At 38.0% G+C, this 1,153,433-nt stretch overlaps 2 protein-coding genes across 16 annotated transcripts; one reads left to right on the plus strand and one right to left on the minus strand.

The window, feature by feature from the left end:
* Window positions 1–37,839: 37,839 nt before the first annotated feature.
* LOC149263927 (uncharacterized) lies at window positions 37,840–44,987 on the plus strand. The gene is made up of 5 exons (XM_089426875.1): window positions 37,840–40,333; window positions 40,551–40,784; window positions 41,002–41,232; window positions 41,466–42,979; window positions 44,230–44,987. Exons 1-4 carry the CDS (start codon window positions 38,524–38,526, stop codon window positions 42,947–42,949), a joined length of 3,759 nt encoding a protein of 1,252 aa, XP_089283001.1. The 5' UTR covers window positions 37,840–38,523; the 3' UTR covers window positions 42,950–42,979; window positions 44,230–44,987.
* A 432,745-nt stretch (window positions 44,988–477,732) lies between these two features.
* Window positions 477,733–967,581, minus strand: LOC149263928 (serine/threonine-protein kinase TOR-like). 15 transcript variants are annotated; one of them, XM_089426897.1, is made up of 58 exons: window positions 967,046–967,568; window positions 964,756–965,094; window positions 964,568–964,642; window positions 964,161–964,333; window positions 941,553–941,651; window positions 941,029–941,188; window positions 940,699–940,842; window positions 940,425–940,597; window positions 940,021–940,225; window positions 939,727–939,921; window positions 939,238–939,390; window positions 884,475–884,596; window positions 884,243–884,342; window positions 884,071–884,166; window positions 848,066–848,196; window positions 837,867–837,969; window positions 837,610–837,783; window positions 837,434–837,526; window positions 837,083–837,118; window positions 833,917–834,015; window positions 833,691–833,789; window positions 833,412–833,574; window positions 833,170–833,303; window positions 832,975–833,027; window positions 803,904–804,027; window positions 803,579–803,764; window positions 785,631–785,783; window positions 785,403–785,555; window positions 785,225–785,296; window positions 784,228–784,362; window positions 783,993–784,054; window positions 766,974–767,071; window positions 713,627–713,736; window positions 713,313–713,486; window positions 713,139–713,204; window positions 683,154–683,222; window positions 682,873–682,983; window positions 682,645–682,785; window positions 682,430–682,558; window positions 682,115–682,298; window positions 681,777–681,991; window positions 647,666–647,872; window positions 614,307–614,420; window positions 613,900–614,091; window positions 600,518–600,598; window positions 600,363–600,437; window positions 600,203–600,269; window positions 599,925–600,085; window positions 599,491–599,664; window positions 599,179–599,307; window positions 549,341–549,424; window positions 549,181–549,242; window positions 549,021–549,093; window positions 548,694–548,828; window positions 548,398–548,580; window positions 548,112–548,299; window positions 478,455–478,558; window positions 477,733–478,264 (listed from the first exon to the last, which is right to left on the minus strand). In XM_089426897.1, the coding sequence occupies exons 1-57, from the start codon at window positions 967,196–967,198 to the stop codon at window positions 478,540–478,542; spliced, it is 7,398 nt and encodes a 2,465-aa protein (XP_089283023.1). In that variant the 5' UTR covers window positions 967,199–967,568; the 3' UTR covers window positions 477,733–478,264; window positions 478,455–478,539. The 15 variants fall into 15 exon arrangements, with proteins under 15 accessions (XP_089283023.1, XP_089283016.1, XP_089283011.1 ...); XM_089426890.1 differs by having other exon boundaries at window positions 477,733–478,245; window positions 967,046–967,567; XM_089426885.1 differs by having other exon boundaries at window positions 477,733–478,255; window positions 967,046–967,567.
* Window positions 967,582–1,153,433: the final 185,852 nt, after the last annotated feature.

Below are 1,153,433 nucleotides of genomic sequence, written 5' to 3' on the forward strand. Positions count from 1 at the left end.
TTTATGTATATTGGCATGGTCATGATCATAGTTTTGTATAGAACTAGACACATTCACTTATTGAGCTGATTCAGGGTACATATTTAGAGTACCCCACCTTTTGTAGATATGATATTTTTATGAATAGGTCATTTTGAGGGCATAAGGCCAATAGGAATGTCTATTGTGATGTATGGATGTAATCTTATTACTATTAATAAAATTACATGATTTTTTCCTTAGGAAAAAAATCATGTAATTTTAGTCACAGACTAGTCATATATGTTATTCCTAACATGTGTTAATAGTTAATATTATTGATTTATAATAAATTTACTTAATAAAGGCTAAAATTATTAAAATTTGGTAACGTTTAGCATATATAAAGACTAACATTTTTAGTCATATAAACACAAATTTATCTAATTGTATAAGTAATGTGTTATAGTCAATGAAATTATAATGATTTTATACCACTTTATTCTTCCATGCCTATTCATTATTTCTTATTGTTTATGTTTCAAGACTACCTTGGGCCTTGTTATAAGCATACAATAAGTATGAACAAGAAAAGGCTACATTATAGAATAGCAAGAACACACAAATACGAGAATATACAAGATACAAAAATATTGGGAAGGGAATTCCAATCCAAGTTTCTATTGGACTTGATATATATTCATACATAAGAGATATGGTTGAAGCAGTTGCACCTGCTCTCAACCAACACTTTACTTTACTTTTTACATTTACCAAGTATTTCTATCATTTACCGAGTATAACATGTATGATGATAACATAGGTATAATAGACCCTTACAACATCTCCCCTACCCTCAAAACCTTTCTCATCCCGAGCAAGGATGCATCAATGTCTTGGACCACTACTCTTTTGCAGAAGTATCCTTATTGTACATAAACCATGCATACAGAACTGCATAGGTAATTGAGTCATAACAACCACTAGGGGGATAGGAAGATGTATGCATATGAGGTTTACTATGAATTCTTCATTAGTGATGGACATTTTTTTGTAGATCTCCATTGTTCACATTCTCTACAGTCTTCTCAACCATGTTTACTATTACTCCAACCAAGAACCATCAAGCAACTCCTCTCTTGTTCGGAGGCATCCTTTTCACTCTCTCTATAAATGAGTCAAGTGCATGACTGTGATTCTTGGGAGTCTTCCAATTAAACATGAAATAAATGAACGTATGCCAAATCAACCATCTCGATATGTACCTCTATCACAATCCAAGAATTCTACATTTTTGTACCAGGGAAATTAAACATTATAACATAATGTTATCATCATCTTTTAGTGCTTCATCTCTTTATGTGTATGTTATGCTTATCTGATTTCTTGTTCTTGAAGATTGTTCTTTGTTGTTGCAAGTAATTTTATCATAAATTTTATGTTGTTGCTTGTATAAATTATGTGTAGATCTAAAACTGCTCATGAAATTTACTAAATCACAAGACTCAAATCTACTCTACTTCTCTGCAGAATTCAATTCACAATCTAGAACACATATCATAAACATGCATCAAGAAATAACACACACACACAAATATTTATCTAGGGGAAAGAAACTACGAAAAACCCTTCAACCTTGTGTTCATTAATCAAGTGAGTAAGAGAAGTTATTGCAATTGTTAGCTCAATGCCAGAGCTCAACCTAAAAAATAAATTATATTCTATCCTATTGAATAACTGATCTGGATAGTACTTACCCAATTTAGCACACCACACACCTATTTCCTTGTGTTGTTCCTTGGGGAATTGGGCCCCTATTAATTAGGAAATTCCTCAATTGGATTGCGTAGTTCCTTTAGGTTGATCCTCTGACTGGATGCACCACTTGTACACCTCAAAATAGTCTAAAACCAATAGTAAACTGCCTTGGAACCTCCACCTCAACTGGGTAACTTCAATTCTCTACATGCAACAATTATTTTAGGCTGATTGATCAGTTAATTGGTTGATCACTCAGTGTGACTAAATTCATACTGCACAACTTGACCTTCCACTAGTTCCTCTAACAGTTAGAACTAGTTTAACTGACAATAACTCAATTTAACTTATTTAGATTGCTACAAATTAGAAATCACTAATGCTTAAATGAGCTCAAGTCTTCCAGCTTGAATTATCTAATCTAAATGGGTGACACAAGCCATGTCACTCAAGTTAACTCATCCAAGTTGTCTGCTGAAATGGAAATTCGAATTTTCTTTAGTTTGACCAAGGTAAATAAAGCTAAGATTTTTCTTGTTGCATTTTCAACACTCCCTCTCAGCAAGAAAGGTATTATTAGATACCTCGATCCTACCTTTATGGAACTCGAATTTACCCTTTGACAGAGCCTTCATAAACATATCTATATCATGTCCCTGTGTTAAAATGTAATCTAGCAACATTATCTGCCTCTGCACACAATGTCGTATATGGTGATACCATATATCTATATGCTTGGATTGGTCGTGAAATATTGGATTTTCAGACAGCTTGATGAAACTATGATTATCACAATATCTCATAGTAGGATCCATTATCTTACCAAACAATCCCACAAGAATATTTCTCATCCATATCACCTCACATGTTGCTTGACTTGGAACCATGTATTATGCTTCTACTGAGCTGAGTGCCACTAATCTTGCTTCCCATTGTACCAGGAAACCGTTGTGGACCCAACACTAAAAATTCCTCTTGATGTACTCTTCTAGTTTGATGGACTCCCCACCCAATTTGTATCTATGAAGCCACACATATTCACTCCCTTTGTCCATTTGTACCATAGTCCAAACTAGGTGGTGCCTTTGAGGTACATTAGAACATGCTTAGCTGCCCTCCAAAATAATTAGGTTTGCCTAACCATAGCTTGACTAAGTTTTTTAAATTCATAGCACGTATCTGGTCGTGTGTTCACAAGATACATTAGTGAACCCACTACTTACCGAGAAATGGTCGCCTCCACTACTTCACCTGAAGTAGCATCCTCTTTCATCCAACTAGTTGCTAGAGGTGTCTCTTTGGGTTTGCTACTCTCCATGTGGAACTTCTTCAGTATCTCATTTGCATACTTGCCTTGAGAGACAAACAGGTTCCCGTCTCCTTGTCATACTTCCAATCTAAGGAAGTAGTGCATGAGTCCCATGTCCTTCATTTCAAATTCTCTTGCAAGGTCCTCCTTGAAATATATGATCAACTTATCATCACCCGTTAAAATTAAATCATCAAAATATAAGACAATAATCAGCAATTTACCTTCTACCAAGATATGATAAAGGTTTGAATCTGCTTCAATTTTGGTGAAGCCCAAACCAGTGAGATAGTTATCAATCCTGGTGTAGCAAGCATGGGTTGCTTGCTTGAGACCATACAATGCTCACTTGACTCTGCACACATACGACTCTCAATCAAACGTCTCAAAACCTTCTGGTTGTTCAATGTACACCTTCTCCTTAATAACTCCATTGAGGAATATTGTCTTTACATCCATCTGGTGGATCTTCCACCCCATTTGTGCACATCAATCAAGTATAGATCTAATGGATGAATACCTTGCTACATGAGAAAAGTTTTCCTCATAGTCAACTCCCTCAAATTAAGAGAATACCTTGGCCAAAAATTTGGCCTTATACTTCTCTATGCTTCCATCTATTGCATGCTTTACCTTGAAGAGCCATCTCAAACCCACCACTGATTTATCTGTTGGTCTTAGGACCACTTCCCAAACATTGTTCTTTACATTGGAATCATACTCCTCTACCATTTCATTAACCAATACAGGTTTCTCTATTGCTTCCTCAAAATAGGATGGCTTCATCTCTACTAGCTCAGTCATTAGATCCATGTAGCCAATGTACTGTTCTAGTGACCTTCTCTACCTGCACTGAGAAATGGGTGCTCCCACAGTCTCTCTCATGTAATAGCCTCTCAGCTTCTCTAGTTCATTTTCTTCCTTCTCTGGATGTTTCTGCTTGAGTGGTTGTCTCCACTCTCTATTCCTGAACTTCCTGATGTTCCTCCTTTGGAGCTAAAATCTCCTGATTTGGTTACAACTAAAGCTCCTTCTCAAGAGAGCATCTCATTGTTTTCCCTTCATCAAAATTTACATCCCTTCGCACAACTGTCATTATGAGGGATGGTAAGTAAAGGCAGTAGTTGTGAGGAGCTTCTTTGTAACCCACAAATAACCCCCAACTCAATTTTTAGCACAAGCTTCTTCTTAGAATCTTTGGAGACATGGCAGTAAACTGATGCTCCAAAAATCCTGAAGTGAGACGCATCTGAATTTCTCCCCAAGAAAGCCTCCTCCAGTGTAATCATTCCTAGAATTTTATGAGGACTTAGGTTCTACAAGTATCTTTTTGTGTTGCATGCCTCTGCCCACGAATGCAATGGTAGGCCTTGGTCATGAAACGTCTTCCTCGTTGATCCCACAATACTACATTTCTTCCTCTCAACTACCCTGTTCTACCATGGGTGGTGGGGTTCTATCAACTCCCGTCGAATGACTCTTGCACATAAATTTTTAAACTCATTCAACATGTACTCACCTCCATTATCGCTCTTGAGATCCCTCACATTCTTGTCGGTTTCTTTATGTACCAATGCCTTGAATTCTACGAACTTGGAGAATGCCTCATCCTTCTTTTGCATGAATAAGATCTAGCACTTCCGTGATGAGTCATATATAAAGATAACATAATATTTGTGCCTGGTAATGGAGGCTATCGAGAAAGGTCCACAAACATCAGAGTGGGTCCTTTCATGGACTACATGTGCTTTCCTATCATGAACATGGAATGTGGGTTTTGTGTACTTCCCCACGGTACACCCTTTGCATGTATCTTTCTTCTCAAGTGATCCTTTGGGAAGGCCTATGTTTATCTATTGCATAATATTCAGGGTGCCATGTTGTTGGGAAAAGTATCCAATACGGAATGACCCTATCCCACTCTAAGGGTGATAGTACCTCAGCAACAATCAAAGCAAAGCTATTCGAGATTACTTCTTTATGAGATGTAAGAGAGGGGAGAAAGAGACCCACTAACCGTTGTCTTCCGCTAATGATTGATCCAATCTTCTCTCTTTGCTGCTTGCTCCCAGCTCCTTGCTCTTTCACTGGCCCAGCTACACCAAGATCCTGCAAAATGGCAAGAGAGGGAAACTACAAGAAGCATACATTCATAATTGATTCAAGGATTAGAATAAATCAAATACACAAGTATAACAATACACCATTGAGACACATGCATATAGAAGAACCTCAAATGCTTTATTAATGGAAGAAGTAAAGTTCAGGAAGTGATACAACCATAAGAGGCCCAATCCAGCATCACCTCCCAGCAGAAAGAAATCTCCTCTTCACCTCCTTCAAAGCAAATCACCCAATAGTTCTATACTCAAACCAACAGCACTTCCTTACATTCACAAGATTCCAACCTCCATAGACCTCATGAGAGAGCTCTATATATAGGAGTTTTGGAGAAAGGATGAGTCAGCTTGCAGCTGGCATGAAGCTGACTAGTGTCCTCTCCCACTTCAGTTATTCTTCAGTTCTTGAGTCCACTTGGAGTTTCTTGCTTCCACTTGGAGATCTAGACCCTCTTACTCATCACCAGTCGAATTCCTTGATGCAAGTGTCACTTTGGAAGCTTCCTGGGCTCTGACACCTTGAGGAATGAGTCTGCCACATGTCCAAACTCGTTCAACGCAGGTAGCTAGTGTTGGAGTTGACATTCAGCGCAGGTAGCGAGTGTAGCAGTTGACATTCAGTGCAGGTAGCCAGTGTAGCAGTTGACATGATCCAGAATTAGCTTGTTTTTGAGTGTTTTCAGGTGGAGAACTGATATTTAGTGCTGTGGTTTGCTGACCTTGTTCCTCTAGGGGTAGGAACAACATGTTTAGGGACTTTGGATCCCTTAGATTATTGACATTTCATGCTTCATGCTGTAAGGCACAAAAATGTCTATAACATGCCATGATGCAAATGGCCAAGTATTCTATGTCAAAGTTTGTCGACATCATGGCTCTATGCCTTCTCTTCCTTTGTGCTTAATGTAGCACAATCTTCCACATCTAGCTTATACAATTTCTTCACACAAACCCTGATCCGCTTCACCTGTCCTGTGGCTATGTGTCTCAGGATTGCTTTCCCTTTGCTAAATATCACATCGTAACCACGGTATTCCAACATTGTAACTGAGATGAGATTTTTCTTTAGGCCCGAACAAACATGACATCCTTGAGTTTGAGAGGTGAGCCTGACTCCCTCTGAAAGGTGACTATACCAATATCATTCATTTTATACCTTCCATCATCTCCAATATCGATGTGTATATGGATATCTTATACCTCCAAGCCATTGAAAAAGTTTATATTCCCCATCATGTGGAACGAGGCACCACTGTCCAAGTACCACATGCTCCCCATCATTGTGCTCACCATGCATGCGATAAGGGTAAAGTCAAGCTCGAACTGTGAAGCCAAATCTTCACCTGCCGCTCCTCCTAAGGTCAACAATGTAAACTTTAAAACGGGAACTATAAACTCAAAACGAGAACTCTAGCCAAAAAACCCCAAAAAAACATGAAAAACAATGCTAAAAACGAAAAGTGTGTATACTGGAACGATGGTTTTTTTTTAGGGTCAATTTTCAACATTTTTAAAAAATGGCAGTAAAACCGAATTTTTTTGTGCAAAAACAATTGTTTTTGAGGAAAAAAACACACTAATGTTTTTGGTAGAATAACATTTTTCTTTCCTAGGTATAATTTCAACATTTTTTAGTAATGATGATAAAGATATAATAATGGGATCTAAAACACATTAAAATTCTATCAGTTTTCATCGATGATGTTAAACATATAATAACATGACACTAAATATCGCTAAAATTCTAAATTTTTTCAACCATAACATTAAAAAACCATGACATTATGAACAAATTGCATTACTAAATTAATCAAAATGTCATTACTTGTATATTGAATGAAACATACATTATATCTCTAAGTTATTGTTGCATTATAGATATTATAAACAATAAAAATCATCATAATTAAAACATATAATCCAACAAACATAAAAATGACTCATAACTTCATTTAACACCATGTGGAAATCAAAATTTATATTTCAAGATACGATGCAAACATTAGTTATATAAACTTTCTTAGACAATTATTCAAAATCACTCATATTTTCTTGCGCACCATTAGAATTCACATCTTCAGAAGAATGACTGGATGCAAATGAAGATGTTCCATATTCTTCTCTTTCATCAACTAGTGCCCCATCTGAGTCCACGTGCATGCCCACCATTTCAGGGTTCAAAATTCTTCTGGATCTACGACTGGTTTCAGTAGACTCCCATCTCAATATTCTTCCTTCTTGTAACAACCTCTTCATAATCTCTATCATCTTGAAGCAAAGAGTTCCTCTATTTGTTAAATTGAATTCATAAACAAGTATGTCAACATCCTCCAATTTTAAGGGGTCTGTGCGGTGACGATTTATATTTGTACTCTTTCTTTTTCTCTTTCCGCCAATTTTTTTATCAACTACCATCTCTGGATTATACACACCATTGAATGGGTGTGTATTTGTGGCATACCAATGTACTTCAACACCTGCAATATTTTCATTTTTTGTAATGACCTTTATAACCGTAGCAACCCAGAATGGATAGCCATTGGGATCTCCATATGCTAGCACTGCGATCATACAACCTCCTTAATATCATGTACTGAACCCCTGTAAAGGTCTTCCATGGCTTCACGTTGTGCATGAGATCTTGTGAAACCAATATACATTTCTCTTTCCTCTACCTATGAATAATTAATAATACCTTGAGCTTGTTGTTGTTCAACAATGTTTCTTTCCTCATGTTCATTTAACACGTTTTGTGGCCAAATAAATGGATTTTTCAAAGGTATGTATTCATTTGTTGTTCTTGAAATGATATCACTTTGATTATTGAAAAAAAACTCCCACCAAAATGAATTAGCAATATCAAAGTACTCATATGTATATCTAATACATTTTTTAATTTCTTCTAGCCAATGAGAATAATTTATATCTCTATTCTTCATGCATGCATTATGAACTTTAGCAACTAATTGTAATAACAATATATTTGATGAAAATATTGGATGATATAGCATGAACTTCAAAAATGCCAAACCTGATGACGGTGCCCATTCTGCAGTAGTTGAGTACTTCTTGCCCCATATTAGTGTTTTCCCATTAATTTTTTTTTATATGAAATTGATGTTGGAAGCTAATGTCATTAAGTTGTTCAATGCATTTCTCCTCACCATGCGATCCCATAATAAGCCTTCATATGTCAACAGTTTCTTGCAACACATCAAAAGTAGGCTCTGGCATGTATGATTTCTTAATACATTCAATTAATGATGGAAAGCTCCCAACTTCCTTCCTCCTCAATGTGACTGAAAAGCGACTGAACATTTGATCAATATGGTCATGAGTGTGCCCAACAAGAAGGAAACCAACCTTTACCTTTTGAAAAATGCTCAATTCAACAATCATGTTTAGATATCCAAAAATAATCTTTTTTTTTTTCACAACAAGTGTGTCCAATTGTAGATACAAAACTTCAGGAAGATTACCAAACTAATGATAAAGCACATCACAAATTATGGTTATTTTCATATTTGCATCATTATGAATATTTGGAGCTGTGAAATATACCCTTGGCAACATTTTCCCATTGAAGACCATACAACTGACCAAGTGATAAAGAATAAAATTTCCCCCCTGTAAATTTTTAGGTGTGCGAACAAAATGTGGTAGAAGTGTTTTCTTCTGGTCCGTACCATAAATTATCAAACCCAAATATTTATTTAGATTATCATAACACTTCTTTCGATGCTTGTACAACTTTTTCCTTTCACTTGTTTGTTGTTCGCGATGCTCTTGAAGTGCTTTGACAATGGAATCTACACAACATAAAAGAAAGTCATTAAGAAATACGTTTTCATAGTTGATGACTATACAATTTTAAAAGTTAAAGTTATGAATGATTACCTCTTTCTGACCCTTCACATTTATCCCTTTTTTATTTAAGAGAAGCACATGTACTGCAAATCCCCATCCTTGTCTTCTTAGGAATATGGACATTGTTGAATTCTTTCTTCCATATCTTCACAAAATATTGATATGTAATAAATCGACCATGTCACTCAGCATCTTCTGCATATTCTTTGTATAAGTTGTGGATTTATCATATTGAAAAATTACCTGGAATATGTATTGTGTCTTTATTTGGCATACATTCTACATGCTTTGAAAAGAACTCTTTCATCCATGACATTGCAGTATTTGATAATGGCCCAAACTGTCGTTTATGACGTACTTTTGAATAAAATGTGGGATCCTTTTCCAATTTTTCTTGGATTCTTGACATATGAACACCCATTGAATGAAACATTTTAAAATCCTTTCTACAGATAAATAAAGACCCAATATGATAATCATAATCTGACAAGGTAGATTGCATGCACCCCACTAAATATGAATTTTGCATGCTTTTATTCATTGACAAATATCTCTTCCTTTTCTCTAATGCAAACTTGAAATCCATATGTTTCAAGCAACCTTTTTGACAACATTCACTTGAAATGAGAGCGCTAATAGAAATTCTTCTTGTCAGATATTCTTCTCTACCCCTTGTGAACATCTTGGATTGAAATGAAAATGCCTGCTCCTACTCCTTGATACAATATTTCCTGGCAACATCTCCATCATTGGATCATCATTTGTATAAGCATTTTCATCATCATTATGAGGAATGTTATCCTCACTATGATCATTTGTGCTTTTGAAATATAGACTTGGAGGATATTCTTCATCTTTCCCTTCTTCAATTCTACCCTCATAGTCCTTAGAATTAGGACTAAATGGAAAATTTCACTCGATTTTTATTGGATATTCTTCATCATGTGCATTGTCAATGTTGCTCTAATAGTCCATAGGATTAGGACTACGTTGAAAATGTGACTCTTTACTTACTAAAAATTCTTCATCCCACCCTTCGTCACTACTACTTTCATAGTCCTTAGGATTAGGACTAAGTGGTTCATCTTGTCCTTCGTCACTACTGCTCTCATAGTCCTTAGCATTAGGACGAGATGGAAAATGTGACTCTTGGTTTATTGGAAATTCTTCATCCTGGCCTTCATCACTGCTACTCTCATAGTCCATGGGATTAGGACTAAGTGGAATCTGTGACTCTTTATTTATTTGAAAATTTTCATCATGCTCTTCATCACTACTGCTCTCATAGTCCATAGGATTAGGACTAAGTGGACACCGTGACACTCTATTCATTTGAAATGATTCATCATATTTTTCATCATTGTTGCTCTCATAGTCCATAGGATTAGTACTAAGTGGACATCGTGACACTCTATTCATTTGAAGTTCTTCATCATTTTCGCTCCCATAGTCCATAGGATTAGGAATAAGTGGACACTGTGACACTCTATTCATTTGAAATTCTTCATCATGCTCTTCATCACTGCTACTCTCATAGTCCATATGATTAGGACTAAGTGGACACTGTGACACTCTATTCATTTGAAATTATGCACCATGCTCTTCATCACTACTGCTCTCATAGTCCATAGGATTAGGACTAAGTGGAAACCATGACTCTTTATTTATTTGAAAATATTCATCATGCTCTTCACCACTACTGCTCTCATAGCCCATATGATTAGGAATAAGTGGCAACCGTGACTCTTTATTTATTTGAAATTCTTCATCCTGCCTTTCATCAATGCTGCTCTCATAGTCCTTAGGATTAGGACTAAGTGGAAGATTTTACTCTCTATTCATAGTGGAAGAATTTTTGTTATATTCATCAATATGAATAGAGTTGTTACACGATGAAAATGTTGATGCTTCACAAAGCAAAACTTCACTATTAGAAGAATCCATGCCTTTCTAACAGAAGAGGTTGAATGATACAAATGCACTCTCTCCTAATGATAATATATAGCTTAAAGAATGGAAATTTCCCTCCAAAGTTTCCCTCCAAAAAATTTCGCCAAAATTTTTCCCTCCAAAAATTTTGTTTCATGTATTTTCCTCCATAATTTTCTTGTACAGTTTATTAGAAAATTTTAACTAAAATTTTCTTATGACATAAATATTTTAAACTAAATCTTTGAATTAAAATGTAAACTAAATTTTTACCTAAATTATTTTTTAACTTAAACTATATAACATTTACTAGACAATTGAATGTCTTTTTTATTTTTATTATATCTTCTAAAACAAATTAATCCCACATTCACCGTGCGGTAAAATAATTCTGTAATGTTTTCTTTATCATAATTTACTATATCACCATAACAAGATTTGTATGTTAAATTATTTATAAAAATAAATTAATCCCGCATTCACCGTGCGGTAAAACAATTCCGTAATGTTTGTTTTATCATAGTTCCCTATATCACTATAACAAAATTTACATGTTAAAGTTTTTATAAAAACAAATTAGCCCCACATTAACAGTGTGGTAAAACAATTCTGTAATTTCCGCTATAACATATATTTCATTATCTATATTCCTCACATCACATCAAGGTTTTTCGAGGTTCGTTAAAAGGCTTGGAGAAAATTTGTGGAGTAGCTACATTGCTATCAACAACATATTCAATGGAATATTATCGCATTTGAAAGGTTAGTTTCCCTTGTGCTGTGTGCAAGTTTTAAAATTCAATAGGTTTAATGAATTTTAAATTTTTTTTAGAAATTAAAAATTTAGATGAGTTAGATTTACCCACTACGTCTGCATTGGGCATGGTGGACCCGATCGTGCTCGCTAGTGCAACCCAACTCGGTGGCCCACTAGGGTGGGGCGGGGGGTTGGGCTGCGGGGTGGGGTAGGACGGGGCTACACGGTTGGGGCCGCCGAGGTGGGGCGAGAGGGCGCTGCATGGTTGGGGCCGCCGAGGTGGGGGGGAGGGCGCTGCATGGTTGGGGCCGCCGAGGTGGGGCGGGAGGGGGCTGCATGTTTTTAATTTTTTTTAAATGGTTATGTTTTACAAAATTATTTATCATTTATCGTTTTTCTTGTTAATTTAAGCTATTATGTTTTTGTAATTATTGATTTATATATATGTGTATTTTTTTTGTAGGAAAATGGCATCAAAGAAGATTTTTGTGAATCTTTATGGACCAAAGACTGCTAAAATTAAAGGTGGATCCTCAAAAAGCATTGTTGAACAAACCAAACCTGAGTTGATAACTACAAATATATCAAGTGCCTCAAATGATAAGAAGATGATTTCATACTGGAAGAAATCAAAAGAAGTGAAGCTTCCAAAAAATGTATGGTATGTGAAAGAAATAGAAGGCGAAGATGTGCAAATATATCTATATGTTGATATCCCTAGCAATAGTGGAATTTATGAGGTGCTAGGAAAGGTCATAGACATGTGTTTGATACCGGACACTAAAGTTGTTTATATACTTACAAAATCACCCAAGTCACATGACAAGATTAAATATTAGTTATTATTGTCATTGTGAGACATGAGAGAGGTATCTACAAAGTTTTCTAAACAAATCGTAAATGAGATCGCACAAGATATCATAAGTATTGTTATTTATATTTGTGTTTTGCGTTATTGTAACTGTCTCATTATATTTTTATAACTTAGTTTTTATTGACATATGATATTTTGTTTGACATAATTTTATTGAAAATCTTTCAATTATGTTGGGAGGAATTCATTTCATAGAGAAAGATATTATGAATGTTATCAGCCCTTTCTACTTAGGGTCAGAAGAAGATATGGCAAACAAGAAAAAAGTAGTAATTCATTATGCTACAAAACTACATCCAAGGGATCAGAAAAAAATGCCTCTAGTGGATAAATCTAGCAAAAGTAGACAAGTTACTTTTGAAGGTGAGGAAGTTAAAACTGACGTTGAAGAATATGTTGTCATTACTGAAGATGACATTAGAATTGATGTTAGAAAGGATAAGAGCCATAAAAGACCAAAAGTAACAATGCCCAGGAATGTCTCTGTTCTAGTTAATGATGAGATTATTAGGAGGAAGAAAATTAAAGTTGAACATTCTCAATTAGTCATTATCAACAATGAAGATCCTAGTGAAACTTCAAAAGAAAGCATGGAAATCATTACACCAAGAGCTGATTTAGAGGATGGCATTATTAAAACAACAAGAAATTCCATTCAACAGAACTTGACAAAGAGAAACTTAATTGAGGGTGGTCGTACATTACAGCTTAATGTGAGACGAATCTATAAGCCAAGTGAAGGAAAATATAAATATCAAATTAGAAACCCACACCACCTAAATGTTCACAACTTGAAGACATTTTGATGAGGTACAATCCATATGCTCATTTGGTTAATTATGTGCTTCTCTTTTATCCAGTTCAAGTTCCCAACAAAAAAGCATTTGATAAGTCAAAATGTTTTGAATACAATTATTATGTGCTTGGGGGGAACCATTCTGTAGAAGCTCAAAGGAAATTGATGGAGGAATATCCCAATAACCCACGTTTTGAAACAATGAAATGTATCATTTATGCTGGTATATCAGATATAGAAGAAAAGTTATTGGCATGGGATCATAATTCAGATAATGAATATAGGATATCTATGACTTTCATCCAAAGGGTTAACTTTATTCATAGTGAATTTGAAGAAAAATGTGGTGAGGATAAGATAAATGTTACTATAGATTTCCGAAAGGAATGTTGTATGGAAATAGGCTATCAAATTGAGGAGAAAATCAATTCGAAAGGCGACAGAGTAAATATTGATATATTCAGAAGTATTGATAACATTTTCCATTTGGCATTTAGAGCTAGAGAGATATGAGAATTGATTAATGATACTTTTAGCATGTGGGAGAACATTGATTAAAAACCAGAAGGTCTAAAGGTCTAAACCATTGATATGTAGCAAAAATAAATCATGTCCTGAAATGAATCAACTTCCAGAAGATATGACTATCACACCGTAGAGAGCATTGCAAGGAGTGAAGGGTGAAAGACTTGTCAAAGCAATATTATCTCGTGTGAGGTTAGGAGAATTATAATTGGAGGAAATGTCTGAGGAATTTTCAAAAGTAAGTTTGTTGAATTATTTTTACTTATTTATAGATTATAATTTTCTTTTAAATATAACATATTGTTCTTGGTAGTAGTTGTTATACATATCATTATATTAACTTTCTTTACTTTATCTATTCAGTCACAAAGTTTACATGAAAATACAAGAAGAAATGGTTAAATTGTTGAATGAAGATAGTTGGGATGATGTTGTACGCAACTATCCAAATTCAAGTTCTACATCAACACTAAAATGTTTTTATCTTGCATTTAAAAAAGTATGTTGATTTATACATTCACTTTTATTCATCTGTATACTACTTTTATTTTATAACTTATACATATATTTGTTTATTTTATTAAAGATGAGGAAGGACGCAAATGTAGCACCCGATAGTTTCAAAACCTTTATTGAAAAAATTAAGATCAAAAGACTAAAGAAACATCGTCTTAGGAATGTTGAACTTGATCTAACTCTTATTCATTTCATTTGGAATGGGATTGACAGTATTCAATATCAAGTAATACAAGGCAACTATGAAGACATTGCTAAACTCATACCTAAAAGGGATTATTCCCTATTTATTGCAAATATTCCCCATGGTTTCAACATCCCATACATTGACTATGATAGTGACCCTTATCTTATCAAGCTCTTAGTAAAGTGGTTGCGAGATTTGTAGAAGTCACATCATCACCATTATGGAGATTTGTGACATTTCATTCATACACACAATTGGCAATGTTATTGTCAAGCTTTAAGGGGAAAACAAACTCAAGGATGCATCTTACATGGTAAGACGTTGAAAATGTATGTTTGATTAATGTTAAAAAATTTATTTATGTACAAGTTAATTGAAATTTTACTATTTCACGTTACAGGAAAAAGTCAAATCTTCTTAACCGTGAAGATCAACCATTTATAAATTATTGTGAGTTCATCCATATTGATAGTTGGGCAAAAGATAATAGCTGTATGTCTATGCTTTTTAATCGGGTAGATGGAAATAGTCATAGCTAAATACTAGTTTATGATCTTGTTGTGAAAAAATTAACATATGAAGACAAAAAAGCAAAAGAAGAGATAGTTAATATTTATAAAAAACCACAATCATTGATTAACTATCTTATAGACATATGTTCAAATGAAGGAGATTGAGTTCTAGATTTATTTTCTGGCTCAGGTAAGTTTTATTATATAGAATTGAATTTCAATATCTTCTTTCTTAATTTTATATGTCATTATACTAATTTACTTCATTATTTATTTTGTGCTTGATAATTAGGTACAACCTAGCATGTTTCCTGTAAAAAGGAAGAAATTGCATTGTCATTGAAAAAGATCCAGTATAGTGCAAATTTATTTCGCAAAGAATTAATGCTCTGCAACTTTTTCTAGATGAAATGCAAGAAATTGGGTTGAAGAAAGAGGATTTTCATGAATCACGTGTGGCAAAAAAGGAAAGGGAACCTCAACCAACATTACATGGAATTATTGGAAAGGCATACATTGGGATATTCACAGACATCTAAGAACCATTAGAAGAGGGAAATGAGCAAAATGAAGTAGAAAATATCGTGGGAGAAGACAATGATGAAACTCTAGAGGATGAAGAGTTTGGGTTACGTGATATTGTTGATTAAATTTAAGTTATGCTTGGAAATCAAGCTCATTTTTTGCAACTATTAATTAGTTATACTTGTAATGTTTTGACTTTGACATTTTATGAGAAAAATAAGCATTCAATTAATGTTGTTATGTGTTCAATATTTTTATTATGTGATTTTAACTTTAATTTTTAAGTAAATCATTATTTTTTGAAAAAAATAGTGATTATTATTATTATTTGACATGAAATTCAAAAGAAAAGAAAAAATAAATAAAAATAAAAATTATTTAACCATTTTTGTTAAAATTTTCCTATAAAAATTGTGATTTTGACATGTCATTTCTAGCAAAAAATTATCAAAATGTGTAATTTTTTAGTTATATTTATGTTGAAAATGGTTATTTTTATGTCAATTGTTAAAAATTATTGTTTTTTAGAGACAATTATTTAATGTGCATTGAAAAATTAATTAACGATATATAAATATGTAGAATACTGAAACATTAAAATATTGACCTTTTTCTTTAACTATTCAAAAAAAAAACCTCACTACAAAAATAAATAAATAAACAAGAAAATATGAAGAAAAAGACCACTTCAAAAATTGATAAATTTAGAAAATAATTATTCACATTTAATGCATTAGAAAATTTAAAGTCAAAAAATAGGTCTTTTAAAAAAAGGGCATGATGCAGAATCAACACTTTTTAAAATCAGCATGCAAATCACTAACATTCTAAAAACTAGTGTACATAAAAAAAATATAAAGTGTTAAAAACTATGCTAAAAGAAATGTGTATTCTACATCACCACTTTTCAACATTGGGTCACTTTTTTGCTACCTTTACGAAATGAGTAATCGTATCAGTTCTCGTTTCAAAGTTTACATTGTTGGTCTTCTTGCTTGCTTTCTGTGTGGACACTTCGTGGCATAATGCCCGAATTCATGACAATTGAAGCATTTAATTTTGGACAAGTCTTTCTTCTTGCCCCCTTGACTAGATTCTAGTTTGGATTGGGATTTCTTCCATTTCCCCTTCTTTCCCTTTCTAGCCAAAGCACAATTTTCTTCATTCTCTCCCTTAGATGAAGTTCCATCTCTGGTATTCTGTCTTATTTCATCTTGTACCAAATATGACCATAATCATTCCTAGTTTGGTAGTTTCTCCCTCTCGTTCACCAAATCTTGGTAGTTATGTCAGCTCTTAGGAAGGCTTAGAAGGGTTAGGATTACCAAATCATCTTCTATAATAGTAACACTAACTCCACCAAGTTCATCATGACATTGTGTGAACCTACTCAAGTGCCACCAAATAGAGTCATTCTTCTGCATCTTGATATTTTGAAGTTTATCCTTGAGTGGAAACTTCCTATGGTCACTATTATTTTGAAACAAATCTGTCATTGCTTGCCACATTGCATACAAAGTTTTTTTCCCATGGAGATTTGAGACAATGTCATCCTGTACTCCATCCAATAGTATTCTCCTCGCCTTGGCTACACACTTCCTCCATTCTGCTAGATCCTTGACTTCAGCTGATCTTGGTTTTAGAATGTCAATCTTGACAAATTCCTTCAAACCATTGTCTTCTAGCACTGCCTCCATGCGGTCCTTCCAAGAAGAAAAGTTCAAGATTCCCTCAAGGGCATACTCAAGTCTTAGTCCATAGAAATCCATCCTTCTAACTCTGAAGAATTGATCCTACAAATTTGATCCTCCTGTAACAAAAACTTCAAAATTTCTGCTCTACTATGAATTATGCTCTAATACCATGTAGAAATTATGTGTAGATCTAAAACTGCTCATTAAATTTACTAAATCACTAGACTCAAATCTACTCTACTACTTTGTGGAATTCAATTCACAATCTAGAACACATATCATAAACATGCATCAAGAAATAACACACACACACAAGGATTTATCTAGGAGAAAGCAACTACTAAAAGCCCCTTCAACCTTGTGTTCATTAATTAAGTGAGTAAGAAAAGCTATTACAATTGTCAGCTCAATGTCAGAGCTCAACCTACAAAATAAATTCTATTCTCTCCTACTAAATGACTAATCTGGCTAGTACTTAACCAATTCAGCACACCAAGCCCCTATTTCCTTGCATTGTTCCTTGAGGAATTGGGCCCCTATTAATTAGTAAATTACTCAAATGGATTTCATAGTTCCTTTAGGTTGATCCTCTAATTGCATGCACCACCTGTACACCTCAGAATAGTCTACAACTGATAGTACACTGCCTTGGAACCTCCACCTCAATTGGGTAACTCGAATTCTCTGCATGCAACAATTATTTTGGGTTGATTGATCAGTTAACTAGTTGATCACTAAGTGTGACTGAAGTCACACTGCACAACTTGACCTTCCACTAGTTCCTCTAACAGTTAGAACTAGTTTAACTGACAATAACTCAATTTAACTTATTTATATTGCTACAAATTAGCAATCACTCATGCTCAACTGAACTCAAGTATTCCAACTCGAATTATCTAAGCTAACTAGGTGACACAAACCATGTCACTCAAGTTAACTCATCCAAGTTGTCTGCTGAAATGGAAATTCAAATTTTCTCTAGTTTGACCAAGGCAAATCAAACTAAGATTTTTCTTGTTGCATTTTCAACATTGCTATGTTAGTTCAAATGCAAAATTATATATTCTAGTTGTAAGAAATGCTCTATTGTGTTGTTGCAAATGGCTATATAACATATTAACTATATAGATTTCTTGTTGAGTTTGCAATTTCATTTATGAAGGACAAATCAAACAACTAGAGATACTAATCCTTTTGTTGTTGGCCAGATTTTATTTCTTTTACAATAATTATCATTATAATATCAACTAGTATCAGCAAGAAGTTGATCTCATCGAGACTCCAACCACTGACAAACTCAATATATAACTCTACAAACTCATTACAGACTTAGTAATACATGAGAAAAAATCATATTTGACACAAATTCAATTTAGTCGATTATATAAGCTCCAACAAACACATAGCCCTGAAAAAAATTGAACAATTTCTTCTTTATCCTATCACAATTGTGTAAGTATGGGTCAAATTTAACAAGGCAGCTAGTGCATCGACCAGCTTTAAAACATAACTTGAGTCGAAACAAATATCATGTCGATTAGCATCAATAAAGTTCTAATTGACTTTCATATTATAGACCTCTACCATATCATCCACATGAGCAAGTCGATCCACCTTATGTTGAAAGTGCAGCAAGAAAATCTAGTTTTGACTTTGCCTGGGTCAAATGAGATTAAAATTCAAATTTCAATTTCAGTAAAAACTTGGAGGTATTTAACTAAGGTGACATGGCCTTGTCACTCATTTAACTCAGTTAATTTAAGTTAGATACACTTTAGTTCCGTTCGATATGATTTATTGCCAATTTCTATCAATCTATTTCAGTTAATTTAAGTTATTGTGAGTTAAACTAGTTTTAACTGTTAGATAACTAGTGGAGGGTCCAGTAGTAGGGTGTGTACCTCATTGATCAACCAGTTAACTCATCAATCAACCTAGAATAATGGATGCATGCAGAGAACTCAAGTTACCTAGTTGAGATTGGATTTTAAGGGCAGTGTACTATCAATCGTAGACTACTCTGAAGTGTACAGGTGGTGCATGCAATAAGAGAAGGGCCTAAATGAATTACACAAATCTCAATGAGGAATTTCCTAATTAATAGGAGCATAATTCCTCAAGGAACAACACAAGGAAATAGGAGCCAGGCAGGCAGAAAAATTGGTTAAGTGTCGACTAGAATCAGTCTGTGAGGCAGTAAGATAGATTATTCTAGTGCAGAGGTTGATCAGGCTAAAGCAAGCATTGTATTCTTGATCTACTTTCTGATTAGTGAAATAAATATAGGAAGGGGTTTGAGTAGTTGCTTTCCCCTAGATAATTCTGTGTTTTTATGTGTTGAATCATGTCGCATGTTTATGATTTCCTTTCTCGATCGTGAATTGCTTTCCACATATAAGTAGAGTAGATTCAATTTTTATGTTTTAGTAAATTACATGAGTAGCTTTGAATCTACATAGAATTTAAACACCTTCAAAGAAACACCTTAAAAATCACATGCTCTTCCCATGTGGTTTTTCCATCTTTTCTTCCAAGAAATAAGATTAAATAGTGTATAAACATAGTCGCAACTTACAAGGAAAAACTCTGATACAACCAACATTTGTTCATAATCATCTTTGAGAAGGTTCTAAATTTTACAAGCGTGTGCCCATAGTCGAGAAACAATGCCTATCTATTGTAAACACAAGATAACATGATACTCAAAATTCAAAATTTATGCAGCTTTTATGACATAGTGCGTCCATAACATATAACAACAAGGTAAATATTTTGCTCGATTGTAGCAGCAAGGTAAATATTTTGTGGTCGACTGTAACAATGAATTGTGACCACTACGTCAAAACACACTTCATTCTTGCACTTATGAGTCATTGTAGTCACTTTGACATAGGATCACAACAAATATGTCAAATCAACATTACCAAAAGACCAATTGTTCACACGTATTCTTTGTTGTAGCCCAACTAACAATGTTTGATGAAGCTATGAGTTGGAATTAACTTTGGAAATAGTCAATTTGAGGTTGACATATCCAATCCAATTCGATGTTCCATAACAACCCAAATTTAACAACATCGTACATCAACTATGTCAATTATGCCTATTGAAGTGTATTTATTCAGCAAGTCAAATGTGTATGCATGTTATATTGATTGTTCAAAACATCCACACAATCTGTATAATCAATTTTTTTCTTGGACCGACCATCCCTTCTCCATAGTCTCAATTGACTTCCCCAAAAAAACCGTGATGAGACTGATTGGTGTCCATATATTCTCTACATTCTTTGGGATGCCGAGATTTGATGAGAATGTTGTGAATTTGTGTACTGCATCCAACACTGGAGCGTCAACGTTTACGTAATTACATGTTCCTTCATCTGGTTAAGTCCTACCACCATTATCAGTGTTGAAGGCATTCATTTCAAGAGAGAATCTATTCCAGGAATAAAAATGCTATCGACGACGTGGAGAGAATACTATATAATAAAACTTTGAATATTGTTTTATACAAAGTTAAATCAGTGGAGCCACATTATCCAATCTTGAACAATTATAAATTTACTTCATTTTGGTTGCTTGAAAAGGTTTATCTTCAGTAAAGCAACATGTAATAGCGCTGGTGAAAATTCCATGTAATAAAAGTTAATAAAAGAAAACTAATAACCACATTTGATGGGACATTTATTCCAAGCTTAATGTTGGGAAAAATCACAGTGATGGGGATCATTGGTGACTGATTAATGGCTAAGGAAATTGGAAAAGGCAATGGCAAAGGCTTTGGAAAGGAAAAATGGCATTTTGGCACATTTATTTATGAAAATAATGGAAATTAGGAAAAAAGGGAGGTGAAAGGTAACAGGTAGCTTGTGAGGAGGAAAATGAAGGAAAATAATGGGAAATGAATAAAATAGAGGCCTCATTGATAAAAAGTCTTCTAAGGATCAGTTCGCGGACTTTTTTCAGTTCCGTTTTGGGAGCTTTCTTCTATTCTCTCTCTCTCTCTCTCTCTCTCATACTCTTGGACACTTAGAGTTTTCATGGATCACTCTTGGAGGAGCGTGTCATACTTGGACATTGGAGCAAGAATGTAAAGGAAAAGTAGTAAAGTGTAAGAGAACATTGGGATCAACAACTACAATAGGTTTTGCTTGCAGGTATCAAGTTGCATGTATGTTTTCCTCACTAGTTTTGGCATGCATGGATATGCATGTGGTTTATTAGTCATGATTTATTATTGGCATGGAGGATTACCTGGATTGACAGTGGATTTGCCTAACCTTGCCATTTCCTGGATAAACATGGTGTTGTGGGTTCATTTCTTTTTTTTTTCGAGTTGGTTCTCATGTTTCCTTTATCTTGGGTTGAGTTACTAGTTCCTAGAAGCGTTGGTTGGACAAATGCTCTAGAAGCCATATAACATCTTGGATTGAGTTACTAGTCTTGGAAGCCTTGGTTGGAAAAATGCTCTAGAAGCCCTGGTTGGAAAAATGCTTTGGAAGCCCGAAGAAAGTTGTGGATTAAGTTACTAGTCCCAGAAGCCTTGGTTGGAACAAATGCTCTAGAGCCCTAGAAGGCTTGGGTAGAGACCAATTTGGTGATGGTTTGTGATGTCTGACCATGAGGTGGAATCAATGTTTGATGGGTTGAGGTGGATTGGCCTATGGAAGCCCTAGATGGTTTTGATTGATGTGTTTTACGAGATCCCACATTCATGCTTAGAATATGGCATGAGGGTGATTGGTTGAAGAGAGATTTGGAGCCTTTTGGATGCATGCTTGTCCATATCAAGGGAGCGTCCAGAGGTTTAATGGTCTAAAAACTCAGTGGGACCCAGGGGTTGGTTACTTGAGTGGTTGGGATAGATCCTGGAAGTTTTGTTGCTAATGTGGAAGGTCTGTATGGTGTGTTTTCATCGGTTCCACTTCCTCAACTAACACATAGGGAGTCAAATCATATCATAGTAACTTCTCATCACATTTTTACCCATGTTGGCCAGTTACTTGGGTAGATGTGGGAGGAGGGTGTTACAGAGTGGTATCAAAGCATGGTTCACCTCTCATACTAGATGGGATGTGTGTTGGTCATGCATTCATGTCGGTTTCATATGTGTTTCTTGTATTGTAAGATCATGTGCTTGTTGCATTTTGTGGTGTTGATCATGGTTGTAGTGAGGTCACCATGGGAAGTTGATGGTGTTGTTTTGGAGTGTGTTGTCATGAGTGTATGATTGATTATGCATTGTTTATGCATGTTAGTATTCAAATTTGGTCAAGTGTACGGTGATGTGGTGGTTGTTGTCATGCATGATGTCATGGTATGTGTAGTTGATATGGTCATTGATCACTGGACTCTAGCTATAATTATGGTTATATGGTTATATGATTATGTGTTATATTTCTATATATTGTCATGATTAAGTTATACATGCATTACGTTGATTTGTTGATCCTGCAGATGAGGTATCCTCCCTGAATTATGTTAAGGTACCTTGCAGGAAGAATATCAAAGATAACTAGCAAGATGGTAGACTACAGTTCCTGAGACTCTCCCTATGAATTAGATGAGAAGCAAAGTGTTGGGAACTCTTCTGATTTGGCAGACATATTGAGAAGCTTAAAGGCAAAAATAAGGATTTGTAAGGCAAACAATGACAGAATCATACGTGCACAGGAGAAACAAGCAGAGGTAAATGCAGTGATACTTTAGAGTTTGTCATAATTGCAGCGACAAGGACCCCTTCAGATCAGCCATGAGCAAGAGAACAAAACTAATGGAGAATATGACAACAAGTCTCATGTTGAATACAGGTTGGATGAGAGGACACGATTAGAGATGCCAAATCTTTATATACTCCAAATAGGAGAGGTGATGGAATACTTTGATGAGATACTTTGATGACAGGGCAAAATAATTCTATGAGATAAAGATGGGATTGATGAGAGATGAGGAGTAAACTAGCAGGTTCTTGGAGCTACTGAGGTATGTTCCTTACCTCAAGGAGGAGAAGGCCAAGATTCAGAGATTCACTAGTGGATTACCGATTGCATTCAAAGACAAGATTGAGTTCGATGAGCCTAGATCATTAGAGGAGGCCATCTGAAAGCTAAAGCATTGCTATGAGAAATCAAAGCGCAGATCTGAGACTAAGTTGAACTGCAAAGGAAATACAAGGAACAAAGGAAAATGGGACAAGAAGCGATCAAGTCCTCAAAGTATAGGTAATAAAGAGAATGCAACGTCGTTTAACAAGTTCAATGCATCTGACATAGGACAGGGACTTCGATCCGAGGAGAAAAATAAGGATGAAGGTTGAAAACCTTTGCAGTGTTCAACTTGTGAAGGAGAGCATCATAGGAGAGATTTTCCATAGTATCATGGTGGTAGACCGTAGATATACAATGCTCAAGGGGCACAGACAGTGGGAGATGTTGGACAAAGTATTCCTAGGATCTATGCAACGCTAGATAACAGACATGAAGACCATCAGGCATCTATCATTGAGATGGACGGTAATATTTGTGATCAAGTTGTTTCTATTTTAATTGACCCTCGATCTAATTATAGCTATGTTAATCCTGACCTGGTGGATAACTGTGGTTTGAATAAATAAGTGCATGCAGAGTCTTGGTTAGTGAAATTGCTTACAGGTACAAAGAAGCGGGTTCATCATTGGGTGAGAGAATGTACATTTGATTTTAATGGTATGCCTACCTTAGCATATTTGAACGTATTACCATTGATATCACACCACATGTTGTTGGGCATGGATTGGTAGTACCTTCATAGAACCAAGGTGGATTGTTATGAAAAATCTATTGAGTGCTTGGATGACAATGGGAAACAAAGAGTTTTGCAGGGTAAGAAGAAAGAAACATTAGTTAGAATGGTGACAAATATGTAGGCCAAGCGTAGTCACAGGAAAGGGTGTGTATTATTTGCAGTGCTCATTTCTAGTGACAAAGGTAAGGAAGTTGAGGATGCAGATGTTTTGATCATGTACCCAGTTCTATAACAATTTTAGGATGTATTTCCTGCAAATATTTTAGAGTTGCCACCTCATATGGATGTAGAATTTTATATTGAGTTGGTGCCACGGAAAGCTCCAACATCAAAATCACCTTACAGGATGAGTACACCTGAGTTGGTAGATTTGAAGCTACATTTGAAGGAAATGTTGGACAAGGGATAGATTAGGCCAAGTGTATCACCATTGGGTGCACCAGTACTATTTGTGAAGAAAAAAGATGGTACTCTCAGGATATGCATTGACTACAGGAAGTTGAACAAAGTCACCATCAAGAACAGGTATCGGTTACCGAGGATTGATGACTTATTCGATCAATTGAAGGGAGCAACAATGTTCTCAAATATTGATCTGAGATCCAGATATCATCAGGTAGGTATTAAAGAAGAGGACATTTACAAGACATATTTCTAGACTAGGTATGGGCATTATGAGTTTTTTGTAGTTCCATTTGGTTTAACTAATGCTCCAACTACCTTTATGTTCTTAATGAATAGTGTGTTGCGTCTGTATTTGGACAAGTTTGTTATTGTGTTCATTGATGATATATTGGTATATTCAAAAAATGAAGAAGAGCATGTCGAGCATTTAGTAGCAATGTTGAGATTGTTGAGAGAGCATCAGTTGTATGCTAAGCTCAACAAGTGCAGTTTCTTTCAGACTGAGGTACACTACTTGGGACATGTGGTTTCCAAGGATGGCATAGCAGTGGACCCAGAAAAGGTAAGAGCTATCATGGAGTGGGCAGCTCCCAGGAATGTGGATGAGGTGAGATCTTTCATGGGGTTAGCAGGTTATTACAGGAGGTTCATCAAGAACTTCTTGCAGATTGCTTATCCTATCACATCATTACAGAGGAAAGGTAAGAAGTTTGAATGGACAGAGGAGTGCGCGACCAGTTTTGAGTAGCTCATGCAGTTGTTGACACATGCAACAGTCCTAAAGATTGTAGATCCTAACAAAGAGTTTGTAGTATGTACATATGCTTGCAAGAGAGGACTTGGTGGAGTCCTTATGTAGGATGGATAGGTGATATGCTCTGAGTCATGGAAACTAAATGAGCACGAGTAGAATTACCCGACACATGATCTTGATTTGGAAACGATCATACATGCATTAAAGATGTGGAGGCACTATATTCTTGGTAGGAGGTTTGTATTGATGAGTGATCATAGGGGTTTGTGGTATCTATTTGACCAACTGAATCTGAATGGTAGGAAAGCTCGATGGTTGGCAACAATAAGTGAGTTCGACTTTGAGATCGGGTATATCAAAGGTAAAGAGAATAGGGTGGCAGATGCTCTTAGTAGGTGGATACAGGTAAATCACATAGTAGCTATGAGCTCCTATGGGACAGATTTACAAGATAGGATCTTGCAGGCAAGTCAGCAGGATGACAGGTATATGGAGATCATGCATATGTTGTAACAGGTAAAGGTATAGGTATAGGTATAGGTACATGTAGTGGTACATGTAGTGGTACAGGTACAGGTATAGATGTAGGTGCACAAGATGTGGACTATCCTCTCATGACAGATGGATTGGTTAGATTTAGGGACAAGATATATGTTCTAGATAGAAGTGAGCTCAAGAAGGTGATCTTAAGGGAGTTTCATGCGAAACCTAGTATTCAGGTCACCTAGGTTATCAGAAAATGCTGACAACAATGAAGAAATTATATTTTTGGTTGAATTTGAAGAGAGACGTAGAAAAATTTGTGGCTAGGTTCTTGGATTGTCAGCAGGTAAAGGAAGAGTGTAGGCATCCAGGTGGACTGTTACAACCGATTTTGATTCCAGAGTGGAAATGGGAGGTCATTTCCATGGACTTTATGATAGGTTTGCCAAGGATAGTGAGACAACATGATTCCATCATGGTAGTGGTGGACAGGTTGATACAGGTAACACACTTCATTCTAGTGAAGTCTACATTCTCAATGATTGATGTAGAATAGATATTCATCAGGGACATGTTCAGATTGCATGGAGTTCAGAATATTGTTTCAGAGAGAGATGCAAAGTTCACTTCCAAGTTTTTTTTCGAAGGCATTATTTGCAGGTTTGGGTGGAGAGTTGGCCTTCAGTATAGTTTATCATCCACAGACAGATGGTCAGGCAGAGAGGGTCAACAAGATAATGGAGGACATGTTGAGGATGTATGTAATGCATCAACAACAGAAGTGGAAATAATACCTTCCACTAGTAGAGTTCGCTTACAACAATGGGTACCAAGAGTCACTAAGGATGATTCTGTTTGAGGCATTATATGGGTGGAGTTGTAATACTCCCATCAGTTGGAGTGATCCAGTTAATAGGGTGTTGATTGGACCGAACATGTTGGCATACATGGAGCAGGAAATGCGGGTAATCAAGAATAATTTGAAAGAATCATAGGATATGCAAAAGAGCTATGCAGATCAGAATAGGTTGTTCAGGGATATCCAAGTTAGAGAACAAGTGTACTTGTGCATCAAACCAAATAAGAGCTCCTTGTGGATTGGATCATGTGCCAAGATGGCATCCCGATTTTGTGGAACTTTCAGTATTATTGAGAGGATTGGGCCAGTAGCCTTTCGACTTGCACTACCTCCGACAAGAAATTCCATGATGTTTTCCATGTGTCATTTCTTAAAAAGTATCTTAAAGATGTTGATCATGTGATTGCCTAGTTTATATTGCAGGTGGAGCCAAAAGGAAAATTCCAGCCGAAACCGCAATGTACTTTACAAAGAAAGATGTTCATGCTTCGAAACCAAGCAATCTAGTAGTTTAGAGTGCAATGGAAGCACTTTAGTCCTGATGAAGCTACATGGGAGATGGCGGATCAGATGTGATCTATGTATCCTTCCTTATTTGTTGGTTGAGTGGATGTTTTGGTACATGTCTTTGGTATATGTTTTTGGTACACGTTTTCGCAGTGTTTGGTATATGTACATATGTATATGGATGTAAATATTGCCATGAGTTATGTTATAAATCTCCAATAAGTGGTATGGGTGTCATGTCCTTATAATGTTATACTTGTTATGTTGTCATGTTTATTTGCTTATCAGCAGGATGATCATTGTAAATACTACAACGAGCTAAGTTATAAAGCTCCATGTGCAGTATTTTTTTTCTTATAGCAGCCTGGTTGGTTGTAGGTGTTGTTGAATACCGAGTATGGTGTTATCCCAAGGGGGAGGGTTCTGTAACAACCCTGGTGAAAATTCCATGTAATAAAAGTTAATAAAGGCAAAATAGTAACCATGATTTATGGGACACTTATTCCAAGCTGAATGTTGGGAAAAATCATAGTGATGGGGATCATCGGTGATTGATTAACGGTGAAGGAAATTGGGAAAGGAAATGGCAAAGGTTTTTGAAAGGCAAAATGACATTTTGGCACATTTATTTATGAAAATAATGGAAATTAGGAGAAAAGGGAGGTGAAAGGTCACAAGTTGCATGTGAGGAGGAAAATGAAGGAAAATAATGGAAAATAAAGAAAATAGAGGCCTCATTGATAAAAATTATTATGAGGACAAGTTCACAGACTTTTGTCAGTTCAGTTTTGGGAACTCTCTTCTATTCTCTCTGTCTCTCATACTCTTGGACACTTAGAGTTTCCTTGGAGCACTCTTGGAGGAGTGTGGCATACTTGGACTTTGGAGCAAGAAGGCAAAGGAAAAGAAGGAAAGTGAAAGAGTACATCATTATTAACATCTACATTAGTTTTTGGTTACAGGTACCGAGTTGCATGTATGTTTTTGCATGTGATTTCCTCACTAGTTTTGGCATGCATGGCATATGCATGTGGTTTATTGGTCATGATTTGTCATTGGCATGAGGATTGCCTAGATTGATAGTGGATTTGCCTAGCATTTCAATTTCCTGGATATCCATGGTGTTGTGGGTTCATTTCTTTGTTTTTTTTGGTTGGTTCTCATGTTTCCTTTAACTTGGGTTGAGTTACTAGTTTTTGGAAGCCCTAGTTGGAAAAATGCTCTGAAAGCCTTGTAACAACTTGGGTTGAGTTACTAGGCATGGAAGCTTTGGTTGGAAAAACGCTCTGGAAGTCCTTGGTGGGTTGAGTTACTAGTCCTGGAAGCCCTGATTGGACAAACTCTTTGGAAGCTCAAAGAAAGTTATGGATTGAGTTATTAGTTCTAGAAGCCTTGGTTGGAACAAACACTCTGGAGCCCTGGAAGGCTTGGGTAGAGACCAATCTAGTGATGGTTTTTGACGTACGACCATGAGATGGAATCACTATTTGATGGGTTGAGGTGGTTTGAATTCTAGAAGCCCTAGATGGTTATGACTGAAGTGTTTTATGAGATCCCACATTCATGCTTAGAATATGGCATGAGGGTGATTGAGTGAAGAGAGATTTGGCTCAGCCATGTCTATGGTCAGGTAGTTCATGGTAGTCCCAAACTTGGTTGGCCTTTGCATCATTAATATGAGGTTATTTATCCTTGTTATTTCATGAGTATTGTAATGGTTTATATGTGGATTATATGGCTACTGTTTTCTTGGTATTTTTGTTGTTATTATTTTGGTTATGAGCATGTGTTATGACAGTGGCTATGTATGGCTCTCATTAGTTTTTACTTATAAATGAATGAACAATGTACCTATGGCCCAATAAATGAAATTGCAACTAATATTTGGAGGCATCAACGCTTCTTAGTGATTCTAAGATAAGTATGAGACCCCTATGCTTAGATCTATTGTTTAAACCTGTCGATTACATATTTGTGACATGTTCGACGAAATTCCTGTCATGGCTAGTAAGGTTTCAGTCTAGACCTTGGCAATTTTTTTGCAAATGTATCATTGTTATTTTGTATAAATTCATTTTTGAACCTGCCATTGAGTTATGGGCAGTGGCCCGGCCTTTGGGCCTAAAAAGTGGCACAAATATTGGAGCCGCAGGCACATGTTTGAGGAGAAAAGTCCCTTGACGCATGCATACCCATGCTATGGGAGTGTCTGGAGCCTCCTGGACACATGCTTGTCCATATCAAGGGAGCGTCTAGGGTTTAATGGTCTAAAAACTCAGTGGGACCCAAGGGCTAGTTACTTGAGTGGTTGGGATGGATCTTGGAAGTTCTGTTGCTAATGTGAAAGGTCTGTATGGTGTGTTTTCATCGGTTCCACTTCCTTAACTGACACATAGGGAGTCGAATCATATCATAGTAACTTCTCATCACATTTTTACCCGTGTTGGCTAGTTACTTGGGTAGATGTGGGAGGAGGGTGTTATACAACACCCACAAGTATGTACAATTAATATTTACACATAATATCAACATTCTTAAACAACGAAGGGTTTGTATCTAACAATATCTGGTTCTTTCATATACATCTTCGATAGATCTTCTATATTTGCAGGATTTCATTGACATCTTTGTTTTAAAAATCTCAAACTCAATACCATCTTCCATGAACCTTGGCATTCAAAATCAACTTTCCAGTATCAAACAGGTCTTCAGCTCCAATGTAGCAACATCCACAAAGTTTTAAAACATTAACAAATGTTTTCTTGCATTTCTTGAAAAATTTGGACTTGCAGTGTCTTTGTTTGATCTTATCCTCTTCACTTTTCTCTTTTGCAAGTTCAAACCACCTCCAATTATTTTTGTTGTCACCCAGCCAAATGGAGAGGAAACACCAGCATATTGTTATAAGCATACAATAAGTATGAACAAGAACATGCTACATTATAGAACAACAACAACACACACATATGATAATACACAAGACACAAAAATATTGGGAAGGGAATTCCAATCCAAGTTTCTATTAGACTTGATGTATATTTATACATAAGAGATATGGTTGAAGTGGTTGTACCCACTCTCAACAAACCAATTACTTTACTTCTTACATTTACTGAGTATTACTATCATTTACTGAGTACAATATGTATGATGATAACATAGGTCTAAGAGACCCTTACAACATGCCTTCAATAACAATGACCATGTAACGCTCAATCTCAATAATATGGTGATCTTACTATGAGAAATAGAGTAAATCCAAGAAAAGAAAGGAATTTATTCTCATATAAAACTAAGAAGATCTTTAAGATAGGAAAGAGTTACAAAATGCTTTATATTTTCATTAATTTTTGTAATTGTTTTTAACATTATTTTTTATTACTTGATTTTTCAATCCTGAGCATATCTTTAAAAGTTGAGTATGAATTTATATATATTTCCATAACATTTTTTATAAGGCATAAGGCTATATGTAAATGAGTTATTTAATATGTAAACTTGTATTAATTTTCATTTAAAAATTTATAGACATATTTTGTATATTACTAAATATACAGAAATTGTGACTTTTAAAAATTGAAATATTATATATTATAATAACTTTAACATCATTTTATTCTTCTATTTCTCTTTCCATAACCCCTTAGGTTTTTATTTATCAATGTTTTCTATTTCTCTTTCCATAACCCCTTAGGTTTTTATTTATCAATGTTTTTTAAACACAACCAAAATGACCATACAAGACATCAAATTCAATATATCATAAACTCTTTGGGGTTCTTTTTCAATGTATTTTGAACACAACTACAATTACCATACAAGACATCAAATTCAATATATCATAAACTTATTGTGAAATTTTAAACACAACCACAATTACCATACAAAACATCAAACTCAATATATCATAAACCTATTTTAAAAGGTTTTATCCAATTCCAAATTCAAAAAAGAATTTATCTTCATGAAAATATTTAAGACAGAGGAATTGAAAAATGTGTTACCATCCAATACGTTTAGAAATTATAACACTTTATAACCATGCTATATATAATTTCACTTAACAATCATAATAATTAATTTATTAAAAAAATCGTAATAAAAATATCGCAGCCTCATTTAACTAACTAACCCAATACTTAATAATGAAATATTTAAAATATAGAACATTCCTTGTCAAGTCATTACCATTAAAATCACATTTCACTCCTATTTCAAGCACTTGGGTATGAAATAAACATCATGGTATATCCAATTCATGGACACTAATGGCTGTGTGGGCTTCATGTTATATGTTTGATTTAATGAAAGAAAATGGAGTACCATGGTACAATTTCATGATGGTCAAAGTGGGGTTTTTATCATTACATTAACATAGTGTAGAATTAAAGAAGAATCCATCATTCATGATCATCATTGGCTCCACTAAATATTTATAATGAATGAACCAATAAACTTGCCAATATAACAAATATAATAATAAGAAACCATTGTGTCTTAGTAATGTAACTCTCCATATTCCATTGGATTTGAAAACCTATGTTGACACATGAGAACATGAGATGGTGTAAATATAGTTATGGGAATTTTATGTTATACATATATGTTTTGTGTAATTAATTAATTTAATGTTTCAATATAATGTAAAGCATTTATAATTTAATATTGTTTACCTTTCCCTCCATTAAACCTTTCAAAAGAGTAAATAATCATTAGTACTCGATAAAGTTTTTGAAACTTGCCCAAAGGTGAAGGTTTTCCAATTAAAGCTTAACATAGTATTCTTGTTGTTTAAGTAAAGCAAGTGTCTTATCAACTAAAACAACTACCTTACAAACTTAAAACAAACTCATTGAATATATGTGAAAAATAATAATAATAATGGAGTTACTCACAATGCATCATCATTTAGTGTAAAACACATTATCCTCACTTTTTCATTTAGTGTAAAACACATTATCCTCACTTTTTTTTTTTTGGGGCCTAAGTAGGGTAATATAATCTTGGTATCAAATTGTGGAATATGAGGAGAGAAGGAAAATGTTTCGATGAATTTTTTAAAGATATTATTTATTTAAGAAATTGTATTTAATTTTTATTAAAAAATTTATTAAAATGATATTTTTTCGATATGATTTTAATTTTGATTATATATATTTTATTTTCGGTTTTGTGGTTTTATTTTATAAATAATTTGATTAAATTAGAAGTAAGATTAGGTTTGCAATTTTATGTTTTTTAGAAAAAAATAGTTGAATTATTTTCTTTAATTGGATGGAAGTAAAGAAATTCAAATTGATTACCATTTTTTTTTCAGAGAGAAATCCTTATATATGGCCGAAGCCCTCAGATTACAATATGGCCGAAGCCAGTCAGAATACGGCCGAAGCCAGTCAGAAATACGGCCGAAGCCAGCTGATTTTACGGCATAGCCGTCACATATCGCCGAAGCGAAGGGTCCTCCGCAAGGATCGAACACGGCTGGGGGGAGCGAAAGCCATCCGCCCCAGCCGTCATATCATGCACGCCGAGTGCCAAATTGATTACCATATGATATAGCAAATGTTAAAATAATAATAAAAATTGCGGTAGTGATAATTCAATCTTTGAAAAAATGGAAGTGGTAATGAAGCTCATAAGAGGAATAAAAAGAACATGTGAAAACCACCAACAGCCTAAAAGTTCAAGGGTTGATATGGATATGTGCTAGTTTATTTTTTTACAGCCTAAAAGTTCAAGGGTTGATATGGATATGTGCTAGTTTATTTTTTTCTATGTTTCTTAACAATAGAAGTTGGACATTGGCATTTTTCATTCATTTTATTATGTTTGCATGATATACACATATAGAGGTATGTACACATGCAAAAGACACATCTATACTATCTTGGATTGTAAGAGCACCTCGTTTCTTGTGATGTAATAACTTAATTCTTTTTCATATGAACAATTCTTGAATGACGATTGATTATTATGCTAGGATTATATTCCACATTAAGAGTTCCTTTCTCTTTATATTGTTACATATTTGAGATAAATTAAATGAACAAGACAAGCGGTTCTCAATGGTTGGCCTCATGCATATTAATCGAAAATGGTCCTCATATTCGTCATGGAAATCATGGCAGTTAGGGTGTACATAATCTTAGTCAAACTTGATCTTCCAACTTAAGGGGCACATAAATCCTGGAAATCATGGCAGTTAGGGTGTACATAATCTTAGTCAAACTTGATCTTCCAACTCAAGGGGCACATAAATCCTTCAAGATGTAGAGTATTCTTAACATAAAGCATTAAGTTATGCTAAGGCGACATATCGTACCACATGCTAAATTATTGTATGAGCCAATACTATGTCGATAAGAAGTTAGAGCTAGAAAAATGGCACATAAACACCTTAAAATATTTTTTTATGAAAAGAACATAACTAAAATATTAGCTAAATACTAATTAAGAATTTGATTAATTGATGAAGAAGAATTAGTAATATTCTTCTACCAAAGTTTAATACTTTGAAACTGTCTAATATGTATATTCCTCTATAATCCTCTATAAAAACAAGGGCCATCATAATTACATAATAATGAATATAATTCCTAAGAATAATTCCACCTCCACATTAAATGAACACCATAAACTTTTCACAATTCTAGAATTTCTAAGAAAAAAATACCATAAAAACTTTTAGAAAAAAGTGTGAGTCAAACATTATAAACCCTAAATCCTAAATGGGATTGTTCATCTTTTAGACAAATGGTTAATAACCGTTATAGGGTCCATTAGGGTCCATCATGCTAGGCCAAGGCACTATTTTGATAGAAATGACTACCAAATAGGGAACCTCTGCCATTGGATGCTCTTCATATATAACTACCAACCACCTACTTTGTTGGGCATTCCACTTTCTTGAGCAATGGGTGTTTGATTAAATAAGAAGCATATGGAATAATTTAGTTGACTAGGGAATGTGACAATGGTTGTGGGGCTCCTTTAGAGAAAAGAAAGGGGTGGATGCTACCGACATGACCGTCCATGACCCCATGGGGAATCAATATTCTAGCATCCCTCTCACCTTTATTTCAAATTTTGGAGCTCTATTCATCTTGCTAGTTGGGCACTTGAGGAGCCCATGGCCTTGTTGTCCCTCTCATGGGCTCCTTGGTGTCATTTCTGCGAATGTGGCAATTCATTTTAAATTCCTATGCCCACGTTGCTCAATGGGTTCCATGGAGCGGGTGGCGGGTGGTAGTCCATGGTCACATGGGCGGCGTACAAAAGCAAGCAGCGGACATGGTCCCATGGTAACCCCATTTGTGCTCATCAAATTCAAACAATATCATAAAGTTAACACAAGACGTGCAATAACTGTGTTAGCGCCCATATATTCACAATGGTTCAAATATATTATTATTCCTTTTTAAATAAATATAATTTTAAAAGTATACGTATTTTAATTGAAATCAAAATATGTGCAATTTAGACTAGCTTTTTGACTAGAAGTAAATTGCAATTAAAATTAATATCTAGTTTTGCGTGTGAGATCCAAATTTTAATGTTATTAAAAAGTATTTGATTTTTTGGAAGTGAGTTTGAGGTTGAAAACATTTTAGTTTTTAAATAAATTTTAATTTTTTTAATTGACTAAATTGTTAGTTTAAATATGTCAATGACCAAGATTTATTGATATATGGCAGGAATGAAAATCTATTGGTTTACAATGTCAATAAATGAGTTATTTTATGAGTTATGGTGGGCTATTTTAAAAGATAAGTTATTTTTTAAATAATCGTGATAAGTTAATTAATGATTGAATTTAGGTTTATGTGATCTATATTTATTTTTCAGTGAAAATCACATAAAAAAATAATATTTGTCAACGTTTTTGGAACTAGTTAGTGTGGTTTAGTGTGGTTCATTGTGAGGACAAGAAGAAGAATCATTGTCAAGACAAGATGAAAAAATCAGATCATGGTAGCAAGTTAAATATAGGTGCATGTCAATCCAACGACTAAATTGAAACAACTACATTTACATTTAACTGGGTCAAAAATTGGGTAAAAAATTAATTATATAGTAATATCATTAATTAAATAAAATATATTTAAGGTATTATTTTAATATATAAATTATGTTAGACTTAGACAATAAGATAGGAAAAACCTAACAGCCAAATAAATAAAATAAGATTAAGGAATAAAGAAGGGATATAATAAAAATAAATATATTTAAGATATTATTTTAATATGCAAATAATGAAAGATTTGGACTAATCTAATTACTAAAAAATAAAATATAAAAAAGGGGACTAAGGACTAAATAAGGGAATCTCCTCAAAATGAGGCATGGGATAAATAAAACATAAATTATCAATGGTAAAAAATATAAAAATAAAACTAAAGACAAAAGGCCATACATAATTTAATTGAAATGATTAATAAAAGAGAACTTAAAAAATATATAAAATCAAAATTTCATCCAAAAATTAATAAAATTAAAGGAAAAAGAAAACTCACAAAATATATAAAATCAAAATTTCATTTAGAAATAAATAAAATTAAAGGAAAACAACTAAAGAGACAAAAAAAATTATAACAAAGGAAAGGTAACAAAAAAAGAGATCCTAAATCCGGGTAGAAATCTAAAATTAATATTAAAACTATACAATCAAAACTTAAAAATAAAATACAAAGGGAAACCAAGGAGATCAAAAATAACCACAAGGATAAAGAAAGACTAAGAGGAAATGGCAGGGATCCAACAACGGTTGATTTTCCAGTAGTCATCCCTGATAGTCGTCATCCTTATTAAGATTGCTAGGCCTCCTTTCAATTTCAATGGTCTCCCTAAATTTCCGGGGATGAAAGTGAGCAATCTTCGCAATAACCTGGGCCCTCTCAATGCATATGTGATGCTTCATTTTATCCACATGTTCCGCCAAAGCTGAAGAGCGGGTCCTCCCATGCTTGATGTCAGCGGCGTGCTCGTTAATCCTTTGATTTATGGAGCAACATGTTTCACCAATGTATGGGGTTCCACAAGAACAAGGGATAACATAAACACCCTTCATATCCTTGGGGTCTACTGAGTCCTTTACAGACTTTAAGGAACTATAGATGGTGTTAAGAGGCCTAAAGGATGAGGGAACATTATGCTTCTTTAGGATTGTTGTAATCTTGTCAATGGTCCCTTGGATGAAAGGGAGATGCACCCTGAAACCCGATCAAAGGGGTCTTTCTTAATCTTAGGACTTTGGCTAGCTTTAAGGAAAGCTTTACGCCCTTGATGTCTACTATATCCATTATTAACAAAAACATTAAGGAGATGGTCTTTCTCTTTGGAAATGTGGCTTTCATCAGAAACCCTCAGTGCACAAGTAGCTAGCATGTTGAGAACACCTAACTTTTGAGCTGGGAAATGATGAGACTTCGCATGAAGATACTGCTCAGTATGAGTTTTCTTCCAAAATACCTGGTGAGAGAAAGAACCATCATAATTTTTCGAAATAAAGACATCAAGGAAAATAAGGAAACCATCAACTTCTTGCTTATAAATTATTATAACTAAGAAAAATCAGTTATGATAAATTTCATTACTTTGAAAAAATAAAATAAAACACACATATATATGAAAAAATATAATTAATGTATAATGTTAAACATAAAAGAAGAGATAAATAATATGTTATATATATATATATATATATATATATATATATATATATATATATATATATATATATATATATATATAATGATTTTAATATTATAGTCTAACTTTTGTATGTGTTGGTATTTTTTCTAATTAATTATATCTAAAGTTTGGCAGAAATTTGTTGGAATTACAAGTTTGAGTTGTGAAACTAAAATCCTCGTGCTATTAGGGTTTTTTCTGAAATTGAATCCATTTATAGATTTAAAATTGCATTTTAAATAACCAAAAACCTTATTTTTGGTCAAAAATTATATCATCAAATTTTAGAGAAAGCAAAACATAAAAAATTAAGTTTTAATTCATTATTGAAATAAAATAAAAATAATACTATTTTAAATTATTTATGAATGATTTGTAAAAGGGTAAATTTTTCATTTTGTCATATATCTCAATTTTAAATTATTAAATCATTTTAATATTTACTCTAAAATTTAAAAATAATTTTAATATTTAATATAATAATATTTTATAATTGAACTTTTTATTTATTAAAATTATATATATATATTTCCTCTAGATAGTTGTCAGTGTCTTTTATTCTTATAGATTAAGTAATAACCTGTTATAGTGGCTACTCAAATGATCTTCCACTATCCCGCCACCAACCTTTTTAACAGCTAACATTCTCAGTTTTCAAATTACTTTTTCAAAAAATATGAATTTCAAAGTTGCATTAATTATAGATATGAAAGAGTCTGATGATGGAGGCACACTGCCTTGTTTTAGGCGAGTTGACAAATAACTTCAAAGAAAAAAATAAAGGCACACAAAAAGGGAAAGTAAAAGAGAAATCTCAGCCTATTCCCAGCTTTATTTCTTCATATTCTTATTTTTTTTAATGATGATGATGATGTAAGAATTCCTGCTTTGAAATTTAATAAAAAATATTAGTCATGATTATGAAGGATGATCAGGGCATGAAATTAGAATGTATGGCTTGATTGCTATGTTGGCAGTGATTCTTATACATGTAGAGATAAATATATATATAGATATAGATATAGAGATGCAGTCTATGTATAGATTATGGTGGTGCCAACTTTTATGAAAGCCTGGCCGAAAAAAGGAAAAACAAAAGACACAAATCTTCTCTTTATTTATCAGAGATCAGAGATGCTGCAATGTAAGTGATGTGTATACTGCAGAATTGTATATGGTATTTTGTTAAAGAAAAGTAGGGACGGTTACTGATACTTTTCCAAAGTTTTAACACTCAATCTCTCCTCTCAAGCAGGCAATTTTATTTCTTTCTTCACATCTTTCCTTGACTGCTGCTGCTGTTCCTTCCAACTTTCTCTTTATTCGTTGCTTTGGCTCCAGGCTCGCTTCTTCATAACCTCCTTCATCTTCCCTCAATTCAATCCCCCTTGTAGATTCACAGACCAAGCTGGCCTCTGCTTCTGCACCTTGCAGACACATGAAGGCTCCATTGATTGTTTTTCCACTGGATTTTGCAGAGTATTGATCGTTGGTGATCGGATTTTTGTATTTTTTCATTGTTTCTGACTGCCCAATATCTGTATATAGCTATTAGACCTGACTTGAATTGGTGCTGAGTCTGTTTGCCTGGTACCCATCCGTCCATTTTTGTTGTACATTTGCTAAAAAAATAGGCTTGGGAGTAGACCTCCTGCTCCTATAGTGCCCAAAAGCTGTCAAATTCATCTTTGTTTTGCATTGGATACACAACACATGGCTTCCAACAGTTTTGCTAAGGTTTTACAGAGAAATTCATGGAGACTGACAACAATATTGGTATATGCAGTCCTGGAATGGATTCTTATATTTATGTTGCTTATTAATGCCCTTTTTCAGTATATCATCACTAAGTTTGCCACCTTTTTTGGTTTACACCCCCCTTGCTTATGGTGTTCTCGGGTTGATCATATCCTGGAGCCCAAGGAGCCTGACTTTTACAGAAAACTCATCTGTGAACGCCATGCCAGAGAGATTTCCTTGTTGGGTTATTGCTCCACCCACAGGAAGTTAGCAGATGCTCATGAAATGTGTGAGGAGTGTGCATTTTCAAGGCCTAATGTCTCAAGTTCTGCAGAGGGCAATGAAAGCCAATCCAACTGGCTCACATGCATGTCCATGGTGGCAGATTTGTCAAAGAGAGGAGATGCACAGAGATTGCTGATGAATGGCCACGTGGATGATTTCAGCACAGAGGAAGCAGGGAGTAAAGACAAAGCAGGCAATGGTTGGGTGAGTAAGGACTCGTGTTCTTGCTGTACTGCTCCTTTGAATGATAAACTGTATTCTCAGAACTTGTTCAAGACCATTTTCTTTAATGGGCATCCAGAGGGTATCCTGAAATCCCAATGGAATGCATTTGATTATGGTGAAAATGTTGTGGAGGGAGTGGTCGGGGAGGAAGATGAGCTGAAAAGCCAATCTGGGTGTGTTTGTGGAGGAAATCAGGTGAAGATCTCAGAAGTTTTCATTCATACCCCAGATGAATCTGATGAGGGTTCATCGTCATCTGTGTCTGATGGTGAAGCGAACTCGATGGAGAAGGTGGAGAGACCAGATGAGGATGTTGAGGATGCTAAGGATTTGGAAGAAGCTGTCGATGGGGTTCAGCATTTGCCTAAGAGGCTTGAAGTCGTTCAGAATGACGATGCCCGAGTGGATTTCGAGTGTGATATCTATGTTGATAAGAGAATTGCATATCCTGAAGCTGTCACGCATGAATGGGCAATGGCACCTGATGTAACAGTTACAGAGATACAAAGGGAAGATACACCCTATGACCAGGGTTCCCAGAGATTGGATTCTATCGAAGGGCCTAAGGAGATTGGGAAATTGGGGACTACTGATGTGGAGGATGATGTTTTGGAGAGTCCACAGACAGTGGAGACAAAGCATCTAGATGGTATTGATGATTTAGACTCAAAGAATATATGTTCTGGTGGTTCTGAAGAGGTTCTTCCCAAATCTTTGGAAGTGTCCCCTGAAGCTGAGGGCATTCCAGTCATGACAAATCATTTTGATGGTAGTGATGATTTATGTTCAATGAATATATGTCCTGGTGGTTCTGAAGATGTTCTTCCAAAATCTTCGGAAGTGTCCCCTCAAACTGAGAGTATCCCAGTTGAGGAGAAAAGGGCTGATAGTATTCCATCTAGGCGAAACTCTGTTGAGATGAACCTAGTGGAGGAAACAGGTTGTGTGACTGTGAATGAACAAGGGATTATAGCTGCAAAAAAAGCCAAAGAGGACAGTATTGAATATCCATCAGATCTCAGAGTACCTGTTCCCACATTTCACCCATCCGATCTTGATGATCTTGGAACTTCTGTGATTAGGGAAGCGGGTACTGAAGAGGAAGAAGCTTTGGGAGATTTAAATGTAGACGGGGAGAAGACATTAGAGGCTGATCATGCTGAAATAAGCGCTACATTCATTGATGTTGTTACTTCAGAAGTAATAATGCAGAATTCTGAAGTCATGTATGCCATTTCTGGAAGAAAGGAGCTTGATGTTCCCGAATGTCAAGGTATGCTAAAAGTTTGGTCCTTTCTTTTGTTGAACCTTTCTTTTGTTCTTGATTAACATTGGTCCTGGAATCTCACCCTGAGAATCGAGCTATCATGTTATCGGTATTTGATGTTCCCTCTTCGCTTCTATATTCTGCTTATGTGCTCTTCTGTATTCTAGAGTAAATGAAGAAATGATTGATTTTAATAGGAAAATTGATCGTGATTCACGTGCAGGACCTGAGGATATTGAAGATGATCTCGAAGCTTCGGTGATTAGGGAAGGGGGTGTTGAAGAGAGAGAAGTTTTTGGAGATTCAGAAGAAGATGGGGAGAAGACGTTGGAGGCTGATCATACTGAAATAAGTGCAACATTCACTGATGTTGCTACTCGAGATGTAATAATGGAGAATACTGAAGTCGCAGATGTGACTTCCGAAAGAAAGGAGGTTGATGCATCCCATTGCCAAGGTATGCTAAGTTTTGGTCTTCAATTTTGGTGAACTTTTTTCGGCCCTCTGGTTCTAAATTCACATTGGGATTGGCATCTCAATCTCAGAATCATAGTATCATATGATTGGCATGTGATATTCCATTCTTACTTCTGTATTCTGACTGTTCCCATTTCCATTTTAGAGTAAATGATGGAACGATTTAAAAAGGAAAATTGATCATAGTTCATTTGCAGGACCTGAGGACATTGAGAATGATCTTGGAACCTCAATGATCAGGGACGAGGGTACTGAAGCAACAGAAGTTTTGGAAGGTTTAGAAGTAGATGGAGAGAAGACATTGAAGGCTGATCATGCTGAGATAAGCGCAACATTCACTGATGAAGCTTCTCCAGAAGTAATGATGGAGAATTCTGATGTCACGGATGCAATTTCTGGAAAGGAGGTTAATGCATCTGAATGCCAAGGTATGTAAAAGTATGTTGTCTTTTGTTCCACGTTTTTTACTCCTTTGGTCTTGGAATCTTACCCTGAAAATCAAAATATCATATTATTGGGATTTGATAATCCTTTTTCGCTCCTATATTCAGGCTATGGGGTTTGGTATTTCTTTTTGTTTCTATACTCTGTATGTGTTCTTTAGTATAAATGAAGAGATGGTCTTAAAAGAAGAGAAAATTTGATCTTAATTCGCTTGCAGAACCCACGGATACTGAAGTGACAGGGATAGAAGATCAGACACAGTGTGTGCGTGACGAGTTCAGGCAGAATCTGGGTCAGACTGATATTGAGACTGATCATCATGCTGATGATGGAGCTGACAATGTGGATGAAGACAGAGTGTCTGAAGAACCAAGCTCCATCGAAGGCATTCACTTGCTAAATAAAAGGGTGATAATGGATAGGAAAGATTCTGGTGCAGAGTCTTGGGATGGAAGTGTATTCAGTGAAATTGATGGAGAGTTTGCAGTTGATCGCCTGAAACGTGCACTTGAGACAGAGAGGAAGTCCATGAATACTTTATACTTAGAGTTAGAAGAAGAAAGAAGTGCTTCTGCGATTGCAGCAAATCAATCCATGGCTATGATCACAAGGCTGCAAGAGGAAAAAGCAGCAGTGCAGATGGAAGCCTTGCAATACCAAAGGATGATGGAGGAGCAAGCAGAATATGATCAAGAAGCTTTGCAGCTGCTGAATGAGATTCTTGTAAAGAGAGAAAAGGAAAAGCAGGAGCTTGAGAAGGAACTTGAGATATGCAGGAAAAGAGTGTTGCGATATGAAGCAAAAGAGAGAAGGGAGAAGAGAAGAAAGGTTCAAGAGTGTGAAAGTCAAAGTCCTGCAGAGAAAGGCGAAGAAAACAATGAGCAAAACCAAACACCAGACAATCAGTCTAGGAGAATGAGGGCATCTTCAAGTTCTTCGCTAAGTTACAACAGTGATGAACTCTTATCTGATGGTAATGATGTAGAGGAAGGACTTGATATACAACAAGGTAATCAAAATACACCCACTGAAGCTATCATGAGCGCAGGAAGAGGGTATGAAAATAAAGAACAGAAGACCAGTCTAGATGAATCTCTGGCTGATTTTGAGGAGGAGAGGATATCAATTTTGGAACAATTAAAATTCTTGGAGGAGAAGCTTCACAAATTGGCAGAGGATGACCAAGCTGGCGTGGCTAATCCAGAGGCAAATGGAGTGAATGGTGTTCTCACAGAAGACTATGGAATGCAAGGTAAGACCGAAGGTAATGATGAGGACAACATGAAAGAAGCCCATGTTGATGAGGAAACTATGGAAACAATACATGGCAATGGAACACTTACTCCTAGAAGAGCATCAGGTGCAAAGGCAAAAAGGCTTCTGCCTCTGTTTGATGCTACCAGTGTTGATGGAGATTCATTACATCACACAGAAGAGTTCTCCCCAGCAGATGTGTCTAATGATTGGCGCACTGTTTCTATGGTTGTGAGAGACAATAACCGACTTGCAATTGAAGATGAAGTGTATCATGTATATGAAAGATTGCAGGCACTTGAAGCTGACCGGGAGTTCCTGAAACATACTATCAAATCACTGAGAAAGGGTGATGAGGGAATGAAACTGCTTCAGGAAATAGCTCAGCACCTACGTGACCTCAGAAGAGTAGAACTTAAAGCCAGGAACATCAGTGATATTATGTAGTTGGGTGCATTTGTTCTTATGCAAACAAAGGTAATAACATTGTCTGCTTTTGCTTTCAACCTTGTTTGATTAGTTTCAAGTTTGAACTGCATTGGATTGTCTACATTTGAAATCAAATCTGACTAAAGGTGTGTCAAAGAAACATGACTTTATTTAAACCCATTCACTCTGGGTGCTATCCATCCAAAGTCTGTCATAACTTCGTGGATAACAGACACAAAATCCAAGAAGCTAAGATGTATATATCATTTATTAATAGAATTGAAAGGTAGCATTTAATTCAAAAGGGATGGCATGAGAAGTACTGGCTGAAGGCTTACATGGCATTAAATGCAACATCACTATAGAAAATTTAGATTGAACATTTTCACCCTTTCTGTTCTTGTGCATGGATCTACTTATTGCCTATTCTGATCCACTATCTTTTCGACTGTGACTTGGTTTGATATTGTCAATGGCAAAGATATATATAAAGCATGGCTGTTGGAATGACTTTCCTTACGAATAAGCCAGGCAAAGCAGTCCACTAAGTGGTCTGGTTTTCCTTGTGGCAGACCAGTAGCAACAACTATTTTCGTATATGATACAATTTCCTAGTAATACAAATCTGTCCGATTGACCAAAAAAAAAATTCAATGTTGTTTCTCTTTTTCCATGGCCCTAGCAAATGATTTGACTCCAAGAACGTTATAAAACATCCTTGAAAAACTTGTACGTTCAATTCGCCCATTGTAAGGTACCTGTTGGATAGGTTGAGCACTGTAGTTTTACAGTATACATAGGCTTTTCCTCCATGTATTGGAAACTTTGTTATACTTTCTCACCCCAGGCTGCTTCAATTATTGAGAATTAGCCAACACCCCTAAAGAGAGGGCCTCCCAAATGCGCTTTTTTATTGGTCTCCCTCTCTCTCAAGTTAGTTCAGAATTATATTCAAGAGAGGCTGACATCTGAGTCACCAGTGTCCAGAACCATGTGGTGTCACAAACAAAGGCTGGTGCTGACCTCCTGAACCATGTAAAATATGTGGGCACCTAATAAGTGTGGAGATACATTTAAACCCTTAGTCTGACTGTTTCAAAATTATTTTATATGAGAAAAGGATGTGTTGTAAGTAGACATTTTTGAGAAGATCTTGAACCTGTTCTATTTTGAGATCTGCACGAAATTATGAATATATGTTCCTATGAAACCAAGATTGATATCAATATGAATGCCAGTTGTTCTATGTTTCTTGACCGAACAGGGGAAACAGATTAATTTATTTTCCATCTTGACAGGTGAATAGCTTTATGATGATGCAGCCCAAATATTGCGAAGTCATGCAGTTATGTTCCTTAATATTTACAGGTGGTATCGAACAATGGAGATGGTGGATGGCTGCTTGTTTTTTATATATTCATTGCTCTGTGACAGCAAAAGCAACTTGGTTGGCATCAGACACTAGTTAAGGTGGTACTCCCGGGATGCAGGCACAAGCTATCCTTAACTGCAAAATCAAGAATAGAGATGCAACATGACATTCAATGCATCATCTGACAAGATGCAAAGATAATTCATGGCTTTTTGCTGTGCAAGCCTTATTTTAACAGTTTCTAAAAAGATTTCCTACAAAGTGTTTTGGGTTCAAAAATGTCCATAGCAAAGTCAGGGGGTTGTTTTTATTGGGGGACCCAATTTTTGTCAATATAATAGTTATATATATGTCAGGGAAAATTATTGTCACTGTAACATGCTGGCTGCAGTGAATGTTAGTGCCTTTTCGAAGTGTGAGATGTTTGTATTAGTGACAGAAGCCTGACAAGATTCATTGGCTGGCACATATAGATTATAGTAGTTGACGGGGAGAGTGGGGGAGTGGGGAGTGCGAGGTAGCAAAATATTTTGTGTGTGATAGCAAAAATGGAATTGATTCTTTGTAATAAGGGTGCTTTTGTGGTAGATAAAGGGATATCGTTGTGTGAGCCCATGAAGGTTAACAGTTGTAACAATCTATTGGTGTATTCAGTGATTTTTGATAAAATGCTCCCTTTAACTTTTACTAATAGACACATTGAAGGATGTGTTTCTGAAACAGAGATTTCACAAGTAAAAACAAGATATCAACCAACACTGTCTGAATAACTTAGTTCCAGCTCCAAGATGTGTTTCTGAAACAGAGATTTCACAAGTAAAAACAAGATATCAACCAACACTGTCTGAATAACTTAGTTCCAGCTCCAAAATCTTCTTTAGCAGCATTGATGATTATGCAAAGGCTTGTTTAGCAATAGGATTCATAATGTTTATTATCCCCACAGGCTTGAGCTGTATTGCATCCAAAAGCTTTCTATTTTTCAGTTTTTTAAACATTTGTAATTGTGATGCAGTAACTATTATTTTTTTTTCAAAATTAAAAGTTTATTATTGAGATAGTTTACAAGTATAAAATTTAAATTTCTTAGATTAAAATAGGTATTTGTATCAAATTAATAAATAGTTAGAATTCATAACATTATATAAATCAATCAAAAATATTTACATATAATTATTTTTTAAACCAACCTAACAAAATAGATAATGAAGAGTGGGCATTCATAACTCCAACAAATCAATCAAAAGCATTTACCTATTTAATTTTTTTAATAAAAAATATATTTAATGTTTTTAATAAAAAACATAAGAATATAAGCAAAGAAAATTACAGTAAGTGTTTTTTGGGATGAAAATGTATGTAACAAAGCTCTAAGTCTTCTTGGTGAAGACCCCGGCTTAGTTTGCACATGAAGATAAGCTTTTTTTTCTTAGTGGAGGAATCACTCGAACGAGTTTCAAGAGGAAGAAACATTGTCTTTGAGTGATATTTTAACAACCAATGGGAGCTTCATTAATAAATCTATTTTTCATTATTTCATAAATTTTTTATTCAGGTTGGTAAACAATTTGCATAACTTTTCCATCAAACAGTAAAAAAAAAATTCTTGGTTTTCTCAAAGATAAAATTTTTCTAATAAATTTTCGCACTTGCCAACACATTCATTTGTCATTGTAGTTAGAAAAAGTTGTTGATGACCAATAAAGTTAAGATAAATCTAGAGTTAAAATAAATCTAAATAGTTAAATATCTAATAAATCAATAACATTAATAAACTATTTAAAAATTTATATTCAAAATAAATAGATAAATTTATTTGTTATTATAAATCGTAAATATTCCCATCAAAACTAATGAATTTTAAGATTTGATGATAGCTTATATAATTACCTCCTTCAAATGATAAACTTCAAATAAGAAGTAAAAAGGAAAATGAATAAGTCTAAAGCTAAAAATTATGTATAATTAATATATGTTTGGTCTTATCCATTTATGTGATTGGAAACAATCAATATAATCTATAAGTTTATGAAAGTAATGGATTGTTGATTAAAATATAATCCTTGCTTTCTTTATTTATTTTTAAATGAAGAAAAGAAAATTACATTGATACTTTTTTAAATCTTTGATTAAAAAAATATGTTTATTGTATTGAAAATAATAAGGTGCATTTACAACTTATTATAATAGAGATATTTGTATTAAGAATAGTGAGATGTATCATTATATATCAAATTAAAAAATAATATAATATCTATAACAAATAATGGTGGTAATATTATATATCAGTTAAATATAAATAAAAAAAATTCATATATCATGTGAAAGAGAAATTTGATATATACACCTAATATAAGAACTGTCATATAGAAAAAACAAAATGAGAGATGCTAGACTTGGAAATACATAAAAATACTATAAATATGATATATACATAAAAATATTACTACAATGTAAATATGAATATATTAACAACAATGAGTTGTATTTTAACATATCCATATCTGCATAAGTTATGAGTTTTGAATTCTAAAAGTTGAATGAGAATACAACCAACATATCCTTATCTGCATAAGTTTTGAGTTTTGATTTCTAAAAGTTGTCAAGACTACAACCAACTTATATCTATTTTAAATGATTAAAAAACTTATACCTAAAAGGATTTGATCACTCTCTATGCTTAAGGATTTGTCTTATATCTATTTTAAATGATTAAAAAACTTATACCTAAAAGGATTTGATCACTCTCTATGCTTAAGGATTTGTATACCTTAATAGATTTCAAGTTAAAGATGAATTTACACTAGTAAAACTTAAAAGACACAAAGAATATGGTGGAAAATCTTACTTGTCCACACTTTATGCGTTTAAAAAAAACTTGCTATTAAGAAAAGAGAAAAGGTAAAAATTTTAATTTTACTTTGACTTCGACCATTTTTTTTGTACAAACTTCAAATTGCAATAACTTTCTCATACAGACTCAAATTTTAGTGTCGTTTACGCTGTTGGAAAGCTTGCAACGAGCTTGTTGATTTTGGGTAGCATCGGATGTGATCTAGTCATGAAAATTGGTGGAGAGGCTAAAACGCATGAGATCTCCAAGACCCAAAAATGGTTTGGACAGATTGTACCCGGTTTGGGAGATATTTTAATAATTAATATTTTTAACGAAGTTCCTAAGTCTAAATTTAGGAAAAATAAAATATTAATGGGTATTAATATAAAACTGGGTTAGAAGGTTCCAAAAGTCATGGATTAAGCCAAATCTAATCTTAGTCGTTGATTAGAGATTTAATCTTGGCCGTTGAAGGACTAATGAGAAAAGTATAAGAAGAGACTTGAGGGTCAGTTGGAGAACACACCAGAGTGATCAGTCATTCATTTTGCTAGAGCAGGGTTGCTAAGCAAAGTTGAATCAATGATCAACAACGAGGGGCAGTGAGTACGAGGCAGAGAGGCAGAGACAGTACTGAGAGGCTACCGTAGAAGCAGAGAGAATGAGAGCAGCAGCCAGTCCAGGCTATGCAGAGCCCAACAGAGACAGCGCAGAGGCCAGAGGGACTGCATCATCCACGCAGAGGGTCCCTGACGCTGCGTAGTGCCTTAGAGGGCTGACGCAGGTCAATTGGAGGCTAACGCAGAGGCCACAAGGGCCAACATTGAGCTTCAGTTATGCCGAAGAGGGTTTCGTGGGACAGATTTTCTGAATACATGTTCCCAAATATAGAGGTATTGCTGTTGTATATTTTTCTCTGTCGGGTGAGTCGATTAGGCACCCTGTTGTACTCAGAAAGAATGCATAATAATATAACCCTCAAAATAGCTGCACTAATTTTTCCGGGGACATTTCTCCAAAAATAACGGTGTCACTTGTGTGCTTGTTTTCTTTCATTTGTTGATTTGTAGATGTTGTGACTGTATTGTGTTTATTTCAGTATTTAAATATTTTAAATATCTTGTTCAGAATTTACAAGCAGAAGAAATAAACCAATAGAATACAGATTAATTTTCTAATGGATAGACTTAGAAAATTCAACATGGTATCAGAGTGTGGTTGCAAATCACAAGAAAACTGAAGGCATCAGCGAAGCAAAGAATTTGCAGCAGATTCAATTGTCCCGAGTGAGAGAGATGAGCCTTTCAGAAAGCGACAAAGGAAGGAGTGACGGAGAGGGACTGCATCATCAATTTGGGCCAGAGAAAGGCCGACGCAAAAGCTGAGGAAGGCAGAATTAGGCTCACACAGAGGCTAGGAGGGCTGACACAGTTGGTTAAGGGAATTATTTTGTCGGTTCTGGGATTGCACAGAACCTAAAGGCTCAGTCCTTCAATTGTTGGGGCATAGGAGGCTGTGGGTAGTTTGCGGAGCGAAACTGGTGGGGTACTGTGGTCAGAACAATACCTAATAGGGCAAGGCCAAGGTAGAGGGAGTTGTTGCTGAGGCAGATTTCTAGCCAAGGAATCTAGATCAGTGTTGCAGTTGCACAGATGATCGGAGAGGGGCAACTTGACGTTGGCAGAAGGATTTCCAGGAGGGAAATTGGGACTCAGAGGGAGTCCAGAAGAGAACTTCCAGATGGGAAGTAGAGAGACTCAGCAGGAGTCGAACTGAGAACTTTTAGATGGGAAGTATAGAGACTCAGCAAGAGTCGAACAAAGGACTTCCAGGAGGGAAGTAGAGAGACTTGGAGGAGTCGACAGAAGAGCAGTGAGATGGTTGTGAATGGGCTGAGAGATTAGGATAGGCTAGATGGAGCGTCCAACTTTATGGTATGGAATGCTAGGATCTTGTCCATTCTAGACAGACATTGTATCAAGGGCTTCGCCTTAAGAGTGATGGCTATCCCAGTTGACCCGGTAGCTAATGAAAGGTACGAGGAGGCAATGGCTAAGGAAAAGTGCATCAGCCTTGATGGGGTCAAGGATCATGTGGTCCAACATATTGCCGAGAAGGAAGAGATGTGGGACACTTTGATGACATTGTACCAGCATACTTCTGTGTAGAGGAATATGCTCCTTGAGAATTAGCTAAGGTCATACCAGATGTAGTAGGGAGAGTAGATAGATCACTTCCTCATCAGGTTGCAGGAGATCCGAGACCAACTGACTTCCATAGGGGTCACGTCGAATCAGGAGTTGATGGTAAGGAACACACTTAACGCATTTTCCAAGGAGTGGGAGAAATTTGTCCAAAGCATACTAGATAGGGCGAGTCTTACAGATTCTGAAGAACTGTGGGCGGCTCTTCGTCAAGAGGAGATCAGACGGCTAACCAAGACGAGAGCTAGCAACAAAGGAGTCCAGATCAAGAAGGAAGAGGAAGAGGATGCGGCTCTCGAATCTGCGAGAAAGTAGGAGAAGAGGAAGAAGAAGGACCTCTCCAAGGTAAAGTTCTTCCTTGATCAACTTTGCTCTGATACCATGTGTGGTTTTCTCTACAAATTAGCTAGCTCACTGATATCATGTAGAAATTTCACCTGCAGATCAAACTGATATATGCAATGTACTAAAGCATAATACTAGATCTACATCTACCATAGACTTTGCGGAAGCTTAATCGAACATGAGCAACATCAATAAGAACACATATAACTGATATGGAGAAATCAATCACACATAACACAGAAGAAATATCCAGGGGAAAGCACCAGCCAAAAACCCCATCTCTGTATTATCATACATAGGATTTATACAAATCCTTAGCTCTCACACAGCTAGCCAACTCTTAGTACAATCCTCACAGATGAAGGTGGAAATACATCAGGATTACACAAAGCCTTAGCTCTCACAGCTATCCAGCTCTCAGTGCAATCCTCCTGGATGCTCACAGGCAATCAAGACTTCTGTTAAGCCTTCTACTCTGCCCTCCAAGCCTCCTATTTCCTTGCACAATTTCTCCTTGGTGATCCTCCTGTTACCAAGTGTAACACTGATCTCTCACACTGATCTCACACCCTGTAAAATTACAGAATCCTCAAGAAACCTTGATCCTTCTGCTTGGATGGTTTTCCTTTATAGGAAAAATCCATCCAACTGATACTACACTGTCCCTCCTTTGATCTCAACTGGGTCTTTCTCTGAACTGACATGCACGAGTTATTTATGAGAGAATATTCAGTTATCTGAAGTGCAGTAGTTACATGCATGCAAGCATTAACTAACTGAACTCACATTAATTTAACAAACGGTTAAATTAATCTAACTGGACTTGACTCAATTAACTGAGCCAACTAATTACAACTCAATATTAGAACTCATCCTTATCTCTTTAACTGATGGATAAATTCCTCAATTAATAGATAAATTGTTGCATGTCCTCACATAGACTTCAAGTTTGTTTTTCCTTAACTAATTAACTCAAGATGAATTAATTAATTAATTTAAAAACTGCTGTTAATATCAAATTCGAATTTTACTTCCTATTTCTAGCCCAGGGACTGACTAAAATAGGAATCCACACTGAACTGCTAAAAATAGAACTTCTATTTTTAGCACTTGCATTTTTCATTCCCTGTTGCCCAATCCAGCACTGGTACTCAAACTGCTATTTTTAGCACTTCTTGTTGCCATTTTCAATAGTCCCTCTCAACAAGAAAGGCTTCCTCTCAAACCCGATCATGTACCTTCAGAATGTTCTGCATGCAACACTTCTACCATGTGTGGTTGCTCCAGCAACTCTTAAAACAAAAATAACTCCCAACTGACCTCTTTATTAGGCTAGAAACATACTCTGCTGCTGAAGCTCTACCTGTTGCTGACAAGTGCTCCCTCTCTAACCTCTGTGCTACTGCAACATCTTCATGCATCTCGCACCATTACACACCTCTCTATGCTCCCCTGCACTGGTGCAACACACTTGTGTCTCTCGCATTGTTGTAGCCTGCTAGCCCTACACTGTCTTGGGATTCCCTGCACTGTAGCTCTCTTTGCCGCTCCATCTGCATCTGTCTCTACCTAGTCAGTCAGTTCTGCTACTCCTCATCGGGGCTCTCATAGCAAAGTCGAATCAAAGAGGTTGGGTACCTCAAGGATCCTGCCCCTCCTCCTTGGGACGATCACTCCACATCACCCCACCTCCTACCTGGAGGTATGGCTGCATGTGATCCCTCTGTCCACCTGGCTCGAAGTTTCCCCCTACTGGAGGTCTCTGCATGAGTAGATGTCTCTACTCGATCTCCTCTCAGCTTCTCTAGTTGTGGCTGCTCCACAACCTCCTAAAGCTGCTTCACCAATTATGGCTCCTCCACAATTGTCTGAGACTTCTTCTAGCGCTGCATGTTGAGCAATAATGTACTCTCCCTCTCAACCACCAAGTCTCCAACCTTTGTCTTGCTCCTCAAGGCTTTTCATGCATCTTGAACCTCAAGAGCATACAGGTTCTTGGCTAGCACACTATCTTTCCCGCTGTCAAAAAATTTTCTAGAAAAAAAGTTGATTTTAAATCAACGATATCTCCCTCATCCGAACTTCGATTCTGCCGATTTTTTTCTTTTGAATTTGGGTCTTTTTCCACAAGGAATCCAAATTTGCTATTTGTTTCTGAAAAATTTGTACAAAAATTTTCAGATCTGCTCTACAATCTCTCAGCCCAAAACTCAAAACTTTGAAATCTCCTCTCAGTATATTGTTTTTCCTTGATCACCTTTGCTCTGATACCATGTGTGGTTTTCTCTACAAATCAGCTAGCTCACTGATATCATGTAGAAATTTCACCTGCAAATCGAACTGATATATGCAATGTACTAAAGCATAATATTAGATCTACATCTACCATAAACTTTGCAGAAGCTTAATCTAACATGAGCAACATCAATAAGAACACATATAACTGATATGGAGAAATCAGTCACACATAACACAGAAGAAATATCTAGGGGAAAGCACCAGCCTAAAACTCCATCTCTGTATTATCATACATAGGATTTATACAAAGCCTTAGCTCTCACACAGCTAGCCAGATCTCACTACAATCCTCACAGATGAAGGTGGAAATATATCAGGATTACACAAAGCCTTAGCTCTCACAGCTAGCCAGCTCTCAGTGTAATCCTCCTGGATGCTCACAGGCAATCAAGACTTCTGCTAAGCCTTCTCCTCTGCCCTCCAAGCCTCCTATTTCCTTGCACAGTTTCTCCTGGGTGATCCTCCTGTTACCAAGTGTAACACTGATCTCTCACACTGATCTCACACCCTGTAAAACTGCACAATCCTCAAGGAACCTTGATCCTTCTACTTGGATGATTTTCCTTTATAGGAAAAATCCATCCAACTGATAGTACATTGTCCCTCCTCTGATCTCAACTAGGTCTTTCTCTTAACTGACATGCATGAGTTATTTATGAGAGAATATTCAGTTATCTGAAGTGCAGTAGTTACATGCGTGCAAGCATTAACTAACTGAACTCACATTAATTTCACAAACTTTTAAATTAATCTAACTAGACTTGACTCAATTAACTGAGCCAACTAATTACAACTCAATATTAGAACTCATCCTTATCTCTTTAAATAATTGATAAATTCCTCAATTAATAGATAAATTGTTGCATGTCCTCACATAGACTTCAAGTTGTTTTTCCTTAACTAATTAACTCAAGATGAATTAATTAATTAATTTACAAACTGTTGTTAATATCAAATTCAAATTTTACTTCCTATTTCTAGTCCAGGGACTAACTAAAATAGGAATCCACACTGAACTACTAAAAATAGAACTTCTATTTTTAACACTTCCATTTTTCATTCCCTGTTGCCCAATCCAGCACTGGTACTCAAACTGCTATTTTTAGCACTTCTATTTTTAGCATTTCTTGTTGCCATTTTCAACACTCCCTCTCAACAAGAAAGGATTCCTCTTGAACGCGATCCTGTACCTTTGGAATGTTCTGCATGCAACACTTCTACCATGTGTGGTTGCTCCAACAACTCTCGGAACAAAAAAAACTCCCGACTAACCTCTCTGTTAGGCTAGAAACATACTCTGATGCTGAAGCACTACCTGTTGCTAACAAGTGCTCCCTCTCTGACCTCTGTGCTATTGCAACATCTCCATGCATCTCGCACCGTTGCACACCTCTCTGTGCTACCCTGCACTTGTGCCTCTCGGATTGCTACAGCCTGCTAGCTCTGCGCTGTCCTGGGATTCCCTGCACTGTAGCTCTCTTTGTCGCTCCATCTGCATCTGTCTCTACCCAATCAGTCAATTTTGCTACTCCTCATCGGGGCTCTCGTATCAAAGTCGAATCAAAGAGGTTGTGTACCTCAAGGATCCTACCCCTCCTCCTTGGGACGATCACTCCACATCACCCCACGTCCTACCTGGAGGTATGGCTGCATGTGATCCCTCTGCCCACCTGGCTTGAAGTTTCCCCCTAATGGAGGTCTCTGCATGAGTAGATGTCTCTACTCAATCTCCTCTCAGCTTCTCTAGTTGTGGCTGCTCCACAACCTCTTGAAGCTACTTCACCATTTGTGGCTCCTCCACAATTGTCTGAGACTTCTTCTGGTGCTGCATGTTGAGCAGTAATGTAATCTCCCTCTCAATCGCCAAGTCTTCAACCTTTGCCTTACTCCTCAAGGCTTTGCATGCATCTTGAACCTCAAGAGCATACAGCTTCTTGGCTAGCACACCATCTTTCCCGCCATCACGAAATTTTCTAGAAAAAGAGTTGATTTTAAATCAACAATATCTCCCTCATCCGAACTCCGATTCAACCGATTTTTTTTTGAATTTGGGTCTTTTTCCACAAGGAATCCAAATATGCTATTTGTTTCTGAAAATTTTGTACAAAAATTTTCAGATCTGCTCTGCAAACTCTCGACCCAAAACTCAAAAATTTGAAATCTCCTCTCAGTATACTATTCTTCCTTGATCACCTTTGCTCTGATACCATGTGTGGTTTTCTCTACAACTTAGCTAGCTCATTGATATCATGTAGAAATTTCACCTGCAGATCAAACTGATATATCCAATGTACTAAAGCATAATACTAGATCTACATCTACCATAGACATTGTAGAAGCTTAATCGAACATGAGCAACATCAATAAGAACACATATAACTGATACGGAGAAATCAATCACACATAACACAAAAGAAATATCCATCGGAAAGCACCAACCTAAAACCCCATCTCTCTATTATCATACATGGGATTTATACAAAGCCTTAGCTCTCACACAGCTAGCCAGCTCTCATTACAATCCTCACAGATGAAGGTGGAAATACATCAGGATTACACAAAGCCTTAGCTCTCACAGCTAGCCAACTCTCAGTACAATCCTCCTGGGTGCTCACAGGCAATCAAGACTTCTCCTCTGCCCTCCAAGCCTCCTATTTCCTTGCATAGTTTCTCCTGGATGATCCTCCTGTTACCAAGTGTAACACTGATCTCTCACACTGATCTCACACCCTGTAAAACTGCACAATCCTCAAGGAACCTTGATTCTTCTGCCTGGATGATTTTACTTTATAGGAAAAATCCATCCAACTGATAGTACACTGTCCCTCCTCTGATCTCAACTGGGTCTTTCTCTAAACTGACATGCATGAGTTATTTATGAGAGAATATTCAGTTATCTGAAGTGCAAAAGTTACATGCATGTAAGCATTAACTAACTGAACTCACATTAATTTAACAAACTGTTAAATTAATCTAACTGGATTGGACTCAGTTAATTGAGCCAACTAATTACAACTCAATATTAGAACTCATCCTTTTCTCTTTAACTGATGGATAAATTCCTCAATTAATAGATAAATTGTTGCATGTCCTCACATAGACTTCAAGTTTGTTTTTCCTTAACTAATTAACTCAAGATGAATTAATTAATTAATTTACAAACTGCTGTTAATATCAAATTCGAATTTTACTTCCTATTTCTAGTCCAGGGACTGACTAAAATAGGAATCCACACTGAACTACTAAAAATAGAACTTCTATTTTTAGCACTTCCATTTTTCATTCCTTATTGCCCAATCCAGCACTGGTACTCAAACTGCTATTTTTAGCAGTGCTATTTTTAGCACTTCTATTTTTAGCATTTCTTGTTGCCATTTTCAACAATCCCTCTCAACAAGAAAGGCTTCCTCTCGAACCCGATCCTGTACCTTCGAAATGTTCTTCATGCAACACTTCTACCATGTGTGGTTGCTCCAGCAACTCTCGGAACAAAAAAAACTCCCAACTAACCTCTTTGTTGGGCTAGAAACATACTCTGATGTTGAATCTCTACCTGCTGCTGACAAGTGCTCCCTCTCTGACCTCTGTGCTACTGCAACATCTCCATGCATCTCGCACCATTGCACACCTCTTTGTGCTACATTGCACTGGTGCAACACACTCGTTTCTCTCGCATTGCTGCAACCTGCTAGCTCTGCGCTATCTTGGGATTCCCTGCACTGTAGCTCTCTTTGTTGCTCCATCTGCATCTGTCTCTACCCAATCAGTCAGTTCTGCTACACCTCATCGGGGCTCTCGTAGCAAAGTTGAATCAAATAGGTTGGGTACCTCAAGGATCCCGCCCCTCCTCCTTGGGACGATCACTCCACATCATCCCATCTCCTACCTGGAGGTATGGCTACATGTTATCCCTCTACCCACCTGGCTCGAAGTTTCCCCCTACTGGAGGTCTCTGCATGAGTAGATGTCTTTACTCGATCTCCTCTCAACTTCTCTAGTTGTGGTTGCTCCACAACCTCCTGAAGTTGCTTCACCAATTGTGGCTCCTCCACAATTGTATGAGACTTCTTTTGGCGTTGCATGTTCAGCAGTAATGTACTCTCCCTCTCAACCACCAAGTCTTCAACCTTTGTCTTGCTCCTCAAGGCTTTGAATGCAACTTGAACCTCAAGAACATACAGGCTCTTGGCTAGCACACCATCTTTCCCATTGTCACGAAATTTTCTAGAAAAAGAGCTGATTTTAAATCAGTGATATCTCCTTCATCTGAACTCCGATTCAGCTGATTTTTTTTTGAATTTGGGTCTTTTTCCACAAGGAATCCAAATCTGCTATTTGTTTCTGAAAATTTTGCACATAAATTTTCAAATCTTCTTTGAAAACTCTCGGCCCAAAACTCAAAACTTTGAAATCTCCTCTCAGTATACTATTCTTCCTTGAACACCTTTGCTCTGATACCATGTGTGGTTTTCTCTACACATCAGCTAGCTCACTGATATCATGTAGAAATTTCACCTGCAGATCAAATTGATATATGCAATGTACTAAAGCATAATACTAGATCTACATCTACCATAAACTTTGTGGAAGCTTAATCGAACATGAGCAACATCAATAAGAACACATATAACTGATATGGAGAAATCAATCACACATAACATAGAAGAAATATCCAGGGGAAAGCACCAGTCTAAAACCCCATCTCTGTATTATCATACATAGGATTTATACAAAGCCTTAGCTCTCACATAGCTAGCCAACTCTCAATACAATCCTCACAGATGAAGGTGGAAATACATCAGGATTACACAAAGCCTTAGTTCTCACAGCTAGCCATCTCTCATTGCAATCCTCCTGGATGCTCACAAGCAATCAAGACTTCTGCTAAGCCTTCTCCTATGCCCTCCAAGACTCCTATTTCCTTGCACAGTTTCTCTTGGGTGATCCTCCTGTTACCAAGTGTAACACTGATCTCTCACACTGATCTCACACCCTGTAAAACTGCACAATCCTCAAGGAACCTTGATCCTTCTGCTTGGATGATTTTCCTTTATAGGAAAAATCCATCCAACTGATAGTACATTGTCCCTCCTCTGATCTCAATTGGGTCTTTCTCTGAACTGACATGCATGAGTTATTTATGAGAGAATATTCAGTTATCTGAAGTGCAATAGTTACATGCATGCAAGCATTAACTAACTGAACTCACATTAATTTAACAAACTGTTAAATTAATCTAACTGGACTTGACTCAGTTAACTGAGCCAACTAATTACAACTCAATATTAAAACTCATCCTTATCTCTTTAACTGATGGATAAATTCCTCAATTAATAGATAAATTGTTGCATGTCCTAACATAGACTTCAAGTTTGTTTTTCCTTAACTAATTAACTCAAAATGAATTAATTAATTAATTTACAAACTGTTGTTAATATCAAATTCGAATTTTACTTCCTATTTCTAGTCCAGGGACTGACTAAAATAGGAATCCACACTGAACTGCTAAAAATAGAACTTCTATTTTTAGCACTTCCATTTTTAATTCCCTATTGCCCAATCCAGCACTAGTACTCAAACTTCTATTTTTAGCAATGCTATTTTTAGCACTTCTATTTTTAGCATTTCTTGTTACCTTTCAACAGTGCCATAGTGTCGGAGTCCCTGGGCAGTGCGAGGCTAGTAGGCTCTAATAGTGCGAGATGCACGGGAGTGTTGCAACGGTTTAGGATGCCACAGAGAGGGTTGAAACGGTGTGAGATGCAAGGAGTTGTTGCAGCAACACAAAGGTCAGTAGAGGGAGCACTTGTTAGTGGTAGAGGGAGCTTCAGCATCAAGAGTGTTTCTAGCCTGATAGGGATGTCAAAAGTTGGGCCGATCAGCTACTTACTTCTCAGTAACTGAGTTGTAGTGCAGTAGCGGTTAGCAGTAGCACAATGCAACATGATGAGAGGGGGTTGCGGTGCAGCAACATTTAGCAATAACATGATGCAACATGATGAGAGGGTGTTGCAGTGTTAGGAGAATGGACCAGCAACAACACAGATGCAGAGGGAGTTGCCATACAGATGCAACAGTGGCAGTGGTAGAGCCATGGGCAGTAGTACAGGATGTAACAGTGCAGAGGATGTTGGGCAGGGAGGCCTAGCATCAATACAGGTATCAGTGCTGTATAATCAGAGTGATGCTCAATGTGGAGTATCACTAGAGCACAATCCCCACTAAGAGGTTGTGTTGATTTGGGGTAGCATCGAATGTTCTCTAGCCATGAAAATTGGTGGAGAGGCTAAAGCACATGAGATCTCCAAGACCCAGAAATGGTTTGGACATATTGTACCCAGTTTGGGAGATATTAAAATAATTAACATTTTTAATGGAGTTCCTAAGTCTAAACTTAGGAAAAATAAAATATTAATGGGTATTAATATAAAACTAGGTTAGAAGGTTCCAGAAGTCATGGATCAAGCCAAATCTAATCTTAGCTGTTGATTAGAGATTTAATCTCGGTCGTTGAAGGAGCAACAAAAAAGGTATAAGAAGAGGCTTGAGGGTCAGTTGGAGAACACACCAGAGTGATTAGTCATTCATTTTGCTAGAGCGGGGTTGCTAAGCAAAGTTGAATCAATGATCAGTAGCGAGGGGCATTGAGTAAGAGGCAGAGACAATACTGAGAGACCAACGCAGAAGCAGAGAGAGAGAGAGTAGCAGCCATTCTAGGCTACATAGAGCTCAACAGAGACAATGCAAAGGCCAGAGGGACTGCGTCATCCACGCAAAGGCTGTTGGAGTGACGCAGAGGGTCCCATAGACTGAGCAGTGCCTCAGAGGGCTGACACAGAGGGTCTTGGGGCTGACGCAGAGGCCAAAAGGGCCAGCGCTGAGCTTCAATTGTGACGGGGAGGGTTTCGTGGGACATGTTTTCTAAATACTTGTTTCCGAATATAGAGGTATTGTTGTCATGTATTTTTCTCTATTGGGTGAGCCGGTTAGGCATCCCGTTGTATTTAGAAAGACTGCATAATAATATAACCCTCAGAATAGCTCCACCGTTTTCTCGCATTGGATTTTTTCAGGGACATTTATCCAAAAATAATGGTGTCACTTGTGTGCTTGTTTTCTTTCAGTTGTTGATCTGTAGATGTTGTGATTGTATTGTGTTTATTTCGGTATTTAAATGTTTTAAATAACTTGTTCAAAATTTACAAGTAGAAGAAATAAACCAGCATAATACAGATTAATTTTCTAATGGATAGAATCATAATAATATAACCCTTAGAATAGCTGCACTGGTTTTCCTGCATTGGGTTTTTCCGGGGACATTTGTCCAAAAATAATGATGTCACTTGTGTGCTTGTTTTCTTTCAGTTGTTGATATGTAGATGTTGTGATTGTATTGTGTTTATTTCAATATTTAAATGTTTTAAATAACTTGTTCAGAATTTACAAGTAGAAGAAATAAACCAACAGAATACAGATTAATTTTTTAACAGATAGACTTAGAAAATTCAACAGAGCTCTTCTATCTAATCCTAGTTTTATTGCAATCCAAGGACCTTGAATTTTTAGTTTTTCCAAAGTCGTTGGAAATCTTGCGACGAGCTCTTCGATCTGATCCTAGTTTTATTGCAATCCAAGGACCTTGATTTTTTAGCTTTTCCAAAGCCATCTTTGAATTCTAAGCATTTCTGGAGCCACCTCAATCATTTTGGGAAGGAATAACAAGAAGGGTGAGTCAAGAAGAGAAAAGAGAAACATGACACTGCATACAACGAAACTACGATGGGTTTAAATGGTTTGGGCCAGAGGTAACCGATATCATGATTAGGAAAGGAAATCAACTAGACAACTTTAAAGTGGGGCCTTGTTATGAACTTGAATATGGAATAATACAATACTAAATAATAGATAATATAAATAATAATTAATAATTATGAAAGGGCATGTCTTAAAAATACATGAATCCTTACAAAATGGCACTCCTACCTACTATTTATACGGGGCCCATCATTGTATTCAATCATATCACTTATACATTCAAACATTTATATATAATTATTTATCCTATGATGCATATTTTCATATTCCAAATATTATAGATAATTATGTGATAACAAACCTTGTTCGTTTTATTTTGGTGTCAAAGCTAGTTTGATCTAGCCAGTGACCCCAACTTCTTCTTTTTTCATAGGTTTTTAGCCTCATACTAAAAAATAATAATTTCAAAGGTTTCCTTCATTTGGTCTTTGTCCAAACAAAAAAAAAAAATAGGCCTTTGGCCATTGACATTTTGATAATCTAGTAAAAAAATTAGTATACTGCAAATTATGAAGAAAAAAATTAGAGTTAAAGGTTTGAAATTATTGTTAAAATGTGCATGTGAAACTCAAAAGGGAACCTTTCCAAATATCTTAAAACCATATGTAAGAAAAGGAAGAGTAGATAAGATAAATTTGATTCTTCATTAAGTGGTTTACAAGCTCATGGTTTTAGCAACCCATGGTTGCCTATGGTATTCTCAAAATAAAGAAGAACAAAAGGAACACAAACATCTCTTTATGTGAATGATAAATTTTACTTTATCTTTTTACATGGAGAAAATTAACCCCGAAGTTAAAGGTGCATAAGTGGACATATATTTTATATCATATCCCAAAAAAGGTGAAGGAAATTGTATATATAAAATGGATTTTTTTTTAAGTAATAAAAAAGATAAATTCAAAGTTATATATATCTATCTCGAAGTTGAACATTATGAAATATAGTAAACAAGTAACAAATTATATATTGAAGACATATTGAAGGAGTGGGTTTTTCACACCTTGTAGACTCACTTATTACAAATAATACAATCAAAGCAACAAAAAATTAAGAATATTGATCATATTACTAGCCATCGAATGGATGGTCAAATTTGTGAGGATAGTCAACCTTGCAAAAGGATCATGAAAGTTATAATTATATGAGGTAAGAAGTGAGGGTAAAATCTTCTTGTTGCCACCATCGTTAGCTATGAAGTGAATTATATAAGAAGGGGTATGCATAGGGTTCCCGTGTAAACATTCTAAGGAACAATAATTCATCGTCAATCCAAGTGTTTTTCTCAAGGGAATCAAAGGACTTTATATTGAGAGTCATGTCAAGCATTAAGGGAACTTGATGCTCAAAAAGGGAGACAATCAACACTCTAAAAGGGAGGCGTTAAGTTTTAATTAAAAGGTATACTGAAGAAGCAAGCCTTTCACACTTTGTACATTTACTCATTATGAAAGAATATATAAGCTTCATAACCAGAGCATCATTTGACATAAATTATTGAGATAAAGCAAAATGGAGTCTACTACTAAGAAGACTAGTAATGGAATATTTCCTAAAAAAATTCGCAATGTTGTTTTTTCACTATTTAAATTCAAAGGAACAATTGCTTGCTCCTATTCAATATGAAAATTATGTTAGTATTGAATGTGCTAACAAAATTAGTGGTTCTTGATTCAAATGTAATTAAAATAATAGACATGGATGAAAAAGAATATGACATAAGCAATTTACAAATGAGTATTGGGGACTATACTTTTGTCTCGTAATTCACTATTGAATCTTTATTTTCTGATGATAGTGACATTATTCTAGGTTCACCTTGGATGGAATCACCGAGGTCCTTTATCTTAAATAGGAATAATATTTTTGGGCATTTCCCTATAAGAAGATGACATTCCAAGACATTATAATGAAGTCATAATCGATAATACTTTCATCATAAGGCATTAGAGATATCTTGAACGTGATGCTTTAAGAAAATCAAAATTCAATGTCAAGGATGCATAAATAATTTGACAAAGTTATCTTAGAGAAAAAAGAAGAAATCTCTTGCTTAAAAGGTCACAGAAAAAAATAATTGCACAAGTCAAGAAGTCCAAGGTTACAAAGCAGTGATTAGAAAATAGAATAGAACAATTTATCCAGTCAGAAGCATCATAATCTTTAGGTAAAAATGTCCAAGTTGAGAGAAGGGAACAAACATAGATCCCATTAATCTCATGACTCAAAAAGATACCAATCCAATTGAAGTAAAGACATACTCAGATATTGCAGTGTGAATGATAGAAATTCTGAGGGTACCTGCTCATAAAATCTCAAAAATTAATCATGCAACATTAATGCATAGAGAAAATAAAACTCTAAAAGCAAAGCAAAAAAGCAATACTAAGATGCCTTATTGACATCCTAATCACAAGAGTAGGCACATTAATTAGTCAGTGTATCAACATCAATTCGAAGGAAAACAATTGACATATCTTACGAAGAATAGTGATACTACCATTATTAAGTCTTATGATAACAATTCATCTCGGAGAGCCTATAAGTGTAACGTTCTACAAAACATCGAATAAAGTTGGTCAAATCATATTATATTTCGACAATTCTGCTCAGTGCTTAAAAGTTTGTATTGTCTAGTATCATCAACCATGATAACATCAAGATCATGCATGATATTACAAATAGAAGTGCAAATATAAAAGTCTTTTCATCCATATGCTTTGAAGACAAAACATTTCTAAGGGGAAAGGAAATGTTATGAATATGAATATGGAATAATACAATAATAAATAATATAATTAATAATTAATAATTAGAAAATGGCATATTTCAAAAAGGCATTCCTTACAAAGGGACATTATTTCCTAATATATGAGGTCTATCTTTGTATTCAATCATATCACTTGTACATTCAAATATTTATATGTAATTATTTATCCTAGAATGAGTATTTTCATATTCCAAATACTCTGAACAATTATGTGATAAAAAAACTTATTCATGTCCAACTCTTTTAGTATATAAATAATTCTAAGATTTCAAGTGAATTAAGATTTAGTAATATTTAACATAGTTATTTTCTTAATTTGTCTTCTTTTATCCTTCTCCTTCTCCTTGATGCAACTAGCACATCCAAAAAGTAATTCTTTGACATATTTTGATAGAAAACCTAAAATATTATTATAGTTTTAGAAAAAAAGCAAAATAGAACATAAACGATTAGAAAACATACAAAGTTATAAGATTTTTCCATTCACCTTCTTCACTTGAACTTTACATTCAATAATGTTTAAATATATCTATTAAAAATCTTAAGAGTTGATTATTATAATTTTGATTTTGTTAAAAATCTTTAAAAAATTAGTTATTATGATTATGTTTGTTATTATTTATTTATTTTTAATTTAAAAAAAAAAATACCTTTTATTTTTATTGAAATTTATTTATCTAATAAAATCAACTATCAAAATTTACCACTACACTACAACTCAACCAACTCATATAGCCAAATTCTTACGATTAAACAATTCGTATATCAAACATTTTGAATAAATTCAAATTACAACCCCAACTTTTTTATTCTTTTATTTAAGCAATCTCAAATTTAAATTCATTGACGCAAACTAATTATTACAAATGCCTTTTTAATAATGTAATATGGTTAATTTTGAAACAATCTTCTAACTTATATTTTATTATATTTATAAAAAATTGCGTCAAATGCTTTTACCTTTAATTAATTTATAAATTTTAAAAAAATATTTCTAAAATTTATTAAAGTTTTTGTAAAATTAAATATTAAATTTACTTTTTAGAAATTGAAAATTAATTTTTGAATTTTTAAAATTAAATTTCTAATTTTTTATTGGTGGATGTGTAATTTTATGTGATTTAAAATTAATTTGTTAGAATTAAAAATTGTTTAAAAAAAATAAAAATAAAAACCTCCAATCACCAAGTGTCTTTATAAATTAGGAAAACAAAAATCATAATTAATATTTTATTTACATTTGTAATAGTCCTAGTTAAAAACTCATGTAAAAATATATAAATACCACAGATGATGGGACATGTATTCCAAGCTGAATGGTGGGCAAGACATCCTAGTGGGTATTCATTTGGTTGTTTATGGCTAAAGAAATTGGCAAAGGTAATGGCTAAGGCCTTGGAGAGGCAAAAAGGTATTTTGGCACATTTATTTATGAAAATAATGTAAATTAGGAGAAAAGGAAGGTGAAAGGTCACAGGTTGCATGTGAGGAAGAAATTGAAGGAAAATAATAGAAAATGAAGAAAATAGAGACCACATTAATAAAAAGGCTTATGAGGATCAGTTGGCAAGCTCTTGGCTAAGACTTGATCAGTTCAGTATTGGAGCCCTCTCATTATTCTCTCTCTCATACTCTTGGATACTTAGAGTTTTCTTGGAACACTTGGAGGGTGTGGCATACTTGGATTTTTGGAGCAATAAAACGCAAGAGGGCATTGGTATCAGTAGTTGCAATGAGTTTTGCTTGTAGGTATCGAGTTGCATGTATGTTTTCCTCACTAGTTTTGGCATGCATGGCACATGCATGTGGTTTCTTGGTCATGATCTGTCACCGGCATGAAGGATTGCTTGGATTGACGGTGGATTTGCCTAGCCTTGCCATTTTCTGGATAGCCATGGTGTTGTGGGTTTATTTGCTTTGTGTTTTGGTTGGTTCTCATGCTTCCTTAGCTTGGGTTAAGCTATTAGTTCTTGGAAGTCTAGGTTGGACAAACGCTCTAGCGCCCTGAAACAGCTTGGGTTGAGTTATTAGTCCCGTATCCTTGGTTGGACAAATGCTCTGGAGCCCTGGAACAACTTGGGTTGAGTTACTAGTTATGGAGCCTTGGTTGGACAAATGCTCTGGAGCCCTTGGTGGTTTGAGTTACTAGTCCTGGAGCCTTAGTTGGACAAATGCTCTAGAGCCCGATAAAAGTTGTGGGTTGAGTTACTAGTCCCAAAGCCTTGGTTGAACAAACTCTCTAAAGCCCGACAACAACCATGGGTTGAGTTACTAGTACTGTGGGCCGGGTTGGAACAAACGCTCTTGAGCACTGGAAGGCTGGGATATAGACCAATCTGATGATGGTTTTGTGATGTCTGACCGTGAGGTGCAATTACAATTTGATGGGTTGAGGTGGATGGCCTCTGGAAGCCCTGGGTGAGTTTCAATTGATATGTTCTATGACATCCCACATTGATGCTTGGAATATGGCACAGGGGTGAATGGCTGAATAGAGATTTGGCTAAGCCATTCTACGATCGGGTGGAACGTGGTAGTCCCATCTCCAGTTGGTTCATTGCATTCATTAATGGGAATTCCTTTCCCTTGATTTCCATGTGTAAAGTTACTGATGTATTTATGGATTTGATGGTTGATATGTTTATTGTATTTCTATTCCTATTATGATAGTTATATGCACATTTTATGACAAAATTTATGTATGGCTCTCAACATGTTTTTACTTATATGTGAATGGATAATGTGTTTGTGTTCTAATAGAGGATAACACAACAAATGACATGAGGGATAAATGGTTCATAGTGATTCCCAAATAAGTATGAGATCGCTACACTTATCTCTATTATTTACACCTGTAGATTACACGTTGATAATATGTTTGACAAAATGCCTGTCATGGCTAGTAGGGATCCAGTTAAGGTCTTAAACAAGTATTTGCTTTAGTAATTTCATTTCCATGTTACTTTACTTATTTGAAGAGACGGATCAGTTCTAGGTTGTGCCTTGCACTCTTGGCCTGAAAAGTGGCTCAAATCCTGGAGTTGCTAGCACAACACTGACCCTTTTAGTCCACAGTCGCTGGCAAGCAAGCCTGTGAGAGAGACTTTAGGTTGTTGGTCGCTTCCTTTCCCATAGCATGAAAGCAACTATGGCCCAAGTGACCTAAAACAACAGTGGGATCCAGGGACAAGTTGTCTGAGTGGTTGACTTCTCTTTTGAGGTTTCTATTGATGATGTTGGATGTTTGTATGGTGTGTTTCTGTCAGTTCCACTTCCTTAATGTGACTTAGGAGGTCGAATCATATCATAGTGGCCTCTCATCGCATGTTTACCCCAGATGGCCGGTTGCTTGGGTAGATGTGGGAGGAGGGTGTTATAGAGTGGTATCAGAGCATGGTTGCACTCTCCTTGGGTTGTGTGTTGATCATGCTTTCATGTTGGTTGCATACGTTTTCTTTATGCATGTAGTCCACGTGTTGGTTGCATTTTCATGGTGTTGATCATGGTTGTAGTGATGTCACCATGTGAAGGTTGAAGGTGTTGTCGTGGAGTATGTCTTCATGTGTGTATGGTTGATTATGCATTGTTATGCACATCAATGTTCACATGTTATAAAATGTACGTGAGGTGGTTGTTGTTGTCATGCATGAGGTCATGTTTTGAGTAGTTGATATGGTCATGAATTGATGATTGGACTCTAGCTAGAATGGTGTGTATATGGTTTTGCACTCGTGTGTTATATGTCTATATGTAGTTGTTATGTATGTATAGTCTTGGTTATAGTTATGCATAAAATGTAGGTCAAACATGCCTTGTGAAGTCATTGTATGAAAATGTAGGTCATCATGATGCTATTGGTTGTTATGATGCTAATGTGTTGGTTGAAATAGAACAGGAGATGCAGATCATTAAAGTGAAGTTGCAGCATTGGACCTCAAGGAAAGAGCAGATTGTCATACAGGCATTGTATGTTTGGAATGTTGGTATGTAAGTTAAGGATTGTTATATGCATTAGGGTTATATACATTAGTTTTATGTACATGCCTTTTGATGTTATGGATATATTCATGATAGATGTTAGTTGATCAGTGTAGTTATGCTCATGCGTCAGATAGTCAAGGATGGTAGCAACTTGTGGTTGTATGCATTGCTATTTTGTTTTATGTTAGATAACTTGATGGTCATGTTATATGTTGTTGATGAGTATGTTATAGGTCAACTTGTTGTTGCTATATGACATTTAGCTTGACGATTAAGTTTTATGTTGTTGATAAGCATGATATATAGATTATTGTTGTTATGTACTATTAACTTGATGATTAGGGTTATTTCATTGAGATCTTGATATTGTAATTTGGATTGGTCATATGCGTGATGGTTATGTTCATTGTATTGAAGAACTTGATGTTATATGTATTGTGTTAACTCGGTTTGGCCCATGTAGATGGTTATGGTTGCGATATTCAGGTATGAGCTGACATATTTGTGATATGGTGTCATACTAATCTAGATTGATTGTACATATGTGATTGTTATGCATGAATGAAAAATGCTTATGAGCTTATGACATGTTAGTTAGTTACTGTTATGGATATCGTGATTTCTGTTTGAATTGATATATTGTGAAGTTTTATGGTGCTAACCTAGCTTTATTGTGTAGACAAGATAGCCTTCCCTGATATACATTAAAGTATGAGATTTACTATGTCGTATATTTGGTGCTTGATTATTTGATTATGACATCTATTTGGTGTTTAAGTGTTTGGTGCTTAGTTGATTTATTTAACATGGTATGTTTGCAAGTTGGTTGAATGTTTGATAAATTTCATAATACGAGTATGTGTTTCAATGATCTTGCTTTAAGATGGTTTTACTAACACATATGTGTTGAGACAATTGATATGTACTTGAGTGTAGTAGTTGACTTGGATTATGACATGTTTGTTAGTCTTGGAAAGTTTGATTTCAATTGATAGATATGATTGTCTTGATATTTGGAACATGTGGTTGACATGTGTGAGCAGTTGCAGGAAACATGCTTAGTATTAGCATGACGAGGTAATAATTAATGTGTTTATATAACTAACAATTGGGTGATGTGACAATATATAGTAAGACTCAGTTGCAACAGGGTAAAGGTAAAAGAAAGGAATCAGGTAAGAATTCCTTTGAATATGTTTGGAAACCCTAATTCCAAATGAATGAAGGCTTTATATACAGAGAGTCTTCTTAACCTTGACTTTGTTTGACATTATGTGGATATGTGCTATAGTCATGAACATGTACTTGACGAGTATATTAGCCAATCTCTAGTTGCAAGTGGATCTTTCAAGGGAATTGGAGTCCATTGAGAGATGGCATGGATGTGTTCAGTTGCAAGAAATGTGCTTGGCACAACAAGATAAGGTAATTGGTGTATTGTTATATTTATTTATGCACTGACAATTATGTTCTTATGGTAGTATGATGTAGGGAGTTACATGACAAGAGAGATTGCCATGAAATCTCGAAGAAGGCTCAGGTCGATCTTTCCCTCGGAACCATGGGGATTGAGCCATGGTGTTTGTTGCTAGTCTTGTGTTTTTTGTCTTTTGGTGCTTTGTTGTGCTTGATCATAGTTTTGTTTGCGTCTTGTGCATGGCCATGCCACTTGGGTTGTGGTGTCGTTATTGGTTTCATGGTTTCCTTCTTGGTTATTTCTTGTCTTGCCTTTTATGTTTTGAGTGTCTTGGGAATTGTTTGGGAAAAAGGAAATTTAATGGAGCTCGGGGAGAGTTGTGTGGTACTTAGTAGGTTATGTAAGACACAGATGAAGCTCGATGCATGAGTAAGCACACCAGAAGGTAAGACTATGATAGTCAGTTGGACTGGTTGGGTCCATTGCGGTAAATGGACGGTGGCAATATAGTCATGAGAAAGGTAACTAGAAAAGGTAAAGAAAATGGATCTGAGGTGTTAGTTGCCTTAGCTATGTTGGGAATGATTGTTCTCAATGTTGTGTATGAATAAAGGAATTTCTCTTAACCTAGACCTTATGTTATCTAGTAATTACGTTATGATCATAATTATGCGGATGTTTATATATGTATAGTTGTCTAACGTGATGATGATTGTTTTATGTTAATGATTATATATGTATGTATCCATGTATCTATGTTATTGTATGACAGGTTGTCAGGGATCATTCTTGTGGAGGAATGATTGCTTATGCAGGTGAATGACATGAAGAGGTTCCTGGTTTATGAGGAATCAAGTGGAATAATAGTTGTGACAAATATATGAGGTATGTATCATGTGGTTATGAGTTGATATTATGTGATTATATTATGTCTATGTTATGGATAGGTTATACTGAGGGATACATCAACAAAATGGTAGCAGTGTGGTCTACAACATGCTGGGACAAGCATGGATAAGAGACTGGAAGAAAGGTTGGTTGGTAAAGAGTCAGTGTGGTTTTGGATGCGTGGTACGACTGTTGTGCATATGTCGTATATGTTGTACTTGTTGCACCCGTGATGTTCTGTGCATGCGGTGTGGTGTATATTTAGTGCGTGTACATGTTTATTATGTAATTTTATGTACATGTTGTAGTACAAATAGTGTTGTATGAATGTTGCATATTCAATGTTTGGTATAGATGGTGCTATGTACATGTTGGATGTGCGGTATTGTGTACATAATGTACTGTGTGCATAATGGATATGCAATGTTGTGTGCATATGGTGTTGTGCACATGTTGGATGTGCAAATACTATGTACATATGATGCTATGTACATGTTGGAAATGCAGTGCTATGTACATGTTGGAAATGCAGTGCTATGTACAAGTGGTGTTGCATGCATGTTATACATGTGGCACTATGTACATATGGTGCTATGTACATGTAGTGTGGTGTACATGATTGTACAAGTGGTGTTGTGTACATGTTGTGAAAGCGACGTTGTGTGTAGGTGGTGTTGTGTACATGTGGTGTCGCGTACAGATCGTGCATGTGGTACTATGTACATGTGGTATTGTGTACACGTTGTACAATGGTGCAATGTACATATGGCATTGTGTACACATTGTGTAGGTGGTGTCGTGTACATTTGATGTTGTGCACATGTTGTGCAGATGGTTCTTGGTACATATGGTATTGGTGTACGTGTGGGATTGAGTGCATGTCGTACATGCTGTGTTGCGGGCATTCGACACTATGTATGTGCATTATGTAGTCATGGTATCATGACATATGCATTCATTGTGTTGCACTCTAGACATGTATTTGTGTTATGTTGTACATCATGTGTAGGTGCATGTATTGTGTTGTACACCAGATGTAGGCATATGTATGTATTATGTTATGCATTGGATGTAGGTGTAGGTATTGTATTGTATACATTGGGTGTAGGTGTATGTGTGGTATGTTAGGTGTAGGTGCATGTATTTCATGTAGTTGTATGTTGTGTGTGGTCGTATGTGTGTGATGCACACTATGTGTATGTGAACCTGGTAGAGGAGAAGGCACTGGGTGTTTGCTGGGTGTGGAAACCGATCCGGTGTGTGTACAAAAGAACAAAGGTATAAGTAAGGATCAATGAAGGATAAGTATCAATATTGTATTTCAGTTTTACTATGCATATGATTTATGATTCTGGTCTATGATGATTACATGTGATCTATGATTCTGGTTTATGATGGTTACATGTGATTTATGATTTTGATCTATGATGGTTATGTTTTGAGCTAACCATATGTGATATTTTTATACATGTTGATTTGGTCAAATATGCTAGTTTGACTTGTTGTGACAAGAAGTAAACAGGATTGCAAGTATACCTTATTGACAAGCTACCAATGAGGTATGATTTGAAGTGGTTTCTATTTATATTAAATCTAATGGAATTTATGTGCTTGGTACAGGAATGCATGAAATGCCCAGTTGGGTGATTGAAATTGACTGCAAGAATTTGCAGCAACAAACGAAAGTGGAAAATGCAGCAATATGCTAGTAAAGCATTCAGGAGCAGGGCCATTCTGGGACAGGGGTACCCAATAGTGTCCATTGATTTCCATGAGCATGCTATGACCGGTATGATGGTTTTGAGGCAAGGATATGCCTTCTTTTTGTATCTTCCGATGCGAGGAAACCTTGGTAAGGGATGGACTACTCGAGATGGGGGTGCCAATGGAACTTGGAAGGTGAGTGACTGCACAGAAGGGAATGACCGAATTGCTCGAGGGACTGTGTTACATAGAAGGGAAGGTTAGGATGGATTTATTTTTGTCATTAACATTTCCAGATGGAATTAGATGCACATTGGGAAAGCACCCTGGAACAATGAGCAGATAACTGTTCACTAAGAGGAAAAGTGGCGCAAGATTGTAGCACTAGACATTGGATGCATATTTGACTTTGATAGTGGATTCTGGACTTCCTGGGAAGGAGGTGAATCCTGGTATTACCTTGAGGGTGGAGGAGTGAGCCTCTGGATTCCCTTGTTGCGGATGTAAACATCATATCTTTTATTTGCTGGTTGAGAAAATGTGCATATGTGTATATGTGTGTATTATTGTAAATATTGTATCGATCTATATTTATAAAGCTCCATAAACCATGTGGTTATTTTCTATTTGAAGAAAATGTGTATGTGCATATGTGGATTGTAAATACTGTAATGCGTTGTGTTATAAAGCTCCAGTAAATGGTATGTTTGTCATATTTTAGCAGATGGTCATTGTAAATACTGCAATGAGCTATGTTATAAAGCTCCATGGGCAGTATGTTTTGTTTTTAGTAGCCTTTTTGGTTATAGGTGTCACTGAACACTGAGGACGGTGTTCCCCCAAGGGGGAGTGTTTTGTAACAACCCTGGTTATAAACTCATGTAAAACTATATAAATACCACAAATGATGGGACATGTATTCTAAGTTGAATGGTGGGCAGGACATCCTAGTGGGTGTTTATTTGGTTGCTTATGGCTAAGGAAATTGGCAAAGGCAATGGCTAAGGCTTTGGAGAGGAGAAAAGGTAGTTTGGCACATTTATTTATGAAAATAATGGAAATTAGGAGAAAAGGAATGTTGAAAATAGCAACAAGAAATGCTAAAAATAGCATTGCTATAAATAGAATTTCAGGATACATTCCAATTTTAGTTAGTCCCTGAACTAAAATTGAGAATTAAAATTTGAATTTGATCTTAGCAGCTATTTGAAAAATAATTAATTAAATCTTGAGTTAATTAGTTAGAGAAAATCAAACATGAAGTCTATGTGAAGACATGCAACAATTTTCCCTTTGGTTGAGGAAGTTATCCCTTAATTAAGGAGATCAGGATGAGTTGAACTTTGAGTTGTAATTAGTTAGCTCATTTAACTGAGTTAAGTCCAGTTAGATTAGTTCCAACAGTTTGTGGAACTGATTGTGAGTTCAGTTAGTTAATGCATGCATGCATGTAACTAGTGTAATCCAAATAACTAAGTATTCTCTCATAAATAACTCATGCATGTCGGTTCAGTCAAAGACCCAGTTGAGATCAGAGGATGGGACAGTGTACTATCAGTTGTAGGAATATTCCATTGAGGATATCTCTTGCATGTAGAAGGAATTCATTCCTTGAGGATTGCGTAGTTATTTTTGAGTTTGGTGAGTTGTGTGAGAGGTGAATTCACACAGGTGGCAACCAGAGGACCCAGGAGAAACTGCACAAGGAAATAGGAGGCTTGGAGGAGTGAGGGAAAGCATATGTTGTGTCTAGTCAGTCTATGAGCAGTATTGAGGGATTGTACTGAGAGCTGGATAGCTTGTGAGCTAAAGCTTTGTGTAATCTGGAGATATTTCCACTTGTATGATAATACAGAGATCGGGGTTTTTAGCTGAGGCTTTGCCCAGAGTATTATTCTGTGTTCATGTGTGATTTATTTCTCATTCTCTGTTATATGTGTTCTTAATTTATCTATCTCAAAATCGATTAAGATTCCACAAAATTTGTTGTAGAAGTAGATCAAGTATTTTGCTTTAGTATATTGCATTATCAGGTGATATACAGTGGGAATTTCTACATACCCCATGGTGAAAGTGGCCCAATCTTCTATGCCATAGCTCGCCAATATCTTGGCTTTGCACCAACTCTACTTTGGAACTCAATGCAATGGATTTCTACTGGACTTCCCAAGGGTAAACTGGAGCAAGTGGATACATGCAAAGGTTGTACATTGGGTAAGTATGCAAAATATTCCTTTCAGGATTGAGACAATCGAGGTGGAGCAATCCTGGAGTGAGTTCATATAGATGTGTGTGGACCATTCTCAATAGCCTCCACCACTAAACAAAGGTACTATGTTATTTTTATTGATGATTTTTCTCGTAGATGTTGGATCTACTATATGTAGAAGAAGGATCAAACCTTCTTAAAGTTTTGTGAGTTTAAAGCCTTGGTTGAGAAAGAATTTGGAAAGAAAATAAGGGCCTTGCGAAGTGACAATGGTGGAGAGTATGTCTCCCAACAGTTTAAGGACTTCTGTGCAGCAGAAGGAATTAACGGGAGTTGACGACACCCCATAACCCACAACAGAATGGGGTGGCCGAAAGGAAGAATAGATCGATTATGGGAGTAGCTTGGGCGATGTTGCATGACCAAAGCCTACCATTTCATTTATGGGTTGAGGCATGAAATACAACAGTATAATTGCAGAATAGAAGCCCGCATCGTATACTGGGGATGAAGACACCAGTGGAGGCCTTCTCCGGGAAGAGACCAGATGTGAGTCACTTTAGGATCTTTGGATCATTAGTTTATTGCCATGTGACCAAAGATGCCTGGAAGAAGCTAGAGCCAACAACTGAGTTAGGGATACTTGTAGAGTACACTGATACACCCCACAATTATCGAGTGTTCTTTCCTACTAGTCAGAGGACAGTGGTACGTAGAGATCTGAAGTTCGACGAGCAGAAGGCCATGTGAGTTTCCCTTGAGAGGGAGCTCAAGTTGCATGCAGAGGAGGAAATTTTGGTTCCTAAGGAGGAGGAGCCTCAGACTAATGCGGAGTAGCTGCATGCAGAGGATCCAAGAGTGGAGACATCCACTCATGCATAGTCTTCTAGAGATGGGAAGAAACGATCAAGGGAAGCTGACAGATTGGTGATGGATGCGAGAGAGAATGTGGGACAACCATCCTCTCAGCGCAGACAGAGGAGATCACCCGAGTGGTACACTGGTTACATGGCCCTGGTTAGGGAGTGTGTAGAGACTGAACCATCTTCCTTTGAGGAAGCAGTGCAACAACCAGTTTGGGTTGATGTTATGGTGGAGGAGTATGACTCCATAGTTCTAAACAATGTTTGGGATGCTGTCCCAATACTGGAGGACAAGTCAGTGGTGAGTTCCCGATGGATTTACAAGGTAAAGCAAGCAGTTGATGGGAGTGTGGAGAAACATAAGGCAAGGTTCGTTGTCGTGGTTTCTCACAGGTCGAGGGGATCGACTATGATGAGACTTTTTCTCCAGTAGCAAGGTACTCATCTATCAGATTGATGTTGTCACTATCAGCACAGATGGGTTGGAAGATCCATGAGATGGATGTGAATACTGCATTCCTCAATGGCAAGATTGAGGAAGAGGTGTACATAGAGAAACCAGAAGGATTTGAGACCTTCGATCGTGATTCACATGTGTGTCGACTCAAGAGAGCTTTGTACGGGCTGAAGCAAGCACCTCGTGCTTGGTACACCAGGATTGATAGCTATTTCACCGGGTTGGGCTTCACAAAGGGTGAAGCAGATGCGAACCTTTACCACATCGTGGTAGAAGGTAAGCCATTGATCATTGTTCTTTATGTTGATGCTCTAATATTGATAGGTGATGATTAGTTGATCAACTCTTGCAAGGACGGCCTTGCAAGAGAGTTCGAGATGAAAGACACGGGTCTCATGCACTACTTTCTAGGCATGGAGGTGTGGCAGAAAGATGGGGAAGTGTTTGTGTCTCAAGGCAAGTCTGCCAATAAGATACTCGGGAGATTCCACATGGAGAAGTGCAAACCCATGTAGACTCCTCTAGTAGGTAATCAGAGGAAGGAGGATGCTACTTCAGGTGAGGTAGTAACTGCTATTGTTTATCGGCAACTTGTGCGTTCATTGATGTCTTTAGTGAACACACGACCAGATTTGTGCTTTGCGGTGAACCAGCTGAGTCAAGCTATGGTTCAGCCTACCAAGCTATTTTGGAAGGAAATGAAGCATGTGCTGAGATACCTCAGAGGCACATCTCAGTATGGATTATTGTATAGACGGACAAAGGGAGTGAAGCTTCAGGGATTCACAGATGCAGATTGGGTAGGGAGTCCATCAGATCGGAAGAGCACTTCATGAGGAATTTTCAACCTTGGTTCAACTGCAATTTCTTGGTACAGTAGGAAACAAAGGTCAGTTGCACTTAGCTCAGCAGAGGCTGAATACATGGCTGCCAGTCAAGAAGCATGTGAGGCCATTTGGATGACAAAAATTCTAGTTAGATTGTTTGGTCAGAGGATGGATCCAACTGTGATCTATTGCGATAATCAGATTTGTATAAAACTCTCTGAGAATCCAGTATTTCATGACAGGTCCAAGCACATCGATATCTGGTATCATCATCTTTGAGACTGTGTGGTGAAGAGGATCATGTTGTTGCTGTGTGTTTCGACTGAACAACAGGATGCAAATATTTTGACTAAGGCATTGTCAAAATGCAAATTCGAGTTCCACAGAGACAAGATTGGGGTGAAAAATAATCCCTTTCTTGTTGAGAGGGAGTGTTGAAAATAGCAACAAGAAATGATAAATATAGAAGTGCTAAAAATAGCATTGCTATAAATAGCATTTCGGGATACATTCCAATTTTAGTTAGTCCTTGAACTAAAATTGAGAATTAAAATTCGAATTTGACCTTAGTAGCTGTTTGAAAAATATTTAATTAATTCATCTTGAGTTGATTAGTTAGAGAAAATCAAACATGAAGTTTATGTGAAGACATGCAACATTTTTTACTTTGATTGAGGAAGTTATCCCTTAATTAAGGAGATCAAGATGAGTTGTACTTTGAGTTGTAATTAGTTAGCTCTGTTAATTGAGTTAAGTCTAGTTAGATTAGTTCCAACAGTTTGTGGAACTGATTGTGAGAAATTATAGTTAATGCATGCATGCATGTAACTAGTGTACTTCATATAACTGAATATTCTCCCATAAATAACTCATGCATGTCAGTTCAGTCAAAGACCTAGTTGATATCAGAGGATGGGACAATGTACTATCAGTTGCAGGAATATTCCATTTAGGATATCTCTTGCATGCAGAAGGAATTCAGTCCTTGAGGATTGCGTAGTTATTTCTGAGTTTGGTGAGCTGTGTGAGAGATGAATTCACACAGGTGGAAGCCAGAGGACCCAGAAGAAACTGCGCAAGGAAATAGGAGGCTTGGAGGAGTGAGGGAAGGCATATGTTGTGTCTATTCATTCTATGAGCAGTATTGAGGGATTGTACTGAGGGCTGGATAGTTTGTGAGCTAAAGCTTTATGTAATCCAAAGATATTTCCACTTGTATGATAATACAGAGATCGAGGTTTTTAGTTGAGGCTTTCCCCAGAGTATTCTTCTGTGTTCATGTGTGATTGATTTCTCATTCTCTGTTATATGTGTTCTAAATTGATCTTGCTCAAAATCGATTAAGCTTTCGCAAAGTTTGTTGTAGAAGTAGATCAAGTATTTTGCTTTAGTATATTGCATTATCAGGTGATCTACAGTGGGAATTTCTACAAGGAAGGTGAAAGGTCACATGTTGCACGTGAGGAGGAAATTGAAGGAAAATAATGGAAAATGAAGAAAATAGAGGCCTTATTAATAAAAAGGCTTATGAGGATTAGTTAGAAAGCTCTTGGCTATGACTTGATCAGTTAAGTATTGGAGCTCTCTCATTATTATCTCTCTCATACTCTTGGATACTTAGAGTTTTCTTGGAGCACTCTTGGAGGGTGTGGCATGCTTGGAGTTTTGGAGCAGAAAAGCGCAAGAGGGCATCGATATCAACAACTACAATGGGTTTTTCTTACAGCTATTGAGTTGCATGTATGCTTTCCTTACTAGTTTTGGGATGCATGGTACATGCATGTGGTTTCTTGGTCATTATTTGTCACTGGCATGGAGGATTTCCTGGATTGACGGTGGATTTACCTAGCCTTGCCATTTTCTAGATAGCCATGGTGTTGTGGTTTTATTTTCTTTATGTTCTGGTTGGTTCTCATGCTTCCTTAGCTTGGGTTAAGCTATTAGTTCCTGGAAGCCTTGGTTGGAAAAATGCTCTGGAGCCCTGTAACAGCTTGGGTTGAGTTACTAGTCCCATAGCCTTGGTTAGACAAATTCTCTGGAGCCCTGGAACAACTTGGGTTGAGTTACTAGTCCTGGAGCCTTGGTTGGACAAATTATTTGGAGCCCGGTAAAAGTTGTGGGTTGAATTACTAGTCCTGGAGCTCTGGTTGGACAAATGCTCTAGAGCCTGGTAACAATCATGGGTTGAGTTTCTAGTTCTAGGAGTCGGGTTGGAACAAACGCTCTTGAGCCTTGGAAGGATGGGATAAAGACCGATCTATTGATGGCTTTGTGATGTCTGAACATGAGGTGGAATCACTGTTTGATGGGTTGAGGTGGATGGCCTCTGGAAGCCCTGGATGAGTTTTGATTGATGTGTTCTACGAGATCCCACATTCATGCTTGGAATATGGCATAGGGGTGAATGGCTGAAGAGAGATTTTGATTAGGCATTCTATATTTGGGTGGAATGTGGTAGTCCCATATCCGTTTGGTTCATTGCATTCATTAATGAGAAATCCTTTCCCTTGATTTCCATGTGTAAAGGTACTGATGTATTTATGGATTTGATGGATGATATGCTTATTGTATTTTTGTTCCTATTATGTCGGTTCTATGCACATTTTATGACAACAATTATGTATGGCTCTCAATATGTTTTTACTTGTATGTGAATGGATAATGTGTTTATGGCCTAATATAGGAGAATGCAGCAAATGGCATGAAGGAACAATGGTTCATAGTGATTCTCAGATAAGTATGAGATCCCTACACTTAACTCTATTATTTACACCTATATATTACATGTCGATGATATGTTTGACGAAATGCCTGTCATGGCTAGTAGGGATCCAGTTAAGCTCTTGAACAAGTATTTGCTTTATTACTTTAATTTCCATGTTACTTTACTGATTTGAAGAGATGGATCAGTTATGGGTAGTGTCCTAGGTTATGGGCCTGAAAAAGTGGCTCAAATCCTGGAGTCGCTGGCACACCGCATATATGGATTCAACACCCTCAAAAACCCCTGGGGCACTTCGATTATGAAGAGTTCACCCATCAAAACTTGTGATTTCAATGAGTCCCTACCAGATTCTAGAGAAATTAGATCAGAAAATAAACTAGATTTTTTTTCAAAAAGTCTAATAAGTAGACACTCCAAAAAAAATCATACTTTTAATTAATTCAGAGTCTTGTGCCTCAGAATTTTGCTTTTCCTCATGAAAGCTAATGGTGATGGTGGCAGTGATGAGGGGCTGGTTCAAGGCAGAGCGAAAGGTGAATTGGGTGTGCTGGGAATGAGGCTGAGGGGCTGGTGGAGTGCTTCTGGGAGAGGTGCTGGAAGTGGAGGGGAAGCTGCTGGGAGGCGTTGTAGAGGCCACCAAGTGGAAGCGACCTCTGCCACTATGTGTGTTGGGGTAGCGGCCAGTGTTCTGCTCAGCCAGAGAGGAGGTGGACTCCAAAGCAGAGGAGTGTCGCGAGCGACTCAAGCTCCCTCGGTTCCCACCTCTTCGGCTACGCATCCTATGGCGCACCATGCTTTTTGCAATTGGAGGCGAATTTTGGTTTGAATTGGGCATAGTGGGATGCACAGTCGTAGTGGAGCTAATAGGCAATTCCGCAGAGGGATGAGCAACCAGGGCCGAAGGGATGAGAAATTGAAGATTCAGACTGTGGGTGAAATGGATGCCCGAGCCAAAATCGATGCAGCAATAAAGACTACAACGTCTCCCAGTGGTTGTGCGGGAGCTGGGTGCCGCCACTGCATGAGGGCAGAGGCATTGCAGGGGCCGAGGTTGCAGGGGAGGAATGGCAGGATCAGAGGCAGTATTTTCCCAAGAGTGCATCATTACCTTGAGCTAAGGTTGATGGGAGTTAACAGCGTGGTGGCAGTATTCATTTGAGGTGCAATTATGGCGATGGTTAATGCCATTTTTGGACCACTGTGCCGCCCTGTAGGAGGCCATGTGCTCTCACCACACACCAACCTAGCTGGCAGCCACCTCATTGTCCTCTGTTGTCACCCGCATCCGGGAGATGGGCGTCCTTGTGCACCAGATCAGTGCAAGCTTGCAATTGTGTTTGGTCATTTAGTATGTTGATTGTGCCGGCATGTAGGACCTGATCCTGTTCCACCCCAGTGTTTGTTAGGAGATCTGCTACTTTATTGTTGTCCCTTTTGACATGAGTAAATATGGTTGCTCTCCTATTTTTCATCCATTGCTCTATTAATTCAAGCCTGACCACTAATCTTTAGCTTTTGGCAACTCGCGAAGCAGTGCTTCCTAGTTGTATTTGAGTGACCATATTGATTAGAATTTGGGAGTCCCCCTCTATTATGATGGGATGAAAATTATGTTGGTGAGCTAAGATCATACCTTGCCATAATCCTTCTAGTTTTGTAGATTTATTCATGTCCCATCCAATGGAGCCGAAATACATTAGCAGGGGTTGGCCTTCATGGTTTCTGAATATGCCACCATGTCCTACTTTGCGTGGGTTGCCCTTGGAGGCACCGTCAAAATTTAACTTAATCATCTTCTGTAGTGGGGGAATCCAATGTGAGAGCTGCTTGGTAATAGTGCTTGATCTATTGGGATCCAATTGTGCCTGCTGGAGCTTGAGGTTCCAATTTGCCCATATGCTTAGTTCCTGTGTCTAGGTTGGAAAGTCCTCAGCACTCCACTAATGTAGAGCTAGAGTTTCTTGAATATTCTAACATAAGTTGGTCCATATGATTTCTAAAGTAGTTCTTTGGTTTTTGAAGATTCGCTTGTTTCTTTCCTTCCAAAGTGTCCAGAAAAGGAAGCCCGACAGAATTGTCCATAGCTTATTGAGAATTTTGTTGTTATATGGCTCCAGAGTCCAGTTGCATATGGTGCTTTTTATATCCCCTAGAATTCTGCATGGTCGCTGACATCTGAAAGTGAGTTTTTCCCAAAGTTGGTTAGCCATGTGGCAGTAGTCCATGAGGTGCTGAATGGTTTCTTCATGGTTTTGACAATTAGGACAGTATGATGGTCCCTGAAACCCTCTTTTGATTAAGTTGTCCCAAGTGAGAATTCTTTGGTGATATAGCAGCTAGGTGAAAGTGGAAATTTTTGGCCAAATCCCTGTAGTCTAGATTCGATTCCAAGCAGGATCAACTAGTTCCTGTGTTTGGAGCATCAGCTGGTATGCTTCTTTGGTGGTGTATACTCCTTTCGGTGTATAGCCCCATCTAAGAATATCTTTGCTAGTATGGAATCTGATTCTTCTGCTGGTAAGTTCTTTGTGTAGCTCCGAGTTATAAACTTCTGTTTCTTGCTATGTTATCTGATCAGAAGGTTTCCATTGTCTGAAGCCCTGAGTGGTACTGAGAGTCCAGAATTGTGCTACATTGTCCACCTGGTTAATATTGTTTCCATTGTGATTTGTGCAGGGTAAAAGTTCTACAATTTTTGGTCTCTGTTGCCATGAATCTGTCCAGAAGTGTGCTGTCCTCCCATCTCGTATCTCCCAAAAGCTATGCTATTGGATGATCTCTCTGTGTTGTTTTGCTGCATTCCAGATTAGGGATCCTATGATTGTGGTAGATATTCTTATTAGCTCTTGCTGCGGTTGATTGTTTGCATATTTAGCAGTCCAGAGTTGGGCCCATGGCTTCTATGGGCCTGAGACCCATTGCCACCAAATTCGTGCTCCCATTAAAGTATTGCTATGTTGCGGGTCACATAAGCCGAGACCTCCCTGCTTTTTAGGCATGCAAACCTTGTCCCATTTTACTAATGCCCATTTTCTGTTTTGTCTTGTGGATCCCCATAAGAAGTTGCATTGCAGATTTTTGATTCTCTTTAGCACCCATTTCGGCACAACAAGAACCGAGAAGAGATAGAGGAGCATAGATTGTAGGACTGCCTTTATTAGGACTAGCCTGCTTGCCATGTTGAGAGTCCTGTAAGTCCATGACAATAGCCTACTTTCCATTTTCTCAATGAGTTGTTGCCAGGAAGCATGCTTTAAGGCTGCATCTATCAGAGGGGCTCTTAAATAATGAGAATGAAGTTTGGCTTGAGAGAATCCAATGATTCAAGTGATGATTCTTTGGGTGGCTACAGGAGTATGGAAGAAGAATATTTGAGATTTGGCAGTATTTATAGTGGTTCCCAAGGCTTTTGAGAAGGTATCTAGGAGAGCTTTATAGCTTCGGTCGTCACTGACGGAGGGACGTCCAAAGAGCATATTGTCATCAACAAATTATTGATGTATGATCGTAGAGGTTCCATGTACTAAGATTCCTCTAAGGTCATGAGATTGAACTGCCTGCTTAATTACACTACCCAAACCTTCAGCCATAATAATAAAGAGAAATGAGGAGAGAGGGTCACCTTGATGGATTCCTCTGGAAGGGGAGTAGGGTTTGGAGGGGATCCCATTAACTAGAACAGAGTAGAGGGAGATGAAATTAGGATCATAAGCCATCTAACCTACGTCGGGCTAAATCCGAAGGCAGTCAACATCTGTTTTATGTATGTCTAACTAAGCTTATCCCTTAGGGAAAATTAAAATTAAATAGTATATTAACATAATATATAATCAAAATGTTTGGTTGGACATTTTGATGGGGTGGAATAGGATTCCATTTGTGGATGTGGTGCTGGGATTGCTATTGAAGCAACTTCTTTATTCAACTTCTGCTGGAATTGAGGATTTAAAACTAAAAATAGGGCGGAGATTATAACCCTATGGGGTATCTTATCCTATGCTAGGTGGATAAATCTCAACAATGTACATATTTTCAGTGACTCAAAAGTGGCTATTGATTGGATTAACATAGATACTACTTTCGCCCCTCCCGTCCTTGGTCACTGGATGCAGAGGATTCAAAATATCAAGGAATTATTTCATACGGTTACCTTTATACATCTGCATCGGGAGCTCAACATGGAAGTTGATGCATTTTCAAAGGATGGGTTGATTATGTCACCCGAGCTTATCAAATACATGACTTTTTGACAATGTATGCAACTAAGATCAGGCTACTTACAATGGTGCTGAAAGGCCCCTTTCCATTTTTTGGTTTTCTAGGATGGATGGATGCTTGACTTTTCTATTCTATACACTTGATGATGATGCCATTTTTTTCTTTCTGTTTGTATTTCTGTTGGTGATGATACACTTGTTATTTTTTTTTTCTTGTTTTAATCCTGGGAATTTTTTTTGGTTCTTAAATAGTGACTATGCGTAGATTGGAGAATGATTTCCATCTTTTAGTTTTTGATGATGGAATTTTTATTTCCAGCAGATAGGTTTCATTTCTGGATTTTTTTTTTTTTTTGTATATGCTCATCAAAACTCTATATGTAAACATTCTTTTGTGTCATCACTATAGCCCCCAGTTTTTGCATGCTTCCTTTCTCCTAGCAAAGTTAAGACCAATGTGATTTCGAGAGGATCTGATCGTCACTATTTGAAGAGGATCCATCTGAAGATCCTGATCAACATGATATTTCTAGGACCGCTCTGTTTATTTTCTTTAACACCAAAATTATTGGTACTTCCTTACAATTTAGGGTTTTAAGAGCCACAAATTAGAAATTTCTCAGAGCTTCTTCCATAGACAAAATTTGAAGGTCCCGTTAATGGAGATGGAGACATGACATCCGACCTAGAGGAAGAGTTGATACTTCTATGTTGAGTTCGAGTCAAAATTCTCATTCCAACACTTTAAAACCAGGTTTAACCAGGGATCCCTGAAAGAAACGATTCTCTTTCTAAAAAGTGGTTCAAAAAACCCTATATTTCATTAGAAGGGAGATTCAAAATGTTATTCTTTGTCACAGTGAACCAAATTTTTTTGATCGAGGGGATACCCTCTAAGACAAATAACTGCTTCACACTGAAATACCCAAAAAGGGTTTGTTCGCATGGTGCTTCTACCCTGTCAAGGATCCACTCCATCTGTTGTAAAAAATAGTGATCATAGGGTTTCAGAGGAAGGCAACAATGTATGGAAATCGAATAATGGCAACTACCACTATCAGATGACACAATAACATATAAATAGTGCAATAACACAATGCCAACATAATCTCATTGAACACATACATTACATATAAATAATGAAGCATATCAGTGACATTCATTCTTAAATAACACAAAATCTTTGTTGTAATGGATCAAGAGATTGGCTGGACTAAATCCAGTGGCATTGATAGTGATTATTTATGATGGTCATAGGGCTCTTGTCACAAATTTATAGTGTCTCCAATTTTTTAATACAAAATTGAGTTGTTCTCTAGTTTAGTTCAGCACTTAAGGTTGTGCAACATCATTTGACCTCGAGTGTAATGGCTTGGATAAGGTATGCTTAGTACAACTAGGCTACGCATATTCCCTTAAGGTATGCCCATAATTTCACCTTAAGCTAAGAGATGTAGTTTAGTAGTAATAGGCATAAGATGCCCAAGCCACTATGATGGACACAAGGTCGCGCCACCTGACCTTAAGTGTTGACACAAACTTGAGAGAAACCCAAGTTTGCAAAGAAAATTTTGAGCAGACTGTAGGGCCATCACAAGTGGTATCAAACTATACTCTTCACCACTTTCTAAAGGAAAGGTGTTGTTAGAGCTAATTTTAAGAAAATTTTGGTGCTCTTCACCATTATCACTACTATGACAGGTGGTATTAGAGAAATTTAAGCCCCCTTCATCATGTCTAAGAAAACTTGAGGAAAAGTCGTAGGTTTTGGGACGAGTTGCACACATAGCCATAAGAGGGACTTGAAATATTGGAAATTGCAAGCTAATTAGTGCCTTGATGCAACATGCAACCAGGGCAATTTGACTACACATAACAAATTTTTCTTAAGGTTTCAACAATATCACAGGCTTGAGGCGACAAGGTGAACCAAGTCTTTGACACTTGGGTAGGATTTGCATACATTGTGTCTAGAAGGATCAACCCATTTTTGGGTTGCAACATAGAAAACACAAAGAAAGAGTGATGGAAACCATGGCCATGTACGTGGGTACTGGGACCAAGAGATTTTTTTGGTTTAACTAGGTGCAAGTGGAAAATTTGAAGCAAACTAGTGTGAGTGGTGATGCTTGTGTTTAGAGTTTGTAGACTTTGAAAAGCTAAGTAGAGACTTGAGCATTTCCTACATTGGGATTAGTTAAGAGAAAGGTCATCTAAGATGGAAATATCATTACAACAAGGAGATGACTAAAACTACATAAATCCAAAGGTGAGAATATTGCTTGTTTCCTTTGTTGCCAAAATCATCTTCCCAAGTATTTCTCTTTAAAGAAAAAGTTGTAAGACTTGGAAGAAGTACAAGTCTGACAGATTTTGAAGGTGAAACTAGTAGCCTAAGAGTAGCAAACTTCAATGTTGGAGGTTCTAGGTGCTTTGATAATATGTCTAGGAAAATTTGTGGTGGAACATCATCTTGCAAGGTGAAGCATGAATGGTCTTTGTTTTGTGAATGTAATTGTAAGTGGGTTGAAGATGGTAGTCTTGGTAGACACCAATGCAACTTCAAAATTTGTAAGCGAATGAACCATTACACCGCTTTATTATAACCTCGAAAGCATTATGGCCAAATTCAAGGTGGTGAAATAAGTAATGAAGTTGGAAAAATTAGTAGTTCCTTCTATGCCTTTGAAGGTTTGGGAATGGTTTAGAAGTTTTAACTTGATAATGGCTCCATTGGATGATTGTATAGTCATCTTATGGCACAACTTTCTCAATCTTTCCAAAGCAGTTATTGTGCCCCATGAGCACTATTTGATGTTCTTAGATGGAACAAAAACTTGTGGTGTGCCTATGACGATTAGAATAAAGCTAGGAAGGATGCCAAAACTGTCAACCATGAAATTGATAAAGGTAACTAGTGAATCTGCAGGAAGTCCTTCTATCATCGCACAATGGCAAGAAGAGTTGATTTTAGGAAAAACAATTTTGGGTGCCAAATATGGTGAAGACTATACAGAGTAGGTTGGAAACATTAGAGACTTTGGTGTAGTCATTCTTGGAAAAGTTTGAACTATTGTGCACTTTGGGGAAACAAAACCCAGATGTAGGAGGTAAGGTTGAACTTGCACTAGAAATGATAACAGAGATCATTGGGAAAGGAACTTAGCAAGAAATGACTTGGTGCACATGTAATTATGCACAAGAAGAACTATAGGCCAAATATATGTCTGATTTTTATGAAAAATAGTGCAAGTGTTTGGTCTTGGTAGTGCAAAGGCACTCAACCGTCAAGACTCTTAGTTAAATATAGAAGTGGGAGACTGAGATTTCATGATCATGATGAAACTAACATTGTATGGTTTCACATATGGTTTCTATTTGATGTTAGACTAGTTAAGAGAATGGAGTTGTAGACCATTCAAAGACCATTAGGTTGTACAATGCAACTCAAAGATAGTGGCATTGGAAACTCCTTGTCATATCCTTTTCTCTAATGTGTCACAAGGAAATTGAACACATAACACTTGTGGAAAATGTTCCTTGGAAAATTCTATTTTGGATATGACTTAACAATTTGCAGGTAAAGGTGGTGATCTTTCCTTATTTCAAAAGAGTTGTACAAAATGACTTAAATGTGGATGGAAAACATTGTTTTAGGCATGAAGATGTGCATTCTCATAGACTAGATGTGACAATTGGGTTGATCACCCAAATAATTCAAGGCACGAGAGAGCTAAATTTACATAAATATGGCAAAGTTGGTTGGAGTACTAACGTTGTAGTAGATTTAGATGGTGCACCACCCAAACGTTTTTTTCATCTTGACAAAGGTTGGATTATCGTAATAGTAGGAAATTGAAATAATGTTGGACTTATATTGCAACTATAGTATAAGGAAACAACAAAATAAACATAGGCATCTAATGGCATTGTAACATATATGGCAAAGGCACTTTATTCAAAGGAATAATTGAACAGTGAAAAGTTACACGTGCAATTCTAGTGGTAATGGTGTAAAGGGTTGAAGATGCCAATTATAGATGGATACATGGCTCCAGGAAACAAAATTTATGGAAAGTGGATTCCTAATTATGTTTCCATGAATGACAATGACTTTAAATGGGGAAGGATTTAATCCCCTAGTGTCATGGACCTATAGTTTTCCCAATTTTTTCTTTTGCAAATTTGAGTTTCTCTCAAAATCTATTTCAAATCCTAAAGTTTTGTGGCAGTACCTCACCTTTATTTTAGTACCTTGGCTAGTATGCGCTTATTACAACCAAACTATGCCTCTTCACTGAAGGTCTTCCTATGACTTTTCCTTAATCTACAATCTCTCAAATGTGAATCCTACTCAACCAAGATCATTCAACAATAGGAATTCTTCCAACCATGGCTTTTAAAATATCCTAGTAATACTTATAGTTAGCCAATTATTAAATACCTATTCAAAACCATACATTGTAAGGAAAAAAAACATTCATCCTGGTAAAGACATTATAAACCAGTGTATAAGCAACATCCAAAGTAGATACTTTAACCTTATTATGAAGAATGTTATAGATATACAACAAGGGAGTTGTAGCCTTCTATGTGAAACTCTATTATAGATGAACAATGAGCATAAGAAAATATTTACTTTTGCCTACTACCCAATGAACATACACAATCCAACCCCTGAAGCAACCACGAGCTTACCTCTTACAGGTCCTATCATTTTATTCTTGCTTAGTTAGTGCAATTTGCTCTAGTGTTCCAACCTTGAACTCAACACAATCATAGAGATCCTTTAAACTTGTGTGAATGATGATGAATTACTAATTGATGCCTTAGAACCTTTGAGGTATCCACTAAATATATAAGACTTGTGTTGCACTCAAAATTCCCTCCAAGACTAAGTGCAACCAAGTGCCCACATTTCCAACTTCAACTATGCTTGATGGTGTCATTACCTCCTTCATGATTTGGCCTCCAACCACCCAATGTCCAATGGAATTTCACCTAAATTTCCATTCACCCAACAAGTGTGTTGAAGTGCACTCAATAAGGGTGTTCCCAACAAGTGCACCCGATGAATGTGCACCAAGTGGTTCTGTTCATAATGACTACGTTGACCAATTGTGCTATGTGGATGCTTGTAATTGAAGGAACCCCCACTATCTATCACAAACCCTAAGTATAGAATTCCCAACTCCTTAAGTCTACATTTAGCCTAAGCACCCAAGTCCTTAAAATATAATCAATTTTTCTATGTCACTTTGTCAATCATGCAAAGTGCATGTACGTAGATGAGATTTCCCATGACAACCCTCTTTGTGTTTCCTCATGTTAGAAAATCAGAAAGGCAAAAATATTTTCTTATATATATAATTACTTGTGATTATTTTATCTTTATGTTCTTCTTTTATCTTTTAGTTCATCAATCAATTACCAAAACAATAGCACAAGGACAATAGATGTAGGGGGACAACCAAGGAAAAACCCCTATCTAGGGGAAAAACCAATCAATAATTCTTCCTTCAATAGTTTCTCGAGATAATCCAAGACTCTTGACCTAGACAAATACTTCCTCCACACCAATTAAACCCTCAATCGTTCTTGCAGATGATAACCCTTCAATAGAAACTTTGACCTAGTAGCATCAACTTATAGTAGTAACGTTGACCTAGCAACTGGTAGTAGCAACAACAACAACAACTTCGACTAGACAAAGAAAAAATTTGATCTCCCTAGATACTCCTCTTGAGTGAGAGATAGATGTCCCAAAGTTTCACATTCCTTTTCATCCGCTTTCCACCTTCTTCTTCAACTTCAAATTTCCCAGCTTCCAGCTTCAGGAGATCGAACTATGAGAGAGAGAGAGAGTTAATTGCTCCAAATGAATTTGAATTTCCTTGTATATATAGCCTTCCAATGAGGTCGAATAGTCCTTCTTGAGGCCGACTTGGTGTGGAGGGGAAAAATAGCATATTTGACTTAATATTAATTCTTTTTACATGATTCAAAAGCCCAAGAAGGGTTTCTTTTAATGGAAAATGACTATAGTGACTTAGAATAAATCCTAGAAGTCCTAAATGGGGACTTTTACCTAAAACAAGATGACCCTAGGATGAAAACCATGCTTTAATAAGTCATAATAATAATAATAATAATAATAATAATAATAATAATAATAATAATAATTTCTTCATTCTTTTGATAAATACATTTCATTGTGACTCAAATACATTTATGAAGACCGAACCTAGTTACATATTTCAACACTCCCTATTAACTAAGGAGGTATTCATAATAAAAAGTACAGGGAAGATATCAAAACACATGAACCATGAAGAATTTAGGCATTGCAATTCCATGTACTAGATTCCTGACCAGGGAAATCTATCCAAGGTCTCTCAATAGTTTAGGCACCACAATGCCAAGGAATAAATTCCTGACTAGGGAAATCTATATGAGTGGGACCAAGATGGACTAAAGATTTCAACCTCTCTAGGTACCATCAAGTTTACTTGCTAACCATCAACCCAGGGATATAGGTGTGTATCTAAGGTCAGAGATCCTTGACCAATGCCACCCTTCCTACTTTAGGAACTAGACATCAACACAAAGTGTCGGCCAGATGTCCTCCCAGGCAATGTGTATCACACACAAAGCCTCAACATTCACGATTATTCCAATTGGTAAAAAATCCTCCTCGATCAAATAGATCGGTAAAAAAAAATATCTCCTGATCAAACTGATCAATAACAATAAGCATGTAAAACATGCTACCAACCTATGATATATTTACCTGTAGAAGCCTACAACCCCAATCAGTAACAAAATTTCAAATGCATATAAATAAATACAAACCTTCGGGGGTTTTCTAGACAACTGATATTTCTTCTCAATTTATCATAATAGGACTTCCAAATGAATCTTGACAGAAGGTTCCTTAATCATACATCTTCCTTTCCTACTTCACATGTAGCAACATACTCTACAAACATATCTAGCTTTCCTTATTTCAGCAACCCCTCAAAATACATTCTCTAATTTCTTTCAAGGTGTCCATCATGACTCTGATATGAACTCCCTCTCAAATAGGGAGATTCCTTTCACGCTAGCTCCCTCTCAACTTAGGAAGATTTCTTTCATCCAAGCTCCCTCTTAAATTAGGTAGCTCCACTTCTTTTTTTACGACATCAGAGAATATTTTATGGCTTCCATCCTTCTCATCAAAGTTATCATGACCATTATAACTTTCTTCATCATGCTTATCAAAGAACGTCTTCACCATTTTGAAGATTTTGTACCTGCATAAATTTAGATAGCAAGTACAACTAAAACTATAGAAGCATGAAGACATAAAAACACATAAACACATACTTTTATCCTTCAACTATGTGCTAGGGTTTTTTTCATAAACCCTAGATTGCATCATCAAAAACTTTGAGCACCTCATCAAGTGAACAACCTTCATTATATCTAAGGCTTCAATATTTTCTTCCAGAGATATGACATACCTTACTACAAAATATTGTGAATCCTAAAAGAAATTAAAACAAATATAGTTCTACAATGCATCTAACAACTTTAAAATTCATATGTTAGACTTCCACTAGGATTTAGTGCAAGATCCTAGATTTCATGCATGAGCCATTAAGCTCCAATAGTCAAAACCAATCATAGCTCAATTCAGATTTCAACAATCTTTCATAAATCTCAGATTATCACATTGTCATCATATATAAGATATTTTAACTTATACTAAGGTGTAGTTACAAACACCCTAAAACTCACAACTATTACCATCCTAGAGAATCAAACTTTGACTAGGGCTTAGTTCCAAACCCTAGGACTCATGACTATCAACAATTAGGTACACACATATATCCTGGACTTCGTCATCATGCACAAGCATATCATAACATGTGTTATTCAAACCAAATGACACAAATACCAATATATTAAAGTTAGACATATAACAAACTTGATCAGACTAGGGTTTCGACCAGATAAACACACATATACCTAGGATTTCAATCCTAGGACATTATCTAAAATAAGGGTCTCACTTATACATCCTACCAAACCCTAATTTATCAATACTTCAAAGGTTCAGGATTTCAAACATTACCATTCAACCCTAACAAGTTAGGGTTTTCATAACCATACCAAAACCCCAAACATGACATCATCAAATCATCATACATTTTCTTTTGACTTCAACAATAACCCTAAGTAGGTTATGGTTTCACACATAATCATCAACATACCCTTAAGTTAGGGTTTTCACGAAGAACCTTCTAGGGTTCCACAAGAGTAATTAAGATATGAGGTTGGTAGATTTATCTAACGATGAATAATCCAATCAAGAATTTTTATGATTCAAAAGAGTTAGACACAAATTTTAGTAATAGTTTATCAAGAATTCATATCATGAAGAGAGAGAAAACTTATAGTTTAAGACATACCTTTGTTTTTTAACAAACCTTGTAATTCCAATGATTTTTCCTATGAAGCCTTCTCCCATGTTCCTTGAGTATTCAACAAGCTTTTCCTAGACAAGGAAAATATAAATCGATATGTGATTAATATTTAATGGAGGAAAAACTAGATAAGTAAGGAAAACTAAAAGTGACAGGGTAGTAAGATACTTATCTTTTGGAGGCTGGTGAGGGCTGCCTCCAAGATTGAGGGAAACCTATAACCTTATAAAAACAAATCAAAAAATGTTATTTTTTTTCAAAAATATGTTAAACCTACAAATACTAGAAATCAAACAATAAAATAACTAAGGCTAAGATCAAAGGACTCAGTAGTGCAAGTCCCTTATATCCAATTCTTCAGGTTTATTCTTCTTTGGAGATCCTTCTTCAACAACATTGTCTTGGTCTTTGTTTATTTTCTTGTTCTTCGGATTGTCAGGACAATCACTTCTATACTGACCCATATTGTGACATTGGTAGCATTCTATTTTGGACATGTCAACCTTCCTTCTTGGCCCTTTTGACTTCTTGAAGTTTCATTTCTTGTGAGAAGCAGAGTCTGAATTTGAAACCTTTTATTCTTCATTGTTGGATGCTAATGCGATTCTTATTTCTTCTTAGGTGCAAGAATTCCATAAGTTCTGGAAGGTAGAAGCTTCTTTCCAACTATTGAGACCTGAAGCAAAAGAACTCCAACTAGGTGGAAATCTAAATATTGCAATAATTACTAGCTCCTTTTCTGGTACAATTTCATCTATGGCTTGAAGTCATCTCTAATTCTAGATATCCTTACAAATAAGGAAGCCACAATGTCATCCTTTGTCATTTTTGTAGTCCTCAATCCATTCCTTAGGCTTGCTACTTGACCGATGTTCTTGATAGTGAACAATTTTGATAAGGCATCATACATATCTTGAGCATGGTCTATATTGGAAATGTATGGGACAAGATGTCCTTTATGCTTTCTACCATCAGTGTCATAGCCAATATTTCTAACTCTCTAAACTTTATCTTCATCACTAGATTCTTCAATAGGTTATTTCACATTTCCTTTGACCAAATCCAAGACCTTGTTCTTTTCAAGAATGATGTCAATTCTTTTCTTCCAAGCCCTGTAATTTGATGCTCCTTCCAATTTTTCTCACTCTTTATTGTGTTAGACATTGTCCTTGGAGATACTGATCTTCCTCCTTATAAGAGCTCCTTATATGATCCCTTGTTCAATCCTTTAGACTCCTTTAAGTAGATTATAAAAATTTTCCTTTTTCCTTCTTCACCTTAGCTTTGAAACCATGTTACAAAATCATAAAGGCAGAAATATTTTCTTATATAGATAATCACTTGTGATTCTTTTATCTTTATGTTCTTATTTTATCTTTTAGTTCATCAATAAATTACCAAAAAAATAGCACAAGGACAACAAATGTAGGCAGACATCGAAGGAAAAACCCCTATCTAGGGGAAAACCCAGTCTACAATTCTTCCTTCAATAGCTTCTCAAGATAATACAAGACTCTTGAGCTAGAAAAGAAACTTCCTCCACACCAAGCCATCCCTCAATCCTTATTGCAAATGATAAGCCTTCAATAGCAACTTTGACCTAGTAGTATCAACTTACAGTAGTAGCTTCAACCCAACAACTGGTAGTAGTAGCAACAACAACAACTTTGAATAGACAAAGAAAAACTTCGATCTCCCTAGATACTCCTCCTGAGTGAGAGATAGATGGCCCAAATTTTTATCTTAATGTCTTCTTCTTGCCTCCAAAATTTCACACTCCTTTTCAACCTCGTTCCAACTTCTTCTTCAACTTCACATTTCCTAGCTTCCAGCTTCAGGAGATCGAACTATGAGAGAGAGAGTGAATTTATCCAAATGAATTCGAATTTCCTTGGATATATAGCCTTCTAGTGAGGTCGAATTGTCCTTCTTGAGTCTAATTTGATCTCTTTGAGGCCAAATTGGTGTGGAGGGGACAAATAGCATATTTGACTTAATATTAATTATTTTTGCATGATTCAAAAGCCCAAGAAGGGTCTCTTTTAATGGAAAATGACTCTAATGACTGAAAATAAATCCTAGAAGTCCTCAATGGGGACTTGAACCTAAAACAAGATGACCTGAGCATGAAACCCATGCTTTAATAATTCATAATAATAATACTAAAAATATTTTCTTCATTCTTTTGATAAATACATTTAATTGTGACTCAAAGAGATTTATGAAGACCGAACCTAGTTACATATTTCAACACCTCGCCAAGCTCTCTTCTAAGCTTCTCTTGGTTTTGCGAACTAATGTAAGATCCCAAGGTTTGTGATGAACCTCCTGTATGAGTAGGGGTATCCAGAGTGTTAGTGTTGCACCTTACCAATGGGTGAAGAAACTCCATTGGATCTTCTAGGTGTTAGCCTTACATCAAGTTTTTTTGTGCCAATTAGTGACCACTAAGGTGACCATACAGTGGAGGTGCCTGAAGCCATTCAACACTAAAGCCTTACATCCTTCCCCTCTAAAATTCATTTTTGTTTCTAACAAAATCCTCAAGAGCATACAATTCTCCAATTTTTGTATCCAAACTCATGCATTTGTCCACGGTTGGATTCTATAATCATTTAACACTATTGTTTCTACAATTACGTGTACAACTACTCACTGTCCATGACATTTTTTGAACAAAGATTTTTTTCCAAACTTTATCTCAAGTCTCTTGGATGCCTATGTTTCTACCACTATGGTTTCATATTGGGTTTCCACTACTACTACAACAACCTTATGTTAATGTAGTAACTCTTGACTGAAGGTTATGAAATTGTACACATGTTGCATTTTCCAATCTTACTATTACTTTGGTGCTTTTGGCCACTCTGCCATGGTTCCATGCATTGAACTTCTCCAATATTATTTCAATGTAGGGGTCACCATGATAAGACCATGATAATGTACTTCATCATACTCAAACTAGCTACTTCCTTTCACCTTTAGATCTATCTATAACAATTCTGCAGGACCAAGGCAAGGTTACCACCTTCACCTCCAATGTTAAGCCACCTATTGCAACCCAACACTTCCAACTCCTTAATTAATCTTGAAACCTTTTCTTGGTGCACCTAGGACCCACTACAAAATTATAGGCATCAAGTTTCCTTAAGGAAATTGTCAATGAGAAGAAATTGACATATTTTTATCATAACCATTCCCCTCAAATGCTCCAACAGATTGTCCAAAGTCTAATAACTCTAGTGATCTAACTAAAAAGAATTTCATTCCTTTTACTAAGAGAGGCATGTCTACACTAGTACTTTTCTCACCTTTAACCAATCCAGTCATCTAGATAATGATTCTCAAATATTTCCAAGGAGTGCTCTACCTCATCCTATGTACACAAAGGTGGGAAAGCACCCTCCATGCCAACTTGATTTTCTTTCTGGTCTAAATCCATCTAGGTTAAATGCACACTTTTCTTGGTCAACTTCTCCATTTTCTCATCCATTGCTTTTCCACTTTCATTATTACTACACAAGAAAAGGTATGCAACTTAACACACTCTTGAAGTTGCTTATGCATTATCACCTCCTTATACACTATCCTACTCCTTGGTTAATATATTGTCTAAGAAGACATGAATGTGGAGAAGAGGATGGCCTTTTTCCATCACACATTTCATTTTTCTAATAAAATGATTCAGTTCTTAAAATTTCACTATTTTGGGAACCTTTATTGATGCCATAGGCTCCACCACATGCATCTAGGAAAAAATATACTTGTGTCTTTTAACAGTAAAAGGAGGGTGATAGGTCTTTTCCATGGCCAAATCTAACAATTGTGTTAAGGATTTATCTAGAATCCACTATAGGATTCAAAACAACAAATTTATAACCTTCTATCATGAGCATGACAAAACCTAATGTTAAGGCACACAAAACTTGCGAGGTTCCCACTAATGTCTAGTTATCCTGTACTACCATCTTCTTCCCTTTTCTTAATGGAAATTTATCGACATAATAATTCTTGACACATAACCACAAGCAATATCCTTATTCTTAGATTTCTTTCCAACTTTTTAAAATGGGTTAGGACTTTTCCCTTTCCCATTTGTTGTGCTCAGATCTTCCTTCTAGGTGTACTTTATCTCCAATTTTGGTCTTGCATTTATCTATCCCTCAAAAAGTGTTTACATAATGAGTTTTTCCACACAAAATACATGTTACTCACTTTATTATTGCTTCATTTTCTACCTTGTTGTTAGACATCTCCTCAATATATGATTATGCTTCTGCTCGATTCACTAATATTTCCAACTTACAAGACGAAGTGTCAATTTTGAACCTATTTTCTTCAAAGATACTTTGATTTTGTTGTACAACATCCATGGTATCCCTAACCAACTATCTAGAAGTCATTTTTTGATATTTTTTCTCCATTTTAGTTCTTCCAATAAATATTGCATTGCCTGGACTCAATGTTTCATCTCTACACTTAGCACTTGTGCTGATAAAGTTGTAATCAATCTAATATGGCTTTTATTCCAAAGAATTATACTTGATTATGTACAACAAAGCAGGGTTCTTTGCCTTTTAAGAATGCCGTCAATCTTCTTTTGGACATAGTCACTTTTCAAAGTGACTAATTCTTCAATCCTCAAGCATATTACCTAAAAACAACAAAGAACTTATCAATTTCATACAAATGACTTGCTTGGTTTCCCACTACACCAAGGAAAAGTAGCTACTCTATCTAATATGCAAGGCACTTTGTGGTCACCTACTAGGGTCATTCCAAAACCTTATGTTATGTCCATGCCTCTCAAGATTTGGCGAAGAGTGCCCAAGTTAGATTTGATACCACCTATCACAATAGTAACAATGGCGAAGAACACCAAAACTATCTCAAAATCAATACTTATGCTACCTAATATAAGTGTAAAGCCCTTGATGTAATTGTAAAGCATGTTCTTCATGCTTGTGTCAAAAAGAAAAAATATACTTGAATATTCGTCATGCCCTTACCAAAAGAGAAAAAATATAATATTGAAATTTGATTATTTTGAGTCCAAATAAACCAAGTCAGACTCCACACAATTCAAGTCAGCCCAACATCAAATGGTACCCATTTGACCTCATGGAACAGTGTAAATAAAGGACTCGTCCTCCTCCAAAAGGAAGTTCAATCAAGCAAGTTCAGATTCATCATAGAAGGTTATCTATGCTCCTTTAGACAAAGTTAAGGAAGATGAAATGGATGAAGAAGAGGATGAACTTTTTTGAAGGATAAGCTTACTTCTCCTCGCACATGTGGAAGTATTCTAGGCATATTTTCTAGGCAGACCGAATTACTATCTGATGATGAAGCAGGACAAAGTTCAGTCTTAGAAGAAAAGAACATGTCAAGTTCTCCATATAGAAGAATTAATTGATTGAAGGGCTAATAGACCAGGTTTGATTAGAATTATGCTAATGGTTAGTTTGACCTAGGGTTTGGCTTGCTCCCTCTCTTTTGAACTTAATGATTTCTCTAAGAAGAAAGGTTGTTGGGATTTTACCCCATGTGGGTTTTCCTAGGGTAAAATATTGTGTTCATGTGTGGCGGTCTCTCTATCATCTTACTGGCATTTTTGTTTTCACTGTTGAGATTCTTTGTGTAATTAATTTATGATGAATACGAAATTCAATAAAAGATTAACCTAAGATAATATCATAAGAATTAATTGTATGTTTAGAGGATCCTTTAAAATTCAACATGGTACGAGATCATGGGTGAAAAAGTGTCCTAAAAAAGGATGCCTAGATTTCCCATATTGTCAATGACTTGAAAAGCTCTAGTCCGAAATTCTTAGGAGGACAAAAAAAAAATCTCAGGAACCTCAAGAGGTACGAAATTCTCAGAAGGCCAAAAGGCCTCAGTCCCATCTCAAGTAGGCTAAAAATATCAGAATCTTGTGCAGAAGTTGAGATATCTCAAGGAATTTGAGGTTTCTCAAGAGGTCAAAGAGGCTTAGAAATAGGCTACATAAATTGAACTAACATCAGGACAAGGATCTAACTTTGCTTGAAAAGTGGAAGATACTTTGCAGAAGGAGACCTTAACAACATTTTGAAGATAATTTGTAATAAATAAATTTTGTTGTTTTTGATATTATCATTGTGCTACTAGAGTAACATCTTCACTGGGTTGCCCACGGGGCTTTGGATTGACGGTGAATGGGTGCTTTGTTAAGGCACTCCTTGCAATAGGTCACTGGTTCAAATCCCCCGTGGGTACTTAAGTTAGTCTTAAACTAGAAAAAACATCTTCAATGTGTTATGCTTTAGATAATAAAATCCTGAATTATTTGAAAAGATATCAAAAGGCTCGTTCTGTTCCTCTTGTCTCTAAAGTCCTGAAAAATAAGTTGACCATTGCAAAAGAATGATTATTGTTCAATAATTCAAAATCACTTGTCGGAAGGATAAATGCCTAGGTATGAAAAAGGTATCAAGATTGTTGTAGTAAGGGCTAATAAAGATACCAAGACCAAATAATCTCAAAAGAGCAGTCTGAAATTACCTCAGTCAATATAAAAGTCAGTGACTGTATCTTTTAATCTACCGAAGTTTGCTTGCATTGTAAGATATGTATGTTTTCTCTCAGTGATATTGGTCAAAGTCGAAATTCTTTTCAGAAACAATTGCAAGGTTGAAAATAAAGTGTATCTCCCTCATGTCTAAAAATGAAAATCAAGAAAAGAATGTCTCAAATTATTGTTCCTCTACTCAAATCAAAGACAAGTATAATTGAACCTGTTTAAGCCTATCTTAAATCTCAGTAAATACAAGTTCAAAGTATTTCCTATAAAGAGATTTGTTTCCTTGGCTTCATCAATAGAATGAACATCTATGACAATATTCATTGAAGACCTAAAGGATATGTGTGAAAGAAATGTCTTTTGCAAAGATTGAACAATCTGCCAAGTCATTCCGAGATATAATGACTCCCTCACAATATGGTTCAAGAGTGATAAGCCTAAAAGGAAGAATAAGAAGGATGAGCCAATTCTATTTTTGCGAAGGATGTTTGGCATCCTAAAAATGAGTTGGATTAAAGTCTTGCACATACATGTGTAAAAGATATGTACTTGGTACAAGAATATGTCACCATATCATGTCAAGTATGTTGGAAATTTATTGCATTATTATATATACCTAACATAGTATGATATCTGAAGTTCATTTATGAGCCAAAGGAAGTTAAGTAGTATTGACATTACACAATTAACAAGATGGAAGTGTTTTTCATTTTGACATTTTTCTTGGCTCCTAAAAGTTTTTGTGAAAAACATACTACAATGTTAAATGTTCGTATGTTAATCTAAGCTTTGATCCATCCTTGAAATCTTTGAATGTGATGAGTATGATAGTATGATATGGGACGAAGGTGCAAATTATGGCATGTCTTGTATTTTGAAGCCATTAGATTAAACAAAAAACACAGTATCGAATGTTGCAAGATGTTGATGCCTAAAAAATTGCAAAGCATAACTTTTGTTGAGATGGACAAGGAAACATACCTTGTTGGAATGAGTTAAGAAAATGTAACAAGAGGCTAAGTTCCTCTCCAAGGTTAACTAATGAAGTACACAACTTGATGAAGTATAAACTACTTGGGTTGAAGGGACCAGATCATGTTTAAGCAAGAATACATGGTTATAAATAATGCATTATCTAATGGGTTTGTCATATGTATTTCTTGATGAAGACATCTCATTGGAATATCTCTGATCTTGACATATTTTCTTAGTCTGATATCTTTATGTGTTAAGGGATTGAGATTCTATGAAAGGAAAATTTTGCAAAGACTATTAGACTTGAAAATCTAGGGTTTGCGAGAATGAAATTCTTGAATATGAATATTCTAATATTTTAAAGATTTGGATATCTAGGGTTAGTAAACCCTAGCAAGCTAAAAGGGCTTGGACAAGAAATCCCTAGGGTTTATGGAAAAAATCCTAGTACTAGACGTTCTCGCTAAAAGAGGAAACCCTAGATCACACAAGGAAGGAATCACACTGATGATAAGGATGTGGTTGATTTGCAAGTTGGATGCAAGAAGACTAACTATCAAGAGGTAGTTGACATTCTTCTCAAAAGATAAGTATTTATATCTCTCTTCTTGTTTGTTACTATTGTTTTTGTTCTACTAGTATTTAGTTTATTGTCTTTGTATCATTTACTCGGTTGTAATTATTCTTTCATGACCTCCTAGTGAGGATTATAAGTATGTAGTGAAGGCCGCCAAGGCTCTAGCAGCAGATGAAAAGAAAGGAAGGACAAAGCAAAGTTGTGACAAGAGGACTCTACTAGAAATAAGGATTTATGTTGAGAGATATTGTCTTAGTTGGGATATGAGCTAAGAGGGAGACATATCAACAATATTGAAGTATGCCTTGGCCTATACTGAAAAGAAGTCAATGGTGACTTCCAAGAGAAACTATCAATAAGATGACAAGAAGTATAAAGAAAAGGATTATATTAGTAAGAGGGACATGACTATGAAAGGAAATCTTGTCAGGTACACTTATGTTAAAAGGTTTATTATTTTTATGATTTCTATTTAAAATTACATCAGATGGATGTAGAGATTGTCTTCCTTGATGAAAGTAAAAGTGTATATAAAATCTATCTCAAGCTTGTGAGGTACATGTAGAAGTCTTATATTGTAAGAAAAAATAAGGCTTTATACAAAATTAGACTTGATGCACTTGGATTGAGGGATCAAGGTCGATCCTATATGATTTTATTAGGAAAGCATAAGAACTCATGTGTCAAAGGGAGTAGCACTGGATGAAATATTTGTGTTAGAGGGAGCAGTCAAGGCTTCTTCAAAAACCGTTTTAGATTTAGAATGATTTTACCTATGAATTCAAAGTGAAGGAATTTTGACTAAGATATCTAATTCACTTTAATAACATCAGTGGCAGAGGGAGAAACTAGATTTTCCACAACAAGATTTGCTTTAGAAAGGATACACAGTTAGGGTAACCTGAAAGTAGCCAAGATGATGGATCAAGTGAAGGAAGAAAATAAATTTATGGTTGAGCCAAGGAATATAGCTCAACATGTTTTGAAGTACCAACATGGTAAAATTGGTCATGGAACAATCAATTGTGGTTTGAAGATGATTCAAATAGAGAAGTACAACTGCAAGGATTCATAAATTCAAATTGGGAAAGAAGTGCTAATAGAATAATGAGTTTTTATATTGCTTTAGTTTGAACTCTGATCTCATGGATGAGTAGGAAGTAGACATATGTTGCACTCATAGGATGAGTATGTTGCAACTTTAGTGGAAAGTTGTGAAGTAGCATGACTTCAACTTGTAGGATTGTTTGATCAGGTGTAGATGGCATCCTTATGATAGGTTTAGGCACCTTGAGATCTAGTACCAAGATATGGTACAAGAAAAGAGTCGTATGGCTCCATTATCACCAAGAAGATTGTCCCATGTCAAGCTTGGATTGATTAAGCATGTCTCTCTCAACAAGAGGGAGTGATGAGACAAAAACATCAAAGAATAGTCATTCTTATGAAGTATGGTCCTATACCTCTCAGTGAGAGAGAGTGTTTATATGATAATCATCATGGACAATCATTCTCCCTATGTCAAAGATGTTGACTAGATGGGGAGAATGGTACTAGAAGCCCAAGATCACTCAGTTGAGTGTGTGGCTTTTATCATGAGGCTCAATATCTCCAGATAGGATAAAAAGCTTATTCATAATTAGGCTTTGTATCTCTAGATAGGACGAGGAGCTCATTTAGCATTGGGCCTAGTTTCTCATGTAGAGTGTGGCATTTGGAGTTTCACCATGAGTTAAAGAGATTGACCAAGATGGTGAACCGAGTCTAGTCTAGGTCAGGAGTATCGACCAAGATTATGGGTCAGTGGTATTAACCAAATTTATGGTGACTAATTTATGCTAAATGTCATGACATGTGTTAGGAGTATCGACTAGGATTATGGGTCAGTGGTACTGAGTAGTTGTGGAAAATAGTTGATTCTGATGATTTACCATATGTTAGAGTTGCTGACTAAGTTATGGTAATTATATGATGGTGATGATAATGCTGATGATGAAATGTTATAACCATTTCTGAGAGAAATTTGTCAACATGAGAACATCTAGATAATAATTATGAATACGTCCCTAGCTAAGAGAGAGTGTTGAAGTTTTTATCTATGGTCTTTCTTCATAATTATTATTTTTAGCTCTTGATGTATTGTAAAGAAAGTTCTTCATGCTTGTGTTGAAAAGAAAAATATAATGGACACGTTCTTCATTTCCTTGTCAAAAGAGAAAAAATATAAATACTGAAATTTCATTATTTTGAGTACAAGTAAACTAAGTCAGCCTCCACACAGTTCAAGTCAGCCCAACATCAAATGGAACCAATTTGGCCTCATGGAACGATATAAATAAAGGACCCATCCTCCCCATGGTGCAAGTTGTGAAGAAGTGGAAGAACTATCTGATGGGAAAGGACACATTAATCCACATAGATCGCCAACCATTATAGTACTTGCAGCCCCATAGTAAGCTACAACAGATGAGGAATTACAAGTGGATGGGGTTTTTACAATATTTCATTTTGTGATCAAATATAAGAAGGGAAACACAAAAAAGTTGGCTGACATGCTTTCAAGGCCACCCACATCAAAGATCACAACTTTGGGGATTGTTATGCACATGGCGCTATTCACACATGATGCATACAGAAAGACATATTCAGAGGATGAGGACTTCGAGGAGGTGTATTAGCAGTTGCAGAGTCATGTGCATGATGGTGGAAACACTGTTGAATACCATCTCCAGGATGGGTTACTCTATAGGTTGGATAAGGTATGTGTTCCTAAAGGTGAGAGATTGCAACTGATTAGAGAGGCTCACACCTCCAAGGTTGCAAGGAAATTTGTTGTATGGAAGACCGTGGCTAAGTTGCAGGGGTATTTGTATTGGACCAAGATGTAAAAGAAGGTAGCTAGGTTCATAAAAGGATGCATGCTTTGTTGTACCAGTAAGCCTAGCAATAGGAAATGAGGTCTATATCATCCCTTACCTATACCTACTTGTCCTTGGGAAAGAATTTCCATGGAATTTGTGGGATGCTTACCAACAACCAAGAAGGGACATGACTACATATTCGTGGTGGTTGAACATTTCAACAAGATGTGTGTTCTGATGCCCTGTAAAAGGACCATCAGTGGACAAGAAACAATAAACTTGTTCTTTGGACAAGTCTGGGTGCACTTTGGGATACCAAGGAGTATCATTTTAAATAGGGATACAATATTTTTAAGTGCATTCTAGACTACATTGTGGGAGAAGATGGACATGAAGTTGAAGAGATCTACAACATTCCATCCACAAACAGATGGGCAGACAAAAGTAGTTAACAAGACTTTGGTGCAACTTATGAGGGGATAAAACCAGAAGCATCCCTTCTACACTTCCACAAGAAAGTCCCCATTTGAAATTTGTTTTGGATATTTTCCACCTTCACCTTTGGATATTGCATATGGGAAATAATGAGGAGTGAGGGAAGATCTTACATGAGATTCTTTGAGGGTAGAAAAAATTATAGAGAAGATTAGGTAGATCCATCTATAGGTACAAGAAACACTGTAGAAGTCACAAGAGAAGTATAAGGTCAGGCATGGTTAGCACAGAACAAAGAAATTGGTTAAGGTGGGAGATAGAGTATGGCTACAGTTGAACAATGAAAGGTTGTAGGGGCCTAGTAAGAAAATTAAGGCTCTAAGGTATGGTCCCTTTAAGATACTGGAAAAGGTGGGTGATAATGCCTATTAACTTTCTTTACCACCATATATGCGTATTTACTCAGTTGTGAATGTAGAGAATTTTAAACTCTATGAGACCTCCATGCTAGATCAGGAAGAGGAACAAGTACTACCTTCTGTGGAGGATTTGGCACTAGATGCTCAGGAAGACTTGAAAAAAGTCACAGTTTTACAGAAGAGGTCCAAAACTATAAGATGGGGGCATCATGACCTTTGGCAGATTGGGTTGAAGGGACAACTTCCAGGCAAAGCTAAATGGTACACTAGAGAGAAGGTAGAGGAAAATTTTCCTCACCTCGTTCAGTAAAATCTTTTGGGGACCAAAATCCTCCCAAAAGGGGGGGGGGGTGTGTGATCCAGATTGGATCATTATATTGTTTTTAATCCATCTTGACTAATTTGGAGTGGAAAAATTGGAGGAATCAACTCACAGGATCGTTTTTACTAGCGGGACCCAGTCTGGAAAAATGGGGTCTGAAACCTTCCAAGAGCATTTTAAGGCATCAAACGATGTTTTTTGGGGGTACAAAATTTTTCTTTAGAGAAAAATCTTTTCATGTTTTTCTACACACAAATATATTTCTAATAATCTCGCAAATCGGTCTCTATATGCAAAGGTTATGCCCCTCAGAAGTTGATCTTCTAGTTTTCACACCTATAATATGGGAGGATGCCGTGTTAGCCCCCATTATTCATGGAAAATGAGCTAGCCATGTGTTTGTGATGTAAAAGTCTTTAGAAGAGTCTATATTGAAACTCTAGTTAAGAGTTGATGTAGTCAAAATTAACTACTATTAGGCTATCGGGTTGTGTTATAACTAGGCCATTAGGAGGAAGATGCATTCCATTATTTCGAGAGAATTTTGTTCCATAGCTGAGCAAAGATAACCAAGAGAGATAGGAGGTAGAGAACATAGAGAGGATTTGTGCATTGTAGCAGCCCACGGGCCATAGACATTACTTCTTTGTACCTGCAGCCATATTTCTAAACATAGAAATAGAGCGAAGTGACCTCGCTTTCCAGTTGGGTTTTCTCTCGAAAGGATTTTCTAGAGAATATTTTGTGTCTCATGTGTGTATGTGTGAAATTATTTTTTCGTTCTCTATTTTTCTTCATAATTTTCATTTGAATGCATGCATTAATTACAGTTAAATGTACAGATCTATAATTTTAATAAAATTGTAATAGTGTAAAATTCAATATTTTAATATATTATTATCAGATTTGTTGTGACGAACTGTCCAGTGGAATATCCACGACAATTTACAGATCAACACTTTATGCTCTTGAGACTTGAAACCACTAATCTAGGTAATTAATATAGTGTTGTAGATGAATGTCCAACAAATGGAATGAAGGAATTTATACTTGTTGAAGTATATGTAATAATGTGCAGAGGTCTAACCCAAATCAAAACTCATAAGAGAGATTGACCTGGAACCCAGAGGTGAGGAATCAATTGGTTTATTAAAAGTTGTACTGATGGAAAAATTGTATATTTCTTTGGCTTAAGGATAACCTTTGACCTTTGAGCAAGAATCTTCTCCCAAGCCCCTCATTAGCAACAATTTCCTATTACTAAGGCTACTGTGAAGGGAAACCATTAGGATGAGTAGTTTCATGTTTTCATGGCTTTTGATTTGGATAATTAGTTCAAACTTTTCCAAAATATTTACAATGTTTAGAATGAGAGAAATTCTTCAGATCTACTTTAGATCACACCTCTCTATTTAGAGGCTTTTCCCCACAATAGATTTAACCCAATTCTATATCTTATTCTCCTTTGTAGTTATCTGCTTACCTTGTATACTGCCACTAATTAGAGATGTCTCTTGGCTATTCTAGAGTCTTCAAGAAACTCACTAAGTCATCTCTTTGTATATATCTTCAACATATGACCAAGAAATATGTTTCCATTGTGGAGTGGAAGATAGGATTTGAATAGGCACCACCTTTGGCATAATCATGTTGTCCACTTTATTAATGGAGATGAAACCTTTTGATACTATTGGTTGTTGGACACTTATTGCTCCTTCTTCCTTGCCCTTACCCTTTACTTTCAAAATTTTCTTTTTGTTGTGCGGTTTGTGTGCCTCCAAGCATTAGCTTCCCATTGTCCATTCAACTTGTAGTGTTGGGGAAAAATATTGTTACTACATGGGCTTATTGGCATTCTCTTTATGTTCATATTCCTCTCAACTTGCAAATGTCTTGGGGAAATTTTATCTCCATTATTTCCACTGAAGGATAATAAATTAGAGTGATAACAATCATTATCCTTGTGTCCTTTCTATTGCCATTATGACTAATGTGTTTTCCTTTATGTAAACCTACTTAATGAGTTGTCTTTTGATGGAAACCTACTTAATAAACATGTCAACATGATGGTAGCAGGATGAGTATTTAGGCCAGTACAAACGTGACACAGAGTTTGGTCAAAGGCATAGCAGTTCAGAGACAGAGAAATGATAAAAATTAAGTTTTAAGAAGTATACACAGGTATGGTGAAGCAAAGTCGAGTATACACAAGTTCTATGAAGCAAAGTCAAGTACATACACATGTCTACTGAAGAAAATTCATGTATACGTAGGTTATGTGAAGAAAAGATGCATACACATGTGAGTATGGAGAATAAAAGGAATATACAGTTTCTGCATCGTGGTATTCTAAATACCAAGGGCATTTACCATGGTATTGACACATGGTATTGAACCTAGCACCAAATATTTGATCTCGTCTAAGAATACCTCCGACATTATTATGGTTTTGACCTGTGGTATGAAAAAGGGCTAAGCTATATAAGGAGATGAAGATCTAAGTGTTTGAGCATGCAAGTGATGAATATTTTATGAATAGTTAGATCTGAAGCAAGTATGTATGTAATGGGCTATTAATGAATTACTTGATCTGAAATTATGTATGCACCTGAGAATTTGATGATGGATCAGATCCAATAGATCTGAAATGACTATGTATTGAATAATTTGCTTTTGGGTTTGATTTGATCTATGATGATAATGTTTTGGTGTGTGATTATTTTGTGTATGCCGAGATATGAGTATGTTTGAAGTTCTATTGTGCAGTGAAGGCTTGTGTTAATAGTTGTAGATCTGTACATGAGTTTGATAATCTGAAATACACGTACATACGCTGGTTTATTCTTGGTAACTTGTGTATCTATTCAGATCTGTATGTGGGTTTGATTCCTGAAAAACACATATACATGTGAAAATGTTTTGAGGAAAGCACGTATATAAGCCAAGGTTTTGCTGAAAAAGATGTCTAATCAATTTAATCAATCTTGTTTTTGTTGTCTGTTAATGAAGTCTTACTTGATGATCTGGGTTTAACAGAGATGATTGAAGTTGAATTGATTGATTGAAGAGTGATGATGCTGCTAGCTATGTGATTGAAAATCTGTGATGGTTTTGTGATTATTTCGTAATAATTAAGTGGTTCAAGGTGTAACTCAATGTTTGTTTCAAAATGAAAGTGATCTGGTTTCAAGGTTCAATGTTTTGATATCTATACGTGGGTATGCTTCATGGAAGCCGCGTATACACACGGGTTTGCTAAAGTAAAGTTGCAAAGATATTCTGATATTTTGTTGATCAAGGTTTTCAGATTGGTTTAGTGCGTAGATGTAGTGTTTGGGTTCAATATTGGTATTTTGGTTACAGTGATCTAACTGCTTTGAATGTTTGAGAATAAGTTGATTGATTTTGGTTTTAGTTGGTTTAATGATTAGTTGATTCAGCTGGTTCAATGATTGAGTGATTTATTGCAGTGATCAATTTCAGTTTTGATATTTGGTATTGGGCTTAAATTATGGTAGTGGGTCTAGTCTGAAAATTTGATGAAACGTGGCCTACAAGTTGTTATGTTTTGTAGTAGGTGGATACAGTGTGAAAATTTATGAAACATGGTCCACGATGTTGCTGAGGGTTGGGGCCTTCAGTAAAGGAGTCAAAGCTTCCTTCCAATGGTAGCTGGTAAATCCGGTCAGGGGGTAGGATCTCCCTTCCGGTGGGTGCCGATAAACAAGATTAGGGGGTTGGAGCTTCCTTCCAGTGGGTGCTGGACAATGAGAGAAGGTTGTAGCCTTCTACAGGTAGGTACCTGTGTGTTGGTAAAAATCTGTGATGGTAAAATATTGTAAGGTTATTTGTTTATAATAAAAGATGAAGATATAGATGACAACAACGATGGTTTTTTCCCACATTGGGTTTCCACCTAAAAATCCTGGTGTTCACGTGTTTCTTATGTGTGATGGTTTATTTTGTTCTTATTACACATGGTTATTGTTTAATTAATGCCTATGGAAGTATTGATACACTAGTTTAAGTTAAACAAATGATGCATTGACTAAAAAGTAAGTTAAATGGATATACATTAGTTGTCTGCATAACAGTCGCATACTTACACATGCTTCTTTCAATAAAGTTGTGTACATAAATATGGATAAGAAAAGAAAATTTTTAGTGAGTTTTAAAATAATGATTCAACCCGCCCCCCTCTTAGTATTTTTCCCAACAATTGGTATCATAGCAAGTCACTTCAGTTGAAGCTTAATCGCTTGAAGTGGATCAGGGATGATGGGAAAAAACAAAAGAAGAAAGAAACTTAAAGAAAGAAGACAACTCAAAGAAACTATGAGAGTGAATATTTTCTATCAGATACAAAAATAGATGGAAGAAAATATTCAGATTCAGAAGCACCCCAATTTGTATTGATCAAGAATGAAGATAATAAAGAAAAATAATTATCAGGTGCTGGTTTTTGTTCCACTTGTGATCCATTTTCCTGTTCATGTAATATTGAAGATAGTGAATATGACAGTGAATAAACTAAATTTTCTCTTATGGGTAAAAGTGAAAGTAATCTAATGGCCCTAGAAGTAGAGGTTAAAAGGCTCACTAATAAAATTAGAGATTAGAAAATCTATTTGATAAAAGGGACTATACATACAAAGAAGAGATTACCGGGTTAAATAATTAGTTGCAAGAGGGAAACAAAATAAGGAAGCAGTAGAAGGAAAAGGAATATCAATGTCAAAGGTTGCAGGATGAAGTAACATCATTAAGAAATAAAGTGAATGAAAAGGATACAACAACCAAGGAACTTAAAGAAAGAACCAATTATGGTGAAGGACTTGAAGCATAAATCATCTCTCTCATATCCGATCTTGAAAAGTCAAACAAACGATATGAGGAGACTCTTCAAGTGTTTGAAGAATAGGAAAATGGGTTTAAGAAGGAAATCATTGAGTTAAGAACTCAATTGGAAAATACTAAAGGTGAAAAAGAGGTTGAAGTAAGTATTTTAGAAGGTAAGTTAGAGGAAAAGGATAAGCAATTGAGATTTCAAGATAGCTCAAAGATATTGGACAACATCCTTAGCAATCAAAGGTCTCCCTCCCTCAAATCTGGGCATGGATTTCTTATGCAAGCAATCATAAGGCCATCCATTTTTTTTTTGAAAAACCAGGTGAAGAAGTGAAAAGTCAACCAATCAACCAACCAAAGAAAGAAAATATTCAAAGGAAATAATTTTCTCCTAACTATAGAAGTAACATTCAATTCTATTCTCTACACAAGAATGTTGAATGTTTTATCTGTCATAAATTTGGACATGTTTCAGCGAAGTGTAGAACCATATTGTTTCAATCTCAGGCTAATAGCTAGTTCAAAACAAGATCATATCCTAGGTATAAAGGATGGTTTTATGGATATTTATTTTCTTGTAACTTATTTGGGCATAAGGCCATTGATTGCAGGTCTAGTATGCAAAATTGAACTAGGATATGGGATAAGTTCTAGCACATGGGTAGAAAGTGCAAAAAAAATTGGAGGAAGAAGGAACATCATTAAGAAACATAGGGCATATTGACTGTACTGCAGTCCATTGATTCTTGAAGCTTACTTCTCACAGTGACTACATAAGTGATGTGAGGTACATGACCTCATAGGAACTAAAGATGATTATTAGGTCCTCAGGATCAGTGATGTATAATCTCAGGGGGAGAAACACATGTTTTGTCTTGATGATGACTCCCATGATTGTTTTGATATTCATGTTGCTTATATTACTAACAGTGCATCTGGTGTCGTTACAGTGAACAAGTGCATACAATACAGGCTCAGGGGGAGTTGAAGTTGTGAAGTTTTAGTATTTTACTTACAATACATGGATCCTATGAAGACAAGTCACGTATATACGTGAGTCCTAATATGAACAGTCACATATGTTTTGCTATGATGAAGAAACAATTGGACAGACTCAGGAAAAGGATCTGATATGCTTCCGACAGTTATTATTTAGCTTTTTGGTTCTAACTTTGGTTGGTTACAATCAGTAGATGCTACCTATAAATGGTATTGGCGTATAATGGTTTATTAGTTTCTAAAATATGACATGGATTTACTGATTGATGAAGTTGCTTTGATGACCTAACTAATGGATGAGTTGATGTGATTAGATCTAACAATGAACAATTGGCACATGTTTAGGGGGAGCATTTTCTATGCTTCTAATAATGCATTGTTGGCATTATGATTGCTTGAGAATTTCTTGTTACATAATGATGCTTATATCAATGATGCTCATGTTGCTGAAGTTTTTTTTTTTTGAATGATACATCATGATATTCTATGGTCCTGGGTTGCCTATGATGAAATCATGGATGATACTTATATATTGCTTGAGCCACATAGTTGTTATGATGCTATTGATCAAATTTATGATGATGGAATATTCTTTTGGTGATGCATATGGTGCATATGTTATGTTTCTTACATGAGTTCAATGAGAGAAACAAAGCTTGAGTTTACAACCTCATTACTTGATGATGATAAGTGTCACTAATTACTTTTATGATGTTGTCATTATGCCTTTAAAGATGCATAAGTTGCATATGGTGTAGTTATAGATGATGATTCCTATAGTTCTTGGCTCTCACATGTACATGATATGCTACACATGGTATATTGTTTGAGGATTGTTTCTCTTGATGGTATCAAGGAGATGGGTTACTAACAAAGTTTGATAAATGATGGTGAGCTCATGGTTTTCTATTGATGACTTTTCTCATTAACGAAAATCTAGATACATACTTCTATCTCTATATCATGGGATATCATTGATGGGTGAATTATAGATGAGGATCTTATGGATGATTACTTAAATTTCATGTTGATGAAGTTATGTTGGTGTGATAGTTCTCCTTGCATCAAGAAAATGGGCCAAGATAATGATGCTATTGTAGGTTTCATGATGACATCTACTAAATGATACTTGGAGACATAACATACTTAGTCACATATTGATGATGTTAAGGAATGATTCTACTTTTCCCTATCTTACTTTATGATGATATGCTTGGTTCTCACATATGTTGATTGATGCATGAAAAGATATGTTGCTATGCTTTGATGAACATGGATTGAGGCTCTTCCTACTAAGGGAAAGAGGAAGTTGACCTTGATGAGGTTAAGAGGATGAGTTGATAGACGATCTCTATGGAAAAATCTTATGATGTTGATGTTGCATACTTGGTCACAAGTTGATGATATTGAAGCTAAATCGTCTTATCTTGCATATTGATGATGAGTTATTGTTGTTGCCATATATGGTGCAAATTCTACATAGTATATGATGGTTGTTGAAGACTATCTTGGTCTTATTACCTCACTATAGAGGTATTTGGTCTTGGTTATGAATGTCATATCTTTCATTTTATGTAAAGTTCATGTAAAGACCTATAATGTAATCATTGTAAAATTCAGTCATGTATGGAATATTGTGGTCAAGTCATGTAATCCCATATTTTTGGGCATGTGATGTAATTTGTAACCCCACTATGTTGGGTGATCAATGTGAGCATGATTCATTGGTGATAGGAAAGGTTATGTCTGGTTGAGTCATATAATCATGTAATTCTTTGTATATCTTCAAAAAATTCAGCATGTACTCAGCAGATCATATCTACAACACTCATGTCAACAACGGGAGAGAAGCCTTCGTTCATCATTGGTTAACCCTTTTCCCTTGATGTCAAAGGGGGAGAGAATCTTGGTGTTTAGAGAATGCTTGGTATATCTACAGATGTGTTTACAGGTTGTGGTGACCAAACACCAAAGTGGTTCCCATCAAGTCCAAAGGGTGAGATTGTTGGCATTATGACTAATGTATTGTCCTTGATGGAAACCTACTTGATGAGTTGTCTTTTGATGGAAACCTACTTAATAAACATTTCAACATGATGGTAGTAGGATGAGTATTCAAGCCAGTACATATGTGACAAAGAGTTTGGTCAAAGGAATAACAGTGCAGAGACATAGGAATGATAAAGATGAAGTTTGAAGAAGTATACACAAGTATGGTGAAGCAAAGTTGAATATACGCAGGTTCTATGAAGCAAAGTCGAGTACATACATAGGTTTGGCGAAGAAAATTTATGTATATGTAGGATCTATGAAGAAAAGTTGCATACACGTCAATATAAAGAAGAAAAGGCATGTACCGTTTTCGCACCATGGTATTTACACATGGTATTGGGCCCAACAACAAATATTTAATCCCATGTAAGAATACCATCGACGTTAGTATGGTTTCCACCTGTGGTATTGGAAAAGGGTTAAGCTATATAAGGAGATAAAGATCTAAGTGTTTGAGCGTGCAGGTGATGAATATTTTATGAATAGTTAGATCTGAAGAAAGTGTGTATCTAAATGGCTATTAATGAATTACTTGATTTGAAACTACCTATGCACCCGAGAATTTGATGATGGATCATATTCAATAGATCTGAAATGACTATGTATTGAATAATTTTCTTTTGGGTTGATTTGATTTGTGATAATAATGTTTTGATGTGTGATTATTCTGTGTATGCCGAGATATGGGTATGTATGAAGTTCTATTGTGCAATGAAGGTTTGTGTTAATAGTTACATATTTGTACGCAGGTTTGATAACTTGAAAGACGTGTACATACACTGGTTTAATGCTGGTAAGTCGTGTATCTATTCAGATCTATGCATGGGTTCAGTTTTTGAAAAACGTGTATACACTCGGAAGTGTTTTGCGGAAAGCGCGTATATAAGATAGCTTTTTGCTGAAAAGGATGTCTAATCAATCTAATCAGTGTTGTTGTGTTTCTGTTGCCTGTCAATGAAGTCTTACTTGATGATCTGGTTTTAACAGAGATTATTGAAGTTGAATTGATTGATTGAAGAGTGATGATGTTGCTAGTTGTATGTGATTTAAGATATGTGATGGTTATGTGATTATTTCAGAATAATTCAGTTGTTCACAGTGTAACTCAATGTTTGTTTCAAAATGACAGTGATTCAGTTTCAGGGTTCAATGTTTTGATATCTATACATTGGTATGCTTCACGGAAGTTGCGTATACCCACGAGTTTGCTAAAGTAAAGTAGCGTATATATTCTGATAATTTTTTATCATGGTTTTCAGATTGGTTCAATGAATTAATGTAGTGTTTGGGTTCAATATTGGTATTTTGGTTACAATGATCTAACTGCTTTGGTTGTTTTAGAATAAGTTGATTGATTTGGGTCTTAGTTGATTCAATGATTCATTGATCGAGTTGATTCAATGATTGAGTGATTTGTTGTAGTAATTAGTTTCAGTTTTGATATTTGGTATTGGGCTTAAATGATGGTAATGGGTCCAGTCTAAAAATTTGGTGAAACATGGCCTACAAGTTGTGATGTTTTGCAACAGGTGGATCCAATGTGAAAATTTATGAAAGGTGGTCCATGGTGGTGCTGAGGGTTTGAGCCTTTAGTAAGGGAGTTGAATTTTCCTTCCAGTAGTAGCTGGTAAATCAGATTAGGAGCTCCCTTCCGCTGGGTGCTGATAAACGAGATCAGGGGGTTGGAACTTCCTTCCAGTGGGTTTTGGAGAACGAGAGAAGGTTGTAGCCTTCTGCAGGTGGGTGCCTGCGTACTGGTATAATTCTGTGCCAGTACAATATTGTAAGATGTTTTCTTTATAATAAAATACGAAGACAGAGACAACAGTGGTGGTTTTTTCCCAATTGGGTTTCCACCTAAAAATCCTGGTGTTCATGTGTGTTGATGTGTTTCTTATGTGTGATGGTTTATTCTATTTTTACTGCACATGGTTATTTTTTAATTTATTCCTATTAAAGTATTGATACCCTGGTTTAAGTTAAACATATGATGCATTGACTGAAAAGTAATCTAACTATATATATGCTAGTTGTTTTCATAACAGTCACATACATACACATGCTTCTTTCAGTAAAGTCGCATACAAAAATTTGGATAAGAAAATAAAAGTTTTAGTGAGTTTTAAAATATTAATTCTCACGCCCCCTCGCACGCCACCCCCACACAACCCCGCCCCCCCCCACCCCCCCACCACCACAATATTTTTCCCAAGACTTTCTTCTTATAGTAAAATAAATCAGAGATTCCTTCACATACCTCTTTGGTTTGTGTTTGTGCTTGTCAACTTGTTTGGTTGGTCCCTCAAGTATTTGTGTAGATTTTATGGAAGGAGCATCCTTTGGTTCCCATCATTTAAGCTTCTACAAGTGGATTGGAATGGTTTTCTACCCACTCCATTTTCAATTTATTTCTCTTGTTTTATGTCTCTTTCCTTGTGAAATATTATCTTATTGGCCTTAGGTTGAGTTGAGTTGTGAGCACTCAATTCAGTTTGTCCATTGAATCCCAAGGCTTCATGTTTGATGTTATGTCTCACTAAAATGGGGTTTCTAGTCTCTTTGCTTCTCTTGCCTCACCCTTGGTCATGTTAGCCCATTTTCCTCATGAATTGGAACAAATAACTCTAGCATGTTTCTCACAATCACTAAATGATTATTGAAAAATGTACTTAGAGGGTGGGCTTACCATAATTATTTTAGTCATGGTGTCGACTTCTAATTAAAATAAATGGAAAGTGTTTCTAATTCCCTAGCCTTTTGGACAACTACCTACAACATGGACGATGTCTCAATATTTTTTTATAGCTTTTCTATCCTCTACTTCATGTTCCAATTCTCCTCTTGGATATACACATTAAATCCCCTTAGTTTCAACCCCCCCTCTTTTCAATGCCTTCCCATGAATGGTCTGCTACCTCCCTAGAGTAGTAGCAATTTTTTCATGTTCATAGATTCAACTACTCTAATATCAATATGATCCATAAATGTGGGAGTTATAGCCCACATGCCTCACCAATATAGAGTCTATGCAGAAACAAAGTTGTGATGTTTTTGTATTTTGAGATGGATTTAGATCCGGTTCACTATTTTTTTGTGAAATGGATTAAATCAGACAACAATGTGTCAAACTTTCTAATTATATTAATTTGGATCCAACATTATTATGTTAAAAAAGGTAATTGAAATAGCTTAATTAACAACATAACTACACTTCAATATTCGTATGTATATATTTTTTTAATTTACAAGTATGACTAAACTCTATATTTTAAAATTTCATACCCAAAACTTCAAAAAATTTCCTATTGAAAATTATGAAAAAGACACAATGCTTCCTTCTATATTCCAATATCACCATAGCTAATAAAATTAACCAAATGAATATTAGTTTGCAATCAACAAACCAATCAATACAAGCTATAGCTAATTGGAAACTAACATTGTTTGGAATATATGAATGATGTAATTAATTGGCTCAAATTAAGCAAAGACATGGTTGTAGCATGCATTTTGATTTTAGTAGCTTGGACCAATTAAAAATCAAAGCAAAATACAACCAATAAGGGACTATAATCTATAGCATGTGAGTGCACATACAATTATCTATATGATAGAATAATTTGCATCATAATTGTCCAAAAATGCATTAACAATGTATGTAGTATCAAAATGCAGAATGATTTAATTAGAAATAGTGTGGGTGGTATGAGACCTGTGGTCTAGCCTTTAGTACAAACCAAGAACATTTAGTTGGTTGCAGATGATGGCCAATTCAAGTGATTTAGCATGGAGATCTCTCAACAACCCATGCTTCAAGCACCGAAGTGCTGAAACCAAAGATCCAGGTAATTAATGCAATGATGTTGATGACCATCCAACACATGGATCGTAATAATTTCCACATTTTAATGTATATACAATAATGTGGAGAAGTCTAACCCATCTTGCAAATAATATAAGAGATTATGATGTTTGTAAGGAATTTATTACTAGGTTATTGAAAATGGTAATTATGGAAAAATTATACATTTCTTTTGGCTAGGGACAACCTTCTTCTTCCAAATCTCGCATGCTTCTATAACTTTTTTTCTTCTTTATTCTTCCCCTCTTTTCTATCCTTTAATTACAACACTATTTTTCATATAACTACTTGGAAGGCCAACAATCAAGATGAGTTGTATCTCTTCTCATCACTTTGGCTTTAAACAATTAATTCATACATCACCAAAATTTAATTACAAAGTTTAAAACGAGAGAATTTTTTGGGATCCATTTCAAATCATTTTTGTATTAGGTAATTCAATTTGTGACTTAATCTTTGTATCTTCATGTGCCTTCCTTTTTCGTATTAAGGATATTTAAGATTTCTTACATTTTTACTTCTAGAAGGCTTCATTTGTTTTTTATGACATAGGGAGGGGTTTAAAATATTGTTTAATAATTAGCGACCTTCTTTAACATAAGTTGATTAGCTACTTTAGATACTTTTCCTTGTATAAACATATTCATATAAAAAGAAAGTTACCAAATAAATTTATCATTATCTTCTCAATGGAGTAGAGAATATCTATACTAGAAAGGTAAACATATCTTAAACATTCTCAAGTTTAAAATTCTTCTTCCCAAAAAAAATATGAACATGCCATTCCTGTCATATTTTTATGTATAAAATTATAAAATAAACTTAAACACAACCAAAATACCAACAAATCATGTCATACTTCACAATGGAATGTTGCTCTGAACCATCTTGAACTCAAATTTAGCTCAAAAGGAAAGCACTATGAGTATGAGGGATAAGTTTCTCAACCATAGCTCAACATTAGTAAACTACATATATTTATGATCTCTTCAACCAATCCCTTTGCCAATGATTGGTTCCCTTATACCTAGACTTTCCACATCATCCTACATTCAAACTTGGAGGTGAGAAAAAATGGAAAAAAACTTTCTCTATGTTTAATAATTTTGGAGTTAAGATGAATTTATGTTAACATATAACCCGGATGCGGGTGCTCCCTCCAGTTAGCAATGTTAAGCCTCACCGCTCTGACAGCTGGCTTCATGGCTGGCATCATGGCGTACTGCATGGTACAAGATGCAGGTAGGATTTATAGGCTCAAGGAGAACGCATTTACGCTGAGGCAGCCTCGAAACTGGTTTGAATTTATTTCACGCATGGCAACCATGACCGCGCTTTGGTTCTGGGGATTGAAACCGGGTTATGGCATTAATGCATCAGAGTTCTATAAGGCCAAGCCGCTTCCCTCTTGGAGCATTATTATGTCGGTTTGGCGCGGGAGATATCCTGAGATTTACAGAGCTCACTCTATTCCGGGTCATTTGCCTTCCATTTGCCTTCAGCGGCTCTCTGCGCTCGCAAACAAAATGCGCAGACGTGGTATCCCTTGGAGGGGCAGCAATTTTGGTAATAGGGGTGGTCGAGCTCGTCCTGCACCTCCGATTGTTGATCCTATTTCTTCTATTCCGCCTTCCTCTCTGTCGCTGGAACCTGAGAGGGCTCGTCCGAACAGTTCGTTTTAGACATCAAGTTTCTGTTTCCAGAGTGAGGTAAACAGGCCTATTATTACAATCAATTTCACTGTCTCGGTTTCGGAAGAGGAAGGGAATTCCTCCAGTTCGGTTCCTTCGGAGAATGATCCTTCTCAAGATGACAGTATCTTGCTCGGGGATCTGTCCGGGCGTGTTTATCGTGCGGACCGTCAACAAGAATTTATGTTAACATATAACTTAAAATAAATTTATATATATATATATATATATATATATATATATATATATATATATATATATATATATATATATATATACACACACTACTTTAGATGACCTTTTATTTTTGAATAAGTAGCTCATTAATAACCTATGAATTTTATTTCTTTCCACTTATTTTGGTTTATCATTTTATTTAAATATTAATTTAATTTAAAAATTTCTACTTAATTTATTTATAAATCCCTCTTAATAAACCATTTATAACCTATTTTACCCATTCTAGAATATAATAAATTTTCTAAAATACATATAGGAAAGACATCAAAATGTCTCGACAACTCCTTCAATCAAGCCAAACTATATTAGATTGTAAAACAACACTTTGATACGAGGAACACATTATTCTTTATTATATACCATAATTCATCAAGATTTGTTTTTTTTTATATTGTAAAGGAACATTTATTGCTTTATTTTCATTTAGTCGTTAGAATAATTATTACTTTTCTATCTAGATATATCATTAAATAAATTATTACCAATCTAGATCCATTTTAACTCTGGATCTATCAAGTGCCTAGAGGGATCATATCTCTCGAGCTGCAAACCTCTTTTTTGAGTGAAAAGCTTGAGAAAAGGATTGCACCTCAAGGGATTTGATCCCTCTTGGCACTTGATAGATCTAGGGTTAAGATGGATCTAGGTTGGTTTCGGTCATGCACGACCAGACAAAATTTGTTGAACATCTCATCATTTTGATACTTTTAAATATGTTAAATATTCTAAGATTAATATGGTCATTTTAATTCTAAATTTACTCTATTACCTCAATTTATTGAGATGACAAATATTGTTAATAACCTGAATGATGAAAAATGATTAAATAAAAAATTTGAATGCAAAGTGACAATGTAACAATGTTGAATGACAGAAAATGTGAATAATAAGAATGTAGTCATTTACAAATAGTCTTCATTGTGATTAATCTCAAACTATTTTCTTCTATTGTTCTGATTGTCACACTTGATAGTTTTTCCATCTTTTCATATCGATCATATGAAAAGGGTGGTTGAAATTGTAGACCATTCAAATTTTTAACTCGATCTATTGTAGCAAACATTATACCTTGTCTCTCTTTCTCTCCAATATTAATAGTAGTTTTCTCCAATATTAATCATTGTGACTTATAGAACTTGTTAAACCCCAAGAAAGTGTCAATGATAGTTGTTTTCTATTATATCATATGAATGCAAATTAACTAACAATGTTGAATGATGGAAATGAGAATAATAAGAATGTAGTCAATTACAAATAGTTTACAGTTTCAAGAAGCAGACATTTTAGGTAAGTGGACATTTTATTTAAGATGAAAATTCAAGTATTTGATTTATGGTTGAATTATTTTAACACATAAATCAATGCACGTCATCGATGCTCTTTTTGTGCTTACACTAAAATAAATGTACACTATTAATCTAATTACTTTGAAATTAATGTAAATCATGCATCTAGTTACATCAAATCATAAATCAACATCTGCACTGAATCAATGCATCTAGTGCAAGAAATCAAATAGGCTTATAAATTAACATCCACACTAAAAATTAATGCATCTAGTGCAAGATGTCAAATAGGATTAGAAATCAACATCCACAATGTAATCAATGCATCTAGTGCAAGCAATCAAATAGGATTAGAAATAAACATCTACACTGAAATAAATGCATCTAGCGAAAGCAATCAAATAGGATTAGAAATCAACATCGATGCTAAAATCAATGCATCTAGTGCAAGCAATCAAATAGGATTAGAAATCAACATCTACACTGAAATAAATGCATTTATTTCAGTGAAAAATCAAAATATTCATGCTTTCTAAATCCATCTTCTTTTATGTTTTGTAAAATCCTTACTTCCTTTTCCTCTATGGTTAATAATGTTCAATATTTGATATAATACTATATAATATATGTATTTATTTTTATGTATCACAAACAATCTCTCTCTCTCTCCCTCCATCTATCCTTCTCCCTCTCAAATCCTCTATCTCTTCCTTCCTCTCTCTCCATTTCTCTCCCACCTCCCTCTGTCTCTCACCCCATCATTCTCTCTCTCTACCCTTCAGCTCTATCACTATCTCCCTCCCTCTATCCTTCTCTCTCTCCTCCTCTCTATGCCCTCCATATTTGTGTCTCCCTCTCCTCTCCTTCCCTCTCTCTCTCTTCCCTCCTCTCCTCTCTTCCTCACTCTCTCTCAATCTCTCCCTTGTCACTTCATCTATCTCTATATGTCTTTGTTATTCCCTCCCTTTTTCCTTCTCTCTCTCAAGTCCACTCTCTCCCTTTCTCTCCCACCTCCCCCTGTCTCTCCCACCATCACTCACACTCTCTCTCTCCCCCCCACCCAACTCTATCACTATCTCCCTTTCCCTCTCTCCTTCTCTATCTCCCCCTCTCTCCTCCTTCCATCTCTATGTCTCCCTCTCTCTCTTCCCCTTCTCTCCCCCTCTCTCCATCTCTCTCTTGTCACTCCCTCTCACTCCCTCTCCTCCTCTATCTCTTTGTTCTTCCCTCCCTAAATCTCCCCCTCCAACTCCATCTCTCTCCCCCTGTTAAAAAATTATTTTTCTCATCCGTAGCTGTGTCTTACATTTTACATTACATTACATTTTAAATTTTACACTATATTTTAGATTTTAATTTTTTATTGTGAAATGAGTTATGGTTTTTGGGCATGTGATATTGATAAGCCATGATATTGGCCCATGGTATTGGAGCAAAAACTATTTATAAGTTGATAGTATCCATGGTAAAGTGGCGGTGAATATTGATAGTTTAAAATCTTGTTATATGGTAATTTTATTGTAAGTATTAAGTTTTTATGTGCTTAATAAGAAATATGGTTGTGGAATCATGATTAACCTTGCCAAGTCAAGACACTAGCAATTGACCTTTTCACAATATAATGCCATGTGAATAATTGATGTTTATATATTTTATGCCATAATTTATGGATATGATTGCAATATTCATGCATGATTTAAATAATTTTGTAGTAATTTTTTTATTCTTAACCTTTGCAAGAAAAAAAAATCCAAAAAAGAAATCCTTGAAAATAGCTCATAGTAAAGTAAATAGCATATTTACCATCAATTACTTCTTACCATAATTTAAGAAAGTCTTTGCATAAAAATGGATAGGAATAATATGTAAATAAATATACTTACCAAGAGTTACTTCCCACCATTATTTATGTTTTCCTCAACACTTATGTAGGAGTAAAACTCTAAATGTCTAGACTTACTAGTGGTTTCTACCCACCAAAAATAATGCAAATTCTTTAGCATGAACAAGTAATTTACTTATCCACTTCACATCTCAATTTATTAGTTCCTGCCAAAGCAAGGGTATAGGATGTTTTTCCTATTAACCACTATTAATTTAGCATTGACTAATGTAAGTTATAATTATTTATGCAATTGTTCCTAGAGCATAATTTCTAACTTTGGAGGGACTAAGCTACCTTGCAAAACAAAATTAGACTAACAATTCCACTAAATGATTTAGCATTGACCAATGTAAATTATAATTATTTATGCAATTGTTCCTAGAGCATAATTTCTAACTTTGGAGGGACTAAGCTACACTGCAAAACAAAATTACACTAGAAATTTCCCCTAAAGGTGCGTATTACACTGGAAATTTCCCCTAAAGGTGCAAAGATACACAGAAGGAATATAATATGCCTATGATGTTACTGCAAAAATGTTGTAGCAAAAGAAAGATAACGACCTAATGGGTGGAGGATGGAGGGGAGAAAATGTGTTCAGGATTGCAAGGGTCTCACACTTGTGCCTATATTTTTCTCATTGATTTTGCCTATATTTTTCTCACTGATGTTGCTCGAACCACCTTTCCTGGATAAATCATTTTTTTCCAATCATATCACTATGTCAAAATCTTATATACATATTATATCCAAGCTATAACATGTAGGATAATGAGGAGACACATTAGTCTTAAAATATCTAATTAGTTTATAGTGCCTTGGATAGACGGTATTACCCACTTTATTGGAGTGTTATTCTTGGACATGACTATGATGTAGTATCAACAACTGAACTTACCACAAAAATAATATTATTTAGTATTAATAATTTAATTTAAAATTTGTAAAAAATTAAATTATGAAGAATAAATATTTTAACATATTGAAATTAGTATAAACATTAATTACTAATTTAATATATTAATATAATTTTAAAAGTTTTAAAGTCAAAGTTTTTATTTCTATTAAATAAATAAAAGATATTTAAATTTTTATGAAATATCTGTGAAGCTAGTGTTGTCAAATATTTGTGAACCTCATGTGAAAAACAAATTTGTTTTTGAATGGTAGCATGTCTGTTACATATGTTCCAAAATATGAATGGTATCATTTTTTTAGTAATAATTTAATTTTAATAATTTATAGATAAAATATTAAATTATAATGAGAAATAGTGTATGATTTATATATAGAATTTAAATTATAAAATAAAAAACATATATGCAATATGATTTTATTGTTATATTTTTAAATTATTGGTTCTATGACAATAACATTTATTGTTATATTTTTAAATAATAATATGTAATATTGGTTCTATGACAATAACATTTTTATTTAAATTAGTTTTTGAGTTTTACCCAAATTTAATTAGTAATAATGAGTTTAATTGATAATGGTTTTGTAAATTTCGTTGATAATAGTTATGTTATGAATTATTATACTAATTATGAAATGATAATAGTAAGTTTAATTTATAATTGTTTTAGAAATTCAATTAATAATAATTTTGATATGAATTGTTATGTACTTTGGTAATAATGGCTTTATCAACTATACCCATTCTTACATATAGGGATTTTTTTTTTAATTGATTAAAAACTCATCTAAAATCCAAAAAAGTATCAGCTCACAAAAAAAAATAATAACCAATTTATAAAAACCCTTTTCCTTCTTCAATACTTTGAAACTATGGTCTCGAAAATATCACATAATTCAATATTGCAAACCCCAATTGGATCACATCATAGAACCATGAATGATAGATTTAGAAAATGTTGTTGGTATGGGACTCTAGCTTTGCAGGCTTTTCAAATTTTCATTGTTCTGTAGGGTTTTCAAAATTTCACTATTCGATTGGGTCTCCTTTCTAAACTGTGGTTTTCATCTATGTCTACAAAGCTTGGGGTTGGATTCATGTTCCAATGGATGGAGAGTTCTTGCAACACTCCACTCCCTTTGTTATGTTTTGTTTTATTTAAAGGGAGAGATCCCTGATGGTTCGTTGAGTGCCGGTGACATTTATACCTATTCATTCATTTTCTTACATTATTTGGTAACATTTATCGAGTTGTCTTTAGTGCGACTTTTTGGAAGCTTTTCTAGTGGGTTTTTTCAGTTTAATTTTTGGTTTAATATTTTTTAAATCCGGTAGGAATTTATTGAAATCACAAGCCTGATGGGTAACCCCTGCACAATTGAAGTGTCCTAGGGGTTTTTGAGGGTGTTAAATCGATATATACAGTCAAAAAACTAGTTTAAATAACACAAATCAAGATTTCACATCAAATTTTTCCATCGGATTCGGCACCGTAAAGTCCAAAAAGTTGGACTAAATACGACTCCAACATTTATATCCATTCATTCATTTTCTTGCATTATTTATGATGGTCAAACTATACTGTACCCTCATAAATATTGTTTTCTTATTTAACCAACATAGATCCATCTTAAATACGGATCTAACATGAGCAGAGAGGGATCCAATTTATTCACATGCAAAAATTTTTATGAGCCGAAATTATTTAAATGTTTTGTATAGTTTTTTTTTTTTTTTAATTTTTAGATTTTTTTTAATTTTTTAATTTTGGTAGACATGAGAAAAAATTCAAATTTGATGATAGCCAGATATAGCTACACATCATATTGGGTTGTAGTATGAGCCTCTCGGCTCAATTAATAAATGAGCATAGGGCCAATATTCCAACCAGAATCACGATAAACAAAATGGGAAAAATATATTTACAAATATTTGAACTATAATATCTATAATATATTTTGCAATTGTTAGGGCAAAATATATATATTAATATAAAAACTTGAAAGACACCATTCAAACCAATATCTAAGGATATCACTTTTAATATTTTATTTACACTACCATTTTAATACTTTATAGCATTTTAAAATTTTCAATCAATGCTTTCTCACACTAAGTAATATGGGTGTTAAATATTTGGGATTAATTACTAGCCTAAACCCATCGTAACTTTGGATCTACCAAGAGTGGAGAGATGAAATCTCTTTTCACTCTAAAAATGGTTTGCATCTCAAGAAATTTTATCCCTCTAGCCACTTAGTAATTACAAAATTAAGATGGATATGTGCTGATTTAATTATTAATTATTAATTTTATTTATTATATATATATATATATATATATATATATATATATATATATATATATATATATATATATATTTCCCAACACAGGTGGAATGCTGGTGGTCTAATTTGTTGATCTATATGTGCAAATTTTTTTAGAGTACAAACCTGCTAAAATGTTTGTATGTTGTTCTCCAATAGATATTTTTTCAAAATGACTTTTTTGAGCCAACCTTCGATTATATTCATTAGGGGAGAGATGTCTAATGTTGTGTAGGGACTAGTAATTGATATAGTACTAGTCCCACAAAACCACCATAAATTGAGAGATATGCAACCAATATTTAAACAAAAATAAATAACATTAAGTGAAAATTTGTTTTAAATTGATAGAGTACTGGTCCCACCAAACCACCAGAAATTGAGAGATGTGCAACCAATATTTAAACAAAAATAAATAACATTAAGTGCAAATTTGTTTTAATTTATGTCAAAAATTTCCCAAAACATTGACTAGGCCCACAACTGTCCATAAATAGTGCCTTAATACTTAAGAGTACGAATCATATTGACCCAACTTGAAAACCAATAAAACCATAAACCCTTCCAAATTAGTCTATTCTAGAAGTATAAAGTAGTAGTCACTTTAACCCCCACTCATCACAACTGAAGCTATGTATCCCAAATAAATATATATACCTGAAAATAATAAAAGTGAATGTATGTTAGCCATAACCGCTATGTTGTTCAACATTTAAATCGACTGTGTTCAATAAATGACACCCAACCCATTCTATTTCCCATTAAAACAGATCAAAGCACATGGATCAACAAAAAGCAAATTCACAGCCATTGTATCACATCCAAATCAATCCAGATCACACATTCAAAATGAAGCCATTGCAATCCATGTTCATCCTTGCCACCAATTAAATTCAAGTGAAAAAAACTATAAAAGAAGTTCAACCACTACTGAAGTTGCATGTTTAACATTCAAACTATTCACCAACCCTGGAGACAAACCATCATAGAACATTTGACAATATATTCAGGTTAGTTATTTCAATTACAACACATTTTTCTTACAGTTTTATTTTCATTTCTCACAGTTTTTATTTTAGTTCTTACAGTTTCATTTTCATGAAAATATATATTTTTTCTATTTTTCTATATTCTAAATCATTTTAAAGTTGATTGGAAAATATGACACAACCATAATGAAGAGTATTGGCTAGTATGGCTAGCTACAGATGAAAAAGAACAAAACTCGTGGAGATAAACTTTAAATTGAACTGACAACTACATATCCTAATTCTCAAACCACAGAGGTCCATTTCTTATTTTATTGAAAATAAATATTGCATTAAACTTTTTTCTTGAGCAAAAATAAGTCCAAAAATCAATGTGTGATAGACAATCCAAATCAACATATTAACTAGAAAAGGAACCAGGTGGCACTTTTTATAGTTGAAATTCCTCCTAGAGCTTCTTTATGTCTGAAGAGTGTTAGCTATAGGAATAACAATAGTATTGACATTAGGTCTCTAAGTTGCCGAGGAACCCAAATGAGAATTCAAGGATATCCCCAAAGAAAACAAGCAATGTAGAAGTTTATGAAGCATTACAACCAACAATAAATAGATGGGTTTGCTCAGATGACAAGAATGTAGAAACCCAACTGATATTTTGGGAAAATTCAATACTAAAAGAATGCAAATATGTGAGTAGAGGCAGACATGATAATGATATAAAAAGGAATGAAAATGGCTCAGATGACAAGAATGTAGAAACCCAAACGATCTTTTGGGGAAATTCAATACTAAAAGCATGCAAATATGTGAGTAAAGGAAGACATGATAATGATATAAAAAGGAATGAAAACGATGTAGCATTGAATCATCTGTCATGCAACCTAACAATAAACTAACTTGTCTCGAAGAAAAAATATATATATTGTTCAGATCTTGGTACTTAGAGACCTAATGAAACTAAACAATATTGACAAACACGAGACTAAACAATTTAATTCAAATAACAGTTTATAAAAAAGAACTAAACCATATCAACATCTTAACTAGAAATATCACTTTGTTTATTTGAAATTCATAGGATGTCTATGAGTGTCTCCAAAAGTGTCAAAATTTACAATTTTCAACATTTAAGGATTAAATTTAATTGAAACAACAGTAAGCCAATGCACTTTATAACTAGGTCCAAGAACACATCTAAGGCTACCCTCAACAACCAAACGAAAGAGAGAATTTTTCAAATTGGTGCTGCCTGGATTGGGATTGCAAGGTGTGATTTCACCATCTCTTGGCAAACTCTCATTATTACGCACTTTGGATCATTCTCAGAATAATTTGACCGGAAGAATTCCAATGGAGATTGGGCAGTTAAAGGTGTTGGGAGTTCTCGACCTAAGCTTTAATTTTCTCTATGGTTATATTCCAAAAGCGCTATGTAATTGTACAAAACTGCAATTGATTCGATTCTCAGTAAACAACTTGGTAGGGAGTATACCAACAGAAATTGGTCATCTAGTCCAGTTGGAACAACTCTGCTCGAGCAACAATAATCTTAGTGGAAGTATTCCAACTTCTCTATGCAAATGCACTTCTCTCTAGATGTTTTCCATTGGATACAATGATCTCACTATTCCAATCCCCTCTCTACCCTAAATCTGGCTGAAAATAGCATGATGGGTAGCATACTTGAAGCTAATGGAAATTTGACTTGGCTCATCTACCTAAATCTTGCTCAAAATAAATTTACTGATAGAATACCTGAAGCCATAAAAAAATTGAGACAACCGAGGACCTTAAATTTAGGGGCAAACAATCTAATTAGAAAAATACTGGAGGGCATTGCCACTTTGAACCATCTTCAACAACTTTTTCTAAATGAAAATAATTTTAGATCTACAATTCCAAAAGGCATATGAAAACTTCATTCTCTTACAAAATTGTTTTTGAATTCAAACAATATTTTTGGGAGCATTCCTGAAAGTATTAGCGATTTGGTTGCACTTCAACAATTAGATATATTTGAAAACACTCTAGAGGGACCAATCCTGGATCATGTGGGATTAGAAATGTTAGATTTGTCCAAAAACAAGTTGAATGGAAAAATTCCTTCAGATCTTGATACTTAGAGACCTAATGAAACTAAACAATATTGACAAACATGAGGCTAAACAATTTAATTTAGATAACAATTTATAAAAAAGAATTAAACGAGATCAACATCTTAACCAAAAATATCACTTTGTTTAGTTCAAATTCCTAGAATGTCTATGAGTATCTCCAAAAGTGTCAGACTATACATTTTTCAACGTTTAAGGATTAATTAAAAAAAAAAAAAACCAATAAGACAATGCACTTTATAACTAGATCCAAGAACACAGCTAAGGCTACCCTCAACAACCAAAAAAATTCCAAAATTACCATGTCTTCCCAATCCAAACCTAGGATGTCTGTGGTCACTATGAATAACAATAATTACAAACATGAGGCTAAACAAATCAATTCAAACAACAGTTATTACCAGGTCAACATCTTAACCAGAAAAAGAACCAGGATGGTACCAAAGAAAACAAGTAGTGCAGAAGTTTATGAAGCATTACAAGCAACAATAAGTAGCGGGGCCTTCTCATAGTGCCAGAAGAAGGTAGAAACTGACAGTAGTTTTCCAAGTACAAATACAACCATGGTATTTTAATTGTAAAAACAAGTTATCAAAACAACAACCACTGATAATTTTGAAGGCATACAACAAATTTATTTTGTAGATTTGATTTTTCAAGGATACTAACATACATGTTGATAATTGCCTATAATAAAGCAGAAGTATTTTTGGCTTGTATGAAAGCATAATTTTCAAATATTCTTAACTAAATGCATACAATAATTTTGCAGTTTGTTGCATCTATGGCAAGAGTTAGTTATGTTGCTCGTATAAGGAGAAGTGGCAGGAGAGTGACAAGGGGTACCCAACTGCGATGCCCTTCGTCAGATGAGGACATGACAAGTGATGTGAATGTCAACAATGCCCCAAGCAACGTTGTTGAGGATGACCATGTGACTAATGCTAATTTTGTCACACCATCACCCATAGAGCCACCATCAACAATAGTCCAAGGGGAAAGTTCAACTAAAAATATCAGCGCTATAAGAGGTCAGAAAAAAGAAGAAATGTTAATTGCAATTAGCGACATAGAGTTTAATGGATGTTTAGTTCAGGCATCTGCAAAAAACATGGTATTCCTCCCTCATCAATACATTATTGGATAAATGGACTGACTCATACAAAACATAGGGGGCCTCTTACAGTTATAATTGAAGAGGAGGAGGCCAAGGTGGTTGGGTGGTGTAAAGAGATGGCCCAATTGGGACATGGGCTAGAGTTGATACAACTCAAATCCACAGTTGCTCAAATCTGTCAAGGGAGGCCAAACCCATTCAAAGATGGGTTTCTTGGTAAATCATGGTGGTTTAGGTTTAAAAAAGGCATCTAGACCTTGTATTGCATACAACTGAGGGCCTTGATAGAGACAGGGCATTAAATTTGTGCCCTGCAGTTGTATGTAAGTTCTATGGCACTCTTTCTAGTGCTTAAGATAAACATCCTTATGGTGAAAACCATATATGGAATTGTGATGAAACATTTTTACAGGTAGGAAGGAATTGTGGCATGTGGGTAATTTCCAAGAGAGGGAGGCGAAATGTGCCAAAGATTTTTCCTAAGAGTAGGCAGTGGATAACTATTTTATGTTGTGTCAATGAAATTGGTACTTCAATCCTAGGATTTTATCTATTCAAAGGTAAAAGTCAAATGAAAAACTATATACAAAATTGTGAACTAGGTGCATGCATGGTTGCACATCCCCATTCATGGATGACTAAAGAATTGTTTTTAAATTGGCTTTGTCACTTTGCTGCATCTGTACCAAGTGGTGTCTCACCTAATTACTGACACCTATTGATATTAGATGGCCATGGAATCCACATGGTTGTACAAACAATTGAGGAAGAAAACAATTTTGGCATCAACCTGTTGACATTGCCCGCTCATACCACTCACATATTGCAACTCCATGATGTTAGTGTGTTTGGCCCTTTCAAGAAATATTTCAGGTCATAGCATGTTTCATGGATGACAAAGAATCCAGGGTTGAGGTGAAAAGGTTCGAGCTAGCAAAGATTGCAAGTAAATAATTTAAAAGGGATCTGACACCATCAATATCAAGGTTGGTTTTAGGAGGATAGGAATCTGGCCACTGAATTATGATGCTCTTATGCATGATACTGGTTGTAGCCAATCATTTCATGTGGATGGTAAGGAAGAAGGGCATGTCCAAACAGGCGTTGAAGTGCAAGAATAGATGAACATGATGATGTGGTTGCAGCTGGAAATATGATTTCCCTCTCTAAAGGAAACTTATATGGTGAAGATGATGAAACTATATGTGAAACACGGTATAATCATGGACAAATTCACAGTAACATGGAGGTCATTCTACCAACTCAAGAACATGAAACTTTTGCTGTTGATATTGTTAATGACGTTGTTGAACATGCAGTTGACAATGACCAATAGACATTACCAAGCCAAGTAACCCCACCGTCATGGCTGGTAGAAGCATGATTAATTTGAACGAACATAGTGTATCAACAACTAATGAACAAAGCGTGAACATGCCCGCACAACTAGCATAATTGAACAATGAAATTGTTCATTTTTTTGTGGAAAATAGATCAATGGAAGAAGATGAGTCATATAATGAGGCATCAAATGAAGATAATAATATAGTTCAATCAGCTGTCTCAGATACTGAAAGGGAAGTACCAAGCAATGACATGCAGGTGGGAGGGGTGGAGAAGTTACTTGATCAGTTCCTAAAGCTACCAGTGGAGAGAGTTTCAATGAAAAAAATCAAGGAACGCTAGGTAGTTTTCATTTGGGCCAAAGTTCAGAGTTACTCACCTCAAAAGACTATATAAATCTATTAGTTGAGTATGAAAAAAATAAATTTGAAATTCATGAATTAAAACAGAAAAAGAAGGATCTAGCCAAGGAGAAGAAGGCAGCAAGGATTTTTGCAGCACAACGTCGAGCAGATGAAAGGCTTGAAAGAGAGACACCAAGGCAAGAGAAGGACCAACAAAAACAAATGGAAAGAAAGGAAAAGGAATCAAGAAAGGATAAACAAATGCTTGAAAAGGAACAAGGGATGACTGATATGGTTCAAAATGATGCAAGCACAGTTGATGAAACCAGGATTATGTCAAACACATTGGAAAATATTGCAAATAATACACCAATATTCCAATAGCTCATAAACATTCAAGTGCCTCACTATGAAAATGGGGGTTTACCCACTTGGCTTATTCTTACCAAAGGAGGTGTCAATTCTATGTATGCTCATCACACACCTTCATTTGATGTAGGGGTTAGTAGGGAAAATGTTAGGTATGGGTACTCAATTCCTCCATGGTCGGAAGGTGCAAATTGGACTCAATCATATGGCAACAATCAACCATTTCCTAATCAACCCTTTTTAGGTAGGCAAACCTACTTGGCTCAAGCAGGTAACTCAGGGAGTTTTGGCATTGAAGATTCTCAAGGCCATAAAGAATAGGGGTGTCATATGTTTTTGGTTCTAACCACTTTATGAAATTGTGTATTTTGGATGGATTGTCTCATTTTCTTGTCACATAAATATTTTGGCTTACAACCTAGGTTTCTTTATTTCATATTGTTTGTGGCATTGTAACCAAATCCCATTTTAGAAGGAACAAATACATTACCCTTCATTTCATTACTGGAGGGGAATTTCATCTTCCTAATTTATTTATGTACAGTTTTATTTTAGGACAAAAATCCCAAGGGATTATCTACAACATTCTCCCTTAAGCCAATTCTAAATCTTTTAAACTTTTATCCTTATACTCTTGTGTTTGCACTAAAGAACACTGGAAGGTAAGGATATTCCTAAGGAACCTTTAAACATTTTAAACTTTTATCCTTAGACTCTTGTGTTTGCACTAAAAAATACTAGAAGGTAAGGATATTCCTAAAGAACTTGGAGAGAATAGTTCTTGTTGTATAGGGTAACGGAAAAGAGTGCCATATCTATTTGATGGTTGGACAAGGGCTAAAAGAATTTATCTAGAGCAGATTGGTTGAATCACGGGAAATTAATTTCACTGAATAATGAGCTTAAAGACGTATTGCATTGAATAATGAGCTTAAAGACGTATAGTAGATTTCCTTTTCTCTTGTGGCATGAAAGCATGGATTGGGGGTGCAACCCATTGCTAATTCCTACAGTTGGGTAGTGAAACACTCAGTAACTGCCTTTTCATTGGACATCAAAGTCTTTATTGGAGGTGAAACCCATTGTTGATTCTCACAGTTAGGCAGTGAAACGCTCAGTAACTGGTTTAGTAGACTTCTTTTGATTTTAAATGGTATTCATATTCATCTTTGTATGGAATGCTTCATTCTTGTAATCTGTTGTGTGATCCATGAATTAAATTGTTAATGAATAAATTATGTTTATAAAATATTTATGTATATAAGACTGATGACATTCTCCTAAGTCATGCTTGTGATTAAATCTGATTGTAAACAAAGTAGAGTGCCCTAATGGCCAAGGAAGGCTTTGGGTATGCAAGAACTCAATTGGAGGATTAAAAAACAACATAAATTACTTGATAATACGAGCTGGTGCCTTTTCAAAACAATATTTTTAGAGGATTACTCTGTTCCCTTAAGCTTAAGAATGGTTGCATACCATAAATATTCGACTCACAACATAATAGAAAATTACTCAATACATACTTAAACATGATAAATGATTTTGTTTCTCAATAACATAAAAGACATGACTGTTAGTTCACTCTCAATAACATAAAAGACATGACTGTTAGTTCACTTATTGATTGAAACAACTTGTATTAATGCCTAGGAGATAGACATTATTTTAAGAAAACCAAATAGATAATGATGGATGAGGGGTTGACTCTATAGATCATTGGCACTGCCTTTCTAAACAAGGAAGGTCACTTCTTTCTTTCTTTTGAGATATTACGCGTTGGAAGTTATTTTTTTTTAATTAGCTTAGCCACATATGTCATACAAACATAGAGGTTCATCCAACCTGCATTGCAAGACCAATTCACTTGTCTCAATGCACTAATATAATTTTTTTAATATAGGCAAAATTTTTATTACATTAAAAATCATTCTACATCTTTGGCTTGTGACATTTGACCAACATAGACAATAACTCCCATTATCATGGTAAGCACTCCATCAAATACTTCACCCATTGGCCACACTATAAGCTACTTATCAACTCCACCCTACTCTCACTTGCCTATAAGTTTTAAAAATAACTCGATAAGAATGAATCTACAACTTGTAAACTAAGCCATCCAATACCCTCAACAAACTCATTGATCCACTTGATACTACCACTACCTTGCTACAAACATGATCTGTATCTAGAAGAAAGTCAATATCCCATTCTAGTCATTATTGAGGCTCTAAGAGAAGGTCACATACTTTTCCCAAGTAGCCCAATTTAGCCCCATACATGAAGCCAAGATACAAAATCCCAATCACAATTTCACATATTTCCTAAGAGGAACGCCCTTCCCTAGTTGCAGAGACTAGTACAACATAGATTTTGATATATTTCGATACATATTAGTTTAAAAAAAAAAGCAAAATGTCAAATTAGTTGCAAAATATATGAAAATTTAGATTTCTGTAGTATATTAACCATAATCATTCAAGCATCAACCATTTATAGCTAAAACTTATAACATTGTCATCAAATGATCAAATATAACATCAACCTTCAATTTTTAACACATAACATTTGTCATTGATAAAATGAAACAAATGAATACTCAGAAGCAGGAACAAAGGAACAAACCCTAAACCCTAAACTTCTCAGAAGCAACAACTTAGCATTTTGAACCCTACAAGCAAGACTATATAAGCGACACTACAAGCAAGCATAAATAGTAACAAAGGGAAAAAATTCAAGTGTTGAAAAACAAAACAGTACAACCAGAGTTAAATTCCCAAATTCCAGACAACAAATTTAAGGAACAAATGAATACTCAGAAGCGGGAACAAAGGAACAAACCCTAAACCCTAAACTTCTCATAAACATCCTACCTTGGACCCACTAATTCAAAAGGATCTTAAGAAGCTATAAGATACAAGGATCATCTTCAAAATTCAACATTCTACCTGGGTTTCCAACCTAGTGCCTATAAGAAAAAAGTCAAGAGAGGACTAGTTGAATTAATTAAAAGGCTACTATTTTCACCAAGTGGGGAACCTTCACATACCAATGAATGCCATTTAACTTGATTAATGTAGGGGAAAGCTTTCAAATTCCAAAATTCCCAAATTCCGGACATAAAATTTAAGGAACAAATGAATACTCAGAAGCAGGAACAAACCCTAAACCCTAAATTTCTTAGAAGCAACAACAAAGCATTTTGAACCCTACAAGAAATACTATCTAAGCTACAAGAAAGCAGAGGAATGGTAATAGAGGGCAGAAATTCAAGTGTTAACTGTTATCACTCAGGTTGTTCCCTGCCTCCTGAAGGGAATACGACCGAGGTAACCACTAACCAATCTTGTAGTTGCAGGTCCTAGCCTACCTGCAACCAGAGAGGGCTCTCTCTTTGTAATTTAGCTTTGTTTAGGAGTATTTTAGGCTAGTTATTATGCACAGGTTTTTTTGTTTCAAATTTGGTTGGATGATGATTTCAGGCAGAACTGGGATGCAGTCTCAGAACAGTCTAGACTATTGGGCAATGGAGTCAATGATGGTGTACTGCTGGAAGTATTTCTTTGGGGAAAAGGTAATGCTACAGAGCCAGACAGGCATCTATGGAACAATTCTTCAAATCTGGAAATCAATGGCATGGAATCAGGGAATGAAAGGCAGTCAAGGATCTTTCACTAGGCTGATAGAGGGAAAGTGTGAGAATATTATCTAGGAGCAATTAAGAATTCCTAAACAGCATTCATAATGAGGGAATTAGTGCAAACATGAGCAATTAAGAATTCATATTTATGACCAATTCTGAAGAATACTTAGTTAGAAACAGAGATTGAGCACAGGGTGTATTCAAACAAGTCCTGAGCTATTCTTCTTCTCTATTGCTAAGATCATGAAACCATATGAAACTTGTAAACACAGAAAAGACAAAACACGGTTTAGGAAAACTTATTCTTCCATTAAACGACAAAGGAATTCTGTAGCAGAACGCAATTCATTACTTTCACATCTAGATAGTGCATGACCATGAACTTCACTAGCCATTTGTATTAGAAAGTCTGAAAATTTACAACACAGTGTCTTAGAGAGAAAATCACCAACCCCAAATACGTTCTGTGGGGAGGTATATATACAAAAAAGAGATACAAAATATCTAGTTGATGAGTTAATAACTCATAACTTCTTTTACCAACTCTTAAGGAATAGTAGATGAAAGAGTAAATGCTGCAGTAAATATGAATGTGATAGTTGTCCACTTTGTCAGAAAATTTTGACTTTTGGGACCAACTGAGTCGGCTGAGGCTGCGCTTTTAAATTTGCGTTTTTGGGCTTGCTGTCCCAATGCTTTGCTGAGTCACTGCTTTGTCCTATTCTGCCTGTTGTCTGCGTACTTAATTTTGCTGACCTGTAGCTGACCAAAATTTTAAGCTGAAAGAAGAGGAAAAAAGACCGAAATTACCTGGGCAAAATTTCCAGCATTGCTTGCCACCAATCTTCTTTAGGTAGTTGATGTCTTCGTATCTTTATTAATGTCTCATCTGCCTCGGTATATCTGTAAAAATTGGGTGGGACCTCGAACAAGTGATTGATCTCATGCTTAATGTAAAATAAGTTTTCCAGCTTGTCATAAAGGCTCTCTCCAGATGGAGGTCTTGTTTCCTCTGAGGTACTTGTGGATGTTGTAATCTGATTTGAAATATAATTATTCATCCTGGTAACATATTGTTCACGGGTCAGCAGTCTTCCAGCGCTGGTCAATAGGCTGGGAAATCCTCTGCTCTGCAATGCTGCAAGCTTTAGCTTGAAATCATCTACTTCTGCCTGCATTTCCTGACACTTTCTTTCTAGACTTTGGACAAAATTTCTTAGGGTCAGCACCTTTTTTGCTGTCAAAACAATATCTGTCCTGTTACTGATATCTAATGCTGCCAACTCTTCTTTGGTATGAGTGTTCAGGAAATGAATCATTTTAGTAGCCTGCTCAGGCATATTTCCCAATGCTGCCCTAGCCCTTTGATTCTCAAATTGAGCTAGGCCTATCAATTCTATCTGTTCATGCATGGTTTGGATTGATTTCCATTGTCCAGTGATTGATTGGCCAATTTTGGCCCACAAAATCTTCTTTATTTCAGCTAGAGTCTTGTTCAAAGTCAGCTCCTTCTCTAGGGCTTTTATTTTGTTGTTCAAGGCCTTAATTTCCCTTGTTTTTTCAGCTACTGTCACCTTGGACTTATCGTAGCTTACTTCCAGTTTGGCCAACTTTTCTTTGGCCTCTTTTACCTCTGTTGCCTGAAGTTCTAGCTCTTTAACTGCTTTCATCATTTCATCCATGCTCATGCTAGATTCAGGTGTTGCTGTTGTAGCATCTGTAGTGGATGAAGCTGTTGTGGATGCTGGGATAATAGGAGGGATTGCTGGTGCTTGTGTAAGAGGAACAATAGCAACATTTGGAGTTGTTTGAGGTGGCTGGGAGGTCGACTCTCCCTGCTTGCCTTGCAATTCTCTCTCCAACTCTCCCTCCATTTGAATTATTCTTTGGTTCATTTGCATCAACAGATCCATTGTATCCTCAACTTCTTTCTCTTGCACTAGTTCTGCTGTTTGTGGGTGCATAGTTGAGGACAGCCTCAATTGTTTGAGTGCAGCAATATCATCCTATTTCTTCCTCATGAGGGCTTGAATGGCTTTGGCATCCTTCTTAGGATCATGCCCTAGATCAACAATGATTTCCTCCAATGTCTTTATCCTATTATCTTTGGCAGAGGAAGACATTCTTTCCAAATCTAGCTGAGTATTTGTATTCTTCAAAGATTCCTTCAATTCATGGGCCAGCATGGCCTTATCCGCTAGAGTGGCATAGACCATCTCACCTGTTTGCTTGTGCAACTCTATTTGATCCATGGGGTGAATGTCATTGGCAAGGACCTCTAAATTTGTCTTCACATAATCTACAGCTGACTGTGGCTGCTGTATCTTCTGCTTGAAATGGCTAAGAATCATTTTTTCTTCTTTGAAATCATAAGCTGCCATCAATATTTGTTGTTTGGCAGGTGTTGCCTTGAGGAACTGATCATATAACTATACTCTTAACAGTTCATTTTGAGCCTTGATTTCCATGAAAGCAGTTTTGATACTAGGTGGCCGCTTGCTTTGTTGTGTTGAGGAGGACACCTCCATGCCATGCTGCCTCTCTTGCTCTTGCTGGAATGAGCTAGTAGGTGTCTGCTGGCTTATTTCCCTGTCTCTCCTTGGACTTTCAAGAATTTCTTCACTAATTTCCTCCTCAACTGGAGGATCAACTCTTTGCCTCTTGGCTTCAGGTTGCTGTGTAGACCCACTAGTAGGTGTGGAGTCTTCTCGGTCTCGCTTCTTACCTCTTTCTTCATTAGCAGGAGTTTGCAAAGCTGGCACTTGCAATGCCTCTGTTTGTTGTAGAGGAGCCTATTCTTGAGTTTTCTCCTTTGAGGTGGTAGGTTGTTCTGTAACTATTTATCACTCTGCATGCATCACTTCTTTTCCTTTTGCTGTACTTGTTGCTGATGCAGATGGATCTTGGGCAGCTTGTGAAGCTGCAACAGTGTATGGGCCTTCTCTGACTTGGTGTGGCAATTTGAATGTTACCTGGTCAAAAGAATCCAAGTCAAGAGTTTTTTCTAAATCTTTGACATTTTGTTCCATAATTTCTTCTTGAGTAAACTCCTCAACTAGTGTCCCTCGCACCCACTCATCTTCGTTGGCATATTGTTCAATTTGTGGGATTCTACAATGCTCATATGCTGTCAGCCTATATTTTACTTTTCTAGCACTGATAAAGCCCTCTGGGTCATAAGGAACCCACCAAAAAATCCTTTTCAACTTGAGCTTCTGCCCCAATATTTGATCAGCATCTTGCCAACCTTCTTTCTTGTTCATAATAAAGGGGCCTAGATGGTCTTTAAATTTTATGTGAGCTTTCTTCTTGGCACTATGAAAATGAGTGAGATCAGAATTGATGAGTTTCCTGTAATATTCTAGGGCAAACAGTCTCATTGGTACATATCTTAGAAGCCTGTAAGGATAGAGCTCACAACCATAGGTTCTAATGACAAAGTGATTTTGGTAGAGATACCAATCACCTATCTTGTAATTTTTGGACAGTTGCAATATCTTCTGCATGTCATATGATAATCTACGAGGAGGATTTCTTTTCAAGAGACAGGATACTGGGTAAACAAATTGGTCAATGAACTCACAGTAAGAGTAGGGAGAGTCTTGGACTTGATGGAAGATTGATGACCAAAAAATAGCAGACCTTCTTTCACCCTTTGAATCCAACTTCTTGATGGGACATTGGAAACATTCGGACTAGTAATATATGAACAAATGATAGATATATGATGAATATTTGAAGATTCCCTCCCTATCCAGCTTCACTAGTTGGTCATGCATTTTATTAGCAATGAACTTAGCATAGTTGTATTTGACAGCAGGGGGCTGTCCTGGGCTGTATGCAGACAATAGGACCAGCACTGTTTCATCAATGTGCTCACTTGATTTAAAACCAAGCACAGAGGAAATCATATCTACAAGAAGTTTACCCACCTCATTGAAGTTGACATATAGGAATGGAGGGGTTTCTGTAGGCTAGTGGTCTGCCCTCATGAATGTCTTGGCAATTCTTGCAATCTCAGAGCTGGAGAGCTTGGAGCCTTCATCCAACACGTATTTCATAGAAAAAGGGACTAGAAGCTGAGTCTGCTTGAAATTTAGCATCTGGTTGATAGAATCAAGAGTGATATGGAAGAGTATGCTCCCAGATGGAGACTTGATAGCTCTTTGGGTTGGATCATAGTTCTCAGCACATAGATGGATAATCTCAGGAAAAATATTAACAGAAGGAAGGAAGTAAAAAGGCAAATTGGACTCCCATATGCCATACATGTCACAGTTGTTTGAATAACTGTTTCTCAACTGGCAGAAGGTCTGCAAGTGATTCCTATCCCCAACCAAATCCCGAATGAGGTAATCCTTATCAGCTAGAGGCATTGCTTCAAGCTCTTTGTTGGGTGGATTGATAGGAGTAATGTTTAAAGCTGCTGGAGTGGCCATCTTGAATTCTTTCTATGCTTGTATTTGGAATGAAGATTGGGGCAAAAATAGACTGATAAAACTTGTTTGTGAGGATTTACAAAGGAGCTGGAAAATGAGTTAAAATGAGGTAGTAGTCTTCACTGTCTGTAGCTTATGACAAAAGATGCAAATTTACCAGGTTCAAACAGGCTTTTCTTCTCTTTGATGAATTCACTGGGTTGATGAGCTTGCGAGGGAAAATACAGAGGGAATGGGGATCATTTTATCCCAATGGCTAAAGTTTTTGCAGAGGATTTTGGTGAAAGGGGACAATGCACGACCGATATGGAGTTTTTTGCCGAGAACAGGAACTTGAAAATGATTTTTCAACGGTGAATTTGCAAATGGGCACAATTTCGCAGGGTTTTCTTCGAACAGGGGGTTGATCAGAGAATTTTAGGCAGCATTTAGGTGTATGAGTGCCTTTAGTTTGGGAATTTGCAGAGTTTTAAGCGAGTGAAATGGAGAAAATGGCGAAAACAGGGGTTAACAGGTGAAATTCGGCAAATACCTGGATTTATGTTGCCGAGGGTGGTTGAGCTGGTACACTGACGAACAATGAAGTTGAAATTGCAGGCGGCAGCGGCGTGATTGCTTGAATTTGAACTTTGGTGGTAAAATGACATAAAACAGCATGCGTAGCTCTCCAAACTTGACCAATGAAAATGAACGAAAAACGGTCATTTCGCGTTTTTTTATGAAATTTGGGACTTTTTGGCATACTTTTGGGATGACGTCATTTGGCGGGTAGTGGGTACGACGCAATGACGTGGCGGCTGACTCAGGCGGTGACGTGGTAGAGGACACGCTGGCGGGGAGGTGACGCAAGCAGGTGAGGTGGCAGTGACACGGGGCAGCGGTGGGCCGACGCAGAGATGACGTCAGTGGTGACGTGGTTGCTGACGTCAGGGGGCGGAGGGTGGTTTATGGTTTTCTCCCGCACCACCTTTGGCCCTGGGCGGTATTGGGGAGGGGGCCTCTGATCACGCCGGGAGGATGACGCGTGGCAGGGGTACGGTAGTAAAACCGCCCATCCCCCGGATGCTAACCTCCGATGGATCGGGAAATGAAAACGACCGCCCACCCTTGGATCTGTGGAGTGGGAAATCAGACGGCGGACGGGGCGATCGGGGTGGCGTGCAACTCTGGAGCGGGACCCGTTTAATATAATATTTAAATGCCGACGGGAGGGGGTTGAAAACTTTGGAAATGTGGGTTAATCGGTTATGCGCGGGGACATCGTTTAATATTTAATTTAAACATTTGAACAAAACCTTAGGAATATGAACGCGGAGGGTATTTTGAAGGTGAGTTATGAGTGAAAAGGGGCGGGATGGTTATTAATTTAACCAGAGGTTAAATTAACTCCAGGGTTAGGACGCGGAAGGGTTAAAATTAGTCCCAAATGGACTAATATTTCCCAAAACTGTATTATATAGCTATAGTGCGATAGGGTAGGATATTTAATATTTCTTGGGGTTTTTACATAGTTTTTGTAGAAATAGGGATGGGAAAGTAGTTTAGGGGGCTATACAATAAAATTAGAAGTTAATATGATTTTGTGGAGTGAAAGTGTAGGGGCATGATGCTAAGTTTATAGAATGGAATTTAGACATAGGAAGTGGAATGGAGTGTGGAGAGTAGGTTTTTACACAAGAAATGTGACTTCTTTTCCTTGAGAAAAGCTTAAAACTTGACTTAGTATTTTACAAAGATGCAGTGAAAGCAGGACTTGTTGGGTGGATCCCAAGGTCCTTTATGGGGATGTTAGTAAGAGACTTTTTAGGGGGAGTGAAGGGGAATTAGACATGCTTCCATTGTTATGCAACCAAACAACTGGCATGGTACTAATGTCATTGACGAGATGAATCTTCCTTGACAAGACAAAAATGAGCACCCACTTGCTTCTGCAACCTCAAACTACCTACCCAGCCTAATACACCTAGCATTTTTTCTTCCATTTGATTGGGTGCACTTGAACTAGCAAACCCTGATTGTCCTCTTTTTCTTTTGAGTGTCCTCCTATCTAAATCTACCCTTATTTCTTCCAAGGGCCCAGATTAAGCAGTTGAGCTCCTTAATTTCTCTGCCTAGCTACTCATCTGCCAAGCTTGAACTGTTTGGATAGACATTCATTCTCTATTCTACAATAGTAAATTCAAATATGGATTGGCCTAGATTGAGCTGTTGGACCACCCACCAAGTGTGATAAGCAGCAATATCTGCACATTGTGAACCTGTAGACAAGATAGCAGTGGCATTTTGGCTGGCCACTTTCCTGGTCTTTGTTTGGGGTTCATTTTTATTTTTCTTTCTGACCAATTTACTCTTTTTGCCCTTTGATAATTCTTTTAGGGCATACCCTCGTCACATTTTTTAATTCTGTCTATTTGTATACAAAATATGGAACCTTTTCAGCATCAAAGAGGAACATATTTGGCACTTCCATTGTGAATCATGAAAAATGAAACCTATTGGTATAGGAACCTAACATTAACAAACACAACAGTGCGACTAGAGTTAAATCCCCAAATTTCAGACAACAAATTTAAGTGTTGAAGAACACCAGAGCTAAATTCCCAAATTCCAAACAACAAATTTAAGTGTTGAAGAACACGATGGCTAGTAGGATTTAGAATCCTACTGGGAGAGCCGCATAAGCCACCACCATGTCCAAACGCCCCCCAACGTACCCTAGACCTCGCTGTACCTCTTCTGCGATAGCCACCTACAACACAAACTTGCAAACACAGGAAAAAGTTAGCATTTGGGAAAAAACCTAAAAAAAATTCGAAATAAAACCCATGAATTTGTAGATTTACCTTCATGGACCTTGAAACCTACATGTCGACCATCGAACTACATAGAATCTCCCACTGGCTCCTTCCCAAACAATATGCCATGAGGATGAAACAATAACAAAGGTATTTGTAAACCCCTGACAGTGCAGAATGAACAACAACAATGGCAGTGTTAAACCCCTCGAAATAGGTCAAGCAACCACGCCTGTAATCCTAAACCACAAATGCACCACTGCAAACAACAATACTAGGCACGATAAAGCAACCACAAGATAAACCCTAAACGAAAAATGATCCCCTGCAAATAACCTCGCCTGGTGAGAAGCGTCGGAATGGCGAAGAAGGTCAACTAGTACCAGAGTCGAGAGGAGCCATCGCCAACAGAGTGGATTTCCCACACACTAGACCCGAACGAAATAACACAGGGCAACAAATACAAAGTGTAAAGCACGGTGGATGAAACCCTAAACAATATGAAATTCCCCGTGTTTAATGCACCCACCCACCTCAAGGCGTGGCAGGACCCACTAGACACATTTCGTACGACAACTTGTGGTGTCTCCACGCCAGCAGGTGAGGTGGACGGGAGGGCACACAGGTAATGACGTCCCTCCCCTATAGCAACAATACTTCGTCTTATTAAAGTTGTATTTGCTTGATTATGGAAACTAAAATACAACTTTTTCAAATTAATAATTTTATAGTCTCTTTACACCTTTTGGGACAATCGCTATTTTTAATTATAAAAAAATGACAACAACAACAAAATCAACCTTTAACTTTGGTATCGGATGGCCGGACTACATTCGGTTAATTTAGGGATTGGCGTTAGTTTTCCGGAATAAATTTGAAAATTTGCTTTAACTTTGGCATCAAATGACCCGACTCTACAATCGGTTAATTTTAGGGATTGGCGTTAGTTTTCCAAAATTGTTTCTAATTCATTCTCTCTACAGTCCAACTTAAAGAGAGCCGTGATGTATTTGACTTAGTTTTCTTCTCGTTCAGTCTCTATATGATCCAAGTTAAAGAGATTAGTGAAATTTTTATGTAAAGCTTTCAGCGTGCAAAATCTCTCTTGTAACCATGTGAATCCTAATTTTCCTAAAATTTCTCAAGCAATTTATTTAATCTCTTTTAATATGTTTTATTGTTAAATTAAGGATAAATCTAAATTGATTGCACTCACATATTTGTTGCGAATTATTGTCCTTATATATGAAATTTGTATTTTATTAATTGATTAGAATGTAATTTATTGTGAAGAATGTATTTGTCATTGATACAATGACTTCATGTCATTGAGATTAATAATATTATTATTATCATTAATATAATAACTTCGAATCATTGAAAATAATATTATTATTATTATTTTATGTAAATTTAAATTATAATTAGATTTATTTTAAATGATTTAAAAATGATTATATCACTTAAATTAATATAAATGTAAAATAATATATGTATCAATTTTTTTAAATTTAGAAAATCAACACATCACAATAAATATAAATATATATATGTTTTGTGATTTGTTGACCTTTTAAAAGTTAAAAAAGTGATATATTGCCTTGAAATTACATTGATATTGAGTCAGGGTTTATACGTAAGAGAATTGCATTCTCTCTATTATTCCTTCGCGTATCATTCATGGTTACGAATTTATGTTGTTTAATAATTTGGTATTATAATTATTTTATTATTAATTTTTTGAAGTTAAGTATGGTATATTATATAAAATGAGGGTTAGCGAATATATCACGAGCGAGTGATAGCCACAGACATAAGCGAGGAGCAACTGTAACAAGCAGAGAGGAGGCCCAACATAAGGTATGCCCTAACGTTGCCCGTGTTGACGAACGACGCACTCAATTCGATCGTTAGCCCGAGAGGTTCAGTGGATCTCACTGGGGTGGTTGCCGCAGTCCACTGGTTCGATCTGAACACATTTTACGCACAAGTAACGTTGGTTTTGAGTAACCCCGTGAAAGTGAGGCGATTCCTATTTCCAACTCCATAGCATTATAAATGCGTGCTGACAAGCGAGGGAAATAGCGCTCGCCCTCTCTCTCCACAACATGTGAACAAATGGATGGAGCGTGGAGAGAGAGGGCGAGCGCTATTTCCCTCGCTTGTCAGTCGCATTTATAATGCTATAGGGTTGGAAATAGCATTCGCCGTGGAAGTGATTGCGGTGTGGGTGACCATGAAGCAGTCTGTCAGTTCGGCGGTGGACGAAGTTTTCGGGTAGTTCTTTTTTCAGTACGAAAAAGCGAAATTTATTATCATATGAGATTAAAATACTTTTTTAGTCATCCATATCCAATATCACATATTTCAATCTGGGTAAGCAAGCATGTTTCCCATTCAGAAAAACCAGATAGCATTATATACATCATATATCAAATTATGGCTGAAATGCAGTGCAACCATATAAAGTAGGGTGCAAAAATAGTGAAATGGATGAAAAAGTTGTAAGTCATCCAACGGTGTAGCTAATGAGGATATACATAGTGATCCATAGTACCCTCCACATCATTTACATCTAATCACATACATGAGGACTATGAGGCCTGCAGATTCAAAAAAGGAAAAGATACACAAAAGTATACAAAAAAGAAACCACAAAAATTACCCAGGAAATGGAAATTCCCCAACATCCAGTACATTGTCTCCCATTTTGATTTCAATGTGCATACTGCCTAGGTTTTCCCAAAGACCCCTCTTTGAAAGTTCATCTGCTTGTTGGTTGTGTTCTCTTCCGATGTGCATAATTGTTGAATTATTAAACTGTGTCCATAGATTGTCGATTTTCCATAGCCATCCAAGGAGCAATTGTTGGTTGATTTTTGCACATCCATTGACATGATCAATAATAATCTTGGAGTCCCAAAAAATATGGATGTCAGGGATATTGAGTATTCAAAATCCCCCAGCCCCCCATACGCTTTGGAAGAGTAATGTGGGACATCTTGACCAAATGAAATATATTTTGACCACTGCTACCTGCCCAGATGAAGTTGGCCATTATTCTATTTAGAATGTTTATAATAGAGAGGGGGATATGAAACATGTGTGCCCAGTATACCCCCAACTGTGTGAGAACATCTTGTATCGAGATTATGCGACCTCCTAGAGATAGGCATCTAAATTCCCATCCATAAATCCTTTTATAGAAACTGTCCACAGGACACTGCCAATCGATGTTCCTGTAGTTGCATGGTTTGATATGATGGCCAAGATATTTCATACCACACATCATCTGCTCTGCATCTATCCCAAATAGGCTTTTAATATAAGCAAATGCCTCCATATCACATATGTCGTGATAAACAATAGACTTTTGTAGATTCGTATGTAATCTAGTGGCTTTAGCAAATTGAGTAAAAACATGAAATAGAGTCAACCATGCAAATAGGTTTAACATACCCATAATAAGCACATCATCAACAAAGAAACTATGTGAAATTTTGATGTCATTTCCCATGTGCAGTGCCTGAAACTGTCCATCCAACACCGCTTTATTGATGTGCAGACTCAGCCCATCCATTGCCAAGATAAATAAGAGTGGGGAAAGTGAGAAACCGTGGCAAAGCCCCCGACCAGCCCTGAAGAAATGTGTTGGATATCGATTGATGATCACAACATAATTTACGTTTGTGACACATGCCATTATCCATGCCACGCATCTGGGCTGTAAACCAATCTTATGAAGAACCAGTCTAAGGTCACCCCAGTCCAGATAGTCATAAGCCTTCTGTAAATCCACCTTCATAATGGTAGCATTTAGATGCTTTGTGTGATTGAATGCATACATTCTTGGGCAATAGCAACAACATCATGAATTTGTCTGTCCTGTAGAAAACCAAACTGTTCTGGAGAAATATAGTGTGACAATGTACTCCTCATGCGGTTAGCAATAGTTTTTTATATGACTTTGTAGATAAGATTACAAAGTGATATGGGTTGGTAATCAGTAAAACTGGCAGATGGGCACCGCTTCAGAATGAGAGAAATATAAGTGGAATTTATATGCGGGTGTATGTCCCCCATGACCCTCGACTCCTCCACCATGTCAAGGAGGTCACTTTTAAAGAGATCAAAGAAATGAGAAAATAGCTCCACCGTCCACCTGTTCGCACCCGGACTCTTGTCGCCCTTAAAGGATTTTAAAACCTCAAGAAGCCCACCTTCGGAGACAACTTTAAACAGGTCATAGTTTGAATCAGCATCAAACATGGTGGGATAAAGATCCACACCCCATAATAGATCCTCCGCTTCTATCCCTTGAGTACATCCGTAGTCCTTATGGAAATGTGAGACAACAACATTGCAAACATCCCTCTACGACTAAAAACATTGCCCGAGAGCATCAATAATCTCCTAGATAGAATTTATTTTGCGCCTATGATTTGTGAATCGATGAAACAATTTAGTGTTTCAGTCCCCTTCTCTAATCCATAAAGCTCTGCTCTTCAGGCTCCAAGAGGCTTCTTTGATAGAGAGAATCTGCTTCTTTTTGAGTTCTAATTCATGTATATGATTCTGGGTAGAATCAAGTAGACAATGTGTATTCAGTTGGGGGTGAAGAGCATCTAGTTCATGTTGTATATCATTCATTTCCTTGTGCAATTGTTGTTTCTTATGTATCTGCCAAGCTTTTACCTCCCTGCGAAGGATCTCTAGCTTATCTAGGATGTTCACCATGGGAGATGACTCCCGGTCCCCATCACAGGTCCATACAGAATGCACTAGTGCATTAAAATCTGGATCCTCCAACCAAATCCGGTTGAACTTAAAAGGCAACCCATATCTAAACCCGCCCTCCTCTATTGTAAAGTAATGGGCCAATGATGAGATAAAAAGTTATTGATAACTCCTGCATGTACTTATCCAAGACGGTCCACCACTTGTTCATGTAATAAAAACCAATCCAGCTGCTTTACAACATATGCCAAACCCACTCTTCCATTGTCCCATGTAGGAACCATCTTTTTAGGGCATAGATCAACAAAATTGTGGTCCATAATCATGTCACGGATCAACCCCGCTGGTGGGTCAATTTCCCTGGACTGAACCCATACTTAATCCAAGCCAATAGTACAATTTAAGTCTTCCGCAATGATGAGGGATACCAGATCCATTATCCCAGATGAAAACAACTTATCCTAGAAAACAACCCTATTCTTATATGGGGCATACATATTAAGAATGTGGATACGCCCCTTTAGATCACGAATATTTCCTTCAATCAGAATACCAACAAAACATGAGAAGGCCCTAACCTTAACCCATCGAGGGTCCCATAGGGCCATAAGACCACTAGATAGACCAACAACAGTCGTGGCATCCTATGCCAATCCCGGAACATTTTCCGGAAATATTGGATCACATGAGGAACTGAATGCATGGTTTCCTGTAGGAGAATAATGTAAGGATGAACATAGAGAAAAAGTTCCTTGAGGGCCAGAAATTTCGGGGTAGCCCCCAATACTTGAATGTTTAGAGAAAGGATGAAAGTCATGACAACCCCTGTGCGGGCATCCGTGCTACAAGGGCCCGTGAAGTTATATCAGCAATAGGAACCTCAACAAGGAATCAGTCAATAGGAGAATTAAGAGGGATTGGTCTGGGTCATCCACAAAAATGTCGGCTGCCACAGTTTTTCTTTTTTCGGACAGTGATATTGTCGGTGGAGGTAGGGCTGATGTGGGGAGAAGTGGAGCCATGTGGTTTATGTATAGTGAGAGAGTGTAAGTCCAAGGTCTTTCTTTGAAGAAGAAAGTATAGATCACTATCGAAAAAATTTGTGGGGGAGGCAGGTGGTGAGTTTGGCGGTATAAGGCTATACCTAGGCCCCTGAGACCATTGAGGAAAACATGAGGGTGACAGAGCAAGTACGTAGGTAATGTGAGAGGTTTAGGAAATGCCATGTGACGAATAAGGGGCCGGAATGTCATAACGGGGAGGAGTGATTCTTGGAGGGGCATTTCGAATATGCAAGGATGGAATATTTGTGACAGGGATGTATGACTTCATGGAAGACAATGGGGATGATGGAACAGTGATGGGCGAGGAGCCATAATTCAGGGATTTGTTAACAGGGGGACGAGTAGAAAAAGGGCCATGTGGAATATCTGTATTTTTCCGCGAGACTTTTCCATGTTGTTGCGCCACACCATATTTATTGGGAGGACCATCGCCATATTGTGACTACTCTGCCACTCGGTTGGTGAGGGCAATGAGCCAGGAGGTGCCCAGTACAGTGATAATTTAAACATTTGAAAGGTCTAGATGCTGAGACAAGTGAGTCTCCCCCCAATGCAATTCGATGTGATCCGGAAAGCCACCCTGATATTCCTTATCAATCAATATCCAGGCGACTCTTTTATCCGGAGCCCCCAAACACTGTGGATCAACATATACAAACTTACCGATGGCATTTTTTTATGTCCATGAAGACCTGGTTTGTCCATAATTCAATAGGAAACCCGGGTAGTTTAACCCAAATAAGTTTGTTCAGTGGCATGCATTAAGAGGATTAAAGCCAATGTACCAGGAGTGAAGTGCCAAGAAACTTCTGCTGTTTATCCAAGGAATAGCCTTGATTTTCAAAAGGTCATCCTGGCTGTGAAAATGGAAGATGTACCATCCCCGCAGCAACCACATCACAGTCGTTATGTAGCCCAAAATGGTTTTCCATTTTTTGCCCACCCAAATACGCATCTCAGAATCACTTAGCTCCACAAAATTCCACCAACCGACGAGAGCACACTTCTGTAAACTAGTTATACGGTCAATCAATACTTCATGGTCGAAAACCAGAGTGGGTGGCAGGGTGGTAGTCCTGATAGAACATTGTCAATCCCTGGATCGCCGTTCAAAACCTGTGTGATCGATACCATGCAAATCAAGGGCCGCATGTACACCATCTGGCACTGGAACGTTGCCTAGGATAGTGTGCCAAGCATCAAGAGACTGTGTGCCACCCCGGCAATCCACCCTGATTGATTGAAATAAATGTGACTCAACATCCATGGTGGCACATATGAAAGCTTCATGGGCTGACGTGTTAGAGTCCAACACGTCCATACCCCCAGTATGGAGTGTAAAACCACAACGAACACAATAACAAAAGGAGATAGCCACGTCAGGAATAAAGGGGATGTCAGAGTGGTAGATGGAAATAAATAGGATATGTACGGGAAGAAATCGCCCGAAATCTAGGGATCATACAATTCACATACCACAAGGATGTAAGGCATACAAAAAATAAAACCCACATCAAGCATAATGAAAGGATTGCCACCGGTTCATTGTCCAAATCAAGATAAAAGGTGGTGCACTAAATATAAAATTAGGAAGCCAGATATGGATTAGAGTACGAGGATCCTAATTCACATGGATATGAGGGCCGGATCACAGATATAATTAAATGGCAATAGATCCAAGACCAAACCTGGAATAATTACTACCCACCACCCCGAAGAAATTGAAAACCACTGAAATATACAAGATTTAGGTGCCAGGAAAACAAGCCATTTACAGAGTCGAAGTCAGACGGAAACCAGAGAACTAGAATGACATATAAGAAAAACCCTCACCATAGCTCATGTGGGAGGAGAGAACTATAGATATTCACGGCAACAGCAATAATAGCATCCCATGCAGGTCAACCAACTATTACAAATGCGAAAAGCAAAATATTTTCATGGCCAAGAGATTATGAAAGAGTTTAACCACCAATGCCAGAGCGAGTGAAAACTATTTGGATACAAAAAGAATCCTCCCCAAAAGAGGCTTGTGGATAGGCAAGCATAAAAAATTCAGTCCTGAAAGGCATTTGTGCACTTTGACAGAGGTGGGGAATGAGTTGTGAAGATACTGAAAAGGATGTAAATCACGATAGCAATTAACATCAGAATGTGAAGGAATTCCAACTGTAAAAAACTGAGAGAGAACATGCTATTTATACCTAGAAGAGAATCCAAGAACATTAGAAACACTGCTTATGGAATTACAGATAGAAACATATAAAAACCATGTCCCTCATCAATTGAAGAAAACATTCCCAGAAAAGATAGCCTCAGACGAGAAAAGAGTCAAACATATAGAAAACCCATGTATAGCAAAATCTATCCATAGCAATCACCACCAAATAGACTAGAAGACGAACTTGTATTCTCAGAGAAACAATGACCCACTGCCACTGATAATAGCCTAAAGACAAAAAGTTTTCGGGTAGTTCTTTGAGAGTATTCTACCCTTCTTCGACTCGTGTGTTGTATCGACCCTAACCCTACCATTTAAAGAATGCAGAGAAAAAATCTACGAGGAGGATCAATCATAGTAGAATATTATCTAGCGAATATGCCACCTTCCAACGGTGAAAATTGGCTTAGTCCCTTTCTCACTACGAGTAAAAGGTGGTCAGTACGCTACCACAAAGCTCAGCTCCACCGCGCGATGACAAGTGAACAATGGTCACAGATTAAAAGAGGGCATATGCCAAACTAAGATGAAAAGAGTAGACAATCTCTGACATGATCAATTTCAAAAAGGAACCCTTTCGGTGTAAATATAAATATGCCACCTTCCAACAATGAAAATTGGCTTAGCCACTTTCTCACTACGATTAAAAGGCAGTTAGTAAGCTACCATAAAGGTTAGCTCCACCGCGCGATGACAAGTGAACGATGATCACTGATTAAAAGGGGACATATGTCAAACTGAGATGAAAAGAGTAGACAATCCCTGACATGATCAATTTCAAAAAGGAACACCTTCGGTGTAAATATAACAAAGTGAATTTTATTATTTTTATTACTTTTAACTTTTATCATTAATTGAGCCATCATTTAAATGTTTACACTCATTTACATACACTACAAGAATAAATTATGATGGAAGGACCAAAATGATGATTCATAAGGTTGTGATAAAGGAGTTGGCTCAATGGGTGCTGGGAGAGGCTCACTAGGCTAAGGTGTAGGATGATTGTTGGAAGATGATGGCTTGTCATTTTTTCTTTGAAGAATTTTGATGGGAGATTTAAGTGTATTGAAGAATAACTTGGTCGAGTAGAGTAAGTAACACCAACACATATAACATTATAGTACTTTTGTTTTTGTTTTTTAAACATCTTCCCCATAATAGACTCTATATTATCCTTAACTATTTATTACTTTTTAGTTGATCCAAAATATAAATGTTAAATGTTTACAAACATTTACACCACTACAACATCTCTCCCATATTAAGCTTAGAGCACCTCTAGATCCAATAAATAGATATACTACTATATTCCTAAAGTATGTTGTATATCTTTTTTACAAATTAATGTAAAATAACTTAAATTCTAATAACTAAACTTCTGTCATAAAAAAACAATATTAACTAAACTTATGTAAAAAAAAAACAAATTTAAAAACAAAATTTCATGCATTAGACCATATGTTATATATATGTATATTTTTTCATATATATAATTTTAATAATGACTAATAATTCAACGAGATTAATGGAAGTTGAATTCAATAAAATAAAAATAAAAATCTTTCTATAAATCTTACTTTGAAATAATGAATTTAATTTAAATATATTAATTTATTAAATTAAATAATTTTTATTTAAAAAAATTCAAATTAATATTATTAATTAAAGAATGAATTTTTTTACAATATCAATATTATAAAAATATATAATATTTCTAAAATACAAAAACAGTATATTATTCTAAAAAGTAATAGACTCTTTAAAAAATTCGATAGTAATACATGTAATGCGAAAGACATTGAAATATAATCTAAAATAAAGATCGGTTCAAAGAATACAACTAGAAAAAAGGAAATGAAAAGAAAAAGACGTAGACATGAATGAAAATATAAATATATTTAGAAATACTATATATTATCATAATTTAGAGAGAAGTAGGTCAACTTTTCCCTTCAATATTATTCTATTAATTATATTATTAATTAAATTAATAAGTTGCGATTATTTTAATAATAAATAAATATTTATTACATAACAATTGGATTTTTAACCAATTGATTTTGTTTCATTAATGACTAATTTTAAATGGCTAACACTGAACAATGATGCATCCATGCTATTTATTCCTTCAGATCGATTGATTTCTCACCTTGTCCTGAGGATGAACCACATTAGTTGGTTCAAAACATCGACCCAATCCTTACGATGTGATTAATCCGTAAGACTTCTCTCTAAATTGATGGATCACAAAAGTCTTAGATCTAACATTATCATAATTTATTAGTAATTTATTAATTATTTGTTAGGTTTTATTTTATTTATATATATATATATATATATTAATTTCATTAGTAAATATGGAAATTATATTTTGCAGATGTACTATTATACATTCAAAAGATTTTGTAGGTTTTCTAAAAAATAATAAAGTAATAAATTATCTATTTATTCTTGCATGCATAAAGATCTACAAATTTAGCCAAAAAAAAATCAAATCTATTATCACATACTTGTCTAGTATGAATGCTAGATGTAACAATGATTATATATATATATATATATATATAAAATTATTGTTAGTATACATAAATGTAACTATATATATATATATATATATATATATATATATATATATATAAAATTATTGTTAGTATACATAAATGTAACAAAATATATATATATATATATGTACACACATATATATATATATATTCATTCCATCATCTAATCTATATATCCACAGAAAACAAAAATAATTATAACTGTAAGTTCTAATCATATCTGCTCCTGTTGTAGGCTCTATAAAAGGCTTGTAATAGAACTCAGAAGATGTGTCCCCTATTCATTCTGTAATCTTCCAATTACCCATAGCCTATCGAGTGCCTGTTTTAGAAAGGATAAAAAGATTTTATTATTTCTATTAATAATATTATAGGTTTAATACAAAATGAATTTTTTTATATAATTTTTTTATTATCATTAATAATGTTAAAAATATTTCCATTTGTGCATTCAATCATACAATGTTAATAATTTTTTTATTATCATTAATAATGTTAAAAATATTTCCATTTGTGCATTCAATCATACAATGTTAAAATATGTGTATTGTTTTTTTAATCTATGCCATTTAGATTTCATTTTACCAAATTACATTTTCAATGGTATAATTTTGCTTTTTTATTTTTTATTTTTATTTTTATGTAAATGCTTGTGTGTATTGTTTTGTTTTGTTTTTTTAATAAAGATGAGTAAAGATGCTACTAAAATTTGTGCCCGGGAGCAACAACTACATTGGGGATCAGATACATTGATTCTTTTGGCGGAGGGTCCTCATAAAAATGATTAACACGTGTTACAAAAACACTATATTGGACATTGACTGCTACAAGTGGCCTACATACATAGACTTTGCAAAATTGTACAAGAAGTAAAACACATTTACAATATGAGAGCATCAGGAGGAGGAGAAAGAGCATCATCTAGAGCATCTTCCAAAGGTTGATTGCGGTTTAGCAACAAGTTTCTAGTGGGTCAGCTAAATGCACTATTATTTAGGTTCTAATTTTAATTGGATGGGAGCTATAACTTCATTTATTCCAATTGTTGACAAACAACATCAATTTCACCCTCTTTATGAGTTAATTTAACTTTAAGGATCTAAATCTTATCCACGAGGGAAATGAAGGTTTTCATATGCTGATGAAGTTTCCAATTAGTATCCATGTGTTCTAGCTAAAGAGCTTCTAGTTGTTGAGTGCATTTTCTACATATGTTACTACCACCTGTTGCAGCAGATTTAACCTTCTTGGTCAACATTGTTTGGTTGTAGGAGGAGTGGGACTAGGTGTTAGCAACGACATTGCATTGATGATTTAGAAGATCAATGTGAGTGTTGTTGGGGAAAGAAACAAGGACAACCATGGACTAAGGAAAGACAAATTTTAGCCAAAGAATTGTACATAGAGAGGGCAGAAGGAGTGCGGCCACTTTCCACAAGGAGAGACAGGGCCAACACAATGATTCACTAAGCCAAAAGCACCCGAGCCAAAGTGACTAAGAAGTGGGGAAGACTTCCAATTACGAATATGGAGCAATAGAGAACCGACATAATAGAGAATTCCACACAAAGGGAAAGGGGATACTTGAGGATATGAGCACCTAGTATAGGAAGGTTGACCTACAAGGAAGAGCATCGGCTAAAAACAATGGGATAGAAAGTGGAGTAGTCATGGGCAACCATAATACTAATTATTCCCTTTCGAACTAACTAGAATGTAGCACATACTTAGGCAAGGTAGTGAATCCAAAAATCACAGAGATTGGCATTGTACAAATTCACCCTGAATCCACGAATGCTTCTAACAGAGCCAAGAAGCTAATTCCCATAGAAAGTCTCAGAAAAGTCTGCTCGTCTTGAATGAGCCAACGATGGGTACCATTGAATACAACTATGCAGAAGCTCACAATGATTAAGCAAAGGAGAGCTCTAAATATAGGAGCAAATGGAGGCCATTAAATTAACCCAAAAACCAGAAATCCCACATGTGATGTCAATCAAGTCATCATTAAACTTCATTATGGCACCCATCCTTGAGACCATCAATGAGAAAGGTGCAAGGTCAGATCAATTTTGAGTATTCTATCCTGTCTCAAATCTTAATGCTTGAAAAAGCCTTAGGAGGCATTCCATTGCACGGGTCGAATCCTCACCAAAAGCCATGACACCTTGCATTAATCGTCACCTTTTTTTATCATGGGCACTTAAATTTAGATCATAACATGGAATGGGAAAGCATAGAGTAGGGGTCCAAATCATGTACATTATAACTAAGGGGGAGGGGGGAGAATCATGGGATGTTTCTCCATCCCAAGGATCCATTTATGCCAGTCTAGCCCTCTTTTAGAAGGCAAACAAGATTAACCTTTCTATCTGCTTCTAATTTTTGGCATGTAAGGATGTGAAAGAAGGACTTAAGGGGGAGTAATCCAAGGCATGAATAATTCTTTGAAAGAGAAGTTTGAGATGATTTTCTTTAGGGAAGGAGCCTTTGTGTAGATTTTGTATTGTGGGGAGAGTCCCCAAGGATTGTGATATTAGAGATATCCATATCTTTCACCAAATTTAATCCAAGAAAGAGGCCATACATTTAAGATTCATTATTGGTTGTCTTCCCAAGCACCTAAGAGTACTTGATAGATATTTTTCTTATGGGATTAAAGATAACCCCACCCCCTCCTACCACCCCTAAAATTTTTTGTTATTAAACAATGTAAAGGAAAATTTACTCAGTTTAAGTACTATGTTGTTTTACTAGCCAATTTAAGTTCAATTCTTTTAGTATGGGTTGATTAATTTAGTCACAATTGGTAGTGGGAATACATATTTATTTCTATGTTTTAGAGGGTGAAGAATACTAGGGTATGACAACGAATTATTTAGTAAGTTTGTGTCAAAAGTGAATTAAGTTGAATCTATTTAGTTTAGGCACACGATATATATTAGTCGAAGGCGTTACTTCATCACATTGTCCCAATGTTACTAGGAATTTCACTAGTTTTGTCTTAGCAAGGGCTTGGTTTGAATCCCTCTAGATTACATACATTAGTTTATGTTAATAGGTTTACTTATGATGTCACCCGTGAATATGGGGAAGCATCTCTTAGGTTTTCATGTGAGACTTTTCTTGGTAACACACACACATGCATAAAAGTAAAATCTCTCTCTCTCTCTCTCTCTCTCTCTCTCTCCACATATACACATTAAGGAAAGCCTCACAAAATCTCCTCCTTTTCCCTAGAATACCCAAAGTAAAATCTCTCTCTCTCTCTCCACATATACACACTAAGGAAAACCTCACAAAATCTCCTCATTTTCCCTAGAATACCCAAATGGAGGGCCAAAGTAAAATCTCTCTCTCTCTCTCTCTCCACATATACACACTAAGGAAAACCTCACAAAATCTCATTTTCCCTAGAATACCCAAATGGAGGGCTACTTAATCTAACCACAATAGTGGTTGGAAATTGAAGGAACCTCACCAAATTTCAACATGTAAAGAACGATCTCCCCATCATCAATATGCTTTGGGTACATGGTACAAATGATTAAATCAATTCCGAGAGAGAGAGAGAGAGAGAGAGAGAGAGAGAGAGAGAGAGAGAGAATTATCAAGCATATTAGAGATACATTTCATTTTTTTAAGATTTTTATTTAAATTATATATTTTAAATAATTTTTTAAAGAAATAAGAAAAAATTAAGTAAACTGATAGTAAATATGAGAGAGAGAGAGAGAGAGATGCTTTGACTACATGGTATAAATGATTAAATCAATTCTTGAGAGAGAGAGAGAGAGAGAGAGAACTTTCGGTTTCTAATTATCAAGCATATTAGAGATACATTTCATTTTTTTTTAACATTTTTATTTAAATTATATATTTTAATAATTTTTTTAAAGAAATATAAAACAAGAAAAAATTAAGTAAACTGATAGTAAATATGTAATACATTTTTTTTATTTTTTTTTCATAAACTTATATTTCTTAAAAACTTAGCCAATCTAAAAAGAAATTTGAAAGAGAAGATTATATCAATTAAAAATGAAAATAAATTTGAAAGAGGAGATTATATCAATTAAGAATGAGTATGGTTAAATGAAAATATTTATATATAATAATTTTAAATGATTTAATGTTAGCAACATATATTTCTTAAAAGTTATAAGTGACAATTACATGTTTATAAATTAAATAGTAAAATCACCACATGATGAGATCCCTCGTCTTTTTATTTTTTTTCATAAACTTTAATATTTTTTTATGTTTCTTAAAAACCTAGCCAATCTAAAAAGAAATTTGAAAGAGAAGATTATGTCAATTAAGAATGCAAAGAAATTTGAAAAAGGATATTATATCAATTAAGAACGAGTATGGTTAAATGCAAATATTTATATATAATAATTTTAAATGACTTAATATTAGCAACATATATTTTCTAAAAGTTATAAGTGACAAATACACGTTTATAAATTAAATAGTAAAATCACCACATGATGAGATCCCTTGTCCTATGAAAAAGATATAGTTAATTATTTTAATGTTAGTTTAAATAGTAATCTTGAAAATAAATTATTATTATTAGTCAAATTTAAATTATAATCATAAATATATAAATATAACTATAAATTTATTTTTAAAAAAATAAAATTATATATTTATCTAACTTTTTCTTTTAAATCAAATGAAATATTTTATAATTGTAAAAGAAAAAAAAAAAATAACAAAATCACCAATCGAAATAGATATTATAAAACTATAGCTTTATAATTCACCAAAATTTTAAGTAATATATTTACTTTTATATTTATAAATATACACTACAAAATATGATGATCAATACAAATGGGTGTTTAAATCTTATACACCATCTTTAAAGGCTCATGTGACATTTTTCTTATAATACTTCAAAAAGAAATCATAATTTAATCATAATTCTCTTTTAAAAAGGAGGCTATGATAAATTTTACTAATGTGAGGGAAGGTTTTCATGGGACTTAGTGATTATGATAAAATTTATTTTATCTATTTTTTTTCATTTTGATATATTTGAACTTGGTGTTATAGCTTTTGGGTTACCCCATCGTATATCTTATTTTTGGCTTAATTTAACTATTTTTTTTATTTGATCTATTTTCTTTTCATATTTTAGAATATCTAGCACTTTTAATTTGGTGTAGAGTTTATGTAAAGCCTCCATTTTGTGGCATGGTATACCCTAGCCACATTTTTTTTCAAACAATGTTCAATTTTTGAGTGTGAGAAGTCCAAATCCTTTATTGAACCATCAAATATATGGCATGCCGTTACGTAAAGTTACATGGCTTTGAAATGTTATCTGCCCTTTGTGCAAATGTGTATGATTACTAGACCTCCAATTCATCAACTATTTATCATTTGTTAGTAGTTTAACTAGATAGTATTAGATGTTGAAGGTGTAATTTTTAGAATATTATTGATGTTTTGACCGGAAGTTAATTAATGATTTGACACATAAATGATTTACATTTGCTATGACAAGTCCATTGGAGAATCATGTTTGGTTAGTTGAATATTTAACTAGGAGCAACATAAATTTGTTTGAATAATAGACCAATAATTATATGTGCTTTGGTTGGTCGATTAATAGAGATCCTTGTATCAACCAAGAAGTAATCTTTAGTAAGCAATTTATATTCTAACTTTGTAAGAGATATATATTGATGGGATTATGGTTTACATAGGGATGACGTCACCTCAACTCATCAAGGGTTCTCACAAAACTTAGGCTCTGGAAGCCATAGATCTTGTTAGGTCCCTATAATACTAGTGTAATCCCCTTATTATTATTGTTGTGCCCATGTAACCCCTATATTGTTATTGTTGTGCCCCATAGAAATCCACTATTGTTATTGTTGTTCCTTTACATTATTATTGTTATGTAGACTCTAATTATATTGTGACCCCTTAGACTTCTATATATACCAAGGAGGTATTGTCATTTGAATCATCCAAGAATTGTTCATTTATGTGATGTAAAAGGAGGTTCCCTCCTCGAAGACACTTATTTTGAAGTCGCTGATCTATTTTTCCTTCTATTTTGTGATCTGGCTACATAACATTTGGTATTAAATATTTTGATTCTAGTGTTTCACTGCTTCAAATAGACTATCTTGGCATTTTCGCTATGATTTTTTTTTCTACGAAGCTTAAGAAGTTGAAATTTCAACCACGTGGAGCCGAAACCTTGGTGAACTTCATGTAAAAATTTCAAATCTCGGTTTGCAATATTTTCTGAGATATGATCTGAAGAAGTTAGGGATTTTGCATTCTCTATAATTTTGTCTTAAACAGGGCTGAAGGTTGAAATAGTGGCACGTGGAATTTCATACAAATTCACTCCACTGAACCAGTCCATAATCAGGTCATCGTGGGAGATTACGTATAACTTTGTCTTGAAGAATCCAATCTCGGTCTGACTTGTGGCATTGAAAAGAAGGCTTAAAGGGTTACCACAGGACGAAATTTTAGACCTTGGAGACCCAAAATTACAAAAATACAATAGTTTCAATATCAAGCGCCAAAAAAAAGAAAAAATGTGTGTATAATTTAAATTTGCATAACCATTGTTTGAAAAATCAGTTTGAAGTGATTCAAAGGAAATAGTGAAGCATAGATATCATTATTTAGTTCCAACATCCTCGCAACAAAAAAATGGATACACTGAGTAAGCAACCATAAAGCTCCACTATGACTCATGAAGAAGAGGAAGAAATGCAACATGATATATCAAAGTTATAAGACCAAGTGCAACAAATTTCAATCTCACAAAAAGAAACCAAAAATGAATTGAATGCTAAGATGTATGGTTTATAAAAGAAAACAAAAGGGGAAATGGACGGTTTAAAAGGGCAGATGGGAGGTTTAAAATCATACTTGGAAGGTTTGAAGGGAGGTTTGATAAAGTTGATGCAACAAAGGCTTCCTAGTGGTGACAAGGTTGTTATAGACATTTTTGGGCACTGCAACCCCAATCATACATGTCCATAAACAAAGGGCTCCTAAGTCCCTAAAAGTGTTGCTTCACACCCTAAAAGAGCAAGGTCAGCTGATTACATCATCTCCCAGAAGTTCTCCACAGAAAATTGCTCAGAACTGGTCAAAGCTGGACCATACAGACTGCCCAGTGTAGAGGGTGCGATGCATCTCACCTGCTCAGTGTAAAGGGTGCGATGCATACTGGAAAGCCCTTCTGTAGGGTGCGATGGGTGAGAGTAGACAAATGGCAGAGACAGTTTGCAAGGTGGATTGTCATGGAATCTTCCAAGAACTTCTCCTGTGACACTTACCTCTCTGAATTCGCCCAGGGATGAGTAAGAGATCATCAATCTCCAAGTGGAATCAAGAACTATCAGAGAGAGGACACTAATAAAAATCCCAGAAGCTGACTCACCCCCCTGCAATCATCTATATATGGATCCCTCATCCCAGAGATCCAGAGGCTGGAATTTTGTATCTTGTAAGGAGGTGTTGTTGGTTTCTTGGTGGAATATCATAGTGTTGGGTGATCTAAGCTTTTCATGAGGTGAAGAAGGGAATTCATGCTGAGATGATGATGCTGGGTCAAAACAATTGGTTGTAATCCTCTTTTCTATTCTTGATATTAATAAAGCTATTCAATTTTTCCTCCACATTCTTGTATGTTTGATGATATATGCATTTGTGTGGTCAATATATATCTGGTCCTACATTGTTTATGATTGTAGATCTCTGTTCTTCAATAGTATTATGCTGCTTTGATCCCACAGGCGCTCTTTGAAGCTGGGTAGACGAAAGAAAAGCGGCAAAGATCTGTCAGAAGGGAGAGGAACCAAGTAAGGAACCAAGCGCAAGACTGAGGTTGGTGTCCTTTGTTCCCCTCTTATCTATCTCTAATAAAGGGAAGCGAAAGTAGTTTTAGTTTGTTTGTTTCTAAGATAGCTACCAGTCTTAGTGGGACTAGCAGCTCCGAGTGGACATTAGATTTCGCGATAACAAAATGGCGACCATAGTGGGAGCGAATAGATTGTTTGCTTGTCTATATTTGTTTTCTTTATAAACTTACTTATGGAGCCTGAAGTTAAGCCAGCTAGCCTTCGAACTGCATTTGCTATGCAAGTGCAAAGTAGATCAATGCTGCTTCAGTCTATCTCCGGGTTTTTTTTATAAACTGAACAATCGATTTGCAAACATCCTAATTGCCCTAGTGGTGGCTCTAGTAACCTCATTAGATCAGCCCCTGTGATTTCTATTTAATGACTATCATTTGCTCGGCCTAAATCCCTGAACTGAGCTGCAAACTGTGACGGAACCAAGTTGAAGTCTCATCCCTAGACCATCGCACTTTCTCTCTTGGGAATCTAGATGCATCGCACCTCCCGTGTGCAGTAGGTGCACTGCATCGCACTTTCCCTGTGTTGCATGTGCGTTGATCAGACAAGACCTCTTTTGCTCTCAGATTTTGGTTTTGTGTTCACTCTCTTCAGCTCTATTAAGGAGTTTTGCTGTCTGTGATCAGTATACCACTGTGGAAACTCCCTTCCTTTGCATAATTTCGCCTCCATAGTACAAATAATTTTGAATTTTTTAATGTATTGTGTGCCATTTACAGTTCTCTTTTACAAAAAGTAGCATAATCAAACTGTCGTCTTTTGATTTGAAAGTGTCGCAAGTGTCGTTTTTAGTCAAAGAAAATAATTCTATTGTTCTTGATGGTCGATTATACAGTTACTCTTGTATTTGATTTGAATTAGTAGTTTTTCAAGTGTCTAAAGCAATTTTCAATTCAAAATCGCAAAGTGTCGTCATTATCTTCCTTTCGTTTTTGAAGAGAAATTTGTAAGTACTGTCGCTTTGAAAAGATAATTTAGATTTGTACTTATCATTCTTCTTGTCATTCACACATTAAGAAAGTTGAAAACAAATACATGCATGTGCATTTGCATTTAGACTGCTTGTTGATTTGATTTAGGACAGTGCATCTAGTGTGTGCTCTCTGCTCTATGTTGAAAGAATATCATCTCTTTCTTTAGTAGCTAGGATTTTCATTGTAAAAAGAAGATTAAACGATTGTTTATCATCTTAGATTGCATTTTAGGAATTGTATATCTACATCATGCGGTGAACCTAAAAGGCAAATTTCTTAAGAAATATCAACTGTAAAAAAAATTCAATGAACATAAAAACGCTTTGGAACCTAACGCACAACATCTAGAAGTGTAGGCTAGAGATGTATTCTGGCGTCGTAAAGCCTGGTAACTGTCGCTTTCACTGTTGGTTGGGTGATTCCTCCTCTTTGAGATGACAAGTGCCAGTACAGACTTGTGCTCCCATGTACCATCGAGTATATATTGGGAGACCACAATAAGCTATATCCTTTATCCATAGGAAGCCGTGTCTGCCGCCCTATCGATTGCAATGCACTGAACACAACATTCGGGAAGATTGACTGTCGTACTGTAAAAAGTATTCTGCAGTTTTGTGATTGGTTTGGTAATCCCTCTGTCTAGATTTCCAGAGTAGTCTCTTTTGTTCCTTTTCAGACTCCTTAAAGGAAAAGGTCCATCTGAGCACTTGTCACTTCAGGCTCATTAAAAATCGAAGGCGACTAGAGTCATCTTTTGTTTTTTCTCGACTCTTAAAAATTGAAAAAACAAGTTGTGTCAAAGCGTCTAAAATTTATTTTAATTGGAATAATATCACCATTCCCATGTTGGTCTTAGGTTGAGAAAAATGGAGTCCACCAACCAAGGATTTCCCCTTGGAGGAAATCCTTGTCCTTTCTCCTCTTGGGGAGATGTTGGTGCACCTCATATGGCCACATTGTCACTTCCAGGATTGACGATTGGCTTGCCAATATGGCTCTTTTCAACCTCTGTCATTTAGAACACCGTGATTCCTGAACAATTGAGTCAACAACTGGCTGATACTAAAGTTACCCCCAACCTTCTACTTCGTCGATTCTCCCTCTCCTCCTTCCTCTTCGCTTGATAAAGCTGGTAAAACCAAAAGTCAAGTAACTAAGAAGGAGAAGAAGGGGAAGGAGAAGAAAGAGAAGAAGAAGAAGGAGCCAAAGGCAAAAAGGGGTAACCGTGCATCGTCTAGTGAAAATCCGCACACTGCACCGTCCAAGCCTAAATCTCCATGTGTCATTTGCAAAGGAGACCACTATCATCGAGATTGTCCTTGCATCCCTTGGATCTTAAGGGATTGGTCTCCTCATTTGCATAATCCGGTGTCATCAACCTCTGAAGATCATGTTGAAAGTACACCATCAACTAGTGAAAGTGAAGCATTTGGACAGAAAAGGAAATGTAAATTTCCTTGTAAACTGTGTGAAGGCGATCACGTCGTCCACTATTGTCCCTTCCTAGACGAAGCTAAAAGAGTCTTGGATAACCGTCCTGCTTCACCGCTACGGCTTCCTCTTGGATACAAGAAACTCTTGCCGAGTCCATCGCTAGTTGAAAATCCAACCGACATGCCATTGTGGTCGGTCGAAGCATCTGTCATTGAAGATAAACCCACTGAATCCATACCAGACGAAAGTCAAAAGGTTGAGGCGGCAATTGACCCGGTCTTGTCTTCGGAAGGTCCACCTTCAGATGATGCAACCACCGAAGAGAATGAGAACGACACCGTTCAAATTCTTTTCGTAAACACAGACTCCGATGAATATGGGGGAAATCTACCTGTTCCTTTACCGCAGGAAGGAAGTTCGTTAGAGTCATATTTGGCCATCTATTCGGTCCCACCTCCAAGCAACCTAGTCGTTTCCTTTGATTGGAATCTACTAGGAAGACCTCGTTTACTGGCTAATGTACCATTCTGAATCATTGTACAAGCTTACAAAATGATCATGGTTGGTACCATCATAGATGAAGGGGCTTCTGTGAGTATCCTTTCCTCAACTGCTTGGGAAGTGCTTGATTCACCATCGCTTCTACCTGAGATGCGAAATCTGACAGGCTTCGACAAAGGAACCAATCGACCATCAGGGATCCTTCCCAATGTTCCCATAACGTTTAGAAGGAAAACCGTTTATATGAACGTAATGGTAGTCCAAGGACCTCTAGATTATAATCTACTTCTTGGGTGCGACTATATTTATAGCATGGGGGCCATTGTCTCCTCACTCTTTAGAGTAATGTGTTTTCCGCATGAAGGCTGAGTGGTCCAGCTCGTAGACCAGCTTTCGTTCCCCAGCTCACACATATCTAATAGTCAAATGCCATCCCTAACTGGTCTTTTCGCGCAAGTAATGTCTCATCAATCTCCAGTCCGTCCACTTGAAGAGCGCGAGTGATTCGGGAGGACATGACTAAAACCCAGGGGGCATGCACCTTGGTCTGTTTTGGTAGGAAAACCTTGGGTATAGGGTAGGTTTCTGCAGAGGATATATGACTAGTCTGACACACCCGTCCGTTTAGGAAAATGGGATTAGACTGGAATAAGATTCCCTCGTCAAAGTTATGTGAGTCGATGCGACCGCGCCACTCACCTTTGTCTATTTCGGTAAGCATCGCCAAGGAAGTGTTTTGTTTGCAACGCAGATGGAGCAATATTGCAAATGCGAGAACTTTCATATGGTAACCTAGAAACTCTACTTCGCTATGCCTGGGGGCATGCAAACCTTTTTTCCTGAAAGTAAAGAGCGACCATTTATTTTCTTATTTTGTGGTTTCTCAACTCTTTAAACTCGTAGGATTGGTCGTTCCTAACTTGCATAATGAAAGGATCCGGAGCAAAGTTTCGAATGGTGCAAGCTCCTTAAAAATTGAACCTATCGATGAGACATCCTTATTATACGACTGGCACGAGCAGTTTTTATGCGAAGTTCAAGCTCGTTGAAAATTAAACCTTAGCAATGAGCAAATGTTTCCCCCAGAGTTTAAGCTCATTAAAAGATGAACCAATCCCCGGTAAATAACCTTTGTGAATGCATTATCATCAGCTTTTTGGGCCCTGGTTGTGTTCTTACCATCACCTCCACTTTGTTTTAGCCGATCATTCACCTCCATTTGATTGTTTACCCCTTTTGAGGAACAGTTGCGAAGAGTGATCCTATTAGCCATCCTTGTGACACTGCCGTGATTGGAAAATTCCAAACCTTACCTGGAATCAGCTGCTACCTGAAATTATCACTCGTTCCTCAAAAGACGAGTCTCCTTTAAGCTCTTTTCATCTGACTCGTAAAATATGAAGAGATTGCCGAGAAATTGGCCTCTCCAGCTCGTTAAAGCTACCGGGAGTGCTATCCCTCCTCTAGATTTTAATATTTTTGAACTTGAGGGATTATTACACAAAAAGATCGAGCGCTTATTTTGTTCGGCTCGTTAAAATTACCGAAAATTCATCCCTTTCATATTATTTTATACTTTTTCAGACTTAAGGGATTATATGATGAAAAAGGATTATTCGAGTTTCCTTTACGTCCCTTTCAGACTCTCTAAAATTGAAAAGGACCGAGTTATCTTTGTCGTTAAACTCTTTAAAACCAAATAGTGACAAACTTGTCCATATAGACAAGAACAAGTTTCACTATCGCTAGGCTCGTTAAAACATAGCGACGGGTTTGCCCGAAGGGAAAATTATAGAACAAGCATATGTTATCCTCCTCAAGCTTGACAAAAATAAAGAGGTACTGGTCAGCAATGACTGGGGAAAAATTGGGAAGAAAAATTGAAGAAACTTTATTGGTAGCAAGTCGCTCTTGAACATGACACTTTCACTCCACATCCGAGTCGGGTTGGGTTATCCCATTCACCGGTCATATCACCATTGGTCCATCGCACCATCCATATTTGGGGTTAACGCTACCAATCCATGTCAGTGTCGCCGATATGTTCAAGATAAGTCGCTCAGAGAATTCACCTGTGTCTCATCCACTGCAATACATTCACGCTCCATTATTTCATGACCGCCACCCTGAACCCTGTATCATCAGATCGTTTTCACCTCCAAAATCATTTACTCCGTTCTGTGTCGTAGATGTGGGATTCATTAAGGCCCTCCTACGACAGGTCACTTCTTGTCGGCATCAGCTCATTATCCAAGAAGTCGACTTAGGAACAACCCTTTCATTACTTTGAAGCTTGCATGCCTCAATGGAAAGTTTCTCACTTCTAGCGACAGGTTCACATCAATGGCCTTCGATCGAAATATTTTGCATGGTGTTCGACGCCAAGTCCATTTTTCACACCATGCGAATCGTACTGTAGTTTGGGGGTCATCATCATTATCAGTGATTCCTCTTGCGCCTGTTAACAGCTTACATCATTGGCTGGTAATCAGGCGATGTCTTTCCATGTTCGACTTCAGAACATCTTTCACATGGATCGACTTGTACTCCGAGTGAAGATTGGACGAGTTTGAAGACCCCGAATCTAGTTTCATCCATTTGGGCTACGATATATTATGGAAAATAAAGACATCAAATGTACATCATTGCTGCACAGATGATAATCTGAATCAAAGGATGATGACTCTATCAGAATCATTATCCTGCCATACAGATGGTCGTCTGTCTTATGTACATGAAAATGAATTTATAAAGCTGAGCATGGGAATGCCCGCCTCAGCTAGATCATGAAAAATATTATGAAGATAATGTATTGTATTGTATCTTATTACAGGTCGCCTTCCAGCTCAAAAAAACTTCGGATCCTCATGATAAAGCATTTCACCCGACATCAAAAGATTAATGACCTCATGCTTTAGGGGGAAATTGTTCTAGACATTTTTGGGCACTGCAACCCCAATCATACATTTCCATAAACCAAGGGCTCCTAAGTCCCTAAAAGTGTTGCTTCACACCCTAAAGGAGCAAGGTCAGCTGATTACATCATCTCCCAGAAGTTCTCCACAGAAAACTGCTCAGAACTGGTCAAAGCTGGACCATACAGACTGCCCAGTGGAGAGGGTGCGATGCATACTAGAAAGCCCTTCTGTAGGGTGTGATGGGTGAGAGTAGACAAATGGCAGAGATAGTTTGCAAGGTGGATCGTTATGGAATCTTCCAGAAACTTCTCCTGTGACACTTGCCTCTTTGAATTTGCCCAGGGATGAGTAAGAGATCATTAATCTCCAAGTGGAATCAAGAACTATTAGAGAGAGGACACTAATCAAAATCCCAGAAGTTGACTCACCCCTTTGCAATCATCTATATATCGATCCATCATCCCAGAGATCCAGATGCTAGAATTTTGTATCTTGTAAGGAGGTGCTATTGGTTTCTTGGTGGAATATCATAGTGTTGGGTGATCTAAGCTTTTCATGAGGTGAAGAAGGGCTTTCATGCTGAGAGGATGATGCTGGGTTAGAACAATTGGTTGTAATCCTCTTTGCTATTCTTGATATTAATAAATCTATTCAAGTTTTCCTCCACATTCTTGTATGTTTGATGATATATGCATTTGCGTGGTCAATATATATCTGGTCCTATATTGTTTATGATTGTAGATCTCTGTTCTTCGATAGTATTATGCTGCTTTGATCCCACAGGTTCTCTTTGAAGCTGGGTAGACGAAAGAAAAGCGGCAAGGATCTGTCAGAAGGGAGAGGAACCAAGCAAGGAACCAAGCACAAGATTGAGGTTGGTGTCCTTTTTTCCCCTCTTATCTATCTCTCATAAAGGGAAGTGAAAGTAGTTTTAGTTTGTTTGTTTCTAAGATAGCTACTAGTCTTAGTGGGACTAGCAGCTCCGAGTGGATACTAGATTTCCCGATAACAAAGGTACTCCATGAAAATCCCAATGAGGGAAAAAGGAATATGAATTGTGATTTTAGAGACTCCAATAGTGGGTTGAAGACTAACCATATCCCAAATATTGATATGAGGAAGTTTGATGACAAGGATATGGTAACATGGATACTACAGATGGAGAAATTATTTGATCTACATGACATGCCGCACACACAAAAAGTATGAATTACATCTTTATATTTAGAACAAAATTAGTTTGTGTGGTGCCAATGGCTTTGTTATCATAATTCAATTATCACTTGGACAATTTTTACAAAAGAATTGGTAGAACATTACGAGGATACAAAGAAAAATACCTTCTTTAGCTAATTGATAAATCTCAAATAAAAGGGTTCAATGGTGGAGCACATTGAGGACTTCCAAAGATTGAATATCAAGGTAAATGATATTCCAGAGGAGCATAGGATTGATTTCTTCATAGGGAATTTAAAAAATAACATCCAACATAAGGTTCGCCTTTGGGAGCTAATTCATTGGAGAAGGCATTCAAGGTGGCAAGAAACTTTGAAGGAAAATCTATGGCAACAAGGAAGTCTACCACTCACAACTATAAATATGGAAGTGTTGCTGCTCCTAGCCTCCCACAACCTACAAGGTTGACAACACAACCACTGGAGGAAAAAAGAGAAAAAGGGATTTGTTACAATTGTGATAGCAAATACACAAGGGGTCATAAGTGTGTTGAGAAGATTTTTTTACATAGATTGTGAAGATGAGGAAGAAAAGGAACAAGAAAAATAAAAATAAGAGGATATACACCAGGAACCAACCCTAGAGAGAGAAGAAATGAAACCGACCATATCTTGTAATGTAATGGCATGAATTACCTCTCCTCAAATGCTCAAGATAGAAGGATATATCAAGAAAAAAAGGTAATAGTGTTGATCGATTTGGGTAGTACCCATAATTTTATTCATTGTACGATAGACAAGGAATTGAATTAGTTTCTATATTCAACACCAGAGTGTCAAGTGATGGTTGCAAATGGAGGATCTATAAATTCCTCAGGGAATTTCCATACTATCAATCTAACCATGGGGGAATATGTATTGAATAGTTCATTGATTTCCATTCCAATGGGTGGTGTTGATGTTTTATTAGGAGTTCAATGGTTAAAATCTTTAGGGACGGTAACTTTTAATTTTCAAGAAGTTTTCTTGAATTTTTCTTGGGAAGGAAATTGAATTAAGTGGCACCGCAGGGAAACCGGGGAAGATAATCAACTCTAATGGCATGACAAAGCTTTTGAAGAAACAATAATGAGGCATAATTGCACAATTATGCTCACTAGATGTTCAAACATTGGAATCATATGTTTCTCCAGGTCTCCAAATAATATTGGATAATCATTCCAAGGTATTTGAAACTCCCATAGTCCTCTTACCTATTTGTGATCATAATCATGCCATTTACTTGATTCCAGGAAGCCTTCCTCTAAACACCAGACCTTACATATATCCCTATGCCCAAAAGAGTGAAATTGAATGTATGGTTGCAAAAAGGCTAGAGGTAGGTATAATTCAACCTATCTAGAGTTTTTTATCTGCTCCAGTAGTATTGGTACACAACAAGGATGGATCATGGTGTATGTGTCTGGATTATAGGGAGCTCAACAAGCTCACTATTAAAGATAAATTTCCCATTCCTGTCATTGATGAATTGTTGGATGAATTACATGGAGAAATTTACTTCACCAAGATGGATATTCGTTCAAGATATAATCAAATTAGAATGAAGACTGAAGACATTCCAAAAACAACCTTCAGAACTCATGAAGGTCATTATGAATTTTTGGTCATGCATTTTGGCCTTACTAATGCACCTTCCACATTTCAAGGTTTGATGACTTCTATTTTCAAACCCTTAGAAAATTTGTGTTAGTATTTTTTGATGATATACTAATATACAACATTTCTTGGAAGGATCATGGTCAAAATGTTGACAGGGTGCTCAAACTATTGGAGGAGAAATATTTGTAAGCAAAAGCCTCCAAATGTTTCTTTGGGGTACAGGAGGTGGAATATTTGGGTCATATTGTATCTCATGAGGGTGTTAAGGTAGATCCTAACAAAATTAAAACCATCAAGGAATGGAAAATCCCCACAACCCTAAAGAATCTTCGAGGATTTATCCAGTTGACAGGGTATTATCGCAAATTTGTTAAGAATTATGGGAAAATAATAGCACCTCTAACAACACTACTGAAGAAAGATGCATTTTTTTGGACTCCAGAAGCAACTAAGTCTTTTGAAAATATTAAAGAGGCAATGTGCCAAGCTCCACTTTTAGCTACTCTAGTCTTCATAATTTTTTTTATGGTGGAATGTGATGGCTCAGGAAATCGAATTGGTGTTGTTTTAATGCAAGAAGGAAGACCCTTTTCTTTTGAAAGTCATCCAATCAAGGGAAAGCATTTACACAAACCTTAAATTATGAGAAGGAAATGTTGGCAATACTACATGATTTGAAGCAATGGTGCCCTTACCTAATGGGAAGACACTTCAAGATAAAAAAAGTTCATGATAGTGTTAAATAATTTTTGGAACAAAGTTTATCTTTAGAAGAGTAAAAAAATGGGTCACTAGGATGTTGGGTTATGACTTTGAAATCATATACAAAAAAGGGAAGCAAAATGTTGTTTTAGATGCACTCTCAAGGAGGGATGAGGATGTGGAAGCATTTCTCTATGCCATTCATATAATACAATCTTTCTGGATAGCTGAAGAAAGGGAGGAATGGAAGAATGACAAAGAGATGTGTGTTGGTCACTATAATTGCTTATTTAATTAAACAATCAAGTGCTACATAAATTGTCAACCCAGGGAAGTCTGTTTATTTCAAAGGCAATCACACACTGTATATGCTCAATCTCAAAAGCAATCCAGAGTTGTAGTAAAAGTTACACTAATCACACCTTGCTTTGAATAAGACTGAAGCTCTACTTTGAATTACAGTAAAAGCAATATTTCTATTGCAGAATTCAATATTCAAAGGAAATAATTATCAGAAGAATCCTAGATTGGATTAAGAAACAACAACCTAGGAAAATGGAACCTTTCAGCAATCTGCAAAAGAGAAGACTAACTATGCTATAACAGAGAACATGACCCTATTCCCCAAAGTAGGAATCTTCAGCACCTATCTCTGACTATCACACTTTCATAAACTCATTCTGCAAACAGAATTACCAATCGAAATGATCAACAATTACCTAGGAATGAATTGTATGAAAACGATGCAACAATCAATTGAAACAGAGTTTAAGCAATAGATAGTAGAGTTCTAATCAATGCGTAAATAATGCATAACAGAGTTTCAGCAAACAGAGTTTTAACAAGGCATGAATAAAAACAATAATTAACACACTACAGAACTAATGGGTGAATCTTGTGAGGAAGGTGGGCCCTCTCCTTCTCACAAGATCCCCCAGAAATGAACGGGAACTAAGAAGAAGTGCTCAAAGTGATCTTTTATTCATCTGTCAAATGTAACATGTTACAATAAGAATAAACACACTCTTCTCTGTAATTCTGTATTCTATCGTCCCCCTCTAATGTTGATTTCTCCTCTATTTAAAGAGGAGAAATCCTCTTAATACAATGATTACATGTGTACATACAAATCCTATTCTTAGTCTGATCTAATCTTCTATGCTGGAATATGATATTCTGATCTTCCATAGAAAAATGCTATTACAATAGTTGTAATGGTGTTGGCTTTGAGGTACAGCTATTGTGGCCAGTGTAACATCTCCTTTAATTATCCTTTCTTGTTACTGCTATATATGAAATACTGTTTCAGCATTGTAAATCACAGGCTGTTTCAGCATTGCAGATCACGGATTGTTTTAGCATCGGGATTTGCGTATTGTTTACTGTTTCAGCAACATGGTCTTCAAGCAACAACAATATATTAAATACAGTCTTCAAACTATTTTAGCAACTATATATTTCCGATTAGTGGCTAAGTATGAAAGTAATGTAAATTTACATGTAAAACAAGTTAAACATATAGCTAAGAGAAGAAACATTTTATACCTTTGGAAAAATAGATTAATGTGATAATGTAGGCTTAAATGTGAGTAGGAAGAGGATGTAGTGATAGCAAAAGTTATGAGCAAAAAGGTACATTATAGGGTCCTAGCATCCCCCCCAACTGAAAAGGTTGCATGCCCTTAGGCAACTTCACTCTGAATCAGAATCCGAATACTGGCTCTTGGCGTGCAAATTACTTAGGCAGTAGCTGTAGAGGGTATTGCCTGCTGGAGCTCTGAATCATTGAACATATTGTAGCCTTTGTCAGGCTGCTACTTCAACCTTATTGGGCAACCTATGATGAGCCTGATACTTGTCTGCTGGCATCCACAGGATGGGAAAATGGAACTGATAACCTATCCAATTTTCAGTGCATTGCTAGACACATTTGATGTAACTAGGTACCCGGAAGATTGTTGTCTCAAGTTTGGTAGGACTGAAGGGATTGTGTTGCTGCCTTTCCTCAGAAGATTGTTGCCAAAACATGTTATTTGATTTTAGGGAAGCAGTATCTTTGAATTTGATAAACTATTGACAATCCTGAAGTACTGTTGCCTGTAGTTGCCGCATATGTTGAATCATTCCTAGTTTCTTCAAAAATTGATAATAATCTGCAACAAAGGTGGCAGCGTTCTTGTTCTGGCCGTATCTAGAGGAGACAATTATTTTCATTATGCTTGGCAGCTAGAAAAGCATTCTGCCACGTAATTTGGTTAGCAAGAAAGGAGGCGAGTGCCCGAATCTGAATATCACCAACAAGAGGATTAAGATTAAGCTGCCTATCCTCAGGAATGGCTTCATTATGAAGATATAACTCACATAGTAGATTCTGATCACTAGTAGAGGCTTCTGCAAAAGTTTGAACAAAATATGCTAGTTTGAACACTGCATAGGGTCTTCCATCTTTGATTGCTTTCATCTGAAAGAATGCAAGTCATTCTATAAGGAAAAGAGAGTAATTTAGGGATGGTTTCCTAGCAGCCATCAATTTTTGTACCAAATCGAACATCAGAAGCAATTTGCTTTTTAGCTCCTTATTATGCTTCTTATGGGCACGAGATTCTTGGAGTGTTTGCTCCAAAGTTTCCTAGTTTGAATTTATGTGGTTCAGCCAAAGTAATTTGTGCTCCTGCAAGATTTTGTGCTGTGTAATAGCAAACTCTTTCTTCCATTTGTTCATTATTACCTGCTCATTCCATGGTTCAGTTTGTGTTCCAACATTGCGAGTGGTACGCTGAGGTAGAGTCTGAGTAGAAGTACTAATAAAAATAGGAGCTTCAAATTTAACAATTGTTGTAGGCCAAGGTTCTTGTAGATTAGCTTTGCTTTTTGAAGGTCCTACTGGTTCTTGTGTAACAGTAGGGCATTCCTTTTCTTTAACTGCAAAAGACGTAGGTGTAGGGGAAGCTCTAGGCATTGGGATTTGAACCACTTTATAGCCTACTTGATCATAAATATCCCCACATTGGTTGCACATATACTCTCTATACTGATCATCTTTTGTGTTTTTCTTTGCCATGGCCGTTGCGCAAGCTAAGGTATACAAATTAAGTTCCCTGTCATAGGCTTCCTTTGCCATTACCAGCTCTTGCTTGTAAGCTTCTAGTTCTGATCTTAGAAACTCATTCTCTTGTAAGAGAGAAGCCATTGTTGGTTTTGGTTGTTGATCTGTCATAGGTGTATCAAGAGGGATGACTGGCTTTTGTGTAACAGTCACAACTTCAGTAGCTGGTTCTTGTGGAGCAGCTACAAAATTAGCATCTGATTCTACTTGATGTAAAGAAAATAATGTTGCCACACCTTGGGCATCTGATTCTTGTATTTCCAGAACAAAATCAATAGCTATGTTCAGCTGTAGCTAGTTCTTGTGTAACAACTATAGCTAGTTCTTGTGTAACAGCTACTGAATGAGTAGCTGGTTCTTGTGTTTCAGCTACTGAATGTAAGGAAAATGATGTCGCAACACCCTGGGCACCTGGTTCTTGTGTTTCCAAAACAAAATCAACAGCTGGTTCTTGTGTTTCAACTGTAGTTGGTTCTTGTGTAATAGCTATAGCTGGTTCTTGTGTAACAGCTACTGAATGAGTAGGTGGTTCTTGTGCAACAACTACTGAATGAGTAGCTAGTTCTTGTGTTTCAGCTACTGAATGTAAGGAAAATGATGTCGCAGTACCCTGGGCATCTGGTTCTTGTGTTTCAATGCCCGTGGGTGGAATAGGTAAAAATTCGGGGATTTTGGAGGGTGGAGGTGTATGGGGTTTTAGTAGGATGGTTTGGGGATTTAGGGTAGTGGCTATGGTTGAAGTCCTCATTCTTCTTCTAGGTAAAAAAGAAGAAAAATTATCAATTTTCTCCTTTCTTTTTTGGGTAGATTTTTCCTCAATAGTGGAATGGGGACAACTATTAGAAGTGGTTTCTGCTTTGATTGAACCCCTCGTTCACTTTCTAGATAAGGAAACAATAGTAGTTTGCTTCCTTCTTTAGCGAGTGGGTGTTTCCTCAGTGATGGAGCAAGGAGGGTTACCTTGAGAATCATTACTAGAGATATCAACAGTAGGATAGATGCTTATGGTAAGTTGTGAGGTGGACTTGGTATGGTAGGAGGGTCAATTGGATCAATTGGGTTTGTAGGCGAGTTAATAGGTATTTTCGAAGGGTCAGGAAGGTTTTGTGGTTGCTCTTCATGAGGGTTTTTAGGGTGTTCAGCAGCTTCCTGAGGGTTTATGGGTGGATTTTTTAGGGGAGGGTTTTGTTGGGAAAAACCCTTTTGGATGAGTAATTGAACAAGATGGTGATGGGTGAGGGAAAGGAGGGGGTTTTTTACCCGTCTACAATAATGTGACATATTTCTAAGACATCAAAGCAGAAAGTAAGGAATATTCACCAGTCTAGCATGTCATAAATGAGATAACAAGACAAAGTCGTACTGGTAGACTACTTGGTATCGGCCTTCACAGGTAAGGTAGTGCTTGACAAACTCTGCAACTTTCAGCCAAGGAGGTGGCAACGAGCTAAGTCGAACACCCCGGGCTTTAGGCTCAACTTGTTCTCCTGGCAAGAGAAAATCCAGCTGGGCATTAAGAATAATGTGTTTGCAGCTGAACCAGCGAATACCTGTGATGGGAAGACCTGAAACCTGTGCTATATCATCCTCTGTGACTGAAATCTGAACCCCTTGAACAATAGAATGATCTTCTTGAAGATTCTGAGAAAATTGAAGAACCTGTTGTTGATCAAATCCCTGGAGCCTCTGAAAATAACCCAGCCAACCTGCCTGCTGAAAGATTTGGTAGACTTCTGGATACAATTCTAGCAGGGTTGTTGTGGCGGGTTCATATCGTATAACAGGACCTCCCATAGCTATTCAGCTCAGTAAAATGCACAGTCACAGAGCCAAGTAACCGCACCCAAATAGAGTAAATTTTGTGGATGAGGACATGTAAATGATGGTGAAAAGGTGAAATAATGGGTAAAAAGTAGTGATGGTAGTTAATTCGTGTGAAATGATGGCATAAAGTTTCGATACTCCCCCCAACTACGGCTGAAATAATGACTTTAAGTGTACAAGGATCATGGTAATAATGAATCAGCATCTTCTCATTAACTACAGTTTAATTGTATTTACATATAAAGTTTACATACCTCACCTTTACCTTTAATTCGTACTTCGAAAAAAATATAGTGCCTATTCATAATAGATTTGCAGTAATCATGGAAGAACTTCAGAATTATGAGAGAAGTTGTACCAAGGATTTGTTTAATCATGGGAGAAGGTAGTGAAAGGACAGAATGTAGCATGAAAAATAAGGGAAGTAAGAGCGAAAGAACTGAAGAAGATGTTTGTATGACAGGAAATGCTGAAAAAGTGGTGTTTCAGCAACAGGAAAGGAATGGAAAAATGTTGCTGGAGAGTGATGTTTCAGTAATGGAAAATATTGCTGAGGAAATGGTGTTTCAACAACGGAAAAGATGGGGAAAATGTTGCTGCAAAGTGGTGTTTCAACAATGGGAAAATGGGGAGAAATGTTGCTGCAAAGTGGTGTTTCAGCAATGGGAAAATGGGGAGAAATGTTGCTGCAAAGTGGTGTTTCAACAATGGGAAAATGTTGCTGAAGAAATGGTGTTTCAACAATGGGAAAATGTTGTTGAAGAAATGGTGTTTCAGCAATGGAAAAGATGGGGAAATAGGGACAGGGAAAGAAATGAGAGGGAATGAATGATGGGGATGTTGAAGATGAATGGATTGAAAAGAGTGGAAGCAATGCTTCACAAGATGAAGCTTGGATCTGATTGTAGTAAGATTGTCCTTTCTTGGTAGGGCTTTTCTGGATCGAGAATCTGCAAAAGAATCAATTATAACATGCCATTCCTTGGCAGGGATTATTAGTAAAATAAATTTTCATCTAATACTAAAAATAAAATTTAGAAAAATTAAATGCAATGAGGGGTAGGAGGATCCTCTAAAAAGAGATAATGTGAATCTGCCACACATGTGGCCTTAAAATCTTCTTTAGAAATAGGGCATTGGTACAGACGGAGTTGATGACCATTTAGTAATAACGATGTTTTAGAGTCATCAATTGTTAGGAGCCTTACTATTCCATTTGGGAAAACAGTATCCACTTTGTAAGGTCCTAGCCATCTTGTACGTAGTTTCCCTTGAAATTATTTAAACCGAGAATCATATAATAAAGCTCAATTACCTTTTTGGAATTGCTTGTGCTTGATGATTTTATCATTCCATTTTGTTCTTTGTTGTTGAATCATAGTTGTCTGATGAATGGCATCCAATATTTTTTCATCCAATTCATTACACTGCTGCAACCTGGCTGTCTGTGCATCAGTCAAATCAACGTTAATAGCTAAAGTAGTCCTTAAGGTTTTGATTTCAAATTCCACAGGAAAAACAACACTTTTACCATATACTAATTCATAGGGAGAGAATCCTGTAGTGTTTCTCTAGGTAGTTCTGTAAGCCCATAATGCTTCAGGGAGCCTTTGAGACCAATCCTTCCGGTTTTCCTTCACTGTTTTTGTTAGAATGGCTTCTATTACTTTGTTTGTGCTTTCCACCTATCCATTGGCTTGGGGGTGGTATGGTGTAGTCATTCTATGATGAATATGATATTTTTGAAGGGTGGCTTTAAAACCATGAGAGGTGAAAGGAGGTCCTCCATCTGTGACTAATTCTCTAGGCACTCCAAATCTGACAAAGATTTCTTCAAATAAGAAAGCTAGAACAACTTCTTCAGTAGCTCTAAGGAGTGCTTTAGCCTCCACCCATTTGGTCATATAATCTGTGTAGACTAATATATAAACTCTTTGATTGGATGGAGGGTTAATGGGTCCTACAAAATCTAAGGCCCATCTCTCAAATGGTTCCAGTACTACCTGGGGTTTTAATGGCATTTCATCTCTATGATTAGGTTGACCCATTCTTTGATAGCTGTCATAGGTCCGAACATATTTCTTTGCATCCTTAAAAAGTGAGGGCCAATAATACCCCATCCTGAGAATTTTATGTGCCGTTCTTTTGTCAGCAAAATGCCCTCCACAAGGGCCATCATGACAAGCTTTTAGTATATCATAAACTTCATCTTCTCTAATGCATCTTTAGATTTCTTGATCAAGTCCTGTGTAGAAAAGACACCCACTTATCCAGCTATACCTAGCACTTTGTTGAATGATTTTTCTTTTCTCTCGGTGTGATAGGTGTGGTGGTAACTTCCCTACAACCAAATAATTGGCAATGTCTGCATACCATGGTGAGTGAGCAAATATTACAAATAAATATTCATCAGGAAAGGAATCATCTACTGGAGTATTATCATCAAGTGTTAACCGAGAAAGAAAATCAACAACTACATTTTCTTTTCCTGGTCGATCTACAATTGTAATATCAAATTCTTGTAATAATAATAACCATCTGGTGACTCGAGCATTTGTGACAGATTTGTTCATTAAATATTTAATAGCTGAGTGATCAGTATGGACAAAAGTAGAATAACTAGTGATGTAATGTCGAAATTTATTAATAGCATAGATAACTGCTAAAAATTCCTTTTCAGTAACTGTGTAGTTAAGTTCAGCAGGAGTCATATTCTTACTAATGAAATAGATAGCATAGGGGAGATGATTTTCCTCTTGTCCCAAGACAGCTCCAATTGCAGTATCTGAAGCATCAGTTGATATATGAAAGGGAAGTGCCCAATCAGGTCCCCTTAGAATAGGAGCTGTAGATAACTGATGTTTAAGTGCATCAAATGCTTCCTGGAAAAGATTAGTCCACTTGAATTCAACATTTTTCATAAGTAACACAAACAAAGGAGAAGCTATTTTGGAATTTTTTTTGATAAATCTTCTGTAGTATCCAGCATGTCCTAAGAAGCTTCTCACTTTTGTTTGGGTTTTGGGAATAGGAAGGTTCTCAATGACTTGTATCTTGGATGGATCTACCTGAATTCCTTGAGATGAAATAAAATGTCCAAGTACTACTCCAGTCATCATCATATGACATTTTTCGGTGCTTAAGGAGAGGTTGGCTTGTATACATCAGTTAAGTACTTTCTCAAGATTTTGTAGTGCCTCCTCAAAAGAGACACCATAAGGGGTAAAATCATCCATAAAAATTTCCATAGAGTCATTAATCATATCAGAAAATATTCCTATAACTGCTCTTTGAAAGGTTGTTGGTGCATTACATAGCCCAAATGGGAGGACTCTATAAGCAAAGGTTCCCCAGGGGCTAGTAAAAGTGGTCTTATCTTGGTCTTGGGGTGCAATTCTAATCTGGTTATACCCACTGAAACCATCTAAGAAAGAGAATAATTTCTTCCCTGACAAACTATCTAACACTTGATCAATGAATGGTAATGGAAAGTGATATTTTTGAGTGGCTTTATTTAAGGCTCTATAATCTACACACACTCTCCATTTCCTGTTTTTCTTAGGAACTATTACCAACAGGGAAACCCATTCATTGTCAGATATAGGATATATAAACCCCGCATCAAGCAATTTTTGAAGTTCCTCTTTAACAATTTCTCTTAAATTAGGGTTCATTCGTCGTTGAGGTTGACAGATCGGTCTATAATATTCCTTGATATAGATACGGTGAGTACATAATTCAGGAGAGATTCCCTTCATATCTGTATAGTCCCACGCGAATGCTTCCTTATTTTCAAGAAGTAACTTCATTAATTGTTGTGTTTCAGCAACTGTCAAGTTGGGGTTTATATTCAGTGTTTTTCTAGGTTCAATTTCTACAGGTATACTTTTAGAGGAGATGGTAGTTGATGTTTGAGGTAGGTCTTTAGAATTAAGATTTTCCTGGGTATCTGACTCAAAAAGTGCAGCTAGCTGATTATGTGTTCCTGGAGTCACAGAGGAGGGTTCGCAAATAAAATTATTAATTACTTCGTCCTCAGTGGCATCTTTAAGGCTTAAAGCTTGTCTGATAGTCAAGATAGGTTGAGTAGTTTGATCATCATAGTCCACCCATAAGGAATTATCATTATTAATCAAGGGTGTAGCGTGAGGGTAGAGAGTAAGCTGTTTGGTTTCATATCCATTGGAAATTGTCATTGAACCAGATCTATAGCTGATAAAGGCATCTGCTATGGCTAGCCAAGGCCTACCCAAAATTAGAGGATGACCCCCAACTTGGTTTTAGGTTGCAATACCACAAAATTAGTTGGATAATTCCAAGACTCAACTGAGATGATTAGGTCTTCAATAACTCCTTCCGGTTTGATTGTAGAACAGTCAGCTAATTCTAGAATGGTTGGGGTATCTCTGATTCCATTCTTCAATTGTAACAACTGTGAAGTTTCAAGAGTCATAATATTGATAGCAGCGCCTAAGTCTACCAGAACTCGAGGAATTACTGTTTTCCCAATTTGCACTGTGACAGTAGGATGGCCAGGATCACCATATTTAACTGGAGGGGCTTTACCCGACATTAGTGCAGATAGATCACCCATGACATGAACTGTGAGGGGATATTTAGTTTTCCTCCCGGGTTTCTTAACACAAATGTCTCGGATAGTTCTGGCATAAATTGGTACATCTCTTAGTGCTTGTAATAGTGGAATTTTGACATAGAGATTTTGTAATTCCCCTAGAAGATTAAAATCAGGTGGCTCAGGCGTTTTAGTCAATGCTAAACGCTCATGGAATGGTGGTTCTGTTGCTTCAGCAACAGTATTAGAGGGTGTTTTTACCTCTTTAGGTGAATCGTGCTTTTTGATTTCTTCTTTATCAGAATCAGAAGAGGTAACATCATCAATGATAGGTTCTACTCTTTTCCTAGATCATAAATGAATATCATTGCATTATGCAGGGAAAACATAAAGTATAGGCTGGTTTTGAATATCAATAAACTGAACAACCTTATTATTGGGGTTGGGGTTAGGTTGTACGGGTAGTTTGGGCCACATCATTTGATTATTCGGTGGAGCACCTGATGGTAAAGGGAGTGGTTGCTGAAATTGTGATTGAAATTAAGGAAATTGATTTGGAAACGGGGGTTGTTGACCTCTCCAATTTGGATTCCACTGGTTAAAATGAGGTTGTTGTTGTGGAGGCCAAGGAGTCCACATTGTTGGGTCTACAAAGGGAGGGTTTGTTTGTTGCATGGGTGGATAATTCATTTGATTGAAGGGTGCGTATTGCATTTGGTTAAAGGGAGGGTAATTTTCTTGACTAAAACAAGGATAGTTGTTGCAACAATTAGAAGATGTAAATGACATATTAGGATTCATACCTTGTCCCCTCGGTTGCCATTGCCTTCTTTGTGTCAACAGATAGACAACTTTAGCTTCTTCTTCGGTTGGTTGTAATGCTACTTTGATTCTTGGTAAAGAAGGGCATTGTTGCGTTTCATGTTCCTTATCACAAAGGGTGCAGATTGGCATTTTGTCCAATGGGCATTCCCTTAGTGGGTGCTTTTCTCTGCATTTGGAACAAAATATGGACAAAGCCGCTTCTACTTCGGCTTGTTTCTTTTTAATCTGCAAGGTGTCAATTTGTGAAGCAAAAAACTTATAAACTCCTCAAGTAAATTACCTATTTTGGCTCTTTTTTCTCCTCCACTAGCTGATTTTTGAACTCTTGAAAATGTGGTATCCCTGCTGTTTGATCTATTCCTTGTAGCTCCTCTTGAACATCTTTTACAGAGGTTAATAATTTCATCATATGATTCTTTAGATATGTCCCCTTTACCAAGCATATTTAGCATATCTAGACAATCATCCCTTACTCCTTTTAATAATATTGTTTTAAGAATATCTTTACTTACATCGGGGTTACTAGATCTTTGAAGATTATACTGTAGCCTTTCCACAAAGTCCTCCAGATTTTCATCCTATTTCTGTATCATCTTGAATAGTTCCTCTCTTTTTTCTCTCGTTCGGCAATAGTCTTGATATTTGTTCAAAAATTTCTGTTTCATCTGATCCCATGTTGTGATTACATGACCTCCAAGACTCATGAACCATATTAATTTATTTCCCTTTAATGTTGCTAGAAATAGCTTTAATTTTTTATCATTGGTAATGTAATCATAACTTCTACATAACATATCAAACTTGAAAAGGAATTCATCAGGATCTTCAGAAGATAAACCATGAAAGTTAGGTAAAGCTAAAAGTGGAATATTCTTCATAGGAGTTGCTCCTCTAGGAAGATCACCAATGGGAAATCCTAAGGTAGGAAAAGAGTTTTCATTGTTTACCTCTCCTTCTACATGTTCTTCATGAGGCAGTTCTTCATTATACCCCTCCATGGTTTCTTCTGTTTGTTCCCCTACTGCACTTGCTCGATCCTCAATGTTTCTTGCTGGTTTCTCAACTGTTTCAGGGCTCCAAATCTCTTTCTCCATTTCAAAGTTTGCTTGGAAGGAAGGTTGAGGCTTTGGTTTTCGAGAGCTTGATCGTTGAGGAACAGAAAATTCAGATTTTGATATAATCTCGTCGATAAAAGTTTTTCTTCCTCCTCCTCTTCCTCTGCCCCTGCCACCTGTAGGGTTAGTTTTCTTAGGGGCTTTGCGTCCTCTCATGCAATCTGTACATCTGAAAGAAAAACATAAATGCTTTTGAAATCTATAATTTCCTTCCTCGGCAACGACGCCAAAATGTTGGTCACTATAATTGCTTATTTAATTAAACAATCAAGTGCTACATAAATTGTCAACCCAGGGAAGTTTGTTTATTTCAAAGGCAATCACACACTATATATGCTCAATCTCAAAAGCAATCTAGAGTTGTAGTAAAAGTTACACTAATCGCACCTTGCTTTAAATCAGACTAAAGCTCTACTTTGAATTACAGTAAAAGAAATCTTTCTATTGCAGAATTCAAGATTCAAAGGAAACAATTATCAGAAGAATCCTAGTTTGTATTAAGAAACAACAACCTATGAAAATGGAACCTTTCAGCAATTTGCAAAAGAGGAGACTAACTATGTTGTAACATAGATCAGGACCCTATTCCCAAAAGTAGGAATCTTCAGCACTTGTCTCTGACTATCACACTTTCATAAACTCATTTTGCAAACAGAATTACCAATCGAAATGATCAACAATTACCTAGGAATGAATTGTATGAAAACGATGCAACAATCAGTTGAAACAGAGTTTAAGCAATAGATAGTAGAGTTCTAGTCAATGTGTAAATAATGCATAACAGAGTTTCAACAAACAAAGTGTTAACAAGGCATGAATAAAAACAATAATTAACACACTACAAAACTAATGGGTGAATCTTGTGAGGAAGGTGGGCCCTCTCCTTCTCACAAGATCCCCCAGAAATGAACGGGAACTAAGAAGAGGTGCTCAAAGTGATCTTTTATTCATCTGTCAAATGTAACATGTTACAATAAGAATAAACACGCTCTTCACTGTAATTCTTTATTCTATCGTCCCCCCCAATGTTAATTTCTCTTCTATTTAAAGAGGAGAAATCCTCTTAATACAATGATTACATGTGTACATACAAATCCTATTCTTAGTTTGATCTAATTTTCTATGCTGGAATAGGATATTCTGATATTCCATAGTAAAATGATGTTACAGTAGTTGTAATGGTGCTGGATTTGAGGTACAGCTATTGCGGCCAGTGTAACAACTCCTTTAATTATCCTTTCTTATTACTGCTATATATGAAATACTGTTTCAGCATCGTAGATCACAGGCTGTTTCAACATCGCAGATCACAGACTATTTCAGCATCGGGATTTGCGTACTGTTTACTGTTTCAGCAACGTGGTCTTCAAGCAGCAACAATATATTAACTGCAGTCTTCAAACTATTTTAGCAACTATATATTTCCGATTAGTGGCTAAGTATGAAAGTAATGTAAATTTACATGTAAAACAAGTTAAACATATAGCAAAGAGAAGAAACGTTTTATACCTTTGGAAAAATAGATTAATGTGATAATGTAGGCTTAAATGTGAGTAGGAAAAGGATGTAGTGATAGCAAAAAGTATGAGAAAAAAGGTACATTATAGGGTCCTAACAATGTGTACTCTCATTCAAAAGCTGCAATAATATCCCAATACATCCGATACATTTATCTCAAAAAAGGATTCATTATGGTACAAAGATCGCTTACATTTATTTAAGAACTCCCAACTCAAGCAAAATATTCTTTTAGAATTGCACACCTCTCCTTTAAGAAGACACTCAGGATTTTTAAAAACTTACCACAGGGTCATGAAGGAATTTTTTTAGGATGACCTTAAATCTAGTATTCAGAAGTTTGTGGCAAAATGTTTGGTTTGCCAACAAAATAAAGTTGAGACAATTAAGACCCCAGGTCTGTTACAACCTTTAGCCATTCCAAGTTAGCATTGGGAGGAGGTCTCAATGAATTTAATCACAGGTTTACTCAAGTCTGAAGGAAAGAGTGTCATCATGGTGGTAGTTGATTGACTTACCAAGTATGCACACTTTTGTGCATTATCTCATCCTTTTAAAACTAGTACAGTTGCTACTGCATTTATGGAAACAATTCAAAAGTTACATGGAAACCCAAAGATTATTTTAAGTGACAAAGATCCCATTTTCATTAGGAATTTTTGACAGAATTATTTACTTGTCTTGGTTCTCAACTATCTCATAGCTCATCTTATCATCCTCAATCTGATGGGAAAACTAAGATAGTGAACAAATGTTTGGAAGGATATCTTCATTTATTTTTATCTGATAAAAAAACACAATGGTTCAAGTGGTTACCTCTGGATAAATTGTGGTATAACACTTCCTTCCATACTGTAACAAAAATGAATCCATTTATGGTACTTTATGGATATCATCCATCGTCCATCACATCATGTTTAAGAGAAAATTCTAAGGTTCAAGTAGTGGAAGAGAACATTGAGCATCAACAACAAGTTTTCCAACTCTTAAAGGATAACCTTACTCTAGCACATAATCGAATGAAACAACAGGCATATCAACATCACAGTGAAAGAAATTTTGACATAGGAAATTGGTTATTTTTATGGATACAACCATATAAACAAATGTCCCTCAAGTAAGCTAAGACGAATAATAAATTATCACCCAAGTATTATGGTACTCACAAGGTGTTGCAAAAGATTGGTACTATGGCATACAAATTGGAGCTTCCTGCATCTTCTCAAGTACACCTAGTTTTCCATGTTTCATACTTAAAGAAGGTTATTGGCGATGATCTCCTAGTTCAAACAATATTACAGAAACTTGATGAGGAAGGAAAAATCATATTGGATCCTGAAGCAGTCACATAAACAAGAGCTCGACAACTGTGAAGTCAATTAATTTCAAAGTATCCCATTAAGTGTAAGAACTTATCCATTGAATATTCCACGTGGGAGGATGAGAATTTTATACAGAAGCATCTAGAACTACTCAAGCGTTGAGGAAAACACTTTTTTTTTAAGGAGAAGGACATGTTAGGTCCCTATAATACTAGTGTAACCCCCTTATTGCTATTGTTAGTGTAGCCCCGTTATTGTTATTGTTGTGCCCCATAGAAGTCCACCACTGTTATGTAGGCTCTGATTATATTGTGACCCCTTAGACTCCTATATATACCAAGGAGGTCTTGTCATTTGAATCATCCAAAAAAAATTCATTTATGTGATGTAAAATGATGTTTCCCCCTCGAAAAGGCTTATTTTGAAGTCATTTATCTATTTTTTCTTATATTTTATGATCTGTTTACATAACAGATCTTTAGAGGGTTTATCTGTAATCCCCCCTTTTTGCTTGTGAAAATTCGAAAAACCCAAATCCTATTGCAACAATTAGGAATTACTCACCTAATTGTTATTTTTAATTAAAAATTTATTTACTGTTTCCTACAACAAATACTGAATAACTCACACTTCAACCTACACAGATAAAACTGCAGAAGAATAAATGATGGAAGAAATTCTAGCACACACACATAAAATGACACATTTATTTTTAGACCAACGTCCCCAGAAAAACCCAACTTGGGAAAACCGGTGCAACAGTGAGGGTTTGATTTTATTATGCAAGAATGAAATATGAGTACATCTATGGATGTTGAACTTGAAATCCAAACAACAAGAATATCTAAGAAAAATACTAAAGGGAATTACCCTTCTCCCACAAGCAGCCTCTGGCTCGACTTTCCCTACCAAAACTTGACCTCCCAGAGCTTTGCATCAGCTTATGCACTACTCTGCATAGCTGGCTAGATGACTTGCTTTTGATTGGGATCTGATGAAGTTGTTCTACCTTTGGATGTGGATTAAGTTGCCTCTCCAGCCCTCTGGGATAATTCGTCTCTCTTGTCTCTCTCCGGATTTGGAAAATATTTCCTCCAAATCACTGTCTCTACCCCTCACTCACTGCTTCGATCTCACTGGCTCTCTTTGGAAAATAACTGCTACTAATCAAGAAATTGATCTGCTCATGAAATGAACTTGCTTAAGTGTTCTCTCCAAGTTCCCATTGAATTATTCTTATAATCCTCTGTTGAGACTTCAACGACCAAGATTAGATCTTAATCTATGGCTAGGATTAACTTAAAGTCGATCCATGTGTGTTTCTAGAAGATTAACACCTTAACTTAATTAATTATGATTAATTAGTCATATTCCTTAAGTTTAGACTTAGGAAATATTTCAAAATCGACTAATAATCTAAGTAAGTCATTTTTAGGTGGAATTTACAGAAACAATTTTTGTATTTTGGAGATCTCGTGTATTCTAGCCTCTCCACAAAATTTTGTGGCTAGAACACATCTGATGCTACAAAAACTAACACTCCCTCTTAGTGAGGCATGTGTTCTAGTGTTGCTGCCCCCTGTAGCAACACCCTGTCTCTACATCATCTCCTGTCACACTCCTGATGTTGCCCACCAACTACTGCACAACTCTGATATGTGCTGCATATGTGCTACTGTTGACCCTGCTGAACTCATGCCAACGTTGCATTTGCACTGCAATTCCCTCTCCATTTGTTATCACTGTGAATACAACATCTGCAACTAAAAAAAATCCTAAATACTGAATCAAATGTGATCAGTATCATGCACCTGTCACCCGAGTTTTCTGACTGCTGCTAGTAGCTGTGCTGTCACTAAGGCATCTATGTTGCTACTAACTCTACACTGTGCTAAATGAACTGTTGCCAATTCTGCATTGTGCTCCCTAGCATATGACTGCAGCTAGACTTTGCATCTGTCACTCTGGCATCTGACTGCATATGCTGCCACTTACCCATCATGCCAAAAAATATTTTGGGTCCCCGTAGCAATGTCTTGATTCAAAAGGTGGACCTCTGCAAGAATCCTTCCCAATTGTAGCACTCTTAGGCTACAACACCAAGTCACCTCACCTCACTCCTAGAGGTATGGCTGTCATCATCACAAAATATAATCTACTCATATTGTTGTTTTTATTACTTTGTTGATGCTTCTGCAGTGCTACTGCAACTATTATAATAATGAGTCTGATCTCCCCAGATCTTGAAGTACTATATTTTATAGGGTTTCTCCCTCTGAAACTAGACTCCCTCGGAGTCTCGATCTCCCTACGGGAAATGTTTCTGCTCCCTCCTGGAAACTCACACTCTCCTCCTGCGTTGGAAACTAGACTGCATAGCTGTACATTGGGAATCCTCTGGTTGGAACTACATCTGTATACTACAACTGGGAAATTCACACTACTTGTGTCACTGCAACTAGTTCTACAACTATCTCCTAGGTATTGAATGCAACTAGCTATGAAACTATCATCAAAATGACTGAATGCACCTGCTAACACTGTGATCCTCCTGCTACTAATTTTGTTGGGCTCCCATAGCAAGGATATTGATCCATGTGAGAAATATGCAGCAAATGGATCTAATCTGCAGCTCTTCCATGGATCCTACCCATCCGTGGTTATCTCAATGAATGTCGAAAATCTCCTCTTCCCTTCTGTTCAGTCGTTACTACTCAACTGTCGCTCAGTTGTTGTTACTAGACTACTGCTGCTACTCGGTCGTTTCTGTTACTCAGCTGCTAATGCTACTCGGCCAATATTGATATGCAAGGGAATTCGAACTTCTTGAGACTAGAAGTTCCCTACGGAAAATGTTTTCATTAGTGTGTGCTCTTCTTCCTCAAGATGCTAATTCTGCTCTAGCAAACTATTGCAAAACTACTTCATCCAGCAAGAGATCTGCTCTGCGAAAAATACTGGCTACTCCCTCTAGCTCTGCAAACCCTCGATTTGGAGAGATCGAATTTTTCTATCCCTCTCTCAGAAAAATCGATTTCTCCTCAAGAATTCGACCTCTTTCCCAAGGTGACCGCGTTGCCTCTAGGCTTTTGATCTGCTACCCCTCAGTGAAGAGTGAAACCCCCTCTTCCTTCCCTACTGATCTCTCAAGTTGATCATCTGTGCTTAGATACCATGTGAACATTTGGCAAACCCGAATCCTATTGCAGCAACTGGAAATTATTTACCTAATTATTATTTGTACTTAACAACTTATTTAATGTTTCCTGCAACAAATAATAAATAACTCACACTGCAACCTACACAAATAAAACTACGAAGAATAAAAGCTCGAAGAAATGTTAGCACACACACATAAAATGACACCGTTATTTTTGGACCAATGTCCCTGGAAAAGCCCAACTTTGGAAAGCCGGTGCAGTAGTGAGGGTTTTATTTTATTATGCAACAGTGAAATTTGAGTACATCTATGGATGCCAAACTAGAAATCCAAACAAAAATAAAATCTAAGGAAAATACTAAAGGGAATTACCCTTCTCCCACAAGAAAACTTTGGCTCGACTTTCCCTACCAAAACTTGACCTCCTAGAGCTCTGCATAAGCCTTTGTGCTGTTCTACATAGCTGGCTGGATGACTTGCTTCAGTATGGGCTCTAATGAAGTCGTTCTGCCTCTATATGTTTAGGAAATTGCCCCTCTGGCCCTCTAGGACTTCTTCCTGGCCTTTAGAACTGACAATGATTTTCCTTCCTCCAAATCGAACTGCCTTTCTGAAGTAATTGTGCTGCTCCTCAGCGCTACCTCTTTGGGATAATTCGACTCTCTTGCTGCTACCTCTCTAGATTTGGAAAATATTTCCTCGAATCACTATCTTTGCCCCTCACTCATTGCTTCGATCTCACTATCTCTCTCTTCTAAGACTAACTACTGCTACTCAGGAAATCGATTTTCTCATGAAATTGAACTGCTCAAGTGTTCTCTCCAAGTGCCCATCAAATTCTTCTTATAATCCTCTATTGAGACTTCAATGACCAAGATTAAATCTTAATCTATGGCTAGAATTAACTTGAAGTCGATCCCTATGTGTTTCTAGAATATTCACACCAAAACTTAATTAATTGTGATTAATTAGTCATATTCCCTAAGTTTAGACTTAGGAAATATTTAAAAACTGACTAATAATATAATTAAGTCATTTCTAGGTGAAATTTCTAGAAATGATTTCTAGGTTTTGGAGATATCATGTATTCTAGCCTCTCCACAAAATTTCGTGGCTATAACACATCCGATGCTACAAAAACTAATAGGGAACATGGAGGAGGACCTCATATATTACATGGAGGACCCTCTAGGTGAGCATAAGATATAGGTATACTCATAGGACTTCCAAGTCACCTTGGACCCCCTTTAACCCACTCAATATGAGCTAAAATAAAAGGAAAATTTGGCATCAAAATCCTTTATGAAAAAATAACCTTGTATGGTTAGCTTCCAAAGTGTGCCCTTGTATTAATGTATTTAAACACCATGGATAATTTTTAGTACCACTCCTCACATAAGGAAATCCATCACATGGTTGTAATGGGATTCCACCTGGATGAGGATATTTGTGTTAAACTCTTGGGGAAAGAAGGGAATTTAATCCCACTACCCAATATCAATCCCATCAATGCTCCCTCTTAAGGTGAAATCCACCTTGATATACTAGTAGAAGGTTTTATCTGAAGTTCCATTGAAGGAAACTCTCAAGATCACCAAGGCTTCCACTTTATTGAGGAAAACCTAACATTTGATTTAATGAGTGTTCTCCCCTCCTCTGATACCATATATATATTTGGAAGCATATGATTAGGTGGATTAGGGAATTGATGAAAAAAGACAAAATGCATCAATTGAAAATTTTAGGTAATAAATGTGTTTCTAGGGGATAGTGTAAGGTTAAACAAAGTTATATATTTTGAAAATTCCTCATAGTTAGAAGGTTCCATAAATACAAAATGGGAGTGGCTTCCCTCAGAAATTGCATGGAGGAGAATTTTGTGCACTTATGGGATACTTACTATGAAATTTGAAACATGGTCATGGAAAAAAGATGTATCTGTATGTCCTTAAGGGCTCTAGAAGGCACAAATAAAATTCTTTAAAGAATTTGAAAATGGTTCCCTCGAGCCTTATTCCTAAAGAAATAGCATTTTGATTTTGATGAACATTAGACCTAAATTGACTACACTCATGTATGGATTAAAATTCTCGGTTTTATATGATATAGTATGAATATGTTTTTTTTTTTTTAAATTGTCAATACTATATAGATTTACTTCGAATTTGATAAGTCCTCCTAATGATATGGGTATATGGTGTTGGAAAGGATACTAGTGGACCTTGACCTATACAAAGGATTGGAAGACTCCATCATTATAAAAAATATACCCATGATATTTTACTTGACGCTGGATTATGAAGGAGTACTATTCAAGTTCATGAGATGCTGCTATGAGTATGGCCACTTGGTCAAAGGTTGTGTTCTTTATTTTTGTAGGAAATAGTGGGTTCAAAAGCCTTCATTTCCTATTAAAAAACTATCTTTGATGGAATTATAAAAGGATCTTTCAACATCCTTACATGTATAAAAAATGGTGACCCTCAATATTATATTTTACAACAAAAATGCTATTCATAAAAAAACAATCTTATCCCAAGAAGATGACCCCTTAGCTTAATAAGGAGAGATTTTTGTAAGACTCTCTCTTTCCCACCTTCTCCGATATACTATTTTGGGATGTTAATGTAAAGGAAGTGACTGGAATTATCCATGAATATGTTCTCTATAGTCTATTAGGATTATGAAAGCCTCAACCTTCTTTACTTATCCCTATTGAAAAGGTGGGAGAAGCTTCTCATACTCTTTTTGAAACCCTTGGACCTCTTTCCCATACCCATGATAGAAATTCCTATTAAGGGATCCATTTAAGGCTCTACATCCTCTGAGGACTCGAAATATAACATAAGACCATATGATAAGGATTTTGGGACTTGTGATGAGTCTTATAAAGGTGGCCTATTAACACCTATAATACCATAAAATAGGACAAAGTGGTAGAAAAGTTTTTTATTCCATAGCCCAAAAGCAAACAAACTTGAAGGTAAAATGTGGTAGACAACAATATTTACTTGAGGCCCCTTGAGAGTTTGCCCCAAGGCAAGTTTAAAATGATCTTCCTCTCCCTCAACTATAGAGAGCTAGCCATATATATATATATATATATATATATATATATATATATATATATATATATATATATATTACCTTAGAAGGTAAAATAACACTCATAATCTTACTATCATTCTCTTGCAAAATATCATGTATATAGGGGAAACTTTTCCAAGACCTCTATAAGATAATTAAAGGATGTGGGTTTAGCTATGTGGATGCTTTATGTCATTTATGAGATCTTATTATAAGATGTAGGGAAAATGTTTTTTTACCTCTCCATTTCATGGGTTCTAATTCAGGGATGGTTGTATCCATTATTTCTCATGATCAATGGAAAGTATTCAGTTGTTTAAATTCCTATGGGAGCTATATGGATCAATAAGATTATTAGGAATTTACTTTTTCTAAGTCATGGATTCAACAAGGGAAGGTAATTCTAGGAGGAGATTTGAATTTTTATCTTGGCTCCCTTGAGATATGGTGGTTGGTGAACCAACTATATGATTTCTTAAGTAATTTTCATTATAATATTGGATCAACTCATCATATTCGTCATTGAGATTGCCAAGATTATCCCCACTTGTGCTAATAGAAGGATCAAGGAAGCCCAACTAGTAAAATAGATAAATAGGCTCTTGGTATTTGAAGATATATGGTATGTATCACTTATAATTAGGCAATTGGTATCAATAGGAGGGTAATTTTACCATAACCCAATCCTATTGGAAGTAGCCCCTACTATAATAAAGTACCATAGTCCATTCAAATTAAACCTAGAATGGATAAAAAAATGAATATTCCATTCAAATTTTCAAGAACGCATGGGTCCCTTTCAACAATTTTCTTCAAGAATATATACCCATTTAGTTCCAATATTTTAGTTGGTGTAAGGATGAACAATTTGTGATATAATAGTACAAATACAAATTAGGAAAATATGAAAGGCTCTTATACGAAGTCGAAAAATCCATTACCTCTAGTCTCTCCTTAGAAGGACTTGGTTTCCTTTCAAATGAATCGAAGGAGGAGCTCTATTGGCTGGAAAAAAAAAAAGAAACCTTCTTATGGATAAATAAATGGAATGGCATCTAAATAGTAGGGAAATATTAATGGAGGGTGGAGGTAAAAAAACATAATTTTCCCACAGCTATGCAAATTGTAGGAACATTACTGATTCATTAAAAATAATTGATAAATGGGATAGGTCTTGGGATGAAAATTATAATGACATTGCTTATAAAGGGGTATCTTATTTCCAAATACTTTTAAAGAATAAAATAGATCCACAATCAATGCCATATTTAAAATATCTAATTTGTTTATACTTGTTGTCCCAAAAGATAACCAACATTGGATGGTGGAAGTAGCGAAACAGGATCTACTCAAAACCATTTATAGCTTCAAGAAGGAAAATGGTCGAGGTATAGATAGGTTACCCATTGAATTTTTTTATCAGTCGTGATGACTTATTAGTTGCTATGACTTCATGAGGTTCAAAAACTAGTGGAAGAAACTTGATTCTCTGGAAAGGTCTTTGCTACCTTCAACACCAATTTTATTGAATTTATTCCAAATATGGACAAACCCACAAGTTTTGAGAATTTTCATCCAATTTCACTCTACAGGATCATACATAAGACCATATAAAAATCATCTTTGCTGGATAAAAGAAACTCTCTCTAAGTGGGTCTCTCCAAACATGGGGTAATTGGTGTTTCCCAATAAGGGTTACACTCAATGAAACAAATAAGTTTTAAGGCCATGATATCCAAATTTGACCTACCCAAGGCATTTGATAGAGTTAACTTCTCTTCTTCTAACTCATTCTAATCCATTTTGAATTCAACCTACACTTTGTGCCACAGGTAATGGTTTTCACTTTATTTGTGATCTTCATTGTCTTAATCAATGGATCAACATCATATTTCTTCAACTCTAAAGAATTCATTCACTAGGGATTATCTCTACCCACTTGGTCTTCCTCCTATTGGTCAAAGGCATAGGCAAATATCTCAAGTCAACTACAACAAATGGCTATTTAAAATGTATTCCCAATGGAAATTATTGCTACATTTCACACTTACATTTTCTGGATGACATCCTAATATTTTTTGATGGATTGAAATGTATAGTGGATAAACTCAAAGAAATTTTAGAATTTTTTTTCACAATCACAAATATTGTGATAAACACCTCCAAGTATTTGGTGATTATATTGGATCTCTGTTAGATTTAAAGCACTACTTAAATCAAGTTTTCCTTCCATAACCTTATCCTTTGAGGCTAGAGTCATGTATTTGGATTTCAATTTAAATTATACCTCTAACTAAATGAAGTTTGTTAATGGTTCATAGCCAAGATTGAAAGGAAATTGAACACATTGTGCAACAAATGACTATCTCATGGTGGCTATCTAGTTATTCTAAAATATATCATTGAGGCAATTATGGTTTATTGGATGTCTTTGGCTTGGATCGTGAAATGGATCTTGGACAAAGTTCTCTATATCTATCATTGATTTATATGGAAAAGAAATCAAGAGAGGAAAGGAATGATATTTGACAATTGGAGAAACTTGGGGATCCTTCAAGGAGGTTGGGGTATCAAAAATCCATTTCTCTTCTCTAAAATATTGAGAGCCAAGAACATTTGAAGGCCTATTCAAGGAAAGGGATACTAGGCCCAAGTCATAAAGGACAAGTACCTTGTCCCTCTTTTTGACGAATATTGGATCTGATCAACAAACAAATTATTTTTATCCTCTTTCGTTATTTTGTAAGCCACTACTGCAGGTTTCCCTGTAATTAGAAACTAGTTAATTTGGAGGGTTGAGAAAGGATAGAAGGTCCTTCTTGGCCTCAAAAATTGATTTGGATGAAAATATAAACATATAATACCCATACCTGTCATCCTTAATATCAAATAAAAGGTTTTATACACCATTTCAAATCACAATAGGGCAAGCATTGAACCCTAAGAAACAACAATGGCTTACCTAGAGAGACATAAACCTCAATGAGTAATTTGCAGCAACTTGGATATCTTACATAGAATATCTTATTAAATTCGTGTTTCCGTCAATGAAGAAGAGTATGGACTCCTCTGGTCAACAAATCCCTTAGGGGGCTATGAACCTAGACTTGGTTACAACTCTATAGCCATTGAAGGCTACGATAGGCCCTCATGCTAGTGGTATAAAGAAATTTGGAAATACAAATTCCATTCCAAATCTAAATTACTTATGCAGAGTTTTCTCAATAATAGATCCCTAAGTTGGGATTTATCTCAAAAAGAACCTATGAAGGCCCTATAAGATGTAGCTTATGTTAGTCAGACTTGGGAACAAACATACATATCATCTTCCATTATCCCTTCATTAAAGTTAGATTGAAATCAAAGGAATTATAGCTTTGAAATCATAATGTCAAGGAAACTTAATTATATCTACCTTAAGGATTTGGCATAAGGAAAAATAAAGAAAAGCATCGAAATTGTTTTTTTCATATTTTTTGTGCAAATATAGGGATTTTTTGGGCTAGAGTTCTCATTAAGTTGGTAAAATTACTAAATCTTTATTTATTTTTTAAATGTTTAATTGATATGGCCAAATATAGAAGAATAATTTTTTTAAGGAATCATTAGTTACAAAACTTTAGGAGGTTCAAAAAATAAATATTGGAAATAAAAAACAACTAAAATGTTTGAATTTGGGAAGCACATGCAATATGAAGCAAGTTGATGCAACACATCAAAATTTTTAGATATTTTCAAGATATTTTTGCACGGATATGGTGATTTGAAGAAACATGATATCAATATCATCTAACATTTCACCTCTGAAACAAGGAGCTAAACCAATTAGATAGAAACCATGGATAATCAATCCCAAATTAAAGCCTCTAGTTAAAGTGGAAACTAAAATTCCCTAGGGGGAAAATCAATGGGAAATGACTATGTTATGAAGTAATATGTAAAATATGTGATCCAATAATACATAAACTGTCATGGATATTCCACTGGACAGTTCATCACAAAAAATCTAATAATAATATATTAAAATTTTGAATTTCTACAATATTACAGTTTTATTAAAATTCTAGATCTATAAATTTAAATGTAATTAGTGCATGCATACGAATGGAAATTATTCAAAAAAGTAGAGAACTATAAAATAATATCACACACACACATAAGACACAAGATATGCACTGGGAAATCCTTTTGGGAGAAAACCCAGGTTGAAGGTGAGGCCGCTTCGCTCTCTTTTTCTGTCTGGAAAATATGGCTACAAGTACAAAGAAGTAATTCTTGTGACCTATGGGATGCTACAGTGCACATATCCTCTCTGTGCGCTCTACCTCCTATCTCTCCTACCTATCTTTTCTTAGGTATGGAACAAAATTCTCTCGAAAGACTGGAATGTATCTTCCTCCTAGTGGCTTGATTATAACACAACTAGATAGCCTCCTAGTGGTTAAGTTGACTACATCAACTCTTAACTAGAGTTATAATATAGACTCTTATAGAGTCTTTTACATAAAAAACACGTGGCTAGCCCTTTTTTCATGAATTATGGGGGCTGACGCGACATCCTCTCGAACTATATGTGTGAAAACAGGAGGGTCAACTTCGAAATGGCATAAATTTTGCATACGGACTTCAATTGACGTGCTTCTTGCATCGATGGAAATATCTCTATGTGTAGAATAACATGAAAACATTCTACGCTAAAGAGACACATTTTTACCCTCGAAAAATGTCATTTGATGCCTCAAAACGCCCTTGGAAGGTTTCAGACCTCGTTTCACCAAACTAGGTCATGTCGGTAAAAATGGTCCCATGAGTTGATTCCTCCACATTTTCCACTCCGAATGCATTGAGATAGATGAAAAAAATATAATGATCCAATACGAAGAAGACGGGGGTTCGAATTCAGAGGAAAAATAATAACAAGGATCAAAAGATCGAGGAGAAATGAAGAACTAGTTGAAGAAATAATCTGGAAAAGATCAACCCAGTTCGAGTGCCACGAATCAATCCCTATTTAAAATGGAAGAAAAAGTTGATATCAAGCCATACCATGGTGAGATCAATGCTCTGAATTTGAATATTTGGTTGCAACAACTGGAATTTTATTTCAGTGTACATCAAATCGTGGAAGGGAAAAAGATCTCATTTGCACAACTAAAATTAGAAATCCATGCACTAACTTGGTGGGAGAGCCACACAGAAACCATAAGGTTGGAGGGAGTGTTATGTGGAATTTTACATCTATGGATAAACACAATTTCCCTAGGTGGGTAGCTACATCTAGAACAATAGATTTAAAGCGCTTAACCTTTTTCTATATAAGATAAATAAGACAAGGGACCTACTTGTTATCTTTCGCTTTCCCTTTGTCTCCTTTGTATGGCTCTTGTCGCTCCTTCTCGAACTTAATCCACTTGACAAGTACCTACAATCATAAATAGAGGACAAAAACCAATCAAAGAAAGAGATCTATCTACTATAAGCAAATGGAATCGAAAGAATTTACACATATAATCATCATACATAAAGATAAGAATATGGGAAAAGGTGTAAACAACTTTATTAAGTAGAAGGAAGAGTTACAACCATGAAGTCCGATCCAATGTCACTCCTCCAGCTTGGGTTCCAACCAACATCACATCAAAATCACAACACTCTGGCAGCATAACAATACTTGCTTACAATCTCAAACCTCACACCAACAATATCTCCTTACAAATTCTCAAAGTCCAACCCCTGATCACTTAGATGAGTGCTCAATTTATAGGAAAATGGAGGAGGTTTGGTCATAAATGAGGGTATTGAATGGCCTTCCAAACTTAGAGTTAGTTTCCATGGAGGAAGGGATGAGAGGATAGGAGGTTACTTAACTCATTCCCTATCCAATTTCGAGCTCATAGGAGATGATAAGTGTGGGAATCTTCTAGAAGGCTCCAGAAGATAAGAATATTCCCAAAACCCTATGAGGATTTCACTCAATCTCACCCAGCGCAGGTCAAAGTGGGCCTAAGTGCTCTAAAATTCACCCTAACATGGGCCTACCTACACTAAAGTGCACTTACCCCTGACCAAGGCTACGCTGGTCCCTCAAGGAGGCATTTCTGGAGGGATTCATGCTAAGAAACTCTCAGGGAAGGAGGCATTCAAAGTGATGAATTCTCTAGGGCATGTAGTAACTGATTTAGGGTTTGATGAGCCCTAATAGCATTGATATGAATGATGGGAGTGATGTGCCCAAATGGATATGTAATAGCTACCCCCTAAAGCATGAAGTCGAAAAATGATAATGTCAAGTGATATTCTTTACGATGTGATGAGGAGGTTCTGAAGTGGATGGTGACTTGCATCAATTACAATACACAGTATCATGATATTTTGATTTTTTCTAATGAATGTCTGAGGGAAGGCATACCCATTATCAACATATAAACTTTCATAACATGTACATAGATAGTCATCTACATATATAGACCCATGATGGGATGACCATCAGTGTAAAGCCATCATATGGATGATTTGGTACTTTCCTGAAATCGCAGCCCGAATGGATGAAACTAGATCCGGGGTCTTCTATCTCGTTCAATCATTTGCTCAAGTACGAGTTTAACCATGTGAATATGTGATCTGAAGCCAAACATGGGAAGACACCGTCTGATTACCAGCCAATGATGTAAGCTGTTAACAGACGCGAGAGAAATCACTGATAATGATAATGACCCTCAAGGTATTGCAGTACATTCTATATGGTGTGAATGGATGTTTTGAGGTCAAACACCATACAAAGTCTTTCGGTCAAAGGCCAGTGATGTCAACCTATCGCCGGAAGCGAGAAACTTGCCATTGATGTATGCAAGCCTCGAGGTACTAAAAGGGTGTTTCTAGGTCAGCTTCTTGGATAATGTGCTAATGCCAACAAGAAGCGACTCGTCGCAGTATGGCCTTGATGTATCCCACATCAACGACACGAAACAAGTGTAATTATTTTTGGAGATAAAATGTGACTGACGACACTGGCGGTCATGAAAATGAAGGTTTATGAGTATTGCAAAGGATGATTTTGACTAAGTGACTTCTCTTGAACATGTCAGCGACACTGAATGAATTGGCAACATTGACCCAAAACCAAAGTAATGGATGGTATGATAGACCAAAGTATGATGACCATCAAGCAGATAACCCAACCCATGTAGTCACAGTGATGAAGTGAAAGTGTCATGTTCAAGAGTGACCTGCTGCCATAAAGTGGTTTACCCCTTTTCCCATTTTCCCCAGTCATTGCTGACTAGTACCTCTTTATTTTTAATCAAGCTTGAGGAGGATAACATATGCTTGTTGTATAATTCCACCCTTCGGGTGAATCCATCGCTATGTGATGTTTTAACGAGTCTAGCGAAGGTGAAACTCGATCTTGTCATGATTGACAAGTTTGTCGCTATTTGATGTTTTAATGAGTTTAATGACAATGATAACTTGGTCCTTTTCATGTTTAGAGAGTTTGAAAAGGGACAAAAAGAAAAATCCACAAGTTCTTTTTCGTAGATTTGTCTCTCAAGTTCAAAAAAGCGTAAAACAATACAAGAGAGAACCTATTGACTATGTTTAGTCAACGTATTCCTTTTTCGTAAATAATCTATCTCAGTCTAGAAAGGGTTAAAATTATACTGAGTAGATTTTGTTTCCAATCCATTAACGAGATGAAAAGGACAAGAACTCGACAATCTTTTCATATTTCAAGAGTCTGAAAAGAGCTTAAAAAGGACTCCAAGGGGGTTCCTTTTTCGATGTTTAACAGAGCTCGAAAAAGAGATAAAGTATGCTTTGTGGTCAAAGTACAATTCACGATTGTGTACGTCAAATTATGTAAATCAACTATAAATATGTTCGAAGCAACACGAAATGGATCAAACATACCTGTTTCATTGGTAAAAATAGGTAAATACTAAAGTTTACTCATTTAATGATCATGAAATAAACATAAAAACAAGAATTTACCATGTTATTTTCACCATTTCATGTTTACGATTCAGTTTGTTCTCTGGACCAATTTTTTACCTTGACCTTCATCAGCTGATTGCGAGAGATTCTGTGGATCATTTCTCGTGTCGTTCGGGCAAGGTAGAAGATCTACCCCTCCTCTTTCTTTTCATGTCATTATTTTACAGTTTCATGCAATCTTTTAGGGTTTTTAGGGCCCCTGGGGTTAGAATATTTTTCCCTGGGATCAGCGAAGCCTTCCATGTCGAAAGCTACGCTGCAAAGCACCCACACAAAAGGGCAGTTGAAATACAACGCACTATCTCCTTGCCTGGGATGCGTTGGGTGAGTTTCACAAATTTGTTTCACCTGTTTGGCCCAAAATTTCTCTAGTTTTTTGCATGGAATGGATCGTAAATAAGCTTATGGTTTGATTTCAGGCTTTCATCAGATCAGAATGTCTATTAATTGGCGAGAAAGAGAGCATGAAGAATAAGACATGGTTTCCCTAAATGATTTGGGTACAGTTGAGGCCCTCAGAAACTGTGGGTTGTTCAAATACTTCAGGTTGTCCAGGATGAGGCAACAATCAGAACTATTGTAGTTCCTAGTTCATGCATGGGATCCAATGGATCATGCTTTTCACATAAGGGAGAAAATGGTCCCTATTATGATCAATGATGTTTACTTTCTTACAGGGTTGTTGAGATGTGGTGCCCCCATTTCTATTTCAGTTTCTTCCTGTGGGGGGGAATCAGGGAGGGACTATGTTCGACAATTTTTTCAGCTAGGTACACAACCTAGCAAAGACGGAAACATAATCATCAAAGGTATTCATGATTTTCCTTTGAGAACAATCCTTTTCACTATCGCAAAGTTGGAAAGCAGTGTGACACTTCATCTAGCAAACAGATCATACATGCAGTATGCACTTGAGTGTCTTGAGCCAGCTTTATTCAACTGGTGTGAGGCAGTACTTTCTTCACTGAAAGAGCAGCTGACAAAGGTAAATAGAGGTAAGATGAAGAATTTTAGCTATGGATCACTCTTAATTTTTTTTACCTTAGATAGAGTTCCATTGATGCAACCTCAGCATGTAACACTAGGTGTAGTTGGTCCTAGAGATCCACAGATGCAAAGGTGGCTCGAATTGATAGCTAGACATGATGGTTAGTCATCGATTACATTTTATACTGCATTATTCAGTTGGCTCGATTGACAACACATTGTCGTCAAGGAGTATCCATACACAGGGATGGATTTTCGTGGAGATCCAGAGTTGAGTTGTGGGCGCTCAACGGGGTGCTATAGGTAAATTGTTTTTGAACAAATGTTTTTTGATTTTTAAGTTTCTACATATTTTTGATGTTTCCAAGAATAAACTAAAATCGTTCTCATGCATAAATATGTTGGTACTATTCGACCTATGAGACACCAATAGGAAGTAGGTGGACCAACGTGGAGAAATGTTGGGAGAGCAGTTCTCCAGGATTTGGATTTGGCTGAGACACTGGTAGAGTTGCAGGATCATGTAGAGGGATTAACGCTCGGTATTCTGGATGTCTAGATCAAGGAGTTAACTATGAGGTTGCAATGCCATACTATTGGTGTTCATGGCCGTTGGATGCGGCTATTGTGCATGATAGCTCAGGTTGTGACCTGTTATCGTGAGCATCATTAGGTCTACTTAGGATGATTTTTGTATGCATTTTGAGTTTTTAGGTCAGAAGAACAAACATGTCCTCGACACAAATTTTGTAAAAACTTTTAAAACATCTATCTATTTTTACTTTTAGAGCTTTTATATATGGTTATGTGCAATCCTATTCAACTAGTGATGTGAATTGAAAATTTACTTTTACATGTGTCGCAAATGTCTGTTTAACACATAGTTCGCTAATGAATCGGTTAATGTGTTAAAGTTTATGGAAATATGTTTATATTGAATGTATTGAAAATGTCTTTCCAAAAGACGAACTCTAAGGAACATACGAAGAATCATTGGGTTTTGGATGGTATAAATGTTTGTTAGTTGCAGTACGACGAGTTGTGTGTCTAGCCTAATGATGATTCGGCGAATGCCAAGTGAAATGGCATTAGCGAGAAGTTCGATCAACACAATACTCAACGATATTGTTAGTAGAACGGCCGATACAAATCCCTTGAGAACTTACTAACTTGCCACTTGGAGCGAAAATGTCCCATGCTACACAAGATAGGTTCTGCGTACTACGACTAGCACCATCGGCGTAACTAACAAATGGTTCCAAAGATTCCGACATCTGCAACAAATGCAAAGTGGATTACTTAACCACATAAAAACTCTAAACTACACACTGACACACACACATGCAATTAAAGCATATATACAGTGATTTTACTACACTCAAATAAGCATAGTAACATTTGAGGTTCAATCTGTTTGGGGGCTGCGACAATGGAATTCCATCATAATCCACCAAATCGTAGGCACCTTTTGCCAAAATGCACTTGACAATGTAAGGGCCCATCCATAGTGGTTCAAATTTTCCTGTTCCTAGTTTATCAGCTTCCTGGTCATAAAGCAAGACCATGTCTCCTTCTGAGAAAATGCGAGGCTTGACATTTTTGTCGTATTGCGCCTTGATTCATTTCTTATGCGCTTCGTTAGCCAATGCATCTTCACGACGAGTTTCATTCATATGGATGAGTTCTAAGAAGCACGCTTCTTCATTAGAAGTGTCGGGTAACAGGTTAATCGTGAGTTTAAGAGATGAAATTTCACATTGTATCGACAATATTGCCTCCAGACCATACACCAATTGAAAGGGTGTGAATCGAGTTGCATTCCTAACTGAGGTTCGATATGCCCACAAAGTCGAGTACAATATTAAATTCCAGTTTCATTTATGAACCCCTATGATTCTTTGAAGCATTCACTTCAGGACTTTGTTGATGGCCTCAACTTTTCCATTAGCTTGTAGATAATAAGGAGTAGAAATATCATGTGAAAGTCCTAACTTGGTAGTCAACTTGGTCATCATGTGATTGTGAAAATTTGACCCATGATCTGTAACTATAGCATGTGGTACACCAAACCGAGAAACCACGTGGTTGAAAAAGAAAAGTGTAGCCATCTCGCCACTGTTGTTTAATGTAGGCATCGCCTCGGCCCATTTTGTGAAATAGTCAATAGTGACTATAATGTACCCATGCCCCCAGCCAAGGCGGGGTTACATGTCATAAAGTCAATGCCCCATTTGGCGAAAGGTCCAACAACGACGACATGATGCAATGGTGCGGGTGGTAATCTAGCTTTAAGGTCATAGATCTGGCATGCATGACAACTTCTGACTGCAATAACGCAATCTTTGAATATGGTAGGCTAGAAGTAACCAACACAAAGAATTCTCTATGTGGTAGCATAACTAGATAAGTGTCCACCACAAGCACCTGAATGGAAATCATTCAAAAATTTCTCGGCTTCCTCATGAGTGAGGCACCTTCGTAAAATCGTATCGATACCATGACGGTAAAGAGTGTCGCCAATGATCATATAATCTTTGGCTTGGTATCAGATACATCGCTGTTGCGAGCGAGAGGTATGAGGTGAGAAAGTTTGGGTCTGGAGATAAATCAGTATATCTCCATACCATGGGTTAGATGACAAAATCAAGAACAAAGACTCCTCCAGAATTGATGGTTCTGATGTTGAATCAATGGTATTCGAGGGAAGGTCACAAAGAAGCTCAACGAAGACTAGAGATTTCTTTGATTTGGATTTGATGAATTCCAAATCAAATTCCTTCAAAATGATGATCCATTTTGAGTATTTGCCACCAAAAAATTGACGTGACAAAATATATTTCATAGGGTTGCAATCTGAAATGATAGTGGTGTTTCAGAGCAGGAGATAGTGGCGAAATCTCTGTAGCACTTGAACAGCAGCTAGAGCTAGTTTTCCGATGTAAGAGTACTTAAATTCTGTATCATTGAGATTGCAGCTTAAATAATATATCAGATGTTCAATCCCATCTTCTTCTTGGAGTAAAACCATTCCAATGGTTGTATCTGCTGTGGCGAGATACAGGAAATAGTTGTTTGATAATTCGGGGATACATTAATGAGGCTCTAATCAAGGTATATTTAAGAGCATCAAAGGAAGCTTGTACAACTTGATCCCAATGGAAGGGTATCCCATTTTTCAAAAGACAAGTAAATCCTTTATCCATTTCAACATAATTGGGAATGAACCTCCCCAGAAAGTTATCCTTCCCTTGGAGTCTCTGTAATTGTAGAAGATTAGAAGGTGGAGGCAAGTCAAGAATTTCCTGAACCTTAAGTGGGTCGAGTCGAATTCCCTCCTTAGACACTACGAAACCAAGAAAACAACTAGAACCAACACAAAACACACATTTGTGTGGATTGAGTCATATTTTGTAGTGTCAGCACCGTAGAAATATAGCTCTCAAATGATGGGGGTGATTAGTCCACTTTCATGAAAGAGTAGGTAAATCATCAAGGTATGGTTGAACAATATGTTTGATGTCATGGAAGGCATAATTCGTTACCCTCTGAAAAGTTGCCCCTACATTCTTCAAACCAAAAGGGAGTTTCCTGTAAGCGAATGTGCCCCATGGACAAATAAAAGCAGTTATAGATTGGTCCTCTGGGCAATATTGATTTGATTATAGCCGGAAAATCCATCCATAAATGAAAATATTTCATATCTGGCACATTCATCAATAATCTGGTCGACAAAAGGAGTGGGATAATTGTCTTTTGGACAAGCCTGATTAACATCCCTATAATTGACACACACTCGTATTATCCCTTGTTTCTTCATTACAAGAACAATATTGGAATCCCAATAAGTAAGAGGAACAGGGTAAATGAAACCAGCATGCAAATTTTTTTCAACTTCTATTTTAATGGAAGAAACCTTCTTTGGATGAATAGGAAAGAGGTGTTGTCATACTAGTTTGACATCATGATACATTTTGATTTCATGTTCAACTATACTAGAGTCAATTCTTGGCATCTCCTCATATGACCATGCAAATATATCTCAGAATTCACGAAAGAGAACATGGTAAATATCAAGTTCTGATGGAGAACAAGATTTTCCAACATGAATGTTTTCTACAATGTTAGGTTTGGTTGAAATATTGATAGAAATAGTTTCTTCGATATTTGACAAGTTTCGCTCGGAATCTACTGTATCTATGAAAGAAAAATTCGAAAGGAAATCAACAACTAAAGGGTGATTAAGTTCATTTGAAAAATCTTCTATGTGATATGGAAGATGGGAACGATGATGATAATCTTCCCATGGTTCTTCTTCCATCATCATTGATTGAATGATTCCTTCATCAGTAGAAAATATACATGAAAAAGGATTGGAGGAAGTACCATATTCTAATGAACGATTTTCCCATACAATCGGCGAAGATGGATTTGGGTTCATCGTGCAAGCCATACATATTGATTGTTATGCAAGCTCAATAGGGCTTAGCAGCATGATTTCATTACTACTATCAACTTCAGAACTATTGGTAATCTTCCTTAAATTAGATGAAGTGGAAGATATAATGTTGCAAGTCTCAACTTTTGCCACTTCCGCCATGTTTGATGGTGGTGGTAGTGAAAAAGTACCCATTTGGGAAGAATCCTTGAAGAGACCTACGCCAATATTTTGAAGAGATAGCAGGGGTTCGTGAACTAATGGAATGCTTCCAGTAGCTTGTGAACTAGAGACGAAGAAGGTGAGTTTGTCAATAACTGTGATTCCACCCTTATGAGGGAATGCAATCGTATGAAAGTATGTTGAAACCACAACAACCATAGCATAAACCCATGGTCTTCCTAGCAAAATGTTGTAGTCAAGGGGTCCGTCAACAACCTCAACTTCAATAGTTACTGTTTTGCCTCCTAGTTCGATTTGCAGGTTACTCAAGATTCCAAAAGGCATATATGTATGATTGTCAAAAGCTTTTAACGTTGTTGGTGAACGTGAAAAAGGCAGTGAGCCAAGTGTTTTCCAACAATTCATAGACATAATACAAGTATATGCCCCCTCGTCAATAATGGTTTGGTGAATAAGTTTATTCAAGGCATTTACTTGAATCAGGAATGCTAATTGTGTTGGTAATTGTGGTGTATAACCTGCATGGTTGAAAACCACAAGATTGGAATTAGTTGGATCGATTCCATCAATTTCTAACAACAAATCCTGATTTTGGGAGGGACAATTCTGAAGCACCTCAAGTGTTGACATAGCAGAAGGTGACTGAGCCAAATCTTCTACTATGTTATAGTCCTGTAGAACTTGAGCTCGAGGGCTAAATGTTGATTTATGTACAAGTCCCTTAGTTGGTTTTGTTGTTAACTCTGGTGCAATAGGTGGTGGAATAGGATTAGACGAAGTCAAAGTTGAAGGATTAGGTTGATCAACTTGGTTATTAGAAAATGATGGTTGATTTCAATAATATTTACTTCGTGTTGACACCAAAATATCAATTTTAGGCTTAGAGGTGGATAGCATAAGAACTTGGGAAGTGGAAGCATGGTCTGTAGCAACCATATGTGTCACCAGGTTCAAAAAAGGATCAGTCAACATTGCATATGTATTAGAAGTCTTCAGAGGCTTTGAGACTTCAGAGAGGTGAGGACAATCTTGGGTAAAGTGCTCATTGTTACAGATTAAACATGGGTAACGAGGTTTCCTAGTCGAAGGAGAGGAATCAGATGATTTCTCTTGAGGGGAATTATGTTGTTTATTCTTTTTTTCCCCTTCTTATTGCTTCCTAGTTGCTTTTCGTTCTTGCCTTTGTCAGATGACACGGCATTGATTTCGGAAGCAAAAGTGTTGTCAGATGCATTTGAAGTTTGATTGGAAATGGAAAGTGTTTGACTAGATGGTCTACCTGTCATTTGTGTGCTCGAAGAACCAATCACACCATCGTCGGCATGAGAGTCCTTACTCGATGGTGGTGGAGGAACAATGAAATCTGGTCCAGGTGCATTTGGGATCTTGTCATAGAGCATGCCAAACTGTGTATAAATCAAGTCCAAATATTGGGCACAAGAAATTACTTGCTCTTTAGTGAAAACTCCACCTTTCGCCACATCCTTGGTGATATATGGCAGCAGGGATTTTATAAACCACTCAGCTAAAAGTTGATCAGGAGCATAAGTTTTAACCATTCAATGACAATGACACCACTCATGAATATGATCAGAGATATGAGTAGTAGTAGTCTGTTTAAAGTTGGTTAATAGTTCCATTCCAGTTTCATATCGTATGGGTAATTAGAAGTGGGTTAAAAACATGGTAGCTAAGGTTGTAAAGTTATCAAAAGAAGCTCATGGTAACTCAATCTACCACTTCGCAGCCAGACCAGTAAGCGTTCTCTGGAAAATACATAGTCTAACATAATCATCATTCAAGGAGTTTGATGAACACCATAAATGAAAAGTCATGACATGGTTGGACAGGTCTTATCCAGGGTTTTCACTAAATTTCGGAATATCGGAAGGTAACTTATGAGGAATCACCAGCCACCAAGGTGCATAAAGAATTGGGTCATTGGTGAGCCGATTTAGATCTAGTAACGCATGTTTTGCAACGAAAGGCAACTGTCTATTGAGGCCAGGTTGAGCATATCTAGGGTAAGATGGGATTTCTTGGGAAATAGGCCTTTTCATACCAGTGTAAGGCATTTTCTATTGGTAACCTTAATAAGGGTAAGTTTTTTGGGAAAATCCAGTGTACGGTTGTTGTTGAGCACCAGGATACATTTGCTATTGTCTAAACCCAGCATAGGCATGTTGACCAGGACTTGGGTAAACTTGTTGTTGACCAAGTCCAAGATGAGGTTGGTATTGTTGGAATTGTTGTTGTTGATATTAGGGCTACCAAGGCTATTGAAGCAACTATTGTTGTTGTTGATACAACAATTGTTGATTTAACGGTTGCTACCCACCAATGTAAGCTTGATCAGGTTGTGAATACACTAAACCAATGTAAGTCTGAGTCATTCCAGTAAAAGGTAAACTAGCCTAAGGTTGTTGGAATCCAGGCACAAGTGGTTGTTGTAAAAATGCCTAAGAAGGTTGAATTTGTACACTTGAAGCTTGGGGGTCTAAGGTTGAAGGACCAGCTTGCATAGGTTGAGATACAACAATCTGAGCTTGTGACTGCGGTAAAGCTGTAACAACAGGCGTTGTAGGTATGGATGAGACAGATTGCATAGGTTGTGATGGGTACACAAGCCTAGGTTGAATGGGCATTATTGGCTGCCATTGGTAGATAATCATTCCAGATAACCTAAAGACGACGGAATACCAACATATGGTTGGCCCCCAAAAAATGGAGGATAAGGAGATTATGCATATTGTTCTTCATATGGGGGTAGTCCCATGTAAAGCAGATACATAGGATGGTAACCAGATGAACCAACTTGATATTGACTTGATGGGTCTAAATGTTTGGTATCCGTTAATGAGGAACTAGATAAAATTCCTGTAGAGGACATTGGTGAAGACCAAGGGCTAGAAGCAACAGCTGAGTGGGTTCCAGATAAAGATTGGTAACCCGATGGGAAGGACGAAACACCATACAAGTGTGGCTCAGGTGTCATAGTAAAAATTGAAGAGGTTGTGTCAAAAGATTATGCTGTAGTTGTAACAGATGGTATAGTCTAGGATGTTGACTCTGCCATAGTCAAATGTCCAAATAAATTTCCTAACGAATCAACGAGTGTTTAAAAGTAATCAATATCAAAAGGAGCAGTAAAATGAGGAGTATGAGGATGTAGATAAAGTCCAGTTCCAAAATGGAATGGAGTTCTGAGTGTTTCTACCTCAGGTTCCTCTTCTATCGAAATCAAACTAGGTGGAAGGATTTCATTGTCAGGTCCGTAATAGATTTCCAGTATTTGTTCCTGAGGTAAAGAGGAAGTCTCGATAGTTATGGATGTCTGAGGATGTACCGGTCAATATTCTTCCGGTATGGTAACAACTTCTGATTGTTCAACCTCAAGATCCAAATGTTCTGGTAAAAGAACAGGTTTAGGTTGGGCTTCTTGAACAACTTCTAGTTCAGAAGTAACTTCTGATTGAATAGTGATAGGTTCAGGATCAACTTCTGGTTGAACAGATTCACGTTCAGAAGTAATTTCTTGTTGAACAACTTCAGATTGATAATCAACTTGTTGTTGAACAACTTGGGTCACCATTTCACTAGATTCAGTTCTAGTATCCTCAAGTAATTGTTGAGATTCCACTTCACTGACAGATGTACCAGTAATTGTAGGAGTAACTGGAGTCAGAGTACTTACCAGTATAGGTGTTTTTGGTAATTCAGATGAAGAACCAGAAATTTGTGAAGTACTTGATTCAGTCAAACGAGACCGCTTGGACCAGATAGGTGCAGGTTCGGGTGGTAAAGGCAGTTTACTTGCTGCTCTCCACGAACGACGGGGTAAGGGTTGATGTTCATCCATGATTGCTGACTGATTTTATTACAAAAAGAAATAAACATAAAGGGGTAAGCTAGGCAAAAATTTTACCAAGCAACTGTGAACTGTAGAATACCTTCCAGCGAACCAAGAAGTATGGGCAGGAAATCTCTCCGAATGTTGTGTTCGGTGTATCATAGTGTACAAGGTGGCTGACTCAGTTACCTAAGGATGGATAGCAACCTAGTGTTGTCCTCCCATATATACCTAAAAGTACGTGGAGGCCCAATCTTTATTAGCGTTGTCTAATTGAACTGCACAATAAGAGCATTCCTTTATACTTTACGTACCATAACACCACCCTATATACTCGAAGGTACGTGGACGAGATACGATATACTCACGTACGTGGAATGGGGTATCACACTTGGAATGTATCGCATACAAGTTAGCGACAACTGCTATGTTTTATGACGTCGGAACACATCTCTAGCCTAGAACCTCTAAATGTTTTGCATTCGGTGACAATGCTCCATTAGGTTAATTGAGGTTAATTTTAAGTTGATCTTGATTAAGAATTTTCCTTTCAAGGTTCACCATGTGATGTCTTTAAAATTCATAGAATGAAATTAATATGATAAGCATTCTTTTCATTCAATTTGAACAATGAAAACCTTAGCTAGTAGGGACAGAGCAATCAGATTCTTTTAATCAAAGAACGAAGAACACATCTAATGCAATTCCCCTAAACTGTTCCTATGAGCACACAAACTTTTTCAATGCACAATGCAATTTTTTCTTTTCAATTCCCTTAATGTTGTAATGAACAAAAGGAAACTAATGCACATACAATCAATCAATCTTTTTGCGAGAACGAAGACTTTACGACAGTTCCTTTTCAAAAGGAATTAAGATTTTTACGACACTTTCTTTTGAGCAAAGATTAATCGACTATAAACTAACTTTGAAAATGAATTGATAATGATAAAGAAATCATTTAAGAAACACTAAACAATCAAGGCCAAAGTTGGGGTATGTTAGGTCCCTATACTACTAGTGTAACCCCTTATTGTTATTAGTACAATCCCCTTATTATATTGTTGTGCCCATGTAGTCCCCATATTGTTATTATTGTGCCCTTACATTATTATTGTTATGTCGGCTCTAATTATATTATGACCCCTTAGAATCCTATATATAGAAAGGAGGTCTTGCCATTTTTATAATCCAATAATTGTTCGTTTCTGTAATGTAAAGGAGGTTGCCCCCTTGAAGAGGCTGAATTCTAAGGCGTTGATCTATCTTTTCTATCTTTTTGTGAGCTCGTTTCATAACATTTGGTATCAGAGCAATTTATGGTTCCTCCACTTGCAACCATCACTTGACACTTCGGTGTTGGATATAGGAATCAATTCAATTCGAGAACTGAAATTACAGAGTTACAATCGTTTCAATATCGAGCTCCTAAAATCAAGAAAAGGCGATATGAGGAAGTTTTATGGAAAGGATCTAGTAAATTGGATACTATAGATGGAGAAATATTTTGATCTACATGGCGTACCACTATTACAAAAGGTACATATTGCGTCTAATTATTTAGAACCAAATCAATTTTTATGGTATAAAAGGCTTTGTTCTCGTAAACCACTTGCTACATGGTCAATTTCAGGGAGGAAATAATAGCACATTATGAGGATATAAAGAGAAACACCTTCTTTAGCCTATTGATAAATCTCAAACAAAAGTGTTCAATGGCAGAGAACATTGAGGACTTTCAAAAATTGAATATAAGGGAAAATGATATTCCATAGAAGCAGAGGATTGATGTCTCCTTAGGGACTTTAAAGGACACCATTCAACATGAGGTTCGTCATTGGGAACCTGATTCATTGGAGAGGGAAAGAAAAGTGCAAAGCAAAATTATGGCAACAAGGAAGTCTATCCCTCACAACTATAAATATGGGAGTATTGTTTCTCCTATCCTTCCACAACCTACAAGGTTGACACCACAACAATTGGAAGAAAAAAGAGAAAAAGGGCTTTGTTACAATTGCGATAAAAAATACACTAAAGGTCATAAGTGTGCTGAGAAGAAATTATTTTACATAGATTATGAAGAGGAGGAAGAAAAGGATCAAGAAACATCAAAATAATAGGATATACACCAGGAACCAACCCAAAGGAAGAAGAAATGAATCCGACCATATCTTGTAAAGCATTGGCAAGAATTACTACTCCTCAAACTCTCAAGATAGAAGGACACATCAAGAAGAAAAAGGTTCAAGAAGTGAAAGATCACATCGAGAAAGAAGAAATGAATTTGATCATATCTTGTAATGCATTGGCTGAAATTACCACTCCTCAAACTATCAAGATAGAAGGACATATCAAGAAGAAAAATGTTCATGAAGTGAAAGATCACATTGAGCATCAAGAAATGAATCCGACCATATCTTGTAATGCATTCAAAGAAATTACCACTCCTCAAACTCTCAAGATAGAAGGACATATCAAGAAGAAAAATATTCAAGCAGTGAAAGATCACATCGAGCATCAACAACAAGTTCTCCAACTTTTAAAGGATAATGCCACTTTGGTGCAGAATCGAATGAAACAATAGGAAGATCAACATTACAGTGAAAGAAGTTTTGATGTAGGCGATTGGGCATTTTTATAGCTACATCTCAAGCAAGCAATTTATGAGAAGGAAATGTTGGCAATATTACATGCACTTAAGAAATGGTAACCTTACCTAATGGGAAGACACTTCAAGGTAAAAATGGATCATGATAGTCTTAAATACTTTTTAGAACAAAGATTATCTTTAGAAGAACAGAAAAAATGGGTCACAAATATGTTTCGTTATGACTTTGAAATCATCTACAAAAAAGGGAAGCAAAATGTTGTTGCAGATGCACTCTCAAGAAAGGATGAGGATGTGGAAGCATTGTTTTGTGCTATTTCTATTATCCAACCAGATTGGATACATGAAGCAAGGGATGAATGGAAAAAGGATGAAGAAGTGTGGCCACTCATTCAAAAGTTGTAGAAGATACCATTTCAAACAATATTGCCAGAACTTTACGAGGAAGGAAAAATCATATTGGAACCTGGAGAATTCATAGAAACAAGAACCCGATAGCTACAAAATCGATCAATTTCAGAGTATCTCATCAAGTGTAAGAACTTACCCGCTGAAGATTCCACATGGGAGGACAATAATTTTGTACATAAGCGTCAAAAACTACTCAAACGTTGAGGACAACACTTTTTGAAGGAGAGGGGCATGTAAGGTCCCTATACTACTAGTGTAACCCCTTATTGTTATTAGTACAATCGCTTTATTATATTGTTGTGCCTATGTAGTCCCCATAGAAGCTCGCTATTGTTATTATTGTGCCCTTACATTATTATTGTTATGTCGGCTCTGGTTATATTATGACCCCTTAGACTCCTATATATAGAAAGGAGGTCTTGTCATTTGTATCATCCAATAATTGTTCATTTGTGTAATGTAAAGGAGGTTGCCTCCTCGAAGAGGCTGAATTCTAAGGCGTTGATCTATCTTTTCTATATTTTTGTGAGCTCGTTTCATAATAGGGTAGCAAAGGAAATACAGATTTTAGAGACACAAGCATCATTAATATTTTAGCAAGCAGAAACAGAAGAAAATTTGGGAAAAATCAAGCCAAAGGAGGGTTTTTTGACCTAAGGAGGATCAGTGCAGCCTTGAATGGGAGATAGTGCACTTCAGAGCACTGTCTTCAAGCCAAGGGCGCTCTGTAGTGCTCTGTCTATTGACCAAACCTGCGTTGGTGCCAAAGAGGCCATCCTAGGGGCTTTCAAGCACCATTTTTACCAAAAAACACTTCAAAAAGGCTGAAACAAGATCAATGGACGCAAGTAAAGTCTACTAGGGTGTACTAGGATGAAGGTAAACTACCTGGAACGATGATCATTCCCCAACATAGTTGCCAATTTGTTATGTGAAATTTTTCATCTACGGATAAACACAATTTCCCTAGGTGGGTAGCTACACCTAGAACAACAGATTCAAAGTGCTTAACCTTTTTCTATAGAAGATAAATAAGACAAGGGACCTACTTGTTATCTTTCGCTTTCCCTTTGTCTCCTTTGTATGGCTCTTGTCGCTCCTTCTCGAACTTAATCCACTAGACAAGTACCTACAATCACAAATAGAGGGAAAAAACCAATCAAAGCAAGAGATCTATCTACTATAAGCAAATGGAATCGAAAGAATTTACTCATGTAATCATCATACATAAAGACAAGAATATGGGAAAAGGTGTAAACAAATTTATTAAGTAGAAGGAACAGTTACAACCATGAAGTCTGAGCCAATGTCACTCCTCCAGCTTGGGTTCCAACCAACATCACATCAAAAGCACAACACTCTGACAGCATAACAATACTTTCTTACAATCTCAAACCTCACACCAACAATATCTCCTTACAAATTTTCAAACTCCAGCCTCTGATCACTTAGATGAGTGCTCAATTTATAGGAAAATGGAGGAGGTTTTGTCATAAATGAGGGTATTGAATGGCCTTCCAAACTTAGAGTTAGTTTCCATGGAGGAAGGGATGAGAGGATAGGAGGTTACTTAACTTATTCCCTATCCAATTTCGAGCTCATAGGAGATGATAAGTGTGGGAATCTTCTAGAAGTCTCCAGAAGATAATAATATTCCCAGAACCTTATGAGGATTTCGCTCAATCTCGCCCAACGTAGGTCAAAGTAGGCCTAAGTGCTCTGAAATGCACCCTGACATGGGCCTACCTGCATTGAAGTGCACTTACACCTGACCAAGGCTGTGCTGGTCCCTTAAGGAGGCATTTCTAGAGGGATTCAGGCTAAGAAACTCTCAGGGAAGGAGGCATTCAAAGTGATGAATTCTCTAGGGCATGTAGCAATTGAATTAGGTTTTTATGAGCCCTAATAGCATTGATCTAAATGATGGGAGTGATGTGCCCAAATGGATCTGTAACAGGGAGAACCTCTAGTGACTAAGTGGGAAGATTTAAAAACCCTCATTAATTCATATTTTTATCCCATTTGGTACATGGAGGACCAGTGGATCCGATGGCATTACTTTAGGTAAAAGGCAAGCCAAAGCGTGTAGGAGTACACCACGAAATTCAGGAAGATGGATATAATGTTAGGTTTCTCTCCAAACAACCCAGATGTACTCCTCAAGTATTTGGCTACGTGAGCAAGTGATGTTGTTCAAGCCCAAATCAGTGGATGAGGCATGTGTATAGGCAGAGTACCTAGAGAACATAGGCCTGAAAAGAGCGCAATCAAGTGGATCGAAGCAAAAGGAGAAACAAGAAGCTTCTAAGGAGGGGAAGAAGAAGAAATAAGGGAGAAAAGATAAAAATACGGTAGCCACAACACACCAATACAAAATTCTAGAAACACTGTAACATTGATGGCCACACTGAGGAGAAGTGGTGGAAGTTGCATCCAGAGCTAAACCTGAAGAACAAGAAGAAATATAACAAGAAGAAGAATCTCATGGACACGAAATCAAACAACCAAGTTGAAAGAAGCTCAGACATGGATGGGAAGATCATCTGCACGTCAGTGCAGAAGGAGGTGGACCTGAGTAGCCTTTAGCTACAAGAAGAGAAATAAATGACCAAACTCTTCCATATAAAGATACAGGTCAAGAAGATAAAGATTGATGCTCTGTTTGACTTAGGATCACATGCAAATCTCATTGCAATAGAGATGGTCAAGATGTTGGGGCTATTCATGGTCATCCAAACCCATATCCACTAGGATGGGTAAATAAGGATGCAGAGCTGATGGTAACAAAATAGTGTAAAATTAGATTTGCCATCAGTGTTGATTTTATTGATGAAGTAGATCTAGATGTGCTTCCCCTTCATGTATGTGGAGTCGTGTTTGGGATTCCATACATGTGCATGCATGATGCAATATTCATGAGGAGAACCTCATAAAGGATGGAAAATAATTCATCATTAACACACACAAAGGCAAGTTGAAAATTTCACTGGTAAGTGCCAACCAAGCGACGATATTGATTAGTTCTAGCAAGAAGTATGCTTTATTATTTTTAAGAGAAAGTTAGTCTGAAGAGGAGTCAATAAGAGGCAAGGAATCCCTGGAGGGGGGTACTAAGAAACATAAGCAATAATTGGAGGATTTTTTACAGGCATATAAGGAGGTTTTACGAGAGCCTAAAGGGTTACCACCTAAGAGAGAAGCAGAGCACAAGATACAAGTATTTCTAGACTCCCCATTGCCAAATATTGGTTTTTATAGACAAACTGTTATGGAAACGAGGTGAAGAAACAGGTGTAACAGCTGTTGGCACAGGGTGTCATTTGACTAAGTACATCACCAGGTGGGTCACCCATCATCATTATGCCAAAGAAGGATGGGACTTGGTGGATGTGTATAGATTATGGGGCGTTGAACAAAATCACGCTCAAGAACAAATACCCACTACCTAGGATAAACGATATGCTAGATCAGTTGTAGCAAGAAAGTACTTCACCAAGTTGGAATTGAAGTCTAGATATCACTAGGTTCGAGTTGAAGAAGAAGATACATGGAATATTGCCTTCAAAACTAGACAAGGTTTATATGAGTGGTTAGTTATGCCATTTGGCCTATTTAATGCACCATGTACATTTATGAGATTAATGAATGATGTATTGTGCCCTTTTATGGATTCATTTGTTATTGTGTATCGGGATGATATACTGGTATATAGTGCTACTTGGGAGGAGCATATTTCACATTTGACGCAAATGCTAGAAAAATTGAAGAAGCACAAGCTTCTAGCAAATCTCAAGAAGTGTGAGTTTGTGTAGTAGTCCTTGGTGTATTTGGGGTATGTGATTGGTGGAAGAGAATTGAAGATAGATCCTTCAAAGATGGAGGCCATCATGAAATGGTTGGTGCATACTAATGTTTTTTATGTCATGAGTTTCATTGGGGCAACACGGTACCTGAGGAAATTCATAGCCTCATTTTTAGTGGTAGAAGCACCGCTCCATGCCATAACAACAAGTGGTAAGTGTTTCCAGTGCAAAAAAGGTCAACAGAAGGCTTTTGAGGAGCTAAAGAAGAAGATAGTTCAAGAACCATTTCTGGCATTACCAAACTTGCAATGACCCTTTAAAGTGGAGACAAATGTGAGTGGGTATGCTATGGAATATGTATTGATGCAGGGAGGAAGGCCTGTATGCTACCATTCTAAAGCATTTCATTGGGCAATTCTTAACTACCCTACCTACGACAAGGAGCTGTATGCCATGGTGCAAGCTGTGAATAAGTGGAAGAACTCTCCGGTGGGAAAGGAGACAATAATCCACATAGACCACTAGACGTTACAACACTTGCAGGCCCAGTGTAACCTACAATAGACCAAGCATTACAAGTGGATGGGGCTTTTACAACAGTTTCATTTGATGATCAAATATAAGAAGGGAAACATAAACAAGTTGGCCGACATAATCTCAAGGCCACCTACATCAAAGATTAAAGATTTGGTGACTCTTATGCACATAGAGCCATTCACCCATGATGCATATAGAGAGGCATATTCAGAGGATGAGGACTTCAAGGAGGTGTATCAACAGTTGGAGAATCAGAGTCATGTGCATTATGGCGACAACACTGTTGAATACCATTTCCATGATGGGTTACTCTACAGGATGGATAAGCTATGTGTTCCTAAAGGTGAGCCATTACAACTGATCAGAGAGGCCCACACCTCCAAGGTTGTAGGGAAATTTGGTGTAGGGAAGACCATGGATAACTTGCAGAGGTATGTGTATTGGACCAAGATGCAAGAGAAAGTATCTAGGTTCATAAGAGGATGTATGCTTTGTTGTACCAAAAAGCTTAGCAACAAGAAACATGGTCTATATCATCCCTTAATTTTACTTACTCATCCTAGGGAAAACATTTCCATGGACTTTGTGGGAGGTTTACTGACAACCAGGAAGGGAGAGTACCTGTTCGTGGTAGTTGACAAGTTCAACAAGATGTGTGTTTTGATTGCTTTTAAAAATACCATCAACGAGCAAGAAGAAACAAAATTGTTCTTTGGACAGGTCTGGGTGTGCTTTGGGATACCAAGGAGCATCATTTCAGATTGGGATACAATATTTCTTAGTGCGTTCTGGACTACATTGTGGGAGAAGATGAACACAAAGTTGAAGAGATCTACAACATTCCATCCACAGACAGATGGATAGACATAAGTAGTCAACATGACTTTGGTGCAACTTCTGAGGGGATACAACCAGAAGCATCCAGAGACTTGGGATGAAAATTTGGTATATATACAACATTCTTATAATAGAGAAGTCCACACTTGTACATGAAATTTCCCATGTGATATTTTTTTTGGATATTTTCCACCTTCACCTTTGGATATTACATATGGGAAACAAAGAGGAGTGAGGGAAGATATTATAGAATATGCTTCGAGGGCTAAATTTTTTATAGAGAAGATCAAACAGATCCATCTACAGGTACAAGAAACATTGCAGAAGTTGCAAGAGTAGTATAAGGCCATGCATGATCAACATAGAACAGAGAAATCATTCAAGGTGGGAGACAAAGTGTGGCTACAATGGAACAAGGAGAGGCTGCAGGGGCCTGGTAAGAAAATAAAGGCTCTCAAATATGGTCCCTTTGAGATAATGGAAAAGGTGGGTGATAATGCCTATCAACTTAGTTACCACCGTATATGCGCATTTACTCAGTTGTGAATGTAGAGAATTTGACACTTTATGAGCCTTCCATGCAGGGCTAGGAAGAGGAGTAGATCCTACCTTCTGTGGAGGATTTGGAACCAAACGCTCAAGAAAAGTTGATAGAAGATACAATTTTGTAGAAGGTCCATAACTATAAGATAAGGGAAACATGAACTTTGGCAGATTGGGTTGAAGGGACAACTTCCAGGAAAATCTAAATAGTACACTAGAGAGAAGGTGGAGGAAAATTTTCCTCACCTCATTCAGTAAAATATTTTGGGGACCAAAATCCTCCAAAAATGGGGAAGTTTTATCTATATTGGATAATTATATTTTTTTATCATCCATATCGATGCATTCAGAGTGGAAAAATTGGAGGAACCAACTCATGGGACCATTTTTACGGTGGGAACCAGTTTGGCGAAACGAGGTTGGAATCCTTCTAGAATCATTTTGAGGCATCAAACGACATTTTTTGGGGGGTAAATTTTTTCCTCTTTAGTGCTGCACCTATTCATGCTTTTATTCACACATATATCTTTCCAACGACACAAGAAGCATGTCAATCAGAGTCTGTATTCCAAAGTTATGCCACTCAGAAGTTGAACTTCCTGATTTCACACCTGCAATTCAGGAGGATGCCACATCAGCCCCCATTATTCATGGAAAAGGGGTTAGCCATGTTTTTTTGATGTAAAAGACTTTAGAATATTCTATATTATAACTCCAATTAAAATTTGATGTAGTCAAGTTAACCACTAGTAGGCTATCAGGTTGTGTTATAACCGAGCCACTAGGAGGAAGAGGCATTCCATTCTTTCGAGAGAATTTTTTTCCATGGCTGAGCAAAGATAGCTAGGAGAGATAGGAGGTAGAGCACATAGAGAGGTTCTATGCACTATATAAGCCCACAAGCCACATATAATACTTCTTTGTACATGCAGCCTTATTTTCTAAACAGAGAAAGAGAGCAAAGCGACCTAACCTTCAAGCTAAGTTTTCTCTCAAAAGGGTTTCCCAGAGCATATCTTGTGTTGTATGTGTGTGTATGATCTTATTTTTTCATTCTCTTATTTTCTGCATATTTCCATTCACATGAATGCACTAATTACAATTAAATTTACAGATCCAGAAGTTTAATAAAACTATAATAGTGTAGAAATTCAGAATTTTAATATATTATTATCAGATCTGTTGTGACAAACTGTCTAGTGGAATATCCAAGACAATTTATGGATAATCCAAGGTTCAAATCCCCTTGATTTAGCTTGTGATCCATATGTTGGGGCATGTATAGTTTTCACTTATAGGTTATAGTGGTAATGGTTGGAATCAACCCTATGTTAGGCGAGTATGAGCTCGACCGAGTTCCCAATTCATATAATCATAAAAAAGAGTGGAACTTTAAAAGATGGAAGGGTGGGAATTATTTTTTCAGTTTGACATTCTTATTGGATTTCAAACTCAATAGTAGTTAGAAAAGTAATAGAGAAATATGATTTTGTATCAAATTTCAAGATGTTAATAAAGCTTCCCTTAAAGATAAGTATCCCTTGCCAAATATGGAAATGTTGTTACAACTAGTCACTCATTTAGTAGCAATATATATGTTTGATGGATTCTCTTAGTACATTCAAGTATTGGTAGTTGGTGAAGACAAATATAAAACAACCTTTACTATGCCTTGGGAACTTATGTTTATATTAAGATGCCATTGGGATTAAAAAATATGGGAGCGACATTTCAAATATCCATGGATCATAGTTTCAAATAAATTCTAGGAAAATTATGGCCAATTATCCAAACGATTTGAAAATCTATTCAAAATAGAGAGAAAAAAAAAATTCACACTTGCAAAAACGTTTTGAAAGATGTATATTTTACGAGATACCTTCAAATCCTAAGAAGTGTCTATTTTTTAGTCTCAAAAAGAAAATTGCTTACCCACATTGTTAGTAAAGATGGAATATATATATATATATATATATATATATATATATATATATATATATATAGATATATAAATGAATGAAATAATCAAAGGCGTAACTAAATTGAAGCCTCCTAGGAATTGTAAAGTTGTAGTAATTCTTTAGAAAAATTAACTTTGTCAAAATATATGTACTATATTATGATTCAATTTTCAAGCCTATAAATACATTTCTTAACAAGAATCAAACTTTGAGTTGTATGATGAAACACATAAAGCATTTGAGGAATTAAGGTTAGAAATTTCCTTTGATCTAGTACTTGTAAGTCTTGATTTTGAAAAGGATTTTATTTTTTATTCTTTTGCTTCAGAAGAAATTATTGCTGCAATATTAACTTGGAAGAGGAAACTAAAATAATAGCATCCAAACTCTTTTATGAGTAATTATTTACAGAAGTATCCCCTTAGGTAAAGATAATGAATTTCTTTATTCAAAGTTATCTTTACTTTAAAATCTATATTTTGAATTCACAACTCATGTACCATATCCTTCTATTAAGATGATGGTGTTTCAATATCTTAAAGAAGCTAGATGTGCCAATTTGTTAGCTAAAATAAAACAATATGGAATAGAGATAAAACCATTGAAGGTTGTAAAGGGCCAAGGATTATGTAAACTTATTGGTGGAATTGGAGTAGTTAATATTGAAACATCCAATGAAAAAATATCTTGTCACACAAAATGAATTGGTGCTAAAATCTAAATGGTATAAAGACATCATATTTTATTTAAGGTTAAAACAATTTCCAAATGGAATGAAAGAGAAAGAAAGCTAATCACTGAAGATGAATTCAAATGCTCATGTACTAGTTCATGAGATATTGTTTCGAAGACTTTTTAATGGAATGCTACTAAGATGTCTTAATAAGTCCATTGAAGTGAGGAAAGAGAAGCATGAAGGTATTAACGGAGAATATTTTTCTCTAATGGTAACAACCCACAAGTTTATTCAAGTGGGTTTTTACTAGCCTACATTATTTTGAGATGTAAATTCTTTTGCAAAAAATGTTTACCATGTCAAAAAACTTCAGGCGAAGGGAAGAGGATTGCTATGTCACTAAAGACTATTAGAGTTGCAATTCATTTTACAAATGGGGTTTAGATATTATTGGTACCATAAATATTAATTATGGGTAATTATTAAATAATATAAACTAATGATTACTTTACAAAGTTGGCTAAAGTAATATCGTTGAAGCAAGCCAATACTAAGAGTCTCATTCAATTCACTAAGAGAATATGATATCAATATTTGGAGCTCTAGAGAAATTTATTATGGATAAGGATTCTATATTTTTTTGGCTCAAAGTTTACATCATTCTATTGGAAGTTTGGTATTCTAATAAGACAATATTCAAATTATTATCCTCAAGGAAATGAACTTGTTGAATCAACTAATAAATATCTAGTTCAAATTCTCAAGAAAATAGCTGAACAAATAAAATAAATTGACATAAGAAAATACTGAATATTTTATGGGAAAGCAGAATAACATAAAAAATAGGACCATCAATGCAAGCTAGATTTCATAAATTAATACAATTAGAAGTAGAGAGAAAAAAACATTAATGAATATTTAGAAAAGGAAACAAGTGGTGAAAAAAGAATTCCATAGAGGAGAAACAACTAAAACATTTTGCAAGGATCAACGTCTAGTTCTATTATGGAATAAATCCAAGGAAACCCCTTCATTACATACAAAATTCAATGCACTATGAATTGGACCATATCTAATTGAAAAAATGTAGGTTTAGTTCATATAAATGAAAAGGAATCGAGGATCAACTCTTAAAATATTCAGTCAATGGCCAACACCTCAAACGTTTTTTCTCCTAATCATGTTAGTACTCCATGTATCATAGTATTATATATTTAAATTATAAACATAGTCTAAGTCATGTACATATAAATACTTTTTTAATTCCATGCCCAATATATTCTAGGATTTTTGGGTTTTCAACAACCCATAACGGGTTATTGTGCCATAGTTGGAGCCAAGGTGTTGATTATTTTTTATGTCTTACACATACAATCTAATTTTTCTTTGATAATGAGCCTCATTTTCTTCCCTTTCATTTTTCATTAATCCATGAAAGGTTCAATATTCATTTCCTTTTCACCAAGTTATAATTGTTTCATACTTAGTCAAATTCTCAAGACTTATATGAACATTCATCTTCCCAAAGTAACCTTCCACATTTGACACATTACTTATCTCCACACTACTCTTCATACTTGGGAGTTTTTTCATTTTTGTGTGGAAGGCTCCCATATACTTTTCTTCACACCTCAATTTTCACACTTCACATAGTAAAGCGTCCTGCACTTTAATATTGTTAGATATATATGAGTGATCTCTCTCCTTATAAGTTAGTAAAACTTGTCGATGTATGTCTTGTGCACCTTTAAAAGGTAGTTTGAGAAGCAATTAAGAAAACCAAATATTTAACGTAAAAGGTGGAGATCTACTGTAAATTGAATCAATTACTTCATATTTCCATAAAATATATACCTTAACTCCCAATTATGATTTTACCACCGAATAAGATGGTAGGTGATGAAGAGATGTCTGAATAAATCTCATTCACGAACTAATCCTTTAAACAACTAAGAGACTCGTAATACTTGCTTAGAAATGTTATGTATATCAAAGTGCTTTAGAATGGAAAATAAAATGAGGGTAGGTGTTTTGTGGAGATATATTAATTTTCTTTCTTTTGAGGACAAGGACTTTGATTGGTCAAATACGTATCATTGGTTTCCAATTATAAATCTAGAATAAAATCTCATGAACAAGATCTAGATTAGTATTTTAGTGAATGCTAACTATTTCCCTGAAATATTTGATTTAAATTTTCTCCTGGTGTGGCCGATGCTTCAATGAAAAGAGAAGAACAATTCGAGTTGTTGTTGAAGGGAAGAAGTTAGTCCTTCTCACATGAAAGGTCTATAGAAAAGTGTTATGGTTTCCTAATCCAAACAAAGGCCTCAAGCTTCTTGAGGTAGATTCTTTCTTGGACTCCCAAGGTAGAAATTTGAATTCACTAAAGGATTTCATTATTTGATTGGCTCAAATTCATGTAATTTCACAACAATTGACATTTTTGTATTAGGCTGCAAAGCCTTGTTGGGATTTCTCTTGGTTTTGTACACTTTTGATGGGAAAAGACTTAACATCACACACACCAAAGTCAGTTCTATATATTCTATACTTTTCTTTTAAGAAAGAAACCATCTTTGAATAAGTGAAAGTTATTTCAAATGAAATTTCTTTTCAATTGAACAATTATGCGAAGACCCATAGGTTCTTTATGACAATTTATCCAGTTTTAGTTTTAGTTTTATGTAATGTATCTAAAGATATGCCATTAAGAAATAATGTGAATATTGAAGTTGAACTAGTTCAATTTTTATTCTATTATTTGGAAACACAAGGCTCCCTTCCAATTTTTCCTTATTCAAGATAATTTCATTAGAAAATTTAGATATATGACGATTGGATTTGAACCTCAAAGAATATCTCAAGAATCAAAAAACTTCCTTAAAGGAGATGGCGTTTGTGTACACAAGGAGGGTTATAATTATATCAAACTATATGGGTATGAAAAAAAAACCTTTACTACTTCTTATGTTTGTTCGTGACAAATATTTTTTCCCAAAGCTTGTAGACAACATTGTTCATGGAGTATCTATTTTTATAATAGAAGAAGTAGTAGTAGTTATTCCATTACCCTTTAATATATATGATGTTATTATAAAGAAATTTTCTCATTTACATGAAGTATCTGAAACTATTGAGGCATTCAACTTAAAGGGAGTTGAACTCGTTAGGGATTTTTACCCTAAAGAGGTAGTTTTAGAACATTTATCATCTATGAGGTATGAAAATTTATCCACTAAAATTGCAAATGGAGTAGGAGATAATGAAACTAATATCAAAGAAAAAAGAAAAAAGTAATAAGAAATGAGGACTTGGCTAATGAATCAATACAAAATTTCAATAGTTATAGACTAAAACAAACCAATGAAGGAAAAGTGAAGATAATGCACAATATTCCTCTACTCCCCGAGGATGTAAGAGTTCATCTTCGACATGTAAGAAACATAAAACAAAAACAACCAGAGGTGCTAGAAATGTTAGAAATTCCTAAGGGGATGATAGTGAGGAATTTCCTTACATTGATCTTGACAAAAGCTCATGTTATTTCATAGTCAAAAAGTAAGAAAAGGTTGAACCAAGATAATTCACAACAACCTAAAGGCCCTAGTAATATGGAAGTGCATTGTGCTACAATACCCTATTGGGTAGCATTAAGGATAGTTGAGAGTTAGAATATGGCATAGAAATTATCTAATGAAGATCCAATGGTCTTTGAATAACAATATTTAACCTTACACAATTCCTATTACAATAGGGTAGAAAAAAATTGCAAATGTAAAAGGTTCAGGTTAAAAATAAAAAATGTGGCAAGAAAATTAAGATCAAAGATGGTTGTTTAAGGGGTCAAACCTGTAGGACTCTTAAAATTTCACGTTACTATAAGAGATGCTCTTGGCCACTATATCTTGGAACAAGAATTAAAGAATTTAAAATTAAAGAGAAATATGAACTAGAGGAGGCTTTAAGCTCTATACCTCCATTTACAACTCCATTAGCCAAAGTCATTCCTAATCAAACACCTCAAATTACACCCAATACATCCAAAAAGATAAATAAAGTAGCCAATTGGAGTAAGAATGTATGTCATAGAACAAATCAATAAGCAAATAAACATTATTTTGGAAACCTGGGATATAAATTTAGACTTAAGAAATATTTGACAAAGGATTTCTTATTTTATTGAATATTTGAATAAAGGTTTAGAACATAATCCACATTTTTCTAAAATTGATTTAAATGCATATATTTCATGTTTTTCAAGCCCAAGTTACCTCCAAAGAAATCATCAAGGATTGTCATCAATTTGGAGGATAAAACAAATAAAAACATGATGGTTTGCTACAATATAAGTACTACATGATTGTATTTCTAGGTGTGTAAAGATCAATGATAATAAAGGAAATAATTTCTTTAAAGAATTTAAAATGGTTGAATACCTTGAAGGGCCACAATAAAAAAGAGATTCTCTGCCGATACCTAGTGATCTATTAGAAGAATAGCTAATCATAATAAGAACATCATGGCCTAATGTATTTGATAATGTCACTGAAGTTTACATGGGAGATCAAAAGGTGGTTATTTATTTCTATTAATGATAATGATGACCACTTGGAAAATAATGATTAATTACACTCATATTTTAAATAATTCAAGGAAGAAATATTTTCACTCAAGGTAAAGAAAGATATTTTTGGTCCACTTATAAAGGAATATATACAAGACTGGCTTAGAAGATCTTTAACATAAATTGTTCATCTTGAATAACTTCCAAAGGTAGTTCCACAAGAAGATTTGAAAGCCCATATATATACTTCAACACTTGGATGCTAAAAAGAGAGAGGTCACTCTATCCATCATTCCTTTGTAAAATTTTTGAATGCATTTATTTTTGAAGTAATTTCCATTCTTTATTCCCAATGTTTGGTCATCCATATTTATGAAGTGTGTTTTCCATTTGTAAATCCAATCCATAGTTGCATTTATTTCTTCTGCTAGGTTACTATACTATTTTATTTGGTCCATGGGCACCCTGTCCTAGTTTAGGAAAAATACATTTCGTATATCATTTAAGTATCAAGAGAATTGTGTATTTTGATAGGAACACATTGTATTTAAGATTAAACTTCAAATTTTGATATGTTTTACTCTCACAAAAATCTATTCCAAAAATTAATGTCATTTTTGGTTTCAAATAATTTTTATAAAACATGAGATCTCATGAAAATTCTCCTATGCATGTTATGGTTCTTGTTATGGGTAATTTTGTCACATATACTCAAATGGCCTAGAAACTAGATCAATCAACATCCTTGACACCTTGAAATCATCCTTTGCAAACCCCTAAGCATTATCTCTCCAAAAGGTCCAATAATTATGGGTTAATCAACTTAAAAACTCATTTTTCAACCCATCATACCCTATATTCTATGCAACTTGTACTTTTGCATGTTGCATAACTAAGCAACTACGTTGACCATTTCATGTTTCCTTTGTCACAGGTGCAATGTGTTGAAGAATCTAGGGAAATTAGGTTAATACTATCCTTCTCACAATGATAACTATTTGTGAGGTAATTTTTACTTTTTCTTATTAGCATAATCTTCTCTTGTTATTATTAGAGTGTGTTTCTTACTTCATCAAATAGTTACCAAAACGAAAGAGACAAGAACACAAGATGTTGGCTTTTTTCTAGGGCCAAAACCTCTCACTCTTTGAGAGGAAAACCGAAAAAAATTCTTCTTATAGAGATTCCAATGGACGAGTACCTAAACCAAGACCCTTGACCTATGTTTCCATTCCTAGACCAAGAAACAATCATCCTTCTTCCTTAATTGTTCAATTTATTCAAAACATGATCACTACAACATCCAAATGGTGTGATATATCCTTCAACTTTGGCCTCACATCATTGTGCATCATACCTTCAAACTGTCACTAGCACTGATTTGCAACATGTAACACCTAACTGCATCATGTATCACTGATCATCATATCACTACTGAGCACATCACTTGGTATCACTAAGATATAGCACCGAGCATCAATAAGTATCATCTTATTAGCACAACACCGAGACCTTATCCAAACTGTACCACTGTGATATGTCCATATGTATTACAATGAATATTTGACGAGACAGTGAGGAAGATATCATTGTTATGTCACCCTAAACTAGTCTGCACTGTGATCACTGTGATAACTGAACTCTTTGATGTCTTGACCACTGAGAACCTGAGAAAATATGTGGAGAAGATTGTTGTGGATGATCCACACCTTATCTCTGTTGTACCCATATGAAATCTTAGATATATATATATATATATATATATATATATATATATATATATATATATATATATATATATATATATCGAACTGTCATTGTGTAAATTAGAGGGGTATAGGCTCCTATATATAGTTTTTTCCCTTACATTTGAGATGACATGATCATTTTAAAGGGCGCGTCTCCATATGTGAGCCGAATTTTCATTTGTATACATTTTGATGCTGACATCAAGAATAGGATGACTGTTCTTGTCTATTGGAGGGCTCCTAGTCAACTTGTAGACCTATATACATTTTTTATATGCCCAAGAAGGGTCATACATGACATTGAATTTAAAAACAAAAATCTCTTGCTCATGAAACCCATCAAGCAAGCCAATGATAAGATATTTTCTTCATTACATCATTTACAAAAATCACAATTAAATGTCATTATTAAGACCGAACCTAGTTACATTTTACAACACGATGGTTCTATAATTTCAGGAAAAATAAAAAATAATTACAAAACTTATTTTTTTGAAATATTCTAAGGTGGTTTTAACCATTTACTATTTATTGAGATCTCTAACTCCTATCCTATAGGCCTTATCTCTTATCCATAGAGCTTATCCTCCCTCATTTGTGGATCTAAGTCATAGATTGGTAAAACCTAAACTACCCTATTTATCTTATAAATTCACTCCCTCCCATATAATATAGGTTGGCTTTTGGAGACTCTTAGCTATGTCCTGATGCTGCTGCTTTTTACCTAAGGATCCATTACCATCCTTGAGCTTTTATTGAAGGCTTGATTTGTGGCTAAGGAAGGACAATTTTGGTGGGAGACATCTACATTGTCAAGAACCGCAAAAGGATTGTAATATTCTCCTACATTTCATTAATACAAAAATCTTTGTTTTACTATAATTGTGTCTTTTTTATGCGTATGTATTTCAATTCCCTCTTGACTCATTGATTAGAGATATTAGTCTATTATATGTGTATCTTGTAGTTCACTTGATCGTTATAATTTTTTTGCAGATTCCATTTATAGCGTTTGGAGATGGAGCTAAAGTTTACAAGACAAGAGAATAGGAGGACTTGCGTTGGAATCCAGGTAGGCCTTTCCTTTATTTTCTAGTTTCTCTAAGGAAAACATTGGCCTTTTTGGTTTCTATTGTTTCTAGATCAAGCCACTATAATTAGGGAGTTCACTTTTGTCCGTAGAAGAGAATTTTCTGTCAAACAGTTCTAAATGAATAAAATCATTTATAACTCTCTAAAATATTTGGGAAATCGTTTTTATTTTTTCATCTATGTGTATTTCAAATAAATTTCTCTCATGGTATGAATTTATGGATAGTCCTATTGGACATAGTTTTGTCATTGATGAAAACCAATGTCATTGATGTCAAAAGGAAGGTAAAAGGAAGGAGCTTGCTAAGTACAATACTTGTTTAGTGCCTTGAAATATCACATCAATAATGACAAAGTGACATGAAGTATATTGAGTTTTTGTTGAAGTTATGATGTTCAAATGAAGCTATGGATGGTATGGTTGGATAGTCCTCTCCGATAAATTTCCAATAATATATCACACTTGGTCAAACTCCTCCTGGATGAAAATATATGTCAGTTTGAAGTTGCAATGGTAAAAAGGGGAAAAACACCAAATTTATTATTAAAAACACCAAATTTGTTAAATGTCGAGCATCTTCAATTTAGATCCATGAATTTGTGGTGCAATATATGACAAATGGCACATGGACTTGTGACCTACTTAATGAGTTAAATTTCATGCATCTCAAGGAATATCTAACTGTTGGAAATTTATGAACGATGAGATGAATGACAACTTGTGTGAGGATTAATGACATTGATGCCTCCTCCACATCACTTAACCTCTGCCATGTTGATCCAATAATCTCATGACACGTGGTAGGTACAAAAGGATGAAAAGTGGCACCCTCAAGATTGATGACATGTGACATGGAAATTTGACATGGAAGCACATTTGGCAAGATAATATTAGCTAAGTGGCAACCAATGACACATGGCAATGAGAGATTTGGCATATAGTGATGACGTGGTAGGTACCACATGGAAAGTTGGCTAGGCAATTTTGGTTAGGTAAATGATAGAAATATGAGTGACATGTGGCCCAATCAAAGCATGCCATATGTCAAGGGTGAAATCATGATGACATTAACATTGATTTGACCATGGACCCCAAGATAAAGTCACATGGAGAGATCACGTGAAGTTTCTACACAAATTTGTGTTGTTCCAACTTTTAAATTTGTGTTGGCCCCAATAAAGTTGAAGCCCACCCACACACACACATATATACGTGTGTGGCTGGTGTGATTAGAGGTGTGTTCATTTATTTACATATTTAGCTATTTAAGAGACTTCAAGGTGTTGGATCGTAGGCTTTTTGGTGCACAGTCGAAAATATTTGTTAGCATGTAAGCAATTTGGTATTTAGTCGTGATTTAAAGCCCAAAGGCATTAGATCATAAGTTCTATTATGGTTGTGTATTGACCCAAAAACATTGGCTTGTAAGCTCTATGGCATAAGGTCAAAAATATTTGTTGGCATGTAAGCATTATTGAATTTGGTAATGGTTTGAAGCTCGAAATAATTGGATCATAAGCTCTGTCATGTTTGTGTATTGGCTTGAAAGCATTGGCTCGCAATCTCTCCTATGGTTGTGTATTGGGTCGAATTCATTGAATTGTAGCTCTAAGATCAAAGGCATTGTCTCCTAACTCTGAGCTCAAAGGAATTAGCTCATTTCCCTATGCCTAAAGGTGTTGGTTCATAACTCTGCAGTTTATAGGCATTGGCACTCAGCTCTTGTATTTGGTAAAGGGTCATGCCCATGGTGACTAGCACTATATTGAAGCCAAAAATTCTAGCCATTTGGTATATGGTTATGGGTGGTCGAGATTGTATTGCTCGAAGGCATCGACATTTGGTATATGTTTATGGGTGAGTAACTCTGTATTGAAACCTGAAGGATTCAACATTTGGTATATGGTCATGGGTGACCTACAGTGTATTGTAGCTCAAAGGCATATGATTTTGGTCGTGGGTGACTAACACTGTATTGAGTTCTAAGTTCATCAACACTTGGTACAAGGTCGTTCCCATGGATGGCTAGCACTTTACTGAAGCCTGAAACCATTGGATCTTAGCTCTATGGTTTATGGTCATGGGTTTGAATCTTCTTTGATAAATATGATGTATGGTTATTCCCGAAGGCTTACCCTTTAATTGTTCAAACTTAATCACTAATTATTGAATATGTTGCTGATGGGTGGCATGAGTGTCGAGCATGGTAGCCGAATTGGTTTTGAGAGTGTTTGGTTAAGGGGAATTCACAAGTTCAAAATTAGTGGGTTCTGATGGAATTTATTTTTTCCCACCAAAATACATTTTTTCAAATGCTTAGATAGACCAGAGAAGTGCATTATGTAGAATACACACCAGAAATAGTGCATTTTGTAGGTAGCAGACTAGAAAGGTTCAATTTGTAGAATAGTTAATCTTCATAATGTTTTTGTGGGTAATCTGAGGGAATTTTGATTTCTGAAAAAGGGCAAATGGATTGTATTATCTTGTGATCTATATAAGGGACATGAAAATCCTTGAGGACATGCTTTGAAGGACAAGAAGTTGTTTCTGTTATAAAATTATATATTACAGAGTAATGTAACACATAAAATATATTGCAGAAATATAAACATAGAAAACGCATAAAACAAGAGAGACACACATATACGAGGTTCACCCAATTCGCGCTATGTCCACAGAGAAAGAAACAGTCCTTCCTTTTATATTATCCAACAAAATGAAGAGATACAGCCTAAAATAAATGCGTTGTAATTCCCTCTTCACTCTCACACAATCTCCTCTCTCTTTCTTGCTCAGAATACAAATCGAGATAGACGCAATAAAATTCCCTCATATATAGCAAGGGGTTGGCTTATAGGGAAGAAAACCCTAAATTAAACACAACTTCTGCTATCAGATCTTCGCCTAATGAAAGACCCAGATTGACTACGAAATTACAATATTTGACAAGGCAATTTTACATCTATGTTTAGCTTCGTGGGCACTACCCCTGATCCCCCTCCAGGGGAGGGGCTCCAAATAATCGCCGGGTGGCATTGCCACCACATTACGAATTGGGGTCCAAATGTGGCGATGCCTCTAAACAAAGAAGATAATCAGGCTCCACACCCAACAATTTCAAAATTTTTGAGCCATATTAGAAAGTTGAATGTTGATGCAAGATATGAAGGATAAGCTAATATTAGAAGAATGGGTTGATGTTGTGATCGAATTTGGAAGAAGTGTTTTGTGAAGAGCCTATGGATCCTATTTGAAAGATTGTGAAAAGAGGTCCATTATAGATTGAATAAGGAGGCATGTGCCTCCATCAAGGTTGGTTCCTAAATCAAGTTGAAGCCTACTACAAGTCAATGCTTGCATATTTTCTAGGTTGGTGCCTCAATAAGGTTGTAGCCTACAACAAGTCAATGCTTGCACATTTTTGGGGGTTCGTGCCTCTAGTAAGTTGGTGCCTGGAAATTTACTTTTGGGAGTGAGTGCTTGCAAACCTATGTAATCAAAATTGAAGAAGATAAAAATAATTTATGGTTTTCTCCTGAAAGAGTTTCAAAATACATCCAGTGTTCTCTCATGATGATGTTCTTAAATGATGCATGATTATGGTTACAATTTTCATTGATTGCTAAATTGTTTAAGTTGATGAAAATTTTCCATTACACTGATTCACCCCCCCTCTCAGTATAATATTTTGTCTAACAATTGGTATAAGAGAAAATTCCTTCAGGAACAATTAATCACTAGAAGGTTGATAAGGGAAGATGGCCGGTGTTAGATCTTCAAGAAATCCTCCTCAATTTTATGGAACAAACTATTCTTTTTGGAAGATAAGAATGGAAACATACACCATGACTTTGGAGGGTGACATTTGGGAAATTTTTGGGAAATTATTATCAAGTACATACTACTCCTCCCATTGATACAACTGGTAAGGATCTCTATACATCCATTGCAATAGCCAGAAATTCTATATTGAGTGGTTCATTAAATATTGAGTTTTTCAAAGTAATGCATTGCAAGGCAACCAAATATTTATGGAACAAGCTCAAAAATTGTTATGAGGGATATAAGAAGGTAAAAGAGGCCAAGTTGCAAACTTACAGGGGTTAGTTTGAAAGTTTGAAAATGGAAGAAGATGAAAATATTGCTTCATACTTTCTACGAGTAGAAAATGTTTTCAACTCTATCATAGGGCCTTGGTGAAAAAGGCAAGGAATATGACATTGTTCGGAAAATATTGAGATCATTCCCTTCAATATTCAATCCGAAAGTATCAGACCTTGAAGAAATATCAGACATGGATAAGTTGAGGATGGATGTGCTTCATGGAACTCTCATTGCATATGAACTGAGGACAGAAAAGAACAAGTCAGGAATCAAATAAGCTAAGGAAGGAAGTAAGCACACAAATAAAGAAGACTCGAGTCATGAATAAGATGAAGAAGAATCCAAGTTTATCATAAAGCTAATGAAGGGAAATGGAAAGTTTAAAGGTAAGCTTCCCTTTAAATGTTGGATACTATGCTTCTAAATGTTCGTATGCAAAAATGAATGATAATGATGATGAAGTGAACTTAAAATCAAATGATCATAAGAAAAGATATAATGCCAAAAAAAATAGTGTATTCAAATGAAGAGAGTGATTACGAAAGAAATGGAAGCATGTCTGATGATGAAAGAGGAGAAATATTATTTATAGCTGATGAAGAAGAAATTGAAGAAAAAGTAAACCTTGAAGGAGAACTCATAAGTGCATTGTGTTGAATTTTTCTATGCAAGAATGAAATAGATACACTTTTATGCCAAATAATTAATTCCTAATGACCTTCAACCAATATTTTATGCCATTAGTATCATTGAATAATCACATTTAAAGAAAAAAAAACAGTAAATGTAGTGGAAATAGTAAAGGTCATGAAAGGAAAGCATGCACAATAAAGACAATAATTTTACCCTAAGAAACCCTACCTTGGGAAAAAACCCATCAAATTTTCTTTTGCGAAATTATTATTTAGCAAGGTTTATTTGTCTAGAAATCTATGCCAATATCCAAGTCAAAATGCTAGTCAAACTTGGCAAAAATATTTCCCTTTGAGGTCAACCCCTTTAGCCCTTATTTATCCCTATTTCACCTACAATCATTGACCTTCCTACAACCTTCCTGCAGCTCTTACGAGCTTCTTTCTACTCTTACAACCTTCATGCAACTCCTTCGACCTTCTTGCTACTCCTGCAGCCTTCCCACAACTTCTGTGGTCTTCCTACTACTCCAACGACATTCCTATGGCTACTTTGGGCTTCATGCTACTGTTGCAACTCCTATGGCCTTCCTTTTTTTCTTGTTGCCTTCTTGCTTCTCTTATGACCTTCTTGCTCCACACGTGTGACTGTCCAAGAGGGATAAGAGAAATGATGTAGAGAGAGAACACATTTGCCTTTCTTGGTGGAGAAAATGAGACATCACATCGTCTATTTATCCTTGTTGAATGAGGTGAAATAAGCCAAGGGACACATCCATTCATAAGTTGGGCCAACTTGACTTTCTTGGGCTAACTTGTCACTTCAAATATTAATTTTTTCATAATTCTTCTAGGATGGATTGAAAACAACTTAGCCATATGAGAATACCTCTTGATGCTACACAAAAATAAAGAATCCCTCTTAATGATGGAGGTATTCTCCTTAACTAAAAACATATTTATTCTTAGTTGAAATTTCTCCTCCACATGAAAAGTTCATGAGCTTGCTATGTTGATGTAGTGTCTCCTCACATACACATATATAGATATAGATCACTTCATCCTAGAGTAGGAAATGGGACTAACGAGGGCCATTTACCCTTGTCCAAATCAGCATGGCCCAACCAAATCAACATGGATTATTATGTAAATGTATACATATCCCCTGGTCAAATTAACTTGACCCATCCAAATCAACATGTCTTCTCAGTAGAAGGTCTGCCTCTGTGCCATTCACCCCTAGCCAAATCAAAATAGCTTCCTAGGCGAATGTATCATTATTCCTTGATCAAATCAACATGGCCTATGGATGCCAAATCAACATGGATGTAATAGAAGAATGCTTTCCATATGTTGTAGTTTCCCTGGGCCATTCACCCCTAGCCAAATCAACATGGATTCATGGGTAAATGTCTCAATCTCCCCTAGTCAAATAAACATGAACTTATCCAAATCAGCATGGCTTAATGGGTGAATGTATCATTCTCCCCTAGTGAAATTAGCATGACCCTGTGGGATAATTTATACCCTATTATGCAAGATGCAAGAACATAAACACTCCCTCTTTTAAAGAGAGAAATTTTGCATCACACCAAACTTGTCTCTGAAGTATAGAAACTTTGTTCTAAATAGAGGTTTGGTCAGAATGTCCACAATCTGCTTGTTTGTGGATATGTACTTGAGTTTCACTGCTTCATTCTACACCATGTCTCATACCATATCCAACTATACCACATAGGTACCTCAACACATGATTTGTCGTATGCCTCACCTTAAACATAAAATGGCTATCTTCCTTCAGTAGATCCATCACCACAACTGCTTTTTGGTCACTTGATTGGGTGCTTCCTCTAACACTAAAGAAGATCCTCTTGTGGCAATCCTAGATGCTCCCTTTGTCATGGAAGAAAATACTACTATCATTATTTCTCCCCTATAACTGCAACATACCCAAGTGTCTAGCATGGTCCCCTTCATAGAAGGAAATCTTCTCCTAGATACCTCCCATATCTAAGCATCTATTCTGGTAATCTCAACCCATGAAATCCTCTTAGAAGGTCGCTCCTTCTACCCTGCCTGACTATTTTCTCCCTCTAAATTGGAAGCTCTTATGGTCATCTGGAATAGTCTAGGACATCCTAACAATCTGTAAAATCCTCCCTCTTGAACATTGATCACTCCTGCTAAGTATATGATCAAGCCCTTAGGCCATACAAGAACCTAAACATCTGGAAATTAGAGAAAAATAATCCTCGTAGTCCACTCCCTCTTTCTAGGAGAACCCTCTTGCCACAAACCTTGCTTGGTACTTCTTGATGTTGCCATCTTCTGCATGAATCATTGCCTTGGTAGCCTATGCATTGGAATTGTTCTTCCTTTTCACAAACCCCATTTAGGAGGCCATGGAAAAAGGAAAAAATAATAACCAAGAAATCATTTTATGATATCCAAATCATACAAAATAAAATGATAATAGGCTGACCAAAAGAATCATAGGAGAAAAAATATGATTGGAATCACTTATATCTTGATTAAGGAAGAATGTGACATCCCTTGGTTAACAGTTCTGTCTTTAAAATAATTGTAATTATTTTAAATAGCTGAGAGAGGGACACAAATTCCATTGCTTGAGGAAGAAATTTCTTAAAGGAATTGTTTTTTTAAATATCATTCCTAGTTGGCTAAGTGGTTCTAAATGGGATGAATATATTGTAAATTAACTAAAAGAGGAAGGATAGACCTAGGTTTCCTTTGAAATTCAACCATAAGCAACAAAAGGATAAAAATTTAAGGAGGAAACATGGGTTGCACTGTTAGTTGGTGGACTGTTGTGCAATCGTGAGAAGGATGGGTTGTTAGTTTGTTGGAAGGAGGATGGAGGACCAGGGGATGCAATGATTTATCCATTTTTTTCCATACATGAGCTCTCTATCCCGCACGTAGAAAGGGAATCCGTAGAGAGAATGATATTTATGGGCACGCAGAAGTTGTGGAAGAGCACAGAGAAGGAATCATCTGAAAATATTGTTGCTAAGTGTTGCAGAGAATATAAAACCACCTGATGAACCCTATTAGATGAATGCTAGAAATAGGCATCACAAAGAGAAGTGGCTTACCTATAAGGTTGAAGAACCCACTTGAAGCTTGTGGATTGATGAACTTTTTGGACTAGGAAGAGTCACTCAGTTGCTTGTGAGGTTTGATGAACCACATGGAGAGTGATATATTTAACCATAAATATCTTATCCACTAACAAACCTTCCTTATTATGGACTCTCTTCTCCTGAAAGTGAGCTAGAGTTATTTGTATTGTAGTATGCTGGAATGAATGTCAATATGCCTTAAAAGTGTGAATGGTAGATGGTAGAAGAAGGCAGTGTGGCCTAATGGCATCCTGTTTCAATTGTTTTTTTGGTTAAAATGCCTCATAAGCACTCCACCTCAAGCTTTGGAATCTAGCTCGAGGATGACAGTTGAAAGTAAGACTTCGTTGTAGTTATCTATGGTTGGGTGGAGAGTTGAAGTCCCACTCTTAGTTGGAACACTTATACACTATATAATATAAGTGTTTCTCTAGCTATTGTAATTAAATGTCTAAAATGTTTTCATTATGTTGGCTACAGGCTTGTAATGATGTTAATGCTAAGTTGTGTGGTTTATGTCTATGAAATGAATTGGAAATGTGATTTTCAGTCTTCCGGTGAAACGATGATTTCCCTTGTAGGAATTTGGGCATTGCATGGTATCCTGTTTGTTGTCATGAGCTTATTTTCTTATTACTATTACCATAATAGGCCAGTAGACCTTTGGGTTTCTATGGGTCAATAATTGATCATTGGTCTCTTTGAAATTGAATGGAGAAGTTCATGTCCTATCTATTATATTTCCATTGTTTCAAATTTATTAAGCCTAGGAAGGATAGCGTAATGGGCCAAGAAAAACCCTGTTGAAAGCTGAGGGATAACTCTTGTTGAAATCTTAGGAGTGATAGCTTAGAAGTGGGCCATATAACAACCTTGAGGGTAATGGGTCAAGTCTTGGACCAAGCTCAAATGTTCTTAGAACCACCGCAACTGAAGCGTAGACTAAGTCCCTATAAATGTAGCGATTAACTTATGCAAGTGCGCTCCCTCTAGTATTATCCCTAAGAACTTTTAATAATTAGCTCATATGACCTTCCTTTGCGATCGAGACCTCAGAATAGTGTATCTCAGAAGTCCTTGTAGTGCCATGCAGCATAAACCTCTGAGATTGTTTTTTCCGAGAAATATGTTCTGAGATGGAAAAAGGGGCTCTCATTATCTATCATGCTTTATATTTTGTCACCGAGCTTTGACTTTTCAAACACCTGAAACAAAAAGTATTTTCGTTACCTAATAGATGCATGTTTTGTCATTTTCTGACAAAAATCTCAACCTCGACGAGTTAGCACTTAGTCTCTCATAGTTTCTTCCGAGGAGATTTCTATGAGATGGGTTTTTTTTTAGGCGAATTTCCTTTGAGATGACATGGCGAGAGTGGGCCCGAGCACGTATTTCTCCTGAGGGAGTTTTCTTCGAGAAGGATTTTTCGTCGAGGTGAGTTTTCATTGAGGGGGAGCACAAAGGTTCTTGACGTTGATCATTTTCACGGAGAATGGTCCTTGAAGCACTCCTCTCACAGTTATGGATTTCTCCCAAGATGGTTACCTTTGGGGTGACATGGTCTTTGAGGGGCTTGCACCCACTAAACCTTCATGCATTATGTATGTGTTAGTATTTCAAACCCTCGACGGGATATTGAGTGGCCAATGTTAACAAGTTGGTAGCTAATACACCAGTGTCAAGTGACATTGAGGAGCTTGACTGGGAAAACCACATGGGATCCACAGGGGAAGCATGTGGGTGCCACGTGGTGGGTTTATGATGTGGCATTAATCGATTAGCTAAACTTTAAGTGGTCATATTTTTCGAGTTGGAGGTAGGATCAGGGAAAAATTTATACCACTAGAATCGTCTTGATGAGATGAATTATACAAAATATCATCCATTCAAAGTTTTAAGGAAGTTGAAAAAGATCAAAATTTTTAGACCCCATTTCCATAACACAACCTTGGAACTTGGGTTAGCATAGTGGCCACCTCCTTCTAACCTGTGTTGTAGGATGGGATTAGGAGGGGGCATGTTACAAATAAATTGCTAAGGGTTGTAGGGAATTGCCAATTCCCTCTTGATCCTTTCCTCCTAGTAGAAAATCATTGAAGTTCTTGGAAGTATACTCTCCCCCATTATATTGTTAGAAATATGTTGTCATTGATGGAAAAGGTAAAGAATAAAATGGGAGACTATTAAATATGTTGTCCAAGGTGGAGTTCATTGATGTCAGGTAATTGCTATCAAGTATTGATATGTTGTTATTGTCAAAGGTGTTGTTGGCATAAGAAGGATGTTTGATAAGTATTGAAAAATGTTCTGTCATTAGTTCATTGATGTCATAGGTGTCAATGGTTTTGTATCCAAATCAAAGGTGATGGAAAAACTAGAGAAGATTGCAAGAAGCATAGTTAGAGGAATAATATCAGCTCTAGTATGGAAAAGGAAAATATGGTTAAGGTGCAGAGACTTTTAATCCATTTCCAGTAGAGAAAATCACCTCAAGTGTAGTTGAAACCCACTCATATGGAAATAAATTTGAAAGATATTTCTAGTGGTATATAGAAGTTCTAGAATGGCCTCCTGGATCACAAGTTATTCCCAGTCAAATTCAAGTACCCCAAAATTCAAACTTGCATAGTTAAAATTGGAAGAAGGGCCAAAGTTGTTGACAAATTTGACATTGGAGCAAGTTTAGTTCAGTGGTGCTTCCAAGCATGGTGGATACTTTTAACAGAGAAACTATTCAAAGGGTCGAGCAAGCTTGGCCTCACAAAGGAGCATCAAAATTATTTTTATTGGCAGTGGATGGAGCCCATACAACACAACTCATCCAAGAGGTCTTACACTGGATGATTCAAAGTTGAGCGCAAAGGTAGCAAGCAGGATGACACAAGCTTAGGATGACATAATCCCATGTTGGTGATGCAAGGGCATATGGTTGATTTTAAAGCGGCGAGCCATACTTAATAACTAAGCCTATAAGGTATTTCCAAGAATAACAAAGGCAAGCAAAGAAGTAAATATTTGGGATGATGTTAGGATGAACAAATATGGAAAAATGGCAACATTGGTCCAATAGAAAGGAAATTGGGCTAACATGGGCTTACAGAAAAGCAGTGGAAATAACATTGATTAGCCAGAGGTGGATCCCCTATAACACATCAGCCCATCGGAGGTAGCCCAAAACAATTTTAAGCAACGCAAGAGGTTTAGGCCCACGATGACGTATAGTCAAGAAATGCGGCACGGGGAGAGCTATAAAAAGTGTAAAAAGGTTGGGACCATTATAACAATTTAATGAAGAAATTCAATGAAAAACACAAGGCCTGATGTCCTTTCTCTCTCCTCTTGGGGTGACACATGGGAACATTTTTTTGGCTCGAGACATCAGCATGACGATTGGTACAGGGGACACGTGGTAGGAAGAATTGACATTTTTGGGTGGCCTAACAGACCAAATTTTAGTGACATGTGTCACCACTCAAAAGGCACCACGTAGCATGAGTGATGTAAGAATGACATCATCCCGGACCAGCGACCCTAGAATAATTATAAGGTGTGCTTGCGAAGAGCTCTGGGTTGACAAGGCACTGAGCGCATGTGGAAAAAGATCACCTTGGTAGTCATACGATTGGTCTAAGAGATCAACGACGCTACCCACTAGGATACATCATCCTAAAACATGTATCACGAAACATTTTAAGTTTGCACAAATGAGGGATGCTCTGGGCTGACAAAGCACAAGGCAATGTTGGCAACTAACGACAAACCTGACGACTAATGGAAAAAGGTGCAAGGTGGACCCATTGGACACATAATCCTGAAAGGATTTAAGACCAATATTAAAGTTCCAGGACCTGGTTTTGTGTGTATATGTAAAACTAAGGGCGTGGAAGAGTTACAAAGGAAATAAGCCCTCGAGGATTAAAGAGAAATTGGCCCGCGAAAGGTTATATGCGCTTTTTTTAATAAGGTTCCAAGTGTTTTGGGCACATGAATGAATGAGTTAGAGACTTGTTGTTTTATATGAAAATCACTTTGGGCCTATGCTAAAGGGCTTATGAATAGACGGATCAAAAACACAAATTTTGGCATTATACACCAGATTTGGATGAATGAGTTAGCAACTTTGGAATTTGTTGTTTATGCCAAATATAACAACACAACACTAAATATTTAAAGAAAGCATGAACAGGTTCGTGACAGTGTTTGGTGACATGGATATTTTTGGAGGAAAATTTCGCTGAAATGCTAAATTTGGAGATTCGCTAGATTTAGAAAAGCGCACCTAAAACTTGTCAGAACAACAAATTTAAGTAGTTAAACTCAGAATTTATTGTAGTAACAGGTAAGGAGAAGTAGATGACTTGGAGAGAAAGTTCAAAAGAGATATTCTGAGCATGAAAAAAGAAAAAATAAAAGATTCACGCAAGCATTAAAGAAAAAGTAAGTTGAAGATAACTAAAGTTCCAAAGTTCTAATCCAAAAATATTAGTCCAAAACTATTTATAAGCATAATTCAAGCAACCAAGGAGTGTGTGTGAGAGGTTGTTGGTGCAACAAGATGCATACTGTGAGTATGCATCAAAGGTGAATTGAATATCATCTTTGGTGTCTCAAAGGTGTTTGAGAAGGTAGAGAATGAATTGGTGAATGGCGTTGTGGTGTATTCAAAAAATAGTTTTAATGGTGAAACTAGTAATTGCTTAGGATTGATATTGATGGCGTGTTTGGTGATTTATTCAGTAATCAAAGATTGTTGAAGGAGTTTTAATGGTGGATTTGGTGAGTAGTTGAGGTGAGAAATTTTATTTATTTATGAAATAAGTGGCCTCTTGATTTGAGTTTGAAAATGGATGAAAGATGGATCATTAGGGTTAATAAGTGGTAGCTTTTATTCTAGGGGCAACAATCCCTTTCAGTAGTGGTTGATAAGCGAGAAGGGGCAATATTATTTTTCAGTGAAAACTGATAAACGAGTAGGGAAATTTTTTTGTTTTAGTAGCAGATAATAAACTTACAAGTAGTAGCTTGTGGGAAAATGATGTAATAGAAAAGTTGAAGCTTGTCTTTTTCAAAGAACTAGAAGAATATTGATGCCTTATATATATGTTGCACATGTGTATGAAAATGATTATGATGTTATGATGTTGATTACATGAGTGATTTGCTAAAGTGATTGAAAACTATAAATTTTCAAGAATCGTATAATTTGGTCACCCTACTGATTCACCTCCCCTCTCTGTAGTGTCCTAGATTCCATTATTTCTAACATTTGGTATCCAAGCAACTGGGTTCCTTTAGGATTAGTTTAAAATTTGGAAGGAAGATCATGGATCATGGAGAACTAGGATTGGATTACCTTAGATGGAGTTCCATTTTTTAATGGGTAAAACTATACAACTTGGAAGGTAAGAATGAGAATATACTTCCAAGCTCTTGATTTTGATGTATGTATATCAGTGGAGATTGAATTAACAAATAATCAAGTTGATGAACAAGCCATGGAGGAAATCATGAAAGGATTGTCCAAGTCATATATTGAGAAATTAATTTGGTGTGAGAATGCCAAAGAGATATGGAATGAGTTGTAATCCATCTATGATATGGACATACAAGCATCATGTGATGTCAAGATCCTTTGCCTCAAGAATGGAGCAGTTGAAGATTCCAAGAGTATTAAAGATCATGAATCAGAGGATGATTCTCCTATATCAAGAGGTCAAGTTGTTGATCAACACACAGAGGAGATGCAATCTACAAGTAAGTTGTTGTTCTATTGTTATTGTAGAACAATAGGCCATTTATCCTCAAGTTTCTCAATTGCAAGTTCTGATGAAAGAGAGAGTTGCTCATCTAGTATTAGTGAAGAAGGAACTACCTTGATAGAAATAACATATCTAGACATTTTTCAAGAAGTAAACGTGTCCTCCTTTGGTAGAGAGGTAGAAACGACATCTCATGTGTTAGCAAAAGTATCCATAGAGTCAACAAGGGAAGAAGATGTTCAACCGTGATTGTGAGTGAAATAGACACTAGTGGTGAATCTAGTAGCTCCTCTATTGAGTTGGAAGATCTTGAAGAAAATATTTATTTGAAAAGGAAACTCATAATAGCCCTTGAGGAAATAAAGAATCTTAGAGCCATCAATATGGAACTAGGAGTGGAAAATATAACATTAAAGGAGCAGTTGATCAGGTTTTATAATTTTGAAGCTTTGGATGGAATTTTAAGCAACCAAGTCCCCCTCAAGTCGAGACAATATTCGAAGGTGAAATTGACTCAAAAACAACATTAAAGGGACCCACCAACTTTGTTAAAGAAATATTTGATACACTGCAATAGCAGAGAAGTTACTGCAACACCAAGCAGACAAATAAACTTTTAGAAACAAAGACAAAGGTATGAAACCCCTCATATGTTTTTGTTGTGGTGATGTAGGGAACTTTGCCTCCAAGTGTCCAGAGAGGAAAAAGAAGGTGCGAAAATGCTAGTGGAACGTTTTATTTCAGCAATAGCCATGACTTTCTCAGAGAAATTCGAACAACCATGCACAAAGAGCCTTTTCCCTTCAAAGAAAAAATTATCAGTGCCCCAAAAACAACAAGAGAATGGGTATCAGTCCAAGAAATTAGATGGGTAGAAGCTTTGGTGAGATGGATAACCCCTATACCCCTTTTCAAAATAATGTTCATTGTTATAGGTGTAAGAATTTTGGGCACTATGCAGTTGCATGAAAACTTGGCATGAAACCTACTTTTTAGAACAAGTCAAATAGAGGTATGGATCATGTTGGGAGCCAACAAGGACAACTATACATCAGTTATTACAACAATCATAAGAGAGGTAGGTCAAATAGAGCATGGAGGAAAGAAAGACCAATGTTTGGCTTTGAATATTATTAATAGAGTATTAGCATATTAGAGTCTAAAATTCCTTTGGTTTATCTCTCTTATATAAGATGCAACAGAAAAAGACTTCAATTAGATAAAAGAAGCAACAACAACCTAGACACTTCTATAACGTAGTACAAACATAAAATAGGCATAGACATTGAGAAAGAAGAGCAACATGTAATTTGTAGATTGGTTGTAATTGGTGCTAACAAGAGGAATTTTCAATGGCTTGTATGCTTAGACAATGGTAGAAAGTCACTCAGCTAGGAAAGAGTACCAGACCAACACATGCGATTAGTTCATGTTGTTTACCAAGTAAAAACTTAGCATAGCTTGGTGTGGAAGAAAAATGGAGATAATCTACTGAGGGGGAGTAGATCCCTTATTCCTCTTCATTGAAAAGAAGAGGTTGGATTCAAGACAAGCCATAAAATATAGATGCAAGGAGAAAAAAGGAACATGCCAAGTAATGCATTTGAAAAATAAGGGAAGTATGCCACTTTTTTTTTTCCTCAGTTTAGTACAAAATTGTTGAAGAAGATTAGTGTTGTTGATTATTGTGGTTTATTTAATGTTGTTTCCAAATCAGGTTGACAGTTTGAGTATATATAGTGATGACAGAATATAGATAATTAACTATTTATTGCCAAAGTTTCCTTGTCTTGTGCAAGTATGTTTATATATTCCTAATGCCAAACAAGGAACATGACCATAGGGGAAGTATACTCAAGTTAATATTTGGGTATCAAATTATTCTATTAACAATTGGTATCATAAATTGGTATCAGTCATTTGTTTTTCAAGGAAAAACATGGAAGACACATGCCAATGATGTTTTCTGCATTATAATGTTGTCTAAATGATCAGAGTTTAAGTTACATATATGATATTTGTCTACTATGATTCCTTCAGACTGTTCCAATTAGCATTTGTTATCAAGCATCATATTTGCAGAGAGAACAAATATTGGTGAAAAGAGCATGATAACAGGGAGAGAACACTCACTTTTCAAGTGATCAACAATTGGTATCGTTGATATCAAAGGTATTATCAATTGGTATTAAGTGTCATTAGATTTTTGTTAGAGCATGGTATTCATATTGTTAGTACGAGATTGCCAGTCCAAGTGTTGGTGAAAGAGTCCTAATTTATATGTTATTATTTATGATGAGTCAAATGTAACATAGTGAGTCTGTTGCCACTAAAAGTATGTCAAATAAAGTATATGTTGATTTTTTATGCTAAGCATGCATTGGTGAGAGTCCTTCTATGTTTTTCATATAAGCACTTCTAAGTGTTTTACTTTGTTATTTATCAGTTGGAAATTTTATGGTGTCAGTCATGCATAGGATAGATTGTTGTTGTTGCTAGAGGTCAAGTGTATGTGCCCAAGAAAATGCACTATTATGAATGTAAACCTAGCTGAGACTTAGACCAACGGGCATTATTTTTCTTATGGATCAGTTGTACACGTATGTGTTGTTTTATCAAGAGATCACTCTTGACTACTTGAGGCTGAGATTGGGAGTAATTACTTCTCTCCTTTCAACTCAATCTTCTTCGTAGGAAAAAAAGAAAGATGCTTAGATCAAATCAAAGATACATGAAGTTTTCATCACAAGAAGAAGCAGTTGACAGGTCCACAAGATCAATAGGACAATGAGATATTGTTGATAGGGGAGCATGTTGGTATATTTGCCATTGATTTTAAAGATGGAGAAGGACCTTAAACAAAACATAGGGGGAACAGTAGACAAAAGGGGGAGAAGCTAAGAGACTCAAAAAAAAAAGGAAAGGAGAATTTTACCAACAAAAGTACACTTATCTTTGCTTGATTATTAGTGATGTTGTTTTTTTTAATCAAGGTGTTTCCATCAATGCCAAAGGGGGATATTGCTATAAATATGTTTTAGTTTATGGCAAAGGCAAAGAAGAAAAAGGGAGATTTTTAAATATGTTGTCCAAGGAGGTGTTCATTGATGTCAAGTATTGATATGTTGTCACTATCAAAGGTGTTGTTGGAATACGGATAATGTTGGATAAGTACTACCAAAGGTGTTTTCATTAGTTCATTGATGTCACAGGTGTCAATGGTGTTGTATCCAAATCACAGGTGATGGAAAAAACAAAGAATATTACAAGAAGCATGGTAAAAGGAATAATATCATCTCTAGTATGGAAAAGGTAAAGATGGTTAAGGTGTAGATATTTTGAACCCATTTACAATAGATCAGATCACCTAAGATGTAGTTGGAACCCACTAAGATGGAAAGAGCTCTAAAATAGATTTCCAATGATATATATATAAGTTCCAGAATGACCTCCTAGATCATGAGTTATTTCCAATCAATGTCAGGTACCCCAAAAGTCAAACTTGTAGACTTCAAATTGGAAGAAGGGTTAAAGTTATTGACAAAATTGGCATTGGAGCAAGTTTAGTTTGGCGATTTTTCTAAGTGTGGTGGATAATTTTAGTGGAGAAGCTATTCAAAGGGTCAGGAAAACGTTGCCTAACAAAGGAGAAGTGGAAGTATTTTTATTGGTAGTTGGTGGAGCCCTACAACACAACTCATCTTGGTGGTCTTACCTCGAAGGATTGAAATCTGAGCGCAAAGGTAACAAGTGAAATGATGCAATCCTGGGATGACGTAAGCCTAGGATGATGTTGCAAAGGAATATGGTTGGCGGAGTTTTTAATGCACTAGGACATATATGATAGCTAAGCCTGAAAGGAATTTCCCAGAAGAATAAAAGAAAGCTAAGAAGTAAAGCTCTGTGATGATGTTAGACTGGGTGGATGTGGAAAAATGACAGCATTGGCTCAATAGAAAGGAAGTCAGAATAATGTGGGCTTACAACAAAATGGAGGCAATAGCGTTGGTTGGTCAGAGGTGGAGCCCCTTTAACACATCAGCCCGGGGAGGTAACCCAAAATAATTTTAAGCATCGCAAGAGGTTTAGACCCAAGATGATGTACATTCATGCAACATGGGAGAAGGAGAGGTTTAGTAGGTGTAAAAATGTCGAGATTGTTATAAAAATTTAATGAAGAAATTCAACAAAAAACACAAGGTCTGAGGTCCTTTATACCTCCTCTAAATGAGACACGTGGCAGGAAGAATCAACGTGTTTGGGTGGCCTAGTGGGCCAAATCTGAGTGACACATGTCAGCACTTAGAAGGAACCATGTGGCTTGAGTGATGTAATCATGATGTCATCCCAGACCAGGGACCCCGTAAGAATTATGAGATGTGCATGTGAAGATATCTGGCCTAATGAGGCGTTGGGCGCATGTGGTAGAAAACTCACCTCGAGAAGCATAAGATTGGTTTAAGAGATCAACAGTGTAACCCACCATGACACATCATCCCAAAACAGGTATCCCATAAGGTTTTAAGTTTTCAAAAAGGAGGGATGCTTCGGTCTGACAGAGAACCAAGAAATGTTGGCAGCTAATGACAGAGCCAACGATCAATGGAAAAAGGGGCAAGGAAGGCACACTAGATAGATATTCTCGGAAGGAGTTAAGACCAATCTTAAAGCACCAGGGCCTTGTTTTGTGCACATGTGTAAAACTAAAGGCACAAAAGAATTACAAATTAAATAATCCCTCAGGGTTTAAAGAGAAATGGGCCTATTGAAGGTTATATTCATGTTTTTTAATAGCGCACCCGATCCCAATAGATATATAGATATATATATATATATATATATATATATATATATATATATATATATATATATATATATATATATATATATATATATATATATATATATATATATATTGCGATGTTGTGGTATTAATGTTTTTTGGGCACATGAATGAATGATTTAGAAACAATGTGTTTTATATGAAAAGGGATTTGCCCTATGCTAAAGGGATTATGGATGGATAGGTCAGAAGCACAAATGTTGGTGTTATACACCATATTTGGATGAATGAGTTGGCATCTTTGGTTTTTGGCGTTTATGCCAAATATAATTGTGCAACACTAAAATATTTAAAGCAGACATGAACGGGTAACTTAGTGATAGTGTTTGGTGGAATGGATATTTTTGGAGGAAAATTTGGTTGAAATGCTAAATTTGGAGATTCACTAGATTTAGAAAAGTTAAGCTTAAACCTGTAAAATTCTAGAACAACAGATTTAAGAATTTAAACTCATAATTTCTTGAAGTAATAGGTAAGGAGAAGTACATGACTTGGAGAGAAATTTTAGAAGATATATTTTGAGTAGGAAAAAGGAAAAAAATAAAATATTCATGCAAAGATTAAATAACAAGTAAGTTGAAGATAACTAAAGTTCCAATCCAAAAATATCAGTCTAGAATTCTTTATTAGTATAATTCGAGCAACCAAGGAGTGTGTGTGTGAGGTTGTTGGTGCAATGATATGCATAGTGTGAGTATGCATAAGAGGTGAATCAAAGATAAATTTTTGTGTCTCAAAGGTGTTTGAGAAGGTATAGAATGAATTGGTGAATGGTGTTGTGGTGTATTCAACAAACAGTTTTAATGGTGAAACTAGTAATTGCTAAGGATAGATGTTGCTGGTGCGTTTGGTGATTTATTTAGTAATCATAGATTACTGAAGGAGTTCTAATGGTGGTTTTGGTGAGTAGTTGAGGTGAGAAAGTTTATCTATTTATGAAATAAGTGTCCTATTGATCAAGTTTTAAAATGAATGAAATATGGACTAGCAAGGCTAGAAAGTGGCAACTTTCATTCTAAAGGAAACAATCCCTTTTAGTAGTGGTTGATGAACGAGCAAGGGAAATAGTCCCTTTCAGTAGTGGTTGATGAATGAGCAGGGGAAGAAGTCCCTTTGAGTGAAAAATGATAAACAAGTATGGGTATCAATCCCTTCAGTGTAAATTAATAAACGAGCAAGGATAGAAGTTCCTTTTAGTAGTAGTTGATAAGCCTACAAGAAATAGCTTGTTGGGTAATGATGTAATATCAAGGTTGAAGTGTATCCTTTTCAAAGTAATAAAATGATATTGATGTCTTATATATATGTTTCACATGTGTATGAAAATGATTATGATGTTATGGTTTACTTGATTGAAGTTATGATGATGATTACATGAGTGATTTCTAAAGTGATTGAAAACTATAAATTGTCAAGAATTATATAATTTGATCACACTATTGATTCACCACCCTCTCAGTAGTGTCATGGTTTCCATTATTTCTAACATATATAACGACAAAACCTTGATTTTATTCCATATCAATATTTCTGCTAGAGCCCTGAACTTATAGATCCTATTGAAGAACTCATGGGAAAACAAAAATCCTTATCCTTCATGGGAAAAGAATTTATTAATGAATGTCAGAATAAATATTGTTTCTAAATTCCATCTATAATATTATTTTGAGGTTAGGCCGCTCTGAGATCTGGCAAAAGTCCATGCTGCTAGCGCTAGGGTTCGATCGTTAATCCCATTACCAGCCTCCTCGGTGCGTTCGGTGACCCCGTTTCAGCACTCCTTCTGAGTTCTTCAACATGGTTTTTCCCTTGGGAGGGGCAGACTCATCCCACCCTCCACCCACCAGTACCTCCTTTGACAAAATAGGCCAAGCAGACTCTCTGAACAATCCAGGCGTTCCCCCACGGACTGATTAGGACACTGAACCTGTCATAGATGCTGCTGGGAACTCCGCTGCAGGATCTGCAGCTGTCAATGAAAAAGGCACAGACCAAAAGGCCTCAATGTCATAGCCAAAGGCGTCTTCTGCAACATGCATCCTGAAGACTGCAGAACGAATCAAAGTAGATCTCCCCAGTCAAAGAATCAACAGCCAGATCCAATACATGAAGGATCATGCGCTTATAGGCAAATTTCTTTGATTCTGGCCTACTGAAAAGGCTTTGCATGGACCGATAGCATCCAAATGGAAGCTGAAAGGACAAGTCACTTTGCAGCTTGGCCCCAAAGGCTTCTTTACTGCTACATTCAACTGTTTGGAGGACAAATCTCGCATCTTCGAGTGAGGCACGTATTTTTTCAACTCTTCAGGCCTGTATCTTCGATAATGGAGAGAGAGGTTTGACCCAGACAAAGAAGACTTCAGTTGGGCTCCAGTATGGATACGCATGTACTCTCTTCCATTGGAAAACTGGAACGAGGAGACCTTAAAGGATATAGGTGATAGCCTGGGGGTATTCATCAAAGCTGTTGAGGAAACCAAATCCTGAAGATATACCTCCTACGCGCAGATCTGTGTACTCATGCATCTGACCAAAGAACTCTCCGACTCGGTAAGTCTATTTCATGACGATTTTGAATAGATCCAAACAATAGACTATGAGCATATCCCTTTTCGTTGTAGAAAATTCCATGAACATGGCCATCTTTTTAGGGATTGCCCTCTGAATCTCTAGTCCACACCCCCTGGTAATGAGCCCAGCAAAGATAGGGAAGGATTTACAAAGGTCCCTAATTGCAGACGGCATGCCAAGAAAACTCTAGCACCCCCAGCCAGCTCCAGTAAACCTAATACCCAGAACAAATTTGAAATTCCAACCTCTCAAAATACCTCAGAGGATCACCCTGAAACCCCTCTCGTAGATCCCTCTCCTTCCTCACCCCCCAAGGCTCTAAAACCCTCATCTCCAATCTTAGCCTCCACTCTTACCAGCTTCCCCGCCTCAACCTCTTCTGAGAAGACAGAGCTCGAAAACGCCATGCAGTCCTCAGCTATGGAATTAGATGTAGCTCTTGCTCTCAGCATTCATCAAAAGATAATCGAGGAAGAACAGAACACTCTGACACACATGGGTGAGGAAACAGAAAGCGTAAATCTGGAAGGTTTGGACATTCTTACGTTGGAAATAGCATGTAGACAAAAATAATTTAATAAAATACCCATCGAGGAGATTGAAAAGCTGGAAGGAGTTCTAACCAAAGCATAGCACAACAAAAGTCTAGGTATTCAGGCTGGCAGTCCTTGGGATGGCAAGAAAATCCTGAAAGATATGAAGAAACGAGGGCGCAAAATGGATCTGCAAAGGACCATAATCATTGGAGACATGCTGGTGGAATCTAGTAGATTCCCCAAGCTGAAAAAGTTCTTCAAAGCCCTTCCTAATAGTTCTCCATGAAGCTAATTTCATGGAATGTGAGAGGGTTGAACAACCCCACAAAACACAACATGTTAAAAAATTTGATTCAGCAAGAAAAGCCTTCAATCGTCTTTCTTCAAGAAACCAAAAGTAATAGAACTGTACTGGAAAGGATTCTAAATAAGGTTTGGATAGGATGTCGCTCAGTCTCAGTGGATGCCTCCGGAGCCTCAGGGGGGTTGGCAATCTTGTGGAACCTGCAAGTACTTTCCCTTCAAGACTTTCATGCCTCACACTTCTTCATTCAGTCAACATTTCATCTCATTGGGACTAATATCCATGGCCATCTTTCTAATGTATATTTTCCATAAGATTCATAAAAAAAATTGAATCTACTGGACACACTCATAGCTCTCAATTCGAATAGACAGTTTCCCCTATGGCTTGGCGGCGGTGATTTCAATATAATAACAGCATTAAAGGAAAAAACAGGGGGCAGATCGAAGCTAGAAGGGGACAGCATAGGCTTCAAAGAATTTATTCACAACAATCAGTTAATGGACCTCCAGACTTCAAATGGTATGTATACCTGGACCAACAAAATGAGGGGATCACAACATATAGCCTCCAGGTTGGACCGCTTCCTCATATTAGACAATGCTATACACTTAGGAGGGGACTTTCATGCCTCCATTATGCCTCATGTGGGCTCGGATCACTGTCCCATAATGCTATAGTGGTCGCATCCAGGCATAAAGAGCAATAGACCCTTTCACTTTGAAGCCTTTTGGTTCTCTCATCCCAACTTCAAAGCAGTTGTCAAGGAGGTTTGGAAGTCCTTCATTCCCCCCGAAGGAGCCAAGATGTTCCAGTTCCAACAAAAATTAAAATACCTCAAGCATGTTCTCAAATCATGGAATCAAACCCAATTTGACAACATCTTCGAACACCGAAAAAGGCTGGAGCAGCAGATGAATTCACTACAATAGAGTATCATTTTAGAGGGAAGAATGGCAGATTATGAACAATAGGAGTAGACCCTTTCAACTGAGATCGAAGCACGAAGGAAGCAAGAAGAAATTTTGTGGTGACAAAAGTCTAGAATCAGATGGCTTAAGGAAGGGGAGAAAAATACAAAAAAATTTCACAGATATACTATTCAAAGGAGAATGCATAATAATATTGCCTTCATTAATAATCTATAAGGGGACAGATTAGAAGTGCATGAAGAAGTGGAATAGGAATTCAAAAAGTACTTTCAGGATATTCTTAGGGAGCCACCAGGATGTAGGGATCAAGCCATTCGATCACTGACGCGACATATTCCTAAAATCATCACGGAGAACCACAATAACATGCTGCTCTAGCCCATCTCCATGCAAGAAGTGGAGGAAGCTATGGCCCAATTCAAAGATGGCAAAGCGCTGGGACTCGATGGCTTCACAGCCAACTTCTTTCATGCGTTTTGGGAGCTTATAAAAACAGAGTTATGGGAGATAGTGGAGGAATCAAGATCCATGCACTGGATCCTTCCTTCCCTAAATTCGACCTTCATAGCACTAATACCTAAAACAGATGAACCCAACACGCTAGACAATTACAGGCCCATAGCACTGTGTAATGTTATTTACAAACTCATTTCCAAAGTTTTGGCGAACAGGCTCAAACCACTTCTCCCTCTCCTCATCTCGCCAGAGAAAACCAGATATGTAGAAGGGCGCCAGATAATGGACGGTATAATTCTCTCAAACGAAGTGATCAACTCTCTCAAGCTTCTAAAAAGGCCAGGTATGATTCTCAAGCTAGATCTTTCCAAAGCTTTTGATAAACTCAGCTGGAACTATATCCATCAGATGTTATTGGCATCTAGCTTCAGTGCTACTTGGACCTGTTGGGTTATGAGTCTCATCTCATCTCCCAGCTTCTCAATCCTGCTAAATGGCTCACCCTCTGCACCCTTTCGTCCTTCCAGAGGCATTTGACAGGGTGATCCTCTTTCCCCTTTCCTCTTTGTTCTCATGGCAGAAGGTCTCAGTCGCCTTCTTCATTTTGCCATTTCCTCCCACACCCTTAAGGGCATTTCTCTTCATGGTCTTCCCCCCACTTCCCACCAACAGTTTGTTGATGACACTATGCTTTTCGGCCACCCATCTGTTCAAGAAGCCTCCGCCTTCAAGGCCCTGCTCAATCTCTTCTCTGAAGCCTCGGGAACCTCCATTAATGCTGCCAAATCTCAGCTTTTCTTCTTTCACACCCCATCCATGACTCAGAGGAACATTGCTAGGATACTGGGCTTTCCCATAGTAGTGCTTCCTTCGAATTATCTGGGAGCTCCATTGATGCCATTTTCCATTGGGAGCAGCAATCGGCTTGGGGTATTTGGAGATGTGCCCTCCCACCCTAGGCTATGTAGGCACCTGCTACTTCATCAGCAACCAACATCACGGTTGTGGGTCATCCACAAACCCACACTTCATCGAAGTCCATTTGCTAGGTCGTACATTGTTAGTATCACAGTTGGTCACAAGCATTACAGGGTATCTCTATCCTCGGATCTTCGTTCTTCATGGTTATGGGTCATCCACAAACCCACAGTTCATCGAAGTCCATTTGCTAGGCCACACACTGTCAGAATCACAGTTGGTCACAAGCATTACAGGGTATCTTTATCCTCGGATCTTCATTTATCAGGGTTTTGGGTTAACCACGTAAAACCCTTATCTTCAGTGGATCTTCATATTCAACAAAGGCTTTGCAAGAGGGAACTTTACGCAATGGGGACCATTGCTTCTTAAGGAGGGAGGAATGATCCGAATGGAAAATGGCATCAACCCATGGTACTCATCCACCCATATTATTCATCGACCCATGGAATTTACCCATGGTATTGTAAATGGCATCCGCCCGTGGTATTGTAAAATCCACCCATGGTATTCATTCACCCATGGAATTTACCCATGGTATTGTAAATGGCATCTGCCCGTGGTATTGTAAAATCCACCCATGGTATTCATTCACCCATGGAATTGACCCGTGGTATTGTAACTGAAAAATACTATAAGTAACAAGTCACATTTTGTAAAAGGACAGATTGTCCGCCACAATGTAGCCTTTACAATTATTATCGGTTTTAATAAAAAAATTTCTTTGTGGTTTTGTTTATTGGGCATTCTCCTATTTTCCTTCTGGCAATGCAAGTTTTCAGATCTTGGGGGTCTCTCCTCCCAAGATCCATTTCAATCTTTTAGATCTTGGGGGCATCCTCTCAAGATCCAGATCATCCATTGTTGGACACAGCCATGAAGCACGCCACCTGGAGAACCCTCCTCGACAAACTTGAACTAAGGCTCTCCTCCTGGACCTTTCGCTCGCTTAATATTGCTGGTAGGCTCATCCTACTCAAATCTGTTCTCCAAGCTATGCCTCTCTATCATTTTTCCATTTTAGTTGCTCCTCAATGGGTCCTTAAGAACATCCACAATCTCCAAAGAAACTTCCTCTGGGGTTCCTCAGGACTCAACAGGAAATGGGTTCTTTTCAAATGGACTGAGGTCTATAAACCAAGATCAGTTGGTGGGCTAGGCTTGAGGGATCCCCTTCACAACAATAACATAATGGGAGCCCGTATCTGGTGGAATTGGATTTCCAAACCATATACACCTTGGGCATGTCTATGGCAAGCCAAGTACGCGCCAGGTAGTCATTTGGAAGAACTCATCAGAATCAGTACATCAACTCCAGGCTCGTTGATCTGGAATGCTGCTAAGAAACATAGTGCTTTTATCCAGGCGCACAGTTTTTGGGAGATCCATTCGGACACCACGGCTAGATTTTGGAAGGATTCATGGCAACAACTCCTAAAATTAGCCTCTCTCTTCTGTAAACCTCAATGGCAAGCTTCCATGCAGCAAGCTAACCAAATCCATGTTCATCAGTACTGGTAGCAACAATCCCCTAATGATTTTCAACTCTGGAGACCAGCGAGCACCTGGCAGGCTGACTGGCAAGGGGAAACCCATGAAGAGATTGATCAGGAGCTAAAATTCCGGAAAATCAAACACTCAGATCAAAAGGACAAACTGCGATGGGGACACACACCAAAAGGAATGTTTACAACCAAGGAAGCATACCAGCTTCTCTATCAACCCATGCAAGTAGCAAAGGACTAGCTTTGGGATCAGGTATGGCAACCAAACATCTAGCCTAAGGTTTCCACTTTTCTATGGCTTTTGAGTAAGAAACTCATCCTCACATGGGACATTCTTCAAAAGCGAGGATTTATTGGTCCATCTAGATGCCTAAACTGTAATCTTAACTCAGAAACCATCTCGCATCTCCTAGATACATGTCCTTTAGTAGTACAATTATGGGAAAATACTGAGCAGCGCAATAGAAGATCGGGTAGACGTGTGGGAAACATCATAGATACCATCAGAAACTAGCCTCGGCATCCTTTTCAAAGCCTTCTTCTAAATTCCCTTTGGATCCTTCTCCTGGGCTTTGTCTTCTGGATCCTATGGAAGGAGAGAAATAATAGAATTTTCAATAACCTTAGCAAGCCTCCAAATGCTCTATGGATACTTCTCAAACATAATCTGCAAGAAACTCTTGCTCTAAAACATTGGCAAGACTCGGACCTGCCAGAATCTCCTCAGGAATGCCTCATCTTGAAAGAATGGAATTTGAACCTCACATATTCAGCTCAAGACAAGAATAATTCCCCAATCAGCATTGCTTCTCCCCACACTTGGTCCCCTCCGGCTTCCCACTCTTACAAATTGAATTTCGATGGGGCTGCCAAGGGCAATCCCAGGCTGGTAGGCTATGGTGGTGTCTTCAGAAACGAAGTAGGCACAATATTGCACATATATCATGGGTCAATTGGCAAAGATACTAACAACGCAACAAAACTGGAGGGTTTATGGAAAGGCATACACATAGCAGAACAGGAAAACTTTTTCCCTCTGGAGGTAGAAGGGGATTCTCAAATTTTAATAGCAGCTGCCACAAGGATTCAATCAGGCACATCAACAGCTAAGATTGCCTCAAGCTGGAGGCTTCTTAGTAGATTGGAACAGATTGAAGAATGGCTCAGGACAACCAGCAACATTACTTTCAAGCATATAAGGCGTACAGCTAACAGGGTAGCAGACAGATTGGCTAATCAGGGGGTCAATCAACCACTCCTATTCTTCTCAGGTCCTCTATGTGATTCAAATGATGAAATCTTCAAAAAAGAGTGCACTTCTCTGGTGAAAAAGGATTTCTCTCTCCCGGATGCAGGTGAACAATCTGGAGTGTAGTACGAAGATGGCTTGGCAGGTGGGCGCATGGCTGCTTACCGCAGCTAGATGGAACTGCAGGACGCAAGAGTTAATGGTTCATATAATTATCTTTATTTCTGCATTAATGCAGTTCTCTCAGGCGCGCTAGTTTGATAGCTTAACTGCAATGGTGCTCGGCACGGTTCTCATTTTTACTCTCCCCATTTGCTCATGCTGGCATAGCAAGGTTGATGCTTCTTGTTCTAGAGACAGTTCAGGGCACTGTCTGGCTCTGGTTCGAGGAGCTAACACTCTTCCAGGCTTTCATGCTCCAATTTATTCGTTTAGCATTCTCCTCTGTTGCCACTGCGCATTCCCCTCTTTGAATGTTTTTTCTACTTCCCTAGCTCAATTCAACATGCTCAGAGAGTGCACTAGAATGGGCTGCAGAAGTTGCAACTCTCGTGGCCGGGTCCTCCTCCAGGTGTCCTCAACAACCTCGGACCCTTCGTCTGAGGCTTCGAATTTCAGCTTTTACTGCTATCCTATGATCGGAAGTGGTCGTGGCAGAGGAAGGAGGCAGTTTATGTCAGAGGTGAGCTCTCATCACTCCATTACGCACACAGCTCGCTTCCGCCTCCCTTGTAGTCTTGGAAATTCCTCCTTCATTGTTTCGATCACTGTAGAACTGAGTGAGCATGCTGGGGGTTCAGAGACAGTCGATTTAGGAGTTCCTCAGCACCGGCGGATGGAAAACCAGAATGTTCCCTCGACGAATGTGACTTCGCAGAGACGGGACATTGGGGGCTTTGCTATTCAGGATTCGTCCACTCTTGCTGGCCTGAGCGCTCCTGCAGCAGAAGAACTTGCAAGAAAAGAGGGTCAATCCGTGGAGTTTGAAGAACCAGATCATTATGGGTGCTGCATTATTGAAGAGCAACCTCCAACACAGCATGAAGACTGAACAGGTTTGCGTTTTTTTGGTTTTGTTCAAATGATGAAAGCGGTTGTTCAATCCTCTCAGGATACAAGGTCATCTTATGTTTGTAGCTCCCAGTATCAGGTTTTTCCAACTTTTTGAGGGTCGGTTTCCCCTGCGTGGGTGGCATTTCCCTGTCTGTTGGTTACTGTCTTGGCTTAGGTGGTTTACAAGTCAGATTTTGGTCACTGTCCGGGCACTAAGTCTTTCGTTATGGATTTCAGTTATTCCAAGTCCTGAAGCTAGTCTTTATGTAAGTCCTCGGGTTAGTTTGTCAAACGTTTTTTGTAAGTATGCCGTTTCATGGGCTAGAACTCTCGAGGCCTTTGCCTCACTGTAAGCATATTTTTTATCAATATAGAAGTAGACCAATTCAGAAAAAAGAAAAAAAAAAAAAAAAAAATATATATATATATATATATATATATATATATTATTTTGAGGTTGATTTTAATCATCATCATCAACATTGGTTGTTGATGCATGATGTCTTTCCTTCCTTTTATTTTGAGGAAATTGGGAGGAATAGTGCCAAATTCATGACAATTGAAGCACCTAATATTTGACATATCTTTTTTCTTCTTATCTTAAACTGGAGTGGGTCTTCTATCTACATTTTTCTTATCAAACTTTCCAAAAATTCTTCTTCCTTTTCCTTTCCTTGAATGAGATGCAAGAGATTGAGTTTCTTCATCCTGTGGGCTCTACAAGTTGTTCTTGGACAACAAATTGGCCTCCTCTTGCACACAATCAGTCCATAGCTTATCAAAATTGGACAACTTTTCTCATGCACAAATTCCCTAAACAAATGGATCCCATGAGGTAGGAAATCCATTTAGAGTCACTGTAACAAGCTCTACATCACCAATGGCATCTTCAATAGTTCCAAGTTCATCTCTCAACTAAGATCTTATCATAAGATAAGAGACAACATAATCTGATCTAGACATCATGATACTGCAGAGTTGATGCCTCATGGCTAACTTTTTTCTAGTGTTGTCACTTTGAAACAATCCCACCAAAGCATCATATACTTCTTTAGCAATATTCAACTCAACAACATGAGGAATCAGGTGGTCCTTCATAAAATATATCAATATTCTCTTAGTCTTGGCTTTCTCCTCTACTCCCTCTTGCTCTGGAATGACTTCTTTCACATGACCTTGAAGGTTATTTTCTTCCAAGATAAGAAGTATGTTGGTCTTCCAAGATATGAAATAAGTAGCACCATCCAACTTGTCTTCTACTCTAAAACTTGGCACCATTTTGACAAGATATCTAAAAACTAATTAGGCTTTTGATTACTATCTCTTGGGCTTACTTCAATGGCTTCACTTTCAACAAAGATCTGAAACCATGTTGAATTCTTCTCTGCAAGAGTGTAGTCGATACAATTTTCTACCAGATAATTATTTCCAAATGGTTTTTCACCAATATTTAAGCCACTACTATCACTGAATAATTACACTTTAGAAAATATCAAAAGTGAATGCAACAGAAAAAGTAAATATCATAGAAAGGAATCCATGCATAGTAGAGACAATAATTTACCCTGGGAAACCCAGCCTTGGGAGAAACCCCAACAAATTTTCTTTTGATAAATTATTCTTTAGCAAGGTTTACAAATCAAATATTTTTCTAGAAATATTTCCAATATCCAAGTAAAAATGCCAGTCAAAATTGGCCAACCTACTCTCCTTTGAGGTCAACCCATTTATCCATTCTTTAGCCCTTCTTTATCCCTATTTCACCTACATCCAACGACCTTCCTATATCTTCTCTATCCTTCTTTTTTCCCCTACAACCTTCTTGCTACTCTTATGGCCTTCCTGTTGCTCTTGTGACCTTCTTGTGACTCTTACATCCTTCCTATTGCTCTTGCAACCATCGTGCTCCACACATGTGGCTATTCAAGAGGAATAAGAAGAATGATGAATAGAGAGAAGAAAATTACTCTTTCTTGGTGGAGAAAATGAGACATCACACCCTATATTTATACCTGTCGAATGAGGTGAAATAACCCAAGTGACACACCCCTTCATAGACTAGGCTGACTTACTTTCCTAGGTTGGCTTGTCACTTCGAATATTAATTTTTCATTTCTTCTAGGATGAATTGAAAAATATTTAACCATACATGAATACCTCCCGATGCTACACAAAAATCAAAACATTGAAGGATCTAAAGTCTCTTATAAAGATGATGGATCAACTAGAAAAGAAACTTCAAGATCAGGATGCAGACTATATCATCTATCTTCACATTGAACTAGAAGAAGCTAAAAGAATAAATGAATTGATGTCAAAACAACTAAACACAAAGGAATAACTCTGACAAATATTGGAATAAATTCTTCTTTTGAGAGGAGATTCAGATAAACTCAAACAAAACTTGAAGCTACTTAAAGGGTTTGAGTCATTAGATCACATCCTCAACATCCAAACATCTCCCCTCATCAAAAATGGTCTTGGTTATCAAGATGATTGTGATACATGCAAAGATGAAGATATCCTAAAGACATCAAATGGAGAACTACATAAGATTCATGTGCATACATTAATTGGATCCAACAACAACACAATTGAAGGTTCCATGCAAGTGAAGGATCATCCCAAGCATTTTCAATTTAGAATTTCATATAAAAATAAAAAATGCATCAAGAATTAGAAAAATACAATTAGCTCAAGTAAGGAAAGAGGCTAGAATGAATGTATAAGGACCATTATGACAAAATATATTCTCAAGAGGTCCACAAGCAGCAATGGAATAGGAGTAAAAAATCAACAAAGAGATGAATCTATTCCAAGGAGTAACTTCAGAAGATATGCTTCATAAAGTCAACTTCATGCAACTAGGTATCAAAATATATTTTTTAGTCATTGTTTCTAATGCACTAAATTTGGACACAAAGCAAGGGACTATAGAACCTATACCATAAATGAATATGAAATATATAGAGTATATTATTAGAATCCCATGAATGTATATGTCAACAATCAAATTGGAATTTACAACAACATGTCATATGGTCCATCCTCGTCAATATTCAAGCCCAATATAGAATGCTACAAATGTCACAATGAGGGACATACAATTCGTGATTGCGGGATCAATTTGAGATGGTACAAGGGTGAAGGACTCTCTATTAACTCAAGAATGAATACCAAGGAATGGAGAAAAGAATAGAAAGAACCAAGGTTATATATGACCACTATCTAATCCATTGGTGATAGCCTTTTCAAGAATATAAATGTTTGCAACAAAACTTGTAGAAGCAAGGTTATGTAAGAAGAGGGGTAAATTGAGAAGACTAGGGAAGCTATGTAGGAGGATTACAACCATTTGACTAGAAGCATCAATCAAAAGGAGTAGTTAAGCCATCCATGGAAGTTGAGCAGCTCATATTGGGACATATATAGTATTTCAAGGCATCCGTACAAATGAATTGTGGAAGTGATATCTCAAATATAAAATATAGGGATGATTTCAAGAAGCATATGAAAACAAGAAATTATAAAGGAGTTTGTCTATAGGGCTACACAGGAGGAGTATACTCATAACATGAAACTTCATCGAAAGAAAATTTATTGACAGGGGGAGATTCACATGACAGAGAGAATATTATCAAGGGGATAATTCACTCACAAGCAAACAGGTCCATAGGAAAATACAGGAAAAATTATGAAGCATTTGTGAGCAACCCTAATTAGTACCACCCTTTTCCATTTATGTCAAAAGCGGAGAGAAAGAATAAATTGCAAAAATAATGCAAAGAAACTATGTATAGAAGGAGAGAAAATAGACATTGGGAAAATAATGCAAAGAGAGAAGATATAGAAGGAGAGAAATAAGTCATTGGGAGAAAACACAGAGAAAGCAAAGTTTGGACTAGTAGCAACTTGACATGGGGAGTTCAGGTTATTTCCATCAATAAACCTTAATGTCTAATGGTGTTTCATGTTATGTATCCAAATCAAAATAACATAGAATCATAAGAAAGGATATTTCAACGACTTGATAATCGATCACTTCAAGGGGGAAACCTCCTTTTACATCACATAAATAAACAATTCTTGGATGATTCAAATGACAATACCTCCTTGGTATATGAAGGAGTCTAAATGGTCAAAATATAATTAGGGACTATATAACAATAATAATGTAAGGGCACAACAATAAAAATAGTACCCGGCTTCTATGGGGCACAACAATAACAATAATACTGGGCTTTTATGGGGCACAACAATAACAATATGGGGGCTCACTAGTATTATAGGGACCTAACATGCCCCTCTCCTTCAAAAAAATGTTGTCGTAAACACTTGAGTAGTTATGGGTGCTTTTGTATAAAATACTCATCCTCCCACGTAGAATCTTCAACATGTAAGTTCTTCCACTTAATAATATACTCTGAAATTGATCGAATCCATAGTTGTTGGATTATTGTTTCTGTGATTGCTTCAGGCTCCAATATGTTTTTTCCTTCCTCGTCAAGTTCTGAAAATATATTTTGAATTGGGAGATTTTCACCTATAACCTTCTTTAAGCATGAAACATGGAAAACTAATTGTACTCGTGAATATGCAGGAAACTCCAATTTGTATGACACAGTATCAATATTTTGCAGCGCCTTGTAAGGGCCATAGTTCTTGGGTGATAATTTATTATACTTATTATCTTGCTTGAGGGACATTTGTTGTTATGTTTATAGCCATAAAAATACCGAATCACCCACATCAAAACTTATTTCACTATGATGTTGATCTGCATATTGTTTCATTTGATTCTATGCCAGAGTCAGGTTATCCTTTAAGAGTTGGAGAACTTGTTATCGGTGCTTGATGTAATATTCCACAACTTGAACCTTAGAATTGTCTCTTAAAGATGATGTGATGGGTGGTGGATAGTATCCATATAGCGCCATAAATGGGGTAATTTTGTTGTGGTATGGAACGAAGTGTTATGCCACCATTATGTTAGAGGTAACCACTTGACCCATTGTGTTGATTTATCAGATATAAAGTAATGTGGATATCATTCCAAACATGTGTTCACTATCTTAGTTTTCTTATCATATTGAGGATTATTAGATGAGGCATGAGATAATTGAGTACCAAGACAAGAAAATAATTCTATTAAAAAATTTCCAGTGAAAATGGGATATCTTCCACTTACAATAACATTTGGGTTTCCGGGTAGCTTTCTAAATGCTTCCACAAATGTAATAGTGATTGTACTAGCTTTTAAAGGATGAGATAGTGTAAAAAAGTGTTCATACTTGGTAAGTCTATCAACTACCACCATGATGACACTCCTTCCTTTGGACTTGGGTAAAATTGTGATAAAATCCATTAAGTCCTCCTCCCAATGCTAACTTGGAATGTCTAATGGTTGTAAAATACTTGGGGTCTTAATTGTCTCAACTTTATTTTGTTGGAAAACCACATTCTGCCACAAACTTCTGAATATCAAATTTAAGGCCATCCCAAAAATTTCCCACTTGACCCTGTGGTAAGTTTTTAAAAATCCTGAGTGCCATCCTATAGCAGAAGTGTGTAATTCCAAAACAACCTTTTGTTTGAGTTGGGACTTCTTACATAGATATAAGCGATCTTCGTACTACAGTGAATCATTTTCCTAGCTAAATGTATCAGATGCATTGGGATCTTGCTACAACTTTTGAATAAGTTTCCACACCTCTTCCTCATTCTTCCATTCATCCCTTGCTTCAATTATCCAATCAATTTGGATAATAGAAATGACACAAAGTAATGCCTCCATATCCTCATCCCTTCTTGAGAGTGCATCTATAACAACATTTTGCTTCCCTTTTTCATAGATGATTTCAAAGCCATAACCCAACATCTTTGTGACCCATTTTTGCTACCCTTCTGGAGATAATACTTATTCCAAGAAGTATTTATGACTATCATGATCTATTTTTACCTTGAAGTGTCTTCCCATTTGGTAAAGGAACCATTTCTTTAGGGAATTATTATTTCCAATAGTTCCTTCTCATAAATAAGTTTATGTAAATACGTTCCCTTGATTGGACGATTTTTAAAAGAAATGGCTCTTCCTTCTTGCATTACAACAACACTAATGCCATGTCCTGAGGCATCACATTGTACAATAAAGGTTTTTATGAGGTCTGGTGTAGCTAAGACTGGAGTTCAACACATTTACTCTTTAAGATATTAAAAGGCTTTAGTTTCTTCTGTAATCCAAAAAATGTATCTTTATTCAGTAATGTTGTTAGAGGTGCTGCTATTTTCCCATAATTATTAACAACCTTGTGATAATACCCTATCAACCCAAGAAATCCTAAAATATGCCTTAAGGTTGTGGGGAATTAAATTCCTTGATGTATTTAATTTTGTTAGGGTCTACCTTAACACCCTCATGAGATACAATATGACCCAAATATTCCACTTCTTGTACCCCAAAGAAACATTTGTAGGGTTTTGCATACAATTGTTTCTCCTCCAATAGTTTGAGCACCATGTCAACATGTTAAAAATGATATTTCCAAGACTTGTTGTAGATTAGTATGTCATAAAAAAATACTAACATAAATTTTCTAAAGAAGGGTCTGAAAGTGGAGTTCATCAAAACTTGAAATTTGGAAGGTGCATTAGTAAGGCCAAGAGACATGACCAAAAATTCATAATGACCTTCATGAGTTTTGGATGTTGTTTTCAAGATGTCTTCTATATTCATTCTAATTTGATGATATCCTAAACAAAGATCCAACTTGGTGAAGTAAATTGCTCCATGTAGTTCATCCAACAATTCATCAATGACAAGAATGGGAAATTTAACTTTAATAGTGAGCTTTTTTATCTCTCTATAATCCAGACACATACACCATGATCCATCATTCTTATGCACCAATACGACTGGAGAAGAGAAATAACTTTGACTAGGTTGAATTATACCTGCCTCTAGCATTTTTGTAACCATACATTTAATTTCACTCTTCTTGGCACAGGAATATATGTAAGGTATGATGCTTGGAGGACTACTTCCTAGAATCAAGTGAATAACATGATAATGACCACGAATAGGTGGGAGACCTTTAGGAGTCTCAAATACATTGGAATGATTGTCAAATAATCTTTGAAGATCTAGAGAAATGGATGACTTAGATGTTTGAACATCTAGTGATTATAATTGTGAAATTACCCCTTGTTATTCCTTTGTTATGAAACCAACTCACAAAAAGATAGAAAAGATAGATCAACGCCTTAGAATTTAGCCTCTTTGAGGGGGCAACCTCCTTTACATTACATAAATGAACAATTCTTGGATGATACCAATGAAAAGACCTCCTTTCTATATATAGGAGTCTAAGGGGTCATAATATAATCAGATCCGACATAACAATAATAATGTAAGGGCAGAATAATAACAATAGTGGGCTTCTATGGGGCACAATAGTAACAATATGGGCACTACATGGGTACATCAATATAATAAGGGGGTTGTACTAATAACAATAAGCGGTTACACTAGTAGTGTAGGGGCCTAACATGCCCCTCTCCTTCAAAAAGTGTTGTCCTCAATGCTTCAGTAGTTCTTGATGCTTCTGTATAAAATTCTTGTCCTCCCATGTGGAATCTTCAGTGGGTAAGTTCTTCCACTTGATGAGATACTCTAAAATTGATCGATTTCGTAGCTGTCGTGTTCTTGTTTCTGTGACTGCTCCAAGTTCCAATATGCTTTTTCCTTCCTCTTCAATTTCTAGCAATATTGTTTGAATTGGGATCTTTTGCAACTTTTGAATAAGTGGCCATACTTCTTCATCTTTCTTCCATTCATCCCTTGCTTCATTTATCCAATTTGGTTGGATAATAGAAAAAGCACAAAACAATGCTTCCACATCCTCATCCTTTCTTGAGAGTGCATCTGCAACAAAATTTTGCTTCCATTTTCTATAGATGATGTCAAAGTCATAACCCAACATATTTGTGACACATTTTTTTTGTTCTTCTAAAGATAATAGTTGTTCTAAAAAATATTTAAGACTATCATGATCCATTTTTACCTGGAAGTGTATTCCCATTCGGTAAGGTCGCCATTTCTTAAGTGCATGTAGTATTGCCAACATTTCCTTCTCACAATAACTTGCTTGAGATGTAGCAGTAAAAATACCCAATCACCTACATCAAAACATTTTTCACTACGATGTTGATCTCCCTGTTGTTTCATTCGATTTTGCACCAAAGTGGCGTTATCCTTTAAAAGTTGGAGAACTTGTTGTTGATGCTCGATGTGATCTTTCACTACTTGAACCTTTTTCTTCTTGAAATGTCCTTCTATATTTAGAGTTTTAGGAGTGGTAATTTCTTCCAATCCTTTACAAGATATAGTCGGATGCATTTCTTGATGCTCGATGTGATCTTTCACTTCTTGAACATTTTTCTTCTTGATATGTCCTTCTATCTTGATAGTTTGAGGTGTGGTGATTCCGACCAATGAACTACAATATATGGTTGGATTCATTTCTTCTTTCTCAATGTGATATTTCACTTCTTGCACCTTTTTCTTCTTGATATGTCCTTCTATCTTGAGAGTTTGAGGAGTGGTAATTCTTGCCAATTCTTTACAAGATATGGTCTGATTCATTTCTTCTTTCTCTAGGGTTGGGTCCTGGTGTATATCCTCTTCTTTTGATGTTTCTTGATCCTTTTCTTCGTCCTCTTCATACTCTATATAAAATAATTTCTTCTTAGCACACTTATGACCTTTAGTGCATTTGCTATCACAATTGTAACAAAGCCCTTTTTCTCTTTTCTCTTCCAATTGTTGTGGTGTAACCCTTGTAGGTTGTGGAAGGCTAGGAGAAACAACACTTCCATCTTTATAGTTGTGAGGGGTAGACTTCCTTGTTGCCATAATTTTACTTTCCACTATGTAAAAAGCCCTTTTACTCTTTCCAATTGTTGTGGTGTTTCTCTAAAGAAGGTGTTGCTCTTTGTATTCTCATAATGTGCTATCATTTCCTCCGTGAAAATTGACCACGTAACAAGTTGTTTACAAGAACAAAGCCCTTTATACCATAAAAATTGATTCGGTTCTAAATATGAAGATGCAATACATAACTTTTGCAAAAATGGTACACCATGTAGATCAAAATATTTCTCCATTTGAAGTATCCAATTTACCAGATCCTTGCCATCAAACTTCCCCATATCGTCTTTTCTTGATTTTAGGAGCTCGATCTTGAAATGACTATAACTATGTAATTTCGGTTCTTCCAGTTCTGAAATTGTGACCTGCAGTAGCCCTTTGCACCCTCTTTCCAATTCCACCAGTCTGATCAAATTCAGATTCTCAAAGGAAGAGTTATGAATAATCTCCTAAGATGACCTGATTATATATCTTTTTAGAAGATCGAACTTGTATGAAGTGCCACGTGTCACTGTGTTAACCTTAGGGTCTGAAAAATATATACAGGAAACTACAATCTGTTCTCTTTCTATAACGTCTTACTAAATTTCAATCTGATGCTCAAAACAAAAGTTATGACGATTCTCCCCAAGTCACCTGTTTGGAATGTAATTTAGGAGTCTGCAAAAAAACCAACTTCCTCAGATCATATCTACGTAAATATAGCGCGAAAAGCTCTAAAATTCAGACCCGAGGTTTAGTGCGATTTCATCTCAAATGGTTTTTTTTTTTTTCACTTTTGAAACATCGCAGAAAAAATGTTATAGCGAAAATTCCACGATGACCTATTTGGAGCAGTGAAACCCTAGAATCCAAAGCTCTGATACCAAATGTTATGAAACTAGCTCACAAAAAGATAGAAAAGATAGATCAACGCCTTAGAATTTAGCCTCTTCGAGGGGGAAACCTCCTTTACATTACATAAATGAACACTTCTTGGATGATACAAATGAAAAGACCTCCTTTCTATATATAGGAGTCTAAGGGGTCATAATATAATCAGATCCGACATAACAATAATAATGTAAGGGCACAATAATAACAATAGTGCACTTCTATGGGGCACAATAGTAATAATATGGGAACTACATGGGTAGATCAATATAATAGGGGGGTTGTACTAATAACAATAAGGGGTTACACTAGTAGTATAGGGGCTTAACATCCTTCTTAAAAGTATTTTTCATTCCATTATAGCTAATTATCTTCTCAGGTTTCCCTATGATACCCATTAATTCACTTTCCTTTCCTTCCTGGAAAAATTTCAAGAAAATCTCTTGAAAATTAAAATCTATTGTCCACTAAGATTGTAACTGTTAGGACCTCATATTGTCCCTTTTTTACCATACATTTTGCCATGATATCACCCTTTTCAATTTATATTTAAAAGTCCTTGTTAGTGTTTTAACCCAGTTATCCAAAAGGTATGCAATGACTCTTCTCATCACTATACGTTTAATTATTTAGCATATAATCACGATATATTCATAGTTAATCTTTAAATTGTTAAGTTGTTGAACAGTTAAAGAATGATGTGCAGTCCGCGTTGTTGAAACTGCCTGGAGTTTGCAAGACTATTTTTGCAGTTGCTGAAACAGTAAGAACGACACGTAAATCTCGAAGCTGAAACAATTGAGATTTGCATTCTAAATTTGATGGCAACAGAGGAACCAGACTGATCACCAAGAAAGCTGTTGCACTGGATGGAACACCCACAATCTAAAGACAGTATTATTGTAACAGCATTTTGTTGACGGGAAACTGATTTCCCTATTTTTGTATAATGGGTTAAAATAGAATTTATAATGTAAATCTTTTGTAATATATGTCTCCTCTTAATAAATAGGAGACATCTACATTAGAGGGGGATGAACAAACTGTGGAAAAGGCTAAGTTGAAGGAACATGACTAGAATTCTTTTTGTAATATGACAGATTTATGGATGAATAAAATTTTGTTCTGAACATCTTTTTCTAGTTCTTGTCTCCTGGGGAATCTTGTGAGAAGGACAGGGCCCACCTTCATCACAAGATTCACCCATTATATTTCTGCAGTGTGTCAAGTGTGTCTTTTATTCATACCTTGTTAACAAGTAATGTTTACTGAATATTGTTTATAATACCTTTGCTAAAACTCTGTTTCTTTCTCAATTGATTATTGTTCAAAGTTAATTCATGAGTGTTTCACCGGTGATTAAGTTACAGAGTGAATTGGCAAGTTAGATAATCAGAGGCAGGTGCTGAAGATTCCCGCTCTGGGGATAGGGTCCTGATTCTCTATTACAGCATAGCCATTGTTTTCCTTTGCAGATTGATCCTTTTCCATTATATGACTCTTTGAATGAAATTAAGCATTCTTTTATAGTTATATGCAATAGAGTGTATTTGCTGTAATTCAGAGTGGGGCTTAAGTTTGTTAAATTGAGGTGTGATTTGTTTGTACTACAATTTTTGTTACTTTTAGGATTGAGTACATATAGTACGCAGTTGCCTTTGAAATAACAAGACTTCCTCGGGTTGACAATTTATGTAGCACTTTGTTGTTTAATTCAATAAGCAATTAAAGTGACCAACATTTTGGCGCCGTTGCCGGGGAAGGCAATTATAGATTTTAAAAGCACTGTTGATTTCTTGTAGGTATGCAGGATGCATGAGAGGATGCAAGAAAACTAATCCTATAGGTGGCAAGGGAAAAGGAAGAGGAGGAAGAAAAACTTTCATCGATGAGATTATTTCAAAAGTTGAGACATCCCAAAGGCTAAGCTCTCGAAGGCCACAGACTCAACACTATCTCCAAACGGACTACCAAACAGAGGAAGTAGTGGGACCTGGAAGGGTTGTAGAAACAATAGAACATACCAAGGAACCAGTGGAGGAAATTGAAGAACCAATAGAAGATATTGAAATTGAAGAAACAATAGAGGATATTGAAGTTGAGGAACCAGTTCAGGACATTGAGAGTCCAATAGAAAACACTGAATACCGGGCAAGTGCAACAGGAAAGCAACCAATGGATGGAAACAATGAAGGAATCCTTGGTGGAGGACGTAGAGGCGAAGGAAGAGGCGAGAATTCTCTCTCCACCTTAGAATTCCCTATCAAGGAACTTCCCAGAGGTACAACTCCTATGAAGAATATTCCACTCTCAGCCCTGCCTAACTTCCATGGTTTATCCTCTGAAGACCCTGATGAGTTTCTTTTCGAGTTTGATATATTGTGTAGAAGTTATGATTATGTTAATAATGCTCAAAAATTAAATTTGTTTCCAGCAACATTAAAAGGAAATGCACTAAGATGGTTTATGAGCTTGGGAGGTCATGTGATCACAACATGGGATCAGATGAAGGAGAAATTTCTGGCCAAATACCAAGACTATTGCCGGACGAAAGAAAAAAGGGAGGAATTATTCAAGATGGTTCATAAGGAGGATGAAAATCTGGAGGACTTTGTGGAAAGACGCCAGTATAATCTGCAGAGATCTGAGAACCCTGATGTAAGTAAAGATATTCTTAAAACAATATTATTGAAAGGGGTAAGGGATGATTGTTTAGATACGTTAAATATGCTTGCTAAAGGGGATATATCTAAAGAATCGTATGATGAAATCATTAACCTCTGCAAGAGGTGTTCAAGAGGAGCTGCAAATAAATCAAAGAGCAAGGATAGTACTTATTCAAGGGTCCAGAAATCAGCTAGTGGAGGAGAAACAAGAGCTGAAATAGGTAATCTACTTGAGGAATTCAAAACTGAAATGTTAAGTTCTTTTGCTTCACAGATTGGTGCCTTGCAGGTTAAAAAGAAGCAGGCAGAGGTAGAAGCTGCTTTGGCCATTTTCTGCCCTAAATGCAGAGAAAAACACCCACTGAGGGAATTCCCACTGGACAAGGTACCAATCTGCACCATTTGTGAGAAGGACCATGAAACTCAACAATGCCCCTCTTTACCAGGGATAAAGGCAGCGTTAAAACCAATGGAGGAGGAAGTTGAAGCAGTTTATCTGCTGACACAAAGGAGGCAATGGCAACCACGAGGACAAGGTACGAACTCTAGTATTCCATTTAATCGTTGGAATAATTATCCTTCTTTTAATCAAGAAAATAACCCGCCCTTTAACCAAATGCAATACCCACCCTTCAATCAAATGAGTTTCCCACCCATGTAGCAAACAAACCCTCCCTTTGTAGACCCTGCAATGTGGACTCCCTGGCTTCTACAGCAATCCTATTTTAACCAATGGAACCCAAACTGAGAGCTCAACAAACTCCATTCACAAACCAATTTCCTCAGTTCCAGCAAAAACTTTCTCTCCCGTCAGGTACCCCATCGAATAATCAGACCATGAAGCCTCAGCTACCTGTACAACCAAACCCGAACCCTAATAATAATAATAAAGCTGTGCAAGTCATTGGCATTCAAAACCTACCTACATCTCCTATGCAATGTAATGATATTCATTTACAATCCGGGAGAATAGTTGAGCCGATCATTGACGATATTACCTCTTATGACTCTGATAAGGAAGAGACAAAAAAGAATAATTTACTGAATAAGGATGCTGAAACAGTCAAGCCATCCTCTAACAAAACTGCTGAAACAGTCGAGCCATCCTCTAATAAAACTGCTGAAACAGTCGAGCCATCCTCTAATAAAACTGTTGAAACAATAGAGCCACCATTCCTGGAACGTCTAGCTCTTGCTAAGACACTTGAGCCGCCTGTTTTTAATATTCTAGGGGAACTGCAGAATCTTTACGTTAAAATTCCACTTTTACAAGCACTCAAAGATGTTCCAATCTATGCCAGAACCGTTAGAGACATTTGCATCAAGAAACCTGGTAGGAAGACTAAAGATCCCCTTACAGTTCATGTGATGGGTGATCTAGCTGCTGTAATGTCAGGAAAAGTTCCTCCTGTAAAATATGGTGATCCTGGTCACCCTACGGTCACAGTATAGGTCGGAAAAACTATTGTTTCACGAGTTTTGGTAGATCTAGCTGCTGCTATAAATATTATGACCCTTGAAACTGCACAACTGTTACAATTGAAAAATGTAATAGAGAGACACCAACTATCCTGGAATTAGCTCATCATTCCACAATTAAACCGGAGGGGGTCATTGAAGACTTGATCATTTCAGTCAAATCTTGGAATTACCCAGCTGACTTTGTTGTATTACAGACTAAAGCAAAGTTGGGGGGGCATCCTCTGATTTTGGGGAGACCCTAGCTGGCTATAGTAGATGCTTTTATCAGCTGTAGATCAGGCTCAATGACAATTTCTAATGGATGTGAAACTAAGAATCTTACGCTATACCCTCATGCCACACATATGATCAACGATGATGATTCTGTATGGTTAGACTATGAGGATAATGATACTCAACCCATTTTGACCATTGGACAAGCCTTAACTCTTAAAGACACCACAAAAGATGAAGTAATTAGTAATTTTATTTCTGAACCTTCCTCAGTTACTTCAGAAACATATAATCAGTTAACTGCAATTCTAGATCTTGAAACATAGGAAAATTTTAAATTTGAAAATCTACCTCAAACATCAACTGCTATCTCCTCTAAAAGCATGACAGTAGAAATTGAACCTGGAAAAACATTGAACATAAACCCCAATTTATCAGATGCTGAAACACAACAGCTAATGAAGTTGCTCCGTGAAAACAAGGAAGCATTCACATGGGACTACACAGATATGAAGGGGATCTCTCCTGAATTGTGTACTCATCGTATCTATATTAAGGAATGGGCCCGACCAGTCTGTCAACCCCAGCGGCGAATGAATCCCAATTTGAGGGAAATTGTTAAGGAAGAACTTCAAAAGTTGCTTAATGCAGGGTTTATATACCCTATATCTGACAGTGAATGGGTTTCTCCGTTGGTAATAGTACCTAAGAAAAATGGGAAATGGAGAGTGTGTGTAGATTATAGAGCCTTAAACAAAGCTACCCAAAAAGATCATTTCCCCTTGCCATTTATTGATCAGGTGCTGGACAGCTTGTCAGGGAAGAAATTCTTTTCCTTTTTAGATGGTTTTAGTGGATATAACCAAATCAGAATTGCACCCCAATATCAAGACAAGACCACTTTTACTAGTCCTTGGGGGACTTTTGCTTATAATGTTCTCCCATTTGGACTATGTAATGCTCCAACAACATTTCAAAGAGCAATGATAGGAATTTTTTCTGATATGCTTAATGATTCTTTGGAGATATTTATGGATGATTTCACTCCCTATGGTGTGACTTTTGAAGATGCATTACAAAACCTTGAGAAAGTACTTAAATGATGCATACAACACAAAGTATAGGTAATTCAGACCCTTCCTATTCCTAAAACACAAACTGATGTAAGAAGTTTTTTAGGACATGCTGGATATTACAGAAGATTTATCAAATTTTTTTCTAAAATAGCTTCTCCTTTGTTTATGTTACTTATGAAAAATGCTAAATTTAAGTGGACTGATGCTTGTCAGAAAGCATTTGATGAACTTAAGCATCAATTTTCTATAGCTCCTATTCTGAGGGGACCTGATTGGGCACTTCCCTTTCATATATCCTCTGGTGCTTCGGATACTGCAATTGGAGCTGTCTTGGGGCAAGAAGAAAATAATCTTCCTTATGCTATCTATTTCATTAGTAAGAATATGACCCCTGCTAAGCTTAATTACATAGTTATTGAGAAACAATTTTTAGTAGTTATTTATGCTATTAATAAATTTCAACATTACATTACTGGCTATCCTACTTTTGTTCATACTGACCACTCGGCTATCAAGTATTTAATGAATAAATCTGTTACAAATGCTTGAGTTACTAGGTGGTTATTGTTACTTCAAGAATTTGATATTACAATTGTGGATCGACCAGGTAAAGAAAATGTAGTTGCTGATTTCCTTTCTCGGATAAAAACTGATGATAATACTCCAGTAGATGATTCCTTTCTGATGAATGCTTGTTTGTAGTACTTGCTCACTCACCATGGTATGCAGACATTGCCAATTATCTGGTTGCAGGGAAGCTACCATCACACCTATCACATCGGAGAAAAGAAAGATCATTCAACAAAGTGCTAGGTATAACTGGATAAGTGGGTGTCTTTTTCATGCAGGACTTGATCAGAAAATCCGAAGATGCATTAGAAAAGATGAGGTTTATGATATATTGAAGGCTTGTCATGATGGCCCTTGTGGTGGGCATTTTGCTGATAAGAGAACAGCACATAAAATTCTCAGGATGGGTTATTATTGGCCCTCACTTTTCAAGGATGCAAAGAAATATGTCAGGGCCTGCGACAATTGTCAGAGAATGGGCCAACCCAATCATAGAGATGAAATGCCACTGAACCCTCAGGTAATATTTGAACTCTTTGAAAGATGGGCTCTAGATTTTGTAGGGCCCATCAATCCTCCATCCAACCAAAGAGTTATATATTGGTTTGTACAGATTATATGACTAAATGGGTGGAAGCTAAGGCACTTATTAAAGCTAATGAAGAATCTGTTTTAACCTTTTTATTTGAAGAAATCTTCATTAGATTTGGAGTGCCCAGAGAACTAGTCACAGATGGAGGACCTCCTTTCAATTCTCATGGTTTTAAAGCTACGCTTCAAAAATATAATATCAATCATAAAATGACTACACCTTACCACCTTCAAGCTAATGGTCAGGTGGAAAGTACAAATAAAGTCATAGAAGCTATTTTAACAAAAACAGTGAAGGAGAATAGGAAGGATTGGTCTTAAAGACTGCTTGAGGCATTATGGGCTTAAAGAACTACCTGGAGAAACACTACAGGTTTTTCACCCTATGAATTGGTTTATGGTAAAAGTGTTGTTTTTCCTGTGGAATTTGAAATTAAAACCTTAATAACTGCTTTATCTGTTAACCTTGATTTAACTGATGCACAGACAGCTAGGTTGTAGCAGTTGCAAGAATTGCATGAAAAAAGGTTGGATGCCATCCATCAAACAACTATGATTTAGCAACAAAGAACCATGTGGCATGATAAAACTATTAAGCACAAGCAGTTCCAAAAAGGTGATTGGGCTTTATTATATGATTCCAGGTTTGACAATTTTCAAGGGAAACTACGAACAAGGTGGCTGGGACCTTACAAGATAGATACCGTTTTTCCCAATGGAACAATAAAGCTCCTAACAATTGATGGTTCTAGAACTCCATTGTTAGTAAATGGGTATCAGCTTTGTCTGTACCAGCAACCAATTTCTAAGGAGGATTTTAAGGCCACTTGCATGGCAGATTCACATTATATCTTTTTGGGGGAGCCTGTTGCCCCTCATTGCATTTAATCTCTGCATTATATATTCTTGTATTATTATTAGATTAGATTACTTAACTAATAATCCCTGTAAAGGGCTGCCATGTTACAATTTATTATTTTGTAGGTCTTAGATTCGGAGGCTGGCTGAAGAAAAATTGCGTTGCAAGCAGGATCAGGTTTCAGTTTGGGAAACATTGCCATTCCACTTCAATTCATAATCCATCCCCTCATACTACCCTTCAGCAACATTTTCCTATTTTTTTCTTTAACAGAAACATCTCTTTTTCCCGTTGCTGAAACACCAACTTTTGTCCATTTTACCTGTTGCTGAAACACCAAATTTCCCCATTTTCTCCATTGCTCAGACACCGATTTCTCCATTGCTGAAACACCAACCTTTTCCATCTTTCCGAAAAAACCATCAATTTTCCCATTTTTCCGTAATTGAGGCATCAATTCCTCTCAAAAATGACCAATACATATCACTTTCCATTGAGAGAATCAACCATTCATCCTGATAATTGTGTTCCTTCACTATTACCTCCTGTGAATAGAGAAAGCCTTTCATATAAATACCCTCATATCTTACAACCCCTTTTCATAACCATAGGTGATCTATTAATGACAAGATTATACTTTTAGCACAACAATCGAAGGTAAAACGTGAGGTATGCGTGTTTATTTGTAAATATTAAACTATAGTTAATGAGAAGATTCTGATATGATTTTCGAAATCGCCGTACATTCAAAACTTATCATTTTAGCCACAGTTGGGGGGAATATCAAAAACTTGCAATCATTACCTGATATGCTAATCACCGTCACTTTTATTACAACAGTGTCTCGTCACCCCGTCTTTGTCTTATTATGTCATAACCTCATTTGCAATATCTTACTCTCTCAGCTCCGGTAACTCAACTCTGTATTGTGCATTTTACTGAACCGGTAACTATGGGAGGTAACGCTGTTCAAAATGAACCTAGTTCAACGGCTCTATTGGAATTACACCCAGAAGCATATCAAATTTTTCTGCAAGTAGGTTGGGTGGACTATTTCCGAAGGCTCCGGCAATTTGATTCTCAGCAAGTCCTGGAATTCCCATGTAATTTAAAGGAAGGTTACTCTACTGTTCAGGGAGTACGAATTCCAGTAATAGAGGAAGATATAGCGCAGGTTTCAGGATTACCAGCCGATGGCATTCGTTGGTTCAGTCGTAAACACATCATTCTGAATGCACAGCAAGATTTTCTTCTACCTGGGGAACGGGTCAAACCTAAAGGCAGGGGTGTTGCACTGCATTCGTTACCACCTTCATGGCCAAAGGTTGCAGAGTTTGTCAAGCACTACCTCACCTGCGAAGGACGTTACCAGGTAGTGTACCAGCATGACTTTGTGTTGTTGAATCATTTAAGACATGGTCGTCTATTAAACATGCCATACTATCTGCTTGGGTGTCTAAAGAATATGTCACATTATTGCACGAATGCAAAGTACCCACTCCTCTCCCTCACTCACCATCGCCTGGTTCAGCTTCTAATCCAGAGGGGCTTTGCCCTGCAGGATCCTCCTCCCCTTAATAATTCACCCCAGGAAGCTGGTGAAGTTCCTCAACCAGCAGCTGAAAACCCCCAGGAAGCTGCTGAAGTTCCTCAACCAGCAGCTGAAAACCCCCAGGAAGCTACTGAAGTTCCTCAACCAGCAGCTGAAACTCCCCAATTAAATACTGAAAATCCCTAGCCACCCGTGACAGTTAGTCCAATTGACCCCTCCATTGCATCAACCCCACCCCATAATTTACCTGAATCATCCACTCCCACTGTCCATATCCCCAGCAATGATTCAGACGACAACATTCCCCTTGCTAAGCTAAAAAGGAAAAGGCAAGAAAAGGTTGTGCCCCCATCAAAAAGACGAACAAGGGCCTCAATTAAAGAAGCTATCACTTCTGATGTCCCTACTACCTCAGAAAAGGCCACCCATAAAAGAAAAACCACTGTTTTTCCTGCCTCCTTACCTCGAAGGCGAAGGAAGACATCTTCTGAAGTAGCAATAGAGACCACTACCCCAAATTCCCCACCCATTATCCTAAAACCCCATACCCTGCCAGACCCCGAATCCTTACCTTCCTCACCCTCAGGTACCAAAATTCAAAATGTTCAGGATTTTGTGACATCATTCCTTTCAGAAGATGCAGCTGCTACACAAGAACCAGCTGCTGATTTATCAAAAGTAGACACCCAAGATGATGTACAGCATGTAGTTGCCCCACAAGAACCAGCTACTGAATCAACAGGTGTTACACAAGAACCACCAGCTGAGAAACAAAAGATAGACGACCTAGAGGTAGCTGCCCCACAAAAACCAGCTACTAACTCAACAGGTGTTACACAAGAACCACCTGCTGAGGAGCAAAGGATAGACGACCTAGAGGTAGCTGCGCCACAAGAACCAGCTACTAGTCCAGTAGGTGCTACACAAGAACCACCTGCTGATGATCATGATCAGGAAACACATCAGGACGTAGCAGCTACTGACTTAGCAGGTGTTACACAAGAACCACCTACTAATAAACAAGAAATAGATAATCAACATGTAGCTATCCCACAGGAACCAGCTACTGGCTCAGCAAGTGTCACACAAGAACCACCTGCTGATGACCATGACTAGAAAACAGACCAAGACTTGGCTGCTATTGACTCAGCTGTTGATACACAAGAGCCACCTGCTGATGAGAAAAGTGTAGATAACCAGGGTACTGCACAAACTGTAGTTGTTACAGAAGAAACAGCCACTCAGTCGGCTGATATGCAAAATTCGCATGCTCAGGAGGATATAGTTGTTACAGAACTAGTTGATGACCCAGCAGCTGTCACACAAGAACCACCTACTGAGGATACAAATAATGAAGCTGCCACCAAACAACTTGAACCAGCTACAGAGACTGCAACTGCTACAGAGGGCCCTGTCACGTTAGCTTCCCTTCAACAAGAAAATGAGTTTCTGAAATCTGAGATTGAGGTTTATAAGCAGGAGTTAAGGATGGAAAGGGAAGCTTATGAAAAAGAACTTAATCTGTATACTTTAGCTCAGGTAGCATCTGCAGCTGAGAAAAGTGCAGAAAATGATCGATACAATGAATACATGTGCAGCCAATGTGGTGATCTCTATTCTCGAGCTGGTTATAAGATAATCAAAGTCCCATTGCCTGGATCCACTCTTGTAGTTACTCCTATTATAATTAAAAAAGAATGCCCTGCTGTTACACAAGAACCAGCAAGGCCTTCAAAGATTTCTGACGAAGAAGTGAAACCGCAAGTATCCTGGCCTACCCTGGTCGTTAAAGCTGAAAATCCTGCACCAAAGTCTGCAAAGACGGTGTTTACCCAGACTGAACCTCGGTATGCAGCGACTGTCTTCACTCAGACCTCAAGCATTCAAGAACTCAGGGATATATGGAAGAAAGAGTATGCCTTGTCACAAGAAAAGGCATTGCAGGAACATAAATCATTATGGCAGAATCATGTATATAGAAATTAGGAATTCCTGGAACAGTTCCATGCACAGCATAAGGAAAATAAGGAGTTGAAAACTAGACTGTCTATTATCTTTGAGTTAGTTCAAAGACATCTGGCCACCAGGAAACCATCCTTTAACTATTCTGTGTTTCTAGCAGAATGCCTAGCATTCTTCCAAGTAAAAGCAGTCAGAGATGGACGACCTCATGAGGTGTCTACACCCCATCAGTTTATTGAAACCTTTGCAGCAACATTAGTCAGTGAACATAATCTATTATGTGAACTCTATCTCCATAATGAAGCCATGCCGGAGGATAGAAAGCTTAATTTGATTCCTGTGGCTGGTGACATTCAGATTAGAGCCTTTGTCTCTTTCATGGCCAATCAGCTCACTTAGCAAAACGCTTTCCTTTCAGCGAAACATAACGAAGAAAATCGCCTTCTGTGGATCTGAGCTGAACCACAGAATCCTGTTGTTTTCATTGTTGAACATCATCGAGTTATAGGAGAACCAGGAATGACTGAGCATATAAGAGAATTACAGGCAGCAGTGTTAAAGGAGTGTCAACAGTATGTCAAAAATAAATGACCTCTTGCCATACAGGCAAACAATCTATTCTGGGAACATTGCCCTAAGGAGAGAAGGAAATACCATCCCTTTAACCCTCTTAATCTTCATGCAACAATTTCACGAATACCTAATTACGTTAAATGTGTTCAATAGTGTGGTGAAAAATGGTTGGGTTATCATTTTCATTTCCCGCTTCTCTGGTTGCCAGTACAACAATAGAAGGCCTACTTCAAGGTGTCCAAAAAGGAGGAGCTTGCAGCATGGCAAAGATTACAGAGTGTCCAGGGCTTCAGAGATTCGGTTGATAGCACCTTCTATACTTACTGTATAAGTAATTTGCACTGTACATCCCAGTGCTTCGACTTAGACTCAGAGTAAATGTTGCATGGGGACATGCAACTGCTTCAGTTGGGGGGGATGTTAGGACCTCATATTGTCCCTTTTTGACCATACATTTTGCCATGATATCACCCTTTTCAACTTATATTTAAAAGTCCTTGTTAGTGTTTTAACCCAGTTATCCCAAAGGTATGCAATGACTCTTCTCATCACTATACATTTAATTATTTAGCATATAATCACGATATCTTCATAGTTAATCTTTAAATTGTTAAGTTGTTGAACAGTTAAAGAATGATGTGCAGTCCGCATTGCTGAAAATGCCTGGAGTTTGCAAGACTATTTTTGCAGTTGTTGAAACAGTAAGAATGGCACGTAAATCTCAAAGCTGAAACAGTTGAGATTTGCATTCTAAATTTGACAGCAACAGAGGAACCAGACTGATCACCGAGGAAGCTGTTGCACTGGATGGAACGCCCATAATCTAAAGAGAGTATTATTGTAACAACATTTTGTTGACGGGAAAATGATTTCCCTATTTTTGTATAATGGGTTAAAATAGAATTTATAATGTAAATCTTTTGTAAGAGATGTCTCCTCTTTATAAAGAGGAGACATCTACATTAGAGGGGGATGAACAGACTGTGGAAAAGGATGAGTTGAAGGAACAGGACTAGAATTATTTTTGTAATATGACAAATTGATGGATGAATAAAATTTTGTTCTAAACATCTTTTTCTAGTTCTTGTCTCCTGGGGAATCTTGTGAGAAGGATAGGACCCACCTTCATCACAAGATTCGCCCATTATATGTCTGCAGTGTGTCAAGTGTGTCTTTTATTCATACCTTGTTAACAAGTAATGTTTACTGAATATTGTTTATAATACCTTTGTTGAACCTCTGTTTCTTTCTCAATTGATTATTGTTCAAAGTTAATTCATGAGTGTTTCACCGATGATTAAGTTAAAGAGTGAATTGGCAAGCTAGATAATCAGAGGCAGGTGCTGAAGATTCCCGATATGGGGATAGGGTCCTGATTCTCTGTTACAACATAGCCATTGTTTTCCTTTGCAGATTGATTCTTTTCCATTATATGATTATTTGAATGAAATTAAGAATTCTTTGATAGTTATCTGCAATAGAGTGTATTTGTTGTAATTCAGAGTGGAGCTTCAGTTTGTTAAATTGAGGTGTGATTTGTTTGTACTACAACTTTTGTTGCTTTTAGGATTGAGTACATATAGTACGTAGTTGCCTTTGAAATAACAAGACTTCCTCGGGTTGACAATTTATGTAGCACTTTGTTGTTTAATTCAATAAGCAATTAAAGTGACCAATAGTAACCATTAGAATCCTAATATAACATCAACATCATCCATTGGAATGGAAGGCATTGGAATTTTCAATACATATTCCTCCATGGTTAGATTGATATTAATGCATATCGCTGAGAAATTAATAGTTCCTCCATTTGCAACCATCACTTTGTTGGGTGTGAAGCCTAATTATCTTCTTTATTCATAGGTATCACTGTGTAGGAACCTAGTTCGTAAAGGGGGGATAATGTGCTCATTTGATCACTATCAGGGGGAGTCGAGGGCAGCACCCCTGAAGCTAAAAATAGATGTAAAATTGCATTGTAAATGAGGTGCATGTTGTTGTTGTGTTTGTTGATCATTATGATTTTTTGACACCTTTAATTTATTGATGCCTAGGTGGTAGATTCATGGGCCTCATTCCATGCCAAACCTCATAGGAAACATTTTCATGATTATGTTCAAGGAGATTTTGAACAGGTTCATTTGGGTGATGATAAACCTTGTAAAATCACTAGAATGGGTAAAATTTTCATAAAAAAATAGAATGGAAACCAATGGTTATTGAAGTAGGTAAGGCATGTTCCAGATCTGAAAAAAGAAATTTAATTTCAACAGGGTAGTTGGGAGGTGAAAGTTGTGTAACTACTTTTACAGATAAAACCAGGAAGGTCACTAAAGGAACCCTGGTAATAGTAAAAGGTGAGAAGGTTGGTACATTGTATTTATGCAATGGTATTTCTAATTTTGTTAATTCTTTCACATCCACAGGAGCATATACAACATTGTGGAATCATAGGCTTGGGCACATGAGTGAGAAGGGGATGCAGATTCTTCACTCAAGAATTTTTTTTCCAAGTTTGAATCATGTTGATTTGGATTTCTATGAGAATTGTGTTTATGGAAAACATAAGAGAGTCAGATTCCTCAGAGTTGGGAAAGAAAAGAAGAGCGAAAAATTAGAGCTTGTGCATAAAGATGTATGGGGACTTACTCAGGTATCATCTCTCGGTGGCTCTCGTTAATATGTTACTTTTATTGATGATGCAAATAGAAAAAAATGGATTTACTGTATTCAAAATAAAGATGATATATTTGATACTTTCAAGAAATGGAAAGCTTTGGTTGAGAATGAGACAGGAAAGAAGTTGAAGTGTCTTAGATCAAACAATGGATGTGAATATTGTAGCAAAGAGTTTGATAAGTACTGTTCAGAGAACAAAATTCGCAAAGAGAAGACAATTCCAAGAACACCACCAAAAAATGGTATGTCAGAAAGGATGAAAAGGACAATCATCGAGCATGCAAGGTGCATGATATTGCATGTAGGATTTCATTTACCGTTTTGGGTAGATGCTGTAGATAATGTTGTTTATCTAATAAACAACGGGCCTTCAAGTTCCTTGGATGGTGGTATTCTAGAGGAGGCATGGATAGGTAAAAAGGTAAACTAATCATTTTTAAAGGCTTTTGGTTGTGAATCCTTTGCCCATATTAATAAAGAAAATAGAACAAAGCTTGAGGCCAAATCAAAGAAATGTACCTTTATTGGACATGGTGTTAATGGTTTTGGTTATCGCTTTTATGATTATGAAAATCACAAAATCATTAGGAGTAGAGATGTCATATTCAATGAAAGGGTCTTGTATAATGATCAAATGCTGGAAAAAAATAGGAAAAAGAAAATAGAGAATAAACAGTGCGTGATGAAATCACAAAAAAAGTAAAGGTGTCAGAAAATCATAATGATCAACAACCACAACAACAACATGCACCTCAAAAACCTAAAAGTGGTGTTAAAAGATCTACCAGGATAAGTAAACCCCTTGAACGATACTCACCTTCATTATATTATGTATTGTTGACTGATTCTGGTGAACCAAAATGTTATGAAGAAGTAATGTAGGTAGAAACCAGGAATAAGGGGGAGCTAGCCATGAATGAAGAGATGGACTCCTTGGTACATAACCAGACTTTGGAGTTAGTCAGGTTTCCTGCTGGTAAAACAACATTGCAAAATAAATGGGTTTACAAGTTGAAGGAAGAAGATGGAGGTAGAAAAAGGTATAAAGCTAGACTTGTGGTGAAGGGGTTTGCACAGGGAAAGGTGGTGAGCCCCAGTATTGCAGCAATCAAGGATAATTTTAGGGGTGAATGTTCGCCCTTTGGCGAAATTAAGGGGTTTTAAATTTTTAGTGGGCGAATATTTTGTATCATAGTACATTTTTACAAATCACCTCAAATAGCCCACCTTATTTTAAGGGAGAGGGTAAAAAAGTTAAATTTAGCCCTTGAAATTAGGACTTACAACTTTCCATTCGCCCATTTTCAAGAATAGGTTTTATTTAAGTGAATCCTATGGGCCCAATACCATATTTATAAGAGGTATGGTAAATTAATAAAAATATAAATAAATGAGAGGTATGGTAAATTAATAAAAATATAAATAAATGAGAGGTATGGTAAATAAATAAAACATTTTTTATATTTACTACATAAGTCACTTATATACATGTAAGGGTGTAAACAAATAAAAATATAAGTAAAGTGGAGGTATGGTAAATAAATAAAACATCTTTTTATACTTACTCAAAAGGTATGGTAAATAAATAAAAATATAAATAAACTAGACGTATCGTAAATAAATAAAACCTCTTTTTATATTTAGTCCATAACCCTCGTTCTATTTATGAAGGCTCAAGAAAGAGGTTTTATTTAAGTGAATCGTATGGGCCAAATACGATATTTGTAAAAGAGGTATGGTAAATTACTAAAAATATAAATAAACAAGATGTATGGTAAACAAATAAAACATTTTTTTATATTTACTCCATAAGTCACCTTATATTTACGAACACTCAAAAAATGGGTTATATTTAGTTGAAACCTATGGCCAAAATACTATGGGACAAATACCATGGACTAGATTGTTATTAATACCATGCAAAAAACCATTATTAACCTTAATATTAGAATTAATAAAAATAAAAATGGCACATGGTATTGACCCATGGTATTCACCAAAATGGCACATGGTATTGACCCATGGTATTCATCTCGAATGTAGCCTATTTAAATGGGGGAATTAAACCAGCATGTAGCCTATGCTAAGATTCACTAGGACTTTACAAAGTTTTATTTTTTAATGAAAGACTCGCCAAGATCTTACAAGATTTTATAATTGAGTAAAATATTCGCCATGCCTAGTGAGAGATTCGCCAAAAAATTATATATACATATTATATTATTGATAAAATCGCCTTCCATTTTTCCTATATACCATGGAGATTCGCCCATTTATTATATTTATAAATTTAGGGGGGGTTCTTAAAATTTTCCCTGGCAGCAATAATGCTGCAACTCCTGAGACTCCCTTCTTTAATTTTATCAACCCGGTTGTTTGTAACAAACTTGGAAGCGACGGTGCTGTATGCACAAGTACTAGCTCTTGCCGCAGCTGTCACTTGGTCAGCTGGCACAAGTCCGCTAGGGGCTTAAGCCAACTTCTATGAGCTCTTAGAAGAAGCTTTTTAACTGATGGATGAAAGCTAAGTCAAAGGAAGCTAATCTACTTGTGGAAAGAAACTGAAAGCCAGAAAGAAACGCAAACCCTAGCAAACCCTAATTCTACCAGCTAGTCCTACTGACGCAAAGGAGAGCATGCAAACTATGGACAGAGATGCTATTACTTATAAGAAGGTAAAATACACGTGTCTAGACTACCTCTATCTGGAGAAAACATCTTTTTGTATTTTTGAATAAGTTGTTAGAGTTATCATGCATGTGATTTTAACTATTTTTTTACTGTGCAGAGGTAGATCAAGGAGGAGAAATGCTTGGAAAAGGTTGAGAAGCTTCAGAGAGGGTCTAAGGAGTCCCTAACACCCTTCCAGAGAGTTTCACAGAGTTTGGATATCAAGAAACCTCATTCGTGAGCTTCTACAGGAAATCTGCAGGGGTTCTACAGGATGTTTAGGATTTCTACAGGATGTTCTGTAATTTTTCTACAGGATGTTTAAAAATTGGATTTTGGAGGATGGGTGAGTGAGGTAAGGTGCATGAATGGATAGGGAGGTAGGGTAGGGGCCTGAAATGACCCAAAGACTAATGGATAGAGTTGAGGAGAAGGTGGGGATGGCTAGACTTGTTCAAGGAGGGATGAAATGATGTTGCACAAGAAGATGAGAATCATGGCAGAGTAAGCGAATGAGGCAAATGTAAGGTAAGGGTTCTGAGCGAAGGGTGAAGCAGGTAGGTTGGATGGAGTATGGGCAGGTAAGGAAGGATAACAGGTACTCTGCAAGTGGTTTTTCAAACTGAACAAACGAACACTTATAAAACTTATGACCTAGTTACCTCGCTCTAATCTGACCTAACAGCAAAAGGAAATGAACAGAAGTTTATTCGAAATGAAATACGTGAAATAACTATGCAACTAAGCAATCATAAACTGAAGCATGCAATCAAAACTGATATCAACTTCGACAACTAAAAATCCAACACTACTGATTGCATGGTGAAGCAAAAAGACAATGTTTTTGTTGGCAGCAAAGTCACATTGGTCCCAACTCATGATTCCACTGAGGGGGAGTTGAGATCCGAAGTACTTGGTAGCCTTTTTCTGAATATATTCCCTGTGATTAACCAATCAAGTAAATCTGAACATGAAGAACCTTTTTAATCATCAAGAGCAACTTAAATAACAACACAACATTTAAATCTAAATAGCAGATTTTATTCTAAGAATGCAACAAAGACACATGAAAGTAAACAAAGGAGGTACTGGGCACTTGAGATGGGCCCAACCCCAAGAGCTACAGCCTCCTAAGAGAGATTTAGAGCTGGTGCAAAGCTGGATTCATCTTTATTGAGCACGAAAAGAAGAGTTACATCAAAACTGTCCACAAGGAGAACTTGAAATGAGTTGAAAGCAAAGCTAATCTATTGCCTAAAAATCGAAATACAAACTAGCTAACTTCTGCCTACAAAATGACTAACCATTGGCTACAAAATGACTAACCACCAGCTCCCCAAAATGACTAACTGAAATGAGGCCCTAAGCCCTCTTATTTATACAAATTGAGGACCCCAACAGTCCTCCTAAACTTTAGGGACTCGGCTGCCCAAGACTTGTAGTTAACGGCAGTCCTACTTGACTTGCTTGGCTGCCCTTGTGCTAATTGATTTGGTGGCCCTTGAACTCCGAGCTGATGGTGGAGAATTCGAGGTAAGGGCCGATAAATGAAGGGGACACCTTCCTACAAATCCTCTCCCTTGTTCTCCCACAAATTTGGCTGCCAAGTGCTCATTAAAACCTTCAATTTTATCTCCAAATTGACCAAAAAGGCTACACAAAGCACACATTAGACTTGTTGGCATAATGACTAACCCAATTCACTCTATTAGCATAAATATAATAAAAAACATGCAATAAACTAATGAGAATGGTGGATTAAGTCGAATTAGGAGGTTGAATGAGCCCAAATATTTATCCATTTTTGGGGCTCATCATCACCCCCCTACTGAAAGTCTTGCTCATCCTTTGAGCAACCAATCTATCTCCTCATCTTTGGTGGCCTCCTTGTCATGCCAAGCTTCCGAAGTGATGTCCTCTTCTCTGTCATGAAACCATGCTTTTCTCTCTGCTTCTTCCCACTACTTGCTCCTTTTCCTAGAGAATTCTCAACTTCCTGTAGAACTGTTTTTAAGTCCATTATCTGAATTCTCTCTCTCCCAGTGAAGGTTTTTGGCTTCCTCATTCATAGGTGATGGACATCCTTGAAGGAGGCTCCTCCTTTTGGTGAGATTTTGTGTTCTTAATGACAATTTTCTCCTTTGTCTGTGGTTTGGGGTCTGCCAGTTCTTATCTGCATGCCCTTTCTTGCCTTGAAATATAGTGGAAGCTCCCTCTTTCACTTCTCCTTCGGCTTGGGAGAGGTACCTAGGGTGGCCAGCACAACTGCTACCTCCCTAGCTAGAATTTCGGCCAATTTCTCGTTCTATTGTCCTTTTTCCAGACTTCTTGTAGAAAGTCCTGTAGTGGCTAGTTTCTGGCTTCCTGTAGAAACAGTTCTCTGTCTTCCTGTAGAAACAGTCTGCTGGCTTCCTGTAGAACCAATTTTCTCTAGTTTGTCTTGCTTGGTTGGGAGTGCCTTCTCCTTGAACTGTGCTGTGGGTACCTTGGGTGTGTCCCTACTTGTTTGGCCTTTTTCAGTCTTCTCTGCCTGTGCTTGCAACCGCTTCTCCCCTGGCGTTTGTGTTTTTACTTCACCCACAGCTTTGGCCTCAACAGCTTGTCCTTTTCCCTCATTCCTCTTCTTGTTCCTTCTGTAGTGGTCTTTCTTGTGTTTCTTTTCCACTAGCTTTCTCTTCTAATGAGTGGTGGGGTAAGCTTTAGGGTCAACCCTCTGAAATCCACAGTTGCTAATGTTTTTGATTTGGGCTGCAGGAACTTAAGGAACTCCTCTGTGATTTCATCATCATGACCTTGAATTTTATCACAGAAGGTCATCCACTTTGCACAGGTAAACAGGTCTACCACCTCAGGAGTTTCTCTCAACTTCTTGGAATCCGAGGGTTCCTTTCTGATAAACCCTCCAGGCATGGTGAGAATACCCTGTTTTCGGCTTGAGCTCTGGTTAGAATGGAAATTCAGATGTGGCTTTCCTCCTTGGTTCTCAGGACAAGATTTCTCTGTTGTTTGTATCTCCCCTTTCACCAATTCTTTGGTTATAATACTGCTGCCACCCAAAAATAAACTTTTCAAAAGGAATTAAGCCCTCACAGACAGAGTGCAGAGCTACTTTTCACACTAACCATATAACAGTCACAAAAAAAAGTAGTTTATATGTGCACAGGTGAGCGTTACAGTGGTTTTTCATTAAAATGGGGAGAGTTTTCTGGCAGGAACCATGGAGGTGAATATGACGCAGCACCATTCAAAAGAAATTCTGTGTATTATATAAGCAAAACACTGTCTGGACCCACAGGCAGATTGGTTCCAATATTTTTCACTTCAAACGAGATAATTCACCACCTTTCGAAAATTAAGCATGGGGATGGCATGTTCGAGCCTACCTCTCTTCGAAACTCCAATTTATCGAAGAAAAATCCAGGCTTTTCTGCTCTGGAAGGCTGTTTTTTGTGTTTCCTGTAGAAGACTTCCTGTAGAAACGCCTGTAGAGCGTGACAGGCGGGAATTTCTTTAAGAAACGGCAGAAATCTCGAGAAACCAGGCAGAAATCTTGTAGAGGACCACTGGTTAACTGATTTGGAAGTGGTGGACATGTGCTTCAGTTGACCGCAGTTGAACAAAGAGTGGTGAGAGTTTCAGCCGAGCGTCGTTTAACTGCAGCGTGATTCACGTGAGAGAGTGAAGTGGCCAAGTGTACGTGGCCACATGCAACTGGAATTGTTGTTCCTGAACTGTGCATTTCCCCCTGTAATCACTGCCGTGAATTGAACTGAAGTTTAAACGGCCAACACTCCTGATTGCTTTAATTTTCACGTAAGTCAGTTGTCCACATGTACTGCGTGACTTCCAGTTGAGTGATAGAGAAGGAAATCGGCTTAACCTTGCTATATTCGTGGCTTAATTCCACCATTCCATTCATTCATGCAGTTTTTAAATTAGATTTGTGCAATAGAAGAATGAGTTTCAGTCACGTACCTGAAGTCAAATGGCTGCTGTGAGGTGCTGAGGCTAGTCATTGCTGCATGCACTGGTTTCTTTGGTTGCATGAGGGCTTAGCTGATGATTTTTGGTTGTTTTTTCCTTGTGCAGGTGTCCTCTGTCCGGATCCAAGCTGCAGGAGTTAATTTCCACGTTCAGATCTGCACCTTCAAGCTGCTTCTGCTGAATTTTCACAGGACCAGAACTTGTTTTCACCATTTCTCCCAAACGGTAAACTGGATCGATCTGAAAATTTTCGAGCATGTTCCTATCATCATGATGCACCTCCCATAGCAAAATTGTGATCAATGGATGCACAGATTTCGAGAAAAATGGAAAATGTCTGAAAATTTCAGAGATCAATTTCTCGGAAATCGTGCATCGGAATTCGCTGAAACTGCTTGGGTAGGCTACTACCACCTATGTGCATCTCCCCATGAAACAGGTTTTAAAACAGATGCATGGATATGGAGAAAATGCAAAAATGGCTGATGGTGATGGAGGTTGATTTCTTGGAAACCGTGCACCGGAATTGGCTGAAACTGCTCAGGCATGTTGCCATCACCCCGGTACAATTCCCCGTAAAATGGTTTTTCAAATGGATGCATGTTTTTCAAGTTATGGAAGAAACAAATTCTGTTCTAGGTATTTTTGCTTCAAGGCATTTTGCAGTTTTGTTGCATGGTATGAAAAATTGAGCTTGGGTTGTGCTGCAAGCATGGAGATGATGGAGGAGGTTGAAAAGTGCAGGAGGACTTCTGAACCCTTGAGGAAGCTACCATGTTCGCCAAACCACCTTTTTGAAATCCATTTCTAGCTTCCTACAATTTCTACAGGAACTTCCTGTAGAAGCACAATGAGGTGGAAAAGATGATGGAAAAGGGTGAGGAATGGGAATATGGATGCTTGCAGGCATAACCAATGGATTCCAAGCTTTAGATCCCCTTCCAAAATCAAATCTGGCTCGCTTGAAGGTTCTATAGGATGTTTCCTGTAGAAATATAGAACTTCCTCTAGAAGGCACAAAAACTCATTTGTCTTTGTTTTGAGTGATCCTCCTGCCCTGCAATGTCATTGCTGCAACCTGAAATTATTCAATGGAAATTAGATTTATTTTTCTTTTTCCTTTTCTCTTTTTTTTTTTTGAAAAACAACTAGGGCGCCTCATGGAGGTTTTCACCCTAATTGCCTACCCTGGGCGCCTCCAAGGGAGGTTTTCACCCAGAGATCTTATTCTCTTTTCTCTTTTTTTTCCCAACCCATTGACCGCCTCATGGAGGTTTTCAATCAATGAGCCAATCTAAGGCGCCTCCGAGGAGGTTTTCACCTTAGATTTCTATTTCCCTCTTTTTTCGTTTTTTTCTTTTTCTTTTTTCTCTTTTTTTCTTTTTTCTTTTTTATTTTTTCTACCCTACCCTACTTGAAAAACAAAATCGTTCTCAAGTATAAGAATACTTCCAATGGAGCCATGTGCACATCGAGATTAGAGATAAACTGATGTGGAGGCTTGAAATGCATGCTTTGACAGCTATCCGGATCTCAGAGACCAAATGATTTGACTTTGAAGGGATCAAACATAGCTGAAGAAGAGAGTACTGCTACAACTTAGTGACCGTCTGAAACCATATCTCAATATAGCTCTGATATCCTTGGTTCTTTTGCTGATCTGGATCATGTTTCATGTCACCTTCTAACATGACTTTCTCATCTTCCTCTTTTTGCTGATATTTCTCTTGAATACATGGAATATTTGATGGTAACCATGAGGGATCTTTCTTTATCTCTGCTTCTGATGTCTTCTCTTCATCAAGTAAAGCCCATGGCTCTTTGATTTCCTCTTCTGAATCTTCTTTTGCCTGATGTGGTCCTTCAATGCTTTCAATATAGTCTCTTTTTTGCAATACTCTTCCTGAGCTATGGTGAAGATCATTGAGCTCAAAAGCAGTTGTTTGGACATGTTGTGCCTCAGCTTTTCAATTGGGTTGAGCTGCTCCATGGTATGGTTTTGGAAATGGTGGTACGGGTAGTTGAGTGGAGGTGTGTATTTGAGATGGATGCAGATGGGGTTATGGTTGGGTAGGAATTTGGGGTTGCCTTGGTGGAGCAAGAGGAGATGGTTGTGGATGAGAAGGTGGTGGAGGAAAAGAAGCGAGAGGAGTGTTGTATTGGGGCCTCCACCCCTGATGAGGTGCATTCCATTGAGGCTGTGGTTGAGCATAAGAGTGAAACGAATGAGCAACTGATTGGGCATAATATGGATCTATGAAGGAACAAGGAGGAGGTGTGAACCAGGAAGGATGAGCAGGGGGACCCCAAGAAGGCATGAAAGTGGCTTGATAGGGGTCATAATAGGTCTCAGATGTCCCTTGCAGTTCCTGCTGGTAAGATCTAGGTCCATGTGGCCTCCTTTGGTTCATATAATAGAGTGATTCAGTGGCTCCTTTGGCTCTCTGGTATGCAACTTTGATTCTGGGTAAGGAAGGGCACTGATATGTAGGATGGTATTCTTCACATACAAAACACACTTCTATGGAGTACAATGGACATTCGTTCCTAGGATGCTTTCTAGTGCACCTGGGACAAAAGATGACCAAAGCCCTCTTGGCTTCCTCTTGCTTCTTTTGGATCCACAGGGTATCCAATTGCATGGCAAGAAACTGCCTATATCACTCTTGAAATCTTGTATCTGATCTTCAAATTCATCTTTGGACAAGGGACTGCTCCCAACATTTCTGCTTGTAGCCATTTGCTCCAGAGGAATGCTTTCTTCTTCTTCTTCCCTTGAGGTTCTTCAAATATGTCTCGTTGTCCACCTAAGGGTTCTTTAATCACAGCCATCGAAGAAGAGAGAAGGTTGGCTGTGTGAAGCGGTGGGGGTGTTGTGCAATCATTTTTCTAACTTATCTCTACTCCTACAAGGCATGAAATGAAATCTTTTTGGTTGATTTTTGCTTTTTTCTACTTCTACTTGCAAAATTGAAATAGATTGAACTGCAACTAACTATCTTGCGAAAATGAAAATGCAGAATTGAAATGAAAGCAGGAAAGGACTAATCTATTTTTCTCAAATGAAATTGCAGGAATGAAATGCTAGTCTACGCTTGTGGAATTGAAATGCTAATCTACGTTTGCATAAATGAAATTTCGGAATTGAAATGTTAATCTATGAAAGCGGGAAAGGCTAATCTACTTTTGCATAAACGAAATTGCATAATGGAAATGAAATAAACTACTTAGCAGAAGGTTGTAGTGGAAAATAGAAGAAAAGCAGCAATAACCAATACTCTGACATTTCCCCGGCAATGGCGCCAAAAAGATGGTGAGCCCCAGTATTGCAGCAATAATGCTGCAACTCCTGAGACTCCCTTCTTTAATTTTATCAACCCGGTTGTTCGTAACAAACTTGGAAGCGATGGTGTTGTATGCACAAGTACTAGCTCTTGTCGCAACTGTCACTTGGTCAGCTAGCACAAGTCCGCTAGGGGCTTAAGCCAACTTCTATGAGCTCTTAGAAGAAGCTTTTTAACTGATGGATGAAAGCTAACTCAAAGGAAGCTAATCTACTTGCGGAAAGAAACTGAAAGCCAAAAAGAAACGTAAACCCTCGCAAACCCTAATTCTACCAGCTAGTCCTACTGACGCAAAGGAGAGCATGCAAACTATGGACAGAGATGCCATTACTTCTATGAAGGTAAAATACATGTGTCTAGACTACCTCTATCTGGAGAAAACATCTTTTTGTATTTTTGAATAAGTTGTTAGAGTTATCATGCATGTGATTTTAACTATTTTTTTACTGTGCAGAGGTAGATCAAGGAGGAGAAATGCTTGGAAAAGGTTGAGAAGGTTCAGAGAGGGTCTAAGGAGTCCCTAACACCCTTCCAGAGAGTTTCACAGAGTTTGGCTATCAAGAAACCTCATTCGTGAGCTTCTACAGGAAGTCTGCAGGGGTTCTACAGGATGTTTAGGATTTCTACATGATGTTCTGTAATTTTTCTACAGGATGTTTAAAAATTGGATTTCGGAGGATGGGTGAGTGAGGTAAGGTGTATGAATGGATAGGGAGGTAGGGTAGGGGCCTGAAATGACCCAAGGACTGATAGATAGAGTTGGGGAGAAGGTGGGGATGGCTGGACTTGTTCAAGGAGGGATGAAATGATGTTGCACAAGAAGATGAGAATCATGGCAGAGTAAGCGAATGAGGCAAATGTAAGGTAAGGGTTCTGAGCGAAGGGTGAAGCAGGTAGGTTGGATGGAGTATGGGCAGGTAAGGAAGGATAACAGGTACTCTGCAAGTGGTTTTTCAAACTGAACAAACGAACACTTATAAAACCTATGACCTAGTTACCTCGCTCTAATCTGACCTAACAGCAAAAGTAAATGAACAGAAGTTTATTCAAAACGAAATACGTGAAATAACTATGCAACTAAGCAATCATAAACTGAAGCATGCAATCAAAACTGATACCAACTTCGACAACTAAAAATCCAACACTACTGATTGCATGGTGAAGCAAAACGACAATGTTTTTGTTGGCAGCAAAGTCACATTGGTCCCAACTCATGATTCCACTGAGGGGGAGTTGAGATCCAAAGTACTTGGTAGCCTTTTTCTGAATATATTCCTTGTGATTAACCAATCAAGTAAATCTGAACATGAAGAACCTTTTTAATCATCAAGAGCAACTTAAATAACAACACAACATTTAAATCTAAATAACAGATTTTATTCTAAGAATGCAGCAAAGACACATGAAAGTAAACAAAGGAGGTATTGGGCACTTGAGATGGGCCCAACCCCAAGAGCTACAGCCTCCTAAGAGAGATTTAGAGCTGGTGCAAAGTTGGATTCATCTTTATTGAGCACGAAAAGAAGAGTTACATCAAAACTGTCCACAAGGAGAACTTCAAAATGAGCTGAAAGCAAAGCTAATCTATTGCCTAAAAATCGAAATACAAACTAGCTAACTTCTGCCTACAAAATGACTAACCACCAGCTCCCCAAAATGACTAACTGAAATGAGGCCCTAAGCCCTCTTATTTATACAAATTGAGGACCCCAACAGTCCTCCTAAACTTTAGGGACTCGGCTGCCCAAGACTTGTAGTTAACAGCAGTCCTACTTGACTTGCTTGGCTGCCCTTGTGCTAATTGATTTGGTGGCCCTTGAACTCCAAGCTGATGGTGGAGAATTCGAGGTAAGGGCCCATAAATGAAGGGGACACCTTCCTACAAATCCTCTCCCTTGTTCTCCCACGAATTTGGCTGCCAAGTGCTCATTAAAACCTTCAATTTTATCTCCAAATTGACCAAAAAGGCTACACAAAGCACACATTAGACTTGTTGGCATAATGACTAACCCAATTCACTCTATTAGCATAAATATAATCAAAAACATGCAATAAACTAATGAGAATGGTGGATTAAGTCGAATTAGGAGGTTGAATGAGCCCAAATAATTATCCATTTTTGGGGCTCATCAAAAGGTACATATTTTGATGAAATATTTTCTCTTGTTGTTCAAATGACTTCAATCAATACTATTTTGCGTCTAGTAGCAGCAAAAGATTTGCATCTTGAGTAGTTAGAAGTAAATACGTCATTTCTCCATGGGGATTTGGAGGAAGAGATTTATATGTAGCAACCACAAGGATATGAGGTCAAAGGGAAGGAGAAACTAGTGTTCAAGTTGAAGAAGAGCTTGTATGGGTTAAAATGCGATCCAAGGTAGTGGTATCTTAAATTTGACAGTTTTATGTCTGAACAAGGTTATACTAGATGTCACTCTGATCATTGTGTTTATCTAAAAGGAAAAATGATGGTAGCTATATTATATTATTATTATATGTAGATTACATGCTTATTGCAGGGTCTAACATGCAGGAAATAAATGCACTCAAAGGAAAATTGGGAAATCTATTTGCAATGAAGGATTTGGGTGTTGCAAAACAAATCCTTGGTATGAGAATAACTAGAGACAATACAAATCACAAATTAACATTGTCTCAAAGTGAGTATATGAAAAAAGTGTTGGAAATCTTTAATATGCAGAATGCAAAACTAGTTAGTACACCTTTGGCTAGCCATTTCAAACTAAGTAAGGAGATATGTTCCAAGACTCAGGAAGAGATGAATTATTTGTCGAAAGTTCCATATGCATCAATAGTTGGATGCTTAATGTATGCAATGGTATGCACAAGGCCTGATATTGCACATGCAGTGGGAGTTTTAAGAAGGTACATGAACAATCCAGGAGAAGAACATTGGATGGCAGTGAAGTGGATTCTTAGGTATTTGAGAGGTACCACAAATCAAGCATTATGATTTGGTGGTTCAAACATTGCTCTACAGGGATACATTGATGCATAAATGGTAGGTGATAGAGATAACAAGAGGATCAGCACAGGGTATGTGTTTATTGTAGATGGAACAATTGTCAGTTGGGTTTCAAAAATGCAAAGTGTTTTTTCACTTTCAACAATGGAACCATAGTATGTTGTTACTATAGAGGTTAGTAAATAAATGATTTGGTTGCAAAGGTTTATGGATGAGTTGGGTATGAAGAAGGAGATGGGTAGGTTATACAGTGACAACCATAGTGTCATTCATCTTGCAAAAAAATCAACATTTCATTCCAATACTAAACATATACATCTCAAGTACCATTTCATACGCTCAGTGTTGGAAGATGGACAATTGAAGCTGGAAAAGATACACACTAGCCAGAATCCTATAGATATGTTAACAAAAGTTGTAACTAGGGAGAAAATGAGATTTTGCTCGATTTCATTTGGTCTTCAAGTATGATGATGAAGATGAGGAACAACTAGGTCCAAAGTGGAAGCATTATCCAACAAATGAAGCAACAATGAAGTTGCTATAATCAGTCTCCATGTGGGATATTTGAGTGCGGAGCCTGGTTATCTTCTTTATTAAGAGGTATCACCACATTGGACCCCAGTTTATAATGGGGCATAAACGATGCCCATTTAATCGATATCAAGGGGAGGGTGATGATGATTTTATGAACCTCTCCCCCGGTGAGGGTTCAGGGGTAGCGCCCTTGAAGCTAAAAATAGATGTAAAATTTCCTTGTAAAATATTATAATTTCATAGTCAATATGAGTAATTTATTAGGCAGATGATCTAACGATAGAAGTTATGTTTAATTTAGGGTTTTTTCCCCTAGAAGACAACCCCTCGCTATATATGATGGAATTGTATTGTGGCTATGCATGTGTCAATTTTGAGCGAGAAGAGAGGAGATTATGTGAGAGCGAAGAGGAAATTATAGTGGATTTTCTGTAGGTTGTATCTCTTCATTTTGTTGGATAATATAAAGGAAGGACTGGTTATTTCTCTGTCGACGTAGCCCAAATTGGGTGAACCACATATATATGTGTCTCTCTTGTTTTATGTGTTTTCTGTATTTTTGTTTCTGCAATATTTTATGTGTTCCATTGCTCTATAATATATATTTTTCTAACACACTTGACACTCTGATGTTGGATATAGAAAGAAATTCAAATCCTTGGCTATCTTACAATGAATAAAATTATGGGTAGTGGCCTAAATCAATCAACACTATTACCCTTTTCTTCTTAATATATCCTTCTATCTTGAGAGTTTGAGTAGTGGTAATTCCTACCACTGCATTACAAGATATGGTTGGTTTCATTTCTTCCTTTTCAACCCCTGGGGTTGGTTCCTAGTGTATATCTTCTTCTTGGGATGTCTCTTATTCCTTTTCTTCCTCCTCTTCACAATCCGTTTAAAATAATTTATTCTGATCAAAACACACATAAACTTTAGTATATTTTCTATCACAATTGTAACAAAGCCATTTTGCTCTTTTTTCCTCTAGTTGTGGTGTCAACCTTGTAGGTTGTGGGAGGCGAGGAGCGAAAATGCTTCAATATTTAGTTTTGAGAGGTAGACCTCCTTGTTTCCATAATTTTGCTTCCAAATTTTCTTTCCACATTGAATGCACTCTCTAATGAATTAGGTTCCCAAAAGTGAACCTCATGTTATATTTTATTCTTTAAAGTCTCTATAAAGCCATCAGTCAGATGCTCCTCTGGAATATTGTTTATCATGATATTCAATCTTTGGAATTCCTTAATGTTCTCCCCAATTGACCCCTTTTGTTTGAGATTTATTAGTTACCTAAATAAGGTATTTCTATTTGTATCCTCATAATTTGCTATCAATTCTTCTGTAAAATTGTCTAAGTGAAAAGTGATTTACGAGAAAAAAATCCATCAATATCACAAAAAATTATTGGATTCTAAATATAAAGATGCAATGCATACCTTTTTTGTTTGTTGCACATTGTGTAGATCAAATAACTAATCCATATGTAATATCGATGTTACCAAATACTTGCCATCAAAATTCATCATATCGATCATTGGAATATGGTTGGTCTTGTTAGAAAATCATATATTACAGAGCAACGAAACACATAAAAGATATTGCAGAAATACAAACAAAGAAAACACGTAAAACGAGAGAGACATAGATATACATGGTTCACCCAATTTGGGCTACATCCACGGAGAAATAGCCAATACTTCCTTTTATATTATCCAACAAACTGAAGAGATAAAACCTACAGCAGATCTGTAGTAATTCCCTCTCCACTCTCTCACAATCTCCTCTCTCTTTCTCACTCAAAATACCACATAAAATGATTGGGTTCTAAATATAAAGATGCAATGCATACCTTTTGTGTTTGTTGCACATTGTGTAGATCAAATAACTGAGCCATATGTAGTATCGATGTTACCAAATACTTGCCATCAAACTTCAACATATCGATCGTTGGAATATGGTTGGTATTGTTAGAAAATTATATATCACAGAGCTATGGAACACATAAAATATATTGCAGAAATACAAACACATAAAACAAGAGAGACGTAGATATACGTAGTTCACCCAATTTGGGTTACGTCCACGGAGAAGCAGCCAGTCCTTCCTTTTATATTATCCAACAAACTGAAGAGATACAACCTACATCAGATCCGTTTTAATTCCCTCTTCGCTCTCTCACAAACTCCTCTCTCTTTCTCACTCAAAATACAGATCTACATAGACGCAATACAATTCCCTCATATATAGTGAGTGGTTGCCTTCTAGGGCAAAAAACCCTAAATTAAACATAACTTCTACTGTCAGATCTTTGCCTAATGAATGGCTCAGATTGACTATGAAATTACAACATTTTAAAAGGAAAATTTACATCTATTTTTAGCTTTGAGGGCGGTGGCCCTGATCCCCCCACCAAGGGGGGCTCCCAAAGGTCACAACCGTCCCCCCTGGACCCCCCCTGCAATGTATGTTTTATGGGCGTCATTGCCACCCCATTACGAACTTGGGTCCAATGCAATGATAACTTTGAATACAGAAGATAATTAGGCTCCACACCCAACAGGTCTTTAACCCAAAGTTAGAGTCTCTAAAATCATGATTCGCATTATTTTTTTCTCATCATGAGTTTCATGGAATAACTTATCACCATTAGGAATCATTTGTAGAAACTTTTTTAGACCTTCATTCAAACCTTCCATTTCTGCTTTTAAAGCATCCTTCATACCTTCCATGTCCCCTTTTATGTCCAATTTTATGTCAACTTTTAAACCTTTCATCATCACTTTCAATTCATCTTTGGTTGATCTTTGTGAGAGAAGAAATTGTTGCACTTGGTCTCGTAATTGTGATATATCATGTTTCATTTCTTCCTCTTCTTCATGAGTCATAGTAGAGAATTATGAGGGCTTAATGAGTGTAGCATTTTTTTTTTGTTTTGGATGCATTTTGGAACTAATTAATGATATATACGCTTCACTATGCCCTTTGAATCACTTCCAATTAATTTTTTCAAACAGACATTACACAAATTTAAAAATACACACCTTTTAAGAGATTTATTTTGAGCTTGTTGACATGGATGACATTGAAACAATTGTATCTATCTGACTCTGGCCTCCCAAGGTCTGAAATTTCGTCTTGAGATAACTCTTTATGTCTTCTTTATAACACCACAAGTCAGACCAAGATTTTATTTTTTAAGATAAAATTATGCCTAATCTCCCACAATGAAATAATTATGGATAGGTTTAGTAGAGAAAACTTGTACGAGATTCCACATGTTACTATTTCAACCTCTGGACCTAAAACTTGTATCCAAAAAACTATAGTCCATGAAATTTCAGTAACTTCTTACGAAATTCAAATCTGATGCTTGAAGAGAATGTTATGAGAATTTTCCCTGGGACACCCGTTTGAGACTGAATTCTGGTGTTACAAAAATCGTAAATTCCTTGGACCATATCTCCGAAAATATAGAAAACCAAGGTCTAAAATTGTAACCATATGTTCATCAAGATTTAATATACACATGGTAAAAATTTCTTGATCTGAATCTTTATAGAAAAAATCCACAATGGCCCATTTGAAGCAGCGAAACCCTAGGATCAAGAGCTTTGATATCAAATGTTATGTATCCAAATCAAAATAACACAAAAAAATAAGAAAGGATAAATCAATGACTTGATAATTAGGCACTTCTAAGGGTAAACCTCCTTTTACGTGACATAAATAAACAATTATTGGATGATTCAAATGACAAGGCCTCCTTGGTATATATAGGAGTCTAAAGGGTCAAAATACGATTAGGGCCTACATAAAAATAATAAAGTAATGGAACTACAATAAAATTAGTGGGATTCTATGGGGCACAACAATAAAAATATGGGGGATACATTAGTATTATAGGGACCTAAAATTTCCATCAATGAAAAATGGAGATATTGTTGGACATAGTGTTGTCATTAACGACAACTAGTGTCATTGATGTCAAAAGGAAGGAGCTTGCTAAGTACACTATTTGTTTGGTACCTTGAAAGATCACATAAATAATGACAAAGTGAAATGAATTATATTGAAATTTTGTTGAAGTTGTGATTTTAAAATGAAGCTATGGATGATATGGTTTGATAGTCCTCTCTAAGACCTTTCCAACAATATATCACACTTGTTCAAACTCTTCCTGGATGAGAAGATATGTTAGTTTGAAGTTGACAATGTTAAAAAGGGGGAAAACTCCAAATTTATTATTAAAAACATAAAATTTGTTAAATGTCAAGCATATTCCTATTGGATCCATGAATTTGTGGTGCAATATATGGAAAATTTCACATGGAATTGTGCCCTATTTAATGAGGTTACTGTTCATGCATCTCAGGGAATATCTAACCATTGGAAATTTCATGAACACTGGGATGTGTGACAACTTGCGTGAGTATTAATGATAGTAACACCTCCTCCATGACACTTAACCTTCACCATGTGGTCCATCGTCCCATGACATTTAGTAGGTATAAAATAATGACAAGTGCCCCCCTTAGCACTGATGACAAGTGACATGGTAGTTTGACATGAAAGCACACATGGAAAGATAGGATTGGTTAAGTGGTAACCAATGACACGTGGAAACAAGATATTGGGCGTACAGTGTGTTAGTGTCAGTCTTTGCAACCTTCCTCCAGTGATCAAATGTGCTCTTACATAGTGATTTTGAAGTGTCAAGGTCAAATTTTGTCATTTCAGTGAGTCTTCAAGCAAAATTTGGTCACTAGTCATTAGGTCTAGGGTTTGCCCAAATGTCAGTCTATGTCACTATCCAGCTGAGTCTATCATCATTCGTAGGGTTGTCATTATCATGTCAGTGTCTAATGAGTCATTTTACACCTTGTTCATGCTTCATGTTGCGCCCAGGCAAGGTCATTTCCCTCTCTTAGGGTTTTGAAGGCAGTTTCTCTTGGGCAGACAAATCATCGGAAAAACTTGTTTCCGGATGTTCATAAACCTTCCCCTATCCTTAATGTACCTTATCAAACACTTCCCAACACTCAGATCCCCCAAATTCCTCATTTTTGCACAAACCCTAGTTTCTAGCTACAACCTGGCAATTTTCTAGGTTGGGCCTGTGTTTCACTCTTTTGAACCCCTTCCTCTCACTCAATCTCTGAGATTCCACTTTCCCCTACTTCCTAACATCCCTCCCTACTCCCAAAAATTTCCTCAAGAATTTAGAAGCCCCTTATCCCCTTCATTTCGCTCCATTTCGACAAAATTCCTTGTTTCACACATCGGGACAAGTTTCACTAAAATGATGGTTCTGAGCAATCAAAGATGAATTTTTCAAAACTTAGAGAGGTTTTTGTCCAAAACATGCCAAGGAAGAGAAACCTCTTTCACGTTTTTCACAGGTGTCATGGTTTGAGAGAAATGTCAAGAATACCGTTGCCTCAGGAGAATCAAAGGCACCTCTGAAGTGACCTTGGGAAAATCAAGTTTTCAACTAGCTTGGTTGACCAAATGACTTACTTGATGGGTAAAATGATAACTAGACACAAATATCTTTCCAATGAGCTATCATGAGCTCAATTTGGGGTTGAGAAAGGTATTCAAAAGTTGACTGCAACAACACTCTTCCTTGAGGCAGCCTCATTGGGCACTTTTTGACCAGTCTTGGGAGATTTGATTTTTGACAGGTCAAATCAACTCCAAATTGAAAAATTCTACTTGGGTTGGAAATTAGACTCAAATACCTTTCCAACGAGCTATCCTACGCCTGATTCCGACACCGGGAAGGCCCTCAAACAAGGCTGTGAATGTGCGCGACCGCTCAGAATGTGCGCGACCACTCGAGCAGGGGGCGCAAGCACTCGAGCTGAAAATTGCCAGTTTTGACTTTTCGGCCTGCAAAACTCAGTTTTTACCTTGGTTAATCATTTGTACTTGTAAATGATGGATGTATGGATAATTTTCATGGCACATTGATAGATTTAATCTCTCTTAACCCTTCTAGAAGCTTCCTTGATGTAAATAGTGAATATTTAATGCATGGATGAGTTAGCTAAGTTTTAGAGGCAAGTTGTTTTGACTGCCTATTATCTAGTGCTAAGTTTAGAATTAGTTCAAACTGCTCCTAGGAAGCTGAGCTCGACCCCTAGAGGTGGGGAAAGGAGTTAGATGGTCTATATTATGCCTTCTCTTGCTCATTTTCATGGTTGGACTCTTGAGGGAGAAGCTCTATTGTATATTTTACTTGTATCTCTGCAATTTGAGGAAAAGGAAGGCCAGGGTTTTGCAGACATCATTGTGGATTCTTGTGGATTGTTGTGTTGATGGTGTGTTCTCTACATGTTATTGTAAGTGTGTTTATGTGTTCCATCTCTTTCTTTGCTGCTAATTGAACAGATGAAGTGATAAAGTTTGAATTCATGCATGCCATGCTCAGCTTTTAATTTTGTTCAATATCTATGTTTTCCACTGTCTAAAGAGGATTCAAAGTTGTTGTTTGCCCTCTTTAGCTCCTCCTCTATCATTCCTGATCATCCATCTCAGATTAAGGCATCAGCACTCACTCCTACCTTGCCCCAAAGATCCCCCTGCAAAAACTGATCCTAATCCCCGCACCCTGAATTGCACTCCCTCCAATTGCCACCAAAAACCCCAAAAATCTTTAAATCAACCCCCCTTATCAATTTACTAGCCTAAAATCTTTATTCCTAATTGGTCAGCTTATCATATTGAAAGATCTACCGAATCTGACCCGAGAGAGCCTTCTCATACCTCGTAGGGCTAGCTACGAGGTGAAATGGTTTGATGTAGCCTTGAGAATTTGTCTATCTCAGCCTAGGTGAATTCCAAGCGCTAACACAGTGATGATGTGGTAGGTGCCACGTGACAAGATGATTATGAAATTTTTGTTGGCCAATTGAATGGAAATTGAGTGACACATAGACCACTCAGGGTGTGCCACATGTAAAGGGTGACATCAACATTGGTTTGACCATGGACCCTATGAATGGGTAACATGGCAAGGTCACATGAAGTTTCTACACAATTTTTTGTTGACCCATGTTCCAAATTCACATAAGCCCTAATTAAGTTCAAGCCTACCCACCCACCTTTGTACACACACACACATATATATAAATGTGCCTCGCCTATGTGATTAGAAGTGCACTCATTCATTGACATATTTGTCTAGTTTAGAGACCCAAAGGCATTGGCTCATAAGCTCCATGATGCACTATCGAAAATATTTTTTGGCATGTAAGCACTATGGTATCTGGTCATGATTCGAAGTTCAAAGGAATTGGATCATAAGCTATGTTATGGTTGTGTCACTTGGATTGAAATTGTTGGCCCATAAGCTCTATGGTGCATAGTTGAAAAGTTTTGTTGGCGCATAAGCATTGTAGTATTTGGTCGTGGTTCAAAGCCTAATAGCACTAGATCATAAGCTTTGTCATGGTTGTGTATTGGATCAAAAGCATTATCACTTTGAGATTAAAGCATTGGATCATAGCTCTGAGCTCAAAAGTGTTGGGTCATAGCCTTGTGCGTAAAGGAATTGGTTCCTAGCTTTGTGGTTTATAGGCATTGGCACTCGACTCTTGTATTTGGTATAGAGTCATGCCCATGGTGATTGGAACTATATTGAAGCCTGAAGGCGTATCCATTTAATATATGGTCATGGGTGACCAACATTGTATTGAAGCTCGAAGGCATCAACATTTGGTATATGGTCGTGGGTGACCAACTTTGTATTGAAGCCCAAAGGCATTGATATTTGGTATATGGTCATGGTTCAGTTCACTGTATTATAGCTCAAAGGCGTCAAATTTCAGTTGTGGATGAATGGCACTATATTGAGGTCCAAGCATGTCAACACTTGGTACATGGTCATGCTCAAGGATGAATGGAAATGTATTGAATCTTGAAAGCATTGGCTCCTAGATCTGTGGTATATGGGATGGGTTTGAATCATGTCTAATAAATATGATGTATGGTTAAGCCCAAGGGATTATCCTTAACTATTCATATTCAATAACTGATTATGAATATGTTGCTAATGGGTGACATGAACATCTAGCACTGTAACTGAATTTATTTTGACAGTGTTGGGTTTAGGAGAAGTTGTAGGTTTGAATTTGGTGGATTCTGCCAAAATTTATGTTTTCCTGCCAAAGTACATTTTTTCAAATGCTTAGATAGACTGGAGAAATGCATTATGTAGAGCATGCACTAGAAAAAGTGCATTTTGTAGGAAATGGACTAGAAAGGTCTAATTTGTAGAAAAGTATTTTTTCATAATGTTTTTGTGGGTAATTTGAGGGCATTTTTATTTTCGAAAAAGGTAAAATGGATTGTATTGTCTTATGATCTATGTAAGGGACATGAAAATACAAGAGGACATGGTTTGAAGAACAAGAAGTTGTTCCAAATTTTTTGGAGCCATATTAGTAGGTTGAATGTTGATGCAAGATATGAAAGATAAAATAATGTCAGTAAAACAGGTTGATGTTGTGATCAAATTTGGAAGAACTATTTTATGAAGAGCTAGTGGATATAGTTTGAAATATTGTTAAACATGGTCCACCATAGATTGAAGAAGGAATTGTGTTATGAAACCAGCTCAAGAAAAGATAGAAAAGATAGATCAACGCCTTAGAATTTAGCCTCTTCGAGGGGGCAACCTCCTTTACATTACATAAATGAACAATTCTTGGATGATACAAATGACAAAACCTCCTTTCTATATATAGGAATCTAAGGAGTCACAATATAATCCAGCCGACCTAACAATAATAATATAAAGCCACAAAAATAACAATAGAGGGATTCTATGGGGCACAGAAATAACAATATGGGGGTAATAGGGGCACAACAATATAAATAAGGGGTATAACTACAATAGTAATGGGGTAATCACTAGTATTATAGGGACCCAACATGCCCCTCTCCTTCAAAAAAGTGTTGTCCTCAACGCTTGAGTAGTTCTAGATACTTCTGCATAAAATTCTCATCCTCCCATGTGGAATCTTCAGCGGATAAGTTCTTCCACTTGATAAGATACTCTGAAATCGATCGATTTCGTAGCTGTCGAGTTCTTGTTTCTGTGACTGCTTCCGGTTCCAATATAATTTTTCCTTCCTCGTCAAGTTCTGGCAATATTGTTTGAATTGGGAGCTTGTCACCTATAACCTTCTTTAAACATGAAACATGGAAAACTGGGTGCAATCGAGAAGTTGCAGGAAGCTCCAATTTGTATGCCATAGTACCAATCTTTTGCAACACCTTGTACGGACCATAATACTTTGGTGATAATTTATTATCCTTCTTAGCTTGCTTTAGGGACATTTGCTTATATGGTTGTAGCCATAGGAATACCCAATCACCTACATCAAAACTTCTTTCACTGCGATGTTGATCTGCCTATTGTTTCATTCTATTTTGTGCCAACACGAGGTTATCCTTTAAGAGTTGGAGGACTTGTTGTTGATGTTCGATGTGATGTTCCACTGCCTGAACCTTAGAATTTCTTCTTAAATATGATGTGATGGATGGTGGTTGATACCCATAAAGTGCCATAATTGGGGTCATTTTTGTTGTTGTATGGAAGGAAGTGTTATACCACCATTCAACCAGAGGAAACCATTTGACCCATTGTGTCTGTTTATCAAATACAAAGCAACGAAGATATCCTTCCAAACATTTGTTTACTATATCAGTTTGCCCATCAGATTGAGCATAATAAGATGAGCTATGAGCTAACTGAGTACCAAGGCAAGAAAATAATTCTGTCCAAAAATCTCCAGTGAAAATGGGATCTCTGTCACTTACAATAATCTTTGGGTTTCCATGTAGCTTTTGAACTGTTTCCATAAATGCAGTAGAAACTGTACTGGCTTTAAATGGATGTGATAATGCACAAAAGTGTGCATACTTGGTAAGTCTGTCAACTACCACCATGATGACACTCTTTCCCTCAGACTTGGGTAAACCTGTGATAAAATCCATTGAAACCTCCTCCCAACATTGGCTTGGAATGGATAAAGGTTGTAATAGACTTGGTGTCTTAATTGTTTCAACTTTATTTTGCTGGCAAACCAAACATTCCGCCACAAACTTTTGAATATCTGATTTAAGGCCATCCCAAAAAAATTCCTTCTTAACCCTGTGGTAAGTTTTTAAAAATCCTGAGTTCCCTCCTAAGGGAGAAGTGTGCAATTCCATAAGAATCTTTTGTTTTAGCTGGGAATTCTTACAGAGGTATAAGCGATCTTTGTACCATAACAAATCATTTTGCCAGCTAAATGTATCAGAAGTACTGGAATCTTGTTGGAGCTTTCGAATAAGTGCCCACACTTCTTCGTCATTCTTCCATTCCTCCCTTGCTTCGTTTATCCAATCTGGTTGGATAATAGAAATGGCACACAACAATGCTTCCACATCCTCATCCTTTCTTGAGAGTGCATCTGCCACCACATTTTTCTTACCTTTTTTGTAGATGATTTCAAAGTCATAACCCAACATCTTTGTGACCCACTTTTGTTGCTCTTCAGAGGATAATCTTTGTTCTAAAAAGTATTTAAGGCTATCATGATCCGTTTTTACCTTGAAGTGTCTTCCCATTAGGTAGGGTCGCCATTTCTTAAGTGCATGGAGTATTTCCAACATTTCCTTCTCATAAATAGCTTTGCTTAAAAACTTTCCCTTGATTGTACGACTTTGAAAAGCAACGGATCTTTCATCTTGCATTAGAACAGCACCAATTCCATTTCCTGAAGCATCACATTCCACAATAAAGGTTTTTGTGAAGTCCGGTGTAGCTAAGACCGGTGCTTGGCACATTGCCTCTTTAAGATGTTCAAAGGCCTTTGTTGCTTCCGGAGTCCATGAAAATGAATCTTTCTTCAATAATGTTGTTAGAGGTGTTGTTATTCTCCCATAATTCTTAACAAACTTGCGATAATACCCTGTCAACCCAAGAAATCCTCGCAGATGCTTTATGGATGTGGGGATTTTCCATTCCTTAATGGCTTTAATTTTGCTAGGGTCTACCTTAACTCCTTCATGAGATACAATATGACCCAAATATTCCACCTCCTGGACTCCAAAGAAACATTTGGATCTTTTTGCATATAATTGTTTCTCCTCCAATAGTTGTAGCACCCTGTCAACATGTTCAACATGACCCTTCCAAGACTTGTTGTAGATTAGTATATCATCAAAAAATACTAACACAAATTTTCTAAGGAATGGTTTGAAAATTGAATTCATCAAACCTTGAAATGTTGAAGGTACATTGGTAAGGCCAAAAGGCATGACCAAAAATTCATAATGACCCTCATGAGTTCTAAATGCCGTTTTCGGAATGTCTTCAATCTTCATTTTGATTTGATGATATCCCAAACGAAGATCCAACTTGGTGAAGTAAATTGATCCATGCAATTCATCCAGTAATTCATCAATAACAGGAATGGGGAACTTATCTTTAATAGTGAGCTTGTTGAGCTCCCTATAATCTGGACACATGCGCCATGATCCATCCTTCTTGTGCACCAATACTACTGGAGCTGAGAAAGAACTTTGACTCAGTTGAATTATACCAGCCTCTAGCATTTCTGCAACCATACGTTCAATTTCACTTTTTTGGACATAGGGATATCTGTACGGCCTGATGTTTGGAGGAACACTTCCTGGAATCAGATGAATAGCATGATCATGATCACGCATAGGTGGGAGACCCTTGGGAGTCTCAAATACCTTGGAATGATTGTCCAAGACTTTTTGGAGATCTGGAGAAATAGATGATTCCAATGTGGAAACATCTAGCGAGCATAATTGTGCAATTACACCTCTTTGCTCCTTTTTTAGAAGCTTTGTCATACCATGAGAGCTGATTATCTTTCTTGGTTTCCCTGCAATACCCCTTAATTCAACTTCCTTTCCTTCCGTAGAAAATTTGATGAAAAGTTCTTCAAAATTAAAAGCTATTGTACCCAAGGATTGTAGCCATTGGACTCCTAGTACAACATACACACCTCCCATTGGAATGGAAAGCATTGGGCTAGTCAATACATATTCTCCCATGGATAGCTTGATATTATGGCACTTTCCAGAGCAATTTATTGTTCCTCCATTTGCAATCATCACTTGACACTCTGGTGCTGGATATAGGAAGCAATTCAATTCTTTTGCTACCCTACAATGAATAAAATTGTGGGTGCTTCCTGAATCAATCAACACTATTACCTTTTTCTTCTTGATTTGTCCTTCTATCTTTGAGGAGTGGTAATTCCCGCCAATGCATTACAAGATATGGTCGGATTTATTTGTTCTTCATCTAGGCTTTGTTCCTGGAGTATATCTTCTTCTTTTGACCTTTCTTGCTCCTTTTCTTCTTCCTCTTCACAATCTATGTAGAATAATTTATTCTCAGCATACTTATGACCTTTAGTGTATTTGCTATCACAACTGTAACAAAGCCCTTTTGCTCTTTTTTCTTCCAATTGTTGTGGTGTCAACCTTATAGGTTGTGGAAGACTAGGGGCAACAACACTTCCGTCTTTATAGTTGTGAGTGGTATGCTTCCTGGTTGCCATAATTTTGCTTTCCATTTTTCTTGCTAACCTAAATGCCTTCTCTAATGAATCAGGTTCCCAAAGGCAAACATCATGTTGGATATTATCCTTTAAATACCCTATGAACACATCAATCCTATGCTCCTCTGGAATATCTTTTACCCTTATGTTCAATTTTTGGAACTCCTCAATGTGCTCCATTACTGAACCCTTTTGTTTGAGACTTATCAATTGGCTAAAAAAAGTGTTGCTTTTTGTATCTTCATAATGTGCTATCAATTCTTCCGTAAAAATTGCCCAAGTGATAAATTGTTTATGAGAGCAAAGCCATTGATAACATACAAACTGATTTGGTTCCAAATATACAGTTGCCATACATACCTTTTGTGTGTTTTGCACATTATTGAGATCGAAGAATTGCTCCATCTGTAATATCCATGTGGCAGGATCCTTGCCATCAAACTTCCTCATATCGATTTTTGGAATATGGTGATTCTTAGATCCAACATTAGCGTCTATGGAATCATGATTAACATTTCTTTTGTTCTCATCATGAGTTTCCTTTACTACCTTTTCACCATTAGTGACCCTTTCTTGTAGCAATTTCTTCAATTCTTCCATGTCTGTCTTCAAATCTATCTTCAAATCTGCCATGTCTCTCTTCAAATCTGTCCTCGAATCATCCATCTTAGCTTCCATGCCATTTATCTTAGATTCCATGCCACTTATCTTAGCTTCTGTTAGCTTTTGTGAGCGTGACATTTGTTGCACTTGTTCTTGTAATTTTGATATATCATGTAGCATTTCTTCCTCTTCTTCATGAGTCATGCTAGAGCTTTCAGGTTCCTTACTAGGTGTTTGCATTTTCTTTCCTCGAGGCATCAGTTACCGATAATAATGCTTTACTATGCCCTTTGAATTCCGTTAAACCAAGCTTACACAAAAATTTTAAAAAAAGCTACACACCTTTTTTCACTTTATAGAAGCCTGATAAAATCTGATGTATCTCTGTAATTTCGGATCATCCAGTTCTGAAATTTCTACCTGTAGTAGCCTTCTGCATCTTCTTTTCAATGCCACAAGTCTGAGCCAAATTGGATTCTCCAAGGAAGAGTTATGTGAAATCTCCCACAGTGACTTGCTTTTAGACTGGTTCAGTAGAGCGAATTTGTACGACATGCCACGAGTCACTTTTTCAACCTTTGAATCTGAAACATGCACACAAGAAACTACAGTCCATCCTCTTTCTGTACCTTCTGACGAAATTTCAATCTGATCCCCAGAGAGAAAGTTATGACGATTTTCCCCAGGTCACCTGTTTTGAATGTAATTCAGGAGTCTGCAAAAAGACCAACTTCCTCAGATCATATCTCCGCACATATCTTGTGAAACGCTCTGAAATTCGAACCCAAGGTTCAGCGCGATGTCTTCGCAAATGGGTTTTTTTTGCGACTTCTGAAACGTCACAGAAAAAAAGTTATAGCGAAAATTCCACGATGACCTGTTTGGAGCAGCGAAACCCTAGAATCCAAAGCTCTGATACCACATGTTATGAAACCAGTTCAAGAAAAGATAGAAAAGATAGATCAACGCCTTAGAATTCAGCCTCTTCGAGGGGGCAACCTACTTTACATTACATAAATAAACAATTTTTGGATGATACAAATGACAAAACCTCCTTTCTATATATAGGAGTCTAAGGAGTTACAATATAATCCAGCCGACCTAACAATAATAATATAAAGCCACAAAAATAACAATAGAGGGATTCTATGGGGCACAGAAATAACAATATGGGGGTAATAGGGGCACAACAGTATAAATATGGGGTATAACTACAATAGTAATGGGGTAATCACTAGTATTATAGGGACCCAACAAATTGGGTGCCTCCGTTGAGGTTGGTGCCTCAATCAGGTTGGACCCTACTACAATTCAGTGCTTGCATATTTTCAAGGTTGGTACATCAATAAGGATGTATCCTACAACAAGTTGGTGCTTGCACATTTTTGGGGGTTGGTGCCTACAAATTTACTTTTGGGGGCTAGTGCCTCCAACAAGTTGGTTCTTGCAATTCTATGTAATCAAAAGTGAAGATAAAAAAAAAAAATTGTGGTTTTCTCCTGTAAGGTTTTCCATGTACATCCAGTGTTCTCTCATGATGATGTGATGTTGTTCTTTAATAATGCATGATTATGGTTACAATTTTGATTGATTGCTAAATTGTTCAAGTTGATGACAATTTTCTGTTACAATAATTCACCCCCCTTCTTAGTGTAATATTTAGTCTAAAAGGTATTCATTTTTTTAGGTTTCCATCTTTTCAATTGTAAATTTATTTATTTATTTATTTATTTATTTCTATGTTTTGTATTTAAGCCACTTAGCCCACTCACAAGTGTAGAGTCTTCAACGTTATATTTATTTATATGATCAAATAAATTTAAAATCATAGTATGAAATAAGAATACTGCCTCTATATAAATATAGAGGGAATCTAAACAATTCCCTAGGAGGTTGACTCTCGTCTTTGACAGGAAAAGAGATTAATAAGAGAAAAATGATCAACATAGCACCAAACACAATTTTCAATAAATATGCGATATATGATCTCTCTCAAGTCCTTAGGGTGATTAGGGACTAGCACCATTTTAAAATCCCCTAACGAAATTCAACAAAATTTTAGTGCATACAACATCATTCATATAATATCCAATTAATCCATAAAATTCAGTGAATATTCCATTGGGCAGCTTGTCACAATAGACCTATGAATATGTGAATGAAAATATAAAATATACACTATGAGGGTTATTCTTTTCCTTAAAATTTTGGATTTATTAATTAATGTGCAATGCTTATGCATGCAATATGAAATACAAAAATTAGAGAACATACACAAATACATTCACTCAAAACCATAATAACATAAAATATGACCTAGGAAACCCTTATGGGAGAAAATCAAGCTAGAAGGTGAGGCTTCTCTACTCTCTCTTTTTGTTAATGGAAATGGATGCAAATACAAAGAAGTTAGACCTATGGCCCATGGGATGCTACAATAAATAACCTCTCTCTATTTTTTCTCTCTCTTTATTACACAACATTTTAACACTGTCCCTGTACTCCCTGCCCACGATCTTGGAGGACCTATACAGTGAACCCTACATGCTTTCCCATCATGAAGAAACTCGCATTATATCCCTCTTCATGAGAAGAATGATTCCCCTTTTCATCATTTCCAAAGAATATTCCTTTTACTCCAGTTTACAAGACCCACGCTACTGACCAGTTTTCTCCTCACGCTGATTTGCAGAGATTAAAACCAGGACTAGCGTCGTATGCTGCTACTGAACCTTTTCTTAGTCGCATCGATCCTCTTTTGGAAAGTTTTTTAAATATGGAGTCTAAGCTTCCAGGTCTAGAAGCTTTGTAACAGAAGTACGGTAAATGGTTGGGCTGAATGGAGCCAAGGAAGTTAGTTTGGGTTCCTTTCCCCTATTAGGATGGAACAAACCCAAGAGATAAGGCCTCTCCCATGATAAGAGGAACCATCTCCGCTCCATCAAAGTTATATAAGCCCCTCCTTTCCTAAGCTGAACTAGATTTTTTGGATGTAGTTTCAGTCTTAGTTTTAGAGTGAGTTTGAATGATTAGTGAGACAACTATAGCTTGTAGCTTTCTATTGCATGTTTGAGGGAGAATAGTGTGTTTTGGTTTGGTTTGAGACTAAAGGGAAGAAGCCTTAAAACTTCCATTGTTGGGGCTATCCATGAGATGCTAGCAGAAGTGTGGGAACCCGAATATGTTGGAGGACACCAACAATGTCAAGGCATTAGTTGTAATCTCTTTCTGATTTATATGAATGCAAATATTGATTGATTTCCTACATGAAGTGTTATCTTACATCTTTATGGATTAATGTTCCTTGATCTGTTAAGTAGGTTGGATAAATATTGTATGCTATCATGTTTGTTGTTGTTGTTGTTTGTTTGCTTGTTTCAGGTATTCAAAGGAAGGAAATGAAAAATAGTTGAAGTAAGGAAAGAGGATCATCACCAAGCGGAATAGTGCTCTAAGAGGTAGGCCCTCTTATTTGATTCTAGCTTAAGGAGATTTTCCATAGATTGTTTGTTTGTGGCTAGACACTCTCGGGCTACAAGAATTGTTTGTGTCCACACTAAGAATTTACCTGCACCACACACTCTATCCACTTAGACAATCTACTCATTTATGGAACAAATTACAGTCAAATAGAATGGAACCCCTTTTCCTCCTAGTGGCCTAGTCATAACACAACCTAATATCATGCTAATGGTTAAGTTTGAATCCTTCAACTTTTAACTAGAGTTACAATATTGAATCTTCTAGTGTATTTGTTTATCATGATCATGTGGCTATCCCCATTTCCATGAATAATGGGGGCTAACATGGCATCCTCTTGAGTTATGGTGGTTAAAATAGGAAGGTCAAATTTTAGGTGGCATAACTTTTGCATACGAACTATAACTGAGGTGATTCTTGCATTTTTGGAAAGGTATTTATGTGTATAATAGTTCTAGGGGTTGGTTAAGTGACAATTGTTTAACCCCAAAACCATAATTTTATGTCTCAAAATTCTTCTAGAAAGTTTCAAACTCTAATTTTCCAAACTGGTACCCATCGGTAAAAAGGGCCCCATGAGTTGAAACCTCCAATTTTTCCACTCTTAAAGCATCAATATGGATGAAAAATAATATAATTATGTAATATATATCATACCTTCCCACTCTAGGAGGATTTTCATTCTCAAAATATTTTACTAAATGAGGTGAGGAAAATTTTCCCCTACCTACTCCCAAGAGTACCATTTAGCTTTGCTTAGGATCTATCCTTTCAAACAATTTTCCAAAGGTCATGCTGCCCCTATCTTGTAGTTCTAGACATCTTCTAAAAAATTGTATCCCTTTTCAACTTTGTCGAAGCCTCTAGTGCTAAATCCTCTATAGAAGGTAGGGCATGTTCCTCTTCGTGATCCAACATGGAAGACTCCTAAAGTTTCAAATTTTCTACATTCACCATTGATTAAATGTGCATGTGTGGGGGTATATTCAGTCTATACGTGTTATCTCCCAGCTTATTCAGTATATCAAAGAAACCATATCTCATAGCCTTCATTTTTTACTAGGACCTTATAACATCTCCTTGTTCAATTATAACCATACTTTATCTCCCACTTTGAATCACTTTTATGTTCTATGTTGATCATACCTCGCCTTGTATCTTTACAATGATTTTTATAATGTCTCATGTAGCTATATATGGATTCTTTAATCTTCTTAACAACTTTTTCTACCCTTAAAGAATCATCGGTGGGATGCTCCCACACCCTTCTTTGTTTCCCATATGCAATATCCAAGGTGAATTAGATGGAAAATATCCAAAACAAGTTTCAAGTGTGGAATGACCTATAAAAGTGTGGAATGGTTTGTTATAACAATGTTGTATATACCAAATTTTCATTCCATGTCTTTAGATTCTTTTAATTGTAACTCCTCAAAATTTGCATCAAAGTCTTGTTGACTACTTATGTTTTCTCATTTATCTATTGATGGAATTTTGTATACCTCTTAAACTGTGTGTCGATCTTCTCCCACAATGTATTCCAAAATGCACTGAGAAATATTTTGTCCCCATCTAAAATGATGCTTCTTGGTATCCCAAAGTGCACCAAAACATATCCAACCAATAAGTTCACTGCTTATTTCCCATTTTTGGTCTCTGTAAATGTCATTAAAATACACATCTTGTTGAACTTGTCAACTAGCATGAAAAAGTAGTCATGTCCCTTCCTAGTTGTTTTTAAACCCCCCACAAAGTCCATGGAAATACGTTTCTAAGAACAAGTGGGTACATGTAAGTTATGATCTAGACCTTGTGCCCATTTACTATACTTGTTCGTACAACAAAGCATGAATCCTCTTATGAACCAAGATACCTCTTCTTACATCCTAAGACAATACACATATCCTTGCAAGTTGGCCACTACTTACATACACCAAAATTCCCTGCAACCTTGGAGATGTGATCCTCTATAAGCAACTATAGTTACTAACCTTTAGGAACACATAAGTTACTTAACCTTTAGAGTAAACCATTTTGGATATGGTATTCAATAGTTTTGTCACTATCGTGCACAGGACTTTGGCTTTACAACTAATAAAACATCTCCTTGACATCCTCATCCTCTATATATGATTTGATGTATGCATCAAGGGTAAAAGGATCCATGTGCAGAAGAGCTCCCAAAGCTATTATTTTTTATGTGGGTTACCCTGAAAGCATGTCATCAAACTTGTTTGTGTTACCCTATGGTACTTTATCACCAAATCAAACTACTGTAAAAACCCCATCCACTTGTAATTCCTAATCTGATATAACTTATTTTATGTCTACAAATACTATAGTTGATGGTTATATGTGTGGATTACTTTCTCCTTTCCCATCAGATAGTGTTTTCACTCCTTCACAACTTGCCCCCTAACATAGACGTCCTTGTCATACAAAGGGTAGTTGAGAACTTCCCCAAAAAATATTTCAGAATGGTAACATACAAGCCTTCCTCCCTGCATCAAGACCACTCCCATAACATACCCACTCACATTTGTCTCCACTTCAAAGGGTTGCTACAAGTTTGGTAACGCCAAAATCGGTGCATGAATGATCTTCTTCTTTAACTCCTCGAAGGCCTTCTATTGACCCTTTTCCTATTGGAAACTATCACCACTTGTTATTATGGCATGGAGAACTATTCTACCCCATTGAAACTCCCAACCTCTGAAACATTAGTACGAACCAACCACTTAATGACGAACTCCATCCTGGTAGGAGTTATCTTCCGCTTTTCTCCATGTATCAGATATCTTAGATATACCAAAGATTGGTGTGAAAGCTCACACTTCTTGAGATTTTCCACTAGTTGGTGCTTCTTCAATGTCTCTAGCACCTACATCAAATATGAGATGTGCTCCTCCTAGATAACATTGTATAATAGTATATCATTCAAATAAACAATAACAAATAAATTTATAAAATGGAGAATTACATCATTCGTTAATCTCATGAACATAGTTGGTGCAATACAAAAAACAAATTTACATGACTAACCACTTATACAAAACTTGCCTAATTTTGAGGGAAATCCTCCAGGTATATTTTTATTTGACATAAACCTAGTGATATCTTGACATTAACTCTAGTTTGGTGAAATATTTGGCTTGTTGATTGATCTAGAAAATCATTTATCCAATCTAGGGGCTACTTGTTCTTAAGCCTAACTTTGTTTAATACCGTGCAATCAATACACATATGCTAAGTACCATAATTCTTTGGAACTATGATGATGGGTGAACCACATGGTGAGATACTTAGTCAAATATTATCCCAATCTAGTAGCTGCTACAACTACTTCTTTACCTCACTTGTATAATATATTTCATGTACTAGCCAATGTTTGGAAACAAAGAGTCTGATAATGGTTGGATATCATTCTCCACTTCCCTCTTGAGTGATAGCTCTATAGGATATTAAAACACACGCTTGTATTCCTAGACAAACTCTTCTAGTTTTTGTTTCTATTCGATAGTACACATCTACAAGGATGACTTAGCTCTTATGGACTCTTATACAAACTATTTTTCTCTTAAAACAGAAAAAACATATTTCTTTCTAGTAATGATTAATATTGTTTTGGCCTAGTTATCACTTACTTATGAGATCTTTGACTTGTCCTTATGTGCATTGATGATGAATGATTTTCTATACTTAATGATACAATACTCATTGGATCCATGCATGAATATTACATCATGCATGTACATATAGGGACTCTAAAACACAATTGCACATACATCAAGTGGATCTACATCCAATTCTACCTCATTAATAAAGTTATGCTTGATAGAAAATTTGATTCTTCATTTTTTGGTTACCTTTATTAGTGCCTCCTTTTTGACCCATCCAAATGGATATGGCTTAAGATGGTCATGATTTTTCAATCCTAGTTTCTTGACCATATCTGCTGCTATGATATTTGTTAGTGATCCTAAGTTGAATATAACATCATTTTTCATCTTGACTTGTATCTTTATATGGAAGATTTTGTTTTTTCCTTCTCTTCCTATTGTTGAAGGATACTCATATTCACCCCCTTCCATATTAGTGTAAATACAATATTCTCATCCACATCCAAGATATTTCCACTTTATTACTTGACATTGTAAGACATTTTTCTTCTTACCATCTTTCTTTCAGTTCTTTAGGTTGAGCTTTGGATGCAACTTCCAACACTTGTCCTTAGAGTGACCATCAATGTTATAATGGTTGCAGTGTTTACTAAGATATTTGCATTGGTGTGTTGTGGCTATTGTATTTTTTCCTTTTCCCCATTTCCACTCCTTCCCCTCCTTGGAAGCCTCCTAACACTCCTTCTGCTTTGATCCACTTAATTTTCTTTTACTTTTTCCTATGTTCTCCAAGTACTGTACATATACACAAGCATCGTCCTTCGTTTTGGGTTTGAACAAAATCACTTACTTCCAAAAATGGCTATGTGGGCCCCCCATATATTTGAGGAGTAAAACTAGGCTCTTTGGGAGATACTTGGCATTATGGCCATTTTTCTAAATTATATGGTTTACTCCTCTTGTTTTTTCCTGAAGTAATGCCACCCGATCCACTGGTCCTCTGCATACCCGATAGGGTAAAAATACGACTTTATGAGAGAAATCTTCTCATTTTTTCATTGGAGGATCACCCTACAACCCTAATGTCTCCATGTGACTTTCCCACCAAGCGAGGGAATGGCCCTCTAGTTTGAAATGAAAAAACACAAATTTTTATTCTTTCTTTTATATGGTGAACAACTAGTGATTTAGCTCTAAAGCATCAATCTCACCTTGATATGGCTGGATGTCAACCTTCATTTCCATATTTAATAGGGATTGTGAATGGTTCATGCCACTCAAATTCGGTTGATCCTTTTAGGGTTATTTTTTAGACTCCCTCTTTGGTTCTTCCTGATCCCCAAATTTCCTCTCTAATCTGACATATGTGTTGGAATATAAATTTATTGGTATTATTAGGGCATCATAAGGAGACTCATGTTACATTTTATATCTATGACTTATGCTTCCAACCACATAAACCTCCCCTCTATGAGATATTGAGGGTTATTAACAGATTTGCGAGAAATCGTTGGATTTTTATGACTTTAAGCTTAACCGATCTAGATACCTTGCGACTCCCTTCAATATAACCAAATTAAAATTCTTTGATACTAATATTAACTACAAAATGTCATGGATATTCCACTCGACATTTTGTTATAATAAATCTACAAATATATAATGAAAATATGAAATCTACACTATGAGGGATACTTTTTTCCTTAGATTACTAGAATCATTAATTGTTGTGTTATGTTTATGCATGCAATAAACGAAATATGTTAAAGAACATACAAAAATAAAATCACTCACAACCATAATAACATAATATACGACCTCATAAACCTTATGGGAGAAATCCTAACTAGAAGGTGAGGCTCCTTTCCTCTCTTTCTCTTAATGGAAATGGATGCAAGTAAAAATAAGTGAGACATGTGGCTCATGGGATACAATAGTATACAAACCCTCTCTATTAAATCTTTCTATAGCCACTCTCAACTACTATATTCATCTATGGAATAAAATGCACTTGAATATAGTGGAACCCATTTTCTTCCCAGTGACCCAGTTATAACACAACCTAAAAGCCTATCAGTGGTTAAGTTTGACTTCTTAAACTTTTAACTAGATTTATAATATTGTATCTTCTAGATTATTCTTCATCATAATCACATAGATAGCTCACTTTCAATGAATAATGGGGTCTGATGTGACATCATTTGAAATCACAGTGGTAAAAACAGGAAGGCTAACTTTGGAGTGTCATAACTTTTGAATATAGACTTTGATTGAGGCAATTATTGTTCCATTTGAAAGATATATATATGTAGAATAGTGCTAGGGGGTGTGATGCTTAAGTGGCAAATTTTTTCTTCCCGAAAAATTCCATTTGATGCCTCAAAATGTTTCTAAAAGGTTTAAGACCGCAATTCACCAAACTGGGACCCACAATAAAAATGGTCCTATGAGTTGCTTCCTTCAATTTTTCCACTCATAAAACATCAATATGGATGAATATAATATAATGATTCAATTTATATAACCAAAAATATATGAGGTTCCACTTAGATTACTTTAGATCCACCCGCAATGGAATAGATACATTAATAATATAATCAAGTGCCCAAATGGGTTTGTGGCAGTCTCAAAATTGGGAGTAGATCTAACATGTATATAATTCGAAGCCACTCTAGAAGAGTGTTAAAATTGGTAGCCATGGAAAAAATTCATGTGGGTCATCTTATTCATGGCTAATAATATTTTTATTAGATTCCTCTTGTCGAGAGGTGTAGGATTGATATAAAGATCATCCAATTCCGATAAGTATTCATGGAGATATGAATTTATTTTGATTATGGAATTATTATCAAGCCGACCTACAACTCATGTAGGCTCAGAAGCCCAACAGTCGCATCTATTCACCCACCAACGTTGTGTATAAATATAAGAGGAATTTTTCTCATTTAGACTCACTCATCTCATCACATCTCTCTCTCTCTACTGCGCAGATATGAGTCTCTTCTCTACTGCGCTGAAATGGGTCTCTCTCTCTCACACATGTGAAGCCGGAAACTACTGAAACTGAAGCTACAACTGCAGAAGTAAAGATTGACTTGCGTGGCCTAGAAGATCTCCTCTTTGGAACTGCATTGTAGGTTCATCTGAACCTCCTTTGAAAGCCGCAACTTTTTGTGGTGGAATGAAGTCAATCCGACGAACGGTTTGCAAGATATCGACTGCCCTAGTTTGAAGCCAGAAACTGCTGAAACTGAAGCTGCAACTGCAGAAGTAAAGATTGACTTGCGTGGCCTAGAAGATCTCCTCATTTGAACTGCATTGTAGGTTCATCTAAACCTCCTCTGGAAGCCGAAACTTTTGGTGGTGGAATGAAGTCAATCCAACTGTCGGTTTGTGAGATATGGTCTGCCCTAGTTTGATAATGAAGCCGCTAATGCTGATGCTACTGATCTAGGGTTTGCTACTGCTGATATGAATCAGATTTATTGTACTATTTCTCTCTGCTGAATTATTGAAGATAAAAGAAGATTTGATCAAAGGGTTTCCCCACACATTGTGTGGTTTGTCCCTGGCTAACCGCCACATCTTGTGTCTCTTGTCTTGGTTTGTTTTATGTCGATCGTTTAATGTTCTATCTGCACTTTACTTTATGTACATGTGATTGCTAATCGGTGGAATATAATAAGAAAAATAAGTAAACTGTTATAAGCATAGAACATACCATAACTTAACATGGTATCGGAGCTGAGGTGAAGACAAAGCCCGAGCAAGAGCAAGAGCAATCATTGAAGAGAATATTGGCAAGGCTATGGGGTCCTCAACACTCTTTCCTACCGAAGACAAGCTCCGTGAGAAAGCTGACTATCACGGATGGAAGATTTCTATCGATCTAACCCTTGAAGATCAAGGAGTGCTGGACCATGTAAGAGGCAATATTGTTGAGCCTTCATCAAATGCATCTGTTGTTGCCTGGAACAAATGGAAAAATGGAGAAGTCAAAACTAAGAAGATCATCCGGGACTCTATCGACAAGCGCTTGGTGGCCTACATCTCTGATCTAGACACCTCCAAGGAAATCTACGATAGACTGGTGAGTTTATTTAAAGTTAATGATGCAAATCAAGTTTTGTTTCTTAGAAATAAGTTGAGGGAAATCAAGAAGGGTAAAGATGAAAGTATGCAAGCATACTTCTTAAGAATCACCGAGATCAAGAACGATCTCCTATCTATTGGGGAAACCATTACTGACAGAGAAATGACACTCACAACACTCGGAGGATTACCATCTGAATGGTATGTGTTCAGGACTACTCTTCTGAACAATAATGTAATTCCTAGTTTCGAGGAATTAATGGCTAGATGCATTCAAGAACAAACAAGGGTAGAAGAGCAGGAAATGCCCTTGCCTAAAGGTCCTCCTGCTGCTTTTTATTCTCATGCTAAGAAAAGAAATAATTCTGGGTCTAAATCGAAAAGAAAGGCTGGATTGAAGGGTGGAAGAAAAGGACGATGTTTCATTTGCAATAAAGCAGGTCACTATGCAAGGGAATTCCCTGATAGAAAGGACTCTCACCGTGACGTTGATCAAAATCCCTCTCATGGTAATCGAAGGAATGGAAAATTCAACAACAAAGGAAAAAGGAATGTGGGAAATCAAGGAAGAGGGCAACCATTCAAGAAGGCTAGAAATTCCAAGTATGAATCTAACACTGTTGACGATAAGCAGGCTGAATATTATCTACCAGCTGCTCTATCTACCTCCGCTCCTTCGGACTCAATGGGAATTTGGCTCATTGATAGTGGTGCCTCAAGACACTTCACTGGTTACAAAGAAGTACTCTATAATCTGGTAGAGAAAGAAACTAACCTGGAAATTGTCCTTGGAGATGACATGAAATACCCAGTGAAAGGTGTAGGCAATGTTTCTCTTAAACTGAATCAAGGTAATACGATTCACTTACAAGATGTATTATATGTACCTGATCTCAAAAAGAACCTGGTATCCATCTCGGAAATGGAAGACAAAGGCTATAAGGTAACCTTCAGCGATGGTAAGGTACGCATATGGAAAAATAATGTTAAAGATGCTTTCACTCTTGGGTTTCGAGTTGATTCTTTATATCAAGTCGGTGGAAGTCCGCTAGGTCCGAACTTTGGCATCGGAGGTTTGCCCACCTTCATTACAAAGCTCTACCCGATGTAAGACAGATGGTAACAGGGATGCCTGAATTCCAAGTAGAGAAAGAAGGTGTATGTCCGGGATGTGCCGAAGGAAAGCTAAAAAGGGGACCATTCCCTTCAAGTCAAAGCAAGACCTCCGATATATTACAACTAGTTCACTCAAACATATCAGGTATGATGCCTGTGAACTCCTTGGGAGGATACTCATATTATCTCACTTTTACAGATGACCATTCTCAAAAGACCTGGATATACTTCTTGAAAAAGAAGGATGAAGTGTTCCCTTGGTTCCGACACTTCAAAGCCCTAATCGAGAATCAAACCGAAAAGAAGATCAAGATCTTAAGAACTGACAATGGGACTGAATATGAATCTAATGAGTTCCATGATTTTTGTAAAGAGGCTGGCATCAAGAGGGAGACTACTACACCATATACTCCTGAACAAAATGGTGTGGCAGAAAGGAAGAACCGCACAATTATGGAAGTTGTTCAGGCCATGCTACATGATCAAAGTCTTCCTAAGTTTCTATGGGCTGAAGCTACAAACACTGTCGTATATGTACAAAATCGATGCCCTCATCAAGCATTGGGTTCCAAGACTCCTGAAGAAAAATTCACCGGTAAGAAACCTGATGTTTCTCATTTTAAAATTTTTGGAAGCCCTGTATACTTTCATGTGCCGAAAGAGTAAAGAAATAAATTGGGAGCATCTGGAAAGAAGGGAATTTTCGTGGGCTATGGTGAAAATACTAAAGGCTATAGAATCTATGTAGCCGGTCAAAGGGAAGTCATAATTAGTCATGATGTCACCTTTGACGAAGATATGGCTCTCAGCAAGGTGAACAATCTTCCGACTTTGAGGAGCTCTCAAGAAGCCGACACCGAGGAACCGAAAGAAAAGGATGATGAATAAATGCCTGATGCAGAAGAACCCATGGATCTGATTGACTCTCATCCACATGAGCCTTCCTCTTCTAGGAAGAGGCCTTCATGGCTTAGGGGGATACTTGATGATGCTGAAGGACATGCTGCACCCTGAGGAACCTTCTGTCAAAGTAAGAAACTTAACAGGTATCAGGGATACCTGATCATCATGAGCACGATCATACAAAATGAACCTTCATCATTCTCAGATGTCATCAAGCATTAACTATGGAAGGATGCTATGACCATAGAATATGAGTCTATTATGGAGAATGATGTCTGGGAAGTAGTTCCCAGACCCTGGACAAGACAATTGTTACTTCAAAATGGCTTTAGAAGATAAAGCAAGCAACAAATGGAAGTATGGAAAAGTATAAGGTTCATTTTGTTGCTCGTGGTTTATCCTAGAAGGGAGGTATAGACTATGATATTTGCACCTGTTTCCAGATATACGACCATCCGCTTGATCATAGCCCTTGTGGCTTCACAAGGATGGAACCTACATCAGATGGATGTTAAGACCGTGTTCTTGCATGGTTCTATCAAAGAAGAGGTCTATGTGGAGCAACCTGAAGGATTTGAGATTTATGATTGAAAATCTCATGTATGCAGGTTAAAAAAGGCTCTCTATGGGCTGAAGCAAGCACCCCGAGCATGGTATGAGAGGATCGATAACTACTTGATGAAGCTGGGATTCACTAGGAATGAAGCTGATCCTAACCTTCACTTTAAGGTTGAAGATGACAAGCCTCTCATACTGGTGTTGTATGTGGATGACCTCTTTCTAACAGGTGCAAACCCTCTCATTCACAAATGTAAGAGGGAGATGGCTTCTGAATTTGAAATGAAGGACCAAGGACTTGAAGTGTGGCAGAAGCCAAGGGAAATTTTCCTATCTCAAGGAAAATATGTGGTAAATATATTGGAAAGATTCGGTATGATGGACTGCAAGCCTGTGACTACCTCGAGGATCTTAACTTTTAGAAGTTATATGGTAGTGATGTCAGACCAGACTTGGGAAATGCCTCTGAGTTTCAAAAAAACTCATTTTCAATTGATGTTATTGGTGAACCTCCGTCCGAACATATGTTTTGCAGTTAGCATTGTGAGCTCATATTTGTTTGAGCCTCATTGGATTGATGCCAGGAATCTTCTGAGATGTCTTCAGGACACAATCTCTCATGGATTAAGATACACTGCCGAAGATGTGAGACTACTTGGATATACTGATGTTGATTGGGCAGGCAGTGTGGTGGACCGCAAGAGCACTTCCGGGTACTATTTCTCCTTGGGATCTGCTTCGATATCCTGGATGAGCAGGAAGCAGAAGTCAGTGGCTTTGAGCACCACCGAAGCAGGATATATTGTTGCTAGCATAACCTCGTGTGACGCACTCTGGTTGCGAAAGCTCTTCAGTGAGCTATTTGGATTTACATTGGATACCACTGTGATTCTCTGTAACAACCAGAGGTGGGATTTGATTATTGAGGAATCCCGTATTCGTCAATTGCTCCAGCAGATAGACATCATCTGGGATATGGTAAGTTGATGAGCAAGGAAGCTCCATCACATTAAGATGATGTACAGGTTGATACACCTTGTCAAAGCCCCGAGGAAAGATCTAATATGTGATTTTCCCAAACGACTTGGAGTCGGCAAGAAACCTTTGTACAAGGGTCCTGCATGTTGCATACATTGAGCTCTGGGAGCTCTAAGGGCTTGCGGTTCCTACTGGAGCAACATATGACCACACGGTGACTCACCCTCCCCTGGTGGTGCACACTGGAACAAGATGATTCGCTCTCTTGTGGGACAAGATGATTCTCTCTCTTGTGGAACAGGATGATTCGCTCTCCTGTGTAGCAGGATGATTAGTTCTCCTGTGAGGCCTGGATTGATGTGTTCTCCATGGCAGCCTGGATTGATGTGTTCTCCATGGCAATTGTAGCAGGATTGATGTGTTCTGCTGTGAGGCCTGGATTGATGTGTTCTCCATGGAAATTGTAGCAGGATTAATGTGTTCTCCTGTGAGGATAGGATTGATTAGTTCTCCTGTCGAGGCATCCTACCCATGCAGTCTGGGACTCATGGGAAGTACCTCTCATCTGATTAATGAGCAGGGAAATGAAGTTAGGGACCATAGTAGTACCGATGGACGCATCGTTGTAACTACCATACTCCCTACACTAGGATGACCTCCATTGATCTGGGATCAATGATACTAGTCTGGGACCAGTGGTAGGAGTTGTACCATACTATGACGCTGACTTTGGGTCGGTTGAGACTGGTCTGGGATCAGTGGTACATACTCTGAGACTGACTTTGAGTTAGTGGAGGATGATATTGGTCTGGGACCATTGGAGTTGTACTCACTATGACGCTGACTTTGGGTTGGTTGAGACTGGTCTGGGACCAGTGGTACATACTCTGAGACTGACTTTGAGTCAGTATGATACATCCTCGATCATTTCTTCTTCTTCAAAATTCGGACAAAAGAAAAGTAGAACAGAACAATGCAAGAGCATAGCAGAACAAAACAAAACAGTGCAGATCAGTGCAGGGTAGAACAAGACAAAGCAGAACAGGAAAAATAGAGCAGAGCAGGGCAAGGGTCAGGTTGTACAAGGCAGTGCATTTGATGGATGAATAGTAACGACCGATAGACAGATTGCAGATGAAGTTCTCCATGGTTGAGAGGGAGTGTTAAAATTGGCAACCAGGGCAAAACTTCATGTGGGTCATCTTATTCATGGCTAATAATATTTTTATTAGATTCCTCTCGTCGAGAGGTGTAGGATTGATATAAATATCATCCAATTCCGATAAGTATTCATGGAGATATGAATTTATTTTGATTATGGAATTATTATCAAGCCAACCTACAACTCATGTAGGCTCAGAAGCCCAACAGTCGCATCTATTCACCCACCAACGTTGTGTATAAATATAAGAGGACTTTTCCTCATTTAGACTCACTCATCTCATCACATCTCTCTCTCTCTACTGCGCAGATATGAGTCTCTTCTCTACTGCGCTGAAATGGGTCTCTCTCTCTCTCACATGTGAAGTCGGAAACTGCTGAAACTGAAGCTGCAACTGCAGAAGTAAAGATTGATTTGCGTGGCCTAGAAGATATCCTCTTTTGAACTACGTAGTAGGTTCATCTGAACCTCCTTTGAAAGCCGCAACTTTTGGTGGTGGAATGAAGTCAATCCGACGAACGGTTTGCAAGATATCGACTGCCCTAGCTTGAAGCCGGAAGCTGCTGAAACTGAAGCTGCAACTGCAGAAGTAAAGATTGACTTGCGTGACCTAGAAGATCTCCTCATCTGAACTGCGTTGTAGGTTCATCTGAACCTCCTCTGGAAGCCGAAACTTTTGGTGGTGGAATGAAGTCAATCCGACTGTCGGTTTGTGAGATATGGTCTGCCCTAGTTTGATAATGAAGCCGCTAATGCTAATGCTATTGATCTAGGGTTTGCTACTGCTGATATGAATCAGATTTATTGTACTATTTCTCTCTGCTGAATTATTGAAGATAAAAGAAGATTTGATCAAAGGGTTTCCCCACACATTGTGGGGTTTGTCCCTGGCTAGCCGCCACATCTTGTGTCTCTTGTTTTGGCTTGTTTTCTGTCGATCATTTAATGTTCTATCTGCACTTTACTTTATGTACATGTGATTGCTAATCAGTGGAATATAATAAGAAAAAGAAGTAAACTGTTATAAGCATAGAACATACCATAACTTAACAAAGAGCCAATGACTTCATAGAATGTAAAATGACACTCAAGATAATATTGGCTACCCTAGTGAAAGAAACGTGAAAATAAACAACTTATTTTCATCCTTAATCAAATCAACCTCCTAAGTGTCTCTACAAAGTGTTGGTTATTGGGTTTTTGAAGCATCATATTGATTACTAAATGTTGTGCTTACTTCTCAAGTGTAGAAGTGACATGTTTGTAATGTTTTCAGGGGTAAATCATCTACAATAAATAAAGAAGTCTTGAAAGATAAAGTATTTGCAACATTCTTCCTAAAAAACTGTGGTTACACATTGATGATTATAAATAGTTAAGGATTGAGTGTTCTAGAGCCATGGCTAGTGATGAAAGGTTTTCAAGTTGATATTTTTCATAGATGACCCCATTCCATATTTATGGAGGATGACCTTGTTGATTTTATGGATGATCCATTGGAGGTATAGTAAATGTTTTCCAATACATGGAAAATACATGCAACCTTGAATACCCATCAACTCTATCCATGATGATAGATACCACGTTGATGGAAGATGATTGCACTTATTGATGAGTTTGTGAGGACTCATGCCAACAATTGGATATCATTCCTAGCTCCCCTATGTGGTGTCATGCCATATTAGTTGCATCAAACTTGTTGAAAAATGCATTGTCATTGATGTCAAAGCTAAGGTGCATGATGCAAAATATCTTGTCATTGATGTCATGTGGATACATGCACAAGATCAAGCTATTACAAAATATAAAGTGACAGTTATTATGTCTTATTTTCCTTAACCTTAATAGTTATTGAGAATCATTAGTTATCTTCTTTAGTTAGATCTTTCATAAAACCTTATCAATAATAATAACATTAACAAAAGAGGACACAAATTTAGGCTCTCAGCCAAGGAAAAACCCCTCCAAGGGGAAAAACCCAGAAACTTTTCTCTTCTTAGAATCTGCTTCAAATGAGATATAAAGACCCAATCCCTAAACCAATTACTTATCCTAGTAACAAGTCATCCCTTTCTCAAGTACTAGCTTTATTCTACACCAAACTGCTACACCCTACAACTTCGACCTACTAGCTGCAACATTACTACTCAACCTACAACTTTGACCCAACAACTTTGTCTGTGCAACTTCTTGGAAACCCTAATATAACCTCCTCTTGAGACTTACTTAGAGCAAGGAAACTCTCCCAAGGTCAACAAGATAAAGACAAGGGTTTTACCTCTTCTAGCTACCATATTCTACACTTCATCCTACTGCAACTCCGACCTGCAACTGCAGCCTATTTTTGTAACCCAGAAACCCTAGAATTTCATACATGTGAGAGTGATATAGCTCAAAAACAAGAAATTTCATCCTCCCAACGTATTATAGACATTCTCTCTCCTGCTTCTACCCTTCCCAATTACAAATCAAACTTTTTCTTGTAGATCAAACTTGTGAGTGAGTGAGTCCCAAATGAAGTCGAACTGATCCTTTATATAGCCTTCTCAAGGGGTCAAATTCCCTCCTTTAGGCCGACTTGATGATCCTAGGGCTAAATTTTACTCTTGGATATTCCAAGACTTCATAGACAAAAATAATTATTTTTACAATTACAAATTTCCCGGAAGGGTCTTATAAACATGATGTTGACTCCATTGATTCATGCAAATAAATCCTAAGACCTAACAAACCCTAGAAGCACGAATAAAATGCTTTTACCTAGAAGACCATCAATAATGAGCATGAAACCCATGATTTAACAATAATAAATTTATTTCTTATTTTCTTGTTTGTTACATAAGTTACATGTTGAAATGAATACAATAATTATGAAGACCGAAACTAGTTACATTTATCAACACTCCCTCTTAACTAGGGAGGTATTCATAATTGTACAACCAGTACAACATCATATATCAAACTCAAGGGTTCTCACAAGAAGAGATATTGATAATCCATACTATAAGCATCATCATCATGACCAACACTATCCCTAAGGCCTAACTGGACAAGCTCTACTTGAATCAAGATAATTATGCTGGGAGGATTTACATGTGATACTACACTATATTGACAAGGTACATATCCCATTCAGATGTCTACAAGTTATGTCCTTTTAGTACTATTCTTATGTTGGACATATCCAATCCTGAGTCTTCAAAGAATATCGGTCCTCTTTGATCATTCTTCTCTTGGATACCTATCACATCCTCAAAAAATGGTGACCCCTTTCCTTTATTGGATGTTATATCCTTAAGGAAACCATATATGCTTATCCAAACCTCCACCATTCTCTCTTAATAAAATTAAGAAAATAATGTGCATGTGATGTCCAACATCACTCCCTTTCAAGCAGAGAGGACATCCCTATTCTCCTTTAATCTTGAGAATAGAACCTTGCTCCTATACAAGGAGACTCCTTTACTCCCTCTCAAAATAAGAGGAGATATAAACTTCCTTTCTATTTGGTAAATCATCATCAAAAGCCTTATAGCTTGTCTTGATAAGAGTATCAACTACCAATTCTCCATGGTTTCTGACTCCCTCTTTCCTCTATATCATTGAGATTTCTTTCTTTCAAGGTATCATGGAGCCACCTTTTCTCATTGATCTTGTGACAGGTTCTAGGCCAATCTTCTTGTTGATCACTTTCTTCTTTGATATGAAGGCATTACATTGGGCTTTCCCAAACTTTAAGTTGATCATAGCTTCTTCTTGAAAGTCATCTTCCTTTGACCTCTAGGTTATCTTCTCACACCACTACCTTTCAATCTCAATATGTCCATATATTGACTTCACATATGTCAGGTACCAAAAGTCGAGCTTCCCTCAATATCCTTAATCTATACAATTGAGCTTGCCTCAACTACCATCATATATCCCCGTAACACTCTACAAGGTAGAAAAATAATATGTTAACCAAATAACCAATAATAATGATCATTAGACTTACCTGATCATGATGACCTCCTCGTTCCATCAAAATCCATGTGGTCCATCTCGACTGGAATCTTCCTTCATGCATCAGAGTGCCTAAGGATCAAAATTGATTACGAAGTTACAACCTTTTTTTCGGAGACTATGCTGGATGTTAATCATTATTATATACATATTCTAGGGAAAGACTTAAATTATGTATAGATCCTTAAGTAAGTCAAATCTTATTCTTCTCAAGCATCATATATCCATATACCTAAGCATATTTTATGACCAAATTTTCTCCACAAGATTCTATATACAAATATTATCCAAAGTTCTATACCAGCATGCATTTCTATGCTTTCATTCAATCATCTAGCTATTCATATATCTATCAAAGAGCTCATGTCCTAACCCATTGCATTCCTTCATCCCTTAACCAATATTAATTTCCACATTAAATGGAATGTCTACTAACTTTGTCATGATGCTTATCCCAAGGACATTTCAAAATGATGGTTCTTCCTAGATCATAATGATCCACTTAAGCAAGATGAATACCTCTAACATAATGTTGGATAATATATGGATGAATAATGTGCAAAATTATCTATCTATCCATCTACCTAGATGATATCTACATAGCAAATTAATCATGTAAATTCTATACATGCTACTATTATATGCTCCTTTCTATGATCCTATGTAAAACATGCTATTCTAAAAGAAAGATTAATATTCTCAAAGAGCCTAGTAGTCAATGAACCTTCTTTAATAGTAAATATCCTTCACTTATTCCTTCTTTTCCTTATTCTCAAGTTCTCCCACAGTTTTGGCTACATGAGCTTCACTCCTTTAATTTCTCTTATTGTTCTTATTGTTTGGACAATCCCTCTTAAAGTGTCCAAATTCATTGCATCCGAAACATTGCACTTTGGACATGTATTTCTTCCTGGACTTACCAAACTTTCCTTCCTTTAGCTTCTTAACTTGGGATAGAAAGGCTTGAGATTGCTCATCAAATCCAATATCATCCTTGACCTTGATCCTTGATTCTTCCAATATGCATTGTGCCCACTACTCATCAAAGGGAGTTGAATCCTTCTTGGAGTAGATACTTGTTTCAAAGAGTCTCCATTCTACTGGAAATACATTCAGTACACAGATGGTTACTTTAGAATCAATGATAGGTTCCCCAAGTCATTATAGGTGGTCTATTAGTTTAGAGACTCATGATAAAGCATGCCACATCCTCATCCTTTGATTTCTTAATTTTATACAACTTGTTCCTTAATGACATCTTTTGACCTATTGTGCTTATCAAATACGAATTCACTAGCTTGTCATACATGGCCTTGGAAGTCTTGAAAGTTACAACAAATGGAATAATAGAATCCTTAATTGATTCAATTATGATCCTTTAAGCTCTTATTTCCCATTTATTTTAATTTTCTATCTCTTGTGTCTTATCTTTCTCAGGTTCAGTAATTTCTCGAGTAACATATTCCATTACTTCTTGTTTTGTCAATATCAAGTCAATTCTTCTCTTCCATGCTAGATAACTTGATGCCACAATTAGATTGTTTCTCTCTTTTTAGAAATAACCCATATGACTTGAATATTCATGCATTATGTCATAATATGTTACTTACTTGATGACAAATATTCTCCTTGATGATGTATCCAACGTTTTTTATTCTTTCAAGACCTTTGGAGACTTCTTGGTGATTTCCTTGAAAGATGTTCCCTAGGATTCCTCCACCAACAACTTCCAAGATTGATGAATTATAAATAAACTTTGTTTTTGTGAGATAAACACCCTCCTTGTGATATTGATGTAGTCTTGATCTTCTTCAATGTAGAAACCCTATATTAGAAGGATCTTCTACCAACAAGCCTTTAACCAGATCCCTTTAAGAGACAATTTTTCCTTGTAGTATTCTTCTTGTAGGCTTCAAGAGCTTCCCATGTTTTGATAAAAGATGCCCTTTAGTTTCCTTCTAGTTACCTTCCTTGTTCACCTTAGCTCTGATACCATGTTAGAAAATATAAAGAGACAACTATTTTATCTTATTTTCCTTAACCTTGATAGTGCTTGGGAATCTTTAGTTATATTCTTTATCCCCACTAGTTAGATATTTCATCAAACAATATCAAGAACAATAACAGTAACAAAAGAGGACAAAAATATAGGCTCTCAACCAGGAAAAAAAACCTCCAAGGGGAAAAACTTGAAAAATTTTCTCTTCTTAGAACATGCTTCAAATGAGATACAAAGAATCAATCCTTAGACTAATTCCTTCTCCCAGTACCAAGTCGACCCTTTCTCAAGTCCTTCCTTTATCATGCACCAAAATTCTACACCTTGCAACTATGACTTGTGAGCTACAACATTGCTACTCGACCTACAACTACGACCCAACAACTTCATCCTTGTATCTTCTTAGAAACCCTAATATATCCTCCTCCTAAGAACTGCTTAGATCAATACATCTCTCTAAGGTCAATGAGGTCAAGACAAGGGTTTTCCCTCTTCCAACTACCAGATTCTGCACTTTGTCCTATTGCAGCCCGATCCTACAACTTCGGCCTATTTATATAACCTAGAAACCCTAGAATTTGGCATGTGTGAGAGAGATAGAGCCCAAAACAAGAAATTTGTTCTCCCAAATTCTTATATACATTTTCTCTCCTTCTTCTACCCTTCCCATCTCCAGATTGAAATTTTTATTGTAGATCGAACTTGTGTGAGTCTCAACTGAAGTTGAACTGCTCCTTTATATAACCTTCCTAAGGGGTCGAATTCCCTCCTTTAGTCTGACTTGATGATTCCACAGCCGACTTGGTACTAGGAGAAGGACTTGGTTTATGGATTGAGTCTTTGTATTCATTTGACACATATTCTAGGAAGAGAAGAGTTTTTGGGTTTTTCCCCTTGGAGGGGTTTTTACCTAGCTGAGAGTCTATATCTATGTCCTATTTTGTAACTTTTATTATTCTTTATATTGTTTGATGAAATATCTAACTAAAGAAGATAGATAAGATAACTAAATATTCATAAGCACTATCAAGGTTAAGGAAAATAAAATACAATAGTTTCCGCTTTACATTTTCTAACACAAGTAACCAAGGATCTAGTAGGAAATCAAGGTATAAAAGTGATCCAAGTCCGGGTGTGACGAAGGACGCTTCCAAGACCTTTTACTTTCGTGATGTGTAAAATTGCATTTTTTAAAAGAAAATTAATGAATAAATCTGCATGCTATAAAGAAGAGGAACATAACAATCATCAGCAACATGAAAACATAAGCCATTGATAACGGAGTTCATCCAGGAGGGACTATGTCTTCGGGCCCCGGTGTCAAGATGGTGTAGGCCGCTACATTAAGTGCTCTTAATAGTGATGATTTACACAAAAGATGATGTCGATATCATACAAGGAAAAATGCCCTCACGCAGGAGTGGCTCTAAGAGATGTTCTGCTACAGGAACTCTCAGTCAAAAGACTCCTATCAGTATGACACTGACTCATGCATGATGAGCATCCCACCAAGATGGCATAAAAGGGATCTTAATGCAAAACATGCATGATAACAACAAGAGTATCCCAACAACATAAAACAAAGGGATCTCAAAACACAACATAATGAATCATGACAACAAGTACATGACATAGGTGATTCTGCATCACATCAAGCAGGAATCATAAAAATGAGTAAGAAATGGGATCCCACATCAAACATCAACCAAGGACCTGTGCAGCACAATGCAAGCAAAAGAAGTACATGAACACTGCATATACCTCACAACCAAGGGCCATATGAAGAAGTGGATGTGAAACTACTGAAGTTGTTCGTGCCATCGATCTCACGGCATCGATCGCATGAAAATGACTGCTCGCACATGAGTGTGGACATCTACATTGGCACTTAGAAAAGTGTCTGGAAAATGAAATGAGAGAATGAGAAACTTGAATGCACCATCATATTTGTGGCGTCGAGCAGTGAAAAATTGATTGTCCAAAATCTAAATTCTGAGAAATTGAGAATTTGTGGCTCAAGGAATATTTTAGATTCCCCCTAGATTCCTCAAAGATTCTGATCCATGGGTGGACTGGTAATCTACAACTAAAATGGCAAATCTTACCTTGCCATTGCAATCCATGTGGAAAACCATGAAAAACAAGTATAAACTTGACTATATTCCGACATGGAGAAAAATTACCTCCTCGGGAAAATTTCAAGGATCATGGTTCCACTCCATGTTTTTGCAGCAATCATGGTTCCACCTGCATACTGAAAATGGCCGAAAAATTCAGAAATCTAATGGAGAAACGGATAGCTCCATTACGTTCGTGGCGACGAGAGGTGTTGAAACCATATAAAATTTGTCAAATTCTGACAAAGTGGAAATTTGGCCCTCCCACAAAATTCATGGTTCCACCTGCATTAAAAATTATACATCTCGAAAACCGTGCAGTTTTCTACCTTTCTTCCCCCTCTGTCGCACTGAAAAACAAATTTTATATAGTGTTTGTGTGCGGAAATTTCCAAAGGAGCACCACTTGGTGCATTGGTTAAGGTGGACTGTTTGAGGCGAAGAAGTCAGGGGATCAAATCCCACCTCTGTGAAAAAAACACGTGAGTTGGTTTATTGTTTTGGCGCACATTAATTTTGCAAACGGTTATGATTTACAACATGGAATGTCACAGTTTTGGAGCGGAGTTTGTTTCAAATGTTATATTAAATGGGTTGGTGGATTAACGTGGGACATGGTTGGTTATGGGGCCACCTAGTGGGCCGACCCACATGGCCGGGCCAGTTCAACTCCCGCTGGCCTCTCTTTAATTAGAGTGATGGTTACATGGGGGTGGTGGGGTTGGTGGTTCCCACCCCTTTTTATTATATATTTTTTTGTTTTTTAATAACAAAATGCCCTTTTGAAGAAAATCGAATTTGATCGTAGGAGTCAAATTCACGAGCCTACAATTTCTCCCAGAATTTGGCCGAAATCTGGTGCCTCAGTTCAGTCCAAAGTGTGGCGTCCTTAAGCCTGCCCAGTCACCAAAAATTCAACCCAACTTTGATTGCTTCTAACTTTCACATCCGAACTCAGATTGACGAACCGTTCACACCACAGCGATCAGGATGACGAGATCTACGCTCTGGTCCTAGTTCGAGCATAATCCAAACAATTTTATTTTTGAGCTTTCTTGAGTCGTCCTAGTCCTGTGTGTGTCTCTAGAGCCACCTAGATCAAAAAGAGGAAATAGGGCATGTCATATCATAGATTTGTACCCACTTGGTTCCCAAGGCATGTCATATCTAGGTACCCACTAGGTTTTGAATTTATCCCATATCCAAGTATCCAGGGATCCATTCATACAACAAGTAACATTTTTTTTCGAATGACCCAAATTTTGGATTATTTCCATGACTAGTAGGTGTACAGGTGGTGTCCAATCAGTACACAAGTAGTAGAATGACATAAGGAAATTAGAAGTGACATGGATGACAACTAACATAACCGATGATATGGTGGGCTAAGGTTGCGCAACATGGCAGTTGGTTTTTTCCCTTTTTATGGCCAATTGGATGAATTGTGGATGACATGTGGAATTAAGGTGACTTAGAAGACAATGTGGTAGGCTTCGGGTTCCTCGAACTTGAAACATTTTTATAGATTTTTCCCATGTTAAAATGAATTTTCTATTCAAATATCTAGAAATCCGATCACATGCCTATAGAACTCCTTAAAATGACCAAAACTCCATATTCAACTTGGAGATATGGATATTCACACATCCACTCATATGATAATGGAACTCCGTCAAATGTCTTGGGCTCCAGATTTAGTTTGCGAATTCTGTTTTGTTCTAAAAGATAATACATGTATCCAAGTGTCTTCATTATTAAAAGACCCAGATTCAAGAATTATTAGAGATAGTTGAGAACTGCCCCATCAAATACTTCATAATGGTAGCATACAAGCCTTCTTCCCTACATCAAGGCCACTTCCATAAGATACCCACTCACAATTTTGTGGAGTTTTTTTACTTTAATAAAAATTAAATATTTACCTAGACATTGATTATCAACTAGGGAGTGTCTTCTATCTCAACGAAATCAAAAAAATATATGCAAGCAACCACCAAAGGCTAATACTAGTTCTATATGACTATGTTATAAATAATCAAGCTCATTCTTCATTGTATAACCAAAAATAAAATGCGAAACTTAAATGACAAGGTTGAATCCAAAGAATAGGAAATAAAGAACGGAACATAAATGGAGGAATTTTAACTACTCAGGAATGGAAATTAACCTATACTTGCAACTGAAAGAAAGATTTAAACTAAATCACACAACTGAATTAAAATACTACACTACCTCACCCAATAGAAAATGACATAATAATCTAGAACTTGTGAATAGAAACTTATATTATGAATCTAAAATGTGAAACGAGAATGAAATTTTAAGCAGATTTATAAATCTAGAATGCAAAGAAATAGAACATATATGTAGTTGCACTCTCATAATATGAGAAACAACAATCCAATTACGAAAGATATTAACTTTTTCAAGAGAAATTACAATTCTGTTCTAAGGGAACAACGTTGCAAATAATGACAATCAACAAAACCTTTTAATGAAGGGATCATCAAATGGAATACTGAAAAAAAAAATTAAAAAATAAATAAATAAATAAATAAAAAATTAAAAAAAATGAGGAAACAACAAAGTAATTCTGTAAGAAGTAATAACTAACCACACCGAAACAACAAAAATATAATCAATCTACTAAAAATTACATGGCAATACCTCAAACGAGAGATGGGCCCAACCATTAGGAATCAGTTTGTCAAAGAAAAGCACTCAGACAATAATTTGGACAATCCAAGCCATGTTTCTCCACTTTGTATTAATGAAGTTCAAGATTGATTACAATGTATGGATTCAATTCTTCAATATCTTATCTTCTCTATACATATTATCTTTATCCCCCATCTCTTCTCTTTGGCTTCATTTAAAAACACAAAAACCAAAGGGGAAATCACAACTAACTCTCCTAAGCTGGAAATCATGATCTATGAGCAGATTCAAAAATGGTGTTCATTACAATTCTAGATTCTCTATAATAGATCAATTAAACAAGATCAGATCTCAAAGATATTTTCAACAATAATCAACTAAAAGCAAGTCGAATTTGATTGTGCACTTGGGGAAAATTTATAATCGACCACAATAGTAAATCTAGTAAAATCACCTTTAAATAACCACCCGTTTCTCTCAAAACAAAGTGTTTTTTGGAAAATCGCATGCAAGTTAGCTAAATTGGCTCATTCTGCATAAAACCATTGTCGTAGAAATTCCATATTTTTCCTTGTTTGCCTGCAAATTAAATTAAGAAATGTCGCTTATTATCCAACGTAAATCTGATTTGGAACATTTGACCATGAGTTGGAGCTCACATTTGTGATATGGGAGAGATATTGGAGGTTGAAACCATGAGTGTTGTTATAAAAAATATTTATTAACCATCATTAGTAAAATTATGCATAGCAATATTTAATATATTAAAAATAAAGGAAACAAGCATTACTTAACCACTAAAGAATAATTAAGTATGACATTGTGTTTTTTAGGAATTATGGTAAATGGAGTGATAAAGGAACAATATAAATGGATGAAATGAATGTATTAATGTGATAATAATAGTGGAAATTTAGTGGCCAAACAACATCTGTCTCCACTTTGAAGGGTTGCTACAAGTTCGGTAACTCCAAAACCAAAGCTTGGATGATCTTCTTCTTTAACTCCTTAAAGGCCCCCTACTGATCATTTCTATTACAGATCCATTTGGGCACATCAATCCCATCATTCAGATCAATGTTTTAGGGCTCATCAAACCCTAATTTCAATTGCTACATGCCCTAAACAAGTCACCCCTTTGAATGCCTCCTTCCCAAACAGTTTCATGACTTGAAGACATCCAAAAATGGCCTCTAGAGGGACCAACGCAGGTAGGCCCATGTAAGGGTGTGCTACAAAGTAGTTAAGTCCATGCCAGGGTGCTCTGCAGAGCACTTAGGCTTCCTTTCACCTGTGTTGGGCAAGATTGAGTGAAATTCACATAGGGTTTGGGGAATATTCTTATCTTTTGGAGTCATCTAGAAGGTTCCCTCACTTATCAACTCCTATGAGCTCGAAAATGGATGAGGAATGAGTTAAGATGCATCCTATCCTCTCATCCCTTTCTCCATGGAACTAATTCTAAGTATGGAAGGCCATTCAATTCCACCATTTATGACAAAACCTCCTTCATCTCCCTATAAATTGACCACTCATCTAAGTGATCAGGGGCTGGAATATGTTGAATTTTAAGAAGATAATGTTGCTATGAGATTTGGCTTTGAAGCAAGTATTGTAATGCTACAAGTTTTTCATGCTTTTGATGTGATGTGGATGGGATCCAAGCTAGAGGAATGGCTTTGAATCAAACACCAATGGTTGTAATTCCTTCTTCTATTCAATAAAGTGTTTGAACCTTTCTCTCATATGTTTGTATTGTTTTATAATGCTTATATGTGTGAATTGTATCTGATTCCTTTCACTTATATTCAATATATATTTTGCTTTGATCGATTCTTTGTTTTCTATTGTGTTTACAGGTACTTCTCAAGTGTATTAAGTATGGGAAGGAGCGACGGGATTGATACAAAGGAGATGAGAGGAAAGCGGAACTACAAGTAGGTCTTCTCATATTCTCATCTTATCTATTGCTTGTAGGAAAATACTAAAACACTTTAAACTATTGTTCTAGATATGGCTACTTATCTAGGGAATTAGTATTTATCCGTAGATACCAAATTCTCTAAAACACTTTCCCCACTGGAAACTATTACCACTTGTTATAGTATGGAGTATTGTGTTACCCCAACGAAACTCCTGAACTCAGAAAAATTAGTACGTGTCAACCACTTCATGATCACCTCCATTCTAGTAGGATCTATCTTATAAACACCATATCTTAGAAACACCAAAGATTGTTGTGAAAGCTCACACTTCTTGAGATTTTTCAATAATTGGTGCTTTTTCAATGTCTCTAGCACTTGCATCAAATATGATATGTGTTCCTCCTAGATAAAATTGTATACTAGTATATCATTCAAATAAACAATAAAAAATGTCCACATGGTCTTGGATATATGATTATCGGGTGCTTTATTAAGGCACTCCTTGATGTGAAGTCACCGGTTCAATTCCCTGCCCGATCGTGATATATTGGACATATTGAAGATGTAGTCCTTCCAAGCTTACTAAAAAATAATAATAAATGAATCTATAAAAGGGAGCATTATATCATTCATTAATCTCATCAACATAGTTGCTGCATTATATAAACCAATTGGCATGACTAACCACTTATACAAAACTTGTACAAAACTAACCACTTCTCCTTGGTGTGACCATCAATGTTATAATGGTTGCAATGTTTACTGGGATCTTTTCATTGGTTTGTTGTGGCTATTGTCTTTTTTCCTTTCCAATTTCCACTTTTTTCCCCTCCTTGGAAGCTTCCTGGCACTCCTTTTTCTTTGATCCACTTGGCTTTCCTTTACTTTTGCCTATGTTCTCTAGGTATCATACCTGTACTCAAGCATCATCCTTCATTTTCAGTTTGAAAAACATCAATTCCTTCCAAAAATGGCTATGTGGGCCCCTATATGTTTAAGGAGTACATCTGTGTTCTTTAGGAGATACATATAATTATGGACATTTTTCTAAATTCTATGGTTTACTCCTCGTTGTTTTGGAGAATTTGGTATCTATGGATAAATACTAATTCCCTAGATAAGTAGCCATATCTAGAACAACAATTTAAAGCACTTTAGCCTTTTCCTATAAGCAATAGATAAGACAAAGAAGATGAGTAGACCTACTTATAGTTTTTCTTTCCTCTTGTCTCCTTTGTATCGATCCTTTTGCTCTTTCTCATACTTAACACGCTTGAGAAGTACCTATAAACACAAACAGAAGACAAAGAAACGATCAAAGAAAAATATCTATTGAATACAAGTGAATGGAATCAGATACATTTCACACATATAAGCATCATATAACAATACAAACATATGGGAAAAAGGTTCAAATAACTTATTGAATAGAAGAAGGAATTACAACCATCGTGTTTGATTCAAGTCATTCCTCCAACTTGGATCCCATCCACATCACATCAAAAGCATGACAAACTTGTAGCATTACAATACTTGCTTCAAATCCAATTCTCATAGCAACATTATCTCCTTACCATTCAACATAATCCAGCCCCTGATCACTTAGATGAGTGGTCAATTTATAGGGAGATGAAGGAGGTTTTGTCATAAATGGTGGTATTGAATGGCCTTCCATACTTAGAATTAGTTCCATGGAGGAAAGGATGAGAGGATAGTATGCATCTTAACTCAATATGACTCCAAAAGATAAGAATATTCCCTAAACCCTATGTGAATTTCACTCAAACTCGCCCAGCGCAGGTGAAAGGAAGCCTAAGTCCTCTACAGAGAACCCTGGAATGGACTTAACTACTCTGTAGCGCACCCTTACATGGGCCTAGCTGCATTAGTCCCTCTAGAGGTCATTTTAGGATGTCTTCAGGCCATGACACTGTCTAGGAAGGAGGCATTCAAAAGGGTGACTTGTTTAGGGCATGTAGCAACTGGAATTAGGGTTTGATGAGACCTAAAACACTGATCTAGATGATGGGAGTGATGTGCCCAAATGGATCTGTAACAGCTGTCCCCTAAAGCATGAAGTTGAAAAATGCAAATGATGAATGAAATGCTTTACGATTTGATGAGGAGGTTTCGAAGTGGAAGGTGACCTACATCAATTACAATACATATATCATGATATTTTGAGTTTTACATGAATTGCTAAGGGAAGGCATACCCATGCTCAGCATATAAACTTTCATTACATGCACATAGACAGTCGTCTACAGATATAGACCCATGATCGGAATGACCATCAATATAAAACCATTATACATATGATTTAGTACTCCTGAAATCGCAGCCCGGATGGATGAAACTAGATCCAGGGTCTTCTATCTCATTCAATCATTCGCTCAAGTACGAGTCTAACCATGTGAATATATGATCTGAAGTTGAACATGGGAAGAAATCGTCTGATTACTAGCCAATGATGTAAGCTGATAACAAACACGAGAGAAATCACCGATAATGATAATGATCCTCAAGGTATTGCAATACATTATGCATAGTGTGAATGGATGATTTGATGTCGAACACCATACAAAGTCTTTTGATCGAAGGCCATTGATGTAAACCTATCGCTGGAAGTAAGAAACTTGCCATTGATGTACGCAACCTCAAGGTACTGGAAGGGTGTTTCTAAGTCAACTTCTTGGATAATGAGCTGATGTCGACAAGAAGTGACTCATCGTAGGAGGGCCTTGATGTATCCCACATAAATGACACGAAATGAGTGTAGTGATTTTGGAGACGGAATTTGACTGACGACACAAGGTTCAGGAATGGCGGTCATGAAAATGAAGGTTTATGGTATTGCAAAGGATGAATTTTGACTGGATGACTTCTTTTGAACATGTTGGCGACACTAAAATGAATTAGTAGCATTGACCCAAAACAAAGTGATGGATGGTATGATAGACCAATGGTATGATAACCATCAAGATGATAACCCAACCCAACGAGTCACGGTGATGGAGTGAAAGTGTCATATTCAAGAACGGCTTGCTACCATAAAGTGGTTTTCCCCTTTTTCCCATTTTCCCCAGTCATTGCTGACTAATACCTCTTTATTTTTATCAAGCTTGAGGAGGATAACATATGCGTGTTGTATAATTCCATCCTTCGGGTGAATCCATTGCTATTTGATGTTTTAACGAGTCTAGCGAAGGTGAAACTAGGTCTTGTCTAGATGGACAAGTTTGTCGCTATTTGATATATTAACGAGTTTAACGACAAATATAACTCGGTCCTTTTCATGTTTAGAGAGTTTGAAAAGGGACAAAAAGAAAACTCTACAAGTTCTTTTTCATAAACTAATATCTCAATCCCAAAAAAGCATAAAACAATACAAGAGAGATGTCGTTTCCAATCCATTAACAAACTAAAAAGGACAAGCGCTCGACAATCTTTTCATATTTAGAGAGTTTGAAAAGAGCTTAAAGAGGACTCCACTTTGAGGAACGAGTGGTGTCTAGGATAGCAACTAGTTTCGGTGATGTTGGAACTGTTGAAAACATGTTGATTTATGTGAAGATGCTGGCTAATAAGACCACTCCTTGCAACTGTTCCTAAAAAAGGGTAAAACAACCAAGTGAAAGCATATGATCAACCAAGCAGATAGTGATGATGGAAGGAGAACAACCAAGGCTTATCTAATGGAAGAGGCTGATAGAATGGAAATCATGAGGGTTAAAATGGAAATGGGTTCATTTTACACAAGCTTGAACCATAGGGAACTATGCTTGGATTTAGTTTCATGTTTACACAAGCTTGAAATGAAAAACTATGCTTGGATTTAGTTTCATTTTTACACAAGATTAAAACGAAGAACTATGCTTGAATTCATTTTCATTTTTACACCAACTTGAAACAAAAAACTATGCTTGAATTCAATTTCATTTTTACACAAGCTTGAATCATGAAAAACTATGCTTGAGATTGGTTTACATGCCCCCAACATGATGACTCGATTCTAGGTGCATGCCCCTCAAGCTTCATTGCATTTACCTAAGTAGACTACTCGTGGCTATCATGTGGATTGAATGAAGGTTCATTTACGATATCAAATGAAAGACTCGACTAGGATTTTACAAGATCTAATCAAAGCCTCGAATTGGAACTTTGCTCCAGGGGACCTTGTTTCTTTTTTTTAACGAGCTTGACACAGGACAAGGAATTATGCTCTGATCCCTTGTTTCATTTTTTAATGAGCTTGACACAAGACAAGGAACTATGCTCTAGGACATGTTTCCTTTTTTTAATAAGGTTGATACAGTAAAAGAACTATCCTCATATTCCTTGTTTCATTTTTTAACGAGGTTGATACAAGGCAAGGAACTGTCCTCATGGGCCTGCTTCATTTTTTAATGAGGTTGACACAGTAAAAGAACTATCCTCATATTCATATGTTTTCACAACCCATAAGAGGTCATGACTTCCAAAAGGTTCTCATCAGATAGGAGAACAATGCTCTGGAATGGATCCGTAGCAAGGAATCTGAGATCTTGTTCCAATGCCCCCAGTACATAATGTACAACATCATTGAATTGATCGTTAGTTGATGTAGGCATGGAATGGGTTTCCATATAATTAACCCATGGCATGGATGATACCATTGGTACAAAAGGACCACTTAGGGAAGATGGTTGACGGAAGCCATATTTGGACCGGGAAATGAAAGCTGGTCAATGGTGACAATTATGCCTTCATGCGGGAAACAAATCACTCGAAAGAGTGTTGAAACAATAGCTCCCATGTCATAACATAGACGCACCCAAGAAGTAAATTGTAATCTAAAGGACCTGGGATTACCATCACATTTAGATAAACGATTTTTCCTCCCAAAGAAATAGGCAACTAAGGAAGGATCCATAATGGTTGACTAGTTCCTCTGTTAAAAGGCAACAGATTCTGGGTAACTAGCATAAGTGGTGGCGAACCGAGTGCTTTCCAAGCAGTAGAGGAAAGGATACTCACTGATGCACATTCATCTATAATAGTGCCAGATACAATCATATTACAAACCTGTACTATGATCTGGAAAGGCACATAAGAAGGAAGACAAAATCCTGTCAGTCGATTCCAATCAAAGGAAGTGACTAGACTACTTGGAGGGGTTACTGTAAGAACGCGGGGGCAGGGGGGGGCTATCATCCCCCTTGTGACGCCCTTGCTACACCCGATGCAATGAACAGGAGGGGCTATCGCCCCCCCGCATGTGGGGCTAGTCGTGAAAATAATATAACACACACCCAACATAATTTCCATTTGATTCTTCAAAATGTTTTCGAAAGGTTTCATACCCCAATTCACCAAAATGGGACCCACTAGTAAAGCATGAATATGGATACAAAATAATACAATGATCCAATATGTATCACCAAAAATATATGAGGTTCCACTTAGATTACTTTAGATCCACCCAAAATGGAATAGATTCATTAATTATGCAACCAAGCGCCCAAATGGGTCTGTATCAGTCTCAAAATGGGGATTAGATCCAACATGTACATAATCTGAAGCCACTTTAAAAGACCTAATGAATTCACAAAATGAAAAATTACATCCCAAATAATATTGGCTACCCAAGTGAAAGCAACGTGAAAAGAAACAACTTCTTTTCCTTAATCAAATCAACCTCACTACAAAGTGTTCGTTATTGGGATTTTGAAGGATCCCATTGATTGTTAAATGTTGTTCCTGCTTGAGTGTAAAAGTGACATGTTCGTAATATTTTCATTGGTAAATTATCAACAATAAATAAATAATTCATGAAATACAACGTATTTTCAACATTCTTCCCGGAAAAGTGTGTGTACACATTGGTTATTATAAATAGCTAAGGATTGAGTGTTCTAGAGACATGACTAGTGATGAAAGGTTTTCAAGTTGATAGTTTGCATAGATGACTCTATTCCACATTTATGGAGGATAATCTTGTTTATTTTATGGATGATCCATTAGAGGGACGATAAATTTGGTCTACTACACAGAAAATCCATATAACCTTAAATCCCCATTGACCTAATCCACAATGATAAGGACCACACCAATGGAATATGATTTCAATTCTTGATGATTTGGTGAGGGCTAATGATGACATTTGGATATATGTCCTATCTCCCCTATGCAGTGTCATGCCAGATTAGTTGCATCAACCTTGTTGAAAAATGTGTTGTCATTTATGTAAAAGCTAAGGAGCATGATGCACAATATGTTGTCATTGATGTCATGTGGATGCATGCCCATGATCAAGCAACAAAATTTCAATTAGGAAAGCAAGGTGTAAAAGAGTAAACATAACATGCGATATCATATCTGGGTATTGCTTGGTTCCTAAGGTGTATCATATCCAGGTGGTCGCTTGGTTTTGAAGGCATGCCATACCTGAGTATCTGATGGGCCTCTAAGTTAGACATAAATTAAGGCCCATGCCTCTAAATTAAACATAAATTAAGGCCTATGACTATCCTTCAGCACATTAAGCCTCTCTTTTTGCATTAGATAATGTGTTTTTAACTTTAATATATTCATTAGGAAGGTTTATGAATAATTGCATATTTGTGCCTAATAATATTTATTTTTGTGGAATATTATGAGAATAATGGGCAGATTATGAAGATTTGGAGGAGGAGATAATTTAGGGACTTTCTCCCCACTACAGGAGGATCACTACTAAATAATAAATCAACAAGATATTATGGAATTATGGCACATATTGTGGAACTCCAATGATTGAGAAAATCTAGGAATGTGTTCCCTGCAATTTAATGCAGATTCCTAGTATTGGGAACCAGATCCACTAATCAAGGGATTTTGGTGGGGAAACCTTCCTCCATTCGTGGGGAATGATTCCTAATCATTTTGTATAAGTACCAAGTCGAATTTTCCTCTAGGGATAGATTTTCATTAGTGTTCTTGCGGAGAGAACTCGTATTTCTGCAGCTCCATTGTATTTTCTTGCAAGGGATGTAATTGTATTGATGAAAATAATGAAGATTGGTGTCATGTTCAGCTTCTCAATCTTGTTCTCCTCCCTAGGTCTCTAAGTTTCCTTGGGCTTTGCCATCCCAGGAACCTCAGAGCCCTTTTGTATCATTTTCTTTCCTTCTTTTCACTTCTTATTCACATGCATCTTTTGTTTTTATTTCTTTCTATTTCTGCATTTAGTATTAATGATTTCTTGTTGTAGGATTGGGTTAAATGGTTGATGTAAGTTCTTTTGCAGGATCAAAAGAATCATTTCATCCTTGGAAAATCTTTAGAAGGTCATAGTAATCATTGAGCTACTTGGATTAGCTTTCTTATTCCCAAATCTAGATTTCTGGAACTCCTTTGTGGCAAAGAATAGTAAATTTCTTCTCTTTTTTAGAGCATGCTAACGAGATCAAAAAAACATTCCAGTTCATAACAAAAATTACCCCATTTCATTTTCACTTGATTAGGTTAGGAATTTTATAGATTTACTAGCTCACTAGTTCTCGAATTTCTAGATTTTCAACTAGTAATTTTCTGCTATTTTTTGGCATGGGTTAATAGAGGTCTTTTTGAGTGATTCCACTGGGAATGGAGAGCTAAGGCATTCTATTCAATAAAAAAAATTCCCCATCCAATTTGGATTTGATTTTCTTGGTCATTCGATGAATTATAACTTTGTGTAGTAAATCTGTAACATCGTGTAGGAAAACTTGTAGTCGCTTGTTTTGAGTCCAAATTGAGAAAAATCATCACTAGATGCTAGGATTAGGCCCCTACTTTCCGTCCGAGCCTCTAAACCATTGTAGCATTTACATTTTTCAAGCAAAAAGATGAAAAGGAAAAAGTTATTTTATATTTATTCATGCACACAATAGTTAGCACTCTCTAGATCAGATTCTATGCTCAGTTAGTTTAAATCATAGCATATGATAAATATGGTTAAATTATGTTTATTTTACATTTAGTTCATGATATTTATGCAATTAGAATAGGTTTCTTTCCTTGTACTTTATTTCTTGCAATAGGTTAAGGTTTCCATTTCGAGCATTTCATTTTTTGTAATTAGTTTAGGATTTAATTTCAGTACATGCACTCCATTACATCATGAAAGCAAATGAAGAACACATTGTATGATGCACATATAGTTACGATACCTCTTAAGTTTGTACGAACCCCGGGTTGATAATTAAAATTCGGTAGTCTTGGGAGTTGCATCATTCTTGCTGCAATACCGAGGCTCATCACTTTTTGGTGCCGTTGTCAGGGAGGTGTCAAAGAATGCATTGTTTTCTTACCTAGTTGATTCATTTCTTTTTACTTTTTGAAAAAAAATAATAATTGCATTAGGTATATTTCATTTCAAAAATAGAAAAGTGCATTGCATTAGTGTTTTCATTCAAACATAAAAACAAAAAATCTCCAACACCAACCCACCCCCCATTTGATCACGTGGTGCAATAAGAGCCACATCACCATTCACTTTTGCAGGAAGAAGAAGAAGATGGCAAAGAATGTAGAAGAAATGGATGGAGATGATGACAATGAGGAAGATCCTCTCAAATTTCCCATTCAAGATACTGATGGTAATGTGCACATGAAGAACATCCCTCCATATTTTCTTCCAAAATTTCATGGTCTAAGGTCAAAGGATCTGAAAACCTTTCTCTTTGAATTTGAAATTGTTTGTAGATCTTATGGTTACTTATTAAAAACTCAAAAACTAAGATTGTTTACAGAAACATTGAAGGATAGATCTCTTAAATGGTTCATGAGTTTAGGGACTGATTCGATAAGATCATGGAATGATATGCAAAATATATTTCTAGAAGAATATAAAGATCACGATCTTAAAGAAGAAATCTTTAGAATGAATCAAAGAGAAGATGAGAGTCTACATGATCGAATAGAGAGGTTCATGTATAATGTTAAGAGGGAAAAGCTACATCATTTAGGATCCGACACACTAAAAACCCTCTTACTTAGAACAATTAGGGATGAGTGGATTGATCTCCTTGATCTCATGAGTGGAGGTGATGTATACCAACTATCATTTGAAGAAATTTGTGAAACATGCAAGCACATATCAAGAGGAAGGGCAAGAGTAAGTAAATCAACATCAAGATCAGTAAGTCAAGATAAACTTCGAAATTTGCTTGATAACTTTAAAAAAAAATTCTTAGCAATCTAAGTGAACAAGTATAAATGTTAAGAATTCAAAATGAGAAAAAAGAAGATGATGATATTTGTGTCATCCACGCAGAATCATATGATGTTAGATATTTCCCGTCATTACCAAGGTTGAAGGAAGTTTACCAAGAGGATAATGGGGCAAGTCAATTTCCAATGCAACTATTTTATGTAGCTCCAAGAGGGCCATGGAAACCTATTCAATATGATATGATACAAGAGCCTAACTCACAATTTGAAGCTTATGTACATCCATCTCAAAGTAATTGGAGCACACCCTTTCCTTTGCAACATTAGCCATCTCAAACCCAAAACCCATCTTTGAAAAAAGGCTGGAAATGAACTTATCGGAGCCATCCACAATATCCTAAGTATTTTCCTCATTATCCTCCATACCCAACTCCATGTTATCTCTACCATTCACCTCCACCACAACCACAACCCCAACGACATCCATCTCAAATATATACTCCCACTCAACTACCTGTACCACCATTTCCAAACCCACACATTGAAGTAGCTCAGCCCACTTACAAGGCTAAGGTACAACACTTCCAAATATATCCTCTTGATCTCAATGGTATTCATCTCATCTCAGGAAGAACATTACAAAAAATCGATTCTCTCAATGCCATTGAAGGACAACATGCAGAAAAAGAAGATTCAAAAGAGAAGATAAAAGAACCAAGGGCTACACTTGATGAAGTGCAGACATCAAAATCAGATATTGAGAAAGCTCGCTCATGGTTACCATCAAATCTATTGAAAATAGCAACAAGAAATGCTTAAAATAGAAATGCTATAAATAGCATTGCTATAAATAGCATTTCAGGTACCAATGTTGAAAATAGCAACAAGGAATGATAAAATAGCAATGCTAAAAATAGCATTGCTATAAATAGAATTTCAGGGTATACTCCAACTCTGTTGGAAATAGCAAAAAGATAGAAATGCTAAAAATAACAATGTTATAAATAGCATTTCGGGATACATTCCAATTTAAATTAGTCCCTGAATTAAAATTGAGAATTAAAATTCAAATTTAGTCTCAGCAGTTGTTTGAAAAATAATTAATTAATTCATCTTGAGTTAATTAGTTGGAGAAAATCAAACATGAAGTTTATGTGAAGACATGCAACAATTGAGCTAGAAGAAAAGGGGATGATCAGGACTGGTGTGCGAATGGGGGAAGCTAGGGTTTGAAACAGGGGGCGATATTAGCAAACTGGTAACCATGGAGGGACAAGGAGAGAGGGAGCTCCACTCCCTCCTACAGTAACGTGGTCTTCAACAAAGGTAGAGGGACAAGTCAGAGCTAGCAGAAAAACACCATGGAGAAAGAGGCAAGAATCACTGAGACACGAGTGCTGGAAGGCAGCAAACCCTAGGATGAGAGAGGGACCCACGAGGAGGCTCGGGAAGATGCGATAGCAAGTGACAGAGGTCAGAGGTCGGAAAGAAGAACTCCAATGGGACCCTGCAAGCCCAAGGCTATTATTAAACCTTGGGTGGTCCTTAGTGATCCGGCTCTCTAGGAGCATAGAGATCACATGGCTACCTATGCAGTCATATGTAAGTTCATGGGAATCTAGCCCATGGAGAGAGCGCTATACACTTGGATAAGAAACACCTGGAAATTGAAAGGAGATATAACTGTACATCTGGGTTCCAAGGGTTTCTTCACTGTGGTTTTCAAGAACTTGGAGGATAAAGGTAGAATATTCGAAGGAGGACCCTACTTCTTTGTTGTCGTGGGTCTCTACATGCGACCTTGGATGATGAACTTTGTGCCAGAGCGAGAAACGTTCACTTTGGTCTGGATATGGATTAAACTATATTCCTTACCTTTAGATTACTGGTTGTCGGAATCCTTAAAAGCTATAGGCAATAAACTAGGACATTTTATAAAAATATCAGAGGCTACTCTACGTGGTAAATACACATCTTTCGCGTGCATATGCGTTGAAATGGACTTATCGGGAGCACTCCCGGATGAGGTCATCCTAGAAGTTTATGATGAGGAATGGGTTCAGGCAGTCAACTATGAACACATCCCATTCAGATGTCACAAATTTCATGAACATGGACATCTCTTCAGAGAATTCCCACTCAACAAAAGAGAGAATAATCTGAAAGGAAACATTGGTAAAGACCCTAAAGGTTACACCAAAGTGGCAGGCAAGGGGAAAGGAGGGGGGAAGAAGCACCAAAAGAAACCTAGTGAGAACAACCTACCAAGTCACAATAGTTTTGAGATTCTAGAAGAGGAGGGGAAAGAAAATGAAAAGAGTAAAGATATGGGGAATACCTCAACAGAAAGGGAAAGAGAAGATAACATGGACATAATACAAGATGACAAAGAAAGGAAGGAGGACCAACTAAACAACACAGGACTTGGAGAAGACCAGGATATGACCCCCAATGAAGTAGGAACAGAAGATCAAGACCTACAGGAGATCCTTGATAGGGAGAACCTGGAACTTGAGCAATTTCTAGAACCGGGCACTAACAAAGGGATTGACTCTTTGCCTCAAGAGAAGTTTGATAGAGTGCAATAGCTCTACCTTAGTAGATCCCAAAAGAAGGTTGTTGGAGTCAAACGGAACTACGATAGCCAGGAGAATAAAGGGGTCAAACATATGGAGATCACACCAGGATGCTCCACCAAAAATCCAGGCAAAAAAAGAGGAAGAAGAAGACAGAATGATCTCCTATCAGAATGCGGGAAACTCTTGATTAATTCAGGTAAGATGAAAGATATTACCAGTTACTCTTTTACAAATACCTCATTATGAAGCTCACAACCTAGAATATTAGAGGGTTAGGTAGCAAAAGAAAGCAAAGAAATCTCAGTAATAGAATAAAAGAAGAGAAACCAGATATGGTTTTCATACAGGAAACCAAATGCTTAATAGAAAAGATCAGGGACCTCCACTGCAAATGGCTCAACAACTACAAGTACCTGGAGGTCAAAGCCAACAACACAATGGGGGGAATTCTTACCCTTTGGAATCCTCAAAAAATTGAGATCACAGATGTAGAAGCATCCAAAAATCATCTCTCTATTATAATCCAACCTCTGGGGGACAAATATTGTTACTCGACTACAAATGTCTATGGTACTGAACTGCTTGAGGATAAACTAAGACTACTCACCTCACTAGAGAAGCAAAGAGGAAGACATCCAAGCATCCCCTGGATTTTGGGAGGGTACTTTAATATGATCAAATCACTTTCAGGAAAAAAGGGGGAAGCAGAATGTTGGGGCGAGACTCAGTCACATTCCAGAACTTCTTAGATAACATGAGACTGGTAAGCATGGAGACAATAAATGGCATCTTCACTTGGAATAACAAGAGAGGGGGAATAACCCAAGTTTCTTCCAAATTAGATCGCTTCATAGTTTCGGAGGATCTCCTTCTATCGGGTCACTCCATGACCGCATGGATTCTTCCTTTTGGGGGTTCGGATCATTGACCTGTTCAGTTGGATGCTTCTTTCATCAGAACACCAAGAAACAAACCTTTAAGGTTTGAAAATTCTTGGCTCACTCATCCAAACTTCTCCAATAACATTAGAAAGTGGTGGGTGGAAGACATGCCCATTCAGGGCACAAAAATGTTCATCCTGCATCAATGCCTTAAACATATCAAACAAAGGCTAAAAGAATGTAACCGAAATGAGTTTGGAAACATTTTGAAGCCAAGAGAGAAGTGGAAAGTAAATTACAAGAAATAAATCAAATTCTCATCAAGGAAGGATTCACAGAGGAGAGGAAGGTATTGGCGGACTCTCTTCAACAGGAATGGGACAATAAATGTCAGTAGGAGGAGATCTTCTGGAAACAGAAATCTAGAGTAAAGTGGATTAAAGAAGGGGAGAGAAACACCTGATTCTTCCATAAATCTACTATGAAACACAAGGCACATAACAGAATCACGAAGCTACTGGATACACAAGGGAAGGAGTTAAAGAATCACAAGGAAATGGAATTGGTAATGTTCAACATTTCAAAAGTATAGCAATGGAAAGCTTGGCAGAAAGATCACACTCCATTAAGAACTTCACTAAGAATATTCCCAAGTTGGTGACCAGGGAAGACAACTACAATCTCAATAGGTCAGTAACAGAGGAAGAGGTCAATGAAGTGATCAAAGGGATGCACAATGGGAAAGCTCCAGGACCAAATGATTTCAATGTAGATTTCTTCAAAACTTGCTAGGAAACAGTCAAACACGACATTCTTGATGTGGTAGAGGACTCGAGAACATCAAGAAAAGTTCTCAGAGCGATTAATGAATCTTTTATAGCTTTAATCCCTAAACAGGAAAAGGCAATGACTCCAGAAAAATTTAGACCAATAGCTCTTTGCAATGTGGTGTACAAAATCATTTCCAAAGTTATAGCTAACAGACTCAAACCTCTACTACCATCGCTAGTTTCAGAGGAGCAGACTGGGTATGTGGAAGGCAGACAAATACTCAACAACATCATCCAAGCGCATGAAGTGGTCCATTCCCTCAAGACCTATAAGCAAGTAGGAATGATAATACAGCTGGACATAGCGAAGGCCTATGATAAACTTAGCTGGCAATATATAAAGGAAATCTTTAAAGCTTATGGCTTTGACTTCAAATGGATAAAGTGGGTCATGGCACTAGTCACCACAACAAGCTGCTTTATCCTTCTCAACGGCTCACCTTCCAACACTTTCAGGCCTTCACGAGGCCTTAGGCAAGGTGATCCTCTCTCCCCATTCCTTTTCATTCTCATCAAGGAAGGATTAGGCAGAATGATCAATACAACCAAGAAGGAAGGAAGAATCAAGGGACTAAAACTGACTCAGAATGGGGAGGCATTGACGCATCAACAATTTGTGGATGGCACAATGTTGCAAGGCACACCCACTATCAAGGAAGCCAAAGCCTTTAAGAAAATCTTGAATGACTTTGCCCATGCTGCAGGCACAGAGGTAAGCCTTTCAAAATCCAAAGTTTTCTTTTTCAATATGGACATTGCAATCCAAAGACATCTCTCCAAAATTCTTGGTTTTCAACGAGAGAATCTTCCCTCTAAATATCTGGGTATGCCTCTTACTGACAAACCTCTGAGTAAGGAAGTATGGGAGGCAGTTACAAATAAGCTTAAGGACAAGGTCAACAACTGGACTAATAGATCCTTGAATTTAGCAGGAAGACTAGTTCTTACAAAGGCGGTACTTCAAACCATTCCAATCTACATGTTCTCTGCCCTTCCAGTCCCTAAAGGAGTTTTACAGCAGATCAGGAACATTCAAAGAAACTTCCTTTGGGGCAAAGGGGAAGAGAAAAAGAAATGGGCCCTGGTAGTGTGGGACAAACTCTGCAAACCCAAAACCCATGGTGGTTTAGGTCTCCATGACCCGGACACCCTGAGCAAGGTCCTGGGGGCCAAACTTTGGTGGAGATGGCTAAAAGAGTCCAACAATCCTTGGACCAAGTTATGGAAACAAAAGTATGCAACAAATTGGCAGGAAAAGGACCACATTCATATGTCAGGGCACATCAGGGGTTCTCCTATTTGGAACAAGGTGTGGGAGAATAGAACTTTAATTCAGAATCACAGTTTTTGGGAGATCAGAAATGGGAATCTGGCCTGGTTCTAGGAGGATAACTGGCAGCAAGAATAGAATCTATGCAGAGATAGTCTAGATATCATCAAAAATGACACCCTTAATAAGGGTCTCAAGAGGGTAAGTGACTTTTGGGACCAGTCAAGAGGGGAAGGGAAATGGAGATTATGGAAAGTACCATCTTACAATGCAGAAACCCCTTTCAAAACCCAAGAAAAAATTCTTGAAGAGATCTTAGAAAAGAGACAGATTCTAACCTCAACTTCGGATGATATTCTTAGATGGGGTAGAAATAACGAAGGTACTTTCAACCTCAAAAAAGCCAAAAAAATAATCACAGGATTTGACTATTCAAATGCTGACAAGACTTGGGAAAACATATGGAGCAATCCTCACTCGATGAAAATAAAAATGTTCATATGGCTATTTGTACACAAAAATTTTTTGACCTGGGAAAATCTCAGGAAAAGAGGTTTTGTAGGGCCTTCTAAGTGTCACTTATGTGGTCTACAGGAGGAGACCATGGATCACCTTCTCAGCATGTGTGAGTTCACCTCCTCCATTTGGAGCTGGGTAGCCTCTATATTCAACCAAACAGATAGAAAGGAAAATGACATTACAGAAACTCTAAAAAATTGGAGGAAATGTTTCTCAGAAAATGAAATAGTCAATGTGGCTTGGACATTGATTCCAGGCTTCTTGATCTGGGATGTGTGGAAAGAATGCAACAATAGAGTCTTCAAAAATAAATCAAGCTCAACACAAGGTATTGTGGCTCAGATTCTTAATTAACTCAGAGAAACAGTTAAAGTCTTTATGAAGCAACCTCTGGGAAACCCCCTGTTCAAGGAGACATCCTCATCCTAGAACAACTGGGCCTTTAGGCTTATGATACAACAGATAACAATAAGAAAGCAAGGCAAAGAACAGAAAACAAAGCCTTCTGGCAACCTCCCCCTCATGGCTTCATGAAACTAAACATTGATGGAGCTTCAAAAGGGAACCCAGGGGATGCTGGTTACGAAGGTGCCATCAGAAATGCAGAGGGCAATATCCAAGTTATCTTTCATATTCATTTTGGGAGGGCCACCAACAATATGGCGGAACTCATGGCAATTAAGCAAGGCTTAGAGATCCTAACAGATTACAATCTACCCAATACAATTATAGAGGCATACTCAGAATTAATGATTAACTTAGTTAAAAGAATAAGCACTGGCTCAGCACCAGATAAAGTTTCAAGGAACTGGAGACTATCGCAAGTGTTTCATAGAGTCCAATCTCACCTTAGAACACTTAAAACTCTGAGCTTTGTTCATGTGCGAAGAGAGGCCAACAGGTTGGCAGAGAGATTAGCCAATGAAGGAGTGATCTACACACGAGCAAACAAGTGCCTAGTTTCGGAGACTGTCCAGTCTGGACAACTTCCCAAGGAATGTAGTATTCTAGCACGTGAAGATAGGGAGCATCATCAAAACTCCAAAGGAAATCAGTTAACATAAATCTCAGATGACGAAAGTTAAAGGCACAAATGAAAGACAGGCTAAGTTCTGGGCCTTAAACATGATAAGAAGACAGAGGAATGACAGGCAGAGTAGAAAGAGAGGAAAACCAAAAAATGGATCCAGGGCTTCTTCTTAGAGAAGGGGGGTTTGGCAACCATTACCAGAGGTATTAGAAGCTCAAAGGTGCTGGAAGCAGTTTCACCAGAAAGCCTCCGATGCCACAAATGGATCTACAAGTGGCCCTCGGCAGGTTGAGAATACCGCCTTCATCGGCTTGGTACACCCTGCGCATCTCTTCAACCCAATATCTCGTTCAGCCGTCGGATCAGGTGGCTGGAGATCTAGGGCTATGAAAGGTAGTGCTTGTTGGTGGTGGGACCAGGGTAGTTTTACTACAGTAGCCCTTGTTTTCGGGCGGCTCCATTTACTTAAGCGGTTTTTTAAGAAATGCATGTGATGCCATTCATCATGCAACACGTGGCTCCAAACACTAAGGCAATACCTATTGAAAATGCAACAAGATGATGGAGCTTAGTGGAAAGAAGTCGCCTTCACTAAATGGGCTCGCAGGCTATTTTTGGTGCAAAGTCTATTTTTAGACTATGTCTATTTTTAGACATATGGATCATGGTCTATGAGTTGTAGGATGCTATTTGTGGATGATTGGTCATGTTGGTAAAAATAGATGGACTTCTATTTTTAGACATATGGGAGGTTTCTATTTTTAGACTGCCAAGCTAAAAATAGAACAGTCGAATATTATTAGCTCTTAATAATATTTGGACTATAAACATTATCTTATCCTCTTGGAGCACTTCAGTTTGAGCTACAGATGTGGCACATGCAGCTGTCAGAAGGAAATACGCTTTTCTTATGGGTTAGTTGAGCTATTGCATGAAGGACTTCAGTTAGAACTCAAGTGGTTGAGTTTTTGTGGAGTTGATTGAGGAGTTGATGGAGTTGTGTTCAGTTTGACTTGGTTGAACTAGTTTTATTTAGTTTAACTACAAATACACTAGTGATGAGTGATGTGAATTAATTGTTAATTAATTCACTAATTATTAACTCATAAAGCAACTAAAGAATACATCAGTTAACTCAGTGCATGGACAGTTCAGTGAAGACAGGTGTTAGAGGTTGAGATTGCGATCAGTTGTGACTATAGTTGTGCATGAGATCTTGCACAATCAATGGATTGAGTATTGCCAATGAGGATTGCATGGTTCAGCCAAGGGAAATACAAGTTTGGATCAGCCATTCTCATCCATTTCTCATGTAGGATTGCACAGTAGAGGCAGGCAAACAGTGGAGGAGACCTGAGGCATCAGATCTGAGCTAGTTTGTGTGTAACAGGTGGAGATAGTACTAAGTACTTGTGAGGAGTATTTTACTATGTATTTTTGCATGTTCTCAATCATTATAATATATAGATAGTGTGGGGTTTTTAGCTGTATGCTTTCCCCGGGTTACATACTGTGTTAATGTGCGCATGCGATTGATGTTTCATTGTTTTTAATGCTGCTAAATTGATGATCAACTTAGAGGAGGTTATGTATTATGCATGTATTCCGCAATAGTGTATAATCGGGATAATCTCTATGAATAAGTGTCATATTATTCAAAATTTCTACAATACCGCCTTCATTGTGCGAGTGACAGTCGTGCATGTAGTCCGCGCGATATTCTTCGCAGCCATCAGAGGTAGTAGATCGAGGGCTGAGGTTGATAGGGCTAGTTGGTGGTGGGACCGAGATGGTGTGGCCATAGTTTCCCACATTTTTGGGCATCAAATCAACCACATTCGGACTTTTGGTAAAGTCATTGGTCAAGTAACAAATAGATCCAGGATCGATGTGCACCTTGGGTGGCTGATTCCCATCAATTCCGCGAACTCCAATGGTCAGAGATCGATGGCTCAGATTTGTAGATATATCTGTACTTCTAAGGGTGATACTCCTAAGCTTTAGGGTTTGTAAAGTGAATGTGCATGTGACATTTTCTCTCATGTATATTATGTAACTTTTTTGTTGATTTAGTTGAATAGAAGGTCAGATTCTTTCCTGAGAAAAAAGAAGAAGAAGACATGCAACAGTTTCTCCATTGATTGAGGAATTTATCCCTCAGTTAAAGAGATAAGGATGAGTTGTAATTTGAATTGTAATTAGTTAGCTCAGTTAACTGAGTTAAGTCCAGTTAGATTAGTTCCAACAATTTATGGAATTAATTGTGAGTTCAATTAGTTAATGCTTGCATGCATGTAACTGCTGCTCTCCAGATAAATGAATATTCTCTCATAAATAGCTCATGCATGTTAGTTCAGTTAGAGACCCAGTTGAGATCAGAGGAAGGGACAATGTACTATCAGTTGAAGGAATTTTCCTATATAGGAAACTCATCCATGCAGAAGGAAATATCTCCTTTAGGACTATGTAGTTAGATCAGAGGTTAGTGAGTGTGTTAAGGTGCCAATTCACACAGGTGGTAGCACTGGACCCCAAGGAAAACTACACAAGGAAATAGGAGGCTTGGAGGGCAGAGGACAAGGTTTGTGAGAAGCTTTTAACTGTCTATGAGCAACAGAGGGATTGTACTGAGAGCTAGATAGCTTGTGAGCTAAAGCTTTATGTAATCCAGACATATTTCCACTTGTATGATAATACAGAGATCAGGGTTTTTAGCTGAGGCTTTCCCCATAGTATTATTCTGTGTTCATGTGTGATTGGTTTCTCATTCTCAGTTATATGTGTTCTATTTGATCTTGCTCATATTCGATTAAGTTTCCGCAAAGTTTGTTGTAGAAGTAGATCTTGTATTTTTCTTTAGTATATTGCATAATCTATTAATCTACAGGGAGAATTTCTACAATGGTATCAGAGCGAGGTTTAGTAGAAGAAGTTCTACATGGTATCGGAGCAAAGGTGATCAAAGTGTAGAATAGTATACGAAGAAGAGAATTCGAAGTAAAAAATAAATAAATAAATAAAAATAAATTGGGCTGCAAGTTTTCAGAGCAGATCTGAAAATTTCTGTGCAAAATTTTCATAAACAAATATCAGATATGGATTCCTTGTGGAAAAATACCCTAATTCAAAAAAAAAATCGGCTGAATCGAATTTTTAATGAGGGAGATATCGCTGATTTAAAATCAGCTCTTTTTCAAGAAAATTTTGTGATGGCAGGATATATGAAATAGACTGGTGTGCTAGCCAAGAACTTGTATGCTCTTGAGGTTCAAGATGCATGCAAAGCCTTGAGGATCAAGGCAACTGTTGAATACTTGGTGGTTGAGAGGGAGAGTACATTACCTCTCAACATGCAGTGCCAGAAGAAGTCTCAGACAATTGTGAAGGAGTCATAATTGGTGAAGCAGCTTCAGGAAGTTGTGGAGCAGCCACAACTGGAGAAGCCAATAGGAGACCAAGTGGAAACATCCACTCATGTAGAGACCTCCAGTAGGGGAAACTTTTGAGCCAAGTGGGCAGAGGGATCAGATGTAGCCATACCTCCAAGTGTGAGGTGGGGCGATGTGAAGCGATAGTCTCAAGAAGGCTGAAATAGGGGCAGGATCCTTGAGGTACCCAACCTCTTTGATTAGACCTTGCTACGGGAGCCCCGATGAGGAGTAATGATCCAAAATGGATCTTGTATCAAACCTCTAAGTCTAAGTCTTCATATACAAACTATCAGAAAACATTATCGCAGAGGAAAAACATTGAAAGAATGGCGGAAAACAGAGTAAAGCAAAGGTTGAAGTATCATTGAATCAGAGTCGTTGGATCAGACCGATCAACGGTCCAGATCAAATTGGAAGATCGCATCAGAGGGTTCGATGATATCACATCAGTGGAGTGTATCAGGGACGGCCCGAGGGGAATTGCGATTGTGATCGGCGACACAACGTGAACCGTTGATCGAGCACGCAGATCAACCACTGTGATTACACCATCACGTCGCAGGTTTCCAAGGGAAATACTTACCATAGGCCCGAAGACCATGCGATATGCGATTGCGATATATCGTATCGCAATAATAGAAAGGGGCGAAGACTAATAGCCTGTGTGATTTGCGATAATGATCAAGGTGGACCCGAAATGGTTTATAAATGTGGCCCTATAAAATTTTAGTTTCGATATAAAAGTGTGTTGTCGAGCTTTTTTTGTGTATTAGTGTATTTCCATTGTAAAATCGAAATACAAAGGAGAAATGGCATATGGTGCTACAGCGATAAAACACGAACCCAAAAGGATTTATGAATGCAACTTTATGTTATTTGGGTTCCGTGGTAAATGGTATTTCGGGCGGGCTTCAGGTGGTAAGTGGTATTGGACGGGCTCTGCCCAATCCCATACACTTACTGACACGTAGCACGCAGCAAGGAAAGAGAAAACCGCTTTTTCGGGCGGGTGACCTCCATGCAAGTAAGTCATCCGAAATGCACATCAGCCGTCAGATCAAATGGTCGCAGATCAACGGTGCAAAATGCACGAGCAGTTTGGATGATCGGGATGGATGTGAATCGTTGGATGAGAATGGATCTACGGTGTGGATGCTAAAGGACCGATAATGGACGAGGCATAACAGTCATCCGATTCCTCTATTTTAGAGTTTTTCCTGTGTATTTCTCTATGTAAACAAAGAAGAAATTCTTTGGGATTTTTCATTGCGCCAGTCTTTCCATTTGAAAACAGGTGGCCATCATACCTTAAGCGTTTTCCAATGATTGTTTAACACTCGACAAGGAGTTGAACGGACAACGGCCGAGAGCTAGAAAGCCCAAGAAAGTAGATGAATGGACAATTCTAAGAGGCTTAAAAAGAAACTCCAGGGAAGACAAATAAGAGAGAGGAGAACAAGAGAAAGCAGAAGACGGAGAGCAAGAGGGAGAGTTTGTGCACTCTTTTAGACTCGAGGATTTCGAGTAAATCCCTGTTGTTTTGTCACTGTTGTGTTGAGACTCTATTCAAGCTCACACTTGCAATCATCTGCTCTTGAAGACATAATATAGAGGTTGACACTAAAAGCTTGGACCAAGAGATGTAGCCAAGGGGATCTGGTGAACTCCTTCATTATTTTGCTTGTGTTGATGTGTGACTGTTATGTTTTCTAATTCCTCATTGTATATATTATCCGCAATCTTTTTGATCCGTTGCAGTAAATGATATAGGCATTCCTGCACATGAGTCTGTAATACCTTAATATTGATTTAAGATCTCATTTTCAGATCAAGTGGTATCAGAGCATTTGGTTTTGGTTTTGTTAAGGTTAGACAAGCTTGTGTTGGATTTTCAATGCTAACTAGATTAAAGCTCAAACTAGGAGAAGGAGAACTTGTTGAGGCTAATCCAGAGATTGGAAGAGTCTATTCTTAGAGGAGAATGGTAGAAGAAGCTCCATTGGGATCAGAATCTCAATTTATAGAAATTTTTATGAAAATCTGAGCTATGGTGGAAGAGATGTATCTATAATTTAAGAAAGGTCGAGGTAAAAGCACTTCAACACCTAAACCAGACAAAGGAGAAGAGGAACCTTTTCTAGTTTCCCCTCCAGAAGGCAAAGGAAAAGGAGAAATGCCTTCTCCACCATCTCCTCCATCATCACCTTCATCACCCTCATCATCTTCTTCACATAAAACTAGCCCTTATAAGAAAAATAAGAAAACTTCTTTGATTAAATTAGATGTGAAGTTTGATTTGCCAATTTATGATGGAGAACTAAATGTAGAAAAGCTAGATAATTGGATAAGACAAATTGATGTATATTGTAGGGTGCAGAACATTGATTCAGAAAGGAGGAAGATTCAGCTGGCTAGCCTTTGACTTGGAGGAACTGCAATAGTATGGTGGGAAGGCAAGACACAAGCTGATCTGCAAAAACATGGTAAAATCATTTCTACCTGGAATGAATTTGTTTTTGCTATCAAAAAGAAATTCTATCCTTTAGCTTACATGCAGCAGGCAATGATTTGTTGGAAAACTCTTCGTTAGTTCAAGGGTCAAAGTGTACAGAGTTATATTCAAGAATTCAGAAAGAGAGCTTTAACTCTAGGTATATCATTAGATTCACCTGAGACTTTATTGAAGTATATAGGTGGTCTTCGTAGCTATCTAAAGCATACTATTGTCATGTTTAATCCCACTAGCTTAGATGATGTATCAGTTCAAGCCACACATCTAGAAGCTAAAGGTAAGAATGTAAACCCAGAGGTTGAGGGATCATCTAAATATTCTGTAAGCAAGTGTAAGGAAAAGAAGAAACTAAAATGGAAGGAGAGGAAAGCAAATGCTGTAAAGAAGGATAAACCTTCATGCACTAATTGCAAGAAAGAAGGACACGATGAGGCACACTATTGGTTTTTGCATCCAGAATTGAAACCTAATAAGTTCGGTGGTAAGAAGAAAAAGAATGTTGCTTCTATTCAAAAGGAATAGGGATCAAATTCAGGCGATGAAACAACAATTACAACCATAGGTATTAAAGGTAAAGATTCTGAAGCATCCACAAGTAATTCTGCACAATTTGTTGATAATGAAAGTAATGAGAGGGAAAGAAATGAGATTTTTCGTATTAGAGTAATTTCCAATTACAATAAGATTGATACTTTATTTGATAGTGGATCACAAGTAAATTTGATTTCTGAAACAATTGTAAAGAAGTTGGGATTAGAAACAAAACCTCATGAGAAGCCATATCCATTAGGTTGGGTGTGTGATAAAACAAGGCTACAAGTAATGAGACAATGTAAACTTAGGTTTGCTATTGGATCAACATTTGTAGATGAGGTTGAGTTAGATATAGTTCCATTGGATATATGTGGTATTGTTTTGGGAAGTCCATACTTGTATGATAAGAAAGCTATTTTATATAGAGCTGAAAATAAGTATCAACTCACTAAAGATGGAATGGAATATATTGTAAGAGATCATAAACTCAAGGGTAACTATTCTCTCATAAACTCAGGACAGATGAAAAGAATTGTGAATTCAAGTAAGCAATTTTTACTAATGGTTGTAAAGGAAAAGAACCCTGATAAAACCAATGTAATTGAAGATTGTGATGCTAAACAGAAAGCTGATTTAGTTAAAGTTGTTCCAGAATATGATATCCTATTTCAAGAACCTAAAAGTCTGCCACCCAAAAGGGAAATAGTACATGATATTTGTTTGCAGCAAGATGCTCCATTACCTAACATTGGAATGTACAGGTTGTTAGCTTTAGAGAATGCAGAGATAAAGAAGCAGATATAGAAGTTACTTGATAAAGGGCTTATACAACCAAGCACATCACCATGTGGATCTCCAATCGTTCTGGTGAGAAAGAAAGATGGTTTGTGGAGAATTTGCATTGATTATAGAGCACTAAATAAAATAACGATTAAGAATCACTATCCTCTTCCTCGTATTGATGATTTATTAGATCAATTGAAAGAAGCAATTTACTTTTATAAGTTAGACTTGCGAAGTGGTTATCATTAGGTCAGAGTTGCAGAATAGGATGCATGGAAGACTGCTTTCAAGACAAAGCAAGGACTGTATGAATGGCTAATTATGCCTTTTGGCTTAACTAATGCTCCTGCTACATTTATGAGAGTTATGAATGATGTACTCAGACCATTTATTGATGATTTTGTAATTGCTTATTTAGATGACATTCTTGTTTTTAGTAAGACATGGGAAGACCATGTAAAGCATGTAAAGTGGACTTTAAATGCTTTAAAAAGAAAAAATCTCTATGTAAAACTGTCAAAATGTGAATTTGGTAGAACATCTTTAAATTATTTGGGTCATATTGTAGGGGGTGGTGAATTGAAGATAGATCCCTCTAAGGTTGAAGTCATTGTGAACTGGCCTAAACCCAAATCTTCTACAAAGGTTAGGAGTTTCCTAAGGGCAGCACAATATAGGAGAAAGTTTATTGTTAACTTTTCTTTTATTGTAGCTCCATTACATGCTTTAACAGGATTGAAACAGGTGTTTAAGTGGGGAGGAAAATAGCAGAAAGCCTTCGACACCTTAAAAGAGAAAATCAGTACAACACCAATACTAGCACTTCTAGATCTTCAACATCCATTTGAGATTGAGACAGATGCCAGTGACTATGCCATGGGAGCAACGTTGATGCAACATGGAAAACCCATATGCTATCATTCTGATACATTTACTTCTGCAGTAGTTAATTATCCCACATATGATAAACAATTGTATGCATTATTACAAAGTGCGAAAAAGTGGAAACATTACCTAATGGGTAAGGAAACAATCATACACACAGATCATCAACCACTTCAATATTTGCACTCACAAACTAAATTGCAGCAATCAAGACATTATAGGTGGATGGGTTTTCTACAACAATTTCATCTTGTCATCAGATATAAGAAGGACATACACAATAAGGTTGTAGATATGTTGTCAAGACCAATCATAAATGCATCTACTATACTTAAGCATAACTCAGTAATGCATGAAAGTTACATTGAACAATATGCTCAAGATGTAGATTTTAAAGATGTATATGCAACTTTAAGTCATGGCAAACAGGTAGAAGAATTGGATTATTATGTAAAGGACCAACACTTATATCATTTGGGAAAGTTTTGCATTCCACAAACTAAAAGAGTTAGCATAATCCAAGGATCACATACTTCTCTTATACCAGGTCATTTTGGTGTAAGTAAAGTAGTTTCACAATTGCAAAGGTTCTGTTAATGGCCGAGAATGCATGATACAGTTTCTAGATATATCAAAGGATGTGTAATGTGTGCTACAAGCAAACTAAGTAATAGAAAATTAGGCTTGTACACTCCACTCCCAATTCCTTCTCGTCCTTGGGAAAGTGTTTCCATGGACTTTGTTGGGGGATTGGCAAAATCTAGAAAAGGTCATGATTATTTGTATGTTGTTGTGGATAGGTTCAGTAAAATGTGTATTTTGATGCCTTGTAACAAGCATGTTACAGTTGAACAAACAACAAAGTTGTTCTTTCAGAATGTACAGGTTCATTTTGGGTTACCCACTTCTATTGTATCTTATCAAGATTCTCGATTTGTTGGGAAGTTTTGGTCAAGTTTATGGGAGTTGATGGACACCAGGTTGAAGAAGAGCACAACATTTCATCCACAAACAGATGGTCAGGCAGAAGTGGTCAACAGGACAGTGATCCAGTTGCTCAGAGGCTATTGCAGCAAGCATCCCAAGCTTTGGGATGAGCATTTGTGTTATGTACAACATGCTTACAACCATGCCAAGAACTCTTCTACTCAGAGATCTCCTTTTGAGACTTGTTTTGGTTTTATACCAAAGTCTCCCTTGGATTTTTTCTTTGGTAAAGACATAGCAGTTGATGGACACGGTGATGTGGACAAAGCAATCAAGTTCATTGAGCAAATCCTAGAAATTCACCAGGCAGTACAGGAACAGCTGGAAAGAAGTCAAGCCAAGTATAAGGCAAGACATGACAAGCATCGAGTTGAGCATAGTTTTCAAGTTGGTGATCAAGTCTGGCTGTACATCAACAAAGACAGAATGCAGGGTGAAGGTAAGAAGCTAAAACCAATAAGATATGGCCCTTTCAAGTTACTTGATAAAATTGGTGAAAATGCTTTTCACCTTGATTTACCAGCTTATATGTAGAACTATTCAGTCATTAATGCAGAAAACTTGAGATTGTATGAACCATCAATGATTGAAGATCCTGAAGAGCAAAGTTAGTTGCCTTCTATTGAGGATCTGTTGCCTGAATATCTCAATGAGTTATAGGAAGACACAGTTCTGGATAGGAAGGTGAGAACTATGCATCGAGGCGATGTTGAGTACCTGAGAGTAGGGCTCAAAGGTTCAAATCCAAGCAAAGCACGATGGATAGAAGTTAAACAAGTAAGGGAGTTGTATCCTCACTTGATTGATGCCTAAAAATAAACTTTTGGTGGTCCAAAATCTTTTCAGTGGGAAGGTGTGATCCAAAATGGATCTTGTATCAAACCTCTAAGTCTAAGTCTTCATATACAAACTATTGGAAACATTATCATAGAGGAAAAACATTAAAAGAATGGCAGAAAACAGAGTAAAGTGAAGGTTGAAGTATCGTTGAATCAGAGCTGTTGGATTAGACCGATCAACGGTCCAGATCAAATCAGTGGATCGCATCGGAGGGTTCAGCAATATCGCATTGGCGGAGTGTACCAGGGACGACCCGAGGGGAAATGCGACTGCGATCGATGACACAGCACGAATCGTTGATTGAGCGTACAAATCAATGGCTGCAATTACACTGCATTGCAGGTTTCCAAGGGAAAGACTTACCAAATGCCCGAAGACCATGCAATACGCAATTGCGATATATTGCATCGCAACAATACAAAGGGGAGAAGACCCATAGCTGTGCGATTTGTGATAGCAATCAAGGCGGACCTGAAAGGGTTTATAAATGCAGCCCTATAAAATTTGAGTTCTGATATAAAAGTGTTTTGTTGGGCTTTTTCTGTGTATTGGTGTATTTTCGTTATAAAACCGAAATATAAAGGAGACATGGCATATGGCACTATAACGGTAAAACACAGACCCGAAAGGATTTATGAATGCAACTTTATGTTATTTGGGTTCCGTGGTAAATGGTATTTCAGGTGGGCTTTAGGTGGTAAGTGTTATTGGATGGCTCCGCCCGATCCCATACACTGATTGACACATAGCACACAACAAGGAGATAGAAAACCGCTTTTTCAGGTAGGTGATCTCCGCACAAGTAAGTCATATGAAATGCACATCAGCTGTCAAATCAAATGGTCACAGATCAATGGTGCAGAATGCATGAGCAGGTTGGATGATCGGGATGGATGTGAATCGTTATATGAGAGCAGATCTACGGTGTGGGATGTCAAAGGACCGATAACGGACGAGGCATAACAGCCGGTCCGATTCCTCTGTTTTAGAGTTTTCCTTGTGTATTTCTCTATGTAAACAAAGAAGCAATTCTTTGGGATTTTTCACCGCGCCAGTCTTTTCATTTGAAAATAGGTGGCCACCATACCTTAAGTGTTTTCCAATGATTGTTTAACACTCAATAGGGAGTTGAACGGACAATGGCCGAGAGCCAGAAAACCCAAGAATGTAGATGAACGGATAGAGCCGAGAGGCTTAAAAAGCAACTCTAGGGCAGACAAAGAAGAGAGAGGAGAGCAAGAGAAGGAAGAAGACAAAGAGCAAGAGGGAGAGTCTATGCACTCTTTTAGACTCAAGGATTTCAAGTAAATCCCTGTTGTTTTGTCACTGTTGTGTTGAGACTCTATTCAAGCTCACAATTGTAATCATCTGCTCTTGAAGACATAATATAGAGGTTGACACTGAAAACTTGGACTAGAAGATGTAGCTAGGGGGGTCTGGTGAACTCCTTCATTATTTTTCTTGTGTTGATGTGTGACTGTTATGTTTTCTAATTCCTCATTGTCTATATTATTCCCAATATTTTCGATCCGTTGCACTAAATGATATAGGAACTCCTACACATGAGTTTGTAATACCTTAATATTTATTTAAGATGTCATTTTCATCTCAAGTAGTAGGACTGGCTGAGTGGGTAAAGACGGATGTGGATGGAGCGGCAGAGAGAGCTACAGTGCAGGAGTCCCAAGACAACGCAGAGCTAGTAGGCTACAACAATGCGAGAGGCACAGGAGTGTTGCACCAGTGTAAGATGGCACAGAGAGGTGTGAAACAGTGTGAGATGCATTGAGTGTTGCAGTAGGTCAGAGGTCATAGAGGGAGCACTTGTCAGCGGCAGAGGAAGCTTCAGCATCAGAGGATGTTTCTAGCTCAATAGGGAGGTCAGTTGGGAGTTTTTTGTTTCTAGAGTTGCTGGAGAAATAACACTTGAGAGAAGTGTTGCATGCAGAACATTCCAAAGGTTCAGGATCAGTTTCGATTTGAATGCCTTTCTTTTTGAGAGTAAGGAGTGTTGAAAATGGCAACAAGAAATGCTAAAAATAGAAATGTTATAAATAGTATTTCAGGTACCAGTGTTGAAAATAGCAACAAGGAATGATAAAACAGAAATGCTAAAAATAACATTGTTATAAACAACAATTTTGGGATACATTCCAATTTTAATTAGTCCCTGAATTAAAATTGAGAATTAAAATTCGAATTTAGTCTCAGTAGCTGTTTGTAAAATAATTAATTAATACATCTTGAGTTAATTAGTTGGAGAAAATCAAACATGAATTCTGTTAGTGTCAGTCTTTCCATCCTTCCTCCAATGATCAAATATGCTCTTACAAAGTGGTCTCAGAGTGTCAAGGTCAAATTTTGTCATTTCAAAGAGTTTTCAAGCAAAATTTGGTCACTAGGCATTAGGTCTAGGGTTTGCTTTCACTCCTTTCAAAGTTGTCCAAATGTCGGTCCATGTCATCATTCTGCTGAGTCTATCATCATTCAATAGGGTTTTCATTGTCATGTTAGTGTCTAATGAGTCATTTTACACCTTGTTCATGCTTCAGTTGCGCCTAGGTAAGGTCATTTCCCTCTCCTAGGGTTTTGAAGGCAATTTCTCTTGGATGGACAAATCATCAGTAAAACTTGTTTCCTGATGTTCATGCACCTTCCCCTATCCTTAAAGTACCTTAACAAATGCTTCCCATCACTGAGATCCCCCAAATTCCTCATTTTTGCACAAACCCTAGTTTCTAGCTACAACTTGGCAATTTTCTAGGTTTGGCCTGTGTTTTTCCCTTTTGGACCCTTTCCCCTCGCTCAATCTCTGAGATTCCACTTTCCCCTGCTTCCTAACATCCCTCCCCACTCCCAAAAATTTCCCCAAGAATTTAGAAGCCCCCTATCCCCTTCATTTCGCTCCATTTCGACAAAATTCCTTGTTTCACACATCGAGACAAGTCGCACTCAAATGATGTTCCAGAGCAATAAAAGATGAATTTTGGAAAACTGAGAGAGGTTTTTGTCCATAACATGCCAAAGAAGAAAAAACTCCTTCACTTTTTTCACAGGTGTCATGGTTTTAGAGAAATGTCAAAATTGCAATCGCCAGATCCAAGGAGGTTGGCCAAGGCACTAAAACGGCGGAAAAGGCCCGATCCACTCCAAATTTTGGCCAAAGCCTCTTTGACTGAGCATGGTACTTTATTGGGGACTCCCAGCCCAAATTTCAAGAAATTTGGAGAAAATTTTGTCAATTGTGAATTTTTTGTGCCAAACACAGGTTTTCTCCACCCGCGCCCTTTCATTGGGCAACTCCTTTTTGGGAAAACTCAGCATTTCTGGATTTTTCATGGAAATTTACACTTTCTCAGCCATTTCCAAGAAATTTCACCAAGTTTTGGGCCTCTAGAAAGTCAAAAAACAAGCAAAAAATGACTTTATGCCACCTTTTTGACACACAGGAAGCAGTCTTGGGAGATTGCAATTTTGGAGGGGAAAATGACCACCACATTCCGAAATTCCACTTGCGTTGGAAAGTAGACATCCATACCTTTCCAACAAGCCCACTTTTGCCTCATTTGGACACCTGGAAGTGCCTCCAAAGTGCCTCCAAAGGTGCGCGACCCATTCAGGAATTGCGCGCAACCCATCAGGCAGTTTGCACAGGAATTCAACCTATAGCTCAGCAAAACGCAGTTTTGACTGGATTTGACTTTTTGGAGTTTATTTTCATCCTCCTTGTTGTAAATGATGTAATTTTATGATATTTTTACACTTATTTATCTCTTCTAGAAGATTCATTCATAAGATAGGCAAAAATTTAATGAATGAATTGGTTTCCTAGCTTATAGAGGCAAGTTGTTTTGATTGCCTAGTTTTCAGTGCTTAGTTTAGAATTGGTTGAAACAGCTCCTAGGATAGTGAGCTCGACCCCTAGAGGCAGGGAAAGATGTTAGATGGCCTATATTATGTACTTTCTTGCTCATTTTCATGGTTGGACTCTTGAGGGAGAAAGCTTCTATTGTATTACTCATTGTATCTCTGCAATTTTTGGCAAAGGAAGACCAGGGTTTTGCAGTCCTTTTTGGGATTCTTGTGGTCACATGTATTGATTGTGTGTTTCTCTTTGTACTTGTAAGTGTGTTATGTGAATCATTTCCTTACTTTTCCTTCTGCAAATTAGGCAAATGAAGTGTTAAAGTAGAATTCATGACTGTCATGCTCTGCTTTTAAGTTTGCTTAATATCAATGTTTTCAACTGTTTAAGGGGAATTCAAGGTTATTGCTTGCTCTCCTTAACTCCTCACCGGTCATTCTCATCCATCCACCTCTATCAAAGGCATCAATACTGTCTCCTACCTTGCCCCAAAGAACCCCCTGCAAAAACTGTGTCCAATCCCCGCACCCAAAATTGCCTTTCCCCAACTTTCCACCAAAATCTTAAAATTTCCAATTCAAACCTTTTTTATCAGTTTACTAGCCTAAAATCAGTGTTTCCTTATTGGTTATCTCGCTCGTTGAATATCTTTACCGAGATATACCGGAGAGAGCCCTCTCCTGCCCCGTAGGGCTAGCTACGAGGCTAAGTGGTTTGATGTTGCCTTGGAGTTTGCCTTTCTCAGCCTGAGGTGAAATTTCAAGCGCTAACAAAGTCTATATGAAGACATGCAATATTTTCTCCATTGATTGAGGAATTTATCCCTCAGTTAAAGAGATAAGGATGAGTTGTAATTTGAGTTGTAATTAGTTAGCTTAGTTAACTAAGTTAAGTCCAGTTAGAGTAGTTCCAACAATTTGTGGAATTAATTGTGAGTTCAGTTAGTTGATGCTTGCATGCATGTAACTGCTGCTCTCCAGATAACTAAATATTCTCTCATAAATATCTCATGCATGTCAGTTCAGTCAGAAACCCAGTTGAGATCAGAGGAAGAGACAATGTACTATCAATTGGAGGAATTTTCCTATATAGGAAACTCATCCATGCAAAAGGAATTATCTCCTTTAGGATTGCACAGTTAGATCAGAGGTTAGTAAGTGTGTGAAGAGGCCAATTCACATAGGTGGCAGAACTGGACCCCAAGGAAAATTGCGCAAGGAAATAGGAGGCTTGGAGGGCAGAGGAGAAGGTTTGTGAGAAGCCTTTGGCTGTCTATGAGCAGCAGAGGGATTGTACTGAGAGCTGGATAGCTTGTGAGCTAAAGCTTTGTGTAATCCGAACATATTTCCACTTGCATGATAATACAAAGATTGGAGTTTTTAGCTAAGGCTTTCCCTAGAGTATTATTTTGTGTTCATGTGTGATTGGTTTCTCATTCTCAGTTATATGTGTTCTATTTGATCTTGCTCATATTCGATTAAGCTTCCGCAAAGTTTTTTGTAGAAGTAGATCTTGTATTTTGCTTTATTATATTGCATAATATGTTGATCTACAGTGAGAATCTCTACAAAATCCTCCATGTATTCAAGAGAACAATCAGCAAAAAGAGGAAGATTTGAAGGTCATGGTAGAAGAAGACATGAAGAATGATCCAGATCAGCAAGTGGACCAAGGACATCATAACTATATTGAAATATGGTTCTAGATAGTCACTAAGTTGCAACAATACTCTCTTCTTCAATTGTGCTTGATATCATCAAAGTCAAATCATTTGATGACTCAAATTCAGGTACATGTCAAAACATGCATTTCAAGCCTACAGATCAGTTTTTCTATCATCTTGATGTGCACATGGCTCCATTGGAAGTATTCTTATACTTAAAAGTAATTTTGTTTTTCAAGTAGAGTAGGGTAGAAAAAAAAAATGAAAAATAAAACGAAAAATCTCAGGTGAAAACCTCCTTTGAGGAGCCTTAGATTGGCTCATTGATTGAAAAACCCCATGAGGTGGTCAATGATTTGGGAAAAAGGAAAAAAAAAAAGAGAAAAAAAAATATCCTAGGTGAAAACCTCTTTTGAGGCACCTAGGCAGACCTACTAGTTGAAAACCTCATTAAGGCAGATAATATGCCTAGAAAAAGATAATAAATAATAAATAAATAAATAAATAAAAATGTTTGCTCCATGTATCTTTCTGATGAATGCATGTACTCTCCAACATCTGCAAGCAACAAAAACAAGTTGGTACCAAAAGAAAAAATTAGTCAAGCCTAGTCAAAAAAATTCAAATTTTGACTTTCTCCCACTTTGTTCAAATGCTCCAACAAGGCCAAGGCCATGCCAATCCATCACCATCATCTATTTCGGCCATCCACCCATCATTCACAAGCTTTTCCCATTCAGTTTGCTTGTTGTCCTAAAAGAACTATAGGATTGCTCTATTTTACTACAGGAAACAAAAATACATAGAACAAAAATTTATTTTTCCCACAACTTGAAAACCATGCATCCATTTTCCAAACTAATTTATGGGGAGATGCATATGGATGATGGTAACATGCTCAAGCAATTTCATCAGATTCCAATACACGGTTTCAAAGAAATCAACCTCCATCACCTATAACCATTTTTTAATTTTCTCGATATTCGTGCATCCATTTAAAAATGTGTTTCATGGGGAGAGGCATATGGATGATGGTAACATGCCTAACCAATTTCAGCAAATTCCACTGCACGGTTTCCAATAAATCAGCCTCCATCACCTTCAGCCATTTTTAGTTTTTCTTGAGATTTGTACATCCATTGACCAAGACCATTTTATGGGAAGGTGAATAATGATGATGGCAACATGCTCAGAAAATTTCACGCAATCCATTTTACCGTTTGGGAGATATGGACAAAAGAAATCTACTACAAGAGGCTGTCTTAAATTAATACAGGATCTCTATGGGAAGTTTTGAATTACTGCAGGATCTCTATAGGAAGGTGGGGAAGAAGATATAAGAGGCAATATGATGGAGAAATGGGTAAAAGGGCAAGGTATTATTTAGGGAAGGTTGATATAGGTCCCCCAACACCTTCACATCAACAAGAAGACAACCCATCAGCAAAATGAGATCAACAAAAAAGAAAAAAGAAGTCAAGAAGATGTACCTGACTCATTAGCATCACAACAACATCAACTTAGCAGCAACATGCATGTCTCTCCAACAACCATCAGCTAGGTACAGGTATGCAATATTCTTGACCTCTTTTCTTGAGCATATTATAATTAGAAATTTGTTTTCAATGCATGAGAGATGAGGTTTTATAAGCTAAGGATGGGTCAGCAGTCTCAACTGCCTTCAACTAGTTAATTGCAGCTCACTCCTTCACTCATGTAATGTTAAAAAGTCAAATTATGAAGGGTGATGATTTTTAGGAACGAGGACAATAGTTAAATGAAATTTTTTTTGCAAAGGCAAAGTCACCACAACACTCCAAGCCCTCCATCCACTTCATATTCACTATCTATCCATCATTCATCCATCCCATTTCAGAATTTCAAAAACAAACCCTACACTTTGTCTCACCTTGAAAATTTCTTGAAAAACAAATAGAGCATCCTCTCCATTTTCACAAACCTACATCATTTCTCATCACTCCCATACAGTTAGAAGACTCTGAAGGAAGAAGGAATGTCTGCTACATGAAGGCAAAATGTTGCTACAAGAAGGAAGAAAAGAATAAATTGTGCGAAACCCCAAAATGGTAGTGCCTAAGAGAGACCTAATCAAAATAGAGAACTCCAAGGCCATTAGGCAATCGCTTAGGCCACAAAAGAGAAGAAGAAGGAAACAAAAAGAAATAAGGCATTTACCATCAAAATAGAACTCAAACTGCAGCGATGAAAAGAGGTTTTCCAAGAGGTCTCCAATCCCTTTCTAGCTTTTGTCCAAGGCCTAAAAATGGGAGAAAGGCATGGGAGTCAAGTTGAGGGCCTGTCCTAACCTCAAACTATCATTTATGCTCAAAACTGGTTTCCTATAGTTTTGACATAAATTACTACAGGATGTCCTAGTTCTCATCTAAAGACATTTTGAAGGTTTCATAGGTTTCCAAATGGTGGAACAAGGTAGCAGAAGGTTGATAAGGATGTCAAAGACCTTGCCAAACAGAAAAATATTCAAGAACCATCTTGAATAAGGGGAAGAAAGAAAACTAATGGTCCCAAGAAATAATGATTTTTCTTTGCACAAATATGTTTTTGGGCTTGTCCTTCCAGAAATTACAGCTAAGATTCTTAATGCACAAGAAAGAGGCCACCAAGGCCATGAATGAGGCACAATGAGGTCACTAAGTTGCCTAGAGGATGAGCAACACTTTCAGCAGGGGGGTATGATGGGCCTCTAAATTAGACATAAATTAAGGTCCATGCCTCTAAATTAAACATAAATTGAGGCATATGACCATTATTCAGCACATTAAACCTCTCTTTTTGCATTAGATAATGTATTTTTAACTTTAATATATTCATTAGGAAGGTTTATGAATAATTGCATATTTGTGCCTAATATTATTTATTTTTATGGAATATTATGATAATAATGGGAAAATTATGAAGATTTGGAGGAGGAGATAATTTAGGGACTTGATCTTTACTACAAGAGGATCACTATTAAATAATAAATCAACAACATATTATGGAATTATGACACGGATTGTGGAACTCCAATGATTGAGAAAATCTAGGAATGTGTTCCCTGCCATTTAACACAGATTCATAGTATTGGGAACTATATCCACTAATCAAGGGATTTTGGTGGGGAAAGCTCCCTCCATTCATGGGGAATGATTCCTAATCATTTTGTATAAGTACCAAGTCAAATTTTCCTCTAGCGATAGATCTTCATTAGTGTTCTTGTGGAGAGAACTAGTATTTATGCAGCTCCATTGTATTTTCTTTCAGGGATGTAATTATATTGATGAAAATAATGAAAATTGGTGTCATGTTCACCTTCTAAATATTGTTCTCCTCCATAGGTCTCTGAGTTTCTTTGGGCTTGGCCATCCCAGGAGCCAAAGATCCCTTTTGTATCATTTTTTTCTTCTTTTCACTTCTTATTCACATGCATCTCTTGTTTTTATTTCTTTCTATTTCTGCAATTAGTATTAATGATTTCTTGTTGTAGGATTGGGTTAAATGGTTGATGTAAGTGCTTTTGTAGGATCAAAAGCATCATTTCATCCCTGGAAAAGTTTTTTAAGGTCATAGTAATCATTGAGCTACTTGGATTAGCTTTTGTATTCCGAAATCTAGATTTCTGAAACTCCTTTGGGGCAAAGAACAATAAATTTATGCTATTTTTTAGATCATGCTAACGAGCTCCAATTGAGTTGGTTCCATTTGAATTAGATCAAAAGAACATTATAGTTCATAAAAAATTACCCCATTGCATTTTCACTTGATTAGGTTAGACATTTTATAGATTTACTAGCTCACTAGTTCTCGAATTTCTAGATTTTTGACTAGTAATTTCTGCTACTTTTTTAGCATGAGTTAACAGAGGTATTTTTGAGTGATTCGACTTGAAATGGAGACCTAATACATCCTAGTAAATAATAAAAAAAATTCCCTATCCAATTTTGATTTGATTTTCTTGCTCATCCAATGAATTATAACTTCGTGTAGTAAATCTGTAACATCCTGTAGATATCCTGTAGGAAAACTTGTAGTGGCCTGTTTTGAGTTCAAATTGAGAAAAATAATCACTAGAAGTCAGGATTAGGCTGCTACTTTCCCTCCAATCCATCTGAACCATTGTACTCCTTTTCATCCACACTTGTCTCCCCTGCCAAAGAACCAAGCAAGATTAGCATTTACATTTTTCAAGCAAAAAGATAAAAAGGGAAAAGTTATTTTATATATATTCATGTACACAATAGTTAGCACTCTCTAGATCAAATTCCATGCTCAATTAGTTTAAATCATCACATATGATAAATAGGGTTAAGTTAGGTTTCTTTTACATTTAGTTCATTATCTTTGTACAATTAGAATAGGTTTATTTCCTTGTGTTAGGTTCCTACACCAATAGGAGTCATAATTTTTGAATGGCTGAGGTCAAATCTATAATATGTACATACCTTTGCTTTTTGCAAATGTTTTCCATATTCAAAAACTCAAAAAAATTAAACAATGTAAAGAGGGTATGTCCTAAAAGAAAAATCAAAGGACAAAAAGAATGAAAAAGGTCAAAAAAGATGAAAAATGAACCCCAAGAAAAAAGAAAAAGACCATGAAAGTGTGCAAGTCAAAATGCCACTACCATTTAATTTGATGTAGAATAAAAAGATTGTGTGCAGCTTGTTACCTTTTCCACAATCCATGGATAGTCAAAATGTTTAAACTTGGCTACTTCATGTTTTAAATTACATGTTTATAGATAGAGAATAAAATCTTACCAAACTGTTTAATCTTGGTAGATAAGTAGATAGGTAGAGTTAATCAAAGAAGCTCAACTGTTTAATCTGAGCCCTTGGATGTAATAGGGTTAAACTTAGATAGATTTCTTTTGTAAAAGAAAATAAAAAAGTTTTGATGAGGATTTTCCAGATTAAGTGCACCCTAATAAAGAGTAGAAAAAATGGTAGGATGAGTAGATGGGTAAGTAGTTGAACGGTTGCAGAATTGTGATGACTGATTAGATAAGATCATATCATTTACCTTCATCATCAAATTTCTAAAGTATGGATGATAATTGAACATTTACCAAAGTACACAAAGTCAATTGATTAACCTCCCTCATTCATTTCATTTTCCACTTAACTAATTTCCAAGAAAAGTCTTAAAGCACCTAAAACCTTAAGCTAAAGGGGCTCAAAGCATTTCTCTGACTTCTGGAGGGACTGGACCCTCGTCTCAATAACTTATAGGCTCTAAGCACTAAAAGTACCCTCACAAACATTCACCCCCTCCATATTTCTCTCATTTTCCCTAAAACCCCCTTTTCCCTAAGGATAAAACCTTAGAAAAGTAATCACCCCCATGGATACCCTTTTTTATGAAAACCCACAAAATGCACTTAGCCTAAGTTATAATGTTCTATGTAAAAAGCAAAATTACAAAAACACATTATGCTTAGCGCACTTCGTTTATCCCCCGCAATCTTCATATTAACTTTTAACATTACTTATATATTAATTCCCCAAAAATACCCCTTTCCCATATATTTTATTAAACCCCTTTAATTATAATATCCCTTCCCCGAAGTTTGAAACATAAACATTATTAACGTATGATTAATGGGTTAATTAAGTCAATCAGCAACTAATTAATAACCAAAACCCTCCGCTGAATAAAAGAGATTAATTAATCAATCAGTGGTTAATTAATAATCTATCTTTGCGCCCACGGGGCTTTGGATTGACGGTGAATGGGTGCCTTGTTAAGACACTCCTTGCGATAGGTCACCGGTTCAAATCCCCCGTGGGTACTTAGGTTAGTCTTAACATAGAAAAAAAAATAATCTATCTTCGCCAATGAAATCACTCCCGATGTCATTAAACCTCCATAATCTGCAATTAATTAAGTTTGCCATGCTTAAACCTCCGTGGGGCCCCTCCATTAAACTTCATATCAAATCCCCGTCCTGATCACCGTACGATCTGGTCCCTTTTGATCCAACGATCGACGCTCATATCGGGCGGCCTCTGAAGGCCGACCTTTACCCACCCGATATGGGTGGTTTCACTATTCACCCAGCTGCTATGTGGCGCCCGATGAATGGCATCGGGTGGCCTCCCCCCAATACTGCCAAGCGCCCAAAATCTGTGTGAAACAAATCGCTTACCACCCACCCGCTACACAACAAACCTTCTACTGTTCAGTTCGCACCATATTTTAAAAAGTTTTCCCGTTAAAGTTCAAACCCCAAGAACCCGGGTTTTCTCACCCTTCGCCCATTCTACTGTGTAAACTTATGAAACCCTTCTGCTCCACCTAAAGCCTCTGTTAACCAATTTAAGCATGGTTTACCTCCTGAAATCACTTTGGACTCACTCCATAGACCTATCAAGTTCGATAAATCCATTAATGACCCTCTCGTGTCAACCCAACATTTTCCTAATAGTTTGTTTTATTTTACAAGCAATCAGAAGACCGCAGCCTTGGATAAATAGTCTTAATACTATTCATAAGACCTATTTACTCCGAGATTGTTATCAAATCTATTCAAATAGAGATGGAAAATAAAACATACAGTGAAAAGACAAGCAGAGGAAACATGAAATTAAATGATTTATTGTTGAAATAAATAGTAAAAAAACTAAAATATACAGTGAAGGTAAAAGGACACAATAAAGAACAGTCAAAGTGTATCAACGTTAAAGAGTATCAAATTGAAAAACAAGTCAAGTAAATCAGCTAGGATGAAGATAAACAATAGGGAAGATAATTATAGAGCATGCAGATTCATGTCAAAGTGAAGACAGATGAAAAAACAGAGCGGTAAAAGTAAACAGTAAACAGTAAAAAATAAAAGTAAACATGGAGGCATTAAAGGCTAAACAGAGATGAAAGCATTTTAACTAGCAACAATGAAGTTTATCCAAAGTAAAAGTGAAAAAATTTAAAAGAAATTTAAGGTTAAAAGATGAAATCAGAGCAGAAATGGTACATTCTTCATAAATTTCTTGTTTAAGTCATAGTTTTGTAGAAACTATTGTGGCCACAAGATGATGAATTTTGAGAAACTGAAGGAATTTTGTGTTCCTCAAAGGCCAATCTACAAAAACCTATCTCACTTTTTACACATGTATTACCAAAAGAGAGATAAGTGCATGTCTTCACAGCTTATTTTTCGGACTATGTAAAGTCATGTTTTAGATATCTTTTTACAGAGAATATTATGAACAGCTGGAGCTGAATTTTGGGAAACTGAGCGAGGTTTATCTCAAAACCATTCTTATCTACAATAACCTCTTTCACTTCTTACATATATATCTCTTATTGAGATATACAAAGGTATCATTGGACCCTAAGTTTGCAGAATTTCTGGGGCAGAATGCACAAAGGAAGGAATAAATTAGTGACTGGGAAGCCTCATCATCACTTAAGAGTTGCTATCAAATTCAAATTTCTCTTCTTTGTCACCATAAATCCATAAACATAGTGCAAAATAGATTCATTAGTTTTGAATGTCCTTTATTTAAGTTCTATTAATGTAAAATAGTTTGAAATATTTGTAAAACCAATCTTGATATTTCTTCAAGATATTTCAGTTTAGCATTAGTATAAATACTTCTTCATTTGAAGTATTTTGGGGGGATTATAATATATTTCTGTAGACATTTTATATTGAGCCAAGGAGCTTTTGTATTCAAGACTAGACTGGTTTTGCTGGATATGAAATAAAGCTAAGGACATTTCACTGGATTCTTGTGCACATTTGGAACAAATAAGTATTATCTCTTCATGTTTCAATTTTGTTTTCTCTTCAGGTTATAACTACTCATATGTGTCTCTTACGAAATCTATAAAGTAAACAAGGGATAATATCTCAAAATTGGTTTAAATGCTCTCTGTTTTAACTGTTTACTTTTTATATGTTTTCTACTAAACTATCTTGGTCTGGGAATTCTTAATTTCTCCCTTACTTCCATAGTTTACCCCCCCTTTGGTCCATAGTAAAGGATTCTTCATTTCCCTTTGCTACTAATCATCGCTCCTTTCTTCATCTTAATCCCGGTTAAGGATTCTTCATTTCCCTTTGCCCTGGTTAGGACTACTTCATCCATTTGAACCTGCAGATTTTATTTTTGTTGTGCTAGCCTACCCAATGGACTCTTACCTTATTGATTGATCAGATCTAGTTAAGCCACTCTTGATTGACTCCATAGCCCAATGGACTGAAAACTTTCTCTGCCCATCTGTTTTCTTAATTCCACAACCCAATCAAAACTAAAACATCATAAGCACTAAGAACTAGCCTGAAATCTACCCGAAACAAAGTTAAATTATAAAGAGAGAGCCCTCTCTAGACTCAAGTTGGCTAGAACCTGAGTCTACAAGATTAGGTTTGTGGTTACCTCAAAAATTTCTTTCTTTAACCTTGAGAAAATTCTAAGTGATAACATAGTGGCGACTCCACTAGGGAGAACTAACATTTTCTTCAATATTGTTTTACATGTTTAGATCTGATCTATGATGGTGGATAGTAAGACACACAAAGGTTAAAATCATCCACCTAGCGACTCCAAAATCAATTCTACAATCAAGACTCCACAAGAGGAATGAACTTGAAAGAACTATGTGAAAAGGTCAGGCTTTTAACTTGGATTGTTATCCAAGACATTATCTTCTTTCTCATCAAGAAAGCTTTTCAATGTACATAGTATTTTAGAGAAGATCTTAGATTAGTTTTTAATCATTTTCCTTTGGAAATTGTAAATATAAAATCTCCTTACACATTTAAGCATCATTCTTCTGACTCTTATGATGATCATTTTCCAATCAAAAAGCCTCAAATAATCAAGACTCCATTGTTCAAAGATCCAGAGCTTCAAATTTCAGAGCAATTCCACAACCAAATAATCCATATTCCAAAGCATTAATAGTGATACAAGATGATAGGGTTTGTGGAAAATCTTTCATTTCATGAAATTTTAAATGAATCCAGGGATGAGTTATCAAAATTTCAGCTTGATGAAGCTTTTTAAGAGTTGTGTTTATAATTGTCAAATTAAGAAAATACTCTCATGAAGCTAAAATGTGTGTTCTTGAGTTAGTTGTTGAAAAATATGAAAATGAAATTAAACTTTTGCATTCTCAAATTCAGTCATATAATTTTCGAGATCCTAAAGAATTCTTACAAAATCTTCCTTCTCCAAACCAAGAGGAAATTGTACTACCTTTTGATTTGTAGATTGAGGATGATTATGCTTTCAAGAGAAAGACTGAAGAAGTAGTTTCAGGGTTTAGTATTGAGGATACAACTGATCAATTAGACATTGAAGGCCTAGAAGAAACTATTGTACTTTATGCTTTTGTTGATCCTATAGCAAATTATATGGAGGTTCTTCTCAGCTCATGTTATTTAACATGTTTTCTCTATGAGGACCAAATACATCAACAGTGGCCTTTATATATCACATTTTTGATATGTGGGTACATGATCAAATTATGCTTCTAACTTTACTGACAATAAATCAAGCAGTCCGTTTGTTTCTGCAGTTGCTTGACTGGCTTCATTGGCATTTTTGTATTATTTAAGTTAGCTTGATTTTCAACAATATAGAGTAGGTAGCATTTCAGTTTGATTTAATTCAGTTTTCAGCAGATTATGAAATAAATCATAAAAGATTTGAATCCAAGCGAAAGGCCTAAGGTCTTGATGATTTACTAATTTGGTTTGAAGGTTGTAGCACCTTTTAGTTTTAGATCAGATCTCAAGTTGTGCAGGAAAATGTTAAAAGGATTTTTGATAAAAGGACCAAGGCTAAAGATTCCTACCTAGGTGACAAGGCGCTCAAGTGGGATTTAAGGAGGGAAGGCAAAGGTAAACATGGGAAATTTGATTTCCTATGGAAAGGTCCCTATGTCATTTATGCTTACAGAGGAAATAATGCTTACTTCCTGAGAGGACTTGATGGTATTGAAGAAGCAGGTGGGCCAGTAAATAGTCAAATGATAAAACATTAGTTTGAACCTAGATACTAATGGTCACTCCCCATTTGTACATATTTTATTTTGAAAAGTCTAGTTTGGATTAGATGGTAAACCTTTGGAGTTAAAGCCCAGAGAGAAGGCCATAAGATTTTAAAGATTTACTATCATAAGTATGAATAAAGCAGGATGAAGGATGACAAAGCACAAGGTAACTAAAGCCAAATTTCAGAAGGCCATTGATCTACAAGTTCTTGACATTGAAATGTCATCCCCAAGTGGAGCCACTGTTAGGTTCCTATACCAATAGGAGTCATAATTTTTTAATGGTTGAGGTCAAACATTTAATATGTACATACCTTTGCTTTCTGCAAATGTTTTCCATATTCAAAAACTCAAAAAAAATAAAAAATGTAAAGAGGGTATGTCCTAAAAGAAAAATCAAAGGACAAAAAGAATGAAAAAGGTCAAAAAAATATGAAAAATGAACCCCAAGAAGAAAGAAAAAGACCATGAAAGTGTGCAAGTCAAAATGCCACTACCATTTAATTTGATGTAGAATAAAAAGAGAGTGTGCTGCTTGTTACCTTTGCCACAATCCATGGATAGGCAAAATGTTTAAACTTGACTACTTCATGTTTTAAATTTCATGTTTATAGATAGAGAATAAAATTTGACCAAACTATTTAATATTGGCAGATAAGTAGATAGGTAGAGTTAATAAAAGGAGCTCAACTGTTTAATCTGAGCCCTTGGATGTAATAAGGTTAGACTTAGATAGATTACTTTTGTAAAAGAAAAGAAAAAAGTTTTGATGAGGGTTTGCCAGCTTAAGTGCACCCTAATAAAGAGTAGAAAAAATGGTAGGATGAGTAGATCAGTAAGTAGTTGAATGGTTGCAGAATTGTGATGACTGATTAGATAAGATCATATCATTTACCTTCATCATCAAATTTCTAAAGTATGGATGATAATTGAGCATTTACCAAAGTACATAAAGTCAATTGATTAACCTCCCTCATTCATTTCATTTTCCACTTAACTAATTTCCAAGAAAAGTTTTAAAGCACCTAAAACCTTAAGTTAAAGGGGCTCAGAGCATTTCTCTGACTTCTGGAGGGACCGAACCCTCAGCCCAATAACTTATAGGTCCTAAGTACTAAAATTCCCCTCACAAACATTCACCCCATCCATAATTCACTCATTTTCCCTAAAAAAACCCTTTTTCCTAAGGACAAAACCTTAGAAAAGTAATCACCCCCATGGATACCCTTTTTTATGAAAACCCACAAAATGCACTTAGCCTAAGTTATAATGTTCTATGTAAAAAGTAAAATTACAAAAACAAATTATGCTTAGCGCACTTCGTTTATCCCTCGCAATCTTCATATTAACTTTTAACATTACTTATATATTAATTCCCCAAAAATACCCCCTTGCCATGTATTTTATTAAACCCCTTTAATTTTAATATCCCGTCCCCGAAGTTTGAAACATAAACTTTATTAACGTATGATTAATGGGTTAATTAAGTCGATCAGCGGCTAATTAATAACCAAAACCCTCCGCCGAATAAAAGAGATTAATTAATCAATCAGTGGTTAATTAATAATCTATCTCCGCCAATGAAATCACTCTCGATGTCATTAAACCTCCATAATCCACAATTAACTAAACCCGCCATGCTTAAACCTCTATTGGGCCCCTCCATTAAACTTCATATCAAATCCCCGCCCAGATCACTATAGGATCTGGTTCCTTTTGATCCAACGATCGACGCTCATATTGAGCAGCCTTCGAAGGCCGACCTTTACCTGCCTGATATGGGTGGTTTCACTATTCACCCCGCTACTACATGGCGCCCGATGAATGGCATTGGGCGGCCTCCCCCAAATACAGCCAAGCACCCAAAATTTGTGCGAAACAAACCGCTTACCGCCCACCCACTACGCGACAAACCATCTACTGTTCAGTTCGCGCTATATTTTAAAAAGTTTGCCTGTTAAAGTTCAAACTCCAAGAACCCAGGTTTTCTTGCCCTTCACCCATTCTACTGTGTAAACTTATGAAACCCTTCTGCTCCACTTGAAGCCTCTGCTAACAAATTCAAGCATGGTTTACGTCACGAAATCACTTTGGACTCACTCCATAGACCTATCAAGCTCGATAAATCCATTAATGACCCTCCCTGTCAACCCAACATTTTCCTAATAGTTTGTTTTATTTTACAGGCGATCAAAAGACCACAACCTTAGATAAATAGTCTTAATACTAGCCATAAGACCTATTTACTCCAATATTGTTATCAAATCTATTCAAACAGAGATGGAAAATAAAACATATAGTTAAAAGACAAGCAGAGGAAACATGAAATTAAATGATTTATTGTTGAAATAAATAGTAAAAAACCTAAAATATATAGTGAAGGTAAAATGACAAAGTAAAGAACATTCAAAGTGTATCAGGGTTAAAAAGTATTAGATTGAAGACCAAGTCAAGTAAATCAGCTAGCATGAAGATAAACAATAGGGAAGACAGTTACAGAGCATATAGATTCATGTCAAAGTGAAGACAGATGAAAAAACAGAGCGGTAAAAGTAAACAGTAAACAATAAAAGTAAACATGGAGGCATTAAAGGTTAAACAGAGATGAAAAAATTTTCACTAGCAACAATGAAGTTTATACAAAGTAAAAGTGAAAAATAGTTAAAAGAAATTTAAGGTTAAAAGATGAAATCAGAGCAGAAATGGTACAATCTTCATAAATTTCTTGTTTAAGTCATAGTTTTTCAGAATCTATTGTGTCCAATACAAGATGAATTTTGAGAAACTGGAGGAGGTTTGTGTTCCTCAAAGGCCAATCTACAAAAAATTATCTCCCTTTTTACACAGGTATTACCAAAAGGGAGATAAGTGCATGTCTTCACAACTTATATTTCGGGTTGTGTAAAGTCATCTTTTAGACATATTTTTGCATAGAATATTGTGAACAGCTGGAGCTGAATTTTGGGAAATGGAGAGAGGTTTATCTCAAAAACATTCTTAGCTACAATAACCTCTTTCACTTTTTACATATCTATCTTTGATTGAGATATAAAAAGGTATTATTGGACCCTAAGTTTGCAGAATTTCTGGGGCAGAATGCACAAAGGAATGAAACAGTTAGTGACTGGGAAGCCTCATTATCACTTAAAAGTTGCTATCAAATTTGAATTTCTCTTCTTTGTCACCACAAATCCATAAACATAGTGCCAAATAGATTCATTAGTTTTGAGTGTCCTTTATTTAAGTGTTATTAATGTAAAACAGTTTGAGATATTTGTAAAACCAATCTTGATATTTCTTCAAGATATTTTAGTTTAGAATTAGTATAAATACTTCTTCATTTGAAGTATTTTGGGGGGATTATAATACATTTCTATAGACATTTTATATTGAGCCAAGGAGCTTTTGTATTCAAGACTAGACTAGTTTTGCTGGATATGAAATAAAGCTAAGGACATTTCACTAGATTCTTGTGCACATTTGGAACAAATAAGTATTATCTCTTCATGTTTCAATTTTGTTTTCTCTTCATGTTATAAATATTCATATGTGTCTCTTATGAAATATGTAAAGTAAACAAGGAATAATATCTCGGAATTAGCTTAAATTCTCTATGTTTTAAACGTTTACTTTCTATATGTTTTCTACTAAACTATCTTGGTTTGGGAATTCTTAATTTCTCCCTTACTTCCGTAGTTTACTCCCCCTTTGGTCCATAGTAAAGGACTCTTCATTTCCCTTTACTACTGATCATCCTTCCTTTCTTCATCTTAATCCCGATTAAGGATTCTGCATTGCCCTTTGCCATGGTTAGGACAACTTCATCCATTTGAACCTGCAGATTTGCTTTTTGTTGTGCTAACCTGCCCAGTGGACTCTTACCTTAGTGATTGATCAGATCCAGTTAATCCACTCTTTATTGACTCCATAGCCCAATGGACTGAAAACTTGCTCTGCCCATCTGTTTTCTTAACTCCACCACCCAGTCAAAACCAAAACATCATGAGCACTAAGAACTAGCCTGAAATCTACCCAAAACAAAGTTAAATTATAAAGAGAGAGCCATCTCTGGACTTAGGTTGGCTAGAACCTGAGTCTAAAAGATTAGGTTTGTGGTTACCTTGGAAATTTCTTTCTTTAACCTTGAGAAAATTCTGAGTGATAACACCTTGTACTTTATTTCTTGCAATAGGTTAAGGTTTCCATTTTGAGCATTTCATTTTCTGCAATTAGTTTAGGATTTGATTTCAGTACATGAACTCCATTACATCATGACAACAAAGGAATGACACAATGTATGCTGCACATATAGTTCTGATACCTCTTAAGTTTGTTCGAACCCCGGGTTGATAATTAAAATTTGGTAGCCTTGGGAGTTGCAACATTCTCATTACAATACCAAGGCTCATCAGTATCCATATATCCAATCATATGAAAAGTAACATTTTTTTCAAATGACCTGGATTTTGGATTCTTTCCATGGCTAGTAGGTGTATAGGTGGTGCCCAGTTAACACACAAGTGGTAGAATGACACAAGGCAATTGGAAGTGACATGGATGACAATTGGCACAACCGATGGTGTGGTGGCCCGAGATTGTGAAACATGGCAGTTTGGTTTTTCCTTTTTGATGGCCAAATAGATGATTTGTGGATGAAATGTGGGAGTAAGATGACTTGGTAGATGATGTGGTAGGCTTTGGATTCCTCCAACTTGAAATATCTTTGCAATTTTTTCCCATGTTAGAATGAATCTGGTATATAGATATCCTGTAATATGGTCATACGACAATGGAACTCCTTCAAATGAACCAAACTCCATATTCAGCTTGGAAATACAAATTGTTAGACACCTAGTCATATGATAGCGAAACTCCTTTGAATGACCCAAACTCCAGATTTAGTTTGAAATTTGTGTTTTGTTCTAAAAGGTAATCTAAGTGTCTTCATTGAAAGACTGAGATTCTAGATTTATTAGAGAAATTTGTTTAGACCATGGTCACAACACGTGGTCATGGGTACTTTGTGGCCTAGCCTAACATTACATGTAAAGTAAATTTGGGTAATCTAGGTAATTCATATATTACACGCAATGCAAATTAAATATGGGTAAACTGGATATTACATGCAAATAAAATCTATTATGAATAAAATAAATAATAATGATTAGTATAATGAAGAGGCATGTTTCTAAGGACATGATTATTCATGAAGGGGAACCTAACTAGGTATATAAAAGGGGTCCTCATTTTTAAATATCATATGATATCTTTGGTACATTCAACATCCTTATATATAAGTATATTTCTTGTCCTATAAAGGATAATTATATATTAAGATATTTTGAATATTACAGTAAGTATGAACTTTTTTTCGTTACATAAGTATCATAACCACATTTTCTAGTCACCAAGCCTTTGGCCAGGCTTGTTGAAAGAAGTTGACATTCATGTCAAAGGTTGTCCAAATGAAAGAGAAACTTACATATTAAAATAACACATTTTGATGCCCCATTTGGATACCCTATCTTTGAATGCATATTGTCTCCATTTACCGATCTCAAATAGAAGCATAACATATATGGTTGGAAAGATTATTCCAATACCTTTCTAATGGTGTGGCTGGTGTGGATTGTATATAGTTGTTGCAAGAAGAGAATATTGTCGAGTTTGTGTGAGGTTCTTTGAATACTATATTATTGACTGTATTGTCATTTTTGTAGGCCATAGGTAGCTAACAAAAGAAGAATGCACAATATTCATGGGTCAACAAAGGAGATTCAAACAGTTCCAAAGAGAATTCAAAACAGCTAAGGAGAAATGATTTTTCGAATATTGTTTTTGGATTTTTTATTACCCATTTGGATACCCTATATTTGAATGCATTTTTACTCCATTTACTTAGATCAAATGGAAGAATAACATATATGGTTAGAAATATTATTATGATACCTTTCCAATGATATATGGCACTCCCTCTAACTCCTCACAGTTGAGGATAAATTATTGTTTGAATATTCACTATACATTATGGTAGTTGCATAAGCCAGTCCAACCAATGGACAAGTCGGCAAATAAAGACTCTAAATGCACTATAAATAAGCGTGAGAAGGAGCATTTAAAGTCATTCACTCAAGTAAATTTGGATCTATTCAAACAAACAAACAAAAAGAAGGATTTCTAAGGTTCATACCTCATGAACCAGAAGTGAAGAGGATCTAATTTGGAGGGACTTCAATTTAGTCCTATTGAGGTCGAGTTCTGCTAATAAGGAGTTAGAGTTCAAGGATAATTTGTTTGAGATAAGTTTTGTAGCTAATAAGGTCATTTTTAGGAAACTGAGTGATTGTGTGAAGGATAGAGGAGTAGCTACTAGGAGGGCATACTTTTTTTGACTAATATTGACTCTTATACAAGCTTTGGTGCTGATAAATCGAGTTGATGCTTCCTTTCAACTGGTGTTGATAAATTTGAATGTACTCTTTATATATATTAAGAAAATAAATATGTGGTTTTCACGTAAAAATATGTGTGTTAGGTATATTTATGTGCTTTGTTTTATACACGTGGATGCATTTACAATTTTTTGAAGTTAAAATTTATTTATACTAATTCATCCCCTCCTCTCAATATTGCTGAATATTCCAACAATTGGTATCATATTGGGTTGCTTCATAAAAAAAATTACCACTGGAAGGTAGGTCTCAATGAGATTCATGGACACGAAATCATAATACACCAAACATGGCCTTCCCTTATTTGATGGAAAAATATATTCCTTTTGGAGCATAAGGATGAGGTTGCTCTTACATGCACAAGGAGTTGATGTTTGGTAAGTTGTTCTAAATGAATACAAAGTACCAATTTCTACTCTGACAGGTTCGGTTGGAAGAAAACTTTATGAAAGTAATTTAAAGTCTATGTCTGTCATTCTAGGAGGGTTGAAAGGATCAAATTTGTCAAGATTATGCATTGTAAATAAACAAAGGAAATCTGGGACAAAGTCAAGAATTTGTATGAAGGAGATGAAATATCATAGGTGCCAAGCTTCAAACTTATAGAGGACAATTTGAACACCTGAATATGGAGGAAGATGAAGATATTGAAACTTAATTTCTCTGGGTTGATGAGATTGTGAATACTATGAGAGAACCAGGAGAGAAGATCACAAATAGAGTCACTATTCAAAAGATACTAAGACTTCTCCCAATGAGATTTGATTCTAAAATCTCAGCTTTAGAAGAAAGACAAGATCTAGCTACCTTGAGCGTGGATGAGTTACATGGAATTTTTACAACATTTGAATTGAGGACATAGTAGGAAAATCCATCCATAAGAGAAGTAACTTTCAAGGTCTCCAAGAATACAAGGAAGAATAAGAAAAATTAAAAAATAAGCTCTAGCTGTAGTGATTATTTATATGTTGAAGAAGAATCCAAATTTATGAGAGAGGAACTAGAAAATATAAAGGTAATATTCCTTTAAAATGTTTTGATTGTGGTAGGATTGGTCATTTTTCTTCTAAATATCCTTTTGCAAAGGGTTTAGCTAGTGATGAAGAATAAGGTTATAGGAAAGAAAAGAAATATCAGAAAAGAAACAAAGGAAAGAAAAAGGGAAATTATTCAAGAAGAAAAGTCTCTATTCAAAAGAAGATAGTAGCTCATCCGATGAAGATGATGATAGTGACAATGATTCCAGAAGAGTTCTCTTCATGGAATTAGATAATCAAAATGAAACTCCTAAGAATTATGAAGAAGAAGAAGGAGAAGTGGATCTTGAGGCAGAATTGGTTAGTGCCTTATGAATCTTAGAAGAACAAGGAAGAAAAAAACCATATTCAAGGAAGAAGTGAAGAAACTAAATGAATGTTTACAAAGTCCCAGCAAGAACTCTAACGAGACTGAGAAAACTATCAAAATTTGAAAGTAAAAATAGAAGAAGCCAAAGTAATTGAAGAAAAACTCAAGAGACAATTGGAAGAGAAGGAGAGAATAACTAGGAATTTAGAAGCTAAGATAGTCTCATTGAGGAAGGAACTACAGAAGAAGGATATCAAACAAAAGTTTGACAATAGTACCAAAATACTGGATGAAATCATCAACAACCAGAAACCATTAAATGACAGGTTTGGACTAAGATATAAACAAAACGATATTGATAAAGGTTCAAGCTCTATGATGATAGGAAATGAAGAAATGCAAGGAAGATAAATTAATGATCTCAAGTGTCCTATCAAGAAGGAATAATTCGGTCCAATAAACGAGAACATACAAAAACAAACAATGAAGAAGATTCAAGAAGAAGATCATAACTTTAGAAGAATAACATCAACTATAGTCAGGTATCAAAATATTTGTCTTAGACTGTGTTATTATTGTAATATTTTTGGGCGTATGGCTATAAAATGTAGAGCCTATGCAAGGGTTAGAAGTACAAGAAATAGCTATGTAAATCCCAAGAACTACTATGAAGGAAATTATGGTAAAAAACCTTATGAGGTTTTCAACAAAAATAATAGCAAATTTGCCTCTCTTAGTTATGAAGATGAATGTTACAAATGAAACAATTTTGAATGCATAGCCAGAAATTGTAGAAGTAATTTGATAGTTCCTTCAAGGGAAACAAGGTGGGTTCTTATCATCATATGAAGGAACAACCAAGAACTTGGAAAAAGAAGCAAGAAGATTTGAAGGTTAAGGAATGTGGGCTTGCTCTACAAGTTCAAAGTAGAATAAGTCAATGGTATATTGATAGTGGATGCTAAAATCATATGACTAGAGACAAAAACAAATTTGTAACATTAAAGAAAGAGAAATAAGGATCTGTCACTTTTGGGAATAATACATCTACCAAACCTATAGAAAAAAGCACAATTAGCCTTGGAAGCAAAGATGTAATGGAAAAAATGTTTTACTTGTTGAAGATACAAAGCATAATCTGCTAAGTGTTATCCAAATGTGTGATCAGGGACACACACTTCTATTTAATTCAAAATAATGTGAAAGAAAGAAAGAAGGATAAAGGGAATTGGTTGCAACAACAATAAAAACTCCAAACAACATATACATCTTAAATGAGACTGACAAAGAAATATGCTTCCTAGGAAAGGAAGATGAAATTTGGATTTGGCATAAGAGATTGGGGCATCTACACTTTGAAAATCTTGTCAATATCATCAAGAAGGAAGATGTAAGGGATATGCCTGAAATTAAAAAACCTTCAAATACTATTTGCAAGCATTGTCAGCATGGAAAACATATGAGAGTTGAGTTCAAAACTAAGGAACATTCCATGACAAAACCACTGGAACTTGTACATACTGATTTATTTGATCCTACAAGAGAAAAATGACTATATGGTGGACAATACGTCATGTTACTTGTTGATGACTACATAAGGATGACCTAGGTTTTTTTTTCTTAAAAGGAAGTCAAATGCTTTTGAAATTTTCAGAATTTTCAAGGAGCTTGTTGGAAAGGAAACCGATTTGAAAATCAATTGCTTGAGATAAGGTGATGGAGGAGAATTTATTTAATATGAATTCAAAGACTACTCTGAAGAACATGGAATAAGAAGACACTCTCAATAGATATAACTCATGAGAAAAATGGATTGGTTGAAGAAAAGAAAAGAACTGTGGAAGATGTTGAAAAAGTGTAACTAGGTTTGATCTTCATAATGACATATAATTATGATTTTATGTAAAGAGATGTAAATAGGAAAAATGAAATTAGTATATTGACTTGCTTCATGCATTTCATGAGCAAGGATTTTTTTTTTTAGTCAAGGCTCCCATTGAGAGTCTTGACGGTTTATTCATCTAGTCATAAAAGACTCATTGCCAGGTAAATCAAGTCATGTTACACTTGGAAAAAGGTCAATATTGCCTATGTAAAATATCCTCTAAGAACTTGTCACCAAGCCCCTTCAAGTCAGCCTACAATCTATGAGGAAGCTGCAAGATGAAGTCGGCCCAAAGGGTAGCGAAGAAGGGTATATATATCCCTACTCAACCTCATTTGGAGACACACAATTCATACAAGCATTCACTGGAAAGTGCGAAGAAGAAGGCAAAAGAAATAGGGCTAGAAGAAGGATGACGAAGGAGTAGAAAAAGGGAAAGACGAAGTGTCTTTTGGGACATCATCTACTGGGGACAGCGAAGATTATTCTGGGAAGTGTGAAGTCTGGGCAGTAGAATCTTCCAGAAGTGAGAAGTTTGGGCAACAGAATCTTCTAGGCAGTGTGAAGTTTGGGCAGAATATTCTTCTGGGCAGCAAGTGAGGTCGAGGCCCTCTCTAGAAGAACTAGAGACTGAGATTCTCTAGGGAAGCTATGGAGGTGCAGTACAATGAGATAGAGACCGAGTTTCTCTAGGAGGAAAGATGAAGAAGGGAGGAAAATATCAATGTGGGTAACAAGTGCCTTGGAAGGATACTATAGTCAAGGGTTCAGTGTCATGGTCATAGTACTTATCAATTGAAGATCTAGAAGAAGAATTTTAGAGGATTTCCTCTCAAGAGTTGAGAGGTTTTGGCCCTGTTTGAAGAAGCCTATATTTTGTGTCACTTGTCTTTATTTTGATAATTTTCTTGATGAAAAGAACACACTAAAAAGCTAAAAAGGTGAAAGATCTTAAGTGAAATGTATATCACAAGCAATTATCAAGCAGAGAAATTGTTATCATTGAATGCCTTAGATTTCTTAACATGGTATAAGAGCTAAGGTGTTGAAGGCAAGAAAGGACATATGAAGCAAGCTGATAGACAAGAATCAATCTTGAAAGGAGGAATCAAACTAAGTCGAGGGATATCAAGAAGGAAATCTAGATTCTCACCAAACCAAAAACTTAGATCAAAAGCGAGAATCATGAAATCATCTTCAAGAAGGAAGCATTTCAGATATCATCACATCATCAAAGGAAGTGAAGGCTCTGAGAAAGATTGAATTAAAAGTCAGTCCTCTCTCTCTTGAAGCAAAGATCTCATAGAAGGTTGTCCTCCCTCTCCAAAATACTTGAAGCAAGAAGCAACAAGTTCATAATGAGAGTTGAATATTTTATTATCTCAAGTAAATACCTCTTATTATAATATAATCTAGGAAAATGGCTTCATTTTTTAAGGAAGATCAAAAGTTGGTTGGGGCATCAAAATTCCTTTCTTGGAAAAATAGGAAAGACATTGTCCTTGAAGTAAATGAAGTCATTTATCATGTTCATGGGAAAGCCTCCAAGCCATCTGAAGAATGAGAATTATAAGAATACATGAAAAGGGATCTCAAGGCTCAAAAGATACTCCAAGAATCCATCAAAGATTCACTTATTTCCTATGTAGAAAAGATAAAAACATATAAAGAAATATATGAGAAACTGGAAGAACTTTTCTCCAGAAGCACGGTAGAAAAAATCTTAACTCTTAGATATTAACTTCACAAGTTGAACATAAATGAAGGAATATCATCATGCCTCTCTAAGGCATCTCAAATAAAAGAACAGCTGAAGGATCTAGGACACAAAGTATCAAATAACGAAATACTCTCAACGATTCTATATGCATTAACTGATGAACAAGGTAACATAATTTCCTCTAGAGAAGATGAAGTTATCTCATACATCAGGTTATGGTCTCTCGTCAAGGAAGAAGGAGACAGGATGAAGAATGAAAGTAAAGAAAGATCATAAAGAAGGAAACAATTAGTGTCAAAATGAAAAGAAATATTTGAAAGGTTTGGGAAGAAAAGGAAGAACATGGCTAAAGTAAGATGCTATGATTGTCACAACTTTGTACACTATAGAAAAGACTGTCCTAATCACAAGAGGGGTAGGGAAGAACACTACTATACTAAGGAAGTAAAATAACTCGACAAAAAGAAACGTAAGAAGGAAGAAGCTAAAAGATGAATAAGGTGATATTCTTCATTAAAAGCTTTCTTTCACTTGTAAGTTATAGGTAGGAAGAAATGTAAAGCAGATAGTATGCATTAGAAGGAAACATCATGATAAAAGCATTAGAAGTAAGAGCTTGTGACATGGGAAGAAAGTATGTCTGGTCCAAATCCTACTAATTAGGAAGCTCTTAGGAAACCTCATGAGTATTTATAAGAAGAAAAATATCATCATCGACTGGGATCATCATAGAAGAAAATATCTGCCAGATGAGAACATAAAATATCCTCAAGTTTCTCTGATAGAATTGTCATCAAAGGAATCACCAATAGAGAAAGGAAGAACAAGTTTTTCATTAAGGAATTCCAACTTGTGGGATTCAACGAATAATATGATGACTCAACAATGAAAATAGGTCCAAAGGATAAAGTCCCTTTGGATGAAGCTACTACAGGAAGTCTGGATGACCAAAAGAAAAATGAGGTATGCTCACATGGATTATTATGAAAGTCATGTGGTTACAATATGATCTAGAGAAGTAAGGATCTCCTTCTTCTAGGTATTGCAGAAGAGCATAAGTCACACTAGATGAAATCATCATAATATATCCAACATAAAGAAGCTGACTACAATCAAGATTGGAAGCTTCTGGGAATGAAGTGTGTGAAAAGTAAGGAATAGATCACGATAATATGCAATGATGATAGAAGACATTCAAAATCCAAGAAGATTTGACTAGAATATATCCCGGAAGAAGTCAGAAAAAGATAGAGACCCTTGACACTGAATATCTGTGGAAGATGTGTCAATCTGCATGCAGGATGCTGATACTTACAAGAATATGTCATGGTGAAAGATCATCAAAAAGGTAATTCTAATTTAAAGTGTAAATTGATTAATTTTTAAATAACATCTGTTTGGGCTTATGTAGAACTGTAAAAGGGAAGATCTGTGAATGACTTCCAAGCAGACCACATGGAAGGATGTAATGTTCTTTTGGAAATATGGCATGAAAGGAGAATGACATGAAGCAAAGCTATATGAAAATCTAATGAATCACTTTTTGATGAGTTAGGGTCATGACTAACTCATGGAAAAAAGTGATGGATGATCTGTGCCCTATATACAAAATTTCCCAAAAGTTGAGGACTCCTTAAAGAAATTCATGACATTGAAGAAATGATCTCTTCATGCAGCTAAGTGTTCTATAGGTCCCTGGTTTAGAGGGAGCTCGAGAAGAAGTTTCTTACTTGGAAGAAACTCGAAAATTTATAAGCCGTAAGCTTATGTACATTCCTCTATGATAGGAATGGGTACATCAAAGGAATAAAACCTCCTAGTATGAGAAGGAGCGATTGACATGTTTTTTTTTGTTTTACATGAGAAGATAGAATGGAGGATTGTGTAATCATTTGACATCCAATGCTTTGATGGGATGAGTTAGGGAATCCCATGGAATAGTAGTCATGGGGGACTGATATTCTTTTGGGGACTAGGGAGTCCAAGAAAGGAATAGTCCTTGATGAAGCTCATCAATAGGTAAGCTATATGGGCATTAATGACACTCTCCAACTTATTAAAATAAAATTTTCTCACATTTACTTACATATTTTATCATATTTTGCTTCGTAAGAAGGGTAAAGGTGAGATGTTATGTCATGTGACCTAATATGCATTAACTGCAGGAACTGGAGCAGTTTTGGGCTAATTTAAATGCAGGAACACGAAGTGGACAAGAAAGAGGGATTTTAGGAGATTTGTATCCCTCCTTAACTCCTCAAATCATTCGAATATTCCTCCACCATATCTTATCATCTCAGAGTTACAAGCAGCCTAGACAACCAAGTTCATTAGCAACCAAGCTAGTGACATTGAAGACAAGTCATTCTCGAGTTTAGGAGCCAATTCTCCCTAATTGTTAGGAAGTTGTTGGTAGCTTTAGTTTGTATAAATAAGAAGGCCAGGGATCTCATTAGGATTCAATTTTTTGTTGTAGCCAAGAAACAATTTAGAGCTGAAACATTGTGACTGTTAATCTTATGTTTTACTTGAAATTTTGATGATAATGAGAAGGTTTACCTTGATTGAGCACTGAGTTGACTCAGAGGGTTGAATCTCTTGGGTTAAGGCCCAACCCTAGCAACAAAGGTTCCTCTTTTTGTACATGTATTCTTAGATTAAAATCATAGTTAACTGTTGAAGTTATTTCTACTTTGTTTAGTTTAACAAGTACTTGAATGATTGTTTAGTCTTGTTTCCATTAGTTGAAGAAGTAGATCAGTGGTATAGTAGTGAGAGAATATATCAGAAAATCTTGTGACAATGGCCTCTTCCCCATCTCCCTCATGGGATCATAGTTTGAGGGCCCCACTCTCACAACCCTAAAAACTGATTTATCTTATCATTGCATAGCTTAGGGTTCATTGTTGAATAAATCACCGTTTATGATTTCTTGGAAGCACCTGCAATTGTCATTTTGTTTCTTAAATTTGTTGTAGTTTAAGAAGTAATTTCATTTCATAGATGTAGTCATTAGCCATTAATAAATCAGTTTTCTCAAATTCAACTCACCTTTGCCCTGTTTATATGATGTTGTGCATAAATGAAGAGAAGAACATGTTTTACTGCAAGGATTGTTGATCTGCAAGGATAAAATCATCCCACCAGCCTCATCTAAGTCTTCTCCACCTTCTGCCAAGGCCTACCAACCCCTAATCCAAATTTTTGTTTTGTAGCCACCGTGGACAACCACCTTGGGCAAATCCAACCATCCTGAAGTGTTGGGATGAGCCTTGGGTAATGTGCACCTTCCCTACACCCTATTTCACCATCATACATATTTCCAGCACTTCATTTCACCTTCCCTACCTTCCTATGGCCTTTAGCTAACTTCCTGTAGAAAACCAGGACATCCTGTAGTAAACTAGGACATCCTGTAGCAGTTCCTGTAGCAGCTACAAGATCTCCTATAGCAGCCTATTTAAACATGTTTTGAGTAGAAATGATAGTTTGAGCATAGGGTAGGCCCTCCACTTGACTTCCATGCCTCTTAGTTCCATTTTAGACCAACTCTTCCATGCCTTTCTCCCCTGCAAAGATCAGATTGTTTAACTTAGCATTTACATTTCTAAATCAAAAATCAAAAGACTCTTTTTTTGCCATTTCAACATGAGATAGCTAGTGCATGCATACATCAACCGTACAGTGATAGGATAAATTCCCATGTCCACTTAGTTCAAACAACCATATGATAGAATGCAAGGTTAGATTATTTCTTTTCCGCAAGTAATGTGTGTCAATTATTAGCTAGATTATTTCATGGAATTTCATAGCGCTTTCCATTCATCACTTTCATTTCCTAAATAGGAAAGAATTTACTTTCTTGCATTAAAGATTAGTTTTACATTCACTGTCAGTAGTCAGACTCCTTCTAGTCAATAGAAGACTGGTTTGAAAACCCTAGTGGTCTATCGCCCCAGTTGAAAAGTGACAAGAGTAGATTGTTTCATCTATTGTGCATATAACACTTTCACCTTTAAGTTTGTATGAAAACCCGAGTTGATAAAGTAAATTTGGTAGCCCTAGGAGTTGCAGCATCCTTACTGCAATACTGAGGCTCATCACTTTTCAATTCTTTTGTAGGGGAGGTGTCTAGGTAGATGTAGCTTCTTCTTTCCTTTCTATTTGGCTTTCAGTAAATAGTTGCAATTTCTCCTTTTTTTATGTTTTTCATTTAGTAAATAGTTGTAATTTCGGCTTTCTTTCTATTTTTTATTCAATAGATAGTTGTAATTTCTGCTTTCTTTCTATTTTACAAGTAATTTTGAAATAATAAAAAACCTAAAAAAAACGAAAATTTCTTTCATGCCTCATAGGAGTAGAGATAATTTAGGAAAATTCTTGCAAAATACCCCCACACCATCAAACAATCAACTTTCCCTCTTCTTTGGTGGTCGTTAGCTTCCCTCCCTGACTGCAAGGGAGCTATAGGATCCATTAGGTGAACAACGAGAGATCTTTGAAGAGCCTATTGGTGAAGAAGAAGAAGAAACCCTTCCACATTCTTACAACATGGATGAAAACTGAAATGAAGGTGATTTTCCTATTAGAGAGACTAATGGAGATGTGAGGATGAAAAAAATAAGCCCCTCTGCCCTTCCTCACTTCCATGGCTTAACCTTAGAAGACCCTGAAACCTTCTTCTTTTAGTTTGTTGTCATCTGTAGAACTTATGGTTATACCTCTAATGACAAGAAGTTGAAGCTGTTCCCATTGACCATTGCGTTGGTTCATGGGTTTACCTGGAGACAACATCACTACCTGGGCTCAAATGAAACAATTCTTCAATGACAAGCATAGGGAATATTGTAGGTCTAAGGACACCAAAGAAGAAATCTTCAAAATGACCATGGGACATGATGAATCCTTGGAAGATTATGAGGAAAGGTTTCAACTCATCTACAAAAGGGCCAGATGCACCCTTGATCTTGAATCACTCAAGATAATCCTCCTTAGAGGGATCACAGAAGATATCCTAGAAACCCTAAACATGTTGTCCAGAGGGGACATCTACCAGCTATCTTATGATGATATCAAGATAGTTTTCAAAAATCATTATAGGGTATCCAGAAAGAAGGGTAGGGCTAGTCAAGCTTTGGCTAGTTCATCCTCCTCCAACACATCCATCAAAAGTAAAATTGGGAACATGTTGGATGAATTTAAGAGTAAAATGTTACATACCCTTGCTCTACAAATGGATACCATGTAGATCAAGAGGAAGCAGGAGGAAGCAGAAAGAGCCTTATCTTTCTTTTTCCCTAGATTCATTAGGAGGCACCATAGAAATGAATGTCCATTGAATCTTATAGAGATCTACTTGGTCTGTGAGGAGAAACACTCCAAAGACAAGTTCCCTTCTCTGCCTAGATTGAAAGATGTGTATCAAGGAATTGAGGTTGTGACTGAACAACTCTGTTATATCAACCAAAGGATGCCTTAAGCACCTCAACCATACTAGCAGGGAATGCAAGGGGAATCCTATTCATATTATAACCCCAATGAGAATGCATCCATTCCCCCTTGATGTCCTCTTTCTCATCCTTCATGGTCCACACCTTCTCCCTTTTCTTATGAACCTAAATACCATTCCCAACCTGCAAATCAATCAATTCAGCCATATGCTCCCCCACAACCTTAGTGGAATACCCCATCACAGGGGTGGAGGCCCCCATTCAACCAATCTCCAGCCTTCCTGCCTACACCTCCATCTTAACCACAACTCCTTCATCCTGCTCCACCTAAGCAACCTTAGATGTCTTCTCAGCCAAATTTGAACATGAACAATAGGTAGGCACACCAGGTCCATAGTGGGGAGACATCCTACCCTCAATATGCTATGGAAATTCAAGAAATCAACCTCAAGTCTAAAAGAGTGCTTCTAGATAACCAACCTCCATCTCCACCCGAGGAGCTTGAAGAGGAAAAGGAATAGAGTATTCCTCAAGCCAATCCACCTCATTTTCCTAAGAGACTAATCCATCCTAGCCAGCACACCCTAGAAGATACTGAACTTCTCGGTGAATTGAAAAAATTGTGATAAAGTCCCACTCCTCCAAGCTATCAAGGATGCCCCCATCTACAACAAGTTAATCAAGGAGAAATGATTGAAACATCATGTGAGGAGAAAGAAAGACACCCCTACTGTTGGGTAGCGCAAGCCCCGCGTAACGAGTATGGGGTGCAAAGCCTGGAATTTTGGGTAATATTAGGGTAAAAAAATCCGTGGAAAGCACGAAGCGTGAACTATAGTAGGTTGAGTCAAAGGGTAGTCCAACTAAAAATAATGTAAAGAAATAATAATAGAGTCGGCCCGTGGAGGGATCGCGGGCCAAGGGAAAGTATAAATAGAGTGGGGCTCTATGAGGGAAGGTAGTTCTGGAAAAAGATGGAATGTAATGGGTTCTGAAAGGAAATAACTTGAAAGCATCTGTAAGTCTGAGTCGAGGGAGTAGGGTAGAAAGTAGAGGCTCTGCAGCTGTGTGTGCAGAGGCCTGGAAAGTCCACAGCTATGTGCGCGGACCCCTGCAGCTGAGTGCGCAGGGTGGATCTAGATGTATTGTTGAACATTGATAATAAATAGAAGTTTCTTCTAAATTTCGTGTTGATTACGACTGTACTCTTTTATGATAAATGAAATGTTATGATTTCTGCATTTGCTACGGTTGAATTCATGTGAACTGGAGTAATCTTGATGCGCAAAGTAACCAAAAGTAATAAATGTTTTCTTAAATACCATTTTAACTAGATCAAACCAATAATAAGTGATTCCATCTGTAATAAGCGTGATAAGTGTATTCTGATCTGCGTGGATCTGGCATAGCGCAAGGCTGCAGAACAGCGTACGAGCCCCAAACCAAATCCAAGACATCCCCAAGGTGTGGAAACTTGGTTCTAGCACCCTCCCCTGCTACCTTGGGTGAGACCTCAGTTCGCACTTCGCGGGATGTTGCTGAAAGGGCCGGTAGCTGCGAGATTTGTTTGGCTAAACAATTCTTCCAAACTTGGGTCAAGCCCATATAAGCCAACAAATGGTTCCGTTGCCGGGACTAAGATCTACCTAAGGGGTGTCTAGTGTGAAAGGTGGAGACACTAGAGGAAAGAGCGACGAAGGATCAGGATAGTAGTAATGGCAAGCACCATCTAGTTACCAATATTCAAGGGAGTAGGAAGTGAAGATTCGGAAAAGTTTTGGTTTGTATTGAATTCAGTATGAAACGTGCAGCAGATCATGAATGATGATATCAAGAAAGCCTTCTTAGTCAGCACACTGCAGGACCGAGTGCTAACATGGTATATGAAGTATTCGGGCATCAACCCAATGGCGGGAATAGCGAACATCTACACGGAGTTAAAAAAGGAGTTCGGCCAGCCAAAATCGGAGTCGCACTTGGTCGTAGGATTCAAAGAAATCACGATGATTCCTGGTGAGACCCCATGGGATCTGGATTAGAGGTTAAAAAGCACTATTCGTGAAGCCAACATGACCCTGACGGATGCACAGCACCACGCTTGGTTTATCGCATCGTTAACGCCATATCTAAAATCAGCTTTGTCACAACCTCAACCCAAGCAGAAGCGTTGGAGGCAGCAATGCAGCTACACGAAACCCCGGTACAGGACCCAGGGTTGGGAGTTCATCAAATCCAAGCATAGGTCCAAAGCTTGTGTTTGGAAATACAAAAGTTAAAACAAGACCAGATGCTGGAAGTTCAAGAAGAAGATTGGTGCATCAAGTGTAGGGGCTAGAGACATGATAAAGACCATTGTCTAATCGCAGTAAACCTTGTCGTCACGGGGGGACCAGCACCATTGCGACCAGAGGCACAAGCAGGGCCGAGCGTGATTGCCTCGCTCTGGTGCGCAATCCGTCAAGTAGGAGGAAAACACAACACGGATAATTGCCACCTGTTGCCGAAATACAATCAAACCCCCCAGCAGCTCTTTTGTAACTTTTTTAGATCGGTGGGTCACGAGGACAGAGATTGTCAAATGTTGGTGGATCAGGCATCTACCTACCGAATACAGGCTGCGGGACAAGGTCAAAATCTAGTTGCAATGTTTGTGCATGGTGAATTCCAAGGACGGGGTCGAGGATGGGGCAGAATGGGACCAGAAAGGGGTCAAGGACAGCTAATTTGTTACAATTGTGTGGGACCAAAACACTACGCGCGGGATTGCACAAATCCAACTCGAGTATCATGTCCCTATTGCAAACAATTTGACCATGAACTGCTAGATTTCCCTATGCTGCTAGCAGAGATTCGTGACAAAAGGACAACACCTCCTACGACGACACAGAATGTCCAGATGATAAGAGCTGAACCACATGATGAAGAACCTAAAGTAAATATGGTACTAAGGAGTGGTGCAATCTTAGATGGAGATCAGTCTGAGCCGTATAAAGGTCCCTCGATGTTAACAACTTTCATAGAAACTTGCACGAAGTTACTTCGTGATAATAAGGTAGTGAAAGGATTGCAGGAGGTAATTGACAAATATGCAGGATGGGGAGAACCTTGCATATTCCGACGAATGGGGATCCATACGTCGTGGACTACACAAGAAATGCGGTTAATAGCACAAATTGGTGACTATGAGATGGATCAGGTCATTCTGGACCTCGATTCGGATGCAAACGTCTTTCCCAAGTAGACGTGGGAGCGTACCAGCAAGCCCCCACTCCAATGGTATCTGATCCAATTATTGATGGAAAATCAGCAGAGATCTTGCCCCTGGGTAGGTTGTAAGGAATCATCGTAGACTTGGATGGTGCAAGCACTAGAACGGATTTTGAAGTTATTGAGATAGTGGACGAGACAATCCTGTACCCCACGTTGTTGGGAATAGACTGGGCCATTGACATGAATGGGATTATTAATTTCACGCACAAGGAGATGATATTTGAGAAAAAGTCGCGCCGCGTAGTTGTTCCACTAGATCCAACCAAGGGACCCCGCTACACAGAACCTGTGCGCAACAACGAGCAGGACGAAGCCGTGGATTGTATCTACCAAATTGTTGCACAAAGGCCAATAAAGGGTAAGGTAATGGAGGAACGAATAATTTCACAGGGTTATGCAGAACCATACACCGATGATTCAGAGGAAGAAGACGAGCAATGGTAGAACATAATGAACAGGGCAACTACTTCAAGCTGCAATATGCTGACAAAATCCATATACTACATTAAAGCTCAGGACCGTGACTTGCCAGTATATGATGGGCTCATAGTGGTAAATGTATTCCTGGAGAAGTTTGAGAGTTCAGTACCAGAGTACCAGCGATTTGATGCACTGAAATGGGCCTTGCGTGCGACATCGGCGAGATGGTGGGGTACCCACGAAGACACTTTCGTATATTGGCAAAGCTGTAAGCACATGATGCAGATACGATTCGGGAAGCCAGCACTCCAACTAGAGGAGAAATATGATGGATGAGAAAATCCACACAGACATCTGAGCAAATGGACCAAAGCCTATAGTGAAGAGCCGCAACCAGAATGGGTGCACCTATTTTATCATACCTTAGATGTCATCCCAAGGAATTGGTATACTGAAACAGAGCTCCGACGTGGCACAGGTGAGTGGGATATCTTGTGCGAAAGGTTTTTGTCAACATTTCTTTTATAGGATCAATGGATGGATACAGTGGACGACGCATTAAAGCTAGTAAAGACCGCAATTTTCACATTGTCGCTTGAACCGAAAGAAGTCGTGCAACCAAACTAGTCGCGACAATTGAACCGAGCCTTGGAATGTTACAATGTAAAAGCAGAAGGGGATGAGGATGATCCGCACGACATCAATATACCAGAATCCGAAGGAAGTTGAGAAGTGCGCAGCCCCGAAATAGAAGATCCAGACGTCGCAGCACCATTAAAAATGAAGCAAGTGAATATCGGAACAGAGGAAGAACCGAAGTATGCTACGCTTGGGGATTACTGGGACGACGCTACCATGGAAAAGGTCGTCGAGCTACTTAGGGAGTATCGAGACCTCTTCCCTACTAAGATTACGTAGATGAAAGGGATTCAGGTCGAACTAGGAATGATTAAGATAACCTTGAAGCCTGACGCGAATCCAGTAAAGTAGAGACCTTATCGATTGAATCCAAAATACAAAGCAAAAGTATGAGAAGAGCTAGACAAGATGCTGGCAGTCGGGATCATTGAACTAGTTGAGGAGTCTGATTTGGTAAGTCCGATGGTGGTATAGGAGAAGAAATAGAAGGGTGAGATCTGTTAGCGTTTGAAATTTCACCTCAGGCTGAAAAAGGTAAACTCCAAGGCAACATCAAACCACTTAGCCTCGTAGCTAGCCCTACGGGGCAGGAGAGGGCTCTCTCCGGTCTATCTCGATAAAGATCTTCAACGGGTGAGATAACCAATAAGGAAGCACTGATTTTAGGCTAGTAAACTGATAAAAAGGTTTGAAATTGGGAAGTTTTAGGATTTTGGTGGAAAATCGGGAAAAGGCAATTTTGGGTGCGGGGATTGGACACAGTTTTTGCAGGGGGTTCTTTGGGGAAAGGTAGGAGACTGTATTGATGCCTTTGAAATAAGTGAATGGATAGGAATGACCGGTGAGGGGCTAAAGAGAGCAAGAAACCTTCAAGGGTTCTCTTTAGACAGATGAAAACATAAATATTAAGCAAACTTAAAAGCAGAGCATGGCAATCATGAATTCTACTTTAACACTTCATTTGCCTAATTTGCAGAAGGAAAAGTAAGGAGATGATTCACATAACAAACTTACAAGTACAAAGAGAAACACACCATCAATACATGTAACCACAGGAATCCCAAAAAGGACTGCAAAACCCTGGTCTTTCTTCCTTTGCCAAAATTGCAGAGATATAATGAGTAATACAATAGAGCTTTCTCCCTCAAGAGTCCAACCATGAAAATGACCAAGAAAGTACATAATATAGGCAATCTAACATCTTTCCTTGCCTCTAGGGGTCGAGCTCACTATCCTAGGAGTTGTTTCAACCAATTCTAAACTGAGCACTGAAAACTAGGCAGTCAAAACAACTTGCCTCTATAAGCTAGGAAACCAATTCATTCATTAAATTTTTGCCTATCTCATGAATGAATCTTCTAGAAGAGATAAATAAGTGTCAAAATATCATAAAATTAAATCATTTACAACAAGGAAAATCAAAATCTACTCCAAAAAGTCAAATCCAGTCAAAACTGCGTTTTGCTGAGCTGTAGGTGAATTTCTGTGAAAACTACCCAACACGTCGCGCCCTGATCCTGAACGCGTCGCGCGCCTTTGGAGCTACTTTTGAGGCACTTCCAGGTGTCCAAATGAGGAAAAAGTGGGCTTGCTGGAAAGGTATGGATGTCTACCTTCCAACCCAAGTGGAATTTCGGAATTTGGTGGCCATTTTCCCCTCCAAAATTGCAATCTCCCAAGACTTCTTCCTGTGTGTCAAAAAGGTGGCAGAAAGTCATTTTTTGCTTGTTTTTTGACTTTATGGAGGCCCAAAACTTGGTGAAATTTCTTGGAAATTGATGAGAAAGTGTATCTTTGCATGAAAAATCCAAAAATGCTGAGTTTTCTTGAAAATGAGTTTCCCATCGAAAGGGTCGCGCGCGACGTGCGACGTGTTGGTGGAGAAAACCTGTTTTTTGCACAAAAAATTCACAGTTGACAAAATTTTCTCCAAATTTCTTGAAATTTGGGCTGGGAGTCCCCAATAAAGTACCATGCTCAGTCAAAGAGGCTTCAGCCAAAATTTGGAGTGGATCGGGCCTTTTTCTCCGTTTTAGTGCTTTACTCAACCTCCTTAGATCTGGCGATTGTATTTTTGAAATTTCTCTAAAACCATGACACCTGTGTAAAAAGTGAAGGAGGTTTTTCTTCTTTGGCGTGTTTTGGACAAAAACCTCTCTCAGTTTTCCAAAATTCATCTTTGATTGCTCTAAAACATCTTTTGAGTGAAACTTATCCCGATGTGTGAAACAAGGAATTTTGTGGAAATGAAGCGAAATGAAGGGGATAGGGGGCTTCTAAATTCTTGGGGAAATTTTTGGGAGTGGGGAGGGATGTTAGGAAAGAAGGGAAAGTGGAATCTCAGATATTGAGCGAGGGGAAGGGGTCCAAAAGGGCAAAACACAAGCAAAACCTAGAAAATTGCCAGGTTGTAGCTAGAAACTAGGGTTTGTGCAAAAATGAGGAATTTGGGGGATCTCAGTGATGGAAAGTGTTTGATAAGGTACATGAAGGATAGGGGAAGGTGTATGAACATCTGGATACAATTTTTTCTAATGATTTGACCATTCAAGAGAAATTAGCTTTCAAAACCCTAGGAGAGGGAAATGACCTTGCCTAGGTGCAACTGAAGCATGAACAAGGTGTAAAATGACTCATTAGACACTGAAATGATAATGAAAAACCTATGAATGATGATAAAATCACCTGAATGGTGACATGGACCAAAATTTGGACAACTTTAGAAGGAGTGAAAGCAAACCCTAGACCTAATGCCTAGTGACCAAATTTTGCTTGAAAACTCTTTGAAATGACAAAATTTGACCTTGACACTCTGAGACCACTTTGTAAGAGCATATTTGATCACTGGAGGAAGGCTAGAAAGACTGACACTAACATTGGCTCCAATGGGGATGGTAGCTCCTTGGAGGTGCCAAGAACCGCAGATCTCTGTAAGAGCTAGACAGTGCCTTCATCCATTGGGCGATGGAGTCAAAAACTCAAACTAAAATGCATGACTGAAAACTGATGACTCAGATGACACAAATTGACTCTCACTCAACTAAAAACTGACTCAATACTTAATCACAACCGACAAACTGGAAATGATGCTCAAAGTGGAGCTTATTCATCAAAACCTACTCTAACAGTTTCATTCATCACCTGATCAAGTGAAATGAAACAACCAATGCAACCAAGTAAGTATCCTGTCTGCTGGTTGAATTCTCCACCAGTTCTCGCTTATGAATAACAAGAGAGAACTACTGAAATGCAACTCCCATGAAAACTTAGAAACATATCCGTTGAATGATATGGATTCTCTATCCACCTCCAAAAACACTGCATAAGGATCTTGAAATTCAAGCACACTGGAACTTAGCTCATCCAATGGATTACTTCTCTTTTCCTCATACCATGAATGCAAACTTTGATCTGAGCCTTGTGACGAGACCTCTGCTGAAAATGACAAAGAAACCGGCTGCCGGATCAAATTCATATCAGCACATGTTTCAAGCTCACATGTAGTCAATGGAGAAAGACTTTGACTGCAAACCTCATCCAAAACATCAGCTATTGGATCATGAAAAAATTGAAAAGACTGTTGTAATGTATCCATTGAAAATGTATGACATCCTTCTAGCTGTTCATCTTTTTCTTGAGAGATTTTACGAAGATTCTGCCTTATAAACTGAAATGCTTCGAAACAAAAGGGTATAGAATCTTCCTGTATCATCAAATCATGTATTTCGTCTTCCACAACTTCATCTGTAATCTGCCCTTCAATTTCATTTAATGGCTGCAAATCTGATGCTACAGGCTGCTCAAGAATTTTGTTGCCTGTCTCATCCTCAACATTAACACTGAGAGATTGTTGATTTGTGATAGGTTGTTCATTTGAAGATTTACTATGCAATCTACCCTTCAAAAACTGAAATGATTCAAAACAGAATGGTACGGAGTCACCTTGAATCATTAAATCATGTGTGTCCACTTCCAAGTCTTCAGCTGCAACTTGACAATCAATGGCTTTTGGGGGTTGCAAATCTGAATATGAGAATTCTTGAACAAAATTTTCATTGCTCTCAAGATGATTCAAATCAAGACTTGTTGACCTTTGATTTCTGATTGCATGGTAGTTATCTCTGACGAACTGAAATGAATCAAAACAAAAAGGCAAAGATCCTTCACTTACTTCAAACTTTGCTGCAGTTTCCTCATCATTGTCATAGCTGATATGCATCATTTGATCATTGTAATCGAGCTGCTGAAAATGAACTTCCTCCTCCCACAAACTAGCTGCTGATTTGTCTGTACGATTAGCTTTTGTTTGGAGAACATAATCATCATCATACTGATCAAACTGAGGCAAATCATCAGTATAAAACATATCATCAAGCATGCAGGTCATATCAACAGATCTCTCTTCTCCAAGGTGATCTACAAAACAATCATTATCAGATCTATGACAACTAGGATAAGAAACAAAATCTTTTGGATCAACCATTTGTTCTTCTTCATTCGACAAGCCATGGGATTGAACATCATAATCATTCCTTGCGTTGATCTTGTCCATCATCTTTTCCACTGCACTTACCAAAATGTCAAGCTTCACCTCTAGAGATGTTGATTCTTCCGGATCTATGTTTTTCATCTCTTCTTCTTTCAACCTTGCCCTTCAGATCAACAGATGAGCTTCTACATTTACTGCACTGTTTTTCATCTCGTGAAGTGTTGCAATATCCCTTTCTCTCAGCTGAAACTCCATCTCCGGATCAAAGGCACCCGGATAGTGCAAGAGAGCCGATCTAGGAGTAGGCCTTATATCAACTGGCATCGAATAATAAACTTGATTAAATCTGGCCGAAAATTGTTGTACTGTCTCCCCTGGCAATCTTTCAGCTGGTTATACTCTTCTATAATCAAGAAAAGGTTTTGCCCGATCATCCACCTGTCGAGAAAAACTTTGACAAACTGCTGGAAATATGAAATGCTTGCATCAGGCAGGGCTTTGAACCAACTCTTCACTTTGGCTTGCAAAGAAAGAACAAAAAGCCTTATACTAACATCTTCACTATCAACTTCAAAAAGGTCTAGAAAATTCTCAACATTCTGCACATGTTGCTCAGCGTTGACATTCTTACTTTCACCATCAAACCTCGGCAAGTATAGATCATAGTTTTTGGGGAAAGGATGGAGAACAGAAGGTAAAACAAGAGGTTTATACCGATCTGGAATTTTACAAGGTGTAGGGGTATGTACAGCAGGTATAGAATCATTCTTGGTCTCTTGAGATTCATCAATTTGAATATGGTCATCACAAAATTCGGAAAAAGGATCTTGATCAAGCTCAAAGGCATGCAAATCTTTGGTATTCACAATCTTCAAATGGAAAGAATCAACTGCAGGCCGAGGATCTCTTCTCAAATACAATATACGTTGCAAAGCCTTCTTGACATTCTTGGGAAAAGAGAAGAAATGATTTATGACAAAGAACAAAATGTCTTGGATGAAATTCCAACTTGAATACCTCGTCTGTCCATGTTGTCCTTTCATGTTTTTGCTGGTCGGGATCATCCTCCAGTGGAGTCTTTGGATCTGATCTCAAAAATGATTTAGAGTCGCCAAGTGAATGAGTTCAGCCTTTCAAGTGTCTGATCGTTGTCCACCATCAACAATCAGATCTGAACTTGATACATGTACTGGGGCAATTAACAAGTTTGATGTCACGATTACAAGCTAGACCAGAGATTGACTGAAGCAGCGTTTATCTACTTTCGCTACGGTCTATCTCAGTAAAGATCTTCAACGGGCGAGATAACCAATAAGGAAACACTGATTTTAGGCTAGTAAACTGATAAAAAGGTTTGAAATTGGGAAGTTTTAGGATTTTGGTGGAAAATCGGGAAAAGGCAATTTTGGGTGCGGGGATTGGACACAGTTTTTGCAGGGGGTTCTTTGGGGAAAGGTAGGAGACTGTATTGATGCCTTTGAAATAAGTGAATGGATAGGAATGACCGGTGAGGGGCTAAAGAGAGCAAGAAACCTTCAAGGGTTCTCTTTAGACAGATGAAAACATAAATATTAAGCAAACTTAAAAGCAGAGCATGGCAATCATGAATTCTACTTTAACACTTCATTTGCCTAATTTGCAGAAGGAAAAGTAAGGAGATGATTCACATAAAAAACTTACAAGTACAAAGAGAAACACACCATAAATACATGTAACCACAGGAATCCCAAAAAGGACTACAAAACCCTGGTCTTTCTTCCTTTGCCAAAATTGCAGAGATACAATGAGTAATACAATAGAGCTTTCTCCCTCAAGAGTCCAACCATGAAAATGACCAAGAAAGTACATAATATAGGCAATTTAACATCTTTCCTTGCCTCTATGGGTCGAGCTCACTATCCTAGGAGCTGTTTCAACCAATTCTAAACTGAGCACTGAAAACGAGGCAGTCAAAACAACTTGCCTCTATAAGCTAGGAAACCAATTCATTCATTAAATTTTTGCCTATCTCATGAATGAATCTTCTAGAAGAGATAAATAAGTGTCAAAATATCATAAAATTACATAATTTACAACAAGGAAGATCAAAATCTACTCCAAAAAGTCAAATCCAGTCAAAACTGCGTTTTGCTGAGCTGTAGGTGAATTTCTGTGAAAACTGCCCAACACGTCGCGCCCTGATCCTGAACGCATCGCGCGCCTTTGGAGCTACTTTTGAGGCACTTCCAGGTGTCCAAATGAGGCAAAAGTGGGCTTGTTGGAAAGGTCTGGATGTCTACTTTCCAACCCAAGTGGAATTTCTAAATTTGGTGGCCATTTGCCCCTCTACAATTGCAATCTCCCAAGACTGCTTCCTGTGTGTCAAAAAGGTGGCAGAAAGTCATTTTTTGCTTGTTTTTTGACTTTCTGGAGGCCCAAAACTTGGTGAAATTTCTTGGAAATTGCTGAGCAAGTGTATATTTGCATGAAAAATCCAAAAATGCTGAGTTTTCTTGAAAATGAGTTGCCCATCGAAAGGGTCGCGCGCGGGGCGCGACGTGTTGGTGGAGAAAACCTGTTTTTTGCACAAAAAATTCACAATTGACAAAATTTTCTCCAAATTTCTTGAAATTTGGGCTGAGAGTCCCCAATCAAGTACCATGCTCAGTCAAAGAGGCTTCGGCCAAAATTTGGAGTGGATTGGGCCTTTTTCTCCGTTTTAGTGCTTTGCTCAACCTCCTTGGATCTGGCGATTGTATTTTTGACATTTCTCTAAAACCATGACACCTGTGTAAAAAGTGAAGGAGGTTTTTCTTCTTTGGCATGTTGTGGACAAAAGCCTCTCTAAATTTTCCAAAATTCATCTTTGATTGCTCTGAAACATCTTTTGAGTGAAACTTATCCTGATGTGTGAAACAAGGAATTTTATGGAAATGAAGCGAAATGAAGGGGATGGGAGGCTTCTAAATTCTTGGGGAAATTTTTGGGAGTGGGGAGGGATGTTAGGAAGCAAGGGAAAGTTGGATCTTAGAGATTGAGTGAGGGGAAGGGGTCCAAAAGGGCAAAACACAGGCCAAACCTAGAAAATTGCCAGGTTGTAGCTAGAAACTAGGGTTTGTGCAAAAATGAGGAATTTGGGGGATCTCAGTGATGGAAAGTGTTTGATAAGGTACATGAAGGATAGGGGAAGGTGTATGAACATCTGGATACAAGTTTTGCTAATGATTTGACCATTCAAGAGAAATTAGCTTTCAAAACCCTAGGAGAGGGAAATGACCTTGCCTAGGTGCAACTGAAGCATGAACAAGGTGTAAAATGACTCATTAGACACTGACATGATAATGAAAACCCTATGAATGATGATAAAATCAGCTGAATGGTGACATGGACCAACATTTGGACAACTTTAGAAGGAGTGAAAGCAAACCCTAGACCTAATGCCTAGTGACCAAATTTTGCTTGAAAACTCTTTGAAATGACAAAATTTGAACTTGACACTCTGAGACCACTTTGTAAGAGCATATTTGATCACTGGAGGAAGGCTGGAAAGACTGACACTAACAAGATCCACATCTGTGTGGATCTATGGAAACTCAATGATGCTTGTGTTAACGATCCATTTCCCACACCTTTTACCGATGAAGTCTTAGAAAATGTGGGCGGGCAAGAAGCATATTCCTTTACGGATGGGTTCTCTGGATACCATCAGATCAAGATTGTGTCAAAGGATCGAAGCAAGGCAAATTTTGCTATGGAATAGGGTTGCTTTCAGTATACAGTGATGCCATTCGGGCTGAAGAACGCGCTGGCAATATTTTCCCAATATTTTCTCCATTCAAGGAATTCATACATAAATTCTTGGAAGTCTATCTTGATGATTGGACCATCTTTGGCCTGGTTAAGAAACATACCGAGAGCTTACGATTAATGTTGAATACCTGCCGTCGACACCAGATTGCGCTCAATCTAAAGAAGTGTATGTTCCTTGTTCCTTTCAGGAACTTGCAGGGTCACGTAATTTGTAGGCAAGGCCTGATGGTGGATCAGACAAAGATCGTTGTCATATTAGGTCTACAAGCACCGCATAGTGCCAAACAGCTCCCCGCTATGCTGGGACACATGGGGTACTATCGAAAGTTCATAAAACGTTACGCCCAGATCATGGCTCCAATGGAACAATTGTTAAAAAATGATGCCACATATTGTTGGAACGAGGAATGTACCAAAAGCCTGGAATTGCTGAAGGAAAAAATGGCATCTGCCCCTATCTTGATCTTTCCAAAATGGGACGTGGAGTTCCACGTGCATGTCGACACGTCGTGTATCACGTTAGGAGCAGTACTTACTCAGGAAGGCGCGGAGGGAGTTGACCACCCGATTACGTTTGCAAGTCGAAGGTTGTCAAAATCTGAAAAAAATTACTCTACCACTGAGCGAGAGGGATTGGCGATGGTGTACACACTCCAGAAGTATCGTCACTATGATTGGAGGACATTTTAAGATGTATACTAATCATTCTGTGGTAAAACACCTAGTGAATAAGCCTGTTTTGGGGGGGCGCATCTGTCGATGGTTGTTGTTATTTCAGGAATATGATTTTGAGGTTGTTGTAAAGCCAGGACGTCTGAATGCGGGTCCAGACCACTTATCTTGGATTGAGACGGGCGAAGAACCCACGAACCTAGAAGAAGGACTCCCAGATGCCCAGTTGTATGTAGCGTGCATTGCGGATGGCCACTTTGAAGATATAATTTATTTTTTGACTACCAGCACTACACCGCAGGGTATTTTGTGCAACAAAAGAAGGAATTGGTGACACGAGCAGCAGATTTCACTGTGATTGCCGGCCATCTTTACAAAATGGGCCATGATGAGATATTACGCCGATATGTACCAGAGTTTGAGCAAGAACAGATCCTTGTCAAAGCACATGGAGGAGTTGCTGATGGACATTATGTGGGCCGTGCCATAGCCCAAAAGGTTCTTCACGCTGGATTATGGTGGCCCACGCTACATCAAGCTTCAAAAGCATACTGTTGGGCCTACGATGTATGCCAACGAACAGGCAAGCCATCGCGAAGGGATGAAATGCCACTTCAGCCACAGGGGACACTACAGCCATTTGAGACTTGGGCGATCGACTTCATCAGCCCTATTGAACCGCGAGGGAAGACAGGCACGCGCTATATCATAATTATGACCGAATACTTGACCCGATGGGAAAAATCACAGCCAGTTAAGGATTGCACAGCTGCGACAGCGGCAAAGTTCTTGTTCGAGAATGTGTTGACCAAGTTTGGGTGTCCTAAGATTCTCATGAGTGATCGAGGAACACATTTTCTGAATGAAACCATCAGCGCGCTCACTGAGGAATTCCAAATATATCACCAACAGAGCATGCCATACCATCTGCAAGAAAATGGAACCATTGAGGCATTCAACAAAATTTTGGAAACTGCGCTGACTAAGATCTGCAATGTGCAATGGAAAGATTGGGACTTGCCCATCCCTACTGTGCTATGGGCATACCGAACCACGTGCAAAAAGTTGACAGGTGAGACACCATTTCGACTAGTCTATGGTAAGGAGGTCGTGATGCCTATGGAATATATCGTGCCCAGCCTACAGATTGCGGCAGCTACAGGAATGGAAGATCGTGGGGCTTTGGAGGAAAGGCTCGCACAACTCGATGAACTGGATGAAGAACAATTTCTGGCAGGATTTCATCAGCAGGTACAGAAACAGCGTGAGAAAGCATGGCATGATCGCCATATCAAGGTGCGCACATTCAAGAAGGATGACCTCGTATTGTTATATGACAGTAAGTTTGAAAAATTCCCAGGTAAACTTCGTATGCATTGGTTGGGGCCTTATGTTGTTAAAGAAGTAACTGATGGGGGTGCAGTTCAGCTGGTTAAGCTCAACGAAGACCCCTTCCCGGGAAGAGTGAATGGCAGTCGCCTGAAGCTCTATACGAGCAGCCTAACTTCCTGACTAACCATTCCACAAAGAGTCTCACTCTCCGACCAGTTGAAAGACAGTGAGGGACGATAAAGCAGTCTGAGGAAAATATGTGTCGGTATCAGGGTATGTGTACAATTGGCCAACAATCAGGTGCGTGGTTCCGCGGACAGAGCCACGTGGGTGCGCCGCTCCAAGGAATGATGACCGTTAATACCACTATTCATGACAAGATGGCTACATTATGGCAAAATGGAGCGGGCAGCGGGCAATTAAGAGCCATAGTATGGACCAGATATGAAATGATCGACCACAGATTTCACACGGGAAGGTTACATGAGCTGGAACAAGCGGCAATTTGGGCATTTGAAGTTCGCATGGCTTAGAAATCACCATGGGGAATCAGCTGGGCAACCTATGCTTTGGAAATACAGATGGAGCTATTCAGCATCTCTACACCTGGCAAGCGCCTGAAGGTAGTAATCTGGTCAAAGGGGGGGGCAGGACTCTCTAAGGAATCTGGTATTTCCAGCTGCGAGTATCCCACTGGCTGCAGTATTACTAGCAGGGGACGTACAGGAAAACAGGGAATGCAAAGTAGAATTGGTACAGATGTTGTCGCCCTACCTAGGGGTAGGATGGCGCATTACAACAGAACAACAAAAGGATGGACAGACGGCGACCATGGGTGGAGATGCAGTCACTAAGTTTCCTCTGATGGTTCTTGACGAGTGGGATCCGACAGACAACAGCCAGGGTCTCGCAAAATTGCAACACAGGTTGCAGCGGATGGTGCGAAGAGAAGATACATCGGTCAGAAAGGACTACGGTGGTACCAGGAGGTCCTGTATGTGGCTCCCCCGCTCGCGCTAAAATCCTCGGACGGGGTGTTCTGTGTTAACCGAGTAGAGCAGAATGAGCATCATCGGTTGCGAAGAAAGGGTAGAAACACTGAATCTGGAAAAGAGTTGCAGGAGACAAAGTAGGAGCAACTGGATGATGAGTGCCACTCAACGAAAGGTGAACCATGAAGCCAAGACTGAGCATCTAGCCACGCCAGTAAGTGACTCGGGACGAGTCACGATGATTGTGTTGGGGGATTTTTGGGTAGTGCAAGCCCCGCAAAACGAATATGGGGTGCGAAGCCCAAAATTTTGGGTAATATTAGGGTAAAGACTCCGTGGAAAGTGTGGAGCATGAACTATAGTAGGTTGAGTCAAAGGGTAGTCTGCCCAAAAATAATGTAAAGAAATAATAATAGATTCGGCCAGTGGAGGGATCACGGGCCAAGGGAAAGTATAAATAGAGCGGGGCTCTATGAGGGAAGGTAGTTCTGGAAAATGATGGAATGTAGTGGGTTCTGAAAGGAAATAACTTGAAAGCGTCTATAAGTCCGAGTCAAGGGAGTAGGGTAGAAATTAGAGGCTCCGCAGCTGTGTGTGCAGAGGCTTGGAAAGTCCACAGCTATGTGCGCGGACCCCTGCAGCTGAGTGTGCAGGTGGGATCTGGATGTATTGTTGAAGATTGATAATAAAGAGAATTTTCTTCTGAATTCCATGTTGATTGCGACTGTACTCTTTTATGATAAATGAACTGTTATGATTTCTTCATTTGCTACGATTGAATTCATGTGAACTGGAGTAATATTGATGCACAAAGTAACCAAAAGTAATAAATGTTTGCTTAAAGACTGTTTTAACTAGATCAAACCAGTAATAAGTGATTCCATCTGTAATAAGCGCGATAACGACATTCCGACCTGCGCAGATCTAGCGTAGTGCGAGGCTGCAGAACAACACGTGAGCCCCAAACCACATCCAAGACATCCCCAGGGTGTGGAAACTTGGTTCCAACACCCTCCATTGCTACCTCGGGTGAGACCTCAGTCCGCGCTTCGTGGTCTGTTGCCGAAAGGGCCGGTAGCTGCGGGATTTGTTTGGCTAAATAATTCTTCCGAACCTAGGCCAAGCCCATATAAGCCAACACCTACCATTAATTTCATTAGACAACTGTCTGACTTAATGTTTGGGAGAGTGATTTTCTCGAAGTATCTAGACCCTGGTAGTCCTATGGTAGATGTGCAAATTGATGGAATCATTGTCCCCCATACCTTGATTGATCTTGGGGCTGCCATAAATGTGATGAATAAGGAGACCATTCTTAAACTGAATCTCCAAGGATCATTAAGGAAGACTAGAACAATCTTGTAGCTTGTAGACAGATCCACAGGAGCTCTTGAGGGAGTTGTTGAGGATGTGAAGATCTCCATTGATTCCAGGGAATACCCTACTGACTTCTCAGTTCTCCAACCTAAGACCAAATTCAATGGTTATCATCTCATCCTTGGAAGGCCATGGCTAGCAACTACTGATTCTTACATAAGTTGTAGGGCTAGGAATATGACCATTAAAAATGGGCATTTATCCAAACAATTGGTCTTGTACCCTTCGAATCAACCATCTCTAGAGCATGACTTACCCTTATGGTTGGAACAAGAGGAGTAAGATGAATTATACCATGCACATCCTAACCAATTTGTACCCTAGATGTTATTATAAGAGGGGGGAAACTTGATGAAGATGACCTGATTGATCAAATCCTTCAGAATTAGCCCCCCAAAACCATGTATCTTGATGAGTTAGTAAAGAAATATGAAGATAACCCTTGGGCTGATTTGTGCCTAGCTGACTCAAATCCTACTCATGTCAAAATTATAGAATTTGCTCCAACTAAAACATTGAAAATCAACCCCTCTCTCTCTGCACATCAGGAAAAGGAGTTATGTGACATGCTAAGAGAGCACCTAGATGCACTTGCCTGGAGTTATAAGGAAATGAAGGGAGTGCATGCTTCGGTGTGTACTCACCACATTTACATCAAGGAATGTTGCAAGCCAGTGTGCCAACCTCAGAGGAGAATGAACCTAGCCCTCAAAGGCACAGTTAAAGAAGAACTACAGAAGTTGTTGGATGCAAGATTCATTTACCCCATCTCAAATAGTGAGTGGGTGTCTCCTCTAGTTCTGGTCTGAAATAATAATGGAAAATGGAGGATATATGTGGACTACAAAGAGTTAAACAAAGAAACTAAAAAATACCATTTCCCTCTACCTTTCATTAATCAATTCTTTGATGGTCTCACGGGGAAGAAGTTATTCTCTTTCCTGGATGGATTCAGTGGTTGCAATCAGATCCAGATCAACCCAGAGGACCAAGATAAAACCACATTCACTTGTCCTTGGGGTACCTTTGGTTATAGGGTCCTTCCTTTTGGATTATGTAATGCCCCTGCCACTTTTCAAAGGGTAGTTCTGAGCATCTTTGCTGAGCTAGTCCATGACTATGTAGAAATCTATATGCATGATTTCACTCCATATGGGTGTGATTTACTGGAGGCTCTCTCTAAATTGGGGAAAGTATTAAATAAGTGCATTGAAATGAACCCATCCCTTAATCTTGAGAAGTGTGAGTTCTTGATGAATGCAGGGATTGTTCTATGTCACTCAATATCCTAGGAAGGACTACAAGTGGACCTGTTAGAGTCGATCTTGTTGCCCTCCATCAGCGATCAAAGCTCTTTGCATTTGCATATGTAGGTGTCTCATCAGTGTTAATTTTTGCATCCCATTAGGCATGCCATAACCCTGATGGAGGAGCTGGTGTGTTTATATCCCTCTTGGCATTGTTGGTTCAGGTCATTTCAGTCATTAAGCTCTCTCAAAGCTTGTCTTGTTTTGTCATGAGGTCAAATTCCTAGGTCTAGGGTTTTGGTCAAGATGGATTACAAGGTCATGTCTATGAAGGTCAAATGGTGCCCAACAAGCCAGAGGGATGATTTTAAAAAAAAGTGTTTCTTCACAAATTTCAATATTGTACAGTTAATTTTCACCTTGGATTTAAAAACTCTGTTTTTAAAGCCAAGGTCATTGTAAATTTTTGTAAAAAGTGATGAAATTTCAAAAGTGTTCAGCAGACAAAAATGCAACCCTGGTCCCCTTGCCTAGATCCCTCAGATGATCTACCTGCAAAAAGAATCAAGTCAAAGCACTAAATGAGTCAATTTCAGGACAAAGGAAGCCAAAAAGTCAGTTTTGTAAAGTGTCAATGAGAAACTTTAGAAAGTGGGTTTGAGCATGAAATTTTTTCAAATGGAGTTTATAAAAACCCAATCTCCCTCCTTTTATTATCATTATGCATCCAAGGCATTAACAAGTGCGAGTGAGCAAGTATCCAAGAGTTTTGGGAAAAATCTGGTCAAATTCGGGCTCAAGACAGGCGCACGACCCGTCAGCGAGCATCCAGCAGTGTTGTTTTGTAACGGGCGTGACCCGTCAAGCGCGCGTGACCCGTTGGGTAAGGCACGTGACCCGTCAACGTTTCCCCTGCAAACTCAATTCAAAATCGCTCAAACTCCCTCCAAATCTTCAAGTTGTTTGAGCATAGAAATCAGCATTTGATAAAGCAGAAGCAGCAGTACATTTTGTCCACTTTGCTCTTTTAAACATGTCAGAAACCGAAACTTATGAGCAAAGTGATGACCAGTCATCAGCTTCAGAGATTGAGGTACAGAGGAGGCCTCATAAGGGTGGTAAGGGTGGACATCATAAGAGAGAGGAGCCCACTTCTTTAGCAGAGTTACAGGCCTGTCCTATGGCAGTCACATGTTTTCAGTATATGTCTTGTTATGAGTTCTGTGAGAGGATCTCTCGGATTCAACACCACAGAGAGTTGGCTCGCCTTTTTGTTTTACACTTGCATGATGGACATGTCAACCTTGCAGGGGTGGACTTCACATTGACACCCGAGGTGATCTCACATGCCACAGGGATACCTAATGTTGGGGAGGTGTGGAATAAGCGCAAGGTGCTGGATAATGTTCACTTTGAGCCTTTTGTCCGGCCACCATTCATGAGACATTTGGCAGGTGTGTTTCCATTCAGGTTTCTCAGGAGCGAGTATGCTCCCATGATGAGGCTCATCATGCACTATTTTACCTGTGAGGGCAGATTTTCACAGGTGTATTCATATCATATTCGCCTCTTGATGCACTTCACCCGAGTGAGGATGATGAACATCCCTGTTTTCTTCTATCAGAACATTCAGAGGATGGTGCCCATGTTACAGAGGAAGAGCCCGGCACAGCAGTACAGGAGCCTTTATCATTATGGTTTGATTCAGCTAGTAGTATTGCATCAGTTGGCTCAGTAGGGCATCTCATGGGAGGAGTTCATCTCTCATGAGTTTTTCACAGCACCATCACCACCACATCCTGAGATTATTCATGAGGAGGGAGGACCATCACAGCAGCATGACATCCCTGTCACTAGACATGTCAGCTCCTCACCTCTGGTTACCTATCAGAAAGGCCCGAGGGCCTTATTTGCAGCAGCTAGGCGAGTACTATCTCCACAGCAGGTGGAAGGGGTCTCGCCTTCATCATCAGCTCAGCGAGTGTTATCTCCACATCAGGTGGAAGGGGCCTCGCTCTCTTCAGTAGCACAGGCAGCACAGAGGGGGAAGCAGCCCAAGATTGATGAGGGGCCATCAGGAGTTCCAGATATTGAGCTTGTTGATCTTGAGGCCATTTCTCTGAGCCAAGAGGCAAAGGAGGTCATTCAGCATCTCAGAGCTGAAAATGATGCCTTACAGAGGAGATTAGAGGGTGCACAATGGACCATCACATACCTGGAGCAGCGCAACAAACAGTTGGAGGAGGAGAAAGCACTTGATGAGCTATGGAGGATTCGTAGTGACCGAATCTTGAACCAAAGAAGACCCGGTGACCCATTGCCCGCTGACCGAGAGTCCATGCTCATCCAGGTCAATGCACACTTGGAGAGGTTGTTGGCTAATGCCCACCAAGAGAAGATATTGCTAAGGAACATGAAGAACCATTACTGGGCAAGAATGCATGTGTGCAAGGCAAAGATGAAAATGTTTCAAAGGCGGTTGACCGAGGCACTGAAAAGGAGAAAGAGGCCAAATCCCCTCCATATCTTGGCTGAGGCTTCACTCAAGGATCAAGGCACTAAATAGCCCAGCCACAGCACAAATCCCAATAAATTTTGAGAATTTTGGGTGAATTTTGGCATTTTTTAGCAATTTGCAGGTTTTTCCCATTAACGGGTCTCACCCCCCGCGCGACCCTACATCAGGGCAACTCCTTTTGACCAAAACTCAGCATTTCCAAATTTTTCATGCAAAGTTACATATTCTCATGGATGGACTTGAGATTTGGTGAAGTTTTAGGCCTCCAAAAAGTCAAAATACATGCAAAAATTGACTTTCTGCCACTTTTTTGAATTGCAGAAAGCAGTCTTGGGAGATTTGAGTTTTGATAGGGCAAATGAACTCTAAATTCAGAAATTCTAGTTGGGTTGGAAAGTAGACTCATAGGTCTTTCTAACAAGCCCACTTTTGCTCAATTTGGCCACCTGCAAGTTCCCCAAACATGGCTCCAAAGGCGCGCGACCCGTCAGGCAGGGGCGTGCGACCTGTCAGGCAGTTTTGTCCAGAAATGCACTGTACAGCCCAGAAAACGCAGATTTGACTCAGTTTGACTTTTTGGGATGAAATGTGATTCTCTTTGATGTAATTATTGTACTTTTTAGACACTTTTACTCTTATGTAACACTTCTAGAACATTCATTCATGAAAATGGTAAATGTTAAGTGAATGAATTGGTTTCCAAGTTTATAGAGGCAAGTTGTTTTGACTGCCTAGTTTGTAGTGCTTAGTTTAGAAGTGGTTGAAACAGCTCCTAGGATAGTGAGCTCGACCCATGGAGGCAGGAAAGAGGTTAGATCATCTATATTATGTACTTTCTTGCTCATTTTCATGGTTGGACTCTTGAGGGAGAAGCTATCATTGTATTATTCACTGTATCTCTGCAATTTTTGGCTAAGGAAGACCAGGGTTTTGCAGTCCTCTTTGGGATTCTTGTGGACTCATGTGTTGATGGTGTGTTTCTCAATGTACTTGTAAGCTTGTTATGTGATTCATTTCCTTTCTTTTACTTCTGCACATTAAACAAATGAAGTGTTAAAGTAAGAATTCATGTTTGCCATGCTCTGCTTTTAAGTTTGTTTAATTTCAATGTTTTCTTTTGTCTAAAGAGAATTCAAAGTGATTGTTTGCTCTCTTTAGCTCCTTATCTTTCATTCCTGACCATTCACCTCAGTTAAAGGCATCAACGCTGTCTCCTACCTCGCCCCAAGGAACTCCCTGCAGAAGTTGTGTCCAATCCCCGCACCCAAAATTGCCCTCTCCTCAATTTGCCACCAAAAAACCCCAAATCAAACTCTTTTATCAGTTTACTAGCCTAATATCAGTGTTACCTTATTGGTCATCTCATCCATTGAAGATTTTACCGAGATAGACTGGAGAGAGCCTTCTCCTGCCCCGTAGGGCTAGCTACGAGGCTAAATGGTTTGATGTTGCCTTGAGGTTTACCTTTCTCAGCCTGAGGTGAAATTTCAAGCGCTAACAGGACCCAAATAAAATTGCTATCATAAAGAGGATCCCTCCTCCTCAAAAGCAGAGGGATGTCAGAAGTTTCTTGGGCTTAGCTGGATACTCTAGGAGATTCATAAAGGACTTCAAAAAAGTAGCCTCACCATTGTTTGGACTACTGGCCAATGACTCTGAATTTTGTTGGTCAGAAAGCTGCCAAGAGGTCGTAGAAACCTTAAAGGACAAGTTGACTACTACACCCATACTCCAAGGCCCAAATTGGGCTTTTCCTTTCCACATACATGTTGATTCCTCTAACAAAGCTATAGGATCAGCTCTAGGCCAGATAGATGACAAGTTTCTTTACACCATTTACCTCATTAGAAAAAATTTGTCCAAGGCTTAATTGAACTATACTGTGACTGAAAAAGAGCTCCTAGATGTTGTCCATTCATGCCTGAACAAATTTAGACACTACACCACTAGTTACTAGACCTTTGTAGATATTGACCATGCTGATATGAAATATTTGATGAACAAGCCTAATGCGAATGCTAGAATTATTAGACGGCTACTTTTATTACAACAGTTTGATCCTAACTATCATTGATAAGCTTGGTATAGAAAACGTAGTTGTAGATTTTTTGTCTAGAAATTCTTTTCTTGCAGGTGAGGTAGTTGTTGATGATCAATTTCCAAATGAGCATTTATTTTCTATTTCAATTCTCTCTCCATGATTTTCTGACATAGCCAACTACCTAGTGGATACAGAGTTCCCTCTGCTTTTTTCCTCCAAGGAAAACACAGAATTCAAAGAAAGAGCGCTCCATTCACTTGGATTGGGGGTAATCTCTTCAAGCCAGACCTAGATCAAATTTTGAGGAGATGTTTTAGGAAGGAGGAAGTCTTTGACATCCTTATGGCCTATCATGATGGGCCTTGTGGATGTCACTTTGCATTCAAGAGGATAAATTTCAAGGTATTGCAAGATGGCTACTACTGGCCCACTCTCCACCAAGATGCAAGAAGATACAACAATCAATGTGATCAGTGCCAAATAATGGGGAAACCTACTCCCAAGGATGAAATTCCTTTGCAACCTCAGGTGACTCTAGAGCCATTTGACAAGGGGGGCATGGATTTCATTGGGCCCATTGATCCACCATCAGGGTAGAAAAAGTACATAATTGTATGCACTAATTATTTGACAAATTGGGTTGAGACCGAGGCTATCAAGGTAGCAATAGAAGAGAAAGTGGTTGAGTTCTTAAGGGGAATGTATTTTACAAGTTTGGGTACACTAGAGAACTAGTCATTTATCAAGGAGCTCAATTCACATCACACGTGATTGAGAATTTGTTGAGACAACATAATATCAAACACAAGAAGTCAGCTGCTTATCATCCTTATGCCAATGGGAAAGTAGAGGTTACTAACAGAGCATTGGAAAGCATCCTCACCAAGGTTGTGAGTAGTAGTAGAAAATATTGGGCTGACAGACTAGTGGAGGCCACTTGGACCTATAATACAACCTAGAAGACAACCACTTGCTTCACGCCTTATGACTTGGTCTATGGAAAGAAGGCTCTTCTCTCAATAGATTTTGAGTACAACACTTTGAGAATGGAAGCACAGTTGGATTTGAATGTTACAAAGGCACAACAGGAGAGGCTGCTCCAACTCAATGATTTTGATGAATTCAGGATGTAGGCCCTCCTACACACTGAAGTTATTCAAGTACAAAGAAAGGTTTGGCATGAAAAAAACATCAAGGACAAAGTTTTTCAAGAAGGAGATTGGGCTCTGCTATATGACTCCAGGCTTAAGGACTTCAAAGGAAAATTGATGACCAGGTGGTTGCACCCATATCTGATAGAAAAGTGCCATGAAAATGGGACTGAGCAAATCAGGACCATTGATGAATAAGGTATCCCCTTTCTTGTCAATGGGTATGTATTGAAAGCCTACAAAAGACCTTTATCAAGGGAGGAGTTCATCAATACCATCAGTAAGGAAGTGAATGTGATTGGAAGTGTCTCAGCTTCCAGCTCACCCAATTCTTGAAGACTGTTTTTTATTTTTGGGAAAAAAATAAAAACAATAAGGGACCTAGGTGAAAACCTCTATGAGGCACCTGAGGCCAACTCTTGGGTTGAAAACCTCCTTGAGGCAGCCCAAGAGTGAAAAAAAGGAAAATAAAAAGATCCTTGGGTGAAAACCTCTTGTGCGGCACCTAGGGTAGGCATAAAATCTAAAAACCTCCTTTCGAGCGACCTGTGTGTCTTTCAAAAAAAAGAAGAAAAAAATAAAAATGCCATGGAAGGGACCTCAAACCTGCCCACTAATAAAATTTTGTGATTTTGCAGGTTTTTAAAGACAACAAAGGACTCAGAGTTCCAAGGACAACAATCCAAGCATCACCTCAATTCTTCCTCCATCCACTTCATCTCATGCATGCCTACCATGTCCCCATCATCCATTTCCACTTTCAGGCATCAAAAACCAAATTTTGAGCAGTTTTCTAGCTTTCTACAGGATGTCCTGTAGTTGCTACAAGAAGATCCTGTAGTACTACAAGATGTCTTGAAATACTACAGGAAAGGGGTCTCGATTGGAAAATAATGATGCAGACCTATTCTAGGTTAAAAAAAGGGACCCTACACCTCACCATCTCTCACCCAACATCAACTCATGTCCATACCTACCCTATGTCCATAAAGAAAAACACAGGAAAATGTAAAAAAAATATACAAAATAAAGGGAGAATCTAGAGGACATGTCATCATTGGCCTCACCCATCCATCACTCCATCTACTTCACCACCATTTCTCAACTCCTACACCACCACCCAGCCTCCCTCTAAGTGAAAAAAATAAAAAAAATAATGAAGGAAAGGCAGCTACAAGTTTCCTGCAACAGCTATAGGATCTCCTATAGCAGCCTGTGTTATGATTGTAGCAAGCCTACAATGCATTCTCATTCACCACAATGAAAATAGGGAACTACAACATCTCTACAGGCCTTGTGAGTCCTATCCAAAGATCACCAGCAGAAGCAAGGATACCAAGAACCTGCACAGAGGCAACAACAAGTAGACAACTGCATTAAGAAGAATAAATCAACAAAAAAGTGACCAAAGGAGAGCACTTACCTGAAAAAGAAGCACAACAAGGTCATCCTCCAGCATGCATCAACCAGCAGAGGTATGAACAAGTATGGCACCTCATCCAAACTCTTCCCTGAGTAATGATATGATAAAAGTGTAGGAATGTGAAAAAGTTCATTTTTATAAGCTGAAGGTGGCCAGTTAACTTGGCCACCCTTAGCTCGAAGACGAAATGTAAATTCCCAGTCAACTTGCAACGTTGGCATGTCATATCAAGGAGCATTAGTAAAAAAGGTGGTTGATTTAGTTATGTGAGAGTGGGTGATAATTACAAGGGGAGGTTGCATGATCACCAATGGTGGGCCAACGGTCCCAATGAGGAAATCTTGTACTACTACCAACCAACACAACACTCCAAGGAATCGACCATAAATATCAAAAATTCCAAACTTCCTTGCACCCATTGTTCAATTTGATATCAGAGAGACCAGGACCACCTTGGAGAGCCATCAAGGAAGCAAACCCTGTTTTGGCCACCCTACAGGAAACAGAGCTACAGGAAACTACAGGAAACTCAGGGAGCTACAGGAAGCACTGGAAATTCATAAGAAATCTATAAGGGGGTGCCTAGGGTCCAGTTGGTCAGAAATTCTCATCATCTAGAGAATCAAAGTAAAAGGTAGGTGGCCCATCTCTCCTATGTTTTTGACTTTATAGCTCGGGAAGAAAGAAAGGGGAAAGTCCGAAATTTTCTAATAATTATAGTGAGCCTAGGGTTTAGAAAAAATTTTCTGAAGTTTAAAGAAAATTGTGTGGAGATAGGAAAGGGTAAAACTTTCATTCATCCACCAAAAATTCTAAACTCTCAGCCACCCTAAACTCACACTAAGGCTAGCCTACAAAATCTCCTATAGCCAGCTAACCAGAGAAGAGAAATGAACCCACATACACATCCAAGATCCACCTTCATCCCACTGTGGTAGATATATTTAGGAAGCATCACTGGCTAGGATTATTTGAGTTGCTCAGAGGGTATGATCATGATATAGCTCTGGAATTTTCCATGGCACTCAACCCTCAGGCTAGAAATAGTGCTACTACTATGGTGAGGGGGTTGTCAACTACAATCAACCCCAAGGTGATCAACAGAGTCACCACACTTCCTTACGGGTGTAATGGAGAAAGGAGGATAAGGCTAGCAACACTTTTGCTAAGAAAACCTTTTTCCTAGATGATGAAGAGCTAATTGAGGAAAAAAATGGGGTCAGAAGGGAGATTATTCCTTATCCTTGGAATGAGGTGAGCTATCATATTCTCAAATACATTTATTGTGAAGGGAGGCTCAACGTAGTCTATGGTTACCAATTTAGATTCCTCCATCAGTTGATATTTGGAGAGGAGCTAGCTACCCATAAACCAAAGGCTCAATGTGCCTTATTTCCTCTTGTAGTCAATGATAGACATGAACCAAAAGGTAAAAGAAGGGAAACATCAGGAATTGGCACATCATGGACTCATTCAGCTAATACTAGAGGATGCTTTGAGCCAATTAATAATTCCTATTCTATGGTCCACATTTAGAGACATGGACATATAGGCTGTAATTTAAATCCAAGCCCTGGAATATGATAGGGACCCAATCTTTAGTGGTGAAGAGGAGGAGGCAAAAATAGATAAAATAGAGGAGGAAGAAGGAAAAGAAGGAGAAGAAGAGAAATGTGAAGAGGAAGAGTAGAAGGAAGAGACAATCCCTGAGGAACATACCAAAGAAGGGGAGAAATATCCAAGGTTGACCCTTGAGCCCACTGAGAAGGAGGCAGTTGTTGCCTTGACTACCCTAAGCACACCCATCAAGTCAAAATGGAAAAGACAGAGGCAGACTCCCCTCTATTTCAAAACAAGAAGAAGCACCAAGATCAAGCAGGGGAGGCCACAAACACCCACAAGGACTCCCATCATAATTGAGGAGTCAAAAAAGAAGGAAGAGATAGTTTCCTTGGGAATGAAAGTTGAAGAGGGCACATCAAAACAAGCTACCCCAAAGGCTCCCATCACCTATGTTAGGAAGCCTGTCACCAGGTCAACATCAGCAAAGAAAGAGAAGGCACTTGTGACACCATTACAAAGAGGAAAAATCCTTCTACAGGAAACTCTGTTAGTCCTATAGGAAACATAGAAAAAGCTACAGGAAGGATAACAGGGGAAGAGGGAAGGCAAGGAAGAAACACCACAAGTGCAGGAGGGGGCAGCTTCTCTAAAAACATTAGAGGGTGGATTCCAAGAGCTGTAGGAGCCTAGTCCAAAGCCAAATCTGAGTTCTTACTACAAGTTCATTGAGGGAGGCAAAGTAATACCAAAAAAAAAATTAATCCCTCTCTTCTTTGAGCTTGAGAAAGAGAGAGGATGGAAACATTGCTAGATGCAAATTTCCAAGTCAAAGAAGGTAGATGTGGGCCATATGGAAGAGAAACTCCTAGAGATGGGAAGGGAGTTGAATGAGATGAGAGATAGGGAAAAAATTATGAGATCTAAACTAAAGCTAGAAAACACATGGCTAAGGAGGAGGTTGCAGGAAAAGGAGAGCCAATTGGCCACCATGGAAAGCCTCTCCATGGAGGCACTTCAGTGCGAAATTCCATCGAGATCATATGCACTATACCTCAAGGATCAATGGCTTCAATTTCAGATCAAGATATTAGCACAACAGGGGACTATGCCTTTCCAAGACTATAGACAGTTCATTGAACTATGTGACAAGAGCACCCTAGAAGATAAGCCCAAGATATCTGGATTTTACCTACACAAATTGGCGTTAACATATTTGAATGTGTGGGACCCCAATGCAAAGTTGGGGGATTTACAACTAATGGTCCTTGCATCATGGATGAGTCATGAGGAGGCCAGGGCTAAGGAGGTGAAGAGAATATTGGAAAAAGAGGAAGGGGATCCCATTTACATCAAAGAAGAACAAATAAATTACATGGCTATCATTAGCAACCACAACATAATCTCCAATGATGCCTGAATTACACCAAGATACATAGCTACAAAAGAACATGACATTACCGACTTCGAAAGCACCTTAAGGTTGCTATGAAATGAAAGCCAACAAGAATTCCAAAGGAGATGGAGCAACCTACCACACAGTCTAAAGATCAGATAGTACTATTCCCCTAAGATGTTGAGGAATGAACTGGAAAGGACCCCACTGTATAAGAATGCCATGCAGAGACTAAAAATCAATTGGATTGGTTTGAAACTCAGTCCACCCTTGCTATTGGGTCTGTTATAAGGTAGGAAGGAAGAGGAGGAAAGAAAGCAGTGGGGATAAATAGAGAAATATGTAGGGTTTTATCCTTAAGAGGAAACTCCATCAACAGAGGCCTAGGATGCCAAAGAGGCCACAAGAGCTATAGACTAAGTTGCTCAGAGGATGAAAAACACCTTTAGTAGGAGGGTGATGATGAGGCTCATCAATAGGTAAACTATATGGGCCTTAATGCCACTCTCCATCTTATTAAATTCTTCTTTTCTCACATTTACTTACATATTTTATTATATTTTTCTTAGTGAGAAGGGTAAATGTGAGATGTTATGTCATGTGGCCTGGTATGCATTAATTGTAGGAATTGGAGCAGTTTTGGGCTATTTTAAGTGCATGAACTCAAATTGGACAAGCAAGAGGTATTTTAGGATATTTGTCTCCCTCCTTAACTCCTCAAATCATTCAAAGATTCCTCACCCATATCTCATCAGCTCAAAGTTACAAGCAACCAAGCCAACCAAGTTCATTGGCATCCAAGCTAGTGATAGTGAATACAAGTCATTCTCAAGTTTGGGAGCCAAGTCTCCCTAATTTTTAGGAAGTTGTTGGTAGCTTCAGTTTGTATAATTAAGAAGGCCAAGGGCCTCATTATGATTCGATTTTTTTTTGTAGCCAAGAGGCAATTTAGAGATGAAATATTGTGACTATTAATATTATATTGTATTTGAAACTTTGATGATAATGAGAAGTTTTACCTTGATCCAACACTCAGTTGACTCAGAGGGATGAAGCTCTTGGGCTAAGGCCCAACCCTAGCAACAAAGGTTCCTCTTTTTGTACATGTATTCTTAGATTAAAATCATAGTTAGCTAATGAAGTTATTTATGCTTTGTTTAGTTTAACAAGTACTTAAATGATTGTTTTAGTCTTGTTTCCATTAGTTGAAGAAGTAGATCATGGTTTGAGGGGCCCACTCTCACAGCCCCAAAAACAAATTTATCTTTTGATCATTGCATAACTTAGGGTTCATTGTTGAATAGATCATTTTTTATGATTTCTTGGAAGCACCTGCAATTTTCATTTTGTTTATTGAGTTTGTTGTAGTTTAATAATGCATTTCATTTCACAAATCTATTCATTAACCATCAATAAATTAGTTTTCTCAAATTCAACTCATTTTTTCTCTGTTTATATGAAGTTGTGCATAAATGAAGAGAAGAACATATTATGTTGCAGGGATTTTTGATCTGTAGGGAATAATTCATCCCACCAGCATCATCTAAGCATTCTCCACCTTCTTCCAAGGCCTACCAACCCCTAATGCAAATTTCTATTTTTTAGCCACTGTGGACAACCACCTTGGGAAAATCCAACCATCTTGAAGTGTTGGGATGAGCCTTGGGTAATGTGCACCTACCCTACATCCTATTTCACCACCAGACATCTTTCCAACACTTAATTGCACCTTCCCTACCTTCCTATGGCCTTTAACTAACTTCCTTTAGAAATCTAGGACATCTTGTAGCAAGGATAATTTTAGGGGCAAATGTTCGCCCTTTGGCGAAATTAAGAGGTTTTAAATTTTTAGTGGGCGAATATTTTGTATCATAGTACATTTTTACAAATCACCTCAAATAGCCCACCTTATTTTAAGGGAGAGGGTAAAAAAGGTAAATTTAGCCCTTGAAATTAGGACTTACAACTTTCCATTCGCCCATTTTCAAGAATAGGTTTTATTTAAGTGAATCCTATGGGCCCAATACCATATTAATAAAAGAGGTATGGTAAATTAATAAAAATATAAATAAATGAGAGGTATGGTAAATTAATAAAAATAGAAATAAATGAGAGGTATGGTAAATAAATAAAACATTTTTTATATTTACTACATAAGTCACCTTATATACATGTAAGGGTGTAAACAAATAAAAATATAAGTAAAGTGGAGGTATGGTAAATAAATAAAACATCTTTTTATACTTACTCAAAAGGTATGGTAAATAAATAGAAATATAAATAAACTAGACGTATCGTAAATAAATAAAACCTCTTTTTATATTTAGTCCATAACCCTCGTTCTATTTATGAAGGCTCAAGAAAGAGGTTTTATTTAAGTGAATCGTATGGGCCAAATACGATATTTGTAAAAGAGGTATGGTAAATTACTAAAAATATAAATAAACAAGATGTATGGTAAACAAATAAAACATTTTTTTATATTTACTCCATAAGTCACCTTATATTTACGAACACTCAAAAAATGGGTTATATTTAGTTGAAACCTATGGCCAAAATACTATGGGACAAATACCATGGACTAGATTGTTATTAATACCATGCAAAAAACCATTATTAACCTTAATATTAGAATTAATAAAAATAAAAATGGCACATGGTATTGACCCATGGTATTCACCAAAATGGCGCATGGTATTGACCCATGGTATTCACCTCGAATGTAGCCTATTTAAATGGGGGAATTAAATCAGCATGTAGCCTATGCTAAGATTCACTAGGACTTTACAAAGTTTTATTATTTAGTGAAAGACTCGCCAAGATCTTACAAGATTTTATAATTGAGTAAAATATTCGCCATGCGTAGTGAGAGATTCGCCAAAAAATTATATATACATATTATATTATTGATAAAATCGCCTTCCATTTTTCCTATATACCATGGAGATTCGCCCATTTATTATATTTATAAATTTAGGGGGGGTTCTTAAAATTTTCCCTGTCTTGTAGTAAACTAGGACATCTTGCAGCAGTTCCTATAGCAACCTATTTAACATGATTTGAGAAGAAATGATAGTCTGAGCATAAGGTAGGTCCTCCACTTGACTTCCATGCCTCTCAGTGCCATTTTAGACCATCTCTTCCATGCCTTTCTCCCCTACAAAGATCAAATTGTTTAACTTAGCATTTACATTTCTAAATCGAAAATTAAAAGACTATTTTTCTACCATTTCAACATGAGATAGCTAGTGCATGCATACATCAGTCATAGAGTGATAGGATAACTTCCCATGTCCACTTAGTCCAAATATCTAGATGATAGAATGCAAGATTAGATTAGTTCTTTTCTGCAAGTAATGTGTGTCATTTCTTAGCTAGATTATTTCATGGCATTTCATAGCACTTTCCATTCAACACTTTCATTCCCTAAATAGCAAAGAACTTACTTTATTGCATTAAATATTAGCTTTACATTCACTTTTAGTAGTCATACTCCTTCTATTCAATAGAAGACCGGTTTGAAAACCCTAGTGGTCTATCGCCCCGGTTGAAAAGTGACAAGAGTAGATTGTTGCATCTACTGTGCATATGGCACTGTCACATCCAAGTTTGTATGAAACCTTGGGCTGACAAAGTAAAGTTGGTAGCCCTAGGAGTTGTTGCATCCTTGTTGCAACACTGAGGCTCATCAATCCTCATGGAGCATATCTGAGAGAACCTGCGTGGGGTATGTTCTGAGAGAGATAACGATGAAGATGTCCATAAATCATTTGTCTCGCCATCATTTTTCTCAATGGATAGAGTTGTTAGTGAAGGCCTTGATATATAAATGTTGGTTGGTATGATGCTATACAAATGTATTACAAATCTAAATTCTTCTTAAGAGAAATTCTTCAAATTGAGAAAGTCTAAGTTACCATTATCAATACCTCCCTAGTTAAGAGGGAGTGTTGAAAAAGTGTAACTAGGTTCGTTCTTCATAACGAGATATAATCATGATTTTATGTAAAGAGATGTAAAAAAGAAAAATTAAATTATTATATTGACTTTCTTCCTGGGTTTCATGAAAAAGGAATTTTGTTTTTGAGTCAAGACTCCCATTGAAATTCTTTAGGGTTTATTCATCTAGTCATAAAAGAGTCATTGTTAGGTAAACGAAGTCATGTTACACTTGGCAAAAGGTCAATATTGTCTATGTAAATTATCCTCCAAGAACTTGTCACCAAACCCCTTCAAGTCAACCTACAAACTATGAGGAAGTTGCAAGATGAAGTTGGCCTAAACTCCAGTTGTCAAGCCGGCCTAAAGGGCAATGAAGAAGGGTATATATAGCCCTACTCAGCCTCATTTGGAGACACATAATTTGTACAAGCATTCAATGGAAAGGTATGAAGAAGAAGGCATAAGAAAGAGGGCTAGAAGAAGGATGAAGAAAGAGAAACAAAAGGGAAAGACGAAGTGTCTTCTGGGACATCATCTACTAGGGGCATCAAAGATTATTCTAGGAAGTGCGAAGTCTGGGCAACAGAATCTTCTGGAAGTGGTAATTCTAGGTAGAAGAATCTTTTGGGCAGTGCAAAGTCTAGGCAACAGATTCTTTTGGGACAAAAATAGAGGTCGACGCTCTCTCTAGAAGAACTAGAGACCAAGATTCTCTAGGGAAGCCGTGGAGGTGCAATACAACGAGATAGAGACCAAGTTTCTCTAGGAGGAAAGATGAAGAAGGGAGGAATATATCAAGTTGGGTGAAAAGTGTCTTGGAAGGATACTATAGTCAAGGGTTTAGTGTCATGGTATTGGCACTTATCAATTGAAGATCTAGAAGATGTTTTATCGGATTTTCCTCTCAAGAGGTGAGAGGTTTTTGCCCTGGCTGGAGAAGCCTATATTTTGTGTCACTTGTCATTATTTTGATAATTGTATTGAAGAAAAGAACACACTAATAATCTAACAAGGTGAAATATCATAAATAACAAGCATATCACAAGAAATTATCAAGCAGAGAAATTCTCAACATTGAATTCCCTAGATTTCTCAACAGAAGAGATGGCTAGAACTTTGTTGCACAAATCCAAGCTAAGAAACATATTTTGGGTACAAGTACTACATATATTTAATCACATTTTGAATGAAGTATTTCTCATAATAAGTAATGAAAAAAACCCTATGAAATGTGGGGGGCGAAGACCAACTAGTTTCAATCATTTCAGAATATTTGGAAGAAAATGTTACATACAAGGGGATGACTAGAAGTTAGGAAAGTTTGACTCCCAAACAGATGAAGACATACTTGTTGGGTACTCATGTAAAAGAAAAGCATACAAGTTTTATAATCTTAGACTCACCAAGATAGTAGGAATCATCAATGTAAAAACTGATGACTTGGAAGTGTTCATCCTAATGAGTTTGGAAAGATAGGAACTAGAAGTTCCACCAAACAAAATGGAGGTGATGTAGGTGATTCTAATTCAACTATTGATATTGATGCTTCTTATGATTGTGAACTAAAGTTGTCTACTATTTTTGAACCAAATTAATTTAAAGAAGTTGCTTGTTGTGATGGATGGAAAGAAGAAATGTAGAAAGAGTATGATTCTCTCATAAAGAACTGAATTTGGAACCTTATGGACCCTCCATTTGGAACCAAACCAATTGGTTGCAAGTGGGCCTTCAAGAACAAGTATAAACCAAGCGGCTCACTTGAAAAACACAAAGAAAGGCTCGTGGAAAAAATATTTGCATAAAAATAAGGGGTCGATTATGAGGAGACCTTTACTCCCAAAACAAAATGGACCACCATCCAAACTCTATTTTACTTGGCCGTCAGAATGGATGGAAAGTCCATTGAATGGATATAAAAACTTCTTTCTTGAATGGAAGCCTAAAATTATTTGTTTTTATGTCTCAACCAAAATGTTTTATTGTGAAGGGAAAAGAACATAAATTATGTAAACTCGTAAGGAATTTTCCTTATGTAAACTCATAAGGAAAAAGTATGTTCCTTATGAGTTTATGTAAAGGAATAAAGTATGATTGAGCATCTTCTGAAATTAAATTTCAAACACTTTAATCTTGATAATGCAACTTTATAAAAGAAAGTTGGCAAAACCATTGTCTATCTTGTTGTATATGTAGATGATATGTTAATGATAGGGAACAATGAAAATTATATTGCATCCACAAAGAAAGAATAGAATAAAGGATTTGAGATGAAAATTTTGGACATCTTCACTACTATTTGGGCATTGAAGTAACCCAACATTAGAAATATATATTCCTCTCTCAAAAGAAGTGCTTTGCAAAATTATTGAACAATTTTGGCATGGTTGAATGCAATCCTTTGTCAACTCCAATGGAACAAAATCTAAATCTCACATATAAAGAAGGAAATGAATTTGAGGATGCAACTAAGTATATGCAACTTGTAAAAAGTCCTATCTACCTCAATACTACTAGACTAGATATTTAATTTGTTGTTGGAATCCTTTCTAGGTTTATGCAAAATACTTGTTAGGGACATTGGTCTATTGCAAAAAGAGTTCCAAATTACTTGAAAGGAACTCGAGACTTTGGATTCAAATATACACAAGTGGATGACTTCAACTTGATTAGATATTCTCATTCGAACTTTGATGGAGATAACGAAAATGGAGTATCTACTTCAAACTATGATATGTTGTTTTGTCTCCTGAAGGTCACATAAATAGTAAGTTCCAATAGATTCCACAAAAGAAGTAGAATATATGGCAGCTACATAAGCAACCAAATAGATTGTGTGGCTTAGGAAAATTCTTGAATATTTGCAGGAGAAACAAGTGCATTATACTCCCCTTCTAATTGACAATACTTCTGTAATTAAATTGGCTATGAATCCAAACTTCCATGATCGAACCAAACATATCAATAAAAAGTATCATTTGATTTTACATCATGTAGAGGCCAAGAATATTCACCTATGACATTATTCCACAAATGATCAAATTGTAGACATCTTCACCAAAGTTCTTGGAAGAGAAAAGTTTGAAAAATTCAGAATTATGCTTGGATTCACAAACATCCCTTTGGATTAAGGGGGGGGATGTTATATACCTAATCCTCCTGGATTGGATAAATTTATGTAAATATGTAATTAACTTAAAATAGGAAAATACACTGTAATGTGAATCGCAAGGGTCACCCTTCAGATTCTATATATTGAAGCTTATCTTAATGAAAATCATCAATTCAGGAGTTACCATCTTGGTATGATATTGTTGAAAATTTATGAAAGAGAAAATCTACACATATTTGAAGAATAGGAAGAGTAAGAACTAAAGCAAGAGGAAGAAAAAGAAGAAGAGGAACACCAAGAAGAGAGGCAACCAGGGGCAGAATAAAAAGAAGCAGATAATCAATAAGATTTTCAAACACCTTCCAAGACACTTAAAAGGTGGTAACAGAAGAATTATCCATAAGAAAAAAACATTGGGGAGAAGAGTGCAGGGGTAGAAACTAGAAGAAGAAAGTAAGCATAAACACCGAAGAAAGGGATTCAATCACTATTGTCCACAATTAAACTAAGTAACTTTGAGGAAGCTAGAAATGATGAACATTGGATCAAGGCCATGGAAGAAGAACTAAATCAAATTGAGAAGAATGAGACATGGGAAATTGTTCCAATACTCAAGAACAAAAATGTGATTGGTACAAAATGAGCCTTTATAAATAAACTAAATGAATATGGAGAAATGACCACAAACGAAGCAAGGCTAGTATTAAAGGATATGCCCAAGTTGAAGGGATAGAATTTGAAGAAAAAACTTCTCCATTAACTAGAATGGAAGCATTCAAAATTTTATTGGCCTATGCATGCTCCAAAAGAATCAATGTATCAGATGGATGCAAAATCAAACTTTCTTAATGGGGAGTTAGAAGAAGAAATCTATATAGAACAACTAGAAGGATTCCTATTATCAAAATATGAAGACAATGTTTGTATATTGAGGGAAGCCTAGTATGGACTTAAGCAATCCCCTAGATCTTGGTACTCAATATTGGACATGTATTTGCAGCAACAAGGATTCAAAAAAGGGAAATATAGACACAAATCTCTACATAAAATAAGAACAAGGAAATATGATCATCATTGAAGTATACATTGATTACATTATCTTTGGATGTGATGTTGATAGATTACGTCATAAATTTGCAAAAGGTATGCAGAATGAATTTGAAATGTATTTTCTTTGGGAGTTGAATTTGTTTTTGAGACTCCAAATATGTCAACTAAATAGAGGAATTTTCATCTCTCAAACCAAGTACATCAAAGAAATGTTGAAGTTCAAAATCGAAGACTACAAACTTGTGAGCACTCATATGGTCACTGGATGCAAGTTGAGAAAACAAGATGAATCCAAGGAAGTGGATGAAAGAATATATAGATAAATGATTGGTAGCCTACTCTATTTGATAACTTCAAGACAATATGTAATGCAAGTAGTTGGATGAGTTGCAATATTTCAAGCAACACCGAAGGAAACTCATGTTCTCGTAGTGCAAAGGATCTTCAAATATCTCAAAGGAACAACAGATTTTAGATTGTGGTATTCAAAAGGAAAGGAATTTACACCAGTAGCTTGCACAAATTCATATTGGGTAGGAAGTATAAATGACAAAATAAGTACAAGTGGAGTAGCCTTCTACTTGAGAGAATTTTTATTGTCATGGTTGAGTAAGAAGGAATATTTAGTATCCTTGTCTGCAACAAAAGTAGAATATATTGCAAAAACACCATGTTGTATTGAGGTCCTCTAGATGGATAAAACCTTGCAAGACATACAAATAAAATGTGATGAGATTATTCTCATACTTTGTGACAACACTAGTGCAATAAACATCTCTAAGAATGATTCATCCCAAGACCAAGCATATTCCTATCAAGTTTCACTTTCTAAGGGAGAGAATCACAAAAAATAATATCAAGCTAGAGTATGTTGGGACAAAGGAACACAATACATATATCTTCGCCAAACCACTTCCCAGAGAAACATTTGATTATCTTAGATAGAAACTGGGAGTAGCTTTTGCTCCAAATTGATTTGCACAATCTTAAGCAAAGAAAGACAAGGGCAGAAACAATGTCACGAGGAGTTAAACTTTGCCATTGATGTCAAAGGGGGAGAGAAATATTAAGAAGCATGAAGACAAGGATAACATGATCACAGCGTGAGTATGTTAGTTTCCATCAATGACAAAGGGGGGTATTGTTGAGAGAAGTTATCAATGATGTCAAAGGATGTCGAAATGAAAGATAAAGTTACATATTCAATAGCATATTTTGATGCCCCATTTGGATACCCTATCTTTGAATGAATTTTTACTCCATTTACCTAACTCAAATGGAAGCATAACATATATAGTTGGAAAGCTTATTATGGGACTTTCCAATGATATATGACACTCCTAAAACTCCTCATGGTTGAGGAGAAATTATTTTTTGAATATTCAATATACATTTTGCCAATTACAAAAGCCAATCCAACCAGTGGATTAGCTTGTGAAAATTTTCTACAGCATTTCAAGTCATTGGCTCAAGAAAATTTGGATCTGTTCAAGAAAGTGATGAAAATAAGGAATTTAAAGGTTCATACATCATGAACCAGGAGTGAAGAGAAGTTGATTTGGAGAGATTTTGTTTGTCCTGATGAGGCTGAGTTCTGCTTATAAGGAGATCGATTTTTTTGGGTCTTGAAAATGTCATTCATTTCCATTACACTTTCACTATTATGTCCATTATATCACCTCCATTTCACTACTATGTCACTACATTCATCCCACTTTCATTATCATTGGGCCACATTTATGTTTTTCCAAACTTTATTAATTCTAAGTCTTTTTAAGTGAATTTGTAGTTAAAAATTAGAAAATAATATGCATATGCTTATATCTAACAAGTGGGTTGAGCTTGTTGACATGTGTAGGTCAAAAGGAGGCTTCTAGAAGACCTTTATGTGGCACTCTAAGGCCAAATTCGAATTTGAGTGGAAAGAATCATGGGATCATGAGGATATATGTCACATCTTCTAATTGTATTGAAACTCTAAGAAGACATGTGTCTTATCAGTTCCTATTTTGATTAGGACTCTAGAGGTAGAGGGAGAGATCCATGGACTCTCATTAATGAGATGGATTCACATCTTTTTGTATAAATAGGAGATATCTCTCCTTCATTAGCTTGTTAGGTTGTTAGTCTTAGCTTAGCTTGGGTTTTAGTTCTTTAGCTTGGAGCTTGTAGTTCTTATTTGATGGCTTTGGAAAGCTTTGGAGAGCTTTGTTGTACTTTGTAATTTAAAAAAATTTGAATAAAGCTTTGATGTTCTCAACATGGAAGGAGATGTGAAGTAGATGTCATGGAGCACATTAGAATGTAAGGTAGAGTAGAATTTATTTTGTAATTTTGCTTTGATTTCATTATGTCATTTGATTGCTTTCAAGTTTGATAGATTAGAGTTTCCATTGATGCAATTTTAATTCATGCAAGTGTGTTCAACCGGTTGATTGTAGATTAGTTTTCTTTACATGTTTTTGCATCAAATAGTGACATGAGACTTGCCTCTCTGCTGAACTTTTTCTTAAGCTTTTCAATTTCAATTATGCTTTGATTTTAGTCTTATTTATTTGTTGTTGTTAGCTATTTTAGATATCAAATTCTTCATGTTATTGACGTTATCTCCAGAGCCATGGCTTAACCCGGAAAAGCTACTTGGCGAGCTATCAGATTATAAGTGAAATAATTTGATTTTACTTTCATTTTTGCAATTAAATATCAGGTTCTTCATGTTATTGATGTTATCTCCAAAGCCATGGCTTAACCCCGAAAAGCTACTTGGCGAACTATCAGACTATAAGTGAAGTGATTTGATTTTGCTTTCATTAATCTGCAAGTAGGTAATTTAGATACCAATTCTTCATGTTATTAACGTTATCTCCAGAGCCATGGCTTAACCTCGAAAAGCTATTTGGCGAGCTATCAGATTATAAGTGAAGTAAATTGATCTTGCTTTCATTAGTCTGCGATTTTTGGTTTGTTTGACTGCAATAGTTTAGATTTTATTTCTGTAATTAGATGGGCAGCAAAGACAGTGATTTCATGATCAATATTTCATCTTTTGTTTGATTTAAGTAGCTGCATATTTACATTCTTGTTCAAGTATTAATTTTATCAATAACATGTTTTGAGATCTTTTGAAGTGCTAAGTTTTGGAAGTTACCATAAGGGACATAAACCTTGTCTTGAAATCTACATCCATACTTTACCTTTAAAAGTATTCTTAAGAGCTTAGAATAGGATTTCCATTTGCATTAAACACTTTAGGAAAACAACAAGAACAAAACCCCAAAAACAACATAAACTATAAAACAACAAAGTAAGAAAAAGGTTAACTAATCACATATGGTGCACCACACTTCATCAGTTTACGATACCTAGATTGATAATTTATGTAAAGCAATTTGAGACATTAAATTGACTAGACATTTTGGCACCGTTGTTGGGGAAGTGTAATTAGGAGACCTTATTTCTTACATCTAAAAAAAATTAATAATTCTTGAGTATGCTCTCCTCCTGCACTTTGTGTGATCTGGAGGATCAGAAAAAGGATTGTTATGTAAAAAAAAAAAAAAAAAATCTTGAGTATGCTCTCCTCCTGCACTTTGTGTGATCTGGAGGATCAGAAAAAGGAGTGTTGTGTAAAAAAAAAAATTAATAATTCTTGAGTATGCTCTCCTCCTGCACTTTGTGTGATCTGGAGGATCAGAAAAATGATTGTTATGTAAAAAAAAAAAGAGAGAGAAAAAGGAGACAAAATAAACTTCATCATTTCATTTGATTCAATAGAGAAAAGAAAAAAATAAATAAAATAAATAAATAAATAAAAATGAAACCCAACTGCTTTGATAGGTTCAAACTGTTCAAGATTGACTGGTTATGGTTTGTAGTGGTCATCAAAACATTGTGTCCTGTTTTAATAAGATTCTGCAAATTAGCTATGGAATGTAGCCTGATTCCGCAGCTAATTGTGAATTCCGCAACTAGTTTCAAGGTTTAGCAGGTTACAGGCATCCAATGAAGAAACTGACCACATGGGCATCTCCAGAATTGTCCTGACATGGATCCTATCCTAGTCACCTAGCCCAGATTGATAAAAAATCAGCTTAAGACCTCAGTCAAAGTCCTGTTTTCAATACATTTACCTTGAAGCCTTTGCTGCTTTCCAAAATGGACTTAAGCTCATCCTTCGTTTCCTAGGCTTCACTGGATAAGCTTGAGCATCTCCTAAATAGAGCATCTAGTTGGTTCTTTCAAAAAAAAAAAAAAAAATTGTTACAAATACAATGAATTCTCCCAGCCTTCGCGTTTTCTTTGAAAGACTTGACTAAAATACCCTCCTGATTGACAACTTTCCAGATTGTGTTCAGATTCATTCAATACGTAGCAAACTTGTGAAAATATCTTGTATTGCTGTCAGCTTTAGCGATCCAGATTTAAGCGCCACATCGCCTCTTCCTTTGTCAACAATTCTTGTCTTTGAACCATCAGAGACTTCAGAGTAACAGTGTCTTGCACAAAGAATATGCCAAGGACATTCTACTTGTATTCAGATCTGATTTTAAACTCCATTTCCTTGAGAATAGAAATGGGTCCAGGCTAAAGAAACCAAGGATCTATAGTTTTCCTTCAACAATTTTTGTTCTCGTAGGATGCTCGGCGCTTTACTCGCTAAAATATGAGCGGCACAGGAATTGGCACAACCTGCCCAATCCATGGAGGCTATATCACCGAAATTCACTGGGTCGTACACTGTGATTACATCTGAAAACAATTTTTTCCCCTCTGAGATCGATCTTATAGCCGAATGCAACAATTCGTAAAAATGCAGAACAGTAAAAATCTTAATTCAAGAAAAATGCAAAATAGAGAAAAACGTCAAACTTGAAATGCACGATTTGGCTAAACGGAGACGAATTTGAGAAAAATAAAACATGGGTTTTTTCGGCAATAGGGTCAATTAGATAACTCAAAACCTGTTTTAAGAAATTCATGGCGGTTTAAGAGAATTTATCTGTTCTCTAAAGCCTCTTTTTTCCTACCGCGTGAAGAAAAACGAATTTTAATTAATGAACAGGCTGTGATTTAATTTGGCGTGCCTGAGGAAGGGAATTCTAATTAGGAATCAACTGTGTGCTAGCATCTAAAACTTGATTACATGCCTCCCATCTTTAATAAACTCATACTTCATTACACCTGTCAGACGTGTCCGAATTAAATACGACTCTTCCCAATTGATCTGTTTAACGACTATACCTATGATGCTCAACGTATTTACTCACTAAAATATGAAGGGAATAAGAGTCATTTGCAGGCTTAGGATATGTCTTATTATATCTTGTTGAGATTAATATTTTTGACCGTTAGGGCCACGCTGCAAAACTCTACATTGTTTTTCTATCCACTCTTCCCAGCATGACGATGACAAACCTGTGCTATCGGAAATTCTTTCCAGCCCCATATGATTTAGATGGTACTTTCAATTTCTCACTGGTGAAAATGTGAATGAGGTAGACAAAAATGGCCAATCCAGATGATCATCCATATTTTACAATGGACAGGGCATAGACAATAGAAAATAGAAGCATGACAACAAAGGGAAATGGGTTGTTTTATGATTTAGAAACTGGGAGTGGAGGTTTTATCATGATGTGCCTTCAATTGTTTATAAAACTATAAGTTAGCTTTGTTGCTCATTTTCCTTAGCAGTCTTGTGTATTTCAGAAGTCTGATATAACTGCTACAACAGTGTAATCTTCGAAGTTTGGTCCTGAAAATAAGTTATGATAATCCTAATACACTTAAAGGCTCAATAAGTATTATCTTGTTTGTTTTTCAAGTGAGATTTTGGGACTGTTTGCATGCTAATTGTGGGCTGATTTGAATCATATCAAAGTCTGGTGCATTATAATTGTATTCTTGAAATCATTGGTTTTTGTTTGATCTTGAAAATAATCTATCATTCTTGGATACTAGCTCTTGCATCCTTGCAGTATTGCATAAGCATCTTTTTTATAGTCGAAGTGCTCTAAAATTGTTCCTGTGCATAATTGCCCCGGTAACCAAAAGATTGAATTCATCTTCAAGGTTTATGATTCAGATGGCAATAGCAAAGTGACACTTCGGATATATCTCAAAAAAAATAAAAATAAATGAGCAGCACAAGAGTTGGTACCCTGATATTCCATTTCCATCGCTGAAACTATTTTGCTCCATATGCCACTACCATTCATAGAGTTCCTACATTCAGACAATGAAGAAAATAACTTAAATTGGAAAACTGATGGTTCGTTGTCTTTTAGCTATGGAATGTAGCCCGATTCCACAACTATCTGGCAATTCCGCAGCCATTTTGACACTTCTATAGGTTATAGGTGTCAAGAGATGAAACAAACCACATGGGTAGCTGGGAAAATGTCAGTACATGGATAGTTTCCTATTCATTTGATCCAATTCGATGAAAAATACCCCGGTCAAAAGGAACTCAAGTTGTGTGCTATCACTAAGTCGCCGCATGTCAAGAAAAAAATAATAATTTTGAATCAATGAAATGAATAAGTTATTTGCTCACTTTTCTGAAGGTATTCATTAATTTTGGACTGATGATGAAAGATGAATGGCTAACTTTTTATTCAAGATTTTTAGCTATAGAAACTGTACACATTCTGCAGCTAAAGTCCAATTCCGCAGCTGTTCTCCAATTCCGCAGCTGAAAAACCTCATTGTTCAAATCAGCCTATCTTTCTCATATAAAATCAGATTTTGATGATTCAAGTACCATTGGAAATATCTCAACAAGATATACACAATGAGAAATCCATCATTAGAGTTTTAAATGGCAAATAATGAAATAAATTGCTAAAAAGAAGCAACATCAACTTGGGGCACCAATTCCAAAGCAGGTATAATTTTTTTTTTTTTTTTCCTTCGAGAACTTGTTTCATTAATACAAATTCTTAGTTTTGTGTGTAAATATCATAACTAGAGAGATTGATCACCTCTCTCCTTTGATAATCTTACATTCCATTCCAGAAGAAGTATTAGTTTTTTTTTGCAGGTTCCAAGAGGAAGGACAAATGACTACAAGAGAATGGTGTCTCTCTAAGAGACCAATTTGTTTCATAAGAGGATGATCAGCAAAAAAAAGGAAATATGTTGATGCAAAATCATATCCAAACACTTGAAAAACTTTCAGATACTATTGTCTCCATCACATCCATACCTCATAATAAACCATTCACCTCATTTCACTTCATATTTTCCATTACATTCACATACACTTTCCATCTCTTTTTTTCCATTCATAACCCACAAATAAAAGTAAGAAGCTTATTCACATGCTTATTGCCCATTGCCATTTCTACTCTCCATTCCCATCTTCCATTTCTTGTCATTTTCATTTCGCAAATAAGTCCTGCTTCAATGCAAATTATTGAGTCCATAGTCCTTTGAGTCTAAGTTCCTTGTAAAGACACCTTGAGGCTTGTATGCTTTAATGGCAAGTTCTTATGCTGACAAACAATGGGAATACATTAATGTCCCTTGTTCGTCAGATCTTCTAGGTGACTCGACATCGGCAAAACTATTCGTACCTAGCAAGATGTGTTTGGGTATCTTGACTCTAATTGTCATCAATGGTGAGAGTTCTCGTGTTGATTAGTGGCATCCATTAATGGCCACTAAGTCAACAATTTCCTGCTATGTTCTACATCAGAACATCTTTTCACATAGTAGGAATTGTGCCAATGAGTTTTGAAGACATGAAGACTATTATTTTCAGCATTTTGGAGCAAATTCAGCAAGTTTTAGTAGAAGCAATAAAAAGTCATCTTAACTCTTTATCCATGACTCTTCTTGTTTAACCACTTGAAGAAGAATATGATCAAAATTTTGTAGCCACCACACATACAACTCATCCATTCCAAAGGGTAAGTTAAGGTACGTCATTTTCTAACTTTTTGACCATAGAATTCCATAAAAAGCTAGAATGATAATTGTTGGAAAAACATTTCTCTTCCTCATTTCATAAAATTTCCAATACCATCAGTTGGGGGGGGGGAATACAGTCATATTCATATCTTTCCATGTCTATATCATATTCAGGAGCCCACATACTTCCAACATATATTAACTATTACATTGTTATTATGAGCATACAATGGCTTTTCAAAAAGTGCTTAAAGGATAAATTGGATACAAACAAAATCATGGTTGTCACACAAGAACCAACCATCATGCAATCCAATAAAGATATACTTTGAAACAATAATCAAAATATCATTATGCAAAGTTCAAAGATCAAAATAGAATGCAACCCAAAAAATAAAATGGTTGTAACACAAGAACCAACCATGTTGCAATTCAAGTAAAACACTTTGCAGAAATATGAAGTTATCAAATGGTATCATGCAAAGTTAAGGCAAAACTCAAGGATCAAAAGAGTTAATGTAATATATTGCATGAGGACATGCAATAACTTCAGTTGGAGGGTATGTTGGGTCTTGAAAATGTCATTCATTTCCATTACACTTTCACTATTATGTCCATTATATCACCTCCATTTCACTTCCATTTCACTACTATGTCACTACATTCATCCCACTTTCATTATCATTGGGCCACATTTATGTTTTTCTAAACTTTATTAATTCTAAGTCTTTTTAAGTGAATTTGTGGTTAAAAATTAGGAAATAATGTGCATATGCTTATACCTAACTAGTGGGTTGAGATTGTTGACATGTATAGGTCAAAAAGAGGCTTCTAGAAGACCTTTATGTGGCACTCTAAGGCCAAATTCGAATTTGAGTGGAAAGAATCATGGGATCATGAGGATATGTGTCACATCTTCTAATTATATTGAAACTCTAAGAAGACGTGTCTTATCAGTTCCTATTTTGATTAGGATTCTAGAGGTAGAGGGAGAGATCCATGAACTCTCATTAATGATATGGCTTCTCATATTTTTGTATAAATAGGAGATTTCTCTCCTTCATTAGCTTGTTAGTCTTAGCTTAGCTTGGCTTTTAGTTCTTTAGCTTGGAGCTTGTATTTCTTCTTTGATGGCTTTGGAAAGCTTTGGAGAGCTTTGTTGTACTTTGTAATTTTGAAAAATTTGAATAAAGGTTTGATGTTCTCAACATGGAAGGAGATGTGAAGTAGATGACATGGAGCACATTAGAATGTAAGGTAGAGTAGATTTTATTTTGTAATTTTGCTTTGATTTCATTATGTCATTTGATTGCTTTCAAGTTTGATAGATTAGAGTTTCCATTGATGCAATTTTAATTCATGCAAGTGTGTTCAACCGGTTGATTGTAGATTAGTTTTCTTTACATGTTTTTGCATCAAAAAGTGACATGAGATTTGCCTCTCTGTTGAACTTTTTCTTAAGCTTTTCAATTTCAATTATGCTTTGATTTCAGTCTTATTTATTTGTTGTTGTTAGCTAGTTTAGACATCAAATTCTTCATGTTATTAACGTATCTCCAGAGCCATGACTTAACCCGGAAAAGCTACTTGGCGAGCTATCGCATTATAAGTGAAGTAATTTGATTTTACTTTCATTTTTGCAATCAGATATCAGGTTCTTCATGTTATTGATGTTATCTCCAGAGCCATGGCTTAACCCTGAAAAGCTACTTGGCGAGCTATCGGACTATAATTGAAGTGATTTGATTTTGCTTTCATTAATCTGCAAGTAGGTAATTTAGATATCAATTCTTCATGTTATTGACGTTATCTCCAGAGCCATGGCTTAACCCTGAAAAGCTAATTGGCAAGCTATCCGATTATAAGTGAAGTAAATTGATCTTGCTTTCGTTAGTCTGCAATTTTTGGTTTGTTTGAGTGCAATAGTTTAGATTTTATTTCTGTAATTAGATGGGCAGCAGAGACAATGATTTCATGATCAGTATTTCATCTTTTGTTTGATTTAAGTAGTTGTATATTTACATTCTTGTTCAAGTATTAATTTTATCAATAACATGTTTTGAGATCTTTTGAAGTGCTACGTTTTGGAAGTTACCATAAGGGACATTAACCTTGTCTTGAAATCTACATCCATACTTGACCTTTAAAAGTATTCTTACGACCTTAGAATAGGATTTCCATTTGCATTAAACACTTTAGGAAACCAACAAGAACAAAACCCCAAAAACAACATAAACTATAAAATAACGAAGTAAGAAAAAGGTTAACTAAGCACATATGGTGCACCACACTTCATCAGTTTACGATACTCGGATTGATAATTTATGTAGAGCAATTTAAGATGTTAAATTGACTAGACAGAGTTCGAGGATTATTTGTTTAGGGAAGTTTTGTTGCTAAGAAGGTCATGTTTGGGAAAATGAGTGCTTGTATGAAGGAAAAAGGAGAAACTACCAAAAGGGCATACTTTCTTTGACTAATATTGACTCTTGTACAAGCTTTGGTGCTAATAAATCACAGAGTTGGTGCTGATAAACCAAAGAGTTAGTGATTCCTTTCAGTTGGTGTTGATAAACTAGGGAGTTGGTGTTGATAAATTTGAATGTACTCTTTATATATATTAAGAAAATCATTCCATGGTTTTGACGTGAAAATCTCTATGTTCTGTATATTTATGTGCCTTGCTTTATACCTGTGGATGCATTTACAAGTTTTTGAAGTTAAAAATTGTTAATATTGTTTTAAATTTCATAAATATAACCTAAATGTAAAATAAAACAAAAAGGTAAGTGGGTATATGTCATAATTAGGAAATCATAAGTATATTAAAAGAAAAAAATAAGCTACATAAATAGTAGAAAAGGGTTCTTAAACAAAACTATTGAAAGGTGTCTAATATTTTGTTTGATATAAAATTATTATTATTATTATTGGAATGTAAGCACGGGAAACCACGAAATACCTTCCCAAATTTTGTGGAAGGTAAACCAGGTAAACTATCAGCCTTGGGCCTCGCCCCAAGGGAATCAAAGAGAGTCAAAATTGTGATTAACAACTAACAATAATATTAAAGAACTTCATGTATAGCTCTGGACCACTTGAGCTAACCCTTCAGAATATTAATATAATATTATTATATTTAATATAATAGTATTATTGTTGACCAATATAATATTTAATATTTGTAATAAAAATAAATTATACATTAAATTATTTTTTATTAAGTATTAATTAGGTAAAGAAAAGGAAACTTATAAGTATTATATATATATATATATATATAATATTTGAAAAAAAGGGTAAAAAAATATTATTATTAAGTAGGAAAACCGATTTTTTTTTAAATATTTAAATATTTGAGACTAAAATGGATTATAATTAAAAAATGAAGGAAGGGAGATTTTCCTATCATGGTTTTCTAATTGTAGATTGAATCTTATTTACATTAAAAGGGGTATCTAAGGAAAACTGATTAATATCATTATGAGCATGAACCGCAAGGAAAATTACATTAGGATTAAATTCTAAAATCAATTATCAATTCTAGTGCCAAATATAAGTGAAAAAGAAGATATTTTTGGCGAGAAAGAGTATGAAATTAATGATTTACAAGTGACATTTGATCATTATGAATGTATATATAAATTTAGTGTTGTAACAATGTATGAAAAAGAAATTGATATAAATTTCGGTTTACCTTGGTTCAAAGAACTGAGAACTTTCATATTAAATACAGGGAATAAGTTTTAACTTTTCTCAATAAAAATAAGAAGGTGATACTTCAAGGCATTATATTTAAGTCAATTTTACCTTCATCCAAAGACTTGAATGATATAAAAAATATAGTCAGTCAAGACAATCAACAATCAATATCCAAGATGCAACAAGAATTCAATGAAGTTACTACAAATAAAAATAAAGAAATTTCTTGCTTAAAAGATCACAATGACAAACTATTTGCATAGGTCAAGAAGTGTAAATCTATAAAGAACAAATTATAACAAGAAAATGAAGCTCTCGGGAAGGACTTCAAGAAGAAAATATTAGAGAAATAAGAAGAAAATTTGCGCTTAAAAAAATTTAATCAAAATTTATTGGAACAAATAAGAGGTTTGAAAGATGAAAAAATTGAATGTCAAAACATTAAAAATAAAATTTGATGAATAAGAAGTTGAAGAACTCTTATGTATCAGGAATCGTAATCAAAATATACTCAAGCAAATCAAGAATATTAAAGATGATAAGAAATCATTGAAGAGAAAATTTGAAAAACTTATCGTGAGAAAAGCATTGAAGTCTTCAAACATGGCAATCACAATTGAAGAGAAGGGAAACAACATTGAGCTACTTAATATCATGATTCAAAAGGATCCAAATACAATGAAAGTCAAAAAATACTTTGATGTCATTGTACAAACAATGAGAATTCGAAATAAAGCCCCAGACATCAACCCAACAACATCAGTTTGCGAAGAAGATCATATGCCAAAAGAAAGTCAAGAAAATGCTACAAGTGCATTAACAAAAAATCATATTACACATAATGTTGAAATTTGGTAGCTCAGGGAGAAATTCCTCCTTTGGGAAGACCTCCTCATCCTCTAGAAACCCTACTAGCCCTTGGAAGAATTTAATTTGCACAAGGAAAAATATTATTTTTAATGTGAAACCCACATCTTCATAAAAGTACAGGTCAACATGGGCAAGGAAATTCGACCTCATCAACCTCATATAAATACACATTATGGGCCATCATTTGGAGGCATAAAATCATCATTCATTTTTCTTCATTAGCCTGGCTTGGTCTGAAATTACAGATTGTTTTCACACGTGTGTAGGGAAGGAAGACTTTTCCATTTGGTTCATTCACTTTTTGTGGCAAGGAAACTTTGACTTCTTTTAATTTGGGTTCATTTTGACTTGGAAATTCTAAATTTATCTTTGATTTGGAAGGCCACATTGACTGGGAAAGAGACCAAAATTTTCTGCGCTAGTTGACTAAGGTTGACCGCAAATTTGAAAAGGGTTTACCATAGATATGAACAATGAATTTCTCTCTCCTTTGACCATGAGTTTGAAGATGCTTTAACAGGGTTTGACTAAGGAAATAAGGCCACACTTTTTGACTATTTGACTGAAATATTTGGAGCACATTTGACCATTGACCAACAATTGGTTACGACTGCATTGATTGTTGTTGACTTTGACCAGAAATTATAGATTTGACTTTTTACCAGATTTGACTCTAGGACTCATCTTTGATTGGATATTGGATGAATGGTTTGGATAGTCAAGGGTTTTACTTTTTATTGATGTACTTGGACTATGTATCTCTCTTATGAACATTTGATGACAATCTAATAGAAGAAGAATTCGAAAAAAAATTCCCCCTTGTGGGATTCTTCCCTAGTCTTTGACTAAATTGTTGTGTTTCTATTGTTCTTGGCTGTCTTTTATTGTGAATTTGGTTTACTGCTCAATCTACAATTTCTTATTGTTGTTGAGAGATTGAAATTGAATTAGATAATTGATTGTTATTGGAAGAAGAATTGTTATAAGTGATTGTTACAACATAGAACATTGGAAAATTAACACATAAAATTAAATACCTTAGTCACTCAGTGTGCCAACATCATACAAAACATAAACAAATGACTTATTTACGAAGAATACCGATGTTAGCACAATTAAGTCTTATGACAAAAATTCATCCCAAGTTTCTAGTAACTAAAAGATTCCCGAGAAGATTGACTTGGGATGGTTAAATCATGTCACAATGCAACAATTTTGTACCACACTCAGAAGTTCATATCATCTTGTATCAATGAAGATGAGATCCACAAGTTGAGAAGACGAGAAGACATTACGAGATAGAAAAAAAATTCAAGCCTTTTCTTCAGTAATCTTTGAGGATAAATATTTTCTAAAGGGGAAGGTAATGTTATGAATACAAATAATTAACAATTAATAGTTAATAATGATTAGTATACTTAAGGGGTATGTCTCTATGGACATGATTGTTCATGAAGGAGCACCTACTTAGGTATATAAACATGGCCCTCATTTGTAAATATCATATTATATATCTTGTACATTTAATATTCTTTTATATAAATATACTACTTTTACTATAATGGATAATTATATATTTTATATATTCTGAATGTTACGCTAAGTATGAACTTTGTTTGTCACAAAATTTGGGTAATCCAGACATCCCATTGTTTTGGTGTTTTTGATTTGGGATGCCATTGTTTGTTAAGCCCATGGTTTCAATCCATGATACTTGATTAGATTATGGTATTGAATCCAAAAGGGCTCCAAACCATTACCATTTGTCCCATCCCATATCCAGATATTTTCTATAAATAACTCAAATCTATAGAGTACATTGGAGAATGCGTGGAAGAAAATCTAACATGGATTTGATGAACTAATCAAACGGGCTCAGTACAAAGAAGTTTGAATATGAGGTTTGAGGAGGATGCTTAGACTATAGGTGGCCTATTTGAGAAACATGGTACAAACAAATGCAAGTAAAGAAGAATAAAGTAGTCTATGGTGCACAATGAAAAGAGTGTTGCAACAAGTAAAAGGGAGTGGTACTTATTCCCTAACAAGTGAAATATACATAACATAGTAAGTACAGTGTGTGCAAAGTTATGAAACTGAGTAAGCACAATATTTAGAGTTAAAAAGAATAGAGTAGAATGTAACATAGAATTATTACATATTATATCTAAATTAGGGCATTGGTGTCTCCTTTAGATTGGTGCCTGTAAATCAAGGAATTGGTGTCTCCTTCAAGTTGGTTCTTATAGATCAAGGGATCGATGTCTCCTTCATATTGGTGCCTATAGATTAGGGGATTAGTGTCTCCTTCAGGTTGGTGCCTGTAAATTAGGGGATTGTGTCTCTTTCAAGTTGGTGCCTATAAATTAGTTAGGGGGTTAAAGTCTCATGTAGGTTAATTCCTACAAATTGATGTAACAGTAGCTTGATGCCTACAAGAACAACCATATAAATAAGTTTTGTGGTTTTCTCCCATAACGTTTTCCATGTATATATTTTTTTACTTGTTCAATTTATGAGATTGATGTTTTATGATGTTTTAGTGGATTTAAATAAGTAAAAATTGCCATTATACCGATTCACCCCACCAGTTTAATTGTGAATCCAACAAACCTTGCCCGAGAACAATGTTGATTTGGATTAGAGTTTAGTAAGTATAATTTTGAATATTTTTTGACCCAAGGGGATTATCTCAAGCATACATAATCGTTAAAGTCTTCATCCCCAACATAGTGGCATTCATCCCACTCACTCACTATACCTTTAGATTTGATGCTTAGTTTGCTTAGCCCTAGTTTTAGTAGAAGAACTAATGATGAAGGACTTACTCATAATGAAGGCTTCATTGGTAAGATATTCACCAACAAACTCATGAGAAACATACTCTTGTGATTCTAGGGCTTTAGTTCAAGAAGATTTGGAATTGGGAGGATTAAGGAATTCTTAAATATGAAGGAAATACATAAAACACAAACCAAAAGCTATTAAATTATACCTAGGTGATAAAATTATGTTACATGAGATCATGGAATTGGAGGATTTTGTATTAGCAGGTCATTTCTTAAGAAAAAGAATTGCAAATGACTCCTTAAAAACTTGAATGACAAAAAATTCCAATGCTTTGCTTTGATACCCTCCTCAAAGCATGGATCTAGTGAAGGGTTGGATGCTTTTGACCCTCTTGGGTGTAGTGGATGTGGAAAGGATCCTACAATAGAGGTGGAAGTGGGGTTCACAAGATTTGTACCTCAAGAAATGGAAATTAGACTTTGATGCCCATTTAACCTGTTAGGTCCCTATAATACTAGTGATTACCCCATTACTATTGTAGTTGTATCCCTTATTAATATTTTTGTGCCCCTGTTGTCCCCATATTGTTATTATTGTGCCCCATAGAATCTCTCTATTGTTATTTTTGTGGCTTTATATTATTATTGTTAGGTCGGCTGGGTTATATTGTGACTCCTTAGACTCCTATATATAGAAAGGAGGTTTTGTCATTTGAATCATCAAAGAATTGTTCATTTATGTAATGTAAAGGAGGTTTCCCCCTCGAAGAGGTTGAATTCTAAGGCGTTGATCTATCTTTTCTATCTTTTGTGAGCTAGTTTCATAACATTTGGTATCAGAGCTTTGGATTCTAGGGTTTCACTGCTCCAAATAGGTCATCATGGAATTTTCGCTATAACTTTTTTCCTGCGACATTTCAGAAGCTAAAAAAAAACCATTTGAGACGAAATCGCAATGAACCTCGGGTCCGAATTTCAGAGCCTTTCGCACTATATTTGCAGAGATATGATCTGAGGAAGTTGGTATTTTTGCAGACTCCTGAAGTACATTCCAAACTGGTGACCTAGGGAAAATCGTCATAAATTTCTCTCTGAGCATCGGAATGAAATTTCGTAACAAGATACAGAAAGAAGACAGACTGTAGTTTCTTGTATATATTTTTCAGAGCCAAAGGTCGAAACAATGACTCATGGCATGTCATACAATTTCGCTCTACTGAACTAGTCTATAATCAGGTCACTATGGGAGATTTGGCATAACTCTTCCCTGGAAAATCCAATTTGGATAAGACTGGTGGCATTGGAAAGAGGACGCAGAGGGCTATAGCAGGTCGCAATTTCATAACTAGATGATCCAAAACTACAGAGATACATCAGATTCAATATCAAGCTCCTACAAAGTGAAAAAAGGTGTGTAGTTTTTTTAAAATTTTTGCATAAGCTTGGTTTGAAAAATTAGTTTGAAGGAATTCGAAGGGCATTGTAAAGCATTATTATCGGTAATTGATTCCACGAGGAAAGAAAATGCAAACACCTAGTAAGAAACCTGAAAGCTCTAACATGACTTATGAAGAAGAGGAAGAAATTCAACATGATATATCAAAATTATGAGACCAAGTGCAACAAGTGTCACTTGCACAAAAAGTAACAGAATCTAAAAATGGATGGTTTAAAGAAAGATGTAGAAGCTAATATGGATGGTTTAAAGAAAGGCATAGAAGCTAAGATGGATTTTTTAAAGAAAGGCACAGAACCTAAGATGAATGACGTGGAAGCTAAGATGGACGATTTGAAGATAGATTTGAAGACAGGCATGGAAGATTTGAAGACAGATTTGACAAATTTTCTACAAGAAATTCTTACTAATGGTGAAAGGGTAGTAAAGGAAACTCATGATGAGAACAAAATAAATGTTAATCATGATTTCATAGACTCTAATGTTGGATCGAAGACCCAACATATCCCAAAAATCAATATGAGGAAGTTTGATGGCAAGGATCCCACAACATGGATATTACAGATGGAGCAATTTTTCGATCTCAATAATGTGAAAAACACACAAAAGGTATGTATTGCAACTTTATATTTGGAACCAAATCAGTTTGTATGGTATCAATGGCTTTGCTCTCGTAAACAAATTATCACTTGGGAAATTTTTATGGAAGAATTGACTGCACATTATAAGGATACAAAAAGCAACACTTTTTTGAGCCAATTGATAAGTCTCAAACAAAAGGGTTCAATAATGGAGCACATTTAGGAGTTCCAAAAATTGAACATAAGGGTAAAAAATATTCCAGAGGAGCATAGGATTGATGTGTTCATAGGGAATTTAAAGGATAATATCCAACATGATGTTCGATTTTGGGAAACTAATTCATTAGAGAAGGAATTCAGGTTAACAAGAAAAATGAAAAGCAAAATTATGGCAACCAGGAAGCATACCACTCACAACTATAAAGATGGAAGTGTTGTTGCCCCTAGTCTTCCACAACCTATAAGGTTGACACCACAACAATTGGAAGAAAAAAGAGCAAAAGGGATTTGTTACAGTTGTGATAGCAAATACACTAAAGGTCATAAGTGTGTTGAGAAGAAATTATTCTACATAAATTGTGAAGAAGAAGAAGAAAAGGAGCAAGAAAGGTCAAAATAAGAGGATATGCTCAAGGAACAAAGCTTAGATAAAGAAGAAATGAATCTGACCATATCTTGTAATGCATTAGCTGGAATTACCACTCCTCAAACCATCAAGATAGAAGGAAAAATCAAGAAGAAAAAGGTAATAGAGTTGATTGATTCAGGAAGTACCCACAATTTTATCCATTGTAAGATAGCAAAAAAATTGAATTGCTTCCTATATCCAGCACCAGAGTGTCAAGTGATGGTTGCAAATGGAGGAACAATAAATTGCTCTAGAAAGTGCCATAATATCAAGCTATCCATGGGAGAATATGTATTGACTAGCCCAAAGCTTTCCATTCCAATGGGAGGTGTTGATGTTGTACTAGGAGTCCAATGGCTACAATCCTTGGGTACGATAGCTTTTAATTTTCAAGAACTTTTCATGAAATTTTCTGCGGAAGGAAAGGAAGTTGAATTAAGGGGTATTGCAGGGAAACTGGGAAAAATAATCAGCTCTAACGGTATGAAAAAGCTTCTAAAAAAGGAACAAAGAGGTGTAATTGCACAATTATGTTCGCTAGATGTTTCCACATCAGAATCATATATTTCTCCAGATCTCCAAAATGTCTTGGACAATCATTCCAAGGTGTTTGAGACTCCCAAAGGTCTCCCACATATTCGTGATCATGATCATGCTATTCATCTGATTCCAGGAAGTGTTCCTCCAAACATCAGGCCGTACAGATATCCCTATGCCCAAAAGAGTGAAATTGAACGTATGGTTGCAGAAATGCTAGAGGTTGGTATAATTCAACCTAGTCAAAGTTCTTTCTTTGCTCCAATAGTATTGGTGCACAAGAAAGATGGATCATGGCGCATGTGTCCAGATTATAGGGAGCTCAACAAGCTCCCTATTAAAGATAAGTTTCCCATTCCTGTCATTGGTGAATTACTGGATGAATTGCATGGATCAATTTACTTCACCAAGTTGGATCTTCATTCAGGATATCATCAAATTAGAATGAAGACTGAAGACATTCCTAAAACAACGTTTAGAACTCATGAGGGTCATTTTGTGTTATGAAACCAGCTTAAGAAAAGATGGAAAAGATAAATCCACGCCTTAGAATTCAGCCTCTTCGAGGGGGAAACCTCCTTTACATTACATAAATGAACAATTCTTTGATGATTCAAATGACAAAACCTCCTTTCTATATATAGGAGTCTAAGGAGTCACAATATAATCCAGCCGACCTAACAATAATAATATAAAGCCACAAAAATAACAATAAAGGGATTCTATGGGGCACAGAAATAACAATATGGGGGTAATAAGGGCACAACAATATAAATAAGGGGTATAACTATAATAGTAATGGGGTAATCACTAGTATTACAGGGACCCAACATGCCCCTCTCCTTCAAAAAAGTGTTGTCCTCAACGCTTGAGTAATTCTGGATACTTCTGCATAAAATTCTCATCCTCCCATGTGGAATCTTCAGCGGATAAGTTCTTCCACTTGATAAGATACTCTGAAATTGATCGATTTCGTAGCTGTCGAGTTCTTGTTTCCGTGACTGCTTCCGGTTCCAATATAATTTTTCCTTCCTCGTCAAGTTCTGGAAATATTGTTTGAATTGGGAGCTTGTCGCCTATAACCTTCTTTAAACATGAAACATGGAAAACTGGGTGCAATCGAGAAGCTGCAGGAAGCTCCAATTTGTATGCCATAGTACCAATCTTTTGCAACACCTTGTACGAACCATAATACTTTGGTGATAATTTATTATCCTTCTTAGCTTGCTTTAGGGACATTTGCTTATATGGTTGTAGCCGTAGGAATACCCAATCACCTACATCAAAACTTCTTTCACTGCGATGTTGATTTCCCTGTTGTTTCATTCTATTTTGTGCCAACACGAGGTTATCCCTTAAGAGTTGGAGGACTTGTTGTTGATGTTCCACTGCCTGAACCTTAGAATTTTCTCTTAAATATGATGTGATGGATGGTGGTTGATACCCATAAAGTGCCATAAATGGGGTCATTTTTGTTGCTGTATGGAAGGAAGTGTTATACCACCATTCAGCCAGAGGCAACCATTTGACCCATTGTGTCTGTTTATCAGATACAAAGCAACGAAGATATCCTTCCAAACATTTGTTTACTATCTCAGTTTGCCCATCAGATTGAGGATGATAAGATGAGCTATGAGCTAACTGAGTACCAAGACAAGAAAATAATTTTGTCCAAAAATTTCCAGTGAAAATGGGATCTCTGTCACTTACAATAATCTTTGGGTTTCCATGTAGCTTTTGAACTGTTTCCATAAATGCAGTAGAAACTGTACTGGCTTTAAATGGATGTGATAATGCACAAAAGTGTGCATACTTGGTAAGTCTGTCAACTACCACCATGATGACACTCTTTCCCTCAGACTTGGGTAAACCTGTGATAAAATCCATTGAAACCTCCTCCCAACGTTGGCTTGGAATGGATAAAGGTTGTAATAGACCCGGTGTCTTAATTGTTTCAACTTTATTTTGTTGGCAAACCAAACATTCCGCCACAAACTTTTGAATATCTGATTTAAGGCCATCCCAAAAAAATTCCTTCTTAACCCTGTGGTAAGTTTTTAAAAATCCTGAGTGCCCTCCTAAGGGAGAAGTGTGCAATTCCATAAGAATCTTTTGTTTTAGCTGGGAATTCTTACAGAGGTATAAGCGATCTTTGTACCATAACGAATCATTTTGCCAGCTAAATGTATCAGAAGTACTGGAATCTTGTTGTAGCTTTCGAATAAGTGCCCACACTTCTTCGTCATTCTTCCATTCCTCCCTTGCTTCGTTTATCCAATCTGGTTGGATAATAGAAATGGCACACAACAATGCTTCCACATCCTCATCCTTTCTTGAGAGTGCATCTGCCACCACATTTTGCTTCCCTTTTTTGTAGATGATTTCAAAGTCATAACCCAACATCTTTGTGACCCACTTTTGTTGCTCTTCAGAGGATAATCTTTGTTCTAAAAAGTATTTAAGGCTATCATGATCCGTTTTTACCTTGAAGTGTCTTCCCATTAGGTAGGGTCGCCATTTCTTAAGTGCATGGAGTATTGCCAACATTTCCTTCTCATAAATAGCTTTGCTTAAAAACTTTCCCTTGATTGGACGACTTTCAAAAGCAATGGGTCTTTCATCTTGCATTAGAACAGCACCAATTCCATTTCCTGAAGCATCACATTCCACAATAAAGGTTTTTGTGAAGTCCGGTGTAGCTAAGACCGGTGCTTGGCACATTGCCTCTTTAAGATGTTCAAAGGCCTTTGTTGCTTCCGGAGTCCATGAAAATGAATCTTTCTTCAATAATGTTGTTAGAGGTGCTGCTATTCTCCCATAATTCTTAACAAACTTGCGATAATACCCTGTCAACCCAAGAAATCCTCGCAGATGCTTTATGGATGTGGGGATTTTCCATTCCTTAATGGCTTTAATTTTGCTAGGGTCTACCTTAACTCCTTCATGAGATACAATATGACCCAAATATTCCACCTCCTGGACTCCAAAGAAACATTTGGATCTTTTTGCATATAATTGTTTCTCCTCCAATAGTTGTAGCACCCTGTCAACATGTTCAACATGATCCTTCCAAGACTTGCTGTAGATTAGTATATCATCAAAAAATACTAACACAAATTTTCTAAGGAATGGTTTGAAAATTGAATTCATCAAACCTTGAAATGTTGAAGGTGCATTGGTAAGGCCAAAAGGCATGACCAAAAATTCATAATGACCCTCATGAGTTCTAAATGCCATTTTCGGAATGTCTTCAATCTTCATTCTGATTTGATGATATCCCGAACGAAGATCCAACTTGGTGAAGTAAATTGATCCATGCAATTCATCCAGTAATTCATCAATGACAGGAATGGGGAACTTATCTTTAATAGTGAGCTTGTTGAGCTCCCTATAATCCGGACACATGCACCATGATCCATCCTTCTTGTGCACCAATACTACTGGAGCAGAGAAAGAACTTTGACTCGGTTGAATTATACCAGCCTCTAGCATTTCTGCAACCATACGTTCAATTTCACTTTTTTGGACATAGGGATATCTGTACGGCCTGATGTTTGGAGGAACACTTCCTGGAATCAGATGAATAGCATGATCATGATCACGCATAGGTGGGAGACCTTTGGGAGTCTCAAATACCTTGGAATGATTGTCCAGGACTTTTTGGAGATCTGGAGAAATAGATGATTCCAATGTGGAAACATCTAGCGAACATAATTGTGCAATTACACCTCTTTGCTCCTTTTTTAGAAGCTTTGTCATGCCATTAGAGCTGATTATCTTTCCTGGTTTCCCTGCAATACCCCTTAATTCAACTTCCTTTCCTTCCGCAGAAAATTTTATGAAAAGTTCTTGAAAATTAAAAGCTATTGTACCCAAGGATTGTAGCCATTGGACTCCTAGTACAACATCAGCACCTCCCATTGGAATGGAAAGCATTGGGCTAGTCAATACATATTCTCCCATGGATAGCTTGATATTATGGCACTTTCCAGAGCAATTTATTGTTCCTCCATTTGCAATCATCACTTGACACTCTGGTGCTGGATATAGGAAGCAATTCAATTCTTTTGCTACCCTACAATGAATAAAATTGTGGGTGCTTCCTGAATCAATCAACACTATTACCTTTTTCTTCTTGATTTGTCCTTCTATCTTGATGGTTTGAGGAGTGGTAATTCCCGCCAATGCATTACAAGATATGGTCGGATTTATTTGTTCTTCATCTAGGCTTTGTTCCTGGAATATATCCTCTTCTTTTGACCTTTCTTGCTCCTTTTCTTCTTCCTCTTCACAATCTATGTAGAATAATTTCTTCTCAGCACACTTATGACCTTTTGTGTATTTGCTATCACAATTGTAACAAAGCCCTTTTGCTCTTTTTTCTTCCAATTGTTGTGGTGTCAACCTTGTAGGTTGTGGAAGACTAGGGGCAACAACACTTCTGTCTTTATAGTTGTGAGTGGTATGCTTCCTAGTTGCCATAATTTTGCTTTCCATTTTTCTTGCTAACCTGAATGCCTTCTCTAATGAATCAGGTTCCCAAAGGCGAACATCATGTTGGATATTATCCTTTAAAGACCCTATGAACACATCAATCCTATGCTCCTCTGGAATATCTTTTACCCTTATGTTCAATTTTTGGAACTCCTCAATGTGCTCCATTATTGAACCCTTTTGTTTGAGACTTATCAATTGGCTAAAAAAAGTGTTGCTTTTTGTATCCTCATAATGTGCTATCAATTCTTCCGTAAAAATTGCCCAAGTGATAAATTGTTTACGAGAACAAAGCCATTGATACCATACAAACTGATTTGGTTCCAAATATACAGTTGCCATACATACCTTTTGTGCGTTTTGCACATTATTGAGATCGAAGAATTGCTCCATCTGTAATATCCATGTGGCGGGATCCTTGCCATCAAACTTCCTCATATCAATTTTTGGAATATGGTGATTCTTCGATCCAACATTAGCGTCTATGGAATCATGATTAACATTTCTTTTGTTCTCATCATGAGTTTCCTTTACTGCCTTTTCACCATTAGTAAGTATTTCTTGTAGAAAATTTGTCAAATCTGTCTTCAAATCTGCCATGCCTGTCTTCAAATTTGTGTTCAAATCTATCTTCAAATTGTCCATCTTATCTTCCATGCCATTCATCTTAGCTTCCACGCCATTTATCTTAGCATCTGTTAACTTTTGTGAGCTTGACATTTGTTGCACTTGTTCTTGTAATTTTGATATATCATGTAGCATTTCTTCCTCTTCTTCATGAGTCATGCTAGAGCTTTCAGGTTCCTTACTAGGTGTTTGCATTTTCTTTCTTCGAGGCATCAATTACCGATAATAATTCTCTACTATGCCCTTTGAATTCCTTCAAAATAAATTTTCAAACCAAGCTTAAGCAAAAATTTAAAAAAATCTACACACCTTTTTTCACTTTGTAGGAGCTCGATATTGCCTCTGATGTATCTCTGTACTTTCCAATCATCTAGTTCTGAATTTGTGACCTGTAGTAGCCCTCTGTGTCCTCTTTCCAATGCCACCAGTCTGATCCAAATTGGATTCTCCAAGAAAGAGTTATGCACAATCTCCCAAGATGACCTGATTATAGACCTTCCCAGAAGAGCGAAGTTTTATGAAGTGCCACGTGTACAATTTTCGATATTTGGTTCTAAAAAAGATATACAAGAAACTAAAGTCCGTCCTCTTTCTGTACCTTCTTACGAAATTTCAATCTGATTCCCAGAGAGAAAGTTATGACAATTTTCCCCAGGTCACCTGTTTTGAATGTAATTCAGGAGTCTGCAAAAAGACCAACTTCCTCAGATCATATCTCCGACAATATCACACGAAAAGCTCTAAAATTCAGACCCATGGTTCAGCGTGATTTCTTCTCAAATGGGTTTTTTTTGCGACTTCTGAAACGTCACAGAAAAAAAAGTTATAGCGAAAATGCCACAATGCCCTGTTTGGAGCAGCGAAACCCTAGAATCGAAAGCTCTGATACCAAATGTTATGAAACCAGCTCAAGAAAAGATGGAAAAGATAAATCCACGCCTTAGAATTCAGCCTCTTCGAGGGGGAAACCTCCTTTACATTACATAAATGAAAAATTCTTTGATGATTCAAATGACAAAACCTCCTTTCTATATATAGGAGTCTAAGGAGTCACAATATAATCCAGCCGACCTAACAATAATAATATAAAGCCACAAAAATAACAATAGAGGGATTCTATGGGGCACAGAAATAACAATATGGGGGTAATAGGGGCACAACAATATAAATAAGGGGTATAACTATAATAGTAATGGGGTAATCACTAGTATTACAGGGACCCAACATTATGAACTTTTGGTCATGCCTTTTGGCCTTACCAATGCACCTTCTACATTTCAAGGTTTGATGAATTCCATTTTCAAACCCTTCCTTATAAAATTTGTGTTAGTATTTTTTGATGATATACTAATCTACAGCAAGTCTTGGAAGGATCATGTTGAACATGTTGATAGGGTGCTACAACTATTGGAGGAGAAACAATTATATGCAAAAAGATCCAAATCTTTCTTTGGAGTACAAGAGGTGGAATATCTAGGTCATATTGTATCTCATGATGGAGTTAAGGTAGACCCTAGAAAAATTAAAGCCATTAAGGAATCAAAAATCCCCACATCCATAAAGCATCTACGAGGATTTCTCGGGTTGACAGGGTATTATCGCAAGTTTGTTAAGAATTATGGGAGAATGGAAACACCTCTAACAACATTATTGAAGAAAGATGCATTTTCATGGACTCCAAAAGAAACAAAGGCCTTCGAACATCTTAAAGAGGCAATGTGCCAAGCACTGGTCTTAGCTACACCGAACTTCACAAAAACCTTTATTGTGGAATGTGATGCTTTAGGAAATGGAATTGGTGCTATTTTAATGCAAGATGAAAGACCCATTTCTTTTGAAAGTCGTCCAATCAAGGGAAAGTTTTTACACAAAGCTATTTATGAGAAGGAAATGTTGGCAATACTATATGCACTTAAGAAATGGCGACACTACCTAATGGGAAGACACTTCAAGGTAAAAACGGATCATGATAGCCTTAAATACTTTTTAGAAAAAAGATTATCCTCTGAAGAGCAACAAAAGTGGGTCACAAAGATATTGGGTTATGACTTTGAAATCATCTACAAAAAAGGGAAGTAAAATGTGGTGGTAGATGCACTCTCAAGAAAGGATGAGGATGTGGAAGCATTGTTGTGCGCCATTTATATTATCCAACCAGATTGGATAAATGAAGCAAGGGAGGAATGGAAGAATGATGAAGAAGTGTGGGCACTTATTCGAAAGCTACAACAAGATTCCAGTACTTCTGATACATTTAGCTGGCAAAATGATTCGTTATGGTACAAAGATCGCTTATACCTCTGTAAGAATTCCCAGCTAAAACAAAAGATTCTTATGGAATTGCACACTTCTCCCTTAGGAGGGCACTCAGGATTTTTAAAAACTTACCACAGGGTTAAGAAGGAATTTTTTTGGGATGGCCTTAAATCAGATATTCAAAAGTTTGTGGCGGAATGTTTGGTTTGCCAACAAAATAAAGTTGAAACAATTAAGACACCGGGTCTATTACAACCTTTATCCATTCCAAGCCAACGTTGGGAGGAGGTTTCAATGGATTTTATCACAGGTTTACCCAAGTCTAAGGGAAAGAGTGTCATCATGGTGGTAGTTGACAGACTTACCAAGTATGCACACTTTTGTGCATTATCACACCCATTTAAAGCCAGTACAGTTTCTACTACATTTATGGAAATAGTTCAAAAGCTACATGGAAACCCAAAGATTATTGTAAGTGACAGAGATCCCATTTTCACTGGAAATTTTTGGACAGAATTATTTTCTTGTCTTGGTACTCAGTTAGCTCATAGCTCATCTTATCATCCTCAATCTAATGGGCAAACTGAGATAGTAAACAAATGTTTGGAAGGATTTATTCATTGCTTTGTATCTGATAAACAGACACAATGGGTCAAATGGTTGCCTCTGGCTGAATGGTGGTATAACACTTCCTTCCATACAACAACAAAAATGACCCCATTTATGGCACTTTATGGATATCAGCCACCATCCATCACATCATATTTAAGAGAAGATTCTAAGGTTCAAGCAGTCGAGCATCACATCAAACATCAACAACAATTCCTCCAACTCTTAAAGGATAACCTCGTGTTGACACAGAATAGAATGAAACAACAGGAATATCAACATCGCAATGAAAGAAGTTTTGATGTAGGTGATTGGGTATTCCTACAGCTACAACCATATAAACAAATTTCCCTCAAGCAAGCTAAGAAGGATAATAAATTATCACCAAAGTATTATGGTCCATACAAGGTGTTGCAAAAGATTGGTACTATGGCATACAAATTGGAGCTTCCTGCAGCTTCTTGAGTGCACCCAGTTTTCCATGTTTCATGTTTAAAGAAGGTTATAGGCGACAAGCTCCCAGTTCAAACATTATTGCCAGAACTTGACGAGGAAGGAAAAATTATATTGGAACCGGAAGCAGTCACAAAAATAAGAACTCGACAGCTATAAAATCGATCAATTTCAGAGTATCTCATCAAGTGGAAGAACTTATCCGTTGAATATTCCACATGGGAGGATGAGAATTTTATACAGAAGCATCCAAAACTACTCAAGCATTGAGGACCACACTTTTTTGAAGGAGAGAGGCATGTTAGGTCCCTATAATACTAGTGATTACCCCATTACTATTGTAGTTGTATCCCTTATTAATATTGTTGTGCCCCTATTGTCCCCATATTGTTATTACTGTGCCCCATAGAATCCCTCTATTGTTATTTTTGTGGCTTTATATTATTATTGTTAGGTCGGCTGGGTTATATTGTGACTCCTTAGACTCCTATATATAGAAAGGAGGTTTTGTCATTTGAATCATCCAAGAATTGTTCATTTATGTAATGTAAAGGAGGTTGCCCCCTTGAAGAGGCTAAATTCTAAGGCATTGAACTATCTTTTCTATATTTTGTGAGCTAGTTTCATAACATAGCCCAAGTCAATTTTGTTGTAGTTTCGGTTAGGTTGCCAAGGCTCCCCCTGATTTTATGGTTTGAGAAAATAATTAAAGAAATTGGTAATTCCCTATGCCTTTCTATGATGTGAACACCATGTATCAAGACTCTAGCTACATGGGGTAGCTAGGATCTTGGTGGGACTTCAATGGTATGGATGATTCCATCATAATTCATAAGCGTCCTACAAATTTCTACAAAACCCTCGGTTATGAAGAGATTCCTTTTAAATGTGGTCATTTTCATGAGTATGAGCATTTGACTTAGGATTCTTCTTTCTTGATTAGGAAGATAAGTTGGATTTTCAATGCATCCCAACTCATCAAAGTTTCATCGTAGTCCCCTCCAGCAAAGGGCACCCATGAGAGGAAACACTAAAAACATCTTCTGAAGAAAATATTGCATCAACTTCATCAACAAAGTAGGTAAAATATTAAGAATATCATCCCTTTCGAACATGTACAAAGGACAAACCACTCACTTTTCTCAGGTAAGCTAATTTCATCTCCTCCCCCTATCTATGAAAAAATACTCTATTCACTTTCCTTTTGGAACTTGGGAGGTAGGACTAGAGAACAAGTCCTTGGATTTACTTACATAAAGGAAACAACCTGTCACCTTCAAGCTAAACCCTAAATGGACAAAGGATAAGACTTTGTGAAAACCTTAAATATTTCTGGACACCCTTTGATGACTCACTTAACAATTCAAAATGCCCATCCAACTTCACCAAAACTTAAAAAATGTCAATAAAGTTGCAATTTTATGGTCTACAAAAAGAAGAGAAAAGGATGGGGGAATTTTAAAGGAGGTAGAAGAGCATCTACCCCCTAGATATAACAATAAAGGATTTTTTATTTTTTTTTAAGAATGCCAAAAATCTAAGATAACTCAGAGACAAATAAATAAAAGAAAAATTCTCCTCAATAGAGAGAAATAGTGACTTCTAAAAAGTAGGGAAATTTGGATCTAGATAGGCGACTATTGGAAAATGGATGGTGGCAGTTATTAATATTATTTTTCTTAACCTTAATATTTTCTTGTGAATATTATTTATCTTCTTTTCATTCTTTAGTTATATATTTTAATCAAACAATATCAAGAACATCAATAGCAATAATAGAGGACACATATATTAGGTTCTCAGCCAGGGCAAAACCCCTACAAGGGAAAAACCCATAAACTCTTCTCTTCTTAGAATCTGCTTGAAATGAGATACAACTACCCAAACCCTATACCAAGTCCTTCTCCTAGTACCAATTCATCCCTTCCTTAAGTCGTTTCTTGATTCTGCATCAACCAACTTCAATACTATAACTTGTCCTACAACTTCGACCCTGCAATTTTGGCCTTGCAACTTCTTTGGGAACCCTAATCCAGCCTCTTCCTTAGACCATCTTAGAGCAAGACAACTCTCCCAAGACCAACGAGGTCAATGTAGGGTTTTCTTCCTTCCAACTTCAAGATTCTACACTTTTTCTCCTGCAACTCATACCTGAAATTTCAGCCTCCTTCTACTGCACCAAAAATCCTAGAATTTTTCATGTGTGAGAGAAATAAATCCTAAAAATAAGAAATTTTGTCCTTATTCCTTCTTCTATACCTTCACTCTTATTTTTTGATTCTCCCAGCTTTATATCAAACGATTTCTTGATAGATCGAACTTGTGGGGTGAGTGTGTCCAAATGAACTCAAAATACTTCTTTATATAGCCAAGGGGTCGAATTCCCTCTTTTAGGTCAACTTGATGTTCCTAGGGCCGACTTGTACTTTTGGAGTTTCTCGGAATTTCTATGCTCAAAATAATTCTTTTTACAATTACATTTTGCTCGAAAGGGTCTTATAGAAATGATGTTGACTATTTTGACTCATGACAATAAACCCTAAGACTTAACAAACCCTAGAAGCACAAATAACATGATTTTACCTAGAAGAACATCAATAATGAGCATGAAACCCATGCTTTGATAATGGTAACTTTTTATTTTATTTTCTTGTTTGTTATAGGATACATATTGAAGTGAGTACAACAATTATGAAGACCGAAACTAGTTACATTTCTCAACAGTCCCTCTTAAGTAGGGAGGTATTCATAATTATACAACCAGTATAACATCATATCTCAAACTGAAGAGTTCTCACAAGAAGAGTCCGATTGATAAGACATACTGTAAGAATCATCATTATGACCAACACTGTCTTTGAGGCCTAACTAGACAAGCTCTTCTTTAATCAATAACATTATGCTGGGAGGCTTTATGTGTGATACCACACTACCTCTACAAGGTACAGACCCCATCTAGATTTCTCCAAGGTACGTCCTTTTAGGAATATTCTTATCTACAATCATAAGTCCTCAAAGAATATTGGTCCTCTTTGACCACTCTTTTCTTGGATACCTGTCACATCCTCAAAGAGTGTCAATACCTTTCCTTTATTGGATTCTTATCCTCGAGGAAATCACAGATGGTTATCCAATCCTTTGTAATTCTCTCTTCAGCACCTGAAGAGGAAAATACACATGCGATGTCAAATATCACTCCCTCTCAACCAGAGAGGACATCCCTATTCTCCTTTAGAACCTTGATCCTATATGAGGAGACTCCTTTATTCCCTTTCAAAATTAGAGGAGATCTAGACTTCCTTTCTATTTGGGAAGTCATCATCACAAGTCTTATAACTTATTTTCATAAGAGTATCAACTACCAGTTCTTCATAGTTTCTCAACTCCTCTTTCCTCTTCATCATCGATCTTTCTTTATTTCAAGGTATCATGGAGCCACCTTCTCTCTTCAATATTGTGACAAGTTCCAAACCAATATTATCGCTTATCACTATCTTCTTTGATAAGAGGGCATTACATTAAGCTTTCCCAAACTTCAAGCTGATCATAGCTTCTTCTTGAAAGTTATCTTCCTTTGACCTCTAGGTTATCTTCTCGCACCACTACCTTTTAATCCCAGGATGTCCATATCTTGACTTCACAGTTTCTACGTACTAGATATCGATATTTCCCTCAATATCCTTCATTCATACAGTTGAACTTGCCTAAACTACCATCATATATTCTTGTAACATTCTTAGCTAGAAAAACAACATGTTAACTAGATAACCAATACTGAAAACCAGACTTACCTCATCTTGATAAACTTCTTGTCTCATCAACATCCTCATGGTCCATCTCCATATGAATCTTCATTTATGGATCAGAGTGCCAAGGATCGAACTTGAGTACCAAGTTACAACATTTCTTCTGAAGACTATACTGGATGTTAATCATATATATATATATATATATATATATATATATATATATTCTAGAGAAAGTATTAAATTATTTATACATCCTTAAGTAAGTCAAATTCTATTATTTTCAAGCATCATATATCCATATACCTAAGTATATTTTATAACCAGTTTTTTCTTTCTCCATAAGATTCTATACATATGAATCTTATCCAAACTTTTATATCCAACATGCATTCCTATGCTTTTATCATAGTTATTTATATATCTCACAAAGGGTTTGCATCCCGATCTATTTCATTTCATCCCTTTATCAATATTAATTCCACATTACATGGAATGTCTACTAACCTTTGTCATAGTTATTCTTCCAAGAACCTTTCAAAATTATGGTTCTTCGAAGATCATGACGATCTGCGTAAGATATATGACTTCAATTAACATAATGTTAGATAATTCTTGGATGATCACTATGAAAAATGGACTATTTATCCATCTATCTAGATGATATTTACAAGGCAACTTAATCATGTAAATTCTACTATCATAGGCTTCTTTCTATGATGCTTTGCAAAACATACTATCCTAAAAGAAAGATTAATCTTCATAAAGAACTTGATAGTCAATGAACCTTCTTTAGTAGTAAAGATCCTTAAATTCTTCCTTCTTTGCCTTCTTCTCAGGTTCTGCCACTGCTTCGGCTACATGAGCTTCACTCCTTGCATTTCTCTTATTGTTTTTTTGGTTTGGACGGTCCCTTTTAAAGTGTCCAAACTTATTACACTTGAAGCTTGGACATGTCTTTATTCTTAAACTTACCAAACTTTCCCTTCTTCATATTCTTAACTCAGGCTAGAAAGGCTTGAGATTTATCATCTAATCCAATATCATCCTTGACATTGATCCTTGGTTCTTCTAATATGAACTGCATCCGCAACTCATCAAAGGGTCTTGAATCCTTCCTAGAGTAGATGCTTATTGCAAAGTTGCTCCATTATGGTGGCAATGCATTTAGTACATAGATGGTTAATTCAAAATCAGTAATTGGTTTCCCAAGTCCTTGCATATGGTCTCTTAGTTGAGAGACTCTCATGAGAAAGGATGTTACATCCTCATTTTTTTATTTCTTCATTCTATACAACTCGTTCCTTAATGACATCTTTCATCCTATTGTACTTACCAAGTAAAAATTCACTATCTTGTCATACATAGCCTTGGAAGTCTTCAAATTTGAAACAAATGGAATAAGATAATCTTTAATGGATTCCACTATGATCCTCTATGCCCCTACTTCCCCTTTGTTGTATTTTGCTAGTTCCTGTGTTTTATCTTTTTCACGTTAAGAGATTTCCCAATAAAATATTTCATTACGTCTTTTTCTATGAGTATCAAGTCAATTATTTTCTTCCATGCTAAATAGTTTGATGCCCCAACGAGATTATTGCTCTCATTGCAAAAAGAACCCATATGACTTGAAGATCCAGACATGATGTAATAATATGATACTTACTTGAGACCAAGATTCTCCTTGATGATGTCTTCAATATTCTTGATGCCTTAAATATATTTGAAGTGTCCTTGATAATAACTTCTAGAGCCCCTTGATGTTTTCTTCAATGATGCCTTCAAATAGACCTTCCTCCAAAGAGAGATTCGAACTCTTTTTGAAGTCTTTTCCTCATATCTTCCTTTGATATGAGCTTGATGTAAACTTGATCTCCTTTAATGTAGAAACCTTCCTTCCTTGAGTCTTTTCTCAAATGATTCTTCTTGTAGAGCTTCCTTTTTCCTTCCCCTTGACTAGTAATCTCCTTCTAGTGTCCTTCCAGCTACCTTCCTTATTCACCTTAGCTCTGATACCATGTTGAAAAATGGATATTGGCAACTATTAATCTTATTTTCCTTAACCTTGATATTTTCTTATGAATCTTATTTATCTTCTTTACGTTATTTAGTTAGATTTTTTCATCAAACAATATCAAGAACAGTAATAGCAATAATAGAGGACACAAATATTAGGCTCTAAGCTAGGGGAAAACCCCTCCAAGGGGAAAACCTAGAAACCCTTATCTTCCTAGAATTTTCTTCAAATGAGATACAAAGATCCAAATCATAGACCAAAAGCTTTTATTAGTACCAAGTTGTCCCTTACTTAAGTCGTTTCTTAATTATGCATCAACCAACTTCAATACTGCAAATTCAACTTGCCAACTTCAATACTATAACCTGTCCTACAACTTCGACCCTGCAATTTTGGCCTTGCAACTTCTCTAGGAACCCTAATCCAGCCTCATCCTGATACCTTCCTAGAGAAAGATAGCTCTCCCAAGGTCAACGAGGTCAATGTAGGGTTTTGTTCCTTCCAGCTTCAATATTCTGCACTTCATCCTCCTACAACTCGGACTTGCAATTTCAACCTCGTTTTGCAGCACTAGAAACCTTAGAATTTCCTGTGTGCAAGAGAGATAGAGCCCCAAAACAAGAAATTTTGTCCTTCTTCCTTCTTCTAGAACTTCACTCTTCTTTTCTACTTCTCTCAACTTCATACCAAACTATTTCTTGATAGATCAAACTTGTGGGGTGAGTGTGTCCAAATGAGGTCGAACTGCTTCTTTATATAACCTTCTCAAGGGGTTGAATTCCCTCTTTTAGGTCGAATTGATGTTCCCAAGGCCGACTTGCACTTTTGAAGTTTCCCGAGCTTTCTAGACTCAAAATAATTGTTTTTACAATTACATTCTGCCCGAAAGGGTCTTATAGACATGATATTGACTCTTTTGACTCATGCCAATAAATCCTAAGACCTAGCAAACCCTATAAGCAAGAAGAATATGCTTTTACCTAGAAGACCATAAATAATGAGCATGAAACCCATGCATTGATAATGATAATTGATGGCATCCAATTCGCACCAGTGCCAATATCACCAATCTACCCCATCCATATAACAATGGATTCAACCTTTTAACATATTCAACACCAAACAATATAAAATACCCACACAACTAGGCAGTACGAAAGTGGGACAAGAGGGAATTTAAAACTGACATGTACTCTTTCAATTTGTTTTTAATTAGTTGCTACAAAATTATTTTGTTAGCGCCTATTTTCCAATTTACTATTCCTTCGCTGTGAAATGATTTTGTAGCCCCTGTTAAAATTATGTATTGCGGTTTTGGGGAAGATGAAATGATTGGACTCTTTTCCCATGTTGACTCCCAACGTCCCTAACTTTCTCCTTGACATGGGGAACGATTTCAATTGCCTTTGTTCATCGGGGTTTGCAACGCCATAACAAATTTTCTAATAAAAATCAGTCAAAGAGGATTTTTTTTTCTAGAATTCCAAACAGGGTACTATGTCTCTGTAAAAACACTCAAATCACTATAAATACCTGAGAATCACAATTCCAGAGCATAACAACACATTTCTTCTACATACTTTAAGACTGATATAATTGGAATCCCAAAAGACAAAAATATTAGCACACGGCTTGAAGCCACAATGTTCAGATTTTTAATCAAAATTGGTCCAACAATCTACAGGTTCTCAAAATGACAAAACACATCGGAATAAATTATGAATTAATAACAGTTCATGACATAAATTGATTCAGTGTAACCACATGGTTTTAATTAATTTAAAAATCACACAACTTGCAACCCAAATTGTTCTTTATTACGCCATTCACACAAAATTACCTTTCGCATCACATAGATGGGAAAATACAAGTGTTTGCAAAACTTCAGAACTGTAGTTACAAATAAAAACGAGTTCCTCTCTTCTCTCCCTCTCTCTTCTCCTCCCTCTAGAGCTTCTCCCCCTCTCTTATTCCCATTTTTTTTTTTATTGTTTCCCAAAAGGAATGAACTATGACAACCAAGAGTCACAAAGTGTGAAATGTTTCCCCTTCTCCACAAAATAAGGGAAATTGAAACTAATTAGAAAATAACTCCTCCAACTTATTCTGAAAAAAACTCACACCCTAATGTAAATATTTACAATTTCTTACAAAACATTTAAAAAATCCTCCCAACATTACCATGTGACCATCCCATCAAATTGGTAATCTCTTTTCCAAACTCTTAAATCTTGTGCTTGGTCTATTGACCTGCATCAAACTCCCAAGGTGAAAAAAGATTCATGGTCTCCTAACCATGTGCTGATGAAGTGAATCTTCCTTGATCCCAAGCTTTATATTATAGTTGGTCCTTCTCCTTGTCATGTCGTTTCTCTAATATTTTCTTCTTCATCCTTACAGGTTTCCATGTTTTATGTTGTAGTCTTCCTCCTTCTTTTCTGATGAAAAAATGCTCTACCATCTAAAATATGTTGTCCTTTATTCTGTTTTGCCCTGCATACCTCTTTTGCTGAGGCTTATTCAACATCCACTTCCTTATTCTCTCTATTTCCACATCCAACCTATCCTCTGGTTAGCATAAACCATTATTTCTTGGCAAAAATTCAATGTTTTCCTCCACTAAATCATCAAGATACCAATTTCCTGGAGTTGCTTTCACCACTCTCTGTATTTTATGATGGAACTCATCATCATTGTTGTCTCCTTGTTGTTGCACTTTTTCCATAGGAAGCGTGTCCTTATAATCTCTTGGAATATTGCAATTCACTATACTCTCTATCATTGGATTCTTCAACCAATTTTCTAAAATTTTCAGTTCCGCTACAATGTTTTCCATGCTTACTCCTTTGCAATCCTATAGTTCCTCTCCCAATGGTTCTTGTACTTCATTAATTTAAGTATCTCCAAGACATTTCATTTTTTCCTGCACATCTGAATACACAAACCAATTTAAAAATATGAGACTTTGAAATCTCCTTTGCTACTTCTAGCATCTTTCCCTCATGCAACACTAAAAATTCCAAGTTTCCCATCAAGTATTCATCATTGTTGGATCCTTCTTCCTTCACTGTACCAACTTCATCATTAATATCCACACACATGTGTTCATCAATCTTAGTATGTTCTTCCATGGATGCACTTTCCCATGGTAAATAGTCTTCATCTTGACTATCCTTTGTCTTCCTTCTAGCCTATATAACAATACTTAGTAATTATTCCTTCTCTCTGTATAAAACAAAATCAATTCTCTGTCCTTCATCTGGAACAACTCCTGCATTCATACACCAATTGTTAAAATCAAAATCATCATGGCATGTATCCTCCATTAACACCTCGACCATCATATGTTGATTGTCCACATAGCTTGTGAGACTCTCAACTAGTCTCTCATCAACATTTTCTTCATGTTGGTCTTCAGTTTCCAAATGGCCCATGAGACTTTCAACTAGTCTCCTTTCAACATTATCATTCTCTCTCTTCAAGCTTCACTCCTTGTTTAAGTTCACAAAGAACTTCTTCAATAATTGTCCCTTGTTGTAGCTCAATTCCTTTGAGCTTTTCCTCCAACTAGGCATTTATCTTCTATTCAAAATACTTGAGTTTCTCCATCAACTGAGCATTTGATCTCTATTTCAGCTTCACCTGCAATAAATTTCATTTTACTTTCTTATGGAGAGTCCATTTGTAACCCTAGTCTTCCTCATCTTTCCATAGCAGTCCTCTCATCATCTCTAACTGCAATTTAATTTCAAAGACTTCTCTATGAATTTTGTCTTGACTTGATCTACTATGGTTTCTCTCTGAAACTTTACTATGACTCTTAGTAGTCACAAATCTCCTTCTTCTATGAACTTCTCTCTACTCACCGTGAGCTGCAAACAAGTTGCAACAAGATAACTCCCTTAACATGTTTGTAAATACCATACTAAGCTCTTCCATGCCTAGTCTTCTCTTGGTATTTATGTTGACTCCTTCCTCTGGAATCTTCATCTGAGCACTCTCTACTCTTCTAAATTCTGCATTCAATTGCTCACCATTCTCCTTCGAGAACTTTTTGGCCCTCCATATTTGCTACAAGGTTCTTTGCCATCATCATCAAGAACTCTCTTTGTTCTTCACTACAGTCATCAATTGTAAACATCCTCATTTATGCTACATATAATCGGTGATTAATTAACAAAAGACCATTACCTCACTATCCAAATATCTTTTGAACATGCATCATTGTTGTTGCAATCTTCTCTGCTCACTCTACCTTCAATGTTGCAATGTTCTACTATCCTTCACTCAGAAATTTATGTTATCTTCAAAACAAATTTGATCTACTTCCTCCCAAAGTAGATTTTCTTCCATACATTGTCTTCTTCGCATTTCCATCATGCAATCATCAATCTTCAAATTCAATAAGAATTAAAACAAAATAAGGTACCTCAATCATATTTTCAAACATGATTATGCTCCATGCTTCTATTGCGAACTTTGAACTTAATTGGCCTCCTTTCTTTCAGATTCCCTTTCCGTATTCACTCAATTAGATTAATCAGATCCAATTTTGCTCCATGCTCTAAATTTCATCTCCAAAACTTTTCTTGCTTGATGTGTTGTTCTAATTTTATCACCAAAGAGTGTTCAGGCTCTGATACCACTTGATGGCAGCCAATTCACAATGACGTCAATATCACAATCCACCCCTTACATATAACAATGGATTCAACCCTTTAACATTTTCAATGCCAAATAATATAAAATGGCCACACAACTAGGCAATACGAAAGCATGCCAAAAGGGGATTTCAAAATGACACACAATCTTTCAAAACTTATTTTTTTTATCAATCACTATGAAATGATTTCGTAGTGCCTGTTTTCTAATTTACTGTTCTTTCGCTACTAAATGATTTTATAGTGTTTATTAAAATGATGTATTGTGGTTTCGGGGAAGATGAAATGAGTCGACTCTTTTCTGAGGTTGACTCTCAACGTCCCTAACTTGCTCCTTAACACATGGAACAATTTCTCTTGCCTTTCTTCACTGGGGTTTGCAACACCATAACAAATTTGCCGATCAAAAACCAGTCAAAGAGGTTTTTTTTTCTAGAATTCCAAACATGATATTTTATCTTTGTAACGACACTCAAATCATTGTAAATACCAGGGAATCACTATTCCAAAGCACAAAAACATATTCCTTCTACATGCTTTAATATTGATACAACAGGAATCCCAAAAGACATAGATTATTACAAGGATTGAAGCCACAATGTTCATATTTTTAATATAAATTGGTCCAACAAGCTACATGTTCTCAAAATGACTAAACACACATGAATAAATAATGAATTAATAACATTTCACAACAAAAAATTATTCAGTGTAACCACAATGTTTCAATTCATTTAACAATCACAACACTTACAAACCAAATTGTTGTTTATTATGATATTCACGTAGAATTACCTTTTGTATCACATAGACGGGAAAGTACAGGTGTCTACAGAACTTCAAAACTATAGTTACACAGAGAAACAACAAGTTCCTCTCTTCTCTCATTCTCTCCTCCTTTCTCTAGAGCTTCTCCCCCTCTCCTCTTCCCAAACATTCTTTTTTTAATTGTTTCCCAAAAGGAATGAACTATGACAACTAAAAGTCACAAAGTGTGAATAATTTCCCCTTCTCCACTAAATAAAGGAAATTGAAACTAATTAGAAAATAACTCCTCCAACTCACTCTAAAAATAAAACTCGCTCCCTAATGTAAATATTTACAATTTCTTACAAAACATTTAAAAATTTCTCTAGCATTACCATGTGGCCATCCCATCACATTGGTGAGCTCTTGTCCAAAATCTCACATCTTTTGCTCGGTTTATGCACCTACATCACACTCCCAAGGTGAAAAAAGATTCATTGTCTCCTGACCATGCACCGATGAAGTGAATTTTCCTCGATTTCAAGATTTATATTGTAGTTGGTCCTTCTCCTTATCATGTCATTACTCTACTGTTTTCTTTTTCATCCTTCCAATGCCCATGTTATATGTTATAGTCTTCCTCCTTCTTTGCTGACAAAAACTTTCTCTACCATCTGCAATATGATGTCCTTTATTCTTCTCTGCCATGCATACCTCTTCTGTTGAGGCTTCTTCAACATCATCTTCCTTATTCTCTCTATTTCCATATCCAACCTATCCTCTGGCTAACACAAACAATTATTTCTTAGATGAAATTCATTGTTATCCTCCACTAAATCATTAGGATACCAATTGCTTGGATTTGCTTTCACCACTCTCTGTATTTTCTATAGGAACTCATCATCATTGTTGTCTCCTTGTTATTGCATTTTTTATATGGGAAACTTGTCCTTATCATCTCTTGGACTGTATAAATTCGCTATACTCTTTGTCATTGGATTGTTCAACCAATTTTCTAAAACTTTCAGTTTTGATGTAATATTTTCCATGCTTACCCCTCTACAATCTTGCAAGTCCTCTCCCAATGGTTCTTGTACTTCATTAATTGAAGTATTTCCAAGCCATTTCATTGTTTCCTGCACATCTGCATACACAAACCAATTATATGTTTTAAAATATGAGACTTTGAAGTCTCCTTTGTTGCTTCCAGCATCTCTCCCTCATGCAACGCTAAAAATTCCAAGTTGCCCATCAAATCTTCATCACTGTTGGATCCTACTTCCTTCATTGTACTAAATTCATCATTAATATCCACACACATTTGTTCATCGACCTTAGGTTGTTCTTCCATGACTGTATTTTCCCATGGAACATAATCCTCATCTTGACTATCCTCTATCTTCCTTCCAACCTATATAACAATACCTAGTGACCATTCCTCCTCTTTGCACATAACAAAATCATGCTCTGTCCTTCATCTGAAACAAATCTTACATTCATACACCACTTCTTAAAATCAAAATCATCATGGCATGTATCCTCCATTAACACCTTGGCCATCATATGTTGATTGCCCACATAGCTTGTGAGACTCTCAACTAGTCTTTCATCAACATTTTCTTCATGTTGGTCTTCACTTTCCAAATGGCCCATGAGACTTTTAGCTAGTCTCCTTTTAGCATTATCATTCTCTCTCTCTTCAAGGCTTACTCCTTGTTTAAGTTCACAAATAACTTCTTCTTCAACCATTGTCCTTTGCTGCAACTTAACTCCTTTCAGTTTTTCCTCCAAATGAGCATTTATCTTCTATTCAAAATCCTTGAGTTTAGCCATCAACTGAGCATTTGATCTTTGTCTTTGCTTCACTTGCAATAAATTCCATTTTAATTTCTTCTGGAGAGTCTATCTGTAATGTTGGTCCTCCTCATCTTTCCATAGGAATCCTCTCATCATCTCTAGTTGTAATTTAATTTCAGCTACTTCTCTATCAAGTTTGTCCTGACTTGTTATACTATGGCTTCTCTCTAAACCTTTACTATGACTCTCAGTAGTCACAAATATCCTTCTTCTTTGAGCTTCTCCCTGCTCACCGTGAGCTACAAACAAGCCACTGCAACAAGCTGGATCCATTGACCTGTTTGTAAATACCATACTAAGCTCTTCCATGCCTAGTCTTCTCTTGGTATTTCTATTGACTCGTTCCTCTGGAATCTTCATCTGAGAACTCTCTACTCTTCTAGCTTCTGCATTCAACTTCTCACCATTCTCCTTTGGAAACTTTGATGGCCCTCCATCTCTGCTACAAGGTTTTTTACCATCATCTTCAAGAACTCTTTGTTCTTCGCTATAGTCATCAACTGTAAACATCCTCATTTTTGCTACTTATAATTAGTAATTAATTAACAAAATACTATTACCTTACTGTCCAAATCTCTATGGAACATGCATACATCAATGATGTTACACTCTTCTCTGCTCACTCTACCTTCAATGTTGCAATATTCTACTGTCCTTCGCTCATAAATTTTTGTTATCTTCAAAACAAATCTGATCTACTCCAAATTCCATCATGCAATAATCAATCTTCAAATTTAATAAGAATTAAAACAAAATAAGTTACCCCAATCATATTTTCAAATATGATTTTGCTCCATGATTCCGCTGTGAACTCTAAACTTTAATGATTTCCTTTATTTCAAATTTCGATTCTGCAATCACTTAATTAGATTAACTAGATCTAATTCTGCTCTATGCTACAAATTTCATCTACAAAACTTTGCTTGCTTGCTGAGTTGTTCTAATATTATCACTAAAGAGCATTCAGGCTCTGATACCACTTGATGGCAGCCAATTCACACCGGTGCTAATATAACCAATCTAACCCATCCATACAACAATGGATTCAACCCTTTAACATATTCAATGCCAAACAATATAAAACACACGCACAAATGGGCAATACGAAAGGAGGCCAAAAGGGGATTTCAAACTGACACGCAGTATTTCAATTTTTTATTTTATTTTATCAGTCGCTACAAAAATGATTTCGTAGCACCCATTAAAATTATGTATTACAATTTCAGAGAAGATGAAACGACTTGACTCTTTTCCCATGTTGACTCCCAACGTCCCTAACTTCCTCCTTGACACAAGGAATGATTTTACTTGCCTTTCTTCAATGGGGTTTGTAACACCATAATAAATATGCCTTTGTAACAACACTCAAATCGCTATAAATACTAGGGAATCACTATTCCAGAGCACAACAACACATTTCTTCTACAAACTTTAAGATTGATACAACAGGCATCCCAAAAGACATAGATTATCACAAGAATTGAAGCCACGCTATTGAAAATTTTAATGTAAATCGTTCTAGCAAGCTACAAGTTCTCAAAATGACCAAAAACAAAGGAATAAATTATGAATTAATAACAACCCACAACATAAATTAATTCAATGTAACCACAGGGTTTCAATTCATTTAACAATCACAAAGCTTACAACCGAAATTGTTGTTTATTACGCCATTCACACATAATTACCTTCTGGATCACACAGATGGGAAAGTACAAGTGTTTATAAAACTTCAGAACTGTAGTTACATATAGAAACAACAAGTTCCTATCTTCTCTCCCTCTCTCTTTTCCTCTTTCTGGAGCTTCTCCCCCTCTTTTCTTCCCAGTATTTTTTTCCCAAAATGAACAAATTATGACAACTAAGAGTCACAAAGTGTGAATCATTTCCCCTTCTCTACAAAATAAGGGAAAATAAAACTAATTACAAAACAACTCCTCCAACTTATTCTAAAAACAAAACTCACTCCCTAATGTAAATATTTACAATTTTTTACAAAACATTTAAAAACTCCTCCCAGCATTACCATCTGGTCATCCCATCACATTGGTAAGCTCTTCTCTAAACTCTCACATCTTGTGTTTGGTCTATGCACCTGCATCAATAATTTTTTCTTTTCTTTTCTTGTTTGTTACACAGGATACATATTGAAATGAGTACGACAATTATGAAGACCGAAACTAGTTACATTTCTCAATAGTGACAATGATACACAATTTTTTCACAAATTTACCAACCATAGAAAAAACATAACATTAGGGAATTTTAAGGTAAAAAATGGGTCTCAAAATGAAAAATGTACTAATAAAATCACCTTTAAAAGAAACAATAGTTTTCAATATGATGGTGTCATCCTTAGGGGTAAATACTTTTCGAGGATAAAGAAAAAACTATTTTTTTAATCACATTTTCAATTTATTCCTTATAGGTTTATTCAAATTTCAAGTGTGGGCACTTGTTGGGTGTATAATTAAATTCCTCATCCAATGAGTACACACTGCATAATTCTAAGTAGATCCACAAGGAGAAAAACTAAAAATACATGAAAAAAACATGTTACTTGCAAAGAAACATATTTTTGTCCATGTATTTTCATTTTTCCTCAAGAGTGGGTCTACTCAAAGTATGTTGAGTAGGTACTCATTCGATGTAGAATCTAATTTTGAATCCAATGAGTGCCCACACTTGAAACTTGAATAAACCTATAAGAAGATAAGCACAAAATATGATTAAAAAATATTTTTTTCTTTAAAAATTCATAACTCCGATTTCATTATTTTTACTATTATTTTATATTTTCCTTAGAAGGCCCATTTTGGGCCTCAAAATTCCCCTACTAACTAAAGAGGATGGATCATAGGAAACAAACTTCTCTAAAATAACTTCTATAAGGGGTAAAGTATTTTCAAAACCTATTCAATAATGATTCTTGAGCAACTATCATATTATCTAGTTACTGTCCTAGATTCGTTGATCCAAAGGTTAATCAAGCCCTTATGGTAAAGGAAGGGAAATAAGTGTTGATCAAAACCCTTCAAAACTTCCAAAAGGAAAAAAGCCTTGAGCTAAATGACCTTCTTATGGAGTTATTTATTAGTTATTTTGATTATAAAAAGGAAGGCCTTAAAATAGCCATAAAGGCCATAAGAACCATGGTGAAAACCTTGGCAACCTTCAATATCACCTTCATAAAATTAATTCCTAAAGCAATGTCATACCAACTTCCACCCTATTTCCTTATGCAACTGCATTTTCAAAATAACTTCAAATATGATATAAGGAATGGGTGAAAGAGGTCCTTCCTTTTCCAAATCTCTCCTATGCACTTTGGATTCTTGGAAGGTTGACAAATCCACAAATAGTAGGGGTTCTTAAGAAGGTCTTCATTCAATCAATACCAAAAAAATTAAGGACAATGCATGTAAAAGTAGACCATTCCAAAACCTTCAATAAGGTGAGTTGGATTTTGTTTGCCTAATTCTCATCGACCTTGGACTCAACCATCAATTTGTCATGTGGGTCATGAGTTGTATAAGTTCAATCTCTTTTGCAATTCTAATAAATGGAATCGCTTCTCATTTCTTCACACCAAAGAGAGGGATTAGGCACAAATTCCCATTATCCCCACTTCTCTTCCTTCTGGTAGCGGAAGGACTCAGCAAATCCTTGAAGGCATCCTTAGCAAGTGGCAACTTCAAAAGTATTCTCGTAGACAACTCTTACAAAATTTCTAATTTGCTATTTATAGATGACTTCTTTGTTTTTGTGATGACACTAGAAGGATGGTTGATAAGATAAAAGCGATCATCAATATCTTCTATGGAGCCACTACCATAAATATCAATTTGAACAAATCAATGATTTCTTTCTAGGGTCCTTTGAAGGCTAAAAAACTCCATCTCTTTCATCATTTTCCCTATCATGTGATAAGACTTTGATGTTGGTTTCAAATACCCAAGTTTCCATTTAAAGGCTAATCTTTACCTTAAACGTGACTAGCACTGGTTAATTGCAAAGATAGAAAAAAAGATAAATACTAGGTGCAATTGATGGTTCTATCAAGAAGGAAAATTAGTACTAGCTAAATTAATCCTCGAGGCCATCCCAATGTACTGGATGTCCCTCACTTGGGTTTTGAAAGGTACCATAGAGTGGATTACACACTTATTTTACATCATTTGGTGAGAGAGAGAGAGAGAGAGAGAGAGAGAGAGAGAGAGGACTTGTAGGGGTCTCTTGAAAAAAATGCAATCCCAAAATCAAGAGTATGAGGCCTCAAGAACATCACCTTGTTCTTGAAGGCACTAGTTGCAAAAAAATGTTTGGAGACTTTTACAAGGTTCAAGTTTATGGGTGCATGTCATAAAAGATAAATATTTAGCCCCAAACTTTGTCAAGGATTTGGTAAGAATTCCCCAAAAAAATTGAGGATGCCTTAATCATTTGGAAAGAAACTACCTTAACATTCTTGTTGATTAATATCTAGTTGATTGACATGTTGGGAAAGGTGACAAATTATATGAAGATTGGATCAGTGGATTAGAAGTAGAGTCTCCAACAAGTACAACCTATCCTCAATCAAGACCTAAACAGCAAAGGATATCGCACCCTAAGGCATATTGAAAGATGACCTATTGAAAGTAATCACAATCATCCATGGTTCGCTTGGAGAGAACTCGATCTCAAGGAAGAGTATACAAATCAATAGAGCATATACTAATCACATTACAAAGTACTTTATCAAACTAAATTATCCATGGTTCACTTGGAGAAATCTCAAGGAAGAGTATACAAATCAACAGAATGGCATATACTAATCGCATTACAAAGCACTTTATCAAACTAAATCATCCATGGTTCACTTGGAGAGAACTCGATCTCAAGGAAGAGTATACAAATCAATAGAATGCATATACTAATCGCATTACAAAGTACTTTATCAAACTAAATCATCCATGGTTCACTTGGAGAGTACTCGATCTCAAGGAAGAGTATACAAATCAATAGAATGGCATATACTAATCGTGTTACAAAGCACTTTATCAAACTAAATCATCCATGGTTCACTTGGAGAGAACTCGATCTCAAGGAAGAGTATACAAACCAATAGAATGACATATACTAATCACATTACAAAGTACTTTATCAAATTAAGTGATGAAGAAGATCAAATTGTCTTTCAACCCTCCTGGGTGGCTATGAACCTAAGGTCAATTATGAAGTATTGACATTGAAGGTAATGAGAAACCACCAATTTGGTGCTGGAAGGAATTCTATAAGTTTAAATGTCTAATCAAATCCAAAATCTTTATGTTCTTCATCTTGAACAACAAATTTCTAAGTTGTTATGGAGCAAACATTGAATCAAATTTCCATCTCATCATGTCTTTTCCATACTCAAAGCATGTCTAGAGAGAGTTAGAGGATGTAACAATCCTTCATAACTAATGGAGATGGAACACTATTGAAGAAGCCTTTAGAAGATGGTGTTAGAACAAGCAAATAAAGGGGTACAAAGCCCTCTCTCTCACTTATGCTTGGGGAATCTAGCTGATTAAGAATGCCAAACATTTAAAGGGTGTTTTAGGGAATAATAAATCTTTTCATAAATCATAACATCTCCTTCAAAGCTGAAATTGGTTCTAAAATAAATGAATTTTGTGGTTATGGCTATCAAATTGATTCTAATGCTAGCATAGGAAAGAAGAGTTACACAAATACAGATTTTTGGAGACTTGCTTCTACTCATTCAATGGTTGAAATGAGATATTTTCTAGGAACTTCACTCTACAACCATTATTTCTTGACATCAAGAACTTGCAATCAACTTTACTTATCTCACTATTGCCATGTTTACAAAGATAGAAACAAGGAATGTGGACTAGCTATGAAAATACCTAGAGCTGCAAGAATAAACATGGAAAATCCTTGGGCCCACTCAATGACACCCTTCTTCTTATCTTCATGAACCCTAGTTTTAACTCAATCACTTACACAAAATTTACACAGCAACGATATTTGAAACTAAATTTATTAAAAGTTTATGAAAGACTGCAAATATAATTTTGAGAAATATCGAAGCTTAACTTTTTTTATTAGTTTTATGTACAAGAAAAATAAGCTAGTGTAATAACTAGGATTTTCATTTTGTAACCCTCCATGAAAGAAAATACTTATACTATTTATATTATAATCAAACAAAACAAACATTTGACAAATATTATTTCAGTCTTCTTTATGTGGCCATATGAAGTAGATTGTAATACTCCTTAGTATTTGATAATGTAATTTTGTTATTTTTAATAAAATCACTTTTCTTTTTTCCTTGCAATATATGTGTGTGGGGAAAACCTCAAAATTTTCTCATCATTTTGAGGGAGGTATTTAAGGTAAACCTTATATGCTACAAGGAAAAGACCAAACGAACAATAGGGCTTCCAACTATTACAAGAATATGCTCATCACGAGCTCAACATGCAACTTGCAAAAATATACTTGCATATGAAGGATAACACTTCATTGCACACTCGGGGTAAACCTAATACATACATATATATATATATATATATATATATATATATATATATATATATATATATATATATTCAAATGACAATATTTACCACAAAGACTTCATAGAATGTGACTAGTTACCCAAAAAATTCCCCTTAACAAATGACATTTACCTCAAGTGCTATTCATGAAATGTACGTCACTAAAAGATTCTCTAAGAAAATTTCATGGAAAAATATCTTTAAGTGTGTATTCACAAAACGATGAGTCTTTCCTTCAATGTGCAATTTAGTTTATAATGTATTTAAAGGAAAATTTCTACTAATATGGAAAGTGCATTACTTGTATGTCATTTAAAGTATAAATAGATACTAGAATTCTGTTTTTTTGGCGGCTAAATAATTTTTTATTGAGCAATTGTAAGTTTTTTTTTATAGTTTTAACATTCAAACCACTTATAGTTATGAATAACACCAGATAAATTTAGCAATTATATGCTTACTACTAGTCTCAACATCAAGATTAAACTTATGTGGAATGAAGAACCATTTCAATCTAATGGTGCAAATGAAGTTAACAACATTAAATGCAATGGTTTCATCCCAAAACATATGGAGATTAGAACCACAGTTTGTAAAAGATCATTAATATCATAACGATTTATTGTTTTACAGTTAGGCTCCATACTTGATAAGCATTCAATCTAGGCCTTCACACATCAAATAACTTTGGGACCTATTCACACATTTTTACATCCTGTGAACTAATATAAACTTTAAAAATCAGCAATAAAATCAACGAACATATCAGAAAATCTAACTGCGGTGTCACCAACAAATCTTCCTCTTCGTTTGAGTTGCTGCCTCACAGTTTCAAGGGGGTGTCCCCCGTCTTTGTACTTGCGGTTCTAACCTATAAATATGCAAGTAAACACTCACAAAAACAGCAAGATAAAGGCGGTTTGACCAACAAGTTAGTGGGCAAACAAGTATGGAAAAATTGTTAAGTTGGAATTGTAAAATAACACTTCGCAAATCAACCCTTTATATGGAAAAATATTGTGAAAAGAGAGTATCTAAGTGGCTAATTGTTCAAATAAATAGCTGAAAACTCTTAATAATTTGCACAAGATAATATTAAATCAAACAAACCAAAGTGAATAGATCAAAACTGAATTGTATTCCACAAGAGTTAAAAGGTTGGCTGCACCTAGATGACTATAAAAAGACTTGAATACAATGATATTCAAATACAAAATAATAAGAACTAGAATATAGAGAGAATAATAATGAAGAGAAGAAAGTATGATTGCTTGCTTTTGCTAAAATAAATCCATTTAGAAGGCTGGCCTTCCACCTATGTATGAGGTTTTCCCTCTAATTCATGCCCAAGGGAAGGATAAGTTGAATTCTCCATTATTAGCCATTATAGTGCATGGTTGAATTAACCGACCTCTAACTAGAGAAAAAAATCTAGTTAAGTGACCTTTGCTTAGATTGAATAGAAATAACTGTGAATTGGCATGAGACAAAAATAACTACAGGATTAATTTAGCCAAATCAACTTAAGTGGTTTTTCCTTGATTAATTGGATTTGGTATATTTTTCTCACTTAAACAAATTTTAGGAACTTCGACTTAGCTTAATTCTCTCCGGGCTATATTAGATTCGTTTTCCATTGAGGGAAAAATGGGTAAAAAATAAAGGAAAAGGGAAAAGATTTAGGGAAACAAATAACTGACAAATTAGCAAGAAAAATGCACAAGAAGAGAGAAAAATAGAATAAAGAAAAATAAAATTTCTCAATTGCCAATGTCAACTCATCCCCTACCACCATCTTGCTATAAATAGATGGTGGTAAAAATAACCACCCCCCTGAAAGATAGGAAAGAGTAGAACATACCCAAAATAGATAAGAACCCTACCATGTATATTATGCCTAAAATTAGACCTTATTACAAATATAAACATGTTCACATGTCCAATACATTATATTCCTTGCACTCAAAATATGATGGGGAATTGGAATACACTGTCAGTGCTCCCATGTAATGACAGTTAAAAATAGAAAGCGCTTAGATTATGACAAAACCACCACCATTAGACTCAAAACTAAATGTGGAGTTTGAATATGTAATCATTGTTGCCATGAACTAACTCTTAAAAATAGAATTGTCTCAGACTTGGCCAAAACCACCATTACTAGAATAAAAATATAGTGCAAAATTCAAATGCGTTATCAGACTTGTCATGCCCCCACTACAAAAAATAGAAAGTCCTCAGAATCTCATGAAATTACATTCATTGGATTCATCTTTCAGTGAAGAATACCAAATCCGCAATCAAAATGGACATGCCGGTACTGATAAAAATAGAAAATGCAATCTGCAATCAAAATGGACATGCTAGTACTGATAAAAATAGAAAATGCTTGCATGTCGCCTTCAGAATCTCACAAGGTTTATAAAGACACCATTATCTAATATTCAAGTCTCCAAATGAAACCTACTAAAAATAGGAAGTGCCATGCAAGTCACCCAAACAAGCCTCTCAGGAATCTTAAATTCACAAGAACTCCAAATATGTGATTAATATTGTTGTACCATCTCTGAAACTGCGCCTCCTACAAAGTAGGGGACCTGCTACAAAATAATAACTCTCTCCAATCAGTGCAAAAATGTGTTTAAATCATCTCTAAATCAATATGTAATCATTGCTGCCATGAACCAACTGCTAAAACCAGAATTGTCTCAGATTTGGACAAAAACATTACCAATGGAATTAGAACATATGGCATAATTGGAATGCGTTATCAGACTTGACATGTGACCATTCCAAAAAATATGAAGTCCTCAAAATCTCATGAAATGATACTCGTTGGATTCATCTTTCAATAAAGAATACCAGATACACAATCAAAATGGAGGTGCAAGCATTGATAAAAATAGAAAGTGCTTGCATGTTTTGCCCACAAGTCACTCATTGCACTCAGAATCTCACAGGGTTTCTAAATATACCATTATCTAACATTTGAGTCTCCAAACGAAACTTGCTAAAACTAGTAAGTTCCATGCAAGTCACTCAAACAAGCCTCTCTATAATCTTAAATTCATAAGGACTCCAAATATGTGATCAATATTGTTGTACCATCCCTGAAACTCTTTCTCCTACAAAGTAAGGGGCCTGCTACAAAAAGCATCTCTCCAATCAGTGCAAAACTGTGTCAAAATCATCTCTGAATCAATATTGGGACAAGTCTCCTTAAGAACAAACCCCCAACCTATATCTATATCTGTCTCTAAACCTCCAACTTGATAAACTGTTAATGGTTAACAGAACCATAGTTGTATAGAATTAATTTTCCAACATGTCAAAAAGAGACAACATCTATTTAGATATTGACTTCATTTTTACCAAGGGTATAATACTTGTGTTCTCAGTAAGTGTTAATCCTAGAAGTTCAACCCTAAAAGGCAAAAGTCGACATTGCAAGACGAGAATCTAAAAGTTTTCTAGCAACAATGGACAACATAATTGTAAAACCAAAAAAAATGAGATAAAGACAGTTTTGACAATGATATTGTAGATTATAGCCCCTTGGGGGCAGTTCAATTGTGGACTTCATAATGAAGGCGGAGTGGTTTACCAAGGGGTTATAGTGGTAGCAGTCAGAATATTAGCCCAGTTGCTGATTTCTCTAATATATTAGGAAAAATCATAATAATATTGTAGATTATATTAAGTTTCTTATATATCAAATAATTCCAGGCAAGAGTATGCTCTTGAAAAAATTTCGCTTATTTAAAAAATTATAATTATTCTCCGTGAGAAAACCCATCATAACCACCGTCATCACCAATTAAGTCACACCGTTGTTAGTTTTCCTTTATTTTCTTGGGGTAAGAAGATGTATTTATGTTGCCAGGATTTTGTGATATTCTGTTATAATTTTTGTCAAGATGTATTATAGAACATGCTTTAGACCCTATACTTTTCAGAAAAAATGTCGTTGATAACTGAATTTGAAGACGAAGACTCCATGCGTACAAATAACTTGTCACTCCACCCTAGAGAAATTAGCAAAGACGCGCATCATATCTGATTGGCATTCCAGAAAAAGACAATTTATAATATTAGGAGTTTAAAAAAAAAAGTGACGTAATAGTCTGCATAAACGTGACTTTTCATTTCAAACAGTAACGTAAACATAGTTTACATTTGAGGACAACTTTGTTTCATGGAAAATATTCAGTTCATGACAAAATGCCTGATTACCATTATTAGTTTGCCACTAATATTTATAAAGAAATCCACGGATGAAATGGTGTATATTTTCACGTAAGTACAAAATTTTGCAGCATCGCAAGAATATAAAAACGGGAGCCAAACTATTAAAATCAGAATCATTCATTTGACATTCATCTGTATAGAACCAAAGGATGACATGGTATATAATTTACAAAGGATACATGTAATTTAGCATCAATAAACAAAAAAGCGAGGCAAAATGTCAAACTTATGATCACAGATGATACAGCTGAGTCCTCAGTGAAAAGACGTGATTTTTCATTTTGACCAGCAAATGAAAAATTAATTTCGTCGGTGAAATAGAATTGTCAGAGAATGTACAAGATCAACACGTGGCTAACCTCTATACAAAAAAGGTCATGTTACATACTTTCACCAAAACTACTGTACACAATTTACCATCTCATTATACAACAGGAGGCAGATATTTTTATGCCAGTGTCACATTAGATACAGTTGAGTCCCTTGTAAAAGAGACAACACACTGAAAGATTCTACACATTGAATCTTAAGTACAAGGAAAAAACACAGGCACAAATGCAGTTTGAAGAGGATGCATCCAACAAATATCTTCCATAAAGCTCCTCAGGATCCAAATCAGCATGTGCAGTCTGCCACAACCTTACATGACTATATCTATGTTAAAACTATAATTGACCTATCTCGTGAATATTTTCATGTTCAATTTATAACATCAACACACCAAAGTAACAATAAATCGAAGTTTTAATTTATGGGTCATCTGTCATGTAGACAATACAAACATAGCATGCAAATAAACCATAAAATATTTCATCAGAGAAAAAATAGAAAATTTCACCTCTATTTTCATAGGAAAACATTTTGCATTCCGATGAATTTTCTGCACTCGACGACAACCACTAGACAAGCCGATATGACTTAGATCACCAGAAAGGACACCACCTGACAAATTCCACAGAAAATACATCAGTTATGATGTTAGTCCCGCATTAATAATTATGACAGAGTTTGGAAATTCAGATACCTCCCATAAAGTGAAAGAACAAATTTTCATGGGGAAAGTACTAATGTGAAATAATGATTGTGAGCATTGTGTTCTTGGTGGGGTGATCTGGTTGGTTTGTTTCCTTGGAATGCACTTACAAGGGGCTCTAATGCAGTGATGGAAGAGTCAATTAACCTTAGTGTCTAGATTCTATGCACATCCATGTGATATCAGCAACTTTGACATATCCAAAACTGATATTATAGTCTGAGTTGCTATACTATGGGCTCTCGTCACAAAATTAGCTTTAACCAACCAAGAGCATTACTTCACTATATTCATTAGTCCATTCATTATGGGTAGTTATATATATTCTAGCATTGCCGCATCATTACTCTATCAGGTTCTGGGAGCTGCTTGAAATACCACCTTCCTAGAATTCTAGAGCATGACGATTAGATCCATCCCATTACAGCCCTGAAAACCATGTTAAGTTCCCATCAATCTATTAATCAAATGAATAAGAAGGAAGCAGCCAAAGCAACTATGGAAACTTGAAATTGCAGTTGGAGTAGCTAGATCGTCAAAAACCAGAGGTATATCCAAAATGGGGGGAAGTGTGAAAGACTCATGAGTTCATCTTGCATAAGGATCTCACCTTCATTTGTTATGAGAAACAATGTTAAAGGAACTGGAGCAGTCATTGAGCCAGTCAACCAAAAAATACATAAAATATTCGAATTTTGAATTTAACAAATATATATATATATATACACACACACACACACACGCTCATGTGCATCCATATAAATCCAAACCATTATACGGACAGGTGTTCTAGTCTTGAGAGGTGTCATTGAGGCTAGAAACACAAAGAATTAATTACGCCCATGTAATTTTTCCTAAGTTTCACCTGAGGAAAATATTTTGATCTGTGTCAATTAGTGATTTTTTAATATTTCCTAAGTTGAAATTTAAGGAAAGTGAATTAATTGACATTAATTGAGATAAGATCGATTTACTTCTAGAGGCTTGTAGAAAGTCTCTAAGTTGATCTTAGCCATCGATTGGATCAAATTAACTTCTAATCATTGCCATTCATTCGTGAATGAGAGATTATAAAGAGAGATCGATGGGAAACATTGAAGACAAATCAGATCACAGAGATCATTGAAGTTGGGTGAGTTTTCATTAAGGCACCAGGAGGGTTTCAACAACAATGATTGGAAAGAGATTTTCTAGAGTTATTCTTCATCCGAAAGACTTCCAACTTCTGAGTTTCAGAAGGGAGGTTTTGCTATCATTTTATTTTTTGCAGAGAGGGCCTAGTTAATTTTCTGGAGCAAGTGGGAGTTCTCTAGGAGGCATTGCGAATAGCCCAAAAGACGGATCGAATTTCTAGGAAGGTAGATTGAGCTTCAGAAGGCTGCATGTGTGAGTAGTGCGAGATTGCCAAAGAGCCAGTTTGAATTGCCTGAGTGCCAGTGTGAGTTGCTGGAGGATATGCATATTGCTGGAAAGGGGCCAAAGGGCTATTTCCTTAGTCGATTTGATTAGCATAGGTGGAGGTCAATTATTTTGCCGAAGCTTTGCCAGTGAGAGGCAAGCAGTTGTATTTTCTCAATAGCAGTTTTTACTGAAGATAATAATAAAACCCTCACACTGAAAACTGGTTTTCCCCACATTGGGATTTTTCCAAGTTCATTTGTCCAAAAGTACTTGTGTTAATCGTGTAATCGGTTTCTCACATTTTCCGCTACGATTTTTAATATTGTAAATGATGTTGTTCATGTTTTTATTTATTAATTTCAACTGAAGATTGAAATGTGCTGTGGATAAGTCATAGAGATAATAAAATGGCTTTATAGCACCTTTTGGGTAACCAAAACATTTCACAAAAAATTTCAAATTTTGAATTTAACAACAAAGAAAAAACATATATGCTCATGTGCATCCATATAAATCCAAACCATCAGAACAAATATGCAACGTTTCTCATATATATAGCAAGGAACGATGCATATAACCAAATACCATTGAGTGCATCCATCTCTGAACCAAAATACATCAACAAAGAGACACTAAATGGTCTCTAGAGTCCAAAAGAAATCATGCCACAATAAATAACTATATATCACAAAATCATTGCATATACTGGGATCTTCATCATCAATATCACCCTCTAAGCATTAAAATAAGCTATGTTACCAGATCCGTCATGCCTGGGGATTGGATCTGTGGATCCTCGGTTCAGAAACAGATTTGGCTCCAGATCCATTGGGATTTGCCCATGATCCATATGTGTCAGCGAGCATTTTTTGTAGGTTATGATGAACGTTCTATAAGTTTCGCATGCGGAGTGTTGTGTTAATCCCCTAGCACTTGTCACGATTTTCAATAAAGCAATGGGGAGAGGGACAATAAGACAAAGCTGGGAATGGTATGTGACTAAGAGAAGGGTTTAAGCACAGGGACGACGCGGGGTTCAAGTCGCCAGCGTGACTGACCCACCAAACTTCAGAGCGACACCAATATTATTATGTAATACTTATTATATGTAATTATAGCCAACATTATTCATCACTATTCAAAATTTCCTTCTCGTGATTTCCTCTTATAGGCACTTGATACACACCTCTGGTTGTTCGGTGGGGTTCGCACAAAGATCAGAGCTTTCAGTGTGAGCAATTTTTCAACGAAATCATTGATACCGATGTGAAAATGGCAATTTATTAAAAATTATATAGTTAAAAAGTTATACATTTATAAATTGTTTCCAATTACACCCCCCCCCCCCCCTCCACCCCCCAAAAAAAAATCCCTCGTACACGATGTTTCGACGTAACGGGGACTTTTACAGGGGTTGGGAACGTCCCCAATTTCTTGTGAATGTCATCGAGGACTTGGAGACTTCCATATGTTCCTCCCTCTAATGATAAATCACAAAATCTAAGTAATGAAAATGGTGACAATTCATCGGCTGGCCAGGGTATCGATTCTCTGATTGGCCAAATTGTCCATGGAATACTCGATAGATCATTCTCTGCAGGATATCTCGTTACTATTAAGATTGGAGGAAGTTATACACTTCTCAAAGGAGCAATATTTGGACTTGGCATTTCGATGCCACTTCCACAAATAAATGAGGCTGCAACAAAAGTAAAACATACAAATATAGACATGGATATTGGTTTTTCCTCACATCCATCTTCATTTCCACCATGAACTCCAGTTACCATTTCAAAAGTATATGAGCCAGCTTCTGTTATCAAAACCACAACAAAGCCAACTATCATGACAGGTGGAAATAGCCTCTGAAAACAAACATGAAGACCTCCATGTTCACTGGCATCATGAATTTTTGGGTGGAGAAAATATTAGAATGTTGTTAGTGAGATGTCAGAATCTGTTACTCAGGATTACCTCCATCGTTTACATGGCTAGATGATGGAGGTGATGATGGCTAGATATATATATATATATATATATATATATATGATTGTCATCCCCAAATTGCCGTCCCTTGGAAAATTTGGGGGCGCACTCTAGCCATACCGGAAACTCGTCCCCCCGTCCCCAAAGGCAATGCAACATATATATATATATATATATATATCATTGGAAACAATTTATAAATGTATTAACTTTTTAACAATATAATTTTTAATTAATTGTCATTTTCACACTGGTATCCATGATTTTGTTGAAGACGATTGCTCAATTATATGAAAAATTATATATATATATATATATATATATATATATATATATATATATATTGTAGGAAACAACCTCCCAGGTGGCGTCCCAGTACCTAAACTCCCCAAAACGTTGAAACACAGCTGAAACGTCTGGGTGGCGTTTCGTGATTTGGAAACGCTACTGAAGCACTGCTAAAATGTTTCTTTGGCGTTTTGGCCTAAATCTGCCCCGTCTTTGGCCAATTTTGACCCATTTACATGACTTTTTTGCTTCTGCGGGATCACTCAAGCACCCAATAAGGTTGTGGGGGGCTTCTATGGCCAAAATAGATTTAATATAACACTAAATTTTATGTCTAATCACTCCACAAACTAATTTATGTCTAATCAATCCACACTCTAGTTCTACTAAAAAACAACTTGTTCTATTTTTGTTAATGAAGATGAAGACTATGATCATAAGATATGTAATTGTACTTGTCATTAGCGTATGTTATGTTTCATTTTTAACACATATAGCCACATATAAAGGCTGATTTTGGATGTAAATCCTCATGTATAAAGGCTAATTTTCGAATCTTGGATGTACAACCTCATTTATAAATGATAATCTTGGATTTTGAATCATTTAATCATCTATGAGAGTTAACATAGACTGGGTTTTCCTTCTAAAATGTCATTTATGTGCCTCATTCTTTTTTTTCTTGCAAGATTCCTTAATGACTTATTTATATAATATATATATATATATATATATATAATGTTTTACCCGATGTTTCCATTTTTTGGGGATCATGTTTCTGAAACTTCCAAACGTTTCGGCATTTCGTGCAATATATATATATATATATATATATATATATATATATTTATTTATTTTTTTTTAAAATATATAAAAATATATTTATATTTTTTGTACTTGCCATTGCCCTACCGTATCCGGATCTTGGTTTTTCAAAAAACTAGTGGATCTGTATCTGAATCCTGATAACTTGGAAAGTAAGATAGAAAAAGCTTAACATGCCAAATCAATGATTTTTCTTGAGTGAAGAGTACATCAACAATCAATGCCACCAAATCTTGAAATTACGAAAATTGTAAAGTCTATTGAATTTTGAATAGGAACTAAAATTCTACTTTCTCTGTATGAAATCCAATGAGGTTGGAAGCACTCTCAAACGTCCTAAAACAATTAATGGTAATGCTATAAATATAGGTAAAAGTGAATGTCACTTTTACTTTAAGAATTCAACATTATTATTAGTTATGTAGCATTAGTAGGGCCATTACTGTGAGTATTAGGCTTCTCCAATCATCATTTTATTTTACTTTATTTATTTATTTATTAATTCGAGTTCCATGAGTCCTTAGTTGTGTCATATGATGTCATACAGAACTGGCCACTTTGAGACAACCTATTGGACCCGTTTTGCCTCCAAACTGGTCAGACTACCAGTTCCACCAGTTTTGAAAACATTGGGGAGAACAAGACACGAGGGAGGATTTTCATCATATAAATGGTTTAAAAAACAAAAATGAAGCAGCATATTAGGTCGTGGGCAAGAGTTGTCTATGGAGTGATATCCAATTTAGCATTACCAAGAAAAATGTCTTTTACCAAGCAATGTTTAATGTTGTTATTGTTGGCAAAATCTGTGGGCAGTCCCACCTTCTGAACCAAAAAAAAAAAGAAAAAGGTTGTTGTTGATAGCATAATGTGTAAGGATGCTAGCAACAAGGAGTTAAGGGTCAATCCTTGCAAAATAAAATGACAATATTGTTACTATATTGTAGGACCTAAAACAATTATGTGAGCCCACTCAATGCATGGTGTGTAGAGAAATGAGATGCTTGTTAGCCTCACTCTCATAATAAAACAATTATAAATCCAAACTTATAATTTAATAAATCAAATCTTGAAAATTGGGAGTTAGTTCCTCAAACTAGGGAGTTTAGCTAGGATGAGAGATTCTCTCCAACTAGTTCTCCTAGATTAGTGTTTTGATGAGAAAATATCTCAACCAAGTTTGTTCAAGATAAATGCACTATCTTGAGACAACTTCCTCATGTATTTATATGTATCATAAACATTATTTTAATAATGAAATTCATGAGAATGAGAGACTACAGGAAAGTCTCTCATGCCTTTTCCGCCATTTCTAGTTTTTCTATATTTCTGATATTTATTTTATGAGTGAGTGTGTGACTATTAGTTGATTTAGTTTTCTTCAATTAGTATCAGAGCAAGGCTCATGATTGTTGGGATCATGTGACAAAGCTTGAGTGTTAAAAATTTTGCGTGCAATTGAAGAGGAGAGAGTCGCTGCCAGGAGAGATTTGCTAATGGAAGGAGTGCGAGGGTTAAGATCGGCAAGCCGTCATCTCGATAAGCTATTTTCTCAATGACCTTCTCGCTGCTTCCTGTCTGTCTCTCACAACCCTTCAACGTCGTTATTCTCTTTCGTTTCCATACAAACTCGTAAGCTTTCATGTAAACTTTCCTCAAACCCTCTACGTTCATATTGAAGTTTCTTGGCCCCAAACTGCTTCGAATTCTGTGCGGGGTTTCAACAGTTTAATGCTCGAATCCCTCAGGTTTATGTTTTCCTCTATACTATTATTGGAACCCAACTGTATTGGATGTCGAAGTAATCCGTTCACGCTTAAAATATTCCTCTCAGGGGTTTTCTCTACAAGCATTTTAACGAGGGTTTTACAGAAGGCAGACACTTCTCTGATTCATTTGTTGCCCCAAGTTTGCGCCTGTTAGCGCTTGAATTTGGCCTCAGGCTGAAAAAGACAAAATCCAAGGCAACATCAAACCACTTAGCCTCGTAGCTAGCCCTACGGGGACAGGAGAGGGTTCTCTCCGGGTCTATCTCGGCAAAAGATCTTCAAAGGGCGGAGATGACCAATAAATAACACTGATTTTAGGCTAGTAAACTGATAGGGAAAGTTTGATTTTAAATTTTTAGAGTTTTGTTGGAAAACTGAGCACAACAATTTTGGGTGCAGGGATGAGACACAGTTTTTGCAGAGTTCTTTTTAGGGCAAGGTAGGAGATTGTCTTGATGCCTTTGAATTAAGTGAATGGATAGGAATGACCGGTGAGGAGCTAAAGAGAGCAAGAAACCTTCGAGAGTTCTCCTTAGACAGATGAAAACATAAATATTAAGCAAACTTAAAGGCAGAGCATTGAAACCATGAATTCTACCTTAACACTTCATTTACTTAATGTGCAGAAAAGAGGAGTAGGAAAATGATACACATAACAAACTTACAAGTACATGAGAGAAACACACCATCAACACAAATCACCACAGGAATCCCAAATAATGCTGCAAAACCCTGGTCTTTCCTTTGCCAAAATTGCAGAGATACAAAGAGTAATACAGTCTAAGCTTATCCCTCAAGAGTCCAACCTCTCCAACCATGAAAATGATTTAGAAAATACATAATATAGACCATGCCAACCCATTCCCTAGCCTCTAGGGGTCGAGATTATCATCCTAGGAGCTGTTTCAACCAATTCTAAACAAAGCACTACAATCTAGGCAGTCAAAACAACTTGCCTCTATAAGCTAGGAAACCAATTCATTCATTAAATGTTTGCTATTTTATGAATGAATCTTCTAGAATAGGTAAAAAAGTGTCATGTCAACATGAAATTACATCAATTACATCAAAGAGGATGAAAAATCCCACCAAAAAGTCAAAACTAGTCAATGCTGCGTTTTTCTAAGCTGAAGATGCAAAACTGGCAAATTTTCCCAACGCGCAGCGCGCCATTTCTCAACGCGTAATGTGCCTTTCAGGACACTTTTGAAGCACTTCCCGGCATCCAAATGAGGCACAAGTGGGCTTGTTGGAAAGGTCTGGATGTCTACTCTCCAGCCCAAGTGGAATTTCTCAATTTGGTGGCCATTTGCCCCTCCAAAATTGCAATCTCCCAAGACTGCTTCCTGTGTGTCCAAAAAGTGGCAAAAGGTCATTTTTTGCTTTTTTTTTACCTTTCGAGGGCTCAAATCTCCATGAAATGTCTTGGCAGTGGTTGAGCAAGTGTAATTTGTCATGACAAATCCAAAAATGCTGAGTTTTTGTGAAATGGACCTCCCCAACTTAAGGGTAGCGCGCGGCGCGCTACGCGTTGAGCCAAAACCCTGATGCGTAGCGCGCCTGAGCCCTACGCATAGCGCGACTTTCAGATGCTTTTTGGAGGCCTTCTCGGTGTCCAAATTGGGCGCAGGATAGCTCGTTGGAAAGGTCTTTGAGTCTACTTTTCAACACAACTAGAATTTTTCAATTTGGAGTTCATTTGCCCTGTCAAAAATCAAATCTCCCAAGACTGTCAAAATGTGCCAAATGAGGCTTTCTCAAGGCAGAGTGCTGTTGCAGTCAACTTTTGAATGCCTTCCTCAACTCCAAATTGAGCTCATGATAGCTCATTGGAAAGCTCTTTGTGTCTAGTTATCATTTGACTCATCAAGAAAGTCATTTGGCCAACCAAGCTAGGAGAAAACTTGATTTTCCCAAGGTCACTTCAGAGGTGCATTCGATTCTCCTGAGGCAATGATATTTTTGACATTTCTCTAAAACCATGACACCTGTGTAAAAAGTGAAGGAGGTTTTTCTTCTTTGGCATGTTGTGGACAAAAACCTCTCTCAGTTTTCCCAAATTCATCTTTGATTGCTCAGAAACATCATTTGAGTAAAACCTACCCCGATGTGTGGAACAAGAGATTTTGTCGAAATGAAGCGAAATGAAGGGGATAGGGGGCTTCTAAATTCTTGAGGAAATTTTGGGGAGTAGGGAGGGATGTTAGGAAGTAGGGGAAAGTGGAATCTCAGAGATTGAGTGAGGGGAAGGGGTCCAAAAGGGCAAAACACAGGCCCAACCTAGAAAATTGCCAAGTTGTAGCAAGAAACTAGGGTTTGCGCGAAAATGAGGAATTTGGGGGATCTCAGTGATGGGAAGCATTTGATAAGGTACTTTAAGGATAGGGGAAGGTGTATGAACATCAGGATACAAGTTTTGCCGATGATTTGACCATCCAAGAGAAATTAGTTTCAAAACCCTAGGAGAGGGAAATGACCTTGCCTAGGTGCAACTGAAGCATGAACAAGGTGTAAAATGACCCAATGGAACTTGACATGATGAGGACAACCCTATGAATGATGATATACTTAGCTGAATAGTGATATAGATTGGCATTTGGGCAATTTTGAAAAGAGTGAAAGCAAACCCTAGACCTAATGCCTAGTGACCAAATTTTGCTTGAAGACTCACTGAAATGACAAAATTTTACCTTGACACTCTGAGACCACTTTGTAAGAGCATATTTGATCACTGGAGGAAGGCTGGAAAGACTGAAACTAACAACGCCTACAGTGTATCTTTTAGTGGCTTCGGTGGTGTTTTGCTAAAAATGTGGAGATGCTAAAAGTTCAGAGAGAAAGGTCCACGTTTTGGAAGCCAACAACTGTAGCAGAACATTCAACGAGCCTTGATCAATCAAGTTACAGTCACTCTCGATAATTCTTCGATTGAAATATGGAATGCTCCCTCGACTTAGTAGGATGGCACTAACTAATCTGCAGGTATTACATGGTTTTTGATATTTTGGGTTTTTAAACACTGCCTGGAGAATGGATTGCAATGGAGATTTGATGGTGTGATTGTTCGTATGGATAAAGACTACGAGTTGTGTGCATCACATAGTTGCATATTCCATGGATGTGATTAATTGTCCAAATAATTCTGGGAGTGGTGCGATTGAAGGAGGTCGAAGTCTATATACCTGAGTGGTGTTATGAACCCTGTGAGAGCCACCAAGAAATATGATCAGAAGAATCTGCGTACTAAGCCAAGGGAACTGTGAGCTGTGGAGTTGGCGATGGTGCTTGTTGTTTTCTCCATTTGAGAGCTGTTGGATCGTGGAGGAGGGCAAGATCCTTCCTTGAGCCATTCAAATCTAACAAGATTGGAGAGCCTGACATATCATAGTTTCATGCACATCGATTATCCTTCATCAAGGTCAAGTTGTAGGAGTGTCCTCTTCACCAATGCGAGTCCCTTATTGGAAAGAGATAAAACTGATCAATTGTTTCGATTCTCAAAAAGGTGAAATCCATTAATTCGTGGGCCGACTCCTTGAATTTAGAGAGAGATCGCTTAGCTACAGGCAGCTAGATTATCAAAGTTGAAGGCAACTGACAGATTAAAATCAATCTAGCAACATAATTTATCTCTTAAACCCTGATCAGATTTATCATTTATCTTCTTTTTGGGCGTAGATAATTGTTTGAGGCAGAATGAAACTCTCTGGAAATTAGTGCGCTAGTGCTCCCAATCCCTTGCATGATATTTTCTCCATTAGTAGCCGAAATTTTATATTGCTCTAAATTCTGGGATAGTTTTCGTCATCTGGCAGATGATGGTTTGATACATTATCAGTGGTTCAACTCCATTTATTTCTGAGCAGAAATAAAGACACGGATTCCCTGTGATCTGGTCAAAATCCTCATTCTCAACAGAGTAATTATTTTAGAGTTTATCCCTTTAATTGACTAAACGAGATCTATCACTAGCCGAGCATATCACTCATTGATTTGGAAGATTGTGGAGTTTGATGTATGAAAAAATTCGGAATAAATTAGTAAGCTGCGATTCAATCATTTGTTGGGCAAATTAGTTTTCCTCTTGGTAGATCAAAGTTTCTGAAGTACCAGTGCACATTAGTTATTCTAGGCGTGCTTCCTTCCTACTGGTAGTTTGAATCTCTGAGCTAAATCATGGTAATTCTGATCTTGGTCATTGTTTAAATTCTGGGTAAAAATAACCTTCATTTCCCAGTGGACTTTTTTGACCCACGTGTTGGGTATTCTTTGTGTTGAGGGACTGCGTGTAGCATGTGATAAGGAGGGTCGAGTTCTGGTCACATTTACCTGTTGCCAAATGCTGGTTGGGTTTCTTGTTGACGGGGTCAAAGTTGACTGAGAAAGTGGGTTGAGTTTGCTTATTAGTTGTTCGAATCTTTTAGTTGCTGGGAAAATATAACCGTTTGTTGACTGAGCCAGAGGTTTGATCTCACTTGCAGCATGTGTTTAAATCAAAATCCACAATTTATTCACTTTTCAGAGAAGTAACTTTATATCACTTTTCTAGTGATTTCATAAAGAGACTTTTTGTTTGAAAAGTTACGTAAGGAGTTATTTTGAAATTTTGAGCATTATTTATGTAATGGAGAGATAAGGTGCATAAATTTTATGTTGGGAGTGATGGAATTAAAGTGAATCTTTTGTACCGGAGTGATAAGGTATAAGTTATAATTTGGAGAAATAAGGTGTGTAGAGAATAAGTATATGTTGGAGCTATAAGTATTTTGTATTTGGAGTGATAAGTGATTTTTTTTAGAGAAAGTCATTGTTGCACTCCAAAGTAATGTTTTACTTTGAGAGCAATTGAGTCGGTGTAGGCAGTTTTTTGAAGACAATTTGCTACCAAAGTTTGCAAGTGTGACATTCTCTTTGAGAAGTTTACACTACAAAGTTGTGACATTGAAGAATGATGTAGTCCAGTAATCAATAAAATCATAATTTTTTTGGTGCTTGTGTCCTAGATCCGCCTGAAATTGAATAAGGGGATCTTAGGTAGATCGTGTGTAATGAATGCGTGTGCATGACTTGTGTTCAGATTATCAAAACGCTCTCTTTATATTATGCTTAAACAACTACATGCACATAAGCAAGCTTAAGCATAAGAATGCTTAATCAAGCTCCTGTAATCAAGCTTAAGTACACAAGCACAAAGCATCACATCATCAACTTGGTAAGATGATCTTCTAAGCAAGCACATTTCACATCATGTAATCAAAGCAGTGAAGTTAAGGATGCTACAAAATCAAGCATTTCAAGCCAAGACGACATCAACATCATCAACACTTTTTGTATCACTTGCAGATAAACATTTTTTAACTGAATTGTACAGGTGCATTCTCGGTTGTAACCGACACCCTAATTTGAATTGTTAAGGTCAATACATTAAGACAAGTAAGTCTTCAACTGAGTCATCAAGATTGAACTTGTCATTTGCCTCTTGGGTGCATTTTCGACAGTGTTTGACACCCTTCCTTTTTTAAAATCAGCGCATTCAATGAGTACATTCAAGAAAGCACAAAGTGTTAGTAATCAATCAAGCAAGTTCAAACAAGCCATCTAGCAAGCAATCATCATTAAACGAGCGTGAATTCTAGTGAGCATCAAATCAAGCTAGTGTTTAACGCAAGTGCCATAAACAACAAAGCAAGCGAGCGTGTCATTCAAACAACAAAGCAAGCAAGCGTGTCATTCAAACAACCAAGCAAGCGAGTGTGTCAAAATCAAGTGTGAAAGTTCAAAGCACGACATCTACAACAAACGAGCCAGTGTGAAGTTGATTGAAGCATACACAAAATGTCAGTGAAGCATTCAAGCAAAGCGATCGTCATCAAGCGAGCGTGACATCAAGAGTTCAAACAACCAAGTCATAAAACTCTAGTAGGTGTTTAAAGCATTAGCAATCAGCAACAGTACAAGCGAGCCTGAATTCAAAGTGAGCAAGCTAACATGGCGACACACATGCAACTGTCCCAAATTCTTAACAATTTGATTTTGTCATCAGCGGGCGACATGGTGAACATCAGCAAAACAACTCTTGTTGATATTCAAATGCATCTTCAACATGCACATGAAATGATTAAGTTTCTTCAACTAGAGTCGCAACTTCAAAGAGATGAGTTGCAACAGAAAAGTGATGTTTCCAAATCTTTCATCTGTACAGATAAAGATAAAGATGTTGATTCCAAGTCACTGATCCAACCAACTTCAAGTGTCGAAGTGGTCCCTGATCCAGTTCAACTTTCTTCCAAACAAATCATCAAGCCATGGGAAGAACTTCAAAGTAACAAAAATTGACGAGGATTAGGATATGACAAAGATGACGCCAACTTGCATACCCTGGATTATTCAAGGGCCATTAAGTTTTTCAGTGCAGGGTTTCTTGCACAAATCACATCGGCTAGTTCCGAGAAAGTTGCACAGAAACAAAAATACACACAAACTGAAGTTGCAGACAAACAGAAATACACACAAACTAAAATTGCAGTCCAACCAAACTGCCTTCATTGTCAAAGAACCGGTCATCTGGAATATCACTGTTTTGATCTCCATCCTTGTCACCATTGTGGCAAGTCAAATCATTCATCAACACAATGCAACAAACAACAACAATCAACGAGATTGAAGATCAATTATTCATGGATTGATCCCTGGGAATGGTCATCCACGGTCAGAAGATTGTATAAGTTTTACAATTGATTTCACTCACACATATTGCAGCCAACAATAAAAATGAAGATGGTACTCTCGTGTAGTTGAACGGGGGAGTACAACAGTGAAACACTCCTCATGGTCTCTTCATATTGCAGTTTCTTCAGCATCCAGCTTTGGCGGTTTTTCAGGCAAATGTTTTTTGAGGATCAACTTGAGAACTTGGAAGAGGGTTCCTTGTTCTTACTTTGGATTTATCATTGAGGGGGGGAATGTTAGCCTCACTCTCATAATAAAACAATTATAAATCGAAAATTATAATTAAATAAATCAAATCTTGAGAATTAGGAGTTAGTTCCTCAAACTAGGGAGTTTAGCTAGGATGAGAGATTCTCTCCAACTCCATGTTGCTTGGGAGCGGGAGTGGGAGCGAAAACGGGAGCGGGAGCGACCATTTTCAAAAGCTCCCGGTTTGGGAGTGAATCCGGGAGCGATTTTTTAAAAATATATATATATTTTATATTTTTTAATTTTTGATACATATATGTCAACAAAAACATGTAGAATGATGAATTAGACATAAAAAACATAAAAAAAACATAGATTGATCATTGAACCATATCACATCAATCATCTAGAAATTATAATCGTCATCAACCATGTCCACAAGTTAGTAAAATACATATTACAACTGCAACATATTGAGTCTCATGAATCATGATTCATCAAATTCAATCTTAAAGTTTCAACTTCAAGCTTTCAAAATTGAAAATTCAATAACATTTATCATCATTGATCACCAAAGTTGTACTTGTAAGCTAAGTTTAACCATTACAAGAAGTAATATCTAAGATATTTCTAAATCCTAACTTCTAACTGTTAACATGATATGAAATGTTATAAATCTATAAAATGAAACATGAATAATGAAATGAAATGAAACAACTTTAGTCTTTCACGAAGCATCATATTCATAATTCACATCATTACCAATGAGTTATAATTGCCAAGGCCCAACTTCAAACTTCAAAATTTCATTGTCACAGTGATATATTGTTTACAAAAAATATCATTATGATATGAAAGAGTCAAGAGTCAAGAGTCAAGGACTCAAAACTCAATAGTTATGAAAACTAAAGTCTAATAGAAACTAAAAAAGACAAGTAAACTGTAAATCAGAATCTACATGTGGCCCTTGCCACGAGAGTCTCCAGGAGTATAAGTAGGTCGTGGTGGTCTTCTAGGAGTCTCCCGCACAGACTGACGACCAGAACTAGAACCTCCACGTGAGGGTGTAGATGGAGGTGGCGACAGCAAAGGAACAAGACTCGGACTTCGAGCACTGCTACTGGATGGTGGAGATGGAGGTGGAGGTGGCATGGCTGCTGCAGCTGCTTCATCTTCATCCCTTACAAGTTCCTCTTCCAGTTCTTCAATATGTACAATGCCATCCTCCAAATTGTCATCCTCTGGGTGATTGTCCCTAATTTTATATGTGGGATCCTCATAAGCCCGATCATAGTAATGACTCAACAACCTCAAGTTGTAGTGCACATAAACCAGGGTTTCTGCTCGGTTTTCATTGAGTCTGTTTCTTTTCACATTATGTATGTAGCTGTAGGTGCTCCAACACCTCTCTGCAGAAGAAGTATTTACAACCTGTGAAAGAACTTTTTTTGCCAATTTTGGCAAAAGTCCATGCCCGCCATATGTTTCCCACCATGTGAGAGTATCAAATCTATCTCTGTCGTCCATTGCATGGAAGTTACCATACAAACCAGTGCCACTGAAGTATCTGCCTATTTCAAGGCGCACAACTGCACATTCCTCCCTATCAGGTACCAACTTTTCTAATGCTTCCAAATATCCTTTGGTTACCTCTGGATCTAAATGGGGTTTGGTCCTAACCCCACCCCCTGCTGCAGGTTGGCCCAACCAAGATGTAGAGTAGTATTTTGGCGTAAGGATATACGCCAAGCAAAGTAGTGGAAGATTAAGCCTATTCCACCATTCACACACACAATCATGAATCGGTTTGTACAAGTTGGGATCTCTATTATGAACAATGTCTTTTATTTCCCCCAACATGGTATCCATTTGCTCATACACCTCGCCAATAACTGGTTTGTCTGTATCTGCAAACCGAATCATGTGATAAATTGGCTTGGTGAAATCCAATAGCTGCCTCACAGTTGTCCAAAACTGCCCATCAAGAGCGGCCTCCTCCACCATTTCAAAGCCTGCCATGTCAGTTACATTTGTAGCCCTTTCCTTTAATACCTGCCAATGTGGACATGATACCATGCTAGCTAATGCCTCTCTTACCTTCAAAAGGCGCCTGAAGGTGAGGTAATAGCTACCAAATCTGTTCTTCACAATCTTCAACAACTCCAATCTCGAGTGACTACGGAAAAGGCCATGGGTATTGCTATGATTTGTAATAAATTTTATCATTTGTTTGCCTTTCTTGTACAAATCACCAATCCATTGGTATTGTTCATTTTTGTTCTTGACAATATCATGCAACAGAAGGTTCAATGTGTGAACCAAACATCCAGACCAAAATATGTTGGGGTATTTATCCTCAATAATTGCTCCCGCTGCCTTACAATTAGGAGCATTATCAGTGATGACTTGGATGACATTGTATGGGCTAATACGCTCAATTGTTTCAAGTAATGGCGGTCTTGAACTTGTCTGAGTAATCATATGCAGCCAGAAAGATGGGACCACTAACAGACACAGCAAGAACACTTATCAATGGCTTGCCTTTTACATTTGTCCATCCATCAGATACAATGGACACCCCATGGTCAGTCCAAGAACTTGTCATTCTATTCAAAGAATGTGATATTTTTGCTTTTTCATGATCAAGGATCAAGGCCAACGGTTCTTGCCTTGTCATACCCAGGGCTCTCGTATCCTTTAGGGTCATCATTTATGGCAGAAATCATTTCGTGCCAATAAGGTGATCGAAGAACATTGAATGGTATCCCACATGCATAGAGAAACCTGTAAACCTTTGAATCCACATCATTCCTACACCCCTCATCAAGGAAATCTGATATGGTTCTACGCCTTAAAGATGATGACCCTGTGCCTCCATATCCACTGCCTTGGGAGGATGTTGAAGGAGTTCTTTGTGATTGTGAGCTTGGTTCAAAGAAACCCCTTGATTTTTTTGATCTGTGTTGGGCTTCCTCCTCTTCCCTTATGTATTTGGCTCTATCTGCCGCTGACACCGCTGTACAAGTTTTGATTCCTATTTGTTTGTCTCCATCCCATGGCCTTTTCCCGCAGAGGTATCTTCTAGCATGGGTGTATGAACCTGTGTAATCAGTGTTGCAATGGGCGCAATGAAATTTAGTGGTTCCACCCCCTCTCCCTGTTTCAGCCCTGTTAACATATTTCCACAATGGAGTTTGGTCTTGTTTAGTTTTTTGAGGGTCATGTTCACCCTCCTCCAGCTCCTCCTCACCGGGGTTTTCACCAATTTGACTTTCTCCAGCTTCTTCATCCCCCTCTTCAGTTTGGCCCCTCCGTTTCCCACTCTCCAGCACCATAATAACCATAAAAAGGACCAGGAAGAGGAAAATGCCAAGAAATATAGCCAGGTCCATGGTGTTTGATGTTTGTAGGGTTTTGATTCTTGAATCTGCAAATTAATTTAATTTATTGGGATTAATTAATTTAATTTTAATTTATGATTTTTAAACTCAATAAACTAAATTAAATTAACTAAATCACTACCTAACTAACTAAACTCACTAAATTACTAAGTTACTTACCTCTGCAGGCTTGCTCCTCGCTCCTTGGCACTTGCTCCTCGCTCCTCAGCACTTGCTCTTCGCTCCTTTGCTCTTGCTCATACTCCAAACTCTTGCTCAATGAAGTCACAATGAAATTTTTTTAGGCCCATTGGGCTTTTAAAACCAATTTTTTTTTTTTAAATTTGATTATTTTTGGCGTTTGCGGAAATTTTTTCCGCTGGATCGCTCCCGACGCCTGTCGAAACGCTCCCGAAGCGATTTTTTACGCCCGGGAGCGATCGCTCCCCGATCACTCCCGGGCGTTAAAAATCTCTCCGGGAGCGACGGAGCGATCGCTCCCCGAAACGCTCCTGAACAGGGCAGGGAGCGTAAATTTTTTTTAGGGAGCACGCTCCCGAAAATCGCTCCCATCCGGGAGCGATTTTGGGAGCGCGCTCCGGCCCGGAGCGCGATTCGGGAGCGGGTTCGAGGGGGGGGGGGGGCGCTCCCCCGCAACTATGCTCCAACTAGTTCTCCTAGATTAGTGTTTTGTTGAGAAAATATCTCAACCAAGTTTGTTCAAGATAGATGCAATATCTTGAGACAACTTCCTCATGTATTTATATGTATCATAAACATTATTTTAATAATGAAATTCATGAGAATTAGAGACTACAGGAAAGTCTCTCTTGCCTTTTCCACCATGTCTAGTTTTTCTATATTTATGATATTTATTTTATGAGTGAGTGTGTGATTATTAGTTGATTTAGTCTTCTTCATTGCTTCCTGTAGCCCTCCCTTGTTTTAATTTCTTTGCATTTGGTTTAATGCCCACAACCCCACATGTTAAGTTTATATATAAACTTGAAGCAAAATTAAAAGAACATTACAAGACTACCCTAGTTCTTTCAACTTTTCAGCTAATAGGAAAATAGACAAGCATTCATAGAAATTTGACATACTTATTTTTGGTCAAACTGTGATCCTAGAAAAACCCACAAGGGGAAAACTAGCGTAGAAGGAGATTTTATTTGCTTTTCTTAGAGAATTTACGAAGCATTAATTTCAAAATCAGAGGTACTTATCTCCCTGTTGGTGTCTAGGAGCTTGTGCCAAAATTTGGACCACTACACATGAAAACTGAACCATTGTCCAGCAATTTTGTTCCAAGAAACTCGTGCAACAGGCTAACCAACAAGTGCCACTGACAACTCTTTTCTACCTCTAATATGATGCTATTATGCTTAGAATTTGTGATATTCCTACTTAGTGTTTCACTAAGTAAATATCAATTTTTTCTCAATTTTGGCATATTACATTGTTTCACTTAGGGGACCCGCATTCGATTTTTGGCCTTAGAAGCACCCCAACATTAGAGTTCGATGGAAACATTGTGGCTTTGGTGGAGTGTGGGGGCCACCACAAGGGAATTTCAGCCCACATGGAGAGTACGCTCTCATTGGAGCAAAACTGGTGAGGGAAATTCAATGTGGGCCCACATGGGCAACCTTGGAGGCAAATCGAAAAAAGGAAGAAGGGGCTTTCATTTTGCTCATCATCTATCATTTTTTGAATTTGTCTTTCGAGATAGCAAGCTTGAGCAGTGAGCCAAGTCTGCATGTGATGTTCAACACACCGAGTGTTTCTAAGCAGAAATCCCAACCCTTGCTTCGATGGACTTCGAGTGCTAGCCCAAGGAAGGAGTTATACTTCATCCCAATTTGTACCAACAAAAGTGAGTCGAGTTACAACAGCAAGGAGAGTTACAGTAGTGTAGGGACTGCGCAGTTTTAGCTAGAGGCACTCCGGGAAGTTGAGGAGTGAGGGGAGATTGAGGAGGAAACTTGGAGGGAAGGCTTGGAGAGCCTTCTAACAGGGTTTGCAGGCATTTTTGGAGCATTCAGCACTAGAATCATCAGGTGGGTCAATTTGCCCAGCAGGAGAGCTAGTCAAGCCAAGGGGGTCGAATTTCCGGGGTCAAGCATTGGCCAAACCCTTCATGGCTTATTCTGGGTTTCTTGGGTAGAGGCCGAGATTAATTTCCCGGAATTTTCTGGGCAACGGAGAGGGCTCTAATAGCAAATCACTTCATGCAACAACACATTTTTGGGCATCTACAATGCAACACATGGGCCAAATTAGCAGCAAACTGGAGGAGAGTGATCCATTGATCATTTTGGGCTTTTGTTGGCTTGCCTAGAGAAAGCTAGGGTGCACTCATTCAAGCACCTTGTCGTACGCTTATTTCCATTCATAAAATGAGTACACATTGCAGTTTGGATGCAAATTCGTGGTCTGATTGTTTGTTTTGATTTCATGGTGTGTTTGTCTATTTTTCTTTGCATATTTACAATTAATTTTCCCTTAGGGATATTACAGTGGTATCAAAGTTCATAGACTTGGCACAGCCTGTGGGAGCAATGCAATCTATGACATCGGAGGATGGGCAGAAGATGACATACAGGAGGCAGAGGTATAGAAGCAAGGAATCACAGTTAGAGATCACCCCTGATCCTGTGACTACAGAACCGGGGGTAGAAGAAACCAACATGGGGGACAATGAAGGAGACAAAAGGGAGGAAGAGATGTTTTCCCAACACCTACTAAAGGCAGTGCAGGATTTATCTCGAAACATTGAAGGAATGGGCTAGCGAAATGGCAATGGCAACAAGGGTAAGGGAGTCTAAGGGTATTTCCACTATGGAGAAGGATCTGGCATCTCATAACACCATGCATCTCTCCATGTCAATATGCCATTGATTCAAAACACACCCCCTAGATCCACGATACCTACATTCTTACAATTTGGAGCAGGTGGGTAGCCAGAGCAGGAGGAGGCACCCTATGGGGACTATTTCCTGGAGTATCAGTCTTTGTAAAAATTTTCAGTTTTCCCACCCCGGTTTTCAGTTTCACCTTATTTCTCCCATGTAGTTAAATGCCCTTTCCCATATCCATACATTCAACATGCTGGAAAAATAAATTTCGCTGAAAACACAAATTCTGAAAATTTTACAGAATGCTGGAAAATGCAGAAATAAAAATCAGCAGGTACAAACAGTGATTTAACACATTTAAACACAAAGATTTTTGGTCAATGTGACCCTGGAAAAACCTCCTACAACTCTTGGGGAAAACCAGTTCGAGAGCTCTTCTTTATTTCTGAAAATTGCCTTTTTACAGTGAGAAATATTCAGTAAAAAATCAGCAAGCAAATTTACAACTTATCTCTTTTCCCGTGCCTCACAGCGATCTAGAAATTACAACAAATAGGACAACAATAAATGTTGTACGGCCTCCTCGACTTTTGTGCCCACTTTCAGCATTAAATGCTGTTGTACGGCCAACATTAAATGCATTGTACATACTGCAATAAATGCGTTGTACAACCCTCGTTTTGTGTGCAGAAAAACCAGCAAACTACTCGATTTTTGTGCAAACCACTCCTCAAAAATCGTGCCAAAATCTGCCTTTCACTGTGTGCTGAATCAGTTGTACAAATCTGCTCAACTGCTGCCTTGGAATGTGTGTCAAGCTGTTGTCTCCTTCTCCTCCCTGCTCAGAAATCTCTCTTGCTCTCTTGCTCTCCTTCTCCCAATCTGCTCATGAAAGAATGAATGACCTTTTCCTCTTTTCCTCCTTTAATCTAACCCTAAGTGACTTTTGGGTGATCCCTAAATCCAATCGCTGAAATAGATTGAGATCTATGGCTAAGATTAAATGCTCATTTAAATCTCACTTTCTATTTTTTTAATTCACCTCACTTTAATAAAGACCCACTTAGTCATTTATTTCCAAAGTCACTTTTCCTTTCTAATTTTTCATTGACTTTATAAAAGTCACTTTAAAATTAGACTTTAGTAACTTTATCACTTAAAGTCACTTTTAAATTAGATTTAACTTTATAAAAATTATGAAGTCACTTTAGGAGAAAAATTAAATTCTTTTGGACACTTTTCCCTAGGCCAAAGATCAAAAGCCTTATGGAACCACCTGTCCTCCGGTACCAAATTTCAACACTCCCTCTTACCGAGGAAGTGTTCCTCACCACACCCATCTTGTTCCTGAAGTAGTCATGCTTGCCCCATGGTAAGGCTTTGGTAAGAATATCTGCAACCTGCTCATCAGTGGGAATATACTCAAGCTTCACAGCGCCCTTCTGAACACAGTCTCTGATGAAATGATATTTGATCCCGATATGCTTTGACCTGTCATGAAATATTGGATTCTCCGTGAGTTTAATGCAACTTTGATTATCACAGTAAATCACTGAAGGTCTCAACGACTGACCAAATAAGCCAAACCACATCTTGCGAAGCCAGATGGCCTCACAACTAGCTAGACTGGCTGCCATATACTCTGCTTCCGCTGAACTCAATGCTACTGACTGCTGCTTCCGGCTAAACCATGACACTACTGCCGAACCCAACCTAAAACAGTACCCTAAAGTGCTCTTCCTATCAGAAGCACAACCTACCCAATCAGAATCAGTGTAACCTGCCAATCTCACTCCATCCCCCTGCCTGTAGTCCAGACCATAATCCACTGTCCCCTACAAGTACCGCAAAATGTGTTTTGCAGCCACCTAGTGAACCTTCCTAGGCTCACACATAAACTGACTCAGCGTGTTGACTGCAAAACAAATATCTGGTCTATTGTTGACCAAATACATCAAGGAACCAATCAGTTGCCTGTACAATGTGGGATCCACCAACTCAGAATCCGAAGCATGAAGCTTCTTCCAGTTGGTGATCATCGGTGTCGACATGGGTCTACAATCCTCCATGTGGAATCTGCCAAGGATGTCCACAATATACTTTCCCTGCCCCAGGAAGAAATGCCCCTCCTCCTGCCACACCTCCAAACCCAAAAAGTAATGCATCAAGCCGATGTCCTTCATCTCAAACTTTGCCGCAAGATCTCTCTTTCAGTGCTCTATGAGTCTCTCTGCACCTGTAATGACCAAGTCATCCACATACAGCACCAGAATGAGAGGCTCCTCACCTATCACAATAAAGTAAAGGTTCAGATCTGCCTTACTTTTGTGAAACCCAACCCTTGCAAGTATGTATCTATCCTGGAGTACCAAGCTCTGGGAGCTTACTTCAGGCCATAAAGGGCCTTCTTCAGTCTAAACACATGGGACTCCTTCCCATGCACCTCAAAGCCCTGTGGCTGCTCAATGTACACCTCCTCCTGTATGAAGTCATTGAGAAATGCAGTCTTCACATCCATCTGGTGGATCTTCCAACCCATCTCTGCTGCTATCGATATAATGGAGCGGATCGAAGTATATCGAGCCACGGGAGCGAAGGTCTCCTCATAATCAACTCCCTCTACCTGGGAGAACCCTCTAGCCACAAACCTCGCTTTGAATTTCTCAATGCTGCCATCTGCAGCATACTTTACCTTGTAAAGCCATCTGGAAGTAACCACGGATTTGCCCTCAGACCTCGGCACCACCTCCCAAACATCATTCTTCATGATAGAAGAATACTCCTCCTGCATAGCCTCTCTCCAGACCTGCTGGCTAGCTGCCTCCTCATAGCTAGAAGGCTCAGAGTCAAGGATGCTGGTAACCATTGCCATATAGCTACAAAACCTCTCAGGTGGTCTACTCTCTCTGACCGGCCTCTCTGGCTTAGCAACAGATGTGGCATCTCTCAAGGTGTCCTGAAGCCACTTGGGCTTCCTCTTCCCTGAGTGCACTTCTCCCATAGGAGAATGAAACTACTCCTCCCCATCATCATCAGGAGCCTGAACTCTTGACTGTCTGTCTGCTATCCCCCTGCCTGCACCTGAACCTGTAGAAGCTGAGGTACCGTGTGAACTGTCCATCAGTGGACTCCCTAGTGAACTGCTCTGCATGCTGCCCGAAGCACCACCCCTCTGGCTCGATGAGCCACTGCTCACTGACGGACCTGACATCTTCATAGATGTACCTCCAGATCCTCTTGATCCCTGCTCACTGGATCCCTGCGACTGACTCAACTGCTGCTGAGGGTCTGGCTGATCCAGATACTCTAACTCCCGTGATCCCCTAAAGGCCCTGTCCTCCTCGAACTTCACATCCCGCCTAACAACAACTCTCCTCTGTGCAGGAATGTAAATCCGAAAGGCCTTTGAGGTCTCACTGTAGCCCACAAAGATACCCTTCTCTGCGGTGGGCTCTTCTCCTTGGGTATGTAGGAGTATGTAATGCATCCAAAGATACGAAGATGACCAATATCAGGCTTCTTACCAGAGAAAGCCTCCTCCGGAGTCATGTGCCCCAAGACACGATGAGGACTCCTGCTCTGCAAGTAAACAATTGTGTTGCAGGCCTCTGCCCACAAGAACAATGGCAATCCCTAATCATGTAACATGGCTTTGGCAGCCCCTACGATGGATCTGTTCTTCCTCTCCACAACCCCGTTCTGCTGGGGCTTGTAAGGAACAGTGAACTCCCTCCTAATGCCTGCCTCCGCACAATAGTCAACAAACTCTCCAAGGGTGTACTCTCCCCCATTGTCCGACCTCAGGGACTTGATCTTCCTATCTGTCTGTGTCTCCACAAGAGCTCTAAACTCCTGAAATCGCTTGAAGACCTCACTCTTGGTCTTCAAGAAATAAATCCAGGTCCCCCTGGAGTGATCATCAATGAATAAAACATAGTACTCATATCCACTCGAGGAAACATGAGACATCCGGCCACTCACATCAAAATGAATCAAATCAAGTATCCCAGTCGCTCTGCTGTCACTGTTGGGAAAAGGGGATTTGGCAAACTTGCCCATCGCACATCCTCTACAAGTATCAAAGTGATCAGTACTAAAATCTGGCACACCTGTAGTGATCTCCGGCAAGGTCCTCAAGGCTCCATGATACATATGTCCCATCCTGCGGTGCTAAATCTCACACAGCTCAGAACTGCTAGCTCTGCTGTCGGTACTACTGCTCAATGCCACAAGGGACTGGAATGCAAACTTGTACACCTTTGCATGGCGTACACCTATCACTCTAGCTGAATCAGCTGGAGTGCCCCTGGGATACATCAACACCTGTCCTCCCCTGAACAGTACCTCATATCCTCTGTCCTCCAAAGCAGAGATGGATATGAGGTTCTTCCTCATCCCTGGCACATAAAGAACATCTGACACCTTCAAGGGAGGTTTGGACTCCCTCTGAAATGTCAGAGTCCCCACACCGACTGCTTTAACAACTCTGTCATCACCGAGTACTACCTCTATATCAATACCACTCTCTGAAAGCTCTAAGAAGTACTCTCGGACTCCTGTCATGTGACGTGAAGCCCCACTGTCCACATACCAGATACCTGAAGATGCTCCGCTAATCGAGGGAAAAGCATGCTCCCTTTGAACCTGTGTGGCAGGTGATCCTGCACTAGAGGTCTCATATGCAGTGAACCCAAACTCCCGGTCAAAACGAACTGCAAAGTCCTCAACCTCTGCTGAAGCTGCCATGTTTTGGTTCTTCCCCTTCTTCTTCTTCTTCTTTGGACACACAACTGCATAGTGTCCCATCTTTTGACAATTCCAACACTTTACTTTGGAATAGTCCTTCTGTGTGTCACCCTGTTTACCTTTACCTTTGCCTTTGCCCCAACCATTGCTTGTGGAAGCTTGCTTCTTCCCTTTGCCTTTCTTGCCTCTTGCCGACAGTGCTACATCCTCATCCTACTCAACTGGTTTGGCTGCCCCAAGCTGACCTTTCCTGATCTCTGTCTGAATGCAATCATCCCAAAACCTCTCCCATGTGGGAAGGGTCTCACGTGCACAAACCCCATCAGCAAAGTTCATCCATGAACGGGGGAGGCCATTCACTGCAATCCGCACCAACTCAGTGGGTTGAATGGCCTCTCCAATTGCTGCCAACTAATCTCTCACATTAGTAATCTTTGTAAAATATCCAGTTGCACTATCATTACCCATCTTAATGTTCTTCAGCGTCTCCTTCAGGACCATTTTCCGGTTCTCATTGGTACTCTGGTAGAGATTGGACAATGCTGTCCACATCTCATGGGCATTTCTCTTTCCTCTCACATGAGGAATGCAATTGTCTTTGACTTCGTCTAGAATCAACCTCTTACCCTTGTTGTTCTTTTTATTATACTTAGCCAACTGAGTAGCATCAGTAGGCACAACAACAAGGTTCTGTGTGGTATGCACCATGATATCCCAGACTTCTGCCTCCTCAAAGATACTTTGCATTCTCTCCTTTCAAACGCTGTAATTTGTATGCCCATCCAACCTATCCTCCACCCTCAATCCCAATGACATCCTGTTGTCCTAAAACTGAAAAATAACACTGCTGTAGTAAAGATAAAACTATTGTTTGTGAAAAATCAGCTTGCTGGAATTTTCTGAGTGAAAAATCAGCAGTTGTAATTTTTCTCCTTGCTGTCCCAAATTGCACTTTAGCACTCAACCTATGATACCATGTAAAAATTTTCAGTTTTCCCACCCCGGTTTTCAGTTTCACCTTATTTCTCCCATGTAGTTAAATGCCCTTTCCCATATCCATACATTCAACAAGCTGGAAAAATAAATTTTGCTGAAAACACAAATTCTGGAAATTTTACAGAATGCTGGAAAATGCAAAAATAAAAATCAGTAGGTACAAACAGTGATTTAACACATTTAAACACAGAGATTTTTGGTCAATATGACCCTGGAAAAACCCCCTACAACTCTTGGGGAAAACCAGTTCGAGAGCTCTTCTTTATTTCTGAAAATTGCCTTTTTACAGTGAGAAATATTCAGCAAGCAAATTTACAACTTATCTCTTTTCCCATGCCTCACAGCAATCTGGAAATTACAGCAAACAGGACATCAATAAATGTTGTACGGCCTCCTCGACTTTCGTGCCCACTTTCAGCGTTAAATGTTGCTATACGGCCAGCATTAAATGCGCTATATGGACTGCAATAAATGCACTGTACGGCCCTCATTTTGCGTGCAGAAAAACCAGCAAACTGCTCCTCGATTTTTGTGCAAATCACTCCTCGAAAATCGTGCCAAAATTTGCCTTTCACTGTGTGCTGAATCAGCTGTACAAATCTGCTCAACTACTGCCTTGGAATGTGTGCCAAGCTGCTGTCTCCTTCTCCTCCCTGCTCAGAAATCTCTCTTGCTCTCTTGCTCTCCTCCCAATCTGCTCATGAAAGAATGAATGACCTTTTCCTCCTTTAATCTAACCCTAAGTGACTTTTGGGTGATCCCAAATCCAATCGCTGAAATAGATTGAGATCTATGGCTAAGATTAAATGCTCATTTAAATCTCACTTTCTATTTTTTTAATTCACCCCACTTTAATAAAGACCCACTTAGTCATTTATTTCCAAAGTCACTTTTCCTTTCTAATTTTTCATTGACTTTATAAAAGTCACTTTAAAATTAGACTTTAGTAACTTTATCACTTAAAGTCACTTTTAAATTAGATTTAACTTTATAAAAATTATGAAGTCACTTTAGGAGAAAAATTAAATTCTTTTGGACACTTTTCCCTAGGCCAAAGATCAAAAGCCTTACGGAACCACCTGTCCTCCGGTACCAAATTTCAACAATCTTACGGGCTTGATGTTGGGAGGACCATTACTTTCAAAGATTTCTGACAGTGGAAGGGCAACAATGAGCCCAAGGGGTAGAGTGGAGGAGGTTACATGCAGGGGGAAAATTTGCAACGCACGGTCGGGAGCCTATTTCTCCTAACCTTCCATGGGTCCTCTGGGAGCTCGACCAAGGCATGGGTCGAAAAGTTGGATGTTTACTTCCAGCTGAAACAAATGACAAACAGAGAAGAAATCAAGATTGCCCCATTGCATCTGGAAGGGGAAGCCCACGACTGGTGGTTCCATGGATTGACCATGTTGTGACATGCGGGAGTATTTGCCTATGATGATTTCACCAGGAGGGTGTTGGAGCAGTTTGAGAGGAAGGATCCGAAGGAGTATTTCAGGGAGATGACGAGGCTCAAGCAAACCAGGAGTGCAGAAGCCTACATCTCAGAGTTTCTATGATTGTTTGTGATGGTGCCTGACTTGTCAGTGTCTAGGAGGATCTTCATGTTTCTGGATGGGCTAGCATAGCCATTGCGTGGGTTAGTGAGGTCCAATAGGCCCACTACACTAAAAGATGCTATAGGTAGAGCTCGAGACTTACAAGAGGCCCTACCTAGGGCACGTGCAACATTACCTCCTAGACAAGGTTTCCAGCAGAGGGGGAAGGACACCAGGGCTCCAACCACAAAGAGCCAATCAGGGGCGTGGGAAACTGGATGAGGAGACCCAGAAGACCTGGAGAGGAGGAAACTATGCTTCACTTGTTAGGAGCTGTGGGCATCAGGCCATACGTGTGTAGTGGATAAGGCCCACTATATCAAGTTCTTCTCTGATAGCTATGCAGAGGATAAAACCTATTTTGAGATGGGTGGACAAGATGTATCAGTTTTGGTGGACAGTGGGGCTACCCACAATTTCATTGGTGCTCAGTTGCCTCAGAGGAGGGGCATCACAATTGAGGAGTTTGAGGGATTCTCATTTCTTGTGCACGGGACAGAACCATGTAGTGCACTTGTTATGTGCCAGCATTGACAGTGACCATGGGGAACTACTCCATGACAGATCATTTCTTTGTGGTGGATGTACCGGACACCAACGTAGGTTGGGAGTCCAATGGCTCTATATGCTTGGCAGAGTCACAACAGACTAGAGGAAGTTGGAGATAGAGTTTGTAGGCCCAGATGGCAAGACCGTGTTGCTTCGAGGGATGCACTCATACCCAACACACATTGTTTCGGTCCACATGATGGAGGCTGACTTGAGACATGGAGACATTGAGTGGGCTGTGGAGTTGAGGATCTCAGAGGCTGGGGGAAAGACCAAGCCACCACATCTATAGATACAGGCTATTCTTGACAGGAATCCAGTGGTATTTGGGGACATACCACTGGGTCAACCACCTGATCGGGGTTTGAGCACACTATCGATTTGGAGCGAGGGGTGCAGGACGTCAACACCACCCCTTATCAACATCCCAAGGCTTATCGGGATGAGATCGAGAGGGCCATCCATGAGCTATTGGCACTTGGGCACATTAAGCCCAACTCTAGCCCTTTTGCCTCATCAGTTGTGCTAGTGAAGAAGAAGAACGGGTCCATACGAAAGTGCATCGATTACAGGGCCCTCAATAAGAAGACAGTGAAGAACTGCTATCCCACTCCCCGTGTAGATGAGCTGATGGATGAGTTGAGGGGAGCTAAGTTCTTCTCGAATATTGATCTGCGGTCGGGGTACCATCAGATCCAGGTGATGAACCAAGATGTCCCAAAGACAACATTTCGTGCCATTATGGGCACTTCGAGTTCCTGGTTATTCCCTTCGGGCTGACCAACGCACATGCGACATTCCAGTCATGCATGAACCACGTGTTTCGTGGGCAGTTGAGGAAGATCATGTTGGTGTTCTTTGATGACATACTGATTTACAGCCGGACGTGGGAAGAGCATTTGCAACACCTTGAGGCAGTACTGCGCATTTTGGAGGAGCAACAGTTCTATGCCAAACTGTCCAAGTGCGAGTTTGGGCTGACCGAGATGCTCTACCTAGGGCACATCATTGGGGAGGATGGTGTCAGAGTACACGAGGAGAAGATCAGGGCTATTCAGGATTGGCCAAAGCCCCAGAATGTGACCGAGTTGAGGGGTTTCGTGGGCATTTATAGTTATTACAGGAAGTTCGTGAAGGGTTTCTCCTATTAGTCGCACCCCTCATAGACTTGACGAAGAAGGGGGCCTTTGAGTGGACCACTACAGTGCAGGAGGCATTTGATCGCCTCAAGGAGGTCATGAGTAGTTGTCCAGTGTTGGCACTTCCTGACTTCACTCAACCTTTCGTGTTGGAGTGTGATGCATTAGGAGTGGGTGTGGGGGCCGTATTAATGCGGGGGGGCACCCCATAGCGTTTGAGAGCCGGAAGCTACTGCCCCATGAGCTACTTTACTCCATCTATGATAAGGAGATGTTGGCCATCATGCATGCGTTGGCCAAGTTCAGGCAGTATTTGGTGGGGAACAAGTTTAAGGTCAAGACCGATCACAATAGCCCTAGGTTCTTTTTGGAGCAAAAATAGCTGCAGGAGAGGCAGCAGAAGTGGGTGAGAAAACTACAAGCATATGACTTTGACATTGAGTATGTCAAAGGGAAGCACAACGTAGTGGTTGATGCATTGTCCAGGAGGCCAACCACTCTTTCCTTGATGAGCATCACCCTAGATTGGAGGGCACAGTTATTAGTGGAGTACTCCAAGGACAAGTTTGCATGTGAGGTCCTTGATGGGTTGGTGACAGATGATCGGTATTGGGTGATGAACGAGGTGATCTACTATCGAGACCGGATTTACTTGGTACCCAACTCCCCACTGAGGGAGAAGATTCTACAGGCTGCTCATGATTCACCATTAGTAGGGCACCAAGGGTTCACAAAGACATATCAGACCATCAGGGAGTGCTTTGCGTGGAAGGGCCTCAAGGATGATGTTCTGAGGCATATCCGGGAGTGTGACACATGCCAGCGGAACAAGGGAGAGCATACACACCCCGCAGCCCTATTGCAGTCGCTTCCCATTCCGAAGGGGAATTGGAGTGTGTTGATTTGGGGTAGCATCGGATGTACTCTAGCCATGAAAATTGGTGCAGAGGCTAAAGCACATGAGATATCCAAGACCCATAAATGGTTTCGATAAATTGTACCCGATTTGGGAGATATTAAAATAATTAATATTTTTAATGGAGTTCCTAAGTCTAAATTTAGGAAAAATAAAATATTAATGGGTATTAATATAAAACTGAGTTAGAAAGTTACAAAAGTCATGGATCAAGCCAAATCTAATCTTAGCAGTTGATTAGAGATTTAATCTCAGCCGTTGATGGACCAATGAGAAAAGTATAAGAGGAGGCTTGAGGGTCAGTTGGAGAACACACCAGAATGATCAGTGATTCATTTTGCTAGTGGGGTTGCTAAGCAAAGTTGAATTAGTGATCAGCAGCGAGGGGCAGTGAATACGAGCCAGAGAGGCAGGGACAATACTGGGAGACCAACACAGAAGCGGAGAGAGCCAGAGCAGCAGTCAATCCAAGCTACGCAAAGCCCAACAGAGGCAACACAGAGCCCAGAGAGACTGCATCATCCACGTAGAGGGCAGAGGGAATGAGGCAGAGGCTCCCAGAGGCTGTGCAGTGCCTCAGAGGGCTAACGCAGAGAGTCCTGGGGCTAACGCAGTTCAGAAGGAGGCTGATGCAGAGGCCAGAAGGGCCAGCGTTGAGCTTCAGTTATGCTAGAGAGGGTTTCGTGGGACAAGGTTTTTGAATACTTGTTTCCGGATATATAAGTATTGCTGCCGTATATTTTTCTCTGTCAGCGGAGCCAGTTTAGGCACCCAGTTTACTCAGATAAATTGCATAATAATATAACCCTTTGAATAGCTGCACCGGTTTTCCCGCATTAGATTTTTCTGGGGACATTGGTCCAAAAATAACGGTGCTTGTTTTCTTTCAGTTGATGATCTATAAATGTTGATACTATACTTGTGTTTATTTTCAGTATTTACATGGTAAATAACTTGTTAAGTAATTAAACAAGTAGGTGAAATAAACCAGATAGTACAGGAAGAATTTCTAATTGGTTAGACTTAGAAATTTCAACATGGTATTGTAGCGTGGTTACAGATCACAGCAAAACTGAAGGCATCAGCCGTGCAGAGCATTTGCAGCAGATTCAGCTGTCTCAAGTGACAGAATTGATCCTTGCAGAAGGCGACAGAGGAAGGAGTGACGAAAAGTGATTGCGTCATCATTCTGGGCCAGAGAAAGGCAGTGTAGAGGCTAAGGGAGGTAGAATCAAGCTCACGCAGAGCCACATAAAGGCCAGGAGGGTTGACGCAGTTGGCTGGGGGAGTTGATTTGCCAGTGTCGAGATTGCGCAGAGCCAAGTGGCTCAATCCTTCAGTGTTGGGGCATAGGAGTTTGTGGGTAGTTTGCAAAGCAAAGCTGGTGGGGTACAATGGTCAGAACAATACCTAACAGGGCAAGACCAAGGTAGACAGAGTTGCTGCCGAGGTGGATTTCTAGCCAAGGAATCTGGATCAGTGGTGCAGTTGCACAGACCATTGGAGTGGGGCAACTTGACGTTGGCAGAGGGATTTCTAGAAGGGAAATCGAGACTCAGAGGGAGTCGAACTGAGAACTTCTAGATGGGAAGTTGAGAGACTCAGCAGGAGTCGAATAGAGGACTTTCAGGAGGGAAGTAGAGAGACTTAGAGGAGTTGAAAGAACAACAGCGAGATGGCCGTGAATGGGCTAAGAGATCAGGATTGGTTGGACGGAGCGTCCAACTTTGTTGTCTGGAAGGCCAGGATCTTGTCCATTCTAGACAGACATCGCCTCAAGGGCTTCGTCATGAGAGTGATAGTTGTCCTAGTTGACCCGGTAGCTAATGAAAGGTACGAGGAGGCAATGGCTAAGGCTAAGTGCATCATCCTTGATGGGGTCAAGGATCATGTGGTACCACATATTGCCGAGAAGGAAACAACAAAGGAGATGTGGGATGCCTTGAAGACATTGTACCAACATACTTCCGTGCAGAGGAAGATGCTCCTAGAGAATCAGCTAAGGGCATACCAGATGCAGAAGGGAGAGCAGATAGATGTCTTCCTCAGTCGCTTGAAGGAGATCTGTGACCAGCTAACTTCCATAGGGGCCACGTCAGATGAGGAATTGATGGTGAGGACCGCACTGAACGCAATTTCTGAGGATTGGGAGGTATTTGTCTAGAGCATACTGGGTAGGACGAGTCTTCCAGATTGGGAAGAATTGTGGGTGGCTCTTCGTCAAGAAGAGATCAGACGGCGAACCAAGGCGGGGAGTAGCGGAAAAGGGGTCAAGATCAAGGAGGAGGAAGAAGAGGATATGGCTCTAACATCTGCAGGAAAGCAGGAGAAGAGGAAGAAGAAGGACCTCTCTAATGTCAAGTGCTTCTATTGTGGGGAACTGGGTCATTTTGCGAACCAGTGTCCTAGGAAGAATACCAATGGAGACGCTTCAGACTCGAAGGGAGCGCCTACAAAGGCGGAGAAAGAAGTCGAGGAGGACGATTGTGCCATGAGTGCTCATGTGCCACTTGAGAAGAAGTGGGGAGACATCGAGTTGTAGTTCGGACGACTACAAGCAATGAGGAGCATGATCCTTCAAGTACCCAACCTCTTGGATTATACCTTGCTACGGGCGCCCCGCAGAGGAGTAGCAAGATTGACGGATGTAGGTAGAGAAAGATGCGGATGAAGCAGCAGAGAGTGCAAAAACGCAGGAGTCCTCGGATAACACAAGGCTAGCAGGCTGCAACAGTGCGAGAGGCACAGGAGTGTTGCACTAGCGCAAGATGGTACAAAGAGGTGTGCAACAGTGCGAGATGCAGGGAGTTGTTGCAGCAGTGCAGAGGTCAGTAGAGGGAGCACATGTTGTTGGACTTTCTAAGTTTGACACGTTAGAAACCCTTCATATACTTACTGATTTATTCCTACCTACTTGTTTTGTTAATTAACAAGTTATTTACCATGTAAATACTGAAAATAAATACAAGTACATGATCAACACTTTACAGATCATCAACTAAAGGAACGGAAACAAGCACACAAGTGACATTGTTGTTTTTGGACTAATGTCCCCCAAAAAACCCAATGCGGGAAAACTGGTGCAGCTATCTGAGGGTTTGATTTATTAAACAATTTCAGAATACAATCTGGGTGCCAAATCCAACTCATCCAACAAAGAAATCTTGGCAGTAGTACCTCTCTACTCGAAAGCAAATATTCTGGTTGAAACCTCGGATAAACACTCTGGCAGTTCCACAGCACCAATCTGCCCCACGAAACCCCACGTCAGCCTCTAGGGACTGCGTCAGCTCTCTCTGGTCCAGTGTTAGCCAGGCGTCACTCTGGCTTGGCCTGCATTAGCCTCTGGAGGCACTGCTTCAGTCCTCTAGCCCTTTGTGTCACTCATGCTGGCCCTCTTAGGCACTGTGCAGCTCCTGGCTGCCTCTGCGTGAGCCCTGGTTAGCTCTGCGTGAACCCTTGGCTAGCTCTGCGTCCCTCTCTCTGGCTACTACGCTGATCCTCCCGGTGCTATCTCTGCCTCTCTGCTTCTGTATTCACTGCCTCTCAGCTGCAATTCTGATCACTCTCTCAACTTTCTCAGCAAACCCAGCCCCAGAAAGTCGAAATCTTGATCTCTTGGTGTGTTTTCCAAGTGACCCTCAAGCCTCCTCTTACACTTTTCCTGTTGACAAATCAACAACCGAGATTAAGTCCCTAATCAACGGCTAAGATTAGATCTGGCTTGATCCATGTCTTTTGGACCATTCTAACACAATTTTATATTAATATACATTAATATTTTATTTTCACTAAGTTTAGACTTAGGGGCTCCATTAAAAATATTAATTATTTTAATATCTCCCAAACTATTTAGAATCTGCCGAAAGCCTTTCTGGGTATTGGAGATCTCATGTGCCTTAGCCTCTCCACCAATTTTCGTGGCTAGAGCACATCCGATGCTACCCCAAATTAACACTCCCTCTTAGCGAGGACTGTGCTCTAGTAATACTCCTCACTGAGTATCACTTTGATCATCTGGCATCGGTCACTGTGCTGATGCTAGGTCTATTTCCCAACACCCTCTGCACTATTGCATCTTGTACTGCTACCCATGGCCCTTCCACTACCACTGCTGCATCTGTACTGTAACTCCCTCTGCATCTATGCTGCTACCCATGGCCCTGCCACTGCCACTTCTGCATCTACACTGCAAACCCTCTCATCATGCTGCATCATGCTACCCATAGCACTACCACTGCTAACTGTTGCACTCCAACTCAGTTACTGAGAAGTAAGTAATTGATCTCCCAATTCTAACATCTCCGTCAAGCTAGAAACACTCCTGATGCTAAAGCTCCCTCTGTCACTGACAAGTGCTCCCTTTTTGACCTCTGCGCTGCTGCAAGTTGCAACAATTCTGTGCATCTTGCACCATTGCACACCTCTCTGTGCCATCCTGCACTGATACAACACTCTCGTGCCTCTCGCATTGTTGCAGCCTGCTAGCCTCGCGCTGTCCTGGGAATCCTGCACTGTAGCTCCCTCTGTTGCTCCCTCCACATCCGTCTCTACTGACATTGCCAGTACTGCTACCCCTCTTCGGGTTTCCGTAGCAAGGTCTAATCCAAGAGTTTTGGTACCTCAAAGATCCTACCCCTCATCACCTGTAGTCTGCCTGACTACAGCTCGATGTCTCCCCACTTCCGCTCAAGTGGTGTGTGTGCACTCATGGCACACAAAACAGAAAGGATCTTGGCCTTCCAAATGACAAAGTTGGATTCCTCATCCAACCTGTCCTGATCCCTCAGCCCATTCATGGCCATCTCTCTTCTCTTCTTGTTGACTCCTCCGAGTCTCTCTACTTCCTGCCTGGAAGTTCTCTATTTGACTCGTGCTGAGTCTACTTCCCATCCGGAAGTTCTCTGTTCGACTCCCACTGAGTCTACTTCCCGTCTGGAAGTTCTTTGTTCGACTCCTGCTAAGTCTCTCTACTTCCTGCTTGGAAGTTCTTGGTTCGACTCCTGCTGAGTCTCTCCACTTCCCGTCTAGAAGTTCTCGATTTGAATCCTACTGAGTCTCTCTACCTCCCATCTGGAAGTTCTCTTCTAGACTCCCTCTGAGTCTCGATTTCCCACCTGGACATCCTTCTACCAACGTCAAGTTGCCCCTCTCTGATCGTCTGTGCAACAACAACACTGATCCAGATTCCTTGGCTAGAAACCCACCTCGACAGCAACTCTCTCTACCTTGGCCTTGCCCTGTTAGGTATTGTTTTGACTACAGTACCCCACCAGCTCCACTCTGCAACTTACCCACAGACTCCTAGACCCCAACAACCTGAAGGTTAGAGCTCCTAGGCTCTGCGTAATCCCGACACTGGCAAATCAACTTCCTCAGCCAACTACATCAGCCCTCCTGGCTTCTGCGTGGCTCTGCATGAACCTGTCTTTGCCTCCTCAGCCTCTGCACTGCTTCTTCCTGGCTCAATCTTGATGACGCAGGCACTGTGTCACCCCATCATTGCTGCTACTCTGATAGGAACAACTTCTTTCACTCGGGACAGTGGTTTTGTGTTGTTGCTGCTCTGCTCGGCTAATGTCCTCAGTTCTCCTATGATCTGCAACCACGCTCTGATACCATGTTGGAATTTCTAAGTCTGACACATTAGAAACCTTTCATGTACTTTACTGATTTATTCCTACCTACTTGTTCTGTTAATTAACAAGTTATTTACCATGTAAATACTGGAAATAAATACAAGTACATGCTCAACACTTTACAGATCATCAATTGAAGGAAACAGAAACAAGCACACAAATGACACTGTTATTTTTGGACTAGTGTCCCCAGAAAAACCCAATGTTGGAAAACTGGAGCAGCAATCTGAGGGTTTGATTTATTAAGCACTTTCAGAATACAATCTGGGTGTCAAATCTGGCTCACCCAATAGAGAAAAATCTCAGCGGTAGTACCTCTCTACTTGGAAGCAGATATTCCAGTTGAAACCCCGAATACACACTCCGGCAATTCCACAGCTCCAATCTGCCCGACGAAACCCAAGTGTCAGCCTCTAGGGACTACATCAGCTCTCTCTGGCCCTCCTTAGCCCAACGTCACTCTGGCTTGGCTTGCGTCAACCTCTGGAGGCACTGAATCAGTCCTCTAGCTCTCTGCGTCACTCACGCTGGCCCTCTGAGGCACTGCGCAACTCCTGGCTGCCTCTGCGTGAGCCCTGGCTGGATTTGTGTGAACCCTTGGTTGGTTCTGCGTCCCTCTCTCTGGCGACTGCGTTGATCCTCCTAGTGTTATCTCTACCTCTCTGCTTCTGTATTCATTGCCGCTCAGCTGCAACTCTGATCACTCTCTCAACTTTCTCAGCAAACCCAGCCCCAAAAAGTTGAAATCTTGATCTTTTGGTGTGTTCTCCAAGTGACCCTCAAGCCTCCTCTTATACTTTTCTCGTTGACAAATCAACGGTCGAGATTAAATCCCTAATCAACGGCTAAGATTAGATCTGGCTTGATCCATGTCTTTTGGACCATTCTAACACAGTTTTATATTAATACACATTAATATTTTATTTTCCCTAAGTTTAGACTTAAGGACTCCATTAAAAATATTAATTATTTTAATATCTTCCAAACTGTTTAGAATCTGCCCAAACCCTTTCTGGGTATTGGAGATCTCATGTGCCTTAGCCTCTCCACCAAATTTCGTGGCTAGAACACATCCGATGCTACCCCAAATTAACACTTGTTAGCAATAGATAGAGCTTTAGCATCAACAGTGTCTATAGCCTAACAGGGATGTCAGAGTTGGGTGGATCAGTTACTTACTACTTAGTAATTGAGTTCCAGTATGCAGTAGCACGATGCAACATGATGAGAGGGAATGCAATGCAGATGCAGTGCTGGGAAGATGGACTAGTAGCAACACGGATGTAGAGGGAGTTGTCATACGAATGCAGCAATGGTAGTGGGAGGGCCATGGGCAGCAGTACAAGATGCAGCAGTGCAGATGATGTTGGGAAGGAAGGCCTAGCATCAGCACAGAGACCGGTGCCGGATAATCAGTGTGATACTGAGTGTGGAGTATTACTAGAGCACAATCCTCGCTAAGAGGAATGTTGATTTGGGGTAGCATAGGATGTGCTCTAGCCAAGAAAATTGGTGGAGAGGCTAAAGCACATGAGATTTCAAAGACCTAGAAATGGTTTGGACAGATTGTATCCGGTTTTGAAGATATTAAAATAATTAATATTTTTAATGAAGTTTTTAAGTCTAAACTTAGGAAAAATAAAATATTAATTGGTATTAATATAACACTGGGTTAGAAGGTTCCAAAAGTCATGGATCAAGCCAAATCTAATCTTAGCCATTGATCGACCAACAAGAAAAATATAAGAGGAGGTTTGACAGTCAGTTGGAAAACACACCAAAGTGATCAGTCATTCATTTTGCTAGAGTGGGGTTGCTAAGTGTTGTCGCACAGAATGTTTAGGCACCGCGACAACAGCTCAGATCGGGGGCTGTCACCCTGATCCCCAATCTCTCCGTTTACGCTGTCTACCTACAACAAGCTAAGGGGGGTAGACCCTACAAAAATAGAATGAAGGAGAACTAGTTGGAAACCAGCCAATTCAGGAGACACAGAGGAGCGACCAAGTACTTGATTTAGATTTACCAAGATTTATAGGATTTGATTAGATTTTAAGCAATTGATGCCAGTGCCTTATGGAGCCAACTATCTTGCTACGGAATTTAGGACCAAATAATTGATTTGCAACTGCTACTTGGATGAATGATTATCTTATATGAAGTGCAGATACTAAAGCTAATATGAGATGCAAAAATCTTGGTTAATTTTAATTTAATGCCTATCTAAGTTTTAACCCTTCGATCCTGTCTATATTGAGCCTGATTTCGTAGTAATTGGCAGAAATAAGATAAGATGAAGCATATTAAGGTGTGATTAACGATACCTCTCTTGAAAATCTAACATACCCGGTGCCTTCGGCGCTGCAAAGAGCTGTGGCTTTGATGATTGCAAGGTCACCATTTTAAGTACCATTAAAAGCAGGTTTCTCAAACAAAGATGGATGGATACCTATCTCTCTATCGACCAAGCTTATGCTTGGAAGTAAATTTTAGTTATGCAAAACTAACTTAATATGCAAATGCACGAGATGATTAGAAGATAAGATGAAGTTAGATTCAAGGATGAAAAGTTCTTATGTTACAATCTAATTCAGAGTTATATATCAAAGCCCTTAATTATCAAAATGAATGTTCACTTCCATAGACAAAGATTGAAAGATAAACTTCTTAACAATATCACAATTAGACCACAAGCTTATTTCAAATCTTCTAAATTCTTTCAAATGCAATTATAGCTCAAAGAGAACAAAACCGTCTTCACAAATTAATATCAGATGCTCGAAAAATACTCAGTTTATGAAACAAAAGATATGCATTTTATCACAATTCCATGACAGAGTACATAATTTTCAGAAATTAGTTTTTAAGATAGCAGTAAGAAAAACTTTATGACAACAAGAATATGATGATGAAAACAGTAAGCTATCAATGATATCTTTATGCCAAAAACTTCCGGAAATTTTTCCAAACTTGCCCACATGAATTATAAAAAAAATTCAGCCTATTATGATGTGATTTCCATAATTATATCAGATCTGATATACTTATTATAGCCGACAATTAAAACATGAAATAAGCTTAATGATGAATGCCCAACTCAAGAAATTAATGCCTTAATGTATTAGACAACTTAGGAACTGATTTTAGTCTAACCCACATAAAATTTTGCCACTGTTATATTTCAAACGTTAGAAACAAAATTATTCAAAGATAACAGTGACCCATAATGTAGATCTAAGCCATATTTTTTATACACATCAAACATAAATGACTTATTAATGTATTTAGCAATTTCTTTAGTTAATTTCAAACCACTTAGATGTGTTTTTCACCACTATTAGAAAGGTATATGACTGTTGTAACAAACAATGAGGGAAAATATGGCTTAGAGATCACCCCCTTAAGCCCTAGGCCTTAAGATCACCTGCCCAAGTTGCCAAAAAAATTCAATACTTGAAACACAATTGTTTACCAAAATTTCTGTAAAAACCCACCAATGATTAGCTTCAGAAAATTAAATATTCAAATCAGAAATGGAGCAAGGGGAATCTAGGGCCAATGAGAGCTAGCACAGGGCCAATAGAACTAGCGTTGGGCTAGCAGAAGGCAGATCTGAGCTTAGGAGCCCCAAAACTAGAAACCCTTGTTCTGACAAAATTATTTTGCTTCAGATTTTTAGATTTATTGCAAAAGATTTAATGGTTGGCCTTGCAAACAAATTTCTGAGTCCAGATCTAAATATCTCTTTGGATAAAATTTCAAATCTATGCCTGCAAACAATCTTTGAACCCAGATCCTGCCCTCCAGGGTCTAGATCTTGCTCAGATCTGAAGATTTTCTTGGCTAATTTCTCAAATCTATTCCTGCAAACAATCTGAAAATTAAAAACAACAACAAAAAAAAAAACCCAGTACCCTTTACATACAAAAATAGAGAAAATCCCAAAAACCCAAGTGTTAAAATTCAAAATTATGCTACAAAATTTCAAATTTACACAAATAAATAACAGATCTATACAAATAATTTATAGATCTATACAAATAAATAACAGATCTATACAAATAATTAAAAGATCTATTAGATCTAAAGAGTATGACTCCAACTCTACTCCGAGATCTGATAATCTAAAGCTCTTAATAGCCAGATCTATCAAAATTTCCTCAAAATATTTAAAAGATTTTGAAATTTTAGAGAGGTACTAGCCAAAAAACACCCTGCAGAAAAAGATTATCTTTAGATAAATCTTGAGGCTTATATGAAGCAGGTTCTTCAGAAAATATGTGTTGAGAGTTGGCTGGTCCAACCGAGGACTATCCCCAAATGCTCAATGAGAACCTGAGAGATCCTCTGCGAACACTAAATCAACCATCAGATCAAGTAGAGAAATAGAACAATAAAATTCTGAAGAAGAAGAGATACCTGCTACTTCAATCAAAATTAAAAATGTTACCCTAGATCCAACCAACTGAATAAGATACCTGTATTCAGATTATTCTAAGAGAGCTATTGATTGATAGTTTTCACATAATATTAAGCATAAATTAAAAAAATGTTACCATAAATTCATGAAGAGGAACACTACATCATGTTGAAACCCCAAAGACTTTTGTATTAATTTAAAAAAGTATACAAGAGAGCTTGAGAGCTTAGTACACGATTCAAAGATCGGATGAATTGATTGACAAATGACCTCCTATTTAAAGATGAATCCTCCAACGGCTAGTCCGAGTGATCCTCGTCAAAGCAATCTCGATCGTTGATGAGGATCAAAATTTCTTTCAATCTCATCTTTCGAAATTTTAAATTCTTGAGAAAATTCGAATTTTTCAATTAAATGCATTTTAATTAATTAATTCAAAAATTAAATTTTTGAATTAATTTCGTCAAAATTTTGACTTTGACTTAACCCCCAGGGACCAGAGGCTTAAAATTTAGCAAAATAATCAATTTACCTTAGTCCCGGAACCTCTTAAATTTAATTTTTAAGGACCGACGAATTTTTCCTTCGAAGAATTTAAATTTATCTAGGACCTAGAATTAATTAAATTTCTGGCTTAGAATTTTAATTATTTTTTGGTTATAAAATTTAATTAATTAACTTATGAAGGGATAAATTATTTTTCCAACCTCAAGACACTTTACATCATAATTTTCATATTTTTTACATCTCAACGAGGAAAACCCATCTATAAAAGACCCTCACAGACTACCCATTTCTGCGACACAAATATAATCCAACAGACCAAGCAATTTGTAGTAATATAACCTAACCAAATAGTCAGGATTATTTACATAGACTCGATCTAGAACACTAGGACTTGTCTAAGATCCCAGTGACAAAATACATTTCGGCTTTGGGGTAAGGCTGAAAGAAAACTATGCCGACCATTCGAGAATGTATCGGTGAGACAAAAAACCTTTCGGAATGTAGATCATCACTAGAAAAGTAGGTTTACATAGGAAATTACATACACGACATGGATCTGCTGAGATTATTTACATTATACACATGCAGAATGGGTTTACATTATAATATCATAATCAGGTTGATAATGATAGCTGAACAACATGGACACGTCGATCAGGCGCTATCCCTTTTGCGAAAAAAGGGGGTGTACTGCTACGGGCCGTTGACACGTAGTGGTCAACACTAAGCAAAGTTGAATCAGTGATCAGCAGCAAGGGGCAGTGAGTACGAGGCAGAGAGGCAAGGGCAATACTGGGAGACCAACAAAGAAGTGGAGAGAGCTAGAGCAGCAGTCAGTCCAGGCTACGCAGAGCCTAGCAGAGGCAACGCAAAGCCTAAAGAGACTGCGTCATCCATGCAGAGGGTAGAGGGAGTGATGCAGAGGCTCCTAAAGGCAGCGCAATGCCTCAAAGGGCTGACACAGAGAGTCCTGGGGCTGACGCAGGTTAGCAAGAGGCTGACACAGACGCCAGAAGGGCCAATGCTGAGCTTCAGTTGTGCCAGAGAGGGTTTCGGGGGGCAGGTTTTCTAAATACCTGTTTCTGGATATAGAGGTATTGTTGCCGTATATTTTTTTGTATCGGGTGAGTCGGTTTAGGCACCCAATTGTACTCAGATAAACTACGTAATAATATAACCCTCTGAATAGCTGCACTGGTTTTCCCGCATTGGGTTTTTCTAGGGAGATTGGTCCAAAAATAACGGTGACACTTGTGTTCTTGTTTTCTTTCAGTTGATGATTTGTAAATGTTGATACTGTACTTGTGTTTATTTTCAGTATTTACATGGTAAATAACTTGTTAAGTAATTAAACAAGTAGGTGAAATAAACCAAATAGTACAGGAAGAATTTGTAACGGGTTAGACTTAGAAATTTCAATAGAGAGCATATCAATGGATTTCATTATCGAGCTGCCCACAGTCCATGGCAAAGACTACATCTCTGTAGTGGTGGACAGCTTGACGAAGTACGCTCACTTCTTTGCCATACCAGCTCGGTACTCGGCCTCACAGGTGGACAAATTGTTTCTCAGGGAGGTGTTTCGGCTACATGGTCTCCCAAAGACCATCGTCAGTGACTGGGACAACAGGTTCATGGGTGGATTTTGGCAGGAGCTATTCCAATTGGTGGGTACTGAGCTCACCCCCAGTACCAGTTACCACCCTCCAAAGGATGGGAAGACAGAAACAGTGCACAAGTAGTTGGAGGGCTAATTGTGTAACTATGTGACAGGGCAACATAGAACGTGGGTACGATGGTTACACTTGAGTGAATACTGCTACAACACTACGCATCACATGTCTATAGGTATGTCATCATTCCGAGCTCTGTATGGTTATGATGCATTATCTTTTGCTGACATTATGTTTGGAGATAGCAAGGCCCCAAGGGCCAAAGACTGGATACAGGAGAGCCAAGATATCTTGAGGGCTCTGAAGAACAACCTGCAAATGGCCCAAAATCAACAGAAGGTTTATACAGACAGGGGCACAGTGGAGAGGGAGTTCGAAGTAGGGGGCTTGGTATTTTTGAGGCTCCAACCATAAAGGCAGTCTATGCTCAAGAAAATGGGGGCCAAGAAGCCCAAACCTCGCTTCTATGGGCCTTTTTGTGTCACTCAGAGGGTGGGGGGAGTAGCATATGAGCTGGAGCTACCCCCGAGGAGTTGGGTGCGCAACATTTTTCACATCTTGCCTAAAGAAGGCACTGGGACAACAGGTTACAGCTGCTACAGAGCTACCCCCTATGGACAATGAAGGGCAATTAGTGTTAGAACCAGAGGCCATTTTGGACACCAAGGAGAGACATCTACATAACAAGGTCATCAAGGAGTTTTTGATTTGATGGAGGAATCTACCAGATGAGGATGCCACCTAGGAGCGGGAACAAATACTACAAAATCTTTCTTTGCAGTTGCTTGAGGACAAGCAACGCTTTGGCAGGGAGGTCTGTGATATTCCTACTTAGTGTTTCACTAAGTAAATATCAAATTTTGCTCAATTTTGGTGTATCATATTGTTTCACTTAGGAGAAGTGGGCTTAGGGGACACACATTTGATTTTTGGCCTGAGAAGCACCCCAACATTAGAGTTCGATGGAAAAATTGCGACTTTGGTTGAATGAAGGGCATAGTTTTAAAAACCGCTCAGAAAAACCGGTAACCGGTCAAACCGGCCGGTTAGCTAGCTGGCTGGTCCGAACCGGCCTAAAAACCCGGTCAGACCCTTCATTTGCCCGATTTTTGGCCCTAACCGGTGAAAACCGGCCGGTTTAGGACAAAATCGGCCGGTTTTGTCCTAAACCGGCCGGTTTTAGGCACAACCACCATAAAGTTAAAAAAAACATGTTTTTGACTGTGTTTGAGGGGTTTTGGGGGGGGGGCTAAGGGTGTTTCAACCCTAACAATGTTGGAAATTAATGGTAATGTTAAATTCTTAAAGTAAAAGTGACATTTCCTTTAATTTTCATTTTCATCCTTTTACTTAAATTTTTAACATTACCATGAAATGACTTAGGATGTTTGAGAGTGGTTTCGACCTCATTGGATTTCATATGGAGAAACTAGAATTTTAGATTTCACTCAAAATTCAGCAGACTTAATGGTTTTCAGGATTTCATGGTTTGGGGGTAAACAATAAATGCAATTAGAGCTCCAAATGATAAGAAAAACTCCTGATCTAGATCCCATTGTGTTGGACGATATTGATCCAACATCAGAATGGGTGGAGGAGACTGAAGAACCTGTGTTTGAGGCTGATTTTGATATTGACATGGCTTTGGCGGGGGATGAAGCAGATTATGTGGTGGCATCAGAACCAGGATCAATAGCGGCATCAAGGAAAGGCAAGGAACCAATGGAAGGCACTAGTCATGCAGGTTGACAAACTCGTGCTTCCATTAGGTCCACTTCTATTGTCATTGGTGGCATTGATACTGAGGTTGCAGATCAGGCTGAGGCATCCTCAGACTCTGAACCAGATGATGTCTATGTAGCTCCTGATGATGATCTTGTGTCTACTACTAGTAGTGGTAATGAACTTGATGATTGATCATGTGTATACTGTAGACTTGTAGTAGGCCAATGGCCTCATAGTTTGCAGCAATGTTTTTGGACTTTATAGGCCATTTAGAGCCTCATTTGTTATGTATTTTGCTATTTTGTTGATGATATGTATTGCACTCGGTGCCATTTTGATGTATTCACCTTTACATGGTATATAAATGAGCAAACTTTGCATATTTTGTCTCTATTGGCTTGGAATCATGGTTTTACATCTTAAAAATAGTTTTGTTTCATTAAAAATTGATTATTTAATGTATTTTTTTAAAACCGGTTCGTTTAGACCAAACCAGTGCCGGTTAGACCGGTTCCGGTCGGTAAACCGGTTCATTAGGTGGACCGGTCCAGTCACCGGTTCCGGTTTTAAAAACATTGATGAAGGGGAAACCACAAGGGGATTTCGGCCCACATGGAGAGTACGCTCTCAATGGAGCGAAATTGGCGAGGGAAATTCGATGTGGGTCCACATGGGCAACCTTGGAGGAAAATCGACAAAAGGAAGGAGGGGCTCCCATTTTTCTCATCATCTATCATTTTTTGAATTTGTCTTTTGACATAGCATGATAGCACGCTTGAACAGTGAGCCCAGTCTGCATGTGCTCTTCAGCACACCGAGTGTTTCCAAGAGGAAATCCCAATGTTTGCTTTGATGGACTTCGAGTGCCAGCCCAAGGAGGGAGTTCTACTTCATCCCAATTCGTACCAGCAACAGTGAGTCGAGTTACAACAGTAGGGAGAGTTACAATAGCGTAGGGACTGTGCAATCTTATTTAGAGACACTCCGGGAAGTTGAGGAGTGAGGGGAGATTATGGAGGAATCTTGGAGGGAAGGCTTGGGGAGCCTTCTAACATGGTTTGCAGAAATTTTTGGAGCATTCAATAGCAAAATCTTCAGGTGGGTCGATTTTCCCAGCAGGAGAGCCAGCCAAGAGGGTCGAATTTCCGGGGTCAAACTTTGGCAAAACCTTTCAAGGGTTATTCTGGGTTTCTTGAGTAGAGTCTGGGATTAATTTCCTAGAATTTTCTGAGCAGTGGAGAGGGTTATAACAACAAATCATTTTAGGCAGCAACACATTTATGGGCATCTACAAAGTAGCATTTGGGCCGAATTAGCAACAAACTAGAGGAGGGTGATTCATTGATCATTTTGGGCTTTTGCTAGCTTGCCTATAGCAAGCCCAGGTGCACTCATTCCAACACCTTGTACATCTCTTTCCATTAATAAAATGAGTACACATTGCAGTTTGGATGCAAATTCATGCTCTAATTGTTTGTTTTGATTTCATGGCGTGTTTGTCTATTTTGCTTTGCATATTTGCTGTTAATTTTCCCTTAGGGATATTACAGAATTTCAGTCACAAAATTCTAACTAGCAGCCAAAAATCTCTACTTTGATTTTAATGTAGTCAAACCAAGAACTTCTCCTGGAAAAGAGTCCCACAGCCCAGACAAAACTGACCCCGAAATTTGCACTGCTCCTAAATTCCTGGACCTGAAACTCCAACCTATAACTTGGTCTATTCCTGCCTCCCTCTTCCTCAAAATTAGTAAGCCTAAGCTTCAGTCCTCCAAGAATTGTGTGCTTCTTCCTGCATGAGATTCAAGCCTATAGTGAGGACTCCTTGTTGTGAGTTAGCTATCTCAGCCTCCCTTTTGCTTCAACAATATCTCCTCTTCTCCTTGTTCTCCTCCAACAAATGCTCATGAAGAATGAGAGCTTCAACTATTTTCTCGCTTTTTAGCTTCATTAAGATAGGAGACCCCAAAACCTTTTGATCAAGGGCTGGGATTACATCTCGACCCTCTAAATAAATGGTGGAGATCTTCCCCTCACTTGACCCCCTTTTCATGTGGTCTCCCTCATTAATGATCTCCCTAGTCACTTTAATGTAGTTTTTGTACTTTGTACTTCTTTTTCTCGACATAAAGTCAACTTACAAACATAAAATGACTTTAATATTGAAAATCACATAGTACATATGTTAAAATTGGCAACTAGGGCCAAACTCCATTAGGTCATCTTATTTATGGCAACTAATATTTTTCTTGGATCCCTCTCATTGAGAGGTGTAGGATTGATCTAAAGGTCATCTGATTCTGATAAGTATTCATGGAGTTATGAATTTATTTGTGTTATAAGATAATTTGTCAAGGTCAGCCAGCAACCAAATAAACCCCACATGTGCTCAACATTTTAGTATAAAAGGAGATGACTTGAGAGTCATTTCTCACACACACTTCTATCTTGATTTCTCTCTCCACTTGTCTTGGGTTTTAGTGAAAGAGAAATCTAGGAGTGGAAGCCCTAGATGTTGGAAAATATGCAGCCCTAGACGCAGATGGAAGGCAGCCCTAGACGCAGACTAAAGGGTGCCTTAACGCAGACCTAAAGGCTACCCTAAACACTGGTCTAATCCAGCCCTAAACGCTGATCTAATTCAGCCCTAATGCAATCAAGTTTATGGTCTGTAGTGAGGGCTTGTTGTAGGTGACAGCGTGGTAAGGGTTGTTCCAAGTGCATAATGTTGGGCAGATTAGGCCAAGGAACAACTGTGTGGACAATGGAGTCATAGCCGCAATATAAGGGGTCAAAGGAATAGCGTGGAGGCTGCCCTAGACAATGTAAAGGGGCTGAAGGGACAATGTGACCTTAGCTGCAATATGAAGGAGCTGAAGGGATAGTGTGGCCTTAACCACAGTCAAACAAGGCCTAAAGAAATAGTGCAGGTATGGAGGGTTATCCCCTTGGGGAACCACAATCTTTAGAAGGCTTCATTGCTGATTTGTATGGAAGATAAGAGCTATAGGGTGATGCCCTATCCAGTGATGCAGTGTAGTAGTGTAGCGTGGTGAAACAACACATGGCAACAAGGTTAATGGTGCTACAAACTAGTGCAGCAAAGTAAATATACCGCTGGGCTACATGGTGCTGGCAAGATGCATGAACAGCAGGCTACATGGTGTTGCAAAGTCACATAGGGCAACAGCAAGGTATAGCAACTATGTTGGGACAACAGTACTAATAGGACAACAAGGTGACATAGTGTTGTTAACATGCACGGGACAATAAGGACATAGTGTTGCTAACATGCATGGGACAACAAGGTGACATGGCGCTGCTAAGACACATGGACAATAGCCAGGTATGCTAAGACATATGGGACAATTGCAAGGTATGGCAAGGCAAAGTGAGACAACAGCTGTGACATGGCAGAAGGCACATGGTACAGCAACAAGCATGGACAACATGACTACCATGGACAGAATGGATAGCAGTGGCAAGCATGGTGCTGCAAGCACATCAGACATGCAGTATGACAACATGGTTCAAACATGGCACATGGGACAGCAGTGCAACATAAGCTGCAGCAGTCATGAGGTCCAGCATTGTGATGATGGGTGCAGCATGTTGCAACACGGTGAGGTGCAGCATGATGATGAGATGCAACACAATGAGAGGTGAAGGAGTCACATTGGAGAATCAGTTGAAGCAACATGTCTTCAACTGATCTCATGTATCATCTTCCTAGAGATGATCTATGCTCTTATCTAGAAAAGTCAAAGTGTTATTTTGTTGTAAATGTACTATCTCTCTCTCTCTCTCTCTCTCTCTCTCTCTCTCTCTCTCTCTGTTGAACTATTGAAGAACATAAAAGAAGAATTGATCAAGGGTTTCCCCACATTGGGGTTTGTCCTTAGCTAGCGCCACATCTTGTGTCCTCTTGTCTTGGCTTACCTTCTACGATTTATGTTTATGTTCTATCTGCAATTTACTTTAACGCTGATGTGATTGCTAATCTGGAAAAGATATTGAGCTAAAAATGAAAATTGAAATAAATTGCTCTAAGCATAGAACATACCTAAAATTAACAACATAGTACCTCATAAAGTGACTTTATAACAAGAATTTAATCAAACTAATAATGCCAATAGCTAAAAAGGTGTTATAAAGTGTTTTCCTAGGAAAAAAGTGCAAATGCACTAGAAAACATCTCCTTCGTACCCTTTTCTTCAACATAGTGATGTCTGATGGTTGGACAACTAGGACGGCCAAGAGCCTCCCTAATTTCTTGGTACCAAAGGGAACAACGTTTATTAAATTTATTGATGTATCTACACATATTAAAGATGTCATATTGTTGTGTGAATAATTGGATGAGTTCATCCATGATATAGGTGGGTAACATGTTGTGCAAGTCACAACAGATAATGTTGCTAATGATTCATATCTAGTGGGTAAGTCAAAATTATACAATGGAACTTAAAATGAATTCTATCGAAGAAAAATTTAGTCCTCAAAATTTTCGACCTCAAGTATCTATGTTATTTATGCAAGTTTAGTTGGTTTATAACCATAGTCACCTAGTTCGTGTTTGTGTTTGAATTCGACAACAATATAATTCGTAAAAAGTTCATATATATATAATTTTTAAATTAAATAATTCTATAACTATACCTCTATTATATCTTATATATTTATTATATAATTTTAAATTAATTTATAACTTTAAAGAATTACACGGCAGGTCACTAATATAAATATTTTATTTCCAATAAAAAATAGATGATCTAAATCTCCCTGTTCCACTTCCATCCCTGAACTCGAAAGGATATTCTATTGTTGTCTATGCTTTCTAATGATGTGATGTGGCTTGCCATAAATTGGGGATGCTCCTCCATTTTAATGAGTTTAATCAAGACGACTCACATCACTACATTACAATCCAGCAGAAATTGAAACTTGAGAAATTTACGGTAGAAAGGGTGTACTGCTTGACCAACTTTTACTCGTAAAAAATATGTACCTTGTGCTCGACCCCAGTATTTTGAGTTGAATGAAATAACATAAATTATTTTGAAATATAAGTTAATCTTTAACAATTTTTTTGTTAAAAAGAATGAATTCACGTGTAAATTTAAATCCGATAATAACCATAAATGATTTGCTTACTATCTAGCCGAATTTGAAGGGTGAATTTGAATGATCATGTTCATGGTTCCTTCAAATTTGATGAATTTCAAACTTCATAAGAAAAAGTAGCCGAACTCGGTGACTCTGTTTATAGCAACAACAATGGAAACACTCATAGCAACAAACATGCACACAACTACACAATACACCCAAAAAAAATTGAATTGGAGAATGGAATAAAATTTGAAGTATCATTAAACAAGAAAAATGTATACAACTAGTATTTCACAATTGTTTTGAGCTAAAACTACTCCCACACCATCCTAAATCCTCATATAATTTCACATTTCCTTGATTGGCTCTAGAGCTTTCTTGCATCCTCTACAACTATCTCTCTACTCAATCTATCCAAACTGAACTTCTCTCTGCTAACTTGGCTTCATCATGGTTTTGGCTCTTGGCTCTATTGCCACACAATCTAGCAAGGGTCCTAGGACAAGTACCTAAGGGACGACTACTAGACCAAATGACAACAATGGGACAAAGACCCATTGTCACCTCAGTTAGTGCCGCCTACTCTTTACAGACATTCACCGATGGGAGGAGTTTGATAGAATCAATGACTAGGTATGATGTGATTTCCAAGGCCCATTCAAAGGAGACGCTCAAATAAAGGCTCAATGCTTCAAGAGAAACAAAAGGCACTACAAGAAAGACTTAGACCTAGGGCTAATGATATCCAAAGAGGATAAGGAGGCCCAAGGTCAAGGCTCCAAAGATGACAAGGACCTCTCAAGAAGCTTTGTAAGATGACTATATGCCTTTATATAAGCTTTCACTATTCTTGAGAAGGACCTAGAATGGCAGCACACAAGACCTAGAGTTTATGAGTAACCATAGGAGGAGACCCTCCAAGGAGCTCACTAGGTCAAGGTAATGTAGAGAAAGGGTTTCAAATGATTTATTCCACTAAATACTATGTGCAAAAACCCTCATGGAGACCTCTCACCAAGACGTTCAAGATGGAATGCAACTAGGGTTTGACTTTTCTCACAAACCAACTGTGGGGATTGCCTCAAATTTGGAGGAACACTAGAAGAGACACCAATGCAGTAGCCTGTCCAAGAGGTTTTGCAACAACTCTCTAATGCAATTCGTAGGGGGCCCTAGTTGGCCGTCTAGGGAAGGGGCCAAAAAATCTTGGAAGGTGAAAAATAGTAGAGAAATGAGGGTGATCACCAAATATGCTTGGATCAGTGCCTTATCCTTGGGCTATGAAGTCTATGTGATTCGAAATCCAGCTAAAAACTATCTTCAAGGAGTCTAAATTGTGATACCCTAGCTATCACTCTTTAGCATTTACCCATGCAATATCAATGGACTTTCATGGAAGAAAAACAAATTCTAATCTACTGGGAACATTCAGCTATTTGTTATCAATGAGTAACATGCACAGATTTGCAATCTAACAACTTTTACAATGATATTCAATAATTAGAGCACAAGAAAAACTAGCTAGTTGCAAAATTTCCACACATTAGACATCATTATATGAAAAATATTCAACAAAAACATTTACAAGATAACAAGAGATATGTCCAATCCAAGATCAAGATAGCAGCTCCAAGAAAGAAAAAGATTTAGCTCCCAAAAAGATAGAAATGCATCAAAGAAGCTCCAATAGACATCCAAGAAGAAGTGTGAAATTCTCAAGAGAGAGAAATCCAAGTGTGATGATGATGTTTGATACAAATTAGGTCTCACTTTATTTATATGAGCCTCTAAGAGTTTGAATTGGCCTAAGATGCCCCTAAATTCATTTTAATGTGCAAAATAATAATAACTTTGGTGACAAGCCCACCAAATAGCCATAAAGTGTAAGATAAGTCATCCAATATGAAGCTGAAATGATGTAGCAATGGTGTGGGAGGGATGTTAGGGAGGCCTAATTGAGTCCTCAGGTGCCATGATGAAGAAGAAGGCTCCAGGAATGATGGTCAAAGGAGTTAACCCCTTGATCTCCAAGTAAAAAATCATGTGGTGCTCCAAAGTGGCTCTAGGGCATGCAAAATGGTCTATTGGGTATCCTAATGAAGAATAAGCTTGTAGGTTGCTTCAAATGAGGGCATGGAATATGGTGCTTGCCCTCCCATGTCTCAATGATGAGATAAACCTCCTTTGGGTCACGGATCAGTTGCCAAACCCTATATACAATGCTAAGTCAGTTGGGGGCATTACTGGTCCAAGTGCATCATCTCTCATATAATGTGGGTAATGAACAAGTTGTTGAAAGTGTTGAGGCTGCCCATGGCATGAGATAATGCTTTGTCACATGATGGAAACCTATGGCTCTCAACGCATCCCCTACAAGTGTTGGTATGACCCATCTGGTGGGCTTGGATGCCGTATAGGGAGGCCAAGCCTGAATTGGAACCCCCTGCCAATCCTAAATAAGATCCAATGTGTCTCCTCACCTTTAGATACAATAATCATTAATGATATTGAGTGAATAAGCTCGTTAATCAAGGGTAGAAGTGGGGGACTTCATAGTGGGTTTTCCCTCCAGATTTGGGGCTTTGAGCATGTAATGGTGTTACCTCCCTTGGTAGGAATAGTTAATGAACCACCCTATTAGGTTTTCCCAACCCCTAAAGGGAAGGACATGTCCAAGGTACATCCTTCAATGGGTAGGTGTCGTGCATGATGAGCTAGATCGGGACACAAGGGTCTCAAGGCCAAATGACATGGGCTCATAGGTGGTAATGATGATGGATGTCCACATTTTTGGGTGTATGAATGTAGGAGGGACCAATTGTGGTACATGAGTTACCGGACCTTTGCTTCTCCACGCTTCTGCATTTTCCTTTTTCCTTTTATTGATTTTTCTTTATTTTATTGCTTGGGGCTCCATGGGATGAGAGCATGATGTGTATGATATAGTAGTAATTATCCCCTTAAGGTGGGGCAGTTCATTGCCCACCAGGGGTTGGGACATACATGGATTCATTAACGATGTAGGGGGCGCTCATAGGGGCCCTAGGAACCAGGGTGATGGCCATAATGATAGGGGGTAGACATCATGTTTGGATTTTACCCACGTGTTAAATTTTATTGTCCTAGCCATCTTTTGCATTTTGTGGTACATTTCCTATTGTATGTAGCAACATTATGCTTTTATCTTTCTTTTTAGCTACATCAGCCTCCAGGGCATTGTTCTAGGGTCAACCCAGACATATGGACAAGGGGAAGGAACACCAGAGCTCCGTGGACGTAGTGGTCATGTGGAACTAGAGAGGGAAGATGATGAAAAAGGGCATGTAATGTGCAGAGGGAAGTGAAAAATGTGGAATGGGAAAGAGGGACTACGTTACCATTTTCCCAAGTAGTGCCCATCCTAAAGTTGTAAGCCAGTAGAGGAGATTCCATGGCACTAGCGTTGAGGATTAACCCCCTAGTTAAGGTAAGGGAACAAGACTATAGTCAAAACCCTTCCCCCTTCCAAGCCACCTAGTAATCTATACCCAAGTGTGCCCAAGGAAAACAAGCATAAACACCCAATTACATATTGAAAAATCATACCTTCAGGATTGGATGGCCCACCTTCGAACATACGATCTCAACAGATGGGCGAGGGGACATATGATTGGCTCAAAGAGTGGAGACATCTGGGAACAGGACAATAGTCAAAACTCTTCCTCCTTCCAAGCCACCTAGTAATCCATACCCAAGTGTGCCCAAGAAAAACAAGCATAAACACCCAATTACATAATGAAAAAGCATACCTTCAGGATTAGATGGCCCACCTTTGAACATACAATCTCGACAGATGGGCGAGAGGACATATGATTGGCTCAGAGAGCAGAGACATCTGGCACAACATCAACTACACTGGTGGCTATCAAAGGTTGTTGGCTGCTGGCTGAAAATCTAGGAGAAAAATTCTCCTATGGGGTCACCCATAGGTGGTGGGTAACAAGCACCTTGCACCATGGTCTTAGCTCTACCTTCCCTTAGCCTTCAAAAGATTGGATTCCATTAGCAGTGTTTCATTCCTTCTTACCCTCCTTGGTTGCACTTATAATTAGCCTGCACAAAAACTACAAAACAATGGGTTTCTAGAAAGCAAATCCCTTGTGCAAGCTTTGGTTATAATAATGGCAGTTTGTTTCCCCTTTTGTTCTTGGTGTCAAGAGCGATAGGCTTGGATTCTCAAAATGTGTAAAAACCAATCCAACACAGAACTATAACCTGAAATACAAACACAGAACTATAACTTGAAATACGGAAGCCTGAACATTAAATCGGTACATACCTCAACTGCTGCTGATCCTGCTTCTGTTTGGTGAATCTGCTGCGCTGTGGTTAATTTGATTCAATTTTCGCGAGGCCAATACCTCGCAACCTGACAGAGCAACCTGGTTGCTCAATCCAGAAAAGCTCTCCACAGAGGCTCTCCGTCCCTCCGTGCCCAGAACTCAGATCACTTAAAACTCTTCCACTGATAAGTCCCTTCTCCTGGTTTCCTGCTGATGAGTCTATACTTCTCTGGTTTCCCCCCCCCCCCCCCCTTTAGGTTCAGGTCTCCACTATTTATTCCCTGGCATGGCGGTGGCCGCCCTCCCACTTGCAGCCACCGCCTCCCACGCATTGATGGCTCTCTCATCTTCTTACTGTCCTCAGCGCTCTGTAATAACTACTTAGCTGGTTCCACCCCCTTTATAATGAACTGGTATACATATATAGATTCTTTTTAGGGTAGTTGATATTTACGCTTATAACATTTCCTGTATATGTTATAACATTTTATAACTGATACTTTTTATAACGTTTTCACTATAATGCTATAAAGTTTTATGTGATATACTTTATAACCTTTAAATTATATATGATATAAAGTTAAGTAATATATTTCATAATATTTAAATTATATATGATATAAAGTTAATTAATATATCATAACATTTAATTTATATATGGTATAAGTTAATTAATATATTTTATAAATTCATATTTATAAGGTCTAACCATATACTTTATAAAATTTAATACATAGATATATATTTATAAAGTTTAAGGTCTAAAATTTTATTAATGGGTTGTTACATACATTCCCCCTTCTGAAAACTTCGTCCCGAAGTTAGAGCTTTTAGGTTCAAGGATTTAATGGACACGACCTTTTCTATCCAGGTCCCCAAGCTATTCAAACTCATCCTATCCTCCCTAATCTCTTCTGCTCCCATCCTATCCGTCCTCTACTAGAGTATGCCATGGCGTCAATCTTACTGACCTAACCATTCATAACACGAAGGTAACAGCGTCGGCTATACCGACCTGATTCCCAGTAGGCATCCGGCAGTCATCATCACACGTCTAGGGGAGCGTGACTCGCACAGTCCTCCCATGTCTCCAGGGTTCGGAGGATAAACGGTGGGTAATACCTCCACCCCTCCAGTAAGATTAGGGCTACTACCCTATCATAGAATCACTTTGAGCTTTAACTGATCTGAGGTTCTGTTATCACGTGGCCATCTCGAAAATTGGATCCTTTATCTGCAATCATAGTTTATCTGCATGTTTACCTGCAATCTCACACTTACCCATGCATTTGTAAAATGTGCATCAGCATATTCGAAATAACTTAGGTATTATTTACATATGATACTAGAGCACAACATAATTTTGTCATTTTCTATGCATGTATTCTGACTTTTCTTTAGGATGTACTCACTTCATGTCTCCCATTTCAGTTGTTCATTTTGGACATGCATAAATAAAACAAATTTATATTGTTTTAATTTCTACTAGAAGTAAAATCATTTAACGGCCTTAACTTTACTTCAGCATTTATGATCTAGTAAAATAATCACATATATTGTTTTGGTATCCATGTACCAGCAGGAATTAAACACATATATTATTTTGGTATCCATGTACCAGCAGGAATTTAAACATATATTATGCCACAAAGTTTCATGTTTATCACTAATCATTCAAATGTTTTTGGGTCTCTGACAGTGGTGAAGTAAATATACTAAACATAGTGTAAAGTTCTTCAAAATGGACATAAACTAGGGTATCTCTGACATATGTCTTCTGTATTCTCCCAAGTTGCTGATCCAGGACTATACTTGTCCCACTGGACCTTAACTTGGTCCACCAGGCGGTTCCTCAGTTGACGAACTCTACGTTCCAGTATACGTAACGGTTCGACCGTTACGACTCCCTCGTCCGATACCTGCAATTCTTTCCACTGGATGTTATGAGATAGATCAGCTACATAATGTCTTAATGCAAAAACATGAAATACATTATGAATTCTATGCAGGTGAGATGGCAGGGCAAGACGGTAGGCAACAGGTCCAACTCTTTCCACGACTTTAAACGGTCCTATAAATCGGGGTGACAACTTTGTCCCTTTCCCGAATCGAATAGTACTTTTATTTGGTTTGATGCGGACGAAGACCTGGTCCCCTACCTCATACCTCCTATCAGATCGGTGAGCATCAGCATAACTCTTTTGTCTATCCTGTGCTTCCTTTAATCGCTGTCTAATCTGGCTGACCTGCGCTTCCATTTCATGGATTAATTCTGGTCCTATTATCACTCGATCTTCTAACCTGTCCCAACTTAACGGTGTTCTGCACGGTCTGCCATATAAAGCTTCAAATGGAGGCATCCCAATCGAACTGTGGTAACTGTTGTTGTATGCGAATTCAACCAAGGGTAAATACTTTTCCCAGTGGGATTGCTGATCCATTACATACATTCGCAACATGTCTTCAAGTACTTGATTCACCCTTTCAGTTTGCCCATCAGTCTCAGGATGGTAAGCCGTGCTTAAATTTAACTGAGTACCTAAGGTTGTCTGCATGCATGTCCAGAATCTGGAAGTGAATCGCGAATCTCTATCGGATATAATCTTCTTAGGTACTCCATGAAATCTGATAATTTCGTTTATGAATACTCGAGCCACGTCAGCAACATCATAAGTATCTCTTACCGGAATAAAATGGGCGCTTTTTGTTAATTTATCCACCACTACCAGAATGGCATTGTGTCTTTGAGAAGTAAGAGGTAGTCTAGTGATAAAATCCATAGAGATGGTCTCCCATTTAGACATAGGTATGTCATGGGGTTGTAAGAGGCCCGCAGGGTGACAATGATCTGCCTTTACTTGCTGACATTCCATACATTTTGCAACAAACTGAGTGATATCACGCTTCATGCCTGCCCAAAAGAAGAGTTTCTTGGTATCCGCATACATTTTCCCTACTCCAGGATGAGCACAGTATATTGCTTTGTGAGCTTCCCTGAGGATGGTATCTCGAAGATCTTTATCATCAGGAATGTACATCCTTCCATGGAATCGTAAGATCCCATCGCTTTCTAATTCATAACCCTCAAACTTAGATTCTTTTGCCTTAATCCCCTCAAGACTTGCCCTCACCTTTAAATACCAGCTGTCTTTTATAAGACGATCTAGTACTCGTTGTCTTAAGTCCACTTTAATGGGTATGAGAGAAAATATCCGGGGTCTCCTGCTTAAGGCATCGGCTACTACATTTTCTTTTCCTTTAATATATGATATTCCGAAGTCATATTCACTTAGGAATTCACTCCATCGCCTTTGCCTGGCATTTAAGTCTCTTTGGGTGAACAGATATTGTAGACTTTGATGGTCGCTTTTAAGTGTAAAATTTCGTCCCACCAGATAGTGTCTCCAGATCTTTAAAGCTAGCACTACAACGGCCAATTCTAAATCGTGAGTAGCATAGAGTTCTTCATGAGGTATTAGCTTTCTGGAAGCATAAGCTATCACTCCCTTATCCTGCATCAATACTGCACCCAGCCCTTGCTTGGATGCATCAGTACATACTGTAAAGTCCTTGCCCATATCAGGGACTCTTAGGATTGGTGCACTGGTGAGTAGTCTTTTAAGTTCAGAGAATGCTTTATTACATTCCTCGGTCCACTCATACTTAACACCTTTACGCTGAAGGGTTGTGATTGGCTTCGCGATTTTGGAGAATCCCTCCACAAATCTCCGGTAATAACCTGCTAAGCCCATAAAGCTTCGTATCTCATGTGCATTTTTCGGTATTGGCCATTCCATGACCGCTTTTACCTTCTCAGGATCTACTGAAATCCCTTCACCTGATATGATGTGACCCAAATAATGAATCTTTTCCTGAAAGAAGGAACACTTGGACAGTTTTCCATATAACTGACGTTCTCTAAGGCAGGACAATACTAACCGCAAATGTTCTTTATGCTCTTCTTCATTCTTGGAATAGATGAGAATATCATCTAAAAAGACTTGAACAAATTTATCAAGATACTGACGGAAAACACTGTTCATAAGATTCATGAATACGGCTGGCGCATTTGTTAACCCAAATGGTACCACAGTAAATTCATAGTGCCCAAAACGTGTCCGGAATGCTGTCTTAGAGATATCATTTTCAGAAATCCCTAGCTGATGATACCCTGATCGAAGATCAATTTTTGAAAAGACTGAAGCTCCTTTCATTTGATCGAAAAGATCATCGATCCGTGGCATAGGGTATTGATTCTTTACTGTAGCTCGATTCAAGTCCCGATAGTCTATGCATAATCTTAAGGATCCATCTTTCTTCTTCACAAAAATTACAGGAGCGCCCCAAGGTGAGGTACTGGGCCGAATAAGCCCTATATCGAGTAGTTCCTTCAACTGGATTTGCAATTCCTGAAGTTCTGGAGCTGTCATTCTATAAGGCGTTTTAGAGATTGGTTGGGTACCTGGCTTTAATTCAATAGTGAGATCCAATTCTCTTACCGGGGGTAATCCAGGTAGTTCCTTTGGAAATACATCCGGGAACTCGGCTAACACCGGATATTGTTCTAAGGATGGCCCCTTTTCTGGCTTACTTCGTGAATTGCATAAGCCTGACACCCCTTTCTTAAACAACGTTTCACTTGCATTGCCGAGATGTAGCGTAAGGAAACTTCCCTCTTGATTCCTTGAATTTGGATTACTTCGCCTTCATCATTTACGCCTAAAATCCTTTTTCCATAACAGTCCACCCAAGCTTGGTGAGCTTCCAGCCAATCCATACCGATGATAAGGTCATACGTCCCTAAGGCTGTGACATAGACTCTTAGTTTGGTCGAACAGACCCCTAGGTCAATTTTGCATTGATCCACACTCAAGCCCACGGTTTGGAGTTCTCCTGAGGCCATTTCCACTTGGTGGAAATCATTTTGTCTACGAGCTGCCAACCCACATTTGTTTAATGCATATGACGAAATGAAACTATCTGTGGCACCAGTATCAAATAAGATTTTGAGTTTTACACCATTGATAATACCTGAAGATTCCACTACAGTGGATTGATGGGCTGCTTGGTCGTGGTTGACTACTGCATGAATTCTATGATTACTACGATTGGCTGATATCGGCTCCTTCCCAGTCCTTTGCAATATATCCGATGACGCTTCCGGGCAGTTACGCTGGAAATGCGGCCCCCCACATCCCCAACAATTGAGCTGCGCTGATCCTCTTGAATCAAGGCGTGAGTTTCTAGAGAACGAGCCGCGTCCTCCCATGTTGGTTCCTCTCGCACCCCTTCCTCTACCGGTAGTCCCTCGCGATGCCCATGGTCTGGTGTTGGACGATTCCGCAGCTATAGTGTTTACAGCCATGGGAACTCTTGTCCCCATACTTGGGGTAAACCTGTTACCGTAAGGTGGCCTCGAGCTACCTCCTCTGAAAAAGGTCCGGGGAGCCTTCCCTGGAAGTCCTGATTGTAAAGGCCCTGCTGGCCCTATATCCTTTTTGATTCCAAGGTGTTCTTCTGCATAACGGCTACATTCGACTGCCTCGGCTACCGATGATGGTTTCCACATACTTACCAAGGCTCTGATGCGAGGGTTTAACCCAAATATGAAGCGTTCGGCTTGACGTTCATCAGAGTCTAAGTAGGGAATGTATTTTACCAGCTCCATAAACCTTATTTCGTACTCTTCCACCGTTTTACTTCCCTGAATTAGTGTATGAAAGGCTCTGGCTTGCTACTGTTGAAAGTATGGAGGTAAATACTTCGCGCGGAACCTTTCCTCAAACAGATCCCAAGGGACGTTGTCTGATGTAAGGTGTAGCTGCTTTTCCAGGTTTCCCCACCAAATCAGGGCACTTTCCTTTAGTTGAAACACGGCAATTTTTGTTTTTGTTGAAGGCGAATATTCCCTTAACCTAAAGCACCGGTTCATCCCTTCCAACCATGCCTCAGTGCGTTCACCAGCTCGACCTCCCGAAAATTCTGGGAGTCTAATTTTTTGAAGCTCTCTAGAGATGTCTTCTCTCGATCCTCTGGGCTCCAAATTATGTATTTCCGCTGAACTGGTGGCTACATGCTGAAACTCCTCTTTGTTTTTAGCCTTAGCTGATTCCTTTAATGTCTCCAATAAGGCCTCCAAAGAGTATATTATCACAGTCAACTCTGGCGTTGGAGCGTTTGATGTTGACGGTTGCCTTGGCGGTGACGAGGGTGAGGGGGATGGCGATGGCGACGGTGGCGGCATTAATGGTGATGATGCTGCCTGATCACGTCGTCGTCGCTCATACGTCTTTACCATAGTAATGGTTCCTGAACACAAATAAAATGTATATACATAAAAAAAAGTATTTTGAGGCGGATAACCGAATTTTATTTTGAGGCGGATAACCGAATTTTAATACACCAATTTCTTTGCAACTTCACATTTAAAAACGGGTATAGTTTTGCTATTTTTACCCGCTAGGCGGATCTTACTGGTACCGAGGTCAAGGAGGGTGGTCACGCGACCTCCTTGTCCTAATGCAGGGTTTTCTAAAAATGGATAATGCAGAAGTGCATGGTTATTAGCCCCTCAGGTAAGACATCTAAAGTTTATTTACCTAATAACATCCCCAAAACGAAAATGTTACGGTAACATAACTGTCATACCTCAACCTGACTATAACATTTAAGGGGGTCATCTGTATCCATACCCTGAATATATTACAAGGATATGGATTGAATCTTTAGCTTGTATGTTTTACCAGCATTGACAACTTTGGCAATAAATTGCAAGCAGTTTGCTATTGGTTCTAACATGTTGGTGCCTCCACTGATTGGAGCATGTATTAGCTAATTTGAAATTCCAAAAGTCAGAAGTAATCAACTCAGAAGTAGTTCTTCCTTCAGGTGATGGAAGTGTGCTAACTTATTGGTTTCCTGCCATGACAAAACATATGGCAGAATGTCACACCTTTATACAGTTGAGCACTGAATTTAATGATTGCACAGATCAACACTACAGTTGCTCTCGGCAGAGGAATTTGAGGCACTTTTATAGCACATTAAAATATATATTATTTCACAACAGTTATATATATTATCACCTACAAAGTGATTCAGAGTATGAACTAATATTTTATAAAGTTCTCTCAACTCAGTCACATTCTGGGGGTTGGCCAGTGGAGAAATAAGGAGAAAAATTCAAGAAATAAGGAATGAAATGAAACAAGCTCTGGGTGATTGAGAAAATTACCAGGCTTTAGGCTCCTTGGCACAATTTGATAGGAAGCAAACTAGCCGCTTTTCATTCTAAATATATTGTCCTTTATACATAGAAAATAGTGAGAGAATCAATTGTAGAAAAACTTAAGTTACTAATAAATTTATTCAGGTTCATCTTCTGTTTATAAGTATTTGACAGATGCTTGAGTGTAACCCCTCTGTAGCCTCCAACGATCCTTATTAGTAAGATCATTGAGATGTGCCATGGCTTTCAAAATTCATTGGACCATTTAGTATTTATGCGGTTGACTGTACTGTTCCTTTATGTTCTAACTTCTGGTATATGCCATGGTTCCCCACGGATTTAACATCCTTAAAAGGCCTAAGTAAAATAAAATCAGTATTTACATTAAAATCTAAAGCATCATTATTATATTATGTAATAATAATAATTGTTTACTTTCAATATTAAGAAAGAAGAAGAAAACACAAATTGCAAATATGAGTCTGGATTTGGCATACAGAAGCTCTATTAAAAGCACATAATGCCAATGACTTCCCTGGAACCATTTCAGGCATGCAATTTAAGATAACTTTTGAATGAACCTCTACACTTTCTCTGTTTCCCATTATTCTGTTTAAGCATAAGGCAATTATGAAGGATAAATTCCGCCAAATTTTATTAGTTTTCCACATTTTTGTCAAGGTACATATTGACGTTCTTTAAGATAATTTGTTACTGTTGTAAGCTATCTTGCTTAACCTATCTTTAGTATGTTCAAATGTAACAGCCAGTGCAACATGGCCATTAAAAGAATACGAAAGCACTTCAGAAAATTTATCATGCTTATGGTTGTTATTAAATATATTGTTATAACCGGATAAGAGCCCATGCAAAATGACCTTCCATTGAACTAAACGTATAGCCAGTTATAAAACAGCTAATAACCAGCTTTAGCAAATATCTGAAATTATATTGACATGAAATACCTGAGTCTCTTTTACCAATTTGTTTACTTAGTTGAAGGTCCTAGCAAGTACAAAAGTGGTCCTAGATCAAGGACAACAGTGATAGCATAGGCTAAACACTAGAAATTGAGAATTTATAACTTTATAGAAATAATATATTTTTATTAATGTTCACAAATAACCAAATTATAGATCAATGGGACTACAGATTTAAAATCACTAAACAAATCGGGAAGGGAGGCAGTTTAAGTGCCCATGTGGAGATTTCCATCTGAGACAGTGCCAGGTTCATGATCACAGAACTTTTCAAGCTTGATGATATGCACAAATTTATGCAAATAAGTTTACTAATTTATCCTTTAAATTTTCTACGAGATTTTCTTCAAAACAAAAACTCTATTCCAAGAGAAATGCTAATACTAAGTAATCGTATTGGACAAAACTAAAACTACTACCTTTCCCAGTGTTCCATTTCCATACAATTTTTAACCATTTACAATAGGACTGTCATCTGCCATTTTAATAGCGTCGTCTACTCAGTCATAAAAATGAAGCATATAAATCTGAAATAAAACTACACAAAATTACAGTTAACTATTAGACAAGCTTCAGTACTATGAATCAAGAAAGCAAATTATCATTCGTTCAGAGTCCGGAATCAGAAAAGTCGAAGTACTTGAAATTATCTCTTTTGGGGGCAAAGTCGTGATACGCACCAGCAAATGATGACGTGTCAAAAATAGAAAAAAAAAAAACTAAAAAAAAAAAACATAATCGCATGATTGTCGGACCCGACTGTTTCGGCCCAGCTCAGAGTCTAATCCATCGAATCCGTGGATCTTTCTCCGCGCTGGTTTATTAAACAAGTGGCAATCACTCATTGGCTGAATTTATATACCCGTCAGCGTGTTTTGTGGCGACGGTATGCAATTCGATGAAAATAATTTTGGCGACGGTATGTAATCAAAAGATCATTCCTGAAATCCGTTTGGACGGTTTTATCAAACAGCGGTTTATTAAGATACACCGGGGCTATCGTGACCAATTAAAATGGCTACTAATGAACCCGCGGCCGATACAGATCATTGCAAATTTATAAAATGACAATAAACTAGGCTTAACTTCCAAAAAGAAATAGCCATCGGACTGATAATTATTACAAACATATATGCATTTTTTTTTTTTTTACCATCGGCCAAAAGTGGGGAGAAATACTCTTCCGACTTGCCGGTTTCGAACCAGCGACCCAAAATTTTAATTAAATTAGAAATGGCGTGCCTGTTAAGTACCTGGGGTTTCCCCGCGAGAGTTCGAATCTCTCAGGCGACGGGTCTGCTGCTAACACGCCGGATTTTATCTAAACAGAGAATGAAAGCGGTGCACAAAATGTGGCGATTCCGTATCAACTAAGGAAATTTTGTGCCGCATCTCGCAGGGTCGGTACTTGGTATTATAAATTTTGCTCTGTCGAACCTATGTAACAGAATAATTGCAGACACATTGCAAAAGTTGATAGAACAACAGAAAAATTACCAAGGTTTGAAAACTATAAGGCCCTATGAGGTCGGCAGGGTTTGAACATAGCTTTGATACCATGTGTAAAAACCAATCCAACACAGAACTATAACCTGAAATACAAACACAGAACTATAACCTGAAATACGGAAGCCTGAACATTAAATCGGTACATACCTCAACTGCTGCTGATCCTGCTTCTGTTTGGTGAATCTGTTGCGCTGTGGTTAATTTGATTCAATTTTCGCGAGGCTAATACCTCCCAACCTGACAGAGCAACCTGGTTGCTCAATCCAGAAAAGCTCTCCACAGAGGCTCTCTGTCCCTCCGTGCCCAGAACTCAGATCACTTAAAACTCTTCCACTGATAAGTCCCTTCTCCTGGTTTCCTGCTGATGAGTCTATACTTCTCTGGTTTCCCCCCCCCCCTTCAGGTTCAGGTCTCCACTATTTATTCCCTGGCATGGCGGTGGCCGCCCTCCCACTTGCAGCCACCGCCTCCCACGCATTGATGGCTCTCTCATCTTCTTACTGTCCTCGGCGCTCTGTAATAACTACTTAGCTGGTTCCACCCCCTTTATTAATGAACTGGTATACATATATAGATTCTTTTTAGGGTAGTTGATATTTACGCTTATAACATTTCCTGTATATGTTATAACATTTTATAACTGACACTTTTTATAACGTTTTCACTATAATGCTATAAAGTTTTATGTGATATACTTTATAACCTTTAAATTATATATGATATAAAGTTAAGTAATATATTTCATAATATTTAAATTATATATGATATAAAGTGAATTAATATATTTCATAACATTTAAATTATATATGGTATAAAGTTAATTAATATATTTTATAAATTCATATTATAAGGTCTAGCCATATACTTTATAAAATTTAATACATAGATATATATTTATAAAGTTTAAGGTCTAAAATTTTATTAATGGGTTGTTACAAAATGGATCCCCCAATCCTCTCTAGACCTTTATCCATTCATGCTTCGCCACAAGTTCATGGATATTTCACTATCCAAACAAAATATTCCTAGAACTATTTGTTAATATGTGTTTTCCCTATATTGGTTGACATCATACCTATGTGTTGTACATGTGGCAACTAAGAATGGTTATAATCCTAGAGGTGATCATCATCATGACCCTTTGTGATTGGTAGATGGCCTAGAGATTTCTCACCTTGCTAAAACCCAACTTGGTTTTTCCCTTCTTATTCTAGGTGTCAACAGTGATAGGTTTGGATTCCCAAAATGGATCCCCCAAAAGGCACAAATTTCCAGAAATTGCATTTAATGGTTCAGCTGAAGGGAGATAAGTACCACGTTTAATTTTATGTACTTAGACTAATTTCTTAGGCAAAAAAATCCTCCTTTGAAGACCGTTTTTCCCCAAAAGGCTGTGGGGTTTTTCCGAGATCACCGTGACCAAAAATAAATGTCTCACATGCTTGAATGTTTGCCTAAATTTTGTATTAATTTCAGCTGATAGGAAAAGTGAAAAAATAGTAGAAGTACTCATTGAATATTTACAATTAATGCATTCTGAAATTTATATCAGCATGACAAAGCATGTGGGTTGGGCCAAATAAACAAATGCAAACTTGTAAACTGGGGTAAGGGTGCAGATCATTAATTTTCTACGAACCCCAAACCATATCATTGTCATTTACACTTACTCCTTGAAGTTTGTTTGGAAAACTCCTCTTCTTGAGTACTAGTACACCTAATAGTTGTTAATGATGATCCTCCCACACTAAGCTTAGGATATTGCATAAATTCATAACCTAGTGTGAATTTTGAAGATGATACCTAATGTGATCTACCTAACGGCTTTTACATCTAACAAGTTGATCATAATCTAGAGTTGAAATATTCAAATGATGAGCATGTAGAACCATTTTTCGACATGTAGTTAGACCTACTCTACATCATCATATCAATAGAGTGATTATTGATGAGATACTCAATTTCGTATTTATAGTTATCCTTTTTGTATACAGCGTGATGCATCATGATTTTAGTTTTCAGATTTATAAGTTATCCAATGATTTCAGTTCTAATGTTTTGTTTCATGAATGGTTTTGATTTTTAACTTTGCATATGTCCTTTTTTGCACGTGGCATTTCCCCACCGTATTTGGATCTTGGCTTTTCAAAAATATGGTGGATCCATCTCTGGATCCAAATCTCAATTTGTATCAATTTTCATTTCCTAGTTGTTGATTTGAGGTAGCATCATATGTGCTCTAGCCACGAAATTTGGTGGAGAAGTTGGGGCACATGAGATCTCTAATACCCATAAAGGGTTTGGGCAGATTCTAAACAGATCAGGAGATATTAAAATAATTAATATTTTTAATGGAGTCCCTAAGTCTAAACTTAGGGAAAATTAAATGTTAATGACTATTAATATGAATTTGTGTTAGAATAGTCCAAAAGACATGGATCAAGCTAGATCTAATCTTAGCCGTTGATTAGGGACATAATCTCAGCTGTTGATATGTCAACAGAAAAAGTATAAGAGGAGGCTTGAGGGTCACTTGGAGAGTACACCAGAGTGATCAGTCATTCTATTCTCTAGAGCAGGGTTTGCTAAGAGAGACAGAATTAGTGATCGGGAGATGCAGTTGAGGGGCATTTGAGTACGGAGAGATAGAGAGGTAGAGATAGCGCCGAGAGAGCAGCGCAGTAGCTAAGGAGAGTGATGCAGAGTCAGCCAGGGCTCACACAGGACCACGCAAAGGCAGTCGGGAGCGGCGCAGAGCCTCAAAGAGGCCAGCGTTGCTGACGCAGAGGGCCAGCGAGTTGATGAAGGGCCTCCCAACACTGACGCAAACCCATTCGGAGTGACACAGGGCCAACGTGAGGCAGAGAGGGGCTGACGCAAGCCAGAGAGAGGCTGACACTGGGGTTTCTTGGGCAAATTTGTGCTAAGTAGCTGCCAGAAGGATTATCCGGGATTTTAGCCAGAAGATTTGTCAGAAACTAAGAGGTATTATTGCTAAGCTAAGTCACAGGACATGTCCTCCAAGGTCCCGTGTCCCATATTTAACGTGTCGGACACGAAAACAGCCCTAAAACATGTCGAAAACATTTTTTAACGTGTCCTAGAAAACATAAAATGTATTCAGTCATTTTCTTCGTGTCCTAGTCATGGAAAACGAGTATTCAGAGTCTAAAAAACGTTGCCCGAAAGTTTTCTCTCCAGTTGAATATGTAACCCACGAAATCAATGGTTTAAAGCCGACACAATTATTTTTTGGGGGTTCTTTTGCTATTTTCCTCTGATGGTGTCGCCCTCAGTCAATGTATAATCGTCGTGTGGAGCCAAGTGTGGAGCCGAGTCATCTCCGTGGACTCGTGGAGCCGTTTGGCCGCTGGAAGGTTTGGAAACTTGGCAACATGTGTGAGGTTCACTAGTTCAGGTAAGCTGTGGCCCGTAGACCACATGTATAATGCCATAGATGCAATTAAACGTAAGCAGCAAGCCCATAAAAAAATGTGTTTGATTGTGTGTGCATTGTGCAGCTTATGTTGTCGAATCCCAGGGCCGATATACAAATATAAATAAGTCTTTCCACTTTCCAGTGTCATCTAATCAAATGATTATGTTATGATAATATAATAATGATTATCATTTATGTTGGACAATTTTCAACCCACGGGCCACTGTTTATTTTTAACAATTTTAAATACTGCATTTCCACTTGCAATATGCTTAATACTATATTTCGGTATCTATCTATCTATCTATCTATCTATCTATCTATCTATCTATATATATATATATATATATATATATATATATATATATATATATATATATATATATAAAACGTGTCCCTCGTGTCCTGTTTCTAGGTCGCTGCGTTTCGTATTGAATACTCGTATTTACGTGTCCTCCGTGTCTCGTGTCCTCGTGTCATGTGACTTGGCTGCTAAGGAAATTCTCTGTTGGGTAGCCCAATTTCGGCACCCAGATTGTACTCTGATATTGTTTCATAAGAAAACCCTCAGATAGTTGCACCGGTTTCTCCACATTGGGTTTTTCCAGGGACACTAGTCCAAAAATAATGGTGTCATATGGTGTGTTTGTTTCTGTTTCTTTTAGTTGTTGATCTGTAATATGTTGAGCATGCACTAGTGTTTATTTTCAGTATTTACATTGTAAATAACTTGTTAAGTAAAATAACAAGTAGGTAGGAATAAATCAGATAAAGTGCATGGAGGGTTTCTAACTAAGTAAACTTAGAAACTTCAACACTAGTTACTTAGCCTGACAATTACACACTATATCCAACACTAGTTACTTAGCCTGACAATTACACACTATATCCAATGCTAGTATCATCATCAGGTACATTTAATCATTTTTTGCATCTAAGTGAATCGAGATTGCAAGTAATGGACAATTTGACACTTCAAATAAGGCTTCCCTTCCAAAATCAAGGCTTTAAACTCATAATAGTGTTACTCACTAGGTAGGAGTGCCTAATAGACCACCCTATTAGGTGTTTCCAGCCCCCAAGGGGAAGTGACATGTCCTTGGTCCACCCTTCAATCAATAAGTGTCATATGAATAGTGATGGAACCAAGGGGACAAGACTTCATGACCAAGTGCCATGGTCAAAGGGACCAACTATGATGGGTTCCTCATCTTGAGTGTATAGATGTGAAGAGGGAACAATCGTAGATGCATGAACTACCAACTCGGTCTTTGGTTTTCCACCCCTCTTGTGTGCCTTTTATTTTTTTTTATTTTTCTTCTTTGTATTACTGCTTGTAGCTCAAAAAGTTAGAGCTTCCTTTATACGATGTATAGCAGTTACTAAAGGCAACTAATTGCCCACCAAGGATTGGGACATGCAAGGGTTCCTTCTCATGATATGAAGACAAATGTGTGCTAAAAAATTGGGTGATGAACATAATGAGTGAGGAAGAGGTCATGCTAGGATTTTGCCCATGTGCTAAGGAGCATGTCCTGACCATCTTTTGCATTTTAATCTTCTTATGTTTTTGCTTGTGGCCATCATATGCTTTTTTTTGTTCTTTTAGCTGTATCAACCTCCCAAGGCCAAGTTCCATCCCCTACTCAAGTATGAGGATGTATGGTGCCAAATCCCAAAAAACCAATGGTTAGTTAAACCCGAAGAAGGGATGTGGAATATGAGGCTTGTAATGTGAGATGGAAAATGTTAAGTATGGAATAGGGAATTGAGAGAGATAGGACTACGATATCTCAAATGGAGTTTCCCAAGAAGTGCCCCTCCTATACCCATTGTGCCATTAGCAGAGGTCCCACTCGACTAGGATGAAAGATTAACCCCCCATTTAAGGTGAGGGAACAAGATGATGGTCATAATCCCTCTTCCATCCATGTCACCCCATAATCCATGCCAAATGCCCAAAATACAAACAAGAATACACACCCGATTGCAAAATGAATAAAGTACCTTGTGATTGGGAGTCCACCTTCCAACCTGTGCTCTTGCTAGATGGGCGAAGAAACATATGACTGATGCAAGTGGCAGAGATATGAATGGCACATCATCATTGGCTACTAGTAGCTGTCAGGGGATTGACTACTAGTTGCTGTCACGGGCTGTTGGTTGTCAACTGGAAGAGATGATGGGAGAAAAATTTCTCCTTTGGGGTCAACCACTTTTGGGTGGGTAACACTATGGATGGATAACTTATGTGTCTCAACAAGGAGAAGATCTTGTGGATAACTTTGGAACTTCTATGGATTTCCATGCTTATGGTTTATAACTTTATAGATGCAAAAGATTTTTTGAGTGAGTGGTCTCTCTAAATCTTGTTGGAATTTTGTTCATGAATGGTTGTTATGTGTAATTGCAGTTCTCTAGTGGTGGTGGTGCATTCTCGTTATATTGTTCTTGGATAAATCACTTCTTTAAAAACCCAAGAAAACTTCTATTGGAGAATCTTCCCTTGAATTTACTTGAAGCTTTTATGGTAATAGGTGGATATTCTTGGGTTTATATTGGACAATCCTAGCCATCACCCTAGATTTGCTTACATATCTTCGAGGAAGCCCTTAGTTGACCCCATATGCCTAAAACAGCAGGCACTAGTCTTCTCCAATAATCAATCATAAAACTCAATTTAACTTTTATTTTATGTTTTAGGGTAAGATTAGGGTTTACAACAGCTGTAAATAGAGTAAATGTCTTGGCTAATTGTGCATTTATTTTGATTAAAATTAATCTTGTCATCATATTATGTCTTTATGATTTATTTTACAGCCCTTTTAGGGATAGACATCTTGTTTTATTCAGCTGTTATATTCATTTTAAAGTTCAGATTTTCTTAGCTGGTTAAGCCCTAGTTTAACAGTTAACTCTTTGTTTTAGCCCTAGTTTTGGTTGATGGTCATTTGTTTAAGGGCTAATTTTATTGCTTTTTCATCTTTTGTAGTGTTTTTAGATCCTCTTGAACTAAATATTAGCTTGTTGAACCTTCTAAATTGTCTTAGATCCCCATCCATTCAAATCTGGAAATTGTACTCAATAACCACGTTAAACTTATCTTGATTATTATTTTCTATTCGTAGTGACTTAAGTAGCCATATAGGCATTCTTAGACATGATTGTCTCCTGCCTTAGGAACCCTAGATGTTGCTAGGGAAGCCCCACTTGTGTAGGATCCATCCTTCACTAAAAGGAGGAAAGTTGTTGCCTAGGTGGCAGTGGTAACACTTCCATGTTACACTACCCTAAAACCTTGTGAAAGACTTGCACAAAGGTGATATATTTGGTAATAACAGGGACTAAACTACTAACTAGTATCTAAAACTTCTAACTTGAAATGTTCCTGTCTGTGGAAGTTTGGAACTGCTTGGTGCAGTAAAAATCAGCAACTGCAAGTTCAAAGAGGAGAACTAGATTTTGTGCCTAAAATCAGCTTTTCCTCAGAATTTCAAATAATAAAAGAAAGTGATTATAATCACAAGTAGGTAAGAAATTACCCAACAAAATTCTGACACAAGTTCTCATGTGATGTTGCTTGAGCAATTAACTTCTTTACTTGGCTTCTAACTGTCAATCCAAGCTCTACTTCACCACCAACATGAAAATCTCGCCCAGTAAGTTTGTTACTCATACGAGCCATAACTATCACAGCTTGTTCATTAAGGACTTCATTTGCATCACCCAACTGATTTACAGCCCGCATATAAATAAGAAAAAAATCTCAGACAGAAATACGTGTAGAACAACCTTCTGAAGCAATCACATATAACATAATGGGCATACATGTAAAAGTTCCTTTTCACGAGCTCCACGTTGAGGATGCAATGGAGAATGGTGGTCTCGAGCTGGCATTGACTCTTCACTATTTACGACTGCCTGTACATGTGTGCTGGCAAGATTTGACATGCCAGGAACTTCATTGATGTTAAAAAGTCTCCAGTTTATCAAAGGATCATGGACAAAAGCCTGGATGTAGACATGATCAAGTCGGTAATGCGAATTACAAGAAGTTCACTTATAATATCTCTTAGTCCAAAAAAGTATAGAACGGTAATTCTGAATCCTAGCAATTAAATCACCTCCATCATTGCCATAACACTGTCCTTATTTGCTCTAAGGACGTGCATGACATTTTCACAAGTTGATATAAAATTTCCTTCGATACCACTGACTTCCATAGCTTTTACAAGCATCCTAGTTAACCGGAATGGAACCTGCTTACAGAATTACAAATATTTTATAAAATCTGCAACTTAAAAGCATTAAAGATTGTGTACAGGTACCAAAGAAAAAGAAGAGTAACATGAACAAGCATAAAGAGCAATGCAAGATGTATAGACAATAAGTTAGTAGGGACTTTCTTTAGTTCCCAAGCAGTAATAGAGATTCCAACTTAGACGCAATACCTTTTCAGGAAACTTTTCCCGGTTCATGGAAGCTTCAAAGCAATCTCCAAAATCAATATGTAAAATTTTACCACTGAGAAAACATACGAAAACTTGTTAAAAATTTACAGAAATGAAAATAATCATAGAAACAATGGACATGTATCGGCAGGGAACAAACCTCTGGCGTTTAAGCATAAGATTACTTGGATGTCGATCACCTAGCCCCAAAAGGTAACCCACCTGAAAAGTAGCAGCAATATACAATGAACCATTTACAAGCCGCATTTACTTGTATGATAGAAGCAATAAAATGTGTACAATGTCCAGGTACCACCAACCATGCTCATGACAGCCAAGCTGCGAGTATAATTTGTCCGACGGTCAAGCCAAATTTCAGATGTTCTGCTTTTTAGCCAGAGGACCTGTGCAGCAGTTAAATGTGGTTGAAGATTATCTTACAAGGCATAGCCATTCGCCATCAGACCAAACACAATAATGCCATAAAAAATTCACGAACACATTAAATTTTGAGAGGAAGATCAAAGTGTTTAAAATTGAGATCATTGGAGGGCAAAGGTTCTTATTGCTCAATTAAGAACCAACAATAATGCCATTAAAAATTCACGAACACATTAAATTTTGAGAGGAAGATCAAAGTGTTTAAAATTGAGATCATTGGAGGGCAAAGGTTCTTATTGCTCAATTAAGAACCAACTCGCATCAACTTCGGTGTGAAACAGGACGGTGGAAAAGGCCTAAAGAAGCTTGGGAAAAACAGGTGTGTACATTTTGCACGTCTGGGGTCTGGGGCAGTGGAATCGGAAAAACATTTCATTTTGGAATGTGATGCATTCAAAGACATTAGAGAAAGTTATAGGAATATGCTAGCATCGGTTTCTTGGCATTGTCTTTTAAGTGGAGGATTGTTGGAAAGTTGGGCCAGCTCATCATTAATTTGAACAAGAAAAAGTTTGAATTGCAAAAGACAAAAAGCAGGGAACTAATAGTCCCATAGACTATTTTTAGTCTCGTGGATGTTAAAATATCATTTCATTTCATTTCATAACATGCTTAAACTACAGTCACGAAGGTAGCAAATTTCCTGAAAAAGTTTAGCTTTCAGAAACATTGACTGGGCCCCTATTAATCATCTGTGTTTATGCAACTCATCAATATGTATACAATTGCATATAAGTTTTCCTTTTAGAATTTATATTTAATGTAGGTGAGATTTTCCATCCATCTGCAGGTTGGACTCCTGAGGTGCTGAGCGAGCAACAAGCTACTTGCAGCTCTAACTCACTGTTGGTGAGGAGTGTAAGACTCGGGACCAAGATAACTCAGCTTGGAAGCAAGGCTGAGTAGAACTTGACTTGGGAGTTCTCAAAACGACTGGAAAGCTTTTCCAACTATGACAATAATAGCTTGGTTCAACCCATGACTAGCCTAGTTACTAAACATGGTGAAAGCCACAACATCTCAAGTTCTCTGAAGGTAGGCAGCATTGCAGCAATTGATCAGGTAAACTTGCTAGCCTACTTTCCGGAGAAAAGGCCCAAGCCTTGCTAGGCCCAACAAGATCAGTGTAATTTCCATTACATTGCAATCCTGATTCCTAGCATCCTGTGCCTCAATCCTACCGTGCAGTCTCCTGACAGGACTAGTAATTCTGCACGTACAAGCAGCAAAAAGCCCTTCTTTAGAACAACACGTGGATAGGTCTTAACCTCTGGCCGGAAATTTCTCCTTTTGCTCCCACCTGCATGCATGAGAAGATATAGCATGGAGTAGTATGAGTGTGTATTATCCCTCTCTAATTTCCAAACGGAACATGAAGAATGGAGAGGAATTAAATGTCTATAGATTTCAGGTGGAACTTTCTCCCTCGAGGCACCTTTTTCACAAGGTATTTGTTTGCCACTTACAAAGTAAATTACCTAAATAGGTGCCACTTGCCTCACCATTTGTCATTTGTATTGTCACTTATCACATCACTTCCCCCCTCCCTCCCGTATGGTGACCATGTTCAGATATTATATTTTAAACTACAAAGAATTTTAACTTTATTTGCATACATGGATTTCCAAGCCCTATGACCCCAGAAAATATCAAACAGACCCAGGTATACTATCAAATCCTTAAGAGGCCTTGGCCTTGAGCAACCTATAAAGGATGGTATTACATACACCTCATGATTTAATATTAACTTAGCAAGGTATAAGCTCAATATTTACATCATTTACAACGTATCAAAATGGCATCAATACAATATCCATGGCTGGTCATATTGGAACCCACAAAGAGATGAAGAAAAGCTCACATCATAATGAGAAAAGCCCAGGTTTGCTGTTACTCACAATTTAGAAATCTAACATACCTAGCCATCCAATTAATTAATCTAAGATCAGCATTTTTAAATGGAATTAATACAAATTAAAGCTCAGCAGGGACATATACAATGCCCACAACAAACTAATTCAATATTTATGAGTATAACAAGCCATATCAGCATATAAAACATAATTTTTTCTAATAAAATGAATAATAAGACCATTTACAACAAACATGCCTGGAAATTAAATTACATAACATAGGCAAAATGATGCCCTCTTCATTACAACACATGTCCATAAACCCTTAAATCTACATACCAATATATACCATAGAGCCAAAATGCCCTCCTATGCCAAGGCTAACTCCCATCCTTTTAGCTTCAAAAATATAAGTACCTAATTCTCATGTACACAATGTCATATGGTTTGGGTTCGAATTTGGGTTCGGCGATGATTAGGTTTGGTTCGAGTTCGAATTTTTTGATGGGGTTTGGATAAGGTTCGCCATTACGTTCGTCTATATACATTTTCTATATGTATAGATATATTAACTTGAAAATGAAATATGGAATAAAATTTTAAGAAATCAGCATCAATAAAAAAAATGCTATCACGAACATGGAAACTATAAGGATAGATTACAAGCTTGAGTTGTGGCATGAGGTTATGAGTTTTGATCTATGGACTTGGTTAATGGCCATGAGGTTCGATGGGGTTCGCATAACCTCAAAATCTTTTTAAGGTTCATCAAAATTCGAACCTCAAGGTTGAAGTTTGACGAACCTTGTGACATAGCCCATACAGAAGCAAAAGCTGCAATAAACTTCATGCATCAATAAACTACATGCTTGACATAAACTGCCATAAACTTCAGGCATCAATAAACTACATGCTTGACATTTAGCTTATGTAAAAGTACCTGTCTGCTGCTATACAATCAACACTCCCTCCTAGCAAGGAAGTTATTTTCATTAGAGAAATTTTGAGGTCTAAAATGACCCTCCTAAGGAATATTAAAAAATAATAGTGGAAATAATAAAATAAGATTAGATTACATCATCAAATTTTAGAGGAAAAACAAAAACTACTTTTTCAACTTGTATTTTCAACTTATCTCTCTAACGTTTTACTCAAATTTCAAGCAGAAGCCCTTGCTGAATGCGGAATTTAATTCCTCATCCAAGGAGTACCCATGTTGCATACTTTCGATAAACGGTGCTACATGAAAAACGAGAAATTTCAAGCGGGAGCACTAGTTGGATGCGGAATTTAATTCCTCGTCCAAGACGTACCCATCGTGCATACTTTCGATGAACCCTGCGACATGAAAAATGAGAAATACATGAAAAAATGTGATCAAACTCTTGAAAATTGAGTAAAACCGTAGGGAGATAAGTTGAAAATACGAGTTAAAAAAGTAGTTTTCTTGTTTTTTATTTTTTAATCTTTTCACTTTTTTACACCAAAAATAGTGAATTGTCTTCCATAGTTGACATCATCATTTTGAATCCTATTGGTTCTTATACTTTTGTTTTGAGGCCCATTGTAGACCTCAAAATTTCTCTAATTGCACCACCCCCAGCTTATCCCTATAGATGACAAACTTCCCCTTCACTATAGGCTTGTTGAGAATGCCTGCAACCTACTCACTTGTGGAAATATAGTAGTGCTTCATAGCTCCCCACTAGACCCTGCCTCTGATGAAGTGCTACCTGATCTCTATACACTTATATCATCAAACACTACATTCTCCAAGAGTTTGATGCAATTCTGATTGTTGCAATGAATCATTATGGGATCCAACTAGAAACCAAGTAACATTGTGAACACCTTGCGTGTTGATTTTTGGGTAGCATCAGATGTGCTCTAGCTCCGAAATTTTGTGGAGGGGCTAGAACACATGAGATCTCCAAGACCCAAAAATCATTTCGAGAAATTCCACTCGGAGTGCATGTTATTCAAATAATTAATTATTTTTAATGGTTCTTAAGTTAAAACTTAGGAAATTAAAATAATTAAAGTGAATTAATGCAAATATGGGTGAGAACCTTCTAAGTAAAGAGGATCAAGTCTAATTTAATCTTAGTCGTTGATTTCTCAACAAGAAAAGTATAAAGGAAGGATTGGGGTTAGTTGGAGCACACACACACAGAGCAGCACTTGAGCTAGATCAAAATTCTAGGGTGTGGTTTACTGAGAATTTTAGAGTAAGCTTCTGGTGCAGAAGGGCACTTCAGCAGCGATACTTTTGTCCCAGGCCGAGAATACATAACAGAGAGGCAACGTAGAGAGAGACAACACAGCTCCAAGAGGGTGACGCAGATGCTAGAGGGCTAACGCAGTCACCTAGAGGCAATGCTGGGGTTTCCGTGAGGCAGATCAGGCATCAGTTCAACAGATCGATCTCTGAGCCAGGAAGGCTCACTGGGAGGACGGCGCAGCTCCTAGAGGAGGTGACACAGTTCTAGTGTAGCGCTGGGAGCAACCATCACTGCACAACACTGGGGACAACGCAATCACCTATGCGGTTTGTTCATCTAGTTCCTAGATCTGCCAAAATATCTGTCTTCGGATAGAGGTACTTCTATCAGGTTTATTCTTTGTTGGGTGAGCTGGATTTGGCACCCTAGTTGTATTCAGAAATATGCTTAATAATAAAACCCTCATATTCACTGCACCAGTTTTCTCACATTGGGTTTTTCCGGGGACGTTTAGTCCAAACATAAGTGTGTCCTTTGTGTGGTTATCTCATTTATTTTTCAGTACTTGATTTGTAGATTGGTGTAGGCTGCAGTGTATTTCCATTAATATTTTTTGAATACTTCTAAAAATAACTTGTTAAATGAAGAACACACGTAGGTAATGCTAATCAGTTTACTACAGTAGGATTTCTGAATTTTAGATTCAGAAATTTTCACACGGTATCAGAGGATTTGCATATCAAGGAGGAATAAAGCCATCGGTGAAAGGAAAAAAGAAAATCTGTGTGTGAAAGCAAATGTCCGAAGAGACAACGCAGTTTCTAGCCGAGAGAGCAGAGGTGTGGTGACGTAGTCACCATGGGAGACTCACGCAGAGCCTGTGTCAGCCTAATTAGGTGAAATTGTTGTTGTAGAGGGCAGCGCAGTTGTTATTGGGCCAACGTAGAGACTGTTGAATCTCGTTTTTCCGGTTCCCGTGGCTAGAGGTGCAGCGCATATTTCATCTAGAGTTGTTGTTAGGGTGCTAATTATGTTGGTGCAGAACAGTGCCTAGTGGGGTAGAAGCAAAGTAGAGGTAATCAGTTCCTCATAAGATTCCTTGCCAAGAAATCTAGATCAAGTGTTGAGTAGCAGCAAAGAGAGATCAGAGAGGGGTGGTTCAACAGTGATCGACAGAAGGTTTTTCGTGAAGGAAATTGAAATTCAGAGCGAGCTTGTTTCTTAGAGGATTTCTAGCGCCAAAGAAATCCAGATCTGAGTTTTGTTGGGGAAGCACCAAAAGAGGGAGAAGAGAACTAGTTTGACATTCATTTGAGCAAAGATGGTCACTAATGGACCGAGGGATCATGACAGTTTGGATGGGGCATCCAACTTCGTCATTTGGAAGGCAAGGATCCTAGCAGTTTTGGATAAAAATCGCATCAAGGATTATGCCATGAAGACAGTTGTTGTTCCAGTTGATGTTGATCCTCTCAAGAAGTACGAGGATGCTCAGGCAAAAAGGAAAGTGCATGATCTTAAACAGGGTCAAGGATCACGTGATCCCACATATTGCTGAGAAGGATACATCATGGGAAATGTGGGAGGCCTTGACCACACTGTAAGAGGGAACTTTCATTCAGCAAAAGATGTTGCTTAAGAGTCAGCTGAGACAGTTTCAGATGAAAAAGGGAGAAGAAATCGATCCCTTCCTTCTCAGGTTGCAAACGATCCATGACCAACTAACTTCCATAGAGGCTACACCAGATCCAGAATTTATGGTCAGGACTACCTTGAATGCAGTTACTGAAGAACGAGAAACCTTTGTCCAAAGCATCTTGGGCAGGGCTTATCTTCCCAGTTGGGAGGAGATGTGGAAAACACTTCGACGGGAAGAGATCAGCCGGTTGACCAAGGCGGGAAGCATTAACAAAGGGATCAGAGTCAAGGAGGAAGAGGAGGATGTGGCTCTCGCATCAGCGTGACAACAAGGGCAGCAGAAGAGAAAGAAGAACATATCCAAAGTCAGATTCTTCAGATGTGGAGAAATGGGTCATTTCGCCACACAGTGTCCTCCGAAGAAGGGCAAAGAAGAGAAGTCTGACTCAAAGGCTGCTCCAGCGCAAGCTGACAAAGAGGACGATGAAGATTGTGCCATGAGTGCTCGTGCACCTCTAGAGAAGAGGTGGGGCAATATTGAGCTGTAGTCGGGAGGACTACAAAGGGCAGGATCCTTGAGGTGCCCAAACTCTTGGACCACATACGACTTTGGGAGCCCTTAATGACAATAACAAAATGATGGGAGTCAGTTGGTGCAAGGGATGATGGACCAACAGTGGAAAAGCTAGAGTGCCAAAGTCTGAAGCAACGCAGTGGAGTGTTGCAACAGTGCGAAAGGCACAAAGCAGATACAATAGCAGCGTAGTAGCATCAAACGGTCAACACAAATTAGCAACAGAGGTAGCTTCAGCGTCAAGGGGCATGCAGTCTGACCAACATGTCAGCTTTTGGGTCGTTGTTTCAGTTGCTTACTTCTCAACAACTAAGTTGCAGTGCAACAATTAGTAGTATTAGTGCTATGGGCAGCATGATGCATCATATTGAGAGGGAGTTGCACTACAGATACAGCAGTGACAGCGACAGTGTTATGGGCATCAATATAGATTGTAGCAGCGCAGTGGATGAAGGACAACAGGTCGAGGATGTTGCTCCTATGGCCTCTGCGTCAGCCCTTCTTAGGCCTGCGTCCCTAATCAACAGCTAAGATTAGAACTGGCTTGATCCTCATCACTTAGAACTTTCTCACCCAATTTATATCAATACACATTAATATTTTTATTTTCCTAAATTTAGACTTAGGAACCCATTAAAAATATTAATTATTCTAATATCTCTTCATCCGGGTGGAATTTCTCCAAACGATTTCTGGGTCTTGGAAATCTCATGTGCCTTAGCCTCTCCACCAAATTTTATGGCTAGAGCACATCCGATGCTACCAAAAATCAACACTCCCTCTTAGCGACGAATGTGCTCTAGCAATGCTTCACTATCCACTGCACTGTTGCTTCCTGTACTGCTGCCCATGACACTACCACTACTACATCTGTACTATAGCTCCCTCTCAAAATGTTTCCCATAGCACTACCACTACTAATTGTTGCACTACTACTTAGTTACCGAAAAGTAAGTGATTGACTTCACCCAAACACTAACATCCTGGTCAGTCTGGAAGCCTCGTGATGCTGAAGCTACCTCTGTTGCTATCCTATGCTCCCTTTGCTGCCATTGCGCTGCTGCAACCTCTTCTATGCCTCTCGCACTATTGTAACCTCCACTGCGCTGCTATAGACTTTTGCACTCTAGCGCTGCATTGTCGCTCCATCACACCATACTCCACCCGACACCTGTCATCATGCTACTGTCGTTTAGGGCTCCCATAGTCGGATGTGATCCAAGAGATTGGGCACCTCAAGGATCCTGCCCTTGCATGTAGTCCTCTCAACTACAACTCTATGTCTCCCCACCTCTTCTCTAGAGGTGCATGATCACTCATGGCACAATCCTCATCAGTCTCGACATCCTTCTCCGCCTTTACTATGAAGCCTTTGAGTCGGAAGCTTCTCCCTTGCCTTTCTTCCTCGGGCACTGAGAGGCATAATGTCCCAGCTCCCCACAGTTGAAGCACTTGACCTTGGAGATGTCTTTCTTCTTCCTCTTCTAAACCCCTTGTTGTCCCATTGATGCTAGAGCTGCATCCTCCTCTTCTTTCTTGATTCGAACTCCCTTACCACTACTCCCCGCCTTGGTCAATCTCCTGAGCTCTTCCTGTCTAAGAGCTTCCCACATCTCCTCCCAACTAGGGAGAGTCGCTTTGCACAAAATGCTTTGGAGAAGCGTCTCTCAGTCCTCGAAGACTACATTCAAAGCAATCTTGACCATGAACTCTAGATTTGGTGTAGACCCCACGGAAGTAAGTCGGTCGCGAATTCCTTGCAACCTGAGAAGGAACGGATCTATCTCCTCTCCTTTCTGCATATGATATGACCTCAGCTGATTTCCAATAACATCTTCTGCTGCACAGAAGAGCCCTGGTATAAGGTTATGAACGTCTGCTACATCTCCCTTATTGTGTTCTTCTCAGCAATATGTGGTATGACATGATCCATGACCCCGTCTAGAATCATGCATTTCGCCTTCGCCTCAGCCTCCTCATACTTCTCATTTGCATTCGGGTCAAATGGGACAATTACTATTCTCAAGGAATAGTCCTTGATGCGATGTTTATCCAAGATTTCCAGGATCCTGGCCTTCCAGATGACAAAATTGGAAGCCTCGTCCAATCTGTCTCGATCCCTCAATCCGTTCACCGTCATCTCTGCTCCTCTTCTCTAGACTCCCCCTGAGTCTTGATTTCCCTTTAGAAAATCATTTGGCCAACTGTCGAATCACTCTTCTCCAATCATCCTTTGCCACTGCAACCCGGATCTAGATTTCTGGGCTAGAAGTCTGTCGAGGTAGTGCTTCCCTCCACCTTGGTTCAGTCTCCTTAGACATTGTTCTGCACCTACAGAAACAACGTCCCACCATCTCCACAAATCAAAATCAGCACAGCTCCCTTAGCCTCGGCAACTTGAAGAATATGAGCCCTTCAAGCTCTGCACAATCTCTGTGTGGGTTGAATCTGCTCCTCTCACCCAACTATGTCAATCCTTCCTGGCTCAAAAGGATGGCATGGCTTTGTGTGAGCCTGTTCTGCCCTCCTCTGCCTCTACGTTGGCCCTGATGTCTGATGCAGCCACTGCATGGGCTCCTCCTAACTATTGTGTCTTCCTTTCCTGACTCAAAATGCTAACACAGGCACTGCGTGAGCCTCTGCGTCACACTTTGCACTGCGTCACTCCTCCTCTTGCCTCTTCAACTCCAGAACAACGATGTCTCTCGATACAGCTGCTTCTATGCTACAAATTCTTAGATTTCTCGGCTGGTGTCTTCAGTAGTCTATGATATGCAATCGCTCTGATACCATGTGAAAAATCCTAAATCTAACACATCAGAAACCTCTACTGCAATTACCGGTTTACAATCTCCTACTTGTTCTTTACATTAACAAGTTATTTAATTGCATAAACATCGAAGTAAACACTATTGGAGCCTTCACAAATATACAAATCATGCACTGAACTACACTGAGACAATAACACAAAGAACACCATTATTTTTTATAAATCATCCCCAGAAAAACCCAATTAGGGAAAACTAGTATAGCATATAGAGCATTTGTATTATTGAGCAAATTCGTGAATACAACTAGGGTGCCAAAAATGGCTCACCCAACAGAGAATATCCTTGGCAGTAGTACGTCTATCCAAAGACAGATATTCTGGCAAATTAGCAAACAAAGGATCAAACCCCACAGTGACTCCGGCTATTCCTTGTGCTAGACAGCGAAAGCTGCTCCAAGCGCTGCTCTAGAACAGCGTCACTCCTTTAGGATCTGTCTTCCTCTCCCAACTAAGGATATGCTGATCAGCTCCCAGTGTGCCCCACAGAATCTCCCAGCACTACCTCTGAGGCCCTCTGCGTCCTCTACGTCAGCCTGTAAGGCCCTCTGCATCCTCTGAGTCAGCTCCTACAGCGTCAGTGTCATCCCTTCTTGGGCATGCGTTGTCTCTCCTGGCACTGCACTGCCTCTCTACTATGTATTCTTAAGCCTCCTGTCGAACTGCCCCTCACTGCAACTGATCACTTGCTCAATTTTCTCAGCAAACATCGCCCCAAAAAATCGAATTCTTGATCTCTCTTGGTGTGTCTCCAATTGACCCTCAAGCCTCCTCTTATACTTTTCCTGTTGACAATTCAACGGTCGAGATTAAGTCCCTAATCAATGGCTAAGATCAGAACTGGCTTGATCCTCGTTGATTAGAACTTTCTCAATCATTTTATATTAATATACATTAATATTTTTATTTTCCTAAGTTTAGACTTATGAAACCATTAAAAATATTAATTATTTTAATATCTCTTCCTCCAGGTGGAATTTCACCAAACGATTTCTGGGTCTTGGAGATCTCATGTGCCTTAGCTTCTCCACCAAATTTTATGGCTAGAGCACATCGATGCTACCAAAAATCAACAGAGAGCAGCACTTGAGCTAGATCGAAATTATGGTGCATGGTTTGCTGAGAATTCGGAGTAAGCTTCGAGTGCAGAGGGGCAGTTCGGCAACAGGACTTTTGTCCAAGGCTGAGAATACATAATAGAGAGGTAGTGCAGCACCAAAGAGAGACAACGCAACTCCAGAAAGGTGACACAGAGACTAGAGGGCTAGCGCAGTCACTTAGAGGCAGCATCGGGTTTCTGTGAGGCAGATCAGGCATCAGTTCAGCAGATCGATTTTTTAAGCTGGGAAGGCTCGCTAGGAGGGTGACGAAGATCGTAGGGAACGTGACGCAGTTCCAGCGTAGACCTGGGAGCAGCCATCGCTGCACAACACTAGGGACAATGCAGTCACTTGTGGGGTTTGTTCATCTAGTTGTTGGATCTTCGAATAGAGGTACTTTTATTGGGTTTATTCTCTCTTGGGTGAGCCAGATTTGGCACCCCAGTGTTACTTGGGAGCAGGAGCAAAAGCGGGGAGAGGGAGCGAAAACCGGTGCAGGAGCGACATTTTCAGAAGTTCCTGATTTGGGAGCGAATCCCAGAGCGTTTTTATATAATATATATATTTTTTATATTTTTATATTTTGATACATATATGTCAACAAAAACATGTAGAATGATGAATTAGATATAAAAAACATAAAAAAACATAGATTGAACCATATAACAACAATCATCTAGAAGTTATAATCTTCATCAACCATGTCCACAAGTTAGTAACATACAACATATTGAGTCATGATTCATCAATCTTAAAGTTTCAAGCTTTCAAAATTCAATATATAACATTTATCATCATTGATCACCAAAGTTGTACTTGTAAGCTAAGTGTAACCATTACAACAAATAATATCTAACATGAAATGAAATGTTATAAAATGAAATGAAACAACTTTCAACTTTCATGAAGCATCATATTCATAATTCATTACTACTAAGTTATAATTGCCAACTTCAAACTTAAATTGTCATATATTGTTTAAAAAAATATCATAATAAATATGAAAGTGTCAATAGTTATAAAAACTACTAGAAACTAGAAAAGACAAGTAAATCTATTATCTATTGCTTATGCTTGGGTCTCTTGCCACAACGCGAAATGTCTAATTTTTTAGTCTTGTTGGAAAATCAGGATCTTTATCATTAATATCACCCTCTAAGCATTAATATCCAGAGGTATCTTTGTCATTACCTCTGTATCTATATAGGGATCTTTGTCATTAATATCACCCTCTAAGCATTAACATAAGATAGAAAAAGCATAGCATGTCAAGTCAAGATTTTGTTTGAGTGATGCGTACATTTTTAGGAGGGTCATGATAGAGGAGTTCGACAACCAATGTCACTAACATCAAGGTACATAGAGGGATTGGTGCTCTTCATTAAATACGAGTTCCATACCCTAATACATGACAAAATTCAATGGAAACAATGCAATCCTGAAAAACTGATAAGTCTGCTGGATTTTGAATGAAATCTAAAATTCTACTTTTTGCATATGAAATCCAATGAGGTCGGAACCACTCTCAAACATCCTGAGTCATTTCATGGTAATGTTAAAAATTTAAGTAAAAGCATGAAAATGAAGATTAAAGAGAATGTCACTTTTACTTTAAGAATTTAACATTACCATGAATCGCATATCAATACTAGAGCCATAGACTTGATCTAAGCTACCCCACTAAAAACTTATTTGTTTCTTTGAAAAACAATTGCATTTGGAACATCATTGCAAAAAAAAAATTGCAAAAAAGGCAAAACGCTCCCAAAAAGGTAGGGAGTGATTTTTTTTTTTTTACGGAGCGCCCTCCCGAAATCCCTCCCTTTTCGGGAGCGTGCTCCTGACCCGCTCCCGAATCGCTCCCGACCCACTCCCGCCCGGAGCGCGGATTGGGAGCGGGAGCCGGGGGGGAAGGCACTCCCCCGCAACTATGTGGCACCCTAGTTGTATTCAGAAATATGATTAATAATAAAACCCTCATATCTGCTGCACCGGTTTTCCCACATTGTGTTTTTTCGAGGACTTTTAGTCCAAAAATAAGTGTCCTTTGTGTGGTTGTCTCATTTATTTTTTAGTACTTGATCTGTATATTGGTGTAGGATGCAGTGTATTTGCATTAATATTTTCTGAATACTTTTGAAAATAACTTGTTAAATGAAGAACACACGTAGGTAATGCAAGTCAGTTTACTGCACTTGGATTTCTGGTTTATTAGATTTAGAAATTTTCACATGGTATCAGAGGATTTGCAGATCAAGGAGGACTGAAGCCATCGGTTAAAGGAAAGAAGAAAATCTGTGTGTGATAGCAGTTGTCCCGAGAGACAGCACAGTTTCTGGCCGAGAGAACAGAGGAGGGGTGAGGCAGTCACCAAGGGAGACTCACATAGACCCTGCGTCAGCCTACTTGGGTGACGTTGTTGCTGCAGAGGATTTCCATGAAGGATATCGAAATTCAGAGGGAGCTTGTTTTTAGAGGATTTCCAGTGCCAAATAAATATAGATATGAGTTTTGTTGGGCCAACAATGAAAGAGGGAGAAGAGAACCAATTTGACATTCATTTGAGCAAAGATGGTCATTAATGGACTGCGGATCAGGACAGGTTGGATGGAGCATCCAACTTCGTCATCTAGAAGCCCAGGATCCTAGCAGTTTTAGATAAAAATCGCATCAAGGATTATGCCTTGAAGGTGGTTTCTATTCCAATTGATGTTGATCCTCTCAAGAAGTACGAGGAGGCTCAAGCAAAAGCAAAGTGCATGATCTTGGATGGGGTCAAGGATCATGTGATCCCACATATTGCTGAGAAGGACACAGAAAGTGAAATGTGGGAGGCCTCTGTTAGTGTCAGTCTTTCCAACCTTCCTCCAGTGATCAAACGTGCTCTTACAAAGTGATTTTGAAGTGTCAAGGTCAAATTTTGTCATTTCAGTGAGTCTTCAAGCAAAATTTGGTCACTAGGCATTAGATCTAGGGTTTGCTTTCACTCCTTCTAAAGTTGTCCAAATGTCGATCCATGTCATCATTCAGCTGAGTCTATCATCATTCATAGGGTTGTCCTCATCATGACAGGTTCCATTGGGTCATTTTACACCTTGTTCATGCTTCAGTTGCACCTAGGCAAGGTGATTTCCCTCTCCTAGGGTTTTGAAACTAATTTCTCTTGGACGGTCAAATCATCGGCAAAACTTGTATCCTGATGTTCATACACCTTCCCCTATCCTTAAAATACCTTATCAAATGCTTCCCATCACTGAGATCCCCCAAATTCCTCATTTTTGCACAAACCCTAGTTTCTTGCCACAACTTGGCAATTTTCTAGGCTGGGCTTGTGTTTTGCCCGTTTGGACCCCTTCCCCTCACTCAATCTCTGAGATTCCACTTTTTTCTGCTTCCTAACATCCCTTCCTACTCCCTAAAATTTACTCAAGAATTTAGAAGCCCCTTATCCCCTTCATTTCGCTTCCTTTCGACAAAATCCCTTGTTTCACACATCGGGATAGGTTTCACTCAAATGATGTTTCAGAGCAATCAAAGATGAATTTTGGAAAACTGAGAGAGGTTTTTGTCCAAAAAATGCCAAAGAAGAAAAACCTCCTTCACTTTTTAAACAGGTATCATGGTTTTAGAGAAATGTCAAAAATATCGTTGCCTCAGGAGAATCGAATGCACCTCTGGAGTGACCTTGGGAAAATCAAATTTTCTCCTAGCTTGGTTGGTCAAATGAATTTCTTGATGAGTCAAATGATAACTAGACATAAATATCTTTCCAATGAGCTATCATGAGCTCAATTTGGAGTTGAGGAAGGCATTCAAAAGTTGACTGCAACAGCACTCTGCCTTGAGGCAGCCTCATTTGGCACATTTTGACCAGTCTTGGAAGATTTGATTTTTGACAAGGCAAATGAACTCCAAATTGAAAAATTCTAGTTGTGTTGGAAAGTAGACTCAAGACCTTTCCAACGAGCTATCCTGCGCCCGATTTCGACACCGGGAAGGCCTCCAAAAGTCTCCTGCAAAATGCACTATGTAGCTGGGTGCGCGCTACGCATCAAGGTGGGCGTGCTACGCACCAGGGGCGCGCTACGCATCAGCACACTTTTCTCAGTGTAAATTTACTCGTGCGCTACGCACCAAGGGCGCGCTACACGTTGGGTGAGGCACGCTACGCGTTGGGAATTCTGCCCAGAAATTCGCCAGCAAGTATTCAACTCCTCTCCTAACTCAAGCAAACCACAGGTAGGCTTCATTTCCATGCCTTGTACTCATTTTGGCAAGATGAATGTAAATAAATTATGCTAGCTATGCCATGAAACTAAATGTAAAAACCCTAAGTTGTTGTGTGGATTCAAAGGCCTAGTTTGCTAGGGTTTTAAAATTATATGCTGCCAAGGTTTTCCCACTTTTGTGTTTCTTATTCCCCCCATATTCACCAATATTTCCTTTAAAAATTCCTCAAAAAATTCAAAACTATCCCTCTACAAAATTATAAACCCTACTTCACCCCAAACCCTACAATATCATAATTTCTATGCCCTTTCCCTTCCCTAAATTCCTTGTTTATTTTCATTGCCCCTAATTCCCTCATGTTTCCCTTTCCCTAACAATTCCCTTGTATTTATGTCCCCTTGGTAACAACATTTTGAAAAAAAGGAAAAAGTCAAACAACAGTCAATTGTGTGCACAGTCAGCATATATATCCCAGTCATCTTGTTTTCATACAATATGTCACAAACCGAATCAGCTTATGAGCAGAGCTATGACAGTGATTCTACACCAGAAATAGAGGTGCCAAGGAGGTATCACAAGGGTGGCAAAGGTGGTCGGCATGTCAGGGAGGAGCCTACTTCTTTGGCTCAATTGCAAGCTTGTCCACTTGCAAAGGACTGTTTTCGGTATCAATCATGTTTTCAATACTGTGAGTGGATTTCACAAATTCATCATCATCATGAATTAGCTCGCTTGTTTGTTCTACATTTACAGGATGGTCATGTAAACCTTGCCGGAGTGAATTTCACCTTGTCACCCGAGACTATTGCTCAGGCCACTGGGATACCAAATGTAGGGGAGGAATGGCTGAAAAGGGCCGGTAGAGATCATGCATTATTGAAACACATGGTTATGCATTACAAGGTCCGGAACTTGGTTTGCAAGGCGCGAATTAGGAGTCTTAAGGCAAAATTGAGGAAAAGGGTCAAGAAGCAAAAACGACAAAAGGAGCTTGATCGTCTTCGGATTTTGGCCGAAGCCTCTTTGATTGAGCATAGTACTTGATTGGGGACCCCCAGCCCAAATTTCAACAAGTTTGGGGAAAATTTTGTCAATTTTGAAATTTTTGTGTAAAAAACAGGTTTTTGGGCTCAACGCGTAGCGCGCCGCGCACTACCTTGAAGATGGGGAGGTCCAATTCAAGAAAGGTTTGCATTTTTGGATTTGTCATGATGAAATACACCTACTCAGCCACTGCCAAGACATTTCATCAAGTTTTGGGCCCCCAAAAGGTTAAAAAACATGCAAAAAATGACCTTCTACCCCTTTTTGGACACACAGGAAGCAGTCTTGGGAGAATTCATTTTTGGAGGGGAAAATGGGCACCAAATTGAGAAATTCCACTTGGGTTGGAAAGTAGACATCCAGACCTTTCCAACAAGCCCACCTGAGCCTCATTTGGATGCCGGGAAGTGCCCCAAAAGTGGGCTGAAAGGCGCGCTACGCGTAGAGATTTGGCGCGCTACGCATCAGGGAAATTTTCCAGTTTTTCATCTACAGCACAGGACAACGCAGCTATTTGACCAGTTTTGACTTTTTATGGGATTTTTCACCCTCTTTGATGTAATTAATGTATTTTCATGTTGACATGACACTTTTTTACCTATTCTAGAAGATTCATTCATAAAATGGCAAAAAATTAATGAATGAATTGGTTTCCTAGCTTATAGAGGCAAGTTGTTTTGATTGCCTAGATTGTAGTGCTCAGTTTAGAATTGGTTGAAACAGCTCCTAGGATGATGAGCTCGACCCCTAGAGGCAAGGAAATGTGTTAGCTTGCCTATATTATGTATCTTCTTAGTCATTTTCATGGTTGGACTCTTGAGGGATAAGCTTAGACTGTATTACACTTTGTATCTCTGCAATTTTGGCAAAGGAAAGACCAGGGTTTTGCAGCACTATTTGGGATTCCTGTGGTTATTTGTGTTGATGGTGTGTTACTCTCATGTACTTGTAAGTTTGTTATGTGTATCATTTTCCTACTATTCTCTTTTGCAAATTAAGCAAATTAAGTGTTAAGGTAGAATTCATGGTTTTCTATGCTCTGCTTTTAAGTTTGCTTAATATCTATGTTTTCATCTGTTTAAGGAGAACTCCTGAAAGTTTCTTGCTCTCCTTAGCTCCTCACCAGTCATACCTATCCATTCAATTCCTTTAAAGACATCAGGACGATTGCCTATCTTTCCCCAAAAAGACCTCTGCAAAAACTGTGTCACATCCCCGCACCCAAAATTGCCTTTCCCTGTTTTCCAACAAAACCCTAAAAATCTTAAATCAAACTATCTTTATCAATTTACTAGCCTAAAATCAGTATTCATATCGGTCATCTCAGCCCCTTTGAAGACTTTTTGCCGAGATAGACCCGGAGAGAGCCCTCTCCTGTCCTCGTAGGGCTAGCTACGAGGCTGAGCTTGGTTTGATGTTGCCTTGAGTTTCGCCTTCCTCAGTCTGAGGCAAATTCGAGAGCTAACAGCCTCGACCACACTGTACGAGGGAACTTCTGTTCAGCGGAAAATGTTGCTTGACAGTCAGCTGAGACAGTTTCAGATGCAAAAGGGAGAAGAAATCAATCCCTTCCTTCTCAAGTTTGCAAACAATCTGTGACCAACTAACTTCCGTAGGGGCTACACCAGATCCTAAATTTATGGTCAAGACTACCCTGAATGCAGTCACTGAATACTGGGAAACCTTTGTCCAAAGCATCTTCGGCAGGGCTTCTCTTCCCTGTTGGGAGGAGATGTAGGCAGCTCTTCGACAAAAAGAGATCAGATGGTTGACCAAGGCAGGAAGTAGCAGCAAACAGATTAGAGTCAAGAAGGAGAAAGAGGAGGATGCGGCTCTTGCATCAGCGGGACAGCAAGGGCAACAGAAGAGAAAGAAGAAGAAAATATCCAGAGTCAGATGCTTCAGATGTGGAGAAATGGGTCATTTCGCCATGTAGTGTCCTCGGAAGAAGGGCAAAGAAGAGAAATCTAACTCAAAGGCTGCTCCAGCGCAAGCTGTTAAAGAGGACAATGAAGATTGCACCATTAGTTCTCATGCACCCGTAGAGAAGAAGTGGGGCGATACCGAGCTATAGTTGGGAGGACTACAAAGGGCAGGATCCTTGAGGTGCCTAAATTCTTGGATCACATACGACTACGGGAGCCCTTAATGACAGTAGCAAAATGACGAGAGTCAGTTGGTGCAACGGATGATGGAGCAACAGTGGTAGAGCAAGAGTGCCAAACACTAAAGCAACGCAGTGGAGTATTGCAACAGTGCGGAAGGCACAGAGCAGATACAAGAACAGCGTAGTAGCATCAAAGGGTCAGCACAGAATAGCAGCAGAGGTAGGTTCAGCGTCAAGGGGCATCCAGACTGACCAGCATGTCAACTTTTGGGTGGTTGTTTCAGTTGCTTACTTCTCAGCAACTAAGTTGCAGTGCAACAGTTAGCAGTAGCAGTGCTATGGGCAACATGATGCAGCGTATTGAGAGGGAGTTGCAGTACAGATACAGCAGTGACAGTGGCAGTGTCATGGGCAACAATACAAATTGCCGCAGCGCAGTGGATGAAGGGCAACAAGCTAAGCATCAGCAGCGCAGAGGACCAACATCGTGGATGAGTGTGATACTTTTGTTGGGAAGTATTGCTAGAGCACATTCCTTGCTAAGAGGGATTTTTGATTTTTGGGTAGCATCGAATGTGCTCTAGCTCCAAAATTTTGTGGAGGGGCTACAACACGAGATCTCCAAGACCCATAAATCGTTTGGAAAAATTCCACCGGGAGTGCATGTTATTCAGATTATCAAGTCTAATTTAATCTTAGCCGTTGATTATAGATTAGATCACAACCGTTGATTTCTCAACAAGAAAAGTATACTTAGGGTCAGTTCGAGAACATACACACAGAGAGCAGCACTTGAGCTAGATCAATATTTTGGGGCGTGGCTTGTTGAGAATTTCGGAGTAAGCTTCTAGTGCAGAGAGGGGCAGTTTGGCAGCGGGATTTTTGTCCAAGGCCAAGAATAAATAATAGAGAGGCAGTGCAGCACCAAAGAGAGACAATGCAGTGCCAAAAGGGTGACGAAGAGGTTGGAGGGCTAACGCAGTCACTTAGAGGCAGCACTAGGGACAACGAAGTCACCTATGGGGTTCGTTCATCCAATTGTTGGATCTACCAAAATATCTATCTCTGGATAGAGGTACTTCTATCGAGTTTATTCTTTGTTGGGTGAGTCGGATTTGCCACCCTAATTGTATTCAGAAATATGCTTAATAATAAAACCCTCATATCTACTACACTAGTTTTCCCGCACTAGGTTTTTCTGGGGACGTTTAGCTCAAAAATAAGTGTTCCCTTTGTGTGGTTGTCTCATTTATTTTTGAGTACTTGATCTGTATATTGGTGTAGGCAAAAGTGTATTTGCATTGATATTTTCTAAATACTTCTGAAAATAACTTGTTAGATGAAGAACACAAGTAGGTTATGCAAATCAGTTTACTACAGTAGGATTTCTGGTTTATTAGATTCATAAATTTTCACATTGCGAAACCAAATGGCCTCACAACTCATCAAACTCATTGCCATATACTCGGCCTCTGCTAAATTGAGTGCCACAAAAGAATGCTTCCTACTAAACTACAAGATCACTACTAACCCCAAGTAGAAGTGATACCATGAGGTGCTTTTCTTTTCCACTGCTCTCCAAGTCCAATCTGAGTTTGTGTATCCTTGTTATTGCATTCACCACTCTTAAAATACCTTATCACATACTCCATTATACCTCGTAGACACATAACCACAGTTCCCTGCAACCCAATGCACCCTCTTTGGCTCCACCATAAACTAGAGCAGCGCATTCACAACAAAGCATATATATGTCAAGTGTTGACCAAATACATCAACGAACCGATCAGTTGCCTGCACAATGTGAGATCAACCGACTGACTCTGAATCATTCAACGTCTTCATGTTAGTAATCATGAGTGTAGACACAGGTCGATAATCCACAATCCTAAATCTCCTCAAAATATAAAATGCATGTCTTCCTTGTCCCAGAAAAATCTCACCTATTTGCTACCATGCCTCCAACCCCAAAAAGTATTGAATCATGTCAATGTCCTTCATCTCGAACTTTATAGCAAGATCTCACCTGCACATCTCTATGAGCTTCTCTAACCTTATGAGAAATCATCATTAACATACAATACCATGATGAGTGGATCGTCACCACCAAGATCTACCTCACACTTGGGGAAGCCCATGCCTAGCAAATACCAATCAATCCTCAAGTACCATGCTCTTGGTCCTTGCTTGAGTCTGTATAGTGCCTCCTTCAAAATGCATACATGAGAATCTCTCCCATACACCTCAAAACCCTACGGCTACTCAATGCACACCTCCTCAATTATCCCATTGAGAAAGGTTGTCTTCACATCTAGCTGGTGTATCCTACATCCCATCTCTGAAGCAATAGATACAACAAATCTGATAGAAGTATACACATCGACAGGAGTAAATGTCTCCTCACAGTCCACTCCCACCTTTTGGGAGAAAACTCAGGCACAAAACCTAGCCTTATGCTTCTCAATACTGCCATTTGCAACATGCTTGATAGATCCACTTGGGGCTAACCATTGATTTCCCCTCTGGCATCGACACAATATACCACACAACATTCTTCATGATGGAAGCATGCTCTTCCACCATGGCATCCCTCGAAACTTGTTAGTCTACTGCTTCCTCATAACTTCTAGGCTTGGAATCAACGATGTCACTCATGACCACCAGCTAGCTAGGAAATTGTCTCAAGGGTCTACTCTCCCCGAAAATATTTGTAAGAGCTTCCACATGCTCCTAAGGATCTCTTAATATCCGCTCAAGCCATCTTGGCCTCCTATTGAAAATACTAGAAGGAGCCTCTAACTCCACCACCCAATCTAAAGACCAAGTAATTGTTGTTGGTCTATGTTTGATTTTCGAAGACTCTCACTCTCTATCCTCTGCCACTACTGGAAATGGTTCATGTGACATTCAAAAGGCTCAACCCTCCTCAAACCTGACATCCCTCCTCACCACAATCTTCCCTTGCGACAAAATGTACACCTTTGAAGCCTAACTGTAACCCACAAAGATGCCCTTTTGTGTTAAGGGCTTCAGCTTCATCATCTTCTCTGAAGGCACATGGATAGATACTAAACGCCCAATGATACAAAAATACCCGACCTTTGGCTTCACGGTTGTGAATACCTACTTAGGAGTCTCATTCCCCAAGGTCATACAAGGAATCTTCTTATGGATGTACATTGTCATGTTGCAAGCCTTTGGCTAAAGAAACATGGAAAAAATTGATCATGGAGCATTGTTTTCGTAGCTCCAATGATGGCCATGTTCTTCCTCTTCGCAACCCCATTCTGTTGTGTGTTATGTTGCTGCCTAATCCACACCTTGGTTTACGTGGAAGAAATCTTCAATCCACTAAGTGTGGCATTGGGAGCAAGTCTCAAATCGAGTTGTTGTCACTCAATCTCGACTCCTCCGTCTAGGCTAACTCCTCGCAAAGCCAAGGGGGGTAGCCGCTAAAATTAACTAAGGCTAATTAACCTATATCAAATAAGAAATTATTCTAGGAGTTAATTTGCTTACACAAGAATACATTAAGTCGTAGCATACAATTTATATAATTGACAAGCATATAATAAAATGACAAAATAAAATAACAATATAGACCAATGCCAAAAATAAATGCTTGTGTTGATAAAAAGAAACCTGAGCAATATGGTCATAGCCCAATGAAGTATGCGGTTGAGTGTTTTGAATTGTACTCTTGGTAACTTTTATTAAGACAAATATTCACTTGCATTATTAGCGAGTGAAATGACAAATATGTGATCTGTGTGATTGCATGAAAATAAAACTATTCTAAAGTTTCTTTCCTCTTTCGCTTTTATTCTTGAAATGAGATTGAAAAGGTCGCTCGAAGATCCAACAGGAAGAAGTTTAGCTTCAAAGTGTATTCCTTTGATTTCACAAGTCAACAATTTATTTCCCAAACTTATGATAAAGGCTAAGAGGTTTCCCTAGTTAAACTATCCTGCCAACACAAGACCAATTTGAATAATGCCAAGGATCAAGCTTTGCTCACAAGGATGAGTGCATAACAAGACTTGGAGGGGAATGATTTGTTACTTTCGCAGAAATGGAAATATAATCTAAAACATAAAGAAATCTAATTTGTAAATAAAAAGAAATCTAAGCCAAAAAAGGAAATGTTTTGCAGTGCATGGGTTTATTCCTTTAAGTTAATTTTAACCAAAATGTGTAGACCACGAAAATGAGACAAAAAAACACACAAGAACGTCGTTGGGTAGGGGTAATGGGATGCCTAAGGTGTTGAGAAATGTAACTAGTTTTGGTCCTCATAATTGTTGTACTCGTTTCAATATGTATCTTATGTAACAAACAAGAGAAGAAAAAGAAAAAGTTGTTATTATTAAAGCATGAGTTTCATGCTCATTATTGATGGTCTTCTAGGTAAAAGCATGTTCTTCATGCTTCTAGGGTTTGTTAGGGCTTAGGATTTATTGTCATGAGCCAAAGGAGTTAACATCATGTTTATAAGACCATTCCGGGAAAAAATATATTGATAAAAACAATTATTTTTTAGTCTAGAAAGTCCTGGAAGCTTAGAAGTACAAGTCGACCTAAAGAAGGGAATTCAACCCCTTGAGAAGGTTATATAAAGAGCAGTTCAACCTCATTTGAAACACACACACACAAGTTCAATCTACCAAGAAAGAGTTCAATCTGTAGCTGAGAAGCAAGAAGAAGAAGAGCGAAAGTCAAGGAGAACCTAGAAGGATGAAATCTCTTCTTTTTGGGCTCTATCTCTCACATGTGCGAAATTCCAGGGTTTTTGGGTTGCAAGAAGAGGTTGAAATTGCAGGTCCGAGTTGCAGGAGGACGAAGTGCAGTAAATTTTCGCTGGAAGATAAAATACTCTGTACAATCCTCGTTGACCTTGGGAGGAGTTGTCTTTCTCTAGGAAGGCCTCAGGAGGAGGTTGGATCAGGGTTTTTGAGGAAGCTACAACGCTGAATTTGCAGGGTCGAAGTTGCAGGATGAGTTAGTGTTGTAGCTCACAGGTCGAAGTTGCAATGTGTAGCAGTTTGGTGCAGAATCAAGGAAGGACTTGAGGAAGGGCTAACTTGGTACTAGGAGAAGGACTGGTCTAGGGTTTGGGTCTATGTATCTCATTTGACGTAGATTTTAAGAAGAGAAGAGTTTTCGGGTTTTCCCCTTCGAGGGGTATTGCCCTAGCTAAGAGCCTAATATCTATGTCCTCTATTGTCGCAGTTTATGTTCTTGATATTTGTTTGATGAAAGATACAACCAAAAATAACACAAGAAAATTAACTAGATCACAAGCAAATATTAAGGCTAAGGAAAATAATATTAATAGTTTCCACTATTCATTTTCCACCATGGTACACTAGAAGCAGTTAGTTGTCAAGGGGAAGACTTCGAGTAGGATTGAAGACTCATAGGTAGAAGACCTAGAAGGAGGGTTTCTATTGAATAAGATCAAGTCTACATCAAGCTTGCATCAAAGGAAGATCTGAGAGGAAGACTTCAAGAAAAGTATTGATCTCTCTCTAAAGAAGATCTATTTGGAAGGCATCTTTGAAGGAAGCATCAAGGGACTCTAGAAGTTGTTATCAAGGACTCTTCAAGAATCTTGAAGTCATAAACGAAGGTTGAAGCAGGGTTGCAGGGGAGTGCCCCCCGCAAAACCCGCTTCCGACTAGGAGCGACCTCGGGAGCACACTCCCTAAAAGAATTTTCATTACCTAGCATTTTTCACAAAAAAAAAATTATGCAAACACGTTCCAAACGTAACAAGAATTTTTGAGTGAGGCAGCCTAATGATCAAGCTTATGGCCCTAGTATTGATATGCAATCCATGTTAATGTTAAATTCTCCCTTATCTTTCATTTTCATCATTTTACTTAAATTTTTAACATTACTATGAAATGACTCAGAATGTTTGAGAGTGGTTCCGACCTCATTGGATTTCATATGGAGGAAGTAGAATTTCAAGATGGGGGGGGGTTTCAATGTTTCCATTGGATTTTGTCATGTACTAGAGTAAAGAAATCTTATTTAAGCAAGAGCACCAATCACTCTATGTACCTTGATATTAGTGACATTAGTTGTCAAACTCCTCTATCATGACCCTACTAAAAATGTATCCATCACTCAAACAAAATCTTGACTTGACATGCTACATTTTTTCTATCTTATGTTAATGCTTGGAGAGTGATATTAATGACAAAGATCCCAAGATAGGCAATGGTTTTGATGATATGTAGGTATTTGTTGTAGCATGATTTTTTGGACGCTAGAGGCCATCTAGACCCTGTTTGTTTATCTACTTTCGATTCAGAGATGGATTGCACTCAATGCTATTTTGCTTATGTGCACCCTTACATGCTATATGCATCAAAACTTGTAACTTGTGGACCTGTGGTTGATGAAGATTGTAACTACTAGATGATTGATGTTATACAGTTTAATCCATGATTTTATGACTTTTATAACTAATTCATCATTCTACATGCTTTCTCAAAAATTAGACATTTCTCGTGGCGGAAAGAGGCCAAAGCATTACCAATAGATAATAGATTTACGTGTATTTTCTAGTTTGTAGTAGTTTTTATAACTATTGACTTTTTCATATTTATTATGATATTTTTTGTAAACAATATATGACAATTTAAGTTTGAAGTTTGAAGTTCACAATTATAACTCATTAGTAATGAATTATGAATATGATGCTTCATGAAAGTTGAAAGTTGAAACATTTCATTTCATGTTAGATATTCTTTGTTATCGTTTGGTTCTTGGTAATGGTAATGGTTACAAGTACAAGTTACAACTTTATGATCAATGATGATAAATGTTATATATCAAATTTTGAAAGCTTGAAACTTTAAGATTGATGAACCATGAGACTCAGTATGTTGTATGTTACTAACTTGTGGGCATGGTTCATGAAGATTATAACTTCTAGATAATTGATGTTATATGGTTCAATCCATTTTTTAATGCTTTTTATATCTAATTCATCATTCTACATGCTTTTGTTGACATATATGCATCAAAATATATAAAAATATATATTATATAAAAAATTGCTCTCGATTCACTCCCGAACCAGAGCTTTTGAAAATGTTGCTCCCGCTCCCTTTTCTACTCCCGCTCCCAAGTAACCTTGGGTAGAACCCCTACATCCCTAACTTGAGTGGGATGCCACTTACCATAAATGGTAAGGATCGCGCCTAACTCAAGTAGCCAACACCCATTGGACAGATGGGTGGGAAACGATCCCAACAAGCCCAGCTTGTGGTTAGGATACCACCTGGGATATACTTTGCCACATCCAATATATCCACAGACAATAGGAGGGATATGATTTACCATGAGAGGTAAGGATCACGCCTATTCTATTGTCCAGATTTCCCTCAACCCCAGGAGCTCTCTAACTCGATTCCTCATTCTGGGAGCTCAGACAGGGGGGAAGAGTATAGCTCAGTGTCCTCGATCAGCGCGAGACCCTTACCCAGGAGGGTCACATCTATTAGTCCATGATGCTCTTTGAACACCAAAAGCAAGGCCTGGTCAGTGATCTGCTTATTAGCTGAAGCCTCACGCTTCAATTCCATAACAAATCATTGTCGACCCTCGTTGCTCCTTCTACACCATATCAAAATTGCTTGAACCAATCATGAAACAAGGGATTCTTAGAAAGTTCGATACCACTCTCAATATCACAACATATCATAGTCATGCTCAGAATGTGCTCAAACAGCTCCCCAAAGTACTTTCTCAGCCAAACTATCTCATGCTAGCAACAATGCACACCGCTTCTCAAAGCAACAAATTTCTATGCAAGGAAACCAATGTAGACCTAAGGCAACACTCAGAAGTGCTCTTCCAGTCAACAACATTCTCAGCGTCAGTGTACCCATCAAGCCTCAAATATCTGGCAATGTATCTCAGTCCATGAACGACCACATCGTCTAGGTATCTCAAAATCAGCGTTGCAGCATCCCAAGAAACATGTCCAGGCTCTAGCCCAAAGAACATGTTGAGAAAGGATCCATCTAACTGTCGACTTATCGTGCGATCCACCAAATTTATATCTGAAGAGGAGTTTCTCCTAATTTCTTTAGTGTAAACCATCATGCCAAGTTTCTAACAACATGCTTCCCTTATGTTATACTTCTAATCTCGCAAAGTGAATCATCAAAAGTTAACTCCCTTTGGCATTGAATGTTGAAATACTCTTAATCCTATTAGAAAAAAATTGATAGTTTATAAAGCCAAATATCAAATATATACCATCAATCATGAACAGAGAGAAGAGCTCTGCTAGTTAATAATGAAAAGGCATGCCTGTTTGTGAAAGGGTACTTACCTGTCTATATATACAGGACCCTCATTCTCATTTGTACACATCTACATCAATTCTCTTATACAATATACAATTTACAATTACTATCCTACGATGGATGTCTTTGTTTAATAAGTATTTTAAATATTTCCGCTGCGTATACGACTTTTGGTCATTACAGAAATAATCTAAGCCATAGATTAAGATTTAATCTTGGTCGTTGGAGACCCAACAGGAAGATATAAGAAGGGATAGATGTGTTGATGCAGAACACACACCAGTGCAGATACTCAGTTGCCCAGGCAGTTCAATTTTCTCAGTAGTAGAGACTCAGTAGAGAAGATAGAACCAGAGGGTGAGTAGCAGGTGACAGAGGAGGTTAGCAGCATTTTCGAAGGAGGTATCCCAGTTTCGGGAGTAGTGAGAGGAAGTGTGAAATTCCCAGAAGGACTGCGCAAGCACTGCGCAGAGGTTTATGTAGAAGGATCTGCATGGCTGAAGAGGCAGTTCCGGGGATACAAATTAGTTGTCGAGTAAGGGAAAATTCTCACAAAAAATTTGCCGGTATTTTTCTCATATTAGATCTCCAATAGATCATCTAAATTATTGTACTCAGATTTGTTGTTGAAGAATAATAATAAAACCCTCATCTGTTGCATTGGTTTTCCTTCATTGGGTTTTTCTGGGACATGTCTAAAAATAATTGTGTCATTTTTATTTTGTGTGTGCTAGATTTTCACAGTTTCCAATGATATTTTTCTTCTGCAACTTATTTGTGAAAATTGTAGTAGAGGATTATTCATTGTTTGTGTGGGCAAATAAATTACTAAATTAAATTCACAATTAGATGAATAATTTCTAGTTGCTACAATATATGAAATTTTCACATGGATCAATTCGGCTACAAAATGTTCCCATAGAGCAACAGGTGATTGATCGACTCACGAGGGCCTTGGGGAGGGCCAAGTTCATCCATTTCAAAGAACAAATGGGTATAGTGGAGATTTAGGAGAGCACCTTCCTCGCTAGGAGGGAGTGTTAGGTTTTGGGTATGGTAGTAGCGGACAGGTCTTCTAGTCTCAGTTTGTGTCTAAGAGGCTAAGGAACAAAAGATCTCCAAAACCCAGAAAAAGGTTTCACGAGAAAAGACATGAAAACTCCTTAATTAAATTAATTAGCCAATAATTAAAAAGTTCCTAAGTCTAACTCAAGAAAATTGGTTAATCAAACAATTTTTCTCTAGAGGCTTCTATTGATGAAGTCAAATCATCTTAGCCATCTATTGAGATGTAATTGTGGCCGTTGAGACTCATAAGACATATTATACAATCAAGTCAAAGGAATTGGAGAAGATAGATTTCATGAGTTGAGCATATCGACTACCCAATTGCAGGTATTCAACAAGGGCACAGTTGAAGCTACGGAAAGCATCAGAGTTAGGGATCAATAGAGATTTGAGAGTAGGAGTCTGAAGTTATTTTCCTCAACATTTTCTAGTGTCCATGAGACAAGAAAGAGGAGGTTGAATTCATCTACAATGGAGGCTGAATACAACAGTGTGAATTAGCTAGTTTACCTAGTTTGAGTTGCTAGAGGAGCCACGTTTCAGTTCCCAGATGTCGAATCGTTGTCTCAGAGGCAGAGCGAGTGGCTTTCAGAGGCAGAGGGGAGCTGTACGATTTTTCCACAGTGAGATCTACACATTTTAGCAAGAAGTGAAAATTCAAAACAGGGGTGCGAGTGGCTAGGAGAGGCCAAATTAGTTGCAAAAGGATACAAAGGTGTCTTCCAGATAATTTTTCCAATAGAAAATTGTCAAAGTTTTTCCAAATTGGCAAGCAGATCATTGTACTCTTCAATTTGCTGAAGATAATAATAAAACCCTCACCTACTGCACTGGTTTTCCTTTTGGGTTTTTCCAGGGACAATTGTCCAAAAATAACGGTGTTATATTTTTGTGTGCGCATCTATTTCTCAACTCCGTATTTTATATTTCACAATGTAGTTTTTATTGTGAAGAATGCAACAGTGAATTTATCATTATTTGCTGAATAATAATTCAGAAGACAAATAAACTACTAACAGTTAGAAGATAAATCTCCAGTTTGTTGCATTCAAGGAATTTTCACACTCACCCATTTGCTAAGAGCACATGTTGGAAGGTGCGTTTTTTTTATCAAAAGGTACATCATTCATTTTGCAATCAAGTGCTTATGTTTGTTTGTATTTGGGCATTTTGACATGTATTATGGAGTAACTTGGAAGAAAGAAGGAACTTGGTCGTGATCTTGTTCCCCCACCTTAAATGGCGGGTTAGTTTTCAATCCTAGTCCAGTGGGACCTCCCCTAATGGCCCAATGGCTATAGGCAAGGCACTACTTGGGAAGCCGTGATTGAGATAGCATAGCCCCATCTCTCCCTATTCCATACTTACCACTTTCCATCTTACATTATGAGACCCTATTCCACCTCCCTTCTTCAAGTTCAACTGACCATTGGTCTCTACGATTTGGCACCCAAACATCCTCATACCTGGGTAGGGCCTGGAAATGCACATTGGGAGGTTGACGCAGCTAAAAGAAATAGAAAGAGCATATGATGGCCATAAGAAAAACAAAAGAAAAATCAAAATCCAAAAGATGGTCAGGATTGACAAATTAGCACAAGGGCAAAAGCCAAGAATGAGCTCTACCTCACTCACATGGCCATCACCCAGTTCCTGGGTCAATGTTTCCTTATCTCATAGAAGACAAGGAAACATACATGTTCAAACCCCTAATGGGCGATGAACTAGCCCATCCTTAATGGGGTAATAACTATTATACATCATACAAAGCAAGCTCTCATTCCTTGAGCTATGAGCAGTGATACAAAGAAGAATCAAGAAAAAGTAAAAGGAATTTTGATGGGTGAAAAAACAAAGCTCAAGGTAACTCGTGCATTCACAATTGCTCCCTCCTCACATCCATACACACAGGATGAGATACTCCATGATAGTTGGTCCCTTTAACCATGGCACTTGGTCATGAAGTATTTTCTTCTTCGTTCAATAATTATTCACATGGCACCTATCAATTGAAGGGTGAAACAAGGACATGTCACTTCCCCTTGAGGATTGAGAACACCTAATAGGATCATTAGTTAACCACTCCTACCAAGGGAGGTAACACCATTACGTGACTAAGGACCCAATTTTGGAAGAGAAGCCTCATATGAAGTGTTAATTTTCCCATTTCTTTCAAATTTGGTTCACTTAGATGCAATGATGACTAAATGTACCTAATGGTGAAAGTTGCAACACTAGATATTGTGTAAGTGGAAGGTGGTTCTATCTATAGGTATGGGCAACTTCACTGGAGTCCAGATACTCCAGACGGGCATATTGACACCCACCGGTGATGCGTTAAGAGCCATGGGAGAGCATCATTTGTATTCATGAGTACCTTCAACACCCACAATGTTCCTGCATTTTGCTTTATTATTCATGGGATGATGCACCCACAACCGACTTAGTAGTACTATAGAGCCAAACAATTGATCCAGGGCCCAAATGAGATTTGTCTCATACCTTGGGACATGGGAGCAATGTTGCACGAAACATCCCCCACCCCCCATCCCAAGGTTCCAAACCCAGAACCACATCTCGTACAAATCTGTGGGGGGTTTGTTGTTCGAAAATTCGGAACCCTGGATCAGGCTGACTAATACCGTTCCTGGAAATTTAGAACAATGTTGGTCCAATCCAGAGTTCTAGATTTCCAAACAGTTGTTCCACTAAAAGATCCGCCTCAGATCCACGACAGATCGGGCACAAATCCATACTGATCATAAGTGGTTTTGAGGCCTGGCAGGTGGTTTCATGGCAAATGACCCATAAATCAAATTTTTTAATTTATTTTTTCTTTAACTTGAGAGTTGAGGGTGGGTCTAAGGTGAGTTAGGAAACTAATAGATGGGGATAAAGCTAATTTTCGCCTCTCATTTCCTCACTCTTGTATTTTTGGAGAGATTGAAGAAGAGAGGAGAAGAGAGCTTGAAGAAGAGAGGAGAGGAGAGCCTGGAGAAGAGAGACTTGAGGAGAGCTTGGAGGAGTGAAGGAGGTGGAGCTAGGAGCAGTGAAGGAGAAGGAGCTTGGACGAGTAAAGAGGGGTTTCCATCTACAATAGCTAAAGAGGTAAGTGCAAACCCCAAACTCTCTCATTTTTCTGTCATTGTTGTTTGTATTTTTCCTCCTCCCTCTCCTACTCCTTCCCATTCTTTTTTCTTGCTCATTTCATTGTAGCTTGTCCATCTATATTCATATTCCAAAATGGTGTTCTTTTGGCTTCCATGTATTATTCCACTTTTGGTTTTCATAATGGTAAGAGGCGGTAGGAATAGAAGGGAAAAAGAACAAGAGGACAATGGTCCCCATATGAGTGACCCAATGTATGATGAGGAGGAAGGGTTTTAAGAGGAAGGGGATGAAGAGGACACTAAAATACAAGAGGGGAAAGTTGCAATGACACCCTTGTGGAATTATGTGACCAAACTTAAAGGGGGAAAAGGTGGTGGAAGCTACAAGTTTTTGTGCCCTCATGGTTGTCATGGAAGAAAACCATATAATGGTTCATATACCTGTGTGAGGAGGCATCCTTGTGGGGTGTTGGACAATGATCACAAAAAGGGTGTTGTTGGGATAGAAATCTGCCTATAGGTTTCAGCTGAACAAAGGAGGAAATATATCCAAACAATGAAGGTTGCACAACAGAAAAACAAGAAACAAAAAGCTCATTTTGAATGAAGTGCAACCACTAGATTTGGTAGCTCATCTCCTCATGGTACTTCTGCAACCTCAGGAAGTAGAAGAACAATAGGGGGATTTCTAAATGTTGTTGGGAGGGATGATGTGGATGGAAAGATAGTCTGGTTTCTTTGTGTTTGCGGTGTACCATTCAATGTGCTTTCCTCTCCCTATTGGCATGATATGGTAAAAGGCATCAATGAAGCCCCAAAAGGATACAAGAGCCCCAACTATGAGAGTGTTATTAGAAAGAGAAAAATCAAACATTCAAAGACCTTTGACACGTTTTACAAATGAGTGGGTGGATTGTGTGGTATCCATTGTATCAGATGGGTGGACAAATGTTAGAAACCAACATTTGATAAATGTTCTTGATGTTTCTGCTCGTGGTGCAGTGTTTATTGCATGTCATGATTCCTCCTCCATCAATGCAACTCCCCAAAACATTGTAGATCTCTTATTGCAATCAATCAAAGATATTGTTCCTAATAATGTGCTTCAAGTGATCACTAATAATGCAGCAAATTGTAGGGCAGCAGGAAAAATTATTGAGCATACTCATCTACACATCTTTTGGTTCGGGTGCTTGGTGCACACAATGAACCTTTTGATGCATGATATTGTGAAGCATAAACAACGTGGATGGATTAATGAGCTTTACTAGAGAAGGAAGCAACTCATTAAATTTATCGCAAGGCATACAAGGGTAAACTACGTTTATGGCACTTACTCCCAGTTGTAGTTGCTTAAACTTGCAAAAACAAGATTTGCAAGTTATTACCTCACCTTTAGGCGGCTAGTGAAGGTGAGACAAGCTTTAACTAATATGGTGACCTTTGAATCATGGGATGACATTAACACTGATAGAGATGGTGCTAATGTAGCCAAGGACACTATTCTTGACAGTTACTTTTGGTCACATATTAAATATGTTTTGCAATTCACCAAACCAATGTATTACACAATCAAGTTTGCAGATTCAGATCGGCCAATAATTGGGGAGGCATATGAGCAAATGGATAGCATATTGGAGCAAATTAAAGACATTGTTGAGCCTAGAGACATCACCTTGTACAATTATATTCGAGTGGAAAAATGATGGGATATGCTAAACATTCCATTGCATGCCTTAGCATATGCTTTGACACCTAAATACTATCATCCATCATGGCTTTCAACACCAGCACCTGAGGGGGGAGCAAGAGAAAACCACACCTAAATCCAGAGGGTCTATATGGTTATATGAAAGAATTGGATAAATTAGTCCCTGATGAGGAGGAGTTTGCCATGCTACGGAAACATTTGAGTAGCTATTCGCTCAGCACTAGTCCTTTTGGGAGCATGCATACAATTAGAGATCGAGAGAATTTATTTTCTCTTGAGTGGTGGAACATGCATGGAGGTGCTACTCCACTTCTACAAACTTTGCCATTGTGGGGGCTATCACAGGAAGTAAACACTTCTTTTGCAAAGAGTTGTTGGAGTTCTTAATTTTTCATCCACAGTGTTAAAAGGAATAGGTTAAATTTAGACCGAGCAGAGAGCTTGGTTTATGTTCACTACAATTTGTGATTGTTGTCCCATTACTGTGATGATTCAAAGACTAATAAAGACCTTAAGGTTTGGGACAAAAATCTAGAGGAGCCCAATTTGGAGGACGAGTGTTGTGATTAGAGCAATTGGAGGATGCTCTTATCCAGGATGATGATGATCGAGTTGAGATGCCAACTCCATCCAGTCCCTTGGTTCCCATGTTCCATGCTTGAACACCAACAGCAGGGACTTCATCTTCATCAGTTCCACTACCACAACTTCCAGAGCCACCATCTTCACCATCTTCTTCATTTCCACCATTTCGAGGCTCACTTATTGTTCGTGGTAGAAGGAGGAGAGATTAGTAGATATATTCATAGTTTAATACTTTTGTCATAGACTAGACTTGTAGTCTTGTGAATTTGAACTTTCTTGTCTTACTCTTCTTAGTTCAATGTGTACTTGAGTCTTGGTGGTGGCCAAGTGGCCTATTTTGTAAACATTATTATTTGAATTTTAGACATGACTCATTTTGACAGTTGCTCACTTGCTAGATAAGTTACTTGAATGTTTGATGTTTTTATCTTTTAAATGTTTTATGTTTTATGATATGCTTAAAAAATTGATGTATGTTTGTAATTGCTAGAATCTAGATGGTTGATGCTCGAATAATTAATATTGATGTACAATGGAATCATGGATGCCATATCTATCTTGATTTATGTAAAAATATGCATGTTTTCATGTCTTCTACAACTACTTTGATATTTTGAAATTTTTTTTGAATATAAATGCAAAAAAATATAAAATATACATATATTTATAGTAAACAATTATGAGATGCTTCGCTTCATAGAATTTTGGGAAATGATGCTTCCACGTCCCTACTTCCAAAAAACGCCCCCGCTTCGTCCTCGCTTCGTGCAACCTTGCATGGGAAGGCTAGCACCATCTTTAGTGCCCTCAATGTTGGAGCCGAATGCCCTCAATGTTAGTGCCCTTAATGTTGGAGCCAAGTGCCCTCAATGAGGAATTTTGGTGGTTAGAGAGCCTAAACATCAAGAGAATAGTATTTGCAACAAAATCTATCCTTTTGGTGATCATCCACTTCAATTTCATCCATAAATTTCCTTTCCCTAGTTATTTTCCCAAGACGAAAACCCTAGTTCTCCTTCCTTCAACTTTAGGCCTTTCTTGAAGGTTTCATGAGCCTTGGCAAAGCTGGTATACATCATAAGAAACCTTTTTTTGCTAGCCTTGAACTTTGGTTAATCCAATGCTCGCCAAAATTATCAAACCCTAGGCCTTGTGCCCTCTTCTCTAGGTCTCATCATAGAGAGTGAATTGCTTCTTTGTGAAGCATTGGACCTAAGTTGTGTCTTTCTTGAAGAGTTCCTAATGAGATCATTTCACACATCAACTACAAAATATCTATTATAAAGTGATCTCTCTCCTACCAGGACTCCTCCCATCAGTGAAAATCCATAAAGAGCAGGGGCTTTTGGTTGTGGTGACAGTGGGATACTACCCCATTATTGCTTCTTGGTCTAGCTTATGCTTTGAAGTGTTTCCCTCTATAAGGCCTGATAGATTTTGCGGCAACAAGTTGCACCCTCCAACCAGTGTTCAAACCTTATCTTGGTTGCAACCTTCATCACAACCCCCCAAATCAAATAATTAACCTAGAAAAATATATAATTGCTAGAAAATAATTATTTTGTTGAAACCTTTGTGACAAAATCAATGTTACTTCTCCTCAAAGTTTCATGCTACGTTGATACCATGTTAACTTTCCAAACCAAATCTAATTTAATACTCTCAACGATTTATTTTATACGAGAAAATGTATTCGTCTAGTAAATTATTTTTCTGAAAAAACAACTAAATAAAAAATAGATTGGTATTTAACTTAAATAATTTGCAGCAAAAATTTAAATAAAAAATCAGCCATAAACACAGTCAAAAAATTCATGCACCAAATTCTCCTTCACTTTTCTATTTACTTAGAAAAGTTAAGGTTCCCCTAGTAGGGAAAATGGCTGTTAGAGAACACACAAAATATACAACAACTTCGAACCCAGAATTTTCAACCCACTAAAAATTTTAGCCTGCCGAAAAATTCGAACCCCTGGAAATTTTGGCCCCTAAAACTCAGCTCCTCTAATCTGTAAAAATGACCTCCTCTTCCTTGCCCTATATGAGCCGTTGTGCACTAGAGAAATCTGCCTCTCACCCTTGCATAAGCCTTAGATGGAAAACTCAATCTCCTCACAATTCTTGGCCACCTCTCAAAATCTCGAAGTCATCTTACCATGAACTCGACCCCTTCAAATTTTTCGCCCAAAATATCCTTGCTACACACCTTTCTCTTCTCTTCAATCTTCAGCCTCTCACTCCTCTCAGAAAATCACTCTCCCAATAACTCGATGTGTCTTTCATCCTTCCCTTAAGCTTCTTTTACAATTGCTCATTGAGTTAAATCTCAAACCCTAGATCTCCTAAGTGATGAATTGATCCAAATATCAACGACTTGATTTGCCATTAAAGTGTGATTAGCTTAATCAGCGAATGAAAAGACTAAACTTGAAGAAATAAAGAACAGAAAAGAGAAACAAGAAGACTCAGGTTGTTAACGAAGTTCACCCAATGTGGGCTACATCTCTGAGCCAGCTTCCAATGAGTGATCGCATTATTCAATGATGCAAAGAATGTAGTTTACAACTTTACATTCATCAAGTCTTCAACCTATAAAAAAACTCATCCTCCATCTTGCTACAAAGGTGGTGATTTCCCAAAAAACCACTTACTTTCCCTCTGACTGCCAAAAACAAGGCCAAAATCCCCTTTCTCCAACTTATAAAGACTATACTACTACTTTAAAGAACTTCATTCTGTCAATCCTTTCACATTTGCACTATGTGGTGCAATGGCCAAAACATTGTGTTAATATGCAGGAGGTCCCTAGGTCAAGCTCACGGATCATTGGGATATTTTGAAGTTAGGTGTTATTTCAAATTTTAAAAGTATTTTGTTGTTGAGCTATACCAAGGACATGTTGTGGTGTAAAGGTTAACATTGGTGTTTGTTACAGCAGAGGCTGCAGGTTCAACCCCACAGACCTTCCAAATATTACCATTGGATAACCTTGAAATGTTAAATATGGTTATGTTGCTCCAACGACTAACGAACACTAATGCTGCAATGGTTATATGGTCTGCATTATCAGCAAAGGTTATTGGGTCGATCCTCAACGATGCTATTTATACACAATAATTGTTTTAATAAACTTTAAAGAAGGATTCATACCAATCCGTAGCAACCACACCAGTTGGCGTAACAGTGAACTATTTATCTATGTCGAGAAGGTTGGTGGTTTGATTTGCTCCTCGACTAGCCTTTCCATTACCACCAGTTGAACCTTCATGGCCAACTGCAAGTTGTCACATGGCAGCTTCTAATTGGCTCACGTCATGCACAATTACCCTGCCATCTCATGTTGCATCAACCTGCCACATCATTGTTACATCAACACCATGTCACTTTGCCACATCATCACTACTATTATCAACATGCCACATGTCGATTGGGCCACCATAGTACCATGAAAGCATTTGTATTGTTTGTACTACCACATCTCATCCTATAGTACTTCCACGAGTCACACCCTACAAATTTTTTACTAGTTTCTCCAAAACTTCAGAAGGCAATAACTTGCTCATACAACATATGTTTCACATTGCTCAAGCATCCTTAGAAAGCTCTCAACGATCTCTCCAACATGGAGACCTTTGCATCAGCATTTGAAGGCATCATTTTTTATCGATTGTGAAAATCCACTTAGATCATGAATGGCTAGGATTAGATCCTAAACCTCAGTTGAGATCAATGGTAGATACTAGAGATTACATCTAACTCATTAAAGTAAATTAATTTACTTTTCATTAGAAAACCTTAGCCCAATAGCCAACATTAATTAATAAATGAATCAATGTGCTTTTCCTAACTTAGGAAATACACCAAAAAAGTCACTTATTCAACATGGGCATGTACCTAAAGAGTCTTGGATCGCTCCTCCATGCTTGACACCTAGCCTATGTAGAAGTGCCCATTTGTTGCTATATCATCAACACTCACTCCTAGATAGGAAGGTATTTTGCACTACCATCAATATTTGAAGACATCATTTTTTGTCGATCATGAAGATCCACTTCGATCATGAATGGCTAGGATTAGATCCTAAGCCCCACTTGAGATTAATGGTAAAGATTAGATCTAACTCACTAAGTAAATCAATTTACTTTTCATTAGAAAGTCTTAGCCTAATAGTTAACATTGATTAATAAATGAATCAATGTGCTTTTCCTTAGTAAAGATATCAAAAGGGTCACTTAGTCAACATCAACAAGTACCTAAATAGTCTTGGACCAATCCTGCAAGCTTGACACCTATCCTATGTAGAAGTACCTTTTCATTGCTATATCATCAACACTCCCTCCTCGCAAGGAAGGCATTCTACACCACCCCCAACTTATCCCTATAGAAGAAAACTTCCTATTCACTAGAGGCTTGCTGAGAATGTCTATAACCAGATAAACTATTGGGATATATCAAAGCTTCATAGCTCCCCCCTGGACCCAGTCACTGATGAAGTGATACCTCATCTCTATATGCTAGGACATGCCACGGAAAAACACTAGATTCCAAAAGAGCTTCATGTAACTTTGATTATCACATTGAATCATTGTGGGATCCAACTCAAAACCAAATAACCTAGTGAGCACCTTACAAAGCCAAATGGCCTCACCAATCGTCAAACTCGCTACCATGTACTCTACCACAGCTAAATTGGGTGCCACAGAAGATTGTTTCCTACTAAGCCATGAGATCAGTATTGACCCCAAGCTAAAGCAACAATCTAACATGTTTTTCCTATCCACTACACTCCCAACTCAATCTGACTGTCTATATCCCTGTAACTACACTCCATCACTCCTTACATACCTCAACCCATGATCCATCTTACTTCATAGATGTCTGACCACATGCTCCACTACAACACAATGCACCCTCCTCAGTGTCGCAACAAATTGGCCCAATGTATTCACAAGAAAGCAATATATTTAGCCTAGTCTAGTGTTGACCAATACATCAATCAAACAATCAATCAAATGCTTATACAATGTGGGATCCACCAACTATGACTCTGAAGCATTCAACTTCTACACGTTAGTAATCATGGGTGTAGACATAGACTTGCAATCTGCCATCTCGAATCTCCTCAAGATATCAACTACATATTTTCCTTCTCCCAAGAAAACATCACTTTTCTATTGCCACACCTCCAATTCCAACAAATAGTGCATCATGTCAATGTCCTTCATCTTGATCTCTATAGCACATACCTATGAGATTCTCCAAACCTATGATAAATTGATCATCAACATACAGTACCAAGATGAGTGGATTATCACCAAAAAGTGTGTAACAAAGGTTGGGATCCGACTTACTCTTGGTGAATCTTATTCCTAGCAAATACCCATTGTTAATTTAGCATCTCAAGGGCAAATTCCCTCCTTTGGGCAGCCTTCCTCATCCAAAGAAGACCCTCTTTGCCCTTGGAAGAATTTAATTTGGTCAAGGAAAAAATATTATTTTTAATGAAAAACCCACAAGTACACAAAAGTACAAGTCGGCCTAAAGGACAAATTAGGTCTCCAAAGAAGCATATAAATGCAAGACAAGTTAGCCTCATTTGGACATCACATCAAGCATTTTCTTCTTCTCTCTCCTCTTGTGATTGGTTCGTACAGGTCTGAAGTAGGGCAGCGGAGTTCATGCTCGAAGGTTCTTGGGCAGTTCTGAAATTTTGCGTTCACATTCTGTTTGGGTGACCATTGACCAAGTTTGACTTGGAGTTTTGACCTCCTTTGACTTGCAAAATTTCAATCTCTTGAGGCCAAATTTTTCTATGGAGAAGCCGAGATTTTCTAGGCACTTTTGACTACTACTGATAGTTAGCTTTGACCTCTGAAATCAGAAGTTTGATTGCAGAAATTCTCTCCTTTGACCAAGTTTGATCGAGTTGTTTAGCACTGTTTTGACTTCATTTTGACCAACAATTAAGGTTGCATTCTTGGGCAGTTGACTGAGCTCTTTTGGACGAGTTTGATTGTTGAATTTTCGACTAGTTAGGGCATCTTTGACTACTGTTAACTTTGACCATAATAGTAGATTTAATTCTTTAACTAGATTTGAGTTTGGGCTCATCTCTTAGATATTAGATATTGGTTTATTGGAAAGTCAAAGTTGTTGACCTTTGACTCTTAGTTGATGAATTGGATCATTGTAATCATTCTGCTAAACAGTTTATGACAATCTACTAAGAAGAAGAATTTGAAAGAGTTTTGCCCCCTTTGGGGTTTTTCCTTGGTCTTTGACCAAATCCTCGTGTCTCTTTTTGCTCTTAATTGTCTTCTATTGTACATTGCATTTACTATTCTATCTACAATTGCTATCTACCACTGGAAGATTAAATTTGATTGATAATTGAAGAAAAGAAGTGGGCTAAAATAGAACAGTGGAAAATTAACATGGTTTCAAAGCTAAGGTGAAAACAAGCCCAAGGAATCAAGAGACAGGAGACAAAAGCAATCATCTTTGGAAGAACTTGAAGGAACCTATTTGACTTGGTCAAGAAGTCTACCTCTTACCTCAAGAATTCTAAGAAGTTGGGAGACTCATCAAATTTTGTTGCTTGGAAGATGGGGTTGGAAGCAGTGTTGCACTAATCGGGAAAAAATTGCGATTAAATCGTTTAATCGCGATTTTTTCAAAAAAAAAAAAAAGATAAAATCAGGCGATTTAATCGGAAAATTTTTTTTTAGCTGATTTTTTCGATTTTTTTTTTAATGAGGAGGAGGTAACCCAAGCTACCCCTGTCACAAGTAGAGGACATGGTCTACCTCTTGTAGTTCCTAGTTCTTTAGCTTCTAGAGCACAACAGAGTCCACTGCCAACTCCATCGACATCTACATCTAGAGGGGCAAAGGAAATCAGTAGTATTAGACTTCAGTTATTTGGTTCATTTCATTGTATATGACATTATGACTCATGATATTAGATACATGATTATATTTTTTGTTGATATTTTGAGGTTGAGTTGGGACTCAGGGGTCAGGACTTACTATTCAGGACATGATTCACTGTTATGTGTGATTTTAGCACTAGAAATGATATTAAACATCTTATATATTAGTTCTTTTATCATATTTATGTGTCAATGTATTTATTTTATGTTGTAGATGGTTTAGATATTAAAAAAATTGAATATTTTTGTACCAAATGATTTTTCCCAATTATTACCGATTTTTTTCCGATTATTACGATTTTTTCCGATTTTTTCCCCACGTCGAATTAATCCCGATAACGATTAGTGCAACATTGGTTGGAAGTGATATTAGATGAAAATGATGTCCTGGAATATGTGGAAGGAAAAGTTATTGAGCCTCTGGAGAATGCTCCTGCTGCTACCAAGTCCAAGTAAAAGAAAGGTGAGATCAAAGCTATGAAAATTCTTATTGATTCCTTACAAGATAATTTGCTTGTTTATGTTGGAAAATTGAAAATGTCTAAGGACATCTATGATAATATGGTTGGGATGTATGAGGTCAACAACTTGAATCATATCCTCTCTTTGAAGAATAAACTCAAGGAATTGAAGATGACCAAAGGGGAATCTGTGCAGTCCTATGTCATGAGGGTATCCCATCTAAGGGATAAATTGCAAATTGTTTGTTATGAATAAAATATTCATCAAATAAACATTAATTAAATAATAATATTAATAATAAATTAAAATATTCATAAAATTGTTAGTGAGCCTATATTTGATAGAGAGTTGGTATTGCTCACTCTTCAAGGTCTTCCTCCTATTTGGGAAACTTTCATTACTACTATTAGCAATAATGATGAGTTACCCATATTTGATGAGCTCATTGGCAAATGTACTCAAGAAGAAACCAGGATGATCTCCAAAGAGAGGATTCAAAAGCATGAAGGAGAACCCTCTACATTTGTTGCTCAAGGAAAGAAGAGAAAAGCAAGGAGACCATTTGGTTCAAGAAAGCATGCCCCTGAATCAAAGGACTAAAGTAGAAGGTTAAGGAATATTGAATGCTTCAATTGTCACAAGCATTGTCACTATGCCAGAGACTATTCGAAGAAGAGAGATGCTCAAGGTCCAATTTCAACAACAATCATGGCTTCAACAACAAGAAGTTCAATGATAGAAGAGATTGTGCCTTTTTGGAAAGCAAATAGGTTATATTTATAGTTGTTTGTATATGCGAAAGGTCACATCTTTTGGGCAGGCCGACATGATCCCTGGAGGGCCGACTTGATCTTTATTGAGGGAAAAACTTAAATTCAAAAAAAATCATTTTCCTGCTATTAATGAGCATACAAATAAATAATTTTGTTTTCTTGCAAGCATGAAGAACATGCTTCATATAGATTTTATTTCTGCAAAAATAATTCATATTTCAATAAGTACAAAATAATATTATGAAGACTGATCATAGCTACAAAATTCAACAAAATGTTCAATGCCTTCGTTGCCAAGCATATGGTCACTATCGAAATAATTTCCCTCAAAAGAATGATCCTCGAAGGGATGATCATCGAAGGAGGAAAGGGAAGCACCATGCTTCTGTCGTTGACCTTAATGAACCCTCACATAGGAGGAAGCATAAAAAGAGAGATTTTGATGATGAATATTCATTCTATTCTACTTTTACAGGTTCCATTGCAAGTCATGATGAAATATGGTTGGTGGACAGTGGTGCCTCGAGGCACATGATCGGAAGTCCTGAGAACCTCTCTAAATTGGTTGAAAAGAAGATAGCTCAAAGGGTTGAGCTTGGAGATAATGGCAAATACGAAGTCAAGGGCACTAGCTCGTCATCCTTCCAATTGGAATCGGGAGGTAATGTATCTATTAACAATATTTTATATGTTCCTAGTTTGAAGAAGAATTTGTTGTCCATTTCATCTCTTGAATACAAAGGGTATAGAATTGCATTCATTGATGGACAAGTTCTAGTATGGAAGAGGGACTCCTCCTTTGAATCTGCCAAGGTCATTGGTGTGTGAATTGGAGGACTATATCATCTCCTTGGTCGATCTATTCAAGCCTTGTTACACAACACCATTGATCTTTGTGAGCTATGGCATTGAAGGTACGGTCATGTTCATTATAAAGCATTGTCTAGAATGAAATATTTTGCTAAAGGTGTACCTGAGATCAAAATTGAACATGATGGAGTTTGCAAGGGATCTGCCCTTGGCAAAAATGTTAAAGGACAATGTACTAGCAGTGATAGTAGATCCAAACAAATCTTGGATCTTGTGCATTCTGATGTTTGTGGGCCTAATACCTATGTATGACAAGTCCTTAGGTGGTCAAATGTACTATGTCACCTTCATTGATGACTACTATCGTAAAACATGGATTTATTTCTTGAAATACAAAGATGAATTATTTCAGAACTTTCAGGAATTAAAAGCACAAGTTGAAAATTCTATAGGAAGAAGAATCAAAACTTTAAGCTCTAACAATGGAGGAGAGTGTGTATCCAAGGAATTGATTGCCTTATACAAGGATGTTGGAATTAAGAATGAGCTGATAGCTCCCTACTATCCTCAAGAAAATGGAATTGTCAAAAGGAAGAATATGACAATGTACTAGCAGTGATAGTAGATCCAAACGAATCTTGGATCTTGTGCATTATGATGTTTGTGGGCCTAATACCTATGTATGACAAGTCCTTGGGTGGTCATATGTACTATGTCACCTTCATTGATGACTATTATCGTAAAACATGGATTTATTTCTTGAAATACAAAGATGAATTATTTGAGAACTTTCAATAATTAAAAGCGCAAGTTGAAAATGCTATAGGAAGAAGAATCAAAACTTTAAGGTCTAACAATGGAGGAGAGTATGTATCCAACGAATTGATTGCCTTCTACAAGGATGTTGGAATTAAGAATGAGCTGATAGCTCCCTACTATCCTCAAGAAAATGGAATTGTCGAAAGGAAGAATAGGACCATTACGGAAGTTGCCAAGGAGATGCTTCATGATCAAGATTTGTCAATGTTTCTATGGGGAGAAGCTTCAAGGACAACTGTTTATGTTCAAAACAGATGTCCACATCGAATATTGGATTACAAGACTCCTAAAGAAGTCTTCACAAGTGAGAGACCCAATGTTGAACACTTAAGAATTTTTGGTTGTCCTATTTATGTCCATGTGCCCAAGGAGAAAAGAACGAAGTTGGAACCTTCCGGAAGAAAGGAACTTTTGTTGGCTATAGTGAAAATTCGAAGGCCTTTAGGGTCTATGTTTCAAGACAACATTCTATTGAAACTTGCATAGATGTTATTTCTAATGAGGATGTTGCATTCTAGAAGTCCAAGAGATCACACTTGGACTCTGATGATGAGATGTAGGTGGCTCCAAATAATGTGGAATTGAAATCTAAAGAACCTAAACCTAAGGAACAAGATCCTCATGAAGAATTTGATGATCATGAATTTGTTGACTCTCCAAGAGCCACTTGACCTAAGACTAGAAAGAGACCTTCTTGGCTTGAAAGAACATTTTAGGAAGCTAAAGGACATGCTGCACGTTGTGGGACCTTCAGGAAAAGAAAGAGCCCAAATAAGTATTCAGGTTATGCAGCAATGATGTGTAAGATCATTGAGTACAAGCAATCCACATATGAAGAAGCAGTTGAGAATCAAGTTTGGAAAGATGCTATGATTGAAGAGTACCATTCTATATTGAAGAATGATGTTTGGGAAATCGTACCATGACCTGAAGGGAAATTTGTTGTGTCATAAAAATGGATCTACAAAATCAAACATGTACCTAATGGAAGTATTAAGAAGTACAAGGCAAGACTTTTGGCCTGAGGATTCTCCCAAAAAGAAGAAGAGGATTATGAAGACATATTTGCTCCCGTTTCTAGGTATGCTTCTATTAAATCTCTCATTGCTTTTGCTTCTATTGTAGGTTGGAAATTGCATCAAATGGATGTCAAGACTACCTTTCTAAATGGAGTCATTGAAAAAGAAGTTTATATTGAGCAGTGTTGAATCTTTCAGATTCATGATAGAGAAACACATGTTTGCAAATTGAAGAAAGCCTTTTATGTGCATAAGCAGTCTCCTCGTGCATCGTATTCTTGCATTGATAACTATTTATTGAGCCTTGGTTTCAAAAAGAGCGATGTTGATCCGAATTTGTACTTCAAATTTGTAGAAGGTGAGCCCTTGATTTTGTTGTCATATGTAAATGATTTGTTTCTGACAAGGGTTGAAGTTCTCATTGTCCAGTGTAAGAGGGAGTTGATCTCTGAATTTGAGATGACGGATCTTGGTCTTGTGCATTACTATTTGGGATTGGAAATCTAGGAAAACCTGATGGAATCTTTGTTGGACAATGCAAGTACACTATTAAGATCCTTCAAAAATTTGGCATGATGGACTGCAAGTCCATGGACACTCTAATGGTGACAAATTTGAAGAAGATATGTCACTGTCATTCTGAACTGATTTATCATTATATGTATCACAAATTGATTGGCCCATTGAACTATCTTGTGAACATTAGACCCGATATTTGCCATGATGTGAACACGTTGAGCCACGACATGTGCACTACGTTGCAGCAAAACATACATTGAGATATCTATGCGGCACTATTGATTAAGGTTTGAGATATGTTTCTGATGGAAAATGACAGCTACATGGTTTTACTAATGTTGATTGGGTTGGAAGCTCTGATGATAGAAAGAGCACCTCTAGTTTCTATTTTAGCTTGGGCTCTGCTATGATTTTGTGGTCTGTAAGAAGCAAACTTCTATTTATTTGAGTACAACTAAAGCTGAGTATATAGTTGCATGTTTAACCTGTTGTGAAGTTGTGTAGTTTCGAAAGTTGTTTTCTGGTTTGTTTGATCAAGTGTTGGAATCGACCATTGTGTATTGTGATAATCCAAGTTGTGTGCAGCTTTTTGAGAACCCATCTTTTCTTGAGAGGTTGAAGAACATTGAGATCAAGTATCATTACGTCTGGAATATTGTCCAGCAAAGAGCTGTGAGGCTCAAATATGTCCCTACTAATGAGCAGATTGTTGATGTTTTGACGGAGCCATTGTCCTATATGAAGTTTGCTTATTTCAAAAAACAACTTGGAGTTGTTGAGAATCCCTTTGGGAGGGAGGGAGCACTAATTGTATAGCATTATAAGATTGACAATCTTACTTGGGTTGTAGCTCAAAGACCATATATTATGGTCGGAAAGATTGTCACCCCCTTAGGTCAGTTGACCGAGAGAACAATGAGTCTAGTCGGAGAGCTTGGTTTTGAGGCATAGAGTGATCCCTTGGGTCATGAAGACTAAGAGACTAGCTTGGTCGGGGACACTGATTTTGAGATTCTCTCCCTTGGGTCATTTGACTAAGAGACTATATAGTCGAGGATTGAGATAGGGATTCCTCTTGGATCGAGGACTAAGAGACCTTGTTTATGGTCAGGGAGATGGACCATGTGCATGATCTTGGGTCATTGTGCTTGACTGAGAAACCATTGCATATGGTTGGAGAGTTTGGCCTCATTGATTGATCCCATGGTCAGTTGGGCACTGACCTTGATGCCATTGGGTTTTGACTTATGGGATGTGTTGGATGCTATGTATCTTTCCTTATGATGAGACTTGTACATTTGATCTCTCCCTTTGATTATTGTAGGGAGACTTATGGATTGGTCGGGGTTATTGATCTTGAAAGAGAGAAAGACTTGTACATTTGACCTCTCCCTTGTGGTGTTGCTAAGAGACCTATGAATTGGTCGGGGAGATTGATCTTGAGAGAGAGAATGAAAAGTACCTCCCTAGCTAAGAGGAAATTGAAAATTTAGGGTGAGGAATGAAGGGATTAAAGCCCCCATTCATCTCTCATTTTCTCACTTTGAGTTTATGAGAGAAGAGAGGAGAGCTTGGAGGAGTGAAAGAGGAGGAGCTAGGAGAAGGAGGAGGAACTTGGAGTAGGAGCTTGGAGGACTTCATCTACAAGAGCTAAAGAGGTAAGTGCAAACCCCAAAGTCCCTTATTTTTTTGACATTTTTTTGTATTTTTCTCCTCCCTCTCCTACGCTTTCCCATTTTTTCTATTTGCTCATTTACTTGTAGGTTGTCCACCACCTATATCCATATTCCAATATGGTGTTCTTTCAGCTTCTATGTATCATTCCACTTTTGGTTTTAATGATGGCAAGGGGGAGTAGGAATAAAAGGGAAGAAGAACAAGAGGACAGTGGTCCCAATATGATTGACCCAATGTATGATGAGGAGGAAGGGTTTGAAGAGGAAGGGGATGAAGTTGAACCTGAAAGGGAAACTAAAACACTAGAGGGGAAAGCTGCATTAACACCCTTGTGGAACTATGTGACCAAACTTGAAAGGGGAAGGGGTGGTGGAAGCTACAAATTTTTGTGCCCTCATGGTTGTCATCGAGGAAAACCATTTAGTGGTTCATATACCCATGTGAGCAGGCATCTTTGTTGGGTGATGGACAGTGATGATAAAAAGGGTGTTGTGGGGATACAAATTTGCCCAAACATTTCATCTGAACAAAGAAGAAAATACATCCAAATAAAGGAGGTTGCACAACAAAAAAGCAAGAAACAAAAAACTCATTCTGAATCAAGTGCAACCTCTAGATTTGGTAGCTCATCTCCTCATGGTATTTCTGGAAGCTCTAGAGGTAAAAGAACAATAGGGGATTTCCTTAATGTTGCTAGGAGGGATGATGTGAATGGAAAGATAGTCTGATTTCTTTGTGCTTGCGATGTACCATTCAATGTGCTTCGCTCTCCCTATTGGCATGAAAGGGTAAAGGCCATCAATGAAGCCCCAAAAGGATACAAGTCCCCCAACTATGAGAAAGCTAGAACAATGTTATTAGAAAGAGAAAAAGCAAAGGTTCAAAGAGCTTTGACACGTTTTACAAATGAGTGGGTAGATTGTGGGGTATCCATTGTATCAAATGGGTGGACAAATATTAGAAACCAACATTTGATAAATGTTCTTGGTGTTTCTGCTAGTGGTGCAGTATTTATTACATGTCATGACTCCTCCTCCATCAATGCATCTTTACAAAACATTGCAGATCTCCTATTGCAATCAATCAAAGATGTTGGTCAGAATAATGTGGTTCAAGTGATCACAAATAATGCAGCAAATTGTAAGGCAGCAAGAAAAATTATTGAGCATACTCATACACACATCTTTTGGTCTAGGTGCCTGGTTCACACATTGAACCTTTTGATGCATGATATTGTGAAGCATAAAGAATGTGGGTGGATTAATGAGCTTTACAGGAGACGGAAGCAACTCATTAAATTCATCACAAGGCATACAAGGGTAAACTACTTCTATGGCACTTCCTCCAAGTTGCAGTTGCTTAAACTTGCAAAGACAAGATTTTCCAGTTATTACCTCACCTTTAGGCGGCTAGTGAAGGTGAGACAAACTTTAACTAATATGGTGTGTGCTGAAACATGGGATCAAATTAACACTGATAAAGATGGTGCTAATGCAGCCAAGGACACTATTCTTGACATGTACTTTTGGTCACAGGTTAAATATGTTTTGCAATTCACCAAACCAATTTATTACATGATCAAGTTTGGAGATTCAGATCGACCAATAATTGGGGAGGTGTATGAGCGAATGGATAGCATGTTGGGGCAGATTAAAGACATTGTTGAGCCTAGAGATATCACCTTGTACAATTATATTCGTGCAGAGGTGGAAAACCGATGGGAAATGCTAAATGTTCCATTGCATGCATTAGCATATGTTTTGACACATAAATACTATCATCCATCATGGCTTTCAACACCAGCACCTGGGGGGAAGCAAGAGAAAACCACACCAAGATCAAGAGGTTCACAAAAAATATATGATTGCATTGCGTAAATTAGTCCCTGATGAGGAGGAGGCTGCCATGGTACAGAGACAGTTGAGCAACTATACGCTTAACATTGGTCCATTTGGGAGCATGCATGCAATTAGAGATCGAGAGACTTTTTCTTCTCTTGAGTGGTGGAACATGCATGGAGGGGCTACTCTACTTCTACAAACTTTGGCATTACGAGTGCTATCACAGGTGGTAAACACTTCTTCTGCAGAAAGGTGTTGGAGCTCTTATTCTTTCATCCACAGTGTTAAAAGGAACAAGTTGAGTTTAGACCGGGCAGAGACCTTGGTTTATGTTCATTACAACTTGCGATTGTTGTCCCATTACTGTGATGATGCAAAGACTAATAAAAACCTTAAGATTTGGGACAAGAATCCAGAGGAGCCCAATTTGGAGGATGGCGTGTTGCAATTAGAGCAATTAGATGATGCTCTTATCCAAGTATGTCCATTGTGGTATGAATTTTCCTTATAAAGCATTTCTCTAATTCATGTTTTTAATTTTTTTTGTTAACTTGTGTTTTTTTTGTATGAATTTTTTGAGCGATTCTAGGATGATGATGATCGTGTTGAGATGCCACCCCCATCTGGTCCCTTGGTTCCTAGGTTCCATGGTTCAACACCAACAACAGGGGGTTCGTCTTCATCAATTTCAGTGCCACAACTTCCACAGGCACCATCTTCTTAATTGCCACCACGTGGAGGCCCGCTGCCACGTTCTCTTTGTGGTGGAGGGAGGAGAGATTAGTAGATATATTCACAATTTACTACTTTTGTCATAGATTAATCATTAGACTTGCAGGCTTGTGAATTTGAACCTTTTTTGTCTTGGCGGTGACCAAGTGACATATTTTGTAAACATTATTATTTGAATTTTGGACATGACAAATGTTGACAGTTGCTCACTTGCTAGATAAATCATAATATGCTCTATGTTTTATGTTTTATAATATGCTTGAAAATTTGATGTATGTTTGTAATTGCTAGAATATAGATGGTTGATGTTCAAATAATTAATCATTGATGTACATACTAGTAACTACAATGTAATCATGGATGCCATATCTATCTTGATTTATGCAAAAATATGCATGTTTTCATGTCTTCTACAACTACTTTGGTATTTGGGATATTTGTTTTGAGTATAAATGCAAAAAAATATAAATATATATATATATATAGCAGACGCTTCGCTTCCTTGATTTTTGGAAAATGACGCTTCCACGTCCCCGCTTCCAAAAAACGTTCCCGTTTCGTCCCCGCTTCGTGCAACATTGGTTCTGCGTTCACCAGCTCTCTCATCTATTATTTGACCAGCATTGACTTGGGAGAATCTGCTTCTGTTTGACTGAGACTTTCACTGGTTTTGGAGGCTGAAACTTTCTGTGATCGTTGACCGTTGACCAAAAGTTTGCTTCTGTTTTTGGCTCGATGACCGCAGGTCAACTCTGAGATTTGACTGATATTTTGCCTGTGATCATTGACTGAGATTTTGACTGAATTTCAGCCCACCTGTTCAGAGCTACCTCAGGCCAAAAATCGGCCCTTCTGTTGCAGAGTTGACTTTGACCAACGTTGACTGTTTTATCTCTCCTTTGACTAGTTTGACTTGGCAATATTGAGATCAGAAAATTGGAATCTTGTTTGGAATATTCTGATGTACATTTGCGGAACTGAATTCTCCCTCATAAGGAAAGATTGTTGGGTTTTCCACTTGTGGGTTTTGGCCTAGTTGCTGCCTAAATATTTGTCTCGTCTCTTCTTTTACTGTATACTGTGATCTCTATCGCTCTATACTGTATACATATGGATTGCATTTTCCTATTGCAAGATTCTCGATCATATGCAATCACTAGTATCTCCCTCCAGCAACATGTCCACCATTGAAAAGGGAAAAAGTAAAAAGTGAAAAAAGAAAGGCAGCAAATTACATAATCTATATCATTGTTGAAAAAATTGGCATCGGCAAAAAATGAGCAAGGGTTCAAAAAGCATCTTTTAGGAAACATCAGCGAACAAATCGACAAAAAATGGTCAACGGTGGCAAACATTAGAAAATACAAAATACATTCATTTTTTCAAAATCGGAAAATATCAGGAAAAATCAGGAAAAATTGGAAAAAAAAATTGGAAAAATGGGAAAAAATAGGAAAATATCGCCAATGGAAAAAATCATGATTTTTTTGGGCCAAAAAATCGGCTGGCAGAAAAAAAACGCGATTTTTCGTCACATCTCCAAAAATCAGTGACTTCTGTTATTAAAATTTTAGTTTGGAAAGCACACAGCAGATATGCAATTTTAGAAAAAACTAAATGAAAGAACAAGCATTTCACAAGGTTTACCTTTTTCTATCCTACGTTCTAACACTAAGTGTGCAGCTTAAACATATACTATAATATTTCATGCAGAATCTTTGGACTTACAGATACTGACCTTTGCCAAATCATTGCCCTCGGTACTCTGCAGAGCATGCTCAAAGACTTCAACTTTGGCTATTAGTGGCAAATGTTCATAATCCGGAGCAAATGCTAGCATCAAACGATGTTCCATATTCACAAACATCTGATTGCAAACATAAATGCATTATACATTAAGATTACAATTAACCTTTTCTAATGATATTATAGTAATTCATACATTTAAGGAATTCAGTGGAGCCTAAACTAGGGTCCAATAGACATATCACAATCAAGAGAATCACATATGAACTACAGAATATTGAAAACATCAGAAAAGTCTACGTACCTTTCTTGCATCTCTATATTCACGAATAAGGTGATGGAGAGTATCACAATTAGGAACCCAACCAATCAAACCACTATTTGGAGACAACGGAATCACGGAATATCGTTGAATAGAGAGATCTTTCTCTGCAGTTTGTGGTGCATTTGCCAACAAAGTGTTCACTAGACCAAACAGCTGTTCAAATCCAACAGCTTTTACCTTGTTAATAAAATCATATGCAGATATTGACCAGGCAGATTTTAATGATTTCAATTTTATTAATATAAAAATGTGGGTTTTACAGACCAAGTTGGATAATGGAGCATGTTAAACGCTATAAAATTAAAAAATTGATATCCTACAGGCATCAACCAGAAACTAACAGTATCAATTGTCCAGAAGCAAAGAGGAATAATCCTGACCATCATAATTAAATGTGATCATATATTACAAACCTGCATGACACGCTCATCTTGTCGCAGATCTTCGTGACCCTTGAGCAGAAAAGCATAATCGTCACCATTACTTCCATGGATGGTCAACTTTCGGGGGCGTTGCTTTGATGTTATGACAAGTAACTGTGGAGCAAAACCCACAATTGTCACCACTGGAGATCCTGCTTCCAGTAAAGAAATGATCAACAAAAAATTGTGAGTGTGGAACATTAAAAGCATGTTCATACACCAAAAAAACATGCACATTATATCCAAAACAGAGTAAATGATATACTCACCTGCACGATATGTTCCCGGCACAGCTAATTCCAGATTACGAGCAGAAAGTAATTCTGGAGAAACATACTGCAATTTTATACTCGTAAGTACCAGAGAAAAGCATATCAAAAAATAGATCACACCTGTAGTACACTAAGTAAATTGACACAAACCCATTACCTGTAGTTCTAATGTGGTAAGACTAATAAGTTGTTTGTTTATACGCTTGAAAACATGATAATATAGATCCCATGCCTGAAAGGGAGAATGAAAAATTAAATAATTAGATAATTAGAATAAATTAGATAATTCTAAGGAAATTTTATCCCAAATACCTGAGTGAGTTCAGCTTCTTTCCCAGTTCTTCGATATTTCATACAACATTCATGAGCCTCCTGTAATTCTCGACCATAGGCCTGTCAGGATAAAACAATATTGTCAATCAAGTCACCATTGTTGAAAATGCCAATATAAGGTACCCAACCTTTACTATACTGATATACAAAGCACTGGGAGTTGTGGTAAAGGAATAAAACTGTAATATGCTTGACAAAGAAAATGAGCAGAGGACCTAAAATAATTCATCCCTAATCCTTCCGTAATCAACATCAGATAGCAAGAGAAGGGGGCACAGAAAGGGTTAAGTCATTGTTGTCCATCATGTTACATCATATATTGTATGGGGTGTCTGAGGACCAGCTCATGACACCTTGCATGATGACACCCATGGACTTTCTGTGTACTAGTTGCAGATCTAGGGGCATGTGTTCTGGTGCTACCCTCATGCTTTACCTAACCCTTGGCCCACCAAGGGGGGAGGTGATATTCTTACAAGACAACCCATCAGTATCATTTTCATGTTTTCTGCTCACTTCAGTTTATCAAATTTATTGGCCATATTTTGTATCATTGATGGAGGTAGCCTCACCTGCATGTTATGTGTATTCATGTTGTTGCAAGTGCTACTCCATGATTGATTATTGCTGGAAAATTTTCCTATCACTTTATCTTGCACTCTTCAAGTTTTTTTCTTGGTTGTGGTGTCCTCTATCTTGGTGGTGTATTTTCCTGATGGCTTCCTTAGATGTCTTTCCCCTATCATTATTCATCCATCATTTTGCCTAGATATGGTTACCTCTTTCAGTAGGGGTACTCCAAAACTTTTGAGTCTTCACCATAGCATTTGTAAGCCCAAATGTGTGCAATTTATAGCCACATAAGGCCATGTGGGATGAAGTGTAAAAGTGTATCCTAGATCCCAATGGTGGATGGTCATGATCAGTCTTCTTAGCTTCATTTTCATTGTACCTAGTTTTATGACTCTAATAACTTCCCCTTGGTGTTGATTTTTGGTAGCATTAGCCATGAAATTTGGTGGAGAGACTAAAGCACATGAGCTCTCCAAGACCCAGAAATTGTTTGGGGAAATTCCACCCACATGGAGAGATACTAAAATAATTAATATTTTTAATGGGGTTCCTAAGTCTAAACTTAGGAAAATTAAAATATTAATGTGTATTAATATAATATGGGTGAGAAAGTTCTAAATAAGGAGGATCAAGCCAGATCTAATCTTAACCTTTGCTTAGGGACTTAATCTCGGTCGTAGAGTTGTCAACAGGAAAAGTATAGGAAGAGGCTTGAGGGTCAGTTGGAGACACACCAAGGAACTTGAGAGATCAGTGAGTTCGATTTTCTGGGGCATGGTTTGCTGAGGAAATCGAACAAGTGATCAGTTGCAGTGAGGGGCAGCTCAGCAAGAGGCCGAGGAATACATATCAGAGAAGTAGCAAAGTGTCAAAAGAGGCAGCGCAGAGCCTTGGAGGGTTGACGTAGAGGCTGAGGAGGCCAGCACAGAGGACGCAGAGGGCCAAGAGGCTAATGTAGACGCCATAGAGGCTGACGCAGTTGACATAGAGGGCTTCAAAGATTGCGCTGAGGTGATTCAGTGGGACAGACTAAGAGTTGATTGGCTGACACAGACCCAAAAAGGGTGACGTAGTCCCTAAGAGGGTGACGCAATTCTAGAGAGTGTATGGAGTAGCTTTCGCTTTCCAGCACAAGGAATAGCTAGAGTCACTGTGGGATCATTTATCCAGTTGTTGATCAGCCGGAATATCTGTCTCCGGATAGAGGTATTGCTGCCAAAGAAATTCTATTAAGGGTGAGACATTTCTAGCACCTTAGTTGTATTCAGAATCTGCTTCATAATAAAACCCTCTATATGCTGCACCGGCTTTCCCGCATTGGGTTTTTCCGAGGATGATTGTCCAAAAATAATTGTGTTCCTTGTGTTGTCTCAATTCATTTCAGTTGTTGATCCGTATGTTTGTGAAGGTTACAGTTGTGTTTATTTCGATATTTATGCATATAAATAACTTGCTAATGTAAAGAACAAGTAGGAGATAATAAACCAAATATTGCAATCGGGGTTTCTGATGTATTACATTCAGAAATTTTCACATGGTATCAGAGCGATTGCAGATCACATGAGGACTGAAGATAACAGCGGAAAAAATCTGAAAAATTTGCAACAGAAGCAGCTGTGCCGAGAGAGCGTTGTTACAGAGCTGAAGCGGCAAGAGAAGAGGTGACGCAGTGCTTAGAGGGTGACGCAGAGCCTGCGTCAACATTTCGAGCCAAGGGAAGGGCCAGCGCAAAGGCAAAGAGAGACAGAAGAGGCTCACGCAGAGCCACGTCATCCTTCTCATCCAAGTAGGATTGACGCAGTTGACTGAAGGAGCAGATTCAGCCTTCATCGTGATTGCACAAAGTCTGAAGGGCTCAGATTCTTCAATTGCAAGGGCTAAGGTAGTTGTGCAAATTGTGATTTGAGGAGCTGGTGGGACCTTGTTTCTATCAAGTGCAAAACAATGTTGAAAGAGACGGAACCAAAGTAGAGGAAATCACTACCTTGACGGATTTCTAGCCAAGGAATCCAGATCCAAGTTGCAGTTGCAAAGGAGGATTGGAGAGGAGCGGTTCGACAATTGGCCATAGGATTTCCAAGAGGGAAATCAGGACTCAGAGGGAATCCCAAAGAGGAGCAAAGATGGCAATGAACAGACTAAGGGATCAAGACAGATTGGACAGGGCTTCCAATTTTGTCATCTGGAAGGCCAGGATCCTGCCAGTCCTGCATAGACATCGCATCAAGGACTATGCCTTGAAGGTAGTAGCTATCCCCGTTGACCCAACTAAGAATGAGAAGTATGAGGAGACTCAGGCGATGGCGAAGTGCATGATCCTAGACGGGGTCAAAGATCATGTCATAGCACATATTGCTGAAAAGAACATAACAAAGGAGATGTGGGACACCCTGACCACCTTATACCAGGGCTCTTCTGTGTAGCGAAAGATGCTATTGGAGAATCAGTTGTGGTCATATCAGATGAAGGAGGGAGAGGAGATAGATCCCTTCCTCCTTCAGTTGCAATAAATTTGGGACCAGCTTACTTTCGTGGGGTCTACACTGAATCTAGAGTTTATGGTCAGGACTGCTCTGAATGCAGTCTCCAAGGACTGGGAGACATTTGTCCAAAGCATCTTGGGCAGAGCGACTCCCCCAGTTGGGAGGAGATGTAGGTAGAGCGACTCTCCCTAGTTGGGAGGAGTGGGCATCTTTTCGACAAGAAGAGATCGGGAGGATGATCAAGGCGGGGAGTAGTCGTAAGGGAGTCTGAGTCAAAAAAGAAGAGGAGGAGGATGCGGCTCTAGCATCTGCAGGACAGCGAGGGAAGAGGAAGAAAAGGGACATCTCCAAGGTCAAGTGCTTCAACTATGGGGAGCTGGGACATTATGCATCTCAGTGCCCTAGGAAGAAAGGCAAGGGAGAAGCTTTTGATTCAAAGGTAGCTCCAGCTAAGGCGGAGAAAGAGGTTGAAACTAATGACGACTGTGCCATGAGTGCTCACGCACCTCTAGAGAAGAGGTGGGGAGACATCAAGTTGTAGTCAAGATGTTAAATTATGGTATGTTCTATGCTTAGAGCAGTTTACTTCAAATCTTTTTATTAGCCATTGTTTAGCAATCACATAAACATAAAGTGCAAATAGAACATTAAACGATCGACAGAAAACAAGCCAAGACAAGAGACACAAGATGTGGCAGCTAGCCAGGGACAAACCCCAATGCAAAGAAACCCTTTGATCAATTCTTCTTTAATCTTCAACAGTTCAGCGGAGAGAAATAGTACAATTCAGAATTCTGTAATTTTATAATAGCAGCATCAAACCCTAAATCAGCAAAGTCAAACTTGGTCAAAACAGCCATGGATTGACTTCTAGTCAACCTTGAAGAACTCGGTCTTCAACAACCAACTTCAGCAGCCCGAAACAGTCCACAATACTCAGTCAAACAACAGTCAACATCTGGTCAAGCCTGTGGCAGCTTCTTGACAGTCAAAGCAAGTCAAAGGAGTGGTCAAACCCAGTCAAAAGAGCTAAAAAGAACTGTAGCTACCCTAGGAGAGGCTGCCCAACCCAAACCGCAATCCAGAAGGTCTCCACATTGGTCAACGCAATCGAATCTGCCCACCTGCAGCGAGGTCAACCCAAGTCAACGCTGTCCTAACCAGAAATCAGTGTCTTCCTTCTTCAGCCACACGTGTGAGAGAGAGAGGCTCTTCTAACGCGTAGGAGAGAGAGATGTGAGATGAGATGAGATGAGTTGATAATGACTCAACCCAATGTTTTTAAAACCGGAACCGGTGACCGGACTAGTCCACCTAATGAACCGGTTTACCGACCGGAACCGGTCTAACCGGGACTGGTTTGGTCTAAACGAACCGGTTTTTAAAAAATACATTAAATAATTAATTTTTAATGAAACAAAACTATTTTTAAGATGTAAAACCATGATTCCAAGCTAATAGAGACAAAATATGCAAAGTTTGCTCATTTATATACCATGTAAAGGTGAATATATCAAAATGGCACCGAGTGCAATACATATCATCAACAAAATAACAAAATACAAAAGAAATGAGGCTCTAAATGGCCTATAAAGTCCAAAAACAATGTTGCAAGCTATGAGGCCATTGACCTACTACAAGTCTACAGTGTACACATGATCAATCATCAAGTTCATCTCCACCACTAGACATAGGATCATCATTAGGAGCTACATAGACATCATCTGGTTCAGAGTCTGAGGATGCCTCAACCTGATTTGCAACCTCAGTATCAATGCCACCAATGACAATAGAAGTGGACCTAATGGAAGCATGAGTTTGTCGACCTGCATGACTAGTGACTTCCATTGGTTCTTTGCCTTTCCTTGATGCCGCTACTGATCCTGGTTTTGATGCCACCACATAATCTGCTTCATCCCCCGCTAAAGCCATGTCGATATCAAAATCAGCGTCAAACACAGATTCTTCAGTCTCCACCCATTATGATGTTGGATCAATATCGTCCAACACAATGGGATCTAGATCAGGAGTTTTGCTCATCATTTGGAGCTCCGATTGCATTTATTGTTTACCCCCAAACCATGAAATCCTGAAAACCATTAAGTCTGCTGAATTTTGAGTGAAATCTAAAATTCTAGTTTCTCCATATGTTAATTACTTTAAGAATTTAACATTACCATTAATTGCCAACATTGTTAGGGTTGAAACACCCTTAGTTTCCCCCCAAAATTTAACGTTACCATTAATTGCCAACATTGTTAGGGTTGAAACACCCTTAGTTCCCCCCCAAAACCCCTAAAACACAGTCAGAAATATGCTTTTTTAACTTTACGGTGGGTGTGCCTAAAACCGGCCGGTTTGATACAAACCAGCCGGTTTTCACCGGTTAGGGCAAAAAAATGGAGAAATGGGCATTCAAACCGGGGTCTTTGGCTGTTTTAGACCGGCGGGATTCCTAACCAGCCGGCTAGACCAGTAATCGGTTTTTAAAACTATGACTCAACCTCACTTGTACTTATATGATTTGTTGGGCATATGTGCCACACATTTAGCTGCTAGGCGACCTTGACAATTTGTCAAGTAAATACAAATAAATTCATATCTCCATAATTACTTGTCGGAATCGGATGATCTTTAGATCAATCCTACACCTCTCGACAAGAGGAATATAGGAAAAATATCAACTGCCATAAATAAGGTGACCCACATGGAGTTTGACCCTAGTTGACAATTTTAACACAAGAGGACTACATACTAGGGCCAGGATCCTTGAGGTGCCCAAATTCATGGATCACATCTGGCTACAAGAACGCTTAACAACAGTAGCATGATGACAGGTGTCGGGTGGAGCAAAGTGCGGTGGAACAGCAAGGCAGGGCTAGAGTGGAGAAATCTGAGGCAGCGCAGTGAAGGTTGCAGCAGTGCGAGAGGCACAGAGGTGTTTGCAACAGCGCAGTGGCAATAGAGGCAGCTTCAGCATCACAAGGCTTCCAGACTAATCGGGATGTCAGTATTTGGGAGAAGACAGTTACTTACTTCTCAGTAACTGAGTTGCATTGCAGCAGTTAGTAGTAGCAGTGTTATGGGCAGCATGATGCAGCATCTTGAGAGGGAGCTGCAATATAGATGTAGCAGTGGCAGTAGCAATGTCATGGGCAGCAATACAGGGAGCAACAGTGCAGAGGATGTGAGGTAGCAAGCCAAGCATCAGCACAAGTACCGGTGCGGAGGATCAATGTGATGTTTCTATGGTGAAGCATTACTAAAGCACATTCCTCGCTAAGAGGGAGTGTTGATTTTTGGTAGCATCAGATGTGCTCTAGCCATGAAATTTGGTGCAGAGGCTAAGGCACATGAGATCTCCAAGACCAGGAAATCATTTGGGGAAATTCCACCTGGATGGAGAGATATTAAAATAATTAATATTTTTAATGGGGTTTCTAAATCTAAACTCAGGAAAATTAAAATATTAATGTGTATTAATATAATATGGGTGAGAAAGTTCTAAATAACGAGGATCAAGCCAGATCTAATCTTGATCGTTGATTAGGGACTTAATCTCAGTCGTTGAATCGTCAACAAGAAAATTATAAGAGGAGGCTTGAGGGTCAGTTGGAGATACACCAAGGAATTTGAGATATCAGAGAGTTCGATTTTCTAGGGCGTGGTTCGCTGAGAAAATCGAACAAGTGATCAGTTGCAGTGAAGGGCAGCTTGGCAGAGACCAAGGAATACATATCAGAGAGGCAGCAGAGTGTCGGAAGAGGCAGTCCAAGCCTTGGAGGGTTGGCATAGAGGTAACAAGGGTTGACGCAGAGGCTGAGGAGGCTAGCACAGAGGATGCAAAGGGCCAAGAGGCTGACATAGTTGACACAGAGGGCTTCATAGACTGCGCTAAGGTGATTCAGTGGGACAAACTGAGAGTCGATTCACTGACGCAGAGCCAGAGAGGGTGATGCAGTCCCTATGAGGGTCACACAATTTGAAAGAGTACGTGGAGCAGCTTTCGTTGTCCATCACAAGGAATAGTCGAAGTCACTATATGGGATCGTTCATCTAGTTGCTGATCAGCCGGAATATCTGTCTCCAGATAGAGGTATTGTTGCCAAGAGAATTCTCTGAAGGGTGAGCCATTTCTAGCACCCTAGTTGTATTTAGAATCTGCTTAATAACAAAACCCTCTATATGTTGCACCAGTTTTCTCACATTGCGTTTTTCCAAGGACAATTGTCCAAAAATAACGGTTTCCCTTGTGTTGTCTCAGTTTATTTCAGTTGTTGATCTGTATGTTTGTGAAGGCTACAATTGTGTTTATTTTGATATTTATGCATATAAATAACTTGTTAATGTAAAGAACAAGTAGGAGATAATAAACCACATATTACAGGAGGGGTTTCTGATGTATTAGATTTAGAAATTTTCACACTTGGTGGGCAATAACTCTCTGCCTTGACAGGCATTTTTGTGTCCAGGGATGGTATCCATGGTGGATAATGGAGGTGGACTTGTCGCCGCAAAATCTAGCAAGCCTCCTAGAGGGGCACCCTATAAGGCTAAAACTAGACCAATAGATAATAATGGGGTAGTGGCCCACTGTCACCACATCCAAAACCCCTTCGCTTTACGGATTTTCACTGATTGGAGGAATCCCGGTATGTGAGGTCACCAAATGATATTCTAAGAATAGGGCACAAGGTGACGCAATAAGGCTTTCAACAAGAAATGCATGATTTAGGTTCAAGGCTCCAATTGCAGGCAATTCACTTTCTTAATAGAGGCATATTTCATGAGGCACAACACCTAGGGTTTGATTGATGAATTGATTGTTGGTGTAACCAAAGGTCAAGGCTAGGAGAAAAGGCTTCCAACAATCTATATTAGCAAGTCCAAGGCTCGTGAAACCATTAAAAAAGCCCCTAAGTTGAAGCAAAACTAGATTAGGGTTCCCCCATAAGGCAAACAACAAGGGCAAGAAAATCTATGGACAAGATTAAAGTGGATGCCCACCAAAAGGATAGATTTTGTGGAAAATGTTATCCCCTTGATGTTTAGGTTCTCTAATCCCACAAACTCACCTTGCCTAGGGATTCCCACCAAGCCCTAGTTAGCTCACTCAGTCTTTAAGTGGACGAATTTAGAGAAACAGAAATTATGGATTTAAAATGATTTTGATCAACCAAATGGACCAGTCCCTTATCCCTTAGGAGTATGGAGTCTATCATATCTTAGATTTGCCAAATAGTCATTGAGGCCAAAAATTTTGATGCCCTAGCACCAACACTTCAAGCAATTATCTATGCAATGGAAAAATGTAATTTTCATGGGAGTGTTAATGAAAGATCACCACTAGAACATGCATTCATATGTTATGTATGAGTAATGCATGCAATAGATCATCTAGAATAACATTCAATATATCTTCAAAAAATTAGGGCACAATTGCAAACACTAGAATCAACAATATTCCATGCATTAGACATGTAAAAGAAAGATATTCAACAATTAGGTACAATTACGAGATAACATGCAAAAGATCCATCCATTCATCCAAACAATAGCTCCAAAACACAATGATTTAGCTCCAAATATCAAAATGCATCAATAGATCCAAATTCTCCACAAGTACAAGAGGCCAAAATTCACAAAAACACTGAAAATCCAAGTGTGATGTGATGAGTTATGAGGATGAACGATTCCTCTATTTAGAGGAGGAATTCAAATTTTAATTTTAGTCTACTAACCCCAAAATAATAAAACAATGTGTCACAACATGCCTAGGTCACAAGCTAACCTAGTAGCCAATGCAATAAATCAAATCTAACCCACCATGTGAGCTAAAATGGTAGATATGGTGATGACATGCATGCATGAGCCCTCGTAGGGCTTGCGTTGCGGGCTAAAGGTTCCATATAATGTGTAGAGGCCCTCTAAAATCATCTCCTAGGGGTTTGCCCCTAGGTCTCCGTGAAACTCCTATGGACCCCAATTTTGGTTTTGGGGCACAAAAGTGGTCACATGGATCTCCACAAGGTCAAAATACCTGTCTCTGCTCCAATGTTGAGGGCTCTCAAGGTGGTGTTATCCCTCCCCTGTCTTAATGTATGAGACCATCTCCTTTGGTCCCTGGATTCAGCGGCCAACCCTCATGAAGTGCTAAGCCGATTGGGGGAATGCCTCGTCCAGTTGCGTCAACATACAAGTCTTCAATGTAGGGCAATGTGTTGGAATGTTGTGGATGCTAGAGGTGCCCATGGCTATGCATGATTCTCTGCTACAGCTCAAAGACCCATGGCTCTCAATGCCTCACATGTGGGTGTCAATATGATCATTTAAAGGACTTGAGCCCCAATTAAGTTGCCCAAGCCACGGATGCAGAACCACCCAACAATTACACACAATATCCAGTGCTCGCACCTACATCATCAGGTACATTTAATCATTTTTACATCTAAGCGAACCAAGCTTGCAAGTAATGGGCAACTTGACACTTCAAACAAGGCTCCCCTTCTAGAATCAAGGCTTTGCACTCGTTATAAGGTTACCTCCCTGCGTAGGAGTGGCTAATAGACCACCCTATTAGGTGTTTCCAGCCCCCAAGGGGAGTGACATGTCCTTGGTCCACCCTTCAATTGATAAGTGTCATGTAAATGATGATGGGACGGAGGGGAAAAGACTTCATGGCCAAGTTCCATGGTCCAAGGCACCAGCTATGACAGACTCCTCTTGGAACTTTCGGAATATCTTATTCTAAAAAAAATAGTAGATTTCATTAATATTAGTGGGAGGGTTGACGTGGATGAAACAGTGTTGTGGTTTCTTTGTGATTGTGGTATACCAATCAATGTGCTTTGCTCCCCTATTGGCATGATTTGTTTAAGGCCACCAATGTTGTTTAAGGCATGATTACAACTTGTGAATCTTGTCCCATTACTATGAGGAGGTGAAGATGAATAAAGACTTGACAGTTTGGAACAAACATCTGGAGGATAATTTGGAGGACGGAGTGTTGTATTTAGAGAAGTTGGAGCACGCTCTTATCCAGGATGATGATCATCATGTTGAGATGCCACCCCCATTTAGTGTCAGGGTCCCCATGTCCAAGACTTCATCGGCAATACTAGGGGCTTCATCTTCAGTTCCATGGCCACCATCTACTCCACTACCACCACGTGGAGGCCCACACAATGGTCAGAGTGGTGTAATGAGGAGAAAATAGTAGATAGATTCACTACTTTATTTGTCATAATATATAGATGATAAATTAGGCCTTAGTTTCTTGAATTTGGACTTTTAAGTCTTCTTACTTCAATGTGTAGATGGCCCCTTTTTGTAAACATTACCATTTGGTCACGTTGACAATTGTTAGATGAGATATTTCAATGTTTTAATGGTCTACATTCTATTATATGCTTAAAAATCTAATGTTTATTTGTAATTGCTAGAATCTAGATGGTTGATGCTTGAATAATTAACCATTATTGTATTATGGATTCCATTTCTATCTTGACTTATGTACAAATATGCATTTTTTCATATATTCTGGAACTAATTTAGGATTAGCGATGTTTATCTATATATATATATATATATAGGCACACACACAGAAACATCACTTACAAGAATTTTTGGAAAATGATGCTCTTCACATTTCACTTCTCAAAAACATTCCCACTTACTGCAATCTTAATCCAAACACATATCATCAAGAAACACATCCCACATCTTTGTCTTCCACTTCAACCACTCCTCTCTATTCCTATAAACCTGAGTTGCACGAAATGGCGAGACATTTCAAAGTTTCCGAAACAGGTACGTTTAGAAACGTCACCTCCCAAAAATGGAAACATTGGCCGAAACATTGGCTGAAATGCCATATATGTTTATATATATAAAAAGAAATTTATAAATAAGTGAATAACACATTATCTTGCAAGAAAAAAGGGAATAAGACCCATAGAAAACAATTTAGAAGGAAAACCAAGTCTATATTAACTCTCATAGATAATTACATAATGGTCGAGTTTCGGTCAAGTTTCTGCCGAGTTTCAAGGTTTCGAGTACGGTTATGTCTCGATTCTGGAAACGCTGGGTTCCTAGAAGTTTAGTGCAACATAGCTATAAACACATCCCACATCTTCTTTCCTGATAAGGCGGTGTCTTAAACCTAGTGCATGTGTTGGACATGAGTTTGGCATGATCTATGTCTGACACATTCGATTCATGACATGTGACCCCGTAGGGGCATGTCCGACTAAACATATCTCAATCCTCAAAAGGTTACTCAACTAGAGATTCGTCTACCCAATTAAGATCAAGCACCCTCTCTCCATAGCCAACTTCTACTTAAGGAAGTAAAAATAAAATTTAGACCCCTCATCACCCTCCTAAATCCACTAGAGATGAGAACAAACCCTAGCACCAATAGTAATGTACTTCTAAAGTTCAAACCACACCTCATTGTTATCTCGAACTTCACAACATTTACATGAAGAGTGACATTTTAAATGTCCTCTTCAAGGATTATGAGGACCTCCTACAATTTCTACCAAGTCACTCGAAGCTCTTTCCACCACCTACTAGCTATAAATCCTACTCCAACCTCTCATGAATTTAATAGTATGATAAACTACAACCTCCCACTTAAGGATCCATCCCTATGAATCCTACAACTATGGATAGATGTTACAAACCTATTGAATTAGGACTCATAAATCATCTAACACTAGTGATGAAACATTCAATTTGAACACTAATGATGGAAGTGTGTCAACTAAGAGCCCTAGAGAAATCACAAATAAATTCTAAAAGTGACTACATCAATTCACATCCATCATAACATCCACAAGGCGAAGCTTTCGAGGAAAGGTAATCTCCTCCCTCTAACCATAAAAACAATCCAACAGATTGTGACTCCATCTTGCCCCTAGTTGTAGTTGGTCTAGTTGAACCAGCCCCCATAGTTAATATCTTTTTGCTTCCAATAAGGTTCAAAAATCTAAACAACATCCCTATGCCAACACTCAGCCCACTTCTCTAAACAACTAAACACTAAAATTGTACCTCCACATAGATCTCCATCCCACTCGACCATCTTAAAACCCTTGTCAACAATCCACTATATAGATGGAAGAGAGATATCCATCAAAACCCAAAGGCAACCCCACTTAAAATTAAGATCAGGGGCATACAGTTCACAAAATCCATGAACCCAATCCTAAGTTTGAAGGAGTGACCAAAACACACCTGTCCCCTAGGTTCAACCCAAAATAGATCATGAAACTCTACAAAGACAAAGCAAGGGTGACCACCACTCCACTCCCTAGGAAATGCTTTGTAGCCCAACAAGGCAAATCCAACAGAAATTTTTCTTGTTTAGAAGTTCAAATCTAGGTGACTTGACCTCCTCAAGGAAGATGAAGCAAAAAATACTGCAAAATAACTCGAACAAAATGCTTGCCACTATAAATCACTATCCCTCATACAGTCAAGATAATAGTGAGAGCTTCACACCAACAGAAGAAGTTGTAAACCATTGTATTGGTTGGCCATCTCAAAACCTTCAAGAATCAGATGATCTGGTGAGTGAATCATCGCATCCTAATAGGATTTATACATTGTTGAGGACTCAGATCAATAATTGGATTATCCACATAAGTAGGGGAAGAAATTCCCTTATACTTGTTAGACTTAACCTACCAAACCTGCTCAATCTCCATGCTGCTAAGTCCTAAAGGGACAATAAGGCACCCTTACCCATAGGGACAACAATCCAAGGAACACAATGCTGCCACATCACCAAGGAAGATTTGGGAGCTAAGGATCCACCATATAACTCTTAGATGTCCAACAAGCCCCAGAACCACCAAGAGAAGAACCACCCCACACTTGAACCAAAACTACCAATGTCAAAGCCAAGTACTCCACCCCAAAAACCACCAAGCAAAAAGCCATGAGAGAGCAATGGGAGAGGTGTGCAATGGGGAAAGAAAAGAGGCCTGCAACAAAATTGTACGAATGCAATCCATCGAAGGGTAGCAGCACTGATCCATGATACAGGGGTAGAGCCACCATACAGTTCTGCTAGATATCACTAGAGACAGGGGGAGGCACTGCATAATCAAAACTAACACCATATATACAGGCCCAGAGTACACATGCAATTACAATCAAATACACCCATTTCAAACCAGCTTTAAAAAATCAATCATCTTAACATCCATACTATACACAGAAAAAGATTCCCATTATCTTATTATCTTATCATATCTAAACTAATGTAATGTCTTCTAGTTGAATGAGGTAAACCTGAATAAAAGCTACTTCCTTCAATGTAGTTGCACCCTCCTCTAGCATCACATGCAGTGGTTCAAGCACATTCAACATTCCCTCTACATTCTGCTCGCCAAAATATAAGCGGCTAGCTTCTTCCAATGCTTCATGCCACAATTCATGCCACAGTATAGCTACTCTGATGAGCTCCTTTGAAACCAGTTGAGCCTGCATCAAAAATTAATATCAGATATATGCTTGATGCAACTGGGTATCAAAAATTAGAAAATAGGCCAAAAAAGTGTGAAGTAAGATTTCTTCTACAGGTTGCAAGTGAAACGACTCATTAGCAATTAACATAAATGAATAAATCTAATAGATCCTGGCATATCAACATTTGCAGATATTTTATAGTCACAATTACAAACTAAAATATATAAAACCTGATCCACCAGAACACCACTGTGTTGCCGCACTTTGTCAACAACTTCTTCAGCAGCAGCTCTACGCAGTGAACTTATAGGTTTGCATGCAACCAACAATGGATACATTAGAGCCTGCAAGCAACAAATCAAGAAAATAGATTCAAATCTAACCTTCAGCTTCCAAATCTTATCCAGAAATATAGAAACCTACATAACTATTAAAGTTGTTATGAAAAAATAGATACCAAGTAAAAAGCTCTGTTTCAAAACAAATAAACGATTGCAAGGTCAAAACACGAAAATTTATATCAAGGCATGCCTTAATAGTTCCACAAAAAGGAATCCCCACACAAGGATCTTTAAACATCATCCTCAGTTTTGCTAGGTGCCGGATTTAGCCTGAGAAACAATGTTAACCGTGTCACCCTCATGTATGCTCAAGAGTGCATTTGAGTCTAAGTGGCTACTTCTTTTGGTGAGTTACTAGCTGTTCCTTGATCCTTACTGCACTTTTGTCCAACTCATCCACCATGTCAGGGATTTCCTTATTGTCCTCAGGTTACTTCCTATCCATTGGGGACTCTTTAATTTTTAGGAATCCGATGACAGAAAAATGTCATTGTACTGCACCAAAGGTGGCTTTTTCAGTGAAAGTCAATCCTTCTTGAGGCAAACAAGAAGAATGAATAACATGAGCTAGACAACTGGAAAATGATATGCCAAGCAGCCAACTCAGCCTGTATAGAAGGGTATTAAACTTTTTCGTCTAATGCACCAATGCATAAACCTTGATAAGTAGTAGATTCAACAGGAAGAAATTTTCAAGCAGAATTTATACACAATTACTCATAGTCGTCATTCTCTTTAAAGCCACAAAGAATACCACATCCTCATTCTGCAAAATGAATTCGGATCTGTCAAACCAAGGCTTCTGATATTCTCAACAAAATTGGGATTGTTCCTCGCATTTCTGAATTCCTAGTTTTAATCCTACCATCAATGGTACAAATTATTAAATCACATGGGTTGATGGCTCATTGTGACCATACAAGTTCTTATCTGCATCATTTCTTATTATTTTCCAGCCTTGAATGAACAGTTCTATCTCTATTGAATAATTGTTATTGGGACCTTGCTTAAGAAATAAATACTAGAGCTCATAAAAAGACCACACAAAAGATTTGAGACCTTCATAAGGAACAAAAGCACAATTAAAGACCATGAATGGAGAAATTCCCACATCTGCATCGACCCAGTTAATGAGAGCCACCCTATATATTCCCAGCAGATTCCCTCCACATTAAAAGAGCGTTCTTGCACTTTACTAAGAGGGACCAAAATACACTGTATATGCAAAATGCTGTATATAGAAGAAATTAAGGGTCATTTTCACCCATCATCAGATCTTCATCAATAAATCTGTGTCCCCTCTCCATCTATGCAGCGAATTTATCCATAATAATAAGTACTATTCTTGTTGTAAATTGGACTAGTTCATACATTTTCATATTGAATACTCTCATCCTTCAACCATATTGTGTAACTAGTATAGTAAAATTCCATGGGGCCATGGACGATGCATCATACTTCTACAAGGAAACTCCCATAATTACTGAAGGAGATTTCTGCACTACCACTGACAAGGAGGCGGCTGCACTTGAAAGTAATGCATCCTCAACAAGTGAACAGTAAGTCTAGTCTTATCAAGCTTATGGTTTCCTTGCACTGAGAATGGATCATCATGAACCTTACTTTTGTCCTTATATTTGTCAATCATAAGCTTGTGGTGGCTCCACCTTTGCGCTAACCTGAATTTACGCAATAATGAGCATTTGGGAGGCATCTCTCAATGGCATTGATGCTCAAACCATGGCCATAGGAAGCATCATCTACAAGGTACGCCCCAATGTGATGACATATCTTTGAAGAGGACCAATGCATATTCATAAATGATAATATATATCTTACTCTACCTCAATAGAAGTATCGGTAATGATAGACATGCCAAGTTAGTGGACCCACAGACTGATGATTTGGAACCTTCAATGGCTTTTGTTGCATCGATAATGATAACCATTATCAAAGGTTGTTGACCATTAGTGACATTTTCCACATTGAAGGTTTCTTGCCCATTGTTTACACTATCACTTGCGCTAACCAGGGTGTTGGGTGTATCACCAACTACCCTTAGATTCTGAATAAGTTGTTCAAGTGCATATTGAAAAAAAATCATCCATATATAGAAGGCATGGTTGTAGGGTGAGGGAAAATTATTTGTAATTTACATCAGAACATGTTTAAAGTATCATTCCCATCTATTTATTTAATCTAACTTGAATATTACTGTCCATGAGCAACCAAAGATCAAAACTATGACAGCAGACAGAATAACTATAAAAATTTACAATTAAAGTGCCTAAACTATCTCCCAAACAAAAAAAAAGATCAAAAAGAAAAAAAGTAAGCAAACAGTAGGAATAGAAAGAGAATAAGCAATCAAATAAAGTAGTCTTTGTTGCCCAGCAAAAGTGGGTACCCCCTCAGAGAGTTTTTTTCGTATTTGTCTTCTTCAGCCAACAGCCAAGAACCCCTGAGAGCCACCTCATAGCCAATGTGACAATTCGTTTTATCACCGCTCCCTGCATCAGTTATATGTTTCCTCGCCCATCTGTTGAGAGCATACCTTAGAAGGTGGGGAATCCAACCCAAAAGGTATTTTTTTCATTGTGCAATCGAGTGCTTATGCTTGTTTTTCATTTGGCCATTTTGAGGATTATTGGGTGACTTAGAACAAGGATCCTCCCCTATTGGCCTACGGCTTTAGGAAGGGCACTACTTGGGAAACCCCGATTTTGGTAGCATGTTCCCATTTTCTCATTCCACATTTTGCACTCCCCTCTGCACATTACAAACCTTATTTCACCATTCTCCTTCTCTGTGTCCACATGACCACTGGGTGCACAGGCTCTAGCACACCCCCTCCTCTTATCCACATATCTAGGTCGGACTTGGAAACGTTGCCCTAGAGGTTGATGCAGCTAAAAGAAAGTTAAAAGCATATCATGGCCACAAGCAAGAAACAAAATAAAAAAAGATCATAAAATGCAAAAGATGGCCAGAATATTTATTACAGCATGTGGGCAAAAGCCAAACATGAGCTCTACCCCTTATCATTATGGCCATCACCCTAGTTCCTAGGGCCCATGAGTGCCCCTCACATCACTAAAGAAACCCATGCACATCCCAACCCTTGGTGAGCTATGAACTGGCCCACATCAAGGGGGTAATAAATGCTTTACATCATTCACAACATACTCTTATTTCCTAGAGCTTCAAGCAATGATACAAAGGAAGATTAAGAAAAAGCAAAAGGAAAATAAAGAGGGGTGGAAAAACAAAGGCTAGGGTAACTCATGTAACCACAATTTCTCCCTCCTCGCATTTGTACACCCACTATGTGGGCCTCCCTGATTATTGCTATCCTTGTACCCATGGCATTTGGCCCTCAAACCCCTTAATCCCCATCCATTCATGATCATTCACATGCCACCTATTAATTGAAGGATGTATCAGGGACATGTCTTTCCACTTAGTGGCTAGGAACACCTAATAGAATCATTTATTAACCAATCCTACCTAGGGAGGTAACAGTGCTTCGAGATTAAAGCCACAAATTTTGAAGGGAATCCACATATGAAGTCATGTGCCCTTGATTAACAAGCTTGGTTCACTTATATGCACTAATGAATTATTGTACATGATGGTGAAGATGCAACAATGGACATTATGTGTGATTGGCAGGTGGTTTCATCATGGGTTGGGCAACTTAACTGAGGCCTAAGTCCACTAGAGGAGCATACGACAACCTATAGCTTAAGAGTTGAAAGCCATGGGACTCCTGTTACTTGCATAGCATCATCATTCCACTCCATCGGCACCTACAACATCACAACAGCCTTTGTTTTTACCCACATTATTCGTGAGATAATGCACTTGGACCAACATGCCCCTGTTGGCCTAGCAATGATCACATTATTTGGAAGTTGATCTGAGGCCCATATGAGGTTTGTCTCACCCCTTGAGACATGGGAGGGATAGCACCATCCTTAGAGCCCTCAAAGTTGGAGCAAAATCAGACTATTCTTTCACCATGAGACCCATTTTGTGCCCTAAACACAAAACTAGGGTCCACATGACGATGTAGGGGTCAACCCCTGGAGGATGATTTTGGGGCCTTCTTCCTTCAGTTTGCACCAAGAGAGCTCAATGCATGCCTCTAAGAGGACCACGCAGTCATGCCGTTCGCACTTCGACCCTCTTGAGGGTTTATCAGCATGATTTTACATTGACTATGTGGTTGGCTTGGAACCACAATTAGTTTTTGCCCTCCATTTGACAACTAAGAGAGGCTTTACGCTAATATTAAACTTCATTGGACATGTATAAATATGAGAGACCTCATTTAGTCACTCATCATCATCACACTTGGAATTCGGCCTCTTGGGAGAAACTCGCACTTGTTCCCTCTTGGCTATTGGAGATTCTTGGAATGCATTTTGATATTTGGAAGCTATTTTCGATTGTCTTCAAGTTATTTCTTTGATGAATGGATGGATATACTACATGTTATCTTGTAAGTGCCTATTGTTGAAGATTTTCATTTCGCAATTGTCTAATGTATGGAATTGTTGCTTCTAGATTATGCTAATTTGTGCCCTAATTTGTTGACAATTAATTTTGAAGGCTATCTAGTTGAGAATTTCATATGTTACTCATTGTATAACATGTAATGAATGTTCTTAATGGAGGAATTCTTTTTCTCCATCGAACTCAATTTATCATTGAGTGGGTAAATGTTGGAATTTTGATACCCAGGGCATCAAATTCTGGTCTCCTTAGCAAAAAACTGGCTTATCACATCCTCGACTCCATATGCCCTAAGGACAAGGCACTAGTCCAAGTTATTGGTGATCAACCCTAAATTTTCTCCATATTTTGCTCCCAAAACATCAGTCCTTTTAAGGCTAGGGCAAAAATCTAGGGCTTGCCATGAAATTTTAGGGAGGTGGTTTTTGGTGATTTGAAAGCCTAAACATCAAGCATAGGGTCTAGGATAAATATTCTCCAAATTTTGTGGGCATCCACTCAAATTTCATCCATTAAATCTCTTGCCCTAGGTGTTGCTCCAAGAGGAAAACCCTAGTTCTTTTCCACTCAACTTGAGGACTTCCTTGAATGTTGTATGACCTTAGTACTTGTTGAAGTAGATCAGCAGAAGCCTTTTCACCAAGGCCTTGACCTTGTCAATACCTATCACCATTGAAAAACCTCAAAACCCTAGGACTTGTGCCTTCTTTTCTAGGGCTTTTCTTAGAGAGTGATTTGCTTCTTAAGCCATGTACTTTTATTGAGCCTCTCTTTAGAATGAGCTCTAGCTGGATCACTTCGTGCCTTATACCTAGCTTATCTATCTTAAGTGATCTCCTTCCTATTGGGACTCCTCCCATTGATTACAGTTCCTAAAGAGCAGGGGGTTTTGGCTTGTGAATTTTTCAATTCTATTGCAGCAACTACGAATTATTCTTCTAACTGATTATTATTATTAAGTGCAATTTATTTCCTACAACAAACAACAAATAAAACCACAACTACAATTTTCACCATAAAAACGTTGGCAAAAGTAAAATGTTGGAAACTGAGAAATATAGAGCACACACAATAAAAATGACAGTTATTTTTGGACAAATGTACCAGGAAAAGCCCAACCTAGAAAAATCGATGCAGCAGATGAGGGTTTTAGTATTATTATGCAGTAGTGAAATTTTGAGTACAATCTAGATGCCGAATTTTGGCAATCCTCAGTAAGATAATATGACAAAAAATATTAGAGAGAATTTTCTCTCTCTCCAATAGGAATCCTAGCACAGCTTGCCTCAAAAAAAAACTAGTCGTCCAAACCCTTGTGCAGGTCCTCTGTGCAATGCTTACACAGACCCTCACACGTGTCACTCAAAATTGCCTCTGATTAGGTACTGCTACCTGCTACTGCTACTACTTTTGGAAGTGACTCTTTGGCCTAATGGAAAATTATCCTGGCCTCCGGAACCTTAATCAACATCCTCAGTTAAATCAAACAGCTCCCTAAAGCTGCCTGTGCAGTCCCTGTGCAACCTCTCTGTTGACTAACTTTGCCTCTTATTGTTGCCTCTCCAAAACTGGAAACTTCCTTCGGAATCACTTTTGTTGCTCCTTCTCATCCTCTATGTCCCTTCTGGCTCGAACGTCTCTCCCTGCTGAATTACTGCAACTGGGTAGCTTGATCTACCAAGGAAATCGCTCTCCAAGTGTGTTTACCTCCAACCCCATCGACCTCCTTTTATAATCTCTCTTTGGTGAACCAACGGCCATGATTAGATCCCCATCAATGGCTAATATCATCTATAAGTTGATCCATGTGAGTTTCTAGAGAAATCTCACCTTTCTCAATTAATTATTTTTAATTAATCACTTTTCCTAAGTTAGACTTAGGAAATATTTAATTATGATCAATTACCTTAATTGCCATCTCTAGGTGTTTACTCCTGAAACTTTTTCTAGGTTCTGGAGATCTTCTGTTCCTTAGCCTCTCTGACCAAAGTCGAGACTATAACACCTATCCAATGCTACAAAAACTAACACTCCCTCTTAGTGAGGAAGGCGTTCTTTCAACGTCTTCATAACATCCTCCATACACATTGTTGGTGCCTAACAACTGCGATAACCTGTCACTACCCAACAAGCCACTACGCAACTCTGATTCATTTGCCACTCTATAGTTGAACCATCGTTGCATCTGCGCTATTGCTAACACTACATTATCCCACCTGTACTGCGACCAACTCTGCTCTGCACTGCCACTAATCTCAGGTTGTTGCTACTGCAACTGAGAACAAATCTTTGAATCAACTGTGCCTTTGGATTGGCTCTGCAACTGCGTCCTGAATCTCTGACTTGCAATTAGCCTTTGCAGTGTCTACTGAGTTTGTCTGTGCTGCCACTGCTCTGCCAATGTTACGAACATCAGCATCGGGATAAAATCGGCAAGGGTCCGGAAAACCAAAAAATTGGGAAAATATCAGTACAAATTGATAAACATCGACAAAATTAAGATAACATAAAAATATCTTTAAAAATCGGCAAACATCGACTAGGCAGAAAGAACGTGATTTGAAGAAAAAATCGAGATGTTATTGAGATGTTCGACACACTAGACTGTGCCATCCTGAACACTAATCCAATTGTTACTGAAATGTTGTGGGCACCTGTAGCGAGGGTGGTGATCCAAGAAGAAACACTTATCCGATGTAGTCTTCTTTGGACCCTATCCAAACTCTCTGCAACTCTGAGGAACTAAAGCTCAATGTCTCCCCACCTCTCACCTAGAGGTATAGCTGCATACAGTGTGAATTCATCCTCCAACCTACAAGATAAATTATTGATCTCCGCCAAAGTTGTTGCCTGCTCCTACTTCTCCTTCTTGTCCTTCTTCTTCCTTGGACACTAGGTATTGTAGTGACCAAACTCACCACACTTGATGCATTTGATCTTCGACAAATCTTTCTTCTCCTTCTCTCCTCCCAGTGAGCCTTGTCCCTGACTGGGACCTTTCTTTGCCTTCCCCTTTGATGCAAGGGCTACATTCTCTCTTCCTTCACACGCTTCGGTCCTTTACTACTGCTGCCATTGATATTGCTCTCAACTAGAGCAAGCCTCATCTCCTCCTGCATAAAATTTGCCCACAATCGATCCCAACTTGGTAAATTATCCCGCCCAGTGATAACTTGGACGAAGGTAGCCCGCTTCGAGGTGAAACCATTAAGAGTTGTACACACCACTTCACTCTCTTGAGGTGCCCCTCCAACTAAGGCAAGCTTGTCTCGGACATTCTAAAACTTGGTGAGATAAGCAGTGACTCCTTCACCCTTAATCATCCCAGTGGTCCTCAACTTCTCCTTCAAAAACATTTTCCGGTTCTTGGAAGGATTCTAGAAAAGTGTGGCAACTACATCCAATAGTTCTTTGGCAGTATTCTTCGTCACTAAATGTGAGACTATATGATCCCGAACGCCATCAGGGATCAACTGCTTTGCCTTGGCCATCTTCTTATTGTAAGTCTCTAGCTGATTAGGGCTTGTAGGTATGGTGATCACTATTTCTACAGACGTCTTCACACAATGCTCATCTAGCAAGAAAGACATTCTAGATTTCCAGATTAAATAGTTGGATGCTCCCTCTAGCCTATCTTGACCTCGAAATCCTACTAATGCCATCTCTGGAAAACTCACGACTGGGAAAAACAAACAGGAATCTCCTCCCTTTCTTGCTTGGTTGCTTGCTTTGCTACTTGCACTCCCTCCTCGAATGCACAGTTCTGCTAGCTACTACTGCCACCTGCAACTGGAAATCAAGGATTTCTTCGAGAAAACTTAATCTGGAAAACCTCTGAGAAAAATCCCTTTGTGTGTGCAATTTCTCTTCCTCCCAACATTGATTCTGCAACTACAAAACTGTTGTAAAACAATTGCACCCAAATCTGCTCAACGAAATACCTGATCTGCTTACCGGAATTGCTTCTAAGCTACACCACTTCCTTCTGGAACTGCTATTGGGCTATTCGAACTTTTTCTGACACCTACAACTGAAGATCGAACTCTTCCTAGCAATTCGCATTGCCAGGCTCGCCCTTTATGCAAATCTGGAAATTGTGTTGTAGAAATCCCTTTGAACCTGCACAAATTTTCCTCCCTCTTCACCACTAATCTCCTAAACTATCAAACTCGCTCTGATACCATGTGAAATTTTCAATTCTATTGCAACAATTGGAAATTTTTCTTCTAACTGATAAAACCACGAATAGAATCACAACTGCAATTTTCACCATAAAAATACTACGAAAAATAAAACGGTGGAAACTAAAAAATATAGAGCACACAATAAAAATGATGCAGTTATTATTGGACAAATGTCCCTAGAAAAACCCAACTTGGGAAACCGGTGCATCAAATGAGGGTTTTATTATTATTATCCAACAGTGAAATTCCGAGTACAATTTGGATGCCCAATTTTGGCAATCCTCAGCAAGATAATTTGACAAAAATTATTAGAGAGAATTTTTTCTCTCTCCACGAGCAATCATCACACAACTTGCCTCATAAACGTTGGTCGTCCAAACCATTGCGTAGGTCCTTTAAGCAGTTCTTGCATAAACCCTCATACATGTGGCTCGAAACTGCCTTTGATCAAGTCATCTTGTTTATTGTTGCTGCTAGAAGTGACACACCAACGCTTTGGAAAATTATCTAGACCTCTGCAACCTACATCAACCTCCTCCTCAACAAAATCGAACTACTCACTGAAGCTACTTGCGCAGTCCCTACCCAACCTCTCTATGGAATAACTATACCTCTTGTTGTTGCCTCTCCGAAACAAGAAACTTCCTCCAAAATCACTTTTGTTGCTCCCTCTCAACCTTTGCGTCCCTTCTAGCTCGAACTTCTCTTCCTGCTGAATTATTGCAACTAGGTAGCTCGACCTGCCAAGGAACTCACTCTCCAAGTCTATCTATCTCCAACCCTATCAACCCCTTTATATAATCTCTCATTGGTGAACCAACGGTCATGATTAGATCCCCATCAATGGCTAAGATCATCTCTAACTCAATCCATGTGAGTTTCTAGAGAAATCTCACCTTTCTCAATTAATTACTGTTAATTAATTACTTTTCCTAAGTTAGACTTGGGAAATATTTAATTATAATCAATTAACTTAATTGAGCCATCTCTAGGTGTCTCCTCTTGAAACTTTTTCTACGTTTTGGAGATCTTGTGTTCCTTAGCCTCTATGACCAAATTCGAGACTTGAACACCTATCTTATGCTACAAAAACTAACATGGCTAAGGTGACATTGGGCCCCTAACCCATTTTTTGCACTTTTTATGCTTGTCTTGTTGGGTTTCTCTCTCCAAGGCCTGTTAGATTTTGTCGTAACAAGCTTCACAAGCAAGAAATAGAAGATGGGTAAATAGAAGCAAGGATTTGAAGCGAAGCATGAAGACAAACACCATAGATCATTAACAGTAATACTCAATGCCTCTCCTAATATTGAAAGCCGAGGAAAAGTTGTTCATGAAATTTGTGTTGGAAAACTGCTTGGGACTTAGGTATCTACAATCTTTGCATGATATTGTACCAAGCAATCTTCTGGCCAATGTTTTAAAACTCCGACTCAGTAGAGGGTCGACTCTGACTCCGACTCAGTAGAGGGTCAACTCCGACTCCGACTTGGTATCGACTCGGCCGGCTTGATTTCAGTGACTCGGTCGTTGTAAAAAATACATTAAATATTTATTTTTTGATAAAAAAACATAATTTTAAAGATTTTCATTCATGTTTCCAAACACACAGCATTAGAATATAGATAGAAGACAACATATGATCAAAGTAGGCTCATGAATATATCCATTATATCAAAATGGCACCAGTGCACTGTCCAATACATACATGATGATGATATAGAGATCAAAACAAAAACACATAACCAAGGAGGCTAGAAATGGCATCTACAACAAAAGTAAACTGTGACCAATACTACCAGCTACCGCTAGAGGAGCCAAGATCATCTGGCTCAACCTTTGGATCATAGTCAGACATGCCAGCCCATGGCTCCTCTTCATCATCATCTCCAACTACAACTGTAGAAGTGGTAGCACTAGCAGGGTGTGCAACAACTGCAAGCTGAGATAGACGAGATATGCACTTCTGTCGTGGCTGAGCAGAGGAAGCACCTGCAATTGGATGACTTGGGGCTGGCCCTGAGGTTGGTAAAAGTGGATCAGGATCTGCATTCAACTGAACATTATGTTCGAGTGATGCCTCCACCTGTAAATCCAAATCAAGATCCTCATCAGAATCAAACTCTGTTGGATTACTCTCCACTACCCAATCTGATGTTGGATCAATGTCTTCCAACACAATGGGATTTGAATCAGGTCTTTGTTCCGCAATTGGTTTTGTCTGAACCGAAGGTTGTATTGGACATAGGCTAGATCACTTAACCGTTATTTGATCCAAACGATTTCTCTTCTTCGTGTGAATCCTCTCAAAGATAGACCAATTGGGCTCACACCCAGTAGCACTGCAAGTTTGACTCAAAATACGAATTGCAAACTTCTGCAATCCAAGACAATGGCTACCAAAAGCCTCCCACCATTGTGTTGCAAAAAACATAGGAGTGTAATGAGTTAGCTCAACAAAATTACAAATTATATCCAACTTTCAAATTATAAACGATTTAACAAAATAAGTATTAAGAATTTGAAAATTGAAATTTTTGTTTACCTGGCTCATCTGCTTCCCTTGCAATATTTGCTAGGTTCTTCCCAAAGGTACTTGAGGCATTGCTGAAGGTTGTGGCATGTCGGTGTATCTCCAGTTGATCACACTCCAATGGGATCATGCGATCAATGCAATGTTCCACCAAGACTTCGAGATGGGGAGACGCGTGTGCAAGGAGACGCACAAGGGGGACATGTGGGAGTACCCTCAAATTTTAAGGAAATTTAGGGGGGACGGGGGGACGTGGGGGTATATATATATTTTTTTTTCTTTATAATATATATATATATATACATATATATATATACATATATATATACATACATACATATATATATATATATATATATATATATATATATCAAATTCATATTCAATAATGAAAGCATAAATAAAATGATACATACATAATTGAAGTAAATAATGAAATACAATGATCCATACTCATCATCCTTACTAATACATACATGATTCATCCATAGATCACAAGATTCAATAATGAAATACTCCAATCCATATATTATTCATTATTCACCATTCTAGAATCTACATTGATTTAAAAATTAAATTCATCATTCATCATTCTAGATTCTAAATTGATTAAAATTAGAATTCATCATTCATCATTCTAGAATCTAATTAGTACTAAGCAAAATAGACTATAATAGATACTGAAATCTGAATACTGGAATAGTAAATCGATATAACTAAAACTCAAAAACAGTGGAGTGATGAGTATAAAAGTCACTCTAAATTACAAAGAGGGCTTGGTGCTCTTGAATAAATACTAATTCCATACCCTTGTACATGACAAAATGTAATGGAAACATTGCAATCCATCAAATCTTGAATTCCTGAAAAACTGTTAAGTCTACTGGATTTTGAGTGAGATCTAAAATTCTACTTTCTTCATATGAAATCCAATGAAGTCGGAACCACTCAAACATCCTGAGTTATTTCATGGTAATGTTAAAAATTTAAGTAAAAGCATGAAAATGAAAGATAAACGAGAATGTCACTTTTACTTTAAGAATTTAACATTACCATGAATCGCATAGCATTAGTATGGAAATATGGTCAAATACTAGGTTTTCCCTGTCATAAATCATTGTTTAAAATCAAATTTAACAGGGGACGCATAGCCCATATTGAGGGGAGACGCCCAGGAGTCCCCCTTTTGGGGAGTCGCGTCCCCCACACTGGGGAAACGTCCCCCCCGCGTCTCCCAGCGTCTCCCCAAAAGGGGGACATGGGGAAACATTTCCCCAGACGTCCCCCCGTCCCGGGTGTGTGGGGTGCGAGGGGTGCACGCACCCGACCTTGGAAGACGTGTCCCCATGGAACATTGGATCAATGCAGTCAATCAATCTGTCAATCAATCTGTCTCTGACCAGCTACATGTATAGGGCGATGGAGTTGATTGTTCCATCTTTCATCAATGATTACCCAAATGGGCCCATACTTAGCCACTTTATCCTTGTATGCCCTCTTTATTTGCTCGTTTGCTTGATCCATAGCCTCATAAATGAAGCCCATAGCCAATCTGTCCCCATCCACCAACCGCAACACCTTAACCAGTGGCTCAGCAAGCTTCACAATCTCTACTGCCTTTCTCCTAGATATTTCTTCATTAACTTTCTTTTCCAATTCTTTGCCTTCTTGTTTGTGAGACCACTGGCTTTAATTCCATTCTTCAGTGGAAAATATCTTTTGCAAGTTTCTATGTTGTGAAAGCATAGATTGCAATGTCAAAAAATAAGTAGCAAATCTAGTAATGGCAAGCTTAATAATATCCCTGCCCCCTTTGTGTTTCCTCATCAGGGTCAAAATCCATGAATGATTGTAGATAAATTTTGTTCTACTTTTGGCATGATCTATAGTGTTTTTGACCCAATCTAATTTGCCAATATTCTCAAGCATGAGGTCTATGCAATGTGCAGCACATGGGGTCCAAAAGATGGTTCTATGTTTTTCCTCTAATAGTTTACCAGCAAGAACATAGTTAGAAGCATTATCTATGATGACTTGAACAACATTAGCCACCCCCACCTCCTCAACAACCTCATCAAATAGCTTAAAAAACAATTGTCCATCTTTTACCTTATCAGATGCATCAACTGATTTTAGAAACATGGTTCCCTGTGGGCAGAAGATAAGAAAGTTTATGATGGTACAGTTCTTTTGATCAGTCCATCCATCTGACATGATGGTACATCCTATTCTTGCCCATGAGTCCTTGAAATCTTTCAAATACTCATTAATGGAGGCAATTTCCTTCTGCAAACAATACCCCCTTATCTCATCCATAGTAGGACCTTTGAAGCATTTTCCGACAGCATGTATAGCATCAATAATAGGCTCATAATATGGTGAATGGGAAGCATTGAAGGGGGTATCAGCATCATACCACCATCTACATATATAATCACAAGCAGTTTCCCTCAATTCTATCTTCCAATGGTCATCTAAAGTGGGTTGAAAAGTTCTACTAGCTTGAGAACCATGTGCATTTGATGGAGAGGAGGGTGTGACAGTGAAATAACTTTTGATATTCATATCACCCTTCTTTTTCATTTTACCCTTACCCTTTTCTTGAATAGACTCCAAAGAGGGAGGAACATATCATAAGGGGTTGGATGCATTAGTACAAGGGATAGAGGAAGAGCCCTCAAAATCAAAATGGGGGTTGGTATCCAACATTTTTTGTATACTCCTCTTCTTCCCAATTTCAGCGTCTAACTCTTTTTCCCTAGACTTTTCTTCTTTAAACTTCTCAAAGTTGGCTAATAATTCCCTCCTAATCTCCCCAATTTCATCTGATTCACATGGAATAATTTGGCCTCTAATCCCCGCCAAGTGTTGTTTCAGCCTATTAATGCCCTAAGGACCTTTCTTAATTTTTCTATGGAAAAATTTGCAATGCATTTGCCTATCAACCATTTCAACATATGCCCAAGCAGCATCTTTCACTCTAGGTGCCATTTTTTGGCTTGGAAAGGAAAGCAAAAAATCTGAAAATGAAAACAAAAAAATAGCATTGCTTCAATGTTCATTTCTTTCACAAAAAAACACTCTTTTCAATTTCTAGATTTGCACATAAAAATTAATAAGCAAAAACATATTTTTACAAGTGAAAAAAATGCCTCTAGGCACAAACTGCCTCCTCAAGGTTGCTCCAACAAACCAACTCCTCGAGTATGCTCCAAATGGCTGCCCAAGAAGCTCCTCAACTCTTGCTACAATGCTTGCCCAAGACTCCTCACTGTTACTCCAAAAACAAACTCCACAACTCCTCACAAACTCTCACTCAAATGCAATGAGATGGCTGTGAGGAAATGAGAGGGGTTGGGAGGGTTTTATAGGGTTTAGGAGAGCGCAATGGACCCCAAATAACCTATAGGAAATTTAGAAATGGTTTTGGGGTCCCCAAAAAGCAAGTTTAAAAAGAAAAAATCGTTGTTTATTCCTTTTTCGAGTCGTTGTCACCGAGCCAGCCGAGTAGGCTCGAACTCGGCCGAGTTCGTCGGGTTATTACCGAGCCGGCCGAGTAGGCTCGGACTCAGCCGAGTCGGTCGGGTTATCACTGAGTCGGCCGAGTTGTTAGACAACTTGGCCGGCTTCGTAATAACCCAGTATGCCGAACTAGTTCGAAGGCCGAGTCGACTCGGTGAGGGCATGACTTGGACCAACTCGGCCGAGTCGACTCGGTGAGGGCATGACTTGGACCAACTCGGCCGAGTCGATTTCGAGCCGGTCGATTCTTAAAATAGTGCTTCTAGCATAAAACCTCTGAAGGTTGAAAGAAGGAAGTGATGATCATGGAATTGGTTATATTGTGTTAAATTTTCGCAACTCAAGCAGAAATTTCCTCTGTTGGGAAGGCTTCCATTCCTTTGAAGACCCTACTAGCCCTTGAAAGAACTTAATTTGCACAAGGAAAAATATTATTTTTAATATCAAACCCACATCTTCACAACACTACAAGTCGGGTTGGGCAAGGAAATTGATCCTCATGAACCACATATAAATAGACCACATGTCACATCACTTGGAGGCATCATTCACACATCACATCTTCTCTTGATTACTTTGTACAACTTCGAAATTGCAGGTCTGAGTTCACACGTGTGAAGAGAAGGATGACATTTCTATTTCTTGTGTTAACATTCTATTTTGGGCCTTTGACCAGCGTTAACTTTTGGGATTTTGCACATGGTTTGACTTGGTTTGACTTGGGATTTAGGATGTCTTGGAGGTCGAATTCAAAAGCAACGACGATGAATTTTTTTGGGAACTTTGATCATGTTTGATTGCAAACCTGAAGCTACACTTTCACTGTAAGGTTGACTTTCATGTTGACCAATTTCAAAGGCATATTTTGGGACTATTTTGATTGAGTTTGATTGAGCTAAAGAGGCTGAGTTTTTTGTTGCCTTGACCGAAACTATTGGAGGTTGATTTGACCATTAACCAGGATTGGTTAGGGATGCCGCGACTACTGTTGACTTTCACCAAAATTTGCAAATTTGACTTTTGACCATATTTAACTTCTTGGGCTCATCTTTGATTGAATATTGGATGGTCAATTTGTCTAGTCAAGGCTTTGACCTTTGACCTGTTGAAAAATCAATGCTAGTAGAATTAGGGTTAGATTTCCTTCTTGATAATTACTTGTGAATTATGTTGGCTTCTTTTACTTATTTGTTGTATTATCTTTCATCAAACAATTACCCAAATTATGTGTGTATGAAGATCACAAAAGCACAAGACACGAGATGTAGGCACTCTACTAGGGCAAAATATCCTATCTAGGGGAGGAAAACCCAGTCAAAATCTCTTCCTTCCATATTTTTTCCTGAGACTCTTCAACCTAGACACAGAATGCCTCCACACCAAGTCAGCCCTTCCTTCTTCGATCCAAAACTTCGACCTAGCAGTAGCAGCACTTCGACCCCAACAACTTCGACTTGGCAGGAACAACTAGCAACTAGTTGTAGCAACAACTTTGACTTTGACAAAGAGACTTCGATCTCCTAAAGTAGCCCACACGAGAGAGAGAGATAGACAGCCCAAAACTTTGATTTTGTCCTTCCCTTCCTTCTTGACCAACTTCGCACTCCTTTTAGCCTCCTTCTCCAACTTCGCACTTTTTCCCAACTCTTTCTTGGATATCGAACTTGTGAGAGAGAGTGTCCAAATGAATTCGATCTGCTCCAATATATAGGCTTTTGGTGAGGTTGAATTGCCCAGTGAAGGCTGACTTGATCTCCTTGAAGCCAACTTGGTGTGGAGGTGACATAATTCATTTTTGACTCAAAAATAATTATTTTTACATAGTTCAAAAGCCCAAGAAGGGTCTCATAAAATGTACAATGACTCTAATGACTCAATATTAATCCTAGGAGTCCACAATGGGGACTTTGACTAATAAAATGATGACCCAAACATGAAACCCAAGCTTTAATAACTCATTGTAACAATAATAAAAAAATATTTTTCATTCTTTTGGCAAGTACATTACATATTGACTCAAATACATTTATGAAGACAGAACCTAGCTACATTCTTCAACACTACCTCTTAACTAGGGAGGTATTCATAACAAGTACAAGGAACACCTCAAACTATATGTACTATGAAGAGTTTAGGCACTGCAATGCCATGGACTCGATTCCTAACTAAGGTAAGCTATCCAAGGTCTCTCAACAGTTTAGGCACCGGAATGCCACAAACTACATTCCTGACCAGGGAAATCTATCCGAGTGGGACTAAGATGGACTAAAGCTTTCAGCCTCTCTAAGTACCATCAAGCTTGCTAACCATCAACCCATGGATCTAGGTGCGTATCTAAGGTCAAACCAACGCCACCCTCCCTACATCGGGAACTAGACATCAACACATAGTGCCAACCAAATGTCCTCCCAGGGAATGTGTCTCACACACAAAGCCTCAACAAATCTCTTCCAGACTTTTATCATCATCAAAATCAACAATATCAACTAAACCAAGCATGCTTCTAAGATATTCAAACTTCTTATTAGGAAGAGACTTTGTTAGTATATCAACTACTTGATCGTCTGTCGAGATAAACTGTAGCTTCACGATCCCATCCTACACCAAATTGCTAATGTAGTGGAACTTATTGTTGATATGCTTCGTTCTAGCATGAAACACGGGATCTCCACACATTTTGATGCAACTTTGATTATCACACTTTATCACAGTATGATCCAGAGGCTTCTCGAACAAATATGTCAAAAGCTTCCTCAACCACACACCCTCCTTTCCTACTTCACATGCAGCCATGTACTCTGCATCAGCACTACTCAAAGCAATGGGATCTTGCTTTCTACTCATCCATGAGATCATGGCAGATCCAAACTAAAGCATCCACCTGTAGTGCTTCTTCCATCGGTCTCACTGCCACCCCAATCAGAATCTGTGAAGCATATCATCTTGACTTCCTTGCTATTGTACTTTAGGCATTGGTGTATAATGTCACGAAGATATCTCAATATATGCTTGGTAGCTATCCAGTGATCATGATGAGGCTCCAACTAAAACTACCTAAGAATGATCACATCAAAGCATATACCCGGCCTAGTATTTACCAAATACATCAGAGAACCCACCCACTGGAGATAGGAAGCAGGATCCACGAGACTTGAGTCAGAGCTCCTCAACTTCTTGAGATTGGTGATCATAAGAGTAGTCATGGGATTGGAATCCATCATCCCAAATTTCTGCAATAACTTGATGATATACTTTCCTTGCCCCAAATATATCTCCCCGGGATTTTGCCATACTTCCAGACCTAGGTAATAGTGCATCAGTCCTAGATCCTTCATCACAAATTCGGCTATCAACATCTTCTTGCATTCATGTATTCTTTGCTCCACACATGTAATGTATAGACCATCCACATACAATAGAATAATGACTTGCTCATTATCCACAAACTTGATGTAGAGATTTGGATCAATGGAACTCTTCACAAACCCAATTCTTAGAAGGTATGCATCCATTCTTGCATACCATGCCCTAGGAGCTTGCTTCAAACCATATAGGGCCTTCTTGAGTCTACAGACATGAGTATCTTTGTTATTTACTTCAAAGCCTTCGGGTTGCTCAATGTATACTTCCTCATCAATGGTCCCATTCAGAAATGTTGTCTTCACATCCATTTGATGGATATTCCATCCCATTGTAGCATCCAATGAAACCAAAGATCTAATGGTAGTATACCTTGCAGTGGGTGCAAAGGTTTCTTCATAATCTATGCCTTCCTTTTGAGAGAAACCCCTTGCAACAAATCTAGCTTTGTATTTGTCTATACTTCCATCAACATTATGTTTGATCTTGTAGATCCATTTTGAGGTGACAAATGATTTGTCACTAGGTCTAGGAATGATTTTCCAAACCCAATTCTTCATGATGGATAAATCTTCTTCCTGAATAGCTTTCTTCCATACTTCTTGATGAACAACTTCTTCAAATGTAGATGGTTCGGCTTCAATTAATTTTGTCATATATGCAACATATCCAAAATATGTCTTTGGCCTTTTGCTTTCTCTAAATGTTATTTTCATAGCTCCATCTCCTCCAGAATCTTCAAGAGTAGCTTTTAACTAATTTGGCTTCTTCCTTGTGTTCGGTATGACCACAGGTTGAATAGGCTCACTTGGTCCTTCTTCTTGAATTATAGATGGATTGTCGGGTTGCACTTCTTCTTCTTCAAATATAGGTAGACCTTCGTCATCGAATCAATAGGAATGTCCCTGGGTCTTCTGTAGGCATGATTTTCATCAAATATGACATCCCTGCTTACTTCAATGTGTCTCCCTTCCTTGATGTAGATTCTATATGCCTTTGAGGAGAGACTATAGCCAACGAAGATTCCTTTGATGCTTATAAATCTAACTTCTTTCGTTTGTCCTTTGGAATGTGGATATAGGCAGGACTCCCAAAGATTCATAAATGGTCCACACTAGGCTTCTTCCCTGTGAATGCTTCCTCAGGTGTCATATTTTCAAGAATTCTATGAGGACTTCTATTTTAAATATATATTGTTGTCACTATTGCTTCTCCCCATAGAAATTTTGGTAAGTCTTAATCAAGGAGCATTGTTCATATACCTTCTTCAATTGTCCTATTCTTTCTTTCGGCCACTCCATTTTGTTAGAGATAATAGGGAAAAATAAGCTCCCTCTTAATTGCTGCTTTTTTACAATATGCAATCAATTCTCTATAAGTGATATCCCCACCATTGTTGGATGTCAAAGTCTTTACTTTTCTTGGATCTAGACATGGATTAGTGGGGGGGATTTGGCAGAAAGAATGGGTTTGGTTTGTATTATTGTCTCCTTGTCCAAATTTGGTGGTTAGTCTTGTATCCTAGTCCTATGGGACCTCATTTATTGGCCACTAGCTTTAACAGTAACACTACATTGGAAACCCGATTTTGGCTGTGTGGTCCCACTTCCCAACACCACATACATCACCCCTTGATGAGCCCCGAAAATGGGTAACTATATGGGTTCATTTTTCCTAATATTCTCATTTAATCCACCATTTTTCATAGTTTTATGCATGCTTTTGAATATATTTATGTTAATTGTGTGAATGGGAATAGTCACTTTACCACAAGGTCTAATACGTGCTTATTGCAGATTTTTGGACATTTTTGGACCAAGATCAGGCATTTATGAGTAGATTGGCAGCCAAATACGAGGAAACAAGGCTGAGGATTTGTAGGAGGGGTGTCTACTACACTAAATGACCCCTTCCTCGAGTTCTCCACCATCAGCTCGGAGTTCTACAACCCACCAAAGATGATTTCAAGGGGCAGCCGAGCAGGTCTAGTGAAGTGGCTGATTAACTGCAGTTTTGGGCAGCCAAGCTCCTAAAGTTAAGGAGGACTGTTGGGGGTCCTTGTTTGCATAAGTAGGAAGGCTTCAAGCCTTGGTAGTTTAGTCATTTTGTTAGTCCATTTTCGCACTTTAGTGCAGCCCTGTATTAGCACATTTTCGAGCGTCTTCTTGTAAATAGTTTGTGGGATATAACTATTATTTTTTGATCAATGAAGATGAACCCAATTTTGCACCAGCTATGATCTTTCTTAGGAGGCTGTAGCTCTTGGGGTTGGGCGCAACCCAAGTGCCAATACCTCCTTTGTGTACTTTTATGTGTTTTTTTTGCATTCCTAGAATAATTTCTGTTATTTAGGGTAAAATCTTGCTTCATTACTTAGGTTGTTTTTTATGATTTAGATAGTTGTTCATGCTTCAGGTTGATTTGACAGTTTGGTAACATAAAAGATCCACAAAAAGGCCATCAAGCAGTCCTTGATCTCATTTCTCCCTCCTTGGGATCATGAATTGAGACCAAGGTACACTTGCTGCCACAAAAACACTGTTTTTGCCTTCCAATGCAATTGATAGTGTTATATTTTGAATTGGAAAAGTTGATATCAGTTGTGTTTTCATGTTTAGATCTATTCTTGCTCAGTTTCGATAGCTCTCTTGCATGAGTTTCTGTTTATAAGCTTATGTTCATCATATTTCTGGTTTTTAAGGGTAGATTAGGTCAAAATAGATAGATCTTTGTTTTTTAGTCTTTGTTTGGACCAGTTTTGAAAAGTAGTGTGCAGAGCACCTGTAATACATTCCTACCTATCCTTCCTCCATCATATAGCTTGCTCCAACCCCTCACTCAAGATTTCTTCCCTTCATTCGCCACACTTTCCCAACTTGCCCTAATTTCTACATTTTTGTGCAACATTGCTTTCTCCATCCTTGAACAAATCCAACCATCTTCATCACTCCTTAGCTTCATTTACCAGGTCCTACACCTCTTAACATCCTTATCCATCCTTCATTTCCACTTCCCCACCGTTTTTCCACCATCAATCCTCTAAAAACCACTTTCGGCCTGTTCCTGTAGAACTTCCTGTATAATTTCCAGTAGATCCCCTGCAGCCCCCCATAGAAGATAACGCGAACGATTTTTCGAGATCTAAGCACAGTGGAAATCTCCAGAAGCGTGCTAGGGACCCCTTAGGTCCTCTTCATACCTTCCTAACCCCCTGCAAACACCCACTCCATTTCCTTTCGCCAATCAACCTCTGCACAGTCAACAATAGTTAAAACACATGCATAATAATTCTGTATAAAATTGCTCAAAAACACAAAAAGATGATTTTTCCATATTTTCCTTCAAAAGTAGCTTAAACACATGTATTTTACCTTTGCAATAGTCCATGGCATCCATTTCAGTAGTTGTACATCTCTTTTCTTGCACAAGTAGGGTTAGTCAGTAAAGCTAGGGTTTGCTAGGGTTTGCATTTCCTTTCAGCTTTCATCATTCTTTCTGCAAGTAGACCAGCCTCTTTTGAGTTAGCTTCCATCCATCACAATTAAAAGCTTCTTCTAAGAACTCATAGAAGTTGGCTTAAGCTCCTAACGAACTTGTGTTAGCTGATCAAGTGATCACGCTTGAGCTGAGAGCCAAGTCTGCATGTGCTATTGAGCACACGAGATTTTCAAGCGAGAATCTCACCCTACCTTCATTGGAATTAGAGTGCCAGTGCTATGAGGTGTTTTGCATCCTTTCAGATCTGTTCGGGGAGTTTATCTAATGAATTCGTGGAGCTGGCGAGTACGTGGGACGCAGAAGATGAATACCCTGGTCATGGAGGAGTCGGTTGTAGAGCAGGAATTTTGTTGAGCTTTTAGGAACAACTTCGGGCCTTTGCTTGTTGGGGACTTACAATACTTTTAGGGCCCCAATTCGTGGGAGATTGCAGAGACCAAGCCATTCGTACCAAGGTCTGCATGGGCCTGCGCAGTGGTACTTCGTGCAACACATGTGAGTTGGGGAAAAGAAGGATTGAGGGTTGTAGCCTATGCGACCATTCAGGAGGGACCTTTGTTGAGTATTGCAACCATTTTGGGGACCTTCAACAGTGACATTTACAGGTGGGTCAAAATACCTAGCAGACAGTGAAGTGAGGGGAAATTGGGCCGAAATTTCAGGGTCAGCGTTTGGCCAAACCCTTGTTGTGTTTTGGTGGGTTATTGTAGGAGAGAAGGGGGTTAGTTTTTCGAAAAAAATTTAAAACCGAAAGGGGACCAAATCATCCATTCTTCACAACTAGCAGCTCAGTTTTCTAGGGGATCAGCACAGAGTCATAGAGGGGATAGCTACACAGCAGTTGGGACACTTGTTTTCATCACTTGGGTTTTGGTAGCTTGCCTTGAGAAAGCCCAAGCAAACACTTTCCAAAGACCTGATTGTAACCCCATACTTTTATAATAAAATGGCTCAGAGCAGCGCAGTTTTTGGCTCATTTCATAGTGTCTGGTTTGTGTGTAATTTTTGGTGGGTATTTTTACTATGCATGATGTGTTTGTGATTGTAAAATTTCCTTAGGGATATTACATTTGGTTCCAATAACATTGGATTTAAGTGAATCCTTTTGACGTTTTTCTCTCATTTTGCAAACAATGAAAAGGGTTTGGAGAGCAAAGGAGGATATTAGAGTCCAACGCCAGCCCCATGGCTTTTTTCTCTAGTGGAAAATCCATCGCCTGTGCTTGTAAAAGGGGCAAGGTAAATCACTAGTTTATGTATCTAATTTCATTGTAGACGATTCAAGATGGCGAGATCCATTTATTATATTTTTTGTTGAGAATTTGAGGCTAATTCAGCACTCAAGATTTAGAACATGTTGACATGTGATGTAGCAAAGACATATTATGCATCTTATATATTAGTTTTCTTTTCATATTTATTTGGTAATGCATTTAATGTTGTTGATGCTTTCAATGCTTTTATATATATATATATATATATATATATATATATATATATATATATATATATATATATATATTAATTTTGCTAATGTTTGTTGATTTTTATCGATATTTTCCTAATATTTATCATTTTTTGGACCCTTTTCGATTTTATCCCAATTCTAATTTCAATGACATTGCAAGCATTAGAGTGTTCCCATGCAATCTAGGGCTCAATGCCCTCTTCCAAGATTCCCAATGCTCCTCCAAATTAAGTCATCCTCCACCCAAGTTCACCATGTGTGAACTCCACATATGAATCAAGACAGGGCATAGCACCCCATGAGAAAATTATGTCCAATGTGTATGTCCATCATAGTACAACCAAGGGTAATCAACACACCATGCACCCAATGTCACTTGAAGCACCATCAAGCATGGCGTAAACCTCGAAAGTTAACACCTTTCCCACAAACCATAAGTCCTTATCAAACGATGATTCGAACCCTATCAATTTATGTCTCCAATAGATTTTTCACCTTACAAACCCTAGTACCTTCCCCCTTTGTATAAAGACAAGTACAAAGACTCAAGACAAGTTCATCTTCAAGATACAAATGAAAATTCGGAATCCTGAATCACTACTGCAGCAAATTATTTATTGTTTCCTACAGTAAACACTAAAACGAATACATGACAGCCTACACCATTAAAATTATAAGTGGAAACAAGAAACTGAACAGGAAACAAATACAACACACACACATCTACACAGTTATTTTTGGACAAACGTCCCCGGAAAAACCCAATGCGAGAAAATCGGTGAAGCATCTGAGGGTTTTATTATTATGCAGTAGTAATACACATCTACACAGTTATTTTTTGATAAACGTCCCCGGAAAAACCCAATGCATGAAAATCGGTGCAACAACTAAGGATTTTATTATTATGCAGTAGTAATTCTGAGTACAATTCGTTGGATGCCCAACTAGCTATCCTATACAAAGAGAAACTAGACAAAATAAGTAGTGAGATGCTCTCACCCTTGTCACTGGAAGAATCTGACCCTGATCTCGTTGGAAAGAAGCTCTGCGTCAACTTCTGCTCAGAACTGCGTCAACCCTACGCAGTCTCTACGTCACCTTCGTTGGGGACTGTGTTGCTCCTCCTTCGGATCCTCTGCTGCCTAGAAACTTCGATTTCCAGCCTCCCGGTCTCACACCCCAGCTCCCAGAAACTCGCTTTCCTCAACAAGAAATTCAATCTTCGTCTAGGCTCTGTGCTGCCACTATGTGGGCCAACGTCAGCCTCTCTTTGGACGGCAATTTGTCCTCTCTGCCTTGTACTCTCTAGCCCAGGAAAAGACTCCTCAACAGATACTATCCATGCCCCTCTCTGCAAAACATCACCTCGAAATTCTTTCCGGGCGCTACTTTGCTTCAGAAAATCGATCATCTGATCCTCCCTCGATGTGTATTCTCCAAGTGCCCCTCAAACCTCTTCTTATATCTTTTTGTTGGACAACCAACGGCCCAGATTAACTTCTAATCAATGGCTTAGATCATTTTCGCTTGATCCTCGTCTTCTTCTAAAAGTTACACCCACAGTTTAGATTAATACCCATTAATTATTTTAATTTCCTAAGTTTAGACTTAGGGTCCCATTAAAATTATTTTAATAAAACTATCTCTGAGTGGAATTTCCCAAAACGGTTTCTGGGTATTGGAGAATGCATGTCTCTAAGCCTCCCAACAAATTTTGAGACATGGAGCACATCTGATGCTACCAAAAATCAACACAATGAACCCTCATGTGCTTCTACATGATTACCACCAATGTGGAAAAAGTCGAAGTCGAGATTAATTCAGCAAGGGTCCAAAAGGTTAAAAACTCGTTAAAGTCAGGAGTTTTTTGAAAAAGTCGGCAAAATTTAAAAAAAAAACACACACACACACACACAAAATTATTCATTTTTTTTTAACATCTAGAGTATCCACAACATCAAATAAATGCATTTCCACATAAACATGTAAAGAAAACTAATATATAATATGTATATGAAGTCTAGTGCTACATCACATATCAAAATAGTGAATCAACTCCTGAATCTTGAGTCTTGTCTGAGTCTCAACTCTCAAGAGTCAAAATATCAACAAAAATTATAATAAATGTATATCATGAGTCATCTAAAAGTCATCAAGTAATTAGTCACTGAGATCCTCTTCCCCTTTTACGAGAATAGGGAATGACTTTGCCTTTTCCTCTAGAGAAAGAAGGCCCTGCCCCTGGGGATACAAATGGACTCAATCGTCCTCTAGAAGTCGATGGAAGAGGTGGCCTCTATCCTATGTTGCTGCTGCCCATCCTAGATGGTGTCACCTCCTCCTCATCATCCTCAACCAGCTCTGCCTCCTGACCCTGATGTTGCTCCTCCTCCTCTACCTCTGGCTCTCCCTCCCCTGCAACTGCTACATCCTCTAGATCCATACCTAACCAACCCAGGATCGAGTCCATGGTCGACCTCTCAGTCTTGACGCTCCATGCAGCGGTGGTATCAATATTGTCCAATGAGATGGCTTCCACATCAGTAGGTGTTTGAAGTTGTCTCACCCACAATCGAAGATTGTAGTAGACGTAGACCATGTCATTGAGGCATTGGGACTCCAATCTGTATTAGGGTCATAGATTGTAAATTACTACTTAGAAAATTTAAATATTAAAAATAATCAAATGAATTCAAAAAATTTAATTTGAAATTTCTTTACCTGTTGCGCTTTTTGCTGTGTATTTTGTCAAATACACTCTAGTTGCACACACACCCAGAGGAACTGCATGTTTGGCTGAGCACTCGAATGGCAAGCTTTTGGAGATGGGGTACTCTTGCACCATAGCTTGTCCACCAAGCATGTACAAGTTAAAAGAAAAATGAGAAACATAAAAGAAAACATTGAAATTCCAAACTTGAAAGTTTGAAACAAACTGAAGCTTACCTGGCATTTTGGTTGTCCTATTCTTAATAGCCATGGTAAAACCAAATGTCCCACCTCCCATCCTATAGACCTCCATTTCTTTAGAAATATCTTCACGTTCTTGCTCAGATAACACCATCCTCTCAACACAAGTGAAGAATCTATCCATCACCTCGGCATCAAATCTGAAACCACAGGTGTAAGAAAATGCAGGGTTGAGGTAGATACCTGCAGCATGAATGGGGCGATGGGGAGTATTGTTCCATCACTCATCAATCACTCTCCATATGACCTGTTGTTTCTCTAACCGCTCGTCTCCCTTATCTTCATAATAAACACAAATGGCTTCTTTGGCCCTATCCATGGCCTCATACAAGTAGCCCATTGCGGGCTTGTCTCCATCAACCAACCGAAGAACCCTTACCAAAGGTTCTGAAATGGCACACACCTCCTCTACTCCTGCCCAAAAGCTCTGATCATATGAAACTAGTCTGCATATGCCCTCTGCCTCTGGTTTGCGACTAATAGATAAAGCATGCCAATCCACTGAAAGAAACATGCTCTTCACATCCCACATAGAATTCAACAGAGACTGAAGAGATATGAAAGTACTGGCAAATCGTGTAATGGCAGGACGCACCAACTCTTTGTTTTTGGTGTATTTTCTCATCAAGCTAAGCACAAATGCATGATTATATAGAAATTTTGTTATGCTTTTAGATGATTCAACAATATCCCTCACAATAGGAATCTTACCTATATCCTCCAACATCAAGTCAATGCAATGAGCAGCACAAGGTGTCCAAAACAAGTTAGGATACCTCTCCATAAGCAACTTGCCAGCTGCAACATAATTTGCAGCGTTGTCCGTTATGACTTGGACAACATTGCTTGGGCCTACTTCCCGAATGAAGATGTCCAACAACTCACATAATGTACATGCATCTTTAATGTGTGCAGATGCTGCATCAACAAATTTCATAAACATTGTCCCCTTAGGACAACTAACCAAGAAGTTAAGAAGGGTACTACCCTTCTAGTTATTCCAACCATCTAACATGATTGTGCATCTAGTTTGTTCCCATGATGCCCTAAACTCCTCCAATCTAGAAGTGCAATCAGTCTTTTCATCTTGAAGAAGAGGCCCTCTCAATTCTGCAAAGGTTGGGGCTTTGTACCCCAGGCCAACGACGACAACAACATCAAACATAGGCTGGTAGAATGGGCTTGTCTTGGCAATGTTGAAAGGAACATCACTCCATAGAAGACACTTACTGACCAACCTGTTAGCTTCTGCCTTTTCCTTTTTTTTAAGTGTTGATTTGATGCCAAATTTTGCACCAACTATGGTTCTAGGAACAAAAAAATATGAGATAGATGAGGGGTTGGGACCTATGGATTGGGACCCATTGCAATCATACGTTAAATCAGCACGCAGTGCAGTCAAATCAACACGCTGTAAATGGTGGCAGTCATGCAGCGCAAAATAACCAGAACGCAGTCCAAGTCCCTTACGTTGTTCAAACACTCCACGACGTGGTTCAAGCACAGGAACCCGCTGTCCAAACGCTCCACGACGCTGTCCAAAGGGTGGATTTTGTCCCTTATGATGATCACGGCATCGACAAAGATATTCCAATGGAAAGTCTCTCTGATTTAGTTAGTAAGGATGGTGAATTCGGTAATAAGGTCGAAATTAGTAATACTAATGAGAACATGAAGATATATGAGAGCAGGAGTAATTATTATATGCATAAGAATGGAGGCAGTGTTATGGAAAACCCCATTGTTCCCAATAAGCATAATAATAAAGTGGTGAATCTCTCATCCACAATCCTCAACACTGAAGAAATTAAAATCCTGAGCAAGGGATTGGGATTTGCGGTCTCACCTAAAAACATTCCCTTTGAAAGTATCATTTGCAACATTGAGAATGGGACTCAGAATCTTTCAGCAAACGACAGAGAAATAATTAGACAAGAATGTTCCCTAGCTATGCTGAAGTCCAAGCGGCCAGAAAGTAACTTGAATAAGGAAGAAAGAGAGGCTCTCAGATCTATCCGAAATAATGATGAGATAGTTGTTCTTAAGGCTGATAAGGGTGGCGCCACGGTTGTATTAAACAAAGAAGATTACATCCAAAAAATGAATGAGCATTTGAACTGTGGGAGTTATAGAAGAGTTAACTCCAACCCTATTCCCAATGTGATAAAGCAGGTCAAGAAAGCCATCATGGAAACCAACCTGGAAGATAAAATTAAGAAGAAGCTGATCCCCTCCTGTGAGGTTATTCCTAGGATCTATGGGTTACCGAAAATCCATAAGGAAGGGGTTCCCCTCAGACCAATCGTTAACACCATTGGTTCCCCTACCTATGAATTAGCAAAATATGTGGCTAAAATCCTAAAACCTCTGGTTGGTAACACAGATTCTTTTATAAAAGACTCAAGTGATTTTGTAAAACTTATTAAGAATAAAAGGGTACAGAAGGATGATATTCTTGTAAGCTTCGATGTCGTATCGTTGTTTACAAAGATTCCTCTTGATGAAGCTGTTTATGTCATAAAGATGGCCACCGATCCGGAAACAGCAAAGCTTGCAGAAATCTGTTTACGGTCCACTTTTTTCAGTTTTCAAGATCACTATTATGAGCAAATTTCTGGAGTTGCCATGGGTTCCCCACTCTCACCCATTGTCGCCAACCTTTACATGGAGTACTTTGAAAGAAAAGCCCTTGACTCCTTCCACTTGAAGCCAGCATGGTGGAAAAGATTCGTAGATGACACCAACCTGAACTGGAATCATGGTAGGGCAGAGCTTGAGAGGTTCTTCAATCATCTTAACTCTATATCTTCCGAAATCAAATTCACGATGGAACTTGAGGAGAATGGCAAGATTCCCTTTCTGGACGTTCTGATTAGTAGAAAGGAGGATGGTACCTTGGGTCACCAGGTCTACAGGAAGAAAACTCATACTGAGAGCTATCTTCACGCTGACTCTTATCATCATCCCTCCCAGAAATCAGGAGTCTTAAATACCCTTGCTGTGAGGGCTTTTAGGATCTCTGACCCTGATCACATAAAGGATGAAATAGATCACTTGACCTCTGTCTTCAAAAGCATTGGATACAAGGAGTGGAACATCAAGAAAGCTATAAGAAGGGCCCGGGATAAGGCGCTCTCTGAACATCCCCCTAAAGACAAAAAAGAAAATCAAGGGAAGGTTTACCTTCCATACATCCAAGGGATTACAGATAAGATTGCAAAAATTTTAAAGAGGAAGAACATTCACACTCAATTTACAACCTGTGGAACAATAAGGCAAATAATGAGGTCGGTTAAGGATAACATTGATCGTCAGCAGCTCAAGGGGGTGTACAAGATCGATTGCTCCTGTGGCAAGAGTTATATCGGGGAAACAGGTCGATCTTTGAAAATAAGGCTTAAAGAACATGCCGCGGACATAAAGAATGAAAGATCCCGCTCATCAGCCCTTGCTGAGCACTCGTCCAAAACCAAACATCAGGTGTGTTTGGAAAGCGCGAGGGTGATTGCAAGAGAAGACAACTATCATAAAAGGAAAATCAGGGAGGCCATTGAAATTATGAAGTACCCGCGGAACCTCAACAGGGACAATGGGAATGAAATCAGTGGAAATTGGCTTCCTCTAATTAAACAAATGAACACCCCCCCGGAACCCTTGGAAGCTCAGGATCAATAATATTAATAAATTAAAAATAATATAAGTATATTAATATTAATAATATTAATAAAATAAAAATAAAAATAAAATTAATTTATATCAATTAATTTTATTAAACATTCTTATTAATTTATATTAATTATATTATTAAAATCCTATTAAATCTTATAAATTATATTAATTAAAAATTTTATTAAATTATATTAATTAATTAACTTATATTAAAATATATTATTTATATTAATATAAATTAATTTACATTAATCTTATTAATTATATTAATTATATAATAATTCATATAAGTATATTAATAATTATTAATTATATTAATAATTCATATAAGTATATTAATATTAATAATATTAATAAATTAAAAATAAGAATAAAATAGAAATAGAATTAATTTATATCAATTAATTTTATTAAACATTCTTATTAATTTATATTAATTATATTATTAAAATCCTATTAAATCTTATAAATTATATTAATTAAAATTTTTTATTAAATTATATTAATTAATTAACTTATATTAAAATATATTATTTATATAAATATAAATTAATTTACATTAACCTTATCAATTATATTAATTATATAAATCTTATTAATTTATATTAATTATATTATATTAAAATCTTAAAAATTCTTATAAACTATATTAAAGATATCAATTAATGTTAAATTAAAGTAATTATATTAATTAGAATAATTATATTAAAATTTACATTAGATATATTAGTTATATATATTAATTATAATAATATAATTAATATAAATTTGGTTACATCAATTAATATAGATGTATTATAGTATAGTTTATATCAATCAAATTAAAATTAAATATAATTTATACATATTGAATATTTTTAAATATATTAATATAATTAGATATAATTTAGTTACATATTAATTAATATAAATAAAATAAATTAATTTAGCTATATATTAATTAATATAAATAAATTATAATATAGGTTTTTAAAAAAAAAAAATTATTCATTTATAATTTAATAATTAATATATTTTTATGATAAAAAGTTTATTCATAAAAATCTAAATAATAAAATCCTAATCTAATTAAAGGAAAAGAATAAAAACAATTAAAGCAAAAATTTATATTATTATTATATTAATTATATAAATTAATATAAAATTAATTTATATTGATTATTATATTAATCATATTAATTATATAAATCATATTATTAATTTATATTAACTAGTTTAAATCATATGTCGGCCTTTTTCTATGAATTTAGGGTTCTTGTATAGGTCGCATTCTCTTCTCTCTCAATATTCTCTCATTCCTATTCTTTCTATTTGTCCTGATGATGGACCCCCTTTGGGGTTTGAAACGTTGGCAAAATGAACTAAGAACTGTGGTTAATCCGGATCATGAATCAAAAAAGAGGAAGGTGATGCTGAAGAAGCACTGATACTCTCAATTCGCCCCACTCTTGAGGCCCCTACAAGTTGGTTTAGTGTTGCCCTGGTGTCTTTTCCCTCCTCTTTATCCATCAATGATTGAATGGCCCATCGGATGATTTCGGGAGTTGTATTTGGGCAAAGGTCAACATTTTGCCCCAAATGGAATTTTAATCTGTTGATACCTCCTGACATATGCTTGCCACACAACTTGCAAGTCAAATACATTCTATTGATCCCCCAGATTCGTGTGTAGTATCAGGTTCACCATATTCCCACATAGCGTCCAAAAGCCTTGGCATTTTGTTTTAAACTTTGAACTTGAATTTAAACCTAGACACAAAAAAAAATAAAATTGAAACAAATTAAAAATTTCCCATCACATAAAAAGCAAACACAAATGCAATAGTTGATTTTAGATTTTCAATGCCTTTTCTCAGTCACTTGAAAACACTCAGATTCAGTAAACAAGGGTTTGAATTTTTGTCAGTTTATTCTTGAAAGTTGAAGTTTTGCTTCAATCTAGATTCTAAACAATGTTTCCCTTTCAAATTTCTAAGCAAAAAGAAGACATAAACAAACTAATAGAATTTTAGAGAAGTATAGAAAGATTTAAGAAATCATTTGTGTAAAAAAAAAATTAAGAGAGAAATTAAAATGCATACCTGGCAGCAGCAATTCGGCACTTTGAATCTCCCACGATGAGCAATGGAAAAATCTCCAAATCTCCACCACAAAACTCACAAATATTCTCCTCTAGGGCAATGGCAAAACCCTATGAATCTCCACAGTGTCAAATCGGAGAGAAAATAGCAGAAAATAAGATCATTTTCTCCTTTGCGGCCTCTTTATCCATGGCCTGGGAAGGGAGGCCGACTTTTAGGGTCGACTCCCAATTAAATCGAGAGTATAACGATTAAATCACGATTTTTTCCTTTGTGAAAAAGTCGCCAAAAAATCCGAGGATTAAATCGTTTAGTTCAAAAAATCGCATTTTTAAGATTAAATCGCGATTTTTTGCAGACTTTTTCCACACTGATTACCACAACTAAAGTTCTTCCCTCCCTTTAAATAGAAAAGGTGAGGGATGGAAACAATAGTAAAATGGAATAGGTTCATAAGCAACTTAATCTAATCCTCAAGATAAAGTATCCTAGTAAAGCACTATCTCTCCAAGGTGTTCACATGTCAAGACAAGGCTCCTCAAATGGTGAACTCTCCAAACATGGATTCCTCCTTAATATGTGCCTTGGGTCCAAATCAACCTTAAGAAACATGCCCTCAATCCAAGCATTCTTGAGTCAACTTAACACATCCCCCTAAGGCATGCTAAGTGATCCCAATGCTCCTAGGGCTAATAATCCTACCCTTAGTACCTAGTGCTCCTCCTCCAAGGTAGATCCAACACCCATGCAAGTAATCATGCTCCTCAAAACATGTGCCATGGAGAAAATACAGCATTCCATAGTCACACATCCCCCAAGGTGGGGGCACACTCCCAAAATAGGGGCCACCTAGGGAAACATTTCCGTGCATCCCCCTTTTGAGGAAATGTTGGATGAAATATTTCCCCAATGTGGGAGCCGTATTTCCCCAAAAGCGGTGCTTATGGGCGTCCTCCCTAAATTTTTCCTAGATACAAGAATTTATGAGTGGGGAAGCCCAATATTCAACCCTAGCGCCCTACTAATGCTATGTAATTAAAGGTAATGTGCTTTTATATGCTCTTATTCCGGAATATATATATATGAGAAACTACATTGACTTGAATTCTCCATTCATTATTTGAGACTCTGCTTAGTACTAAGAAAAATAGTAGATACTAAGGTATGAAGACTAGAATAGTAAATTGAAATTACTCAAAAAAATAGTAAAAAGTGATATATATATATATATATATATATATATATAATAATCCCTTGAACAATTTGGAGGTGCACTATAGCTATTTGGGGAATGCATCCCCCAATCCCTGCCATTCTCCATCTCAATAACCAGTGCAACATAGATAAAAAGTGACAAAAATGTATTTCATAGCTTATGTAGTGAGATATAAACATAGTTCATAGAAACATACAATCAAGAAGAAGCAGATTATTAGTAAGCAAACCTGTGGGTGGCTTCCTCCAATTCGCACCAACAGTGACTGAATCAGTTCTCTTACAGCAGGAATGTTTGAGTGAATTCTTGCAATTATCTGTGGCAATACTACCAACCAGGTATCAATGTTAACATATGAAAACCCTTCTTGCAAAGCTACCTGCACTTGAGCAGTAGCCCCATGGTTGAACCATAAAGTAAGCAGTCGAAGGATATCCTGGAGAAACATCACAACTAATCAGGACAGAATGCTTGAATCGATCAAGAAAACAATTGCTTCTAACATACAAAGCTAAAATATATCTGCAATCCTTTGTGTGAGAATTTACTAAACAATAACAATTAAAAGGGATATAATATCGATTGACAAAACTATATTGACATTGAACAAGAATCACAGTATTAGCCCAATTTTAGATATGTCATCTTTAATGCTACTGATGAAATTACATTGTTGGTCAGGAAGATAAGATCAATAAACCAGCATATATATTAATAATATGTGTGTATTGAGTGTATGTGTGTGTGTGTGTTTCAAGTTATATTTTCTTTATATTACTATTATACCCTAGGTATATCGCATGTCCTCACCCCCCTCCCCCCCCGAAAAGCTTTTGTCTCAATGAACTTATTAGAGAGGTTTGTTCATCAGGAAACAATTTCTTGAAAGAAATATTCTTTCATACTGTCGGTTGGCACAATCTGCAATCTATCTTCTTCAATAGTTGTGAATTGCTTGTTTTGGTAAGGAATGGTTCGAATCCAAACAACTTATAAATCTCTCATTGCCATCTGAATTCCATGAATTGTTGTTCAAGATTGGTAGCATAAGCACCTCACCACATGAACCCTTTGGCACCTAAAACTACATCCGTTGCACCAAATGGTAAACTTTAAAGTGTAAAAGCACGTCCTAGGTTAAAATCGTGTATTTGTACACATACTTCATGACATTTTCCAATCACAATGATCTCTTTGCCATTTGCCACCATGACTGTTAGATCTTTGGTGGGATATATGAAGACATTAAATCTTTTCGCAATGCTAATATCAATAAAGTTGTGTGTTCCAGAATCCAAAAATATTATTGCATTTTTAGTTTTTGTAAACCCTCAAAATTTCAGGGTCCTTGGTTGTAAAATTCCTTTTAACGTTGCTAGAGAAATTCTAGGAATGCCGCCTTTATCCATTTTGAATTTTTTATATTAGAGTGTCCCATCTCCTAGGTAAAATTTCTTATCTTTTCGTCATGGATTCTAGTTGCAGGTCCCATCAAGGTGCCCCGTGGTAAGAAGCAACATATCTGCATTTCCTTTTTGTAGACCCTCAAAAATTCAGGGTCCTTGGTTGTAAAATTCCTTTTATCGTTGCTATAGAAATCCTAGGAATGTCTTCTTTATCCATTTTGAATTTATTATATTCCAGTATACCATCTCCTTGGTAAAATTTCTTATCTTTTTGTCATGGATTCTAGTTGCAGGTCCCATCAAGGTGCCCCATGGTAAGAAGCAACATATCTGCATTTCCTTTTTGTAGATGTCAGAGGGACCCTATTTTGATTGTTGGCTTTATTCCCAATTAATCTTGCACTACTACTAGGTTATTGGATGCAGAAGATAGATGTTAAAACTTAAAAACATCTTTGGGATAATCTTTATTTCCAAAAATACTGTCAACTACCACATTGTAATCACCATTATCATCTAACTCAGTCATAGAGTCCTCTGAACCAATTGTATGCATGTCCTTGCACAATTATTGATGCTACTTTAATTTTTCATCATCATCTTCAATGTGGTGCAATTCAAGACATTATTTGGTTTTTTCTTCCCATCCTACGCTCTTGGTATTATCCTCGCTGTCAATTATTTTCATGTGCACTTTACCTTACTATGATGTCATGATGAAGTCTCCTCATTGTTAAATTAGGTAATCTGATGTGGCTTTGAGGTGGGGCAATATCAGCTGGAAAATCTAGCAGCCTTTGAGATGACAATGGTTGGGCTTGCATATCAATCAGTATCGTTAATCTACCCTCAGATTTACATTTGAGTGTTTGTAGTCTAGCTTTGTCTTCATTGTTACCATTTTGGCATTCTTTATAGAAATTTAGAAAGTTGACTTTTAATGCAAATTTAGAAATTTCAACCCATTTACCTGAGGATTTATAAAACTATTTCTTATGAACCTTCAGCCTTAATGCTAATCTGAAATATAAAATTACAGCAGTTAATATTTCACTTCAATCCAACCGAATTCATCAGGCAGCCCAAGAAAATATATTTCAACTATTAAACTACCACATTGTAATCAACTTCGTATCTAACTCAGTCATGGAGCCCGCTGAACCAATTGTATGCATGTCCTTGCATATCTATTAATGCCACTTTACTTTTTCCATCATCATCTTGCATGTTGTGCAATTCAAGGTATTTTATGTTTTATCTATCCATCCTACGCTTTTGGTAATATCCTTCTTGTCAATTTTTTTCATCTTCATTTTACCTTACTATGACGTTGTGACTAAGTCTCTCATTGGTAGATTTGGTAATCTGTTGTTAATAGTTATCCTTGATGATTTTTCGAATGCAATAGATACTAGCACAAATTTCTGAAATATTGATAATTACTTCAAATGTAGATATTCTTTTAGCACTTCCAGCGTATCATTAAGCAATTACACTTCAGAAATTCAATCATAAATCCATAAGGACAGCAGAGAACACAATGCACAGAGAGAACACAAGATTTACCCTCGGAAAACCCACTTGGGAAAAGAACTCAGCAACCTTTTCCTTAAAGAAATTCTTCAGTTCAACAAGAGATACACCTAATGTTGCTAATCAACTATGAGTTCATACTGACCAACAACGCTATGATCAAACCTTGTCAACCAGCCCTCTTGTCAAGTCAGTTTTCTGCCCTTCAACTTCGGCCCTCTCTGATCTGCCTAGTTCGAATTTTGGCTTCTCAGAATATGCCCAAAAACTCGGCCCTGCTGCCCAGTTCAACCTGCTACCCAGAAATTGCCCAGAAACTCACACATGCAAAGTCAATGAGAGAGATAAATGCTAGAGATGAATTTGTCCTTCTTCCTGTCAAAAATTGGCAGATGAGGGAGCAATTCCCCCATTAGAGAAGCCCAGCAACCCCTAAGGAGACCCCTCTTCTACTTGAGAAAAATTAAATTTGCACATGGAAATTATTGTTATTATTATGCTGGTCCAAGTCAACATGAAAAAGTCAAGTCAGCTTAGAGAGAGAAATTGACCCTCCTACAACCCATATAAATATGAGTTTCTTGACCTCACTTGGAGTCTTGGAGATATCATCATTACTTCACATCATTCATCAAATGGTTCACACACTTCTGAAAATTGCAAGGACAAGTTTACATGTGCAAAGGAGAGAGAAGAATTATGTTGATAAACTTTGACTTTCTGTTTTAAGCATTCTTTGACCAGCATTGACTTGGGCTGATTTGACTTGGCTTCACCGAATTTTTCCTGTTTTGGGAGGCTGAATTCAGGGAGACTTTGACCGAACTTCTGGCCATACTTTGACTGGTTTGACTGCAGATTCTATCCAGGGTTTGACCACAGGTTGACTGGGATTTGACCGAGTTGCAAGAAGGTTTTTGGATTTCTTTTGACTGGGTTTGACTGAAGATGGAAGGCCGCATTCATTACTGCGTTGACCAAAATTTTCTGAGCAATTTTGACTGTTGACTTGACTAGTTAGGTCAGGTTGTTCACTGCAGTTAACTCCACTTTCATAGGGCCGAAAATTGTGGACTGGTACTTTGACCAAATTAGACTTTATCTCTCATAGTTGATTGGTTTTTGGATTTGTTGAATTGGAATAGTCAAAGCTAGACTTTGACTTGTTGATGGATGTACCATTTGGATTATCTCTATTGAACATTTGATTTAATAGAAGAAGAATTTGGTTCGGTATTCCTCCTTGTGGGGTTTTTCCCTGGTCTTTGACCTAAATCCCTGTGTCTTATTGTTCTTGGTTGTCTTCTATTGTGCATATTGCTTACTGTTCTAGCTACAATTGATTATTGTTATTGGGTGACAGAATATTAAATTGAAAAGTGAATGCTACTAGAAGAAGAAATTATTTAAGTGATTGTTACAGCATAGAACATTGTGAAAAATCAACATGCTATTAGAGTTGAGGTGAAGACAAGCCCAAGGAGACAAGGGCAATCACCCCATGAAGATATCTTATCCGTTGTTGAAGATTATTTGAATTGGTCAGGATGTCTACCTCATACTTCAAGATTGAGGAGAAACTAAATGATTCCTCCAACTTTGTTGCTTGGAGGGAAAGGTTGAATTTGACTTTGGAAGAGAATGATGTTATGGAATATGTTGAAGGCAAGGTACCTGAGCCTCTGGAGAATGCAACTGTTGCTGTCAAGTCCAAGTACAAGAAAGGAGAAATCAAAGCTAAAATATCATTATTGATTCCTTGAAGGATCATCTGATTACTTATGTGTCAAAGATGAAGAAGTCTAAGGAAATGTATGACAAGTTGATTGGAATGCATGAGGTCAACAATTTGAGCCATATCATTACTTTGAAGAATCAACTTAGGGACATCAAGATGAACAAGGGTGAGACCATTCAAGCATACTTCATGAAGATATCACAAGTCAGAGATCAACTTCTGTCTATTGGTGAGATTGTACCAGATAGATAGATGATGTTGATTACACTTGGAGGCCTACCTATTTATTGGGAGACATTTATCACAACCATTAGCAACAATGACAAGCTCATCACATTTGATGAGCTCTTAGGCAAGTGCACTCAAGAGGAGTCCAGGATGATCTCTACAGGAAGAATTCAAAAGCATAAAAATGGAGAACCTATTGTATTTTCTGCCCAAGACAAGAAGAAGAAAGAGAAAGGAAGGCCCTCAAACTAAAAGCCAAGAAAGCAAGGTCAAGGATTCAAGAACAAAAATAGAGGATTCAAGAAGGACATGTCCAAGATCCAATGTTACAAGTGCCACAAGCATGGTTACTATGCCCAAGATTATCTGGAAGGAAGAAATGCTCCAAGGAACAAGTTTGATCAAAGAAGGAAGAGAGGAGGACCCACTACCCAAAAAGAGACTCATCGTGCTCCTAAGAGATCAAGGAATTCAAGCTATGATAATAATGCAGTTGAAACTCAATCCCAATACTTTCTTATTTTTTCTCTTTCTAGTTCCTCTCCTCTAGATTCTTTTGATAGTTGGTTAGTAGATAGTGGGGCTTCTAGACACTTCATTGGTTATCATGAAGTCCTCTCAAACCTGGTTGAGAGGGAGTCCAATTTGAAGATTATTCTTGGAGATAATGCTACATATCCTATTAAGGGGACTGGGTCTGTTTCCTTTCATTTGGATTTTGGTCAAACTATACATCTACAAGATGTTTTGTATGTGTCGAGATTGAAAAGAATCTTGTATCTATATCTGCCATGGAGGACAAAGGATTCAAAGTTGCTTTCTGAAGCATAAAAATTGATAGCTTGTTGACTTAATATGTTAAAAATACACGAGGTATTTTAAATAATAATTTATTATATATATATAAGTGTATGAGTGATGATGATTGTTCCAATGAGGCCCTGCTTTTATACCTAAGCAGGCGACCTTTCATGATTAGGCATGTCTTTTAGACATTCCTTTTCACTTAACTAATGACTATTTAACATAATCAGCATTTGATTATTTAATATTTACATTTATTTTATTAATTTAATTGTTATGAATTATATTCATAACATAGCCCCTTTCTTCGGAAGCTTTGTCCTCAAAGCTTTAATGTTGTGGATTTTCTTCACTTAGTGTTTGTCGTCTCAATGTATATAATTTGGCCATCCTCTCGTCATGTAGCTCAGTAGTAATATTCTCTGGGATTTTTTTATTTTTTTTATAATTTTTTTAATAACTCTAATTTTATTTTTATTTTTTATAACTCATTTTTTTAATATAGTTTTTTTTAAATAATTTGTTTTTATATAATTTTTTTTAAATAATAATAATAATATTTTTTTTATAAAATATATATATTATAAAGTTATAATATATATTATATATAATTAAGTTAATATATATATATATTATATTTATCTAACTTTATATGTATATTACCTTAATACGTATTACCGAATCGACAATCGTCATGATGCTTCGTTCACCATTTGACGGATTCGTGACAGGCTATCCGAACAGAACCAGAGTCGTGTCTGATGTTTGGCAGCGGACAAACGGTGGGGCAGACGTGGATGCGATCCGCGACAGGAGACAGTCAAACAGGCTAGATAGGGGATGGTGGAGCACGGACTCCTATCTGGACACGGGTAGGGGAATGGAGACAGAACATGACTTGTTCTCTACTGACGCGCGTTGGTCAGTGGACAGTGTTATTGTCCGCATGAGGGACGAGAGCACGGTGATGGGTGGATAAGGTTGTAGCGGGGTCAGACAACATTATATGCTGAGTAGGGATGCTGAGCAGTGTGAATGTGGGCAGGGTTCCAGTGTGAATGTGCACAGGGTTCCAGTGTGAACGTGGATAGGGTTCCGATAGGAAGCAGCGGACCAGACTGCGACTGGTTGCATGGACAGGTAAGACGGCGGGGAGCTTGCCTTATGTCATAGCATAGACTGTAGAAAATCAAGAAATGGCCGTGAAAAACCGGGAAATCCATGAATAATCCTCTCTAAAATCTGACTAATGGCATACCTTGGAATTCTAGTCACAAACGAAATATTATTTCTAGTGGGACTCTAGACACTGGCCCCTAATGCCCAAAGCCTTCCTTGACCATCAACTAATACACCAGCAAATATATTTCCCTCTTCAATGTAAAGCGTATCTACTATCAAAACATTACAACATTCTTCAGGAACTTCTGACACTGGCTTGCTTTGTATTTCTTCAGTTGCTGAAGGGTTGACCTTCTTGCTATTTCCCACCTCGCTTGCATGTCTCAATGAACTGCGTGCACTTACTTGCACCTCTAATGAAACTCTAGATCTAGCATACAAACTACTCCCATAACTATAACTTGTATGGCAGATTTCAGAGTCTCTATTGTTGCGTACTTCATCTCCGCAACTTTTCTGACTGTTGGTCTCAGAGTTTCTCCTAGTGGGTACTTTGTCATTATAGCTTTTCTGACTGCTGGTCTGAGAATCTCTGCTTAAAGCCATTGCTTCTCTAAAAATGCCACTAGATATAGAAGGCAATTACATATCATGTGGAACTTCTTTGAGTTGATAAGAGTCACTTTTCCTAAATTTTGCAGCTTGTAGTGTTATTTTTGTTCTCCTCTCTATTGACCTCAAGCTCTATCAATTGTCCATCCAAAGCTGGAAAATATAGCTCTTGAACACTCACATCTGAGCTCAAGTTTCTTTTATGTGGTTCATCAGGAGTTGTGCTTAACTCAGTAGCCAAGGATAACTCCTTACCTTTTATTTCCTCAGTCGTTGGTAAGCTTTGAAAAAGATCATTGGATTCACAAATTCCTGCAACATTGACAATGTTAGTGTATTGTCCATGCTTCACATCAAATACAGTCAAATTTTCCAAATCTGATTCAAAGTTATAAATATCATAGGTTTGACTTTCATCCGAATGAACAACTTGACTCTCGATTACAGGAACATTGTTGCCAGCGTCCAAGTTCATAGAAAAATTACCCCCACTAGGTATTTCTGTTGTGCTTAGTATCTTGAAATCTCTGACAGTTGCATCTGATTCCGCATCTACTTGACTAGGTAGTGAGCCACTTAATTCTAATATATTAAACTTTTCAATGAATTGACCAATGTCCATACACCTTACATTCTTCGTAGGCTTTACATATTCAACAAGCTTATTAATCACTTCCTGTCTATCTCCTACAAACTCATACACAATTCCTGACGGTCCATTTATCCTCTCATCAAAAGTTGGCTCATGGGCAGTGCGATCAATGCTTCTAGACATTCTGTCACTTTTGTCATTTTGTCATCTTGTCATCCTTTGATTTTCATTTTCATTCATGTCACCGTGAAGAATTCCTATTTCATCATGATCAACATCACTTCCTCGATTTGGGCATTCTTTATTGTTAGCCTCTTTCATGTCAATGTTTTCTTCCTTGTTATGATATTGTTCATCTTCTTGTTTCTCAAGATAGTCCTCATCCACATCATCTTCATCTGGATCATCCTGATCTATATCATTCTCGTCCATATCAAGATCAACTCCATCTGGATCCTCATCTTGATCTATATCAGCTTCATATTCAACATCATAATTATCTAATGCTTCACCTTGTTTCATTCCTTCACTGTCACTATTGTCTTCCTCTGCATAACTTTTCTTTAGACATGCTGAAACTTCTACACATGATTTTTCTAATCCCTGAAACGCTTCTTGAATTTTACTAAGCTGCTCAATGCATTCAGGATGTGAATGTAATGGCACATTGTGCAGTGAACAACGTTCAAAGACCCGCATGATTATATTGTGTGCCATGGCTCTAATACCACTAAAGCATGAAAACTGATAGCTTGTTGACTTAATATGTTAAAAATACACAAGAGGTATTTTAAATAATAATTTATTATATATATAAATGTATGAGTGATGATGAATGTTACAATGAGGCCCTTCTTTTATACCTAGGTAGGTGACCTTTCATGAATAGGCATGTCTTTTAGACATGCTTTTTCACTTAACTAATGACTATTTAACATAATCAGTTTTTGATTATTTAATATTTACATTTATTTTATTTATTTACTTGTTATGAATTATATTTATAACACTTTCATAAATGGAAACATCCTTGCTTGGCCAAGGAAGTCTAGCTTGAAGGATGCCTTCACTCTGGGATCTAGAATTGAAGGCCTTTACAAATTCAATGGAAGACCAATCCAAGAATTGGTCCATGATAGTACTCATCCATGTGAGTTGTTGCATCAAAGATTTGCTCGCCTTCACTACAAAGCTTTGCCTAATGTGAGAAAGATGGTTTTTGGGATGCCTGATAATCACGATACGACTAGATCAAGATGGAGATTGTCAAGGATGTGCAAGCAATGTTGCGAACATTAGCATTAGGATAAAATTGGCAAGGGTCTAGAAAACCAAAAAATCGGGAAAATCGGGAAAATATCGGTAAAAATCGACAAACATCAGCAAAATCAAGGTACCATCAAAATATCGATAAAAATTGACAAACATCGGTTAGTCCAAAAAAATCGTGATTTCAAGATTAAATCAAGATGTTATTGAGATGTTCACAACATTGTGTGCAAGTGAAAAACATGTGAAAGGACCATTTCCTTCTAGTAGTAGCAAGACTGATGGAATACTTCAACTTATATATTTTAATCTCTATGGACCCATGCCTATGACCTCTCTTGGAGGATATTTGTACTATATAGTCTTTGTGGATCACTTTTCCCGCAAGTCATGGATTTTCTTCTTAAATGGTTACTATGCCCGAGATTGTCCAAAAGGAAGAAATGCTCCAAGGAACAACTTTGATCAAAGAAAGAAGAGAGGAGGACCCACTGCCAGAAAAGAGACCCATCGTTCTCCTAAGAGATCAAGGAATTCAAGGTATGATAATAATGCAGTTGAAACTCAATCCCAATACTTTCTTATTTTTTCTCTTTCTAGTTCCTCTCCTCCGGATTCTTTTGATAGTTGGTTAGTAGATTGTGGGGCTTCTAGACACTTCATCGATTATCATGAAATCCTCCCAAACCTAGTTGAGAGGGAGTCCAATTTGAATATTATTCTTAGAGATAATGCTACATACTATTAAGGGGACTAGGTATGTTTCCATTCATTTGGATTTTGGTCAAACTATGCATCTACAACACATTTTGTACGTGTCGAGATTGAAAAAGAATCTTGTATCTATATCTGCCATGGAGGACAAAGGATTCAAAGTTGCTTTCATAAATGGAAGGTCCTTGCTTGGCCAAGGAAGTCTAGCTTGAAGGATGCTTTCACTCTGGGATCTCAAATTGAAGGCCTTTACAAATTCAATGGAAGGCCAATCCAAGCATTGGCCCTCATAGTATTCATCAATGTGAGTTGTTGCATCAAAGATTCGCTTGCCTTCACTACAAAGCTTTGCCTAATGTGAGAAAGATGGTTTCTGGGATGCCTGAGATGCGACTAGATCAAGATGGAGTTTGTCAAAGATGTGCAAGCAATCTTGTGAACATTGCCATCGAGATAAAGTAGGCAAGGGTTCGGAAAACCAAAAAATCGAGAAAATCGGGAAATATCGGTAAAAATCGGCAAACATCAGTAAAATCAAGGTACCATCAAAATATCGGTAAAAATTGACAAACATCAGCTAGGCCAAAAAATCCTTATTTCAAGATAAAATTGGCATGTTATCGAGATGTTCACAACATTGTGTGTAAGTGGAAAACATGTGAAAGGACCATTTCCTTCTAGTAGTAGCAAGACTGATGGAATACTTCAACTTGTACACTCTGATCTCTATGGACCCATGCCTATGACCTCTCTTGGAGGATATTTGTACTATATGATCTTTGTGGATGACTTTTCTTGCAATTCATGGATTTTCTTCTCAAAGAAAAAGGACCAAGCATTTCACATGTTCAGGGACTTCAAGAGATTGGCAAAAAATCAAACCGGAAAGAAGATCAAAGTTTTGAGGACAGACCAATGTTGCACGAAGCGAGGACAAAGTGGGGATGTTTTTTGGAAGTGGGGACGAGAAAGCGTCATTTTCCAAAAATCTACGAAGCGAAGCGTCTGCGGAAACGTATATATATATATATTTGCATTTATACTCGAAACAAACATCCCAAACAGGCGGAAGCGTCCAAAACAGGCAGAAGCGCGCTTTCGGGGACGCTTCCTAGACGCATCCGCACGGGACGCGCTTCGGGCCTTGGAACCAGGGGGGGACCCTTCCTGCAACTATGGGACAAACAATGGTGGAGAATTCACTTCAAATGAATTCATTGACTTTTGCAAGGAAACTGGAATTAAGGAGACCACCATATCGTATAAGCTTGAAAAAATGGTGTAGCTAAAAGGAAGTAAAGGACTGCCATGGAAGCAGTCAAAGCTATGTTTGCATAATCAAAAGCTATCAATCTTTCTATGGGGAGAAGTTGCTAACACTATTGTCTATGTTCAAAATAGAAGCCCTCACCGAGTCTTAGGTGACAAGATTCATGAAGAAGTCTTCACAAGTGTGAAACCCGACGTTGGACACTTAGGATCTTTGACTTCCTTATTTACTTTCATGTGCCGAAGGAGAAGAGGACCAAGCTGGAAGTTTTAGTAAAGAAAGGTACTTTTGTTGGTTTTTGGTGAAGATTCTAAAGCTTATAGAATATATGTACCTAGTCAAAGGAATATAGACTTTAGTAGGGATGTGACATTTGATCCAAATGTTGCTCTTGGTAAAGCAAGGGACACTCCACCCCTTGCCAATGTTGAGAGAAAGGATGATGACATGGATGTGCAAGAAGAGCCTCCTATGCCTGAGCCGGAGCCTGATTTTTTGGATGAACCCATAGCACCCATGGATCCTTTGGATCCCCCTCAATGTGATCCTTCCGCTACTAGGAAGAGACCATTATGGCTTTGTGACACTTTACAAGTTGCTAAGAGACATGTTACCCCAGGAGGAACCTTCAGAGATAGCAAGAAGCCATGTCGATACCAGGGATACAATGTAGCTATGAGCAACATTATACAAGTTGAACCATGTACTTTTGAAGAAGTTGTGAAAGAACAAGTTTGGAAGGATGTTAGTGCTAAAGAATATGAGTCCATCATGAAAAATGATGAATGGGAAGTGGCTCCAAGAACGAAAGGTAAATTTGTTGTGACTTCAATGTGGATTTACAAAATCAAGCATGGCGTTGATGGAAGTGTTGAAAAATACAACGCAAGGTTTTTGGCTAGCGGATTCTCCCAAAAAGAGGGAGAGGACTATGATGAGACATTTTCACTTGTTGCCCAATATACTACGATTCGATCAATCTTTTCTCTTGCTGCTAGCCAGGGACGGACACTTCATCAGATGGAAGTGAAGACTGCATTTGTACATGGCATTCTCAAGGAAGAAGTATACTTCGAGCAACCACTGGGTTTTGAGGAGCATGACAGGAAGAATCATGTGTGCAAGCTGAAGAAAGCCCTTTATGGTTTGATGCGAGCCTCTAGGCCTCGGTATGTCTGCATTGATAGCTATTTGATGAAGCTTGGATTTACTAGAAGCATAGTTGCGGGGGAGGGCCCCCCCCCCCTCGAACCCGCTCCCGAATCGCGCTCCGGACCGGAGCGGGTCGGGAGCGCACTCCCAAAATCGCTCCCGGACGGGAGCGATTTTCGGGAGCGCGCTCCCTAAAAAAAATTTACGCTCCCTGCCCTGTTCGGGATCGTTTAAGGGAGCGATCGCTCCGTCGCTCTCGGAGCGATTTTTAACGCCCGGGAGCGATCGCTCCCGGGTGTAAAAAAACGCTCCGGGAGCGTTTCGACCCAGGCCGGGAGCGATCCGGTGGAAAAAATTTCCGCGGACACGAAAAAAAACTAATTTAAAAAAAAAAAAATTGGTTTTAAAAGCCCAATGGCCTTAAAAAAATTTCATTGTGACTTCATTGAGCAAGAGTTAAGAGCAAGAGCAAGAGTGAAGGAGCGAGGAGCAAGAGCTAAGGAGCGAGGAGCAACTGCCAAGGAGCGAGGAGCAAGCCTGCAGAGGTAAGTAACTTAGTAATTTAGTTAGTTTAGTTAGTTAGGTAGTGATTTAGATAATTTAATTTAGTTTATTGAGTTTAAAAATCATAAATTTAAATTAAATTAATAAATTAAATTAATAAATTAAATTAATTAATCCTAATAAATTAAATTAAATTAATTTGCATATTCAGGAATCAAAACCCTACAAACATCAAACACCATGGACCTAGCTATATTTCTTGGCATTTTCCTCTTCCTGGTCCCTTTTATGGTTATTATGGTGCTGGAGAGTAGGAAACAGAGGGGCCAACCTGAAGAGGGGGATGAAGAAGCTGGAGAAAGTCAAATTGGTGAAAACCCCGGTGAGGAGGAGCTGGAGGAGGGTGAACATGACCCTCAAAAAACTAAACAAGACCAAACTCCATTGTGGAAATATGTTAACAGAGCTGAAACAGGGAGAGGGGGTGGAACCACTAAATTTCATTGCCCCCATTGCAACACTGATTACACAGGTTCATACACCCGTGCTAGAAGACACCTCTGCGGGAAAAGGCCATGGGATGGAGACAAACAAATAGGAATCAAAACTTGTACAGCGGTGTCAGCGGCGGATAGAGCCAAATACATAAGAGAAGAGGAGGAAGCCCAACACAGATCAAAAAAATCAAGGGGTTTCTTTGAACCAAGCTCACAATCACAAAGAACTCCTTCAGCATCCTCCCAAGGCAGGGGATATGGAGGCACAGGGTCATCATCTTTAAGGCGTAGAACCATATCAGATTTCCTTGATGAGGGGTGTAGGAATGATGTGGATTCAAAGGTTTACAGGTTTCTCTATGCATGTGGGATACCATTCAATGTTCTTCGGTCACCTTATTGGCACGAAATGGCTTCTGCCATATTGATGCCCCTAAAGGATACAAGAGCCTTGGGTATGAAAAGGCAAGAACTGTTGGCCTTGATCATGAAAAAGCCAAAATATCACATTCTTTGAATAGAATGACAAGTTCTTGGACTGACCATGGGGTGTCCATTGTATCTTATGGATGGACAAATGTAAAAGGCAAGCCATTGATAAGTGTTCTTGCTGTGTCTGTTAGTGGTCCCATCTTTCTAACTGCACATGATTACTCAGACAAGTTCAAGACCGCTATCAACATTGCAGAAGCATTACTTGAAACAATTGAGCGTATTGGCCCTTACAATGTCATCCAAGTCATCACTGATAATGCTCCTAATTGTAAGGCAGCGAGAGCAATTATTGAGGATAAATACCCCAACATATTTTGGTCTGGATGTTTGGTTCACACATTGAACCTTCTGTTGCATGATATTGTCAAGAACAAAAATGCACAATACCAATGGATTGGTGATTTGTACAAGAAAGGCAAAAAAATGATAAAATTTATTACAAATCATAGCAATACCCATGGCCTTTTCCGCAGTCACTCGAGATTGGAGTTGTTGAAGATTGCGAAGACTAGATTTGGTAGCTGTTACCTCACCTTCAGGCGCCTTTTGAAGGTAAGAGAGGCATTAGCTAGCATGGTATCAAGTCCACATTGGCAGGTATTAAAGGAAAGGGCTACAAATGCAGCTGACGTGGCAGGTTTTGAAATGGTGGAGGAGGCCGCTCTTGATGGGCAGTTTTGGACAAGTGTGAGGCAGGTATTGGATTTCACCAAGCCAATTTATCACATGATTCGGTTTGCAGATACAGACAAACCAATGATTGGCGAGGTGTATGAGCAAATGGATACCATGTTGGGGGAAATAAAAGATATTGTTCATAATAAAGATCCCAACTTGTACAAACTGATTCATGATTGTGTGTGTGAACGGTGGAATAGGCTCAATCTTCCACTACATTGCTTGGCGTATATCCTTACGCCAAAATACTACTCTACATCCTGGTTGGGCCAACCTGCAGCAGGGGGTGGGGTTAGGACCAAACCCCATTTAGATCCAGAGGTAACTAGAGGATATTTGGAAGCATTAGAAAAGTTTGTACCTGACAAGGAGGAATGTGCAGCTGTGCGCTTTGAGATAGGCAGATACTTCAATGGCACTGGTTTGTATGGTAACTTCCATGCAATGGACGACAGAGATAGATTTGATACTCTCACATGGTGGGAAACATATGGCGGCCATGGACTTTTGCCAAAATTGGCAAAAAAAGTTCTTTCACAGGTTGTAAATACTTCTTCTACAGAGAGGTGTTGGAGCACCTACAGCTACATACATAATGTGAAAAGAAACAGACTCAATGAAAACCGAGCAGAAAGCTTGGTTTATGTGCACTACAACATGAGATTGTTGAGTCATTACTGTGATCGGGCTTATGAGGATCCCACATATAAAATTTGGGACAATCATCCAGAGGATGACAATTTGGAGGATGGCATTGTACATATTGAAGAACTGGAAGAGGAACTTGAAAGGGATGAAGATGAAGCAGCCATGCCACGTCCACCTCCACCTCCACCATCCAGTAGCAGTGCTCGAGGTCCGAGTCTTGTTCCTTTGCTGTCGCCACCTCCATCTACACCCTCACGTGGAGGTTCTAGTTCTGGTCGTCGGCCTGTGCGGGAGACTCCTAGAAGACCACCACGACCTGCTTATACTCCTGGAGACTCTCGTGGCAAGGGCCACATGTAGATTTACAGTTTATTTGTCTTTTTTAGTTTCTATTAGACTTTAGTTTTCATAACTGTTGAGTTTTGAGTCCTTGGCTCTTGACTCTTGACTCTTTCATATCATAATGATTTTTTTTGACATTTGTAAACAATATATCACTGTGACAATGAAAATTTGAAGTTTGAAGTTGGGCCTTGGCAATTATAACTCATTGGTAATGATTGTGAATTATGAATATGACACTTCGTGAAAGACTAAAGTTGTTTCATTTCATTTCATTATTCATGTTTCATTTTATAAATTTATAACATTTCATATCATGTTAACAGTTAGAAGTTAGGACTTAGAAATATCTTAGATATTACTTCTTGTAATGGTTAAAGTTTAAACTTAGCTTACAAGTACAACTTTGGTGATCAATGATGATAAATGTTATTGAATTTTCAATTTTGAAAGCTTGAAGTTGAAACTTTAAGATTGAATTTGATGAATCATGATTCATGAGACTCAATATGTTGCAGTTGTAATATGTATTTTACTAACTTGTGGACATGGTTGATGACGATTATAATTTCTAGAATCTAGATGATTGATGTGATATGGTTCAATGATCAATCTATGTTTTTTATGTCTAATTCATCATTCTACATGTTTTTGTTGACATATATGTATCAAAAATTAAAAAATATATATATTTTTAAAAAATCTCTCCCGGATTCGCTCCCAAACCGGGAGCTTTTGAAAATGGTCGCTCCCGCTCCCCGCTCCCAAGCAACATTGACTAGAAGCAATGTTGATCTAAACCTCTAATGCAAAGTTGACCAAGGTATGCCTTTGATACTGGTATTATATGTTGTTGATTTATTCTTCACAGGTGGAGAGCATCTTATTCTCCAATGTAAGAGGGAGCTGGCCTTTGAGTCTGAGATGAAAGATCTTAGTTTGATGCACTACTTCATGGGCTTACAAGTGTGGCAAAGACCTAGTGATATTTTCCATTCTCAAGGAAAATATGTTGTCAAGTTGTTGGAAAGATTTGGGATGGTGGAGTGCAAGTCTATGGCCACTCTGATGGAAATAAACTTCAAGAAACTTTGTGGTGGAGTTGTTGACCTGACTTGGAAAATCCTTTTGAGTACCGAAAATTGATTGGAGAATTGATGTTCTTAGTGAATACTAGACCAGACATATGTATTGTTGTCAACACTTTGAGTCAATTTATGGTGGAGCCATTACATGCACATTGGGTTGTTGCTAAGCATGTGCTGAAATACCTGCATGGGACTATCCTTGAGTGTCCCTCAATAAGATGCCCTTCCTTGAATTAGTCACCTTAGCTCTGATTCCATGTTGAGAAATCTAGGGCATCAAGGATTAGGTGATTTCTCTTCCATTAGTAACTGCTTGTGAATTCTTTTTAATTCATTAGTATAGGATCTTCTTTTATTTCAATTATTAGTGTTCTTCTTCATCAAACAGCTACCAATGCATGAATATAAATAGACAAGAGACACAAAATGTAGGTTATATGCCAAGGCCAAAACCTTTCACTTTTTTAGAGGAACACCCGCACAAAAATTCTTCTCATAGAGATTCCAATTGATGAATACCAAGACCAAGACCCTTGACCTATTTGCCACTCCAAGACCAAGCCATAAGTTCTCTTGACAGTGAACCTTCTTCTTGACTCCTCTTCCACTTCGACCTTCTTAGCATCGAGACATTGTCACCACCGAGATCTTATCACTGTCTTGACACCGAGATCTCCTTTACTATGAGACCTCCTCGCTGTCATATTACCGAGACCTTACTTTTGTGATGGCACCGAGTCCTTTTTCCACGTGATAACATTGATTCCTTCTGTGGTGCACCGAGCCTTTATCACTGAGATGGTACCGAAACATAATAGCATCATCAACGAACTGTTATTTCACTGGAATTATCTTCTAGCTGAGCATATTGAGATATTCACCATGATTGTGATATCAACGAACTGTCATCACACTAATATGGCACCGAAACTATGTTTTCTGGACTGTAATAACACCGAAACAGAGATACCTCCTTTCTGTGATGATATCGAACCTTACTGTAATTGCACCGAAAATAGCTCACTGTAATTGCACCAAACTTATCCCTGTGACAGACATCCGAATTGTAGAGAGATCCGAACTTGTTGACTGTGGAATAGGCCAAGTTGCCTATTTATAGTAGTCTATCCATGTAATTAGCCGACATGAGATTATGACTCGTTGTCTTCATTTAGGTGAGCTGAAATGAGTTTTTGCGTTTCATATTGAAGCTGACATGAAGAAGGATACCTTGTGCTTGTCTTGGAGGGCTACTAGACCATTCTATTGACTCATATACATTTGTAACATGCCCAAGAAGGGTTCTTCATACATGACACTGACTCTTTTTTACTTTTATGACAAATCCTAAAGGCTCTCAATGGGAACCATCTAAAAATAAAATCTCTTGCTCATGAAACCCATGAAGCAAGCATCACAAAATAATTTTACTTTTCTTCTTTACATCATTTACAAAAATCACAATTACATGTCATTATGAAGACCGAACCTAGTTACACTTTTCAACAAATTGTTTGATAGGAAGGCTATCTACTTCAGGGAGGCAAACAAGTATCATCATTTCAAGGATGGTGGGAATACATCGTTCGAGGTCATCGAATGAAAGATGATTCTTCGTTGATTAGCACAAGGCAATTGAAAAGGTTCGTGAATGCAAGCAATACCTTTTCACTTATGTCTACAAACGTCGACAAAGAATATGTTTTGAAACCTAATGGTGTTGTGTATCAAGGAGCATTAGCGTTCCATCATGAGATTTTGTCGTGAGAATTTGTTAAGAGAATTAAATATGTTATTGGTTCATTATTGTTAACATCCTTGTATTTATTTATGTTTTGATGTTTAGTGCATGCGTAGTAGCTGAAGTAATGAATGCGGGAGGGTGTGGAAAATTACAATTAGCTAGCAATGTACTTTCAATTGTTATGGATTTTGTACAACTTCATATGATGATCCAGGTACACACAGCATAGTGGAAAAACTTTGATCAAGTGGGGAGGCAGTTGCCTCACTTGTTTTTTGAAACTTAGGCCTTTTGGGGGTCCAAAAGGTCTTAGTGGTGAGGATTTGATCCAAAAATGGCCAAAAATTCAATGTCTTCATAGTCGAGTGAAAATAGTGTCATTGTGTAGAGCTCAAAAAAATGAATCCAACGCAACTTCAATGGGTTAAAATTAAGTCTGTATGCAAAAGTTATTCACAATCAAAGTTCTAGTCAACTCAAGCAAAAAGTCAAAGTCAAGGATGATGTGGCAGGCCGCACGACTGACACATGGCAGGTCTCTACAATTCGCACCTCTAACATGTGGCATGTCAATACAATCCGTACAAATGACGTGGCACTCGGTTGACGTGGACACTGACTAAGCACTAATGATGTTTGTGGTTTGACTAGGATGATGTGGCCCTACGGAAGGGCGACATGTGGCACCTCACAAAGCATGCCAAAGTTTGTTAAAATAACCATATCCACTAGATTTAGCAAGGATCAAGCCAAATTTGGCAACACCAACAAAGATTCATCGTCAAAACCTTCACTAAACAGTTCGCTAAATATAGCAGGGTTTCCCCAAATGTACCACTAAATCTGGCGATTCCACCAATTTAGAACCACCGCCAACAAGATAGCAAACCTCCATCGAAGATATAAAATATTATTTTATCGACACGCATCCCAATGCAAAGAGGCACGCAATACGAGGTGAAGTATTGGCATGCAAATCGAGATTGAACAGATTTGGCATGTAGTTCGAGACTGTATTGTACTTTTTCACACAAATTGAGGCAAAGTACAAAGCTGGCACACTTTTCGAGGTGTACGATACTTTTGTAGACACATAGATCGAAGCTAAGACTCTCGAGGGACATCTAGGGGACTTTATGAAAACCCTATCGAGTCTATACTCAAAGTTACAGAATTTTGTGAGGAATCGAAATCTGCAATCAGAATTTGAGTCTGAGGACCCGAGCAGAAAAGTGCCTATAGGACCCTTGTTGTTAAGGCAAGCATAGGGGAGTCTATACTCAAAAGTCTCAGTATTTCAGGCAAAATACACCTGTGGTGTCAAAATTTGTATCAGAGTTGCAGATCTAAAAGTTGGTTTTAGAAGTGGCTTGTTAAGCCTTGCCTTGTAAAGCTTTTGCATTTGAACCTTAATAAAGAGGTCTCCCCATTGAAGATAAGGTCTGGAAATGTAGGATTTTGAGATAAGTCGAACTCCGTTATCAATTTCTGGCATCGTTTTACTTTGTGTGATTTGTTGTTGTCATTTTTTCGCTGCAAATTGCCTAAATGTTTCACATTTCATTAAATTTGAGTTTTTTAATGGTGATTTTTAACATGTAAAAACACCTTTAGAAGTTTGATAAACCAAGTATCAATTTAACGATAGGGATTCAAATCAGAGATTGTTGAAAGGCATATTTCATGAAGACATTTCTCAAAAGCAAGAACTTGATGCAACTCTTACTGAAATCAACAAGATCAAGGAATGGAAAAGGGAACACTTGTGGGTTATTGACATGAAAGATCAAGAATTGGCTTAGTTGAAGATGAAGGAAGAAAGAGCAGGTAAAGCTCCATGTGACGAATGCACAAGCTCCAAGACTTTACAAGATCAAATTGACGAAAAGAATGATCAAGATCTAAGTCACATGACATGAGGACACGAGACACGGAGGACACGTAAATATGAGTATTCAATATGAAATGCAGCAACCCAGAAATAGGACACGAGAGACACATTTTATATATATATTTTGGTGTGTATATATATATATATATATAGATAGATAGATATATATATATATACTGATATATAGTATTAAGCGTATTGCAAGTGGAAATGCGGTAATTAAAACTGTTAAAAATAAACAATGGCCCGTGGGTTGAAAATTGTCTGACATAAATGATAATCATTATTATATTATCATAACATAATCATTTGATTAGATGACACTAGACAGTGGACAGACTTATTTATATTTGTATACCAGCCCTGGAATTCGATAGCGTACGCTGCACAGTGCACACACAATCAAATGCATTTTTTTATGGGCTTGCTGTTTAAGTTTAATTGCATCTATGGCATTATACATATGGTCTACAGGCCACGGCTTACCTGAACCAGTGAACCTCATACATGTTGCCAAGTTGCCAAACCTTCCAGCGGCCAAACAGCTCCACGAGTCCACGGAGATGACTCGGCTCCACACGACGATTATACATTGACAAAGGGCGACGACATTAGAGGAAAATAGCAAAAGAACCCCGAAAAAATAATTGTGTCGACTTTAAACCATTGATTTTGTGGGGTACGTATTCAACTGGAGAGAAAACGTTAGGGCAAAGTTTTCTAGACTTTGAATACTCGTTTTCCATGACTAGGACACAAAGAAAACAACCGAATACGTTTTATGTTTTCCAGGACACGTTAAAAAACGTTTTCGACACGTATTAGGGCCGTTTTCGTGTCAGACACGTTAAATACGGGACATGGGACCTTGGAGGACGTGTCCTGTGCCTTAGATCAAGATGAAGGACCAAATAAGATTAAGATGTTTCTCCTCCAAAAAATAATGCTAAAGAAATCAAGGACAAACATCAACAAACGGTTGCACCATCGTCTCCGAGGAAGAATGAATACAGAAGACCATCTAGACAACATAACTCATCCAAGTACACTAATTCATTTAATGGCTATTTCTTTTCATGCACTAACTTTGGACATATGGCTAGGGATTGTAAAATTTTTGAAAGGTACAAATATCGAGGGTATTTTCAATACCCTAGAACCAAGTTTGTTGAATCACAAGACAGGTTTCACGATGACTTTGATAGTAGGAAGTATGTGTTGTTTCGTCCATTACTCGGCCCAATATTGAGTGCTACAAATGCCATAACTATGGGCACATAGCTCGAGATTACATAAGATGGATTCTTTCATGAATGACAACCACAATAATGATGTTGCAGGTACAAGATGGAATCAACCATGAATGACAAACTTAACATCAGGTGCAAGAAGGTCTGCATAATAAAACTGGTACAAGAAGATCAAGCAGATAAGAAAGTCTCAATAATCATGCTTTCAGGTTTCGTAAAGGCGAAAAATCATGTTGAATCAATAAATACATTGGAAAATGACATGGTTCAGGAGAATCCAACCGAACAGTTGGGTGATACATTATTTTAAAAGATCCAGCTTGTTGACTCCCCGAATTTCGAAGAGGGGGAGAAGAACAGTTAGAGGAATAAAGGTCCACAATGATTATCACCTCTTAAAGATTTACAGATCATTAGAAGAAGTCAAGGAGTTATCAGCATTGAGAGCCCGATGAATAGCAGGTTAGCAGTGCAAAATTGCAGAAGGTCATGGCAAGTTGATCCATATTCAGCAAAGGCAATATGTATGAAGCACAGCATGACAAGGGGCGATAGGTCATTGCAGCAAGTATTGAGGAAGGCATTTCGATGTAGACAAGTACTTTACAAGAAAAGAGAGGAAGGCTTCTCGTCAAGGGGAGCACAAGAAAATTACAGGTCCACAGAAAGAAAGCAAATTGTCAGGGGAGTCACCCTTTGCCATTGATGTCAAAGGGAGAAAGAAATCACGAGAGGCATTTGATTTTGACTAAAACACCTGTCATTGATGTCAAATGATTAATGAACGCTCTTATATTTGTCTGAATTACATCAGGTTGGAAGCTCCACTAAACGATGGTTGAAAACCATAGTCCTAGGGTTTGGATTCTTTGGACTAAGGACGTACCCTACAATTGTCGAGCGTTTCTGAAGCAGCTAATCATTGATCTTTTCTAGGAGATCCTCATTAATGGATTCTCCTCGTCGAGCCGATTCTGGTGATATGTGGCACGCCTCGAGAGGACTCCCAAATTGAGGGATATGTGTGTTTGAACTTGAAGACCCCAATTTCTGGGCTAAAACCCGACAAGGATGTTGACATGACGCCCCACCATTGGCCAGCTAATTATTCAAGGATTGTTCATCTTAAGGGTGGTTAAAACATTTTGTAAACAGATCTTGCTTCATATTTTGAATCTGCAAAGGAATGGTTGGGCCTCATTAATATCCATACCTTCACCCAAAGTCAAGCGGCCTCATTACTTGGGCTCCGACATAATAAAATTCAAAATTAAATTATGAAACCCTTCTCTGACATAGGAACTCAATTTATCTTTATGAAGCCCCTTCTATTCAAAATATTATCTATAAAATATACGCTAAACCTCACCTCCAAAGCAAAGATCTTAACATGAAATATCATTAATTTAAAATAAAATAAAATTCAAATCCTCCTACACTTACTCCAATCACTATTTTGAAAGCCCCTCTCCACTAATGAAACACCTATATAATACCACTTTCATTAGACCTCAAATATATGAACTTCAACGAAACTTCTAAAGACCTAGTTCTAAAATTTGACCTGTGTGCAAGAGGTTAGTGACAAGACAGTGAAATTTTTTAGAGGTTAGGGTGTTCTTTTTATTTTTCTTTTGGGAATTTTTGGTGGTTCGTTGGGGATCCTTCTTGAATATTCAAGTAGATGACTTCATCCCTCCTTATTACATAATTTCTCAACCCTTTCTGAGATTCGGCCCTTTTAGGGCACTCATCATTCAAGCACTGCAGTTAGGGTTTAAATAACAGAGTCTCTTTACAGGTCAAACCTAGTTTAGGAATTCCGGAGTAGAGCACATCTGAAAGCAATTTACAACTGCAGTTAGGGAAAAACTATCACAAGAGCAACGAAATTTGTTTTGGACTCCTACGGTCATACTCTAAGACTTATATCCCCACTTTTACTGAAGCACCATTTAGTATTTTGGAGCACCTTTGGCTTATGATCAAGGAGGAACAGTACTGCAATTATTTCAGGTAGTGCGAGTTGTTTGAGCTCCTTACATACTTACTCCATCAGCTAGAATTGAAGTCGACCATTAGCCATTCAACCTATGCATATTCAACTAGGTTATAAGTAGTACTCCTTGCAGCAATTTTAAGTTATAACCGGACGCAACCATAGTACCTTGCAAATGATGGTAAGGTTTCATTGAGGAAACCCAGGCAGCATTGAATAAGTTATCATCATATGCTTCACAATTCGGTTGCAGACTTATGTTGGGTGTTTTAATGATGAGCAGTTCGTTGGCATTCTACAATTGTGTGTGACAATTCAAATCATTGAGCAGTGAAGGATTGTGTTACAGTTTGAACAGTGACTTGACATTAACCTTGATATTATTTATTTTGCTTCGTGTGATCCTTTGTTGATACCCGAGGACTGCATGCGTAAGTCTGATTTACTACTCATAAAATTGACGAGAGTTTGACATTTAACTTGAGATTAGGAGGGTTCCAATTAGCATTGATCCTTGATAGTGACACTTGTACTATGTTGACAGTAACAACAACTTAAAGACAGTATTAGTAACCTTATCTATGACTAGGCAGTGAAAGAGTGACTTAGCTCTCATAATGTGATACTTGAAAGAATAAAAGGTAACCTTGTTGATACAATGACCCTATGACATGACAGCATACTTTATGATCCGACCTTGACAAGATTATGACATGACAGTGATATATTGGAAACTTATATTACAGTGTGACAGTAACCTTTGAAGTCTGCACTTTTGATGGCATTCCATTGATGATGACAATAGCTTTTATGGACATTCTTTTGATGATTGAAGTAACCTTGATGAATTGGTGAAGACAGTGATTGTCATCCCTTTTATAGCAGCAAATCTTGGCTTAACAATAACATCTTACAGTGACTTTGTATGACAGAGATCTACATGAAAGTATACTTGGCATTTCACAGTGTCTATTGGTACTTGGTAGTGTTCATTGTACATGACAGTTTCTTGATGATGTTGGGTTGATGTGATAAGAACCCTAACACTTGATGTGACAGAGATTCTCTTGACAGTGCATTGGATAGGTGACAGTGGGCTATTGACAGTGATGATTGTAATATTTCTCAGTTGTGACAATTGGCAGCTTTGGGTTTTGTATATCAGCAGCAGTGACAGTCTATTGTGCAGTGGTCAATTGATGTGACAGCATTGACATCCAGGGTTTGATGTGCAGTACGTGCAGTGGGTTGATTCGGCATTGTGATTGAGCAGAAGTAGGTTTGGTGAATAGTGTTTGAAATATGATTGTACAGTGGTCAGTTTGAGCAGTGACACTGCTATGACTTGACGTGATATACATACCAAGCAAAGCAGGAAAATCTTCATTACAATTCTCTTATATTGATTCAGAACACAGGGGTATCCAGTCTGAAAATTGTGAAATGTGGTCCACTAGCTCTTCAGGGTGGCTAGGTGATGCAAGGCAGGTGATTGGAGTCACTTTCAGGTTGGAGCCAGAGAACACCTCAGGGTGGCAAGGTGGTGGCTAGGGCAGGTTGGAGCGTCCATCTAGTTGCAGCTGGTACACGAGGTATTGAAGCATCTGTCAGGTTGGAACCTGAGAACTAGGGCATTGGAGCGTTCTCCCAGTTGCAATTGGTAAATAGGGTGTTGAAGCATTCTACAAGTTGAAGCCTGTAAATCAGGTGGTTGAAGTCTCTTTTGGTTGGAGCTAAAAACTTGATGTAATTATTCTTTTTGAAGAAGAAGACAAATATTAAAAAGCGTTCGGTGGTTTTTGACCCGCTGGGGGTTTTCCACCTAACAATCTTTGTGTCTACTATCTTGATTATTGTGCATTGTTGAATGGTGTTGTTTACTATGTATGTTGATGAAATGTTAAAGATAATTAATGCTCTGAAAGATTAAAAATACTAATTGATGAGAAATATTGATTCACCCCCACTCTCAGTGTTTCCAACACTAAAGGGAGTCTTCCCTGTGAGAGTCACTAAGGCTTAATCAAAAGGGAAAAAGGTGATATCAATGGTAGGCGTAGTGAAACATATTTTTGGAGAAAATTTCGAGTTATTTGTAACATGAAAAGAGAAAAAACATAATAGAGGGATATGTAGATCAATGTCAATATCCTTCTAGAGCTATGTAGTCAAAAGGAAACAAAACTGCAAGATGAGATCAAGGAGAAAACCCTCTTAAGTATGTTATTCAGTGCCTATGAATTAGGGCAAGAGGTTAGAATCCAATAGCTAAATTAACCCCTCAACTAATCAAGGAAAAATCATGAAATCATTCCCTACTAGAAGAGACCCCCCCATGGGGAAAACCTTCAACCACAAGACAACTATGACAAGTAATAGAGCATGGCCTAGCAAGAAGTATTAAAACTCACCCCAAACTAACAAAGGAGAGCATGTGAGAAGAGCCTTTAGACGTATTCCTTCCAAGTGACAAGTTTAGATTAAAATGGATCAACCTTAATATCCTCATGGTAGTGTTGAGCAATCACAATAATGCCTTTAATAATATAGAAGAAATAACCAAGAAAAAAACAGCTTCTAAATCAAAAACATCCACCACAGGTAAGCCCACAACAACAAAAAATGCTTCATATAGATATTTACATTAAGCTCCAAGGAGAGGAGTGTTGTTACAATCTAACCATGAGTACAAATAAGTAAGCTCTCCTCCATTTTTGGAGTGAAATCTAACTTCCTTTACAATAAAATATCATTATTTTGTTTAATAAATTAATTCCTTAGATCTAGCCTAAGAAAAGTAAATCTAACTCCTAAAATCAGGTAATCTAACACATCATAAAAATAAAGCTGTCAAGCCACACGTACAATTATTTGATGAGAAAATGCACCAAAAGGGAGTCAATCCTCCCCAACAGAAGATAAAATGGTCCAAGTTGCCACACCAAGCCTCTAAAGGCTCCTTGAATGGTGCAATTGGTCAACGGTTCTCCATGAAAAATGGTGGTCCAATGGTGAAGTGATCTTTGAGCCAAAAATCTTCAACATTTCCTTGGCAAGCTTGTGATCCAAGACTCCAATTACATCAAGAAATGGTTCATTGTTCAAGCAATGGCCTCAAGGAAAGTGAGAGAAGCAACCTTAAAAAAGTGATGAGGTGTCCATGTAAAGAAGCCTTTAATAATCATCACCTCTAGTGTGATAACCTCATGATAAGAAAGGGGAAGCCCCAAGTCAAAAATTTGTCCTTGATTTGTACTTGATTCAAACAAAGCGGACGAGTTCCCAACACATCTCCAAGGTTCCAACTTTGTTGTAGATGGTCAAAGGTTCTTGAAAGAAAAGGGCCTAATGCTGACCCAAGTCAAAGATACCCGACAACCTTCCTAAGTTTTATGCAACAACTTAAAGAAAGGGATACAATATTCGAATAATGAGACGAAACTATGAAAAAAAGCTCCATATATTATGTCAAACAATGCTCCAAAACCCTCACATAGTGTCTCAAACGAAATCCCATGGTTATGCCTTGGGTCAAAGGCTCAAAGCACTCCATAAGCATGGAATATGCTCTTATAAGCCAAAATTTGGGTCCTTAAACCCCCATCCAGCCAAGTGACGTCTAAATATAATGCCAGCAATCCTCGTTCTAATCTCACTTACCCTTCAATCAATGCATCAAGGAAAATCCACATTATCAACACATCTCAAGAGAATGCCACCTCATCCTAGTCACCCATCCAAGTCATCAACATACCTTGCCGCTCTCATGACTGAAGGTCACCCTTCAAACCATGTGAAAATCAGCCCATAAATGACCAATGAGGACAGCATTCCAAAAATCTCCACGTGGTATGCATAGGAGGTGTCTAAGTGTCCATACACAGCACGGCCTTCAAACCATGTGAAAATCAGCTTATAAATGAGCAATGAGGACAGCACTCCAACAATTTCCATGTGGCATGCATAGGAGGTGTCCAAGTGTTGATAAACAGCACGAAAACTCCCCTGGCCAGTGTGACAAATGCCCCTATATACATGGAGTGCCTCAGACAACATAAACTGCCTTCGGAAATGTAAAAGTACCCAAAAATCAGAATGCAACCAGATCAAAATGGTGGGTATGCCATGTTACAAACTGCCCTGTTTATAAAAATTATGCTATAGATACCCCTGCTAAAAGAGGAGTAACCGGTCCCATATCTAATATTTGTAGAGAACCATGGCCCTGAAAATTGTCCCAAAGTTCAGCTTGGATGAGATATCCTAGAAATGGTTAGGGAAACACTATCTCTCAAGAAGGGGAAAGGAACACAGAATGGTTGTTGATTTCTGGTAGCATCAGATGTGCTCTAAGACTCAAAATTTGCAGGGAAGTTTGGACACATGCATTCTCCAAAACCCAGAAATCGTTTTAGGAAATTCCACCTAGAGACAGTTTTATTAAAATCATTAATTATTTTTAATGGAGGCCTAAGTCTAAACTTAGGGAAATAAAATAATTAAAGGGTATTAATCTAAACTGTGGGTGAAACTTCTAGAAGAAGACGGAGATCAAGTCCAAATTATCTGAGTCATTGATTAGGATCTAATATGGGTCGTTGGTTCTCGACTGGAGGATTATAAGAAGGACATCAATGGGCAGTTGGAGAACACACATCGAGTAGAGATCAGAAGATCAAATTTTTGAAGCAGAGCAACTGTCAGAGAGAGATTCAAAGTGATCTTTTGCAGTGAGGGGTAGGGATAGTATTCGAAAGGAAATTTTCCTAGTCGGAGAGTACAAGGCAGTGAGGGCAGGATGACGTCTAGAGAGGTTGACGCTGGCCCACGCAATGTTGATGTTGTGGCAGCACAGAGCCTAGAGGGAGATCCAATTCCTACTAAGGAAATCGAGTTTCAGAAGCCGGGAGCCCGGGTGTGAGACCAGGAGGCAGAAATTTGAAGTTTCCAGCAAGCAAAGGGTCTTAAGGAGGAGCAGCACAGTCCCCAGCAGAGGTGACGCAGAGAGTGCATGGGATTGACGCAACTTTGCGCAGAGGTTGACGCAGAATGGACGCAGAGGCTCTTCTCTAGGGAGATCAGTGTTGTATTCTTCTAGTGACAGGGTGAGAACATCTCACTACTTTTTTTGTCCAATTTCTCTCTGCATCGAATAGCCAGTTGGGCATCCAACGAATTGTACTCAGAAATTACTACTGCACTATAACAAAACACTCAGCTGCTACATCGGTTTTCCCGCATTAGGTTTTTCCAAGGACATTTGTCCAAAAATAACTATGTAGAAGTGTTGTGTATTTCCTTCTTGTTTAGTTTCTTATTTCCACATTTTATTTAAATGGTGAAGCTGCTGTGTATTAGTTTCGGTGTTTACTGTAGAAAACAGTAAAAAAATTGTTCAAGTAATTAACAAATAGGAGAAACGTAATCAGTTGCTGCAGTAAAAATTTGGGACTTCCAAATTTTCAACATGGTATCAGAGCTGCAGGTGAAACAAGAGAACAATACCAGAAGAGCCTAGTGTTGAAAGAAGAAGGGAAGTTGAAGTGCTGCATAGGCAGCAAATCCAATCCTAGAGGGATTGTGCAGTTCAGGCCAAGAGGGCAAGATTTTCGCGGTAAACCTCTCTCTAAGTGAGTTGGCAGAGAGGTAGGATTTCCATATCGAGATTTGCAACAGCAGAGGGAGCAGCGCAGCAAAAGTTTCAGCAAAAAGGGGTTCCTGGTGTGACGCAGTTTTCTGCATGCAGTTGCTAGGCAAAAAGGCGTCAGAAGAAAGGAGAGACACTTGAGGGAATTTCTTCCTCAGAGAATTCCTAGCTAGGGAATTCGAATTCTCATTTGTTGAGCAGCAACAGGAGAGAGGAGATCATTCGACTTTTTCGACTGGCAAAGATGGCAGCCAGTGGATTGAGAGATCAAGATCGATTGGATGTGCATCCACTTATGTGATCTGGAAGGCAAGGATGTCGTGCCTTCTGGATGAGCATTTTCTCAAGATCTACCTCGACAGCGTGGTAGCTGACCCCGGGGATCCAGATCTGCTGAAGAAGTACAAGGGAGAAATGGCGAAGACCAAGAGAATGATCCTCGACGGAGTGAAGGATGATGAAGTCTATCACATTGCTGGCAGAGACACTGCCAAGGAGATGTGGGATGCTTTGTCGACGCTATATCAGGGATCTTCCGAGTAACGGAAGATGTACTTGGAGCAAAGGATGAGATCTATGCAGATGTAAAAGGGGGAACGCATTGATCCGTTCCTTACTACGCTTCCGAGATGAGCTGGCAATTGTGGGGTCAACACCTCAAGGTTCCAAGATGGTAAGACTAGCCCTGAATTCAGTTTCTGAGGAGTGGCAAGTTTTTGTCCAGAGCATCCTGGGCAAGGCGACTTTGCCAGACTGGGATGGAATGTGGGCAGCTCTTAAGCAAGAGGAGATGAGAGGAGACTTGGTCAAGTGTAAACTTGACATAAGCAATAGCAGTGGGTCGAAGCCCAAGGAGGAGGAAGCGAATGTAGCCCTTGCATCCAAGGGGCAGCAGGAGCAATGGAAGAAGAAGAAAGATGTTTCGAAGATCAAATACTTCAGGTGTGGTGAATTCGGTCACTATGCTCCATAGTGTCCTCTTAGGAAGAAGGACAAGGATGAGAAGCATGATTCGAAGGTTACATCCATGAAGATCGAGGAGGAGGAGTTCACCATGACAACCCAGTCATCTCCAAGAGGGAGATGGGGAGATCTAGAGTTGTAGTTCGAAAGGATTGCAATTGGGCAGGATCCTTGAGGACCCCACCTCTCGGATCAATACCTTGCTATGGGAGCCCAGATCAGTAGTAGCAGGATGGACCGGGTCAATTGATGCAAATAAGTGTCAGAGTGACAATTGCAGTGGCTAGGAGCGTCAAAGACTGAGCAGCACAAAGCTAGAGTTGGCAACAAGACAGTTGGCACAGAGCAGAGGTCGGCAGCAGCGCAGAGGCTTTAGAGGGTCAGTGTAGAGACAAGCAGCAATCAAAACTCCAGCAACGAGATGCATCATACTGAACACTAGTTCAGTAATTTTGGATGTTTTTCCATTCTTGATGCAATAGCAACAGCAGTTGGAGAAGGATGAAGTGCAGATGCAGTGTTGGCAATGGCAAGGCCAGCAACAACACAGATGCAGAATTTGAAATGGAGTTGCAGTATGGATGCAACGTTAGCAGTGGCAATGTCAGCAGCAGTACAGATGCAGCATTTGCGCAGTAGTTGGTGGGCAGAGATGTCAAACATCAGCAACGCAGAGGGAGATGTTACAAAGAAGGGTGATGCTTCAGCAGGTTGCATTACTAAAGCACATTCCACGCTAAGAGGGAGTGTTGATTTCTGGTAGCATCGGAGGTGCTCTAAGCCTCAAAATTTGCAAGGAGGCTTGGACATATGCATTCTCCAATACCCAGGAATTGTTTTGGAAAATTCCACCCAGAGACAATTTTATTAAAATAATTAATTTTTTTTAAAGGAGGCCTAAGTCTAAACTTAGGGAATTAAAATTTTTGAAGGGTATTAATCTAAACTATGGGTGAAACATCTAGAAGAAGACGGAAATCGAGTCCAAATGATCTGAGCCATTGATTAGGGTCTAATCTGGGTCATTGGTTCTCAACTGGAGAACACACATCGAGTAGAGATCAGAAGATCAAATTTCTGAAGCAAAGCAGCTGTCGAAGAGAGATTTGAAGTGATCTTTTGCAGTGAGGGGCAAGGATAGTATCCAAAGGGAAATTTTCCTAATCGGAGAGTACAAGGCAGAGAGGGAAGAACGACATCCAGAGAGGTTGACGTTGGCCCACGCAGCGCTGATGCAGTGGCAGCGCAGAGCAGAGAGAGAGATCAAATTCCTGCTAAGGAAATCGAGTTTCAGAAGACGGGAGTTGAGGTGTGAGACCGGGAGGCAGAAATTCAAAGTTTCCAGCCAGTGGAGGGTCTGAAGGAGGAGCAGTGCAGTCCCGAGCAGAGGTAACGCAGAGACTGCGTGGGGTTGATGTAGTTCTGTGTAGAGGATGACGCAGAAGGGACGTAGAGGCTCTTTATGTTCAAATTGGCGGGCCAAATTCCATGTGGGTCATCTTATATATGGCAGATGATATTTTTCTTGGATCCCTCTCTAGAGAGGTGTAGGATTGATCTGAAGATCATCCGATTTCGATAAGTATTCATGGAGTTGTGAATTTATTTGTGTTATAAGACAATTCGTCAAGGTCGGCTAGCAACCAAATAACCCCCACATGTGCTCAATGTTTTAGTATAAAAGGAGATGAATTGAGAGTCATTTCACACACACTTCACTCCTGATTTCTCTCCACTTGTTTTGGGTTTTTAGTGGAAGATAAATCTAAGAGAGGAAGCCCTAAACGCAGTCCTAAGAAGGATGCCTTAGCCGCAGTCCTAAGGAGGATGATCTAGCTCTCAACGCCGTTATGGAGGAGATATCTAAATGTTGTCCTAAAGGGGTCATGACACCTAGCCGCAGTCAAGGAGGACCTATCTACGTTGCTACCTAAGGAAGACTCGCACACTACCCCTAGTCGTAGTCAAGGAGGGTTAGGTGCCCTAGGTAATGAGGGATGTTACACAGCTATCCCATACATTGTCCTAAGGAGATTCTGGTACAGCGTGATGTAAATGAGATTCAAGAGGCCAAGCTGTGGATGTTTTGAGGTATGTTCTCTCTTGTAACAGGCCGAGTTAAGGAAGCTTGCTGTTGTAACTTGGTCGCAGCTAAGGCAGCGTTCCAGCGAGGAAAAGAAGGCAGCGTGGAGCCTTCTAGGATCAATTTTGAGGGTTGGTTACTACAACAAGAAGGTCGAGTGTGTTCAGGGCTAAACGCAAGTCTGTTGGGCAGCAAACAAGGTAAGGAACTATGTTTTGAAGAGGGTTGTAGGTGATAGCTAGGAGTGTGGTAGGCCGCAGGCCTAACCACTTCAAAATAGGGACAACATGGAAGTGTTTGCGGCTGTACAGTGCCCAGAACAGCAGCATGTGTGGAGAGAAGCCTTACTTACCTAGGCCGCAGAAATTAAGGGTTGGTTTGAGTATGATGTGTGGCCCATAAAAGCTAAAGCAAGGCTGTGTGGTAGGCCGCAGGCCATGCCATCACAGTAAGGGATAGCGTGGAGACTAAGGGCTACCTAGATGATTGTTTGAGGGTTGTAGAAACAACCTGAAGTGCCCTAACCAGTCTATATCTCAACAGCGACAATGGCATGGTGCATTGGAACAGCAAGGCTACAATGGGACAGCAACAATAGCACGGTGCTGCAAACACAATAGGACAGCAAGCTATGACATGGTATAGTAATGTCACAATGGGCCAACATGGCAAGCATGGTGCTACAAGCACATTGGGACAGCCTGGCAAGCATGGTGTAGCAAGCATATGTGATAGCAGTGGCAAGCATGGTGCTGCAAGCACATGGGACATGCAATATGGCAACATGGTTTAGCATGCCACATGGGACAGCAGTGTGGCAACATGGTACAGCAATGGCACATGTGTGCAGCATGGTGCAGCATGGTGAGGTGCAACATGATGATGAGGAGCAGCACAATGATAGGTGTAGCATGGTGATGGAGTCAACTGGGAAAATCAGTTGAAGGAGCTTGTCTTCAACTGAGTTCAGCTACCTCATGTATCATCTACTTAGACATGATCTATGCTATTACTTAGATAAGTCAAAGTGTTGACTTCTGTTATATATGTACTATCTCTCTCTCTCTCTATTGAACTATTGAAAAACATATAAGAAGAATTGATCAAGGCTTTCCCCACATTGGGGTTTGTCCCTGGCTAGCACAACATCTTGTGTCCTCTTGTCTTGGCTTGTCTTCTGCGATCTATGTTTATGTTCTATCTGCAATTTACTTTAATGCTGATGTGATTGCTAATCTAGAAAAGATATTGAGCTAACTGTGAAAATTGAAATAAACTGCTCTAAGCATAGAACATAACTAAAATTAACACTTCTCCAGCGAGATCAGTGCCAGATTCTTCCAGTGACAGGGTGAGAGCATCTCACTACTTGTTTTGTCCAGTTTCCCTCGGTATCAGATAGCCAGTTGGGCATCCAACGAATTGTACTCAGAAATTACTACTACAATAATAAAACCCTCAGCTGCTGCACCAATTTTCCCACATTGGGTTTTTCTAGGGACATTTTTCCAAAAATAATTGTGTAGATGTGTTGTGTATTTCCTTCTTGTTCAATTTCTTGTTTCCGCATATTATTTAAATGGTGAAGGCTGCAGTGTGTTAGTTTCGGTGTTTAATGTAGAAAACAGTGAATAATTTGTTCAAGTAATTAACAAATAGGAGAAAAGTAATCATTTGCTGCAGTAGAAATTTGGGACTTCCAAATTTTCACAATGGCCCATATTAGATGAATACACAACCCAACGTCTGTCCTCTCTTGCAAAGCCATTCTACTAATATTATTATTTAACTTCAAAGTCTCCATGACTTTAGGACCCCAACTTAACCATAAGATATTTGCAGCTTAAAATTCATGGATTCTATCTTTTGTTATGATATAGCAATGCAGTTTAAACAAAAACACTCAAATTTAACCTTGACATACTAGTGGAACCCTGTTTTCAAATCATTTTCACAAAGCACTTTCCCTTGTTCCCCCTTCATCTTCATTCCACATGGTTTTCCTTAGACTCAAAACAAATGCAAATATAAATAAAAGGCAAATTTCTAGACTAATCTTTTATTTCAATACCTGCAAACTATCATCTCCCCCTTTTGTATTTGCGCCAAATGCTATTGAACGAAAATATCCTTTTACAGCTTCAACAACATACTGACTGGTGAGAGCAGGAAGGCCTCTATGGATGTAATGGGACATCACTGCAGTGTTAAACAATGCCCACTTGTGCCATGCTTTTGACCATTCACCAGCAATTTCCGTGGCCTTTTGAAATGCAACAAGAATATCTGAAAACATCCATATAATGAAAATACAATAGTAAGATATCCCAATTACAAGTTTAACTGCCTCAGAATAAGTACATATGTAAGGCTTCAAACTGTTACAAGAACGTTAATGAATAGCAGCACCAGGTATTGAGTCTTCATCCAGTCCAGGGTTTAGTGCCCACTGCCACATTCCAAGTTTTTTATATATTCGAGCAAGGAGAGAAACTCCAGAACTTGAAGGGCTAACAGAGCTTGATGTTGCAATGGGATACAAATACATAGATCCCAAAGAATGTGCATCTTCAGCAAGCTCAACAGACAAATCCTTCAAGAAAGAAATAGAAAGAATAACTTATTAGCAACATCCTAGATCAACAAAATACAGAATGTCCAAGGAAATATTTATGCAATTCCAATCCAGGCATTCCAATTGAAATAATGGGAAACTTTGTGTACTTGCAACCGATGGAATGCTTCCTTCCGTTTAGTATCTTCTCCAAGAGACCACTGATACTTTAAATATGCAAAAATAACTTGAGGCAGAGCTGAGAATCTTGTATTTGGAGGAGCCAATTCTGGATCATACTGCAAGATTTTTGCTAAGAAAGTCAGCCAAATCATTCCAAAAATTTTAAGATTATGAAGCAAGTGATGACTGAAAAGGACTTTACCTGCAACAGTTTGATCAAGGTGGAATGACCTTGACTAATACGACCACTTTTCCGGCAGAGAGAAGCAAATTTCAACCATGTGTCTATGTCCTCTGTCGGTGGAAGAACTAATGCACGAACAGCTAGTAATGCTTGCCAAACCTGCAAGAAGAGTTCCCAGAATAAAAAATAGTGACCAGACAAGGTAAGAAATTAAACAGACCCCCTAAACTTCGAAATAATATCAACCTCAACATTTCGTTTGGTTCCTTGTATCCGATCAATCCACATTTTGCGGATCAATGCCCGCCGTCCTTCTGTAGCAGTATTGCCGGTGGGCATTGTGCAATAATCAATGACCTGTAATGGACATCAAAAATCAACAAATAAGTTAAAACACGAAGAAAAACTAGAGTATAAAATTGTCCCAAATCTTACCCTTCAAGGTTTACGTGTATATTGAAAATATATGTGGAAGTCAATAACAATAAAAACTGAAACCCATGCCGATAAAAACAAAGAAAAGGCACCTCTTCCAACTCTGCCAACTGCTGTACACGAACCATGTTATTATAAGCACGATCATAGCTCTCAAGTACCTAAAATAAAATTAAGCTCAAAAAGTTTAGAATTGTATTCCAAAATTACGATAAGGCTCAAATTAGCATTCAGCATATTATACGCAACTAAAAGTGCCATGCTGAAGATATAAGAAATAAAATAAATTGATATCAAATTTCCAATTCAACAACTAAATAAGGCACAGAAATGAGGAACATAGCAAACACCCAAAATATAGTTTAGAGATTCTTATTATCCACATCATCTGCAGAAAATAAGTTTCACTTTTATTGCCATCAAAGACAGCATATAATGTGGTATTACCTCCCATCCTCAAAATTAAAATCCTCTGAGGAGATATGTTTCAGAGCATGATAATCTTCAGAGGAATTAGCTAATATTTTTGTGATAACCACTTGAATGGAAAGAGTAAGAAAAATATAAATGCATACAAATGTACAATGTAGAGGAAAAAATGATGAAGTTCACTATATTTAGTACATATGGATATTAATTCAATTTAAATTGGTGTAAAAGCAGCAGGGATCCAGAAAAGAAAAAAATCGTAAAATTTGGGAAAATATCGGTAAAAATCAACAAACATTAAGCAAAATTTAAAAAAAATACAGAACTATTACCTTTTCAATTTTTCTAACATCTAAAGCAACAACATCAAATAAACACATTGCCACATAAATATTAAAATAGAAATAGTATATAAGATGTATAAGATGTCTTGCGCTATGCACACATCAACATTGAATCATCTCTTAAATCCCTAGTACAGACGTCCTCTAGAAGTAGGAGGTAGACTCTGACGTCCTCTATCAGTGCCCATGCTACTGCTTAAGTCCAACTCAATCTATCCGAGTATCTAAATATGGTGGTGTCACCTCCTCCTCTCTCTCTTGCAACCCCCTTCGGTGCCTCCGCATCCTCCTCCACCTCTTTATCCCCTGCTGCTTCCTCTAGTGCCTCCACCTCTAACCAATCAAGGACCAATTTCATGACTACTCTCTCTAAGATGGCGTCCACATCATGTGTTTCCATAATTGGAGATTGTACATGACATTAAGGTGTTGGCAGTCCAACCTATATGAGGATCTTATATTATAAAGTAATTGGAGGGTGATGGGGCTTAAAATAATAAATAATAATTTATAATGAATTGTGTTGTCGCACAGATTGTCACGACAACGCTCAGACCGGGGGTTGTCACCCTGATCCCCAATCTCTCCGTTTAAGCCTGTCTCCCGCGGCTAAGGGGGGTAGACCCTACAGGAAAATGGGTGACCAACTGTCAACCAGTTAGTTTGGGAGACACGAAGCACTAAATTGATTTTGTGAAGTTAAAAGACCAGTGCCTTAAGAGATTGATATTTAAACGATTACTTGTTAGATGATATAGAAATATAAACCATGAACAGCAATCATTTGTCATCAAATAACTTTAGAACAGTGCAAGATGTCAGTTAAAACCACAAAGTTCTTATAATGACCAAATCTCAATAACGATATCCAGCAATTAAAAATTTTGATCAATGCTTTAAACAACCACGCAATTATGAATCATTAACCAGATATCATATGCAGCTAATCTTTAAGATGATCATTCATGTGCAGACTTGTCTAAAATGATAAACATTCATTCCACATCAATAAATTTGAATCTCAGCAGGAAAAATAAAATGCGACGAGCTGAGACTAAATCTGGCAAATTTTCAATTTTTTTTTTTTTATGATTTTAAAATTTATATTTTTTATGGATTTAAATAGAATAAAATCTAAAAAAAAAAAAAAAATGAAACGATTTAAAATATAAATAAAATTTAATCTATTTAACTTAAAAAAAGAATTTAATTCCTAAATTAAAATCTAATGCTAACATCTATTCTAAATCTAAAGAAAAACTAAAATTTAAATATACCTAAATCGAATCCTAAAAAGAAACCCTTTCAAATGCTAAACTACAATCTACACAAATAAATATCATAACATCAAATTTAAAACAATAAATCTACTAAAATGTTGAACACTGATATCAAAATGAAGACGTAAGCCTAGACGAATACTTAAGACTCACTCACGCTGAAATGATAAATCGATACGCAGACATTACAAAGGAAATACCTGACCCGAGAGTGAAGATGGCGGACAGCTTACAATTGCAGTCATTGCCTGGTGAAACTAAAGCTTCCACGCAAAGTACCCACCGCTGGTTCACTTGAAAGCCTTTCACGCTGGACGCAGTGACAGGTAGACAGAGTGAACGCGTTTTCCTTTGTCCAGCCAATGCACCGATGCATGAAATGATTGCCCAGACAACTTTAACACATGATTTGCAGCCTCAGATCAGAAGTGCGTGAGGCGTACAAAACGCAAAGAGATGATAAAAGAGTGAGTCGTTCGTTGATGGCCCGTATTCTTACTGCAGGTTGAAGTTTCCAACAGTCACGTAATCCCTCATTGCTCATGCCCATATTGAAACACCAATACCTGATCACGTTGAAACCAGAAAATAGCTGTATGTAGGAGTCTGAGGTACCAACAATGATAGGAAAGTGTTTCCGAGAGATGATTGAATCAATAATAGGCGTGTCACAGAAATCCGATGATGTGAAGTTGACTTTGGAACTGACTGTACCAAGAAGATGATGAATTGCTCCCAGATTTGCACGCAGATATATTTATGTTGCTAATTTTATTTGCGTGACTGCTTGCGGGGTTGAATCAGGACGGCGGGATTTTGCTTGATGGCAGAAGAACAGCGATAAATGGTCTGGCCACGAATGGGAAATGCATGAAGCAGATACGGAGCGGACAGATGCAGGCAGAAGGGGGACGTGGGTAGCTTAGGAAGTTGCAGATCTGAAATCAACTGATATCTGGAACCCTTGGATAGCTGAGACAGAGATCCTGCAAAAAATAAATTATCCTCCAGATCTTATCTCAGGCCTGTAACCTGTAAATAGAAAACAAAACTCGGCAGATATATGCAAAGATAAAAACCCTTCAAAAATAATCTAAAATCGCAAAAATTACAGCTCTAGGATAGCTAGATTTGTCAGTTACATCATACAAAAATTTAAAACTTGAAATTTGCTGTGAAAATACTTAGAAAAATCTCTCATGCAAACCAGGGAAGTAAATTTAAATGATTAACCCAGGGTAAAAATTAGCTAGGCTCTGCAAGGAAGAGCCTGTGGGAGTTGGCTGGTTCAGCCTAAAACTTCGCCAAACGCCCACCAATCTTCTTCAGTAAGGGTTTTCTGCACAGCTTAAATCAACCATCAATAAAGAGAGAAAAAATGATGCTAGATCTCAAAAAGCAATGGAGATACCTGCCATTACTTCAGAAACCCTAACACCATTCAAACCCTAGCAGGTGAACAAGATACCTGTGTTCACAATACTCTAAAATACGCTGTTATTAATGGTTGAAAAATAAAATATACAGAAAATAAAACATCTCACAGCACTTCCAGAGAGTAACACCAGCAAGATTTGAACCCCAAAGTCTTCTTTTATTAACCAGAAAACAGATTACAAGAGAGCTTCTTCAGCACAAGACTCACAGATCGGATGATCTCAAATGACCCCTGGCACCCTATTTAAAGGAAATTATCCCAACGGCTAGTTCGAGTGATCCATGTCGAAATGATCTCGACCGTCGATGAGGATCAAGACATCTCTTAATCTCATCCGTCGAATTTGATAATTCATTAAAAAATGAAATTTTGCATGTATTTACTCAAAATATTATTATTTTATTATTTTTTAGGGTTTTTGCTTTATTTTATAATTTTTTTTTTTTATTTTTTTTTTATTATTATTTTTTTATTTTTTTATTTATTATTCTATTTTTCAGTTATTTATTTATTTATTTTTTAATTTTTTAATTTTTTAAATGGATCCTCGAACTTAGCCTTTGGAAAAATCACCTAGGACCTAGGACTTAGGACTCATGAGGGGATTTAAAACATTTTCCAACCCTCAAGACACTTTACATCATGACTTTTACAACTTTACATCTTAAGGGGAAAAACCCATTTAACATAGACCCTCATAAACCACCCAATTCTGCGACACAACTATAATCTAGCAGATTAATTAACACACTAGGATTCTCCTAAACTTCTAGTGACAAAATCCATCCCGGCTTTGGGGTTAGGCTGAAGGAAAACTCTGCCGATCATGGATCGGTGAGACGAAAAACCTTCCGGGACGTAGATTATCACTTAGAAAATTAGGTCCACCTAGGCAATTTACAGACATGACTCATATCTGCTATGATTATTTACAATTTATACATGCAGACTGGGTTTACAACATAAATTGATCAAGCTGTTGATGACTGGAGGATGGCACGATCATGTCGATCAAGCGCTACCCCTTTTTGCAAAGAAACAGGGGGTGTACTGCTATGGGCAGTTGACCGGTAGTGGTCAACAAATTGAAAATTTAGTTTAAAAATCTTTAACATGGTGTGCTTCTTGATGTAATTTTTTTCAAAATATAATCCAGTTGTGCTCGCATTCGAAGGAGCTACAAGTTTGGTTGAGCACCCGAATGGCACGTTTTTGGATATTGGGTACTCCTGCACCATAGCTTTTCCACCAAGAATCTACAACAAATAAGAGAAACATATGAAAAAAACATCGAAAGTTGAAAGTTGAAAGTTGAAACATCAAACAAAGTATGAAGAGACAATGAAATTTGGAAAAAAAACAAAATTTCTTGATATTTTGGTCTTCCTATCTTAGATAGCCATGTCAAAGCCAAATGTTCCACCTACCATCCTATATAGCTCCATTTCTTTAGAAATTTCCACATGTTGTTGTGGAGATTGCAACATCCGCTAAGTGAGGAATCCATCCATCACGTCAACATCAAATTTAAAACCACACAAGTACAAAAATGCAAGGTTGATGTAGATCACTACAAAATAAATGGGGATGATGGAGTATACCATTCACTTGCTTGTCAATCACTCTACATATCAATAGCAGTTTCTCAAACCCATCCTCCCCCTTATCCTCATAATAGGTACAAATGGCTTCTTTGGCCCTATTCAAGGTCCCATACAAGTAGCCCATTGTGGGATTGCCTCCATCAACCAACCAAAAATCCTTTACCAAAAGTTCAGTAACAACACACCTCCTTCACTCCCACCCAAAAGCTCTTATAATATGAAACTATATTGCATATGGCATCTTCCTCTTATTTACAACTAAAATATAAAACACACTTCTCTTAAAGAAACATTCTCTTCACATCCTGCATAGAAGTCAGGAGAAACTAAAGATATACAAAAATACCGGTAAACCATGTAATGTCAAAATGCACCAACTCCTTGTTATTGGTGAATCTTCTCATCAAGCTAAGCAAAAATACATGATTATATATGAATTTTGTTATGCTCTTGGATGATTCAACAATATCCCTAATATAAGGAATTTTTCCTATATCCTCTAACATCAAATCAATATAATGTACAGCACCAGGTGTTCAAAACAAGGTAAGATACCTCTCCATAAGCAACCTGCCAACAGTGACATAATCCGCAATGCTTTCGTTAAGACTTGGACAACATCCAATGGGCCTACTCCTAGCTAAACTGGTCCAACAACTCACATGACAATTGTGCATCTTTAAAGTGTGGGGGTGCATCAACAAATTTAATGAACATTGTTAGTTTGTGTAGCTCAGATAGGTGTTCCAGTCTTAGGTGGTTTATATGAGGCTAGAAACACAAATGGATTAATTATCTCCAATACCCAGAAAAAAGTTTCTAAGGATCCATAAGCATCAACTCAAAAACATAAAGTCTCAAGTTAAAATATTCAGGAGAGTCGGGGCCGATTAAAACGCATGGACGCGGGTAACACCCAATGTAGTATAATTTCTAACACATCCGATTAGATTTTGACTTTCACCTAACTTCACAAAGTTTCACTATTGGGTACAAATATTTCCATGGTCTTTCATGTTGACGATAATGGACTAACTTTTAATCCGATTATGGATCAAAGCTTAACGGAGTATCCCGCTATAAATTTGATTTTCAAAACTAGAATGGCAAAAGCTTTTGGTACATAAATCACTTTTATATTTGTTGTAAAAGTGGGATTATTAGGCATCACATTCTTATTTGTTTCTTAACGAACCATACAAAAAATATTTTATCCCAAATTAAATAACCACAAGTATGAACAAGGATCATATCATAATTATTAATTTATTATAACTAATCACTGTGAAATTTTAATTTCTATTGCAATTATTGGTTGTTATTCGCCTATATGTTTATATTATTTGTCTTTTGCAAATTATTTGCAGCAAATACGAAATAAAAGACAACTGCAACTTCACTAAAAAATAAATAGCCAAAGGAACTGAGAAAATAATGCGTGCGCGCGCACACACATACACACAAATTACAAACACCAATATTTTTGGACAATTGTCCCTGGAAAAACTCTGACAACAAGAACTCCTACAATCCTCGAGCTCACAGACCGATAAAATGCACATTGCATGTTGATTTGTGGTAGCATCGGATGTGCTCTAGCCAAGAAAATTGGTGGAGAGGCTAAGGCACATAAGATCTCCAAGACCCAGAAATGGTTTGGGGAAATTCCACCCGGTTGGAGAGATATTAAAATAATTAATATTTTTAATGGGTTCCTAAGTCTAAACTTAGGAAAATTAAAATATTAATGGGTATTAACTAAAACTGGGTGAGAATGTTCTAAATGAAATGGATCAAGCCAAATTTAATCTTAGTCATTGATTAGAGACTTAGTCTCGGCCATTGAAGACTCAACAGGAAAAGTATAAGAGGAGGCTTGGGGGTCAGTTGGCGATAGACCAAGATTGATCAGTCGCTTCGATTTTCTAAAGCGGGGCTTGATGAGAAAATTCGAACTAGTGATCTGTTGTAGCGAGGAAAAATGAGTACACAGTAGAGAGGCAGGGATAGTGCCAGAGGGTCAGCGCAGAGACCAAAGAGGCTAACTTAGAGGCAGCTAGAGCTACGCAAATGCAGCAGAAGCTACGCAGAGAAAGTTGGAGGTTGCGCAAAGGCTAAGGGGCCTGCGTGGGTGATGTAGAGAGCCAGACAGCTAACGCAAAGAGTCATCAGGAGCTGAGTTGAACCTCGCAGGGCTGACACAGAGCCAAGAGGAAGCTCTGTAAGGATTTTTGTGGGCCAGACTAGAGCTGAGAGGCTAAATATCAATCTCCAAGAAGAAGTATAACTATTGTGCAACAATCTCTGTTAGGTGAGCCATATCTAGCACCCTAGTTGTACTCAAAAGTTGCTTAATAATAAAACCCTCCGAACTGTTGCACCGCTTTTCCCGCATTGGGTTTTTCCAAAGACGATTGTCCAAAAATAACGATGTCCCTTGTGTGTTTGTCTCAGTATTTCAGTTGTTGATCTGTATATGAGTTAAGGCTGCATTTGTGTTTATTTCAATATTTATATTTATATATAGCTTGTTAATGGAATAAACAAGTAGGAGAAATAAACCAGATAATGCAGTAGGGATTTCTAATGTGTCAAACTTAGAAATTTGAACATGGTATCAGAGGATTGCAGATCACAGGAGGACTGAAGGCACCAACAATATCGTAAATTTGCAGCAGTAGCAACTGTCCCGAGAAACAAACTTGCTCCTAAGCAAAAGGCAGCAGAGAAGAAGTGACACAAAGGGCTTGCGTCATTATTTCGAGCCAAGAAGAGGGCCAGCGCAGAGGCAGAGAGAGGCAGAAGAGGCTCTACTCAACCAGGTAGGATTGACGTAGTTGGCCAGAGAAGCGATTCAGCCTTTGTCGGGATTGCACAGAGTTGGAAGGCTCAGTTTCTTCAGTTGTCGGGGCCTAGGGAGGGGGGGAAGATTGTGGTTGGGAAGCTGGTGGTGTGTTGTTTTTGTCGAAGAAAAGTAGTACCTAATGGGACAGAACCAAGGTAGAGGGAGTCGCTACCTTGATGGATTTCTACCCAAGAAATCTAGATCTGAGTTGCATATGCAAGGAGGATTGGAGGAGCGGTTCAACATTTGGCGGAGGATTTCTAGGAGGGAAATCAAGACTCGGAGGGAGATTTCCTGGAGGGGATTCGAGACTCAGAGGGAGTCCGAAAAGGAGCAGAAATGGCAGTGAACGGACTGAGATATCAAGACAGGTTGGATGAGGCATCCAACTTTGTCATCTGCAAGGCCAGAATCCTAACAGTGCTGGATCAACATCGCATCAAGGACTTTGCCTTGAAAACCATGGCTATACCGGTCGACCCAGCTAATAATGAGAGGTATGAGGATGCAATGGCGAGGACGAAGTGCATGATCCTTGACGCTATCAAAGATCATGTCGTACCACATATTGTTGAAACGAACACAGCAAAGGAGATGTGGGATACTTTGACGACTTTGTATCACGGCACTTTCGTGCAGCAGAAGATGCTATTGGAGAATCAATTGCGTCGTATCAGATGCAAAATGGGGAGCAGATAGATTTGTTCCTCAGATTACAGGAGATTCGTGACCAACTTACCTCCGTGGGGTCTACACCGGATCTGAAATTCATGGTGAGGACAGCCCTAAATGTAGTCTCCAAGGAGTGGGAGACATTTGTCCAAGCTATTTTGGGCAGGGTTACTCTTCCAAGTTGGGAAGAGATGTGGGCAACTCTTGGCCAAGAAGAGATCAGACGGTTGACCAATGCGGGGAGTAGTGGCAAGGGAGGTCGAATCAAGAAAAAGGGCAAGGAGGAGAATGTGGCTCTAGCATTTGCGGAACAGTAGGGGAGGAGGAAGAAGAAGGACATCTCCAAGGTGAAGTGCTTCCATTGTGGGGAGCTAGGACATTATGCATCCTAGTGTCCTAGGAAGAAAAACAAGGGAGAGGCTTTTGACTCCAAGGCAGCTCCGGCTAAGACGAAGAAAGAAGTCGAGACTGATGACAACTGTGCCATGAGTGCTCATGCACCTCTAGAGAAGATGTGGGAAGACATCGAGTTGTAGTTAGGAGGACTACATACTAGGGTGATCCAGGTGGATATTAGTGGCCACCTTCCAAGACCACTTGGACCCCCACCATTGTTTCTCTCAGTTTTTTCAGTTTCCTTAATTGTAGCACAACTTACTATTTTTAGCAGTTTTTCGGGTCCTGAACTTCCGGAGCCGTTTTGAGGCCCTAAACGTTTTTTTGGGAAAACTTACATGGGTCCATGGACCGATGTTGCTCTTCCCAAAGTTGTAGTTCTCGGATAGATATTTCTAACGAGATATTGTGCGCATCAAACGAAGATCATATGCCAAATTTACAACCCCGAGAAGTTGATGTACCAATTTACCCAAATGAGGCCCACAATTTGGCATTTCATCTTCTAGGGTTAGGTTCTTGGATGTTTAGGGTTTTCCATTGTTTCTCAACAATAAATAGGCCTTTGAGCCTCATTGTAACACAGTTCAGAGGCATGTAGCCACATCTCTTCTCAGAGATAAGCTACCATCGCTCTAGCTGGTTTATTTCCATCTCTGTTTGTAAGCATATTTCAGTATTTTACATTAATGAAATGAAGTATTATTTCCGCTACATCTCTATGTTTATGGTTATCTCTGTAATTTGTTGCGTTCCTGTTTAAATCCGGATCATAGGGGCAAGATCCTTGAGGTGCCCAAACTCTTGGAGCATATTCGGCTACGGGAGCCCTTAGCAACAGTTGCAGGATGACAGAGGTCGAGTAGAGCAAAGTGTAGTGAAGCAGCAAGGCAGTGCTTGGGTGCAGAAATCTGAGGCAGTGCAGTGGAGGTTGCAGCAGTGCGAGAGGCACAGAGGTGTATGCAATATCGCAGTGGCAGCAGAGGGAGCACAATATAGCAGCAGAGGCAGCTTCAGCTTCATGAGGCTTCTCGGCTGACCGGGATGTTAGTATTTGGGTAGATCAGTTACTTACTTCTCGGTAACTGAGTTGCAATGCAACAGTTAGCAGAGGCAGTGCTAGGGGCAACATGGGCAACATATTGAGAGGGAGTTGCAGTACAGATGTAGCAGTGGCAGTGTCATGGGCAGCAGTATAGAAAGCAGCAGTGCAGATGGTGTGAGGCATCAGACCAAGCATCAGCACAAGTACCGATGCGAAAGGATCAGTGTGATGTTTCAGTGGTTGATCATTACTAGAGCACATTCCTCGCTAAGATGGAATGTTGATTTGTGGTAGCATCGGATGTGCTCTAGCCATGAAAATTGGTGGAGAAGCTAAGGCACATAAGATCTCAAAGACCTATAAATGGTTTGGGGAAATTCCACCCAGTTGGAGAGATATTAAAATAATTAATATTTTTAATGGGGTTCTTAAATCTAAACTTAGGAAAATTAAAATATTAATGGGTATTAATATAAAACTTGGTGAGAATGTTCTAAATGACATGGATCAAGCCAAATTTAATCTTAGTCATTGATTAGAGACTTAATCTCGGTCGTTCAAGACTCAACAGGAAATGTATAAGAGGAGGCTTGAGGATCAGTTAGAGATACACCAAGACTGATAAGTCAGTTCGATTTTTTGGAGCAGGGCTTGCTGAGAAAATTCGAACTAGTGATCTATTGCAGTGAGGGCAGTGAGTACATAGCAAAGAGGCAGGGATAGTGCCAGAGGATCAGCGCAAAGACCAAGAGGCTAACAAAGAGGCAGCTAGAGCTACGCAGAGGCAGTTGGGGACTCCGCAGAGGCATCTGGGGACTGCATAGAGGTTGAGGGGCCTGCGTGGGTGACGCAGAGGACCAAAGAGTTGACGCAGCGAGCCAGGAGGCTGACATAGAGGCTTCAGGAGCTGAGTTGAAGCTAGCAGGGCTGACACAGAGCCAAGAGGAAGCGTTGGAAGGATTTTTGTGGGGTAGACTAGAGCTGAGAGGCTGAATATCTATCTCCGAGAAGAGGTATTAATGTCGTGTAACAATCTCTTTTGGGTGAGCGATTTCAAGTTGCTTAATAATAAAACCCTCAGAATTGTTGACTGATTTTCCTACATTGGGTTTTTCCGAGGACGATTGTCCAAAAATAACGGTGTCCCTTGTGTGTTTGTCTCAGTATTTCAGTTGCTAATCTGTATATGAGTTAAGGCTGCATTTGTGTTTATTTCAATATTTATATTTATAAATAACTTGTTAATGGAATAAACAAGTAGGAGAAATAAACCAGATAATGCAGCAGGGATTTCTAACGTGTCAGACTTAGAAATTTCAACATTGCAAACTGAATCAACTTGTTTGGGAGAATGTGCACTGCGTGTAGGGTATCACCCATGTTTTATATGAAGATAGTAAATCCGTACAAAAAGTTAAATATATACTAGATGCAATCTATTCTAGCATGAAACATGAGATGAAATGCAAGATGTTAGAATACTCACATAATATGCAATGCAACTAACTATTTTATCTTGGCATACAATGTGTGAAATAAGTGTAGTCATATAACCAATCTGGCTAACATATCATTAGATCAATATCATATTTCTACCCAATGACCAACCATGAGATAAAACAAGAAAGCATCACAATCATCTATATCATAACAATCACATGTTGAATCATATGGATGGGAGGTGGGAAAATAAATAGACCATGGATCATGAAAAGGAGATATGGATGAAAAGGGAAAAGAGGAATTCAACTTGCAATATTGGATCCTTTCTTGCAGCCTGATAATGGAGAACTATCTGTTTATAATATTTGTCTTCTGCAAATTATTTGCAGCAAATACGAAATAAAAAACAACTGCAACTTCACTAAAAAATAAATAACCACAAGAACTGAGAAAATAATGCGCATGCACACAAATTATGAACACCAGTATCTTTGGACAAATGTCCCTGGAAAAACCCCGACAACAAGAACTCCTACAATCCCCGAACTCGCAAACCTATAACCTGCACATTGCAAACTGAATCAACTTGTTTGGGAGAATGTGCACTGGGTGTAGGGTATCACCCATGTTTTATATGAAGATAGTAAATCCGTACAAAAAGTAAAATATATACTAGATGCATTCTATTCTAGCATGAAACATGAGATGAAATGCAAGATGTTAGAATACTCACATAATATGCAATGCAACTAACTATTTTATCCTGGAATACAACGTGTGAAATATGTGTAGTCATATAACCAATGTGGCTAACATATCATTAGATCAATATCATATTTCCTACCCCTATGACCAACCATGAGATAAAATCAAAAGAATAACCAAACCAAAAATCCAGATCAAGTGCCAAGTGCTCCTTCTCGTCCTTCAAATTTTGGCCCCCTTTCTTCTTTCCTTCTTCTCTAGAATAGAGATCATAATGAGAGGAATCGATGTCTCCAAATGAGGAGAGAAGATCTCCTTTATATAGTCTTTCAAGGGGATTGAATGGGTGACTGTTAGGGACCCATCTGACTTGCACAAATAGGAGGCCAACTTGAATTATTAGAGGCAAAAAATTTATATATTTCCACATGATGAAGATACCGACCATGGCTACCATATTTCCTACACTCCCTCTTAGCCAGAGAGGTACTTTTCGTTCTATCTCAAGATCAATCTCCCCGGCCAATCCATAGGTCTCCCGTCTCACAGCCTAAGGGATAAGCAAAAGTCTCTTTCTTTATCAGGATCAATCTCCCTAACCAATCCATAGGTCTCTCATTCTACAGCCTAAGGGAGAGATCAACGGTCTCATCATAAGGAAAGATACATAGCATCCAACACATTGCACAAGCCACAACCTCGTGGCATCCAAGTCAGTACCCTACTAACCAGTGGGATCAATCAATGAGGCCAACCAAACATATCCATAGGGTAAGTCTCCCCAACCACAAGGTTGCCCAACCCACAGCCTAAGGGATGAATCCCAATCTCAACCATATACATAGGGTACATCTCCTCGACCACAAAAAAGGTCTCCCGGCTCACAGCGTAAGGGAGAGATCACAAACTTAGTGCCTTAGAACCAAGCTCCCCAACCACACTCACTAGTCTCCTGACCCACAGCCTAAGGGAGTGACAATCTTCTTGACCAATCCAAAGGTCTCTCGGCTCACAGCGTACGGAAGATTCATGATGCTATATAATCAATGCTCCCTCACCAACGAGATTCTCGTATATTCCAAGCTTCTCACATAAACATCAGCAACCTGCTCAACAACAAAGAAGTAGCCATGATGGATTTTAGTACTTTATCAAATATTTCAGCAAACAATAACATCCAGCTATTCATTCAGCTTCAGTTGGGGCTTCTCACAAAAGCAAACATCAATAATCCAACATATAACAAGTGGCCTCTCACAAAGGCAAATATTAGCAGTGTACTCATCAGCAGAAAAGTGTGCCATAGTCAAATCCATCAAACAATACGTGGATTCTCACAGAAGCAGGCATCAGCAATAATATCATCCAAAATGGTTGAAGCTAGCAGACATCAAGTGGCTTCTCACGGAAGCAGACAACCTGCATATCGGCATAATCGATTTCAACACAAGATCCAATGGATCAGCAAACAACTTCTGAAGCCAAACCACTTCACAAATCAGCTACATTTCCAACTTCAATCGTGCTACATGTAGTAGGACCACCCATGTCATTTAGACCAATACAACACCCAGAATAAATCCAGTCCATATAGAGTCAGTAATTTTATGCATCGGGTGGTTCAACGAGCTAATCAGAGGGATTCATCAAATCCACAATAGAGTTTCGCAGCGTCTTCAATTTTTTCTTCAAGCAAATGTCCATCCACTGACAGTCCATTATGCCACAAGCTCAAGAGAAATTTCACCAGTCTCATGGCATACTTTCACTCTTACAATTCTTCGATAAGCTCCCTCTTACACAAGACAAAGAGGACCTCAGTCGTTGTCAGAAGCACTTCAACAACACACAGCAGAAAATTCACGGGCTATTCTTCAATAGATTTGGATGAGCACTAATCTTGAAGACTTCAAGCCTCTTGGAAATGTAACTACTCTCGGTCTTCATAATGTAATTCAAATGTACCATTGATGTATTTATTATATTCATTTTATTTCTAGGCAAAGCATGTTCTTCATGCTTTTAGGTTCAATTAAGTCAAAAGAAAATTTTATCATGAATCAATGAAATGTAATTGAGTCAAAGTCCCATTTGGACTTCTTGTAAAAGAAAAAGAAAAATTATTTTTCAAGTCAAAGAGTCAAAAATCTTACCACATAGACCAAGTCGGCCCTCCTAGACAAGTCAGCCTAAAGAGGCAGCCATTCAACCTTCTCGACATGTATAAAGACAAGATAATTCGACCTCATTTGACTATCCATCCATCACTTTGATTTCTATGCAAGGAGATTTCCAATGAAAATCAAAGGAGAGAGAGAGAAGTCAAAAGAGAGAAATTTCTAATTTCCTCTAATTTCTAATATCTAAGGGGGTCGAATGAGTGCCTCTTAGGGACCCAACCAACTTGAACAAATAAGAGGCTCACTTGAATTATTGGAGGCAAAAGAAATTAATTCAAAAATTTATATTTTTTCACATGATGAAAATACCAACCATGGCTACCATATTTCCAATTACAATTGTGGGGGAGCACCCCTCAACCTTGAATCCGCTCCCGACGCACGCTCCGCTTGGGAGTGGATCCGGAGCGACCTTAGGAGCGTGCTCCCTAAAAAAATGCACACTCCTTGGTTTTTTGGGAGCGATCGAGAAGCAATTGCTCCTGGAGCGATTGCTCCTTGAGCGATTTCTCCTGGAGCGATTGCTCCTGACTTAAAAAAACACTCTCCCTCGGCGAAAAACACGCAGCCGGATTTTTGGAGGGAGGGTAGGGGCCAAAAGAAATAAAAGGCCTCCTCCCCTCCCACAATGCCCCATTTGCATCTTGAGAGAGCAAGAGAGTGTGTTTGGAAGATTAAGGAGGAAGATTGAGACAGTTGCTTGGGAGCTTGAGGAGCTTGCATGGGAGAATGGAGCTTGGGGTTGAAGGCATCATTGGAGAGCCAAAGAGGTAGGGTCTAGACTCTAATCTAACATTTGTATTTTTTATATGTTCATTGTTAAAGGAAAGATGTTTTCTTTTCTCTTTCCCATTCTCATTCCTCCATTTTATTACAAGCAAGAAACTATAACTCCACCAAAGTTCAAAACTTCAAACATCATGGCTATATGGCTTGGCATTCTCTTGAAATTGGTTCATTTTTTTGTTATGATGGTGTTGGGGAGCAGAACAAGTGATGAAGAGGATGAAGAAATGGGTAGTGGTGCATTTTGAAACCCTTGAGAGGAGTTCCAAGACAAAGAGGAGGAGAATGATAATGAGAGTAGAGATGATGAGGGAAAAAAACCAAAGTAGTTCAAACCCCCTTGTGGAAATATGTTATTAGGCTTTCAGGAGGGAAAGGGGGTAGAACCACTAAATTTACATGCCTGCATTGCAAAAACACATACATAGGTTCATACACCCATGCCAGAAAGAATCTTTGAGGGAAAAAGGCATGGGATCGAAATAAACAAATAGGAATCAAAGCTTGTGGAAGTGTGTCACAACAACAAAGAGCCAAATATATAAGGGAAGACGAAGAAACCCAATACAAATCTAAAAGATTAGAAGGTGACTTTGAACATGACACCACTAGCCCACAATCACATAGACTAAGAACTCCATCAGCATCCACCCATGGTAGTGGATATGGAGGCACAGACACAAACATCCCTTTAAGGCGTAGAACCATATCAGATTTCCTTGATCAAGGGTGTAGGGATGATGTGGATGCAAAAAATTTCCGGTTTCTCTATGCATGTGGAATACCATTCAATGTTCTTCGCTCACCTTATTGGCATGAAATGGTTTCTGCCATCAATGATGCCCCTAAAGGATACAAGAGCCCTAGGTATGACAGAGCTAGAACTGTGGGACTTGATCATGAAAAAGCCAAAATAACACATGCTTTGGGTAAATTGACAAATTCTTGGAATGACTATGGGGTATGCATTGTATCTGATGGTTGGACAAATGTAAAAGGCAAGCCATTGATTGTTGATTTGGGGTAGTATCAGATGTGCTCTCACCATGAAAATTGGTGGAGAGGCTAAAGCACATGAGATCTCCAAGACCCAGAAATGGTTTGGACAGATTGTACCCGGTTTGGGAGATATTAAAATAATTAATATTTTTAATGGAGTTCCTAAGTCTAAACTTAGGAAAAATAAAATATTAATGGGTATTAATATAAAACAGGGTTAGAAGGTTCAAAAGTCATGGATCAAGCCAAATCTAATATTATCCGTTGATTAGAGATTTAATCTTGGTCATTGAAGGACCAACGAGAAAAGTATAAGAAGAGGCTTGAGGGTCAATTGGAGAACACACCAGAGTGATCAGTCATTCATTTTGCTAGAGCGGGATTATTAAGCAAAGTTGAATCAGTGATCAGCAGCAAGGGGCAATGAGTACGAGGCAGAGAGGCAAAGACAATACTGAGAGACCAGCGCAGAAGCAGAGAGAGCGAGAGCAGCAGCCAGTCCAAGCTACGCAGAGCCCAGCAGAGACAATGCAGAGGCCAGAGGGACTGCGTCATCCACGCAGAGGCTGCTGGAGTGATGCAGAGGTTCCCAGAGGCTACGCAGTGCCTCAGAGGGCTAATGCAGAGGGTACTGGGGCTGACGCAAGTCAGTTGGAGGCTAATGCAAAGGCTAGAAGGGCCAACGTTGAGCTTCAGTTGTGCCGAAAATGGTTTCATGGAACAGGTTTTCTAAATACCTGTTTCCGAATATAGAGGTATTACTGCCGTGTATTTTTCTCTGTCAGGTGAGCCGGTTAGGCACCCAGTTGTACTCAGAAAGACTGCATAATAATATAGCCCTCAGAATAGCTGCACCATTTTCTCGCATCGGGTTTTTCCGAAGACATTTCTCCAAAAATAACAGTGTCACTTGTGTGCTTGTTTTCTTTCAATTGATGATATGTAGATGTTGAGATTGTACTTTTGTTTATTTTCAGTATTTATATGGTTAAATAACTTGTTAAGTAATTAAACAAGTAAGTGAAATAAACCAAATAGTGCAAGAAGAATTTCTAACGGGTTAGAATTAGAAATTCCAATGCTAATGAGTGTTCCTGGTGTGTCTGCTAGAGGTGCAGTCTTCCTTTCAGCATATGATTACTCATAAAAGTTCAAGACCACCATCAACATTGTAGAACCATTACTTCCAACAATTGAAAGTGTTGGGCCATACAATGTCATCCAAGTCATCACTGATAATGCTTCTAATTGTAAGGCAACGGAAGCAATCATTGAGGATAAATACCCCAACATATTTTGGTCTAGGTGTTTGGTTCACACAATGAACCTTTTGATGCATGATATTATTAAGAACAAACAACCTCAATACAGAGGGATTGGTGATTTGTACAAAAGAGGCAATAGAATGATAAAATTTATTACCAATCATAGCAATACCCATGGGCTTTTCCGCAATCGCTCAAGGTTGGAGTTGTTGAAGATTGTGAAGACTAGAATTGCTAGCTATTACCTCACCTTCAAGTGCCTTTTGAAGGTAAAAGAGTCATTGGCTATCATGGTATCGAGTCAACACTAGCATGTATTAAAGGTAAGGGCTCCAACCGCACTTGACAGGAAAGTTTTTGCAGAGGTGGAGACTGCCCTTGATGGTCTATTTTGGGCATGTGTGAGTGATTTTTTGCAATACACCAAGACCATTTATAACATGATTCGTTTTGTAGATACAGATGCACCAGCGATTGGGGAGGTGTATAAGTAGATGGATAACATGTTGAGGCAAATAAAAGATATTGTTCAACAAAAAGATCCCAACTTGGATGATATTATTTACAATTTTGTGTGTGCATGGTGGGATAAACTTTACGTTCCACTACATGCCTTGGCATATATCCTTATGCCAAAATACTACTCTCCATCTTGGTTGGGCAAACTTGTAACTGGGGGTGGGTTTAGGACCAAACGCCATACAGATCCAGAGGTACAAAATGGGTATATGACAGCAATAGACAAGCTGGTCCCTGAGAAGGAGTGTGCTAGAATGCGTCTTGAATCAGGAAAATACTTCACTAGCACTGGAGTGTTTGGTTCTTTACATGCAATGGAAGATAGGGTCAGACTGGATGTTGTCACATGGTGGGAAATGTATGGTGGCTAGGGACATTTGGCAAAACTGGCAAAAAAAGTGCTTTCACAAGTTGTAAATACTTCTTCCAAAGAGAGGTGTTGGAGCACCTACAGCCTCATCCATAATGTGAGAAGAAACAGCCTCAATGAAAGTAGGCAAAAAGCTTGGTTTTTGTGCACTACAACTTGAGGTTGTTGATACATTATTTTGATCGAGCTCGTGATGATACATCATATATGACTTGGGAGAACAACCCAAAGGAAGATAATTTGGAAGGCAGAGCTCTACATCTAGAAGAATTGGTAACATAACTTTTGAAAGATGATGATGAAACAACAACAGCAACCATGCCACTCCCATCATCCAATAACAGTGCTCGAGTTCCACAACTTTTGCCTTTGCTACTGCCCCCTCCATCTACATCCTCACATGGAGGTCATGTGCCTTCTGGTTCTGGTTTTCGACTTGGCAATCCAACTATTCAGGAGGAGACTCCCAATGTACCACCACGAGTTTCTCAGAAATTAGACATTTCTCATGGCAAGGACCAGAGGAAGCAGTAGATAATAGATTTACTTGTCTTTTCTAGTTCCTAGTAGTTTTTATAATTGTCGACTCTTTCATATTTATTATGATATTTTTTGTAAACAATATATGACAATTTAAGTTTGAATTTTGAAGTTGGCAATTATAACTCATTGGTAATGAATTATGAATATGATGCTTCGTGAAATTCAAAAGTTGAAACATTTCATTTCATGTTAGATATTCTTTGTTAAAGTTTGGTTACTTGGTAATGGTAATGGTTACAAGTACAAGTTACAACTTTAGTGATCAATGATGATAAATGTTATATATCGAAATTTGAAAGCTTAAAACTTTAAGATTGATGAATCATGAGACTCGATATGTTGTATGTTACTAGCTTGTGGACGTGGTTGATGAAGATTAAAACTTCTAGATGATTGATGTTTTCAATCCATGTTTTTATGTTTTTTATATCTAATTCATCATTCTACATGTTTTTGTTGACATATATGCATCAAAATATATAAAATTATATATTATATAAAAATTCGCTCTCAACCAGGGAGCTTTTGAAAATGTCGCTACCCGCTCTCGCTTCTCGCTTTTGCTTCTGCTCCCACTCCAAAGCAACCTTGTTTCCAACAATTGGCACATTCTCCTATTTTGCACTTGATACAGAGAATATTTGCAAGTTGTTGGGAGGTTGAGGTAGTTAGATGGAACATTTTTCCAGGACGCACGTCTCCTAAGCGTTCTCTCATCTTTATTGCATGGACATTTATGTTGGCATCTTTTGTTATTCATTGGAAGGTTTGATGCCAACTGTTCATTGTGCATCCCTTCATGAGCATTATTTGGTGCATACTCCTATTTTTTGAATGGTGGTTTATTACCATGGCAAAGCTATTTTCCACATAGTGTGACACGTTCAACCATGGATTTAGGTAAGAGCTAAGTACTCCATCATTACAATATATGTTGACTTGTCAGAGTTAGTTAAAAAATAATAATATTTTATTTTATGACAAAAGAATCTCACTCTACAAAGAGGAGCTCTCTCTCCATTATAATGTTTGGGGATTTGGGGACTAAGGAGGTCTCACCTTGGGCTACACTGTATATAATTTTGTAAACTTAATGGAAGATTGGAGGTATTGCATCTATCTTATGAGAGGCTTTATTTATGCAATTCTTTCCCATGTTGTTTACTTTGTTGGAACCCTTGTAACTAGTCATGAAGGCCTTGTATTGGTGTATCTAACATTTGGATTATGTAATGTAAAAATTTCAATCCTTTATTGATTTGGGGTAGCATCGGATGTGCTCTAGCCACGAAATTTGTTGGAGAAGTTGGGGCACATGAGATCTCCAATAATCAGAAAGGGTTTGGGCAGATTCTAAACAGATCAAAATATATTAAAATAATTAATATTTTTAATGGAGTCCCTAAGTCTAAACTTACGAAAAATAAAATATTAATGTGTATTAATATGAATTTGTGTTAGAATGCTCCAAAAGACATGGATCAAGCCAGAACTAATCTTAGTTGTTGATTAGGGACTTAATCTCGGCCATTGAGATGTCAACAGGAAAAGTATAAGAGGAGGCCTGAGGGTCACTTGGAGGACACACCAAAGTGATCAATCATTCTATTCTCTAGAGCGGGGTTTGCTAAGAGAGATAGAATTAGTAATCGAGAGTTGCAGCTGAGGGGAATTAAGTACAAAGAGACAAAGAGGCAGAGATAGTGCTGAGAGAGCAGCGCAGTAGCTGTGGAGAGTGACACAGAGCCAGCCAGGGCTCACGCAGGACCACACAGAGGCAGTCGGGAGCTGCGCAAAGCCTCAGGGAGGCCAGCGTTGCTGACGCGAGGGCCAGAGGACTAACACAGGGCCTCCATCCGGGGTGACGCAGACCCATCCGGGGTGACGCAGGGCTAGCGCTGGGCAGAGAGGGGCTGACGCAATCCAGAGAGAGGTTGACGTTGGGGTTTCTAGGGCAGATTGGTGCTAAGGAGCTGCCGGAAGGATTATCCGGGGTTTCAGCTAGGAGATTTGTCAGAAAATGAGAGGTATTACTCCCAAGGAAATTCTCTGTGGGATAGGCCAATTTCGGCATCCAGATTGTACTCTAATATTGCTTAATAAGAAAACCCTCAGATAGTTGCACCGGTTTTCCCACATTGGGTTTTTCTGGGGACATTGGTCCAAAAATAATGGTGTCATATGGTGGGACTATTTATGTTTCCTTTAATTGTTGACCTGTAATATGTTGAGCATGCACTAGTGTTTATTTTCAGTACTTACATTGTAAATAACTTGTTGAGTAACATAACAAGTAGGTAGGAATAAATCAGATAAAGTGCATTGAGGGTCTCTAACTAAGTAGACTTAGAAACGTCAACATCCTCTTATACTCACTATTGTTATATTAACTTGCATCCAGCAAACCAAGTTGTTGCTTGAATTAATACAACATCATTTGTATGGATTTGTTTTATAGTAGCACCCTTAGGTCTTTGAGGATAATTTTGGCATCAATTACCAAGAAACTAAGGCTGATTTGTGACATACATAGCAGCCCTTATTTTCCTTACACATTCATCTAGTTGCCCTCATGAATTCATACCAATTTAACTTCATTTATCTCGCATATGGATTGGCACTTGATCTAGCAGTTTATAACTCCATATTCCTTTCCATACCACTCGTTTATTCCACTTCTACTATGAACATTTGTTTTTCTTAAGCTAACTCTTCACAAAAACACTTTGAGCCTCCACAATATATTCTTAGCAATCCTATCTTTAGGGAAGCCCTACTTGAGTTGGAGAAGAGTCAATGAAAAGTGTGGGGAAGAGCTATATTGGTAATAGTGTGCAATCTTCCTGAGTGGACAAAACTAACCACCTGATGCTCAAGAATTTACATCGTACAAGGGTGCCAGCTTTTTTTGTAACAACTTCAAATCAGCCCTAATGTTGCAAACTCATAGGGATTATATCTAAGAAACCTTGAGTATATGAAGTGAAACTTTATATTTTAACTAATTGCCCAATACAGGAAATTTCCACAATCATCTTCTAGTAAATAATGGCTTCTTCAAGTGGAGTAATATTTTTCTCCTAGGTCTCCAATAAACTTTAAAAAGGAATGCTGGTGACCTAAAATTCATTGAAGCACATGGTGTGGCTCCATTGAGATTCTTTTATTATGAGTTATGTGTTGGCCTCAGCAAATTTATGTATTACACTTGAGCCCACATTTTATGCATGTAAGTGTACAAATACACATTACTTCATGCTCATTTGCAACAAACAACATGAATTATAACATATTTGTAATTTGTGCCCATTTGTAACAAACAACATAAATTATAACCCATTTATATGGTCTTCCCATTACCTCTCAAACTCTCACCCAAGGTGTAAAAGTCCCAATCGGCAAAGTGTAAACCCAAGGGCAACCTGGAGAGATTATCCAATGCAATGTGAAAAAAGTCGAAGTCGGGATTAATTTGGCAAGGGTTCAAAAGCTGAAAAACTTGTTAAAGTCGAGAATTTTTTTGAAAAAGTCCAAAAGGTCAGAAAAATTTAAAAAAAAACACACAAAAATATTCATTTTACTTTTATTTTTTTTTAACATCTAGAGTATCCACAACATCAAATAAATGCATTTCCACATAAACATGTAAAGAAAGCTAATATATAATATGTATATGAAGTCTAGTGCTACATCACATATCAAAATAGTGAATCAACTCCTAAATCTTGAGTCTTGTCTGAGTCTCAACTCTCAAGAGTCAAAATATCAACAAAAAATATAATAAATGTATATCATGAGTCATCTAAAAGTCATAAAGTAATCAGTCACTGAGATCCTCTTCCCCTTTTACGGGAATAGGGAATGGCTTTGCCTTTTCCCCTAGAGGAAGAAGGCCCAGCCCTGGAAATACAAATGGAGTCAGTCATCCTCTAGAAGCCGATGGAACAGGTGGCCTCTGTCCTATGCTGCTGTTGCCCATCCTAAATGGTGTCACCTCCTCCTCATCATCCTCAACCAGCTCTGCCTCCTGACCCTGATGTTGCTCCTCCTCCTCTACCTCTGGCTCTCCCTCCCCTGCAACTGCTACCTCCTCTAGATCCACACCTAACCAATCCGAGATCAAGTCCATGATCGGCCTCTAAATCTCGACCCTCCATGCAGCGGTGGTATCAATATTGTCCAATGAGATGGCTTCCACATCAGTAGGTGTCTAAAGTTGTCTCACTGAATGGGAGAAAAACAGAAGAAAATGATATCATTTTTGGCTTTTTCGGCCTCTTTATCCACGGCCTGGGAGGACGTCCGACTTTTTGGGTCGACTCTTGATAAAATCCAGCATATAACAAATAACTATGATTTTTTCGTTTCTGAAAAAGTCTGCAAAAAATCAAATGATTAAATCATTTTGTTGAAAAAAATCCCAATTTTAGGATTTAATCCCGATTTTTTGCAAACTTTTTCCACACTGATCCAATGTCACTACAACAACCTTCTCCCAACTATCCTTGGGTTTTAACTATCCAGTGTCACTACAGTAACCTTCTCCCAACTATCCTTGGCTTTTAACTATCCAATGTCACTATAGTAACCTTCTCCCAACTATCCTTGGCTTTTAACCTTATGGATTGGGACTTTTACACCTTGGGTGAGAAATTGAGAGCCATTGAAGGAACAAAACAAAGTCCCAAGTGAACACATTCAACAAGCTTGAAGGCATATTTTGGCAAATTCACAACTTGGTATGGGGTATGATGATCACGTATATTTCAAATTTTTCAGATTTGAAGTAAAAAAACATGACCCCATCTTGCAAGGAGTTGGAAACCAAATTGCTTGGTTATTTACATTTGTATGCATTCATGGACATCCACATGAGTTCCATTATAAGTTATAACTAGTGGTGAAGCATGTTCCAAAAATCTATAAAAGCCACAACAATTATCTGAAGGGACACAAAATAATGGTATTGTAATCTTAATCCAAAGGAGATATTTTCATTTTGTTATTCTTCGTAGTTATTCAAGAATTTTGGATTGATGTAAAGGATCAAATATAAGAATAAAATGATTAAATATGTGTTAATTTTCTAAGTGCCAATCAGATTTACTGTCTAAAGTAATTATTTTATGCCCAGAAATTTTCTTTTACCAGAAAATAATTTTCTACTGTAAATTTTAATTTCTGAAAAGTACAAACACCAATACTTGGCACTTTTAACAGCAATTTTGCAGTGAAAACAAAACAAAAATAAACCCCGAAAATCAGACAGAACAGAAACACAATTTTACCCTCCACTTTCTCATCACATTCCATTAACTCAAAGAAATCACTGGGCTCACTAATCATGGAAAATGGCCCACAAGTAGTACAAAGAAATTACAAAAAAATCTGAAGAACTTTCTAGCAAAATTACCAGCCTCCCAATGACTTGCATGGCTCACCTTAAGCATACTACACATCCCACATGCGGCTCCCTTAGCTACATGGCCTTCCTGAGTTCACAAGTGCGGGTTCCCTGCTAGTTTTCTTGCTGCTATAAATTTGCTCCTATTGTCTTTTCTCTTTCCTTGGCCTTGTGACTCACTCATAATAATATGCAATTCAGAAAATATTTCTCTGGATTTTCTCACCCTCACTTGAGTAGCTGCAATATGCAATGTGTCCTCATCCTCTCCCTTTGGTTCCTTTAATAATTCTCCAAGGCCAAATCCCTAATCCCCAAAGTGATTTAGGGCTAAAATTAATTCCAAGCTCACTTAAATCAACGTTGGAGATTAGATCTAAGTCACTTAAATATCAATTCTTAGATAAAACATTACCCTAAGCCTACATGGATCATTTTAAATGATCCATGTCAGTGTTGCGGGGGAGCGCCCCCCCCCCCCCGGATCCCGCTCCCATCCACGCTCCAGGCGGGAGCAACTCGGGAGCGGGTCGGGAGCGCGCTTCCAAAATCGCTCCCTAAAAAAAATTTCGCTCCCTACCTTTTCGGGAGCGTTTTGCCTTTTTTGCAATTTGTTTTTTGTAGTAATGTTCGAAATGCAATTTTTTTTTGAAAGAAACAAATAATTTTTGAGTGGGGCAGCTTAATGATCAAGTCTATGGCCCTAGTATTGATATGTTATTCATGGTAATGTTAAATTCTTAAAGTAAAAGGATGAAAATGAAGATTAAAGAGAATCTTCATTTTCATCCTTTTACTTAAATTTTTAACATTACCATGAAATGACTCGGGATGTTTGAGAGTGGTTCCGGCCTCATTGGATTTCATATGGAGAAAGTAGAATTTTAGATTTCATTCAAAATCCAGCAGACTTATCAATTTTTCAGGATTTCAGGATTGGGGGATTCCACTGTTTCCATTGAATTTTGTCATGTATTAGGGTATGGAACTCATATTTAATCAAGAGCACCAATCTCTCCATGTACCTTGATGTTAGTGACATTGGTTGTCGAACTCCTCTATCATGACCCTCCTAAAAATGTACGCATCACTCAAACAAAATCTTAACTTGACATGCTATGCTTTTTCTATCTTATGTTAATGCTTAGAGGGTGATATTAATGACAAAGATCCCTATACAGATACAAAGGTAATGACAAAGATACCTATGGATATTAATGCTTTGAAGGTGATAATAATGACAAAGATCCTGATTTTCCAACAAGACTAAAAAATTAGACATTTCTCGTGGTCACAAGAGGCCCAAGCATAAGAAATAGATAATAGATTTACTTCTCTTTTCTAGTTTCTAGTAGTTTTTATAACTATTGACTCTTTCATATTTATTATGATGTTTTTTTAAACAATATATCACAATTGAAGTTTGAAGTTGGCAATTATAACTCATTAGTAATGAATTATGAATATGACGCTTCATGAAAGCTGAAAGTTGTTTCATTTCATTTCATTTTATAACATTTCATTTCATGTTAGATATTATTTGTTGTAATGGTTACACTTAGCTTACAAGTACAACTTTGGTGATCAATGATGATAAATGTTATATATTGAATTTTGAAAGCTTGAAACTTTAAGATTGATGAATCATGATACTCAATATGTTGTATGTTACTATGTTACTAACATGTGGACGTGGTTGATGAAGATTATAACTTCTAGATGATTGTTGTTATATGGTTTAATCTATGTTTTTTTATGTTTTTTATATCTAATTCATTATTCCACATGTTTTTGTTGACATATATGTGTATCAAAATATAAAAAATATATATATTATATAAAATACGCTCCGGGATTTGCTCCCAAACCGGGAGCTTCTGAAAATGTCGCTCCCGCTCCCGTTTTCGCTCCCACTCCGCACTTTCACTCCCGCTCCCAAGTAACACTGATCCATGTACTTTTCCCAAGTTAAACTTAGGAATGAGATCATATTAGTGGCTCTTCTCAAATAACAACCTAAAGAGGACTTCTCTTCCACATGCTAAGACACAAAGTCTATGTGGAAGACCTTCCGATGCTACAATACTCAACATTTCTTTAGGGTGAGATTTGCAAAAACAAGAAAACTTGGATGATATGATGTTTGTATATTGAGAGAAATCCTTCAAAGACTCTCTTGAATAAAATAGAGAATAAAAAGGAAGCATTGATGTTTTTACTAGTATATGATAAAGTAAAATATGGTGTGCTAAGTCAGTAGGAATTCATGAATGAATTGCATGATGCTATTGAAAATTATGTTGCAACCCACATGAAGATGTAAACTCATGACTCCATTAAAGGTCAAGCACATGAAGAAAGAACTGAGGAAGGAAGAACTTAGATATACATGGCATCACCTCATGAACATAAGAATCTAGCAAGCATTTTTCCTTCTCTTTCAGAAATTAATGATGCATTTGTTCATGAAATTGAGATGGTTGTTTAGCAAATAAGCCCTTAAAGGTTGAAAAAACATTGGATATGGCCCATCCACTGTGCAATAATCAAGATGGTGTTGAATTTCTACAATAGTGCACAGTAGGAATTAATCTTCTGATCTAATAATTACTTTCCAATGATTTCCAATCAAGTTATCTTATGTCACATTTATCATTAAGCAATTATACACAGAAAATATCAACAGTAATGCAATGAAAACAGTAGGATCATTGAGAGACATACAAGCACAATAGAGACAACAAAATTACCCATGGAAAACCCAACTTTGGGAAAAACCCAACAACTTTTATTCTAAGGAGAAATTGTTCTTCAGCAATATCTACAATTTCAAGAGAATTCTAGAAATTTGTGCCACAAATTCAAGTCCAATATACCAGTCAAACCAAGTCAAATACTAGTTAGTCAATGTTGGTCAAACCTCCTAAAATCAGAGAAATTTATGCTAGTCAACATCGCTCAACAGTATGAAATTTCGAACTAACGTCAGCTCAGTCCTATGGCCAAAGGGTCTATGGTCCACTGCAATGAACTGTGGTTGACTGAGGCCTGTTACCCACCATCCATGGATGGTATCGAAAAGAGAAAAATTTTCTCCCAGATGGTCCTCACTCGGCAGCTAGCTGCCCCTTGCAGCCACTAGATAGCTCGATATACCACTATCTCCACCACCTGAGCTAGTATATATGCTCTCTTGCCCATCTGTTGGGATTGTATGTTTGAAGGCGGGCCTTCCAATCCCGAAGGTATGGCCTTTCATTTTGTAGTTGGGTATTTCTGTTTATTTATCATGGAAACTTTTGGGCATGGATTGTTGGGGAGATTTGGCAGAAAGAGTGGACTTAGTTCATACTCTTGTCCCCTCTGTCCAATTCGATGGTTAGCCTTGTATCCTAGTCTCGTGGGATCTCCTTTATTGGCTACTAGCTTTAGGGGTGGCACTACATGGGAAATTTGGTTGCGTGTTCCTGCTTTCCGACACCATACACATCACCACCCTCCACTCATTATAACCCCATTTACCATATTTCACAATCGGGTCCGCATTTGTCCACTGGGTCCACAAGGAGTTATCCTCCCCTCCCCTTCTCCACACTTTGGGTCAAGCCTGGAACGATGCTCCAGAGGTTGATGCAACTAAAAGAAAAGAAAAAGCATAATTTGGCCACTCTCAACAAGAAATGTACCATAAATGCAAAAGATGGTCGAGGCATGCACATTTAGCATGTGGGAAAAAGCCAAACATGAACTCTACCCCTATCATTATGGCCATCACCCTAATTCCTAGGGTCCCTCATATTGACCTCTTTCATCATTAAGGAACCCATGATTATCCCAACCCCTAGAGGACGATGAACTGCCCCACCTTAAGAGGGTATCCACTGTTATATCTTACACATCATGCTCTCATCCCCTCGAGCCCCAAGCAATTATAAAAGAAAAAATAATAAAAGGCAAAAGGCATATTAAGAAGGGTGCAAAAACGAAGTCTGGGGTAACTCATGTACCACGATTTCTCCCTCCTATATTCATACACCCAAGTGTGGGCTTCCCTTAATATGGCTACTCTTGTGTTGTGGCATGTGGCTTGGAGCCTTCCCCCAGTGCCCCATTCTGTTCCACCATTATATCACATACCACTGGCCATTTGATGGATGTAACATGGACATATCACTCCTTTAAAGGCTAGAACCACCGAATAGGGTCCTTAATTAACCTTCCTCTTGAACTTGGAGACATTTGTACGTTCTAGAACCCTCTATGGAAGCGCATGCCACCATGAAGTGTCCACTTGATTCCATGATTCATAAGCTCATTTACTCAATTGCACTAATGATCTATTGTACTGGAAGGTGAGGGGACGCATTGGATCTTATACAAGATTGCAAGTGGGTCTTTATCATGGGTTTGGTCTCCCTATATGGGGTACAAGCCCTTCAGAGGGTCATAACGGTGTTGTAGGGTGAGGGTTGAGAGCCATGGGTCTCCACCATAGCAAAGAGAAGATTGCCACTTCATGGGATCCTTTTGTTCCACCTATTGCTTCTCATGCTCCACCTTTTGGATTTTGATGATGCGCCTAGATCACCTTGCCCGCTTGGCTACACTCTTGCACCATACACTTGGCAGCTGATACAAGGCCCAGATGAGAATATGTCTCGCCGCAAGAGACAATGGGAGGGCTTGCACCATTCTTCTAGCCCTTACAAATGGGATACAAGCTTGTTTATCCATTTAGAGACACAGGAGGATGTTTTGTGCCCCCATAGCCACTTGGGGACACCACAGGTTGTTTGCTTGGATATCAAGGTGCCAACCTATTGATCACTATGTTTGGAGCTCATTCGTTCATCTTGGCACACATTGGACTCCATTAGGCATCTTCAATGGCCCTTCGACCTATTGTATCTAATACCTTTCCCTCTTGGGAGGCTTATTGTTGTATTATGGAGTTATCTTGATGGGCTTGTCACCAAGGGATGTTATTTTTGCACATTATTTTATTAGTTGGGGCATTATTAGGCCTAATTAGGCAAATTGAACCCCTTAGGGAGGATACATATTGATGTGATGATCATTTCATTTAATCATCAATTACAATGGGACTTGTATTTCTTCTTGAGAATTTCGCTAGCCTTATTGATGGACTCAAGGCCAAATGCCATGCGTTCAAGGGTGGTAATGATGAGGGATGTCCACATATTTGGGAGTATAGAAGTAGGAGTAAGCAATTGTGATACATGAGTTACCACGGCCTTTGTTTTTCCACCCTTCTTCATTTTCCTTTTGCCTTTTCTTGATTTTTGTATATTATACTGCTCGGAGCTGCAAGAGATGAGAGCATGTTGTGTATGATATAAGCAGTGATTACCCCCTTAAGGTGGGGCAGTTCATCAACTACCAAGGGTTGGGACATGCATGGGGGTCCTAAGAACCAGGGTGATGGGCATAATGAAGAGTAGAGCTCATGGCTTTTGTATCACACTTATAAAACCGAACAGAAATAACATATTAATTTACTACAAATGCAAAAGGATTCAATAAATACCATCACAAAGGAACATAGCGCTAATAATTTTTGAATTTTTATTTGTAAGCTGTAAGGAATTGATCATGCATAACCATGTAATGAAAAGGGAAAGAAACAAAGAGACTCAATCTGAGTCACACCTTCACTTTCATTTATAACTATCAATAAAGGTTGATAAAAACCAAGAAACTTTATAATTGAGCTTCAGAACTTCATTTGTCAACAAAGATTATGTAAAACAACAAAATTCAAATTTGAATGACAAGAAATAGTGAATTACCAAAGCAGCAAGTTCAGTGGCCAAGCATTTCCTAGCTCGCTCCACAAATTCCCGAGCTTCATCATACTGTAAATGCCATCATATCCCATAAAACTCAATCATATGCATCTGGTCCATATGAAGAATACCAATTCCATGGTCAAAAAGTTTAAAAAAAAAAGTAACAGAACAAACCTTAGCACGCCGAACCAGAAGAACAGCTCTAAAGAATGCTCCATTGCTACTACCATCACCACTATCAGAAGTATTCCCTAACATTTGAAGTTTTGTTTCATCACCATCATCCAGCCGAGATACATATTCGGCCATCTGATCCCATTCACCCATGTTCCAAGCAGCACTAGCAGCCTAAAAAAATTTTAATAAATCAAGAAAGTAGTAGATGTGGCTACTTATCCTAATCATGTCTGATCAACAATGGTCCTCTGTATAGGCACCAATAAGGATATGAGATAAGTAAAAACAAAAAATAAATAAATATTACAGACCATTGGGGCCATTTCCAGTCGTGCAGCTGAGTCTGCTGGAGTCCAAAACTCTTTACAAAGGTTACTCAGTTCTTCCCAGCGAGCTAAAGCAGCAAGGCATCGCATCCGTCCTGACAAAAATAGTAGCAACAGTGAATGGTCATAGAAAGTCAGCATTCCTATGTATGACTAACATAGCAATGACCCCCATAATCAAAGAACCAAACTGTATTGCAAAAAGACCAATCAATCATGAAGAAGCTCCTAACCATATCCCAAAAGACATGAAACAAGGCCAACTTGTGAATGTATCAAGATTGATTGGCGAAGTAGTTAAGGAAATGAATCTCTATTATTGCACCAAAGCATTATAAATAGGTTTTCATAGATTAACCATCATTTAATATTTACCTCACACTTTAGTAATCTTCATCACTTAGATTTTCTCCCCGTTCAAGATTACAAATTTTCTCATTATTCAGATTAACCTTGGCATAGTTTGAAATTTGAAACATTTTGTTTTAACTTTGTACTCTCCAGTGCCCACTGCCAACCAGGATTCAAATATTTCTCACCTTCCAAATATTTCTCACTTTGTTTTAACTGATTCACGATGTCAGGAAAACTATTATTTCTTGGTAGTAAAATTCTAAAAAGGTTGAAATATACAGAGCATTGTTTAAAACATTCAGCAGGGCCGCAGGCAAAGAAAACAGTAATAAGGTGGCTAGAGCGCTCTGAGAAAAGCCCCTGCAGTAGTAAGAACATTTTCAAAAGTCTGACATAGAGAGGTGTTAAATCCTAAAGCCAACTAGTATCAGAGATCTACAAAACATAATATCTATGTTTTGGGCTGATGTCTACCATCAAAATGGCATACTTCTCTTCTCATTTCGTAAATTTTTCATGAACATATGAAACAAATTATCTATGCTGCTTTTTGAGGGCAATAAAGATTGAAAGGTCAAGAAAACTAATTTATACATAATATCCAGGAATTATAAAGGAAAGAACTTTCAGCTGCTCGCTATTATTACCCAACAACTCTTCAGGGAATGCAGACGTGGAGTAGCACGCTTCCATCATTCAAACACCCTCATTCAAGTGGCTTACCAAGACATGTCTGAGTGAAATCGCAAGGGAATAAAGTGATAAACCATGATGAAAATAATTCATACACAGCGAATGCAGACCTCCTAGGGCAAGATGACAATATGGTAGCACAGTAGCCAAATAAGCATGGTGATGCAGTTGAACTTTCATCCCTGAGCTTCACTGGCTCAAAATCAAATAAAAATAGTAATTGTCAGGAGTCAACAAGGGCTTGGTTTACTGGTAAAGCAAAGAGTGTTGTTTACCCACTACCAGGGTTCAATACTCAAATTCACGCCCATACGCATGTTTACACCTCCTGGGCAAATGCACCTGTATAAGCATGCCAGTTGTCATGGGTGTCAGGTGCAATTCCTCAGCAAATTTGGTGGAATACGTACCCCTCAGATACGGAAGCTTATCCAAGGGATTTCTTTCACAAGTCTACTTGCTCATGTTGACTAGAAGCATCTATAATCAAAAGGGCAGGAACCCAAAACACAAATCCATCCAAGATTTTCTAACTAATCAAAACCATGATACAACAGTACAACAAAGGTAATGAAGGGAAAGTGGAAAAGAATAGATAGCATCTAAAAACAAAGGATCCGAGCATAAGAAGAAGAGTTCATAACTTCCCATAGGAGAACCCAAAAGTTAGAACTAAATCGTAAGTCCCTCTCCCCATCCGAAACACGGCCTATTGTGGTTCACACCAAATTTTAGTAAGATGGATCCCTTATATATGCTCAAGTTCTGTGCAATTCAGTAAAGTGTTTTGTCAGCCATTGACATACGCAATATAACTACCTAACATTTACAATGGAAAGTCTCTTGGGATCTCTTTAACCCCCATTTCTACCTCTTCTCAAGTATATTTAACACAAACATAGTCTATTTTTATGAGAGATTCTTCAGCGTAAATCACATAAAATTTCATTTGTCGACGCATTTCGACAAATCTCAGATAGGGTTAAACTGCTCCTATAGTTTAGGACACTAGATGATGCTACGGAGGAGGAATGTGTATATGGAATCGCTAACACTCATCCACTACTAAGTTGTAGGAAATGTCGGCAGAGGAGGAGTTTGCCTACGGAAACGAAACTGAAACGCAGAAACGTGCACGGTATGGCCCAGAAACGTGTTTCCAGCCGTACTGGCCACGTTTCCGAGAGGCGGAAACGTGGCCAATATGGCCGGAAATGCGTTTCTGGGCTGTATGGCAGCGTTTCCACACGCAAGTTGACTTTTTTTTAATTTTTTTTCATTATTTTGTTTTCTAACTTTTAATTGGGTTATTAAAATGCCTTCTAGTTGCTTCTAGATGCCTCTCTCAAGTTATAAAAGTGACCTTTGTCTCATTCTCTCATCACACAATTCAGCAAGTCATTTCTCTTGGAGACTGGCGATTTTAGCAAAGGATAAGAGAGGAAGAGAGCAGTGGTTTCAGCTAGGGTGTTTTCAATAGTGAGCAAAGTAGATTTCGGGAGCAAGAGCAAGAGATTTCAGCAGCAAGAGAAAGAGATTTCAGCAGCAGATTTGGAGTGCAGAGTTTCCGGCTACGACATTCTTGGCTTTTTGGATCAGCTACAACCATATTTCTCGTCTTTTCTGGCATTTTGGGGTAGTTTCAGCTACAGAAAATTAATTTGGGTAAGCAACATTCATTTTCTTAGTTTTTTCCTAATATTTCTTCAATTTTTCTAGGGTTTATGCTGCCAAAAAATATGAAAAACATTTTTTATTTACAGATTTGTTTTTTTAATTTATTTTCACAGCAATGGCTTCCAACCAAAGTGCAGCAAGTTCAAGCCCTAGTGCCAACCCAAGGGCTGAATATTATCCTCTTTGGAGGCATGTAACGAAGCTTCAAAAATGTGCAGGTGGTGGCTCATGGGGATGGTGATGTAATCTTTGCAATAATTCGTACAAGGGCTCCTACCCAAGAGTGAAGGCACATCTTTTGCATGGAGGAGGACAGGGGGTTATGGGTTGCACAAAAACAGCAGATCCATTGGCAAGGAGGGCATGTCAAAGAGAGCAAGATGAGGCAGATGCTATTAAGAGAAGGCATGATGAGCTTACCCAAGCTACTCCTCAAGCTCCATCTAACATTGAGTGAAGGATTGTAGTTGAAGCAAGAAAGAGGAGAGCTAGTGCCACTCAACAACATGAACAACCAGCACCCAAAAATAACAGAAGGACATCCCCTTCAATTCAGGATAGCAGAATTGCTAAATTGGTGAATGTGCAAGCAAGAGAAGAAACTGATTCTAGAGTGGCTAGGTGCATTTATGCATGTGGTATCCCATTCAATGTTGTTCGCTCTCCTTACTGGCAAGATATGATAAGGGCAATTAACAAAGCTCCCCAAGGGTACAAGGGGCCCAACTATGAGAAAGTCAGAACTCAGCTTCTCAAAAATGAGAAGGAGCTTGTGGAGGATATTTTATCACCAATTCGTTCTTCCTAGAGTAGCTCTGGGTTTACCATAGTCTCATATGGATGGATAGATACAAGGCACAGACCATTGATAAATATCATTGCCACTTCCCCCAAAGGAGCAATGTTTATCAAGGCAAAAGACTGCTCAAGAGAGGTAAAAGATGCACAGTTCATTGCTGATGTTATTATAAAAGCTATTGAACAAATAGGGCCTAACAAGGTGGTGCAAGTTATCACGGATAATGCACCAGTTTGCAAAGTTGCAGGTTTAATTCTTGAGGGGAGGTATGACCACATCTTTTGGACACCATGCATGGTCCATAATCTGAATTTGATCTTAGAGGAGATCGACAACAAAGTTTCCTAGATAAAGGAACTCACAGGGGAAGCAAGGGAGATTGTCAAATTCATCACCAACCACCACCAATCTCAAGCCATATTTCGAGAGTACTCCAAATTGGAGTTGTTAAAAGTTGCTGAGACAAGATATGCCTCAAACTTCTTGATGTTGCGCCGCCTTGTTGAGGTTAAGCATGCATTAGTTTCTATGGTGGTGAGTCAACTTTGGATTGAGTGGAGACAAGCAGATTCAGAGCGGGGATATATGGTGCGTAGATTGTGCCTTGATGAGGATTGGTGGAGCAAGGTAGATTTCTTGCTAAAGTTCACAACCCCTGCATTTGAGCTTCTTCGGAGTGCTGACACTGACCAACCTTTCTTAGGAGAGGTATATGATGGCATGGATTCCATGGTTGAGAAAACTATGGAAATCATTTCGCAAGAGTCTCCACAACTTTTGTTTGTTGATGATCATTTTGCTGGTTTAGTCAAGAAAATCATTGTTGATAGGTGGAACAATTTCAACACTCCATTGCACACTTTAGCACATGCTTTGAACCCCAAATTTTATGATGAGGAGCTTATTGCTCAAAGCAATGGGAAGAGGAAGGCACCCCATAAGGATAGAGAGGTGGCTAATGGGGTGAGAAAAGCCCTTATGACAATGTTTCCTTCTCATCTAGACAAGGAGGTAAAGGAAGAATTTGCCAGTTTTGCTGCAGGAATAGATGATTATGCAGATATATCAGCTTTGGAGGAGAGAAGCACCATGAATCTAGTTAGGTGGTGGATTTGTCATGGAGAAAATGGTGTACATTTGCAAAACCTTGCCATTTGTATTCTTTCACAAGTGGCAAGCTCTTCATCAGCAGAAAGGAATTGGAGCACTTATGGTTTTATTCATTATGTGAAGTGCAATACGTTGGGCTCACAGAAGGCAGAGGATCTTGTTTATGTGCACTCCAACCTTCCCCTTGCATCTCGTAGGGGTCCAGAATACAGCAGTGGTCCTTCTAAAGAATGGGATGTGGATGCAGAAAATCCTGATTTGGATCTCTCTCTTGCTGCCCTGAATATTGAGGTCGAGCCTGGAAGTGGAATTGGCCCATCATCTTCTTCAGCACCACCATCCACTGTTGAGCATTGTTCTGCTTCTATTTTTTATGAGGATTGTGATGATGAGGATTAGTCTTTTGACTCTATAGTTCTTGCAGCCTTATAGTCTTTAATGTACTCGCAGCCTCATATATTAATATAAATAAACGCTGATTTTGAGATTTGGATATATAATAAATGTTGCTTTTGGATATTCCGATATTTTTATTTTCATTATGTGATCATTCATGAGTAAATGTGATGTAAATTTAATCATAATGTTTAAATGTAATAAATTATAATGTATCATGTATGTTTTATGATTGCATATATATATATATATATATATATATATATATATATATATATATAGATATTCGCGTTTCCCCATTTTCAAAATTTGGGGAGGTTGCATTTCATACCCGTGCCCGTTTCGGAAACTTGTACCCATTTGCCCGTTTCATGCAACCTTGCTCCACTATAAGACAAGGACCTCTAAGTTACCAGGATTCAGATACAGATCCGGATTCGCCAGTTTTTTGAGAAGGCAAGATCCGGATACAGCAAGTACAAACAATATAAAATATTTTATAATTTTAAACAATATAAAATATTTTAGAATTTTTAAAAATTAAATTTATATAAAAGTAAAGTAAAAACATATATTAATTTTTAAATATGTAGTTTTTATATATAGTACCTATAAAAATATATATTAGATAAATAATATCATAATTAATAATTATTTATAGATATTAATTAAAATTAATTAAATTTGTACCCGGATGCGGGTGCATTAACGTTACATTAGTGGAGGGATTATGCCGCACCGGCATCTGGTACTGCAGGTGGCAGGATCGCACATCCTCCCAAGCTCTCCCGCGGATGAAGCAGGATTATAATGAGTACCTGCAGATCAATTGGCATTCGGAATTGAATGCGCTGTTCGTTCGAGACACTTCGCCTAAAGTTCTATTTATGGCTGCCTCGGCTCTATCAGCCATTATTTACCTCTGGCCTCCCTACATTAGCCTACCTCAGACTTTGCATCCTTGCAATGCTCCGAAGGTGGCGTTGAATGTCTGGTTCATGACTCTTCATCAAATCCCTTACATCGGCACCTGCTTTGTTTCGCCCTGCTCTTCATCTCCTTCAAGCTGCCTTGCTACCTTGACAATGGTGCGTCGTCGCGGTAGTTGTCGCCAAGGTGGCAGTCGTGGAGGCCGTGGGTGCTCTCAGCCTGCTCCCCCGCCTGTTATTCCTCTGGCTTCGGCTTCCCCTCCCTCTGACAATGACAAGCCTTTCTCGCACAACTCTTTCCAAACCACCCATTTCAAGTTTCAAAGTCGCCTCAATCAACCTGTTCTCTCGGCCAGCATCACTGTAATTTTTGCGGAGGAAGAAGCTCGGCCTAGTGTTTCTGTGCATACCTCGACAACGCAATCTCAGGAGGAAAGCGAGCAGCAGGGGGAAGATGTTGGCATTGTGTTCAATTGTGGTGATTTGCAGGCTGAGGGAAATGACCCTGATGTCTCCAAGCCTCCAGACAGCAACCTACAGGAAGTATCGGCCTCTGTTCACCCGACGAGTGGTTCCGATGGCATTCGGCATTTGGCAGCTCTTCCAGGTGGCAACGGTTTAGCTAATGAGGACACTGTTGATGACTCGTGGATGGGCAATCCATGCCCGGTGGAGGAGGAAGCTCAGGAACATGAAACAGTTGCTTAAAGCCTCCTCGGCCATGTCTAATTCCCCGTTCCACTCTTTGCTCTTTAGTTCAATGTGTTATGCCTATATGGCTTTTGTCAATGTCTTTTTGTATCAGGTCTTTGGTTCTGTTGTTGTATCAGGTCTTTGGTTCTGCAATTTTGCTTATGGTTATCTCGGCAGTTTAGATAGTAAGGTTACAGCTTTTCTTCTGTCCTTTTCTGTGGTTTACCAACATGGCCAGTTCTCTCTGTATGGCTTTGGGCTTTTGTATCTAGTTAACCCAACCCTGGGACAGTTTGTATGTACTGATGGATAGTCTCGGCTCTCCTCTGAGGTCTCGACCGCCTTGTAACTGTAATTTTACCTTTTATTAATAGAATTAGCCTTTACTTAGAAAAAAAAAATTAAATAAATTTGTATAAAATAAAAAAAATTATAACTTCTTTTTAAAATTTTAAATATAATACTTTTAAAATCATTATTAATTTCAGGTGAAAAAAATAATTATTAATTTAATAATATTAAAATTAATGTATCATAATATTGAAACATTAATTACTAGTTATTATATTTAAATTAAATGAACTTTCTTTATTGAACTTACTTTATGAAACTCACCTTTTTACATTTAAAATAAACATAAAACTTAATTAGAATATCCAAACATCCGCATCTTATAATCTTGAATTAAAGTTTATAATATGGTCAACCAAGCAAAAATTAATGAACTTCCTTGTTAAGTATTCGTGCGGCTCATTTTTCCAATATCGTTTTATTCATCCACTGACATTTTCATTCTGGAATTCTGCACTGGGATCTAATTTGGAAATATGTGTTGACGTCAAACCATTTTACACACAGAGAAATGTTGGGCAAATCTTCTTGGATCCAGATCCGAATCCGTCTCTGGTCCGGGGATCCGCGGATCCAGCCACTGGGCCTAACGGATCTGGTAACATAACAAGGTAGATCAATCAAGCTTAAGAAACGCAAAGCGTTGCACACGTAGTTCATGGACAATAAGAATAAACGCATATGAAAAGGAAGTGTCTTGAGTTAACTAGTATGACATAGAAAAGACATCTCAATATCCACAAGATTCCTCAAATGTGTAACAAAATAAGAAACAATCAAAACCCAAATACAGATCTAAATCACAAACCCTCCTAATTTAGTTAGAGAGAACACCATGATGCTACTCAGGAGGAATGTATGTATGATATCGCTAATGCTCATCCTGAACCCAATCCACTAGAAGACAAGGTCAATCAATCATGCATAAGTAACGCAAAGCATTGCACATGCAAGAGTCGGGGCATGGACAATAAGAATATAGGCATACCAAAAACAAGTGTCCTAAGTTAACTAGTATGCCACAGAAAAGACATCTCCATATCCACAAGATTCCTCAAATGTTTACCAAAGTAGGCAACAATCAAAAGCCAAAGATGAATCTATGTCACAAGCCTTGCTAATTTATCTAGAGAGGAACATCAAAAATGGGAGATAATATGCTATTGAGAAGTATAATCCATAGAAAAGGTAATGGAGACCCAGATCATTTAAGAACAAAAGAAGCAATATGAGACCATCCACATCCCAGTAGAAAAAATTCAAGACTAACAAAGGATCTCACCCAGAACATACAATCTAATCAACAGCTGATAAGGAAGAAAACACCAACAAATTAGAGGCATGCGCAAGATACCATTCTGTAGCAAGAACATCCTATCTGTCACTCATCACCATCTTATATTATCCTTCAGCGAATGGGCAATTCATTAGAAATATTCTTCTGGCCCTTCCTAAAAGGAGAATCTGCGGTTGGGATGAAGGCCCATTGGCCCAATATTAGTTTTAAACAAATACATGAGAAATCAAATCAAGTAAGGGAAAATGTTAAAGACAAATCTAAATCACGTCCCTGCTAATTTAGTTGCGGAGAAACATCAAAATTGAAGATAGTACGCTACTAAAAAGTATTATCCCTAGTAAAGGTAATGAAGGCCAGCATCATTAAAGAATGAAGGAAGCAATATGAGACCACCTCCATCCCAGTAGGAACAATTCAGCATAGACAATCTAACTAATCGTTGATAAAGAACATGTTAATTTTAGGTAACAATGGTATGTTCTAAGCTTAAGAGAAATTTACTTCAATTTTTCTTATGAGCCCAATACCAATTTCTAGATTAGCAATCACATTAACATGACAGTAAAATGCAGATAGAACATAAACAAAAACAATAAAAGACAAGCCAACACAAGAGGACACAAGATGTGGCACATGCCATGGACAAACCCCAATGTGGGGAAACCCTTTGATCAATTCTTCTTAATATTCTTCAAAATTTCAGCAGAGAGAGAGTACAACATACAAAATTCACTTGCCCAATCACAGTCAAAATCTGTCCAGTCAAATAGCAGTCAACAGGAAGCCCAAACTAGAAAGTCAACATTGGTCAACATGACAGAATTTATCCTCCAAATCAGCTCGAACAAACCCAGTCAACTAGGCCGCAAACAGCAGTCCAAATCAGCCCAAAACAGTCCCAAAAATATCAGTCAAACTTGGTCAACACAGAGTCAAACCTTCGGTCAATGCTGGTCAAACAGCTCTGAATGCCTCAATTTCTGTGCCCAGAAATGCGGCATGCCCAAACAGAATATTCCCCAAGAAAAATGCAATTCGGGACAACATTGGTCAAACCGGATCAATGTTGGTCAAACCCTCCTGCAATTCGGTCAACGCCCAAAACGAAAAATTGCAGTCTTGTCCTTTGCACCTGTGGAGAGAGAGGCTGCCCAGAAATGTGTACGTCTCAATCAGATGAGAGAGAGATGAATGAGTGATGAGTGTCCAAATGAGGTAGATGCTCCTTCTATTTAAATGCAATGTTGAGGATGAATAGACGTGTCTTTTTGGGCTTCTGAGCCTACATTAGATTGTTGGCCGAACTTGACAATTTGTCCATAAACAAAATAAATTCATAATTTCATTTATACATGTCAAAATGAGATGATCTTTAGATCAATCCTACACCTCTCGAAAGAGGAATCCAATAAAAATATCAGCTCCATCATATGAGCTGTCCAAGGTGGAGTTTAGCCCTAGTTGCCAAATTTAACACTCCCTCTCAACTAGGAAGACCTCCACCTAGCAAACCATCTCACAATCTGTACCATCCCTATCATCCCTACTCTGCTCTGCTGAACCATGAAGAAATAATTAGGAAGAAATGATCGAGAATGTATCATACCATTCTCCACTAACCCGAAGCAAGTCTCCAATAATCGAGAGTGTGTCATACTACTCTCCACTGACCTGAAGTCAGTCTCCAATTATCGAGAGTGTATAATACTACACTCCATTGACCCGAAGTCAATCTCCATTGATCCTAGATCAATATTGAACATCCTAGTATAGGGAGTACAGTAGTACACCATGCGTCCATCGGTAGTACTATGGTCCCTATCCTCATTTCCCTACTCATTGGCTAGATGAGAGGTACTTCCCATAAGTCCCGAATTGCATGGGTAGGATGTACTGGCAGGAGAAGGTGAACACTCATCCTACTCAAATGCCATAGGAGAAGGTGAACCACTCATCCTATGCATATGTCAACCATCATGGGGTATCACAAGCGAAGGTGAACCACTCACCCTGTACAACACGCACCACTAGGGGAAGGTGAACCACTCACCCTATGGTCACTCATTGCTCCAAGAAGTACCCCAAGCCCCCCAGAGCTCCCAGAGCTCAATATCAAAATCAAACAGGACCCTCATAAGTGGGTCTCTCCACGACTCCAAGTCGTTCACAAAAGGTTAAGAATTTGACCTTCCCCAGGGGCTTTGTAAGAATATCTGTGACTTGATCATCAGTCCCAATATGACGGAGCCTTATTGCTCCTCGTTGTACCATATCCCGAATAAAGTGGTACCTGATGTCAATATGCTTGGAGTCGTCATGAAACACAAGATTCTAAGAAAGATGAATCCCACTTTGGTTGTCACAGAAGATCACAGTGGTATCTAGCACATGTCCAAACAACTCACTAAAGAGCTTCCTCAACCAAAAAGCTTTACAAGAGGCCATACTAGCAGCAATATATTCAACCTCAGCGGTGCTCAAACCAATCGACTTTTGCTTCCTTCTCATCAAGGATATCGAAGCAGAACCTAGAGAGAAGCAACATCCTGATGTGCTTTTACGATCCACCACACTACCAGCCCAATCAACATCAAAATAACCATGGAGCCTCACATTCCCGACAGTGTATCTCAGTCCATAGGTGATTATGCCCTGAAGATATCTCAAGAGATTCTTGGCAACAATCCAATGTATGTGATAAGGCTTGACCATAAACTAACTCAATGTATTCACTGCAAAACATATGTCTGGACCAGAGTTCACTAAGAACATCAGGGCCCCCACGAGTTGCCGATACTCAGAAGGATTTCCCAAATCGGGCCCAACAGCACTTACGCATAACTTCTTGAAGTTAAGTTCCATCGGAGTAGTCACAGACTTGCAATCCACCATCCCAAATCTTTCAAGTATCTTTACAATGTATTTTCCTTGAGAGAGGAAAATCTCCCCTGCCTTTTCCCAGACGTCCAACCCTAGGAAATAATGCATCAATCCTAGGTCCTTTATTTCAAACTCGAAAGCCAACTCCCTCTTACATTCATGAATAAGAGGTTTTGCACTTTTCAGAAAGAGATCATCCACATAAAGTACCAAAATGAGAGGTATGCCATTCTCAACCTTAAAGTAAAGGTTCGGATCAACTTCACTTCTTGTAAAGCCCAACTTCATCAGATAGATGTCGATCCTCTCATACCAAGCTCGGGGAGCTTGCTTCAACCCATAGAGGGCTTTCTTCAACCTACATACATGTGTTTGACGATCTTGAATTTCGAACCCCTCAAGTTGTTCTACATAGACTTCCTCCTTAATTGAACCATGCAAGAAGGCGGTTTCGGCATCCATCTGGTGTAGGTTCCATCCTTGCAAGGCAGCAAGGGCTATAATCGAAAGGATGGTGGTATATCGAGTAACTAGTGCAAATATCTCATCATAGTCCACACCTTCCTTTTGAGAGAAGCCATTTCGAGATAACAACAGACTTGTCAACGGGTCTAGGGACCACATCCCAAACATCATTCTTCATAATAGACTCATACTCTTTGTTCATAGCATCCTTCCAAACTTGCTGCTTCACAGCTTCTTCGAATGTGCGAGGCTCAGATTGAATGGTGCTCATGGTCGTTAAGTACCCTTGGTACCTACTCGGCTTCTTACTTTCAGGAAATTTCCCCCTTGGTGCAATATGTTTCTCTGCATCTTCGAGAGTTTCCATAAGCCATGAGCATCTCATTTTTGAAGAGGAGGGCTCATGAGGAGGTGGATCAATGTGATCCATTGGTCCTTCAACAAGAGGAGGCTAAGGGAGCTAGTTTGCATTTCCAGGTAAGGATTTTCACTTGTTGCCCATGTATTTTATTATTTATGTGTTATGTGTTATCAAACATCAAGTTCAACTATTAGTTTTCAAGTCTTAAACTTTGTAGGCTAAATATGCCCCATTTTTCCCCAAATTTATCTTAGGTTTTCCATTTTATTTGGCTACAATTTTTTAATATGCAGATTTATTTCATTCGCAAGTTTCAAATATTTCTAGCCTCCATAAGCCAAGGACAATGCATTAGCTCATTGTGATGTAATTGATGGAAAAATTATATGCAAAATTTGCAATAAATCTATTGGAGAGGGGTTATTCTCAGGTTGAAACAACACCTCGCTGAGATAAGAGGCCAAGTAAAGCCACGTGATGCACCAAGGAAGTGATAAGTGTTGTTAGGGCAGCATACCTTGCCAAGTATGAGAAGTTTGAGGAGAATAAGGCTAGAGAAAAGGATATCCAAGAAGAAATTGCAAGGAAGAAGGAAATTTTACAAGCCATGAAAGATGGTGGGTATCACGATTTTGAGATTCAAGACTCCTCTTCTATCCCTTCCACCAATGACCCCTTTCACTATGTTCCTGGGTCTTATCATCAAGGCCAACAATCTAAAGGAAAAAAGAGGATGAACTTCCCAACTTATTTCTCAACCTTTACCACCACTACCTCTGCTAATCCCACTTCCACCCAACCAAGTCTAACTCAACATCAATCCACTTTGGATGACCATTGGAAAAAGCAATGCAAAGAATCTTCTTTTCAATACATTGCTAGATGGTGTTATAATGCAGATATCCCATTTAATGTTGTCTGCTCATCTTATTACCAAGCTATGTGGGACTCTGTTCTAGCTACAAGAAAGGGCTTCAACCCTAGTGTGCATGACTTGAGGGGATCTCTTTTGCAAAAAGAGATTTATTCCATTGATGACTATTTGGCTGAGCATAGAGAGTCATGGCTCAAAATAGGTTGTTCCATCATGTCAGATGGATGGACCAATTGAAAAAAACCGCACTATCATTCATTGCCTTGTTTCTTTCCCTTAAGGAACCATGTTTTCGAGATCATTTGATGCATCTGATAAGGTGAAGGATGCAAACCTTCTATTTGAGCTTTTGGATGAAATTATTTAGGTAGTGGGGGAGAAAAATGTTGTGTAGGTCCTCACTGATAATGCCTCAAACTATGTTCTTGCGATAAAGATGCTAGATTCCATATATAAGACCATATTTTGGACTCCATGTGTTGCACATTGCATAGACCTCATGCTTGAGGACATAGGCAAAGTGGAGTGGGTAAATGGAACGAACAAAGTTCATTATAACCGGTTTAAACACTCCAAAAGACATGGAATATGTAGACCTCAATTGACAATACAAGAACATATATTAAAATGTATGAATGAGAATGATGACACAAATGAGAAAGAGGGTCTTCTTACATACCCTAGGCAGGTACCTCTTCATGGAAGGTCATGTCCCATTTAGACATGCCTCTTCAGTACTAATTACTAATAAACTAATCATTATTACAATTATCATCATTATTTATATTTATATTATTCGTATATATTTTATTCATAACATTGCCTTTCCCTTCAAAAAGCATTGTCCTCAAAGCTTGCTGATGAAAAGGCTTGATCTCTTTTTGTATTTCAAATGTCTTCTCATCTCGGAATTGTCATCTTCGTTGATACAAGTTGATATGATTCTCTAAGTGATAAACAAAAATGTCGAACTGAGAAGGAATTGGACCATCCTAAATTAATCTTTTGTGGAATCTTACGGTGATTGAAAACTCGTGATGAATTTTTATCACATGAATGGATTGCACTGACATTAGTATTCTTCCATGGTAATCCTTAATACCTTTACAATTTTATTTTTTTTCAAGACTTAAAGTACTTTTCGACCCTCTTTTTTTTTCTTTATATATTCTTTGTATGAGATATCTTCATGGAAATATAATAAGATGACTTTTTATTGGAAGGACTTTTAACACTTTGTTAAACACACATGGACAGCAAAGACAATATGAAAGATAGAACATGCAATTCATTTTTTTATTAACATGAGATATACATTTATAGTACAATACGTGACTCTTGGGTTTCAGATCCCAAGGTCTCTTGGACTGCTTTGGTCTATTCGGCTTCCACACTAACCCATTTAGGATTAGGTGTCCAACATTCCCCCCCTTAATCCGAAGGGTTATGTATGAGTCCAAGAAGAGAGTTGTAATACAAAATGTGCAAAAAATGCATGGCAGCACTAGGCTGAATGTGCTCTATGAAATGTTGGTATAAAGGGCAGTCGTTTAAGGATGACCACCAACACTGGAACACTTAGTGCATTTCCCGAAACTCTTCCAAAACTGGCAAGAAACTGAAGTTTTCTGCTAGAGGAAGTGATCCTATTGTTTTAAAGAGGGAAACCTTCAACCATAAAAGGGAGGTCTCACCCCACATAAAAGGTAAAACTTCAACCTGAAAAGGGAAGTCTCAACCTGTGATGGTTTAAGGATAACCAACAACTCTGGAATGCTTAATGCAATTCCTGTAACTCTTCCAAAGCTGGCAAGAAGCTAGAGTCTTCTGCTAGAGGAAGTGTTCTCAATTGTGTTCCTGGAATGCTTCCGAAACTGGCAAGAAGCTGAAGTCTTCTGCTAGAGGAAGTGTCCCAGATTGCCAACTGAAGGCATATTCAGGGGCATCTTTATCGCTGGCTACAACTCTGAAACTGGTGTGGCAGGTTGTGGCTCAGGCTCGCTTGATGTGACTTTGAAGCTTGTAGATGACCATCATTTCCCCCCCTGTCAGATACAAGGTGAGATGATGGAGAAAACTCAACTGCAAGACTGTTCAATATTCTGGAACAAGTTCTGACATGTGTTTGGAATATCTTCTTGGCTGTTGATGCCCATTGCCAAGAAGCGATCCATCCAAGATGAATCTTTGTTCTTGCAGGACGTTTGTTTCTGAAGCATCTGTGTGAAGAATGACTGGTTTTATGACAGTGCTTACATGGATGAAGATCAAAACAGTGATCTTTCAAATGGCCAACTCGATCACAGTGTTGGCATTTCTCAATCTGTTGTTGTTGTTGTTGCTGTGGAAGAGGGGCAGAATCTGGAACAGCTGAAGCTGAACTGTCATGAGGAGTAGGTGCACTGTCATGAGGAGCAGGTGAACTGTCATGAATGAATCCAGCACTCTGAAACTGAATGGGCTTGGCATAGTCTGGAATATGAAAGGACAAGTCCTTGTCATATCCAAGACCAGTTCTGTGCTTGTTGTGGACAAGATGTTCCCAAGGTCTGATGATGGGCTTGGGAAGTGCAGACTGAGTTTCTGCATCTGCATATACAACTGCTGCTTTATTTGAATGAACTGTAACATTATTAACATGCTATTGATGGGTGGTTGTCTCAATGTTCTGAACAAAAACAGGTTCAGAATGGTGTCTATTTTGATGTAGCTCTTCTTGCTGTAGCTGTGATTCAAGCTGCAAAAAATCGATCTTTTCTTGTACATTTTGCAAACAACTATGAATATCGGTGAGAAAATCCTTGCTGATTTTGACTGTATTATCCATAGTAGAGAGTATTAGATTGTCCACTAACTCTAATATTGCACCGATTGGAGCCATTTCTAACCTCAAAAAATAGTAAAACAATGAGGAAAAGATGGACACCAAATAAACTTATGGCAACAACTTCAAATCAATCAGCTTGCAGTAGATTCAACATACAAAGAATGGTGATATCCAGAAAACAGACTCCTCATTCAAAAAATGATTTTTTTTTTTTTAATTCACCTGAGAATTTAACTTCCAACAAAGCATGCTCCACTCTTCAGCAGGATCCAACTACATTCACAAAACGCATCATCACTAGTTCCTGCCTTTCAAGTATTTTGTTACAAGGTACAGCTACTCAAGGACAGGCGCAGTCTAGCTGAATGTTTTAATTATATAATTACAAGATTCCCAACTGTACAATTACCACCGTAAATGTTGTTCTTACTTTCAAGTTCTGACAAAAATCACTCTCAAGGAATATCTATCCCTACACTACTCCCAGTGCTCACAAACTAAATCCTGTGTACAAGAATACTCTCCAGCAAGTGTATGAAAGCCTCCTCATTGGTACGTGCAAAGAATTTATTCAAACAAGATGGTCAATATATATATATGCTGGTCAATCATCAGCATCATTCAAGCCACAGTTCAATGGGACAGCGCATTCAAAACATATGCTAGTCAATGTAACCACGGCGCACATATACAGCTTTAGCGCACATATAAACCACGCATTAATTCAGCACCGCTTTAATATAAGCCACAGCAAAAAGGAGCACTGCCTTCACCTCGATTTTCAGTTTCGTAATTCACTATGGGTCTGGATTGCTCCATTTTCGCTTCTTGCTGCTGATCTCACAGAAACACTTCGTGAATCTTCACGTCGCCCTCGGTTCCTTGGTAACCATGCGAACGAACAAAAGACGGGTGCATCCAGGTACGGTGACCATTACAGCAACCCACTCTCGATGAAGGACAGCAATTAGTTCCAAGAAAACCGAACCAGAAGATGGACAGTAATTAGTGGCAACAAAACCGAACCAGAACCCACTCTCGATGAAGGAAAGCAATTGGTCAACAAAATGGCAACATTCGATTGGTGCGAATCGGTAGCAATTTCACAGATAACCAAGAAAATCTCTCGGTGGTATGTATAAGTTTTTAGGACAAGAAAACTGATGATAAGTGAAAACCGAACCGAAGATTTACCACCTTGAATTGTCAAGATCCACAAGAAAGACAGAGGATCCCACTATAATGGAATCAATTCATAAAACCTTAAATCTGAATTGTTAAGGTCCACAAGAAAGAGAGAGGATCGGAATATAATGGAATCAATTTGTAAAACCTTAAACCTGAAAAAGTTTTTACAACTAGTAATCGTCAGGCCCCCATCTAAAGACAATCTCAGATAAATTCTACTGGCAAACTTCACTTCTTTCTTCTACGGCTTGACACCACGGCGCAGGACAGCAGCAGGCTTAGAGGGGCGCCATTATAACTGATGTACATATCATCCCATTTCTGATTATCTGCGGCAATTCCAACTTACAGATTCTGTAATGCTTTTACTTTTGAAAGGCTCCTCTCTATATGAACGAATTGTCATTCAATATGGCTCCGGAACACGCTTCGTCTAATGGAGGAAAGTCCTCAAACAAGAAAAAGCGAAAGTCTTTGGGTAGTTCAGAGAAACATCAGTTTACACTTGAACAGGAAATGGATGCACAGTTTGATAGACCTGGCAGGAAACGTCATGGCAAAGTTCGGAAGCAGCAGGAGAGCGAACAGTATGTAAATCAAACCATCAGCAGCAAGATACTGAGAGAGGCTCATAGGCAGCAAAAGGAAATCGATAATGAGAGGGATGAAGAAGCTGGTTCAAGTTCAGCTCTTTACCCACGTCTCTGCCCAAGAGCGATGAGACCCGCTTCAAACGACGGGATTGCTGGCCATGTCTAAGCAGATATTACACTCAAAATCTTTAGTAGTAGAAAGAGGAGAACTCACTTCGTCGGAGGCTTTTTCGGGACTTACCGACGCCTGCTCCAGCGGCCTGTCGATGCTTCTCAAAATGAAAAAATGAATATCTTCGTTGTCGATTCGATCCGGAGTCGCGCTGGTTATAGGCTGGCCTTTAAACAAAGGCTCGTATGTATATATGGCACTGACTTATCATAGACAGGCTCGTATACATATATATCAATCGGTCAGCTACAAGCTTCAATTCTCTTCACCGAATGTTCATCTTCATCAAGCTGGTAGTAGGCGGGTTCAGGCCCCATGGTGGTATGCGAGAGCCACGATGAACTACGCGCGAGCAGAGGAGTTTCTCCAGTGATTGAGGCCGAGTGCTCTCATTGCTAGATCTGGTACTTTGCTTCTATTGTTCACAATATTTTCAAGCCTGATGTGGTACTTTGCTTCAACTCTTCGTTCCAGGAGCTGCAACAGTCCCCAAATTAAATGGCAGATGTTTTGAAGAGCAGCGGCTGAAGTGAATCTACCACCTTGGGAGGAAGAGTTCGATGACATTAAAGTAGGGTCCAAAGCTGTGAAGTGGGTGGACAGAAAACCCTTGGCATATCGGAAAGGAAATCCTGATGTGGGTGCTCCTATACGGGCACAATTATTTGAATGCAATAAGTCCCGGACATCGGGGGCTGAAATTATGCGGCAGGATTGGATTGCAGAGGCAGGTATGGGCTATGAGCAGTTACAAGGAGCATTTCGTATGCAGAGAGCAGCGTATTAAATGCAGGTGGAGCAGCTACAGGAGCAGCGTAATTATCATGAAACGCTTGGCAGTCAGTAAATCGCAGATGGATCGGCGCTTTTAAATGGGGCATTTATGGACAGAGCACAGTGGTGACAGAGGCGTTGATAGAGGTAACATCCTCTATTCTAAGAAATGCTCAGAAAAGTACAATCAAGAGGAGAGCATTGATTTACAAAGGCCACAGAAACAGGTGGCTCACAATGGAGCAGGGCAGGAAATCACCCGCTCTGATACCATGTTAAACACACATGGACAGCAAAGACAATATGAAAGATAGAACATGCAATTCATTTTTTTATTAACATGAGATATACATTTATAGTACAATACGTGACTCTTGGGTTTCAGATCCCAAGGTCTCTTGGACTGCTTTGGTCTATTCGGCTTCCACACTAACCCATTTAGGATTAGGTGTCCAACACACTTTATGAATTGCCTTCCCTATATGTTCCACTAATTATTGTGTACTTATATCTTTTTAATTGTATAATCTCTCTTTTTAACTTTATAATTTATAATTTCATAAAAAGTAATATATATTACCTTATATTTCTTAAACCACTTATTGACCTTGGATTATAATTATTTTGATTTCTTACTTCCAATATAGTTCTTAGTACCTTTCGTGTCCCCTTTAATATATGCCATCCATGTTTTATTTGTAGGGTGATTTGATGCTATAATGTTTTAATTAACAAATAGGCCCAACTTATTATATATATATATAAACTTGATTCTTCTCCCACAATTTCACTTCAAAATAATTATAATTAGCTAACTATACTCAAAGACAGAATGGACGCTAAAAAAAAAAATTGTAGTTGTTGTACAACCTACCTTCCAATCTACGATGTAAATTTTGGTATATTTTAACCCTTTTATAAATATTGTATTTAAAGGATTGGATTAAAATTATTTGGTATTTATTATAAGCTTCCCGCCTGTAGCTAAACGGTGGCGATGTTTCAATATTTAGTAATGGTGGTTTAATCGAATGTATGCTAGCAACAACTAAAATTTTGATAGGGTGTGCCGATGGTGTGATTGATGCGTGGAGTAGTGAAAGGGGATTAGAAAGGGGCAAGGTGATTGTTATAGATTAGTGGTTGCGGTCATTGTGTTCCACACGTGCAGCGGCGTAGGTACGATAGATGGGACACAGGAAGATGCAAAGAAGGCTAGTTGAGCAGTGGTGGAAGAGGTGGGCTATGTGGCAGTGTAAGAGATGGGTTGCAGCAGCGATAATTTAGATGAATCGGTTGGTCAATACCTGCGACAGTGACGGCTAGTAGCAGCTTCGACTACGGCTTTGTCATTATCGGATGGTGGTAGCGCAACACCCTTTTTTATAATAATCTTTTATAAAAAGAAAATATAAATAATATTTTTTTTATATATTTTCCTTTCTATCTTGATTTTTTTATTTAATACAGTTTAATAATTAGCTAATTAACTTCTATAAGTGGAAAAAATCAGATACTTCGAGTAAATCAAGAAATTGCAACAAAAAGGATAAGGGAAAATCAGATCACACAAACTCCTTATCAACACCCAAATCATAAAAGCACACATCTCAACCAGTCTACAAATCCATACCACTCAAACCAGGAATAAGTGACTTATATACCAAAGGATATCGATGTCACCATAATTCAATCTTGTGATAACAAGTCATCTCAAGTTAGCAGTAACCGCAAGATTCCACAAAAGATTTATTTAGGATTGTCATATACATTCTTAGTTTGACAATTTTGTTTATCACAAGATCCTACCATCTTATATCATCAAAGCTGGCAACCCGAAGAATTCTGAAAGATGAAAATAGATTACAACACAAACAACAAATGACATGCCTTGTTAGCAATAAGCTTTGAGGACAAAGCTTTTCTAAAGAGGAAGAGACATGTTCCAAAGAACATGACTATTTGTGAAGGGGCACCTTGCCTAGTATATAAGCAAGGCCCACATTTGTAACAAGCCATATATTATTCTTTCATACAATTATACAATATATTCTTATTCCTAAAATGGATTCCTTCATTGTATTCTAAATATCTTGGGCGATTTGAAGTGTGTATACGAACTTTGTTCGTTACAAATTGAATTTTTATCATGAACATGTAAAATTCTAAATGCTTTTAGTTTCTAAATTCAAAAAAAAAAAAAAAAAACCTTGTCCATATCCCATTTTTGCATAATAATTTACTAATTTGTTATATTTTTTAATATATATATATAACAAATTTGTGTGTAACGTATCCTTCATGCCCTGTTTCCGATGTCATAGTGTCTTGTGTCAAACACTAATATTTTCATGTCCCCCGAGTCTCACATCATAGTGTCATGTTACTTAGCTTAGAAGGTTGTTCAATAAATCAGCAATGCAATATATGATGAATAAACCTATTTTTAACCATACAAGTGTTCATAATCCCTAGATGTCTAGCTCTTTAATGGCTAGAAATTAAATGCTTTTTTTGTTATAAAACTTAATCTAACCCTTAAACAGTGAATGAAATGTAAAATTTTGGATTTCATCATTGACTATTGGGCGAAAATCTAGAGCCTTCTAATTTGGGGGGCATATGAGGTCAACTAAGGACTCCGTTGGGAGAGAATAAAAGGATCTAGGGTGATATATAGGGATATCCACTACTATCCCTTGAAGAGCTACCTAGTATGTTAACAAATCCAAGTTTCCTAGGGTTTTTAAAGAAGGTATGTTATGCAACCAGCTCAGAAAATAGAAGAAGAGATAGATCAACAACTTCAAAATTAGCCTCTTTGAGGGGGCAAAATCCTTTATATTACACAAATGAACAATTCTTGGATGATTTAAATGAAAAAACCTCCTTTCTAGATATAGGAGTCTAACAGTCACAATATAATCAGAGCCGACATAACAATAATAATGTAAGGGCACAACAATAACAATAGTGGGCTTCTTTGGGGCACAATAATAACAATAATAACAATATGAGGACTACATGGGCACAACAATAACAATATGCGGACTACATGGGCACAACAATAACAATAAGGGGGCTACACTGACAATAACAATGAGGGAATACACTAGTATTATAGGGACCTAACATGCCCCTCTCCTTTAAAAAAGTGTTGTCCTCAACGCTTGAGTAGTTTTGGATGTTTCTGTATAAAATTCTCATCCTCCCATGTGGAATCTTTAGCGGGTAAGTCCTTCCACTTGATGAGATACTCTGAAATTGATCGATTTCGTAGTTGTCGAGTTCTTGTTTCTGTGACTGCTTCAGGTTCCAATATGATTTTTCCTTCCTTGTCAAGTTCTGGCAATAATGTTTGAGCTGGGAGTTTGCCACCTATAACCTTCTTTAAGCATGAAACATGGAAAATTGGGTGCACTTGGGAAGATGCAGAAAGCTCCAATTTGTATGCCATAGTACCAATCTTTTGCAACACCTTGCAAGGACCATAATACTTTGGTGATAATTTATTATCCTTCTCAGCTTGCTTGAGGGACATTTGTTTGTATGGTTGAAGCCGTAAAAATACTCAGTCACCTACATCAAAACTTCTTTCGTTGCGATGTTGATATGCCTGTTGTTTCATTTTATTCTGCGCCAAAGTGAGGTTATCCTTTAAGAGTTGGAGAACTTGTTGTTGATGCTCGATGTGATCTTCCACTGCTTGAACCTTAGAATGATTGTCCAAGACTTTTTGGAGATCTGGAGAAATAGATGATTTCAATGTTTGAACCTCTAGTGAACATAATTGTGCAATTATGCCTCGTTGTTCTTTCTTTAGAAGCTTTGTCATGCCATTAGAGCTGATTATCTTTCCCGGTTTCCTTGTGATACCCCTTAATTCAACTTCCTTTCCTTCCCAAAAAAAATTCAAGAAAAGTTCTTGAAAATTAAAAGCTATCATACCCAAAGATTATAACCATTGGACTCCTAGTACAACATCAGCACCACCCATTGGAATGGAAAGCATTGGACTATTCAATACATATTCTCCCATGGATAGCTTGATATCATGGCACTTTCAAGACCAATTTATGGTTCCTCCATTTGCAACCATCACTTTACACTCTGGTGCTGGATATAAGAAGCAATTCAATTCCTTGGCTATCTTACAATGAATAAAATTATGGGTACTACCCGAATCAATCAACACTATTACCTTTTTCTTCTTGATATGTCCTTCTATCTTGAGAGTTTGAGGAGTGGTAATTCATGTCAATGCATTACAAGATATGGTCAGATTCCTTTCTTCTTTCTCTAGGGTTGCTTCCTGGTGTATATTGTCTTCTTTTGACGTTTCTTGTTCATTTTCTTCCTCCTCTTCCCAATCTATGTAAATTAATTTCTTCCCAACACACTTATGACCTTTAGTGTATTTTCTATCACAACTGTAACAAAGCCCTTTTGCTATTTTTTCTTCCAATTGTTGTGGTGTCAACCTTGTAGGTTGTGGAAGGCTAGGAGCAACAACACTTCCGTCTTTATAGTTGTGAATGGTAGGTTTCCTTGTTGCCATAATTTTGCTTTCAATTTTTCTTGCCAACCTGAATGCTTTCTGCAATGAATCAGGTTCCCAAAGGCGAGCCTCATGTTGGATGTTATCCTTTAAAATCTCTGTGAATACATCAATCCTATGCTCCTCTGGAATATCAATTACCCTTATATTCAATTTTTTGAAGTCCTCAATGTGCTCTGTCATTGATCCCTTGGCTAAAGAAGGTGTTTCTCTTTGTATCCTCATAATGTGTTATCATTTCCTCCATAAAAATTGACCAAGTGACAATTGTTACGAGAGAAAAGCCATCGATACCATACAAACTGATTTGGTTCTAAATATAAAGTTGAAATACGTACCTTTTGTGTGTTTTTCACATTATATAGATCAAAATATTGCTCCATCTGTAGTAGCCATGTTATGGGATCATTGCCATCAAACTTCCTCATATCGATCTTTGGAATATGGTGGGTCTTCAATCCAACGTTAGATTCTATGAAATCATGATTAACATTTCTTTTGTTCTCATCATGAGTTTCCTCTACTACCTTTTCACTATTAGGAAGACTTTCATGTAGCACCTTTCTCAAACCTTCCTTCAAAACTTCCATGTCTTTCTTCAAATCTTCCATGTTGCCTTTCAGTTTTGCTTCTATACCATCGATCTTAGCTTCCATGTCATTCTTCAAACCATTGATCTTAGCTTCGATTCCATTCTTCAAACCATCCATCTTAGCTTCTGTTACTTTTTGTGAGAGCGAAATTTGTTGCACTTGGTCTCGTAATTTTGATATATCATGTTGCATTTCTTCCTCTTCTTCATGTGTCATGGTAGATATTTCAGGTTGCTTACTAAGTGTTTCTATTTTCTTTCTTCGGGGCATCAATTAATGATAATTATGCTTCACCATGCCCTTTGAATCACATCAAACTAATTTTTCGAACAAAACTTATGCAAATTTCTAAAAACTAGACACCTTTTTTTCGCTTTGTAGGAGCTTGATATTGAATCTGTTGTATCTTTGTAATTTCGGATCTCTAAGGTCTAAAATTTTGTCCTGTGGTATCCCTATGAGTCTTCTTTCCAACCCCACAAATCAAACCAAGATTGGATTCTTTAAGAAAAAGTTATGCCAAATCTCCCACAATGCCCTAATTATGGACTAGTTCAGTCGAGCAAAGTTGTACAGGATTCAACAAGTCATTGTTTCAACCTTCGTCCCTCAAATTGCTACAAGAAAAACTATAGTTTGTGCATTTTCAGCCACTTTTTACAGAATTCAAAACCGATGCCTGAAACGCAAGTTATGACAATTTTCCCTAGGTCACCTGTTTGAAACAGAATTCTGGAGCCCGCAAAAAACCCTAACTTCCTTAGAGCATATCTCTGCAAATATAGCGAACCAAGATCTGAAATTGTTACACGAAGTTCTCTGCAATTTTGGCTCCACGTGGTAAAAATTTCAGCTTTTGAAGCCTCATACAAAAAAAGTTATGACGATTTTCCCTAGGTCACCTGTATGAGCCAGAATTCTAAAGCACAAAAAAACCCTAACTTCCTCAGAGCATATCTCCAAAAATACAGTGAACCAACATCTGAAATTTTTACACGAAGTTCTTTGAGATTTTGGTTCCACGTGTTAAAAATTTCAGCTTCCGAAGCCTCTAGAAAAAAATTTATAGCGAAAATGCCAAGATGACTTATTTGAAGAATGTTATGCAACCAGCTCACAAAATAGCAGAAGAGATAGATCAATGACTTCAAAATTAGCCTCTTCGAGGGGGCAACTTCTTTTACATTACAAAAATGAACAATTCTTGGATGATTAAATTAACAAAACCTCCTTTCTATATATAGGAGTCTAAGGGGTCACAATATAATCAGAGCCGACATAACAATAATAATGTAAGGGCACAACAATAACAATAGTGGGCTTCTTTGGGGCACAATAATAACAATATGGGGACTACATGGGCACAACAATAATAATAAGGAAGAAGCTATAGGGACCTAACAAGGAATTCAATAGAAACCAAGTGTATGGGCCATCTCCATTATAAAACAACCATTACACAGATTAAAGAGACCACTTAGTCATAAAATCAAGATCATTAATCAAACCCTAGACATAAACATCCATAGAATATTGAAGATCATTCAATAATAGCATCTCCACAAGAAGTTGCTCTAGTTATCCTTCCATAGTCTTTTTCATGATGAGAAAAGTAGGCAAGTAGTGATATAACTCCACAAGTAGCAATCATTTACAAATGAGGAATGCCTCCCTTATTTATATGAGAAACTAACACTTCCTCATCCACTAGAAACTTGGAAAGCCCTAAAACATAAAATAATGCCTTTATGGCATACAAACCCTAAAGGTAAGGAACCAATACATAAAATAGTCCATAATACGCAAGTGAATAGGTCTGAAGACCCCCATTCATGCTCATAAGTAAGAGATAATGCTAAAAATAAAAGTAGACTTCATCATAAATGTGCTCCAAGGCCACACATATGGCATAAATATTCATCAAAAGGTGGACAGTTCACTCCAAGTGGAAAATGATAGCTCAAAAGGTGAAGCGTTATCTCCAAATTCCACAGCAATTCATCTCTAAGGATGACATCGAGCTCAAACGTCATAGTGTCATCATCAAAAGGTGTCCCATCTCTAATGACTAAAGAGGTGTCTTAGGAGGGATGCCATGTCATCAACAAGTCCAACACTAATCATGGAAGGTCCAACCTCTATCATCGTGTGCAATGTCCATCATCCTAGGCTAAGTCATCTCTACCAATCACCATGTCATCACAGTGCCCAAAGCCCTCCAAAGGCCACACACCTCCTCTTATAAAAAAATCTAGCAACCTTATGCAAAGCCTCACTAGGTGACCTAGAAAATGTGCAACACTTAGGAATGTCACCATTCTCACCTTACTAACTACTCTCCTTTCCTTAGTGATGGACAGAATCCAACACAAGGAGGCTTCCCTGGTAGGGCTTAGGGATCAAGTATGCCAAGGATCTTAAGCTAAGCTCCCCCTAAGGATACTACAATGTATATTCATCGGATAAAGGTATAGCAAATTAGGGTTTGAGGTACATGGAGAAAAATTCATATTTGGGTTCAATGGAGCTATGGGTCAATCTAAAGGCTATGGTTGGCCTAAAGAGGCTCAAATAGGTTTCTTAAACACACAAAAACAGGAAAATAATCAAGCTTGTTATAAACTAGGGTTTTAAATCAACAAATCGCAGCAATATAATAGTATATAACATTAACAAATGTTGTCGTCAAAATTGTGAAGAGGGAATATAAAATGAAGGTTAAATTATAGAGTAAACTAGGGATTGAATTTCATTGGATTTTGAAGGTTGCAAAGGCATATAAAAGCAATAAATTCCTTGAAGTCAGCCCTATGAAAAGGTTGTAAGATGTATGAAAAGCTTCACCTTTGCTTCCCTAATATCTTTGTAGTGATACTAAAACCAAACAAACTAGGGAAAATAAACTAATTTACGCTAGATTTTGAAATATAGTTTCTCAACTTTCCAGAGGATTAAAAGAGAAAAAGCTATCTTTATTCCTCGATACTTGGAAGAACATTTTAGCTTAAGGGACAATGGAGCAAACACCAATTTAATAAACTAACTTAGCACATCAACATAAATCCCATTGAACCTAATACCAAGATACTGCAAATAAACCAACTTACTTCAATATGCATCATACAATATTCACCATAAGCATCCATCTAAAGAGGTCACACGGCGTCACATTTCTACCTAAGAGAAGTCGCTCAACTAGGCCTCCAAAGTGTGCAAGCGCAAGAGAGAAGAATATCAATCAAGAGATGAAAAATCAAAGTTGTGCCCATGATCAAAGGATATAAATTGCTCCCCCATATATATGAAGGCAACCAAGTGATTTATTCCTCAATTAGGCTAAAATCCCTAAAAAAGCACCAAATCCATTATACATGGTGAATAAATCAACAAGCTAACCACCATAGGTAACTTATGAAATAACATGAGAAAAGCCTCAAATAACCCATGTGCAAGAAAAAATGCCTCCAAGGGTGACATTATCATCACAAAGGCATGACTCCCAATTTAAAGGTGTAAGGAATAGCACAAAGCGGCGTAGATCATCCCACAAGTCATGTCTATACAACCAAAAGAGGTTCCTCATCATCAAAATAGCCCCCTTAAATCCCTACATCACCCTCCAAATGCTCACATCATCATCAAACAAAATGTTAGGATGACATCATCAAGCCAAGTTATGACATCATCAAGGTAGAAGGTGAAATCCCCCTCTAAAGTGTTACCAAGTCATCATCATCATCATCATCAATCAGCAACAAGAAAAGAGCAACATCCATTAAGAAGGAACAATGCCATCCTGGGGGCATATTGTCATCTCATTGGTGTTCCTATTCCCAAGGCAACATCCTAGCCTAGAAAGCTAGTGGCCAAGGTCCTAAGACTTGGGAAGGGTCTCATGAATTGTGCCAAGTCATCAACAAGGTCAATGCACCTCAAAAGTGCCTCAACGTCCTTCATTAAGTGCTTTGTGTCATCATGGAATGTGCTTGAACGTCCTCTGTGAAGTGTTGAAAAGGCATCGCAACATCCCTCAAGGGATCATGGATATACATTCATCTAACACATAATGAATCAAGTGAGATCAACACCATGATTACAAGTACCATAAGATCATCAAACTACACAATATTTAATGTTAAAGCCATCAAAGTTCTTCACGCAAGTATCATCTTCAAATGTCTCACTAGCTTATGATTGTATACAAGTTGCCAAACTTATATGGGACAGTTATTATATCACCCTATTAGGTGCTTCCAACCATAAAAGAAGGAATAGTTCCCAGGCTGACCCTCTCAAATGATACATGCAAGTGATAAGGTGATATGGTCTGGGGTTTACTTCATGGAAAGTGTCAAAGTCTTATACAAGGTTGCATAAAACCATCATCCATGGGTGTCTCTGCAGAGGGAGCACTCAATTGCTTGATTTATCTTCCTTGTTGATGATTGTAGCTCAAACAAGTGCTTTTATATAGGCTAGGTGTCAAGCATCCAAAAGATGACCAAAAGCCTCTTCAAGTGCTTGCTCATGAGCAATAAGTGATAGTGATTATTATGGTTCTTCCCTAAGTGTAACTTATGAATAGCACATTAATTAATTTAATTGATTAATGTTGGCTATTGAGCTAAGTTTCTAAGAATTTAATCCTAGCCATCCATCACTTGGGAGATTTAGAGTTTGAAATCAGACTCAATAAAAAATTATAAAAGGAGCCTAAGGGAGAGGAAGAAGACACGTTAATCTTCCTCGTTGTGGATTGTAGCTCAGACAATTACTTCTATATAGGCTCAATGTCAAGGATGCAAAAGATGACCAAAATCCTCTTAAAGTGCTTGCTCATGAGCAGTAAGTGACAGTGATTGTTATGGTTCTTCCCTAAGTCTAACTTAGGAATAGCACATTAATTAATTTAATCGATTAATGTTGGCTATTGAGCTAAGGTTCTAAGAATTTAATCCTAGCCATCCATCACTTAGGTGATCTAGAGTTTGAAATCTAGCTCAATAAGAAATTAGGGGAGAGCAATTTTCTCAAGAGTAAGTGAGACTTTCGAAAGAAGAAATTAAGGGGCGAAATCTTGGAGAGTGAGGATGTCGAGTTTTGTGAGGAGGTCAAGTTCCAATAGAGGCTTATGTGTGAGTTGTATGCTCGAGGGGAGAGAGAGAACAATTATATAGAGATAATGGGAGCATACAAGAGGAACAGAGGAGGCTGAATTGCAAGCGAAAGAGTTGAGTTCTCTAAGGCACAAAATATCTAAGGGAAAAAAATTCCTAGCGGGTCAAAATTTCTAGCAGGTGTTATTTCCAAGTTTAAAATTGTTGTATTTTCTATGTATTATCTAAGGGTTAATTTCACTGGTAAAGGAGCCCTAATTTTACTAAGTAATAGAAAAGTGGAGAATTTGTTGGGCAAATTTTTGCTATTATTGTCACTAATTTTCTGTTTTTAATTTCGCTATAAAATTGTTAAGTTAAAATAGCAGTGTATCTATTTTCAATGGTTTTTAGAAAGGATTATTACTAGGTGAAATATTTTATGGGTATAAAATAAATTGCAAGGAAAAATAAATCAGATCTAGTATCAAAAATTAACATTTCCTTGCCTTTGTTTTCCCCAACCCCCTTATTTGCCTTTTTATTTCCTTGATTTGGCCTGTTTAACAACCTTTGTTGATTCATCATGTAACAATGATGATAATATCCCCCTGCGATGATGGGCAGTTTATTGCTTCATCAGAGTCAATATATTCTTTGAGAGTTCCCTTTATTTTGATAGGTGTGATATGTGTGGATTCTCTCGATGTGAGTGGCTATATAATTGGCTGTTGATTGTTTTACATCCCTTTCCATGCTTTTGCATTTGGACATTTGGTTTATGTTTTTTCTTGTTACAGTTGCATCATCCTTGGGTATTTCCAACCCCTTCTTCTCATAGGATCAGGCATGCAGGGAACCAATACAAGTCACACACAACAACCAATCAAAAGATTGAATAACGAAATAAGGAGAATGCTGACAAGTGTTAATTATGAATATCATGAACACACTACCAACTTCCTATTTTTGCCCCTACTAGACAGTGAAAGAAATACCCTAAAGAAGGTCACACAAGATTAGGATCAAAAGATAACCACCAAGGTGAAGTAAGGAAACAAGTATACAACCCAAGCAGCATGGTCTATAACCCAATTTCAACACATGATCCATATTAGAATTCCAAAAATTACTCCACCTTCACAATAGATGACCCCAACTTCATCGGATGAATATGCTAGATAAATGAATGTACTAACCAAAAAAAGGGTGAGAGGCATCTAAGGTTGGCTATTTGTGGATCATGGTAGGGGCTGTTAGCTGATAAGTTGCACCATAAGAGAAAAAATTTCTCCTAGCGCTACCCATGTATGTGGATAAGTAATGTTGCACACTTTTGTCAAAGTTCCAAGGAAGCAGATTTGCCAAAAAATTTCACAGGATCGGATCATCAATCAGTTGTTTATTGAATTATTGTAAATCCATTCTGCAAATTTATAATATAAGTGATGCTAGTAAGACCGTGTGTGTATGTAACAACCTAGCTAAGCCTATTATTTTGGCAAGAGTTTCATCCTAGGAGGTTTTTCATCTCACTAATTCATTTATGTTTCTAAACACAAATGGTCGGCAGAGTTTTTCCCTCCAACCTCACCCCAAAGCTAGGGTGGAATTTTTCGTCAAAGTTTTACGTGAGTCATAGTGTTCCAGTTGAGTTTTATGTAAAAGTGATTTGGGAAAAAATTAAGCTAATTGGCAAAATTATTTTATTACAAACCACTGGGTCTACTAGATCATATTGTGTCGCAGAATTGGGTATGTAATTTGAGCGTCTATACTGAACAGGCGTTCCCTCTTTGGGGTTGAATTTTAAAAATCTTATGTAAAAAAATATTTTAGTGCATGGTCCCTCATACTTAGACACCATGGCTAAAATATTAGAGGGTGGAAAAAATTATTAATCCCCTCAAGTGTTAATCAATTAAATTTTTTGGAAAAACTAAATTAAAATCTTAAGCCAGAAATTTAATTAATTAGAGTCAAAATTAAATATTTAGAGAAATTAAATTCTCCAAGTGGAAAAATTTGTGAGTCTCAAAGAAATTAATTTTTGGAGGTCCCCCACCAAGGGAAAATTGGAAATTTCAAGAAAAATTGGACCCTTGGACCTTGTTGCTTAGTCAAGGAGGCCTTAAGACTACCTCGCTAGCCTTCTAGGGCAAAGAGAAGCAACCTTATAGCGTTTATACTTCGACTTGCAAAAAGTGATGGCTTATCAAAATGAATTCGTTGATAGAATTATCCCTAGGAAATTTCATTCAAATTACATGGCTCATACATTGAGAGATGCTATATACAGACAAAATTTGACAATTTAAGTAGTAAATGCATGCAACAATTAGCCCTAAAAATAGCAAAAATCCCAATCCAATGTATATGACAACGTAAAACAAGAATAGCATTAAAAGCTTGTACTTACATGTAATAGAGCATATCCAAACATCAAAATTCATCCATAAAGCTCCAATTCATCCTTCAAGAAAAAATGTGAAATTCTCAAGAGAGAGAAGAGATCCAATCCAAAGTGATGATGAGCAAAGGAACTCATTTCACTTGTATTTATACACTAATGAGGATTTCGAATTAGTCTCCTTGGCATACATGAGCCCCAAAAAATAAAATAATGTGCTAAGCCCCAAACTAGCTTACAAATGAAATAATAAGCCTCTTAAGCAGTCAGATGATGAATAATACATGTTGTAGGGCCCTCCAATAGGCCTGATGAGGTTCCTAAGTGCCATAATTAAGAATAAGACCCTCAAAAGAGATGGAAAAATGGTTGGCCCCTTTTTCTCCAAACAATAAACCTGTGGTGCTCCCAGTGGGTGTGGGGACACAATAATGAACTCATGGGTCTCACAATGAGTCGAAGATGCTTGTAGATCATCTACAAGGGTTTCGATGATGGTGTAGGGAATGCCACATCATCCTACAAGTCCTGGGTCAACTGCCAAGTTCATGGTACATCTGTGGAGCCGGCTGGGCAAAGTTGAACCAAGTGCATCTTCCTCATCCAATAGGAGTATTTCAAGCATCTATGAACATCCTCGGGAATCCATGGAGTGTTGTCTACTGTTGTGGAGGTCGATGGCTCTTAACATGCACCCTACATATGCCAATGTAGCCCTCTGGAGGATTGGGACCCCGTACAGGGAGACCAAACCCAAGATGGAAACCATCTACAATCTTGCATAAGATCCAATGCGTCCCCTAGCCTTCCAATACAACAAGTGATTAGAAAAATCGAATAAATGAGCTTACCAACCATGGGACTTCATAATGCCTTGCCCTTCCCTAATGGGCTTTGGGATGTCCCGATGTCTCCCAAACTCCAAATGGGGCTAACCAAATATCCTATTAGGTGGTTTCTACTTCTAAAGGGGATAATATATTCAAGGTACATCCTTTAAAAGGTGGTGGTATGTGATAGAGAGGTGAATGAAGTAGGGAATGAGAAGGAGTAGCCCTAGGCCACATGTTGGGGTACAAAGGTAGCTAATGAAGGGGGGGCCACACTTGGGTGTATAATGTGTTAACGCTTGAAATTTCACCTCAGACTGAGAAAGGTAAACTTCGAGGCAACATCAAACCACTTAGCCTCGTAGCTAGCCCTACGGGGCAGGAAAGGACTCTCTCCGGTCTATCTCAGTAAAGATCTTCAATGGGCGAGATGACCAATAGGAAAACACTGATTTTAGGCTAGTAAACTGATCAAGAGGTTTAAATTTGGGATTTTTAAAGTTTTGGTGGAAAATTGGGGAATGGCAATTTCGGGTGCGGGGATTGGACACAGTTTTCGCACGGAGTTCTTTGGGGCGAGGTAGGAAACAGTATTGATGCCTTTGATAGAGATGGATGGATGAGAATGACTGGTGAGGAGTTAAGGAGAGCAAGAAATAACCTTGAATTCCCTTAAACAGTTGAAAACATTGATATTAAGCAAACTTAAAAGCAGAGCATGACAGTCATGAATTCTACTTTAACACTTCATTTGCCTAATTTGCAGAAGGAAAAGTAAGGAAATGATTGACATAACACACTTACAAGTACAAAGAGAAACACACCATCAATACATGTGACCACAAGAATCCCAAAAAGGACTGCAAAACCCTGGTCTTCCTTTGCCAAAAATTGCAGAGATATAGTGAGTAATACAATAAGAACTTCTCCCTCAAGAGTCCAACCATGAAAATGAGCAAGAGAGTACATAATATAGATCATCTAACATCTTTCCCTGCCTCTAGGGGTCGAGCTCACTATCTTAGGAGCTGTTTCAACCAATTCTAAACTAAGCACTGAAAACTAGGCAGTCAAAACGACTTGCCTCTATAAGCTAGGAAACCAATTCATTCATTAAATGTTTGCTATTTCATGAATGAATCTTCTAGAATAGGTAAATAAGTGTCATGTCATCATGAAAATACATTAATTACATCAAAAAGGGTGAAAAATCCCATCACAAGTCAAAACTGGTCAAAGCTAGGCGAATTCCTGAGCTGTAGATGAATTCCTGTGCAAACTGCCTGATGGGTCGCGCGCCATTCCTGAACGGGTCGCGCGCCTTTGAGAGCACTTTTGGGGTACTTCCAGGTGTCCAAATGGGACAAGAGTAGGCTTGTTGGAAAGGTCTGGATGTCTAATTTCCAACCCAAGTGAAATTTCTGAATTTGGTGGTCATTTACCCCTCCAAAATTGCAATCTCCCAAGACTGCTTTCTGTGTGTCAAAAATGTGGCAGAAAGTCATTTTTTGCTTGTTTTTTTACTTTCTGGAAGCCCAAAACTTCATAAAATCTCTTGGCAATGGGTGAGCATGTGTAACTTTTCATGACAAATCCAGAAACGCTGAGTTTTCCCGGAACGGAGTAGCCAAATGAAAGGGTCGCGCGGGGGGTGAGACCCGTTGATGGAGAAAACCTGTGTTTGGCACAAAAAATTCACAATTGACAAAATTTTCTCCAAATTTCTTGAAATTTGGGCTGGGAGTCCCCAATAAAGTACCATGCTCAGTCAAAGAGGCTTTGGCCAAAATTTGGAGTGGATCGGGCCTTTTCCGTTGTTTTAGTGCCTTGGCCAACCTCCTTGGATCTGGCGATTGCAATTTTGACATTTCTCTAAAACCATGACACCTGTGCAAAAAGTGAAGGAGGTTTTTCTTCTTTGGCATGTTATGGACAAAAACCTCTCTCAGTTTTCCAAAATTCATCTTTTATTGCTCTGGAACATCATTTGAGTGCGACTTGTCCCGATGTGTGAAACAAGGAATTTTGTCGAAATGGAGCGAAGTGAAGGGGATAGGGGGCTTCTAAATTCTTGGGGAAATTTTTGGGAGTGGGGAGGGATGTTAGGAAGCAGGGGAAAGTGGAGTCTCAGAGATTGAGCGAGGGGAAGGGGTCCAAAAGGGCAAAACACAGGCCAAACCTAGAAAATTGCCAGGTTGTAGCTAGAAACTAGGGTTTGTGAAAAAATGAGGAATTTGGGGGATCTCAATGATGGGAAGCATTTGATAAGGTATATGAAGGATAGGGGAAGGTGTATGAACATCTGGATACAACTTTTGCCGATGATTTGACCGTCCAAGAGAAATTGGCTTCAAAACCCTAGGAGAGGGAAATGACCTTGCCTGGGCGCAACTGAAGCATGAACAAGGTGTAAAATGACTCATTAGACACTGACATGATAATGACAACCCTATGAATGATGATAGACTCAGCTGAATGATGACATGGACTGGCATTTGGGCAACTTTGCAAAGAGTGAGAGCCAACCCTAGACCTAATGCCTAGTGACCAAATTTTGCTTGAAGACTCACTGAAATGACAAAATTTGACCTTGACACTTCAAAATCACTTTGTAAGAGCATATTTGATCACTGGAGGAAGGTTGGAAAGACTGACACTAACATAATGTATAGGAGGGAGCAATCGTGGTACATGAGGTGCCCCGACCTTGATTTTTCCACCCTTCTTTATACGTCTTTTGCCTTTTTATGATTTTCTTTAATTAACTGCTCGGGGCTTAAGGGGGTATCCACTGCTGCATCTCATACATCATGCTCTTACCCCTTGAGCCTTGAGCAATTAATCAAAAAAAAAGTCATAAAACGGCAAAAAGCATATAAAGAAGGGTGGAAAAATCAAGGTCAGGGAACCCCATGTACCACGATTTTCTCCCACCTATACATTATAAACCCAAGTGTGGGCTTCCCTTTTATTAGCTACCCTTGCACCCCAGCATGTGGCCCAAGGTTGCCCCTTCTCATCCCCTACTTCATTCAGCTATCAATCACATGCCACCAACTTTTAAAGGATGTACCTTGAACATTTAAATACCCTTTAAAGTAGAAACCACCTAATAGGATACTTGGTTAACCCCATTTGGAGTTTAAGAGACATTGGCACATCCTGAAGCCATTATGGAAAGGCAAGCCATTATGAAGTCCCCACCTATGGTCCATGGTTGGTAAGCTAATTTACTCGATTTCTTTAATGACTTGTATTGGAACGCTAGGGGACGCATTGGATCTTATGCAAGATTGCAGATGGTCTCCATCTTGGATTTGGTCTCCCTATACAGGGTCTTAATCCTCCAAAGGGCTACATTGGCACATGTAGGGTGTGTGTTGAGAGCCATAGGCCTCCATAGCAATAGACAACACTCCATGGATCCCCGAGGATGTTCAGAGATTGCTCGAGATTCACCTATTGGACGAGGAAGATGCACCCAGTTCAACTTTGTCTAGCCAACCCCATGGATGTACCATGCACCTGGCAGCTGACCCAGGACTTGTAAAATGATGTGGCATCACCTACACCATCATCCCATAGCCTGTTGTTGGGAGACAGCTAGAACAGAGTGGGAGGGGATTAGAGTAACAACCCCCGCCTTAAGCGATTGTCGCAGTGCATGTACAATCCGAGCGACAACACGACCTTCTGGAACCCTTTCTCGGCCTCTAGAAATAAAACTTGGCTTCTCTCCAGCAAAATCGAACTACCCTCTAGAGGATTTTGCACAGCCCCTACGTCAACCTCACTGTGGTTCTTCTGCCTCTCTACAAATGCACTCGATGGATCTGGAAATCTTCCTCTAGCCTCAATGTCCTTGCCCCTCACTGTCTCTACTTCCTCACTAAAGCTCGAACTCTCCAGCAACTGACTGCTGCTACTCTGGAAGATCAAATTCTCCAAGTGTATCTGGTGTGTTCTCCAAGTGCCCATCGACCTCTTCTTATAATCCTCTGTTGGAGCACCGACGGCTAAGATTAAAACTTAATCAAGAGCTAGGATCATCTTGGAGCCGACAGTGTGAGTTTCTAGAAAACTCTCATCTTGACTTAATTAATTTTGATTAATTAACCATATTCCCTAAGTTTATTAAGAAATATTTAAAAAACGGCTAATAATCTAATTAAGCCATCTCTAGGTGGAATTTCCATAAACAATTTATGGGTTTTGGAGATTTCATGTATTCTAGCCTCTCCACCAAGTTTCGTGACTAGAACACATCCAATGCTACAAAAACTAACAATAGAGTCTAACCTCTCAGAGACTCTACCACTATGCAGGAGAGGTATCCCTACCTTGCACTTTGCTCCTTGAAGGCTCTAGCCTTAGATCCTTTCCCAAGACAAGTGCAAGGTTGGTTCTCAGAGGCATGTCAGCTTCCTCAGAGGATTACTATATCCCCAAAGCGCCTTCCCCCATACGGATTCTCCCCTAATTCAACATGCAATCTCTTACCAACTAAACCAGTAATGAACTAGGCTATTAGAGAATATATCTATAGATTGTACATTCGGGTCACTTGGATCATACCCCGGACAAGCTTGAGCTTGAAAATGTTTTTCTATTTAAAGCACTTTTTGGAGTTGTGTGATAGCATGATCATCCGCCCACCTTATACACACACATTGGTTACATTCACTTAGGATCCCTTTAGGATAACTCCAGGTCAACTCCAATCAACTTCGAATAGAGATAGACCACCATAGAAGATAAACAAGTGATAGAAGATGTAGTGTAGCGAATACGTCGATAACTTGTATCCTGAAGCATTGATAAGGGCTGCAATAATTTGGAATGGGGGAGGATCTCATGCCCTAGGAGATGGGTGCACACTTAATCGAATGTGCATAGTGGACAACATCCCCATCACAGGAAATGTCATGATTATATTGCATAAAAAGCGATGTTTTGGGGGCTTCTAGTTATAAACTCGTCCACTAGCAGGCGCGTGCCAAGGCAAGCTCAACTAGACGAGTCAGCGAATGAAACAATTCTATGTCAATGAGGGACCGCACAACATGGCATGGGTTGGCACAATTTGGAGTTGGGTGCGGCAGTGGGCACATGCGCCAACCAAACGGGCAAGCTAATGTTACATTGATGGAGTGGACATGATGGAATAGGCATGTGTGACACAAGTCGATAAGATGATGGTGGAACAGGCGCAGTGGAACAGAAAGCACAACACAACTCAACAAGGTGATGGTGAGACAAGCACATTGGAACGGTTGGAACGAGCAAATGTCAACTTGAGCGGAGGTGTGGGTCGACGGGCATGTAGAGCGATTTCGTTGGAGGTCGACCAAGGAGCAATACAACGTATGGATAGTTTATACTGCAGCCGACTGGGAGATGAAGTGACACTAAATAACAAAGGGGGCGTAGAGGTGAATTGACGCAATGGTTCAAGTTACACACGTCTCACATATATATATCTGAGTGCAAGTTCAATAGGAGAGCACCACGAAGGCAAGCAAAACATGGTATACAAGCAAGTTCATTCGAACAACAAAAAGGAACAAAGAGTGACAACTTGGGTGGGTCTACAATGAATGCAGACCACACAAGCCAAAATATGGCATTTTTGGATGCAGATGAAGTGTGGTCGATTGGGAGATGAAATGACAGTAAGTAACAAAAGAGGCATAGAGGTGAACCGACACCATGGTATACAAGCAAGTTCATTCGAACAACAGAACGGAACAAAGAGTGATGACTTGGGTGGGTCTACAATGAAGGCAGACCACACAAGCCAAAATATGGCATTTCTGGATGCAGATGTAGCGTGGTCGAATGGGAGATGAAATGATAGTAAGTAACAAAAGGGGCATAGAGGTGAACCAACACCATGGTTCAAGTTACACCCCTCTCACATATATATAACCGAGAGCAAGTTCAGTTGGAGAGAACCACGAAGGCAAGCAAAAGACGATAGACAAACGAGTTCGTCGGACAACAAAACAGAACGAAGAGTGATGACTTGGGTGCGTTGCAGTGAGGGCAAACCACACAGGTTAAAATATGACATTTCTGGATGTAGACTGAAATCTGTTGATTCTGAATATCGAAATAAATATGTTGATTCTAGGTGCAATTGTCAAAATTTGGTGATTCTGGTCATAGAGGCAAAATTTGGTGATTTTGGTCATAGAACCGAAATTTGGTGATTTTGGTCGCAAATTGAACTTTGATAATTTTGGTGGCAAAACCGAAAATTTTGCAATTTTGGTTGCATAACTGAAATTTGGCAATTTTGGTCGCAAACCTTGTTACCCACCACTTCGTGGGTGATATCCCCAAGAGAAATTTTTCTCCATGATGAACCTCAGCCTGCAGCGTCCTACTAGCTCGTTGTGCCATCCTCTGCCAGCTGAGCCAGCCATGTGGTCCCTCACCCACCTGTATTGATCATATGTTTGAAGGTGGGCCTCTCGAATCTAAAAGTATGTCTTGTCATTTGGTAATTGAGTAGTGGGTTTACTTATCATGGATACTTCTGCGTATGGATTGATGGGGGGATTTGGCAGAAAGGGTGGGCTTAGTTTGTGCTCTTGTCCCCTTAATTGCTTTTGAATGTTACCTTGGATCTTATTCCCGTGGGATCTCCTTTATTGACCATTTGGTTCTAGGGTGGTACTACTTAGGAAACCCCGACTTTGGGTGTGTGCTCCCACTGCTTTATCTGCATATATTACTCCCTTTCCACTCACTATACCCCATTCATCATTTCTCCCACCTGGATCCACATAGGGCCAACCTCCCTATCCCCTTGCCCCTAGCTTGGGCCAGACCTGGAATGATGCCCCGAAGCTTGACGCAGCTAAAAGAAGAAAAAAAAAAGCAAAATTGGCCACATTTAACAAGAAATTGTACCACAAAATGCAAAAGATGGTCAAGACAAAAATAATTAGCACATGGGAAAAAGCCAATACATGAGCTCTACCCCAATCCATGGTCATCACCTTGGTTCCATAAGCCCTAGATGAGCCTCCTTTATCACTCAGGAACCCATGATTGTCCCAACCCCTGGAGAGCAATGAACCACCGTACCTAAAAGGGGATAAGCATTGCTATATCTTACACATCATGCTCTTATTCTTTGAGCCTTGAGTAGTTAATGAAAAAAAATTCATAAAAGGCAAAAGGCATATAAGGAAGGGTGGAAAGATCAAGGTCAAGGCACCTCGTGTACCACGATTGCTCCCTCCTACCATTACATACCCAGGTGTGGACTTCCCCTTATCCAACTACACCTATGCCCCAATATGTGGCCCAGGGTTGCCCCTCTCATTCCCTATTCCATTCCATTTATTTATCACTTCCCACCCCCATCAGAGGGATGTACCTTGGACATATTATCCCCTTTAAGGGTTGAAACCACTAATAAGGTACTTGGTTAACCCCCTTTAAAGCTAGGAGACACTAGCACATGACAAAGCCCACTACAGTAGGGCATGCCATTATGAAGTGCCCACTTTGTTATTCAGAATTTGTAAACCCTTTTACCCTATTATTTTAATGACTGGTTGTACTAGAAGCCTAGGCGACACAGGTGGTTTCCATGTGGGTTTGGTCTCCCTATACAGGATCCTAACCCCCAGAGGTCTACATTGGCACATGTACGGTGTGCATAGAGAGCCATTGGCCTCCACAGCGGCAGACAACACTCCATGGATATTCATCGATGCTCAGAGACTACTAGCAATCCACTTGTGGGATGATGGTTATATGTTTGGTACATTGTGCCCAGCAGGCCCCCACAGGAGCCCAACACTCTTGGCATGTGTCCCAACACTTGTACGATGTCATGGTAGCATTCATTCCACCACTCGGACCCTTGCAGAGGATCTACAAGCATCTCTGATTCATATGGAGACCCATGGGGTCATTTATGTGCCCTCCAACCCATTGGAAGCACCACAGGTCTACTACTTGGAGAACAAGGGGCCACCCCCTTGTCCATCATATTCTGAAGAATGTATTCCTTAGTATGGCATTTTAGGACATTATTAGGCCTTTGGAGGACCCCACGACATGTACATATTATTATTTGGCCCTGTTGTCGCACGGATTGTCACGACAACGCTCAGACCGGGGGCTCACTCTGATCCCCGATCTCTCCGTTTAAGCCTGTCTCCCGCGGCTAAGGGGGGTAGACCCTATAATATAACGATGACCAACTATCGACCAGTTGGTTGGGAGACACGATATGATAAGCACTAGATGGATTTAGAAATGAAAAGACCAGTGCCTTATGGAGTAAATTTTTGATCGTTTAATTATCAGATGCTGCAACAATATAAACCATGCAGAGCAAGCACCTATCATGAAAGCTAGAACGACGAAAGATATTGATTGAAACAACAATGATTACCAAAACGAGAGAAGATGCTTAAACAATGATCCAGCGATTCAAGCTTCAAAAGATAAGATTCGATTTTAAACGCTAACCAGATATCACATGTATGCAGCTAAATTTTTTTAAAGATGATCATTCATGTACAGATAAACATTCATTCCGCATCGATAAATTTGAATTCTCACCATGATAATTTCCTGAAAACAGCTGGATCTGGCAAAAGAAAATTTCCAAATTTTTTTTTTTTTTAAAACAAAAATAAAACTTTAAAACTAAAAATATCTATACTAAAACAAAATTTAAAATCTAAATCTAAAGCTAAGACTGTAAAAGCCCTTTTTTTTTGAATTTTTATTTTTAAACAAAACCTAAAAAAAATAAAAAAATCTAAATTTAAATTTAATCTAAAACTTAACTATAAAAATTTAAAACTAAACCTACAACCTATGAATCTTTTTTATTTTTTATATATATTTTTTAAAAGAAACAAAATCAAAACAAACAAATCTAAATTAAAATGAAATCGAAAAACCTAACTCTAAAATTAAACTAGAACCTAAAATATACCTAAGTCGAATCCATATATCATGACATTACAGCACCGACCAAAAAAATTTAGCACGCAGAAAGGAAATTCGGAAAGCAAAGTTAGCGGCGGCAGGAGAAAAATGGATTAGCTTGAAAACACACACCAGACAAACTGCGATGGTATTCAGAAACAATTCGAAAATGAAAACACTGAGTCGTAACCCTAGAAAAAGCCGATGTCTGAATACGTATAAGATTTCAGTGCGATAGAGAAAACAAAAATCGTTTGAAGCTTACCTAGACAGTTTTGATAGCAGACGGCGGTGGCAGCGTAAATTGATTTTGCGGGCGTGTGAAAAATTTACCTGAGCCGGTGCTGAGCATGGCAGATTAACCTGAACGAACGTTTTCTTACACCAAAACCCGTGGGACGTTTGGCCTTCATACAACCGTGATGAATGCGATTTGAAGCTGCACACTGTTATCTTCTCACGGCTTTGATACCCAGGCCCATGGTTTTGCAGTTTCCGGCACTAGACGGAGGCGTTTAGGCAAATCATCTGAGTTGTTTGCAGGTATGCGGCTTCCAGCACCAGACGGAGGCGATTGGAGGAAACACGCTGAGCAATCCGTGCTAATAAATTTCAATTTAAAACTGGCTTTGCTATTCACTCATTGAACAATTTCGATTTATCCTTACGCTGGATCCGAATGCAGATATGCTGGCTTGCGGGCTTTTATGACAGCGTGATGCAGATAGTATAAATGTTTGCAGGAGTTCGTGGGTGAGGAAAGAACGTGAGAAATGCGCACAGGTGAGGGGAGCTATGCAAGCAGCTGAGCAGATAAGAGCCACAGTGGCAGCGTTGAAGATTGCAGGCAATGGAAGACGTGCTGACAGGCTGGGCATTTGCTGGGGCAAGAGCGGCTCACGTGAAGATTTTCTCAGCTGATGTCCACGTGCGTAACACCGAAAACACATCTAACTTGACCTCAGCTTGATGGCGGACTGGAATATGATCACAAAACTTTCTGCTCATAAACCCCTGAAGAGAAATCTTATTCCTACAATTTCAAAAAAAACAAAAACCCTAATTTTAAATCTCTATAAATCAAAAATTTGAAACCCTAGATCAGCTTGATTAATTTACAAATTTTGGCCCCTTAACAGCCAGATTCAGCAATAAGAACAGAAATATTTAAAGAACAAAAACTTCAGGTTTTCACTGTGAAGAACTTCAGAAAATCTCTCATGCAAATAAGAAAAATAAACTGAATGATAGACCCAGGATCAAATCCAACTGGGCTCAGCAAAAAATGCTTGCGGGAGTTGGCTGGTTCAGCCGAGAACTTCCCCTAACGCCCGGCAATCTTCTTCAGTAAGAGTTTTCCTGCACAGCTCACTTCAACCATCAGTAAAGAGGGCAAAAATGCTGCTAGATCTCAAAAAGTAATGGAGATACCTGCCATTACTTCAGAAACCCTAACAGCACTTAAACCCTAGCAAGTGAACAAGATACCTGTGCTCACAATACTCTACAATAAGCTATTATTAATGGCTGAAACATAAAATATGCAGAAACTAAATTAGCTCACAGCACTTCCAGAGAGTAACACCAGCAAGATTTGGACCCCAAAGTCTTCTTTTATTAACCAGAAAACAGATTACAAGAGAGCTTCTTCAGTACCAGACTCACAGATCCAATGATCTGAAATGACCCCTAGCACCCTATTTAAAGGAAATGATCCTAACGGCTAGTTCGAGTGATCCATGTCGAAATGATCTCGACCGTCGATGAGGATCAAGACATCTCTTAATCTCATCCGTCGAAATTGTTAACTTATTATTAAAAATAATATTTTGCATGCATTCACTCAAAATATTATTATTTTATTATTTAGGGGTTTTTCTTTATTTTATAATTTTTTATTATTTTTTATTTATTTCATTTTTTTAATTTTTTATTTATTTTATTATTTTATTTATTTTCTTAAATGGATCATCGAACTAAGCCTTTGAAAACATCACCTAGGACCTAGGACTTAGGACTCATGAGGGGATTTAAAACATTTTCCAACCCTCAAGACACATTACATCATGACTTTTACAATTTACATCTTAAGGGGGAAAACCCCTTTATCATAGACCCTCATAAATCACCCAGTTTCTGCGACACAACTATAATCTAGCAGATTAACACACTAGGATTCTCCTAAAGTTCTAATAACAAAATGCATCCCGGCTTTGGGGTCAGGCTGAAGGAAAACTCTGCCGATCATAGATCGGTGAGACGAAAAACCTTCCGGGACGTAGATTATCATTAGAAAGTTAGGTCCACCTAGGCAATTTTACATAAACGACTCATATCTGCTAAGATTATTTACAATTCATACATGCAGACTGGGTTTACAATTAAAATGACAACCTGCTGATGACTGCAGGCTGGCACGGACATGTCGATCGGGTGCTACCCCTTTCTGCCAAGAAAAGAGGGGGGATACTGCATGGGTAGTTGACCGGTAGTGGTCAACATCTGGCTCTACTTGGGGACATGTTGCTGCTCTGTAGGAATGTGAGAATCCAGAATCTGCATCCATGCAACACACACAACAGAATATAAGTAGCGTCCGTCCAAAAATCATCATATAACATTAAGCATAGGAAAGATATAAGCTCTTCATTTATTAACTAATCTAGAAAAGTAAATCTAATCCTAAAACCGAAATGAAAATGCTGAAATGACAAGTAGGGTTAGAAATACAATACAGAGGATGCCCCATGGCATCAGATGTGTTCAATATAGTGTATACTGAGCACTTGCCTGCTTTCAGGCAAATCTGTCGGCTGCTTGTCGGATGTACCATGTCCAATTTTGCATATGGTAGGACTTTTTCCTATCCGAAAATCAAGCTGCTCACGGCCGTCTGATGCATCAAATCTTCTTCTCATTTTCTTTCTCTTGCGCTTTTTCTTTGTGGCAGGTTGTATTACTGATGACATGCAACTTTCTGTTTCAAAGCTATCAGATGAAGTATGTGAGATATGCATGACATGTCTTTCTTTATCCTGCATCTGATCTTTATCATTTTTAAGTCTATCTGGATCACCTTCAATTAACCATCTTTCAATCGAACCAATGACCTCCTCATAATAAGATGGAATTTGTTGCAACAAATGAGAAGGCTCCTGATCTGTTGATGTCCCCTGGTTTCTCTTATCCTCTGACCATTGTTGAAACTTTTGAACCTGTATTTTAATGGCATCCATCTGACTAGAGTGTTCAACCTTTATATCACTGATTTGCCTGGCATGGTGTTCTTCCATATCTTTTATTACTTTAGCGTTCTTTTCCTTTATGTTCATCAAGCAATGTTGCATGGAGTTTATTTCTTCTTTATGATTTGCTTGCATGGTGGCCAACTGATTATTATGATCGAACGTCATGATAGTCATTTCTTCATCCATAGTTAATAACTTGGTCTGCATAGAATTAATTTCCCTATCATGATCAGCTTTCATGGTCATCATATTTTCCTCTAAGCCTGACATCTTGCTTTGCATGAATCTAATTTTTGTGTCATGATTAGTCTTCATGGCCTCAATTTCTTTAGCATGCTGATTTTGCATAATCTCCATCTCCCTATTACGTTTTTCCAGGTGGGTGCATAAAGTTCTCACATCATTGACGTAATTAGTTTGATTAATCTCCATATTTTTTACCAGCATCATTAGCTCTTGTATAATTTGCCTTTGATCTTCCTTTTCATTGTCATTTGTCCCTGATTTTCCACTATCATGGACTTGATCTGCGATAGTACCGGTGGATGACACATTCTGATATGAAGAATTGTCTTGGACAGCTGGACCTTTTACAAGATTACTTTCATTTTGTTGCACAATTTTAGGGGCACAAGGCGAGCTATCTGGATCACCATATCTATCTTTAAAAGCATTGACAATGTCTTGCAAAGAAATGAAGGAATCTTCAGGAAAACTATTAAACCAGTTCAAAGCATCACCCTTTAAAGAATGGACAAATAGACGCATCTTGAAATCTTCATGATTATATTGAGGAAGTCTACAATATATGATCATTACACAAGTAAACCTGTTTAAATGTTGTCTAACAGCGACCGAATCCCCACCCGAGAACTTAAATAATTTAGAAATGGCCTCTTTCGGAAGATCATGGAGATTATCAGTAAAACGACATGGTTTAAATGAATAATCCATGATGAATAATAAGGGATTAAATGGATGATAGAACGAGATCTCTGCTCAAGAAAATCAATAGATGAAAGGAGTGGAGTCGCCACTTGAACAATGAATCTGATTCTAGGATCCAAAAAGTAACCACAAGCAGATATGAGGAAAGCTTCTTGTCTGGGAAAAATGAGAAAATGGAGTCGCCACCCAAACAAGAAAGAAACCGAAGAGATGCTACTGATATGGCGAAAAATAAGGCAATAAAAGATCCAAATTATAACCCCAAAGGTTGAATTTGCCAGCTCAAAATGAGAGATGAGAAAATGAATGTCGATGAAACTCCAGGAACAGAAAAACTCTGTCCCCGGCAACGGCGCCAAAAATGTTGGCGTTGCCGGCTCAAACGAATGATAAAAAGATGAATGATGAAAAATCGTTGAAACACCAAGAATAAAGTATCCCCGGCAACGGCGCCAAAAAATGTTGTCGCACGGATTGTCACGACAACGCTCAGACCGAGGGCTGTCACTCTGATCCCCGATCTCTCCTTTTAAGCCTGTCTCCCGCGGCTAAGGGGGGTAGACCCTATAATATAACGATGACCAACTGTCAACCAGTTGGTTGGGAGACACGATATGATAAGCACTAGATGGATTTAGAAATGAAAGACCAGTGCCTTATGGAATAAATTTTTGATCGTTTAATTATCAGATGTTGCGACAATATAAACCATGCAGAGCAAGCACCTATCATGAAAGCTAGAACGACGAAAGATATTGATTGAAACAACAATGATTACCAAAACGAGAGAAGATGCTTAAACGATGATCCAGCGATTAAAGCTTCAAAAGATAAGATTCGATTTTAAACGCTAACCAGATATCACATTTATGCAGCTAAATTTTTTTAAAGATGATCATTCATGTACAGATAAACATTCATTCCGCATCGATAAATTTGAATTCTCACCATGATAATTTCCTGAAAACAGCTGGATCTGGCAAAAGAAAATTTCCAATTTTTTTTTCTTAAAACAAAAAGAAAACTTTAAAACTAAAAATATCTATACTAAAACAAAATTTAAAATCTAAGTCTAAAGCTAAGACTGTAAAAGCCCTTTTTTTTTAACTTTTTTTTTTAAACAAAACCTAAAAAAAATAAAAAAATCTAAATTTAAATTTAATCTAAAACTTAACTATAAAAATTTAAAACTAAACCTACAACCTATGAATCTTTTTTATTTTTTATATATATTTTTTAAAAGAAACAAAATCAAAACAAACAAATCTAAATTAAAATGAAATCGAAAAACCTAACTCTAAAATTAAACTAGAACCTAAAATATACCTAAGTCGAATCCATATATCATGACATTACAGCACCGACCAAAAAAATTTAGCACGCAGAAAGGAAATTCGGAAAGCAAAGTTAGCGGCGGCAGGAGAAAAATGGATTAGCTTGAAAACACACACCAGACAAACTGCGATGGTATTCAGAAACAATTCGAAAATGAAAACACTGAGTCGTAACCCTGGAAAAAGCCGATGTCTGAATACGTATAAGATTTCAGTGCGATAGGGAAAACAAAAATCTTTTGAAGCTTACCTGGACAGTTTTGATAGCAGACGGCAGTGGCAGTGTAAATTGATTTTGCGGGCGTGTGAAAAATTTATCTGAGCCGGTGGTGAGCATGGCAGATTAACCTGAACGAACGTTTTCTTACAACAAAACCCATGGGACGTTTGGCCTTCATACAACGGTGATGAATGCGATTTGAAGCTGCACACTGTTATCTTCTCACGGCTTTGATACCCAGGCCCACGGTTTTGCAGTTTCCGGCACTAGACAGAGGCGTTTAGGCAAATCATCTGAGTTGTTTGCAGGTATGCGGCTTCCAGCACCAGACGGAGGCGATTGGAGGAAACACGCTGAGCAATCCGTGCTGATAAATTTCGATTTAAAACTGGCTTGCTATTCACTCATTGAACAATTTCGATTTATCCTTACGCTGGATGAGAATGCAGATACGCTGGCCTGTGGGCTTTTATGACAGCGTGAAGCAGATAGTATAAACGTTTGCAGGAGCTCGTGGGTGAGGAAAGAACGTGAGAAATGCGCGCAGGTGAGGGGAGCTATGCAAGCAGCTGAGCAGATAAGAGCCACAGTGGCAGTGTTGAAGATTGCAGGCAATGGAGGACGTGCTGACAGGCTGGGCATTTGCTGGGGCAAGAGCGGCTCACGTGAAGATTTTCTCAGCTGATGTCCACGTGCGTAACACCGAAAACACATCTAACTTGACCTCAGCTTGATGGCGGACTGGAATATGATCACAAAACTTTCTGCTCATAAACCTCTGAAGAGAAATCCTGTTCCTACAATTTCAAAAAAAACAAAAACCCTAATTTTAAATCTCTATAAATCAAAAATTTAAAACCCTAGATCAGCTTGATTAATTTACAAATTTTGGCCCCTTAACAGCCAGATTCAGCAATAAGAACAAAAATATTTAAAGAACAAAAACTTCAGGTTTTCACTGTGAAGAACTTCAGAAAATCTCTCATGCAAATAAGAAAAATAAACTGAATGATAGACCCAGGATCAAATCCAACTGGGCTCAGCAAAAAATGCTTGCGGGAGTTGGTTGGTTCAGCCGAGAACTTCCCCTAACGCCCGGCAATCTTCTTCAGTAATAATTTTCCTGCACAGCTCACTTCAACCATCAGTAAAGAGGGCAAAAATGTTGCTAGATCTCAAAAAGTAATGGAGATACCTACGATTACTTCAGAAACCCTAACAGCACTTAAACCCTAGCAAGTGAACAAGATACCTGTGCTCACAATACTCTACAATAAGCTATTATTAATGGTTGAAACATAAAATATGCAGAAACTAAATTAGCTCACAGCACTTCCAGAGAGTAACACCAGCAAGATTTGGACCCCAAAGTCTTCTTTTATTAACCAAAAAACAGATTACAAGAGAGCTTCTTCAGTACCAGACTCACAGATCCAATGATCTGAAATGACCCCTAGCACCCTATTTAAAGGAAATGATCCCAACGGCTAGTTCGAGTGATCCATGTCGAAATGATCTCGACCGTCAATGAGGATCAAGACATCTCTTAATCTCATCCGTCGAAATTGTTAACTTATTATTAAAAATAATATTTTGCATGCATTCACTCAAAATATTATTATTTTATTATTTAGGGTTTTTGCTTTATTTTATAATTTTTTATTATTTTTTATTTATTTCATTTTTTTAATTTTTTATTTATTTTATTATTTTATTATTTTATTTATTTTCTTAATGGATCATCGAACTAAGCCTTTGGAAACATCACCTAGGACCTAGGACTTAGGACTCATGAGGGGATTTAAAACATTTTCCAACCCTCAAGACACATTACATCATGACTTTTACAATTTACATCTTAAGGGGGAAAACCCCTTTATCATAGACCCTCATAAATCACCCAGTTTCTGCGACACAACTATAATCTAGCAGATTAACACACTAGGATTCTCCTAAAGTTCTAATAACAAAATGCATCCCGGCTTTGGGGTCAGGCTGAAGGAAAACTCTGCCGATCATAGATCGGTGAGACGAAAAACCTTCTGGGACGTAGACTATCATTAGAAATTTAGGTCCACCTAGGCAATTTTACATAAACGACTCATATCTGCTAAGATTATTTACAATTCATACATGCAGACTGGGTTTACAATTAAAATGACAAGCTGCTGATGACTGCAGGCTGGCACGGACATGTCGATCGGGTGCTACCCCTTTCTGCCAAGAAAAGAGGGGGGATACTGCATGGGTAGTTGACCGGTAGTGGTCAACAGGCCCCTTGTGAGGCTTATTTTTACACTTGTAAAATAGTTTGGTGGGCTTGTCACCAATAAGGGTTTTATTTGCACATTATTTTATCATTAGGGGCTAATGTAGGCCCATAGGCTAATTCGAACTCCTTAGAAGGCTATATATTGATTTTAGATACATTCATTTGGATGATGACTTGACTTGGGATCTCTCTAATCATAGAGAACCTCACATCTTTTTCCTTGGAGGATATTTTTTGAAGATGGATGAATTTTGACGTATGGATTTGAGCTATTTTTCTTGTCCTAGAGCTTTGTCTTGCAAGCAAAATGTCAGTTGGATATATTCTATAATGTTGTAAGTAAATTTTGACGTTGTTATTCTTGTTGCTGCATACTGCTAAAATTAGGGCTAGTTGCTGCATAATTGAAATGTGGAATTAAGCATGTTTTAGCTAATTTAATGTATGGGCCAATGTTATATGAATGAAATGTCCTAGAGATTATTTGTCTCAATAAGCTTACATCATTTGCTTTGAAGTATACATGCTTGAAGGTAACTTTTCCTTTCTTTCTCTCAACATTGGATGAAGCTGACTTGTCGGGCCTCCTTGATCAAGAAACCAAGTTCTTATTCATCATCATCCTTGACTCCATATCCCCAAGTGAATTAGGCATTGATCCCTAAAAAGGGTGGTCATCTCCTTCACCTTTTTCACCTTTTACCACTTTTTCCCAGGTCTAGCCCTCAAAGGTCACCTAGGGCATCAATTTCCTGGGAATTAACCAAAGGAAAAACTTCGATCTCCTACAAGCTACTGCATTGGTGGGTCCCCTCCCTCTCCTCCAAATTTGAGGCAATTCTAACGGTGGAATCTCTGGAAATCCCAAGCCCTAGCTCTAGGATCGAATTTTGCCTAGGCATCCCCAAGGCTAGACCTCAACTGGATCAATTCAACCTTTTGAAGTAAATATTCTTATTTGGTCCTTTCCTTTCGCCTTGTCCAGAATAGGAACATCACTGGTTGCTACATTCCATCCCCGAGCCTCGGCTGGGTCCACTAGGCCCCATGTGGTCCCCCTTCTCCATAAAGATTATTTGTCAAGGACCATTTGGGAATCCAAGTTTCCCAAGGATTATAGGGATTAAGAACCTCGTCTATAAGCCTATTCCTTCTCCCTCAACCCTCCAATCCTCACCCCTTACCCCTAGAGGATCAAGTCCCGTGCTTAAAGAGCAAACAAGTTCCATTCTTCACTCCATCCTTGGTAAAAGGTTTCCAGGTCACTTTCCACCTATCCATTGACATACACTTTACAAGTGATCCCTACACTATCAGGACTCCTCCCATCGGTGAAAATTCGTAAAGAGCAGGGAGACTTAGTAGTGGTGACAATGAGCTAAGCCCCCACCGTTGCCCTTAACCTAGTAGTTGCCCTCTTAGGAACCCCTTTTAGATCCATTGTTGGTTTGAGTGGTAACAGAACCGAAATTGTCGATTTTGGTGGCAAAAGCCAAAATTTCATGATTCTACATCTTCTATCGCTTGTTCATTTTGCATTGTAGAGCAAGGGATTACAACGAAAGAAAGTTTGTTGTGAATCGTGTAATGTCTAACCAAACAAGCTCTTTGCCCCTAGTTTTTCCCTCAAAAGGTTCAAAACCATAAGCAATTATAAATGTATCAAGTTATGAAATTTTCTTTTTCTGCACACTTCACCCACCCACTGAAGTCTATTAATATCCTCAACCATGAGGTCACTAAACGATGGGGTGTTTTTCCTCCAACATCCTTCCAATTGCAACATAGCAAGACGCATTGTCTACGATCACCTATACAACAGTCTCTACCCACACTTCTTGAACCATTTCATCTAAAAGATGAAAAACTAATTATGCATCCTTCACCTAGTCAAATGCATCCATGGATTTGTGAAACACATTTCCTTTTGAGCAAGCAGTTAACAAATTGAGAATGGTGTGGCATCTTACATCAAACATAATTTTGCAACTTGTTTTAGACTTTGTCCAAGATTTCCTTAAATTTGAGGTATTAATCTACTCTTTGGACCTCATTTTCTAAAAGTGGTCCCCAATATTATGAAAACTATAGCCTTTGAAGCCTGAACCACATGAAGCTATAGTATCAATCATAGGTTGATAATATGAAAAATTGAAGGTATTCAAATGTATGTTTGCATCATACCACCATCTAGCAATGCATTCCCAAGCAGCCTCCTCCACTATCTTTGTCCATTTGGCATCAAGGGTGGGTTGAGCCAACAAGGGTTGTGCGGGGCACAAGAAAAGACTCTATCCCTTTATGTGCCCTCTTCAAACTAGATGAACTAGGGATATAAACATGTCCATCTCCAATTACAACAGGAAAACTGGAGGATCCTTTAAAACTAGGCATATGCTCTTTAAGTTCATGGTCATTGTAAACAAAATCATCCTTTTTAACATTTCCCTCCCTTTTTTAACGTTCTTGGTCTTTCCATTCCTAAAATAAAAATCAGACGATGAGATGAAGACCCAATATGAGTTTTGAACAAGTATATGAGTTTGGTGGGTTAGCTCAAGTGGTTGGGTGCTTGGGATTATAAGCAATAGTCATAGAGTCAAGTACCCCAGTTAGCTTCCTATGTGGATATCAATGGGCGTCACTCAATGTCCCAACCAGGTTAGGTTGCCAAAACTGTAACCAACCAGTTTAACATGGGTGCCATCCTCAAATGAGGGGAAGTGCCTAGAGGGTATCCCTAAGATGTGCATCCCTTTCATGTGTGTGTGTTAGAGAGATCAAAACTTGCAAGGGAAAATGTTCAAAAGAGACTCATGGCCATTCGTATAAGGTAAAACTATGGTTGGGATGATCGCCAAAAATAAGTCGCAAAAAGATATATGAGTGATCAAATCCTGTAAGGGGAAATTTTAAAAATAGACTGAGATGCAAAATATACAATTTGTGAATGACCAAGCAAGAAACCCACAAAATTTGAGGGAGAATGCCTTAGCATTACAAACTACAAAAAAAAAAAAAAATAGCTTTGAATTCATCAATATCAAATACAAAGAAATATCTAAAAACAATGATGAAGATACATAACAGATCTCCAAAGCCTAACAAAGGAACAAAAATGTGTATATTGTTAATTTTTCCTTTGAACCTAGCATTTAGTACTTTATTAACCTAGCAGATTACAAATATATTGAATAAAGGCACATCTAAGTTCTTAACACAATTACCGAAGAAAAAAGAAAAAAAATGACACTAATCTCAATAACAAGTGACACAAATAGATTCCGCCCAATCAACAATTCTTCATTAACAAAAACTATAAACCTACTTGGAATCCCATCTTGTGAAAATGGCCCAACTGAGAAAATTACATATACAACATACCTTGGATCTGATCCTATAAATCAAACCCTAGATTTGTCCTTGATCTCCTTGGCTGACCTAGATCTCCTATGTACCTTCCTTGAACCCGACACGCTTGAGTATCACGCTCCTCACTTGAGAAAATCCCTCTCTCAATGACAAGTGCCATTGTATGGTATGTCTTCTCCTCTCTTTAGCCTTGCTTTAATGACTTTATATTGAGCTAAATCCCTAACAAACTCCAAGGCAATTGATTCCCAAGATTAGATCTTATTCACCACACACCTAAGGAGACCGTGTGCAAATTTTGTATGCCTAGACACTTAGGCTTGTACAAAAGTACCTGACCGAGCTACAAACATCAACATATAGGATGCCCAAATCGTACACACATGCAACATTCCTGACAAGTCAAAGATGAGCAACTACTCAGGCAAATCCTAATAAACAAGAACTCTAGAGTAAGTTAGGGCATAAGATGGCTAAGAACAAATCATGTACAGATATACCACAAAATTTCTAAAAAGGAATGCTCTAGCATTGCACACAAGAAAACTTGGACAGTTTGACTTAATGATCATATATTTGTGGGGAAGAAGGGCACCTGTCCTCAACCCTTAACCTCATAAAGCCATAGGTGAATCGTGAAAGGCCCACTTGTTTGAACCTTTCAAAGATGAGTGTAAGAATCAAGGCTTTTCCATTTTGAGGCTATCACATTGTAAAATTACTTCCCGAATATCGTAACACAATATGCACCTATATTAACTTCGGCTGACAAAGCAAGTTTTTCATTATTTTTTTGTTAATCATATGCAAAATACAAATAAATTTAAGAGATAGAATGAGATGTGAAAGTACAAGAAGGGAAGAAAGGATTACTGTAAAGATGAGAACTAAAAACACATCAACATGTTTATTAACAGCAATCAACATTAACTAAACCTCCTACATAAAATGGAAAAACAACAATATATAATAATAAAAATAAAAAATAAAACACTCTGAATCAGAATGCAAAGAACAGGGAATAGACAAAAGGAGAATTCAATAAGCTAACCTAATGTTGCCTCAAGGACAAGATGTGGACTTGATGCTCGAGGTGCCTTTGAGGTATATGCAGAAAGGGCATCTTCCCAACGTTGCAACTTTTCGTACCTGAAAGACCACTCAATTACTCTTATTAACATCAATGACAGTAGAAGTTATATAATAGAAACCAGAAACTACTTAAAAGAAACGCTGATTTATCGATACTGTATTTAAAGTTGCACTTAAAACTTGTCAATGTCAATCTTTTGACTGCAGATGCGTTGGGTTATTTGTTGGAGGTAGCTCGTATTGCAGGACAAGTTAGAGATATTCTGATCCAATGATGATTCAGAGAAGGTCAATCACCATTTTGCAGATGACTCTCCTCTCTGTGAGTGTTATCAACTTATCACTGATCTATTGATGGGGCTCTCTCATGCTTGGACACTTTTTTTGCTGCTTCAGGGCCATGGTCAGTACTCATAAAACTGATTATTGGACCGTATTCCGTACCTGAGGGGATCCCGGCAGTCTGGTCCCATATTCATCTGGGAGTTATAGTCGTATATCTGAGAATAACTTTTGGGGTTGGTCTGTCGCCAGTTTCTATGTGGGATTGATGCCTTCAGAGACTGCAGTAAGTTGCATGTTTCACATCATAAGGCTCTCCCCTTTGCCAGGAAGTCGACTGTGGTTATTAAGTCTCTTGTTGCTACCCCAGCAAGAATTGCTTTTGACAGCTTAAGCATCTCTTGACAGCATAATTGTACTCAAATGATGGCAGAGAGTGATTTCTACTTCTGGTTTTTTAGGATGTCTGCTCTATGTGCAAGGACAAGGATGGTCTTGGTTCAACTGACATTTCTTCATAGGGTGGTGTTTTAGAAGATCAGTGGTTGGTGTGGTGTTTCGAGGGTTCTAGTGCCTTGCAAAGTTCTATTTCAGCATCAGGTGAGGTCAGTACAACATATTGCCAGAATGCAGAGTGGGGAAGAGGGGGACGGCGGGTGAGGGTAATTCCACTCCCACTCTTTCAAATTTCAAGATCGCTCATTTTCAAGAGAATTTGGTCTACCCATAGAGTTGCAACAAGATTAGTTTGAGGGCATTGGAAAGGCAATCGAGCTGGTTGGGATGTAGCTTTCTGTCTGTTGGAGAATGTAACTAGTTTCAGTCTTCATAATTTGTACCATCATGTATTTTATATAAAAATCAAAAAAAAGGAAAAGGAAAAATTATTATTATTTTTCCAGACAAGAATGTTCTTCATGCTTCTAGGTTTTTGAGTCAAAAGAGTCAAAGTCCTATTTGAACCTGTTGTAAAGAAAAAGGAAAAAGAATTTTTAAATATGTATTTTTGGGTCAAAAACCCCTCTATTGGTGAAGTCACTAGTGACAGAGAGCTCTCTCTTATTGGACTTGGAGGCCTTACAAGAGATTGGGATGTGTTTAACACTACCATCCTCAACAATTACAGGATTCCGGGGTTTGATGAACTATTGGCCAGATGCACTCAAGAAGAAATAAGGATGATGGAAAGAGACAAGCCCTCAAACGGAAACAATCCTACCGCCTTCTCCGCTCATTCTACGAGAAGGAACAATGTTGGTCCAAGGAATCAAGGACAAGGATTCAAGTCGAGTTTCAATGAAGGAAAGGAAGGTGCTTCAATTGCAATAGGTTTGGCCACTTCTCTAGAAAGTGTCCTCACAAGAAGGATACTCCAACAATAACAACAACTCAAGGGCAATGGCAATCAAAGGAAAAACAAGTTCAACAACAAAGGAAAGAGGAATGCTCCTGCCGCTCGAAATGGAAATGGTCATCCTCCCAAGAAGTTGAGAAACTCCAGGTATGAAGAAGTTAATGTTGTAAAGCAAAAAGAATTTTATCTTATTTCTGCCCTCTCCACCGCCTCTCTTCTGGATACATTGGACCATTGGTTGATTGATAGTGGTGCCTCAAGGCACTTCACTGGGTACAAAGAAGCTCTCTCAAACTTGGTTGAAAAGAAGACAAATATGGAGATTATACTTGGGATAATGCCACTTATCCCGTGAAAGGAATTGGGACTGTTACTCTTCACTTCAATCAAGGTCAAACTCTTCATTTGCAAGAAGTGTTATATGTACCTAATCTGAAAAAGGACTTGGTTTCTATTTCTGCGATGGAAGACAGGTTTTAAGGTGACATTCATTGATGGGAGGGTTCGTGTTTGGCAAAGGAACCCAAGAGATGCATTCACTCTTGGATTCAGGGTTGAAGGTCTCTATCAAGTTGGAAGAAGTCCGTTGGGAGCAATGACTTGTGACACTTCTCTTCAATCTGAATTATGGCACTGAAGATTTGCTCACCCTCATTTCAAAGCCTTACCCGATGTAAGGAAGATGGTCACAGGGATGCCTGAATTCAACTTAATTCATGAAGGTGTTTGTCAGGGATGTGAAGCTGGAAAACATACAAGGGGGCCATTCCCCTCAAGTAAGACTCAAACCACCAATATTCTTCAGTTGATCCATTCTGATCTATCAGGTATGTTGCCTGTGAATCTTTGGGTGGATATTTATATTATGCTATTTTTGTAGATGACTTCTCTCGCAAAACATGTATCCATTTCTTAAAGAAGAAGGATGAAGTATTCAAATGGTTCTGCTCCTTCAAACCTTGGTCGAGAATCAAACAGGGAAGAAGATCAAAATATTGAGGACCGATAATGGTACCGAATATGAGTCAAATGAATTCAAAGACTATTGTAGAGAAGTTCGCATTAAGAGGGAGACCACTACTGCATATACTCCTTAACAAAATGGTGTTGCCGAAAGGAAGAATCGTACTATCATAGAAGCCACTTGTGTTATGCTTCATGATCAACGTCTTCTGAAGTTCTTATGGCGAGAAGCCACCAACACTGCTATATATGTTGTTATGAATATGATTCATAACAAGTACTTAAATAAAATAAATATAAATATTAAATAATTAAATATTAATTAGGTTAAATAGTGATTAAGTTAAGTGAAAAGGCATATCTAAAAAACATGCCCATTCACGAAAGGACCCCTGCTTAGGTATATAAATGCGGGTCCTCATTGTAAACAATCATCATCTTATACATCTTATATATATTAATACATTATTATTTACAAATACCTGTGTATTTTTACATTCAAGTTCCAAGCTATCAGTTTTCTTGCTTCAGCCATAGTTTTTATGCTTCAGTGGTATCAGAGCCATGGCACATGATATAATCATGCAAACCTTTGAACGTTGTTCACCACACAATGTGCCATTACGGTCACGACCTGAATATGTTGAGCAGTTTAGAAAAATTCAAGAAACATTTCAGCGTTTAGAAAACTCATGTCCAGAAGTTAAAGCATGTCGAAGGGAAATCGATAATAAGAGAGATGATATCAACAAGGAAGAAAAGAAACAAGATCAAGATGAGGACTATCTTTAGAGACAAGAACATGTACAATATCATATCAACGAAGAAGAAGTGGTCAATGAAAATCTACCATCGATGGCTCTTGAGAAAAAGCAGGGTTTTGAAGATATAGAATCTATAAAAGAGGATGTAAAACAATATAAAATGAATGAACAAAATGAGACTCCAGAGACTAATCAAACGAACAACAACCTAAAAATTTATAGAGAATTATCAAGGGAAGAAACTGATAATAATAACAAACGAACCAAGATAGGAAGCATTGAGGATCTTCGAGAGTGCGGGAGATTCTTGTATATTCAAATTAGTTCATTTGGAAACCATTGCTGCTACCTGATTACTGCAGGGTCTGTTAGACTCCGTCTTATATGTCAGTGTGAGATTGATTCTTCTTCAAAACCCTGTTTTGAAGAAGAAATCATTAAATGTGTTTTTTAGAATACGTATCAAATTTTCCAGCTCTTCAAAAGGCAGCAGCTTCCTCAGCTCCTATCTTTGCAAAAGCACAAACAGAAGAAAACAAAACATCATCAGCAATCAGAAGCAAAGCAAGTTACAAGCGATTTGGAGAGGTCTCACTGGAAATCCCAAACAACTTCTATATTATGAAGACAAGAAAGATTATGGTAAAGCACACCAGTTTTTAGGGAATATAATTCTTGATCAATCAATTGTCATAGATAGGTCAGCTGTCCGGCTGTATAATGATCATCAGGATTGCTTCATTGATATCTGCTCTCCAGAAGTGCTCCTTCTCTTTACCGATAATTTTGACTATCAACAGCTCAGGCGTGACTTTGTTAAAGGATTGCTTAGTGATGAAGTAATGGGTTATAAAATATTCACATACGAGATTTATTCAGAGTATACTGCACGAATTGACAATTTTAGAAGTGCTGTAAGCAAAGATATTCTTCATCGATGGACATATCCCACAGATATCCCATTTTCAAAAAACGGTCCTCCAATAAGACTAGACTCCCAAGGAATTTACAAAGTATCAGGTGTGAGGCAATCATGCTCTACAATAATTGGTGGAACAACCTTTCTTGGAGAAGGTACAAGCATTGGTGATTGTTGCAATATTACAGACTCTGTTATAGGGCAGGGGTGCATTATTGGTTGAAATGTTCATATACGAGGTAGTTACATTTGGAATAATGTGACCATCCATGACAATGCAACTCTAAGATATGCTATTGTTTGTGATGGGGCTGTTGTTAAGGAAGGCGCTGTACTAGAACCTGGTGTCATCTTATCTTTCAATGTTGTTATTGGGCAGAACTTTACCGTTCCATCATATTCCAAAATATCTTTAATACCTCAGCCTACAGAAGAACGGGGGGTTTTACTTCAGAAGTTTAATGAGCCAGATGCACCATACTTCATGTTTCTTTGAGCACCCGGGCTAGTGAGGCTTGGTCACAACTTACAGACTGCTGATACTGTGATATTATCTGATAGTGATTGGAATCCTCAAATGGATCAGCAGGCAGAGGATCGTGTCCATAGAATTGGCCAAAAGAAGGAGGTTCGTGTTTTTGTTTTGGTTAGTGTTGGTTCTATCGAGGAAGAAATCCTTGAACGCACAAAACCTGCATCTCTCCCTCGGGACTCATACTTTTGGGCACATATAGAAGAGGCTTTGAAAGACCTGGAAAGTCTCAAACAAGGATAACACCAAAAGGTACAAAATCTTGAAAATTTTGAAGAGTATGTGACGAAGATGGGAAGCGATCTCAGCATTTCATCAGATGTTTTCTTCGAAGGAAGCAGCTTCATGATGTGGTGGCAAGGATGCAGATACAAAGGCGATTGATTCTCTTGCCGCGGTAGATCTTGCATTGAAGATGCTACAAGGAGGTGGTAGTGACACAAGGCAAGTTGTCTTTCATCTTGCTGTGGATGTCATAAATGGCACCAATGGACATCTCGAGACTGATCATTCCAGAGTCAGAAAACTGATGTCCAAATTGGCCCTTATTGCTGAGTACGATACTGTGGTGGGAGCTGTGACAAACTGCAGCTTCCTTTATTGGACGAGAGAAAAAGACATCCAGACATACACTATGACGACCTCCTCAGCATTGTCATGGATGACGGAAGGCTTTCTACTGAACAAATACTATATTTCATTCTCAACATCCTCTTTGTTGGCCATGAAACATAGTGCAGTGGGCAGTTATCCGAGCACCATCGGCGGAATTCTGGAACAGTACTACCAGAATATGGCCAATTGATATGATAACAATTTGCAGCAACATCTCGGCTCCACAGAAATCGTGCGCTTCAACTAGCGACTGGCCTCATTACCCCGTACAGGATTTTGTTCCATGATTTCCGCCAGCGATTGTTGGGATCCTTTGGAGATTTTGTGGGATTACGGGCGATGTGGCTCTTAGAAGGCGGATTGTGAGCTATTGCTGATGCTACCATATTGCATGTGGTTGGACGTGTTGGAGTTCGATGAGTGGCATATTATAACTCTGGCTATTGGGTCGTTCCTGCAAATAAATTTAAATTAAACGTTGAATGCAACCATGCAAACCTCTCTCAGTACAGTTGTCACCATGAGCTGAATTGGCAGAATTTTAGTTTAAAGGTTGTTTTATTAAAATGACAAATGTAACGTGGCAAGCTAAAAATAAGTCAAGACTATCTATCACAGCCAAAGAATGGGATTCGATTTAAGACTTCAGTCCTGATCTGCGCTCCAGTTTTGCCTTTTAATTAGCCAATTATCAGAGGATTTTTAGAGGGACGTTGTTCTATTTTAGAATGGATGAAAACGCTCTTTTCTAATTTTTGTAATTGCAGTTGAAACAACACCTTTGTTGTTGGACCGATTTGTTTTTCCCCTAGCAGATTTTTATTTAATGTATTAAAAAATCATTTGTAAAGGTCAGAGTTAGTAGAGGGGAGAGAGAGTTCTGAGCGCTGGTGGAGGAGAGAGAACAGAGCTTTCATTGTACAGTCTTTGACAGGGATTTTAATGAAAATACCCAACTCTGGCTTTTGAGATTCCTGTGGTATGAGATTTAACATTTGTGTCCTCTTTTGTTTCATATGTAGCCTGTTATGTGTTCATTTCATTTCATGATCATTTCCAATTGGACAAATGAAGTGTTAAGGTAGAATTCATATTTTGTATGCTCTGCCTTTAAGTTTGTTCATATTTAATGTTTTCTTCTGTTTGACAAGGATTCATCCTCTATGCCCTTGTCAGCTCCTCAGCAGTCTTGCCATTCCATTTAATCTCAATTTGATGTTAAACTTTCTTGCCTACCTTGCCTCAGGAGACAATCTGTGTTTTTTATTACATTTCTTTGTTCAAGCTGTTTCTTTGCCCCATGCAGCCCAGAAAAACCCCATCATTTTATTAAAAACCCCTTTTTTATCAATTTACTAGCCTAAAATCAGTGTTCTTTATTGGTCATCTCAGCCCTTTGAAGACCTTTTGCCGAGATAGACCAGGAGAGAGCCCTCTCCTGTCCTCGTAGGGCTAGCTACGAGGCTAAGTGGTTTGATGTTGCCTTGGATTTTGCCTTCTTCAGCCTGAGGCCAAATTTGAGCGCTAACAGGGTCAATACAACTTATAAAAATGACCAAGAGCTACAGAAAGCGGGAGCGAAGCCTAAGCCCAATTAATGTGGATCACATTGAGAATTATGAAGAAATACTGGAAGAGTTTCTCTGCCCAATTTCAAAGAAATTCATTTAGGATCCTGTTAGAATTCCCAACTCTAACCTTACCTACGATCAAAAGTCGGTAAAAGATCTGCACGAGCCACAAGATGTGGTTCCCGATCTCAGAATGAAAACTATTATTGAAGAATGGTTCTCTCATTACGACCTCAACCCTCCCTTCCAATTTATCTCCAATCAACACGACCTCGTGGCAGCTTCATTTTCTGTGGCGCAGCAACTCAATCAAGACCTCCGAGAATTCAGGAACACATTCCACAATAACCCGTGTATGTTGGACGATGGAAGCGGCGCCTGTTGCGTGGTCACCCTCTTATCGCACCAACAAGAAAATCTGTCGTCCAATTGGGTGGCTATGGTGATCTTTATTGTTGCTCTCTACGATGACGTGGATGGGATATTTGAAGTCCCGGCAGACATACACCTTGAGTATTCACTTCTTGCTCCGATATCAAGAGCATGGCTACCTCATCTGCGCTCTGCCAAGAACGAGGATTTTCAAAAGGGTTTGATAAATCTCATTCACGCGCTCGTGATTAACAGCCCTGATGTTTCTGCCATGGCAGGGAAGCTGGGAGGAATTCTACAGGCACTTGTGTCATACATGTGGCCTGTACGGGAGTATTGTATACACAAACAGTATTACAGAAAGCTATTGAGCACCTTAGAACGCCTGTCGGAGAACCAAGAAAGCTGCGAAAGCATGGTTAATGTAGGGATTATTGGAATGCTATTCATTCTCTTGGACTACGGAGTTTCTCCGACGCAGGAACTTACCAACAATCACTACAAAGAAACGACAAAGCTGGCACTGGGGAGTGATGAAGAGGAGGGTCAGCTGATGGTGACCCAGATGGCTCTAAAGATTCTGGATAGGGTTTGCCGCCATTCGGAAAGAGCACGACAACGGAAAAATAAAAAAAAGGAAAAAGGAAAAAATACTTTGACTGGGTTGACCGAGTATTTTTTGGCTTGACTTTGACTTGCTTGGCAGGTCGCATTCTTCTGTTGTTGACCGAGCTGCTTCGAGGACGTTTTGGGGCAGCTTTGACCACTGTTAACTTTCTAGTTAGGGTTGCATTGACTACTGATTTGGCAGAACTGCTTTGGGCTTGTATTTTTGATATTTGTACTCTCTCTCTCTTTACTGAACTATTGAAGAATAATAAGAATAATTGATCAAAGGGTTTCCCCACATTGGGGTTTGTCCCTGGCATCTGCCACATCTTATTTCCTCTTGTCTTGGCTTGTCCTTTGCATATGTTTTTATGTTCTATCTGCATTTACTGTCAATGTGTATAAGTTAATGTGATTGCTACTGAAGATAATTGGAAATTGTCATTGGGCTGATAAGGAACATTGAAGTAAATTGTGCTAAAGCATAGAACATACCATTGTTATCTAAAATTAACAGTTTCCCCTTAAGGATCTCAAATTTTCGTGGAATTCTCACGGTTAATTCTCCATATATCCTCGTGCCCTAGGTGTGCCCTAGAAGGGAACCTAGCTTGTTTTTCTTCAATAGGTGGTCTCCTTGAGGGTTCTATGAGCCTTCTATTTGATAGAATAAATGATAAGAGACCCTTTCCTCTCTCTTACCTTGACCTAGTGAATACCTAGGAGGAATTTCTTCCCACAATTATCCATAAAAACCATAGATCTAGTGTAAGTACTTAGTAGGTCTCTCAAGGAAAGCAAAGAGCCTATTTGAAGTGTCATATCATCTTATAAAGCTTCTTGAGAGATCCTATCTCACCCTTGGAATCTTGATCTTAGGCATACCTATTATCATTGCAAATCTCAAGCCCTAAGTCTTGGTCTCCATCCTAAGTCTTTCTTAGAGAGCCCTAAGCTTCCCTGAAGCATTGAGCCTTTATTATGTCTCTCCTTGAATGGAATTTGTGAAATCACTTCATACCTAGTTGTTGACATATCAATTACAAGTGATTTCCTCCTACCGAGACTCCTCCCATCGGTGAAGGTCTGTAAAGAGCAGGGGGCATTGAATGATGGTGACAGTGGGACTTTGTCCCATTATTGTTACTAGGTCTAGTAGTTGTCCTATAGGTCCCCCTCCTAGGGTCCTGCTAGATTGTATGGCAACAGTGCTCTTGATTAAATGCTAGTTCCATACCCTCGTACACGATAGAATCCAATGGGAAAGTTGCAATCACCCCAATCCTGAAATCTTAAAAACTATTAAGTCTACTAAATTTGAGTGGGATCTAAAATTCTGCTTTCTCCATATGAAATCCTATGTTGCAGGAAACGACCACCTAGCTAACATACATGTAACCGATATGCCCGGAAACGTCGTCGAAACATGACTAAAACGTGGTCGAAACGCCACCAACAGGTCATCGAAAAGTGACTAAAACATGGTTGAAACACCGCCAAAAAGTTTTGGCAATGTTTCAGCGCAAATTTGCACCGTTTCCTCCCAAATTTGGCTTGTTTCAATGACTTTTTTGCTTCTGCGAGCTCAATTGAGCACCTAAGAAGGGTGTGGGGACCTTTTATGGCCAAAAAAGATTTAATCTACCACTAAATTTTATCTCTAATCACTTCACAAACTAATTTATCTCTAATCAATCCATTCACGTATTTGTGTGTGTTTGTATGGCATTTCAATCGATTTTTTCATTTTCCGAAGCCAGTGTTTCCAGCCATACCTGTGTCAGAAACTTCTAAGAGTTTTGGCGTTTCTTGTTATGATAGTATTCAAAACAGGCAAGATCGAACACTAACTGGTCAAACTAGTCAGTACATTAGGCTCGAAGGTCAACCCAATCAATTCATTAGACTTGGAGGTCTAATATCTAATCAAAAATAAACCACAAGGAATACTCTAACACATACATTCAAAGCTAAGACCGATAACCCTGTTCAAGCCCAGGCAGACCCCAATTTGGTACCAAACCGGTCACAAATTGGTCAGTTCCTTCATAAACCACTTGGGTCGTTACCAGTGTGCTTAGAACTTAGATGTCACTATTGTGGGGGAGTCCGGGACCATCGATGAAAATTTTTCAGGTGGTTTTGGAGGAAGCCCGGGTGGTTTTCCTTCTAAAACAACCCCCCCTTGGCCATAAAAAACACCCTTTCCCACCCAAATGCCAGCGTGCTTAAACTTAGATCTCGCCTTTATGGGGGAGTCCAGGACTGTCGATGGCAATTTTTCAGGTGGTTTTCCTTCCAAAACAACCCCCCTTGGCCATAAAACCAACCCTCCCCCTGTTAAATGCTAAGCCTAAATAAAAAAACCTATCTCAACCAAAGCATGTTGACAATCAAAGGTGATGTTAAAAGGATAGTGGCATTTCATCCTTTTACTTAAATTTTTAACATTACCATGAAAAGACTCGGGATATTTGGAAGTGGTTTTGACCTCATTGGAATTCATACAGAGAAACTAGAATTTTAGATCTCACTCAAAATTCAACAGACTTAATGGTTTTCAAGATTTCAAGATTTGGGGGATTTAATGTTTCCATTTGATTTTGTCACGCGTGAGAGTATGAGATTAGCGTTTGGTCAAGAGCATGAAGCCCTTTAAGTACATTGATGTTGGTGTTATTGATTGTTGAACTTTGCTTATGTTGGTGGTATTGAATGTTGAACTCCTCTACGATGGCTTTAACAAAAATGTACACTTCACTCAGACGAAAATAATCGGTTAGGCATGCCAAGATTTCTCTACCATATTATAAGGTTGAGGAGATGAACCATTACTCAAACCAAAATCATTGGTTAGACATGTTAAACTTTTTCAATTTCTACCATATTATAAGGTTGAGCAATTCAAGTTTGAAGACTTTGAGCTAGATGATGTTTATGTAGCTCTCGTTGATGATCCCATTTCTAATAGTGTTGAATCAATGATGAGTTTGATGAGTGATCATGTTGACTAGTGATTTGTAGTTTTGATGTCTAGTTTTGTTACTACTACTACTACTACTACTAAGGTTGCAAATGAGTGTGAGGAGTCCTCAAACTCTGAGCTAGACAATGTTTTTGTAGCTCCTATTGATGATCCCATGTCTATTAGTGGTGATGAGTTTGATCATGATGAAGAGTGATCATGTTGATCACTGATATGTAGACTTGTAATATGCCAGTGGCCCCATAGCTTGTAGCATTGTTTTGGACACTAGAGGCCATTTAGAGCCTCATTGATTATGTATTTGGTTGTTGATATGTATTGCACTCAGTGCCATTTTGATATATTCACCTTTAAGATGAGAAAACTTTGCATATTTTGTCTCTATTGGTAGGGAATCATGGTTTTAAATCTTAGGAATATTTTTTCATTAAAAATTAAATATTTCATGTATTTTTTAAAGACCAGTTCATTGAGATCTGACCAGCTCGATTTTTCCAATTCCAGTTCAAAAACCACTCTCATAGGTGGACCAGGTTGGTCACCAGTTCCGGTTTTAAATACTATGCGTGCAGCTTACATGAAACCCAATGAAGTTGGAAGTTCCAATGTTGCGAACATTGGCATCGGGATAAAATCGGCAAGGGTCCTTAAAACCAAAAAATCAGGAAAATATCAGTAAAAAATCGACAAACATCAGCAAAATTAAGATACCATAAAAATAGCCCGCAGGGGTTTGGTCTCGTGGCCAGCAAACGGTCTGCTAAGTCGTCCGTGCCGCTGTGCAGGTCACGGGTTCAAGTCTCGTCTTAACCTGAGGGCCGTTCTTGCAGGCTGGGCGGTTCCTCCTAGCGGTTATAGTGGCAGCCGGTGGGATTCGACCCCGTGTAACGCGAGTACGATATCACTGAGGTTGTCGATTCCACTAGATATCAAAAAAATAAGATACCATAAAAATATTTTTAAAAATCAGCAAACATCGGCTAGGCCAAAAAATCATGATTTCGAGATAAAATCAGGGCGTTATCGAGATATTCACAACACTAGTTGGAACCACTCTCAAACATCTTGAAACAATCAAAGGTGATGTTATTCTCCTTTACCTTTCATTGTCATCCTTTGAATAATTAGGCTGCCCCATGTTGCTTGGGAGCGGGAGCGGGAGAGAAAACGGGAGCAGGAGCGACCATTTTCAGAAGCTCCCGGTTTGGGAGTGAATCCGGGAGCGATTTTTTAAAAATATATATATATTTTATATTTTTTAATTTTTGATACATATATGTCAACAAAAACATGTAGAATGATGAATTAGACATAAAAAACATAAAAAAACACAGATTGATCATTGAACCATATCACATCAATCATCTAGAAATTATAATCGTCATCAACCATGTCCACAAGTTAGTAAAATACATATTACAACTGCAACATATTGAGTCTCATGAATCATGATTCATCAAATTCAATCTTAAAGTTTCAACTTCAAGCTTTCAAAATTGAAAATTCAATAACATTTATCATCATTGATCACCAAAGTTGTACTTGTAAGCTATGTTTAACCATTACAAGAAGTAATATCTAAGATATTTCTAAGTCCTAACTTCTAACTGTTAACATGATATGAAATGTTATAAATTTATAAAATGAAACATGAATAAGAAATGAAATGAAACAACTTTAGTCTTTCACGAAGCATCATATTCATAATTCACAATCATTACCAATGAGTTATAATTGCCAAGGCCCAACTTCAAACTTCAAATTTTCATTGTCACAGTGATATATTGTTTACAAAAAATATCATTATGATATGAAAGAGTCAGAGTCAAGAGTCAAGGACTCAAAACTCAACAGTTATGAAAACTAAAGTCTAATAGAAACTAAAAAAGACAAGTACACTGTAAATCTACATGTGGCCCTTGCCACAAGAGTCTCCAGGAGTATAAGCAGGTCGTGGTGGTCTTCTAGGAGTGTCCCGCACAGACCGACGACCAGAACTAGAACCTCCACGTGAGGGTGTAGATGGAGGTGGCGACAGGCGACAGCAAAGTAACAAGACTCGGACCTCGAGCACTGCTACTGGATGGTGGAGGTGGAGGTGGAGGTGGCATGGCTGCTGCAGCTACTTCATCTTCATCCCTTACAAGTTCCTCTTCCAGTTCTTCAATATGTACAATACCATCCTCCAAATTGTCATCCTCTGGGTGATTGTCCCAAATTTTATATGTGGGATCCTCGTAAGCCCGATCACAGTAATGACTCAACAACCTCAAGTTGTAGTGCACATAAACCAAGCTTTCTGCTCGGTTTTCATTGAGTCTGTTTCTTTTCACATTATGTATGTAGTTGTAGGTGCTCCAACACCTCTCTGCAGAAGAAGTATTTACAACCTGTGAAAGAACTTTTTTTGCCAATTCTTGCAAAATTCCGTGGCCGCCATATTTTTTCCACCATGTGAGAGTATCAAATCTATCTCTGTCGTCCATTGCATGGAAGTTACCATACAAACCAGTGCCACTGAAGTATCTGCCTATTTCAAAGCGCACAGCTACACATTCCTCCCTGTCAGGTACCAACTTTTCTAATGCTTCCAAATATCCTTTAGTTACCTCTGGATCTAAATGGTGTTTGGTCCTAACCCCACCCCCTGCTGCAAGTTGACCCAACCAAGATGTAGAGTAGTATTTTGGCGTAAGGATATACGCCAAGCAATGTAGTGGAAGATTAAGTCTATTCCACCGTTCACACACACAATCATGAATCAGTTTGTACAAGTTGGGATCTCTGTTATGAACAATATCTTTTATTTCCCCCAACATGGTATCCATCTGCTTATACACCTCGCCAATCACTGGTTTGTCTGTATCTGCAAACCGTATCATGTGATAAATGGGCTTGGTGAAATCCAATACTTGCCTCACACTTGTCCAAAACTGACCATCAAGAGCGGCCTCCTCCACCATTTCAAAACCTCCCATGTCAGCTGCATTTGTAGCCCTTTCCTTTAATACCTGCCAATGTGGACTTGATACCATGCTAGCCAATGCCTCTCTTACCTTCAAAAGGCGCCTGAAGGTGAGGTAATAGCTACCAAATTTGGTCTTCGCAATCTTCAACAACTCCAATCTCGAGTGACTGCGGAAATGGCCATGGGTATTGCTATGATTTGTAATAAATTTTATCATTTGTTTGCCTTTCTTGTACAAATCACCAATCCATTGGTATTGTTCATTTTTGTTCTTGACAATATCATGCAACAGAAGGTTCAATGTGTGAACCAAACATCCAGACCAAAATATGTTGGGGTATTTATCCTCAATAATTGCTCCCAATGCCTTACAATTAGGAGCATTATCAGTGATGACTTGGATGACATTGTATAGCCCAATATGCTCAATTGTTTCAAGTAATGCTTCTGCAATGTTGATGGAGGTCTTGAACTTGTCTAAGTAATCATGTGCAGTTAGAAAGATGGGACCACTAACAGACACAGCAAGAACACTTATCAGTGGCTTGCCTTTTACATTTGTCCATCCATCAGATACAATGGACACCCCGTGGTCAGTCCAAGAACTTGTCATTCTATTCAAAGAATGTGATATTTTTGCTTTTTCATGATCAAGGCCAACGGTTCTTGCCTTATCATACCCAGGGCTCTTGTATCCTTTAGGGGCATCATTTATGGCAGAAACCATTTCGTGCCAATAAGGTGAGCGAAGAACATTGAATGGTATCCCACATGCATAGAGAAACCTGTAAACCTTTGAATCCACGCCATTCCTACACCCCTCATCAAGGAAATCTGATATGGTTCTACGCCTTAAAGATGATGACCCTGTGCCTCCATATCCACTGCCTTGGGAGGATGCTGAAGGAGTTCTTTTTGATTGTGAGCTTGGTTCAAAGAAACCCCTTGATTTTTTTGATTTGTATTGAGCTTCCTCCTCTTCCCTTATGTATTTGGCTCTATCCGCTGCTGACACCGTTGTACAAGTTTTGAATCCTATTTGTTTGTCTCCATCCCATGGCCTTTTCCCGCAGAGGTGTCTTCTAGCACGGGTGTATGAACCTGTGTAATCAGTGTTGCAATGGGGGCAATGAAATTTAGTGGTTCCACCCCGTCTCCCTGTTTCAACCCTGTTAACATATTTCCACAATGGAGTTTGGTCTTGTTTAGTTTTTTGAGGGTCATGTTCACCCAGCTCCTCCTCACCGGGGTTTTCACCAATTTGACTTTCTCCAGCTTCTTCATCCCCCTCTTCAGTTTGGCCCCTCCGTTTCCTACTCTCCAGCACCATAATAACCATAAAAGGGACCAAGAAGAGGAAAATGCCAAGAAATATAGCCAAGTCCATGGTGTTTGATGTTTGTAGGGTTTTGATTCTTGAATCTGCAAATTAATTTAATTTATTGGGATTAATTAATTTAATTTATTAATTTAATTTAAATTCATGATTTTTAAACTCAATAAACTAAATTAAATTAACTAAATTACTACCTAACTAAATTAAACTAACTAAATTACTAAGTTACTTACCTCTGCAGGCTTGCTCCTTGCTCCTCGGCACTTGCTCCTCGCTCCTCAGCTCTTGCTCTCCAACAAACTCAACTCAATGAAGTGATAATGAAATTTTTTTAGGCCCATTGGGCTTTTAAAACAAAAGAAAATTTTTAAAATTGGATTTTTTTTGGCGTCCGCAGATTTTTTTTCCGCCGGATCGCTCCCGCCGCCGCTCGAAACACTCCCGGAGCGATTTTTTAATGTCCGGGAGCGATCGCTCCCTGATCGCTCCGGGAGCAACGGAGCGACCGCTCCCTACAGCGCTCCCGAAAATGGCAGGGAGCGCAAATTATTTTCCCGTCCGGGAGCGATTTAGGGAGCGCGCACCCGAGCCGCTCCCGCCCGGAGCGCGATTCGGGGGGGGGGGGGGGGCGCTCCCCCGCAACTATGAGGCTGCCCCACTCATAAATTATTGTTCTTTTTCAAATAACTTGTATTCAGCCCACCAGCAATGCTGATACACATTGTACAGCCAGCGAAATGCGCAGAATGGCGCCTGAAATGTGAAACATGTTTCACCCCTTTCAAACGCATTTCAAGCACATATCAAGCATGTTTCGGCATTTCCATAATGAAACATGCTCGGTACCTTGGGGGTTGTGCAGCGTTTCCCGCAACTTAGATCTAAGGCCAGGTTGGAAATGACTGGTCTGTTGGGTGGCCTATGTTCAGATTTTCAATGCCCGGAGACAGTGAGGCATATCTTCTAAGACTATCGATTTGCTAGGTGTTATGGGAGCTGGTTTAAGAAGCATCATTTGATGCTTTTTCAGGGCAGGGCTCACTGGCAAGCAGCACTGTTTGAGGATGGTTGTGCTCTTGTTTGTGCTACATTTTTCAAGCTTTCGCATTACTTGAGGATAGTGGCGCTAAATGTTTTGTGGAAACTCAGGTGTAAATTTGTTTTTGAGCATAAGGTTATCTTTGTCTGCTTTCAGTTCAGAATGGAATGATGAGGTACATCATCAGTTGTTGGAGAAAAGAGCTTTGTTGATTAAAGATGTCCAATCTTTGGATTGCACAAACTTCAAATTACTCTGCTTTTATTTCTTCTTTAGTAGCTATTCAGAAGAACTATGAAGCTCATTGTACTTACCCTTACACTTTTCTTATGCATATATAAGATGTATTTTTCAAAAAAGAAATGTACTTAAAACCACATCCACAATTTACAGGCATGCTATGAGTCAGCAACTCATTAAAGAACAATAAAAAAAATTAAGACCCAGTCATCTTCACTTAATTATAGAAACTTTGTCTAAACAAGCCCCTAAGTGGAAATAATAAGACATTTTGTCTGAACAAGCGGCTAGGCGGGTACACTTAATTCTAAAATCATACTAAATCAAGCTTTCCAGTTGCAAATATTTACAATCAAATTATGTCATCTTGAATTAAAACTAAATCAACATATTCCTTTCGAGACAAGAAGCTTACACTAACAACTTACCATGATTCCTTTAATTGAACACCCAGATGTTTTTGTGCATAGGTCAATATCCCAACAGCAGCCTAAAATACAAATTCTAGTCAGTAAATGAGGCCTCTAATTGATGAATCTGGATAAAGACAAATTCATACATGAAAAGATATCGTCTGAAGTGGCACAACAAAAAATGAAAAAACAGAATGGCATAACCAAAAGATGAAAGAAATTTTGCAATAAAAAGACTTGCTGTATGTACCTCATGCTGGTGTAACTGATTATTGATGTGTATTAGAGACTCAACAACAGCTACTGGATTGGCTTCCATCTTTTTAGTTTCTGCCCCTTCAAATTCCATTTCCTTGTAATGCAAAGCTTTTGCAAATGCTCGACACTATAAGCAGAAACAAAATAGTTTAAACCATAAACAATAATCTACATCTCAAAAAAATATTCATTTCTATGTTGCACCGAGTTTCACAGAAAGAAGAGAAAGTTTCCAAGACCACCAGGGAACAAAGTCAATGGGGAAGGGTGGGGCCAAATCCCAAGGGGTGATACAAGGGCCAGCACCAATAAGATATTAAAAATATTAATAATGATTTTAAAATGTAAAATGCCATAATGACAATGTGCTAATACAAAAAGCTATTTAGTTTCCAAAAGCAAATGAGACAATTACACAAAACAGAAAAGGAAAACATTTAATTTTCTCATTTATAATAAAAATTAAAATATGCTGATACATCAGATTAATCTCAAGGCCACCCACTTGAATCTCCAGCCCAAATCTCTCATCCATCATTCTCAAAAATAAATCTCAAGGCTGTCATTTACTTGTGTTCTAAATCTCACTAACTCTTAAGTTTTATCTCTTATGCCTGGCTTCCCCATACTCTTTTTTCTTCTAAAAATATTAATAGCTTTGTGTCCATCAACATCTGAGAGAAAAATACTGGTACCGAGTTGCGTGTTCTAGCAAGGAAATACAAAGCATCCCCTCACATTGAGACAGCCAAGGCATATAATGATGACCCCCATTGTCGAGAAACATAATCTGCACCACTGTCCACTGGCAACATAGAAACATAGGGAATGTGTTCCCCCAGGCTGGGGCACATCCCCCTACTTCGCAGGTTCGAATTCAATGTAAAAACTATTAATTGGCTCCTCCATTCTAATAATTTAGAATCAACATACAACTATTGGTGTAAATACTCATGGTCAATCTGGCACAATGCCTGGCTAGAATGTACCTTCTCAGCAAGGGCACCAAGGAGTCGAATATCAATAGGCAGATGTTTCTCATCATGCTCCATGAATTCTGCCTGTACACAAAATGATGAAAGTTGTTATTAACAGACTACATACAACATGATCATATGTAAAGAGTTATAATAGAAGGTAGACAATAAACAAGGAAAGCTGGGGTACCAAGTTGAGAAGTGTAGCTAAGATCTCAGGAGGAATATTTGGAGAAGAAAATGCCATCTCAAGGCTTCGAACTAGTTGTTGTTGATAGGCTTCATTTAACTGTGCCCAGCAACTCACGAAACCTGCTGCAAATAGTTCTCTACCTACAGATGGCTGCAAAATCCACAAATTAAGGTTACTCTCCCTAGAAGGTGACTGAAAAAACATATGGATTAAAAGTGCATGAACCTGCAATTGTGCTAGTCGAGCACAAGTACGTAAAGCTGGTGATGGAGATTCTTTCAAAAGCTCTATGCTAAAATGGCGCATCCACTCTGCCCAGTCTTCCTTGGTACTTCGTTGAGAAGCCTCCCAGGCACTTTGTAATCGGCCATCATTAACCTAGAAGTGATTCATGTGCATTTGTTACAGAAAGCAACCTTAAACAAAAACAAAGAAAACTCAACTCCATGTCCATGCTACTATATGTCCACAAACCAATTCAAAAAAATCATATCCACAAAACAGCTTTGGTCCTATATTGATTTTAAGAACAACAAGACAAGAGATCCATAACTGCGTTCATTCTTATTAAACAAATCATACAGAGTATTCCATAAATGAACTGAAATATTTCCAACAGGCCAAGCAACATTTTCCTCAAACTTTCAGATTGACAAAATAACAAAGGGGGCCAGTCAACTGGTCAACCAATAATGAGAATTGACATTTACATAAAAGATGCTTAAATGTTTATGCATAGTATACTATCATTATTATAATTTTAGCTTTCAAATATAAACGTATTTGGTCGTAGTAATCATTTAAAAAGCCCACATTGCTTGCTACTTCACATATAACATAAGTGCAACAAAAAATGTGAAGATATTTAACATGCAACAAACAATTGAAGATATTTAACATGTAAGCATATAAAGTGCAGCATACCGCTGAAGAACTCTATCAAAATTCAAAAAATAATTCTCACCTTTAATTAAATAACGCTAAGGAAATAGAAATAAGCTTACTCCAATAATTAATCCCCGAGAATTCAACAACTTGACAAGAACCATGAACTTATGCAAATGGAAAAGATAAGATCACAAGGATGTATTGATTTTCTAATGGTAAGAGCAAATCATTTCCAAAACTGATCAATCATGTAAATACCTACAGTCTTTCTAATTGTTACCAGAAATAAGAAAGCAGTAAACTAAGTTACAGGAAATGCAGTGGGGGTGTGCCTGAAACACCATTCCCTATTTCAGGTACAGATTGGGTCAGAAAAGTCTCTGAAACACATCTCAAACGTTTCAGATTCTTTGAATATTGTATACATCCCTGGAAACATGTGGGAAACATATTGATGGTTTTAGCTGCCATTTTGGTGAAGTGATGCTAGTAGAGTGATGTGACAAATTTTCTATTCATGTTTACATACCACTGATCTGAGAGATGTGGCACATTTTGCATGTAATGTTTATATATCATTGATCTACTAATATCAATGGTAACCTCTTTCGGCTTTATTTATAAATTTGAAATTCGGGAATGGCATTCTAAATTTTTTGTTCAATGGTTAATATCAGACTGATTAAATCCTTAACCACAAATAAATTCTGAAGAGAACTTCACTATTGGAGGCAAAGCAATATGAAGTTAATAGCACCAGTTAAATATTAAAACTGATTGACTTAGACACTTCAATTCTCTTATCATCTTCATTCTTTGTTTGTCTTGTAATCAAAATCTTGGCTCTATTGGCATATCTTTCGAGACATTCTTCATAAAAATGTGATAAGTCTTCTTATATCGACAATGTTACTGTGGTCCATTGTCCCAAGGCTTGTGTTGGCCTTAATAATCAATAATCAATCTCATTCCTCTGACAATTCTACTTAATTGAAGCAGTAACAGATAAATAAATAATATTACTATATTAGTGTCCAACAAATGACCTAAAGAATAGTCAATGAGACCGAAGAGCGAAACTAAACTTGGCTAAGAACCTGCAAGGGTACATAAGGTTACTTTGAAAGCATAAAGAAAGCTAAACAAGGTTACTTTGAAAGCATAAAGCAAGCGAAACTAATAGAAACAGGAAAAATGAAAGATCATAATCAAATAATGTCAAAATTAAGAAAGAAAAGGAGCAACATATTGTAACCCACCAAAAGTGGGTACCCTTAGGAGAAATTTCTCCTAATCACATCATCTAGACGGCAGCCGGCCGCCTCCTATAGCCACTGAGTAGCCGATGTGATGTGTCGTTCTTATCTCTGCCACCTGCATCACTTGTATGTTCCCTCGCCCATTTGTCAAGAGCACATGATGGAAGGTGGGAAATCCAACCCAAAAGGTACTTTATTCATTATGCAATCAGGTGCCTATGTTTCTTTCTCATTTGGGCATTTGGCATGGATTATGGGGTGACTTGGAAGAAGGGAGGGTTTTGACTATGGTTTTGTTCCCTCAACTTAAATGGGGGCTTAATCTTCAATCCTAGTCTAGTGAGACCTCCCCTAATGGCCCGTGGCTTTAGGAAGGGCACAATGTGGGAAACCCTAATTGAGATAGTGTTGTCATGTTTTCCCCATTCCATACTTACCACTTTCCATCCCCATTATAAGCCCTATACTCCACCTCCCATCTCTGGGACCACTTGACCATGGGTCCACTAGGATTTAGCACACCCCCTCCCCTTTTCCACATATCCAGGTCAGAACTGAACTTTGCCCCGAAAGGTTGATGCAGCTAAAATAAAAGGAAAGAGCATATCATGGCCACAAGTAAGAAACAAAAGAAAGAAAACTATAAAATGCAAAAGATGGTTGGGACATTAGCATTAGCAGGTGGCCAAAAGCCAAGAATGAGCTCAACCCCTTATCATTATGGCCATCACCTGGTTCCTCAGGAAAATATTGCCTTGCCACATCATGGAGAGGAACCCTTGCATGCACCAACCCCTGGTGGGTGATTAATTGCCCCACCACTAAGGGGGTAGCCACTACTACATGTGAAAATTTCAATTACTAAAATCCTATTGCAGCAACTGGAATTAATTCTTCTATCTGTAAATTAATTTAACAATTTATTGCTACAGCAACAACGAATTAATCACACTGCAACCTCCACAAACAAAAATACTATGGAAGATGAACTGGAAACTGGGAAAATACTGGCACACACAAAATTATGACACAGTTATTTTTGGACGAAAGTACCTAGAAAAACCCAACTTGGGAAAACCTGTGCAACAGCTGAGGGTTTTTATTATCAAGCAACAGTGAGAAATTCCGAGTACAATAAATATCACCAAACTAGCGAATCTATCCAAGAGGAATATTGGAAAAAATTCTCTAGAGGGAAATTAACCTCTCTCTGAGCAATTCCTGCACTTGACTACCTCTGAAAAATTAGTTATCCAACCAGCTTTGCGCAGGCCCTTCGTCACCCTAGCGCAATCCCTCAAATGCTCTGCCTGAATCAACTACCAATCTAGTCGTCCTACTTGCTGCGAACTGGGAAAATGCTTCTCTGGCCCTCTGGAACACTTTCCCAACCTCTGGAACTGAAAACATCTTCCTCTTCAGCTAGATCAAATTGCCCTCTTAAGGCTCTGCGTTGCCTCCTGGAGAAAATCTCGGCCTCATATTTCTGATTCTCCAGAACTGGAAAAATTTCCTCTGCCTTACTGTCTCTGCCCCTCTCTGACTCTACTTCCCTTCGCTGGCTCGAACTCTTCCAACAACTACTACTGCTCTTTGGAAATCGAATTGCCCAAAGAAATTGATCTAAAGTGTGTGTTCTCCATTTACCCATCGACCTCCTCTTATAATCTCCAGTTGCGACTCCAACAGCCAAGATTAAAACATAATCGATGGTTGAGATCATTTCTAATTCAATATGTGTGAGTTTCTAGATAATTCACACATTTCTCAATTAATACTAATTAATTAACCACTTTTCCTAAGTTTAGACTTAGGAAATATTTAAAAATAGGTTAATAATCTAATTGAGACACTTCTAGGTGGAATTTCCATAAACAATTTTTGGGTCTGTGTTTTAGCCTCTCCACAAAGCTTCAAGAATAGAGCACCTCTTATGCTACAAAAACTAACACTCCCTCGTAGCGAGGAAAGTGTTATGGTCAAGGTTACTTAGGAGCGGGAGTGGGAGTGACATTTTTAGAAGCTCCTGGTTCAGGAGCGAATCTTTGTATAATATATATTTTTTATATTTTCATGCATATATGTCAACAAAAGCATTGTAGAATGATGAATTAGATATAAAAAGCATAAAAACATAGATTGAACCATATAACATCAATCATCTAGAAGTTATAATCTTCATCAACCATGTCCACAAGTTAGTAACATACAACATATAGAGTCTCATGATTCATCAATCTTAAAGTTTCAAGCTTTCAAAATTCAATATGTAACATTTATCATCATTGATCACCAAAGTTGTACTTGTAAGCTAAGTGTAACCATTACAACAAAGAATATCTAACGTGAAATGAAATGTTATAAAATGAAATGAAATGAAACAACATTCAATTTTCACAAAGCATCATACTCATAATTCATTACCAATGAGTTATAATTGCCAACTTCAAACTTCAAACTTAAATTGTCATATATTGTTTACAAAAAATATCATAATAAATATGAAAGAGTCAACAGTTATAAAAATTACTAGAAACTAGAAAAGACAAGTAAATCTATTATCTATTGCTAATGCTTGGGCCTCTTTGCCGCCACGAGAAATGTCTAATTTTTCAGTATTGTTGGAAAATCAGTATCTCTGTCATTAATATCACCCTCTAAGCATTAACATAAGATAGAAAAAACATAGCATGTCAAGTCAACATTTTGTTCGAGTGATGGGTACAATTTTAGTAAGGTCATGACTCATGATAGAGGAGTTTGAAAACCAATGTCACTAACATCAAGGTACATAGAGGGATTGGCGCTCTTGATTAAATACGAGTTCCATATCCTAATACATGACAAAATCCAATGGAAACACTACAATCCCCCCAATCCAAAAATCTTGAAATCTACTGAATTTTGAATGAGATCTAAAATTCTACTTTCTCCATATTAAATCTAATGAGGTCGGAACCACTCTCAAACATCCCGAGTCATTTCATGGTAATGTTAAAAACTGAAGTAAAAGGATGAAAGTGACATTCTCCTTAATCTTCATTTTCATCCTTTTACTTTAAGAATTTAACATTACCATGAATCGCATATCAATATTAGGGCCATAGACTTGATCATGAGGTTGCCCCACTCAAAAATTATTTGTTTCTTTGAAAAAAATTGCATTTGGAATGTTACTACAAAAAAAAAAAATTGCAAAAAAGGTTAGGGAGCAAAACTTTCGCTCCCGAAATTCACTCCCTTCAAGAGCAATTTTCGAAGTGCGCTCCCGGGGTCACTCACAAAGTGAGCGGATTCGAGGGGGGGGGGAGTCACTCCCCCACAACCATGGTTCTGGTGCTGCACTACTGCTACAACACCTTGTCTCTTTATCACCCTCTGTCACGCTATTGATGTCTAGCCACTATGACTACCTGCCACTACCCACCAATCATTGCGCAACTTCGTTATTGCATTTGTGTTGCCGCTGACACCGTTATATTACTGCCAACTCTGCATCTGCACTGCAACTCCCTCTCATCTGTCGTTGTTGCAACTACAACCACTGCAATTGAGAAGCATCCTAAATACTAAATCAGTTGTCTCTGTGTTGGATTTGTCTCCAGAGTATCTGACTGTTACTAGCCTCTACACCGTCCACTAAACAATTTGCGTTGTTGCTCACTCTGCTACTGAGCCTCCTGCTCTGCTGTCAACACTGTTATGCACTCCTTAGCACCTGACTGCACTAGTTTTCAACAACCACTCTAGGATCTAACTGCATCACTAACAATGATCCATCTTGCCACTAAATATTGTGGGCCCCTGTAGCAAGGTAATGATCCATGAGGAAGACACCTTAATGGACCTTGTGCAATCACTGCGCAACTCTGGGACTATAGTTCCATATTGCCCCACCTCACTCCTGGAGGTATAGTTGCAAACATGGCAAATGTGAATTCTTCCTCCTGCCCGGAGGACAACTTGTCTATCTCTGTGAACGTTGTCACCTAGTCCTGCTTGTCCTTCTTCCTAAGAGGACACTGGGTACTGTAGTGACCAAACTCGCCACACCTGAAGCACTTGACCTTAGATAGCTTCTTCTTCTTCTCCCCCTGTCCCTAACTGGGACCCTTTGATGAAAGGGCCACATTCTCCTCTTCCTTCTCAACCTTTATGCCCTTGTTATTGCTTCCATTGATGGTGCTCTTTAATAGAGCTCGCCTCAACTCCTCCTGTTGTAGGTCTGACCACATCTTGTCCCATCTAGGCAATGTGTCTCGGCCCAAGATACTTTGGACAAAGACTTGCCACTCCTCTGAGACATTGTTCAGTGCCAACCGTACAAGCTCTGTCAGTTGAGGTGCCTCCCCAATGGCTGCAAGTTGATCACGGACCTCCTGAATCCTAGTGAGGAAGGGATCTATACCTTCACCTTTCTGCATCCTGATGCTTCTCAGCTTCTCCTGCAGGAACATCTTCCGCTGCTCGGAAGTATTCTAATATAGTTCATCGAGAGTGTTTGACATCTCCTTAGCAATGCCCTTGCCAGATATATGTGAAACTATATGGTCTCGGAATCCATCCAGGATCAACTGCTCCACCTCCGCCATCTCTTTCCTGTGTTCCTTCAACTGATCTACATCCTGAGGTACAGCCACCACATTATCAACATAAGCTTTCAAGCCATATTCATCCAGCAGGAAGGACATCCTAGCCTTCCAAATGACAAAGTTGGAGGCTCCCTCCAACCTATCCTGATCTCTAAGCCCAGCCTATCCTGATCTCTAAGCCCAGCAATGGCCATCTCTGAAACTAGAACGGAAATCTCCCTCTTTCTCTTGCTCGGTTGTTGATTCTGTTATTCACACTCCCTTCTGGAGTGAGAAAATCTACTTGCATCTACTACCATCTGCAACTAGGAAAATCGGATTTCTAGGCTAGAAACCCTCTGAGATAAATTTCTCTCTGTGTACTCTATCTCTTCCTCTTCTGCTCGAATTTGCTCAACAAATTTACTGCATTACTCTCCAAAATTAATTTTCCGACTCTACATCTATTGGAGTTCTCCTTTGAGCAATTCAAACTTTCCCTGCCACTTTGCAATTTGAAATCGAACTTCTACTCTGCCACTCGCACTGCCTAGCTAGGCCCTATGCAGACCCTGGAGAAATTGTGTTGTTTCTCCCTCTGAACAGAGAATTTTTCGCTCTTCATCTATGAGCTACTGATTCAATCAACCTCACTCTGATAACATGTGAAAATTTCAATTACTGAAATCCTATTACAGCAACTGGAATTAATTCTTCTAACTATAAATTAATTTAACAGTTTATTGCTATGACAACAACGAAATAATCACAATGCAACCTTCACAAATAAAAACATTGTGGAAGATAAATTGGAAACTGAGAAAATACTACCACACACACACAAAATTATGACAGTTAATTTTGGACGAAATTCCCCGGAAAAACCCAACTTGGGAAAATCGGTGCAACAGTTGAGGGTTTCTACCCATCAATTTGCACTGCTTGGCTCGGTAGTGTGTAGCCCTCAAAAAATTCGTCCTGTTGTTCCCTCTAAATAGTGAATTTTCTTCTTTCGCTTCTAAGCTTCCTCGTCTAATCAGAATTGCTCTGATACTGTGTGAAAATTTCAGCACTGAAATTTATTGCAGCAAGTCGAATTAATTCTTTGAACTGTTAATTAATTTAGTAGTTTATTGCTATGACAACAACAAATTAATCACACTACAATCTTCACAAATAAAAAAATTGTGGAAGATAAACTGGAAATTGAGAAAATACTACCCCACACAAACAAACAAAAAAAATACTATGTTGCATGGGTTCACGAACCTGGGGGTGGGGTTCTCAATCCTGTCCTAGGTTCTCGTCCCTAAGAACTGGGTTCAGGTCTCGGTGCTTCGAAACGAACTCATAAGGATCAGGTTCGGCTACTAGGAATTGGGTTCTCCATAACAAAAATTTGGGTCTGTTTGTCCTTTAAGGTGTGCCGAACCCCGATAACGAGTGCGTGGAACCCCAAAATCAGGTGCTTCAGGGTTAGCGAGTAGGTTCGTTCCAGGCTCACATACGTGGGAGCATTATTTTATTAAACGTAAATTCAGGGTAGTATAAAAGTGAAGAGCGTCACAAAGATTCAGGTGCACGAGGGCTGAAAAAAGAAGTAGAAAACTTATATGTATCCAACTTTGGGGCAACTTGGTGAGGGATTTCGATAAATTCTTCAGTGGTTTGCTATAATATAGTTTGCAAGACATTTGAAATTGTGTATTTTGTTTGAGATGTGTTGCCTTTAAATTTCCATAATGTCCCAAGGCTTTGCAAAATCTATATATCTTTTGTTTTTTAACCAAAGATTTGTCTGAGCGTCAATTTGCCAAGATTCGTAGAGCAACTTTGTCCGAGTGTCAATTTGTCGTGGCATTAACAGGTTCATAAATTTTTTTACTAGAGCACCAAAATCATGGGTTATACGTCACAGGATTTCAACTTAATCATGTTTTTTGAAATGCATTTTACATTTCTTGCCATAAAACTGTTGTGTATTCCTTTATTTTCGTATAGTTAATTATCTTTTTTTAATGGGTCTTTATTTGGGTATGGGCTTCCACTACACCTCTGAGAATTAAATTCAAATTTCGATTGGACTGTTGATATTCAGAGTTAATATCGATGGCTCTGACTTTCACTGCAAATTGTTATTGCAAACTGCCATAGGCTATTTTGTGTTGGGTGTTGAATTCACATTAAAACTCTCTAAATAGAAAAAACGCTTCATAAGGCTCAATATGTTTGAAATCTTTGTCAATCCTAAAGCCAGCAATAAAGTGTAAGTTCCGAAATTGATGTCTTGGCACTATTCCTGTCTCCATCATTAACATGCTTGGATGATTTTCTCTGTTAAAGGATTTAAAGAATCATCACTCATGAGGAAAGACAACAGAGGATTTATCTCACTTCTACCATTTCTTTGGAAAATATTTTATTTTTCTTGTTTAAAGTTGGAAAGTATACAAGTTCATATATATTATAATTTGTAAAATATATATATATATATATATATATATATATAACATAACCCGACGAACCCACGTACCCTGTTTCAAAAAGTGACGTACTTGTCCCCATTCCCGCACCCAAACCCACATTTCCTGGCAACATAGCAAAAATATGACACTGTTATTTTTGGACTAAAGTTCCGAAAAAACCGAACTTGGGGAAACCGATGCTGCAGTTGAGGGTGTTTATTATTAAGCAGCGTTGAGAAATTCTAAGGACAATCTATAGATGCCCAACTAGCAACCCAATAAGCAAAATAAACTGCCCAAAATATCTGTGAGGCAAATACCTCAACACCACGCCTGAACCAGCTCCAACAACTAGCAAAGCTAGCTAGTCGTACAGCCTCTGCGCAATGTTTGTGCAGGCTCTAACTCGCTAAGCCGCGAAACTGTTGGAAAAGTGAAGCCCTAGTTGACTCTGCCTCTGGAAGGAATTCACTTGGCCTCTTAGAGAATTTCCAGACCAACTGCAACTGAACCACCCTTCCCTTCAGCAAAATCGATCTCCCTATGAAGCTATTTGCGTTGGCTCTGCGCAACTTCTCTAGGAAATACGGCCCTTCTATTGCTGACTCTCCGGAATTGGAAGACTTCCTTCGGACTCTGTCTTTGTGTCCCCTCTCTGGCTCGAACTCTTTTGGCAGAATGTTATTGCTCTCTGGAAAATCTAACTGCCTAAGGAAATCGATCTCAGGTGTGTTCCTCCATCTACCCATCGACTTCTTTTTATAATCTCATTGTGGGACTCCAATGGCCAATATTAAAACTTAATCAATGGCTGAGATTATTTCCTAGTCGATCTATGTGAGTTTCTAGACAAATCTCACCTTAATTAATTATTGTTAAGTAATCATTTTCCCTAAGTTAGACTTGGGAAAATTTTAATTATTGAATAATTAACTTAATTAAAGCATATCTAAGTGGATTTTCCTTAAACCTTCTATGGGTTTTGGAGTCCTACCGTTTCTTAGCCTCTTTGACAACTGTTGAGACTAGAACACCATTTGACGCTACAAAAACTAACAAGAATTGCTCAAGTGGAGCACTCATGTAGTCTTGAAAATAGTTCATGCATCTATAAGAAAAGGCCAAGTAGTAGGATTTCCTTTTAGATTTGGAACAAGCAATTGAAATAGCATAAGTGGAGTGCCATTCTCCTTGATCATAGTTCTCATGCACAAGTGGAAAATCCAAATTGAATATCCTTCAAGTAGGTTGCACTTCTTCAAATCCTAAATTAATACTTTCTTGACACACAAGCCAACTTTGAATAAAAACCATAATGATAATGTGGTATTCTTACAATTTTGCACTTTCCTTTATATTTGTCTTTTTACCCTTCTACTTAAAAAAATTTATAATGTCTTTACCTCATATGAAGAAACTAGAAGTTCAAAACCCCTCTAGAAGTCAACTAACATAATATTTTTTAGGATTCCAACATTTTGGAATGGTATTCTTTAATGACCTGCTCTTCACAAACCTTTCTCAGAATGTGATGATGCTAAGATTTGGAACAAAAAGTAGCCCTCCTTTCTTGAATAGATTATATTTAAAGGCCATGCTACTCCAAAAATAGCATGTGCATGCATTGAAAGTCAACATATCTAAATTGAAGTGAAGCACTTTGAAGTCAAGTGGAATGAACTAAACATCAAACTGAGGTGAACTGAAGTACTAGTAGCTAGTGAAGTCCAATTAAAAGACTCCTTGGGGAGGGTGCACTCCTCGTAGAGTCGAGAATAGACCATGTGAGGCCCAAAACAAGAGGTAATGACACCTCCTCTAACAATGTGCCCTTTGATCTTAAATAAAATTTCTTGGTCAACAATCAACTCAACAAAAAGTTTACTTCTGGTGTAAGTCAAGTTATATTAAAAATAGACTTGAAGTGCACACCAAGCCAAATACAAAAATAGGTTGTTTGTCTACAAATATCTCACACATGTCAGTGACTTGTGAAAGAAGTAACTTTATTCCAAGGAATCTCTCAACTAGACCGCGCTAGTCATCTGGACAAAATATCCTAACAATCATATCTCTAATTTCAATCATCATTATGAAAAAATTCATGTAAGAACTAGACTATTGTTCTTATCGCCATTGTGAAAATATATTGTCCTGAAAAATATCAAAGTTGTTAGAATCCAATGTTGCGAAAATAGCAATCAGGATAAAATTGGCAAGGGTCCAAAAAAAGGAAAAAATCGTAAAAAAAGGTAAAAAAAGGTAAAAATCGGGAAAACATTGGAAACATTAAAAAAATCCATTTTTTCCATTTTTTTAATATCTAAAGCATCCACAATTTTTTGACAAATTTGATGATATTCAGGAAATTTTAATGATTTTATCGCGGTTTTTTCATTTTGGAAAACATATTGGCAATTTTTTCACAATTTTTTGGCGATTTTTATGATTTTATCGTGACTTTTTCATTTTGGAAAAAATCACCGATTAGATTGGTTAATTAAATCGCCATGAGGAAAAAATCGTGATTTTCGCAACATTGTTGGAATCTTTTGAACATTGAGACCCAGCGTCACTCCTAAAAGAGTCCCCCCATGGTAGTTGCAATTTTTAGATTTGGTTGAAAACCTAATTTTGACCAAAAAGTTGACTTTCTTAGAATGACCTAAAAATTAAAAGTAGACCCCATGTTGTTCACCAAAAAGCCTACCCAAATCTATGATCAAATCTTGAAATGTTGAAACCATAATTTTGACCTAACATTTCATGGTCTTAGGGAATTGCCAAATTTGTATTGCACATCCTCAATGAAGGGTATCTAGAAACATAATTACTTTTGAAATTGTAGAAACCCTAATTTTGACACTTCTTTTTCTTTTCTCTATCCCCTTGTTGTTGGTGAATGTTCTCATCAAATGAAACACAGATGCATGATTGTATATAAATTTTGTAATGTTTTTTGATGATTCAACAATATCCTTAACATAGGAATTTTTCCTATGTCCTCCAACATCAAGTCAATGCAGTGTGCAACAAAAGGTGTCCAAAATAAGTTAGGATGTCTCTCCATGAGCATCTTGCTAGCAGCAACATAATTTGCAGCATTGTCCGTTATGCCTTGAACAACATATTGTGGACCCACCCCCTGAATGAACACATCCAACAAATCACATAATAATCGTGCATAACAGAACATGAAATTCTTCTCTTAGTGCAATCGGCCTTTTCTTTCTGAAGAATATGCCCTCTAAAGTAATCATAGGAATGGGCTTTATACCCCGAGCCAACAATAGCAATAGCATCAATCGCGAGCTGGAAAAATGGATTTTTTGGCAATTTTTACAATCTTATCGCGATTTTTTCATTTTGGAAAAAATCACCGATTAAATCGCCATGCGGAAAAAATCGCGATTTTTGCAACACTGTTGGAATCTTTTGAACATTGAGACCCAACTTTACTCCTAGAAGAGTCCCCCCATGGTAGTTGCAATTTTTAGATTTGGTTGAAAGCCTAATTTTGACCAAAATATTGACTTTCTTAGAATGACTTAAAATTTGACCCCATGTTGTTAACCAAAAACCTACCCAAATCTATAATCAAATCTTGAAATGTTGAAACCATAATTTTGACCTAACATTTCATGTTCTTAGGGAACTGCCAAATTTGTATCGCACATCCTCAACGAAGGGTATCTAGAAATATAATTACTTTTGAAATTGTAGAAACCCTAATTTTGACACTTATTTTTCTTCTCTCTCCCCTTGTTGTTGGTGAATGTTCTCATCAAATGAAACACAGATGCATGATTGTATATAAATTTTATAATGTTTTTTGATGATTCAACAACATCCTTAAAATAAGGAATTTTTCCTATGTCCTCCAACATAAAGTCAATGCAATGTGCAGCACAAGGTGTCCAAAATAAGTTACGATGGCTCTCCATAAGCATCCTACCAACAGCAACATAATTTGCAGCATTGTCCGTTATGACTTGGACAACATGTTATGACCCACCTCTTGAATGAACACGTCCAAAAAATCACATAATAACCGTGCACCTTTGATATGTGCAAATGCATCAACAGATTTCATAAACATTGCCCCCTTGGGACAATTAACCAAGAAGTTAATAAGGGTTCTACCCTTTTGATCGGTCCAACCATCTGACATCACAGTGCAACCTGTCTGTGCCCACAAACCCCTAAACTCCTCCAATATCTTAGTGCAATCGGCCTTTTCATTCTAAAGAATACACCCTCTAAAGTCATCATAGGAAGGGTCTTTGTACCCCAGCCCAACAATAGCAATAGCATCAATCGTGAGCTAGAAAAATGTATTGTTCCTAGCAATGTTGAAAGGAACATCACTCCAAAGAAGACACTTGCCCAATAGCTTGTCAGCTTCTTCCTTCTCCCCTTTTTTAAGAGCATGTGATAGATGGTTATGCACCAGGTGTGGTTCTAGGAACAAAAAATGATGCGGCTGACTGTAGAAATTGATGTTGAAGAAGAACCAATACCACTCTCACGATCACCACCAAGTCCCACCACTCCACCCCCTACAATTTGACTCTTCAGAGTTGCCTTGGTCAGTTTGGTTGTCTTTATTTCTTCCAATGATTTGAGAGCTCTACAAATGATTTCTGGATTTATTTTTGTGCAAAGTCCTACTTCATGTTCAATAATTTGTGCAAGGTGGTATTTCAATCTGTATACTCCCCCTGTCATATGGTGCCCACATAACTTGCAAGTTAAATTTGATCTAGAAAAGCCCCCCCCCAAATCAAGTTCACCAAATTCCCACATAGGGTCCAATTTCCTTAGCATGTTTCTAACTTTGTTGAACTATTGAGTTTTAATGTAAGATTGAAGTTTGAAGCTAGGGCACAAGAAAAAGTGCAAGTTAAACAAAAGAAATTAAAATTTTAACATACCAAAAAAAACCTTCAACTCAATGCAACAATAATGGCAAAAAATACACATTCAAACCCAAGCAAAAATCATGGAAAAAAACTAGGGCACAAGAACTTAAACAAATAAAACTAACAATCAAGATTTTGAATTTTTGACCCAAAAAACCCTCTCCACTAAATTCAACAAAAATGACAAGAAAAAACACACTCAAATCCAAACAAAAAACATGGAAAATATATTGGGTGACAGAAACCCAAGAAAAAAATCAAAAAAATAGAGCCAGATTTGATGCCCATACCTAAAAACCATGCCCCGCTGAAGAAACTTGGTCCAAACTCGAATTTTTTTTGTTTGGGATGCTAAATTCCTTCACTTTTTTCCTCTCCTTAGCTCTCACCCTTGCCCTCTATTTGCAAACTGAATGACGAAAAACCAAAAAAAATCTTTAAAAAAGTCGTCGTCCGCTGCCGAGCGATTTTCGCAATATAATCAGCGAATTTAATTGCCCATGCGAAAAAATCGTGATTTTCGCAACATTAGTCTAGGGCCCTTCTATGGCCCCCCAAAAAATTTATCTCCATTAAAATTTATCTCTAATCACTCCACAAATTAATTTATCTCTAACCAATTCACGGTCTAGTTCTATTGAACAAGCACCTTGCTCTTTTTTGTTAATGAGGATGAGAATTATTAAGACATGTAATTGTACTTGCCTTTGACTCATATTTTATTTCATTTTCAGCACATATAGCCACGTATAAAGTCTGATTTTGGATGTATAGCCTCATCTATAACGGATGATTTTGGATTTTGCATCATGTAACCATCTCCGAGGGTTAATATAGACTGGGTTTATCTTCTAAAATGTCATTTATGTGTCTCATTCTTTTCTCTCTTGAAATATAATGTGTTATTAACTTATTTGTAAAAAAATTACATAAATATATACATATACATACATATCTATTGGTCAGCTCACATGCCCACATAACACAGTACCCACTGACAGACATAACTACAGTTTTCCATTCAAAATTATATGTTGCGTCTATTGATGATTCTGATATTATTATCGAATCTAAATAGCTGGAATCATTAGATCATTTTTCCTTGGAAATGCAAAGGAAACTTATGATATTATTGTACAGGAAAATGAATTAAATCTCTTACAAGGAATTACTAAAAAGGATTCTTCACTAAAGGCAAAAGCAAATACAACTAAGTGTAAGGAGAGAATAACATCCACAAATTTCGGAATGTACATTATTCAAGATCCTCTTAAGCAAGAGAAATTTGAAGACAAGATTGACAACTTACAAGACAAAAGTCACGACATAAATTTAATTAAGGCTCTGCCACAAAGGCATTTTATATTCCTATGAATGCCGGCAATTATCAAAACCAAAGGAAGAACAGGAAAATCCAGCATCATATATTTTGAAACTGTCATTTTTTATAAGACCAGAGGCACAATGATGGATATACGAGTGATCACAACAGATGCAAACAGTGTGCCAAGGTACTAACAGTGTCAAGAATGCATAAGGACCAATCTGGATGAATCAGTGATGAAGAAATGTGGCATTTGAATGCTGCAAAGATCATATTACTGGCACTTATCTGTTGGTCTGAGGTCACAGCATTTTAAAGGGAGTTTTTATATTCTAAATTAGTAAATTACCTATAACCCACATGTTTATAATTTAAATTATTTAATATGTATTTAATATAACAAAATGCTTGTTATATCATTTATATTAACTCTCCATTGTCACATATAATAACTGTATAAAATGGTTGTGACTCATGCCAAGGGGCATGGATAAATTATCTATACGCCTAGAGGATATCTATCCACAATCGTGCAATCAACCTATCATCAATGTATTGAATATTTATTTACTTTTCTCTAATATGGACACATTTCTGTATGCTAGGATATCATGGTTTGTTAATGTTTGTCCTTGAGTTCTTGTGTGCAAGTATAGTTGCAGTTAGAGGTCTCTCACAACCAATGTTGCACGAAGTGGGGACGAAGGGGGTACATTTTTAACTTTTTTGGAAGCGGATCCGCGAAAGCGTCATTTCCCAAAAATCTAGGAAGCAAAGCGTCTACTATATATATATATGTGTGTGTGTGTGTGTGTGTTTATATTTTTTTGCAATTATATTAAATAAGCATCCAAAATACCAAATTAGTTGTAGAAGACATGAAAACATGCATATTTTTTCATAAATCAAGATAGATATGGCATCCATTGTACATCAATGATTAATTATTCAAGAATCAACTATCTAGAATCTAGATTCCTCTTCTCTTGTCTATCCTTTGCCTCTACTTCGATTCTCTAGGGATATTAGTCAACATTGCCAAATTTTCATCATACGGCCTAATCCAAGCCTTATAATATGGTAGAGAAAGCTTAACATGCCTGATCAATGATTTTGACTTGAGTGAAGGGTACATTTTTACTAAGTCCATGACAAAGGAGTTCAACAATCAACAACACCAACACTAGGGTACATATAGGGCTCGGTGCTCTTGATTAAATGCCAATCACATGCCCTCATACATGATATAATCCAATGAAATGCCACAATCCCATTGATCCTGAAAATTGTTAAGTCTGTTGAATTTTGAATGGGATATGAAATTCTATTATCTCCATATGAAGTCTGATGAGGTTGGAACCACTCTCAAACATCCTAATTCATTTCATGGTAATGTTAAAAATTTAAGTAAAAGGATGAAAATGGAAAATAAAGGAGAATATCACTTTTACTTTTAAGAATTTAACATTACCATTAGAGAGCATCTCGGAAGCGTCTAGGGAGCATCAAGGGGCACATTGGGAGTATTCAGAAAGCATAGTTCCTCACATAACAGTTCCAAATTTCCAAAAAATAAAAAATAAGAAGCTTCGCGGAACCGTGTGCACTGTGAACCGTCCACCTTCTCTTGGATCTGCTCGTGATCCGCAGCGGATACACACCCAAACCCCCATGGATCTGCAGTCGATCCACAAACATTACCATTAGGGAGCATCTAGGGAGCATCAAGGAGCACCTTGGGAGGATTCGGAAAGCATGGTTCCTCACATAACAGTTCGATAAAACAAAAAACAAAAAAAGCCCCGCAGAACCGTGTGAACAATCCACCTTCTCTCGGATCCACTCGCGATCTGCGGCAGATACACGCCCGAACCTCCATGGATCCGTAGCCGATTAGTGGATCGGGCCCCCTCAGATCCGATTTTCGGATCTGTGGTTCTGTCGTAGGATCGGTGGCGGATCTGTACGAGACATGATTCTGCCTCCTGATGCTTTGGGGGGGGGGGGGGTTATGGTTCCTGCAACATTGCTCACAACAACCAGGAAAAAAGGTTATATCTGGTCAACCTTTAAATACTCCAGAGGTAGTGGGCTACACTAAACAAGGGACACTGGATTAGCAACAGGGGAGGACAGAGAATAGCAGTTATCAAGCTGAAACAGATCTGTTCTCAAATTTCACCTCTTTCAATCAATTGGCAAGACATGAAAATATGTTAACTATGAGCTGAAAAGTGCAAACACCATGGAGTTTTAATTTTGGATAAGGATGAACCTGTACAAATCAGTAATACTAAAATAAAGATAATTACTTTCATGCACTGAAGTATGCAGATGAGACAAGTCATGGGAAACAAGAGAAATATTAGAAAGCAAAGAATAAAGGTGTCAGTATTCTATCTTACACCACTCCAGCACTCAAAGATGCAAAGAAAAGAACATAACAGCTCGTAGATCTCTCCAATGTGAAGAAGCAACTCAAGAATGTTAAATTATAAACACAAAATTTAAAACTCTGCTGTCGGAATAATCCAAACCTTACCATACACTACACAAAAATGTAAGAAAGAGAAGCAATATTAACAAAACACCACAGAGTGCTGGTATTCCAAGGACAATGGTATGTATTCTGTAGATACATAATCCTGAACCTGATGCTCAACAGGTCAGAATTTAGATCCCTATTCTGTTCTAGGAAATTAAGATAGATTGGGAGACAATCAAAAGACAGAATGAAGAACTACCTTATAGTTTTTTGCCTGCCTTTGAATCTCAACCCCTTCATCATGAAGGTCATTTTCCATATCGTTCAATGGATCACTGATGACATCACCAGGTAGCTGGTGTGCCACTTTCTGAACACCGCCTATCTCCAAAATAAGTGGTTCCCGTCTAAGTAGGCAAGCTTCAATATCATCAAAATCTTTATGCTGGTAACAAGGCAATGGAAATAGGAGGTACCCTAGCTCAATAAACATACTGAATAATCTGAAAGATGGTGTTCTAAATCTATATATGACTTCATCATAAATGTTATCATTTCATGTGCTTCAACAAGATACACCAAACCTGCAATCGATGCCGCAGCAGAATTTTCCGAGTGGATGGAACAAAAATGGTAAAGTCATCACCCAATGCTTGTGCTAATGCACAGATAGCATCAACAGCGTCCTTTCTGAGTTCATCTACATTCCTGCATGTTACATATTGTGTAAATCTAAATTCATTTTTCTTTTGTCCTATAATAATGAAAGGAAAGGAAGGCTACAATCACAAAATTTTCTACAAAGAATCAAAAGCTAAATTTAATACAACTTGTTACAGAAGAATCAGTGCATGAACCGAAGTGTTTTTTGAGTTCTTTCACAAGACAATATTTACAAATAAACCAAAGTATTTTTCGAGTTCTTTCACAAGACAATATTTATAAACTTACAAATCAATAAGAAGAACACTGTTGATCGACATGGACTTTTTAAAATTTGTTGATCATAGAATAGACAAAGGTTGGAGGTTTGGGATGAATTAAGACAGAAAGGGCATAGGTGCATGTGATAGCAATTACACATTATAAGAAGAGCACCAAAAGTAGTAGTAGCATTCACATTAATAGCAGTAACGTTTGCACAGGAGGCCCAACCGCTGATCACCAAAAGTATAGTTAATCCCACACTGTAATAATTATTCAAATTTTGAAGGGCTCCCATTTATATGTGGAGGATACCAAGCTTCATACTAGGGAACAGCAGTTAAACAACTATGCAATGTCACAAATTCCAAGAACCTCCTTGTGCAAGATACTTAACTCATAGTATATTAATGCTGGGAGAGAAAGATACCACAGCAAAGGGAGATCTAATAAACAATGAAGCTAACAATCTACAAAGATCTAAAAAAGTTACATACACCGAGGTAGGGAAAACACTCAAATGAATTAAATATGCATATCAACAAATCAATGACTACACCCACAGAAGGCCATGACAATAACAAAAATAGGGAGCAAACAACATAACATGAGGTCAAATCAAAGTAATTCCTCACAACACATCTAGCATCAACCCAGGTTCACAGGCACAAGGGGCAGCAAGACATCCCTCAGCCATCCTAGGGACTTCTGCACATCCCCTGTCAAAACTGGTGCCTTTTAAGTTTTAAGTGTCTGTTTGATTCAAAAAATATAGAAAATGAAGAGAAAGAAAACCCTAAGCTAACTACAGACTAACCACGTAACCATTAACATTGAATTTTCCCTACGCATATTAGTGTCCAGTTTCAGCACATTCGTAAGTACATCTTTTGGTTCCAATGTTTGTGATCAGGCCAAGTTCTATTTTCAGAGATTTTCAGAGTGACATGGGAAACACCATATTCTATGCTTCAGCTCAGAATCCAATCCAGACTTCTAGTTTTGGAAGGATTCCCATGCATGCATGTTACATGTAACACCTGGATCATGCATGTGTGAGTGATTGAATCAAATCCGTACCCTCTGATTTTGAAATTGGATATTTAAGAACATATTGTTAGAAACTTATTATTTTTAGCAATTGATCGCAGGTTTGAATACAGATCTGGGGGTTCACCAAAAGCAGTATTCTTTAAATTTTTGAATTTGTTATTTTTGGAAAGTTTCTAATTTTTAAAACTTACTATTTTTGGGAAAAGTTACCCCTCTTACAGCAGGGGTACCTATACATTTATTGCAGCATTTTAAACACCACTGTAAGCCCAAGGTCACAAAGTCAAAAGCCATGTAATAACCATGTGAGGCCCTGTAGGCATCCTAGACCTTGTGTCATATTGGGTCAGTCTTGTTTTGGTCAGACTATGGCCAGTCCCTTTGGGTTCATTTCAGGTTACTATCATCCTGTATAGGATTGGAGGTCCTTTGAAGAGCTTACATGTGGACTCATGGCTTTATGGGAGCCGTGTTGTAAGGGTGACCACCAGTGTAGGGGTCAATCCAACCCACGTTAGGTGCACCTATTTCTTTCCGCATAGTTGCGAGTCTATCGACTCTTTAGGTAGAGTGTCATATCTATCGAATGTTCCTAAGAAATGGCAGTCTTACTATCAGCAACATTTTCGCACTTCCCAATGCAAGGTGGTCCAGATAAGCAGTTATTCTTCAAGTCTAAATTTAAGAGAAAGAAAAAAACTTGAAGAATAACTCAAGAAAGGTAAATATATCTATCCCTTAGTAAAAATATAACTAACTAGTAAAACCCTTGGAGAAAAGAGCCTAAATTTAAATTTTAACCAGGGGATAGATATATTTTACACAGGTATATCTAGTTTTTGTGTGCAGATCAGCAAGTATACAGCGTTGTCATAAATTTTCAGATTGCAAATTTCACCAAAAAGGTACTCAATAAAGCTTCATACATCAAGTAAATACTTTATCTTTGCCTTGTATTAGCTCAGGTTTATTTTAATCACTTTATTATTACATCTGAAACTTATAGAAACATTTTTCAGCCCCTTAAAAGTTATATTAGTCACCGGAATAATTTTATTGGTATTTACCCAAGGGGTTTTGATGCCAAGACCTCCAAAAGAGAATTTCCAACTTGTTGGAAATCCAATTTTGCAGCAGGTCCAAGGGTTAAAGGTGGTTGAACTTGACCCCACTTTAGTCTTTTAAGTTTTTAACCTCCCCACCTTAGATCTAAGATTTAAAAATGTTCCAACACTTTTGGCTGGCTTATCAAGGGGTTTACTTGTTGATTTCAAACCTGTTGAAAACAAAACAGCAAGTATTTACTATTTTTACAAAGGAACCCCCCTAATTAAGTTTTCACTCCTAGAAACACTTAGATAATTGGTTAGGATATTTTTAGTACATCAAAATTGACAATTTATATCACATACTTAACAAAGTTTTGAGTGTCTTGGTTTGTTGTTAGTATTCCACTTGCAATCTTGCAGCCCTGTAAAACAGGACAGCAAGCATTATTGTTCAACAACTTCCCTAACCAATACCGTATCATAAAATAAATTTTCTTTCTAGTTAGTATATTCCAAGTACATTAATTTCTTTTATTTATCTGACAAATTTCATCAAATTTTATTGTACTTGTAGGCTGGTTTAGTTGAATACATATTGCATATTTTTACACTAAGCCAGCAAGAAAACAATGAAAGAACTCCTCCCTTCAACCAATTAGAACCCATTATAAGAAATGTGTTGGAAGGGTCACATCCGTATGGTTAAAGGGCTTTTTTTTGGGTAAAAGTTAAAGGAAAATTACCATATAATTATTAAAAACTTTAAATAATTATAGAGTTAGTTTATAGAAAAAAATAGTAATAATAATGATCAAATAAATATTTTTTAAAAGGGCCAACCTCAAGATGATTAATAACGACGAATTACAAGCCGAAGTCAATCGATAAAGAGATGAAGTCAACAGAGTAAGATATAGAGATGAAGTCAACCGAAAGGGTAGATGCATTAACCGTAGAACCCTTAACCTACCTGAAACTGACACAAAGTCCACAATCACATACAAGCGAACAAGACCATCAAGAAGCACCTAAGTAATTTTTTCAGTATCACACAAGAATTTCAAACAGAAATCATCAACGAATTAAGAAGGAATTACTAAAGTATGATGGAGGAGACCATGGCAGGGCAGTCGTCTAGACCAACAAAATGGAAGGGATTTTTCAAGCAAAGCCCCCTACAAAGATACCATGCTGCACCACTGTAATGAAATATAAATGAATATATTGTATGTCGCTGTGATGTATGTCACTGTACAGGGGTAAATCAGATGTCATTGTTGTAATTATGTGATGCTAGTCCAGCAAGAATGCAAGCCATTGGAACATAATTGAACCATTGAAAAGTTAATAAGAATAATGCGAACCCCAGGAGTATAACAACAGACTATAGACATATGTGAATCACATTTGTGATAGATAGCATACCACATAAAGATAGATAGTGAACCATAATGCGAGAGTAGTCATGAGAAGATGAGCGAGAGTGAATTCTTAGAAGAGTATAGTCCTAAAGAATAAGTGTGAAAGTATGGTGCTGTAACAAGAGTCCTGTAGTGATGAAAAAGAAATCATGGAGCAAGAGAGTAGACTTGTAGCATATGTGAGGTCATGTCAACAAGAGATCACTATAATGCATACCAGTCGAAGCAAGAACGAGACCACTGGATTACAGAGATGCCATAAGGGCGAGTTCATGATCATGCTGGAGCGAGGTTGTAGTCAAATTGTAGCGAGGTTATAAGATGTGAAAATTTCACAACTGAAATCCTATTGCAACAAGTGGAATTAATTCTTCTAATTTTTAATTAATTAACAATTTATTTGTTACAAAAAAATGTTGAATAAATCACACTGCAACCTTCACAAATAAAATTGCAGAAAATAATAGCACTAGAAACTGAAAAATATTCTAGCACACAAACATAAAAATTTTGACACTTATTTTTGGACAAATGTCCCCAGAAAAACCCAACTTGGGAAAACTGGTGCAGCAGTTGAGGGTTTTAATTATTAAGCAATAGTGAATTCTGAGCACACTCAAGATGCACAAACTGACAATCCACTATAGGAAAACTGGCTACAAAAATTAGTGAGACAAATTTTGTCTCTCTCGACACTAATCCAACTTTGAAACTAGCTCTGAATGGACTCCACGAAACCCCTGCCTGCGTCTGCCTCTGAGTCAAATCTGCACAAGCACTAGGACACTTTGCCAGGAACTGCAACTGATCTAGCCGTCTACCCAATCCAGCCTCTGAGAATGACTCGCTGACACCTTCCAGAAATCATCCCAGTGACTAAATCGACCCTCTGTCTGGCTAAATCGAACTCTGCTTCTGAAGCTTCTACACCAGCACTGCGCAACCTCACTTAGGAAATTCAACTCTCTTGTCATTAATTTTTGGATATGGAAAACTTCCTCTGGACCCACTGTCCCTGCCCCTCTGTCTCTGCTTTCTTCTCTAGCTCGATCTCTTCTTGCTGCTGCCTCTGGAAAATTGAACTCTCCAAGGAAATCAATCTCTTGTGTGCGTTCTCCATCTACCCATCGAATTCTTCTTATAATCCTCTGTTGGACCTCCAACGGCTAAGATTAAAACTTAATCAAGGGCCCAGATTAATTCCCTGTCAATCCTTGTGAGTTTCTAGACGATTCACACCTTATCTCAGTTAAATTTTGATTAATTAGCCACTTTTCCTAAGTTTAGACTTAGGAAATAATTAAAAATAAGCTAATAACCTAATTGAGACACTTCTAGGTGGAATTTCCAGAAGCAATTTCTGGGTTATGGAGAACTCCTGTGTTTTAGCCTCTCCACAAAGTTTCGAGACTAGTACACCTCTGATGCTAAAAAACTAACACTCCCTCTTAGTGAGGAAGGTGTTCTCTCTAGTGTTCAGATTCTGTCACAACACCCTGTCTCTGTACCACCCTCTGTCACATTGTTGATGTCTGCCCATGCCTACCATTTCCCACCATCTACTGTGCAACTCTGATGTTGCATTTGTACTGTTGTTGACACTTCTAAACTGCTGCCAACTCTACATCTGCACTACAACTCCCTCTCATCTATTGTTGCTGCAACTGGGACCACTACAATTGAGAAGCATCATGAATACTGAATCATTGTGTTCAGTATGATGCATCTGTCTCCTGAGTCTTGATTGCGACTAGCCTCTGCACTGTCCACTGGGAACCTGCGTTGCTACTAAATTTGCTACTGAGCCATTTGCTCTGCTGCCAACACTGCACTGCGCTCCTCAACACTTGACTGCCACTAGTCTGCAACTGTGACTCTGGAATATGACTACATCACTAACACTGATCCATCATGCTACTGAATGTTGTGGGCCCTGATAGTAAGGTAATGATCCATGAGGACACCTCAATGGACCTTGCCCATGTATGCGCTGCTATGGGACTATAGCTCTAGATTGCCCCACCTCTCTCGTGGATGTATAGTTGCAAACATTGCGAAATCTTCCTCCAGCCTAGAGGACAACTTGTCGATCTCTGTGGACACTGCTGCCTGGTCCTGCTTCTCCTACTTGTCCTTCTTCTTGAGTGGACACTGCATACTGTAGTGGCCAAACTAGCCACACTTGAAGCACTTGACCTTTGAAACATCCTTCTTCTTCTTAATCCCTTGCTCCTAATTGGTACCATTAGATGCTGCTAGGGCCACATTCTCCTCTTCCTTCTCACCCTTTACACCCTTGCTTCTGTTGTCACTCATGGTACTCTTTACCAGAGCCTGCCTTAACTCCTCCTATTGCAGTTCGGCCCACATCCTGTCCCACTTCGACAATTTGTCTTTGCCCAAGATACTTTGGACAAATACTTGCCAGTCATTTGAGATACTATTCAGTGCCACTCTGTGGGTTGGGGTGCTTACCCAATGGCTGCTAGCTAATCTCAGACTTCCTAAATCCTAGTTAGGAAGCCATCTATGCTTTCACCCTTTCTGCATCCTTATGCTCATCAGCTTCTCCTAGAGAAACATCTTCACCCACTCGAAAGAACTTTGAAATAGCTCGGAGAAAGCATCCCACATCTCCTTGGCCATCCCTTTCTCTGCAACATGTGAGATTCGATGATCTCAGACTCCATCCAAAATCATTCTCTTCGCCTTCGCCATTTCCTTTCTGTACTCCTTGAGCTGATCGACGTCCTAGGGTATTGCTACCACATTCTCCACATAGGCTTTCAGGCCATATTCATCTAGAAGGAAGGGCATCCTAGCCTTCCAGATGACATAGTTGGAGGCTCCTTCCAACCTATACTGATCTCTAAGCCCTCCTGTGGCTATCTCTAAATCTGGTCGAAAATCTCCCTCTTTCCCTTTGCTCGACTATTGGATTTGCTACACGCACTCCCTCTTGGAGTGAGAAACTTTGCTCACAGCCACTGCCAATCTGCAACTAGAAAAATTAGATCTCTAAAACTCAAGATCCTTTGAGAGAAAAAATTTCCTCTGTGTCTGCTATTTCTCTTCCACCCGACACCGATTCTGCTACTGCAAACAACTGCAAAACCCTCTACACCCAAACAAGGAATTTGCTCAGTGAAAACCTGAGTTGTTGTTGCTCCCTCTGCTTGTTGGAATCACTCAACTAGCAAGCTGAATTTTTCTGCCATCCTGCACTGAAAAATTGAACTTCCCTAAGCAATTCGATATCCCTGGCTTAAGCTCAGCGAAATACCTAGAAACTCATCCTGTTGTTCCCTCTAAATAGCGAATTTTTGTCTTCGCTTCTGAGCTTCCCCGTCTAATCAAAATTGCTCTGATACCATGTGAAAAATTCACTACTAAAATCCTATTGTAGCAACTGGAATTAATTCTTCTAGTTGTTAATTAATTAATAATTTATTTGCTATGACAAATATCAAGTAAATCACATTGCAACCTAAGTCACAGGACACGTCCCTCAGGGTCACGTTTCCCATATTTTACTTGTCAGACATGAAAAACGACCTAAAACGTGTCCAAAACGGTTTTTATCATGTCCTCCAATCGCGACACGCATTTTCGACGTGGTGAAAAATGTGCCCTGACGTTTTTGCCTCTTAGGACACGTGTCCCACGAAAAGTCACTCATAAAGCCCGCGCATGGTTCATTTTTTTGTTTTCTTCGATCATTTTTTGTCATCAAAGCTCATTGGAGTTGTTGCCATGTTGGAACTTGGTCATTGTTTGCTCGTTAGAGTCGCTGCCATGTTGGAACTTGGTCATTGTTTGCTCGTTGGAGTCGTTGTTGTGTTGTGTTGGAAGTTCCTTCAGCAATTCCCAGATATCAACTTCACATCGACTTGGGTCCTGGAGAATAGTGTTCATGGTTTGAAGTACGTGGTTTGGAGCTTAAATTTCTTGTTTTGGAGTGTGTGGGGGCAAGGTCAACATTTTTTTGTATTCCATACACCCATATCTATATAATTTGTATCAATTGCCATTCACGATTTCTAACTTTTGAAATAACTTTCTTCATGGTCTCTATAGCTCAATTCATTTGATTGTTCTCTAAATATCCATCCACAAACATTTCCAATGTTTTGAAAATTGGTTTTCCTCCTTCTGCTAAAACATGTTCAAGAAACGACTTTGCGGCCTGCCTTTTCAATCATCCCTTTTGTGATAAAGGCATCAATTAGTACACTGGGCACTTCGATATCATAACTTAGGCCATCAAATTCCCACTCTTCAAAGCATTTTTCGATTCCCTGCATATCTTGAATTTTGACCAATGAAGAAAGCATGCATATATAACCATTGTATTGTTTTAATTGCAAATTTTAATGGCTACATAGAGTTTACTTGAATATATAGGGCTCTGCCTAGTTGAGTTTGTCTTGCAATGGCCCACATTTTCTAGAATGTGCAACTTGAGTAAGTCAGATTCATATACTAGTCAACAAGAGAGCTAGAATTGTTGAGAAAGAAAATATCAGTGACTGATGTCACATGTGCAATATGCAGGATGCCCCTGTTGAGATCCTTGATTTGGTTCTCAATCTGTTTAATAAGTTAATAACATGTTCAAGAATGAACATTGAACTATGAGCAATCAACATCATTGATGTAGTAAATTAATAAACTAATACTATATTTTAGTAACTTAATATAGATCAGTAACGTAATATGGATTAGGAACTATATTTTAGTATTATATATATATATATATATATATATATAAAACATGTCCCTCGTGTCCTGTTTCAGGGGACGCTGTGTCTCGTGTCGAATTATCGTATTTGCATGTTCTCTATATCTCGTGTCCTCATGTCATGTGACTTGGATTGCAGCCTTCACAAATAAAATTGCCGAAAATAATAGCACTGGAAACTGAAAAATATTCTAGCGCACAAAAATTTTGACACTTATTTTTGGACAAATCCCCGAAAAAACCCAACTTGGGAAAACCAGTGCAACACCTGAGGGTTTTAATTATTAAGCAACAGTGAGTTTTGAGTACAATCTAGATGCAAAAACTAGCAATCCACTACAGGAAAACTGGCCACAAAAATTAGTGACACAAATTTTGTCTCACTCGACACTAATCCAACTTCAAAACCAGCTCTGAATGGGCTCCCCGAAACCCCTGTGTCAACCTCTAGGTGAAATATGCCCATGCACTAAGACGCTTTGCCTGGAACTTCAACTGATCAAGTCGTTTGCCCAATCCAGCCTCTGAAAGTGACTCACTAGCAACTTCCAGAAATATTCCCGACCTCCAGCAACTAAATCGACCCTCTGTCTAGCTAAATCGAACTCTACCTCTGAAGCTTCTACGCCAACAATACACGACCTCACTGAGGAAACTCAACCCTCCTATAGTTGACTCTCCGGATCTGGAAAACTTCCTCCAGGCTCACTGTCCTTGCCCCTCTGTGTCTCTGTTTCCTTCTCTAGCTCGAACTCTTCTGGTTGTTGCCTCTGGAAATCAAACTCTCCAAGGAAATCGATCTCTTGTGTGTGTTCTCCATCTACCCATCAAATTCTTCCTATATTCCTTTGTTGGACCTCCAACGACCAAGATTAAAACTTAATCAAGGGCCCAAATTAATTCCCTGTCGATCTGTGTGAGTTTCTAGATGATTCACACCTTATCTGAATTAATTTTGATTAATTAGCCATTTTTCCTAAGTTTAGACTTAGAAAATAATTAAAAATAGGCTAATAATCTAATTGAGATAATTCTAGGTGGAATTTTCAAAAATGGTTTCTAGGTTATGGAGAACTCCTGTGTTTTAGTTTCTCCACAAAGTTTCGAGACTAGAACACCTCTGATGCTACAAAAACTATCATAAGACTGTTCCGATGCTACAGAACAGAGTGTGCCACAAATATTTCAATTAATCTAATGCCATAACAATACTTAGAACCCATCACCTCAAAGTCACAGGAGTGATATACTCCGCAGGTATAGTTCTCACCATAGACAGCTTGAGATCCTCACCACAAAGTGTAAGAGATCCACACCACAGAGAATAAGAGATCCACACCACTGGGATCTATAACAATCCATGAAAGATACATTGAGCCTTAGAAAGATATTTGATATCTTAGAGTAAAATTGCCATCCAAAATTGCAAAGAGAGAGATCTGAGTTTCTTATCCCCATAGTGACTAGCGCAATAGAGTATTTATAGTTGTTTGAAGGTCCGAAAGGACATGTCTATTTGCCAAGCCGACTTGATCGAATGAGCCAACTTAAATTTGAAAATTTGAAATTTTTTTATTAAACAATTTTCCCTCCAAGATTTAAGCCGACTTGGTATAAAATTATAATTAATTCCTTTCAATAATTATATTCATTTTCTTTGCATGCTCAATTAGGAGGGAGGACTAGGGGATTTCTCCCTAGCTTCCATAAATCAACACTCCCTCCCATCTAGGGAGGAATTCCAAGAGTGTTAGGTCATCATAGTCCCAAGGTCATCAAGATATCTGCAAGATCATCTTATCTTAGTATATCTCATAGAATGAGAGTCATCATATGGGATACTAACATCCTAATTAAATAAGGGAAGGTCCTTACTGGACACTCAAGCCTTATCTCGTCAACCTCTCAACTAGAGAGGAATTCCATCAAGCAAAGCCAAAGACCATCAAGGATGATGCATCTCGAGTGAACGTATCTCAATCATAAGGAAGACAACCAATTTTGTCATAGACAAAACCCGTCTCATATTGTCTCATAAACGAAGAGGAATCCATAACCAATGGTAGGGGAGATCAACCTGTCTTTATGACTTTTGTCTTAGCTATATCAACAACACATCCATCTCATTGCATCTTGTCTCAATTTCCATTGACCATCAACTGAACAATCTTGATCTAATAGAAGAAGAATCATCATAGGGGAGCTTTCGCTACCAACCTAGGTCAACTCAATCATCATCATAGGGGAGCTTTCGCTACCAACCTAGGTCAACTCAATCATCATCATAGGGGAGCTTTCGCTACCAACCTAGGTCAACTCAATCATCATCATAGGGGAGCATCCAGCGTCCACCCCATGTTCAATAATCAATTTGTTCATTTGAAATAGAATCACCATCATCATCAAGTCATACCTTGTCTTGGTTCATTTCTGCCCATCTCCAGTTGCTGAACAGTCTCAAGTCTAGAGAGGAAAAAGAATTTGACATCATAGGGGAGCTCAAGCTACAACCCTCTATCCAATAACAATAGGTGAGATCCATCTACCAGCAAGGACCACATCCATCCTGTTGTTAGTCAACAAGCGAGACCAAACTTGTCATATAGGGTAGAGATCACAACCATTCCAATGTTTGTTGATCTTCCCAAGTTGACCGTGAAGAGTCAAGTGGTAGAACACCTGCATCCTCTATACTTCAACAAGATACCACTTGCTATGTAAGGATCACACCATCTCAAGTGATGTCAACCCATTGGCCAGATGGGGAGGCAATCCCAACAATCCATGCTTGTTGGTAGGATGCATACTAGGGTATACTCTACAATGTTCCACCAAGGTTCCGGGACGAGGGGGCGAGGGAGCGAGGGGGCGCGGGAGCGGCCTATGCAAAAGCTCCCTACCATTTTTTAGGAAACGTGGGGGAGCGTCAGGGTCTTAAAAATTTATAAATATAAAATATAATTTATTAATTGAGTCCACTATGACAATTTGGTTTGAATTGAAACGCTGCAAAGCATGATCATTGATATGAATTCCTGAAGCAAGAAAGCAATGAATTTGAAAATTTACACAATCCTTCTTAGAAGAAAACTTAAACAAAGAGAGAACTGTCCTTCTTAGAAGAAAACTTCAACATAGAGAGAACTCAGAACTATAGTGGATTATGTATAATGATTTTGAGAAACTGGACTTCTAAGTTCTTGACATATTAGTTAGGCAAGCTGTAGATTTTCAACTGATAATATTAATATATGAATAGCCTATTTGGCAATGCTTCCATAGGACTAGCCCATAGGTCTGATATACCTTCACAATTCTGTTTTAGATACTGCTAACCTAGAGAAAAAGTCTAAAAGAAATCATTTTTGGAACTTGGACTAAACGGAACCTGGATGCTTTTTCCACAAGTAAAGACCATAGGCCTAATATAGTAATAGGTTGACTGTCTATTGTTTATTCAGTTCCTAGGTAACCATTGCGACAGCCATAACCTTGTGCCATAGATTTTTCCAACGGAAATCTCATGCAAAAAATTATAGACACGTAAGTGGAAGTTACTTTCTTCTTTTCATGTTGTTAGACTGCTTAGTTAGTTTCCATTTTATAGATCCTGCTGGTTTCTTTCTTTGGGCGAATGTATATTTTGAACCCTTTAAGTTCTCATGGGATCAAAATTAGATGTCAGGGCAGAACTTTGAGAAATCATATAGGAAAGTAGTTGGGTGGCTGGTGGAATATTAACATTTTGTATTTTAATCAGGTATTATTATATCAACAATATTATATTTCAGTCAAGTCTCATCAACACAACGCATGGTAGTCAAGGAGGCAGTCTTTTAAGTTTTTACAAGTCGGATTTTTCACCCATACTTGTGGTTAATTGGTTCCTAGAAACAAAATAGTCAGATCCACTTTTCAAAACATGTGACAGTAGGCTCTTTTCCTAAACCTACTATCACCATGAACGGGGAGAGCCCATATTGAACCGATTCAAGGTCTTGGTTTTCCTAGCTTGCACTTTCAACAAATTGTATTAATTCACTAACTTTTTTAGGTAATTTACCTTTTGTATACAATTCCTAATACAATCAATAATGATACAGGCATTGTTTATTAAAATCTGAACAGTGAAATCCAACGCTGTGAGTGGAGCGCTCAGCGAACTTGCAAAGGCTGTGAGTGTGTTGTTCATGGTTCAGGGTGCTGTTTTTATAACATGAAACAACGATTTTCCAAAACCCTAAATGTTAATTAACTCTTAATTAAAGATTAAGTTCAGCGTTTAGTTAATTAAAATGGCTTTTAATGCATTAAAGGTGTGCCACGTCCCCCCTCGTCCCCCCACGTCCCCTCTCGCCCCCCCTCGTCCTCTCTCGTCCCCCCACGCCCCCCCACGTCCCCCCACGTCCCCCTTTTCGGAAACGCCCCCTCAGGGAAGGGAAACGTTTCCCTGGCACGTCCCCCTGAGTTTCCTCCATTTTGGGAGCGTGGGGAAACATCCCCTACTCGTCCCCAAGTCCTTGGAGCGTGGGGGAGCAAGGAAAATAGACCCCTGGGGGGGGGGGGGCGAGTCCCCGTGGAACACTGATACTCTATCAATCATGATATGGGGACATACCTAACTTGTCATAAATTACAAGGATCACGCACACCCAGTGATGACAAATATGCAAGATATTACTTACCACAGAGGGCAAGGATCACAACTATCCTATCTAAGTCACAGGACATGCCCCTCAAGGTCACATGTCCCATATTTTATGTGTCAAACGCAAAATACGACCTAAAACGTGTCCAAAATGGTTTTTATCGTGTCCTCCAATCACGACACGTGTTTTCGACGTGGCGAAAACGTGCCCTCAAGTTTTTGCCTCTTAGGACACGTGTCCCACAAAAAGCCACTCATAAAGCCCGCAGATGGTTCATTTTTTCGCTCATTTTTCATTGTCAAAGTTCGCTGGAGTTGTTGCCATGTTGGAACTTGGTCATTGTTTGCTCGCTAGAGTCACTGCCATGTTGGAGCTTGGTCATTGCTTGCTTGTTGGAGTCGATGTTGTGTTGTGTTGGAAGTTCCTTCAGCAATTCCCAACTGTCAACTTCACATCGACCTGGGTCCTAGAGGATAATGCACATGGTTTTGAGTTCGTGGTTTGGAGCTTAAATTTCTAGTTTTGGAGTGTGTGGGGGCCAGGTCAATATTTTCTTGTATTCCATACACCCATATCTATATAATTTGTATCAATGTATTCAAGTGCCTTTTCAGGTGTCGACTGCCATTCACAATTTTTAACTTTTGAAATAGCTTTCTTCATGGTCTCTATAGCTCGATTCATTTTCTTGTTCTCTAAATATCCATCCACAAACATTTCCAATGTTTTGAAATTTGGTCTTCCTCCTTTTTCTAAAACATGTTCAAGAAACGCCCACGGGGCTTTGGATTGACGGTGAATGGGTGCGTTGTTAAGACACTCCTTGTGATAGGTCACCGGTTCAAATCCCCCGTGGGTACTTAGGTTAGTCTTAACTAGAAAAAAAAAAAAATGTTCAAGAAACGACTCTGTGGCCTACCTTTTCAATCATTCCTTTTGTCATAAAGGCATCAATTAGTACATTGGGCACTCTGATATCATAACTTAGGCCATCAAATTCCCACTCTTCAAAACATTTTTCGGTTCTCTTCATATCTCGAAGTTTGACCAATGAAGACAGCATAAATATATAACCATTGTATTGTTTTAATTGCAAATTTTAATGGCTATAGAGAGTTGACTTAAATATACAAGGCTCTGCCTAGTTGAGTCTATCTTGCAATTGCCCACATTTTCCAGAATGTGCAACTTGAATAAGTCAGATTCATATACTAGTCAACAAGAGAGCCAGAACTGCCGAAAAAAAAAAAAAAAATTATCAGTGTCTGATGTCACATGTGCAATATGCAAAATGCCCCTGTTGAGATCCTTGATTTGGTTCTCAATCTGTTTAATAAGTTAATAACATGAAGATTCAAGAATGAACATTGAACTATGAGCAATCAACATCATTGATGTAGTAAATTAATAAACTAATACTATATTTCAGTAACTTAATATGTATCAGGAACTATAGTTTAGAACTTTATATATATGTGTGTGTGTGTGTCCCTCATGTCTTGTTTCAAGGGACATTGTGTCTCGTGTCAAATTCTCGTATTTGCGTGTCCTTCGTATCTCGTGTCATGTGACTTAGCATCCTATTGTTTAGAGATCCCTCAACCCCAGAAGCCCTCAATGCTCCATTCCCTCCTTGGGAGCTCAAACAAGGGGGAAGAGCTATGCTCAGTGTTCTTGATCAGTCGGGACCCTTACCCAGGAGGGTCACCTCCATCAATCCAAGTCGCTTTTAATCTTGAGGCCATTATGTAAAAATGATTCTAGTATGTTTGTAAAGCCATGCAAAACATCTAGGTAGCCTACGATTTTTTGCTAAATAGTTTCACTCTAGGGAGTTTGTTTTCCTCAGGTAATTATTTTTGTTTTTCAACTGCAGATAATTGGTTTGATTTTTTCTCCCACTCATACCCCAAAGCTAGAATGGGGCTCAATGGTGAGGCCTTTGGTGAGTCCTAGTGTATAGAATCTATCTAAATTATCATATACATCATATCTTAAGTGTCGCAGAATTTGGTTGTCCCTAGAGGTCATTTTTAATTGTCAATTTTCCCATTCTAATGGGATGTCTATGTAATATTAGATGTAAAAGGTGTTGTCTATAGAAGTTCTAGGGGGTGTGAATACTTAAAATTATACCTCAACTCCTAAAATTTCTATCTAGACACACTTTGAGGATGGAAAATTATGGTTAAACCCCTCTAGGTCCTAGGATAATTATTTTTATTTTCTGGCAAACGAATGGCAAAATAATTAACCAGAAAATGTTCAAAAAAAATTAAATGAGAGAAAATACGATTTTCTCCAAGTGGAAAAATAAACAAAAAGGGAATGTGCATTTTCCAAAATGGGATCAAATTGAAAGATGAGAAAAGTCTCATTTCCAAGGTAGAAAAGTCACACAAAAATTTGTTGGGCGAGAAGGAAAATAATTTCTCAGGGGAAATCGAATTTTTTGGTCCAAGTGGCTATTTTGAATGAAGGAATTTCAAGATTTTTTTTTTGAAGATATTCCAATGGTCCAAAACCACCCCAGGGTCAAAGATTGGTCCATCCAGTTCATCAATCAAGGAAGTCAAATTTTTTTATGGATATGTGCAGCAATATTCAATGGTTTGAATTTTTCTAAGGAGGATCAAGCCATGGATTAAGTCAACTAGCCATTTTTTCCTCTTGGAGGCTCTCACATTCTCATTTTTTTATATAAGGAAGCTCTAAGCTTCTCATTGCATCCTGAAAAATCTTGAGCTCTTGGCTAAGTGAAGCTCTACTATCTTTGTAATATTTTTTCCTGAGCAATAAAGTAGTGTCTTTGGGGCAAAGCTATGGTGTTTTCATCATTTATATGGTAATATCTTTCTGAACTATTGCGCTTCATGTTTTACTAACGTTTTAATATTCTTATTTCCATTACATCTTGAAGATTCATTGGTGTACAATTACCTTGCATCATTGTTTAGATTTGGAGAAGCACCATACGTAGAGTAGATCTATTGGTTTTTGGTTAAGCCCCTAGACTCCTCTTCCATTGTGCTATCCAAATCTTTGTGGATCTAACAAATATTTTTCAAGTGTGTAGAAAATAATATTGTTGACATCCTCAATTGAATTAACCAACTATTGAGGGCATAGAAGTTGAAGAACCCATAGTGGGTCATATGAAGACTTATCATTTGAAATAAGAAAAGGGGTTTTCTTGCCATTTGCTTTAGATAAAATTTTATCTATCTTTAAAATCTCTCAAAATTATTTTTAGAGCCTTAATGAATAGATCTGCTATTGAAGAGCTTATTCTTGTAAATTTGTAAATAGATCTTGTATATATTTTCCTCTAACCTTGTATATAATTTCTATTTATTTTGTATATATTTGTGGGTTTTTGTTGATTTTGTTCTGCAAATCTGAAGAGAGGACATCAATTTTGCTTGGATCTAGTTGTAAATATTTTTTTTGCAGGATTTATCCCATCGATTTCAAGGAAAATCATTTTTCTAAAGCCACAATCCTCCTCCTAGCCTAGACAGCTAGGGTTTTAAGGGAAGTGAATTTTTTTTAGGTCGTCTAGCATTTTTCCTAAGGCCGCAAGGGTTTGAAGGCCTCTTTTACTTCAAGATAAAATCCTTTCAAGGGTTTCTCAATTTATAATTTTTTGCAATTTCTCTTGGGGGTTTCGCTTGTGGATTAGATCATTTTTGGCACTTAAAAATCCTTTTGTGATAGCCGCTAGCCTTGGAGGCCTTTTTTTGGCATCTAGCATGGGTTTGATTCATTTTTGTGGCTTATCATTTTTTATTGTAGGTTTTCTTGAGGGCTGCTAGCATTTCTTGCCCTCTTTCTCTAGGCCGCAAGCCCTCTAGGGCTTTATTTTTGCCTTTGATTTTAATGTACTAACCCTTAGATTTTTTTGTAGAGATCAATGAAATTTTTGAAGGGTTTCATCCAGTGTGGAAAAAGTCCCGAAAAAATCGGGATTTATTCCTAAAATCATGATTTTTTGGGCAAAAGGATTAAATCGGGCGACTTTTTGGCGATTTTTTCGTAAACGAAAAAATCGCGATTTTATCGAAATAATCCCGATTTAATCGCGAGTCGATGGAAAAAATCGGCATGAATTTTTTTTGTGTGGATAAACAGCCGCAAAGGGTGATTTCGGTTTATTTTTTGCTGTGCGTTTTCATTGTTCACTGTTTTGGCTGCTGTGGAGAATCGACTCATCGAGGGTTACGTTCCAAATCCAACTTCCGTTTGCAACTGCCATTGCGTGGAGAGGAGCCGGCAAGGTATGTCAACAGTCACAGTTAAACAGTTCTGAGTTAATAACTTAATGTTTCAGTCTTTCAGTCAAGGACCAAACCTTTAACTCGCTGACAGAAAAACCCGTGTAGCAGAACTTTAAACCCTTTCTTGTGGCTGAGTTGGACGGTTGTGCACAGAGACAAATTTCCAAACCATATAAGTCAGATTTGGGAGCTGATTAAGTGCATCTGTTATTGCTGAAGGTAACCATATATTCCTGTAGTTTTCCTGAGATATTTCAGAGGAGAAATCTGAGTTTTGTGGCTGCTATAACCATCTTCCAGTGATATGTACCCATTTGAATTTAACATAAGTTGTTGCACTGTTGTTTATATTATCTTTGGACATCTGCTTGATATTATGTTTACCTATTCGAGCTGCAGGAGGAAGTCAATGAAATCTTCTTGCTGCAGCATATTTAGGTTCATCATTTTATCATGATGTAATGTTCATATCAGATTATAGACTTGAAATTATACTGTTGTTACAAGCTTTGTTAGTGGGCTATTTTCCCTTCAAAGTGCAATATAAATTACATGTTGCTGGAGTGAAGTGTTTTCCATGGGTATTAGATGATGTGATGTCTAATTATTTAAATAAATTCAAGAAAAAACTTATGATTATGGCAAATCAACAAAAGACTATTCAATAAGTTCTGCCATCCATCTTAAAATACCTGAAGGAAGACTTCATTTATTTCATCCACATATTTTAAAGGTAAATAACCAAGCAACCTGTCCCTGTTAAATCCATTGTTTTCTTCAAAAAAAATCTCTTCTTCTTACAGTGACATTTTGTTCTGTCATTAAATTGAAAATTCAATACTGTATATAAAATCAAAATGAACCAGATTCACTGCCTTAATTCCTGCTAACAGCTACAGAGTCTGAGCTTCTTTCTTGGCCTACTGTCAATAGTTTAGACTCCAGCCTACCCTTTCACTAGTCTGACTAGGGTTTGAGGAAAGTAAATAAGATAAACATTCATGTATTAAGATGGTTCCAAGTGTCAAGGAGGGTTGAATATGGTCATTTAATAAAACTGATGCAAATCTATTACATGTTCAAGATTTTATATGGGCTGGCAAATTTAGAGTAAGTTCCTGCTACAAATCTGTAGGGAACAAAGTCCTGCAAAAACCCTACTGTGCTCTATGTCAAATATAGCCAAATAGGATCAGCATACATACATTGTTTGAGTGATCTGTTTCAAACTTTCAGGACATCATTTAGGACTATTTTGATGGATCATTGCTACTATTTTGATGGATCATTGCTAATTTAATTTGTTTCAATTTTTTTGGTGCCTAGGTTTAAACTTTAAATTCAAGCTCAAAGTTTAAAACAAAATGCCAAGGATTTTGGATGCTATGTGAGAGTTTGGTGAGCCTGATGCTACACCCGAAACTGGGGGGGTCAATAGAATGTATTTGACTTGCAAGTTGTGTGGCAAGCATATGTCAGGAGGCATCAACAGATTAAAATTCCATTTGGGGCAAATTCCGGGGCAAAATGTTGAACTTTGCTCAAAGACAACTCCAGAAATCATCCGACGAGCCATTCAATCATTGATGGATAAAGAGGACGAAAAAGACACCAGGGCAGCACTAAGAAACCAACTTGTAGGGGGCTCAAGAGTGGAGGGAATTGAGAGTGGTAGTGCTTCTACAGCAGCATCACCTTCCTCACCCATGGGTACTCATCCTTCTATCTCATCTGTTTTTGTTCCTAGAACAACAGCTGGTTCACAACCTGGGATCAAATCATCAATGAAAAAAAGGAAAAGGCAGAAGCTGACAGGTTGGTCAGTAGGTGTCTTCTATGGAGTGATGTTCCTTTCAACATTGCCAAGACAAACCCATTCTACCAGCCTATGTTTGATGTTGTTGCTGTAGTTGGCTCGGGGTACAAAGCCCCCACCTTTGCAGAATTGAGAGGGCCTCTTCTTCAAGATGAAAAGATTGATTGCACTGCTAGATTGGTAGAGTTTAGGCCATCATGGGAACACACTGGATGCACAATCATGTCAGATGGTTGGACTGACCAGAAGGGTAGGACCCTTCTTAACTTCTTGGTTAGTTGTCCCAAGGGAAAAATGTTTATGAAATATGTTGATGCATTTGCACACATTAAATATGCACGTTTATTATGTGAGTTGTTGGACATCTTCATTCAGAAAGTAGGCCCAAGCAGTGTTGTCCAAGTCATAACGGACAACGCTGCAAATTATGTTGCAGCTAGCAAGATGCTTATGGAGAGGTATCCTAACTTGTTTTGGACACCTTGTGCTGCTCATTGCATTGACTTGATGTTGGAGGATATAGGTAAGATTCCTACTGTGAGGGATATTGTTGAATCATCCAAGAGCATAACAAAATTTATATATAATCATTCATCTGTGCTTAGCTTGATGAGAAGATTCACCAACAACAAAGAGTTGGTGCGGCCTGCCATTACACGATTTGCCACTACTTTCATATCTCTTCAGTCTCTGTTGAATTCTATGTGGGAGGTGAAGAGCATGTTTCTCTCAGCGGATTGGCATTCTTTATCTATTAGCCGCAAACCGGAGGGAGAGGGCATATGCAGACTAGTTTCATATGATCAGAGCTTTTGGGCAGGAGTAGAGGAGGTGTCTGCCATTTCAGAACCTTTGGTAAAGGTTTTTCAATTGGTTGATGGAGACAAGCCCGCAATGGGCTACTTGTATGAGGCCATGGATAGGGCCAAAGAAGCCATTCATGCTTATTATGCACATAAGGGAGAGGAGGGGTTAGAGAAACAACAGGTCATATGGAGAGTGATTGATCAGCGATGGAACAATACCCTCCATCGCCCCATTCATGCTACAGGTGTCTACCTCAACCCTACATTTTATTACGCTTGTGGTTTCAGATTTGATGCCGAGGTGATGGATGGATTCTTCACTTGTGTCGAGAGGATGGTGTCATCTGAGCAAGAACGTGAGGAGATTTCTAAAGAAATGGAGGTCTATAGGATGGGAGGTGGCACATTTGGTTTTAACATGGCTATTAACAATAGCACGACCAAAATGCCAGGTAAGCTTCAGTTTGTTTCAAACTTTCAAGTTTAGAATTTCAATGTTTTTTTTTATGTTTCGCATTTTTCTTTTAACTTGTAGATGCTTGGTGGACAAGCTATGGTGCCAGAGTACCCCATCTCCAAAAGCTTGTCATTCGAGTGCGAAGCCAAACATGCAGTTCCTCTCGATGTGAGCACAACTAGAGTGTATTTGACAAGATACACTCCAAAAAGCACAACAGGTAAAAAGATTTCAAATTAAATTTTTTGAATTCATTTGATTAATTTTAACATTTAAATTTTCTAAGTACTAATTTACAATCTATGACCCTAATACAGATTGGAGTCCCAACGCCTCAATGACATGGTCTACGTCTACTACAATCTTCGATTGTGGGTGAGACAGCTTCAGAAACCTACTGATGTGGAAGCCATCTCATTGGACAATATTGATACCACCTCTTCATGGAGAGTTGAGACTGAGAGGCTGATCTTGGACTCAATCCCGGATTGGTTAGGTGTGGATCTAGAGGATGTAGCAGTTGCAAAGGAGGGAGAGCCAGAGATAGAGGAGGAGGAGGCGGAGCAACATCAGGGTCAAGAGGCAGTAGCAGAGCTGGATGAGGATGCTGAGGAGGAGGTGACACCATCTAGGATGGGCAGCAGCAGCAGCATAGCACAGAGGCCACCGCTTCCATCAGCTTCTAGAGGATGATTGAGTCCATTTGATTTTGTATCCCCAGGGGCAGGGTCTTCTTCCTCTAGACGAAAAGGCAAAGCCATTCCCTATTCCCTTAAAAGGGGAAGAGGATCTCAGTGACTGATTACTTTATGACTTTTAGATGACTCATGATGTACATTTATTATATTTTTTTGTTGATATTTTGACTCTTGAGAGTTGAGACTCAGACAGGACTCAAAATTCAAGAGTTGATTCACTATTTTGATATGTGATGTAGCACTAGACTTCATATACATATTATATTAGCTTTCTTTACATGTTTATGTGGAAATGCATTTATTTGATGTTGTGGATACTCTAGATGTTAAAAAAAATAAAAAATAAAATGAGTAATTTTGTGTTTTTTTAATTTTGCCAACTTTTTGCCGACTTTTTCAAAAAACTCCCGACTTTGCCGAGTTTTTCAACTTTTGGACCCTTGCCGAATTAATCCCGACTTCGACTTTTTCAACATTGGTTTCATCATAAATTTTCTTGGCATAACAATCAGATTTGGAAGGCTTGCTTTCCTTGCAATTTTTTTTGGAGAAAGGTACATCATTTTGAGCCCTTTTCCTCAAGGCCAAGAGCTCCTAAAGGAAGCCTCTTTCACCTAATGAGAAAGGCTGATTGGTAGTGGGGAGACTATTTTTTTTTCTTAGAGAATTTCGAGCCTTGCTTCTTAAGAAATCACCATAAAAGTTTTAATAAAATTCAATTAAAAAATTAACTAAATTTTGAGTTGTCTATGACCCCTTGGAGACTTTCCTTCACCTAGGTCGAGAGCATTTGAAGATTGTCATTAATCTTTGTTGTTAAAATTGGCAACTAGGGCCAAACTCCATGTGGGTCATCTTATTTATGGCAGTTGATATTTTTCTTGGATTCCTCTTGACGAGAAGTGTAGGATTGATCTAAAGATCATCTGATTCCGACATGTATTTATGGAGATATGAATTTATTTGTATTTCTTGACAATTTGTCAAGGTCAACCAGCAAGCAAAATTGTGTTGCACACGCCCAGCTAAAGCCCAACGTGGCATATAAATAGAAGACACCTTGTGGCATTATTCACTCATCTCATCTCACATTCTTCTCTCTCCTTATTTGATTGGGTACACATCTAGGAGCAGCGTCTCTCTCACACGTGTGGAAGGACAAAGTGATTTCTGGCTAGGGTTGCGTTGATCGAGTTTGACCAGGTCTGCAGAAAGACAATTTGACCAGTGTTGACCAGCATGGACTCCTCTTGGACTACGGATTTGGTGTGGCTGCTTCTCCTTGGCAGTCCGCGGATTTTGGCACACAAACCGAGGTGATCTGACCTCAGGTTTGACTAGCATTGACTGCCCTAATTGCTGGCTACAGGTTGACTTTTGTTGACCTTCGTTTGACTGAGTTTTCGGACTATTTTTGGGCTACCTCTTCTTGTTGTTGGTGGCCGAGTTGACTAGATATTGACCAAGCTGATTGGAGGTCAATTCTGGCTTGTTTGACCAACTTTGACTTTGCTGGTTAGGGTTTTGCTGCTGCTGTCATAAAATTACAGAATTGTATATTTGTACTATTTCTCTCTCTCTCTATTGAATTATTGAAGATTATAGAAGATTTGATCAAAGGGTTTCCCCACATTGGGGTTTGTCCCTGGCTAGCCGCCACATCTGGTGTCTCTTGTCTTGGCTTGTCTTCTGATGATTTATTTATGTTCTATCAACATTTTACTTTATGTTAATGTGACTGCTAAACAATGAAATTGACATTGGGCTAATAAGAAGTAATTGAAGTAAATTGCACTAAGCATAGAAATTACCATAACTTAACACTTGTTGAAAGGCCGAGGGTTCTTGGAGAGTTAGATTGGTTGATTTGGTGAATTCGCAATCAAAATCATAAGCAAATCTAATCTATATCAACCTTGTATCTTGATGAGATTGTTGTTGTATAGCTCTTGTCATTATTGTAAATCTCCTTGAGTTGAAGAGTCCTTTCTCTTTGTCTAAAGGACTTCTTCCATGTAATATAATAATAAAGATATTGTTCTTGAGGGAGCTTGGGATCTCAATCCCATGTTATCCTGCCTCCTTATTTAAAAGGGAGGGCTTCTCTTTCTTCCTCTCTTAGTGTTTAGATCTAGCTTACTAGTTTGTCTCTCTTGCATTCATAGTTTAGATCTGATCTCTTAAGTTGCATTCGTTAATTGGCCATTTGATCTATTGTATTTGAAATAGATGTCTTTGTTTCACTAGCAATTGTAGATTTAAAGTAGCCTCTCCCTCTAATCTCTAATTTCTTGTTAGCAATCTTCTTTGCCATCATTCACTTGTGCTTTTATCATATATCTTTATTTATTTTCATTGTCTAATATAAGTAAAGAACATCCTATGAAACATTTACTGTTTAAGGCATTTTGGTCTAATTACCCTAATTATTATTTTAATTTGCAAATAGCAATATATTTGGTGACAAGCCCACCAAATAGTTGATATGTGTAAAATAAGCCTTCCTATTGAGGCCAAAATGATAAAATAATGGTGCAAAGGGTCGCTGGAAGGCCAAGATAAGTCCTCAATGTGCCATGTTGAAGAGGAGGGTTCCAAAAATGATGATCAAGGAGGTGGCCCCTTGATTTCCAAGCAAAACATCCTTTGGTGCTCCCAAGTGGCTATGGGGCACAATCAATGTTCTCGTGGGTCTCCAACTGGATCAAACATGTTGATGCTCCATCAATAAGGGCTAGAATAATGACACATGCCCTCCCATGTCTTCTTGGACAAAACATATCCTCCTCTGGGACATGGATCATCTGCCAAATGCCCGGGGTAGCGTGGTCCAAGTGCATCATCATCTCTGCATTACTGCAGCACGGACTAGAAATTGTTGTTGAAGAGGCCCATGGTATAGTAATCAATGCTTTGCTTGTGGTGGAGGCACATGGCTCTCAACGGTCACACTAAAAGTGTCATTATGACCCTCTGAAGGGCTTGGATCGTGTATAGGGAGGCCAAGTGCAAGATGGAGACCCACCTGCAATCCTGTATAAGATCCAATGTGTCTCCTTACCTTCCAGTACAACCAATCATTAGTGCAATTGAGTAAATAAGCATTGGATCTTCATAGTGGCATGCCCTCCCAAACGGGCTTTAGAATATACAAGTGTTTCCTTACTCGACAAGAGAGGTTAATAAAGGACCCTATTAGGTGGTTTCAACCTCTTTCGAGAGTGACAAGTGCATGGTACATCCATTAAATGGCAGGTGGCATGTGAAATAATGATGAAACATAATGGGGCAATAAGGAAGGCTCCAAGCCACATGTCATGGTACAAGGGTAGCTAGAATGAGGGAAGCCCACACCTTGGGTATATGAATGTAGGAGGGAGCAATCGTGGCACATGAGTTACCCCAACCTTTGTTTTTCCACCCTTCCTCATATGACTTTTGTCTTCTATTGATTTTTCTTTATTTACTGCTCAAGGCTCCAAGGGATGAAAGCATGATGTTTATGATGTAGCAGTGATTACCCCCTTAAGGTTGGGCAGTTCATCGCCCACCAGGGATTGGGGCAATCATGGGTTCCTTAATGATGCAGGGGGCACTCATAGGGGCCCTTGGAACCAGGTTGATGGCTATAGTAATAGGGGGTAGAGCTCATGTTCGGCTTTTGCCCACGCACTAAATTTTTATGTCCCAACCATCTTTTGCATTTTGTGGTACATTTCCTATTGTAAGTGGCCAAATTATGCTTTTATCTTTCTTTTTAACTGCATCAACCTCTAGGGCATCGTTCTAGGCCCAACCCAAAGTGTGTACAAGAGGAGTGGGAAAGCTAACACCTTGTGGACCCAATGGACAATGTGGACCCAAATGGGAAAAGTGTGGAAAGGGCTTATAATGAGTGTAGGGGAATGAAAGATATGGTGTCGGGAAGCGGGACCACACAACCAAATTAGGGTTTCCCATGTAGTTCCACTCATAAAGTTGACAACTAATAGAGGAGATTCCATGGGACTAGGATACAAGATTAGCCACCAAGTTAGGACAAGGGAACAAGAGTACAATCCAAGCCCATTCTTTCCACCGAATCCCCCCACTAGTCCATGTCCAAATGTGCCCGAAAAAAACAAGCATAAACGCCCAATTACATAATGAAAAGTCATACCTTCGAGGTTGGAAGGCCCACTTTCAAACATATGATCATAGCAGATGGGTGAGAGCACACAATGACTGACTCAAGTGGCAGAGAAAGGTGGCATATCGCGCTATCTAGTGGCTGCAAGGAACTGTTGGCTGCCGGTTGAAGACAAATATGGGAGAAATTTTCTCCTGTAGGTGTCACCCACTGGTGGTGGGTAACAGTGCCCCTTATGAATATTGACAAGATCTGTATTCATTCCTTTTTCTTCAACTTACATTTTTACATCTAAAGATTTCGATGCTTCCCTCTCGATGTGTTGTTGTACTTTGGTCTCCAACAACTTTTATCCTTCTTAAGCTTCTTAATATGCATAAGTAATTTTTCACTGTCCTTAAGGCAAATAATTTCATCTTTTTTGTCAGCGATAACTTTGTCAACTTCCTTTTTCATATTTTGCACACTGTTGACTTTCTTGAAGAATTACTTTTGAGATATCTTGTATGTCTTCTGGTGTTACTGAATCTGAATTCAATGTAACATCCAAAAGTGTTATTTTTTTCTTCCTGTAGGAAAATGTTAAAAACTTCTTCTTAGTATTTAGAATGAAGGACCCTAGTGTTTCCATCTAGGTTGAACCCAGAATAATCTCACCTTGAGCGCTCTATAGGGATCGAACAATGAATTGTGATATAGATGTATAGTCACCAATGTTTAATTGTATATCAATTATGTCATTTTGTTTTGCGTCCCAGTGATCTAATTTTTTGATTGTATTTGACTGAGGAATAACCAATTGGTTTACGAGTTTAGGGTTTATATTTTTTTATTTTCAGAGAGAGCAATAGAACAGTAATATCTTTCCCTGCAAGAGCCCTTATAATTCTAAATAGCATTAAAGCACAGTTATATGCAGTTTCTGAAAATCTTCCTTTCTTTTTCGTTATAGACTCCATTCTTTTCTCTTCATTGATTGATTCCATTTTGCTTTCATGATAATTTTACGTCAAACAATACTTTGGCGTCAACAATAAGTGACCCTTTTTACATTTTTTTTATAATTTTTCCTTTTATACTTTGTTTGGACTTAATTGAAAAATATTTTAACAAGTATTTTTTTTCCTTACTTCAAATCGGCCATTTAAATATTTTGAATTGAAACTTACAGACCCTTTAATTTATTATACCATTAAAATTAGTGGAGGCAGATTAAAGGATCTAACAAAATTACAGTACGAGTTAAAACCTCACCCTTTATAATTATTGCTTGCATCGCTATTTATGTTATATATTGGATTGTTATAACCTTTGGATTGTGCTAACCTTATAACCCTTCGTTAACTATAAATGAAAATTAATGTGGTAAGTAATGATATACCAACAGTGGCTATATTAACAGTGATGCGGTCCACAATGGAACCTTTTTTTAATATTTTCAGCACCTTCCGATAGAATCATTGTAATAACAGTTCAAAGGCATGGAGTTGGCACATATCCTGACAACTACATGACACATTTTTGAATGCTTGAAGGATTTTTCTTTTCTTTTTCTTTTTTTTCAAGATTTGTGTAATTCACAACTATTATGTCTTCCAATCACTTAGCTTCCTGTGCGACTTTGAATACTCTGCTTGGTTCTGAAGGACGAGGATGATGGTGGCAGCAAGGAATTGGTGGCGGGGGTGTACAGCGGTAGCGGTGTGCCGCGGTGGTGCTTGGAGTAGGATGGTGGTTTGTCGTCATCGGTGGCAGTCTGACAGTTGCACCACGAGGCTGCAACTACCTCGCGGCCCGTGGGGTGGCGATGGTTGTGCAACCCGTCGGGCTGAAATTGCAAAACACTTTTCTCTTTTTTTTGGTTTGGTTTTAATTATATATATAGATATCTCATTTTTTTTTGGGTTATAATCTCTTTTTCTTGTTTTATTTTTAATATATATTTTTATGTTTTATTTTATATATATATATATATATTTTTTTTTTTTTCTATATATAATTTTTTTAACTTTTCTTCATTATAAATTTTATGTTTTATTTTATATATATATATATTCTTTTTTTTTCTATATATATAATTTTTTTTAACTTTTCTTTCATTATTTTTTTAAATTTTATTTTACTTATTTATTTTTAATGGCAAATGGCTTGACAGCAGAATGGAAAACCCTAAAAAAAAAAAAAAAAACCTTTTGTGGCTAAAAGCCTCAATCACAATGACAACAAACTTCACAAAGGGTTGATGGACAGAGGTTGGATCAGACTAGCAAATGGCCGAGATTGGAGACGAAGCTCTGATACCAATGTAACAAACATGGTTCATACATAGTGGAAATATTCAGAGTATATGAAATATGTAAATACTAAATATCCATTATAGGACAAATAATATATATATGTGTGTGTGTGTGTGTGTTGTACAAGAGATGATGATATATGACATGTTCGGTTACAAATGAGGGCCCTGTTTATATACTAGGCAAGGTGCCCCTCCACGAGTAGCCATGTCTCAACCAACAAACATGTCCTTTCATAACTTATTAGTTTATACTTATTAATTAATATTTATATTATATATTTATGTTTGTTACATCGTGAAAAGAACTAACATCACTCTTTTGTCCGCCATAGGAACCAATCTTAAGCTTCCCCTTCTAAATTGTTGGAAGCTACCATTATTTTTTTCTCTTTCACCTAATAACTAATACGTGATTGCTTATAACAGTGTACACATGTTTAGTACTATTTATAACAGAGATTTCCTATGACCAAGTGCTCTTATTTCAGTGTTCAGGCAATATGATATCAGTGACCTTATATAGATGATGATACAGTGATGTTGCAGTAGCCCTGCTTCATGATGGCAGTATCTTTTCTATTATCAATATCAGTATTTGAATCTTGTTCACAATAGAAGTTGTGAACAAGATCTGTTTAGGCCCTAGGCAATCTGATGTGATGGATCATGTCTCATGATATTGTACTTTGTATCTTAGCTAAACAATTGATGAATATCTAAGAGATGAAGAAGAAGAATTGAATTCCAGGTTTTCCCCCTTGTGGGGTTTTGCCCTAGTTTCCAACCTAATTCTGGTGTCTCTATTTGTGCATGATTTTCTTCTGATGTTCCTTTTATTGTTTCGCTGCATTGTTGATGATATTATTCTTTCTACATAATTGTTAATGATGTGACAATGTTATGATGTTGTGGGGCGAATTTAATGTGTAAAAGATGTAATACAATTATCTAAACCAAAGAACAATACAGCCCCAAGGAAAATTAACAATACGAAATGTTCATATTTAGATGTACATTTCAAAATTATTAAGATTTATTATTTAATTATTGACATATCGTTGGGATTCTATTTTTTTTACTTTTATATATTAAATTTTCAATAATTTTATAGTTTTTATGACTCTGAGTCCCCTGTTTCCCTGAAATTTCCCTAAATTTTAGGATTACTTATATACATCCCCCTTGCACATATCCCTGCTCCCGTGCTTCCCTATCCTGGAACTTGGTTGTACATTGTTAAATCCTAACCAATTAGAGTGTAAGATATTGAGAGCATCATATTACAGCAATTCATTAACTGACAATAAACTAATGTATATTAGAAATATGTTCTTACCCATCAAGTACAAGTTTCAAGGGATGGACCAATGCCGATACATGGCCAGATATCTGCAAGGACATAAGCAGCACATTAAATTTGTTAGTTATCAAAAGGATGCCGAAAAACATTTCTTATCATGATTGAACACGCAAGATTATCCTATTGAAATAAAAAATTCCATTTGTTCAAAAAAACAATTAAAACGTGAACCTGAAAACGAGGAATAAGCTTTGTAAGAGTTTTAATAGCTGCACGCCTGATCTCCACAGATGCATCAGAAGCGTCTGGTCTAAATAGCCGAACAAGCGCAGGCAGAAGCAAATGCATGTGTTCATCTAAGGTACCTAAAGGAAGGTAGACATATGTTAATCTTCCCCTCTTAACAGTTTACTGAATTTCCTTACACGTTGATCATATGTGACGACGAGAATAGACAAACCGCATTCACATACCACCAAATATTTCAAGGGTATGCAGAATAGCAGGCACATAGCTGTAATCCCCAGAGCGTTCAGCGTCACTTAAAACTTGTATACAGCAAGGAAGTATCTTTGGTAGATATGCTCGAAAGTCGTCATTTAGAGCAATGCAAAGCTGCTCCACTAAATGTAGGATCTGAAATTGAATCAAACTCGTTTCCATTAGAAATCGAGACAGAACCACTATGTTTCTAAAATCACAAAACATTGATTACTACTTATTGCATTTCACTAGTTAAAAAGAAAACTCACAGGAGAGCCAGGTGCAGGGCGGCTTGTAGCTGATAAACAAAAAGAGGACCAGAGTTCGGAGATGAGTGCAAGCAGATCTGGTAAATACTTTCGTATATGCTACAAAAACCCATCATACGATAAGATTATTATATTCTTTAAGGAGTCAAAAAAACAACATCAATCTGCTCCCAATTATCATCTCAGGCAACACATAAAAGAATACACTAAATGAACATGGCTTCACCTGGCGTACAATAGAAACTAAGGTCCCTAACTTCCATGTTATGAACTCCTTCAAACCTTCTTCACACGTACGAACTATGTAAAAAAGGTCAGGTAGGACCTGCAAAATGAAATAGAAATGAAGATGTACCAAGGCCATCAAAATGATCAATAAACAATTACAGGTGTTTTTTGAGGGATAAAAATCATAGAATCATCCCACATTCATTGAATGCAACTGCTGGTTTGGACAAATTTTGTTATTGAGCAATAAAAAAAATACAATTGCTTGGCAATATTTTGGATTTATTATAATTTTTACGATATTTTGAGGCTTTTTAGTCAGGACCTGGGACATGACATCTTATACATCTTATATATGAGTTTTCTTTTAATGTTTATGTGCCAATGCAATTATTTGATCTTGGCAGCACTTTAGATGCTTTGGAAGGGAGGGGGTGGGGGCTGTTGTGTGTGGGTTAGATTCATCTTCGATCCCAAGGAAAACATGAAACAAGCTTTGAGTGGGGCCTATAGGAAGCTACTAATAATCAAGCTGAGGTGTTGGTTTTCTATCAAGACCTTTGGACTTCTGACTCTTAAAGGGTCAAGTACCCTCTTGGTTATAGGATATTCAACAATCATCATCAAGCACAACAACATTTTTCAAACCCTAAAGTACTGCACCTTAGCAAGGCTCATGCTCAGAATTCAAAAGAAACAAGAAGGTTCAAGTTGATACACTTCTTCCATGTTCTAAGGGCACAAAATAGCCAAACAGATTGATTGGCTAACAAAGCAACTCACCCAGGTGTTAGTATATTAAGGACTAAAGGGGGCCTCATGTCTTCATCCCATATTCCATAGAACATTTGATAGTAGCCACAGTTCAAGAGCAAACCATATTGTAATGAAGTACACAAACCAAGACAGGTTGTAGAGTGCATTCAAAGTTCAATCTGAAGAGATGGTTGTTGACAGTAATCAGCACTCTGGTATTCTCGCACATACCATTCACAATGGCAAAGCAAGATCATAAATGGTATGTAATGTTTTTTGGAAATTGTAGGTGGAAATATTATGGATGTCCGTCTAGGTCCATTTTGTCCTGGAATGTATTGAAATCAGGGGTGACTGTGAACTCCATTGACAAGACCCCTCTCTTTAGGCTCTCCATTGTCAAGTTGCTGGGGTTTCTTCCCTGCTGGCATTTCATGGGATCTGCTAACGAGTCTAGGTTCCACTGCTATGGAATAGAAGCCCATCTCAGGTCTGGACTCTGCAGAAAGTCCCTTCAAGGAATTGGAGTATGGATGAGGATAGTAACTCCAGTTGATGCCTTTCATGTGAGACATCAGACCTACATGGTATTCTGAGGTGGAATGAACAACTCCAAGCTAACAATCAGGCAGCTACCTCCCATATGAATAATGGAATTTCCAGACAATATGGTGTCACAAATCTAAACGTGCAGAGTTACTAGAGATTGTCACCAATCAGAAATGGAAAATTGAGAAGCTTGAAGATAAATATGGCATGCTGTACCATATGGTCCTGGGGCTCACTACGAATGTTAAATCCTTGGTTTTTCACCCAAAGATATCAATCAGACCTGCTCCAATTATTGCAAAAGATGAACACAGTTCAGCAAGCTCTGGGAGATTTGGGAATGGAATTTCCAGACAAGATGGTGTCACAAATCTAAACGTGCATAGTTAGTAGAGATTGTCACCGATCAGAAAAGGAAAATTGAGAAGCTTGAAGATAAACATGGCATGCTGTACCATATGGTCCTGGGGCTCACTAGGAATGTTAAATCCTTGGTTTTTAACACAAAGATATCAATCAGACCTGCTCCAGTTATTGCAAAAGATGAACACACAGTTCAGGAAGCTCTAGGAGATTTCGGAATGGAACATGTGGAACATGAGCTTCAATTAACAGCAGATATCAAGCAAGAAAACCACAGCAGGAATGTTTTTTCTTATTCTAGATTTAGCTATGTTTTGTAAGATAGTTTTGATTCTAGGCCAGTTTCTTCAGATCTATATTAGCAGTTCTTTATCATATATCTTTATGGAAGTAAGAACATCCCAGTATATAGAAAACAATTTTGAATTTTGGACATTTCTTAAAAGATAAGCATATGGAAACCCCCCTTTTCTTTGTTTTATTTGCTGTACAGTGCAGTCACAGCAACTTTTTAATACAAATTTTAATTGCTTGGTTAGAGGAGGAAAAAAAGAAAAAAAACATCTCCAGTTTAAGAACTCTAGTTGAAAGACAGCCATTGCTATATTCTGTATTGCAAGGAGAAAATGCACACCCTTTGTAATATTTCATTTTTTTCATCTACCAATTCAGTTTGACACCCATGCAGCTTCATTTACATAATTCAATTCCATATGTCACCCACCTCGCCCAACCCCGCTGGCCACAAACTGCCACAGCAACTTTTTAATCCAAATTATAATTGTTTGGTTAAAAATGAAAAAAGCATCTCCAGTTTAAGAACATTAGTTGGCAGACAGCCATTGCTATAATCTCTGTTACAAGGAGAAAAAAAAAATGCACACCCTTCATAATATTTCATTTTTTCCATCTACGAATCCAGTTTGGAGCCCATGCAGCTTCATTTACATAGTTCAATTCCATATGTCCCCCACTCCACCTGACTCTACCAGCCACAAACTGTTTTAATGACTGAAAAATTGCATACTGTCCAGATCTCTGAGTATCAAAATGGTTGATAATTATCCCCCCCCCCCCCCCCCCCCCCCCTTTGATAATATCTTTTTTAAGCTGAGAACATGCATCATGAAAACATTGAAACAACAATTTAAGTAATAATAACCTGCAGCTTCCCAGAATAAGTTATGATAATTTCACTGGGTATGGCACATGCCTATTTGTTTCCTCAGTAACGAATCCATATATGCAGAATAGGCAAAAATTAATTTATGACTCAACTTCTGTAAATGCTTTCCTTCCAAGTACATGAAGACATAAACAAATCTACCAGCCAATTATTTTATGCCACTAATTATAAAGATGAAAATTCTCATCCAAATGGAATATTTACCTGTTTTCAAATTTAAAAAGATTCTCTGAGCATGCTACTTTTAACAGTATAAACAAAACCACTGACCAGGATATATGTAATTTCTTTAGTCAGAATGTGGGCCCACCTTTGGAAGATAAGGAACACACGCCAGCCCCATAGACTGCATTGACAAATAGCAATTATAAAATATCATGCTTTCAATTTAGTGTCAAAAGAAAAATTATATGTGGTATTAAACTGAAAAGAGAAGTAATTATATGAAAGTCCATGAATGACCAAAATAGCTCAATGCGAGTTAAGTATATCGTCAAGTCATGATAGCAACAGGAGTGCCACAAAGTCTAGCTCGAACATCTAGAATGGACATACAAAAGAACATAGGAGTTCAAGAGAAGTGCCAGTCAATAAAAATTGCACTGAACGCAATATAAAAGATCCTTACAGGACCAAACAGAACATTATACAGTATGCATACCTTGAAAATGAACATAAGAGAACCCACAACCTTTTGGTGATAACTTGAGAGAGATGGATCTCTCAGTATCCGCATTAGCGAGTTGATAGCAACCTGAATTCGATAATGCAGTTCAGTAATGAAAAAGAAATGTTAACATACAAAATTGAAGCAAGAACACAAATAACACCACATACCGTAGAAAAATAGTCCTCTGATGTAGCAAATGATTGCCAATGATCCATTGGCAAGTCATACATGTGCTGACCACCATCCGATGTGGCACGAGTACTTTCACCATGAGACCCTTGCAATGACTGTTGATTGCGCTTATGGGTGTGAGGATCTAATGCCCCCATGATCCCAACCACCTGAACATCTAAGTAATAAGCATCCAAATTTATAATTAAAAGCTTTACTTGACTCTACAAAATATATTCTTCCTGGTACAAACCTTCAAAACCTCCCTTCGCGTTGACCAAGCAAGCTCTCCATTTAGCAACCTTAGAAGCAAGCCTAACAGTGCTGGATATTCAATATACGGAGAAACAACATAACTGCAAATAGTAGAGAAAAATTAAAATATATTAGTTCTCTAAATCAGACAGCTGAATACCATGGATTCCCCTAAAATTATTTATTCAATAAAATCTGAAAACTGTTGGAAAAAAAAAATCACAGGTATTTTAACTTTCAGAAATTAAAATGCAGCAGAAATAAAATAGGGAAAATCAGTCACACTACAGCAAGAAAAAATCTCTCCAGCGCAATCTTCCTTCACTTTAAATTACTCAAGAAGGACCTAGATCCACAGAGAATACACAAAAATTACAACTGCTGGAACATGGAAATCGGCCCCTGTGGAAAACCGGCTTCAAGGAATTCAACCCTCCTGGAACTCAGCCCTCCTAAAGATTTACACCATGGAAAATGAGCCTCCTCTATCAACTAACTCAGACACTCTTTCTGTCTTCGTACAACCCCTACACACTAGAGAACAAATCGACCCCTAAATAATTCGGCCTCTCCCCAAAACTTTGTTAAAATTGGCTACTAGGGTGTAATGTTCCTAAGTAGGAATATGAGTGATATTTTAAACAAATAAACAGTGCAGCAGCATAAAATTAAAAACATGCATTATACATCCATAAAACAGTATTTGGAATAAGAGCATAGGTACAATATAAATGAGTTGGTGCACCTGGGCTTGTCTCAAGGACAAGTTGGACCAAACCCAGGTGATGGAATAGCTGAGCTGAACGCTGCCCAGTTGCTGCACCACTTTGCACTGCGCTATCCCAATAAAAATGTTATCCTGTTGAACTTCGGCCTGTTGGAATATGCCCAAAAACCACCTTGAAAATGATATCCTTTCAGCCTTAGACTCCTTGGACAAAACCTAGAAAAACCCAAAAGGAAATTTCTCTAGTTCTTACTTTGGATTTTCAGCCTCCTTGCAGCCTCTCCCCGAACCCCAACTGTTGTTTCCAAATTTGACTTGCAGGAAACAACCTGTAAATCCCTCTGAAAACACCCCTAGAATGTTGGGTTCACCTGTGATGACTGACTCCTTGCTCCCCGGATGACTACTCTCCCAAGCACCACGAGTTTGTTGTCAAAGGCCTTTGCGCAATCCCTCTGCCTAGAAGTTCATACTGTTGTAACCCTTGACTGGCTAGCTGCAAAACTCAGTGAAATTGTCCTCAACCAACAGCCTTTCCAGCTCCCGGAACTCCCAGCAAGCTATGGACCTCCCGGCTGGCTCAATCCCCTCCTGCGTGTTTCTGGCTGCCCAGAAAATACGCAGTCTCCTCCTCTACGTGGCTAGATGAAGTGAATGTTAATGTAGGAACCCATGAAATCATTGTCGAACAACCTCCCTAGGGCGAGCACGGATAGTCCCCCGAAGTAGAGGTTGAATCTTCCTTGCGGAAGATCCGTGGCTAAACAGTCGGTAGACTCGCTAAGTAGCAGAGCATACAAAGATAAGTTTGTTTGTAAAGATCAAGATGCTGCAAAATGAGAGCTCCTTCCTCTTTTATGACCTTGGGCCCCCTTAGCCTCATGTGGGCCCCTCCTTCCACTAATTCGATTCCCTCCAACTCATGCTATGGCCAAATTCGACTTATTCATATGGGTGGCCACCAAATTCCACTAGCTGCCAGAAATAAAGTCGAATTGCCTATAGTTCCTAAGTTCTGCGTGTGGGGTCCTCCTCCTAACCAAAAATGATGCCAAAATTATGTAGCTACACCACATGACTAATAGATTTGAGAAGGGACATGACAGTCCTCCCCTCCCAAATGTTTCTTCCCTCAAGCAACCTCAAAGCTGGGTGCTCCAGTAATGTGCTCACTTTCCCAGGTGGCATCCTCATTCGGCAAGTTCTTCCAGCGTACCAAGAACTCCCTGATGGTCCTGCTCCTCAATCTCCTCTCCATGCTGTCCAGAATGGCCTTTGGTTCCAACACCAAATGGTCCTCATCATCCAACGGGGTTAGATCAGTTGTTGCGGTCACCTGTTGTCCCAGCACCTTGTTTAGGCATGAGACATGAAATACGTTATGGATCATACTCCCCGTAAGCCACCTCCCCAACACGCCTAGTCACCCGGTAGGGCCCATAGAAGCGTGGTTGTAGCTTCTCGGCCCCCTTCAGTTTCAGCGTAGATTGTCTGTAAGGCTGCGCGAAGGTATACTAAGTCCCACTCCTCAAAGTGCCTCTCTATCCTATGCCGAACTGCATACAGTTTTTGTTGATTTTGGGCAGTCGCTAAATTATCCTTGAGAGCTTTGAGGATATCTTGGCTCTCCTGGACCCAGTGTTTGACCTTTGAGGCTCGGTTGTCTCCGAAAATAACATCAGCAAAAGTTAGTGCATCATATCCATAGAAGACACGGAAAGGAGTCATACCGATAGACATGTGGTGCGTGGTGTTGTAGCAGAACTCGCCCACGTGCAACCATAGAATCCACGTCCTTTGCTGACCTATCACATAATTCCTCAGGTACCCTTCCAACCACTGGTTGACTCTCTCCGTCTAATCGTTCATCTGAGGGTGATAACTGGTGCTAGGAGTGAGCTCCGTGCCAACCAACTTGAAGAGCTCCTGTCAAAAGCCACCCATAAATCTGTTGTCTCTATCGCTTACAATGTTCTTGGGGAACCCATGTAGCCTGAAAACCTCCTGGAAGAACAACTCGGCAACCTGTGCAGCTGTATATCTAAAGGGGATGGCGAAGAAGTGGGCAAATTTAGTCAACCTGTCAACCACTACATATATGCAATCCTTCCCCTGTACCGTGGGGAGACCAATGATGAAATCCATCGAAATACTTTCCCACTTCCCCTCTAGAATGGGAAGTGGTTGTAGTAGCCCTGCAGGGTGAGTCAGCTCCCCCTTGTTTCGTTGGCAAGCTTCACACTCCCTTACGTTCTGCAGCACGTCCTCCTTGAGGCCTTTCCATGTGAACCTCTCCCGAATAGCCATGTAAGTCTTCCGAACCCCTGGTGTCCCTCAACTGCGAGTTGGGCACCAAGTAAATGTGCCCCTTGTAATAGATGACCTCATCCATCACACAGTAACGCTCATCAAGCCCTCCTGTCCTTGGAGTACTCTACCAATAGCTGAGCCTTCCAATCCTGACATATGCTCATGAGAGATAACCTAGCAGGTCTCCTGGATAGAGCATCGTCCACCACATTGTGCTTGCCCCGCACATACTCAATGTCAAAATCATAGGCCTGCACCTTGCTGACCCATCTTTGCTGCCTGTCATTGAGGCCCTGTTGGCCCATGAAATGTCTTAGATTGTTATCATCAGTCTTCACTCAGAATCAGTTGCCCACCAAGTACTGGCGGAACTTGGCCAATGCATGCATAATGGCCAGCATCTCCTTGTCATATATGGAATATGACAGTTCATGCGGTAGGAGCTTCCAACTCTCGAAAACTACGGGATGCCCCTCGTGTGACAATACAGCTCCAACTCCTACCCCTGATGCATCACACTCCACCGTGAATGGCTAGGAAAAGTCAAAGAGTGCCATAACAAGGCCACTGCTCATCACCTCCTTCAGGCCATCAAAGGCGTCCTGTGCTCCATTAGTCCATGCGAAGGCCCCTTTCTTGGTCAAGTCGGTCAAGGGTGTTGCCAGCTGTGAGAACCCTTTGACAAATTTCCTATAGTAAGTGCAAATACCCAAAAAGCCTCTCAACATAGTCACATCTCGGGGTACTGGCCAATCCCGGATGGCCCGAATCTTCTCCTCGTGAACCTTCACCCTGTCTGCTCCAATGATATGCCCAAGATAAAGCATCTCCATCAATCCAAACACTCACTTGGACAGCTTGGCATAAAACTGTTGCTCCTCCAAAATGTGCAGTACCTCCTCCAAGTGTTGGAGGTGCTCCTCCCACATCCGTCTATAGATCAGGATGTCATCGAAGAACACTAGCACGAACCTCCTCAGCTATCCCCGAAAGATATGGTTCATGCAACACTGAAATGTGGCCAGAGCATTGGTCAATGCAAATGGCATGACCAGAAACTCAAAGTGCCCATAATGGCACCAGAATGTTGTGTTCGGGATGTCCTGATCCCGAACTCTCATCTGGTGGTCCCCTGAACGGAGATCAACCTTAGAGAAGTACTTGGCTCCTCTAAGCTCATCCATCAGCTCATCAATGCAGGGAATGGGGTACTGGTTATTAAGGGTCTTCCGGTTAAGGGCTTGTTAATCGATACACATCCGGAGGGTCCCATCCTTCTTCTTCACCAGCACTACAAAAGAAGCAAAAGGACTGGAACCAGGCCTGATATGGCCCAACGCAATCAACTCTTGAATGGCCTTCTTTATCTTGTCCTTATACGCTTTGGGGTGCCTGTAAGGAGTAGTGATGACTACCTGTAAATCCAACTCTAGCTCAATGGTGTGCTCAAACCCCTCTATCTGGTGGCTTCCATGGTGGAATGTCCCCGTACACTACTGCATGTCGAGTAAAGCCTGTATGTCTGCTGGTGGTGGCTGTGCCTGTCCCCTAAATTCTGAGATCTTCAACTCGACTGCCCATGCAATGTGCCCATGCCGAAGATCTGCCTCCATCCTGTGGGCCGAAACTATTTGAGGCAAATAAGAATGCCTCTCAAGGCCACCAGTTTGCCATATATCCCCATGAACTCCATCTCAGGTTTCCTCCAATCTGTCATGACTCGCCCAAGGGAATACAACCATTGGACACCCATCACCACGTTGGTGTCTGGCACATCGATCACAAAGAAGTGGTCTGTCATCGAGTAGTTTCCCATAACTACTGTCAAGAAGGGCATGTATCTGGTACACTGGATGGTACGGTCACCTGGTACTAGGATGGAGAACCCCTCAAACTTTGTTGTGGTGAGGCCCCTCCTCTGGACAAGTTGTGTTGCGTGCATCTATGAAGTTGTTGGTAGCCCCACTGTCCACCAGCACCGACACCCTCTGTCCCTGTACCGTACCTCTGATCCTGAGTGTCAAAAACTTAGGAATGCCACATAAAGAAGCAAGGACTCCTCTTGATGAGGCAAGAGATGCCCCTCCCTGTGGAGGAGGTGGTGGTGGCCCTCTGTCCACCGAACTCTCTCCATCTGTCCCACCACAATCTTGATCCACCTCATCCTCCTAGTCACTGTCAGAAAAGACCTCAATGTAATGTGCTCTACCTATTGTGCACTTATGGCTAGGTGCCCAGGGCTCTCTGTATGTGAAGCACAGCTTCCTCCTCCAGAGGTCCTTCTATGTCTCCTCATCTAGTTGCCCCCTCCCCTGTGTGGTCCTCGACGATGGGGGTCTAATCTCATGCCCCTTCTGTGGAAAAGGGGTTTGTGCAAGAAATGGCGCTTTGGTCTTGGGGATGGCCCCCTGTAAATCTTTGGCACACACCACCGCTTCCTGCAACGTGGAGGGTCTGTGTGACTTCACCAATCCACGCAGAGGCTCAAGCAAGCCCTCAATGAAGGTGTATACCCTCCTTGCCTCAGACGGATCCAAGACCATCATTGACACACACAAAAAATCTGAGAAGTACTGCTCTGGGTTGCCTATTTGGCGCAGTTGTGTCAACTCCCTGAAAGATGCCTCTGGATCCCTCTGATCAAATTGCTCCACCACCCTCTGGGTGAAGTCCTCATAAGAAACTATTTGGGCATGCCCCAAAGTGGTCAGGCCATGAAACCACCAGTCATGGGCTTCCCCCTCCAAGTGAAGCGATGCCATCTTAATGGCTTCCTACTCCGTCATCCGGTTGAGTTGAAAGTATCTATCCATCTTTTCAACCCAAGCCCTGGTTGTGCACTTGGCAGTGCCATCAAATGTAGGGAAATACATCCTCTCTATAGTTCTCTGCAGCTCATAGTTTTGGGTCCCTTGTCCTCCATACCCCTTGTTCCTCTCACTCTGCTTGAGCTTGCAGTAATCTCTGAAGGAGAGGGCTTCTTTGAAATCTTCGTCCATCGCCTGCCACTCTCTGAAGTAATCCCCCATCTGGGGAGCGTCTTCCTCCCTTGCTAGTTCCATTTGTGCCATTAGCACGAAAGAGGATAGTGTAGCCCTAGTTGGCACACTAATTGAAGGGTGTTGCACTGTTGGTGAGGGGTGATCGACAGGTTGAGAAGCCCCGGAAGTTTCTCCACATAAAAACCCTCTAGGTGTAGCCCTGTCTCTGTTCTGTGATTTGATCACCTCCAACATGTCTTTCTGCCCCTTGGCCAAGTCACTCAAGGCCCTCAAGAGGCTATCGAAAGCCATCTCCTCCTTGCTCTTGGGCTCTACCATTTCATCCTCATCGTCCACTACTTTCCCTCTTTCCTCCGTATCTGGCGTAATTTCTAACTCCCTTTCTCTGCTCATGTACCTCTGCCTCCAGTAAGTGATGTTCTCCCGGTCTTCTCCTCTCATAGGAAACAAACCCCACAGCTGAGCCAAGAACTAGGCTCTGTTACCATTGTGATGTTCCTAAGTAGGAATATGAATGATATTTTAAACAAATAAATAATGTAGCAGCATAAAATTAAAAACATGCATTATACATCCATAAAACACTATAAATCTAGAACTATTGAGCCATATATTATAAAATTTGAGAGCATACGTACAATATAAATGAGTTGGTGCATCTGGGTTTGTCTCAAGGACAAGCTTGACCAAACCCAAGTGATGGAATAGCTGAGTTGAAGGATGCCTAGTTGATGCACCAATTTGCGCTGCATTGTCCCAGTGAAACTACTACCCTGTTGAACTTCGACCTGCTGGAAGGTGCCCAAAAACAACCCAGAAAATTATATCCTTTCAGCCTTATACTCCTTGGACAAAACCCAAAAAAACCCAGAAGGGAATTTCTCTGGTTTTGAATTTGGATTTCCGGCCTCCTTGGAGCGTCTCCCCAGCTATCGCTGCCAATTTTGACTTGCAAGAAACAACTTACAAATCCCTCTGAAAACACCTCTAGAATGTTGGGTTCACCTGTGATAACTGACTCCTTGCTCCCCGATAATCCTTGTCCCAGATGACTACTCTCCCAAACACCACGAGTTTGCTACCAAAGGCCTCTGCGCAATCCCTCTGCCTAGAAATTCATACTATTGTAACCCATGACTGGCTAGATGCAAAACTCAGTGAAATTGTCCTCAACCAACAACCTTTCCAGCCCCGGAACTCCCAACAAGCTATGGACCTCCCAGCTGGCTCAATCCCCTCCTACATGTTTCTGGTTGCCCAGAAAATACAGTCTCCTCCTCTGCGTAGTTGGATGAAGTGATGTTAATGTTGGAACCCCTGAAATCATTGTGCAACAGCCTCCCTAGGGCGGGCACGAATAGTCCCACGAATAGAGGTTGAATCTTCCCTGCGGAAGATCCGTGGCTAAACAGTGGGTAGACTCGCTAAGCAACAGAGCGTACAAAGATAAGTTTGTTTGTAAAATGATCAAGATGCTGCAAAATGAGAGCTCCTTCCTCTTTTATCACCTTGGGCCCCTTAGCCTCATGTGGACCCCTCCTTCCACTAATTCGATTCCCTCCAACTCATGCTATGGCCAAGTTCGAATTATTCATGTGGGTGGCCCCCACATTCCACTAGCTGCCAGAAAAAAATCGAATTGCCTATAGTTCTTAATTTTTGCGTGTGGGGTCCTCCTCCTAAGCCAAAAATGATGCCAAATTTGTGTAGCTGCACCCCGTGACTAATACATTTGAGAAGGGACATGACATAGGGCCAAATTCCACATTGGACAACTCATTTCATGGATATGATAATTGCATTGAATTCCTCTTTTCGAGAGGACCAAAATCAACCTAAAGATCATCTAATTTGGACAAGGGAAAGTATAATTTTGAATTATGAGCCCGCATGTGCATATTTGGTGCCTTGAAGCTCATTACTAAGTGGATCATGGATGATTATAGGTTGCAAAGCCTGGCCCTAGTACTTCTGTTGGAATAAAATTAAATAGAATATGATCTCTATTTTTAATGATATTTCATATCATCAGAGAACATATATCTCTGGCTGATGGCCTGTATTAACTGATTTGAAATGATGACGTGGGTGATCTCTTGGTGGACAAAGAAGAGGGAGGTAGGGACTCTGATCCTTTCTCTCTTTTAAGATTGCAACAAACAAAGTTACTCAAAGGAATGCTCTGATATCAATGTTACGACCAATGTTCGTAAATGCTCTGATATCAATGTTACAACCAATGTTCGTAAATGCTCTGATACCAATGTTATGAACAAAATTCGTAAATGCTCTGATACCAATGTTATGAACAAAGTTTGTATATGCAGCAGAATACTCAGAAGATCTGGTGTGTAAATATCCATTATAGGACATATATTATATAAGAATTGTACAGAAAATAGTTAATTAGGGAAGGGGCACCGATCAGAAGATCATGCCCTTCCATAATTAACTATAGTTACATAAAATCATATTATAATTTTTACATAACAAAGATGAAACTGTGGCTGCACTTATGAACTGTTTCTGGATTTGAGGACTCTTATGGGAGGACTCTATCCTCCTTTTTATTGGACTTTCTTGAATCTGCATATATATATATATATATAGGACTAGGTCAATTTATAGGCCTTGAGCCTTGAGACATTTTTAGACGTTTTGGATGATTAGAAGGGTAATTGGCAGATGTATTCTCTCTGCTCATTGTTTGGTCAGATCAGTACTTCTCTGAATGTAATTTTTTTCTCTTTGAATACAAAGCTCCAATTTTTTCCTTGGAGAAAAAAAAAATTAAAAAGTCTCAACGCAAGAGATAAAATAGGTAATTTGTTTGTCCAGACCGTGAGTTGAATGAAATTAACTGCATCATAGTTTTATGAGATGTTTAGAAATATACAGGGATAGTTTATCACCTATGTTACATGGGGACACATCCCCAGCCATCACAGAAAAGGAAACTGGGATGTTGCAGTTCCAGGAACATGGCTAAGAGTGTCAGAACCTCCGGGGTAGTCTAGAACACCCACCCCCCCCCCCCACACCACACCACCACCCCCCGCCCCCACCAAAGCACCTCACCCTGAACCACAAGAAGTAAAAAGTGGGGACATCCTACGAAACAAAAAATGCAGGAATAAACGATAATTAAAAACTTCCAAAAAAAACATGCACCCTGAATGTAGGTATTCAATCTGCCTAATTTATCACCCAGTTTCATTGCAAATTCTGAAAACACACTTGTAATCTGTATAACATCATGTTTCTTGGAGCTTTCTGACAACAAATGCAACCAAAAACCTTCCAGTAATGAGTTGTGGACTTGATATGGCATCACCAACTTAATATGTTATAATATACAAGCCCCACGCTGGATTGGGTACATGTACTAAATCATACATAAGGACTTGGCAAGCTTTCCCAAAGACACATCAAAACAAAATATGTAGGGAAGCGCTAGAGTTTCAACGAGCAAACAGAGAATATTAATGGCCTGTTCAACAAAATCCAATTTAGCATTCTGCAACATAAAACACCAAATCTCAAGAACAAGTTCCACTAAAGGGTGTGTCGATGAATGATACTAGAAATAGAAATGATTCAACTACTACCTCCAAAAACTTGCACGTTTTAACAAACTGACCTGATCGTTGTATATTTGTATTAGAAACTATGAAAAGCTTGGTGGAGTTTCATGACCATTAAAAGGGTCATAAAGTATACATAATATAATGGTCATACTGTACTGTACTTGCATAATCAATGTATGTGCAAATTTATAGATTTGTAATCAGAGAGACAAGACGAGAAATCCAAGGCCTCTGTTTTCTTCTTGATTTTACTTTATAGTTCTTTTTGTAGTATTACACCAGATCCAGATATTAATTAATTGTTGTAGCTAACTCCTATTCAGACATTGCATTCTTCTGATTCCCCAAATTTCGACTGGATGCATTGGTAAGCCATTCATTGTGTCTTTAGAGCCATTCATTCTGTCTTTAGCTCACTCAGGTAATACGATAAAGCATCAAAAGAAATTCATAATTCAAATTTAACTGAAAGAAGGATAAAAGCCAGAAGTCTGCAATCAAATAGACAAAAAATCATCAAGATCTGTTACAGAGAACAAATACCAAATCACATAGGAACAACTTAGCATACCCTGTACTCTGAACAACCTGACCAAGAGTAGCGACAGCAACTTCACATTTAACAGCAGCTGCTCCATCTAGTAGTGCCTCTACAATCAATGGTATCAACTCACTGAGGTAAGGCCTCATTGCACAGCCACCCTACATCACCAACAATTGAAAGTATTAAGGCAAGAATCAGATATTTCCCACACCAAAAAAAAAAAAAATCCCCTCCATATTGTACATGTCAGCAGAAATAGATAAACTAAGTTACAACCACATTTTATTCAAAATTTAGAAGAACACTACATAAATAGCTAATTAATTTAGATTCTCCAAAGCCTTGGCCATTGCAAAACTGCTGATCTAGGTTCATAGCAGTGTTATCAGAACTGGACCGGAACCGGTGGAACCGGCCGGTCCGGCTGTTTTTGGCCCAAAACCAATCTGAACCGGGCCTCCAAACCGGAATAGGCTGGTTCGGTATGGCCGGTTCTGTAATGGAACAAGGCAGTTCGGTACTAAACTGGCCTATTTCACCGAACCGGCCGGTTCAGGACTGGTTCCGTGCAGTTTGTACCTATGCAGGACAGCGTATAAATTTTGTTTTTTTATATTTTCAGTGGGTTCGCCCACTTCTAATTCTCCCCTCGGCTAGCCTAATATTCAAGCCTTTGGCCCTCAGCCTAATAATCAAGCCTATTGCCCCAGTATTGCTATGCAATTCACGGTAATGTTAATTCTTGAAGTGAAAGGATCCTTTTACTTAAAGTTTTAACATTATCATGAAATGACTCAGGAGTCAGGAAGTTTGAGAATGGTTCCAACTTCATTGGATTTCATATGGCGAAAATAGAATTTTAGATCTCACTTAAAATCCAGCAGACTTAACAGTTTTTCGGGATTTCAGGATTGGGGGGATTGCAACATTTCCATTGGATTTTGTCATGTGCGAGGATATGGAACTAGTATTTAATAAAGAGAACCAAGCCCTCTATGTACTTTGATGTTAGTGGCATTGGTTGTCGAACTCCTCTATCATGACTCTACTAAAAAAGTACCTATCACTCAAACAAAATCTTGACATGACATGCTACATTTTTTCTATCTTAATTTAATGCCTAAAATGGTTATATTGATGATGAAAACCCCAATATAAGCAATGATTTTGATGATATGTAGGTGTTTGTTGTAGCATGATTTTTTTTGCATGCTAGAGGCCATCTAGAGCCTATTTGTTAATGTATTTTCGGTTCAGAGATGGATTGCACTCGATGCTATTTTGGTTAAGTGCACCCTTACATGCTATGTAAATGAGAACTTTTGCATATTTGTGTTTAAATGGTTTGGATTCATATGGATGCACATGAATATATATGTTTTTCTTTAAAATATGAATATCTTATGTGTTTTTGGTAAACTGGTTTTTTTCCAATTTTTTACCTGTTCCCAGTCCACAAGGTTTTGCGGTTCTATCACCAATTCGGTTCTAATAACATTGTTTCATAGTATCATGAATTTGGTTATCAATCAACCGCGTGCAAACAGGATAAGGTAAAGTAAATCCTTCTCAGATTGTTCCTCTTCTCCTCCCTCATTACAGCCACCAACAATTATGATTCAATATCACAGATTCTTTGGGAGGCTGCCCTTGATTCTTACTCCCATGCCATCCACCACATTAATCCTGTCCACACCCAAGGGCGTGTATGAATGTCCCATCAACCACAAGTATGATGAGGAGTGTAAGGCTCTACACAGGTACCTCCACTTTGCTCTCACTTATGACACATCCACTATCCCATCTGCAAGTAGAAAGTATCAGCATCTCCTCTAATGTAAGAAACGAGAGTTTATTGCTTCTAGAACACATTAGCTTCTTTCAGTTCACCACAATTCCCCCTGAAACCTTTTGGCATACCCTTCTCTCTAACAGGAACCTCTTCCACACACCCCCACCCCCACCACCGATATTAATTGTCTGTTGGATCTCTCATGTGACCTCCATATATGACATGTTAGCTCAATCCTCAGTTCCTTTTTCCTCTCATCCTGATTCCTATCTCTCGTCTCTTATTTATAATGGGAGATATTAAAAGAACTATTCAGACCTTGAATAATAGCAAAGAAACCAATGGATATCATTAAAGAATATGACATCGACACCCTTGCACCTCATATTGTTGACCATTTCAGTGATGTAGCTTCCTAAGGTTTTTCTCATTCATAATCACAACATATCACTCCTCAATTTTAAATTGGGTGGCAGTTCTGATGCAAATAATTGCAAGAGTATTTTGATTGGATATTCTATTCATTTTCCCTCGAAGCATCTACTGTTGGTAACTTTTTCACCTGATGAGATATTTTGTCGCTCTCCTCAGTTCAGAAACAAGACAAAAATATCTTCAAACTTCAAAAAATGTTGTCACATTGCAAAAGGATTAATCCACTCTAGGTCGATTCTTTCCAGAAATACTTGTTGATAAGGCTCTCATTTTGAACTTCATTGATTATGACTCTAGGTTGTATGGAATTCGGATTCTTTGGAACATAAACTTATTGTTGTCTTTGATCAAAGTAATGTCAACACTACTGAATTGATTTATCAATGCAATGAATCCTGTGATTAGGATGACAATAAGGTACCTTTGTTACTTAATTCTTCCTGATTTTAATTTTTGGATACTCCTGATTAACCTTTAAGCTGTGTAATTAAGTTTACAACATATACTTCTGTCAATTCAACTTCAATTGAGTCAATAGATGTTGCATTCTCCATAGCTTGAAATTAAACTTCTAAAAACAAATTTACTTCAATTGAATCAGTAGATGTCCTTTTGACAACTATATGCACTTTAACATTTGGAAATAATATTTCCTTAATTAATTGACATCAATAAGCAATGTTGAGCAATTTCTTTATCTGTGTCTGATAAAACTTTGTTGATATATTTCCATTTGTCTTCTTCAACTACTTGTCTTCGTTTATCCTGCTGTTGCAATTCCTCATCACATAAGATTGTGACAACTTATAAAAATTGTGCTTGATACTTGACTTGCAAGTTATAAATCTTTTTCTCTGATCCTTATAAATCATTTTTAAATTTAATGCCTCGTTAACCTATTTTTAAAATTTACATTGTAGCCTATTCACTTCGTAATGAAGATCTTCATAGCATATTCAAGAAACGGGTTTTCCACTCACAGATCATGTATTTAAAAAGTTTGCTTTGCAAATTTCATTCAAATTTCTTCCAATTCAATCTTTAATTACCCAACTTGTTCCCTAAATAAGTATGGTATGATTATTATAATCCCACTTTTTGCTTGCACCTTTGATGTTTGTTGGCTTTCAGATGGCACTCCTTTCTTTACTTTTTCATAGATATGGTTTCTGCATCATGGCATTTAATTTTTCGACGGCCAGTTTTTGGTCTTGGTTCCTATTGCGAGGTTCCACTCTGATGTCTTTCCAGTTGGCACCCCTTTCTTTACTTTCTCATAGATATGGTTTCTACATCATGGCATTTAAATTTTCAATGGCCAGTCATTGATCTTGGTTCCTAGTGTGAGGTTATTCTCCAATGTCTTTCCAGTAGTTCTTCCATTGATTCACCTCTCCTGTCTTGCCCAACAGTCATCGCTCCATTTCATCATGGAAGAGGACCTTCTAGATTTGGCAGCAGCATGTTCAAGGCATAGGTTTTTTGGCCTCAATGAGAATATGATGCCAGAGGTTGCCCTTTCAATACTCAAGCCAAATTGGGAAGCAGTTTCAAGACACATGAGCTCTTCATGAATCCTCACTGGATCCTCAATTATCGCCTCCCCTATGAATGCATGTGCATCAATCAAGAACTCCTTTCTATTCGATTTCCCCATCATGGGCAATAATGTCTCTCTTTCAACCCTGCATCAGTCTGATGATGCTCTCTATCACTTGGCTTCTTCAAAAAAGGAAGTTGGTACTGTGCTGCAGCAGTGGGTTTCCAGTGGTGAAGAGTTTAGGCAGACATCAGCTCCCTCCCACTGAAAGAAGTATATTAGGGAAAGGCTTGGGAAAGTTGCGATGGTGGTTAAGCAAGACATCTATATTGATTTCGTCTTAGACTACTTGGGAAGAACTTTGGTGGGTCATTTAAGTGGGAAAGAGGCAAATGGATGGGAAATTCTTGGAAGCTTGTTCTCAAGTATATTCCTGACTTTCATGGCTTAGTCCATGGGTGGTTTTTCTTCAAGTTTGGTTTTGTGGATGACTATGGGAAAATTCTGGAACAATTCTGGAATTGGGGCCCTTCAAGCCTGATTCTCCAAAATTGGTCTATTGACTTCGACCTTATTAGAGCCCCAATCTCAATATAGAAGGTTTGGCCTATTGTCCCTGACATCCTCCTGTTATTATAAGAAGAGGCTTTCCCCTCCACCATAGGGAATAAGATAGGAAGATTTATGAATTTAGAGCTTGATCGGGCCTCTAAGACGGATCGCAAATGAGCATGGATCCAAGTGGAAGTCAACTTGAGAGATGGTTTGTTGGGTGACTTAGACATGGTGTTCGACGACAAAAAGTGGGTTGAAAAAACCAATTATTGGAGGATGCCCTTCATGTGCTTCAGTTGCCACAAAATAGGGCACATTCTAGCTTATTGCAGTGACACAAAAGAAAGTTTGTTTGCAAAAGGCCAAAGGCTAGACTCCTTCAATTTTTGTAGCTCCGCTAGTCAAGAAAGCAATGCCTTCAGTTTCCCTGAAGAGTTCCCTAGTAAGTCTCAAAACTTGCCTAATCTAATTCGTTGTCAAGTTTCTAAAGGTTTCATAGAGGGCAAGGTTGTCTGTCTAAATCTAGAAGAAGTGAGTGCCATTGCTTTCGCTAAGCCTTCTTTCCCTAGCCCTTCCACTCATTCAAGTTGCCCTATTTTTAGGGCCTTTTTGTCTCCTCAATTCCCTCAAGCCATTAATGAAACTCCTTCAAAGCTCAAACTTGTTTCTTTGAAGGGTCGCGCCCCTTTTCCCTCTCCATTTGGTCACAAGCCTTCCCTTAGAAAGAGCTACACCCTTAGGCCACGTGTGAACTTGAAAGAAGAATCCTACTCCTCAAGGGTTTGGCTGCAATTCAATTGCTAGTCAATCCAATGGAGCAAAAATTACATCTATTGAAGGCTCAACAATAGGCAGTTCAAGATATAAAGAAAGGGAGGCAATCCACCATCTCGAAGGCCCTTGGAGCAAGGAAATCCCTTAGAAAAAAATCCTCATGATCGTTCTCTCTTTCAACATTAGAGGAGTTGGGGGGTCCCAAAAAAACTTTCCCTCAAAAGAAAGATCAATGGTATTAAGCCAAATATCATCTTAATTAAGGATATTATGGTGGACGGCAACAGATTCATAGCTTTTCTCAAGCCCTAGCTCAAAAACTAGTCTTCTATTCAATAGATGTAGAAGGTCAATCTAGAGGTTTTATATGGAGCCCTGCTTTCAAAGCTCTATTGTCTTCCTCACTTAATTCTTTGATCTTGGTCTCACTAGAAGTGAAGGTGTTGGGTATCATCTTGAAGGCCATCAACATTTATGGTCTTTAGGCTGAGAGAATCCCATTCTGACAAAGCCTAGCAAAGTCAAGCGTCCTAGATAATCCTCTTATTCTTATAGGAGGGGATCTAAACTTAACTCTTTCCCCGTTACATGTCCTACGAACAGTCAGTTTGATGATGAATGCAAATCTTTCCATAGACGTCCTTGCCACACACTTATGCATGACCCATCTTCCTCCCCTAAACTTCGCAAAGCTTACCATAGACTACTTCACCGCAAAACATGAACATTCTTCTCCCAACGAAGACGAGAACTTTGTGATGCTCTCAGCCACTCCCTGAAAGCTTTTTGGTGGGCCCTCTTTCCTAGACATCACGCCATCTCTCCTACCCTTGACCCCATGTTCTCCCACACCACCTCCCTTTACAATATCCCTAGACAACCCCCCACATGTATGCTTGCCCCTCCCACCTAATGCAACCTATTTTCTCCATTAACGATTAGGAAAGCAGCCAAAGGTTTGAGTACCAAAAGAGGGGTTGATAAGGATGAGTTTCAAGCCAAATTCCTAAGCATGGCATTCAATAGCTTGAGTCATATATTGTAAACATTTTCTACCATGCAATTTGTTCAAGATTTCCCCCCCCCCCCCTGGACAAGACACATTATCCAACTAATCCACAAATTTGGGAGCAATGTTAATCCGAATAGCTACAGAACTATCATAATAGGCCACACATTCTCTAAGCTTCTTGCCACAATTCTACACCAATGGCTTTTTGAGGAATAGGAGAATCAACATCTTAGAGCTAGAGGAAAAGTCAGCTTTCACCCAAACTACCAGATAATTGATCACGTCTTCACCCTCACAACCATCATTGACGAGGCCCGTCATTGCTCTTCATATGTTTACAATTTGTAGATTTCCAGAAAGTTTTTGACACGATTTCATGGGAGGCATAATTCCAAAGACCCTAGCATCAAAGACCCTCTTACTTGTTATCATGAGACTTTATGATTTGGTGTTGGGGCGCATAAAAATGGCCCATGGTCTTTCAGACTTCATTCAGAGTACCATTGGGGTGAAGCAAGGGTGTGCCCTCTCTCTAGCTCTCTTTGGGATTTATATTGATGAGCTCAAGTCTTTCATCAATGAGCACATACAGGAGGGTGACAATTGCCTACTGCACCATGTTTGGATCTCCTTGCTCCTCTTCATTGATGACTTGGTCTTGTTGAACTCTACTCCTGAAGGATTACAAAGGCAGATTGATGTGTTGGCCAGTTTCTGTGACTTCGATAGTTGAAGGTCAACTTAGGTAAAACCAAGGTTTTGATCTTCATTGCCTTGAAGAACTCTATTACAGACCTACACTTCTGCTACCGTGGGACGAAGATTGAGATCACCACATTTTATATCTACATGGGGGTATTGTTCATAGGGCCCAGATTTGGTATGTGGCAGGCACTCCAACCTCAACTCTGTAAAGGTTACGGCTCACTAGCCCTCACTGAGCGACAGTCCTTCCAAGCAAAGTTCTAGGATATCTCGTCCAAGCTCCACCTCATGGGCGCCATTATCAGACCCACGGTCATTTGGGGACCCAATTTACTATAGTCAAATCGGGCCACGATGAAGAGAGTCTAAACCCTGCTTCTCTAGCATATCATTTGTTGCAAATGCATAGTTCCACAACCCATTATGCAGGCAGAGTTCGGGGTCCACCCATTTCGCCTTAAGGTCCTTTTCCACTTGGTCTTTTTCCTCCATCAAGTCAAGGCTTACAAATATTCTGCTATCGGGAGAGAGAGATACCCCTATCTTGCACTTTGTTCTTCGGAAGCCATCACTTTGGTTACCCACTCAGGTTGTGCTCATGGATGATTCGCAAACGCATCTCAGCTCCTTCAATCAGTGACCATCTCCCAAGAATGCCTTCCTCCAATTAGTTTCTCCCTTGACGAACCAGCACATCTCTTACCAACTCGGTAGACACTGAATCAAACCATAAGAGAGGATATCTATAGATTATACATTTAGGCCACTTGGACATCCCCCGCAGTGAGACTAGTTGAGAAATTCATTAGGGCGGCATTTATATTTGATTTCTCTGATTTGACATTTACTTGTGATATTGTATTTGTTTTATGTTGATTATATTAGTGTTCTTATCATCAAATAAATACCAAAAACACAATGAACACCAAATGTAGGCACTCAGCCATGGTAAAACCCCTAAGGAGAGGAGAACCCAGTCAAACTCTTCCTTAGTAATATCAAAATCAAATTGAGGCGATCCTTGACCCTTGACTTAAACCTCTTTCAATCCATCAAATCAGCCTTTGTAGTATTCTTCTTCCAAAACAAATCTTCAAGTTTTTTTATTCTTCTTGACATCTCCTGCAATTCCAGAAATTTCGACTTCCTGTAACCATAGAGACTTCAGCTCTTGCAATTATAGATACTTCAAATATGTGATAAAGTTCATCTCCTGTACTCAATACTTCGGTCCAGCAATGATATCTCGGTCTTGTAGTTTCGCTATACTTTTCCTAACTTCGTTGTTCTGTCATATCCGAAATTTTCTGCTTCAGGTTAGGTCGAGTTCACTAGGGTATATATAGTTGTTTCTTCTTGTAAATGAGTCGGCATGAATAATAGGATAAGCCAACTTGTAGAGGGTGAAGTTTGAGGCTGACTTGATGGATGGAGGGTTTGACATGACAAAATAAATTTCTTTCTTTAACTCCATGGACCCAAGAAGGGTTTCTTACATAATAAGTTTGACTTTGACTTAAACAAAAATCCTAGAGCACTCAATGGGTACTTTGACCTATTGACCATTCACCCAAGCATGAAACCCAAGCTTTAATAAGTCAATAAAAAAATTATTTTTATAAATAATTTATATTTTCTTTCTTATGACTCCAATTCAATTATGAAGACCGACACTAGTTAGATTCTTCTGTTAGAAAATTAGAAAGGCAGAAAGTTTTTCTTATACTTGATAATTACTTGTGATGTTCTTGACTTCTTATTAAGTTTTCTTTATATCTTCTTTCTTTTTAGTTCATCGAGCAATTACCAAAGCGAAAGCACATAAAACAATGGACACCAGATATAGGCACTATGCCAAGGAAAAACCCCCCTTGAGGGGAAAACCCAGTCGAAGAAATTCTTCTTCCTTTCAAAAGTATTCTTTGAGACTCTTCACCCTAGACAAAGACCAAACCTTCCCTCTACACCAAGTCAACCTCCCAAATCTTCGACCTCTCTTCTAACAACATCGACTATGTCGCAGCTTCCCGCATCAGGCAGCTTTCGGCATCAGGCAACGTCCAACATCAGCGAAACTTGGAAGACTTCAATCTCCCAAACTAGGGCACAAAACAAAGAGAGAGGCACCAAAATTTTGTTTTTCTTCTTCTCTTGACTCCACCCAACTCGCACTTCTTTTGACTTCCTTAGACCCACTTCGCACTTTCCCTGCTTCCTTAGAGATATCAAACTTGCTTGAGATGATCTCCCCCAAATGAATTCGACTCGCTTCTATTTATAGGCTTCAAGGGAGGTCGAATTGATGTCCTTAGGTTGACTTGATCTCTTCTAGGCCGACTTGATGTGGAGGATACATAAATTATATTTGACTCAATACTAAACCTTTTTACATGATTCGAAAGCCCAAGAAGGGTCTCTTTAAAAGTACAATGACTCTATTGACTCTGAATAAACCCAAGAAATCCTCAATGGGGACTTTGACCTAAAACATGGTGACCCAAGCATGAAACCCATGCTTTAATAAGTCACAATAATAAAAATTTATTTTCTTCATTCTTTTGACAAGTTTATTACAAGATGACTTCAAATACATTTAATGAAGACCGAACCTAGTTACATTTTCCAACATCTTCAACAAGCCTTACCTCAAAGATGTCCTTTTACCCAGAGCATTTTTTGGGGTTGCGGGATGGCCTCATCGTCCGCCCCCCTTATACTCGCAGGCACTGGATGGACTCCCTCAATATCCCAATAGGGCAGCTTTGAGTTGAGTCCCATTGACTTCGGGTGGAGACAAATCACCATTTGCCATGCTCTGATAGGGCCTACTAGTTATGCCACCTACAGGAGATGGACACTGAGATGCACATCATTTTATGGTGCCCCATATACTATGAGATCGGAGGGCGATATCATTGCCTATATAGAAGTCCAGAGGATCCATCTCTACCTTCTTCCAATAACTTGACCAGAGATGCCTAGCCCTCTTCATTAGGGGGATATTTAGACACAGATCTCAGATCCTACATACCCCACGCGACTCGAGGATGACTCAAAAGAACACATCATACTTTCAGGTTGATCCAATTGATCAAATCAAACAAGCGAAGAGTTGAGTTCCAGCATATTTTAGATAGTAGAGCAATGAGACTTCATGTCTCCCCTTAGCCCCCCCCCCCCAACCCCTCTTTGGAGGCTAACTGATAACCTCAAGACAATTGCAAAGGTGTCAAACAGTACATCAGTTCACTCACTCAGAGCGACTGAGAGTTTAGTACCACAACATGTTCCCCCCCAACCCCAATGGAGCATCCAGATACCTATCCAAAGCTTCTTTACTTTGGTCTCAGATGTTACAAGTATCCCTCGCTCCTACATTCCCCCTAGGACCATGCAGCCAGACTCCTCATTGGATCCAGAGGATTTCGATAGCGAGTCAGCTCCAATGTCACCCAACTTGCTATTGGCTATCAGACTCAGGCACTCATGACATCATTGACCTCCAACCCTGGATTTATTCACTTATCCTTCTACATGATCCAGTTATATGCATGTTTATGATGTTGTTATATTATTGCATCCTTCTTTACTTCATTTTATCCTAGATTTAGCTTTGGCAATTTCTAGGAGTTGTGTTTGCACTCCCACATTGTACTCATACTAGTTGTATCCTTCTGTCCCATTGACCTATTTATGGTCATTCATTGGACATTAATTAAATTATCTTATCTTATCAAAGGGACGTATGGGAGGTGAATCCCAAACAAGATCCACGAAGGTTTCTTCTCTAGTTTTTTTTTAAAAAGCATCATTTGGTAGACATTGATCCCATCAAGCTCTCTCCAACCTGGAGGAATTTCCATGTAAATAATGATGTGATTCAAAAAGGCTTTATTGTTTCCTGAATTCAAAAGTTTTGGTAGGCCTTCCTTTTTCTTTGAAGTCCTAGGTGACTACAGGAGGTGTATAAGATCACTCCCCAATTCTATTTCAAATGGTTTTGGTCAATGAAAAATCGCCTTCTCCCTTAAAATTCAATCACACTTGGTTGCAAGAAGAACATTATAAAAAGCTAGTTGCTGATTCTTGGATCCATTTGACTTTCTCTCATCCCTCTTCATTCGTGTTCCAATTTGCAAAAAATATTTCCACGGTCAAGGTCCCAACATAAAAATGGTTGATCTCTTACAATGGAAAAATCCAAGCCCAATTGAAAGAGACGGAGTTTCAAATTCAGAAAAATGCATGAAGAGAATGTGTCGGGTATTTTCTAGAGAGTAAGCTTTCCCAATTGTGGCCTCTTGAATCCTCGCACCAAGCTATGCTGGAGAATGAAGAAGCAACAATGCATTTAAAGAGCCATGTTATCCAATTAGAAGAACGAGACAACAATACAAAATTATTTCATCAATTTGCAAAGTTTTGGAGGAATTTAAACATTATCTGGGAGATAAAAACTACAAAAGGTGCCCTTGTACATTCCTTTAACTATAAGGCAACTAAGGGGATTTGTCATTTAGAATCTCTTTACAAGGAACCGACGAGGTGCCCTATTTAATAAATACTCGAGGTGTTGATAAAATTCGCTCTAGTCTTTACCGAAGAGATGAATAAGTCCTTAGAGGAGAATGTTTCGAGTGCCAAAATTTTGATTTCTCTATCCTCCATGCAGAAAGGGAAAAGTCTTAGCCCTTACAATCTCACGATGGAATTTTATGTGGGTTTTTATGACCTCATTAAAGCCAATATTCTTAAGGCAATTAAAGCATCTTAGCAATCATGGAGAATGTTGGGGCTTTCAACTCCACCTTCCTAACCCTCATCCCCAACAAGCAAGATTGTGTTTCCTTTGATGACTTTTGGCCTATCTCGTGTTCTAACGTTATGTACAAGATAGCGGCAAGCATATAGACTGACATCTCAAGCCCACTTTTAGTGAGGGGATTTCTGAAGAGCAATTCAAATTCCTACAAAATAGGCAAATCCCCAATATAGTGTCACTTTCACGAAATTATCTATGCAATCTTTGATCATTCTAAAGCTTGATCTATCCAAAGCTTACGACCAAGTTCTAGACCTTTCTCTAGCTCGTTCTTCTAAAAATGTCAATCAACTTTTCAATTGCTAATTGGGTAATGGGGTGTGTCAAGTCAATTTATTTCATAGTCCTTATTAACGAGGTTCCCTCCAGATTCTTTAGGGCTTCTCGAGGGATTCGTTAATGTTGTCCTTTATCCCCATTCCTCTTTCTCATTGTGGCCAAGGTCCTCAGTAAGCTGATAAATGATGTTAGGGATAATGGAGATCTTGTTGATGATTGTGGCTCTAACAGGTATTTTCGCAAAAGCAAAGTGTCCAAGTTATGAGAACCATCATTAAATTACTCTTAGACTTATGAATTCACTTTTATTAATTAATTAATAAAGTGAATGACTTTTTATAAAGTGACATTTAGATTTAATCTTAATCGTTGAGATTAGGGATTTGGCTTAACTCAAAATTATAAAAGAAAGCCAAGAGAAAGAGAGAATACATCAATTATTTTCTCAAGAAGGATTATGAGAAAGAGAGAGAAAATCAAAAGGACTTTTTTGTTTTTCGGGCAAGGAGAAGAATTGTAGCAGTAGTGAAGTAGAGAGCAGCCATTAATTTTCAAGTTGTACAAACCATAGAGGCCAACATAGAAGCGATACAAGGTAGATTTCCAAGTTGGAAATTCACGTTTGTTGGGTTTGCAGGCCATATAGACAGTATGATCAAGGATAGAGGTGATCCAAAGCAAATTTCTCACAACTAGGAATTTAGGTTTGTTGGGTTTCATTTGTATTTTTTTTCTCAGAGCCATTTTCCTAGTATGGGAGCTTTTGTAAGTTTGAAAGTTATTTGAGTGATGAATTGATGTTGAAGAGCAGAAAAATTGTGCTTGCACATCATTTGTTTTTTCTTACTTTTCTTGCTTTTCTAAGTTTTTCCACTGCGTTATTTGGTTAAAGAATTCCACTAGTTTAAATCTAGATTTGATCTACTTACCTAGGCACTGGTTTTCAAAAATTAACAGATCTTAGGGGAGTCAAGATCTTGGCTCAAGAATTCACTTATCATCTACTTTTTTGTAGACGACATTTCATATTTCGTGCAAGGATCTTTGAGGGACAAGAATGTTCTTAAGAGCATCATAGACTTATATTGCAAAGCTACTGGAGATAAAATTAAACAAATCTTATCTCCTTGATTACCTTTCAAATGATCTTCTTCAACAAATTGAAAATGTGTTTCCCTTCCCGCGTAAAGATTTGGAGGACATTTTTAAGTATCAAAGTTTCTTCGTAAAATTAATAGATCTCAGTTCGTCAATTGGTTGTGTTCATATAAAAAGTTTGAAGCTCATTTCTCTTTTTGGGTTAATTAGTTCTTATTCAGGGGTGGGTGTCTAGTCCTCCTCAAGTCTATCTTAGAAAGCATATTGATATATTGGTTGTCAATTGCTACAGTGTCAAAAGGTATCCTTTCCAAAATCAAAAAGATTAGTTTTCATTTTATTTGGTTAGCATCTATGCAATCTGGAGTCATCCTTAAATGGAGTTTGGTGGCTTCCCCAAAGAAGTTTGGGGGATGTGGAATCAAAAATATCTTCTTATTTAGCAAATCCCTTGCCTACTCGCAACCTCTAGAGGTTCACCCACAATTCTTCCTTATGGAGTCCAATAATGAAATCTACATATATATGTGACATTTCTATGGAAGATTGGTTCAAACTTTCAAGGAAATTGACTAGTGCATCAATGGTTGGAAAGCCCTAGTAGCAACTTTCCCTCTGGTTGATATTTGAATTCTCTGGTGTATCGGAAATGGTAGAAAGGTGATTATTGGGGAAGACTTGTCGCTCGAGGCAGTGAACGATTTTCGACTTTTTGGCCTGCTCCTTGGATCTCTTCACCAGGAAGGCATCTATTCACTAGAACATGCCAAAGCAAAATTTGACATTGGTGAGTGACCTTAGGTTGGAAGGACAAGAAACAGCGAAATAGAATCCATAACACATATATTGGCAAATTGGTTTCCAATTTTATCATGCTAAGGGAATGAGAAGACAATGAGCTTCGTTGATCCAAAAATCCTAGGAATGGAGAATTCATAGCCAAACTCGAGGACTCCCCCTTGGAGCAGTCCCAACTCAATGGGAAAATAAAATGGTGCTTGAGTTATCTTTGGAAGCTTCATGCTTCTCTTAAATGCAAAATCACTTTGCGGTTCGGCCTAAATAATAAGCTTTCGACTTGGGATGTTGGTTTAAGAAGGGATTGGGCCAGCCCCAATAGATGCACTCTTTGCAAACATAATGAGAAATCCAACTTGTTACCCACCCCCCAAAAGGAAAAATTCTCCTATTGCTTAGTATATCAGCCAGTAGCCCCATAATGATCAACTAGCCTCAATGACTTCTTATCTCATGAGGGTCCAGCAGACTCGTCATGAACTTGCAGTTGTAGCCGAAATTATGCATGATTTAGAGCTCGTTAAAGTTACTCTAAAGGGGTGCGTGAAGCAGTGGTCCACTTTTGTGGATGGGATTCTTTCTCATCAACAGCTTCCTTATTGGAGTCGGCTATGGGAGGATTTCACTCAGAAGGAGGTCTAGGAAAATTCACTAACCGGAGGACAACGAAAGGGCAGGGAGGAGAAGGACGAAGTTGTTCTTGCTTCACAAGCGAAAAAGGGCAAAGCGAAGGCCAAGCAAAACTGGAATGCAAAAGCATCTTCACATAGTAAGAAGGAAAAGGGCATGAGCAAAGTTGAATGCTTTGGTTGTCATAAGTTCAAGCATTTTACCAGTCATTGTCCTAATAAAAGGAAGGGCAAGGGTAAGACTACTACTGTAGCTACAGCATAGATGGAGGAGATGGTAGAGAAGTTCAATAAAAACTTTGCCCTAGTATCTTGCCTTTCTAGAACCATCATGAGAGGTGTCTGGTTCATGGTCAATGGAGCATCTTGTCCTATGACAACATCAAAAGAATTATTTACCAGTGTGACCAGGGTACCTAGAGATGTAAATGTGGAGCTTGGTGACAAAGCCAAGCATGCAGTCGAGGGAACTAGGAAGATAGAGTTCCAGATTGACTCAGGTGAACAAAGTGCTATATGTATTGGGTTTGATGAAGAATCTCCTTTCAACTTTGGCCATGGAAGACAAAGGATTGGAGATAAGCTTTAGGGAGGTGAACTAGTTGTTCGACCGAAGGGGACCAATTTCAGCAGGAAGCAGGTGATCGATAGGAGGGAGGAAGATCTCTATCTATTGAGAGGACAGTCGGTGAAGGTTCTCGTCCAAGAGTGTGACAACCAGAGTGAGGTTTGGCATAGGAGGATGGAACACCTACACTATAAAGCTCTTCCGATGGTGTAGAGGAGTGTTACTGGTCTTCCAGAGAAACAAGTGGAGCGAGATGGAGGTGTAAAGGGTGTGCACTTGGAACACACGCCAAGAATGTGTATCCTCATAGTGAGACCAAGTCTAAGGGTGCGTTGGACTTGGTGCATTATGATATATGTGGTCCTATGTCTGTGACGTCAATCACAAGGTCCTTATATGTTGCGACATTCATTAATGATTATTCTAGGAAGACCTGGATCTACTTCCTGAAGACCAAGGATGAGGTCTTCAATCGGTTTCAAGAGTTCAAGGCTCTTGTGGAGAACTAGACAGGGAGGAAGATTAAGGTGTTGAGATCAAATAATGGGGGCGAGTACACCTCCAACGAGTTCCTGAACTTTTGCATGCAGGCGAGAATCAAGAAGGAGCTCATAGTACCCTACAACCCTCCGCAGAATGGGATTGCCAAGAGGAAAATCAGGACCATCATAGAGGTAACAAGTGCATTGATCTATGAATTAGGAGTTGCCTATGTTTCTATGGGAAGAGGCCTGTAATATGTAAAAATTTCTCATTTCCCACCCCGGTTTTCAGTTTCACCTTATTTACCCCATATAGTTAAATGCCCTTTGCCATATCCATACATTCAACAACTGAAAAAATAAATTATTGCTAAAAACACAAATTCTGGAAATTTTACATAATGCTGGAAAATGCAGAAATAAAAATCAGCAGGTACAAACAGCCATTATAACACATTTAAACACAGAGATTTTTGGTCAAGGTGACCCTGGAAAAACCCCCTACAACTCTTGGGGAAAACCAGTTCGAGAGCTCTTTCTTATTTCTGGAAAATGCCTTTTACAGTGAGAAATATTCAGCAAAAAATTCAGCAAACAAATTTTACAACTTATCTCGATTTCCGAGCCTCACAGCCCACTGGAAATTTCCAAACAGCAAAACAAAACACTGAAAACTGTTGTACGGCTGCAGTACAGACTGTACGGACGGACTGTACGGACCTCGATTTTTGTGCAGAAAATCAGCTGTACGACCCTTGATTTCTGTGCAAAAAATCTGCCTTTTACTGTTTGCTCATTCAGCTGTACGGATTTGCTTAAATGCTGCCTTGGTATGTGTGCCAAGCTGCTGCCTCCTTCTCCTCCCTGTCCAGAAATCTCCCTTGCTCTCTTGCTCTCTCTCTCAATCTCCTCATGAAAGAATGAATGACCTTTTCCGCCTTTTCCTCCCTTAATCCAACCCTAAGTGACTTTTGGGTGATCCCTAAATCCAATGGCTGAAATAGATTGAGATCTAGGGCTGAGATTAAATGCTCATTTAAATCTCACTTTCTATTTTTTAATTCACCCCACTTTAATAAAGACCCACTTAGTCATTTATTTCCAAAGTCACTTTTCCTTTCTAATTTTTCATAAAAGTCACTTTAAAATTAGACTTTAGTAACTTTATCACTTAAAGTCACTTTTAAATTAGATTTGACTTTATAAAAATTATAAAGTCACTTTAGGAGAAAAATTAAATTCTTTTGGACACTTTTCCCTAGGCCAAAGATCAAAGCCTAAGGGAACCACCTGTCCTCCGGTACCAAATTTCAACACTCCCTCTTACCGAGGAAGGTGTTCCTCACCACACTCATCTTGTCTCTGAAGTAGTCATGCTTGCCCCGTGGTAAGGCTTTGGTAAGAATATCTGCAACCTGCTCATCAGTGGGAATATACTCAAGCTTCACAGCTCCTTTCTGAACACAGTCTCTGATGAAATGACATTTGATCCCGATATGCTTTGACGTGTCATGAAATACTGGATTCTCCGTGAGTTTAATGCAACTCTGATTATCACAGTAAATCACTGAAGGTCTCAACGGCTGACCAAATAAGCCAAACAACATCTTGCGAAGCCAGATGGCCTCACAACTAGCTAGACTGGCTGCCATATACTCTGCTTCTGCTGAACTCAATGCTACTGACTGTTGCTTCCAGCTGAACCATGACACTACTGCCGAACCCAACCCAAAACAGCACCCTGAAGTGCTCTTCCTATCAGAAGAACACCCTGCCCAATCAGAATCAGTATAACCTCCCAATCTCACTCCATCCCCCTGCCTGTAGTCCAACCATAATCCATTGTCCCCTGCAAGTACCGCAAAATGTGTTTTGCAGCCACCCAGTGAACCTTCCTAGGCTCACACATAAACTGACTCATCGTGTTGACTGCAAAACAAATATCTGGTCTAGTGTTGACCAAATACATCAAGGAACCAATCAGCTGCCTGTACAATGTGGGATCCACCAATTCGGAATCCGAAGCATGAAGCTTCTTCTAGTTGGTGATCATCGGTGTCGACATGGGTCTACAATCCTCCATGTGGAATCTGCTAAGAATGTCCACAATATACTTCCCCTACCCCCGGAAGAAATGCCCCTCCTCCCGCCACACCTCCAAACCCAAAAAGTAATGCATCAAGCCATGTCCTTCATCTCAAACTCCGCCGCAAGATCTCTCTTGCAGTGCTCTATGAGTCTCTCTGCACCTGTAATGACCAAGTCATCCACATACAGCACTAGAATGAGAGGCTCCTCACCTATCACAATAAAATAAAGGTTCGGATCTGCCTCACTCTTTGTGAAACCCAACCCCTACAAGTATGTATCTATCCTGGAGTACCAAGCTCTGGGAGCTTGCTTCAGGCCATAAAGGGCCTTCTTCAGTCTACACACATGGGACTCCTTCCCATGCACCTCAAATCCCTGTGGCTGCTCAATGTACACCTCCTCCTGTATGAAGCCATTGAGAAATGCAGTCTTCACATCCATCTGGTGGATCTTCCAACCCATCTCTGCTGCTATCGATATAATGGAGTGGATCGAAGTATATCGAGCCACGGGAGCGAAGGTCTCCTCATAATCAACTCCCTCTACCTGGGAGAACCCTCTCGCCACAAACCTCGCTTTGAATTTCTCAATGCTGCCATCTGCAGCATGCTTTACCTTGTAAAGCCACCTGGAAGCAACCACGGATTTGCCCTCAGGCCTCGGCACCACCTCCCAAACATCATTCTTCATGATAGAAGAATACTCCTGCATGGCCTCTCTCCAAACCTGCTGGCTAGCTGCCTCCTCATAGCTAGAAGGCTCAGAGTCAAGGATGCTAGTAACCATTGCCATATAACTACAAAACCTCTCAGGTGGTCTACTCTCTCTGACCGGCCTCTTAGGCTCAGCAATAGATGTGGCATCTCTCAAGGTGTCTTGAAGCCACTTGGGCTTCCTCTTCCCTAAGTGCACTTCTCCCATAGGAGAATGAAACTCCTACTCCCCATCATCATCAGGAGCCTGAACTCTTGACTGTCTGTTTGTTGTCCTCCTGCCTGCACCTGAACCTGTAGAAGCTGAGGTACCGTGTGAATTGTCCATCAGTGGACTCCCTAGTGAACTGCTCTGTGAACTGCTCTGCATGCTGCCCGGAGCACCACCCCTCTGGCTCGGTGAGCCACTGCTCACTGACGGACTTGACATCCTCATAGATGTACCTCCTGATCCCTGCCCACTGGATCCCTGCGACTGACTCAACTACTGCTGAGGATCTGGCTGATCCAGATACTGTAACTCCCGTGATCTCCTAAAGGCCCTGTCCTCCTCGAACTTCACATCCCGTCTGACAACAACTCTCCTCTGTGCAGGAATGTAAATCCGAAAGGCCTTTGAGGTCTCACTGTAGCCCACAAAGATACCCTTCTCTGCGGTGGGCTCTAGTTTGGTCCTCTTCTCCTTGGGTATGTAGGAGTATGTAATGCATCCAAAGATACGAAGATGACCAATATCAGGCTTCTTCCCAGAAAAAGCCTCCTCCGGAGTCATGTGCCCTAAGGCACGATGCGGACTCCTGTTCTGCAAATAAACAGCTGTGTTGCAGGCCTCTGCCCACAAGAACAATGGCAACCCATGATCATGTAACATGGCTTTGGCAGCCCCTACGATGGATCTGTTCTTCCTCTCCACAACCCCGTTCTGCTGGGGATTGTAAGGAACAGTGAACTCCCTCCTAATGCCTGCCTCCGCACAATAGTCAACAAACTCTCCAAGGGTGTACTCTCCCCCATTGTCCGACCTCAGGGACTTGATCTTCCAACTTGTCTGTGTCTCCACAAGAGCTCTAAACTCCTGAAACCGCTTGAAGACCTCACTCTTTGTCTTCAAGAAATAAATCCAGGTCCTCCTGGAGTGATCATCAATGAATAAGACATAGTACTCATATCCACTCAAGGAAACATGAGACATCCGACCGCTCACATCAGAATGAATCATATCAAGTATCCCAGTCGCTCTGCTGTCACTGCTAGGAAAAGGGGATTCGGCAAACTTGCCCATCACACATCCTTTGCAAGTATCAAAGTGATCAGTACTGAAATCTGGCACACCTGTAGTGATCTCCCGCAATGTCCTCGAGGCTCCATGATACATATGTCCCATCCTGCGGTGCCAAATCTCACACAGCTCAGAACTGCTAGCTTTGCTGTCGGTACTACTGCTCAATGCCACAAGGGACTGGAATGCAAACTTGTACACCTTTGCATGACGTACACCTATCACTCTAGCTGAATCAGCTGGAGTGCCCCTGGGATACATCAACACCTGTCCTCACCTGAACAGTACCTCATATCCTCTATCCTCCAAAGCTAAGACGGACATGAGGTTCTTCCTCATCCCTGGCACATAAAGAATATCTGACACCTTCAAGGGAGGTTTGGACTCCCTCTGAAATGTCAGTGTCCCCACCCCGACTGCTCTAACAACTTTGTCATCACCAAGTACTACTTCAATATCAGTGCCACTCTCTGAAAGCTCTGAGAAGTACTCACAGACTCCTGTCATGTGACGTGAAGCCCCACTGTCCACATACCAGATACCCGAAGATGCTCCACTAATCGAGGGAAAAGCATGCTCCCTTTAAACCTGTGTGGCAAGTGATCCTGCACTAGAGAACTCATACGTAGTGAACCCAAACTCTCGGTCAAAACGAACTGCAAAGTCCTCAACCTCTGCTGAAGCTGCCACGTTCTGGTTCTTCCCCTTCTTCTTCTTCTTCTCCGGACACACAACTGCATAGTGTCCTATCTTTTGACAATTCCAACACTTCACCTTGGAACAGTCCTTCTGTGTGTCACCCTGTTTACCTTTGCCTTTGCCCCCACCATTTCTTGTGTAAGCCTGCTTCTTCCCTTTGCCTTTCTTGCCTCCTGGCGACAGTGCTACATCCTCATCTTACTCAACTGGCTTGGCTGCCCGAAGCTGACCTTTCCTGATCTCTGTCTGAATGCAATCATCCCAAAACCTCTCCCATGTGGGAAGGGTCTCATGTGCACAAACCCCATCAGCAAAGTTCATCCATGAATGGGGGAGGCCATTCACTGCAATCTGCACCAACTCAGTGAGTGGAATGTCCTCTCCAACTGCTGCCAACTCATCTCTCACATTAGTAATCTTTGTGAGATATCCAGCTGCACTATCATTACTCATCTTAATAGTCTTCAGCTTCTCCTTCAGGACCATTTTTCGGTTCTCATTGGTACTCTGGTAGAGATTGGACAATGTTGTCCACATCTCATGGGCATTTCTCTTTCCTCTCACATGAGGAATGCAATGGTCTTTGACTCCGTCTAGAATCAGTCTCTTACCCTTGTTTTTCTTTTTATTATACTCAGCCAACTGAGTGGCATCAGTAGGCACAACAACAGGGTTCTGTGTAGTATGCGCCATGATGTCCCAGACTTCTGCCTCCTCAAAGATACTCTGCATTCTCTCCTTCCAAACGTTGTAGTTTGTATGCCCATCCAATCTATCCTCCACCCTCAATCCCAATGACATCCTGCTGTCCTAAAACTGAATAATAGCACTGCTGAAGTAAAGATAAAAATTGTTGTTTGTGAAAAATCAGCTTGCTGGAATTTTCTGAGTGAAAAATCAGCAGACTGTAATTTTCTTCCTTGCTGTCCCAAACTGCACTTCAACACTCAAGCTCTGATACCATGTAAAAATTTCTCATTTCCCTCCCCGGTTTTCAGTTTCACCTTATTTCTCCCATGTAGTTAAATGCCCTTTCCCATATCCATACATTCAACAACTGAAAAAATAAATTTTCACTAAAAACACAAATTCTGGAAATTTTACAAAGTGTTAGAAAATGCAGAAATAAAAATCAGCAGGTACAAACAGCCATTATAACACATTTAAACACAGAGATTTTTGGTCAAGGTGACCCTAGAAAAACCCCCTACAACTCTTGGGGAAAACCAGTTCGAGAGCTCTTTCTTATTTCTGGAAAATGCCTTTTACAGTGAGAAATATTCAGCAAACAAATTTTACAACTTATCTCGATTTCCGAGCCTCACAGCCCACTGGAAATTTCCAAACAGCAAAACAAAACACTGAAAACTATTGTACGGCTGTACGGAGTACGGACTGTTGTACGGGTTGTACGGACTTCGATTTTTGTTCAAAAAATCAGCTATACGGCCCTTGATTTCTGTGCAAAAAATCTGCCTTTTACTGTTTGCTCATTCAGCTGTACGGATTTGCTTAAATGCTGCCTTGGTATGTGTGCCAAGCTGCTACCTCCTCCTCCCTGTCCAGAAATCTCCCTTGCTCTCTTGCTCTCTCTCTCTCAATCTGCTCATGAAAGAATGAATGATCTTTTCCTCCTTTTCCTCCCTTAATCCAACCCTAAGTGACTTTTGGGTGATCCCTAAATCCAATGGCTGAAATAGATTGAGATCTAGGGCTGAGATTAAATGCTCATTTAAATTTCACTTTCTATTTTTTAATTCACCCCACTTTAATAAAGACCCACTTAGTCATTTATTTCCAAAGTCACTTTTCCTTTCTAATTTTTCATAAAAGTCACTTTAAAATTAGACTTTAGTAACTTTATCACTTAAAGTCACTTTTAAATTAGATTTGACTTTATAAAAATTATAAAGTCACTTTAGGAGAAAAATTAAATTCTTTTGGACACTTTTCCCTAGGCCAAAGATCAAAGCCTAAGGGAACCACCTGTCCTCCGGTACCAAATTTCAACATAATACAATTGTGTATGTGCAGAACAGGAGTCCTCATAGGGTGTTGGAGGACGTGAATCCTAAGGAGTTGTTTATAGGAGTGAAACCGGATGTGAGTCACTTGCGCATCTTCGGTAGTCCAATTTATGAACATGTGCCTATAGAGAAGAGGACTAAGTTGGAGCCCTTACCTAAGAGGGGTGTGTGTGTTGGCTATAATGAGGTCTCGAAGCCCTACCAAATGTACATTCCAGGACAGAGAGAGGTGATCTTGAGTCGAGAGGTCAAATTCGATGAGGATAGGACCCTCAGGAGATCTCATGAGCGAGAGCCAGCAGTGGTAGAGGAGAAGGAGCAAGAGGCTCCTAAGGTTGAGCAGGGACCAACAGCACCAACAGGGACACGGCTAGCAAATTTAGAGGATGAGTAAGAAATTCCTTCGAGTTCTACCAGGAGGAGGCCGAGATGCGCCAAACAGACAACGAGGGATGTTGAGGAGGATGTGCAGAGTCCTAACAACACTTTTAGGCAGAGATATTCCAACTATTTGGCTCTATCGAGCAGCGTATACCAGTCAGAGCCATTCACTTTTGAGGTGGCTATAGGCGAGTGGGTCTAGAGGGATGTCACGATAGAGGAGTAGAGCTCCATCATGAGCAATGATGTTTGGGATATAGTGTCGAGACCAAATGGCAAGTTTGTGGTCACTTCTCAATGCATCTACAAGATCAAACATGCAACCATTAGCAATATCGAGAAGTATGAAGCAAGGTTCGTGGCGAGAGTGTTCTCCCAAAAGGAAGGAGTGGATTATGAGACATTCGCAGCCATTGCCAGATATGCATCTATTAGAGCAGTTATGTCCATTGCTTCAAATGGGGTGGAAGATACATCAAATGGATGTGAAGATTGCTTTCCTCAAGGGAGTGATTAAGGAGGCGGTGTATAATGATCAGCCTTAGGGTTTTGAGGTGCACCGAAGAGATTCCCATGTATGCAAGCTAAAGAAAGCACTTTACGGGCTGAAGCAGGCACCGCACATATGGTATGCAAGGATCGATGCATATCTTCTTGGTTTTGGGCTTCATTACATGATAACAATTTGTGAAGTATTTTTACTTCGTCTTCTTATTATTAGTGCATGTGTGTGTACTTCATCAAATTGCTACCAAAACATAAAAACAAGAACACAAGATGTTCACTCTCTGCCAAGGCCAAAACCTCTCTTCTCTTGAGAGGAAAACCCTTGAGTGAATTTCTATTATTGAAGCTTCTATTGATCAATGCCAAACCCTAGACCCTTGACTAGAATATCCTCCAAGCACAAGTCAAGTCCTCTCCTCCTTTTTGCACTTTGTTCCTCGGCACATAGGCTTCCTCCTTCTGTCACTTCGTATTTCCACCTTCGCTAGAGAGATAGGCTCCTTCGCTAGGCTTGGGAGTCCTTGTATACCTTGTTTCTCACCCAAACAATGATATGTTATGGATTGTTTACCAGTTGCAGACTTGTCCTCTTCTTTTCCGCACGTGTGACTGTTTCTAGACCTAGAAATAGTGCTCTTCTCCTCAGCCTTATTCCTTCTGCCTTCGCTTGTGAGGGTTTCTTCTTCGCTCTTAGAGGGAGGAGGCCTTATAGACCTTAATTTCTAGCCCAAACAGTGATAAGTATTGAACTAATGTATTGTTGTTGTTATGACGCAGAGAGCCTCCTTCCTTCACACATGTGGATGTGTTTGACCCTTAGAACAACCCTCTAACCTCCAGTCTTGTCTTCTCCTTATTCCCTGCACTAGAGGCTCCTTAAACTCATCTTCTTTATCTCCTTTCTCGACTTCCCTTACTCGCTGATTTCATAGATGAGTTACATTATCTTGGAGAGGTGTAATGACCCTTATATATAGGTGTCTGCTCCTTCTTTTAGGCCAACTTGAGGCCGACTCGATGACTTGAGTCCGACTTGACTTTTATACCGGATTTCTTCCTTTTAGGATGTCATTGCTTGGAGGAGGCTTGTGACTTTGCTTGGAGGTATTCTCTTGACCATAATACATACACATATAAGATGTAACATGCCCTTAAGGTCTTCAACCTTTTCTTTTGACTATTTGACTCACCTATTGCACTTTAACTAGTGCTAGACCTATTTCAATGAGCAAGAAACTCATTGACATATATTATAAAAATAATATTTTTTCTTGAATAAGTACAAGTATCAAAAGTACATTTATGAAAACCGAACCTAGTTACATTTCCTTCAACACACCATGAGTGAGGCGAATCCTAACTTGTACTTTGTACTCATTGAGGGTAAACCGCTCATCTTGGTATTGTATGTGGATGATATTTTCTTGACAGGATCGAAGAAGCTCATAGGGATGTGCAAGTAGATCTTGCTTCAGAATTCTACATGAATTACCTTTTGGGATTGGAGGTGTGGCAACAACCAGGAAATATTTTCCTTGGACAGGGCAAGTATGTAGTGGAGATTTTCAGGAGATTCAGGATGGAGGATCGTAGGCCTATGTCTACATCTATGATCACTAACCAGAAGAAGTTGAGTGCTTTTGAAAGTGAATTAGTGGATCCCACACTGTATAGGCAGCTGATAGGTTCCTTGATGTATCTAGTCAACACTAGATCGGAAATATGTTTTGTCGTGAATACACTCAACCAGTTCATGGTGGATTCGAGATAGGTTCATTGGGTGACAGTGAATTGTGTACTAAAATACCTATGTGGGACAGTAGACTTTGCACTGAGATATGTCAGAGCTGGTGGATTGAAGCTGCATGGGTACACAGATTTTAATTGGGCACGGAGTGTGGTGGACAAAAAGTCCACATCTAGAAGTTGTTTCAACTTGGAATCAGGCATGATCTCGTGGTAGTATTATACAAGAGAAATTGTTTCTCATAGATGGTCCTCAACTAGCAGCCCGCAACCCCTTGCAGCCCCTAGATAGCTCGATGTGCTATTTTCTCCGCCACCTAAGTCGGCCATGTGGTCTCTCACCCATCTGTTATGAATGCATGTTTGAAAGTGGGCCTCCTAACCCCAAAGGTAATGCTTTTCATTGGTCTAGTTGAGTAGTTTTCCTTACTTGTCATGGGCACTTTTGGGCATGAATTGGTGGGGGTATTCGGCGGAAAGAGTGGGTTAGGCTTGTATTCTTGTCTCCATTGCCCGATTGTGTGATTACCTTTGTATCCTAGTCATGTGGGATCTCTTTTGTTGGCCATTAGCTTTAGGGTTGGCACTACATGGGAAATCCCGATTTTGGCTATACGGTCCCGCTTCCCAACACCACCACATTACTCCCTTTTCCGCTCATTTGAGCCCCATTCATCTCTTTCCCCATACAGGTCCACATGTGTCCACTGGGTCCACATAGAGTTAGCCTCCCCCTCCCCTTGTCCACACGTCGAGTCGGCCCTGAAACAATGCCCCTGAGGTTGATGCAGCTAAAAAGAAAGTTAAAAGCATAATTTGGTCACTCTCAACAGGAAATGTACCACAAAATGCAAAAGATGCTTGGGACATACAAATTTAGCACGTGGGCAAAAGTCGAGCATGAGCTCTACCCCTTTTTCATGGCCATCAGCCTGGTTCCTATGGGCCCTAGATGAGCCCCCTCCATCATTAAGGAACCCATGATTGTCCCAACCCCTGGTGGGCAATGAACTTCCCCACCTCAATGGGGTATGCACTGCTACATATTAGACATCATGATCTCCATACCCTGGATCCCTGAGCAATTATGAAAAAAATCAATTAAAGGAAAAAGGCATGCGAAGAAGGGTGGAAAAACAAAGGTCGAGGTAACTCATGTACCACGATTTGCTCCCTCCTACACTCATATACCCGGGTGTGGGCTTCCCCTATCATAGCTACTGAATGCACCTTGACATGTGGTTTGGATGATTCCCTTGATCCCCACTATGTTCCATTATCATATCATTTTCCACCTACCTCTTAAAGGATGTACCATGGACATGCCAGCCCCTTTAGAGGTTGAGGCCACCTAATAGGGTCCTTGGTTAACACCCTTTTGAGCTTGAAAACACTTGTACCTGCCAAAGCCCACTGTGCAAGGGCATGGTACCATGAAGTGCCCCATTGACCCCATGACTTGTAAGCATTATTACTTGATTATTCTAATGATTTGTTGTATTGGAGGGCAAAGGGACACATTGGATGTTATGCAAGATTGCAGGTGGGTCTTCATTTAGGACTTGGCCTCCCTATATGTGGTCCTAGCCCTCTAGAGGGCCTCATTGGCACTTGTAGGGTAAGCGTTGAGAGCCATGGGCCTCCACCATAACAGATATTACTCCATGGATCCCCAACAGTGTTCATTGATTGCTTGTGTTCCACTTTTGGGATGAGGATGATGCACCTGGTCCACCATGCCGAGTCGGCTCCACAATTGCACCACACACTTGACAGATATTCTAGGATGTCTCCCGCTACAAATGGAGGGCTTATGTCATCACTCCAGCCCTTACAGATGGTCTATAGCCATATTTGATCCATTTGGAGACCCATGAGGATGTCCTTGTGCCCCCACACCCACTTTGGAGTACCACACGTTCTTGATTGGATAACAAGAGGGCAACCCCTTGTCCACTATGTTTGAAGTCCATTTCTTCATCATGGCACCCCATGGACTTCATTAGGCCTCCTAAAAGGCCCAACAACTCACTTTATTGATCATTCGATCCTCTTGAGAGGCTTATTCTTGTATTATTGAGCTATTTGGTGGGTTTGTCACCAAAATTATTGTTATTACGCACATTATTTTATTCTAGGGGCATCTTTAGTCCAAATTAGGCCATTTGAATCCCTTAGAGGATTGTATAAATAGAAGAGAGGCATTTTCTCTCATTCATCATCACTTGGTTGGACTTGTATCTCTTGTGATAACTTCACTATCCTTCTTGGAGGATAAAATTTTGGAGCATGGAATGAATTTTGATGTTTGGATCATTTTATCTTGTCTTGGAGCTTCTTGATTGGAAAAAATTTGATGGTTGGATATACTCTAATACATGTAAGTGCAATTTTAATGCTATTACTTTTCTATTTTTGTCACATACATTGTTGTTGGGAGTTCGCTATACTAGGGCTAATTTGTTGCATCAATTATTGCGAAGTTGTGGGAATTTTGTTTCTAGATAGTGATGCTTCATGTATGGGCCATGTATGATGAGTGAATGTTCCTAGGGATGCTTCATTGTTGAAATTGATCTTCATAAGTCGTTTATTTTGCAAAACAAAGTATAAAGTATTTGAAGTTGCTCTCCTTTTCCCTAGTGTTAAGTGAAGTTGCCTTTAAGGCCTCCTTGACTAAGAAAATTCAACCTAAATTCATAATCATTCTTGACTCCAATCTCCCCAAAGGATTAGGCACTAGTCTACCATAGGTGATCACCCTAAACCCTATTTTTCTTCACCTTCTCCTCTCCTTTCTAGGTCTAGCCCCATAGGTCACCTAGGACATCAAATATCTCACAATCTAGCCATCCAAATACTTCGATTTTTGGTCCACAACTGTGCTGGTGTGTCCTCAAGAAGCCCTCCAAATTTCATGAGATTTCGACGATGGGATTTTGAGATATCACAACCCCTATCTCAAAGACCAATTCTTGCCCTTGGTTTCCCTTAGGCTAGAAATCTCACTAGGATCTTTGCATTGCCTTTCATTGAAGATCCTTTCTTTGATCCCCTTCCCTTCCTTGTTTAGGTCAAGCTCATCATCGGTTGCTAAAGTTCTTCCTCTTGACCTAACTTGGGTCCACTTGGTCCCTTGTGGTCCCATATCTTATCAAAGTGAACTCTTCAAAAACCACTTGGGAAACCAAGTTCCACAAGGATTTTAGGGTTTAGGAAGCTCCTTTGCAAGTCACATTCCCTAAGCCAATCCCTCAAATCCCTATTCCCCTATCTTAGGGAACCTTGCACCTTGCTTAAGGAGCAAGCAAGTCCCACTCTTGAGTCTCTCCTAGGAAAGGGTCATCGAGATCACTTCATATCCATCTTATTTGGCATATACTTCATAAGTGATTCTCTATATATCGGGTCTCCTCCCATCGATGAAAGTCTGTAAAGGGTAGGAAGCTAAAGCTGTGGTGATAGTGGGCTTTAGCTTCATTGTTGCCCTTAACCTAGCAAGTGCCCCTCTAGGACCCTTGCTAGTTTGAGCAGTAACAAGCAACTGTCAGTGGCACTCAATTCAGTGGTGAAAGAGTACATAGCAACGAGTATGACAAGTTGTGAGGCAGTGTGGCTTTGCAAGATGTTTGCAGGATTATCTGAACTACAAATGGGGCCAACGGTGATACATTGTGATAATTAGAGTTGCATTAAGCTCTCTAAGAATCTTGTGTTTCATGACCGATCCAAGCATATCAAAGTTAGATATCACTTCATCAGAGATAGAATCCAGAGGGGTGATGTGAGATTGTAGTACATTTCTATAGAAGAGCAGGTGCAAGATGTTCTCATGAAGCGTCTAGTAAAAGGAAAGTTTGTGAAGTACTGGAATATGTTGTGGTTGGTGGAGAATCCATTCCTTGCTAGGAGGGAGTGTTGATGTGAATAGCATCGGAAGGTCTTCTACAATTGCCTGGTGTATTGGCATGTGGAAGACATTATTTGCCTCTTCTAGTCATTTATGTCATCGTTCCTAAGTTTAACTTAGGAAAAGTACAATAATTAAAGTCAATTAATTATTGTGGACTATTGCGTTATTTTCTAAGGATATATAATTAATTTATTTAAGTGACTTAGAAATAATCTTAACTGTTGATCTTTAAGATGTTTTTAGAAGGAATTAGAGAGTCATTTGGCTAGGATCCCTTTAGTTATCTAACCTCTAAGTCTTGTCAGAGAAGCCTCCCTTGTGGGGATGACATCCACCCACAAAATAGCAAGGAATTTTGCTACTAGGGTGACAATGGTGGTGGGTCAAATTGTTGTCGGGATCTAATGTAGCCCAACACTATGGTGCTAGATTTTGTGGTAAGCTTCATTTTTAATAGGATACCTAGGAAGACCAACCATCACAATGGCTCACTTCAATTTCCAAGGGAATTTTGAACATTTTCTCAATTTTGTTTAAAAACAATTAAATGCTTATTACAATGTTTACAAAGAGATTTTGCCAAGCATCCGCTTTGGATCACACCCTAGCCAACGTGGCCTAGAGAGCCATCACACAAAGCTACTTGTAGCCACTCCAATGGCTCAAAAACAAGCTAAGCATCAACACCAACAAATTCACCCTTGAATTTCTTATTCCACTCTAGCACTCTTATCTTGATCACATAAACTAGGCTTCCTTACATCACGCAAACGCAAGCATTATAAGATAACCTTATTGATATCATTAAATCTCCTTCTCCATCTTATGGTTTTAGTCCCACAAGCCCCAGATGGTCTTCATCTCATGCATCAGCACAAGAGCCAAAACCTCTAGCAGGATCATCAATGTTATATCAACAAGTCTTCTACCAAGTTAAACATCACAACAACCACAAGGCTCCTCTACTCCTCTGGAGCTCCATAATCTTGCTCTAGCCTCCACGCATCACATAAGCACAAGGCTCCAATAACACCCCAAGCACTATTCAACTTTCATCATGTCTCCATGAACCCTATTGCTACTTCTCTTGCATCAACACAAGAGCCAAGGCTTCTCCATGACCATACAAAAAATGTGTAACAATAACAATAGCGTTTGCATCCCACTCTTTAACTCTGCTAGTGCTCATGTTCTTCTCTAGGGTAAGCGCAAGTTGTATTGTCCTCTTCCAGCGCAAAAGAAAAGAGTCCATGAACATCCTAAAGTGCTAGCATCCATGTTCATGTCTCCTCTAAGGACTACATCACAAACTCTATCTACAAGACTTTTCTAAGAAATTACAATGATAGAAAAATAACCACATTAGTAGTAACTAGTAACAAAGGCTCTCTCCTCCCTCTATATAGACTAAGATAAAACATGAACTAGGTCCACACAAGTAACACTAGACATAAGTCAACTAGGCAACCCCCCATGGAGTGCTCTACAATACATAGATAACAAGTGTCACACTAGGCTTTTACCCAACCCCAAGGTGGGGCACCCACCAAACATGATGCACCTTTGGGACCAACACCTCTCCTCCAAAATGGCGTGCTATCCAACAAGTTTTAGCCCAATCCAATGTTCCCTTTTACATGGTGGTTCTTTCTCCAATATTCCCCATGCAAGGTGCTCCACCTCTAGCTATATGCAACATGTTCTCTTGTGCCCAGCACCCTTGAACATGTGTGCCAAGGTAATATTTGCTCCAATGATTCTCTTCAACACGTGTCAAGGTCCACAACCAACATCCATGAAGTATGACCCAAGAATCCTCAAGTCAAGTCTCCAACCTCTAAGGTGTATGGCACATGGGCTTATACTCTTAGAGCTACGTAACCTCCTCCAAGTGTCTAGCACTCATCCACCTAGGTATGTACCTTTCCTAATCAAGCAACTAACTCCCCCATTTTGTGCACCCAATGGGTTGGTCATCACACCAAATAGGATAACAACTTTCTACGCAAGTGTATTATGCTAGCATTTTATCCCAAGTCAAGCATCCACTCAAATTTAGCCATCCATATTTCCATCGACCATCACCAACAGACTAGGAGATCTAGTGCTCTCCTAGCTAGGTGAAAACACTTTTGGTGTAACAGTTAAACCCAAAAGCTAACACTCCCTCTTTATGAACAAAATGTTTTACGTAACACCAACAAACTCCCTCTACATTCGAAACCTATATATCTTGTGCCTTCACAAATTTGGAAAAATACTCCTCCATAATGACATCAACGTCATAACTACTCCACAAGCATTGTGAGAGTCATCTCCCACAAGTACAAGTCTGCAAACCTCAACATCCAAGTAATTGTTGCTCACAAAGGTGTGTCTCTTAGCAAGCAATTTGCAGCTCAAGCTTCGAATGGTGAACATGCAAGGAGAACAAAATCAAAGCCAAATGGTTTACACTATCAAACCAAGCTACTCCCTCTTCGACTTGAACTTTCTCTCTACTGAGAGTTCAAAAATAACAATTACCTTCTATGAAACTAAAGGAACATAACCCTAAATCGTTATTTCCTATTGAACACTGAAATCATAGAGAACTAAGAAGACATCAACATTAACTTATCAAAACTTCAACATCCCCAAAGTCTACGCCATAGCCCAAAATATTTTGGCACCACATCAAGAGTTGTTCATGACTTCCTACAAAGATAATCATGTCTCCAAACAAGACCAAGAAAAGTAGATCAGAACTTAAAAAACAACAAGATAAATATCAACATACATCTCAAATCATCAATCTTGAAATATAAAGCTCATGGTAAAAGTAATAACAACCCATGCACTGTGAACATAGGAATCCCTATTACATACCTCAAAGCCTCTGCCCAATAAACCAACAACCTTGACAAGGTCACCTCCATCTTTTGGAGAGAAACTAAAGAAAGACTACCATCTAGGTCAACTCCCTCTTCCTAAGAGAATCCAACAACCCCATCATTGGTAATGATCACTTCACCATTAGATGCAAGCTCGCAATCAGTCAATGATTCCACCAGTATAGGTTTTGAATCTGTAACCGCTCAAACTAGCAGGGGTCCCAAGAGGGGATCCTATAGAGCAACTACTAGGTCAAGTGGTAACAATGGAGCGATAGCCCACAGTCACCTCAGCTAAATCTCCCTACCCTTTACAGAGTTTCACCGATGGGAGGAGTCCCCGTATGAGAGATAGATGGATCAATGATAAGATGCGGGGTGATCCCTAAAGCGTCTTCACAAGAGAGGCTCAGATAATGGGCTTGCCATAGAAGCAAAATGGATAGCTCTCTTAGAAGGGCTAAGAGGATGCCTAGACCTAGGGTTAAGAGTGTTACTTGAGAAGAAGTGCCCAAGATCGTGGAATCCAAGAAGACTAGGGTTTCTAAGTGATCTTCGTGAAATTGAAGTTATGATGTAGTAGGACCATAAAAAAGCCGAACTGTGCCCAAATGAGGTCAAGGGTTTGGATTGGATCAACAAATGGATGATTTTGACCAAGTTAAGGAAGAGAATAGGATCAAAGCAATTGAATTTCTCTTGGAATTTGAGCGCAATGATCCTAATGAAGCCACCAACCAAAGAGAACCTAGGGATGAGAACGCTATTCAATTTAGGGCTAAAATATCTTGAGATTCCACAGTGGGATTGACCTCAAATTTGGAGGACCTCTCAAGAAGAACCCAACGTAATAGTTGACCATTTTTCAAGGATTTTCAATGGCTAGATATGATTTTGGATGATGCCCTAGGAGGCCTACTAGGTTAGGGCTTAAAAAGAAGGAAGGGTGGAGAGAAGAATATTCTTTTGTGATCACCGTAGGACTAGACCAGTGCCTAGCCAATTGGGAGAATAGATTCAAATGAGATCAACGCTTAGGCTTAATTCCAATCAAGAAGTTCCCTAGTAACTTCGTATGGCCCAAGCAACAACTAGGTTACAAAGGGAAATTTATACTTCTTTTATGTTGCAAACTACGACTTATTAAGGCAAATCATGAACAATCATGTACCCCTAGGACAATAATTCACCATACTTCACAATGATCATATGAAAAATCCTTCACAAAGGCAAGACCAACAACTTCGCATAAGAATAAGGGCAACTACACCAGCTTCATGAACGAAAATATTTCATATATCATTACATGAGACAAAATACAAGATAAACATGAAAAGAGTACTCATAAGTATAGCGAAATTATTCCAATCATCAAGATGCAAGAAAATTGAAGCTCCAAGGCAAGAAATTAAGCTCTTCCAAACATCGAAATGCATTAAGTCTCCAATTCATCCATCAAATGGCCTAGCAAAATTCCCAAAAGAAAGAAATGATCCAAATCCAAGTGATGATCAAATGAAATGATCATCACATCAATATATATCCTCCCTAAGGGGTTCAATTTGCCTAATTAGGCCTAATAATGCCCCAACTAATAAAATAATGTGCAAAATAACATAACTTGGTGGCAAGCCTACCAAGATAGCTCCATAACACAATTATAAACCTCTCAAGAGGGAAAAATGGTAGACAAAGTAGGTCGAAGGGCCATTGAAGAGGCCTAATGGAATCCAATATGTGCCAAAACGGAAGACTAGGCTCCAAACATAGTGATCAAGGGGGTGGCCCCTTGATATCCAAGCTAATGACCTGTGGTGCCCCCAAGAAGCTGTGGGGACATAACAACATCCTCATGGGTCTCCAAATGAATCGAACAAGCCTGTATCCCATTTGTAAGGGCTAGAGGAATTATACAAGCCCTTCCATCGTCTCCTGCGGTGAGACACGTCCTCATCTAGGCCCTGGATCAGCTGCAAGTGTGTGGTGCAAGAGTGTATCCGGTTGGGCAAGGTGGTCCAGGAACCAGGTGCATCATCATCGTCGAATAAATGGAACACGAGCAAGGAATGGAAAGTGTTGAATGATCCCATGAGTGGCAATCAGCTCTTCACCCTACAGTGCCAATATGACCCTTTGGGGAGCATGGACCCCATATAGGGAGACTAAACCTTAGATAAAGACCCACCTGCAATCTTGTATAAGATCTAATGTGTCCCCTTACCTTCCAGCACAACAGATCATTAGTGTAATAGAGTAAAAGAGCTTAGTCCATGGTACATCCATCAAATGGCAAGTGGTATGTGATATACTGATGGAATGGAGTGGGGCATTAGGGGAAGGCTCCAAGCCACATGCCAAAATACAAGGGTAGCTAAGATAAGGGAAGCCCACACTTGGGTATATGAGTATAGGAGGGAGCAATCATGGTACATGAGTTACCCTGGCCATTGTTTTTCCACCCTTCTTCATATGCCTTTTGCCTTTTATAGATTTTTCTTCTGTAACTGCTCGAGACTCCAGTGGATGACAGCATATTATGTAGGGTATAGCAGTGAATACCCCCTTAAGGTGGGGGAGTTGATTGCCCACCAAGGGTTGGGACAATCATGGATTCCTAAATGATGTAAGGGGGCCAATGTGAGTGGCCCTAGTAACCAGGGTGATGGCCATGATGAAAGGGGTAGAACTCATGTTTGGCTTTTGCCCACATGCTAAATTTGCATGTCCAAGCCATCTTTTGCATTTTATGGTACATTTCCTATTGAGAGGCAAAATTATGCTTTTTCTTTTATTTTACTTGCATCAACCTCCAGGGCATCATTCTAGGCCCGACCCAAAGTGCGAACAAATGGGGAGGGGATGCTAACACCTTATGGACCCAATGGACAAATGTGGAACTGGATGGGAAATATGTTGAATGGGGTTATAATGAGTGAAGGGAGTAGATGTATATGGTGCCGGGAAGCGGGACAATGCAACCAAAATCGAGATTTCCCATGCCACCCCTAAAGCTAATAGCCAACAAAGGAGATCCCATGGGACTAGGATACAAAGTTAACCATCAAATTGGACAAAGTAGACAAGAGTACAAACCAATCCCACTCTTTACGCCGACTCTCTCCACTAATCCATGCCCAAAAGTGTCCATGATAAGTAAACAAAAATACTCAACTACACAATAAAAAGTCATACCTTCGGGGTTGGAAGGCCCACCTTCAAACATACAATCATAGTAGTTGGGTAAGGGAACATATGGCTGGCACAAGTGGCGGAGATAATGGCACATCGAGCTATATGGTGGCTATAAGGGGCTGCTAGCTATCGGTTGAGGACCATCTAGGAGAAAAAAAATATCCTATGGGCACTACCCACCGGTGGTGGGTAACAAAACCTATCTCCAAGTTTGTCTTCCTTTAACCTCTTCAACAACAAATGCCCCTTATAAATCCAAACCCTAGTGGTCCTTTGTTTTCCTGGGGTTGTCTCCAAATCCTAGCATTCCAAGAGAAGAATACAAACTATAACCAAAATATAACTTGAAAGATCAACTCTCAAAGATCTGGTACAATCTCTACATAATACAAATGCACAAGATGACCAACTAAGATTCAACAATAGCCTAGCATCACACTAAATATCACAACTGTGATCAATCACTCAACAAATACTATGTACAAATGAACAACCAATACTATCCCCCAGGGATAACACTAGAAGCTCACTCCAATCTGTCACAATCACTAAAACTGAACAAGGTCACATTTCTATAAACCCTTGAGTCACAACTCAACCAAAACATATCGAACAATAACCAATGACCATCAATCTATCACAAGAATTAATCAGCCCTCTCTGGGCTCCAAAATTCAGCAAAACAATCAAATGCTTAAGAATGCCAACATTATTAGAGTCAGCAACCCTTATAGAGGGGCACATCCGAGTAAGTAACATATCCACTCTGTCAATACCCACCTATAGAATATTGCCTCTTTGTATTCTTGTTCTTCCTAGCATTTTGGTTTTATTATTTTTATAATGAAATGCTACAATGAGATGTATCTTGTTCCTTCCACAGGCCAATTTGCTTTGTGGATATTTTAATTAAAAAACCTATTTTATTCTCTCTCTCACACATCTTTTATTTATTTATTTATTTTGTCTATTTGTGGGGTGGAGCAGTTGAGGCATTACAAACGCATTATTTTGCACAAAAAAAAGTAAATCTTCATACTTTCCATTTGTCTGAGATAGATGGGTTGTAAGGTTGCATCAAAGGGTTACAAAAACAATACACGGTATGCAGATTTCACTTACCACCCTAGCAAGTTCCCCTACAGTTGCAAGCACCCCAGTCACAACTCCATTATTGGCATTGACTCCTGTACCTTCAGATAGTTTTGCTACCAAAGCCTGCATTACACTATATAAGTAAATTGGACCAAAGAATATGTTCACTTTGAGAAGTGCAATATTTGTACGAGTCTACCTTGTGGGCAGGAGCAATATATGGCAGCACTAATCTTTCACATGCCCTAATCAGGCAACCTAATAACTTTGCACTTTCTTCCCTGCTTTTGCTATCTGCACTGTTAATCCATCACATCTAACAAAAATCATTTCTGAAACGATTCCAATCCCTATAGCAGTAACAATAACAAAATGTTTTTTGCAACACAATGGTAAGAATGTTTTCAATATTATGCATTATGATTTCCAACCTCTGCTCCAAGTCAGTCAATAGTTGTACAAGGTGGCGCCGCAGAGCAGGAAGGACATATGCTGGATTCCTTTCGCATAATCTGCCAGCCATTGATATAGCAAGCTCCCGAACCTCAAATCCCTGATAAAACAAACAGAGAACTTAAATACTGCCATATATAAATAAGTATTGCAAATTAGATACTCTAGAAATACCACCATTTTATGACAATGTAGCATGTATAAGCCCACAGATGTCATAAAAAGGCCAAAAGTATGTCAAACTGCTAAAAAACATGGTAGACATGCCCAATGATGAAATCCTGCAACATGTCTTGTAAACGATAAAGAAAAAGCAATAGACATAACTTCCAAGGGTATATGAAAGGTCTTAGCATTTGAAATTGGCCTACAATAGAATCAAAAACATTCAACATTAAAAGGCAAACAAGATTAACAGATATTCAAAATGCTGACTTCTTTATATGATTATCAATCTAATGATTTGAACTGCCTTGAATTGGCATTCATGGGAAAGTTTAATGAGAGAAATGATCATAAATATCTCCCAAGTTTGCATGTAATATTTGAAAACCATATTGAAGGACAAAACATCTGCCAAAGATAATATGTATTTCTCATTGGCTCTTGTTAGTGCCTATGAATCACCAGTGATCAAATGTACTCTTTCCATGTGGTTGATAGGGTTATTAGGTCAAATTGTTATATTTTCAAATAAAATTTGATCATTGGTCAGTTATAGGTCATTACTACTCCATACTCAAGGTCATAAAATGATATCATGGTCTTGTCATCACTCCTGTGATGGGTCACCAAAAGAGTGTCTTGGTCATCATTAAAGGTCATCATATCATTGTCATGCATACTGCAAGGTTTCAAAGGTCTTTAATCATGGTCTTAGATATCCATTTGGTGTCATCATTAGGTCAGGTCATCAAAAGTCATGTGGGGAGTCATGTCATCACCATAGTCACCATCAAGGGAGTTAGTCATTAGGGAAAGGTATTTTAAAGGATTTCAAAGGCATATGTACCACTCATGGAGATGTAACTTTGCCTAATAAAGTTACAAAGCTGCAGTACACTATCCTATCATTTCATTTCTCAAAAAGACATCATGATGTCACTCCATGACCAAAGCAAAAAATCGACTTTTGAGCTATAAGAAGACCATCCAACCATTCTAATTCTTCATTTCATCTTCATTGAGCACTTCTCCATCGTCGAGCTTCATCTCAACCACTAGGGCATCGAATTTCTTCATTAAAACCCTTGCCTACCTAGCTCGTTGCGCTTCTGGTGCCTTCGCTGCGTTTTTGGAAAAGGAGGCAAATCTAAGCATCCAAAGGGTTTCATTTAGCATTCAACAGATTCCAGGGACTCCAAATGAAGTAAGTTAGCCTTTACTACCTCTCTCATGCAGTCATTTCCCTAAAAATCATTGCAAATCCCTCTCCTAGGGCTTCGCTGCGCTTTTGGTTTCTCTAAGTTTTTGCTTCATCTTAGTCATAAAATCCCTAGTTTTCCTACTCTATCACCCTCATACACACTTTATATACCTCCCCCAACCATTTCCCATACCCATTCCCTTCATCTCCCCCATTTTCCCCACAAACCCTAGCCCACGCTGCGTTTTTGCCAAATTTTGGGTTACCACTGTGTTTTTGAGTTTTTTCCATCTTCCCCTCACCCATTTCAAGGGATTCCACTTCCCTAGCCTCCATAACAGTTACCCCTACCCCCAAGAATTTTCCAACAAATTTCCCTAATCCCTATCCCCTCCATTCCCTTCCCTAAACTAGCTGCCCTTTTTTCCCTTGTTTTCCCAATCCTACCCTACACTTCCCTCCTATCAAACTAGGGTTTCTTATCAAAATCAAAGTCATGACATGATGTAAGACAAAGATGCACAGATTAAAGAGTTGAAGGATCATCTAGCAAAAGCAAACTTCATGGTAGCTTTCCTACAGCAAGAGAACATGCACTTAAAGTTAACCCTAATGCAGCAAGGTAAACAACAAGAAGACCGCCAATCAGCAAGCAGGGTAGATCAAAAGGGAAAAGCTCCCATTGATGTTGAGCAGTTTGAAGACAAGGTAAACAGCAAAGGAGGAAACAAAAAGTTTTGAAAATTTTGAAATTTTGAATTTTTGTGCACACAGTCAAGAGTATCCTACAGAAACGCAGCAACTGCTTCTTCCACCAACTTCAAGATTGGATTTTCAACAAATGGGAAAGTATTTTTGATAATTGGAGGAGGTTTTTGTTCATAACATACCCGAAAACAATAACCGCTCTCAGTTTTTGAATATACTTTGTGATTTGGGAGATATGTCCAAAATACAAGTTGCTACAAGAGAGTCGCTGTGCTTTTGACTATGTTTTTGGTCATCATTTTCAAACGAAGTTTCTGACCAAATGAAGATGAATTTTGAAAAACCAAAGGAGGTTTTTGTTAAGGATGGACCCAAACACAATAACCTCCTTCAGTTTCTACACAGGTTTCATGGATTGGGAGACATTCAAACTTTTTTGGAGGCCTATTTCAGAAAATCAAATTCTCCAATTTAATTGCATGTTTTAGTCATTCTTTTGTGGCACGGATTACAAAAACCTCTCCCAGTGTTGTAAAAAGTGTTATGGTTAAGAAGATATCAGTTCATCTTTGACCCCTATTTTTTTGCTACGCTCCTGCAATGCATGTCGCGCTTCTTGGAACAAAGCCAATTTTCGAGTTTTGTTTGGTCAAAGTCAACTTTTGTCAATGTAATTTGTTTTCTAATGAGTTTACATGATGTAATTAAGTGTCATAGTGATGGTAAGAGTCATTTCATATCAAATCCATTGTAATTAATGCTTTGAAAGTCAACTAATTCACTTAAGTCTAAACAGGGAGTTGGTTTCTAACCTCCCTAGTTTTAGGTATGGTTAGAGCTTTTGATGTAAACAATTCCTATGATGATGGATTCGACCCCTGAGAGGGGGAAAGTAGCTTTTCATCTATATGTAGTTGGTTTCAAGTGAAATCAAGGGTTGGACATTTGGTAATCATAGTGTGAAGCTAGTGTACACCATTTTATAGTGATATTAAAGATAGTTGTAGCTATAATCTTGGGATTCTTGTAGTATGCTTTATTGACAGTGTTTCTTCTCAGTTTTATCATCAATTTGAATATTTATTTCCCCTTGCAAACATATGTATGCTTTCTTGTGATCATCTCATAGGTGTTTAAACAGAATTCATAAGTTTTATGCTCTATTTTGATGAGATTTTCATGTATGTGTTCTTTCTTCTGATAAATGAATTCATAAGTTTATGCTCACTTTGATCCTTCCTTATTTCAACCCTATACCACAATGACAACTCCAATATGTCACTGATCATACCTACCTTGCCCCATTGTATCTCTGCAACTGATCTTTAGAAACCCTGACCTAGTTCCCAGACCTATGACCCTGGTCCAGCAAACCCTAAATTCAAACCCTATTGAGCTGAGTATCTAGCCTAAGATCTATTTTCCCCTCCAGTCATTTTATTGGTAGTGAGATTGTAGAGAGAGCCCTCTCAGATTTGGTAGGGCTAGCTACTAGATCCAAAGTTGGTTTGAGGCTACCATTGTCAGTCTCCTTTCTCAGCGTTGGGACACTGAGGAGTGCTAACATCTCTAATCCTGGAAACATGCAATGTGTCATTTAGCAAGATAACTCTTGACAGATCCACTTGCAATCCCTCTTATTAGATTTCCTTAGGGATAATTACATAGCTTGAAAATGTTTATCTTAATAAATCTAGAATTGCTTAGGTCACCATGAATGAGTACCTTCTCAATGTGAGCTCATGCTTTTATTATCTAATGCTCGTCATGTACTTTGTTGCATTCTTATTATAGTATGCATTTGTATAAATTTAATGTGGACATTAGTTGATATGTGAGTAATTAATAACATATTAGTTGGGCAGTAATATCCATGACTAGAAGAATCGGGCTTAAGAGAAGTTTATCCTAATAATTGTCTGAGCACGCAGGTTAGGTCATTCTATCAATGGTGGAGATGTGTGCATATTAACACATGTATATTCAAGTGGCCAGCTTTGGTACACATCAAAGTGACAATCCAGTGGTCTTATGGGTGCACTTAAATCTTTTCACATGCTTTCCAATGAGGTGACCTTGTCTCACTAAAGTCAGAATTTGACCACACTTACACTTTATTTTGCTACCTAGGGATATACTTTTGGTCGTAGTCTCACGTATCTTAGTTTGACGTAGGTGCAAGGTTGTGGGGGTGTGCCCCCCCCCTCTCACTCTCGTTCCCAATTCGCGCTCCGAGCTGGAGCGTGCTCCCTGCCTTTTTGGGAGCGTTTAGCCTTTTTTGCAAAAAAAAAAATTGCAGTAATGTTCCAAATGCAATTTTTTTCTAAGAAACAAATAAGTTTTGAGTGGGGCACCTTAATGATCAAGCCTAGGCCTTAGTATTGATATGTGATTTTCATCCTTTTACTTAAATTTTTAACATTACCATGAAATGACTCAGGATGTTTGAGAGTGGTTTCGGCCTCATTGGATTTCATATGGAGAAAGTAAAATTTTAGATTTCATTCAAATCCAACAGACTTATTAGTTTTTCAGGATTTCAAGATTTCAGGATTGGGGGATTGCAATGTTTCCATTAATTTTGTCATGTATTAGGGGTCATGTATTAGGATATGGAACTCGTATTTAATCAAGAGCACCAATCCCTCTATGTACCTTGATGTTATTGACATTGGTTGTTGAACTCCTCTATCATGACCCTCCTAAAAATGTACACATCACTCCAACAAAATCTTGACTTGACATGCTATGCATTTTCTATCTTATGTTAATGCTTAGAGGGTGATATTAATGACAAAGATCCTTATACAGATCCAGAGGTAATGACAAAGATACCTCTGGATATTAATGCTTAGAGGGCGAAATTAATGACAAAGATCTTGAATTTCCAACAAGACTAAAAAATTAGACATTTCTCGTGGTGGCAAGAGGCTCAAGCATAAGCAATAAATAATAGATTTACTTGTCTTTTCTAGTTTCTAGTAGTTTTTATAACTATTGACTCTTTCATATTTATTGTGATATTTTTTTAAACAATATATGACAATTTAATTTTGAAGTTTGAAGTTGGCAATTATAACTCATTAGTAATGAATTATGAATATGATGCTTCATGAAAGTTGAAAGTTGTTTCATTTCATTTCATTTTATAACATTTCATTTCATGTTAGATATTATTTGTTGTAATGGTTACAATTAGCTTACAAGTACAACTTTGGTGATCAGTGATCATAAATGTTATATATTGAATTTTGAAAGCTTGAAACTTTAAGATTGATGAATCATGACACCCAATATGTTGTATGTTACTATGTTACTAACTTGTGGACGTGGTTGATGAAGATTATAACTTCTAGATGATTGTTGTTATATGGTTCAATCTATGTTTTTAATGTTTTTTATATCTAATTCATCATTCTACATGTTTTTGTTGACATATATGCATCAAAATATAAAAAAAATAAAAAATATATATATAAAAAACGCTCCAGGATTCGCTCCCAAAATGGGAGCTTCTGAAAATGTCGCTCCCGCTCCCCGTTTTCACTTCCGCTCCCTGTTTTCGCTCTCGCTCCCAAGTAACCTTTGCACAGGTGCAATGACATGGATGAACAGTGTAGCAAAAGTTATTGTTAAACACATACATGGCAGACACATGGGATGAATGATAAACATGAGAGTACATCTATTATTGATAATGATACACATGTATAGTACATGGTGTGACCCTTGGATTCATATTCCAAGTGGTCTCTTGGACTCCCTTTGGTTGTTCAGCTTCCACACCAACCCTTAGAGGATTAGGTGTCCAACATTCCCGCCTCCCCCTTCCTTAATCCAAAGGGTTATGTATGAGTCCAAGAAGAGAGTTGTAATACAAAATGTACAAAAATGCATGGCAGCACTAGGTTGAATGCGCTCTCTGAAATGTTGGTATCAAGGGAGGTGGTTTAAAGATGACCACGAACACTGGAATGCTTAGTGCAGTTCTGAGAACTATTGCAAATCTGGCATGAATCTGAGGTCTTCTGCTAGAGAAAGTGCTCCTGATGTTTTGAACAGGGAAACCTTCAACCATGAAAGGGAGGTCTCACCCCACATAAAAGGGAGAACCTCAACCTCAAAAGGGAGGTCTCAACCTGTGATGGTTTAAGGATGACCAACAACTCTGGAATGCTTAATGCAATTCCTGGAACTCTTCCAAAACTGGCAAGAAGATGAAGTCTTCTGCTAGAGGACGTGTCCCCCAATTCTTTGAAGAGGCATCACCAACTGAAAGCATGCTTAGGGCATCGTTGTCCCTGGCTACAACTTTGAATCTGGTATGGCAAGTTGTGGCTCAGGCTCGCTTGATGTGGCTTTGAAGCTTGTAGATGACCATCATTTCCCCCCCTGTCAGATACAAGGTGAGATAATGGAGAAAACTCAACTACAAGACTATTCAATATTCGAGAACAAATCCTGTTGTATTAGTGAAATATATTCTTGGTTGTTGAAGCCCATTGCCAAGAAGCGATCCATCCAAGATGAATCTTTGTTCTTGTAGAAGGTTTGTTTCTGAAGCATCTATTTGAAGAATGACTGGTTTTATGACAATGCTTACATGGATGAAGATCAAAACAGTGATCTTTCATGTGACCAACTCGGTCACAATGTTGGCATTTTACAATCTGTTGTTGTTGTTGTGGAAGAGGAGCAGAATCTAGAACAGCTGAAGGTGAACTGTCATGAAAGAATCCAACACTCTGAAACTGAATGGGATTTGAGTAATCTGGAATATGAAAGGACACGTCCTTGTCATATCCAAGACCAATTCTGTGCTTGTTGTGGACAAGCTCTTCCCAAGGTCTGATGATGGGCTTGGGAAGTGCAAACTGAACTTCTGCTTCTGCATGCAATTCTGCTCCTTCATTGGGTACTAGATCAACATTATTGATTTGTTGCTGATGGAAGTTTGTCTCAATGTTACTGATTTGACCACTTGCTGGCGGTTGATGGGTGTCATGATGCTTATGCTGTTGTAACTCATCTTGTTGAAGTTGAGATTCAAGCTGCAAAAAATCAATCTTCTCTTGTGTATGTTGCAAGCAAGTTTGAATGTCAAAAAGAGTTTCCTTGCTAATGTTGATTGTGCTTTCAATAGTTGACATAATTAGAGTTCTTAATAACTCTAATAAATTGCCAATTTGAATCATTTTTAAACTTCAATAGGTCAACTCAATTCATCAACAATAATCTAAAATAAATAAACTCAGTTTGCAACCTTCAATGCTTCAAACTAGCGCAGAGAGCAACACCAAACTTTTACAATACTAATGCAGAGAGTACACCTGGTAATTTATCCCAATGGACAAAGATTGAATGGGTTGATCTGGGACTGTTTGAACCCAACTTGGCACTCCAAACAAACTGCTACAGGTGTAAGAAATCAACTCGGTCTCTAATGTATAGGTGGCTACATGCATACAAAAAGCGATCCAAGAGGCACACACAAATATGGAACTATAGGAGAACACATTGTAGGAGAACGCAAGTGATAATATTGCTTTGTGTCACTACCCTCCTACATTCATTTGGTAAATCGTGGCTCTTAGCGCTTACCTCTGCTTGCAAGTGTGTTGTAATAGAGATGAAGACTTAGAGAGAGTTGCACCCTCTTCAAATCGACTGCTCTAAAGAAAATGATCAGAGCCTAGAAGCTTCTAAAATGGGAAGTATGGAGATTATGAGTAAAGAACTTTTGCTTGGGCCAAAAGACATTCCTATTCCTCAAGTTTCATCATCAGGACAGTCTTTGACTGCTGACTCTATTGAAGGTCGCTCTATTCTTCATGATCATTACAAATTACTCCATGAAAAATACATTGAATATGCACATAAGATGTATGTGGAACTCAAGTATCATGGCCTTCAGCTAAACAAAGTTGTCGATGATCAGTGATTGCGTTTGCAGGAAGTGAAGGAGAAGCTCCATGAAAACTACCTAAGAGAGTGAACCGTGAAGGTTGTTGAGCTAAATAGACAGCTAGAGGAGCCTTGCCACCTTTTAAGCAAATGTTTCAATATATATACACTGAACTTTGGGCCAAGGCGTCCAAAAAGCAAGTTGCAATCTCTGACCTTCAAAACATTACAAACACTGAATGCTAGCAAGCAGTTTTCCAATGCAGACCTCTATAGAGCACCATCAAGGAATTCTCAATGAACTTATCACACTATCTCGCCATGCCTTGTCCACTAAATCTCACTGGTATTGCAGGCCACATCAGCTTTGAGAAATTTTAAAGAAGGGATGATATTTTTTTTCCAGATATCCCCTCTTCTCTGGTATGCGTCAATGTAAGTGTCGTAGAGCTTTGTCAATGATGACATTCTGATGTGTTATTTTTCTTCAAGTGTTGGGAACAGTAGTATTCAAGGGCGAGCTTGACATTAAAGAAATGGTTTGGTATTTGAGACTCGCTTCATGGTTAGAGATTTTCTTTTGGCAAATGTGCCAGCATTCCGCTTCACTTTATGAGAAGATTTGCTTTTCTAGGTATAAAGAAACTCCGAAATAGTTATCAAAATATCATGATACAGTGCTCATTTGTATGGAAAAATAGAACATTTTTTCTGGGAAAGATTTTCATCACTCTGGTCCTATGCCTTTCACCCATTAGATAAGATAGCAGATTGGTCGGTTATTGCAGTTTTGTAATAAATATTTATGTATGGGAAGAGGTAACGGGCCTCAGACATAATAAAATCGCAAACTAAGGAGAGCAGAGGGCGAGATTAATAAAATTGGAGACCTCGCTAACAGACAGAGATGGCAGGGAGTGTTTTTCATTTGATTTTCAGAACTGTATGCAGCACATGCCAACGCTATTGAAGAAGAAGCTTAAACTAGGGACCTGCAAACCTAACGCTATTCTTGGCACTCCTCAGAGCAACTGCAATAGGCACATAGGAGTTACTACTGAGCAAAAAGATTTGATATGAGAAGACTGGCAAAAAAACAATGGCAGATAGGTGAAGAGGCAGATCTAACAACCTTTAATTAGGTGTGGATGGTAGTGCTAAGCGCCCAGGCTAAAAGTGTGGGAGCTGAGAGGACAAAGTCACCGAAGTAACGTCCACAACCATTCATTTCTTGCTAGCTTTCCCAAACTTTACGCTGAGTATGAGGAGACTAGCTGTTTTTTTTTTGCTATGTCGAGAATGCAAATAGAAAGACCACAAATCAATTCCAAACCAAACTCAGATTGGAGCAGCTATGAACCATATGATATAATGAACATAAAGTGACATGAACCAGTGCTCACAATAATCTCAACGCATATATAAATACGACCCTCATATAAAACGAAATTTAATGCAGGAGTAACGCTACAACTTCGCATATAAACCTTGAACTTCAATTAACGCACAGAGAAAGAATGTATATACCAAGATTTAGTGGGGCAGAGAGCCAAATTTAGGTCCTGCGTTCTAATGGGTGCAGATTTCAGAGAGTCTAGATAATGCCCAGGTCTAGAAACAAACTCACAGAAAATGACCACAAAAAATAGTGGCTCAAATTGGAGCACGGCAGGAATTCGCCTGCTCTGATACCATGTTAAACACATACATGGCAGACACATAGGATGAATGATAAACATGAGAGTACATCTATTATTGACAATGATATACATTTATAGTACATGGTGTGACCCTTGGATTCATATTCCAAGTGGTCTCTTGGACTCCCTTTGACTGTTCAACTTCCACACCAACCCTTACAAGATTAGGTGTCCAACAATTATTAATGTTAAGAGGTTAATTCATTTGGTTCAGTGATTCAAGTCACATTTGGTTGAAGGATATATAGGTGTTTTAACTTGTAAGGCTTCATGTTGTTCATATCATAGTGTACAGAGTTATTCATTAATGAATTTTTGGAGTTGATTTTTGCCTGCATGCAAGCACTAATGTTTATGAATGTTTCTGTGAATTCATCTCCATTCTTATCTAATTAGCTTCATTGTTTGTCTTTCAATAGTCTATCCACTGCGTAATTGAGATTAAATCATCGCAGTGGTTGGTGTGGTTGTGCTATTTCCAATAGATGCAAGAATTCGGGTTCAAGTCAATATTAAATCATCATTTTACAAGTAGATGTCAAGTACCTACACAATTTAATTGTCAATATTCGCTCTCAAATGAAGGCAAGAATGAAAGGACAAATTGCATTCACATTAAAATATCAAAGTTGGAGTTGCTAATCTCAACATGAAGGTCAGGTATATGGATGGACAACTAATTAACATCACCCATTTAAAGAGATACCTGGCATCATCAATCCCAGCTTTACCAGCGATTATACATAGACCATTGGGAGCTAATTTCAAACAAAAATTTAGTAATATTGGAAATAACTTGTCACCCAATCTAAGTTGTTCTCTCATATTACAAACCAAGGTGGAGATTTCAACATACCATCATTAGATGGATCCCTTGCAACTTGATGATTGGTTGAGGTAGTGTGATTACAAAGTACAACAATTCACGAACGAATGTAATGTTTGTGTTAATGAATCTTTTGCTAAGGTAGGAGAATCTTTGTGAACACAAGGTGACCCTTGGTAATATGTAAATAGGACAATAATATATTATATAAGAATATTTGAATACAAGTGAGATGATGATTACAACTGAGGGTCTCGTATATATACATAGTCAAGCACCTTTAACGAATGGTCATGTCCTTAGAGAAAAGCCTCTACAATACTAATCACTAGTTAATTAATCATTATTACATTTATCATTTTATTTATATTTAAATTATTTATATATATATATATATTATTCATAACATTGCCTTGCTCTTCTTTGTCCTCAAAGCTTATTGCTGACAAAGCATATCCTCTGTTCTTTGTTTTGATAATCTATTTGTATTTCTTGAAATTCTTCGATTTGTCATCTTCATTGATACAAGACGATAAGATCTTTGGAGTGATAAACAAAATAGTCGAACTGAGAAAGGATTTGACCATCCTGAATCAATCTTCTGTGGAATCTTGCGGTGACTGAAAACTTGTGATGAGTTGTTATCACATGAGCGATTTTTACAAACTTCAGTGTTCTTTGGAACATATCTTTGTTGTTTGTGTTCTGAGTAATATTGATACGTAGATTGATTGAGAAGTCTGCTATTGTGATTCCGATGTCGATAAAGAATTTTTTTGGTTTGAATTTCCCTTATCATGTGTGTTGCAATTTCATGATTTACTTCAAGTATTGTTGTTGTTGAGTTGGCTATTGAATCATCACTTGGAATTTCCATTGTTTAAACTGTTAATTTTTCATCAATTGTGCTATGTTGAAACTATTACTTCAACAACATCCAATTTAACAATTTTCACTTCTTCAATTTAACCAATGACAGTAGAGAAATAGTAGATAGAACAATTATTCCAATGCACAATGAAAGACAACCAAGAGACAAGAGACACAATATTTGGTCAATCACCAAGGAAAAACCCCACTAAGGAGAAAACCCTTGCAAATCTTCTTCTATTAGATTGTCTTCAAATATTCAGCAGAGAGAGTACATCATCCAAGATTCAAAGTCAAACTTTGACTAGCCAATATCCAATGTCAATATCCAATATCCAAATATGCCAAGAATCTATCCAAAATAGATACAAGAGAGAGAGAGAGGGTCAACAAAATTCAATTGTAATTATGTCCAAGTCAATAGCAATCAACAATAGTGCAGTCAACCCTAACTAGCCAACAGTCAACACAGCCTTTTTAGGAGCTCGATCAACTTCAGTCAAACTCAGCCTCAAATGCTTGTCAAAGTCAGCCCAAAGCAGTCCTCAAAACCTCAATCAAACTCGGTCAAAAGAGAGAAAAATTCTATTGTCACAGTCTGCAATTTTCTGCGGTCAAACCAAAAAGCTAACACCAGTCCAACTACCCAAATTGCCTCGGTTTTTGTGCCAGTCAACTTGGCCTCGAGAAATTAGATTGTTACAGGTCAAAGCAGATCAAAACATGAAGTCAAACTTAGTCAAATTGTCCAGCTGAAAAGTCTAACACAGAGAAGTCAAAATTGCCTCCAAGATCCTCGCACGTGTGAAGAGAAAAGAGTTGCCTTTAACCTATTCGAACCAAACAAATGAAGAGAGAGAAGAATGTGTGTTGTGTTGATGTCCAAATGAGGCATGAGTGCACTTATATTTATACGCAACTTGAGGGGTGAAATTTTGTCCATGAGATGTGTTATTTGACCCAAGGCCGACTTTGACAATTTTGTATTCGTGGGCTTGACCTCAAAAATCCACTTTTCCTTATCCGAATTGAGTGCTTCAAAAGTCAATTTTGGTCCTCTCGAAAAGAGGAATTCAATGCAATGATTATATCCATTAAATGAGTTGTCCAAAGTGGAATTTGGCCCTAGTTGCATAATCTAACACTTCCTCTCAACTAGGGAGAATTCCACCTACCAATATCTGACCATCGAGCATCATGCCATCCTGTCATCATGTACCACCTTTGCTTGTCTCTGCTCATCTCATGTTGAACATTCTCGAATCTAGAGAAGAAGAAATGTTGCAGGGGACCTCCAGCTACCACCCTGCCTCTATCACCATCGAGGAGACTCTGCTACCACCGGGAATCATCATGATCATCATCATCGAGGAGCCATAGCTACTACCTGCAACCAAAGGCAATGGGCAAGATCAACCTACCCCAAGCATAGGGATCACCCACTATCCCAAGGTCCCTGACAATAGGTGAGATCAACTTACCGGAGGTAAGGATCACACTTTACCCTATTGTCCCTCATCATCCATCTTAACCCTGAAGAATCAAATGGTAGAACACATCCATCCACCAACTTGGGAAAGATCTGCCTACTACAAGGGGTAGAGATCACATTCTATCCCAAGTCCCTCAACCCATTAGCCAGATGGGAGAGGTTATCCCACGGAGTGGGCAGGACACTAACTGGGGCATACTTTGACTAGGGGAGATCCTAGGTCTCAACATCCTATCGGTCAGAGGTTTCTCATCCCAGGAGCCCTATAACTCCATTCCTCACCCTGGGAGCCCAACCAGAGGGGAAGAGCACTTCTTAGTGTTCTTGATCAGCCTGGACCCTTATTCGAAAAGGTCATTTCAACCAGCCTAAGTTTCTCTCTGAAAGACCAAGAACTTCCCTTTCGGCTAAGCCTTGGTGAGGATGTCGGCTATCTGCTCATCTATTGAGATGTGGCGAAGTCTCACGGCTCCTCTCTACACCATGTCATAGATGTAATGATATATGATCTCAATATGCCTGGACTTGTCGTGAAACACAGGATTCTCTGACAAACGAATACCACTCTTGTTGTCGCAATAGATGATTGTTGTGTCCAAAACCGACTCAAATAGTGCTCCAAAGAGCTTCCTCAACCAAACTACTTCACAACTCGCCAGGCTGCCTGCAATATACTTAGCCTCAGCAGTGCTAAGGGCTATAGATTTCTACTTCCTACTCATCCACGATATCATGGTGGATCCCAGACTAATACAGCATCCAAAAGTACTCTTCCTATCGACAACATTACCAGCCCAATCAGCATCTGTATATCTAGGTAGTCTAACATCTCCAGCGTCGTATGATCGTATCTTAATCCAAGATTAATAGTCCCATGTAGATATCTCAATACATGCTTGTCAGCGACCCAATGTACATGGTGCGGCTCCGTCATAAACTAGCTCAAAGTATTAACTGTGAAGCATATGTCAGGGCAAGTGTTTACAAGAAACATCAAAGCACCAACCAGTTGTCTATACTTAGAGGGGTTTGCTAGGTCTGGTCCAGCAGTCTCTTCACACAACTTCTTGAAATTCATCTTTATAGGTGTAGGCAAGGATTTGCACTCAACCACACCAAATCTTTCCAGTAATTTTACAACATATTTTCCTTGTGAAAGGAAACTCTCGCCCCGACTTTTGCCATCCTTTTAGTCCCAAGAAATAGTGCATCAAACCAAGGTCTTTCCTGTCAAATTTGGAATCCAACTTCCTCTTACATTCTAGAATGAGAGGATTTTCACCATGCACGAGGGGCTTGCTTCAATCCATAAAGAGTTTTCTTCAATCAGCATACATAGGTCTTACTGTCATGAACTTCAAATCCTGGAGGTTGTTCAACATACACTTCTTCTTGAAGAAAACCCTGTAAGAAAGCAGTCTTCACATCCATTTGATGGAGAGTACATCCCTGACTTGCAGCAAGGGCTACTATCGAACGAATGGTTGTATGTCGGGTCACTCGAGCAAATATATCATCATAATCTTCTCCCTCTTTTTGAGAGAATCTTCTCCCTTGCTTTGTATTTTTCAATGTTTCCATTAGCCCCATGCTTGATATTATAGAGCCATTTGGAGGTTACCACAGATCTTCCCTTCAGTCTCGACTCTCAGCATGACATCCCATACGCCATTTTTCATAATAGATTCATATTCTTCAGCCATTGCATCCTTCCAGACTTGTTCTTTTACAACTTCTTCAAAAGTACTAGGTTCAACTTGAATCAAATTGCTCATAGCTACAACATATGCTTGGTACCTACATAGCTTCTTGCTTTCCCTGAAAGTTCCACGATCAACAACATGTTTCGCAGCATCATGTAGTGTGTCTTTGAGCCAAAGTGGTGTTTTCCTAGTAGGAAGATCACTTGGAGGAGGATCCAAGGGGTCCATAGGCTCCATGGAATCATCAACGATGTCCTTCTCATATTCAAGCAAAGAACGACCTTCTAGATATCCATATCATCACTGTTGTCCTCAAGAGGAGGAGGCGGGGGGAGGTCCCTTTCTTTTCTAAGGACAGCATCATCACTGAATGTTACATCCCTGTTAATTTCAACCTTCCTTTGACCAGAAATATATATTCTAAATGCTTTAGAATCTTCACTATACCTTTTCTTCCTGTAGCTTCTAACTTGTTTCTTCTGTCCTTTGGCACATGGAAATACACGGGGCGGCCAAAAATTCAGAGATGACCAATAACGGGCTTGACACATGTGAGTACTTCCTCAGAAATCTTGTTGTCCAAAGCATGATGAGGCAACCTGTTTAGAACATATACCATTGTGTTTGTTGCTTTGGCCCAAAGGTACTTTGGCAGCTTTTGATCATGGAGCATGGCTCAGGCAGCTTCCACAATAGACCTGTTCTTTCTCTCAGCCACTCCATTTTGTTCGAGAATGTAGGGCACAATGGTCTCCTTCTTAATTCCTTCCTTCTTGAAAAAGTATATAAATTCATTTGAGATGTATTCCCATCGTTGTCAAACCTAAAGATCTTTATTTTCTTCCCTCTATGATTTTCAATCAAATCCTTAAACTCTTTGAATATTTCGAATGCCTCATCCTTATGCTTCAAATAATATATCCATGCCTTCCTTGAGAAATTGTCGATGAAGGTGATGTAATAGAGATGACCCCCAAGTGAATTGACGGGCATTGGACCACATATATCAGAATGAATGAGATGAAGGTTGTCTTTCCTCTTATTTTCGCTAGAGGGGAATGGTCCCCTTGTCTTCTTTCCACGAGCACACCTACGACATACTCCATCATGTTGAGCTTCTACATCGAGGATCCCGAAGACCAACTTCTTCAATTTTGGAAGAGCATCATAATGTAGATGGGCCAACCTTCAGTACCACATCTCACTTTGATGATTTGTATTATGGACCTATTGTAGTCGCTGCAACAACCCCCTCCCAAAATTTTCGCCCTTTTCAAAATTTTGGGACCCCAGCACCTAGTTCGTACCTTTCACTCACCTTCTAGTCTCATTTCGTCATCTTGATCGAAAACCATGTCCCTTCGAGCCCCCAAAAAGAACTCTGACCCTGCAAGGCTTAAAGTCCATTTTCCCCTTAACTCGCAGGTCGCACAAAATCAACCCTCATTCAGTTAAAGATAGCGACCTACGACCTTGTTCCTCAAGAAGCCAAGAAGAGTCGCTAGGTCGCGCCTCAGTTGACTAGCTAGCCCGAAATACTACGACCTTCACTAGTCTACGACTTGGCGACCTCTCTAAGTTGCCAAGTTGCAAGTTAGTCTCATTCTCAATCCATGCGACCTATGACCTTATAGGTCTCCAGGTCGCAAAGTCGCACAAGTCTTTAAACAATTTTCGCGACCCAACGACCTAGGGCATCCCGCACGTTCAACCCTTTTCTATATATATCGCCCGCCCACCTAGCTCATTTATCCATTCATTAAGAGTGCTCAAGTGACGGAGAAGGCTAGGCAACTGGATAGGGCGCGCGACTTCCTCCAAGTAGGTGACCCTTCCCCTCCCTACATCATTTCTTCATGCCATTTGTCCTCCCTTTCAGTGTTACCCTATGCCTTCCCCAATCAGGAGGGTTTTATTTGGTTTTGGTCGCCCCTTTGAACTCGTTTAGCCACTGAATCCCTCTAACCTGTCTTTCTTCCACCTAGCTTCCCCTTTGCCTCAACAAAGCCCATCTCTAGTTTATTCTCCCCTTTTTCTCAGTGATCTAGGCTATAGGATCCAAAAAGGTCCCAAAAGTCGCAACCCAAGCCTCATCCCTCTGTCGGACCAGCTGAAGGACAGGTCGCGCTCCCAAAACCCGCAATAAGTCTAAAGTTATGACCTGCAACCTGTGCGACCTGCGACCCATGTGACCCAGCAACCCATGCGACCTATCTGTCCCTGCGACCCAGCGACCTCCCCTTTAAGCTGGACTTTGGCCCGAGACTTTGCCCAAATTTCCAAAGTCCTAATCGTGTTTTTCTATTTGTTATACATTATTCATGTCATCTCTCTCATCGTGGGATTGCTTGTTTGACATGCCAGGCGACGACGATCTCGAGTGCATTTTGATTTCTTCTTTCTCTGGAGAGATGGCACCTCTGGTAGTTAATCCTTCCCTCAAGAGCGCCGAAAGCAGTATCCAATAAAGCCACCAAGGCCCACTTCCTCCTATCTACAGGGACACTGCACGCAACATAAACAAGGCTACCAAACTCTCCTAGTTCAACATATATGCAAAATTTTCTAAGCAGGACATCCTGAGGACTAGGAAGACTTCAAGGTATACCTCAATGTCAAGAGGTCTAGACTCCACAAAGTGGCCTTGCATCTGCCCGTCTTCCTGTGTGTAGAGACCATCGATTGGATTATACAGAACACTAACCCAGATTAGTGGGTGGTAAGGAACCATACAGGTGAGGCCTTCGCAGTTATCTCGTCTGCAGACATTACTGCTTATTACAAGTTATCAGACAAAGAAGAGACCTTTAATACCAAGTGGTTGTCAGACATGCCAGTACCAACAAAAGACATTTTAAGGTCTTGGTGGCAAGACCCTTCTAAGTTCCAGGTGAAGAACGATCAAGTGTACAGAGCAAAAGGCCTTAAGAAAGTTTACCAACTCTTCGCTGCCATGATGAATCAGTTGTACGAGAGGCCTGACATCGATATATTTCTCGGGACATGGGTCCCTATCATGTATGTTGTTGCCACCAGAGTCACAATCTTCAACTGGGCAAGCATCATTGCTTATGCATTGAAGACCAACATACAAGCAGCAAAGTATCCTGAGGTGGATCAACTGTTAGAATTCTATATGGCATCGTACATATTAGATGCGGTATGTGCAAGTTGTCATTTCGACAATAGGAGTTATAACTGGACAACAAATGCGATAAAACCCGTGCATCAACATTATAAGATCTTTTGGGGCCCGGATTATAAGAGTGTGCTTGAGTCCGCTTCGGAATCATTCATATCCCCTTTATATCAGTTGATCTTCGAAGAAGACCCTCCTTGCATTTCAACGAGAGCTATGGAGATGATTACCAGAGTAGCGAATTGGTTTCCCATCCAGGAGGGCACATTCATCGGTGTCTTCGGCTCGTACAAACCTCCTCACGCACTTCCCAAGTTCGCCATAGACAAAATTATTACTGCAGGAAGTATGTTACCAGATGACTACAGGATTCTCAAAGACGTTGAATAAGGGAAAAAAAGGCCTTGGCCCACCTTCCCTTCCACCATTGGGGCTATATTGTTGAAAGATTTAAGGAAGTCAAAGCAAGCGCTGAGGAAATGAAGGGATTTCATTTTGTGACCCTAAGTCATCGTATTAATGACCCCAAAAGGATGGTAGCAGCACATTGTAAGAAAGCTAATTTTAACTAGTCATACCTGCATACCAAGTAGTATCACGAAGATAAGGTTGGGAATTGGTACAATGCAGCCAGACAATTCAGCCCAAGCGAACAACAAGAAAAGGAAGATGAGCAGGTTGAGCATTCCCAGGAGAACATAAGCCTACAATCCCGGTACGCCTTGCTCAAGAGAAAAGGGGAGCGACAAAAGGCGGCAGGGAAACTTAAAAGGCATAAAAGTGAGGAACCAGAAGACCCTCCAAGCGAGCAAGAGGAAGAGGAAGATGGCGAAACTCCGGAAGAAAGAAATGCGACCCTAGCCAGGCAAAAGCAGGAATTTAAAAGGAAAAGAGAAGAAGAGCTAAGGAAGTCACAGAAATCAAGTGATCAACAACCTGAGGACCTTCAGGAGTAGCAGCGTGAAGAAGAAAGAAGGAATAAGCAGCACGAGAAAGAATGACTGAAAAAGGAGGAAGAGGAGTGACGCGCCCAAGAAGAAAAGGAAAAGGAGAAGCGAGAGAAAGAAGAGATGGAAATGACACATAAGCAAGAGGAAGAACTCAAGAGGAGGCGAGAGCAGGAAGAGCAGGAAAAGAAAAGGATAGAAGAGAAACAAAGGAGGAAGGCCAATGAGGAAAAAATGACACAAGAAGACAAGGAGCTGAAGAAAAGACAATAAGAGATCAACGAGGAAAACAAGCAAGATCTCCAACAACGGCAGCAACACCAAGAGTTTGACACGCACGCTGAACTTCCTCCATTATATGTTCCTTCGTCCACACCCATTACCGGAGGGCACTTACCCCTTACAAAATTCGGCATTCCTAATGAAGCAGAAGAGGAGGTATTGGATCTCACAAGACTTACTTTTGACCAAGTCAATCGTAAGATCATGCAATAAAGAAGAAAGTATTATGCGAGGAACCCTCCAGAACCCTTGTCCGTGACCACGGAAAAGGATATTGTCCTAAATACGACAATAAACCCCGAGATGATTGCTTCAGTCGGAACTGCCTTTGTAGTTGCAACCGAGTTAAATGTAGGAAGAATGAGCAAGTAGATCGTAGAACTTCAGGGCAAGCTCTACGCATCTGGGCAGAGAGCTGCCAAGGGAGAAGAAGACAAGAAAAGGCTTGAGGAAGAAAATAAAGGCTCGTGCCTCGCCCACTCAAGCACAAAAGAACTACAGGCATCAATCAAGGAGGAAGTTGAGACCCTGAGAGAAGCCATGGCATTGTTCTATGAGGAGATGTCGAAGCTACATCACGCCGTGTCCCAATCCTAGTCATACAGACCGACATGAAGGAAAATTCTACCATGCTAAAACAAGTTATCACAACTCTCAACAGCATTCATGAGTGGACAAATAAGTATCTAGAAGCACCGGCAATTCTCCCAAAGAAGGATTGGATAACCACCCAGAACGACAAAGTCCAGATATGCATTAGGATCCAATCACGGGGTAAGCTAGCTAGAGATGTTGTAATGCCCTACTTAATCTTATCATGCAAATTTTATTAGTGTTTAAATTACCTGAAAATATTGACTTATAATTATCAATAAATATTGGTATATACCTACATTGTGAAACTATAATTTTTATTTACTAATATAAATTTTATTATTGTTATTATTCAATTCCCAACTTGTCTTCTCAAATTTAATTTTGGATAGGATATGGTCTCCTTCCATTTAATCCAAATTAAATATCCATATCCCAAGGTGTCTTCTCAAAATCTACTTGGGAGAAGATATGATCTTCTCCAATTAATTTCCAAATTAAATATTCATATCTTATCCCCAAAATGTCTTCTCAAATCTACTTGAACAAGATATGGTAAGAAAATTCAAGGATACTAAATGAAATGATGAGCGGGTAGTCATGACATTAATGATAGGTAGTTGACGTGGATGGGAGGAAGAACATAAAAGGGGAAGGAAGATGAGAGGAGAGGGGGGAGATCCTTGGACTTGATTTTGTTTTGGAGGATTGTGTTTTGGGGGAGGAATGTGGAGAAAGAGAAGGGAGAGAATGGAGTGATAAAGGAAGGAATAAAAACTTGGATCTGAAGAGTGTTTGTTAAACTGGGACACACTACATCTGGTTGGACTTGAACTCGAAGGGCTAGGGAATCTATGGAGGTTCCCTGGGCTAGAAAATACTTCTTAGTTGGCTGGGAGGCAAATCCAGTCGGGTAGTCAAGAGGAGCATCCCAACAGAGTTGGGAGCTCAGGAGCATCTCAACTAAGCTATTGGAACAGGTATTCCTCTGTTTATTAATTACCTATGTAAATTGTTGCAATGAAATTCTTACTTATTTAATTTGTGGTAAATAAATTCTAATGGTATATTATCATCAAATAAATGTTTAGATATAAATCTAAGTCACCTAACACGGGGATTCGGGACACGTAGGATTCGAGATTCGTGGTGTCCGATTCGGACACGCTGACCCCCCCGCAACAGGACACGTTAAGACACGTTATATATTATTTCATTAATATATATATATATATATATATATATATATATATATATATATATATATATATATATATATATTTAAATATATTAAAAATTAGATATTATCATATTTTTTACACAAATTTTAATTAATGATACAAATTTATTGATTTCAAACATAGATCTTCATCTATAGCTATTAGCATGCATAGTACATACAAAATTCAAATAAATGTCAGTGGTATTGGTCACATAAATGATAAATCTATTAAAAATTTAAATCATGATTCATAATTCATAATTGAAAGACAACTTACAACTACAAGATAGTAAGATAAACACACTGACAATTGTAGTTTTCTCATTAAGTCATCAAATCAAAATGTGTTACATAGGTAGTGTTGGTGCAATGCCAATGGCAAATAGAAATAGAAAATATAAAACAACTACACGTATACAAGCCTCAAGGCATCAATCAACATCAAAATCAGCATCACTGTCCCCATCATCATGGTCCCCACTGCTCTCCTCTGCATCCTCCTCCTCCCCTGTATCCATGGTCGCCTCTGCATCTGCTGGTATAGAGGTTGACCCCTCTAAGTCATCAAATCTAACAGGATCTAGCATTGGATCATTGAGATCCATGTTGGCCAATGCCAACTCAACAGTGGTGTCCAGACCCATATCATCAGGAACAGTGTTACTTGGGAGCGGGAGCGAAAGCGGGGAGCGGGAGCGAAAGCGGGGAGCGGGAGCGAAAACGGGAGCGGGAGCGACATATTCAGAAGCTCTTGGTTTGGTGCTCTTGATTAAATACGAGTTCCATACCCTAATACATGACAAAATTCAATGGAAACATTGCAATCCCCCAATCCTAAAATCCTGAAAAACTGATAAGTCTGCTGGATTTTGAATGAAACCTAAAATTCTACTTTCTCCATATGAAATCCAATGAGGCCGGAACCACTCTCAAACATCCTAAGTCATTTCATGGTAATGTTAAAATTTAAGTAAAAGGATGAAAATGAAGATTAAGGAGAATGTCACTTTTACTTTAAGAATTTAACATTACCATGAATAGCATATCAATACTAGGGCCTAGACTTGATCATGAAGCTGCCAAAATGCTCTACTCCTTGCTGCAACAGCACAAATCACTTGCCAACAGCACAAATCACTTGCCAAATGAAAATGTTAATGAGCAAACACGCCCTTTTTTTTCCCGCACTGAGCTTAGTGAATACTGGAAACAGGACACGTGTCCCAAAATCGTGACACACTTTTGAAAATTGTGACACGACCTCGGATTCGACGTGTCGGAAACGGACTGTCATATGATTTGAACACGAATCCAGACCGAATCGTGTTGGATTCGCTGGATTCGGGATTCATAGGGGGTTTAGGACGAATCCGATGACTTAGATATAAATAAGTTATTTCCCATCTTATTGTGTTAAAATTATAGAAATTTAGTTTTAGTTAGAGGACCCTATGAGGGAGCCTCACACGTGGTATCAGAGCCGGTTTCAAAATCTGAGGCCTAACAGTGGTTCTCCTTCATCTAAACAGCCGTGAGTAGGGGGTATCTATTTTGCCAAGTGCTTAGGCCCTGCACCTTACCCCAACCACAATAACAGGTTTGTTTACATAGGTGCACTGGCTCACAAGGGGAAACATGCCTTTCCAAACTCAGGTCATAATTACCTTGCAGAACCAATGTCATCTTTATTTCCTTGCATTAAGCTGCACCAGTAATCTGGTATTTTGTTATGTTGTTTGTTCAAGAAGCTTCACAAACTATCACCACAATGACATAATGTAGCTCTGAAATGTTGAAAACCGTGCATCCCAAACGCCTTGGACAACCCTCAAAGAACATCAAGGTTTTTGCTTGCTCCTTCCCTGACTAACCAGCACACCCATGCTCCTCTAGAAACCTGTCTACATGAAATAGCTCACAATGCCCCACCTTTGGTGCAGCGAGGTTGTCAAGAGAAGGAACAATTTCCGCACCAGTACACCGAGCTATACGCTCTAGAAGCTTCTTCTTCACATTCACTACCAACGATATTTCCTTGCTCAACAGATATTCTTGTGCATGATGAGAAACAGTTTTCTCTACCAACAACACATCGGGGCAATGTGCTTCTATCCTTGCCATAGTCACCTTCAAATGATCCATCTCCCGCTGCAGCGGGGTCTCAAAAGATGAGAGCCGATTTGAGACCCCGAGAATAAATGGGTATTTACACCACAGTCTATGTCGATTAAACAAGTCTCAAATTGACCCAATGCAGCATGGACAGAGAGCTCTATTGTCCATCCAGTGCCATCAGAGACCATGTAAATCGCCTTTTCAGAGGGCAAGTATCTTTCGTCTTCGTCGTCACTCCCTTCATAGTCATCAATTCTATTAGGAATAGAGGGAACGCCATTACTAGTGAAATTATTATTAGTGGTTATAGTAGTGGACATTGAAGATGATGTTTCTACCTTAGTTTGGACTGGGTGGTCCATTCGCCTACCAGAGCAAATATTCCGAACCCTCGACCAGCGCTGCAATTGAGGGGTACCCTTGGATTTCCAATCGTTGGCCCTTGTGCTATCATTTTCCATGGGAACTTGCTCGAAATCCGGAGCCATTCATGAGGAACTCGCAACTAGAACGGAAGAGGATTCAAAGCGAAGTCGTGGTTGTAACATGAGAACCCTAGTTGACGCATTTCCAACAATACAGCGAGACAATTTCTGGTAAGATCCGCTTTGCACAATCTTTAAATAACCCCTTAGGCCGACCACATATAACCAATGTTTTAAGATTCGGCCGGCTCGAAACCAACTCGGCCGAGTCCAAGCCTACTTGGCCGGGTTGGATGACAGCAGCCCGTAAACTCATAAACAATATTTTTTTTTTAATTTTTTGCTTTTTGGGGACCCCAAACAGGTTTGTAATTTGCCTATAGTTCATTTGGGGTCCGTTCCCCTCTCCTAAACGCTATAAAACCCACCCAACCCCTCTCATTTCCTCACAGCCATCTCATTGCATTTGAATGAGAATTTGAGTGAGAGTTTGTGAGGAGTTGTGGAGTTTGTTTTTGGAGCAGCAATGAGGAGTCTTGGGCAAGCATTGTAGTAGGAGTGAGGAGCTTCTTGGGCAGCCATTTGAAGCAGCACTGAGGAGTTGATTTGTTGGAGCAACCTTGAGGAGGCAGTTTGTGCCTGGAGGTATTTTTTTCACTTGTAAAAATCTGTTTTTGCTTATTAATTTTTATGTGCAAATCTGGAAATTGAAAAGAGTGTTTTTTTGCGAAAGAAATAAACATGGAAGCAATGCTATTTTCAGATTTTTTTTCTTTCATTTCCAAGTCAAAAAATGGCACCTAGAGTGAGAGATGTTGCTTGGGCATATGTTGAAATGGTTGATAGTCAAATGCATTGCAAATTTTGCCATAGAAAAATTAAGGAAGGTCTTGGGGGATTAATAGGCTGAAACAACACTTGGCGGGGATTAGAGGCCAAATTATGCCATGTGAATCAGATGAAATTGGGGAGATTAGGAAGGAATTGTTAGCCAACTTTGAGAAGTTTAAAAAAGGAAAAGGCTAGGCAAAAAGAGTTAGAGACTGAAATTGGGGGGAAGTGGAATATACAAAAATGTTGGCTACCAACCCCCATTTTGATTTTGCGGGTTCTTTCTTTATCCCTTGTACTGATGCATCCAACCCCTTCCGATACGTTCCTCCATCTTTGGAGCCTCTTCAAGAAAAGGGTAGGGATAAAATGAAAAAGAAGGGTGATATGAATATCAAAAGTTATTTCACTGTCACACCCTCCTCTCCATCAGATGCACATGGTCCTCAAGCTAGTAGAACTCTGCAGCCCACTTTAGATGACCATTTGAAGAAAGAATTGAGGGAGACTGCTTGTGATTACATATGTAGATGCTGGTATGATGCTGATATCCCCTTCAATGCTTCCTATTCACCATATTCAAACATACATGCTGCTGGAAAAGGCTTCAAAGGCCCTACTATGCATGAGATAAGGGGGTATCATTTGCAGAAGGAAATTGCCTCCATTAATGAGTATTTGAAAGATTTCAAAAACTCATGGGCAAGAACAGGATGTACCATCATGTCAGATGGATGGACTGATCAAAGAAACTGTACCATCATAAACTTTCTTATCTTCTGCCCACAGGGAACCATGTTTCTAAAATCAGTTGATGCATCTGATAAGGTAAAAGATGGACAATTGTTGTTTCAGCTATTGGATGAGGTTGTTGAGGAGGTGGGGGTGGCTAATGTTGTTCAAGTCATCACAGATAATGCCTCTAACTATGTTCTTGCTGGTAAATTGTTAGAGGAAAAACAGAGAACCATCTTTTCGACCCCATGTGCTGCACGTTGCATAGACCTCATGCTCGAGGATATTGGCAAATTAGATTGGATTAAAAACACTATAGATCATGCCAAAAGCATAACAAAATTTATCTACAATCATTCATGGATTTCGAGCCTAATGAGGAAATGCACAAGGGGCGGGGATATTATTAGGCCTGCCATTACTAGATTTGCTACTCATTTTTTGACATTGCAACCTATGCTTTCACAACATGAGCCACTGGTTAAGGTGTTGCGGTTGGTGGATGGGGAAAGATTGGTTATGGGCTTCATTTATGAGGCTATGGATCAAGCAAAGGAGCAAATAAAGAGGGCATACAAGGATAAAGTGGCTAAATATGGGCCCATTTGGGCAATCATTGATGAGAGATGGAACAATCAACTCCATCGCCCTATACATGCAGTTGGGTAGTTTTTGAACCCACGGTATCATTATAAAGCTAAGGAGACAGGAGCCTTAAAGGGGGAGGTTAGAGATGGATTGATTGACTGCATTGATCGCATGATCCCATTGGAGTGTGATCAACTGGAGATACACTGACAGGCCACAACCTTCAACAATGCCTCAGGGACCTTTGGGAAGAACCTAGCAAAGATTGCAAGGGAAGCAGATGAGCCAAGTAAACAAAAATTTCAATTTTCAAATTCTTAATACTTATTTTGTTAAATCGTTTATAATTTGAAAGTTGGATATAGTTTGTAATTTTGTTGAGCTAACTCATTACACTCCTATGTTTTTTGCAACACAATGGTGGGAGGCTTTTGGTAGCCATTGTCCTCAATTGCAGAAGTTTGCAATTCGTATTTTGAGTCAAACTTGCAGTGCTACTGGGCGTGAGCGCAATTGGTCTATCTTTGAGAGGATTCACACAAAGAAGAGAAACCGTTTGGATCAAAAACGGTTAAATGATCTAGTCTATGTCCAATACAACCTCAGGCTCAGACACAACCAATTGTTGAACAAAAGACCTGATTCAGATCCCATTGTGTTGGAAGATATTGATCCAACATCAGATTAGGTAGTCGAGAGTCATCCAACAGAGTTTGCTTCTGATGAGGACATTGATTATGATTTACAAACGATAGCATCACTCGAACATAATGTTCAGTTGAATGCAAAACCTGATCCACTTGTACCAGCCTCAACCAAAAAGCCAGCAAGTCCTCCAGTTGCAGGCGCTTCCTCTGCTCAGCCACGACAAAAGCGCATATCTCGTCTATCTCAGCTTGCAGCTACTGCACAACCTGCTAGTGCTACCACTTCTACCCTATTTGACTCTGATCCAGAGGTTGATCCAAATGATCTTGGCTCCTCTAGCAGTAGCCAGTAGTACTAGTCACAGTTTACTTTTGTTGTAGAGGCCATTTCTATCCTCCTTGGTTATGTGTTTTTGTTTTGATCTCTATATCATCATCATGTATGTATTGGACAGTGCACTGGGTGCCATTTTGATATAATGGATATATTCATGAGCCTAATTTGATCATATGTTGTCTTCTATCTATATTGTAACGCTGTATGTTTGGAAACATGAATGAAAATCTTTAAAATTATGTTTTTTTTTTTTTTTTTTTTTTTTTTTTTTTAATGTATTTTTTACAATGACCGAGTCATTGAAATCAAGCCGACCGAGTCGATACCGAGGCAGAGTCGGAGTCGGAGTCGGAGTCGGAGTTTTAAAACATTGCATATAACTGCCATAAGGTCAGCCAAGACATATACTGCACCCTTTGGTAACCACTCTCCTTGGATTTTTGTACCTTTGTGTCATATGCTTATGTTTTACATTCTTTGAGCAGACAATTCACTTAATGATCTTGCTGTCACTTCGATGCCCTGAAGCTATGCACTTGACCTTAACATATCCCCCAGGATCCATTCCTCCTCCTTTGCTTGTGTCTGGCTTTACAAAAGTCGCTCCTTGCCATGACAATGAAGTGACTATTTCAAGCCAGCTCTCATTATAATTCTCCTCACCCACAGATACATCTGCTCCCTTTAGTAGCTGTGCTACAAGAGCTCTGAAATTTCCATCCAAAACCGTTCTCATAGCTTCTCTATGATCTTCACTTGACCTTTCCTTGCTTTCAAATTCGTTGCTGCTAAAGCTTCCTGATGAGTGTGCCAAACCCCGACTCCCATCTTTATCATCGTCATCTTCATCAATCATGCTAGTCTCTATTTCATCCTCAACATCTTCAGGCTCAGGTAGTACCCATATAGCACCATTGTTCTCAAAGTCAAAAGGTTGCTCTCGCTCTGAGTTTCGGCTTTGAAACATGACTGAATCATCATTGCAGTCATTAAAATTTTCTGTATCCTCTGTCTCTTCTGCTGACCTTTCTGATCTAGATGTCATTTGCTGCTCCACAAGTATATCATTTTGAAAGTTTGGACTTTTGCTGAGAACATCTTCAGAAATGTTTTCCACAGATGCTCAGAGATGAGAATGTGATACAAGTACTAAGCTTGTTGATCTGTCGGTAATATCAAGGACACAGTGTTCTACTAAAGGAGATATTTACAGTTTCAAAAAAATGATGCACAGCTTGTTTGGTATATCATGGACACATGTTCTACCAAGGAACATGTACTTGAGAATCAAAAAATTACACCATATGCAGGCCCCTTTGTTGACATAGTGAACAAGCCCGTCTCTGTTGACATACAAGTGATAGTTTTAAATCAGTGTCCAAATGCTGCCAAACCTTTGTAAAAGTCATCTGCTACTATAAAAGGAATTCATAGAGGCAGTGTTTTTAGTTTATGGGTCGTTCCCAAATCATAACTTTGCAAAAAGAGGGGCAGGCAATGAAAGTTAAAAATCTGGTTTCTTTTTCGACAATGACTTCCCTGCTCTTATGCCTTTAATAATAGGTCCCAATGTGTTGACATCAGAAGTGGGAAAAGGTTCGAGGATAACATTCACAAGAATCCTTGACCCTGCTTTGTTTTGTTTGCAAGACACTTTAGCTGTTACAATTTTAGAGTTTATCAATCTCAGCACGTTTATTATTACCATTGTCTGGCATTCTGCCCTTGAGGCAAAGGCCTTCGCTATCAAGATGGTTACTAAGGGTAAACAAATCACTATTTCTCTGGCCTAGTATATCATAAAATGTATTCATGGAACCAAAGAACTTGTGTGTTTGAAATGTGTAACATATAGACTCCCCACTGCAAACTCATTTGTAGTTTATGCTAATTATTTTAGCTGAAGCACATATGAACATTAAATATTAGCTCCCCTGCTTTGAATTGCTTCGATTGCAGGAAATAGGGATTTCATATGAGAAGTAGGAAGTGAATCTAGTAATCTAAAGTCCAAAGCTATCAAGTCTGATGAGATTTTAATTCCACCCCCATTCTGAGTCATGATTGTAAGTATAAAGTAATGTCTCAATTTGATTATTCAAAAATGATGCATCATTGCTGGACCCCGATTCCATTGCTCTAGATAAGCTACCCAGATTGAATAACTCTAAGAAGCATCCAACCGGAAAGGATACATAAGAGTACACTAAAATTCAATATGCAAGATGATCAAAGTTCAGTGACTCTACAGTCCGCAGAAGATCTTGACAATGGTGTTATGTTGACAGGTGATGCCATTGACCTTGGTAGAGATAAACTTTTTGGATGTCAAATTTCTGAGAGGAAATCACTAGAATATCAAAAGTTAACTTAAGGCAGTAACTTTGAGGTCTCGTCAAATGGTGCAGGCAAATGTTTCAGTCGGATTGAGGATCAGCATAACTAACAATACTTTTACCATGATAGACAGAGCCCACTGCTGAAGAAAAATTCAATGTGTATTTGAAGTACAACATGCAATGTGATAACAGTTAGTTCTCAAGACAGTATTCAAGCCATGATAATCAAGTTTGCCTCTCTGCCAGGAACAAAAATTAAGAAAGTGGTGCTAATAATCATTTGATAGAGCAAGAAAGCTTGGATGCAAAGAGAAAACTGGGAAATGTCAAAAGATTTAGACATTCAAACAAATATGTTATCATCATTCATTCAAGTTCCTTCACCTTCCTCATGTTATAATATGCCTCCACCTTTGAAAACAGCCAAAGAATAAATTAAATTCAGCATATCTGACTTTTTCTACTGTCTTCTGAAGAGACCAATCACGTTGTCTCTACACGATCAGCTATGGCCTCCAATGTGGACAGTGGATGGTACCTGGTAACAGGGAAACCCCTTAGTAACTCACTGTGCAAGTTGAACTGAACATGATTAGTTCTGTGTTAGCAACGAACCCAATTAAGTAGGCAATGCCCAGTTTTCTCTGTCATGGCGTTCTTGAGCGATAAAAATATGGTATTCAAGATCAATACCAATTTGTATGCTAGTCAGAGTTGCAATTCAGTTCTTTCAGTGCTCTTGGAATTTTCCCTTAAGTTAAATTCTCCTCACTTCTTCATACATTTCATCGCTGACATTATGGTCTTTGAAAATAGCGCAAAGAAGGAACTGTGGTAAGCTTCCTATTGCATTTAAGAGTCGAGTCCTCAGTTTTGTGGTAAGCAGATACTGGTAAAATGCTACCCTCAGCGTTAGAGTCTTTTTGTCTGCATGTGATTACTATGTGTGGCTTCACCTGTTGATAAGACCAATAAAGGCCATCCTCTAAGTGTTTGACTGTGCCCAGTTCGTCACCAACAAGCAAATGAATTGCTGGTTTCAAATATCAAGTCCTGCTGTCTGAGTGTCCTTTTGGAATTGTTATAGATTTATTATTAAAGACTATGGTCTGTCCAATGGTTCTTACTTCTTCTTTCTCCTTTCATGGTTTGTACTGCATATAAAATTCTGCCCCGTATTGAATGCCTCGGATACCTAAGGTCACCCTGACCTCCATTTCATGTGGCCATATCCACAACAAGAGGATGGTGCTTGTGAACAGTCCCGCTTACTTTCACTGGACAGCTTTGTAAATTTGAAAGCTGGTCTTGGGAAGTAAATCCTGTTGATTATGTCATGAATAATCCCGCAGCCATAACAAGGCGAGATGATGCTTTGTCATTTTGAAAGTTGGCTTTGGCAAATTCTTTCAGGTTCCCCTTGAAGATTGAACCAAGAGAACCAACTTGCAAAGAGAGTGCTAAAGTTCGCAACCAAAAGCTGCGGAAAAAGGGAATTCTTTCATAGTGCAGTTCTGGGAGACTGGCTTTCTCCATTGCATATAGATTGGTAGGCTTTCTCTTGTCTGTATCTCAATATTGCTATTAAGGAATACAAATGTTCTGTTTGATTTATTTTTTCTCTTTTAATTTAGAACAGGAACATTGAATTGCAACCTAAGAAGCTGAGTAGACTACATACCCGTGTTCAGCTTATTCTATTGATATCAGTGCACAAGTTCATTTAAAATCAGAGCAAGTGTTGGAATAGAAATCTGGATGGACTTAACAAACTCAGTTCTCCACCTAGATGTTTCAAAATCATGAATTGATTCTGCCGAATTGTTAACATATAATTTAAAATTAAGGAAAACAAATTTTGTAGTATATTCACAGAATTAGAGTGCGATGTTGCACATCATTGCCCGATGCCATGCTGCAGCTTTATTACTCCAAGTCATCTAGTTAACACGTGATATTTTTGTTTCCTTCACTCTTTTTCGTCTGGTTCGATTTGCAGTTGCAATATACACTTTTCACTACAAAGGCATTTTGTAATAGTCTTGTGTGTTGTTTTTTTCTGGCTTATAATAAAGTGTGTCTGATGCAATTACTTTTGAGTATCAAAATAAATAAAAAAGGAACATAAATAAATAGGAGGAAGGTGAGTGTCTAACTCCTCCTTGCACAAAATTGTAGTTAGGATTTTCTGTTTCATTCCTCCTTTTACCAATGAAAACCCAATATATGTAATCTTAAGTTGCAAAGTTTAAAAGTCTGGATTGCCCTTCATTAGAGCCTGGCAGTTGAGGATAAACTCCATGCAATAGACTGGTCAAATGGACATTGTGATATTTGTCACAAGGAGCAGACAATGCGGCATGATTTTTGGAGTTGCTGCGTAGTATGTGGAATTAGATTGTAATAAAATATGTAGTTTTGTTTGTTGGACGTGAAAGGTGGTTAGAATTATCTTATGAGATAACTAGATGATTAGGATGCATGTTGGAGATATCTGGTGTATGATATACGACAAATCATTTATTTCTTGTGGAGGAGGAGCTGCAGGGCAACAACAAATAAGGAGCTTAGCAAATTCAACTTAGAAGAATTTTCAGCCTTCAAGGCTGAGTTAGCAGATTAGATCATGGCTAGGATTTATCTTTCAGAAAAGGATCTAGCCTCTTTTGAAGTAGGAGCTAAAGCTGACACGTTGGCTTTTCTACTGTGTGTTGAGTGAGGAAGCCATTATTGTTAGGCCTCTGCTCCAAAATGTAGTTGCAAATTGGTTGTGCTTTTAGTGTAATATATGAAGCATTTTTCCTTCAGAAAATGATTGGTTTTATATGTGTGTCTGTGTGTGCCCTCCTTTCCCCCAAAAAAAAAAAAAAAAAACTTACATTGATTTTTTCATAGCCCTTGCAACCCTCTCTAGCTTATCACATGAGCCTTAGTAGTGCTCATTGTGCTAGAGCTTCAACAATGCCCATTGTGCTAGACTCTTGTAGCACTAGGTCTTGAATGACCATGCCTGGCATCTTTGACTCTAGTTCAACAATCAACAATGAATCATCTTTGACTCTTGTCGTTTCTCAATGCATCATCGTGATTGTGACTGCCATCGGATTTAATAGGAGCTAAATTATTTTTATTCTATAGTTTGGGATTCTAAATTTACAATGTTACCTCCTCGTGTTCTGTTGATCATGGCATAAAGGCCTTTATTCATTGTTATGGTTTTTGTATGATTGTGAAAGAACTGGTTTCCAAAGCTTCGATATGAAGGAGCCTTTCCCCAGTTGTTGTTCCTGCATTTTGTTTTTCATTGGCTCTGCCATAATGGCATAAAAGAGTGACCTTTAAACTACACCTTTGTGGGAAATAAAAACCTCTGCTAAAAGAAGCACTCTACTTAGAGGAGAGGGCACCAAGTCAAATTCAGATTGTGCTCATAATAAACTCCAAATTCAATATTCTCTCTCTTAGATTTTCAACAATTGCTTTTCACCCAACCTTTGTTGTATAATTGATGTCCCTTTTGGTGGATGTCTTGATGACATGGAAAAGTGGTTGTGGTTGAAGAATGCCAATGGATATTTATAGTTTGGCTATGATGTGGCATGTTGTGAGTAGTTATTTTCTTGAAAGAGGAAATCACTCCCCTTATTTGGCATCTTCTCATGCATTTGGAGGCATTCAGACCTTGCTCGGGTGGTCTTCTACATTGACACCTATGGTTTTGGTCACTTGGCATGTTATTTTCACATTGTATCATATAGTTTCTCTTGGTTTGGGAAGATCCTTTATTACTATATTAGAGAGTGTCCTAGCCTCATTACACAATCTCTTAGGGTGAACTATTTATCATGTTCCTTGGAGGAGAGGTGTTGGTACATGTGCATTTAACCACTTTGGCACATTGATTAAGGACGCCCCACTTCTTTGAGGAGGTTATAACAACTTTATGGGCAATTGTGGCACATGTTTCTATGGGATTACTATTTATGGCCAATTTGGTTGATCCTAGGAGATAATTCCCTAACGTCTTTATACTATTTCCATTTGGAGGAGTTACGTTGTTTGTCTACAAGACTCTAATTACCTTGGCATATTCTTTGAAGTCACTCGAGTTGTAAAGGTGGTCATGACCATTATTTGCAAATATCTTTTTTTTATGGATTACTAGAAGGATGAGTTGCTCTCTCCTTGGAGAAACAACCTTAACATATTCTATTTTGGCCATGTATTTGGTATCTCTAGGCGGCTAACTACCTTGTTTAAGAGACTACTCCCATTTTGGCTTGAGTATCTATAGGTGAAGTTATCTAGCTACATGGCTTACCCAAAAAGATCATTTTGATAGGGACTCTCGCTTTACATATACATTTTGGACAAGTTTGCAGTTAGTGTTAGGGACTTAGTTAAACCTTAGCACTGCATATTGTCTATAAATAGATGGAAAGACTGAAGGAGTAAATCAGGTTATAAAATATATGCCTATAATGTATGTCATGGATAATTAGACTCGGTGGGAAAGGTACTTACCATTGGTAGAGTTTTCCTATAATAAAAATTACCACAAATCAAGTAGGATGCCTCCTTATCAAGCACTATATGGGAGGCCATGCAGGACACCATTGAGTCGACGAAAGGATGGAAGACACAGTAATAGTCACAATAGGATTGTTTCAAAAAAGGAGGAATAGGTAAGATAGATTCAACGAAGTTTAAAGGAATCACAAGATAGGAAAAAGAGTTATGTTGATGCACATAGTAGCGATTGAAGTTTTAAAGTGGGGGACCGAGTTTTTATTTTTATTTTTTAGTTATTCCTAACACTATTCAGTTTGAGAATGGTATGAAGTTACCACCTCGATTTATAGAACCTTTTAGAATCAAGAGAAAATTTGACCAGTGCCCTATTGTCTTGTACTACCACCCCACTTGCATAAAACTCGTGATGTTTTTATGTATCTGTCCTATAACATTATGTTTCTAATGAATCCCACAAACTCGACTGGAGGGAATTATAGGTCTCAGACGTGGGAACCATAATGATCAAACCAATATGCATATTATACCATAGGGTTCAACAACTCAGGCATCACTTGGTGGACCAATTTAAGATACAATGGGACAAGTATAACCCAATATCTGCTACTCGGGAGGATGCAAAGACTATATGTCGCAATTACCCCTCACTTTTGACCATTTATGATGCCCATTTCGACTTAGATAGCTAGCTACCTATGCTAAGGCTCTATTTGTAGTTCCATGTTATTTATTTATGAACGCTATGCAATATTGATGCATTTAGTTGGACAAGTGAAACTACCTATATAAATCATTAGCTGGATTAGGTATTGATGATTGAAATGTTTGATGTATGATCTAATGAATGACTTAGTGAAATTATGATTTATCTAATGTAAGAAACCAATTTTCAGCAGGGGCTTCCACAAAGCTTGCTACAGTTCCGCGCGCTATCCTGCTGTCGCACTTTGCTTGTCTTGGCCTTGTTGTGTCTCTTCGTTTCTCTTCATTGATCGACCTCTGGTGAACTTAGTGCGAACCTACTCGGACCTTTCACGCTCTGCGACCTGGTACACGGCTTCCTCGCCTTTCAACGGTCTGGCGTCCCTTCGAACCTTTGGCGAACCCCTAATGAACTTCGAGTGAAGATTATGAGACAACTACTACACAGCAAACGATTTATAAAAGCGCACAGGTATTCAAATGCAGAAAATGCCTTCTCATATTATTTCTCAGAAATGGATATAGATTACAGATTACAGGTTACAGAGAGTATTCCTTATAGAGATAGACTATCGTTGCATTTATCGGACTTTTGCTTTTCACAGAGGAATAAGCATTACCGAAGGCTTCCTAGCAACAGATAGGCTCTGCCTCAGAATATACAGACTCGACTGATATACAGACTTGACTGACTTCAGACTACTAATAGATCTGGCCACTTTAGGTTCTTACCAGTGCCGAGCACACTGATACGTAGGCTTCTCAGATCTCTAAGACTCTAAGACTCTCCGAATGCGAATGCCTCAACAATGAGCCTTACTCTCAATTTATAACAAATGAGAGGGGACAAACATTACTGTAGGGCATCAAACAAAGGGACAGAATCATTGCTTTTGGGTAACACCAAGGTGACATCCGCACAAAGATTCTTGGTCCAGAAAAGTAAATACTATGCAAAATTCTACGGAAAATATGTTGTCCATAATGTTTACAAAGTGGATACTTTTGTCCAGTAAAGCCCACGAGAAAAACTGGCCACAATTAAGTCCTTGTGACTGGACGACATTATTACAATAATGGATACTTTTATCGGTTAAGCCCATGAGAACCGTTAGAATACAGTAATGTCAGGGAATCTACGTTTTTTGTACAATAATTCATCCCATGCTTTAGTGAAAATCCTCCGAACAATCATAGGTTTCAATAAAATGATTTGATGTTTCACCTTAGTTAATACAAGCGATTCATAATGGCGGGACATGTATTCTTTTAAAGTTTTATTCTCATCATGAAAAGGAGACCATTCTCCTGTTGTCATTTCTTTGACAGTTTTGTAAGGTATGTGGAAGCAGTCTGGGATGTTATGTTCGAAACAAATATCACAGTGGAATCTGCAGTATGCTTCATGATAGAGTGGGTCCATTGTTGTTCTGTTAACATCGTAGTCGGCCCACCATTTTTGTAGCCAGTCACATTGTTGATTTCTTTGCATTATCCCCGTTGTACTAAATTTTAACTTAGTATAATGGGTTTCTTCTTTGTCATCTACATTCAGATAATCCCACCACAGCGGTTTATATGCTAAGAAATCATATACAGTGTCTGGAAAGATTAACTTAGGATCTCCCCCTGGCCATAATGCAGAAGTCTGAGTAGGCATAGGCCATGCCAGATTCCTGGTTTGGTTGATACAAAAATATTTTTCATAAATTCCTCGGCAGATACCTCCATAACACCAGATTCTTGAAATATCATGAAAGTCTCTTTGAAGAGCATCTTCTGCATATAATGTATCCCTTTTGGCTTTTGTGTTGATCATGTCATGTATCCATTTACTCCCTTTTGGATACACCCTTCTTTCTGGTACAAGACGCTGAATGTCAGTATGTGCTTGCAGATTAGCATCTAACACCTTGGTATTTCTCAAATGCCATGTTGGCTTCCACTTGTCTCCGTATTCTTCCCAATCCTGATTGTCTGGTATGGTGCGCAGAACTTCTTGTTTTTGATTTTGGTCCCATTCTGTGACTATGACCATGATGTGTTCTTGTGGCTGGATAAACTCCCTGCTGAGAAAATCTGGGAGACAGTTCTTTGTGCCCTTTATATGTTCGACTTGAAAGTCGAAGTTAGCAAAAAGTGCTTGCCATCTGACAAATTTGGCCTCTCCTGGCTTCTTAATGACCTTAGTTAAGATTTTTTGCAAGGCTGAAGCATCAGTTCAAAGCAGAAACTGTTTGTTTATTAAATGAATATCAAATTTGTTGATACATTTCCATGCAGCTTTTACTTCTTTCTTAATCGTAGAATAAATCTGTTCAGCAGGATTCCAAGTACCAGATGCAAACTGGACTACTTGCTCAGTGTCATCTTTTCTCTGTTTTAAGATACCTCCCCATCCTATATCACTAGCATCTGTCTCAACAATCTTGAATGCACTGTCATCAGAGACATATAAAATGGGAAGATACTTTACCTTGGCTTTGATGTTCTGAACAGCCTTGGTGTGTTGTTTTGTCCACTGAGGGGGCTTCTTTCTGAGTCTTTGATTTAACACACTTCTATCTGCGGCACAATCTTTGTAAAAGTTACTGACATAATTCAAACATCCCAAGAATCTCTAAAGTTGATTCGTGTCTGTAATAACATCTAGGAATTTGTCAGCAAACTCAAGCACATGCTTCTGCAGAGATATTTGACCATTGAATATGGTATGGCCGAGAAATTTGATAGTAGTCTGAAAGACTTCTATTTTTTTCTTACTTAGAACTAGACCATTATGTTTTACTATATGTTTAAATGTATGAACATGCCTAAAATGGTCTTGGATGTTCTTGGAGAAAATTAGAACATCATCAATGTAGACTATACGCCAATCAAAATATGGCTTAAAAATTTTATCCATTACCTTTTGGAATTTTGATGGAGCATTCTTTAAACCAAAAGGCATGACGTTCCACTCATAGTGGCCTACTGGAATGCTGAAAGCAGTTTTGAACTTACCTTTTTCTTAAATGGCAACTTGCCAGAATCCTGCTTTCAAATCAAATTTTGAAAATATTTTAGCTCCAGCTATCCTACTTATTAGTTCTCCTTTGTGAGGAATAGGATAGGTGTCATCTGCAAGGATAGAATTTAGAGGTTTAAAATTTATTACCAACCTTGGGATACCCCTGATTTGTTCTGCTCTTTTGTTGACATAGAATCCATAACAGTTCCAAGGACTGTCGGATTCTCTGATGAGCTTTTTCTCTAAGAGTTGTTTGATCTCTTTTTCGCAGAGATCTCTATATTCCTTGCTCATAGTAATAGCTTTACTTTTACAGGGTTTACATGTATATCCTTCTTTGTATGGGAGTTCAATAGTATGCTGCTTTCGGTGCCAGAATGCATTTGGTTCTTCTGAGCAGCATTCGTCTTCAATTTGTTTTTTCAGTTCCCCAATTTTTCTTTTGACCTGAGGATCCTTCAGCTGTTCTTCTACCTTAAGTGTAGACTTCAGATCTTTCAGATCTGATAGTTTGGCTTCTGCTTTGTCCAAATCTTGGACAGTCTGGACCATTGTAGAGACTCTAGGATTTGAGATATAAGGCAACTCAATCCTTTTTGTTATTCCTTTCGAAGTAGGAACAGAAATAAAATAACCAGCTTTGTTTTCTTTTAATCTGGTTGACCCATGTGGCTCAACAGCTGCTAGGAATATATTTCCTAGAATATAGTCAACTGGGATGTCTGCTACTGCAAATTTCAAATTGATGCAGTGATGTTCAAAACAAATAGAAGCCTTAGGAACTTCATATTTGAGCGTTTTATTACCCAATCCTACAACATTTCTTTTTGCAGAAACCCAATATTTTGCTGGTATCACTTTCTTATTTAAAATGTTCACATCAGCTCCTAAGTCAAGGAGTGTTGTGAGTTCAAACATTTCTCCCTTTATGCAGATGTTCACTTTTACATGATGTTGCTAGTAGGAGATAGCGAGAATTCTCATTTCTTGAAATCCAAAGACAGGGTCTTTCTTTCCTTCAACAATTTCAAGATTTGGATTAAGATTTTTGGCATATTCTGCTGTGTCCCATGAATGAGAATTTTCTTCTACAGCTTGCTTACCTTTCTTTATTTCAGCAATTTGGGATTTCAAAGCAGAGATTTCAGATTTAATATTATGGATCTCTCTACTTACTTCTCCCAAGGTGAGTGAACACACCCTGTCTGGCTTCTCTTGATGTCGTTGGAAGGATCTGGTATTCCTTTCAAAAGAAGCATCAACAAACAATGGCTTTTTATCTGTATTTCTGGAAGAAATGGATTTGAGCTGGTCCATGAATGCCTCTGTTAACCGACTCTTCATTTCTCCATCTTCCATTGCTCGAATCTGAGAAAGAATTTTTATCTCATCTTCTTCTGTGGCGGCCATTAAGATTTTCTCTCTCTGTGGTCTGAAGGACATTTCTTCAGAGCTGGAATCACTATATGATTCTGAATCAGAATCATAATACATCTGACAAGCACATTCTTCCGGTTTAGGACAAGAACAGGATGTCGTTTCAGAATCTGTACAATCTTGCATGTGTGCTTGTAATTCTTCTTGAGACGAAGAACTAAAAGAATCAAAAGATGATTCTTCAAGCTGTTGCTACTGAATTTGGTTTTTAATTACCACATTTGGGCAGCGTTCTGTCCTGTGAGTGCGGGCACCACACTTCATGCATTGTATTTGTCCCTCTTGCTTGATATTTTTACCTCTCTGAAAAGAGGCTTGGGACTTCTTCCCTCTGTTTTTCTTAGATTCTTCTCCTTCTGGGCATCTTGAGGAAGTGTGTCCAGTTTTGCCACACAACCAACAAGTGAGATTGTTCCATTTTTCTTGTTTGGATGTATGCAAATGAATGTCAAAGGGTCTATAATAATGTGTCCTGGGGACATACCTGTAGCAGCCCTTTTTGGCTTTGGAGGAGTGACCTTTAGATCTTTAGGAATGCTTTATTCTATCTTTATAGCTTTTAGCATTCTGTTTATACTCCTTTTTAGCCCGTTTCTTTGCTTTTCTTCTCTTGACCAAAGGGTCATCGACTATGAGTCCATATTTGCTGCAAATGGACTTCTTGTCTGGGAGCTTTGAAAGTTTTTCCAAAGATTTGTTCACTTTGGAACTTATGCATAAGCTCACTAATGTTTTTGTAATGTGAGAATAAATCTCACCCCAAGTATATGATTCAAATGGTAACTGAAAAACTTCTTGCAACCTGATATAATCAACAAATCTGGATGGAAGAGCAGCAAGATATACCTGTTTCCATAACAGATTTTTTGAATCTTCACTTCATAGATTCTTTGCATCCAATCTCGATGAAAGTCTTTGTATTGTGACATCTTGTGGCATTTGAGATTCATGAGGATAACTTCATACTTGTCTGCAATCTTCGTTTCACTGCCACACCAGTGTTCTAAGATCATGGAGGTTAAAGCTCCAATCATGTTGCTTATAGTTGAGCCATCTGAATTGTGAATTACATCTCCTGCTTCGTCTTTAAGCACTTCTGCTTCCATTTTTATCAGTATTGCTAGTGATGATTCAATCTCCCACCACCTGAGCAGTGTTCCTGTAAAACATTGAATAATAGTCTTGCATGCTTCTATTTCACTTTTTCCCCTAAGACACATGAGCTTATATTCTGTGAACATCATATCAATTAATTGTCTAATCTGACCAACACTCAAATTATCAATATTCCATTCTCCATGTGATTCAGGGAAAAATGTATGAGCTTCAGGAGGCTTGCCTTTGCCTTCAAGATCAGGTGCAGAATATTTATTGAACCTACTTTCAAGAGGTTCATATATGGAAAAGATCTGAGACTCAGATTCTTTCTTGTCATCTTCTTCTTCCTTGAATAAGAAAGCAATGGTGACTTTTTCTGTATCTTCTGGTGTTTCTGCTGAAGATGTAGCTACTTCTTTAGGAAATAATGCCAGGAACCTGTTGATTGGTTTAAGAGGATCTTGAATCTTTATATTTCTTTTGTAGAGAAAAAAGGTGGGAACTGGTTTATCTGTTTTTGACAGACTTATCTTTTCAACCTTTTCAATTAAACCAGATATCAGATTTTTAGTAGTATCTATGTGATCTACTTTTTTTTCTTCCACTTCCTCTATTTTATTTAAAGATTCTTTGGCATAAGATCTAACAACAGATGAAGTATATTGTACATCATTGAGGTTTCTGTTAACCTCATTTAGTGAGACTTGAACAGTATCAAATTGTTGCTTTATTTCTATAGCCTTTGCTGTATTTATCTCAAGACCCTTTATCGTTGTATTAGTTCAGTTGATTTGTTCACTGGCCTTACGAATTCTCCCATCTATGCCTAAAGTACTTTCATCCTTTTGAATCAAAGGAATTGCTTTTGCTGCATTTTGATTTTCTCCGATGATAATTCCTCTGTAAGGAGGAAAAGTAGATGGAGTCTCTATTCTACTGCCATCTAAGGCTGTCCAAGCGTGTTTGGTAGATGATGAAGAAGATGATCCTGTCAACACAACTTCAGGGGAAACATTTTTCTTCCATTCATAAAAGGAAATCCAAGAGTTTGTAATTTCCATATAATGTTTCCAATCTTCAGATAATTTAATCTTCTCCTCAATAGTATGACTAAGGCCAAACTGTTCTGCTTCTAGATTGGTAAATAAGTCCCAGTTCAACATGGCTTTCATCCATTTAGAACTTATTTCTGATTTCAAGCAGCCATTCATTAGAGTAAAGAACTTGTGCATTTCCATGACTGCAGGCTTCTTACAGTCATCTAGAACAGGACCAAATCTACATGAAGGAATCAAGCCTTTTGCTTGCTCAAGATAGCCTAGTCCATATTTGGGCTTGGCTGGCCTCATTACACTAAACATTTCTGTCAATCTGGGATCTTCTCCTTCTAGAGTAATAATCTCATGCATCATTAGAACATGGTCAGACTCTGGCTCATGAGGAAAAGGGATGTCTGAACATTTTGGGTTCAGGCATGGATTAACTGATGTGGAAGGAGGAGCTTCTCCAGTTCTTGGATGGTGATTCTCATGGATGACAGATTCAGCAAGAGTACATAAATTTATAGTAGCTTTACATTCAGGACATGTAACTTCAAAGGAATTGAAATTGACTAGCTGGGCAAATTCAAATAAAGAAATATGTTTACAAGAAATTGAGCTAGAACAAGCAGTATCAACAGTGGATGGATCTCTATAAAATCTGGAACTTTTGCAGGCTCTTTCAATTCCTCTGTAATCAATAGTAGATCTTCTAGGGAAAGACAAAACAGCAGAGGATTGGTTCTCTTGGATATCAGCAGAGGTTATTCTTTTAAGTGTTGGAGGCTTGGGATTAGAAACTACCCAGTGTTCAGGGAATGTAAGATCTTCCCATCGAATTGTCTGATGTTCTATTTTCTGATTCTTTGAATCTGTTAGAACAACGACACTTGCTTTTGAATCCCGACTGGGTGTATGGCATATGGCTGGCCATAAGGTATTTGTGTGCCGGAAACATCCTCTGGATTGTATGGCTATGTTATGTCTTTTCTGGTGCATATCAAACCCTGAAGTTTGGATCTGCAACTGCAGGATCTGATCTATTGTTTCGTCAAAGACATAGACTGAAAAATTAGGATAACAGTCAAAGTATACTGGGCCATGCGACAGAGGGGCAACTATACCTCCTATTAAGGAATCGATATACTTATTATGAGTAAGGTCTCAGACTGTGGCTAGCACGCAAGAATTTAACCCTTGATGAGTCAAAGTGTTGATCCCGATCCTTGTGCATCCCAGGTGCAAATATTTTGTTTTTAACCTTTTAGCTTCGGCCTGTAAAGTTTTTGGATCCAGAAGAGGGATTGACTGAATATTGTCAGAATTCTCCTGAATCTGACTGATAGACTCCTTTATACTAATTCTAGTGGCAGCTTTTAAATGGAATATAGACAAATCATAAACTTCTGATGCAGAGATACTAGGTAATTACCATCGAGCAAACGGTTGTGGCTCTTCATATTCACGTTCTGCTTGATTTAAGACTCGACTGGAACTTGATACAAACATGTCCCTAAGGGGATTCTCTGTAGTGGATGACTCTCTGTCTTCTAATTCATGGAAGGATGTAGACTTCCTGAATGGATCCATTATTATGAGTGATGATTTAGAATACCAACCTCTTGAACTAGACGTTACTGACTCTGATACCAATTTTCAGCAGGGGCTTCCACAAAGCTTGTTACAGTGAACTACAAAATTGACACATGGATACCAGACTTAATAATACGATGTTTAAGATCACGTATCTATATCTATTTTGTTGTTATATATATGCATGAATGAGAACTAACATTCAGATCAGAAAGAACTATATGATAACCAAGATCTACTCTTTCGTTGGGGAAGGTCAAGACATCCAATGAGAAATGGTATGATGTACATTGTCCTATTACATTTGGTATCTATTTGATATGCACGCTTATGACATGGGTAAAATGTAAATGGCAGGTGGAAAGACTACCTGACTAGATTATTCGATGACAAGTATCCAACCAGCACTGTAGTGTGGTCCATATTAGGGTGTTGACCCTAGATGTAAGGAAGGGTGGAGGTATTTCCCACCGTGTAACCTCCAAACCTGGAATCGTGGGAGGGCAGTGATGGACACGCTCCCGTAAACGTGTGATGACGATTGCAAGTTGCCTGCTAGGGAAGTTAGGTCAATATAGTCGACACTTCCGCCATATTGGTTTTATCAATGGTTAGATTGATATAGTCGATGCCATAGTATATAACAACAGAGGATGGATAAAGTGGGAACGGAAGTAGGTTAGGAAGGATAGGAGGATATAGATTGGTTGGAGACTCTTGATGGGAAGTGGTATCATTGCCTGACTTATTAAATTTCACTACTATAACTCTCTCTCGATTTTGTTATGCCTTATTGTCAAACTGCTTTCGAACTCCTTATATCTTTTTCACTCTAACTTCGAGACAAAGTTTTCTGAAAGAGGGGCGTATGTAATGCCCTACTTAATCTTATCATACAAATTTTATTAGTGTTTAAATTACCTGAAAATATTGACTTATAATTATCAAGAAATATTGGTATATACCTACATTTGTGAAACTGTAATTTTTATTTACTAATATAAATTTTATTATTGTTATTATTCAATTCCCAACTTGTCTTCTCAAATTTAATTTTGGATAGGATATGGTCTCCTTCCATTTATTCCAAATTAAATATCCATATCCCAAGGTGTCTTCTCAAAATCTACTTGGGAGAAAATATGGTCTTCTCCAATTAATTTCCAAATTAAATATTCATATCTTATCCCCAAAATGTCTTCTCAAATCTACTTGAACAAGATATGGTAAGAAAAGTCAAGGATACTAAATGAAAGGATGAAGAGGTAGTCATGACATTAATGATAGGGATGGAAGAAAGAGACATAAAAGGGTAAGGAAGATGAGAGGAAAGGGGGGAGATCATTGGTCTTGATTTTGTTTTGGAGGATTATGTTTTGGGAGAGGAATGTGGAGAAAGAGAATGGAGTGATAAAGGAGGGAATACAAACTTGGATCTGAAGAGTGTTTGTTAAACTGGGACACACTGCATCTGGTTGGACTTGAGCTCGGAGGGCTAGGGAATCTGTGGAGGTTCCCTGGGCTAGGAAATACTTCCTAGTTGGCTGGGAGGCAAATCCAGTCGGATAGTCAAAAGGAGCATCCCAACAAAGTTAGGAGCATCTCAACTAAGCTATTGGAACAGGTATTCCTCTGTTTATTGATTACTTATGTAAATGGTTGCAATGAAATTCTTACTTATTTAATTTGTGGTAAATAAATTTTAATGGTATATTATCATCAAATAAATGTTTAGATATAAATAAGTTATTTCCCATCTTATTGTGTTTAAAATTAGAGAAATTTAGTTTTAGTTAGAGGACCCTAGGAGGGAGCCTCACAGATGTTGACAGGGTTCTTGCCTCTTACAGACATTTGTTGAGTGGGTTGGAGTCTGTGATTGAAGTTCATGGGGTTCCTTCCATTGGAGTAGTTGGAGAAGTAAGGAAGCAAGAGGAAATCCTATAGGAGATTCAAGCATTTCTCGACCCTTTCAGGCATGCTTCCAGCACAGGAGATTTACAGGTCACAAAGGAAAACATTACACGGTATGTGGTGGAGCCAGTGAGGATGTACACAAAGTTGGTAACTCTATCTAATCAAATCAAGGTCAAGAGAAGCACTCTCATTCCAGATGCCCTTGAATGCCTCCACAGACATGATGAAGAGCAGCCGAAGGTGGCCACAATAGCTGTTGAGTACAAGCTTTGGCGCACCTACCTTGTTGAGCAGTTGCACATAAATGTCCCGAAATTGTCAATTACTAAGTTGTTAAGAGTAGAATCAATTTGTTTTGTTGTGAATAGCAAGGTAGGATAGAGTAGAATCAAGTAGGAATTCGAAAGGTCATGAGGAAGTCCAAGAGTCACGAGTAGACCAAAAGTCACCCTCTTTTCTATAAATATACCCTCATGACACATTGTAAAGGAATTTTAGCTTTGGACTCATTTTGGTGCATATTGTTTTGAGAACTTATGATCTTCTAGTGAATGCAAGGAGTAATGGTCTATTTCCGTTGATGGATTTGATGAAGATCTTATATGTTGGTGCCATGAATATTATCAGCTTAATGAATTGAAAGTTCCTATGAGCTTTGGTGTACTATCTCCTCATGTGTCTTCTTGTGTTGTGGGATTTCCTTTGCAACACATGGATGGTATATGATATGTTGATAAATTGTTTTATTGATATTGGCATTGTATCATTGTGGACTGTGCACTCACTTGTCGTTAACAATCACGAACACATTCTTGGTTGCTAAACTTATTTCTTATTTATGCGTGGTCTTATTTAAAGTCTTGCTAACAACACTTTTCTTAGGATTCATGCTTTGAAGTTATGTTGTTGCTATTTATGGTATTTGTTTTATTGGGTGTTCATCAGTTACTTACTTGCATTTGTTGAAGTCTATACATTCCCGTTTAACTGATACTCTCCCTCTTGTCTGAAGCAAACCTCAACCAACGAGATGGCAGTTGAGCCTACATATCAGATGGGATCCCTAAACCAAATGGTGTACAGTATAATTGGGATTCTGCACCAGGGAGATCCCCTAGCTATTGACAGTAAATTCCAACCCGTTAATAGGAGCATAGCTAGAAGGGGTCTTCCGGTGACTATAGAGTCCTTCAAACCTAGATCCTAACGTAAATAAATATGATAAATGTAATAATGATTAATTAATTAGTGATTAGTATTAAAGAGGCGTGTCTCTAAGGACATGACCATTCGTTAAAGGGTGCCTGCCTAGGCATATATAAGGGACCCTCAGTTGTAATCAACATCTCACTTGTATTCAAATATTCTTATATTTGTTGTCTTACAATGGATGTCTTTGTCTTCAAAGTGTTCTAAAGATTATTGCATAGTACAAACTTTGTTCGTTACATTGGTGGATCCCAAGATGTATAGGCAGTTGATGGATCCTTGATGTACCTGGTTAACACTAAGCATGATATTTGCTTTGCAGTGAGCACCCTGAGCTAGTTTATGGTTGAGTCGTGGTATGTACATTGGGTTGTTATGAAGCATGTGTTGAGGTACCTGCGTGGTATAGTTGGATATGGTTTGAGATATGTCTCAGGTGGTGAAGTGAGGCTATAGGAATATACTGATTCAAATTGCGTCAGGATTGCAAAGGATAGAAAGAGCATCTCGAGGTGTTGCTTGAGCTTGGGATCAGCAATGATATCATGGTTTAGCAGGAAGTAAACTTTTGTCGCACTTGGTACAACATATGCAAAGTATATCACAGTTAGTGTCGCAATTGGTGAAGCAATGTCACTTCGAAAACTACTAGCATGACTATTTGATCAAGTCACTTCATCTGAGACGTGGTGTAGAGAGTAGTGAAGCTCTAGTACATATCCATAGACGAGCAGATTGTAGATATTCTCACCCAGCCTCTATCTTGATCGAAGTTTGTATACTTTAGAGACAAGCTTAGTGTGATGCAGAATGTCTCCCTCGTTGAGAGGGAATGTTGATGTCAATGCAATATATGGCAAACCATCTCTTGAGAAGCCAAATAAACTTGGTTGGGACATGTTGATTTGACCAGGGGAGATGGATACATTCACCTAAGTAGCCATGAATAATTTGGTTGGGTCATGCTAATTTGACCAAGGGTGAATGGCCTAGGGCAATTGCAAGATTGGACAGATCTCCTAAGAAGTAATTCTAATTTTGAAAAAGTGATTATATTTTGTGATTCACTTTATTAAACAAGTGAAAAGTCCTATATTTCATTGTTAACTCTAAAAAAATGTATCTCGTGCATATGCATGACTTAGACTAGGAGTAAACTCAAAAATAGATTAAGGTTATGGTTTCAATTAAAAGTATAAAAACAAGTCATGATAGAGGTTTTCAGAAATATGAGAACGGGCAAGGAAAATTTTAGGGGCTAAATTTCACAAGTGGGCTAATTTTCTATGTTTTCTCCCAAAATAAGATTCATCAATTTCCACTTTTTTCTGAAACTTATTTGTCCAAATTTTAGGTAAATTATTTTCAATTTTATGTACATTGTACAATGCATACTATATAGATTTATAATATCATAATAAATTGAAATACTTTTACAAAAATATAGCCAAACATTTTACAGTTTGCATATTAGAGACTAGTAAGATTCACCAAAATTTCTGTACTTTTAAGATAAATTTCCATCCTTAGAATTTTCCCTATGAGCAGGTTGAGCGACTGAGAGCAAGAGAGACTGCAAGCAGCCAAGAAAGAGACATCTCCGAACAACACACCGTTCAATACACTTGTACAAAACAGCTCCACACAACCATACATACATGATCATACAAATCCATGCAACGGTATGGACAGAGGTTATACAAATGTATGGTTTGTAGCATGTACTACAGGCTGTACTTCTCAAGTAGTCATTCTGTTCAAGTTCAGGGTGATTCAAAAATTATGCAGCACTGTTTTGGTGGGCAGCTTGTGGAGGTTTCCTTGAAAGTTTTACAAAGGAATGAAAAGCTTATTTGAAATAGCAATTACCAATATATGTGTGAAACTATGTTTTGTGCTTCGCTATTTAATTTCCGGCTATTGTGTGATTGATGCTATGGGATGAATTTAATTTCAGCACTACTAATTAAATTCAGCAATTTATTAATTGAGATCATAAGGACATTAGTCACCTAGGCTTGATATCAGCGTATGTGACGAGAGTAAGATAAGAAGCAACATCAAGAGATGGGCTTCTGAATACAAAAATGACAAAATTTGCTCTAAAAGAAGACTTGCGTTGAAGTACAAGGACAGCACTATCCACTTTTTCATAGGAATAGTGGTCCACCTAGCAACGAGAAAATAGATTTCAAAGAGGTAGAAGTATGCTTGTATATGTCTAACATTTTATACTATTCCTATGAACATATCTAGTATTTCTAAAAATAGTACTATATGATATATCTAATTTATTTATAAAACTAACACATTATTATGATGAGCATGCAGAAAGATATTTCTAGGACTAAGTGCTAGTGAATTCTCTAAACACAGATTTCAAAAGAATAACACCACCAATAATGATAATATATGGTGCTCACAACAGGAAAAGGCACACAAAATCCTTCATAAGAGAAAATTTTCCAATTCTAGCATAATAACAAGTATTAGCCAAAAGGGGATTTTATTGTTAATTGAGAATAAGAGTAAAAATAGAGGACAAATTTGAGCGGAGGGAACAGCGAAGAGCGAACAGCGTTCAGCGCAAACAGGGGCAGTCAGAGCTCTATGAAGGGCGGTAGAGGAGGGGGCTCCACTTCCTCCTACAAGGGGGCCGTGGCCAGCAGAGGAAAGAAGCCTCTGAAAAATGCTAGGGAAACAGAGGTGGAAGGAAAAAGAATTACGGAAGAGGGAACAGAAAAACCCATAGAAAATGATCAATATAGCACAAAAGACAAAGAGGTAGAAGACAAAAAACATGAAAGTAAAAACAAGAGAAGCAAGGGACCCTGCAAACCCAAAACAGACATAACTCCCAGGGTTATTTTAAATAATCCAAAGTTGTAGGCGCACAGGGAGCACATGGGGACATATGCCATCATTTGTAAGTTCATGGGACAATGGCCCACTGAAAAAGCTTTACAGTGGTGGATTAAATACCACTAGAAACCTAAAGGGAGCATAGATCTTCATCTCGAGTCTAAGGGTTTCTTTACGGTGGTGTTCACTAATATTGAAGACAAGGACAGAATATTTGAAGGAGGGCCATACTTCTATGCTATTGAGGGGCTCTACATGAGACCATGGATGATGAACTTTGTTCCAGAAAAGAAAACTTTTACTTTAGTGCCGGTCTGGGTAAGGCTCTACTCTCTACCTCTTGATTACTGGCAAAATGAATCGTTAGCGGCCATAGGCAATAAATTAGGTCGCTATGTTAAAGCCTCTGAAGCCACTAGAAGGGGAAAATATACTTCTTTTGCTAGAATATGTGTGGAAATGGATCTATCAGGAGCTCTACCGGAGGAGATAATATTGGAAGTTTTTTATGAAGAATGGGTGCAAACAGTAGATTATGAGCACATTCCATTCAGATGTCGCAAATGCCATGAACATGGACATCTTTTCAGAGACTGTCCGCTCAACAAAGAAATAAACAAAAGCGAAATCAACACAATGAAAGAATCAAATAGCTTCCAGAAAGTGGTTAACTGAAGTAAAGGAAGTAAAAGAGGACCAAAAAATCAGCAGCACGAAGGACAACAGTTTAGGCAGAACAGTTTTCAGGTGCTTCAGGAAGCGAAAGAGATTACTAAAGAAGATCAAGCAATGGAAGGGAGTTCTGTAGAAAAGGAGAAGGAAAAAAACCTGGAACAAACACAAAATAATGAGTACCAGAAAGAAGCCACTATGAGCGATGCTGAACAAGAAATGGATCAGGAAATGACCCAGAATGATACGGACCTAGAGGACCATGAACTACTAGAAATTCTTGACAAAGAAAACCTAGACCTAGAAGGATTCTTGAGGCAGGGTACTACAGGGGGAGTGGATTCACTACCTCAAGAAGAACTCAGCAGAATACAACAGTTGTTTCTATGGAAAACGCAAGCTGGGAAGTTAGAGCGAGGGAACAACATAGATAAGCAGGACAACCGAGGGGTGAAAACGATGAAAACTACGCTGGGACTAGCTACTAGAAACCCAAGCAAGAAAAGAGGGAGGAAAAAGCAGAATGAACTCTTGATGGAGTGTGGAAAGCTGATGATTGATTCAGGTAAGATGAAAGATCTAGCCAGCTACTCCTTTACAAATCTTTTATAATGAAGTTGACATCTTGGAATATTAGAGGTCTAGGGAGTAAGAGAAAGCAGAGAATGCTTAGTAACAGAATGAAACAAGAAACGTCGGATATAATGTTCATCCAAGAAACGAAATGTTCCATTCAAAAGGTAAGACAAATCCACAGCAAATGGCTCAGCAGCTATGAGTTTCTAGAAGTAAAAGCAGAGAATACAGCAGGGGGCATACTCACTCTATGGAATCCCCACAAAATTGGCATTCTGGAAGCTGAGGCTTCCAGAAATTACTTATCGGTTGTTATTCAACCAGTAGGAGAAAGGGACACCTTTCTGGTCACAAATGTTTATGGTCCTCAGAGAATAGATGACAAACTTAAGTTTCTAGATACCCTGGTGGATCTCAGGAACAGACATGCAGATATACCCTGGATCATGGGAGGGGATTTCAACATGATTAAATCCCTTTCAGAGAAAAAAGGAGGAACAAGATCTCTAAGTAAAGACTCCATGGCTTTCCAAACCTTTTCTGACAACATAAATCTTGTTGACACTAATTGGAATACTGGCCTCTTTACTTGGAATAACAGGAGGGGAGGAGATGCCCTTGTTGCCTCAAAGCTAGACAGATTCTTCATCTCTGAGAATCTTATGCTGAATGGTAAAGAGGTAACAGCGCGAGTTCTTCCCTTTGGAGGCTCAGACCATTGGCCAATTCAATTGGAAATCAAGGGTATAGGCACTCCTAGAAACAAACCTTTCAGATTTGAAAATATCTGGCTGTCACACCCAGACTTCTCAAGCAACATTGAGAAATGGTGGTCAGAGGACTTGCAGATTCAGGGGACCAGAATGTATCTTCTTCACAAAAGACTAAAGCACATCAAATTCTGGCTTAAGGAATGGAACAAGAAGGATTTTGGTAATATTTTTGAAGAAAAGAGAGTAGTTGAAAACAAAATGCAGGTTCTCAACCAAGCTCTAATTAAGGACAGTGAGCAAGCGGATAAACATTATCAAGAATGGGAGAATCTATGTAAACAAAAGGAAATATTTTGGAGACAAAAGTCCAGAGTTCAATGGCTAAAAGAAGGAGAGCGCAACACTAAGTTTTTTCATAGAACCACCATGGCCAATAGAGTTCACAACAACATCTCTTCGATCAAGAATGAAGCAGGGGAACTGCAAATCTCCCATAAAGCTATAGAAGTTGTGTTAGTCCACCACTTCCAAGGTATAACACAAGAGAACAATTCAGATAGAGAGCAATCCATCAGGGAAATAACTAGTAATGTACCGAAACTGGTATCCAGAGAGGACAACTTCAACCTTAATAGACCAGTAATGGAAGGGGAGCTAAGTGATGTCCTCAAAGACATGCAGAATGGCAAAGCACCGGGCCCGGACGGTTTCAATGTGGACTTTTTCAAAGCTTGCTGGAATATTGTTAAGCAGGACATTTTGAATGTTGTGGAGGATTCCAGGTCAAACAAAACCATTCTGAAAGCCCTCAATACATCCTTCATCGCCCTGATCCCCAAACAAGAGATTGCTCAGACACCGGATAAATACAGACCCATAGCCCTATGCAACGTAATCTATAAGATTATATCCAAGGTTGTGGCTAACAGACTCAAACCTTTGCTTCCGGTCCTGGTATCAGGGGAGCAATCAGGTTATGTGGAAGGCAGACAAATTCTGGATAACATCATTCAAGCGCAAGAAGTGGTGCACTCTTTAACTAGAAAGAAGCAGGCGGGTATGATCATGCAATTAGATATTGCCAAAGCTTATGACAAGGTAAATTGGGTCTACCTTAAGAAAATGTTGATTGCATTTGGATTTGATCACATCTGGGTCAGATGGGTAATGGCACTGGTGACCTCCTCCAGTTTTTCTATATTGGTCAATGGCTCTCCCTTAGAGATTTTCAGTCCCTCAAGAGGCCTCAGACAGGGTGACCCGCTCTCCCCCTTTCTTTTTATCATCATGATGGAAGGACTGGGGAGAGCTATAAAGCAGGCGAAATCATCAGGAAAGATTAAAGGTCTGCAGCTTACTGATAATGGGCAGGCCCTGACTCACCAACAATTTGTAGATGATACCATGCTACAGGGACTCCCCACAGTCCAAGAAGCTTCAAATTACAAAAAAATTCTGAATCTTTTTGCCTCGGCTTCAGGTATGGAAGTTAATCTCTCCAAATCTAAAATCTTCTTCTTCAATACCCATATTGCCATTAAAAAAACATCTCCAGAATTCTTGGCTTTCAAAGGGATTCCCTTCCTTCAAAATATTTAGGAGTCCCTCTAACTGCAAAACCAATGCTCAAAAGTATATGGGAACCTTTGATCAACAAGTTGCAGGACAAAGTCAGTAAATGGACCATCAAATCTTTAAACCTTGCTGGCAGGTTAGTTCTTACAAAAGCAGTGCTTCAAGCAATCCCTATTTTCATGTTATCAGCCTTCCCAGCCACAAAAGGGGTCCTTCAGCAATTTAGAAATATTCAAAGAAACTTCCTTTGGGGCAAGGAGGAGACTAAGAGGAAATGGGCCTTGGTGTCTTGGGATAAAATTTGTAAGCCCAAGAACCATGGAGGGCTAGGATTGGATGATCAGGAGATTCTCAGTAAGGCTCTAGGGGCCAAACTTTGGTGGCGCTGGGTCCAGCATCCAAAGACTCAATGGGCAAATATCTGGAAAGAAAAATATGCTAGTTCCTGGCAGAACAGTGATCTTATAAGAATGTCAGGAAATATAAAGGGTTCTTATATTTGGAACAAAGCCTGGGAGAATAGAAGACTAGTACAAGAGAATAGCTTCTGGGAAATCAGAGAAGGAAATATTGCTCTTTTTTGGGAAGATAAGTGGCAGCAAGAATCAATTCTAGTAAAAGAAGACTTCCTTGATCTTAAACAGGAGTCAAATTCCCAAGGTTTAATAAAGGTTAAGGATTTCTGGATACATTCTCATCTTACGGATAAGTGGAGAATCTGGAGAAACATAGATTGCAGAAATAACAATCTCCTGAAAACTAAAGCAGAGGAGCTCAGGAAAATAGTAGAGCAAAGAAAGATCTTAGTGGCAGAGGGATAGGACTAACTGAGATGGGGAAATAACAAAGAGGGCACCTTTAATCTTAAGGAAGCAAAAAGCATTCTCCTTGAGCTGGATCCCTGGTTCCGGACAAAATCTGGCAAAACCTTTGGAGGCGTCAAGGATGGATGAAAATCAAACTCTTCATGTGAGTTGTTTATCACAAGAAAATTCTGACTTGGAATAACATAAGGAAGAGAGGTGTTCAGGGGCCTTCAAGATGCCTGCTCTGTGAAGCTCAAGAAGAAACCTTGGAACATTTACTCAACAACTGCATTTTCACATCCTGGTTATGGGACTTTTTTGCTACTATCTTTCAACAATCTGATAGAGACAGAGGCAGCATCATTAGTACCCTCATCAACTGGAGGAAAAAAATTTCGGATAATGAAATTCTTAACTCAGCGTGGGCTCTTACACCAAGCTTCATCATATGGAACATGTGGAAGGAGAGGAACAAAAGAATTTTTAAGGAGGAAAAAAAGCCCCCTCAACACCTGCTGGAGATAATCCTGAAACAGCTCAAGGAGACTGTGAGAACCATTGTTCGCAACTTCCCTAAACCCCTCCCCCCCGAGAAGCAGATTTAAATATTCTCAAGTAGCTGGGGATGCAGGGGCTCACCCTCCTAGGCTTTGACAGGAAGATAATCTCGTCGAACACGGAGAAGGAATTTTGGCATCCTCCTCCGGAAGGTTATTTAAAATACAACATTGATGGGGCTTCAAAAGGGAACCCGGGAACAGCAGGGTATGGAGGTGTCCTCAGAAATGCAAAGGGAAGTATCGTTTTTATCTTCCATTGCCACCTAGGTACAGCCACCAATAACATGGCTGAACTAATGGCTATGGAACAATGCCTGGATTTACTGAAGCAGGACAACTGTCTAAATGTCATGATAGAGGCAGATTCGGAGTTAATTATCAACTCAGTGCAAAAAATTCATAATGGAACTGCGCCGGATAAAGTCTCTAAGCATTGGAAACTAATTCAGGTTTTCCAAAGAATTCAAAGCCATCTTCAGGGCCTGCGCACTATCAGTTTCCACCATGTTCGCAGAAAGGCAAATAAGCTGGCGGATCTTCTGGCCAACCAAGGAGTCAGCTGCACAGAGAATAATGTGTCGATGAAGTGGCAGGAGTTGAGTCCAAGCAGACTGAGAGCTCTATGCTGCGAACAGGCGGAAGAAGATAGGGATGTGTTTAGACTCAAAACCATGGAGACTAGCTCGATTTGATTTTCCCCTGGATGTGTCTTCATTTTGGGCAAATTTTGCTGAAGAGAAGAGAACCATGTCTGATCGCCCAGACTCAAGGTACAAGCATGATGAAGATCTCAGATAATTCCCATAAGTCTTTGCTCAATAGAACACTCTCACCCTTACAATACCCCAAGGGCCCAACCAAGGCAAGGAAGTTTTTCATTTGCAAGAGGAACCAAGTCATTCGGCAACTGGTGGTTTCAAAATTCGGGGTCCAGATTGTAAAACCACCTTGCAAGCAGTTTTCGACTGATCGCGCTGCCCTCAGAGTGGTAATGGTTTTGGCGTTTTCGCAGCGATCCCATTCATCCTGCGACACGTGGCAGGGTGAGGGTTCTGAAAACCGCCCTCCATCGCAGATTAACATTCCTCCTTCTTGTCCTACGCGAAATCTTCCTCATCCGTTGGATTCAGTTGTTGCAAATCAACGGTTGTCCAGGACAGAGCAACTTGGTGGGGCAGGACAGTTAAACTTCGGGCTCTTTAGCTAGGCATCTTTCTCCTCAGCCGTCGATCTTCTTGATTTGATGGGTTGATCTATGGGTTTGGGTTTACCGGAGGGAGGCCGCGCGAAAGTTCGCGGGCTTTCCGAGGGTTAGTCTGGAGTCATGTTAGTTATTTCTTAGGCTTGAATTTTTAGAGGTAAAGCTGTACGGTGTAGCCCTTGGAGGCTTAAGCTTTTATTTCTTTTCTGTTTCTTTGACGTCGGGTGGACGTTTGTATATACTGTACACTATTTTTTGACTCAATGATATAGAAGGATCCATACTTGCTTCAGCAAAAAAAAAAGTATTAGCCAAAAGGAATTAATGAACCATGTTTTGTAAAGTGAAGGATACCAAAGGAACTTGTTTGCAATTGCGCAAACCATCATAAGCTCATTTGATCTTACTTAAAACAAACTTAAACAGTTTTATGGTTTAGTAAAATAAATTAGTACATCAATGATTACCTCATCATTGAGTGCAACAGATATTGCACGCAAACTGTCAGCTTGTGCTAAAAATTCATCAAAACCTCCATTAGCATGCAAAGACAAAAAAACTGACTTCCGCACACCAACATCTGCATCTGAGACGGCGGCAATAAGGAGCTTCTCTATAATCTGCAGCATCAGAAAAACCAATTAATAGAAACAGAAACATATTAAGATGCCATTCAATTTTAAAGGCACATCTGCTAAGGCAAAAGCAGACAAGGTTAATGTCCATGTTATCAATGTCCCAAAGATGAAGTCATTTTATAACAAAGAAGCAGGCATCAAAATTTATCATTCTATATAAAAAAAATACAAAACCAAAAATAACTTATATAATTCAAGCTATAAACAAAGAAGATCATGAAGTGTAAGTAATCCCCAGAAAATAGGTTAGATGTAGAGTAAAACCATGGTTGCAGATGATGCATGAAGATTTGAATATATTTTAATTCTGAAACCTACTTCTTCAACAAGAAGGCGCCGCCTTCCACCACCAGGGCGGCCAGTTCGGCTAGTATGTGGAGATATAGATCCAGAGAAAAAGGAATTCTCCACTAGTTTACAACAGCATATTGCAGCATCTCTTCGTGTTGCACTATCTTCATCTTCCAAGTATGGAACCACTGCATCCCTTTCAAATTCAAGAAGTTCATGACCCTGCACTCATAAGTGAAAGTTAGAAGTACCTACAATGGACAAATAGTTGTACAAGCCTTGAGGAATGTTATTTAAATCCAAGACCAGTGTAAAGCCAACCTTGAAATTGAAGTTTGCGAGAGTTTTCAATGCAAGCTGTACCAGAGAAGGACCACAAACATCTAAAACTTGATGAGGATAGATGCTAGTGTTGGCACGAGGTACTGATCCACCAGACCTTGTTATTCGATACAATGTCTTGGACAACACTACAGATATGCAGTCAAGTAACCACTCTTGTATTGTTGGCAGTAAAGAAGGTAGGCTGGAAAAATTAAAATTTTGCATTAAAAATAGATAAATACAAAAATTCAACAAAGGTTGACTAGAATTGTAAATCACCAAATGTAATACTACTGAAAATAACCACATTATGACTAGCATCTATGTTCAAATAACATGGCATGCTCACAAAAGCTAAATAATTTAGTCGAATGATACATTGATTGATCTAGGTAATTTACCTAGAAGCTATCTGATCAAGGGCTTTCACCAAGGTATCTGACAGGCCAGCAGAAAACATGGCATCCAATAAGTTGTTCCTTATATAAGGTTCCATAGCAGGACCCATAGCTTTTGCAAAACTCCCTACACATGCTAGCGCCTCCATAGAAGGCTTGCCCCTACGTGGAGTGATCTGCGAAGAAGTTGCATTTCAAAAATAAAATAAGGTTTTCACCACCTTTTCATTAGGCTCATAGAAAGAGAATTTCCTAAAAGACACTCATAACATATTACAGCATCACGTATATGTGACGTAATTGCCGGCAAATAGTTTATCAACTCTCCATCTAGGGCTCCAGCCATTTCACCAAGAGCTACAAAACCACTTGCACGTTCAGCTGGAGTGCGGAGTACTGACAGAATATGTTCCATGCATATCTGTGATGACAAACCAAAGTATAAAGATCAGAGCACATCGAATGCAGAGCAATGTGAAAAGTGAAAACTATGACAAACTCTGTAATCTTAGTCATCATGAAAAGAATACTCCATACCTTCCATTATTTCAAATAGCTTTGTCTACATTATCCAGTATAGAAATGATGAATTACAAAGTTAAACCACCTTAAGATAAGATGTGACAAAACGATCACGTTGAAAGTGAGCAATTCGAGGTAGCAGCGATGTAATGCTCTTCCGCACAAGCCGATCCTTGTGCTCACGATATTTAAAAACAATATCTGCAACTTCCTTGTACCTTGACATCATAAATTCTCCAGTATTCCTAAAATAACACCAAATTTCAAAGTTATCCAAGGTTCAATCATTTAGGGAATTTATACAGAAGCTATTAAACTGACAACATATTTAGTATTGCGACATTTGATAACAATCTCAAAGGTATGTAGATCCCATAAACAGTGATATTTTGCCCCCAGATGCTTAGAGTTGATGCAGTTCTATGAGGAAAGTAAGAATGTCCATGCACACAATGTAGCTAACAAGTATGACTAGTCCAGAGATTAAGGCATATAACTTATTCCTGCCGCTTGATTTCATGAGAACAAATACAGAATAGAATTGTGAAAATAAGAGAGCCATAAAGCACAAACTGACATGACTCACAAAGGGTTGATAATATTTGTTACCTTAGGAGCTCACCCACTGCAAGCAATGACCCATGTATGCTGTGGTGACTAGCATTCTTTCCAAGGCCGTCTTGAGTTGCTTCAAACATGCGGTAGTACCTGACATAAATAAAACATAAGAGAAGTTCCACAACAAGCAATTGTTTCAAACAAAATGATTAATCGTAGATGTACAAATCTGAAAACACATCCACATTAGCATTACACAACTTTTCAATGAAAATCCAAATAAAGGGCATCAGCTAACAGGAAGGCTTTGCAGGTCCTGAACTAAAAACAAAATAGTAAATATCGTTTCAGGGAATATCACCAAGGGTCTGGAACCACAGATCTATCAAGGGCCAAGAGGGATCAAATCTCTTGCAGTGCAAACCTTCTTGACGGTGAGGAAACTTGTTTGAAGTTTGCACCTCAAGGGATCCAAAGTTAGGATGGCTCTAGGTGGGTTTTTAAGATACAGATCTGTCAATTACTTTATTATTATTTAAAATTGACATGAAATATTTATTCAATCGATATAATGCAGTCGATGTCAGCATTACAGATGGATCTTACAATCAACCCCATATTGTGTTATACAATGTGCCTTTCAACGCAACTAATTGATGCAAAGCTCTCATTTAGTCATGTTATCCCTCATTTTGCACGAGACCTACACTAGAGAAATTCTTTCACTATGCTTGTGATTTTTATCACAAATGCAGGTTTACAGTTGATGGAGCTTTGGATGGCTTAGGGGTACACACATTCAAGGATTTGTGTGCTTGATTAGAGGGTTGTGCTTTCACTTGGTAGAGTGATGCTCATTTGATACTATGGTGTATTATTCGTGATGTAGTCATGGATATCTTGATGATGCTTTGATTGACTTGATAATTGTACATGTATACAAATGGTCAAGGACGCCTTGCACATAGAGCAAAGCTATGTGTGCTTTGAGGCTATGTTTGAAGGAGACATCCACTTTGGGAGGAATCAGGATACACATGGGATAACTACCTCATTATTTTCTCATTGCTTGACTTGTCACATTAATTGGTTATGAGATATGTTATTGTATTGTTTTCCTAGGAGAAAAACATGGAACTAGAAGATTTCGATATTATTTTATCATTGGGCATGGAAAGATTAGTGGATCTAGGAAAACAATTGTTATTTACTGTAAAATAAGGAGCTAGACTCTATTTAGAGTAGCTCTCTCCATATGTAGTAATGGTTGGATTGCTGAGGAGTCTCTCCTCTTGGAGATTTCTTCAATATCTTTTTTGGAGGCTTAATGGCAAGTTCAAGGGTTCTTTTTTATCATATGTGAAGCTATATTTTATTGCTGATTGTTGTTGGTGGATGCTAGGAGGTACTTGCAAAGACATAGTTATGAGAGGCCATAAAGAAGGGTTACTTTACCACATGTTGAATGGTTTTATATGAGAGATCATCTCCTCTTAATCCCCTTTGTTGTCATATTTCTGAATGTACGGTCTTACATCTACCATCTTGTTGAGAATTGTCGTTGGACAACACTTCATTGTAGGACTCACGCTTATAACATTGTTTGAGTGTGACACCCAAGGACCCCTCTCAGTACATTTCTTCATCATTTAACAGCACGCTAAGGCATATTGTGGCAAGTATAATAGTTCCATGTGTCTTAAATTCCATTCCTAAATTGTTTTTGTGGATTGACCCCTTGACTCCAGTAACTTGTGTGACGAGATGCTCGATTGTCCACAAACTAGACACCTCTCGTGACGATTCCAAAAAGGCAAGAGATCGAGGAAAAAAAATTCTCAAACTTTTCAACCATTGTATGCCCACGTTCCTTTAAAGAAGAGGACAAAACTGGATCCCTCATTAGAGAGGGGCATTTTTGTTGGATACAATGAGACTTCAAAGGTTTGCAGGGTTTACCTTCTAACACAGAGGAAGATGGTGATCAGGGTGGACGTCAGATTTTGAGGTGGCTAGGACCTTTAAGAGCTCTCGTGGCACAGATCCAGCAATGGAAGACGATCAGGAGTGTGAAGCTCCAAGTTGAGCAGCAACCAACATCAGGGGCACAGCCTTCAAACCAAAAGGAGAAGCGAGATGTTCCTTCGATCTCTATCAGGAGGAGGAAGATGGGCTAAGCAAACATTGAGAGATGTTGAAGAGCATGTGGAGGTTCCTAGCAGCAATTTCTAGGAGAATAGTGTTGAAGAATGTATTATGTAACTAGTGTCGATCTTCATAATTGTATTTAAGGCATGATGTAATATATTTGTCAAAAGAAAGAAAAAGAAATTTTATTATAAAAGAAATTGACTTATTAAAGCATGGGTTTCATGCTTGGGTCAATGGTTTATAGGTCAAAGCCTCCATTGTAGGCTTCTAGGGTTTATGTCAAGTGTCCTTGTCCATGTCATAATGTAATAGACCCTTCTTGGGCATTGTCAATCAAGAAACAAATTTATTTTTATGTAAATTAGGTCATTTAGGCCTCCTCCACCAAGTCGGCCTCAACCTGGACAAGTCGGCCTAATTAGAGAGGCAAAAACCACTATAAAAGGACAGCAACTCGACTCATTTGGAAGACATCCACAACAAGTTCGATCTGTAGTTGCTGGAGGCAGAAAAGGGGTGTGAAATTCAAGGAAGAGGAAGGAAACCCTAGCGAAGGAGAAGGAAGTCTTTGTCAAGCATAAGAAGTCGATTTTTTTCTCTCCTTGTCTCACACATGCGAAGTTGTTGGGTTGTTGGAAGGGCCGAAATTGCAGTACTGTAGCTGGGCCGAAATTTTGAAGTAGCTGGGGGTCGAAATTTTGGATTGTTGTTGGGTTGAAGTTGTTGGACAAGAAGAAACCACTGGAGTTTGTTGAATTATCTTGGAAGGCTGACTTGTTGGAGGAGGAAGGTTTTTTGTTAGGTCTAAGGTCTTGGTCTATCTCAATTGATTAGTGGAAGAGTATGATTGGATTTTCCCCTAGAGATGGGTTTTAGCCCTGGCTGAGTGCCTACATGATACATCTGGTGCCGATGATCTTCATGTTTTGATTTGATGATTGCTTGATGAAAAGAAGATAAAAGGAGAACATAAAGAAGATAATAAAAATACAAGAATAACACAAGTAATTATCAACATAAGAAAATATTTCTACCTTTCTGATTTTCTAACATGGTGTAAGAGCTAAGGTGAAGAAGGAAGAAAAAGGTAGCTTGAAGATCTACTGAAAGGGTCAAAGGAAAGGATCATATAAGAGGAAGGTCTACTATCTATATCAAGAAAAGAAGACATGACAATGAAGTCTGAAAACAAGCTAGAAGGAGCCACCAACTACAGAGCATGGAAGAAGAGGATAGATCTTATTCTCGCTAAGCATAAAGTTTTGGATCTTGTTCAAGGAAAAGTCAAGAAACCTACAGATGATGCAGGAAAGGAGAAGTTCAAGGACACTGATATCTTGGCCATGAATACGATAATAGATGGAGTAAAGGACAATCTAATCCCATACATATCCAACATAGATTATGCTCAAGAAATGTATGAAGCCCTCTCCAAGTCGTTCACCATCAAGAATATTGGTCAAATAGCTAGTCTCAAGAATTAACTAAGAACAATAAAAATGACAAAAGATGATATTGTTTCATCATATATTGTAGGGTTCTCTAAAATAAGAGATGAATTCCAAGCGATTGATGAAGTTATACCTAAAAAAGAACTCGAGATCGCTGCACTACTAGGTCTATTGAAGTCTTGGAGCTCTTTTGCATCAGGAATTAGCAGTTGGAAGGATACACCAACCTTTGAACAAATGTAGAATGCATGCAATCAAGAAGAATCTCGCGTCTCATTAGTAAATAACAAGGAGGACAAAGAAGACAACACTTCAAATGCCTATTATGCTCATCACAAGAAGAAGGGAACATACAAAAAGTTCAAAGGACCAAGGAAGAAAGTTGTCCTATCCAAGATTGAATGCTAAAATTGTCATAAGATGGGTCATTACAAAAGTCATTGTCCTGAAGATCCAAGGAATAAGAAGAGAGAAAGAGAACATGCAAATGTTGTTGATGAAGCTCCACCAAAGAACAACAAGACTAAAGAATCTGAAGTCAAAGATCTATTTTCTATATACTCTTAAGGATATTGTCCCTTGCATATCCTTCCACTTTAAGCTCTACAATGTTTTCTTTTATGTCTTGATTTCTAGAGTTTGTAGATCTAATATATCTTGTTAGAACATTTTTTGGATTGTTTGAGTTGTAGGTATCCCTCGGAAAGACTAGATTAAGAGGGAGTGTTCACCACTCTACCAAAAGATAAGTATATTGTTCTTTGTTTCAGCTTTCATGTTTGGTTTCCTCCTCACATCAAGATTTGTTTGTATTATATATTAATAACCTTTTCTTTATATTTTCCTTAGAAGGAAAGTTTGCTCAATACATAAAGGTTATGGAGGAAACTTCAAAGGAAAGACTTGAATCATGAAAGAAGTTCTGCCACAAAGGAAGCCCTTCAAGAATTGATGTCCTACAAGGTTTGTTAAAGAACAACTCAAGGTATGTCATAATATTTGTTGCGAGGCTTTCTTCATACAAAAGGTATGATCTTTTTTTGCTAAAGCAAGCGTAGGTCCTTCTATTTCAATTCAAATTAAGGATACATAATATACAAAAGGTGCGCAAATGCCCAGACTACAGCAAAGCCCAAGCTTTGGGCCTACAGTCCAAGCCTCAGGCCCACAAACCAAGCCACGAGCTCACAAACCAAGCCTCGGGCCCACAAACCAAGCCTCGGTCCCAAACAAGGCTATTCGATCATACCCCACAGATGTAACGAACCAGGTGAATATCGGGTGAGCAACATGCTCACACTATAAGCCAAAAACGGACCCGAAAAAATAATAAAAATTATAATCCATATTGGGTCCGAATGGATTGATAACCTTCGGGCACTTTATCCGCCCGAAATGCACCAGATGCCAGCAACGTCCAAAATCGTCTCCAACGAGCACGGAGCTTAACTACGCTTTCGAACCCGAAGTCATATAGAGTCCAATCTGAAATACATTTTGGGTCTGAATGGAGGGTTAACCACCGAGCAGTTTGTTGCGCGAAATGAATTACATTTCCGTGATTACGCTGACCTACCCACTCTTTAGTGAAGTTCCCGGCACTAAACCTTAGAAGGCTTTGAAGCCTTGTTCTGTTAAAAGTTTCTTGCCTGTTAAACTTCCGACTTGTTCTGTTGATAGTTTCAACCTGTTAAACTGATAACTGTAGAATTCCAATAAACAAAGTAAACCCTTGTGTTCACTTTTGATCTTCTGCTCAATTTTTTCCTCATGCTAACTAAAAAATCCTCTGAACATGCAGAACACCCTGCTTATACCTCATCCTGCTTTCTTCCTCTGTTCTGGTAGATCTCCCTGTCTGCAGATGCCTGTTTGTGGCACTCATCCCTTAAACGGCCCTGAGGAGTGTCTGTCCATTCATATATTTTATTGCTCTTGGCACAAAGAACGCCCTGATTAGCCATAATATCCGCTAATTTGTTGGCAGTTCGTCGTACATGAGTGAACCTAAGGGTTCTCATGGTGCGTATGTGGGACTGAATAAGATGATAAACTTGCAGTAATCTCTAGTGTTTTGAAACTTTGTCTGGCTCTGAGCCATTACATGTTTTCTTGACTGAGTTGATTATCAGTTCAAAATCAGCTTCAATTATGGTATTATGTAAGTTTAGGTCCTTTAAGATTCCTAGGCATTGCTCCAAGGCCATGAGCTCTACCATATTGTTAGTGGCTTTACCCAGATGATTATGAAAGATGGTTTTTATTAATCCCTGGTCATCTCTTATTACTCCATATCCAGCAATGCCAAGGTTTCCTTTTAAGGCCCCATCAATATTGCACTTCATATATCCAGGAGGGGCGGTTTCCAGAGATCCTTATCAGCTGATATATGACTAACATTCTTGGTTGTACCCTGGGGGAAGAGCCCTTGAAGGCCCAACTGGATCAGAATCTGCCTATCCTGTTCATGAGGTTGGTTCTTAGGGGAGGTTTTTATAAGGCTACCAACAGTCTCTTTAATCTGTCCTAAGATCTGATCCATAATGCTCTGGGCAGAACCACTCTTGTTCTTGAAGATTCTATTGTTGCATTCTTTCCATACATCCCAAATCAGAAAGCCAAGAACTAGTTCCCAAGCTTTGTTGAGAATCTCATTAGCAGAGAAATTACTCCTCCAATTCCTCAAAGTGCTTTTGATGCTGCCAATGTCCCTGTCAAACTGTTTGAAGATTGTAGGTACCCAATTCCATAAGATAGAAGTGAAAGGGCATAGGTTGAAAAGGTGTTCCATAGTTTCTTCTTGTAAATTGCAAAGCTGACATCTTGATGGCCCAATTACCCCTCTTTTCCTCAGGTTTTCCCAGGTTAAAATCTTTTTGTGTTGCACCAACCACATGAACAGTTTGATTTTCATCCAAATTTTATTCTTCCATAGGTCCTTCCAGACCCTATCAGGGTTTGGAAAGTCAAGCCCAAGGGCTATTCGCTTGGCCTCTTTAAGGTTGAAGTTCCCTTCATTGTTTCTGCCTGATCTCAGTTGGTCAGAAGAGGTTGAAATCAGAATCTTTCTCTATTCCAAGATAGCTGTGAGGTTTTGGATGGTGAGCCATTCAACAGAACTGAGAAGCTTGAGGTGGAGACAAGGGCCATTGCCCATCTTATCCAGTTATGGTCAAAGCCATATGCCTTTAGAACTTCCCTGATGTAAGCCCAACTAAGCTTGTCATAAGCCTTTTCAAGATCAAGTTGTATTATCATGCCTGGCTGCTTATTAGTCTTCAAAGAGTGGATCACTTTGTGAGCTTGAATGATATTATTTAGAATTTGTCTACCTTCCACATATCCCGTTTGCTCCTCAGACACTAGAGTTGGAAGAAGGGGCTTGAGCCTATTTGCAATTATTTTGGAAATGATTTTGTATACCACATTGCATAATGCTATGGGTCTGAATCTATCTGGTGTCATAGCATTTTCCTGCTTTGGAATCAAGGCTATGAAAGAGTTGTTAAGCGCTTTCAAAACAGTTTTGTTTTTCCTTGAGTCCTCTCCCACCTCCAAAATGTCTTGCATGACTACGTTCCAGCATGCTTTGAAGAAGTCAACATTGAAACCATCCGGGCCAGGAGCTTTCCCATTTTGCATTTCTTTGATAACTTCACTGACCTCTTGTTCACTCACTGGCCTATTAAGATTATAATTATCTTCTCTTGTCACAAGCCTAGGAATGTGTTTAGTGAAGTCATTAATAAAATGTGATCTATCTACGAGGGGCTCCTCTGCTATGCCTTGGAAATGTTGAACCAGAGCAGATTCAATCTCTTTGTGAGTATTGAGTTGTTTTCCTTGCGTATCTTTTAGTTTTAGAATCTTGTTATGAGATCAATGATCCATTGTGGATTTGTGAAAAACCCTTGTATTCATGTCTCCTTCCTTTAACCATTGAACTCTAGATTTCTGTTTCCAAAAGATTTCCTCTTGCTTACATAAGCCTTCCCCTTTCTGATGGAACGACTCAGCTTGCTTCTTACCCTCCTCGGTGAATCCCTTTGTGATGAGCTCCTGGTTAATTTCCTGAAGCTTTCCTTCAACTATTTTTTTTACTTCGAAGATATTGCCAAACTGATTCTTGTTCCAATCTTTAAGCCTGAGTTTGATGTGTTTCAGCCTCCACTGCAGAATGAACATTTTAGTACCCTGAACATTCAAATCTTTTGTCCACCATTTTTCTATATTGTTGTTGAAGTTCGGGTGGGTTAGCCAAAAAATTTCAAATCTGAAAGGTCTATTTCTTAGCATTCCTATAAAGGATGCTTCTAATTGAATGGGCCAGTGGTCCGAGCCTCCAAAAGGGAGAATCATAGCAGACAAGTCAAGGCCTAAGAGGATAAGGTCCTCAGAGATGTGATGAATCTATCAAGTTTAGAGGCCACCTGAGCAACCCCTCCCCTTTTATTGCTCCAGGTGAAGATTCCATTGGAGGTTTCTGTATCTACTAACTTCATGTTGGCAATGAAGTTCTGAAAAGCTACGGAATCTCTGCCTAGAGATCTAGTCCCTCCTTTTTTTTCCGAAAGAGATTTGATCATATTGAAATCCCCTCCCAGAATCCATGGGATACCCATATGTCTTACTCTTAGCTCCTCCAGAGATGTTAGAAGCTTGAATTTATCTTCAAGCTTTTGAGGACCATAGACATTCGTGATTAGATAAACTTCCTTGTCCCCTAAAGGTTGGATGACCACTGAAAGGTAGTTTCTGGATGCTTCAGCATCTAGGATTCCAAGTTTTTGAGGGTTCCACATTGTAAGAATTCATCCTACTGCGTTGTCTGCTTTAACCTCTAGATATCCATACTTAATAAGCCACTTGTTGTGTATCTCTCTTATTTTATCTACAGAACATTTTGTTTCCTGGATAAAAACCAAATCTGGTTTTTCTTCCTTCATTCTATTGCTGAGATTCCGTTGTTTCCTTTTACTTCCTAGACCCCTAATATTCCATGTTGTAAGCTTCATTAAGAAAGATTTGTAAAAGAGTAACTAGTTAGGTCTCTCATCTTACCTAAGTTTATCATGAGTTTTCCACATTCCATCAGCAGCTCATTTTGTCTTTTTCTTCCTCTTTTTCTTCTTGGATTCTTGGGAGCTTGTCCCTCTGTTGCCTACATAGTTTTGACCCCTCCGTTATCCTGACTATCATGGTTTCTTTTTACTCCAGAACCCTTTGCCTAAGTTCTCCAGAGGAAGAGTTGTTGTACTGTGTTAAATTCCTCTTGAGGTAGTGAGTCCACTCCTCTAGTAGTTCCTTCCTCCAGGAACTTTTCTAAATCGAGATGTTCCCTTTCTAGTATGTCCTGCAGTTCATGTTCCTCCGTTCCTACTTCGCTTGAGGTCATTTCTTGGTCCCTATCAAGTTCCATCGTGCTGGGCTGATCCTCCTTTTGTTGATTTTGGTCGGATCTATCCTCCATGCTGTCCTCCTTTTCCTTCTCTACTGGATTGTCCTTCAAAACTTGTTTCGCTTTCTCCTCCCCTTCTTCTTCTTCTAATATCTTGAACTTATTATGACTAGGCTGTTTTTCCTCATAGATTTTTTTTTTGTTCTTTCTTCCTCCTTTTCCTTTGCCTCCCACTTTGGTAAAGCTTTTAGTCTCTTTACCTGAGGTTGCTTTGAAACTGCTCTCCATCTTATTTAAAGGACAGTCTCTAAAGAGGTGCCCGTGTTCATGGCATTTGCGGCATCTGAAGGGTATATGCTCGTAATCCACCGCCTACACCCAATCTTCATCAAAAACTTCTAGAATTATTTCATCCGGCAAAGCCCTAGAAAGGTCCATTTCCACGCATATTCTGGCAAAGGAGGTATATTTCTTGCATAGTGTGGCCTCTGATATTTTTATAAAATGCCCTAGCTTATCACCTATGGCTTTTAGTGATTCCAACAGCCAATAATCTAGAGGTAAGGAATAAAGTCTTATCCATACCAGCACCGAAGTAAATGTTTCTTGCTTCGAGCGAAGTTCATCACCCAAGGTCGCATATAGAGACCTGCAGCCGCATAGAAGTAGGGTCCTCCTTCAAATATTTTGTCCTTATCCTCAAGGTTAGTAAACACAACTGTGAAGAAACCCTTGGATCCAAGGTGCAGATCTATGTCTCCCTTAGGTTTCCAATGGTTCTTTATCCACGTGTGAGTGTCTTCTTCGTAGGCCATAACCCCATGAATTTGCAAATCACTGCATAACTTGCCATGTGCTCCCTGTGCGTCTGTAGGGCTGGGTCACTCAACACCACTCGGGGTGTAATGGGAGCCTTGGGTTTACATGGTCCTGTCTGAATTCTGGGGTCAACTTTCTGACTATCTACTTCTATACGTTTGTCCCTTCTGACTTCCTCCTGCGTTTCTGCCATACTCTGTGCTCTGTTGTTTACCTGTTTTCCTCTTTCTGTATACCCAGTTTCCACTTCCATGGGCTTCTTGAAACGATTAGAGACTACATGACTGTCGGAGGGAGCAGAACTCCCCCCTTCTCGCCCCTCCATGGTACCCAACTCCAGTATTCTACTTCAAACCCTAGTTCTGCGTGTTTTCCTTCCTCTCCCCAGTCTTAGAGTCCGGTCTCATACAAAAGGTATGATCATTCTTCTTTCCAAATTTGCTTTACATTACTAACATCGTTATATCTAGGGTTTTGAATCTTAAAGATTCTTGTTAGGGTGATTAATCATTAGATTGAATCTACCCTCGTTATACTATCATTTGATCATTCTTGTGAAACCCTAACCCTTAGGGTTCACTATAAAAACCTAGCCTCTTGTCGTTGAGGGTGTGTCAATAATTAGGGAATGTTGATGAAGTCTAGAAATCCTATTTTTTTGAAGTTTAGGGTTTTGATAATGTTATGGTAAAAACCCTAGTCCTTTAGGGTTTGTTGTTAATGTCTAAATGAAACCCTAGATCTTTAGGGTTTGGTAAATTAGGGTTTATAAGCAAAACCCTTGTAATAGTTATAGTAAGATCCTAGGAATGAAACCCTAGGTATATATTTGTCTGTTTGATCAAAACCCTAGCCTGAATTGTTCGATGTATTGATTTTGGACTTACCTAGTAGATATTGTTGTGAACTGCCAATGCAGGATTATGAAATCCTAGATATGTATATGCGAGTATGCTAACTTAATTGTTGATACTCATGTTTTAGTTTGTGAAATCTAGGGTTTGCAACAAACCCTAGTAGAGTCTAACATGTAATTTTAAAAGCATATTGTTGAGACCTTAGATGTATAGTACTAAGATTGGATTGTTATTTGATTGAATCTAAGGCTTTGTGTCTCAAAGATGGAGTCTAGGATTTATGACAAAACCCTAGCAAGAAGTCGAAGTCTAGTATGTAAAAAGACAAGACCCTTGCTAATTATGAACCTATTTAGGTATCTGATGTCTAAAGTTTGAATTGCAATGATATGATTTTGATATACTTAACTTCATGCTTCTATATATATGTATTTGGTTGTACTTGCTATTAAATTTTTGCAGGTACATAATCTTCAAGATGTTAAAAATGATCATAATGATGAGCATGATGAAGGACGCTATAAGAATGATGATAATCGAAGTTGACCTTGATGCCATGAGAAAAAAATGAAGCCTTGAAAGGATGAAGTTACTTTGATATTATTTAAGAAGGAAGTTTTTGATCCCCCGAAGTTGAGAGGGAGCTTGGATAGAAGAAAAGGTATATCTCCCCAGTTGAGAGGGAGGGCATATTATGACAGTGATAATGAATACCTTAAAGAAAGAATGAAACTACAGATGGATGTTCCTGAAAAAGAATTGAGAAGTACTGAGGCAGTGTTTGGTGCTACTGAGAAGTGAAAGAAGAAGAAACTTCTGACAAGTTGTATCTGGATAACTTGATGATTGAGGACCCTGAAGGTTTGTGTTTACTTGTATATATTTGAAAGTTTATTATTGATTGGGGTTATGATTGTGCAAGATCTCTCTGTAAAAAGATTGAACATTTGAAAAAGTTTATTATTGATTGGGGTTATAATTGTGCAGGATCTCTCTGTAAAAAGATTGAACATTTGAAGCATGCTTGGAGTGATGGATATATATCTGATTTAGTTGAAAAGGAGAGATGAAGCATCTTGTGGCAACAAGATGCTTAGGAGGACATCTAGTCGGCCTATGTGTTGATGTCTATGTGTTGATGTGTTGATGTTGATGTTGATGTCTAGAGGGTGGCATTGGTCATGGCACTCTGACCTTGGATACACACCTAGATCCTTGGGTTGGTGTTAGAGCTTAAAATCCTCATAGTACCAAAAGTAGCTAAAGCTTGAACATTGTCCCACCCAATTAGAGTACCCTGGTCAGGTATCTAATCTGTAGCACTGTGTGTGCTATGAACTCTTCATACAGTATATCATTTTGATATCTTCCATGTACCTCTGTATCTGGATACCCCCCTATGGATACCCCCCTAGTTAAGAGGCAGTATTGAAGAATGTAACTAGTGTCGGTCTTCATAATTGTATTTAAGAGTCGTGATGTAATATATTTGTCAAAAGAAAGAAAAAGAAATGGCCTTATTAAAGCATGGGTTTCATGCTTGGGTCAATGGATTATAGGTCAAAGCCTCTATTGTAGGCTTTTAGGGTTTATGTCAAGTGTCCTTGTCCATGACATGATGTAATAGACCCTTCTTGGGCAGTGTCAATCAAGAAACAAATTTATTTTTATGTAAATTAGGTCATTTAGGCCTCCTCCACCAAGTCGACCACAACCTAGACAAGTCAGCCTAATTAGAGAGGCAGAAACCATTATAAAAGGGCAGAAACTCGACTCATTTGGAAGACATCCACAACAAGTTCGATTTGCTGTTGTTGGAGGCAGAAAAAGGGTGTGAAATTCAAGGAAGAGGAAGGAAAACCTAGCAAAGGAGAAGTCTTTCTCTCTCCTTGTGTCACACATGCAAAGTTGTTGGGTTGCTAGAAGGGCCAAAATTGTAGTACTGTAGCTGGCCGAAATTCTGAAGTAGCTTGGGGTCGAAATTCTAGATTGTTGTTGGGTTGACGTTGTTGGATAAGAAGAAACTACTAGAGTTTGTTGAACAATGTGTGGCACATAGAGTTGAGGCCTTGTTAAGCTTTGTAGCTCGAAAGGTACATCCAGTCTTCTGTCTTGACTACAAGGACCTTGATTTGACTCTTTAGGAGCTTGCATGTGACATGCACAGTGTGCAAGTGATTTCACGCATGTGAATGTGTTACATGTGCCATGCATGAGATGTGCATGTAAAGCAAGCTAAATTAATGACTTGTAATTGAGTTAAAGTAGAGAAAGCTAAAGATATGATAGTTACTTAAAGTAAAATCACTTATTGTCAGTTAACTTGAGCTAATTTTGATCGTCAATCTTAACTCATGAAAGTGAGCCTAAGTTTTGAGACTAAGACACAACAACAACACAAGATTAAGAGAGGCTTCTCAGTGAGCGTGTGTTGGCTCTGAGAGAGTGCAATGAGACTAGTGATCAGTTTTGTAATATGTATTTTCTCAATTGGGCCATTATCCCAAGATGGGAGCCCAAGTAAATTCTAGGATTAATTTACTAATGAAGTATTATTGATTAGGCAGAAATTTGTTTGCGTATGTGATTCAGATCAAGTTTTTGCTTCCGCTATATTTTTTATGTTAGGAATCTCATTGTGTATTATTTCAGTTAATAATTGTTGGGAACCTAATACTAGGTGTTGGGTTCGTATTGAATCGTCGGAGCCAAGTTCGCTAGGATCATACAAGCGGGAAATTTTTCAAGGCTGCAAGATGTTTGTTCGGGCTAAGGATTCGTAATACAGGCAAGAAATTTTTTTTAAGAGCAAAACAATCATAAAGGGGACAATTTTTTTAAAGTTTTTTTTTTTAAAAGAAAAGGGGCCTGTGGTGGTGGCCAACAGCCCAGCCAGCCAGCCGTCGAGGCAGTCAACAACCAATCGATCGGCCGACACATGACGGGGACGAGGTCAGTGTTCCGCAGTGTTTCAAAGACAAACTCAAACTGGCATGTCAGTTGTGGAGCTAGCACCATGCATGCAGTGAAAGGGGTTGGATGTGTCAGATTCCAACTAGAGCCATGACGATTTTTTAAGGTGACAAGAATGTTGTTTGTTCCAAGGTTGATGGCACACGTGCTCTTCGTATCAGCCTTGCAAGATGCTACATATAGAATTTTTTTCGGAGATGGACAGATGCTTCTATATTTAGAGGGAGCGACCTTGAATGTAATTGTAGTGCTTGGCATCAAACAAGGGTAGTCATACAAGTTGTTGGGATAGCTTGTGGGTATATCTAAGGGGATCTTGGATATAGGAACAGTGTCAGTTGTTGAGAGGGAACAGGTGGCGAGGAAGAGTGATTCTTCAGGAACTGCTAGGAGCCTCAACTGGTATCATAGTATTCAAAATTGGTCGATTCATTAGGCCAAGCCACCGAACCAATTAAAAAGTTGGGTTATCTTAGCAGACCCCCTGGTTTTTTACTCTGACTTGGCATAAACCGGTCGATTTATTGCCAAGCTGGCTACAGACCCCATAGAATGCGGTTTTGTGAGTCTTGAAGCGGTTTTGAGGAAAACTTGGGGTTGTTTCCCTCCAAAAACAAGCCCTCAAAGAAAAGCATGCCTCCCCTCTCATTTTCCTCACACATCTCAACCCTAGCAATGCTGGAAATCAATGGTAATGTTAAATTTTTAAAGTAAAAGTGACATTTCCTTTATCTTTCATTTTCATCATTTTACTAAATTTTTAACATTACCATGAAATGACTCATCATAAATGTGACATTTCCTTTATCTTTCATTTTCATCATTTTACTTAAATTTTTAACATTACCAAGAAATGACTCAAGATGTTTGACAGTGGTTTCAATCATTGGATTTCACCTCGAGAAACTAGAATTTTAGATTTCACTCAAAATTCAACGAACTTAATGGTTTCCACGATTTCATGGTTTGGGAGTTTGCAATGTTTCCATTTGATTTTGTCATGTGTGAGGGTATGAGATTGGCATTTGATTAAGAGCATGAAGTCCTTTAAGTACCTTAATGTTGGTGGCATTAATTGTTGAACTTTGTTGATGTTGACGATACTGATTGTTGAACTTCTCTACTATGGCCTTAACAAAAATGTACCCTTCACTCAAAGGAAAATAATTGGTTAGGAATGCTAAGTTTTTTCTACCACATTATAAGTTTGAGGAGATGAACCCTTCACTCAAACCAAAATCATTGGTTAGGCATGTTAAATTTTTCCAATTTCTATCATATTATAAGGTTGAGCAATCCAAGTCTGAAGACTTTGAACTGGATGATGTTTATGTATCTCTTGTTGATGATCCCATTTCTAGTAGCGTTGAATCAATGATGAGTTTCATGAGTGATCATGTTGATCAATGATTTGCAGTTTTGATGTCTAGTTTTGTTGCTACTAACTACCAATACTACTGAGGTTGCAGAGAAGTCTTAGGAGTCCTCAAACTCTAAGCCAAATTATTTATGTAGCTCATGTTGATGATTTTGTTAACCACTGAAATACACTTGAAGACTCCATGCCCAAGGGTATTTCAAAGCATTTTTGCATTTGCAGAGTTCCAGATTCCATCAGGGCTTCTAAGCCCCTTCTTTCTATTTTTCTTCAATGTACTCAAATTCCGCAACCCTACGGGGATATTGTAAATGTGATGCTAGCATGATGAAATAAAACCATGTAACAAGCCTAGGTAGCTTAGGAGTTTGCTACCAAGTGATTTCAATCTAGAGAGTTTTTTCACTTAATTAATTATTTGTGTTTTTCAGTGCTTAATAATTAATTGAGTTTTTTCCCCATATATACCCCAAAGTTGGAGTGTGGTTTGATGGTAAGGCCTTAAGTGAGTCCTAGTGTATAGAGTCTATGAATATTACCATGTTAGGTCACTTGTAAAATTTTGCAGAATTTGATTAGGTCTAGGTGTCATTTTTTAAATTATTAAAACTTCACGCAAGACGGAATTATTAATAAATTTTTTATGTAAATTATAATAAGTGTTGTCTAGAGAAGTTGTCGGGGTGTGAGTAATCAAAATTAGACCTCAACACCTCAACTTTCTACAAAGACACACTTCAAGGGTGAAAAATCATTTATACACCCTCAAAACCCACTTTTTCCAAGTCTAGGGGAAAATGTGGCAATAAAATAACCCATAAATAAATATAGTGGAGAAAAATAAAAATTCCCACATGTTAGAATGATGTGGAAATGAAGTGGAATTTCACCTAGAGAAAAAGTCAAGTTCAAAAGTGATGTGGACTCCACCTATAACCAAGAATCAAGGAAATAACATGTGCTCAAATTGCAAATTGAATTCTCTAGAAGGGACTAGGAGTTCTCCAGCAACTCCCATTTTTTTAGGAAGGGATTTCGAGTTACAAGATTGAGTTAGGAGTTTGGTGGGGATGAGATTGGATTCACTTTGAAATGAGGTGGAGAGTGGTCTCCTACCACTCCACTTCATCTACACACATGTTCCCCTCTTCTCCAACGAGTTCCTCAATCAAGGATTGCACAGATCATATAGGAGAGTTTGAATTGCATGGAAGGGATCTTGGTTGGTGCATTGGGATTATCTACTATGCCACTTGGAAAGGAGTAATTTCTCTTTGAGCTCTTTGTAAACTCCCGTCAAAGATCCAAGTCCTCATTCCATTAGAGGGCTTCTTCATTTTAATAAAATAAAAAAGTTTCTTTGAGGGAGCTTGATGATTACCCTCTTGGCATCCCAGCCCTCTCTCTTGGGAGAGAATCCTTTGCATGTGTGTGATCTGAATTTTTGCTTAAGTAGATTTAATTTTCTGCAATTTTAGTTTCATTTCTCACATGTCATATAGATCTAACAATCTCACACTTTTAATTGGGCTACTTTGATAACTCAATTTCTTACTTTTCATTGTTCTTTTGGGGCATTTTAGATCTGATTTTGCAGCTGATATAACTCATTTTCTTGCTGATATATGTTTCCTCTCATTGCTTATTTCATAGTTTTTACTCGTGATCATGTTCACATGCTAATGTCGCTCCATATCTCATGTTAATTTGTTGATTTTAACACCAAATTTGCAGCCATCTTTTAACATCATTTAAGTTTCATTTTATCAGTTTATGATTAGACATGTGTGTTCATCACTACTCTTATAATTTCTCGTTAGTGAACCAACAGGCATGATTAGACCCCCATCAATGGCTAAAGATCATCTCAAACTCAATCTGTGCAAGTTTCTAGAGCATTCTCACATTTCTGAATTATTTCCCTTTAATTAATTGATTTCCCTAAGTTAGACTTAGGTATTTATATCTATCAATTAATTTAATTTAGTTGTCTCTAGGTGTTTTCTCCCGAAACCTTTTCTAGGTATTGGAGATCTTGTGCTTCTGAGCCTCTCTGACCAAAGTTGAGACTACAACCCCTGTTTGATGCTACAAAAGCTAACACTCCCTCTTAGCAAGGAAGGTGTTCTCTTTGTCTTCACTTGTGACATCTTCCCTCACGCTACTAATGTTTGGACAATCTACCACTACCCACCAAGCCACTGCGCATACTCTGATTCATCTACCACTCTATAGTTGAACCACCCTACATCTATGCTGCTACTGACCCTGCATTGTACTCCTATGTTGTTGCCAACACTGCTTTGCACTGCAACTAATCTCAAGTTGTTGTTGTTCCTACAACTACTACAATTGACAACAAAAACTCTAAATCAACTGTGTCATGGGACTGGCTCTACAACTGTCTCCTAAATCTCTGACTGCAACTAGCCTCTACAATGTCCACTAAGTAATTGTCTGCGCTGCAACTGCTTTGTGCCCCTCAGCATGTGACTGCAACTAGCTCTGCATTGTCCCTCAAGATCTGACTTCGCCATGTTGAACATTGATCCATCTGGTACTGAAAATTGTGGGCCCTTGTAGCAAAGGTAATGATCCATGCAAGGAAACACTTGTCTAATGTTAGCCTCTATGGATCTTTCCCAAACCTACAACTCTGACACACTACACTACTCCATCTGGAGGTATAGCTGATATCACCCTGCATTATTAATTTATTACTACGCAACTCCGATCATACACTGTTGAATCCTCTGCGCTACTATTTTTGTGCTGCCACTCCATTGTACTGCACCTGTGTTGTTGCCATCATTGCAATTGTGTACTGATCACCTCAGATCCTGAAGTACTAAGCTTCCATGGGCCTGCTCCCTCTGAAGCTAGACTCCCTCAGAGTCTCGATCTCCCTCTGAAACAGAACTGGGAAATCCCTCCACCTTCCAACAAAGCCTCTCTACTGCAACTTGCACTCTTGTCTGCATACCTAACTGGACTACAAGATTCTACGGCGAGAAATTCAATCTTGTCTCTAAACCCTTTCTGGTAGTTTCTCTGTCTCTTGCTACTCACTAACACCACTCGCTCTTCCATCAAATCACCTCTCGACACTGGTACACACTTTGTAGTCTCTGCAAAATGAACTGGTTGACTATCTCTGGCTTGAATTGTGTCTGGCTCTCTGCAACTGGCCAATTTGCACTACCTCCCTTAGTTTCATCTACTGGAATTAACTCAACCTCCTTTCCTCCTCCGGAAAATCGGGAACCTCTCTAGCTGGAACTACTCATGCTACCCGCAACTGGGCCATTTGCATTGCCTGTGTCATTGCAACTAGTTTTGCAATTGTCTCTCGAGTACTGACTGCAACTAGCTATGCAGTTGTCATATGAATAACTGACTATGCCTGCTAACACTGAACCTGCTACTATGATATTGTGGGCCCTTGTAGCTAAGGTGATGGTCCTGCAGCAACAATCCAGAACTAATCTAACTGATTTCTTTGATGCATATATGCTGGACCCTGCCTACCTTGATATGCATAAGTATCAAGCTTCTCCTCCCCTTGGATCTGGTGCCTCACTATCTTATTTTGAGCTTGATCCCTGTCTGGGAACCTTCTTCGCTTTGCAACTCGCACTTCCTTCAGCACCTGACTCCGGCAACTGGAAGTCAATTTGTTGTCCAAATCTACATTTTGGCTAACGCGCACAACCTCTTCTGGCTATCTCGTACGGTCATCTCTAGAAAGCTGCAAAAAAATGTGAAACTCAAATAACTGGAGAATGTTGTTGGAAATTCCCTCTCTTCCCTGTTGGGCCCGTTCTATGCTACTTGCACACCCTTATGGAATGTGCAGATCTACTACTACCTATCTCTGGAAATCCTTCTCTGGTCCTCTCTCTGCCTCCTACCTCAACTGTGCAACTCACTCAACTTTCCAGAAGTCCTTCTCCGAAATCCAGTACACGATCTGCTGCTCCTGAATCTCGCACTGGTTGACTAGAAAATTGCTTCGGCTTGTTGCAACTGAAAATCATAGATTTCCTCCTGAAAATTTCTTCCACCGAACGTTGATCCACTACTACAAATCTTTGTTGCAAATCAACTGCGCCCAGATCTGCTCAACGAACTTTCTGATCTGCTCACCAAAATTGTTTCTCGACAACACCACTGCCTGCTAGAACTGCTACTAGGCAAACAGAACTTTTCCACCTATCTAGATCTGGAAATCAAATTTCTTCCCAACAATTTGAAATACCTAGCTAGCCCTCTGAAATGTGAAATTTCTCCCTCTTCACTACTGAGCTCCTGATCTGATTAAAATTGCTCTAATACCATGTGAAAACTCCTTGAAATGCAACAACTAGAATTTATTCTTCTAACTGATTAATTATGCAGTTTATTTGTTATGGAAAATAACGAATAAATCACACTGCAATTTCTTCACCATAAAATTACTACGAATTTAAAAAAAAAAAAAAAAACAAAACAAAACAAAACAAAAACAAAAACAAAACAAAACAAAAAAAACTAGAACTGAGAAAATAGAACACACACAATAAAATTGACACCATTATTTTTGGACAAATGTCCCCAGAAAAACCCAACTGGGAAAACCAGTGCAGCAGTGAAATTTGAGTACAAATATTTGGATGCCAAACTGGCAATCCTCAGCAAATAATCTAGCCAAAATTTAGTGAGACAATTTTTTTCTCACCCGACACTAATGTCAGCTCTGAAGTTGGCTCAAAGTGGCTGCTTGAACACCCCTGCATCAGCCTCCAATTCATATTGCCTTTGGAACTACTCTGATGTTGTCGGTTTGCCCAACTCAACGTCTAAGAATGACTTGCTTGGCCTTCTGGAATTTTTCCCGACCACTAGCAACTTAATCAACCCTCTCTTTAGCTAAATCAAACCCTCCTCCAACGTTGCCTACGCAGTCCCTCCGCAGCCTCATTGAGAAAAACTTGGCCCTCTTGTTGTTGACTCTCCGACACTGGAAATCTCCTCTGGAATCACTGTCTTTGCTCCCTCTCTATCTTTGCGTCCCTTCTGGCTCGAACTATTCTTCCCTGTTGATGCTAGATAGCTCAATCTGTCAAGGGACTCAACCTCACGGGTGTGTCTTCTCCATCCCCATCGTCTTTCTCTTATACTCTCTCGTTGGTAAACCAACAGCCATGATTAGATCCCCATCAACGACTAAGATCATCTCAAACTCAATTCGTGTGAGTTTCTAGAGCATTCTTACATTTCTCAATTAATTTCCTTTAATTAATTGATTTCTCTAAAAGTTAAACTTAGGCATTTTTAATTATCGATCAATTAATTTAATTGAGTTGTCTCTAGGTGTTTTCTCCCAAATACTTTTATGGGTTTTGGAGATCTTGTGTTTCATAGCCTCTCTGACCAAAGTTGAGACTAGAACACCTGTCAATGCTACAAAAACTAATAGAAGTTGCTTGTGGGACTTTTCATACAGAGGATGGAATCTATTGTGAATCATGATACACTATGATAATCACAATTGCATCAAGCTCTTTGAGAACCCAATGTTTCAACTTTCATGATCACTCAAAGCATATCATGATCAGGTATCATCATCTCGGAGATGTGTGCAAAAAGGGATAGTAAAGCTACCGTACATTCGAAAAGAGGAGCAGACAGCAGATATCTTAACCAAGGCACTGGCAAGAAGCAGTTTTGTTCATTTTAGTTTTTGTTCATTACTTGCTAAGAGGGAGTGTTGAAAATAGTAACAAGAATGGTCTTCTTGACTTGTGCCTTAGTCAAGAAAGACCTCGCTCAGTCTTCCTTTAGCATGCACAAGTTCCTAGGAAATAGGACGAGTCATGAAGCAGTTAACTCATGCGAAGGAGTTGGAGGCTTAGTTCTGCTTGTCTCCAAGTGCGAGTTATATTTGGAAAGAGACGTTTTAGAGAGCTTCACGTTTTATTGAGGCAGGACGAGTTGAAGAGTCAGTTCAACTCAGTTAACAAGTCAAACTCAACTGGTATTCCAAATTTACACTCGTCAGATTTAGCATGAGCAAAAAGCTTATAAGGAGGATGAAGGCACATCATTGTTGAGCATGAATTTTGTGTGAGAGCTAGTTGTGAGAAGAGCATACTTAGGAGCAGCCTATACGCAGACCTTAGACAGAGAATTTCCTCGCAGAAAGTGCATTACGATATAGGAATTAATTCCTAAATAATAGGGGCTGTCCAGCGCTAGGAAATAGGAGCCAGAGAGCGCAAGGAAATAGGGAGCAAAGGTTGAGTTCTTGCAGGGAGGTTTCTAGTTTAGTTCAAGTAGAGAAATAAGTGTATTCTCTATTGAAACATTTGCCTTGTAAAGAGATCAATCGATCAATTTTCTGTCAATAAAATTATACAGCTAGTAGAGGGTTTTCCCAGTAGGGTTCCCTAAAAGATATTTTGTTATTGTATCGTGTGACTGTGTTTTTAATTCTGTTTCTATTCCACTGCAAATTTATAATAGAAATATTCTGGGTCTTGGTGAATCGAACCCAGTTTCAGTTAGTTCATCAAGCGGTTCCAGAATTTCAAGGAAATTCTACAGTCAAGGTCAAACTGTTATAGACATTCCTGTAAGTTGGTTGATGGGACAGAATTGTGGTTAAGGTTTCGATTATTGTTGCAAATATGTATAAACTGCCAGTTTAATATTCTGAATAGTCTGCCATTGCTACGAATGTTAAGTAACAGATCTACTGATGAACAGCCCTAGAGGCAGTTGTTAAATTAGGACTGATATTGTATTATGAACTGCTATATGTCTATATCTGTTTGAATTTGAAAACCAGTACAATTTATCTTGTGATTGTGTAACCCTAGGGGCAAAATAATTTCCTTGGGGCTTTACAAGAAAATCTTATAGTACTTTTTTGGAACGGGTGTAGAATTATGTATAGTCCTAATACAGTCCTGGAATTGTCAAATACGTATTGCTGCTAGCTTCGGCACACAGCCTCATTTGAATTAATATATTCTCTGTTTTGGTTAAAAAAATTGGAAAAAAATAAAAATAAAAGAGAGAAGATGATATCTTCCCTGCCCAGGTTAAAATATCACTTGTGAGTCGTGACATGTTTGCCCCTTGGAGGCCAATTGAAGCTGATAAGGTACACCAGGAAACTCACTCTTGCTTAAGTATTTGAGAGTGGTATGAGATGTGTTCTCATTTGAAAAAAATATGCTGCACACATTTATACGTTCAAAATATCCAGGAAATAAGTTGGACTAGAAATCATGATTATCATGTCAGAAAACACAAAAAAACATACAGAGCATCTTGCTGCCTTTCTGAACTCCTTTCGAGTATTGGTTGTGACATTGTGTTCAAAAACAGTTTTTTTTAATCTCTCATTTTGTGTATTTTTCAGCATGCACTTCTATCATTATTTTCAGAGGGAAACTCAGAAATCTCCCAAAAATTGTGTAGCTACAAATCCAAGTCAAGCACACAAGTTACATCAGCACAGTATGACACAATGCTCTTCAAGACTTATATAACTGAAAAGACTACAAACAGAATGCATTCTTCGCAAACCTGTCAGATTCCTAGTCGTGATTTACCAGCAATAAACCAGACACAAAGGCTACATACCATTGCACCCGCCACCTCGTCTCACGCTTCTCGATAACACAGAGACAAGCACGCAAAGCCTCTACAGCTCGTTCACGAACAACCACTGATGGATCCCGAAGTGCAACCCACACGGCATCCCCAAAGTCATGCACATGTACATTAAATACTGTTGGTGCATTTTCCGCCATTTCCTGCAATAAAAAAAGGTGTTCATACCCAATATAGAGCTTGATTGCACAATGGATCACTTAATTGTCTTTGTAAAAGAAACATGGGGCCAAATGCCAGGGAGGCCTGATACTTCCACAACAATAAAATGTTGGCATAGAAGCAACTAAAGTCAAAAGACGTATTCAATTCCAAAGAGATTAGAATAATTATCTACAAAAAAGGCTTAAACAAGCTTCAACCACCAATATACTCACTTTCAAAATCAAAACAGCTGCAAACCGGCGATACTCTACTCTATCAGCTTTAAGCCACTCCAAAGCATTCTTGACCTATAGTCACCATATATTATTATTAATATTCAATCTCTGAAACAATACTTGATTTTTCATCTCTCAAATAAATTAATAATACAACATTCAATGTCCTTGGAAAACAGACAAACCTGACATTCAACTTCATCGGCAGTCATTGCCCCTCCAGCTTTCGCAAGATGACCCAGAACCTTGCTTCCAAGTATCAGAACCTCATAATCATGTTTTTCTTCAAATAGATAACGCATATTACTGGAGAACCTTGAGACCTTGGAGGCAATTTCCCCTAATTTTACATCTATCAACTCATCAATAGCTCGTAAGGCCCCCAATTTGTCGGCAACATCAATGCTCATCATCAGGGCAGAAATTCGATCGTACAGCTGATCCATATAACGGGTAAATGCTTCTCCATTGAGATCCCGTGCCTCCTCTTCAACATGTTTTCTCAGCATCATTGCCGAACCCTCCTGAAAAGTAAAACCAAAACAATTTCACCAAAAACATTCAACGGTCATTTTTATGTGTTTTCAATAATCACTAACAGAAATTTTTCAAAATGGAAATCATGGGAAGTCTTCCACTGCCACCCCCAATTTTAGGAACCACAGCATTGTTTGATGGTGGTAACAGCCATCAAAGAGAGTTTTTTCCTCTATCTTTATTCTTGTGCTATTTTTTTCATAGATATGTTTGATAATTAACAAATACAGTTCATTATAGAAAGTGCAGAATTGATAGGATAGCTTTTATCAAAATGTTTGGACGAATGCTAGGAAATCTAGAAGCTGTGCCAGTCATTGCAGAGACCTTTGGGGAGTTGATAGCTAGGACTAGTTTTTGCAGCTCAAAGTTCCCATCATGAACATGCCATGGTATCCTGTACTGGACTACTGATCATCGGACTCAATTTCTTCTTTGATAAATGTTTTTGTTTATTACGCTGAAAGATGGTGATATTTGTCTTTCCTCAGAATCATAGTTCGGTGGTTTAGAATTTCCTTGATATATCATAGTAGAACTCTGAGATTCTGTGGTCTAGAATCATAATTCCGTGGTGTAAAATTTCCATGATATATCATAGTAGCACTTTGAAATTCCTAGCTACGAAGAGTTGCTGAATTGTGTACGGAAACTCATGGCCTGTCCTGTATCGACAACAGCAGTTGAGAGTTGTCTAACTAATCTACAATTTCAACCCATATGCTACCAAAATGGAATTGTCAAACTGTTCTGCTTTTTGAAATTATTTTGGTCGTATATTCACAAATTTGGTCATGATTTGACTAATTTTGGTTGTATATAAGTCCAAAACGTAGAACAGTTAGACTACTCCCGACCAAAATGGGTCAAATCACAACCAAAAAACTTAAAAGGTCATTGTACCGTGTACAATCAAAATGGGTCGAAATTCTAGAATAGTTAGACAACGCCTGTGGTAACTCGGTGAGTGTCATTTCTTCATCATCTATTACCAATTTACACTGTAATTGCAAACTCGGAATTTCATCCCTTCCAAGGTGATTTTGGATTTCCACAACTCCTCGTTTCACTGTGATCGGTATGCAAGTTGCTTCTCATTTTGCTGATGGTCATCTTTTTCTTCAAGCTGAAAACATCTGGATCCAACGTAGGATGTCAATGACAACACGCAAAGGTGCTGCGCTTAAGTGTAATTGTAGAAATTTGTTGAACAGAGGTTTGACATACGAATTCATACATATCAGGTTGCAAAAATGAATGGAAATCTACCATTGTACATACTACATAGCTTTCATCCCCAAATTAGAATTAAAATTGAGTTACATCTCAGACAATCAATAATAATGATTGACCTGGATAAAATAAATTACTCAGTTCAAAATATAACTAGGGCTCTCTTGCAGAGACCCTATGAAAGAAGGTGATCTGGAGAATACGCCACAGGGCCACCGCTCTGAGCAAAAAGATAAGTTGGTACACCATGACGATTAAAAATTTGAAAGTGGTCAATGTGTTTGCCTAATAAATATGGAGTTAGATTTGAACCTTCCCCTCGAAATAGAAGTTGCAAGCTTAAGCTAAAGTCGGAGTGGAAGCAATCAAACGGAAAGGAATACCTACGACTGAACTCAACCTTATACTCGCTAGTCCAACTTAAAGTTATAAGCATTCAAAACAATACCAGATGGTAAATTCTTTTTATATTACGAGACTATAATTGTGTCCTTATTTTTGCGGAAAACCCATCATTTCCATCATAATCTTCAGCTAGGCAAATGGATAAGATTCAAACAGAGAGTTCGCTGCTCAAATTCAGCTAAAGACCGCTACAGAAAATGAGTATGTGTGCAAACATATTTCAATTATGAGGCTCTAAAGGGAGGTTTTAGCAGAAAACCTGGGAATTCGTGGGACATTTTTGAGCTGGGGATACTTTACCTTTGGCGTGCCTAGCGTGCAGAGGTCTGCGAGGATCCGGCGAAGCGTATCAAGCCCTCCGCCAAAGCGTACGGATGCCCCGCCCGTCGCCATGGTGCTTGCTTTCGACGCCGATGATCCCCTGTTCTCCTCTCCCTTCAGGATGTTTACCATTGCTCAGCTTAGACCATCCTAAGACAACACTTGTACCACTGTACTACAGAGAACTGAGGTACAAATCCCAGACCAGCTAATTGTCCTCCTCCCCCTACTAGATTTTTCCCATAAATAATAAACACTTGTATGCAGAGAAAGGAGAGGTAGAAAGCCTTTACCATTGCTCAGCTTAGACCATCCTAAGACAACACTTGTACCACTGTACTACAGAGAACTGAGGTACAAATCCCAGACCAGCTAATTGTCCTCCTCCCCCTACTAGATTTTTCCCATAAATAATAAACACTTGTATGCAGAGAAAGGAGAGGTAGAAAGCCCTCGGCCAGCATACTAACCACCTAGTGGCAACAAACGTTCTCAAAGAAGTTACAGATTACAAATACCTCGGAATTGACTTCAACAAAAATCTAAGCTGGAATGGTTGTAAAAAGAAAAGAACTTTGGGGGCTTGGAAAGCATTTTATGCTTTTCAAAATAGGTGTAGAGAGGCAGAGTTATAGGACTGGAAGACCACTCAAACTCTTTTTGGGCTTCTAGTGATTCCAGTGATTCTATATGGTTGTAAACTGTGGGCTAGCAGTACTTTGGGGGGTTGGAAAGCATTTTATGCTTTTCAAAATAGGTGTAGAGAGGCAGAGTTATGGGACTGGAAGACTACTCAAACTCTTTTTGGGCTTCTAGTGATTCCAGTGATTCTATATGGTTGTAAACTGTGGGCTAGCAGTACTTCCGACATGCAATGGAGACAAATTGAGAAAATTCAGAAGCGTTTGATTACAAACAAATTTAAGATTAAAAGTGCAGTTCCTTATGATATCTTGTTATGTGAAACAGGGACTGCTCCTATTGAAGCAATTGCTATGGTGCGAGTCATAAGGTATTTAAAAAAAATTGAGCAAATGGAAGAGGGTAGATGGCCTAAGGTTGTCTTTAATGATAGATTGTGCAAGAGCAAAAAAACTTGGATGCAGCAAAATAACAAATGGTTTAGAAAATGGGATATTTGCTTGAACGCGTGCCCCATAAACAACAAAGAGATAAAAGCTTTTGTTATGGAAAAGTTCCACAAACGTACTTGGGAGAAGGAGCTAGGAAGAAAGAAAAATTACTATATTGAAGTGTTTAATCCCACTCATAATCATCAACCAAAAGCATACATAGAGGCCAATATCTCTTGGAGAACCAAAATTCTTATTGCTCAGTTAAGGACTAATTCTCATCAACTCCGTTGTGAAACAGGGTGCTGGAAAAGGCCAAAGGAAGTGTGGGAGGAAAGGGTGTGCATTTTTTGTTCTTCCAGAAAAGTGGAAACAGAAAAACATTTCATTTTAGAATGTGAGGCCTTCAAAGACAACAGGGAAAGTTATGTAGATACGCTGGCAGCTAGCTCTTGGGATAATCTATTTAACGAGGGGTTTGTCGAGAAGATGGAAGCATTTATTGTGAAGCTTCACAAAAAAAGGGCCGAATACATCAAGCAGATGAAGAAACAATCTATCCCATAGGCTATCTTTAGCCTCGTGGACGTTAAAATAATTTTTTTCTTTCTTTCTATCTAAACCCTCTTTCACAATAAAATATGTAAAATGGTTTTTCATTATCATGGTCGTGGAAAGAGCTTTTTTTTCCTGCCCTTTTGGAGGAATATGCTAGTGACTTTTACAAATTAAGTCGGTTGATTGGGTTGTGTTCTCATCGTTGAGAAAAAATATCATCATTATGTTAATAATTTAAAGTTCAAAATATTAATAAAATGTATATTAAATACTATAGAGATTAGTTTTATCCATTTTAAATATGGATTGATAAACTAGATTTATTTTAATTGTATGATAACCAAAGACTAATTATTATTTGATATATACCCCGATCGGGGTGGGAAAAAGGACCCTGTGTAGATTAATGATGGTGGGCAGTGCGTGTCTGCACAAGCCTCACTCTTGGGCAATCATTTTAAAGGATGCAAAGAGAGATTACAGAGAAGAGAGCAACCCGAGGCAAGGTACCAAGCTAATTATGGTGATAGAAGGGATGGGAAATGGCGGCGATCAGTTGGTGGCGGGCAGAAGAGGTGGCAATAAATCAACGGGAGCAGATGAAGACATCCATGCTAATCAATTAAGGACTTGTAAGGTGGCGAAGGCGGTTGATACCTGGTGTAAAATTCCTGGATACTGTTTCCGAAAAGAGCAAGAGACTATGGCGGAGGGAGGTAGGCAGGCAAGAGTAGATAGTGAAGAGGGTAGCAGAAGGATGAGGAAGACGGTTCAGCAGAGGACTCAGGAGGACGACAACTCTCAGGGGATTGATAACCATCAGAGGTTTAAAGAAAGCGAGGAGAGGATCAGGAGGAAGGAACAGGAGGGGACGGAAGAAGAGGGAATATACAGAGAAGGAGAGATGAGGAATGGGCAGGATGAATGCAGGAGGAGAGGGAGGTTCGAGGTCGGCCAAGGAAGTCAGGGTAACACCCGTGGTCGCCCCTCTAGAAGAGGCAAGGGCAGAGGTAGCAGGAAACGAGGAAGAACCGGGCAAGCTGGGAGCAAGGATCCTGAGACTCAGTCACCCAATAAACGGAAAAGAGGACGAAGAACTATGAATCAGATGGCCAGAGATGCTGAGCGCGCGTACAACAATGAGACCAATGTGGAGATAAGATGAATTATAGAGAATTTGGAAAAGAGAGTCCTGGAGGAAGCCTCTGATCCTGAGATGGAAGATTGGTGCTCTCTTATGCCGGACCCTGGAAACACCAGGGGACGCCTCTCCCAGTATAAACAGGCTCTGCATATGTATTGGGTGATGAAGTGTCTGCTAGCCAAAGCAATGGAACAGATTGCGGAAGAAATGACGGAGATAGCGCAAGGGTACCCGAGCTTGAAAGAGGAAATGAAGAGTTTGCACGTCGCGCTTCTGAAACAGGACAGAAAACTTGAGGATATCCAAAGCATACTGAAGCTGATAACCAAGGCGCACCACGAGGAAGAGGTGAAACCGGAGATCATGGTTGAATGATTTGATTTGCTTTTGTTGTGTTTTCAAATTTTAAAAGATAGGTCCAATAGAATCAGGCTCATGCACAGTTTGTGGAATGCAACAGTCGATAAGGATATAGCTTTATTTTTTTGGCAGGCTGTCAGTTATGTTTTAAATCTGATACTGCACTTACTCAGTTATTAAGTTGACAATTTCTGACTTTCGGTGACCTCCTTACTCGGTTTCCCTTCGGGGCGGGTGGAGGATACCTGTGTTTGTACATAGTTATGCTGGTTGTTGTTAATAGAAAAGGCCCTGCCGTAGATTACCAAAAAAATTATTATTTGATATATGGGTTCTTTTTGTTTATATGAAAAGGAATTTTCTTAAGACACCAATTTTTTATTTTTTTTGGGTTAGTTTATGAAAGTGTGTATACCATAACCCTTACCAAACTTGAACTTATTTGGAGACAAATGAGAAAAAAATCTCAAAACTATGAAATTTTCAAACCTGAAGAGACATAATGAAGTAGCTCAAGTAAATATTTCATAATGATATTCGAAGAATTAGACTCGTGACATGCTATACAAATTTTCTCTTGGGAAGAGGCCAAAAATCAACAAGTTTTGGGAAATTTACCATAACTTTCACTTGGCACATCAAATTCTCGTTACACTCATGGAATTGTAGAGAAGACATATTAGAGCATTATAGACAAAAATCTTAGATTCAAAATAGCTCAAATCTCAAAGATATATCAAGAAAAAGTTCAACCATTCAAATATTCTCTGAACCAAGGTTTTATAGATGTGTAACTTACAGGTGACATAACTTTTGATTAGAAAATCCAATTTTTTTGGTAACAAAACTTGTGATAAAGAGAAGTATTATTTTATTTTCCAACATGGCTCCAAAAAAAGTTTCTACACTAATTAAACCCCCTAAAGGCTCATCCAAGATTCATGAAGAAAGTGAAGACTTAAAATTTAGGTTCTCCCAATTAGAGAAGAAAGTTAATGAAATGAATGGTAGTTTGTTGAAAAAGGTGGATTTATTAGGTTTTCAAGAAAACCTTAAAAGAGAAATGATGGATGAAATGGAAAATAAAGTGAATGAAAATAAGGAAGAAATACAAAAATCCATGAATACCATGGAAAAGATTCTCTTGGAGAGACTTCCCAAAAGGTATATTGAGATCCAATAAAATTATGAAAATAAGGAAAACAATTATGCAGGAACTCAATAACCTAGGGGAATATTTTATCACAATTGGAGAGCACAAATATTGAATCACATAACCATTAGGGCTTCAAGCCAACACCAAGGAACTAATACATTTTGAAGATCGATACGAGGAAGTTTGATAGTAACGATCATGTATAACATGGAGATTCCAAATGGAGCAATACATTGTTCTACACCAAGTGGCAGCCTCAGAAGAGGTAACTATTACAACCATGTTTTTAGAACAGGATCAACATTATGGTATCAATGGATTTTCGAAAGGAAAAGGGATTCTATTATATCTTAGCCCATTTTTGCATTGGAATCAATATCACATTATGGGGATATTAATGGAAATATATTATTTAGTTAATAGGTAAATCTTCGACAAAAAGGCCTAGTTACAAAGTACATTCAACAATTCCTAAAATTGAGTCTTGTGGTAAAGAGCATTTCAAATGATAATTTGTTAGACCTATTTATGGGAACTATAAAGGAAAACATCCAACATGTCATGCATCTCCTTGAACTTAAATCTCTAGAGCATCCTTTTAGTCTAGCAAGGAAAGTTGAAAGTTAAATATGGCGACTAGAAAATTGGTCACTAGTAACTATAAAGAAAATCATGCTCCCTCTACTAAACCAACAAGGTTGACACCTCAGCAAATGGATGAAAGAAGAGCAAAGGGACCACGTTTCAACTACGACAATAAGTACAGTAAGGGGCATAAATACAATGAGAATAAAATATTCTAAGTAGATTGTGAAGATCAAGAAGATCAAGAAGTGGAACTCTCACAAGGTATAGAGCTAGAAAAGACTACTCCAACAATATTTTGTCATGCATTGGATGGCATCAATACTCCACAAACCATCTAGATAGAAAGATATATCTAAAATAGAAAGGTAATAGTATTGATTGATTCAGGTGTACATTTTTACTTGTAGATTCAACAACTTATGTGATATGCTAAAACACAAAATAAGAATCTACTCTACTCTTTAACGGAAACCAAAATTGATCAATGAAAACAATAAGCAGAAAAGGAAGAATATCAATCACACATAACACAATTCCTGCATTAGTACAGTCTAACTCGTTGCTTCACAAACCAGCTCAAGACAACACTTAGCCAATTCTGTTTCCTGTCAAGCCCCTACTTCCTTTCACAATTCCTACGAAAATTAGTCCATATTTAATTGGGAAATCCACTCTCCATAATTGTGCAATCCATCCATAGGCCTTCAACAGATTGCATGCACCATCTGCACAACTCAGAAAATTATACAACAGATAGTACACTGTCCCTGAACTCTAATCTCCACTGGGTCTTCCTCTGAACTAACATGCATGAATTATTTATGATTGAATCTTCAGTTAACTGGTGTGGTACTAAGGATGCACTAGTGCATGTCCCCATTACTAGACCTCCTACTAGTTCCACCAACAGTTAGAACTAGTTTAACTGACTATAACTGAGTGAGACTAAGTTAATTAATTAGAACTCAAAAGACCTCAATTGGGGCCCCTAAAGTTTAGGGATCACTCTACATGACTCTGGATAGATTTCCATCTCGAATTTCCTAAGTCATTTAAGTCAATTTAACTTAATTAACTATTACAAGTTGCTATGAGAATAAAATTTCAATTTAATTCACAATTTAATTCATGGACAAATTAAATTGGAATTTATTGTTGCTATTTTTAACACTCCCTCTCAACAAGAAATGGATTATCTTCTACCTCGATCCTATGTCAGTGAAACTTGGATTTGCATCTTAACAAAGCCTTTGTCAAAATATTTGCAGCATGCTCCTCTATGGGAATGTACTCCAACAACATAATTCTCCTCTGCACACAATCTTGAAGATGATGATACTGGATATCAATATGCATGGACCGATCATGAAAAACTAGATTCTTAGAGAGTTTGGCACAACTCTGATTGTCACAGTAAATCACAGTTAGATCCATCTATTGACCAAACAAACCAACAAGAATCTTCCTCATCCTCACAAGTTGCTTGACTAGCAGCCATGTACTCTGCTTCTGCTGAACTGAGTGCAATTGATCTTTGTTTCATGTTGTAATAAGAAACAGTTATTGACCCAATACTAAAGATCCCACCTAATGTTCTCTTCCTGTCAAATGGACTCCCTTCCCAATCTGCATCGGTGAAGCCTTGAAGCTTCACTCCCTTTGTTCGTCTATAACAAAGACCATACTGAGTAGTGCCTCTGAGGTATCTCAACACATGTTTGGTTGCCTTTCAATATAGCTTGGTCGACTTAACCATCGCTTGACTAAGCTGGTTAACTGCATAACATATGTATGGTCATGTGTTCACCAAGTACATGAGTGAACCCACAAGCTGCCTGTAAATAGTAGCCTCCACTACTTCACTGCAAGTAGCATCCTCCTTCCTCTAGTTAACTACTAGAGGAGTCTCCATGGGTTTACTGCTCTCCATGAGGAACCTTTTGAGTATCTCGTTGGCATACTTGCCCTGAGAGACAAAAATTTTCTCATCACCTTGCCATACTTCCATCCCCAGAAAGTAGTGCATGAGCCCCAGGTCCTTCATTTCAAACTCTCTTGCAAGACTTGATCAGCTTATCATCACCTGTCATAATCAAATCGTCGACATATAAAACAATAATCAACAATTTACCTTTAACCACAATATGGTAAAGGTTTGCATCTGCTCCACTTTTGGTGAAGCCCAACCCGGTGAAATAACTATCAATCTCGGTGTACCAAGCACGAGGTGCTTGTTTCAGCCCGTACAACGCTCGCTTGAGTCGGCACACATGTGACTCTTTGTTGAAGGCCTCAAATCCTTCAGTATGCTCAATATACACCTCTTCCTCAATCATGTCATTGAGGAATGTTGTCTTTACATCCATATGATGTATCTTCCATCCCATCTACGCTGACAGTGCTATAATGGATCTGAATGATGAGTACCTTGCTACAGGAGCAAAATTATCATCGTAATCAACCCCCTCCACCTGAGAAAACCCTCTGGCCACAAACCTGACCTTGTGTTTCTCCACACTACCATCTATTGCTTGCTTTACCTTGATCGGTCTTGGGACCACATCCCAAACATTGTTCTTGACAATGGAGTAATACTCCTCAAGCATGGCATCAACCCAAACTAGTTGTTGCACTGCTTCCTCAATAGAGGATGGCTTAGTCTCTACACATATGTTCATCAAAGCCATGTAGCCAATGTACCTCTCTGGTGACCTCCTCTGCCTACGTTGTGATGTGGGTGCTCCCACATTCTCTCTAGCATCATGCAATAATCTGTCAGCCTCTCTGGTGCGCTTTCTCCCATCTTTGGAAGACTATGCCTGAGTGGGTGTCTCCACTCCCTGATCCTCTGCATGTGGTTGCTCCACATCATCCCAAGTTTCCTCCTGAGGAGCTAAAATATCCTCAACCGCATGTAGTTGAATCTCCCTCTCAAGGGAACATCTCATGGCCTTCTCTTCATCGATTTTTACATCTCTACGAACCACAGTCATCCTGTTGGTTGGAAGGTACACCTGATAATTGTGAGGTGTATCAGTGTACCCCACAAATATACCCAACTATGTTGTAGGCTCAAGCTTTTTCCATGCATCTTTGGTTACATGGCAGTAGACTAATGAACCAAAAAATCCCGAAGTGTCCCACATCTGGTTTCTTCCCTGAAAAGGCCTCTTCCGGTGTACTCATCCCAAGAATTCAATGAGGGCTTCTGTTCTACCAATAAACAACTGTATTGCATTCTTAAGCCCACAAGTGTAGTGGGAGGCCCTGATCATTCAACATCGTATGTGCCACTCCTACAATGCTTTTGTTTTTCCTTTCAACCACCCCACTCTACTATGGGTTGTGAGGTGTTATCAACTCTCGTCGAATACCTTCTGATGCACATAAGTTTTTAAACTCATTCGACACATACTCTCCACTGTTGTCGCTCCTCATAGCTTTAACTTTCCTGCTAATATCTTTATTGACCAGTGCTTTAAATTCACAAAACTTTGCAAAAGTCTGATCTTTCTTGTGCATGAAGAAGATCCAACGCTTACAAGAAAAATAATCAACAAATATAACATAATACCTATGCTTGATCGTGGATGTTGTCGAGAATGGTCCACACACATCTGAGTGAACTCAATCGAGGATCGCCTGTGCTTAACTGTCTTTTTCATGAAAGTAAGCTTTGGTGTATTTTCCCAATGTACACCATTTGCATGTGTCTACCTGCTCTAGTGTACCCTTGGGAAGACTGGTAGGATTTTGCTGCATGATCTTCAAAGCACCATGGTGCAAGTGACCCAACCTCCTATGCCACAACTCACTAATGTCTTAGCTCTACACCTTCTCTGCTTTCGTGCTTAAGGTAACACAATCTTCTACCTCCAACTTGTAGAGATTATTCACTCGAACCCATATCCTCTTCAACTGTCCTTTGGCTATGTGGCGAAGGAACACATTTCCCTTACTAAATCTCATATGATAGCCTCTATCCTCCAACATGGCAATAGATACCAAGTTCTTCTTCAAACCAGGAACATACATAACATCTTGCAAAGTGAGGGGAGAATCCGACTCCCTCTAAAAGGTAACTATACCAATCTTGGTAGTGTTATACCTCTTGTCATCACCCATCTCGATATGCATCTGGAGATCCTTCTCCTCCAAGTTACTAAAGAGCTCTTTGTTGCCATTTATGTGGAAAGAAGCTCCACTATCTAGGTACTACACACTACCCATCATCAATGACACCATACAAGTGATGAGGGTAAAGTCTAGTTCAAATTGTGAGGCAAGAGCCTCACCTACCGCTCCTCTCGAGGGCTTCTTACTGACCTTCTTGAGTGGACACTTTGTGAAAAATGTCCCCGATCATGACAGTGAAAGCACTTGACTTTTGTCATGTCCTTCTTCTTACAGCCCTGACAAGAATCTGATTTGGAATGGGATGACTTCCCCTTCCCTTTCTTTGCCTATTCTCCTCATCATCATGCTTTGATGAGGATCCATCTCCAATGTTCCGCTGAATCTCTTCATGTACCAATTCAGACCATAATCGCTACTAATCTAGTAGCTTCTCCCTCCCATTGACTGAGTGTTGGTAACTGTGCCAGCTCTTGGGAAGTCTTAGAAGTGCTAGCCTCACTAGATCATCTTCAACAATAGTAATCACGACACTTCCAAGCTCATCCCAACAATGGGTGAACTTGGTCAAGTACTTCATAATTGAGTCACCCTTCTCCACCTTGATCTTTCTGAGTTTGTCCCTTCCTGCCAACTTCCTATGGTCACTGATATTTTGAAACAGGTTCGTCAATGCCTTCCACATTGCCTATGGAGTGTCCTTACTGTGGAGACTCGAGACAATGTGATCTCGAACTCCTTCCAGGATAGTCCTTCTTGCTTTTGCCACACACTTTCTCCATTCAACCAGATCTTTAACATCATATGTTGGAGGTTTAGGAGTCTCATGATCTATGAATTCCTTGAGGCCATTGTCTTCCAACACTACCTCCTTCCTGTCCTTCCAATCTATGTAATTCGAGCTATCATCCAGGGCATACTCAAGTTTCAGGCCGTAGAATGACATATTTATGACTCAAAAGTATGAACTTGCAAATTCAATTTCACCTGCACAACAAACTCGAATTCTCCTCTTCAATATTGTCTTCAACTCCAATACCATGTAGATTTTTACTTGTAGATTTAACAGCTTATGTGATATGCTAAAACACAAGACAAGAATCTACTCTACTCTTTAGCGAAAACCAAAATTGATTGATGAAAACAATAACCAGAAAAGAAAGAATATCAATCGCACATAACACATTATTTCTCTGGGAAAGCAACAGCTAAAAAACCTGACTATGTATATTACATTAACCAAAAGATCTGAGAAGAAAATACAATGCTTGTTCAACCCGAACAATTCCCGCGCTAGTACAATTTAACTCTCCGCTTCACAAACCAGCTCAAGCCAACACTTAGCCAATTTTGTTGTCTGCCAAGCCCTTACTTCCTTGCGCAATTCCTGATAGAATTACCCCATATTTAATTGGGAAATCCACTCTCCATAATTGCGCAATCCATCCATAGGCCTTTAACTGATTGCATGCACCATCTGTACAACTCAGAACAGTATATAATTGATAATACAATGTCCCTAAACTATAATCTCAACTAGTTCTTCCTATGAACTGACATGCATGAATTATTTATGAGTGAATCTTCAGTTAACTGGTGTGGTATTGAGGATGCACTGGTGCCTGTCCCCACTACTTGACCTCCTACTAGTTCCTCCAGCAGTTAGAACTAGTTTAACTGACTATAACTCAGTTAGACTGAGTTAATTAATTACAACTCAAAAGAACTCAACCTGGGCCCTAAAATTTAGGGATCACTCTACATGACTCTAGATAGACTTCCAACTCGAATTTTCTAAGTCAATTTAACTTAATTAACTATTTCAAGTTGCTATGAGAATAGAATTTCGATTTAATTCACAATTTAATTCAAGGAAAAATTAAGTTGGAATTTCTTGTTGCTATTTTTAACATCAGGTAGTACCCATGACTTCTTTTTTTTCAAAAGAAAAAAGCGATATATATTATATGAAGTATATAAAATTAGAATAATACATTTTTTCTCTGTTGTGCAAAGAACAGAGATATGATCCCTTCTGTATATAAGAACAAAAAGCCTATATCAGAAAACCAATTGACTCTGTATTCGACTTTGATAAATTCTGATATCAAAAACTCCAAAGAGAGGATGGTTGCCATGCAAATTCTTTACAAATCTAGAAGGGCAAAATCAGATATCTGATAATGGACATCATCAGATACAATGTCGAGATGCCAAAATTCTGAAGAAGAGAAGAGTCCATTTTTAGAAAGACCGTCTGCTGTACTGTTTTCCTCCCTATTGATGTGTTGAATTGAGCAATTCTCCAGGCAAGACCAATAGAACTGTATCCTATCTCTCCAGCCAGACAAATGATGAGCCTGAATGCAGTTTTTCTGGTTAACCGAATCAACCCATAGCTTTGAATCACCATAAAAATCCATCTGCTGAATATCAAGGAATATGCAAAATTTCAGAAGGCCAGAGAGAGCCATAGCTTCCGCCATATTATTAGATCCCTGACCCCCATGCCAATAAGCAGAGAATTGAGAACTTTCAGAAATAAATATGTAGAAGCAGCATCCGCATTGACCCTGTTGAGCTGCCCCATCGAAAAAGGCAGAAGGCTGATGAGGAAGAACATAAGAAAGCCTGTCTGAGGATGATATTATTCTCTTAGCTGGTTCCTGAGGGAAAGATTCAGCATAAATAGTAATTTGATCGATAACCTTAGCTGGGGAAAATTTGGAATGATTAAAAATGCAGGAGTTTCGCCCTTTCCATATAAACCATAATGCTAAGATGCCAATTATGCGCCAAAATTTCTTTTTCTTGCTGCAATCCATAAGCCACTCCTGAATCGATACCAGCCTGTCAATCTTGAAACCATAGGCATGTTCTAAATCTCGCCATATATGAGTTGACTGCTTGCATTCCAAAAAGATGTGGAGGTTCGATTCCGCCTCTTCCCTGCATAAAGAACAAACATTAGGACCAAACCAACCTCTCTTCAATAAATTTTCCCACGTCAAATTCCAGTTATGAAAAACGAGCCAGGCAAACAGGATCATCTTCATAGGACAGCCGTCCTTCCAGAAAATGAGGGGAAAAGACGGGGACCAGGAGGGTTGTTGCCCAATGATCAGCTGATATAAACCTTTGACAGATATATTATTCGGATCACCCGAAATGTCCCAAGCAAGACAATCAGAGTCTCTCGTACAGGTAATGCCCCCATTTTGAAGACTACAGACGACAGCAAGCCACCTCTGTTCACAGTGTTTTGGAATGTTTAGATCTGAGAAAACTTTCCAACGCGGCACTGGACCATCCCATGCAGCGATCAGCTTGTCCCAGAAAAAATTACCGCCTCTATGGAGATGTTTAATGAGAGTGCTTGGGATTTCAATAATCTCTGATCCACATCTAACACGATCTTTGCCAATAATGATTTTGTTGCCCTTATGAAAATGCCAAATCAGCTGCTCCAGAACAATAGCCTCAACCTTTCGAAAACTGCGCCAGATGGGAGAACCATAGTGAACACCTAATTTGCCTCTTCGATACCATGCCTCCAAATCCTTATTGGCAAGATATTTGGATTTTATCAGCCGGCTCCATAGACCATCCCCTTGAATAGCTCTCCATAATGATTTGCAAATGAGGGCTTTGCTGAAGATTTTTAGATTTAATAAACCCCAACCGCCCAGAGGTTTTGGAGATGAGATGCCAGAAAGCTTAACCAGATGATATTTATGCTTCTCTGCCCTACCCCCCCAAATGAAATTAGTCGATAGACAGTTCATACTGTTGATTATACTCACTGGAAGGTGGAAAAGGTGAGCCCAGTAAACGAACAATTGATTGAGAATGGATTGAACTAGTACGATTCTCCCGGCCAGAGAAAGACACCGGAATTCCCAGCCCGAGATCCTTCTATAAAATCTGTCCACCAGCCATGACCAATCAGCTTTGGAATAGCCTGTCGCTTTGATCCTAAACCCCAAATAGTTAATACCATTACTTCATCAATTACTAATTGGCAAGATTTCTTAATTACTTTGTATATCTAGCACCATAATTTCAAGTAATGACTGCACATGGAGGCACCATAAATTATTCAGGAAAGTGCCATAGTATTAGGCTAAATATGGGGAAGTATTTATTGGATAGTCCCATGATTGCAATCCGAATGAGTGTTGTTGATGTTGTGTTAGGGGTCTAGTGGTAACAATCACTGGGAACATTGGCCCTTAATTTCAAGATCTTTTCATGAGATTTTCCTTAGAAGGAAAGGAAATTGAGCTTAGAGGTATCCAAGGGGAACCTAGTAAAGTGATAAGCTTTATATCATGACCAATTTGCTAAAAAGGGGACACCAATGTGTAATTGCACAATTGTGTTCATTAGATGTTGAAACATCTATATCCTTTGCTCCAAAGGATCTCCAAAAGGTTATCAACAATCATTCTAAGGTATTTGGAGAGATGCCTAAGGGTCTTCCACCTACTTAGGATCATGATCATGTTATTCATTTCCAACCTATAAGTGTGCCACCTAACGTTAGGCCTTACAAGTATCCATATACATAGAAGAGTGAGATTGAGCATATGGTCCAAGAAATCAACCTAGCTTAGAGTTATTTATCTTCACTAATGGCAATGGTTCTAAAAAAGGATGGTCTGTGGCATGTGTGTCCATATTACACACAACTCAACAATGACAATCAAAGATAAGTTTCATATTCCTATCACTAGCAATTGCACGAGATGTTGCAAAGGAAATGTCGTAAGGCAATAGCATAAATCACTAATTAATGCTTCTTTGACAACTGTTGAAAGACAAAAATATCAACGAAGGCAAGGACATGTTACAATGAAATCTTACTACAATACTACTTCCTTTAGCCTTACAAATTTGTTGAAGTTAAATACCTTATGTGATTATGCCAACATGAATGCACTTGAATGTTTCGTAAATAAAGAAATAGACCGTAGTTTGCTACCTTCAAAATTAGAGGTCGTTTTAGTACAATTCCTCCACATTTCTTGTTGATCACCCTATGGGAAAAACTCCCCTAAATGCCACTCTACACCATAGTTCACCATCAGATTCATTATTAGACAGTTGAACAATGTTAGAAGATTGAACAATGGTCTGCCCTTAGATTAAACCGTTAATAAAACAATTAATTATTATTAAACATAAACATGCAAACATTAAGAAAAATAATTGTTAATTGTTGTTCTTGTTTTGCTGTAATTGATTGCGTTGATCTATTACCCATGAAAAGTACTTAAAAAAACCATTTAACTAATATATTTTTATATAATGAAAATCAACTTTATTAATACCAATTTTTAAACCATATCTAAAAATGTAAATGGAAATGTTAGAAGTAAGTGATATTAATTATTCAATTGTTTTTGCATTTTACTTTTTGCTTTTGCATTTTACTTTAACCCTTAATTAGTGACATAGCTTTATTAAAGAATAAGAATGAGTTATAATATATTGGTGAATACTAATCAACAATAATTATCTTTATTATTAATTAAATTAAATTATGTTAAATCTTTTCCCCTAAATATGAGAAAAATTGCCAATAAAAAATACTCAAAAAAAACTACTTAATTAGTAAAAAAAATTAATTAAAATCAATTTTATTAATACCAATTTTTAAACCATACCTAAAAATATTAATGATGATCAACCTAAAAATTCACTTTATTAAACTACACCTTTATATTATTAAATTTTTAAGATTTTTAAATCACTAAATTCATTTTTACATTTAAAAAAACACATTGCATTTAAAAAAATAAACAATATAAAATTACAAATTTTCTTATATTCATATTATGAAACAAAACTAATATATTGTAATATAATATAATATAATTTATTGTTTAATATTTTATTATTTAAACAAAACAAATTAAATTAAATTAAAAATTTAATAAAAACACAAAACTAATAAATTATAAAAAATAATTTTTAATCCAATACAGAAGATTGAACAATGGTCTTCCTTCAACGTTAATAAAACAATTAATTATTATTAAACATAAACATGCAAACATTAAGAAAAATAATTGTTAATTATTGTTCTTGTTTTGTTGTAATTGATGGATCTATTACTCATGAAAAATACATTAAAAAACCATTTAAATAATATTTTTTTTTAATGAAAATCAACTTTATTAATATCAATTTTTAAACCATATCTAAAAATGTAAATAGAAATGTTAGAAGTAAGTGATATTAATTATTCAATTATTTTTGCATTTTATTTTAACCCTTAGTGACATAGCTTTATTAAAGAATATAATATATTGGTGTATACTAATCAACAATAATTATCTTTATTATTGATTAAATTAAATTATGTTAAATATTTTCCCTTAAATATGAGAAAAATTGCCAATAAAAATACTTTAAAAAACTATTTAATTAAAAAAAATTAATTAAAATCAACTTTATTAATACCAATTTTTAAACCATACCTAAAAATATTAATGATGATCAACCTAAAAATTCACTTTATTAAACTAGGCCTTTATATTATTAAATTTTTAAATTACTAAATTCATTTTTACCATTAAAAAAAGCATTACATTTAAAAAAATAAACAATATAAAATTACAATTTCTCTTACACTGATATTATGAAACAAAACTAATATAACAAGGAGCCACTGTTGTGGCGCTAGTCCCTGCCGGTTAATAGAACAGTTTGGTCAGTTATTGTTATGAGATTTAATTTGCGTTATCATGAGAGCTGGTTTCCATTACTAGTGTGTTGTAGGCATGCTTACTTGTATTAAGATTTAATGAATTGGATGGCGAGTTGTTGTATGAACTTTTTGACTTTATGCGAAGAGTGAAATATAATGAACTTTGCCTTTGTTAAGTAAGAATTGTCATAAATGTCATTGAACTGATAAATGCTTGTAATGTTGAGTTTGTATTTCTTAAAATAAGATTAGTTTTAGATATAATTTTCCAATGTTTCATGATTTAAAAAACGCTTAGATTAATAATTAAAATATAATAAAATTTAACAGTGAATCATAGAAAACTTGAGGGAAAAAAACTATAAAAGGTAATAATAATGTATTATAATGTATGAAGAATTAGAGAGTGTTAAAGTAAGTTATGTATTTTAATAAGCATGAGGTATAAAATATATTTAAATGCATAATAATGAATTATAATGTACGAAGAATTGGAAAGTGTGAAAGTGCGTTATGTATTGTAATAACCATGGTGCACAAAACATATTAAAATAATAGGAAGGTGTTAAAGTAAGTTATGTATTTTAATAACCATGGTGCACAAAACATATAATTTTCTTACTTTTTTACATTTGAATATTATGGAAATATTCATAAATTGATAATGACCAAATAAACATTATTATGAATATAAATTTGTTAATTAAATTCGTGGTGGAGAGTGTTCAATATTTACATAGATCATTCTCGAAGGTCAAAGAAGAACTTAAGCATTTAAAAATTATAGTTATGGAGTCTTGAACCCATGATTGAAAGATTACATATCAATGATTGAGGAATTATTCCATGGTCAAAAGAACAAAAGATATATTTATTTAAAAATATTGTTTATCATAACTTTAGTGTGAACTTTAAATTTGTCCAATTACTAATTAGCAAAGAAAATAAACCCTGCATCTAATTTCTAATTAGTAATTTGTTGTGATGCAAAAGGACATGACTTTTGGCCTTTTTTATAGTTTTGGGTTAGTAAATATAGCATCTAAGTACAATAATAAAATAATTTTGATAAGTTTATTTTATAAATTAAAAATTAAAAAAAAAACAAATTAAAATTAAAAAAAAACATTTAAACTTTACGAGTTGAAATGTAAATTGATCATGATCTCCAAGAAAAAATTCATTAGCTTTTGGTGTTCTATACTCTTGCTTTCTGCAATATCATAGTATTCGAATTAAAAAATATAATTTATAATTTAAATTGATAAGCTAATACATTGTGTAATAATATATTGAATATATATAAAAATATATATTTTTTACACAGAGAACATTGGTTTTGGAGCATAAGCAGTGGCAGTAGAATCCAAATTCAAAATATAATGCAGTTCATGTTTATCAAAATCGTTCTGTAATTTTTGTTGCAAAATACATTTATGTCAAGTCAAAGAAATGGCACTTTATAGGCTGGATAAAGAAGTATTGTGTCAGTACAATGTCAAATTTTGTGTTGTAACATTTTGTCATTATGTCAGTACAATGTCATTTTGTCAGCAATGACAACACTTCATTCCAAGTCTCCATGTTTCAAAAATTTCAGTTGAAGTCCTAGAATGGCTGCAACTGTGCGTTCAGATATTACAACTTCAACTGTAGTTTTTGTGATAAGCTCACCAGCTGCTCTGACACTGCCAAAGGTAATATACAATGCCAGGGACATTAGTACAGAAATGGTGATCAGCAAAACCCCCATGATAGCAGCAATCGACAAAGTTTTGCAAATCTTGTGTACCTTCCAAATCTGGCAGAACTCCCTTGACGAAGAATTGGCTCTTCAAACTCAGAGAAATTGCCAATACTGTTTATATCGCGATTTGACTAAATTTTGAAACAAAGCATATAGTTAGTACTACAGGGGTTGGTGTTTGCAGACAGATTTATGCTTAATTATCTTAAATAGAAATTTAATTGCAGCAAGGAATCTGCTTTTATTCTAAGAAATCAAAATCAAAAAGTAGCAACAGAGGGACAGTAGAGGAATTGTTGGCAAATGTTGGAAAATGTCGGAGGGAAATCAAGAACTGCATACAAAATGGGTGCACTTGTTTGCTGTGGAGTGCCTGAAATTTGAACCAGTGCTTCAGATGTTCCTGGTCTAACTTCAAGAAGATTAACTTTGGCATGAGAAATCTGTCGATACAAAGAAAACACAATCAGTAAATAAAGGGTCTTCATAGCAAGGTATATCTGATAAGCCATCACATATGCATAAACCTTTCGAGGCAACAAAATGCAACCATACCCGGCATTGTCTCTCTCAACCATATTTTCCACTATGTGCTCTTTCTCGAGATGGAACTCCCTCTTTCTCGAGATGGAACTCCAAGCAGGGATTTCAGTGCATCGTATGTAGTAAATCCAATTGCCACTGAAGGTACAACCTGCCGAGACCAGAATGGCAATTATTACTAATCAAATGTCAGTTTTGCTAAACTATTTAATTCCCTTATGTAGAAAATAAAAACCCAAAATGTCATGTAACCATTGGCATCACCATAAACAATGAAAAGCTCAAACGCCAGCTCGGGCATCCTTCTATTTCAAAAAATTATCTGGCTATACTGTATGCCATAGCATATGCATAACATTAATAGGCCACATTGACAACAGAGAATCACGAAATGTTGGCTAGCGAATCAAACAGGAGTCAAGCAACTCAATAATTGTGTGGCTGATGCTGAAATTTAAAATACATGCAGCAATAAATTACTTTTATGCAACGAGATTATAAAGTTTACCTTTACGTAATTAATACTTAGCCCAGAAAACATCTGCTTCCATCCTTGTCTTTGAACAATGGTAACAAGACCATCCAATGTTCCTTTGAACTTGGGTTCCATTTGTTGAAGAGAAGATGCACTATTTTGGTTAGCTGATAATGTCTGTACCTGTAGTGCCACTCAAACCATAATGGTCAATTTTCAGTATCATAGACTTAAATAGTCTGTATCTTTGACTTAAAATTATGAATACAGTAAACCAAGACTCCAGTTACCAAGGAAATAAAATGTTCAACCTGCATTTGTCGTCTAACAACATCCAGGGGATACGTGCAGGTATCAACAATCGAGCTTCAATCACTAGCCATTTAACACATTGTTATTTGCTCTAGCATTGAAGCCAAATTTATCGCTAACCTGATACTGCTGCCATGTTATTTCATTGGGGCAAAAGAATATTCAAAATAGAAAAGTCATAAGGTATACAGGAACCAGTATGTGGCAACAGTTTTAAATATACAGAACAAGTCCTGTCAAAAATTGATCCACTACAAAATTCTGAAAATGACAGAAACTGTCATTTGCTAAAATTCTGAAATTGAAACATGATACATTGAACCAAGCGATTATAACCTAAGTCGAACCAAAGTTTTGGGGTGGAAAGGTTTTGGGGTCTTATTGCGGGTTTCGCATTGTTCGAGGTGAATGGCAGGCTTTGGCTCAGTGTTTGATGTTACTGCGGTACAGATGGGAGTCCTTTTGGGGGTGGAAAGGTTTTGGGGTCTTATTGCGGGCTTCGCATCGTTCGAGGTGAAGGGCACGTGGTCCCGCGACTCCCAAGCGGATGTGTAACGCTCCTATGAATCGGACAGTATACAATTGATTTGGTAATAAATTCAGATTGATTTACAATCAACTTGGGTTACGGCATGTACTGTGGTGGTCTTATCGGCGGACAACTGTCCCTCCTCGAGATCCTGGAAAGTTACTCGGCTTGGGTTTTACCCTGTTCGCGCCCTTTGGGTTATTATTGTTACTTGGTTGTTTAGCTCTGCAGTCTCTGCGATTTTTCCTTTGTATTTGTTGTATTGTCTGCGGTGAAAACACAATGCGGTTCCTGCCTGCTCGGTTAACTATATAGTTTGGAGAAAGGAATAACTGGACTTTTCATGGTTTAAATTTTCGGGCAGTGTTGAAGTTATGTGAACTAAGGCTTGTTGTGTAACCCTTATATCACGTACAATGTGCCAAAAGCTTGTTTAAGATTAAAAAGAGTATTTGATTGACTAAAGCTGTATAAGACTAAAACACATGCCTAACATGGCTTGTTGCAGCTTTGCAATGTTGACGAGATCTCTTTTGATTTGCAAAAACAATTTATTAGAAAGTGAGTATTGTATATACCTGAACCAACTGATCAGTTTCGAAAGCACACCGCGGAAGGTCTTCTCTTTGTAATATTCTAATATTGGCAGCTGTTGTGTGCCTCATATCAGAAGTCACTGCAGCACCCCTGCGAATTAGACAACACAATTTCAAAATAAGATCAAGCTGTTGAAAGGTACTTTATCATATGCAATCCTATTACTGGTTACAGAACTGTATCTGCCATCAAACTTCAGATTCACGCTGACTAGCTAAACATGACAATGCAGAGGGAGAGATCAAAACTGTGAGGCTACAAAGTCATAAACTTCTGGAACAAGGCTTGCAACGCGTGCTTTTCAATGAGATCTAATAGAAACATTGGCTGAAAATATTGCAGATTGGAAACCATTGTGTCCTTCGTGCTTTGTAGATTGGAAACCATGTGACCATTCTTCAGATTGTAAACTGCAAATCATGTCAGCAGTCTCCAGATATATGGCATATTCAGATTGTCTGTGGGATAAATTCATTCCTGGTAGTGTTACCAGATTTTATGCAAAGCAGTTACCCTGTAGCATTCGTTTCGAAAATATAACTCTATGTTTGACTTTGAATCAGATGTGTTTAGGAACATGGAAAAAAATTAAGCAAATTGTACAGGTAACAGTAAACAGAAACATAGGTAAAATAAAACAAAACCTTTCGAGCCCAAAACTTTCGTTTGACTTAGGTTATAATGCTATTATAATGAAAAATCATGTTGGTCAACCAACGGTTAGCAATTGATCAATTGCATATAGTCCCAGGGAAGGACTAATAATACCAAATGCATTATGCCATAATTCCATTTTCAAACAACATATATTCATTTTAAAGTCCATATAGTTTGGTGTTATTTATAAAGTCTAGCTTCAAGCATGTTGCAGAATGCGTTCGATCTCAAATACAGGACAGAAACAGAAACAGTACAAACAGACATGTATAAAGACTTTCTAGCCCTCTTTCCTGAATCGTTACCTACACTATGCAAGAAACAAAAACTAACATAGCATTCAGCCATAACATAGGAAGAAACAGAAATGACTAGCCGATTCAATATACAATTTGTCATTTAACTTGAGTAGATAATAAGTGCCATGTTTAATCAATCTATGGAATCTTTGGTGTTTGCATTCAGCAGCTGTAGATACAAAATTATTGCTGATCTGATGTTGCATTTGCTGTATTCAATGATATAATTTAAACCAAACATGGTACTTTTTAAGATGCGGCAAAAATATAAATACAAAAGGTGGCAAGACAATCTCTGGTTGTCAAGCTTGAAGCATGATGCAGAATGCGTTCCATTCGAGATAGAGAACAGAAACAGAAACAATACAAACACAGATGCATAAAGACTTTCTAGCCATTTTTCATCAACCGTTGCGTTACATATTCTTTGTAAATCAGTCAAAATTGCAAGTCAAATACTTCTATTATAGTAAGAGCATAATATGAAGAAACATATTCATATTACTTTTGCATTTGTTGTGGATGTGAAGGCTGCCATGTTCCTGGATTTTGTAATCTGTATAACAAATGGTTAGTTAGAACAAAATGATAACATTGTAAATTGAAGAGAGGACATATTTGAGAGAAAACATGTTAAGGCATATGTTGATGTACCTTCCATTTGTTAGTTGACATGTAATAGCTCACTATCTTCATTGAGTGTGAACTTGCTCTGAATTTAGAAGTCACGTAAGATGTAAACAGTGGTAGCTTTCTATTGCAAATATGTTTCATATGACATTGATTTTAAATCAGGAAGCAAGTCATGTAATAAGGGCTCCCTGATAATGCACTGGACAAAGTTATTTGTAATGGATTCTATTACAGCATTTATACAATGCTTGTAGAGGAAAGGGCAATTATCATTGCATTGTGAACAGAAAATTGTTGCATTGGCTATTGCTATGGATGAATTCACTAGGGAGTTACAAATTGCACAAACAGGTTCGAAAGGAGTTGAATATGGATTTGTTGCGATCAGAATACCTTCGACCTGTTTATAAAACATTCAAGCGTTAATTTACATTATTACATGGCAAATGCAAAGGCAGCAAAAACATTATTATTGCTATACTTACAGCATAGGTAGATGTAGTTAGTTTTCTGAGATTGTTGAGTGCATCTGTGTTAAGTTCAGTCATGAACGTTGACTTCGATGCTCTGAATATTGTTTCTTTTGTGTTTACCTTTTTTGTTAAATTTTTGAAAAGGATGAGCGGAAAGTGTCCTTTTTGCAATTGTTTTTCCATTGAAAGGAAAAATTGTTCATATGTGTCAAAGAGTTGCAACTGCAAAACAGAAATTGTTATGTATTGAAAAATACAAAAAGTAATATGCAAATACATTGTTCGTATGCATTGAAAAATTGCAATTGCAGTAGACAAATTACAAAAACTATAGACAAATTACAACAACTATGTATTGAAGTGATGCATGTTATCTACTGAAAATTAGGAATAAGTAACATCTGAATACATACAGTTGCATTGTCGTTTTCAGAATCTCCATCTTTGATATGAAGTATGTAATGCAATCCAACTCGTTTGGCAAGTGTAACGGCAGCAACGATTGTGCCAATTGGGTACATTTCTTTTTTGTTTGCAAATTGCCTAATGGTTGTATTGGGAATGAAGCAATATTCTTTGCAAACTTCAGGTACAGTTTCTATGATACTTGATTCATTAAGCAATATTATTTTGTCACAGTCACCGTGATCATAAACAATTTTAGGAAATATCCTGAAATTTGTAATTGAGATGCAGTTGCCTTGCAAAATTTTGTGTTCATGTCGCTCCACCAAATGTGCAGGTACACTCAACGTTATAGTCATCATTCCTTGAGCATCTGTCAAATCAGCTCGTAATACTTGACGTGATTTGTTTGCTTTATCAAGGAATGCAGTATAGACAACCATTATGTCTCCAACAAATAGCTGCCCAATTTTACGAGTATTGAGATCTTCAATTGATAGTTTAATTGGTAGTATCTGTTTTTGCCTATTAAAATTGCTTAGTTAGAAATTGCTATAAACATTTGTAGAATAGTATGTTTCTCCTAAAGACTGAATAAGTAGAAATAGATTAGAGTGTTGTGTTTCATATGCATACCTTTTTGATGTATCATTTTGTACATTTGTTGAATGAAGTTTGGCTGCGATTGTTTCAGTTGGACTAACACAGGCAAACGCATGGTTCAATATGATGTGGATATTATCACATGTATTTTGTGATAAGCAATCAATAAAGAAATTGTAATATGTAACCTGTACATGTCTTCTTGCTGCATTGTTTGGGGGGACTTACTACTAGTGCTTTCTTCACTCGTCCAAGATTTTCTAATTTATATACATTTAAATATAGATATGTAAAAAGAGAAGATATATATAGTAAACATTAATCTGATATATATACATTTAAATATAGATATGTAAAAAGAGAAGATATATATAGTAAACATTAATATTTTAAATAGAAAATAGCATATTTGTATAGTTGTTATACATACCTTTTCAAAGCAAGTGGTTGGTTTGCCTTTTCTAATTGAGTTATGCGCTCTATTTCTTCAGTTGTTTGTTTTCCTTTTTCAGGATTTATGCTATGTTATAGAATAGCAACATATATTTAGTTCAATTTGAAAGAGCATATAGAAGTAAACAGTTAACAAGGAACATTAAAACCATAGAACCATACACATGTAAAGATAGAATGCATATATAGTAAACATTAATATTCTAAATACAAATTGGCATATTTGTATAGTTGTCATAGACATACCTTAGTGAACATTATTATTCTAAATACAAATTAGCATATTTGTATAGTTGTCATAGACATACCTTTGCAAAACAAGTGGTTGGCTTGCCCTTTCTAATTGGGTTATGCATTCTATTTCTTCAATTGTTTCTTTTCGTCTTTGAAGATTTAGGCTATGTTATATAATAGTAACATATATTTAGTGCAAATTAGAAGTAAAAAGTGAACAAGAACATTAAAACCATAGAACCATACATATGTAAAAATAAAAATAGAATGCATATATAGTAAAGATTAATATTCTAAATACAAATTAGCATATTTGTGTAGTTCTCATAGACATACCTTTGCAAAACAAGTGGTTGGGTTGCGCTTTCTAATTGGCTTACGCATTCTATTTCTTCAATTGTTTCATTTCCTTTTTCAAGATTTATGCTATGTTATAGAATAGTAAGACATATTTAGTGCAAGTCAAAAGAACATATAAAAGTAAAACTTGAACAAGAACAGAAGATCCATAGGAAAGGAAAGGCAAAAAGAATATACTCTGTTTGTTTATGTTGCATGTTGTTGTTCTTTTTTCTTGGTCGTTCTGTTCAATTGAAAAGGGTTTTACTAGCAGAATCTGCATCCATAAATAGATGAGGTCATATCTGCAAATTTACGATAGGATACTTGTGTTGGTTAATTGAAAGGCTGTCTTTGGCATAACTTGCATTGATCAATGCAGAATGCCATATATGTAAATGTACAATAGAATGCATAGTATGTATGCTGTTATCACTTCGTTTAGTACAAAAAGGATATTGTAGTATGCTTTAGTAAAATAGATATGGTAAAACCAATGAGGTATTGCAAAAATGTCAAAATTTGGAATTTTGTAAACTGTTTCATGTGTATATCATAGCTGAAGGACAAGAGATATTGTATCATGGTCAAACCAATATGTATCCAATACGAAAATTCTATATTTTATATTAGCTAGATTTGCCCAAACATGGTCAATCAATGATTTGTGCATGCTATTAGTTTTTTCAACTAGGAAATGAAGATTGTAGTTTTGCATGTAGGTTTCTAGCTGCTTTGTTTTTTGATTGCAATGTACCATATCAATATTGAAGTCCCCTAATATAACTATGATATTGTTTAGATCTAAGTGGTATAAAGCTTTTGCAATGACATTGAGGATATTGTTTAGGTTTGCATGTGGCGATGCATATATATTGAGTATTGCAATTTGTAATGTGTGAACTTTTATTTTTGCGAGCAATGCTTCTACAAAGCAGTCTTCAAAATGGGTATGTTCAAGGATAATGATATTTTTCTTTATCAATATCATTACTCCATGCTTAATGCAACTTGAGATGCAATTGAAAATTTTGAAGTATTCATTTTCCATACACAGCAACATATGTGTTTCTTGTAAGCACAAGATATCAGATTGCATTGTGTCATGGTCATTGCATATGTCAGTAAGATGCGCATGAAGATTGCGAGTGTTCAATGAAAGAATAAAGATGGATCGCAATGATTGTATTGATGAAGAGTCATATTCTAATTGCCATTTCTCAGTGGTTTGCAAACGTTGCATTTCACAATTTACTTTTTGCTTGACCTTGAAATTATTATGTTTAAGAGGATTAAGCAAATACAATGATTCTATGTTTCTGACACGTGATAGTGCCGTGTATACTAGGCCATGCACTTGTACTCCAGTAGGGTCGAATGCAAGCCTATCCAAGGTTAAGCCTTGTGATCTATGTATTGTGCGTGCACATGCAAGTTGAATTGGAAATTGTTTTCGTATTTTCAATGGGGCCATCTTTGATGTCATAGGCATTGCTTTTGATATTCGCAATATTGGTGTCCAATCATGTGCTATCTCTGAAGTATACAAATGAGCTAGTTTTCTAGATTGTCGATGACCAATATTAGGGTCATGGAACTTAATCCATAGAACATCGACCTTATCTGTATGGGTATATGCTTTAACTATTCCATCTGCACCATTCACTAGCCCATCTGGTGCATCATAATTGCAAGCATACATTTCAACTAACATGTTCAACTTTATCAAAAGGTGCGGAGGCAAAATAGTCGTATGTTGATGAGTTGGGAAATTGTCGTTATTCTCCTCATTTTCGTCAATTGCATTAATTAAAATTTCTTTGCCAGGCATCAGCATCAACATTTTCTTGTTATGCATTGCAACATCTTTGTTTTTGTAAAATAAATAGGGAAATGTTGGATCATTTGGTACAGGGCGCATGCAACTTGTATTCATGTATGTTATATCGTCAGATGTTTGACAATTTGTTCGCATTCTATTTAACACTGATATGAATCTCTTATTTGTTTGTCGCATCGTCATATGCAATTGGAAGCACTTGACATTATCCTTCCAGAAATCATGTGTTATTGTTTGATTGTTGATTGTTGGTTGTTCAGAAATAAGAGAGTCTTGAATAGGTTGTGCTTGATAGAAATCACCACAAAATATGATGTCAATGTTCCCAAAGTATTTCGTTTGGACATGTTTTATGTTTCTGAGTCTATTGTCAATAGAATATAAGAACCGACTTCCAATCATCGAGATCTCATCTATGAAAGCTACTTGCAATTCTTGATATAGCTTTGATAAGTTGTCCAATACTTCTTTGCTCAATGAGAACAATTGAGACTTGTTAAAAGGCATTAGCAATGCAGAATGGATTGTTGTTCCACCTGCATTATATGCAGCTTTTCCTGTGTATGCTAATATTAGACCTTTTGGTTTCATAGGATCAGTTGTGTTTTGTGAATCATAAATTCGTATAAGCATTTGGAAAATCGCTTTTGCTGTGAGCGTTTTACCTACACCTGCTCCACCTGTAATAAAAAGGTAAATTGGTTCCTTGGGGTTTTTTTTTTTTTTTAATTGCAATGTCTTTTACAATTGCTTGTTGCTCTTTGTTCAAGATTCTTCTAAGTTTGTAATATTCATTGTTCTCCATTAAAAATGGATGGGCAGTAATTTGAAATCCAAGATTGATTTTTTTCTTCATTTCAAATTGTTTTGGAAATTGCAAGTCCGATTGCAAATCATATTCCTCATAATGGGAATTGTTCTCTTGGTTTTGCATATTCATTTGGTTAGCATTCAAAGAACTAATTTGCTCATTTGTTGCAGTCTCTAAATCACCCCATGTTGGATTGATGTTATATGTAAATTTGGCTTCATTGACTTGAATTGTTTTTTCATGTAATGTATATGCAGAGAGCCATGTAGGCAATTCTTGTTTCAATGTATCTTCACAATTTTCAAATGGCATATATGACAATAATTTCTCTCGACAAAAGTTTTCAATATCATTGTGTTTGTTATATTTGACAAATCGTATAACATTTGGTTTTTTCCTTTTAGATATGGGTCTGCCATCTTTCTTGTAATTTGATACAAATTCTGCAAGGCAGATTTTGCTAATGGAACTTGGTCGTCCAATGTAGTAGTCAACAATGGAATGGCACATAACATCTTCTGAATCATCAGGTTCTTGTTTCAAAAGAATAGGTGGTTTAAGCATAAATGTGCGTTCATCAACTGGAGACGTGTTTACAAATATACATTCCCTTGAACTACAATTCAATGGCAATGAAAGTGCTATATGCACTGCTTGTTGAGCTGACATTTGCTGTAGATTGAGTAATGTATTTCCAAGTTTACGAATCATTTGCATAGCATCAATTTCATCTTTCTGATGCTCTTTGTGTATTCTTCTAAATGCATTTGTCATAGACTTGTCAATTTTGGTCATATATGAACTACAATATGACGCTGCAGCATATGCATTTAGCACAAATTGTGCATCTATATTTGCATTCCATAAAGTAGGCATAGCCTTTGCAAAACTGTTATTCCAAATGTGAGAAGGTTTTCGTTTCAAGAAAATTGTTGGTTGCTTTATTGTATGTTGTAATAGTTCTATGTACTCATTTTCTAATAGCCCTATTTCTAGGAGGAAATTGTCATGTGTTATTGAATCATTGTAGTTTGTTTGCTCCAAGAATGCAAAAAACGATATTGATTTCTCTACGATTTTTTTATTTTCTGCATTGGTTGGTTCAATGATCATTGTTGATTTCATTGGTGGCATGGGGAAGTTGTATCTGCAATTTGAATTTTTTCGCTTCTTACAACTTTTTGTATGGTGATGTTTATGCAATTTAGCAACATCTGGCTCCAAATGATCTGTATTACAAGTGATGTAATTGTCAAGAAACTTCTCAATTTCTGAATTGCTTTCTTTTCCATATATTGGAGCATTCTCTATCCATAACAGTCTATGTTCATGTTCAGTTCCTCTATTTTGGAATTCTGTTACGAAATAGTAATTCAGATATTTTTCCAAAGAATGTAGTATCTTGAGATATCAATCGCTTTATAGCATTAATTCTATGTCTGTAGTATTGGCTACATGTGACTGGATATTTTCTTATAAGGTAGTCAATGTCATCATCTTCTAATATATCAATAGCATTTTTATTTGCTTTATTTCTAAACAATGTGACGAGTGTATCTACTAATGGTTTCCATCGATGTTCTGCACTTGTGAATGTCACAAAGAAAGTTGGAGGCCCCAGTTGTCGTATCATTGCAAATATGTTTTTCCTAATTTGTTCCAAATGGTCAGAAGATATGCGAATGTTTTTGAAATCTATGTATCCAATGTCAGACTTCAATAACTTTTCCAAATTTGCTCGATACTTGACATCTTTTGCTAATATTTTCCTGCCTTTTAGTTGTCCTTTTCTTATTCGTACCCATATGCAAGAAAGCACTTTATCAATTATTATTCGCATTGTCTTGAAAAACAAATTTGTTGTATGATATTGGAAGTCACCACTTGCTTGTAACAATTCCCATTGTACAATTTTTTGGTAACTAAACCTATTTGTGATGTCATGATCACGTGCATTGCCATAAAATAATGTTGGAAAGTTCATTTCTTCTGCATATTTGTCCTTGAAAATGCCTAATGGTCGTTGTCCTTCAGCAGGTGCCAATTCAATAATCTTGTCTTGCAAATCGTAGATGCGTTGTGATTCTATTAATCCATGCACCAATGTTTCAGTAGGTGTTTCATTATTTGCATCACTATCTGTATCACTTTCATTGTCACTGTTTGAATTTTGTACAATGTATTCATTATTCTCTTGTAAAACATGGGCCCAATTCTCATTTATACAAATGTTGCTAGCTTTATAAAGACTTCTAGAACATAGTTCGTTCAATGCTTTCATGACAATAATTGGACGTACTTTACCTGTTTGGTATGCATTTTTGTATTGCAATCGTCTTTTCAATGCAACTGCAATTGTCATTGTATCATTTAGATATTGTGGCAATGCTTTTTGCACAATGTCCATATGAACTGGTACATTGATAATTGATCCTGTTAAGCCAATTTGTGATCGTCTATGTCCCCATTGTCTGATTTGTGCAAATGCAATTCTCAATGACACAAGTCTTTCTTCTAGGTCTGAAAGTATATTTACAGTTGGCAATGAAATGTTACGTCTTATTTGTTCAGGTGTTGCAAATTGTGGTAGCTTTCCATTCTCGAGCGCTTTCTTGCAAGAAACACATATGTTTTCATTGCTAAAGGTCCTATTGTTCAACGTCAAATTCATATGCTTTTCTTGCAAATCTATAGTGAAGAATCTAATATTTTTTGCAAAATGCAATTTGTTGCAAACTGCACATGTATTCCTAGGCGTGTCTTCGACTTTTTCCATATAAATTTGTATTGCATTTTTCTTGCTTGTAATTCTTGACTTCTTATTAGAAAATGGTTTTTTGCATTTGTCATTGCATTTGTGTTTTGTACGTATGAATTGCTTTAGCTTGTGATAATTCAGCCTACAATCCTTAGTTGGTTGCATTTGATCTAAATGACATGCTATCTCAAATGCAATATTATTGCTAAAATGTACTTGAGATATACATTGCTCTTTTTCTACTATATGCTTATGACGCAATTGATTACAAACGTCATTTGCTTCCATGTGCAGTTGTTGAGAATTGTGAACATATTCTTGTATCATTGCGTGGTAGTGAATATGTGATATATTTGTCATGAATGACAAGATGTTAACAATATCATTGCATCTTGAATAAGCGGAACTGTAATTGACAAAGTTATTAGCAACAGAGGACGATACTTGGATATTGACTTTGAATATCACAGATATCCATTGTAGACAAAATGGTCCGCCTTCCACTTGTCCTTTTTCATATGGCATTGCCATATTTATCAGATATTGTTGCCAGTTGCTATTCATTGTATAGTGTATCGCATCAACTACTAGGTATTGCTCTAAACAATGCAATGCCTCTTGATTCTTATGCATAAGTGCATTGCAAAAAGATTGCAAAATGTAAAGTCGCAAACACTCTGCATTGAATTCTGTTGCTACTAAATAGCAAATTGCATTAAAGAGACTGTCACCACAATTAGATGTCACTTGCTTTGAAATTGTTAGTCCATTTAAAAGCATATTATTTGCAATGTGCATCCAATGGCTTTCAATATCTTTGCAAATAGGTGACAGGTAGATATTAGACTGGTTGCAAATGCAAATTGGAAACTTTTGGTAAACCAATGGTTCATAATGACCACTAACAGGATTTGCATCATGAAAGAGAATGCAATATGGAATTGCATTTTCATGTTGATTAAAGAGCAAATATCTCGTTTTTCTTGTCAATGACCAAACTGCAATTGATATATCTAGCCATTTAGCTAACCAACGTATGCAAAAGGTATCACCCCATAAACCTCGGTCAGACTCCTTTATATTTGTAGATGCAGAATAACGCATTTTATGAAGATATGTACCAATATCATTAACACCATGTAACTCGTATAGGAAGTCAGGTGCTAGTTCATACTGATATGATTGTATTGCTTCAACGTCATTGTTCTTTAAGCAAAAAAGAAAGTGGTCTATTAACCCATTTCGCAATTCATTTGAAGTATAACGAAAATGTAGAAGCATTTCGAATGAGTCAAATAGACAATCTCCTACAGTATATGAAAATGCATTTAGTCTAAAAAGACCATTTCTTTTTAATACAATATCAATGTTCTCAGGCAAAATGCATTGCAATCTGAATTTGTAATTGTCAACATCTATTATTTCTTCCATCATTTGCAATTGCTTACCAGAGTTGCCTTTTGCAATTTTCTTGTACATCTTTGCAAAAAATATTGATGAAGTTAGCAAAAACTGAACATGATTTTTTTGAACAAAATGTATGTATATTAAAAAAATAGGCTATTGCATTATGTTGCTAAACAAATATCAAATTTCTAGCAAGAAGCCATATTTATAAATAACAAAGAAATTGGAAATGGAAACAATGCAAAGACATAATGAAAAAATGGAGCATAATTTTAAGAATATTTGTGCAAGTTAACAAAAGGAAGCAATGGAAAGACAAAATGAAGTTAACAAAAGGAAGCAATGGAAAGACAAAATGAACAAATGCAGCATAACTTTAAGAATATTTCTGAAAGTTAACATCATTGTCAATTGCATTTGTGAAATAAAATAACTGTGAGGCTGTTTATGAGTTTTACATAAGTGGTGCACCAATTCAACTGTCAAAATATAAAAAGTATTGTCTCCAATTTGTGCTAGGTTGCAACTCCAATATATTTCAAGGTAAAAAGTTTCCTGCTATTCGGTATCAGAGTATGGTTATACTATATGGATCTAAACAGAATTCAAGGATCAAGGAACCCAAACAAGGCATTGAGAACCAGATACGAGTAGTGCATAAGCGTACTTCCATAACGCTTGTCAAGAAGATCCATCATTATGTGATGTTGGAGGTATGATTCATATAAATGATGAACATGTAATATGTTCAAAGGACAGCTTTGGCAAACACAACAACAATCTGCCTGAGCAAATTGTCCCAAGACTGTTGCCAATTGTGGCACGTGAAAAAAGATGCCCAAAAATTACAGATCTTTGATGATTCACAAATTGTGGTGAATTGGATGAATGGAACAAATTCATTGGATAATCATAAATTTCAGCCTATATTTCAGGAGATTCAACTTGCTTGAACAGAGTATTTAACACATTATCTTTCAACATGTCTACAAAGACAGAAACATGGAAACTGATGAACTGTCAAAAGCTAGATTACACTTGGTAGCACGAGCTTGGATCATTCAAGAGAAAGTGGAAGGGCAGCTCATGGAATGTCTTGACACACTTTTCATATAATCATGGGACTGTTTAAATGTGAATATCCATATGTATATTTTTTTATGGCACTGTTTATGAACATATCTAGGAGCTAATTTTTTATGAGACAAAACTGGTTTCAAACCTGCGATATATGTCAGAATGACCATGATAGGGCTGTCATATTGACATTTTTGAAAACTGTTTATGAAGCAAGATATCTTCTCAGCCATACTTTTATCACTTCCTATGCTTAAGGATATCTCTATATGTATATTTTTTTATGGGACTGTTTATGGACATATCTAGGAGCTAATTTCTTATGAGACAAAACTGGCTTCAAAGCTCTGATATATGTTAGAATGACTATGATAGGGCTGTCATATTGACATTTTTGAAAACTGTTTATGAAGCAAGATATGTTCTCAGCAATACTTTTATCACTTCCTATGCTTAAGGATATCTGTGAAATGCAGAAACATATATAGTAAATGTAATTTTGTTTTCATAATAAAATTATTTTTTCTCTCTGAGGAGAATAAGGTAGTTGAACATCATATCATAACCAATCTGGTTATAACTAGCTAACATGAGATTTTAATCTAAGGTTTAAATAGACAAAATGTCTTGATACATCATTATACGGAGCTAGTTGGATGCATTACCCAACTTCTACTTGTTGGGATCATCTCAAATAATATTATTGTTATGATTATAATAATTAATAATATTAATATTAATATTAATGTAAACATAGAATAAACAACAACGATTCCAGATTTGAATTCCAATATAATTGAATGAGAGAAAAAATATAAATGAGCCAATACAACTTAAATATCTATATTTTTTAAAACAATCACGGAGTAACTCGACTATAAACCTAGAGTAATTGGACCATAAACCTACACAATGCAAAAATTAAAAGCCTAACAAATTGACAAAAATCAATTAATAGAAAAATTGACAAAAAGCAATTAGTAGAATAATGCGGTACCTGCAACGAAGCCGAGGGTTCGAATTCCTTCTCGTCTAGACCATATTCATGCACAACACAGCCTGTACGAGTACCATGAGAAAATGTGCAAATGACGAAATTGGTTAACGAAGTATTGACAAGCCCCTAGAAAAATACTTGCAGGTCTTTATTCCTTTCTCCAAACCATAATACATTCCATTAATAAAAAGGCAATATGCGGCGCATACATAAATACTTGCAGGTCTTTATTTCCTTCTCCAAACCACAATACATTCCATTAAAAACCCAATATGCGCCACAAACAGTTCAAACAGTTCAAAAACCCCAATTTATTTAGATCTTCATGTGCAAAAACACTTCAAACTACAAAAGACTGCCGCTCAATCTGTACCAAGAATCACAGCTTCACCCAGGTCGTCTCGGCCCAAATGACAAGGAAGTCACATGGTGGTCGAAACTGACATTTACGGAAATTTCCATAAAACCCATGCAGGTAAGAGAAACCCTCAGTATTTAACCAGAATGCCATTAACTTATAATGCTCAAATAACCATGGACTCTTGAGGGAAACGAACAGACAATACTGTGACAAACATCAACGCCACTGGAAAACGCCAAACGACAGAGGAACAAACATCTAAACAATACAGTAGCCGAACTTACCAAAGCGACACCAGACAGTCGAGGCATACAAGCCGGACCTGGAACAACAGAACCGCAACCAAACGTTTGCTATACAGTTAACCGAGCAGGCAGAAATCGCATTGTGTTTTCACCGCAGACAATACAACAAATACAAAGGAAAAATCACAGAGACTGCAGAGCTAAACAACCAAGTAACAATAATAACCCAAAGGGCGCGAACAGGGTAAAACCCAAGCCGAGTAACTTTCCAGGATCTCGAGGAGGGACAGTTGTCCGCCGATAAGACCACCACAGTACATGTCGTAACCCAAGTTGATTGTAAATCAATCTGAATTTATTACCAAATCAATTGTATACTGTCCGATTCATAGGAGCGTTACACATCCGCTTGGGAGTCGCGGGACCACGTGCCCTTCACCTCGAACGATGCGAAGCCCGCAATAAGACCCCAAAACCTTTCCACCCCCAAAACTTTGGTTCGACTTAGGTTATATTGTTAATATAATGAAAAATCACGTCGGTCAACCAACGGTCAGCGATCGATCGATCGCATATAGTCCCCGGCAGGGATCACGGAGTAACTCGACTATAAACCTAGAGTAACTGGACCATAAACCTACACAATGCAAAAATTAAAAGCCTAACAAATTGACAAAAAGCAATTAATAGAAAAATTGACAAAAAGCAATTAGTAGAATAACGCCGTACTTGCAACGAAGCCAAAGCAGTCCGCTCAAGCCTGACAACTCGTGAAACCAGACCCTTGAATTTAACAGAGGAGTACCAGGCAAACAACGCTCCTTTCCCCAAACCATAACACATTCCATTAATAACAATACATTCCATTAATAATAAAAAAAGCCAATATGCGGCACATACATACATAAATACTTGCAGGTCTTTATTTCTTTCTCCAAACCACAATACATTCCATTAAAAACCCAATATGCGGCACAAACAGTTCAAACAGTTCAAAAACCCCAATTTATTTAGATCTTCATGTGCAAAAACACTTCAAACTACAAAAGACTGCCGCTCAATCTGTACCAAGAATCACAGCTTCACCCAAGTCGTCTCGGCCCAAATGATAAGGAAGTCACATGGTGGTCGAAACCGACATTTACGGAAATTTCCATAAAACCCATGCAGGTAAGAGAAACCCTCAGTATTTAACCAGAATGCCATTAACTTATAATGCTCAAATAACCATGGACTCTTGAGGGAAACGAACAGACAATACTGTGACAAACATCAACGCCACTGGAAAACGCCAAACGATAGAGGAACAAACATCTAAACAATACAGTAGCCGAACTTACCAAAGCGACACCAGACAGTCAAGGCATACAAGTCGGACCTGGAACAACAGAACCGCAACCAAACGTTTGCTATACAGTTAACCGAGCAGGCAGGAACCGCATTCTGTTTTCACCGCAGACAATACAACAAATACAAAGGAAAAATCGCAGAGACTGCAGAGCTAAACAACCAAGTAACAATAATAACCCAAAGGGCGCGAACAGGGTAAAACCCAAGCCGACTAACTTTCCAGGATCTCGAGGAGGGACAGTTGTCCGCCGATAAGACCACCACAGTACATGCCGTCCGCTTGGGAGTCGCGGGACCACGTGCCGCTCAATCTGTACCAAGAATCATAGCTTCACCCAGGTCGTCTCGGCCCAAATGATAAGGAAGTCACATGGTGGTCGAAACCGACATTTACGGAAATTTCCATAAAACCCATGCAGGTAAGAGAAACCCTCAGTATTTAACCAGAATGCCATTAACTTATAATGCTCAGACAATACTGTGACAAACATCAACGCCACTGGAAAACGCCAAACGACAGAGGAACAAACATCTAAACAATACAGTAGCCGAACTTACCAAAGCGACACCAGACAGTCGAGCCATACAAGCCGGACCTGGAACAACAGAACCGCAACCAAACGTTTGCTATACAGTTAACCGAGCAGGCAGGAACCACATTGTGTTTTCACCGCAGACAATACAACAAATACAAAGGAAAAATCGCAGAGACTGCAGAGCTAAACAACCAAGTAACAATAATAACCCAAAGGGCGCGAACAGGGTAAAACCCAAGCCACATGGTGGTCGAAACCGACATTTACGGAAATTTCCATAAAACCCATGCAGGTAAGAGAAACCCTCAGTATTTAACCAGAATGCCATTAACTTATAATGCTCAGACAATACTGTGACAAACATCAACGCCACTGGAAAACGCCAAACGACAGAGGAACAAACATCTAAACAATACAGTAGCCGAACTTACCAAAGCGACACCAGAAAGTCGAGCCATACAAGCCGGACCTGGAACAACAGAACCGCAACTAAACGTTTGCTATGCAGTTAACCGAGCAGGCAGGAACCGCATTGTGTTTTCACCGCAGACAATACAACAAATACAAAGGAAAAATCGCAGAGACTGCAGAGCTAAACAACCAAGTAACAATAATAACCCAAAGGGCGCGAACAGGGTAAAACCCAAGCCGAGTAACTTTCCAGCATCTCGAGGAGGGACAGTTGTCCGCCGATAAGACCACCACAGTACATGTTGTCCGCTTGGGAGTTGCGGGACCACGTGCCCTTCACCTCGAACGATGCGAAGCCCGCAATAAGACCCCAAAACCTTACTACCCCCAAAACTTTGGTTCGACTAAGGTTATTTTGTTCATATAATGAAAAATCACGTCGGTCAACCAACGGTAAGCGATCGATCGATCGCATATATTCCCCGGCAGGGACTAATAATATTAATATATTGTACTATAATATAATATAATTTACTGTTTAATATTTTATTATTTAAAATACTAAATTAAATTTTTAATAATTATGAATGGATTAAAACATAAATTAATAAATTATAAGAAATAATTTTTAATCCAATATAGAGATCTTCTAATTTATCAAAGAATTAACGTCCTAAAGGATGGACAACGAGATACCTTTTTAATCGCGTGACTTTATAATGATCTTTCCATTAAAGGTCATTAACTAACGTGAAGTTAATAAGATAATTAATTTCTAACTATAACCAACACTTCATGTTAAGTTACACAACTACACATGCATTTGTGACAATTTGAATCAAATAAAAAACATTTCAAGCAATTAAATCTATTTTTAAGAAACATTTCTAACAACTAAATTTAATTTTATATTCAAAAATATATGTAAAATTACAAAACTTAACAATTTCATTTGGAATAATATCACCAAATTTTATGGGAAAAATAAATAAAAATAAAAATAAATCACTTTATTAAACTACACTTTTATTAATATCAATTTTTAAATATATTTGTGACAATTTAAAACAAATAAAAAACATTTCAAACAACTAAATTTATTTTTAAGAAACATTTCTAACAACTAAATTTAATTTTATATTTAAAAATATATGTTAAATTACAAAACTTAATGAAATAAATATATGTTAAATTACAAAATTTAACAATTTCATTAGGAATAATATCACCAAATTTTATGGAAAAAATAAAAAAATCACTTTATTCAACTGCACCTTTATATTATTAAATTTTTAAGATTTTTAAATCACTAATTTATTTTTACATTTAAAAAAACAATAGATTTAATATATATATATATATATATATATATATATATATATAAAATTACAAATTCTCTTATACTCATATTATGAAACAAAACTAATATAATAACATTAATATATTGTAATATAATTTTATATTTTATATTTTATTATTTAAACAAATTAAATTAAATTAACTTAAAAATTTAATAATTATGAGTAGATTAAAACATAAAACTAATAAATTATAAGAAATAATTGTTGAATTGAGGCTTTTGTGATCCATAATAGTTTTAAGGATCGTAAATCCCTCTGGTTGGTGAAGGATCCTATTGACCCTAAGGACATGAAGGGTGTTTACATTATTCCTTAATCTTGTGGGACCCCCTATATCGGGGAAACAAGGCACTCTATCAATCAAAGGATCAATGAACATGCTGCTGACCTAAGGCATGGGAGAACCAAGTCTTCAGCATTAACAGAGCACGCAGAAAAGACCAAACATCATGTTTGTATTGAAGAGGCCAAGGTTATTGCCAAGGTTGCGCAGTTCCATCACCGTAAATTCAGGGAAGCTATTGAAATTGAAAGAAGGCCAAACAATGGAAACACTCCTACAAGAGTATCATTTGTTTCCTAGTAATTTGTTGCTAGAAAAATAACCACCCACTTTTAATGCTTGAAAAGAATCTATTTTAGAATAGTAATGTGAAATGTAACCTTTGTTGTGGATCGACGGAGGAGCGGGAAATCAGCGAGGGTTGCAGGGGGGCACAGAAGTCAATCATCATGGACGCGCGCAGAGGAGGGAGCTCCACTCCCTCCTACAAGAAAGCAGTTGCCAGTAGAGGCAAGAAGCCTCTAGAGAATGACAGAGGTACGGAAGAGGATAGGCGTGGAACCCTGAATGAGGAGACAAAAGGAATCAGAACCAAGAAGAAAAAGGATGCAAAAGACAAGGAGGAAGAAGACAAAAAACAAAGCAAAAGATATAAAAAAGGGACCTTGCAAACCCAAGGCGGGAATTGCTCCCAGGGTAGTCTTAAATGAACCAGCTTTGTAGGCGCACAGGGATCACATGAGGACTTACGCCATCATCTGCAAATTCATGGGCCTATGGCCCACTGAAAAAGCTCTACAATCTTGGATCAAATATCACTGGAAACCTAAAGGGAGCATTAACCTACATCTTGGGTCAAATGGGTTCTTCACGGTAGCATTCACAAACGTCGAGGACAAAGACAGAGTGTTTGAAGGAGGGCCCTACTTCTATGCAGCAGCTGGCCTCTACATGCGGCCATGGATGATGAATTTTGTCCCGGAGCACGAAACTTTTTCCTCTGTACCAGTCTGGGTAAGGCTCTATTCTTTACCTCTTGATTACTGGCAAATAGAATCGCTAACAGCTATAGGCAACAAATTAGGGAGGTTTGTCAAAGCCTCTGAAGCCACTAGAAGAGGAAAATATACTTCCTTCACAAGGATATGTGTGGAAATGGATCTATCTGGAGCCCTTCCAGATGCGGTTATCTTGGAAGTTTATGATGAAGAATGGGTGCAAGCAGTAGACTATGAACATATTCCGTTCAGATGTCGTAAATGTCATGAACATGGGCACCTTTTCAGAGACTGCCCCCTCAGTAAAGCAGAAAACAAGGGTAAAGTTAACACAGTTAAGGATAATGACAATTTTCGCAAAGTGGTAAACAAAGGAAAAGGAAGCAAAAGAGGGCCAAAAAACATCCAAATGAAGGGCAAAAGGTTAGCCAAAACAAGTTCCAAGTTCTAGAGGAAGAAGAAGAGAACGTGAAAGAAGATCAAGAAATGGAAGAGAATCCAGAAGAAAATGAGGAAAATGATAAACAGAAACAAAGTAAGGACAGTGACAATCAAAGTGAAGCCAAGATAAGCGATACAGAGCTAGAGATGCACCCGGATATGACACAAAGTGAAATGGAACTGGAGGATCAGGAGCTTCAAGAGATTCTTGACAAAGAACACCTAAATCTAGAAGGGTTCTTAATCCAAGGAGCTAATGAGGGGGTAGATTCGATGCCTCAAGAAGAGCTCAATAGAATACAACAATTGTTTTTTATGGAAAACTTAGGCCAAGGGATTTGAAAAGGAAAAAAGCAGTAGCAAGCAGGATGATAAAGGTGTAAAAACGATGAAAACAACCCTTGGACTAGCAACCAGAAATCCTGGAAAAAAAAGAGGCAGAAAAAAGCAGAATTAACTCTTGATGGAGTGTGGAAAGTTGATGATAGACTCGGGTAAGATGAAAGATCTTGCTAGCTACTCCTTTACAATTATTTAATTATGAAGTGCATATCTTGGAATATTAGGGGTTTAGGCAGTAAAAGAAAGCAGAGAATGCTTAGTAATAGAATGAAACAAGCGGAGCCGGATATTATCTTCATCCAGGAAACAAAATGTTCCATTCAAAAATTAAGACAGATTCATAGCAAATGGATCGATAGATTCGAGTATCTAGAAGTTAAAGTAGAAAACACAGCAGGAGGTATCCTCATTCTTTGGAACCCCCAAAAAATTGGGATAATAGATGCTGAGGCATAGAGGAATTATTTATCAGTTGTTATTCAGCTTCTTGGAGATAGCGAGAACTATCTGGTCACGAATGTTTATGGTTCCCAGAGATCAGAGGACAAACTCAAGTTTCTGGACTTCCTGGAGGAACTCAGGAATAAACATGCAGGTATTCCTTGGATCATGGGGGGAGATCTCAACATGATTAAATCCCTTTCAGAAAAAAGAGGGGGAACCAGGGCTCTAAGTAAAGACTCTATCGCATTTCAAACCTTCACAGATAATATGAATCTTGTTGACTCAGAAACGAGCAATGGCCTTTTTACTTGGAATAACAAAAGAGGAGGAGAGGCTGAGGTCGCCTCTAAATTAAACAGATTCATTATCTCGAAAGACCTCATGCTTATAGATAAAGAAATAACAACGAGAATTCTTCCTTTTGGAGGCTCAGATCATTGGCCAGTTCAACTGGATATCAAGGGCATAGGTACTCCAAGGAACAGACCTTTCCGATTTGAGAATATATGGCTTTCTCACCCAGATTTCATAAGCAATATTGAAAAATGGTGGTTAGAAGATTTGCAGATTCAAGGAACAAATATGTTCCTTTTGCATAAAAGATTGAAGCATATCAAACTCAGGCTTAAAGAATGGAATAAGAGTGATTTTGGTAATATTTTTGTGGCAAAAAAATCGGTGGAAATCAAAATGCAGATACTCAATCAAGCTCTAATAAAGGAAGGCTTTGACAAAGACAAGAGTGATCAAGCAAATAGACATCATCAAGAATGGGAAAATTTTAGCAAACAAGAGGAAATATTTTGGAGGCAAAAGTCAAGAATCCAATGGCTGAAAGAAGGAGAGCGCAACACCAAATTCTTTCACAGATCTACCATGGCCAATAGATCCCACGACAGAATCTCCTCGATCAAAGATAAGAATGGGAGGCTTCATACTTCCCATGAGGAGATAGATTTAGTTTTGGTTTAGCACTTCCGTGATATCACCCAGGAAAACAATTCAGATAGAGAGCAGTCCATCAAGGAAATTACTACCAACATCCCTAAGCTAGTGTCCAGAGAGGATAATTTCAATCTCAATAAGCCAGTAACGGAAGAGGAAGTCTGTGATGTCCTCAAAGAAATGCAGAAAGGAAAAGCACCAGGCCCAGATGGTTTTAATGTGGATTTTTTCAAAGTCTCCTGGAATATTGTTAAACAGGAATCTTGAAGGTTGTAGAGGATTCCAGGTTGAACAAAACTATGCTGAAACCTCTCAATACCTCCTTCATCTCACTTATCCCTAAACAGGACCTTGCTCAAACTCCTGACCAATATAGACCCATAGCTTTATGCAATTTGGTTTACAAGATTATATCCAAGGTAGTGGCCAACAGCTTCAAACCTCTACTCCCTTCTCTGGTTTTAGGAGAACAATCTGGTTATGTGGAAGGTAGACAAATTCTAAATAACATTATTCAAGCTCACGAGGTGGTTCACTTGATGACAAGCAAGAGGTGGGCAGGAATGATCATGCAACTAGACATTACCAAAGCTTATGACAAGATAAACTGGTGCTACATCAAGAAAATTCTTATGGCCTTTGGTTTTGACCATGATTGGGTGAGAAGGGTAATGGCCCTAGTAACTTCCTCAAGCTTTTCAATTTTAGTGAATGGTTCTCCCTCTGAGGTTTTCATTCCTTCTAGAGGCCTCAGGCAAGGAGACCCACTTTCTCCATTTCTTTTCATTCTCATGATGGAAGGACTAGGTTGAGCAATCAAACAGGCTAAAGCAACAGGCAATATCAAGGGCATACAACTTATAGGGAATGGTCAGGCTCTGACACATCAACATTTTGTTGATGACACAATGCTACGGGGAATCCCCACAACCAAAGAAGCCACAACCTACAAATACATCCTGGATGTCTTTGCTCGGGCTTCAAGTATGGAAGTTAATCTCTTCAAATCAAAAATCTTTTTCTTTAATACCAATATTGCTATATAGAGAAATATTGCCAGAATCCTATGTTTTCAATGGGACTCCCTTCCCTCAAAATATTTGGGAGTTCCTCTCACTGCCAAACCAATGCACAAAAGCATTTGGGAAACGTTAATAAAAAAGATGCAGGACAAAGTCAGAAAATGGACCTGCAGAGCTTTAAATCTGGCTGGAAGGTTGGTCCTTACTAAGGAAGTTTTACAAGCTATCCCTGTTTTTATGTTATCAGCTCTCCTCGCTCCAAAAGGAGTTCTATAGCAATTCAGAAATATCCAAAGAGACTTTCTATGGGGTAAGGAGGAGACCAAGAAGAAATGGGCCTTGGTTTCCTGGGATCAAATATGTAAACCCAAGCACCAGGGAGGCCTACGCTTGGATGACCAAGAAATTCTCAATAAATTTTTAGGTGCCAAACTATGGTGGCGATGGGTTCATGATCCAAATGCTCAATGGGCAAGTATTTGGAAAGAAAAATATGCCAACTCTTGGCATTCAAGTGATCTCATTAGAATGTCTGGAATTATAAAAGGGTCATACATCTGGAATAAAGCCTAGGAGAATAGGGGTTTGGTACAAAATAATAGCTTCTGGGAAATCAGAGAGGGAGATCTAGCACTATTCTGGGAGGATAGATGGCAACAAGAACCAATTCTGCTAAAAGAGGACTTTCTCAGCCTTAAGAGTGAAACAGACATCCAAGGCTTAGGTAAGGTAAAAGATTTCTGGGATCACTCTTTGAATCCTGAAAAGTGGAGAGTCTGGAGGAATATTAATTATGATGAAAATAGTCTCTTGAAATCAAAAGCAGAAGAAATTAGAAGAATACTGGATCAAAGAATGATCTTAGTAGTAGGGCGACAGGATCAGCTAAGATGGGGCAACAATAAAGAAGGCACCTTTAATCTTAGGGAAGCAAAAAGTATTCTCTTAGAGCTGGATTCCCATGTTCCAGACCAAATCCTGGTAGAAACTTTGGAAGCACCAAGGGTGGATGAAGATAAAACTCTTCACGTGGCTAGTTCTTCAAAAGAAAATCTTGACTTCGGACAATATTAGAAAAAGGGGCATTCTGGGACCTTCCATTTGCCAACTCTGTAAAGCTCGGGAGGAAACAATGGAGCATATACTCAACAACTACATTTTCTCCTCCTGGTTATGGGATTCTTTCGCCATCATTTTTCAAAAGTCCGATAGGGATAAAGGGAGTATTATTCACACCCTTAACAACTGGAGTAGAAATTTCTCGGACAACGAATTCCTCAGCTTAGCTTGGGCCCTAACACCAAGCTTCATCATATGGAATGTCTGGAAAGAAAGGAAAAAGAGAATTTTCAAGAATGAAAAAAACCCCCGTCAGAGACTGTTTGAGCTAACCTTGAATCAACTTAGGGAAACTGTTAGCTCCATAGTGCGCAATCAAGCCAAGAATCCTCCCTCAAAGGTGGATCTGAGAATTCTCAGACTTCTGGGAATGCAGGGGCTCATACCTCAAAGCCTGCAGAGGACAGGAAACTCAAGGGAGGTGGAGAAGGACTTTAGGCATCCTCCTATGACAGGTTTTTTGAAATTAAACATTGATGGTGCTTTGAAAGGGAACCCGAGAACTGCTGGTTTTGGAGGAGTTTTAAGGAATGAAGAAGGAATCATCATCTGTATCTTCCATGGTCATTTAGGCAAAGCCACCAACAACATGGCAGAATTAATGGCCTTGGAACAAGGCTTAGAGTTTCTAAAGCAGGAAAATTGCTTAAAGGTTATTATTAAAGCAAATTCAGAGTTAGCCATCAATTTGGTGAAAAGAATTAGCTGTGGAATTGAACCAGAGAAAGTTTCAAAACATTGGAGGCTCATCAGGGTTTTCCAAAGAATTCAAAGTCATCTTCTAGGTCTTCACACAGTCAGTTTCAACCATGTGCGGAGAAAGGCCAATAAGCTGGTGGATATCCTGGCTAACCAAGGAGTGAGCTGCAAGGAAGGCAATGCTTGGAGGAAGTGGTAGGAGATACCTCAAAGTAGACTAAAGGCTCTCTGTAGCGAGCAAGCTGCAGAGGATATGGACATATTTGGTAACAGAGCAAAGGAGAAGTGTACACAATGACTAAAACGCAGAAAGCTCCACCTTTGTTCTTCAGTCGGGTTTTCGGAAGTCGGCCTCGGAAAACCTCGATCATCGTTAAAAGGTTTTTGCAGTTCTCTAGGAGGAATCACTGTAGAAAGGCTCACAACAATCCAGAGTTTTATAACAGTTACAGACATAAGAATAAGTTGGACGGAAAACATGGCTTTCCCGACGACCGCATTTTCTTCTTTTTCTTTGGTGGAAAGGAAATCAGCTGTACTTGTGGTTTTCTGGCGATCGCTCGACACTTGAGCGAAAAGTGGTTTCAGTGTTTGGGGAGCGATTCCAGTGGGGATCCTACACGTGGCAGAAGAAATAAAATGTAATCCGCCCTCGCCGGGCGCTATTATTCGGGAATCTAGTGATGTGTGATATGGCTCACGACCGTTGGCTCTGATAGATCAAATCTACGGTTGGGAATGAGTGTGCAGTTTGGCAGGTGGGAACGTTAAACTTTGATTAACTTCACAGGGTGATTCTCTCTCATCCGTTGGATGGCTCAGTGGTTTGAACGGTTGTGGTTATAAAGGCAAGTTCGAGATGCTTGTGTTATCCTTTGTTTTTCCGCCCACCAGACGCTTTCCTTGTACATCTTTTCCAGAGTTAGGAGGCATTCTCTGCTCGATTGAAGGTCTTTTTTTTAGGCGGTTAGCCTCTTTTACCGAAGTCCACGGTGTTAGTTGGGCTTTTGTATTCTATGTAAATTCTTGTTGGCTTAATGATATAGAAGGCACTACTCTTGCTTCAGCAAAAAAAAGAAGGAAGGCCAAACAATCTCAATAGAGATGACGGTTGGAAGATTAGTAGTTGCTGGATCCCTGCCCTTTCTTCCTAGTCATGCCTTCCCCTTGCCCCCCCTTCCCCTTTTTTGACCTTTTCTAGCTTTCTAGGTTCCCCCGTATTTCCCCGTATTATCCCGTATCCTTCTCCATTGAGCCATGACTTTTCTATCCTCCTAGGGTTTCTCCTGTGGTTAGTTTATTTTATTAATTGTCCTGTTCTTGACCTTCTTGAATTTAGAATTTGTCTCTCGTTCTAATATTTTTATTACTAATACCATAACATTAATATCTTAACATTATCAATCCTGGCTTGTACTAACATCCCTAGATCCATTAGATGACTTTACTAATAATTTTGATATTAAGCTTTTACCCTTACCTTAATAATTCCAATTTTTTTTAACTAATATTCAATAATAATTTATTAATTCCATTCGATTATTAGTTATATTAAATCAATATTATTATAAAACACCCCCTTTACGTGTCTTACCTGTATAACCTAGTACTGATAATATGAATAGGAATTAAGATTTCTAGACTTATTTACCTAGATTGAGTATATCTTATCCCTATTGGATATTAAATGAATAAATAAATTAAAAAGAATTAAATAAATTAATTTAATAACTAAATAGAAATATATAAATAAAATAAAATAGAATAAAATACAAATATATAATATATTAAAATATATAAATTTTTAAATTAATTATTAAGAAGAAAATTATTTACTATGATTATAATATAATATTATTTATTATTACTATTAGTTATTAACTTTTGACTTATTAACCCATGATTAACATTATAAGAATATTTTAATATAATATTACAAATCTAGCCGTTTTTATATAGCCCTTGATGGTCACACCTAGCCGTTTGAAAGATCTGCTCTCCCTATTTAATATGCAGCCATGATCTGACTCTTCAACTTGTCCTGACGATGAACCACACTGGTTGGTTCGAAACGCGTCGACAAATGTTTTCTACATGTGATTTACGCTGAAACCCTTTTTAAAACTATAAGAAATAAGCTTTAACTTAATAGAGAGGTCTTCTAATTTATCAAAGAATTAAAGTCCTAAAGGATGGAAAATCGGATACCTTTTTAATCTAGCAGAGTTTATAATGATCTTTCCATTAAAGGTCATTAAGTAAGATTTTATAATGATCTTTCCATTAATGGTCATTAACTAACTTGGAGTTAATAAGATAGTTATTTCTAACCATAACCAACACTTCACGGTAAGTTACACAACTACACATGCATTTGTGACAATTTGAACCAAATAAAAAACATTTCAAACAAAGAAACATTTCTAACAACTAAATTTAATTTTATATTTAAAAATATATGTTAAATTACAAAAATTAACAATTTCATTAGGAATAATATCACAAAATTTTATGGAAGAAAATAAAAATTCACTTTATTAATACCAATTTTTAAACCATACCTAAAAATATTAATGATGATCAACCTAAAAATTCACTTTATTAAACTACACCTTTATATTATTAAATTTTTAAGATTTTTAAATCACTAAATTCATTTTTATATTTGAAAAAAACATTACATTTAAAAAAAATAACAATATAAAATTACAAATTCTCTTATACTCATATTATGAAACAAAACTAATATAATAATATTAATATATTGTAATATAATATAATATAATTTACTGTTTAATATTTTATTATTTAAACAAATTAAATCAAATTAAATTAAAATTTTAATAATTATCAGTGGATTAAAACATAAAACTAATAAATTATAAGAAATAAATTTTAATCCAATAGAGATCTTCTAATTTATCAAAGAATTAATGTCCTAAAGGATGGAAAATAGGATACCTTTTTAATCGACCACTTTATAAAGATATTTTCATTAAATATCATTAACTAAGACTTTATAATGATCTTTCCATTAAAGGTCATTTAATTTTATATTTAAAAATATATGTTAAATTACAAGACTTAACAATTTCTTTTTTTTTTGGTAGGCAAGCACCCACGGTGATTTGAACCAATGACCTATCACAAGGAGTGCCTTAATAGTGCACCCATTCACCATCAATCCAAAGCCCTGTGGGACAAGACTTAACAATTTCATTAAGAATAATATCACCGAATTTTATGGGAAAAAAACAAAAATTCACTTTATTAAACTATACCTTTATTAACACCAATTTTTAAACCATATTTAAAAAATTTTAATGATCGTTTCAACCTAAAAATATTAATGATGATCGAATTTAATAATTACAAACTTTAACTCTTAAATAAAATAATAAATTATAATAATAATAAAAATAATTATTATATTATTAAAATTTTAAGATTTTTAAATCACTAAATTCATTTTTACATTTAAAAAATAAATAAACAATATAAAATCACAAATTCTTTTATACTCATACTATGAAACAAAACTAATATAATAATATTAATATATTGTAATATAATATAATATAATTTACGGTTTAATATTTTATTATTTAAACAAATTAAATTAAATTAAATTATAAATTTAATAATTATGAGTGGAGTTAATAAGATAATTATTTCTAACCATAACCAACACTTCACAGTAAGTTACACAACTACACATGCATCTGTGACAATTTGAACCAAATAAAAAACATTTCATTCACTCTTTTTTAACTAATATTTTTTTTTAATGAAAATCAACTTTATTAATACCAATTTTTAAACCATACTTAAAAAATATTAATGATCATTTCAACCTAAAAATATTAATGATGATCCACTTCAATAATTACAAGCTTTAACTCTTAATTAACATAATAAATTATAATAATAATAAAAATAATTATTATAAATATTTTTTTTTCTCAATCTGTCTACTTCTATTATTATACAAAAAGGAACAAAAAGTTACAACAAGGCCATAGCCTTGAAAATCTTGCCAAGAAGTTGGCAATTTGCACGAATGTTCATATTTTCAGTTCTCAGTAGACCTCCATCTGTGATTTGGCTTCTTATAAGACCCGAAACATTGCTGAACATAGACAATATAACACGATGCATAAACGACACAAAGACATGCAGAGACCTGACACTAGCATAATTCAAGATACAAAACAGAGTAGTGTTCCTACTTCTGAAGCTGCCGAGAGCGGAAAACCGGGCAAGGTCAATCATCATCAGTGGTATAGGGTTCCTCAACGACCCTGCACCCAAATTGTAATGAGTCATCCGAGTCGGAGTGAAGAACCACCGAGCCTGTTGGTTCTCTCTGAGCTGGCTCACTTGGACCTGCAGGGACAACCTGATTCGCCATAGAGGAGCTTCCTATTGCTGGACGCTGACTGTCTATTGGAGTCGCCCTCCTCTGATCTACCGGTATTTCAGGATGTGCTTCTCCCTGGCCTCTGAGATCTTCGCATTTTTCAATAGTGACGGAGACGATAAAGGTGGAATTAGCAAGAGTACAGGGGATGCCATAGCGAACCGTGGGGTGGGCCGCATGCTCACAATCATCCCTCCTACCACGCCCGCGACCTTTGCCTCTACCAGATCTGGTGACAGGGGGACTGCTTCGCCCAGGTTCCAACACATCCGTGGAAGAGTGTGAAGGAGGGGTTGACCGCTGAGAGATGGCACGTCCACGGGAGCCACCTCGCCTGCTTAACATCCTGAGCCGTTCTTGCGGCATTGCAAGGTGCAGAGGTTTATCGAATGAGCAGAAACACGGAGGGTAGTAACCAAATTCAGACTGAAACCGAACTCCCACTAAGTCGCAGGCCCCTGGAACCCGAGCTCGGCGTTTGAATAACGCTCTTGAACCTGGAAAGGGGTCGGACTCAGGCACGCTAATGGAGTAGCTCAGAGTGACACAGACCACAGTGATCCATAATGCTGCAGAAATGAGCGATGGAGCCACGGGAATGTAGCGTATATGGTGCGCCATTGCACAGTTCACCATGAAGCGGGTGGAGGAGTTAAGAGCCTGCATTAATAACCTTGTGCGAGACCAACTCGCTCGTCCTGCGCAGTACCCCGTGGCATGCTTGGGCTGACACCTACCCATGTGACACACCACCTGCGTACCCTTTGTGCTGTCAAACACCCGCATCCGGGATTATTATAAATATTTTTTTAAAACGTTTTAAAATTCAAATAACAAGGCCGCATAGGTAGCATTTCCCTGCCACCTAGTTCAATTATTGAATTTTGAAATGTATGAACTAACTATTGTATTTGAACAATGGCTACTTTGTAGATATTCTTGCTTATTTTAAGTACCCACATCCACACCAAATTACTAGAGGGTGTTATAGACTTCAGATATCTTTATGTATATTTATGATGTAAGTAGGATAAAAAAAGTTCAATAATCTTGATAAGCGTAATTTCAGGATGCGTGCAACAACTGCCACAATGCTCTTCCTATCATGGATGATGGAGACCCTGAAAATCAATTGGCAGTTGTTGAATATGTTGAAGATATATATAACTTCTATCGGAAGATTGAGGTGTGTCTCTCTGTCAATTATTGTAGTTTTTTGGGGAATGTTAAAGTAATTTTTTATTTTCTTTTCAGTAAAAGTTTGTAGCACCATATGTCCATATAACTAGACCATTAGCTGCATACCTCAAATTATATGACAAGGCAGGTTGAAATCAATGAGAAAATGAGGGCAATCTTGATTGATTGGTTGATAGAGGTAAAAATCTATTCCTGTGCTAGTTTCATTTGCTGTCAAACTTGTATCTACAAGGCATTTATATTGGTTATTTCTTAGGCTTGATATTGAAATCTTAAATTGGCATAAAACGTTTCACTTTGGGATTCTTAGTGCATTGTAAACTGTTTAGACAAGCTTTCATAAATGAGTAAGAAAGTTGAAGACACCAATCTATATTATCTGGAAAATTGGCTTTGCAGTACAATTTAAAGTAAGAGTAATTAAAATTATTTAAATAATTCACCAAAGTTATTTTTAATTATTTTTTGATGTTTTAAATTTTCATCTATTATTATTTTTTAAGCTTTATCCACGATATTAAATTTGTATGATTATATATATATATATATTTTAATGTTTTAAATTTCCATCTATTATTATTTTTTTAAGCTTTATATACGATATTAAATTTGTATCATTAGTAGTGAGTACTATTGCTTAGTTTAAATAAGAATAAATATAATTAAAATATTAATAATTTTGTTATTAAAATTGTTTAAAAAATCATAATGACACAAATTTAATATCATGGATAAAGCTTAAAAAAATAATAGATGGAAATTTAAAACATAAGAAAAAATCAAAATAACTTTTGTGAGTTATTTAAATACTTCTAATTGCTCTCACTTTAAAAAATCAAAACAATAATAATGTGGATTGAAAAATATAATACACTTAATACTTTAATTTAATTTATTTAATTATTTTAGATTAAAAATTATAATAAATATATTAAATTAGACAACATTATAAATACATTATTTTTATAATTTTTATACTATCTAAAAACTCAAAGACTCTTCAATTTACATATTAATTATGAATTCACTTTGAAAATTAATTAGAAATGTCATATTTAAATTTAAACTATTTCATGTTATAAAGATACGAAAGATCTATTTTTATGAAACCAAGATACCAAACTAAGAAAAGCACCATATGATATCGAACTCTTAGGTAACATAAATAATTTCTCAAATAAATAATTTATATATTTTATCATAAATATAAAAATAAATGTATTAACAAATGCTTTTAAATTTTAGCACATATTATTTTAAAATGTCAATTTTTTTTAATAAATTGGTCAACGCAAATCATTCAAACAAATTTGTAAATACCTTTTTAGTATTTTGAAAACAAATTCACAAATTGGTAGCTGTCGTGAATAGGGTTGTCTGCCAAAATAGAATTCATCGTGCCCATTTTTTTGTTGTTAAATAAATTTCAAAGCTTTTAAACTTAATGCTCTCCTACATGGTTGCGATCATCATCCATTCAGATGCCTCTCTTCACACTTGCACAGTCGGTATTCTTTGTGGTCACGGTCATTTTCAAAGTTTGAGCTTGAAAAAAAATTGCAACCCTCAAAAATTATCTTTGAATTTATGTGAAATGATGGAGAGGAATAGTTGTTTTAAAAATACATTCAATTTTTTTTGCCAAATATACAGCAGGTGCTCCAATTAATATCAATAAACAGATCATGCACTTCCTGATATTCTTCGTATGAGTTGATTAGTCAATTTTCATTATTGCTTGAGTTTGTGTTGATTAGTTGGTATATAGAACGACGTGACATTTTTATTAAATTAATTGTAGAGTTGGTATATAGAATGAAGTGACACCAATACTTTTATTGTGGGTTGTGCTGTAATTATTGTTTTTTATTAATTACATTGGTATAATAAAAGAATTTATGGTGCAACAAATTACAAATTTTGTAGTACAATGTAATCATTGTACATTTAGAGGCGAACCAATCAAAATTGAAATAAATATATTTAAAAATAAAAAAATAAAAAATAAAAATTCAAAGGTAAACATTAGATAAGTTCATTTAATTTTTGGTAAATTTAAAATTAACGTCAATATCAATTATTTTTTAATACGACTGTGCGGCTCAACTTCCTCACGAGACCGAGCTCTGCAATCTAACCTAGGGTTGATGTTAGGGTTGTATCGTTGGGTACCATGGCGGGACGCGTAGGGGGGAGTGCCGCTCCCTCCTACAGTCAAATAGTGGCAGACATAAGCAAGGATGCTGGAACGCATCGTTTCATGAAACCTATGGAGATGGCATTAGAGGCTATTAACACAGAAAACAGACCTCATGAACAAGAAGGGGATCAATAGGAAGCCAACAGGGAGAAGAGGACATGGAGTAGCAATCAGAAAACTACTTCCGTGAGCACAACTGAGGTTTGCAAACCCAAGTCGACCATAATCCCTCAGGTCATTTTAAGTGACCCAGCACTACAAGCGCACAGATATCACATGATGGAATATGCGGTTATATGCAAATTCATGTGGATATGGCTGACGGAGAAGGCGTTGTACGTACGGATAAGGAGCCACTGGAAACCCAAGGGAGAAATAAACCTTCACTTGGTATCCAAGGGCTTCTTCACGGTGGTGTTCATACGCCTAGAGGACAAGGACAAAGTGTTCGAAGGAGGACCTTATTTCTACGTTGTTGCAGGCCTCTACATGCAGCCATGGATGATGAACTTTGTCCCAGAATGTGAAACATTCACATCGGTACCGGTATGGATTAGAATCTACTCCATTCCTCCGGATTATTGGTTGCTGGAGTCTCTGAAGACAATAAGCAACAAACTGGGGAATTTTATAAAGATCTCAGATTCGACTTTGAAAGGAAAATATACCTCCTTCGCCCGGATATGTGTGGCACTTCCGGACGCTAACACTGGAACGTCATGGACGAATATGGGCATTGTGCGGACGGACTATGGAACATGACATGCCCGTCGCTCCAGCCCATAGACATAGACAAATATGGAGTGAAGACTCAACTTCTAACCATGCAGGCGGTGGACTATGAAAAAAGGTCGTAAATGCCATGAACAGGACTGTGGAAAGAAACATCAAAATCACCATAGATAAAAGTCTTGAGGGAGGTCGAGGGCAAAGGGAAAGGCGGGAAGCAGCAACAAAAGAAGATTGATGAGGACAGACAACAGAGCCAAAATGGTTTCAAGATCCCAGAAGAAGAAGTTGGAAACAAAGGAACAAACCAGGAATCGGAGATCACTCCCACTGAGAAGGAAAGGGATGCAAGCATGGAAAATATGACAGAGAACAGCCAGCAAAAGGAGGATCTTCCAAGCAGTATGGAGATAAGTAGGGACCATGAGATGACCCCAAGTGAGGCTGGAACGAAGGACCATGAACTGCAGGAGATTCTAGAAAGGGAGAATTTAGATCTAGAGAAGTTTCTAGAACAAGGTATCACCAAAGGAGTGGATTCCCTGCCAAAAGAGGAATTTGATAGGGTTCAATAGCTCTTCCTCTGGAGATCACAATCGAAGGGCTCTAGAGTCAAAAGAAATCATGAAAGCCAGGAGCATAAGGGGGTCAGTACGATGGAGGACTTGCAGATACACTCTCCCAAGAATCCGGGTAGGGAGATAGGAAGGAAAAAACAGAATGAGCTACTGAACGAATGTGGGAAACTCGTAATTAACTCAGGTAAGGTGAGAGATCTCACTAGTTATTCCTTTACTAATCTTTCTTAATGAAGCTTACAACCTGGAACATTAGAGGTATAGGAAGTAGAAGGAAACAAAGAAATCTTAGCAGTAGAATAAAAGAAGAAAAACCAGACATGGTTTTTATGCAGGAAACAAAATGTTTGATGGACAAGATCAAAGAAATACATAACAAATGGTTAATCAAGTATGAGTATCTAGAGGTCAAAGCAAACAACTTGGCGGGGGGGATTCTTATGCTCTCGGATCCTCAGAAATTTGGAATCCTGGATGCTGAAGCGTCCAGGAACTATCTTTCTTTGGTGTGTCAACCTTTAGGGGATCAGGAGAGTTACATGATCACAAACGTTTATGGGCCTCAAAAGCAAGAAGACAAGCTCAAGTTTCTCACCTCTCTTGAGGAGCTCAGAGTGAGACACCCTGATGTGCCCTGGATTGTTGCAGGAGATTTCAATATGATCAGATCTCTTACAGAGAAAAAAGGGGGTATCAGACAACTAGGCAGAGACTCCATTGCCTTCCAAAACTTCATAATGAACTCGGGGTTAGTGGACACTGAAGCTTTAAATGGCACCTTCACCTGGAACAATAAGAGGGGAGGGGCTTCTCAAGTCACCTCTAAGCTAGATAGATTTCTCATCTCAGAGGATCTCTTTCTATCAGGCCTTGCCATGTCTGTTTCTATCCTTCCCTTTGGAGGTTCGGACCATTGGCTTATATAGCTTGAGGCCATTGTTATGGGCACACTTAGGAACAGACCTTTCAGGTTTGAAAATGCATGGCTCTCTCACCCTGAATTCACCAACAATATTGACACATGGTGGAGGGAGGATCTGAACATTCAAGGCACTAAAATGTTCTTGCTCCAGCAGAAACTTAAACACATCAAATCCAAGCTTAAAGATTGGAACAAAAAGGAGTTTAGAAACATTTTCACAGCCAAAAAAGAAGTTGAGCAAAAACTCTAGGAGATCAATCAGGTCATCATCACAGATGGTTTCATTAAGGAGCGGAAATATCTAGCTGATTATCTGCAGAAAGAATGGGAAGATAGATGCATGCAAGAGGAGATTTTCTGGAGACAGAAATTGAGGGTGCAGTGGATTAGAGAGGGAGAAAGAAACACGAAGTTCTTTCATAAATCTACCATAGATCACAAGGCACACAACAGAATCACAAAACTCAAGGATTCTCAAGGGATAGAGCTCGTCTCTCACAAAGAAATGGAATCTGTCCTTGTTCAACACTTCCTCAACATAGCAGAGGAGCCTCTGGTCGATAGATCTAGGTTCATCAGTAATTTCACAAAGTACATCCCTCAACTGGTCACCAGAGAAGACAACCACAATCTTAACAGGCTAGTGTCGGAAGAGGAGGTCAGTGATGTGATCAATGAAATGCAAAATGGCAAAGCTCCAGGCCTGGATGGGTTCAATGTGGACTTCTTCAAAGCTTGCTGGAGAACAGTCAAACAGGATATCCTTGAGGTGGTGGAAGACTCAAGAAGATCCAAATCGGTTCTGAAGGCTCTTAATGCCTCCTTCATATCTTTGATCCCAAAACAGGAAAAAGCCATGACTCCGGATGGATTCAGACCCATTGCTTTATGCAATGTGGTGTACAAAATTATCTCCAAAGTTATCGCCAATAGACTCAAGCCCCTTCTTCCAGCTCTCGTCTCAGAGGAGCAAACTGGCTATGTGGAGGGAAGACAGATTCTCAATAACATCATCCAGGCTCACGAGGTGGTACACTCTCTCAAAAGCAATAAACAAGCTGGTATGATCATTCAGTTGGACCTAGCGAAAGCCTACGATAAGCTAAGTTGGTCTTATATAAGGGCAGTACTAAGAGCTTATGGCTTCGACCACAACTGGATAAGATGGGTTATGGCACTAGTATCCACAACCAGTTTTTCCATCTTGCTTAATGGCGCTCCCTCAAGAACCTTCATGCCCTCAAGAGGTCTCAGACAAGGGGATCCACTCTCTCCCTTCCTCTTTGTTCTTATGATGGAAGGGCTAGGCAGAGCGATCAAAACAACAAATGCTGAAGGAAGAATCCAGGGTCTCAAACTTACCCTGGATGGAGCGACAAATACTCACCAACAATTTGTGGATGACACGATGCTGCAAGGTATACCCACAGTCAGGGAAGCCAAAGCGATCAAACAAATCTTAAACGACTTTGCTATGGCGGCTGGCACAGAGGTAAGCCTCAACAAATCAAAAGTTTTCTTCTTTAACACTGACATTGCTATTCAGAGGAACATCACCAGAATTCTTGGGTTTCAAAGGGACCAGTTACCTTCCAAGTACCTGGGAATGCCTCTTACAGAAAAACCTCTAAGCAAGGGAGTGTGGGAGCCGATAATGAATAAGCTTCAGGACAAGATTAGGAAATGGACATGCAGGTCTTTAAATTTGGTGGGACGCCTTGTGCTCACATAGGCTGTCTTGCAGGCTATTCCCTTTTTCATGTTCTCAGCTCTTCCAGCTCCTAAAGGAGTTCTGCAATAGATCAGGAGCATTCAAAGGGATTTTCTATGGGGCAAAGGGGAAGAGAAAAATAAATGGGCTTTAGTAGCCTAGGACAAAATGTGCAAACCCATGTCCCATGATGGTTTGGGGCTTCATGACCCTGAAAACCTCAACAGAGTTTCGGGAGCTAAACTTTGGTGGAGGTGGCTCAAGGAATCGGAAACCCCTTGGGCCAAGCTCTGGAAACAAAAATATGCAAAAAATTGGCAGGAGAGGGATCACATCCGAATGTCAGGGTGCATTAAGGGCTCCCACATTTGGAATCTTGCTTGGGAGAATAGAGGTATTGTCCAGCAACATAGTTTCTGGAGATCCGAGCTGGGAACCTGGCACGATTTTGGGAGGATAACTGGCAACAGGAACCCAATCTATTTAAGGAAGAATTAGCCGCTCTTAAAAATGATACTGACAACAAAGGTTTACTTATGGTAGGTGACTTCTGGGATCAGGTAAGGAACAATGGTAAATGGAGAATTTGGAAGGATTTAGGCCGCAGTGAAGATAGCCCTTTGAAGGCGCAAGTAGATTCTCTTGCTCGGGATTTGGAACAAAGGAATATTTTGGTGTCCTCCTTGTCTGACCAACTAAGATGGGGAAGGAACACCGAAGGAAACTTTAACCTCAAAGAAGCTAAAAGAATAGTCACAGGGTTTAATGACCAAAACCCTGATCAGGTATGGGAGAACCTTTGGCAGAACTCTCACTAGATGAAAATAAAGTTGTTCATTTGGCTTGTTCAACAAAAGAAAATTCTAACTTGGGAGAATCTACTGAAAGGGGTTTTGTCAGCCCATCTAAATGCCCTCTATGTGGCTTACAAGAGGAGACGATGAATCACCTACTCAACCTATGCCCTTTCACCTCCACCGTGTGGGATTGGGTGGCCTCAGTCTTCAGGAATACTGATCGGGACAGACTTAACATCACCAATACTTTGAAGAATCGGAGGAAAAAATTCTCAAGCAATGAAATCGTCGATAAAGCTTGGACTCTGGTTCCAGGCTTTATCATCTAGGATGTTTGGAAAGAACGCAATGGCAGGATTTTCAAGAGCAAGACAAGCACGCCCCAACACATAATTGCACAAATTCTACGACAACTCAAAGATACAGTCAGAGGTTTGTTGTGGAAACTTCCGGAGAATCCTCCTTGCCCCAAGAAGCCTGTATACTACTGCAATTGGATCTCTAGTCAATAGTCCCACAGGGTATAAACAAGGGTGTGAGCCAAACAAATGCAAGTATGGATATTTGGGAGCCTCCTCCACATGGCTTCTTAAAAGTCAATATAGATGGAGCGTCCAAGGGCAACCTAGGGTTAGCTGGTTTTGGGGGTGTTACAAGAGATGACCAGGGACGCATAAAGGAGATCTTTCATGGTCACTTGGGGAAGGCCACTAATAACATGGCAGAACTCATGGCCTTGGAGCAATGCCTGGAAATCTTGGTGGATTTAAATTCAGACAATGTCATCATTGAAGCAGATTCGGAATTGATTATTAAAGCGGCCAAGAAAATGTGCAATGGAATGACACCGGAAAAAGTGTTGAAACATTGGAGGCTATCGCAGGTCTTTCACCGTATTCACACCCACCTGCAAACCTTAAGAACCATCAACTTTGTCCATGTGAAAAGAAAAGAAAATATGTTGGCTGATCGTTTGGCGAATGAAGGAGTGATTAGTAAGGGAAGTGGTACTCGGCATGTTTGGGAGTCGATACCCCCAGGAAAACTGTGTGATGATTGTCTCTGTCAGGCTGCCAAAGATATGGAACACTTCCAGAGCTTCAGCAGAGAGAAGGAGGAAGACTAGTGAAAGGCAAGAAGGGAGGAGGTCCTTGGGCTGCGGTCTCTCCCAATCGTTAAAACTCAAGGAAAAGAAGATCAAAGAAGTGAAGCAGTTATATAGTTACTGGTGGAACAGAGGTTGTGGGTTGTTCTAGATGAGCTGCTTCAGGAGGGTTTCAAAAATGAACAACGGATTTCAGTCTAAACATGGGTGGATTAGGAACAAAGGAAATGATCTGGTGCGGTCTGGAATGATGGATCGACAGGATGAAATGACGGTGCTCAGGAGAATTGCGGGAGTAAAACGTTGCTTAACTCGTCGCCAGTTGAATGGCCACAGTCCGCTGGTTCTTTTGGCCTCAGTCATCCAACGGATTTCGAGCCGGAAAGGGATCGACCGTTAACCACTTGGACGGACCCGAAATCCTATAGATTGAGGAGCTCTAATATTTTTCGGATCCAGAATTTTGCTATCCACCATGCTAGTGTTCGGGCCGAAATCATGGTTGATCGTTGGATCAAACAGAGTTTGATCGAAGGTGTTGATTCTCCAAGCAACTCTTTGGGTCAGAAGATTTGTTGATCGTCAGATGGGAAGTTTGTTTCGACGGTGGATATTGTGCGTTCTGGATGGGCTTGGGGAAGTGGATAGGAGAATATTTTGGTGCAATTTGGTTATATTTGAAGTCCGAAGGTTTCGTTGGACAATGCTTAACCTGTTCGCTAGGTGAATGGACGTAGTGCGCATGTTCCTTAAGCTCAGTCTTCCAACGATTTTGGGCCGGAAAGAGCTCAACCTTAACTACTTGGATTGACCCGAAATCCCATAGATTGAGATGCTCTAATCTTTTTCCTATCTGGATTTGTGTTATTCATCGTGCTTGTGTTCGGGCCAAAATCATGGTGGACCGTTGGATTAAACAGACTTTGATCGACGGTGCCAATTCTCCGCGTAGCTCTTTTGATCGTAGGATTTGTGGACCGTCAGATGGGAAGTTCGTTTTGATAGTGGGGATTGCCCGTTCAGGTTTGAACTTGAGGAGTGGATCAAAGAAGAATGATTAGCGTGATTTTGGTTTTTTTTTTAAAGTCTGATGGTCTTCGCAGTTTGTATGAGAAACCAGTGAAAAGAAAGGATCTTGTATCTCGACTGTTAGGGCTCCTTAGTCTTTTGATGTAGAGTTGATGTAACCCCGTGAGATATTGTAACCTCGTGAGATATTGTTTGATCTTGGGTTTTGTTAACCCTATTAATGGTAAACCAGCAACGAGCTTGTCTTGTGATGGTAAACCAACAACGGGCTTGTCTTTGCATTGGCAAAGACGTGTATCATATGTATTACACTTTTACGGTTAATAGAAGGCTCCACCCTTATTTGACCAAAAAAATATATTTTTTGAATACGTTATTACCCTAATGTGGCATGGAATAATAATAATTATAATTATTTATAAAATATATTTATTTAATAATAAATTTATTAAAAATTAATATAATAGTTACTCATCCCTATTTAAATAATCAAATTACAATTAAAATTCCATTAAAAAAGAGAAGCCATAAGCATGTAAGATTTGTAACCACATGTTCTTGTTGTTCATGTAACAAATTTAGTTTTTTAAGAAAAATTGAAACATGCGTGTGAGACATTTAAGCGCATGCTTATGGCCGTTCTTGTTATTTTTTATTCCACTAAGTGTAATGAGATGCCCTATTCTCTCTATCACATGTTTTAATTTATTATGTCATCATTTGTTACTCTCGCCTTAATGAGCATCTATAAATATCATTTTATAAGGTTCTTATCACACACTATTATTAATATATTTCTCTTCTTTATTCTGGTTGATTGTTAATTGCAAACATAGAAATTAATTGTAGAGTTGGTATATAGAATGAAGTGACACGAGTGCTTTAGTGTGAGCTTTACTGTAATCATTGTATTTATTAATTATATTGGTACAACAAATTATATATTTTGTGGTACAATGTAATCATTGTAAAATAAGAAGTGAACCAATCAAAATTGAAATAAATACATTTAAAAAAAAACTAAAAAACTAAATTAATTTTTTGTTTCAAAAGTAAACATTAGATAAAATCATTTAATTTTTGGTAAATTTAAAATTAATGTCAACATCAATATTTTTTGAATACTTTAGGGAATAATAAAGCTTTTAGTAGGTCTAATGTTTTATAATAAGTTTGATAATTTAATTTATTCAAAACTTCTAAAAATATCTTAATGGTTTTTCTTGAAGATTATTGGTAGTTTGGATTTTGAAACTTCATTTTATAATAGACCAACATAGATCCATCTTAAATACGGATGTAACATCCAACATTATTTCAATGTTATGTTTTGTATAGTTACTTATTTTATTTATTTTAATTTTTGGATTTTTTTTTTTATTTTTTTTATTTTGGCTAATATGAACAAAATTTCAACTTTGATGAAGGACGACACCGTTACACACTATACTGGATTAATTTTCATGAAGGACGAACACCCTTACACATTACACTGGATTGTGGAATGAACCTCTCAATTTAATAAAACTTCGAGCTATATAATATTTTATAAATTGTTTTAATATATCTTATATAAATAAAGTAGTTTATAAATTGTTTTTATCTGTCTTATATAAATAATTTTTTTATTGAGTTTAATGTTTTATAAATAAGTTTATCACACTTATTAGTAATGTTCCATATGTCATTTAATCTTCTGCGAAATAGTATATAATAATTTAAAGAAAAAATAATTCCCCTTTGATAATAACCTATCACGTTGATCACAATCTATTGCATTGACCTTCCTAAATTTTTAGGAAGTAAATTTTGTAATAGGAATAAGTGTATTTAAATAAATAAATTATTATGATTTTTTATTATTTAAAATATATAAATAAATTTAGTATCTTAATTTTTTTTAATATAAATTACACCAAAATTTGAAAATTTATATAAATTTATTATTCTAAAACAAATCTATATTCAACTTTGAATAAAAACACAAACATCTACTAACTAAATTACGCTATTAAAATATGCCACATTGGCAACATTGATACGACACTCTGATAATAACGAAAGCAGATTGTTAACAACCATGAGAGGCCCCTAACATTATAAACGAGTGGGGGAGGATTATAAATCACATTAAGTTGTACAATGCATGGTATTGAAGTATAGGCTAAAGCGATATAATGCCTTCAACAATAATGAAATGAAAAGGAGGGCTCGAAGTTCTCATAAATTTTTGTTGACATTGCAACGGTGAATTAATGCCTTCTCACGTGAATGTCTCATCCATTTTTCGCGTGAAATATGGTCGGCTGAGTTAGTGTTTCTACTTTACAAATGTTTAAAATTATTGTTTTTTATTAATTATATTGGTACAACAAAAGATTTTATGGTACAATAAATTATAAATTTTGTGGTACAATGTAAGCATTGTAAAAGAAGAGGTGAGACAATCAAAATTGAAATAAATATATTTAAAAATAAAAATATTTTTTTCTTCCAAAAGTAAACATTAGATAAAATCATTTAATTTTTGGTAAATTTAAAATTAATGTCAACATCAATATTTTTTTGAATATGTTATTACCCTCTTGTGGCAGGGAATAATAAATTATAATAAGAATAAAAATAATTATTATAAATATTTTTTAAAACCGTTCGAAAATTTAAAACTTAGTTTTGAAATTAAAATATTATTTTTACAAAACGACCTGTCTAAAAGTCAAAATATGTGGTATAAAAAACAATACAACATGATTTCGAGGCTTCATCCTACCTGGCAAAATGAATGATGGCAAAATGAAACGACATTCAGCAACTGGAGTCCTACGACTGAAGTTCATCCTTGAATAGATTTTTGGGCTCCGTGATGCCATCCTGCAATATAAGAAGATATGGGTTCAGTCAGACTGATTTATGTTTCAATCCTCCAACTGATTTATATTTCAATCCTCAAGTGCTGGTCCCTGTAATCACGTTGAAATAATCAGTTATCCTTACGTCTGTACCATCAAGTATTTATTATATAAGCAAACGATATATTGGATGAACTAAAACGGTTTATGTAGAATATATTTTAGTGGTCAGAATGAAGCAAACGCCTCAGTGTACATATACAAAGAATAGTAAATCGATGGGAGTTGCAAGACAGATACAGAGAATAGTAAATCGACGGGAGTTGCAAGACGTATAGGATGAAGATTGATTGCATTAGCGTTTTGAGAAGGGAAGAAACAGTTAAGGTAGTTTCATATCAAGTATACACCATGCCCGTTAATTAACTGCGAGACGGTTCGTCAGGGCAAATCATCCATCAAGTCAGAGAGACGGTTATGGCATCATCCAATGGTTAAGAATGCTTTAATCATCTAACAACAGATCTCACGATGGAGAATGGTGCAAGGTGGCATTTAGGGATGTCTTTCTCAGAGGGAACGCCTTACGGCGTAATTAATGAATTGTTGGATGAATTACATGGAGCCATTTACTTTACTAAGTTGGATCTCCTCTATAAATATCATCAAATCACAATGTTTCAAGAAGACATTCCCAAAATAACCTTTGGAACACATCAAGGTCATTATGAGTTCGTTGGTTATGCCATTTGGATTTACAAATGCACCTTCAACAATTCGAAGCTTGATGATTTTTAATTTCAAACCCTTCCTTAGAAAAATAGTGTCAGTATCTTCTGATGGCATGTGAAGTTGCAAGAAATATTGGGAAGAACATGTACAAGATGCTGGCAGGATCTTAACACTATTGGAAGAGCAACAACAATATGAAAAGCCTTACAAGTGTACTTTTGGGGTTCAAGAAGTGAAATATTTGGGTCATATTTTATCCCTTGAAGGTGTCAAAGTGGATCCTAACAAAACTAAAGTGACAAGGGAATATTTGATCCCTATGACCTTGAAAAAACTTAGAGGATTCTTAATATTGACATGATATTTATGGCAAGTTTGTCAATAATTGTGGTAAAATAACAACACCTCTAACAAAACTATTGAAGATGGAAGCATTTTCTTGGACTAAAGAAGTAACCAAAGCTGTTGAGAAACTTAAAAAGGCTATGTGTACAACTCTCATCCTAATGATACCTGACTTCACAAAAAACCTTAATTGTGGAGTGTGATGCCCCAGGCCATGCCATTGGTGTAGTTTTGATGCAAGAAGGAAGACCCTTTGCCTCTAAAAAGTAATGAACTTAAAGGAAAGAGCTTAGGTTGACCTATATATGAGAAAGAAATGTTAGGCACACTACATGCAATTAACAAATGGCATCTATACCTAATAGGAAGACACTTCAAAGTAAAAATAGACCATGATAATTTGAAGTATTCTTAGAACAAAGACTATCTTTAGAAGAGCAACAAGAATGGGTTATAAAGATGTTGAGTTATGACTTTGAAATTGCCTACAAAATGGGAAGACAAAATATCGTGGCAGATGCAGTCTCAAGGAAAGAGGAGGACACAAATGGTTTATTATGCACTATTTCCATTCCACATTCTAACTAGGTGGGAGAAGCAAGGATATAATGGAAGCAAGATGAGAAGGCATGCAAGAGCATTCAACAACTACAGGAGGACCCTGTGCAGTAGACAAATCTATGTGGAAGAATGATTTGTTGTGGAATCAAGATTGCTTATACTTATGTAAGAATTATAAACTCAAATACAAGGTCCTTTCGAAATTACACTCTTTTCCTATACGAGGACATTTAGAATTCATGAAGACATACCAAAGGATCAATATTTTTTTTTGGGAAGGTGTTAAAGTAGGTGTGTAAAAGTTTGTGGTTGAATGTATGGTATGCCAATAATATATGGGAGAGACAATCAAGACCCCAAGGCTCCTTCAACCATTAACCAAAGAAAGCCAATATTTAGAAGAAGTTTCAATGGATTTTATTACAAGTTTACCTAAATTGGAAGGAAAGAGTGTCATTATGGCAGTGATAGATCGAATGACAAAATATGCCCACTTTTGCTCTTTTTCTCATCCTTTTAAAGCAAGTACAATGGCAAAAGCATACATCGAAACAGTCCAAAAGCTACATGGAATACCAAAGATTATTATAAGTTATAGACATCTAATTTTCATTGACAATTTTTTCAATTAATTATTTTCTTGTTTGGGTACTCAATTGGCTCACAACTCATCTTAACATCCTCAATTTGATGGGAAAATTGAGATTGTGAATAAATTCTTAGAAGGATATCTATGTTACTTTGCATCTAATAAACAAACATAATGGGTCAAATGGTTGCCCGTAGAAAAATGGTGGCACAACACATCCTTCCATACTTCATCAAAAAAGGTACCATTTATGGCAATATATGCACATCATTCTCCATCCATTAAACCACCCTTGAAGGGGACTATAAAGGCCCAAGAAATAGAGGACCACATACAACACCAATAAGAGGTTCTCAAACCATTGAAGGACAACTTGGTTATAGCACAAAATAGGATGAAACAACAAGCATATCAACATTGTAATGAGAGGGAATTTGAAGTAGGGTATTGGGTATTTGTGAGACTACGACCATAAAAAAGATGTTCCTCAAGCAAAGAAAGGAGTACAATGAATTAGCATTGAGGTATTGATTCCCCTATATGGTGTTGCAAATGATTGGAAGTATGTCTTACAAATTGGAGTTGCCTCCATCTCCACATGTACATTTAGTCTTCCAAGTTTCTTGCTCAAAGAAGGTAATTGGTGATAAGATCCCATTCTAAACCATTTTATGAGAGATTAATGAAGAAGGGAATATATTATTAGAACCGAAAACAATCATGGAAACAAGGATTAAGTGGTTGAGAATTTGAGCAATTACCGAGTACCTCATCAAATGGAAGAACCTACTAGTAGAAGAGGCGACATGGGAAGATGAATTGTTCATGCAAGAACACTTGTATATAGTCAATTGTTGAGGACAACACTTGTTTAAAATGGAGGGGTGTGTTAAGCCCTATATAAGTCCCATGTTAACCCTAAAACCCCTTATTAAGCCTTATATTGAGTTTTTACATTTCTATTGTTATATTGTTATGTAGGCTATAACCTTTCATGGTCCTATTTTATTATAATTGTGCCCTTTGTCACCTTTATATATATACCAAGGAGACCTAGTCTAAGGATCATCATAATTTGTCTTACACATTGTATTCATTGTAAAAGGAGGTTTCCCATTCGAAGTGGACTGTAATTATTGACTTTTATCATTTTTAAGATGCATAGTTCATCAACATTTCCTAGGTTTTTTTATGTATAAATGAATATTATCATGGAGGTTAAGGTTACTATAGAAGAACTGAAATATTTTTTGGGATCTCTCAAGAAGGTAAAAATTTTAGGGCTAGATGGTTGGATGATGGAATTATATCTAAGGTCCCATGAAACTTTTAATAAAGATCTCCTTCATGTAATTGACAAATTGAGAAGGTTAGGAAGGATCTTGAATGTTGAAAATGCTATGTTCATAGCCTTAAATACCCAAAAATAATGACCCCTATACATTTTAGGACTTTAGGCCAATATCCCTCTGCAACCTTGTCTACAAGATCACCTTGCAGTTAATTGCAAACATAATAAAGCAAGCTCTTTTCATGGCTATTTCAAAGGAGCAATTTGGCTTCCTCTTTAATAAGAAAACTCACGATGCATTAATCATTGTCCAACAAAGGTTTTCACTCAATAAAAGGTGGGAAATTAGTAACTAGTGGTGATGAAAATTAACCTCTCAAAGGCTTATTATAAATTTGATTGAGTGTTTCAAGGCTAGTTCTCTTACAAATTGGCTTAAATCTCCAATATGTTTATTATCGAGATCAATGCTTCACCGTCGAGTTTTTTAAAAGCATCCAAGGGCTTGAGGAAAGGGTGCCCTTCATGTTTGTTCTTGTTTCTTTTAGTTGTAAAGGGCCTATGCAAGTTAATTTTTGAAGCTAGAAGTGTACGTACTATCAGGTGTATCAACATAGAAAGTACTATAACACTGTCACATTTGTTGTTTGTTGATGACATCTTATTATTTACGAGAGGAAAATTTAGGGAATTGTGGCCTTTAAATGCATATTATATGTGTTTTGTAAAGCTACCGAAATGGAAATTAATCTATGCAAGTCATCTCCCTTGGTAAATGGTTTGAGTGATTCATTTCAAATAAGACTAGCATAACACTTTCCTGTGAGTCTAGAGTCTCTGGATAGGGGACTGAAATACCTAGGGTTCCATCTAAAACCAAATGGATATAAGTATGTAGATAGAATATGGCTAATAAAGAAGATTAGAGATATAATTTATTGATGATGTCATAGGTGGTTCTCTCATGGAATCAGGTGGGTACTAGTAAAATTGGTTTTAGAAAGCATCATTGCATATTGTTATCTATTACTCATATCCCTAAAGGGATTTTAGACAATATATATATATATATTCATCTGGTCAAGAAAAATATTGGAGGAAAGAACACCCCTTGTCAAATGGACTAGGATTTCCAATCCTAAGGAGCTTGGTAGAGAGGGTTTCAAAACTGTTTATGCTTTTAGTGAGGCCTTAGAAGCAAAAAAATTGTGGAGAATTTTGTTCAACAAAGGCCTACAAGGGAGTACAAATTACCTTGATTATAAGGAGTTAAAATACCTTGACTCTAAGGAATTAGAAGGTAGGATTAGACAAGACAAAAAGTCTTATAAAGGGAGCTTCCAATGTTTGGAAAGGGTCCACGAAAGCTTTGGATAGGAAATTGGGTTGCTTTGAAGCTAAGGAAAGAGAACAAGTTGGTCATTGATGAAGACCCTTGAATAGGTTACTGTGGGAACTTTAGACTCTCAAAAGCCTCATGCTTTTGCTTACATGAAAATGGGATAATAAGATGAAAAGACATTGCAACTTTTATGGTTCTTGAAACTAGGATTCAATGATGAAAATCTTGTGGAATTGAAATTAAGGGATGGACTTGATGTTGAATGATCACATTACACAAACTCGTTAAAACATAGTGCCATGTGTATTGAAGATGGGGATGATGGATTATCTTTGTCAATGAACACTGCCACTAGAGTGCTCATTGACAAGCTTGGTTATACTATTGTATTTACTAAAAATTAGGGAGAATAAATGAAGTGGTGGTGGAAAGTAGCATGGAAGTTGGGTTATCCTCCTAAAATTATAATTTTTGTTTTAATTATGTTGGCAAATAAGGTGCTAACTTAGTATAATGGATAAAAAAGGAATTGGCCTAGTCTTGGTTATGTTATTTATGAAAAAATGATTGTGAAATTGTACATCATATTTTTCTTCATTGTCCTTTCATTGAGGCTACGTGGGAAGAGTTATCCTAAGGCTCTAAGTAGCCATTCAAGTGGGATACTATTTCAATGTTGGATTGTTTCGAAACTCGGTTAGCAAATTCATTTATAGCACATTACAAACCCCTTCCTTGTTTTGTTTCATGGGAACTATGCATTACTAGGAACAAAATATTTTTTGAAGATTAAAAAAAAAACCAATTAGGAGAGTTAGTTCATCAAATAAGATTCATTTTCGGTGAAGGAAAGAAGCCTCCTGAATAATAAATTTCGAGAAATTTATATGAAACTTGTATTAACTTTAATAATCCTTAGGTTTTTCAATGGCACTTGTTAGGGTGTTCCAAGTGTTTGTGGAGTGGGGGAAATCCTTTATTTGAAAAAAATTACATTACTTCTCTTTATAGTTCCAAGTTGGACATGGGTATAACAATAAAGTTGAACTATATGCTTGTGGAACTTACTTATAGTTATTGTTTTTTTTTCTCTGTAAAGACTAATTCTACTAAAAGGAAAAAAGAATAAAGTTACAAAGAGGCAGAAGCCTCAGTCGAGAGCATTTGATTGCTTTCAGGTCATCAAAAACTGTCCCAAAATTGGGAAAACCAGTTACAGTGAGCAAAAAATCCATACATAGGAGCCTGAATACTGCAAGAAAGCCAAAATGGGGACTTGGGATAGCCCTCTTTGAAACAGTGGAGACAAACACCTAAAGACCGAGATGTTGTACATGGCAGCCATAAAACCACATACTTCCGAGCCACATAGACATAGAACGAGACTACTGAGCCGTAGAAATAGAACCAGAACAACAAAACCATAAATATTCGAACCTGACTAGTGAGCGAATAAGAAAACTCTGGGAAGACACGAAGGAGTCCAGGTGGCATCACATGGGGTCCAGTGGCTCCTCAACGATAGGGCATGCATTGCCATACCATATTTCTCCATCCCGAACCACGACACCAGCCCCGCTGCCGCCTGGAGGGTCCTCCGCTGGACGGGTTCCACTAGAGCTGCCCGCAATGGTCATCGAGACTGTGGCATCATGTGAGCTGCCACCTAGTGGCCGAGCTTTGCCTGGATTGTCACCCTCCCCATGCTGATTGCCACGCCTTTCCGCCATACCTTCTTTGGCCGGATTCTGCACAGTGGCAAGGCAACCCACAGTTCTGTGAACGCCCTGAGGATGCTCTACCACAGTACGCGCAAGAGCTTGCATATGAGCTTCTTCCTCAGAGAAAATAATGGTGATATTTGCCGTAATGATGGGCCTGTTCAGGCTACTCTGGAATTTGAAATGAGTGGTTTGGAAGGCATTGTGCGGGAAAGGTCTACGAGAAGGGTTGGGAGGAGGAGAATTCTCTTGGGATGAAGGCGAAGAGGCAGGGGGCAGAGGCTGATCAACTGATTGAGCCGTCTGAGGCCGCGCGCGACCACCACAACACCCTCCATGGCAGCTTCTCATGCGATGACGCACCATGGCTGAGCGGCGAGGGGAAAGCTCGGAAGCACTGGAAACTTTAGGGGGGAGCCGAGACTGCACAGAAAGATCCTGAGAAGGGCTCAGAGAGCAAGGCTGAAAATGGGAGAAAGACAATCCAATTCCAAAATCAAAAGCCAACAGGAGCCAGCAGCGATTGCTTAAAACCGTTCTGCTGCAAAGGATTCCTGCATTGGACGGGCAGAGGTTAGAGAACGGGGAGCAAACAATGGGTTTGAAGGCCGAATGCTCCATGATTAAACCAACAGCTGCCTTGTCTCGGCCAATGTGAACATTAAATTCAATCTGCAGGCGGACTTGCTCGCGCCTTGTGTGAGCTAGCATGAGCCAAGTATGGGCTTGGAGAATAGCGCTGGCCAGCAGCTGGCAGGGCCGAGCGCCGTCACTCTTAATTGTCACCATTAATGAGCACTAAAATCACCCGCATCCGGGTTACTTATAGTTATTGTTGATAAACAAGTTAGAATTTTATAGATATATGGGATTCAAAACTCTATATAGACTGGGTAACTGGAAAAATCCATGTCACTCCTTGGTGTTGGAACGTATCACGGTGTTATGCAACCAATCACATAACATAAGAAAATATAGATCGACAACTTTAAAATTAGCCTCTTCGAGGGGGAAACCTCATTTACATCACATAAATGAACAATTATTAGATGATACAAATGACAAGATCTACTTGGTATATATAGGAGTCTAAGGGGTCACACTATACCGATAGTCTACATAACAATAATAATGTAAGGGTACAACAATAACAATAGGGGGCTACACTAACAATAACAATCAGGGGGTTACACTAGTATTATAAGGACCTAACACATAGAAAGGATCATTGCTTTAAGAACACACTTTGAGAAGATTTCCTTTGTTCACCTCTATAGAGAACTTCACCACACAGCCGATCATCTTTCAAAAAGAGCCAATTGTTATGGAGGAAGGTTCACTTAAAGTTCAAGAAACAAGGGACAACAACTCTTTGGATATTGTTATTACTAACCCATTTTTATATTTCTTAAGGTCTTTGTTTTTTATGTGTGAGTGTTGTTTTTGGAGATGTAAAAAGTATGTTTTAGTTGCACTTTTTGTTATGTAACATTGTAAGAAGTTAGTTGGCACTGGGTTGTAAAGTGAACGATACAAATATAATATTTAGAAATCAATTAGTTTAATAGTTTTTGTTGTTTCTCAATCCCTAGGTAGTTATGATAGTCATGACCATGCTCTGAGCTTAAAGGCTAAGTCAAAGTGTGTTGTTATTTATACAAATATATGGTTTTTTCATGGAAAAAGGGTTATTATATCACTTTTTTTCAAGTGTGCAATGAATGAGTGGGATTCGTCCTTGTCCTTCAACAAAACCTAATGGTGTATTTCCACATCCCTTCTACAACTCTTTCCATTATCATAGTTAGACCACACAATAAAATCGTTCAAATTGAAGTGTTGATGGCACTCAAAAAGGTTATGGAAGTGACCAAACTAGCGATGAAGGCAAAAGAGGGTGATTATTTCTCAACAAAAAAATTAGATTCTTGTAGAGAAGAAGGAGTCCTCATCTTCTACTAATTTAAGGGTTTTAATTTTTCTCTTCAAATCATTGTCTTGGTTACTGGCAATGATTATAACGAAATTGTTCCATCTATTTGTCATAGATTTGACTTAATTGATTGCTAAGAGTTGGAGGCAAGAAATGGACATTGAGAAGAATGTAGCTTCTACTGCTATGTTGGATGTATAAGTCCTTTTACAGTAAACTCTAGAGTTATGTTGGTATTTTGAATTGTCTCTGAGAGTCGCAACTAATGCATTCTGAGTGTTTGAAGGAATTGTTGCTTACTAAGTGTCCAAATAAATGTTTGCACAACAAATATTTTTTTAAACACTTGTCCTCAATGACAATATGAGGAGTCCTTAATCCAAGAGAGCTCTGTTATCAACGCAAGTTTTTGGATTATGGTCAAGTCTTTCATTAGGTAAACATTAACCTAATGGGTGAACTTCATCGGTTATGTGATAGATACAAAGCACAAAATCGAGCTCATGAGAAGGATTCCTTCAAATCAATAACATCTTCATTTCTACATTGAACATCTTGATAGCATTTCTTTGTTGTTTTACTATAATATATGCGAAGAATTAACTTTCATTTTGGTACTACACATTCGTGGAGGAGTAGTGGGCATTGGAGTGCCTTCTTCTTCAAAGTAGGTTTCATTCAAGGGATAAATCAAGAACAAGCTCTCTAACTTAGTTGCTTTAAACATTCTTAGCCCATATATAGTGGAGAAATATTAAGAGGTATCAACACTAGAGAACACTACGCCAAAGGTCATAAATATTCTCCCTTTTAATGAATTTGTTACAATAATTTGCATATTCAATGGTTTTTGGCCTCTTAAATTATAATTGACAAGTGGATTTATTTGATTGGATTAAAAAAGTAAAATAAAATGTGAGGTATATCTCTACTCTAAAGGATTATTTATTGTTTAGTGTCCCAATCCTACTAATTATAAAAAATTTCAGTGTCCATGGTTTTAGGGAAAAGTGATATTTTCATTACCCCGTGGTTCTACAACTTGACCTAAATATTATGTATGTCACCAAAAAATCAATTTGGTTTCACCTCCCAAATTTATAGCACACTTGTAACATTTACAAGTGTTCGAATATATTGAGAATACCTTGGGAAAATACTTAAAGACCCTGAATGGGTTGAGGGGAGAGTCTTCACATGTGTCTAAATTTGTGTTGATATTGATCTCAACCAAGATCTTTTGAACATGGTTTTATTGCAAAAGTTCAATTCTTAATGGAATCGAGCTTTAGAGTATGAGAATGCAACTTTTTGGTGTTGGATATACCAAAAAGAAGGCATCTTTAGTATTTTTTCCCTTAAGTACGAGTTCATCCAAAGTAGGAAAAAATGTCATGACCTCAAACCAAAAAATGTCAATCACATGAGAAATTATTCTTGATTAATAAATATGATTGGACTATATAAAATAAAAAAATATCAACTACAAATAAGGATACAAATTCTAGCCTAGAAGTGCCATAGAATTGAATAGTCATTTGGAGGATAAAGAAGAAGCAATGAATACTATGATTTCTTGCTCAAGTGATGCAGTTATCAGTGAAGCTCCCTCGAGGGGCTAGAAGCAACATGGTGAATCTAACAACTATGGTTTAAATAAGGAGTAGGTCCCACATTCAAAGTATATAAATTAGAATTATGATCTATAGTGATCCTTGTGAAATATTCTTTAAGGGGATGGATTACAGTCAAAAAGTGAAAAAGGAAAGATTGAGGATTATTTTCCTGATTAGTGCTTGAAAACCTCTGAGCCTTAGAGCAATAATCTTCGCTATCAACTTATATATAATATTGCAAAAGGAAATAGGTCTATAGACCTAAAAAGTGTCAGGCTTTGTAGATTTAGGAATGAGGGCTATAAAAGTGGAGTTCAAGGACCCTGAAATCCTTTGTTGAACTGTAGACCCTCCACCATCTTAACTAGGTCCTCCCCAAAGGTTAAAGAAATAAAGGAAAAGATCCACGATCCAACCATTGAGACGTAGGCTCTTGTCCTTAGTGAAAGATCTTGAAACAAATTCCACTTCCTCCTTACAAATAGGTTTTTCTGAAACATTTGTGTCTTTGTGACAGCAAAAAAGTAGTATATGAATCCAAAAACTTTAACTGAGCATCCACCTCCAAATCATCCCTAGAAGTATATAGTTTGCTAAAATATTGGGCAACCCATCTCTGTAGTTGATCCCATGATTGTATGGTGTTACCAACATATTCCCTCAATCCCCAAATGGAATTCACCTTCCATTTATGAGAAGCAAACTTATGGAAGAATTTTGTTTTATTCTAGACGCCAACAACAAGCCAGATAGCCCTACTTTTCAACCACCATTCCTCCTCTTATAGATGAAGGATTTAGTGCTCCCTATTCTCCATAAGAAACATTTGTTTTTTGTTATTCTTAGAAAGAAAACCCAGGTGATTGGAATCTACCAGCATACCAGTTTGTAATCAATGTCTATTAGTTCCTGATAGTGCTTTTTTCTTCTTATATCTTTCCCACGTTTTACCACTACTTTTAATCTTTTTAGCCTATAACAACCCTGTCCATATGTGAAAAATGTTGCATGTTATCCGAGCTCAACCAAACAGATCTAACAATCTTCTAAAAAATCCACATCCAACAATCAAGCACGATTAAATTTGAAAGGTAGGAATAATGCGGCAGGGTCGTCTTTCCATTGCAAGAAAATGGGGCAATGGTTCGAGATGCCAACTTGTTGGATCCAAGTTCTCACATTGCCAAACACATCTGAAATCTCCTCTTTGATGAGAAAATGATCCAAGCATTTTCCAATGCCTTCCCACCCTGACCTACCATTTTTCCAAGTAGGTTGTATAGGAGAGGGGGGAATATCTCTTAACTTGAAGTTATAAATCTTCAAAAAATAGTCTGCCAAAGGGTTTGATCTGCACTTACCCCCCCGCCCAACCCCCCAAACTTCACCTGAAGATAGGGCAAGCTTTAAATTGCCACCCAAGATAAGACCATCATCCAAATGATCCCACTCTGACTCATTTGATCCCAAAAGTTTCGTCTCTCCGTATAAGGTGCATAACAATTAATGATTTGGATCCTTTTTTTTAACACCCATTATCTGACCTGAAATATAAACGCATGCACATGATTTATTAGCATCAAACTTAGCTATTATGGGGTCCCGCAGAGTAGCCAAACCGCTAGAAATCCCAAGAGCATATCAACCACCAAAATGCCAACTAGGGCACAAGCTCAAAAAATATGGTTCTGCCTTCAAAACGGGTGTTATAGCCTCTTGCCCCATAATCACAAAAGGCTTACAACTCTAGACACCAATTTTTCACATGTTGGGAGAAGCATTGTGTGTGAAAAAGGAGATATTTATAAGTATTTTTCTCGATTTAGTTATTTGTTAGATATTTAGTTGTTCTCAACATTAAGTTGGCAAATTTATTTGAAAACATCTTTTCTTCCTATTCCTAGTAATGATAAGTTTCCAACCTTAACTCTTGTGAGTTTTTAAAGAGAAATACTTTTAAAATTTAAACAAAGCATGGATAGGTAGGAATCCATAACAATTAATCTAATCCCAATTATAAATGGATGGGAATTGCCCAAAGACAAGGATGACTAGACACTTGGCTTAATCACAATACTCATTGCTAAATGATTCTTTTGGCCTTGTTTTTATGTTTTATATTTATGAAAACTATTATTTTCCCAAGTCATAGATTTTGCTTTCGTTGTTAACGGAAATCTTGTAAGAAGTAGGAGGAAAAAATACAATTTTTTTTGCAAGGAAAATCTGAGCAGATCCACTTGAAGGGATCAAATCTCGTCGGCCAAACTAATCGGAGCCTAACCCCGAGGCGATCGAGGAGAATTGACCCCATGACCTCACAATGGCGAGGTGCTTTAACAATGTGACCTCAACCAATTGAGCTAACGCTCAGGGCTAGAGGAAAAATATACATTATTAAAGGATGGAAAGATTGTTTTTTGGTATTGAGAATAATTATGCATTAACTATTTTTTGAGTTTGAGAAAAAATAAAAAGTCTCTTTAATACACTTGTTATTTCAATTATTTTGTAAGGATATAAAGTTCAAGCTTGTAATGTTTCTAGAGAAATGTGGAGGAAACTTAAGCAAATTCATAATATTTTATAATTTATAATCTCAAAATTAAAAGAAATACATCCTCTAAGATCTTCCTTTGGGACCTCCACCATTACAAATAAGTCTATGATTAAGTACTAAATGTACAAGAAGACGATAATTAACATGAAACTTAAGAGGTTTCCTATCATTGCTACGAATTCTATTAAAGCCACTTAAAACTTAAGACACAGTTAAATAAACACAAGGATTTATGGCTAATTCATGGTGCAGAGAATGGCATCATCGAACAATCAGGTGAAAATGCTCTAACTAAACACATAAAACACTCTAACTAAATACAATGCATGACATTAAAGCGTAGGTATTGTTAAGTAATTCAAGAAAGTGAAAGAGCTACCAACAAACGCACCAGAGCTTACACGTGTGAGAAAACCACTGTTTCTGGTTAGTGTAGGAAGCATTTTATGATCATATTTTTCAAGAAGCTGAGGACTCCATGCAACATTATTTACAATTGAGGTATTTTGGTTCAAATGTCTTCTATCCTCGTCGTATGATTTGTTTTCCAAGGTTTAAAACTATAATATTCTTGGTGGATATGATTAGTACATGAAAGAGAGGTTTTTAAATTGTGGTACTTTTGGGTCTCGGTATTTCTCAATATTGGACATCATACTATTCCCACTTGAGCACTTTTCCTGGGCTATTGGCTGGTCAGTTTTCTGGTGGTTTCACCCCATATCCTCCTCGATCATGTTTAACTTCCTTACATATGAAGTTTTTCAAATTCTCATCATTCTCTCCATTGCTACCTGAGCACTTATCCTGGACTACTGGTTGGCCAACGTGCTGGTGGTTTCACCCCATATCCTCCCCGATCATGTTTAAATTCCTTACATCTAAAGTATTTCACATTCTCATCATTTTCTCCATTTCTATCTATATCCAATACTATATCATTTGTGAACAATTGAACTCCCTTCATTGAAGACCATATGCCTATGTGGATTGACGTCCTCAAATGTGCATGCCTTTCTTCGCAATAAGACCATGGGTCCTGTCTAGCAACCACTAACTACACAACTCTATGGAGGAAGTGTATTGACTCTTTCACCATTTCCAGGGCCTGCAGAAATTTTGGTATAAGATGTTGCAATCGATGGTGGACATGTTTGGGATGTTGTTGTTGTTGCGTGAGATGATACTCTAACAAATTACCATAGGTGTCCTCTGGATCCTTCATGCGTAGACTGCAACTGGTTTTATTGGGGTGGTGAACGATTTATAGTAGACCGTACCGAAATTGATCACAGTTCTACCACTTTTCGATCATTTCAAATTCTTGCGGGTGCACGTTAGGGTGGTCATTGGGTGCTCTTGTCAAGGCAATATTATTTCGCCACCTTGGGGTAATTACTCCCCATCGACCCATTGTCTTTTCATCCAATTTGTCAGAAAATCCAACTGAATGGGGGTTTGGTATTTTGGGATTATTCCATATTGCTATATTAATTTCCATATTGGGACCTGAATTGGTGACAGAGTGGATACGAGTATATGTGTCGTGGGCGCTAGGTGCTGAATATTTTCGCACCTGATGGGACCCAAATTCACGCGAACTTCTTCCCAAGGTATTTTATAAACTTATACTTGTCCTCTCCATCATCCATTTGTCCGGGTTGGGGATCTCATCCGCCTCCTTATCATACCTACCTCTGACACTTGTTCCTTTCTACCTACGCTTCCCCTTCGCATCAGACTAGACACTCTACTCCTTTGATTCCACCTAGGGGCCTATGGACCTATCAGATCTATTCATATAAGATACCTTGGAACATTAGGCATTCATCAATGCCACCCCTTGAGGCTGATTTGGCACATCCACCTGGCCATCCTACGACCTTTTGGACAGCTTCGTGGAATGACCATCACGATGCTCTCCAGATCACCCAATGGTCTATAGAGAGACATGTTGCACCATCCATACCTAATACAAATAAAAATCACATCCATTTGGATGTGGAAGACTATCCAAGTGTCTCACATGCAGTTCTGTCCCAAGATGTGAATCACCATGACTCAACTTGAGCACCTAAGACTAGCCAAAGGCGTCACATGATTGGGACATCTCCTTAGCTGCAATTGTTGAGCTTCGAATATGATGTACTACTAGACAAGGTAATCATTTGCAAAAGAAGAGATGCGTATGTGGATTTCGGTGTAGTGGAAAACAATTCTTGGCTACACTCCCACGATCAACAAACTTATGAACTCCTGGTACAACTTCCATTTTTTACATCATGAGGACCTTGAAAAAATTGTCAAAATGTCGTGGGTTTGAGGACGAGGGTTTTTGTCACTCCACCCTTGGTCTGTTGGTTTCAATTCGCTTAGGGACACCCCTCGCAACAATCTAATATGGGTCAATTTTCTGGGATTTCCCATTGAATTCTAGACCAAGAGAGTTTTTACTGACATTGGTAATGATATTGGTATGTTCATATAAGTGGATCTGAAGTGCTTGGGAGCTAGGGACAAAAGGGTAGCCTAGATTTTGATAGAATGCGTCTTTCCTGGAGGGTTTCCTACACATATAGATCTAGTTTGGGACAAAATTCATATACATCAGATGTTGGATTTTTGGTGTTTTCCATTCCGGTGTTTGATCTGCCACCACACTGGTCATCTTATGGCACAATGCCCTTGGCGACATAGGAGTAGGGCTGTTGGAGGCGGTGAGGCTTATTTTCTTGATGGAGTTGGTCAAGTTGATATACAACATCGTGGTCGAGCTATCAATGGACCCAATCGGTGTTTTCGCACAAATTGATAGCAAATCCCAGGTAGAGCACCTTGCACCTTCCCCACATCTCCTGGATTAATGTCTAAGGAACTCCCATCTTCCATATCCTCCAATCATGGACCATCCTCCCCTCGCACCTCCCCTATTATTTCTACTAACTTAGATTCCGCAAATTTGGTTACCTCATCTCCACTGTTTGAACAACCCCAATTACCCCAACGCACTTCCCTACCTTCGCTTCTCAAAAGTTCACCTCCGCCACCCGCTGCCTCTTTAATGACCCCTGAGAATTTGGCTTCCCTACCTTGTTCTTCCCTTGTTCCACACTCTTGAGAATCCCTCCCATCCTACCACCACGCCTCCCCGTGGCTCCCCACCATCCCCCAGTCGTCGGTTACTTCCCCCAGGAACTTGATTGACAACGACATTGAATTTTTGCTTGTAAATTCAGAACTGGACCTGTAAACCCTGTCTATACATGGGGAGTTCCTCGGACCTGTCCTACTCTCAACCCCAACTCGGCTCTAAATATTACTGTTAGACGCAGGGAAAAGAGGGGTAGCAGACACTTTAAAAGGCGACCCAAATTTAAATCAATCCCTTTTGATGATTCCTCCTCCCTCATTAATATTCGCATCGGTACCTCTTATGAACATCGGGCCCTTAGAGCAACGCCACCTGACCCCCATCCAACATGACCCTCTGCCTATCCCTCAATATGTGGGGCTTGGGGGACTTGCAAAAATTCCTCTCCCTCATAGAACTCTTTTCATCTATCCCCATATCATACTTCTTCAGGAATCCATCACAATTGTTTACTGAGTAATTGTTTACTTTAGAGAAATGCTCCCGGACTGGCACATGGTGGTTGTGGACTCTTAGGGTCTTTCTGGTAGATTGGCGGCACTATGGAATCCATGATGGGTGGCTTTCCGAGCTTACAAATGTTTTGCTGGTATGTTACTCACTGGAAGACTTAGGGGACTGGCTGGTCGTCTCCGCATACTTAATTTATATGCTCCATATAGGGATAAAGAAAAATTCTGGGACATATTATAATCTTCAGACATGCTAAAAATTTGATCTCTCATTGTGGCGGGTGATTTTAAAGCCAATATAACAATGGATGAATGTTGGGGTTCTGTTCGAAAGAGGGATCCACTTTTGGACAGACTTAAAGTCACTTTCAGTGATAACAATCTAATAAATATTTGGCCTCACAAAACTGTGCCCACCTGGCACAATGGAAGAACGGGTACACAACATATTTCCAAGCGGCTTGATCGATACTTGGTTCATGAAGACCTGATTGAGAGAATGGGGTTCCTACAATCTGAGGTCCTGAAGTCGTATATATCAAATCACCTGCCTATCACACTACTATGGAGGGGAGTTGAGATGTGGCTTGGCATGCCTTTCAAGTTCAATTGTATTTGGCTAGAGGATCCAGAATTCAATACTCTGATTAGGGATTTATGGATACTGTTAGTGTCAGTCTTTACAGCCTTCCTCCAGTGATCAAATGTGCTCTTACATAGTGATTTTGAAGTGTCAAGGTCAAATTTTGTCATTTCAGTGAGTCTTCAAGCAAAATTTGGTCACTAGGCATTAGGCCTAGGGTTTGCCCAAATGTCAGTCCATGTCATCATTCAGCTGAGCCTATCATCATTCAGAGGTTTTTCATTGTCATGTCAGTGTCTAATGGGTCATTTTACACCATGTTCATGCTTCAGTTGTGCCTAGGCAAGCTCATTTCCCTCTCCTAGGGTTTTGAAAGCCAATTTCTCTTGGGCGGCCAAATCATCGGCAAAACTTGTTTCCTGATGTTAATACACCTTCCCCTATCCTTCATGTACCTTATCAAACACTTCCCATCCCTTAGATCCGCCAAATTCCTCATTTTTGCACAAACCCTAGTTTCTAGCTACAACTTGGCAATTTTCTAGGTTTGGCCTGTGTTTTTCCCTTTTGGACCCCTTCCCCTCGCTCAATCTCTGAGATTCCATTTTCCCCTGCTTCCTAACATCCCTCCCCATTCCCAAAAATTTCCCCAAGAATTTAGAAGCCCTCTGTCCCCTTCATTCCGCTTCATTTCGACAAAATTCCTTGTTTCACACATCGGGACAAGCTTCACTCAAAAGCTGTTTCTGAGCAATCAAAGATGAATTTTTCAAAACTGAGAGAGGTTTTTGTCCAAAACATGCCAAGAAAGAAAAACCTCCTTCATTTTTTACACAGGTGTCATGGTTTGAGAGAAATGTCAAGAATACCGTTGCCTCAGGAGAATCAAAGGCACCTCTGAAGTGACCTTGGGAAAATCAAGTTTTCTCCTAGCTTGGTTGGCCAAATGACTTGCTTGATGGGGACATGAAGAGCTTTCCAATGAGCTATCCTGCGCTCAATTTGGGGTTGAGGAAGGCATTCAAAAGTTGACTGCAACAGCACTCTTCCTTGAGGCAGCCTCATTGGACACTTTTTGACCAGTCTTGGGAGATTTGCTTTTTGACTGGTCAAATCAACTCCAAATTGAAAAATTCTGGTTGGGTTGGAAAGTAGACTCAAATACCTTTCCAACGAGCCATCCTGCGCCTGATTCCGATGCCGGGAAGGCCCTCAAACAAGGCTGTGAACGTGCGCGACCAAACGGAGGTGCGCGACCAAAAACAGGCCAACACACTGTGTTAAATTACACATGCGCGACCAAACGGAGGTGCGCGACCAAAAACTCTGTCTGCTGTAAAAACTCACCCAAACGCCAAATCTCCCTCAAATTTGCTCGATTTTGTTGAGGTATGTCTCTTCCACGTGTTGTGTGATGGTTTTGTGGTTGCAAAGGAAGGTAATGCTCATGATTTTATGCAAGGAATCAATAGAGAATAAGCTAAATGACTTGATGTTTTGCAAGCAATATGCATGGACAGTTTGTTTGTTTTCAAGGCAATTTTTCCCTTATGTCCCTCCTTTCATTTTCCCATGTAAATTACATATGTTAACATGTCATATTTATTGATCTCATTTGCAAATTAATCATACCAACCCTACCCCTAAATCCTATCAAACCCTAGTCCCCTCTAATCATTTCAAACCCTACCTTTTCCCCATGTTATATGCTCAAAACCTAAACACTAGTATACACAGCAAATTATATATCAAATGCACAGCAAAAGAATGAACAGAAAACATTGTAAAAAAAAAACAAATAGAAAAGTGATGACAAGGCATACATTGTAAAAAACAGTGAAAATTGCTACTTGCATAGCCTTAGAAAAAATAAAGAAAAATGTCATCTTGCTGTATGATGTCAAGGAATTGAAAGCGGAATAAAGTCATGACAAAATTCATTAAAGGTATCAGCTGCATAGCTATCAAAAAAGACCAGTTTTGCTGTGATTAGGGTTTTGCATTAACATGGTATTCTTCCCCATCCTTAAGACTCTGTTTTTCCCCACCTATTCCCTATATTAAAACCCTAATTCAATTGCATTTCCCTTCATTAAAACTCCTTATGCAATTGAATGTCCCTCCCTATGATCAAAGCACACAGTGAAACCCTAATTCCCCATGGTAAAAGCATGATGAAGCTGCCTCTGTTCTAAATGAATTGCTGTTATGTAAATTAGATTGGCAGTGATTTGTAAAGAGGGTTTCATGGTCCCCCTAAACCTAATTCCTAATATCCTCTTTTTTTCCCTAATTCCCAAGTTACCAATTCCTTCTTCCTTCCGCTGCAGAATAATCACAGCAACCCCTTCCCATCATCTTGCAATCAAATACCCTAAACCCCTGTTTTTTATTAGCATCAAATGGATATTTTCACATGAGTAAAAACAGAGTATGCTCCTCAATGACATTCTAAACAAAATGAAATGAGCTGCCTGTTACTTGTACACAGTTGATGCTACCCTATTCCCCTATACCCATGACATCATTCCCTCCATGATGAAGATTTTCATTGTCCTTTCCCTTGGTGTTTAAAAAACACAGTTTCCCTAAATAAAGTATTGATTTGCAAATGGTGAGAGATGGAATGACATGTTTAGCATTATGTGATGTTTTCCTTCAAAATTCCCTGCTTATATATATTTTTCCCTTTCCTATATGTAAATTCCCTCCCCTAACATATCCCTCATGATGTTTCCCCTTGAAAACAACATACTTCACAGCATTTTGCAGGCAGGGCAGCGGTCATTTTGACTTGTTGATTCCACCTTGCTCAATAACATCAGGTCAACCAATGAGACTAATGAGCAAGGTGATGACCGGTCTTCTTCCACGGAGGTTGAGACACAACAGAGGCTTTTAGAGAAGGAAAATCATGACAAAGAGCTGCTACGCAACATGAAAACACATTATTGGGCAAGATCACATGTTTGCAAGGCGAGAATGAAAATTCTCCAAAGAGAGCTGTCAGAGGCCCGGAAGAAGAAGAAAAGGACAAATCCACTCCGCATCTTGGCTGAGGCATCCCTCACTCATCATGGTATTGATCAGCCTTGATCTAGCATCAAAATCTGAAAATTTTGAGAATTTTGGAGCATTTTGCAAATTTTTGGTAAAATTACAGGTTTTGCCCACGGTTTGGTCTCACCCCGGGTGAGACCATTTTGAAGGGCTGCTCGGAATTTTGCAAACTTGGCATTTTTGGAAAGGGTATGCAAAAAGAAAAATTACCAGTACTTGGGGGCAGCCTAATTTTGAGTTTTGAGCCTCCAAAAGCTCAAAATACACCTAAAAATTGACTTTCTGCCCACTTTTTGAGTTGCAGAAAGTGACCTTGGGAGAAATGGTTTTTGAGGGGTCAAATCTACACCAAATTCAGAAATTCCACTTGGGATGGAAAGTAGACAGGCCAAGCTTTCCAATGAGCCATCTTGCACCTGATTTGGATCAGTGGAACCCACTCAAAAGTAGCTTCAAAGGGGCGCGACCAGAACTTCCAGGGGCGCGACCAGAACTTCCAGATTTGCCAGTTTTTGACTAGTTCGGCCAGAAAAGCACTATTTTCACTTTGGTTGACTATTTGGGCATGTAAATGATGGATTATTGTGTCAATTTCATGGCATTAGATACTTTTACTCTTCTTTACCACTTCTAGAAGCTTCTTTGATGTAAATAGTGAATATTTAATGCATGAATCAGTTAGCTAAGTAATAGAGGCAAGTTGTTGGACTGCCTATTATCTAGTGCTTGATTTAGAATTAGTTCAAACTGCCCCTAGGAAGCTGAGCTCGACCCCTAGAGGTGGGGAAAGGAGTTAGATGGTCTAGATGGTCTATATTATGCTCTCTCCTTCTCATTTTCATGGTTGGACTCTTGTGGGAGAAAGCATTATTGTGTATTGTACATCTACTTCTGCAATTTAAGGAAAGGAAGGCCAGGGTTTTGCAGACTTCATTGTGGATTCTTGTGGATCATTGTGTTGATGGTGTGTCTTCTAATTGTTACTGTAAGTTTGTTTATGTGTTACATCTCTCTTTCTTTGCTGCTAATTGAACAAGATGAAGTGATAAAGTTTGAATTCATGCATGCCATGCTCAGCTTTTAATTCTGTTCAATATCTATGTTTTCCACTGTTTAAAGAGGATTCAAAGTCCTTGTTTGCCCTCTTTAACCTCCTCTCTTTCTTCCCTGATCACTCATCCAAGCCAAAGGCATCAGCACAAGTTCCTACCTTGCCCCAAAGATCCCCCTGCAAAAACTGTGCTCAATCCCCGCACCCTAAATTGCACTCCCTCCAATTGCCACCAAAAAACCAAAAATCATTAAATCAACCCCCCTTATCAATTTACTAGCCTAAAATCTTTATTATTAATTGGTCAGCCTAATCATATTGAAAGATCTATCGAATCTGACCCGAGAGAGCCTTCTCATACCTCGTAGGGCTAGCTACGAGGTGAAATGGTTTGATGTAGCCTTGAAGGTTTACCTTCCTCAGCCTAGGGTGAAATCTCAAGCGCTAACATATTGGCGACCATACTGGGGAGAACATATTAATCGTTTGCTCATTGTCGTGTTATTTCATAAGTCTTAGACAGAGCCTGAAGTTACGCCAGAAGCCTTCGAAAACGCTCTTGTTTTACATCAGCGCAAGTAGATAAACGCTGCTTCAGTCTATCTCCGTGGGATTTGTGAACATAGCGCTTCATTTGCATTTTACCCCAGTACATATATCAAGTTCAGATCTGATTGTTGATGGTGAACAACGATCAGATACTGGCAAGGCTGAAATCATTCACTTGGCGACTCTAAAATATTTTCGAGATCAGATCCAAAGACTCCACTGGAGGATGATCCCGACCAGCAGAAACATGAAAGGAGAATATGGCAAGATCAGGTATTCAAGTTGGAATTTCATCCAAGATATTTTATTCCTTGTCGTAAATTATTTCTTCTCTTTTCCCACGAATGTCAAGAAGGCTTTGCAAAGTATATTGTATTTGAGAAGAGATCCTCGACCTACAGTTAATTCTTTTCCTTCGAAGATTGTGAGTACTAAAGATTTGCATGCCTTTGAGCTTGATCAAGATCCTTTTTCCGAATTTTGTAATGATCATCTTCAAATTGATGAGCCCCAAGAGACCAAGATCGATTTTATATCTGCTGTAAATACCCCTATACCTTGTAGAATTCCAGATCGGTATAAGCCTCTTGTTTTACCTTCTTTTCTTCATCCTTTCCCCAAAAATTATGATCTATACTTGCCGAGGTTTGACGATGAATGTAAGAATGTCAACGCTGAGCAACATGTGCAGAATTTTGAGTTATTTCTTGACCTTTTTGAAGTTGATGATGAAGATGTTAGTATGAGGCTTTTTGCTCTTTCTTTGCAAGCTGAAGTTAAGAGTTGGTTCAAAACCCTGCCTGATGCAAGCATCTCAGATTTCCAGCAGTTCGTCAAAGTTTTTCTCGATAGGTGGATGATTGGGCAGAACCTTTTCTTGATTGTAGAAGAGTATAACCATCTGAAAAGATTACCAGGGGAGACAGTACAACAGTTTTCAGCCAGATTTAATCAAGTTTATTATTCAATGCCAGCTGATATAAGGCCTACTCCTAGATCTACTCTCTTGCACTATCCGGGTGCCTTTGATCCGGAGATGGAGTTTCAGCTGAGGGAAAAGGATATTGCAACACTTCACGAGATGCAAAATTGTGCAGTAAGTGTAGAAGCGCATCTGCTGATCCGACGGGCAAGGATGAAAGAAGAAGAGATGAAAAGCATAGATCCAGCCGAATCTCTAGAGGTAAAGCTTGACGTTTTGGTAAGTGCAGTGGAGGAGATGATGCAAAGAATCAACACAAGGAATGATTATAATTTTCATGGCTCGCTGATTGAAGAAGAACAAGTTGCTGATCCAAAACATTTTGTTTCCCATCCTAGTTGTCATAGCACTTATAGTGATTGTTTTGTAGATCATCTTGGAGAAGAAAGAACTGTTGATATGACATGTATGCTTGATGACGTGTTTTATACCGATGATTTGCCTCAGTATGATCAGTATGATGATGATTATGTTCTCCAAACAGAAGCTAATCTTGCAGACAAATCAGCAGCTCGTTTGTGGGAGGAAGAAGTTCATTTTCAGCAGCTCGAATACAATGATCAGCCATCATATATCAGCTATGACAGTGACGAGGAAAGTGCAGCAAATTTTGAAGTAAGTGAAGGATCTTTGCCTTTTTGTTTTGATTCATGTCAGTTCATCAGAGACAACTTCCATGCAATCACAAATCCGTTGTTGACCAGTCTTGATTTGGATCCTCTTGAGCGCGATGAAAACTTTGTTCAAGACTTCTCATATTCAGATTTGCAACCCCCGAAAGCCATTGATTGTCAAATTGCAGATGATTTAATGATTCAAGGTGACTCCGTACCATTCTGTTTTGAATCATTTCAGTTTTTGAAGGATCGATTGCATAGTACATCTTCAAATGAAAAGCCTATAACAAATCAACAGTCACTCAGTCTTAATGTTGAGGATGGAGGTCAGATTATAGATGAAGTTGTGGAAGATGAAATACATGATGTGATGATGCAGGAAGATTCTATACCTTTTTGTTTTGAGGCATTTCAGTTTATAAGGCAGAATTTTCATATTGTCCCTAAAGAACAGAATGAGCAGCATGTAGGAAATCATGTAGTCACATTGGAACCAATAGAAAATGGGTTGCAGCAGTCTTTTCAAGTTTTTCATGATCCAATAGCTGATGTTTTGGATGAGTTTTGCAGTCAAAGTCTTTCTCCATTTACTATGTGTGAGCTTGAAAAATGTGCTGATATGAATTTGATCCGGCAGCCAGTTTCTTCATCATTTTCAGCAGGGGTCTCGTCACAAGGCTCAGATCAAAGTTTGCATGCATGGTATGAGGAAAAGAGAAGTAATCCATTGGATGAGCTAAGTTCCAGTGAGCTTGAATTTCAAGATCCTTATGCATTGTTTTTGGAGGCGGATAGAGAGTTCATATCATTCAACGGATCTGTTTCTCAGTTGCCATCAGAGTTGCCTTTCAGTAGTTCTCTCTTGTTGCTCATAAACAAACATGTGTGGAGGTTTCAAACAGCAGACGAGATACTTACTTGGTTGCACTGGTTGTTTCATTTCACTTGATCCGCTGATGAATGAAACTGTTAGGGTAGGTTGTGTTGAATAAGCTCCACTTTGAGCATCATTTTCAGTTTGTCGGTTGTGTTTAAGTATCGAGTCAGTTTTTAGTTGAGTCATGAGTCCTTTATGAGTCAAATTTTCAGTCTTGTTGTTAAGTTAGTTTGAGTCGGTTTGAGTCAAGTTTCAGTTAAGTTTCAGTCAAGTTTTCATTCAATAAATGAGTCAAAGTCTTGTGTCGTTTGCCGAAATATTGACTCCATCGCCCAATGGTTGAAGGCACTGGTCTGCTCTCCCAGAGGTTTGAGGTTCTTGGCACCTCCAAGGAGCTACCATCCCCATTGGAGCCAATGTTAGTGTCAGTCTTTACAGCCTTCCTCCAGTGATCAAATGTGCTCTTACATAGTGATTTTGAAGTGTCAAGGTCAAATTTTGTCATTTCAGTGAGTCTTCAAGCAAAATTTGGTCACTAGGCATTAGGCCTAGGGTTTGCCCAAATGTCAGTCCATGTCATCATTCAGCTGAGCCTATCATCATTCAGAGGTTTTTCATCGTCATGTCAGTGTCTAATGGGTCATTTTACACCATGTTCATGCTTCAGTTGTGCCTAGGCAAGCTCATTTCCCTCTCCTAGGGTTTTGAAAGCCAATTTCTCTTGGGCGGCCAAATCATCGGCAAAACTTGTTTCCTGATGTTAATACACCTTCCCCTATCCTTCATGTACCTTATCAAACACTTCCCATCCCTTAGATCCGCCAAATTCCTCATTTTTGCACAAACCCTAGTTTCTAGCTACAACTTGGCAATTTTCTAGGTTTGGCCTGTGTTTTTCCCTTTTGGACCCCTTCCCCTCGCTCAATCTCTGAGATTCCATTTTCCCCTGCTTCCTAACATCCCTCCCCATTCCCAAAAATTTCCCCAAGAATTTAGAAGCCCTCTGTCCCCTTCATTCCGCTTCATTTCGACAAAATTCCTTGTTTCACACATCGGGACAAGCTTCACTCAAAAGCTGTTTCTGAGCAATCAAAGATGAATTTTTCAAAACTGAGAGAGGTTTTTGTCCAAAACATGCCAAGGAAGAAAAACCTCCTTCATTTTTTACACAGGTGTCATGGTTTGAGAGAAATGTCAAGAATACCGTTGCCTCAGGAGAATCAAAGGCACCTCTGAAGTGACCTTGGGAAAATCAAGTTTTCTCCTAGCTTGGTTGGCCAAATGACTTGCTTGATGGGGACATGAAGAGCTTTCCAATGAGCTATCCTGCGCTCAATTTGGGGTTGAGGAAGGCATTCAAAAGTTGACTGCAACAGCACTCTTCCTTGAGGCAGCCTCATTGGACACTTTTTGACCAGTCTTGGGAGATTTGCTTTTTGACAGGTCAAATCAACTCCAAATTGAAAAATTCTGGTTGGGTTGGAAAGTAGACTCAAATACCTTTCCAACGAGCCATCCTGCGCCTGATTCCGATGCCGGGAAGGCCCTCAAACAAGGCTGTGAACGTGCGCGACCAAACGGAGGTGCGCGACCAAAAACAGGCCAACGCACTGTGTTAAATTACACAGGCGCGACCAAACGGAGGTGCGCGACCAAAAACTCTGTCTGCTGTAAAAACTCACCCAAACGCCAAATCTCCCTCAAATTTGCTCGATTTTGTTGAGGTATGTCTCTTCCACGTGTTGTGTGATGGTTTTGTGGTTGCAAAGGAAGGTAATGCTCATGATTTTATGCAAGGAATCAATAGAGAATAAGCTAAATGACTTGATGTTTTGCAAGCAATATGCATGGACAGTTTGTTTGTTTTCAAGGCAATTTTTCCCTTATGTCCCTCCTTTCATTTTCCCATGTAAATTACATATGTTAACATGTCATATTTATTGATCTCATTTGCAAATTAATCATACCAACCCTACCCCTAAATCCTATCAAACCCTAGTCCCCTCTAATCATTTCAAACCCTACCTTTTCCCCATGTTATATGCTCAAAACCTAAACACTAGTATACACAGCAAATTATATATCAAATGCACAGCAAAAGAATGAACAGAAAACATTGTAAAAAAAAAACAAATAGAAAAGTGATGACAAGGCATACATTGTAAAAAACAGTGAAAATTGCTACTTGCATAGCCTTAGAAAAAATAAAGAAAAATGTCATCTTGCTGTATGATGTCAAGGAATTGAAAGCGGAATAAAGTCATGACAAAATTCATTAAAGGTATCAGCTGCATAGCTATCAAAAAAGACCAGTTTTGCTGTGATTAGGGTTTTGCATTAACATGGTATTCTTCCCCATCCTTAAGACTCTGTTTTTCCCCACCTATTCCCTATATTAAAACCCTAATTCAATTGCATTTCCCTTCATTAAAACTCCTTATGCAATTGAATGTCCCTCCCTATGATCAAAGCACACAGTGAAACCCTAATTCCCCATGGTAAAAGCATGATGAAGCTGCCTCTGTTCTAAATGAATTGCTGTTATGTAAATTAGATTGGCAGTGATTTGTAAAGAGGGTTTCATGGTCCCCCTAAACCTAATTCCTAATATCCTCTTTTTTTCCCTAATTCCCAAGTTACCAATTCCTTCTTCCTTCCGCTGCAGAATAATCACAGCAACCCCTTCCCATCATCTTGCAATCAAATACCCTAAACCCCTGTTTTTTATTAGCATCAAATGGATATTTTCACATGAGTAAAAACAGAGTATGCTCCTCAATGACATTCTAAACAAAATGAAATGAGCTGCCTGTTACTTGTACACAGTTGATGCTACCCTATTCCCCTATACCCATGACATCATTCCCTCCATGATGAAGATTTTCATTGTCCTTTCCCTTGGTGTTTAAAAAACACAGTTTCCCTAAATAAAGTATTGATTTGCAAATGGTGAGAGATGGAATGACATGTTTAGCATTATGTGATGTTTTCCTTCAAAATTCCCTGCTTATATATATTTTTCCCTTTCCTATATGTAAATTCCCTCCCCTAACATATCCCTCATGATGTTTCCCCTTGAAAACAACATACTTCACAGCATTTTGCAGGCAGGGCAGCGGTCATTTTGACTTGTTGATTCCACCTTGCTCAATAACATCAGGTCAACCAATGAGACTAATGAGCAAGGTGATGACCGGTCTTCTTCCACGGAGGTTGAGACACAACAGAGGCTTTTAGAGAAGGAAAATCATGACAAAGAGCTGCTACGCAACATGAAAACACATTATTGGGCAAGATTACATGTTTGCAAGGCGAGAATGAAAATTCTCCAAAGAGAGCTGTCAGAGGCCCGGAAGAAGAAGAAAAGGACAAATCCACTCCGCATCTTGGCTGAGGCATCCCTCACTCATCATGGTATTGATCAGCCTTGATCTAGCATCAAAATCTGAAAATTTTGAGAATTTTGGAGCATTTTGCAAATTTTTGGTAAAATTACAGGTTTTGCCCACGGTTTGGTCTCACCCCGGGTGAGACCATTTTGAAGGGCTGCTCGGAATTTTGCAAACTTGGCATTTTTGGAAAGGGTATGCAAAAAGAAAAATTACCAGTACTTGGGGGCAGCCTAATTTTGAGTTTTGAGCCTCCAAAAGCTCAAAATACACCTAAAAATTGACTTTCTGCCCACTTTTTGAGTTGCAGAAAGTGACCTTGGGAGAAATGGTTTTTGAGGGGTCAAATCTACACCAAATTCAGAAATTCCACTTGGGATGGAAAGTAGACAGGCCAAGCTTTCCAATGAGCCATCTTGCACCTGATTTGGATCAGTGGAACCCACTCAAAAGTAGCTTCAAAGGGGCGCGACCAGAACTTCCAGGGGCGCGACCAGAACTTCCAGATTTGCCAGTTTTTGACTAGTTCGGCCAGAAAAGCACTATTTTCACTTTGGTTGACTATTTGGGCATGTAAATGATGGATTATTGTGTCAATTTCATGGCATTAGATACTTTTACTCTTCTTTACCACTTCTAGAAGCTTCTTTGATGTAAATAGTGAATATTTAATGCATGAATCAGTTAGCTAAGTAATAGAGGCAAGTTGTTGGACTGCCTATTATCTAGTGCTTGATTTAGAATTAGTTCAAACTGCCCCTAGGAAGCTGAGCTCGACCCCTAGAGGTGGGGAAAGGAGTTAGATGGTCTAGATGGTCTATATTATGCTCTCTCCTTCTCATTTTCATGGTTGGACTCTTGTGGGAGAAAGCATTATTGTGTATTGTACATCTACTTCTGCAATTTAAGGAAAGGAAGGCCAGGGTTTTGCAGACTTCATTGTGGATTCTTGTGGATCATTGTGTTGATGGTGTGTCTTCTAATTGTTACTGTAAGTTTGTTTATGTGTTACATCTCTCTTTCTTTGCTGCTAATTGAACAAGATGAAGTGATAAAGTTTGAATTCATGCATGCCATGCTCAGCTTTTAATTCTGTTCAATATCTATGTTTTCCACTGTTTAAAGAGGATTCAAAGTCCTTGTTTGCCCTCTTTAACCTCCTCTCTTTCTTCCCTGATCACTCATCCAAGCCAAAGGCATCAGCACAAGTTCCTACCTTGCCCCAAAGATCCCCCTGCAAAAACTGTGCTCAATCCCCGCACCCTAAATTGCACTCCCTCCAATTGCCACCAAAAAACCAAAAATCATTAAATCAACCCCCCTTATCAATTTACTAGCCTAAAATCTTTATTATTAATTGGTCAGCCTAATCATATTGAAAGATCTATCGAATCTGACCCGAGAGAGCCTTCTCATACCTCGTAGGGCTAGCTACGAGGTGAAATGGTTTGATGTAGCCTTGAAGGTTTACCTTCCTCAGCCTAGGGTGAAATCTCAAGCGCTAACATATTGGCGACCATACTGGGGAGAACATATTAATCGTTTGCTCATTGTCGTGTTATTTCATAAGTCTTAGACAGAGCCTGAAGTTACGCCAGAAGCCTTCGAAAACGCTCTTGTTTTACATCAGCGCAAGTAGATAAACGCTGCTTCAGTCTATCTCCGTGGGATTTGTGAACATAGCGCTTCATTTGCATTTTACCCCAGTACATATATCAAGTTCAGATCTGATTGTTGATGGTGAACAACGATCAGATACTGGCAAGGCTGAAATCATTCACTTGGCGACTCTAAAATATTTTCGAGATCAGATCCAAAGACTCCACTGGAGGATGATCCCGACCAGCAGAAACATGAAAGGAGAATATGGCAAGATCAGGTATTCAAGTTGGAATTTCATCCAAGATATTTTATTCCTTGTCGTAAATTATTTCTTCTCTTTTCCCACGAATGTCAAGAAGGCTTTGCAAAGTATATTGTATTTGAGAAGAGATCCTCGACCTACAGTTAATTCTTTTCCTTCGAAGATTGTGAGTACTAAAGATTTGCATGCCTTTGAGCTTGATCAAGATCCTTTTTCCGAATTTTGTAATGATCATCTTCAAATTGATGAGCCCCAAGAGACCAAGATCGATTTTATATCTGCTGTAAATACCCCTATACCTTGTAGAATTCCAGATCGGTATAAGCCTCTTGTTTTACCTTCTTTTCTTCATCCTTTCCCCAAAAATTATGATCTATACTTGCCGAGGTTTGACGATGAATGTAAGAATGTCAACGCTGAGCAACATGTGCAGAATTTTGAGTTATTTCTTGACCTTTTTGAAGTTGATGATGAAGATGTTAGTATGAGGCTTTTTGCTCTTTCTTTGCAAGCTGAAGTTAAGAGTTGGTTCAAAACCCTGCCTGATGCAAGCATCTCAGATTTCCAGCAGTTCGTCAAAGTTTTTCTCGATAGGTGGATGATTGGGCAGAACCTTTTCTTGATTGTAGAAGAGTATAACCATCTGAAAAGATTACCAGGGGAGACAGTACAACAGTTTTCAGCCAGATTTAATCAAGTTTATTATTCAATGCCAGCTGATATAAGGCCTACTCCTAGATCTACTCTCTTGCACTATCCGGGTGCCTTTGATCCGGAGATGGAGTTTCAGCTGAGGGAAAAGGATATTGCAACACTTCACGAGATGCAAAATTGTGCAGTAAGTGTAGAAGCGCATCTGCTGATCCGACGGGCAAGGATGAAAGAAGAAGAGATGAAAAGCATAGATCCAGCCGAATCTCTAGAGGTAAAGCTTGACGTTTTGGTAAGTGCAGTGGAGGAGATGATGCAAAGAATCAACACAAGGAATGATTATAATTTTCATGGCTCGCTGATTGAAGAAGAACAAGTTGCTGATCCAAAACATTTTGTTTCCCATCCTAGTTGTCATAGCACTTATAGTGATTGTTTTGTAGATCATCTTGGAGAAGAAAGAACTGTTGATATGACATGTATGCTTGATGACGTGTTTTATACCGATGATTTGCCTCAGTATGATCAGTATGATGATGATTATGTTCTCCAAACAGAAGCTAATCTTGCAGACAAATCAGCAGCTCGTTTGTGGGAGGAAGAAGTTCATTTTCAGCAGCTCGAATACAATGATCAGCCATCATATATCAGCTATGACAGTGACGAGGAAAGTGCAGCAAATTTTGAAGTAAGTGAAGGATCTTTGCCTTTTTGTTTTGATTCATGTCAGTTCATCAGAGACAACTTCCATGCAATCACAAATCCGTTGTTGACCAGTCTTGATTTGGATCCTCTTGAGCGCGATGAAAACTTTGTTCAAGACTTCTCATATTCAGATTTGCAACCCCCGAAAGCCATTGATTGTCAAATTGCAGATGATTTAATGATTCAAGGTGACTCCGTACCATTCTGTTTTGAATCATTTCAGTTTTTGAAGGATCGATTGCATAGTACATCTTCAAATGAAAAGCCTATAACAAATCAACAGTCACTCAGTCTTAATGTTGAGGATGGAGGTCAGATTATAGATGAAGTTGTGGAAGATGAAATACATGATGTGATGATGCAGGAAGATTCTATACCTTTTTGTTTGAGGCATTTCAGTTTATAAGGCAGAATTTTCATATTGTCCCTAAAGAACAGAATGAGCAGCATGTAGGAAATCATGTAGTCACATTGGAACCAATAGAAAATGGGTTGCAGCAGTCTTTTCAAGTTTTTCATGATCCAATAGCTGATGTTTTGGATGAGTTTTGCAGTCAAAGTCTTTCTCCATTTACTATGTGTGAGCTTGAAAAATGTGCTGATATGAATTTGATCCGGCAGCCAGTTTCTTCATCATTTTCAGCAGGGGTCTCGTCACAAGGCTCAGATCAAAGTTTGCATGCATGGTATGAGGAAAAGAGAAGTAATCCATTGGATGAGCTAAGTTCCAGTGAGCTTGAATTTCAAGATCCTTATGCATTGTTTTTGGAGGCGGATAGAGAGTTCATATCATTCAACGGATCTGTTTCTCAGTTGCCATCAGAGTTGCCTTTCAGTAGTTCTCTCTTGTTGCTCATAAACAAACATGTGTGGAGGTTTCAAACAGCAGACGAGATACTTACTTGGTTGCACTGGTTGTTTCATTTCACTTGATCCGCTGATGAATGAAACTGTTAGGGTAGGTTGTGTTGAATAAGCTCCACTTTGAGCATCATTTTCAGTTTGTCGGTTGTGTTTAAGTATCGAGTCAGTTTTTAGTTGAGTCATGAGTCCTTTATGAGTCAAATTTTCAGTCTTGTTGTTAAGTTAGTTTGAGTCGGTTTGAGTCAAGTTTCAGTTAAGTTTCAGTCAAGTTTTCATTCAATAAATGAGTCAAAGTCTTGTGTCGTTTGCCGAAATATTGACTCCATCGCCCAATGGTTGAAGGCACTGGTCTGCTCTCCCAGAGGTTTGAGGTTCTTGGCACCTCCAAGGAGCTACCATCCCCATTGGAGCCAATGTTAGTGTCAGTCTTTACAGCCTTCCTCCAGTGATCAAATGTGCTCTTACATAGTGATTTTGAAGTGTCAAGGTCAAATTTTGTCATTTCAGTGAGTCTTCAAGCAAAATTTGGTCACTAGGCATTAGGCCTAGGGTTTGCCCAAATGTCAGTCCATGTCATCATTCAGCTGAGCCTATCATCATTCAGAGGTTTTTCATCGTCATGTCAGTGTCTAATGGGTCATTTTACACCATGTTCATGCTTCAGTTGTGCCTAGGCAAGCTCATTTCCCTCTCCTAGGGTTTTGAAAGCCAATTTCTCTTGGGCGGCCAAATCATCGGCAAAACTTGTTTCCTGATGTTAATACACCTTCCCCTATCCTTCATGTACCTTATCAAACACTTCCCATCCCTTAGATCCGCCAAATTCCTCATTTTTGCACAAACCCTAGTTTCTAGCTACAACTTGGCAATTTTCTAGGTTTGGCCTGTGTTTTTCCCTTTTGGACCCCTTCCCCTCGCTCAATCTCTGAGATTCCATTTTCCCCTGCTTCCTAACATCCCTCCCCATTCCCAAAAATTTCCCCAAGAATTTAGAAGCCCTCTGTCCCCTTCATTCCGCTTCATTTCGACAAAATTCCTTGTTTCACACATCGGGACAAGCTTCACTCAAAAGCTGTTTCTGAGCAATCAAAGATGAATTTTTCAAAACTGAGAGAGGTTTTTGTCCAAAACATGCCAAGGAAGAAAAACCTCCTTCATTTTTTACACAGGTGTCATGGTTTGAGAGAAATGTCAAGAATACCGTTGCCTCAGGAGAATCAAAGGCACCTCTGAAGTGACCTTGGGAAAATCAAGTTTTCTCCTAGCTTGGTTGGCCAAATGACTTGCTTGATGGGGACATGAAGAGCTTTCCAATGAGCTATCCTGCGCTCAATTTGGGGTTGAGGAAGGCATTCAAAAGTTGACTGCAACAGCACTCTTCCTTGAGGCAGCCTCATTGGACACTTTTTGACCAGTCTTGGGAGATTTGCTTTTTGACAGGTCAAATCAACTCCAAATTGAAAAATTCTGGTTGGGTTGGAAAGTAGACTCAAATACCTTTCCAACGAGCCATCCTGCGCCTGATTCCGATGCCGGGAAGGCCCTCAAACAAGGCTGTGAACGTGCGCGACCAAACGGAGGTGCGCGACCAAAAACAGGCCAACGCACTGTGTTAAATTACACAGGCGCGACCAAACGGAGGTGCGCGACCAAAAACTCTGTCTGCTGTAAAAACTCACCCAAACGCCAAATCTCCCTCAAATTTGCTCGATTTTGTTGAGGTATGTCTCTTCCACGTGTTGTGTGATGGTTTTGTGGTTGCAAAGGAAGGTAATGCTCATGATTTTATGCAAGGAATCAATAGAGAATAAGCTAAATGACTTGATGTTTTGCAAGCAATATGCATGGACAGTTTGTTTGTTTTCAAGGCAATTTTTCCCTTATGTCCCTCCTTTCATTTTCCCATGTAAATTACATATGTTAACATGTCATATTTATTGATCTCATTTGCAAATTAATCATACCAACCCTACCCCTAAATCCTATCAAACCCTAGTCCCCTCTAATCATTTCAAACCCTACCTTTTCCCCATGTTATATGCTCAAAACCTAAACACTAGTATACACAGCAAATTATATATCAAATGCACAGCAAAAGAATGAACAGAAAACATTGTAAAAAAAAAACAAATAGAAAAGTGATGACAAGGCATACATTCAAGAATTGTAAAAAACAGTGAAAATTGCTACTTGCATAGCCTTAGAAAAAATAAAGAAAAATGTCATCTTGCTGTATGATGTCAAGGAATTGAAAGCGGAATAAAGTCATGACAAAATTCATTAAAGGTATCAGCTGCATAGCTATCAAAAAAGACCAGTTTTGCTGTGATTAGGGTTTTGCATTAACATGGTATTCTTCCCCATCCTTAAGACTCTGTTTTTCCCCACCTATTCCCTATATTAAAACCCTAATTCAATTGCATTTCCCTTCATTAAAACTCCTTATGCAATTGAATGTCCCTCCCTATGATCAAAGCACACAGTGAAACCCTAATTCCCCATGGTAAAAGCATGATGAAGCTGCCTCTGTTCTAAATGAATTGCTGTTATGTAAATTAGATTGGCAGTGATTTGTAAAGAGGGTTTCATGGTCCCCCTAAACCTAATTCCTAATATCCTCTTTTTTTCCCTAATTCCCAAGTTACCAATTCCTTCTTCCTTCCGCTGCAGAATAATCACAGCAACCCCTTCCCATCATCTTGCAATCAAATACCCTAAACCCCTGTTTTTTATTAGCATCAAATGGATATTTTCACATGAGTAAAAACAGAGTATGCTCCTCAATGACATTCTAAACAAAATGAAATGAGCTGCCTGTTACTTGTACACAGTTGATGCTACCCTATTCCCCTATACCCATGACATCATTCCCTCCATGATGAAGATTTTCATTGTCCTTTCCCTTGGTGTTTAAAAAACACAGTTTCCCTAAATAAAGTATTGATTTGCAAATGGTGAGAGATGGAATGACATGTTTAGCATTATGTGATGTTTTCCTTCAAAATTCCCTGCTTATATATATTTTTCCCTTTCCTATATGTAAATTCCCTCCCCTAACATATCCCTCATGATGTTTCCCCTTGAAAACAACATACTTCACAGCATTTTGCAGGCAGGGCAGCGGTCATTTTGACTTGTTGATTCCACCTTGCTCAATAACATCAGGTCAACCAATGAGACTAATGAGCAAGGTGATGACCGGTCTTCTTCCACGGAGGTTGAGACACAACAGAGGCTTTTAGAGAAGGAAAATCATGACAAAGAGCTGCTACGCAACATGAAAACACATTATTGGGCAAGATTACATGTTTGCAAGGCGAGAATGAAAATTCTCCAAAGAGAGCTGTCAGAGGCCCGGAAGAAGAAGAAAAGGACAAATCCACTCCGCATCTTGGCTGAGGCATCCCTCACTCATCATGGTATTGATCAGCCTTGATCTAGCATCAAAATCTGAAAATTTTGAGAATTTTGGAGCATTTTGCAAATTTTTGGTAAAATTACAGGTTTTGCCCACGGTTTGGTCTCACCCCGGGTGAGACCATTTTGAAGGGCTGCTCGGAATTTTGCAAACTTGGCATTTTTGGAAAGGGTATGCAAAAAGAAAAATTACCAGTACTTGGGGGCAGCCTAATTTTGAGTTTTGAGCCTCCAAAAGCTCAAAATACACCTAAAAATTGACTTTCTGCCCACTTTTTGAGTTGCAGAAAGTGACCTTGGGAGAAATGGTTTTTGAGGGGTCAAATCTACACCAAATTCAGAAATTCCACTTGGGATGGAAAGTAGACAGGCCAAGCTTTCCAATGAGCCATCTTGCACCTGATTTGGATCAGTGGAACCCACTCAAAAGTAGCTTCAAAGGGGCGCGACCAGAACTTCCAGGGGCGCGACCAGAACTTCCAGATTTGCCAGTTTTTGACTAGTTCGGCCAGAAAAGCACTATTTTCACTTTGGTTGACTATTTGGGCATGTAAATGATGGATTATTGTGTCAATTTCATGGCATTAGATACTTTTACTCTTCTTTACCACTTCTAGAAGCTTCTTTGATGTAAATAGTGAATATTTAATGCATGAATCAGTTAGCTAAGTAATAGAGGCAAGTTGTTGGACTGCCTATTATCTAGTGCTTGATTTAGAATTAGTTCAAACTGCCCCTAGGAAGCTGAGCTCGACCCCTAGAGGTGGGGAAAGGAGTTAGATGGTCTAGATGGTCTATATTATGCTCTCTCCTTCTCATTTTCATGGTTGGACTCTTGTGGGAGAAAGCATTATTGTGTATTGTACATCTACTTCTGCAATTTAAGGAAAGGAAGGCCAGGGTTTTGCAGACTTCATTGTGGATTCTTGTGGATCATTGTGTTGATGGTGTGTCTTCTAATTGTTACTGTAAGTTTGTTTATGTGTTACATCTCTCTTTCTTTGCTGCTAATTGAACAAGATGAAGTGATAAAGTTTGAATTCATGCATGCCATGCTCAGCTTTTAATTCTGTTCAATATCTATGTTTTCCACTGTTTAAAGAGGATTCAAAGTCCTTGTTTGCCCTCTTTAACCTCCTCTCTTTCTTCCCTGATCACTCATCCAAGCCAAAGGCATCAGCACAAGTTCCTACCTTGCCCCAAAGATCCCCCTGCAAAAACTGTGCTCAATCCCCGCACCCTAAATTGCACTCCCTCCAATTGCCACCAAAAAACCAAAAATCATTAAATCAACCCCCCTTATCAATTTACTAGCCTAAAATCTTTATTATTAATTGGTCAGCCTAATCATATTGAAAGATCTATCGAATCTGACCCGAGAGAGCCTTCTCATACCTCGTAGGGCTAGCTACGAGGTGAAATGGTTTGATGTAGCCTTGAAGGTTTACCTTCCTCAGCCTAGGGTGAAATCTCAAGCGCTAACATATTGGCGACCATACTGGGGAGAACATATTAATCGTTTGCTCATTGTCGTGTTATTTCATAAGTCTTAGACAGAGCCTGAAGTTACGCCAGAAGCCTTCGAAAACGCTCTTGTTTTACATCAGCGCAAGTAGATAAACGCTGCTTCAGTCTATCTCCGTGGGATTTGTGAACATAGCGCTTCATTTGCATTTTACCCCAGTACATATATCAAGTTCAGATCTGATTGTTGATGGTGAACAACGATCAGATACTGGCAAGGCTGAAATCATTCACTTGGCGACTCTAAAATATTTTCGAGATCAGATCCAAAGACTCCACTGGAGGATGATCCCGACCAGCAGAAACATGAAAGGAGAATATGGCAAGATCAGGTATTCAAGTTGGAATTTCATCCAAGATATTTTATTCCTTGTCGTAAATTATTTCTTCTCTTTTCCCACGAATGTCAAGAAGGCTTTGCAAAGTATATTGTATTTGAGAAGAGATCCTCGACCTACAGTTAATTCTTTTCCTTCGAAGATTGTGAGTACTAAAGATTTGCATGCCTTTGAGCTTGATCAAGATCCTTTTTCCGAATTTTGTAATGATCATCTTCAAATTGATGAGCCCCAAGAGACCAAGATCGATTTTATATCTGCTGTAAATACCCCTATACCTTGTAGAATTCCAGATCGGTATAAGCCTCTTGTTTTACCTTCTTTTCTTCATCCTTTCCCCAAAAATTATGATCTATACTTGCCGAGGTTTGACGATGAATGTAAGAATGTCAACGCTGAGCAACATGTGCAGAATTTTGAGTTATTTCTTGACCTTTTTGAAGTTGATGATGAAGATGTTAGTATGAGGCTTTTTGCTCTTTCTTTGCAAGCTGAAGTTAAGAGTTGGTTCAAAACCCTGCCTGATGCAAGCATCTCAGATTTCCAGCAGTTCGTCAAAGTTTTTCTCGATAGGTGGATGATTGGGCAGAACCTTTTCTTGATTGTAGAAGAGTATAACCATCTGAAAAGATTACCAGGGGAGACAGTACAACAGTTTTCAGCCAGATTTAATCAAGTTTATTATTCAATGCCAGCTGATATAAGGCCTACTCCTAGATCTACTCTCTTGCACTATCCGGGTGCCTTTGATCCGGAGATGGAGTTTCAGCTGAGGGAAAAGGATATTGCAACACTTCACGAGATGCAAAATTGTGCAGTAAGTGTAGAAGCGCATCTGCTGATCCGACGGGCAAGGATGAAAGAAGAAGAGATGAAAAGCATAGATCCAGCCGAATCTCTAGAGGTAAAGCTTGACGTTTTGGTAAGTGCAGTGGAGGAGATGATGCAAAGAATCAACACAAGGAATGATTATAATTTTCATGGCTCGCTGATTGAAGAAGAACAAGTTGCTGATCCAAAACATTTTGTTTCCCATCCTAGTTGTCATAGCACTTATAGTGATTGTTTTGTAGATCATCTTGGAGAAGAAAGAACTGTTGATATGACATGTATGCTTGATGACGTGTTTTATACCGATGATTTGCCTCAGTATGATCAGTATGATGATGATTATGTTCTCCAAACAGAAGCTAATCTTGCAGACAAATCAGCAGCTCGTTTGTGGGAGGAAGAAGTTCATTTTCAGCAGCTCGAATACAATGATCAGCCATCATATATCAGCTATGACAGTGACGAGGAAAGTGCAGCAAATTTTGAAGTAAGTGAAGGATCTTTGCCTTTTTGTTTTGATTCATGTCAGTTCATCAGAGACAACTTCCATGCAATCACAAATCCGTTGTTGACCAGTCTTGATTTGGATCCTCTTGAGCGCGATGAAAACTTTGTTCAAGACTTCTCATATTCAGATTTGCAACCCCCGAAAGCCATTGATTGTCAAATTGCAGATGATTTAATGATTCAAGGTGACTCCGTACCATTCTGTTTTGAATCATTTCAGTTTTTGAAGGATCGATTGCATAGTACATCTTCAAATGAAAAGCCTATAACAAATCAACAGTCACTCAGTCTTAATGTTGAGGATGGAGGTCAGATTATAGATGAAGTTGTGGAAGATGAAATACATGATGTGATGATGCAGGAAGATTCTATACCTTTTTGTTTTGAGGCATTTCAGTTTATAAGGCAGAATTTTCATATTGTCCCTAAAGAACAGAATGAGCAGCATGTAGGAAATCATGTAGTCACATTGGAACCAATAGAAAATGGGTTGCAGCAGTCTTTTCAAGTTTTTCATGATCCAATAGCTGATGTTTTGGATGAGTTTTGCAGTCAAAGTCTTTCTCCATTTACTATGTGTGAGCTTGAAAAATGTGCTGATATGAATTTGATCCGGCAGCCAGTTTCTTCATCATTTTCAGCAGGGGTCTCGTCACAAGGCTCAGATCAAAGTTTGCATGCATGGTATGAGGAAAAGAGAAGTAATCCATTGGATGAGCTAAGTTCCAGTGAGCTTGAATTTCAAGATCCTTATGCATTGTTTTTGGAGGCGGATAGAGAGTTCATATCATTCAACGGATCTGTTTCTCAGTTGCCATCAGAGTTGCCTTTCAGTAGTTCTCTCTTGTTGCTCATAAACAAACATGTGTGGAGGTTTCAAACAGCAGACGAGATACTTACTTGGTTGCACTGGTTGTTTCATTTCACTTGATCCGCTGATGAATGAAACTGTTAGGGTAGGTTGTGTTGAATAAGCTCCACTTTGAGCATCATTTTCAGTTTGTCGGTTGTGTTTAAGTATCGAGTCAGTTTTTAGTTGAGTCATGAGTCCTTTATGAGTCAAATTTTCAGTCTTGTTGTTAAGTTAGTTTGAGTCGGTTTGAGTCAAGTTTCAGTTAAGTTTCAGTCAAGTTTTCATTCAATAAATGAGTCAAAGTCTTGTGTCGTTTGCCGAAATATTGACTCCATCGCCCAATGGTTGAAGGCACTGGTCTGCTCTCCCAGAGGTTTGAGGTTCTTGGCACCTCCAAGGAGCTACCATCCCCATTGGAGCCAATGTTAGTGTCAGTCTTTACAGCCTTCCTCCAGTGATCAAATGTGCTCTTACATAGTGATTTTGAAGTGTCAAGGTCAAATTTTGTCATTTCAGTGAGTCTTCAAGCAAAATTTGGTCACTAGGCATTAGGCCTAGGGTTTGCCCAAATGTCAGTCCATGTCATCATTCAGCTGAGCCTATCATCATTCAGAGGTTTTTCATCGTCATGTCAGTGTCTAATGGGTCATTTTACACCATGTTCATGCTTCAGTTGTGCCTAGGCAAGCTCATTTCCCTCTCCTAGGGTTTTGAAAGCCAATTTCTCTTGGGCGGCCAAATCATCGGCAAAACTTGTTTCCTGATGTTAATACACCTTCCCCTATCCTTCATGTACCTTATCAAACACTTCCCATCCCTTAGATCCGCCAAATTCCTCATTTTTGCACAAACCCTAGTTTCTAGCTACAACTTGGCAATTTTCTAGGTTTGGCCTGTGTTTTTCCCTTTTGGACCCCTTCCCCTCGCTCAATCTCTGAGATTCCATTTTCCCCTGCTTCCTAACATCCCTCCCCATTCCCAAAAATTTCCCCAAGAATTTAGAAGCCCTCTGTCCCCTTCATTCCGCTTCATTTCGACAAAATTCCTTGTTTCACACATCGGGACAAGCTTCACTCAAAAGCTGTTTCTGAGCAATCAAAGATGAATTTTTCAAAACTGAGAGAGGTTTTTGTCCAAAACATGCCAAGGAAGAAAAACCTCCTTCATTTTTTACACAGGTGTCATGGTTTGAGAGAAATGTCAAGAATACCGTTGCCTCAGGAGAATCAAAGGCACCTCTGAAGTGACCTTGGGAAAATCAAGTTTTCTCCTAGCTTGGTTGGCCAAATGACTTGCTTGATGGGGACATGAAGAGCTTTCCAATGAGCTATCCTGCGCTCAATTTGGGGTTGAGGAAGGCATTCAAAAGTTGACTGCAACAGCACTCTTCCTTGAGGCAGCCTCATTGGACACTTTTTGACCAGTCTTGGGAGATTTGCTTTTTGACTGGTCAAATCAACTCCAAATTGAAAAATTCTGGTTGGGTTGGAAAGTAGACTCAAATACCTTTCCAACGAGCCATCCTGCGCCTGATTCCGATGCCGGGAAGGCCCTCAAACAAGGCTGTGAACGTGCGCGACCAAACGGAGGTGCGCGACCAAAAACAGGCCAACACACTGTGTTAAATTACACAGGCGCGACCAAACGGAGGTGCACGACCAAAAACTCTGTCTGCTGTAAAAACTCACCCAAACGCCAAATCTCCCTCAAATTTGCTCGATTTTGTTGAGGTATGTCTCTTCCACGTGTTGTGTGATGGTTTTGTGGTTGCAAAGGAAGGTAATGCTCATGATTTTATGCAAGGAATCAATAGAGAATAAGCTAAATGACTTGATGTTTTGCAAGCAATATGCATGGACAGTTTGTTTGTTTTCAAGGCAATTTTTCCCTTATGTCCCTCCTTTCATTTTCCCATGTAAATTACATATGTTAACATGTCATATTTATTGATCTCATTTGCAAATTAATCATACCAACCCTACCCCTAAATCCTATCAAACCCTAGTCCCCTCTAATCATTTCAAACCCTACCTTTTCCCCATGATATATGCTCAAAACCTAAACACTAGTATACACAGCAAATTATATATCAAATGCACAGCAAAAGAATGAACAAAAAACATTGTAAAAAAAAAACAAATAGAAAAGTGATGACAAGGCATACATTCAAGAATTGTAAAAAACAGTGAAAATTGCTACTTGCATAGCCTTAGAAAAAATAAAGAAAAATGTCATCTTGCTGTATGATGTCAAGGAATTGAAAGCGGAATAAAGTCATGACAAAATTCATTAAAGGTATCAGCTGCATAGCTATCAAAAAAGACCAGTTTTGCTGTGATTAGGGTTTTGCATTAACATGGTATTCTTCCCCATCCTTAAGACTCTGTTTTTCCCCACCTATTCCCTATATTAAAACCCTAATTCAATTGCATTTCCCTTCATTAAAACTCCTTATGCAATTGAATGTCCCTCCCTATGATCAAAGCACACAGTGAAACCCTAATTCCCCATGGTAAAAGCATGATGAAGCTGCCTCTGTTCTAAATGAATTGCTGTTATGTAAATTAGATTGGCAGTGATTTGTAAAGAGGGTTTCATGGTCCCCCTAAACCTAATTCCTAATATCCTCTTTTTTTCCCTAATTCCCAAGTTACCAATTCCTTCTTCCTTCCGCTGCAGAATAATCACAGCAACCCCTTCCCATCATCTTGCAATCAAATACCCTAAACCCCTGTTTTTTATTAGCATCAAATGGATATTTTCACATGAGTAAAAACAGAGTATGCTCCTCAATGACATTCTAAACAAAATGAAATGAGCTGCCTGTTACTTGTACACAGTTGATGCTACCCTATTCCCCTATACCCATGACATCATTCCCTCCATGATGAAGATTTTCATTGTCCTTTCCCTTGGTGTTTAAAAAACACAGTTTCCCTAAATAAAGTATTGATTTGCAAATGGTGAGAGATGGAATGACATGTTTAGCATTATGTGATGTTTTCCTTCAAAATTCCCTGCTTATATATATTTTTCCCTTTCCTATATGTAAATTCCCTCCCCTAACATATCCCTCATGATGTTTCCCCTTGAAAACAACATACTTCACAGCATTTTGCAGGCAGGGCAGCGGTCATTTTGACTTGTTGATTCCACCTTGCTCAATAACATCAGGTCAACCAATGAGACTAATGAGCAAGGTGATGACCGGTCTTCTTCCACGGAGGTTGAGACACAACAGAGGCTTTTAGAGAAGGAAAATCATGACAAAGAGCTGCTACGCAACATGAAAACACATTATTGGGCAAGATTACATGTTTGCAAGGCGAGAATGAAAATTCTCCAAAGAGAGCTGTCAGAGGCCCGGAAGAAGAAGAAAAGGACAAATCCACTCCGCATCTTGGCTGAGGCATCCCTCACTCATCATGGTATTGATCAGCCTTGATCTAGCATCAAAATCTGAAAATTTTGAGAATTTTGGAGCATTTTGCAAATTTTTGGTAAAATTACAGGTTTTGCCCACGGTTTGGTCTCACCCTGGGTGAGACCATTTTGAAGGGCTGCTCGGAATTTTGCAAACTTGGCATTTTTGGAAAGGGTATGCAAAAATAAAAATTACCAGTACTTGGGGGCAGCCTAATTTTGAGTTTTGAGCCTCCAAAAGCTCAAAATACACCTAAAAATTGACTTTCTGCCCACTTTTTGAGTTGCAGAAAGTGACCTTGGGAGAAATGGTTTTTGAGGGGTCAAATCTACACCAAATTCAGAAATTCCACTTGGGATGGAAAGTAGACAGGCCAAGCTTTCCAATGAGCCATCTTGCACCTGATTTGGATCAGTGGAACCCACTCAAAAGTAGCTTCAAAGGGGCGCGACCAGAACTTCCAGGGGCGCGACCAGAACTTCCAGATTTGCCAGTTTTTGACTAGTTCGGCCAGAAAAGCACTATTTTCACTTTGGTTGACTATTTGGGCATGTAAATGATGGATTATTGTGTCAATTTCATGGCATTAGATACTTTTACTCTTCTTTACCACTTCTAGAAGCTTCTTTGATGTAAATAGTGAATATTTAATGCATGAATCAGTTAGCTAAGTAATAGAGGCAAGTTGTTGGACTGCCTATTATCTAGTGCTTGATTTAGAATTAGTTCAAACTGCCCCTAGGAAGCTGAGCTCGACCCCTAGAGGTGGGGAAAGGAGTTAGATGGTCTAGATGGTCTATATTATGCTCTCTCCTTCTCATTTTCATGGTTGGACTCTTGTGGGAGAAAGCATTATTGTGTATTGTACATCTACTTCTGCAATTTAAGGAAAGGAAGGCCAGGGTTTTGCAGACTTCATTGTGGATTCTTGTGGATCATTGTGTTGATGGTGTGTCTTCTAATTGTTACTGTAAGTTTGTTTATGTGTTACATCTCTCTTTCTTTGCTGCTAATTGAACAAGATGAAGTGATAAAGTTTGAATTCATGCATGCCATGCTCAGCTTTTAATTCTGTTCAATATCTATGTTTTCCACTGTTTAAAGAGGATTCAAAGTCCTTGTTTGCCCTCTTTAACCTCCTCTCTTTCTTCCCTGATCACTCATCCAAGCCAAAGGCATCAGCACAAGTTCCTACCTTGCCCCAAAGATCCCCCTGCAAAAACTGTGCTCAATCCCCGCACCCTAAATTGCACTCCCTCCAATTGCCACCAAAAAACCAAAAATCATTAAATCAACCCCCCTTATCAATTTACTAGCCTAAAATCTTTATTATTAATTGGTCAGCCTAATCATATTGAAAGATCTATCGAATCTGACCCGAGAGAGCCTTCTCATACCTCGTAGGGCTAGCTACGAGGTGAAATGGTTTGATGTAGCCTTGAAGGTTTACCTTCCTCAGCCTAGGGTGAAATCTCAAGCGCTAACAGATACATTACAGGACTGTAGACTATTCTCCAATGTAGGCCATACAGGGAAAATTACATGATTTAAAATCAGAAGTAAGAAAATGGGTACGCAAGAGGAAAATGAATGTGATAAAGGAATTAATTGAAATCAAACATGAGTTGGAAAAACTTGGTAGGATCTTGGATGTTGGGAATCCTTCTCAGGATCTCATTAACATTAAGGAGATGGGGGAAAAGAAACAAAGGATAATACATATTCAAGAGGTCACATGGTGATTAAAAAGTAGGGCAATATGGCTGAAAGAGGGGGATAGGAATACCAATTTTTTCCACAAGTATGCTAATTATAGGAGGAATGTCAACACCATATGGAGCATAAGAGACTCACATGGTAACAAGTTGCATATTTTCTCATAGATTCGAATGGCGACAATTATATTTTTTAAGAGGCATATAGGGCACAAGGAGGATCACCACTTGAGGATCAAATTTAGGGGTTTGAATCCTATCCTACCATGTTCGACCAAACAAAAAATGAGGAACTATATAAGTTGGTAAATCTGGAGGAAGTGCACTCGGTCCTAAAATCATTTGTGAAAGATAAATGCCTTGGACCAGATGGATGGACAGTCAAATTCTTCTTTCATTTTCTTGATCTAATCGGACTGGAATTGGTGCAGATGGTTGAAGAATCTAGGATTAGAGGACATATTTCGAGAATATCAACTCCACATTCATAAAACTTATCCCAAAAGACAATAAAGTGGGATCCTTCACATACTACATACCTATTTCACTTTGTAATTTGGTATATAAACTTATTTCTAAGATCATTGCACTTAGAATTAAGTCTACAATGTCGAGCAACATTACTTCGGAGCAATATGGTTTTCTACAAGACAGACTAATCCATGATGTTGTTACCAGAACACAGGAATGCCTTCATTCAATTCACACTAAGAAATTTAAATTTGTTGTCATGAGGGTGGATCTACAAAAAACATATGACTGTGTAGACTAGACCTTCCTCCACATCATTCTACATAGGATTGGATTGGAAATGCATAACATTGAATGGATAATGGCATGTTTTTTATTTGTTCAATATGCAATTATAATAAATGGATATCCTACTAAGTTCTTTGGTGTTGGTAGAGGATTCCACCAGGGATGCTCACTATCACCTTTGTTATTTATCCTAATCATGGACGACCTCAGTCATAAAATAAAACTGCCTGTTTAGAGGATAAATTTCACTGACTCACAGTGGGTCGTGACATTCAGGTCTCACACAGTTTTTTCGTGGACGACATTCTGCTTTTTGGTATGCTATCCAGGATGAAGTGGACTGTGCTCCAACACATCTTCTACAGGTTTGGTAGTGCATCCGGTCTCATTATTAATAAAGATAAATCATTGTTATTATTTGTAGAGGGACAACAGAAGGACATAGAATTTATAGCAAATATTTTTGGGGTGGAAACACAACCAATCTACTCTGGTTTAAAATACTTGGGTTTCAACATTAAGCCAAATGATTATAAAGTCAGTGACTAGATGTGGATAGCTGATACATTTCACAAAAATATTACTAGGCAGGAACATCGATATCTTACACTTGGAGGTAGGGTCACCCTCACTCAGTCGGTCCTAAAACAATTAGCAATATACTGGGCATATCTCTTATGTCTGTCTACCATGATTATTAGGAAAATAAATGGTATTATGGAAAAGTTTATATGGGCTGGCTCTGGTAAAAGTTTCAAATTCCATCTCATTAAATTAGAAAAGCTCTCCATTCCCAAGCGTTTTGGAGGATAGGGGATTTTGAACCTTAAGTTCTTTGGGTGGGCATTCCTAATTAAATCATTATGGAGGGGTTTATTTGGGAAGTGTCTGTGGGGCGACATTATTAGATCAAAATACTTAAATGGCATAAAGATTGGACACTGGATGAAGGATGGCCAAATTGGAAGATCAAAAGGATCCACCATCTGGAACAACTTTAACAAGATCAAGGTTTGGTTCATGATGCAAGCCTGCTGGACCTTTGGCATGAGGAAGGACATCATTATTAGCAGATATCGTATCTTGGGCACCGAGATTGAATTAAATTACACAAAAGCATTAAATCACGGTCTAAATTCAAGGAGCATTTTCTACCTTGCATAGGTGATCAAAACATGGGATGGTATCACCCCAATATGGAAAAGGGCAGAGGAGATTGGACTGAATGGGGAAGTTGCTGGGAGTTGGGATAGACTGATCAATGCACTATGAAGATCGGGCATATGAAAAGCTAATGAAAGGGATCGGATCACATGGGACACACACACACACCAAGGATCTATTTATATCGCTGACACATACCTATACATATGTAGCAGCGAACATAACACCCAAAGTCTATGTTGGTTCAACAAGTACTAGAAGGTACAAGTCTCATATAAAATTATATTATACACATGGCTGACATGGAAAAATAAGACTCTGACTTGGAAAAATTTGCGGAAAAGAGGCATAAAAGGATCTGGGCAAGTGTTTTATGCAAATTGATGGAGGAGAACAATCTACACATTCTACTGACCTGCCCAGTTGCACAACATGTATGGTCTAGGATCTCTTGCCTATTTTCTTTCATGAACATGGCACATGACTCTATTGATGCTTGCTTGTTATGGTGGAGACAGAGACCCATAAATATTACCAACAATATTGTTTCCTGGTTGAGGCCCTTGATGTAGACAACTGCAGTGGATAATGACATCATATATAGAAGAATTGCCCCACATATTTCCTTCCCTGCTGGGTATTTTGATGGGGCAGAACAAGGAGGAACATGTTGATGTGGGGTTTGGATTCACATCAACCATGAACTATAATATAAGATCCATTGGTCCCAGGGGAAGGGCACCAATATGAGAGCTGAAACCATTGCACTCTGGGGGTTATTATGGTTTGTCAGATTCCTGGACATGCCAAGCCTCCATATCTATGGGGAATCACAAGTACTAATCAATCATGTGTTGGAATTATCCTATATTTCCCATCCACATTTACAGAGTTGGCTCAGGAACATTGATTACCTTAAAAGATCCTTTCAAAACATATATTTTCAGTATATCCATTGTGAATTCAACACTACTGCAAATGACATGTCAAAGTTATGCATCTCGGACTTGGAGGGTTGCTTGCATATCACATTGGGATAAGCGATTCCACCATGGAAGTTGGACCTATGCCACTTCCTGGTTGAGGTCTTCTGGTCGCACAAACACAATCTAGACTTTGTGGACATCACGCTTGCTTATGGTTTTTGTTCTTATGATTATCAGTTTACTTACCCATGCGCAGTAAGTACTTCTAATTTGGGCTTGGCTTAATTAGTGAGGGACTTAGAGTTTTATTGATGTGCATCGACCCTGGAGGCTTGCTCCTCCCATGTTAGATCATGAGGCATGACTGCATGAGGCATTTTCATATTGATGCAGTGGTCTGTTTTGATGGTTATATCTATTATGCATTTGCTTACTTACATTTAGATGCATATGATATTTAGTTGATGGACTATGTTGAAGACTGCATTTTGATATCATGTACATGTTTTTATATTACTAATAATAACTAGTGTTTTTTTCCTTTGGTAAAAAAAACACAAACAAATAAAAAAAACAAAAAAAATACAAAAAAAGTCGTATAGTTAAAATAAAAATAAACTCCCACAAACTTAAAATAAAAATTCACTTTAAAAAAAACAACTTTATAAATTACTTATACAATTAGGTTTCAATTTTATAATAACAATATTTAAAATAATATCTAAAATTATTAATTTAAAAAAAAAAAATCTCTTCAATCTTTTTAATTATAAAAACAAACAAATATTTTTTTATGCCTTTAAAAAAATTAATAAACTAACATTAAACTCAATACGCAAAATTAGTAATTAATTTTTTAAATATTATAATATTACTTTATGTTTTTAAAATAAATTATAAAAATATATAATATTTTTCTAATCCCAATATTTATAGATACTAATTAAATTTTTCAATATAAATGTTAATTAAAATATTTATGTTAAAATAAATTATAAAAATATATAATATTTTTCTAATACCAATGTTTATAAATACTAATTAAATTTTTCAATATAAATGCTAATTAAAATATTTATTTTAAAATAAATTATAAAAATATATAATATTTTTCTAATACCAATATTTATATATACTAATTAAAAAATTTCAATATAAATACTAATTAAACATTTCAATATAAATACTAATTAAACTTTCCAAAATAACAAAAATATATAATATTTTTCTATTACCAATATGTATAAAACCAATTAAGCTTCTCAATATCACAAGTTGATCGAGGATATTGAGAAGACCTTCATAAGATGAGGGAAAATCTTAATAAGTTTTGAGGCAGAAAATTCATTAAATCGTATAATGTTTTAAATGGCAGTGGCCCCGGAGGTGTTAAGAGTCTTAGGTTTAGTTAGTTGACCTTCAACTCACTTTATTCTTATAAAGAGCTTTTGATTCTCACGTGCCCCACATACTATTTTTATTTGTGAAATTGTTACTAGTATATAAGTGCTTCTCTTTTATGTCAAAGAGAGGTCACTAGAATGTATTACTTCAACTTTGACATAGTTGACATTTTAGGTATATATGGAAATGATAGGGATAATACATAATGGTATGTTGGCGTTAAAATTTATTATAATTTTTGTTACTTAATTTCAATATAGTTAAATTAGATAAAAAGAATTGGACACATTAATAATAAATAAGTAGATGTTGAAATGTGGTTCATAAGAAAATAATCACGTAGTGAAAGTGTAGGGTCATCGATAATCAAATCTTTTTGATTGAAGGATGCTAACAAGAAAAAATATGCAAGTCAATATGTCTCAGCATACATCTAATAAACAAATATGCAAGTTGTGGAATGTTAGACGACTGTAAAAGAAAAAAATTGGTAGTTGTGAAGGATTAATAAAATGTAGGGGAGCTCATGTCAATATATATGTCTTTTTTGAGAGTTGTCCTTGTTGATATTATAACTATTTTGCCTCCTTTGTTGTAAGGTTAGCTTTGTTATAAATTCAATTTCATAAAATTTTAGTGGCATAGCTAAAGTTAAGGGTTATTTAATTGTCTCCTCACTACCCCACTAATGTAAAGGTATGTATGAATTGAGATTTTAAAGTAAATTGCCAAAAAAATCAATCTCAAGAGTCATAGGCACTTGAACCAAAGATTGAAAAATAGATCATAATTTCTGTCAGGCTAGGAGGTAACTCCTCAAATGAAATTTGTTTATTCATTTAGATTGTTCATAGTTATATACATGAGGGAGTGACCCTTGGGTTTCATCTCCCGATGACTCTTCCTTTTCCATTATTTATTATTTACACTATTTACAACTGTTGACCCAATCCCCATGATTAGCTGTCAACATTCCCCCGCTTAATCTGAAGGGATGTTGGTGAGTCCAAGCATCGTTTTGAACCTTTCAAGCTTTTCTCTTCCAAGCGCTTTGGTGAAGATGTTTGTAATCTGCTCATTAGTGGAACAATGGCGTAGATGGACTGTCTTGGCCTCAACATGATGTCGAATCAGATGGTATTTTGTATTGATGTGCTTCGTTCAATCATGGAACTTTGGGTTCTTGGCCAAATTTATTGCAGAGGTGTTGTCAATCATGAGTGGAGTCTAATGTACTTGTTTTACGTGCAAATCTTCCAAGATTTTCCTGAGCCACACAATTTCTTTTGTTGCCTCAGCTGCTGCCACATATTTTGCCTTTGTTGTGGAATCTGGTAGAACTGATTGTTTGCGTGATCTCCAAGAGATAGCTCCTGATCCAAGACTCATAGCATAACTAGAAGTAGATACCCCAGTTTCTTTGTCTCCATCGAATTCTGAATCAGAGTATCCAATCAAGTTGAAGTCGCCCACCTGTGTATACTTGAGTCCAAAGTCTTGAGTTCCCTTCAAGTACTTTAGAACTCTTTTTGCAGCAGGCCAATGTCCCTCACAAAGCTTTTGCATAAACATGGAGAGGATTCCAACAACAAAAAAAATGTCTGGTCTAGTAGTAGTCAAGTAGTTGAGACTTCCTACAAGCTATCTATACATTGTTGCATCCTCAAATACTTTTGCTTCAATGGATGTGAGCTTTAAGTTTTGTTCCATTGGAGTAGTTAGAGGATTGCATTCAGCCATGCCAAACCTGTTCAACAAATCTCCAATGTACATCTTTTGAGAAAGGAATATAGACTTTGGATGTTGAGTTACTTCAATACCAAGATAGTAATGAACATAGCCCAAATCAGTCATTTCAAAACCTTTCCTCAATTCCTTCTTTATGGATGCAATGTAGCTCTCATTGTTCCCTGTCATCAAAAGATCATCTACATATACCATGATCCAGGTGGATATTGGTGGCCACCTGCCAAGTCCATTTGGACCCCACCATTGTTTCTTTCAGCTTTTCAGTTTCCTTAATTGTAGCACAGTTTACTATTTTTAGCAGTTTTTCAGGTCCTGAACTTCCGGAGCCGTTTTGAGGCCCTAAGCGACATTTTTTGGGAAAACTAGGAGAAACATGGGTCCATGGATCGATGTTGCTCTTCCCAAAGTTGTAGTTCTCTGATAGATATTTCTAATGAGATACTGTGCGCGTCAAACAAAGATCGTATGCCAAAGTTACGACCCCGGGAAGTTGATGTACCAATTTACCCAAACAGGGCCCACAGTTTGGCGTTTCATCTTCTAGGGTTAGGTTTTTAGATGTTTAGGGTTTTCCATTGTTTCTCAACAATAAATAGGCCTTCGAGCCTCATTGTAACACAGTTCAGAGGCATGTAGTTGCCACATCTCTTCTCAGAGATAAGCTACCATCGCCCTATCTGGTTTATTTCCATGTCTGTTTGTAAGCATATTTCAGTATTTTATATTAATGAAATGAAGTATTGTTTCCGCTACATCTTTGTGTATATGGTTATCTCTGTATTTTTTTGCGTTCCTGTTTAAATCTGTATCAGTGGTATCAGAGCGGTCTGTTTTTTTCTCTGTTTTTCTTTGCATGTCCCCAACGAGGTCGGGATATAAGGAGTTAGGGCTTGAACTGGTCGAACCTTTGCAAGACCAGCCTCGCAAATCCCGACGGCCTCCCATGTCAGATGAAAAGAAAGACGAGGGGGTAGGAGATCCTATCAAAATCTTGCTCGAAGAAGCCCTCGAGCGACAAAGGAACGCGATGATGGACAACTTTGCCCAAATCCTTCAGCGGCTACCCAAGGGCGACGCATCGGCTTCCAACAACTACTCTGGAAACACCACACTGTTTAAGGTACAAGTTAATTTTGAAATCCCCATATTTGAGGGTCAGATAGACGCAGATGTCGTTGATAAATGGTTAAATATGCTAGAGGGTTATTTTTCTGTTCGTGATTTTTCCAGTTGGGAAAAGATTATTTTCACTCTTCTCAAAGCAGCCCCCCATGTTAAGGACTGGTGGGAAACCTACTGTGAGCATAAGGATGAAAGTACAGGTTCACTATTTTCAGCTGCACCAACTTGGAATTCATTCTGGGATGCCATCAAGGAGCAGTACTACCCTGTCGGAAGCTATGAGGATCAATACATAAAGTGGACCACGCTGCGATAGGGAAGGGACCAAGACGTGCTGGAGTTCACCAATATTTTCCATACCCTTCGCACAAAGTTGGGTATCAAGGATTCAGAGCAGCATTTGGTACTCAAATACCGCGGCTACCTGCACAAGTACATCGAGGAAGAAATAGAATTCCTGAACATCTGCTCACTCGGCACTGCATACCGATATGCCGTCAGGGTCGAGAAAAAGTTTAGACAGAAGAAACGAGACTTTGGATCTGCAAATCCGAAGCAAGGGAAAGGTGCCCTCAAATCGTAGAACAAAGGACAAAGCCAAGGCAGGGCGACCCAAGACAACCTGCCAAAGCTGCAAGCAAAGAACAGTGCCGTGAAGCCGAAAAAGGACACGGGAAAGTGGTGTGAGTTCCATAAGAGCTCCACTCACAACACAAGTGAGTGTTGGGCCAAGCAGTCACTGGTGGCTAAGCTAAAGGTTTCATAATCGGATGTAGGTTCTGACTCCGAGTCAGAACCCAACAAGGGGAATGACAAAGGAAAGCAGATTATCGATTCTAAACCCAACGCCACCATTTCCACCACGAAGATCCAGAAGGAGGAACCCGAAGATCCAGAGGAGGAGGAGCGTCTCTTCCACTCCCAGATGTGGGTAAAGGGCTCCCTGCTACAGTTTATTATCGACAGTGGGAGCCAAAAGAACCTCATTTCAACAGAGGCCGTGAAGCGGCTGGGCTTACCAACCACAGCACATCCACAACCGTACACCATCGGGTGGCTTCACCAAGGATAGGATCTTCGCGTGAGCCAACAGTGTCTCCTTCCATAAAACATCAAGCCCTTCATATGTGAGCTATTGTGTGACATTGCTCCCCTTGAAGTTTGTGATGTATTACTAGGACAACCATACTTGTGGAAGCGACATGCTGTGTATGAATCAAGGCCCCGTGCTGTTATTGTTACTTTGGGAACTAAGTTGTACAGGATACTAAAGGTAGCATTGCCTACTAACATCTCTTTGATTACTGCAAAACAATGTAGTAAGCTTATTTCCAAAACTGGGGAATTTGTTTTCCTGATGATACACCCTCAAGGAAAGAATAAGACGGTGGCCACGACCTCTAGACAGGGCCCCTCCGCATGACAACTATAGACGGACAAGGTTGTGGAGGAGTACGAGGACATCTTCACCTCTCCCGCATGGGTTCCTCTGCACTCCATCGATCTGAACCTAGGTGCACCGTTGCCCAATGGACCAATCTATCGGCGCTCCATTATGGAGAATGATGAAATCAAGAGGCAGATTCAGGAGCTATTGCAGAGAGGTCACCTCCGTCTAAGTTCATCTCCCTGTGGGAGACCAATCGTGTTGGTACAAAAGAAGGATGGGACTTGGAGACTCTGTATTGACTATAGGGTGCTGAACAAGATCACAGTTCGTAATAGGTAACCGATCCCATGGATTGATGACCTCTTGGACCAACTGAAGGGGGCAAAATATTTCAACAAGATCTATTTGAAGTCAGGATATCACCAGGTACCAATCGAACCCTCCGATGTGTGGAAGACTGCATTCAAAGCCAAGGAGGGCTTGTTCAAATGGTTGGTGATGCCTTTCAGATTGACGAATGCTCCTACAACCTTCATGAGGCTAATGGATGAGATCTTGCGGTCATTCACCAACTCATTTGTAGCAGTATACTTGGATGACATCCTGATCTTCAGCCAGAGTTGGGAAGAGCACCTCCACCACATCTGGCAGGTTCTCCAAACACTGCAGCAACACAAGTTATGTACCAATTTGGAGAAATGCACTTTTGGCATGACCCAGGTTCAGTATCTAGGATACATTATTGATGAACAGGGGGTGCATGTGGATCCATCCAAGATCCAAGTCATTAGAGATTGGCCATTTGCAACCACTCTTACAGAGCTCCGCAACTTTCTAGGTCTTGCCAACTTCTACTGCAAGTTCGTGTTGGGATTTTCTCATATCACTTGGCCCTTGAGTCAAGTCACTAAGGGAGGAGCGAAAGAAAAAATCTTTTGGTCTGAATCTCAATAGAGGGAATTCACAGAGTTGAAAGATTGCCTCTACACGACACTCGTGCTCGCATTACCAGACTTGCAACAACCCTTTGAGGTTGAGACAGATGCCTCTGACTATGCTATTGGGGTAGTGCTTACTTAATACGGGCATCCAGTGGTATATCACAGTGAGACACTTTCAGACACAGTCTGAAAGTATCCCACTTATGACAAAGAGATGTATTCCATTGTGCAGGCCTGCCGACAATGGAAGCATTACATTTTGGGGAAGTAAACGGTCATCCACACAGACCACCGACCCCTGCAGTTCATATAGACCCAAGGGAAATTGTAGAATGATCACCATCAAAAGTGGTCCACATACCTGCAACAATTCCATTTGAATATCAAGTATAAGAAGGGTAGCACCAATAATGTTGCAGATTGCCTTAGTTGACGACCGATCATGGCGTTAACCACTGTGCTCAACTCTTGTGGGCACGAGACTTCTGATTGGCCACTTCTCTACAAAAGCGACCTAGAATTCAGCCACACATACTAGACACTCTTGGAGGGTCAGCATGTTCCAAATTTTCACCTCCAGGATGCCCTGTTATGCCACCTGGGTCACCTTTGTGTTCCTTCAAGCGAGCGTGCCAAGATGATTTGGGAAGCACACTACAATCAGGCTGCTGGACATTTCGGGGTCGAGAAAACAATGGCAGTACTGCAGAAGTATTTCTATTGGCTGAATCTTCGACATGATGTTAGGATGTACATCAGATCATGCACTGCCTACGCCATTGCCAAACCAACCATCAAGAAGCAAGGCCTCTATACCCCACTGCCTACCCCTAGTCGACCTTGGGAATCCATCTCCATGGATTACATGTCAGGTCTTCCTTCCACTAGCATGGAAACCACTATGTTTTTGTGGTCATCGACAGGTTCTTGAAGATGGCCATTATGGCCGCCTGTAAGAAGAATATCACAGCAGAAGCCACTGCTAAACTCTTCTTTGAAGGAGTGTGGGTACACTTTGGGATCCCAAAGTCTATCATCTCAGATTGGGATAGCAGGTTCCTCAGTAAATTTTGGTCCAGTTTCTGGTCGATGCTCGACACCAAACTCACTAAGTCCACAGCCTTCCATCCTCAAACTGATGGCCAGACAGAGGTTGTCAACAAGATGATCGTACACATTTTGCGCATGTACAACTCAAAGCATCCACACACATGGGACGAGAGCCTCCCCTATGTTCAACACAGCTACAACCGGGCTCTCCACAACTCGACTGGCCACAACCCTTTTTAGGTGGGCTTGGTATTCCAGCCACTATGTCCCATTAATGTGGCCATGCTAGTTGCAGCTACTCACACAGATTCGGCTCATGTCCAGTCCGAAACAGATAAGGCAAACAACTTCATTGATCACATCCAACATATTCGCCATCAGGTCCATCAGATTCTGGAGAAATCAAATTCCAAGTACAAACAACGACATGATCAACATCATGTGCCACACAAGTTTCAGGTGGGCGACAAAGTCTAGTTGCATTTGCAAAAGGAACGCCTTACTAGAGCCTATCAGAAACTCAGACCACTCCGATATGATGCTTACACCATTACCAACGCTATGGGAGGCAATTCATTTGAGCTCAACATTCCCCCATTCCTTGGCTTGCACCCAGTGTTCAATGTGGACCGCCTTCGGCCATACTTTCTACCATTACTAGACACATTCGACATTGCAGAACAACACACACCCACAGAGTTAAATCTAGATTGCATGGAACAAGCTGCAATTGATCGGATCATGGACACACAGATGAAGCACACTTGCCAACAGAATATCCAATTGTATCGAGTTGTCAAAGCAGGCCAACTCCTTCACCAGGGCAAGTGGCTCACTAGGGACCAAGTTCAGCAGGAGTTTCCTCATCTCATAGAGGAACTCAACGCAATTGGGACCATTGCTTCCTAAGGGGGGAGGAATGATCCAAGTGGATATTGGTGGCCACCTTCCAAGTCCACTTGGACCCCCACCATTGTTTCTTTCAGCTTTTCAGTTTCCTTAATTGTAGCACAATTTACTATTTTTAGCAGTTTTTCGGGTCCTGAACTTCCGAAGCCGTTTTGAGGCCCTAAACGACGTTTTTTGGGAAAACTAGGAGCAACATGGGTCCGTGGATCGATGTTGCTCTTCCCAAAGTTGTAGCTCTCGGATAGATCTTTCTAACGAGATATTGTGCACATCAAACGAAGATCGTATGCCAAATTTATGACCCTGGGAAGTTGATGTACCAATTTACCCGAATGGGGCCCACAATTTGGCGTTTCATCTTCTAGGGTTAGGTTTTTGGATGTTTAGGGTTTTCCATTGTTTCTAAACAATAAATAGGCCTTCAAGCCTCATTGTAATACAGTTCAAAGGCATGTAGCCGCCACATCTCTTCTCAGAGATAAGCTACCATCGCCCTAGCTGGTTTATTTCCATTTATGTTTGTAAGCATATTTCAGTATTTTACATTAATGAAATGAAGTATTATTTCCGCTGCATCTTTGTGTATATGGTTATCTCTGTATTTTGTTGCGTTCCTGTTTAAATCCGGATCATACCACAAGATATACAATTGTTTTGCCAACTTTCTTGACAAAAAAAGTTGCATCATCAAGATCATAATGTTTGAAATTGAGTTTCAGAAGATGCTCAGTTAATTTTTCATACCAGGCTTGCGGTGCTTGCTTTAGGCCATACAAGGATTTCACAAGTTTGCATACTTTATGTTCATGTCTTTTCATAGAAAATCCTTCAAGCTCGGACATAAAACATTCTCTTTTAGATCTCCATTCAAGAAAGCAGTTTTTACATCCATTTGATGGACTTTTCAACTGTTCTGAGCTGCTAGGGCAAAGAGTGTCCGGATGGTAGCCCATTTTGTTGTGGGGGAAAAAGTCTCCTCATAATTGACCCCTTCCTTCTGTGCAAAACCTTTTGCCACAAGCTTGACTTTGTGCTTGTCAAGTGAGCCATAAACTTTATACTTGTTCTTGTAGACCCACTTGCAGCCAATTGGTTTGTTTCCCAATGGAGGATCAACCAGCTTCCAAGTGCCATTCTTTATTAAGGCATCATACTCATTTTTCATCACTTATTTCCATTCATCATGAGAAGCGGCTTCTTTGAAGGAAGTTTGTTCAAAATCTGTAGACAAATTCAGTTCACAATCATAAGAAACATCCATATCAACAGGTGAATCAGAATCATCTACATCACCTCCATTTTTCCTTGTTGAATTTCTTGTTCCTGTCTTTCCAACCTCATCAGGATGAACACTTTCAAGTGTCTTCGTCAGCCACTTTGGGGGACCTTTCTGAGATGGTCCAAGTTGCTCAGTTGATTGAGTTGGAACTGAATCAAGATTGAGTCTCCCAATTCTATCAATCACATTAGTCAAAGTGTCATTAGTGGTTGGAGTTTCATGTGGGGGAGAGAGTGCTTCAGAAGAAGGTTCCACTGATTGATCCAGTATAGGAATCCCCCCTTCAAGATGTGGAATCTGATTATCAAATTCTTGAAATGATTTTGCATTTGCGAATCTATCCAAGCCATTAAGTTGTCGCTCAACAACATTGTCAGCTTTGGGAGATTCAAGAAAGATTACATCTCTAGATACAACAAACTTTTTATTAACTTCATCATAGAGATGGTATGCTTTGGAGGTGTTTGAATACCCCAAAAAGATACACTTACGACTCCTTGCACCAAGTTTGTTTCTATGTACCTTTGGTATCAAGGCATAACAGGTGGAACCAAAGACCCCGAGATGCTTTACCAAAGGAATGTGGCCATACCACATTTCATGAGTCTTGTTTCTAATAGTATTAGATGGACATCTATTCTTTACATATACAACACATAGAACAACCCAAAACCTCAATATGACATTCTTGAAAAACATCATGGAGCGCACCATATTTAAGATTGTCTTATTCATTCTTTCAGCTACTCTGTTCTGTTGGGGATTATAAGGCACAATTGTTTGATGTTTGATTCCGTGTTGGCGAAGATAGTTTTCAAATTCATTTGAAGTGTATTCTTTTCCATTATCAGTGTGCCTAGAGCCAATATGAGATTGTGCATCATTTTCAATCCACGTATGAAAGTTCTTGAATGTTTGAAAAACATTAGATTTGTTCTTCAATAAATAAACCCAACACATTCTGTTGTAGTCATCAATAAATGTCATCATATATTTATTTCCATTTGCAGAAGGAATAAGCATTGAACCACATAAATCTGAATGAACGAGTTCAAGTTTTCTATGTGCTCTGGAATGTGAATCATGAAAAGACTATTGTTATGCTTTCTTAGAATGCAAGCATCACATTGCTTAATTTTCCTAGGAATTGTAGGCAAACCGGTAACACCATTTTTCTTCAACAAGTGAAGGTTGTCATAGTTCAAGTGTCCAAATCTAGCATGCCATAATAAACTTGATGGAAATGTACCTTCATCATAATGAGAATTGTATGAGAAATTTTGTGCATGAGCAGAGGTACCTTGCAGCTTGAGAAGCCTTTCTTCTTCTATGCCTGTCATGACAAGTGAGTGATCTGATGCTTTTCTCACCTCAACCTTGTCATCAAACATATGAATGGAGTGTCCTTGCTGGCAGATGTGGACCAACGACAACTAGTTTCTCCTCAGTTGTGGGAGATATAAAACATCATGCAAAAGAAAGTCTGGAAGACCAAGCAATTTAAGCCTGATTGTGCCAAGCCCTGATGGCTTGATTGATTTGTATGCAAAGTATAATGCTCCATCAACATTGTCAGTATATTCTTCAAAAAAATCTCTTCTGAAAGTCATGTGGCAAGTTGCTCCTGAATCAAGCAACCAATCATTTTTACAAGAAGTAAGTGAATCATTAAACAAGTCTTCATTTACTCCAATATTACAATGTGCCACAACATAGTGAGTGGATTCAGGTGCTTTACCTTTCTCTTTATCATTAGTTTTACCTTTGGGTTGATTTCTTTCCTGCTCAATTCTGTCCCAAGGCAACTTGCATGTGGATGCATCATGTCATCCATCTCTATTGCAATGTATGCAATGCAAATTTGACTTTTCTCCTTGAGAGTATCTACCCCCCTGCCTCTGAAATTTCTTCTTCCTCTTCCTCTTCGACCACCTCTTCCTCTGGAAGAATCTGGAGCAAGATTCTTCTCTCTATGTGCAAGACACATAACCTCTTCAGAAGACAAAGGAGTTGTCTTCTTCCCAAAATCTTTCTCTCTCTGCAAATTTATTCACAAGGGAGTCAAAGGTAATTTCTTTGAGGTTTCCATTTGATTGTAATGACTTAAGATAATTTGAGTAAGTGGGATAACATGCATAATAGATTTTACTCTTGATGCAAGAGCAAGAGGATCATGATTTTGTAATTCAAGGCTAAACAATTTAATCATGAGGTTAACAACTTCAAGTGTAGAGTATGAGTCATAGAGTTCCTTCAACTTTTTGTAAGGCTTTGAAAGCAATTGAAAATGGCGAAATATGGTGACTCACCTCGTCATTTATTGATGCTGCAATCAAGGCATAAGTCTTGCTGTTCTTATTTTCCCAAATGGCAAATTCCTTGTCTAAGGTAGGCTTTTCTGGTTCTTTGTCTCCTTCTCCAACACACACTCATTTCCACAACTCATAAAAAATGAGAGTGTGTTTGATCTTCCACGACCATTCAGAATAGTTCTCCTAGCTATTGAGAACCACTCCCACAATAGATATCAATGAATGCATTTTAAAATCTGTGTACTGTAAAAAATACTTCTGCTGCCAATGTATAAGATTTTCACTTCATATAAAATGGAGTTCTCGTGTAAAAATTACAATCTGATATATAAGGAACAGAGGTATTATATGGGGGAGGGGTTATATAGGGGGAGGCATTACATGTGAAGGCAGAGTTACATAGCAGTGTGTTTGGAGGAGGCGGGTTCGGGAGTGTCACACGAGAGGGTGATGCCATAATGGAGGTCAACCATAATATTAATAATTGGCGTAAATTATTTTGATAGTAATAATAGAATTAAATTTTATTCATAGAATATGAATAAAATATTAAATATTAATACTCTACTAAATTATTTTCGTAAGCCATATTATTTATACAATCATAAATAATCAAATTAATTTAAATTAATAAATCAAATTCATATTAATATTAATCGATATTAATTTAAATATTAATATTTCATAATTATTTTAAATTTAAATTCATTATTTATACAATAAATATATGGATTTCAATTAAATTAATATGAAAAGTATTCATATGAATTAAATTTAAATCAATTTAGTCCACGGGGTCTTGGATAGACGGTGATTAAGTGCTTTGTTAAGGCAATCCTTGATTTGAAGTCACTGGTTCAATTCCCCGCCCCGATCAGGGTGATATATTGGACATGATGAAGATGAACTTGTAGTCCTGCCAAACTTACAAAAATAAATAAATTAAATAAATTTAGTTAAATTTAAATTAATATGAAAAATATGAAAATTAATCCAAATAAAGTATAATGCATAAACCCTAAACTTCAAATATAAGAACCTTTAATTTAATTCATAGCGAAACTCCAATTAAAATAAAATATACAAAATTTAATTTTGAATTTGTCAATTAATGTTGCTTCGTAGATATGACATCGAGAAAGAGCATAGTACAAAGAATCAAATACACCTCATGTTGCATAGTACAAAGGATTGACTACACAAAAAAGACATTACTGATTTTGAGCAGCCTTTAGATAATAATATTGGGTTGAAAGCGAGGTTGAGTACTTGCCTAGTGTCAAGTGGCAAACCACCAAAGTCACGAGTTACGATGTAGTGCCCAATAACATCTCTAATTTCATAGCCAATAACAACATAGATAAATGTATATCTTGGTACCTGGGATGTACATTGTGAAGGCCCCTACACGATGCCGGGGAGCGTGGGAGTGCAACAGATGTAACAATACTTCCATAAAAGATGATATGATTTAGTTAACATTTTTCAGAAATAAGATCCATAGTTACAACGACGCAAACAAGGCTAGTTCATATGCCTTGGAAATATTCCGTATATAAATGAACCTACTATCATGGACTTAGAATCTATAAGTTCTTGATTATTTCTTGGTACATTCATACTTTCTCACCATTGGAGACTCTTGTCTATTGCAACGTATGGAGCATTACTGAGATCTCTTGTTTCACACAATAGGCATTGTAGGTATTAATTTTCCTAGATAGTGTAAATGCTTGCTTTGTGCAACATAAGTAACTCTATCGTGAGTGATGTTTAGGGAATAGCCACAGTCACAACTTACACTGCACCTTCTAAAGAAAAATGTAAACCTTGATATAGTCATAGATGGGCTAACTTGTTCGTCGCAGACTAGGATGTGTCTCTTGTTGGATCCTTAGATTCAATATTGGACCTTGGGTTGAATGACTGAAACAACTTATTCTACATCTATCCTTTTGGATGTTGCTTACAAATGCCAATGTTCTACTAGTAGTTTGTTCTGGTGATGTTAGTAATGTTCCATGTACCCTAAGCCATCAAATAACTCATTTTCACCCTAAAAACGTTCTAAAATTTGCCATAGAAATGTAATCAACCAAAACAATAATTGCATTATCCAACTCAATTGATTATATTCCATTGGCTTTGATTACAACTGTATTACGCCCATAACGAATTACCAATCTTGGATTTCTTGTAGATAGGATCTACGCCAAATTGTAATAGAGAAAGATCCACGTCAACATGTTGGGAATCATTTGTAGGAAAAATCCATGGGAAGAAGGCAGTGGAAACGATCCAACATATCATAATATATGTATTGGAAAGATCATCTAGGAAATCATCTAGAACATAAAATGGTCATGGGACATTGAATGTGGCCAAAATATGTTAGCGGGTAACCCTACAGAGTCAGAGGGATTTCTTTTGTTAACATGGTGTAGACTAGAAATCAAACCAAATTTAAACAAACTAGCCTCATTAAATAAAATAATGGGCTACCAGATAGATGGGATGAACCTATGGAAAGTTCTTTTGTGTCTCACATGTTCAAGTTATCTTACTGGAAATGAATGGTGCTAACTCAATGTTTATTGCACCAAGATTATCCTTGGTGCACCTTACAACTTAGTATGCATGAGGAGTGTGATGTAGTTGATGTTCTAAATAAATAATAATAACAATACTAATAATAGTAATAAAAGACTCACGCCCGTTCCCTGGTTCATTCAGCTCTTTCAGACTTAACCTTCTTCTGCACCAATGGCGAGGAGCGAGGATTGCCTCCATTGTGCCAATCTTCAAGTTGAGTTGGAGCAGTTAAGAGCCCACCAGAAGATCTTGGACGCCAAGATTGACAACCACCAGAAGATCATGGAAGCCAAGATTGACAATTAAAACCGACTTATCAATGAAAAATACGAAGCTGATATTAATTTGTTTCTGCACAGAATTTCTTCATTGCATGAGCAGTTCAACCAGCTATCCAACAGGTGTGCTCACGCTGAAGAATCCATTGAAATACTGAAATATATGATGGAAAAGAGAAATGCAGTACCTACAAGCTCTTCAAGCATCAAGCAAGCTGGAGAAGATGATAAGCCTGAAGAATCTACAGCGCGGCATATCAGCCACATCAATATAGATTGACTATGTTTTGCAAATGTTGTTTTTTATTGCTTCAGTTTGTTAGGATTTACTTCTGTTCAGTCTTTTCTTCAAAGCCTAAAAGGCAGGAACAAGGAGGATTTTGTTACTGTAACTCCTTCTCTCCTAGCACTTCATGGCATATCATTATGTACCTCAGGGGATCAGCCTCCTCCTCTTTTTTTTGAAATACAATACAACAACCGACTATGTTAAAAAAAAATAGTAATAAAAGAGATCGAAATGTGGCTCGCCAACAACAAATATGTCATGATGTCTACACATTTGAGGCTTGGAGTGTTGGATGAGAAATATTCTCGGAATATCATTATTTTTGCCTATCCAAGAATGAAATATTCTCTAGAAAGGTTTGTCATGTTGGATTAAACCAACAAGAAGCAAATCATATTTTGGCATTGGCCTTACTTCCATAGGTAGGGAGTCGGTATTAATCTTCATATCATTTGGAGCTAATTCTACACTTGTTTTAGTTACTGTTAAGACTCGAATAATGCTTTTCATTGGTCTGATTTAAATTGTGGAAGTGTTCCAAGATTTGACATTGCATTGGGTCATCAAGCATAGATTTAATTATTAGGAACATGACTCTCATGGGATATATGGTTTATGAGTAAGAAAACATCTCTTGAGAGTAATTTATGATTGTCTCTATAACTCTCCCATATGATTGTCTCTATAACTCTCCCATAGCATGTTAACTTATAATGCTCAGACAATACTGTGACAAACATCAACGCCACTGGAAAACGCCAAACGACAGAGGAACAAACATCTAAACAATACAGTAGCCGAACTTACCAAAGCGACACCAGATAGTCGAGCCATACAAGCTGGACCTGGAACAACAGAACCGCAACCAAACGTTTGCTATACAGTTAACCGAGCAGGCAGGAACCGCATTGTGTTTTCACCGCAGACAATACAACAAATACAAAGGAAAAATCGCAGAGACTGCAGAGCTAAACAACCAAGTAACAATAATAACCCAAAGGGCGCGAACAGGGTAAAACCCAAGCCACATGGTGGTTGAAACCGACATTTACGGAAATTTCCATAAAACCCATGCAGGTAAGAGAAACCCTCAGTATTTAACCAGAATGCCATTAACTTATAATGCTCAGACAATACTGTGACAAACATCAACGCCACTGGAAAACGCTAAACGACAGAGGAACAAACATCTAAACAATACAGTAGCCGAACTTACCAAAGCGACACCAGACAGTCGAGCCATACAAGCCGGACCTGGAACAACAGAACCGCAACTAAACGTTTGCTATGCAGTTAACCGAGCAGGCAGGAACCGCATTGTGTTTTCACCGCAGACAATACAACAAATACAAAGGAAAAATCGCAGAGACTGCAGAGCTAAACAACCAAGTAACAATAATAACCCAAAGGGCGCGAACAGGGTAAAACCCAAGCCGAGTAACTTTCCAGCATCTCGAGGAGGGACAGTTGTCCGCCGATAAGACCACCACAGTACATGCTATCCGCTTGGGAGTCGCGGGACCACGTGCCCTTCACCTTGAACGATGCGAAGCCCGCAATAAGACCCCAAAACCTTTCCACCCCCAAAACTTTGGTTCGACTAAGGTTATTTTGTTCATATAATGAAAAATCACGTCGATCAACCAACGGTAAGCGATCGATCGATTGCATATATTCCCCGGCAGGGACTAATAATATTAATATATTGTACTATAATATAATATAATTTACTGTTTAATATTTTATTATTTAAAATACTAAATTAAATTTTTAATAATTATGAATGGATTAAAACATAAATTAATAAATTATAAGAAATAATTTTTAATCCAATATAGAGATCTTCTAATTTATCAAAGAATTAATGTCCTAAAGGATGGACAACGAGATACCTTTTTAATCGCCTGACTTTATAATTATCTTTCCATTAAAGGTCATTAACTAACGTGAAGTTAATAAGATAATTAATTTCTAACTATAACCAACACTTCATGTTAAGTTACACAACTACACATGCATTTGTGACAATTTGAATCAAATAAAAAACATTTCAAGCAATTAAATCTATTTTTAAGAAACATTTCTAACAACTAAATTTAATTTTATATTCAAAAATATATGTAAAATTACAAAACTTAACAATTTCATTTGGAATAATATCACCAAATTTTATGGGAAAAAAAAATAAAAATAAAAATAAATCACTTTATTAAACTACACTTTTATTAATATCAATTTTTAAATATATTTGTGACAATTTAAAACAAATAAAAAACATTTCAAACAACTAAATTTATTTTTAAGAAACATTTCTAACAACTAAATTTAATTTTATATTTAAAAATATATGTTAAATTACAAAACTTAATGAAATAAATATATGTTAAATTACAAAATTTAACAATTTCATTAGGAATAATATCACCAAATTTTATGGAAAAAATAAAAAAATCACTTTATTCAACTGCACCTTTATATTATTAATTTTTTAAGATTTTTAAATCACTAATTTATTTTTACATTAAAAAAAACAATAGATTTATATATATATATATATATATATATATATATATATATATATATAAAATTACAAATTCTCTTATACTCATATTATGAAACAAAACTAATATAATAACATTAATATATTGTAATATAATATAAATATAATTTTATATTTTATATTTTATTATTTAAACAAATTAAATTAAATTAACTTAAAAATTTAATAATTATGAGTAGATTAAAACATAAAACTAATAAATTATAAGAAATAATTGTTGAATTGAGGCTTCTGTGATCCATAATAGTTTTAAGGATCGTAAATCCCTCTGGTTGGTGAAGGATCCTATTGACCCTAAGGACATGAAGGGTGTTTACATTATTCCTTAATCTTGTGGGACCCCCTATATCGGGGAAACAAGGCACTCTATCAATCAAAGGATCAACGAACATGCTGCTGACCTAAGGCATGGGAGAACCAAGTCTTCAGCATTAACAGAGCACGCAGAAAAGACCAAACATCATGTTTGTATTGAAGAGGCCAAGGTTATTGCCAAGGTTGCGCAGTTCCATCACCGTAAATTCAGGGAAGCTATTGAAATTGAAAGAAGGCCAAACAATGGAAACACTCCTACAAGAGTATCATTTGTTTCCTAGTAATTTGTTGCTAGAAAAATAACCACCCACTTTTAATGCTTGAAAAAAATCTATTTTAGAATAGTAATGTGAAATGTAACCTTTGTTGTGGATCGACGGAGGAGCGGGAAATCAGCGAGGGTTGCAGGGGGGCACAGAAGTCAATCATCATGGACGTGCGCAGAGGAAGGAGCTCCACTCCCTCCTACAAGGAAGCAGTTGCCAGTAGAGGCAAGAAGCCTCTAGAGAATGACAGAGGTACGGAAGAGGATAGGCGCGGAACCCTGAATGAGGAGACAAAATGAATCAGAACCAAGAAGAAAAAGGATGCAAAAGACAAGGAGGAAGAAGACAAAAAACAAAGCAAAAGATATACAAAAGGGACCTTGCAAACCCAAGGCGGGAATTGCTCCCAGGGTAGTCTTAAATGACCCAGCTCTGTAGGCGCACAGGGATCACATGAGGATTTATGCCATCATCTGCAAATTCATGGGCCTATGGCCCACTGAAAAAGCTCTACAATCTTGGATCAAATATCACTGGAAACCTAAAGGGAGCATTGACCTACATCTTGGGTCAAAGGGGTTCTTCACGGTAGTATTCACAAACATCGAGGACAAAGACAGAGTGTTTGAAGGAGGGCCCTACTTCTATGCAGCAGTTGGCCTCTACATGCGGCCATGGATGATGAATTTCGTCCCGGAGCACGAAACTTTTTCCTCTGTACCAGTCTGGGTAAGGCTCTATTCTTTACCTCTTGATTACTGGCAAATAGAATCGCTAACAGCTATAGGCAACAAATTAGGGAGGTTTGTCAAAGCCTCTGAAGCCACTAGAAGAGGAAAATATACTTCCTTCACAAGGATATGTGTGGAAATGGATCTATTTGGAGCCCTTCCAGATGCGGTTATCTTGGAAGTTTATGATGAAGAATAGGTGCAAGCAGTAGACTATGAACATATTCCGTTCAGATGTCGTAAATGTCATGAACAGGGGCACCTTTTCAGAGACTGCCCCCTCAGTAAAGCAGAAAACAAGGGTTAAGTTAACACAGTTAAGGATAATGACAATTTTCGCAAAGTGGTAAACAAAGGAAAAGGAAGCAAAAGAGGGCCAAAAAAAATCCAAATGAAGGGCAAAAGGTTAGCCAAAACAAGTTCCAAGTTCTGGAGGAAGAAGAAGAGAACGTGAAAGAAGATCAAGAAATGGAAGAGAATCCAGAAGAAAATGAGGAAAATGATAAACAGAAACAAAGTAAGGACAGTGATAATCAAAGAGAAGCCATGATAAGCGATACAGAGCTGGAGATGGACCCAGATATGACACAAAGTGAAATGGAACTGGAGGATCAGGAGCTTCAAGAGATTCTTGACAAAGAACACCTAGATCTAGAAGGGTTCTTAATCCAAGGAGCTAAGGAGGGGGTAGATTCGATGCCTCAAGAAGAGCTCAATAGAATACAACAATTGTTTTTATGGAAAACTTAGGCCAAGGGATTTGAAAAGGAAAAAAGCAGTAGCAAGCAGGATGATAAAGGTGTAAAAACGATGAAAACAACCCCTAGACTAGCAACCAGAAATCCTGGAAAAAAAAGAGGCAGAAAAAAGCAGAATGAACTCTTGATGGAGTGTGGAAAGTTGATGATAGACTCGGGTAAGATGAAAGATCTTGCTAGCTACTCCTTTACAATTATTTAATTATGAAGTGCATATCTTGGAATATTGGGGGTTTAGGCAGTAAAAGAAAGCAGAGAATGCTTAGTAATATAATGAAACAAGCAGAGCCGAATACTATCTTCATCCAGGAAACAAAATGTTCCATTCAAAAATTAAGACAAATTCATAGCAAATGGATTGATAGATTCGAGTATCTAGAAGTTAAAGTAGAAAACACAGCAGGAGGTATCCTCATTCTTTGGAACCCCCAAAAAATTGGGATAATAGATGCTGAGGCATAGAGGAATTATTTATCAGTTGTTATTCAGCTTCTTGGAGATAGCGAGAACTATCTGGTCACGAATGTTTATGGTCCCCAGAGATCAGAGGACAAACTCAAGTTTCTGGACTCCCTGGAGGAACTCAGGAATAAACATGCAGGTATTCCTTGGATCATGGGGGGAGATCTCAACATGATTAAATCCCTTTCAGAAAAAAGAGGGGGAACTAGGGCTCTAAGTAAAGACTCTATCGCATTTCAAACCTTCACAGATAATATGAATCTTGTTGACTCAGAAACGAGCAATGGCCTTTTTACTTGGAATAACAAAAGAGGAGGAGAGGCTGAGGTCGCCTCTAAATTAAACAGATTCATTATCTCGAAAGACCTCATGCTTATAGATAAAGAAATAACAACGAGAATTCTTCCTTTTGGAGGCTCAGATCATTGGCCAGTTCAACTGGATATCAAGGGCATAGGTACTCCAAGGAACAGACCTTTCCGATTTGAGAATATATGGCTTTCTCACCCAGATTTCATAAGCAATATTGAAAAATGGTGGTTAGAAGATTTGCAGATTCAAGGAACAAATATGTTCCTTTTGCATAAAAGATTGAAGCATATCAAACTCAGGCTTAAAGAATGGAATAAGAGTGATTTTGGTAATATTTTTGTGGAAAAAAAATCGGTGGAAATCAAAATGCAGATACTCAATCAAGCTCTAATAAAGGAAGGCTTTGACAAAGACAAGAGTGATCAAGCAGATAGACATCATCAAGAATGGGAAAATTTGAGCAAACAAGAGGAAATATTTTGGAGGCAAAAGTCAAGAATCCAATGGCTGAAAGAAGGAGAGCGCAACACCAAATTCTTTCACAGATCTACCATGGCCAATAGATCCCACAACAGAATCTCCTCGATCAAGGATAAGAATGGGAGGCTTCATACTTCCCATGAGGAGATAGACTCGGTTTTGGTTTAGCACTTCCGTGATATCACCCAGGAAAACAATTCAGATAGAGAGCAGTCCATCAAGGAAATTACTAACAACATCCCTAAGCTAGTGTCCAGAGAGGATAATTTCAATCTCAATAGGCCAGTAACGGAAGAGGAAGTCTGTGATGTCCTCAAAGAAATGCAGAAAGGAAAAGCACCAGGCCCAGATGGTTTTAATGTGGATTTTTTCAAAGTCTGCTGGAATATTGTTAAACAGGATATCTTGAAGGTTGTAGAGGATTCCAGGTTGAACAAAACTATGCTGAAAGCTCTCAATACCTCCTTCATCTCACTTATCCCTAAACAGGACCTTGCTCAAACTCCTGACAAATATAGACCCATAGCTTTATGCAATGTGGTTTACAAGATCATATCCAAGGTAGTGGCCAACAGGCTCAAACCTCTACTCCCTTCTTTGGTTTTAGGAGAACAATCTGGTTATGTGGAAGGTAGACAAATTCTAAATAACATTATTCAATCTCACGAGGTGGTTCACTTGATGACAAGCAAGAGGTGGGCGGGAATGATCATGCAACTAGACATTACCAAAGCTTATGACAAGATAAACTGGTGCTACATCAAGAAAATTCTTATGGCCTTTGGTTTTGACCATGATTGGGTGAGAAGGGTAATGGCCCTAGTAACTTCCTCAAGCTTTTCAATTTTAGTGAATGGTTCTCCCTCTGAGGTTTTCATTCCTTCTAGAGGCCTCAGGCAAGGAGACCCACTTTCTCCATTTCTTTTCATTCTCATGATGGAAGGACTAGGTTGAGCAATCAAACAGGCTAAAGCAACAGGCAATATCAAGGGCATACAACTTATAGGGAATGGTCAGGCTCTGACACATCAACATTTTGTTGATGACACAATGCTACGGGGAATCCCCACAACCAAAGAAGCCACAACCTACAAATACATCCTGGATGTCTTTGCTCGGGCTTCAGGTATGGAAGTTAATCTCTTGAAATCAAAAATCTTTTTCTTTAATACCAATATTGCTATATAGAGAAATATTGCCAGAATCCTATGTTTTCAATGGGACTCCCTTCCCTCAAAATATTTGGGAGTTCCTCTCACTGTCAAACCAATGCAAAAAAGCATTTGGGAAACGTTAATAAAAAAGATGCAGGACAAAGTCAGAAAATGGACCTGCAGAGCTTTAAATCTGGCTGGAAGGTTGGTCCTTACTAAGGAAGTTTTACAAGCTATCCCTGTTTTTATGTTATCAGCTCTCCTCACTCCAAAAGGAGTTCTATAGCAATTCAGAAATATCCAAAGAGACTTTCTATGGGGTAAGGAGGAGACCAAGAAGAAATGGGCCTTGGTTTCCTGGGATCAAATATGTAAACCCAAGCACCAGGGAGGCCTACGCTTGGATGACCAAGAAATTCTCAATAAATTTTTAGGTGCCAAACTATGGTGGCGATGGGTTCATGATCCAAATGCTCAATGGGCAAGTATTTGGAAAGAAAAATATGCCAACTCTTGGCATTCAAGTGATCTCATTAGAATGTCTGGAATTATAAAAGGTTCATACATCTGGAATAAAGCCTAGGAGAATAGGGGTTTGGTACAAAATAATAGCTTCTGGGAAATAAGAGAGGGAGATCTAGCACTATTCTGGGAGGATAGATGGCAACAAGAACCAATTCTGCTAAAAGAGGACTTTCTCAGCCTTAAGAGTGAAACAGACATCCAAGGCTTAGGTAAGGTAAAAGATTTCTGGGATCACTCTTTGAATCCTGAAAAGTGGAGAGTCTGGAGGAATTTTAATTATGATGAAAATAGTCTCTTGAAATCAAAAGTAGAAGAAATTAGAAGAATACTGGATCAAAGAATGATCTTAGTAGCAGGGCGACAGGATCAGCTAAGATGGGGCAACAATAAAGAAGGCACCTTTAATCTTAGGGAAGCAAAAAGTATTCTCTTAGAGCTGGATTCCCATGTTCCAGACCAAATCCTGGCAGAAACTTTGGAAGAACCAAGGGTGGATGAAGATAAAACTCTTCACGTGGCTAGTTCTTCAAAAGAAAATCTTGACTTCGGACAATATTAGAAAAAGGGGCATTCTGGGACCTTCCATTTGCCAACTCTGTAAAGCTCAGGAGGAAACAATGGAGCTTATACTCAACAATTACATTTTCTCCTCCTGGTTATGGGATTCTTTCGCCATCATTTTTCAAAAGTCCGATAGGGATAAAGGGAGTATTATTCACACCCTTAACAACTGGAGTAGAAATTTCTCGGACAACGAATTCCTCAGATTAGCTTGGGCCCTAACACCAAGCTTCATCATATGGAATGTCTGGAAAGAAAGGAACAAGAGAATTTTCAAGAATGAAAAAAACCCCCGTCAGAGACTGTTTGAGCTAACCTTGAATCAACTTAGGGAAACTGTTAGCTCCATAGTGCGCAATCAACCCAAGAATCCTCCCTCAGAGGTGGATTTGAGAATTCTCAGACTTCTGGGAATGCAGGGGCTCATACCTCAAAGCCTGCAGAGGACAGGAAACTCAAGGGAGGTGGAGAAGGACTTTTGGCATCCTCCTATGACAGGTTTTTTGAAATTAAACATTGATGGTGCTTCGAAAGGGAACCCGAGAACTGCTGGTTTTGGAGGAGTTTTAAGGAACGAAGAAGGAATCATCATCTGTATCTTCCATGGTCATTTAGGCAAAGCCACCAACAACATGGCAGAATTAATGGCCTTGGAACAAGGCTTAGAGTTTCTGAAGCAGGAAAATTGCTTAAAGGTTATTATTAAAGCAGACTCAGAGTTAGCCATCAATTTGGTGAAAAGAATTAGCTGTGGAACTGAACCAGAGAAAGTTTCAAAACATTGGAGGCTCATCAGGGTTTTCCAAAGAATTCAAAGTCATCTTCTGGGTCTTCGCACAGTCAGTTTCAACCACGTGCGGAGAAAAGCCAATAAGCTGGCGGATATCCTGGCTAACCAAGGAGTGAGCTGCAAGGAAGGCAATGCTTGGAGGAAGTGGTAGGAGCTACCTCAAAGTAGACTAAAGGCTCTCTGTAGCGAGCAAGCTGTAGAGGATATGGACATATTTGGTAACAGAGCAAAGGAGAAGTGTACACAATGACTAAAACGCAGAAAGCTCCACCTTTGTTCTTCAGTCGGGTTTTCGGAAGTCGGCCTCGGAAAACCTCGATCATCGTTAATAGGTTTTTGCAGTTCTCCAGGAGGGATCACTGTAGAGAGACTCACAACAATCCAGAGTTTTATAACAGATACAGACATAAGAATAAGTGGGACGGAAAACATGGCTTTCCCGACGACCGCATTTTCCTCTTTTTCTCTGGCGGAAAGGAAATCAGCTGTACTTGTGGTTTTCTGGCGATCGCTCGACACTTAAGCGAAAAGTGGTTTCAGTGTTTGGGGAGCGATTCCAGTGGGGATCCTACACGTGGCAGAAGAAATAAAATGTAATCCGCCCTCGCCGGGCGCTATTATTCGGGAATCTAGTGATGTGTGATATGGCTCACGACTGTTGGCTCTGATAGATCAAATCTACGGTTGGGAATGAGTGTGCAGTTTGGCAGGTGGGAACGTTAAACTTTGATTAACTTCACAGGGTGATTCTCTCTCGTCCGTTGGATGGCTCAGTGGTTTGAACGGTTGTGGTTATAAAGGCAAGTTCGAGATGCTTGTGTTATCCTTTGTTTTTCCGCCCACCAGACGCTTTCCTTGTACATCTTTTCCAGAGTTAGGAGGCATTCTCTGCTCGATTGAAGGTCTTTTTTTTAGGCGGTTAGCCTCTTTTACCGAAGTCCACGGTGTTAGTTAGGCTTTTGTATTCTATGTAAATTCTTGTTGGCTTAATGATATAGAAGGCACTACTCTTGCTTCAGCAAAAAAAAGAAAGAAGGCCAAACAATCTCAATAGAAATGACGGTTGGAAGATTAGTAATTGCTGGATCCCTGCCCTTTCTTCCTAGTCATGCCTTCCCCTTGCCCCCCATCCCCTTTTTTGACCTTTTCTAGCTTTCTAGGTTCCCCCGTATTTCCCCGTATTATCCCGTATCCTTCTCCATTGAGCCATGACTTTTCTATCCTCCTAGGGTTTCTCCTGTGGATAGTTTATTTTATTAATTGTCCTGTTCTTGACCTTCTTGAATTTAGAATTTGTCTCTCGTTCTAATATTTTTATTACTAATACCATAACATTAATATCTTAACATTATCAATCTTGGCTTGTACTAACATCCCTAGATCCATTAGATGACTTTACTAATAATTTTGATATTAATCTTTTACCCTTACCTTAATAATTCCAAATTTTTTTAACTAATATTCAATAATAATTTATTAATTCCATTCGATTATCAGTTATATTAAATCAATATTATTATAAAACACCCCCTTTACGGGTCTTACCTGTATAACCTAGTACTGATAATATGAATAGGAATTAAGATTTCTAGACTTATTTACCTAGATTGAGTATATCTTATCCCTATTGGATATTAAATGAATAAATAAATTAAAAAGAATTAAATAAATTATAATAATTAAATAGAAATATATAAATAAAATAAAATAGAGTAAAATACAAATATATAATATATTAAAATATATAAATATATAAATTAATTATTAAGAAGAAAATTATTTACTATGATTATAATATTATATTATTTATTATTACTATTAGTTATTAACTTTTGACTTATTAACCCATGATTAACATTATAAGAATATTTTAATATAATATTACAAATCTAGCCGTTTTTATATAGCCGTTGATGGTCACACCTAGCCGTTTGGAAGATCTGCTCTCCCTATTTAATATGCAGCCATGATCTGACTCTTCAACTTGTCCTGACGATGAACCACACTGGTTGGTTCGAAACGCGTCGACAAATGTTTTCTACATGTGATTTACGCTGAAACCCTTCTTAAAACTATAAGAAATAAGCTTTAACTTAATAGAGAGGTCTTCTAATTTATCAAAGAATTAAAGTCCTAAAGGATGGAAAATCGGATACCTTTTTAATCTAGCAGAGTTTATAATGATCTTTCCATTAAAGGTCATTAAGTAAGATTTTATAATGATCTTTCCATTAATGGTCATTAACTAACTTGGAGTTAATAAGATAGTTATTTCTAACCATAACCAACACTTCACGGTAAGTTACACAACTACACATGCATTTGTGACAATTTGAACCAAATAAAAAACATTTCAAACAAAGAAACATTTCTAACAACTAAATTTAATTTTATATTTAAAAATATATGTTAAATTACAAAACTTAACAATTTCATTAGGAATAATATCACAAAATTTTATGGAAGAAAATAAAAATTCACTTTATTAATACCAATTTTTAAACCATACCTAAAAATATTAATGATGATCAACCTAAAAACTATTAAATTTTTAAGATTTTTAAATCACTAAATTCATTTTTATATTTGAAAAAAACATTACATTTAAAAAAAATAACAATATAAAATTACAAATTCTTTTATACTCATATTATGAAACAAAACTAATATAATAATATTAATATATTGTAATATAATATAATATAATTTACTGTTTAATATTTTATTATTTAAACAAATTAAATCAAATTAAATTAAAATTTTAATAATTATCAGTGGATTAAAACATAAAACTAATAAATTATAAGAAATAAATTTTAATCCAATAGAGATCTTCTAATTTATCAAAGAATTAATGTCCTAAAGGATGGAAAATAGGATACCTTTTTAATCGACCACTTTATAAAGATATTTTCATTAAATATCATTAACTAAGACTTTATAATGATCTTTCCATTAAAGGTCATTTAATTTTATATTTAAAAATATATGTTAAATTACAAGACTTAACAATTTCTTTTTTTTTTGGTAGGCAAGCACCCACGGTGATTTGAACCAATGACCTATCACAAGGAGTGCCTTAATAGTGCACCCATTCACCATCAATCCAAAGCCCTGTGGGACAAGACTTAACAATTTCATTAAGAATAATATCACCGAATTTTATGGGAAAAAAACAAAAATTCACTTTATTAAACTATACCTTTATTAACACCAATTTTTAAACCATATTTAAAAAATTTTAATGATCGTTTCAACCTAAAAATATTAATGATGATCGAATTTAATAATTACAAACTTTAACTCTTAAATAAAATAATAAATTATAATAATAATAAAAATAATTATTATATTATTAAAATTTTAAGATTTTTAAATCACTAAATTCATTTTTACATTTAAAAAATAAATAAACAATATAAAATCACAAATTCTTTTATACTCATACTATGAAACAAAACTAATATAATAATATTAATATATTGTAATATAATATAATATAATTTACGGTTTAATATTTTATTATTTAAACAAATTAAATTAAATTAAATTATAAATTTAATAATTATGAGTGGAGTTAATAAGATAATTATTTCTAACCATAACCAACACTTCACAGTAAGTTACACAACTACACATGCATCTGTGACAATTTGAACCAAATAAAAAACATTTCATTCACTCTTTTTTAACTAATATTTTTTTTTAATGAAAATCAACTTTATTAATACCAATTTTTAAACCATACTTAAAAAATATTAATGATCATTTCAACCTAAAAATATTAATGATGATCCACTTCAATAATTACAAGCTTTAACTCTTAATTAACATAATAAATTATAATAATAATAAAAATAATTATTATAAATATTTTTTTTTCTCAATCTGTCTACTTCTATTATTATACAAAAAGGAACAAAAAGTTACAACAAGGCCATAGCCTTGAAAATCTTGCCAAGAAGTTGGCAATTTGCACAAATGTTCATATTCTCAGTTCTCAGTAGACCTCCATCTGTGATTTGGCTTCTTATAAGACCCGAAACATTGCTGAACAAAGACAATATAACACGATGCATAAACGACACAAAGACATGCAGAGACCTGACACTAGCATAATTCAAGATACAAAACAGAGTAGTGTTCCTACTTCTGAAGCTGCCGAGAGCGGAAAACCGGGCAAGGTCAATCATCATCAGTGGTATAGGGTTCCTCAACGACCCTGCACCCAAATTGTAATGAGTCATCCGAGTCGGAGTGAAGAACCACCGAGCCTGTTGGTTCTCTCTGAGCTGGCTCACTTGGACCTGCAGGGACAGCCTGATTCGCCATAGAGGAGCTTCCTATTGCTGGACGCTGACTGTCTATTGGAGTCGCCCTCCTATGATCTACCGGTATTTCAGGATGTGCTTCTCCCTGGCCTCTGAAATCTTCGCATTTTTCAATAGTGACGGAGACGATAAAGGTGGAATTAGCAAGAGTACAGGGGATGCCATAGCGAACCGTGGGGTGGGCCGCATGCTCACAATCATCCCTCCTACCACGCCCGCGACCTCTGCCTCTACCAGATCTGGTGACAGGGGGACTGCTTCGCCCAGGTTCCAACACATCCGTGGAAGAGTGTGAAGGAGGGGTTGACCGCTGAGAGATGGCACGTCCACGGGAGCCACCTCGCCTGCTTAACATCCTGATCCATTCTTGCGGCATTGCAAGGTGCAGAGGTTTATCGAATGAGCAGAAACACGGAGGGTAGTAACCAAATTCAGACTGAAACCGAACTCCCACTAAGTTGCAAGCACCTGGAACCCGAGCTCGGCGTTTGAATAACGCTCTTGAACCTGGAAAGGGGTCGGACTCAGGCACGCTAATGGAGTAGCACAGAGTGACACAGACCACAGTGATCCATAATGCTGCAGAAATGAGCGATGGAGCTACGGGAATGTAGCGTATATGGTGCGCCATTGCACAGTTCACCATGAAGCGGGTGGAGGAGTTAAGAGCCTGCATTAATAACCTTGTGCGAGACCAACTCGCTCGTCCTGCGCAGTACCCCGTGGCATGCTTGGGCTGACACCTACCCATGTGACACACCACCTGCGTACCCTTTGTGCTGTCAAACACCCGCATCCGGGATTATTATAAATATTTTTTAAAAACGTTTTAAAATTCAAATAACAAGGCCGCATAGGTAGCATTTCCCTGCCACCTAGTTCAATTATTGAATTTTGAAATGTATGAACTAACTATTGTATTTGAACAATGGCTACTTTGTAGATATTCTTGCTTATTTTAAGTACCCACATCCACACCAAATTACTAGAGGGTGTTATAGACTTCAGATATCTTTATGTATATTTATGATGTAAGTAGGATAAAAAAAGTTCAATAATCTTGATAAGCGTAATTTCAGGATGCGTGCAACAACTGCCACAATGCTCTTCCTATCATGGATGATGGAGACCCTGAAAATCAATTGGCAGTTGTTGAATATGTTGAAGATATATATAACTTCTACCGGAAGATTGAGGTGTGTCTCTCTGTCAATTATTGTAGTTTTTTGGGGAATGTTAAAGTAATTTTTTATTTTCTTTTCAGTAAAAGTTTGTAGCACCATATGTCCATATAACTAGACCATTAGCTGCATACCTCAAATTATATGACAAGGCAGGTTGAAATCAATGAGAAAATGAGGGCAATCTTGATTGATTGGTTGATAGAGGTAAAAATCTATTCCTGTGCTAGTTTCATTTGCTGTCAAACTTGTATCTACAAGGCATTTATATTGGTTATTTCTTAGGCTTGATATTGAAATCTTAAATTGGCATAAAACGTTTCACTTTGGGATTCTTAGTGCATTGTAAACTGTTTAGACAAGCTTTCATAAATGAGTAAGAAAGTTGAAGACACCAATCTATATTATCTGGAAAATTGGCTTTGCAGTACAATTTAAAGTAAGAGTAATTAAAATTATTTAAATAATTCACCAAAGTTATTTTTAATTATTTTTTGATGTTTTAAATTTTCATCTATTATTATGTTTTAAGCTTTATCCACGATATTAAATTTGTATGATTATATATATATATATATTTTAATGTTTTAAATTTCTATCTATTATTATTTTTTTAAGCTTTATATACGATATTAAATTTGTATCATTAGTAGTGAGTACTATTGCTTAGTTTAAATAAGAATAAATATAATTAAAATATTAATAATTTTGTTATTAAAATTGTTTAAAAAATCATAATGACACAAATTTAATATCATGGATAAAGCTTAAAAAAATAATAGATGGAAATTTAAAACATAAGAAAAAATCAAAATAACTTTTGTGAGTTATTTAAATACTTCTAATTGCTCTCACTTTAAAAAATCAAAACAATAATAATGTGGATTGAAAAATATAATACACTTAATACTTTAATTTAATTTATTTAATTATTTTAGATTAAAAATTATAATAAATATATTAAATTAGACAACATTATAAATACATTATTTTTATAATTTTTATACTATCTAAAAACTCAAAGACTCTTCAATTTACATATTAATTATGAATTCACTTTGAAAATTAATTAGAAATGTCATATTTAAATTTAAACTATTTCATGTTATAAAGATACGAAAGATCTATTTTTATGAAACCAAGATACCAAACTAAGAAAAGCACCATATGATATCGAACTCTTAGGTAACATAAATAATTTCTCAAATAAATAATTTATATATTTTATCATAAATATAAAAATAAATGTATTAACAAATACTTTTAAATTTTAGCACATATTATTTTAAAATGTCAATTTTTTTTAATAAATTGGTCAATGCAAATCATTCAAACAAATTTGTAAATACCTTTTTAGTATTTTGAAAACAAATTCACAAATTGGTCGCTGTCGTGAATAGGGTTGTCTGCTAAAATAGAATTCATCGTGCCCATTTTTTATTTGTTAAATAAATTTCAAAGCTTTTAAACTTAATGCTCTCCTACATGGTTGCGATCATCATCCATTCAGATGCCTCTCTTCACACTTGCACAGTCGGTATTCTTTGTGGTCACGGTCACTTTCAAAGTTTGGGCTTGAAAAAAAATTGCAACCCTCAAAAATTATCTTTGACTTTATGTGAAATGATGGAGAGGAATAGTTGTTTTACAAATACATTCAATTTTTTTTGCCAAATATACAACAGGTGCTCCAATTAATATCAATAAACAGATCATGCACTTCCTGATATTCTCCGTATGAGTTGATTCGTCAATTTTCATTATTGCTTGAGTTTGTGTTGATTAGTTGGTATATAGAATGACGTGACATTTTTATTAAATTAATTGTAGAGTTGGTATATAGAATGAAGTGACACCAATACTTTTATTGTGGGTTGTGCTGTAATTATTGTTTTTTATTAATTACATTGGTATAATAAAAGATTTTATGGTGCAACAAATTACAAATTTTGTGGTACAATGTAATCATTGTACATTTAGAGGCGAACCAATCAAAATTGAAATAAATATATTTAAAAATAAAAAAATAAAAAATAAAAATTCAAAGGTAAACATTAGATAAGATCATTTAATTTTTGGTAAATTTAAAATTAATGTCAATATCAATTATTTTTTAATACGACTGTGCGGCTCAACTTCCTCACGAGACCGAGCTCTGCAATCTAACCTAGGGTTGATGTTAGGGTTGTATCGTTGGGTACCATGGCGGGACGCGTAGGGGGGAGTGCCGCTCCCTCCTACAGTCAAATAGTGGCAGACATAAGCAAGGATGCTGGAACGCATCGTTTCATGAAACCTATGGAGATGGCATTAGAGGCTATTAACACAGAAAACAGACCTCATGAACAAGAAGGGGATCAATAGGAAGCCAACAGGGAGAAGAGGACATGGAGTAGCAATCAGAAAACTACTTCCGTGAGCACAACTGAGGTTTGCAAACCCAAGTCGACCATAATCCCTCAGGTCATTTTAAGTGACCCAGCACTACAAGCGCACAGATATCACATGATGGAATATGCGGTTATATGCAAATTCATGTGGATATGGCTGACGGAGAAGGCGTTGTACGTACGGATAAGGAGCCACTGGAAACCCAAGGGAGAAATAAACCTTCACTTGGTATCCAAGGGCTTCTTCACGGTGGTGTTCATACGCCTAGAGGACAAGGACAAAGTGTTCGAAGGAGGACCTTATTTCTACGTTGTTGCAGGCCTCTACATGCAGCCATGGATGATGAACTTTGTCCCAGAATGTGAAACATTCACATCGGTACCGGTATGGATTAGAATCTACTCCATTCCTCCGGATTATTGGTTGCTGGAGTCTCTGAAGACAATAAGCAACAAACTGGGGAATTTTATAAAGATCTCAGATTCGACTTTGAAAGGAAAATATACCTCCTTCGCCCGGATATGTGTGGAAATGGACTTATCTGGGGCACTTCCGGACGCTAACATTTTAGGAGTGTATGACGAAGAATGGATGCAGGCGGTGGACTATGAAAATGTCCCATTTAGGTGTCGTAAATGCCATGAACATGGGCATCTATACAAAGACTGCCCAACAAACAAAATGGAAAGAAACGTCAAAATCACCATAGATAAAAATCTTGAGGGTTTCACCAAGGTCGGGGGCAAAGGGAAAGGCGGGAAGCAGCAACAAAAGAAGATTGATGAGGACAGACAACAGAGCCAAAATGGTTTCAAGATCCCAAAAGAAGAAGTTGGAAACAAAGGAACAAACCAAGATTCGGGGATCACTCCCACTGAGAAGGAAAGGGATACAAGCATGGAAAATATGACAGAGAACAGCCAGCAAAAGGAGGATCTTCCAAGCAGTATGGAGATAAGTAGGGACCATGAGATGACCCCAAGTGAAGCTGGAACGAAGGACCATGAACTGCAGGAGATTTTAGAAAGGGAGAATTTAGATCTAGAGAAGTTTCTAGAACAAGGTATCACCAAAGGAGTGGATTCCCTGCCAAAAGAGGAATTTGATAGGGTTCAATAGCTCTTCCTCTGGAGATCACAATCGAAGGGCTCTAGATTCAAAAGAAATCATGAAAGCCAGGAGCATAAGGGGGTCAGTACGATGGAGGAATTGCAGATACACTCTCCCAAGAATCCGGGTAGGGAGATAGGAAGGAAAAAACAGAATGAGCTACTGAACGAATGTGGGAAACTCGTAATTAACTCAGGTAAGGTGAGAGATCTCACTAGTTATTCCTTTACTAATCTTTCTTAATGAAGCTTACAACCTGGAACATTAGAGGTATAGAAAGTAGAAGGAAACAAAGAAATCTTAGCAGTAAAATAAAAGAAGAAAAACCAGACATGGTTTTTATGCAGGAAACAAAATGTTTGATGGACAAGATCAAAGAAATACATAACAAATGGTTAATCAAGTATGAGTATCTAGAGGTCAAAGCAAACAACTTGGCGGGGGGGGGGGGGGAATTCTTATGCTCTCGGATCCTCAGAAATTTGGAATCCTGGATGCTGAAGCGTCCAGGAACTATCTTTCTTTGGTGTGTCAACCTTTAGGGGATCAGGAGAGTTACATGATCACAAACGTTTATGGGCCTCAAAAGCAAGAAGACAAGCTCAAGTTTCTCACCTCTCTTGAGGAGCTCAGAGTGAGACACCCTGATGTGCCCTGGATTGTTGCAGGAGATTTCAATATGATCAGATCTCTTACAGAGAAAAAAGGGGGTATCAGACAACTAGGCAAAGACTCCATTGCCTTCCAAAACTTCATAATGAACTCGGGGTTAGTGGACACTAAAGCTTTAAATGGCACCGTCACCTGGAACAATAAGAGGGGAGGGGCTTCTCAAGTCACCTCTAAGCTAGATAGATTTCTCATCTCAGAGGATCTCTTTCTATCAGGCCTTGCCATGTCTGTTTCTATGCTTCCCTTTGGAGGTTCGGACCATTGGCTTATATAGCTTGAGGCCATTGTTATGGGCACACTTAGGAACAGACCTTTCAGGTTTGAAAATGCATGGCTCTCTCACCCTGAATTCACCAACAATATTGACACATGGTGGAGGGAGGATCTGAACATTCAAGGCACTAAAATGTTCTTGCTCTAGCAGAAACTTAAACACATCAAATCCAAGCTTAAAGATTGGAACAAAAAGGAGTTTAGAAACATTTTCACAGCCAAAAAAGAAGTTGAGCAAAAACTCTAGGAGATCAATCAGGTCATCATCACAGATGGATTAAGGAGCGGAAATATCTAGCTGATTATCTGCAGAAAGAATGGGAAGATAGATGCATGCAAGAGGAGATTTTCTGGAGACAGAAATTGCGGGTGCAGTGGATTAGAGAGGGAGAAAGAAACACGAAGTTCTTTCATAAATCTACCATAGATCACAAGGCACACAACAGAATCACAAAACTCAAGGATTCTCAAGGGATAGAGCTCGTCTCTCGCAAAGAAATGGAATCTGTCCTTGTTCAACACTTCCTCAACATAGCAGAGGAGCCTCTGGTCGATAGATCTAGGTTCATCAGTAATTTCACAATGTACATCCCTCAACTGGTCACCAGAGAAGACAACCACAATCTTAACAGGTTAGTGTCGGAAGAGGAGGTCAGTGATGTGATCAATGAAATGCAAAATGGCAAAGCTCCAGGCCTGGATGGGTTCAATGTGGACTTCTTCAAAGCTTGCTGGAGTACAGTCAAACTGGATATCCTTGAGGTGGTGGAAGACTCATGAAGATCAAATCGGTTCTGAAAGCTCTTAATGCCTCCTTCATATCTTTGATCCCAAAACAGGAAAAAGCCATGACTCCGGATGGATTCAGACCCATTGCTTTATGCAATGTGGTGTACAAAATTATCTCCAAAGTTATCGCCAATAGACTCAAGCCCCTTCTTTCAGCTCTCGTCTCAAAGGAGCAAACTGGCTATGTGGAGGGAAGACAGATTCTCAATAACATCATCCAGGCTCACGAGGTGGTACACTCTCTCAAAAGCAATAAACAAGCTGGCATGATAATTCAGTTGGACCTAGCGAAAGCCTACGATGAGTTAAGTTGGTCTTATATAAGGGCAGTACTAAGGGCTTATGGCTTCGACCACAACTGGATAAGATGGGTTATGGCACTAGTATCCACAACCAGTTTTTCCATCTTGCTTAATGGCGCTCCCTCAAGAACCTTCATGCCCTCAAGAGGTCTCAAACAAGGGGATCCACTCTCTCCCTTCCTCTTTGTTCTTATGATGGAAGGGCTAGGCAGAGCGATCAAAACAACAAATGCTAAAGGAAGAATCGAGGGTATCAAACTTACCCTGGATGGAGCGACAAATACTCACCAACAATTTGTGGATGACACGATGCTGCAAGGTATACCCACAGTCAGGGAAGCCAAAGCGATCAAACAAATCTTGAAAAACTTTGCTATGGCGGCTGGCACAGAGGTAAGCCTCAACAAATCAAAAGTTTTCTTCTTTAACATTGACATTGCTATTCAGAGGAATATCACCAGAATTCTTGGGTTTCAAAGGGACCAGTTACCTTCCAAGTACCTGGGAATGCCTCTTACAGAAAAACCTTTAAGCAAGGGAGTGTGGGAGCCGATAATGAATAAGCTTTAGGACAAGATTAGGAAATGGACATGCAGGTCTTTAAATTTGGTGAGACGCCTTGTGCTCACATAGGCTGTCTTACAGGCTATTCCCTTTTTCATGTTCTCAGCTCTTTCAGCTCCTAAAGGAGTTCTGCAATAGATCAGGAGCATTCAAAGGGATTTTCTATGGGGCAAAGGGGAAGAGAAAAATAAATGGGCTTTAGTAGCCTAGGACAAAATGTGCAAACCCATGTCCCATGATGGTTTGGGGCTTCATGACCCTGAAAACCTCAACAGAGTTTCGGGAGCTAAACTTTGGTGGAGGTGGCTCAAGGAATCGGAAACCCCTTGGGCCAAGCTCTGGAAACAAAAATATGCAAAAAATTTGCAGGAGAGGGATCACATCCGAATGTCAGGATGCATTAAGGGCTCCCACATTTGGAATCTTGCTTGGGAGAATAGAGGTATTGTCCAGCAACATAGTTTCTTGGAGATCCGAGCTGGGAACCTGGCACGATTTTGGGAGGATAACTGGCAACAGGAACCCAATCTATTTAAGGAAGAATTAGCCGCTCTTAAAAATGATACTGACAACAAAGGTTTACTTATGGTAGGTGACTTCTGGGATCAGGTAAGGAACAATGGTAAATGGAGAATTTGGAAGGATTTAGGCCGCAGTGAAGATAGCCCTTTGAAGGCGCAAGTAGATTCTCTTGCTCGGGATTTGGAACAAAGGAATATTTTGGTGTCCTCCTTGTCTGACCAACTAAGATGGGGAAGGAACACCGAAGGAAACTTTAACCTCAAAGAAGCTAAAAGAATAGTCACAGGGTTTAATGACCAAAACCCTGATCAGGTATGGAAGAACCTTTGGCAGAACCCTCACTAGATGAAAATAAAGTTGTTCATTTGGCTTGTTCAACAAAAGAAAATTCTAACTTGGGAGAATCTACTGAAAGGGGTTTTGTCAGCCCATCTAAATGCCCTCTATGTGGCTTACAAGAGGAGACGATGAATCACCTACTCAACCTATGCCCTTTCACCTCCACCGTGTGGGATTGGGTGGCCTCAGTCTTCAGGAATACTGATCGGGACAGACTTAACATCACCAATACTTTGAAGAATCGGAGGAAAAAATTCTCAAGCAATGAAATCGTCGATAAAGCTTGGACTCTGGTTCCAGGCTTTATCATCTAGGATGTTTGGAAAGAACGCAATGGCAGGATTTTCAAGAGCAAGACAAGCACGCCCCAACACATAATTGCACAAATTCTACGACAACTCAAAGATACAGTCAGAGGTTTGTTGTGGAAACTTCCGGAGAATCCTCCTTGCCCCAAGAAACCTGTATACTACTGCAATTGGATCTCTAGTCAATAGTCCCACAGGGTATAAATAAGGGTGTGAGCCAAACAAATGCAAGTATGGATATTTGGGAGCCTCCTCCACATGGCTTCTTAAAAGTCAATATAGATGGAGCGTCCAAGGGCAACCTAGGGTTAGCTGGTTTTGGGGGTGTTACAAGAGATGACCAGGGACGCATAAAGGAGATCTTTCATGGTCACTTGGGGAAGGCCACTAATAACATGGCAGAACTCATGGCCTTGGAGCAATGCCTGGAAATCTTGGTGGATTTAAATTTAGACAATGTCATCATTGAAGCAGATTCGGATTTGATTATTAAAGCGGCCAAGAAAATGTGCAATGGAATGACACCGGAAAAAGTGTTGAAACACTGAAGGCTATCGCAGGTCTTTCACCGTATTCACACCCACCTGCAAACCTTAAGAACCATCAACTTTGTCCATGTGAAAAGAAAAGAAAATATGTTGGCTGATCGTTTGGCGAATGAAGGAGTGATTAGTAAGGGAAGTGGTACTCGGCATGTTTGGGAGTCGATACCCCCAGGTAAACTGTGTGATGATTGTCTCTGTCAGGGTGTCAAAGATATGGAACACTTCCAGAGCTTCAGCAGAGAGAAGGAGGAAGACTAGTGAAAGGCAAGAAGGGAGGAGGTCCTTGGGCTGCGGTCTCTCCCAATCGTTAAAACTCAAGGAAAAGAAGATCAAAGAAGTGAAGCAGTTATATAGTTCCTGGTGGAACAGAGGTCGTGGGTTGTTCTAGATGAGCTGCTTCAGGAGGGTTTCAAAAATGAATAACGGATTTCAGTCTAAACATGGGTGGATTAGGAACAAAGGAAATGATCTGGAACGATCTGGAATGATGGATCGACAGGATGAAATGACGGTGCTCAGGAGAACTGCGGGAGTAAAACGTTGCTTAACCCGTCGTCAGTTGAATGGCCACAGTCCGCAGGTTCTTTTGGCCTCAGTCATCCAACGGATTTCGGGCCGGAAAGGGATCGACCGTTAACCACTTGGACGGACCCGAAATCCTATAGATTGAGGAGCTCTAATCTTTTTCGGATCCAGAATTTTGCTATCCATCATGCTAGTGTTCGGGCCGAAATCATGGTTGATCGTTGGATCAAACAGAGTTTGATCGAAGGTGTTGATTCTCCAAGCAACTCTTTGGGTCAGAAGATTTGTTGATCGTCAGATGGGAAGTTTGTTTCGACGGTGGATATTGTGCGTTCTGGATGGGCTTGGGGAAGTGGATAGGAGAATATTTTGGTGCAATTTGGTTATATTTGAAGTCCGAAGGTTTCGTTGGACAATGCTTAACCTGTTCGCTAGGTGAATGGACGTAGTGCGCAGGTTCCTTAACCTCAGTCTTCCAACGATTTTGGGCCGGAAAGAGCTCAACCTTTAACTACTTGGATTGACCCGAAATCCCATAGATTGAGATGCTCTAATCTTTTTCCTATCTGGATTTGTGTTATTCATCGTGCTTGTGTTCGGGCCAAAATCATGGTGGACCGTTGGATTAAACAGACTTTGATCGACGGTGCCAATTCTCCGCGCAGCTCTTTTGATCGTAGGATTTGTGGACCGTCAGATGGGAAGTTCGTTTTGATAGTGGGGATTGCCCGTTCAGGTTTGAACTTGAGGAGTGGATCAAAGAAGAATGATTAGCGTGATTTTGGTTTTTTTTTAAAGTCTGATGGTCTTCGCAGTTTGTATGAGAAACCAGTGAAAAGAAAGGATCTTGTATCTCGACTGTTAGGGCTCCTTAGTCTTTTGATGTAGAGTTGATGTAACCCCGTGAGATATTGTAACCTCGTGAGATATTGTTTGATCTTGGGTTTTGTTAACCCTATTAATGGTAAACCAGCAACGAGCTTGTCTTGTGATGGTAAACCAACAACGGGCTTGTCTTTGCATTGGCAAAGACGTGTATCATATGTATTACACTTTTACGGTTAATAGAAGGCTCCACCCTTATTTGACCAAAAAAAAATATTTTTTGAATACGTTATTACCCTAATGTGGCATGGAATAATAATAATTATAATTATTTATAAAATATATTTATTTAATAATAAATTTATTAAAAATTAATATAATAGTTACTCATCCCTATTTAAATAATCAAATTACAATTAAAATTCCATTAAAAAAGAGAAGCCATAAGCATGTAAGATTTGTAACCACATGTTCTTGTTGTTCATGTAACAAATTTAATTTTTTAAGAAAAATTGAAACATGCGTGTGAGACATTTAAGCGCATGCTTATGGCCGTTCTTGTTATTTTTTATTCCACTAAGTGTAATGAGATGCCCTGTTCTCTCTATCACATGTTTTAATTTATTATGTCATCATTTGTTACTCTCGCCTTAATGAGCATCTATAAATATCATTTTATAAGGTTCTTATCACACACTATTATTAATATATTTCTCTTCTTTATTCTGGTTGATTGTTAATTGCAAACATAGAAATTAATTGTAGAGTTGGTATATAGAATGAAGTGACACGAGTGCTTTAGTGTGAGCTTTACTGTAATCATTGTATTTATTAATTATATTGGTACAACAAATTATATATTTTGTGGTACAATGTAATCATTGTAAAATAAGAAGTGAACCAATCAAAATTGAAATAAATACATTTAAAAAAAAACTAAAAAACTAAATTAATTTTTTGTTTCAAAAGTAAACATTAGATAAAATCATTTAATTTTTGGTAAATTTAAAATTAATGTCAACATCAATATTTTTTGAATACTTTAGGGAATAATAAAGCTTTTAGTAGGTCTAATGTTTTATAATAAGTTTGATAATTTAATTTATTCAAAACTTCTAAAAATATCTTAATGGTTTTTCTTGAAGATTATTGGTAGTTTGGATTTTGAAACTTCATTTTATAATAGACCAACATAGATCCATCTTAAATACGGATGTAACATCCAACATTATTTCAATGTTATGTTTTGTATAGTTACTTATTTTATTTATTTTAATTTTTGGATTTTTTTTTTATTTTTTTATTTTGGCTAATATGAACAAAATTTCAACTTTGATGAAGGACGACACCGTTACACACTATACTGGATTAATTTTCATGAAGGACGAACACCCTTACACATTACACTGGATTGTGGAATGAACCTCTCAATTTAATAAAACTTCGAGCTATATAATATTTTATAAATTGTTTTAATATATCTTATATAAATAAAGTAGTTTATAAATTGTTTTTATCTGTCTTATATAAATAATTTTTTTATTGAGTTTAATGTTTTATAAATAAGTTTATCACACTTATTAGTAATGTTCCATATGTCATTTAATCTTCTGCGAAATAGTATATAATAATTTAAAGAAAAAATAATTCCCCTTTGATAATAACCTATCACGTTGATCACAATCTATTGCATTGACCTTCCTAAATTTTTAGGAAGTAAATTTTGTAATAGGAATAAGTGTATTTAAATAAATAAATTATTATGATTTTTTATTATTTAAAATATATAAATAAATTTAGTATCTTAATTTTTTTTAATATAAATTACACCAAAATTTGAAAATTTATATAAATTTATTATTCTAAAACAAATCTATATTCAACTTTGAATAAAAACACAAACATCTACTAACTAAATTACGCTATTAAAATATGCCACATTGGCAACATTGATATGACACTCTGATAATAACGAAAGCAGATTGTTAACAACCACGAGAGGCCCCTAACATTATAAACGAGTGGGGGAGGATTATAAATCACATTAAGTTGTACAATGCATGGTATTGAAGTATAGGCTAAAGCGATATAATGCCTTCAACAATAATGAAATGAAAAGGAGGGCTCGAAGTTCTCATAAATTTTTGTTGACATTGCAACGGTGAATTAATGCCTTCTCACGTGAATGTCTCATCCATTTTTCGCGTGAAATATGGTCGGCTGAGTTAGTGTTTCTACTTTACAAATGTTTAAAATTATTGTTTTTTATTAATTATATTGGTACAACAAAAGATTTTATGGTACAATAAATTATAAATTTTGTGGTACAATGTAATCATTGTAAAAGAAGAGGTGAGACAATCAAAATTGAAATAAATATATTTAAAAATAAAAATATTTTTTTCTTCCAAAAGTAAACATTAGATAAAATCATTTAATTTTTGGTAAATTTAAAATTAATGTCAACATCAATATTTTTTTGAATATGTTATTACCCTCTTGTGGCAGGGAATAATAAATTATAATAAGAATAAAAATAATTATTATAAATATTTTTTAAAACCGTTCGAAAATTTAAAACTTAGTTTTGAAATTAAAATATTATTTTTACAAAACGACCTGTCTAAAAGTCAAAATATGTGGTATAAAAAACAATACAACATGATTTCGAGGCTTCGTCCTACCTGACAAAATGAATGATGGCAAAATGAAACGACATTCAGCAACTGGAGTCCTACGACTGAAGTTCATCCTTGAATAGATTTTTGGGCTCCGTGATGCCATCCTGCAATATAAGAAGATATGGGTTCAGTCAGACTGATTTATGTTTCAATCCTCCAACTGATTTATATTTCAATCCTCAAGTGCTGGTCCCTGTAATCACGTTGAAATAATCAGTTATCCTTACGTCTGTACCATCAAGTATTTATTATATAAGCAGACGATATATTGGATGAACTAAAACGGTTTATGTAGAATATATTTTAGTGGTCAGAATGAAGCAAACGCGTCAGTGTACATATACAAAGAATAGTAAATCGATGGGAGTTGCAAGACAGATACAGAGAATAGTAAATCGACGGGAGTTGCAAGACGTATAGGATGAAGATTGATTGCATTAGCGTTTTGAGAAGGGAAGAAACAGTTAAGGTAGTTTCATATCAAGTATACACCATGCCCGTTAATTAACTGCGAGACGGTTCGTCAGGGCAAATCATCCATCAAGTCAGAGAGACGGTTATGACATCATCCAATGGTTAAGAATGCTTTAATCATCTAACAACAGATCTCACGATGGAGAATGGTGCAAGGTGGCATTTAGGGATGTCTTTCTCAGAGGGAACGCCTTACGGCGTAATTTATGAATTGTTGGATGAATTACATGGAGCCATTTACTTTACTAAGTTGGATCTCCTCTATAAATATCATCAAATCACAATGTTTCAAGAAGACATTCCCAAAATAACCTTTGGAACACATCAAGGTCATTATGAGTTCGTTGGTTATGCCATTTGGATTTACAAATGCACCTTCAACAATTCGAAGCTTGATGATTTTTAATTTCAAACCCTTAGAAAAATAGTGTGAGTATCTTCTGATGGCATGTGAAGTTGCAACAAATATTGGGAAGAACATGTACAAGATGCTGGCAGGATCTTAACACTATTGGAAGAGCAACAACAATATGAAAAGCCTTACAAGTGTACTTTTGGGGTTCAAGAAGTGAAATATTTGGGTCATATTTTATCCCTTGAAGGTGTCAAAGTGGATCCTAACAAAACTAAAGTGACAAGGGAATATTTGATCCCTATGACCTTGAAAAAACTTAGAGGATTCTTAATATTGACATGATATTTATGGCAAGTTTGTCAATAATTGTGGTAAAATAACAACACCTCTAACAAAACTATTGAAGATGGAAGCATTTTCTTGGACTAAAGAAGTAACCAAAGCTGTTGAGAAACTTAAAAAGGCTATGTGTACAACTCTCATCCTAATGATACCTGACTTCACAAAAAACCTTAATTGTGGAGTGTGATGCCCCAGGCCATGCCATTGGTGTAGTTTTGATGCAAGAAGGAAGACCCTTTGCCTCTAAAAAGTAATGAACTTAAAGGAAAGAGCTTAGGTTGACCTATATATGAGAAGGAAATGTTAGGCACACTACATGCAATTAACAAATGGCATCCATACCTAATAGGAAGACACTTCAAAGTAAAAATAGACCATGATAATTTGAAGTATTCTTAGAACAAAGACTATCTTTAGAAGAGCAACAAGAATGGGTTATAAAGATGTTGAGTTATGACTTTGAAATTGCCTACAAAATGGGAAGACAAAATATCGTGGCAGATGCAGTCTCAAGGAAAGAGGAGGACACAAATGGTTTATTATGCACTATTTCCATTCCACATTCTAACTAGGTGGGAGAAGCAAGGATATAATGGAAGCAAGATGAGAAGGCATGCAAGAGCATTCAACAACTACAGGAGGACCCTGTGCAGTAGACAAATCTATGTGGAAGAATGATTTGTTGTGGAATCAAGATTGCTTATACTTATGTAAGAATTATAAACTCAAATACAAGGTCCTTTCGAAATTACACTCTTTTCCTATACGAGGACATTTAGAATTCATGAAGACATACCAAAGGATCAAGATTTTTTTTTGGGAAGGTGTTAAAGTAGGTGTGTAAAAGTTTGTGGTTGAATGTATGGTATGCCAATAATATATGGGAGAGACAATCAAGACCCCAAGGCTCCTTCAACCATTAACCAAAGAAAGCCAATATTTAGAAGAAGTTTCAATGGATTTTATTACAAGTTTACCTAAATTGGAAGGAAAGAGTGTCATTATGGCAGTGATAGATCGAATGACAAAATATGCCCACTTTTGCTCTTTTTCTCATCCTTTTAAAGCAAGTACAATGGCAAAAGCATACATCGAAACAGTCCAAAAGCTACATGGAATACCAAAGATTATTATAAGTTATAGACATCTAATTTTCATTGACAATTTTTTCAATTAATTATTTTCTTGTTTGGGTACTCAATTGGCTCACAACTCATCTTAACATCCTCAATTTGATGGGAAAATTGAGATTGTGAATAAATTCTTAGAAGGATATCTATGTTACTTTGCATCTAATAAACAAACATAATGGGTCAAATGGTTGCCCGTAGAAAAATGGTGGCACAAAACATCCTTCCATACTTCATCAAAAAAGGTACCATTTATGGCAATATATGCACATCATTCTCCATCCATTAAACCACCCTTGAAGGGGACTATAAAGGCCCAAGAAATAGAGGACCACATACAACACCAATAAGAGGTTCTCAAACCATTGAAGGACAACTTGGTTATAGCACAAAATAGGATGAAACAACAAGCATATCAACATTGTAATGAGAGGGAATTTGAAGTAGGGTATTGGGTATTTGTGAGACTACGACCATAAAAAAGATGTTCCTCAAGCAAAGAAAGGAGTACAATGAATTAGCATTGAGGTATTGATTCCCCTATATGGTGTTGCAAATGATTGGAAGTATGTCTTACAAATTGGAGTTGCCTCCATCTCCACATGTACATTTAGTCTTCCAAGTTTCTTGCTCAAAGAAGGTAATTGGTGATAAGATCCCATTCTAAACCATTTTATGAGAGATTAATGAAGAAGGGAATATATTATTAGAACCGAAAACAATCATGGAAACAAGGATTAAGTGGTTGAGAATTTGAGCAATTACCGAGTACCTCATCAAATGGAAGAACCTACTAGTAGAAGAGGCGACATGGGAAGATGAATTGTTCATGCAAGAACACTTGTATATAGTCAATTGTTGAGGACAACACTTGTTTAAAAGGGAGGGGTGTGTTAAGCCCTATATAAGTCCCATGTTAACCCTAAAACCCCTTATTAAGCCTTATATTGAGTTTTTACATTTCTATTGTTATATTGTTATGTAGGCTATAACCTTTCATGGTCCTATTTTATTATAATTGTGCCCTTTGTCACCTTTATATATATACCAAGGAGACCTAGTCTAAGGATCATCATAATTTGTCTTACACATTGTATTCATTGTAAAAGGAGGTTTCCCATTCGAAGTGGACTGTAATTATTGACTTTTATCATTTTTAAGATGCATAGTTCATCAACATTTCCTAGGTTTTTTTATGTATAAATGAATATTATCATGGAGGTTAAGGTTACTATAGAAGAACTGAAATATTTTTTGGGATCTCTCAAGAAGGTAAAAATTTTAGGGCTAGATGGTTGGATGATGGAATTATATCTAAGGTCCCATGAAACTTTTAATAAAGATCTCCTTCATGTAATTGACAAATTGAGAAGGTTAGGAAGGATCTTGAATGTTGAAAATGCTATGTTCATAGCCTTAAATACCCAAAAATAATGACCCCTATACATTTTAGGACTTTAGGCCAATATCCCTCTGCAACCTTGTCTACAAGATCACCTTGCAGTTAATTGCAAACATAATAAAGCAAGCTCTTTTCATGGCTATTTCAAAGGAGCAATTTGGCTTCCTCTTTAATAAGAAAACTCACGATGCATTAATCATCGTCCAACAAAGGTTTTCACTCAATAAAAGGTGGGAAATTAGTAACTAGTGGTGATGAAAATTAACCTCTCAAAGGCTTATTATAAATTTGATTGAGTGTTTCAAGGCTAGTTCTCTTACAAATTGGCTTAAATCTCCAATATGTTTATTATCGAGATCAATGCTTCACCGTCGAGTTTTTTAAAAGCATCCAAGGGCTTGAGGAAAGGGTGCCCTTCATGTTTGTTCTTGTTTCTTTTAGTTGTAAAGGGCCTATGCAAGTTAATTTTTGAAGCTAGAAGTGTACGTACTATCAGGTGTATCAACGTAGAAAGTACTATAACACTGTCACATTTGTTGTTTGTTGATGACATCTTATTATTTACGAGAGGAAAATTTAGGGAATTGTGGCCTTTAAATGCATATTATATGTGTTTTGTAAAGCTACCGAAATGGAAATTAATCTATGCAAGTCATCTCCCTTGGTAAATGGTTTGAGTGATTCATTTCAAATAAGACTAGCATAACACTTTCCTGTGAGTCTAGAGTCTCTGGATAGGGGACTGAAATACCTAGGGTTCCATCTAAAACCAAATGGATATAAGTATGTAGATAGAATATGGCTAATAAAGAAGATTAGAGATATAATTTATTGATGATGTCATAGGTGGTTCTCTCATGGAATCAGGTGGGTACTAGTAAAATTGGTTTTAGAAAGCATCATTGCATATTGTTATCTATTACTCATATCCCTAAAGGGATTTTAGACATATATATATATATATATATATATTCATCTGGTCAAGAAAAATATTGGAGGAAAGAACACCCCTTGTCAAATGGACTAGGATTTCCAATCCTAAGGAGCTTGGTAGAGAGGGTTTCAAAACTGTTTATGCTTTTAGTGAGGCCTTAGAAGCAAAAAAATTGTGGAGAATTTTGTTCAACAAAGGCCTACAAGGGAGTACAAATTACCTTGATTATAAGGAGTTAAAATACCTTGACTCTAAGGAATTAGAAGGTAGGATTAGACAAGACAAAAAGTCTTATAAACGGAGCTTCCAATGTTTGGAAAGGGTCCACGAAAGCTTTGGATAGGAAATTGGGTTGCTTTGAAGCTAAGGAAAGAGAACAAGTTGGTCATTGATGAATACCCTTGAATAGGTTACTGTGGGAACTTTAGACTCTCAAAAGCCTCATGCTTTTGCTTACATGAAAATGGGATAATAAGATGAAAAGACATTGCAACTTTTATGGTTCTTGAAACTAGGATTCAATGATGAAAATCTTGTGGAATTGAAATTAAGGGATGGACTTGATGTTGAATGATCACATTACACAAACTCGTTAAAACATAGTGCCATGTGTATTGAAGATGGGGATGATGGATTATCTTCGTCAATGAACACTGCCACTAGAGTGCTCATTGACAAGCTTGGTTATACTATTGTATTTACTAAAAATTAGGGAGAATAAATGAAGTGGTGGTGGAAAGTAGCATGGAAGTTGGGTTATCCTCCTAAAATTATAATTTTTGTTTTAATTATGTTGGCAAATAAGGTGCTAACTTAGTATAATGGATAAAAAATGAATTGGCCTAGTCTTGGTTATGTTATTTATGAAAAAATGATTGTGAAATTGTACATCATATTTTTCTTCATTGTCCTTTCATTGAGGCTACGTGGGAAGAGTTATCCCAAGGCTCTAAGTAGCCATTCAAGTGGGATAATATTTCAATGTTGGATTGTTTCGAAACTCGGTTAGCAAATTCATTTATAGCACATTACAAACCCCTTCCTTGTTTTGTTTCATGGGAACTATGCATTACTAGGAACAAAATATTTTTTGAAGATTAAAAAAAAAACCAATTAGGAGAGTTAGTTCATCAAATAAGATTCATTTTCGGTGAAGGAAAGAAGCCTCCCGAATAATAAATTTCGAGAAATTTATATGAAACTTGTATTAACTTTAATAATCCTTAGGTTTTTCAATGGCACTTGTTAGGGTGTTCCAAGTGTTTGTGGAGTGGGGGAAATCCTTTATTTGAAAAAAATTACATTACTTCTCTTTATAGTTCCAAGTTGGACATGGGTATAACAATAAAGTTGAACTATATGCTTGTGGAACTTACTTATAGTTATTGTTTTTTTTTCTCTGTAAAGACTAATTCTACTAAAAGGAAAAAAGAATAAAGTTACAAAGAAGCAGAAGCCTCAGTCGAGAGAATTTGATTGCTTTCAGGTCATTAAAAACTGTCCCAAAATTGGGAAAACCAGTTACAGTGAGCAAAAAATCCATACATAGGAGCCTGAATACTGCAAGAAAGTCGAAATGGGGACTTGGGATAGCCCTCTTTGAAACAGTGGAGACAAACACCTAAAGACTGAGATGCTGTACATGGCAGCCATAAAACCACATACTTCCGAGCCACATAGACATAGAACGAGACTACTGAGCCGTAGAAATAGAACCAGAACAACAAAACCATAAACGTCTGAACCTGACTAGTGAGCGAATAAGAAAACTCTGGGAAGACACGAAGGAGTCCAGGTGGCATCACATGGGGTCCAGTGGCTCCTCAACGATAGGGCATGCATTGCCATACCAGATTTCTCCATCCCGAACCACGACACCAGCCCCGCTGCCGCCTGGAGGGTCCTCCGCTGGACGGGTGCCGCTAGAGCTGCCCGCAATGGTCATCGAGACTGTGGCATCATGTGAGCTGCCACCTAGTGGCCGAGCTTTGCCTGGATTGTCACCCTCCCCATGCTGATCGCCACGCCTTTCCGCCATACCTTCTTCTGCCGGATTCTGCACAGTGGCAAGGCAACCCACAGTTCTATGAACGCCCTGAGGATGCTCTACCACAGTACGCGCAAGAGCTTGAATCTGAGATTCTTCCTCAGAGAAAATGATGGTGATATTAGCCGTAATGATGGGCCTGTTCAGGCTACTCTGAAATTTGAAATGAGTAGTTTGGAAGGCATTGTGCGGGAAAGGTCTGCGAGAAGGGCTGGGAGGAGGAGAATTCTCTTGGGATGAAGGCGGAGAGGCAGGGGGCAGAGGCTGATCAACTGATTGAGTCGTCTGAGGCCGCGCGCGACCACCACAACACCCTCCATGGCAGCTTCTCATGCGATGACGCACCATGGCTGAGCGGCGAGGGGAAAGCTCGGAAGCACTAGAAACTTTAGGGGGGAGCTGAGACTGCACAGAAAGATCCTGAGAAGGGCTCAGAGAGCAAGGCTGAAAATGGGAGAAAGAAAATCCAATTCCAAAATCAAAAGCCAACAGGAGTTAGCAACGATTGCTTAAAACCGTTCTGCTGCAAAGGATTCCTGCATTGGACGGGCAGAGGTTAGAGAACGGGGAGCAAACAATGGGTTTGAAGGCCGAATGCTCCATGATTAAACCAACAGCTGCCTTGTCTCGGCCAATGTGAACATTAAATTCAATCTGCAGGCGGACCTGCTCGCGCCTTGTGTGAGCTAGCATGAGCCAAGTATGGGCTTGGAGAATAGCGCTGGCCAGCAGCTGGCAGGGTCGAGCGCCGTCACTCTTAATTGTCACCATTAATGAGCACAAAAATCACCCGCATCCGGGTTACTTATAGTTATTGTTGATAAACAAGTTAGAATTTTATAGATATATGGGATTCAAAACTCTATATAGATTGGGTAACTGGAAAAATCCATGTCACCTCCTTGGTGTTGGAACGTATCACGGTGTTATGCAACCAATCACATAACATAAGAAAATATAGATCGACAACTTTAAAATTAGCCTCTTCGAGGGGGAAACCTCATTTACATCACATAAATGAACAATTATTAGATGATACAAATGACAAGATCTACTTGGTATATATAGGAGTCTAAGGGGTCACACTATAATCATAGCCTACATAACAATAATAATGTAAGGGTACAACAATAACAATAGGGGGCTACACTAACAATAACAATCAGGGGGTTACACTAGTATTATAAGGACCTAACACATAGAAAGGATCATTGCTTTAAGAACACACTTTGAGAAGATTTCCTTTGTTCACCTCTATAGAGAACTTCACCACACAGCCGATCATCTTTCAAAAAGAGCCAATTGTTATGGAGGAAGGTTCACTTAAAGTTCAAGAAACAAGGGACAACAAATCTTTGGATATTGTTATTACTAACCCATTTTTATATTTCTTAAGGTCTTTGTTTTTTATGTGTGAGTGTTGTTTTTGGAGATGTAAAAAGTATGTTTTAGTTGCACTTTCTGTTATGTAACATTGTAAGAAGTTAGTTGGCACTGGGTTGTAAAGTGAACAATACAAATATAATATTTAGAAATCAATTAGTTTAATAGTTTTTGTTGTTTCTCAATCCCTAGGTAGTTATGATAGTCATGACCATGCTCTGAGCTTAAAGGCTAAGTCAAAGTGTGTTGTTATTTATACAAATATATGGTTTTTTCATGGAAAAAGGGTTATTATATCACTTTTTTTCAAGTGTGCAATGAATGAGTGGGATTCGTCCTTGTCCTTCAACAAAACCTAATGGTGTATTTCCACATCCCTTCTACAACTCTTTCCATTATCATAGTTAGACCACACAATAAAATCGTTCAAATTGAAGTGTTGATGGCACTCAAAAAGGTTATGGAAGTGACCAAACTAGTGATGAAGGCTATAGAGGGTGATTATTTCTCAACAAAAAAATTAGATTCTTGTAGAGAAGAAGGAGTCCTCATCTTCTACTAATTTAAGGGTTTTAATTTTTCTCTTCAAATCATTGTCTTGGTTACTGGCAATGATTATAACGAAATTGTTCCATCTATTTGTCATAGATTTGACTTAATTGATTGCTAAGAGTTGGAGGCAAGCAATGGACATTGAGAAGAATGTAGCTTCTACTGCTATGTTGGATGTATAAGTCCTTTTACAGTAAACTCTAGAGTTATGTTGGTATTTTGAATTGTCTCTGAGAGTCGCAACTAATGCATTCTGAGTGTTTGAAGGAATTGTTGCTTACTAAGTGTCCAAATAAATGTTTGCACAACAAATATTTTTTTAAACACTTGTCCTCAATGACAATATGAGGAGTCCTTAATCCAAGAGAGCTCTGTTATCAACGCAAATTTTTGGATTATGGCCAAGTCTTTCATTAGGTAAACATTAACCTAATGGGTGAACTTCATCGGTTATGTGATAGATACAAAGCACAAAATCGAGCTCATGAGAAGGATTCCTTCAAATCAATAACATCTTCATTTCTACATTGAACATCTTGATAGCATTTCTTTGTTGTTTTACTATAATATATGCGAAGAATTAACTTTCATTTTGGTACTACACATTCGTGGAGGAGTAGTGGGCATTGGAGTGCCTTCTTCTTCAAAGTAGGTTTCATTCAAGGGATAAATCAAGAACAAGCTCTCTAACTTAGTTGCTTTAAACATTCTTAGCCCATATATAGTGGAGAAATATTAAGAGGTATCAACACTAGAGAACACTACGCCAGAGGTCATAAATATTCTCCCTTTTAATGAATTTGTTACAATAATTTGCATATTCAATGGTTTTTGGCCTCTTAAATTATAATTGACAAGTGGATTTATTTGATTGGATTAAAAAAGTAAAATAAAATGTGAGGTATATCTCTACTCTAAAGGATTATTTATTGTTTAGTGTCCCAATCCTACTAATTATAAAAAATTTGAGTGTCCATGGTTTTAGGGAAAAGTGATATTTTCATTACCCCGTGGTTCTACAACTTGACCTAAATATTATGTATGTCACCAAAAAATCAATTTGGTTTCACCTCCCAAATTTATAGCACACTTGTAACATTTACAAGTGTTCGAATATATTGAGAATACCTTGGGAAAATACTTAAAGACCCTGAATGGGTTGAGGGGAGAGTCTTCACATGTGTCTAAATTTGTGTTGATATTGATCTCAACCAAGATCTTTTGAACATGGTTTTATTGCAAAAGTTCAATTCTTAATGGAATCGAACTTTAGAGTATGAGAATGCAACTTTTTGGTGTTGGATATACCAAAAAGAAGGCATCTTTAGTATTTTTTCCCTTAAGTACGAGTTCATCCAAAGTAGGAAAAAATGTCATGACCTCAAACCAAAAAATGTCAATCACATGAGAAATTATTCTTGATTAATAAATATGATTGGACTATATAAAATAAAAAAATATCAACTACAAATAAGGATACAAATTCTAGCCTAGAAGTGCCATAGAATTGAATAGTCATTTGGAGGATAAAGAAGAAGCAATGAATACTATGATTTCTTGCTCAAGTGATGCAGTTATCAGTGAAGCTCCCTTGAGGGGCTAGAAGCAACATGGTGAATCTAACAACTATGGTTTAAATAAGGAGTAGGTCCCACATTCAAAGTATATAAATTAGAATTATGATCTATAGTGATCCTTGTGAAATATTCTTTAAGGGGATGGATTACAGTCAAAAAGTGAAAAAGGAAAGATTGAGGATTATTTTCCTGATTAGTGCTTGAAAACCTCTGAGCCTTAGAGCAATAATCTTCGCTATCAACTTATATATAATATTGCAAAAAGAAATAGGTCTATAGACCTAAAAAGTGGCAGGCTTTGTAGATTTAGGAATGAGGGCTATAAAAGTGGAGTTCAAGGACCCTGAAATCCTTTGTTGAACTGTAGACCCTCCACCATCTTAACTAGGTCCTCCCCATAAGGTTAAAGAAATAAAGGAAAAGATCCACGATCCAACCATTGAGACGTAGGCTCTTGTCCTTAGTGAAAGATCTTGAAACAAATTCCACTTCCTCCTTACAAATAGGTTTTTCTGAAACATCTGTGTCTTTGTGACAGCAAAAAAGTAGTATATGAATCCAAAAACTTTAACTGAGCATCCACCTCCAAATCATCCCTAGAAGTATATAGTTTGCTAAAATATTGGGCAACCCATCTCTGTAGTTGATCCCATGATTGTAAGGTGTTACCAACATATTCCCTCAATCCCCAAATGAATTCACCTTCCATTTATGAGAAGCAAACTTATGGAAGAATTTTGTTTTATTCTAGACTCCAACAACAAGCCAGATAGCCCTACTTTTCAACCACCATTCCTCCTCTTATAGATGAAGGATTTAGTGCTCCCTATTCTCCATAAGAAACATTTGTTTTTTGTTATTCTTAGAAAGAAAACCCAGGTGATTGGAATCTACCAGCATACCAGTTTGTAATCAATGTCTATTAGTTCCTGATAGTGCTTTTTTCTTCTTATATCTTTCCCATGTTTTACCACTACTTTCAATCTTTTTAGCCTATAACAACCCTGTCCATATGTGAAAAATGTTGCATGTTATCCGAGCTCAACCAAACAAATCTAGCAATCTTCTAAAAAATCCACATCCAACAATCAAGCATGATTAAATTTGAAAGGTAGGAATAATGCGGCAGGGTCGTCTTTCCATTGCAAGAAAATGGGGCAATCGTTCGAGATGCCAACTTGTTGGATCCAAGTTCTCACATTGCCAAACACATCTGAAATCTCCTCTTTGATGAGAAAATGATCCAAGCATTTTCCAATGCCTTCCCACCCTGACCTACCATTTTTCCAAGTAGGTTGTATAGGAGAGGGGGGAATATCTCTTAACTTGAAGTTATAAATCTTCAAAAAATAGTCTGCCAAAGGGTTTGATCTGCACTTACCCCCCCGCCCAACCCCCCAAACTTCACCTGAAGATAGGGCAAGCTTTAAATTGCCACCCAAGATAAGACCATCATCCAAATGATCCCACTCTGACTCATTTGATCCCAAAAGTTTCGTCTCTCCGTATAAGGTGCATAACAATTAATGATTTGGATCCTTTTTTTTAACACCCATTATCTGACCTGAAATATAAACGCATGCACATGATTTATTAGCATCAAACTTAGCTATTATGGGGTCCCGCAGAGTAGCCAAACCGCTAGAAATCCCAAGAGCATATCAACCACCAAAATGCCAACTAGGGCACAAGCTCAAAAAATATGGTTCTGCCTTCAAAACGGGTGTTATAGCCTCTTGCCCCATAATCACAAAAGGCTTACAACTCTAGACACCAATTTTTCACATGTTGGGAGAAGCATTGTGTGTGAAAAAGGAGATATTTATAAGTATTTTTCTCGATTTAGTTATTTGTTAGATATTTAGTTGTTCTCAACATTAAGTTGGCAAATTTATTTGAAAACATCTTTTCTTCCTATTCCTAGTAATGATAAGTTTCCAACCTTAACTCTTGTGAGTTTTTAAAGAGAAATACTTTTAAAATTTAAACAAAGCATGGATAGGTAGGAATCCATAACAATTAATCTAATCCCAATTATAAATGGATGGGAATTGCCCAAAGACAAGGATGACTAGACACTTGGCTTAATCACAATACTCATTGCTAAATGATTCTTTTGGCCTTGTTTTTATGTTTTATATTTATGAAAACTATTATTTTCCCAAGTCATAGATTTTGCTTTCGTTGTTAACGGAAATCTTGTAAGAAGTAGGAGGAAAAAATACAATTTTTTTTGCAAGGAAAATCTGAGCAGATCCACTTGAAGGGATCAAATCTCGTCGGCCAAACTAATCGGAGCCTAACCCCGAGGCGATCGAGGAGAATTGACCCCATGACCTCCCAATGGCGAGGTGCTTTAACAATGTGACCTCAACCAATTGAGCTAACGCTCAGGGCTAGAGGAAAAATATACATTATTAAAGGATGGAAAGATTGTTTTTTGGTATTGAGAATAATTATGCATTAACTATTTTTTGAGTTTGAGAAAAAATAAAAAGTCTCTTTAATACACTTGTTATTTCAATTATTTTGTAAGGATATAAAGTTCAAGCTTGTAATGCTTCTAGAGAAATGTGGAGGAAACTTAAGCAAATTCATAATATTTTATAATTTATAATCTCAAAATTAAAAGAAATACATCCTCTAAGATCTTCCTTTGGGACCTCCACCATTACAAATAAGTCTATGATTAAGTACTAAATGTACAAGAATACGATAATTAACATGAAACTTAAGAGGTTTCCTATCATTGCTACGAATTCTATTAAAGCCACTTAAAACTTAAGACACAGTTAAATAAACACAAGGATTTATGGCTAATTCATGGTGCAGAGAATGGCATCATCGAACAATCAGGTGAAAATGCTCTAACTAAACACATAAAACACTCTAACTAAATACAATGCATGAAATTAAAGCGTAGGTATTGTTAAGTAATTCAAGAAAGTGAGAGAGCTACCAACAAACGCACCAGAGCTTACACCTGTGAGAAAACCACTGTTTCTGGTTAGTGTAGGAAGCGTTTTATGATCATATTTTTCAAGAAGCTGAGGACTCCATGCAACATTATTTACAATTGAGGTATTGTGGTTCAGATGTCTTCTATCCTCGTCGTATGATTTGTTTTCCAAGGTTTAAAACGATAATATTCTTGATGGATATGATTAGTACATGAAAGAGAGGTTTTTAAATTGTGGTACTTTTGGGTCTCGGTATTTCTCAATATTGGACATCATACTATTCCCACTTGAGCACTTTTCCTGGGCTATTGGCTGGTCAGTTTTCTGGTGGTTTCACCCCATATCCTCCCCGATCATGTTTAACTTCCTTACATATGAAGTTTTTAAAATTCTCATCATTCTCTCCATTGCTACCTGAGCACTTATCCTGGACTACTGGTTGGCCAACGTGCTGGTGGTTTCACCCCATATCCTCCCCGATCATGTTTAAATTCCTTACATCTAAAGTATTTCACATTCTCATCATTTTCTCCATTTCTATCTATATCCAATACTGTATCATTTGTGAACAATTGAACTCCCTTCATCGAAGACCATATGCCTATGTGGATTGACGTCCTCAAATGTGCATGCCTTTCTTCGCAATAAGACCATGGGTCCTGTCTAGCAACCACTAACTACACAACTCTATGGAGGAAGTGTATTGACTCTTTCACCATTTCCAGAGCCTGCAGAAATTTTGGTATAAGATGTTGCAATCGATGGTGGACATGTTTGGGATGTTGTTGTTGTTGCGTGAGATGATACTCTAACAAATTACCATAGGTGTCCTCTGGATCCTTCATGCGTAGAATGCAACTGGTTTTATTGGGGTGGTGAACGATTTATAGTAGACCGTACCGAAATTGATCACAGTTCTACCACTTTTCGATCATTTCAAATTCTTGTGGGTGCATGTTAGGGTGGTCATTGGGTGCTCTTGTCAAGGCAATATTATTTCGCCACCTTGGGGTAATTACTCCCCATCGACCCATTGTCTTTTCATCCAATTTGTCAGAAAATCCAACTGAATGGGGGTTTGGTATTTTGGGATTATTCCATATTGCTATATTAATTTCCATATTGGGACCTGAATTGGTGACAGAGTGGATACGAGTATATGTGCCGTGGGCGCTAGGTGCTGAATATTTTCGCACCTGATGGGACCCAAATTCACGCGAACTTCTTCCCAAGGTATTTTATAAACTTATACTTGTCCTCTCCATCATCCATTTGTCCGGGTTGGGGATCTCATCCGCCTCCTTATCATACCTACCTCTGACACCTGTTCCTTTCTACCTACGCTTCCCCTTCGCATCAGACTAGACACTCTACTCCTTTGATTCCACCTAGGGGCCTATGGACCTATCAGATCTATTCATATAAGATACCTTGGAACATTAGGCATTCATCAATGCCACCCCTTGAGGCTGATTTGGCACATCCACCTGGCCATCCTACGACCTTTTGGACAGCTTCGTGGAATGACCATCACGATGCTCTCCAGATCACCCAATGGTCTACAGAGAGACATGTTGCACCATCCATACCTAATACAAATAAAAATCACATCCATTTGGATGTGGAAGACTATCCAAGTGTCTCACATGTAGTTCTGTCCCAAGATGTGAATCACCATGACTCAACTTGAGCACCTAAGACTAGCCAAAGGCGTCACATGATTGGGACATCTCCTCAGCTGCAATTGTTGAGCTTCGAATATGATGTACTACTAGACAGGGTAATCATTTGCAAAAGAAGAGATGCGTATGTGGATTTCGGTGTAGTGGAAAACAATTCTTGGCTACACTCCCACGATCAACAAACTTATGAACTCCTGGTACAACTTCCATTTTTTACATCATGAGGACCTTGAAAAAATTGTCAAAATGTCGTGGGTTTGAGGACGAGGGTTTTTGTCACTCCACCCTTGGTCTGTTGGTTTCAATTCGCTTAGGGACACCCCTCGCAACAATCTAATATGGGTGAATTTTCTGGGATTTCCCATTGAATTCTAGACCAAGAGAGTTTTTACTGACATTGGTAATGATATTGGTATGTTCATATAAGTGGATCTGAAGTGCTTGGGAGCTAGGGACAAAAGGGTAGCCTAGATTTTGATAGAATGCGTCTTTCCTGGAGGGTTTCCTACACATATAGATCTAGTTTGGGACAAAATTCATATACATCAGATGTTGGATTTTTGGTGTTTTCCATTCCGGTATTTGATCTACCACCACACTGGTCATCTTATGGCACAATGCCCTTGGCGACATAGGAGTAGGGCTGTTGGAGGCGGTGAGGCTTATTTTCTTGATGGAGTTGGTCAAGTTGATATACAACATCGTGGTCGAGCTATCAATGGACCCAATCGGTGTTTTCGCACAAATTGATAACAAATCCCAGGTAGCTCACCTTGCACCTTCCCCACATCTCCTGGATTAATGTCTAAGGAACTCCCATCTTCCATATCCTCCAATCATGGACCATCCTCCTCTCGCACCTCCCCTATTATTTCTACTAACTTAGATTCCGCAAATTTGGTTACCTCATCTCCACTGCTTGAACAACCCCAATTACCCCAACGCACTTCCCTACCTTCGCTTCTCAAAAGTTCACCTCCGCCACCCGCTGCCTCTTTAATGACCCCTGAGAATTTGGCTTCCCTACCTTGTTCTTCCCTTGTTCCACACTCTTGAGAATCCCTCCCATCCTACCACCACGCCTCCCCGTGGCTCCCCACCATCCCCCAGTCGTCGGTTACTTCCCCCAGGAACTCGATTGACAACGACATTGAATTTTTGCTTGTAAATTCAAAACTGGACCTGTAAACCCTGTCTATACATGGGGAGTTCCTCGGGCCTGTCCTACTCTCAACCCCAACTCGGCTCTAAATATTACTGTTAGACGCAGGGAAAAGAGGGGTAGCAGACACTTTAAAAGGCGACCCAAATTTAAATCAATCCCTTTTGATGATTCCTCCTCCCTCATTAATATTCGCATTGGTACCTCTTATGAACATCGGGCCCTTAGAGCAACGCCACCTGACCCCCATCCAACATGACCCTCTGCCTATCCCTCAATATGTGGGGCTTGGGGGACTTGCAAAAATTCCTCTCCCTCATAGAACTCTTTTCATCTATCCCCATATCATACTTCTTCAGGAATCCATCACAATTGTTTACCGAGTAATTGTTTACTTTAGAGAAATGCTCCCGGACTGGCACATGGTGGTTGTGGACTCTTAGGGTCTTTCTGGTAGATTGGCGGCACTATGGAATCCATGATGGGTGGCTTTCCGAGCTTACAAATGTTTTGCTGGTATGTTACTCACTGGAAGACTTAGGGGACTGGCTGGTCGTCTCCGCATACTTAATTTATATGCTCCATATAGGGATAAAGAAAAATTCTGGGACATATTATAATCTTCAGACATGCTAAAAATTTGATCTCTCATTGTGGCGGGTGATTTTAAAGCCAATATAACAATGGATGAATGTTGGGGTTCTGTTCGAAAGAGGGATCCACTTTTGGACAGACTTAAAGTCACTTTCAGTGATAACAATCTAATAAATATTTGGCCTCACAAAACTGTGCCCACCTGGCACAATGGAAGAACGGGTACACAACATATTTCCAAGCGGCTTGATCGATACTTGGTTCATGAAGACCTGATTGAGAGAATGGGGTTCCTACAATCTGAGGTCCTGAAGTCGTATATATCAAATCACCTGCCTATCACACTACTATGGAGGAGAGTTGAGATGTGGCTTGGCATGCCTTTCAAGTTCAATTGTATTTGGCTAGAGGATCCAGAATTCAATACTCTGATTAGGGATTTATGGATACATTACAAGACTGTAGACTATTCTCCAATGTAGGCCATACAGGGAAAATTACATGATTTAAAATCAGAAGTAAGAAAATGGGTACGCAAGAGGAAAATGAATGTGATAAAGGAATTAATTGAAATCAAACATGAGTTGGAAAAACTTGGTAGGATCTTGGATGTTGGGAATCCTTCTCAGGATCTCATTAACATTAAGGAGATGGGGGAAAAGAAACAAAGGATAATACATATTCAAGAGGTCACATGGTGATTAAAAAGTAGGGCAATATGGCTGAAAGAGGGGGATAGGAATACCAATTTTTTCCACAAGTATGCTAATTATAGGAGGAATGTCAACACCATATGGAGCATAAGAGACTCACATGGTAACAAGTTGCATATTTTCTCATAGATTCGAATGGCGACAATTATATTTTTTAAGAGGCATATAGGGCACAAGGAGGATCACCACTTGAGGATAAAATTTAGGGGTTTGAATCCTATCCTACCATGTTCGACCAGACAAAAAATGAGGAACTATATAAGTTGGTAAATCTGGAGGAAGTGCACTCGGTCCTAAAATCATTTGTGAAAGATAAATGCCTTGGACCAGATGGATGGACAGTCAAATTCTTCTTTCATTTTCTTGATCTAATCGGACTCGAATTGGTACAGATGGTTGAAGAATCTAGGATTAGAGGACATATTTCGAGAATATCAACTCCACATTCATAAAACTTATCCCAAAAGACAATAAAGTGGGATCCTTCACATACTACATACCTATTTCACTTTGTAATCTGGTATATAAACTTATTTCTAAGATCATTGCACTTAGAATTAAGTCTACAATGTCGAGCAACATTACTTCGGAGCAATATGGTTTTCTACAAGACAGACTAATCCATGATGTTGTTACCAGAACACAGGAATGCCTTCATTCAATTCACACTAAGAAATTTAAATTTGTTGTCATGAGGGTGGATCTACAAAAAACATATGACTGTGTAGACTAGACCTTCCTCCACATCATTCTACATAGGATTGGATTGGAAATGCATAACATTGAATGGATAATGGCATGTTTTTTATTTGTTCAATATGCAATTATAATAAATGGATATCCTACTAAGTTCTTTGGTGTTGGTAGAGGATTCCACCAGGGATGCTCACTATCACCTTTGTTATTTATCCTAATCATGGACGACCTCAGTCATAAAATAAAACTGCCTGTTTAGAGGATAAATTTCACTGACTCACAGTGGGTCGTGACATTCAGGTCTCACACAGCTTTTTCGTGGACGACATTCTGCTTTTTGGTATGCTATCCAGGATGAAGTGGACTGTGCTCCAACACATCTTCTACAGGTTTGGTAGTGCATCCGGTCTCATTATTAATAAAGATAAATCATTGTTATTATTTGTAGAGGGACAACAGAAGGACATAGAATTTATAGCAAATATTTTTGGGGTGGAAACACAACCAATCTACTCTGGTTTAAAATACTTGGGTTTCAACATTAAGCCAAATGATTATAGAGTCAGTGACTAGATGTGGATAGCTGATACATTTCACAAAAATATTACTAGGCAGGAACATCGATATCTTACACTTGGAGGCAGGGTCACCCTCACTCAGTCGGTCCTAAAACAATTAGCAATATACTGGGCATATCTCTTATGTCTGTCTACCATGATTATTAGGAAAATAAATGGTATTATGGAAAAGTTTATATGGGCTGGCTCTGGTAAAAGTTTCAAATTCCATCTCATTAAATTAGAAAAGCTCTCCATTCCCAAGCGTTTTGGAGGATGGGGGATTTTGAACCTTAAGTTCTTTGGGTGGGCATTCCTAATTAAATCATTATGGAGGGGTTTATTTGGGAAGTGTCTGTGGGGCGACATTATTAGATCAAAATACTTAAATGGCATAAAGATTGGACACTGGATGACGGATGGCCAAATTGGAAGATCAAAAGGATCCACCATCTGGAACAACTTTAACAAGATCAAGGTTTGGTTCATGATGCAAGCCTGCTGGACCTTTGGCATAAGGAAGGACATCATTATTAGCAGATATCGTATCTTGGGCACCGAGATTGAATTAAATTACACAAAAGCATTAAATCACGGTCTAAATTCAAGGAGCATTTTCTACCTTGCATAGGTGATCAAAACATGGGATGGTATCACCCCAATATGGAAAAGGGCAGAGGAGATTGGACTGAATGGGGAAGTTGCTGGGAGTTGGGATAGACTGATCAATGCACTATGAAGATCGGGCATATGAAAAGCTAATGAAAGGGATCGGATCACATGGGACATACACACACACCAAGGATCTATTTATATCGCTGACACATACCTATACATATGTAGCAGCGAACATAACACCCAAAGTCTATGTTGGTTCAACAAGTACTAGAAGGTACAAGTCTCATATAAAAATATATTATACACATGGCTGACATGGAAAAATAAGACTCTGACTTGGAAAAATTTGCGGAAAAGAGGCATAAAAGGATCTGGGCAAGTGTTTTATGCAAATTGATGGAGGAGAACAATCTACACATTCTACTGACCTGCCCAGTTGCACAACATGTATGGTCTAGGATCTCTTGCCTATTTTCTTTCATGAACATGGCACATGACTCTATTGATGCTTGCTTGTTATGGTGGAGACAGAGACCCATAAATATTACCAACAATATTGTTTCCTGGTTGAGGCCCTTGATGTAGACAACTGCAGTGGATAATGACATCATATATAGAAGAATTGCCCCACATATTTCCTTCCCTGCTGGGTATTTTGATGGGGCAGAACAAGGAGGAACATGTTGATGTGGGGTTTGGATTCACATCAACCATGAACTATAATATAAGATCCATTGGTCCCAGGGGAAGGGCACCAATATGAGAGCTGAAACCATTGCACTCTGGGGGTTATTATGGTTTGTCAGATTCCTGGACATGCCAAGCCTCCATATCTATGGGGAATCACAAGTACTAATCAATCATGTGTTGGAATTATCCTATATTTCTCATCCACATTTACAGAGTTGGCTCAGGAACATTGATTACCTTAAAAGATCCTTTCAAAACATATATTTTCAGTATATCCATTGTGAATTCAACACTATTGCAAATGACATGTCAAAGTTATGCATCTCGGACTTGGAGGGTTGCTTGCATATCACATTGGGATAAGCGATTCCACCATGGAAGTTGGGCCTATGCCACTTCCTGGTTGAGGTCTTCTGGTCGCACAAACACAATCTAGACTTTGTGGACATCACGCTTGCTTATGGTTTTTGTTCTTATGATTATCAGTTTACTTACCCATGCGCGGTAAGTACTTCTAATTTGGGCTTGGCTTAATTAGTGAGGGACTTAGAGTTTTATTGATGTGCATCGACCCTGGAGGCTTGCTCCTCCCATGTTAGATCATGAGGCATGACTGCATGAGGCATTTTCATATTGATGCAGTGGTTTGTTTTGATGGTTATATCTATTATGCATTTGCTTACTTACATTTAGATGCATATGATATTTAGTTGATGGACTATGTTGAAGACTACATTTTGATATCATGTACAGGTTTTTATATTACTAATAATAACTATTGTTTTTTTCCTTTGGTAAAAAAAACACAAACAAATAAAAAAAACAAAAAAAATACAAAAAAAGTCGTATAGTTAAAATAAAAATAAACTCTCACAAACTTAAAATAAAAATTCACTTTAAAAAAAAACAACTTTATAAATTACTTATACAATTAGGTTTCAATTTTATAATAACAATATTTAAAATAATATCTAAAATTATTAATTTAAAAAAAAATCTCTTCCATCTTTTTAATTATAAAAACAAACAAATATTTTTTTATGCCTTTAAAAAAATTAATAAACTAACATTAAACTCAATATGCAAAATTAGTAATTAATTTTTTAAATATTATAATATTACTTTATGTTTTTAAAATAAATTATAAAAATATATAATATTTTTCTAATCCCAATATTTATAGGTACTAATTAAATTTTTCAATATAAATGTTAATTAAAATATTTATGTTAAAATAAATTATAAAAATATATAATATTTTTCTAATACCAATGTTTATAAATACTAATTAAATTTTTCAATATAAATGCTAATTAAAATATTTATTTTAAAATAAATTATAAAAATATATAATATTTTTCTAATACCAATATTTATATATACTAATTAAAAAATTTCAATATAAATACTAATTAAACATTTCAATATAAATACTAATTAAACTTTCCAAAATAACAAAAATATATAATATTTTTCTATTACCAATATGTATAAAACCAATTAAGCTTCTCAATATCACAAGTTGATCGAGGATATTGAGAAGACCTTCATAAGATGAGGGAAAATCTTAATAAGTTTTGAGGCAGAAAATTCATTAAATCGTATAATGTTTTAAATGGCAGTGGCCCCGGAGGTGTTAAGAGTCTTAGGTTTAGTTAGTTGACCTTCAACTCACTTTATTCTTATAAAGAGCTTTTGATTCTCACGTGCCCCACATACTATTTTTATTTGTGAAATTGTTACAAGTATATAAGTGCTTCTCTTTTATGTCAAAGAGAGGTCACTAGAATGTATTACTTCAACTCTGACATAGTTGACATTTTAGGTATATATGGAAATGATAGGGATAATACATAATGGTATGTTGGCGTTAAAATTTATTATAATTTTTGTTACTTAATTTCAATATAGTTAAATTAGATAAAAAGAATTGGACACATTAATAATAAATAAGTAGATGTTGAAATGTGGTTCATAAGAAAATAATTACGTAGTGAAAGTGTAGGGCCATCGATAATCAAATCTTTTTGGTTGAAGGATGCTAACAAGAAAAAATATGCAAGTCAATATGTCTCAACGTACATCTAATAAACAAATATGCAAGTTGTGGAATGTCAGACGACTGCAAAAGAAACAAATTGGTAGTTGTGAAGGATTAATAAAATATAAGGGAGCTCATGTCAATATATATGTCTTTTTTGAGAGTTGTCCTTGTTGATATTACAACACTTTACCTCCTTTATTGTAAGGTTAGCTTTGTTATAAATTCAATTTCATAAAAATTTAGTGGCATAGCTAAAGTTAAGGGTTATTTAATTGTCTCCTCACTACCCCGCTGATGTAAAGGTATGTATGAATTGAGATTTTAAAGTAAATAGCCAAAAAAATCAATCTCAAGAGTCATAGGCACTTGAACCAAAGATTGAAAAATAGATCATAATTTCTGTCAGGCTAGGAGGTAACTCCTCAAATGAAATTTGTTTATTCATTTAGATTGTTCATAGTTATATACATGAGGGAGTGACCCTTGGGTTTCATCTCCCGATGACTCTTCCTTTTCCATTATTTATTATTTACACTATTTACAACTGTTCACCCAATCCCCATGATTAGCTGTCAACATTCCCCCCTTAATCTGAAGGGATGTTGGTGAGTCCAAGCATCGTTCTGAACCTTTCAAGCTTTTCTCTTCCAAGCGCTTTGATGAAGATGTTTGTAATCTGCTCATTAGTGGAACAATGGCGTAGATGGACTGTCTTGGCCTCAACATGATGTCGAATCAGATGGTATTTTGTATTGATGTGCTTCGTTCAATCATGGAACTTTGGGTTCTTGGCCAAATTTATTGCAGAGGTGTTGTCAATCATGAGTGGAGTCTAATGTACTTGTTTTACGTGCAAATCTTCCAAGATTTTCCTGAGCCACACAATTTCTTTTGTTGCCTCAGCTGCTGCCACATATTCTGCCTTTGTTGTGGAATCTGGTAGAACTGATTGTTTGCGTGATCTCCAAGAGATAGCTCCTGATCCAAGACTCTTAGCATAACCAGAAGTAGATACCCCAGTTTCTTTGTCTCCATCGAATTCTGAATCAGAGTATCCAATCAAGTTGAAGTCACCCACCTGTGTATACTTGAGTCCAAAGTCTTGAGTTCCCTTCAAGTACTTTAGAACTCTTTTTGCAGCAGGCCAATGTCCCTCACAAAGCTTTTGCATAAACATGGAGAGGATTCCAACAACAAAAAAAATGTCTGGTCTAGTAGTAGTCAAGTAGTTGAGACTTCCTACAAGCTATCTATACATTGTTGCATCCTCAAATACTTTTGCTTCAATGGATGTGAGCTTTAAGTTTTGTTCCATTGGAGTAGTTAGAGGATTGCATTCAGCCATGCCAAACCTGTTCAACAAATCTCCAATGTACATCTTTTGAGAAAGGAATATAGACTTTGGATGTTGAGTTACTTCAATACCAAGATAGTAATGAACATAGCCCAAATCAGTCATTTCAAAACCTTTCCTCAATTCCTTCTTTATGGATGCAATGTAGCTCTCATTGTTCCCTGTCATCAAAAGATCATCTACATATACCATGATCCAGGTGGATATTGGTGGCCACCTGCCAAGTCCACTTGGACCCCACCATTGTTTCTTTCAGCTTTTCAGTTTCCTTAATTGTAGCACAGTTTACTATTTTTAGCAGTTTTTCAGGTCCTGAACTTCCGGAGCCGTTTTGAGGCCGTAAGCGACATTTTTTGGGAAAACTAGGAGCAACATGGGTCCATGGATCGATGTTGCTCTTCCCAAAGTTGTAGTTCTCAGATAGATATTTCTAATGAGATACTGTGCGCGTCAAACAAAGATCGTATGCCAAAGTTACGACCCCGGGAAGTTGATGTACCAATTTACCCAAACAGGGCCCACAGTTTGGCGTTTCATCTTCTAGGGTTAGGTTTTTGGATGTTTAGGGTTTTCCATTGTTTCTCAACAATAAATAGGCCTTCGAGCCTCATTGTAACACAGTTCAGAGGCATGTAGTTGCCACATCTCTTCTCAGAGATAAGCTACCATCGCCCTATCTGGTTTATTTCCATGTCTGTTTGTAAGCATATTTCAGTATTTTATATTAATGAAATGAAGTATTATTTCCGCTACATCTTTGTGTATATGGTTATCTCTGTATTTTGTTGCGTTCCTGTTTAAATCTGTATCAGTGGTATCAGAGCGGTCTGTTTTTTTCTCTGTTTTTCTTTGCATGTCCCCAACGAGGTCGGGATATAAGGAGTTAGGGCTTGAACTGGTCGAACCTTTGCAAGACCAGCCTCGCAAATCCCGACGGCCTCCCATGTCAGATGAAAAGAAAGACGAGGGGGCAGGAGATCCTATCAAAATCTTGCTCGAAGAAGCCCTCGAGCGACAAAGGAACGCGATGATGGACAACTTTGCCCAAATCCTTCAGCGGCTACCCAGGGGCGACGCATCGGCTTCCAACAACTACTCTGGAAACACCACACTGTTTAAGGTACAAGTTAATTTTGAAATCCCCATATTTGAGGGTCAGATAGACGCAGATGTCGTTGATAAATGGTTAAATATGCTAGAGGGTTATTTTTCTGTTCGTGATTTTTCCAGTTGGGAAAAGATTATTTTCACTCTTCTCAAAGCAGCCCCCCATGTCAAGGACTGGTGGGAAACCTACTGCGAGCATAAGGATGAAAGTACAGGTTCACTATTTTCAGCCGCACCCACTTGGAATTCATTCTGGGATGCCATCAAGGAGCAGTACTACCCTGTCGGAAGCTATGAGGATCAATACATAAAGTGGACCACGCTGCGATAGGGAAGGGACCAAGACGTGCTGGAGTTCACCAATATTTTCTATACCCTTCGCACAAAGTTGGGTATCAAGGATTCAGAGCAGCATTTGGTACTCAAATACCGCGGCTGCCTGCACAAGTACATCGAGGAAGAAATAGAATTCCTGAACATCTGCTCACTCGGCACTGCATACCGATATGCCGTCAGGGTCGAGCAAAAGTTTAGACAGAAGAAACGAGACTTTGGATCTGCAAATCCGAAGCAAGGGAAAGGTGCCCTCAAATCGTAGAACAAAGGACAAAGCCAAGGCAGGGCAACCCAAGACAACCTGCCAAAGCTGCAAGCAAAGAACAGTGCCGTGAAGCCGAAAAAGGACACGGGAAAGTGGTGTGAGTTCCATAAGAGCTCCACTCACAACACAAGTGAGTGTTGGGCCAAGCAGTCACTGGTGGCTAAGCTAAAGGTTTCATAATCGGATGTAGGTTCCGACTCCGAGTCAAAACCCAACAAGGGGAATGACAAAGGAAAGCGGATTATCGATTCTAAACCCAACGCCACCATTTCCACCACGAAGATCCAGAAGGAGGAACCCGAAGATCCAGAGGAGGAGGAGCGTCTCTTCCACTCCCAGATGTGGGTAAAGGGCTCCCTGCTACAGTTCATTATCGACAGTGGGAGCCAAAAGAACCTCATTTCAACAGAGGCCGTGAAGCGGCTGGGCTTACCAACCACAGCACATCCACAACTGTACACCATCGGGTGGCTTCACCAAGGATAGGATCTTCGCGTGAGCCAACAGTGTCTCCTTCCATACAACATCAAGCCCTTCATATGTGAGCTATTGTGTGACATTGCTCCCCTTGAAGTTTGTGATGTATTACTAGGACAACCATACTTGTGGAAGCGACATGCTGTGTATGAATCTAGGCCCCGTGCTGTTATTGTTACTTTGGGAACTAAGTTGTACAGGATACTAAAGGTAGCATTGCCTACTACCATCTCTTTGATTACTGCAAAACAATGCAGTAAGCTTATTTCCAAAACTGGGGAATTTGTTTTCCTGATGATACGCCCTCAAGGAAAGAATAAGACGGTGGCCACGACCTCTAGACAGGGCCCCTCCGCATGACAACTACAGACGGACAAGGTTGTGGAGGAGTACGAGGACATCTTCACCTCTCCCGCATGGGTTCCTCTGCACTGTCAGGTCAAGCACTCCATCGATCTGACCCCAGGTGCACCGTTACCCAATGGACCAATCTATCGGCGCTCCATTATGGAGAATGATGAAATCAAGAGGCAGATTCAGGAGCTATTGCAGAGAGGTCACCTCCGTCTAAGTTCATCTCCCTGTGGGAGCCCAATCGTGTTGGTACAAAAGAAGGATGGGACTTGGAGACTCTGTATTGACTATAGGGTGCTGAACAAGATCACAGTTCATAATAGGTAACCGATCCCATGGATTGATGACCTCTTGGACCAACTGAAGGGGGCAAAATATTTCAACAAGATCTATTTGAAGTCAGGATATCACCAGGTACCAATCGAACCCTCCGATGTGTGGAAGACTGCATTCAAAGCCAAGGAGGGCTTGTTCAAATGGTTGGTGATGCCTTTCAGATTGACGAATGCTCCTACAACCTTCATGAGGCTAATGGATGAGATCTTGTGGTCATTCACCAACTCATTTGTAGCAGTATACTTGGATGACATCCTGATCTTCAGCCAGAGTTGGGAAGAGCACCTCCACCACATCTGGCAGGTTCTCCAAACACTGCAGCAACACAAGTTATGTACCAATTTGGAGAAATGCACTTTTGGCATGACCCAGGTTCAGTATCTAGGATACATTATTGATGAACAGGGGGTGCATGTGGATCCATCCAAGATCCAAGTCATTAGAGATTGGCCATTTCCAACCACTCTTACAGAGCTCCGCAACTTTCTAGGTCTTGCCAACTTCTACTGCAAGTTCGTGTTGGGATTTTCTCATATCACTTGGCCCTTGAGTCAAGTCACTAAGGGAGGAGCGAAAGAAAAATTCTTTTGGTCTGAATCTCAATAGAGGGAATTCACAGAGTTGAAAGATTGCCTCTGCACGACACTCGTGCTCGCATTACCAGACTTGCAACAACCCTTTGAGGTTGAGACAGATGCCTCTGACTATGCTATTGGGGTAGTGCTTACTTAATACGGGCATCCAGTGGTATATCACAGTGAGACACTTTCAGACACAGTCTGAAAGTATCCCACTTATGACAAAGAGATGTATTCCATTGTGCAGGCCTGCCGACAATGGAAGCATTACATTTTGGGGAAGTAAATGGTCATCCACACAGACCACCGACCCCTGCAGTTCATATAGACCCAAGGGAAATTGTAGAATGATCGCCATCAAAAGTGGTCCACATACCTGCAACAATTCCATTTGAATATCAAGTATAAGAAGGGTAGCACCAATAATGTTGCAGATTGCCTTAGTTGACCACCGATCATGGCGTTAACCACTGTGCTCAACTCTTGTGGGCACGAGACTTCTGATTGGCCACTTCTCTACAAAAGCGACCTAGAATTCAGCCACACATACTAGACACTCTTGGAGGGTCAGCATGTTCCAAATTTTCACCTCCAGGATGCCTTGTTATGCCACCTGGGTCACCTTTGTGTTCCTTCAAGCGAGCGTGCCAAGATGATTTGGGAAGCACACTACAATCAGGCTGCTGGACATTTCGGGGTCGAGAAAACAATGGCAGTACTGCAGAAGTATTTCTATTGGCTGAATCTTCGACATGATGTTAGGATGTACATCAGATCATGCACTGCCTACGCCATTGCCAAACCAACCATCAAGAAGCAAGGCCTCTATACCCCACTGCCTACCCCTAGTCGACCTTGGGAATCCATCTCCATGGATTACATGTCAGGTCTTCCTTCCACTAGCATGGAAACCACTGTGTTTTTGTGGTCATCGACAGGTTCTTGAAGATGGCCATTATGGCCGCCTGTAAGAAGAATATCACAACAGAAGCCACTGCTAAACTCTTCTTTGAAGGAGTGTGGGTACACTTTGGGATCCCAAAGTCTATCATCTCAGATTGGGATAGCAGGTTCCTCAGTAAATTTTGGTCCAGTTTCTGGTCGATGCTCGACACCAAACTCACTAAGTCCACAGCCTTCCATCCTCAAACTGATGGCCAGACAGAGGTTGTCAACAAGATGATCGTACACATTTTGCGCATGTACAACTCAAAGCATCCACACACATGGGACGAGAGCCTCCCCTATGTTCAACACAGCTACAACCGGGCTCTCCACAACTCGACTGGCCACAACCCTTTTTAGGTGGGCTTGGTATTCCAGCCACTATGTCCCATTGATGTGGCCATGCTAGTTGCAGCTACTCACGTAGATTTGGCTCATGTCCAGTCCGAAACAGATAAGGCAAACAACTTCATTGATCACATCCAACATATTCGCCAGCAGGTCCATGACATTCTGGAGAAATCAAATGCCAAGTACAAACAACGACATGATCAACATCATGTGCCACACAAGTTTTAGGTGGGCGACAAAGTCTGGTTGCATTTGCAAAAGGAACGCCTTACTAGAGCCTATCAGAAACTCAGACCACTCCGATATGATCCTTACACCATTACCAACGCTATGGGAGGCAATGCATTTGAGCTCAACATTCCCCCATTCCTTGGCCTGCGCCCAGTGTTCAATGTGGACCGCCTTCGGCCATACTTTCTACCATTACTAGACACATCCGACATTGCAGAACAACACACACCCACAGAGTTAAATCTAGATTGCATGGAACAAGCTGCAATTGATTGGATCATGGACACACAGATGAAGCACACTTGCCAACAGAATATCCAATTGTATCGAGTTGTCAAAGCAGGCCAACTCCTTCACCAGGGCAAGTGGCTCACTAGGGACCAAGTTCAGCAGGAGTTTCCTCATCTCATAGAGGAACTCAACGCAATTGGGACCATTGCTTCCTAAGGGGGGAGGAATGATCCAAGTGGATATTGGTGGCCACCTTCCAAGTCCACTTGGACCCCCACCATTGTTTCTTTCAGCTTTTCAGTTTCCTTAATTGTAGCACAATTTACTATTTTTAGCAGTTTTTCGGGTCCTGAACTTTCGAAGCCGTTTTGAGGCCCTAAACGACGTTTTTTGGGAAAAATAGGAGCAACATGGGTCCGTGGATTGATGTTGCTCTTCCCAAAGTTGTAGCTCTCGGATAGATCTTTCTAACGAGATATTGTGCACATCAAACGGAGATCGTATGCCAAATTTATGACCCTGGGAAGTTGATGTACCAATTTACCCGAATGGGGCCCACAATTTGGCGTTTCATCTTCTAGGGTTAGGTTTTTGGATGTTTAGGGTTTTCCATTGTTTCTAAACAATAAATAGGCCTTCAAGCCTCATTGTAACACAGTTCAAAGGCATGTAGCCGCCACATCTCTTCTCAGAGATAAGCTACCATCGCCCTAGCTGGTTTATTTCCATTTATGTTTGTAAGCATATTTCAGTATTTTACATTAATGAAATGAAGTATTATTTCCGCTGCATCTTTGTGTATATGGTTATCTCTGTATTTTGTTGCGTTCCTGTTTAAATCCGGATCATACCACAAGATATACAATTGTTTTGCCAACTTTCTTGACAAAAAAAGTTGCATCATCAAGATCATAATGTTTGAAATTGAGTTTCAGAAGATGCTCAGTTAATTTTTCATACCAGGCTTGCGGTGCTTGCTTTAGGCCATACAAGGATTTCACAAGTTTGCATACTTTATGTTCATGTCTTTTCATAGCAAATCCTTCAAGCTCGGACATAAAACATTCTCTTTTAGATCTCCATTCAAGAAAGCAGTTTTTACATCCATTTGATGGACTTTTCAACTGTTCTGAGCTGCTAGGGCAAAGAGTGTCCGGATGGTAGCCCATTTTGTTGTGGGGGAAAAAGTCTCCTCATAATTGACCCCTTCCTTCTGTGCAAAACCTTTTGCCACAAGCTTGACTTTGTGCTTGTCAAGTGAGCCATAAACTTTATACTTGTTCTTGTAGACCCACTTGCAGCCAATTGGTTTGTTTCCCAATGGAGGATCAACCAGCTTCCAAGTGCCATTCTTTATTAAGGCATCATACTCATTTTTCATCACTTATTTCCATTCATCATGAGAAGCGGCTTCTTTGAAGGAAGTTTGTTCAAAATCTGTAGACAAATTCAGTTCACAATCATAAGAAACATCCATATCAACAGGTGAATCAGAATCATCTACATCACCTCCATTTTTCCTTGTTGAATTTCTTGTTCCTGTCTTTCCAACCTCATCAGGATGAACACTTTCAAGTGTCTTCGTCAGCCACTTTGGGGGACCTTTCTGAGATGGTCCAAGCTGCTCAGTTGATTGAGTTGGAACTGAATCAAGATTGAGTCTCCCAATTCTATCAATCACATTAGTCAAAGTGTCATCAGTGGTTGGAGTTTCATGTGGGGGAGAGAGTGCTTCAGAAGAAGGTTCCACTGATTGATCCAGTATAGGAATCCCCCCTTCAAGATGTGGAATCTGATTATCAAATTCTTGAAATGATTTTGCATTTGCGAATCTATCCAAGCCATTAAGTTGTCGCTCAACAACATTGTCAGCTTTGGGAGATTCAAGAAAGATTACATCTCTAGATACAACAAACTTTTTATTAACTTCATCATAGAGATGGTATGCTTTGGAGGTGTTTGAATACCCCAAAAAGATACACTTACGACTCCTTGCACCAAGTTTGTTTCTATGTACCTTTGGTATCAAGGCATAACAGGTGGAACCAAAGACCCTGAGATGCTTTACCAAAGGAATGTGGCCATACCACATTTCATGAGTCTTGTTTCTAATAGTATTAGATGGACATCTATTCTTTACATATACAACACATAGAACAACCCAAAACCTCAATATGACATTCTTGAAAAACATCATGGAGCGCACCATATTTAAGATTGTCTTATTCATTCTTTCAGCTACTCTGTTCTGTTGGGGATTATAAGGCACAATTGTTTGATGTTTGATTCCGTGTTGGCGAAGATAGTTTTCAAATTCATTTGAAGTGTATTCTTTTCCATTATCAGTGTGCCTAGAGCCAATATGAGATTGTGCATCATTTTCAATCCATGTATGAAAGTTCTTGAATGTTTGAAAAGCATTAGATTTGTTCTTCAATAAATAAACCCAACACATTCTGTTGTAGTCATCAATAAATGTCATCATATATTTATTTCCATTTGCAGAAGGAATAAGCATTGAACCACATAAATCTGAATGAACGAGTTCAAGTTTTCTATGTGCTCTGGAATGTGAATCATGAAAATACTGTTGCTATGCTTTCTTAGAATGCAAGCATCACATTGCTTAATTTTCCTAGGAATTGTAGGCAAACCGGTAACACCATTTTTCTTCAACAAGTGAAGGTTGTCATAGTTCAAGTGTCCAAATCTAGCATGCCATAATAAACTTGATGGAAATGTACCTTCATCATAATGAGAATTGTATGAGAAATTTTGTGCATGAGCAGAGGTACCTTGCAGCTTGAGAAGCCTTTCTTCTTCTATGCCTGTCATGACAAGTGAGTGATCTGATGCTTTTCTCACCTCAACCTTGTCATCAAACATATGAATGGAGTGTCCTTGCTGGCAGATGTGGACCAACGACAACTAGTTTCTCCTTAGTTGTGGGAGATATAAAACATCATGCAAAAGAAAGTCTGGAAGACCAAGCAATTTAAGCCTGATTGTGCCAAGCCCTGATGGCTTGATTGATTTGTATGCAAAGTATAATGCTCCATCAACATTGTCAGTAAATTCTTCAAAAAAATCTCTTCTGAAAGTCATGTGGCAAGTTGCTCCTGAATCAAGCAACCAATCATTTTTACAAGAAGCAAATGAATCATTAAACAAGTCTTCATTTACTCCAATATTACAATGTGCCACAACATAGTGAGTGGATTCAGGTGCTTTACCTTTCTCTTTGTCATTAGTTTTACCTTTGGGTTGATTTCTTTCCTGCTCAATTCTGTCCCAAGGCAACTTGCATGTGGATGCATCATGTGATCCATCTCTATTGCAATGTATGCAATGCAAATTTGACTTTTCTCCTTGAGAGTGTCTACCCCCCTGCCTCTGAAATTTCTTCTTCCTCTTCCTCTTCGACCACCTCTTCCTCTGGAAGAATCTTGAGCAAGATTCTTCTCTCTATGTGCAAGACACATAACCTCTTCAGAAGACTAAGGAGTTGTCTTCTTCCCAAAATCTTTCTCTCTCTGCAAATTTATTCACAAGGGAGTCAAAGGTAATTTCTTTGAGGTTTCCATTTGATTGTAATGACTTAAGATAATTTGAGTAAGTGGGATAACATGCATAATAGATTTTACTCTTGATGCAAGAGCAAGAGGATCATGATTTTGTAATTCAAGGCTAAACAATTTAATCATGAGGTTAACAACTTCAAGTGTAGAGTATGAGTCATAGAGTTCCTTCAACTTTTTGTAAGGCTTTGAAAGCAATTGAAAATGGCGAAATATGGTGACTCACCTCGTCATTTATTGATGCTGCAATCAAGGCATAAGTCTTGCTGTTCTTATTTTCCCAAATGGCAAATTCCTTGTCTAAGGTAGGCTTTTCTGGTTCTTTGTCTCCTTCTCCAACACACACTCATTTCCACAACTCATAAAAAATGAGAGTGTGTTTGATCTTCCACGACCATTCAGGATAGTTCTCCTTGCTAGTGAGAACCACTCCCACAATAGATATCAATGAATGCATTTTAAAATCTGTGTACTGTAAAAAATACTTCTGCTGCCAATGTATAAAATTTTCACTTCATATAAAATGGAGTTCTCGTGTAAAAATTACAATCTGATATATAAGGAACAGAGGTATTATATGGGGGAGGGGTTATATAGGGGGAGGCATTACATGTGAAGGCAGAGTTACATAGCAGTGTGTTTGGAGGAGGCGGGTTCGGGAGTGTCACGCGAGAGGGTGATGCCATAATGGAGGTCAACCATAATATTAATAATTGGCGTAAATTATTTTGATAGTAATAATATAATTAAATTTTATTCATAGAATATGAATAAAATATTAAATATTAATACTCTACTAAATTATTTTTGTAAGCCATATTATTTATACAATCATAAATAATCAAATTAATTTAAATTAATAAATCAAATTCATATTAATATTAATCGATATTGATTTAAATATTAATATTTCATAATTATTTTAAATTTAAATTCATTATTTATACAATAAATATATGGATTTAAATTAAATTAATATGAAAAGTATTCATATGAATTAAATTTAGATCAATTTAGTCCACGGGGTCTTGGATAGACGGTGATTAAGTGCTTTGTTAAGGCACTCCTTGATTTGAAGTCACTGGTTCAATTCCCCGCCCCGATCAGGGTGATATATTGGACATGATGAAGATGAACTTGTAGTCCTGTCAAACTTACAAAAATAAATAAATTAAATAAATTTAGTTAAATTTAAATTAATATGAAAAATATGAAAATTAATCCAAATAAAGTATAATGCATAAACCCTAAACTTCAAATATAAGAACCTTTAATTTAATTCATAGCGAAACTCCAATTAAAATAAAATATACAAAATTTAATTTTGAATTTTTCAATTAATGTTGCTTCGTAGATATGACATCGAGAAAGAGCATAGTACAAAGAATCAAATACACCTCATGTTGCATAGTACAAAGGATTGACTACACAAAAAAGACATTACTGATTTTGAGCAGCCTTTAGATAATAATATTGGGTTGAAAGCGAGGTTGAGTACTTGCCTAGTGTCAAGTGGCAACCCACCAAAGTCACGAGTTACGATGTAGTACCCAATAACATCTCTAATTTCATAGCCAATAACAACATAGATAAATGTATATCTTGGTACCTGGGATGTACATTGTGAAGGCCCCTACACCATGCCGGGGAGCGTGGGAGTGCAACAGATGTAACAATACTTCCATAAAAGATGATATGATTTAGTTAACATTTTTCAGAAATAAGATCCATAGTTACAACGACGCAAACAAGGCTAGTTCATATGCCTTGGAAATATTCCATATATAAATGAACCTACTATCATGGACTTAGAATCTATAAGTTCTTGATTATTTCTTGGTACATTCATACTTTCTCACCATTGGAGACTCTTGTCTATTGCAACGTATGGAGCATCACTGAGATCTCTTGTTTCACACAATAGGCATTGTAGGTATTAATTTTCCTAGATAGTGTAAATGCTTGCTTTGTGCAACATAAGTAACTCTATCGTGAGTGATGTTTAGGGAATAGCCACAGTCACAACTTACACTGCACCTTCTAAAGAAAAATGTAAACCTTGATATAGTCATAGACGGGCTAACTTGTTCGTCGCAGACTAGGACGTGTCTCTTGTTGGATCCTTAGATTCAATATTGGACCTTAGGTTGAATGACTGAAACAACTTATTCTACATCTATCCTTTTGGATGTTGCTTACAAATGCCAATGTTCTACTAGTAGTTTGTTCTGGTGATGTTAGTAATGTTCCATGTACCCTAAGCCATCAAATAACTCATTTTCACCCTAAAAACGTTCTAAAATTTGCCATAGAAATGTAATCAACCAAAACAATAATTGTATTATCCAACTCAATTGATTATATTCCATTGGCTTTGATTACAACCAGATTACGCCCATAACGAATTACCAATCTTGGATTTCTTGTAGATAGGATCTACGCCAAATTGTAACAGAGAAAGATCCACGTCAACATGTTGGGAATCATTTGTAGGAAAAATCCATGGGAAGAAGGCAGTGGAAACGATCCAACATATCATAATATATGTATTGGAAAGATCATCTAGGAAATCATCTAGAACATAAAATGGTCATGGGACATTGAATGTGGCCAAAATATGTTAGCGGGTAACCCTACAGAGTCAGAGGGATTTCTTTTGTTAACATGGTGTAGACTAGAAATCAAACCAAATTTAAACAAACTAGCCTCATTAAATAAAATAATGGGCTACCAGATAGATGGGATGAACCTATGGAAAGTTCTTTTGTGTCTCACATGTTCAAGTTATCTTACTGGAAATGAATGGTGCTAACTCAATGTTTATTGCACCAAGATTATCCTTGGTGCACCTTACAACTTAGTATGCATGAGGAGTGTGATGTAGTTGATGTTCTAAATAAATAATAATAACAATACTAATAATAGTAATAAAAGACTCACGCCCGTTCCCTGGTTCATTCAGCTCTTTCAGACTCAACCTTCTTCTGCACCAATGGCGAGGAGCGAGGATTGCCTCCATTGTGCCAATCTTCAAGTTGAGTTGGAGCAGTTAAGAGCCCACCAGAAGATCTTGGACGCCAAGATTGACAACCACCAGAAGATCATGGAAGCCAAGATTGACAACCAAAACCGACTTATCAATGAAAAATACGAAGCTGATATTAATTTGTTTCTGCACAGAATTTCTTCATTGCATGAGCAGTTCAACCAGCTATCCAACAGGTGTGCTCACGCTGAAGAATCCATTGAAATACTGAAATATATGATGGAAAAGAGAAATGTAGTGCCTACAAGCACTTCAAGCATCAAGCAAGCTGGAGAAGATGATAAGCCTGAAGAATCTACAGCGTGGCATATCAGCCACATCAATATAGATTGACTATGTTTTGCAAATGTTGTTTTTTATTGCTCCAGTTTGTTAGGATTTACTTCTGTTCAATCTTTTCTTCAAAGCCTAAAAGGCAGGAACAAGGAGGATTTTGTTACTGTAACTCCTTCTCTCCTAGCACTTCATGGCATTTCATTATGTACCTCAGGGGATCAGCCTCCTCCTCTTTTTTTTGAAATATAATACAGCAATCGACTATGTTAAAAAAAAATAGTAATAAAAGAGATCGAAATGTGGCTCGCCAACAACAAATATGTCATGATGTCTACACATTTGAGGCTTGGAGTGTTGGATGAGAAATATTTTGGGAATATCATTATTTTTGCCTATCCAAGAATGAAATATTCTCTAGAAAGGTTTGTCATGTTGGATTAAACCAACAAGAAGCAAATCATATTTTGGCATTGGCCTTACTTCCATAGGTATGGAGTCGGTATTAATCTTCATATCATTTGGAGCTAATTCTACACTTGTTTTAGTTACTGTTAAGACTCGAATAATGCTTTTCATTGGTCTGATTTAAATTTTGGAAGTGTTCCAAGATTTGACATTGCATTGGGTCATCAAGCATAGATTTAATTATTAGGAACATGACTCTCATGGGATATATGGTTTATGAGTAAGAAAACGTCTCTTGAGAGTAATTTATGATTGTCTCTATAACTCTCCCATAGCATGTTGATCGATTCTTGCTTATTCTAAGGAATCTCAAAACACCTCGGGAGTATTTTGAGAACAAAAAATGAACCATTTTGATATTTACAATTGGTTCTCCTTGCCTATGCACTTGTGTGTATTTCAATTTAAAAAGATCAGTTGTAACAATTTCACCTCTCTGCTCCAGTGTTTACACAACAACAAAATATAATTAAAAATAGGGTTTCCTGTAAACAACAACAAAACAAAATTAGAAATAGGGTTTCTTGGTGTGTCTGAGAGCTAAAACTCTAGTGGTTGGGTGTTGTAGAAGAAAGATAGAAGATGTGAAAAGTAAACAAGTTATATGGATGTACTGTAAGGACTAGCTTCCAAGTTCCAACCCTCTAGAGATGAGGAGATAAAGTCGAAATCTACGTGTATTCTTAGATAGATAATTAGTAGTCAGGATATTTTTGTGGTCAGCAATGAAATGCAATTTATAAGAGCTATTGGGTTGCATCTCAAATGGTGTTCACCATCGTGATTACACATTGAGTTCCTTTTCATGGAATGTTATGCATTTGTACTTGAAACAACCTGAATGGTCAAAGGCAAATTCATGTTTGTGTTGTTGATTGATTAAATATATTATTAGTTAAAAAAATATAATAAAAAGATATTCCTGAGCCTAGGGAGGTGTGTTACATGGTTGAGTCCCATTTTTGGGGGACATTGGTTCTT

The sequence above is a fragment of the Pinus tabuliformis genome, chromosome 6, assembly GCF_031772625.1.
Source record: "Pinus tabuliformis cultivar Carrire ecotype Pingquan chromosome 6, CPIR1, whole genome shotgun sequence".
In the NCBI taxonomy this organism is placed as follows: domain Eukaryota; kingdom Viridiplantae; phylum Streptophyta; class Pinopsida; order Pinales; family Pinaceae; genus Pinus; species Pinus tabuliformis.

What these genes read in the sequence shown, in the direction of transcription:
- LOC149263927 (XM_089426875.1), top strand. Translation starts at nt 38,524, where the DNA reads ATGGCTTCCAACAGTTTTGCTAAGGTTTTACAGAGAAATTCATGGAGA. An exon ending in TGATGCATCCCATTGCCAAG is followed by an intron (nt 40,785 to 41,001) that starts GTATGCTAAGTT and finishes GTTCATTTGCAG; the next exon opens with GACCTGAGGACATTGAGAAT. An exon ending in TAATGCATCTGAATGCCAAG is followed by an intron (nt 41,233 to 41,465) that starts GTATGTAAAAGT and finishes ATTCGCTTGCAG; the next exon opens with AACCCACGGATACTGAAGTG.
- LOC149263928 (XM_089426879.1), bottom strand. Translation starts at nt 967,198, where the DNA reads ATGGTAAACATCCTGAAGGGAGAGGAGAACAGGGGATCATCGGCGTCG. An exon ending in GTTCAATTAAAGGAATCATG is followed by an intron (nt 767,072 to 783,992) that starts GTAAGTTGTTAG and finishes GTGGTCTTTCAG; the next exon opens with GTACGAAAAGTTGCAACGTT. An exon ending in GGGAAAAGTTTCCTGAAAAG is followed by an intron (nt 548,829 to 549,020) that starts GTATTGCGTCTA and finishes TTCTGTAAGCAG; the next exon opens with GTTCCATTCCGGTTAACTAG.